Source organism: Rana temporaria, chromosome 2 (genome assembly GCF_905171775.1).
Source record: "Rana temporaria chromosome 2, aRanTem1.1, whole genome shotgun sequence".
NCBI lineage: Eukaryota > Metazoa > Chordata > Amphibia > Anura > Ranidae > Rana > Rana temporaria.
The window spans coordinates 187,353,080-188,384,871 of record NC_053490.1 but is presented as its reverse complement, the minus strand read 5'-3'; the positions used below and the strand labels follow the sequence as shown (position 1 = coordinate 188,384,871).

General features: G+C 43.0%; 3 protein-coding genes across 3 annotated transcripts; all 3 read right to left on the bottom strand.

Annotated features, from left to right (window-relative positions):
- Positions 1 to 54,889: 54,889 nt before the first annotated feature.
- TMTC4 (transmembrane O-mannosyltransferase targeting cadherins 4) lies at positions 54,890 to 187,625 on the bottom strand. Its single transcript, XM_040336162.1, is given in 22 exon segments — positions 54,890 to 55,885; positions 62,704 to 62,773; positions 76,637 to 76,749; positions 83,823 to 83,937; positions 90,186 to 90,327; positions 90,429 to 90,536; positions 104,379 to 104,458; positions 107,452 to 107,583; positions 128,893 to 129,064; positions 131,760 to 131,962; positions 136,713 to 136,874; positions 139,080 to 139,172; positions 139,568 to 139,665; positions 148,018 to 148,105; positions 149,925 to 150,106; positions 150,109 to 150,137; positions 166,045 to 166,067; positions 166,069 to 166,164; positions 177,779 to 177,989; positions 181,826 to 181,914; positions 186,533 to 186,645; positions 187,455 to 187,625. Coding segments are annotated over 19 exon segments (2,217 nt in total). The 5' UTR covers positions 177,947 to 177,989; positions 181,826 to 181,914; positions 186,533 to 186,645; positions 187,455 to 187,625; the 3' UTR covers positions 54,890 to 55,742.
- A 93,026-nt stretch (positions 187,626 to 280,651) lies between these two features.
- NALCN (sodium leak channel, non-selective) lies at positions 280,652 to 863,437 on the bottom strand. Its single transcript, XM_040336161.1, is given in 44 exon segments — positions 280,652 to 281,288; positions 283,191 to 283,308; positions 297,689 to 297,835; positions 300,098 to 300,248; positions 301,006 to 301,163; positions 306,050 to 306,165; positions 334,692 to 334,824; positions 344,840 to 344,933; positions 347,900 to 348,048; positions 352,440 to 352,508; positions 356,030 to 356,149; positions 358,880 to 358,951; positions 362,576 to 362,682; positions 372,188 to 372,281; positions 374,889 to 374,987; positions 377,064 to 377,184; positions 381,681 to 381,744; positions 381,747 to 381,786; positions 383,762 to 383,866; positions 384,513 to 384,680; positions 394,047 to 394,178; positions 394,258 to 394,378; positions 418,905 to 418,961; positions 439,176 to 439,298; positions 439,384 to 439,475; positions 444,238 to 444,307; positions 444,716 to 444,817; positions 460,032 to 460,105; positions 485,405 to 485,546; positions 500,679 to 500,815; positions 546,626 to 546,700; positions 564,373 to 564,510; positions 614,879 to 615,070; positions 618,329 to 618,496; positions 635,826 to 635,957; positions 661,631 to 661,717; positions 669,570 to 669,674; positions 669,767 to 669,909; positions 757,349 to 757,500; positions 789,705 to 789,833; positions 792,678 to 792,817; positions 810,543 to 810,626; positions 854,591 to 854,773; positions 863,312 to 863,437. Coding segments are annotated over 44 exon segments (5,205 nt in total). The 5' UTR covers positions 863,420 to 863,437; the 3' UTR covers positions 280,652 to 281,094.
- A 34,515-nt stretch (positions 863,438 to 897,952) lies between these two features.
- LOC120928256 lies at positions 897,953 to 906,739 on the bottom strand. The gene is made up of 3 exons (XM_040339361.1): positions 905,071 to 906,739; positions 898,779 to 901,135; positions 897,953 to 898,624 (listed from the first exon to the last, which is right to left on the bottom strand). Exons 1-3 carry the CDS (start codon positions 906,062 to 906,064, stop codon positions 897,953 to 897,955), a joined length of 4,023 nt encoding a protein of 1,340 aa, XP_040195295.1. The 5' UTR covers positions 906,065 to 906,739.
- Positions 906,740 to 1,031,792: the final 125,053 nt, after the last annotated feature.

The window sequence follows — 1,031,792 nt, the reverse complement described above, 5'->3', positions numbered from 1 at the left end:
AGTGTTAGGACCCTTACTTTTGAAAATCGTTATAAATGATATAGGGTCTGGGATTAAAAGTAACATTTCTGTCTTGGCAGATGACACTAAGCTATGCCGTGGCATAACCTCCTTACAGGATGTCTCCAATTTACAAGCCAACCTCAATGCTCTCTAATTGGGCAACTAAGTGGCAAATGATGTTTAATGTTGATAAATGTAAAGTTTTGCACTTGGGCTAAGAATATGCATGTATTATACATACATGGGGGAGTACAACTGGGTGAATCAATGGTGGAGAAGGATCTAGGGGTTTTGGTAGATCATAAGCTCAATAATGGCATGCAATGCCAAGCTGCGGTTTCCAAAGCGAGCAAAGTCCTTCCTTGTATTGAGAGGTATGGACTCCAGAGAGAGAGAGAGATAATTTTGCCCCTGTATAAATCATTAGTAAGACCATCTGGAATATGCAGTTCAGTTTTGGGCACTAGTTCTCAAAAAGGATATTGGGGAACTGGAGAAAGTGCAGAGAAGGGCAACCAAACTGATAAGAGGCATGGAGGAGCTCAGCTATGAGGAAAGATTAGAGGAACTGAATCTATTCCCTCTTGAGAAGAGGAGATTAAAGAGGGATATGATCAACATGTACAGATACATAAGTAGTCCATATCGTGTTGAGTTATTCACTTTAAGGTAATCACAGAGCACTAGGGGGCACTCTTTATGTCTAGAGGAAATACGGAAAGGTTTCTTTACAGTAAGAGCTGTGGAATAGACTCCCTCCAGAGGTGGTTCTGGCAAGCTCAGTCGATTGCTTTTAAAAAGGCATGGATTCTTTCCTAAATGCACACAATATACGTGGGTACTAACATTTATAGGTAAAGTTGATTCAGGAAAAATCAGATTGCCTCTCAGGGGATCAGGAAGGACTTTTTTTCTCCTGCTGTAGCAAATTGGAGCATGCTTTGTTGGGGTTTTTTGGCTTCTTCTGGACCAACTGTGGGTGTAGGTTTGTGTATATGGGATTGTAATTGTTTTACTTTATTTATTGATTGAACTTGATGGACTTATTTGCAAATGAAATTTTTTTTTCTTGTTGCGACATAAAATAATGAAAATAAAAAAACATAAACAGGACAAATAGAGAGGGTAAATCTCCCAAACGGGGGCACAGCCAGCAACAAAAACTGACAAGGGTTTTAATCTCTCTCCACTCTATCCAAAACTAAAAAAAAAAGTTTTGCCTTTAGTTACAGTTTTACTTTCGATTAATAAGAGGTTAAACAGAAATAAAATGTATATAAAAAAATGTTTTAACTTAAATGTACATGCTACCCAGTGCTCGAGCTGCTGCCATGAGATTCTCATACTATTCGGTCATGTTCAAACAACAACTATGAAATAAGACAGTTGGTCAAAATTTGTTGTAAATGTGAGACTTATGCTATGTCCCTTGTACATAGGGACACAGATCGGTCACCTCCCCCAGTCAGTCCCCTCCCCCCCCCCACAGTTAAAATCACTAGCAGGGAACACATTTAACCCCTTCCTCGCCCCTCGTGTTAACCCCTTCCCTGCCAGTCACATGTGTCCGATGTGTCTGCCATTATGTCGCAGTCCCAATAAAAATCGCAGATCGCCGCCATTACTAGTAAAAAAAAATAATTAAAAAAAATCATTATGTCCCCTATTTTGTAGGCGCTCTAAATTTTGTGCAAACCAGTCACTATACGCTTATTACGATTTATTTTTTAATTTTTTCCAAAAATGTGTAGAAGAATACGTATCGGCCTAAACTTAGATTTTTTTTTTTTTTAAATGGCATATTTTTTATAGCAAAAAGGTAAAAATATTGTGTTTTTTTTTAAAATTGACGCTCTTTTTTTGTTTATAGCACAAAAAATTATAACAGCAGAGGTGATCAAATACCACCAAAAGAAAGCTCTATTTGTGGGAAAAAAAGGACGTCAATTTTGTTTTGGAGCCACGTCGCACGACCGCGCAATTGTCAGTTAAAGTGACGCAGTGCCGGAAGCTGAAATTTCGCCTGGGCAGGAAGGGGGTATATGTGCCCAGTAAGCAAGTTGGTTAATAAAGGAATTGTCAGAAACTGTCTTTTGTTGAAAAAATGTACCCCATACTCATTTACTTAGGGTGGCCCCCATGTTAAAAGGGGCACCCAGATTCCGATAAGCCCCCCACCCACAGACCCCCACAACCATCAGCCAGGGTTGTGGGGAAGAGGCCTTTGTCCTCATCAACATGGGGACAAGGTGCTTTGAGGAGGGGAAAGATCCCCCTGCCTCAAAGCACCCCCCCATGTTGAGGGCATGTGGCCTGGTAGAGTTCAGGAGAGGGGGCACATGCTCGTCACCCCTTTCCTGGCCTGCAGGGCTGCATGCTTGGATAAGGGTCTGGTATGGATTTGGGGGGGGGGAGACCCCACACAATTTTTTTCTACATTTTGGCATGGGGTTCTACTTAAAATCTGTACAAGACCTGAAGTGCGTGGTATGGATTTAATGGGGGGCCCATTCCGGAAATGCAGTGGCTGAAAAATGCATAGATGAGAACGTGTCCCATAGGACCGGGATTCTCAACCCGTGGTACGCTTACCCCTGGGGGTACGTGCACCAATGGCAGGGGGTACGTACAGTGCTCTCACTGCTCTGTCTCCCGAGTCTACAGTCCCTGGCTGCTTGTTGTAGCCGGGGAAGCAGTCCACCTCATGTATGGGCGGGGCGGGTGTCAGGCCAGCGGCAGCTGCCCAAGCTTTTGCTATTTATAATTGTGCTGGCCGCGTGATGTTTTCCCAGCTAGGGCTGGCTAATCAGGTTCTGTGGCGGCCCCATGTCCGCCTGGCTCCTCCCCCTCACCAGCATGTCTCGGATCTCCTGCCTTGTGAAGAACATGTCCAGATGGTGACTGCTGTGGCTACCCGATCTCTTCTCCACTGTGCAATCCTGCACATAGCCAGCACACTGCAGACAGGAATGAAAAGGTGAGACCTCCCTGTGTCTGCTCAGGAACTACACATCACAGCATGCCCAGTTATCAGTGCTGTCCAACAGTGTCCATCAGTGTTGCCTAGCAGTACCACCTAACAATCCTGTCAGTGCCTCCTAACAGTGTCCATCAGTGCCACTGAGCAGTGTCAAACAGTGTACATCAGTGCCACCTAACAGTGTTAATCAGTGTTGCCTAGCAGTATCTGTCCAGTGCCACCTTTCAGTGTCCATGATTGCCACCAAACAGTGTACATCAGTGTTGCCTATCAGTGCCACCAAACCGTGTCAATCAGAGCCACCTAAAAGTGTCCATCAGTGCCACCTAACGGTGTCAATCATTGCCGCCAAACAGTGTTCATCAGTGCCCCCTATCTGTGCCTTCTATCAATACCACCTAACAGTGCCTATCAGTGCAGCCTCATCAGTGGCTATCGTGATGCCTGTCATCCAAACAATTACATCCAAACAATAGAAATTCTTGAGACAGGGGTACTTAGGATTTTTTTTTTTTTTTAGACCTGCAGGGGTACTTGACCATAAAAGGTTGAGAAACACTGCCATAGGAAACCATGTTTAATGGACTGTAGTGTGTTTTTCTGCAAAATGCACTAAAAGTGCACTATTTTTATTTATGTGCTTTTTCACACACACACATACACACATATATACATCAATCTATATATAGATAGATAGATATTTGTGTGTAAACATACTGTATATATTTTATTCATTAGCTTGTCGAGTAATACATCAAATCTATACACTTTTTTCAAACACTTTTCTATTTCACACTTTACCCATCTTTATGTTATCTTTTTTTATTCTCAATTTTATAAAAAAAAAATTGTGTTAATGATTTTGATTTTTTTTGTTTATATTTGCGTATTTGCCTTCAATTTCCATAGATTTTTTAAGCTTTTTCACGGCTCATGATGCTTTCAATACTTCCATTATGATTCTGGCTCCCACCTCTATGACTAAGCCCTAGTGGGCAGGGAAAAACTCATTGGGGCGTTGTTTGCATAGGCTAAGGCAGTTCCTTACATCAGCTGGCCAGGAGAGCAGTGTCCACATAAGTCTATTGTGTGTGAAGGTCACACCTGCTATGCAATACAAATACAAAATAAGACAAATGAATTTTGACAGCAGGTAATTGCAAGTAATAGCAGGGGGCGATGAGTTAAATATGGGGGATGCTTCTTAAAAACGTTGTTGACATTTTTTAAGACGATATCGCTTGCGTTTAAACTGAGTTATTTAAAAAAAAAGTTCCCCGAATGCTTTGTAATAACTTGCTGTACACAGTGCTTTTACACAAGCTGAAGTTTGTCCATTTGAGGCTCTGGAATGGCCTGACTTTTTAATGTGCAAGATTAACTTTTTGTAAGACATGACATGGCAAAAGATGACATGTTTATAGACTTGTATTTTGGATTAATATCTAGAAAGAATAACTACAAAACAATTAGAATTCATATGAAAAGCCAGTCATATTTCGTTTAGCTCCTGCAGCGAGAGTGTGGATCAGGAAAATCTACCAGCCGGCCTCAATCTGGTCTTACCCAGAACACACGACACAATGTAGGCTTCCAACTCAAACTGGGTCTCCTATTTTTTTCTTAAGGACAGTAGGGAACCACAAGACTATGCACCATAATACTTAAAGTGTGTGCACCAAAAAAGAAGCTCCTTGTACATGAAATATAGGGTGGTGAATAGAATTTGCATCCCTTCCCCTAATAATTTAGTGTGTTTTTTTTGTTATTAAATATGACATGTATATGCTATGTATTGTATAGGACCTCATTTAAATGTCCAAGATCTAAGAATGCATCAGTGTTCCTTTATATTTATTATTTGAAAATATTTTAGATAAATATCTATTATACATATTTTTAAAACTATATTTGACAACTGTGAAAAAAACTTGCATATAAAAACATTTGGCAATGAGGTATACTATTCTACCTTTTTATTTTTATAGTTGTTGATCATTTTAGAAATCCAATGGTAGGGATCCAGAATAATTTTACATGTCTAGAAAGTTGCTGCCATAAATAGTGTGTTTTGTTCTATTGGCTGCAAATTTCAAATTTTCAATTTCCTGACACAGTAGATCTCAATTCCAAACATTAAGGCTTCTGTTACCTGAATAACAAAGAACCTTCTGCTTCTTTTCTTTTCTTTTTTTTTTTATTAACAGAATCTTTACTTTTATAGTTAAATGTTCAGTAATCAACACTTATACTCTAGGAAGAAACCTGCCCCAGAAGGAACTGCAAAAGGGTCAGAGGTGAGCACTAAAACACGCAATTAATTCTCATAAGAGGATTAAGCCACTCATGTTCACTCTGAATCAGAAAAATGAATTGTGAATACATTGTTCAAATCCAAGAATTTAGATGTCAAGACCAATAACTGTTAAATGGAGGAAGTGAGCACACAGAAGAACCAAGCGAGCAAGAAACTAATAAAGGCCTCACATCACAGGCAGCACTGATGAACATTAATGCATCCAATTAACCAGCGCAAATGCTCCAGTGACATCAGCTACAACTGCTAAACCACATTGAGCTTACTATTTTATACCTACAGAATATATTCAATGTAAATGCATCAGACATTCTTTCCAGCGAAGTATCATAGTAAATAGTAGGGATGCAGGTAAGAACAAATGCAAACATTTGATTGCAGAATGCATTTTTAAACCTAAAATTACCTGTTATGTTTTAAAATCTTTTTATTTGTTTTTTTGTAAAAAGCAGTCACCATTTGCCTGTAATGAAGTATGCTGCAGGTTGTAGAAACCTCTGCAGTGATGCTTGGTCCTCTTCAGAGTGGTGAACTTACTGCGCTGTGGATAATGGCTTTGGGTTTAATGTTAAAGAAGAACATGTCAAAGTCCTCTTCATTGACAAAAGTCTTTCTGATATTTTCACAGAATGCAACACGCTCTGCAGGATCCACTTCTGCATAGCTCCTAAAATTTATCACTGTGAGGACTGGACATCACTGGAGAAAATCAGACTGAAGGACATGGGGATACATTTTTTTATAGCCAAGTTGAGGCTGCAGTTGTAACAAAAAAAAACGATATTCTCAGATTTAAACAGATTTAAACACAGCCTTTAACCACTTCAGCCCCGGACCATTTTGCTGGTCAATGACCGTGCCACTTTTTGCGATTCGGCACTGTCGCTTTGACTGACAATTGCGCGATCGTGCGACGTGGCTCCCAAACAAAATTTGCGTCCTTTTTTTTTTTTTTTTTTCCACAAATAGAGCTTTCATTTGGTGGTATTTGATCATCTCTGCGGTTTTAATTTTTTGCGCTATAAACAAAAATAAATATTTTTTACTTTTTGCTATAATAAATATCCCCAAAAATAAATAAAAAAACATTTTTTTTCTCAGTTTAGGCCGATGCTTATTCTACATATTTTTCGTAAAAAAAATCGCAATACGCGTTTATTGATTGGTTTGCGCAAGTTATAGCATCTACAAAAAGGGGGATAGTTTTATGGCATTTTTATTAATATTTTTTATTAATATTTTTTTACTAGTAATGGCGGCGATCTGCGAATTTGATCGGTACTGCGACCTTATGGCGGACACATTGGACACTTTTGACACATTTTTGGGACCATTGGCATTTTTATAGCGATCAGTGCTATGAAAATGCATTGATAACTGTAAAAATGTCACTGGCAGGGAAGGGGTTAACACTAGGGGGCGATCAAGGTGTTAATTATGTTCCCTCATTGTGTTCTAACTGAAGGGGGGGTGGGACTGACTAGGGGAAATGACAGATGGCTGTTCATACATTGTATGAACATACGATCAGTCATTTCTCCCCCTGAAAGAACCGGGAGCTGTGTGTTTACACACACAGCTCCCGTTTCTCGCCCTGTCACGAGCGATCGTGGGTGCCCGGCGGTGATCGCGCCCGGCGGGCACTCGCATCAGCACCAGGGGCGAGCAGGGGGCGCGCGTGCCCCTAGTGGTCGCAATGCAAAATCATGTTATATTATGTGATTTTGCGGCGTGCGTCTCAGGGTGAACCGCAGACAAGGGACTGTCGCACCGGAAGTGACGTGGCTTACAGAAGGGGACCAATAGGATCACAGCTCTAAAGATCTGAAGAAACAGCTGAGCTGTGAAACGCGTCATCCTATTGGTTCCCTTCTGTAAGCCACGTCACTTCCGGTGCGACGGTCCCTTGTCTGCGGTTCACTCTGAGACGCACGCCGCTTTGTACGGCGTTCAGCACGGATTGCTGTCTCTCCGCCTGGTTGCTCCGTCTGCTGCTACATTTCATCTACAGCTGCTTCCATCTTATGCTGACAACCGGAATACATCGGACTTCAGTGACCCCGGATTTTAGTCCATTTACATGCCTATTATCTCTCAACACTTGTTATACCGATATCTGATTGGTGGAACATACATGGTCCGGAACAATTTTTCTACACTTTCCAGTCTCAGAAGCAGTCTTTTTGGGAAGACTTGATAAAACATCCCTGAGCTCCATGAGACCGCTGCAATACCGGTCTTTTTTTTTTGGTAAGGAGATTACATTCTCACTTATCGGGTGTCCCTTTCGGTGGAGGATTTCTTAGTCAAGTTATATATGAAAATCACTCATGAACAATCACTTATGAACTTTCTTATCCATTTGTTTGGCTTTTGGAATATGTGCCTTGGATTATTCTTTCATTAGTTTTTCTTCTTATTTTTCTGTTGTCACAGATTATTTCACCATCTTTGTATTCAATTGACATTTGATTTTTGGTGGTCAATATTAACTCTTTAGCGCTGTACTATCTTGTTTTTTTTTTATATAATAATGATAACTTATTACTGCATCTGTCAATAATGTGCTCCCACAGAAATCAGTAAAAACACCTGGTCAGAAGCAGATCGCCCAGAGTGAGAGTAATGTATGTTGATGAGCAGTTAACCATAGTGGGAGGGCAGAGAAATATATAGAAACAGAGTGGAGTGCGGGAACCCCACCCATTCTCCTCAAGTAGTGGTGGCAGGTAACAATATGCATGTAACGAGGGTAGAAAACTCCACTGGGTTAAGTATAAACAGTAGATAACATCGGTGTCATCACAAATTAGACTTTAGAATCGCAGAAAGTGCTCAGCACAAATCTAGCCAACCCTGTATAAATTACAAAGAGACAGAGAGAAGGAAGAGGATGTCAAATGAAAGGGAGGGGGAGAATAAGGTTTCCACTAACCCTGGTTCAATGTCCGATCCAAGGGCACTGATGGGGTTCTGCAGAGAAAGAGTCTATTAAGGAGGATTTTCCATCAAATACCACAATTCCCAAACTCAATTATGGTTCCCCAAATTCTACATTCCAGATCCTCTTATGGAGCTCAATCACAGAGAGAGGCTTCCTACTTTTGCACTTAAGTGCAACAAGACGTCTTGTAGTAGTCAACACATGAGACGATATTTTTTTTAATTTTAGAAAATGTTCATTGAGGGAGTCCCAAAAAAAAAGTTTGGGCATAAACAGGATCCAAAGAGGGATTAAATAAGAGTGTGAATGGCCTGCCAGAAAGGAACGAGCAGTGGGAAGAACCGATAAATGTTGGGTAATGTCCCTAGCCAATTTTTAGAGCACCAACAGCGGTTATCAGCAGAAAGATATAAAGAGCAAGGCAACTCTGGGATTTGGAACCAGTGAAGAAGGTTTTTATACGTTTTTTTTTTTTGTACATACTGAGCTTTTAGGGGCTTGCACTCGTATAGCTTGCCAAATCTTCAAAGGCAACTCTTCACCCAAGAATTGCTCCCACTTCAACATGTATGAGAGGGGATGGAGAGAAGCATTCTACAAATCTGGGAAATAAAACCTTTGGCTGATGGGCTTGCTAAACGGACTCTTTCAAACTCCATCAGTTTGAAAAATTGGAGGGAGGTAAAGGCTTGTGCAAAATGATGGATGTGCAAGTAGGTGAAGAAGGCTTGTCTGGGAAGGGCATAGGTTTCCTGTAATGCCGCGTACACACGACCGTTTTTCATGGTGATAAAAATGACATTTTTTTAATTGGTCATTAAAAACGATCGTGTGTAGGCTCCAGAGCATTTTTCTCACCGAGAAAAATGGCCATTACCAATTTAGAACCTAAAATACTGGATTCAGCATTATTTAGCATATCATCTGGCAGCTCTCATCCTTTTAATATATACTTGAGGACTCTAATTTGCTTTTTTGCACACCACTTATCTAACCATTTATTTGGTTTTCAGTTTGGACTTTTTATTGCACTTTATTTTTGATGCACTATGTGAGTGTGATAAGCTCTCTTATATCACTTTATTGCATGGACTGCTCATTTCAATATTTATTCACACTTTTTTATTGGGTTGTATTTTTGTGTGTCACAGCGTTGTGAGATACGTTGCGCAGAATCACTTTTATTATTTGATTTCTGTTTTGTGTATGGAAAACACTGTTAGGTTTTGCTGCACTGTATATATTTTATTGAGGTTATTGAAGATTGAGGATCTGTATTAGCGCAGAAGCACCTGTCACTTTATTCACAATTTAGAACCTGCTCTATTTTTTCTCGTCGTTTTTCACATCATGAAAAACGGCCGTGTGTAGACTTTAACGACGGTGAAAAAAACGTGCATGCTCAGAAGCAAGTTATGAGAAGGGAAATTTGCATAATTGGCCCAAAGGGTGGCGCCATTCGAATGGAACTTCCACTTTATAGTGCCGTTGTACGTCACCACGCTTTGCTCGAGCATTTTTTTTTCACGATCGTGTGTATGCAAGGCAGGCTTGACAAGAATCGCATCAAGAAAAACTTTGTTTTTTCCATGACATTAAAAACGGTTATGTGTACACGGCATCAGTCTTGGAAGCATCACAAGGTTCTAGCATCCACCAGTTAACCAAAAAAAATGTGTCATCTGTGGGGTTAACCACTTGCTGACCTGCCACAGTACATATACTAGGTGGGGCAGAATGTGCAGGTAAAATCACATGCATGCAAATCATTTTGCCTGCTCCAGTTTAGGGACCCGCATATTGTAATGTTGTTAAAATTGCCTCTCCTTTGCAATCTGCAGTGTTGCAATTTTTTTCTAAAATGCCATATGGCTACCTGGAGGCGTTCTGTACACAAATGGTGTACAGAACGCCCCCCAGATAAGTAATTTCTCGCTTGTGTGATCGGTTTACTGATTTTCCCAGAAGTTTGCACTAGAATAAAAATCAGATTATGGGCATCCCATGCAAAAAAAATATATATTTTCGGTGAGATACAACCAAAGGGAAATCACATCTAAAGGGATGCAGACCCTGCAATTTTCCTCATTAGAGTCCTGCAGGTGCAGCAGCTGACTGATAATTATAAAACCATTCCTGTACAGATTCGCCCTGAAAAAGGACACAGACAAGCAAACAGCTATTTCTTCTAAATAACACAAGGTAGGAATCTGCAAAAATTTTTAGAATCCCTCCAAAGTACCGTATTTATCGCCTTATAGCGCCCACCCCGAAACTAGAGGAGAATCCTAGGGCAAAAAAAGAAATACTGACAATTTACAGATAGTTACTTACAGTTGCCCGGTGTCCATCGGCGGCGTTGTCCGGTCCGGCGTCCGTCTGCGGTATTCGTGGTGTCCTCCCTCCCCACTTCTCCCGCACTGTTTTTGAACGCCGCTGCCGACATATACCGAGTGCAGTACACTCGGCCACGCTCGACTCCTCTCGCGGAGCCGATCGTGGCCGAGCCCAGCCGAGTGTACTGCACTCTGTATATGTTGCCGGCGGCGCTCAGAAAGCCGACATATATCGAGTGCAGTACACTCGGCTGGGCTCGGCTCGCGGAGCCGAACCCAGCCGAGTGTACTGCACTTGGTATATGGCGGCGGCGCTCAAATTTTAAGGGGAAAAAAGTGCGCGTTATACGCCGATAAATACAGGACATAGATCACCCAGAGGGGAATTACTTTTTAAATATATACACACATATGTCCTTAATTCCACAAGACTACAGAAGTTGGGTGCTGGCCCCCAGCATTGTAGGGGCAAGCGTGCTTCCTTACTCACTTATTTCAGCAACAATGAGCTCAAACCATGCTCGCTATGTCTGAATAGTGAATCCTGTACCCCAGTCTTAACTCCACCAGCAGCGGGTACTTTGCTTCACTGTTCAACACTCACAGGATGTGGGCAGGCTTTTAGGATCCTTGCATATCTTGCACTGTGCATGATGATGTTGGAGAGCTGCATGAGGTTGGGTGGCTTTAGACGATCTTACAAAGTGAAGGAAGCCTGCACAGGTGCAAGGTATAAGGTAAGCATTCCATCAGTCTAATCTCCTGAGCATTGCAGTGCCAAGGAAGACCCACCACAAAAGTAATTTTTTCTTTAGCCTGGACTTTGGCTTCACAAGATAACTGACCATTCAATGCCGTCAGTGCCTCCTCAAAGATTAGGCCTTCATGTTCATATTGTTATATTTATGCAGATTTTTTGTTTGTGTTGCATCTGAGCGCACACAGAGCCCCCCCCCCCCCTTTGTACACATCTCAACCCATATGGATGTATAATTCTGCATATATGCTACAGCTTTCAATATCCACATTTCTTTTCTGCTCTTTATTATTTTTTATTTAATTTCATAAGTATGATTGAACAGAATTGTCATATAGAGCAGGTTTCAAATTATGCAAAGTATGCCACATTCTTTTATGTATTTTTATAGTTTAACTTACTGTTCACACTGATCTAGTGTAGTTATAGGTATTATAATAAATATTGTCAGGAGTTCCCTTAGACTTTAACGTAAGGATTCCTGAATGTTGAAGGAAAAGTGTACCTTTCTAAACATGTTACCCAATTTTTTAGGCTAGAGCTGCACGATTCTGGTTAAATTAAGAATCACAATTTTTTTGCTTATAATAAAGATCACGATTCCCTCACGAGTCTTTTGGCATAACATCATCTTTCACATTATACAAAAAAATTGGGCTAACTTTACTGTTTAGTATTTTTTTAATTAATTGAATTGTATTTTTTCCCCAAAAATTGTGTTTGAAAGACCGCTGCGCAAATATAGTGTGACATATAATATTGCAACAACCACCATTTTATTCTCTAGGATCTCTGCTAAAAAATATATGTATAATGTTTGGGGGTTCAAAGTAATTTGCTAGCAAAGAATACTGATTTAACTTGTAAGCAACAAGTGTCAGAAAAAGGTTTAATCTTTAAGTGGTTAAACTGACCTCATTTAAAGACCAAAGTTCATTCCTTTGATCTAGAATCAGATTTGCCTGCATTTTTTTTTTTTTTTTTTTTTTTTTTTACAGCTTTGAGTGAGTAGAGAACATGAATGAATTGTGTAAATGCTGGATAGAGATGAATTCGAGATTTCAATAAGAAAAAATAAAATAATTATATAAAAATGCACTAATTACTGTAAAAATTTCACTGGCAGGGAAGGGGTTAACTGTGTTCCCTCTCTGTGTTCTAACTGAAGGGGGGATGGGACTTACTAGGGGAGATGTCAGATCGCTGTTCGTATTTTGTACGAACACACGATCAGTAATTTTTCCCCTGAAAGAACCTGATCTGTGTGTTTACACCGGTCACTTGCATCGGCACGAGCAGCGGGCATGCGTGTATTCCTCTAGTGGCCACAATGGGAACCGACGTAAGGTAACGTCGATTTGCCGAGCCAACTTGCCACAGTAAAATTGCAGCGGCTGGTCGGCAAGTGGTTAAATACCACCAAAGAAAGCTCTATTTGTGTGAATTTTTTTATACAAATTTTATTTGGGTACAGTGTTGATTGTCCGCGTAATTGTCATTGAAAGTGTGACAGCGCTGAAATCTAAAAATTGGCCTGGGCAGGAAGGGGGTGAAAGTGCCCAGTAAGCAAGTGGTTAAGCACCATAGTTTGCCGCCATTCCTTGGGCAGACGTAATTTTATAGATTGACATGTTGGGTATCCATTTACTCGGTGTAACATCATCTTTCACATGTTGCAAAAATATTGGGCTAACTTTAGTGTTTTGTTTCTTTTTTTAATTCATGAAAGTGTTTCTTTCCCCAAAAAAATTGCGTTTAAAAAAACGCTGTGCAAATATTGTGTAACATAAAAAATTGCAACACCCACAATTTTATTCTATAGGGCCTCTGCTAAAAGATATATATATATATATATATATATATATATATATATATATATATATATATATATATATATATATATATATATATATATATAATGTTTGGGGGTAAGTAATTTTCTAGCAAGAAAAAAAGTAAAGTTGATTTTTACATGTACAGTGCCTTGCAAAAGTATTCAAACCCCTTGGCTTTTTACCTATTTTGTTACATCACAGCCTTTAGTTCAATGTTTTTTTAATCTGAATTATATGTGATGGATCAGAACAGAGTAGTCTAAGTTGGTGAAGAAAAATATATACATAACATTTTTTTCAGAAATAAAAAGATAATTGGCACGTGCGTATGTATTCACATTGTTATGAAGCCCATAAAAAGCTCTGGTGCAACCAATTACCTTCAGAAGTCACATAATTAGTGAAATTATGTCCACCTGTGTGCAATCTAAGTGTCGCATGATCTGTCATTACATATACACACCTTTTTGAAAGGCCCTAGAGGCTGCAACACCTAAGCAAGAGGCACCACTGCCATGAAGACCAAGGAACTTTTCAAACACGTAAGGGACAATGTTGTTAAGAAGTACAAGTCAGGGTTAGGGTTTAAAAAAAATCCAAATCTTTGATGATCCCTAGGAGCACCATCAAAGGTGTTCTGGTCTGATGAGACTAAAATTTAACTTTTTGGCCATCAAAGAAAACGCTATGTCTGGCGCAAACCCAACACATCACATCACCCAAAGAACACCATCAGCAGTCGGGACTGGGAAACTGGTCAGAGTTGAAAATGGCACGGGTGGGCACATGGGCGTACATGTACGTCCCTGCCTTCCCGTGGGTGGGGGGGTCCAATCGGGCCCCTTGGTGCCAGTGGCGGTCCATTTAGCTTCAGGAGCGATCCGTGATGAGAGGGCGGCCATTGATTTCTGGCCACCCCCTCACGATCGCTCCTGGCGAATGAGATGCTTCCCCTGCCTGTGTAATGTAAACACAGGCAGGAGGAAGTGATGTCATCTCTCCTGTGGTGGTCTTTTTGTCCGGAGTGCCGAGGAAAGAAGACATCAAGTAAGTTGCACAACACTCACACTGACACCTTGACACACAGGCACATACATCACCCCCTGATTGCCCCTAGAGTTAACCCTTTCACCAGTGATCACCGTATAAGTGTTACGGGTGACGCTGGTTGGTTAGTTTGCTTTTTATAGCAGCAGGGCACCCGCCATATATAATCCTATAAAGGTTTAACCCCCTGATCACCCGGCGGTGATATCAATTTTTTTTAGCGTCAGATAGGGTCTGCGTCAGGTTAGTGGCAGTAGCGCTAACACCCACGTGCGAAGCATACACCTACCTTTGTGGTATAGTATCTGAACAGATCAATATCTGATCAGATCTATACTAGCGTCCCCAGCAGTTTAGGGTTCCCAAAAACAAATTGTAAACGGGATCGGCACAGATACCTGCTAGCACCTGCGTTTTGCCCCTCCGCCCAGCCCACCCAAGTGCAGTATCGATCGATCACTGTCACTTACAAAACACAACAAACATAACTGCAGCGTTCGCAGAGACAGGCCTGATCCCTGCGATCGCTAACAGTTTTTTTTTTTGTAGCGTTTTATACATTTGCTGACAGGTGCTTTTTTTTACCTGTGAGTCCTTACTAGTGTACCACTAAATTTAGAGCCCAAAATGGCAAATCGAAAGTTCACTGGTAAAGAGGCCTACGAGTTTCTGAGCATGACAGATAGTGAAGAGGAGGTCACACATCTGTCAGATTCAGGCTCAGAATACAATCCCGTAGAAGACAGCAGCTCCATGTCAGATAGCTCTGACGATGAAGATGAGGTCCCTGCTAAGGTCAGGCGTCATTCTGCTGTTGAGGTGCAAGAACCGCAGGTTCCTTGTATGGAGCAGAGAGCCAGTACTAGCGCCGCTATTCCTTCTGGTGAACTGGCAAGCACCAGAGGCCTAGTACACCCTGGTCGTACATGTAACACTTGGTGATTTTGCGAGTCCCATAAGTGCACAAGATTGTGTGGGACTTGGTGTCACCCTTATTCAGAAAGGGGTACCATTTGTATGTGGACAATTATTACATGAGCGTGCCACTTTTTAGTCACTGGTTTGATCATCAGATTGGCGCATGTGGCACCGTGCGACCTAATCGTAGGGGCTTTCCCCAGAGGCTTGTAGATTCCCATCTTAGGCTGGGGGAGAGAGCCTGCTTGAAGTGTAATTTGCTCGGTGTGAAGTGGAGGCATAGTAAGAATGTTTTGGTTCTTGCCTCCCTTCACGCAGACACGACAGTCCAAATTCTTACGGCGGCTGGTATTGTGGAGAAACCCCTTTGTGTCCACGAGTATAACCAAAATGAGAGGGGTGGACCTCAACGACCAGTTGTTGGCGCCGTATCAAATTTGCCCGTAAGGCGAGACGCTGGTACAAAAAAGTGTCTCTATACTTATTTCAATTGGCTTTGCTGAACGCTCATGTGCTATACAGAGCTTCAGGACAGACTGGATCCTTTATTACATTTCAGGATGAAATCGTCACAGCCCTTCTGTATCCAGGCGGTGCTGCACCTCAACATTCCCAACCAAATGCAGTAAACCGACTACATGAGAGGCATTTTCCATATGTCCTCGAGAGTACCCCTACCCAACGAGTCCCCCAAAGAAAATGTGTCTGTAGAAAGTGCGGATATAGGTGTGACACTCGTTATTATTGTCCCGAAAATCCTGGTCTTTGCATTGGTTTTCAACGCTACCACACACGAGTGCAGTTATAGCGTAGGGTACAGCATTTCACAGGCTAGGACACACTTACACAGGGTCTCCCAAGATGCCATCGCATTTTGAGAGACCCAAACCTGGAACCGAAAAGTTGAACAGTTACAAAAAAAGTGTTTTAAAAAAAAGTAAAAAAAAAAAAATAGTTGGCGTTTTATTGTTCTCTCCCTCTCTATTCTCTCTATTGATCTGCTTTTTACTGTATTCTATTCTGCAATGTTTTATTGTTGTGTTTTATCATGCTTTCTTTTCAGGTATGTCATTTTTTTATACTTTACTGTTTACTGTGTTTTTTCATTAACCATTTTTTTGTTTTCAGGTATGCCATTCAGCTGCAGTGCGGATTTATTTATCTTGATGGCAACAGCGTTTGCTCCCACAATACATAAAGCCATGACTCCAGTGCTGTAGGAGGTGATTTCTCCACCACAGTAAAAAAAAAGAGCATGTATGCCGAAGCATGGGGGCAGGAGGAGCGATTTTGAAATTCCGACGGAGGCTTGCCCTTGGAAAAGTCTGACCGTGTGCACGCGGCATAACTTTTTATGCCGCGTACATATGATCGAAATTAGGCACAGGCTGCGTTAAAACATTTTTTTTTCGTCCATGGACGGACACAGCCTTTACAAGTCTTGACATATGGGTTATGTTCCTGTTCATAGGAGAGGAACATGTTAGATATTTAAATACATGTTACTTTAACAGAGTTGAACAGCCGCTCTGGATTTAACCCTCCGCCCTGCAGCATGCAGCCTCAGTTTTTTTTTCTGCCTAGCAGAGGAGAAGGACGTGGCTCCCTTTTGGGCCCAGTGCCCTGAAGATTTTTTTTTTTCCTTTATTTTTGAGAATTTTCTATCAACTGCCGGCTGGGTGACAGGCTGGATATATAGATCCTTGTAGTCTCCCCAGTCCGGCCAGCAGTGGCGGCTGGTGCTCAAAATTTTTGGGGGGGCGCAAACGGAAAAAAAAAAAATTGCAGCCTCACTGTGCCCATCACATGCAGCCACTGTGCCATCAAACGCAGCCACTGTGCCATGCCACCAAATGCAGCCACTGTGCCATCAATTGTCACCACTGTGCCATGCCATCAAACAGCAACTGTGCCATCAATTGTCACCACTGTGCCATGCCATCAAACGCAGCCACTGTGCCATCAATTGTCACCACTGTGCCATGCCATCAAACGCAGCCACTGTGCCATCAATTGTCACCACTGTGCCATGCAACACAGCAACTGTGCCATCAATTGTCACCACTGTGCCATGCCATCAAACGCAGCCACTGTGCCATCAATTGTCACCACTGTGCCATACCATCAAACGCAGTCACTGTGCCATCAATTGTCACCACTGTGCCATGCCATCAAACGCAGCCACTGTGCCATCAATTGTCACCACTGTGCCATACCATCAAACGCAGTCACTGTGCCATCAATTGTCACCACTGTGCCATGCCATCAAACGCAGCCACTGTGCCCCTCAACTGTTGCCACTGTGCCAATTGTCACCACTGTGCCCTTTAATTGTCACCACTGTGCCCCATGATACCACTGTGCCCATTGTCACCACTGTGCCCCATGATGCCACTGTGCCCATTGTCACCACTGTGCCCCATGATGCCACTGTGCCCATTGTCACCACTGTGCCCCATGATGCCACTGTGCCCATTGTCACTCACCACTGTGCCCCATGATGCCACTGTGCCCATTGTCACCTCTGTGCCCTTTGTCACCACTGTGCCCCATGATGCCACTGTGCCAATTGTCACCTCTGTGCCCTTTGTCACCACTGTGCCCCATGATGTCACTGTGCCCCTTTCCCTGTAAAAAGCACTTACCTGAGGATTCCATGTGCTCCCTCGATGTCTTCTGCCGCTGTGGTGAAGCTTCAGCCAATCAGGTTCCTGATAACCAGAATCCGGGAACCTGATTGGCTGAAACGGCCGTTTGTCTTATACAATGAGCGCAGATTGCCTGCACTCAGAGTATAGACAGCTGAGAGCCGGAGAAAAGCCTATCAGAGCCGCTGGCTTTGATAGGCAGTTCCCCTCAGCCAACCAGCTGCCGCTATTCGGGTAACCGGCGTCCCGCATCCGGTTATCTGAATAGACCAGGCAACGCTGGCAACCAACAACATACATTTGTGCATTTATGCACGAATGTGTGTTATTTGCGAGAGGGGGTGGCGCTGCAGCGCCCTCTATAGACGGCCGCCAGAACTGCGGCTAAAATGTCAAAATGACATTTTAGCCGAATAAAAGTTCTTAAAGGGCCCGTTTTTTTTTTTTGTGACTGTGGGAGGGGGGGGGCGGCGCCCGTGCGTCCCTATGGACGGGCCGCCACTGCCGGCCAGCGAGCGTGAGCAGACCTTAGCTACGTGCTGGGTCGGCCACGACATACCCCATGGCTCCAGGGGTGGCCGGTGGGCTTTTTTGCTCCAGGGTCCACATATGACTGGGCTGTTTTGTTGTCTCACTCACAGTGGACAGGGCCGACAGCTAATCCAGCTCGGTTATAGGTCTGTCAGGGACGCACCAGCGGGTCCTCGCATGGACGGGTAAGTACAGTTCCTCCTGCCTCTGCGGGTTGGAACAGCTGGGCATTCCTGGGATTAGGGGGTTCTTCTATCCTCCCTTTCCCTGCTCTGTCACATTTCCCCTTCTGCTCTAAAGGGCGGACCTGTGGGGGGACGCCGGGTCCCTGTGGGGTGTCCGGGGCCCATTTTTTCTGGAGGGGGTGCTATGCCTTGGGGAAGTCCCTACCTCGGCCTTCTCATCCACATCGCGGTGCTCCGCCGCCATTTTGGAGGCGCAGACGCCATTTTTAGTTTGCCTGCTGCTTCTATTGAATTTTCCCGTTGGCGGACATTTTGTCGTAGCCGTGCTGTGGCGCAGGTTGATATTGCGGGTGGCCATTTTGTTGTGGTCACACCCTTTTTTTCTTTGAGGCATCTGGCGGCCATTTTGGTTGCTTCCTCGTCTGCTCCGCAGAGTGGAGACCGAGGTGATCCCGATGATTGTAATCGTCCAGATTGGCCACGGCATCCTTGGTACGCCAATCTCGTACGCCTGGTGACGGATGCACCCTGGCAGCTGGTACTTGGTCCTCCATAAGGATAAGGCGGTGCATCCTTCCTTCCGAAGGTGGTTTCGGCCTTCCACCTTAACGAGGACATTGTACTTCCATCCTTGTGTCCTCGGCCAGTGCATCCTAAAGAGGTTGCGCTTCATACTTTAGACGTGGTACGTGCCTTGCGGGTATACCTGTCTGCTACGGCTCAGTTTCGGAGGTCTGATTCGCTATTTGTGTCAGTGTCTGGTCCACAAAAGGGCCTGTCGGTCTCGTTGGCCAGCATGGATCAGGCAGACCGTCATACAGGCCTATGCTCTTATGGCATCCTTGGTACGCCAATCTCGTACGCCTGGTGGCGGATGCACCCTAGCAGCTGCCAATGCGGGAGGACCTTCTGTCTCAAGGTCCCATATTTCATCCTGCTTTACAGTCGCTGGCTTTAACGGCATGGCTATTGAAAGCCAGGTGCTGAGGGACCGAGGTCTTTCGAACTCGGTCATCTCAACCATGCTGAGGGCACGGAAGTCTTCTTCCAGGAAGATCTACCATCGCACCTGGAAGGCCTACATCTCTATGTGCGAAGAGATGGGGTGGCGTCCACGGACGTATTCGGTTTCCAGAGTCCTGCTGTTTTTACATCGTGGAGTAGATCAGAAACTTGCTTTAAGCACTGTTAAGGGGCAGATTTCAGCCTTGGTTGTGTTCTTTCAGCGGCCTATTCCCTGGTGGGTACCTTTGTGCAGGGGGTTCGTCAAATGCTTCCCCCTATTAGACCACCTCTTCCTCCATGGGATTTGAATCTAGTGCTCTCGGTTCTTCAGAAACCTCCCTTTGAAAATATCAGAGAAATTCCTCTCTTGACACTACCTCAGAAGGTGGCCTTTGTAGTGGCCATTACATCTGTCAGACGTGTTTTTTAATTGGCGGCCTTGTCTTGCAAGTCGCCATACTTGGTCCTCCATAAGGATAAGGCGGTGCATCCTTCCTTCCGAAGGTGGTTTCGGCCTTCCACCTTAACGAGGACATTGTACTTCCATCCTTGTGTCCTCGGCCGGTGCATCCTAAAGAGGTTGCGCTTCATACTTTAGACGTGGTACGTGCCTTGCGGGTATACCTGTCTGCTACGGCTCAGTTTCGGAGGTCTGATTCGCTATTTGTGTCAGTGTCTGGTCCACAAAAGGGCCTGTCGGTCTCGTCGGCCAGCATGGATCAGGCAGACCGTCATACAGGCCTATGCTCTTAAGGGGCGGGCGCCCCCCTTTCTGGTCACGGCACATTCAACCAGGGAAATTGGTGCTTCCTGGGCTTTCTGACATCAAGCGTCTGTCTCACAGGTGTGCAAAGCGGTGACTTGGTCGTCAGTGTACACCTTCTCCAAATTTTACAAGGTTGATGTGAGTGCATCTTCGGATGCTTCCTTCGGCAACAAGGTTTTGCAGGCGGCTGTTAAAAGTTGCACCTGCTCCGTTGAGCTCTGCTTGTTTTGGGGTGAGGTTGTTTGTTTTTATTAATACTGTTCCCACCCCTCGTTTTTTTTACACTGCTTGGGGACATCCCAAATGTCAAGACTTGTGAAGGCTATGTCCATTAATGGACGAAAAGAGAAAATAGGATTTTTTGTACCGTAAAATCCTTTTCTCTGTTGTCCATGGACGGACACAGTACCTACCCCTCCTTTTTAGGTTTGTACTGCTTGTTTACGAACTGAGGCTGCATGTTGCAGGGCGGAGGGTTATGTCCGGAGAGACCGCCCCCTGGGCGGGGCTGTTCAACTCTGTTAAAGTAACATGTATTTAAATATCTAACATGTTCTGCCTAGTCCGCTCCTATGAACAGGAACATAACCCATATGTCATAGTTAGTCAGGTTGAAAAAAGACACAAGTCCATCCAGTCCAAGACTTGTGAAGCCTGTGTCCCTCCATGAACTACAGAGAAAAGAATTTTACGGTGAGTACAAAAAATCCTATTTTTTACTATTGTTTTTTTTGGGGTATTTGCGTAGCAGGTATGGTATAGTAAGGTCTTACTATTATACTGTAATGTTACTTTGTTTTATTGTTAACCATCATTTTCTTAGCAGGTACGCCATTCAGTTGCAGCGCGGATTTATTTATCTTGACAGCAACAGCGTTTGCTCCCACAATACATAAACCCATGACTCCAGTGCTGTAGGGTGTGATTTCACCACCACAGTTAAAAAAAGAGCATTTATGCCGAAGCATGGGGGCAGCAGGGGACGGAGGAGCGATTTTGTTCCTAATGCCGCGTACATACGGTCGAATTACGACAGAGGCTTGCCCGTGGAAAAGTCCGACCGTGTGTACGTGGCAAAACTTTTTATGCCGTGTACATACGGTCAAAATTCCAATGGAGGTTTGCCCGTGGAAAAAAAGCACCCCTGTCCCCCCCTGCTCTTGCATAAAGGCGAATGCAAGCGACACCCCAAGCTATTTGCCGAGAGGTATGGTGAGTATTTTGCAGATCTCGCTTTTTGTCGCAAAGTTTTGAAAAAAGAAAAAAAATAAATTTTTCTTTTATTTCTTAATTTTCAAAAACAAATGAGAGCTGTAAAATACTCACTGTGCCTCTCAGCAAATAGCTTGGGGTGTCTACTTTCCAAAATTGGGTCATTTGGGGGGGGGTTTTGTGCTATCTTGGCATTTTATGGCCTTCGAAACTTTGAGGAGTAAAATCCAAAATTTGCGCCCTTAGAAATCCTGAAGGCGGTGCTTGGTTTTCGGGGCTTCCATACGCGGATAGGCTCCCAAAAAGTCCCACACGTGGTATCCTCATACTCAGGAGAAGCAGCTAAATGTATGGGGTGCAATTCCGCAATATATCATTTAGTGACAACTTTGTGCAAAAAAAAAAGTTTATTTTCCTGCAACTTGTGGCAAATATTAAATATTCCATGGACTCAACATGCCTCTCAGCAAATAGCTTGGGGTGTCTACTTTCCAAAATGGGGTCATTTGGGGGGCTTTTGTGCTATTTTGGCATTTTATGGCTTTCGAAACTGTGATAGGTAGTGAGGAGTGAAATCAAAAATTTGCACCCTTAGAAATCCTGAAGGTGGTGATTGGTTTTTGGGGCCCCATACGCGGCTAGGCTCCCAAAAAGTCCCACACATGTGGTATCCCCGTACTCAGGAGAAGCAGCAAAATTTATTTTGGGGTGCAATTCCACATATAACCATGGCATGTGTGAGCAATATATCATTTAGTGTCATTATTCAATCACTTGGGACAAAAAATATATATTCAATGGGTCAACATGCCTCTCAGCAATTTCCTTGGTGTGTCTACTTTCCAATATGGGGTCATTTGGGGGGGTTTTGTACTGCCCTGTCATTTTAGTGCCTCAAGAAATGAGATACAGTAGGCAGTCATAAATTAAAAGCTGTGTATATTCCAGAAAATGTACCCTAGTTTGTAGACGCTATAACTTTTGCACAAACCAATACATATATACGCTTATTGACATTTTTTTAACTAAAGAGATGTGACTGAATACGTTTTGGCCTAAATGTTTGACTAAAATTTAGTTTATTAGATTTTTCTTATAACAAAAATTTGAAAATATCTTTTTTTTTTTCAAAATTTTCTGTATTTTTCCGTTTATATCGCAAAAAATAAAAATCGCAGAGGCAATCAAATACCATCAAAAGAAAGCTCTATTTGTGGGAAGAAAAGGATGCAAATTTTGTTTGGGTACAACATTGCATGACTGAGCAATTACCAGTTAAAACAGCGCAGTGCCAAATTGTAAATACACCTCTGGTCTTTAAGCTGCATAATGGTCCGGGTCTTAAGTGGTTAAGGGGAAACATGTAAATGTGTTGGAATGGCATAGTCAAAGCCCAGACCTCAATCCAATAGAAAATCTGTAGTTTGACTTAAAAATTGCTGTTCACAAGTGCAATCCATCAAACTTGAAGGAGTTGGAGCAGTTTTGCAAGGAGGAATGGGCAAAAATCCCAGTGATAAGATGTGGCAAGCTCATAGAGACTTATCACAAAGCGACTTGGAGCTGTGATAGCCGCAAAAGGTATTGATTTTAGGGGGGTGAATAGTTATGCACATTGACTTTTTCTGTTATTTTGCCCTATTTGGTGTTTGCTTCACATTAATAATAAAAAAAATCTTCAAAGTTGTGGTCATGTTCTTTAAATTAAATGATGCAAATCCTCAAACAATCCATGTTAATTCCAGGTTGTGAAGCAACAAAACAAAAAAAAAAATGCCAAGGGGGTGAATACTTTTGCAAGGCACTGTAGGAGGAAGGTGTCAGAATTGGCCTGGATGGAAAGTAGTTCAAACAAATATTAAAATCTGCTGACAGTCATGGTTTTTTCAAGGAGAGAGCTGACAAAATGTAATATTCTGGAACTACCTATATGGTAGGATTAATTGTGATAATCAGCCTGCCTGGAACAGTACAAGGCATTCAGTGATTGCTGGAGGAGCTAGGGGAAAATGCAGACTCCATAGAGGAGTGTTTGCCTGGGAGGAGGCATGTACATAGATGAGGCACAACAGCAGCTGCTGACAAGGAGCTGTACAAAACAGGCTCTGCCCTCCTCTGTCCAGGGTACAGCACACAGAGGTCACCTCCTGCCCCTTCCCTGTTTTTTTATGCCATGCTCCTCTCATCCTGGAACACTTTACTCTGTGATTAGAATGTTCTAGGACTTTCCTACTGAACACACTCACCGATCAGATGAGAAGCCGTCCACAATAGGAAATGTGTGATCACAGCACCTCCTATTCTCCTTCTCTTGCACTGTACAGCCACTCCCCATCACATGATGTGCCCTGCCTGCCCAGGAATCCGAGCCCTGTACTGATGAGCTATTCATTCATGTTCCTTAGTTACTTATTTACTACCACCTGTGGCACACTAAGCTGTGAAGACAATGGGGTTGTTCTACTGAAGGCAAATGTACTGTGCACTGTAAAGCTTCACTTTGCAAAGAATACCCAATCAAATGTAAGGAAAATAAAAACCTGCCTTTACAGTGGGGAAAATAATTATTTGATCCCCTGCAGACTTTGTAAGTTTCCCTACTTACAAACATATAAAGGCTCTATTATGTTTTTCTCCTAGGTGCATTTTAACCACTTCCAGACCTGCGCACGACGATGTACGTCCTATTTTTAAAGACGGATATCTCGGTAACGGCAGCAGCTGCTGTCACAACCGAGGTATCCATCTTTAGTGTGCGCGGTCTGGAATCCGATAATGGCGGTCTCCGCGGCGGATTCACCGCGAGATTGCCGTTATCGGTGGCGGGAGAGGGCCCCCCCCCTCCCGCCGCTCTCCCGTGCCCTCCGCCGCTTACCGGAGCCGTCGGTAGCGGCGGAGGCGATCGGATGCTGTCGGCTGGTGAGCGGGGACGGGACTGAAGGAAAAATCTCCTTCGCCCGTCCCCATAGCTCGGCTGGGCGGAAGTGACGTCAAAACGTCAGTCCCGCCCAGCCTCTTAAAGAGACAAATTTTTTTTTTGGTCATTTGAAAAAATGACATTTTTTATTTTTTTTCTATTTTTTGCATTTAAGCCCAAATATGAAATCTGAGGTCTTTTTGACCCCAGATCTCATATTTAAGAGGACCTGTCATGCTTTTTTCTATTACAAGGGATGTTTACATTCCTTGTAATAGGAATAAAAGTGATAATTTTTTTTTTTTTTTTTCAGTGTTAAAAATTCTAAAATAAATAAAAATAAATGCGAAAAGCAAAAAAAAATTTTTTTAAAGCGCCCCGTCCCGACGAGCTCGCGCGTAGAAGCGAACGCATACGCGAGTAGCGCCGACATATGAAAACGGTATTCAAACCACACAAGTGAGGTATCGCCGCGATCGTTAGAGCGAGAGCAATAATTTTAGCCTCAGGCCTACTCTGTAACTCAAAAAATGCAACCTGTAGAATTTTTTAAACGTCGCCTATCAAGATTTTTAAGGGTAAAAGTTTGACGCCATGCCACGAGCGGGCGCAATTTTTAAGCGTGACATGTTGGGCATCATTTTACTCGGCGTAACATTATCTTTCAAAATATATAAAACAATTGGGCCAAATTTATTGTTGTCTTATTTTTTAATTCAAAAAAGTGAATTTTTTCCAAAAAAAGTGTGCTTGTAAGACCGCTGCGCAAATACGGTGTGACAAAAAGTATTGGAATGACCACTATTTTATTCTCTAGGGTGTTAGAAAAAAAAAATATATAATGTTTGGGGGTTTTAAGTAATTTTCTAGCAGAAAAAAATGTTTTAGTCTTGCAAACACCGAATCTGAAAAACACCTAAGGTCTGGAAGTGGTTAAATAATAAAGACAGAGCATCAACCAAAATTTCAGAAAAAAACACGATACAAATTTGTTATAAATTGAGTTGCAGTTCAGTGAGTAAAATAAGTATTTGATCCCCAAGCAAACCATGACTTGGTACTTGGTGGAGAAACCCTTGTTGGCAAGCACAGTGGTAGGGCGTTTCTTGTAGTTGGTTACCAGGTTTGCACACATCTCAGGAGCGATTTTGGTCCACTGTTCTTTATAAATCTTCTCTTATATATAGATTTATTCCCAGGGAGGGGTTTTGGGTTCTATATACAATGTGGGTAATGAGAGGAAGGATGTGACCTTGACCACCAGGCACGTAAACCCACTTAATAACCAGACCAATTTTCAGCTTTCGGTGCTCTCACAATTTGAATGACAATTACTTAGTCATACAACATTGTACTCGAATGAAATTTTCGTCCTTTTTTTCAAACAAATAGAGCTTTCTTTTGGTGGTATTTAATCACCGTTGGGGTTTTTAATTTTTGCGCTATAAGAGAAAAAAGACTGAAAATTCGGTAAAAAAAAATGAATTTTTCTTTGATTCTGTTATAAAATTGAGCAAATTTAGTATTTTTTCTTCATTCTTTTGCATAATGTGAAAGATGAAGTTACGCCGAGTAAATAGATACCCAACATGTCACCCTTCAAAATTGCACACGCTCGTGGAATGGCGCCAAACTTCGCTACTTAAAAATACCCATAGGCGACGTTGCAGGGTATTGTGGGGTATTGCAGAGTAGTGTGGGGTATTGCAGAGTAGTGTGGGGTATTGCAGAGTATTGCACAGTTTGGTTATGTTGCAGAGTATTGTTATGGGGCAGGGATGGATAGCTGGATCTGTGACTGCATTTGTCACAGATCCAGCCCACAGCACTCGTGCTGCATCCGCTCTCTCCCCTCTCCTCTCACACTGTACCGTTCGGTACAGAGAGGGGAGGGAGGAACCGGCGTCATCACATGACGCCGGTTTGTTTACAAGTGATCGCTTTGTCATTGGACGGAGCGATCACGTGGTAAACCGCCGCTATCCGCGGCGATTTCCGGACCCGGCGGTCATGGACATTCCCATGTGCGCGCGGGAGCGTGATTCTGGGAGGACGTCCACGGACATCCTCCCAGAGTTAAGGAACCGCCTTGTAGTCGTCTTTCGTCTATAGGGCTGTGAGTAAGTGGTTAAGAAGGAGTTTGCGCCTCCAAAACATGTCCTAGCAACCATCCCTCCAGGGAAACGATTCGCTTGTCACCACTCTATATCGCGGCACGTGCAGCCCCTCGTACTTTCCAGTGGGATGCTTTAGCATGGATCATACAAACATCCATTCCCGCTCATCGGGTCCTGGAGCCCAATCATCTCTACAGGCCGGGAGAGAAGGCATACATGTTGGTGCAATTGTGAATATCAAGTCTCTGCTTGTGAGTGCAACTTTTTGCTTTTACTCAAGATTTTAATTGAATAAACGTTATCACACTAGGGCAGCTGTGCGCTATCTTTCTCCTTATATGTGTTGCACCACACACTATACAATCTGATTGTACAATCTCCTTTAGATCTCCCATCAACTATCTTCCGACCACCCTGGCAGGTGGTTTCAGTGTCTGCGGGCGGGGGGCTTATTGGAATTTTGAAGCCCCCTTTAACAAGGTGGTCTCCATAAAAGAGCCAATTGACAAGTCATTAAAAAATAGCTCTGTCTTCTCCCACCGCTGTTTCTCCTGATGCTGTCTTTTTTTCAAAAATATTAGCGTGGGTGTGTCCCCTCCAAATCCATACCAGACTGAAGGGCCTTTTTTTTATGGCTCATCCATTGCTAAGGGCGCAGCAGCTGGCATCTTGACCCGCTTCTTGGCGATCAGCTTTATACAAAGAACGTAAAAAAAAAAAAACACAAATCGCAAAACGAAAATCGCGGCAAAAACGCAGTACTTGCGTTTTGGATGTGGGTCCATTGAAGATGAAAAGGTGTGTCACAATAAATGTCCTCTTAAGAACATATATTTTTCACCACGCCCAATTTTAGCCACCCAAAAATGAACGGGCTCAAATCGCACCGCACAGAATCGCATGTGATTTGCACAGGAATGCGGTGCAATTTCTATGTGGTTCACTGTGTGGAGCCAGGCTCAATGTGATAATATTGCAGCTTTGTGGGAGACTGATCTCTCAGTGGTACTACTGAAAATCTCACAACTCACATTAAAATAAGACACAAACAAAGAGATCAATCTCCTGAGTTTTTAGTGGCACGCCTGAGCTGCTAAAAGCACATGTAGTCCTAGGCTCAGCCAACCTGGTTTTCAGGACTTTTTGTGTTAAGTTAGGATCTGTCAAAGAAGCTGAGACTTACAAGACGTACTGTGGGGTGACTTTTCGCAATCTGTAAAATTCAGTTTCTAGCTATAATTATTTTTGTACGCTTGTCAAGAAACGGTCAACTACAGCATTGGCCAAAAGTTTTGAGAATGACACAAATATTAATTTTCACAAAGTCTGCTGCTTCAGTGTTTTTAGATCTTTTTGTCAGATGTTACAATGGTATACTGAAGTATAATTACAAGCATTTCAAAGGATTTTATTGACTACATTCATTTTATGCAAAGAGTCAATATTTGCAGTGTTGACCCTTCTTTTTCAAAACTTCTGCAATTCGCCCTGGAATGCTGTCAATCAATTTCTGGGCTAGATCCTGACTGATGGTAGCCCATTCTTGCATAATCAATGCTTGGAGTTTGTCATAAATTGTGTTTTTTTATTCACCTGCCTTTTGAGGATTGACCACAAGTTCTCAATGAGATTAAGGTCTGGGGAGTTTCCTGGCTATGGACCCAAAATGTCAATGTTTTGTTCCCCAAGCCTCTTTGTTATCACGTTTGCCTTATGGCAAGGTGCTCCATCATGCTGGAAAAGGCATTGTTCATCACCAAACTGTTATGTCGTATGGTTGGGAGAAGTTGCTCTCAGGGGATGTTTTTGTGCTATTCTTTATTCATGGCGGTGTTCTTAGGCAGAATTGTGAGTAAGCCCACTCCCTTGGCTGAGAAGCAACACCCCTCATAATTGGTCTCAGGATGTTTTACTGTTGTCATGACACAGGACTGATAGTAGCGTTCATCTTTTTTTTTTCTCCGGATGCCCCAAACAATCAGAAAGGGGATTCATTGAATAAAATGATTTTACCCCAGTTCTCAGCAATCCAATCCCTGTACCTTTTGCAGAATATCAGTTTGTCCCTGATGTTTTTCCTGGACAGAAGTGGCTTCTTTGCTGCCCTTCTTGGCACCGGGCCATCCTCCTAAAGTCTTCGACTCACTGTGCGTGCAGATGCACTCACACCTGATTGCTGCCATTCCTGAGCAAGCTCTGCACTGGTTGTGCCCCGATCCTGCAACTGAATCAACTGTAGGAGACGGTTCTGGCGCTTGCTGGACTTTCTTGGGTGCCCTGAAGCCTTCTTCAGAAATGCAGTGGAAATGTTTTTTTTTATGGGATTAAGTAAATTTTCATGGCAAAGAGGGACTTTGCAATTAATTGCAATTCATCTGATCGATCACTCTTCATTACATTTCTGGAGTATATGTAAATTGCCATCATAAAAACGAAGGCAGCGGACTTTATAAAAAATTATAGTTGTGTCATTCTCATAACTTTTGGCCACGGCTGTCCTATATGTGGTTTGTTGTACACACGAAAGAAATGTTACTTCTCAGCCACATTTAAATTTTCTCTTGAGAAAATATGTTTAGTTTTAGCTCAGTGACCACATGCACTGTAGTTACATATTCATTCTTTAGAAGTCTCTTGCAAGGAAGCAGGTGAAAAAACAAAACCATTGAACTTTTAACTTGAGTGCTGCCTATCTAAATGAAGATATTTTTTAGGGCCAATGCTCAATGTTTCATCTTAACATTGAACCCACATATTGCTTATACGACCTTCCTGCTCTTTAATGCAGCATACACTCAGACTTGCCCAGAAAGGAAGGGTTAATGTAAGCCAACGTGCAAAACCACACTTGTAGAATTACATCCTGTTGGGTTTTTTTAAGCTTTCATTTTGTTATGTACATTCCTTTTTTTTGTGTGTCAGACAAGAGTTTCCTGCTTTGAATGACCCTTACGAAACCTTCTCGACTCTCTCAAAAGTTAATGGCAAGGCACCTTTCTTAGCAGCAGCCAAGGAATGAGTTCTTGCTTTGAAATCGAAGGGTTATGGTCCCTGCTCAGCAGTGGCTCTCTCAGAAACTATGAACTCCAGACTGTAAAAACAAACAAGAGCATCACAGAGTAAATTGCTTGTAGGCTACTACAAAATTACTCTTTTGATGGTATTTTTAAACACATAAATGAAAAGAAATTTCTTAAAAGTGTAATCCCTTTAAAATGTTTCTTCTGAAACACCATGAAATGGAAGTTGCTGAACAATTGCACAGAGCTCCACAGGGAATACTTTAAAGGAAATTATCATTAAAAGGACACATTGCCCTTATTTAATGGAGAGCCTATCACTCATGAGGCTGGGCATGTCATTTCATGAAAGGTAAAGGTGACCCTTCTATCACCTGGAGATCTAACCACATTTCCTGAGTATAAAATCCTGTGTTATTTTAATAGTATAGTGAACAATTATAAAAATATGAAATTGTGGAGATTACTGTAAAATATACACAGCTTGTGGGATGAATTGCATGATATATTAGTCAAGGATCATGCTATCGGATACGGGGCACTTTGTACCTTTTTGTATTTTAAGGCTCTCATATAAGCAGTAGAATGATGAGGGAACGATGCATTAAATTGTGTACATACTGTATGAGTGTGTGTGTATGTATGTGTGTGTAATATATATATATTGGTACATACACATCCTACAAATTAATTGATACCTGAGATAACTGTCAGGATCAATAACTGATATGGCCATCTTACTAGCCTATGGTCTACCAAGGTATATTTACAGATACTCTGGTATTCAAGGCGACAAGCTCATTTATTTTTTTGCTGTGAAGACACCTGATCCTTACAGCATCGAGAAGTTTTTTCTCATGCTCTCTTAATCCCCTGGGGAGCCCAGGACAGAGGTAAACTGCTTTCAGAATGCCAAGCACGAATACTTGGAGCACAGCATTTTCTCACTGGTTCAGAGTTGTGTTGCCCTGTCAACTGAAGCCAGGTAAGCAGCTAATCAAGCACTGTCTGTGCTTGATTAGCTGCAGTGAGGGGTAGAGGCAACATTAGGGGTCTAACAGACCCATTATTTCTAAATTAAAAAGGACCTGTTACCTGGCCATGCTATCACAAAGGGGGGCTTATTAAAAGAAAATTGTAATAAAATAAAAATGAATAAAATAAATGTAATGGGTGGACAAATCAATTCAGTATCTGGGCCTAAATATTACCCCCTGATCTCGCAGACCTATATATTTCGAACCTGCTGCCCCTCATACATGACCTAAAAAAACTGCACAATTGGCACTCTTTAATGTTGACATTGTTTGGGCCCTGCAATGCCCTTAAAATGACATCCCTCCCAAGGATGTCAGAGGGACATGCCAAGGTTGGTACACGGAAGTCCGAGATAACATACAGCAGGACGCCATACTAGAAGCCTAAACACAGCTGTTGCTCGGGCAAAGCTGGCTTGCAGTGCACAGAGTTAAATAGTGTTTCCTGTTAGAGGCTGGGGTGGAGCCATGCTGAGAGAAGATTACTTAACACGCAGTTATGAGTGCGCAGTCCCTAAGCTGATAGACAGCCCGGGCATGAAACATTACTGCAGATACATAACACACTTGATGGAAAGACCCACCTAGAAATACAAGGATTCCCTTTCCACTCAACGTGGCGAAGGCTTGCATTCCCGCCCTGTGGAGGCAGCCCTGCCCACCTGCCCACCAGAGTCCTGTGGTTCTCAAAAGTAAATCATATCCATCATATGGAAAAACTAACAGCCACCCTCCCTAATTCTGAAGAACAGTTTAGGGATAGGTGGAGGCCTTTGAGGTATTTCACCTGCACAGATGTGACCTGATGTGAGTTGGAGTTGAGCTGTACCATTTCCCCTGTCCCGAACCCATTTAGAGGTCCTGTGAGGAGTTCCCATCCTGGAGATCGACTGGTACCTCCCCCCGCCCTTCTCTTACCTTGTATTTACCTTCTCTTTCTTACCTGCTGGTTGGCTGTTATAGGGTATGTTCCCTTCTGCTGTGTGTAGTTAAGGCACTGATTGTGTCAGCTTATCTGTTGTTATTGTATATTGTTCCAGTTTAATTAGATATGTTCTAATTGTCTGATTCTGGCTCCTCACGGGTCACCCGATTTACCCTTTTTGTTGAGTAGTATCTGTATTTTACACAAAGCTGTGGAGAATACTTTACCAAAGTGATTTCTGGGTCATGTCTCTTTTCCTGTCTTTTTTGCCCATTCCTTTGTTTTTCTGCTTTTATGTTGGCTTTGGAAATAAACAGGGCTGTTGATGTCCTGACATGCTGGATATGAGAAGCTTTGCCAAAATACACAAATTTAAAAATAAATAAAAGAATGTAAAACCATTGCAGTTGTCCCATGCATACACGCAAAGTAATGCCAATGTGCACATAGGGCACACGTGTATGTAAATTGCAACACACATGAGGTATCACTGCGAATGTCAGGATAAGACCACAATTCATGGTTAACACTAAACTGGTAGAGGGCGTGGCTGCAGCATAAGTGTGTGGAATCACACTGGGATGATATTACCTGCACCTTGCAGACCCGATTGAGAGATGCAAGACACAGGATCAACGAATTAACTCTTTATTGGATCAAATGGATGACTTTGAAAATAGAAGCCACAGAACTAATATTTGCATCAGAGGCCTGCCTGAGGCCACTGCGCCTCGGGATATAGTCCCTATACTGCAAGGTGTCTTTAAGCAGATCCTTGGCTGTGAGGCATCTGATTACATTGAAATAGATTGCGCTCATAGAGTGCTTCGCCCACTTTATATGTAAATTCAATATACTACATAAAGGCACGTATTATGTTTCATGTCACGGGTATCTGTCACTCGGACTTTGTGCCAAATTGTAATTTCTTCACTCCCGCACACTGATGCAATGCTGCACTCTTAAGCCATTGTTTGAGGCCTTGCAAGATGCAAAGCTTACCTACCGGTGGAGCTTTTCTTTCAACCTGTTGGTCACCAAAGATGGCCGATATTGCAGAGCAAAGACGACTTGCCCTAGTTCCTGACTTACCTTGGTTTGCGTGCATCAGGTCATGTCCATACACTCCACGTGGTGACGTGTTCACCAGTGGTACACTCTTATAAAATATGTAAACAAGGGGTACTAATGCGCAAACCAAAGGGTGATATCTAATCTAATGACTAATTAAAAAGCAGCAGCCACAACAAGGTGTTCACACACTAATAACAAATGAAAAGAGGAGGGGAGATGTGGCACTTACTAAAACTTCAATTAATAAACTAGCAATCAATTGAGCTACAAGTATAACTAATCCTGTGCAAATATTGGTGCAAAAAACAACTCCTGTGCAATAAACAGTGATAAATCTGTGCCAAAGGCTTAATGTGCAAATTGCAGAAAATGTGCAAATAAATACACAAACAACTGTGCAAATAAGCAATTGTGCAAAAAACTTTCCAAGTTTTCCAAACACAAGCAATGTGTGGGTAAATAATTAAATGAGTCCTCTGTGTTAAAAATTTTGCAAATCACAGTTCTGAGAAAAAAAAGATTGTGTGTGCAAAGAAAGTCTCTGTGTTGAAAATATATTCCAAATCCAATAATGAGGTACTCTCAAATACGGTGAATAAGATTCCAAGTGCCAAATCCAATAAAAATGTCCTCAAATGCAAAGTGCCTGTGCTGGTTGCCCATGTTTCCCCCAGCCTCTCACCTCATTTGGCTCATAAATAAGCCTTTTTACTGAATCCACACTGACCGAGCGGTCCCAGGTACAGTAATTCACTGCTTGTCCAAAATACTGTCCAATTTCTAGGATACTTGTGCTCAATGTTATAGAAAAGATATATAATGCAGTACGTTAAATAAATAATTTTAATAAAGATAAATCAATGCACTTACAGTTACAAAGTATAATACAGCATATAAGAAGCAGACTTCCGATCTCGGCCACGAATCGATGTGTTTTTTCAGCTCTTTAGCACCACCCTTTGGCCAACTTCTGCTATTGCTGTGTTATGGTTAGCATTGCTTCTGAGCATGCATGTTTGTATTTTGGAGTTTAGTCCGGAGGACTTGTGTACACACGATCGGATAATCCAAAAAACATACGTTTTGTTGACGAACAATTTTAAAGCATGCTATCGCACATTTGTTGGCGGAAAATCTGACAACAATTGTCCAGTGGAGCATACAAACCGTCTGATTTTCTGACAACAGCCTGCCATCACACAATTCCTGTCGGAAAATCCCATCGTGTGTATGGGCCTTAAGGCTCCACCAGGGGGGTCATGAAGGAAAAAAATTGCCATGTAGCATAAAATCCTCAGCTAAAATTGAATTAAATGAAGTTTTGCACTTACATCAATGTAGACAAATACAGGCACTGTATATAGTGTAATCACAGGAAATGGAGTAGAACGCAGTATTATGGAGCCAGCACAGTACGCTCTGACACATTTTGTCTACCAAAACATCATCTGGGGTATATAGGCTGGCCCCCCATAAACTGCACTAAAATATAATAACATTCATAATCTATTGTCCAATCGTGTAGGCGTGGGTCGCACTCCCACCGCGCCGGATATGAAATCAGCATGGCATCTAGCGTGCGCTCCAAGCCTCCACATGGAAGATATAGGATCATGATGTCAAAATAAGATGGTGCCCGTGATGCGAACCAAGCCTCACTTTGGTCTGCTGACACGTGAAGAGCTATCGTCAAATGAAATCACGGCAAGATGGCGCCCCTGATGCGAACCAAGCTTCGCTTTGGTCCCCTGACACGTGACATGCCATTATTCCATTAGATCTTATTGCCTCATACACACGGCCGGTTTTCCCAAAGGGAAAACTGCGAGGAGAGCTTTTGGCCAGGAATCCCGGCAGTGAGTATGCTCCTGGCAGTTTTTTAGACGGGAAAACTACTCAAAAATCGCCGGACAAAAAAGAGAACCAGCTCTCTTTTTTTCCTGCTGGGAAAACCGGCAGACTTTTGCCCGGCATTTTTTTTGCAGTTTTCCTATGGGAAAAAACTGCCATGGAGCATACACACGGCCGGGATTCCCGACCAAAGCTCCATTACAGTTTTCCTGTCGCGAAAACCGGCCGTGTGTAGGGGGAAAAACTGACCGAGCAGGTTCTCGGCTTTCCCCTTAGGATTTCCGACGTGAACTTTTCCCGTCGGAAATCCCGCACGTGTGTACGGGGCATAAGAGTACAACAAAAATAGCATCCATGGCATGAACCAAGCCTCGCTCTGGCCCATTACCACGAAGAGGTGTAATCCTGCAATAAACCAAATTATCATCCAGCTGATTGACCAAGCTTCGCTGTGGGTCATCTGCATAAAGCAATAAGCAAACATCACTGCACAAGGCTGTCAGGTGTCATAACCTGGTGCTGATGTAAACTGGGAGGCTAAATCGCCAGTATGCTTTAACATAACTAGGCCACACATCTCACAGCATAGCCACATTAACAGTAAATTTCTAGATGTGAAATGTATGATAACACACCTAATTAAGACTAAACCCTATTGGCATGTATCAAAAAATGTATTTCAAATAAAAAAATTCAATTCTAGAATACATTATAATAGAAAAAAACACCATCTGTTTGTACCTAAAATGTAACACGTATAATTATTAAACTAGAAATGGCCCCAAAGATGGATGAAAAATACGTTCTTTCAACATTTGTTAATAAACGCATTTATATCCCAATCTACATTCATGCCATGGGGCCAATAGGATTTCAATTCATATATCCAGAAAGGCCCTAATGCTAGAATCGCCTTTCCAATGTAAGATGAATTTGTTTATAATTAAAAACTGTGTGCCCCGAAGGGTCTTTGTTATGGTGGCAAAGATCATGTTAATGATACAGGTAGTGTTAATTCTTAATGTTCGTAATGTGCTCATTTGCCCTAACAGAAAAGGGTCGTATCGTGCGGCTCACATAATGCTTCTTACAGGGGCAGGTTAGCAAATAAACGATATGATATGTATCACAGGTGGTAAAATGTTTCATTGGATAAGATCGGCCAGTCGTGGTGGACATGAAAACCTCAGATTTCCTTCTCCGCAGATGTTGTGATGGCAAACATTGCACCTACAGCAAGGATAAAAACCCTTCATCTGGTGAAAGAAAGAGGTTCACTTTGGAGGGTCCACCACGTTTGGCGCAACACTTCCCTGCATCGATGTAGCTCCCCTATAGATAACTGCAGCACAATCTGGAAGTACAGGTCACACCCAGGTATCGGTCATTTTTTAGAACCTTCCAATGTTTAATAATGTCCTTAATCTGTCTATGTTGAACTGAGAAAGCTGTGAAAAAAGACCATTTCAACTTCTGGTCATCTTTCTGGCGAACATTGTCAGCCAACAGCACAGTTCTGTCCAAAATAGACACTCTGTGGATTTCAGCATCGATGTCATGGGCTGAATACCACTTGTTTGTAAACCGTCACTTAAGGATCAGAGACTGATCCATAAAGTCTGATACACTCTAATTTACACTCTGTAATAATGTAATGGTATCTGTTAGATAGGAGTGCATTTTCTTAACAAGGTAAAAATCAATGTATTTGCAGACTCGTGCGGTGGCAATGCCACTCACTATTGTTCGCCTGGGTGGATGTAAGGTGTCTTTATGCACGTCAGGGAGGTAATATAGATATTATATATATATATTTTATTATAAATATTATATTTGGTGGTGGGGTCACCCGACAACTTGGTATATGTATCACTCTGGTAATCAGTTTTGTGCAGAACTACGATGCCCCCCCTTTATCCATCGGGCGGATAACTATATATTTTTTTGCTTTTGCATAATTGTTTCAAGCCTAATTTGATATCTGGGTGTTTGCGTATTCTCTTGGTGGGGAAATTTTCAAAATGTTTGAGGACTAAATCTCAAAACACATTAATAGAAGGGGCCAGGGAGCCTGGAGGATTGAACAGTGAGGGGTTGGCAAAACCAGAATGCACGGTATCCTCTGTAGGAGTCTGGAGTTGTGTTCAGCCTGGATTAGTCTCTAAATGTTTAATTTTCTAATGTATTTGTGTACATCTATAAATTTACCAAATTTATTTAGTTTTATGGGTGCAATGAATTTTAATCCTTTGTCAGGGATTATTTTCTCTGATTTGGTAAGTGTTACTTTACTACGATTAAAAATCCCCTGGCCTATTATGTTCTTTGCCTTTTTCCTTTGGGCTCGCCTCCCCCCACTAGAGCCTCTCTTGGTGCGGGGCCTCTTTGATAGCCATGTGTTTTCCTGGGAAAACCTCCAATGTTTATATTGATTAGGATTGGTATAATTGTAGTTAAAAGGAGATATGACATGACTATCATCATCTCTACTCGAGAATTTTCCTGTGTGTCATGTAAATTATAGTATCTAAGGGGAGAAAAACAATTGTATGTATATGCGGGAGATCTATCTTCATGGTAATTATCCCAATGGTATTCCCCATAATTTCTATCTCTGCCGTAGGGGTATGGAGAATGTCTTTGATGGGCATTGTGGTGTTGATAATGTGTATTTTCCGGACCTTGATGGTAGCCACAGCCTCTGATTCTAAATGAACCCCTCCCTCTACCATTATGTGGCACACCTCTATTGGGCGGATCGTTTTTAGGGGTAAGAAAGCTAGGATGACAATTTCTGATAGGGGTGTTTTTGGGGGGATTCTCCCCTGTCTGGGGGGTTGGATATGTGTATCAATAGGACAATTACTAGGGACTGGGCCCTGGACGATTTCAATTTCAGATGTCTCTTCTGCATTAATTCTTAAGGCATTTTTTTCATCACAGTTGTATTTCTTCAGGTTTTTTTTGTCCTTTGTTTTCTCTCCTCTTTTTCTAAATGATTTTTCAAATTGGAAGAGAGAGAAACATATTCTGCAAAGGCTTTAAGGGGTGAGAGTTTTTCTCTAAGATCTTTAACCCCCTTCTCTAAGGTCATCAAAGGTATATGTTTTTTCTCAATAAAAAAACCCATAAACCCGCCTCATTAAAATATTTGAACCAGCTGTCTAGGTCGAGATCGCCTTGTTGGGGGTGTACATCCCAGCGTAAGCCTCTAGGGACCATGTGTTTTTTTAATATATTGCTCTAAAAAGGCTACATCCCATTCAAGAGTAGTTCACTAACCATAAGGTTCCTAAGATGTAAAAAAATGCCCCCCAGTTCTGAATCGGCATTTAAAGAAATGAAAACACCTTCGGTATTAATCATTTGAGTGGTTCTGTATTCAAAGACATCCATCTCAAACACTTAGAACCAAACTGTAGGTGGCAGCAATACTAAAGTCTAAAACAAAATGAAAAAGTAAAATTACTGCGCCACCCAACTAACCAAGTCAGCTGCTGGCACTACAATTAGACAAATTCTGTAAAGGGAATAAGGGGTAAAGTGCAGCGCTGAATGATTGTGCAAATATGCAATTGTACAAACAATAAAGCGACAGTGCAAAATAATGAAAATAGACAATATTTGGCACCTGCAAAGCAAGAATATTATATGAAACAATGAAAAAACGTGTGAATGAACATGTGAATGGAAAAGCATATTGTCCATCAAACGGAGTCATGGGACACGTGAATAAGTCCAAGTGTAGAAAAAGTGAAGTGAATAGTGATTCAAAACGGTGGAAGATGAATGTTCAACATTCAGGACGGAGATCACCCATATGAATATGCACTAAGCTCCTCAGAGGGGACAACCAAAGAGAAGATTCACCATTCAATGTGCCACCAACAAAGGTATTGGGGTATTTTTACCAAATGGTGTGGGCTACCTGCCAGCAGCAAGGAGCCAAACGAGCAGAACTAGGGAGACCTTGATGTCACAGGAACCAGCATATAGACTGCAAAACAACACCCTACCCTAATACCTTTGTTGGTGGTGGTGGTGGCGGCACATTAGATCCTGAAGGCTGAACTTTAATCTTCCACTTTTCACTTCAAGTTTTCTACACTTACTTGGACTTATTCACGTGTTCCTTGAGTTTGATGGACATTATGCTTTGCCACATGTTCATTCACAGGTTTTTTCATTGTTTCGTATACATTTCTCACTTTGCAGGTGCCAAATATTGGCCATTTTCATTATTTTGCACTGTCACTTTATTGTTTGCACAAACATTCAGCGCTGCACTTTACCCCTTAATCATTACTGTTACCAGACAGAAGTCATTTGTACCACAATTCCACCTACAGTATCTCACAAAAGTGAGTTCACCCCTCACATGTTTATAAATATTTATTATATCTTTTTTTCACAAGAAAAAATATTTATTATATCTTAGTGATTGTCTTGGAGGTGTGTTTGGGGGTCATGATCATGTTGGAATACTGCCCTGTGGCCCAGTCCCTGAAGGGAGGGGATCGTGCTCTGCTTCAGTATGTCACAGTACATGTTGGCATTCATGGTTCCCTCAATGAATTGTAGCTCCCCAGTGTCGGCAGCATTCATGCAGCCCCAGACCATGACACTCCCACTACCATGCTTGACTGTAGGCAAGACACACTTGTCTTTGTTCTCCTCACCTGGTTTCCGCCACACATGCTTGACACCATCTGAACCAAATATGTTTATTTTGGTCTCATAAGACCAAAGGACAGGGTTCCAATAATCCATGTCCTTAGTCTGCGTGTCTTCAGCAACTGTGGGCTTTCTTGTGCATCATCTGAGGAAGAGGAATTCTGAGATGACAGCCATGCAGACCAGTTTGATGCAGTGTGGAGAGCATGGTCTGAGCACTTACAGGCTGACCCCACCCCTTCAACCTCTGCAGCAATGCTTGAAGCACTCTATTTCCAAAAAACAACCTCTGGATATGATGCTGAGCATGTGCACTCAACTTCTTTGGTCGACCATGGCAAGGCCTGTTTTGAGTGGAACCTGTCCTGTTTAACCACTGTATTGTCTTGGCCAACGTGCTGCAGCTCAGTTTTAGGGTCTTGGCAATCTTCTTATATCCTAGACCGGGGATATGCAATTAGCGGACCTCCAGCTGTTGCAGAACTACAAATCCCATGAGGCATAGCAAGGCTCTGACAGCCACGAGCATGACAACCAGAGGCAGAGGCATGATGGGATTTGTAGTTTTGCAACATCTGGAGGTCCGCTAATTGCATATCCCTGTCCTAGACCATCTTTATGTAGAGCAACAATTCTTTTTTTTCAGAGTTCTTTGCCATGAGGTGCCATGTTGAACTTCCAGTGACCAGTATGAGAGGGTGAGAGCGATAACTCAAAATTTACTATACCTGCTCCCCAATCCACACCTGAGACCTTGTAACAATAATGAGTCACATGACAGCAGGGAGGGGAAATGGCTAAATGGGCCCAATTTGGACATTTTCACTTAGGGGTGTATTTTTTTTTGTTGCCAGCGTTTTAGACATTAATGGTTGTGTGTTGAATTATTTTGAGGGGACAGCTTTCATTGTGATCTCATTTTTGGCATTTCCTGTATGGCAATTTTATGAAATAAACCATAATTGTTTTTTTTTTAACTGCACCATTGGAAGCATTTTTCTTTTCTGTTCCTCTTTTTTTTGTTCATTGGGAGCTTGCACGGATCTACATTGGCATTTTCCTGTCAGCGGAAGGAGTGCTATTTCCATGTTCCAGTATACCGGACCACTCTCTACAGGATTGATCCAGATTCCCTTGGAAACCACGGAGATTCCCCTGCTTTGATCCAGGTCTTTGAGACCCCAAGCCTGTTTGACCCACTGTTATATAGCAGGTGAGTCCATCCGTTGTGGTAAGAGTACCTCATTTGTTTATAACATGAAGAATTGGAGTATTTCAGCAGTCAACTTGTCACTCCTGCATCCTGTGCCAGTCCTTAGGTAGGATCACTTCACATTGTGTTCATTTCACATGGACTCTTATGTTGCTTCTCAAATATCAGAATTGTTTCACTAGTTTCAATTGTTTTGGATACCATTATTCACATTGTGGTATTTTTATTCACTATTGATTGTTTATCCTAAATGTACACAGTTATACAAGCTGTACACTCACTACTTTACATTGTAGCAAAGTGTAATTTATTCAGTGTTGTCACATGAAAATATATAATAAAATACTTACAAAAATGTGAGGGGTGTACTCACTTTTGTGAGATACTGTATATAATGCTGACTTGCTATCTGAATATTTCTCTCATGCCAGGTGTATCTTTGAAATCGCCATTTATTCAAAGATCTGCTGTCCCCTCATACATGAAGAAATATACACTCACCGGCTACTACTTTATTAGGTACACCTTGCTAGTACCAGGTTGGACCCCCTTTTGCCTTCAGAATTGCCATAATTCATTGTGGCATATATTCAACAAGGTGTTGTAAACATTCCTCAGAGATTTTGGTCCATATTGACATGACAGGATCACGCAGTTGCTGTATATATGGTCTATTGGACAGGGACCTCATTGTCATGGTCAAGAAACCAGTGGTGAGATGATTTGAGCTTTGTGACATGGCGCATTATCCTGCTGGATGTAGCCATCGGAAGATGGTACACTGTAGTCATAAAGGGATGGACATGGTCAGCAACAATAATCAGGTAGGTTGTGGTGTTTAAATGATGCTCAGTTGGTACTAAGGGGCCCAAAGTGTGCCAAGAAAATATCTCCCACACCATTACACCACCAGCCTGAACCATTCCATGAAAGGTAGGATGGATCCATTATGTTTACGCCAAATTCTGACCCTGCCATCTGAATGTTGTAGCTGAAATCGAGACTCATCAGACAGGCAACGTTTTTTCAATCTTCTATTGTCCAATTTTGGTGAGCCTGTGTGAATTGTAGCCACAGTTTCCTGTTCTTAGTTGACAGGACTAGCACCTGGTGTGGTCTTCTGCTGCTCTAGCCCTTCTGCTTAAAGGTTTGATGTGTTTTGCCTTCAGAGATGGTATTCTACATACTTTGGTTGTAACGAGTGGTTATTTGAGTTACTGTTGCCTTTCTATCATCTCAAACCAGTCCGCTCATTCTCCTCTGACATCAACCAATGCGTTTGCATCCGCATAACTGGATATTTTCTCTTTTTCGGACCATTGTCTGTAAACCCTAGAGATGATTGTGCATGAAAATCCCAGTAGATCAGCAGTTTTTGAAATACTAGACCAGCCTGTCTGACACCAATAACCATGCCACATTCAAAGTCGCTTTGAAAATCCCCTTTCTTCCTCATTCTGATGCTCTGTTTGAACTTTAGCAAGTCATCCATCTTCACCACATCTAGATGGCTAAATGCATCCCCTGGGCATTCCCCAGGTTTTGTTGTTGCCTAAATGCATTGACTTGCTGCCATGTGTTTGTCTGATTATCAATTTGTGTTACCAAGCAATTGAACAGGTGTACCTAACAGTATAATGTAACAGTGGCCGGTGAGTGTATATATACAGTATATGATAGATACAAATAAATTATCACAAGCACTCTTTATTTACCTTAAAGCGGTATTAAACCCAAAACCACAAATTTATTATATTGCAGCTTACCAATTATAAGATGAGGTGGCTCCATCAATTTTCTTTTTTTTGGGCTTTTTTTTTTCCCCTCTGTCTTCACCTGGTAATCTGGCGAGTACCATACCTCAGGTGTTAGTGAGAAACAACTCTGGAGGAATAAGCAGCGGAGGCAAAGCAGACAGCAGCATTGTCAGTCCAGGGGGAGGGTAGTGTTAACTGTATTAGCAGATTAGATGCACTAGCAAATTGAAGCCAAACTCCAGCTCACACTTTAAAAACAGTTACAGAAAACAGTTTTTGTTTTTCTTTTGGGTAATGGTTTTGCATGCATTTATATAACATCTGATCTTTTTACTGTGTTAAGTGGTTTGCCTCATTCATGTAAACAGTAACATTTAGCTGGAGAGCTTGTGCTTTTGAAAAACAACAGTATTTCTGATCTCCAAATGAAAATAGAAGAAAGAAAGCCTAAAAAAGGAAACAAATGCAGCCATCACATCTAGGAATTGGTAAGCTGCAATATAGTAAATATTTGTTTTTGGGTTTAATACTGCTATAAGGTTTACTATCTTACAACACACTCTGAAGGGCCCTGCACCAATATATTGAACTGTTGTGAGTACCAGTTTACTGTATGCTAATAAATTTCATGTGTATATCAAGGTACACTGTTCCTAAAATTATGAGCACCCATACAAAGCAAATTGCTATGACACAATCATAAATACCACCACTTCGACCCCTATATGGCTTCAGGGTGAATAACCCAGCAATAATATATAGATATACGCATTTATATAATTTGTTCCTGGTGGAATATAAATACACGATTTTTCCAAAAGTATTGGGACACCTGTCTTTCCACGCATATGAACTTTAATGGCATCCCAGTCTTAGTCCATAGGGTTCAATATTGAGTTGGCCCACCCTTTGCAGCTATAACAGTTTCAACTCTTCTATGAAGGTTGTCCACAAGGTTTAGGAGTGTGTCTATGGGAATGTTTGACCATTCTTCTAGAAGAAATTCATTTGTGAGCTCAGGCACTGATGTTGGAGAGAAGGCCTGGTTTGCAGTCTGTGCCCTAATTTATTCCAAAGGTGATGAGGTAAGGAAGTTCCTCCGTCCCAAACTCGCTTATCCATGTCTTCATGGATCTTGCTTTGTGCCCTGGTGCGCAGTCATTTTGGAACAGGAAGGGCCAACCCCAAACTGTTCCCACAAAGTTGGGAGCATGCAATTGTCCAAAATGTCTTGGTATGTTGTCACCTTAAGAGTTCCCTTCCCTGGAACTAAGGGGCCAAGCCCAACCCCTGAAAAACAACCCCACACCATAATCCCCGCCTCCACCAAATGATCTGCACCAGTGCATAAAGCAAGGTCCATAAAGACATGGATGAGTGAGTTTGGAGTGGAGGAAATAGACTGGCCTGCACAGAGTCCTGACCTCAACCCGATAGAATACCTTGGGCTGAATTAGAACGGAGAGTGCAAGCCAGGCTTTCTCTCCAACATCAGTGCCTGACTTCACAAATGCCCTTCTGGAGGAATGGTCAAACATTCCCATAGACACTTCTAAACCTTGTGGACAGCCTTTCCAGAAGAGTCTAAGCTGTTATAGAAGGGTGGGCCAACTTAATATTGAACCCATACGGCCTAAGACTGGGATAGCATTAAACTTCATGTGTGTGGAAAGGCAGGCGTCCCATTACTTTTGGTAATATAGTGTAACTGCAGTCTTATACTAATTATCCAGTGGAGCTTCCACAAATATGTAGTCCAAAAATGTGGGTAGATTGAAATTCATAAATAATTGTGTAAAGTCTCCAGGTAAGTATGACTATGAATTTTGGATCCTTGTCAAGAAACAGATCACAAGTGTTGTTAATATCACTTTGCATTTGAATGCATTTTCTGTCGATAATGTCTGTAAGTGTACACATCTCCAAACGGTAATGGTAGGTAAAGGGTTTCCGTACGCAACATTTACTCCTATCAACATTAATGTACTGTAGGTTTGTGCATCACCCAGCCTGAGCCCTAGAGTATGAGAGAGGCAGTACTATATACAGCATTTACTAACATGCAGCAAATTGTGACAGCGCTCACACACTGACAAAAGTGGTGCACACTTGGAAGTTTTACATGTGTCAAATACAGTGATGATCATAATATTACAGCAAAAATACATAACTATCCTTTGCAGAACAGTTCACATACATGAACAGTCCTCATGAAAAACGTGGTGGCAAAATGGTATTCCATGAAGTGTTACCAGATTTAGAGTGGAAAGAATGCACATGTATCTGAGAGTGTATATGATTTTCTCTCTCAGGGCCATTCACAAACATGCCCCTCTATGTGTCTTACAAGTAGTGGAAGACAGCATGTACACTACATATATGTGGCTCCCTGTATAAGACCTGCTGATTTTGTACAACATGGAGGGCATTCTGTGTTTTTGTGTGCACTTTAGGTTTCACAGAACAGCGGGATATATTGTAGCCAGGTACTGGGCTACAGCAATATGGAGACATTGGGCTCCATTCACTATAGAAGATCGCATGCGGTATTTAGGTGATCTGACACATTTTCCCCAAGTTTCACATGTGATACTGAAAATTTCAATTCATTATCACCATTAGGCGGTATGTACCTCAAAAAGCAAAAACGTTCCGTAAATACCTCATAAAACGGCATTAACCACTTCCTTACTGGGCACATATACCACTTCCTGACCAGGTGAAATTTCAGCTTGTGGCTCCCAAACAAAATTGACGTCCTTTTTTCCCCACAAATAGAGCTTTCTTTTGGTGGTTTTTGATCGCCTCTGCGGTTTTTATTTTTTGCGTTATAAACAAAAATAGAGCGACAATTTTGAAAAAAAAAAACTATTTTTTACTTGTTGCTGTAATAAATAGCCCAATTTTTTTTAAAAAACATTTTTTTTCTCAGTCTAGGCGATACGTATTCTTCTACATATTTTTGGTAATCAGCATTTTTTTCGTGACTGCGACATTATGGCGGAGACATCGGACACTTTTGACACATTTTTGGCGCCATTCACATTTATACAGTAATCAGTGCTATAAACATGCATTAATTACTGTATAAATGTGACTGGCATTGAAGGGGTTAACACTAGGGGGTAAGGAGGGAGTTAAATGTGTACCCTGAATTGTGTTCTAACTGTGGGGGAAGGGGGTGACTGGGGGAGGTGACCGATCTATGTCCCTATGTACAAGGGACACAGATCGGTCTCCTCTCTCCCCTGACAGGACATGGATCTCTGTGTTTACACACAGAGCTCCACGTCTTGTCCCTGTAGCCGCCGATCTCGAGTGCCTGGCGGACATCACGGCCGCCAGGCACTCGCATCGGCATCTCATCGATGCGGCGAGCACGCGCGCAGGCCGTAAAAAAACACGGCCAGTTAGAGAATTAGAACCACCCTGCGGCCGTATAAAGTCGTACGGCCGTCGGGTAGTGGTTAAAGTAAATTCACTACAGGAAATAAATACAGTGAATCCAGAAAGTATTCACAGTGCTTCACTTTTTCCACATTTTCTTATGTTACAGCCTTATTCCAAAATGGAATAAATTCATTATTTTACTCAAAATTTTACAAACAAAACCCCATTATGACAACGTGAAAGAATTTTGCTTGCAATCTTTGTACATACGTATTCACAACCTTTGCTCAATACTTTGTGGAAACACATTTGGCACCAATTACAGCCTCAAGTATTTTTTAGTATGATGCTACAAGCTTGGCACACCTATTTTTAGGCAATTTCCCCCATTCTTCTTTGCAGGACCCCTCAAGCATCATCAGGTTGAATGGAGAGCATTGGTGCACAGCCATTTTCAGATTTCTTCAGAGATGTTCAATTGGATTCAAGTCTGGGCCACTCAAGGACATACACAGTTGACCCACAGCCACTCCTTTGTTATCTTGGCTTTGTGCCTAGGGTCTTTGTCGGAAGATTAACCTTCGCCCCAGTCTGAGGTCCAGAGCGCTCTGGAGCAGGTTTTTATCAAGGATGTCTATGTACATTGCTACATTCATCTTTCCCTTGATTCTGATTGGTCTCCCAGTTCCTGCCACTGAAAAACATCCCCACAGCATGATGCTGCCACCACCATGCTTCACTGTAGGGATGGAATTGGCCAGGTAATGAGCAGTGCCAGGTTTCCTTTAGACATGAAGCTTGCTATTTAGGCCAAAGAGTTCAATCTTAGTTTAATCAGACCAGATAATTTTGTTTCTCATGGTCTGAAAGTCCTTCAGGTGCCTTTTGGCAAACTCTAGGCTTGCTTTTATGTGCCTTCTGCGGATTGGTGGAGTGCTGCAGAGATGGTTGTTTTTCTATAAGGTTCTCCTCTCTCCTATATTGGAGCTCTTTTGAGCGACCATAAGGTTCTTGATCACCTCCCTAAGGCCCTTCTTTCCCGATCGCTCAGACTAAGACTCGGATGCCATTAAAGTTCATGTGCGTGGAAAGGCAGGCGTCCCAATACTTTTAGTAATATAATGTATATAAATACCCTTCTTCCACCAATAAAATAGACACTTCCCACCCAAGGTGCATAAATAGACGTCCTTGACTTTTAGCGGGGATATCTGAATGATGCCTGCAACTACAGGCATCATTCAGATATCATCTTTTAGAGCCGGCGATTCTCTGCACCATAAGAATGATCATAGCTGCTGTTCCAACGCTTGATCCTTCTTATGGGCGCCAAGAGGGGACGTCCCCCCTTCTGCCGCCCTCCGGTGCTTTTACCAACTCACCACTGCGATCGGTGAGTCGGAGAACGGATCCGCCAGCCCCGGAAGCTTACCATGGAGATTTCCAGCGAACCAGATGGTCGCCAGAGACTCTATGATCGTTCGGGCATGATGTTATGACATCACACCCGGCCTCTGCATTCAAAAAAACGTCCTTGCCTCGGCTGGGAAGCTGAGATATTTTTTGATTTTTATTTCAGGCTTCCCAGTCTGGGGGTGAGATGTGGGGTCTTATTGACCCCATATATCACTGTAAAGAGGACCTTTCATGCATTTTCCCATTACAAGGGATGTTTACATTCCTTGTAATAGGAATAAAACATTTTTTTTTCAAAGTGTCAAAGTAAAAAGTTTAAAAAAATTAAAATACATTTATTGTTAATTCTACTTTTAACTTTTTACTTTGATACTTTTAAAAAATAAATACATTTTTTATCACTTTTATTCCTATTACAAGGAATGTAAACATCTGCCCCTGTCCCCGTGTGCTCGCATGCAGAAGCGAACGCATACGTAAGTCCCACCCACAAATGAAAGCGGTGTTCAGACCACACATGTGAGGTATCGTCGTGAACCTTAGAGCAAGAGCAATAATTCTAGCCCTAGACCTCCTCTGTAACTCAAAACATGTAACCAGTAAAAAATTTGAATGCGTCGCCCATGAAAATTTTTAAGTACCGAAGTTTGGCGCCATTCCACGAGCGTGTGCAATTTTGAAGCGTGACATGTTAGATATCTATTTACTTGGCATAATATTATCTTTCACATTATGCAAAAAAAATGGGCTAACTTTAATGTTTTTTTTTTTCTTAAAGCATGAAACTGTTCTCTTTTCCAAAAAAAAGTGTTCAAACAATTGCTGCGCAAATACTGTGCGAGATAAACATTTGCAATGACCGCCATTGTATTGTCTAGGGTCTCTGCTTAAAAACATACATTATGTTTGGGGGTTCTATTTCATTTTCGAGCAAAGAAATTATGATTTTTACATGTAGAAGCGAAGTGACAGAATTTGCCCGGATGGGAAGTGGATAGACATTTCTTTGTTTTGTTTTTATTGGTGGAGGAAGGGTATTTAATTTTTCATACTATTTTAATACATCATTTGACATTCATAATTTTTTTTTAGCATTTACCTAATTTAACTTGGTTGTTTTTGATACACCACGTGTGTCCTGTGAACGCAGCTTCCCTGGTGTTCCCTTGACTGGTGTTCTAGTCACCTTTTTTCTTTTGTATTAACACACATGCTGCAGGGATGGCACGGACTTGGTGAGCTGGCATATTTCTATGGTTTAAACCAATTTACCTCTTTTAGGAATACAAACTGACAGGGGTTCTAATTATATTTTAAGAAGGAAAAACCCACATGAGCATAGGCAGTGTATACTTAAAATCCTAGCTACTTAACCAGTTGCCGACTGGGCCATAGTCGAATGATGGCTACAGCGTGGTCGGATAACTCTGGGAAGGTGTACTATGACGTCCTTACAGAATCACACTCTCGTCTGTGAACATCGGGTCTCCCAGACCCAGCATGTCACAGATCAGAGTAAAGGGCCAATGACTGCGGTCCTTTACCATGTGCTCACAATGGTCAATGACGGCGTGATCACTTGTAAACAAACCAGAGCATTGTCCGGTTTGGCTCGGCTCCACCCCTCTCCTCATGCTGATCGGTACAGTGTGTGACAAGAGGAAGGAGCTGGTGCAGCAGTGCTGTAGGCTGGATCAGAAGTGCCCACAGTGCTGATCCCTGGCTCACTGGATCCAAGCTCCATCCTTGGCTCATCCATCGATCCATGCTCCATCCGTGCCACATCGGTTCTCATACGTGCCAAATCCATGCCACATCAGTGCCTCACAAAAGTGTTATAGGTAATGAAATTCGATTTGAAATGTATGTCCCCAGCACACCTGATGGTGTTCCATGCATGTTGGGCCTTTGTATGTAGCCTGGCTGTGTAAAAGTGTCAAACATGTGGTATTGCCTCACTCAGGAGTAGTAGAATATATTTTGGGGTGTAATTTTTGCTATTTACGTGCTATGTGTTGAAAATATCTTATAAATGGACAACTTTGTGTAAAAAAAAAATGCATTTATAGTTTCAATATATAATGCGTATTATAATGTTCAAAAGACTCATTATGTCTCATAGAATATATATATGTTGGGGTGTTTACTTTCCAAAATGGAGTCACTTTTTGGGCGTTTCCATTGTCCTGGTGCTCCAGGACCTTCAAAAGTTTAAGGTAGTCTAGAAATTATACAGCATGTGTAATTTATGCTCCTAGAATGCCTGATGGTGCTCCTTGCATGTTGGGCCTCTCTATGTGGCCACGCTGTGTGAAAGTCTCACACACATGTGGTAGTGCCATACTCGGGTGGAGTAGCAAAATGTATTTTAGGGTGTAGTATGTGTGAGAGACATAACCTGTTAACATGACAATTTTGTGAAAAAAAATCTTCATGTTGCAAAGAATTGTGGGCAAAAATTACAAAAAACTCACCATGCCTTTTACTAAATACCTTGGTGTACTTTCCAAAAAAGGGATAATTTGGGGGGCATTTGTAATTTTTTGGCTTGTTAGTCTCTCAAAGAAATGAGATATGCGGTCAGTACATCAGGTGTGATCAATTTTCAATGATTGGCTCCATTGTACCTGTCCCACTGGATATCACATGAGATAAAATACCTCATGGTTTCCAGAGAGAAATAATGCATATTCCTGAAAAAATATCGCAATAGGAAGGTTAGCACTACAGATACATTGTATCTTTTTCTCCCCTTGTCCTGCCTTCTCATCTTTTACTTCTGAGATACTGACTCTCTAAGGCTGGATTCACACCTATGCATTCTTAAGCCCCATACACACGGTCACACTTTTTGCCAACCAACTTCAAAATCTGCAAGTGTTCTAATTTGTCTGACCGTGTGTACTCTCCATCAGACCAACTTTTTCGGGTTTCATCCAACAAAAAGTTGGGTCTGCAAACGGACCAACTTTTCGGCAACAAAAGTCAGATGGTGCCTTGTCTGACTGTGTACAGCAAGCCAACCAACTTTTGTACACAAAGTACAAATACGCATGCTCAGAAAAAATGTTAAAATTAACCAACAATAGCAGAAGTTAACCAAAGGGTGGCGGCAAAAAGCAGAAAAACCATGTGATGTTGGGTAATTTTTAGAAAAGTTTGCAGAAAAGTCTGAGCGTGTGTATGCTATGGGTGTGACCGGACAAATCAATTAGGAAAAAAATCCAAGGTAAAGTTTGTTGGATGTGTGACCGTGTGTACGAGCCTTTAGTGCTTTTTGCACTACAGAATGTGTTCCATAGGAAACCATGTTAAATGGACTGTAGTGCAAATAAAGCACTAAAAATGCATAGGTGTGAATGCAGCCTTAAGCCCCATACACACCATCAGATTATCTGCAGATTTTTGTCTTCAGATTTACCAAAACCATGTAGTGCAAGGGCCTGCCTGATTGCATACAAATTGAAACTCTTAAGGTTTGACCTCATATTAGATGGTTTTGGTAAATCTGAAGACAAAAATCTGCAGATAATCTGATGGTGTGTATGGGGCTTTAGATGCTCTTTTTACACCTAATCATGTTACTGACCTGTTGCTAATTAACCTAATTAGTTGCAAAATGTTCTTCCAGCTCTTTGTTTGTTACCCAACTTTTTTGAGATGTGTTGCTGCCATCAGTTTCAAAATTACCTTATTGTTTTTGTTTAAATTGTTCATTAACCACTTACGGGTACACACAATACGGGGCATTTTCACCCCTTCCTGCCCTGGCCAATTTTCAGCGCTCACGCTTTGAATGACAATGGCGCAATCATACAACACTGTACCCCAATGAAATATTGATATTTTTTTTCACACAGAGTTTTTCTTTGGTGGTATTTGATCACTTCTGCGTTTTTTATTTTTTGCACTATAAACAAAAAAACTGACAATTTTGAAAAAAAAAAAACAATACAGTAAAACCTTGGTTTAAAAGCGTTTTGCAAGACAGGCAAAATGTTTTAATAAATTATGCCCTGATATACAAGCGATGTCTTGATATAAGAGTAGTGTCATGTCCCAACTGAGTATAAAGAAAAAAATAAGAGAGGAGCCTCTAAGTGTAGCAATATGGTTACATTTAATGAAGGTACAACATTTAGCAACTTATTGCTACACTTAGAGTGCCTCTCTTCTCATTTATACCCTGTAAAAAAAATGCTTTGATATACAAGTGCTTTGGATTACAAGCATGTTTCTGGAACGAATCATGCTGGCAAACCAAGGTTTTACTATATTTTTAACTTTTTGCTATAATAAATATCCCAATTTAAAAAAAAAAAAACTAGTAATGGTGGTTATATGTGATTTTTTTTTGTCAGGACTGCGATCTTGCGGTGCACAGATCAGACAGTTTTGACACTATTTTGGGACCACTGACATTATACAGCGAACAGTGCTATAAATATGCACCGATTATTGTATAAATGTAATTGGCAGGGAAGGGGTAACACTAGGGGGCGATCAAGAGGTTAAATGTGTTCCGTAGGACAGTGTTTCTCAATCTAGTTCCCGAGACATAGACAAATGCTCTGCTTTTTAGGGGGTACCATTAATTCAAAACTACAAGTTCCCTCATGCCTCTGGCATTCATGCTTGCAACGCCTTATGGGACTTGTAGTTTTGCAACAGCTGGAGGGCCGCCAGTTTGGGACCCCTGCTATAGAGCTTGCAATGCTTGATCGTTTCCACTTCCACCTTCCAGAGGTGAAGTATAGTGGATTACATCCATTGCAGTTATAGCCAGGATTGCTGGAAATATGTGCAAACCTCACCAATGCACCTTGCCACCCTGCATTATACCATTTTCTTGCATTTTTGCACAGAGGTGGAGGAGCGGAGGCATTGAGGGTGGTCCTTAAATGAGGAGAGAAGCAGTGGGTACACTGAATGGAAAAAAGGTAGACGTTGGGCAAGGTCTAGGTTTTTTCCCCCCCGACACACAAAGCCTCTGTTGCCGGCGCTCGACTCCCTCCCCATCAGCAGAGCAGCGTCAGTGAGACACTAACGCATTCCAAATTTCTGACTCCCCCACACCTGCACTGAGGGGGGGGGGGAAGGAGGCACATTGTAAAAGATGGGGAAACATTGTTTGATTCTCTAACTTTGCTGTAGCTGCAATTGTCAGCTTTTGTGATGGGGAAGAGATTGGGTGCAGTTCTGCTGGGGGGGGGGGGGGGGGGAGGGGGGGAAAGGCGAGAGAGAAAAAGACAGTCCCTGTTTCAAGAAGGAGAAAAATTGTCTTAGCCACTGTTAAAGCCACTCACAGTCCTGCTATCACATACAAGCACGTGGCCTGGATGCGAGAGTTGGATCAGCAGGATCAGTGTGCCAGATGAGAAGAGGGTACATTAGTAGAGCTGATGAGCAGGAGGGTACAGTGGTGGGGAAAATTAGGAGGGCTTAGAGGTGAAACAGAAGAGCAGTGGGGCAGAGAGGTAAAGTGGTAGAAGAGATGAGCAGGGGGGGTGTAAAGCAGTGGGGCAGATGTGAAAGGGGTACAATTGTGGGAGAGATAAGAAGGGGGTACAGTGTTTGGGCAGAGGAGAAAGGAGGTACATTGGTGAAGCAGATGGGGGGGGTACAGTGGTGAAACAGATTTGTAGGGGGACAGTGATCTGAGGTGTGAAGGTGCATGAATTGGGGCTCATCCATCTGAGTAGTGGAGTTGCAAGATCTGAGTCTGATCTAAGCCGCGAGAGTGCCTTAGATCAGTAATTTGGCACTATTACTCAAGTTGTTTACAGCATTTACTTTATAAAAAATCCTTTTTGTGATTGTGTGAAGTTTACTTTTTTTGTTATAAAAACAGCATGCTCAATTTCTTTGAAAACATTTTTCGACACACTGTACTCAAAATCTGCAAGCTTCCTTTTGACTTATTTGATGATCTTGTTTTAGTTGGCCCAGGATGCCCTAACTCCAGCACAAGGACATGGGAGTGAATTTATCCAAGGACAGCTGAATGCAGAGATGCACAGCTTAGTGTATATTCAAAAGTGCAAACAGGCATGCAAGAAGGTTTTACAGACATACGTATGTCTTTTCAACACCCATCCAGCAATCCATTGGGATAAACATTAACAGTTTCTTATCACCTGAAGGTCACATAGAAAAGAAAAAACACAATTGGCTATTGAAACGATTAGAATGATATGAACAATCACATAACTGGGCAGTTGAATTGGTAACTATATACCAACCCACAGAAGTTTAATGACCATTCACAGTACAATGACTTATGTCAACTAATCTGCTTACATATTATCATCTGAAGCATTCAGAGTTGTTGGTTGCAAAGGCTTACTGCACTTTGTACCTTTTTGCTATTTTATCTGTTGAAATGTTCAAGGTTAGGATACTTGGTTTAATGTGTGCCAGTGAATATGTGCATGTTAGCAAAATCAACATGTTGCTGCCTTGAAAACCACAATTTTCTAAAAGGAGGATATAGTTAAAGTATTAGTGATACAAGTCAGTAAACACAATGAGCTTGAGGGAAAACGAGATGTATAAGTCCAACCATACAGCCAAATATTTTTATTTATTAAAAAAAAAAGTGTGACATTAATAGTTCACAGCCTCATAATGGTCATAATGTAATATTTTTCACTTGCTCAATAAGTAATGTTATGATTAAGGCTCCTTCCACACAAGGTGGTATGGAGTCCGCCTACTCCCGTCAGCGGGATATCAGTCCATTGATCGCCTCTGAGCTGACGGATGACAAGCTCCTCTCTGCTCACTGAGCAGGGAGGGGCTTGTCGGCACTGCTGTCTCCTATGGAGAGATCAGACGAAAACAGACAGCATGTCCATTTTCATCAGATCTCACCTGATCCAATATGGATGGGGATATATCCCCCATACGTCTGTTTTTAGTGGATCGGGTCGGATGTCAGCGGACATGTCTCAGCTGACATCCGACACTCCATAGCGATGCATGGAGCAGCTGTTTAGGTCTGCCGTCAAAACTGACAGGCGGACCTGAACGGTCCGTCCGTGTTAAAGGGGCCCGAGGCTGATATTCATGTAAAAAACCCACACACTGAACATTTTGAAAGTGGGCAAAACGATTTCTTGTTTTTGTCAAATTGTATTATTTAGTACCACTGGGTCCAGATAAAAGATCATGAAAGGCTCCTTATGTCTGAGGACCCCCATTGCAAAAACTCTGATGCAATGTCAACCCGAGAAAGTCGTCTTGAAAGACAAATCCTTCATCGGGCTAAACTAAAGCCTTGTACACGCGATCGATTTCCATCTGACAAATCCGTGGAATTTTGTGCGAAGGGCGTTGACTGTGAACTTGGTATGCATACAGATGGCAGAACCTTTTCAGCCAACATACACACAACTACGTGTTTTTTCAGCTCTTTCGCACCACACTTTGGGCAACTTCTGCTAATGTTGTCTGCTTGTTAGCATTGGTTTGGAGCATGCGTGTTTGTACTTTGGATTTTTTCCCAATTGACTTGACAAGACATTTGTTGTCGGAAAATTTGAAAGCATGCTATAAAACATTTGTCGGAAATTCCGACAACAGTTGTCCGATTGAGCGTACAAACGGTCAGATTTTTCTGACAAAACCCTGCCATCACACATTTGTTGTTGGAAAATCCGATCGTGTGTTCGAGGCTTAAGAGTGGTCAAATCTAGCACCAGACAAGTCTGGTAAATGAAATACATTAAAGTACAGTACATGTCCCCTTTGTTCTCAGTTTCTCAATCTTGCTTGCTACAAAGCCCACAGAATAGGTGGGATAAATAGGGGCATACTGCAGGTGTTCCCAGCAAAGCTTATGCCAGCATTCAGTCACCTGAAGGTAGTGGTGTATAACCCATGGTTTATGAATTCAGATCCTGTGTTCTGTACTGTATATAATTTACAGGTCAAAATTCCCATTTTTCCTTCATTCCATGATGCACTGGGTTTTGGGAGGTTTCGTTGATTCTGGTAAATAATAGCGTTCACATTAAGAAATCAATAAATCTATTTTAATGAATTAGGACATGCCTAAAGTTATGCTAAACATAGTGACACACTTCAGTAACAAAATGACATATCACAGATTTACACATTGTGGAATGCTAAGGTGCAAGAAAAACAGAACATGTAACAATTCTAGAGAAGTGGTTTACATTTACTATGAAGAGTGAAACAGCCTAGAACACAACAAAAAGATGGCAAGATTGATGAACATTTAGATTCATACATTTTCAAAAGGTAAACAAACAACATACTGTATATGCAGCTATGTCTATAAAATGCCCTGGATTAAAGGACTGCTAGAAGTATGCAGATACATAAAAAGGTATAACAGGCTTTTACTAGTCTTTATTTAACAAAGTAATAAATTGTATATATATATAAAAAAAAAAGAAGAAAACAGTTGTCTGAGTAAACAATGCCACTTTTAGGTTCAGCACACTCAGATGTCAGGTAAGAGTAAAACCTTCACAACTTTAATGTGAAGCATGTTGCTTCCTTATAACAATCTGCATAAACGACTTGCATTAAAGACACATGCGGCAAACATTTAAAAAAATAAATAACAGTACAATTGTTTACATCATTGGTGCCATGGGTGTAGCAAGCTATGCTACTTTTCAGAACAATGGTTTTATTTCATAGTCTACACTTTTGGGCAGAATACCAAACAAATCCTGGTTTGACAGCCATTATGGGCCGGCTAGAAGCCATCAATGCAAAATAGAAAGCAAAAAAAGCAGTTTTCAGTACAACCATAAAAACACACCATTTCAATACCAGATGTGTCTGCCAATGGCTGTAGTGTTCCTGGCCTGCTCCCCTATCTTGATTGTGTTTCACATCTGGCCTCTCTGTCCCAGCTTTCGTTTTAGAAGATTGTAGTTCTCTCTGGTCCCCAGAGCAGAAGGGTCAAGCTTCATGGAAATTTCATAGTATTTTTTGGCCAGGTCCAGATGTCCCCAGCGATGGTAAAGAACAGCTGAAACACAATACACTTTTTAGTATTAATCACAAATTTTTCTTTATCATGCATTTTTAAGAAAAAAAGTGTATTCCAAACACACATTAAAAATTGTATTTGCTATCTATATCCTTCATCTTGCAACTAATATAGTGGTTGAAACTACTGCATTTTAAAAACACCCTAGAATGAAAAGCACACCGATTTACTATTTAAAAAAAAAATTATATTCTCTATGGTTTTAGTTTTCAGGACCTGGCTGGAATCCTTCTTGTAAAATAATAGAGCAAGATAAGTTTTTTTTAAGCATACAATGAAAAATACATTGCCTGAATAAAGCATTGTAATTAAATTTAGTTATGCATATCTTAACTGTTCTTGCAAAAGCCAAACTTGGTCACTCTTACAAGTTTGCCTATAAGTCCTGTAATGCGACGGCCAATCTACAGTTGTGCTCATAAGTTTACATAGCCTGGCAGAATTTATGATTTCTTGGCCATTTTTCAGAGAATATGAATGATAACACAAAAACATTTTTCACTCATGGTTAGTGTTTGGCTGAAGCCATTTATTATCAATCAACTGTGTTTACTCTTTTTAAATCATAATGGCAACAGAAACTACCCAAATGACCCTGATCAAAAGTTTACATACCCTGGTGATGTTGGCCTGATAACATGAACACAAGTTGACACAAAGTGGTTTGAATGGCTATTAAAAGGTAACTATCCTCGCCTGTTATCCGTTTGCTTGTAATTAGTGTGTGTATATAAAAGGTCAATGAGTTTCTGGACTCCCGACAGACCCTTGCATCTTTCATCCAGTACTGCACTGATGTTTCTGGATTATGAGTCATGGGGACAGCAAAAGAATTGTCAAAAGGATCTGCGGGAAAAGGTAGTTGATCTGTATAAAACAGGAAAGGGATATAACAAGATATCCAAGGAATTGAGAATGGCAATCAGCGGTGTTCAAACTCTAATCAAGAAGTGGAAAATGAGGGGTTCTGTTGGTCTACATGACCGTGGTTTGGTTTCAACTAAAATTTCAGCCACATCTGCCAAGAAAATTGTTTGGGATGCAAAGAAAACCCCACAAATAACTTCAGGTGAAATACAGGACTCTCTGAAAACATGTGGTGTGGCCATTTCAAGATACACTATAAGGAGGCACTTGAAGAAAGATGGGCTGCATGGTTGAGTCACCAGAAGAAAGCCATTACTATGCAAATGCCACAAAGTATCCCATTTACAATACGCCAAACAGCACAGAGACAAGCCTCAAACCTTCTGACACAAAGTAATTTGGAGTGAGGAGACCAAAATTTTGCTTTTGGCCACAACCATAAATGCTTCATTTGGATAGGAGTCAACAAAGCCTATAATGAAAGGTACACCATTACTACTGTGAAACATGGAGGTAGATTGTTGATGTTTTGTGGGATGTGAGCTACAAAGACGCAGGAAATTTGGTCAAAATTGATGGCAAGATGAATGCAGTATGTTATCAAAAAATACTGGAGGAACATTTGCATTCGTCAACCAGGAAGCGGTGCATGGGACGTGCTTGGATATTCCAACATGACAATGATCCAAAACACAAGGCCAAGTCGACCTGTCATTGGCTATAGCAGAATAAAGTGAAGGTTCTGGAGTGGCCATCTCTGGCTCAATGATATTGAGGTCAGGAGACTTTCTGGGGAGAGCTCAAATGTGCAGTTCATGCAAGACAGCCCAAGAATTTACAGGAACTGGAGGCTTTTTGCAAGGAGGAATGGGCAGCTTTACCATCTGAGAGGAAAAAAGAGCCTCATCCACAAATGACTTTAAGCGGTCATTGATAAAGGGGGCAATACACAGTATTAAGAACTGGGGTATGTAAACTTTTGATCAGGGTGATTTGGGTAGTTTCTATTGCCATTATGATTTAAGAAGCGTAAAAACAGTTGACTGATAATAAATGGCTTCAGCCAAACACCATCCATGAGTGAAAAAAGTGTGTTATCATTCATATTCTCTGAAAAATGGCCAAGAAATCATGAATTCTGCCTGGGTATGTAAACTTATGAGCACAACTAAGCAACCATTAGGAGAGAGTGCACTCAAGTTAAATAAGTACTTGAAAAGGCAAGATTTGCATATATTGTAAGTTCTGCTTCCTACATCTCTGGAGGTTAGTTTGAATTGTCCAAATTTGTTACAAGCGTACCTTAAATTATTATTTTTTTTTTTTAAGCCAGCATTTTTTTTTGTCTGATAACAGTTCAATTACACTTTAGTATTTAAAGCTCTCATCTGCCCCGTGTCCCTTTAACCACTTAACAACCGAGGACGTCCTCGACTTTGTACAGTTATATCTGAATGATGCCTGCAGCTAAAGGCATCATTCAGATATCACCGTCTTCAGCCAGCGATTCTGCGTACGATGAGAATGATTCATCGTTCTTATAGGCAGCGGGAGCCCCCCCCTCCATCCGGTGCTTCTCCGGGCTCTCCTGTGCCATCGGGGGCCTGGAGAGCGAATCGGCTGGCTGGGAATAATAGAGATGGTCACCAGTCATCTCTATGACCGGAGGCCCAGGCGCGACATTATAACGTCACGCCCGGAAGTAAACAAAGCTGCAATCGCAGCTGTCTACATGAGATCAGGGATTTTTTTTCACGATCTCATGCTTGTAAGCCTGGAGGAGAGATGTGGGGTCTTATTGACCCCACATCTCTCCATAAAGAGGACCTGACACTGCGATTCCTATTACAAGGGATGTTCGTGACCCGGTCGGAAGCTCTGTGACCGCACCCGCGGACCCGATCGCCACCAGTATCCCGCAATCGGTCACCGGAGCTGAAGAACGGGGAGAGGTATGTGTAAACACCTTCCCTGTTCTTTATTGTGGCAGTGTCATTGATCGTCTGTTCACTGATATATGGAAAGACGATCAATGACGTCACACCCCCTACAGTTCGAAACACATTTGAGGTCACACTTAACCCCTACAGCGCCCCCTAATGGTTAACTCCTAAACTGCAATTGTCATTTTCACAGTAAACAATGCATTTTTATAGCACTTTTTGCTGTGAAAATGGTCCCAAAAATGTGTCAAAATTGTCCGATGTGTCGCAGTCACGAAAAAAATCGCTGATCGCCGCCATTAGTATTAAAAAAAGGTTTTATATTTTTGAGGGAAATTTATTATAGCAAAAAGTAAAAAATATTGCATTTTTTTCAAAATTGTCGCTCTATTTTTGTTTATAGCGCAAAAAATAAAAACTGCAGAGGTGATCAAATATCACCAAAAGAAAGCTCTATTAGTGGGGGAAAAAAGGACGCAGATTTTGTTTGGGAGCCACGTCGCACGACCGCGCAATTGTCAGTTAAACCGACGCAGGGCCGAATCGCAAAAAGGGGCAAGGTCCTTAACCACTTAAGACCCGGACCATTATGCAGGTTAAGAACTGCATAGTGAATTTTGGCATGATGATTGTTGATATACAGTTATTTTGATCAATGTTACCATGATGGCCTTTTCATTCAATAAAACCTGCACACATTGGACTGTGTAATGGTGAATAACATGGGCCAATAATGTGCAACATTTTATATCCATCTACAAAATCATATCAGAAAATGCATTAGGTAAAATTAGTTAAATTCAAAAGAAACCTGCATTAGGAAATCAGTAACCCCTTTTCTATCGGAGTACATCTTTAACCACTTAAGACCCAGGCCAAAATGCAGGGTAAAGGACCAGGCCCCTTTTTGCGATTCGGCACTGCGTCGCTTTAACTGAAAATTGCGCGGTCGTGCGATGTGGCTCCCAAACAAAATTGGCGTCCTTTTTTTCCCCACAAATAGAGCTTTCTTTTGGTGGTATTTGATCACCTCTGCGGTTTTTATTTTTTGCGCTATAAACAAAAATAGAGCGACAATTTTGAAAAAATTCAATATTTTTTACTTTTTGCTATAATAAAATATCCCCCAAAAATATATATAAATTAAAATGTTTTCCTCAGTTTAGACCGATACCAATTATTCGACCTATTTTTGGTAAAAAATTGCAATAAGCGTTTAATCGATTGGTTTGCGCAACATTTATAGCATTTACAAAAAATGGGATAGTTTTATTTCTTTTTTATAATTTTTTTTTTTTACTACTAATGGCGGTGATCAGCATTTTTTTTGGTGACTGCGACATTATGGCGGACACATCGGACAATTTTGACACATTTTTGGGACCATTATCATTTTCACAGCAAAATATGCTATAAAAATGCATTGTTTACTGTGAAAATTACAATTGCAGTTTGGGAGTTAACCACTAGGGGGCGCTGAAGGGGTTAAGTGTGACCTCATATGTTATGTCATTGATTGCCTTTCCCTATATCAGGGAACAGACGATCAATGACAGTGCCACAACGAAGACCAGGGAAGGTGTGTTTACACACACCTCTCCCCGTTCTTCAGCTCCGGGGACCGATCGCGGAACTCCGGCAGCGATCGGGTCTCGCGGCCACGGAGCTTTGGACCGGGTTGCGGGCGCGCACCAGTGACCCACAGCTGGGCATTTAACAATCACGTACAGGTACGTGATTGTGCCCAGCCGTGCCATTCTGCCGACGTATATCGGCGTTACTCAGCCCTTAAGTGGTTAAATGGTTGATCGGCAGCCCTAAATCTACCTAAACGGCACTGGAGTAGCCATCAGGAGGTCAATCCATCCAGAAATTGCTGTTTACTTGAGCGGTTGCTGATGCACTGCACCAAGCCGATTGCCGTGATTGGTCATCACAACATGCACACGGTACTGTTTAAAGTGTTGCTTCTTCCCCTTCCCCCTATAACAGTGAAGGAGCGAGATCAAGTACTTGTAAATGGGGAAAGAATGAATGAATCAGCGGCTGCAGATTATTTCATTCTGTTTTAGTGAAATCGTTTTTTTTTTTACCCTTTCATGTATCCACCCCCCCCCCCCCTTTTACACATACTATATTCAATGTACCTGTACTGAATATTAATACTTTCACCTCCCCTATCAATAACCTCTTCCATCACCATACTGCTTCACTTCCTCCGTGTATGATCTGCACATTACTATATCTAGTTCACCATTCTCAAGCTCTGTTTTTGACCCCCTCAATACCAGTTTCTTCATGTCACAAAAAAATAATATTCCCTTGGAGTATCTACCTTCCAAAAGAAGAATGTTTAGGGTTTTTATACAATTCTGTCATTTTTATTTTAACAAAAAGTAAGAGAAATATATATTTTTGTTCCTTAAAAAATAAAATAAAAAAACAGTGGTTATTAACCAGTTCTTGCTTGAGCTATAGCCGAAAGACTGCTACAGAGCGGGCTTACAATGCTGCAAGGGCTTCCATGGACGACCTCCCATGCTAGCGTGCTGCACTCTGATCGCTGAGTCCTTTAAACTCAGCTGATCACAGATCTGGATAAAAGGGCCAATCATAGCAGCCTTTTACCACGTGATCAGCCGTTATCCAATGACACCTGGTCACATGATGTAAACAGAAGCCGGTTGTCAACTCTTTTTCCCTCCCGCTTACAGCATGAGAACAGAGGACATCGGTGCCAATATTGCCCACCAGTGCTACCAGTTAGTGCCCATCAGTACTACCTCATCATTGCCACCCCTCAGTGCAGCCTCATCAGCACACATCAGTGAAGGAGAAAAATTACCTGTTTGCAAAATGTTATAACAAACTAAACTGATTTTTTTTTGTCTTTTTATCAACAAGAATACCATCAAAAAAGCTCTATTTGTGTGAAAAAAAGATAGAAAAGTCATTTTGGTCTAGTGTTGCATGACCAAGCAATTGTCAAAGTGTGACAGGGCTTAAAGCTCAAAATTGGCCTCGGCAGGAAGGAGGTAAAAGTGCCCAGTAGGCAATTAGTTTAATATGTAAGCTCTGTTTAAAAATAACAAACGCTTCTAAAATGCGGCATGTACACATGGTAAAAGTTTTTAAACGTCGGTTACTATCTGTCAAGCTAAATCGTTCAGGAGAGGTTATAAAACGTCCAAAGTACATTAAGCCTCAGGCACAGAGCTTTTTCTACAAGTTAGTGAGAAGTCCTCAGTACTGCTACCTAGCTAGCTTAGCCACACGTGGCTCGAAGAAATATATGCTAAAAGCAATACCATAATTTTCTGTGTCCATTGATTTTATAGACTTTTTAGAAACATGCCCATTGAAGGTTAAATTTCTTTAAAATGTTCACACAAATTTATATAAAAAGACTTCTGTTAAAAACATTGAAAACTTTTTTTACAATGCTAAATGGAATAAATTGCCAAACACAGTGGTCTACAATGATAAATAGAATATATTGTGCTAATCAACACCTAATAACTGAATTGACCCAAGGATCTTCTATGCTTTGCCCTGTCCACTTTCTCTGCAGTGCTTTTTAACTCAGCGGGTCTTAAAAACTTTGACAGGATTGTACTATAAGAAAATACAGGCCTCAAAAGTCCTCTCCTATTTTTTTTTATTCTATTCATGGGGTTTCCTAAATAAAGGATCTGCACCAGGGGTCTTTACAGTTATAACAGTCATCTCCACATAAAAGGAAAAAGCTTCACTCCAATCGCTGGGCCTTTTGTGCACACATATTTTTGATTGAAATTGATTTTACCCCTTTCAATTACAACACAGTGAGAAAGAACTGCTAAACATATGCCTTTTTACATTCCTTTCTTGACATTGTTTGATAATTAATTTCCACTCCATCACTGTGAAAATATCTCACAGTTAATGTCTAGAGTGTGACATTTTTTCCATTAAATGAATATATTAATGATGGAATCAAAGCCTTACCCAAATTGCCATGATAACTTGCAGATGAGGGGTTAGCTTCAATAGCCTTAAGGAACAAACTTTCAGACTCCTAAAATAAGACAAATAGAAAGCAAGTATTTTTCTCAAAGGACAATACAATACATTTTGTTAGAAAAAGTAAATATTTGTATCAATAAAAAAATATGTAATCTAAAAGTATTCACATGCATTATGCCAATATTACATATCAGTATAAAGTGCAAAATAATTTCCCTTTGTGATCAATAAAAGTATTCTGCATCTGAATACTGTTGGTAGATATCATGTAAAAATGCAATCTTACCCTAAAGACAATTAAAAATACTGCCCTCATGTGGCCAAACCATCTCATGTAAATTACAGAAAGCTTGTACAGAAATCTTGCAAAGCATCATAAAGTTAACTAAACCTCTCACATTTGTTTGCAACATACGAAGGATATTAAAAAGTGTGCAGTCAAATCGGCTCAAACAGTAAAATCAAACCATGACGTATGTAGCTGTGTGGAGCTTGCATAACCAGCAATGTTGTGCAGCTACCAGCAACAATCAACTGTGTAGAACGCTAAACTGTTAAAATCTATGAATAACTGGGTACCTTGGCAAACCTCATGTAGTTGCTTTGCGTTACTGAATTAAACCCACATTATACAAGGAAAAAAGTGAAGCTTCTACCCAATATATTGCCGCAGCCATGTTTGTAGTTAAGATTGGGATAGCAAATACTCAATGTTTCTAACAAAAAAAGATATTGGGCAGTAAATGAACATAATCTATTGAGTTCTCTGTACTTTAAGGCTCCATGTACACGAGACGTTTTTACAACTGCTCCTAAATGGTTAAACTTGACAGATAGTAATCCATTTTTAAAACGCTGCGTTTGCCACGTTTGCATTTAGAAGAGTTTCTAAAAAAAAATTAAATGGCCAAAAACGCCTATAAAATGCAAACGCGACTAAACACCAGTACCACGTTTAGCTGCGTTTAGCGTCTGAAACGTGGAAATCTCCGGCGTCTGAACTCAATTTTTTGCTTTCAAACAAACGCTATTAAAAGCAACTGCCTAATAACGACTAAACGAGACTGTGTATATGGTCACATAAGATAACATTGAATGTGTTCAGGGGCAGTTGAAAAAAGCATCAAACAGCCCCTGAACGGGTGTTTAACAGCAGCAGTGTACATGAGGCCTAAAAGGCTTTTATATTATCATTTGCTGCCAAATAAAATGTGGTTCCTACAGAGAAATGACCAGCAGAGCCAACCCCACATCTGCATTATCGAGACAGTCTAAAATTATTGATAGAATCAATGCTGCTGGTGTCTGAAAACAACAATCTGGGCTGCAAAATGCCACATTTATGGTGACACATAGATACTTCATTCTATCTAGCAAGGCATCAATCGATGCTTATTGCCTATGCCATTTTTGTTTTTGCACAGTAAAGTGTATGTAAACCCTCTTCTTGTAAAACAACCCATTCAGTTTAAAATATAAATTAAAGGCAAACCATTTGTGTATAGATATACAAAACTATAACTCTCCCCCCCCCCTTTTTTTTAAATAAGTGATTAACCACTTGCTTACTGGGCACATAAACCCCCTTCGTTCCCAGGCGAAATCTCAGCGTCCGGCACTGCGTCGCTTTAACTGACAATTGCGCGGTCGTGCGACGTGGCTCCCAAACAAAATTGGCGTCCTTTTTTCCCCACAAATAGAGCTTTCTTTTGGTGGTATTTGATCACCTCTGCGGTTTTTATTTTTTGCGCTATAAACAAAAAAAGAGCAACAATTTAAAAAATATATATATTTTTTTTACTTGTTGCTATAATAAATATCCCAATTTTTTTTTAAAAAACTATTTTTTTTCTCAGTTAAGGCCGATACGTATTTTGACGTATTTTTGTAAAAAAAAAAAAAAAAAATCGCAATAAGCGACTGGTTTGCGCAAAAGTTATAGCGCCTACAAAATGGGGAACAGAATTATGATTTTTTTTATTATTTTTTTTTTTTACTAGTAATGGCGGCGATCTGCGATTTTTATTGGGACTGGGATATTGCGGCGGACGTATCGGACACTTTTGACACAAATTTGGCGCCATTCACATTTATACAGCGATCAGTGCTATAAAAATGCACGAATTACTGTATAAATGTGACTGGCAGTGAAGGGGTTAACACTAGGGGGTGAGGAAGGGGTTAACTGTGTAGCCTGGGTGTGTTATAACTGTGTGGGGGGAGGGGGGTGACTGGGGGAGGGGACCGATGCTGTGTCTCTATGTACAAGAGACACAGATCGGTCTCCTCTCCTCTGACAGCACGTGGAGCTCTGTGTTTACACACAGAGCTCCACGTCCCTGCTGTCACCTGCCGTGTCACCGACGATCGCGTGTACCCGGCGGACATCGCGGCCGCCAGGTACACGCATCGGGTCTTCGGCGATGCGTCGGGACAGTTTTTACCCGCCGCGCGCCACCCAGTGGCGCGCGCGGTTAATGCACATAAAAGGCCGTTTTTAAACGGCCACTTGGCACTTGAGAGCCGCGCTGCGGACGTATTTAGTCTATAGCGCGGATCTCAAGTGGTTAAGTTCCCTCTGTTCTCAACTGCATAAGAGCTGGGGGGAGGAGAAACAGCAGTACAATGTGTGGTCAAAGGAAAGCAGAGGGACTGACAGAAACACCAGGGATTGCACACAATGAAAGCAATATGAAAAGAACAGAATCATTTTTCATACAAGTACATAATACAGCAGGTACACATCAGGAGTATGACAAGTTGGGTTTACTAGAAAGCTTCCGGAGACACAGGGCTACAATTGAGGACCCAGTGGACTTGCCTTTCCCATCCAATTATTTCCAGACTCTAGTAGTGTTACTACCATTGGCCATTTTCCAGAGCCTTTTAACATCCTTGTATTTCATTAGCTGGGGGTAGTTTTTTAATCCGTGGGAAGCAGAAAACGTTTTTAAAATAAGACATTAAGGAACATTATGAGGGTCCAAAAGCAGTCCAACTGAGGGGTTGGCAACACAGAAAACAAACAGCTAACAGCACACAAAAACAAACAAGGGAACAGAGAGGGCCCTGTAGCTTACGGGGCCTCCTACTTGCTACCAAAGCTATCATTCTGCTGAGGCCTGAATGTCCACCTGGTAAAACTTTCAAATCTGTACCCGAATAGCTAAAGACCTAGGAAGTACTAAATGGTTTAGGGGAGTGCACCCCGACCTAAGAAGGGGAAACCTTGCCCTTGAATTCATAAACCTGGATAACCAGTTGTAGAATTCACTCAGAGATAGAGGAAGGAGTTGTCAACTGACCCCTGTGGGGGCCTTCTGGAATGACAAATCTAGAGCTGGACTAATAAAAAAAAAAAAAAAAAAAAAGCTGTACTGTAGCCAATAAACCTCCAAGAGCATGTTGAATGTTGGGATAGATAATCACTGATACAACATATAAAAGAGAACATTTTATTATAAAGGTAAAAAACATAAGAACAATTTTACATTCATGTCGAAAAATCACTTGTTACATTGAAGCATATTGAACAGACACTACCACTCTCAACATGTTTCGCTCGGCAGAGCTTCCTCAGGAGATTCCGGTGTGGAGTTTTTGATGCTATAAACAAGTGAAATAAATGCTCATGTTGAAATTGGTTTACACAAACACGTAGATTGGCATATATACAATATGCAAATGTATTGAGAAAGATATACAAAATATCAAATACAGGGCATAGAAAAATTAATACTGTATATATACGAGTATAAGCCAACCCGAATATAAGCCGAGGCTCCCAATTTTACCACCAAAAAAAATGGGAAAACGTATCGACTTGAGTATAAGCCTAGGGTGTCCATCTGCATGCCTCGACTGACGTTTAACATGGGAGTCTATGGAAGGGGTGCCCGGATTTGAAAAATCGGTGCTCCCCAGTCTTAGGTCCCCCAGACAAAAAACTTTGCACACTTTAGAGGAAGAGTGGGTCTACATGTGTGCCATGTGGGGTCCAGGGGACCAATGGATCGACCGTTACCGGGTCCCCAAATTACCCGGGAGATCAGGCGCAAAAAGGTGACTCGAGTATAAGCCGAGGGGGGCATTTTCAGCAAAAAAAGTGCTAAAAAAAACATGGCTTATACTCGAGTATATAGGTACAGGAAAAATTAGCCTTACCAGAGCTGCTCTATATCAATGTGTCACTTGTGATTAAGATAGAAAAATACAAGTTTCATGCGTGCACAAAGTATGATTGTATATTTCATGGCCAACAGGTACATGTTGAACCTTTCCAGTGGACTGCCAATTAGATCATTCATCGTATGGATTGGGTCTATTAATTTATGTAATTTTTGAAATCATTGTAATGCCCATTTTTCTATTCATTTATCTCAAATATCTATTGTTGCAAAATTATTCTGTGTACAATTATGCCCCGTCTTCTTTGTTTTCATTCTATCCCTTCCGGTTTGTATGGACGCCCGGGGGACACGTATTGGTCTGTTTTCCAATCAATATTCTGACAAATTTGAGCTCGATTAGGGATGCCCACCTTTGTACCCTTAGTTTATTTTGTTATCCTTTAACCACTTAACAACCGCCGCAAGTAGATATACGTCGGCAGAATGGCACGGCCAGGCACATCAACGTACCTGTACGTGCCTGCCTAGACGTGGGTCCGATCGGGACCCCCCCCCAGTACTTGTGGCGGTCCGGTTTGCTGTGGGAGCGATCCGGGATGAGGGGGCGTCTGTTAGTTTCTGGCCACCCCCTCACGATAGCTCCCAGCCAACCCCCTTCCGCCGATGGGCTTCCTCTGCCTGTGTAATGTAAACACAGGCAGAGGAAGTGATGTCATCTCTCGTCCTGTCAGTATTTTCATCCGGCGAGAGGAGAGAAGACATCACAAGTAAGTTGCACCAACAGACCACTGACACCAGTGACACATAGGCACACTTAACCCCCCCAGTCATCCCCCGATCACCCCAGCCCCCTGTCACAGTGTCACCGATTGCAGTGATCATTTATTTACTGATCACTGCATTTAGTGTCAGTTGTGATAGTTAAAAGTTGCTGGGCAGTTAGTCTTAGGCCCCTTTAGGTTCAGGGTAGCCCCCTAACAAAGGATTTAACCCCCTGATTGCCCCCTAGTTAACCCTTTCACCCCCTATTGCCAGTGTCACTAAGCAATCGTTTTTCTGATCGCTGTATTGGTGTCGCTAGGTAGCTAGTTATTTTTTGAGGTTCGCCGCCAGGTTTTTATAGCGTTAGGTACCCCCATAAATTTTCGAAATAAAGGTTTTAACCCGATTGCCCCTAGAGTTAACCCTTTCACCAGTGATCACCGTATAAGTGTCAATGGTGACGCTGGTTAGCCAGTTAGTTATTTAGGTTCGCCGCCAGGTTTTTATAAAGCGTCAGGAACCCCCATATATTTCCTAACAAAGGTTTTAACCCCCTGATTGCCCCCTAGTTAACCCTTTCACCAGTGATCACCGTATAAGTGTTACGGTTGAAGCTGGTTAGTTAGTTTGCTGTTTATAGCATTAGGGCACACGCCGTATATAACCCAATAACCCCCTGATCGCTCAGCGATCAGGGGGTTAAAAATAAATAAAATGGAAGGAACAGTTTACAAATAATAAAAAAAAAGCATCCCTGTCCCACCCTGCTCTTGCGCAAAGGCAAACGCAAGCGTCGGTCTGGAGTCATATGTAAACAGCAATTGTACCATGCATGTGAGGTATCACCGCGAAGGGCAGATTGAGGGCAGTTATTTTAGCAGTAGACCTCCTCTGTAAATCTAATGTGGTAACCTGTAAAGGCTTTTAAAAATGTATGTAGTTTGTCGCCACTGCGCATTTGTGCGCAATTTTAAAGTATGTCGTGTTTGGTATCCATGTACTCGGCCTAAGATCAGCTTTTTTATTTCATCAATAATTTGGGCAATATAGTGTGTTTTAGTGCTTTAAAATAAAAAAAAATAAAAGTGTATTTTCCCCCCAAAAATGTGTTTGAAAAAAATCGCTGCGCAAATACTGTGTGGGGAAAAAAATTGCAACACCCACCATTTTATTCTGTAGGGCCTTTGCTTTAAAAAAAAATATATAATGTTTGGGGGTTCAACTTCACTTTCTTGCAAAAAAAAAAAAAAAATGTTTTTATGTAAACAAACGGTGTCAGAAAGGGATTTGTCTGCAAGTGGTTAGAAGAGTGGGTGATGTATGACATAAGCTTCTAAATGTTGTGCATAAAATGCCAGGACAATTCAAAACCCCCCCAAATGGCCCCATTTTGGAAAGTAGACACCCCAAGCTATTTGCTGAAAGGCATGTCGAGTGCATGGAATATTTTATATTTTGACACAAGTTGCGGGAAAAATAAATATATATAATTTTTTTGCGCAAAGTTGTCACTAAATGATATATTGCTCAAACATGCCATGGGCATATGTGGAATTACACCCCAAAATACATTCTGCTGCTTCTCCTGAGTACGGGGATACCACATGTGTGAGACTTTTTTGGGAGCCTAGCTGCGTACGGAGATACATTTTTGATTTCACTCCTCTACCTATCACAGTTTCGGAAGCCATAGAATGCCCAGATGGCACAAAAAAAAACCAAATGACCCCATTTTGGAAAGTAGACACCCCAAGCTATTTGCCGAGAGGTATGGTGAGTAGTTTGCAGATCTCGCTTTTTGTCACAAAGTTTTGTCATTATTCAATCACTTGGGGTGTCTACTTTCCAAAATGGGGTCATTTGGGGGGGGGGGGGGGGTGTACTGCCCTGCCATTTTAGCACCTCAAGAAATGAGATAGGCAGTCATAAATTAAAAGCGGAGTAAATTCCAGAAAATGTACCCTAGTTTGAAGACGCTATAACTTTTGCAAAAAAAACAATAAATTGCGATTTTTTTTTTTACTAAAGACGTGTGGCTGAATACATTTTGGCCTAAATGTTTGACTAAAATGTAGTTTATTCGATTTTTCTTATAACAAAAAGTAGAAAATATTTTTTCAAAATTTTCATTTTTTTCCGTTTATATCGCAAAAAATAAAAAATCGCAGAGGCAATCAAATACCATCAAAATAAAGCACTATTTGTGGGAAGAAAAGGACGCAAATTTTGTTTCGGTACAACATTGCATGACCGCGCAATTACCAGTTAAAGCAGCACAGTGCCAAATTGTAAAAACTCCTTTAGCTGCATATTGGTCCGGGTCTTAAGTGGTTAATGCCGTTTCTGTTGAATCGGTACATGCAGACTTGTTCTGCATTTTTCCTTTTTGCTCACTCAGGCTATGTCCCACTGTGTCCATCTCCTGTGGGCATTAGATTTTTAAACATGGCCGCCGTAGGCAGGATGTGTTCCAGCGTCACCTATGCATCGTCAACAAACTTTGGCGCATGCGCGATGCACTTCCCTTACAACGTCCATGACATGGCGGTGACGTCAGACGCTGCTGTGTCAGAAGAGGATTTAAACGGCGGCATTTACCCACGATCCTCTGTCGGAGACACTAAGGAAGAGGGGGGGAGATAATCTCTCTCTAGATCCCCCTTCACTTTTTTGCTTCTCCCAATACCGGTAAGATAAATTTTCTATATATGCTACAATTGGCTTTGTCCTTTTTATAGACATTGCTCTATATTATTGATAAGATTGAAATATTGTCCTATATTTGATTCCCCATCTGGTCCTTTTAGGTTTTTTATTCTGGGAGCTTCAGCCTGTGGATCAGTCGCCCCCCCCCTTTCTTCTCCATCTTGGGGTGCTTTGACAGACCCTGGATGAATATTTACTTTTACTGCTGTTCAGTAAATCTCATCAGCACAATCCTTGAGCCTGAAATTGTTTCAATCTCTTTAATTTAAGGCAATTACCCCTTTTTTCTAATTATGGATAAATGGGTTCCCCTATTTCTAAACATTAGAATATGGTTGTGATTTTTTATATATCTATACATTTTCCTTTTTATAGTTTTTTTCCTCAGAAAAAATCTTTGAGATTTTTTTGTCCTTTTCTGCAAACCGTGGAATATGAAACTTGTATTTTTCTATCTTAAATCACAAGTGACACATTGATATAGAGCAGCTCTGGTAAGGCTCATTTTTCCTGTACCCATACATTATTTTTTCTATGCCCTGTGTTTGATATTTTTCTCAATATATTGTATATATGCCAATATACGTGTTTCTGTGTAAACCAACATGAGCATTTATTTCACTTTTTGTTGTCTGTAGCATAAAAAATGCCACACTGGAATCTGAGGAAGCTCTGCTGAGCAAAACATCTTGAGAGTGGTAGTGTCTGTTCAATATGCTTCAATGGAACAAGTGATTTTTCGACATGAATGTAAAATTGTTCTCATGCTTTTTACCTTTATAATACAATTTTCTCTTGTATATGTTGTATTAGTGATTATCTATCCCAACATTCAACACCTTTAAAGTTCTGAGGTTCGTGACCTCTTGTCCCTTAAAAATGTTTTGTTTAATTCATTGGGATGTGGTGTTTAATTTGACTTCTCTGTCTTACCTTGTCTATTCTCCAAGAGCATGCACTACGTCCACACAACAAAGAGAAACCTCTTGCATGTTTTGGTGCTGGACATGAAAAGTCTTGGTTAAGGCGGATTGGAAGAAACCACCTTGGGAAGAAAGAAAAAAGGCCCCAAAAACAACCTTGTCCTCGTGAAACACAAGAACGTTTCTTTAAGGGTCAAGCCTGCCAACTCAGAAACTCACCTTGCAGAAATGATAGCAACAGTGAAGGCGACCTTGCGAGTGAGAGTAGACAGGGAAATGTACCTAATAGACTGATAAAAGGTAGTCTCCGAAGGGCTGAGATCCCACGGAGTCACTGGGGAAGGCATAGAAGGTACAATATAAGCAAAACCCTGTATTGAGGCCTTCACTAAGTAGTAAAAGGCAAGCAGCCTTTAAAATAGAACTGCTATGCTTGAGATTTAACCCTTGATGGTACAAGGCCACATTGTGATCAAATTGAGACCAGAGAAAAGAAGATGTCCCACAGAGTTCAGAGATGGCATTTCCTCAACTCGCACCAAGAACACCTTCCAAGTGCAATAGTAGACCATACAAGAAGTGACTTCCTAGTCTTTAAGAGGAATGGGATAGCTAAATCTGATATAGGCCCATATCCCCCAGTACCCAGGCTTCCAAGCAGTTAAAGCCAGTGATTGACAAGCAGAAGGGTAGACAATGCACTGGAAGAGAATATCTGATGCCTGATGTCCTTCTTATTAACTTATGACATCAATGGTTAAAGGGAATAGCCGCTCCAGGTGGGAACCCAAATGAACATCCACTGTTGCAGACAACTCAGGTGCAGGCAAAGCACTTAGCAAAGCAGGAACAAAGATTGTCTCTGGACAGCCGCACACTGAACAAATTGTAGCCTTTATTGAAAAAGGGACAGCACTACAAGTCACAGCACCCAACTGCTGACGCGTTTCGCACTAACACTACTGCTTAGTCATAGCTCAGCTATGGGTTGGGTTTTATTTTACTTCACTTTGCTGTGACTTGTAGTGCTGTCCTTTTTTCAATAAAGGCTACAATTTGTTCAGTGTGCGGCTGTCCAGAGACCATCTTTGTTCCTGACATCAATGGTTGTTAGGATACCAGCGACTGGCCTTTCACAGTGTCCAAGACTGTAATGCTGCACAATAAAATCCTGTGACTCTGTGTAACAAAAAGGCAGGCTTGATCCACTGGCTGGCTTGTTGACAATTTTTGGGCTATTTAGAAAAATGTTTAGGCATTTTGCCAAAGCACCTTTGAAAATGGCACCCTGGTTGAAAGAGGCTGGTATAGATACTATATTATATTAAACAAGAACCCCATCAGCTTCTTTCTTTCCTAAGGACGTTTTAGAAAGTATAGGCTGCAAAAAAGAAGCCTGGCCTTTGAATATCCACATAAACAGTTAGAAAAAATGTTTTCTGGGGAAGGAAGACACTGGACGGAGCGCATCCAGGATTAGGCCCAGATATCCCAAGGGATGGGTCAGATCCTGCACTGATTTTTGGTGATTTAGGATCTAAATCTCTGCAACATCAGCATCCGCATTGTCTATGAGACTGAGATGACTGTTACCATAGCAGAAGATCATTCAGATATGAGAAAATGGGGATACCCTGAGAGCAAAAACAGGGGCTAACACCTTGGTAAAGACCTGAGGTGCAGGGAACAGGTCAAAGGGAAGGAAAACAAACTGGTAATGTTGTGTGCCCACAGCAAAATTAAGGAGGCAGTTGACATGCTGGAAGACAGGGATATGAAATTATGCATTCTTGAAGTCCACAGATGCCAGAAGATTTCCTGGATAAAAGTAAATAAGGACTGGCCAAGCAGATTCCATACAGACTTCTTGAACTTGAAGGAATTTGTTGAGAAGCTTTAGATTTAGTATGAGGTGATTGCCTCCCTTTGCCTTGGGAATAGTGAATAGGCTTTATGACAGAACTAAGTTCCAAGCTTGAACCCAGAGGCCTAAGAGAAATGAAATGAAATTAACTCTGTCTCAGGAGCAGATTTTTAAACTTGGGTGCTTTTGCCACCTTCTTCAGGGTGAAAATAGTTCCCTTTTCCCCTGTGGCTTCCTAGATATAAGAGCCCAAGGATTCACAACAGGCATAGCAGTTTCTGCAAGCCCCTAGCCCCTAAACACAATATTCGATAGCATATCGCTGAGCAAAATTCTTGGGAGGAGTGAAGATCATCCCAGGATGAGGCAAGTCACCTTACAATACAGATTATTCACTTACTGACCGCCCCATAGCAGATTTATTGCTACAGGGCGGCTCTTCTGTGCAAGATCACGTATATATACGCGGTTCTGCACTTCCGCCTACATAGGGGCACACGTTCCGCTGGTGGGGACGCTTGCGCTGTGATTATTCACAGCAGAAGCTGATCTGCGGGTGAGTGGCACTTGATGTCCACCAACACCCACCGATCGTTGGACAGAAACTCAGACTGGAGATCGCAAAAACACTTGCTAGGTATGTCATTAACCCTTCGATTGCCCTAGATGTTTAACCCCTTCCCAGCCAGTGTCAATAGTACAGTGACAGTGCATATTTTGAGTATTGATCACTGTTAGTTTCACTGGTTCCCATAAAGTGTTTGTGTTCGATTGTCCGCTGCAATATCGCAGTTCCGCTATAAGTCGTCCATCGACACTTTTAAACTAGTATATATAATGAGACATTTTTTGAGAACCCAGGTTAGTAACTTTTGTCAGGGTCAAAGCACTGTATCAATAAGTACAGAAATAGTATCCTTAATTTTGGACAATACATCAGAGCACTAAACTTCCTTATGTACCAAGTACTCTGAAACAGGACAAGTAGTATCCTCATTTATCTCTTAATGAATTATCACAACTTTTATATTGACAAATGGGACAAAGTATATGTAGCACCGTGTGCCATCTTCCTAGGTGCCCTGTAAGACTAGCTACCATGTCAGACAGGGTGCCTATTGGTGCATAGCAGCTTGATACTGCAAATATACATCAGCTTTGTTAGCATCTGCCTGTCTCCACCTCCCAGTACTCGCGCAAGGCAAGCATTGGCATGAGAAATGCAGAGGGATGCAAGATGCGTCAGCCACACCCCCCGCTACATTACTGTTGCTTACCTCAGGAAAATGATGGGAGTAGGAGACAGGTGCTTACTAAACAAGCAACCATCTACTTAGTAGCAGTGGTGGGGGTTGGGCAGGTGTGCCCCAATTGGGGGGGGGCATCCTATCCAACATCACAGTTAGCATTACAGGGCAACTAGACAGATGGGACAAAGTGCTACATGTGGCATGAGGAATTGAATTACGTAAAAATAAAATGCCAGTGGGCAGCAAACGTTGATCAAAAAAGTGCAAGTAAGCCTCCCGCATGTCCAAAAAGTTCTGGTAGGAGGGAGGCAATGATTGGCCTGGCCCTTCTTTTTAGAGAAGCCTATCCAGCAACCACTTTACAACTAATTTTATTTTCTCCATCAGCTCATTCCCCTCAGCTAATACCTTTTGTAGCACTTGACCTTCCCTCTTTGATTGTAAGCTCCAACAAGCTGAGCCCTCCGATTCCTCCTGAATTATATTGTAACTGTGCTGTCTGCCATCATATTGTAAAGTTCTGTGCAAACTGTTGGTGCTGAATAAGAATAATAAAAATAGACAATTCACCCTAAACCAATTCCTCAGAAGGAGAAAGGAGGAGGGATCTACAGCAAGGACTCGCAAAGGAAGACTAAAACTGGCTCATGTGCGATTCCTATTAGCTTTAACTTCTAATAGTACCAAAATTCTGCCCATGAACTAAGACACTGTGGCCAAAAAATCCTCCCTCAGAATAGGAGGAAGGCTGTAGGAGGAAAGCAGAGTGTCAGACTGATGACACTTGGCCAAATGGGGTTCTAGGGCCCTATCGAGAGAGATTACCATACTAAACCTGAAGTGAGTGGAATTCCCTGACTGAATCCTAGTGCTCTTGTCACTTAGAGTATATACCATTCACCCAGATACCCCTAAAAGGGTCTTCAGGGACAGGGCTTCACTGTTGGCAGACCACAGCCCTGGACAGCTCCCTGTTGCTAACTCCAACAAAATGTGCCAAGGTGAGCATGCTCCCACAGGATTCAGTGCTTTCAACACCATTACAGGCCAGGCCAAGCATTTTCGTGTAATTGAGGTTTGGGTACGGTCCCCCAAAACTCAGCTGGAGTCAACCAATACAGAACCTGCAGAGGGGAGCCGCAGTGGCTATGGTACAGCCAGGAGTCTTGATTAAGGAATCTTTTAGAAAGGGGGAAAAAAATAAATAAGAGATGAGCTTTTTTCAGTAGAGAGAAGAGGTCCATCACCTAGGGCAGGAGTGTCTAACCTTTTGAAGCGTGAGGGCCACTTTAGTGACTTTTAACCGTCACGGGCGACAATGAGCGTAGCGGGCGTATGACAGGTCTGTGCCCACTCTGCATATGTAGAGCAGACACAGCCTGCTCTACTCTATGGGCCCTCCAATCAGATCAACCCAGACAGAATGGTACAGATCCCCTTCTGTTTTTTTTAAAGAAAATCGGATGGGAGATAGGTGGGTGTAAAACAGACACAAGTCCATTTAAATCTGCCGCTCCATAGAGGTAAATGGAGAGTCCATTTAGTTCTGTGTTGCAGGGGAAGGGGGCTGGGCAGTGGAAAGAAGCAGAACCTGGACAGAAGGGGCAGCATTTACTGGAACCGGCAGCAGCTGAAAAGGAGTCACCGCCACCTTTCAGCTGCTGCAGAAGGAAAAGGGGATCCGTTTCTGTAAATACCGCACCCAACTCCCTCCCCCCCACTGCCCGGTCACCTACCCGAGATTGCGATCGAAGGGTTGCTGACCCTGGCTTATACTGGTTAAAATCCACTGTCTCACCCTGCTCTACACACTCAGTTGCTCTAAATTTTCAGCACTGTGCCTAAAAATCGGAGCTCCTAGAGGCTGATCAACTTTCACGTGAAAGGGAAACTTCACCTGTTTTTTTCATGCCTGTCTAAATCCAGTTGTGTAGACTTGTGAAAAGGTACTTTACAGCAGATGCCTAACCTATGCTGAAAAGTTCAGCAAAAAAGCTTTATAGTGGATCTATGCTAATATAGAACATCTACCAATGTATCATATAAAGAAAAAAACAGTTGAGGCGACATTTGAAATGTTGCTTGATATACATATTAAAATCTAAATGTGTTTGTAGAGTTACCCTGCAGCTTATTTTCTTTTGCAAAATGTTTGGATTTGTTACAGAACACTTACTATCATGGCACAATTAAAGCTCTGCTTTAGGAAAAACATTTTTTTTTGTAGAAACAAAGATGGTTTGATAGACATGTGTAGCAGATACTAGACGTTAGACAAACCTTGTATTTCTCTGCTTTTCCAAGCACATTGGCTAAAGAAAATGTGATGGAGTGGTCATGTGGCAACAGCTTAAAGGCTTCCCTTCCAACAGCTTCTGCCTGAGCTAAATTTCCTGAAGGAACAAGAGTTAGAATACAATACATTATTTGAGGTCCCCGACTTGCACCCTCTTTCATCTTTAAAAGTGACCCTATGGCCAAAGTAGTAAAAAAAAAAAAAAACACAACACATATGATAGAGTCCGTCACTAGCATTAACACAGCAGTCTGTTTTTCTGACACCCCCCTGTAACGTAGCTTATTATCTTGTGATCCAGCCAGTACTTCAGTTTTTCATCTTCTTTTAACTGACCAAGTTGTCCAGAAATAGTTGCAGTTAGAAGGCCAAGACAAAACACTATCCCAAAAGGAAAATAAACTATTGTTGTAACAGCTTAAGAAAACATTAGCTGGAGTTGGGATTTACATTGTTGGTCACTTGTAAAGTCCACCTTAACCTACTGGTCAGTTTAACACAACCCTCTCTACTGTTCGAGAATGCCACTTTATAAGGGTGGCCACGTTGCTTCTCAATATATACAGTGGAGAAGGAAAGTAGCCATCCTAAGACAGGAGGTGTGTTCCTGGCTGATGACCACATGAAAGTAAAAGAATACAAGCTTAAGAAAAAGCTTGTTTTTGGTTAAATTACACTTAAATAGTAAATTATAGTATATTGTGGTGTCTTCCAAACTATTCACAATATACTATTAAGTCTGAACACATTGACATCACAATGTGTATGTGGATGCTTGTAAGTGGCAGACATATTAGAATAGGGCACTGAAGGGTGTATATTGTTATGTGCCAACAAAATTAATACATTTTGCAACAACCCATCAAACTTTTTACTATTCTACAATTCAGTGTACTGTATTTACTGAAATCTAAATAAAATGCTAACAAATATAAGTCTACAAAATTTCTGGATGGATACACTTAATTTCTTGAGCCCATCATCAGAGACCGAATTTTGTTTTAAACCATTTCATCTATAAAGCTTGACAAAAAGAATAACACCACAAGTTGAGCTGTTACCCACTGAAACCAACTAGGTTTCGGCTGTAATCCTCTTGTAAAACAAATAAGGTATCTAATCAATCATTATGGGTAACAACTCCACTTGCGTTCCAGGTTTTCACACATACAATATGTAGAGTCTGTAAACGGACTAGATAAATATGTATGCAATGCAAGACTTTACATGACTTTATTCTCACCTTTCTTGAAATGACCTACCAAAATATACAATATATACAATTAGCAAACACCATTGCAACAGAGAACCCTACAATATAAAACCAAAACTTGCTTTTACAAAGGCATACATGTCAGTTAAGCAGAGATCTCTTCAAATTGAGGAAAATACCCCTCTCATCACAATTACAGGTTTACTTATTTAGTTTTTCATTGCTGCCTGTTCCAGTGACAGCTCAAAAATTTAGGATCTTCCTAGTAGTGACCCAAAAAGCCATAAAAAATAAATAAAAAAATCAAATAGGATTTTGACCACATTGCAGTGAAAATAAAAATGGGATAGTAATAGGTTTTTGAATTCATATTGTAGACTGGGGATCTTTTCATTCTGCCAAATGATAACCTAAGTGAGCATTTTTTTTTTTTATGTTGAAAGCATACAGGCCAACATTAAGATTGGTGAAGGGATATATCCACGTACTTTGGGGACTGAATAAACAATTCCTATACTCAAGAGTGATATGTTTCTGCAGTATGCTGATGTGCTGTTTACCTCTCACAATAATTATGAGATCTGAGCCCTGGGCATTTTCTAAGGGTATAGTACACTTTTGGAAAATTGTGTAAATGTGTAAAAGCCTTTTCATTACAGCAGTTTTCAATTTTAGTTAAAGAGTATTTCTGTACTTCCTTCTTCCAGATTTCCTTTCTTCTCTCCCACTGAGGGTGAGCAGCAAATCGATTACATAACCAAGGGGTCCATTTGTAAATATTTTCCCACAAGATTCAAACACTTTTCATCCACGATTTGCACATATTCCTCTGACTGGCATGGGCAGGTGGGTGGATGACCTCACAATCATGGCTAATCAGAAGAGGCCTTGTCACACATCTGCATAATTTGTTTGATCCAACCTAGCCAGCCCAAAGTCATTTAAAGTAATCTCATTCCTGGAATTCTTCTTTAAAGCCGATCTATGGTCAACATGTAAAATCATATATTAATTTCCACATTGAACTTCAATTTTTCTAGCTTACTCATATTAAAAGCAGTATTAAACTCAAAAGCAAACATTATATTGCAGCTTTTCAAGTCTGTTTTTCACAACACAAACTCTCCAGCAGAATGTACTAGTTTATATTGATGAGAAAAACCACTTACAACTGCCAGGGGTGATTACAATTAAAACCTTGATCCCAAAAACATCTATTTGCTGTAAATGATAATAAAATGTGAGCTGGAGTTTGGCTTCAATTTGTTAGTGGTTCTACATCTGCCCAATACATTTAACACCCCCCCGACTGACAATGCGGCTGTCTGCTGTGCATCCTCTTACAGAGTTGTCTCTCACCAACACAGGTGGTGTGTTACTGGCCAGAAAACAGAGGGAAAAGGATGGTAAAAAGAAAACTGATGCAGTCACCACATCTAATGATTGGTAAGCTGAAATACAATACATTTTTGGGCTTAACCACTTTCCGTCCCTAGGTCATTTATAAATGGCCTAATGTTGACGTGGTTATACCAGGATCATAACTGCAGCTACAGTCATGATGCCGGTATCAGCTTTTAGAACTGGTGATTTTCTTTCTAGTAAAAGTAGGCTGAGCCCCTGGATTATATTTAAAGGCGGTTCCCTCTTTCACCACCGCCTTTACTGGGTTCTCCTGTCCAATCAGGGAGCCCAGTAAGGATGCGACTAGAAGCATCCAGTTCAGAACGGATGTTGTTCCTCCCACTATGTGATGTCAGAAGTGACAAGGATATTCATCACTTTCAATTTTGGTCTCATGTAAACAAGACATTACTAGCTTATAAAAGCATCAGATCATAGTGATACTTTGGAGGCCAGAGGCGGGGTCTGGGGTCTAATAGGCTTTAGAGCCCTCCATAAAGAGGACCCATCACGTCCCATGTTCATCCCCTTTTTTTAAGCGATTGTAAAAAGGTATTTTTTGCTTTTTTGTCATACTTACCTGCTCAGTGCAAGGGTTTTGCACAGAGCGGCCCCGATTCTCCTTTTATGGGGTCCTCCAGCGACGCTCCTGGCTCCTTCCACCACGGAGAGCTGTTTTTTTTTACATGTAGGAGAGGAATGCCAGATTTTGCCCAGACTGGAAGTGGTTAATACCACTAAGATTTGAATGATCTTGAAGGTTGTGAAGGTCCCCACACATTTCCTTGAATTCTGTGACACATATTCACTATGCCCTGTGAGTAAGAACTGCTGTGTCTGTACATCAGAAGGCTAGCCCTGTGAAATGTCTAAGGTGCTGAGCAAGGTACCATGGGATATATATTAAATAAAAGGAAAACATCAGAGAACAAGCTGCAAATCTAATCAAGAAATACGACTATCACTTGTTTAATGTAAATAATGAAAAGTACATGCTGTGACTTTAGAACTCCCTTAAACATAAATTCAATAAAGACCTTAAAGACATTATACTCCATTCTTACTTTACTAAACAGGTCTATATGTTGCCATCTCTGTCCCCTATGGACAGAGTTACCATCAGTTCCTGTCCACTTTCAACAGAGCAGGAAGTAAAAGTAAAAAAGGGACAAAGGCAGCAAAAAAAATCAAAAAAAAAAATCGATATCTTAAAAAATAAATAAAAAAAGGACTGTGCTGTAAACGTCAATGTAATATGATGCACCGAGAAAAAATAGTGTAGGGAATATATAGAATATTTTTTAAATTCTGGTGAATAAATGCATACCTTCATAAACACATAATTGCAAAAGAGAGCAGAAAAAAGGTGCCAAGATTTTTCACAAACCAGAAAAAAAAATCTAAAGCAGTCATTTAGATTCACAACACTTAAACTACAACTTATTACATTTGAAGTTGGCAGGAACTAGACTGGAAAAGGTCACTTTACCACAATTAATGGAAAGAGATTATATATAATATAAACACACATACATACCGACACACCTCAATTTAAGAAACGTGTGTAAATTCCAAAGCATCAGTATGCTGTAATGACTATAAAGAAGTATTTTTTACACTATAATCCTGAATTGAATTGTTAAACAAATCTCCTGTAAAAATAAGCTTCTCAAATAGGAAGAAAAAAAATCACACAAATCCAGCATGATGTTAAGAACAGCACCAGTTTTCTCACATATCTTGTTACATCCCCCAGTTATTTTAATGGAAGAATACAGGAAGTGAAATGGTGTTATTGTTTTCTTCTTAGTTTCATACTGAAATTCAAATTGAATGGAAAGCAGAAAACCAGATGGTCACCAGTCATCTCTATGACCGTCAGAGGCCCTATGACGTCACGCCCGGTACCCGGAAGTAAAGAAAGCCACAATCGCGGCTGTCGGCATGTGATCGGTGATTTTTTTTTCACGACTTCATGCTTGTAAGCCTGGGAGGAGAGATGTGGGGTCTTATTGACCCCACATCTCTCCATAAAGAGGACCTGTCACACTGATTCCTATTACAAGGGATGTTTACATTCCTTGCAATAGAAATAAAAGTGAAAAAAAAAAAAAAAATGTAAAAAACAAAAGTGTAAAAAAAAAAAAAAAAATTAAGTAAAATAAAAATAATTTAAAACGCCACTGTCCCCGTTATCTCGCGTGCAAAAGCGAACACGCATGCAAGTTCCGCCCACATATGTAAATCCCACATGTGAGGTATCGTCGCATGGGTTAGAGCGTGTGCAACATTTCTAGCACTAGACCTCCTCTGTAACTCGAAAATAGTAACCTGTAAAAAATGTTAAAGCGTCGCCTATGGAGATTTTTAAGTACCGAAGTTTGGCGCCATTCCATGAGTGTGCGCAATTTTAAAGCGTGACATGTTAGGTATCTATTTACTCGGCGTAACATCCTCTTTCACATTATACAAAAAAATTGGGCTAACTTTACGGTTTTGTTATTTTTTAATTCATGAAACCGTTTTTTTCCCCAAAAAAAGGCGTTTGAAAATTATTGCGCAAATACCGTGCGAGAAAAAAAAGTTGCAATGACCGCCATTTTATTCCCCGGGGTGTCTGCTAAAAAATAAAATAAAAAAGGATATGTTTGGGGGTTCTGATTAATTTCTAGCAAAAAAATTGTGATTTTTACATGAAGGAGAGAAGTGCCAAAATAGGCCTGGTTGTCAAGTGGTTAAAGAGGAAGTAAACACTTTTCTGACATGGTCGTCTTATTCAAACATTTTGGGCGGGTGTAATATCACGCATCTGCTCAGTGACCACCATATCGATTCCTCAGACAGTAGGGGTTTGTCTGCCGGGTTTGGTGGACCCCCTAGCTCACCACAGAGCCCCAAGAACCCTAGATGTACTGCTTTTATTTTATGCAAGGAAAATTATTGTACTCCAGTGGAAATCCACAAATGCTCCCACTTTATCACAGTGGAAACAAATTAAAGTGGTAGTAAAGTCTTTACTACCACTTTTACCTACATATAAGCCTATAATAAGGCTTACCTGTAGGTATAAAGAATATCTCCTAAACCTGTACGGTTTAGGAGATATTACCCTCGCAATACGCCGCTGATTGCAGCGGCGCATGCGCAGGGGGGATCCTCGGCTAAAGGGCTGGCAGCCGCTGGACCTTGCCGGAATGAATTCTCCCGTGCGCATGCGCGGGAGTGACGACATCGCCGCTCCAGCCAATCACAGCGCTGGAGCGGCGATACCCGGAAGACACGCCAGGCAAGATGACATCTCGCTCGGCGTGGACCAGGTAAGTTCTCTACACCTCGTTTTAAGGTAAGTATTTCATAATGAGCTAATGTGCGGTGCATACTAGCTCATTATGGCTTTTGCCTTACAGGTGTAAAAAAAAAAAAATGCGGGTATACAACCGCTTTTAATGCCCAGCTACCATTGTACAACGTCACTTACAGTATCTGTCAAAGGGATGCCCTAAAAAAAAAATCCATAAGGTGTGGGATATGCAGATCATTCAGGTTAATTGATATAATCATCAGTTGCCCATGCCAATCTCCCTAGGAGAATAGATTACTGGCCTTGCCTAGGAATCCTCAGTAGCTATTGGAGTGTACCACTGTTCAGTGTCAGGTTGGCACTAATGTTGTTGTTGTATGTGCCTTTCTATATGTATATGTTCGAGCAGCTCCCGGTTCTCGCTCTGTAACGAGCAATCGTGGGTGCCTGGCGGTAAGCACGCGCATTGGCACCAGGGGGGAGCACGCGCCCCTAATGGCTGAAATGCAAAATGACGTATACCTACGTGATTTTGTTCAGCCAAGCCGACTAGGCTGGTCGGCTAGTGGTTAAATAAAATTTGATGGAAAGGTTCAAAATATTGTTGCGTTACCACAATTATGGCAAGCATTTTAGTACCAACTTTACAGAAATCCAAACAAAACAGGTGTGTTTTAAGCAAACACACTTGCACTCAATACATAGGGCAGATGTCCATAAAGGTTGCATCTGTAACCACCTTTTGTACAACATCATGATGACCATCATGCACAGCTTACATAGAAAAAAATAATAGAAGTTTCAATTATATCATGAGAGCCAAGATTACATTTTTTTCAAATTCAGGATTTAAACCTGAACTCCAGCCTTACCTTTTTCCCCCTGCAAGAACTAGACCCGCCATTGACATTTACAAAGGATAGTAGTCTGAATTTAGCCTTCCCTGCGGGCTTAACTGAAAAAAACAAGTAATACAGGCACTCTCTCTCTAGCGCCCCCTGCACTTCCCTTCCTTATTTTATGTTTTCTGAGGATTCATACAATGGCAAAGCTTAGAGCAAGATTTGATTTGTATATCAATTTTGAAATGTTCTGGGGGGCCCTGATGTGAGACTTTACTCAGTAAAAGGCAAGTGCTGACAGCTTATGCTATCAGCTACCTCCTGCTTAGCTGTTTAAATTTAGCTATTCCTACACAGAGACATAAAATATTTTCTTTTACCAGGAAGCACATATCATGTAAACAGCTTACCTGTATTGTCAAGCAGTATGATCATGTTATTCCAAGCCAAACTGTGATTTGGTTTAAGAATGGTGGCGTTTCTCCATGCATTTAATGCGTCCATATTTCGATTTAAATCTGCATACTAAAATGAAACAGTAAATCCACACTACTGAATAAAAATAGTAAATATTCTAAACGGCATTCCTTAAATCTAAAAGTAAAAACAATACATAATTTCTGGAGTATTCAACAAAACCAAAAAAATATGTTTTGTTTATGTGTGCTCAAAATCTGTTGCTTTTCATTGCAGTGGATGGACAGTACATGATAGAAGATTACTGGGACCAGATTGTGGATAAACTGTGAAGAGAGCCGGGACAGTCGGTCAGCATGTGGGACCAGATCGTGGTTAGTATGAGGGAAAGAAGAGGTAGTGAGTGCATATCAGACGGCAGGGGAAAGAAGACAGAAAGAGCAGATTGTGGAAGTGAAGGAGCATAGTGGGTGTACAACATGACCCAACACGTTCATACAGAAGGTGAAAGAGGAATAATCAAGGTGGGACACAGGAAGCAGAAGTGCAAAGAGATGGCCAAAACATAAGGACAAAATGTTGGACAAGAGGAGCAGAGCGAGAACAGAAAGATGGGGAGGGCATGCTGGGTAAAGTCATATCTGGAAACAAGACACTGAAGAAGAAAAAAAAAAAGAAAAAGAAAAAAGATATGCATCAAGTTCTAGACAAACTTGTAAGGTTTGGTGAATGATTGAGATGTTTGCTATTGAAATTTGGTTTGCTGGCGTTATGCTCAGTGCCAGATTTACTTAATTCATTTTATTTTTAAGGGGGCAAAAGGGTTAACTGCCCTGGGCCCCCTGACAGAAGCCCCCCCCCCCATACACCAATAACTTAAAACGAATATAAACATTTCTATAAAAATAATAATAAACATAATATTGGTGTGGTGGTATATCATAGTATGAAATTGATCATTTGATAATTTGAAGCAAGTAAGGAGCGGTATCTCTCTGACTGAGTGAACCCTAACCAATAAAATCAGGTGTGTTAAAATTTCTCATATTGAGTGGAGGTAAGGCTTGTTTTCATTTCTAGAACCTTACAGACAAAATGTTAAAACACTAAGGAGGAACTCAGTAAAGGGGGAGAGAAGAATACTAAAGGAGGAAAAATGGAGCCTGTGCATGTTACCCCAGTAGTGTATAGCGGATATGTGCAAATAAAGGGGTCAATTCACTAAGAGTTAAATAAGGGGCAATAAAATGCGGTAAAATAGCGCTTGCGGTAAATCAGTTTTGAAAGTGCAATTCACAAATAATTTTGCATTAAATAACGAATGCGGTATTTGTTTGAGTGCCATTTTTCTGGAAAAAAAAACAAAAAAAAAAACAACAACAGCGCAGCCCCCCCCCCCCAATGCCAAGCTCTACACCCCCCACCCCGCGGCAGACACCCAACAACCCTGTGCTTGTGCCCAGCCGTGCCATTCTGCCGACGTATATGTGCAGGAGGCGGTCCTTAAGTGGATAAGCATGCAAGGCACTTTATCCTGCATTACTGCAGTGCAAAGGTGCGACGCCAGCATAACTCCAAGGAAGTCATCTAATCCTGCCATCCCTAACCAAGTTTTACATTTTTTTTTTCTGAAATCCGTATTATGGACTGACAGTGGAGCTGATTAAATTTATAGGTTTACCTTTAGCAGCATGTTGCATTTGTATTTAGGATGCAACATGTTGCCAAGAACCAAAAAAAACTCACCCCCAGAGCCCCTACCCTGTGACAGCAGGTGGAAATTCCTCTACCCAGCAGCCGCTATCACATTTAAAAATCCACCTGCTCAGAGATGTCAATCATTCACACCGTGAATGAGCAAAATACAATTATTGTCTGCCACTGCAGCAAACGGCTTAAAGTGTTGCCAAACCCTACATTCACTATATCTGGTCTCCCACAGTACTCAAAACATGGAAATGCAATAATTTTAGTAAATCAAATGTTGCAGAACCCCTGTAGGAGCTGCTGGATATTGTGGTTCACCAATCACCTTGTCCAGCCAGACATTCACTTCTCAGATACTCAGAGAAATAAGTTACTTTTTAGAGAACTTTTTTTTGTTTTATTGCAGGGCTTGAACTTGGATGGGGTAAGAGGCATATGGGATGCCCAACAGAATTGACAAAACTTGCTTGGGATGACTGTAAACACTCCATGTCTCCTCCTACACATCATTGCTGCCTTTTCTAATCTTTCATCCTCTCTCTTCCAGCACAGCGCTTCCTCTCTAATCTCCAGGCAGAACAACAGGTATGCTTTACTGCATATACAGACTGATGAAAACTGCCATGGGTTTAGTAACACTTTAAACGTTCTCCATAGACTATGGGCTAGATTCAGAGAGAGTTACGCCGGCGTATCAGTAGATACGCCGTCGTAACTCTGAATCTACGTTGTCGTAAATTTAAGCGTATTCTGGAAACCAGATACGCTTAAATTAGGCTAAGATACAAGCGGCGTAAGTCTTCTACGCCGTCGTATCTTAGGGTGCATATTTACGCTGGCCGCTAGGTGGCGCTTCTGTCGATTACAGCGTAGAATATGCAAATGAGCTGGATACGCCGATTCAAAAACCTACGTGCGCCCGGCGGATTTTTTTACGTCGTTTGCGTAAGGCTTTTTCCGGCGTAGCGTTACTCCTGCTATATGAGGCATAGCCAATGTTAAGTATGGATGTCGGGCCAGCGTCAAATTTTGCGTCGTTTGCGTAAGTCGTTCGCGAATAGGGCTTTGCGTAAATTACATTCACGTCGAAATCATTGACTATTTGCGACGTGATTAGGAGCATGCACACTGGGATACGTTCATGGACGGCGCATGCGCCGTTCCTGAGAAACGTAATTTACATGGGGTCAGGTTTTATTTACATAAAACACCCCCCACCTCTTGACAATTTGAATTCAGCGCGCTTACGCCGGCAGATTTACGCTACGCCGCCGCAACTTACGGAGCAAGTGCTTTGTGAATACTGCACTTGCCTCTCTAAACTGTGGCGGCGTAGCGTAAATAACATACGCTACGCCCGCACAATTTTACGTCGCCCTACCTGAATCTAGCCCTATGAGTACACCGATTTGCACACTCATAGTCTACTAAATTTTCCTCCAGCTTTTTAACTGAAAGCTCATATGGAGGCGTAGACAGAAAACGGGAGGAAAAATGTGCAGAAGCCCAACACTGTACACACGATCCACTGATCGCTGGTGCAATACTTTGCAGACTCCTGTATACAAAAAATAAATAAAAAAAATTCACTTTTTACCTGCAAAAATATGTGCATTTATTTACCTGGAGGTGAAATTAGCCTTTATTAAAAGAAGAAGGGCAGTTCACTTTGTAAAATGAATTATAGTAAATAAGGTGATCCTGTGTTTACTTCGATCACTCAATCAAGTGAAAGGACTGGTTGTTTGAAGTGTAGGCACCTCGTTTACCAAGCTGAGTGATCATTCACATTACCAAGTTAACAGTCTATTATTCTTTTACTAAACCTAACCCCAATCAATGGGTGGTAAATGTGGCTTTCAGACACTTTTTCTATTTAGCTTGTTTTCATACTCTTTTTGCTGAGAAAGTTCATAGACAGTGTCTTATGTATTGGGTTTCAACCGGTAGACAGTTGAAAAATTATTAACCACATATGTGTAAAAAATAAAACAAAGCTGTCACTTTGTACTTAAAAATTAAGTAGTTAAAGACTTGAACACAGAACTTTGATCTTCAGTAATCATTCATCGTCTGTATTTAAAATCCTGAGCTGGCACAATTTGACAACATTTTTAAATATTATTAAATTGTAATCTTGGGGGTCTAAACACTGAATTTAAAATGGTCAAAATATCAAAATGTTCAGCTGTTCTGTGTAAAAACTAACACGCCACTGGAATGTCTTAATTGGAATAATTAATCCTTTTCAATCTAAACTTCCTCTTCCGACTGCAACACCTTTCTTCATTAACCATTTTCAATGTTATAAGAATAAGCTGTGAATTTCATTACTTAATTTATCCCAACTATTAAAGCGGTGGTTCACCCTCCTTAACATCAGTCTAGCATTACATTCGGCATAGTAGCGCGAGCTACAGTATGCCTATCTGTATTTTTTTATCCCCGTACTCACTGCGCTATTGCACATTGAAGATTCCGACTCCCGCGGGGAATGGGCGTGCCTATGGAGAGGGAGGATGATTGACGGCCGGCTCTGGCACGTCACGCTCCCCGAAGACAGCCGGAGTAGGTCTCGACTCTTCACGGCGCCTGCGCACAGGCTATGCGCAGGCGCCGTGAAGAGCCAAGCCTTTTTCGGCTATTTCCGGAGAAGCGTGACGTGCCAGGGCCGGCCGTCAATCACCTTCTCTCTCCATAGGAACGCCCATTCCCCGGAATCTTCAATGTACAATAGCACAGTGAGTACGGGGATAAAAAAAATACAGATAGGCATACTGTAGCTCGCGCTACTATGCCAAATTTAATGCTAGAGGAAAAAAAATTTTTTTTTTTTTTATATAGGGTGAACCCCCGCTTTAAAGACCATGTGCAGATTACATAGATAAAGGTTTCAAGAATTTTTATTTTTTATTGTCCCTCTGGCAATTAACATTCGGGTAAATCGATATGGTAAATTGTTAAAAAAAAATCAAGTTTAAATCCAACATTTCTAAAATTCCTAATGTTCCTATATTAAAAAAACAAACATGTTATACTTACCTGCTCTGTTGCAGAGGATTTGCACAGAACAACCTGGATCCTCCTCTTCTCAACTCCCTCTTCTGTGATCCTGGCCCCGCCCTCAGGTTCAGTGCCCCCCCACAGCAAGCAGCTTGCTATGTGGGAACCTGAACCGAGTCACAGCTCCGTGTGTCCATTCAGACACGGCGTTCAAACCCAGCCCTGTGTCCCCTCTCTCCCCTGATTGGCTAGCCGACTTTGGCTGAGACACAGCAGCAGCGCCCTTGGCTGCCACTGCTGTCAATCAGGAGGGAGAATCTCAGATGGCTGAGACACTCGCTGCAGAGAGGGACCTCAAGTAAGTGTAAGGGGAGCCGATGTAGACTATTGAGTAAGTGAATAACTTGTATAGCGCTACAAATGCGAACTGAATCGCCTCAAGGCGCTTATTTCCATCCAGTGTCGTCCTGATCCTTCAGAAGAGATGCGTCTTAAGTTTTTTCCTGAAGGCCCGATGGTTTTCTTTCGCTGTTTGTGGGTTGCACACAGGAGGCTTTTTTTTTCTTAATGCAGAGAAAGCATTAAGATAAAAAAAATCTTCTGCCTTTACAACCACTAAAGGAAAAAAAAGAAAATCACAATGATTACAGTGGTACTAAACCCAAAAACAAAGAGGGGGGGGGGGGGGAGAGATACCAACGCAGCCACCACATCGAAGGATTGGTAAACTGCGTTTATTGACTCCCTGCGGTACCCTTAAACGTACACTTTTTTTTTTTTAAATAAACACGTCATACTAACCTGCTCTGTGCAGTGGTTTTGCACAAAGCAACCCCGATCCTCCTCTTTTCGGGTTCCCTGCTGTCGCGCTGGGCCCCTCCCCCTTGCTGAGTGCCCCCATAGCAAACCGCTTGCTGTGGGGGCACTCGTGCGTGCTCCCTTCCAAGCCAACTCTCTGTCCATAAGACACAAAGAGCATGGCTCAGCCCCACCTTACTAGCTGTGATTGACAGCAGTGGAAGCCAATGGCTCCTGCTGCTTCATCTCAGCCAATCAGGAAGGAGTGATCCAGGAGAGCCTTGGGTCTCATGCACATTGCTGGATCAAGATCAGCTTAAGTATTAGGGGGGGCCAAGAGGCGAGCAGCACACTGTTTAATATGCCATGTGATGATGTTCTAGAAATAGTGACTTTTTTTAGAAGCAAAACAAATACTTGTGTTCTTTTAAAAACATTCCGCATTACAAAAATGACACTGTTCAACTCATGCTCTTGTACGAATTTAGTAATAGTAGTACGAATACTATTTAAGGGGCAAAGCCCCATTTATTACGGCACAGTCATAGCCATGGAATGCCATGGTGGCTCTGAAATAGAGAAAACAATTCTTATTATTTTTATGAAGATGAGTTAGCCACTTTTTTCTATTGGGATTTGACCAGCTTAATAAACCAGTCAGAACTACAACCTCTTAAAATCCTGAATATAAAATACACAAGCCAGCATAGTATGGACATTTGTTACTTCCAATAAAGATACACACAAAATGGCAAATACATAAAGAGAACTGAACAATCACATTTTTGATTTCAGAAAACATGTCTAAAAATAACAGAAGCAATTTTCCTGAAAACCAGGACACTTACCAGCCGCCCCAGGTTGTAGTAACAGTCTGGATATTTTTTTCTGTATTTGATAGCAGTTAAGTAGCTTTTTTCAGCTTCTTCAAACCGTTTAAGGCTGTTCTGCACAATGCCTAAATTCATCCATGCAGCTGAAAAATCAGGCCTATAATCACAATATAAAGGACATACATTGAATAAGGCCAGCCACATGAATATAAAGAAGAAAAAAGCACAGTTGTCATCAATTTCAACCTATTTACTTACTGGATTGAGACAGCTCGTGACAACAGCTGCTCTGCCTCATGGAGTTCTTCTTTCTCTTTTAGAATGTTTCCAAGATTGTTCATTGCATGCACATACTTTGGATTTAATCTGAAAAATGTAGGATATTTGATTAACTATAGTTACTAATGGGTGACTCAACAGAAACAGTTATTCCCCTACTTGGGAAACAAAAGCACTTAAAAACAAGAAGAAAAAACAAAAAAACAAAACGCACAACAAGGTAATTGCATGCTTAGGTTATAAAATGCGCATATCACCTCTTTGGCAAATATAGCACAAAATTCTACAATGACTTAAGAGAAGGAAGATGTCTAGTTTCCTTTTTTACTGAAGCTCATAGGAGGTCAGGCAGGCACCTGTGTAGCTACATTGTGAAATATATTTCACTATTCCTCTTCTGTATGTCATAGTTGGGCAGGTTTGAAACATAATAGGATTTTTATAACAGCTTACCTGTAAAATCCTTTTCTTGGAGTACATCACTGGGCACAGAAATCACTATGTGGGTTATAGAGCCTACCTTCAGGTGATGGACAATGGCACTCCCCTCCCTATACAACGCCTCCTATATATCGGGAGTACCTCAGTTTTGTAGCAAGCAATACAAATCCCAATATCCCCAAACAAGAGGGGTGGGAGCTCTGTGACCCGTGATGTACTCCAAGAAAATAATTTTACAGGTAAGCCGTTATAAAAATCATATTTTCTTTATCGTACATCACGGGACACAGAGCAGTATAGTAATCACTATGTGGGATGTCCTAAAGCAATGCCATGGAGGGGAGGGAGACAAAAGGAAAAAGCCGGGCGCCATCAGACGTGAGGACCTATACTCCGGTCTGCAGCACACCGCGCCCAAAAGCAATATCCTCATGCCTATTAACATCCAATTGATAACATTTTGTCAACGTGTGTACAGATGACCAAGTCACCGCCTTACAGACTTGAGCCATGGAGACCTGATGCGCTGCCCAAGAAGCGCCAACCGCTCTAGTGGAGTGCGCCTTAACTGTAAATGGAGGAACCTTCCCTTTCAAGCCATAGGCTTGAGAGATGACCTTCCGAACCCACCTAGAAATTGTCGATTTTGACGCTGCCTGACCCTTCCCGGGTTAATCCGGCAGTACAAACAAAACATCAGTCTTCCGAATCTGGGCAGTAGCCTTAAGATAGACCCTAACTGCCCTCACTACATCCAAGGAATGTAATGACTTTTCTTTCGCAGAGCTAGGTTCTGGGAAAAAAAGAAGGGAGAACCAGATCCTGGTTCAAATGAAAACTTGACACGACCTTAGGAAGGAAAGCTGGAGCCCTTATAGGTGGATTAACACGAATCACTCCCTGTAAAAAAAGATTTGACCAGAGAATGAGTAGCTAGTGGCTTTTGGAAAAAGATCGATAAAGCAGAGACCTGCCCCTTGATGGTGCTCAAGGCTAAATTCATGTCTACACCCAGCTGTAGAAAATCATAAACCCTTCCTATCACATATTTACGAGGATGCCATCCCTTGGCCTTACACCAGGCCACGTATGCTTTCCACACCCTGTAATATATAAGCCTGGATACTGGCTTTCTTGCATTAATCAGGGTGGACACCACAGAGTTTGAAAGCCTTCTCTTCTTTAGGATGTGGGATTCAATAGCCAGACCGTTAAACTTAGCGTTTGTAAGGAAGGGTGAAAAATCGGCCCTTGTGAGAGAAAGTCTGGACGAAGCGGGAGGGTCCATGAATCCCCTACCGACATCCTTACAATCTCTGTGTACCAGGATCTTCGGGGCCATGCCAGAGTCACTAGAATTACTGGCTTTCCCTCTACCTTGATCCTGCGAAGGAGCCGGGGTAACAGCTGCATTGGGTCGAAATGCATAAATTAGTGAGAACTGATCCCACGGTAACACCAGCGTATCCGTTCCACAAGCCAGCGCGTCCCTTGTTCGAGACACAAAATTGTTCACCTTTGTGTTAAACCTAGATGCCACTTCTGGCATATGGCCAGGAAGATGTCGGGGTGAAGAGACCATTCCCCTGGAGAAAGCTGCTGACAACTGAGGAAGTCTGCCTGCCAATTCTCTATCCCCGGGATAAATATTGCAGATATGCATGGGACATGACTTTCTGCCCAAGTCAGGATCTGATCCACCTCCTTTTGGGCTGCACAGCTTCTGGTGCCGCCCTGGTGATTTATGTAAGCCACAGCCGTGGCATTGCCAGACAGTATCCTGACAGGGGAACCCTGTAATTCGGCTGTCCATGCCCTCAGGGCTAATCGTGCCACTCGAATCTCCAGTGGATTGATGGGCAGAGATTTCTCGGGAGGCGACCACCTTCCTTGGAGAGACAATTTCCCCAGGACTGCCCCCCAGCCCACAAGGCTGGCATATGTTACTACTCTCCAAGAGATTGGACTGAAAGACTTCACTCTTTGCAAATTTTGGGGTATTAACCACAAACAGAGACTCTGACGAACTGCCGGAGACAGAGCCATGAGGAAGTCTAACGCTTGGACCTGACGGTTCTCTTTTTGTCCGAACCAACTGTATCAATTCCCTTATGGAAGCGATCTTTGACTGGGGTAAAAATATCTCTCTTTGGTCTGTATCTAAAAAGCATCCCCAAATATTCTAGCCTTTTCACTGGCTGTAAAGCTGACTTGTCCAGGTTTAGGACCCAACCCAGGGATTCCAGATACTTTACAGTGTTGTGTACCGCCAGATTTAGGCTGGTGGCTGAATAATCTATTATCAATAAATCGTCCAAATAGGCCATTATCGAGATTCCTTGAGATCTTAAATTGGCCAACAGAGGAGCCAAGACCTTTGGGAAAACTCGAGGCACAGTGGCCAACCCGAAGGGTAAGGCCACGAACTGGTAATGGCGCTGACCCACTACGAAGCGCAGGAGTCTCTAGATGGCCGGTGAAAAATAGGAATGTGTAGATACGCGTCTGATGTAGATAGACGCCAAACATTCCTCCCCTTGCAAGGTGGCGGCTACTGAACAAATTGACTACATCCGAAAGGATCGGATATTTAGATACTGATTTTGACCTTTTAGATCCAATATCGGCCTGACGTCTCCGTTCGGCTTTGGGACTATGAAGAGGTTTGAATAGAACCCCAGACCTTGCTCCTGTACTGGTACCTCCACAATTACTCCCCGAGACAAGAGGCAATCCAAGGCCAGAGGGAGAGATTTTCTTTTTGCCGGATCCTTTGGCACACTTGATGTTAAAAAACGAGGGGGAGGGAACTTTCTGTAACCCAGAAAGACCGTGGAGAGGAGCCACCTGTCCAGGATCCTCTCCTCCCAAATCTGAGAAAAACTGAAGTCTTCCCCCCACCCGAGTGAGTGGGGGCGTCCCTTCATAAAGCTAACTCAGGGGTTGGCTTGACAGGCTTACGGTTCCAGGGTTTTTTGTGACCCTGGGCCTGACCTTGTGCCTTTCCCCCCGTACCAGACTGTCCGGGAGGCCGTCAAAACTGTCTAGAGGCAGAGGTTCCCGGGACCAGGGAGGTTGGCCGCTTAAAAAAGAGGGACCTCTAAATCTGTTTAACGGGTAAAAGAGTACTTTTCCCGCTAGAGATTTTTTGGATATATTTATCTAGATCCTCTCCAGTCTTTCCCCATGAAAATGGAAAACCAGCCAGGAACTTTTTACAAGGCGTCTTGGCTGACCAGTTTAACGATAAGAGTCTCCGCATATGCACCAGAAGGAGCGAGAGTCGGGAAGCCTGATGCATTGAATCCTTGATGGCATCCACCGCGAAGCATAATGCTCTAGGCAAATCGGCTAAATCCCAGACCTGTTGAGCAGGGATTTCCTTCAGAACCTGTTTCGTTTGGTCCTTTAAAGCTTGGCAGATACCAATAGCTGCTACTGCAGGCTGAACCACCTCCCCAGCCGTAGCAAAGGAAGTCTTTACAAACGTTTCCAATCTCTTATCCGTAGGATCCTTAAACATCTGTACATCGTCTACCGGACAAGTCAGAGTTTTGTTCACACAGGAGATGGCAGCATCTACCGCGGAAATAGTCCACCTTTTGGAGGTACAAAGAGCTTATCTGGATGCTCCCAATCCTGATAAATAAGCCCCTCTAATAGAGGATGGACTGGAAAGGAGTTGCTAGTTGGCGGGGCCTTCAGAGAACCCAAAGAAGATACTGTGCTAGCTGCTGGCTCTCCCAGGGGCAACTTAAATGCCGAACGGACCATATCTGCTAGGGACTGAATTGATCATTTTTAGTCTGGGAGGCTGAAAAAGGCTCCTCCAGAGTAGACTCCTCGGAATCCGAAACATCAGTGATCTTCTGCTTGGTCTCCTAATGGTAATTCAATTTCCTCTGGGGAAAAATGTTCCGCTGTTAGGGACTCCAGCATAGGGGAGGGGGACCTGGCACGCTTTCTCTCTGGTAGGGAAGAAGCGATCAATGCCGCCAACCTCTGTTCCAACCCTCCTAGGGCTGAGGCAAATACCTCCTCAGTTACATAGACTGGAGCGGGTGGGCTAGGGGCAACAGCAGCACCCAACAACCCCGATGGCTCAATTTCGACAATTTCTGATTTATCAGGGGAGGACAGGACCGCAGAAGCATGGCCAAGATCCTCAGAGCCAGATAGGGAACCCTTTGGCTTTTTAGGATTTTTAGATCCAGCCGCTTTGGAAGGCATAGTACAAAGCCAAGGTACTCCTAGCTAGGTTGCACCCACTGCTGAGCTTATAGACCAGCAAAATGCTGCTATAACCAACTCAGGCTGATGCTGAGCTAATGTGCCTGGGAACGCCTGTATATACCCACCCTATCACTTTAAATTAGCACAGCTTTGTATAGCTTCAAGCTAACATGGTTTGTATGGCTTTAACTGCTTCTCAGCGCTCCTGTGTCCCACCGGCAGCTGTGTGCTCCATCTGTACACAGGCATAGTGGTTTCCACACAGGAAAAAATATATAGCAGGCAAGACGCAATAGCTCACACGGGAAAGACTTCCTGTTGAACCAAGTTCCCGCAGAGACTTCCACTTACCTTCCACGCCGCAGGGTTCTGCTAAAGAACATAAGACCCAATCTTCACCCATCACCGCGGGCATTGCCTTATGACCTTCAGGGACCGGGGTCCATGGGCAGGATCGCCACTCCCCTGGACCTCTATAGCATCCTGTCAGAAAAACATTTGGTATTTGGTCTGACCAAAGTACTGGAACCCAGAATCCAGCCCTCTGAAGAGGCATTACAGGCAAAACCTTGTTCTTCATAACCGAGGCCCGGGTACCGTCCACTTTGGCTCTGAAGCACTTTGGGCAGATCCAGTTTTTAGCTTGCTTAGGCCACAAAGGAACTATAAGCAAAGCTTTCTTTAAAGGTGACCAACACCTAAGACACTGGCGAAAAAACTGAGGTACTCCTGTATGGGAGGGGTTATATAGGGAGGGGACTTCCTGTCTTGGGAGTGCCAGTGTCCATCACCTGAAGGTAGGCTCTATAACCCACATGGTGATTACTATTCTGCTCTGTGTCCCGTGATGTACGATAAAGAAAAGCTCATATCCATGATGCCTTGGAAGCTTTCCTGTTCTATGCTTTGTAACCTTGGCTGCAATAGGAGTAATTAAGTAAAGAAAGTTGGCATAGACACAATATGAGGCAATCAGGAATCTGCACTTTCTTATTGCCTGTCAGCCAGCCAATTACAGGGATAGGCCAATAAGAACATATAAGCACAGTAGGTACAGTACAGTAGGTAGCAAAGCAATCCAAGTTTTCACCCAGAAGTGCCAGAGCTTTCCCTGTTAATACTGGTCTGCCATTCAGATATAGAGGGGACAATATAAAGATGCTGCAACCATGTTCAGGCACTTTTAAGTGCCTGTGCTTTATACCTTTAAGCAGCTAAAATATTTTATGACGGCATCTCTTTAGGGTTAAAAATCAATGTCAGCATTTTTGTTGGTAAATATTTTCTGGAGGTTTCAAATACTTATTAAAGCAGAACTTCCAATGTAAAAAAAAAAACACAACAACTGGGAGCAGGCAGGCTTTTGACCCTACCTGCCTGCTCACGATCTTCTCCAGCACTGTAATCTGAACTGCCTGCATGACTGGCTCCTGTTACGAGTTACGTCATCCTACGCTGGCCAATGAGGCAGCCCAAAAAAAAGCACTCAGAAGAAGATGCTGGTGCTGTCTTAGGACTGTTGGGCAGGTGACTATTAATAATTGTCAGCATTTATTCAATGTACCTTAAAAACTGTCAAACACAAAACTAAAAATAAATAGTTACACCCCCTCGAGTGAATTCACATAACTGAAAATATTTACAATATTCCCATTTCTGTCAAGGCACTTAAAGTGAAAATAAACCATACATAAGCCCCCTGAAGTGACTAGCTCAGGTGATACACTATGAAGAAGCAAATCCTCCCACATCAGCGGTACATAACCACTTGCCCACTGCCCCATAGTAGATTTTCTGCTACAGGGTAGCTGCTCTGTGCAGAATCAAGTATAGATACGGGATGCTACACTTCTAGGTTTTGGGCGACAGGGCGTGCCGCCGGCAGCTCGCTCATGCTGTGATTTTACACAGCGGGAGCGGAACAAAAAGTCCCACGAACCCGATTTCCGCTGGCTGATTGTTCAGTACACCGACAGAATGCCAGTCTGCCTATATAATCAAGGCAGATTGATATTCTGTCAGTGCAGAAGACCTGGATCCTGTGTTTCTGTAAAGCAGAAACTTTGATACATGCCTTCCACTAGTAAAAGCACCTCCCACACTACACGGAAACATTAGCTTAACCCTTTGATCGCCCCTGATGTTAACCCCTTCCCTGCCAGTGTCATTAGTACAGTGTCAGTGCATATTTTTTTAGCAATGATCACTCATGTCACTGGTCCACAAAAAGCGTCAAAAGATTCAGTTAGGTATCAGATTTGTCTGCCACAATTTGGCAGTCTTGCTATAAGTGGCTGATCGCTGTCGATACTAGTAAAAAAAAAAAACCCCATCCCAAAGTATTGTGGTTTTTTTTTTTTTTTTTTTAAACAAAAAATTGGTAGCAGAATACATATTGGCCTAAATTAACCAGTTGGTAACCGCCCTATAGCCAAAATACGGCTACAGAGCGGTTACTGTACTCTAGGAGGGCGTCAATGTACGTCCTCCCAGAGACTGCGTTGTGCGCGCCCGAGCGGGCGCGCACACGCGATCGCCGGTGCTCGCCGGGTCTACGGGACCCGCAGCAACAGCACTCGCGGTAAGGAGCCAATGGACGCGGCTCCTTACCACGTGATCGCGCCGTCCAATGACGGCGCGATCACATTTGTAAACAAACCCTGCAAGCTGGGTCACATGCAGGTCATCTCTCTCCTCTCCTCACACCGTTGCAGCGTGAGAGGAGAGGAGAGAGATTTTTTCAAATCGATAGTAAGTGCAGCAATCCCCAGCAGTCCCCAGCAGTGCCCAGCAGTGCCCAGCAGTGCCCCATCTTTACCCCAGCAGTGCCATCTGTCCCCTAGGAAGTGCCATCTGTCCCCCAGGAAGTGCCATCTGTGCCCCAGGCAGTGCCATCTGTGCCCCACTAGTGCCATCTGTGCCCCACTAGTGCCATCTGTGCCATCTGTGCCACCTGTGCCCCACAAGTGCCCCAACAGTGCCACCTGTCCTACACCAGTGAACACCAGTGCCACAAAAGTAAAACAACACTGCCACATCAGTGCCACAACACTGCCACCTGTGCCCATAAGTGCCACCTGTGCCCATAAGTGCCACCTGTGCCCATAAGTGCCCACAAGTGCCGCCTGTGCCCACAAGTGCCGCCTGTGCCCACAAGTGCCGCCTGTGCCCACGAGTGCCGCCTGTGCCCACGAGTGCCGCCTGTGCCCACGAGTGCCGCCTGTGCCACACCAGTGCCGCCTGTGCCACACCAGTGCTGCCTGTGCCACACCAGTGCCGCCTGTGCCACACCAGTGCCGCCTGTACCAAACCAGTGCCGCACCAGTGTCATCTGAGCCACACCAGTGTCATCTGAACCACATCAGTGCCGCCTGTGCCCATCAGTGCCACCTGTGCCCATCAGTGCCGCCTGTGCCCATCAGTGCCACCTGTGCCACACCAGTGCCGCCTGTACCAAACCAGTGCCGCCTGTACCAAACCAGTGCCGCACCAGTGTCATCTGAGCCACACCAGTGCCACACCAGTGTCATCTTTGCCACATCAGTGCCGCCTGTTCCCATCAGTGCCACCTGTGCCCATCAGTGCCGCCTGTGCCCATCAGTGCCACCTGTGCCACACCAGTGCCGCCTGTACCAAACCAGTGCCGCCTGTACCAAACCAGTGCCGCACCAGTGTCATCTGAGCCACACCAGTGCCACACCAGTGTCATCTGAGCCACATCAGTGCCGCCTGTGCCCATCAGTGCCACCTGTGCCCATCAGTGCCACCTGTGCCCATCAGTGCTCATCTGCACCCCACCAGTGCTCATCTGCACCCCACCAGTGCTCATCTGCACCCCACCAGTGCTCATCTGCGCCCCACCAGTGCTCATCTGCACCCCACCAGTGCTCATCTGCACCCCACCAGTGCTCATCTGCGCCCCACCAGTGCCATCTGCGCCCCACCAGTGCCATCTGTGCCCCACCAGTGCCATCTGTGCCCCACCAGTGCCACACCAGTTCCACCTGCACCGCTGCAGTGACGCCTGTGCCCACCAGTGCCGCCTGCTAATCAGTGACCCCAGAGCCACAGCAGTGCAACCAGAGCCACACCAGTGCCACATTTGCCCATCAGTTACACCTGCGCCACTGCAGTGCCACTAGTGCCCACCAGTGTTCTGCAGTCCAGCCTCACTAGCCACCAGTATGGCAAAAAAATTTTTTACAACCGAGCAGGCCTTCCAGAAACTATGGGCGTCTGATGACAGCTGTGAGGAGTCTCTGTCCGATTCCGATTCGGCCTATGAGCCCGTAACAGGAAGCGGGTCTGATACTGATTCAGAGGAGGAACCTGTGCCCGTTAAAAGAAGGCGTTCTGGCGTGGAGCAGCCTACTACTAGTGCAGTGCCGTCCACCTCGCAAGCAGTGCCGTCCACCTCGCGAGCAGTGCCGTCCACCTCGCAAGCAGTGCCGTCCACCCCGCAAGCAGTGCCGTCCACCCCGCAAGCAGTGCCGTCCACCCCGCAAGCAGTGCCGTCCACCCCGCAAGCAGTGCCGTCCACCCCGCAAGCAGTGCAACAAAGGTCAGGCACCAGTAGGGTGTCCTCTCTGCCCCAAAGGGATAGGGGCCATGCCAGCCTTCCCTATGGCCTTCAAAACCCCCTGTGGCTGCCTTCGAATTCTGGAGCATCAAGTATCCCCCCTTTCACCGCCCAACCAGGTGTACAGGTGAACACCGATAATTTTGACACGATTGATTTTTTTCATTTAGTTTTTACAGACGAATTATTGTCATCTATTGTGGCCCAGTGCAATCTCTACGCTCAGCAATTTATTCTAAGCAACCCCGATTCCAGCTATGCCCGCCCCTTTCATTGGAGAGACCTGACCGTAGAGGAGTTTAAAATATTCTTAGGCCTGACCTTCAATATGGGTCTCTCAAAAAAAAACAAAGGGTACGCCTATTGGTCTACCAAAGCCATCCACCACATGCCCGTCTTCTCATCCCGTATGCCCAGATCCCGATACTTCATGATTCTACGGTTCCTCCACTATAATGACAACACCCAGTGCCCTCCCCGAAATGACCCTGCTTTTGACAAATTATTTAAAATTCGGCCACTTCTAAATTTTTTTTCTGAAAAATTCCCCCAGTTATATACCCCTCAACAAAATATTTCAATAGATGAGTCCCTTGTAAAATTCCACGGCAGGCTGGGCTTTAAACAATTCATCCCAAGCAAAAGGGCCCGATATGGGGTGAAGATGTACAAACTGTGTGACCGAGACACGGGGTACATCTACTCCTTCATTGTTTACGAAGGGAAGGACTCCCAACTACATCCCCCCGAATGCCCCGAATACATCGGAACAAGTGGAAAAGTCGTCTGGGAGCTCATCTATCCACTACTTGGAAAAGGATACCACCTTTACGTGGACAATTTTTATACTAGCTTGCCCCTGTTTAGAAATCTTTACCGGAGAGACACCCCAGCATGTGGCACAGTGAGAATAAACAGAAAGGGCTTCCCCCAAAAATTGGTGAATCAGAAGCTGAGACGAGGAGAGACGACGTCTTTACGGAACCAGGAGCTATTGGCTGTCAAGTGGAGGGACAGACGAGATGTCCACATGCTCACCACCATCCACAATGACACCTACGTGGAAGTCCCCAAAAGAAGCGGCCCAGTGCAGAAACCATCTTGTGTCTACGACTACAATTTATTTATGGGTGGCGTAGACTTCAATGACCAGATGATTGAACCCTATCTTCCCTCCCGAAAATCCCGTCACTGGTATAAAAAAGTGTCCATTTACTTTTTCAGTTTGGCCTTCTATAACTCTTATGTTATCTACAAAAAAGCAACACAGAATCCCGTTCCATATCTACTCTACCAAGAAGACGTTATCACCGCCCTTTTGTTCCCTGAAATGCCACCAGACATTCTTCGCACTGATTGCGTGAGCAGACTTCACGAACGGCACTTTCCTGACAAAATCCCCCCCCGTCGAACAGGTGCAGCCCGTCAGAAGAAATGTCGGGTGTGCGCCAGAGGAGGAGTCAGAAGAGACACAACAGTTTATTGTCCCGATTGTCCCTCCCAACCAGGCCTCTGTTTAGGTGCATGTTTCCGCCGTTACCACACTATTGAAAATTATTAGATAAACAAAATTCAAATTCCCTGTCATTTTCCTCCACACCCCTTATGCCACTGCACTGTACCTACCTCTGCCTTCTCCGTTACCGACCCTGGACTGTTTTATACGACCACGATTTTGCCTAATGCTAAAAATACCTCTGCTTTCTCTGGAACTGACCCTGGCTTGTTATACGACCACTCTTTTGCCTAACCCTAAACTGTACCTACATCTGCCTGCTCTGGAATTGACCCTGGACTGTTTGACCACGTTTTTTGCCTGCCCCTTGGATTGATCTTTTACCCTGCTATGCTAGTGGGAACACAGGAGTCTCACACATGTGAGGGGCTCCAGAATTGTTTTTCTGGATGAAAAAACTAATTTTTTAGTTTTCTCATTCCCAGATTAGGGTCTGGTTGCCCGGAGGCTTCAAAGAGATTTGGGTGGGAGAAGCCTCTACCCCTGTCCCCATTCTTTCCTGGCCTTACTACCAGGACCAATATTTTGGCACTGCTGGCTATGTACCGACTATGAACAATATTGCTGCCTGGACAATTCCATTCATTGTCGCTGACCACGTTCCTGCCTGCTGCCTGGATCAGGGCTCTCCTCCTGTGGACAATTGCACTACTAAAAACACAGGTAATCCTTTTTTTTTGTACCCATTACTCAGCAGAATGTATTTTAGGGTGTAATTCTTGGTATGTACATGCTGTGTTAGAAATATGAAGGGCCTTCAAAAATGTGATAGATTGTAAGGAAATTGGATGTGTAATTTGTGTCCCTACAACACCTGATGGTGCTTCTTGGATGTTGGGTCTCTATGTGGCCAGGCTGTGTAAAAGTCTCACACATGTGGTATCGCCATACTCAGGAGGAGCAGCAGAATATATTTTGGGGTGTAATTTTTGCTATGTACATGCTATGTGTTGGAAATATCCTATAAATGGACAACTTTGTGTAAAAAAAAATGCGTTTTCATTTTTTTTCCACATTTTCCAAAAACATCTGCAAAAAAATGAACTGTTCAAAAGACTCATTATGCCTCATAGATTATACGTTGGGGTGTTAGCTTTCCAAAATGGGGTCACTTTGTGGGCGTTTCCATTGTCCTGGTGCTCCAGGGCCTTCAAAAGTGTAATAGGTGGTTGAGAGATTAGATGTGTAATTTATGCTCCTAGAATGCTTGAAGTTGCTACTTCGGTGTTGGGCCTCTGTATGTGGCCACGCTGTGTAAAAGTCTCACACATGTGGTATCGCCATACTCAGGAGGAGCAGCAGAATATATTTTGGGGTGTAATTTTTGCTATGTACATGCTATGTGTTGGAAATATCCTATAAATGGACAACTTTGTGTAAAAAAAATGCGTTTTCATTTTTTTTCCACATTTTCCAAAAACATCTGCAAAAAAATGAACTGTTCAAAAGACTCATTATGCCTCATAGATTATACGTTGGGGTGTTAGCTTTCCAAAATGGGGTCACTTTGTGGGCGTTTCCATTGTCCTGGTGCTCCAGGGCCTTCAAAAGTGTAATAGGTGGTTGAGAGATTAGATGTGTAATTTATGCTCCTAGAATGCTTGAAGTTGCTACTTCGGTGTTGGGCCTCTGTATGTGGCCACGCTGTGTAAAAGTCTCACACATGTGGTATCGCCATACTCAGGAGGAGCAGCAGAATATATTTTGGGGTGTCATTTGTGGAATATACATGCCATGTGAGAGAAATAACCTGTTATAATGACAATATTGGTATGAAAAAAAAAAAAAAAAAAAAAATCTTAATTTTGCAAAGAATTGTGGGAAAAAATGGCAACTTCAAAAAACTAACTATGACTCTTACTAACTACCTTGGAATGTCTACTTTCCAAAAAGGGGTCATTTGGGGGGTATTTGTACTTTATTGGCTTGTTAGGGTCTCAAGAAATGAGAGAAGCTGTCAGTACTTCAGGTGTGATCAAATTGTTCAATTTTCAGAAATTGGTACCAAAGCTTGTAGACCCTATAACTTTCACCCAGACTAAATAATATCCAATTTTTTTTTTTTTTTTTACCAAAAATATGTAGCAGTATGCATTTTAGGCCAAATGTATGAGGAAAATTACTTTTTTACAAAATGATATGATAGAAATGAAGAAAAATTCATTTTTTTACAAAATTTTCGTTCTTTTTTCATTAATAGCGGGAAAAAAAAAAAACGCAGAGGTGATCAAATACCACCAAAAGAAAGCTCTATTTGTGGGAAAAAAAGGACAAAAATTTCATTTGGTTACAGTGTTGTATGACTGAGTTATTGTCATTCAAAACGTGAGAGCACCAAAAGCTGAAAATTGGTCTGGTTATTAAGGGTGTTTAAGTGCCCAGTTGTCAAGTGGTTAAAGAAGAAATTCTATTTTTTACTCTTTTTTTTATTGGATGTGTTATAGAGCAGAAAATTTTCAAAATTGTCGGTCATTCTTTGTTTCTAGCGCAAAAAACAAAAAAACAGGAGGTTATCAAATGCCACCAAAATAAAATTCTATTTTTGTGGTGAAAAAAAAGAACACATTTTATTTGGGTACAGTGTCGCACAACCACTCAATTGTCACTTAAACGCAGTGCTGTATTGCAAAAAATTGCCTGGTCATGAAGGGGGGGTAAACCTTGCCGAGGTGCAGTGGATAATCTGTACCTGTTCATCTGCAGTCTTCTCTCCTCCAGAGCCTTCCAAAGTGCACAGATCTGCTGACCTCTGACTTCCAGGAGGTGGGGATATGACATCACACACTGCACCTCACACAGGGGGGTCACTATTGATTGCCTGGTGTCTGAGAAAACTGTCAGATGTGACAGATGCAGCATACAGAAGGAGAGCAGCCAGGATCTATACACTAGGTTCTATGGATTGAGGCAAGTTCACTTCTTATGAGGATGCGCAAATTTATTTTTCCTTTCCGGGTTTTTATATCCACTTTAAGGTATTGTGACTGTTAATTTCATTTTGATTGTATTTCTTCTATTTTATAGGGCCATTCAAGGTCACAAAAAAAGTGATATTTGGCAGCAAAGAGCGTTGCGATTCATATGCTAAAAGTATGCAAAAAAAAGTCTGTCTTCCATATCATCGATTACTACTGTTAGAAATTAAAACCCATAATGTTACCTTACAGCCTCTCTGTAGAATTTAATGGCTTCTGTTTGTTGGCCGCGATCTGCTAAATTTTTACCTACATTGTAGTGCACCTGCAAATTTTAAAACATATTTCAATTTGACAATTCATACACTTTAAAAAGGTTAATATTTGTATAAAAAAAGCACCATAAATGATCAGACTTGTGATGCATATATTTATACACATTTTCATTGTCTGCTTTCTTAGAAACATACACTGCAGCAAGCGCACAAAGTAGCAAATAGTCCATGGTTAATGCATAAAAATTGTCTAAACTGACACTCACTCACTTGAGAGAGCTCCTATGAAGCACTCTTAGCACCACTAGACAGGATTAGAAGTAAAAAAAAAGCCTGTTTATTTGGCACACTTGTTTGATTATTTAACGGCTTAATTTGAGATGTGGTTTGGTGACCAGGAACATTGGCTGCTGCTACTATCGTCAGAAGAAGAAAAAAAAAATTTAAAAAACACTGTTGCAGAACTATAAAGATATAGGCTATTCTGTTGGAGAGTCTTTATCTTTTGCTCCCACAGCTAGGTTAGGTAAACCAAAAAAAAAGCCACAACCTGACTGCATTTTTTTTTTTTAATAAAATTGTGTTTCGCAAAATTATGACATGAAGTAAGCAATATTGCGTTCCAAATGTTTGCATACCTTTTTTTTTTTTTTTAATTCTTTATTTAAGGATAAGACACAGATACAAGCAGAAAAAGCAACTTCACAGTATCGATATATTGCAATGAGCATGTAAGATATAAATGATCGTACCGAATCGTTACAGGCGGGCAGGAAACACTTTTGTTCTGGAAACAAATTAAATAAAAAAAAATAAAAAGCCCTTTCTTTGTGCCATGGTTTTGTTTATGACACTGTAGCTGTCATGTCCTTCACCAGCTAAATAAATGTGTTTTATGTCCCTTAACTGAATGCTATTCATTATTCTACCACTATTCACAAACACATTTCAAAAATGGCCCTTCACAATATTTACTACAGCCTGTTCTTTAACTGTAACATTGTAAACACTCCGAGATAGACCCCCCAACTGATAAGGGCCATCCACCTCCAAAAATCAATGTATTTATGCAGTGGATAGCACAGGTGTTCATGATTTGCTGTGGCCTGCAGCCTGTACAAAATCAATGGCAGGCCTACAGACCCCACTGCTGTTCACATGTAACCACAGATCAGGCTGTCACATAAAATGAAAGGATTAAATGATAAAGATTTAAATTGTAACTCTTTGAACAGGCTTACAAGATGTACATACACTTACCTTAAAGTGGAGTTCCACCCAAAAGTGGAACTTCCGCTTAATCCATGTAATTTTTTTTTGGGGGGGGGGAGTGGGGGCTTCAGAAGTGTGCCTACATACAAGAAAAACAAACAAGGCGCCTCTAAGTGCAGAAATATAAAACTTTTAATATCCCCTAAAGGGGTTAAAAACACATGTAGCAGGTAAGTGTGTCCAGAAGATGTTCCAGTGGCAGGGCAGTCCCAGTCTGATGATAAAGCTTCCAGGGAAGTCCATAGAATAACAGCCAATTTGTGCTGTGAGTGTTTAGAAAACACAATGGTGATGGAGCCTGGGGATGATGTCAGAGGAAGCGAGACAAAAACCAGCATGGAACACAACCAGGAAGAGGGCAGGAAGTGTGTCATAGAGGCGGGGCACGTTTCGGAACAACTCATTGGTTCCTTCTTCAGCCAGTGACCAGGAAGAAGGAACCAATGAGTTGTTCCGAAACGCATCCCGCCTCTATGACACACTTCCTGCCCTCTTCCTGGTTGTGTCCCATGCTGGTTTTTGTCTCGCTTCCTCTGACATCATCCCCAGGCTCCATCACCATTGTGTTTTCTAAACACTCACAGCACAAATTGGCTGTTATTCTGTGGACTTCCCTGGAAGCTTTATCATCAGACTGGGACTGCCCTGTTTTATATTTCTGCACTTAGAGGCGCCTTGTTTGTTTTTCTGTTCCCATTAGAGATTGCTGGTCTCCCTGAGTGCTGCCTAAAGTGTGTGAAGATCTGCTACCCTCTCCAACACAGACTTTATCTGTCAGGATTCAAATTCTTGGAGCGCCCTGGATATACACATTTTTCTGCCTACATACAAGGATTTATATAGAAAATATCTCTACAAAAAAACTTATAGATGGTAAATGTTACACAGATGTAAAAAAAAACAAAAAAGACAAAAGCACCTATTGTTACATGAGTGTGAATGTGTATAGGCCCCATGTGCCAGTGAAAAAATGTGTGATGTGTGTTGCAGCACAAGGACAAAGGTTGTGTATGTGGATCATTGTCCATTTCCAGCTGTACAATTAACTTTTCCTTATTTCACTGTACAGCCTTGCACATGTACGAGAGATTTCATCATTTTCTCTTTATTAACTTCATGTCCTCGTGCTGCAACACACATCACACATTTATTCACTGGCACATGGGGCCCATGCACATTCACACTCATGTAACAATAGGCGCTTTTGTCTTTTTTTTACATCTGTGTAACATTTACCATCTATGAGTTTTTTTGTAGAGATATTTTCTATATAAATCCTAGTATGTACATAAAGGTATACACGTGTAGATCACCAGACACACATTTTCTCCTTCATTAGAGTTTTTTTTTTCACATGACACTCCCATTCACCGATTGGTTTGTCAACTAATTAGACACCATCTGTTTTCTCAGGTCTTCAGTCATATGGTCTCATTAAGGTTGTATATATATTTGTTATCATTTGTTGTATTTTTTTTAGCTATGACTAAGCACTAGTGTTAGTGTGAAACGTGTCAGTAGTTGGGTTTTATTTTATTTCACTTTGCTGTGACTTGTAGTGCTGTCCTTTTTTCAATAAAGGCTACAATTTGTTCAGAGTGCGGCTGTCCAGAGACAATCTTTGTTCCTGCTTTGCTCAGTGCAGTGTCTGCAACGGTGGATGTTCTTTTGGGTTCCCACCTGGAGCGGCTATTCCCCTTTCTACTCTAAGATACCTGGGTCATAATCAGAGGGGTAAAATACTGTGAATTAAACAAATCAGTAAACTTACTTTAGCATTCAGTGGACAAACAAAAAGGGCACTTTGAAAGAGAAGTTCTTCAGATTTCCACTGGTTACTTCTCTGTACACAGCGTATTATGTTGGTGGCCAAAAGTCCCAATACTGTCAGAGTCACTAGTTTCTTAAAGAAAAACACAACAAAAAACCCCATAAATCACAAAAAACAAAACACATTATCTTTGCTAAACAATGACAATTTACACGTTTTCTTAAAATGTTTACAAAACTTGACACAAATGCCAGATTTAAAGCTTCACGACCTCTGGAAAAGTGTAAATCAAAATTATTATGTCAAGATATACCAATTCTGATATTTCCTTGTAACCATTGGGATTTATCGACCTTTTGAATCTCTTTAAGAATCATGCATGGCTGCAACTACTGATATAGTATTTTTGTAAAATTGTCCCTTCCCCTCCTCTGTTTTAATCAATAAATTGTTATATTTTTATTATATCTCTGCTCAATCCTTGGGTACCGAGATAGTCCAATCTTCTCTATTTTGGCCAGGGGCATCCCCTCCTTTCCAATACTAACCATTGTGGATGATGGTACCTGCCCCTACTTAAAGATTACCTCAATTGAGGCACACCTTCAAACTACATATACAGATAGCACTAGATTGAGTGCCTAATTTGTAAGTGCAATACCTTTTCTGTTATATCAAACACGTTTAAAATGGAGAACACTAGTTCCTGTGTGCTCTTTTTGCTCCCACGTGTACCCTGTTCATATCCGAGACCTACATGCTTGTATATGGAAGCAGTGAGGTTGCCTTTGGGAAATAGACGTGTGAGTGCTGCCAGCATTGCTGCAGAGGTTGAAGGTCAGCCTGTCAGTGCTTAGACCATACGCTGCACACTGCATTAAATTAGTCTGCATGACTGTCACCCCAGAAGGAAGCCTCTTCTAAAGATGATGCACAAGAAATCCAGTAAAAATGTTGCTGAAGACAAGCAGACTAAGGAGATGGATTACTGGACCCATGTCCTGTGGTTTGAGGAGACCAAGATCAACTTATTTGGTTCAGATGGTGTCAAGCATGTGTAGTGGCAACCAGGTGAGGAGTACAAAAACATGTGTGTCTTGTCTACAGTCAAGCATGGTGATCTGGTGCTGCATGAGTGCTGCCAGCACTGGGAAACTACAGTTCATTGAGGGAACCATGAATGCCAATATGTACTGACACATACCGAAGCAGAGCATGATCCCATCCCTTCGGAGACTGGGCCGCAGGGCAGCATTCCAACATAACGGCCTTGCTAAAGAAGCTGAAGGTAAAGGTGATGGACTCCAGTGGCAACCTGTGAAGCTCTGGTGAACTCAATGCCCAAGAGGGTTAAGGTAGTGCTGGAAAATAATGGTGGCCACACAAAATGGACAATTTGGGCCCAATTTGGAGATTTTCACTTTTGTGTACTCACTTTTGTTGCCAGCGGTTTAGACATTAATGGCTGTGTGTTGAGTTATTTTGAGGGGACAGCAAATTTACACTGTTATACAAGCTGTACACTCACTAATTTACATTGTAGCAAAGTGTAATTTCTTCAGTGTTGTCATATATACTAAAATATGAGGGGGTGTACTCATTTTGTGAGATACTGTATACACACACACACACACACACACACACACACACACACACACACACACACCTTTATGGGAATTAACAAATCACAGTATTCTGTTAAAAAAGAGGTTTACATAGGGTCAAGCCTTAAATGTTTGCCAAGTCAGGTATCTGTTTGATCCCAGGCACAATTTGTTTTTTCCACTGGTACATTTCCAAAAAATGGCATTTGGAAATCCCAGTATGCCCACTTTAATGCCTAGTTCTTTATTTCCTTGCGCTGCCTACATACATCATAGTATGGGGCCTATGTCAGAATCAGTAAATAAACACTAGTTTGGTTAAGCCACAGTTGCTTAGAAAAAGCATACCATGTTTCCCCGAAAATAAGCCTGGGTCTTATATTAATTTTGGCAACAAAAGTCCCAGTAGTGTTTATTTTTGGGGTAGGGGTTGTCATGTGCCGACTTCTCTCCCCATCTCCTTCCCTGCCTGTCAGGAATCCCCAGCGGCAAGTGGAACCATGTAAAAGTGGCTTCAAAACTCCAGATTGCACTGTATTACAGTATCACACAATGAAAACGGTACCTTTCTGTAATCTGTGTGTGAAAAAAAGGGATTTTTAATACAGCTTACCTGTAAAATCCTTTTCTTGGAGTACATCACGGGACACAGAGCGGCATATTCATTACTATATGGGTTATATGGAGTACCTTCAGGTGTTGACACTGGCAATCTCAAACAGGAAATGCCCCTCCCTATATAACCCCCTCCCATAGGAGGAGTACCTCAGTTTTGTAGCAAGCAGTATGCCTCCCAAAATGGTCCCCAAAAAGAGGGGTGGGAGCTCTGTGTCCCGTGATGTACTCCAAGAAAAGGATTTTACAGGTAAGCTGTATTAAAAATCCCTTTTTCTTTATCGTACATCACGGGACACAGAGCGGCATATTTATTACTATATGGGATGTCCCAAAGCAATGCTCACAATGAGGGGAGGGAGAACATCTCCAAGACAAAAGGATTTAATTTAGAGAAATACTCAAATCATAATAAATCCAACTTAGTTGAGAAAAATAATCTTAAATTTTAAATTTAACTCAAAAAAGAGGAGCCCCCGGAATCCGAGGGTCTCAAACTGCAGCCTGCAGCACTGCCTGCCCAAAGGCTGTATCAGACTTCCTTCTTACGTCCAACTGGTAGAATTTTGTAAACGTGTGGACAGAAGACCAGGTTGCCGCCTTGCAAACTTGAGCCATAGAGATCTGGTGGTGTGCTGCCCAGGAGGCGCCCATGGCCCTAGTAGAATGAGCCTTTAATGATACTGGAGGAGGCAACCCTTTCAAGCCGTAGGCCTGAGTGATTAATTGCTTAATCCACCTAGAAATGGTGGACTTTGCAGCTGCCTGCCCCTTCTTGGGCCCATCCGGTAATATGAACAGTACATCTGTTTTCCGGATCTTCTTTGTAGCTTTAAGATAGGCCTTCATGGCCCTGACGATATCCAAGGTATGCAGCAACCCTTCCTTTCTGGAAGTAGGTTTAGGGAAGAAGGATGGTAATACCAAATCCTGGTTCAAATGAAAACTGGATATAACCTTCGGTAGGAAGGAAGGATGAGGGCGGAGAACGACCTTGTCCTTATGAAAAATAAGATATGGTTCCTTACAGGATAAGGCCGCCAGTTCCGATACTCTTCTTGCGGAAACTATGGCGACCAAAAATACTAACTTTCTTGTCAGTAAAACCAAAGGAATTTCAGCCAACGGCTCAAACGGTTGTTTCTGTAAACTTGACAGAACAAGGTTTAAATCCCACGGGCAAAGCGGGGATTTAACTGGAGGTTTAATACGTAAGACCCCTTGAAGGAAGGTCTTAACCAGCGAGTGGGTGGCCAGCGGCCGCTGAAACCACACTGACAGAGCAGAAATCTGTCCTTTGATTGTGCTTAATGCCAATCCTTTATCCACTCCTAGCTGGAGAAAACTTAATACTCTATCGATGGTAAATTTGCGAGAAAGCCATCGCTTGGACTCACACCAGCCTACATAGGCCTTCGAGACCCTGTAATAAATCACCCTAGAGACCGGTTTCCTGGCTCTGATTAGGGTAGAGATTACTTTCTGAGACAGACCTCTACCCCTGAGAATCAGGGATTCAGCTTCCAGGCCGTCAAATTTAGATGCCGTAAGGCAGGGTGGAGGATCGGACCTTGCGATAGCAGGTCTGGCCGTAGAGGAAGAGTCCAAGGGTCTCCCACTACCATCCTTAAGATTAGTGAGTACCATGCCCTTCTGGGCCATGCTGGAGCTACCAGGATGACTGGTATGTGCTCCACCCGGATCCTGCGCAGCAGGCGGGGTAGTAACTGGAGCGGGGGAAACGCATAAAGAAGTTTGAACCGATGCCAAGGGCAAACCAACGCATCGGTTCCGCAGGCCATCGGATCCCTTGAGCGGGACATGAACCTGTCTAGCTTCTTGTTGAGTCTCGATGCCATGATATCCACGTCCGGCACTCCCCATCTTTGGCAGAGTGCTTGAAAGATTTGTGGATGCAGAGACCATTCCCCCGGCAAAAGAGTCTGGCGGCTTAAGAAGTCCGCCTGAAAGTTGTCCACTCCTGGAATGAATATTGCCGATATGCAGGGCACATGAGCCTCTGCCCATAGGAGAATCAAGCTCACCTCTCTCTGAGCGGCTTGACTCCTGGTTCCCCCTTGGTGATTTATGTATGCCACGGCCGTGGCATTGTCTGATTGAATTCTCACCGGGAACCCCTGCAATTTTGACGTCCAAGCCCTGAGGGCTAGTCGAGCAGCTCTGAGCTCCAAGATGTTGATGGGCAACTGCTTCTCTGGCGTTGCCCAAGTACCTTGGCGAGTGCAACCATCCAAAATTGCTCCCCAGCCCGTCAGGCTGGCGTCTGTGGTCACTATCTTCCAAGCCACTGGGCTGAAAGACTTCCCCTTCAGTAGATTCTGAGGGTCTAACCACCAACACAGACTTTGTCGGACTCTTGATGAGAGCGGCAACGGGATATCCAAGGCCTGTGGCCTTCTGCTCCATGCTGACAGGATGGCTGCCTGCAGGATGCGAGTGTGGCTCTGGGCGTATGGTACCGCCTCGAATGTGGCCACCATCTTGCCTAGTAACCTCATACATAGGCGAATAGTCGGTTCCTTCTTGCTTAGAACCAGTAGGATTAATTCCTTGATGGCTTTGACCTTCCTCAGAGGTAGAAACACTCTTTGTTGTTCTGTGTCTAATCTCATGCCGAGATATTCCAACTGCCTTGTGGGCAGGAAAGCTGACTTTTCTCGATTTAGGACCCAGCCGAACTTCTCGAGGTATTGGACCGTGAGGGCCACTGCTCGCTCCAAGCCGGGAGACGAGTGATCTATGACTAGGAGGTCGTCCAGGTATGCTAGGATCGTGACCCCTTGGATCCTTAGTTTGGCTAGGATTGGAGCTAGGACCTTCGTGAACACCCGGGGGGCCGTAGCCAACCCGAAGGGAAGCGCCACGAATTGGAAGTGACGCGAAGCCACCATGAAGCGTAGATATTTTTGATGTGGCTGATAAATTGGAAGATGAAGGTAGGCATCCTTTATGTCTATGGACGCCATGAAGTCGTCCTTTTGGAGTGTGGTAGCTGCCGACCGCACGGATTCCATCCGAAATGAGCGGATCTTTAGGTATGTATTTACCATCTTTAGGTCCAAAATTGGCCTGACATCTCCATTGGACTTCGGGATGATGAATAGGTTGGGGTAGAAACCTAGCCCCTGTTCCAGGACTGGTACCTCTACTATTACTTCCTGGGAAAGTAGATGATTTAATGCCGACATTAATGCGGCTCCTTTCTCCGGATCGTTTGGAATCCTCGACTCCTGGAAATGAAGAGGAGGAAACCTTAGGAAATCTAATTTGTAGCCCGTGGCCACGGAAGACCGTACCCACTCGTCGGGAATGCTGGCTTCCCAAACCTCTGAAAAGAGTCGCAGCCTTCCCCCCACCTTCGTGGGTGGGGGCGTCCCTTCATAAGGTCGGCTTGGGGGCTGGTTTTGCTGGTTTGCGAACCCACTGCTTTCTGCCTCTAGCAGCCTGTCCTTGTGATTTGCTGTTGAAGCCGAAGTTTGCTTTCGCAGGAGGCCGTCGATACTGTTTGGCATTAGAGGGCCCCTGCCCAGGGGAGTACTGTCGTTTAAACGCAGGCCCCTGAAACTTCCTCTTAGTTGGCAAGAGAGTACTTTTGCCATTTGAAATGGTTTGAATGTATTTATCTAGGTCTTCTCCGAAGAGTCGTCCTCCATGGAAGGGGAACCCTACCAGGAGCTTCTTGCATGGGGGCTCGGCCTCCCAGCTTTTTAACCATAAGAGTCTTCTCATATGGATAAGGGATAACGATAAACGTGACGCTTGCTGGATAGAATCCTTAATTGCGTCTACTGTAAAACATATGGCCCTAGGGACATCCGAAAATTCTTCTGCCTGCTGGGCAGGAATAAGTTTAAGCATCTGCTTAACTTGATCCGATAATGCTTGAGCAACCCCAATCGCAGCCACGGCTGGCTGTACTACTGCCCCTGCAGTAGTGAAGGAGTTCTTAAGTAGTGCTTCCAAGCGTTTATCAACTGGATCCTTGAATACCTGTATGTTTTCTACAGGGCATGTTAATGATTTGTTAATACATGAGATGGCTGCGTCCACTGCAGGAGTAGCCCATTTCTTGGAAAATTTATCTTCCATAGGATATAGGGCAGAGAATCTTTTAGGTGGTAAGAAGATTTTATCTGGCTTGTTCCAATCTTGGAACAAAACTCCCTCTAGTAGAGGGTGGATCGGAAATACTGCATTGCTTTGAGGCGCCCTCAGTGAGCCCAAAGCTGAAACCGTAGACACCTGGAGATCTGGTACTGGCAAGTTGAATGCATTATGGACCAAGTCCGTTAAGGCTTGAATCCACCAGCTCTCCCCTTGGGAGACTGCTCCAGACTCCTCTGTATCCGGATCTTCGATCCCTGAACCTACTTGGTCCTTGTCCAAGAGGTCGTCCAATTCCCATGAGGAAAGGACCCCCTCTTCTGAGGGTCCGCGCTCGGGCGACAGAGATCTAATCCGTTTACTGCCCCGCATAGCTGTGGCTATCATTTTTCCCATTCTTTTCTCCATCTCTCTTAAAGAGGTGAGTAATACCTTGTCCGTGACCATCTTAGGGTTGGACTGACCCGCGCCAGCTCCAGCCCCAGATCCCGATGGCCCCAAGGCTCCCTGTGGGGAAAGCAGCGGCATAACTTTGTCCGAGACCTCAGACTCTCTGGGGGAATCCCCACCTCTTGTACCCTCTGACCCGGATGCCATGGTACAATACCGAGGTACACCTGCTACCTATTGGTATTTGGAACTATAAAAGTTAATTGCCCAAACACCTGTTTGGGGGATAAAAAAATGCTTCCTCTCCCCTAGATGACTTTTCTTTTTTTTTTTTTTCGTTTTTGTTTCAAATCCAGGAAAGAAAAAACATTCTGTCCCCCTGAGTAGTATTGCAAAGAAAAACTATGAGATGGAAAAGAAACAGCCTATTTCTAGGCTTGAAAAACAGTCTTCTGAAGACTGCAATATCCTTTCTGGCCACTGTGTGTCCTCGGCGCCCCGTGCTGCCGCTCTGGTCTTTCTTCCTCAGTTCCAAAGTATTGAATGGAACAAACAAGGAAGGGCCGCCCCTTCCTTAAGCCACTGACCCGCCCTTCCCCCCCAGCAATCTCAAACAGGAAATGCCCCTCCCGACAGGGGGGGGGGGGGGGTTTGGGAGGAAGGGACCTCTCTGTTTCAGCAAACTGCAGCCTGGAACCATGAGGAGGTCAGCGTTTTGCCTGCTTTGCAGGCTCTGAGGAGGAAGACTGAATGGAGCATCGCCTGGAGGCTTGCAGGTAAGCACAGCTCTCTGACACACATATATATTTTTATATCACACAGGCCCCACTCAATGCTTTTCCAACACTACAAGGGAGGTCACATCTTATGGGGAATAATACATATAGAGCCATCCTATCTTTATGATATGTGACTAGTTTGCCAGATGCAGTGCATAACTTTAGGCATGTCCCCTGTGACCCCCCAGAAAAAAACCTGCTAAGAACCAAGTTCCGCAAGTTTTCCCCTCACTTACCTGCTCCATGCCGCAGGACTTTGCCAAGCAAGAGGCCCAATCTTCCCCCATCTCCGTGGGGATGTCTAGACCTTCAGGCCCTGGGTTCCTATGAAGGATCCACTGTCCTGGGCCCATATAGCACCCTGGCAACAGAAAACATTAGGCACCCAAAGGTTTCTAAGTTCTGGGCCCAGGGTCCAGCTCTCTAAAAAGAAAAGCATTATGGGCTATACCCCCCCAAGGGTTTGGGGTCCGGTTACTGACCACTTTAGCGCTGAGGCTTTTTTGGACAGAACCGGTAGCTCACCTAATCCCAAGGATGCGGAGGCAAGCTAAACCATGACTAACACCTAAGACACTGGCGTAAAAACTGAGGTACTCCTCCTATGGGAGGGGGTTATATAGGGAGGGGCATTTCCTGTTTGAGATTGCCAGTGTCAACACCTGAAGGTACTCCATATAACCCATATAGTAATGAATATGCCGCTCTGTGTCCCGTGATGTACGATAAAGAAAACCCTAACCATAGCGCCGCTCCTGTTACCCGCCGAAGCACTGCAGAGGGAGTGGGGCCCGAGAACCCCCACTGACAGCTGGCAGAAGAGCAGGGGAGGATCAACTGAGCACCACTCAGCGATTCCATGGCTCGATTGGCCAATCCCCAGACAACATCCATTAGTGACAAAACACGTAGGGTGGAGCCTACGACGGTGACGTCATCACATTTTCATTCCCAGGAGGTGGATGGCGTACAATACAGGAAGTGAAGCTGATGGAGACGCCTCGGTTTTGTTTTTAACAAATTAAGGACCTCCTCCTGCACATATACGTCGGCAGAATGGCACGGCTGGGCACATCCACGTACAGGTAAGTCCTGTACTAGTACCCAGCCGTGGGTTGCGGCACGCTCCCGCGACACGGTCCGAAGCTCCGGGACCGTGGGACTCGCGGACCCGATCACCGCTGGAGTCCTGCGATCGGTAAACACGGCTTCCCCGTTCTTCACTGTGGCGGCAGCATCGATCGTGTCATCCCTTTTATAGGGGGACACAATCGATGACGTCACACCTACAGCCACACCCCCCTACAGTTGTAAACACACTTCAGGTCACACATAACCCCATCAGCGCCCCCTGTGGTTAACTCCCAAACTGCAATTGTCATTTTCACAATAAACAATGCATTTTAAATGCATTTTTTGCTGTGAAAATGACAATGGTCCCAAAAATGTGTCAAAATTGTCCGAAGTGTCCGCCATAATGTTGCAGTCACGAAAATGTCGCGGCCATTAGTAGTAAAAAAACAAATTAATAAAAATGCAATAAAACTATCCCCTATTTTGTAAACGCTATAAATTTTGCGCAAACCAACCGATAAATGCTTATTGCGATTTTTTTTACCAAAAATAGGTAGAAGAATACGTATCGGCCTAAACTGAGGAAATTTTTTTTTCGATATTTTTGGGGGATATTTATTATAGCAAAAAGTAAAAAATAATGATTTTTTTTCAAAATTGTCGCTCTATTTTTGTTTATAGCGCAAAAAATAAAAACCGCAGAGGTGATCAAATACCACCAAAAAAAAGCTCTATTTGTGGGAAAAAAAGGACGCCAATTTTGTTTGGGAGCCACGTCGCACGACCGCGCAATTGTCAGTTAAAGCGACGCAGTCCCGAATCGCAAAAAGGGCAAGGTCCTTTAGCTGCATTTTGGTCGGGGTCTTAAGTGGTTAAGATGTGCTGCAGTTTTGCTACCTTATGGCTTCTATTTTGTAAGTGAAATATATTTGTTTTATTTAACACATTTTATTCAAATTACTGCAATATGGGAGATTTTTTTAAGTTTTTGAGCACTACTCATTACAAGCTGTAGTTCCGGATACTACCAAGGGTCCTGCATGAGACTACTGTTTAGTGGTCATTGTTATTCGGTAAGCAGGCTACCTATTCACCTCTGTGTCGAACTGGACACACTTTGGAGGATTTTGTCACAACTTTCTTCTTTGCAGTTTAGCGTCTTTACTTAAATGGATGGGTGTCATCCCCTTGTTATTTATGGACCTGAATTTTAATGGGACTCTGCTTTCATTTTTAATTTTTACCTTTTTTTTCCACTTTGATATTTTGCAAAATATTTTTTAGCGCTGCATCTACTTTATATTACTTACCAACAATATCCAAACAATCATCATAAATTGAGTAGATTACCAACGTATACGCTTATCCAATATTACCACTCTCCTCGGTCAAGCCTCCCTAGTTAAGGCGCCGCCAAAGTGTGCCCTCTCTGGTATTATTTTAGTTCTTTCTATTCACTGCCATTGATTAATCTCTGATCCAAATGGCGCTGCATCTACTTTGTATAATCTTTATCTGTTTGGGTTTTTGGCACTAGACATTAAGGTGCTGGCAGCTGTATTCACATTTATTTTATTTATATAACTTTTTTTTCTCCCCCCGAGCGCAGCGTTTTATTGTTAAGTGCCCGCGAGTTACATGCCACTTAGAATTGGTTCTGAAATATTGGTGGAAAGTTTTATTGGTACTGCTACTAATCTTTACCTGTAATTTTGTGTCTTTAGAGTACTGTTTTAGGTTTTCTAAATAACTGAGCTGTTCATGTGAATTCTTCATACAATATAATCTTTTTCACCTAGTTTGATATGCATTTCATTGCTGACCTACCCCCAATGAACAATGAGAAGTGGGAGTGGATTAAAGAGGAAGTAAATACTCTAAAACATTTCTTAAAAAAAAAAAAACTTCACGTTAATTACACGAGTGCTCAGTGACCAACTAGTGCATCTGTTAAGTCACTTATCTCCATCATACTGTCGACTCCATGATTAGACCTGCATTCTTATCTGCACCCAGTTTACTATGCCAGTCTGTAGAGTTGTATATTTGTATCTGTATCAGGCCTGATTTTTTACACAGTTGCATCTGTGTCGAGCCTTCATTTGTACTTGTCTTGTTTCTTTTGACTTTCAATAAATAAATCTTTGAATGAAAAAAAAAAACTTCAAGAAAAAGGCATAATGAGCTAATATGCATAGCATACTAGCTCATTATGAATTACTTACCTGAGATTTAAGCCCCAGAAGCGTCTCTCGTTCCCCTCCTGCGCCGCCATGATACCCGAGTGACTTCCGGGTATCGCGGCTCTGGTGCTGTGATTGGTCGGAGCCTCGATGACGTCACTCCAACTCAGTGACGGCACAATCGCCTTCAATAACGGCACGCTCAGTGTGCCTGCGCCGTTGTCTACAGCGTGCATGCGCCATAGACATTGCTGCAGTCTTTTCAGCAAATATCTCCTAAACCGTGTAGGTTTAGGAGATATTTCTTGCACCTACAGGTAACCCTTAATCTAGGCTTACCTGTAGGTTAAAGTGGTCTGTAAGGGTTTACAACCACTGTAATAATATTGATATTCATTATTGTTCATATTTGTTTAACCCCGCCCCCACTTTCTTAGAGTAAGCTTGAAGCAGTATTAAACCCAAAACTAAAAATGTAATATGCATTGCAGCAAACCTGTTATTAGATGTGGTGGCTGCATTTGTTTTCTTTTATTTTTTTTTCCTTTAAGGCTTTTTTCTCTGTTTTCACCTGGTGACCTGGCCACTGGGGCCAGCAACACACCTACCTGTATTAAAGTTCCTCAAACTCTGAATGAATGAGCACAGGGGCACCTTTGAGCATTAGCATTGTTATTCTGTGCGAAGGGGAGTTATGGAGGAGGAGGTGCCGAGGAGGAGGAGGTGCGGAGGAGGAGGAGGAAGAGGAAAAGGAAGCGTTTGTTAATTTGTTATTTTGCAAACAGAAAACTAATTGTGTGAAACTGACATTGGCCACAGCTATCACATGGTACAGATGCACTGTGATTGGCCCTGTCTGTACCATGTGATCACTGTGCCCAAATCACAGAGATCAACACAACAGCACACACTGAATGGAAGCCATTCATTATGCACAATTGCCATGTGATCTGCTGTGACTGGTCACAGCAACATGGTACCCTGATCTATCATCCATTATATATGCTGATATATACGGATTTGGGGCTTTTCTGGGGAGTTGCATATATGCGTGCCTGTGTTTCTGCTGGAAGTGTGCTGCACAGCACTTCTAGCACAGGGACTGGGCTCTCACCTAAGGAAACTTAGAGCAGGAATACACGATTAGAAAAATCGACTGATCGATCGACTGCCACCAACGAAACAGCTTGAGAGCGTTCATTGGTCAAAATCGTCGCCAACATTAACCGATAAAAAACAAAAAACTTTAAAAAAGCAATCCATTTCATACGTAGTGTTGAAGTCGCACGTACAAGTGGGGTCGTCTTATTAGTTCCGCTCATGCGTGATGTTTAAGAGATGTTTTACGGACGACCTGCACCTACAATATAAATCTTTCTTCTCCTCCCACACAGGTTTATATACAGTAAATTATAAAGACCAACAGGGCTTTTTTGTCTCAGTTGAGGCGTTTGTACTCTCGACCCAAGTAGCGACAAGGAAGTCGTCATTATGCACAGTATACATAGTACTTTATAATAAAATATATGATGTGACAATAAAAAAAAAAAAAACACACCAATATCGGATTTGCCAGTGTATAAGGCGACCGGGGCATATAAGACGACCCCCTAATTCTCCTGTAAAAACGTTGGTTTTGGGCTATACTCGCCGTATAAGACAACCCCTTTCCGACTAGTCTGTCAGCCCGCTGGATGTGTGGCAATTCTGTATGTAGCTTCGGCAACATACAGTATACCGCACTGAGCCAATCACGGCGAGCAATGTATTCTATTAATGAATACCAAGCCTACTTGGATTGGCTTTGAAAGTCAGAAAGGCCCAGGCTGATGACGTTCCAACCTCTGCCAATCACGGCGAGCAATGTATTCTATTAAATGAATACAAAGCCTGCTCGGATTGGCAGAGGTTTTATCATGATCAGCCCGGGCCTTTCTGACTCTCAAAGCCAATCCGAGCAGGCTTTGTATTCATTAATAGAATGCATTGCTTGCTGTGATTGGCTCATCGCAGTATATTGTATGTAGCCGAAACTACATACAGCATTGCCACACATCCAGCGGACTGACAGATTAGGAATGTTAATTTTGGGCCAGCTTGACCCAAACAAAACAAAAATTTATTTTTCCTCCACTAGACCACTAATAGTTGTAGTTATTAAAAGAAAACAACTCACATAAAAAGCACTGATCCCAGTGCTAGGAGTAAAAGCCTCTGGTTTGGTTAAAACAGAGTCTCTATATACGTCCAGAGTAAGTAAAACAAATAAATGACACACGGTGGTCCCGTCCACACGCACGCATCTCCTCTTGATTGTTAAATTACTAGTGTTCACATACCCTTTCAATCCTCCTCTCACGGGCAGTCACAGGGTTAATCACATGTGACCTCAATCCTCCAATGACACTCATTGACTGCCCTGAGAGGGAGAGGCACAGCAACATCTACGCCACTAGGCAACACCCCACAGAGTCATCACGTGACGCTCAAATGTGACCTCTTTCCTCCAATGGTGGTCATTGGATATCCAGTATGGGAAAAACATAGCAACATCTGCAACGCAAAGGCTGCTAGGCCATATTCCCATCACTCCGGCACGCGAGACGCAATACGTCACATCACGTGACGTCCGCCCCAGCTAGTGCCGGTTACTATAGTGATGGAAAACCCACACTATCATCACAATTCAAACCACCATATGGAGACGCCCGATAGGCATGCCACACTATAATTCCCCGCCTACCACTGCCGTCCAAATCAGATCAGCAGTAGTATGTATGGGACAATACTAACCACTTATTAAGCAGTAACTACAAATAACAGACCATAGATTAACCCTTGAATTCCTCACACTCCATAATATGGGCATAGGGGTGTGGAATCAATCTAAAGGGCCCAACCATGTGTCTAATCCGTCTAGCACTCTAAGGGGCAACCATCCTGGGATCAGAGTCTCCATATGGTGGCTTGAATTGTCATGTTGGTGTGCGTTTTCCATCACTATAGTAACCGGCACTAGCTGGGGCGGACGTCACGTGATGACGTATTACGTCTTGAGTGATGGGAATATGGCCTAGCAGCGTTTGCAGAGCAATTGTTGCTATGTTTTTTTCCATGCTGGATATCCAATGACCACCATTAGAGGAAAGAGGTCACATGTGACCGTCACGTGATGACGCATCACGCCGTAAAATGACTGACCTAGAGGGGCGTTACCTAGTGGCAAAGATGTTGCTGTAATAATATAGATGTGGTATTCCCGGGCTACCAGAGAGGTGAGGGGAAGGGGAAATACTGCTGCAGCACTGGAGGCAACTCAAAGCCTTAAAATGGTGTAATGTAGATAATGCTGCGCTATATGGGGGAGAGGGGAAGGGTACGAGTGACTAAATACACCTATACAGTGTGTGATAGAGGTCAGTCAACCAAAAACCACATGCAACATGTATAAAATAAAATGAATGGATCCTAAAATTTATGAAAACTGAAAGTAAGTAATAATCACAGTGAATAAAATCCAAAGTGCATATAGCTGTACAGAAATAAAGTGCTATAGATGTTGCTGTGCCTCTCCCTCTCAGGGCAGTCAATGAGTATCATTGGAGGATAGAGGTCACATGTGATTAACCCGTGACTGCCCGTGAGAGGAGGATGACGCGTTTGGTAAATTACTAGTGTTCACATACCCTTTCAAACAAGAGGGGTATATATATTTGTGTATATATATATATATATATATATATATATACACATATATACACACACACACACACACACACACACACACACACACACACATATATATATATATACACACACATACATACACACACACACACACACACACGTCCACTATTGTCCCGCGATACGCTGATGAAGTCCCGCCCCTGGGACGATACGCGTGCGTGTGGATGGGACCACCGTGTGATGTCATTTGTTTTACCTACTCGGGACGTGTTAAGATGTTTTAACCAAACCAGAGGCTTTTACTCCTAGCACTGGGATCAGTGCTTTTTATGAGAGTTGTTTTCTTTTAATAAATGCAACTATTATATATGAAACGGAGAGCACTATGTCTGTTCAATTGATTTTTGCATGACTGCTGAATGCCAAGTAAATGGGATGATATCATCGCTACCTAAAAATAATATCTGATTAAAGTACAGAGGTGACTTCAAGACAAGATTCATCCCTGGATATTGCCCCTGTGGGGAAGGTTCATTTGATCTTCTGTTGCTTCAGAGACCCAGGTATTGAGACGAGCGGCCTGCATATTTGGTGATGGAAGCACTAGAAGGACACACTATCGGTTTTTATCTACAAGCACTCCGATCACCTTTGAGGAATCTCTCCCTGTGTTGTGACATTCTCTTCTCATGGTCATCTGGCTTAAATTTTTTAATCAAGATTGGTTGTGGAACTCTATATGTTGTGCCTTTCAGTAGCTTGATTGGATATTTGTTTTTGATTTATTTAAATCAGTTTGAACCGGCGCTGCACTATTTAATTTATTTTATGCACGTTTTTATTAGGAGTGCGATATATTGACCCAAAGTGTCCAGCCGCTATAGTTAGGAGTTTGATAGCCATGTCCTTGCGCTGACTGAACCCCATTTATTTTTACCCCCATATACTACCTAATAAAGGTAGTAACCCCCTGATTGCCCCCTAGTTAACCCTTTTACCAGTGATTACTGTATAAATGTTACGGGTGACGCTGGTTAGTTAGTTTGCTTCTTATAGCATCAGGGCACCCGCTGTATATTACCCAATAAAGGTTTAACCCCCTGATCGCTGACAGGTGATATCAGTTAGGGTCTGCGTCGCCCCAGGCAACGTCAGATTAGTGCCAGTAGCACCAACACCCACGCACGCACCATACACCTCCCTTAGTGGTATAGTATCTGAACGGATCAATATCTGATCAGCTCTATACAAGCGTCCACAGCAGTTAAGGGTTCCCAAAAACGAAGTGTTAGCGGGATCAGCCTAGATACCTGCTAGCACCTGCATTTTGCTCCTTCGTCCTGCACAGCCCAGCCCACCCAATTGCAGAATCAATCACTGTCACTTACAAAACACTTAACACATAACTGCAGCATTCGCAGAGTCAGGCCTGATCCCTGCGATCGCTAACAGTTTTTTTAGTAGCGTTTAATACAGTTGCCGACAACAAGCTGCTTTTTTTCCTGTGAATCTTACTAGTGTTATCAGTAAATTTAGAGCCCTAAATGGCAAAATCGAAGGTACACTAGTGAAGAGGCCTACACAATTCTGAGCATGATAGATAGTGAAGAGGAAGTCTCATCTGCCAGATTCAGGCTCAGAATACGATCCTGTAGACGACAGCGGCTCCATGACAGATAACACCAAACACAAAGTTGTGGTCCCTGCCAAGGTCAGGCTTCCCCCGAACCCATTCTTCTTCTTCTGTTGTTGAGGTGCAAGAACCATATGGAGCAGAGAAGTACTTGTGCCGCTCATCCTTCTGGTGAACTGGCAAGCACCAGGGGCCTAGTACACCCTGGTCGTACATCCAGCACTGCAATAACACTTGGTGATGTGGCGAGTCCCATAAGTGCAGTTCAAGCTGGCGAGGTGGCAAGCACAGGTAGTGTCCAGCTGCCACCAAGAAGACAAAGACAGGACCATCGTGCCCATAGTGTTCTTCCTGCAAAATTCATCAATCCTAATTGGCAGCCCACCACTTCTGCAACACCCGTACTTCCCCCATTCACTGGCCAACCCGGAATTCAGGTGGAAACAGTTGATTTTACGGCACTTTATTTTTATTTGCAGTTTTTACGGAAAATCTCTATAGATCTATTGTGGACCAAAGTAATTTGTATGCTGATCAATGCATCGCCGCTAATCCCTAGTCCTCCCTTGCCAAAGAATGGAAACCAATTACGGTTTCTGAATTTAAGACCTTTCTGAGCCTATCCCTCGACATGGGCATAGTTAATTGAGTGAGCTGCGGTCATATTGGTTCACTGACCCAGTTTACCATTTGCCCGTGTTCTCTGCCTCCATGGCACGATACAAGCAGATCTTGCGGTTCAAGCACTTCAACAACAATGAACTTTGTCATCCTTGTGGAGACCCTGAACACGATCGGCTCTACAAAATTCGGCCCCTCGTAAACCACTTCAACGAACGTTATACAGCCTTATATACTCCCTATCAAGTTGTCTGCGTTAGTCCCTGATTACATTTTCTGGCCGCTTTTCTTTCAAACAGTACCTTCCCAGCAAGCCTGCCAGATATGGGGTCAAGATGTATAAACTTTGTTTTTTTATGTCACCGTGTAGAGAATAAGATTTCCTATCATCTGTGCCCAGTCCTGCCACACAGAGTTAATCCAGCTCTGAGCAATCCTATTTAGACAGGTTTTTATCTGGAAGTCTGTTCATTTTCACTGAATAATAAGTCCTTTCCGTCCCCTTGCTTCAAATGACATACATTACCTGTCACAATGAACTGTTGATCACCCCCCATATTATGATAAACATCCAGGAATGTGCATGTGTCCAAGCTAGTGCACGAGATATGTAAAAACCCTGTCTCCTCGAAGCAAGGGGACGGAAAGGATTTTTTATTTAGACAGGTTTTTATCTGGAAGTCTGTTAATTTTCACTGAACAATAAAAGTGGATTGCTCAGAGCTGGATTAACTATGTGTGGCAAGACTGGACACAGATGATAGGAAATCTTATTCTCTACATTGTGGCATAAAAAAAAAGAAAAATTTCCAGGAAGATATCGTCAGAGCCCTCCTGTATCCAGGCGGTCCTGCACCTCACCATCCCCAACCAAATTCAGTAAGCCGGCTGCATGAAAGCCATTTTCTGTATGCCATCCCTAGTACCCCTACCCAACGAGCCCACCCAAAAGAAAATGTTGTGTCTGTAGAAAGCACGAATATAGGCGTGACACCCGTTATTGTCCATGCTGTCCTGACAATCCTGGATTTTGCATTGGTGAATGTTTTGAACGCTACCACACACTAGTGCAGTTTTAGCGTAGGGTACAGCATTTCACAGACTGGGACACTTTCACAGGGTCTCCAAAGATGCCATCGCATTTTGAGAGACCCGAACCGTTATATAAAAATAAAAAAAAAAGATATATATTATATAAAAAAGTTGTAGTTTTATTGTTCTGCAATTTACTGTATTCTACCCTGCAATGTTTTATTGTTATTATGTTTTATCGTGTTTTCTTTTCAGGCATGTAATTTTTTTTTGATACTTTACTGTGTTTTATTGTTAACCTTTTTTGTTTTCAGGTACGCCATTCAGCTGCAGCACGGATTTATCTTGACAGCAACAGTGCTTGCTCCCACGATACATAAAGCAGTGACTCCAACGCTGTAGGAGGGGATTTCACCACCACAGTTTAAAAAAAAACAGGAACATATATGCCGAAGCATGGGGGCAGCAGGGGTGGAGGAGCAATTTGCTTATAACTTTTGCGAGTGGATGCCCCCATACTTGGCCTAAGATCATCTTTTTTATTTAATCAAACATTTGGGCAATATAGTGGGTTTTAGTGCATTAAAATTTAAATAAGCGTGTTTAAAAAAAAAAAAAAAAAAGAAAGATTGAGAAATCGCTGTGCAAATACTGTGTGGGAAAAAAATGCAACACCCACCATTTTAATCTGTGGAGCCTTTGCTTTAAAAAAAAAAAATATATATATATTATATATGTTTGGGGGTTCAAACAAATTTTCTTAAAAAAAAAAACACTTTTTCATGTAAACAAAAAAGTGTCAGAAGGGGCTTTTTCTTCAAGTGGTTAGAAATGTGGGTGATGTGCGACATAAGCTTCTAAATGTTGTGCATAAAATGCCAAGACAGTTCAAAACCCCCCCCAAATGACCCCGTTTTGGAAAGTAGACACCCCAAGCTATTTGCCGAGAGTCATGTCGAGTCCATGGAATATTTTATATTTTGACACAAGTTGCGGGGAAAAGAAAATATTTTTTTGAACAAAGTTGTCTCTAAATGATATATTGTTTAAACATGCCATGGGCATATGTGGAATTAGACCCCAAAATACACTCTGTTGCTTCTCCCGAGTATAGCGATACCATGTGTGAGGAGAGCATAGCCACGTACGGGACCCCAAAAACCAAGAACCGCCCTTCAGGCTAAGGGTGTAAATTTTTGATTTCACTCCTCACTGCCTATCAAAGTTTCAGAAGCCATGGAATGCCCAGATGGCACAACCCCCCCTCCCCCCCCAAATGACCCCATTTTGGAAAGTAGACACCCCAAGCTATTTGCTGAGAGGTATGGTGAGTATTTTGCAGATCTCACTTTTTGTCACAAAGTTTTGAAAATTAAAAAAAAAAAAATATATATGTTTTTCTTTCTTCATTTTCAAAAACAAATGAGCTGCAAAATACTCACCATGCCTCTCAGCAAATAGCTTGGCGTGTCTACTTTCCAAAATGGGGGCATTTTACGGCCTTCGAAACTGATAGGTGGTGAGGAGTGAAATCAAAAATTTGCGCCCTTAGAAATCCTGAAGGCGGTGCTTGGTTTTTGGGGCCCCGTACGTGGCTAGGCTCCCAAAAAGTCCCATACATGTGGTATCCCTGTACTCAGGAGAAGCAGCAAAATGTATTTTGGGGTGCAATTCCACATATGCCCATGGCATGTTTGAGCAATATATCATTAAGTGACAACTTTTGTCATTATTCAATTACTTGGGACAAAAAAAAAAATATTCAATGGGCTCAACATGCCTCTCAGCAATTTCCGTCTACTTTCCAAAATGGGGTTATTTGTACTGCCCTGCCATTTTAGCACCTAAAGAAATTAGATAGGCAGTCAAACTAAAAGCTGTGTAAATTCCAGAAAATGTACCCTAGTTTGTAGATGCGATAACTTTTCCGCAAACCAATTAATATACGTTTGACATTTTTTTTACCTAAGACACATGGCTGAATACATTTGGCCTAAATGTATGACTAAAATCGAGCTCATTAGATTTTTTAGAAAATATTTTTCTTCAACATTTTTGGTATTTTTCCGTTTATATGCAAAAAATAAAAATTGCAAAGGTAATCAAATACCATCAAAAGCAATCTCTATTTATGGGAAAAAAAGGAAGCAAACTTTGTTTGTATACAACATTGCATGACCGTGCAATTACCAGTTAAAGCAGTGCAGTGCCAAATTGTAAAAAGTCCTCTGGTCTTTAGGCTGCCAAAGGGTCCGGGGCTGAAGTGGTTAACAAAATGCTTTCCATTTCATATTTAATAGACTAAATGGGAGCAAATAAGAAAAGTTAATTGTTGGGGTTTACATACCCTGAAAAACGGAGCTCCAGCCTCAATTTTTTTTTTTAAAAGTCAGCAGCTACAAGTACTAAGGACACATACCTGTCCAAGGAGCCCCGCCCAATGACTCCAAATGCTCGAGTGCCTGTTTCCCGTTGCGCGCCGCTTTGTAAATAGCCAACTCGCCTTCTGGGACACGGACAGACGCACACACATGGGTCCAATAATGAAGCGGGGGAGAAGGGCTCGCCACATAGGAGGACGTGACATACTACGCTGCAGCCTGGCTAGGACGGAAGCAATTTATTTTTTCAAACAAGGAAAAAAAAGATAACCAAAAACAAGGGGTGGAGGGGTAGTCTTTAGTTCAAGACTATGTTGTAAAAGTGGGTGAAACCCCCCTTTAAGACAGACAAATACATGAAGAAATTGTCTTTCTGTGGTTTAGCGAAGATGACCACAGAGTTTGTAAGCATACAGAAGTCTAAAAAAAAAAGTCACTTGCTTGTTTTTTTATATCATCAGTATGACTTGGATTATGAATTCTAAATAATCTACAGAAGTATTTAAATTTTGCAGTCCTAAAATGATACAACAGACCATGCTCCAATTATGGTCTCCCAGCTGCACATTAAATATACCTGACCTTAAAGTGATATTAGAGGTTCGGATTTAATAAATATGTCATACTTAACTGCTCTGTGCAGTGGTTTTGCACAGAGCAGCCTCGATCCTTTTTTTTTTTTTTTTTTTAGATCCCCCACTTCTGGCCCCTCCCTCCCGCCGGCGAGTGCCCCCAGAGCAAGAAGCTTGCTGGGGGGGGGGGGGGTGAAGAATCACTCTGGAGCCACTGCTCTTTGTCTACATTCACACAGATCAGCCCCAGCCATCTCTCTCCTCATTGGCTCACTGGCTGTGATTGACAGAAGTGGGGGCCAAAGGGGAAGGAAAGTCCCCGGCGAGCCTGAGGCTCTCGTGCACAGCATTGGAGGAAGATCGGGCTCAAGTAACTATTGGGGGGGGGGGGAGGGCACAGGGGCATATTACTTTCATGCATAGAACGCATTACGGTAATGAACCTTAAACCTTTAGAACCACTTGAACATAATATGAATACTTAAAGCAAGAGTACTTGAATCTGTAAACTTAATGGGGTTCGATACAAGAACATGTAAAGTACAGAACAATAGATAATAAGGATATTTCAAATAGGAAATGTGCAAAGTGCACTTAGCCACTGCAGAATATCCAACTTAACAGCAGAAATGTGGTTGCTTGTGGTAAACCTCCTGCTTGCACTTTGCAATAAAATAAACTGATTATCAGCAACAATTATGAAAATGTGTCCTTGTTATCATGAAACTGACTTTGGAGATCCTACCTTTTTAATATATTGTCTACAGACTCTACTGCAGCCATAAGTGAGCAACATACAGTAACCAACACTGGGCAGATAAAGAACCCGTTCAGCAACAGCAAATCCGACTCTGAAAAATAAATTACTGGCAGGAAGAAAAGGTATGACGAGAAATCCCAGCCCCATGGTGACAATCCTGTAGGGAAACATGAACATGTATTAGAAAATAAACAGAGGCAGTAAGAGCAGATATGTTACTGTCTAACGAATGATTGAAAATCAAGGTTTAAATGGACTATGCCACCATCTTGTATTAGCTTTAATTTTTTTGGAGCGCTGTTGTAAAAACATAGGGCCAGATCCTCAAAAGGGATACACCGGCGTATCTACTGATACTCCGTCGTATCCCTGTTTCTATCTTTGGAACTGATCCACAGAATCAGTTTCCAAGAGATAGACAGAAGATCCGACATGTGTAAGGGACTTACACTGCCGGATCTTAGGATGCAGTACCGCATCCGCCGCTGGGGGCATTTTGCGTCGAAATGCCGCCTCGGGTATGCAAATTAGCACTTACGGAAATCCACGAAGCTTTTCAGCTTTGTTTTTTCTCCGTAAGTTTTAGTTTGCAATCGTAAAATTAGGGCTGCTTTTACAAAGTGTAAACTGTTTACACCTTGTAAAAGCAGACCCTTCTGTCCAGCGACGCGTTTTTTTTTTTGTTTTAAATTTTTTTTTTTTCGCCATATCTTTTTTTTTTTCCCCGACGCAACTTTATTGACCCGGCGTGATCCACAAAGCTCGGCGGAACGTAATTTCGCGCTATGCACGTCGGGAAAATGACATCACGAGCATGCGCAGTACGGCCAGCGCGGGAGCTGGCCTAATTTAAATGGGAATCGCCCCCATTTGAAGAGGAACGCCTTGCGCCGGCGGAATTTAAGTTACACAGCCGAAAAATTCTAGGTAAGGGCTTTGTGGATCGGGCACTTAGGTAGAAATTTTAAGGCAGTGTAACTTAATGGGAATTATTACGTTACGCCGGCTCTTTGTGGATCTGGCCCATAGTATGCACTAGAACAGTATTATTTTCAGGGCATTCTGTTTCCTGAGCTTTGAAAATTATTTTCTCTACAACTATAATGTATACAGTATTTAAATTGCTGCATTCACTTTTAATAAGTAGTGTGTAAAGATTTTTTTGGTTTTAGTTGGGGGGAAGAAGAGAAATAAAGCTGCAAATTCCCCCAGTCAGGTTTTTATTTCTGTCTGTACCCCTGCTAGATACACCCCTCCAACTGTTCTAGTAACCATTGTCACTGACACAGGAGGGGAGAGGAACTCCAACATTTTAAAGTGGTCACCAAAGCAAAAAGGTAAGAGCAACTCATCCAATGAAGACAAATATTTAGGCCACAACTCACCCTCAACTCACTGCCCCCCCCCCCACTTTGGCGTGATTTGCTCTGGTTTTCTATTGGATCTCCCGGACAGGAAGTGAAAGTAAATCGCTCCAAAAAAGGGGACACAGAATAAGCAAAAGAAAACCTAATTGGGATTTAACCATTCCTCACATAATTTTATCTAAAAACCAAAAAATGGCTTCACATGCCCTTTAATATGTTCCATAAAAAGTGTTCCATCAAATAGAATAAATAGGCTTTAAAAGAGGAGTTGCACCTTCACACAAGTACGCTCTTCTCTGCCTAGGCTCATCAACTGAAAAGTGAGGAATAAGCTTTCTTATCCCATATGTATGCTTGCCTGAATATCACTACCAAAATCTTTATTTTCAGAATTTGCGTCACAGTTGATCCCTTTAGACTCATTGGGACCATTTTTATGTGTACATGTAAATTTGATCAAATGAAAATTTGAACATTTTAAAAACCTGGTCTGTAGTTCTAGCTTATAACTTTAAACAGTACGTACATATTTGCTTATTACATAAACACATCTAGGCTGCGCACAAGTAGGGAGGAATCTTTCCAAAATCAATAGGCAGGAAGATATCTGTCTGTTCTCCAATAAATCACTAACGAAAAAGATCAGCTGTAGGTACCTGGTTGATTATGACCACAATACAAACTTTGATCCTTTCTTCACAAAAGGAGGAAAGGATTGGACATGCTTCTACAGAAAATGTCCTGCTGGTCTTGATGTTCTCCTGAATGCAGGGCAGATACTAAGCAGCTGTCTGTTCAAGCGAACTGAATACAATGTGTAGGTGACTAAAGCTTATCTTAGCAAAGTCAATAATCAAGTTTCTAAATTTCAGTATCTGACATACAGCTACTAAAAGAAATGATAAATCTTTATATTAAATACATTTGCAGGCAATTAAAATTTGGAATGGACATCTAAAATGACTTTTAGATAAACGAATATACAGGTAACTTAAAAAAAATGTAGATTCACATTTTCATTAAGAGCTACTCAAATGCCAAACGTGGATTGTACTATTACTTGTTTTTGTTTTATATTCTTCTGCCACCAATCCCAAAGTAAAAAATTTGTCTTTGTAAAAATCTTCTATGCCCATTTGCTGTTCTTCACTATAAATTTCTGAAGTTCAGTAATGGACAGAGGTCCATGTGGAAATTACTGTGTCATCAACCTACATGTGTTAGGCAATAAGAGGTTTTGAGAATGGACAAAGAAGAGAAAAGACCCATATTAGACCAAATGAACAAAAAAGGCCAGACATATACTAGCATGGCACTCTATACAATAGCTGAGCCAGACAAGAGTATATGTCGTAAAATAAAGCAATAAAATTATGTTACCGATTATTAGCAGTGTCTTGAAATGCAGGTTTCATGAGCTCCTGGCACCCTACTGATAAAAAAAAAAGCCATGCTTCCATTATTGGAAATACACAGAGATCTCACCTTCTCGTTTGGCCATTATTGGAGAATAAAGCCTGGTACATTAAGCCAAACAAGCAGAACCAAAGTGCTGCTGGTGCCATTATCCGAAAATCACTGAGAGATTTAATAAGAGGTATGCAGCCCATTGACCAATCAAAGCACAGCCACCAGGGGCACAGTAGCAGCCATCCATTTAGGGAATAATAGTAATTATAGTTTATTACCTGTCATTAAGACAAAAAATATATTTCAATGTCTGATATTCAATGTTAACAGAATCATCAGTTACAGGTGCACTTCATTGCATACATAAAAAAAAAAAATCCTAATTAAAACAAATTACAATCTGTGCTATGAGCATTAATTTAAGATCACAAAATTGTATCAGGCATATGGATAAAATTGCATTTTTATTTAACATTTAAAAACTTTTAGTAACCAATTTAAATTATATGGAAAAAAACATCACATGGGAGAAAAGAACCCATGTTATTTTTTTTCCCTTTTCGCTCTATTAGTTACAGTCATGATGTTTCTACCTCAATGTTAAAGAAGAATGGAAGGAAATACTAAAATAGAATGAAAGGCAAAAACTTAAAAAAAAAAAAAAAAAAAAAAGTTTGGACAGAGCAAGGGATTGTTTCAACTCCTGTGAGTTTTTTTTTCCATCCATGTCCCTTTGGGGAGATTTCCCTTTACTTCCTGTACCATAGCCACAACAAGAAGTCAGGAAATCCCTGGCAGTTAAGAGAACTAATCTCTACACATATTAACCCTCTATTTCAATTATGAATACTAAAATTGTGGGATTTTCTTTTACCTTTGCCGATAACAGACACCAAAACATAGAGAGTTAATCTCTCCAATGAGGACACAGACAGCAATAAAAACAGGTGTGCATTTTCTAACCCCCCTCCTCTTTTTATAAATCAAGGTTTCCAAATTAATTTGCCATGGCATCTTCGTTCATGTCTTAAATACCATAAATAACTTGGATAACCTACTACTTTTCCCATTCCATGTTTACTGCCCAGTGTGAAATACTGTAAACACTTTAATAACTTCAAACACTCAACAGTTAGACCCGGTTCACACTGGGGCGACTCGTCAGGCGACGCAGCCGCCTGACAAGTCGCGTCCCATTCTAGTGGATAGAACCGTTCTAATAGGAGTGACGCAAGTCGCTCCGACTTAGAAAAAGGTTCTTGTACGACTTCGTGGGCGACTCGGGGCGATTTGCATTGACCTTGGAAGTCGTCTTCAGGTCGCCTGGCCGAGTCGCCCCCGAAGTCGTGCCGCCCCTGTGTGAACCGGCTCTTACCTCTTGCCATCTTCAGCTTTAAAGCATTTCCTTACGATGTTTTTTTCCCTCACACATGACATTACGAATATACTATTTATTAACTTCACCATATAGTACTTGACTGCTGTAAACTGTGATCTTTTTTGTCATATCATCAGGTAGAATCATATAGATTATAAAATCTCAACATATCAAGGGCACAAATAGCAATGAACCATTCCAGAGTCAGTTAATGTCATAGCTTTTTGTAACAAAAGCCACAGACAACTGAACCTGTGCTACGGAGAGTCGGCTGTATATTGTTACATTCTAACCCGAGACCTGCGTAGTGTTACATGAGGCTCAGTTCATAAAGTCTTACCACAAGGATATAAAACTCTCCAATTTAGCCATACAATTGTCATTTTAAAATCTCATTATCATCATCATGTTTTCAAAAAGATGTATACTTATCCTGCTCTGTTAGTTTTTTTAACTCAATGTATTCATTCAATCTTCTCAAGCACACCCCAACTAATCTAAAACCGGTTTAAGGAAAAAATAATGTTATTTACTAAAGGCAAATCCACTTTGCACTACAAGTGCAAACAACAAGTGCAAAGTGCACTTGGAAATGCAGTCGCTGTAGATCCGAGGGGGACATGCAAGGAAGATAAAAAACAGCATTTCAGCTTGCGCATGATTGGATAATAAAATCAGCAGAGAGCTTCCCTTCAGATTTACAGCAACTGCACTTTGCACTTCTAGTTTGCACTTGCAGTGCAAAGTGGATTTGCCTTTCATAAATAACCCCCTTTATGTAGTTAGTCTGAAAATATATGTATAGCTTAACCACTTAAGCCCCGGACCATTTTGCAGCTAAATGCCCAGGCCAGGTTTTGCGATTCAGCACTGCGTCGCTTTAACAGACAATTGTGCGGTCGTGCGACGTGGCTCCCAAACAAAATTGGCGTCCTTTTTTCCCCACAAATAGAGCTTTCTTTTGGTGGTATTTGATCACCTCTGCGGTTTTTATTTTTTGCGCTATAAACAAAAATAGAGTGACAATTTTGAAAAAAATGCAATATTTTTTACTTTTTGCTATAATAAATATCCCCCAAAAACATATATAACATTTTTTTTCCCTCAGTTTAGGCCGATATGTATTCAACCTATTTTTGGTAAAAATAAAAAATCGAAATAAGCGTTTATCGATTGGTTTGCGCAAAATTTATAGCGTTTACAAAATAGGGGATAGTTTTATTGCATTTTTATTAATTATTTTTTTTTACTACTATTGGCGGCGATCAGCGATTTTTTTCGTGACTGCGACATTATGGCGGACACTTTGGACAATTTTGACACATTTTTGGGACCATTGTCATTTTCACAGCAAAAAATGCATTAAAATTGCATTGTTTATTGTGAAAATTACAGTTGGTTTGGGAGTTAACCACAGGGGGCGCTGTAGGAGTTGGGGTTCACCTAGTGTGTGTTTACAACTGTAGGGGGGTGTGGCTGTAGGACTGACGTCATCGATCGAGTCTTCCTTATAAAAAGGATCACTCGATCGATGCAGCCGCCACAGTGAAGCACGGGGAAGCCGTGTTTACATACGGCTCTCCCCGTTCTTCAGCTCCGGGGAGCGATCGCGACGGAGCGGCTATAAACGAATAGCCGCGCCGTCGTCCCGGATCGCTCCCCGAGGGAATCCGCCCGCCGCACGGGGGGTCCCGATCGGATCCCCCACCCGCTAGAAGGCAGGGACGTATATATACACGTCCTTCTGCCTGTCCGTGCCATTTTGCGGACGTAAATAGTTAAGGGGTTGTAAAGGTTGGTTTGTTATTTTCTAAATGGGTTCCTTTAACCACTTAAGGACCGCCTCCTGCACATTTACGTTGGCAGAATGGCACAGGCACGTACCTGTACGTCCCCTTTAAGTTTGCCGCCGGTGTCCCGCAATCGGTCACAGGAGCTGAACGGGGAGAGGTGTGTAAACACACCTTCCCCGGTCTTCACAGTGGCAATGTCACTGATCGTCTGTTCCCTGATATAGAGAAAGGTGATCAGTGATGTCACACGTCCAGCCCCGCCACCCCAGTTAGAAACACATATGAGGTCACACATAACCCCTACAGCGCCCCCTAGTGGTTAACTCCTAAACTGCAATTGTAATTTTCACAGTAAACAGTGCATTTTTAGCTGTGAAAATGACAATGGTCCCAAAAATGGTCAAAATTGTCCGATGTGTCTGCCATAATGTCGCAGTCACGAGAAAAAAAAAAAAACGCTGATCGCCGCCATTAGTAGTAAAAAAATAAAAAAATATTAATAAAAATGCCATAAAACAAATATGTAGAAGAATACGTATCGGCCTAAACTGAGAAAAAAAAATGTTATATCTTTTTTGGGGGGTATTCATTATAGCAAAAAGTATTGGTTTTTTTTTTTCAAAATTGTCGCTCTATTTTTCTTTATAGCGCAAAAAATAAAAACCGCAGAGGTGATCAAATACCACCAAAAGAAAGCTCTATTTGTGAGGAAAAAAATGACGCCAATTTTGTTTGGGAGCCACATCGCACAATTGTCAGTTAAAGCGACGCAGTGCCGAATCGCAAAAAGTGGCCTGGTCCTTTACCTGCATAATGGTCCGGGTCTTACGTGGTTAAGCTAGTGCATTGTTGGTTTACTAACCTTTTCCTTTGATTTCCCTGTTAAATCCCCCCCTTTGTCTGAATTTCTCACTTCTTATTCCTCCTCAGTAAGCTGTTCTGGCTGACTAACCAACAAGCTTAGGTAAAGGCTTTTCTGACAGTCAAGCTGAATCTCTTGGCACCTGTAAGCAGGACTTGATGACAAGAGGATCGGACGATCCTCTTGTCATCATGTCCTGCCTACAGGTGCCAAGAGATCCAGCTTGACTGTCAGAAAAGCTCGTTTGTGAGTAGGACCATTGCTTTTATTCTATTTTTAATAAAACTTTTATATTGGTAATGCACTAGGTCGGTGCGCCCTCTTTCTCTTTTTAGCTATATGAACACCATTTGTTCTGAGGAGGGCTGCAAGACTCTAGACCTTGCCTTAAACCAAAGGCTGGATTACACCACCCGTGTCTAGCGAAACACTGGAGCGCAGAATTTTTGTTCTGCTGGCTGACTAACCCCCAGCCAGATGATGGGGACAAGCTTACTGAGGAGAAACAGGAAGTGAGAAATTCAGACAAAAGAAAAAAAACATTTTAGAAAGGAAATCGAAGGAAACGGTAAGTGAACCAACAATGCACTAGGAACCTATTTAGAAAATAAAAAAACAAACCTTTACAACCCCTTTTTAAAAAACAAACCTTTACAACCCCTTTTTAAAAGTCATCACAGCACATCATGCAATAAAAACAAATACACCTGGATCAATATCAGAATTTTGCAATGTACTGTAGTTAAAAAATGGTAACTCTGTATGCCATGCTGAGCAACAACCAAGGACACTAAGAAAAGAAAACAAAATGACATGCCCCAGTTGTGTAATTTCCCCAACAACCAGTCAGATGGTTTTTACAGTATGGAGGAATACAATACGTTGCTGTGGTACAACACAAACAAGACATCAGCATTAGTCTATTAACAATATATCCATCTCAGTATGAGCTGCCAATGCTTTGCTAGTGTAAAAGCCTTAGGTTTGATACTCACTCTTACAAATAGGCTATCAGCAAAAGATGCTGGGTTGTCAACATCAGTGAATGCTGGTGGTCCAGTGCCCATAATACGCCAGCGTATATAAAGGGTACACATTCCCCCAATGGCTAAGAGGCTGATTCTTGTAAACAATCCCTTTTTTAGAAATGAAAACTTCTGAAGGGAAAAAATAAAACAGAATGCATCAACTATATTAATATGCCAACAGATAGAGGGAACACAGACCATGCAGTTTTTTTCCATTCATATATAACCAATTCTATTGAATCACTCTCACTGTAAAATAATCACATTTTGTTGCTTTGCAGCCTGAAAAGAAGACGGATACGGTTTTTGCTTTATCCAGCTATATTTACTCAGTGAAAATTATAAAATCCAACTGAAAGATAGAACACAAATATGTCAGAAACTTTTTTTTAAAGAGGCATCGAGTTGGAAATAGATCATCCCCTTCTAAAAATGACTTCTAAACTCAATCAGGTGTAGCTAATCACCTTCTCAATGGAACATAAAGCCACTTGATTTTAAACTGACTAGCTGTAGTCATTTTGATTAACTCAGCATGAAAAGAGCTTTCCTGGAGCATTTCAGTCCCCACAAATGCAACTAAAGCAAACAATTAACTATGGGTGGCAAGGCACTGTCAAAAGATCTCAGCGATATAGTTGTGGACAGGCACAAAAGTCAGGAGATGGATACAAAAGGATTCCAAAAGTTTTATCAATTCCAAGCACATTGAAGTCTATCAAAAAGTAGAAGGTATTTGGGTACAATGCAGATTCTCCCAAGCTCCAGGAGAAAAGTGATCATAGAGGCTACCAAGAGGCCTACAGCAACTCTGAAGCATTTGCTGGAATTTAGGACAAAGTGGTCATTGTGTGCATGACAACAATATCACAAATTCCCCACAAATGTGTCTTCTTTGGGAGGGTTGGAGAAAAAAAAAGGCTTTTCTCAAGAAAGACCACATGCAGTCATGACTGAGCTTTGTCAAAACGCACCTTCAAGATTCTGAGGTCACATGGAAAAAAGGTGTTATGTTCAGATGAGACTAAACTTTTAATTATTTGGCCTCAACACCAAACGATATGTCTAGTGGAAATCCAATACAGCTCATCATCCAAATGACACCATTCCTACAGTAAAGCGTGGAGGTGGTAATATCCTGTTATGGGGGAGTTTTTTGCAGCAGGGACTGGAGGACTTAACAGGATAGAAGGAAAAATGGATGGAGCAAAATACCAAAATATTCTTAAAGGAAAATCTGCTGTCAATGGGAGGAAGGTTTATCTTCCAACATGATAATGACCCAAAGCATACAGCAAAAATGACCATACAGTGGTTGAAGGAGAAAAAGGTGAATGCCCTTGCATGGCCTAGTCAGAGCCCAGACTCAAACCCCATTGAAAATCTGTGGAATGACTTAAAGACTGCAGTACACAAACGGTCACCATCAAACTTGAGCAGTTCTGCAAAGACGAGTGGGCAAATATTGCAAAGTCTAGATGTGCAAAGTTAGTAGCGACAGATCCCAACAGACCAAAGGCTGTAATTAAAGCAAACTGGTGGTTAAAAAAAAATACTGACAAGGGGGAAATCCTTTTTCCAGTGATTCTGTTTTTGATTTTTTTTTTCTTGACATGTTGGTGTTATATCTCTCACTTGTTTCACCAAGTTGCACTGAGCTGGATAAAACAAACTACGTGTCTTCATTTCAGGCGGCAAAGCAACAAAATTTGAATATTTTAAAAGGGGGGCGATTCTTTTCTATACCCACCACGGTCAGTAGTTAGCCCATAGTAATGTATTTCTACATTTAACAATAAGTGTGTGTGTCACACAAACTGTATTATGGACAACCTTTGAGTTGCTTTCATATTTCAGCACAGAAGCTGAATTCAGTCTCAGTTCACAAAACAGAGAACCAAGACAATTGCTATTTATCCAAAGACATGGTATCTGTACACAATGCATCTCTGGTAGCTGCAATTTTGTTTTGACAATCTGTGCATATGTCAGCGTTTGAAATGTGTCCACACAAAATAAAGATTTTAAAATAAGTGTGTATCACATATGGAATTGGTATGCTTCTGCTCTGGTAAAATAAGAATGCATGTTATTAAGAGTTACTTCCTAACCACACCTTGCAAATATGGCTTTTGCTCCTTTCAACAAAATGAGTTTGGCTATGTATTCCCACAGCAACAACGAAATCAAAGGGCAGGAGTTTTTTTTTCTTTTCTCAAATAAAAAGACTCTTTCAAGAATGCAACTGAGCGACAGACACGAGATCACACTGTGCAGAAACTGAGGAGCCCAGAATCTGTTCTGAATAGGGAATGGGAAATTGAATACACTCACCTCTGGGGTTTTGTCCCTGTGCAGTACCTTCTGGATACATTCCAGCATGTTTAACTTGCAGATTACAAAGACATCAAATACAGCATTCAAACCCTAGCAAAGACAATAATCTTTTCTTATTTCCATTTCCAGAGACCATAAGCTTCAATGGGGTAGAAAAAAATAAAATAATTCTAAAATATTTAAATTCAACATCAATAAATCAAACTCTTTTTGTATGGCTTTATCAAGAATATAGGAAAAATATATCCCTCTTGGATAGGAATTCATGCGTAGCAGCCACACTTTTGTGTGTTCAAATATTGGTCTTATGGAAGCATGTTGTAAATATATTTGAAAAGTTATTTTGTTTTCAATATCCTTTTCCTATTTTGCCAAATTGCCATTTTTAAGGTTATGTCACCAAGCAAGAAAGTTTTTTAACCAAAGCATGACAAATATTTTATCAGTTTGAACATTTTATGCCATTAGTAAATTAGTTTTCTTACCAAAACAGTTATGCCTTGCTCTTTACACAACATAGCAACTGCACCAAGAAAAACACTAAATATGACCCAAAATGGAGAGGTATGTTCTCGTTTATCAACTGTGGGAGAAGAAAAAAAAAAATAAAGGATTTAGAAATGCTAGGTTTACACTTATGCATTTTGTGCACTTTAAACAAAGAGATTTAAATGCACAGTAAATGTATGGACATCTGGACGCTGCCATACGAGTTAACAAATCTAAAAACAAAAATTATAATTTATCCAGTGCTTTAGATTCTTATAGCCCGTTCACACGATCTAAAAATCGGATCATTAGTACAGAGCTTTCGAGAGCTGATCATGACAATTCATCCGATATTATTCGATCGGACAAGCACAAAAATTATATAAAATTAATACCAGATCATACGATTTTCGTTTAGTCAGTACAGTTGTTGTCCAAAAATACAATACACTACAACACATGACATTACTTCCGATTTTTCTTTCTGTCGTACGAGAATTTTTGACTTTAGTAATGTATTCAATTTCTACTTGTGACTAGTATGTGAAAAAAGTCGGACAATCTGTCGTCCAATTTTCATATCGTGTGCACGGGGCATTAGACTTTTCAATAAAAGCTTCACTTTAATATTGCAAAGTAGAGCTGGGAGATTTTTCCCCCCCTAAAAAAAAAAATCAGCGATTTTAAAAACAAACTAGATTTACAATTCAAATCAATTTTTTTTGATTAACACCGCGCCAGTCCTGGGGAGCTGCAGGCAGGAGTTTTTAGGCGAGGCCACGGCTTCGGCCTAGTCCGTGGCATTCGGCCTTGCGGACTAGGCCGAAGCTTTGCCTAAAAACTCCTGCCCGCAGCTCCTCAGGACCGCCACAGTGTCAGTACCAGCCCTGGGAAAAAAAATTAATAAATCAAACTACTCGATTTTTTTGAAAATATGAATCAATTTCACCTACCAACTCGATTTTTAAAAATCAGATCAATTTTTTTCCCAGCCCTATTGCAAAGCTTAACCTTTCAGATAGGATAGCTCATTACATAGTGGCAAAATATCCATGATTTTCAGGAGCTGTGTTAAAGGGGTTGCATCCTATGCATTAAGGTGAAAAAACACCTTGCACTCTCCGGCCCCCCTTTTTACTTACCTGATCCCAAAATCTCTGAGTGTGATCCAGCGATTCTTTCCCCCAGCTTGAGGTTGTTTCATTAGATGATTGATAGCAGTGCAGCCATTGGCTCCCGCTGCTGTCAATCAAATCAATGACGCGGCGCGCCAGAGGGCGGGGCCGAGTGATACACTCGGCGGCTATGGTCGCCGACTGTATCACAAGGGAGCGCGCCTGCAAGCTAACCCCCTTTGGAGAGCGCTTCCCAAAGGGGGGGTTAGCTCTTGCAGGGAGGAGCCGAGACAGCCACCGTGGGACCTCATAACAAACTGCACAGTGGAGGCAAGTATAACACGTTTGTTATTTAAAAAAATAAAAAAAACATACAACCCCTTTAAGCGATAGATGCCTTTGGAAATGCCTCCAATTTGAACTTCAATACTGCATATCTAAAATAAATCTGTACCAAGATAAATACAAGGGCTATTGTGTTTAAACAGCTTCTGAAAATACAAGATTATATACATGACTGTGTCTGGATTGAGAACTGGATATACTTCAGATCAGTTGTAATTCTTGCACAAAAGACACAGGGATTTGACATTAATACCTGCTACTGCTGATGGTGACTGGGTTGCAGGAGCAGAGCAGCAGGCTTTGTAATTTACAGCCTATTGAACTGTAGATGCAAACAGGAGCATACTCTGGGTGGGCTAGTCCAAGCCTGGGCAGATAACACCTAAGTATTTTTAAGGTTCCACTGAACATGACACATCTGCCCGCCTTAACACGCATGTTTCAAGTTACCTCTGATCTTATAAGCCATGTACCTGGAACTATACTGCAAGTAAGTCAATGATTTCAGAACTTCAGATTAAATACCTTGGTTAATAAAGTAGCATAGAAAGAAATCCAGAATATTTTTGTTAGCAGTTGTGAGCGATTCTCCCAAATAAGGATATAGCAATAAAAACCTGACAGAGGTTATGATCCTTTCCCAATCCTCTTACAACTAGAACATGTATTTGCTTGAGATACACTTTAACAGATGAGTCTATTGGTCACATTTTAATTTAGCCAAGAAATCCATTTAGAAATGATTCATGCTATAGCTCCCGTCAGTGGAATAAGATTGATAATGATAGTAAAACAACAATAAACATTAAGTTGAAAGCATGTTGTCACTGCATTATCTTTGTAATTTTACTCCAGAATACACCACATAATTTCACTTATATGCTCAGCAAGACACTGTAGATTACATTTGTGACCATACAACTCTTTGATGTTAGAAGAATCAATGTCTTCAGAATCAGAGAGAACATGATGTTATTATGGGAAATGTTTTGGAAGTAAGTGGCATTGATCTTGGGTAAAAATGCAGAGAATCTAACTGCTGAATGAAATATGAAATCAATACACAAAGCTCAAAGCAAGCAACCCAATAGGTTACAAGAAGTATCTCTAGGGAAACCAACATTAACGACAGCGTTTCCTAGACTGCTTCGAGATGTCACTGACTCAAATGTGGAAATACAACCATATTGCTTAACAAAATATAAAACAAAATACTCTGGCTTAATACACTTACACAATCACATTTAAGTAATGGCATGGTTTAAAAAATGTACTATGACCCTGGAAGCTGGAAATCATTGAAGTAGACACTTCCACTTGCCTTCCGGGTCCCATGCTGAGCGAACGGCCTAATGTATTATGAATAAAAGGAGGTCACCACTGAGCACAGGCACCATTCAGAGACTGCATGGCATATTCTGAACGAACACAAAGTATTCTCCGATTGGAAAAGGTGGAGAGTGTGACATCACCCCACCTCGTCCAATCACAGAACACTTTGCATTCATTGAGAATGTTGATGGTGCTGAGCAGCTGACTTTCCGTGTTCACAATGCATCAGGCCAGAGGCTCAGCATGGGACCAGAACGTAAACAGGGATCACTGAAGTAGTGGCTACTACATCAGTGATTGCCAGCCTTCAGGGGTATCAGTTGGGTATTTAATTTGATCCAAGCTGATAAAAATATAACATGCAGAAGAATGCTTTAAGATAATTTTATATGGCCAAAAAAACTGAATGTTATATGAAAAATATGGCGACTATAGTTTTAAAGAAAGAGGGTAAACTGGATGCACAACTGAAGATGGATGTTTGATAAATAGGAATCTGCAGTCTGAGAAAAATAGGACTTATAATAGGTCCTCAGATGGCTTTTTTTTTTTTATTATTATTATTAATACACGTCAAATGCCAGGGTAATCTGCAGTACTGAAAAGTCAACTTGGAAATATTGTCCCTAGGAGGGGTTTTTTTTAAAAAAAAAGCCATTTTACCAACTGGCTTTGATGCTTAAAGCGGAGTTCCACCCAAAAATGGAACTTCCGCTTTTCGGATTCTCCCCCCCCCCCCCCTTCGGTGTCACATTTGGCCAGGTATTTGCTCCCACTTCCGGGTATAGATCACTGCAGTATCGCTGATCGCCATTACTAGTAAAACATTTTTTTTATAAAAACGCCTTAAAAACTACCCTATATTTTGTAGACGCTATAACTTTTGCGCAAACCATTCAATAAACACTTTTTGCGATTTTTTTTTTCACAAAAAATATGTGGAAGAATACGTATCGGCCTATAAACTGAGGGGAAAAACATTTTTTTTTATATATTTTTTGGGGATATTATAGCAAAAAGTAAAAAATAGATTTTTTTTTAAAATTGTCGCTCTAATTTTGTTTATAGCTCAAAAAATAAAAACTATTTGTGGGAAATATTCAAATTTGTTTAGGAGCCACGTCACACGGCCGCGCAATTGTCAGTTAAAATGACGCAGTGCCAAATTGCAAAAAGTGGCCTGGTCTTAGGCCAGGCAAATGGTCCGGGGCTGAAGTGGTTAAAAGTCAGCAGCTGCAGTATTTGTAGCTACGGACTTTAAAAAAAAAAAAAATTGGGCAGAACTCTGCTTTAAGGGGTTTTCCCCTCTGTCTATTTGGTGCCACACATGTTGAATTACCTCATGGCATTATGTTACCAGCTAAATGGAGTTATGCAACGTGTGTTCTAGGAGGGCATGACCCTATGTTCTCATTAAAGTTAGACCCCTTTCACACTGGGGCGTTTTCCAGGTACTTTAGCGCTAAAAAGAGCACCTGTAAAGCACCTGAAAAAATACCTCATCTGCCGTCCCAGTGTGAAAGCCTGAGTGCTTTCACACTAGGGCGGTGCACTTGCAGGACGTTAGAAAAAGTCCTGTGAGCAGCAACTTTGGGGCAGTTTGCGAGCTGTGTATACACAGCTCCTCCACCGCCCCTGCCCGTTGGAATGCATGGGCAGCGCTACCAAAGCATCTGCACAACGATTCAGCAGCAGCGCTACAAGGACGCTTTTAACCCTTTTGAAGTATTGAACAAAAAAAAAAAAGCATATCTGGCAAGTAAAGAGACAATGATAAAGAGACAATGGTAAAGAGGACAAAATATTGCAGACGTAGGACTATGTTTGAGGTGTTTAGATTAACAAGGAGAACATAAGGAAGATATATAACAAAATAAATGATAATGGAGAAGCACTCACGCTTTGTCAAACAGAGAAGTAAATGTAAATGTACGGGGCTGCCGAGCTAATGAACCACAAAAAGGTAAGAACTTTATTTTACAATGTCATGCTATCCCCTGTGATCAGTACAATATGAGGAATACTTCTAAACTATACAAACCCCATTTGTTGCTGCAAACAGAATATTGGCATGCATTAAAAAGGGGATTAACTCCAGGGATAAAGCGATAATTCTCCCGCTCTACAACTCTGGACCGGCAGCACCTGGAGTACGCTGTCCAGTTTTGGGCACCAGGCCTCAGGAAGGATATGCTGGAAATGGAGCGAGTACAGAGAAGGGCAACACAACTAATAAGGGACTGGAGGATATTAGTTATGAAGAAATGTTACAAGCACGGAGCTTATTCTTTCTGGAGAAGAGACACTTGAGAGGGGATAGGATTTCAATTTACAAATACCATACTGGTGACCCTCACAATAGGGATAAAACGTTTCCGCGAAAGGGAGTTTAATAAGACACGTGGCCGCGTAGAGGGTTCTTTACTGTAAGAGCAGCAAGGATTCCCTTCCACAGGCAGTGGTTTTAGCTGGGAGCATTCAAGAAACTAATAAATAAGCACCTGAACGACCACAACATACAGGGATATACAATGCAATACTGATATAAAATCACACACATAGGTTGGACTTGATGGACTTGTGTCTTTTTTCATCCTCACCTACTATGAAACTATGCAATATGCAACAATGTCAAGCAACTGTAATTCCTGACTACTTTAAGCCTAACTAGATAAAAAGGATCAATTATATGAAAGCTTGCAGAATGATTTAACACCCAATTATTAAATTGCTAACCTGCTACTGTTTCCCTTCCGTGTTCTACCCATCTTGGTTCCTCCCCAAGGGGCTCGACTAGACCGCAGCTTAAAAAAACTGCCTTACAGGCAGGAGGTGGTGGTGGGGGGGTGAACTGTGGATGTCAAACTTAACGCATTATTAAAAAGCAGCGCAAATCGTGCCCTTGGTATAAATGTTTTCTCTTGTCCCTCCTTTGGTTGTCTCCTCAGCTCTGTCCCAGGCCTCTAAACCCAATCCTAGCCCATACTTTAGAGGTCCGAGACACAGGGAAATATTCTGCGGGCCTCATCTCTCCCCAACTGCCTCTCCTAGAAATTATTAAATACCCCTTGTTTCTTCCTGGTCTTAAGGGCCTTCATTGATTCATTTGGTGGCGATACAATGGTTTGTTGACAGTTTGCTCCTTCTTTACCTCCCGAGGTATCCGTACCTTTCAGCAGTTGAAGGAAAACCCATGATATTCTCGATTCAGAGTAATATCACTGTATCCACATTTGTCAGTTTCTGAATGCCTTGATTCAGAATTACAACAGCTTTAAACCCTCCATGATATTTAAACACTGTTGTCGCACCTGCCCGACCAGTCAAGGATTTATATCAACACTATACACTTCCGCACATGGCCATCACCCAAATTCCCTCCTATTGTGCACAGTGGGAACAGAACTTTGGGGTCCTGCAGCTTCCTGCTGATTGGCCTAAGATGTGGGAGGCTCCATTTCACTCTTCACAAAATGCAATAGTGCCGGAGAATTCATTCAAGGTAATGTCTAGATGGTACTATACTCCAGCAAGAATTTCAAAACAACTCTCTACCTACCCTGATCGCCGCTTTCCGGGCTGTGCATAGACAGGCAACATGAAGCAAATTTGGTGGACTTGGCCCAAGGTTAAACACCTATAGATTTGGGTCTATGCCATAGCCATAATCAGTAAGGTACTGTACCTGAACATGCATAAGGACACATGGGAAGCTATTTTTTGCACAAGCGAATACCAATGAAAAAAAAGCGCACATTAGCGACCCATATTTTTAGAGTCACGAAGCAGACCAGTGCAATAGGCATGGAAGGTGGCATTCCGTTCACTTATCTCAGGATAACCTGAAGGGGCGTGCCTCTGAAACATGTAGTGTCTCCAGTCGGCGATGTGGGACTCTTTGCTCCCTTGGCAACGGCAGTTCTTAATTGGCCCCAGCAGCAGGGTTTGCTCATACGCTTTGGATTCCCTTGGCTGACTTCCGCCAAGCTGCGACAACAATTCCAGGCTTTGTACATGAGCGTTTATATATTTACGTTTATATTATTTACAGCAGCGTGAGCCGCTGCTGTAAACTGGCCCAAACAGTTCCTGTGACTGCAGTTTGGTTCCCCCTTCATCAGACCCCTGGCCCCACAATCCTGGACGGCCCCCCCACCAGCAGTGCTCCTGTGTTCTTTGTCCAATGGCTTTGTGCCGTGTTTCCCTGAGCCCCTGTGTCATCCATGCGGCTCCAACATCCAGGTACTGTCAGTTTTTTAATCCAAGTCTCTGCATGACCATCAGTTGACTGCTGTATGCCTTGGTGAACATCGTCATTCAAATTTTTTTTATTTGTTAATAAAAAAGTTTTTACTTTACCACGGAGGTTCCTATTTATCTCTGCTGATCAGTGCTGTTCACCCCTCTAATTATATCTTCTGTCCTCATTTGTCTGAGTTTTGGACAGCAGTGGCCACAGCTACGTTTAATTTTTCTTTTTGACTTTTCACTAGGCCTCTGGTCTGTGCACCTGTATTTTTGTTTTTAGTCCAAGTAAACTGGAATGTGCTGGAGAGACTGCATTAGCAGATACTTGGTACAATATTCCTTGGATAAAAACTCCTATTTGCAATTGCAACTATAGAATTCAAGTGACAGATGCTTTAACTACCAAATTACATATAGGTCAGTGATCAAGAGAAGTTCTGTTATTCAATGCTAATGGATTTGTTAAGTTTTTTTTTATACATTCCTCCCTAGTGCAGAAATTACAATCTATCAAGTTTATAACATTTAATACAATTTTTCGTTGGAAAGCAGTTTTATTTTCTCATCAGGTTTCCTCTGCAGAATATACTTAAAGATGTGTTAGTGCTTTTATCAGAGGCAGTCATGAATCCTTTGTTCTCATCTAACAGCAGGGATTTTTCTATGATATATGAAAGGTCAGAGCACTGCTATTTTTTTGCATATGCCAAAGACAGTGCACTTAAAACAGATGTGAGCACTCCACTAAGGCCAGGCATAAATTTAGAACCTCATCTGTTGTGAACATACATTTTAACAAGCAACATGCACTTAAATCTGTGGCTAACTTTTGACTTGCATATTTTTCTAAACATTAAAGATGTAAAATGTGTGTGGACAGCAATAACTGACTTACAATACGGTGTCCAACTCCATCCAAACTTTTTCCATCTGAATGGGGAGGGGAGAATTGGGTTAAAACCTCTGGCACATTTTAATTAGGAGATTTACCTTCACTTCCTGTCTCCATAACACCCGGTTGCACACTGCAACCTAAACAGGTGGCATTTATCAATCACATTAGAGACACAATTAATTGCAAAGTCAGGCTGCTCCTCATTTAGTAAAGTCCATGCTATAGTTTCTCCATGTATAGGAAACCCCCTGTGCCTATACTCCTAGCCAGCCAAGAGGCCAGAACATTTAAAATGCATTTATTTGCTATAGCTAGTTCACTGTAATAAACGTTGACAGGTAAAAGTTATTTGATCCAGGGAAGAGAAAAAGTATCCCGTTTTACTGGTTGGGTGGTTGATTTTTGAATATATAAAAGAACAGAGATCTCCCTTAGCACATGATCTTAACATACTTAACATTACTATTTTTGCAAAAAGTAGCAATCCAGTTTTTGTACTATGAATACTTACATCCTGGTAGTGCTTTGCAGTATCCAAGAAATGATAAAACAACAAATAATGCACACAGAAGGTCTGCCCTGCCAACAACTCCAGACACCTATACATAAAAATAAAAAATAAAAAAGCATTCTGAGACCAACAATCCACTAAAATAACTTTCACTTTAAAAATTCTTATAAAAAAAACGGATTTAAAAAAACGAAAACAAATGTCAGATTTCAGAACTTGGATAGGCAGCCCCTGGTACCTTCTGTCTTTACATTTGTCTCAAAATCAGAGTACCACTCTTGTACCTCGGCTATATAAACCATTGCTCCTTTATGCCTGCAAAACTTTTTATTCTCCCGATTAGGGATGCACCCAAATAAAACCGTAGAAAATTGTGTTTTTGGCACATTGCCGAAAGGAAAATAATGCCGAAAATGGGGAGGGGACCTTGGTGCCACCCATTGCGGGGGTGACATCCTGGCATGCCCCAGTCCTCCCCTTCCCACAGAGCGGCGATCTCCGTGTGTCACAGAGCCAAATTGCATGGGCCACAGTAACAATGTCCCGCCTCCTGTGACAGACGGCACACTGATCCAATGGTGGGACATGGAATCAGTGTGACGTGATCACAAGAGGCGGGACATTGTGACTGCGACACGGGCAATTCAAATACAGCTCCGTGACACATAGAGATCACGGCTCTAATCTGGGCACTGGAGAGGCTGCATCTGACCATCTCCTGTATCACGTCTGCAGTCTCTGACCATCTCCTGTATCATGTCTGCTAGAGGTGCACCGAATGGAAATTTTGCTAATACTATTAGTAGTGTGTTTAAGTAAGACTGAGGACATGATACAAGAGATGCTCAGAGACTGAGGACATGATACAAGAGATGGTCAGAGACTGCGGACATGATACAAGAGATGGTCAGAGACTGCGGACATGATACAAGAGATGGTCAGAGACTGCATTTTTCTTGAGCTTTTCCTGCACTTAAAAGGTGCCAATAATGCCCAATCAATTTATATTAATTTATGATAGTAATGAAAAAGTCACAAATAAAACATATATATATATATTTTTTTTTTTATTAAAGCTTTTTTTGGGTTGTTGAGTTACAAAACAGGGCCACAGGGGCATACGCCGCCAAACATGGCACATAACCACATGCACAACAAAAACCAGTTAACATCACAACCCAACGCTAAATATGTCTAGCTAAACACTACCTAAAATATATATATATTTTTTAAAACTCATTTTTGGTATCCGTTTTCGGCACAAAATTTCCATTTGGTGCACCCATACTTCTGATGACGCGTGTGTGCATGGAACAGCTGTAGAGGTTTATTACTATACAGCACATGAGGTCCTGGCCGCCACTCCGTTTCAGATTGGCGGCGCTTCAAGTGCAACCTTACTATTTTAAACAAAATGCTTTTGCATTTGAGGTCCTGCCGCCATTGTCCCTGGTTGGATTGGCGGTTTGTTATGCAAGTGCTATGGGCACAATTGTTTTATAGGTTTGTTTTTATGCTGGTTCACCATAACTACTGCACCACAAGATTTTTTTTGGGGTTGTGGGGCATTCCAATCTTCCTAAATCTGGAGGGCCGATTAGCAAGAGTGGTTTCAAGATGCCACTGTGGAGTTCCCTTCTACTGCTTACAAGACTAAAACCCACCCAAACCAGTGTAATAAAGTTCATGAAGTGGCCAAAATACAGCAAGTATGATCTGTCTGAGGTGAATTGAGAATATTGTGGAATACACTTTTTATATCGTTTTCACGAGAACGTGGCTGTACAAATGTGCAACTGTACATATTAAAAGAAATTAAACTAAAAAAATAAGTAAAGCACATTTTATCTTTGCCCTATTAAAAAAAGAGCACAACTATTTGATTCTGTGTGGGAACAGATACTTACACATTCTGTATGTACAGGATGGACTGCAAACAATAAAGCACTTAGCAGCGCAGATTTTGGAGCACACAGGATTTTCTTGCCTTTGTCGGTAGCTCCATTACTAAACAGCAGTGAAAAAACATCAAGCATCAGGACAGCGACTATGCAATGTAGTAGTATGTTGACCACATGAAAACCAGCTGGTGCAGACCTCCTGCCAAATTGTAATTGATCCTGAAAGAGAGAGAGAGAAAGTAAAATGAAACAGGTATAGTACCAAATGTTTAATTTGGTTTAAAGGGGTTGTAAGTTTTTTTGTTTTTTTTTTTAAACAACATTTTATACTTAAAGTGGAGCTCCGGCCGAAATTACACTTTTTAAATAAAAATATCCCTATAATACACAAGCTTAATGTATTCTAGTAAAGTTAGTCTGTAAGCTCTGGTCCGTTTTGTTAGGTTATTACAGCATTTTGAAGGTTTATAAATTAGACCGTGGCCATCTTAAGTGTGGGCATATGAAGCCAGACTGTATTACTTCCTAGATTTCAGCGTTGCAGATCTCGCACAAGAAGTGTAAAAGGTTTCAGGTCAGGTTTCCACAGCAACGGCAGTGTCAGACGAAGTTGCCGCCCCTTATGCAAACCTCTCCTGAAAAAAAACATTAAAAGTTGATATGCGGAGAGGATAGGGATTGCCGATCGCTGAAAGTAAATGACATTAAAAGTTGATAATAAAAAACAATGACATCACCCACTAAAAGTTGATAAGTGGGCATGGGGGGGGATTGCCGATCGCCGAAGTTGATAACCCGGGGGGGCGTGGTGGTTGCGATCGCTGAAAGTAAATGAAGAGAAATGACAATCAACCGCCGAATATAAATGACACTGACATCGCACATTAAAAGTTGATAACCGGGGGGGGGGGGGGGGTTCTGCTGCCGATCGCTGAAAGGTTCACAAGCGGAGGGGGTGCCGTTGATATATATATATACACACACAATATATATATATATATATATATATATATATATATATATATATATATATATATATATATATTTATCTACTTATAAAACTTCATGCTGCCGATCGCTGGACGTAAATTACATTTAATGACATTGCCGATCGTCGAATATAAATGACACTGACATCGCACATTAAAAGTTGTTAAGGGGGGGGCAGGGATAGTGTCGCTGATGAAGTAAATGAAAATCAATATAAATGGAAAGTAAATAGAAAGTAAAGTAGATAAAGCGGGGGGTGCCGCCGATCGCCGAATATAAAAGATACTGACATCGAACAATATAAGTTGAGAAGCAGGGGGGGGGGGTGCCGCCAATCGCCCAACATACACTGCCATCGCACACTAACTTGAGAAGCGGGGAGGGGCGCCGATCGCCCAACATACACTGCCATCGGAAATGAACACTGAGAAGCGGGGGAGGGTTCTGCCGATCGGCTATCATAGAAAACACTGAGAAGGGGGGGTGTTTGCCGCCGATCGCCCATCATAGAAAGACACTGAGAAGGGGGGGGTTCTGCCGAGAGAAGCGCGGGGGGGGACCACCGACCAAACATCATGGGGGGGGGGGGTACCGCTGATCAACCATCATAGAAGACACTGAGATAGGGGGGGCTGTCGATCAGCCATCATAGAAGAATAAAAGACACTGAGAAGGGGGGGTTCTGCCGAGAGAAGCGGGGGGGGGGAACCGCCGATCAACCATCATAGAAGACACTGAGATAGGGGGGGCTGCCGATCAGCCATCATAGAAGAATAAAAGACACTGAGAAGCGGGGGACGATCACCCAACATACACTGCAATTGCTGGACATTAAATCGGCGGACATAAAAAATACTAACAAGAGGGGGGGGCGAGGGTAGATTCGTCTGCCGATCGGCGGACATAAAAAATACTGAGAAGCGGGGGGCTTCTGCCGATCGCCAGACATTAAAAAAAATACTGAGAAGGGGGGGGGGGTGTTGCCGGCTGCCGCCGATCGCAGGACATAAAATATATACTAAGAAGGGGGGGGGGGTTTTGGGGGTGTTGGCTGCCGCCCGATCACCACACATTAAAAAAAAAAATACAAGAGGGGGGTGAGGGTAGATTGAGACGCGCGGGGGGGGGGGCGTCTGGTCGCCGATCGCAGCACATACAATAAAAAAAATGAGAAGCGGGTGGGGGGGGCGGCGTGTGCCGCCGATCGACGGACATTAAAAAAAAAATACTGAGAAGGGGGGTGGCGTGTGCGCGGCTGCCGATCGCAGGACATAACATAATTACTGAGAGGGGGGGGCGGAGTGCTCGCCGATCGCCAGAAATAAAAAAAATACTGAGAAGGGGGGGGGGTTTGGGGGTGTTGGCTGCGGGACTTTAAAAAAAATACGGGGAAGGGGGGGCGGGTGTGCCTCGATCGCGGGACATTACAAAATACGGAGAAGTAGGGGGGGGGGCCGCGGGTACCGCGATGTCAGTATTTTTTTTTTAAAGTCCGCGAACTGAGAAGGTGGGGAGGGGGCGGGGGGCGGCTGTTGCCGTGATCGATGGACTTTAAAAATTCGGAGAAGCAGGGGGGGCCACGCTGTGCTGCCGCCGATCGCCTGACATTAACAAATACTGTGAAGTGGCTAGTGGAGCGTCACTAGCGTCCGGCTCCATGGTAACAGGGAGGACATCTCCCAGGAGGCATTGCGAGGGGGGATGACGTGCTCAGGCCGTGGCTGGAGGATATCTATAAAACAAATAAAACGGAGTTTTAAAAAAAAATAAAAAAAATACATGCCAAATTCGTTTAAGGGGACTGAGCAGCAGGGGATGAAGAGGAATTGAAAAAGAGGGTGGAGCTCCACTTTAATTCCCCTGTGCAAGGGTTTTGCACAGAGTGGCCCGATCCTCCTCTTCTGGGGTCCCCCAGCTTTGCTCCTGGCTCCCCCCCCCCCCCCCCATCGAGTGACCCCCTCGGCGGAACTGCCGCTAAGAAGTTTATTTTGGTGCACAGAATCACTAGCAGAAAATAATGATATCTGAATGATGCCTGTAGATGCATCATTCAGATATCCCCCTGAAATTCAAGGAGTGGTTAAATAGCCAAAAACCTGTAAAACGAAACTCGGGTTACCACGTTTAGCACTTGAAATGCCTCTGAAACTAATTTTTTTGCTTTCCAAAAAAAGCCTCTAAACTCAACTGCCCTAGAAACGACTATAAACGACTCTGTGTACATGTACTGATAAGATAACAGAGGAGAGTTCAGGGGCAGCTGAAAAAAAAAAAAACACCCAACTGCTCCTCAAGATCATTTACCAGCAGCAGTGTACATGAGGCCTAAGTATTCCATGATCAGCTTGAGCTGGGCCAATTGTCAAAGAAACCAAAAATATACAAATCCATCTTGCAAAGAAGTCACAAAAAACCTAAACATATTAAAAAGCAGATAATCTCACTACTACATTACTTCCCGTCAACAGTGTTACTAAGCCCAGGACTCTGCAGTCACTATATCTGGTCTCCCACAGTACACAGAACATCGAAATGCAATCATTTTAGTAAATATAAACGGCTAAATACTTTTTCTCATCAGCAGTATATAGCAGTCAGTGGCTGGTTAAAGCTTGTAGGAGAAGTTTTCATACTGCACTGGCTGTTCTATCAGGATACAGGACCCCCAGCACTCTGTCTGGATGGTCGCCAATTGGCCCTGTGCTGATCACATGCCCTCTCCCAAAAAAATAAAAACTCCCTAGCAATACACACCAAACTGAGCATGTGCAGCCTGACTCCAGTAACTCTTATCCGGATCTGTGCATACAGGATCAAACAGGCCTTTCTACACAATGCAGTGGATTAACCCCTTAGGTTCCACAGTGAGTATACCAAGCATGCTTCCACTGCATATAGATTGATTTTACAGTTGTGGGTTTAGTAACAATTTAAGCACTACCCCCTTTTGTGGGCATTTGACAAATTTTTCTAGTGCTTTTTTAATGTGTTAAATTCTACAGGCGCGTTGATGAATGTTGCTTCATTCTTCATAATCAACACATGTGTGAATGAGCCCTTGGCGCCCCTTTCACATGAGCAGACCGATCAGCTCACCTGTCAGTTTTTCAGGCTGACCTGATCAGATCATCTATTGCCCTCAATGGAGCAGCGGGTGTCATCAGTTAACCATTGGGTGTAAACAGACTGCTCATAGCAGAAAGCGGGCTGTGTCTGTGCCCGCTCTATGCAAGAGGAGCAGACATGCACAAGCCATCCGTCTGCTAAGCGAGGATCAGTGGACAAATTCCCTGATGAGCAGGCGGACTCTATGTGAAATCGGCATAAGACAGTTGTCAGTGGAACTAGTGTCCTCATAAGATTTGTTCTCTATTCATGGTCCAGTAAAAGTTGAAGAGTTTAGATTTTCTCTCAGTACTACTCAGAATAGCAATTACTAAAAAAATAAAGAGGGTAATGCTTCCAAACAAGGACACAGATAGCTATAAAAACCTGACATGGATTTTAAACCTTCTCTACCCAAAATAGAACAGAACATAAAACACCCACCAAAACATATTTACCTAGACATACAATGCTGTATTAAATAGCAAAGTCATAATTTTACCTACAGAAGGTGAAAAAACGCACTCATAACAGTAACATATCCGTAGAGACACAGTCGGTACCAACTGACACAACCAGAAACATGTCAGCAGTGTCAAAGCACCCTGCTGCTAGGATTGTCAGAATAGATGCCTTGTGTAATCAGGCAAAGACTATTGTGTAGCAGCAAGTGTATAGTGCGGTGTGCTGAATATAAAACATACAAAACAGCAGGCAGTGCACAGTGGGAGGGAAAAAAAAAATCCAGCACAAATGGGAGAAAGAAAAAAAAAAAAAATGTCCTGGCATCAGTGGTTAGAAAAAAGTGGTAAGAAGAAAGTTCCCATATCCATGTCAGTGAAAGAGACAAATGCCCCAGCTGGAGTAGGAAGAATAAAAAATTACCCCGGCTGCAGTAATCAATCAAAACACCCCAGCATCAGTGATGAGAAAAAAATGCCCTAGCGAAAGTGTGGGGAAAATGTCCTGCCATGAATGAGAGAAACGACATCCCAGCGTTGGTGTTCAGTGAAAGGGAAGCATACCACATATGAAAATAATCGGGGGTAATTATGTAAGGAGAAGGTCCGTTATAGTGAATATCTAAAAATGTTAATGGTTCCATAAAAAAAAAAAAAAAAAAAACAACGTACCTCTCTTTTTATAAATCCTTCTTAAAAACAATTTTGTTTTAGAAATATGCATTTACCACAAATTTGTTAATTAGGAACCCTTCACCACACAATATTGGCATAGGCAGTAATTAAAAATTGAGGGAAAATTAAGATTTTGAATCTTTGCCAGGATTTAATTGGCGTTTATGTCCTCGTGAGTAAGAAAGTGGAAGTGCCACCAAAGTGAGCTCTGGCAGGAATGAACACACCTTTTCAGGTAGCCTGGAACCACCATAAGAATGTCATCTCTGTGCCACCATAAGGCAGATTTCCCCTCACTTGCTGTCTAGGCATATCGGGAGTCAGAGGGTAGACTAATAGACTATTAAGTCCTCAAGGAGACAGAAAGCACTTTTAAATATCACAGGAAAAAAAAAGTCTCCTTAGCATGGATATAGATGCCATTTAAATTTCTCGAACACAAAAAAAACACAACAATATATATAATATATATAAAATCTGTGAAGTAACCCAGTATAAAGCTTCCTGTGATACAGACCAGTCACTGCTGCTCTCTCTCCTTATGCAGGGTGACAGGTCTTGCCTCTGCCCTGCTCCTGTAGGTAGACAGTAGTGGGTGGACCTGCTGGGTTCTTCTCACAGTTCTAATTTTACTCACAAGCTATGTACAGCACAATGATGATGCCACTGCCACCTTAACAAGGTAATATTTCAGTTTTCAAGTGCATTGGATGCATATAAAAGTGGATTTATGTTTTGTGATTAGAGAAGTATACTGTATTTAGGCAAGTTTGTGTGTCCATAGTTCGGCTTTAAACAAATCGTAATAGAAAATAAAAGCTTTATCTGTATATTGTACTTCTATTTTTTTTTCTTTTATCCCACTTCACTTCATAGTCTCTAATAGGCACTGGTGACAAAGTCACGGCAAGTGGCGGCTGGTGCTCAACATTTTTGGGGGGCGCAATAGGGTTGCCCACCTCATCCCTTTAAACAGAACCACATATTAATTACACAGGTTCTGAGGCTAATTTAATGCAAATAAGGCACCAAGTGAGTTTAATTACCTCCTTAATCAGCCACAGAACCTGTGTAATTAATATGTGTTCTGTTTTAAAGGGATGAGTTGGCAACCCTAGGCGCAAACTAACTCAAACGCCCCTCAAACTCAGCCAGTTTGTGACCCTAATTGCCGCCAGAAAAGCGCTTTAGCAGCGCCTCAACATGGGTGCTATTAACCTTTTCTTCGATGGCTAGCTGGGGTTAAAAGTGCCCCGCTAGTGCCCGAAAAAGGACCGCTAAGACTAGCGGAGCTTTACCACTAAACGCCCACACCACCCTACTGTGGAAAATGGTCTTAAAGACAGAGGATCCTCTGCCCTTACTGCCAATTGCAGCCAGGATATGAGCATTGAATAATATAAAATGGTAAGATATGCAAGTAAAACAAAATCCTAGAGTTAACTGCACATATTTGACAAATTGGGTAAAGTTTCTCTTTGAAATGTATTAGGTTAATTATATGTCTTTTTACACCTGCGTTGCTCTCTGAAGAGCGATCTGTGTTTGGATCGCACTTTAAAGAGCATTAAACAGATGGTGAGGAGGGGTTGTATTATCTCTTCACCACAAGCTTTAACCCCTTAAATACCGGACAATCGTTGGATCGCACTTATATATATATATATATATTTAGTAAGTATTGCCCGTTGAGCATGACAGGGCATATAATTCTTGCTGCTGCCACAAAGCATAGGGACCTATGTACATCCCCAGCAAAGGGGGGGGGGGGGGGGTGCAGTTGAGGAAATAATTGTAAAGGAGCCTTTAGTGAGCTAGAGATGCCAAGTTAACCACTTAAGGACCGGACCAATATGCTGCTACATGACCCAAGGAGTTTTTACAATTCGGCACTGCGTCGCTTTAACAGACAATTGCGCGGTCGTGCGACGTGGCTCCCAAACAAAATTGGCGTCCTTTTTTCCCCCACAAATAGAGCTTTCTTTTGGTGGTATTTGATCACCTCTGCGTTTTTTATTTTTTTTGCGCTATAAATCAAAATAGAGCGACAATTTTGAAAAAATTCAATATTTTTTACTTTTTGCTATAATAAATATCCCCCAAAAACATTATATATATATATATATATATATATATATATATATATATATATATATTAATATATATATATATATATATATATATATATAAATATATATATATAAAAAAAAAAAAAAATCTCAGTTTAGGGCCATACGTATTCTTCTACCTATTTTTGGTAAAAAAAAAAAAAAAAAAAAATCGCAATAAGCTTTTATCGATTGGTTTGCGCAAAATTTCTAGCGTTTACAAAATAGGAGATCGTTTTATTGCATTTTTATAAATTTGGTTTTTTTTTACTACTAATGGCGGCGATCAGCAATTTTTTTCGTGACTGCGACATTATGGCGGACACTTCGGACAATTTTGACACATTTTTGGGACCATTGTCATTTTCACAGCAAAAAATGCATTTAAATTGCATTGTTTATTGTGAAAATGACAGTTGCAGTTTGGGAGTTAACCACAGGGGGCGCTGTAGGATTTAGTGTTCACCTAGCGTGGGTTTACAACTGTAGGGGGGTGTGGCTGTAGGACTGACGTCATCGATCGAGTCTCCCTATAAAAGGGATGACCAGGGGCGGACTGACCATTCGGTCAGTCGGGCACTGCCCGAGGGCCCCGTGGTGGGAGGGCCCGGGCCCCGGCTCAGTCCACCCCTGGAGGTGCCTGCAGCAGTACTCTGTACCCCCGAGATGCCTTGAGTTGAAACCATTAAATCGTGGGTGGGTGATGTGACTATTGTAGGCTCGCTCCGCTCGGGAGGTATGAGCTGGCCCCGGATGGATGGCTCAGAGCCGTGCGGAGATGTACAGTCACTGTGACAGGCGCTCCGGCCACCTCTCCCCCCCTGTGGAATTCAGCTGAGGGGGCGGGGCCATAAGTCACTGCCGCGGAGGATTGTCTGAAGGAGCTGCTGGACTCGGAGGCAGAGCAGACATAATTGCACAGACACAGGAACGAACGGCATCCACGCTGACCTGCCTTGTGTGAAGAAGCAGGTCAGTGTCATAAATAATGAAAGCACTGTGATTACAGTTACTGTGACAGTCTAATCTGTGTTATAAGAGCCATGCTGAATTGATTGTTTCTTTACATTCTTGCCCTGTGCTGTGGACAGTGGGCTTATTTACCAGGTAGCAGGTCAGGTCAGGACAGGACAGTTGCTATTTACTAGTGCACATGATGAGGCCATCCATCCCCGGCCAGCTCATACCTCCCGACCCTCTCTTACAACAGCCACATCATCCTAGCTAGTGGGATTTAATGGTTCAAGGCACTACTTTCTCGGGGTTACAGACTCAGTTTTTTTTATTGTGTGTGATAAGCTGCCGCTGCTGCGGGCACCTCCAGGGGCGGACTAAGCCGGCCCGGTCCCTCCCACCATGGGACCCTCGGGGCAGTGCCGAATGGTAAGTCCACCCCTGAACACCAAATGGTGAGTCCGCCCCTGCACACTGATATTTGGTACACTGAATGCCACTCAGTGTATAGATATCAGTGTTATATATAGGGAATAGCACTTAGACCTGGTTCACATTGAAGAAATTTACCATGCGATTTGACATGTCAAATCGCATGGCAATGGCACTACCGAATCGGTGCAATGCCCCATTTGTGGCGCTGCACCAAATCCTAAAAGTAGTTTCTGTACAACTTTTGGCGACTTCTTGGTGCAATTTCCATAGACATCTGTGCAGCAACCCGCACAGATGTCTCTGAAATCACCCGCCAAATTTGCACTGACATGCGGGTATGAAATCGTGCGAGTTTAGCTGAACTGTCTCTCACAATTTCATTCCCGCTGTCAGTTGTGAACCTGCACCAAGGCCTGATTCACATCTATGGAATTCTTTTGTGCTTTTTGCAGATTTGCACAACAATCCATTTATCATGGTTTCCTATGGAACACATTCTGTAGTGCAAATCTGCAAAATGCACTAAAAATGCCATAGGTGTGAATCCAGCCTAAGTGAGTGTTATTCCCTATATATATATTCCTTACATTGGTGGTCAGTAGGAAGAATGTCCCTTACATTGGTGGTCAGTAGGAATAATGTCCCTTACATTGGTGATCAGTGAGAAGATGTCCCTTACATTGGTGATCAGTGGGAAGAATGTCCCTTACATTGGTGATCAGTGGGAAGAATGTCCCTTACATTGGTGATCAGTGAGAAGAATGTCCCTTACATTGGTGATCAGTGGGAAGAATGTTCCTTTACATTGGTGATCAGTGGAAAGAATGTCCCTTACATTGGTGATCAGTGAGAAGAATGTCCCTTACATTGGTGATCAGTGGGAAGAATGTTCCTTACATTGGTGATCAGTGAAGAATGTTCCTTACATTGGTGATCAGTGAGAAGAATGTCCCTTACATTGGTGATCAGTGAAGAATGTTCCTTACATTGGTGATCAGTGAGAAGAATGTCCCTTACATTGGTGATCAGTGAAGAATGTTCCTTACATTGGTGATCAGTGAGAAGAATGTCCCTTACATTGGTGATCAGTGGAAAAAAAAATTAAATTCCTATAATAAACATTTATTATGAAGATTGTGTAGAGAAATTGTTTGAACGCATGCAATGTGGGCAGTGCAATATGTAGGTGGGACTTTGTGTGACTTTGTGTGAATGTAGCTTTAACGTGGGCGGAGACACAGGGGGCCCCATGATCTTTTTTTTGCCCGGGGGCCCCCATGAGCTGTCAGTCCGCCCCTGGGGATGACTCGATCGATGCAGCGCCATAGGGAAGCACGGGGAAGCCGTTCTTCAGCTCCGGGGAGCGATCGAGGGAATCCGACCGCCGCATGCAGCGGGGGGTCCCGATTGGACCCCCGACCCACGTCTAGGCAGGGACGTACAGGTACGCCAATGTGCCTGTACGTGCCATTCTGCCGACGTATATCTACATGCGGAGGTCGGGAAGTGGTTAATAAAAACAAAAACAGGTGTTAAGATGAGTGTTACAAACAGAGTGCGCAGGCGAGGAAAGGCTCCTAAATATTTCATTTTTTTTTAAATTTCATTTTTTAGGGCTGCAACTAACGATTATTTTCATAAAATCGATTAGTTGGCCAAATTATTGTTTAGATTAAATCGGATAAAAAAGTGTTGTGTATAATTTAGTTTATATGTTAAAATATTTATATGCAGTGGTAAATATAAATAACCAGTTATATGGTTGGGGACAAAATATCGAATCCACTCTAAGGCCCCGTACACACCATCGGATCTGTCCGCTGAAAACGGTCCGCCGGACCGTTTCAGCGGACAGATCCGATGCGTCCGGCTGCCGGATTTCTGTCTGATGATTGTACACACCATCAGACATAAATCCCCGCGTAAACAATACGCGGGGGCGTGGCCGCGCCGTCGCCGCGACGATGATGCGGCGACGTGGGCGGCCTTGACGTTCAAAGCATCCACGCATGCGTCGATTTAGTACGACGCATGCGGGGGATGGCGGTCGGACGTGTCCGGTGAGTCTGTACAGAAGACCGAACACGTCCGACGCATAGATTTCCAGCGGACAGATTGGTTAGCATGCTAACCAATTTTGGTCCGCTGGAAACTGTCCGATCCGCCGGACAATTGTCCGCTCGGGCCTACACACGACCGGATCGGTCCGCTGGAACTGGTCCGACCCGGTCGTGTGTACGAGGCTTAACAATAACAGAAGATTTATAGGTTCAATCTGGTGCAATTCAGGCTCCAAGATCACATTTTTTATATAAAAAGACCTAAAATGCAGTTTTGTAGATTTTCAGAATGGACTGTAATAGAATATTATGCAGACAGACAACCTTGTCATAGTCGGGTAGCTTGATATAACCTGCGCTTGCGGTCACTTACGCCGACTATACACAAAACATTTTTTTCCCTTAGAAAAATCTTCATTTTAAGAACGTTTATTCAATTTTGTAATTATTAGTGGGGTCAAAAATAGAAAAATAGAACTAGAATAGAAAACTTCTCAGTCTAAGGAATTTTTGGACAGTGTATATGGCTTTCCTTCAGAAATTACGTTTTTTAAGTTTAAAAATTGAATGTCAAAAGCAAGTGAAATTTTGGAATGTACAAACAATAATCGTATGAACATTCTTGTCTGAAAATTGATACATGTGTGGCCAGCAAAAGACATTTAGTAGCATCAGCATGCTTTTATTTTTTTTACCCTTCATGATGGGGTAATAAAAACATAAATTAGCCCTTTATAGTACAAAAACAGCAGATAATCACTACTATAATGGTTTAATTTATACTGCGAAACGGCAATAATATATAACATCACAACAGCATTGAAGGAAACCCCAGCTATCTCCTCCCCTCCGGGGGGCGTGGCCTAACGCAGTGCTCGGAGAGGAGGAGAATCGAATGACACACAGGTGGAGCGTCATCCCCAGCTGTGTCTGTCATTGGTGGGCAGTCAGTGCTGCACATTATATCTATCCGGTGGATGCAAGGGACCAGCACGCTCTTGGAAAAAAGTCCGAACGGACGAAACGTCGAGCGCTGCGATCCAGCATCCAACCGGAAGTGACATCTGCGCTCCACTGTCTGTGAACCCAGGAAGTTAAACACTGCAGGAAAGCCTTCAGAGTGGTCTTCAGGTATCCAGACCCTAACAGTGAGAGTTGCACAAAGACACATCTATATGTTATATATATGCCTGACTGATTTACTATCTGGTACGCATGTTTTTTAAGGGGATTGGTGTTCATGTATTTTTTGGGTGACATTAAAGCTTTTAAACGATACTGCACTATATGGATTTTTTCCTTCCCTTATACATCTGTGGATATGATACCTTGAGAGTAAAAAGACATACACGGTGATCCAGAAGTAAGAAGGGTATGCAGATTTCAACATCTAAGGGCAGCACACAAGGAGATATAGATTGAAACGCTATTTAAAAGAAACCGTCTGGTGAGTGTTTCCCCCGAAGGGGACCCTATATCCCCCCCACGTGGTGATTGTCCTGTTTGGTGATTGGAGCACATATTCTGACTACATCTGATCTGGCCATTCTACACTAGCCATTTTCTCTATCAAACCAGGAGTTTGCAGCGCTGCTGCAGGACTATTGACAAGCTCTGTGCGGGCTGTTTTAATTATTCTGCTTTTACCAATATATAACATATAATAATAAATATACCCAGAAGTAGGATATACAGGGCGTTTTAACTGGGAGTCAGACATGAAGCTATATGAAGGGTAAATTTTAATATTTTATAATAAAGTAGTACTGAAGGCCGAGACTTTTTTTTTTTTACGGATATAATCATTTTAAATATAATGCACAAGACTGGTGAACTTTTACTTTAAAATGCAATTGGAATGCCTTATATTACTATATCCAGTCTATCAGCTTCTCTGGGTTCATACGAGGATCATCCCTTCCATTAAAGTGATTGTAAACTTAATTCTACTCTTCTGGGGACCCCACCGGCACTTCTGGCTCCTCCTGCCTTCAGAGTGCCCCTACAGCATGCCACAAAGTATAGTATAGAGTGCCCCTGTAGCAAGGTAAAACAAACTTCTGTCTTTAGAATCACTTCCTTTTCCTGCTCAGGACTACATTTCTCATGAGGCATTGCTCCTCACACATTCACAAGCTCTCAGAAACTTACTGACATGTATGGACGGTGTACTGAGCTGTATGTGTGCTGCACCTCATTTTCTAAAAAGTAGACAAATAATGCATTCTGTATTTAGAACAACTAATCTGCTGACCAAGCAACAGACACCAAGCCCCTCCCCAATCATACATTTTCTAAAGGACAGGACCGGTAGAATAAAGGCCTTACGATAGTTGCGCAAATGTTTATCAAAACACGATCTTCACTAAAAATACACAAAAATGATTATTAGTGGACAAATGCAACATATCTTTCAAAATTCTTACAAAACCTAAAAGCTTAAAAACTGCATTGAGTTTATAAAATTACAAGTACTTATATATCGCCGTCAATTTACGCAGCGCTTTACACATATACTGCACATTCACAATAGTCCCTTACCCTCAAGGAGCTCACAATCTACGGTATGAGGTAATAAACAAAACTGATATAGTATGTAATAACAGATATTGGTTTAGAGGCAGTCACGGTTCTTGCCGAGGAAGGAGATAAAGACACAGCAGTGTTTTTATTGTCAATATTTTGATGAAGCTTAGTCTAGAGAAAGATGGACTGAGCTTCATCGAAACGTTGACACTAAAAACACTGCCGTTTTTGATCTTCCTCCTCCTCTGCAAGACCCGTAAGTGCCTCTAAACCAGTTTTGGATTTATATGGGTTTCTTTGTGGGCGAGCACATTCACTTCAAGCATAGAGTGTCATGGCTACCCTTGAACTGTTTTAAAACAGATATTTGTATTCTATTTTGTGTATTTTTTGCAAAATGGTGAAAACCTAAATTCATGTAAAACTGGTAAATAAGCAACGTACTCTAAGAATCTGGAGGTTATCATTTTTCACTTAGAGCATTCAGAGTTTGTACAAGACCCCCAAAACATACATTTTCTGAAAGCATAGGACTAGTAGAAAAATAGCTTAAGGATCGTGCACCGCACTTATACTGTGGCACGGTGGACCCGCTATGCCAAATTATGTACATGTTTTGTTATTCCCGCGTAAAGGGCGTGCAAACGTGTGCCCGCCACACCAACTTTGCTGTCATTTGCTGTAGCACGAGCCGATCAGCAGGTCCTGGCCAATGATTTTTTGGTGGAACCCGCTGATTGTCTGAACGAATGACAGAAGTGAGCTCTGTGCAGATAAACCGCACAGGGCCCTCTACAAACAGCAGTGATGTGCCAGCTTTTTTTTCTCCCTGCAAAGTAGGGAGTAAAAACAGCACACAATACACACATTGGTAGGCACACATTTAACCCCTTGACTACCCTAGAGGTTAACCCCTTCCCAACCAGTGTCATTAGTACAGTGATAGTGTATATTATTAGCACTGATCACTGTCTTAGTGTCACTGGTCAATGTCTGTTAGTGTCAGTGTTAATACATTTTGGCCTACAGAAATTTGATTTTATTAGCTATATTTTATTTTTTGTTTTCAAAACTTTGTTTTTTTTCCATTCATATTGCAAAAAATAAATAAAAATGGTGGCGATCATATACTACCAAAAGAAAGCTCCATTTGTGTGTTTGCGTACAGAGTTGCCTGACCACGCAATTGCCAGTTAGAGTAGCGCAGTGCTAAACAGCGAAAAATGCCCTGGTGAAGATGGGGGTAAAATCTTCCAGATTTAACCACTTCCTGACGGCCGTACGACTATATACGGCCGCAGTGTGGATGCCAATTGCCGGGAGGCCGTCTATATACGGCCTTCAGCCACTGGGGGGCGTGTGCGTGCCCGGCGCATCACTGAGATGCCAAAATTGTCGCTCTTGTTTTTTATAGCGCAAAAAATAAAAATCGCCGGAGGTGATCAAATACCACCAAAAGAAAGCTCTACTTGTGGGGGGGGGAAGGACGTAAATTTTGTTTGGGAGCCACGTCGCACGGACTGCGCAATTGTCAGTTAAAGTGACGCAGTGCGGAAGCTGAAATTTCATATGGGCAGGGGGGGGTATATGTGCCCAGTAAGCAAGTGGTTAAAAAGATGAAAATGTTTATCAAAAAATTTAAATTAAAAAAATTGTGCCTTTTTTGAGAAACTGTGAAAATCGAAGGTACACAAAACTGTAAATAAGCAATCTGAAGGTTGGCCAACATTTTGGCACTGAATTGGTATATTTTTTTTATTTTTTTATATATATACAAAAGGAAGAGGATGCAGGCCTACATTTTATTGCAATGCAGTACAACATGTGTCAACATGTCACAATGTGCTAATGAACATAGGGTTGATTGAAAGTAAAAAAAAATAAATAATAATAATAATAATAATAATAATAATAATAATAATCATCAAAGTACTGTGATGCATTGTAACAATGGACAGCAGTGCTTGGTACAACCACATAGCAGCACATGTGGGTTATGTGCATCATAACGCATGCCACCTGATGTGAATGTGCCCCTAGTGTCTGGTGCCCTGGCCTCTGCCTAATGCAGCTGAAGCTGGCGGAAGGGTGAGGAAGAGGAAGTCATCAACACTGCAGGAAGAGCAACTGGGGGAAACCATTGGCAGAGGTTTTGATCCCCCTGTGGCTCCCTCTGCAGCAGCAGCTGAAGCTGGTTGGCGGATGAGGAGAAGGCTGCAGTGCTGCAGTGAGAGCCACATAATGATCACCACGGGGTGGGGGGTGTGGTGGTCTCATTGTAAATAGCCGTGATCAGCAGCATGTCAGCCACTGATCACAACCATTTGTTTATTAGCAGAGTCTGTCTAAACAATTACTCCAGTGACCCTGAGCATATAGCAGAATGAGGAATGCCAGCAATGCAAACCTTACTGAGCTGAGCCAGTTGGAAGCATGTCTGTGGCAGGTAGGTTTTACATCACTGGAAGTGAAAAGGTTAATCAAGAAACCTAAAAAATAAAAAACAACAGCACACATACAAAATATATAAAAATGTGCAATGCATAATTTCTCAATGTAGTGGTATCCACCACAATTTAAATTATATAGATTTTTAACCTCAACAGTTTTTTGCCTCGTGTCCAGTGATTTGAAGCATTAAAAACAATTTTGTGAAAAGACTAGACCGCCTTAAACCCCAGGTTATCCAATATCGGGATAGATGTTTGCAGCCCTTGGAGTTACAGGTTAACAGATATGCAAACGTTGTAATCATACGTAGCTTACAAGAACAACACCGGATATAAAAAAATATAAATAGATTATTACTTACCTGAATGTTAAAACTGTGAGTGGCCCTATAAACTTATTGACTAGCATTGCTGCTGAGTTTAGTACCCCCAAAAATCATTGGAGCCACACATCACTGAAACGATGCATCTTCTCGGAGGTCCTATAACAACAAGAAAAATTAATATTTTACTGCACCAATATCATTTGTGTAATTTAGTACTGTATATTTCTAATATAAAAACTGACAAAATAAACAGGGGATACCAAAAAAAATATAATCAATTTGTTGTGCATAAAAAAAAAAAAAAAAAAAATGTCATGTTGATCCTGTATAATGTCGTAGAAATTCAATGAATTCTGGTGGCACATACAGCAATGATAGATGTGCAATAACAGTATTTTACAGCAGTCAGAACAATTGATTTTTATGAATTACTGGCCTTTACAAATGTCTTATAGCCTTATTAAAGCTGAAGTTTAGCCGATTTCAAATGTTGCTCTACAGCTTCAGTGACATTACTTACCTGTAATGAAGGATGTCCCAACATCATGCAGCTCGATGCTGGGAAAAAATCTTGACTGTAGGGTACCCCAGCCTCTTCCTGTACCTGAACTTGCAGTACACAGGGGGTTAAAGCATTAGTGAAAAGTCTATTCGCTTTTTTTTTAGTCCCCTGCAGTGGTATGCCATAATGTTCTAGTATGCACCACATACTATCACTTTCATGGTAGGCTTTTTTTTTTTTTTTTTTAAACAGACCCCTCCAGCACTAAGCTATCACCACTGCTGGGGCTCACCATCTTCGCCTGGTCTGCCCAACGGTTTCACAATCCTGGCCATTTGAATGGCCGGGCTGCGATTACATCACTTACATGCATCTTACGGGATTAAATACCGCGGCACAGACCTCTGCCTCAGGGCACACAGTGTGCCCTGAAAGCAGTGACGTCATCGCTATGCTGATGTGAATGTCCTCTTAAATGGTGTACGTTTAGGAGACTGTACCTACAGGCTAGCTATATCATAGGCTTTACCTGTAGGTGCTAATGAAATATTAGAGAGGGTGAAGGCTGCATTCACAATCGCGGCGTTTTGTCGCTGAGAATCGCGGTACAAAACGCCGCTATTTGTCGCCGCAATTCGCGGGACAAAACGCTGTGATTTAGTACGCTGAGGTGTGAATGCAGCCTTAGAGTTTTACTAGCACTTTAATAGCTTCAGGCTTCTGGGATGCGTCTGTGGGAAAAAATTCCAGATGAGGACCTGTCCCCTCTTTCCTCCTCTTCTAAAAAAATGTTCTTTCATTGCCTGTAGCACGATCTGCGAGTGAGGAGAGAATTGTGACTCAGACTCTCCTCTATTCACAGATCGGTCTTACAGTGTCGACCGGAGAAAGCAAACAAAAAAAAAAAAAAGGAGAGAAGAGGTGGGAACTTTTTCCACAGCATCACAGTCGATGCCTGGAGGACAGCCGAAAGAAAGAGGACATAGCACCCTTGCAGTGAAGATTCCTCCAGGATCCAGGCATGCCTGCATGATGCGAGATGGGCTTCCAGGACAGGTAAGTAATGTCACTGAAGCGTAGAGAAGAAAAGAACTACCCCCCCCCCCCCACACAACAAAAAAAAAAAATTACCTAAACTTCAGCCTTAAATGAACCTTACCAATAGCATGACAAAAACGTAGCTGAATTTAGTTACTTTTGGATCAGCGAACCAATCTTATGTCATTGTGTGTCAGTTAATACACGAGCCCGCTCTGCTATTCAAGGAAGCTGGTGACATGTTTATACAGTTACAATACAGGTGACATGTTTATTCAGTTATAATACAGGGTCAATGTATTCTTATTGGTCTAAGATGATGCCCTGGGATAATACAATCATGATGTAATCTTGGTTCCTGTGCTATATATGCTATGACTGACTGCTCATTGGCTTGCTTACACAGCTATGGCCCCTGCTTCTGCCCGTCACCCTGTTGCCAGAAGTTATTGTGAGCGAGTGATCACTATTTTGGGGAAAAAAAACAGTTTCCTTCTGACAGTAGCAGACTACGACACAGAATCATCATTAATCTGCTGATTTTAAGAGAAGCGTTGACGCAGTTACTTGACTGAAGCTTAAGGCAGGGTTTAACAAATTTGCTTGAAATAGGAGCCAGATAAAAAAGTTAGGAGCCAGAAAACGCGCCCCGTCCCGTCGAGCTCGCGCGCAGAAGCGAACACATACGTGAGTAGCGCCGGCATATGTAAACGGAAACCACACGTGAGGTATCGCCGCGATCGTTAGAGCAATAATTCTAGACCTCCTCTGTAACTCAAAACATGCAACCGGTAGAATTTTTTAAACGTCGCCTATGGAGATTTTAAAGGGTAAAAGTTTGTCGCCATTCCACGAGCGGACACAATTTTGAAGCGTGACATGTTGGGTATCAATTTACTAGGCGCAACATTATCTTTCACAATATAAAAAAAAAAATTGGGCTAACTTTACTGTTGTGTTATTTTTTAATTAAAAAAGGTGTATTTTTTCCCCCAAAAAAGTGCGCTTGTAAGGCGCTGCGCAAATACGGCGTGACAGAAAGTATTGCAACGATCGCCATTTCATTCTCTAGGGCGTTAGAATAAAAATATATATAATATTTGGGGGTTCTAATTAGAGGGAAGGAGATGGCAGTGAAAAATTCCATATTAGAACTGCTGTTTTACTTGTAATGCCAACGGCCACCACCAGATGGCGCAGGTGACAGAAGGAAGCTTGGCACTTCACAAGGCCGCGGGCCTCAATTACCGGCCGGTTCGCGGCCCGCACGATCGATCGTTGGCCCGCGACGGCCAGTAACAGAGGCCGCGGCCTTGTAGGCCGTGGCCTCAATTACCGGTGGGCGCCAGGTCACAATTTCTTGTCGCAATTGCGACCTGGCGCCCTCGGATTTTGTCGATCCCTGGCTTAAGGCTGCATTCACACCTGAGCATAGTGGCTTTGAGCGGTTTTACAGTGTTATGCGTGATTTTGGCATGTTTTTATGCACAAATTTGAGCTTTGGCGGTTTTTATTAGCCAATAGTGAAAGCTCATCTGTTGCATTCTTTGTTGCTAGATATTTTAGCTTTTTTACCTTTTCTATTAGCTTTTATTTTTAATATTCATTCATTTATTTATTTTTTCCGTTAGGGGTTAGAGTTAAAGTGGATGTAAACCATCCCCTATACCCAGTGAAGTGAACAGCCTCAGATGATACACAGGGATGAAACAAATCTCCCTACATAAGTTTTACATGTATGTCTGCGGTCTTCAGCTTTTATACATATTCTTTAGAATTCCAACATTGTGTTAGAAGTTCCACTTCCTCATTCAACAGTAGGAGTGAATTTTTGGCACTGTGTGACAGCCGATTGGGAAAAAAAAAAGGCACCCCCCCCCCCCTCCACATAGGCAGCAGAAGGAAGGAATGTGCAGAGCTGTGCCATGACAAGATAAGCTCTTTGCTAATCTATTTATAGCACCCACGACACAAATTTCAGGCTGGTTTTATCGCAGATGTCAGAGAACTTGTAAGAAGTTATCATGCTGATAACAGAAAAATGCAACAGCAGAAAGACACTGGACTTAGGGCTTTGAAGAGAAAAAAGTAAACTTTGCAGATTTATGTGCCTAGGTCAAATTTCATGAATCGGGTTTACATCCACTTTAAGGTTAGGATTAGGAGTGGAGGTTATTTATTTTTTGTTAGGGTGTTAATACTACTAAAGGAATAAATACATGTAAAATAAAAAACACAAATAAATCAATTCGATAAATGAATACTAGGTAATAATAACAAAATAATTAACCCCTAACCCTTTAAAAAAAAAAAAAAAATTATAAATTCCAAAACAAAAAATAAATACATTATTAATATATTTTTTGGGGTTTGGGTGTTTATTATTAAAATAAATATTTTGTAAGGTTTGGGATTAAAGTGGTTGTTAAGCTGCTACTATAAAAAAAAAAAAAAAAAAAAAAAAAAAACACACACAACACCTATCCCCTCTAACATAATATGTCCCCATGTGCCTTTGTTATATATAAAATATGCAGATCTTAACCTATATCAGGGTGGTTCCCGGCGCTCACGTGACTTATTGGCTTTCTTCTCTGCCCATCTGACAGCTCCAGCAAGCAGGGCCAAGCACTCCCAAAGATGTCAGCCGGGAAGGAGAGGAAGAGAAAGAGAGAGGGGGAGAGAAGATGGACAGAGCTCACCAGGACCTGTTCTGATATAGGTACAGATCGGCATATTTTTTTATACAACACGGGCACAGGGACTCAACAATATGCTACAGAGGGGATGGGATGTTTATATTGTAGTTATAAAAGCAGCAGGAGGGGGAGGGGCAAACGCCGACACGAGCAGACAGGCAGGGAGGGGGAGAGGACAACAGAAGGACAAAGCAGGGCTGCGGATGATGGAGGCACATAAACTGACCATGGTGTCAGGGCTCAGCAGCCATGATGAACAGTGGTCCGTTTACAAAGGGGGGGGGGATATAGCCAGGCAGGATCAGCCAGGTTTTTTCTTAGGTGATAGAAGGGGCCAAATTATACAGCACAAGCCTTGTGCTGTATAACATGCTTTAAGGAAACAGGATCGGTTTATTTTTAAGTTAATAAACACTTTATGTATTACACATGATTTATTTATAATGATTGTTAGTTATTTCTGTATTTATATTTATTCATATATTATTACTATTTAAATAAAAAAATCATTTAAAGCAGAAAATCGCACAAAAACATGAGACAAAATGCACAGAAAAAATGCGAATGACGCAATTCCATTAATTTCTATGGGAATAAAAACACACAAAAAAAAATGCTCAAATCTGCCCGATTCAAGGTACAAAAAACAGCGCCAGAACTTTTTTGCACTTCAGGGGACTTGGAGTGGAGATGTGAACCATCTGCATAGAGAATAATTGAGTTTTTTCTCCTCCAGCGTTTTGGTCCGTAGTTCTATATCGATGCATTGTCACAGCTACCATGCGTCTACTATGAGACTACCTTGAAGAAATTTAAATCAATTTTACATCATCATGTGTGCAATTAATCATGTCTATATGAGACTACCTTGAAGAAACTGAAATCAATTTTACATTATGTGTGCAATCGATCATGTCTATATGCAAGTTTGGGCTACATTTAATACATTTTAATATATTTTTTATTTACTATGTAGGAACACTTATGTGTGTGTATACATTTATATGCATTAGAGATCTTTGGGTAAGTGTGAAGCAATACACTGGGAATAATAGTATAGGGCTGCTTTCACACTGATGTGCTGGGGTTTACCAACATCGTGGGTGCAGTGCGGTGCATTTGCGACTTTCCTGGGTTAGTTGCGCTTAGCCATAGACTTCTATTATAACCTGCAGGTTTGGTGTACTTTCTGAATGCAGGAATTTTCAGTGCGCCTTTAGAAAGCGCACCACACCTGCAGGATATAATAGAAGTCTTTTGCAAAGCGCAGCTAACCCAGGAAAGACATGAATGCACTGCACCCACAGTGCACGTAAACTGCAGAACATCAGTGTAAAAGCAGCCTGATAGGGGGCTCAGAACAATGAAATTAAAAAAGAAATCCGAGTATGTTCGACAGGTGGGTGAGGAGGCAATATGTTGCCTCAATACTGGATTTAAACCCATGATTGCCGTGGCAATGCAATTGTAGTATGGTAATTATAGGTTTAAATCACTGTGCATAGTGATCTTTGCTTTCTCCATTTTGTTCAGGTAGATCTCCACCTTTTTAAGGTTGCCTACCCCTGGTGTAGAGTGTAGGGGTTGTAGGCTCAGGTTTTATTTACAGTAGAACTTTTATACTTTAACTGTGCTCCTTTAAAATAGCTATGAAGCCTAAAAAAAAAAAAAAAGGTTTTACCTTAATGCATTCTTTGCATTAAGGTAGATTTTTTTTTTTTAGTTATTGTTATGCCCCCCATGAGCTCTCCCTCACTTCCTGGTCACACAGGCTTTGGTGAGGTAACAGCTCCTGCTGCTGTCAATCAAAGCCGATGGCGTTGGAGCGCGGCCAGATCTCGCTGTCTGTGTCCATAGATGTAGACAGCAAGGTTCATGGGGACATAGCCACACAAGTACAAACCATGGAAAAAGGAGAGGGAGAGGCGAGAAGTGCTGGCAGAGGACCCAAGAAGAGAAGGTTTCGGGGTTGCTCTGTGCAATTCCATTCTACACAGCAGGCAAGTATAAGGCCGTTTTTTTTTTATAACAAACCACACACACAAAAAAAAAAAAAAAAACACACTTACAATCACTTAAGCGTAATTTGTGTGTGCTCAAAGAAATGTTTAATTTACAGTGATCCAACTAGGTCCTTTAGGAGAGAATGGAATTAATCCAATAGACTCAAAATTCATGTACATATGGAGGAAAGCAGGTAATTCCAGAAAACCGTCAAATGTAGTACATTGTAATAAGTATCTGAAATTATAATAATTATTCTCAATAGGGATTCAGCAGCGTTTGCTACATAGGTTGCGCTCACTGTTTGGATACCATAATAGCACTTGTTTCTAATTAATACATTTTTCATAGCAGCTAAAAGCCTGAAATATAGTCAAACAGCCAATCATAGCAGTCCACAGAGCAAACACAGTTGCCAAGTTGCCAGAGTAACTATGAATTCATTAAAAATCGTCAATCTGTTGAAGTCGTTAGATGAAACGCCAGTTAGATCGTGACCCACGACATCCCCGCTAACCCGGAAGTGACGTGTGCGCTTCACCCACTCCGCTTCTCAGACTAGGAAGCTACTACGGTGTTTGCAAGGATTCCCCTGCTCTCCATGGATGTCTGGATCTGGTGATAGCGCCCTCTGGGGTCACATTTATGCTCATTTTATTGTGATTTGATGTACGTAGATAGGTTTAAGGAGGCTTTCAGTGTATGGGCTACTTGGATTAATGAACAGGATTACACTATATTGCTGTTCCTTGTTTTATGGCCTTGTGTGGAGCTCCTGTGCCTGCTGTCCCACCTGCTGGAGATGGTCCGTGACAAAGTGGCTGATGTATTCGCTTACTTAAGGCTCTGATTTTTCAGTCTTCTGGTGAGTTTTAACCCCCTTGGGGAGAGTGCATCACGTGGTGGATTGAGATCATCATTTTCCCTGGTGGAAGGTGCACGCTAGGATTACCACTACTGAAACACCATTCAGCACTTTGGATTGTTTACATCACCTTCACTACATCCAAGACTTTATTCAGTGGTTTTTACCACGAGTCCATCATTGATTTTTTAGCGCTGTTTGTGTATTTAATACTACAGAGACGAACGGTTTTTATTCTTATACCGTGTTTTTATTTTCCTTTTAATTTTAAATGGCTGCTTAATGGTGTATATTGAAAAATATTTTACTATTCTTGTCTCTGTTGGTGCTGCTTAGGATCTGTGGGTTTGATTGGCACTGAGTGGGTGTTCTGCAGGCCTTTATTTACACCCCTTTAAACATATGTATACAGTATATGTTGCCAAAATATCAGCTCTTAGTAAGCAGAGCTGCACGATTCTGGGGAAAATGAGAATCGTGATTTGCATAAAATGAAGATCACGAGTCTCAAAAACAAAAATGTATTTAAAGTTATTTTCAACACAAAACAGAGCTTATGTGCTTAAATACAGTATATGTAAATCTGACGGACCGTTTACATGTTAAATTAAAAACCAGCAGCAAACCTGCTGACCTTACATGCTTGCTGATGTGAAAGAACACCTGATTTTCACATTTAGTTAAATGTGAAAATCAGAGGTGTTCTGTCACATTAGCAAACTTGCAAGGTTTGCTGCTGCTTTTAAAATGTAACATGTAAACAGTCTGTCAGATTTTTATATACTGTATTAAGCACATAAGCTCCGTTTTGTGTTGAAAATAACTGTGAATTTAAAACTCTGTTGGGTGTAACAAGATGTCCGCTTGCCCCCTTCCTCACTAACATTACTGTGCAGGAGTGTGGGGGTGGAGCAAGATGGCGGCGACGAAACGCCACTTCCCCGACGAGACAGCTGCCGCTGGGTGAACCAAGATGGGCGCTGCTCCGGAGCTAGGCCGAAGCCGGGGACTTTCCTATGGCCGCACCCGAAAATCGCGAGTCATCCGGGCCTGGAGATCGCGGGGGGGGTGAATCGAGATTGCGATCATTTCACGATTAATCGTGCAGCTCTACAAGAGAGGCAGTCATAGCAATATGTTACGGCCTAGTGTAAGGGTTTTTATCGTTATCTGTTTCCCTCAAAGGCACAAAGCATATAAGGGAAATCTCACCAAAATGACAGCCGTCACTAGAAGTGTCTAAATTGGAATATACAGTATTGCCTCTTCTGTTTTGATGACTACTGTAAAATGCCCCCTCATTTTGTCTGCAGAACAAGGTAAGACCTTTCTGTTGGGGACACGCATAGCAACAGAAACCTGAAAGTGTTTCTAACACTTCTACGCTATATTTAAAACTGAGAACAAAAAAAAATGCATATCAGTTTTGATGTCAAGCTGTTTTTTCACACATTTAGATTACTAAACCCCTAAAACATTACCGTATATATTTTCTGAAAGCAAAGACCTTAAAGAGAATAAAACTGTATCGGCTCCTATTTTTTTAAATCACACAATATTAGCACAACACTTTGTTAAAAAACAAAGTTGTGATAATATAAAAAAAATAGGCTATCCAATTTGTAAAATATAAAAGATGAGGTTGCACCAAGTGAATAGATTCCCAACATATCAAGCCTTGAAATTCCATCTACCCGTTAAACAGCAACAAACTTCAGTACCCTAAATTTTCCATAGGCAATACTTTTAAAGCCCCTAGAGGTCATCAGTGTGTGTGTGTGTGTGTGTGTGTGTGTGTGTGTGTGTGTGTGTGTGTGTGTGTGTGTGTGTGTGTGTGTGTGTGTGTATTTTTATATTTTAACACCAAACACAAAAAGTCCAGAGACACACATGGATGTGTATTGGACGTTTGGGTGAATGTTCTCCATTTGTTTTGGAAGAGATTACTTTCCTCTGACTGGGAGTGCGTGTAAGCCGCGCCCGCTGCTGCTGACATATGCAATGCCTAATGGTGGCTGGAGAAAGTGACAGATGAACCTTGAAGTGATGTAATGCACATCGCTTTTGTGTTCATCTTACCTAGTGAAGATCAGCAAACATACAGTGCCTTGCGAAAGTATTCGGCCCCCTTGAACTTTTTGACCTTTTGCCACATTTCAGGCTTCAAAACATAAAGATATAAAACTGTAATTTTTTTTGAACAACCAACAAGTGGGACACAATCATGAAGTGGAACAAAATTTATTGGATATTTCAAACTTTTTTAACAAATAAAAAAACTGAAAAATTGGGCGTGCAAATTTATTCAGCCCCTTTACTTTCAGTGCAGCAAACTCTCTCCAGAAGTTCAGTGAGGATCTCTGAATGATCCATGTTGACCTAAATGACTAATGATGATAAATAGAATCCACCTGTGTGTAATCAAGTCTCCGTATAAATGCACCTGCACTGTGATAGTCTCAGAGGTCCGTTTAAAGCGCAGAGAGCATCATGAAGAACAAGGAACACACCAGGCAGGTCCGAGATACTGTTGTGGAGAAGTTTAAAGCCGGATTTGGATACAAAAAGATTTCCCAAGCTTTAAACATCCCAAGGAGCACTGTGCAAGCGATAATATTGAAATGGGAGTATCAGACCACTGCAAATCTACGAAGACCTGGCCGTCCCTCTAAACTTTCAGCTCATACAAGGAGAAGACTGATCAGAGATGCAGCCAAGAGGCCCATGATCACTCTGGATGAACTGCAGAGATCTACAGCTGAGGTCGGAGACTCTGTCCATAGGACAACAATCAGTTGTATACTGCACAAATCTGGCCTTTATGGAAGAGTGGCAAGAAGAAACACATTTCTTAAAGATATCCATAAAAAGTGTTGCTTAAAGTTTGCCACAAGCCACCTGGGAGACACACCAAACATGTGGGAGAAGGTGCTCTGGTCAGATGAAACCAAAATCAAACAATGCAAAACGTTATGTTTGGCGTAAAAGCAACACCGCTCATCACCCTGAACACACCATCCCCACTGTCAAACATGGTGGTGGCAGCATCATGGTTTGGGCCTGCTTTTCTTCAGCAGGGACAGGGAAGATGGTTAAAATTGATGGGAAGATGGATGGAGCCAAATACAGGACCATTCTGGAAGAAAACCCGATGGAGTCTGCAAAAGACCCGAGACTGGGACCGAGATTTGTCTTCCAACAAGACAATAATCCAAAACATAAAGCAAAATCTACAATTGGAATGGTTCACAAAAACATATCCAGGTGTTAGAATGGCCAAGTCAAAGTCCAGACCTGAATCCAATCGAGAATCTGTGGAAAGAACTGAAAACTGCTGTTCACAAACGCTCTCCATCCAACCTCACTGAGCTTGAGCGGTTTTTGCAAGGAGGAATGGGCCAAAAATTTCAGTCTCTCAATGTGCAAAACTGATAGAGACATACCCCAAGCGACTTACAGCTGTAATCGCAGCAAAAGGTGGCGCTACAAAGTATTAACTTAAGGGGGCTGAATAATTTTGCATGCTCAATTTTTCAGTTTTTTATTTGTTAAAAAAAGTTTGAAATATCCAATAAATTTCGTTCCACTTCATGATTGTGTCCCACTTGTTGTCGATTCTTCAAAACAATTACAGTTTTATATCTTTATGTTTAAAGCCTGAAACGTGGCAAAAGGTCGCAAAGTTCAAGGGGGCCGAATACTTTTCGCAAGGCACTGTGTATGATCCCTAGTCTTCCTGTCCTCTACCTGGCAGCACCTGCCATTCAGATTCCAGGTCTGCAGATAGGACTGCAAAGCCCAGGAAAAATGGCGGTGGGAGGGCAAACTGTGGGGGCTGTGGAAGTGATTGGGCAGCTGTTGAGTTGTAGGATTGCTTCCATCCAACAGTTGGCTTGTCAGATTTAAATAAAATTAACCTTTGGTTTTTATTTAGAAATTACAGATACAGAATTATACTATATGTAGGACAATATTCTCAAAATTTAGCCCAGTTTGTTTTATTTTTATTTTTTTAGGAAGACAACAATGTATTTATTACTTTGATATTTTGGTTTAAATGCAAAGTTATCACCGACTGAATAAACAGGTCCACAGCAGAAATATAAAAAGTTCTAAGTCCTTAAACCGGTGGTTCCCCCTAAAACAAATTTCTAACAATACATTCGTAAGACAGCTTACACTGGGGGTAGGCTGGCTTTTGTTTTTTTAGTACATACCTCGATATCGTCATTTCGTCCCTTGGCGGTGGGCGTTCCTAGTTGATTGACGTTCCTCCGACGGGCGCATACTGCGCGTCACGACTTTCCGACAGAAGCCGAACATAATTGCGCAGGCGTCGTATAGAGTCGGCTCTATACGGCGCCTGCGCAGCGACGTTCGGCTTCTTTCGGAAAGTCGTGACGTCACGTATGTGCCCGTCGGAGGAACGTCAATCAACTAGGAACGCCCACCGCCAAGGGACGAAATGACGATATCGAGGTATGTACTAAAAAAAAACAAAACAAAAGCCAGCCTACCCCCAGTGTAAGCTGTCTTACGAATGTATTGTTAGAAATTTGTTTTAGGGGGAACCACCCCTTTAAGGAATATAAAAGGTACAAGAGCTGAAGTGGTTAAGAATGAATAACTTTTTGGACACATAGTAAACATGTCAGACCTTACCTTGTTATTGATGATGGCCTCCGAGTCATCAAACACAAAGTTGCCATTATAACTGTTTACAAAGCACACAAAAGAAACAAATCCTACTAGGCATCTAGCCCAGAATGGTGAAAGGCTGAACAATGGAATGTCTTGATCCAGGGATTCTGATGATGCCATGTTATACATTCATTACAACCTATGCACTTCAGCATTGTGTATATTTGCAAACCTACAATTAAAAAGAAAAAGGTTTACCATCCTCTTCTGTGGAAGCATTTGTAAGATCAAAAATGACAGATGTGTTCGCACTATAAAGTTTTCATAAAGGGCCCTAAATCGTGGTATATTAAAATTCATCTGTACATAAAATGTTGCAGACTTTTGATTTTTTTTTATTAGCCAAATTACATTTTTGAATAAAAACATATCAAAATCAAACTTTTTTTCCCACACGATAAACCCGGTCGGATCCGCCTGTCCGTTTTCCAGGCGTATCCGAGCGGGCCACCCATTGACTCCAATGGGCAGGCAGATGTCAGCGGAGATGTGTCCGCTGACACCCACCTGTCATCTTATCCACTAAAAACAGACGTATGGCGATTTGTTCAGCCATCCCTCTGGTGGATCAGATGAGATCTAATGAAAACGGGTCAGATGTTCCCATTGAAATCAGCGGGGCTCCAAAAAGGTTCCTCCCCGCTCAGTGAGCAGAGACAGACCTCTCACCTGCCGGCTCAGCGGAGCGATCTCCCGCTGAGCTGGCAAACTCCTCAGATGAGCAGATGAACCCCGTGTGAAAGGGGCCTAAAAAAGAAGGATGAGCTATGTGGCAGAAGATAGCAAGATGTAACCGTAAAAAACAGCCAAGATCAAACCACCAATTTACATACTATATGCATTAAATATCAGATTTTCATGTCAAGTGTAATTTTGTCTATCTATTAATTTTTCATAAATGGAAGGTGGGTCTTCTGTGCTTGCAACCTGTTTCTGCAATCATGAATAGCCGGTTTACACACAGCTACTATTAAATCTACCTTACACTTGCAACCTTCTACTGTACATGACACCTGCTCTGTGAAGTTTGTGTGTGTGTGTGTGCGTTTGCGCATGTGTGTGCGCTGAAGAGGACAATAGGAAATTAGCCAAGATCTTACTTTAAATCACTGTCAATTTATCACATTGCCTAGATCAGCCTTCCAAATTTCAACTCGCCTGCTTGCATTTGGTGATTGAAAATGCCAACCGCTGTCAAACAAAGTCCAGCCTCCTGACTGGCTCCTATGATAGACAGAACAGTGGTCCAATGCGGGGAAATTGAAGTAGGCTGACGTCCAACATAGGAGTGGGTCCAGGAGGCAGACTTTGTTTGACAGCAGTCGGTGTTTTTTTTACATCCAATCTGTGTCAAAAAAGGAGATCACCTCTCTGTGTGATCCGGCCAGCTATCCTCTTCCTCTCCCTTTCCCACTGTTTCCTGGCCGATCTCATGAAGCTGCATTGATGGGCACAGATAAGCTGTGCCATTTAATGAAACAATTTACGAGGGTGTGTTTAGGGGCCGGGTGTAACTCTTAATGCCTGACTAGAAGCTCAGGACTTGAAACTTTTCCCTTCACGTCTTGTCTCAGAGCCAAAAGAGCGAGTAAGGAAATCCTTCCAAAATTAGGAACTACCTGGATTTCTCCAGTAATAGTGACCCCCATTGGAAGAATCCTGCTCTGGGGATAACCTTAAATTTAGGATTTTCTTTAATGTCCGTTAAAAACAGTAACCGGAACAAATGCAGAAGGTGAATCTCCCCAAAAGGGACACGGAGAGCAAAGAAACAAAAACAACAAAACAAACTGCCTTTACTTATACTTTAATGCCCAACTACAACATTTTTTATTTAGTTTTGGACAAAATAGGATTGGTTTGGGACCCCTCTCAGGTTTTTATTGGGTCTGTGTCCCTAATGGGGAGCTTCCCCCTCCATTTCCTGTCCGGACAGGAAGTCATAAAAAATATCTCCTCTGCAGACACAAAAACACATCTATTCAGTATTATTATTACTACTACTACTTGTGTCACGGTGACACTCACTCCTTTCATTTTCATCCTATTGTTACAGAGATAGGGTGCAAACTTTTCCAATAGGCTTTTGGACAGCAGTAACATTCACAGAAGAAATTTGTTTCAAAACTAAAACAAAAATGTTTGGCTGCAATTTTGGCACAATATCTTTAGCTGGCATTGTTAATTTAATTTAAAGAAGAGCTCCATCCAAAAGGGGATGCTCCGCTTGTCTACCTCCTTCAGCTGTCACATTTAGGGTGGGGGGGGACCTGGTTTTGTGACGGCAAACTCAGCCAGAAGTTCAGCCCTCCTCCCTCCCCTGCAGCCAGCCCAATCACAAAGTGCAGTGCGCTTCGTGCATGCTCAGTAGGGAACCAGCTGTGAAGCCGCAAGGCTTCATTGCTGGTTTCCCTTAGGGCAGATGGTGACAGCAGAACCTGCTAGACGATTGAAAAAAAAAAAAAAACTCGGCTTGGGTGAAGACACCACTGGATTCCTGGACAGGCAAGTGTTCCAATATTAAAAGTCAGCAGCTAGAATATTTTTGCAGGACCCTGGAGCTCCTCTTTAACTGCTTGCTGCCTGCCCACCATCAAATGACAGAGGGATGGTGCAGCTCTTGTTCTGGGTGGACGTCATATCACAGCACCCAGAACGGTCGTTGGCACGCAATGCGACCATGCCGTGACCCTGATCTCTGTAAAGAGCAGATGGAGAGCAAGTCTGCTTCATCTCCTCGTAGGAACACCCGGACATGTAATCAGGGCACTGATCATCAGTGCCCTGATTACAGTAAAGCCCCCCAGTGCCAATCAATAATACCAGTCACTGCTGCCTTTCAGTGTCCATCAGTGCCACCTCATTAGCGCCCAATAGTGAAGGAGAAAAATTACCCATATTTATCTGCATATAACACGCACTTTAACTTTAAGAGGGAAGTTTCAGGAAAAAAAAAAAAAACTTCCCACAGCCCCCTGCGTATAACACGCAGGCAAAGTTTATCCTCTATTTTCAGGGTAAAAAAGTGAGTGTTATACGCCAATAAATACAGTACTTATTTACAAAATTTACTGACAGAAACTAAAGAAAAGCTTTTATTAATTTTTCTAAATTTATGGTCTTTTTTCCTAGTAAAAAAAAAAAAAATCCAGCAGTGATTAAATATCACCAAAAGAAAGCTCTGTGTGAAGAAAATAATAAATGTATTTGGGTACAGTGTTGCATAACCACACAATTGCTATTCAAAATGCAACAGCGCTGAAAGCTGAAAATTGGCCTGGGCAGGTAGGGGGTGAAAGTGACCTGTATGCAAGTGGTTAAGGCAAACAACAAAGTTTTTCAATCCATTTTATTTAGTTTGACGTTGCTAGGTTTTTGAAATTAGGTTTTAAATAAATTCAGTACTTTACTAAATGTATACATTTGCTTAAATAAACATTTTATACATGCCAAAAAAAATCCTGTAGCAGCTTGCCTTAAAGCTGAACTTAAAGTGGTTCTAAAGGGCAGAAAGTATTTTTGTACTTTAATGCATTCTATGCAACATCTTTCTGCATGTAGCTCTCCCCCCCCTTATACTTACCTGAGCCCGATCTCAATCCAGCGCTGTGCACATTTGGCTCCCTCCATTCTCTTTGGCTCAAACACAGCAGTGAGTGTCATTGGCTCCTGCTAATCACAGCCAATAGGGAGGAAGCAAGTGACAAGGCTGAACTATGCTCTCTGTGTCTCTTTTGGACACAGAGAGCTGGGCTCGAGAGCGAGCACACACACACACACACACACGTGTCCCCATAGCAAGCAGCCTGCTATGGGGGCACTTGGCGGAGGGAGGAGCCAGGAGCAGCAGCGGGGGACCCAAAAGAGGGAGTATCAGGGCTGCTCTCTGCAAGTCCATTGCACAGAGCAGGCAAGTATAACATGTTTGCTATTTAAAAATGGAAACCTTTCCAATCACTTTAAATGCTTATATATGCAAAGGGTATCAATAAAAAGGATTTTACCTACCTTATCCCACACTTCCCCTGGCGCTCCAGCTTGTGAGTAGTTCCTCTGCCAGGCTATAGGCCATGCATATTGACTCGTACTTGTGAGCCCTGAAGCAGATGAGGGATTGAAAAAAAAAAGAAGAAGTGTTCATTCATGCTGTGTGTGTGTGTGTGTGATATATATGTGTGTATGAGTATGTATACATATACACAATATCGATACACCCATCATGCTCTTTTAGGGGATTTTGGACACATTCTTTATAGCCCCGCACCTTTCTCTGATAATATATTAATATATATTTTATATACACTTGCTACGCAATTTTTTCAGATTGGTGCAGGTCAGATGTGTTCCCCAATTATACACTTCACATGCATCACTATGCGGAAATCCTGACCCCTCTCTCGGGTGTTCCTGTGGTCTATATGGGCTGCTCCTGCCTCAGCCCCAGGTCAGACACTGTACCTGATGTTCCCCCCTTTCCCCACATAGAAGCTGGGCTCTTGCCCTAGACCAGTGATGGCAAACCTTGGCACCCCAGCTGTTTAGGAACTACATTTCCCATGATGCTCTTGCACTCTGCAGTGTAGTAGAGCATCATGGGAAATGTAGTTCCAAAACATCTGGGGTGCCAAGGTTCGCTTTCACGGCCCTAGACGTATCTTTTCAAGCTAGGGAATTCGTTCCATCATATCATTTTTACATCTTTTAGATGATATTTTACATCCTACTCCTGATGAGTGGACATGTTCCACAAAACGCGTAGAGTTCCGTAACATCAAGACAATTTAAATCTTAATAACCCGATTTTCATGAAATCGCTCATGCCAACAGTATCATGATTGAAAAGAAAATGTAGTAACTGCACAGGTGAAAAATAATAAAAAAAAAAAAAAGCAGCTGGGAATCACACAACAGAACATTTGTGTAAAAACATAAAAACAAGAGATTGCTGCGCTAGTGTCTAAAAAAACCTGGATAATAAATCAGTGTCCATATGTGTCCAAACTAGGGTTGCCACCTCATCCCTTTAAAACAGAACACATATTAATTACACAGGTTCTGAGGCTAATTTAATGCAGATAAGGCATTAGGTGAGTTTAATTACCACCTTAATCAGCCACAGAACCTGTGTAATTAATATGTGTTCTGTTTTAAAGGGATGAGGTGGCAACCCTATTCCAAACACTCCTCGTGATTCCTGGAATGAAGCACAACAGACACCCAAAGTGCACCTTCCACTGTGAAGTATAAAAGATGTGCCCTTAACGCATAGATAGACTCCACGTTATAGGAGCCTAGCACAGCATGGATTCACACACCCCATTAAAAGGATTCATCCATGAAAAGCAGACAAAGATGCCATTGAAATCAGTCTGATCATGTACTGGTATATCATGAATGCATTTTAACAATCATGTGCTGAATCCTACACAAGTCAAGTTAAGAGAGTGCGATTTTCATATACCACTATCTACTATGTATTGGTCAATGTAAATATTATTATGCATTTACTAACTGGAACTAGTATCCCTCTATTCCTGTTCTGGTGACAACTCAAAATTTAGGATTCTCTTTCACGTGGTTTGTCAGCGATAACAGCCACCAGGACAAACAGAGGATGAATCTCCCCAAGTCCCTACTCACACGACTTTACTGCGATTTTATCACGATTCTGCAGCCGCGATTTCAGGGAATGCCTGTTTAACTTGCATTAAAGTTGGACCAAAGCAGTACAAGGACTACTTTGAAGTCGCACAGATATGAATGGTACTCATTGGAAATCATGGGGTACGACTTGTCATGCGAGTTTGCCGTCCCAAGTTGCACAACTGTGAAAGGGGCCTAACAGGGACACAGACAGGTGTTCTAATCCCCCTCTACTATGTCCAAAACTAAAAAGAAAGCAAAGTTGTGCATTTAGTTGTACTTTATTGATAAAAAGAACTGCCATAACGTCTAATATAATATCTTATATAATTTAGATCCGTGTAGAGTTCAGCTTTAAAGTGTTTCTAACCCTCAGGCTGGATTCACACTTGTGCGGTGCGAATTCCAGCTCTTATCTCTGCAAAGAGAAGAGAGCTGTTCAGCCGATCATCTCTGTTTTAGCTGCGAATTTGGAGTGTATTGAGGAGAATGAGAGAAAGCATCTGCGAATCAGATGCGTGCCCATAGAAGATAATGGGCCTGAATTCCCACCCGAGCCGCACCGCAATGCCTAGAAAACGCACGTGTTTTTTGGGCAATGCGCAGTGCGAATGCATCGCACATATGTGAACCAGGCTCATTGAAATCAATGTATTTTATAATGCGGTTTAAGTCGCACTGAATTCGCATAGGTGTGAACCCGGCCTCAGACATAAAATCTGAACAAAGCATAGCCCTCTTTAGTGTGTACTTGTCTCAGTTAAGAGCACCAAGTGGTCGATTAACTAAAATCGAAGTGTAAAATCTGGTGCTGCTTTGCATAGAAACCAATCAGCGTCCAGTTTTTTTTTTTGTCAAAGCTTAATTGAACAAGCTGAAGTTAGAAGCCGATTGGCAATCATGCATTGCTTCACCAGATTCTGAGTGCACCAGTTTTAGTAAATCTACCCCAGGTGTCATTTTTGTTTGCCGCTTTGTTCCTCTGCTATCAGCATGAGTCACTTCTGGCAAGTTTTCATGACACCAAGAGGGAAAAAAAGGGTGTCAGGGGAGGGATCTCCAGCTGAATTACAGCCTCAGCTCTGTTCCTGTGTAAAGGGGGTGTCCCTTCCCTGCAATCAGCTCTCACTGAGCTCTGCAGTGTAACTTCAGTTCTACATCCCCATTTTTCTGAAAACCTTAATACATTTTGGACTTTGAATAAATGTCGTGAGGAGAAGACTGCAGATAGAGGAGGTACAACTTATGTAGAAGGATTTTTTTCATCGTTGTGTATCACCCGATGCTAGTGACTTTACTGGGTTTATGCACACTATTCGATTTTCTGCAGATTTTTGTCTTTAGATTTACCAAACCACGTAGTGCAAGGGCCTGCCTGATTGCATACAAATTCAAACTCTTAAAGGGGTTGTAAACCCTCATGCTTTTTCATCTTAATGCATCCTATGCCCCCCAGCCCCTCCCCGTTTTACTTACCTGAGCCCGGTTTTCTTCTACTCGGGGACCATCCCATCAGCTACGGCTGGTGTCTCGTGTCCTGATTGGATAGATTGATAGCAGCCCAGCCATTGGCTCCCACTGCTGTCAATGAATTCCAATGACATGGGCACGGGGGGCGAGTCATACATTCGGCGGCTATGGACGCCTAATGTATGACTCGGGTAACCCCCTTGGGAGAGCGCTTCACCCAGGGGGTTATCTAATGCAGGGAGGATCAGCCGAGGGACCCCAGAACAGGTGGATCGGGGCCACTCTGTGCAAAACGAGCTGAACAGTGGAGGCAAGTATGACATGTTTGTTAAAATAATAATTGTTTGTTTAATAATAATAATAATAATAATAATAATAATAATAATAATAATAATAATAATAATAGATCCTTTACAATCACTTTAAGTTTTGATCTCATATTATATGGTTTTGGTAAATCTAAAGACAAAAGTCTGCAGAAAATCTAATAGTGTTTATGGGGCCTAAGCATTTACAACCACTTTAAAGCGGTAGTTCACCCGCAAAAAAAATTTAAGATTAAATTCATGCTCGTTTTGTCAAGGGGAATCGGCTATTTTTTTTAAAAACGAAGCAGTACTTACCGTTTTAGAGAGCGATCTTCTCCGCCGCTTCCGGGTATGGTCTTCGAGTCTGGGTGTTCCTTCTTTATTGACAGTCCTCCGACAGTCGCATCTATCGCGTCACGAGTAGCCGAAAGAAGCCGAACGTCGGTGCGGCTCTATACGGCACCTGTGCACCAACGTTCGGCTACTTTTGGAAAATCGTGACGCAATGGATGCGACCTTCGGAAGCCTGTCAATCAAGAAGGAACGCCCAGACCCGAAGACCATACCCGAAAGCGGCGGAGAAGATCGCTCTCTAAAACGTTAAGTACTGCTTCGTTTTTAAAAAAACAACTAGCCGATTCCCCTAGACAAAATGAGCATGAATCTAATCTTAAAAAAAAATTTGCGGGTGAACTTCCACTTTAAGCAAGGGTGCAGATTGTTATGTCTGAAGCAAAGCTAATTCAAAAGACAGCCTACAAAAAAACTGTATATAAAATGCCTTTGTGAAACCATGGAAGGCAAAAATCCCATTAAAAACAGCTTTTAGGTAAACTTTGCAGGAGTAATTTTAAAACGTGCACTTACTCTAGTTTCCCTTTATTTTCATCCATTGCTTGTAATGTGTTTCTCCAATGGGGAAAGTCACAGCACAACCCTACATTTTAATACTAATGTTCTCATTTTAATACTAATAAATTTGTACAATCATTTACACAACTGACTTTAATCTTTAGTGCACATCTGTGAAAGCTGGGTCATACCTGATGTAGTCCTGTGATCATCTGTGTCATGTTACATTGCAATAGTAGCTGCGCTTTTTTTAGCAGTACACATCACCTGACATGTACTGTGCGAGTCTACAGGGGGTTAGGGATGATGCAGATATAGTGCAATACACAGGCACCAGCAGCATCAATCTAGAAGTAGGTACAAAGCATGCAGAACGTGTATAGATCTCCTCTGGTCATAAAGATTGAATACAAGCATCCTTAAAGACAAAAGAAAAACTCACTAGATGCTGGCAGTGCTGCTTCTATTGTTACTGTACTACTGCTGCTGTCTTTGTTGTATCCTCCTCCTCCTGCTGCTGCTGTCTGGGTGCTTCCATCACAGGGGAGGGAACGGCTGCGAATGACAAACACACATTAAACGGGGAGAAAGCAAAACACACACCTATTAAAAGGAGCCTTTTACACACTGCTCTGCCTCGTAACATCACACTTTCCATATGGTGGAATCAAAGACCATCCCTATTGGCTCATCCTCCTCCATACACCGATTGGTCAATCTCATCTACCTACTCATTGGACGGGCTTCAATTGTTCTAATAAAGACACACAGTGTATAGAGCTGAACAGAATACACTACGTTAGGTAGAATCCAGGTGACCGTGTCATCCTTTTTCTGGAACGTGATCTGCTCAGCAAAGTTTGAGTGTGGATAGCACAGCGGGATTCAGACACCGACAATGCCCATTGATTCATGTTCTGTGTCCACATACATGTATAGTATAGCAGATTGCTGTAGTAAATCATAAATCAGGAAACACAGGCTGCCTAATGTGGACTAGTAACTGCAGATTTTCTTCTTTTGTTATTGCTGCTTAATAATGGGAAGACATATGCAGGAGCAGATGTGTTTGTGTGTGTGCGGATGACATTGTGTCATTTAGGTATGCCAGACTCCTGTCACTAGCAATGGCTCACTAGGATCTGGCAGCGAGCCACAAACGTTACAACTTCTATACTCCGCTATTGTGTCATGTGGAGTATAACACTTCTATTCTTAACAGATTAAACAAATTGGAGGAGGATAACAATACAACACTTATTATCAGTGGCTACCCCACCTCCTCCACACATTACCCTCTCTGGTTACATCCACCAATGTAATTAGGAGGGCTCCTACCTCTGTGCCACCATCACATGGCTCACCTGTGACAATGGGGAGCTGAACCCTCGTCAGCTGGATTCCCCCCCCCCCTGCAGGGGAGACTGGCACAGGGAAGATGAGCCACTGCAGGTGATCTCCACAGGAAACCACGCATGGCTCGGAATATAGAATGAGAGCAGGAAAAACTTCATTCCGTACGAGCTGGAGGGAAACGCTGAGGAAGTGTACAGAGCACGCATGCTTACTACTACATACACTGTGCACACAGCGCCAGGTTCCATGGGCTCACCGCTGTACGGAATGACTTGCTCACCGCTGTACGGAATGACCCCTAACCCTGTATGGAGTGACCTGCTCTGTACGGAATGAACCGCTCACCACTGTACGGAACGACCTGCTCTGTACGGAATGAACCGCTCACCACTGTACGGAACGTCCTCCCTGCACCCGGATCAGCCCCCCGCCCGGGGTTGGGAGAGGTTGGGAAACGCTGGACAAAAATAACTAACCCTTTTCTTTTTTAGCGGGAGGAAACCTCGGTTTCCGCCTATGGAATGCGCCCTGCACAAATACTGCGTGAGGTATGCCATGAGCATCCCAGACAAGCCAGCCTTTGTCCTAAGGGTTACACCCCCCTCCAGGTAAAATACAACTCATGTTTTTCTAGAAGCACATGGACAGGTAAACATTACAGGGAAGGGAGGGACACTGTAACTAAAGGCCCATACACACACGATGGGACAATTGTCCGATAATCCTACCGTCTGTATGCTCCATCGGACAATTGTTGTCGGAATTTCCGACAACAAATGTTAGCTGTGCATGCTCTCAAATTGTCCGGCAACAAATGTGTTTTGTTGGATTATCCGACCGTGTGTACACAAATCCGTCGGACTACACAGCCCGCTAGAAATCTAAGGGAGAACGTAGATTTTCAGTCCAAGGACCTCGGCTTTGGAATGCTCTACCCACAACCATTCGCATGGAAGAAAACCATTCGCATGGAAGAAAACCATCCGGCTTTTAGGAAAAAACTGAAGACCCATCTCTTCTGAAGGATCAGCACGACTCTGGATACAAGCGCCTTGAGGCGATTCGGTTCGCATTTGTCAGCGCCATACAAGTTACTCACTCACTAAAATCCAAAGTACAAACACGCATGCTCCGAAGCAATGCTAAACATCAGACAACAATAGCAGAAGTTTCCCAAAGGGTGGCACTAAAGAGCAAACAAAACACGTAGTTTCGTGAATGTTGGCTGAAAAAGTTCTGCCGTCTTTATGCAGAACAAGATCACAGCCAACGCCCTTCGCACAAAAATCCACCAATTTGTCCGATGGAAATCTGATCGTGTGTATGAGGCTTTACCCACAAAGATAAGGCAGTGACTAGAGCAAAGGTCTCCAAACAAAGGGCCAGTTTATTGTCCTTCACACTTTAGGGGTGCCAGACTGTGACCAGCGGCAGTGGAAATTTTTCTGGCATCAATGGGCATAAACATCACCATATTTGGTATTAGAGGGAGGAATAGTGCCCCATCGTTGGTATCATTGGGAGAAATAGTGGTTCTAATATTGGTGTCAGTGGAAAAAATGGTGCTCCATTGTTGGTGTCAGTTGGCAGAATAGTGTCTTATATCAGAGAGACAAATAGAACCCCAAGGGCCGGATAAAGGCAAAGGGCCGGACTGGACTAGAGCAATGTGGGGTCTTCTACTAGTTCCACTCATGCGTGATAATGTTCAAGAGTAAGGATGAGCTCCGGCGTGTTCGCATAGAACACGTGCAGAGCCCGCCAGGAAGTCGGCACCCGCGCTGCGCTAATCACAGCCAGGCAGACATTGTCCGATGCTTGGCTGCAGAGAAATGTCTCCCTGGCTGTGATTAGCGCAGCGCGGGTGCCGACTTCCTGGCAGGCTCTGCACGTGTTCTATGCGAACACGCCGGAGCTCATCCTTATTCAAGAGATGTTTTACGGACAACCTTCACACCAACTAATAGAATATCGTTTGTTCGCAAACGATACGACACAATTTTTCCATTTTTTTTTCAATCAGTCTTTTTCATTCACAATATCAATATCGGGTATTACTTGCTGGGCATCAACAAGTAGAAAATTGTTTGCAAAATGGAAATTTTCACCCGCTTTTTTTTTTTTTTATTATCATGTATTCCTGCCATTAGGCAGTGAAACTGATCAGATCATCTGTGCAAAATAATGGAAACCCTGAAAACATGACCTGGGGGGCGCCTTGAGGACTGGAGTTGAGAAACAAGAGGACAGGACTATAAGGCCCCTTTCACACATGCGGATGTTCGTTTCATCAGTTGTCACATTTTTTCAAAGAAATGTCCACTGCCGCCTTCGTGTTCTGTCGCAGTAGGAAACCTATTGAAACGCATAGTGCATGCGCAATAAGCAATTTTGTTCACAACGTCACTTCCGTTGCATTTTCTGATGGGTAGTGATATTCTGATAGAACACCGGCCCATTCACAAAGCGCTTTGTAAAGTAGGAAGCCCACTGTGAACCCTCAGGCCGGGTTCACACCTATGCAAATTGAGTGCGGATTAAACCGCATCCAATTCGCATAACATTATAAAATACATTGATTTTAATGAGGCTGGTTCACATATGTGCGGTGCATTCGCACTGCGCATTGCCCAAAAAACGCGTGCGTTTTCTAGGCATTGCGGTGCAGCTCAGGTGCGAATTCAGGCCCATTATCTTCTATGGGCACGCATTTGATTAACAGATGTGTTCGCTTCTCATCAGGATTTCTCTCCTTCTCCTCAATACACTTCCCCCCTCCCCCTCTCCCAGGTCTCCAAATTCACAGCTAAAACGGAGATGATCTGCTCAACAGCTCTCTTATCTCTTTGCAGAGATAAGAGAGCTGGAATTCGCACCGCACTAGTGTGAATCCAGCCTCAAGGCTTCACTGCTGGTTTTCCTTAGGGCCCATGCACACAGGACATTTAAAAAATGCCAGCCTTACAGTAGCGCTAAAAACGTGGCTAAACTTGAAAAACTGGTGTTTTTAGCACTTAGCCACGTTTTTACATTAGCGTTATTACGCGTTTTCTTGATTTCTTTGGCGCTAGGCCTTTGGCGTTTTCATTAAAAAATACTTGCTATAATGAAAAGAGCCGAAAACGTCAAACGCAGCTTGATGCGTTTAGATGCGTTTTTGGGGCGTTTTTACTGCTCCTGGAAGCACAGGGTGTTTTCTACTGCCCCTAAATTCTTATGCCTCCAAACACCTCTGACAGTTTATGTGTGCATGACACATAGGCTATCATGGAGGGGCTTTTAGAGGCAGTTAAAAAATGTTTTTTCAAACACCTCTAACAGCAGCTGTAAAAACGTCCTGTGTGCATGAGCCCTTAGTCAAGATGGAGGCGCCAGCACCCAATAGTTACAATAGGACACTTCTGGATTCTTGGACAGGTAAGTGCCCTAAAATTAAAAGTCAGCCGCTACAGCATTTGTAGCGGCTGACTTATTTTTTTTCTGAAGGAGCCTGAGGCTCCTCTTTAACCACTTGCCTACTGGGCACTTATACTCCCTTCCAGCCCAGGCCAATTTTCAGCTTTTAGTGCTCTCACACTTTGAATGACAATTGCACAGTCATGCAACACTGTACCCAAACACAAATAGAGCTTTATTTTGGTTGTATTTAACTCGGTTTTAATTTTTTTTGCTAAATAACCAAAATAAAGACTGTAAACTTAAAACAAAAAAAACATTGTCAAAGTTTTATTACATTGCAAACAGGTAATTTTTTTTCCTGCCTGATGGGCAGCACCAGTGCTGAGACAAGGTCACCCAGTGCCCAGGGCGAAGATGAAAAACTGCGCCCCCCCCCGGGAAAAGCTACAGTGATGGGATCTATGCTTATGTATCAGTGACCGTGCATTAACTTTCCTGCTGCATATTACCAATACCATTACTAATTAAGCAAACTCCCCTCAGAGACTGCAGACATGATATAAGACAAGAGATGGTCAGAGACTGAGAACATCATACTAAAGATGGCCAGAGACTGCAGACATGATACAAGAGATCAATGCAGTCTCACAAGTGCCCATCAAATGCAGCCTACCGCTTTGCCCATCATTGCTGCCTCATTGTGCCCATAATCGCAGCCTCACTGTGCCCATCAATGCCGCCTCACTGTGCCCATAATCGCAGCCTCTCTGTGACCATAATCGCAGCCTCTCTGTGACCATAATCGCAGTCTCACTGTGACCATAATCACAGTCTCACTGTGACCATAATCGCACCCTCACTGTGACCATCAATGCCGCCTCACTGTGACAATAAATGCTGCCTCACTGTGACCATGATCGCAGCCTCCCTGTGACCAATAATAGCAGCCTTACTGTGCCCATCGCAGCCTTAGGCCTGGTACACACGATAGGATTGATCCGCGGATACAGTCCGCCGGACCGTATCCGCGGCGACGTGCGCGACGCTGTCATATAAGGAAATCCACGCATGCGTCGAATCATTACGACACATGCGAGGGACAGGTTCGGACGGATCGATCCGGTGAGTCTGTACAGACCACCGGATCGATCCGCTGGAGCCGATTCCAGCGGATAGATTTGTTAGCATGCTAACAAATTTTTATCTGCTGGAAATCGTAAATATCCGCTGGAACGTACACACCAGGGGACCTATCCGCTGAAACCGATCCGCTGAGATTTTTCAGCAGATGGATCCTCTCGTGTGTACGGGGCCTTACTGTGTGTCCATAATTTCAGCCTCACTTTACCTATGAATACAGTCAGACTCACCATAGCCTGCTCTGGCTGGATCACACATCTCCTGTAGCACTGTCACATAGCTGGGTCTGGGTCTGTGTTCAGCCACTCCCGCCCCCCTATACCGGCTCATGTGATAGGTGGAACACTAATTCAATCTGCTACCACATGAGCTGGTCTAGCAGGGCGTGACCGACACCACCGAACACACACACATAGGCAAATTCAGAAAGACTTAGGCTGGCGTATTCAGCTTAAGTCTGAATCTGCGCCGACGCAAATTTAAGCATATTCTGGTAACCAGATACACTTAAATTAGGCTGAGATACGGGCGGCGTAAGTGTCTTACACCGTCGTATCTTAAAGTGTAATTTTTAGGCTGGCCGCTAGGTGGCGCTTCCATTGCGGTCGGCGTAGAATATGTAAATCACTAGATCACTTAAATTCACGAACGTACGCCCGGCCGACGCAGTACAGATACGCCGTTTACCTAAGGCATTTTCAGGCGTAAAGTTATTCCATCAAATAGCTGGACTAGTAATGTTAAGTATGGCCGTCGTTCCCGCGTCGAAATTTGAAAATTTTACATTGTTTGCGTAAGTTGTCCGTGAATAGGGCTGGACGTAATTTACGTCCACGTTGAAACCAATAGGTCCTTGCGGCGTACTTTTCCGCAATGCACACTGGGATATGTACACGGACGGCGCATGCGCCGTTCCTAAAAACGTCAATCACGTCACGTCACTCTCCATTAACATAAAACACGCCCCCTCAGCGGAATTTGTGAATACAGTACTTGCCTTGCAAACTTACGGCGGCGTAGTGTAAATACGATACGCTACACCGCCGCAACGATGCGCCGCTGTACCAGAATCCAGCTAACAGACTCAGCTCCCTGACACACAGCGTTCCCAGTCAGGAGACCGGCGCTGTGTGACAAACAAGAGGAGGAAGTGGGAGCGCTGCAGCCACAGATCAAAGCGGCCCCGCTGCCCCAGGACAGGCGCGCTGTAGCGTGGCCTCTACTACGCCCCCTTCCTCCAGTAAATGGTCCTGCCCAGGGCATCCGTCCCTTCTGCCCACCCCTTTTACCAGCCCTGGGCAGCACTGATTGGCAGCACTGGTGGGACTACACTGCTAATAAGGGACACTGATAATCAGTGCCCTGATTATCAGTGTACATGTCCCTTTAAGAGCAGCCAGTTTTCTTATAAGGGACTACAACATATCATAACGTATACCCACAAGGGATTAATGCTTTTGGTGCCATAAGGGCCATACATTCACCCAGGACTCTATTAAGTGAGCAGGTTTAAAGGGGTTGTAAGCTGAAGCTCTGCCTGGGTGCCCCCATAGCAAGATGTGGGGGCACCCAACAGGAGGGAGGGGCCAGGAGCACAAAAGAAGGACCCAAGAAGAGCAGGATCCAGGCTGCTCTGTGCTAATCCACTGCACAGAGGAGGTAAGTATAACATGCTTGTTATTTTTATAGAAAAAAAAAAAGAGACTTTACAATTACTTTGAGGCCCCGTACACACGACCGAACATGTCTGCTGAAACTGGTCCGCTGACCAGTTTCAGCAGACATGTTCGGTCGTGTGTACGGCCGACCGAACAGGTTTCCAGCGGACATTTGTCCAGCCGACCGTTTTCCAGCGGACAAATGTTTCTTAGCATGCTAAGAAACATGTCCGCTGGAAGCCTGTCCGTCGGACATGTTCGGTCGTCTCTACAGACTCACCGTACTGTCCGATCGGCCGCCATCCCTCGCATGCGTTGTATTGATTCGACACATGCGTGGAAGCTTTGAACTTCCAGGGCCGCGCACGTCGCCGCGTCATCGTCGTGGCCACGTCCCCGCGTATCGTGTACGCGCGGATTTCTGTCTGATGGTGTGTACAACCATCAGACAGAAATCTCCGGGCGGACATGTCCGCTGAAAACGGTCCGGCGTCTGTACGAGGCCTAAGACTTAAAGGAGAAGTATGGGAATGCAAAAATAAGGTAGTACATGTACTATTTCTGACCATGTGTTTTGCCTGCCTCTTCTAGTGATCTTGTACCTTGCTACACAGGGGTCTCACATATGTGTGGGGCTACAGAATAATTTTTCTGGGTGAAGAAAATGTTTTTTTTTTTTTATCATTCATAGATTAGGGTTTGGAGACCTGAGGCTTAAAATAAATTTGGGTGGGAGAAGCCTCTACCCCTGTCCCCATTCTGTCCTGAACGAGGCCTTGCTTCTGCCTGCTGTCTGTAGGACTTCTGCCATTATGCCTCTGCCTGTCGCATGAAGTGACCACACCACATGGACCATGTTCCTGCCTACTATCCGGACCAATATTTTGGCACTGCTGACAATATCTCTGCCTGGGGGAGTGCTTTCTTACATCTCAGGTGTCCCCAGCGGAGTGCTTCCTTACATCTCAGATGTCCCCAGTGGAATGTTTCCTTACATCTCAGGTGTCCTCAGCAGAGTGCTTCCTTACATCTCAGGTGTCCCCAGAGGAGTGCCTCCTTACAACTCAGGTGTCCCCAGAGGAGTGACTCCTTACATCTCAGGTGTCCCCAGAGGAGTGGCTCCTTACATCTCAGGTGTCCCCAGCGGAGTGCTTCCTTACATCTCAGGTGTCCCCAGCGGAGTGCTTCCTTACATCTCAGGTGTCCCCAGCGGAGTGCTTTTTTACATCTCAGGTGTCCCCAGAGGAGTGCTTCCTTACATCTCAGGTTTCCCCAGCGGAGTGCTTCCTTACATCTCAGGTGTCCCCAGCGGAGTGCTTCCTTACATCTCAGGTGCCCCCAGCGGAGTGCCTCCTTACATCTCAGGTATCCCCAGCGGAGTGTCTCCTTACATCTCAGGTGTCCCCAGCGGAGTGCTTCCTTACATCTCAGGCAGGCCCGGACTGGGAAAAAAAATAGGCCCAGGCATTTTGGAATGAGCAGCCCATGACATCTTAACTGGCCCCTTCTCCACTCTCCATCCTGACGGATCCCCCGGGAGAAGGGAGGGGGAAACCCTGCAAAGGTGCAGGGGGCGAGGGGACAGGGAAAGAGTAGGGGGGCAGAGAGCACAGGGGAGAACCTTGAGAACATGGGGTGGGGTAAGAGCAGGGGGAGGTGGAGAGCATGGGGGGCAGAGAGCACAGAGGAGAGGCAGAGAACACAGAGGAAGAGGAGAGCATGGGGGTCTGGAGATCACAGGGAGTGGGGGGTTGGAGAGCACAGGGGAAAGCAAAAACACAGGGTGGGACAGAGAGCACAGGGAGGGCAGGAGAGCACAGGGGGGAGGCGGAGATCACTGGGGGGCTGTAGAGCACTGGGGGAGGTGGAGATCACTGGGGGATGGCGAAGGGCACAGGGGGGGGCAGCAGAGAGCATGGGAGGAGGTGGAGAGCACAGGGGGTAGGTGAAGATCAATGGGGGGGCTGGAGAGTACTGGGGGAGAGGCGTAGGGCACAGGGGAGCAGCGTAGAGCATGAGGGGAGGTGGAGAGCACAGGGGGGCTGGACAACACTGGGGGGCTAGAGAGCACTGGGGGAGAGGCAGAGGGTACAGGGGGCAGCGTAGAGCATGGGGAAGGTGGAGAGCACAGAGGGGCTAGAGAGCACTGGGGGAGAGGCAGAGGGCACAGGGGGGCAGCATAGAGCATGGGGAAGGTGGAGAGCACAGGGGGAGAGACGGAAGGCATAGGGGGCAGCATAGAGCATGGGGGAGGTGGAGAGCACAGGAGGGAGGTGGAGAGAAGAGGGGGGCTGAAGAGCACTGGGGGGGATAGAGAGCACTAGGGGGGCTGGAGAGAATTAGGGGGAATTGAAAAGAGCACAGGGGGAGGTGGAGAGCACAGGGGGGGAGCGTAGAGAATGGGGGAAGGTGGAGAGCACAGGGGGAGGTGAAAAGCACAGGGGGAGAGGCGGAGGGCACAGGGGGGGGGCAGCGTAGAGCATTGGGAAGGTGGAGAGCACAGGGGGAGAGACGGAGGGCAGCGTAGAGCATGGGGAGGTGGAGAGCACTGGGCTGGGTTGGAGAGCATTGGGGGAGGTGGAGAGCACAGGGGGAGGTGTAGAGGCACAGGGGGGCAGTGGAGAGCACAGGGGGAGGTGGAGAGGCAGAGGGCACAGGGGGGCAGCGTAGAGCATGGGGAGGTGGAGAGCACAGGGGGGCAGTGGAGAGCATGGAGGGAGGTGGAGAGCACAGAAGGGAGGTGGAGAGCACTGGGGGGGCAGTGGAGAGCATGGGGGGAGGTGGAGAGCACAGAAGGGAGGTGGAGAGCACTGGGGGGGCTAGAGAGCACTGGGAGGGCTGGAGAGTATTGGGGGAGGTGAAGAGCACAGGGGGAGAGGCGGAGGGCACAGGGGGAGACCGTGGAGCATGTAGGGAGGTGGAGAGCACAGGGGGAGGTAAAAAGCACAAGGGGAGAGGTGGAGGGCACAGGGGGGCAGCCTAGAGCATGGAGGGAGGAGGAGAGCACAGGGGGGGCTGGATAGCACTGGGGGAGAAGTGGAGGGCACAGGGGGCAGCGGAGAGCATGGGGGGGGGTAGATATCACAGGGGGGAGGTACAGAGCACAGGAAGAGAGGCAGGGGGCAGCAGAGAGCATGGAGGAGGTGGAGGGCACTGGGGGGCTAGAGAGCACTGTGGGGGGGGGATAGAGAGCACTGTGGGGGGGGGGGAGAGAGCACTGTGGGGGCAGCAGAGATAAGCTGTATAGGAGGAGCGGTGGGGTGGCTGCATATAGAAGAATCATTCTCTCCATCTTCTTCCCGCAGTACCTGAATGCCTGCGAGAGGAGAGAGGAGCAGAAGCAGGCATTCAGAGACCGTGGGAGGACGATGGAGAGAATGATTCTTCTATATGCTGCCACCCCACTGCTCCTCCTATTCGGGATACAGGGGGCCGCACTTACTTGATCCCATCGGCAGACCAGGCGCCGTAGCTCTATTTCGGCAGGCAGGGCTCCCTTCTCGTTCTGGTCTTCAGACATTGTCTCCGCCGGCCGCAGACCTCTGGAGGCGGCGGGCCCCGAGTATTATTTGGGGCCCTAGGCAGTCTGCATTGTCCGCGTATAGGGCGGATCGGCCCTGCTGGCAGGAACAGGGTTAACACTAGAGGCGATCAAGTGGTTAAATGTGTTACCTAGGGAGTGTTTCTAACTGTGGGGGGGTGGGACTGACTGGAGGAACAGGAGATCTGTCTCTCCTCCCCTGACAGAATGGAGATCTGTCTATTTACATTGACAGATTCTGTCTCTGTCAGGAGGGAATCGTGGGTGGCTGGCGGGCATCGCGCCCGCTGGCTATGCGCATCGGCTCCGGCGTTGCTTTCCATTTCAACAGTATAGCCTGCCTATCATAGTAGATCGAGTAAAACACAAATAGCTTAACATAACAGGTTTCTTCCATATTTTTAGTCATGCCCAGTATGAAAATAAGGGGGTCTAGGGGGATTGTCAGGCTACCTACAGAGTTTATAGTGGACACAACTGCGCTACAAAAGTGAAGACATGTCCACAACTTATGTATGAAGGTACCTACTTCAGTGGAGCATCCCTGACAGATATTCAAAGTATTTGGATAGATGCGAGACAACCTCTGTGGAGTGTAATAAACTCTATGCAAAAGCTCAACCAGAATAAATCTGTCATGTCTGTCAGAAAATGGTCCATACATTCTTCCAAGTCTACTTTAGGGAATGGCAGTCTGCATGCCATCTCCAAAATAGAGCATCCAGTCTAGTTTCATGGGTGGTAATGTGGAGAGTGATTAGTCCACTTTCTCTGTCATGAGAAAAGCCCCTAGGACAACGATGGGGAACCTTTTTGAGCCAGAGTGCCCAAACTGCAACACAAAACCAACTTATTTATTTCAAAGTGCCAACACTGCAATTTTTTATAAGGGCATTTAATAGAATAAAGCACCCTGGTTGTCCTACAGTTAACCTCTTTCCGACTGCCGCCAGTAGATATATGTCGGCAGAATGGCACGGCTGCGCAAAGCAACGTACAGGTGCCTTGTGACAGGACACTGATCTAATGCTCCCTGTCATCGGGAGCAGTGATCAGTGTAGTGTCACTGGTAGCCCAGCCCCCACACAGTTAGAATCACTCTCTAGGACACACTTAACCCCTTCCTCGCCCCCTAGTGGTTAACTCTTTCCCTGCCAGTGTCATTTACACAGTAATCAGTGCATTTTTATAACACTGCTCGCTGTATAAATGACAATGGTCCCAAAATAGCATCAAAAGTGTCCAATATGTCCGCCATAATGTCACAGTCACAATAAAAATCGCAGATTGCCGCCATTACTAATAAAAAAATATTAATAAAAATGCCATAAAAAATGATCCCCTATTTTGTAGACGCTATAACTTTTGCGCAAACCAGACAATATACGTTTATTGTAACAAGTGAAATATTTGCGCTGTAAAGTGTTATACAAATTAATGTGTGTGTGCATATAACCACATACATATACAAGTACATAAAATGGGTGGGGAAAGTCCAAAAAAGGGGGGAGTGACACTAATATACCAGTAAACAATATTGTTGAATAGTCATTAATCGAGGGCACAGTGCTGAAGAGGTCCAGGTACAACAAAATCCAACCATGTAGGGGTGCAGTTCATCAATACTTTATCCAATCAATAACATTGTGAAGTGAAAAATGTTGAAAAACACAACAATAAAAATAAAATATAAAAATAGAAATAAAAATAAATATAAAAATAAAAATAGGAATAAGGGTCAAAGTATTTCAGAAGAAGGAGGCCTTGTATCCAAAAAGGGTGAAAGATAGAGAGTGAGCCGTAACCAAGATCTCATATATGCACCTCTAGTGATCCCAGCAGCTCACCTCTAATCTGGCAAGCTGGATTAAATCAGCCTGATCCTGATGGGTGTGGTCCGTTGTTGAATATCACATACGGGTCTCCATAAAGTGTATTACATGAAAAAGTAAAAGGAGTAGAAACCAAATGGTGTGATAACGTCACAGAGAGGGATAGCAATGTCTTCTGATTTAAACCAGTGGAGATGCACTCACATGTGGGTGAAAAAACTGGGGCTCTTATCCAGGAACGCCAAGCTCGTCAGTCCCTCCTTCCTCTCCCTTACTGATTCTCCAGGGTTAGGAGTCCCGTGTCCCCAATGGTTCACGAGTCGGCTCTTGTTATGTATGAGGATCTCGGTGGTGTATGTGGGGTAAGAGAGAAGGACAAGCATGAACAATATAACATAAAAGACCTTCCTCCACGAGTGCGGACTCGCAATAAATCTGTGCCTCCAACACTTCCCCTCTATCTGTGGCTCAGTCCGGACACTCAGATGTGGCAGTCATACATGGGGGGAAGTGTGTCATGGGGGGAAGTGTGCTGGAGTGTGTCAAGCCCTCCAATCCCGACGCGTATCGTCAACATGTGACTTCATCAGGGGATGATCCCCTGATGAAGTCACATGTTGACGATACGCGTCGGGATTGGAGGGCTTGACACACTCCAGCATCCGACCACTGGATATACGAGTTCGCCACTCGTCGGATTGATGCAGCAATTTCGATTTTAAATGTGAGTTTTTAAGTGCTTTTAAAATAAACTTTTCACGTCTGACTGGGCTACGCTGTGGTTGTTTATTCCACTTCCCCCCCATGTATGACTGCCACATCTGAGTGTCCGGACTGAGCCACAGATAGAGGGGAAGTGTTGGAGGCACAGATTTATTGCGAGTCCGCACTCGTGGAGGAAGGTCTTTTATGTTATATTGTTCATGCTTGTCCTTCTCTCTTACCCCACATACACCACCGAGATCCTCATACATAACAAGAGCCGACTCGTGAACCATTGGGGACACGGGACTCCTAACCCTGGAGAATCAGTAAGGGAGAGGAAGGAGGGACTGACGAGCTCGGCGTTCGTGGATAAGAGCCCCAGTTTTTTCACCCACATGTGAGTGCATCTCCACTGGTTTAAATCAGAAGACATTGCTATCCCTCTCTGTGACGTTATCACACCATTTGGTTTCTACTCCTTTTACTTTTTCATGTAATACACTATATGGAGACCCGTATGTGATATTCAACAACGGACCACACCCATCAGGATCAGGCTGATTTAATCCAGCTTGCCAGATTAGAGGTGAGCTGCTGGGATCACTAGAGGTGCATATATGAGATCTTGGTTACGGCTCACTCTCTATCTTTCACCCTTTTTGGATACAAGGCCTCCTTCTTCTGAAATACTTTGACCCTTATTCCTATTTTTATTTTTATTTTTATATTTATTTTTATTTCTATTTTTATATTTTATTTTTATTGTTGTGTTTTTCAACATTTTTCACTTCACAACGTTATTGATTGGATAAAGTATTGATGAACTGCACCCCTACATGGTTGGATTTTGTTGTACCTGGACCCCTTCAGCACTGTGCCCTCGATTAATGACTATTCAACAATATTGTTTACTGGTATATTAGTGTCACTCCCCCCTTTTTTGGACTTTCCCCACCCATTTTATGTACTTGTATATGTATGTGGTTATATGCACACACACATTAATTTGTATAACACTTTACAGCGCAAATATTTCACTTGTTACAATTATCACTTTTTGTCTATCGAGGTAGACCTCTTTTTTATTTGCAGCAGTATCCCCACTTTTCACTTGTCCCCTCACTCTAGACAGCGCAGGAGTTCACTTCACTAATATACGTTTATTTCTTTTTTTTTTTTTCTTACCAAAAATATGTAGAAGAATACATATCGGCCTAAACTGAGAATTATTTTTTTATATCTTTCTTGAGGTTATTTATTATAGCAAAAAGAAAAAGCCAGTTCCTACTCTAATAGCTGGATTCTGGTACGGCGGCACATCGTTGCGGCGGCGTAGCGTATCGTATTTACACTACGCCGCCGTAAGTTTGCAAGGCAAGTACTGTATTCACAAAGTACTTGCCTGTTAAGTTACGGCGGCGTAGCGTAAATGCGGCGGGCGTAAGCGCACTTAATTAAAATTTGGCTGAGGGGGCGTGTTTTATGTTAATGGGGGTGACCTGACGTGATTGACGTTTTTTAGGAACGGCGCATGCGCCGTCCGTGTACATATCCCAGTATGCATTGCGGCAAAGTACGCCCCAAGGACCTATTGGTTTCAACATGGACGTAGATTACGTCCAGCCCTATTCACGGACGACTTACGCAAACAACGTAAAATTTTCAAATTTCGACGTGGGAACGACAGCCATACTTAACATTACTAGTCCAGCTATTTGATGGAATAACTTTACGCCTGAAAATGCCTTACGTAAACGGCGTATCTGTACTGCGTCGGCCGGGCGTACGTTCGTGAATAGGCGTATCTAGTAATTAACATATTCTACGCCGACCGCAATGGAAGCGCCACCTAGCGGCCAGCCTAAAAATTACACTTTAAGATACGACGGTGTAAGACACTTACGCCGCTCGTTTCTTAGCCTAATTTAAGCGTATCTGGTTACCAGAATACGCTTAAATTTGCGTCGGCGCAGATTCAGACTTAGGCTGGCGTATCTACTGATACACCAGCCTAAGTCTTTCTGAATCTGCCTATATGTCCCCACATATTCCGACTGAACAAGCATATCATTTAAGTTTTTCATTCTTTTTTTTTTTTTTTTACTATTAATGGTCTTCAGCCAACAATGGCTTAAAGTTTCTTAGAACGGGTAAGTATATGCAAGTGTAATTTCAGGATCTCGCCCATCTCCTCCCATTGGGCCCTCATACATGCATTATATTCCTCACTGGATTATCAGTATTGTTAGCATGGGTAATTTAGGTTTAAGAAGGTCAGCTCTTACCTTACTGGTTGCCTTTTTCCTGGCCCTCCTAAGGGTGCGGCGGGGATAGCCTCTCTCCCTCAATCTTTCATAGAATTCGCCCGTTTCACGCCTGTAATCACCATCAGTGGAGCAGTCCCTACGAATTTTAAATCACTGTCCAACTGGTATGCCCCTCACAAGGGGCCTCGAAAAGGTGGCTACTGGCGTGCAGGAGGGGGAGGGCAGGAACACTCGGAGCGCGGTGTCAGGCGCGATGATGTCACGAGCCACAATGCGTTTCTGAGCATGTGCACTGGCGATGACTGGTCAGTGTGTGCTCCTTTGTCAAGCTCTTCCGAGTATAGCTAGCGTGCCAACAGAGTGGGATCTGCGTGCCAGCTGTGGCACACGTGCCATAGGTTCGCCATCGCTGCTCTAGGAGGTGGGAGGACAGTGAGATTATGTGCTTAAATTGTGCATTCCCCTGTAGCGGAGCTATAGAAAGCAAAAGAATATGTGGTTTGGTAGGCAGAATGTGGCTTTAAAAGATTTGAAACTAAGGAGGAAGACCTGGGAGACAATTTGGCAAAGAATGTAACAATAAGGAACATAAAAAATGCGTTAAAAAAACATCTCTCTCTCTCTCTCTCTCTCTCTCTCTCTCTCTCTCTCATACATGAAGTTTAAATTCACCAAATATTGGTAAGTCTGATAGAACAAGCAGAGTTACATTTTACTTATAAAATACCAGTATAATATAAAACTTGCTCCCTTCTTCTTTTTTTACAGTAAAGTACAATTCTTTTCTTATATCCTCATTCTTAGTAAAACCTCAATAGTGCTTGGTTTATTATCGACAGTATGTAGTATAACAACTTCCTGCAATCTATTCTTTAAAACATAATGTATTCTATACATATGTAGTATATACATGCATTATATAGTACAGTTGTATATAATTCTACTTTATTGATTTTGATTCTGTTTAGAGGTCCACCACCAGATGGCAGCAGTGAATCTCTGCCATTTACTATATTGCCAGGCGAGCTTTATATTTCTGTATTAATAATAAGAAAACTTTGCTTTTGAAGGAATAAAGAGCTTTTAACCTGCCATTTGGTAACAACAACCAAACATATTCAGTATACAGGTAGTGTTCATTTAAAGCAATACTTGTACTTGTTTTCTAATGATCATAGCACTGGGAACATGTTCAGAGAATGTAGAAATGGCATTCATGCACAACTGGGTAGAATGGTAAGTAAGACTGTACAGGACTTTGTTTTAAATCAAGCTTTATTGAAGATTCTACAACCATCTTTACAATGTTTCCCCAGTAGCATATAGAGCAGTAGCATCGCATGTTGTCAATCAGAATGCCATCATACATAACAGTCTATGGACACTTTGTAAAGGTAGAATATAGTGCATACAGTGTAGTTTGAAATGCCTTTAGGGGGCTGGTAAATTCACAATGGGATCCAACCTTCAGCACCAGAAACCAGCATGCAGTGTAAAATATCAACACAGAATTCCCACAACCACAATTCAATTTAGGGGGCAACATATTGCTTATACCCACAGAGTAAAACTAAAAACTGATTGCTGTAGTTGCTAGCCAAGTAGAACACCCATCAAAGCCTTACCTAGAGCTGCAAGCCACATACCTAAAATCCTACCAAATTTTCCAGGTATAACTTGTAGGTATAGATCTGCTTTAATGATACACTTGGTATATAAAAGTATAAAGTCACCACAAAGGGGAAGTTTTGCATGTCTTCCTCCCCCCCCCCCCATTATTTAACTTTTGGCACTATATTGTTTGGGGAGAAGCAGGTACCTAGTGTCAGGGCTATCTTTAATATTGACTGGACCCTGAACAAACATTTTCTTGGGTCCCCTCTTCCATGCAATTTTGCTCTACACATGCTTTGAGACATACAATAAAGAGCAGCTAGACTCAAAATCAGTTTACTGAATCAGATCAGGCAGTGATTGTGATTGGTTGCTAGAGGTTACAGTGTATCATTACTGCTCACTGACTGGCTGATAGAGGACACTAGCACACATTATGGCTCACTGTTTATTTTCTAGAGGTTACAGCACATGACTTGTGCTTGTTGATTGGTTGCTAGAGATTACTGTACATCAATACATGACATCTATACCACTCACTAATTGGTTTCTAGAGGTTACATGACATCTATACCACACACTAATTGGTTGCTAGAGGTTACTGTACATTATTACTGTTCACTGATTGCTTATAGAGGTTACTGCTTACCCTTGCCGCTCAATGATTAGTTGCAAGAGGTTAGTGCACAGCTTACCTGCTAACTGATTGGTTGCTAAAGGTTACAACACATCATCTCCTAACTGCCATCACACCATGGACTGGGGATGTGAGGGGACCCATCAATAGACAGAAAACTCCTAGAAATCCTAGGACTCCTGGGATCAGTGACAAGCTGGGGGGTGATCAGTGGCAATGCTGGGGGGTTTATGGGATCAGTAACAGTGGTGGGGGGGATGGGATTAGTTAGAAGGCAGTACACTGTGGCAAATTCTAAATTATGCACAAAGCTGCAAATCTTTGGCCAGTATATAGTGGGGGATTCTGCCAATGTAATGGGGAAATTACAATGACCACCAATGTTAGTGGGATTTACACTGACCATTAATGTGAGGGGGGATTTGCACTAACCACCTCGTGAGGAGGGATTTTACGCCACCCACCAAAAGAAAAGAGGGATTTCTACACTGACACCAATGTAATTAGAGCATTTATTTTACACCAACCAGCAGTGTAAGAGGAAATATACAATGGCCATGAATACATTACAAACGCATACCTTAGCGTTATTGGTTTTATTTGCATTGTGTATGATAATGTGATTATTATGTTTACATTTCAGAAAGAGAATTAAAGTCACCCAAATATAATTTACCCTGATGAAGGAATTCACACTGTTCATTACAAAAAATGTTGGGCTATGTGCAAAAAATCCCTACTGACTGACCACAGTTCATCTCTGGCAGCACAGGGCATACTTGCTTTTTGTTGGGTTCAATGTTATAATTGATTCAAAGGAAAGCTGTTACAGCGGGCAATCCCCACTCTCTGATGATCCGGCCAGCTCACCTCTTCCTCTCCTTTCTCTTTCCCTGGCTGGGAGAACATCTCACATTTTCCCCACCTAACGGTGGTTCTTGCCCCCCCCCCCCCCTCCAAAATAGCCCACACTCGCCAGAAATTGTTTTCTACTAGCAAAATGCGAGTAGGCTAGTGGAAAATCTGTTAGTCCTAATACACCTATGTGACCCTTCCATATATATATATATATATTGTAATGTTTGGGGGACCAGCTTGATCGCAGGACACAGGCTTCTTAAATCAAAACTATGGTTTATTAAACTTAAATGGCTTAGCAGCAGCAAAAACAAAAGAAATAACAGTCTCACCGACTTGTACAGCTCAGAACTGCTATCGCAGTTAAACAGTCCTTCCGGGTAAGTCCTTCAGTAGCAGGTTTTTAGGCAGGACACTGCCAAGTCCTTTCACAGCTTTTCATAGCTTCCACAGCTTTCCTTGTCCACCATTCACCATGCATTGGACTCTCCTACACTCCTTCACTCTCACCTGCACTTCCTGTCTGCTTTAAACTACTTCCTTACACAGGTGCGTTAACCCTTTCCATTCCCTTAAAGGCACCACAGTCCAAACAGAGGGGAAATATAACGTCCTTCCAGGACCCAGCCATGGCGTCCTGTACATATCCCCCCCCTGTGCCCCAACGCCAAGGAGGTGGAGGCAACAGTGGAGCTCAAACAATGGACTCGGGAGAGGGCATCTGCATTTTGATGCAGTCTCCCGGGCCTATGCTCCACTACAAACTTAAATTCTTGGAGCGCCAGGAACCAACGTGTAATCCTGGCATTAGTCCCTTTACCCTGCCTCATCCATGTTAAAGGGGCATGATCAGAAATGAGCCTAAACTTCCTCCCCAAGAGGTAATACCTGAGGGAATCCAGAGCCCACTTAATGGCCAGACACTCTCTTTCAATAATAGCGTAGTTTTTCTCCGCTGGTGTCAACTTTCTACTGAGGAAGACTACTGGGTGTTCCTCACCACAAACAACCTGTGACAACACAGCTCCCAATCCTACATCGGAAGCATCAGTTTGGACAACAAACTCTTCTGAAAAATTGGGCGCTATCAAGACAGGGTGATGGCACAGTGCTGACTTGAGCACCAAAAAAGCCTTCTCAGCGTCTGCATTCCACTCCACCATGACCGATTTCCGACCCTTAGTCAGATCGGTCAATGGAGCCGCCAATGTGGCAAAGTTGGGTACGAACCTCCTGTAGTATCCCACCATGCCCAGGAATGCACGTACCTGCTTTTTTGTGAGGGGGCGGGGCCAACTCTTTATAGCCTCTACCTTGCTGACCTGAGGTTTCACCACCCCTCTACCCACAATATAGCCCAGGTATTTCACCTCCTCCATTCCCAAAGCACATTTTTCAGGGTTTATTGTAAACCCCTCTTTCCAGAGAGAGTCCAGTACTGCCTGGACTTTGGGCAAGTGTGACTCCCAGTCTCTGCTAAAAATGACTATGTCGTCCAAGTACACTGAGGCATACTCCCGATGAGGTCGTAAAATCCTATCCATTGCTCGCTGGAACGTGGCTGGAGCAGTTTGCAGTCCAAAAGGCATTCTTTTGTACTGAAAACTCCCCTCTGGAGTAGAAAAAGCAGTTTTCTTTTTAGCAGCCTTAGTTAATGGGATTTGCCAATACCCCTTGGTAAGGTCTAATGTTGTGATATACCTAGCTGGACCTAGTCTCTCAATAAGTTCATCTACCCGGGGCATGGGGTAGGCATCAAACCGTGAAACTTCATTAAGCTTCCGGAAATCATTGCAGAATCGCAGAGTCCCGTTGGGCTTTGGTACCAACACAATCAGGCTCGACCACTCACTCTGCGATTCCTCAATGATCTCCAGGTCCAGCATCTTCTTTACTTCCTCTGAAACGGCCTTCCTTTGAGCCTCTGGGATGCGGTAGGGCCTGACAAAAACTTTGACTCCAGGTTCCGTGATAATATCATGCTCTATGATACTAGTTAGCCCCGGCAAGTCTGAAAACTTCTCTTTATTTCTCTGCAAGAACTCCTTTGCCTGCTGACTTTGGTATTTAGATAGGGTATTTGCTACTTGGACACTCTCCACCCCAACCTGTGGCTCAAGCCTTGCACTAGCCAGGGAGGTCACCGGTTCCCTGTCTGTCCAGGGCTTTAACAAGTTGACATGATATATCTGATACGGTTTCCTCTTGCCTGGCTGGTGGACTCTATAATTGACCTCTCCCACTTTTTCCACAACTTCAAAGGGTCCTTGCCACCTGGCTAAGAACTTACTTTCCACAGTGGGAATTAGCACCGCTACTCGATCCCCCACTTGGAAGTGCCTTATTTTAGCAGCCCTGTTATAGACCCGTCGTTGAGCCTCCTGGGCTTTTTGCAAATGCTCTTTGACTAGCGGCATCACGGTTTGGATCCTTTCCTGCATTTGGGAGACATATTCCAGGACACTCTTATGCTGAACAGGTTCACTTTCCCACTCCTCTTTAACCACGTCAAGAAGTCCGCGAGGTCTCCGCCCATATACCAACTCAAAGGGCGAAAAACCCGTGGAGGCCTGGGGCACTTCCCGGATAGCAAACAGGAGAGCTGGTAACAGGCAGTCCCAATCTTTCCCATCCCTTTGTACCACTTTCTTGAGCATAGATTTAAGGGTCTTATTAAAGCGTTCCACCAACCCGTCCGTTTGGGGATGGTAGACCGATGTGCGTAGCTGTTTAATCCGGAACAGCTTACACACATCGGCCATAACCCTTGACATAAACGGGGTACCCTGGTCTGTGAGTATTTCCTTGGGGAAACCAGTCCGTGTAAACATCTGGAATAATTCCCGGGCAATGGCCTTTGAGGAGGTATTCCGCAGGGGTAGCGCCTCAGGATATCGGGTGGCATAGTCAAGAATCACCAATATGTAGGAGTGACCTCGAGCTGACTTTACCAAGGGACCCACTATATCCATGGCTATCCTCTCGAATGGGACCTCAATTATGGGCAGAGGGACCAAAGGGCTCCGAAAATGAGTCACCGGAGCGGTCAACTGACAGGTCGGACAAGAGGTACAGTATCTCTTTACCTCTGCTTTCAGACCTGGCCAGTAAAACCGGTCGGTGATCCGTGCCTCCGTTTTTTCAACTCCCAGGTGTCCCCCTAACACATCGTTATGGGCCAGGTCCAGAACCTTTCGTCTATATTGTTGGGGTACCAACAATTGCTCTACCACATTTTCTCTCTCCTTGGTAACCCGATACAGCAATTCATTATATATTGCAAAGTGTGGCCACCTCTCATTCGCACCTGGCTCTTGGGGAACCCCATTTACTACTACCACTTGTTCCCGTGCATGGGCCAAAGTGGGGTCCTGCATCTGAGCAGTCCCAAATGCCCCATGGGGAACACCCAAATCCGGCAGCGCAGGGGTAGAGGCCACTTCCTCATCCTCTTCCCCCAGCATTACCTGAAGTGGGAAAGGCTCCTCCCCCTTAGTGTTTTGGTAGGTCTGTGGACCACATATCTTGACATCCTCAATAGTATCAACACTACTTTCATCATCATTAACCCAATCATTAGCATTTTCCCCATCTGGGTCCACATTAACGTTTGGCAGTTCAGGGTTATCCCTCTCAGCAGCAGGAACAGGGGGGCTAGTTTCTCCCCAGTCTCTGAACTGTTCTCCTTGTTCCCACAGTTTTGTAAACAATGGACAGTCTCGTCCTATTATAACATCATGCACCAAGTTCTTTATCACCCCCACCTCTTGAGTAACAGTGCCACATGCTGAGGAGATAGACAACGTGATGAGCGGGTACTCTCTAGTGTCCCCGTGAATGCATACCACCCGTAAAGTTTTTCTTACCGGACCGATCTTCCCAATCACTCTAGGATGAACCAGGGTTACCATGCTTCCAGAGTCCAACAAAGCCCGGGCAGGGAGGTGGTTCACTTGGACTTCACACTCAAACTTTTCCTCATCCAGGTCGAGGTGTGTGGTGCACACTTTGTGGGCACAAAAAGACCCCCTCCGAAGAACCCCGCACTCCATGGGCTCCTCTTGCAGTGGGCAGTGTGCCCGGGTATGACCCCAGGAATGACATCGCCAACATTGTACATCCCCTCCTCTCCGAACAGGAACAGAACGCTGCGAAGGTACCGGGAGTGTCTCTTGGCCTTCCGGGGTGTTTGTCCCAGGGCTCCTTGGAACATCCTTTCGAAGGGCAGCAGTTGGTCGAACAGGCCGTGGCAGACTAGGCCCTATGCGCTTGGTAGGTCCGAGCAGGTCCTCCACCACTGTATATCGTTCCACCATCTCAACAAGGAGGTTTGCTGTTTTGGGGTCTCCATGGCTGACCCACCGTTGGAGGTCATCTGGCAGGGACCTCAGGTATCGGTCCAGCACGACCCGCTCCACAATTTGGGGGCCAGACAACACCTCAGGCTGCAGCCATTTTTTTACTAGTTGCACCAGGTCATGCATTTGAGACCGGGGTGGCCGATCTGGACGATATTTCCATTGGTGTACACGTTGGGCCCGAACGGCCGTAGTCACCCCCAGACGAGCCAGAATTTCTGCCTTTAGCTTTTGATAGTCTTTAGCATCATCTGGTGGCAGGTCAAAGTAGGCTTTTTGAGGATCTCCAGTGAGAAAAGGAGCAATGAGGCCGGCCCATTGGTCCTGAGACCATCCTTCTCTCTCCGCTGTCCTCTCAAACGTAGCAAGAAATGCCTCTACATCATCGCTCAGGGACAACTTCTGTAGAAAATGGCTTGCCCTCACAGTCACCTGGTTGCCAGGGGCAACAGCCGCTGGCTCCTGAACCTGAGACAGCTGTTGCACCGCTTCCTTTAAGGCAGTCACCTGAGCCTGCATAACCCCTTGCTGGGCTGCTAACTGGGCCACCAACAGGCGAGTATTTTCTTGCTGCAGAGTCAGCGCCTCTTTGTGGTAAGTTTGCGCTTGTATGTTAGCCAGGGTCAGCTGTTTAATTAGCTCCTCCATTGCTTCAACTTTCAATGTTTGTGCAGCTTTAACCCAGGACATAAATTCAATGTACTGTCCCTTTAAATGTTAGTTCAATATAAAGTCCAATGCAACAGAAAAAAAAACGTTGTTTTTTTTTTTTTTTTTTTTTTCTCTTCTTATGCCTGTTATTCAGTCCTGCCCGCATTCGAGCACCAGTGTAATGTTTGGGGGACCAGCTTGATCGCAGGACACAGGCTTCTTAAATCAAAACTATGGTTTATTAAACTTAAATGGCTTAGCAGCAGCAAAAACAAAAGAAATAACAGTCTCACCGACTTGTACAGCTCAGAACTGCTATCGCAGTTAAACAGTCCTTCCAGGTAAGTCCTTCAGTAGCAGGTTTTTAGGCAGGACACTGCCAAGTCCTTTCACAGCTTTTCATAGCTTCCACAGCTTTCCTTGTCCACCATTCACCATGCATTGGACTCTCCTACACTCCTTCACTCTCACCTGCACTTCCTGTCTGCTTTAAACTACTTCCTTACACAGGTGTGTTAACCCTTTCCATTCCCTTAACCAGTTCCCGACCACCGCATGTACATATACGTCCACAATATGGCACGTACAGGCACATGGGCGTATAGGTACGTCCCCGCCTTACCTCGGTTCGGGGGTCCGATCGGGACCCCCTCCGGTACATGCGACGGCCGGGAACGGTGTACGGGAGGTCCGGGAGGAGGGGGCGGCTATTGGTTTCCAGCCGTCCCCTCTCGATCTCCCTCGGCGAATGAGATTCCAGCAGAGCCCTCCCTGCCTGTGTAACTGTAAACACAGGCAGGGAGGAAGTGACGTTTTCTCCCCTCTGGCGGTCTTTTCGTCTGATTCCAGAGGAGAGAAGACGTCAGTACTGTGAGTTGCACCAACAGCACACTGACACAGCACACATAGGCACATAACCCCCCCCGATCACCCCCCCAGCACCCCCAGATCACCCCCTGTCACAGTGTCACTGATTGCAGTGATCATTTATTTTCTGATCACTGCTTTTAGTGTCAGTGTGACAGAAAAAAGTGTCAGGGCAGTTAGGTTTAGGCCCCTTTAGGTCCAGGGTAGCCCCCTACCCCCCCCCAATAAAGGTTTAACCCCTGATTGCCCCTAAAGTTAACCCTTTCACCCCTATTGCCAGTGTCACTAAGCGATCGGTTTCTGATCGCTGTATTAATGTCACTGTTGCCGCTAGGCAGTTAGTTTTTTTTGAGGTTCGCCGCCAGGTTTATATAGCGTTAGGTACCCCCATAAATAAAGGTTTTAACCCCTGATTGCCCCTAGAGTTAACCCTTTCACCCCTATTGCCAGTGTCACTAAGCGATCGGTTTCTGATCGCTGTATTAGTGTCACTGTTGCCGCTAGGCAGTTAGTTTTTTTTGAGGTTCGCCGCCAGGTTTATATAGCGTTAGGTACCCCCATAAATAAAGGTTTTAACCCCTGATTGCCCCTAGAGTTAACCCTTTCACCCCTATTGCCAGTGTCACTAAGCGATCGGTTTCTGATCGCTGTATTAGTGTCACTGTTGCCGCTAGGCAGTTAGTTTTTTTTGAGGTTCGCCGCCAGGTTTATATAGCGTTAGGTACCCCCATAAATAAAGGTTTTAACCCCTGATTGCCCCTAGAGTTAACCCTTTCACCACTGATCACTGTATAAGTGTCACTGGTGACGTGGTTAGCCAGTTAGTTATTTAGTTATTTTAGGTTCGCCACCAGGTTTTTAGAAAGCGTTAGGTACCCCCATATATTACCGAATAAAGGTTTTAACCCCCTGATTGCCCCCTAGTTAACCCTTTCACCAGTGATCACCGTATAAGTGTTACGGTTGACGCTGGTTGGTTAGTTTGCTGTTTATAGCATCAGAGCACCCGCCGTATATAACCCAATAGGTTTAACCCCCTGATCACCCGGCGGGTGATATAAATTTAATTTTAGCGCCAGTCAGGGTCTGCGTCACCCCAGGCAGCGTTAGGTTAGAGCCAGTACCGCTTACACCCACTCGCTAAGCATACACCCCCCTTAGTGGTATAGGATCTGAACGGATCGATACCTGATCTGATCAGATCTATACTAGCGTACCCAGCAGTTTAGGGTACCCAAAAACGCATTGTTAGCGGAATCAGCCCAGATACCCGCTAGCACCTGCGTTTTCCCCCTCTGCCCAGCCCAACCCACCCAAGTGCAGTATCGATCGATCACTGTCACTTACAAAACACAAGACACATAACTGCAGCGTTCGCAGAGACAGGCCTGATCCCTGCGATCGCTTACAGTTTTTTTTGAAGCGTTTTCTACATTTGCTTTTCTATAGTCAGGTGCTTTTTTTACCTGTGAATCCTTACCATTGTACCACTAAATTTAGAGTCCAAAATGGCAAACCGAAGGTACAATGATAAGCAGGCCTTGGAGTTCATGTGCATGTCAGATAGTGAAGAGGAGGAGGTCACGCATCTGACAGATTCTGGCTCAGAATATGAACCCATTTACGACAGCGGCTCCATGTCAGATAGCTCGCACGACGAAGTTGAGGTCCCTGCTAAGGCCAGGCGTACCCGATCCCATTCTGATGTTGTTGAGCAGCAAGAACCGCAGGACCCTCGTATGGAGCAGAGATCCAGTACTAGCGCCGCTATTCCTTCTGGTGAATTGGCAAGCACCAGCGGCCTAGTACACCCTGGTCGTTTATCCAGCACTGCAGTAACACTTGGTGACGTGGCGAGTCCCATAAGTGCAGTTGAAGCTGGCGATGTGGCAAGCACAAGTAGTGTCCCGCTGCCACCAAGAAAAAGACAGAGACAGGCCCGTCGTGCCCATAGTGCCCTTCCTGTAGAATTTGCCTATCCTGATTGGGTCCCCACCACTTCTACAGCACCTGTACTTCCCCCATTCACTGGCCAACCCGGTATTCAGGTGGATACAGCGAACTTTATGTCACTTGATTTTTATTCGCTGTATTTCACGGAAGATCTCTATAGATCTATTGTGGACCAGACTAATTTATATGCTGGTACTTACATCGCCGCTAACCCCCAGTCTCGCCTTGCCAAAGAATGGAAACCTCTCGAGGTTTCCGAATTTAAGACCTTTCTGGGCCTTACCCTCAACATGGGCATACACAAATTTCCGTCATTGCGGATGTATTGGTCCACACATCCCATTGACCATATGTACATTTTCTCTGCTCACATGGCCAGGAGACGATACGAGGCGATCCTGCGGTTCCTGCATTTCAGTGACAATGCACTTTGTCGTCCACGTGGAGACCCTGAATTTGACCGGCTCTACAAAATTCGGCCCCTCGTAAACCATTTCAACGAACGTTTTGCAGCCTTGTTTAATCCCCAGCAGGTTGTATGCGTTGATGAGTCCCTGATTAAATTTGCTGGCCGCTTGTCTTTCAAACAGTTCCTTCCCAGCAAGCGTGCCAGATACGGGGTCAAGCTCTATAAGCTCTGTGACAGGGCCACAGGCTACACATGGAGCTTTAGGGTTTACGAGGGAAAAGATAGTCAGGTAGAGCCGGAAGGATGCCCAGATTACATGGGGAGCGCTGGCAAGATTGTTTGGGACTTGGTGTCACCCTTATTCGGAAAGGGGTACCATTTGTATGTGGACAATTTTTACAGCAGCGTGCCACTTTTTAGCCACTTATTTGATCAACAGATTGGAGCATGTGGCACCGTGCGACCTAATCGCCGGGGCTTCCCCCAGCGGCTTGTAGATGCCCGTGTTAGGCCGGGGGCAAGAGCCTGCTGCAGATGTAAAAATTTGCTCGCTGTGAAGTGGCGGGACAATAGGAATGTTTTCGTTCTTACCACCCTTCACGCAGACACGACAGTCCAAATTCGTACGGCGACTGGTGTTGTGGAGAAACCCCTCTGTGTCCACGAATATAACCTTAATATGGGAGGGGTGGACCTCAACGACCAGTTGATGGCGCCGTATCATATTGCCCGTAAGACGAGACGCTGGTACAAAAAAGTGTCTCTACATTTATTTCAATTGGCTCTACTGAATGCTCATGTCGTATACAGAGCTTCAGGACGGAATGAATCCTTCCTTCAATTCCAGAGGGATATCATCACAGAACTCCTGTATCCAGGCGGTATTGTACCTCACCATCTCCTACCAAATGCAGTAAGCCGACTGCATGAGAGGCATTTTTCTTATGTCCTCCCGAGTACCCCTACCCAACGAGCCCCCCAAAGAAAATGTCGTGTCTGTACCAAGCGCGGATTTAGGCGTGACACCCGTTATTTTTGTCCCAAATGTCCTGGCAATCCTGGTCTTTGTATTGGTGAATGTTTTGAACGCTTCCACACACACGTTAATTATTAGTGTAGGGTGAAACATTTCACAGGCTAGGCACACTCACACAGGGTCTCCCAAGATGCCATCGCATTTTGAGAGACCCAAACCTGGAACCGAAAAGTTGAAGTTACAGTTCACAGTTACAAAAAAAAGTGTTAAAAAAAAAAAAAAAAAGTAAAAAATAAAAACACACAAAAAAATATAAAATAAAAAAACCAAAAATAGTTGTCGTTTTATTGTTCTCTCCCTCTCTATTCTCTCTCTATTGTTCTGCTCTTTTTTACTGTATTCTATTCTGCAAAGTTTTATTGTTGTTATGTTTTTTCATGCTTGCTTTTCAGGTATGTAATTTATTTTACTGTTTTCAGGTACGCCATTCAGCTGTTGCGCGGACTTATTTATCTTGACAGCAACAGCGTTTGCTCCCACGATATATAAAGCCGCGACTCCAGTGCTGTAGGAGGTGATTTCACCACCACAGTTAAAAAAAAGAGCATATATGCCGAAGCATGCGGGCAGCAGGGGCGGAGGAGCGATTTTGCTCCTAATGCCGCGTACATACGGTTGACATTCCTACGGAGGCTTTCCCGTGGAAAAGTCTGACCATGTGTACACGGCATAGAAAAGTCCGACCGTGTGTACGCGGCATAGAAAAGTCCGACCGTACGCGGCATAACTTTTTTGCGGGAGGATGCCCCCATGCTTTGGCATATATATATATTTTAGGCACAGGTTGCGTTAAAAAATGTTTTATTTTTTACTATGTTTTTTTATAGGTATTTGCTTTGCAGGTATGGTATGATCTTACTGTTATACTGGAATGTTACTTTGTTTTAATGTTAACCATCATTTGCTTAGCAGGTACGCCATTCAGTTGCAGTGCGGATTTATTTAGCGTGACAGCAACAGCGTTTGCTCCCACGATATATAAAGCCGCGACTCCAATGCTGTAGGAGGTGATTTCACCACTACAGTTCAAAAAAGAGCATATATGCCGGAGCATGGGGGCATTAGGGGCGGAGGAGCGATTTTGCTCCTAATGCCGCGTACATACGGTTGACATTCCTACGGAGGCTTTCCTGTGGAAAAGTCTGACCATGTGTACACGGCATAGAAAAGTCCGACCGTGTGTACGCGGCATAGAAAAGTCCGACCGTACGCGGCATAACTTTTTTGCGGGAGGATGCCCCCATGCTTCGGCATATATAAATGGTGCATGTATGCCCATCATTAGAAGTGGGTGGATGAAGGGAGGTATTCTAATGGTGGGCATACCCACCGATCAATCTTTTTTTTGTTCAGCCAACAGACTGCATGAAAAAAAAAAAGATTACAATACATGTCCAACAAGAACCATCAACGTACTGGTATGTTGCAGGACTTTGAATGGTTATACCAGAATGATGCCTGCGGGTTTAGGCATCATCTTGGTATCATTCTTTTCAGCCAGCGGTCGGCTTTCATGTAAAAGCAGTCCTAGCGGCTAATTAGCCTCTAGACTGCTTTTACATTCAGTGGGAGGGAATGTCCCCCCCCCCAGATATAAACGGCGCCATTGAGAATATGGGAAAGCATTTTATCACACCGATCTTGGTGTGGTCAGATGCTTTGAGGGCAGAGGAAAGATCTAGGGTCTAATAGACCCCATTTAAAAAAAAAAAAGAGTACCTGTCACTAACTATTGCTATCATAAGGGATATTTACATTCCCTGAGATAACAATAAAAATGGTAAAAAAATAAATAAATGGAAGGAACAGTTAACAAATAAAATAAAAAAAGCGAAATAAATATATAAAAAAATAAAAAAAAGCATCCCTGTCCCCCCCTGCTCTTGCGCAAAGACGAACGCAAGCGTCGGTCTGGAGTCATATGTAAACAGCAATTGCACCATGCATGTGAGGTATCACCGCGAAGGGCAGATCGAGGGCAGTCATTTTAGCAGTAGACCTACTCTGTAAATCTAATGTGGTAACCTGTAAAGGCTTTTAAAGGCTTTTAAAAATGTATGTAGTTTGTCGCCACTGCGCGTTTGTGCGCAATTTTAAAGTATGTCGTGTTTGGTATCCATGTACTCGGCCTAAGATCATAATTTTTATTTCATCAATAATTTGGGCAATATAGTGTGTTTTAGTGCTTTAAAATAAAAAAAAGTGTATTTTTTCCCCAAAAAATGCGTTTGAAAAAACGCTGCGCAAATACTGTGTGGAAATTTTTTTTGCAACACCTACCATTTTAATCTGTAGGGCCTTTGCTTTAAAAAAATATATAATGTTTGGGGGTTCAACTTTACTTTCTTGCAAAAAAATAATATGTTTTTATGTAAACAAACAGTGTCAGAAAGGGCTTTTTCTTCAAGTGGTTAGAAGAGTGGGTGATGTGTGACATAAGCTTCTAATTGTTGTGCATAAAATGCCAGGACAATTGAAAACCCCCCCAAATGACCCCATTTTGGAAAGTAGACACCCCAAGCTATTTGCTGAGAGGCATCTTAAGTCCATGGAATATTTTAGATTTTGACCCAAGTTGCGGGAAATATAAATATATATATATATATATATTTTTTTTTGCGCAAAGTTGTCACTAAATGATATATTGCTCAAACATGCCATGGGCATATGTGGAATTACACCCCAAAATGCATTCTGCTGCTTCTCCTGAGTACGGGGATACCACATGTGTGAGACTTTTTGGGAGCCTAGCCGCGTACGGGACCCCAAAAACCAATCACCGCCTTCAGGCTTTCTAAGGGTGTAAATTTTTGATTTCACTCCTCACTACCTATCACAGTTTCGAAGGCCATAAAATGCCAAAATAGCACAAAAAAAACCCAAATGACCCCATTTTGGAAAGAAGACACCCCAAGGAAACTGCTGAGAGGCATGTTGAGTCCATTGATTTTTTTTTTTTTTGTCCAAAGTGATTGAATAATGAGAAAAAAAAAAAAAAAAAAGAAAAATGTGTCACTAAATGATATATTGCTCACACATGCCATGGTTATATGTGGAGTTGCACCCTAAAATACATTCTGCTGCTTCTCCTGAGTACGGGGATACCACATGTTTGGGACTTTTTGGGAGCCTAGCCGCGTACGGGACCCCGAAAACCAAGCACCGCCTTCAGCATTTCTAAGGGCGCAAATTTTTGATTTCACTCCTCACTACCTATCACAGTTTCGAAGGCCATAAAATGCCAAAATAGCACAAAAAACCCCCAAATGACCCCATTTTGGAAAGTAGACACCCCAAGCTATTTGCTGAGAGGCATGTTGAGTCCATGGAATATTTAATTTTTTTGCCCCAAGTGATTGAATCATGACCAAAAAAAATTAAAATAAAAAAATGTACAAAACATTGTCACTAAATGATATATTTCTCACACATGCCATGGTTATATGTGGAATTGCACCCCAAAATACATTCTGCTACTTCTCCTGAGTACGGGGATACCACATGTGTGGGACTTTTTGGGAGCCTAGCCGCGTATGAGACCCCGAAAACCAAGCACCGCCTTCAAGATTTCTAAGGACATAAATTTTTGATTTCACTCACACAAATCTTGAAGGCAGTGCTTGGTTTTCGGGGCCCCGTACGCGGCTAGGCTCCCAAAAAGTCCCACACATGTGGTATCCCCGTACTCAGGAGAAGCAGCAGAATGTATTTTGGGGTGCAATTCCACATATAACCGTGGCATGTGTGAGAAATATATCATTTAGTGACAACGTTTTGTATTTTTTTTTTTTTGGTCATTATTCAGTGACTTGGGGCAAAAAAATTAAATATTCCATGGACTCAACATGCCTCTCAGCAAATAGCTTGGGGTGTCTACTTTCCAAAATGGGGTCATTTGGGGGGGTTTTGTGCTGTTTTGGCATTTTATTGCCTTCGAAACTGTGATAGGTAGTGAGGAGTGAAATCAAAAATTTATGCCCTTAGAAATCCTGAAGGCGGTGATTGGTTTTCGGGGTCCCGTACGCGGCTAGGCTCCCAAAAAGTCCCACACATGTGGTATCCCCGTACTCAGGAGAAGCAGCAGAATGTATTTTGGGGTGCAATTCCACATATAACCGTGGCATGTGTGAGAAATATATCATTTAGTGACAACGTTTTGTATTTTTTTTTTTTTGGTCATTATTCAGTGACTTGGGGCAAAAAAATTAAATATTCCATGGACTCAACATGCCTCTCAGCAAATAGCTTGGGGTGTCTACTTTCCAAAATGGGGTCATTTGGGGGGGTTTTGTGCTGTTTTGGCATTTTATTGCCTTCGAAACTGTGATAGGTAGTGAGGAGTGAAATCAAAAATTTATGCCCTTAGAAATCCTGAAGGCGGTGATTGGTTTTCGGGGTCCCGTACGCGGCTAGGCTCCCAAAAAGTCCCACACATGTGGTATCCCCGTACTCAGGAGAAGCAGCAGAATGTATTTTGGGGTGCAATTCCACATATGCCCATGGCATATGTGAGAAATATATCATTTAGTGACAACGTTTTGTAAAAAAATTTTTTTTTTTTGGTCATTATTCAATCACTTGGGGCCATAAAATTAAATATTCCATGGACTCAACATGCCTCTCAGCAAATAGCTTGGGGTGTCTTCTTTCCAAAATGGGGTCATTTGGGGGGGTTGTGTGACATCTTGGCATTTTATGGCCTTCAAAACTGTGATAGGTAGTGATAGGTAGTGAGGAGTGAAATCAAAAATGTATGCCCTTAGAAATCTTGAAGGCGGTGCTTTGTTTTCGGGGCCCCGTATGCGGCTAGGCTCACAAAAAGTCCCACATATGTGGTATCCCCGTACTCGGGAGAAGCAGCAGAATGTATTTTGGGGTGCAATTCCACATATAACTATGGCATGTGTGAGCAATATATCATTTAGTGACAACTTTGTGCAAAAAAAAATCAGTTTGTCATATTCCCGCAACTTGTGTCAAAATATAAAATATTCCATGGACTCGACATGCCTCTCAGCAAATAGCTTAGGGTGTCTACTTTCCAAAATGGGGTCATTTGGTTTTTTTTTTTGCTATTTTGGCATTTTATGGCCTTCGAAACCTTGATAGGTAGTGAGGAGTGAAATCAAAAATTTGTGCCCTTAGAAATGCTGAAGGCGGTGCTTGGGTTTTGGGGCCCCGTATGCGGCTAGGCTCCCAAAAAGTCCCACACATGTGGTATCCCCGTACTCAGGAGAAGCAGCAGAATGTATTTTGGGGTGCAATTCCACATATAACCATGGCATGTGTGAGAAATATATCATTTAGTGACAACTTTTTGTAAACATTTTTTTTTTTTTTTTTTCGTCATTATTCAATCACTTGGGACAAAAAAATTAAATATTCAATGGACTCAACATGCCTCTCAGCAGTTTCCTTGGGGTGTCTACTTTCCAAAATGGGGTCATTTGGGGGGGTTTTGTACTGCCCTGCCATTTTAGCACCTCAAGAAATGAGATAGGCAGTCATAAAATAAAAGCTGTGTAAATTCCAGAAAATGTACCCTAGTTTGTAGACGCTATAACTTTTGCCAAAACCAATAAATATACGCTTATTGCGATTTTTTTTACTAAAGACATGTGGCTGAATACATTTTGGCCTAAATGTTTGACTAAAATTTAGTTTATTCGATTTTTTTTACTTTTTGTTATAAGAAAAATCATTTTTTTTCAAAATTTACGGTCTTTTTGCGTTTATATCGCAAAAAATAAAAATCGCAGAGGCGATCAAATACCATCAAAATAAAGCTCTATTTGTGGGAAGAAAAGGACGCAAGTTTCGTTTCGGTACAACATTGCATGACCGCGCAATTACCAGTTAAAGCAGCGCATTGCCAAATTGTAAAAACACCTCTGGTCTTTAGACAGCGTATTGGTCCGGGGCTTAAGTGGTTAAAGGCACCACAGTCCAAACAGAGGGGAAATATAACGTCCTTCCAGGACCCAGCCATGGCGTCCTGTACAATATATATATATATATATATATATATAAAACTTTTTTTTCTTTTTCTACAGAGAGCGACCTTTGTTTGGAGGCTATCAATTTATGTCCTTTCCGTGAGCTATGAGATTATGAGACTATTTCTCTACACACAACTTCTATTTTTTCGTGCATGTCTTTTCTGAGATAAAAGACGTCCTTCAAACCCTGCTTTGTTGTAAGTGATGTATTTCTGCCAGCATTTTATTGGATGTATATTTTTTCTTTTCTCTTCTTGAACATAACAAATGCAATAACTGGAACTTTAAATAGTAATTAAACTTTTTTTGTAATATATATATATTTTTTTTACTAGACGTGTCATTTTCTGACCCTAAGGCCCCGTACACACGACCAAACATGTATGCTGAAACTGGTCCGCGGACCAGTTTCAGCATACATGTTCGGTCGTGTGTAGGCGCGAGCGGGCCGAATTCCAGCAAACATTTGCCCGCCGGGCCTTTTCCCCAGCAGACAAATATTCCTGGACGTGTTTTAAAACCGTCCGCTGGAATCCTGCCCGCTCGGACATGTACGGTCGTCAGTACAGACCTACCGTACATGTCCGAGCGCCCGCCGTCCCTCGCATGCGTCGAATGACTTTGACGCATGCGTGGAAGCCTTTAAATGCCCCGCGTATTGTTTACGCGCGGACTTCTGTACGATGGTTAGTACAGCCATCGTACAGAAGCCCTCTGGCAGGCATGTACGGTGAAAACGGTCCGACGGACCGGTTTCATTGTACATGTTTGCTCGTTAGTACCCGGCCTAAGGCCGCGTACACACGGTCGGACAAAACCAATGAGAATGGACCGATCTTCAGTTTCATCGGTCCAAACCTACCGTGTGTATAGCCCATCGGTCTGTTGTCCTTTGGTCCAAAATTTTAAAACATGCTTTAAAATCGAACCGATGGACCGCTGACCGATCGGGCCAAACCGATGGTTAGTACACAAAAGCATCGGTTTAAAACCCGCGCATCCTCAGAATCAAGTCGACGCATGCTTGGAAGCATTGAACTTCGTTTTTTTCAGCACGTCGTGTGTTTTACGTCACCGCGTTCTGACCCGATCGGTTTTTGAACTAATGGTGTGTACACACATCAGACCATCAGGCCACTTCAGCGGTGGACTGATGAAAACGGTCCGTCGGACCATTCTCATTGGATGAACCGGTCGTGTGTACAGGGCCTAAGACGTCTGTAATACACCTTGAAGAAGAATCACAGATACCGAAACGGCTGTCGGGTTGGACTGTGAGTGGTCTTATGTTTGTCTATTACTGTGTATAAGCTGGATTTGTATACCACTTACATGTGGCTTTTATATTTCTTACATGACACAATTGTGTTTTTCTTTGTATACTCAATAAATTGATACTTATTTTTCTATACTCCATCTGTTTGTGTCACTTTAAAAGTCCCACCCTTGAGAGGGTTCTTTTGTTTTTCTATATTCATTAGAGATGTGGTTACTTACAAACAGTTACACTTTCAGGACTGTGGGGTTCTTTTCTCACAGACTAGTAGTAGGAAGGCACCATCCTTCACTCAAGCCTACTAAACTTCAGAAGGTGCTGTGAGCAAAACCTTATAGGACAGGCTGCAGATTTAACAGATCACAGTGGAGGTGTCTCAAAGTTACTTTTGGCATGAAATCAAGTCCAGAGCAAGCTGCTAAGATGGCTGGAAAGTCTTCTGAAGGTGCATCCATCCAGTGTCTTCCAGTTGGGACCAGGGGACCTGAGTGAAATTGATGGTTGCAGCCTTGTTCTGGAGGGTCCAGAGAACAGGTGGGAGTACAATGGAGAATTCCAAAGTTGACCACTTAATTCATTTAATTTATTTTCAACAGATCTCAGAAGAGAAAAAATGTTAGCTACAAGGCCTACATGCCAGTGATGCTGGAAACATAGAATCATCTGTGGGTCTTTCTCCCCAGTTTTTCTAGTACTTAAGGCAGGAGCCTTCTGGCCTGTTTCAGTTTGAAGGAATTGAATGTGTTCATAAACACCAAGAGGTCTCAGGCCCCGTACACACTAGAGGATCCATCCGCTGGAATTGATCCGCGGACCGGCTCCAGCGGATAGATCCCCTGGTGTGTACAATCCAGCGGATCTGTTTCCGCGGATTTTTATCCCCTGGGATGGATTTCCAGCGGATAAAAATTTGAAGACATGCTTTAAAATCTATCCGCTGGAATCCATCCCAACGGGTACAGACTCACCGGATCAATCCGTCCGAATGAATCCCCCGCATGCGTCGTAATGATTCGACGCATGCGTGGAATTCCTTATATGACAGCGTCGCGCACGTCGCCGCGTCATCATCGCGGCGACGGCGCGACACGTCATCGCGATGGGATTTCGGCGCGGATTTCAATCCGATGGTGAGTACACTACATCGGATCAAAATCCGCGGAAATCCTCGAGAGGATTTATCCGCGGATACGGTCCGGCGGACCGTATCCGCGGATCAATCCTCTCGTGTGTACTAGGCCTAAGATGGAGTCCATGCAGATAGTTGTAGGGACAGTTCAGCAGGAGGACCAGTTGGTATCAATCGACCAGCCAACTCATACTTCCGTGTACCAATCAATGCCAAGCACCAGAGGCGTGTGAGATTTGCGGTGGCCAGATGTTACTTCCAGTTCAGGTGTCTGCCTTTTACAGAATGGGCACAGCCCCGGGAATCTTTTTGAAGATCCTGTTGGCAGTGGTGGTACCTTGGGCCAGGTGGCACATGAAGGAGTTTTAAAGTCGTTTTCTTTAACCTATGAGCTGAGCTGTCTATGGATCAAAAATTCTTTGTGCCTATACAAATTCAACAAGAACTGGAATTCTGAACATCGGCACTTTACTTCTTTAGGAGGCATGCCACTCAGCCCAGGAGATGTGCAAGGCCATTGGAACGCTTTTAAAACACAGACTCTCCAGGTATCTTGAATGGAAGGAAGTCTTTTCTAGCATTGCAAGCCTTTCAGGATCTTCCAGGGGGCGGAGTAAGGTTGACAACAAGACTGTAGTAGCCTACATTGCCTGACAAGAGGACATTAAAAGTATTTTCTTGTTACATCTTGCAAATAAGAACCACTTAGTTAAGGTTGGCCTGCTTGCCAGGGAAGCAAAATCTAATTATTGGTTCAGTTAGGTAGATAATTTTTTTCTACAAGTGCCTTATACCAATATTGGCTCTACGGGGCATCCCGGCAGTAATTCTCAGGGAGACTTCACTGAACATATTTTGATATTTGAAACAGGATACCAATGCAAAGACTCCGTCATACAAGATACGTTCACAGTGCCGTGGAACTTTCTGTCTGATCTTTGTCTCTGGTCGAATGAAATCTTTCATGGCAAGGTCAGTAACAGCACCCAATCCAATGAGACTACTTTCGGGATTCTCATCCGAGGTTGTTCAGATCTTTGTGACCAGAAGATCATCCATGAACAATACATAGAAGAGTGTACAGTATTTAACCCTTAACAAAAAAATATATTAATGAAAAGTGAAATAAATAGTGGCGCTATATATATATATATGAACACTATAACGTTTTAAGTGCCCAAACCTAAACTGTGCATGTATATAAACTATTTAAAGTTTATAAGAATAAATATAAGTAAACACTCAGTGACAAGTGAAATAACAATTGATAAAAGTCAAACAAAAATTAGAGCAGTCCATAAAATATTCCAGTGAAGTGTTTGTAGTGTAATCTCTTCGTAATTCTTCCACCACAACAAAGTGCAAGTGACTCCACTCACCTCAGAAAACGCACCCACCAGATATGCCTGCCTAGCACTCTCGTGTCAGGCTAAATCACTTTTACACCAAACTGAAAAGGTGAAACGACTATCCAGTCCAACCATGTGTATCAGGGATCTCTCCACATGTAAATGAAAAAGGTGCTCCAATAGTGTAATAAAGTCAAGCCGGTTTATTTTAAAACACAAAGATAACTTCAACCTCTACACTCACATTCCAAACTTCAAAAGCCAGCAAGATTTTAAAAATCACAGTAAATCTTTGAACAATTGCACAATGGTCTACTGTGGTCACGGCAGACCCGAAGTATGCGCTCGTTATTCTCTCTTACCCGCTCCACAGTGTCAGATTTGTCTATCGCAGTGGTTCTTAACCTGTCTAGTGCTGTGACCCCTTGACAAAACTATTTTTGTAGCGTTGGTTGTCAGCACCCAAGGCAACACAAGTAATTTGTACCCCTAACACACAGACAATTAGCGCTCCCTGAGTCCCTTCCACCCGTACAATATTAAAACCTCTTATGGTACATTTTAGGATGTACCACTATTTCTCTTTGTTCTCCTTTTCCTTTTATCTCTCTCTATCCTAATTTCTTGTTTTTTTCCCCCATCCCTCTCTCTAGCCGTCTTTCTTGTTTTCTCTCTTATTCTTTCTCTCCCTTTTTCTTTGTTCCTCCCCCTCCTTTTCCTCTCCCTACCATGTATTCTCTATTTTTATTCCTTCTCTTACTTCTTGGTGGGGGGATCAGTGGCAGTGCTGGGGGAGTTCTGATCAGCCAACGTAGGTGCTCTTGATCAAGGTCATATGCTGATCTCTCTGTAGTGGGGACTTTCAATGGCAACTCCAATAACAGGTAGTGTTACTCACTGTGTCTCCGGCTTCACTGTATCTCCCACTTTGTGGCGACTCGTAGCAGTGACACCTATGCCGAAATCAGGAGATAGGGTCTCCTACAGCCCCTCCCACTTCACATTCTCCACCAGTCAGCTGACCTCTAGTCTCTGCCCTCCCAGCCATGGCGTGAATTGAATGCGGCTGCAAAGAGGCTAAGTGGGTGGGCGCAGGCTCCAGGGACAGCCCTGCTGGCAGCTGCAAAAAGGCTGGGAGAGCGGTGCAGGCTTCACTAACAGCCCAGGATTCGGTGACCCCTGGCTAATCATTATTTGACCCCCGAGGGGGTCCTGACCCCCAGGTTGAGAACCACTGGTCTATCATAGCACAATGTTTTCTTTGTGTTTTAAAATGCTCCAGACAGAAGGTACTCTAAAGTGAAGGGCACCTGATGTATGGAGGGAACTTGATTTGAATTGGGGGGAGGCCCTGATGTAAAAGGGGGAGCTCCTGGTGTAAAAGCAGAGCTCCTGATGTGAAGGCAGGACTGATGGGACATGAGGGACTCTGATTTGAAGAAGCTACTATGTGAAGGTTGATAAAGTGTCACTTGACTATTTTATTAAGTTCTTCTGTAAGTTAGATTGAAAAGCATATTTCATGAAAGGGTTTCATGTTTTCAAATGATTGTACTTGGTGTTTTACATGTCTGTTAGACCCCTTCCACACTGTTTTTTAGGTGCCTTTGGGCTAAAAACAGCACATTTTAAAGCGCCTGAAAAACGCCTCCCCTGCAGCCCCAGTGTGAGAGCCCGAGTGCTTTCATACTGGGGCGGTGTGTTTGCAGGACGTTGGAAAAAGTCCCGCAGGCAGCATCTTTGGGGCGGTGGAGGAACGGTGTATACACCGCTCCTCCACCGCCCTGCCCATTGAAATGAATGGGCAGCGCTGCCTGCAAATTGCTTAGGCAGCTGCGTTTTCCGGGCGCTATTAACCCTTTCGTCGGTCGCTAGCGGGGGTTGAGAGCACCCCGCTAGCGGCCGAATAGCGCTGCTAAAACTAGCGGTGCTTTACTGCTAACGCCTGGCGCAGCTCAGTGTGAAAGGGCTCTTAAACTCCAGTTTTATTTAACCATGCCCATTTTATGACCTCTCACTGTTGGCACAATCTGGCCACACCCACCACCAGCATGTAGTACACAGTTGTCAAACACAAGGCCCGCAGGCCGAATCCGGCCCTCCAGGCCATTTCATGGGGCCCTCGCACCTCTTCTGCAGCTGCCGGAGAGCTCCAGCCCTCCTATGGTCCTCCTCCAGACCCTTACTTTCTGCTTTCAAGCAATGCATCCAGCTTCTTCCCAGCAGCAGCATAAGGTAAGGGGGGTGCACTGTGATGTAAGGGAGAGTGGAAAACTGCTGATGCTGGGGTGGCTCTTGACATCTAATGTAAGGGAAGAGGATGTGCTAGACATTTGTATACAAATGACCACTGAAAGGCTGGCGAGGAGGGAGGAGAGTCCTCAGTCCCGGCTGTATCTGTGTTTACACACATAGTAGAACATACACTGTACGCTATTTGCTCTGGGTCTGTGTGTTCACGTGGCAGGATTTTTTTTTTTTTTATCCTTTAAGTTTTACAGTCTCTCACTCATAGCACAACAATTTTTAAAGGGGCTGAATGTGGTAACATGTGGTCAGCAAAAATTTGGCATGGCCATATGGATATATTTTAAAGATAAACCTGTAATAACTTTGATAAGACAACCCTTCCTCCCCACTAGTACTGACCCCCCCCAACAGCACAGACCCTCTCTCTCCCCACCAGTACAGACCCCCTCCTCTCCAGTACATACCTTCCCTCCAGTACATACCTTCCTTCTCTTGCAGTATAGCCCCCCCACCAGTACAAACCCCTCCCCCCTTTAGCTCACTCACCAGATGCAATGGAGAGGTGCAGTGGCAGCAGGAATTGCAATGTGACCAGAGCTGAGGAGAAGCATCGCTCTGTTTTCCTGATGAGTGAACCAGTGGGATGGCATATGAATGTCCTGGTTAATTTATATGCAAATCACACAAACACTATTTTTTTTTATTCATATACAAATCTTCACTGGCTTGCATATAAATCATGTTTACAGCCCCTATACGTGGGAGTAAGATAAAAATGTGGGACAGTTACCCACAATCTGGGACTTTTGAGGGGGTAACCGTATAGCATATGTAGGCTTATGCCTTGTACACACGATTGGAATTTCCGTTTTGACAAACTCCGACGGATTTTTCCAACGGAATTCTGTTCAAGCTGTATTGCATACACACTGTCGCATCAAATTCCGACCGTCAAGAACGCGTGACGTACAACACTACGACGAGCCGAGAAAAATGAAGTTCAATGCATGAGCATGCGTCAACTTGATTCTGAGCATGCATGTTTTTTTCTCCGTCGGAGTTCCATACAGACGAACGGAATTTCCATGTTCTCTTTCTAAGTCCGTCTGAATTTCCGAAAGAAAAACTCAGATGAAGCACACACATGGTCGGAATATCCGATGAAAACATTTTGTCTGTCTTTTTTCATCGGAAATTCCGATCGTGTGTACGAGGCATTAAACTCTATTTAACCATGATACTTTTAATCCATTAGTAATATTCAGCACAATTGGGCCACACTCATTATTGCCACAGCACACTCCTATGTGCACAGCATGTCTTCCCCAACCTTAGGTGTCCCTCAATTTCACTGTTAGGGGGTATAAGGGAGGATTATGGCTGGCTTGCTGCCAGTGGACGTACCACTCCAGATAAAATCTTGTAAGGCCCCGTACACACGGTCGGTTTGGTCCGATGAGAATGAACCAAAGTTTATTTTCATCGGACAAAACCGACCGTGTGTATAGGCTATCGGTCTGTTTTCCTTCGGTCCAAAATTTTAAAACATGCTTCAAAACCGAACCGATGGACCGCTGCCCCATCGGACCAAACAGATGGTTAGTACAGAAAAGCATCGGTTCAAAACCCGCACATGCTCAGAATCAAGTCGACGCATGCTTGGAAGCATTGAACTTCGTTTTATTCAGCACGTCGTGTGTTTGACGTCACCGCGTTCTGACCCGATCGGATTTTGGACAGACTGTGTGTACACATATCAGGCCGTACGGCCACTTCAGAGGTGAACCGATGAAAACGGTCCGTCGGACCATTCTCATCGGTTTTGTCCGACCGTGTGAACGGGCCTAAGAGGTCAGATGTGGCCCATGGGGCAATGTTTGGAGATTCCTGTCCTAGCTGACAAGAGTAGTGAAGCTGCTTTCAATCTTTCTGCCAGCTCAATATTTCTGTCAGCAAAGGAAGTACCCAGCAACCTGGAGATCAGGCTGACAAACTTTTTAGCCACAATCTCCCAGCAAAATTCAGGAAGATCCCTGGGCTCAGGAAAAGCATGCACTTTTACATAAAATGTGCCTAATAAACAAAATGTTTCTGCAATATAACTGTTGCCATGAGATACATTGTAATCGTTGTAAAGTTAAAAAACGAAGAGCTATTACTGTAAATTTAGGCCATGCAGCTAGGCTAACGTGTTGCAGCATTTTTGCTTGGATCAGACAAGGTCAAGTATCTGTACAGTCAAAAGCACAGGCTTGGCATGATACTTTTTTCTACTTACTTTGGTTAAAACATCTATTTTTGGAGCTCTCATCCTGACATGTCAAAAGTGTCTCAAATACCTTTAATAAAAGCACTTACCAGATTTATTGTGCTCAACAGATAATTACAGTTCATTGCTGTAATGTATAATCATCTCTGTTGGACTTCAAGCTTCAGAAAGTCTTTCCAGTTGTGTCACCATAAAAAAAGATGATATTAACTAAAAAGGCAACAAAGTTCCTTTCATAAGCAGACAATTAGAAACCTACTGCATGACTTTTACAGTACTGTGTATTTATAAATTGTCTTTTCAGTAGAAATAAAGTTGTGCGTTTTGTCGCCTGAAGCATGAAGCTCCAAAATGCTAGAGGGGAAAAAATACATTATTCTCAATGGAGATAGTTCACATCTCCACTCCAAAACGCCGAACGCCTGAAGCTCAAACAAGTTCTGGACCCTTTTTTGTCGCTCGAATTGAGCATATTTGGGCGTTTTTCATTGGTGACCCTAGACCTGTCCAAAATCGTGGTAAAAACGCTGCGGCAAATCGCGGTAAAAACCCCCGCCAATATCGCGGCAAAACGCAGTAAAAACCGCGATTTTGGACAGGTCTAGGGTCACCAATGTTAAAAACAGAAAAAGCCCAAATATGCTCAATTTGAGCGACAAAAAAGGATCCAGAACTTGTTTGAGCTTCAGGCGTTCGGCGTCAGGTGTTTTGGAGTGGAGATGTGAACCATCTCCATTGAGAATAATGTATTTTTTCCCCTCTAGCGTTTTGGAGCTTCATGCTTCAGGCGACAAAACGCTGCAGCCTAAATGCCTGTAAGAAAGAAGGAGAAAGTGTTTTTCAGTCATGAACATTTTAAACAGAAGTACGGAGACATGTTAAATCTTAGGGTGCACTTACACTAACTGGTCCCGGGCATGGTTCAGCCCCTTTGGGAAGGTTTGTTTGTGTGTTGTTAGTGCAACGAACCACATCCAGGACTGGTTAATCAAACATCGCCTGGGACCACTACGGGAGTGGAACGGTTTTCTGCAGTGGTAGTGCAAACCAATCCAGAACTGTGCCAGGAATAGGAAAGACAGCACTCTGATGTCATCGGTGCGCCAATCACATAACAAAACATCTAAATAGGTGTGGAGTATGCCTGCTTGGATGCATCCATAGCAAGCTGCTTGCTGTGGGGGCACCCAGAAGGAGGCAGAGGCCAGCCGGACCAAAAAGGGACCTGAGAAGAGGAGGATCCAGGCTGCTCTGTGCAAAAAAACATTACACAGAGCAGATAAATATAACATATTTGTTATTTAAACGCTTCACCCTCAATATATTTAACTTTTTGCTATAATAAATATCCACAATTAAAAAAAAATTTATTCATCAGTTTAGGCCAATATGTATTATTCTACATATTCTTGGTAAAAAAAAATTCGCAATAAGCATATATTGATTGGTTTGCGGAAAAGTTATAGCGTATACAAAATAGGGGATAGATTTATGGCATTTTTATTATTATTTTTTTACTAGTTATTGCGACGATCTGCAATTTTTATTTGGACTGTGACATTGCATCAGACAGATCGGACACTTTTGACACACTTTTGGGACCATTGACACTTATACAGCGATTAGAGCTATACAAATACACTGATTACTGTGTAAATGTCACTGGCAGGGAAGGGGTTAACACTAGGGGACAATCAAGGGGTTAAATGTGTTCCCTCATTAGTGTTTCTAATTATATGGGGATAGGACTGACTGGGGAAGGCGACAGATCGTTGTTCCTACTTAGTAGGAACAAACAATATGTCTCTTCACCCCTGGCAGAACAGGGATTTATGTGTTTACACACACAAATCCCCCGGCTGGCACTCATGCACATAATAACAGTTGGCTGGTTCACCCCTAGAAGCTCCTAAAGGATATGACGTACCCATACAGGGTTTCACCCAGCGGTGCCATTTTGCCACAGTAAATAGACGTGAGACGGTCAGGAACCAGTTAAAAAAAAAAAAAAAAACACAAGACTTTAATATCACTTTAAGGTTAGCTGTGTGTAGTAAAGGATATGCAATAGAACAGTTTTTTTTATTAAAATGAGTGTACTGAGGTTTGTTTGTCGGTTACATACTTTTTTGTGTCACAGTCATTAAAGCATATGGCCATTTAAGCCCCTCCCACTGTTGATGCATGAACACAGCCACAGTTTTGCCACGGTATCGCTATATTGCCACATACCATTTTTCTTGGGAGGGGAGGCAAAAAAAATGCCCAGGGTGCCAGATGTGCTAGCTACGCCCCACGCTGTATCTTGGCCTAGGCCAGTGTTTCTCAATTCCAGTCCTCAGGCCCCCCCAACAGGTCAGGTTTTCAGGATTTCCATTATTTTGCACAGGTGATTTGATCAGTTTCACTGCCTTAGTAATCACCACAGCCTTTTCATCTGAGGGAAATCCTGAAAACCTGACCTGTTGGGGGGGCCTGAGGACTGGAATTGAGAAACACTGGCCTAGGCCAACAAGGCCCATGCCTAGGGCAGCAATTTGCAGGGGGGCAGCACGGAAAGAGTCCCCGCCGGCTTGCGCTACACTGTTAGTGTAGCACCAGTCTTATGTGGGGGACTGGGCAGAGAGGCAAATTAGTCTAGCGCCCCCATAAAGTGGCCGCACTGCTTCTGGTATGCGGGCAGCCGGCATTCTGCAACCGGGGGAGGGGCGGTGCTTTTACTTTTGGCTGTCCTATCATCCTGGACCACAAATCTTCCTTACTGTGCTATATGTTTTTTGTTTTCTGCAGAGCAGTGTTGAGTGTCTCCTAAGGCCCCGTACACACGAGAGGATCGATCCGCTGGAATTGATCCGCGGACCGGCTCCAGCGGATAGATCCCCTGGTGTGTACGATCCAGCGGATCTGTTTCCGCTGATTTTTGTCCCCGGGGATGGATTTCCAGCAGATCAAAATTTTTTGACATGCTAAGAAATCGATCCGCTGGAATCCAGTCCAACGGATTGATCCGCTGGTCTGTACAGACTCACCGGATCAATCCGTCCGAATCCATCCCCCGCATGCGTCGTAATGATTCGACGCATGCGTGGAATTCCTTATATGACAGCGTCGCGCACGTCGCCGCGTCATCATCGCGGCGACGGCGCGGCACGTCACCGCGGACGGAATTCCACGGGGATTTTGATCTCATGGTTAGTACAACCATGAGATCAAAATCCGCCAGAGGATTTATCCGCGGAAACGGTCCCCCGGACCGTTTCCGCGGATAAATCCTCTCGTGTGTACCCGGCCTAAGGGTATTTGCAAGTCAGCAATATGGTCCAGGATACCTTCATTACGCTTTTATTAGGTGAACCCAGCTCAGCTAACGACAGTAAAATTTGAAAAATTTGTTGTGCTTACTTACGTTACTGACAATTACAACATTTTTCTTGCCACCCTCCTGTATGGTGAGTTAGTTCCCATTGTATGCTGCCATGATGCACCAGGAAATCAGAAAATTGTATACTCCCCTTTTTGTAACTTTGTTTGTACCTGGTGCATCTTCATTGCAGCATACAGATTCCCACCCAAATGGTGAGAGTGATGCGAGCAGGGTCTGTCTTTGATTTATAGTTAACCATTCCTATCAGGTTGTGGGGGAGGAGCCACAACCCATTGTATACTGCCACGAGGATGCACCAGGAAAGGAAAATGACAGAAAATTGCGTTTACCACCTGCAGGCCATTATGCGCTCAGCTTATAGTTGTGTTTACTACTTTTGTGCTTACTTTCACAGTAACATCACGTGCTTCTAATCTGACACAAAATGATGATTGGACCCCTGATCATACTACATTTGAAAGACCTCCCCTGTAGCAGAGAAAGAGTCGAAAGAGGAAGATCAGCGCAGATGTAGGTGACATAATGACAGCCTTACAGGACCGGAATAAGAAACAGTGAGATGATGGTCACACTATATGGTCATATAGTGCTAAGCCCACTTACTGCGACAAAGTACCCCGAATTAGTGGGTCCTAACCTGTTAATAGAATGAAAGAACCTAGTGTCTCAAGCTTGGGAGATAAACTCTATATGGGAGAACTAAAGGGATTCTTCCTATACACTGGTGGCCACTAATGTGAGGTAATGAAGAGGGGGAGGGGTGCTCCAGCTCAAGAGACCTGGTCAGAGTCTATACAAAATACAAAAACATACTTGGGGGTTTGATGTAATTTTGGGCCGCCCAATAAAGAAATGGCCAGAGATCAATACCAATGGGCTGAACATGTCAGCTTCCAGCAGGGAGCTCTGGGGGGGGGGGGGGGGGACAAATGGCCATACTAACCTGGCAGGTATAATAGCTACTCACTTCTCTGTCCAAAATATATATTTTTCGCCTTAGAATACAATGTAAAGTAGTATCCCCTCCTCAACCTACATAGTCTTATGTCCACTCCCCTCACCTAAAAACATGTATACACTTTTCTAATTTGAGCCAGTCCGGTCACGTAATCCCCTGTGCCAGCCAGTGGTGGCTACAAGGGAGGGGTACGAACTATATAATGGCTAGGAATTCTGGGAGCGTTGATGTCACCCATAGCTTATCCATTATGAGTGCTCACTTCTCTCCCCTGCCGCCGACACAGGGAATCAGGGTCATGCGACCGGACTGGAGTGGGCTAAAAACAGGTAGTTATATATGTAGCAAGGTCTTTAACCTCTTACTGCCTAATGAGGACCTTCAAGGCCAGACAGCTGACATCCTTCCATATGTAGTAGGTTGTGAGGCATAGTGGGCGCAAAGATGGTGAAAGTCAAAGGGCGCCAGTCACTTTTTTAATACAAAAGAGGTTTTATTTCTTTTAACAGTCCTTTTATATTTTGAAAAGAAAGAGGGTTATGGCCAGGACACCCTTAAGTGGTTGCAATTTCAATTAGCAGACTCAGAGACTTCAGTAGGAGGACAGCCGTACAGGGAAAGGCCCCACTTCTGCACATGCAGGATTGCTGTCTCCTATGACAATAGTACTTAACAGTTCCTAACACGAAGTTCAACAGTTCACTCAGCTTCACTACAGCTTCTACTTGTAGTTCTTCAGCCCCTTGAGCTCCTAATCTCTCACTGGACTCTCTGATTCACTGACTCTGAATCTCTTAAGCTCCTCAAGGCTTTTGTGGTGGTATCTCCCTCAAGCGTTACCCACGCTTCCCTGCTGGGTCCCTAGCTTGGAAATCCAGATACCTCTCAAGCTGAGAGTCTGTAAGTAGGTAGGACCCATACTGGACCTACCTGTGTGTTCAACCACCAATTAGCATGACTATTAGTCATGCCCCTCCTCTGTACTTATGCCCATAATAGTGTTCTTATGCGGTATCCGGTATGGTGTGTGTGTTACCGCCTCTGAAGACGTCTAAACGAAACGTACGTAAGGCGGAGACACGCACACTTGCAAGCACGTCACTTCCGGGAGAGCCAGCTGAGATTTATTTGTTTTTATCTATTTGTTTTAGTGGCAAATAATTTTTTGTAGCCAAGCCTGTATCTGCATTCCCCTATGATTTAGTGGTGGAATTGCAAATAAAACCTTCATATTTTTTACTACACCATGGAAGCTTGTCTTTTATATTCCCCCTGAGGATTGCGGACCTTTGGTAGCTGACTACATTGCTTCCATACCGATCCGAGCAACGCCTCATAGCAGACATCCAGAGTGAGAAGTGGATACACACAACAGCCAAGGCGTGGAAGCTTCATACTACATGCTGTCTACCCCTGCAGGGCTTGGGCTATCTGGTGAGTGGGGACCCTGGTAGGGGAGCACTGCAGAACCACCTTGCAAGCACTAATTGCGTTATAGGAGCACCTACTTGTCACGGATTGTTCACCCATTTTTTACAAATTGCATCAAGATACCCTATGGATGGGACATCTATGTTTCACGGAATAAGTCACACGCGTACACACGGTCGGTCCATCCGATGAGAATGGTCCGACGGACCGTTTTCATCGGTTCACCGCTGAAGTGGCCTGACGGACTGATGTGCGTACACACCATCAGTTCAAAATCCGATCGGGTCAGAACGTGGACAGGTAAACCACGTACGACGTCACTATAAAGGGGAAGGCCAAAGCCTTCGTCGCCGCCCTTGAGTCCGCTTTTGCTAATTCCGTGTAACCGCACGTTAGTGAAAGTTTGGTGAGAGCTGATTCGCGTTTTTCAGTCTCCATGCTTTTTCAGATCGTATTCTCGGGATCAGTGTGTGCTTGTGGGTTCGTATTTCGCATTCAGTGCTGGCTTTCGGGTCGTTTCTGCTTTGCAGTGCCGTCCTGTCCGCTCGTATCTGTGTGCAGTGCATTCTTTACAGGTATTGCTGGATTTGGGGGTGCTTTCTGTTTGAAGTGCGTTCTGACCAGCCGACTGGTTTGAAGCCATGATGGAGCAGCGTGATTTCGCTAGAATTCGTGCTGTGTATGGGCTGTCTTCTGCAGTTCATATTAACTCAAGGACTTTGGCCAGGACCAGGGGGAGGAGGAGTTCCTGGGCCAAGAATTGGTTGCGCCAACGTGACCAATTTTCTCATATGCCTCTGCTTAGGGAAATCCAGGAGAATAATCCTGATGACTTCAGGAACTTTCTCCGTATGACGGACCCCGTTTTCCACCGTCTATTGGATCTTCTGTCCCCCTAGATCACGAGGCAGGACACTGTGATGCGCCAAGCCATCACGGCCGAGCAGAGGCTTATTGCCACGTTGCGGTACCTGGCGACTGGGAGGAGCCTGCAGGACCTCAAGTTCTCGACAGGCATCTCTCCCCAGGCGCTTGGGATCATCATACCGGAGACGTGTTCTGCTATCATTCAAGTCATGCAGGAGGAGTATATTAAGGTAAGTTTTCTCCTTTAAACATCACAATCTATGTATTTTTAAAGTATGCTAATGTCTTGTATTTCTTGCATATTTCCCTACTTACCATGATTGTAATATGCTGTAAATGTTCCCTTTTGTCCCCATGCATGTTGTAAGCTTTCCATGCTCTTTTCTTGGCCTACATGCATCTTTCCCTTCACTAACCTGTCCAGCATGCTATCCTAGGGCCGAAGACACCTAGCCTAGTCTTTGTACAACCTGATTTTTTTCTGCTCCATTGTAGTTCAACCCCCGCTCCCCCCCATCTTAAAATGTGTCCCAATGTTTGTTATCTACTTCATTTTAGGCAGAGTGCTACCTGTTTCTAATTTTAGGGCCTACATTTAGCTAGAACCCCCCCTAAAAATGTTTAATGCCCCATCAGAGGGGTGAGGAGTCTGATAAGTGGGCCTATATTTTTGGCCATGAAATACTCACTCCAATACTAAATGTTATACTGATGTTGCACAAGGATGTTTTTTTAATTGTGATTGCAATGTTTATTTGGCAAAGTACTAATTTTCTTATTTTGTTTGTCCCCACAGTTTCCCTCCATGCCACAGGAATGGCAGACTGTGGCTTCCCAATTTGCCCAGCGGTGTGATTTTCCCAACTGCGGAGGGGCAATAGATGGTAAACACGTCCGCATAGTGCGGCCACCCTGTTTGGGGTCGTACTATTTCAACTACAAAGGTTTTCATAGTATCGTGTTGATGGCGGTGGTGTCGGCACAGTACGAAATTTTGTATGTGGACGTGGGGAAGAATGGCCGGCTGTCTGATGGGGGAGTGTTCGCGCAGACGGAGTTTGCCAAGCGTCTACAATCTGGTGGTCTGGAACTGCCACGGGATGAAGACAATTTGGAGGGACTTACGTTTGTTTTTCTCGCGGATGAAGCTTTCGGCTTGGACCTCACCTCATGCGGCCTTTTCCTCAGAGGACCCTCACCCCGGAGAGGAAGGTTTTCAATTTTCGGCTGGCCAGAGCCCAGAGGCTAGTCGAGAATGCCTTTGGGAAACTCGCCAGCCGGTTCCGCCTGTTCCAGACAGCGATACACCTGGCGGAATATAAATTGAACACCGTTGTTTTTGCCTGTTGCATTTTGCACAGTTTTTTACGCAGGCACTCCCAGTCGTACCTATCCAACATTGGTGCTGAGGCAGGACTACCCTCAGATACCTTTCCTGGCATGGACACTGGTCGCGCTGGCTTGGCCCCCCAATCTGCTCATGAGGTATGCGACAAATATGTTGAGTACTTCATGGGTCGGAGGGCCATTGATATGCCAGAACATATTTCTTTCTATTTCGGCCCCCAAAAGAAAGAAATATTAATTAATAAATAATTTGACCATTGGAATTTATACAGTTGTTTGTCATTCTTGCTTTGGTTTCCATTTATCTGTCTCCCTGTTTCTCCAACTAGTGTACTTCTAGTGCCAAATGTAGTTCTCTGTTTTAGTAAATAACCACAATTGCACAGTAGTCACTCATCTACATACTGGTATTGAGCATAGAAAGAAGAAGCCACTCCATTTTAGTATTTTTCAGGGGTTTTTATCCTGTGCTCAACCTCTGCGTTTATTAATTTTTCTTTTAACAAAATATAATTTTTTTTGGTTCTGCACAACTTGTGCGTTTTTATTTTTTTAAGGTAATTAAAATATATTTTTCTTCGTATTTTTCATGTTGTACAAAAAACATGCATTTTTACAAAAAAACAATATCTCCAAACAATGGAACTTACAAAGTTCAACCTTATTCGAAACACATGTGATGGGGTGATGTCACCCCGGAACAAGCCAAAATTTGAAGATGCACACATTTTGACTGACCAAATGGGGAATTCTCTCCTGATACCATGCCAAATGTCAACATGTGCTATCTGGCATCATGGGTGATCAATGGATGTGTTTTGGGGGTGCAAACCCTTCCTCTCACCTACTTGAGTAGCGAGGAAGGGGTTGCACCCACAAAGCACAGACAATCGATATCCTGTGATGGCAGATAGCACATGTTGCCACACTGTGTGCATCTTCAAATTTTGGCGTGTGGATTATCCAATACAAATTGGTGTGCAAAACATAACATTGAAACTGGTTTGGGGGGGGGGGGGGGTTTAATCTTTTATACGGCCCATCATGTCAATGATGTTCTTAAAATTTTGCTCCATGACATTCATCCTATTCCTCATAATGTCCATTTCTGTACTGCATTCCATAATTTGTTGGATGACGATTTGGGCACTGGAAAAATGTGTACTACCAGATGCTGGGATACCACCATCTTCATCCCCTAAAACAGAGCAAAAGGGTTTTTTAGTAATGTGCAGGCCTACCTACATCTCTTTTTCCCTGTGAAGCTGGGGTGACACTGACCTGTTGTGCTGATAATCTCCACCTCCCCATCTTCCACCTCTCTTTCTTCCTCCTCTATTTCTTCCACCTCTCCTTCTTCCACCTCTCCTTCTTCCACCACTCCTTCTTCCACCACTCCTTCTTCCACATCCTCCTCCTCCACATGCTGAGGTTGGTGGGGTTTTTTGGGTCTGGGCCTCCTTGCCTCCTCCGAATGGTGTCCTCTTCTTTCCCCTAATAACAAGAAACAAAAGGTATACTCAGCACACAGATTTTGGAGGGCAGAAAGAGAAAACATTGGTTTGAAGTGGGGTAAAATTGTCTGTTTGGTGGCAATCCTAAAAACAGAACCTTTGTTTGTCTGACTTCTCCCAAGCTGGGATTCTGCCGCTTTTTGGCTGTGACACACATGGATGCACCCCAAAAACAATATTTGTGGGAGACCCTATTAAAAATGTTAGTTATGGGGGACACACAGGTGCTCTTAAGTCCAGATGTGAAAACAGCTGCTTATTATCATCAATGTGTGAATGAATCCGGTTTGCCATGCACATTCTAGTAAGGTTGAACAAACACATAATCTTGTCAACATTGTTTTACGCCAAATAGGCATGTCCAGGTGTGCTTTTTGTGGAACACAGGAAAACATCGGATTTGTGAGGAACGATGTGGAGGAACGATGTTTACTATGAACGGGAAAATACTACACTTTGTTAAATCCAACAAATAAATATGCCATGTTAAAAAATACAACCAGGCCAAAGAAGCACATGGAGAAAAACATGTTCACAAATTATAAAGACAATAGCTTAAAATTACCTACTTTTCTCAATAATTCTCTTGATCTTCCTATACTGCTCTGGCTCACGTAATTTCAAGTCCGACCACCTTTTTCTGAGCTGCTTCTTGGACCTCGTGACCCCAAATATGTCATAAAGTCTCCTCGCCACTTTGTCCATTATTTTGGCCTTCCTCCGATTAGGGGTGTTGTATGGGCCATGATCTCCATCATAATCTTTCCTCCGCAGTATGTCCACCATCTCCACCATCTCTTCTAGTGACATATTTGTCGCTTTGTAACGTCTGGGCCTGGATCGTGATGTTCCCGCCTCAGGCCTTTCCTCGTCGGGAAAGGGTAAACCACGCTCCTGTGACCCCGCCATATTCTCGTTTCACAATGATTTGGGGCGTGGAAAAGAGGAAAGGGTCCGTCATGGGTGGGCGAAGAGGGCGGCGCTTCACGCATGCGCGGGTATATATGCTCGAGCGGAAGGTAAATTTGAAAATTGGACCAGCAGAGGCCTAGAGACTTGAGTCATGGGATGTGGGGTTTATATGTTGATTGCACCCTTGCGCGACTATTTAGCTTGGGGGCCCCCCATGCTATTTTGCTCTCCATTTGCTCGGAGACAGCTCCAAATATATATGTGAGATTGCAAAACCTCTTTATTTTATTGTGTATCAGATCAGGCAACGATTGTGATTGTTGGACAGAGGTAATTAGGCAGTGTATCATCTCATCAATGCTGAGGGGCATGATATCTACACATGAATAGTGCCTTGATGAATGCTATCATTACTTTTGCATGTTTTTATGCCACTTATTTAGTGAAATGTAAACACAGGGTCTACAGGTAAAGTCAGCATTTTCAACAACAATGGGGCAGAGCTGGGCATCATTTTAGCAGCAGGAGACACTGTTTGAAGCTCAAAAGATTGTGCGCATATTGTGACAATGTAAAAGCTGAGCCTAGTGTTTATAATTTTTTGTTTTGGTATTCTAGAAAAACATTTAAACGATGGACCAGCTAAATGTGCATGAAAATGTTATCAGATTTATCTATAAATATCGCGAACTACCCTCCCTTTGGGATTCAAGGAACCCAGCCTACCACAAGGCAAATGTGAGAACGGCAACACTTGAACAATTTGCAAGATACATGCAGACTTGGATTCCGGAGTGCACATCCACCATGGTTAGGGACAAAATCAACAACCTCAGGGGCACATACAGGAAGACCTACCGGAAAAAGCACAAATCACAGAGGTCAGGAGCAGTAGCACGTGCTGTAAAGGAGCCCAAGCTGTGGTACTACAAGGAGCTCAGTTTTTTTGGAGGATCAAATGGATGGCAGGGATTAAATTTCCAGTCTTCCTTCCACCCTTCCTTCCAGCGGAACTTCCACGGTTCCCCCCACCCCTGCAGAGTGCGAGCAGGAGCTGGCTGACATTGAGGAGGCAGATCTGCCGAGCTTCAGTGAGGTATAGTAGTTTACAACATATTTCTTGGCTGCAAATTATTGTTGGTTTATTGAGATGAATTTGTAACCAAAAAGGAAAGCTTGGAAACACAAACAAAAGTCGTGGGCAGAAAGAATTGTGTCAGGGATGACAACTGCAGGGGTCAGAATGAGAGTCAGTTCAATTTAAATTACTAAAAAATAAAACAGTCAAGAGCATGAAAATGTGTGTGATTGATTGTGCAAAATATTAAAACATGTCCCTTTTTACTACACAGGAAGAGACCAGCCAGGAGGCGGCAGCTCCGGAAGATGTCAGCCAGGCGGAAGGGGTGAGTGGCAGCCAGGAGGAGGCCGGGCAGAGTGGATGTCAGCAGGTGCCCAGGCTCAGCACCATCTCACAGGTGCCTCCCCTCCAGATGCACCAACCAAGCCAAAGGAGGCGCTTGAGGCAGCCGGAGGAGGAGAGCCTGCAGGCCATCAGAGAGGCATCCCAGATCATGAGGGCCCCCCTGAACCCAACGGAGAGCTACAGTGCCTCCCTCTCCAACGACCCTAACGAATTGGGAGAGGAACAAAGGGGCCAGGCCAAAGACCTGTTCAATAAGGTCATGTGGTGGGCGAGAAGGGACCTGCTGACAAGGGACACTGATTTGAGTGACCCGGCCCGGCCTGCTGCTCATCTTACTCCTGCTGCCACATCATCACCACCTGCAAGGGGCCGTGGAAGTTACGCTGCAAGGCAGCCTGGAAGGAAGGCTGTAAGGAAGACCAGAAGTGAATCCCTGCCTTCCTGCTGATTTGGCCACAAACTGAGGTTGTTGTAGTACCACAGCTTGAGGTCCTTTATGTCACCTGCTGCTGCTTCTAATTTCTGTGATTTGAGGAGCACATTGTGACTCCTGAGGTTGTTGATTTTGTTCTTGATCATGGTGGACTGTGCCTTTGGTGTCCATAAAGTCTGCATGTATTTTGTAAATTGATCAAGTGTTGCCGTTCTTTTTCTTATTTATTTTGGCCAGAATAAATGGTAATTTATTTTACGTTACAACCTTGTCTGTTGTGTTTTTCTGGTGAATAGTCATCAAACATTTGTAATTGATGTGTAATTAACAAAGGACACAACCTCCTTGAGGGGGGGGGGGGACATTGGTGTGATAACTTGCCAAAAAAACAAATAAATAATCTCCATAAAAAAGAAAAAAAAATTGCCCAACAACAACAAAAAAATAAATTTCTCACAAAAAAACCCACCAAAAAAAACATTGGTGTGATAACTTGCCCAAAAAAATAAAAAAAATAAAATATATATATATGTGGAGTACAAAGAAATATTTTGGAGATCTGGCTTGTGAAAAAAACATAAAAAAACAGGAGATCACAAGTAAAAAAGAAAATAAATCAGTATGGGAGAAATCTGTCTAAATAGCATCAGCAAAACAACGTGTTTATTCTAGCAATAGAGTGAAGAAAATAATGCGCAGCAAGAAACGAGACACAAATTTTAAAAATGTAGAATGTGCCATCTCAAAACGAACGCGAGTTTTACAAGAACGAGCGCTCCCGTCCCCTCATTTAGTCTGAGCATGCATGGGTTTTGAACCGATGCTTTTGTGTACTAACTATCGGTTTGGACCTATCAGTCAGCGGTCCATCGGTTCGATTTTAAAGCAAGTTCTAAAATTTTGGTCCGAAGGACAACAGACCGATGGCCCGTACACACGGTCGGTTTGGACCGATGAAACTGGACTTCAGGCCGTTTTCATCGATTTGGACCGACCGTGTGTACGCGGCCTGAGTGTTACATTTATTTTTAATATAGTGATTTGATTATTGAAATTTGTATGCTATGGAAGCCTTTTCAGTTTTCTAAAGTGCTCTGAGATTCTGTCTGAGGCATTTAGAAGGTTCTCATGTTTGAAAGACCACAGTAAACAGGGATTATGCTGGGAACTCTGCCTGCTCTCATCCAATGCTCATTTGCTGGTACATAAAATCATACTTGCCAACAGTCCTGATTTTCCCAAGACAATCCCGATTTTTGGACCCTTGTCCCTATTGGAGCTCATCCCTGTTCTTGGCAAAAATGACAGCGGGCTACAAAAAGTTAGCCGCTGCTCTTTTACTGTGTGTTTAGTGGAGAAGGGGTAGCCATCTGGCTTCTCTCTTCAGTGTACAAGTAGACAATTGTTTTGTATCTGGAAGCTGATTTGTTGCACAGATCAGAGGCCCCTCCCCTTTCTACTGAACACACAGGGAAAGCCGGTAACTCATGTAGCTGCCGCCAACCCTTCCCCCGTGTCCGACGACAGGGGACACTGATGAAAGGAGGGGCTCCGCTGCTGGGGACACTGATGTAAGGAGGGGCTCCGTTGCTGGGGACACTGATGTAAGGAGGGGCTCCGCTGCTGGGGACAATGATGTAAGGAGAGACTTCGCTGGGGGCACCTGATGTAAGGAGGGACTCTGCTGGGAATGCCTGATGTAAGGAGGGACTCTGCTGGGGGCACCTGATGTAAGGACGGACTCTGCTGAGAATGCCTGATGTAAGGAGGGACTCTGCTGGGGGCACCTGATGTAAGGAGGGACTTTGCTGGGGGCATCTGATGTAAGGAGGGACTCTGCTGGGGGCATCTGATGTAAGGAGGGACTCTGCTGGGGGCACCTGATGTAAGGACGGACTCTGCTCGGGGCACCTGATGTAAGGACGGACTCTGCTCAGGGCACCAAATGTAGGGGCAGACTCTGCTGGGGGCACCTGATGTAGGGGCAGACTCTGCTGGGGCACCTGATGTAGGGGCGGACTCTGCTGGGGGCACCTGATGTAAGGAGGGACTCTGTTGGGGCACCTGATGTAAGGAGGGACTCTGCTGAGAATGCCTGATGTAAGGAGGGACTGGGGGCACCTGATGTAAGGAGGGGCTCCACTGCTGGGGACACCAATGTAAAGAGGTGCTCCGCTGAGGGCACCTGATGTAAGGAGGGACTCTACTGGGAATGCCTGATGTAAGGAGAGACTCTGCAGGGGGCACCTGATGTAAGGAGGGACTCTGCTGAGAATGCCTGATGTAAGGAGGGACAACACTGGGAAAACCTGATGGCATCTACTGACAGGCGACGTGGCAGGTGACACATTTGGGGCTCCCACTGATTCGGCATTATGGTGAGTTGAATGATTTCATTTTATAGTATAATGTAATAATAGAAATAATGTGCTCCAATCATCCTGACACCATAACAACCATGGCGTTGGGATGATTGAAGCGCTAACACCAGATATTTGTACTATCTTTATCTGCTGATTGTTAAACTTTCTGCAATACACATATTTATATTGTGGTGTAGGATCTGGGCCTGCTTTCCCTCCATCCCTCCTTATTTCCTTCCTTCTCTCTCCTTCCCTCCCAAGTGTCAATATTGGCCACCATTATTTTCCAGCACTGCCTTAACCCTCTTGGGCATGAAGTTCACCAGAGCTTCACAGGTTGCCACTGGAGTCCTCTTCCACTCCTCCATGACAACATCACAGAGCTGGTGGATGTTAGAGACCTTGCGCTCCTCCACCTTCTGTTTGAGGATGCCCCACAGATGCTCAATAGGGTTTAGGTCTGGAGACATGCTTGGCCAGTCCATCACCTTTACCCTCAGCTTCTTTAGAAAGGCAGTGGTCATCTTGGAGGTGTGTTTGGGGTCGTTATAATGTTGGAATACTGCCCTGCAGCCCAGTCTCAGAAGGGAGGGGATCACGTTCTGCTTCAGTATGTCACAGTACATGTTGGCATTCATGGTTCCCTCAATGAACTGTAGCTTCTCATTAACAGGAAGCACTCATGCAGCCCCAGACCATGACACTCCCACCACCATCATTGACTATAGGCAAGACACACTTGTATTTGTACTCCTCATCTGGTTGCTGCCACACATGCTTGACACCATCTGAACCAAATAAGTTTATCTTGGTCTCATCAGACCACAGGACATGGTTCCAGTAATCCATGTCCTTGTCTGCTTGTCTTCAGCAAAGCTTTCTTGTGTATCAACTTTAGAAGAGGACGACAGCCATGCAGACCAATTTAATGCAGTTTGTGGCGTATGGTCTGAGCACTAACAGGCTGACCCCCCCCACCCCTTCAACCTCTGCAGCAATGCTGGTAGCACTGAGATGTCTATTTCCCAAAGAAAACCTCTGGATATGACACTGTGCTTGTGTACTTAAAGGGTCACTAAAGGAAAACTTTTTTTTGCTGAAATGACTGTTTACAGGGCATAGAGACATAAAAGTTAACTGATTCCTTTTAAAAGTGATTACAAATAGATAAAAAATCAATCATATATTGTGCCTGTAGGTTAGTTTCACTTTTAAACTGTTTTCATGTTCCTGTGAACTAGAGAGACACACAGAACAAAAACAAACAAATCCAGGGCAGTGTTTTGTTTTTAAAATGAATCTGATTGGTTCTGTTAAGTTTTAGACACACAGTAATGACAGCTTAGACCTACAGTGAAAAGCTCCCAGTACGATGGTTGTAAGGAAAAAGACAACCAGGAAGTGTGGAGAACAGAGCAGAATTACAGCTACTTCAAAGCAAAAACGAACAATAAGGACATGAAACCAGTACTGCAGTAAGGTAAAGGAAGCTATTTAGCTAAAAAAAAAAAAAAACTTTAGTGATCCTTTAACTTCTTTGGTTGACCATGGCAAGGTCTATTCTGAGTGGAACCTGTATGGTCTTGGCCACCATACTGCAACTCCGTTTCAGGGTCTGGGCAATCTTCTTATAACCTAGGCCTTCTTTATGTAGAGCAACAATTCTTTTTTTTAGATCCTCAGAGAGTTATTTGCCATGAGGTGCTATGTTGAACTTCCAGTGACCAGTGTGTGAGAGTGAGAGTGATAACACCAAATTTAACACACCTGATCCCCATTCACACCTGAGACCTTGTAACACTAATGAGACACATGACATCGGGGAGGGAAGATGGCTAATTGGGCCCAATTTGGAAATTTTCACTTAGGGGTGTACTCACTTTTGTTGCCAGCAGTTTAGACATTAATGGCTGTGTGTTGTTATTTTTAGGAGACAGCAAATGTACACTGTTATACAAGCTGTACACTCACTACTTTACATTGTAGCAAAGTGTAATTTCTTCAGTGTTGTCACATGAAAAAATATAATAAAATATTTACAAAAAAGTGAGGGGTGTACTCACTTTTGTGAGATACTGTATATCAACCCTATGCCCCATTATACTGAACCTTTACCATATGTGAATCACATATACTTTGCACTATACCATACCTGAATGCAGGTTAACTGGGACTGTTGTTATGTGCACCAGCGTTCTTAAAGGGCCACAACGAAAGCTGGCAAAATTACATCTCAAAGGACTGCCCCTCCGATAGTTATTCTGTAAGCCCCCTTTGATCCCCTGACCACCATAAATGCGCTCCGTCAATATAGTTCAAGCACTCTGTAAATTAGACTTTACCACTGCTCACTGCTGCACTTGAGGTGTGCCTAATTCCTACTGTTAATTACTTTGTATGCTAAATTATGTTATTACCACAGTTAATCCATGTTATGCTTGCCTAGTTACTAATTATAATGGGTGACAATATATTAAGGTTGCCTTTACTACCTGGTGTGGTTCCTGTTTTCTGTGATATAGCGCAACTATTGGGTATTAAGTATTACTTTCAGTGAATTCCTGTGATATTGTATGTTTATACACTCAACCTGGTGTATTAGAGGGGCTGGAGTTCTTGAAATGGTCGAGGCAAAGAACAGAGGTCCAGATTCACAAACGAGATACGACGGCGTATCTACTGATAGGCCGTCGTATCTCTGTTTCTAACTATGCGGCTGATTCATAGAATCAGTTACGCATAGCTAGCCCTAAGATCCGACAGGTGTAATTGAATTACACTGTCGGATCTTAAGGATGCAATTCTAGGCCGGCCGCTAGGTGGCGAGGCCATTGCGGCCGGCGTAGAATATGCAAATAAATACTTACGGCGATCCCCGAACGGCCCGTCGATCTAAATCTACGTAGTTTCCATCAAGTTACGCCGCGTAAAACTAGGGCTGAGCCCTAGTTGTCCTAAGCCATGTTAAGTATGGCCGTCGTTCCCGCGTCAAAATTTTAAAATTAACGTCGTTTGCGTAAGACGTCCGTGAATGGCGCTGGACGTCATTTACGTTAACGTCTAAGCAAATGACGTCGGTGCGACATCATTTAGCGCAATGCACGTCGGGTAATTTACCCGACGGAGCATGCGCAGTACGTCCGGCGCGGGAGCACGCCTAATTTAAATGGGACTTGCCCCATTTGAATTGGCCCGCCTTGCGCCGGACGTATTTAGGATACACCGCCGCAAATTTCCAGTTAAGTGCTTTGTGGATCGGGCACTAACTTGGAAAAATTGCGGAGGTGTAACTTAAATCGGTTAAGTTAAGTTGCGCCCGGGCTACGTGAATCTGGCCCAGAGCACCTATCCAGCGGCTCCTACGGGGATAGCGCTACAAAATACTCTAAAAGAATTGCAATATGTATAGTTTTTCATCTCTGCAGATGGTGCCACACATAAGGAGATCCTTTACTAAACAACAGTCAAATTTGGACCAGAAGAATATACAAAAAAAAGGAGAATAATTTAACTGTCAAATGTAACTTCATTTTAGTTTTGTTAGAACGAAAGAGACAATTGACGAGATTATATCTTGAACAGCTAAACTGGAATAGCTTCCTTTGTATAGCATTGTTAATTTAATGGAATGCATGTACCATAAAAGTATTTCATATTTGTCTTTGAGCCTAATTTAAATAGTTATCAGCTTATTTTGTCAGGCTTAAAAGTGCAGCTATATTTTCTAAAATATAAAGGGGGATTTGGAGCCTTAGAGACCTGTAGGTTTAACATGTTGTCTCCAAGTTAATTAAAGTAACCTTATCACATCATGTATATGAGCTTAGTGTCAGCAAGTGAGGGATTTCTTCTTAAGCTGTTGCCAGGGGCTTCCCACAGTCTTATCTATTATGATAGTTTCCGCCAAACCATCAAAATTACACTTTGTATCTTAGCAACAATTTGTCAATAGATAACTTAAGTGAATTTAGGGCATCTTGCCAGTGGTGTCACTCCCTATGGGATGAGTTATACTTTTACAGTCTAGTAACCCCCTTGTAGTTATTTAACATATTCCATTTTATTATTTGCCAGCATGCTGCATCACTTAGTGCATCATAGTTGAGTTTAAGCCAGACACATTTAGATTCACTTGTGGCAAAGATCAAAAAGGTGAAAAGCCAGCTAAAATAATACCCAACTGTGTTCACTTTTAGCCCTACCCAGTTCATTGAAATTCATATTTGTCTTTAAGCTTCTTCTGTTTCTGTATCCACGAATCCAAACAGTAACAGTGGGGTTGGTACGATTTTATCAAATGTTTAATTAGAGACGGTTATATGTTATGGAGGAATTCTGGCTTTTTATGTTTGCAAACAATATACGGTAGTTGAACCCAGGGCTTTTTTTCTTGAAAATTGGGTACAGGAACTCAATCATGACCCCCGCGTCCCTTACACACACCCTCCAAACCGCATCAAATAGTGGGTGTGGTCAAATTTCACTAACAGTGGGAGGGTCTTAACAGAGTCATTAAATACCAGCAGTGCATTATGTACAGAGTGCAGAGTTCAAAGAGAGGGTTACACACAGACTGCAGAGTGTGCTACGTAAGTAGTGCAGAGTTCAGGGGTGCCCTGCATACAGAGTGCAGAGTTTAGCGGTGCACTACACACAGAGTGCAGAATTTGGTCTTCTTCCACAACTTCTTACCTCTGCATCCACATCTCATGTTTACCCCTCTTCAACTCGGACCTCTGCATACAACTCCCCTCTACTGCCCCCATCTTCTCCCCATCTCAGTGGCCTGGAGCAGCATGTGAGCGGACGTCTTTCTTAGCAGCTCCGAGATCCGGGAATCTGGTGGATGGGAAGACGAAAGGGCAGAAAACAGCCCGCGGTCAGGATGAACATCACCACGTGCTCCTGCCAAGATGGCCGTAGCACCATCGCGCCACTCTCCTCTCTTGCTTCCACTCCGGAGCTCTTTGTGGAGGACCCTGAGCCATCTCTCCCACCCTCTCCCGGGACCTCCACCACACCAGCGCTCACGGCCCCTGTGTCTCCTAGTGAGAATGGCCTGGAGGACGGCCCGGAACCGAAGCCCATGCTGCTGGAGGTCCTCAAAATCATCAAGGTAAATCACTCTGATATTATGGAGAAAGTGGAGGAGCTTAAGCTGGACATTACAATAATGTGCCAGGATATGCATAAAGTGCGGGACCAGGTCTCAGAAACAGAGCGCCGCATCAGTGATCTGGAAGACACTGTGGGCCCGGCCCTTCCTACTCTTACTCTTGCTGCATGTTGGGCTGAGTGTGGTGTGTATGTGTGTGAGTGTTTTTGGCCCTGCCTCCACCCCCACCTATACCTTGCCTGGGTTACTGTTGTTTCAACTCCACATTTAAGAGGGCTTCGCTGTTTCACTTCCTTAAGGTGCACAATCCTCATCTATTATGCTTACAGGAAACGCACCTTATGGGATCAATGGTGATGGCGTTAAAAAAATACTGGGTAATGCATGGATATCATTCCACCTATTCTAATTATGCAAGGGGGTGTCCATTCTGGTACAGAAGGGCTTCCCCTTCTCCTGTGGCAGGGTGGTGCTGGACCCTAAGGGTCAGTTTATTTTTCTCCAATGCATGGTGCACGCCACGCCACTACCGTTGGTGGTTGTGTATGCTCCCCCCCCTGTCACGGCTGACATCTTTACAGACTTAAGTGTACAATTTTTCACCTTCCCAGTGATTGCTACTCTTATAGTGGGGGACTTCAACTCGGTGCTTGATCCTGATTAGGACCGCTTGAGGCCCCTCCAGTATGACTCTAAGTTGTTTTGTCAGTGGTTATGGTTATGTTGATCTCTGGACATTCCGTGACTCGGTAATACACGTGTCAATCTCAGACATACCGTACTCTTTCCAGGCTGGACTATGCTCTGGGGACTCCTGACTTGGTCTCCAGTATACAGGCAGTATCCCACTTACCTCAGATGCTATCCGACCATTCTGCCCTATTGGTAGACATGCTTTTGGGACATAGACCCTCCTTATCGGCCAGGTTGCATGAACACAGTGGCAAGAATGGTAAGATGTTGGCCTATCTCTCCCGCACGGATTATGTGGATAGGACTATACCACATATTCAGTTGCCGGACGGCTCCATCACATCGGATCCCCTGCTTATAAACCAAACGTTTAAGTCCTTTTACAAGAACCTTTATACCGCCCCCCCCCGGCCGAGCTTGAGACGCTGGGATTCTTTGAATCTCTCCAATTCCCTGTCCTGGAGGAATCGCACAATATGATCCTGGACAAACCCCTGACAGTGGAAGAGGTCACTGAAGCTATTTACTCCCTCCCAATAAAGCCCCTGGTTTGGATGGCTTGCCCGCAAGTACAAAAACGATGTTGAGGAACTGTCACAGAAACTACACTCTTTGTTTGAGCAGGCACTGCAGGGGGGAGGGCTCCCCTCCTCCATGTGTGAAGCCCTGTTAGTGGTGCTCCCTAAACCTGACAAGGATAAACTGCTGTGTGGGTCATACCATCCAATCTCACTATTGAATAGTGATGTGAAGGTGCTTGCAAAAATTCTAGCCTTAAGACTACAAAAAGTCATTCTCCATCTTATTCACAGGGACCAGGCGGGGTTTATGCCTGGAAAGAGTACATATGACAACATCTGACGACTTTACCTGCATATTCATAGGGCTGCTGCCGACAAAAAAAGTGGCCTGGTGCTATCTCTGGACGTGCTTAAGGCCTTTGATACTGTAAACTGGTCCTTCCTTTGGGAAACCATGCATCGTATGGGCTTCAGCGCTCAATTCATACGGTGGGTCCGTTTACGCTATACTGACCCTAGGGTCAGGATAAGCACTAATAAAGATATCTCCGCTGTTTTTACTTTGCAGAGGGGAATCAGGCAGGGCTGTCTGCTCTCGCCGCTCCTGTTCGCTCTGGCCATTGAGCCGCTGGCCCTGGCGGTGTGGCAGACGGCGAAGGTGGGTGGCATCTGTTATGATTCCCTCTCCGAAAAGATTTCTCTCTACGCAGACAATGCCCTAATTTACTTGGATGGTTCTGAACAGTCCTTTGTTTCCCTAATGGGTGTGGTGGAAGAGTTTGGGAAGGTCTCCGTGTTACGGGTAGGTTGGGACAAATCAGCGGCATTCCCTATAGGCCCTACACTTGATTATACCTACATCTCTCCATCTAAATTGTCTGTCCAACCTACATTTAAGTATTTGGGAATACACATTAATGCGGACCTGTCTGCTTTTGAAAATCTTAATGTTACCCCAATTATAACACACATGGAGACCAGGCTGAGAACTTGGGCCTTTTTACCGCTTAATCTAATAGGTCGCGTGAAAATTTTCAAGATGATATACTTACCCAAATCTTTATATGTTTTTTGGGCGTCCCCAATTTTTTTATTGAAAAAACTTTTTCAAAAAATTAACTCGCTCCTCTCCACCTTTCTCTGGCAGGGGTCAAACTCACAAATTGATAGGGCCTCTCTCCAGGCTGCTAAACTGGATGGAGGATTAGCCTGTCCTAATCTGAGACATTATTTTATAGCCTCCCAGCTTGCGTATGTCTATGACTGGTTCCTGGAGGCCTCCCCGTCCTGTTCCACCGCTCTATTGACCACTCTGGTGGGCTCCAGGGAAACGCTGGTTGATGACCAACACAGGTCTATACCCAAGCGCTGTTTCCGTAACTCCCCGATAGAAGTTAGCTGGTTGGCCTGGCATGAGGGTAACGGGGTGCTCACGGATTCGAGTGGGGTATCTCCCAGAACTCCTCTATGGCAAAATCCCAACTTCTCTGAGCTCCTGGGTCACCTGGATTCTGGGTGGTGGACCCAATTAGGGGTCACACACGTTTCCCACATCTTTGTCAACGATAAGTTTATTTCCTTTGAGGACCTAAAGGTATGGAGTGGGGTAACGGATAAATTCCTATACAAGTATTTATTATTACGTCATGCAGCACGGGCACAATTCGAGGGTCTGACCCAGGAGCTCACTGAATCACCTCTGGAGGCGCTCATGTCTTACTCGGATATTAAGAAACTGGTTACAACGGTTTATTCCCGCCTGCAGTCAGCTGGGGTTAAACCCTTCCAGATTGCTCAGCGGAAATGGGGGGTGGACATTCTGGGGCTGTCCGCGGAGGGGTGGGAGGAGGCCTCTGAGGTCTGCTTCCTCGATCTTATCGGGTCCAACGATCGGTATGTACAATTTAAATTTATACACCAGTTACATTATACTCCTGCCAGGCTGGCCCGCATGGGAATAAATTCTATTGCTTCTTGTCCTAGGTGCGGCTCCACTGAGGCTGATTATTTACATATGTTTTGGTCATGCCCAGCTTTATCAACGTATTGGAAGGACTTGTTTGCTTTTTTTAAGGACACCTTACATTTCCCCATTCCTCTCAACCCAGAGGTTGGATTGCTTGGAGTGCGTAATGACTTTATATTTACAATTGTTGCTCGAACTCTGATATGCACAGTTTTATTCTATGCTAGGAAATTGATTCTGTTACACTGGAAGAGTGCATGTGCTCCAGATATCCAAATGTTGTACCTTATGGTGAATAAGGTTATACCCTTCTTCAAATGCATATATAAGGGCAGGGCCTGTCCCAAAAAGTTTACCAAGATCTGGCAGCCCTGGCTTGATATTGCAGATTCCTTCTGAAAGGATACCCGCTCTCTCAGCCATAATGGGCTATCAAGAGGGGTGAGGCTTATTCTGGTGGTTGGTGTTTAGATGGGGGGTGGGAGCGGATCCTGGAGTGGGGGTGGGTGGGTGTTAAGTCAGGGCAAGTTGCATGGGTGAATGTGTGTGAGTGTGGTCAGTCTGAATGTACTAAGCAACTGTTAAGTATGTAATGTTATAATGTGTGGGGCCCAGTGTGGTCCTCGGTGAATACCCTGACTCACTTGTTGTTATGGGTTCCTCCGTTGAGGATGTCCTGGTGCCATACTCACACAGGTACTCATTGATGGCCCTCTGCTGCGTGTGCAGCCGCTGCAGCATTGCCAACGTTAAGTTCCACCTGGTGGGCATGTCACAAATGAGGCGGTTCTTGGCCAGGTTGCATTCCCTTTGAAGGTCAGCCAGCCAATCACTGGCATTATATGACCGGCAGAAATTACCACAGACTTTCCTGGCCTTCCTCAGGAGATCCTGTAAGCCCGGTACCTGCTCAAGAACCACAGCACCACCAAATCCAGGACGTGAGCCAAACAGGGAACATGGGTCAAGTGTCCCTGTCAGAGGGCGGAGAGGAGGTTGGTGCCATTGTCGCATACAACCCCATTCCTGGTTGAAACTGATGTGGTGTCAACCACCTCTGAGCCTGCCTCTGCAGAGCTGACAGAATCTCTGCCCCAGTGTGGCTCCTGTCCCCTAAGCAGACCAACTCAAGCACCGCATGGCATCTTTGAACATAGCACCACTGGTTTAGAGGATAAATCTGCAGAGGAAGAGGCCATAGAGGAAGAAGAAGAGGAGGGGGTGGAGGAGAGAGCTGTGGCAGAATCACCACTACTAGCATTTTGTAGGCGTGGTGGAGGAACAAGCTCCAACAATACTGAACCCTGTCCTGCATCCTTCCCAGCTGCCAGCAGAGTTACTCAGTGCGCCGTGAAAGAAAGGTAACATCTCTATTCATGCCTGATGGACCATGAGTCAGCGATAATATGCACCTTACTGCTGACCGCCCTGTCCAACGAGGCCAAGACATTGTCTTCCACATGCCGGTAGAGAGCCGGTATGGCCTTCCATGAAAATAAATGGCGTTTGGGAACCTGCCACCGAGGTACTGCACATTCCACAAATTTGCAAAAGAGGGCAGAGTCTACCAGCTGAAAAGGCAGCATTTTCAGTGCTAGCAATTTGGCCAAGCTAGAATTCAGACACTGAGCATGTGGATGGCTGCGACCAAATTTCTTTCAACAGTTTAGCAACTGGGGTAGGGAAATTTGCCTGCTAAAATTGGATGTTGGTGTACCACTAGCAGATTGTCCGAAAGTACTTGGAACACCTATTTCTATACCTTCATTCCTCTCAGTGCAGGTTTCTGAGAGGACTTAAGGTATAGTGGGGTTGGAGATCCCAGTTGATGAGGAGCAAGAAAAGGTCCGCCTTGTTCTTTGATGTAGGTCTTTTAAGTGCTGTTGCCAACGGACTGTATGGGAGGTCGTCATATGGCTGGTCAAGCATGTGGTTCCCAAGCGGCTGCTGTTTTGGCCATGCTTGATACGCTTTAGACAGTGCAATCGTCAGCAGCGAGTGACCTATTGAGACTCTTGGGGATGCACAAATTCCATCCATGCGATGCCCTCCTTCCATTTGGCCCCGGTTGGGACTTTGTTTGGCCCCGCCTCCTCTGCTCCCTGGCAGGACACTCGCTGCCGCAGTATTGGGAGCCTCACATGCGCTGGTCATTGGCTATGTCCATCGGTGAGTATGGGGTTTTACATATCAAGGGCCCCCCTTACCCTGTGCCCTTTATATCATACTACATACTTTATCTTTTCATTTTAGGTATACCACAAACATCTACCCCTGAAGAGCGAGCTAAGCCTCGCGAAAGGTGTCGGGTATACACTTGATGCTTGTGTGTGTTTTTTATTATGGACAGTTACTTGTAATATCATTTTACCTATTTTCTGTATTCTGTATGAATTGGCTCATGTTCATGACATTAATGTATGTACTGTTTTTTACTTGAATTAAACATATACTGCAATTACTCCTGTTATTTTATTGGCTTCATAGTGCTCACCTCACTCAAAGTCCCAAGGGCGAATTTTTATTTTTTGACGCTATATGCAGGGATGGAGGTGTGTCTCTGGTGACACCAGACCTTTATTTATTTTTCCCACCAGAAAAGTAGTAGCAATTGCACTATGGGTGCACGGTACTGTGTACACCGCCTGAAGTATATTAGAAAAAGTACACCAGGAATGGCCTGCAGTTAGATATAGGCTTGGCTACACTGGATGCAGTGTGTGTGTATATATATATATATATATATATATATATATATATATATATATACACACATACACGAGACTGACTATATATATATATATATATTAAATACACTGCAGCTAACTCAATAACCTGTCTGCCATAAATATATTAGAAAAAGTACACCAGGAATGGCCTGCAGTCAGATATAGGCTTGGCTACACTGGATGCAGTGTGTGTGTGTGTGTGTATGTTTCTATATATATATATATATATATATATATATATATATATATATATATATATATATATAATCTATATTAAAGTGCACAACCATACAACTTGCACCTACAGGTGCAAAAAATATCTCCTATACCTGCACGGTTTAGGAGATATTTACAAGAATGACAGGCGGTGATGTCGGACCGCGCAGGCACACTGAAAGTGAAGTTTTTAAGAATGGCATAACTTGGGTTGATGCCATATTCCCACGCATGCACAGGGATCTGCTGGTCCCGCGCACATGCGCGGTAGTGACATCATCTCCGCTGCGGCCAATCACACCGCTGGAGCGGCGAAAACAGAAAGAATGTGCTAGGGGACACGGCGGTAGCGGTGAACGTGGAGGACTACGGGGGCTTTGATTTCAGGTAAGTGGCACATAATGAGCTAGTATGCTATGCAGGATTGGGTATTTCCCTGTTTTTCGGAGGGGGGGTTACTTCCTCTTTAAATACACTGCAGCTAACTGAATAACCTGCCTGCCTGAAGTATATTAAAAAAGTACACCAGGAATGGCCTGCAGTCAGCTCTAGCTACACTGGATGCAGAGTATATATATACTTTGGCCAATTATGGCTCTCTTAGCTGAGGGTGCTGGGATTGGCCGAAGCATGCAGGTCAATAGCACATGCTTTGGCCAATCATCATACAGCAATGCACTGCGATCTCGCAGTGCATTATGGGGCATTACTTGGTGCTCGAATTTGCCGTGAATTTGCCAAAACTTGAGACTGAATCCCCCATGTAATGGAAATGAACAAAGGCAGACATGTAGGTAGTCTAGCCTGAGTGAAAACAAAGGCTCCATCCATATATATATAGTGGAAAAAATAGGATGTTTTTATACAGCTTACCTGTAAAATCCTTTTCTTGGGAATACATCACGGGACACAGAGCATTAATTACTTAATGGGTTATGTAGTCACCACAGGTGATTGGACACTGGCAAACCCAATTAAAATTGAGTTCCTCCCCTATATAACCCCTCCCAAATGGAGAGTACCTCAGTTTTGTAGCAAAGCAATAAGTGTTCCACGTTTAACTCCGAAAAGGAGCGGGAAGAGGGACTTCACTGAGCTTGTTCCTGGATGGCTATTCAAGAATACACCACGTATGCACTTACTCCCTCCAGTAGTGAAAACAAGGAAAGATCCTACTCACAGAAGATAAATATAAAATAAATGATCCTCTTCTTACCTTATCCATGCCACAGGAAAAGCTACTAAAAAGTAGTTCCAGCTTTCACCCATCACGGCGGGCAAGTTGTGCCAACCTTCAGGTGTATTAAGGGTTCCATTAGAGAAACCTCATACCTGGACCTGTAGAAGACTCTGCCAGAAACTTTTCGTGCCACAGTTGCATTAATACACCAAAGTCTGGATCCCAGAGCCCAGACCTCCGCAGAGAGACATTACAGGCAAACCTTGTTTCTTCATTACACGAGGCCCGGGTATCACCCATCTTAGGCTTTTGATATCGGTCCGAGGTATGGATCCGGTTATATCTCCTAGGCCCCCACAGACAGACCATCAAAAGAGCACTTTCTTCTTAGCACATGTTGAACATGACCAACCACCTTAAACACTGGCGAAAAAACTGAGGTAGGGGTTATATAGGGGAGGAACTCAATTTTAACCACTTAACGACCGCCCACCGTTTATATACGTCCTGTTTTTAAAGATGGATATCTCGGTAACGGCAGCAGCTGCTGCCACAACCGAGATATCCATCTTTAGTGTGAGCGGCCCTGTAAACGATAACGGCGGTCTCCGTGGTGGATTCGCCACGAGATCGCCGTTATCGGTGGCGGGAGAGGGTCCTGCTGCCTGCTGTGTGGGGATGCGAGTGAGGGCAAGATGGCCCCCACCCGTCCCCATAGCATTGCTGGGCGGAAGTGACGTCAAAACGTCAGTCCCGCCCATGCGTCTTAAAGAGACATTTTTTTGTTGTCATTTTTTTAATGACAACATTTCCATTTTTTTTTTGCATTTAAGTCTAAATATGAGATCTGAGGTCTTTTTGACCCCAGATCTCATATTTAAGAGGACCTGTCATGCTTTTTTTTATTTCAGTGTAAAAAATTATAAAATAAATAAAAATAAATAAGAAAACAAAAACAATTTTTTTTAAAGCGCCACGTCCCGACGAGCTCGCTTGCAGAAGCGAACGCATACGCGAGTAGCGCCCACTTATGAAAACGGTGTTCAAACCATACAAGTGAGGTATCGCCGCAATCATTAGAGCGAGAGCAATAATTCTAGCCCTAGACCTCCTCTGTAGCTCAAAAAATACAACCTATAGAATTTTTAAAACGTCGCCTATCGAGATTTTTAAGGGTAAAAGTTTGACGCCATGCCACGAGCGGACGCAATTTTTAAGCGTGACATGTTGGGTATCATTTTACTCTGTGTAACATTATCTTTCACAATATATAAAGAAATTGGGCCAAATTTTTTGTTGTCTTATTTTTTAATTAAAAAAAGTGAATTTTTTTAAAAAAAAGTTGCTTTTATAAGATCGCTGCGCAAATACGGTGTGACAAAAAGTATTGCAATGACCGCCATTTTATTCTCTAGGGTGTTAGAAAAAAAATAGTGTTTGGGGGTTTTAAGTAATTTTCTAGCAAAAAAACAGTTTTAGTCTTGTAAACACCAAATCTGAAAAACACCTTCTGTCCTTAAGTGGTTAATTGGGTTTACCAGTGTCCAATCACCTGTGGTGACTACATAACCCATTAAGTAATTAAGGCTCTGTGTCCCGTGATGTATTAGCAAGAAATAAGTGTAGCCATCCAGGGACAGGGAGTGTGCTATTTGTGGGTTTACCAGGTAAAAATAAAAGTTAAAAAAAGCAAGCATTTAATTACTGGTGTGTTAAACTATATTAAATTTTAGTTTTTGGATTTGAAGAAGTTTAATGGTCTGTACATGTTAAAAGGAGCATGTATAAAGCGGATAACATGCTTCATTAAGTAGTACATTCTAACATTTTGGCAGGGAAGGGGTTAACACTAGGGGCAATCAAGGGGTTAAATGTGTCCTAGGGAGGTGTTTCTAACTGTGGGGGGAGTGGACTAACATGGAGTAGAGAGAGATCGTTGTTCCTAATCACTAGGAAGAGACGTTTTCTCTGTAATCCCGACAGAACGGAGACCTGTTTGTTTACATTGACAGATCCCTGTTCTGCCTCTCTGTGGAGCGATTGCAGGTGGCCGGCGGACATCACAGCAGCCGGCCACGTGCAGCGGCTCTGGTACCAGGTGCACCCGCTGTATCTATTAGGTAGAGCTGACCTGCTGCCGTATATCGGCGGTGGCTTGTTGGCAAGTGGTTGTAGGTGTATATTTCTTGCTATTACATCAAGGAACAACCCAAAATAAGTTCCCCTGCTCCTGATGGTCGCAGCAATACCACGTATGTGTATGTTAGTCGTTTGTACCCATAGTAGAGCCCAGAAACAATGGTGTATCCTGCCTAAAACACACTGACACTGATACTAATTTAAAGTGGAGGTTCACCCTATAAATTTTTTTTTTTCTTGTAGATATCGTTTAGCCTTAGAATTCACCGCGGCTTCCGGGTAGGGAATCCCGCGGGAGTGGGCGTTCCTATTGACATGCCAATTGATTGACATTATAAACGACGGCGCACACATCGCGTCACGACTTCCCGAAAAAAGCTTGGCTCGGCTCGGCTCTATTCGGTGCCGGTGCGCAGGCGCCGAATAGAGCCGAGCCTCCTTCGGGAAGTCGTGACGCGCTGTGTGCGCCGTCGTTTAGCATGTCAATCAATTGGCATGTCAATAGGAACGCCCACTCCCGCGGGATTCCCTACCCGGAAGCCGCGGTGAATTCTAAGGCTAAACGATATCTACGAGAAAAAAAAAAAAAGGTCAGTGTCATTTTATATGCAGAACTGGGCTGGATCTAGTGTTAGAAATGTTTTATAGGGTGAACCTCCACTTTAAGATATATTTTTTTTAAATTCTACCCAAAATATGCTGATTGTGACCTTTGACCCTGACCATAACACTAACCCTAGCAAACCTGGATCCTGATGTTTTTTCTTTATTTTTTCTTTATTTTTTTTACACACTTTTTTTTATTTACAGCTTCATCTCCTGCAACGAGAGGAGGATACAGTGTATCTTCCGCTACAATTAGAAGTGGAAGTAAGCACAGGGGTGGGCTCACAGTTACTGATCACTGTGATAGCCAATCAGAGGATATTACAGCAGTCAGGTGACCCAGAAGCAGGAGTCTCGGGTCCTGATCATTAGTATGAGACACAGGGCTCTCGGTGGGAGCCCAGTCTCTGTGCTGGGAGCATGCTGTGTGGTGCGCTCCCAGCACAAAGAGAGATACGCATATATGCAGCCCCACTTAGAAAGACTCTCTTCTGTGAGAAGAAACAATATAAAAAAAACGAGTCATAGTTTATTTTAAAGTTGCCTCATGTACTCTGTTTTTTTATATAAAACTAAAAAAAAATGTGTTTACTGCTATTCCACGACAACAGTTTGGCCAGATATTTGTGGGAGTTTTTTGTATTCACATGACTATGTGATCAATACACATTTGTTAATCCTACTGTGTTACAAAACGATGTTTCCAAAATCATACTTTGAATTTTTTTTTTTTGTATTTACTCATTGCTGTATATGAGATCTATTTAAATAAACATGTGCCTTTCAGACAAGTTATTTTGCAGTTTAGAGACAGAGACATTCTCTTTAGCCAGGTGCAAAATTATTTGGCACACAAAACAAGCCCCTTCTTTGCATATGACAAGCAGGCTTGTTTGCAAGCTGAAACATTCCTGTAGTTTGTACTGTAATTAATTTAATGATATATTTTGCTTGCCAGCAAATGCATTAGTAAATAATGTCTGTCAGAATCAATAAAACTTCCTACGCAGAGCTTTAACCATTGAAGTATGTAAATAAAGTATGTTATTAGGATTATGGTTTGTTAAATACACACACCTATTTGTATTTACTCATTTTACTGTCTTACATTTGTAAAATCATTCTGGCCACAATGAGACCCAAAGGCAAGCTGAAAGTTGATAACATAAAAAGCGCTGTCTGAAAATGGTATTTCACAAGGAAATACAAGGGTTTTCTAAGAAAATGAAAGCATAACCCCCCCGCTCGCCCCTGGTCTCGACGCGCGTGCCCAGCGGGCGTGATCACCGTAGAGCGAGAACTGGGAGCTGCGTGTGTAAACACACAGCTCTCGGTCCTGTCAGGGGGAGAAATGCCTGATCCTCTGTTCATACAATGTATGAACAGCGATCAGACATTTCCCCAAGTCAGTCCCACCCCCTTCAGTTAGAACACACACAGGGAACATAATTAACCCCTTCCTCGCCCCCTAGTGTTAACCCCTTCCTTGCCAGTGGCATTTTTATAGTAATCAATGCATTTTTATAGCACTGATCGCTATAAAAATGCCAATGGTCCCAAAAATGTGTCAAAAGTGTCCAAAGTGTCTGCCATAAGGTCGCAGTACCAATAAAAATCGCTGGTCGCCGCCATTACTAGTAAAAAAAAAATATTAAGAAAAATGCCATAAAACTATGCCCTATTTTGTAGACGCTATAACTTTTGCGCAAACCAATCAATAAACGCTTATTGCGATTTTTTTTATGAAAAATATGTTGAAGAATACGTATCGGCCTAAATTTATATATTTTTAGGGATATTTATTACAGCAAAAAGGAGAAAATATTCATTTTTTTTTCAAAATTGTCGCTCTATTTTTGTGATCAAATAATAACACTAGAATGTCCATGTATGGTTTTTCTTCAGTCAGATTTTAAAGTAGGTATTTTTCTGAACAATGATCATTATCAGGTCTGACACTTTCTTTACAATATTGCAATACAATTTACTAACAATAAGGCCAGGTTCACACCTATGCGAATTGAGTGCGGCTTAAACCGCATCTAATTCGCAGGACATTTCAAAATACATTGTTTTCAATGAGGCTGGTTCACATATGTGCGATGCATCCACACTGCGCATTGCCTCCAAACCGTGTGCGGTTTTTATGTCTTGCGGTGCGGCTCAGGTGCGAATTCAGTCCCATTATCTTCTATGGGTACGCAGCTGAATTCGCAGATGTCTTCATTTCTCTTCAGTATTTGTCTCATTCAGTTCAATTCACTTCCCCCCTCCCCCTCCCCTCTCCCAGGTCTCCAAATTTGCACCTGATCTGCAGCTAAAACGCAGTTGATCTGCAGAACACCTTATAGAGAAATTCGCAAAGACAACGGAGCTCCAAAACGCAATGCACTAGTGTGATTCAGGCCTTAAACATGAATAAAGATCATCAGATAATTCCTTGTCAAAAGAGCAGGTTAATGCCAAGAGTATTTATTGTGTAACTGAAGAATCCCATTTGAGGGATGGGAGAAATGTGGAGGTTAATCCTTCCCAATGTGATAGTAGACACAAATCACTGCCTTGATGGGATTTTATAAACTCTTTTTTTTTCTTCACCCCATTGTTTCTCATTGTACACTAGATCAGAACAGTTATGCCGCGTACACACGGTCGTTTTTCGTCATGAAAAAAAAAACAAAGTTTTTCCAACTTCATCATAAAAAACGGTGTTGCCCACACACCATCGTTTTTTCAAATTGATGAACAAAGCACGGTGACGTACAACACGTACGACGGCACTCTGAAGGGGAAGTTCTATTCGCCTTTGGGCTGCTTTTAGCTGATTCCTTGTTAGTAAAAGACGATTTGCGCTTTTCTATCTGTTACAGCGTGATGAATGTGCTTACTCCATTATGAATGGTAGTTTTACCTGAACGAGCGCGCCCGTCTCATAACTCGCTTCTGGGCACGTGCGGGGTTTAAAACGTCGTTTTAGCCCACACACGATCATTTTTTACAACCCGAAAAATTACATTTTAAAAAACGACATTACAAAATGCAGCATGTTCGAATATTTTTTTTGTTGTTTTCCAGAAGCCGAAAAACGAAATGACGTTTTTAAAAAATTATTTTTTTTCAAATGACCGTGTACGCCGCTTTATAGAAGGACCACAGAAACGAGATATTACCACCTGAAGAACAAAAGGGGTCAGTTTGAGAATATTGTAAGCATGTATGAGGAAAAGAGGCTACGAATAGGGTGAGATTTCTAAACTTCTCCTTTATTGCTTAAAGTGGTTGTAAACCCTCACATAAACCCAGTGAAGTCAACAGCCTCAGATGATATACAGAGATGAAACAAATCTCCCTACACAAATTGTACTTGTATATCCGCTGTCTTCAGCTTTCTACACTTTTTGGAAAGCGTAGATCATGTTAAAAGTCTTTCTTCCTCTTTCAGCAGCACATAGGCGTGGGTGGGGATACTGGACTTACACCGTGTGTGAGCTGATTGGAGGAAAGGGACCTCCCTTCACTTAGGCAGAGGAACGAGAGCACATGCAGGGCTGAAGTCTGAATAGACAGGTTCTCTGCTGATCTCCCTCTAAACTCCATCCCTGACACTAATTTTAAGCTACTGTTATCTCATGTGTCGGAGAGCTTGTCAGAAGTGACTCATACTGATAACAGAGGAATAGAGCACCAGAGAGAAGCAGAACTATAAGCTTTGGAGAGAGATAAGTAAACACTGCAGATATATGAAAGAAGGGGGGGGGGGAAAGAGGCGGGACTTTGTATGAATCACACAGAAGCGAATAGTTAGGTAAGAAATAGGACAGCCTTTAATTGGTTTAAATAGTCCTATACATTTCATTTTTCATTTTAATGCATTCTACTATACAATGATATCTTTTTTTTACTTTTAAATTAAAACCAAATGTTACACAATAAATTGCTGTTTTAACCTGCCTGGCGGTATTCCCGAGTCTGACTCAGGGTTAGATTTTCCTGCTGCGAGCGGTAACCCCGAGTCAGACTCGGGCTTACCTCGCTAGATCCACAGGCACTGTTTACTTACCTTGTCCCTGGATCCAGCGATGCCACCGCGCTGTGTGAGCGAGCGGGACCTCGCTCGATTCACACAGCGTCCTCCTGTGCCGCCGATCTCCGTTCCCTGCGACGTTACGACGCACGGGGACGGAGAACGGCGCCAAATTCAAAAAAGTAAACAAACACTATACATACAGTATACTGTAATCTTATAGATTACAGTACTGTATGTAAAAAAAAACACCCCCCCCCCCTTGTCCCTAGTGGTCTGCCCAGTGTCCTACATGTTATTTTATATAATAAAAACGTTTCTTTCTCCCTGCAAATTGTAGATTGTCCATAGCAACCAAAAGTGTCCCTTTATGTCAAAAATGCATTAAAACGATCCCCTATTTTGTAGACGCTATAACTTTTGCACAAACCAATCATTATACACTTATTGCGATTTATTTTACCAAACATATGTAGAAGAATACGTATCGTCCTAAACTGAGGAAAAATCGTTTTTTTTGTATATTTTTTGGGGGCAAAAAGTAAAAAATAGTGCTTTTTTTTTCAAAATGTTTGCTCTATTTTTGTTTATAGCGCAAAAAATAAACACGCAGAGGTTATCAAATACCACCAAAAGAAAGCTCTATCTGTGCGAAAAAAAAGTACGTACATTTTTTTTGGGAGCCATGTCGCATGACCGCGCAATTGTCAGTTAAAACGACACAGTGCCGAATCGCAAAAAGTGGCCCGGTCATTTCGCAGCCAAGTGGTCCGGGGCTGAAGTGGTTAAAGTGAACAGCTACGACGATTCGCACAGGGGAGCCAACTTGCTGCCGTATAATGACGGCGGCTGGTCAGCAAGTAGTTAAATTAACTCTTCATATTTGGTTGCTGCCAAGGCTAATTTTGGATGCTTTATCCTTCCACAGACTCCAGGAGAATCAACTGAGTTTCTCAGGCCATGGACTTTCAAGCAAGCATTGCTTCTTATTTTTCATGAAATCACCACTTTGGATGTTGAATATTATGCTAACACAGGTGGACGGTAAAGGTTTAAAGTGTATGTCAGTGCAAACTCCCCTCCAAAATTTGCAGTACGTCTCTCTGATATGCAGACCCTCAGAGCCAGTTCACACAGGGGCAGCACAACTTGCCGAGCAACTTCAGAGGCGACTTGCAAAATGACTTCTGCATTGAAGTCAATTCAAGTCGCCCTGAAGTCGTCCCAAAGTAATACAGGAACCTTTTTCTAAGTCGGAGCAACTTGAGTCGCTCCTATTAGAACGGTTCCATAGTACAGAACGGTAAAACGTAAAAAGATACGCTTGTTCCGACGTCCATACTTTGCATGCGCTGCGCCACCTAGAGACATGCTTTATCTTTACGACGGCGTATGTCTTACGTAAACGGCGTAACTAATTGCGACAGGCGTACGTACGTTCGTGAATCGGCATATCTTGCTCATTTACATATTTGACGCGGAAACAAGGAAGCGCCACCTAGCGGCCAGCATAATTATTGTAACCCAAGATACGACGGCGTAGGAGACTTACGCCGGTCATGTCTTGGCCAAATCCATGCGTAACTGATTCTATGAATCAGGCGCATAGATACGCTGGCGGCCATTCAGACTTACGACGGCGTATCTGGAGATATCAAATGATATCACCTGTGGTGTATTTCAGTTATCTTGCAAACTTGGCCTGTTGGTGGGCCCTGAGGACAGGGTTGATGACCACTGCTCTAAGGTCCAGCGTGTTAACCAGAAGATGAGTCTCCCTTGCTGACCACATACCCTGAATGGCTATGCTGCACCCCATCTCATCATTTGTAGTAAGACTAGACAGACTGGCAGGAATGACTTCCCTTGCTCTAGTGCCAAGCTGAGATGCCACCAATCCAGAGACTTCCTGGCTTGGGAGGGAGTAACAACCTCCCTGGGCAATCTAGGGACAGTACCTGCCTGTCCCATGATGACAAGGCACTGCATTGCAACTTCCTCAGTGAAACTCGAATATGGTGCTGCTTTGAAGGTGGCTATCACTAGGCCCAGCAGGGCTGGACTGGGACAAACATTTGGCCCTGGACTTCATCCAGACTGGCCCACTTTAATTTTGAAAACACACACAAAAACAGTGTATAAACTATATGCAATTGCGCAATAAAAAGTAAAAACATTCCACTGTAAGGTAGAGAAATAGATGCATTCCAACATTACAGACGTCTTTGATGGCTTACATCAGGGTCCCCAGAGAGCCTCTCCCTAAATCAGGGTCTACAGAGAGCTCCCCTTGCATTAGGGTTGCCATAAAGCCTCCTCCTTACAGAGTCCTCAGAGAGCCTCCCCCTTGCATCAGGGTCCCCAGAGGACCCCCTTAGATCAGAGTACAAAGAGAGCCCCTCCTTACATCAGTGTCTCCAGAGAGCCCCCCTTACATCAGAGTCCCCAGAGAGCCCCCTTATATCAAAGTTCCTAGAGAGATCCCACTTACATCAGAGTCTCCAGAGAGCCTTAGTCTTGCATCTGGGTCCACAGAGAGCCCCCCTTACATAAGAGTCCCCCGAGAGCCTCTTCTTTACATCAGGGTCCCCAGAGAGCCTCAATATTACATCAAGGTGCCCAGAGAGCCCCCCCTTACATCAGAGTTCCCAAAAAAAAACCCTTACATCAGAGTCCCCAGAGAGCCTCAATCTTACATCAGGGTGCCCAGAGAGCCCCCCTTTCATCAGGGTCCCCAGTGAGAACCCCCCTTACATCAGGGTCCCCAGAGAGCCCCCCCTTACATCCCTGAATAAATATGATGTATTCAACCAAAAAGAATTAAACAGAAGCTTGTTATATGTGCTACGTCACTTCCATCACCAGTTGGAACGCTGATGGATGGGCATGATTTTCATTTCTATTTTGTAGTGCAATCTTTAGTTTTAACAAATATGCTTTTTAACGTTACTGCATTATGAGGAGCTTCTGTTTTCTTCTTTTTGGTTGAATATACCATATCCATTCAGGGAACATTATTTGTCTGAGCTGCTGTCTGTGTATCCTTGGCCGTTTGCTGTTTTTGACTACTTGTCATGGGTGTCAAATTCATCTGGTGAGTAGGATACTTATCTAGTAGCTGGTGAAAGGAGATGCACTTTTCTTTGGAGACACCATTGTTTTTCATCATCACGTCTGATGAACTAGTAAATAAACTTGCACTTGGTGGTGGATTATTGGACTTTATTTTACTTACCGTACCTGTTTGTGTGTGTTCCTTTTGAAACACATTATTTTCGGACACATCTTTATTGTTTAGCGCAGTATAGAATACATTGTATTGTATTATATTGTTTATCAAATTTCCACGGTGTGCAGAAGGAAGGGGTTTGTAGATCCCTTTATTTTTCTTTCATAGCAGTCACATTGCAGCTACATTTTATTCCAGCTACATCTTCCATTTTCTGATGAAGGCTTGGAAAATATTATCCTTTCTCACATGTTTTACATACCATGGGTTATAGTAACCATACAGTATATCCATAATCCACCCGATACCTCCCTGTGTCTAATATATCTTGACGGGTAAGAGTATTTGTTATGTACTGCACATTACACAACAAATAAGATGATATCAAATGAACATTATGATATATCATCTCAGTTCCATGCTTTCTGTGAATATATTACTGTATTTTTTGCACCATAAGACACACTTTTTTCCCCCCCAAAAAATGGGGGAAATGTCTTTGCGTCTTATGGAGCGAATAATGACCAGGGACCGCCCCACCCTGCCATCGCTATTACAGAGGCAGAAGAGAGGCATGAGAGCAAAGGACAGACATCCCAAGCCCCCGCCAGCGCAGTGATCTTCCCGCTGGGCCTGTCACTCAGACAGAAGACAGAGTAGCCGAATCGAGTATGGTGTCAGGTCAGGCTGCATTTCCGGCACTGGTAAGGCTGGATTTCTGGTAAGGCTGGATTTCTGGCACTGGCAAGGCTGCATTTCTGGCACTGGCAAGGCTGGATTTCTGGCACTGGCAAGGCTGTATTTCTTTGGAACAGGTCAGGCTGCTTTTAATGGACACTGGTAAATATTTTAGTACACCATTTGGTTCAGAATATTTTTTTCTTGTTTTGCACCTCTAAAACCTAGGTGCGTCTTATGGAGCGAAAAATGCGGTATATTAATAGATTACTTTTCCTTTTATTTATGTATACAGTTTTGAGTGAACAAACATTTGTTAAGGATGGTCTGCATTTTTTAAAAGTGAAGAATTCCTTTTCTACAATAAGATCATAATACAGCTACTGTACCGTATTTATCGGCGTATATCGCGCACTTTTTTGCCCTGAAAATCAGGGCAAAATCATGGGTGCGCGATATACGCCGATACCCGCTTTCCCACGCCGAGTTTTGAATACTGCGCCGACATATACCGAGCGCAGTACACTCGGGTATAGTCGGCCAGTCTCGGCTTCTTCCGCGGTCACGTTCTGGACGTGAGCGCGACACTTGCCGAGCCTGCCCGAGTGTACTGCGCTCGGTATAGGCTGGTGCAGTATTCAAAACTCGGCGCGGGAAACAAGCGGGGAGGACGCCGCGAGGACGCCGCAGGACCCGCCGAAGAGGACACCGGACCCGCCGCAGAGGGACACCCAAAGCCGCAGAGGGACACCCGAAGCCACAGAAGGACACCCGAACCAGCAGAAGGACACCCGAACCAGCAGGATGCCGGACCCGCCAAAGAGGACACCCGAAGTAGCAGAAGGATGCCGGACCGGACGAGGCCGCCGATGGACCGATGGACGCCGCGCAAGACACCAAAACTGTAAGTACAAAAATAACTTTTTTTCCACAGGATTGGGGGTCACTTTGGGGGTGCGCGGTATACGCGGGAGCGCGTTATACCGCGATAAATACGGTAATTAACTACTTAGAATTATTTTTGCTAGGTGACAAGTGTAATTCTTTCCTAATCTGTTCCTTTTTTACTATGGATATTAGCTATGGTCTTCAAGCAATAGGCATTTTGTATAATGAATAGCATAAATTTTAGTGCAGCACATGTATATTATAATGAATAGTTTCCTGGGAGCTCTCATACTGGTAATGTGCCATGTTAATATAAATACTATGGGCCAGATCCACATAGAAATGGACAGGCGCAGCGTATCAGAGATACGCTATGCCGCCGTATCTTACCTGGCTCTAAGTCGAATCCAGGAAGAATTTGCGCCGTAAGTTACGGCAGCGTAGTGTATTTCTGGCGGCGGAATTCAAATCGGCGGGTAGGGGGCGTGATTCATTTAAATGAAGCGCGTCCCCGCGCCAATTGAACTGCACATGCTCTGTTTCGAAATTTCCCGCTGTGCTTTGAGCGAAATGCCGTCGCAACAACGTAATTTTTTGAACTTAGACGTGACTTCCGTCCATCCCTATTCACGGACGACTTACGCAAAAAAAAAAATTCAAATCTCGACACGGGAACGACGGCCATACTTTAAAATGGCAAGTCTATCTATACGCCACAAAATAGCAGCTTTAACTATACGCCGGAAAAACCCGACTACAGACGACGTTAGAAAATGCGACGGCCGCGCGTACGTTCGTGGATCGTCGTAAATCGCTAATTAGCATACCTGACGCGGAAAACGACGCAAACTCCACCCAGCGGGCGCCGAAGTATTGCATCTAAGATCCGAAGGCGTACGCAGCCGTACGCCTGTCGGATCTTACCCAGATGCCGTTGTATCTTGGTTTGAGGATTCAAACTAAAGATACGACGCGGGAAATTTGAAGATACGCCGGCGTACTTGCTCTGTGAATCTGCCCCTATGTTTCTATATTTGACAATTGCCAGCACTAAAAGCAAAAAAAAATTAAAAATTGATCTCCAGCTTATTGTGTAACACAGATAATTTTTATACTACACTACGTGCAAACACTTCAGCCAAGGCAGTGGGAAACCAATTCTATTTAATAAAATATACTAGCCTAAAAAAAACTATTAGGGCTTTTCCTTAGAATACAAAATTATATAATGCATTTACCTGAAAGCTAAGTACAAAGAGTCACACAGGCATTTATGTCAGCTCTGCAGGGGATATGCATAAGGAAAACGAGAGCAGATTTACCAATGTATCTTTAAAGGGACTGGGTTTAAAGATGGCAGACAACATTGAAGGTGAGAGTAAGTGGAAGAATTTGGAGCATTCTAGTTTTCTAACAACAGAACATGGATTCAGGCTAACTATAAATAGCCATGAACAAAAAACAGCCCAGATGTCAATATTTTTCTCGGTTGGTATCAAATGAAACTAATTTGGCCCCAGCAGGCGTTTTTGTAGTGCTAATGGAAGTTATTTTCAGTTATCACATCAGAACATAAGTATTCAAAGGTGGTAATTTCTATTGTAATCTAGAGATCAGTTTATATGTGGGGGGTATGCTTTAAACTAAGCCTTTATCCTATCAAATGCTAAAACCATAAACTACAATGGAATGATGGCCTATATTACTCCCACAAGAGTGAATACACGACCTTGAATTCTACTATGATGTTCTCTCAGTGTGATCTGTCACAGTGTCATGTTTGAAACACTGTGAAGGTTGATATTCCTGTAAAGGAAATATATCCATATAGACCAACACAAAGTGGCACATAAATAAGTTAATAAGTGAAAGGAAATGATAAATGGTTTTCATTTTTTTTACAAATAAATATGTGAAACATGTGGCATGCATTTGTATACAGCCCCCCTGAGTCAATACTTTGTAGAACCACATTTCCCTGCAATTACAGCTGCAAGTCTTTTTGGGTGTGTCTCTACCAGCTTTGCACATCTAAAGAGTGAAATTATTTGCCAATTCTTCTTCTCGGACTCTTAATTGGATTTAGGTCTGGACTTTGACTGGGCCTAACACATGAATATACTTTAATCTAAACCATTCTGGCTGTAAACTAGCTCTGGCTGTATGTTTAGGGTATGTTTAGGGTCGTTGTTGTGCTGGAAGGTGAACCTCCGTCCCATTCTCAAGTCTTTTTTGCAGACTCTAACAGGTTTTCTTCTAAGATTTCCCTGTATTTGGCTCCATCCATCTTCCCATCAACTCTGACCAGCTTCCCTGTCCCTGTTAAATGGTGGTGTGTTCAGGGTGCAGTGTTAGTTTTCCGCCACATATATTGCTTTGCGTTTAGGCCAAAAAGTAAAATTTTTGTTTCATGTGACCGGAGCACCTTCTTCCACATGTTTGCTGTCTCCCCCACATGGCTTCTCACAAACAGGACTTCTTATGGTTTTCTTTCAACAATGGCTTTCTTCTTGCCACTCTTCCATAAAGGCCAGATTTGTGGAGTGCACGACTGATAGTTGTCTTGTGGACAGATTTTCCCACCTGAGCTGTGAATCTCTGCAGCTCCTCCAGAGTAACCATTGGCCTCTTGGCTGCTTCTCTGATTAATGCTCTTCTTGCTCAGTCTGTTAGTTAAGGTGGACAGCCATGTCTTGGTAGGTTTGCAGTTGTGCCATACTCTTTCCATTTTCGAATAATGAATTGAACAGTGTTCAATTAGATGATGCTGTTTGCTCACTAAGGTTCTCTAACAAACCTCTGAGGGCTTCACAGAACAACTGCATGTATACTGAGATTAAATTACACACAGGTGGACTCTATTTACTAATTAGGTGACTTCTGAAGGCAATTGGATTTTAGTTGGGGGTATCAGAATAAAGGCGGCTGAATACAAAAGCACACCACACTTTTCAGATATTTATTTGTAAAAAAAAATTAAAACCATTTAGCATTTTTCTTCCACTTCGTGTTGGTCTATCACATAAAATCCCAATTAAATAGATTACGTTTTTGGTTGTAACATGCCAAAATGTGGAAAATTTCAAGGGGTGTGAATACTTTTTTAAGGCACTGTATGATATTTGCATGTGAATATTTCATAGTTACCACTTGCAGCCAGTAGGCGTGTTGCTCTATACAAGATACAAGACAAGGAGCTCCCTATGGGCCTTTTCAACTGTATTTATGGTAAAAATATACCTGAAAATCAAATAAAAAAAAGTCTGTAAAGACTGCAAAATTACTCAGAGGAAGGCCACACCCTCCCTTTTTATTAGCAGATGTGAGCATCTACAGTAGACAGTTATTCACAGGTTGCCAACGTGCATGTAGAAAGTAGTGGGTTTCCTAATCAGAAACCTAATTTTTACAACAATTCCAGTGACTGAAAAAAATAAAGAAATAAAAGTCTCAATAATTGTTTGTAATTTATTAATTTATTGGTAGATTATTTAAGAAATACAGTGTTTACCAATAATTATTTAAATGTAGAAAGAGTTACATTCACTTCCACTTACCGGAAACAACAAATTGTACTCATCATGGCAACATATTCAGTAACCCTGATGAAACACTGCCTGAGATACAACTCTCTTATGCTTCATATCATGAGGAAATTATGATTTACAGTACATGTACAAAAGGAAAACATACTGAGTGTCATTTCCAACATCTGGCATGCACAAAATATATATTTTTGCTTTAAATGCCCCTTGCCATAGCACCAACAAACTGTTGCTAACTAAGCTGAATATCATAGAGAAAGGGTGCAACTGTGGATTTAGGTAAGAGGTTATGAAATTGGGGTTGGAGAAGGGTGCTATGGCAAGGCTCAAACCCTTTACTATTGCCTATAAGTCTGTTATTTTACTCTTGAGGTTGCACTGTATCATAGCAGCAATCATATTTTAATAATAGCTCTCAGACAGATGTCGCATTGAATACAACAACTGTAATCAAATGTCAGACTCAAAAGAAAAATAAGACCTGTAATTCGACCGTGCCCACATGTTGTAATTGACCCCCATGTATTTACAAAATACAAACCCAAAGTGACCATCTTGTCAATTTGCAAACTAGACCAACACAATGAAGCCAATGACTGACAAGTAAAATACTGCTGGGCCCAAAGTTGAAACAGAGAGAAGACATGGGCAAACACTTGTTTTACATAACTGGCTGATGTACAAACATAACATTCTTCTTAATGTTTAAAATTACAACAGCACTGAAAAAATTAAATAAAATATACAAAAATAAAAAAATTGATAAAAGACAGACGCTTTGCGGTAAATTTACTCACAGTTGTTCAAGTTCCTTTTAAAGATATTTTTAAACAGAAATATATCAAATACATTTTAAAGTTTTATTTACAGTGTTAAAGCTCATATATATTTTATTATTTACATAAAGTAAAATAAAGAAAATGTTTAGTACAAAAATTATTTCTTTCTAAGGAATACCCAATGGTAAACTTTTGATGAAAAATATTTCTGGATTCATCAAAATCTGCTGGCCTTATAAACCATTGTGCAAAATGTCTGGCTGAGCTCCGTTGACCAAAAAATCTTCAAGTACGGTTGGAGTGACCTCAGCAGATCCTAAACTCTATAGATTACTTATGGTGTTAGTATAATTCATCCCCTGTTCTTCATTTATAATGCACACGCACTTTAGAAACATTGCATACATTGGATAACAGGTAAGTCACCCTGAGAATCCAAACCTTTAAAATGTGTATGTAGAACATAAAAAAGTAACGTCCACCCAAAAATGACTGTTTCATGAATAAATCTATTATGATTTGTTTAATGAATGGCCCTTGCCTTAAATCCTAAGCTGTCCTCCACAGTACCTCTTTTTGGCCACAAGCTACCCTCAGACTCCTGGGTTAAATGGCATCCAACATCACTAAACCTAAAAGACTGAGAAAAAGAATGTCACAGCCGTGCCTCTTGAGCATGGTGCCCCGCACTCAAAGTATATTTACCACATCAATGCCATTTTCTGCATCATCCATAACTACTTACCACTGGAAAATTATGGAGAAGGAAGAAGACCCAGCTTATCCCAGAGTGTGACCAGCTATTAAAAAAAGGCATAAAATACCACTGAGGGGATACCAGTGAAGGGAGAAGGAAGGCCTTTGAAGGAGAGCCTCTAGTTTGTATTTCATACAAAGGAAAAAACTGCGCTAAACAATATATAAAATCAACATCAATAAAGATCAGAGGCAGCAAAAAATGAGATAAACACGAATAACATAATAGAAAAAAAAATTGCGCCAATGAGAAGAACCAGCAACCCTGTGCCAGTACTAATACACAAAGAAAGTCTTTTATAACCCCTATAGAAATTGAATAATGGGGGTATAGAAAACAAAGTCCCGATGTGTAGAGTGGATCACAAACAGGATGTAACAGCACCACCGTGAATGAGACTTCTGTGAGGAAACCACCACCTAATGGAAAGCCGCTTACCGGAACAACCAGATTCATAAGCATATACTGTAGGTATAACTCCATCCACGGACCGAGACACCGGATTAACAGGGAATCCAATGGGCAGCTATCCAAAGGTAAGTTCACTTGCTCATAGAAAAAGGTCCTCGGTATAAAGGTATGGAAAAAAACTGACCCATCAGGCCAGGAGAAGCCGGTGAAAGGCGACATTACTGATCATCCGCGGTGGTGCTGTTACATCCTGTTTGTGGGTTTTGATGTGATCCACTCTACACATCGGGACTTTGTTTTCTATACCCCCATTATTCAATTACTATAGGGGTTATAAAAGACTTTCTTTGTGTATTAGTACTGCCACTGGGTTGCTGGTTCTACTCATTGGCGCAATTTTTATTTGTATCTAGTTTGTATTTGACGGTAATGTCATTTTAATTTAAAAACTATGCACAGGCAACTAGAAGTGCCTACTCAACTCTGCAGCAGTCTCAGTGCCGCTATGGCTGAATCATGGGCCATTCTGATGGGCAAGACTCCCACACTTCCTTTTAGCTTTGAGGGATGCCTGCTATCTCCCTTCTCCCAAAAATTGACTGGCCATAAGAGGCAAAAAGGGGGCAGGGATATTTCAATATTACTAGGAAGGACTTTGTCTGTCAAATTGGCCTAGTATTTGGGTATAGCAGGGAAGAATTGGAGGCTGCTACAGGTAGAGGTACTTATGCTTAATATCTTTTTTAGGTAAACTGACAGAGTTGCTTTAAGTGAAAAGTGATGTATTTTGATGTATTATGTCAAAGGAATTTAATAATCTCATATAAGATAATATACATTTTGCCCCGTTTTGCCGATTATTTTAGTTTATACAGAGCAACAGTCTATGTAGAGAGGTTACATAAAAGGAAATGTATCTAAAATTATGCACAGGACACATTTAAAACATATCAGTGACCAAAATTAGAAACTATTGAACCTAATGCATATAAGATTACCATTCTGTTCATAGTGTTAATTTAAACCTCTCTCCCCGCATAGAAATTTTAATAAGGTCTTGCTGTAATTTATTACTACTACTACCAATAACTAATCAGTTTTAGCATTTAAAGAACTTGTGAAATAAAGTAGGTGGCCACAGTGCTCAGCCTTTTTCAACTGGGCGGCAAATTTAAAGGGACGTACAGGTACGCTCATTTGCCTGCCCGTGCCATTGTGTCGACATATATCGTCGTGCGTTGGACGGCAAGCGGTTAATCAGCAGCCTTAAAATCGAATGTAAATTAGTAAAAAAAATATTTACCATAATATTACCATATTTATTTCATTAATTTGCTATTCCTATTGTATCCTCTTAATTTATTTTTCTATATACAATGTCGACTCTTTTACTTTTAATGCTTCTCATATGCTTTGTCTTGCGAGAGCTTGGATTTATTAGACTTGTAAACTAATTTAGAAAAAGAAACAAACTCTCAGTTTATCTGACATTAAGCTGAAGTGGAGACTAATGAACACTGTTATTTAGAGAGATATTTGGCAATATGTTTTGCTAATCCTGCACTCGGCAGCTTTGTTTACTTATTTGTTGAGTATGACTAGGCTGATTATGAGACAAGATTGACTTTACTGAATTTAGTGCTCCTCAAATATCATCTTTAATCCCCATAGTGAAAACTAGAAGAATAAAGCCAAGCTGTTATTATTGGACAAAAGTTCTTCCATCAAAGGAAATCAACAAAAGGTATAATAATAAAACATAAAATCATATATTAACAATACTGTATTTTGTTACATAACATACAGAGCTCCTATTTCTAATAAATGTAAATTGAATTAGTACTTTATTGACAGGCACATTAACATTATAATAGTACAGGGAAGGTAATCAAAATGTTTAATATCAAGGCAGTTACAAGAACAAGCAGAAGGGACTTTCCCATGCTGAACCATTCCGTGCTCACACATTGGTCACAAATAGAATGTGGGCATAGGTTTTCATTGCTTGTGAGAATATGCGTTTCCTTATTTTTTGGTACATGAAGTGGAATTAGACCGCTGTGTGGCGCTTTTTTTTTGCCATAATGTGCAAGTTTGCACCGCATACTTGCACATTATGACAAACCTACCTTACATGTTTTTCCCCTCTCCAGCACTGTGTCATGCAGGCTCTGTCTCTAGCTCTCTCCTCGATCTCAGCCATCAGGTTCCCAGGCACTCTCTTCTTACAGATGATGGTACTGAGTCAGAAAAGTACACTGCATAGTGTGCAGTGCTTTCAGTGTGCACTGAAAATTAAACAGTGTTTGGGCACAGATTTTTTTACAAAAAAACCCTAACACCTAGCAATGTTTTTTACTGTTTAGTTTAGATTTGCTTTAAAAATGTGGGGTTCATTGATAATCTGTGCCATGGGAAATACAGATATTTGACTAGAATTTTTTTCTGCACTATTCTGATGTCATTGAATCTTTCAGTCATATCCCATACAAGTAAATTCTAATGTTTAAACATTATTTCAAACTGAACTTATTCTTATGGGACCCCTAAGGCTCATCCCATAGCGTGCAAGTATCAAAATGCCCTCCTCCAGTTATGTGATCTACAAACTTCCCTCTTACTTCCTTCCAGCACCCAAGGAGTGCTGAGATTGTATAATTAGTTGCACATATGCAGCTCAGTGTTCACATAGGCAGAGACTCTCAGAGGTGTTTTGTAACAGGGCCAGCTCCCTGTTATCTATTTTAGCAACCTCCCCTGACAGAAATTTCAGGCTGCTTTTATCTGATGTGTCAAATAATTTGTCAGGAGTTATCATGCTGATAACAGAGGAATGGTTCAGGAGAGAGCTACAGGACTTAGCGCTTTGAAGAGAGATAACAAAATACTGCAAATATATGTGCCCAGCTCAAATTTCATGAATTGGGTTTACATCCACTTTAATGCATTCTTTGCATTTAGGTAAAATACCCTTTCCATGTCAGCTCCCTCAAACCCCCCCCAAATACAGGAGGCTCAGCAGCAGCAAAAGCCATTGGCTCCTGCTGCTATCAATCAGATCCTGTGAGCAGAAATCAGGATCAAGCCATCATAGCAAGTGGCTTGCTATAGGGGGCACTCAGAAAATAGGAGGAGCCAGGATGCTGGCAGGGGACCACAGAAAAGGAGGATCGAGTCTACTCTGTGCAAAACCATTACACAGAGCGGGTAAGTAGAACATGTTTATTATTTTAGAAAAATAAAAGTTGAACCATTGCAATCACTTTAAACAAAAAATGTATATTTTGTTTTATAAAAGACTTTAGATCAGGTTGTACATACTGTATAAAATGCACAATATTGTGCCTTTCTATACAAACTATTAATTTGTATTATTTATTCATTTAGACCCTTTATTACCATTTAAACGGGGAGATAAAAAAAAATTCAATCACTGATTCTATGGAAGTACAGTTTACATAAATCATAACCAGACATAGATCAATCCCTTTTTTTGGAGAAAAGGAATTTAGCTCTTTACGATGCACTGACCAAGTTATAAATTAAATGATGTAGCAAATCCCAGATAGTTTGTGGTAAAGCCTGTTCTCTTTGAAAGAGAGGTTGCATTTTGCAAGGAAATTTCCCCCAGGGATTAGTTAATGTGGTGAACTTTCACTTTGAAAAGTATGCCCAATCACATGCAAGGAAATTAAAAAAACTGCATTTTTGCTTGCTTATGATTGGATGAGGGTAGTTAGCATAGGTTCACTTTATTCACTAAGCTCTGAGGACATTTTTCTTGCAAAGTGCAACCTTCCTTGCAAAGTAAATGGTCTATTTGTCTTTAGACCAACTTCCAAGTCTGGATCTGCCAGCTGTCCTGATTGATGGCAGTCTCAGCACTGAGAAGTTGTAAAGACAGAAGATTTTTTTTATCTTAATGCATTTTATGCATTAATATAAAAAGCTTTGTGTGTAGCAGCCTCCCCAGCACCCCCTAATACTTACCTGAGCCCCATCTCTCTCCAGCGATGTCCACATGTCCCTCGGCCATCCGGGTCTCTACTCCTGATTGGCCGAGACACAGCAGAGGTTTCATTAGCTCCCGTCGCTGTCAATAAAAGTCAGTTAGCCAATCAGGAGAGAGAGGAGGTGGGGCCGAATGGCAGCTCCATGTCTAAATGGACACACTGAGCTGCAGGTGCCCATATAGCAAGCTGCTTGCTGTGGGGGAACTTAACAGGAGGGAGGGGCAAAGAGCAGCATAGAGGGACCCTAGAAGTGGAGGATCTGGGCTGCTCTGTGCAAATCCACTGCACAGGGCAGGTAAGTATAACATGTTTGTTATTAAAAAAAAAAAAAAAAACTAGACTTTACAATTACTTTAATAAATGAACTCCCTAGTATCCAGGTCGTTTTGTCACCCAAGTAGAGACTTTTCCCCTATAGCATAAAGGCAGGTTTGTTAGCACAGTAGACTGTATATTTTCCAAGAAAAGTATTCCCCTCCAGATATATCCAACCATAAAAAAATTATAATAATCATAATAGACATCTTTCACATATACACATATATAAAGGCATTTGTGAAAATAATGTTATACATTGTATTATATATAAAATAAATTACATAAATAATTCCACAGTATTCCCTTTTATTTGTCTTTTACCTTGACACTAAGTTCACACCTTTGTGCTGTGAATGCATTAATGTGCATTACTTTGTATAATAACGTGCACTGCATTAGGGCAAAATATGCAAGTCTTTTTTTGAAAGGCAGCAAACCATGTGGTGCACTAAAATGCACATGCATTGGCATGGTGTTTTGGAGTGCCATTATCAACAACATGTTTTTCCCTATGCACGCGTTCCCATAGTATTAATGTTAATGAAGCCTTAAACTTTAACAAGAATATTTTTTTGGAGAGAAAGCATGTACAGTCAAATAACTTCAATCAAGTGTTAAAGTCATTAAATGATTGAGGTATGTCCCTTTAACACTTACATACTTTATGTAACAGACATTCTTTAACATCTAGATCAACAAAACATAATGTGCAATTCAATAGCATGTCCCAGTTACTTTTATTACAAATACATTTACAACAGTCGATGCTGGCAGATTTTTGGTCACAGTAAACCACTTAAGGACCGGAAGGATTTACCCCCTTAATGACCGGGCCATTTTTTGCGATACGGCGGTTTAACTGACAATTGCGCGGTCGTGCAACGCTATACCTAAACAAAATTTATGTCCTTTTCTCCCACAAAAAAAACTTTCTTTTGGTGCTATTTGATCACCTCTGTAGTATTTATTTTTTGCGCTAAAAACAAAAAAAGAGTGACAATTTTGAAAAAAAAAAGCAATTTTTTTGCTATAATAAATATCCACCCCCCCCCCCAAAAAAATGTCTTTCTCAGTTTAGGCCGATATATATTCTTCTACATAGAAAAAGGTAAAGCTGCGCTGTAACATGAATCAGCATAAATATCAAATATGCTTATAAGTGATGCACACAAAACACCAGTATAATAAATTAATTTTTGTGAAATAATTAAGTGCAAAAGTTCATAAGAAGGATGTATCAGAAAAGTTCAAATGAGTGACAGAACGTTCTCCGAATGGGTGATTATAGATGTCCAGATGATATTGTGAATCTGTATAGCAGATGACAGAATCCTCCACCACTTATAATCTAACTGCTTACCAGAGCAAGAAGTTAGTCAGGCATATAAACATATGAGCCATTTAAGGGATCCAGGGAATGCTGTCAGTCTCTCTCCAATCTCACCAATCCTCTACATCAGACCCAACTCTCTCCATTAGTACGACCCAGAGGAGAAAAACACTAATATAGCGTAATACCGTTGAGAATGGTTTTATTGATAAAAAAGTAGTGCACTTACATGTATGCAGATAAAAAAGTGCGTGTATCGATAATAGCCGGCCGGCTCTACTGTCCGCTCGTCCTTCCGGGTAGACAGCGTGGTACGAATCGTGGTGACGTCAGCACGTCGCTCCTCCCTACGCCGTTTCGTCACAATAATGACTTCTTCCAGGGGCACCTGGAAGAAGTCATTATTGTGACGAAACGGCGTAGGGAGGAGCGACTTGCTGACGTCACCACGATTCGTACCACGCTGTCTACCCGGAAGGACGAGCGGACAGTAGAGCCGGCCGGCTATTATCGATACACGCACTTTTTTATCTGCATACATGTAAGTGCACTACTTTTTTATCAATAAAACCATTCTCAACGGTATTACGCTATATTAGTGTTTTTCTCCTCTGGGTCGTACTAATGGAGAGAGTTGGGTCTGATGTAGAGGATTGGTGAGATTGGAGAGAGACTGACAGCATTCCCTGGATCCCTTAAATGGCTCATATGTTTATATGCCTGACTAACTTCTTGCTCTGGTAAGCAGTTAGATTATAAGTGGTGGAGGATTCTGTCATCTGCTATACAGATTCACAATATCATCTGGACATCTATAATCACCCATTCGGAGAACGTTCTGTCACTCATTTGAACTTTTCTGATACATCCTTCTTATGAACTTTTGCACTTAATTATTTCACAAAAATTCATTTATTATACTTGTGTTTTGTGTGCATCACTTATAAGCATATTTGATATTTATGCTGATTCATGTTACAGCGCAGCTTTACCTTTTTCTGTTTATTATTTATGTTTATCTGACATATAAGCTGCAGCAGTGTTTTTATTATTTTTTTATTTTAAATTTTATATTTTATTTTAGTTTTGTATAGTCTTAGCACTATTCACTTTTCCTTGGACCTGCGCAGTATTTTTTTGTATACATATTCTTCTACATACTTTTGGTAAAACAAAATCGCAATGAATGTATATTGATTGGTTAGCGCAAAAGTTATAGTATCTACAAAATAGATTTATGGCCTTTTTATTTAATTATCTATTCATTTTATTAGTAATGGCGGTGATCTGCAATTTTTAGCGGTACTGAGACATTGCAGCGGACAGATCGGACACCTAACTGACATTTTTTACACTTTTTTGGGAACCAGTGACATTATTACTGTTATTGTACCAATGACACTAGCTGGTGGACATTGAGTCTGCCCCACCTGCTGATTGGCTCCCCTGCTGGCCAGTGGGCGTGCGTGCACCCCCACAAAATAGAGTTCCCGCGCCAACGTACAATGGCGGCAATTCGCTGGAACGAGCTAACCTGCCACACTACAATGATGGCGGCGGGTCGGCAAGTGGTTATAAGCATTAGGATATGGTGTAGGAATGATAGGTAAAAATGTGAAGATTGTAAACATAGTTTTTAGCCTTGCAATATATGCTGTTAAAGTCATATGAGGTGTTCCAAAGCTTATCATCCACTTGAGGGGGCCATTTATGAAAAGCAGTAAATATTTTTGTAGCTGAATAAACTAATGAGAATCATGTCTCATTTTGACTTTAACACTGCAGAAATTACAGAAGCTAACTGGTGGCCATGGACAACACTTTTCATACATACTGTAAGACCCAAGATGACGATCATGTCATCTGGCCAATTATGATTGTAATGGGAAATGGTAATTTATTTTTAAGCAGTCTGTACCCTCTAGAGCACAGGTGTCAAACACAAGGCCCGCGGCCCTAATGCGACCCTCCAAGCCATTTCATGTGGCCCTCACACCTCTCCTGCAGCTGCAGGAGAGCTCCAGGCCTCCTCTGGTCCTCCTCCAGTCCAGACCCTGTACTTTCTGCTTTCAAGCAATGCATCCATCTTCTTCCCAGCAGCAGCATAAGGAAAGGGGGGTGCACTGTGATGTAAGGGAGGGTGGGGGACTCAACTTCTGATGGTGGGGTGGCTCTTGACATCTAATGTAATGGGAAGGGATGCGCTGGACATCTAATCTTACAGATACAACTGGCCCTTTTGAGGGCAATCATAATGCTGATGTGGCCCATGATGAAATTGAGTTTGAAACCCCTGCTCTAGAGGCACTTGATTTTAAGGGAAGAATTGTTCACCTAGAATGGATTTTACCAGCTGACTGTTATTACTCCTGTGAAATAAGGTCTACTCGGTGCATAAACATGCACATTCAGCAGATAGAACTCTGCATGTTTATTTACTGATTGTTCTAAGGAACGAATGTTGCCATCTCATATCTATGGACAGCTTTATAATTTTTTGTCACATTTATATTCCGCATTTCACTGTGAGCTCAATAATACTGAATAACAGAATTTGTCTCTCCTCACTTGACATGAAGCATCCTTTAGACCGACAACCTAGTAATAATGAGTACACATTAGTTTCCATTATAAAAATGTAATCTAAATGTTGCTTTGAGTTTTGCTTGCGTTGTCCTTACATGTCAAGTAGATCATCTCCACTTTCATCACTCTCTACGGTAAGTTGCCTTGTCCACCATTTCTTGACTTCTGAACCACAAGAAGCAGCATCCGACATGGCATTCATCTTGCACACTACAGACTTCATAGTGGAGCGACCACCAAAGCGTAAATTGACAGAGGATACAGAATGACTTATAGGCTTTGGTGCTGTAAAAAAACAAAAAACAAAGACTGTGATGATGTGTATAGGTTAACTGGATTTGGAAACTGCTGATATTATATTGGCTTGCAAAAATGATTGATAGACTTTAGTATTTTCCTTTTTAATATGGGGGTTATAAATTCATTCCAAAATCAATATAAAAATTCTGTAATGCAGCCAATCTGAAAAATCTGCACTGTCTTTACACAAAAAACGAAATGATCAGCTACAACCACCTAATATTTTCTCTACTAAATATTTGTTCTCCCAGCTCCGGCTGTCTGTGCTGCACTCCCAGCTCCTGCTGTGTGTACTGCACTCCCTTCCTCTGTATTTTATTTTATTATTAGATCACTGATAAGCACTAATAGCTGCCACATAATGATAGGTCTTTACCCAAAAGAAAAGAAAAAAAAGAATGACGGATTGAAATATACTGACATACATGACTGAAAAGGAAATATGAAAGAGAAAAGTAATAGAGGAAATAATTAGTTTGGGTGTAGAGTTTGTAAAGGATTAAATTCCTTGCTCTGTAAAGTGTACAGTTATGTATACTGAACATTTAAGGTTTTGATGTGCTTGCAATAGTATAGAGTTTGTGCTTATACATGTACAAGTGATTTTTAAAATATATTGTAATGTTTGTAGTTGTAATAAAAAAAACTCTTTGCACTATGTATGGCATTTGTATTCCCTTCCTTAAAATACCGTATTTATCTGCCTATAGCGCGCACCGGCGTATAGCGCGCACCCCTAATGTAAAAGGGAAATTCCTGGAAAAAAAATTGGATTACTTACAGTTTTGGCGTCCATCGGCGGCCTTCTCCGGTCCGGCGTCCGTCTGCGGCCCTGGTGGTGTCCTCCCCGCTTCTCCCGCGCTGTTGTTGAGCCAATCCCAGCTTCCCGCGCTGTGTTTGAACGCCGCCGCCGACATATACCAAGCGCAGTACACTCGGGCACGCTCGGCCACGCTTGGCTCCTCTCGCATTAAGGCTAGGAGGCGGCATAGGGCGTGACCGCGAGCGGAGCCGAGCCTGGCCGAGTGTACCCAAGTGTACTGCGCTTGGTATATGTCGGCGGCCGGTTCAAACACAGCGCGGGAAGCGGGTATCGGCGTATATCGAGCACCCACGATTTCCCCCTGATTTTAAGGGGAAGAAAGTGCGCGTTATACGCCGATAAATACGGTATATGGTCTCACACACACTGGGTGTATACTTTTCCTCTCTGAATGCCAGAACTCCTAGGAGTTGAAAAGCGGCTTAAAAAACAAACCTAAAACAGTTTTTCCTGATTTCCAGATTTTTCTCTGATAGTGTAGCCTTTGTGCAGGCGTTAGGCTCACTAAACTTTTCATTTTTTAGTCTATATTTTATCAATTTAGATTATAACATTGTGTATTATATTTTATTATCTTTAAAGGAGAAGTTCAGCCTGAGCTTTTTAGGCTAGGCTTCTCCTCTGGGTCACAGGAGTGCAATTCGTTTTGCACTCCTGTGACTCGTTTTCAGCGGAGAGCGGTCTGATGTCTGCTCTCCGCTGACGTCACTGCCATCAGTCGGGGTAGCACGTCATCCCGACTTCCAAGTCTGGATCTGCCAGCTGTCCTGATTGATGGCAGTCTCAGCACTGAGAAGTAGAGCAGAAGTTATGCTGACTGACAGTCAGCATCGCTCTGCTCACAGGGGAGTGAGAACCGAGCCATCGGCGGTGTTTGGTGGCTCGGTTCTCAGTGCAGAGATGCCAGGGGACAGATGCAGCATCGGTCTGATGCTCCATCCAACGAGGTAAGTATGAATAGGGGATAAAAAAATAAAATAAAAAATTCTCTTTTAAAGAAACTTTAACCAGTGGTTGTAATGACTTTTTCATAGATTTGAACATATGTTGCCATTTCTGTTTACCTGCCGGTAGGTGCCACTGGCCAAATCTTCTCAGACGTTTACCAGCTTCAATAGAATCTTGTCTATAGCTTCCTCTGTCAGAAAGCGTTGGGCTTAGAAGCTGCTGTTGACTACTTGTCTACAAATAAACAGAAACAAAAAAATGACATAAATACATTATGTGTTTGTAAACTTTAAGCATAATATTATATCAATTATTTTTGATCCTACTTCTAGGGCCCCTTTCACACCTGCGGACCGTATGTCCGCTTTTTCATCCATCCGTGCGGATGAAAAAGGGACATACATTGGTCCCTATGAGATCGCGGGTGTCAGCGGATGAACATCCGCTGACACCCGATCTCGCCCGCTTCTGTATTCCTCCGATTCTGCAGACGGAGGAAAACCCTATTTTTCCTTCCGTCTGCGGATCAGGTGAACACGGACAGGCGGTTCATGTTCATCCGATCCCCTCATAGGGGAGAGCGAAGAAAAGACAGGGTGGTCCCTGCACTGTGTGCGGGGACCGCCCTGTCATCCGCCGGCTCAGCGGGGATCAGCGGAGCGATCATAGATACAAAAGACTGAAATTGAAAGATTCACTTATGAGTCCTGCTTGTTTCAAATATGTTGTAAGCTGGGGGTACAAAGCTCCGTGGGATAAACAGGCTTTCAGACACAGATATCAAATCCAGGTAGTGACAAACAGTGCAGTGTTTATTTGTGATATAGACAAGTCTTTTATATACAGGTCTCCACCCCCTTTGCCCTGCCCATGTATACCCCACCTTTTTAATGAAGCACCCATCAAATGCAGCCTCACCAGCGCCCATTAATGCAGCCTCACCAGTGCCCATCAATGCAGCCTCACCAGCGCCCATCAATGCAGCCTTTACCAGCCCCCATCAATGCAGCCTCACCAGCGCCCATTAATGCAGCCTCACCAGCATCCATCAATGCAATTAATGCAGCCTACTGCACCTATCAATGAATGTTTACTTGCTTCCATTCACTCAGGAGTCGGGACACAGACACAGTCCTCGGCCGCGCCTCTGACACTATGTGAATGAAGCGGCGGCTGCCTGCTGATGCTGAGACTTAGTTGCTTGCTGCAGAGAGAAGAGAATAGGAACACCAGTGGCCGAGCGCCCTAGGCAGCAGTGCACCCTAGGCGGCTGCCTAGGTTGCCTAGTGGTAGCACCGGCCCTGATAGCTTTAACCAACCTTTTGCTCTCACAGACCAGTGTCGTCTGAGTTTCCAAGGCAGAGAGCACTGGCTGTCTGTCTCAGATGAGCTTAAAATAGCCCGGGGGAGAGGACCAAGATCTGAACTGGATCGTGGATCAGAAATCTCTGAACGTGTATGAGAGGAGCCTGGGAGATGTATAAACTCTTAACAAAAACGAAAAGAACTCTGGACAGCCGCACTCCAAAATGACTTAAAATAAAGTTGGTCTTTTAATGTAAAAAGTACATACAGGCACTGCAAACAACAGATACAGATTGGCCGACGCGTTTCACGCTGCAATTCAGCGCTTAGTCATGGCTAACATAGGTTCACACTAAAAATACATATATACCCATACCACCATCATGTGAGAAAACATTCGCCTATGGCGAGACTGGATCAATTAAACAATTAGATAGTTAATTGCATGCATATTAAAACCAATTTATATGGAACAGGTGATGTAGCATATCTTGCAATTAACATGTTAAAGTGAAGAAAAAAAGAAACAAAAACAAAATAAGACCATACATATGCCTAGGACATGTGAATAGACAAACCGCACCTATATATATCTTGGGGTCTCCAAATAGGCAAGATAACCATTGTAACTAGTGTATGACTCCACTTAGAGTTAATAAAAGTAATATAAAATAAAATAAAATAAAAATGAAAATAAAATAAATAAAATAGAGTTTCGTTTATTGTGTTTTGTGAAAGACACAACTATTATAAAAATATGTATGTAAACACTCCTGTGTGAAATAATGAGTATACCCATCGAACTATGTCCTGGGGGTGAATATTGAAGTGCTTCTAAATCTTTTATATTTTATTTTGTTTTTTATTTTTAATTTTTTATGTGTATCATATTTTCTAGACTATATTTGTCTTTTATTAAAAAATTTTTTTTAGGTTTTTTAAAGGTTTTTTAGAATCAATTATCTAGTGTTTTACTATGTGTGTTATTCTAAACAAAGAATGAAAAATAAAGTGTTAAATGTAGAAGATTATCGTAATCGCAATTGCAATTAAAAAGATAAACTTCTGTGTATTAGTGTTAATACCAATATTTTAAATTTCATTGATATTCTTATATATAATATATCAACTGTGACTTAGTGTTGGTAAGCACATAGTGGAAGTCAAGATGTAATCCATCTATTTTATACGGTAAACCCGAGAAGATTGCCCCAGGTCATGTATATCAGACCAAAAAATGTGTACATATGGAGATTACTAATGTTAAAGCCTCTATGTGTCTAGTTACGAGTTAAAGACATAGTACTCTTATAGTGTGAAGATTAATTGTCGGGAGACAAATACAGGCTCTCCAATACAGAAATCAATATCTAGACCACAGAGGCATGACTCTCCAAAAGGCTATACCAATGTATATGGAGTAAATATCTTTCTCATGAACAGAAAATGAGTATAGAACAAGCTCAAAGAGTTTACCGTAAAAAACGAGAAGGAAAAGAACATCCCCTGTACATAAGGGTTAACAGTAATCTAATGGTTTAACATGATCAGATGCAGATGCAGTTTTTAGCAGAACCCTCAAACCCTCAACAGAAAATCCGTTTCGATTGGGGACCCACACCACCTCGACACCCAGCCAAGATAACGGTACGTCCCTCCTGGCCATGTTCAGACGCTTGGAACAGTCCATGGCCAAGGAGATCAAATTGTATTGGGACACTCACTTTCTTTCGGATTATATTACTCTACAGCAAATACCTCGGGGTTTGCGCATTAAAAAGTTCCCCACCACAGAGTTATCCAATGAGACACTGAGACAGGAGTGGACTGACACATTGAACAAATGTTCATTTACCCTCATGAATATCCTTATTAAATCCAACTTGGAGCAAGTCAGCGTACTACAAGAGGAAATAACATCTGTTCAAAAGGAGCTTACAATCATGCAAACACACCCCGACTTTGCTGATCTGGATGGAAAGTTGAACAAGCGACTGGATAAACTGGAAAAACTCGTCATTGATACGAAAAAGGGAAAGCAATTAAGAGATCGTGCCGACTATGAAAACAATAAAGTTTACACACGCACACAGTTTCCCTTCCAGTCTAGACGTCCCCGGAAAAACAGAATTAAGAAAGTCAGTTTTTCTGACATTGAGAACGATGTGGCATATGACACCTTAGCCACATCAGGGTCAGAGTCATCTCCAGATCGCCCCAATACCACCCTTAACTCACAGCCGGATCAGGAACCACAATCGGATGGACACCCTCACGGGAACAAAGACACCAAGAAAAGAAAACCCACCATAAAAAGACCAGAAGGGGAGGCAAGAGGAACAAAAACCACACACACCCCATATGCCTTGCGAGGAACCAGAAGGAAGTGACCGATAATGTTATTAATATTTCTAAGAAAGATTTAAACACGGATGAACTACATCTTTTATCCAAGGGTCTAAACTTCTGCCCTTCTAATCATTTTAATTTATTTGGGACTATCCTGGATGTCAACAAGTTTGCCAGAAAGCTCACGCTTAAGAAACATTTTTTTTCATCTACTGAAGAGGACACCGCATCGGTTAACAGTCTGGAGTCGGGTGAGTCAGTCTCTTCTCCCACTTTGTTTAAAGACGTGTGTTGTCTGCAAGATCTCACTGATCTACTTATAGAATCGGATCCCTGCCTTTTAGATCCTGCGGATGCCCCTACCCCAATATCTTTTAATGTACTATCTCGGTTCTATCCGCTGGGTTCCAGGGGCAGTGAGCTTGATTTATATCAAAAATTAGTGGAGAGAGATCTTACTCACCTGGCACACAGATGTCATGGTGTTCCGCACCCCTCCAATTTGACACACTCCGAGAGAGAAGCCTTGACAGCACTAAGTTCTAACCGGGACATTGTCATAAGAAATGCTGACAAAGGGGGTGCGGTAGTAGTTCTGGACTCTTGTATGTATAAGGCTGAGGCCATGAGACAATTGTTGGACGTTTCCACATATGAATGCCTTAACAGTAATCCCACTGCTAAGTTCACACAAGATCTAATTTGTCTCTTGGATAGGGGCGTATCTGCCGGTATCTTTTCAGAGTCTGACAGCAAACTTTTTGTTCCCCCACATCCTATTTTACCTGTTTTTCATTATCTGCCCAAAGTACACAAGGGGTTTACACCCCTGACCGGCAGACCGATTGTGGCCGGCATCGGATCGCTCAATGAGCGACTCGGTGAGTGGGTGGATGGCCAGCTGCAGCCACTAGTATCCGTCCTCCCGGGGTACCTTAGGGACACCAAGCATCTTCTATGCAAGTTAACGGGGGTTCCCTGGGGGCACGGATACAGGTGGATGAGCTTTGACGTGTGCAGCCTTTATTCCAGCATCCCACACCATCTGGGATTGCAGGCGGTGTCTTATTTTTTACAGCAATCGGGTTGCCATTCGCTTGCCCTACAAGAGTTCATTATTTCAGCCTTACGTTATCTGCTTACACATAATTTTTTTATGTTTGACGGGGTCTGCTACCTCCAGAGATGCGGGGCTTCGATGGGGGCCAAGTTCTCACCATCCCTGGCTAATTTGTACATGGGATGGTGGGAAAAGTCCCGCATATTTGGAGATACCAGCCCCCGCCGCCTAGATACTATTCTATATTGTCGTTACATAGACGACCTGCTACTTATCGTATCTGATGAATTTGCAGATTTAAACGAATGGTTGAAATATCTCAATGACAACAAGCTGAACCTGCAATTCACGGGTAATCTACAAACTACCACCATAGAGTTCCTGGATGTAACGCTCACAGGAGCCAATGGCAGTATTTCCACGGGACTCTACAGGAAAAGTACAGCAGGCAATGCTTTGCTGCGAGCTGACTCATCCCACCCGATACATACCATCAATAGCATCCCATATGGACAGTTTTTACGTTTGAAGAGGCTATGCACTTCTCCCAATGATTTTCTAAAAGAGGCAGATCAAATGGCGCTTAGATTTAGGGACAGAGGCTATTCAGCAACTGTCATTAACAACGCCCTACGTAGGGTTAACACTATATCTAGAGATTCATTATTGGCCAAAAAACGAGTAAAGGAGATCCAGACTGGATCTTCGGCTCACAGATTTGCCCCCCTTTTTTCCACAGCCTACAGTACAGAGTACCATAAGATTAAACACATCGTTAATAAGTATCTACCTGTCCTTTATAGTGACAGTACTTATGCGTCTATTCTGTCTGAGGGTATCAAATCAGTAAGCCGTAGAGCCCCCACTTTAGGGGGTGTCCTTTCACCCAGCCTATACGTCTCACAATCTGCCTCCCCCACATGGCTTGATTTTGTTGGCACTTTTAGATGTGGCACTCATGGGTGCAGATACTGTCCTTTAATAGGCATTGGCAACACGGTTCAGTCATGTTCCAATGGCAGAGATTTTAAAATTAAACAGTATGTCAACTGCAACACAAAATTTGTAGTTTATGTCATCTCGTGTAGTATTTGTCATGTTCAGTATGTTGGAAGAACTATAAGGAGATTAAGGGATAGACTTAGTGATCATTTATACGACATTGAGAAGAATCATAACACTAACGTGGCCAAACACTGGAATAATTTACACAACAAAAATATTTCCAGCTTATCCATACAGGGTATGGAGAGGGTAGTGTGTCCACCCAGAGGAGGAGATAAGTTTAAGCTTCTCTGTAAACGGGAAGTTTTTTGGATTTTCCATCTTGACTGCAGACAGCCGCGGGGACTCAACTTTGACTGGGATGTCTCTCATTATCATGACTGAACATCGCCTTCCTTCCCCGCCTTTGTCTCATTCCCTCCTCTCGTGGAGACACATGCCCCCTCCTAATTCATTCTTCCCACATTCCTCTAGTCATATTATATCATATATTATCTATTCTTTTCCTTTTTTCTTCTTCTTTTTTCCTCATTCTACATGCCTATATCATACTATTTCACACATAGTGACTGTTCTTCATCTATTTACATTACTGCCTTAGCACACTAGGCCTAAAATACATGTGTTGTGCGGTATCAATGACACTGCACAACACAGGTACATATTGGAACACAGATGGACCAGTCTTCATGCGGGTCTGATATACATGCATCATTTTGCTGCACTTCACCTTTATTTAGACCAATCATCAATCGGGTTCCTTATTAAATGTCTTGAGATGCAGAGGGGTTCTGCTAGGAGGGGAGAGGGGACGGATTGGCACATATCTGTGTTTAGAGTATTCACAGTAATGGCCATTTCATTTTGAATGTCAATTTCATTTTAATTTATACACTTATTATGGACTTTTACTCAGTCTAGCTGGCCAGACACATAGTTATCATTGCAGTGTCTGTGTTGCTTTGTCTACCATATTTTTGTTTATTGACATTCAATCTTTATTTCCACATATTTCATTTCATATCATTTCACACAACATGGGAACATTTCTCATTTGTGTCTTGATACTAAAGATTTAAACCCCCCCCCTCCCCCCCTTTCGGTTCCAACGGTGCTTCTTTGAAGCCCAATTTTACGGAACATTATATCCATCACCATTTTTTCTTTTTTCCCTTTTTTTCTTTTTCTTCTTTTTTCTTTTTTCTTTCTTTCTTTTTTTGGGGACCACGTGTCCTCCTCTACAACATACATCGTAACCACATTTTTCTTAAATCCATGATCTATTTTTCAGCTTAGTTCCACATATGCTGGATAATGCACATCAAGCATCATTGCCCTTAACGGTTTTACATTCCGGCCTTCTGGAGAGTCATGATCAGGGTCCCTATGACATATCAATTTTTTATAGTGTCTCACAGCGTTATATCACTGTTGACTTAATGTCCATACACACAAATTTTGTGTGTATTATGGACACAATACACCAGACCGCAATCTTGACCTAGTTATGATCATGTTAAACCATTAGATTACTGTTAACCCTTATGTACAGGGGATGTTCTTTTCCTTCTCGTTTTTTACGGTAAACTCTTTGAGCTTGTTCTATACTCATTTTCTGTTCATGAGAAAGATATTTACTCCATATACATTGGTATAGCCTTTTGGAGAGTCATGCCTCTGTGGTCTAGATATTGATTTCTGTATTGGAGAGCCTGTATTTGTCTCCCGACAATTAATCTTCACACTATAAGAGTACTATGTCTTTAACTCGTAACTAGACACATAGAGGCTTTAACATTAGTAATCTCCATATGTACACATTTTTTGGTCTGATATACATGACCTGGGGCAATCTTCTCGGGTTTACCGTATAAAATAGATGGATTACATCTTGACTTCCACTATGTGCTTACCAACACTAAGTCACAGTTGATATATTATATATAAGAATATCAATGAAATTTAAAATATTGGTATTAACACTAATACACAGAAGTTTATCTTTTTAATTGCAATTGCGATTACGATAATCTTCTACATTTAACACTTTATTTTTCATTCTTTGTTTAGAATAACACACATAGTAAAACACTAGATAATTGATTCTAAAAAACCTTTAAAAAACCTAAAAAATTTTTTTAATAAAAGACAAATATAGTCTAGAAAATATGATACACATAAAAAATTAAAAATAAAAAACAAAATAAAATATAAAAGATTTAGAAGCACTTCAATATTCACCCCCAGGACATAGTTCGATGGGTATACTCATTATTTCACACAGGAGTGTTTACATACATATTTTTATAATAGTTGTGTCTTTCACAAAACACAATAAACGAAACTCTATTTTATTTATTTTATTTTCATTTTTATTTTATTTTATTTTATATTACTTTTATTAACTCTAAGTGGAGTCATACACTAGTTACAATGGTTATCTTGCCTATTTGGAGACCCCAAGATATATATAGGTGCGGTTTGTCTATTCACATGTCCTAGGCATATGTATGGTCTTATTTTGTTTTTGTTTCTTTTTTTCTTCACTTTAACATGTTAATTGCAAGATATGCTACATCACCTGTTCCATATAAATTGGTTTTAATATGCATGCAATTAACTATCTAATTGTTTAATTGATCCAGTCTCGCCATAGGCGAATGTTTTCTCACATGATGGTGGTATGGGTATATATGTATTTTTAGTGTGAACCTATGTTAGCCATGACTAAGCGCTGAATTGCAGCGTGAAACGCGTCGGCCAATCTGTATCTGTTGTTTGCAGTGCCTGTATGTACTTTTTACATTAAAAGACCAACTTTATTTTAAGTCATTTTGGAGTGCGGCTGTCCAGAGTTCTTTTCGTTTTTGCTACAATCAGCATTGCCGGCACCCTGGTGGTTCAAACTACCCTTGATGATCTACGAGACTCACCTGGAGCGGTGAAAGAAATTGTCTATAAACTCTTAACAGGACTTTTCCTGACTCTCTCTGGGACGCTTTGCTACATATCCTCCCCCCTTGTTTTAACCCCAGGGTGGGAAGACCTGTGGCCCAACAGGAGTGAACACGGTACAGGGCATCTAAATTCCACATCTCAACACCTGGCCTGTGTTTTACTGTGAAGGAGTAATCCTGTAGAGCCAAAAACTTAAATTAGCCTGGGGGAGAGGACCAAGATCCGAACTGAATCATGGATAAGAGATCCCTGAATGTGTATGAGAGGAGCCTGGGAGATGGTATAAACCCCGAACAAGACTTTTCCCGACTCTCTCTTGGACGCTCTGCTACAATGTCTAAATCCATTCATTAAAATTTCATATAATCTTTTTATATGCATCTTCCATTTATTCTGCCAGTAAGATGCTTAATGGCACTTCCTTTTATTGGGTGAGATAGTACACTGTACCCAAATGTACACCTGCAGTTGTTGCCCTGTCACAGATGAAGATTTTTACTGAAAGCAGATTCAGGACAAGGCACCTATAAGTTACCATATGTCCCTTGTGCTGATTTTTCTGTTTTTATTTTTTGCTAAACCTAAGATTTAGGAAGACTTGAGCAGAAGGCCATGCGTTTAACAGATGAATTGACAATGAGAATTAATTGCTAAACCACCAGGATGTGGCAGAAGTAGATTTCAAAATTTCAAACAGGACTTTTGGCAACTAAGGAATTTAAACTCCATAAAAACAGGATATTTCTACTTGCCATATTTTTTAGCGTTTATTAAGGGACACAGTCGTCAGTTATTATGAGACGATTGTTTATACAGCAGCCAATAGGAGGATTTGGACACTGGCAAACAAAAAAACACCCAGCATGTGTCTGCAATGATGGGACATCCAAAGCATTCCAACTAAAGGTTGGGCTACAGATAGGCCCCGTACACACGACCGAGTTTCTCGGCAGAATTCAGCCAGAAACTCGGTCGGAGCTGGATTCTGCCGAGAAACTCGGTCGTGTGTACACTTTTCAGCGAGGAAGCCGACGAGGAACTCGTCGGTCCGAAAAGAGAACATGTTCTATATTTCCTCGTTGTTCAATGAGGAAAGTCGGCCCGCCGAGATCTCGGCGACTTCCACACTGAACTCGACGAGGAACTCGATGTGTTTGGCACGTCGAGTTCCTCGGACGTGTTTACGGGGCCTAACAGACCTACATACCAAAAAAAACAATAGAAATGGGTCTGCAGTCTGCAGCTCAAAGACATGCCTAAATGACCTTACACTCAAAGCTGGCAACAGAGGGTTGTGCATTCAATTGGTAAAACGTTGGAATAGGATTTTAGGGGCTGAGATTTGTCCTTTGATGGTAATCAAGGGAAAATTGCTGATCCAGACCTGATTTCAGAACGTTTAAGAGTCTTAATACAGAATATGATCTGGGGTAAAATCTTCTTTCCTTGCACCAAGCAAAGTAACTCTTCCATGTGTAATTGTACATCATATAAGAGAAAGATTTCCTAGCCTTTAACAGCATTTGAATTACCGAATCAGAGAGGTCCCTGTCTGTCAAGAACTAGGTTTCAACAGCCATTCTATTAAATCCAGTAAATGTGAAGCAGGGTGGTGGTCCTTAATATAGGAGGTCAGGTTGATCTGAAGAGGCCCATGAGGGGTCAATCAGAAGTATAATCAGGTTTATGTACCACACCCCCTGGGCCAATGACCCCCATCTATATCCTGTGTCTGAGTCCTCTGTGCTCACAAGATGTCTAGGGCTCCTCCTCAGACCATCAGGCATCCATTATGAGCATGTTCCAAGGTAGAGGGTGAAAGGATTTCCCTGACTCCAGAGTTGAATTTGTGAGCCACCAAGCCAGAGACAATCTGGTCTTTGGTTTTAGCTGAGATAGTTTGTTCAGAAACTGAACCAATTTGTCTCACAAAGAAAGAAAAAACTTGCTGAAGGGGTCTGGAGTGGGAATTGGAAATTAAAACTGCTTCAAAGGAGGCTATCATTATACCAGAACTCTTATGCAGTAATTCAGAGATAGAAAGTCTTCCTGGTGGAGGGAGGTTATGAAAGACTTAGTGGATTACATGTGGAACCTTTGGATTTGAATAAAGATAATAAGACTTTCAGATTCAACATGAGACAAATGCCCCTTTTGATTTTGAAACTGTCAAAAGATTGAAGCTCTAAAACGTTTCCAGTTTTGGCACATAAGTAATAACTAATTGGTTCTAAGAGTCTGTAAGAGCAGCATGGAGGCAAGACACAAACAGATTGGACAACATGAAGCAAGGTGGAGATAGAGATAGAAATCTAGCTTGCAAAAACAAGGATTTAGAAAGGACTTCCAAACATCTGTCAGCTAGATCCTTAAAGAGGTTCTAAAGCTGAAGTTTTTTCTACCTATCTGCATTAATGTAAAAAACCTTCTGAGTGCAGTCCACCCCCGGTTCCCCTTTGTACTTACCTGAGCCCAATTTCGATTCAGCGATGGGAGAAAGCAGAGGGAGATAGAAAGAGAACCGCTGCTCTCTCCCTTATTATAGGCTCAGAGACAGCAGCAGGAATCATTGATTCCCACTGATGTCAATCACAGCTAGTAAGGCGAGAGTATAAAGCTGGGTCGAGCAGCGCTGTGTGTCCATGGACACACAGAGCGCAGCTTGCAAATTGAGCCCACATGAGTTCCCCATTAACAAGTGTCTTGCAACGGTGGGCACTCGGCAGGGAGGAGGAGCCAGGAGCTGTGGCTGGGAACCCGAGAAGAAGAGGATCATGGCTGCTCTGTGCAAAACAATTGCACATATCAAACATGACATGTTTGTTAATTAAAAGTAAAAACAAGTATACTGGATCACACAGGAGGCTGTGTCGTGGCTTTGGAACTGAAAAACACTCTGCAGCTAACTTACACAGTACTAAAGGTCTGGGAAGCAACAAAGACTGAGCTACCCAAAAGTCACATAACAAACAGGCCCCGCAACCATTGGTTCATGGGTTTCTGGGTACAGTCTCCAAGGAATCAGTGTGGAAACCCTATCAGGACAGCTGCATACAAAGCCCAGCTCAGTAGCATGAATAGCATGTAGCATGTCTTGATTGAAAAAAAAATATCCTGGGATATAAACAAAAAGCTCAAACATAGTGGTGGTGTGGAAACAGCAGTGTAGGATTACAGCGGCTGCCATGAAAATGTGATGAATGCCGGATCACTAAACTGTTGCCGTCACCAATAAGAGACAATGGACCCCTGTTACTCTGCAGTTAACCGTTTACATACACATCAGATGTTGCCATGTGTTTAATAGAGACACACACCTTTCACAGTATCTACTGTAATAATTCTGACTATTAAGAAATGTCTGTAATACATTCTGTCATGCCAGACAGGGATACAACAGGGATTACAATATAGTAGGATTCCTTAAGTTCTGGTCTATGACATTAGAGATAAGACCTAAATTATTTAAAGAAACTATTAAGAAAGACAAAAATGGTGCAAACAAGATACAGTATATACAGAAAAAAATATTACAGAAAAGATGATAATAATAACAGTAAAATAAATGAAAATAAAAATGAAAAGTACTTAGGTTTTCCCGTTTTTTAGCTCAGGCACAGTCTAGTTCAATGTAGCATAAGCCTGATCTGGTGTATCAGAGACATTGGCTCTCAGAATGAATCTCAGCATGAGTGTGTTGTTTCGATGAAAAAGAAAAGCTCTCACTCTTCAGTTGCAATAGCTTTTTGTGACCCCTAAGGAGAGCATTTGCAGAAATAACATGACCAACCAAAGAGTCTGAGCAGGGGCTGAGGAGTAGGAGTGCTAAACCATTTATGATTCTAGAAGACCCATCCAAAATGTCAGTTTTGTAAATGCAGTTATATTTTTATTTTATGCTACAGGCTAATAATACATATTTAATTGTGCAGCATTAAAGGGTCACAAAAGGAATTTTTTTTTTAGCTAAATAGCTTCCTTTACCTTACTGCAGTCTTGGTTTCATGTCCTCATTGTTAGTTTTTGCTTTGATGTTGCTGTAATTCCCCTCTGTTCTGGACACTTCCTGGTTGTCTGTTTCCTGATCACCACAGTACTGGGAGATTTCTCACTGTGGTGACTAATCAAGGAGGTGTGATTACTGTGTGTCAGCACCAATCCAGTTTCGTTTTACAAGGCATCACTGCCCTATATAGGCTCTTTGTCTCTGTACATCAGAGAACCAGGAAACAACAGCAAAAACTAAACTAAACTGCAGGTACATTATATGATGGTTTTTATCTATTTTTAATTATTTTTAAAAGGAATCAGTTAACTATTATGTCTCTATACCCTGTAAACAGTCATTTCAGCAAAACATTTTTTTTTCCTTTAGTGACCCTTTAAATTACCATTTTATCGAGATGAAATGTGTCTACTTTGCCTCCTGTGAATGATAGACCATGAATGTTTGATCTTCAATTGTACAGTATTTTCTTCTACATTTGATTTACTGTTATTATTAATGTAAAACTATCATAGCAGGATTTATGAATTATGTGTATTTTGAGAGCTGTATTGTATAAAAGGACATTCTAGGTCAGATCTTGCCAGACCCCAATTGCAGAGCTGCTAAATTTCTTTGCAAGTCACATATGAAAACACCAGACTTAGAAATGTTTTTTCTCTTAACTGCTGGCTTAAGCATTTGTGACCCCCCGTTAGGTTTTTGTTCTGGTAATGGGCTTTGTTATAGACTCATTAAAAGGTATCTGGTTTTCCAGTCTCATAATTAACCATGTAGAGGTTAATCATGATGTATCTGGTTTTCCAGTCTCACAATTACCATGGAGATGTTTTGCAGCTCATCATGGCTAATTATGAACGACCCCACTCTACTTTGAACTGTGTAAAGGGATTTCATGTTGTTTCATGTTGTTTTAGGCTGAACTGTTTACTGGTGGGGTGTAATTGAATGGTTCTCTGCTGACCCTACAGACAAAAAGAGTAAATCTAATGTGTGTCACATACTGGTAAATTTTCAGTATGGCACCCCATTCTCTGCTCCCTATACTATTTTCTTCACAGAAGGAGTTTCTTGGCTGGCCAATGGCCTTTGTTTGTCAGTGTCCAAATCCTCCTGTAGGGGGCAGTATAAACAATCAGTTTAGAGAAACCAAATCTTGTTCCTGTGTCCCTTAGGCATTGATAAAGAAAACATGACATTACATTAGGATTCTGCTAGCTACCTAAAACCAGACTACACAAATAATCTAGTAAGTGGTTTCTCTTTTGTCCACCAATTTTTGATAGATCAATTTTTTGAAGTTCTTCCAAATAGACTCAAACACTAAGCAACAAAACGTTTTATAAGGAAATGGCAGGGTGCCAGTAACAATAAGCTCAATGACGATTTTCAATAGAGCTTAAGAAATCAATTTTCGGTCTAAAAAATGCACTGAGTTTTACAGCAATTATACTTAAACGTCCAGGGTCACTCATTTATCCCCTAACCACAGGTAACCATTAGATGTGTGGATACATGTGAACAGCTCCTCTCAACCTGTCATTATTTTGCTCACATACACCTGAGATCTGCTAAAATCTGTTGCTGCTGGGATCTGCTGTATGCATATGATCATCCATGTGAAGGAGGCCTTAAACTATTCACTGAAAGGCAGCGTGGGTTGGTAAATCTATTTCAATCCTGTATTGATTACAAACATATTGTGGGCAGAGTGGCATCAAACAGAACTATTCTAGAGGAAGAAAAACACTTTCAATCCTTCCATTTTGAGAGCACAAAAAGTAGTAACTGACCCAAGTCCCAAGATGCATAGTAGCAATTACCGGTACTAGCATGTTGAAAGACTAGAAGATGTCTCCCTGTTTGTTATTCATGGGGGGAAATCTGCATACGTATGGCCATCTTTAGAAGACATGAGTAGAAGATAATACCTCTGGTTGTGCATTATCCTGGTTATTTAGATTCATATCATCACTGGGCTGTGTTGTCTCAATACTGGGAGGATTCAGGAACCGACTAAGCTCTTGCTGCTGACTCTCTCGAAGGCTGTGAATGATGCTGCAGGACTGTTGTTGTTTCTGAGGAAATTAGCAGGACACACAATGCAACTGAAGTTAACAATTCTTTCATATACCACCTTTGAATATAATTTGATTAACTCCATAAAGTATAGACACTACATTATATGTAAGAGGGGTTTTGTTTTTGTAAAACCTAAAACAATGTCTAGTTATTGGTGTCTAAAGGTTAGTAACCCAATAGTAAACCTGTAAGAATACATACATAAATTCCTGCTCTGATGTGAAGTATTGAAAACAAATGCTTACATACAGTATATATCGTAGATGTAAACCCTTACACACTGTATACCCAGGGAAGTGACTTGTCTCAGGAGATACACAGAGGTTAAACAAATCCTCCTACACAAGTTCTACCTGTTTATATGGCGCTCTCTCTTCTCCACAGTCTTCCAAAACACAGCACATCTCAGCAATAGAAAACAGGAGCTGGGGATCTGATGTCACACACACTGCAGAGCTAGAGTACAGAGCTAGAGTACACCCCCCCTTATTACAAGCACAAAGATACATAAAACAGAGTCTGTGTTTCATCTGCTGTGTGCTGGGGGGGGGGGGGTTAGTGAAGTGTAGGCGTAATTTATTAGCATAGTTCCCAACTGTCCCAAATTTCCCAGGACATTCCCGGTATTTAGACCTTTGTCCAGGTTTTACCGTATCTCAGGAAATGTCCTAGCAAATCTGCGTTTTCCCGATTTTTCGCCGCCACCACTAAAGGTCTGCAGCCGGCACTGGTCAATTGTCTCCTCCGGTCGCTATTTTACAGAAGACCAGCTATCATAAGGAAGAAACAAGAGGCAAAACCCAGGCTTCGCCTATTGGTTCTTTCCTTTGGCCTCCACAAGCTGGTCTTCTGTAAATGGCATGGAGACCAAATCACCAGTGGCGTCGCTACCGGGGTGTGGATGATGTAATAAGGGACTCTGCTGGGGACACCTGATGTAAGGAGGGACACCTGATGTAATGAGGGACTCTGCTGAGTGCACCTGATGTAAGGAGGGACTCTGCTGGAGGCGCCTGATGTAAGGAGGGACTCCACTGGGGGCGACTGAAGTAAGGAGGGACTCCACTGGGGGCGACTGATGTAAGGAGGGACTCCACTGGGGGCGACTGATGTAAGGAGGGACTCCACTGGGGGCGACTGATGTAAGGAGGGACTCCACTGGGGGCGACTGATGTAAGGAAGGACTCCACTGGGGGCGACTGATGAAAGGAGGGACTCTGCTGGGACACGTGGTGTAAGGAGGGACTCTACTGGGAATGCCTGGTGTAAGGAGGTACTCTGCTGGAGAACACCCAATGGCATCTGGTGGCAGGAGACGTGGCAAGTGACACATTTAGGGCTCCCACTGATTCTGCATTAAGGTGAGTTGAACGATTTCATTTTATATTACAATGTAATAATATAAATAAATAATGTGCTTCAATCATTCTGACACCATACCAACCATGGCGTCATGATGTTTGGAGCGCTAACACCAGGTGTTTGGAGTATCCTTATCTGCTGATTGTTAAACTTTCTGGAAAACATATTGCTATTGTGGTATAGGATCTGGTCCTGCTGTCCTTCTCTCCATCCCTCTTTCTTTCCTTCCTTTCTTCTCTCTCCTTCCCTTCCTATCTATTTCTTTCTCTCTCTCCCTCCATCCCTCGTTCATCTCAGACTCAAACCACGCCCCTTTGAGCCACGCCCCTTTAAGCCACGCCCCAACATTTAGTTTACACCACATCCATTTTTCACCATGGCGCGCTTCACGTGCCATATTTTTCTCCCCCCCCCCCCACAAGTCACGCCTACAAATGAATGCCCCACACCATAAATATAACAGGACTCCGTCTACATACAAAAAAGTGTCCCTATAAATTTTTTCACAATGTAGGCATGAGTCATGCAAATAGCAGAAAGAGGAGAGATCAGAGAGAAACCAGACTTACTGCTTTGGTTTCAGGCTAGTACACAGCGCGTTTTTGCAGGAGACACAGATAAATGTACAATTTACATGCCATCCTGCACCCACATAGATGTGAATTTAGCATATTAGAGTGTGTTTAGTATCTCACTGCTCTGGTGTAGGTCCTCAAAATAAAAGTGAACTCTGTTGCAGTTAGAAGCGAGAAAACAAGGTAACACTACAATATTTCAGGAAAACAATACATTTCATCAGTAATTAGGCTATCGAATAAATGATAAACTCTAAATAATGTAATTATAATATCATGCACACTTTAGCAATCATTTGTCAGGGTATCAAACTTACTTACCGCTCGTATACGTTTGAGGCATTTTTTGAGCCACATACGTATGGTTTGCTTAGCCACTTCTTCTTCTATGGTATACTCCAGTTGTTCCCTTGCCAGCAATTCCTCCAGCTGAAGGCTCTTCCTGATGTCCACAGATCTGTATGACAGCATGCTTTAGGAAAAACACAAATAGCTGATCACTCAAGGTTACTCACAATCTTTTTTACCATTTTAAACAGCAGATTGGGGTGGGTGGAGCCCATTAGATGATGGGTGTAGCATCCCAACCATGGCACTGCATGACTGGAAACTGCATGTTTTCCCTATGCCTGCTTGGCTTTCCTCCAGGTTTTCCAATTTCCTCCCACTATCCAAAAACGTGTTTGTGGGTTAATTGACTCCTCTCTAAATTGGCCCTTTATGTGTAGATTGTAAGCTCCTTGAGGGCAGAGACTGTTGTGAATAGACAGAGTGTATGTGAAGCGCTGCGTAAATGAATGGCGCATTATAAGTACCTGTAATAATAATAATAGTAATAATAATGGAGTAAATAAAGTAGCATGATTTTGCATATACATTGTAATATGTTTAATATGATGCAAACATATTTTTTGAAAATCTAGTCTGCAAAGAAAGCATTGCTTTTTTGGCAACAGTGGGAAAATTGTGATTCCAGCTGAACCTGTCTCTGCAAAGGTGGCCTGAGGTCTAAACTTTGGATAAGTTCTTTACTGTGAGCTTTGTCCGTGTCTGCAATGTCTTCTAATAACATGAGTGGTAGTTGGACTATCTGAAGCCTCTTCATGTAGGCCTCAGGGGCAGACAAAAACAGAAGACAGTTGAGTGGTGGTGGGTAACTATGTGGATTGATAATTGTAATTTTGGTACACACTATGGTCCCATTTATTACAGTAAATAATCAGAATTACCTGAGCACATCATGAAAAGTCACATCACCACCGCTATGTAACCGTTCCATTTCATAGCACATGTGCTTAAATAGAAGCTTGTCTTTATCCAAGTCCACTTCTAGGCGGCCACGTAGTAGTCTCAAGAGGAACTTCACACGGAATGCTGGAATGACACCCTGCCAATACATACAACAGGAAATTATAGCATTCAGCCATTTAAGATTTATGTAATTATTTACAGTACCTCAGTATAGACCAGTTTATCACATAGACCTTGTAATTACTAAATAAGTGCACTTTTGTTACAGCGTACACACACTCTACCTTATAGGATTGCAATACATATTGATACAGTACCTTTAAAATTGGACATGTACTAATAAAGTTGTTTCTGATATGCAAATGCTGCCATTTCATAGCAGTATTGATAACTGGCCTGTCCATCCATCTCCTTGACCTTCTTAGTGGCCATCACCAAGATGGATGAGCTTAATCATCAATAGGTGGTGTCGGGGGAAAGTAGAAGTCAGCTTTTGAAAGTCAAAGGTATGCAAAGACAACATGGTACGTGGTTCAGTTTGGATCACTGTGTCAGTTTTTCAGACAGATTCAGATCGCGCCACATTGTAAAATTTATGGGCAAACAGATTTTAATGTTTAATATAATGCAAGCATCATTTTTGAAAATTTATTCTACGCCTGTTTACATCGACTTACATACAAGTCTGCTTGTGTCTTTTTCTCTTTTCATAGACATAAACAGATGTAAATTTAGGTCGTCCATTTACTTCCCTTCTGTTTAAAGTGTTTGTTAACCCCAAAAAAAGGAAAATGGATCCAGCTCCTTTAAAGCATGGTATATGACACAGTGCTTGTCCTGTGTCATTTGGCCCCCTGTAACACCTAAAACACCTGGGAGAGCCTGCCAGTTTCTTCCCACCCCTCTGTAAACTGACCATGGTGTATCATGGCTGTTGAGACCAGACACCGTGGTCAGTTTACGTGCATGTGTTATCAGCAGCCTGCTATCTCTTAACCTCTCTGCTCCTGTGTCCTCCTCCCCCTCCCCTCTCTGTCTGTGTTTGAGCCGCACCTCCCCCTTCCTGCTGCTCTCATAACACTAACCTGTATACACCATCAACACTGCCTCCTATTGCAGTATTCCTCTCTGTGAATGATTTATAAATATAAATGCTGTAAATACCTCATTTAAGAGACAAGATTGCGATCACATGACCAGCCAGCTCTCTCCTGCTCCCCTCCAGACTGACATCAGCAGAGGAATCTCAGCCCCGCCCGCTGCATCTCTCAGAGGAGGAAAGAAGAGAGCTGGACAGTCATGTAATCGGAATTTCGGCAGGGAAATTAGGTATTTGCAGCATTTATTTCTATAAATCACACACAGAGGGGAATACTACAATAAGAGGCAGTGCTAATGGTGTATACAAGTTACCGTGGCTTAACAACCACTTTAAGTTTGTTTTTAGACAAAAAGCATATTCTTTGTTTATACTTATGTTCACCTTTAATTAAAAAAATTAAACTGACTCAACTGATGATGCTTGTATGAAAGGATCCTGTCCAATTTGCTGTGCTTTGCTGCGATCACAAATCCTATTGTCGATACATTTTAGCTGCATGGCCTGTTCAGAGCTGCCACAGCCTATGTTCTACTCTGTTGCACAGAGGCAAATGCATCAGTGTGACCATAGAGAATAACAGCATTTAGAACATGTACCATGGTACAAACAGGTGCTTTTATTGTTCTTCACTATATATACCCTGTCCACTTGCCAGGACTTGTGCTTGGTCTTTAAACAGAATACAATGCAGTCTATGGCAGCAGACCATGCAAGCTTTTTTATTTTCCTGAAGCTGGAGAAGGGTGTCTTTGGGGCATCTATTCAAAGCAGACTTATTTTTTTTTAAAGAATAATTTTTCAATTGTAAAATGGCTCATCTTGATGTAAGAAATCATATCAGCATGTGCTTTCGATTTAAAAGCCTTGGCCCGGATTCAGTAAGATTTGCGCATAAATTACGGAGGCACAGGGCAACGATTTTGCCCTGCGCCCCCGCAAATTTGCGCCGCTGCCCTCGATTCACGGAGCAGTAGCTCCGTAAATTGCGAGGGAGCGCCGGCAAAATTGCCCGGCGTAAGCGCGCGCAATTTAAATGATCCCGCAGGGGGCGGGAATCATTTAAATTAGGCGCGTTCCCGCGCCGATCGTAAAGCGCATGCGCCGTCGGGAAACTTTCCCGACGTGCATTGCGGCAAATGACGTCGCAAGGACGTCATTTGCTTCAAAGTGAACGTGAATGGCATCCAGCGCCATTCACGAATCACTTACGCAAACGACGTGAAATTAAAATTTCACGACGCGGGAATGGCGGGTATACTTTAGCATTGGCTGCCCCTACTATTAGAAGGGGCAGCCTTACGCTAAAGACGCCGTACGGAAACTCCGTAACTTGCGTACGCAGGGCCCGCGCAACATTGTGAATCGGTGTTAGTATGCAATTTGCATACTATACACTGAGCACAATGGGAGCGCCCCCTAGCGATCATCGCAAGAATGCAGCCTAAAATCTGCGTGGCATAAGAGCCTTATGCCACGCAGATTTTAGGCTGCAGTCGGCGTTACGATGTTCCTGAATCAGGAGCATTCGTAACGCCGGAGCAAGTCAGCAATTGTGCTGCGTAACTATGGTTACGCAGGCGCAATTGCTCTCTGAATCCGGGCCCTTGTTTGTATGCATATGCTGTAATTATATCAAAAAGCAGCCAATTTTGCACATTATATTGCCAGCTCATCTGCCTGTCTGCAACCACAGTGGGTGTCCTTTACTGTTGCTTTTAACAGTGCAAATCCTTAAACCGGCAAAAACAATATATTTCCAGTGTTACCGATTGATATCTTACCTCAAAAGGTATTATAGTATATGTAAACCCAAATAATTTAAATTGTTTGGTCTGTTTATGTCTGTTAAATATACAGTTGAACATTTTCTGTTAAGTGCAAAAAATACCTCTTGATCCTATCAAAAATCTAGGGAGCTTATGCAGGCAGCTCTATGCTTGTGCTGCACTGTTATTGTCAGTATTGTTCCCAGCTATCCCTGTGTACTACAGAACACATCTCCCCTCTGTTTTAGAGAAGAAGAAAGGGGAAGGTGTTCTGTACTACTGTCCTGGGGGTTGTCACCCTAGGACAATAAATTTGCTACTGACAGGGCCACCTGGTGTAAATAAATAAAATAAACTAAAAAACGAATGCAGCTGCCACATCTAAGGACCTGTAAATTGCATAGAATTACATTTTTGTTCTTGGGTTTAGATACTTTAGGCATGAAACATTGTCACTCTAATGAATACTTTCCCCCACTCTGGGATATTTTAAAATCTCTATAAACAGTAACTTGTCAAGGTTACAAGGCAGGCCCTAAAATACTATAATTCGGGAGATCAGGTCCTTGTTTTGACAACCAGTGCCACTCTGTGCTTCAGGAGTGCAAATAGCAGCTCCTCTGTAAATGATAAAACACCCCAATATTATCTCACTATTAGTGCTTTATCTTTACCTTTAGGTTGCATGGTAATTTAAAGAGTTTGCATAGCAGTGGAACAGTTGATAAATGCCCCCCCTCCAACCTCCTTATACTCTATGATTAAGCCTATTGTTGTGCAGCCCAGCACATGAGAGGTGTGCATGGAGGTGTTGGATTTATTGGACTTCTTTATTGCAATCTGTGTCCTAGTGGGGAGAACTACCTTACTTTTTGTCCTGGAGAACCAAATGGAAGTAAGAAGTAATCTTTCCAAAACAAGGGAAATCCTCTCTTGGACAGTTTTACTGGAACAACTGTCCCATTTCGGTATGGACAAATCATAATATACTGTATAATGCAAAATACCAGTTTTTGACCAACAATTTCAGTGGCAAAGTTGGAGGAGCGTATTAAAGAGAGATGACCTCTCAACCTCCTCACTGCAAATGAGCAACATTTTTTTTATTTCACTGAGGGGTACCAAAGCAACATTTGTATTGAACCGAAGGATTGTCCTGCTGATGATGTCATTTGTAATATTACTGTATTTTCCGGCGTATAAGGTGACTGGGCGTATAAGACGACCCCCTAATTTTCCAGCTAAAAGGTTGGTTTTGGGATATACTCGCCGTATAAGACGACCCCCTTCCGACACACCTCACTGTGCTCATTGCATACCTCACTGTGCCCATTGCATACCTCACTGTGCCCATTGCATACCTCACTGTGCCAAACTCCAGACCTTATCCCTGTATGCAGAGTCAGTCAGACTTCAGGCGTTCATTGTTCAAAAGCCGAGCCGCCTCCTCGTCCTGTTCCGTGATAGGCAGAACACTCAGTTTCCCAGCAGAGCCTGTGTTCGGTGTTCCGCCTATCACAGAGGTCCCTCGTCCGAGGCCGAGGATGAGAGGACCTCTGTGGTAGGCGGAACACTGAACAGAGGCTCTGCTGGGAAACTGAGTGTTCTGCCTATCACGGAACAGGACGAGGAGGCGGCGCGGTATTTGAACAATGGACGCCCGCAGTCTGACTGACTCTGCATCCACCTTATAAGACAACCCCCGACTTTTGGGCGATATTTTTAAGTACAAAAGGTCATCTTATACGCCGGAAAATATGGTACTTAGCAGTATGAAAGTATGTTTTTTCTTTGTCATTTAGGAGAATAATAGAATGGTAGTAAAACCAGTTCAGTAGCTCCGGAACCATCAGTAGGATACATTCATGTGTTTTTTCTTAGGTTAGATTTTAGCTCAAAACCAAAGCCAGAAAGATTTGCCACTGAAAGCAGAATTATTATTTTCAAACATTTCAAGGAATTAATCTTTCTCCGATAAACAAAACTGATAGGACGTATTTATGAAATCTGGTCCGTAAAACTAGAGTGACTGCTCATAGCACCTGGATTTTTTATTTGACTTTAATGTTGCAATTGGATCTTTTGGACAACAGGTCACGCTCTGGTGCAATTTTTATAGGCAAGATAAGAAAACCTATTTGCTAAAAACCATACCTCTCTTTTGTCATCTACCATGTTCCATATAATTTGATAATGTCTAAGATCATTAGGACTTAGTAGTTGGTCTTCTTCAGTGGAGTAGAACAAAGAGAAGTTTTCCACAATTATGGCTAAAACAAATATAAACAGATATAAATATTAGAAAAATAATCAGTAAAACAAACAAAAAAAATATATACAGTTCTAAAAGTACAACCAAAGGCTCTGGTATGACAGTCTAAACAAGTAACAAATCCAGTTATTCTGTGATGCACAAGCCTCATAGTAAACTGACTGTACCTCTCCTGATTGAGCCAAATCCTCCTTAATTTTTGCCTCTTGCTCTTTCCTATTCCAGACACTACGGCTCACAGTGGGAGGGTTTTGGCAACAGAGGCAGTGCTGTCAACACAGAAAGCAGTGGGCAGGATTGGCAAATAGCCACAGGCTTGTGAATCAGCAGTGACAATGCTGATAGATAGACTCCCTGCAACATCCTATATAGTGGAATGCTGCTCTAAACTCAGGAACAGTGCAGCATTGTTATCACCACAGAAAGCTGCATTAGGTAGACTTTATTGGACTTTGCAAGGGGACTTGCAGAAAAGTGTGAGTGCAAATGCATTTATAATTAAGTGCTGTGGCATTTTTTTAAAATGAGAGACCATAGCTGTACTTGAATCTTCTATTCTTTTCAGCCAAGGAATCTGCCATCTTAGGGCCAGATTCTCTTAGAACGGCGTATCTTTGCTGTGGCGTAACGTATCTGATTTACGTTACGCCTCCGCAACTTAGACGGGCAAGTGCTGTATTCTCAAAGCACTTGCTCCGTAAGTTGCGGCGGCGTAGCGTAAATCGGCCGGCGTAAGCCTGCCTAATTCAAATGTTGAACAGGGGGGCGTTTTTTATGTTAATGTGCTGTGACCCGACGTGATTGACGTTTTGCACTTACAGCGCATGCGCCATCCGTGAAATATCCCAGTATGCTTTGCGTCAAAGTACGCTGCAAAGACGTATTGGTTTTGACGTGTATGTAAATGACGTCCCGCCCCATTCACGGACAACTTACGCAAGAACGACGGCCATACTTAACATTGGTGCGCCGCACTTACGCCACCATATAGCAGGGGTAACTATACGCCGGGAAAAGCCTAACGTAAACGGCGTAAATGTACTGCGTCGGCCGGGCCTACGTTCGTGAATTCGCGTATCTAGCCAATTTGCATACTCGACGCGGAATTCGACGGAAGCGCCACCTAGCGGCCAGCGTAAATATGCAGTTACGATACGACTGTGTAACACAGTTACGCCAGTCGGATCTATGGGAAATCTATGCGTAACTGATTCTAAGAATCAGGTGCATAGATACAACCGCGCAACTCAGAGATACGACAGCGTATCTGGAGATACGCCGTCGTATCTCGTTTGAGAATCTGGCCCTTAGTTTCTATTTGATCTTGATCTGCAACTGTCATGGTGCTGCACGTGATCAGTTATGACACCGGCTATTTGATGGTTTGACAGTTTGGTTCAGTGCACAACTAAATATGACAGTTAGCATTCCTAGCATGCCGGGAAAATAATGGTTCGTTCACACCATACAGTACATGAATAAAAACTGATGGGGAAAATGCACAGATTTCACTTGCAGAGACACAAGTTTGCATCAATTTCACATCAGTTTTCATGCACGTTGACATCAGTTTTCATGCTTGTCTGTTTTATGCATAGACTGACATCACATCCTGTGTACTCATTCTGTCATCAGTACCCACCATTCTGTCCATCTCATCAGTGCCCAACATTCTTTCCTCTTCATCTGTGCCCACCATTCTGTTGTCCTCATCTGTGCCACCATTCTGTCCCCCACCATCAGTGTCCCCTGCCATTCTGTTGTTCTCATCTGTACCATCATTCTGTCCCCCACCATCAGTGTCCCCTGCCATTCTGTTGTTCTCATCTGTGCCATCATTCTGTCCCCTGACATTCTGTCATTCTCATCTGTGCCGCCATTCTGTCCCCCACTATTAGTTATATCTGCCATTTTCTCCCCAACATTCTTTGTTCTTCAACTGTGTCACTATTCTGTCCCCCACCATCAGTGCCTGGCAATATTCTCCCTTGCATCAGATATTCCTGAGTGGCAGCATTATCCCAGCCAGGATCTAACGTGATAAAAGGAGGTGGGCAATAAAGTCACAGAGCACTGCTCTGCTTTCTCTCCCACTTCCTGTCCCATGGGGTCATGCAGAGCGGGGCTGTCAGTTTTTCCTGCGTTCCAGTGTGGAGCTGTGAGGAAAAAATGCTAACATGCGGCATTATCCCGCACCCCTCCGCATGGGACATCACACCTGCATTTTGGTGTGAACGAGAGACATAGAAAACAAGTGTTTTCTGTGTTTCTAGCAGAGACCTACAGATCACTGCAGATGTGAACAAGCCCTTAGACATGCGTCTAAATCTCCCTTGCCTCTGAATCTCCCTTGCCTCTGAAGCCTGCGTTCAGATCGTGCTCCATAGGCTCCTGACAGGTGGTGAGAAAGCGATGCAACACCTCCTCACCACCTGTTTTAACCCTATTTTTACAGACAAAAGTGCTGCAAGTGAGTGCATTGCACGCGGTTGTGGGGCGTTTGAGGCACTTTCCCATTGACCTGAATGTGTAACGTTTGGCGCCTTTACTCCCCACTGATTTCTTCAAGTTTGATCACTTTTGCTGCAGGCGTTAAGCATCGCAACAGCATATAAACACCTCTGTCCGCTGCCTATTGCAACTTAAGGGGTGGTGGTTGGCGGGTATCAAAAACATATTTGAAATGTGATTTTTTTTTTATATTTTATACAATACTTTTTGTGGGGGCTTTGGTGAACTATTAAGGGTCTAAACAGACCCCTGATCTCACTTTTGAGACAGAGAGAAAGACTAAAAACATTCCTCAGTTCCTGTCTCTGCAGCCTCAACTGCACTGCAGAATGAATGAGCAGGAGCCTCTAGTTATACACAGACTTGTTCATTTATAAACTGAAGCATAGTAAATAATCTTTGTGACAGACTCACCGGGACAGAGGCTTTTGGAGGGGACTGAATGCTAGCCTCGTACCCACCGACTGTGGGCCCTGGCATTTGAGGGAGCTACAAGCATTTAGGAAGATATTCTTGTTATGTAATGCAAAAAGACATTATTAAGGAGGCCATGATAGCATCTTCCGGTGTGGGACTCATATAGTAGATGAGTGTGAAAGGAATGCTGATTAATGAGATCTGGAATGCCCAGGGTCTCCTGTTGTCTACTAGTGTGGCTTCTAGGAGTCTTTCACCCGTTGTTTGTGCTAATTAACACTGCTATTGTATGAAGAAGTTCTGTGTTGATATTTATGATAATGTGTATTGTATAGTCGGTGAGCTAGGAGACGTCAAGTCTACCCTAAAAGGTCATATCTCTGAGTCACCTAGTCTGGGTAAATGATTAGTAAACTAGCTCATGTTAATTAGGTTTCTGGTTACAGTTTGTATTGTCAGCCTGCTGTATATATTTGTGTGTCAAAATAAAACAGTTCTTGTTCAACAACCAAACGAGTATTGTCTTGTGTTGTTGTCAGCGGTTGGAATATCTGATATCTATATTCAGACTTGGGGGAAGCGGCATATGATGAAAGCACTCAAGTGGAGTGTGGAACATTTCGTTACAATCTTTTTTTAACAAACAAGGTTGGTCTTTATTGAGTCAACGAAGGTACAAGACACATGACAAGCATCAAAAAAACAAGAAAGCAGGGTACATCTTCCATACAGAACATGAGATAGGGGGCAAGCCCAGTAATATAAGTAGCAGGGTATATAAAACCAGGGAGGCAGCAACATCAAAACAGAAGGAATTTAAATGAGTGAACCATGATCAGGGAAGGAAGGGGGAAGAGGAGGCGGGAGGGGAAGGGAAGTGAGGGGAAGGGGAGGACGGGAGGAAGGAGGCCCACGCCCGCCAGCACACAATGGGGCAGCCTTACCTGAATACAATCTACATGGGATTAATCCAAGGGCCCCACACCCACTCATATTTTAACGGGCAACCTCTATTAATGTATGTGATTTTGTAGAGAGGCAAGGCAGCATTAATTAAGTCCATCCACGCTCCCACCGTGGGGGGCGCCCTATAGTTCCATTTAAACAGAATTACCTTTTTTGCGTAAAAGAGCAACATTGATAACAGGGTCGTAGTAAATTGAGGTCTCTGGTCATCATCCTGTATCCCCAAGAGGCCCAGGGCCACTGGAACATCTAACTGCATTCTAACATTAATAAAGTCAAAGACGGCGGACCAAAAGTCAGAGAGCTTGGGGCAGGCCCAGAACATATGGATGTAGGTGGCTTCGGGAGATTGGCATCGCGGGCAGTTAGGAGAACGTTGGGGAAATATTCCATGCAGCCTCTGGGTTTAGCCAGGGTGTTCTGGGCCAAGAGATCCTCCACCAAATCCAAACCCAGGACAACAGGGGCCCCAAACTGGGCCCTGAAAGCATGCCTCAGTTGGAAGTAGCGGAAGAGCATCCAGCCCGGCAGGCCATACCTGCTCGCCATCTCCCTAAAGGGGAGCAGAGCTCCCTCAGAGGCAATGTCCCTCAGCAGCTTAACTCCATATTTGGCCCAAAGGTGTGGATCGGGGATAGATCTAAATTGCCCCAGGGAAGGGTTTCCCCACAACAGAGTTAAGGGAGACCAACGGTCCGGAGACGTGAACCGGCGCCTGGCCGTCCCCCACACCCGCAATGTGGTCTTGGAGGGGGCTGGTAACGAAGGGTACGCCGAGGCCCCTCTGTACGCCAGGTTACTAAGTTCAGTAAGAGATCCTACTATAGCCGCCTCAAGGCAAACAGCCGCATTGGCCCTAGACTGCTGGAACCACCAGCGCACAGTGACCAGTATAGCCGCCCAATAGTACACAAGGAAATTTGGGAGAGCCAATCCCCCAGAGCTGAGAGGCAGCTGGAGAGTCGATTTAGCCAATCGAGGGGTCGACCCTTTCCACAGAAAAGAGCCAATGCAGCTATCCAATTCCCTAAAAAATGAGGGGGAGATCCAAACTGGAAAATTCCTAAATATGTACGTGAATTTTGGCAAATATATCATTTTCAACATGTTAATGCGTCCCAGCAGATTAAGCGGAAGAGTGGACCAACGGGCACAATGATCTTTAAGACGCTTGAAAACCGGTTTCAAGTTAAGGCGATGAAAGGAGTGAAGATCTCTGGATATCCTGACCCCCAAGTAGGTGAACTCCTCAACCCACTGCAGCTGGGTCTGGGGAGCTGACTCCCCAGCTCCAACGTCCAAGGGAAACAGGGAGGACTTAGCCCAGTTTATGCATATCCCAGAGAACTTACCAAAAACATCAAATAATTCAAGGGCTGCCGACAATGAGTCCCCAGCACCATGAAGGTACAGTAGAGTGTCATCCGCGTATAACAAAATTTTCTCCTTCAGAGGGCAACCCTAAGCCCAACAACTCGGCTCGAGTCCCTGACCAGGACCGCAAGGGGCTCCAAGGCCAGGGCGAACAGACTAGGCGACAGGGGGCAACCCTGTCTGGTCCCCCTCTGGAGCAGAAAATAATCAGAGAGAAAATTGTTCACCCTGATCCTGGCCCTAGGGGCCCTATACAGCATACCCAGCCATCTGAGAAACTTAGGTCCCACCCCAAACCGTCGCAACACCTCCCAGAGATATTCCTATTCTACAGAATCGAAAGCCTTCTCGGCGCCGAGCGAGGCAATGACTCTAGTGCCCCCGTTATCATGTGAGGTAGCCAGGTTGAGGAAGAGACGACGGATGTTGATGTCTGTGCCCTTGCCCGGCATAAACACAGTCTGGTCCACCTGGACTAAGTGCTCAATCACAGCACTCAGCCTGAGCGCCAATAGTTTTGCGAGGACTTTGGCGTCATCATTAATTAAAGAGATAGGTCTGTATCAGGCACAGTCCTCGGGGTCCTTACCGGGCTTGGGCACCAACACCAATATGGCTTCAGACATAGAATAAGGGAGGGAGTCTAGATTATGGAATTGCTGCAGCATCGAGGTCAGCCTAGGAGCAATGAGCTCCTGGTACGTCGAGTATAACTCAATGGGTATCCCATCCGGTCCCGGGGTTTTCCCGGACTGCATGGAAGCCATGGCCCCCTGTACCTCTTCCAAAGTAATATCTGCATCCAGAGCAGCGCATTGCTCCCCGTCCAAGGACGGGAGGTAGATCCCATCCAGGTACCCAAGCAGCTCGCCCGCACCATAGTGCGCCCTAGAGGAGTAGAGAGCCTGGTAATATTCTAGAAATCTAGCCCCAATGTCAGGGGCCAACGTCAGTAGCCCACCCGTGCTATCTCTAAGTCTGCCAACGTGAGTCATGGGCAGCTGCCCTCTAGCGAGCCACGCAAGTAACCTACCATTTTTATCGCCATACTCAAAGACCCTCTGGGTGGTCTCCAGCATAGATTTCTGAGTGAGGTCTACCCTGAGTAGGGACAAGTCCCTCAGAGTATCCTGCCAGGGCACATAATGTGCCGAATCAGGGCACCGCACGTACTCCGCCTCCCTCAATCTCGCCCGTTCCTCAAGGTCTCTCAGGGACTGCATGGATTCCCGTTTGCGCACCGCTATCCGAGCCATGTATTCTCCCCTAAGTCACGCCTTAAAAGCATCCCATCCAGTCAGGGGGACGTAGTGTGTTCGTTCTGCACCCAGTAATTACACAAGGCCTCCGGCATCTCCCCCTGTATCTCAGGATCCATGATCCAGTACCTGGACAGCCTCCACAGCCGAACGCCCACCACCTGGGACAACTGAATAGTAACAGAAATCTGAGCATGATCCGAGATCCCCCTAGAGAGGATCTCAGCACCAACCACCCTGCGGAGCAGAGCGCGGGACACAAATGCCAGGTTGATGCGGGACAAAGTCCGATATGTGCTAGATAGACAGGTATACTCTCTGTTAGAGGGATGGAAATGACGCCAAGCATCCGTCATTGCAAAGGCATCAGCCCAGTTAGCCAGGCCGTGCTGCTGGGGGCCAGAGGTACAGAATCTGTCCAGGTCCCTGGACGGGACCAGATTAAAATCCCCCATAATCAGTACATTATCAACATTATAGAGCGTAACCTTCTGCATAATGGAGTGCAGGACATCTACGTCAGCCGGGGGAGGTAAATACACCCCCACCACCACTAACGGGACCTCCGAGATCAGGGCGTGCAAAATCACGTATCTGCCCCCGGGGTCAAGTTTCACCTCTAAAAGTTTAAAGGGCAAGGACCTGTGCACTAGAATACTAACCCCTCTGGCATAGTTAGAGTAGGGAGCGTGGTAGTGCGCACCAACCCACGCCCTCTTTAGACTAAGGACCGTGAGCCCACCAGGTGCGTTTCCTGGAGAATACACACCTGGGGGCGCAGCCTCTTCAAGTAGTTCAGCACCAGGGAGCGCTTGACCGCTGAGTTCAAACCCCTAACATTCCACAACACCACTAAACATTCAGCCATAAGGGTTTCTCCGAAATATCAAGCAGGAGCGATCCCCAGAGCAGCAGCAGGGCTTGGCGGACCAGGGGGGAAAAATCTCCCATTCCGAGGCCCGCCAGAGCCAAACCACAGCCCTGCCAGGACATCATGTTGTACCAAGCACACATTCTGGGGGTAAAAAATAAAACAAAATCATGACCCAGTGTGACCAACCAAACATAAAACAAAAGAGCCAGCAGGACAGAGCCGGCAACCATCCCCACCCCGTGCACCCCTAAACAGTGAGGAGCACTTAAGTCCCATAACTCCCATAGTTCAACAACCAATATCTAAGGTTGGGGGCATGTAACCAGCACAGAGCAGTAAGGCACTCCACCCCAGCACCAATCTAAATGCGTAACCAAATACAGCTATAGTCCTGTGCTGCTGGAGTGATGTTGGAAAGTCAAACGAATCAGTGTTCTCCTGACCAGGCAGGGGTACAATCTTGAGAGTCAGTTGCAGGAAAAATAACAAACTAGGACCTGTAATAAGAGCCAATTAAGAGGGCAAATGGAGAAAAAAAGAACAAAAATGTGGAGGGATGATGGATCAATAGTCACTTTAGGCGACCGCAGCCAGGCAGGGGAACCCCCCGGGACAGTAAGGGGTCAGCAGGCACATGGCAATAAGGCCAGCAATGCCTCAACGATTCCTGTGTCTCGTCTCACGGCCAGAGGCCGACGGAGGGGCAAGCAGTCTCAGTATGTCAGGGGGGAAGGCAGCCATCAGCCGAGACCCATCAACACAGGGCAAAAACCACAGTCCTCCCGCCCAGTAGCAGTCCATCTACGTCTCGGTGGGGCCTCTCCGGGGAAGAGTGAACTAATAACGAGGGGGGGGAAAAAAAACTCTTACCCCACAGCAAGGCCCAGACGAGTCCAATCCACCATCCCCACAAGTAGAAAAAGGAGCAACAGTCAGGTCATCCATCTAGGGCAGCGTTTCCACCCAGGCCGAGGCATCCCTCGGATTGGTAAAGAAGCGGACCGTCTCTCCATCCACCACACGCAGCTTGGCCGGGAACAAAACGCTGTACTTGAGGCCCTTGCGTCGGAGGGCCGCCTTGACTCCATCGAATGAGCGTCGCAACCGTTGGGTCTCCATGGTGTAGTCGGGGAACAGCAGGAGCCGGACATTGCGGTACGGCAGCTCCCCCGCCGCTCGGGAGGCCTGGAGCAGTTCATCCCGATCCCGGAAATTAAGCTGCCGGAGGATGAAAGTACGCGGGGGCGCTCCCTCAGGTCCAGGCCTCGGTGGTACTCGGTGGGCACGCTCCACTGCGAAGTACTGGGAGAGCTGGGCCGACGGTATCAGGGAGCGGAGAAGCTCCTCCGCAAAGTGAGCCAGAGCACGTCCCTCCACCCCCTCCGGGAGGCCTACAATCCGAAGGTTGTTGCGGCGGCTCCTGTTCTCGGCGTCCTCCGCGCGATATTCCAGGGCCCGGACCTTGGACTGCAGGGCCCGGATAGAGGAGTCGTGATCAGCGATCGTATCCTCCGCCTCGCCGAGCCGCCGCTCGGCCTCCGTGACCCTCGAGCGGATTTTATCAAAGTCCTGGCGGATAAGGCTGACATCCAGCTGGACCTCCTCGATCTTAGTAGTCAGGGCCGCCTGGCAAGAGGAAATAGCCGCCATGACTTCAGGTATTCCCGGGGGAGCTCCAGCCATCTCCTCCACATGTTCAGTCTGCGACGCCATATTGCAGAGGCGCGCAGTGTAGGGCAGGGGGTCAGCAGATCGAGCCTCGTCCTCTGGGATGTGCTGCGGGAATTTCAATTTCTTGCTCTTCGGCTGACTCCCCCTGGTTTTAGAGGGCATTCAGGAAAGTTACGGACCCCGAAACAGGTCCGGTCAGGAGATAAAGGATAGATGTCGGATCACACTCCAGGAGAGCACAGGGAGCACGTCTGCTCAGTCCACCATCCCGGCCACGCCCCTCTCGTTACAATCTTTACTACTGATCAGTACTGTACACTGACTGTGTTTATTCAGAAAAGGTAGGGGGCCAGTAAGTGACATATTTACCGGCCCCTTTCCCTGATCTGCAGACTGAAAAATCCCAGTGAGAGGGACAAGGGGGAGCCGGCAGTGCTGGGGGTGTGGCGGGGTGGCCAGGCAGCATGAAGAGGGGGGAGAGGGGAAGCAGGCAATTGCAAGATCCGATCATCTGTGTCTCTACAGTACCTGCAGCCGCTGAAAGCCAGAGAGAGGGAGAAGAGGAGAAGTAGCTTTCAGAAGCCACAGGGTCTTGTAATTGCCCACCACCCCTCTTCACCCACCACACCAATCCCCCTCTGGTCCACCATGTGAGTCTTCATGCTGCCTCCTCTTAGCTGTGGCTCTGCTGTCGGGACACTGGGAAACACAGCACTGCTCTACTCTGCCTGTCACATGGAGTGCAGAGCGGTGCTGTCCGTTTTCTTCAGTTTAGGTGCGAAGCTCTGTGGAAAACTGCAGACATGTTGCATAATCCTGCACAGCTCCACTCTGTTTTGGTGCAAACAGACACATAGGAAACAATTCTTTCCTGCGTGTCTTGCAGAGACTTGCTGTTTTCTGTGAACGAGCCTTAACTGTTTTTTGAAACCGTTAAATCGATGGGTTTAGTTCCTCTTTAAGGTAGAATGATGTTAGGGCATTTTTAAATGTATCGCTAGGATTAAATAATTGAATAATTTAAGGCCAAACTGACAGCATTGTAAATACGAACAGCCATTTTACTTTCCGAGCTGTGTTGTGGGATGAGTTGGAGCGACTTTACACTTCCCTGCAGCACTTTGAGCAAAGCGAAGCAAACCTGTCATTTTTGTGCAGGCTAGCTGTGCTTTTCTATAGACTTCTATGAGTTTTGGTGCAGTTTCAGAAAGCGCACCAAAGATGCAGCTGCAGACGTTTTGCTGCACTTTCTGAACCTGTGCCACCACCGGAGGACATAGAAGTGTGGCAAAGATTTTGTAGCATGAGATTAACCTCTTTTTTTGACAAATGTACCCTTTGCTACTTATCAATCAATACATTAATACATTGCAAAGAAACATTTTTACTTGTATGTGGACCTCTGTTAGAAAAATTTCCCCTGTTTTACAGTTCATGGCTTGTAGTCTTTCAAAGTATCAAGTCACATAATCTCTTTACTGATTTAGCCCAGGCTCCCATTCAGCACTCCAAGTACAAATGTAAGTTCTAAAGCTGGCTAGCTATTTTGTGTGAAGATATATCCTTGTGCATTGCCTCATAGCTAGTAGAGAATCAAAATTTAGATGATAACAGTCTCTGGTACTGGTTATAAAGGATAGCTGGTCAGGTCATATTTCTTTTAATCTCAAGTTTATTAAAGTTTGCTTTACTTAGCAGCTGCGGATAGCTCTGTCTTGAAGAATAATGCAAGGCAGCCTATAACAGGTTTCTATTTATAAAGTGTCATATGGCATCTTTACCTAACATTAATGCATGATTCATCATACATTTGATGTCAATCATTTATTTAATTTACAAAACCTCTTTGCCATCACTATTTGCCGACAACATTTGTTATTATCATTCTTTGAAACATTAAATCCTTTAAGTGCGTGTTCACACCAGTAAGCCACACTTAGTGGCAAGGGAGTAAACAGTATCAATACACCTATTACAGCCCAGCACAGCTCTAAAAGAGATTTGCCAACATCTAGATTTATTTTTTATCCCATGTTTCTGCAACATTTGCTATATTTATAAAGCAGACAATGATGTCTTCCCCAAAGAATTAAGCCCGTAACATTTAGAACTGGTTCATATCACAATTTCAGAATTTCAGATGCATTTTTGTATACACATTTACTCAGATTTTTTTTATGTGTTTTTGACTTATTTCAATGCAGTCAAGTGCATTTTGTCATGGTTTTTATTTTAACACTTGAAAAACCTTTATTTTCATTAGAACAATGTGCATTCTGGTGTAGCCCAATGCATGTACGTGTGTTTTTATGCATTCTGGACCAAAAAAAAACACAGCAGGTTGTAGTTTGGTTGAAAGTATTAGTAGGGTATTGAAGTCATGGGCTGGAAGCTTCTTGTATACAGCAGAATACTTTACTTTCATGGAGAAATAAATTATGTGCCTTTTATCATAGACAGGAAGAGAACAACAAACAAGTACACACTTAGATACAGAAGATACATCATATTATTAGTATGTACAATAGAATACACAATATCATACTGCAGTGCCACCTGCTGGTATAGACAAGTATAATGCAAAATATAGAGATCACAAAATATAAAACTACCTGCTGTTGCTTCTTTCAACACCCCTTTCTCAGCAGCATGTGCTTTGTTAAATTATATTCAGCTTCTTCTGGAAATAACTATGATGATCCTTCAATAAAGGCTTGTAAAGGTGAGTGCATCAGCAGTCATCTCATCTGAAGGGCAGTATTGAATAACACCTTGCTCTTGATTGTCACTCAGTAGGTGATTGTAACGGAATGACCCATGACAAACAGAGACTTTGGAAGGATGAGGGGTACTCCTGTGCCAGCGTCACTAATCACTCTGTGTCTAGGGTCACCCTGTGTCCCTTTTGGGGATAGGGTGACTGAGAAATATCAATTAGAAATTACAGGACAGGGTACATTACTGATAGCTCATATTACAGGATCCTGAGATATTGTAAAGTGTTGGTTTATTCTGACCCTACCAGTCAATAGAATGACTCTTTCAATGCGTAGCCCAGGCTATTGAGTTGTTAAATGAGGCTGGCTCCTGAAAGGCCTTTCATTGTGTGATAACACTGTTTAAAGCCTATTGATGATCAGTTGTGAATACCTTTCTGTCGTAGACAGACCGTCTGTCTAAAGATGTGGATTAAGGGGAAATCATTGTGTGATGGTGTTTTGTTTGAATTCTATTAATAAAGGAATGTAACTTCTCAGGTGTAGTGATTAGGTCATGTTAATTATAGACCGGCGCCGAAATGTCTGGAATGTTTAGCAATTAGCCCATCTGAAGGTGTATTGAAGCCCCCCCCCAGTGTGTGATGTTGGGGGTGGAGAGTTCTTTGTTCCTTTGATTATTGTAACCTGTTGTACTGTATATAAGAAAGCTAAGTTACCATTAAAGATGTCTTTCATTTGAAACCAGAACCCAGAGCTGTGTGTCTCGGTTATTCTGGGAAATGGGATGGATCGGGTCCTGTTAGTTGGAGTGTCGGATAAGCTGTCGTGGTTGATGGATGGGATATCGTAAACGGTGGTGACCGTTACAGTGATACTTGACGTTGATGTGTTTGGTCCCAGGATTGACCCTTTCTGATTGCGTAAGCTTTATACATCCCTTTTCTCCAAAAATGGGAGTTGGTTTTGACATGTCTATCCCAATGTCCACAAAAAGCTGACAAGCTTGTGCTGCTGCAATCTACTCTGCTTCAGTTGAAGATAGAGTGACAGTTGATTGCTTTAGACTAGACCTACTTATGGTTCCCTCCCCATACTGGAAGATGAATCCAGTTGTGGATTTGCGGTCTATGCCCAATCAGCATATACATATCTGACCCGTTTTGGATGCAATGTTGCTGGTAACTGTAACTTCATCTGAATTGTTCCTTTGAGGTACTATATCACTCTGTTTACTGTGTTCCAGTCATGCTGACAGGGAGATTAAAAATGTTCCTGCATAGTATGGCCACCACTGCGGCTATATCTGGTCTTGTCACAGTGGCAACATATAATGGCTTATCAATTGCTCTGTGATATGTGTCATTGTTGGGTAGCAAGTCGTTTTATGAATCATTGTTCTCTTTATAAAATAAATCAAAAGAAGCCTGGACTACTGCTTAAACTGACAATCAGTATGTAAAGCCTTATAAATAGTCGCTCAACCAATCACCATATGCCGATCACATATGGCGCAGTCCACGTGACCAAAAAACCATAGCAAAAAAAGAGGAAAAGAAATGCTACCAAGAAGATCACTACTGGAGAGCAATACGGTTGAATAAAAATATATTAGTTTATTAGTAGAAAAAGCACCATTATATAAACAACAACATTTCAGCACAGTGGTGTAGTGAGTAGCACTTTCGCCTAGCAGCAAAAGGGTCGCTGGTTCGAATCCCGACCACTACACCATCTGCCTGGAGTTTGCATGTTCTCCCTGAGCCTGCGTGGGTTTCCTCCGGGTACACCAGTTTCCTCCCACACTCCAAAGACACGCTGGTAAGTAAATTGGATCTTGTCCAAAATTGGCCCAGTATATATATGTATATCTGTGTGTATGACTGTGTCCCCCAAGCGTGTCACGATCCTACGGGGTAAAATGACCGCACCAGCCAAGCAGACTCTGGCTGGAAAAAGCGCATAGAGGCGATTTAGTTCATGTGTAGCGCTATACAAGTCATTCATTCATTCACTCATTCATTCAAGTTAAAAAAATCTTCCAAATGATATTTAAAAAGACAACGTTGTCGGGGGGTGGGGCTGGTTGCAGCTGTGCTCACATACATTCATCCAGCAGTCAAACTTCAATATAGTCTATCATACAACTGATAATTTGTTGCTTGCACTATGCGATCCATATAGGATTAACATGAGACCATAGATGGAATATGTATATCCACTGGTGTGGTTTCAGGTACTACAAAGTTGCTTGCATATTCAGGAACTGCTCAAGAAATTGACTGAATTTTAAAGATAATGTAAATGTCCATTTTTCTATGTCTTCCCAAGATGTTGGTTCAAGAATGCTGTGTTTTGACAGTGTATGACAGCCTGTGGGGTGGTATCCCCTTTGTAGTCCGAGTGGATCTTCTGACTTCAGGCAGTTCAGCAGGATCTGGTAAGGGAACTTTATTTAGGTGATGTGAGTTCCACCTCTAGTTCTGACTCCTGCAAAGGTTTGCTTTGATTGACCATTTCTTCTGGTTTGCTTGGCATATTCACTTCACAGCTTTCAGGGATCAGTGTTTCTAGTGATGGGCTCTCATCAAAATAAACACTACGGCTTATTGTCACTTTATCAGTCTTTGCGTGTAGGATTCTGTAACCTGTATATAAAAGAAAGAAAAATTGCGCCAACCAGTGATAATAGTATGAACAGTGAAGTCCTTTGTGTTTTCTACAAGTGGAACATAGAAAAAATGGGTGCACCATATGAGTGCATAAAACATGAACAAATTGTTAAAAGTCCATAGACAAAAATGTGTGCACCATATGAGTGCATAAACATGAACAAATTGTTAAAAGTCCATAAACAAAAATTCCAACCCGGACAGCACCCAGTGTGAAGATGATTGACAGTTGTGACCCGCCACCATATGGTCTGAGGCTTACCAAAAGGTAATTTGATAACAACGTTACTCAAATTACTGCAGGATACTTCCAAAGCGCCGGATAACAGCCAGGAATAGATCAGGTCACGGTCCCTTTAAGAGATCCACGATGGGATGCAGCAGCATATACTAACGATATTCGTCCTCATAGCATGTCACAGCCCAGTCAGTGTCAACATAAAAGGAAGGAGACCGCACATAGGGTAGTATGCACTAACGAGTTTAATTAAAAAGGTTAAAACTACTTACAGGCGAAGGTAAATAGAGAGCGAGTAAACATTTGCCGGCCGGCATCTAACAGGAGCCCTTCCTGTACGCGGTGACGTCACTGCACTCCGTCCCAGACGCGTTTCGTCACAATATGACGTTCTCAATGGGAATGGGCTCTGCAGTGAACCACCGCTTAATATACCCAGGCCTCGCTTTGACTGCCAGGAACCGGAAATAGCCAAATCGCCATTTTGAAAATGGGAAAACTGGATATTTAGTGTGTGCGGGACCTTAAGTGCCCTTAACTAGATAAAAAATAATAAATAAATAAAATAAAAATATATATATATATATAAATAAGGCTAAAGACAGGGAGCTATCTCTTTAATAAAAGAGAGACAGTATTGAAGATATAATAAATTTATGTTTTGTGCATATAAGTGAATTTAATACAAAACGTGCATAAATTAAAGGTCTATCCTGAATATATATAGTCGGTCCCTCTCGTGGCCAGAGCTGGAACTGCCAACCTATAGATAATTATATCTGAGTGAGCAATACGTCACACATACATAAATCGGGATACTACAAACAAAATAATGAATATTATAAAAAATTAAACTTAAATAGGAAACCCCATTAGGGATTAAGATAATTATATAAATAAATTAATATTCATATAGATAATATATAGTCAAAAAATGGATCATGATTAAACCAACCCCCATCTCCAAATTGACATACTATTAATAGTGTAAATATAAATAAATATAAATAGTGAACCAATCATTAATATATTAAAAAATAATAAAAATTATATAAAAGTAAAAATTAGAAAAATTAGAAAATAGAAAATTGGTCCCATCCTGGTGAAGTCAAAATGAGGCTAAAAAGTTTACAAATAGTTATAATGAATAAAACCACTATACAAAATCATTTTATACAATAGTATAGACATAAAACTACCATAGTGACATCAAGCATTATTTATAAACGCATTTATATCTGTGTCTATATTTAGGCCATGAGGCGTATAGCACTTGAGCCGGTGTATCCAAGCCATTTCTAGCTTGGAAATTTCTCTAACTAGAGCACTCCCCCTCCAATTAGGTTTAAATTTATCGATGCCTAAAAAAAGTGTATTTGATGGATCTCTGTTATGTTTGAGGAGATAATGCTTTGACACCGAATGCTTATCGAAACCGTTAAGGATGTTGGTAATGTGTTCGTTTAACCGAACACGCAAAGGTCGCTTGGTACGGCCCACATATTGTAGGCCGCATGGACACTGGATCAAATACACAACTCCTGTGGTTTCGCAAGTAATAAAGGGCTTTATTGGGTGCTCCTTCCTTGTAACGGTTGATTCAAACCTAATCGTACGTCTACTCCTACATGAATTCAGGGAACAAACTCTACACCTTCTACAAATGGCTTGGATACACCGGCTCAAGTGCTATACGCCTCATGGCCTAAATATAGACACAGATATAAATGCGTTTATAAATAATGCTTGATGTCACTATGGTAGTTTTATGTCTATACTATTGTATAAAATGATTTTGTATAGTGGTTTTATTCATTATAACTATTTGTAAACTTTTTAGCCTCATTTTGACTTCACCAGGATGGGACCAATTTTCTATTTTCTAATTTTTCTAATTTTTACTTTTATATAATTTTTATTATTTTTTAATATATTAATGATTGGTTCACTATTTATATTTATTTATATTTACACTATTAATAGTATGTCAATTTGGAGATGGGGGTTGGTTTAATCATGATCCATTTTTTGACTATATATTATCTATATGAATATTAATTTATTTATATAATTATCTTAATCCCTAATGGGGTTTCCTATTTAAGTTTAATTTTTTATAATATTCATTATTTTGTTTGTAGTATCCTGATTTATGTATGTGTGACGTATTGCTCACTCAGATATAATTATCTATAGGTTGGCAGTTCCAGCTCTGGCCACGAGAGGGACCGACTATATATATTCAGGATAGACCTTTAATTTATGCACGTTTTGTATTAAATTCACTTATATGCACAAAACATAAATTTATTATATCTTCAATACTGTCTCTCTTTTATTAAAGAGATAGCTCCCTGTCTTTAGCCTTATTTATATATATATATATATTTTTATTTTATTTATTTATTATTTTTTATCTAGTTAAGGGCACTTAAGGTCCCGCACACACTAAATATCCAGTTTTCCCATTTTCAAAATGGCGATTTGGCTATTTCCGGTTCCTGGCAGTCAAAGCGAGGCCTGGGTATATTAAGCGGTGGTTCACTGCAGAGCCCATTCCCATTGAGAACGTCATATTGTGACGAAACGCGTCTGGGACGGAGTGCAGTGACGTCACCGCGTACAGGAAGGGCTCCTGTTAGATGCCGGCCGGCAAATGTTTACTCGCTCTCTATTTACCTTCGCCTGTAAGTAGTTTTAACCTTTTTAATTAAACTCGTTAGTGCATACTACCCTATGTGCGGTCTCCTTCCTTTTATGTTGACACTGACTGGGCTGTGACATGCTATGAGGACGAATATCTTTAGTATATGCTGCTGCATCCCATCGTGGATCTCTTAAAGGGACCGTGACCTGATCTATTCCTGGCTGTTATCCGGCGCTTTGGAAGTATCCTGCAGTAATTTGAGTAACGTTGTTATCAAATTACCTTTTGGTAAGCCTCAGTCCATATGGTGGCGGGTCACAACTGTCAATCATCTTCACACTGGGTGCTGTCCGGGTTGGAATTTTTGTTTATGGACTTTTAACAATTTGTTCATGTTTATGCACTCATATGGTGCACACATTTTCGTCTATGGACTTTTAACAATTTGTTCATGTTTTATGCACTCATATGGTGCACCCATTTTTTCTATGTTCCACTTGTAGAAAACACAAAGGACTTCACTGTTCATACTATTATCACTGGTTGGCGCAATTTTTCTTTCTTTTATATATTTGTTTTGTGTTAGTTCACGCTATTGCAGCCTTCCCATTTATTCACTTAATTCTTATTCGATTAGGGCAATTTTCTTTTTTCCTGATTCTTTATTTACTATTATTGCTGCTTATCATATTCTGAAATATGGATATTTTTGATTTCCGGGCCAAGAATATGGTCAAATTGGATGGTGTTTTTGAGGTATATAAAGAGGATGAGGGTGACCTTGGAGGTATCTTCACGAGATTAAAAAACCTCTTGATATCTGAAAACCACACCAAATGGGATATTGCCTATTTAGAGACCTATATTAAGCTACAGATGGTGCCACGTAGCCTCCGATGGGATGTAGCACCCCAAAAGGGTGATATAGACCTTGAGGAGTGGTATAAATACTTTAATCAAGCCGGGGTATCATTCCTCAAATTTTTGGTCTCTAAAAAGACTAGTAAATTATTAAAATTAGATGAGGAGGTTAAGGGTATCAAGGAGAAACTTGGTCCCTTTGCCACCAATGATGAGTACAAAGAAAAATCCCTTGCTCTCCTTAAAGTCCTTGAGAAAGAGGATAAAGAACAGAGGGTTAAAAAAAAGAAAAAATATAATAGGGACCTTGGGGACTATCAAAGTGAGATAGTTTTCAATTGGCAGAAAAAACTCTTGGAGGAGGCGGCTAGATCCAATTCCAATGAGATGGACACCTCGGCCCCACAGGCTGTTGGGGGTACTGTGGGTTTTTCACAAATTTCCCACAATGCTCAGAAGAAAATTCTTAACAACACCAGAGGAAGGGGTGGTTCCCTATACCAATCTCCTAGAAGGACCCCAAATGTCCCAAGAGGTAGCATTGCTCAACAGCATCAAAGCCGCCCTATGATGCCTTCTGGCCCACCCCATAATCAGGGACCGGGTCCGGTCTATCAGGGCCCCCAGTTTAGACCAAGAGGGCATAACTCCCGTGGTAGAGGGTGGAGTCATAATCCTCCGAGGGGTAGAGGGCCTTATACTGGCCATATAGACAATTGGAGATCAAACCAAACGGCTGATTGGGGCCCACACTCCCCGTCTACTTACCAATCATTTGGTGCATCAGGGTGGGATTATAATGTCCCAATCCAAAATTCCTTTTTTCCACTTAGGGATGGAGAGGGTCCTGATGAGTATTGGGGTTATGACCCCAATCCTCTCCCGTCGCAACATCCTAACACTAATTATTACAACAGTTCAGCCAACCCCCCGATACCTCGACCTTCCAACGATCAAGGAAGTTGGGGTTTTCACAAACCCCAACAAGGCAAAAAAAGACAGGGAGAAAGAGGAGAGGAACCAGAGGGGGGAGGCGAACTAGAGCCGCCAAAGCGGTCAAAAATTTAAAGAAAGGGCAGGGGATTTTTAATTTGAGTTCGAAGGTCTTGAGCGAATCAGAACAGCTCATCTTGGATCAAGGGCTTAAATTTGCACCCCCAAGGGGTCTGGACAAATTCCATACGTATATGGATATTCACAAGTTTGTTCGGAAATTAAGCATTAAGAGGTATATGGCTACTAATACCTTCTCCAATCCAGTCGTGTCCAACATCTATACTCATTCAGGTCTGTCCAATGCATCCCTATTCAACCCCCCAGGGAATTTGGCACCCTCTTTTAAAGTCTTTCGTGACGTTTTACTGAGAGACTTAGATTTGATGGAAATTAAAAAAGCACGCCTGAGTAAATCAATGCAGGAGGGTTTAGATCTACTCTGCCATAATAAAGAATTGGTAGTTAGACCTGCGGATAAGGGTGGGGGGATTGTAGTTTTGGACAGATCTGATTATTTGAGGGAGATGAACAACATTTTGGGTGATTCCAACACTTACTCAATAATACAGTCTGATCCTAAAAATAAATATAAAAGGGAATTGGAAGCTATAGTGGCCAAGGGGTTTTATGAGGGGATCTTATCTCCTAAAGAGAGGTTATACATGGTCCCATTGGCACCACGGACGCCAACAATTTATTATCTGCCCAAACTTCATAAGGATCCTGTCTGCCCCCCGGGGCGTCCCATTGTCAGTGGCATCGACTCTGTGACGTCCCGGGTAGGTAGATATGTGGACTTCTTTCTACAGCCACTAGTCAAGAGGATACCATCATATGTAAAAGACTCTAGGCACATTATTAATCTTTTGGCTGGTCTCACTCCTCGAAATGGTATGTGGTTAGTCACGATTGATGTGACATCTCTGTACAGCATCATTCCCCATGCCCTGGGTTTTGATGCTGTCTGTTTTTACTTAATACGTGATTCTGGCCTTCCTGCTAAACAGGTAGAGTTTATTATGTCACTCTTAAGGTTCGCCACCTCCTCGAACTATTTCTGGTTCGAGGGGAAGTTCTATAAACAAGAAACGGGCGTGGCCATGGGGGCTAAATATGCCCCCAGCTTGGCCAATCTGTTTATGGCCAAGTGGGAGGAGGATGTCATCTATAGTACTAATATACCGGAGCTCATGTTATGGGCAAGGTATATCGATGACATCCTCCTCCTATGGGATGGTACCCTTGACAGGCTGGAGAGATTCATGTCAGATCTGAATCTTAACCAGAGGGGGATCCAACTAAAATTCGAAGCTAGCCAATTTGAGGTACATTATTTGGATCTCAAAGTTAGCATTAAGAACAATGAGTTTGGCACTTCAACATTCTTTAAGGCGACGGATCGCAACTCTTTTATCCCTTTAAACAGTTGCCATCATAGTCAGTGGCTCAGATCGGTTCCAAAGAGCCAGTACCTCAGGCTCCGTAGGAACTGTTCTGACCCTCTTGAGTTTTCTGAGCAGGCCAAGGTACTGACCGGTCGTTTTTTAGAGAAGGGTTACAACTTAGAGTCTCTAAATGAGACTTTGGAGACTGTTAGGCCCCATACTCACGAGCAAACATGTCTGCTGAAACTGGCCCGCAGGCCAGTTTCAGCAGACATGTTTGGTCGTGTGTGGGCGCGAGCGGGCCGAATTCCAGCAAACATTTGCCCGCCGGGCCTTTTCCCAGCAGACAAATATTCCTGGACTTGTTTTAAAACAGTCCGCTGGAATTCTGCCCGCTCGGACATGTACGGTCGTCAGTACAGACCTACCGTACATGTCCAGGCGCCCGCCGTCCCTCGCATGCGTCGAATGACTTCGACGCATGCGTGGAAGCATTTTAAAGGCGGGCCGCCCACGTCGCCGCGTCATTGTCGCGGCGACACCGCGTCATCGACGCGGCGACACCGCGGACACGCCCCGCGTATTGTTTACGCGCGGACTTCTGTACGATGGTGTGTACAACCATCGTACAGAAGCCCTCTGGCAGACATGTATGGTGGAAACGGTCCGACGGACCGCTTTCACCATACATGTTTGGTCGTGAGTACCCGGCCTTAGTCGTATCCCCAGAGAGGATCTTTTGGTGGAGCGACCCCAAGTTGTAGGTGACCAATTTCAGGGCTGTACTCCCTTTATCACTGATTATTCCATTCAGCACGGGAGTATCAAACAACTTTTAAATAAACATTGGCATTTGGCAAGGAATGACCCCATTCTTAAGGGGCTTTTGCCCGAGAAACCAAAGGTTGTTTTTAGAGGTGCACCATGCTTACGTAATCAGGTTGCACCAAATATTTTAAATCCCCCTCAGAATGGTTTAAATACATTTTTTAATCAATTAACAGGTTTTTATCAATGTAGAAGGTGTAGAGTTTGTTCCCTGAATTCATGTAGGAGTAGACGTACGATTAGGTTTGAATCAACCGTTACAAGGAAGGAGCACCCAATAAAGCCCTTTATTACTTGCGAAACCACAGGAGTTGTGTATTTGATCCAGTGTCCATGCGGCCTACAATATGTGGGCCGTACCAAGCGACCTTTGCGTGTTCGGTTAAACGAACACATTACCAACATCCTTAACGGTTTCGATAAGCATTCGGTGTCAAAGCATTATCTCCTCAAACATAACAGAGATCCATCAAATACACTTTTTTTAGGCATCGATAAATTTAAACCTAATTGGAGGGGGAGTGCTCTAGTTAGAGAAATTTCCAAGCTAGAAATGGCTTGGATACACCGGCTCAAGTGCTATACGCCTCATGGCCTAAATATAGACACAGATATAAATGCGTTTATAAATAATGCTTGATGTCACTATGGTAGTTTTATGTCTATACTATTGTATAAAATGATTTTGTATAGTGGTTTTATTCATTATAACTATTTGTAAACTTTTTAGCCTCATTTTGACTTCACCAGGATGGGACCAATTTTCTATTTTCTAATTTTTCTAATTTTTACTTTTATATAATTTTTATTATTTTTTAATATATTAATGATTGGTTCACTATTTATATTTATTTATATTTACACTATTAATAGTATGTCAATTTGGAGATGGGGGTTGGTTTAATCATGATCCATTTTTTGACTATATATTATCTATATGAATATTAATTTATTTATATAATTATCTTAATCCCTAATGGGGTTTCCTATTTAAGTTTAATTTTTTATAATATTCATTATTTTGTTTGTAGTATCCTGATTCATGTATGTGTGACGTATTGCTCACTCAGATATAATTATCTATAGGTTGGCAGTTCCAGCTCTGGCCACGAGAGGGACCGACTATATATATTCAGGATAGACCTTTAATTTATGCACGTTTTGTATTAAATTCACTTATATGCACAAAACATAAATTTATTATATCTTCAATACTGTCTCTCTTTTATTAAAGAGATAGCTCCCTGTCTTTAGCCTTATTTATATATATATATATATATTTTTATTTTATTTATTTATTATTTTTTATCTAGTTAAGGGCACTTAAGGTCCCGCACACACTAAATATCCAGTTTTCCCATTTTCAAAATGGCGATTTGGCTATTTCCGGTTCCTGGCAGTCAAAGCGAGGCCTGGGTATATTAAGCGGTGGTTCACTGCAGAGCCCATTCCCATTGAGAACGTCATATTGTGACGAAACGCGTCTGGGACGGAGTGCAGTGACGTCACCGCGTACAGGAAGGGCTCCTGTTAGATGCCGGCCGGCAAATGTTTACTCGCTCTCTATTTACCTTCGCCTGTAAGTAGTTTTAACCTTTTTAATTAAACTCGTTAGTGCATACTACCCTATGTGCGGTCTCCTTCCTTTTATGTTGACACTGACTGGGCTGTGACATGCTATGAGGACGAATATCGTTAGTATATGCTGCTGCATCCCATCGTGGATCTCTTAAAGGGACCGTGACCTGATCTATTCCTGGCTGTTATCCGGCGCTTTGGAAGTATCCTGCAGTAATTTGAGTAACGTTGTTATCAAATTACCTTTTGGTAAGCCTCAGTCCATATGGTGGCGGGTCACAACTGTCAATCATCTTCACACTGGGTGCTGTCCGGGTTGGAATTTTTGTTTATGGACTTTTAACAATTTGTTCATGTTTTATGCACTCATATGGTGCACCCATTTTTTCTATGTTCCACTTGTAGAAAACACAAAGGACTTCACTGTTCATACTATTATCACTGGTTGGCGCAATTTTTCTTTCTTTTATATATTTGTTTTGTGTTAGTTCACGCTATTGCAGCCTTCCCATTTATTCACTTAATTCTTATTCGATTAGCGCAATTTTCTTTTTTCCTGATTCTGTAACCTGTAGGTTGCTCACTGTAGCCTATTATAATGCCCCTCTATGGCTCTGTTCTCCAGCTTGGATCGCTTCCCACTTGGAATATAGACATAGGGCTGGATTCAGATACATTGGTGTATCTTTCTGGGTGGCGTAATTACGCCGCCGTAAATAAGGGCGCAAGTTCCGTATTCAGAAAGAACTTGCGCCCTTAGTTACGGCGGCGTAACATATGTGTGTCGGCGTAAGCCCGCCTAATTCAAATGTGGATGATGTGGGCGTGTTTTATTTAAATTACATGTGACCCCGCGTATTTGACGTTTTTTACAAACAGCGCATGCGCCGTTCATGAAAAAATCCCAGTGCGCATGCTCGAAATTACGCCGCAAATCGTCAATGCTTTAGACGTGAACGTAATTTACGTACAGCCCTATTCGCGAACGACTTACGCAAACGACGTAAAATTTTCAAAACTCGACGCGGGAATGACGTCCATACTTACATTGGCTACGCCTCATATAGCAGGGGTAACTTTACGCCGGAAAAAGCCTAACGTAAACGATGTAAAAAAATGCGTCGGGCGGACGTACGTTTCTGAATCGGCGTATATCTACCTAATTAGCATATTCATCGCGTAAATATACGGAAGCGCCACCTAGCAGCCAGCGTAAATATGCAGCCTAAGATACGACGGTGTATATCTTAGGGAAATCTATGCGTAACTGATTCTATGAATGATTTGCATAGTTACGACCCCACACACTCAGAGATACGACGACGTATCCGGAGATACGCCGTCGTATCTCCTTTCTGAATTCGGGTCATATGCTTTACATCCAAATACCTTGATGTTCCCTAAGCTAGGCTTTGATCCATGCCACATTTCAAATTGAGTACTTTCAATGGCTCTTGAGGGTAGTCTGTTCTGTAGGTAGGCTGCAGTCGTGACTGCTTTTCCACAGTACTTGTGAGGTAGGTTTGTATCTGACAACATGCATCTGGCCATTTCTATAAGAGTGTGATTTTTTCTTTTTGCTACAATATTTTGTTCAGGAGTGTATGGTGCGGTAGTTTTGTGTACTATTCCTTTTCTCTTCAGGTATGAGGCCACTTCTTTGCTTATGTATTCTCCTCCACTGTTGGTGCTTATTATTCCTGGTTTGCATTTGGAATTTGTTTTACTAGCCATGGTAACAAACTCTTGAAGATTCTCTGAAGTTTCATGCTTGTGGTTCATCAGATGAGTAGTTGTGTACCTGGAATAATCATCAATGAAAGCCAGTAGATATCTGTTCCCGCCTGACATGGGAGTTTTCATTGGACCGCATACGTCACTTTTCTTTGAGATGCCTGTGGAAGGGGAATATGTGTGGCTTTTGCTTTAATACAGCACTTGCATTTCATGAGTACTTTGCAAGGCGCTATGGTTAAATCTTCTGATAAACCTCTTTTTATAATGTCCTGTATAGCTTCTGGACTTCTGTGTCCCAGCCGCCTGTACCATAAGTGAACACATTTGCTGTGCAGGTCATTAGAGACTATATTGGCTTGCTGGTCTGTGGGGATGAGCCTGTATAAGTGATCATCTAGTTTTCCTTTTGTAAGGAATCGCCTTTTATGGTGAATTGTGCATTCATCACCCTGGAACTTAAATTATAATTAAAGAAAAAACTTTTTTTTTCGTTTTGGATAGTTTTGTGGAGAGGGATTAGAGCCCCATGTCAATTTGTATTGCTGTCTGTGCCCCCGTTAAGGAGATTCACCCTCTCTATCTGTCCTGTTTACCATTATCATTGGTTTGTCCCCAGAAAAGTAATAGATAGGGAAATGTTCCAATGGGGACACTAGTTTTGGTAAGCTGGGGGTCCCAAAAAAATTCCTTTAATATGCAGAAATTTCCTCTCACTTCCTGTTTGGCTAAGGGACACAAAGTGAAGCGAAATCTCTGCGATGGGACAGAGATGGCAAAATAAAAACCTGCCATAGTTCTACTTTAACGGTGACTTTTCACTGATAGAAGGCCGACTTCTAGTTCTGGAACATACAGTACTTTCTTTACAAGGATACTGTGCTTACCTCCTTGCGGTGTAATTGTGGTGTAATTCAGTTCAGGAAGCCCTGGCTTTTACCTTCGGATGTGATGCTTTTCCTGTTTCTAGGAAAACGTCTTTTGAAAGGGAATCAATGTTTGGGAAGAAGGTCTCATTGCTAGTCATGTGGCATTTTGCTCTTGAATCTATGCACCAGCCGCGTGGCTTGCCACTTTGTATTACTTTAAAGGTGCCATGATGTATCTGCAGTTTCCTTTTTGATGGCTTTGACGCTTACTTTTGTGGATAGCTGTAGCTTTCCCTGCTCAGCTTTCCAGATAGAACATTCGTTTTTTGTGCCCGATCCTTTTACAGCGAAAACAGGCTCTGCTTTCTTTGTTGTGCTTTTGTGCCTTTGTATATCTTAAGAGCTTTGTCATCATGGTGCGTATTTTCTTTTCTTCTGTCATATTCATCGATTAATTTCCCTTTGACATATTCCTGCTCGGGTCTGGTTCCTAAAGTATTAATAGGAGCAGTATATGTCTCTGGAAGGCTGCAGAAAAGCAGGGCAACAATATGGTTATCTTTGATGACCTTTCCAATGGTGCATAACTGCTCTATGATCTCTAGCATAGCATTTACGTGGTCACATGTGCTGGCCTTCTTCTAGTCTAATCTTATACAGCTTTCTTAGCTAAAACAGTTTGCTGTTGAATGCTCATGCAGTTTTTGTAATGAAGTCCACATACCTTTGGCCGTTTTCTCTGTTCTTATGTGGATAAGCTGGTCATCTTCCACTAGTGAGCTTATGGTTGCTTTTGCCTGCCTATTTTTCCTGTCCTAGACTTCCATCTCTCCATTTGTGGGTCTGTCTGTATTCGACACTTGCCACAAGTCATACTTGCCTAGAATAATTTCTAGTTTAAACGTCCACAGCTGGTAATTGGCATTGTCCAGCTTTGCAATTGCAAACTTCACATCTGAACCATTTGCCAACTTTCAGTAGCTTGCATACAGTACTCACCGATTTACTGTAGAATTCTTTCCAGTGCCTGGATGCCTGTTGGGTGCTTTGCTGGGTACGCTGGGGTATTCTCTCCAATGCCTGGGACCATAAACTATTAGCAGGGTATTGAATTCAGCTTCTTGTATACAGCAGAAGCACTGGAACTGGTGCGACTTACAGTCATTGGAAAACATGGAAAACACTGTGCATGCAGTCAGGATGCAGTTTAAAGATGCACTGGAAAGCATCTGTGTGAACCAGTCCTCACCACTCTGAAATGGACATTTCAAGGATTTCTGAAGACTAATAGCACCGTTTATTTGCTAGGTCCACACCTGCTGTAAGTTCATCATAGAATAATTTAATACTGGAAATTGTCTTTGACCTTTCCAATCTTGATCAGTCAGCTTTACAATTCAGAAAATGTTGTTCAATGTGCACAGATCTAGACGTGATTGTGTCTGCATTTGCGCAGTGTTTGTGTTTGTCATAGGTCCATTCCTACATAGACGACATAATCTAAATTTGTACATTGAGGAGCAGTATTGTAAAATATATATATATATATTTTTTTTTTAGCTTTTTTCTTTTTAAATAGTGCCCTAGGAGGTCTAAAACATAAAGAAGCAGCTATGTAAAAAATGTATGCTACGGCGCAAAAAATATCTAATGCTTTACCGATAATCTTGTTTGCTGCAATCAAAAATACATTCCGCCCTAGAGTGGGATGTTGGAAATAATGAACAATGTGTGGATTGCGCGAACTTCTAAATAAATTTATGTCTTACCACTTCTATTACAGCCGTGAAAAAAAATTATATATCTGTTCCCCATTACTGTGGAGGATCCTTGAGGATATACCTTCAAGTCACTACTAGGTGATCTAATTAATCAATTTGTGTATGTGCCCAAAGTTTTTGAGCCAACACACTTCAATATCTAAATGTGTGCTCCTATGGAAAGATATATGGGTGAATAAATATGTATATAAAATATGAATAAATAATCCAATGAACATATAAATGAGATCAAATATACAGTGCTAGTAAACGAAAAAAAATATATCAATAATTAAACCCACAAAGTGCAAGTGCCAAATTTGAAACAAATATGGGACAAATCTCAATGAATAAAGTGCAACTGCTAATATATAATATAATAGGTCAATCAACTTATTCCTGTGAGTCCATAGATCAATAAAGTGCAGATGCAAAAATGTATGACAAGTTTCAATAGATAGCCTCGTGAGTGATCGCCTCATTCCAATGAGTTCATCCCTTGTCCGTGGTTACTGGTTACGTGCGCCTATTTACACAGTTTTTGTGACTACACCACCACCTTATAAAATGGCCACTCACCAGATATATCGGCGTATAAAACGCACCCTAACTTTAAGAGGGAAGTTTCAGGAAAAAAACTTTCCATAGCCCCCTGCGTATATCACACGCAGGCATGGTTTACCCTCTATTTTCAGGGTAAAAAAGTGAGTGTTATACACCAATAAATACAGTAAATGTATATGCGCCTTTGGTTCATCAATTGGATAACCACTCCATGCAATGGATCAGTCTGCAACCTCTCTAAGCAGTAAATGCAATTGGTTTCTCTTGCTCAATTATAAAAAATAGATAGCCATCATGTAGTATGATAAAAGTTAAAAAAGACTGCTTCACTCAAATGAGTCGGCACCAAACGAATCCAGTTGGAACCAAACTAATCCACACATTGTTCATAAAAAGCAGCTATGCCTGAATTATTTACCTCTTCTTCCTTCATTACATCATTAGATGTTCTCAGCCTCCCAGGGTAAAACATGCCCTGTGAGCCCAGAGTTGAAATCGAACAACAAATAGACTTACAAATCTTGTCAGCTTCCTCCATTTTTGTTCAAATCAATGTATAGAGGATAATTTTATGATATGTTATGAAAATAATGTTTCACTTACCAACCAGTAGGTTTAACATTATGTAGGCAATGATAACATAAAACGAACAGAAATACATCAGTGCTCCAGCATAATTGCCACAGTCGGTTTCCCAGTATCTTGTGTCATCTGGAGTACAGAATGGTGGCTGTACCTGAAATTAAGAAACCAGTGGAATTAAATGATGATATCTTTAGAGAGATATTAGTTAGAGATAGAAAAAGACATTCCAATACTCCAGTTTAAAGTTATCCTTGTGTTCTGAACAAATACAGGAAATGATCCTTTATTTGCTCTTCTCTTCTCCAATAGCTTCTCCCTCCTGCCTTGGCATATAGTAACATTTTGACAGTATCAGCAGGTTGTCAGTAGGGATGAGCCGCCAGTACCTAAAATTAGGGGGGTGAATCCGAACCTAAATTTAGTCAAGGAGAGCTGAATTTTTTAAATCAGTAATGGCCATTACACAGAGGGCTGGGCATTGTGCTGGAGAACATGCACCAAAGCAAATATTGTTTTTAAATTATTACATTAGGTGTCAATTTTACTAATGCTTTAAGTGAAACATCAAAAATGGAAAATTCATTTAATTAACGTTCTTGGGAGATGCCCAGAACCTGCCTGTAAAGGGGGGGGGGGGGGGGTCCTGCCGAAAATCAGCACCACACCTAAAAGATTTGGTATGAATATTGGGGACCCATGCTAATTTGTTTTACTTAATCCCACCCTTTGTTTACATTTTGCCGCCAGTCCGAAATCCTTAACTTACAGCTGAATGTGCCGGGAGGGGTTGACTCATGATTGTTAGGATGCAGACAGAATGTTTTACTTTCCGCTGCCACCAGTGGTTTGACTTGATTAAACACCAACTTAGTTTGGCTGTTTGCCAAACCCGTGAACAGGGCTAGGTTTGGACCAAAGTGGCAACTCATCGCTAGCCGTCAGCAGCTGATTGGTGACTGGAAGTAGCAGGAGGTGACCTGTTTCATAGCACTCCTGTAGCTAAAGAAGGTCTCTGTATACAGACATGAAAAGGAGCCATCTTCTCTGGCATCTATGTAAGAATTTGTATATTGGATAAGTATCAATGTATTTGTAAACCACACCAAGTGGTATGATGCTTCACGTAGACTGTGTGTAATCGGCGCCTGGCGCCGTAATGCGTTCCATGCTAGAACGCAGTGCGGCAGCCGCGCAATGACGTCATCGCCCAGCGCCGCATGCGTTCCAGCTTGGAACGCGGAAGTGCCATATGCAATTAGCTCTGCATTCGGCACACATGCTGCTCTAGTATAAACAGAATGGCATGTATTATACACGCCGTTCTATTATTGTCAGCCGTAGCTCAGCCACGCTACAACACCGCTACCATCGCTCCCCTTGCTGGACATCAAGCCAGGTTGGAATTCCATGACCTCTAGCTAAATGCCTTAGTGATTCCTGCTGCCATTGCTGGGGACACCCTGAAGATATCTTCCCCCTAGAGTCCCTACACTATGGAATTCCATTGCTGCTGAACTACAACACAGACCCATCCTCTGCAAACGGATAAGTAGCCATTGTTTCACTTGTAGTACTTCAGAATCATCTGCTACATATATTGCATCTAATCAATTGCTATAATCAACTCTGGCTTACTAAGTATTAACATACTGCTTGAGATTGTCTGTTGTGTTCTGCGCTGCTTACTGTGGAGTATCTTAAAGGGACATACACTCTCAAATACCCTGAGCTATATATGCCCCTCTTACACAACTTAGTTGCCTACATCTTCTTTAAACTACTACGTGCTTGACATAAGTTGATACTTGTTTATGGGCCCATGCCCTAAGTTGCTGAACATGTTCGCCTTAACTTTTCTATGCTAAGGGTTGAAGGTATTTTATACCTACTCCCTTAGTGGCCTAATGCACTTCTTTATGCTTAAGTGATATGATGTAGAGAACCCCCAAACTCCTGTTCTGTGTGGAGTGACGCCTGGGGTCCGGTACTGATAATCACTTGCATACTGAGGTGCATTGGTATCTTCACATATGTTGTATTCTTTTAACACTAGGGGTTGGTCGCATGTTGTAATACGTCCACCCCTAGTAGATCAACGCATTCCTTTATGTGAGAGAGAGATGATGTAGAGAACCCCCAAACTCCAGTTCTGTTTGGAGTGACGCCTGGGGTCCAATACTGAATTCTCACATAGAGAAGTGCATTTTAATCCTTGCTAACCACAGTTGTGGTTCCCTCCAGTTTACCCGAGCTGTTACACTGTGTTACCATCTCTCAACCATACTAAACTAACTATGAAAGAGTCTGCTAGATACTAATAAGCTAAAAGCATCCAATAAGGAATGTCTCTTCATATCTTGTTAAAAGTACATAGAGTTAGTTATTGGCCAAAATAGATTTTTGTACTTTATAAAAACCTTTTCTTGGAGTTCATTGAGGGACACAGGACATCTTTCACCTTTGTGTTATATTGCCACCTACTGGAAGATCGAACAATTACAATAAAAAAAAACATTGGCCAGCCCAGATCAACTTCTCCTACTGAAATCACAAAATAAAACAGAGGGCAGTACACACAGGCCTAGTGCATTATCCTCATTATGTGTCTTTAATAAATAAAAGAGATAAGTATTATACTCACAAATAAATGTTGTGTCACAGCTTTTCAAACAAACAGCAGCAGCTAGCATGGCTCTGAGAAAGAGGCAAGGCCTCAAAAAACACATTAGCCTGCTGTACTGTTGGATATTTGATTTGGAATGTGATACGCTGCATCGTGGACCTATAGCTGCATTTTTTTTAAAAGCTGTGACACACTGGTAACTGTTCAGGGAGCACGTACACTCCTCGGCACAACTTTATTGGCGCTATTGCATGCAAATATGCTGCCACTTGGTGCACAGGCCCGGCCGCCAAGAGGCTACAAATGTGTGTGCACTCAGCGCCAAGGAGTTAAAGACACATATTGAGGATAATGCACTAAGCCTGTTTTATTTTGTGATTTACGAGCATTCAGACTTCCCCAGTCTCTTGAGGACAGCAAGGCATGCCATATACATGGGATTGGTTCTGGAAATAAAATATAGGCAGCACTCCAAACAACTAGCTTTTTGATTTTCATATATTTATTAAAGTAAGCATCATATAGAGACAAAACAGTACATCAGAGTACATTCACAAGATCTCTCCACAGTTCCTCTATCTAGACAAAGGCAAACTCTAAGCTACATACATCATATATAGCGATTTCATTCTCCTCTGACTGTCCTATGAGGCTGCATGACCTCTATCCCTCTGTCTAGACCGTGCTAATTGGCCCTGTGCTGATCACATGCACCCTTCCAAAAGAAAAAAAAACCTCTCTAGCAATACACATGAAACTGAGCATGTGCAGAGTGCCCCCGAGGCTCTGTACTATCAGGAGATGGATTGGGGACTATGGAAGAAGGGCAGGGTCAGAGAAGACAGGATCAAGCAGTATTTTTACACAATGTGCAGTATTAACCCCCTTTACACAATGATGATGCTTTACTGCATATACAGACTGATTTTACTGTTGTGGGTTTAGTAACACTTTATGAACTGAACCATCTCTTTCAATATGGGACGAATAGTAGTGGACTGCAAATCCTCTGGGGCAAGCTCATTAGTCATGGACTGTAGTGACTCTGAATCAGGTTTTGTTACTGATGGCTCAGAAGCCACCAAGGCCACAGGCAAATCAGATATACAATGTGAAGAGAAATATAGGGGAGTGTGCTTGCAATGTCTCTGTGGTCAGAGTCATGATTTGTGTGAATTGGGCCTCAAGGTCTAGAAAGGCTGTAATGAAAAACCCCAATGAAACCCCAATAAAAATGCAGAACTGGCCACAGCTGACAATGTTAAAAAGGACTCCAATGATGAAATAGACTCTAGGAGCAGAGGGCAATAGGATTTCAGGCTGAAGCTGTTGGCACCATTAATAGGCACACTGCAAACAGCCCTGCAGATGTAAGTAGAATGTGAGCTGGGGACACTGTTTAAAGTAGGGCCTGCCCACCCTGTCCTCCCTTCAACCCATGTCTTGAATCAGGCATGTAGTGACTACATAGAGGTAAGGCAATGAAACCCAGAAAACTGGTGGTCCAGTTAGATGGACAGTGGTTACCAAAGTTACAAGGGAAGGAATGGATTGGAGATCAAAGATTCATGTGGCTCCTTGCAGTTAGGGAGATGCTTCCTTGATAATATATATATATATATATATATATATATATATATATATATATATATATATATATATACAGTGAGAGAGAGAGAGAGAGAGAGAGAGAGAGAGAGAGAGAGACATTTGTTGGATCAGTTCTAGGGACAGATTGTCATATCCACATCCCTAAGAAAATTGTTAAAAAGAGCTTAGAGAGAGCACCACTCCCCCAAAAGGTGATGGGACTTTCCCGGATATCTCTCTGTGGTAAGCACATACACGATTGATAATGAAATATGACTTTATTACAAAGTATACACAATATAAAAATTGCGATCACCTTTTGGTGGTACTAAATGCTCACCTTGGAGCTATAGCACGGATAGCTCAAAGTACCAAGGGTGTATCTTCAAAGGTGCAGCCTCATTAATTAAATTAGTGCTCACCAAATTCTGTAACATTAACTCTGTAACGACTGCAGCATCCGAGAAGAGTGAACGGACCCTCATCCGGCAGTTAAAACGGTGATGTTAGAACGACTGCAATGGTCTGGTGGGCATCAGATCATATCCAAGGCAGGATAGTATTAAACCAATGATTATTTATAGAACCAAACATATATATCCAGATGATCAAGATCAAGATCACTCACATGTTCATATATGTAGGGGCATACAATCAACCATGTCCACATTAGGTACTAAGTGACATAGAAAAAGAAAAAGGGGAAGAAAGGGAAAGAAAAGAAAAGAAAAGGGGAAGAGAGAAAAGAAAAAAGGAAAAAGAAAAGAAAAAGGAGCATAGAAAAGAAGAATTCGATGGGGAAGGGAAGATAGCAAGGGAGCGAGGCAATAGGTTAACTGTTGCCATATATACAAAGCAGAATATCCTGCTGCTGGATAAATCAAGAGCCAACATAATAAATGGCTAGAGATGACTACTCAGTAGAATGGATATGTATCTCAGGGCCATAGGCACAGCCACATGGAACCAAAAATACCTACATATTCCAAAGTATTCCATAGTGGGGGCTAGTATATAAAACATCCATTGGCTAGAGCGGCCATATGAATATAGCCCGCCAAGCATTGGAGGGACCCAACTAGAATAAACAAGGGCTATTAGCTGCCTAAACATAATTATAAAAAAATTAAGTCCAATGCCGATTACCTTAATATGGCAGAGGTATACTGCGTAGTTGTATATGGATACAGCGTCCAAGTATTTCTCAAAGTCGGATCCCTGCCTCACCATCACCATGGAGTAGTCCCACTGCCTCCGACTGTCACTTTTGACTTTATAGGACACGATCCCACTGGAAATGACTGAACTGGAAACGGCTCACCGACGCCCATGGGTTTCAAGGAGAAGGGAACCTCCTCGTCCACAAGGGGCACCCGAATGCCACACCAACTAACCATGCCAGACAAGGGCTAGTCCTCTTCCAATGACGCATTACAGTCGCAACGCGCAAACAACAGAATTGTTAATAATATTAAAAACATATATCTCACATGAAGAAAAACATAGATACTGAAACCAAAAAATTATAATAATAGTAAGTTTGCGAAAGTTACATTTATAGTGATTTTAAAACATGGAAGTCCCATGTAACTTAGTCCAAAATTCGTCAAGAGGTATAAGCAAATGCTAGTAATCCCTCTAGATGTTAATACAGCTCTACAGAAATGATTCTGTCATTCTGTCAATCATTTCTGTAGAGCTGTATTAACCTATTGGCCTAATGCTACTATTGAATACTTTTTTTATATTGTGATACTTTGTAATAAAGTCATATTTTATTATCAATTATTGTGTATGTGCTTACCTCAGAGACAGTGACATATCCGGGAAAGTCCCATCACCTTATGGGGGAGTGGTGCTCTCTCTAAACTCCTCCTTGATACTGTCTGGCAGAAAAGAGAGGAAAGTGCTCATGTGCAACACTCCACCCAGTGGATAGTGCTAGTGCTTAGTCCTGCATCAGTAACATCTTCCTCTGCAAAGCCAGCAGTAAATGAGAAATTTTTCAGAGGTAGGGCAAGTGCTGAGGCAAGGCCAGCAGCTTTGAACTTGAAAAGAGCTTTGCAGCTACCTTTCACCAGAATAGAGTCTGAAAAGCACACCTCTCAGAACCCAGTGGCCAGATTTCACTTCCAGGATAACACTGCAATGTCCAGTCCTATGGGGTCTGCACATGGCACTCCAAATGTCAGGCTCAGTGTTCTTGATCGAAGAAGAATAATCTTGTAAGTAAAACTAAGCTACATTTAAACATGGTAGAGATGAACAGAAGGGGCTAGATTCAGATAGGTGAGCGGAACCTGACGTTTACGTTTTCATTTACGTTACGCCGCCGCTAGTTTTTCAGGCAAGTGCTTTATTCACAAAGCACTTGCCTGTAAAGTTGCGGCGGCGTAGCGTAAATCCACCCGGCAGAATTCAAATTCAGCGGGTAGGGGGCGTGTATCACTTAAATTATGCAAGTCCCCGCGCCGAACGAACTGCGCACGCGCCGGCCGCGACTGAATCCCAGTGTGCATGCTCCAAATGACGTCGGCAACTCGTCATGCTTTCGTCGTGAACGTAAATTACGTCCAGCCGTATTCGCGAGCGACGTACGCAAACGATGTAAAAAATTCAAAACTCGGCGCGGGAACGACGGCCACACTTAACATAGGATACGCCGCACATACCCCTCATATAGCAGGGGTAACTATACGCCGGAAAAAGCCGAATGCAAACGACGTAAAAAAAAAGCGCCGGGCGGTCGTTCGTTTCTGAATCGGCGTAACTCCTCATTTGCATATTCCTCGCGTGTACAAACGTAAGCGCCACCTAGCGGCCAGCGTGAGATTGCAGCCTAAGATCCGACGGTGTAAGTCACTTACACCTGTCGGATCTTAGGGATATCTATGCGTAACCTGATTCTATGAATCAGGCGCATTGATACGATGGCCGGACTCAGAGATACAACGGCGTATCTCTTTTCTGAATCCGGCCCAAGATGTCTACCCCCTAGGACACTAGCAAAAAGCTGAGACATGCGGGTAGTTGGAGAGGTTATCCTGGGCTGGTCTACAAATGTTTTGTTTGCCAGTGTCTAATCCTCTTTTATGCAGCAGTAAAACCTGAAGGTGAAAGAATTCATGTGTTCCTCTATGGAAAAGAATGAAATATAGTATATTTTCAACTATTGGACACATAGAACAGAATATAGAATGGAACTATGGGCAAATTATAAAATCTGATCTGTTTTTCAGTCCCAGTTATTAAAAAGAATTCCCTTTCTATTTACACAACCCCCTCTGTAATGTTACTAAATTATCTGTTGATCCTGTCAGGAGAAATTTTTTTTTTTTTATTCACGTCATTAAAGTAGAATATTTGGATGTCAATAGTCTGCTTTGAGGTAAGAATATAAGTGTTCTTTATCACTCTTGCAGTTGCTATGGCTGCTAGAACTACAGCAGTACCTAGGAAGGTCTACCTCGATAGACAAAAGTAATAATGGAACAAGTAAAAGGTGTCTGCGCTGTGAAACACACTATAAGTGAATATTAAATGTGTAGAGGGGGGACCGGGCACAGGTGACAGGGAACATGTGAAATAAAACATGATGTTTACAATAGATGGCAATATATTGAACAATACCTCAGTACATATTGGACATACACATATATAACTAATAAGAGTCCAGAGAACACAAGAAAGCAAAATCTCAAAAAAATAAAAAAAAATAAAAAAAAATAAAGGGTGACTTCACATGGTTGACGATACGCGTCGGGATTGGAGCGCTGGAGGACCTCTAGCATCCGACAGACGGAATACGAGTTCGCTACTCGTGGATATATGCCATCTACACCAACTTAAATGTGAGTTGTTTTTATGATGTTTTAATAAACCCTACCTTTTTATACCGGATTATGCGATGTGCTCTGCTTCCCTACTGTCTTGGTTATCCCACTGCTGTACGAGCCGTATGCTGTATCCCACTGCCATATGCACCATCTAGCATCCCCAGCTTGTGATCCATGTGCATGAGAGGAGAAGCAGACCACTGACGAGCTCGCTGCTCGTGGAGATAAGCCCTATTTCTTTATTATTCATGTAAGTGCATCTGAGTGTGGTTTGTGCCAGGTCCCTTGGTGCCATCAATATTACACCATCCTGCTGTATGTCCTTTTTTTTGCATGTACTGACCTGGATCGTAAGAGCTATCTCTACCATCAAGACCAGACTGCCATTTATTAAGGCTTCCCTATCAGGTGTATTCTGCCTGACCTAAGGTGAGCTGTTGGGATCACCAGAGGTGTTTGTGGACTTTCTCAAGGTGTACGGCTTATCTTTCTTCACCATATTTGGCTGCGGGGTCTCCTTCTACTGAACACTTGTTTTTACTTTTTATCATCAGACTTACCAGAATTTAATTTTTTTTGAGATTTTGCTTTCTTGTGTTCTCTGGACTCTTATTAGTTATATATGTGTATGTCCAATATGTACTGAGGTATTGTTCAATATATTTCCATCTATTGTAAACATCACGTTTTATTTCACATGTTCCCTGTCACCTATGCCCGGTCCCCCCCTCTACACATTTAATATTCACTTATAGTGTGTTTCACAGCGCAGACACCTTTTACTTGTTCCAGTAGGTACATATGCATGGAGTGGGCATGAATTTCAGCCTGTAGAAGCCACTCATTAGCAGCTGTTGTCCATACATAGCCCCATGGGAGATGTAGTTTGTGTAGCAGCATGCACTTCAGGTGTTGTGTTCTTTAGGGATCCTGACTTGGGGTACAAAAAATGCACTAAACTGTGAAGAAAGCGGTATTGTATATACTGTATACCTGTCCATCTCTGTGTTAGCTAAACCCTAATTCTGTAACAGAGTTCCCAACACCAATCAGATTTCATATATGTAGAAGAGTGTCCCCTCCACTCGTCACTGTATTTCCTCTGGCAGTCTCTAGGTCACTATTGTGTCCACAGTGACTACTAATTCAGTTGAATTGGATTGTTTCCAGGAGCTCTGCTGTTTTGTCAAAAAGGCTGGAAGACAGGTACTGTATTTATTGGCGTATAACGCTCACTTTTTTACCCTGAAAATAGAGGGCAAACTGTGCCTGCGTGTTATACGCAGGGGGCTTTGGAAAGTTTTTTCCCTGAAACTTCCCTCTTAAAGTTAGGGTGCGTGTTATACGCCTGTGCGTGTTATACGCGGATAAATACGGGTATGTATAATAATACTTTCTTCACAGGTAAGTGCCTTTTTTTTTGTTCACCCCCTGAACAAGAAAATAAAGGGACTTTATAAATATACATTTATGTTGAACTTTGAGTGTCAAGGTGATAACATACCTGGTAATAAATAAACTCTAAGCAACCCAACTTATGGGTTTGGAAGAAGCAGTAATATAATATATTGTAAAATAAAGTAATAGTCATAGTAATAGCATTAATCACAAGAAACAGTAGTAGTAGCAATGCATATAAATGGTTTTACATTTTTAATGACCATGCAAGATGAATTGTATTTTTGAGCAGCTATAATCCTCTAAGTGTTGTAAAATGTCTAGGATTAATTTTCCTTCCATTAGATAAGCTTTCGATGTAAGATGATGTTAGCTAATATTTATGAATGTAAATGATGCTAACCTATTAGTTGTGTTTAGCCATCACAGAAAATTATGTTTTTTTCTGTTTAACAAGTGTTAGGCTGCATGGCCCATTAAAGCATGTTTATATCTCCACAGTCTGTCCATGATTAAAACACAAAGCAAAACACTCCCAATCTAGATTGAGAGTTAATGAGCTACACCAAGACATCATTACATGATTGTTTAATCTAACCACAAAATTTATTTTTCAATGCACATTTAATGGTCTTTCATGGAGCTTGAGAAAATGTGCAATCATATTTCCCCTGGCATTAACACTTTGCCAATCTTCTATTGTGTTTCTTTCCACTTACCATACAGTCATGCATTATTTTATTCCAGTCTTCCCCAGTTACTATCCTGAATAGTACCGTAATAGCTTTACCTGCCGTTGAGAAGTTGGCATGCCTAGGTTGTAAAAACCGAATGAATAAATAAAAAAAACACAGCATGCATTAGTTTTATCTGACAAACACAACAGTTACAACATGCTGATTATTACTATGAGGTGCTGTTTCTATAAACACTTTGTGAACAAAATTGTCACAGTACTTAGGGAGTTAGAGTGGCAAAACACTAAGAACTATGACTTAGGAACCCTATAAAATGTTTCAGTTTGTTAATTTTTTTTTCAGCCACTGTTAGCTCTAAACATCTTTAAAAGCTAGTGAACTTAAAGTGATTTTAAGTTTATATGAAAACTATTGCTAACATTTATAATGTTATTTTCTGACTATGAGATAAAAAAAAATATATATTTTCCAAATGAAGATCACACCTTAGTAGAACCAATGTAAGCCCCTATCCTGAAACAGATATTGCTAATAAACAGATTTGGTTCTCAAAGGCTTAAAGCGGTGGTTCCCCCTTAAAAACAACATTTTTTTATTCCACTGCCCCCCCACATTCCATCACGATTAATGCTCTTAATATTTTTTTCCTGCTGTACATACCTTAGTACAGCATCTTCACCCGTCCATCCGGGTTGCGAGTCCCGCGGGAGTGGGCGTTCCTCACAGGCTGTTGATTGACGTTTTGCCCAAAAACGAGCTCTCCCCCCATCGCGTAAGCCGCGTCACGATTGGCGAAAGGAGCCGAACGGCGATGCGCATGCGCAGTATAGCGCCGACTCGCCGTTCGGCTCCTTTCGCCAACCGTGACGCGGCTTACGCGACGGGGGGAGAGCTTGTTTTTGGGGAAAACGTCAATCAACAGCCTGTGAGGAACGCCCACTCCCGCGGGACTCGCAACCCGGATGCACGGGTGAAGATGCTGTACTAAGGTATGTACAGCAGGAAAAAAATATTAAGAGCATTAATCGTGATGGAATGTGGGGGGGCAGTGGAATAAAAAAATGTTGTTTTTAAGGGGGAACCACCGCTTTAACTGCACAGCATTTCCATATCTGTTTTTGTAATAGAATAGGTGTTCTAATTGTAATTAGACTATGGAGCTAATTAGTTATTTATTTTGCATTTTTTCCCTAAGATCTGGAAAATGTGCACTGTCTGTAAAGCTTAGGGAAAAGTGATTCAATTCATCATCCGAAAATGGAAAGAGCATCGCACAACTGCAAACCTAGACATGGCCACCCACCTAAACCCATGGTAACTCTGAAGGAGCTGCAGGGATCCACAGCTTGGGAGGAAGAATCTGTTCACAGGACAACTATTAGTCGTGCACTCCACAAATGTGGCTTTTATGGAAGAGTGGCAGAAAGAAAGCCATTGTTGAAGGAAAGCCATAAGAAGTCCCGTTTTCAGTTTGCGAGAAGCCATGTGGGGGACACAGCAAACATGTGGAAGAAGGTGCTCTGGTCAGATGAGACCAAAATTAAACATTTTGACCTAAAAGTAAAACGCTATGTGTGGCGGAAAACTAACACTGTCCATCACCCTGTACACACCATCCTCACGTGAAACATGGTGGTGGTAGCATCATGTTGTGGTGATGCTTTTCTTCAGCAGGGACAGGGAAGCTGGTCAGAGTTGATTGGAAGATGGATGGAGCCAAATACAGGGGCAATATTAGATGAAAATCTGTTAGGCCCCATACACACGATAGAATTTATCCGCGAATACGGTCCAGCGGACCGTTTCCACGGATAAATCCTCTCGTGGATTTCGGCGGATTTTCATGCGATGGTGTGTACACACCATCGCATTGAAATCCGCGCCGAAATCCTCTTGCGATGACGTGTCGCTGTCATATAAGGAATTCCACGCATGCGTCAAATCATTACGACGCATGCGGGGGATCTCTTCGGACGGATGGATTCGGTGAGTCTGTACAGACCAGCGGATCCATCCGTTGGGATGGACTCCAGCAGATGGATATGTTCTGCATGTCAGCAAATATCCGATCTGCTGGAATCCATCGCAGGGGAGATATATCCGCGGAAAAAGATCCGCTGGCGTGTACACTCCATAGGATCTATCCGCTGAAACCCATTTGCTGGGATTTATCTGCGGATGGATTCTATGGTGTGTACGGGGCCTTAGAGTCTGCAAAAGACTTGAGACTGGGGTAAAGGTTCACATTCCAGAAGGACAACGACCCTAAACATACAGCCAGAGCTACAATGGAACGGTTTAGATTAAAGCATATTTATGTGTTAGAATGGCACAGTCAAAGTCCAGACCTCAATCCAATTGATAATCTGTGGCTAGTTTCAAAAATTGTTGTTCACAGGTGCTCTCTATCCAACCTGACAGAGCTTAAGCTATGTTGCAAAGCAGAATGGGCAAAAATGTCACTCTCTAGATTTGCAAGACATACACAAAAAGACTTGCAGTTGTAATTGCAGAGAAAGGTGGTTCTACAAAGTATTGACTCAGGGGGGCTGAATACAAATGCACCTTGCACTTTTTAGATATTTATTTGTAAATAATTTTGAAAACAGTTTATCATTTTCCTTACACTTCACAATTATGTGTCACTTGTGTGTTGGTTTATCACATAAAATCTCAATAAAATACATTTACGTTTTTGGTTGTAACGTGACAAAATGTGGAAAATTTTAAGGGGTATTAATACCTTTTCAAGGCACTGTTTATCAAGGAGACAGATAAATATTCTATGATTGCCATGCCTATTCTTAGGCCTAGAGAACGACATAAGATACCAAACATAATTGTATATAAAAAAATGTGAAGGCATTTGGAGACTTTTTGTGCTACAGTGTGCAAAATGAGAATATAAAAAAAACTAAAAACAATTTCCAGTCTTTGGTGACCCTACAAGACTATCCTGTATAATATTATTTCTAAATAAATGATATTATACCTTTAATCTATGCACAAACAGAGCAGAAATGAGGGAATAAAAATCACGAAATGTTTGTACATCCTAAAATGGTATATACATACACTCACCTATTGATGTTTTCGCCATATTTCACTGTTCCAAAAAGAACAACCCCAGCAAAAGCATAGCAAAGAAGCAATAAAAACATTCCCACAATAATGAAGAAACTCTTGTACATGCTGACGACAACAGTGAGTAATAACATTTTCAGTGTAACCTAGAAACAAGAGTATAAATGGTTTTAGTACTGGTAATAATGATCTATGAAATCCAAGTTTTACATCTTTTGAGTAGATATGACATACTGTTTATACTTGATATACAGATACACCATATTCCACGCAATACTTCTATGAGGCTATAAAACACTAAAAAGATAGGGTGTCACACTTTCCTGAAAATGCAAGGTCCATTCTATTGAAAGATTCTTAAAACCCAAAAGTCAAATTGCCTACAAAAGGCATTTAAAAAATACAGCTATTGCAAAAAAAAAACATAAAACAACCTCATTCTAAGAAAGCCTCCCTGAAAATCAGCGTAACAAGTGTCTATGTCACCAATGTCTGCTGGAAGCCAAAGTTGGGGTATTTTTAATTTTATTTTACTACAGCTTTTTTTTTTTAAACACCATTTTTATGGAGGGTCCATTTTTGCCACATTTTCCTCCAAAAATGGGTAAACCATTATTCCTCAAACTTTTCTTTTTAGTATATTTATTGGAATTTCCTTAAAAAGAATAGAGATGGCAATTGCAAGTTTTGCATTCCTCAAACTTTTTTCTGTGTGGCCGAACTGTAGTCATAACTTTTGAGCGCTATCTGTGGATTTTACAAAATAGGAATGATTGCAATGATTTTGATAAAATGCATTTTGACATAAACATATCCATTTCACTATTGGCAAATTTTAGCTAATGCCCAAACTATCAATTTTGTTAATGAAGCTGCTTAGGCCATATTTTTTTACTTTGTTTTTCCTTCTGTACAAAAAGGTTAAGTGAGCACTAACTTAAGGAGCCTTTAAAAAAACAGCGCCCCATTACAAATCTTCACCATTAACGTCAATACATTTTGCCAAAATGGAGATAATTTGACAAAATCTCTGGATTTCTGTGGAAATTTCAGGGAAATTAAAATTCTCCATTTCACTTATCCCTGGAGCCAAATGCTTATAATACCACAGCTGCCTCAGGTATCTGCTAGTGCAAATTCTACCACTTTGAACTCTTCAGTTTTGCTAGTCTTTAGATAATTGTGTGGACATTCCACCAAAGTGGAGACAAGGAAAGTGGACATGTTCACAGCAGCCAGATTCCACATAGTATTCTTCTAAAACAGATTAGAAAATGAAAGAGATCTAGTTGTGTGGTTTCTACTTGATTTCCCTCACCTCTTTAATTGTTTTTCTAAAATTAGAGTATATAAACCCAAACACTTAAACCAAATAAGTTGTGGCTCATGTACTTATTGTATAACCAATATATTTATTGCAATTAATGTAATCATTCCCGGTGATCCTTTTCTGGGGTGACAATGTTCACTCAGTTCAGTTGTGGCACTGGAACCCTTTCCTGCATACTTCAAAGCTCGACCACAAACAGATGTGCCAACACAAACTGTGCTTGCACATTTTGCAGTAAATACATTCCTTCTGGCGTGCTTTTATTCACTTTATATTTGCAATCAAAGCTTTCAAACTCCAGTATCCTTCTTTAAGTCTCAAGGATAAGGAGGATGAGGTAAAGGTTGCTGATTTTACGCTTTTTTAAATTTATATGCAACTAAAATAAATTACTCCAGGAACAAAATGCATTTTATGTCTAATATTAAACAACTCAAAACACAATTAAAATGAAAATAGTATGTCTGCAAATAGACAAGCTAAGTGGTATGATGACAAGCAACCACAAAAAAGCCATTTTATGCTCTATTTAGAGATAAAAGTAAATTGTGGGTAGTTATTTTTCTCTCAGCATGTCTTTTTAACAGAAACTTGGTTTGGAGGAATAAATTCTCGCACAGGGCTTATTGGAAAGATTTTTCTCAAACTACAACAAGAAAATCTAGTTACATTGAAAGATAAAATAGGCCTTTGAAGTGAGGTGTTTTCAAAGGAATAAAATGACTGTATAATTTACAAACATACAGTATATGACTGCAAGGAAGAGTCTAGTGGAAATATCATCCATAGGAACATAAAAACATAAAATATACACTAAATATAAATTTATATGTACATACACCTTATGCACATAAGGACAGACAGAGAAATAGACACCCAGACATACAAAAATAAATATACAAAACGCATGTGCCTTAATTAGGGCTCATTGAAACATAAACGTTACTGTAATTTGCAGGAATATGCATGCATTAATTCAATGCACACAGTTTTTATATTTTGTTTATTTATAAATGTACTGTATGTGTATTGGTGGTTTGTGGTGCCAATAATTTTGTATGGCACCCCTATAAATCTCCACAATGCCCTGGGCTGCAATACACAATACGTATTTTGTTACATTACAGTGAAAAAAAATGCTGCATGCACTACATTTTCATATATTAAAGATGAAGTAAACCCTGTGGGTTTTTTCTTCCTTTCTAATTCCCTGCAAAGTAAAGTAAAATCTTTGCCTGTCTTACTTCCGGGGCCACGGACTCTGACTGGCTGGAATCGCATGACATCAGTGGGAGCCACCGGTCACGGCACACTTGCCTGAAAAAATGGCATGGGCGGTTGTTCCTTCAGAGTTCATACGCTGATGACATCATCTGTGCAGTAAAGGGAAAATATCTCCTAAACGGCGCACGTTTAGGAGATATTTACATTGAAGGGAGGTTTACAACCTCTTTAAGGTGCATTCCAACCTGTTCTTAATGCAAAGTTGACCAGAATTGGTCTATAATTGGATGACATATAATCCTTGTATAAGCAAATCTTTAATTATTAAATACTGAATGTCTGACAAGGAATATAGGCGTCTGTAAAATGACCTACTAGTGCTATAATTAATATTATTAATATTATACAGGATTTATATAGCACCACCAGTTTGCTTCATTTGATGATGAATTTGCTGCTGCACCCCTGTAAGTACAACTAGGTATCATATTTGTTCAATGCTTCCACACAGTATATTACATTCACTGGATAGTCCTTGCATAATCTATATGCTCCAGTTGGACCACTTAGGGGGCCCAGCACAAACTGCATGACAACCTGGTCATTCAAACTACTTTGGCACTCAGTGACTGTTAGCTGCAATTGGCTGAATTAGGTGTTTCTGCTGTTATCACATGGCACATTGAAGTTGCAAGTATAAGCCTAAACTGATTTAAAATGTTATTAAACCCTAAGGGCCAGATCCACAAAAGGGTTACGATGGCGTATCTGCTGATACGCCGTCGTATCCCTGTTTCTATCTATGCGGCTGATTCATAGAATCAGTTACGCATAGATATCCCTAAGATCCGACATGTGTAATTGTTTTACACTGTCAGATCTTAGGATGCAGTACCGTGGCCGCCGCTGGGGGCATTTCTCGTTGTAAACCAGCGTGGGGTATGCAAATTAGCACTTACAGAGATCCACAAAGGTTTTTCCCTTCGTGAAGTCGCCGTAAGTGTTAGTTTGCCGTCGCAAAGATAGGGCTGCTTTTACAAAGTGTAAAGTTAGTACACCATGTAAAAGTGTACCCGTCTTTCCCACGTCGCTGTCAATTTTTTTTTTTTTTTTTTTTGCCGCATCTTTTTTACCCGTCGCGATTCACAAAACTCGGCGCAACGTAACGTAACGCAAAGCACGTCGGGAAAATAGCGTCGGGAGCATGCGCAGTACGTCCGGCGCGGGAGCGCGCCTAATTTAAATGGGACTCGCCCCATTTGAATTGGCCCGCCTTGCGCCGGACTTATTTAGGATACACCGCCGCAAATTTCCAGGTAAGTGCTTTGTGGATCAGGCACTAACTTGGACAATTTGCGGCGGTGTAACTTAAATCACAAAAGTTACTTTGCGCCCGCTGGTTGTGGATCTGGCCCTAAGTTCTCATGCACACTGCAGCTCAAAGAGGCTGCTCTTACAGGTGTTTGAGCTTTTACTTTTCTCTGCCTGTTAACTTCCTTCCATGTTAGCCTATGTGTCCATGAACACTATAGGCGTTTCAGGAGTTTAGTGGCAGGGGAGTTTACAGGCAGACAAATAAACCTTTTTGAAAGGCCTCATATGAAGACTGCAGATCAAATAAGCTGCTATTACAGTAATTTGAGCTGTTTTAAAGCTTTTACTTTTCTCTGCCTATTAACTCCCCTCCCTGTTAATCCATATGTCTACAAACACTATAGGTGTTTTCAGGAGTTTAGTGGCAGCAGAGTTTACAGGCAGAAAAAAAGAAAACACTTTGGGCACATGCAAACTGAGAAGGTCAAATATGCTTTTTGAGTTACAGGCGTTTTCAGAATCAAAATCGTGGTAAAAGAAATGTTTTTGCATGCATGTTAATGAGCATTCATGCGCGTTCCCATATCTGGCGCTAATGCATTCTATTGTCCAGAATTCTGGCTATTACATAATTAATCAACTATAGTTTCTTTAGTTTTCTCAACTTACATGTTTTCCACATATGGAGAAAAACCTGAAGACTATTATACAAGCGCCCATCATATATGTATATTCATTCTGTAAAAGAAAAATATATATTACATACACTAGACAAATCAGATTTTTTTAAATTAAGCTCATATTATAAGAATCTTTTTTGGAAAAACATATACATCACTGTTATATATCACAAAGTATCTAATCTAGTATGTAATCTAATCTAACATATCTTTGGTGTGTTAATAAAAATGTGGTTGGACTAAAACCAAGAAAACAATTAGGCAGGTGGGCAGGTGTTACTCCCCTGATTCCAGATCCCCCCTCCCCAAATGTATTCTTACTGTTGTCTTAGCTACCCTCATTATTCCTAAATGCTCATTTTCACTGTGGGTGACAAGTCTCTAACCACAGAGTTACTGATAGCCATCTGAGGACTACAACTAGTATCTCAGTAATTTAACATTAATATGAGATAATTCTGAGTGAACAAAATAGCAGCGCTAAGTTCAGTGACGGAACAAAAGTAAATAAATATACCCCTGTGAAAGAGTGTATCATACATATACTAAAAAAATGTGCGTATATATATATATATACATAAACATACACATAAAAATAAACAAAATAATTGAATAAATGTGGTCAAAAATAAGTAGTAACAAGCCAAGTCTATAAGTGATTCAATTTCAAGTGATTAAACTTTCAGGTGTCCACTTAGTCTTCTTGAACAATCTTCCTTAAGATTTGCTTAAAATTTGCGGGAAAACCTTGATGTATTATGGTCTCAGCAGACACATTGTTTAACCATAGGTCTCACCCCCCCCGCTCCGTTCGTTCTCCTCTTCACTTCAAAACACTGCACACTCGGTGGTTGGTGGTCCGAGCGTAATGGAATGCCGTGTAACCATTCCCAGACCAGTTTCGTCCCTCAGGACTTCTTCAATGGGACCACCGACCACCGAGTGTGCAGTGTTTTGAAGTGAAGAGGAGAATGAAGGGAGCGGGGTGTGAGACCTATGGTTAAACATTGTGTCTGCCGAGACCATAATACATCAAGGTTTTCCCGCAAATTTGTCTCTGGTTTTGGAGTTCACTGTTGAAGTGCCTCTGTTTGTTTTAAAAGATGTGAGTGCAATGTGTGAAGGGCTCTTGTGCTGTTTTTAATTAATGGTTTTGATATACTTCACTATTGGAGCCATTTTATTTTTACATGTGTAACAACATTGAGGTGCTGGAGCACTGGTGGAGTCGTTTGATGCCTTTGGAGACTTTGCGGTATTGCCAAGCATGTGAATGCGAGGCATGTCCTATTGGTAAGCGCAATTCCTTAGGGTGTGGAGTCACTGAGCACTTATGATGTGGTGGAAGGTCTTAAGGAAGATTGTTCAAGAAGACTAAGTGGACACCTTAAAGTTTAATCACTTGAAATTGAATCACTTATAGACTTGGCTTGTTTCTACTTATTTTTGACCACTGGATGAACGTTTTGAACATTCAATCACAATTATTTTGTTTATTTTTATGTGTATGTTTATGTGTATATATTTATATATATATATATTTATATATATATATATATATATATATATATATATATATATATATACGCACATTTTTTTAGTATATGTATGATACACTCTTTCACAGGGGTATATTTATTTACTTTTGTTCAGTCACTGAACTTAGCGCTGCTATTTTGTTCACTCAGAAGTATTTCATATCACTATTTATTTAAAGTTGTTGCTTTAGGGTTCTTTTCAGTTTAATTTTTGGCGCAATGGGGTGTGAGAAGGTAGAAGGGCGCCTTTATTTTTCTTTTTTTTATTAATTTAACATTAATGTTGGCCATGCGCATGCCAATAGCTAAAAATTTAATTTACCAATTTCAATCTACCTTTAATTGCATAAAAAGAACAGATGAAGGCATCCTATCACCAACAACTTAGAATTTATATTTATAAAGCAGGCATGTTTGTTGGCTGCCTTCACCTTTTAATTGATTTTTGACATTCAAAGCTGGGTGAAAGTGATTAAAACTACTGAGTGTATATTCAGTATAACAGCTACAGGGAAGAAGATGATTTGTGATGCTGAGCTTGTGAGAAAAATGTAACAATATGAAAAAAGGTGAAATGGTTGTGAGAGCAGGAATTTGCAGTCAGTGCCTCACTTGCCCTTTATATCTAGTGCAGTTTAACCACTTACCTACCGCTTCACGAACATAGACGTTGGCAGAATGTCTTGGCTGGGCAAAGCAACGTACCCTTTGAATTGCCCGCCGCAAGCTCAATGTCCGCCGGTGTCCTGTGATCGTGTCACAGAGCTGCAGAACAGGGGGATGCCTGTGTAAACAAGGCATTTCCATGTTCTGCCTTGTGACAGGACACTGATCTACTGCTCCCTGTGATCTGGAGCAGTGATCAATGTCATGTCACAGGTAGCCCAGCCCACACACAGGTATAATCACTCCCTAGGACACACTTAACCCCTTCCTCGCCCCCTAGTGGTTAACCCCTTCCATGCCAGTGTCATTTAAACAGTAATCAGTGCATTTTTATAGCACTGATCGCTGTATAAATGACATTGGTCCCAAAATAGCGTCAAAAGTGCCTGATGTATCCGCCATAATGTTGCAGTCACGATAAAAATCACAGATCGCTGCCATTACTAGTAAAAAAAAAATATTAATAAAAATGCCATAAAACTATCCCCTATTTTGTAGACGCTATAACTTTTGCGCAAACCAATATATATATACGCTTATTGCGATTTTTTTTACCAAAAATATGTAGAAGAATGCATATCGGCCTAAGCTGAGAAAGAAATTTATTTTTTATATATTTTTGGGGGATATTTATTATAGAAAAAAGTAAAAAATATAGCTTTTTTCAAAATTGACACTTTTTTTGTTTATAGCGCAAAAAATAAAAACCGCAGAGGTGATCAAATACCACCGAAAGCTCTATTTGTGGGAAAAAAAGGATGTCAATTTTGTTTGGGTACCACTTTGCACGACAACGCAATTGTCAGTTAAAGCGACGCAGTGCCAAATCGCAAAAAGTGCTGTGGTCAGGAAGGTGGTAAATTCTTACGGGGCTGAAGTGGTTAAAGCTCTCTAACTTTCCTATTCAACAGCAAAATGACAAGTGGAATTGCAATGCATTTTCGCTGGCCAGTGGACCATCCATGCAAGCTACAAAAAAATTTGGTCCCTCAATTACATACTATTCTTAAGTAGCTGACTGCTTGCTGTATATCCAATATTCTTTCCATTGGCAAACAGACATATGGACTTCTATGCAGCATGTAGCAAGGTTCCAAAACTGGGTGAAAACTGGCTTCAGTAGAGTAAAAGAAATCTAGCTTGATACATACAAATATATAAATTGGTGTACAATAGACGTACACTTCTGCTTTGAACTGCCTGAAATCCACAGAATTTTGCTTAATAACTAATAATAATATAATTTTAGAATACAGTTTCAAGGTCAACCTTGGGAAATGTAATAACATTACATTGAGTCAACTAAGAATAATAATTTTAAACACATTCTATTTTCTCAACAGTAAAACATAATAATAGTTTTAATTTCCCTTACTAGTAAGGCAAAATGAAGTACCACCCAAATGACACCAAGTGATGTCACAAGAAGGTCATATCGATTTCTTCTACTCTGCCAAAATCCAGCTGGTGACATAGCGGTTATCTTCATTGTTACCTATAGGAAAATAAATCAAGAATGTGCTAACAGTTAAGATTGAATTAACACATTTTCATTATGACAATAATGTTTACAGTTGCCACTGGTCAACAAGGAATTACTAACTTAAGAATTACAATAAAGTTCTAATAATATCTATACATTTCTAACCTGGCTAAATTGTTCTATTCTATGGCGATTTACTAGTAATAACGGACCTGTATCTAGTAAACTCATAGAAAGTACAGTCAGTATCTATGATGTTCAGTTATGAATCAGACTATCAATAGAGGGGGTACATGCCTGATTGAGGCTCTGTGTCACACAAGTCCACACAGCTGCTCACAGCTCCTCCCCAGCTCCTTACAGCATACCCACTGCTTCTCCTAATTCTGGTACCTGCCCTAAGCCTCACAAGATGGTCTACGGCGGCTCTTGACAGAAACCCAAGCCAAAATCCATCTGGAAGGTGCTCACTTGGGCCTCTTCCAAGATGGCGACGCCTCCATCTTCACAGCCAAGTATGCCAAGCTCCACCAGACAGGCACAGTCCTCAACCACTGCGGATGGTGAGTCAGACACTGATTTTGGGATTACATTGCATTTCATCTTGACTCCTCGTAACCTGACCTGCTAAAACAATTTGATTGGATGCTCAACAAGGCCCTAAAAGCAGACTTCTGACCACATTAACAATAGACTGTCCAATGAGATCCGTAAACAAGGCCAATGCACAGCAGACCTTAGACAACAGAAGGACAACCTCGATACCCTCACCCACAATCATGCAGATGAGCTGGAAGCTCTCAGGGAAGAGAACCTCACCCTACAATCATGCCTCAGGGATTTTGAGAACAGAGCTCTACGCTCGAATCTCCGCATGCCTGGGATCCTGGAGGTCATCACTGACCTACAATCAACTGTGACTGCCCTCTTTCAAGAACTGGTGCCCTGCATTCCAATTGTATGCCTGGAAATGGATAGTATCCATTGGACACTGACCCCATGCCAATTTGAAGGCCTCCATTTCTTCCATACCAAGGAATAGCTCCTATCTGCAGCATGGGGTAAGGAATATCTCTCTTTATATTGCCATAATTACCAGCTCCTCCAAGACATTTCACCACTCACTATAGCTAAACGACATGCCTTAAAAACTCACCTGTGGATTTTACAGCTATACAGCATTACCTAAAGATTGGGCTTGCTATTTTCTGCTCTGTTTTCCTATCAAGGTCGCAACTACACCTGCAGATCCACTGTTGAATCTCAAACTACTTTACATGACCTGCAACAGATTTTATCAGACCCCTTATCGGATGATTCGAGACGTCGGTCAGCTCCCTGCTCTCCTCAGAAGCTTCATGTTTGTGTTGGAGCCAAAGGCAAAATCTTTACACCTCACCTGCCCCAGCCCATCTGGATTGAATGGACTGATTTTTCCCACTGCTGTCCACTGGATTTCTTTCCCGCTCTAGTAGCATCTCAGAGCAAGGTTTGCCTCTCTTTGACCATTTGACTCTGTGTGTTTTGTGCACTTTTTATTTATGCTGCTTTAATTTTCTGTCTTTAAGAATTAGATGAACCTAATTAAAAGTGCATCTGCACTTTGTTTCCACTTTGTCCCCCTGAAAAGCCTCCACATATCTGTTCATCCTGCCAGTGAAGTCTACCCAATGCAGCTTCTTGTGATTGTGTGGCAACAATGCTGCACTACTCCTAAATTCAGAGCAGAATTCCTTTTCCAATGTGTGCCTACTTGTACTACAGTTTGATAAGAAGATTTTGTTGGGGTTGTGCTATCAGTATCTTCATTGCTGATTTCCAAGCTTATAGTTAGTACTGCCCACTGCTTTCTGGATTGGCAGCACTGCTGCTATTGCTGTAACTCTTCCATTGTAGGCTGTAATGTCTAGGAGGTGGAGAGAGTGTGAAGCACAAATAAAGGAGGAGTTGGCAGAGTCATGGAAGGTAAAGACAAATTCAGTTGACATTGACCTCGTCATTCCATGTAAGTGAACAAATATGATTATTCTGGTGTGTTGTGCTATGTGAGTCCCATATTTGTTTTTTGGAGTTTATCATTATAAATGTATTTTTTCTATAGTTTGGTGCCTATTCATTTATCTTTTACAATTCATAAAAAGACAATTAATATATCAGTGATTCCTGTACACACGATCGGATATCTGATGGAATCTAATCAAAGGATTTTTTTCGTCGGATATCCGATAAAGCTGACTTTCATCAGTCTTGCCTAGACACCATCAGTCAAAAATCCGACCGCGTCCAACGCGTTGACCGTAAAACACTACGGACCTGAGAAAAATGAAGTTCAATGCTTCGAACATGCTGTCAACTTGATTCTGAGGCATGTGTGGATTTTTGACCGATTGACTTCCACACAGACGATCGTTTTTTTTTCTACGTTTTTTTATCCATAGGAACATTTTAAAACATGTTGGGGCCCACACACGATCGGTTTGTCCGATTTTCCATCAGCAAACCGATCGTGTGTACAGGGCTTAAGAAAAAAGGTTTGTTGTTTCTTTTCATATTGGAGGTTGTTATAACTTGCTTCAAAAGCATGTGGAATTCATCTAGCTGTAATAAATCTGTATACAGTATACCAGTACCAACATTATGTAATTTAATGTTTGGGAAGAGTTCTATTTTATATTAGCACATACTTTGACTGACCTTCCTTAGCTAGTCTTCAAGAAGAATAGTATAAATGGAAATACTTACCTCTAGAACAAAATGAGGTAAAAACTACTGATATAGTGCTAGAGGAACAGTAGAAGGGTCATCAACATCCCACTGGAAAAAGAACATATCAATCATTTGATGAAATGTTAACATAATGTAAACACAACACATTTTCAGAATTCTTTAATATAGTCAAAAAGGTGGCTAAATCAAATTTGGAACATTATAGTAATAGTAATGTATAGTACCTAGCTGAAATGTTAGGCTGCCCACAGACAATATTTCCCCAAGAATGTTTTACAAGGAGATAGCTGCCATCTCTTACATTACTCCAACAACATGGATTAGGAAGAGAAGACTTGCTTAAAGCTGGCCATAGATTGGATAGAATATCAAATGAACATTCTTATGAAAAGTCTTGGGAAAATTCATATGAAAATTTACAAAACATTTGTCTGTCGTTTATAGATTTAATTTTGCTTTTAACCTATTGATTTTGGAAACAATGGACGTTTGCAAATGAAAACCACCCGCTATTAGAAATTAATTCAGAACTTTTTTCCAGCATGTTCCTTTCTAATGTTTCATTACTGCGGTCAAAAACGAACATTGATTTGACCCCACTAATGATTAGAAAAAAAGAACAAACTTTTTTAGTGCCTTCTCTTCCCAAAAATTTCCGTTCAGAATTCTACCCATCTATGGCCAGTTCAACACTGACAAACTTTGTATTTTTGATTCCGTATGCTTCTACATAGAAAAAAGAAGACTTAGCACCAATCTGTAGGGAAATTTACACATTGGTGCAATACGTTGCAGCTCTGACTAATTTAGGAATTTATTATCAACCTCTAGTACAGACAAAACACCCGCACACTTGCAAATAATGTGCAAAATTGGAAATAGCAGATACATTCATAAAACCATCTATGAGTAGAATACTGTAAGTATTTGCTTTAAAATGTTTTTTTTTTTCTTTAATTCGACTGGGTTTAAGGGGTAGACCAATACTTTACAGCCCTGTACTAAATATAGAATATAATACATAATATACATTCTATACATATTATTAATGTAAACAAGAATGTTAACAGGTAAGTACAACAACTACATCTTGCTATGCAACCTCAGTGTAGATCTGTTGACCTCTGTGACTTCTCAGGCAAGATGTGTCTTTACTCTTTGTCCTAAAGACTAATGGCAGATCATACATTATGCAGTTTTCTTTCCTTCCACTATGGGTGGAAGGAAAAAAAATGACTTGATTCTTTCATCAACACAGTCAGTGTTGATAGGGGAATCCCTCCAACAGCGCCACTTTGTTCTACCGATGGGGAGCCTTTCCTTCTGGCAGAACACAATGATTAGTGTTGCCGGCTACTCAGTTGGGAGAAACCCGACAGGCTGGTTGTACAGAAGTCCATCAATGCATCAATTTCTGTACAGCACAACCAGGGTGCCCATACTTGGATCGAAATTCGGATGGTCCTTGCTGAATTGGATGTATTTTGACCCATGTATGGTCTGCTTAACTGCTGCAATTACTTCTGAAATGTACAGAATTCTCCCCAGTAGGGAGACACAGACAACAGTAAAAGGCTGAGCATGTATACAATTATGTTGGAGAATTTATAGCAATAAAAATCTGACAGAGGTTCTCTCTCTTCCACGCAAAACAAAAACATGACAGAAGTTCTATCTTATAACACACTTTCCTGTTCACCATCTTCTAAATTCCTAATAACATATTCTCACACACCTCCTGCTATATCAATCCACAAAGAGTTGCTATAACTAATAAATATTAAAAATTTTATGGTGACTTTACCTGTACAGCCACTCGTTTGTCAAAATTTTCTAGACATACACATGCTTAAGCAAGAGCAATAGCAATAAAGTAAAATTATTTTGTTTTCTTAGATGCAAAATGTGTATATATACAAACCTTCTGGAGTCCATACCTCAATGGGTTATTGGAAATGGTCATAATGTTGATTCATTTGTATACATGTAGTACATGATACTCCTTCACAGAGAAGCATCTATCTCCCTTCATGTTTCATTGGGATTCAGCCATTCATAATATCAGGTAAAAAAATGTCATACATTTTGGGGAGTAAACATTTTAAAAAGGAAACGTGCACAGTAACTTTTTGATGTGAAGTAGGAATAAGTGGAGTGATTTTAATTAAAACTGATTTTGCAAAGGCCATCAGTAAAAAGTAAGCACTCACCGAGCGGCTTTAGTGAAATTTGCTAAATTTCACAGAAGCCATCTGTAAAATTTAGCTGAAATTAAATATGTTTTGTTTTTCTCACTTAGCCGTTAATAAAGAGATAAGATTGCTAAGACCAAACATAATTGATCCTCTCCATAAAAATATATATGTATTTTTTTAGAATTAACAGGTTTTTACCCATGTAACAAATGTGTCATATGTACTGCAGAGAAAACCAGATGGTTAAAAAAAAAGGATTTTCTTTCAACAGTTACAGGGAAAGAGTATGAAATTAGTTATTTTATATCATGTGATACCAGGTATGTGGTATATTACAATGCCCATGTAGCAAACAATGTCGAGGGAGAACAACCAGGAAACTTAGGGAACATTTTAGGGAGCATATTATATTAAGAGAGGCTATAAGAATCACAGTTTGTCAACGCATTTTAGAATATACCTTGGCAGAAACCCAAGAGGTATTAAGTTCTTGGCGATTCACAAGTTACAATCCCAGTGGAAGGAATGCAATTGCACAATGCAATTCACAAAATAAAAATAAGTTCTCCGTATGGCCTTAATGTTGACTGGGATATGAACTGTTTGATTAATACCAGTTAAAGTATATTTTTCCCCAACTGTGTCCCTGTAGTTTCCCTCCCTTTTTGTTTTGCTGCTAGTATCGTCTTGTTTTTTGCTGTATTCTTGCCACCCCCTTTATATGCAAAACTGGTACTCTTTTACATGTATTTATATTTTTTAAATATACTGTATATCAATCTATCTATCTATCTATCTATCTATCTATAGATATACATATATATTTATATTTCATTTTTAATCTTAATTTTTTATCATTTTATCATTTATTTTGTAACTTATTTATGTCTGTATCTCTATGGTTCAGTATTCTAGTGTTTTGCAACATGCAACCTACCCAGGCTTCACATACATTGAATAATATGTAAACCCAACATTTCATATTCCTGATATGTGCCTGCTGCACCATTGTACTTGTATAAAAATTATCCTGTTCTCTTTATATTGCTTCCTTTGTGTGAAATCTGTGGTGTTCGTGCCAGTCCTTCTGCTTTCTATTAAAAACTGACCACACTAGGCATGGGAGCATATCACTGTCAGTTCTCTAGCTATGCTGGAAACTCAGCCTGCTTTCCTCCAATGATCAGACTTGTCCTGACCCCTCCCTGCACAACCATTTACTGGGTAGATCAGCGTACTGCGGTTCCTCCTCCCCCCAGCTCTTATGTAGCTGAGAACAGAGCAAATGTAATCACTTATGAAGAAGGAAAAAAAAAAGTTTATAATGTTTTTCGTATGTATGCACAAATGCTTTGCCTTTCATTTCTATTTTAAACTGAATGGGTTGTTTCACAATGTGAGGGTTTACAATCACTTTAAGGTTTTTGATTGGCCTTTTTATATAGTAGTATATATAGTAGTATATCCTGCTATCAATTTTAATGTATTGTATCTGGCATAAGTTCACGTTTCATACCTTGACAGAAAGAAGAACTGATTGCGCCAAGACCAGAACTGCAATAGTTCTCTTGAAAAATGGATGCTGTGTGATGTCGTACATTCGTGCTCTGAAGCCATCATTATCTGTAATACAAATACCAGTTAAACACAAGCTTATGGAATCAGTTGTAACTTACTGCACCTTTAATAATATGGCATACTATGAAGGCTTTACTGCATTGCATTTGACATTTGAGACATTGCAGACATCATAGTGTATCACAGAACGTTTTGCAAATACATCCATCACTATGTACTGTACTGTACACAGAAATGAAGAGAGTATATGATAGGTTTAGTGTGAGAAAATGACAATGATCAGCCACTAACAATTCAGCAAAACAGCTGCAATAAATTGCCTGCTGTTTGATTATTTTTTATTAACATATTGGTTTAAAATAATTGGTGTGGTGATGCCCTGAATATCAAGGCATCTGTTTAAACCTTAAAGTGGATGTAAACCCCAACAATGAAATCTGACCTAGGTACATATATATGTAGTGTTTATTTATCTCTCTCCAAAGCTCTAAGTTATGTGTCTTTCTGCTGCTTGGATCCTTTGTTACCAGCATGATTGCTTCTGGCAAGTTCTCCAACACACAAGATAAGAGCAGATGGAAATTTGTGTCGGGGGGCTGCTTAGCGATTGATCAGCAGAGAGCTTATCTATTCAGACTGCAGCTCTGCAAGTTTCTTCATTTCTCTGCCTATGTGGAGTGGGGGTGTGTGTCTTTCCTCCAATCAGCTCCCACACAGTGTAAGCCCAGACTCCACACCCACTGCTGAATGAGGAAACAACATTTGTAACACAATCTGCACCTTCTAAAGAGTGTAGAAAGCTGAAGGCAGCAGATATACAAGTCAAACTTATGTAGGAGGATTTGTTTAATATCTGTGTATCTGAGGTTGTTCACTTCACTGGGTATATGTGAGGGTTTACATCCACTTTAAAGCAGACTTTAGGTAATTTGTTCAACTTTTCATCTATTAAATCTTCTGCCCTTGTTTTAACTTTGCCAGTAAATAACTTATACAGTCTACTTCCTGTTTCATGTCTGGTAAAAAGCCTAGGCTTATGACATCATGCACAGCTCTCTCTCACTCTCCTGGGATTTTGCCAGGAAGGGAGGGGGGATGAGTCATAAGAGGGCCAATGAGAGCTGCAGAGCTGGAGGTGTGCCTCTGTGGGTATGTGTAAATCCAGGAAGTGAACAGGGAGCAGCTTCAGCTGCCCACAGTTAAAATGGCTGCAGCCAGACTCAGTGGAGGGAGAATTCAGCAACATATTTGGCAAATACAGAATCACAGTATATATAAAATAATATGCTGGGTGGTTGAAGGGAAGCTTCAGAATGGCAAAGATGTTTTTATTACAAATTATGTGAGCAGACTGCTCACAGTTCCTTTTTTAAGGAAAGAATGTCAGAGACAACAAATTGAAGGAAAAAAACTGTAAAAAGTGCTGTCAGAAGCACATGGAAAACAACCCCTGAACTCCCCGTCCCCGTCCGCTAAAAAAGTATGAGAGTAGAAATGTAGATGTAGATTAATGTACAGATCATTACTGTACAAGTACTGTATAAAACATTCAAATAAGAAAGAGAAGGTATTTTGTACATACAGCACTCGAGAGAACACTTCATAAAAATATCACAGTTTTATTGGGTACAAAAGTACACGTTCTCCATGTGTTTGCATGTTTTTTTTACAGGTTTTGTTTTTTGCCTAAATTGACCCTACTATGTGTATGTTGGCATGTGAGGTAGGGACCCTAGATTGCAAGCATCTCTAGGGCAGGGACTTATGTGAATATAGAGGTGAAACTCAAAAAATGTGCATATCGTGCAAAAGTTCATTTATTTCACTAATGCAACGTAAAAGGTGAAACTAATATATGTGAGAGACTAATTACATGCAAAGCAAGATAGTTCAAGCCGTGATTTGTCATAATTGTGATGATTATGGCTTAGAGCTCGCAATCTCAGAAAATTTGAATATTGTGAAAAGGTGCAATATTCTAGGCTCAAAGTGTCCCACTCTAATAAGCTAATTAAGCCATAACACCTGCAAAGGGTTCCTGAGCTTTTAAATGGTCTCTAAGTCTGGTTCAGTAGCAATCACAATCATGGGAAAGACTGCTGACCTGACAGTTGTGCAGGAAACCATTAATGACACCCTCCACAAGGAGGGAAAGCCTCAAAAGGTAATTGCAAAAGAAGTTGGATGTTCCCAAAGTGTTGTATCAAAGCAGATTAATAGAAAGTTATGTGAAAGGGAAAAGTATGGAAGAAAAAAGGTGCACAAGCAGCAGGGATGACCGCAGCCTGGAGAGGATTGTCAAGAAAAGGCCATTCAAAAGTGTTGTGGACTTTCACAAGGAGTGGACTGAGGCTGGAGTCGGTGTATCAAGAGCCACCACACACAGACGGATCATGGACATGGGCTTCAAATGTCGTATATTCCTCTTGTCAAGCCACTCCTGAACAACAATGTCAGAAGCGTCTTACCTGGGCTAAAGAAAAACAGACCTGGTCTGTTGCTCAGTGGTTCAAAGTCCTCTTTTCTGATAAGAGCAAATTCTACATCTCATTTGGAAACCAAGGAGCCAGAGTATGGAGGAAGAATGGAGAGGCACACACTGCAAGATGCTTGAAGTCCAGTGTGAAGTTTCCACAGTCTGTGTTGATTTGGAGAGCCATGTCATCTGCTGGTGTTGGTCCACTGTGCTTCATTAAGTCCAGGGTCAACGCAGCCGTCTACCAGGAGATTTTGGAGCACTTCATGCTTCCTTCCACAGACAAGCTCTATGGGGAGGCTGACTTCATTTTCCAGCAGGACTTGGCACCTGCCCACACTGCCAAAAGCACCAAAACCTGGTTCAATGACCGTGGGATTACTGTGCTTGATTGGCCAGCAAACTCGCCTGACCTGAACTCCATAGAGAATCTATGGGGCATTGCCAAGAGAAAGATGAGACATGAGACCGAACAATGCCGAAGATCTGAAGGCTGCTATTGAAGCATCCTTGTCTTCCATAACACCTCAGCAGTGCCACAAGCTGATGGCTTCCATGCCACGCCACATTGAGGCAGTAATTGCTGCAAAAGGGGCCCAAACCAAGTACTGGGTACATATGCATGCTTATACTTTTCAGAGGTCCGATAATTTTCTATGTACAATCCTTGTTTTATTGATTGCATGTAATATTCTAGTTTTCTGAGATTGTGGATTTGGGGTTTTCATGAGCTGTAAGCCATAATCACAATTATGACAAATCACAGCTTGAACTATCTTGCTTTGCATGTAATGAGTCTATCTCATATATTAGTTTCACCTTTTAAGTTGCATTAGTGAAATAAATTATATTTTTCTACTTTCTCATACATTGCATACTGAGTCACTCATTTGGTCCTCCGGTTCCTTTACAGCCTTGATGAGGATAACCTATTTTTTTGTTTATATGCTTGTATAGAGGGAGCCCACCCTTCCTTTTGTGATGTGTGTTGCCCTTCATTTTGCACTTTACTGCAAAAGCTAGTTATAGAATGGGGTGATTGTCATTTGTTTGTACAGTTGGTTTAATTTGATGCAGGGACACACTGGATGCCTTCAGATGCCATTGTGCTTTTGCTGGGTGTTTCGTGCATCCCTGTGCCTTGAAGGAGGGGTAGGATCACTGCAGGCTAACCTGCCCTTAATCTAAAAACTGTTATATGTGCTCCAACATGGGAATTGTCAGAACTACAATATACAGAGGAGCCTTGACGAAGGCACTACAAGGTGGGGAGGAGGGTGGTGACACGGCAATCTCCATCATGGCCAATCAGAGAACTATCAGAGGTATCATACACATGATCGTTTGTTAGAATTTACATTTAGTCGGACCCGCATAAAACTATTTGCGCTTACCTTATCTTACTTACTTTTTTATTGAAGATTTAGCATCTTATATTGCTAGCATTACATGTCAGTGTAAAATACATTGGATGTACACCCGCCACAGAGGTCAATTCCTATATCATGGTAATCTCAACAACACAATAACTTCAACACATTCCATACATTTCTGCACATATCTAGGAACCAAAACTACTACCTCACAAGTGACCTGCAGTTTTCTGTTTCCCAGAGAGAAGCATAGTTAACCAGCATTAAAGGGGTTGTAAAGGTTTGTTTTTTATTTTCTAAATAGGTTCCTTTAAGCTAGTGCATTTTTGGTTCACTTACCTTTTCCTTTGACATCCCTTCAAAATGTTTTCTTTCTTTGTCTGAATTTCTCACTTCCTGTTACTCCTCAGTAAGCTGTTCTGGTTGACTAACCCCCAGCCAGAACAGCTTGGATGATGGGGGCAAGCTTACTGAGGAGAAACAGGAAGTAAGAAATTCAGACAAAGAAAAAAACATTAAGAAGGGAAATTGAAGGAAAAGGGAAGTGAACCAACAATGCACTAGCTTAAAGGAACCTATTTAGAAAATAAAAAACAAACCTTTACAACCCCTTTAATGCTGGTTAACTATACTCCTCTCTGGGAAACAGAAAACTGCAGGTCACTTGAGAGGTAGTAGTTTTGGTTCCCAGATATGTGCAGAACCTTTACAACCCCTTTAAGCCCAAGTAACCTGTCCATGATTAGATCCACTGGGGCTAGCCCTGGAACATCCAACCACGGTGCCCATAGTCTCTCATATTTAAGCGTATTGCCTCTATGTTGATAAACAATCTTTTCCATTCTTAGCAATTTGCCTACATTTTTGATCCATTTTCCCCCCGAAAGGGGGGTCCTCCGACTTTCAATGTACCATGATCAGCTTTCGTGCCTGGAACGGGACTCTAAGTATGGCCTCTTTTGTGTATATTTTCCAACCATATATTTCCAATATACTCAATAAATAAGCTTTCATGTCTAGTGGGAGGGACACCTGAAACATTGAGTTGTTTTTTTGCACCACCCCTGCCCAATAAGAGTTAAATTTTGGACACCTCCATAAAATGTGAATTAGGTCTCCATGATCCTGCTTACACCTTGGACATGTAGCCTCTGGGCCAGATTCTCGTAGGAGCGTGTAACTTTGTGCGGGCGTAACGTATCTGATTTACGTTACACCTCCGCAACTTAGATGGGCAAGTGCAGTATTCTCAAAGCACTTGCTCCGTAAGTTGCGGCGGCGTAGCGTAAATCGGCCGGCGTAAGCCCGCCTAATTCAAATATGGGACAGGGGAGGTGTTTTATGTTAATGTTCTGTGACAAGACGTGATTGACGTTTTTCACGAACGGCGCATGGTTTAAAAAGTAGACTGCTGTAGCATGGCTACAACAATAAAAGGCCCATAAATGGGCAAATAATCAGTTTTCAAGAAAGCACCCAGCCATCCAGTATTTTGTGGAAAACAGACCCAACAACATGCCTTTGAGAAATATGTTAGTTCCAAGTCATTGCAATAAAATTTTTAAAATGTAAGCAATGCAAAACGTTACTGTTAGGAGAGTGAGTCGGCCTTGTGCTCCTACCTCCGCCACCACTGCTTGGCTGCTCTTGGCAGCACTCACACCTGTGTTTCTGGACAACGAAGAGCTAGGCAACAAGTTGCCCTGTCTGCCTAGCTCTTGTCCTTGCCAGATTAGCCAGTGGCCATACACCCCTGCCTCTGGCTGCCCTACCCTGATTGACTGCACTTCTCTGGCACCTCAAATAAGGATCACAAGCCCAGTGCTTGGGGCTTGTGATATCATTGCTTGCTTCCCACCTGTATCTTTGTAAGTTCTTGTCCTTTCTACCTGTTTTGCATTTCATATTGCTGACCCATGTGGAATTACTGAATATTAATTTGGATTGCCACCTGCCTTGGACTGTTTACTGGACAAAGCTTATCTGCCAACCTTCTGGACTTATTCTTGCTGCATTCCAGGACCTCATGCTGGAACCATATACTGGATCATGCTTGCCCACAGCCTGCCTGACCTTGGCTGACACGCAGAAGCTTCTAGTGGTGCTACGGGACTCTACCCAATAAGACTCTAGCTCTGGACTACAGAAAGCTTTTTCCATCTTTCCTTGGCTTCGTTATGCACATTAATGCAATGTTTACCTGGGGGTGCCCCAAACTTTCGATCCCCACTGTAGGGGGGTGAATAGTTCTGCACATTGACTTTTTCTGTTATTTTGTTCCTATTATGTCTGAATCACAATAATAATAAAAAAAATCTTCAAAGGGGGTGTGAATACTTTTGCAAGGCACTGTACCTTAAAGTATCCTGCATAAAATCACTGTATGTAATATGTATATATATATATATATATATATATATATATATATATTATATAAATATATATATATATAGATCTATATATATATATAAAATTGTGGTGCACTGAAATGTGTGTGTAATTTTCAGATGGATTATACAAATTACTGATTCCTTTGATGTGATAGTAAACATTTTATCATGTCCTGAGGAAACAGATTTATTGTGAAATGTATCAACAAATGTTTTAATTGATAAATTGTTGATGAAAATAGTGTCACATACAGTATATTCTAATATATATATGTGGGATATTTTGAAAGTTGTATACAATAAAACGGATGATTTTTAACGGACCGTTTTCATCAGACGAACCGATCGTGTGTGGGCCCCATCGTATTTTTTATCCATCAGTGATTAAAATTATCTGATGGTTAAAAACGATAGAAAAAAACGATCGTCTGTGGCGCACGTCCATCGGTTAAAAATCCACGCATGCTCAGAATCAAGTCAATACATTGCTTGGAAGCATTGAACTTAATTTTTTCTCAGCACATCGTTGTGTTTTAAGTCACCGCGTTCTGACACAATCGTTTTTTTTTTAACTGATAGTGTGTAGGCAAGACTGATGAAAGTCAGCTTCATCGGATATCTGATGAAAAAATCCATCAGACCGTTTTCATCGGATGAAACCGATCATGTGTAAGGGCATTAGTGTTGCCTGTACAAAATCCCTTATGCTCATACAGTTTTGTAATAATTCTGCAGGTCATGTTCAAAGGAATTGTTAACAGTTCAGCTTGGATTCAGAGATATGCTCATACCCATTAAATGACCGACAGACCATAATTTTGATGCAATTGCTGGGTCATTACTGTAACTGTGAAATCTTGGAGACAGATGGCTGCAGTGGGATGTAAATAACAGCAAAGTAAAAAAAAGCTGTGGTCCTACAGTTTAGAGAATGCATTCATCTTTGTAATGTACAAATATCAGAATCTTGATATTGCAATCCAACTCTGGAAATTCTAATACTGTCATGTGACGATGTTAGACATTTCCTGAATGGCTGAAATCTCAGAATGTTAGATTGGTTACACACTACAATGAGTAAGTACATTCTCTAAACCGCAGGAAAGCCATGCACAATGCTTGAGGAAGTACATCTCTCTGAAAACCAGCACAGCCCGCAACCCAGTTGGCACTTACAATAAGTGTGAAAAGGGAGAGACATACAGGGAGGGGAAAGGTAGGGGAGGCCCACAGATAACAAAAAGGGGGAGGGAAACCGATAAGAAGGTATGGGCAAGTGAGGTAAGAGGAACAGATGAAAGAGTCTGAAAAGATACAAGGTTACCTTAGCTAACGTGTGAATGGGGAGGGGGCCATAGACCCAATATATGAATTCTACCTACCTGTGCATGCATTGCGCTCCTTTAAGCTCCATTTTCTCTCTCATGCTCACATTGTATGGAGCCATGCTGCTGATGGGTCTCAGGACAAATACAGGACATTCACTGGAGTTTGCTGTCAGGGTACAGATCTGAACCTGGGACCCCGGCGGTGTTTGGCTGTAGCGCTCCTTGCTCTGCCATCTGATATGCTGGGCAGCTCCCTGTATGATACCTTGGGCTTGGACAATCTTTCCTTGTATCTTGTTTCTGGTGAACCTTGAACTCTTTGCTCCTCCTTTGCACTTCCTGATTTAAGCCATTTATCTGCACTTTCTGCTTTACTAGATTATTGTGCTCTCTTCAGCCGATATTTTGCTCCTTGTGTACATGCAGCTCTACTTATCTTCGTTACCATTTGCTACTGACCTTTGGCTTTTACCTAGACTATGCTTTCACTTGATCCCAACCTGTAACCACTTGTTATTGACTTTTGGCTTGTTTACTAACTATGCTTCTGCTTGATCCCTACCTAACACATCTATTACCTGCTTGTTCACCTCTTGGTGGGGCAAACCTAAAGGACCGTAACCTGGCACCAGCACGCAACAAAACCCATCTCCACCATCGGGAGCTCTGGTGAATACCGGTTAGTGCTTAGAACCCGTACCTCAGGTGAACCCTACTCATGTATGTATCTTGCTGGTTGGTGTGAACCTCTCTACTGCTATAGTTACTGGTCTCCGAGCCAGACCCTTGACTGTGACATTTGCATTATATTTATGGAAGTCTTGGAAGCATTAACTGTTATATTTATGACTGTCATTAGGAACTCATACCAGCAAAACTTTAGGCAGAAGCTAATTTTTGGGGGACTGTCCCTATTTTTTGCAGAAAACCTTTTAATGCAACCTTTGTCACTATAAGGGTCAACAATCTGCATGATATCAAGATATGCAGGGGAACCAGAAGTGACCGCGTGCCTTAAACAGGCAAAGAGGACAGGTGAAAAGTAAGAAAAAGAGACTGAAAGGCAATAATCCAGACACTAGAAGAGCCCACTGGTGGTGAAAGATGCCACTTGGCGCAATGCAGACTAGAGACCCAGAATAGTAAGTGACGAGAGAAGAAAAATTCAGCAAATTATATAGGAATACTCAATAGCAAGTAGGTATCCTGAACTAGATCAGAAGTTTGCACAAAAACGCTGCCCAAAAATATCAGGACAAGAGTATATAAGTAATATCACAAGGATCATAAAAAAATGTTTCCAACAAGCAGAACATCAATACTAGAGAGAAGCCAGGTATCCAAAACAGTAGTACCCTCCCTCAAAAGACTAAACAGAGTACTTATTTTCTGCACTTAGCAGGGGCAGGAGGTGAGATAGCCTTTGTGGTAGTTTCTAGCGAAACACTGTTTGCTCTGGGAAGGGGAAAATACAAATAAATATAAATAACAAGACAAATAACTATTTCAGAGAGTTGGGGGGTGTGCTTTCATACCAAGAGTGGAAATATCTTGAATGATTTCCTTTAACAATAAAATACAAACTATGAAACCACAACTGTATCTGAAATTCCCTTTAAGTGGAAGTAAACCCATAGATTTAACAGTTTTGAAAAACATTTAGATTTTTGCCACGTGACGGGAATGTAACTAACTGTCACATTGGATGTACTCTCAACCAAACTGTCAAACTTTCCAATGGCTGGTGTCATAACTGATCACATGTGCAGAATCATGGCAGTTATAGATCAAAAAGAGGCCGAGCTGGCAGCTTCCTTGGTGGAAAATGATAGGACGGCTTACTTCCACTTTAGGGTGGTCATTGCAAATCCAAAAAAATATTTTGACACGTTACCTGTTGGTTGCACTAAAATGAACACAGACCACACACAAGGCAAAAGGCAAAAAAAACAGAGAACAGGGGATGTGAAGTTTCTTTAATACCTGGACGAGGAGGGAGGTGAAGTGGTTGAGCTATCTTGAGTCTGCTCTTTAGATCTTCCCATCTTCTTTGATCAACAGTCAGTAAAGCTGTGCCCTGAGAAACATGTGACAGGCATTTTAATGCACAATATATAAAATGAAGCAAATCTCACTTCAGCCTAACTCAGCAAAATATAGAGGTTGATACCATGAAATGCAGATTTACTTAACAGAAATTATTACAAAACATTGTAAAATAATGAGGGCAGTCGTATAAACCATATATTTTTTTTAAAACCTATGCAAATAAAAAAAAATGTCATGTAAAATTTCCAGAATTAAGGCTTAAGCTGTGGTCACAGATTATTTTCAATAAGTGTAACATTTTACAAAGAAAAAATGAATCCTAAACCTCAAATTATGTTAGCATATGCTTTTCGCTAAGACGTAACAGACATAGGGGGTTATTTACTAAAGGCAAATCCACTTTGCACTACAAGTGCAAAGTGCACTTGAAATTGCACTGAAAGTGCACTTGGAAGTGCAGTCGCTGTAAAGTGAGGGGTAGATCTGAAATGAGGGGAAGCTCTGCTGGTTTTATGTGCTAGCTAAAATGTTGTTTTTTATTTTCCTTGCATGATTAGATGATAAAATCAGCAGAGCTTTCCCATCATTTCAGAATCCTACCCCTCATATTTACAGCAGCTGCACTTCCACAAGTGCACTTTCAGTGCAATTTCAAGTGCACTTTGCACTTGTAGTGCAAAATGGATTTGCCTTTCGTAAATAACCCCCATAGTCTAATAGTGTTTATAATAGGAAATATTGTTTATAGTGAATAATTAAAAAAAGACTTGTATAGGCAATCCACCTAAATGCATCTGCAACAACTTCCACTCCCTTACTGTGAAAAAAAAATACTTTGTAAACACTTAAAGGAGTTGTAAAGATAACATTTTTTTCACCTAATGCAATCTATGCAATTAAGGTGAAAAACATTGAATGCTGCCGCCCCCCCCACCCCCCCGAGCCCCCGTTATACTTACCTGACCCCTCGAAAGTCCCGCGCAGTCCGATATCCTCTTCGCCGCTCAAGCCTGGCCGCTGATTGGCTAGAGCGGATGGATTGAGAGCAGCGCAGCCATTGGCTGGCGCTGCTGTCAATTACATCTAGTGACGCGCGCGCCGAGGGGCGGGGCCGAGTGATACAGCGAGCGGTTATGGCCGCTCGCTGTATCACGGGATCGCACCCGCAATTACTGACCACCATGCGAGCTCTCGCATGACTGTGGTTAGTAATTGCGGGGAGAACCAGAGACAGTCACCGAGGGACCCAGAAGTCGAGGATCGGGGCCACTCTGTGCAAAACGAACTGCACAGTGGAGGTAAGTATCACATGTTTGTTATTTTAAATGAAAAAAATGTTTTCCTTTAGTGACACTTTAACACTGCTGAGCTTTCCATTCAAATCTTGGTTTGCTTTCTTTGTAACAAGTATCATCAATATTTTGCTATTTCTCTTACAAGCTTTTCTCACTGAAATGATAATGCTTTGGTTTGTAGCAAACAATTTGTAAAAAAATAAATAAATAAGAACAAGCATACACTAATGATATTGAAAGGATTTTTAAGGCAACTGAATGTTTTTGAGAGAAGATAGAAGGGATAAGCAAGTTTTAAATGGTGAAATTAGAAAAATCAGAAATTAAGAAATATGTCAATTAATGACCAACATTTTCACAAATGTGACTAGAACAGTAAGGCCGCGTACACACGGTCGGACAAAACCGATGAGAATGGTCCGACGGGACCGTTTTCGATCGGTTCATCGCTGAAGTGGCCTGATGGTCTGATGATGCGTACACACCATCGTTCCAAAAACCGATCGGGTCAGAACGCGGTCACGTCAAACACACGACATGCTGAATAAAACTAAATTCAATGCTTCCAAGCATGCGTCGACTTGATCTGAGCATGCGCGGGTTTTGAACCGATGCTTTTCTGTACTAACCATCGGTTTGGTCCGATCGGGGGAGCGGTCCATCGGTTTGGTTTTGAAGCATGTTTTACAATTTTGGACCGAAGGAAAACAGACCGATGGACTATACACACCGTCGGTTTGGACCGATGAAACTGAACCTCAGTCCATTCTCACGGTTTTGTCCGACCGACCGTGTGTAACAGGGCCTTAGGCTGCTTTCACATTGGGCAGTGGAGGTGCAGTGACGGTATAGCCGCGCTATTTGTAGCGCCGCTATACCGTCGTATTTACCGCGATATTCGGGCGCTAGCGGTGCGGTATTAACCCCCGCTAGCGGCCGAAAAAGGGTTAATACCACCCGCAATGCGCCTCTGCAGAGATTTTAATGGGAAGGCGCGGTATAGGAGCAGTAAACACCCCGCTCCTATACCGCTTCCACTACTTATGTGGTTAAGTAGTACCTTATTTGATGTGATATGTATCTTTATCTTTTTATAACTTTATTAATCTTTATACCCATTCGGTTCACCTTCTTTCCACTTCTTAGGTCACCTCCTTGGTGAATCATTGGTTAGCTACTCTTGTTAGACCAGATTTCTATGCTAATAGCAAAAAGCTTAAATTGATAAAAAAAACAGCTATGAAAGAATAGTTATTCAGATTGTAGTTTTTATAACTGGCTAAGCTGACATAAAAATATCTAATGTGTTGTATTATATGTAGTGGAAACACAGATCTTACCTTGTTTTCATTGAAATTGGCAATCACCACACCAACAAAGAGAGTAAGGCCTATCATGCAACCAAGGAACACAAAAACATGGATGTATATTCCATGTATCTGTAAGAAAAGACAGATGAACACATGTTAATTAAAAATCTGCAAAGTGTAGCCAGGTGCCTGGCGAAGAATGGAGAGTGAGAGAAACACTGGCTGCAGCTGCTCTCTGAAGCTTTTGCCCTGTGATGATGAACTGGTTAGCAGTTATATCAGCAAGAAGAAGAAGCTGCTGATCAGGAAGAGTGCAATAGACTCGGGCAATATTGCACTGTGTGACCTGTAGTCCAGAGGAGAGAAACTCTACTGTAATCAAGAGCTTTTGAACTGCATTCCCCAGAGAGAGATTGCCAAGAGGAGCAGAAAGAGCATTGTTTTATCTTGCTATACAGGACATGGCTTTCTCTTGCCATGAAGCAGACCAGAGAGTGCACTTCTCTTTACAGTGTGCACCATTACTGCTGCATATTGAGAACCCGAGTGGGAAACGGAGTGCTGACAGTCAGAGTCATCTGGGTTAAGAGCAGAGAGAGGACTAATCATGAGCTACAATAATGCTGGGACTGGTGAGCTGCTGCTGTATAGATTTACTATCTGCTGCTAGAGAGACTGAAACTTTTTGGAAATGACCATATAGTCATCTAGCAACCTTTTTGTTGCATTCAGGCTTGACTGGAAACTATTCTCATGTGCGCCAATGGTACAACTGGGCCCAAACACTAGCTGACTGAAGAGTTAGGACTAAAGACTGTTCCTTTACAGCTGCTATACAGAGAGCTTCACCTATTGCTTATACCAATAGGTACCTCTCAGGGGACATTACACCATATCTTAGCCATTCTCCTTGAATGCACTCTAGACTAGTTATAGTATCAGTGGCGCTGGTGTTTTTTTTGTTTGGGGGCGGAAAACAACCATCCCCCCTCCCACTGTCTGCTGGTCCACCAGCACTCTTACCCCATCGTGGTGGGGATCAGGCTGCGGTGGGCATCTGACAGCATCTCATGTGTCTTCCTTTATTCTGAGATCACAGCGGCTTCTGTTGTGCGCCTCCTCTTGGGAGTCCAATAGGATCATCTGACCTTTTTAGCCAATCGGGAAACGAATATCAAAACCGCGCTTCCTGATTAGCGGAGAAGCGATTCGGTGTTAGAAAAGCGAATATTCATTTGCTTTTCTAACACACCTGGGTGGGCTCTGATCGCAATGTTTTGCGCTCAGAGTCTACTCTATTTTGATGCCTATTAGAGCCTATGGCTCTAATCGGGTGGTTAAAAAACACCCCCGGCGCTGTAATTCAGGCACTCGACTTCCTGAAAGGGGGTCAGACACATGAATAGGGGGTGACCGCGGCAGCTGTGTATAGATTCATGCTATGCATGAATCTGCATAGAATCATGCTATGCATGAATCTATCCATTAACCGTATAGGGGTGGCGTGGATAGAGGGGGCGGTGCACGTGGGCCCTTAATGAACGGGCCGGCCCTTGTATAGTATTATTATTTGCATATCAGTTAATCATTGTATGCACTGTTTATTGCTGACTTTGCTAGTTCATAAATGAATTCCTGTCTAGTGGTACATAACTCTTTTCTATGTTACCTTGGTATAGAGATTTTACTGTTTAGCAGACTGTGTCCGAACCTAGCTTCTATGTGTTGAGTTATGCACAAACCAACATTTATTCTAACCCATAGCAATACATTAAATTAATTTAACACTAAAATATCTTGTGTCTATTTCATGGTGCTAATTCACAGCTGAGTTAAAGGTCCCCATACTTGTGTTCTTATAAGTGCTTGCAGTAATTTTCATTGAACTCGGTAAGTCAGAGGGGCTGAGATTGTTTTTGGAGTTAAGGCACAGAACAGAGAACCCAAATTAAGAACCGACTCCCACAGGGGTAGCACTACAGTATCAACGACATTTTATATACAAAGATTTCAGACTCAGAAACAGGTCAAATGCAGTATGATTTTGAGTTACTTTTACTTGCTTTTGATTCAATTATGTGTTGATTTGACTTGTTTCGGATTGGCTTTAAACAGCCTCATTGTTACCTTGAGCAGCATTCACATTAATTGAATGGAAATAATTGCCAGTGTACACAAGCATTTTTCAATATACTGTACACTTACAGGTCCTACACGATGAATGATGACATCCCGAACTTCGACCCAGCCTTTTAAAGATAATACTTCAAACAAAGCCAGCATAGCATTTCCCACATTGTCAAAGTTAAAGTTACGGGGATTTGCCCTAGAGAGTAAAAAAAGACAATAGTTATTCAAAATTGACAAAATGAAGGAGATTTGCCCAAGAGATTAGAGAACTTTAAATTACATTTATCATGACAGAATTATACTGAATATGTTGTTTAGTAACACTTTGGGTTTAGTAACACTTTGAAGCTGGCCTATACACTGATAGACTTAAACAAGATACTTTGCTTGTTCATGGCCAGCCTTATTCCTTACATATGCAAAAAAAGTAGATAAAGCCTTGGCTTAATTAGGCTAATGAAGACCCCTTTACAATGGCTGATAGGGTATTAGTCCTCTAGGATAAAGGACTATTTATTTATAATGAGAAGATTTATGGCCTTTAATATACATCACAAAAGAGGTCTCTTGCATCTGGGAATGAATAATAGGCAACATGTTTGAAATTAAAAAAATACGCCAGTAGGCTGTATACAAAACTACAATTACTATATTTTTTTTAAACAAAGCAAAACATCAAATTTTCCTGTTAGTTAACATCTCTTATGCAGATCATTAAAATTACAGTAATTGTATTTTTATTTAAGGTCAACCAATGTTTAACAGCTGCCAAGAATAGTTCAACAGTACATATTCTTGCTCATTTTAAAGATGAACTCCAACCAAAATATCCAAAGATGTGAACTGCATGTCTGTTAAAATATCTTTAAAACTATATATATATATATATATATATATATATATATATATATATATATATATATATATATATATATATATATATATATATATATATATATATATATATATATATATATATATATATATATAGTAAAAAACATTTAATCTTATATAGGGAGTGGTATATCAGTTTATTTTTTACATCTGTTTGCCACTTGGAAGGTTTTCCTTCACTTAAATTGATTGTAAACGATCACCTAGTAAAACAATCCATTGAGTTTAAAATAAAAATGGAAGGCAAAACATTTTTGTATAGATATAAAAATACATGATAAATACCCTTTTTCCCTTTTTTATAAGTGATCACATTCTCTCTGTTCTGAGCTGCATAAGAGCTGGGGGGAGGAGAAGCAGAAGCACACTAAGCTTCCCAGTGATTAGCTATGCAGCCGGGACGTTTCAGGACAAGTCTAATCATTGAAGAGCACACTAGAGAACTACTGACCACAGTGTGCTCTCCTGCTTAGTGTGGTCAGTTTTTAGTACGAAAGCAGAGGGACTGGCAGGAACACCAGGGATTTCACATAGTGGAAGCAATACAAAAAGGACAGAATATTTTCTCATACAAGTACATGGTACATATCAGGAATATGTTGGGGTAACAAACGCTTTAATGTACTGGAGATTAAATATTGCCAGTTTTGGACAATTATCACTCAATGTTTACTCTGGTGACAGCTTAACCGTTTTGCATGTCCCTTACTTTGTGTCTTGATGACAAAAAAGAAAATGGGGGGGGGTGAATCTTTCAAATGTACATACATAATTAACAATAACATTTTAACAGAGGCTCTAATCCTTCTCCACTGTATCAAACATAAAAAAAAAGTTGTAACTTTAATTCTGTTCAGTCTTGTGATTTACTCACTTTACCATGCTGAATTCCAGCAGGTCTATCATGCTACTTTCCAGCCCATGTGTCTGGTGCATGTTAGGATCATAGTAACATGTAATACAGTAAAGTCTGATTTTCTCACAGTACTGTCATGACCACTATCAGCTTTATTTTGCTGAAGCCTACATAACTCAGGTTACATGTATTTTTACCACTACAGTAAAACCTTGGTTTGAGAGTTACTTGGTTTGAGAGTGTTTTGCAAGACAAGAATTTTTTTAAATACATTTTGACAGGATATACAAGATATGTCTTGATATACAAGTAGTGTCATGTCACAACCAAGTATAAAAGAGAAGAGAGGCACCTCTAAGTGAAGCAATATGGTTACATTTAACAAAGGTACAACATTTAGCAAACTCACATGGTTGATGATTAAAACATCTAAGTATGGAGGTATTCGGGGGTAGAGCTGTCCACATAGATCGTCCTCCTCACCGTCATCGGCATCACCCCTTCCACTCTGTGCTCCACGAGCGCTTCAAGCCTCGCTTTCAGATTGTTCTACTGCAGGGTAGGCTTCCCGTTCATGATTGCAGACTGACATCGGTGAGAGCCGGCGGTGCGGAGGACGGTCTGTGTTGACAGCTTTACCCTGGATGCCTGCATACTTAGATGTGTCTTTTTTAATCATCAACCATGTGAGTTGCTAAAATGTTGTACCTTCTTAACTTCATATGGGCTAATTCCAAACCCAGGCTACGCAGACGCCTTTTGACTCAGCCGAAACATCTAGAAGGGCTGGCCTTACCGGATCTGCGTAATTACTACGGGCGGTGCATCTTGGCAGAATCATAGATTGGAACCGTCACAGTAAGGCTAAACTTTGAGTCCAATTGGAACAGGCCCAGACAGTGGTGCCACTAAGGGGGGCCACCTGGTGCTTTGACCAACTACCTCCAACCCTGACCTCTCACCCGGTTATTGGCACCACCCTTCAGGTAGGGGCGACAAACTTACGCTCCTCTCACCTTTCTTCCGGTGAATCCCCACTTTATCCAATATTGGGAAATCCAGCCTTCCCCTCTGGGCTGGAATCAACGGAATACGCACCACTGGCATTGGCGGGGTGGAACCAGGCTTCTCACTTTCTAGTAGGCACTCAGTGGCCCTCTGTCCAAGTCCTGACTAGTGACGAGGGACGCTTCCGGCTTCTGTTTTGGAGGGCGATCCGCCTTCATCACTTTCTGCATTCGATAGCGAACCCCGGCACATTATCAGCGAGAACTCACGACATTCGAAGAATACTGCAGGGAGGAGGGAACGCTGCCCCGGGTCCTCTCTAAAAAGTATGCACTACTTAACCCCCCCCCCACACAACCTGATTTGCCTTTTCTTTCAAAAATGGGAGACGGACTTACAGTGCTCATTCACAGATTCCCAAAAACAGACGATAATTCAATTCTCACTGAAAACGTCAATATGCACAAAAATTCAGGAATTTAACTACAAGATCTTGACCAGGTGGTACTACACACCTCAGGTATTGCACAGATACTTCCCCACGGCCACGAACAAATGTTGGAGATGCCAGTCAGAGGTGGGAACACTTCTCCATATCTTCTGGTCCTGCCCCCCGCTTACAACACTTTTGCACGACAGTTAAAACGGTCACCCAGAAGTTCACCGACCATGTAATCGGTGACAACCCTGCCTTTTTTTCTGCTTCACGCTACCTCAATACCGGCACAGAGTTCCAAAAAATCAATCATTAGACACCTACTGAACGCACCCAAATCCTGTATCCCCCTCAGATGGAAAAAAAGTCCTCCCCCGTCAGTGGGAATGTGGATGCGCAGGGTGGAGGATATAAAAAAAATTGGAAGATTTGGTTCTCACGGCCCAAAACAAACAGGAGAGGCACTCTGAGGCGTGGAGGCTCTGGAACATTTTCATCTTCCCTGATGAAGGATCGGCCCTACTCAATTCTTAATCTGGCAAGGGGGTACAGCCATGAGGGCTGTTGCGACTAGAGACGCGTTTACAACCCTGGGTCAACCCTCTTTCCCCTCCCTCCCCATCCCTTCTTCTCCCTCCTCCCCCTATCTCCCCTTGTCTGTTTCTTTCCCTCCTGTCTATCTTTCTATATATTTTTAATTAAGGTGTTATGAGTATTGGACGGCTGGTAGACGTGACAGGGTGACACCCCCCCACTTGAAGACTCTAGAATAATGCGAAAACACCTGAGGGGGGCGCTGAACAGATGGCTAGGAGCTTTAAGTTCAGAGCCTCCCATGTTGGGTTATCTCCACCAGACTAAACGTCCAGCTGTGTCTGAGATGAATATGTGTGAACTTCGTATGTTACATTTTAATCGTACGGTAATGTTTTTATTGTATGTATGTTTCTATAAAATAAAATAAAAAATTATATTTGAAAAAAAATGTTGTACCTTCATTAAATGTAACCATATTTCTCCACTTAGAGGCACCTCTCTTCTCTTTTATACTCTGTAGCTCCTGATGGATTTTGCCTCCAATCCCCTTCCATTTGTGGATGGACATTTTATGGTAATACAACCTAGTCACATTGCTATAATCTTTTTATATGGACTATAAACTGAAGGACCTATGATTAAATGGTTGTGGAATGAATCATCTGAGTTTCCATTATTTCTTATGGGGAAATGCTTTGTATTACAAGCAAGTTTCTGGAACAAATTTTGCTCGCAATCCAAGGTTTTACTGTAGCAGCATATCTAAGATACAGTTTTGAACAAATCATTTAATACTATTTATTGTGAGTTTCAAGCTAATCCCTGAAGTGGACAATAAATAATTCAGTTGCACTCTGTATAAAGATATATTACACAAACATAAATTCAACATCTTTAAACATTGCTATGCGCATTGTTTAATTGTTTACACAGCTAAGAGTAGTTTACAAAAAAAGCTTACCAGACTCTTGGAACCCAGAATCCTGGCTTCTTTTCATCTGGTTTCAATTTCAAATTTAAATTTTGGAGACACTGACATTAATCCTAAATATTCCATGGCATTTTTCCTAAGAAGAAAGAGAAGAGAAACAGACACATTGAATACAGCTGTAGCTTATGCTTTCAACTCCAAATGCAAATAGAATTCCCATTTTTAGAAATATAAAGAAACAATACTCTTCTACTCTTCTTTCTATTATCAAACATATGCTGCCACTTATATAGGAATAGTATATTCCCTTTTCAGATAGTAAATACAGAAGCTGCAATTGCAGCAAGTAGGTTAGAGGTCATTTGAAGTCTGACCGTTGCCGATCTATTAAAGTATATGTAAAATCAAATAGTTTTATACTTTTTGGAAATAACCTAAAAAACACACGTAAAGCTTTTTTGTGCACCTGTGGGCAAGATTCATGAGGTGAGGGTACATTTTCCAATCGGGCATTTGTTCAGTGACAACTATATAAGAGGGGAATTCCCTTCACTTTGAGTAAAATTTGCCTCATTTTCTATAAAGAAATATATTTTGGCCCAAGCCACATCTGAAACATGATGTGACTTGAGCACGATTCATTGCAATATTGTATGCATGTTAATTGGTTAAAGAAATTATATCTTTATTGGAGTTTTTGATACATTGTATGTATATTTACATTTTCTATATAATAGTTAATGTTGCTCTACTTTGCCATATCGGGTCCTGAAGAAGCAGTGTTATTGGCGAAACGATGACCTAGCAGATCTGGTTACCAGAAGGATACATTTCTACAAGTGCTGTTATATGTCTTGATACTTACATCTATAGGATCTTCCGGTACCTAAGTAAGTGTATTTTGCAACATTTATCCGTTTATCAATTTTAGGCTGTTTTGCCTCTGTTTTTATAAATTTTGTACAATAAAGACAATATTTAAAATATTTGATGTCTCCTATGTTGATGTCTCCTATGTAGTCCAGCTAGTTAGGCAGGTTTCGGCATATCTTGCCCTGCAGCCTTTTTGTATTGCCTCATTTTCTGTTTCATCCACACAACAAGCAGTGAAGGGAAATCTCCCTAAAGGCAGTTAAATATAAGCTGAAAAAAGTTTGCTTACTTTTTCCAAAATTAAAATGAAACATTTTGGCTCCACATACACTTAAATTGTCTGATCTCAAAGTTTTTATCCTATCATTTGAGTGTGGGCTGTGTTAAGTCAGTTGACTTCTGTGACTTCAGACCTCCTGGGGCTGGCAGGTGCAGAAAAAATAAAGTATAGTAAAGCTGCGAAAGAAAGATATTTAATGAGGATGCCTGAACAGTTATAATTACTAAGAAAATTCAAGTTTCTGCATAAACTAAATCTTGACAGGTAAGGGTTGGATTTTGTGTGAAAACACAGCTGACTTCCTGTATCTATGGGTACTGTAATAACAATACTTTTTGACCCATCAGAGAAATGTTATCTACCAGTAATCAGTTCCTAAGTAGTGCATAGGCTTGTATGTCTAATCATTTACTATATCCAGTCCTCACTGGCTGAATCTGTTTCTTTTTTCTGTTTCTTTTTTCCCCCCAACAGATCCTTGGTATTAAGGCCTCTTTCACACTTATACGATCTGAAAGTCACACAACTTTGACGTGACTTGAAGCAATGCCTGTGTAATCTTGAGATCTATGGACCTCAAGTCGCATCAACGTCAGACCAAAATCACTGCAACTTGAAGTCGCACAGATATGAATGTTACTCATTAGAAATCATGGGGTACTTTGCAGTCCCAAGTCGCAGGACAAGTCGCAGAAGTGTGAAAGGGGCCTAGGAATTTCTCCTCTGACCTATCAATTTTCCTAAAGAATGTGATCAATGAGATCTTTGTAGTGATATAAATGCTGTAAGATCCAAACAGTGGTAGGATTTGTTAGAGAAGGTGAGTAGAAGTTGGAAGAAAACAGGTGAGTAAATTTAGGTAAATGCACTAGAAAAAGGTGAATTGTAGTTCTAGTACATCATTGTACCTTCCCTTGTGAGTGGAAAACCTGACACTTTTATTTTCTATAATACTCACCCGGGTATCAATAGTTGGATCATTGCACTTTGCAAGCTTCCCTGCAAATAGCTGGACACCAAAGCTGGCAAATACCAGCATCAATGTAAGTAACAGAATAGACACCTGCAAACATAAGGAAAAATTTTTTATTAAAGAAGTTAAAACTTGATGAAACTGCACATGTTATATGGAATGAATTACAATCTTAAAATAGATAAAATATTTGATATCGTTTTGTTATCTCAGCTTTCTTTCCCCCCCTGCCCACCTCACTTCTTTCACCCCCCCCCCCGTCATGCTTTTCTGCTCTTCTTAACGTTTTCACACCCCTCTTTCTTTTTCACTCACCTTCTCTCTTTTTCAATCCCCCCTCTCTTTTTTGCTTACGCTCTCTCCCTTTTCACTCACCCTCGCTCAATTTTTTTTAATGGACTCTCCCACTCTCCTTCCCTTCTTCTTCTTCTCTCTCTTTTTTGCTCTCCCTCCTTTATTTTTACTCCCCCCTCTCTGTTGCTTCAAATATTGGTTCCTTTAATTTGAGTTAGGAGTCGGCAACCTGATATCACAAATAATTTTATAACAGAACAACAAAAATAGCATTTATTACAACACAAATGTGCTGTCCAAATAATCAACATGTGCCTCTAAGTAGACCACTATAGACGAATCATTCAGTTATGCAAAAGAACTATGACTACTTAAATAAAACACTTGATGTAACAGTAGTCCCATTTTATAAACAGCCTTGTGGCAAATTGTTTTAACATACCAAAAATATTTCCTTGAATCCGCTAAAGAGCTCACGTACAACTTTCCTCATCTGGGGGACCAGCTTGAATATGCGGAGAGGTCTCAGGCATCGCAGTACCATTAAAAGCTGCGTTCCAGACTTTGCGGGAACATTGTATGGCATCCAGCAAAGAAAGATCAAGCTGACCTTAACATTCGAAAAAGTATAATGAGTAATAAGCTCTAAGAACAATGCTACGTCTGATGGTTTAGGTTATTATTTTCATGTCTGTTTTCGAGTATGAAGATTATAAGCCAAATAAGAAAACATATTGCAAACTTTCTATTTAGTACTTGTTTACTTGTGCTCATGAATTGAATGCTACATATTTCATAATGTCAAGCAATAAAAGGGTGAAAGCTACTGCAGAATATTGAGGCAAATGTAACATGCTTTAATGGCAAATAAACATAAAAATCATGCTGGCTTCTACAATGTATAAAACAAGAACTTGTAAAAATGTAGAAAAATGTTAAGACTAACAACATTAGAACTAAATCTTTACAATGAGAACAAGTTTATTAAAGACATAGATCATAGGTCGGCAACCCACGGCCAATGAGCCGCACTCAGCCTGCCACCGCTAAATGTCCGGCCCGTCAGTGCCTGTAATTAACTCACGGGCACCCGGCCCATGGACATTTTCCATGCTGTGCAATGAAGAGGGATATCATAATGAAGAGCGGTGGTATCACAGGGCTGGATGGGGTCGGGAACCGTTGGAGTTACATTTTTATATTACACAGCAGGTGATTGGTTGCTGGGCAATCCTAGCAACTAATCACGAGCCTGTTAATGTGAAAAGTTAACCAGCAGTTCCTGCCCCCATCCAGCCCTGTGATATCGATCTCTGCTCTGCTCACTGTACACCTGTGTAAGGTAGGAGTTCTACCTACAGAGTGTGTGTGTGTGTGTGGGGGGGGGGGGTGGAGGGGGACAGAGGACACTATGGTGGGTACAGAGGACACTATGGTGGGTACAGAGGATACTCTGGGGGTAAAGAGGACACTATGGTGCTGACAGAGGACACTATGGGGGTACAGAGGACACTACAGTGCAGGGGGTGCAAGGGACAGAGGACACTGCTTTGGGGGCACAGAAAATATTCTATGGGTAGAGGGGGCAGAGAACACTATGGAAGTGATGCGAAGGGGGACAGAGGAGACTGCTATGGGGTACTGAAAACACTGCAATGGGAAGGGACCCTATTAGGGACTCCATCACCCCTGGGGACAGGGACCCCATCATACCTGGGGATAGGGAACCCTTCTCAGCTGGGGACAGGGCCCCCAGTCACGACTGGGGACAGGGACCCCATCACCCGTAGTAACAGGAAACCCCTATCCAGACCATGCTGGCTGGCAGGGCTGGCGTCAGCCACCCTTGGGTGCCAGGATGGGGGAGGGGCAGTAAAATCTGAATTTAAAGGGACACTAAAGGTTCCCATTTAAAAAAATAAAATAACAAACATGTTATACTTACCTCCACTGTGCAGCTCGTTTTGCACACAGTGGCCCCGATCCTGGTCTTCTGGGGTGCCTCAGCGGCTGTCTCGGCTCCTCCCCACAAGAACTAACCCCCTTTATGGGAGCGCCGCCTCATTGGATGTGATTGACAGCAGCGCAAGCCAATGGCTGCGCTGCTATCAATCCATCCAATCTAGCCAATCAACGGCCAGGATGAGTGGAGAAGAGGACATCGGGGGCGCGCGCAGCAGGTGAACGGGCTCAGGTAAGTAAAGCATAGGATGCATTAAGGTGAAAAAAAAAACTAACCCTTACAACCCCTTTAAAACACTACAAGGATTTGGCCTTAAATCACGAATGATGAGATGGATAGGGGCTTTGTACTCGGACCCTACGGCACAAATCCAAGTAAATGGGACTCTATCAGAGACATTTAAGCTATACAACGGGACACGTCAGGGATGCCCACTCTCCCCCCTATTATTTGTGTTATCTTTAGAACCCCTCTTAACCTCCATAAGAAAGAACCGAGAAATAAATGGCATCAAGGTAGGAAAGCAAGAGCATAAGATAGCTGCTTATGCAGACGATATTATGCTATTCATAGCCAACCCTAGACAATCACTCCCAAAGGTTATGGAAGAATTGGATGAATATGGAAAGATTTCTGATTTTAAAATAAATTTGGAAAAAACAGAGATATTAAATATAGACACACCCCTAAAAGATAAAAGATAATTAAAAGCACTCTTCCCCTTTGTGTGGAGAGAAAGGGGACTGAAATATCTAGGAGTCTACCTATCAGCAATAACAACAGAATTATATCAAGATAACTATATTCCCCTATTGAACAAAATTAAACAAGATCTGAAGGGATACCGGGCATACAGATTGTCATGGCTAGGAAGGATAAATGTAATTAAAATGATGACACTTCCGAAATTTTTGTATATCTTCCAGAGCCTGCCAATCTGTATCCCCGGGGCATATTTTATTTTTTTTTTTATAATTCTTTATTTTATATATCTTTTTCTTTTATCATATACAGAAAATAAAATACAGCCATTTCAATTTCCTCAATGACATATCAACCATGTTTAACATTAACTAAATATCTCACATTCCATATTTGGAATATCTGCATTTTATATCATATCAATTTTTCCTTTCCTTAATTGTAGTGCATTCTTTTACCTATTCTTACTACCCTCCACTACAATCTTCGAGAGAGCATCTTTACCATCAAAGAGCAATAGTTTCCCCCCCACCCCCCCCCCCACAAAAAGAAAAAACAAAAAACAGAAACAACACAAAAAAATAAAAAAATAAAAAAATAAAAAGGGAACAGATTCTCCCCCCTCTCTCCAGCCCCTCCCGCCCCCTCTAGTTATCACAACCCCCATATTCAATATATGGGGTCCAAGTCCTCAAATACTCCTCCTCTCGCTCCCTGAGTCCCATAGTAAGATTTTCCATTTTTTCGGGGCATATTTTAGAACCTTGAGAAGTCTAATACAAAAATTTGTCTGGAAGGAGAAAGGAAGTCGTATATCATATAAAGTAATGAGTAGATCAAGAGAAAATGGGGGGGTACTACTTCCAGACCCCCAAAAATATTATGAAGCAGCGATAATAAAAAGATTTATAGACTGGGTTCATAATACATCACATAAGAAATGGGTATCCCTAGAAGAGAACATGAGTAAAATTAAGCTGGGTCAGATTATTTGGATCCCGAAAAAATATAGAGATCTTCCTAAGGCATCTGCTCCAATTACAATAAAAACACTAAAGGTATGGGATAAAGTAACTAAGGAGATAAAGGGACAATACAATAGCCCATTGATGCCCTTAATGGGAAATGATTACTTCCCACCGGGGAAAAATAATAAACTTTATTTAAAGTGGACCCACTCGGATAGATTGAGACTAAGGGATATTTTAAAGGGGAATAGGATATGCCAGTTAGAAGAACTACGAGAGAAATACGGAACTTCTCAATGGGATAGCTGGAGATATATGCAGCTCCAACATTTTACTGAATCCCTTCCAAAGCCGCTACGAGGTATGGAAAGATTAAATCCATGGGAGAGATTGATAGATCAAGGAGGGGGGAATGGAAAAGGGATGATCTCTAAAATATATAGGCTGCTGATATCTTCCAATGAGGAGGGGCCAATACACCCTCTGGAAAAATGGGAGACTGAACTAAAACAAAAAGTCCCAGAAAGATTGAAAAGGAGGGTTATGGACTATGTTCACTCCACCTCAAGAGACGCAAAGGTGAAAGAAATGAACTATAATCTACTGACTAAGTGGTACTATGTGCCTACTAAACTGCATAAAATAAATTGTGATACATCGTCCTTATGTTGAAGGGAATGTGGAGAAGAAGGAAATCATGCTCATATATGGTGGCAATGCAGATTTATTCAAACATATTGGGTGGAGGTACTAGGCCTAATAAAACAGATAGAAGGGAAGGAGATAGGACTGGATCCTTGGAAATGTTTATTTCACGCTATGGAAGGCCAGAGGAAAGAATATAGAGCATCCCTCACCCCATATCTCTTAAATGCAGCAAAAGCATCAATTCAGAGAAAATGGAGAATTAAGGATCCACCAAAGATAAGAGACTGGCTTAGAGAGGTAGATAAAATGAGAGTAATGGAGGAGTTAATAAGCTATCAAGAAGAGACAGAAATAAGATTCCAAGAAATCTGGGGGAAATGGATAGACTTTAAGCAGTCACAGATATATATGAGGATTATTGGGAGAGAAGAAAGTATGCAGGATGATACCTAGAAAGGGATTTTATCTCTGTCCCCACCCCTCCCCCTCCCCCTCCCCTTTTTCTTCCCCTTTTTTTCCCCCTCACACAATATGAAGTGATAGATGGTCCACCATCTCACTTCCTTAACACATTTATGGACACGATAAGAGACACATATATATAAAGGAATACGTCAGGTGCAGAGGGGGAGCATGTACAGACTATACGGAAGTACATGGAAAAAACCCTTGGCCCCTGATTCTTCCCCTTTTTTTTTTTTTTTTTGCACTTTTTCATTTTTTACTTTTTTCACCCTTTTTAATTTTTTTTTTTTGGGGGGGCCTGAGGGGCTTATTGGAGGGGGGGGGGAGGAGAGGGTAATACGCTCCTAGCTTAAAGGACAGCACTATAGAGGTTGTAGCGTAAGGTTGGACCTAGCCCTGTACCCACACAAATGTTGTTTTTGTAATGTGGTAATATGTAGTCTGTACATGTTCTTGTTATATGTATGAAGAACTTGTGAATTTTATAATGATTGCTGAATTTCTTTTTAAAGAATGTATGTAAAGTTTTTCTATTTTATGTGAAAACAATAAAAATAATTTAAACACAACCCCTTTAAGCGGAAAGAGATTGATGACCATTGACACAGATAGACATGGTAATAAGCATAGTAAATCTAAAATAACATTATATTTTATATATTTTATTTATTTCTAGGAAAGTAGTGTTTCAAAGCTGGGAAATTCAAACTGAACATGTGAAGAAAATCTATAAGCATAGACTACATTTAATGGAACTTAGTAGATCCTGAGAAACTGGAAGCTAAAGCTATATGCAAGTCCAAATGTACAGTAAACCTCATTAAAGTTGTACTTATTCCTACCTCCTATCGGCACCCTTTGTGAGGTTCTCTGTTGGGAAACGAAGCAAGCAAGCACACTAATGATTCAACAGGGAGTCTTTGCAAATGAAAGAGTTTGGGTAAAAACCTGATTTTGAAAAAGTTTGAGATTTGACCGGTAGAGAACATGAGGGCAAATCAGAATGTTACAGTTGTCAATAGTGATGGACGAACATCTGACCGGACGGTTCGCGAACGCTAACCGCGAACTTTCGCAAATTTTCGCGAACCACAAGTTCGCAGCGGGCCCCATTGACTTTAATGGCAGACGAACATTAAAAACCTGCAGGTCCTATTTGCAGCCACAAAATACTTACTAGCTGTGCACAAATAGTCCCACAACATGGACACTGACCTACCAGAAGTATTAAGCGAAAAACCGGATACAGAAGTGCCGGCCATTACAAGCCCCAAAAATTAGCCGATAGGCGTTCACCTGACAGCAAACAACTTTGTATTCTGTGGCTGGAGGTACATTAAGCTATTCACCGGATACAGAAGTAAGTGTCGGCCATTGCATTGCACGATGGTCACTTTCACTCTCCCTCATCTTCCTTCTCCCCACTCTCTTTTTATTTACCCCTGTGTTGTCACTTTTATGTATTTTTTTGTTTGGTGTAGCACGTTTGTCACAGTGTGATTAGTAGGGTATAGGTCCTCGGGCCTGCCTTTAACGTCTTGGGAGTGGGTGGACATGGCCTTCTGGCTTAGTTCGCCTGCTCTCATGGGGTCTCCCTTCGAGGAGCTCCACCTAGTACTTGGGTGGGTCTGTTTCGGCCCCCCATTACAGGCCCCAAAAATTAGCCCACAGGCGTTCACCTGACAGCAAACAACTTTGTATTCTGTGACTGGAGGTATATTTAGCTATTCACCAGATACAGAAGTAAGTGTAGGCCAGTACAGGCCCCAAAAATTAGCCCACAGGCGTTCACCTGAATTTGAATCAAACATGGTCTACTGGTCACATGCAGGGACGGACTGACCATTGGGGCTCTCAGGCACTGCCCGAGGGCCCCATGCCACTAGGGGACCCCATCAGGGTTGCCAGGCTCAATAAAACCAGGGACAGTATGTAAAACTTAGTTTTTTTACATCTGTCCCTGCTTTTGATGTAAAAATCCTGAGATTTTAGCTGGCCCGCCTCTACACTGCCTCCTGGCATGGTGGCCATCTGTAAGCCCAGGGGCCTCATAATCTTTTATTGCCCGAGGGTTCCATGAGTTTTTAGTCCGCCCCTGGTCGCATGTGTTAAATTCCTCCGAGATCCATGCCTCATTCATTTTTAGAAATGTGAGGTAGTCAACACTGTTGTGAGCTAGGCGAAAGATAAAAAGTAAATTGTAAGTGTATTATACCCCTATATACTGCACACCAAATAGTACACCTATACCAGTCCTTTAAAGGACTTTTGTGGACCTGTCAGGTAACGATTTGTGTCACTACAGTCTGTCCCTTCTCCCCACACAGCAACCTGTCCCTACCCTGACAAAAAGTATATAAGTGTATTACACCCCTATATACTGCACACCAAATGGTACACCTATACCAGTCCTTGAAAGGACTTTTGTGGACCTGTTAGGTAACGATTTGTGTCATTACAGTCTGTCCCTGCTCCGCACACAGCAACCTCTCCCTACACTGACAAACAGCAGAATGTAAAATGCCCACCAGATCAGGTCTATTTATAAGTTAGGGGGGTATGTCCATGTGCTGAAATATCTCAATTGGCTGTCCTGTACCACCTGATGGATGTGTCATGGGTCAAAGTTCCTCTCAATGTAAAATGGCGGACCGCCGCAAATATCGCCAGATGTCTGCCTGTTCGGTCGACCGCGAACAAGCAAAGTTTGCCGCGAAACGACCGCCGGGCGAACCGCCAGGCCATCTCTAGTTGTCAAATGGCCAGGTAAGGGGAAAAGTTTTTATGAAGACACTAGTTCCAGTGATATTTCTCTAATATGGGATTTGCCCTGACTTTGAAGAGATTTGCTATTCTGAGTTTAATGCCTTGTACACACGATCGCATTTTCCATCGGGATAAACTCCGACGGATTTTTCAGATGGAATTTCATTCAAGCTGTCTTGCATACACACTGTCACACCAAATTCCGAGCGTCAATAATGCAGTGACGTACAACACTACGAAGAGCCAATAAAAATTAAGTTCAATGCTTCCGAGCATATGTGTTGACTTGATTCTGAGATTGCGTGTTTTTTTCTCCGTCGGAGTTCCCTACAGACGAACGGAATTTCCGCTAGAATTTTTTCCGTTGGAAAAAATAAGAACATGTTCTCTTTCTAAATTTGATGGGGCTCACACACAGTTGGAATATCCAATGAAAAAATTCCGTCAGACTTTTTCCATCGGAAATTTCGATCGTGTGTATGCGGCATAAGAGCTATATGCGCCTCATGATTCTTTATATTCAACACTTCTGGGAGTGTCCCTTGCTGTGTGGAGTGATTCCTTCTGCAAACACCTATGATACGACCTGCATCAAAGTAAGAGGCGGCAGGAGGAATTGCATTGCACAGCAGAGGACTTGGCTTCTGACATACTCAAAAGTGTCAGAAGTGTAAAGGACAGTGCTCTACAAAGGTGCAAACAGTGAAGGAACCAGTGGTAGAACTGATAGGCATAACGCCCCTTCTTTTGCTGGTCCTGGTTTTACATTTTCTTTTAGCCAAGTAACATAGTTAAGTTGGAGCAAAGGTCAATTTACACATGATTTTTAACATTACTGAGTAATTAGCATCTACAAAGGATTTATTTCTCTTATAATAAGGTTTCTTTCAATATGCTTCTGTCATTCTGGCTGAGTACCACCCTGCTTGTGACTGGGTAAAGAAGGAGCAGCAACACAGTTAGGAGGTCAACTCCTTGTTCTCCCCATCAATCAGTCAGCTTCTTGTATATTGTACAATGTGTAAAGCCTGGCTGGCTTGCAGTGTTGCTCCTTTCTCTCCCAATCTAAATCCTGGTCTTCAGGGAACTACTGTACAAGAGGCTAATATTAGGCTAAATAGGAATATTTTATATATTTTAAATCTGCCCACACTGAATAAATCATACATAATTAAGCTCCAAGTAACGGAGAGTCTAGTAAGGTTTAAACATGTGTCTACTACATTAGAGCAAGATATATTTAGCTTTAAGAAATACTTGAAGTGCACCTGTACTGTATGTACAACTGCCTTGTAATTATTTATCCACTTGACCTCCGGAAGATTTACCCCTTTGATGACCAAGCTATTTTCGGTAGGGCACTGCGTTATTTGAACTGAAAATTGCACAGTTGTGCAACACTGTACCTAATTAAAATGTAAGTGTATATTAATTGATTTACAAAAACGTTATAGCATCTACAAACTATGGCATAAATTTATAGAATTTTTATTGTATATTTATTTTCATACTCACGATCGGCGATTTATAGCGGGACTGAGATATTGCGGTGGGAAAATCGGACACTAATTGACACTTTTTGGGAACCAGTGACACTAATACAGTGATCAGTGCTAAAAATTTGCACTGTCACTGTACTTATGAGACTGGCTGGAAAGGGGTTAAACATCTAGGGCAATCAAAGGGTTAACTGTGTGCCTAGCCAGTGTTTTTGTGTACACAGTGTGCTGCTTTCACTAGGGGAAGTAATGGATTCTAGTTCTTGCTTTGCAGAGACACATATTTCATTCCTTCCCTTCTGTCAACACTGAGATATGCCTTGTTTACATAGGTATATTTCAGTTCTCTGTGTTTTACTGACAAATGCCGAGTGCTAAATGACATTGAGTGCCCTGCACCTGCAGATTGGCTTTTGCTGTAAATGATCACAGCAGAAGTGACCCGTAGATGGCGTGCGCATTTTCTGTGCAAACGGAAATGCAGAATCACATATATATATATATACACGTGATCTTGCGCACAGCTGAGGACCTGTAGCAGTAAAAGTGCTATAGCGTGGTCAGCAAGTGGTTATGATAGACACCTAAGCATGTTGACTATAATGTCAGATTCCTAAGCCTTTCGCTGCATGATCTCTGCTGAAAGGGGGGAGGTCAACCAATATGAACACCAATTACCTCTTTCATTAGAAATCACATCACCAACACTTTTGATTATGTGAGCAGCAATGGACGGAGCATTAAGCAGCAATAATTTTAGGAAAATCAAGTATTTTCATTTTTTTTTTACTCTTTCAGTTGAATCACACACTTATAATGTAAAACAGATTTTCCATAAACCTGGACAAGTATTTACTTTTCATTCATCGATACTCATGATAATTTGCCCATTTAAAATAATAAACTTTGTGATATACAGTATTATACGGTTTGTATTAACCTATAACAGAAAGGTATTAACTTACAAGATATATGAATATGTCCATCACTCCTCCAAAATCCCTTATAACAGCTGTGGGAGTAAAAAATAAGCCATCTGCCATAATCTTCAAGTTCAGTTCAATACTCATGAATATGACAAAAACATACTCTGCAATCTGACAAAGAAGAAAGACAGGATTAACAAAGTGGATATTAAGCAAAGGAAATAAAGTAATTTTTTTTTTAAAGTTTTACCTGCAAAGTTGGTGTGTGCATTACTCTCCTAAAAGGGGATTCAAACATCATGGATATACAGGAACATATGGTAACAACGATCATGACCCAGTCAAGGTAGGTCACCAATCCCAAGAGGTCACTGTCAAAAAACAGACACTGATTAGCACAAATTTCAACCCCCCACCATTTTTTATTTATCATATTTTTTTAAGGTCAGTCTGAGAAAAGTTATTAATATTTCATTACATGGAAATTATGCATATCTTCCATACTAAACTGAACAATCACAAATATCTAGTTATTGGTTTTGTGATGGGTATAATTGGTATAAAAAGCTCAGATTGTGTTATATTGCTATTGCCTCTCATCACATACTGTACATACTTAGACCCCTTTCACACTGGAGCGGTTTGCAGTCGCTATTGCGCTAAAAATAGCACCTGCAAACCAACCCTAAACAGCTGCTGCTGTTTCTCCAGTGTGAAAGCCTGAGGTCTTTCACACTGGAGCGGTACGCTAGCAGGACAGGAAAAAAAGTCCTGCTAGCCGCATCTTTGGAGCGGCGAAGAAGCGGTGTGTACAGTGGCATATCTAAGGTATGGCAGATATAGCAAGTGCCATGGGCGCCGTATACAGGGGCGCTCGTGAGTGGCTTTGTAACATGTAGAGAATGAACTGAAGACACACAGCCAGTCAGCCACCCTAAAAGCTGATTGCCGTAACTAGTTGATAGGTCCGCCCCCCTTGTCTTCTGGCAACGAGTGACGTCACAAGCAGTCTCAGAGCGAGTTCCAGAAGAGAGAGGAATGTAGCTAGCGGTGTTCTGTACTCTGACTCCACCCACCTCCTCTCCTTCAGCTGTGGCGCCCAAAAAGACTTGCAGCCAGGGCACTTGTTCACGCTGTGTGACCGACTGTGGCTCCATTAACCTACTTCTCCTGCGTGGCAGGATTCTGCAGTGCTGACACAGCTCCTTCTTACTGGCTCAGATCCACGGCTGCCCCTGTCCTGCCCACAGCGCAGAGGCAGTGCCCAGCAACCTCTCCTTCTCCCGCCCGCGGCCCAACTGTCTGAGGGGTTCCCTGGCCCGAATAAGTGGACCACAACCAGCGCTCACACTCACCAGTCCAGATTAGAAGGTGAGGAAAAGGAATAGAATTGGGAGATGGTGACACAAGTCAGGGGCGGGCCCTGGGGACAGTAATACATGAGGATAACATGTGGGGGACAGTAATAAATGAAGCATACAAGTATTACTGTCCCCCTAACCCCCACTTTTCAGCCCTATGTATTACTGTCCCCCACGTCAGCTTCATGTATTACTGTCAAAGTAAGATATGAAGGTGATACAGGGGAACAACAAATAAGGGGACAGTAATGAAGAAGGTGACACAAGTGGGCAGTGGTGGTTGGTGCTCAAGATTTTAGGGGGGCGCAAACAAACTAAAAAAAACTCCCATCAAATGCTGCCACTGTGCCCATCAAACGTTCTCACTGTGCCCTCAAATGCTGCTACTGTGCCCATCAAACGTTCTCACTGTGCCCATCAAACATTCTCCCTGTGCCCTCAAATGCTCCCACTGTGCCCATCAAATGCTGCCACTGTGCAATCAAATGCTGCCACTGTGCCCATCAAACGCTGCCACTGTGCCCATCAAACGCTGCCACTGTGCCCATCAAACGCTGCCACTGTGCCCATCAAACGCTGCCACTGTGCCCATCAAACGCTGCCACTGTGCCCATCAAATGCTGCCACTGTGCCCATCAAATGCTGCCACTGTGCCCATCAAATGCTGCCACTGTCAAATTCTGCCACTGTGTCATCAAACGCTCTCACTGTGCCATCAAATGCTGCCACTGTGCCATCAAATGCTGCCACTGTGATCCCCGCCCACTCACCGTCTGCCCGGCCAACACCCTGTCTCGGTGGGGCAGCGGGTGAGGCCAGCGAGTGGTGTCCTCCATGCGTCTTCTCCTATCCTCTCCTATATGACTTGAGACACAATTGTATATGTTATATTATTATTATTTTTTCTTTCAATTTTTTTTTCTCTTGGAAGTGGAATTACCCTTGAGCCTAGGTTCACACTGCTGCGAATTCAAAATCGCGGTAAAATGCGCGATTTTACGGCCGCAATTTTGCCGCGATTTCGGACGCAATTTAATGTAAATCGCGGCCCGAAAAAAAAAAAAGTAGTACAGGAACTACTTTTTGAAATCGCAGATGCAGCGTCGCACTGATTAGGACAGTGCCATTGCCGACAATTGCCGGCAAATTCCGCCGATTTGAGATGCGATGACATGTCAAATCGCATCTCAAATCATTCCAAATCGTACCCAGTGTGAACCAGGGCTTAACTGGGGAAATAGTAGTTAGGGTTGATTTATAAAAAAATAAACCTTTACAGCTGATGTGCTATAAGTTAGTAAAACTATACGGTTTTGTATTGCTGTTTCTGTCCCTAACAGGGAATATTAAATCAGTTCCTATCCAGGTGGCACCAGTAAATTGAATAGGAAGACAAAGGGGTATGGATTGGGAAGGCACGCCATTTTTTCCTGGACTGCTCCTTAACAACCAGCTATACACAGTTTGTTATAGAAAAAAACCCCTCAAAACTCAGAACACATGTATAAAAGCATCAGCAATGCAACACTTGCGTTTTTGGTGCAGGTCCATGGAAGCCAGTTACATGCAAAATGCAATCTGCTGTGGGACAAAAGTCCCTGACGCTTTCCAAAAACGCACCAGCTGAAAAACGCATAGATGTGAACATTTACCATAGGAAACCATGTTAAATGGACTGTAGTGCGTTTCTGCAAACTGCAAACCGCACTAAAAAACACATACCGTATTTTCTGGCGTATAAGACTACCTTTTGCATCTAAAATAATGCCCCAAAAGTCGGGGGTCGTCTTATACGCCGGGTACCTGTGTGCGCCTCGGACTAGAGGACATCCGTGATAGGCGGAACACTGAACAGAGGCTCTGCTGGGAAAATTTGTGTTCCGCCTATCACGGAACAGCCTGAGGAGGAGGCGCGGCTTTTGAATAATGGATGGCCGCCGTCTGACATACTCTGCAAACAGGAGAAGGTAGGGAGATCGTCGAGGCAGGTAATAATTGCACAGTGAGGCATGTAATGATGGCACAGTGAGGCATGTATAATGGCACAGTGAGGCATGTAATAATGGCACAGTGAGGCATGTAATAAATGGTACAGTGGGGGGTCGTCTTATACGGTGAGTATATCCCAAAACCCAAATTTTAGCTGGAAAATTAGGGGGTCGTCTTAAACGCCCAGTTGTCTTATACGCCAGCAAATACGGTAGGTGTGAACCTAAGGTTAGACAGGTCTTACTGCAACTGGTATCCCCACTTAAAATATTTTCCATCACCACCTGTTCCTGTGACAACCATAACATTTTGGATTTTTTAGAGATAGTGGTCACAAAGACAAATGGAGAAGGTTAATTTCTTTAGTTTTGCCCACAGACATTGTAGATATGCTTTAAAATATAACCGTAACACATAACCCTACCTCTAAACCAGAACTTGACACCCAACTCCCTTTATCCCAACCTAAACTTAAACATTTAAATCAATTGGTATTTATTCCTTTAGTTTAGTGAACTCAGGCTGCTGTTTGAGGCATTCAGCACTGTAATGACACCCAAGTCTATCAAGCGGAACTCCGTATTTTTCTATCCTTCAAATCAATGGGAGACAGGCGTGCGCCGATAGCATATAAAGGAGCGACGCACGCCTGTCTCCCACCGTCCAGACGAAGTTACGTATCAACACTACGAAACGCGTTGACGTCATCACGGCTCCGGACGCCTCTCTCTCTATGCCCCATAGCAGTGGGAAACCGAAGCGGTGACTTGCGGGAACACGCAAGCAAGAAGAAAGCGAGCGGATGCTCCAGATGAATATTGAAAAGCACTAAACATTTGGTGCGTACTGAAGCCACATATAGACCACTTCCAGAAGCATATAGCTGGACCTGCCAGCTCAGCAGATCAGTGGGAACAGCTTCACTTAATCGGACGGCACGGCTGTATTATCCTCCCCGCATGCTGATGCACATTGGCGCATCTGACAGTCTACAGACGCCAACTGCAGCGATTGGATCACACTACAGCAAGGAGGCAGCCAGTAGCCAACGGATTCCGGATCTCTGTGAATTAGTGAACTTTGCTGGTAAGATCGTTTCATTATCCTGCTTTCACATGCTATGCTGAAATATGGAAGCCTATAACACAGACCTACAGTGGTAACATATAAAACCTCTTCATCAAATCTTGCATTCAACCGCTTCACACATCGGAATCTTTGAAATCCTCAATAGGAACAGCACCATATACTGATCTTGTAAGCAGGGCAGCCCGGATAAACTCTTATTATCTTTATTTAATTAATTTTTTCAAAACTTTTTTTCAAATTCATTTTAAGTGCTAGCCCAAACCTTAGTATATACGAGCCTTCATTGATCTTGCCATCAGGTTCATATATGCAAGATCAAGACTGTTATCCAACTCAGATCCGTTTATTTAAGTTACCTACTGCAGGGGCACTTTTGCTGACAACTCTCTCTACTTGCATATCAGGCTAACCGCCTCACACACTATATCGGATTTCCGATTAGAATTGACAGCAAAAGTTCTCCATCCGGCGTCCGGATCGCCACAATCATTTTTGTCCTGTATGTTTGTTATTGTTTGTGTCCTTTATGTGCTGTTTGTTGCACGCTTAATGAATTAGTCTCATACGTGCATGTTTCTTGGCCGGCCAACTAATATAGGTTGTTACTATAGCTATCTCAGCTCTCATAGTGTTATACTTGTATTACTGTCCCAGGTGTATTAATCATACAATGCAACTTTAAATATTTATTAAACTTATATTTTACTACACATATTGTCCGTCACTGCCATAGTAGCCTCTCGGTTGTCCCAGGGGTTACCACCTCTTGGTCTCCCTGTCGGGGCAACAACCTTTCCTTTGTATATGCCTGTTATTGGCTACGGCTGGGTTCCCCTAATTAGGAGAAGCGATAATGTGTAAATAACTGGGACACTCATATCTACAACACAGTGTGGTAGAGGAGGCTTCGCTCATCCTTTTCTTTATATGCATGCACATACAGTAATAAATATGCTTTATTTTAGTATTTTTTTTAAATTACTAAGTGCTCCAGCAATCATCCTGTGGTAGCAGAATGCTGGAGAAGATTCACAGGGTATTTTAATACTTGCTGCAACACTAAATAATTAAACAGAGGAGCACAATACTCTAATCCCTATCCTAACTTTTTACACATAGGTGGCCACTGTAGATTCAAACTTACCTTCTCCTAAGTGTATTGAAATCTTCTAGTCCTGCACTAAAACCTAACTGCATTCATATCCCAGTACTGAAATTACTTTAAAATAGAACCAAAGGCAAAACTTTTTTTTAAATTTTGAATAGAATAAGAGAGGGACTCCTGTCAGGTGTTTTGCCATCTTTGTCCCATTGGCAAGATTTCCCTTCACTTCCTGTTTCATAGTCAAAACCAGAAGTGAGTGGAAATCCCTCCAAACGGAGGGAATCCCTGGCTGTCGCCAAAACTAGTGTCCCCATTGGAAGATTTGCCCTTTATTAATGTTCTTGGGACAACCCAATATTTGGGATTTTCTTTTACTATGACTTTTGACAAGAATGGCAAACATGACAAATAGAGAGTATGAACCTCCCTACTAGGGACAATGACAGCAATAAGACCTGAAAGGTGTTATAACTTCTCTCTGCACTGTCTGAAACTATCTTGTAAAAAAAAAAATCTTGTTAGTTATACTTTACGTTAAACAAAATACGCCTATAGTTTAAAAAAAAAAATGGGTTGAGCTATGAATATACACAAACAAATATGTATTTAAATAATCAAAATCATGTAGCGCTCATACACTGATGAGAATAAAGTGCAAAAAAAATAATTCATCCATATATACACATGTAGAGCTGTAAACATGTGCATTCATAAATTATATTATTTAATAAAGTGCCAAGTAAGGTATACAGATTGAATATTTTCAATTAAAGTGCCAATTATTCTGTGCAAAGCATAAAACCCTCAAATAATGTTCATTCAAAATGACAAATCTTCAAATGTGGAATAAAATTGGTAAATGATATAGAAAGAGGAATCCCAATTCCAAATACAGGTGGAGAAACGGGTGCTTAATTACAGTGCAAAAGTGCTCCAAGTGATCCCTTGTCCGTGTTTCACTATATACAATAATAAATGGACACTTACCAGATGAGACCTCGCCAAACGAGGTTTAGCCACTCATTAGTGGTCAATATCCGCCACTGTGGGTATTCATATAACACTCCCTTCGTATGTTAGATGTGTCATCAAAAAAGATCACCCGATAATGCAGTCGGTTAGTTGTCACAATTCATTAATGAGGCATGTATATAAAAAAGGAACACAACTACCCATTGCAAAATTTTCCAGCATTAAAACTGTATTAAAAGAGCAGTATTCTACTCACAAGTAAAATGAATATATCAGGTATTTACAAATTATCATCAAGCGCCTTGGCGGTCGGGGCTGACATCACTGCTATGTCCTCCAACCCAACGTACATTTCATCTCAACAGACGTCATCACAAGGGCAAAGGAGATAGGTGACAACATCTATTGAGACAAAACATACGTCGGGTTGGAGGATATAGTGGTGATGTTAGCACGCTCGGCAGGGTGCAAGATGATAATTTCTGAATGCCTGATATATTAATTTTACTAGTAAGCAGAATATTGTTTTTTTTTATATTCTGTGAAATTGCTCAATAAGCAATGGTGTTCCTTTTTTTATATACATGCCTGGTAATGAACGATGACAACTAACTGGCCGCAAGATCAGGTGATCTTTTTGATGACACATGACATATAGGTCCTTTGAAAGGAAGTGTTACCTGAATACCCACAGAGGGTGGGTGTTGCCCACTGTGTGGTTAGACCTTGTTTGGGGTCTCCTCATCTGGTAAGCATCCATTCATTATTATATATGGTGGAACACAGACAAGGGATCACTTGGAGCACTTTGGACTGTAATTAAGCACATGTGGAGCACCTGTGTCACCACCAGTATTTGGTATTGGGATTCCTCTGTCTATATCACTTACCAATTATATTCCACATTTGAAGATTTGTCATTTTGAATGGACATTATTTGAGTTTTGTTATGCTTTGCACAGAATAATTGTAATTTTAATTGAAAAAAATCAATCTGTATACCTTACTTGGCACTTTATTGAAAAATCTAATTTATGGATGCACATGTTTACAGCTTTACATGTATGTATGGATGAATTTTATTTTTTGCATTTATAGCACTTTGTTCTCGTTCTCATGCCACGTACACACGATCATTTTTCGGCATTTTAAAAAACGAAGTTTTTAAAAAATGTAATTTAAAATGATCGTGTATGGACTTCACATAATTTTTCGGGTTCTGAAAAACGACAAAAAATGCTGCATTTTTTGCTGCATTTTTTAACGACGTTTTAAACAATGTCGTTTTTCGGGTTAACAAAAATTATCGTGTGTGGGCTTAAACGACGTTAAAAACCCATGCATGATCAGAAGGAAGTTATGGGACAGGAGCGCTCATTCTGGTAAAACTACCGTTCGTAATGGAGTAAGAACATTCATCATGCTGTAACAGACAGAAAAGCGCGAATTGTCTTTTACTAACATAAAATCAGCTAAAGCATCCCAAAGGGTGGCGCCGTTTGAATGGAACTTCACCTTTATAGTGCCGTTGTACGTGTTGTACGTCACCGCGCTTTGCTATAGCATTTTTTTTAACGTTCGTGTGTGGGCAACGTCGTTTTAATGATGAAGTTGGAAAAAACTTAGTTTTTTCAAGAGGCTGAAAAACGTTGTTTTTTACAAGCCGAAAAATGATCATGTGTACGCGGCATAAGTGTATGAACACTACATGATTTTGATTATTTGAATACGTGTTTGTTTGAGTATATCCACAGCGCCACAAATTTTTTTGATTGTTATGTTTTAGTATTGGGATATGCAATACAGTGAGTGTAGCTGTTTATTAATCATTCATCATTGATTTTAGATCACAAAAAACTTAGTGCAGATTAATTTCTTTGTTTACTTATAATTTAATGCCTATGAATGTGTCAGTGTATGCTAATGTTTTCACTATAGCATGTACACATGTTATTGTTGCATCCCTTTGATCCTTGAAGACGTTTACAGCTTAAAAGAGAACTATGGGATTTATTTGTTATTTTTTTCAGTTTTTGAGTTTCATGCTTACCACGGTGGATGCAGCATTGGTCCGATACTGCATCTGTCATCTGTCCCCCGGCACCTCTGCACTGAGAACCGAACGATCGAACACTGCTGATGGCTCGGTTCTCAAAACTACCCTAAGCAGAGAGCTGTAGACTGTCAGTGACAGCTCTTCACTCTGCTCCTTCTCGCTCACTGGAATGCTGAGCAGTGGAGGCGCTGGGAGCGGCCATCTCAGGCACTCATTGGCTCACTGGGAGGCTGTGACAGTCCAGGCACCTGGCGGATCCAGACTCCCACTGTTGTGATGACACGGTGCCTGGACTGAAATCCATGACGTCAGCAGAGAGCGGACTTCAGCCCAACCCTCTGCTGAAAACGGGTCACAGGAGTGCAAAACGAATTGCACTCCTGTGATCCATAGGAAAAGCCCAGCAAAACAAGCTCATGCTGGACTTCTCCTTTAAACCTGTCTCTGTAAACTTTACACTCGTGGTACAAAAAGTATATGTGTTTGACAATAGTGATCCTAACAATATCAAAATCATCTGAAACTAGATTAGTTTTAGGGAGGTATTAAACATTATAAAGGTTCGGTGGAGGCAATGTGGTTATTGTACAAATAAACCTAAGACTGTGTAGAAAGGTCCTCCAGGTTAGCCTTGAGATATACTGTATATGCTATTCTGATTATAAAATTTGCTCTGAAGTACAATAACACAAATTACCATTTTTACATTTTTTTTAAATCATAGGAAACAGCTTTAGAATGGAGATTGTAAAAATTAAGACAACGAAATTCATGCTAGAAATGAATTGGTATTCAGTAATTATATCTTGGCCTGATTATAACATGGGATTTGTGCACAACTTTGCCATATGAACACATTCCCATCATGTGGTCTTATCAGAGTAATACACAGTATAGACCTGCCAGGGTTCTTTATGTTATGGTGTGACTCATTAATTATATTCCTCAAGTAACATCAAATGCTCTTGCCTGATAGGAATTCCTCTGACACAGAAAGAATCCAGACAATTTCAGGCCATTACATGGATTAGGGCCACATAAGGAGAAAAATCTGCTACAAAGTAATACATCTTTACAGCAACATAATCTGTGCCCTTTATGGAATCCTGACAGATTACAGATGTAGAAATTTGTAAAAAGGCCATTATAGGATTTGTTATTAAGAGGGGACGAAAAGGAAGATCCGTAGTGATGAACTGAACAGACTACAAAAGAAGATGAAGAAAAATAAAAGGATAATGAGTGTCATTCAGGTGGAACTGAGCAATAAGCCACAATCACAGGAGAAAAAAACATTGAAACGAGTAGATATGGTCTGCTTAAAATATTGGACATTTGTTTAAAACATGGGCTTCTTTTCATACAGCTAATTATTTATCCAACAATGAATGAATATAGGAGGATTAAAGTGTTACTAAACCCACTATACCTCACTATATCTGATCTCCCACAGTACACAGAACATGGAAATGTAATTATTTTAGTAAATATAAACTGCTAAAATAGGATTTTTTGTACTCACCGTAAAATCCTTTTCTCTGAAGTCCATGGACGGACACAGCTCCTTAAATCTTGACAAGTGGGTTATGTTCCCTGTTTACAGGAGAGGACTAGGCAGAAACATGTTAAATAGTTAAATACATGTTACATTAACAGAGTTGAACAGCCCCGCCCAGGGGGCGGTCCCTCCAGACATAACCCTCCTCACTGCAGCTTGCAGCCTCAGTTCGTAACAAGCAGTACAAACCTAAAAAGGAGGGGTGGGAGCTGTGTCCGTCCATGGACTTCAGAGAAAAGGATTTTACGGTGAGTACAAAAAATCCTATTTTCTCTTATCGTCCATGGACGGACACAGCTCCTTAAATCTTGACAAGTGGGACGTCCCCAAGCAGTGTCAAAAAACGAGGGGTGGGAAATATATCAGTAAAAACAATTTTAACTTCACCCCAAAACAAGCAGAGCTCCTCAACGGAGGAGGTGCAACTTTAAACAGCCGCCGGCAAAAACTAGCGGCTGAAAAAAACATCATAAGATGCACTCACAGCAACCATGTAAATTCTGGAAAAAGCGTGAACGGACGAGCAAATCGCCGCCTCGCACACCTGTGAGACCAACGCATGATGTCGGGAAAAAAAAAAAACCCAGGAAGCACCAATTGCCCTGGTCGAAAGTGCCGTGACCGGAAAGGGGGGCCCGCCCTTAGGAGCATAGGCCTGTATGACGGCCTGCCCGATCCACCGAGAAATGGTGGTCGACGAGACCGCCAGGCCCTTTTGTGGACCAGACACCGACACAAAAGAGAGTCAGAAGCTCCGAAATGGAGCCGTAGTAGGCTGGTATACCCGCAAAGCGCGTACCACGCCTAAAGTATGAAAGGCCGAAACCTCCTTCGGAAGAAGGGAAGGTCGCGGGTGCACCATCACCTAATCCTTATGGGGGATCAAGCATGGCGGCTTGCAAGACAAGACCGCCAACTCAGAAACCCCTCTAACAGAGGTAAAGGCCACTAAAGGGGCCACCTTCTGAGATAGTGTCAAGAGAAAATCTCTCTGATGTTTCCAAAAGGAAGGTTCCTGAAGAACCGAGAGCACCAGAGTCAAAACTCATGGGGGAAGAGATGGGCCAAGAGGGGAAAGTATATGACAAACCCCTTGCACACAAAAAAAGGGGACCCACCAGGGAACGGGCCGCAAAAAGGCCACTAAAAGAACACAGCCAAGGCTGAAATCTGCCCCCAAACGGTGCTTTAAGCAATTTTTAGATCCAATCCAAGCTTTAAAAACAGCAGGACCCTGGACATTGAAAGTACGCCCGTGGACGTCACTCCATCCCTTCGCACCAAGAGAGGTGCGACGGTAGATCCTCCGGAAGAAGACTACGGTGCCCTGTTGAGATGACCGAGTCAGACAGACCCTGGTCACCTAAAGTCTGGCTTCCAATAACCATGTTAAGCAAGTCAGTGACTGTACAACAGGAGGAAGTATGGGACCTTGAGACAGGAACCTCCTGCCCTGGCAATCGCCAGGGTGCCTCCGCTACCAGGCGCCCGATATCAGCGTACCAAGGACGCCGAGATTAATCTGGAGCGATTAGAATCATCGGGATCTCCTCAGCATCCACTCTGTGGAGCGGCCGAGGAAGCAACTACCATGGAGGAATGGCAAAAAATCACCGATACAGACAACACAGGGCCACCAGCGCGACTGACGCGTCTGTACAAGATCACTAGACCTGGCCACTAACTGACACCCTTGCGGCGGAGACAAGCTGCCAGGAGATCCATGCCATGTGAGGCTCACCTCCTGCAAGGGAGCCGAAACACCCCAAGCACAAAGACCAGTCGCCCTGGTCCAGCATCTGGCGACTCCAGTAGTCTGCCTGCCGGCATACCTGATGGTAGACTGAAGCCACGGCCGTGGCGTTGTCCGGCTGAAACCAGATTGGTCGACCACAAGGAGAAGCATAGCCTGATCGCCTAAAATAGTAGGACAATGAACAGTAGACAGCACCTGGTATTCCCAGGCGGTCTTCCACCAGGCACTAGCCAGGCCCGACCCTGGGTAGCTACCGAGACCAGACACATTCAAGGAGGTGTGGTCATAGGTCCACGCAAGTCCAGCGACTCAGGGCCGACTGGACCCCCCAGTTTTGTGAACCTCCAGGTTCACAACCCGTGAGCTGGCATTCGTCGTAAACACCGACCACTGGAAGGAAGGAACAACTTCCCGGACCGAAGAGTCGGGAATCTCTGTCACCAACTCAGAGAGACTCTGACTAGGTGGCGCACAGGAATCTAATGATTTCAGAGACAAGAGATTTTTACCACCTGGACAGTAGTTCCACTGGAAAACCAGGGTGTGGAACTGGGCATACAGTACCACCTTGAAGGAGGCTACCCACAGACCCTGAACCAGCAGGCGCCCGGAGAGAAGACCGATTGCGTGATGCCAATACCTTCTCCGCAGACTGAAGAGTCTGCAATTTCTCCAGGGGAAGAAGGACCTTTGCCACTGAGGAGTCTGGATCAACACTAGATACTCCTACGCTGAGTCGGAACCTAGCATGCCCATAATTTGAACCCTGGGTCGCACACATGTAGGGCAGGCTTGCTGCCACTGAGCTACACTTTCTGGCCTAAACGTTTAACATCCACCCGAATCTTCGGAGGGTCTGAATGGGAATAACCCATCCACTAGGTCGGAGACAGAAGCTGCTCTCAGAAGAAAGTCGTCAAAGTAGCCAATGAGGCAAAGCCTCGCTGTCCCAACAAAATTCAAATAAGTGCGAGCTCCTAGCTGAAAACCCATGGTGCTGACGCCAGATCAAAAGGGAGGGCCACAGGCTGACAGAGACCCTTCTCTCATCACGAAGCACAGAAAAAAACACTGTGACATGTGCAAAACGGGACATGCATGTATGCGTCCCTGATGTCAGGACATCCCCCGGATGAAGCGCAGCTACCACCGAACAAATGGATTCCATGCGGAACTACCCGACGTTCACAAAGGTATTTAGGGCCTGAGGCCCATAGAAAACCCCAAAACTCTCGTCCTGCAGGAAAGGTAAAATTACCTTGCAGCTTAGCAAATCCCACACTGCCCAAGGCAGACCGACGTGCCGGGAGGGGAAGACACAAGGACAGAACTTTGTTCTGTGGATAGGAGGAAACCCTATCTAGTACTCCGAAGAGACCACCTCGCAGACCCACTAGTCGGAGAGCAGGGAGGTTTCACTGAATTGTGAACCTGCAAGCCGCCCCTCCCACCTAGAGACAGGGAGGGAAGGCTATATACATTGGCAGGATTTGGGTGCCGGCGTGATCGGCTTATGCACCCAGGGACAGATTAGTCCCCCAGCTGGGCCTTTGACGGCCTGGGAGGGTTGCCCCTAAATAATACACACACATAGTGTGTATGTATATTATGTAGGTGTATGCACACATGTCTTTGGAGGAAACCGGAGTACCCGGAGGAAACCCACACAGACACAGGGAGCGACAATGCAAGCTCCAGGCAGATTGGCGTCAGTGTGCAGATTCGAACCAATGACTCTTTTGCTGCCAAGTAATGGAGTTAAGCACTACACCACCGTGTGCATAAAACCATTCTGAAACAGACGCCCTGGATAACAAGGGCGCAGCATTCAATGAAGCATCACAGACCTATATGAGATGAGGCCCTGGACCAGCTGGTCCGCTAGGCTAATAACCTCAGGAGAGAGTCGGTGCTCCTCCACTGTCTGGTGCAAAATGCTCACTCTGTGAGTTGTATACAGCACTAGGGGTCAGGACTACTCCAAGATGGCCGCCGAGCGTTCAGAACGCGGCCACAGGAAAAAGGCCAGCACAATGTAAGCTGCGCCATAGCGTGGCTACGACAAAATGGGCGCCAATGGGAGTTTTCAATGTAATTGAAAAATCTCCCAAAAAATAGCGCCAGCGACCACTGAGACCCCAGTGTAGTGGCCACAATAGGCCGCAAGCCAGACCCCAGCATGGTAAACATGGAACGGGTCAGTACTTCGGATCTTCTATCAGTCAGATCCATACAAGTAGGGGTTCCCGCCCGGCGGTGAGGGACTACAAAAGCCCTCAGTGGCTTTTCTCATTCCGCATCTCAGAAATTATCAAAGAAGGGCACAGAAGGAAAAACCTACACAGCGGTCTGATGTGTGATCCAAAAAAGACCGAGCCCTCAGCGGAAACCCAGCTGCACTATGCAGCTTAGGAGAGTCCCTTGCAGCAGTAAAAAGCGCACCCATAAATGCCTTATTCTGCCTTTTTTTTTTTTTTTTTTTTTTTAACTAGGTACCTAGTCCATGGCTCCATAACAGAGCATTCCCCAGGGGATAACGGGGGAAGGGGGCACTCTTTTACCGCCCGCCCGCAGTCCACCCCCACCCTGGCACAAACTGTGTCCAGGACTAACAATAAAAACTCTGTGGGAATCACAGGTGCCAACACCTGCTGCCACCACCAGCATGTGGGGAAGGACCCAGATACTGACTCCAATATTTACATATAGTGTGTATTATAATATGCACACCTGTCCATACAAATAGACAAAAGCTCCTAGAGCCCTATTCAGGGCCTCTCACCCACTTGCTGCGCTGACCAGGTGTAACCAGGGGACTCCCTCAGGAGGAGACTGCACAGCGCTGCCTGTGAGGAAAAGAACCGTGAGGTAACTTTTGCAGGGACCTGTGTTTAAACAGGAAAAGCCTCATAGGGCTGTTTTACTTAAGGATAAGACACAGATACAGCATAAAAAGCAAAACCGTTACAGGTGTCACCAATCAGTCAGCGTCTGCTGAAGTATAATCATAAACATCTGTGCTCATCACAGGGCTTTTTACCTCACAGGAAAGCCCAATACAAAAAAGAAAAAACACAGGCCAGATAACACAGTCCCCTCAGGAAGGCCCCCTCCCCCCTGACAGCGGCAATGTTAGCAATGCAGCAAGGGAAAGGAGCAGGGAAGTAAGGGGAAGGGACCCCCGAACCCCAGGAATGCCCAGCCGTACCAACCCACCGAAGCAGGAGGGACTGTACTTACCCGTCCGAGCGAGGACTCGCTGACGCATTCCTGACAGACCTACAACCGCAATGGAGGTAGCTGTCGGCCCGGTCCACTGTGATTGAGGCAACACCACAGCTCAGTCATATGTGGACCTCGGAGCAAAGCTCACCGGCCACCTCAGGAGTCATGAGGTATGGCGTGGCAGACCAAGCCTCTTTGCAAAGGTGTGCCCACGCTTGCTGGTCGGACTGAGTAGACTACAAGGATCTATAATATCCAGCCTGTCTCTCAGCCAACAGTTGAAAGAAGATTCTTCAAGAAAAAGTAAAGTAAAATAAAATAAAATTTCTCCTCAGGGCGCTGGGCCCAAAGGGAGCCATACGTCCTTCTCCTTTGCTAGGCAGAACGAAACTGAGGCTGCAAGCTGCAGTGAGGAGGGTTATGTCTGGAGGGACCGCCCCCTGGGCGGGGCTGTTCAACTCTGTTAATGTAACATGTATTTAACTATTTAACATGTTTCTGCCTAGTCCTCTCCTGTAAACAGGGAACATAACCCACTTGTCAAGATTTAAGGAGCTGTGTCCGTCCATGGACGATAAGAGAAATACCTTTTCTCATCAGCAGTATATAGCAGTGACTTCTAACAGTGTCTAGTTGAGAACTGGTAAAGCTTGTAGTAGGAGTTCTCATTCTCCTCTGACTGTCCTATGAGGCAACATGACCCCTGACCCTCTGTCTATATAGTGCTGATTGGCCCTGTGCTGATCTCTAGCAATACATACCTAACTGAGCATGTGCAGAGTGCCCCAAAGTCTCTGTGTTATCAGCAGTTGGATTGGAGACAGTAAAAGAAGGGGAGGATCAGAGAAGACAGCATCAAACAGCCTGTTTGCACAATGCAGAGGATCAACCCCCTAGGTTCCACAGTGAGTATAACAAGCATGCTTTAATGCACATACAGACTCATTTTAGGGTTGTGGGTTTATTAACACTTGAAGTCTACCTTTCTATGGTTAATTCACATTAGAAAACATGTATTTACAAGATACACTCAGAAAAAATTAGAATGCCAGACTTTGTTTTTTTTTATTTTGGGTGTTAAAGGGGAAGCTTACAAATGCTGTAAATTTTTTTGGAGCATCTATATCCCACACTGGGTAGATCGACCCCCTCCAAATGCAACAGTAAATCCATAATTTTCTAGTGGTGAAACCTTTTCTGTTGACAATTGTAGGACTCCCCTTCACTTTGGTGATTTTTTGGGTTCATACTGTGAAGCTGTTGGGCAGGAAGTACTGGGAAACCACCCCAGGGAATGCAGAGAGAGCAAAACAACAGCAATACAATGTCACAGTGGTTCTAACTATTTGCCAATCTATCCAAAGTTAAAAAAAAAAAAAGTTTTTTTAATTAATCATTACTTCCAATTATACTGATAGTGTATAGTTCAAAATACTCTATAATTGTTACAATTTTCAATAACACATGGTGACACCTTTGATAAAATGTTGTTTCTGAGACAGCACACCAGCTACTAGTTTGGTATCTGATGTGCACTCACCAGCTGCTTGGCAATTCTAAATAGTATAGTCATACGTCAGAATCTAGCCCCAGTCTCAAACTTCAAATTTGGATACATCTGGGTTAAGATCTAACTTTGTATGGGGATATTATATGTAGCACCCCCTAGCGTTGCTAGAGTTAGGTTTTTGTATAGAGGAGGTCATTTCTCAGGCTTGGATGGCAGCCAAGCCTGTGTGTTTTTCTGGGTCAGGGTTTAGTGACTCGGAGGCTAGTATGACTCACAGGCAGCATCTCTAATACCTCCCCCTACTTCTGGAAACTATCAGAAACTATCAGAAGATTCCAGAATGATGGGCTAGGAGGGAAGGAGGAGTTGCCTGGAGTATTCTGAGGGCCCTGATCAATCCCCAACAGGTGTATTGGCAGGGGCAGGCCCCCTCAAATACTCAGGGTCAGCCCAGCTGGGGCAGTGGAGTTCAGGTGAAAGATGGAGTGTTAGGCTGTCGGAAGCCTTTGAGAGTAACCCCCTAGTCTTGGAAGGTGAAGGCCAGGGTTTGGATGTGGAAGGGCTAAAGACACACAGGAGGATCATGATCAGGAGACATGGGAGCAAGAAGAGGACAGCAGGAGAACACTGCCGGCCAAATCTACAGGGAGGAAAACAGCCAGTAGGACTGGTGAGTGTTACAGTCAGAGGACCAAGAGGCATGCCTGAAGGGACTGGGTGCAAGCAGTCTGGGATGGATGCAGAGTCAGTCTGGGAGGACTGTGGAGTTTTAGTCAGGAGGGCTAGTGAAAAAGGCAGCTGCAGCCAGGCGGACAGGCAGTGCCTGAAGAGGTGGTACTGGGATCAATAGCCACAGGAATAGCACAGCTAAGCACTGGGACTTCTTTTCTGCTACACTACCAAAGGGGCCCACGGTTCCTGCCTGCAAAAGATATCTGCTACAGATCTAACTGGATCTAGATTGGATCATCTTTTCGGTGCTATCTGGTCCTGGGAGATGTAGTTCTACAACCAAGGTTGTGCTGGAGGTATAAGAGGAGGAGTGTATATACAGATTGTATATAATTCTTTCTGTGCTGATCAAGTGGGCATCGCATATAACCCAAATGTTATACAAATTCACCAAGTCTGTAACATGTTACAGCTAGGAGGGCACAAAATACAAGTTCTATACATTTCTTTCTATTCCTTGCACATTTTATATGCAATTTTATCTGTGTTCTTATTATGTTATGACATATCCTGATTAATTGTTGTTCTTATTGGTTCTCTTGAAATAAATACATATTATATGTTAAGGCTGTAATGCTATATTGTTATGGCTATGCATTTTGGCCTGGGTAGATATGCTACAGAAAATTTATGTAAGGCTTTGGCCTAGTCATAATATGTCAGTAGAGGCCATTTGATATTTAACTACTTAAATTCTGGGCACTTTTACCCCCTTCCTGCCCAGGCCAATTTTCAGCTTTCACCACTGTCACACTTTGAATGACAATTGTGCGGTCATGCAACACTGTATTCAAATGAAATTTGTATTTTTTTTCCACACAAATGGAACTTTCTTTTTGCTAAATAAACAAAAAAAGGCTGAAAACTGGAGGAATATTTTGTTTTCTTAATTTCTGTTATAAAATTATGCAAATAAATACCCTTTCTTCATAAATTTAGGTCAAAATATATTCTGCTACATTTCCTCGGTGAAAATAACCCAAATCAGTGTATATTATTTAGTCTGTAGAAAAGTTATAGAGTCCACAAACTATGGTATATCTGAAAATCTATCAATCCTGATGTACTGACTACCCACCTAATTTCTTGAGATCCCAAAACACCAGGACAGTACAAATATACCCCAAATTACCCATTTTTGGAAAGTAGACAGTTAGGCATGGAAAGTTTTTTGAAGTTGTAATTTTTTTCACAATTTTTTGGAAAATTTAGAAATAAAAAAAAATGTTTTTTTTGTTTACATACTTTTACCAGTGTAGTACAGTGTTATCATATAACTTGTGTGGTGGTGATCAGGAACACTGACTGGTGACCGTATGTATTTTTTTTTTATAACATTTTTATTTTATTTTTTTAACACACTGTGACCAGAGCAATACAGTGTTACCATAGTATCAGGATTTCTTTTTTTTTACACATTATGATTGCTAATACCAATACATTTATTTGGTATTAGCAACTATTTTTACTGAATGAAACTGATTCATTCAGTGTCTTTTGTCGTGATTAGCTGTGATTGGCCAAAGCTAATCACATGGTACAGATGGGCTGTGATTAGCCCTGTCTGTACCATTTGATCACTGTGGCTAATCACAGCCAGAAACACAATTGTATACAATTGTCATGTGATCTGCTGTGATTGGTCACAGTGATCACATGGCACTGGCAGCGGACCAGTGTAGCGATCAGTCATTGGCTGTGTACCGTGGACACAGCTGATGGCAGATTGCACCGCTGTGCGGCAACCCCAGGCCATGCGAGCAGCACCTTCTGATATGGCATCCCCTCCAAAAGAAGGAAAATCCTGCCCAGCCATCAATCTGCTATATAGGCCCGGACAGGAAGGTGATAACAGTTATCATTGCTGTTATAAGCAACCATTTTTTTCTGAATGAAATCCATTCATTCAGTGTGTACTATTGTGATTACACACTGATCAGATTTGATCAACACAATAGTATACAATGAACGGCTATGAATGGCAGCCATCCATTGTGTACAATTGTCATGTGATTTGCTGCGATTGGTCACAGTGATCACATGGTACCAGCAGCGACCTAGTTCACTGATCTGTCATCTTGAGTGCGAAGGTTGTGGGGAGAAATCCTGAGAGGATCTTATTTTGACTTCCACCCAGGATGGGAGCGCTCCCGCTTGGCTATCATTTTACTATAGTGTGGGTGGGAAGATGTTAAGTTTCATTTAGGCTACCATAATAATTCTTAGACAAATGTTTTGTTTTTAATATTGATTGCCATAATACTGAGGCTCAGTGTTATTTATGTCTTTTAATTTGACAATAATCATATTAAATACAGTTGTGCTACTGACCCAATTTACAGACACAGCAATTAAGAACTAATGTTGGGAGGAATCCCCATTCTAAAGAAAACAAATAGAATTTTTTTTCTGAAATGATTAATGTTCTTTAACCACTTCAGCCCCGGACCATTTTGCTGGTCAATGACCGGACCACTTTTTGCGATTCGGCATTGCGCCGCTTTAACTGACAATTGCGCGGTTGTGCGACGTGGCTCCCAAACAAAATTGGCATCCTTTTTTTCCCACAAATAGAGCTTTCTTTTGGTGGTATTTGATAACCTCTGCGGTTTTTATTTTTTGCGCTATAAACAAACATAGAGTGACAATTTTGGAAAAAAAAAAAATATTTTTAACTTTTTGCTGTAATAAATATCCCCCAAAAATATATATAAAAAAACTATTTTTTTTCCTCAATTTAGGCTGATACGTAATCTTCTACATATTTTTCGTAAAAAAAAAAAAAAAATCGCAGAAAGCGTTTGATTGGTTTGCGCAAAAGTTATAGCGTCTACAAAATAGGGGATAATTTTATGGCATTTTTATTAATATTTTTTTTTTTTTACTAGTAATGGTGGCTATAAAAATGCATTGATTACTGTAAAAATGTCACTGGCAGGGAAGTGGTTAACACTAGGGGGCGAGGGAGTGGTTAATTATGTTCCCTAGGTGTGTTCTAACTGAAGGGGGGGTGGGACTGACTAGGGGAAATGACAGATCGCGGTTCATACATTGTATGAACATGCGATCAGTCATTTCTCCCCCTGAAAGGCCCGGGAGCTGTGTGTTTACATACACAGATCCCGGTTCTCGCTCTGTAATGACTGTAATCGGCACCAGGGGCGAGCAGGCGGCGCGCCCGCCCCTAGTGGCTGAAATGCAAAATCACGTAATATTACGTGATTTTGCATAGCCGAGCCGACCTGCCGCCGTAAAACTACGGTGGGCGGTCGGCAAGCGGTTAACCACTTAAGCCCTGGACCATTTGGCTGGCTAAAGACCAGAGGACTTTTTGCGATTCGGCACTGCGTTGCTTTAACTGACAATTGCGCAGTCATGCGACGTGGCTCCCAAACAAATTTGACGTCCTTTTTTCCCATAAATAGAGCTTTCTTTTGGTGGTATTTGATCACCTCTGTGGTTTTTATTTTTTGCGCTATAAACAAAAATAGAGCGACAATTTTGAAAAAATTCTATATTTTTTACTTTTTGCTATAATAAATATCCCCCGAAAAGCTATAAAAAAAAAAATTCACAGTTTAGGCCGATACGTATTCTACATATTTTTGGTAAAAAATAAATAAAAATGCAATAAGCGTATATTGATTGGTTTGCGCAAATGTTATAGCGTCTACAAAATAGGGGATAGATTTTTGCCATTAGTATTATAATTTTTTCTATTAGTAATGGCGGCGATCTGCAATTTCTATCATGACTGAGACATTATGGCGGACACATCAGACACTTTTGACACTATTTTGGGACCATTGTCATTTATACAGCGATCAGTGCTATAAAAATGCACTGATTACTGTGTAAATGACACTGGCAGTAAAGGGGTTAAACACTAGGGGGAGATCAAGGGGTCAAGTGTGTCCTAGAGAGTGATTCTAACTGTAGAGGGGATGGGCTCACTACAACATGACAGAAATCACTGCTTCCGATGACAGGGAGCAGTAGTTCCATGTCATGTTGCTAGGCAGAACAGGGAAATGCCTTCTTTACATAAGCATCTCTCCGTTCTGCAGCTCTGTGTCATGATGACGTATATGGGCCCACTAAGCCACAATATAAAGGGGACATACCTGTATGCCCATTTGCGCAGCTGTGCCATTATGCTTTGTCGTGCGCTGGTCGGCAAGCGGCTACAACTAGGTGCATTATTGATAAATGTGAAGACGGTAAAGGCTTGTACATTTGGTTGGTCTCTGGTACAACTATCAGTGCTGCATTCCTTCTTTGCTATGGTGCACTGCAAGCCAAAGCTTTGTTAAAGGATCACTAAAGGAAACATTTTTTTTAGCTAAATAGCTTCCTTTACCTTACTGCAGTACTGGTTTCATGTCCTTATTGTTCGTTTTTGCTTTGAAGTAGCTGTAATTCTGCTGTGATCTCCACACTTCCTGCTTGTCTGGCTCCTTATAACCACAGTACTGGGAGCTTTTCACGGTGGTCTAAGCTGTCATTACTGTGTGTCTAAAACTCCTAAGAACCAATCAGATTAATTTTAAAAACAAAACACTGCCCTGGATTTGTTTGTTTTTGTTCTGTGGGTCTCTTTACTTCACAGAAACATGAAACCAGTTTAAAACTGAAAGTGAAACTAGAGGCACATTATATGATTGAATTTAATCTATTTTTAATAATTTTTAAAAGGAATCAGTTAACTTTTATGTCTATATACCCTGTAAACAGTAATTTCAGCAAAAAAAATGTTTTCCTTTAGTGACCCTTTAAGCTGCTTTTGTGTACTAGGTACATATATATGTGTGTGTGTGTTTGATACATAATCACAAAAAAATGCCATGTTTATAAAAAAAATACAGACCCAGGGAATATAATAAAATGGTATACAAACACACAGTGGCTACTAAATTTGTGCATCTAAACAGGGAATTGCATGGCTGCAATGTGTGTAATCTAATGCCCTGTACACACGATCGGTCCATCCGATGAAAACGGTCTGATGGATCGTTTTCATCGGTTAACCGATGAAGCTGACTGATGGTCAGTCGTGCCTACACACCATCGGTTAAAAAAACTATCGTGTCAGAACGCGGTGACGTAAAACACAACGACGTGCTGAAAAAAACGAAGTTCAATGCTTCCAAGCATGTGTCGACTTGATTCTGAGCATGCGTGGATTTTTAACCGATGGATGTGCCTACAAACGATCGTTTTTTTTTCTATCGGTTAGGTATCCATCAGTTAAATTTAAAACAAGATTGCTTTTTTTTAACCTATGGATAAATAACCGATGGGGCCTACACACGATCGGTTTGGTCTGATGAAAACGGTCCATCAGACCGTTCTCATCGGTTTGACCAATCGTGTGTACGCGGCATTAGCTGATTTGACCATGAAAAAGTTGTTCATTCCAGATGTGATAGTTGCAGCATCTCAGAAACTGATGACAGCCTGGGAATTTTATACAATTTCTAGATTTTATAGAACATTTCAAAAAACACCCTGTTAATGGGATATGTTACAGGAGTATGGACATGCTTGTTCAAGTTGACAGAACGAGCTTAAATAATCAGTTTGTGGTATATTCATTATTTGGCCTGCAATATAGCTAATTTAACCAGTTAGCAACCGCCCTATAGACGAAATACGTCTACAAGGCGGTTGCTTAACTCTGGGAGGGCGTCAATGTACGTCCTCCCAGAGTCGCGCTCCCGCGCGCCCTATGGGGCGCGCACACGGGAGTCTCCGTGACCGCCGGGTCCTCCGGACCCGGCTGATCACGGATCACGGTAAATCGCCGCTGACCAATGACGGAGCGATCACTAGTAAACAAACCGGCGTCATGTGATGACGCCGGTTCCTCCCTCTCCTCTCTGTACCGAACGGTACAGTGTGAGAGAGGAGAGGGGAGAGAGCGGAAGCAGCAGCAGCTGCTGCTGCTGCTTCGGGCTGGATCTGTGACACATGCAGTCACAGATCCAGCCATCGATCCTTCCCTGTGCAATACTCTGCAGTACCAGCCATACTCTGCAATGCCCCCACACTCTGCAATGCCCCCACACTCTACAATGCCCCCACACTCTGCAATGCCCCCACACTGTGCAATACCCCAAAATACTCTGCAATACCCCAAAATACTCTGCAATGCCCGCAATACTCCGCAATGCCCCGCAATACTCCGCAATGCCCCGCAATACTCCGCAATGCCCCGCAATACTCCGCAATACCCCGCAATACCCCGCAATACCCCGCAATACTCCGCAATACCCCGCAATACTCTGCAATACCCCGCAATACTCTGCAATACCCCGCAATACTCCGCAATACCCCGCAATACTCCGCAATACCCCACAATACTCCGCAATACCCTGCAATACCCCACAATACTCCGCAATACCCCACAATACCCCACAATACTCCACAATACCCCACAATACTCCACAATACCCTGCAACGTCGTCTATGGGGATTTTTAAGTAGCGAAGTTTGGCGCCATTCCACGAGCGTGTGCAATTTTGAAGGGTGACATGTTGGGTATCTATTTACTCGGCGTAACTTCATCTTTCACATTTATGCAAAAGAATGAAGAAAAAATACTAAATTTGCCAAATTTTATAACAGAAACAAAGAAAAATTATTTTTTTTTACAGAATTTTCAGTCTTTTTTCTTTTATAGCGCAAAAAATAAAAAACCCAACGGTGATTAAATACCACCAAAAGAAAGCTCTATTTGTGTGAAAAAAAGGACGAAAATTTCATTTGGGTACAGTGTTGTATGACTGAGTAATTGTCATTCAAATTGTGAGAGCACCGAAAGCTGAAAATTGGTCTGGTTATTAAGGGGGTTTACGTGCCTGGTGGTCAAGTGGTTAATAAAGGATTAGCGATTGTTCATTTAGCAATGAGAATGTTCATAAATAAGGTGATTTGTGTTCACTTTGAATACCCAAATGTGTGCAAGAGTAAAAAAACAGGATTCTTTTTATTGCACAACACATTTTCAAAGCAATTACAGCTTTACAGTATTCACCAACATTCACTTTGCAAAGAGAACATGCACTTTGCTAAAATAAGTAAATCATCACCATGGGATGCTTGGGTCGGGGGTGAGTAGGGAGGGATGGATGTGTCTGTATGTATCGCGGTGAATAAGTCGGAACAACACTGAGAGAAGCCCCAGGCCCCAGGCCAGCAGCAGACTTAGAAAAAAAGTCCACAGCTTCCGCACCGGCCATTGCAACACAGGGGGCAAGTTAAGTGTCTTCTCTTACGATTCAGGGGGTGGGCAATTGCCCCCTCTTGCCCTATGGAGAAGACACCCATGATCATCACAATAGCATTAATCCATGGAGCTATCCTATCTTCTGTCAATTCTGGGTGGTGGCAGATTATTAGAACCTTAAAATCAATCAAGCATAGTTTGAATTCTGTAAAGTACATAAGTGATGTAGGTGACAGAGTGCACCCTCTTATGGGTACTAGATAAATGCATACTAAAGTGTGGATATATATTTATATATCATTCCAAATGTACTTACTATAGCTGGTGGTATTTGGTATTTTTTACTGCTCCGGTAATAGGGTCCGTTTTAGAGCTGTAAAACAGGAAAAGTGGCAAAATTAGTCAAAATAAAATCCTTGCCAAAATATACAACCCATAAATAACCTTTATGACTAATTCACTGAGCAATTTTTCTAGGATTGCTAAAACAGGATGAAAGACAAATGAACAATATTTCCTGGGTAATAATGTTTTCTTTGGCTAATTTAGAAACAAGTTCAGGGCTGATGCCAGATCTCTACTGTGCATCACGAACGAATTGCAAAATACTGCGGATCAGGTAACCAGATTTGAATTTGGACATGACTAAGTTCTCATGGGGCTAAGCAGGAATTTCTTAATGTTTTAAGAGACAGTTTCAATAGCAATAGTAACGCTGAGCAAAAAATGATAAACAACAATAAACATTTCTTGTTTTTTTTAAATGACTAGTTTGTTTAACCCCTTCAATATCGGCTTTTATACCACTTCCATACCGGGCCTATTCTGGCACTTCTCTCCTACAACTCATCATACTTTTGCTAGAAAAGAACCCCCAAACATTATATATGTTTTTTTAGCAGACACCCTAGGGAATAAAATGACGGTCATTGCAACTTTTTATCTTGCACAGTATTTGTGTAATAATTTTTCAAACGCCTTTTTTTTGGAAAAAAATGGTTTCATGAATTAAAAAATAACAAAAGTTAGCCCAATTTTTTTGTAAAATATGAAAGATGATGTTACGCCGAGTAAATAGATACCTACCATGTCACGCTTTAAAATTGTGCACACTCATGGAATGGCGCCAAATTTCAGTACTTAAAAATCCCCATAGGCAAAGCTTTGAATTTTTTTACAGGTTACCAGTTTAGAGTTACAGAGGAGGTCTAGTGCTAGAATTGTTGTTCTCGCTCTAACGCACGTGGCAATACCTCACATATGTGGTTTGAACGGCGTTTACATATGTAGGCGGGACTTATGTGTGCGCTTCTGAGCCCGAGCTACCGGGGACAGGGGCGTTTTACATTTTTTTTATTATTATTTTTTTTTATTTGTAGACTTTTTTTTTACATTTATTTTTTGATCACTTTTATTCCTATTACAAGGAATGTAAACATCCCTTGTAATAGGAATGGTGTGTGACAGCTCCATTTTATGGAGTTATGCGGGGTCAATAAGACCCCACATCTCTCCTCCAGGCTGGAAAGCATGAGATTGTGAAAAAAATTTCACCGATCTCATGCTTACTAGCAGCAATCACGGCTTTGTTTATTTCTGATGACATCACGCCCGGGCCTCCGACGGTCATAGAGATGACTGGTGACCATCTGGAGGCATCATTCAAATATCCCCCCACAAAGCCCAGGACGTCATATGACGTCCACCCAGGATGGTAGATCCCTTTTGTGGACGTCATATTACTATGGCTGGGTTTTGAAGTGGTTAAAGCAGTATAGCAAGAAAATGGTCAATATTTCAAGTTCTGATGCCGCGTACACACGATCATTTTTCAGCATGAAAAAAAAACAGTTTTTCAACATGTCCAAAAAACAAAGTTTTTCCAACTTCATCATTAGAAACGACGTTGCCCACACACCATCGTTTAAAAAAAATGATGAACAAAGAACGGGGATGTACAACACGTACGACGGCACTCTAAAGGGGAAGTTCCATTCGCCTTTGGGCTGCTTTAGCTGATTCCGTGTTAGTAAAAGACGATTTGCGCTTTTCTGTCTGTTACAGCTTGATGAATGTGCTTACTCCATTATGAACAGTAGTTTTACCAGAACGAGCGCTCCCGTCTCATAACTTGCTTCTGAGCATGTGCGGGTTTAAAACATTGTTTTAGTCCACACACGATCATCTTTTACAACCCGAAAAAACAAAATTTTTTAAAACGACGTTAAAAAATGCAGCATGTTCTATTTTTTTTCTTTCGTTTTTTAGAAGCCGAAGAACGATGTGAAGCCCACACACACGATCATTTTTTTTTCATGCCGAAAAATTATCGTGTGTACGCGGCATTGGAAATCAAACCAATCTATGGAATAAGTGTTGTATCAGAGATAAAAAAGGTCAAAAGAGAGTCTTCTACATCTTCCAACCTTATTCAACTTAAAGGAACAGTAAAGGTTCGTTTTTTATTAGATCAATTGATTGCTGTAAGCAAGAGCATTTGAATATCACTTACCCCGTTTTTCCTTTTGACCTCCAAAATACAGTAATCCAGTGAAAATGCCATTTCCTGTCTCTCCTCTTCTTGCTTTCCACCAGCATCTGAGCCGTTTTGCATGGTGGAAAGCAGAATGTGCTCACCCCCTCCCTATGACTACAGCCCTGCGTGAAGATGCTCTCTTATGCCTCACAGGCATGGAGGCTAAGCCTAATGGGAACTGTAGTTCCCATTAGGCTGTGATGTAGCAATAATGAATGATGTAGCAAGAATGAATGCGCACCGCAAACCAGGAAGTCAGTGAGAATAACGATTCAGGAGTGCCGGAGGTGAATAAAACAGCTCGATTTCAACAGGTATCAAACTAGTTATAATGCAAAACATTACTTTTTACTTTATCAACTACTGTCAGACTTTGATTTAAGAGGAAAATATTTTTGTCTTTACAACCCCTTTAAGCCTCGTACACACGATTGGATTTTCCGACGGGAATTGTGTGATGACAGGCTGTTGGTGGAAAATCCGACCATTTGTATGCTCCATCAGACAATTATTGTTGGATTTTCCATGGACAAATGTTGGATGGCAGGCTTTAAAATTTAGATTTTCCGATTGTGTGCACACAAGTCCATCGGACAAAAGTCCAAAGTACAAACACACATGCCCAGAATCAATGCTCACCAAACACAACATTAGCAGAGGGTGCTCAAAGGGTGGCACTAAAGAGCTGAAAAAACACATTGTTTTGTGTTTGTTGGCCAACAATTGTGTGTCATTTGTATGCAAGACAAATTCCTGGCCAACGCTCTTCTGACAAAAGTTCTACGCTTTGTCTGCGGAAAATCCGAGCGTGTGTACGAGGCTTTATACTTGACACAATGAGGGACATTTTTGAAGCAAATTGGCTAGATTATACACAAATCAGGCTAGCTGTCAGTGAGCAACGTCTATGTAACACATTGGAGAGATTTTTTTCACTTCACATTTGCTGTTGCAAGTTTTGGTGGTGTTTTACTGTGCCATTCTTTTAGACTCATAGGTGAGTCAGTACATCATTAGAGGCATAATTGACCTATTCCTGCTTCTGATTATGAATTTTATTGATGGTTTTATTGGTATGTGTCAGGAACAGGAAGAGTTGCCTAGTAGTAGTAGTTTGCACCACCATTAAAATGATTGCTGCATGAACTGGATCACCTGCAAGGCAATCAAGCCAGACACCTTGAGCCCAGCAGGTGTCCAGAAAGCCCACCTATAGCCTCCACAGGCATAGTTGCATACATCTGGAGTTTTCCATTACTAGAAGCAGAGAATATAAACCTCTTTCTTTCAGTTCAGCACACCAGTCACTTTAATATTTCTATGATGCAACAGAAAAGTACAGGTTCCCTATTCAGTAGAAATCCAATCTTTATTAGCCTTTGAGTCATATATGAAAGTCACTATAGCCCACAGCTGTTTCACACATTGACTGTGTGTATGACTGATGGCTACAGCCACTATAAACACTTCATCCTCGATAAGTATTAATTATGTCAATCAATGGGTCGGGCAGTGAAGGGCCAAAGGGCAACTTATCCTACATACATAAGTGTAAAAATATTGATGCCAAACTGGACTTTTAAGGCAGTTTTTGTCAACTCCAGTCCTCAAGGCACCCCATTCAGGCTTTCCATTATTTTACTCAGGTGATTTGATCAGTTTCACTGCCTTAGTAATTACCACAGCTGTTTCATCTGAGGAAAATCCTGAAAACATGACCTGTTGGGGCGCCTTGAGGACTGGAGTTGAGAAACACTGTTTTAAGGTGCCAGAAACCACTATTTCGCACTATAGGTAAGATTCAATAAAGCATAGATTTTATTTCATATCAAGTTAAAAAAAGTGATTATAAAAACCATTGCAAAAGATGCGATTTTGAACAGCAGTGCAGCAGCTTCCGCTCTACATGTTTCACTGTATGGGCTTCCTCAGGAGTCTTATTAATGCTGCATGTTGCTGATACTACAGATAAAACAAATAAACAATCCTTAGGTGGATAATAGTGACATACATATTGTGTCAGATATCAAGTACGTATAAGATATATACCTTTCATTAGGTCAATCAACATTTAATACGCAATAATAATCAAATTGAGAAGATGGGGCTACCAGAATGCTCAAGAAGAATTTAGCACTCCTTTCTTCTTGAGCATTCTTGTAGGCCCATCTTCTCAACTTGATTATTATTGTGTATTACAGTAGGTGAACCCGATTTTGTGTCAATCTCGCTCTCTTTCTCGGCGAGATTGAGCACCTACGAGCCCCATCGCGGGAGCCAGCGCCGAGCTGGCTTGCCGCGATGGAGACAGAGCCGTCATAGAAGCGACGGGAGATCCGACTTGGATTCCCGCCAATTCTACACGCGTGCAGCGTTTGTTATGAATCCTGAGGGGGAAGTCCCCGCCGGATTTTAAATAAAAATCCGGCATGGGTCCCCCCCCTCAGGAGCATACCGGGCCCTTAGGTCTGTTATGGGTTGTAAGGAGAGCCCCCCTACGCCGAAAAAAACGGCGTAGGGGGTCCCCCTACAATCCATACCAGACCCGTATCCAAAGCACGCTACCCGGCCAGCCAGGAAGGGAGTGGGGACGAGCGAGCGCCCCCCCCCTCCTGAGCCGTACCAGGCTGCATGCCCTCAACATGGGGGGGTTGGGTGCTCTGGGGCAGGGGGGCGCACTGCGGCCCCCCACCTCAGAGCACCCTGTCCCCATGTTGATGAGGACAGGGCCCCTTCCCGACAACCCTGGCCGTTGGTTGTCGGGGTATGCGGGCGGGAGGCTTATCGGAATAAGGGGGCCCCCAGATACCGGCCCCCCCACCCTAAGTGAATGAGTATGGGGTACATCGTACCCCTACCCATTCACCTGCAAGAAAAGTGGTAAAAACACAAATAAACCACACAGGGTATTAAAATATTTTATTTTTCTGCTCCGGAGGCCGCCCCCTGTCTTCTTTATTAGCTCTTTTACCAGGGGGGGCTTCTTCTTTGACGTCTTTGGGTGGGTGGGGGCCGCCGTCTGGTTCTCTTCCACCGCCGGGGGGGGGGTGGCTTTTAAAAAAGCCCCCACCCCCCCGGCGGGTTTCCTCCGGCGTCTTCGGCGGGGCTCTTCTTCTTCCGCTATCCCGACGGGTCTTCTCAACTCTCCGGGGTTCTCCTTCTGTCTTCGCCGCTCTCCGTTGTTGACTCGGCGCACCCCGGTTCTTCGTCTCGCTGTCCGGTGTCTTCTTCCGTGCTGTACGTCTTCTCCTTCCGTGCTGTGATGAGTTCTTCTTCCGTGCTGTGACGTCATGTTCTTCACTTCTCTCCTTCTCCCGATGTTGACACGCCGGTCCTCCTCGCTGAAATGACGGATGCGCGCCTTGCATCGGACCTATATAGGCCTCACAGTCCCATCATGCTCTGTACCTACCCATGTGATACCTACCCACGGGTATCACATGGGTAGGTACAGAGCATGATGGGACTGTGAGGCCTATATAGGTCCGATGCAAGGCGCGCATCCGTCATTTCAGCGAGGAGGACCGGCGTGTCAACATCGGGAGAAGGAGAGAAGTGAAGAACATGACGTCACAGCACGGAAGAAGAACTCATCACAGCACGGAAGGAGAAGACGTACAGCACGGAAGAAGACACCGGACAGCGAGACGAAGAACCGGGGTGCGCCGAGTCAACAACGGAGAGCGGCGAAGACAGAAGGAGAACCCCGGAGAGTTGAGAAGACCCGTCGGGATAGCGGAAGAAGAAGAGCCCCGCCGAAGACGCCGGAGGAAACCCGCCGGGGGGGTGGGGGCTTTTTTAAAAGCCACCCCCCCCCCGGCGGTGGAAGAGAACCAGACGGCGGCCCCCACCCACCCGAAGACGTCAAAGAAGAAGCCCCCCCTGGTAAAAGAGCTAATAAAGAAGACAGGGGGCGGCCTCCGGAGCAGAAAAATAAAATATTTTAATACCCTATGTGGTTTATTTGTGTTTTTACCACTTTTCTTGCAGGTGAATGGGTAGGGGTACGATGTACCCCATACTCATTCACTTAGGGTGGGGGGGCCGGTATCTGGGGGCCCCCTTATTAAAGGGGGCTCCCAGATTCCGATAAGCCTCCCGCCCGCATACCCCGACAACCAACGGCCAGGGTTGTCGGGAAGGGGCCCTGTCCTCATCAACATGGGGACAGGGTGCTCTGAGGACCCAACCCCCCCATGTTGAGGGCATGCAGCCTGGTACGGCTCAGGAGGGGGGGGGCGCTCGCTCGTCCCCACTCCCTTCCTGGCTGGCCGGGTAGCGTGCTTTGGATACGGTCTGGTATGGATTGTAGGGGGACTCCCTACGCCGTTTTTTTCGGCGTAGGGGGGCTCTCCTTACAACCCATAACAGACCTAAGGGCCCGGTATGCTCCTGAGGGGGGGACCCATGCCAGATTTTTATTTAAAATCCGGCGGGGACTTCCCCCTCAGGATTCATAACAAACGCCGCACACGTGTAGAATTGGCGGGAATCCAAGTCGGATCTCCCGTCGCTTCTATGACGCGCTTGCTGGGATGTGCTGTCACTATTCCAGTGAGTGTGAGATGTCGGCGAGATCTCGGCACCCTGTCGCCGAGTATCAGCGCGACGCTGTCGTGCTAAAAGCACAATATCACAAACACCTACTGTATATGTTGGTTGACCTAATGAAATGTATATAACTTATACATACTGTACTTGATATCTGACACATTATATATGTCACTATTATCCACTCAAGGATTGCTTATTCTTTTTATCTGTAGTATCAGCAACATGCAGCATTTATAAGACTCCTGAGTAAGTCAATGCGGTGGAACATGTAGAGCGGTGAGCTGCTTTGTGATGGTCGTTGGAAGACATTTATAACGCCAGTAAGGTGAGCGTTCTGGGAGACTGGGCGTGGATATCTTTGAGACCACATCGCTCCTATTGTGGACAACTCCAGGGGAGAAGTTTTGTTATTATCAACACAGGGTTTTGAGAACCTTCAGCCCTATCTGGGGATTCCTCCACACATAGGACTTTTTCCATCATTCAGTGTATTCACTGATTTACATTGAACATTTATGCACACACCTCTAATGGCCATTTTTGGTGTTTTATTCATTATTTACACTTAGAGTTTATTTAATATTTTGTGTTTATTGTCACTTATTTTAGGTATCCCATCAGGGATTTTTTTTAGCGCTAATCACTCTTTGTATTTAATTGCGCGGTCATGCTACATGGCTCCCAAACAAAATTGATGCCCTTTTTCCCCAAAAATAGAGCTTTCTTTTGGTGGTATTTGATCACCTCTGCGGTTTCTATTTTTTGCACTATAAACAAAAAAAGTGCGACATATTTTTTTTGCTATAATAAATATCCCCCAAAAATATATACAAAAACATTTTTTTCCCCAGTTTAGGCTGATATGTATTCTTCTACATATTTTTGGTAAAAAAATTTGCAATAAGCGTTTATTGATTGGTTTGCGCAAAATGTATAGCGTCTACAAAATAGGGGATAGTTTTATGCCATTTTTATTCATTTTTAATGGCGGCAATCAGTGATTTTTATTGTGACTGCAAAATTATGGCGGACACATAGGACACTTTTGACGCCATTTTGGGACCATTGTCATTTATACAGCGATCAGTGCTATTAAAATGCATTGATTACTGTGTAAATGACACTGGCAGTGAAGGAGTTAACCAGTAGGGGGCGCTGAAGGGGTTAGGTGTGTTCTAGGGATGTGTTCTAACTGTAGGGGGGATGGGCTACATGTGACAGGACACTGATCACCGTTCCCGATGACAGGGATCTGTGATCAGTGTCCTGTCACTAGGCAGAACAGGGAAATGCTTATTTACGTCAGCATTTCCCCGTTCTTCCTCTCCGTGAGATGATCGCGGGACTCCTGGTCACACTCACGGAGCTCACGGCGGGTGTGCGTGCGGCCGCAATGCCGCTTCTTAAAGGGGACGTACCTGTACGCCCATATGCCCAGCCGAGCCATTGTGCTGACGTATATCGCCGTGCGCTGATCGGCAAGTGGTTAAGGACTGCTGAGATAAGCTTAGTTATAGGTCTGACCTGAACACACTTTTGCATCAAGACGCTAAAAAGTACGGAGGTATAGCATTAAAGGATGAGTTCACCTTTTGTAACATGTTACGCCCCCGCTTCCCCCAAATCCCCAGTCTGACTGCTAGCTTTCACAATCTGTAAAAGTGTGACTAAGCGGGGCTCATCATCCATTCACAGTGTTCTGTGAATCAGAAAACTACAAGTCCCGACAATCTTTGTGGCTGTCCGCAGTCCGCTTGCAGTTCTCAATGAACTACAAGGTAGTTCATTAGGTTTTCCTGTCACAATTTAGCTTCCTGGCTATATCGGACCAGCCAGACAGATACACAGACAGTCTGCAGGACCGTGGCATTACACCCATGATCTGCTGGTTGTGTGTGCAATGCTTTACAGGTCCATTATAAAAAAGTCATAAATGCATATTTTTTTTACCTGCCAAAAAATTTGAATTTATGATTTTTTTTGTAAAGGTGAACTCATCCTTTAATGAAATATTTGAAGATGAAAATTATGAAAAGATCTCCTATCTGTGAAACACCAACCCCTATATTAGGAACAATAAAGCCCATACCTCTATCCCCTGTAAATGACTAAAGCAAAACAAAAAATAAATTGAACATTTCTCAAGAGATATCAGCAGGTTTAATAGAATTGATGAAACATTTTGCAATATTAGAATATAGTAGTTGTATATGTTCTGATACTGGGTGCAGCATTAGGATATTGTGTTTATAAAAGAAAAAAAGGCAAGCGCATGATTCTACCCAAGATAGTCAGATTAATGAGATGGATAAACACTTATCTGCCAGTAACAACATTCAATACTTTTGCCTAGAAAAGAAAGAAGTGAAAAAAATGCCACAAACCCAACACAAAGATAATATTATTAAGAATGATAACAGCACAAGGAAATGAAAGGCATGGGAATGATAAAAGAAAAAAAATGAAAGAGCACAAAAGACAGAAAAGTTTGGAAAACACTGAGGCTAGGTTCAAACTATCGGTGGCACGGCTCGTAGCAGGGGGTTCCGTGCATCCCTGTTCGCCTTTTTAGGTCCGAATTATGTCCAAAGACACACAGAACCCTCCTGCAGTGCGCTCCATGGTCCCCCCTGGAGATGTGTGAACCAGCTCCATTGAGAGACGGTCACACTCTCCTGTCATGCGAAATGGATGCAGAGAAATTCGCATCCAAATCGCACAAGTGTAAACCCAGCCTAAAAGCACAAAACTACTATAAAAATCACCTTGTATACGGAGCCAGATTTAGACCTTGGGGGGCCAGGGGCATTTCAGGTTACATAGTTAGTCAGGTTGAAAAAAGACACAAGTCCATCCAGTTCAACCACAAAAAATAAAAAAATAAAATAAAAAACACAGTAAAATCCTATACACCCAACTCCATACCCACAGTTGATCCAGAGGAAGGCAAAAAACCCCAGCAGAGCATGATCCAATTTGCTACAGCAGGGGAAAAAATTCCTTCCTGATCCCCCGAGAGGCAATCGGATTTACCCTGGATCAACTTTACCTACAAATCTTAGTACTCAGTTATATTCTGTACATTTAGGAAAGAATCCAGGCCTTTCTTAAAGCAATCTACTTAGCTGGCCAGAACCACCTCTGGAGGGAGTCTGTTCCACATTTTCACAGCTCTTACTGTGAAAAAACCTTTCCGTATTTGGAGGTGAAATCTCTTTTCCTCTAGACGTAAAGAGTGCCCCCTTGTCCTCAGTGTTGACCGTAAAGTGAATAACTCAACACCAAGTTCACTGTATGGACCTCTTATATATTTGTACATGTTGATCATATCCCCCCTTATTCTCCTCTTCTCAAGAGTGAATAAATTCAGTTCCTCTAATCTTTCCTCATAGCTGAGCTCCTCCATGCCTCTTATCAGTTTGGTTGCCCTTCTCTGCACTTTCTCCAGTTCTCCAATGTCCTTTTTGAGAACTGGTGCCCAAAACTGAACTGCATATTCCAGATGAGGTCTTACTAATGATTTGTACAGGGGCAAAATTATATCTCTGTCTCTGGAGTCCATACCTCTCTTAATACAAGGTTCAGAACATACTTCATACACAGAGCTGGTTTACATTCTCAATCACAATCATACATTTTCAAAATGCATGACACAACGTTATTCTGAGGTCACACGTGCACACGCGCACGCAGTCATAGACTTCCTTAAAAGCATAAGCGTTCTATGTGTGGTTTGCGTAAGCTGCCAAAATTAATTTTTAAAACGATACAATATACCAGTTCGGAGTAAAACCTTTTACAGAGGATGGCAGGCAAAATATTACTTCCAAAAGATACATTCAATAAATGAATGGATTTATTTCATTATTATATGTTTTATATATTATTCATATTATTTATTTTCTATTATTTTATAAAACTTTTTATATTGTTTTATAATATTTTTGCATAGAGGGGGCCCTTTCGCTCAAGGGGGCCAGGGCAATTGCCCCTCTTATAAATCTGACACTGCTTGTATACTTAAAGTAGTTCTCTGTTTTTAGCACATTTTGGTGCACATTTTATTAGGGTAAAAACAGACAAGAGCCTTCTAAATAAAAGCTTAATAATATATTAAGTCAAGCCTGGAAAAATCTCAACTATGAGCAAGATTTGAAAACCTAGAGCCCTGTACACACGGTCAGACCTTTGTCTGACCAAAATCACATCGGAATTCCATTGGAGTAAAAGAGAACATGTTCTCTATCTAAACTCCGATGGAATTCCTCGGAATTTCCGATGGAAATAATCCAATGGGGCATACACACAATCGGAATTTCCAATGGAAAAAGTCCGTCTGACTTTTTCCATCGGAAATTTCGATCGTGTGTACGGGGCATAGGCAGTGGCAGTGGGGGGCAAACAAACGGAAAAAAACCCCATCAATTGCAGCCTTACTGTGCCCATCTATTGCCACCACTGTGCCCATCAATTGCCACCACTGTGCCATAAAATTGTCGCCACTGTGCCATGCCATCAAACGCAGCCACTGTGCCCACCAAATGCAGCCACTGTGCCATAAAATTGTCGCCACTGTGCCATGCCATCAAACGCAGCCACTGTGCCATGCCATCAAACACAGCCACTGTGCCATCAATTGTTGCCACTGTGCCCATCAATTGTCGCCACTGTGCCATGCCATCAATTGTCGCCACTGTGCCATGCCATTGTCGCCACTGTGCCATGCCAAACGCAGCCACTGTGCCATCAATTGTCGCCACTATGCCATGCCAAACGCAGCCACTGTGCCATGTTATTGTCACCACTGTGCCCATCAATTGTCGCCATTGTGTCATGCCATTGCCGCCAGTGTGCCCATCAATTGTCACCACTGTGCCATGCCAAACACAGCCACTGTGCCATCAATTGTCGCCACTGTGCCATACCATTGTCGCCACTGTGCCCATCAATTGTTGCCACTGTGCCATGCCAAATGCAGCCACTGTGCCATCAATTGTCGCCACTGTGCCATGTCAAACACAACCACTGTGCCATGCCATTGTCGCCACTGTGCCCATCAATTGTCGCCACTGTGCCTATCAATTGTCGCCACTGTGCCATGCCATTTTTGCCACTGTGCCCATCAATCACTGTGCCCATCAATTGTCGCCACTGTGCCCATCAATTGCCGCCAGTTTGCCCCTAAAATGCCGCCAGATTTCCCCCCTCCGCCTGGCACTTACCTTTCTCGGTCAGCCATCCTCGGATCCTCCTTCACGATCCCTCGAAGTAGTCCCACCTTCAATGTCGGTTCAGCCAATCAGGTTACCGGTAACCAGAACCGATGAACCTGATTGGCTGAGACGCCTGTCAGTGTTAAGCAGGGAACGCACACCCCGTGCGTCCCCTGGTTAACTGGCCCATCTGAATAGTGGGCAGCGGCGACAATACACAGATTCATGCAATGCATGAATCTGTGTATTGTTTTTCAGTGACGGTGCAGGAGCGAGAGGGGGCGGCACTCATGCGCCCTCTATGGACACACCACCACTGGGCATATGAGTCAGAACTATGCACGCAGGACTTAGCTTTTGTCTGTCTTGTGCGACTTCAGATGAGGGGGGAATGTCAGCTTTTTTAAACTCATAGGTACAGGGCTGGACTAGGACAAAAATGTGGTCCTGGACTTCATCCAGAACAGCCCACTTTAATTTTGAGTGTCCCCATTAGCACCCCACTTATATCAGAGTGTCCCCAACAGCATTCCCCTTACATCAGAGTGTCCCCATCAGCACCCCCCTTACATCAGAGTGTCCCCATCAGCACCCCCTTACATCAGTGTTTCCCCATCAGCACCCCCTGACATCAGAGTGTCCCCATCAGCACCCCTTACATCAGAGTGTCCCCATCAGCACCCCCCTTACATCAGAGTGTCCCCATCAGCACCCCCTTACATCAGTGTTTTCCCATCAGCACCCCCTGACATCAGAGTGTCCCCATTAGCACCCCTTTCACATCAGAGTGGCCCTATCAGCACCCCCTTACATCAGAGTGTCCCCGCTCTCCTCCCCCTCCCACGTGTACTCACAGTTCTGAAGGCAGCTTCTTGTTCCTCTCTCCAGTCATGTCATAAGTGACAAGTTAAAGGAGAGAGAGAGGAATGGAAGTCTTCCGGCTGTCTATCTCCCCCTGCAGGCTGGAGGGGGCAGAAAGCCTAATCCTCTCTTCAGCAAGTGTCGGCAGCAGTGAAATCATGATCACTCAATGTCAGTGAGCAACGGGTCCAGGACTGTGCCTGACCGGCCCACTGACCCACCGGCTCACCGGGAAACTCCCGGTAGTCCCGATGGCCAGTAAATGCCTGCATAGGTGTGCACCCCAAAGCTAATTATATATATATATATATATATATATATATATATATATATATATACACACACACACACACACTTTTAGAAATAAATGTAAACAAACATTTTAAAATGTATTAAAACATGGACAGTGTCAGTAGGACAGTGGCCAGTATCAGTAGAGCGGGGAGTTGAGTGGTTCTCATTTGTCAAATTAGGAACCTGCAACTACGCAGTCCCAAAATGTTCCCCAATCACCAGTATATCTGTTATTTCTGATACTGAGGAAGTTTCTTCTGACTCCCCAGCCATCACCGCTTGTGCAAATGATCAGATACTGGTGAAGTAGGGGTGTCAGCTTCCCCCTCAAGTTCAGGCTAAATAGTAACATCATTTACCTCAGACACATTTTCAGGACAGATCCAAAAACAGAGAAAAAAGTGATATCCCAGTATTACACTGTGTAGCAAGTTCTTAACCACACCTATGACTTGCTTTACAGTTCCACTAGGTGTTTCCACCGAGAGCACCCCAGTAGTTTGCTATTACTATACATACAAAAGTACTCCTATTTGGAAGCCAAAATTATTCAGGTCCACCAGACAGGAATGTGATGGGGCTGCACTCTGACGGCCATGGTAACCCTGAGCCTGGCTAGGATTTCTCCTCTATGTTTAGGACACTCCTTGTCATTCCGAGGTTGTAGGCCTTTTGGGGTCCCCCATTTAAAATGGCGGTAGCACATCGGTCCAGTGCCCCTTGGGTAGCTTCTCGTATTCAGTGACTCCCTTAAATTAGGCTTTGCACATCATTATCCAGGACTCTGCACTTTGCATCAACTGTCTGGGTGTAGACGCTTCCAACATCTGCCTCTTTGACAGGACCTGTGTCTGATGCTGAAGAGAAAGGTTCACTTACTGCTGTGCCTGCTAGGTGGCCTGGTAGGCTTTGATTTGCCTCTTGCAGTAGCTGGACAGACTGCTATTGGTTAGTGTTTGCCAATAAAAGCTGTTATACAAATTAATCAATTTTATTCACTGAAACAGTGTCAGTCTCTTTAAGGTGCTGCTAACATCTGAGCACTAAGTTGTATGGAGCATAGGCTCAACTGGTAGTAGCAGCAGTAAACCATGCATGAGACACGCACACCCAGGAACAGTACAAGCAGGTTTGCACAGCGATTCTATTTACCGACTCAGAAAACAAATACAGTGTCACTTTAGGGGGCCTCTAAACATTGAGTATACACAGTAATAAGGATGAGCTCAGACGTGTTCTTAATTCCACGTGCTGTCGTCTGCCAGGAAGCTGACACTCTGCAGCGCTAATCACATGTAGTGAGATATTTCCCAATCTGTACAGCTGCAGATCGGGAAATGTCTCACTGCCTGTGACTAGCGCTGCAGAGTGTCAGCTTCCTGACAGGCGCAGGCACGTGGAGTTGCGAACAAGCCTGAGCTCATCCTTATACAGTAGCATAAGCAAACACAACATCTATTTGTACGAGCAAACAACATATTAGAGGACACCCAATTAGTCAGTTTCTGACTAATTGGGTGCCCTCTAATATATTCTGTACATTTATTATTTGATCATCACTCAGATTTTTATCCAGCCACAGGCCCCCACAGCAGACAGAGCAAGAGAGAGAGAGCAATAATCATCGGTCAGCTCACATATTTAAAGGCCTGTGCACAGCTAAGACAAATAAAAAGGTTTGGCTACTAGGTACGATGTGGGCCTTGGAATTGAGGCCCTTTTCCACCAATAGCCCTACAAATCCTCTGGGCTTTGTTTGATTTCTCCATGTCAGTTATCGGCTATGGAAAGAGCAAAAAATGGCTGGACAGGCCGAACTCCATTAAGACACCTTTATTGAAGTCAGATAAAATCCAAATAGTTACAAACAATCACATCGATCCCAGAGAAACAAGACAAGGCAAGGCTTACATGTTTCACACCGCAATTGTGTGCTTAATCAGTCAGCTACATATAACATGTAAGACTTGCTTTGTCCTGTTCCTCTGGGATCAATGTGATTGTTTGTGACTATGTGGATTTTATCTGACTTCAAAAAAGGTGTCCTAATGAAGTGCGGCCGTCCAGCCATTTTTTGCTCTTTCTATGCACTTGCAAAGCCTGCACCTGTATTTTGCTAGCAGAAGGTGTAATCCTGTGATGGTTTGCCTAGAGCGGTGAGTTCTTATCTTTTTTGGCTATGGAACCTCTGACCATGTGTAGGTGAGAATGTTGATGACACATATACATCATTCAGAATCCTGCAAGCCAAATTCCTAATATTATATACAAACAGGCATTACAAAACATACTATAATTTTCTATGGCTTCATAAGCACCTCTTGACCTTTTAAAAAGTCAGGTTGGGGCTATAAATCAGCCATCATCCAAAAGCTATTATTCCTGAATTATCTCTGCATAGCTGCATAGCTGAAAAGGTTACCGAACAAGTAGCATATTAAAATCTGGGTGTTCCATTTATGGACATTCTTCCCTAGAAATAAATGTCATTTATTTGTCCAGCAAATACACATCTAAGCAGGGTATCCCATCTGTAGTTATATTATTTTAGCATAAATGTTTTGTGTGATGTGTGATTGTAAGGTTAAACATTTGTGAATAATATTTATGGTACATGCAAATTTAATATATATATATATATATATATATATATATATATATATATATATATATATATATATATATATATATGTGTGTGTGTGTGTGTGTACAGTATGCTACACCTAACCTAAAATCTGTAGGGTACCTAAGCAGTGCCTGAATTCATCATTAACCATTCCTTGAATGGATACATATAAACAGCGTTTGCCATTTAAAAAACACTTTGAAAGGCCTGGAAAAGGTTTCTTTCTAAAAAATACTATGATGCTCCCATCTCTAAAACAATTAATGAAAGTGCGAAACCGCCACTATGATCGTTCTTATCGTGTACAGAATCACCGGCACGAAAGAATGATATCTGAATGATGCCTCTAGCTGCAGGCATCATTTAGATATCACTGCAGAAAGCCCAGGACGTCATATGACATCCACCCAGGATGGGAGACCCCTCTGTGGATGTCAAATGACTATGTGCCAGTAGTGAAGTGGTTAAAGTCCAGCTGATTGTGGACTCCAGTGGACCCGAACATCTGGACCGAAATCCAGCCTGCCACAAAGGCAGAAAAAAACAGGCCGGATTCCGGTTCCGTCCCTTACAATGGAACGAATGCAAGGTGAAATGTACCTATTATAGTGTATCTCACCTCGCATACCGTCACAATATATATGAGGAGATAAATCTGGCAGCTTATAATGAGCCTAGGCTTTCCACAGTATTATCCTGCCATAGTTTAATCTTATAGAACCAGTAAATTATGTAATGGTAAGCTCAGAGATGGTTACTTGCATTTATCACTATTGTCACCTATTTCTTTTGTTTTTTTTCAAGTTATATTTGTTTATTATGATATCAAAGATATAACACATGTTTCTTGTTACATTATCACTTTTTTAGTCGAATATAGAACATGTACTGTATAAACAGAATGTGTAGGCATAAAGGTAACAAATAGTTCAATAATTTCAGGTTAACGCTGAAATAATTACTTGATGATATTTAGTTTTATGCACCGTTGGGGTTCCCTGAGATGTCTCACTGTGGATAGCATTTTCCCCACACCTATACATTTTTACTCAACAAACTTTTTTTAACCAGTTTAAAATGACAAAGATGTAATGACCAAACATATAAGCCAAGAGAAACTTTTGAAACAAATGTATAAATATAGGACATTTTAACCTTATATATAGTGTGATTTAAAATTACTTCTTTAAAAAAAGCAATACTTTTCTAAATTTTAATTTTAAATGCTCCCTTTAAAAAAGTTCCCATTAAAGATACACTGTGTAGAACTACAAACATAAAACATCATAAGATCCTCACTGGTGCTTTAAGCAGTTAGAAATCAAGGACGTCAGGCAGGGGTCAAGTCCAGGGGAAAAAAGTGTGGGAACTCCCACCCAAGATCCACTACCCCACCAAAAAAATAAAAAAATTATACGCTCATATGCATAATTACTAAACCGCATGTTTTTTTTTTCCGAGTTATCGTGGGATTTAGAAAGAACTTTAGGCAAGTTCTTTCTAAATCCCACGATAACTCGCGGCAGACCTCCGCAATGTCCCCTGGGAACAATGACAAAAGCTCCCAGAAGACATTGCGGCATCGAGGAAGTGACGGAAAACCCGCCCAGTACCCGATGAATCCATATACAGGAAGCGGCCAGTAACATAAAGGATTACTAAGGTTCGCCTGCCCCTGACAGTGACTCGAGCTAGGCATCGCCGCTTAGTGAAGGATTGGCTCGGGCGGCTCGGCTGCTCTAGTCCTGCAAAAGGAACTTCGTTCCTGCTGTGAAAAAAGTGCAGGGACTCTGTTCCCACAGGACTTGAGCCCTGCCCTCATGTATAGAATGCATAAAAGTAAAAAACCCTGTGCCTTTAAAACCACTTTAAATTGCATGTCACTGTGAATGGGGCAGCACAACAACCGCCCTGCAGCCATATGCATTGCACATAGATGCGGCACAGTGGGTCAGCATTTTCAGGGTTGAAACAAGCAGTAAGGAGGTAACATATCACTCCCTCACTGTCTGTCAAATACTAGCAATGACCACTGCATAATTGAACAGGCCTCCTTCAGAGCCCCTAGATCTATTTAGTTCCATGTACTAACTAATTCCTAACTGCAGAATCTCTGCCCTCAGTCCCTTTCTCTGTCTCAAAAGTGAAGCTTCAGATGTCTTTTTAGACCCTTGGTATCCCCCAAAGACCCTCCAACAGCGTTGTAAAAAAAAGTTAAAAGTCAGTTTAAAAAACGTAAAACTGTTTTAAAAATGCTAAAATTACGACTAAAAATTAGCCACAGACACTGTATGCTGTAATGCACTATGAGTGCCACAGATCACTTACCATCTTCCATGTAGGAGCCCCAGTGCATTACTGCTCAGGGGCCCATAGTGCTATTAAGATAGCACTAACATCTCTGACCTCTGAACTTTGCACAGCTTACCACTGGCCTCTGAACTCTGCATAATTTACTACTGACCTCTGAACTCTGCATCTTTTACTACTGACCTCTGAATTCTGCATCACTTACTATTGACCTCTGAACGCTTCCCCACTTACTACTGACCTCTAAACCCTGCATTACTTACTACTGACCTCTGGACTCTGCATCACTTACTACTGACCTCTGGACTCTGCATCACTTACTACTGACCTCTGGACTCTGCATCACTTACTACTGACCTCTGGACTCTGCATCACTTACTACTGACCTCTGGACTCTGCATCACTTACTACTGACCTCTGGACTCTGCATCACTTACTACTGACCTCTGGACTCTGCATCACTTACTACTGACCTCTGGACTCTGCATCACTTACTACTGACCTCTGGACTCTGCATCACTTACTACTGACCTCTAGACTAGGCATCACTTACTACTGACCTCTGGACTAGGCATCACTATTGACCTCTGAACCTTGCATCACTTACTACTATTGAGAGATAAAGTATGCACCACTTTCTATGGAACCCCTGCACTCTGCTTCTATTTTAACCAATATTCAGCACAATCAAAACCACACCCAATTATTACCGCTGCACACACCACACTTTCTTGATCTTGCTCAGGAGGGCCCAATTTATGAACCTGCACACAGGCCTCATTACTTTCTATGTCACTGTTACCCCATATTTTACTGAGGGATAAAATGCTACATGTTTCAGTGTGTTGCACAGCATCCCACACCCTATTTCCCAACCTGCCCCCCACCCTGGGCACTGAATGACCTTGTTGTCTCACTGTGGGAGGAGGGGAGCTGAACTGAGTTTTTGCCCAGGGTGAAAGAATGTCTAGCTTTGCCACTGTCTGCCACCCCCATAGTGGTTTAGGATGCCTTTAAGGCCTGGCTCTGGGGGGGAGTACAGGGCACAGATTTATCTGGCTTAGAGGGCTTCTGCGCAATCTCTTGAGGAGTTAGAGAGGGATGTTCAACAAAAGGAGGCCGCATTTGTGGGGAACCCAGATCAGACTAGCTATGTGGCCTGAGAGCACACCCTGAGGGAAGTACAGTACAAGTATTATCAAGAGGAAAAAGGTTCTAAACCTAGAATAACAAAAGTACAGATTGCCAACAGAAATGTTCTATATATCCAAAATATGTATTTCTTTAGTCAGAAAATGTTACTGTAAAGCTTTGCTTCTCTAGTATTTCTAAAGACTTCTAAATCATATTTACCTACTAAAGAAAACATTTAAAATTTTGCCAGGAACTGCATTAAGGTATTTTGATTATTATATTCAAAACTTAAAACTTCTGTATTATTGTTATAGGGATGGAAATACTGTAGAGTAGCAATCCAATAAAAGTAATTAAGAAGTTAAAGTGGATGAAAACCCACTCTCATTCTTTCTAAACTACTGCCATAGTGCTGATCTATAAGGATATACATGCCTCCTGCATGTATCCTTACCTGTCAAATTTCTCCCCTCTGTCCATTATAAGAACTGAAAAACTGCAGATTCTGTGTCTGGATCTGTTGTCTGGAGCTCTGTGGGTGGATTTGTGATGTCAGTAGACTCCCCGCCCACCTCTACACTCCCCTTACACTAAATTCTGCTATGATCACTAACATCCAGTCAAAATCCAGAAAAGTAACCACATGACTTCAGAAAAGGAGCGGGGGTGGGAATTAAAAAATAATGCCTGTCTCCAGGCTAGTGCATAAGGTATGTAAATAACCTGTCATTCACAGCAAGGAGGCGGAACGGACTGAGGTTTTTCTCTAAGTCCATTTTATTTCACTGAACAATAAAAGAGGATTGCTCAGAGCTGGATTAGCTCTGTGTGGCAAGATTGGGCACAGATGATAGGAAATCTTATACTGTACATTGTGACAGCAAAGAATACATTTTTTTTGGGGGGGGGGGGGTTTACATCCACTTTAATGTTAAGCCTACCTAGGTACCAAGTTAGATAGCATAGAATATTTACAGTATGTTAAATGTACTTTGTAAAATCTACTACTGAATACACTAAAAGCAGTGTAGGTGTTTATTGATCATGTTCTTTACTTACGCATTAAATCGAGCTCGAACAATGACTCTGCAAAAGTTCCGAAATCTATGCTCACGACCAACAATAAAGAGTGGCTTGTCAAAATATGGATGATTCTCTCGTAGCTCCTCTTCTTGTACTTTTCTATTGAACCAGAGATTGAAGTTAGGCTTTAATGTGAAGTATTGTATACTGTATCTAAAAATATACACAGAAAAAATACAAATACCTTTTCATCTCTGCTTGCTCCTTCTTTTCTTGTATCATTTTAATTTCACTGTCTTCTCTCTGGGCATTTCTGTACCGTACCGTGTTGGAGTGCTACAATTTGAGAGAGACAAGAATTCAAATCCCATATAAATTGATCCACAATTAATACAGTTTACCCTGTTTTCCCACATGCATTTTAACGTTCTACTAGTTCTCAGATTTTCCTTCCCTATTTCCATTGTTTCTGACTGTGCTTTAATAGTTAAAGGATAAGAAAGCAAAAAGAAACAGTTGCTCGAGAAGCGGTAATTGATGGCCGGATCTTAGAAGCAAGACAGGAATATAAAAAATTATAAATTTTATTACAAATTATAACAAGAAAAAATACAATAAAGGTATAAAAACCATATAAATATAAATTATTGTATATGGACAAAATCTGTGCATCGTCTACGCGTTTCGCCGTTGGGCTTCCTCAGGACCAGCAGAAGGAATTTAACAATGCAAAGATATTTTTTTTTATTGTCTTGAAAGCATCCCAGTCGGATAAGTAGATCAGAACAATTATATGGAGAAATCCAAGTATAATCAAAAATTCTCCAATATCCAAAGAATGAGGAAATTCTCTCAGCCTGTGGTATCAATTATAAAGGAGCAATACAGACCAGATCTGACAGATCGAGATGGGTCCTAAATTCAGGAGCAGGGCAGGCAGGAGTATATAGTGGCCATCAAGAATATATATTCGTAATCTGGTGTAAACAGATTGTATCCAAATGATGTATATGGAGAGCCAGAGAGACCGACAATAGAGTCCAGAAGAAGCCACAAACACCAGAGTGCCTGTAAAAACATCACATGCCCCAGGGTAATAGCCCGTGGATATTGGAGAATTTTCGATTATACTTGGATTTCTCCATTTAATTGTTCTGATCTACTTATCCGACTGGGATGCTTTCAAGACAATGAAATATATCTTTGCATTGTTAAATTCCTTCTGCTCATCCCGAGAAAGCCCAATGGCGAAACGCATAGACGATGCACAGAGGATTTTGTCCATATACAATAATTTATATTTATATTTTTTCTTGTTATAATTTGTAATAAAATTTATAATTTTTTATATTCCCGTTTGGCCTCTAAGATCCGACCATCAATGACCGTTTCTCGAGTAACTGTTCCTTTTTGCTTTCATAACTTACGGATGTGGCATATGTGAGTGCTCCCCCTTTTCCCCTTTTTTGTTTTTTGACTAAAGGATAAACTAATTTTGCATTGAAATATTGTGTCACAACTGCAAGCCCAGCATTTGAATTCAACGGTCAGGTTTGGCAGGCGGTGCTGCCTGTGAAACTTGACATGTCGAGTTAAAGTTGCCACACTATGAAGCGAAGGCCATGGCAATGTGTATTCACCCAACCAGCTGCTGTGTTCATTTAGAAGTAGGGGCTCAGGGAGCAGTTCTGTGTGATCATCCTCTTTTAGGCCACTCCCACTATAAGAAGCAATATGGTCATGCCCATCGCTCTCTTTTGGCATGCATAACATAACTTGTTTTTCAACCGTATTCCAGCAGGGTGGCTAATAATTTGTGATACTGTGTTGACTTTTTAAATGTAAACCAAGCTAATTACCTATTATGGGTATTGTCAGTGTTTACATTTTGTATTTATACTTTTTAAATATCGATTGTTTTAGTTTCTAATTGGAACTCTGTCATTTTTTTCAGGTTGTCAGTAAAAAATGTACTGTAAATTTTCCATGTTCTGTCAGTTAAAAAATGTTGCAGGAGGTTGTCAACCCTGCATCGACCCTCATGGAGATGAACAAAGGTAGACATGTTTGAAGTCCAACTTGGACAGGAATCATGACTCTCTCCACACATACAGTGGACAAGTGCACATCGCCTTTTAGACCCCTTTCACACTGGTGTGCTTTTTTTAGGCTTTTTAGCGCTAAAAATAGCACATGAAAAGTGCCTGTAAAGCACCGCTCATGCCTCTCCAGTTTGATAGCCTGATTGCAGGATAGGGAAAAGAGTCCTGCAAGCAGCATCTCTGGGGCGGTGCAGGATCGGTGTATACACTGCTCCCAAAACGTCTTGCCCATTTAAACACAGGTGTTTTTAACCCTTTCTATGCCTTATAACACCGGTAAAGTGCCGCTAAATCTAGCGGCGCTTTACCGCTAACGCCAGCACCCTAATAGTCAGAAAATTAGTTATTTAGAGAATTATCAGGTAATAATAATGGGGAATATGTCTGCAGAAAAATAAGGCAAACATACACTTTAATAGCAAAACATCTCTCATAGACTCATTTTTAACCACTTAAGCCCCGGACCAATATGCTGCCTAAAGACTCAAGGGGTTTTTACAGTTCAGGACTGCGTCGCTTTAACAGACAATTACACGCTCGTGCGACGTGGCTCCCAAACAAAATTGGCGTCCTTTTTTTCCCACAAATAGAGCTTTCTTTTGGTGGTATTTGATCACCTCTGTGGTTTTTATTTTTTGCGCTATAAACAAAAATAGAGCGACAATTTTGAAAAAAATGCAATATTTTTTACTTTTTGCTATATTAAATATCCCCCAAAAACATATAAAAATTATTTTTTCCTCAGTTTAGGCCGATACGTATTCTTCTACCTATTTTTGGTAAAAAAAAATCGCAATAATCGTTTATCGGTTGGTTTGCGCAAATTTTATAGCGTTTACAAAATAGGGGATAGTTTTATTGCATTTTTATTTTTATTTTATTTTTTACTACTAATGGCGGCGATCAGAGATTTTTTTCGTGACTGCGACATTATGGCGGACACTTCGGACAATTTTGACACATTTTTGGGACCATTGTCATTTTCACAGCAAAAAATGCATTTAAATTGCATTCTTTATTGTGAAAATGACAGTTGCAGTTTGGGAGTTAAACACAGGGGGCGCTGTAACATTTAGGGTTCACTTTGTGTGTGTTTACAACTGTAGGGGGGTGTGGCTGTAGGACTGACATCATCGATCGAGTCTCCCTAATAAAAGGGATCACTCGATCGATGCGCCGCCATAGTGAAGCACGGGGAAGCCGTGTTTACACACGGCTCTCCCCATTCTTCAGCTCCGGGGAGTGATCGCGACGGGGCGGCTATAAACGAATAGCCGCGCCGTCGTCCCGGATCGCTGCCCGAGGCTTACCGACCGCCGCATGTACGGGGGGGGGGGGGTCCCGATCGGACCCCCGACCCACGTCAAGCAGAGGAGGTATAGGTACGTGCACGTGCCTGTCCGTGCCATTCTGCTGATGTATATTTACATGAGGTCGGCAAGTGGATATTTGGCAAACTAACAAATCTCCTGAATAGTGTACCTCCATACTATGTAATAAGGATATCATATATATTTATATGAACTGTTAGACAAATAAGCAGAGTTTAAAAAATCAACAAATGATGCACATTTTTGTCAACGCTTACCTTTGTATTTCTATCTACTATTCTATGTTGCTCTGTGTTAAAGTTTCACCCTATATGTTAGAATTTTTGACTTAGGTTTGGCTCACTGTGCTTGGTGCAGGCTTGTGATACTACTTTTCAAATGTCTAAATTAACTAATGGGTTGATAATACAGCTTTTACCAAGTGTTTAAAAAATGGGGTGTTTTGTCTTATATACTTAAAATTAACTCCAGAGTTAAATAAAATGCCAGGCCAAACTTTTTGCATTGAGTTTTTCATCGCTTGGGGAAAGACTTAGAACCCTGTGACCCTATTGGGGGGTATGTCCCATTAATCTCTGTCCACTTATGAAGTTGTTAAAGAGAGCACTAAATCTTGACTAAAGTCAAAGCAATAGATATGAGGTGAAACAGACACTGACAAACTCCATAGTCTTACCCCCACTTACCGGTTATAGCAGCAGCGCAAGGTCTCATGCAACATAGTTAGACCCAGTACTCTTAGGCCCCAGACTGGGGCGGGAGCCGCGGTGGCGGTATAACGCCGCTAAAAATAGCGGCGCTATACCGCCGGGATTGCCGCGGAAATCAGCCGCTAGCGGTGCGGTATTAACCCCCACTAGCGGCCGATAGAGGCTCATTGCGGGCGGTATTGCCACGGTTTCCCATTGTCTTCAATGGGAAGGAGCGGTATACATGCCGCTCCTCTCACCGCTCCAAAGATGCTGCTGACAGAAGATTTTTTTGTCTCCCGCCAGCGCATCGCCTCAGTGTGAAAGCCCTCGGGCTTTCACATTGAGTCTGCAGTGAAGGAGTTTTTCAGGCGGATAGCAGCGCTATTTTTAGCGTTGTACCGCCTGAAAAACTCCTCAATGTGAAAGGGGCCTTAGTAGGCATCACTCAAACAGATACACATAGTCTGACACACCCTATTTTCTCTCTGCAATACAAGTCACTACTCAGCATAGACTACTGGAGTTGGAAAACAGCACCAGGAAAAAAAAAGTATTATGTTTTGGATGTGCAGGACCTTAGCCTTCAACAACTTTGGTGCCTTGGAGATAGAAAACTTGGATTGACTAACACAATTTTTTTTTCGGTTTGGGTTGGAAATCACCTTTAATTATTGCATGCCAACAATGAGAGTCAGCCTTCCAAAGTCTATCTATTTTAAATTTTGAATAAAAGTAAAACAGATATTTCCAGACTAATTTACTAAAGGAGCTGAGAATCTTCAGACCACAAATTGTGTGAATTTTCACTTCAATTATCCAATCATGTGCAGACAAAATAATAAACAGGAACTTTCTTTTCATGTGATTGGATAATTGAAGTGAATATTTACACAATATTGCGTGAAGATACTCACTTCCATTAATAAATCAGTATAAACTAAAATTGTAAAGGTCAATGAGTAATTAAACTTACGTCTTGAGTTAAGGTTTCCAGAGATTTGCCCCTGCTGATTCTTTGACTGTTTGAGCCATGTCTTAGTGATCTGTGACAAGCAACACAATTGCAATAGAAAATAGGAGAAAAAGAGAAAAGAAAGTTTGACAATATCTTTGAGCTATAGGTGCAGATAGTGCTTGAAAAGGAATAAAAAATGCTTAACTAAATGAGCTTTTGAAAAGCATGTCAGTCCAGACAGTTTGGGGTGTAAAGACTTGTGTCCTCTTAAAATGATATATAATCTACTTGAACAAAGAACACATTCTTGGCTTTGATCTTTAAATTGATAGTGGTGCTGCATTTGAATGAAATGACATTTCTAATAATACATCTTGCAACAGCATGTTTAGAGGAAAAAAGTTGTTATTCTTATTGTGGAACATTAGAAGCAGAGCAAACAATATTGTGACAGATGGAAGGGAATGAAAATGCAATACTTTCTGGGTAAAGTTACCTTCTTTCTTGTCGTATATGATGTTGCACACTGAGGATTGATCTCTCCTTGGCAGGCTGCCCTTCAAAGGAACCACTCAGCATGCGCTGCCTTGTGCATGCTCTGAAAGAAATGATTTGCAAAAGGGAAATAAATTAGACTGTGCAACATGAAAAGATGTTAGGACTCTGCTGTCTGCTAGTCTATAAATGGAAACACATACATTTGTCAAAAAGCTTTAGACTATGCATCACCAAAATAAGACAGCATTTTTATCATTCTTGTTTAATTTAGGCTAGGCAATACATTTCACAGAACTGTGTATAAGCATTTCATTTAAAGCAGAGGAATTTAGCAAAATTTGTCATAATATTTTTTTTACCTCTGAAATTCTGGAAAATGGGGCATTCGGTAGGTAAGCTATAGGTACGCTGGGGCAGATCCACATAGAAATAAATGGGCGCAGCGTATGTGAGATACGCTACGCTGCTGTAACTTACTTTTGGCCGGTTCGAATCCCCAAAGAATTTGCGCCGTAAGTTACGGCGGCGTAGTCTATCTCTGGCGGCGGAATTCAAATCGGCGATTAGGGGGCGTGTTTCATTTAAATGAAGCGCGTCCCCGCGCGGAATTAACTGCACATGCTCCGTTTCTAAATTTCCCACCGTGCATTGCACTAAATGACGTCGCAACGACGTCATTTTTTTTAACTTAGACGTGAATTACGTCCATCCCGATTCACGGACGACTTGCGCAAAAAAAAAAAAATTCAAAATAAACGCGTGAACGACGGCCATACTTAACATGGCAGGTCTAACTATACGCGACGAAATACCAGCTTTAACTATATGCCGGAAAAATCCGACTAGAGACGCTGTAAAAAAATGCGCCGGCCACTCATACGTTCGTGGATCGTCGGAAATAGCGAATTTGCATACCCGACGCGGAAAACGACGTGAACGCCACCCAGCGGACGCCGAAGTATTGCATCTTAGATCCGAAGGCGTACGAGGACGTACACCTGTCGGATCTAACCCAGATGCCGTCGTATATTGGTTTGGGGATTCAAACCAAAGATACGACGCTCTGTGGATCTGCCCCTATAAGTACACTTTAAAAAGAGGGGGTGCAATGGCGCTTGCTAATATTAAATAAATATCAACTGTAATAACAAAAATCTAACAATTTCCGTGGGTCAAAAAAATGTGTTCCACTCCAAGTGTACAAACCGCCCAACATTAACCGGGTATTGAGGAGGGTGACATGAGTGATTTTAATAGAATACCATACGTGGTGATCGATCAGTGGTTTATGTGATGAGTGGGACCGAGAGCTACTGTCATCTAACATGAAAGGCTTGTAATTAAGCCAGCTGAAGTGAGAGGCTGGTGAGAGCGGGGTCACTCTGAGTGAAGCACCTGTCATTTTGCGGGGGATTGCTCGTGTCACTTACACTTCAGAAATTCTTATGGACATTGCTTATTCCATTCTATTTGCATGTTATTGGACTATATATATCTTTTATTAAGGAGCCATTTCACTGACACTGAATACTGCATGAATATTTGATTTACATATTATATTGCACTATTTGCACTTTATATTATGATTGGATGCACTATATATTATGCACAGTACTGTTTGTTCACATTAATTATTTATTTGGATCTTTTTATCATACTATTATTCTTGTTCCACTGGATCGTATTTAGTATTTGCTTTAACACTTTTTCTCATTGTTTTTGGTATTTGCACAGAGATTATAATTTTACTTATTATATATCTACGTTATTACTGTTATTTGAATGCGGCAGTGGACTTATTCTTTCACATTGACCTTTTCCGTTATATCATCAAATTATTTTATCACATTAATTATTTATTATTAGTGCACCAGCACTGTTGCTCTGTGTGGTATTTTTACCACGTATGGTATTCTATTAAAATCACTCATGTCACCCTCCTCATTACCCGGTTGATGTTGGGCGGTTAGTACACTTGGAGTGGAACACATTTATTTGACCCACGGAAATTGTTAGATTTTTGTTATTACAGTTGATATTTATCTAATATTAGCAAGCGCCATTGCACCCCCTCTTTTTAATTTGATATCAGTGTGTGAGCACTATTTAGTTGTGGCTGCTGCTTAGTCATTTAATAGCTTAATATATATTATTTATTAGTATTTTTATTTATGTTTAGCTCTTATTGCCCTGGTTAGTGTGGTTTTGCGCATTAGTTCTCCCCATTCACATGTAAGTACACTTGTCCTCCTTTACAACATTATATAACTATCAAAAACAGCATGTTTGTACAAATGATTGCATAAGTAAAATGTTTATATTATGCATTTTTAGCATATAGATGTGCCAGAACAGGTTATCATAGGTCCTTAGGCCGCCTTTATTTAATCTGGGGAACAAAATAGAATGTGTTTCTTCTTTGTTTCTGATGCTCACTCATCAAATATGATGTGCAGTCATCAGAAGCATGGAACACACATTGAATGTCTTACTGTATTGGATCCTGTGTCTTTCTGTGAACTCTTTTGGCATTATGGTGCTCTTTTTTCCCCAAAACCTATTAATTGTGGTTTGTCCCCATAGTCCAACTTCCTAAAATGTAGTAGTCTTGCCTTTGTGCATTTAGCCTTCTGATTTGGTTCTTGATTCTGTTGCCCTGCTCTCTCCTGCCCTAATGCTTAAAGTATAATATACCGTTGAAACGGTTTTGTTATAACTTCTCAGTAAGTGAAAAAATATACCCTTTGGTACTGTCAGATACCTATTAAGCTTAGCTGATAACTTCCCATGTTCTCTCCCTTTGCTGACTGTAATCTATTAACATTGTTCTCAGCTAATTTTCGGGACTAAAGAACTCCTATGTTATAGAGATGAGAAGAGGGGAAGGTGTTCTGTACTCCTAACACACTTTCTGTCTCAGGAATTCCTGCTCCTTCATAGTGTACAGTGAGTAAGTGCCGTCACCCAAAGGACAAGAAGAGTTTTGCTGGCAAAATCACTAAGTGAAAATAAAGGAAAAAAGAACATGAAAAAATGTAACTAAAACAGCCACTAAATCTAAGGACTAGTACTATGTAATATATTACATTTTAGTTATTGCATTTACAGTGGATAGACTAACTCTAGGGAAACTTTTAAATATACAGTATTAGCTACATATGCACTTATTGCATTACCAGTTGAAGAATTTGTAATTCTGTTCAGTTAGTCTTGGAATTTTCACACACTGACAAACATTTAGGGCCAGATTCACGTAAGTGAGTGACGGCGTAACGTATCGTAGATACGTTACACCGCCGCAAGTTTTCATCGTAAGTGCCTGATTCACAGAGCACTTGCGATGAAAACTACGCCGGCGGCCTCCGGCGCAAGGCGGGCCAATTCAAATGGGCGTGTGCCATTTAAATTAGGCGCGCTCCCGCGCCGGACCTACCTCGCATTCTCAGTTGCGCAATTCCCATCGTGCTTTGCGCGCCGTGACGTCATTTTTTCGAACGGCGACGCGCGTAGCGTAATTCCGTATACCCGGACGGCTTACGCAAACGACGTTCATTTTTAAATTTCGACGCAGGAACGACGGCCATACTTTAGACAGCAATACGTTTGCTGACTAAAGTTAGGGCACCCAAAACGACGACTAACTTTGCGACGAGAAACTAGACTAGCGGCGACGTAGCGAACGCGAAAATCCGTTGTGAATCGCCGTAACTCCTAATTTGCATACCCGATGCTGGTTTACGACGCAAACTCCCCCCAGCGGCGGCCGCGGTACTGCATCCTAAGATCTGACAGTGTGAAAACAATTACACCTGTCGGATCTTATGGATATCTATGCGTAACTGATTCTATGAATCAGTCGCATAGATAGAAACAGAGATACGACGGCGTATCAGGAGATACGACGGCGTATAAGGAGATACGCCGTTGTATCCCTTTTGTGAATCTGGCCCTTATTGCCTAGGTCTCGTCTCTGCTTACACCTTGCTCATGAATCAGCATTATTACCTGTGCCCAATTAGGAGGGCAAACCAAAAAGTAGTAGAATGTCCTTCATAAAGGTGTATGAATAAGAAGGCAGGTAGAACAGTAAACATATCTTTACTTAGGGTTTTGTCTTAACATAGTTACGATGCTTAGCATGTCCAGTGTAAGCCTACTTCATGTGTTACCCTGCCCCCAAAACTCTGAGGCCGCGTACACACGGTCGGTCCATCCCGGTTAACCGATGAAGCTGACTGATGGTCTGATGTGCCTACACACCATCAGTTAAAAAAACGATCGAGTCCAACGCGGTGACGTAAAACACGATGTGCAGAGAAAAATGAAGTTTAATGCTTCCAAGCATGCGTCGACTTGATTCTGAGCATGCGCAGGTTTTTAACCGATGCTTTTGCATACTAACCATCGGTTTTGACCGATCGGTTAGGTGTCCATCGGTTGAATTTTAAAGCAAGTTCTAAATTTTTGGACTGAAGGATAACTGACCGATGGGGCCCACACACGGTCGGTTTGGTCCGATGAAAAGGTCCTTCAGTCCGTTTCCATCGGTTCTGACCGACCGTGTGTACAGGGCTTTACTGTATAATCCCTTGAACAAAGGTGATGTATTTGGGAGGAAAAATATGTATTTGTAAAAAAAAAGTTGAACACATCTGCCAAACAGCTCTTTATAAATGTGGTGTGTTTTAAAATCACAGCAAAAGTAGTTAGAAGGGCAAGCCAAAAAGTAGTGGAGAACTTCCGTTTCCGGGACGGTGGTGTGAGCATGGAGGAGTGAACACGCGTTAGCGAGGAGAGCCTGAAGTCCAGGGTGCGCTGAAGCAGGAGAGCGGCAGATCAGAGATCCGAGACCCCTCTCCCCCCACGGAGAGCCGCTCTGAGTAGGGGAAGAGAGCGGCACTTAACAGAGGTCCCTGCCAGCTGATGTCGCGGCGGCGAGGAAAGAGCCAAGGAGGACGTGCAGGAGGTGTCCAAGCCCCTAGCCACTCGTACATCACTCGTTATATGACAGTGAGAAGGGGGGCTGAACAACAGGAGGACGCCGGGGGAAGCAGCGCTCTGAGGAGGGAATCACTGACCGAGAGGTCCCTTAAAGCTGTAGCAGTAAATTTGTGCACATCTATACCTGTCTCCGCGGCGGTAGAAGGACAACAGCTGATCGCTGGTGGGGGGTGTGTTGTCGCCTCAGGACCTGTCCTTATCCCGGCTGCTGCAGTAGACAAAGCTCTGAACGTCATAGGAGACCGGGACCGTGCAGGGGAGATTGAAAGACCACCAGCGGAGGAGCAGACGGAGGTGGAAATAGATTCAACGGCTTGGAATAGAGGTACTTTACCATCTTCTGCTGCGATAAGGTCAGTGGGGCCGGAAATTTATGACAAAGTAGTGGGGGATGTGACTGTGGGATCCAGTGAGCAAACAAGGACACTATATACACTGGCTGGAATGTCTGCACCCTTCATACCCCCTGCCCTCCCTTCATCTTTAACCCAGAGAGAGAAGAGTGTACTAAGTGGTGCTATACTAAGTACTAAGGGGAGTGAACATCTATCAGATGAGCTTAAGCAGCCTAGCACACAGAGCACACAAAGTATGTGGGACACAGGGAATGCATCTGAACCAGAGCTGATACCAGACATGCGACAGTTAAGCAGGCTTATCCAGGCTCTCCCATCCAAAGACGACATCCAGAAAATGTTAATGTCAATGACAAGTACCCTGAAAGAAGAGTTGGAAGAGATCCGGGTGAAAGTGGGGGTGGGGGAGCAAAAAGTGGGCATACTGGAGGAGCAACAAGTGGTCGTGGACTATAGACTGGGTGTGCTAGAGGAGAAGTGTGAGAAACAGCAGCAGCAGTTGGTAAGATTGCAATTAAACGCAGAGGAGGCAGACAACAGAAGCAGGAGGAATAATCTGCGAATAAAAGGAATACCAGAAAGCTTTGAGGGGGGGGCGTTAAGGGAAGCGGCTTTGGCCATTTTCAATAAAATTTTAAAAAAAAGCCCAGACTCCCCCCTTGAATTAGACAGAGTCCATAAGGTCCCTACAACACGGAACCCAGACCAGACCAACCCTCGCGATGTGTTATGCAGGATTCACTTTTTTAGAGAAAAAGAAGAAATTCTTAGGGAAGCGTGGAAAGAAGGAACGGTGATGTGGGAGGGGTCGAATATACAGATATTCCCGGATTTGTGCTGGCAAACCAAAGCCCGACGGCGGATGTTAAGACCCCTACTAGAGCACATACGTGGTCAAGGAGCCATATATAGATGGGGGTTTCCACTGGCTGTCAACGTGAAGAAGGAAGGAAGGAACTTTAATTTAAGAGAACCTTCCCAGCTCCCAGCGCTATTCGAATTTTTGGGGTCAGCACCAATTGTAGTCTCTAACTGGCTAGATCTGCCGGCGGCAGCTGAAAGAGACATTAGATGAAGGGGTGGGAGGGAAGGACAGAAGGGGTAAGATCGCAGCGGACCACAGAAGATATGGGGGAACCCCCCCCTTTTTTGTAGAGAGAGAGAGAGAAAGAGGAGAAGGAGAAACCGATGGAAGAATGATTACTTTTTTTTCTCTCCCTCCCCCTTTTTTTTTTTTTTTTTTTTTGGGGATTACCCAGACTTGGACTAGGGATGATGATAATATTTCTCCTGGTGAAGGATATAATTTAAGAGAGCAATTCTCTGATGGGCTGGGCTGGGCTGGACCCCACCTCTCAAATGTGTATGGATTTATGGATGCTTCCTTCTCCCTGGGACTGGTTTATTATGGCCCTATGGCCCTATTAGGGGTACAGTTAATTGAAATAGGAGGATCTAAAAATATAGGAGGGTTGGTAGGCTAGCACTCCTAGACCTGCTCATGGGGTAGGAGGGATAGGGGTGGGGGGTGGGGGGGGGGTCTCACTAATTCATTAATTCACTAACGTCACTATGTCACTACCTCTAGATCCGATGGATTAAGGATCAGAGAAGATATGAGATAAGTTACACAAAGGTATACAGGGAGTACTATTAAGGGTAAATAGGGGTGTGTGGAAGTTGAGAATCTGGGGAAGGGAAGGGGGGGGTTCTCTCTTTTTTTTTTTTTTTTTTCTTTGGGGGGGGTCTTTTTTTTTTTTTTTTTTGTGGTAAATATCTGATGGAATTTTCAGTAATATTTGTAATATTTTTGGGGATACAGATAAGAGGGTGGGGGGGGGGGGCAAGTGGGGTCACGATAAAATATTGATATATTGACACATGGACACTAAAGGTCTAACAGGCCATGACACCTATTTAGAAGTATGACACAGGGGAGAGGGGTAAGGGTAGAGGGTATTGGGGGAGGTATAGGGAGAGGTAAGGGGAGGTAGGGAGAGCGGGTTCTGGAGGTAACGGGGGCCTAATAAGAGGATCTAATGAGAAAATTGGAAGAGAGAACAAAGAAGAGTTGGGACAGGAAAAGATGGAAATGAGGGCGGGAGGGGGGAGTAAAATATAAGGAGTAACATGCTAACATGCTAACAGATTAAAGAAGTGGAAGAGAGAGAGCTGGGAGGGAGGGGGGAGCTCAGAAGGAGGCTTGTAGGTTTCTCTTTTTTTTTTTTTTTGGGGGGGTGGAAAGGGGAAAGAAGAGAATAGACCTCTAACTGGTTAGACCGTGAGACAGAGATTTTTATGTCTAAATAGGTTTATGTATGTCTATATATTTTTATGTTGGATTATGTTTAATGTTTTAAGGTCTATAGGGAGAGGGGGGGTACCCCATCTTGTGTGCAGAGTTTATAGTAGACAAGAAATGGGGGGGGGGGAAAGGGATCTTATGGGTGAATTCAGGGAGGCGCACCCGGACCTATAGTAAGGCTTGATTCTCCTCGGTGCTCACACACCTTAGCCCACTAAAGCGTCTCTCCTCCGTGTGGAGGGAAGTCGGAGACGCTCATATATTTTTTTTTTTTTTTTTTTGATTTGTCCTCTCTGGGATCCTAGGGGATCAACCGGATTGGAGGACTAAGGAGACTTTTTTTTTTTTTTTTTTTTTTCTTTCTCTCCCTCTCTTCCTCCTCCTCGCCTCCCTATTTTTTCCCTTCCTCTCCGGGGGGGATTCTCTTGCCCACCGCCCTTTTATATACTTATTGGGCCCCTTTGATACCTCTACTGGTGTCCCAAAGAGTCACGTGACTGAGAACCCAAAATGGCAAGGATTAATCTGATGTCTTATAATGTGAAAGGGCTAAATAACCCTGAGAAAAGATCTAAATTGCTAGCAGAATTATGGAGACTAAAGACACATATTGTTTTTCTCCAAGAGACCCATTTCAAGAAAAATAAAAGTCCAAAATTGGGTAATTATAGATTTCCAACTATATACCAGAGTTCCTCATCGACAACAAAGACAAAGGGGGTTGCAATCATGTTAGCAAAGACGACTTCATGGAAAGAAATAAAGGTTATCCAGGACGAGGAAGGACGCCTACTTATAGTAAAAGGCTATCTAAACGATCAGAAAGTAACTTTGGTTAATGTTTATATGCCTAATGAAGGACAGATTGTAGCGTTGGAGAAATATATTAATTTAATACAGCTGAATGCAGAGGGTATGATTATTTTTGCAGGGGATTTGAATATGGCCCTGGATCCTATCCTAGATACATCGAAAGGAACATCGCATATTTCATATAGCAAATTAAGTAAAGCAAAGAGCCTGATACAGGAGATACAGGTAGTAGACAGTTGGAGGACCAGGCACACTCAGGAGAGGGACTACACTTTCTTCTCAGCTAAACATAAAACATACTCGCGAATAGACTATATATTCGTATCACAAAATTTTTTACAGAATATAGTCGAGGCTTCCATTGGGTCATTTACAATCTCTGATCATTCACCGACAAACTGCACACTAGAATGGGGAGAACCTGTAGCACGCGAGTGGCACTGGAAAATAAACGAATCTCTCCTTAAAGACCCAGAGTATGAGGGAAAGATAGTCCAGGAAATGGAGGGGTTCTTTTCGGACAATGAGGTGGGAGAGGTTTCCCCAAGCTGCATTTGGGAAACACATAAATGTTTCATGAGAGGGATTTTAATCTCAATGGGAACACGACGGAAACGTAGGATAGGAATAAGGATGGAAACATTACTGAGAGAAATTCGAAAATTGGAAAGGGTACATAAAAAGTCACTGGCAATCCAGATTGAGGAGAAGTTGAGGCAGGCGCGAGATGAATTGAATTTGCTACTAACAGACAATGCAAAAACCTCATTAAGAAGATGTAAACGTGCCTTCTATGAATACGGTAATAAGCCTAGTAGGATGCTAGCGAGGGCATTAAGAGAAACGAGGACCCAAAACCGCATAGAAGGTATCAAAACAGGGGATAGGATAGTGAAATCATCACAAGAAATTGCAAAAGTATTTAAAAACTATTATACGAAGTTATACCAACTAAAAGAAGAGCTGGACACAGGAAAGACTAGTGGGCAGGAGGAAAGGATAAAGGAATACATTGAGAAGTCAGGAATGCCGAAATTAGCAGAGGAAATTGGGAGAAGTATGGAAGGGCCGATTACAGCTGAGTAATTTACAAACACCCTCAAATTGTTAAAACCAGGTAAAGCTCCCGGTCCTGATGGGTTCACTCTTTTCTACTATAAAACCTATGCAGAAAAACTTATGCCAAGATTTTTAAAGGCATATAACGCGATAAGAGAAGGACAGGGGATTCCGGAGGAAGCTCTTTTGGCACATATAGCGGTTATACCTAAGGAGGGAAAAGATTTAACACTATGCTCGAATTATCGTCCTATATCGCTTCTAAACGTTGACTTGAAGATCTTTACCAAAATTCTAGCAAATAGAATATTACCATATATCCCTAACCTGATACACCAAGATCAGGTGGGATTTACCCCAGGAAGGGAAGGCAGGGAGAATACGCAGCGGGTGATTAATACGATCCATTTCTCCCAGGTATTTAGGAAAGCTCTAGTTCTCGTATCAACTGACGCTGAAAAAGCGTTCGATAGGGTAGACTGGAAGTTTTTAAAAACAATCATAAAATATATTGGTTTAGGGGAGGGGATGCAAAGATGGGTCATGAGTCTATATTCGCAGCCGAAAGCTAGAATAAAAATAAACGAGATTATGTCGGAACCTTTTGAGATACGGAATGGGACGCGACAAGGCTGCCCTCTGTCACCAATTATTTTTATTTTGAAACTTGAACCCTTTTTGAGGACAATAAGGCAGAATACCGATATCAGAGGTATTTGTGTAAAGGGAGGAGTTTACAAACTGGCGGCTTTTGCCGATGATTTGTTGTTTTCTCTTACGGAACCTATTTTATCTCTCCCTCCATTGCTGGCCGAGATTGCTAGATATGGCGAGCTCTCAAATTTTAAAGTAAACTATGACAAATCGGAGGCAATGGGGGTAGAGATGAACATGGCACAACAACGACAATTGGCCTCTTTTTTCCCATTCAAATGGACAAATTCACATATTGGATATCTGGGGACCAAAATCCCGAAGAAATTAAATAGAATTTTAGAACTAAATTTAGCACCGCTGGTAAGACAAATAAAACGTGACCTACAAAAATGGGATAAGGAGGTATTTACTTGGTTCGGTAGGGTCAATATCGTAAAGATGAATGCAATGCCGAGGTTATTATATCTATTACAGACACTCCCTATTAGCATACCTCAGGGATTTTTGAAAGAGATCAGAGCGAAGTTTGCGGGATTCATTTGGGCAGGGAAACCAGCCAGAGTTAGGAGAGACATTTTAACTTTACCAAAGGAAAAAGGAGGCATAGGTTTTCCAGACCCACTTACATACTACGAGGCTGTGCATCTGTCAAGAGTGTTGGATTGGTGCGTCACCCCGAAAGTTAAACCATGGATTCTTTTAGAACAGGCAATGATAGAATTACCATTGGAAGGACTAATTTGGCTTTCTAGAACCATTCTACCACAAGCAGTTAAAAAGCATCCAACGATTGGGACGACAATTAGGGTGGTGAAAAAAGTATTTAGAAAATCAAATGATGAAATAGAAGCAAATCCGATGACACCAGTCCTGGGAAACCCGGCATTTATGCCAGGTTTGAACGACCCAGGGTTTGGGAACTTAAAAAGACATGGCAAAATTAGATTGATTCACTTCCAGAAGGAAAACCGGGTAATGACATGGGAGGAAATAGAAAGCGAGTTAGCAGAGGACTTGGAGCCATATAGGAGAAGACAGTTAAGGGGCTTTCTGCGATCAATACAGAGTCAGACTACGGTGAGGGTAAGATTATCGGAATTCGAAAAATTGTGTCTAAAGGGAGAAGCGGTTAGACATTCACTATCACTGTTCTATTCCCTGATCAACGAACTGAAAGCTCCACAAGAAATAGGTTTTATACAAACCTGGGAGAGAGACTTAGGGGTAACTTTCACTGAAACTCAGAGGAAAAATTTTTTTGAATTTAATCATAAAGCCTCCCTAGCATCTAAGTACCAGGAAGGAGGATATAAGATTCTGAGCAGGTGGTACAGGACCCCAGAAGTTTTAAATCAAATTTTTCCACAAACGTCAAATATGTGTTGGCGATGCCTAAAAGAAGAGGGAACTCTGCTACATATTTTTTGGAATTGTGAAGGAGTGAAAGATTTTTGGAAGATGGTTTCAGACGAAATAGAAGGGATAACTGAAATGTCTCTTGGAGAAAATCCAGCGGCCTATCTACTGTTAGATATTCCGATATCAGTAGTAAATTACAAAAAATCCTTGGTAAGACATCTGTTAATAGCAGCCAGAGCATGTATTCCAGCGTTATGGAAGAATACGTGCTCACCAAGTAGACCACAATGGCATGAAAAAATTAGGGAAATCCAATGTATGGAGAGTCTCACGATGGCTCTGAGGGAACAGGAGGAGAGGTTCAGGGAGGTATGGGCCCCCTATGATAGTTATAGGGAACGAAGGGAGTAGGTGGGAGGGGGGAGGAGTGGGGGAGGGGAGGGGTGGAGGAGGAAGAATAATTTTGGAGGAATGATTGTTTTTTTTTTTTTTTTTTGTTTTTTTTTGGGCTTAGGAAGGTCTTGGACAGGGGCCCGGATTTTGGGGTGGGAGGGGGGTGATTGGGATTTTTCACTACCTCAAAAAGGGGAGAGGACATGACAAATGGTTTAGGGGAATAGGAACTCAGAAAAGCGGTAAATTAACGCGGGAGCTATATAGTAGTCTAACTATTTAACGGTAAGCAGGGTTGGAGATAGGTCGGGAACAAGGACAATGTATTGTTGCTTGATTGTTGACTTTTATTCTCTAATATGGCATGGTAATGTCCCTGTTTTTGTGGAATTGTGAAATAAGGAAAAATGAAAAATAAAAAAAAAAAGTAGTGGAGTATCCATACCACATTTTTTCCTCTGACAAACAAAACCACTGAGCATGCTTGTATTCATAAGGCTAAAAAAATAGTGGCATACACAGCTCCTGAACCCTGTATATATAGCCCCTATTGAGGTCCAGGGCATGCCAGCTGGTACAGGGAGGAGAGCCAACTGTGAATCCCTTTGATACAAGGTTGGGTACTACTGTACTAGAACTGTCCTTTGTCTTCCTGTGCCTGTGCTTTAGTTTAGTGTTGCCTTAGCCCCGATTTCTGCTTTCAACTTTTGCTTCTGTCAACTGTCCATTGTGGTGTTTGACCCTCAGCTTCTCATTCATATATTTCTGTTGGCAGCCCAATATAGGTTAAATTTGTCACTCATTGTCATAGTAAAACTAATCAAAAGACACACTTATTTGTAGAGTGAGGTCAGCTTGTACAAAACATTTTAAAATCACGATGTAAGCTGCACATAAATTCAGCAGTGCCTTCACCAAATTGCTTATATGAAAGCACCCATAAGTATTCCCTCAGGGGATTTTAATACCTGCTGGCTTATCTAAATAGGCATCTTGATTTGGCTATCATTGGTGTAATATGGAGACCGTGGTGCAAAACTAAATGTAACTGGTACTGGTTAAAAGGTATTTTTCACTAGAATATTATGAAGTCCACTGACTAGCTGTTTTTATACCACTAATACTTTTGTTAAACTATAAAACATAACACCTATAATCACACATATCATGCATTGATGGAAACTACTAAAAATGCTAATTGACCTGAACATATTACTGAAAGCTCATTTGACACCAAAACACATCCATGACCTCCCTCTGACAAGATTCTATCACACTTCCTCACAATTACCCTGAGGCTCTTGCTACATCACTTTTAAACCTGGCAGGAGGTCATCATTTCATAACCACACATGATTATATTGCCTACTAAGATCACTGATGTTTAGGAGCAATATCTTGAATATAAGTGGACTGTAATAACATACCTCATCTCTTTGCCTCCAAACAATTCTATAGTTACCTTACATTGCCTTTTTAGCAATGACTCTTTTATCTGCACATTGTTAGATGTAAATATCTATCTTCATCTGCACATTCTACTTTTACGTCTTGCTTTCTGATCTTATTCAGTAAAAAAATATCTAATGTAAATGTCTCCTTTGCACAGAAATGCAATATTATAGAAGGCCAGTGTAAATTCTAAATTGCTTTAGGTGAAGATTTCACAAGGATGAGACCCCTTTTTGACGTTGCTGGGCCCGTCACTGAGCAACAGCATTGTCACACACTCCTCAATTCCTAGAATTTTTATTTCTCCACTCCATGATTGGAGGACCTGAAGGGGAGTGAAGGATAGGCAAGGATGTGCTGCTAAAAAGAGGACATTAAAGCACAGTTGCTGCTTTCCCCTTTTCTCTTTATCGAAAGGCAAAACCTTTTTGTTTTTAAGTTTTGGGAAGGTTTAGAACTAGGGATGAGGTATGGGTCTGTGCTACCATGGGTTTGAGGTAAATCGCATAAGTTGAATTTTTTCAATTAGCATTACAATTACTGTGAGAATTTGGTGGGTTGAACTATTAGGGCCAGATTCACGTACAGCGGGCGCAATTTTACGTAACCGGTTTACATTACACCGTCGAAATTTTTCCGATTTAGTGCCCGATCCACAAAGCACTTACCTGGAAATTTGCGGCGGTGTATCGTAAACAGGTCCGGCGCAAGGCGGTCCAATTCAAATGGGGCGGGTACCATTTAAATTGGGCGCGCTCCCGCGCCGGACGTACTGCGCATGCTCCCGACGTGCTTTGCGCAAAATTATGACGCTCCAAAGTTTTGTGAATCGCGACGTAAAAAAAGATTTACGCCGGCAAAAATAAAAGATTTAAAAAAAATTCAAAAGCGACGCGGGAAAGACAGGCATACTTTAACATGGTGGAGTACTTTTACACCATGTTAAAGGTGCACGATCTTTGCAACGGAAATCTAACACTCGCGACGACGTAACGACGGGAAAAAGCTTCGTGGATCGCCGTAACTCCTAATTTGCATACCCGGCGCTGGTTTACGACGCGAACTCCCCCCAGCGGCGGCCGCGGTACTGCATCCTAAGATCCGACAGTGTAAAACAATTACACCTGTCGGATCTTAGGGATATCTATGCGTAACCGATTCTATAAATCAGTCGCATAGATAGAAACAGGGATACGACGGCGTATCAGGAGAAACGCCGTCGTATCCCTTTTGTGAATCTGGCCCTTAGTAACCACAATGCCCTATATGGCCTTTAAACTATGGCCAACAGGCTTAGAGGGGCCGTTAGAGGGGCATTCAAATAATCCAGACCCATCACTAAAAATAAGGGAGCACAGAGCACAAATAGCATCAGTGTATTGAAAGCCGCTCTAGGGCAAAGGGTAGGGAAAGCTGGAAAAAGATGCATGGTTGGAGACTGGGGTCAGTTAGGAAACCATATTTTGAATCTGATCGCTTGCTCTTTGTGCAATTCAAAAGAAACTGCTATTGATGTTGTAAGGTTTGCTGCATGTATATGCCTTACATTTACACTTTGTGGCAATTAATCTTTCAATGTAATGTTGTATTTCTATAGCGTTAACCTGTGCTCCGGCGATGCTTCCAAAATACTGAGGCCTTTTTGCCAATGAAGAGGAAGGATTAAAAAGCTCCCCAAGTACACAGCTGCAGCTGATGAACATTGCAAAGGCCAGATTACAGCATGGAGACCCCTGCTGATGACCACTGCAAACACTGCCAGATAAGATCTATGACAGACTGACACCAGCAGGAGAAACACAGGCATTGCAGGTATTAAAATAAAAACGTGTGTCCAAGAGAGATGACAATTCATTCATTCACAAAAAAATGAAATGTCCCAATCCAATGTTCCTTTGTTACAACTAAACCATTTTTACCTGAGTATTTTATTTACTGCAGTTTCTTTTTCAAGGAGATTTCTTGCTCTGATGCTAAAAACTGATTTGCGTAACTGTAAAAGAAAAAATAATATATTAACTTTTATGACAAAATATGTATTCAGTTATCTGATTCAACTATAAGCTCTGCAAAGTATCTTTTCTTTTAATTTGTTTTTTTTTAATCTAAACCTTAGGGGTTAGACCTGGGGTAGGAAACCTTGACTCCGCAGCTGTAATGAAACTACAAATCCCATCACAAATCTGCCATTGGGAGTCATGCCTGGGCTGCCAGAGGCGTGGAATGCACCATGGGACTTGTAGTTCCACAACAGCTGGAGTGCAAAGGTAAGCACTAGATTATAACTCCAACCTGATGACATTTAATTTGCTATAGGAAGGTGCACTTTTTTTTCATTTTAATTCTGCTTTCATCTGTTTCATCATTTTTGGGATCCTACTGCCTCTTCCTTTGCAAGACTGTATGCTTTCTGTCAACGAGTATGCAGTCTTGCAAAGGCATGGCAGGCTCCTTCATGGTAACAGTAATAAACACACATTGGTAGTCCCCAGTAATGGTGTATGTGTTAGGATGGCAACATTTGGGAGACACGGGAGAGCATTGGCACCCCATAACAGAAATGATCAGGATCAACAGTAGAGAGTGGGGGCTGCCCCCCCCTCCTGTAGTCACAAAAAAAAAAAAAAAACGGGCCCTTTAAGATTTATTTTTTTCTTAAAATGCGCCGCCCCCTCTGGCTCTCGCAAATAACATACATTCATGCATTGCATGAATGTATGCAATTGTTGCCAGCTGCCGCTGGTCTATTCAGATGGCCGGAACTTGAGCGCCGGCCACCTGAATAACGGCAGCTGGTTGGCTGTGCGGAAGTGTCTATCAGAGCCACCGGCTCTGATAGGTTTTTCCCGAGTACAGCCCTCGGCTCCCGGATGTCTTATCCTCGGAACGTACAGGGGGTGCGTCAGGGCCGATCCTAGGGTCACATGCGCCTGGGTGCAGAAATATTTCTGGCGCCCCTACAAGGGCGTGGTCACCTTACTAACTCCTCCCCCTTTACAAATGTTTCTATGGCAACGATTCAAACACAGAGATGCTCCCCTCGTATCGTTACACTGGGATCCTTACATGATCTCTTAAAAATAAACAAAATACAGAAAGAGAAGCAGAGTACTTTATTGGACCTAGAGGGGGGGGGGGTCTCTCTAATGGACACAGAGAGGGCCTCTGTTAGAGAGTCCGTTTAGAAAGACCCCCCCAGACATAATACAGGAGATGGTCAGAGACTGCAGACATACTACAGGAGATGGTCAGAGACTGCAGACATACTACAGGAGATGGTCAGAGACTGCAGACATACTACAGGAGATGGTCAGAGACTGCAGACATACTACAGGAGATGGTCAGAGACTGCAGACATACTACAGGAGATGGTCAGAGACTGCAGACATACTACAGGAGATGGTCAGAGACTGCAGACATACTACAGGAGATGGTCAGAGACTGCAGACATGGTACAGAAGATTAATGCAGCCTCACCAGTGCACACCAAATGCAGCCTTATAATTTCTCACCAATTTCAGCCTACCAGTGCCCCTGGATCACACAGAAGAGCAATATCCTGCTGTCACAGAGCTTGGATTTGATTCGACGGGCAGCCACTGTAACAAAGACACACACACACACACACACACACGTCAGTTTTCATGGACTTCGCTTGCTCAGCAGGGATCGCTTCGTTGAGCCGACAGATGACAGGTCCGTCTCTGCACACAGTGGAGAGATGGACCTTTTAGAGCTCCTCTCTCCTCTATGAGGGATGGGATGAAAACAGATCCTCCTGTCCGTTTTCATCCCATCTGCCAGAGGGATGGAAAATGGGGTTTCCATCCACCTGGATTAGCGGATTGGATGGCAGCGGACATGTCACCGCTGCCATCCGTCACTCCATAGAGGTGAATGGAGCGTCCTGTCAGGTCCGCCTGAAAAACTGACAGACAGACCTAAACATGTGAAAGAACCCCAACTCACTCCTCATTCTTTTCATCTCTCTGTCCATCCCCTCCCCCCATCACACTACTCTTTCCATTATAAACAAATAAAAAGACTCCAATGCACTTCCACACCAAATCCGCTCACTACTTACAAAAAAAATATATGAATAAACACCTTAAAGGAGTTCTCCAAGCTAAAACTTTTTACCCCCGCTGTGCCCGGGCTGTAAAACTATACAAAATAAACGTTCACTTACCTGCCTACAATCCCCCGTTGTTCCGATATCGCCGTCCCGTTCTCCGGTCCCGGTCTCTTCCACTTCCTGCGGGTCGGTGACTCACAGTGCGCTCAGCCTACCAGCGGCCGCAGCAATGTCCCGTCGCGGCCGCTGATAGGCTGAGCGCACTGTGAGTCACCGACACACAGGAAGCGGAAGAGACCGGGACCCGAGAACGGGACGGCGATATCGGAACAACGGGGGATCGTAGGCAGGTAAGTGAAAGTTTATTTTGTATCGTTTTACAGCCCGGGCACAGCGGGGGTTAAACGTTTTAGCTTAGAGAACTCCTTTAAGACCATCAAGCGTAATAATCAAATATATAATTATCATACATTTCATAAAACACACTATAAAACACCAGCACTTTTCATCTACAAAACCAGCCTGATCTGTGATATTGCTCCTGCCTCCCCTCTCCTGGCATGCTGGGATTTGTAGTGCCACAGCCTGACACATAAGGTGGTCATACAGGAGAGGAGGCTGTGCCTGGTGAGCAGATAATGGGTAGGGAGTAGGACAGGGAGGTGTAATAGAGATTGGGGGAGATCTCAGAAAACATGCTCCCTTTAGAAGCAGAGCAGTTCACAGCCACACATAAAAACGATCTTGTGTAACAGCATGAGACAGGAGCCTGCTACACAGAGCCCATCCTCCTCTCCCCCTCCCCACTAAGATATGCACACAGTCCTGTCAGTGGCCTGTTGTTCAGCTAGCTTACCTTAGGCTAGGCTGAACTCCATCCTCCATTGCAGGCTGCATGGCTCCACTCCTCCCCCTCTCAGCCTCTCCTGTGAGGAACTTGAATAAGGCGCGCTGAGAGAAAGGGGGAGGGTACAAGTGACTGCACTCTGTCAGATCATAAGACTCTCGGTCTCTGTCAGCTTCGGCTGGAAGCTGCACACGAGTAGTATGTACTGCAACATGCCTAGATCGGAACCAGTCCTGATGGGGCCCCATCAGCACTTGTGGCCCCTGGGCACTGCCCGCTCAGTAAGACAGCCCTGCCCCCACCTCTGTTCCACACAGTTCCCCCCCACACAAATCAGTTCCTTTCTGTACGACCTCCAACTCCCCCCCCCCCCATCTGTTCCCCTGTGTGTGAGCCAGCAGCGGTGGTGGACTCACCTCGAGGAGAGCGACGCTGCTGCCTGTTCTCCCACAACAGACCTCTCACGATCCAGGAGGAGGGAGGGGAAATCGTGGCAAGCCCAGGCAGGGTTACATGCAGTCAGGGCTCCCAGTTCCATCTCACCCGCCCCATCCGACTCCATGTTAATGCAGCACTTTCCGGGCTGCTCCTTGTCCCGGCTCTCTCCCCTGTTCTGAATGATTATTGATGCTGCTAGCACAATGCCGACCAACAGTGCTCCTAAAACTTTGGCGCCCCCTCCCCTCTGGCGCCTGGGTGCAGCGCACCCTGTGCACCCCGTCTCGGATCGGCCCTGGGGTGCGTTCCTTAAAAAGACTGACGGCCGTCTCAGCCAATCAGGTTCCCCGATTCTGGTTATCGGTAACCTGATTGGCTGAAGAGTCACCAAGGTGGGAGAGGACATCGAGGGACGTGGAAGGTGTAAGGTAAGTACAGTTTACAGAGGCGACAAAGGGCACAGTGGCATGGGTACAGTGGTGATAAAGGGCACAGTGGCGACAAAGGGCACAGTGGTGACAATGGGCACAGTGGCAACAATTAAAGGGCACGGTGACATGCACAGTGGCATCAATGGGCACAGTGGTGAAAATGGGCACAGTGGCAACAATTAAAGGGCACAGTGACATGCACAGTGGCAACAATGGGCACAGTGGCAACAATTAAAGGGCACAGTGGTGACAATTGGCACAGTGGCAACAATTGAGGGGCACAGTGGCTGCGTTTGATGGCATGGCACAGTGGTGACAATTGATGGCACAGTGGCTGTGTTTGATGGCATGGCACAGTGACTGCATTTGATGGCATGGCACAGTGGCTGCGTTTGTTGGCATGGCACAGTGACTGTGTTTGTTGGCATGGCACAGTGGGGCGAATTGATGGCATAGTGACTGCATTTGATGGCATGGCACAGTGGTGATAATTGATGGCACAGTGGCTGCGTTTGATGGCATGGCACAGTGGTGACAATTGATGGCACAGTGGCTGCGTTTGATGGCATGGCACAGTGGTGACAATGGATGGCACAGTGGCTGCGTTTGATGGCATGGCACAGTGGTGACAATTGATGGCACAGTGGTTGCGTTTGATGGCATGGCACAGTAGTGACAATTGATGCCACAGTGGCTGAGTTTGATGGCATGGCACAGTGACTGCATTTGATGGCATGGCACAGTGGTGACAATTGATGGCACAGTGACTGTGTTTGATGGCATGGCACAGTGGTGACAATTGATGGCACAGTGGCTGCATTTGATGGGCACAGTGAGGCTGCAATTTTTTTTTTTCGTTTGCGCCCCCCCAAAAATTTTGAGCACCAGCCGCCACTGACAGTAGATGTACATTACAATAACATGTTAAAGCTCATAAGAGATTTTAATGATTGAGTTTACTATTTACTTTAATTACTCTCTACAAAGGGAAATATAAATACAGGGTGTTGTGTATGCATTAAGGCATTATGGTACTTACATTGACTGCTGTTTCAACAATTTATTCAGTATTGTTATGAAAGGAGGATTTAGTTACTGCAAATGTAATAGTTATATATTATTCCCATCGGATTTATGATTAATTACATTTATTCTACAAAGTAAATTTTAGTTTGTTCTAACACACTACACGTGAGGTTTCTTCTTTATGCGTTTTTTAGAAGATGACAGAATTTGCTTTTTTGACATAAAGCATTACATAGATTGGGACAGACTAAATTAATACAGTAGTTGTAAACCCTTACATATTACCCACTGAAGTGAGCAGCATCAGGTGATACACAGAAATGAAACAAATCCACCTGAATAAGTTCACACAGCATTTCTCAGCTTCTTAAAGGCAGGGGACTGGGACCTGACATCACACACTGCACATCACACACTGCACAGCATAAAACAGGGAGCAAAGTGTAATCAGAGACCTAAGTGAAAGGAATGGACACACCCCCTCAACACAATCTCATAGAGAACATGCACAGCTGAGGCTGTCAATTACCTTCTGCATGCTGGAGGGTGGGGGGCGACAGGGCCATCCCCCAGAATTCAGTGGTGTTGGCATAACCTGTCAGCAGTGACTTATGCAGATAGCAGAAGGAGGATAGACAGAACATACAAAAATTACACTAGGTGCTTTAAATTGCAGCTAGGACACACTAGAGAGGGATAAGGTTTGTTCATTCTTAATTTCAATGGTTTATACCCACTTTAAAAAGGATCTTCAGGCCCCCCCCCAAACATTTTTTTAAAGTGAGCAGCTGACTTTTAATAAAATGACACTTACCTGTCCAGGGATCCAGCGCTGACCTCACCACGGGCTGGGTCTTTGCCAGCATTCGCGTACCCGGCATGTTTACCTAGGTAAGCAACCTGTGACACCTTGCGGCTTCCCACTACACATGTGCAAGCTTCACCGTGCTTTGCGAATGGTCCTGCAACCCGCAGCCTTCTGGGACCTGTGACATGCTCCTGAAGGCTGCAGCAAAGGGTTATGAGGGAGGCAAACTTATCAAAACTAGGTATCTGCCCCCCCCTCCCAAAAAAATAAAAATATGTCCAAAAGTGGTAAAGGAGGCGAGTGTGAAGTTCCCCTTTAATTTGAGATTTTATCTGTAAACGAGTACAATGCCAGCAGTTATTACAAAAACAAGTAGAAGACATAAAAAGACGAAAAATACTATACAACATTATTAAATGTTTTGAAAGAGAGAGAAAGTGGACTGAATATGTAGCGTTATGTGTGATCCTACAATGGCTTAGCATTACCCTCTAGATGACGTACATCTCTAAATAGACCACACGTTTTTACTGCAGCCTGCTCAATCTCTTTTCCTTTATTGTGTCATAATGTTTGGATATCTATGCAACATAACGTGAGTCCAGTTATTAACCAGCATGGAGAGCTATGTCAACTATGTAAGAAAAGCAAATCAGATTGCACACTTTTCTATCTGTAATGTTAACTTTTAGCAATCTCTTAAAGCAAACTTGTGTTCTTACTAAACCAGCTAAAGTAGCAGTATAGGTTATTAAGGTAATAGTATATAGTAAGCAGTCAGCACACATGTTCTCTTGCAGACTATGTTTTCCCAGCAGCACATACTAAATGTCCTCCAATTCCACATGATAAAGGAGAGGGGATGCTATGTGTATATAAACAAAGGCTTTAAAAAAAGTTGCTATCTGCACAACAGACCTCATGGGACTATGGACACTGCTGGGGGGAGAAATCCTGACTTAGATATAAGCAGAGTGAGTTGAGTGAGTTCACAGTTTGGTTTCACTGGCATTGCGTCAAAAGTAGCCTTAAGTATTAGCAGGTGGACTGCTAATTAAAAACATTTCATTGCTGATATTGTTATCAATTACTGTGTTGATATACAATGTAAGCTGCCAATGTAGCACCTAGCGATGCGCATCTGGAAAGTATTAGTATTCTAATGCCTCGTACACACAACCATTTTTCTCGGCAGGAAAAAAACATGTTTTTCCCCGACGTGATTTTTTTCCAGCCTAACTTGCAAAATTGTCCGACCAAAGCGCAGTGACGTACAACACGTACAACGGGACTATAAAGGGGACGTTTCTTTCAAATGGTGCCACCCTTTGGGCTGCTTTAGGGCTGCATACTTGATTCTGAGCATGCACGTTTTTTTCCCCCTCGGAAAAGCATACACGTTTTTCGTGACGAGAAAAAGACTGACGGGAAACACGATGAGAAAAGAGAGCTGGTTTCAATTTTTTTGCGGGCAGTTTTTTAGTAGAGAAAATGGCTAGGGAGCATACACATGACCAATATAAAAAATGACAGTTTTCTCTTCGTGAAAACTGGTCGTGTGTACAAGGCATATCTAAATAATAAAAATAAAATAATAATACTTTTTTGTAGGCTTAAAAATATAGAATATTTTCTTGAATATTTTTTCTTAGAATTTCTGTCCATTTGTATGAAAGCTTAAGGTTATTTTATCATGTCATGGGGATGAAAAAGACAGAAATGTTTGAAGTCCAGCCTGTTTGACAAGCAAAGCCCCATCCATAGATACAGTAGAGAACGAGTGTAGACACAAAGGGACTATAAGTGTTATTCACAGGATTACCAAGTGAAAATAAAGGGAGAAAAGCCTGAAAAAAAAAGGAATGAAGCCACTACATTGGACCAGTAAGCTGCATCTTATTACATTAATGTTTTATTGTTTTGGTGTTCAGAAATGCTTTCATTTTACCTCAACACAATGCATTTAAACAAAATGGGGAATTTTGCTGAAACACAGTAATTTTTTGCCAACATTTTGGCAAACAAAAAAAGGGAAAGCTGGGGGACTGACAGGATCACCAGGAATTTTACACAAAGGAAGCAATGCAAAGTGAACAGGATACTTTTGAATAAAAGTACATGGTAAGACAGACATATATGAGGAATATGAAATGTTGGGGTAAGACACACTTTAAGTTGCTGTTTGTTACTAATAGGTGCAGTGAGCACACAATATGCCTACAAACACATTTTCAAGACCTGTGCTGGATAATTTCAAGCAATAGATTAAAAAATTCAACAAGGAGAGTAGGATCCAATATAACTATCATAGAAGGTGAGTAGACCAAGAGAAGCAATAAAATGTAAGGTGATTTAACTATCAAGTATCTAGAAAAAATCTAAATGCTTTAGAGATAACTGACCCTTTAAACAAAATCTTATAATAATTTCATAACAACAATCCAGGCTACACTAATTCCTTATTGCCAATAATGTAAAGGATTTACAGTGGCACCAAGGCAATCCAATGGGAAGAGTCACCATACCCCATTGATAACATTTTACTGGAAATCCATGTCCAATGTATCAACATGAATGTCCTCTTTACTATAGAGGCAAGTAGTATGGGACATTCTTGTCTCCGGAATGTATAAACATTTGACATGGCTTTCCAATAATTTGTTTTTAGCACCCTCTAGGTAGGGAATGCCCTTGCTCCTGGGCCCAGGAGTATTTTTTAAATTTTTCCCAGCCAAGGGACTGGCTGAATTTTGATGGGGGGTGAGTGTAGCACCGTCTAGGTAGGTAGGTGCTAGAGGTAGGAGTTTTGTTAGGATAGGTACATTTAGACAGACCTGTTTGTTTTGTTTTGATTTGGGCTGGAAGTGGCTCAGGCTAGCAGCTGGTGATTCACAGGCAGCATCACTAAGACCTCCCTCTTTTTTCCAGAGCTGGGTAGAAATGTCTGGAAAGAGGAGGAGAGGAGAGGTGGAGTTGCCTGGGGTGTTTGAGAGCCCTGACCAATCCCCAACTTGGATTGGCAGGGGGCAGGCCTCCTGAAATACCCAGGGTCAGCACATCTGGGGAAGAAAGAGCTGGAGTGAGAGTGGGGGAGGGGTAACCTTGGGCCTGGGCTTGAGTTGAGTCGGCACACCTAAAAGGACTGGGAGCTTGCAGTCTGTATGGGTGCCGAACCAGAAGTGTGGACTGTGGTGGAAGGGGCTGTGGAGAGAGGTAGCTGCAGCCAGGAGGGCTGGCAGGGCCTGAAGAGGGCTAACTGGGATCAGTAGTTGTGTGTAGGACAGCTAGTACAAGGACTTTTGCCATTTTCCCTGCTACACTATAGGGGTCCGTGGACCCTGCCTGCAAAAGGTGATTGCTAAGGCTTGGCCAAGCCAGTGTCAGGATTACTCATACACATGTACTAGCTGGTCCTGGGAATTAAGTGATGTGCTGGAGGTGGCAGACAGTAATCGTCTGCAGCAAGTGATGTGCTGGAGGAGTAAGGAGAGGGAGGTAACTTCAAGTATAAGTGTGCAGGAGTCCTGGTCCATATTATAATGTGAAGGCATGGTTGCTCCACTGAGGGGGGGGGGGACCTGGAGAGGAGATGGAGAGGGCGAAGGGAGGGATTTCGTTTTTTTTTTCCTTTTTTTGTGCTTTGTTTTGATTTTGTTTGGGTCTTGTTTCGTTTGAGGATGTTATAAAGACGTTATTGATATTGGTTAGGGTTGGGGGAGGATAGGTAGCAGGGGGGGGGGGGGGGGGAAAAGAAGAAGGAAAAAGGGGAAGAGAAGGTGGTGCATTGATATTTAAAGAAATATAATCACTGAGATTTAACGGAACATTCAAAGTAAATAAAAGGCCGGCCTGTACTGGAGGATATAGGTAGGGTGGGACTATGTAAAAGAGCTATTGGATGAGAAATTATTTATATATATATGTAGTAAAAATGGACACAATGTACTACCTGTATAACCTTTTTTGAAAATATAAATATAAAATAAAAATAAAGTGTGCAGGAGGAAGTTGAAGGATTATGTACATGGAGTGTACATAGTTTGTCCCAAACCTATTTGCTATTGATTCTTTACTGGGCATCCCATATACTCCATCCCCATCCAAGTTATATCCCCCAATAAAATAAAAAAATAAAAAATTCAGTGACTGTTTCATGATTCAGAGTGCCTGTAGTGAATGCAGGGCTGGCAGGGTGACAGACAATCCAAAAATGTCAGCAGCCTCTACATGTGTACAGCTACATATTTTAAATTGAATTTTCAAAGGAAAAGTCTCTACGACATCATTAAAGTCACTAGCATGAAGTAGAACACTGATTGAAGTCACAATCCTTGCTGGTGAATGTTATATAATTAAAAAAGTTCTTGTATTTAGTTTCTATTGTTCAAAATCTGTGTGATTGATTGAAACATGATTGATAAAAACCCTATAAATTTAAAATGAACCAGTATTGCAGTATGATAATGCAAGTATTTTTATCTATACATGTTTTTTTACATCTTTTCAATGTTACTATCACAAAACAATCAAGAATCGGTAGAAATATTTTATAATTGCCAAAATGATTGTGTTGCTTGTTATGAAACCATCAAAGGTTATACTTTGATTATCAAAACACTGACAGAACCATCTGCCAATGCCTTTTATCACCAGGAAGCAGGACAATCTGCTCAGCATTCTCCAAATGTGTTTGTGTCGATTATGAAAGTTAACATTAACCATCTTCTTCTATGTCAACTGTTGAAAAATAAGCCGTGCAGATCTATTTTTAGACTGGATAAATACTGGGTTTATAGAAAAATATGCTTGTAAAGTATGCATTCATTAGATATTCTACAAAAGTGTACAGTTATTTGAACTAATCAGAAGCTTTACATTTGAGATAAGAACGATCTGAATTATGTGCATACGATTATTATATTTCTCCAGGCACCTCTCATATAGGCTGATAATTTAGCCCATTAGGGTTTATACGTAATCTGCAGATTATTGTCCTGTGCATTGTGCTAACAACTCCCCAGCCTGAGCATTATCCACTCAGAAATCATATGGATGAGATGGAGATTCTGATTTTACAATTATGCCTTTTATGAGACCATTGCATGGCATGTTTTTATAACCGCCAGCACAATCCTAGCAGTCAAGTTTTAGATAGATCGGAGTACTGGAGGTCCTGATCTTAAAATATATAGTCAAATTTGCAATTTGAATAATCAAAACTTACAGTTGAACTCCAATAAAAAAATATATAGTGCCCCCTTCCTCCTGCTCAGGAAAGTTTAATTACTGCATTTCCCACCCACTCCCTGTATTATTATAGGTCCTTAATGTCCTTCTGTATAATGGTGATACATTGTATATGCGGACATCAGAAAGGCCATGACTGGATAAAAATGTTCTCTAAGTTTTCTCATTCGCATACTTAATCGAGGTGAAAGGTTCAGAAAGTACAGAAGTCTGTGAGACAACAGACAATTAGAATATTCAGAATAAGACCTCAACAAAGTCAACCTCCATGTTTCTCTCATGACAAGTTTTTCTTAAGCATATCTCATGATGCCATTAAGGTCAGCAGCTTCAGCTCATAAAAATACTTGCAAAAAGAATAAAAGAAAAGATCGTGTCACATAGGTAGTCTTTTCCAAGATTAAATTATGGGCAGTGGCCTAAATAGAGGTCTTCCTTTGAACAAAGTACAGTTTTGCATCAAATAAAACCCTGTGTGCCATCTATTCTAAAGAAACTGTATATAGCAGGGGCGGGCCACTCTGATGCCCCATAAAAAAGCTGCATTGCTTTCGCTGCTGGTATACCTAAAGGCAAGTGGCGTATCATCCACGTGTGCAGGGTACAGTACAGTGCCCCCTGCCAGGCAGTGCTGAAGTCACAGCCTGACCTATGTCTCCTGAACAATGGAATCGGTCAGAGGATTGAGCAGCAGCAGCGTCAGTCAATAGGAGTAAGAGATAGGGAAATGTGTCCACTAATTAATGAGGGGGACAGTAGGTGGGCGGAACCTGGCTTCCCATGGTTACTGCAATCATTGTTCATCTACAGATAACAGAGTATTCAGTGTATGTATATGTATAGTACAGGAGCCAGCATATACAGTGTATATATACAGTACAGGGGACACTGTATTGTATATATATATATATATATATATATATATATATATATATATATATATTGTAGAGAGGACAAGGGCAGCATAGAGTAAACAGAGTATTCTCACACAGTGTGCACCCCATGTAATGTGCCCTGCTGCCCTTTCATGTAATGTACCCTGTTTTGCCCCTCATGTAAATGTTCCCTGATGTGCCCCTCATGTAAATGTTCCCTGATGTGCCCCTCATATAACGTGCCCTGCTGTGCCCCATGTAATGTTCTCTACTAAGCCCCCCATGTCATATGCCCTGCTAAACACCCATGTCATGTGTCTTGCAGAGCCCCCCATGTCATGTGCCCTGCTGACCCCCTCATGTTGTGTGCTCTGCTGAGCCCTAATGTCATGTGCCCTGCAGAGCCCCCCATGTCATATGCTCTGCTGAGCCCCCAATGTCATGTTCCCTGCTGAGCCCTCATGTAATGTGCTCCGCTGAGCCCCCCCCATGTAATGTGCCCTGCTGAGCTCCCCATGTAATGTGTTCTAATGAGCTCCCCATGTAATGTGTCATGTAGTCCTTCCATGTAATGTGCCCTGCTGAGCCCCCCGTATAAATGTTCTTTTCTGCATGTAATGTGCCCTGCTGAGCCCCCCCGTATAATGTTATTTGCTGAGCTTCCCATGTAATGTATCCTGCCAAGCCCCCCTCCCCATTAAATATGCCCTGCTGCCTCCTCCTTATGTAATGTGCCCTGCTGACCTGCTTTCAACTGCCCAGTTGAAACCTCTATACTTTTCTCTGTTGACTCCATGTGCTCTGCTTATCTCAGGTTTGACCCAGAATTGGCATCTTTGCAGAAAAAAAGCAAGCAGAACTAACACATTAAATAGGTACATATTTATTCTACTATTTAATGTGCTTTCTAAAAATAATTGTAAAAATAACTAACATGATTACACCAATAAGCTGCAGAATGTGAACATTATGTCAAGGGTTTTCCAAGATCTCATCATTTTTGCCAAGGTTTCCACCAAGGTAAAAAGGATGAGAAACCCTGCACTGTGTTTTAGGTTACAGACTCCTGCACTATATACACTGTAAAATAGCATATTTTATGAGTACAAGAAGGCTTCTGATTTTTTTTAGCCACACCAATTTGGGCCCCTCCCACTCCCACTTTTAATGCCCCATTGCTATTCTGCATTAAGTAGCTAAAGATACCCTAAATCTTTCAACAATATTAGCAATGCCCCTGGCACAATGCAAACCATGCACACATTTTATGCACTGACCATAACACATTTTTAAGTAAAAGGGGCCCAACTTGTAATCTTGCACACAGGCCCACTGATTTCATAAAATACCCCTGCTAAATGCTTCCTGGTAAAGAGGAGTAAAAAGTCCCCATCTGTGTCCTACCAAGTGCATGATGAAGACATAATGCAGGCTACCCCCTGATATATGGATGGATTGTGTCATGTCTGAGCAGAGGCCAGCTCTGTGCCCCATTGGAGGCTGTCCTCCCACAGCCAGCCTGGACCGAGCCACCCTGGCTCCCCCCTGCATCCCTCAGCCGCCGTTCGGGAACCTAGAGTGTTTACAGAATTGGATAAAAATGTTTTGCTGTGAACAGTATATTGTCACTTATTTTGTGTGTATTTTCATATGCAACAAACAGTACAAAAAGCAGAAATAACACACACAGCGGGTGACAGTGGCGGCTGGTGGTATATTTGTGGGGGGGGGATGACAATGCACCCACAGCCTCCCCCCCCCCTGGTAAGTTAGATCACCCACATCGCCCCCCCTGTGGTTGAGTCGGCTGTGAGAGAAAAAAGAAAACCCTCTGATGGGACTTTGTAGGGCATGAAATCCAAGGAGGTAAGATTTGATAGTGTATGAAGTTCAAAATTTATTAATTGAAAATATTAAAAGGTTTTGGTACAGAATTAAAACATATACAAATTGATACGATTGCAGTAGATACAAAATGATGAAAGAATGAATAACCATTTCTCTGTCAATTGTACAACCAAGATCAGCTGTCAACACTGCACATTGTACTGCACGCCTGCCCACTCTGCAGCACCATATCTAGAGAGGTTATGCAGTGCCTGCGGATGCACAATGCGGTCTCTGGGACTTCTAGTCCCCCTGGGATTGTACAGGCAGGCTCAGTATACACACTGGGCACTGTCACTCCTCTCTGCCCATACTCAGTACAGCTCTGATCAGCAGCTTCTCCTCCATACAGCTCTGCTCTCTCCGGGTGGCTGCAAAATGATCCAGTAGCTCCAGCATCCGGACCACTTGCGAAACCACCCCGAACACGGACTCCAGGCTGTACTGCTCGTGAGGCTCTGCAGCCCGGAGCCAAGTCTCTTGGCAATGCTGTACAAATCTTCCAGGGACAGAGCAGCAGGTGCCCGCTGCCATAACATCCCCAATCCTCCCTCCTCCTCCTGGCCAATAGCCTCACTTCTCCTTCTGGCCAATTGGGAAACGGGTCTCAGGACTCGCTTCCATATGGGCCAGGAGGAGAATCAGTGTGACAATAGTGAATATTCATTCGCTATTATCACACAACTGGGTGAGCCCAGGGCGCAGTGCTCTGCTCCCCGAGCCCATTCTTATTTGAAGCATATTAGAGTCTCTGGGATTGCATTATGCATTATGGACCACCACTGGTGGGTGAACACTTAAAATGTTATTGCCAAGTTTATTGAGCCACAAACTAACGCATCATTGGCTCATGATAGCCCATCTGATCAATTTTGAATGGCAATAGATAGCTTTACAAAAGTTAATTCTTAAATAAGAATAAATTACTTTAATGTACAAAGTAAAATGGTTACAATACTGTTAAGACTTTTAGCTAGCATATATTTTAGGTTGGGTGGTTTAATTTTATAAAGTCACTTAATTTACATTTAAGCGATATTCAAGACTGATAATCAAGACAAGAAGGGTTTCGTTGTTTTTTTACTGGTAAACAAAACCATGGTTTCAATTGTTGCCATGGAAAAAGAAATACAAATCAGCTACATAAGGAAAAGGTTATGTGCAGAAAATAAAAAACATCTTTTTATTCAAAGCGTAACTCTGAGCAAATAATAACCTCACTCCCACCCCCAACCCATCCTGGACATTTTCTCTTCTTTTACCATGTGAAACTAAATATACTTGCCTAAATCAACTATACGGGTCTCTTGCTGGCATGTTTTCAGGTGTGCCCATGCTAGCTAGTCCTGACAATCCCCTTACACTGATATCACCCACTCTTCTGAGTCCTGAGAGAACCTTGCCATTGCACAGACAATGGAATGGGTCCACATCATGTGGCCAGTGATGTGGACACACAATAAGAGACTCAGGTAAACAGAAGAGGAGAGAAGACTCAGGACTTGAGCATCACACGAGCGTGAGTCAATAGGGAATTTCCCAACCAATACCAGTAAGCAGTTAGGGAGGAATGAGAGGGGGTTAATATTTGTCAAGAGTTGGGATTTAAGGTTTAGCTTTAAAGTTTATCTTCCAATGGAGATGCTATCTCTGGGGACACCCCAGAATTCCATCACTTTGGACTGTTTTTTTCTATCATTTCCTGCCTTGACTATGGGACAGGAAGTGAAAGTTCCCCATTGAAACAAAGATGGCGTAAAAAAAAAAAACTTGCAAGGGTTATAACCCTCACTTATTCTATTCAGATGAAAAAAGGTTTGCCTTTAAATCTACTTTAAAGGGGTTGTAAAGGCAGAAGATTTTTTTATCTTAATGCATTCTATGCATTCAAATAAAAAGCCTTCTGTGTGCAACCGCCCCCCTTAGTCACCCTGACACTTACCTGAGGTCCCTCTCTGTCTAGCGATGTCCACGAATGGCTCCGCTGTCCGAGATTCTCCTTCCTGATTGTCTGAGACACAGAAGCGGCGCCATTGGCTCCCACTGCTGTCAGTCAAAGTCAGCTAGCCTATCAGGGGAGGGAGGGGGTGGGGCTGGGTTAGGGCTCCGTGTCTCAATGGACACAGGGGAGCTGTGACTGAGCTTGGGCGCCCCCATAGCAAGCTGCTTGCTGTGGGGGCACTCAACAGGAGGGAGGGCCAGGATCACAGAAGAGGGACCCAAGAAGAGGAGGATCCGGGCTGCTCTGTACAAATCCACTACAACCGAGCAGGTAAGTATAACATGTTTATTATTTTTATAGGAAAAAAAATAGACTTTATACACACTTTAAGGCATAGAGAAATATTATGATACTGATTCTCAACATGCCCACATGCCATATATCATACCCAAGGTCACAGATTTATTGTATGAGGGGACTCTCCAAGGCATATACAGTATACAGTGTAGCACCATTAGGCAAACAACATCATACAATATACAGCATTTTTTAAGAATAAAAAAACAACATACACTGTATAGTACATGTTATCCTAGCAAAGGGGCTGGCAGCGACTGTGAGCACTGCCTTTACAACCCCTTTAAAATCAATTTAATAATACTACTAATAATATTAATAGTAGTAATAATAACATCAATACTACTTTCTAATGTTTCAAATTTTTTGAAGACACCTTACTAACTGGAATGGTACCCACTGATTGGCATATGTGGTGCCAGTATTCAAAAAAGGGTACTATGAAGCTATGCACGTGGGTGCTAAAACTATGCATGCAAAATACCAATTAGGAGGGGAGTTTCAGGGAAAAATCAGTGATGAAAAAGATTCAGGGATTTTTGTAGACCACATACGTATCAATAGCATGGGATGACAATTTGCAACTAACAAAGCTAGCAGAATACTTGCATGCATTAAAAAGAGCATATATTCAAAAGATAAACCAATAATTCAAACCCTTTCAAAAAGATTGGTTAACTCTGTAGAAGATCAGCTTAAGAGGTGATATAATCACAATGTACAAGTATATAAAAAGGTAATTATATTAACTTTATTAACTTGTTTACTCTAAGGTCCCTGAGGAAAACACACTGCCACAATTTGAGATTGGACAAACAGGTTTTATATTAAATTGCATAAGGGTTTCTTTACTGAGCAATAAAAATGTTGCGCTCCTTTCCCCAGGTAGTAGTATTTGCTGAGGGTGTTGATCATTTTAAAATAATTCAAGCACATTATATGGGGATATGGGAATTATTAGGGACACAAACTCACACCCATATTGGTTGAACTTAATGAACCTGTGTCTTTTTTTAACCTTACCTTCTATAATATGAAAAACTAGTTAGCACAAAGACACCATCACTACCAAATGCCAGTACTACCTTTTTTACATTTATAATAAACATAAAAATGACAAGAGAATGTTAACTTATCATTGTAAATGTTGTGCTCCTGCTATATTTAAATGCGTTTGTATTCTGGGTATCTCATGTAAGCCAACTGATGAGAAGAAATTGTACTTTTATTTTTATTCATTTTTCACATCCATGCATTCATTTTCAATTAAAAAACATATTCATGGAAGCTTTAATTTGCAATGTTATATTGTCAGGAATATGCAATAAATGTCTTCTTTTCGTGAGCACCTTTCAATGTTATTATTATTTTTAGCCTTAAAGTACGTTCCCAGAATTTTACTGACAATACCCTTTTCACATCCCTCCCACACTTCTTCCTTATCAAATTGCTTTGCATGATGAGTAATCTTCTTCTGAGTTACCACATAATAGATTCAATTTACAGGTTACAAGGACTATGAATGAATAAAGATTCTGAAAGGATGGCAAGTAACTTAATCCAATGGGATTATGCATGGCTATAGAAAATATTTCTATTTTCAGTATGCATCATGATTTAGTCATGTAATGCCACTTACAGTCCATTCATCTTGTATAATACAATTTCTAGGTTAAAGAACAAAATGATTGCAACATTTTGTCGCAATTAATATGGTTTGATGGTTTAGCCAGGGCGAGAGTGACATGAAGGGTTTCACTACATAATGCTTAAAAAACAATAATGTTTAGATAATCCCTGGTGTATGGAATTTAGATAAGGGGGGGCTTTCACCTTCAAATGACACACAGCACAGAGCTGCTTTAAATATGTAAAGCTCCCTGTACCTGTATGGATTTATTTATTTTTGACTGTGTCTGCAATTTGCCCCAAATCTGCCCCACGTGAAGTAAAACCCAATTCCAGTGTGGCTGCAACAATAAACAGTGAAGGACACTCCTTCCCCCACTGTTATTAAACTATTTTTCTCTTCTGGTTGTACAGATATATAAAAAAAAAAAGACAGGTTTGATCATCGTAAATCGTAACAGTAATATTAATTATATTTCACTGCTTGCTACAAGGCTTACCAACAGGTCAACAAAGAAAAAGAGTGCATTTTTTTTGTTTTATAAATTGTTTGTCTAAGGATTGCATAAAAAAATGTTTTTCTTAATAATCAGAAAGTCTTGTTTGTCCGTAATATATATATATATACAGTACAGACCAAAAGTTCGGACACACCTTCTCATTCAAAGAGTTTTCTTTATTTTCATGACTATGAAAATTGTAGATTCACGCTGAAGGCATCAAAACTATGAATTAACACATGTGGAATTATATATAACAAAAAAGTGTGAAACAACTGAAAATATATTTCATATTCTAGGTTCTTCAAAGTAGCCACCTTTTGCAGCAGACACATCTCTAGAACTGGTAAGAGGAGACTGTGTGAATCAGGCCTTCATGGTAGAATATCTGCTAGGAAACCACTGCTAAAGAAAGGCAACAAGCAGAAGAGACTTGTTTGGGCTAAAGAACACAAGGAATGGACATTAGACCAGTGGAAATCTGTGCTTTGGTCTGATGAGTCCAAACTTGAGATCTTTGGTTCCAACCCCTGTGTCTTTGTGCGACGCAGAAAAGGTGAACGGATGGACTCTACATGCCTGGTTCCCACCGTGAAGCATGGAGGAGGAGGTGTGATGGTGTGGGGATGGTTTGCTGCTGACACTGTTGGGGATTTATTCAAAATTGAAGGCATACTGAACCAGCATGGCTACCACAGCATCTTGCAGCGGCATGCTATTCCATCCGGTTTGCGTTTAGTTGGACCATCATTTATTTTTCAACAGGACAATGACCCCAAACACACCTCCAGGCTGTGTAAGGGCTATTTGACCAAGAAGGAGAGTGATGGGGTGCTTCGCCAGGTGACTACCTCTTGAAGCTCATCAAGAGAATGCCAAGAGTGTGCAAAGCAGTAATCAAAAGGTGGCTACTTTGAAGAACCTAGAATAAGAAATATATTTTAAGTTGTTTCACACTTTTTGGTTATGTATAATTCCACATGTGTTAATTCATAGTTTTGATGCCTTCAGTGTGAATCTACAATTTTCATAGTCATGAAAATAAAGAAAACTCTTTGAATGAGAAGGTGTGTCCAAACTTTTGGTCTATATATATATATATATATATATATATATATATATATATATATATATACACACACACACACACACACACACACACAGTCACACAAACACACATACTGTATATATAGAAGTCCATAGCAGAAATATAAAAATTGCCTCGGTCCATAGGGGGTGTACAAGTGTGAGAGTAGTTAAGGAATGTTGTTCTCTGGCTTGGCCCATGCAGGTTCACGTTAACCTGGTTACTACCAATACATGTTTATAAATGGCAGATTGGTGGACTGTTATTTCCCCAGCGCTTATAAATGACAAAGGAGGAAACAACCTGGGTAGCCATTTTGCTAGCCAATTAATATGTACAGGGCCATCATTATATGGTTCAAGACACAGACACAGCTTACCGAGATGACCACAATTATGTAATCGATGTGATAGCCAATCACAGCGATCATATTTCTTTGTTTTTATATTTGTAATCCCTCCCCTTTACCTTACATCAGAGAAAGGAATCTTAGTAATGTATGAATTGCAAATAAATAATGGATGCATAGCAGCAGCTGCTGATCAAACCATCTAATTTCACTTACCTGGGGATTGTTTTTAACCTATTCATGCCCCCCTCCTGCCCTATACATCTGATCTCCAGCTTGTATTTGATCTGAGTATTAACCATTCACCTCCTTTATCCTGCCAATCTGCATATTAACCCGTTCATCTCTATCCTCCCACTGTATGTTACATGTACATTCACCCCTTCACCTCCACTTTCTGTGTAAAACCTGTACAATAATATCTCTAGTGCAGCATTACCAAACTCTATGTTTTAACCTCCCCAAATACCTGCATGTTTCTTTATTTTAAAAAAAATGTGACAAAAATGTAATTATCTGTGGGTGTCTTCTTCCCATAAAGGGGTAATTTGGGGGATTTTTTGAGCTGGCATTTTTATTTTAACAGAAATTAAGGGACACAGTTTTCTTTCCCAAATTTTTTCAAAATGGTAAAAAATAAAAATCTCATTAAATAACACATTTGGAAAGTGCTTTTCATCTCAAATCATCTAAAACATTATATAATGTTCAAACATTTGGGTACAGTGTGGCATTATGTAGTAATTGTCAGTAAAACTATCACAGTACTGAAAACACAGTACTGAAAACTCAAGTAGTTAATGGTGGCTCCTCAGCACTTTATATGCCCCTTTTATTTCCTACGGCTCTGTTTAGCCACAAGGAACAGGAAAAATACCCACTGCTTCGAGGTATGGAGTGCATGCAACTTACCCTTTCCAATAATGAGACAAGGCTGGTGTTTGGTGGTTGGTGACTGAGGCACTTAGCACTGGCATATAAATGTATGGAGAGATTGTTCAGTCTAGTGTAATCTCCAACACAGTGCAACTTAGAGCTTACACAGAGCTTTTTCTTTCCACTTTGAACAAGGCAGATGTAGAGTGACAGTAAGGTAAGTATAAACTACTGGCAAGGCCATCATTAAAGCATTATTTATTTTTTGCCTTGGACAGGCAAAGCAAAAGATTTGTTAAGTATTTTGTTTTTGCTAAGTGTATCACTTTTAATGGATGTCTATGTCTTTAAATCTATTTTTTTTCATTGGGATTCGTATTTATCTATTTGTTGGAAAATCTCTGTATGATGATCTAATCCATTCCATTTCTACCGTGTGTATGCTGCCTCACTTGTCAGCTGAGTTGCAGGTTAGTGCCTTTGGGGGTTACTGAACATTTAGTGGATGTAGATGTTTCACAGCTGAAACTTTCACTAAGATGTTTGGTTGGAACAAGATTACTCACTATGCATGTGAACGTACACATTCTATTATGAACTGACCCTTGGGGTAAAGGATGGGGCATGCTCCAATGACTACAAATTGCCATAAAAAATTTACACAATAGAAGAGCAACAGATAAAAGAGCAGGACGTGAGTTATAACTTGTCATGTTGTAAAACAAAAAAATTAAGGCGCACAACCTTGTACATTACACAATTGGTATCTTTCCTAATGTATGAAAAGAAGAATACTCACAAACACATTAATGATAAAAGCATGTCAAGAGCCACAGTAGACACAAAACGACCAGGTCACCAAGACTGTTCCCAGCAAGTCGGAGGAACTCACAGCTTGCTGACGCATTTAGAGGGGATGGGCAAGGTTGGTGCACCCTCTCTTCTTTGTTTTACAGTGTTTGCATTGGGTTTCTCCCCTGACCTTCAGAGTGCAGCAATACCTGTGCTTCTTTTTTGAACCACCAAGATTCTGTGATACATCCAACACCTTTACTCTGCCCTTGAGCACGGTAAAATACTACTGTACTGTCTCTAGCTTGTTATATGTGAGGTGATTCAGCTAAGATAAATGATATTATTTACACAGTCTCTGGTTAAAACCCTATAGTATAGCAATCTTAATTTCCCTAATTTCTGGTATTTCCGAGAGCCAGCAAATTCAACATGTAACATATGCATACATGTTGTTTTAGGTTGCCAAGGAAATGTTTATGTACTTTGCGTGTGGTTATTAATAGCATAGCAGGACTTTTCACCAGCAGATATATTGTTTTAGCTGGGGATCAGGCAGGAACTGTGTTTTCCTTTTTTTTTTAGAACATATGCCATTCAACCCAATGTATTATCACAGAGGTTTATAGAGAAGCCTTTTATCTGTCAGATAAGCATAAAAAAACAACTTTTTTCTTTCTTTTTCAGAAGGGGGATTTCTGCAATAGTATAAAAGCATTGGTTTTCAGTGAATTATCATACACTAGGCCTCTCTCCATTATAGATAAATTGTATTACTCATTGGCCTACATTCCCAGGAATGATGCAGTGTTAATAATGTCTGCCATTTGCATCTCCTACAACAGTCCTGTACATGCTTTGGACATGAAGACAGTGAATGGGCACATTGGCCATTATTTGCTTCCATAGCACGAGTATTACAATTTCTAAAGGGATTTAAAATATTATCAAAAGTGTGCCCAATAACTAAATAGGATAAATATAAATTCCTTAAAAATTGCCTGGTAGCATTACTTCCCAATATAGTTTACGGAGCACAGCAGTTTGAAAATTACAATTGGAAAAGGAAGTATGGATGCCCAAAGTTTTCATCCTGCCTAGGGCCCCATTTAGTCTTAATCTGCCTACATATTTGCCCATCTAAGGCAGGTCATACATGGGTCGAATTTCAAAAGAAAATTCTTTTAAAAATCTTATCTAAGAATTTTAGTTCGTATTTCGCACCATTAGTGGGCTGCACCAACAGCCGATTTTCGTGTGGCCATTGAATTTAACCACTTAAGGACAGAAGGTGTTTTTCAGATTCGGCGTTTACAAGACTAAATTTTTTTAGGGCTGTTACTGATCAAAAATTTTCTGTTCGATTAATCTTTTTTTTTTATCGATTAATCGACTAATTTCGATTAATTATAATGCACATACAGATCCAACTACTTTTAGCTGATCTCCTTGCAGGCTGATTCCCAGTGCAGCTACCAACAACTGGAAAAATGGATAGCAGGATACAAAAAACACACAAAGGCAGCGCTCGATGGGAATAGCATTAAAACTTTTATAGTCTTCAAGTAGGTAACCAAATAAATATTGCACTGGAGATAAAATTCATGTAGCTACATAAACTGTAAAAATGGTGTGAGTAATACCAAACGGTACCAAAAGCAGTCATAAAAACATGTAGCCAAGTATGATACTGGTATAAAAATGTGTACAACGATACCACTGCTGAATCCAGATGAGGAGAGGTTAACATCAGTCCGTCGGCATTTAGATGTCCCATGAAGGGAACTATCACAACTCCCAGTGGATGGTTGTAGAATCCCAGGTTGATAGAGGGAAGTGATAGAGGGAAGTGTAACAGCCCTTGCGTGTGGCAGATAGTAAGGTCCCGCTAGCATGCAGATATGAAGGCACAGCAAAGGAGCCCTTCAGATGGACACGTCAAGCCCCGCCATTACTGGATCTCCGACGGAACTCCCTGAATGCCCAGAAGCCGGCGGAGAGGTGAGTACCAATCAAAAGAATTTTAATCGATCAAAAATACTTTTTTTGCTAGAAAATTACTTAAAACCCCCAAACATTATATATTTTTTTCTAACATCCTAGAGAATAAAATGGCGGTCATTGCAATACTTTTTGTCACACCGTATTTGCGCAGCGGTCTTACAAGCACACTTTTTTTGGGAAAAATTCACTTTTTTTAATTAAAAAATAAGACAACAATAAATTTGGGCACATTTTTTATATATTGTGAAAGATAATGTTACGCCGAGTAAAATGATACCCAACATGTCACGCTTAAAAATTGCACCTGCTCCTGGCATGGCGTCAAACTTTTACCCTTAAAAATGTCGATAGGCGACTTTTAAAAAATTCTATAGGTTGCATTTTTTGAGCTACAGAGGAGGTCTAGGGCTAGAATTATTGCTCTCGCTCTAACGATCGCGGCGATACCTCACTTGTGTGGTTTGAACACCGTTTTCATATGCGGGCGCTACTCGCGTATGCGTTCGCTTCTGCGCACGAGCTCGTCAGGACAGGGTGATTTAAAACCTTTTTTTTGTTTTCTTATTTATTTTTATTGATTTTATAATTTTTTACACTGAAATAAAAAATAAATAAAAAATGTATCACTTTTATTCCTATTACAAGGAATGTAAACATCCCTTGTAATAGAAAAAAGCATGACAGGTCCTCTTAAATATGAGATCTGGGGTCAAAAAGACCTCAGATCTCATATTTAGACCTAAATGCAAAAAAAAAAATAGAAATTTTGTCATTTAAAAAAATGAAAACAAAAAAATGTCTCTTTAAGACGCTAGGCGGGACTGACGTTTTGACGTCACTTCCGCCCAGCAATGCTATGAGGACGAGTGGGGGCCATCTTGCCCTCACTCGCATCCTCACACAGTAGGCAGAAGGTCCCGATCGCCTCCACCGCGGAGACCGCCGTTATCGTTTACATGACCGCTCACTGAAGAGATGGATATCTCGGTTGTGGCAGCAGCTGCTGCCGTTACCGAGATATCCATCTTTAAAAACAGGATTATATACAGTGGGCGGTCGTCAACCGGTTAAATAATCTGACATGTTGGAAATTTTTTGAAAAACTAAAGATTTTCGAATCAATGATGGGAGACTCGTGCGAGAAATGTAATTGAAAAAGAAATGCGCATGTGCAAGAGAAGAGAATTCCCGGAAAGAAAAGAAGATTCCCAGACACGAAAATTATTTTCTGTAGCAACAGGAGGTGAAATTGAAGGCTTGGTTGGTCGAATTTCAAAATCAATGGTGGCACTATTGGATCACAAAACGCACAAAATTTCTGATTTTCAAAAGAAAATTATTTAAAAAATTCCATGTATGTATGGCCTGCATAAGGCAGGCTGTAGGCTTTAAATCTGATTTATGGGATCCCCCCAGCCCTACTCACCTCACCCCACTCAATCTGATCACTGGCATTTAAAAATATCCTATATCTAGTCTTTTCTTTTTACAGCAGGTGGGGTCATTCTTAAGTTGTCATCACTACCTGCATGATGAGGACTGTTCCTTACAGCGGTCCAGTGGCCCTTCTTCAGGATCCAGAAGAAGTGGCGTGAGTGCAAAGGGACTCTAGGGGAGCAGCTGGTGTGGGCACATCTATAGCGCTCGAATGGCAGTCCTTCACACCCAGAAATGAGGCCAGTGAGGGATCTGGATGGTGGACTTAAGTGAATATAACTTGTTTCACAAGTTAGAAAAAAAATGTGTAGTATAGGTAAAGATGGGGGGGAAGGAGGAATAAATATTTGCTCAGAGATGGGCTTTCATTTGCTAATGTGTATGCCGCAGCAAAACTTCTGAACTGCAAGTACTAACTTATTTTTTTGACACATATCAATATATATTTTTTTATACACAGAACAGTTAAGTGTAATTTCCAAATGCAGGAGAAAACACAATAAGAAGAACTCAAAGTTAATGTAAAGGCTTTGAAAAGGTTGGAAAGAAGCACGGAAAATATACTACACTGTTTAGGAAGTTAATAGTAGAAGGTTATGAACAGCTGAGCCCATAAACGTATTACAAATGAAAGTAGCGTGCTGCAATGAATAAAGTAGGAATGACATAAAGAGCCATAGTTTACCTTCTGGTCAATGTACTTATTCTCTTCAATTCCAGATCTTTTTGAATGATCACAAGAAGAGGATGAAGCTGATGGAAGTCTTCTTAGTAAGCAGCTAGTATCCTGTTGTTGCCGGTCAATGAATTGCTTCATGAAACTTTCCCTGAAAAACATACAAAGAAATAAAAGGGAGCACTGCAATATACCATTAATGGTGTTTGTGATGTTTTCTCACATTTGGCAGGTGTGCGAAGAGAGCAGAACAAACAGGGTGAATAAAGAGAGTGGAACATACAAGCCATTACACCATTACAAAATGTCATTCATGAAACAGCTGAACTGCAGAAGTCAGCTACTGCAGGTAAAAGATAAACACAGAAAGTTTAAAGCTCAATTGAACTTTCAGGTAAAATCAGTCAAATGCATTCCAGATACAGTTAAAGAAATTGTGTTCAAAGGCTGACAACTTATTTTTTTCTTTAGAAAAAGCCATCCTCTGCCAGCTGGGGTAGGCTGATTGTACTGTGCTGACTGGGACTTCAGTACAGAACTGCAACTTATGTATGCTGATTCTGCCACAGTACTTCCAGAAAGCAATGCGATGCAATCTGATCAGATTTTGTTCACTTATAAACTACGCTTTTTCCTTGTGCCATTACAAGACTAATGGCAACCAACTTTACCTTATTCCGCTTTCCCATCGCAATACAACTTCGGTGTCACCTATAGCTCTACCTCCTTCTCTTTTATTCCTCTAAGGCCTCGTACACACGATAGGATAGCCAGAGGACAACGGTCTGAAGGACCTTTTTCATCGGTCAAAACCGATCGTGTGTGGGCCCCATAGGTTAGTTATCCTTCGGTCAAAAAAATAGGAACTTGCTTTAAAATTTAACCGATGGACGCCTAACCGATAGGTCAAAACCAATCGTTAGTATGCAAAAGCATCAGTTAAAAACCCACGCATGCTCAGAATCAAGTCAACGCATGCTTGGAAGCATTGAACTTCGTTTTTTTCAGCACGTCATTGTGTTTTACGTCACCGCGTTCTGACACGATCGTTTTTTTTTAAATCAATCTGAGTTTTATTGAATTTTTACTAATAACCAAATATACATACATTAATGCTATAATCATAACGACTAAACATACAGATACATGATTCATACTATCCTAACTGAAACGATCGTTTTTTTAACTGATGGGTGTGTAGGCACATCAGACCATCAGTCAGCTTCATTGGTTAACCTAAGACAATGGTCCTTCAGACCGTTGTCCTCTGGCTAACCTATCGTGTGTACGAGGCCTCACTGTCCAGATCCCCCAAGGTTCCATCCTCTGATCTCTTCTATTCCCATTCTATACCTCCTAACTGAGTCAGCTGAATCTCTCACAGTTTCTAATATCACTTGTGTTCTGATGACACCCAAATCTATCTTTCTGTTTCAATGTTTTATTGGATTTTCAAAAATTGTAGCAAGCCGTGGTTTGCCCACGCAGGGCCATATCTATCTTTCAACTTCTCAGCTCACCCCATCAGTCTCCTCTCATTACTAATGGAGATATCAGTATGGATATCACAACACTTCCTCAAACACAATCAAACCAATACTGAGCTTATAGATGTAGCAATATGGACTACAATTGTAAAGCACTGTATCCTCCGGTATTTCAAAGCATTGCCTGTCCCTCTAGTGATCAGTGTGTATTAGGTGACATTTTTGTGTGCCAAACAAAATGGATTGTGGGATGAGTAGTCCTCCCGTCAGATAATTGCTTTGCATGATTGGTACAAGAAAAACTGCGCTAACTCAGAAAATAAACAAATTAGGAATGATAAACCAGAAGGCTGCAATTAAGTGGTATAAACACAAACAATATAGATAAGAAAAAAACTGCGCCAACAAAAATCTTTTTAGCAACCAGAGGCCAACATTTTTTTTTACCAGTGTAAATACACACATAAAAATATAAGGTTATAAGTGTGAGTTATGACCATATAAATAAATAAATGAAATTGAATCAAATAAATAATGTAAAAAAATTGCTGAATGAATAACTTGATATCCGTGATCAGGACAAACAACACTCAAGTGTGCTTAACATCCGTGAAGACCGCCACCACATGGAGAGCAGCTTACCACATAGCATATAAAACCAGCAATGAAAGTAGTATTCCGTCCACAGGCACCACCCACACCTGCCTTTGTTTCTTCAATTCATCAAAGAACATACGTATGACAAGGGTATAGCGCTCTGACGATTTGAGGATACGCTGCTGAGCCTCCTGTCAACCCAGTGTTTACCTGTGGACGGAATACTACGTTCCTGTGAAACCCACATTCAATTACTGTCCAATTCGTGTGCCTCAACCTCAGTAAGGTCTCCAAAATACGTCCCTACTTATCCAGGGCACCTTAAAGCTAACTAATTTCTTGGTAATTGCTTGCCTCAACTTTTGCAACTGCCTTTACATAGATTTGCCTCCCCTTCAGTCCATCTTGAATGCTGCTGCCATCCACCTTACCAAAAATTCGGTGTCTGTCACCTCTCTTCCTGCTAATTCCTCCACTGGCTTCTGCTCACCCAAGAAATAGAATTCAAAATTCAGCATTCAAGATTGCACCTGGCAAAATTCGACCCCCAGCTACAATACACACCTCATCTCAAAATACTAACCAAACTACTCTCTTTGCACCTTCCAAGACCTCCTGCTCTGTAGCTCCCTTGTCAGCTCCCAATCTCACCTGTTTGACTTCTCCAGAGCCTCTTCATCTTCTGGAAGTCCTTATCCTAATCTGCACAACTATCTCCCACTTGATCAACTTTAGGTGATCCCTGAAAATCCATCTCTTCAGAGAAGCCTATCCTGCCTCTAACTAATAAACTGTAATTTTACTTTCTCCATGAGCTTATTCCCCATGGTTAATACCTTTTATATCACTTTACCCTTCATTTTAGATGGTAAGCTATAACAATCAGGGCTTTCTGATCCCTCTTGTATTGCACTGTATTGAATGTGAAAGTGTGAAGTCCTGCACTGTGAAAATATAGGCGAAAACAACACAGGGTACTTAAGAATACAGTAAAGGGGCTCCAGAATGTAGGTTTTGAGTGGAGAGAGGTGCTTTTTTCATTTTTCTTTGGGTTTTCTAATTTCTAAATCTGGGTTTGAATCTCAGAGACTTCAAAGTGCTTTTGGAAGGAAGGAGTCTCCAATCCTGTGTTTGGCGTTTGCCAGAAACCTGAGTAGGCAGGATCATAGCCCTTACAATCAGGGAGCTGACAATAGTTCAGACCACCACCCGGGAGACAGGAGGTCTCTGCATAGGAGTCAGGAGGATTCAAACCCTTCCCCAGGAGTCAGAAACGCTATATGGGACAGCCAGAGCATGTATGTGAGCATAGTGCAGGTGTAGTAAGTGACAGAACAGCAAAGAGCTGGAAAAAGGCCAAGGTACAGGAACACAAGTACTGTGTTAGATGGTCAGAAGGACCAAGACAAAAGGACTGAGCAGGGGTGCTGCTGGAGAAAGCCCCAAGGCTAGTAGAACGCTGTAAACTCTTGACAACATAGGTGAAACAGATTTACATTTTCATATACTACTTCACAGCATGGTCCTATTTTGTTCAAATTAAATGTTCTCTTAACTGCATCTATTACCGAATGCTGGCATTGATTATAGCATCTCACAGGCCAATAGTCAGTGTGGGTGAGGGTTAAACATGTTACATTAGTGTGTGGGTGATGAGTATGGATTCTGGCTAATGCAGCAAGTCATGTGCAAAATAAGTAGGTGTTCCTAATCCATAATTGACTTGTCTTATGAAAAGTACCAAACTTACTCTGCACATAATTTCTGCTGTTACATCATACGTAACCCCTTTATGATTCATGGGTCACCGAAATGAATTACTGCAACAATTCATGATGTTGGATTACTGGAAAAGAATTTCTTATCAAGAATTACAGCCAGATAAAATCATACCTTTAATACAATTTTTTTGTTACTTAAGGTGTGTTATGATCGTCAAAAATACATTGTTTAATGTGCTACTACTGATATTTACTTAATAGCTGTGTTTCTGCAATTATGTTCTAAATCAGTATAGATCATTATAATAAGCTAGCAGGGATATGCAATTAGCAGATCTCCAGCTGTTGCAAAACTACAAGTCCCATCATGCCTCTGCCTCTGGGTTTCATGCTTGTGGCTGTCAGAGTCTTGCTATACCTCATGGGACTTGTAGTTCTGCAACAGCTGGAGGTCCGCTAATTGCATATCCCTGAGCTAGAGGTATCCTGGGATCTAAACAGGGAGTTTCATTAAATGTTATAATACTGTCCTCCTTAAGGATGATAGCAGTGGTGTATATAGCATAGCCGACACCTGGGACAGATTTTTTTTGTGCTCCTCTGCACACCGAAAAGTATATTTAGTAGTAATCATTAACATAAATTAATAGTAATATTGAGCAGGGACAGTAAGGATTTTCTCTATCTGAAAGTTTTGCTTATAATCATATTGGTAAAAAGCAAATATTTTTCAAAGTGTTTTTTTTTTTTATTAGTTTATATTTTGATGCAACAAATTTTTTTAAGTGCTCCACTCCATACTCCTCTGTCAATGGGCACAGATAAACAGCAATGTAAAGACATTGGGGGTTATTTACGAAAGGATAATCTACTTTGCACTACAAGTGCAAACTACGTGGTAGATTCACAAAGGTCGTCCTAACTTTGCAGCGGCGTAGCGTATCGTGTTTACACTACGCCGCCGCAAGTTAGCGAGGCAAGTACATGATTCACAAAGTACTTGCCTGCTAAGTTACGGCGGCGTAGCCTAAAGCGGGCGGGCGTAAGGGCGCCTAATTCAAAATAGGCTGAGGGGGCGTGTTTAATGTTAATTTGGTTTGAACTGACGTGATTGACGTTTTTTTGGAACAGCGCATGCGCCGTCCGCCTACATATCCCAGTGTGCATTGCAGCAACGTACGCCGCACGGGCCTATTGGTTTAGACGTGGACGTAAATGACGTAAATCCCTATTCACGGACGACTTACGCAAACTACGTAAAATTTTCGAATTTCGACGCGGGAACGGCGGCCATACTTTACATTACTATTCCAGCTATTTGATGGAATATCTTTAGGCCTGATAATGCGTTACGTAAACGGCGTATCTGTACTGCGTCGGCCGGGCGTACGTTCGTGAATAGGCGTATCTAATGATTTACATATTCTACGCCGACCACAATAGAAGCGCCACCTAGCGGCCAGCCTAAATATTGCACCCTAAGATAGGACGGCGCAAGCTGTCCTATCTTAGATAGGTTTAAGTGTATCTCTGTTTGAGAATACACTTAGGCCCCATACACACGAGAGGATTTATCCGCGAATACGGTCCAGCGGACCGTTTCCGCGGATAAATCCTCTCGAGGATTTCAGCGGATTTCTCTGCGATGGAGTGTACTCACCATCGCATTGAAATCCGCGCCGAAATCCTCTGGCGATGACGTGTCGCGCCGTCGCCGCGATTATGACGTGGCGACGTGCGCGACGCTGTCATATAAGGAATTCCACGCATGCGTCGAATCATTACGACGCATGCGGGGGATCCCTTCGGACGGATGGATCCGGTGAGTCTGTACAGACCAGCGGATCCATCTGTTGGGAATCCATCCCAGGGGATAAATATCCGCGGAAACAGATCCGCTGGAGTGTACACACCATAGGATCTATCCGCTGAAACCCATTCGCTGGGATTTTTCAGCGGATGGATTCTATCATGTGTATGGGGCCTTAAACATAGGTCGGTGCAGATTCCGAGTTAGGTCGGCATATCTACTGATACGCCGGCCTAACTCTTACTGAATCTAGCTATACAAGTGCAACGTTCACTTGAAATTCCACTGAAAGTGCACTTGGAAGTGCAGTCGCTGTAAAACGGAGGGGAAGATCTGAAATGAGGGGAAGCTCTGCTGATTTTATTATCCAATCATGTGCAACCTAAAATGCTGTTTTTTAACTTTTGTAAGTCCCCCTCAGATTTACAGCGGCTGCACTTCCAAGTGCACTTTCAGTGCAATGTCAATTGCACTTTGTACTTGTAGTGCAAAGTGGATTTGCCTTTTCGTAAATAACTCACATAGACACAAAATTACAGATGTAACAAGGCAGCAGTAAATATACAAATATACACATATGGAACAGGGGGTAAAAAGAGAAAGGGGGGAAGAGGAGGGGATGGGGTGGGAACAGCGGACAGCGTCACATGACCACGCAATTGTCAGTTAAAATAATGCAGTGATGTATCGCAAAAAATGGCCTGGTCATGAAAGGGATAAAACCTTCCGGGGCTGAAGTGGTTAAAGTATTATATTTTTACTTTCATTATATATATATATATATATTCATATATATGGCATAGATTTAACAAGGTGTTGGAAACATTCCTCAGAGATTTTGGTCCATATTGACACGATAGCATCACACGGTTACTCCAGATTTGCTGGCTGCACATCCACGATGTGAATCTCCCGTTCCACCACATCCCAAAGGTGCTCTATTGGATTGAGATCTGGTGACTGTGGAGGTCATTGGAGTACAGTGATCTTATTGTCATGTTCAAGAAACCAATTTGAGATGATTTGAGCTTTGTGACATGGTGCATTAACCTACTGGAAGTAGCCATCAGAAGATGGGTACACTGTAGTCATAAAGGGATGGACATGGTCAACAACAATACTCCGGTAGGCTTTGGCATTTAAAAAAATGCTCAATTGTTACTAAGGGGCCCAAAGTGTGCCAAGAAAATATCCCCCACACTATTAGGCTACTTTCACACTGACGCTCACGTGTCTCATTTTAGCGGGTGCTTTAGCGCTGTTTTAGTTCAGCTTTTCGGACGCTGGCGGGGCAGGTTTTACCCCCAAAAAAAGGTTAAAAACTCCTGTTTTGCTGGCGCTTTTAAAGCACTTTTATTGCAATGGGCAAAGCGCTCCACCTCAGGTTGAGACGCCACGCTGCAATGAATGGGAGGCGGTTTTCAGGCGCTTAGCAGAGGCTATTTCTAGCACTAAAGTGCCTGAAAACCGCCCCAGTGTGAAAGGGGTCTTACACCACCACCAGCCTGAACCATTGAAACAAGGCAGGATGGATCCATGCTTTCACGTTTATGCCAAATTCTGACCCTACCATCTGAATGTCGCAGCTGAAATTGGACTCATCAGACCAGGCAACAATCTTCCAATTGTCCAATTTTGGTGAGCCTGTGTGAATTGTAGCCTCCGTTTCCTGTTCTTCCTGACCAAATGCATTGAGTTGCTCCCATGTGATTGGCTGATTAGCAATTTGTGTTACCAAGAAATTGAACAGATGTACCTATTAAAGTGGCCGGTGAGTGTGTATGATGACCCACTTAAAGTGATGTGCGCCCTGTGTGGTTGATATTTTATTACAGTGGTTTAAATGCATCTAAAGCAAGGAACAAATTGCATACTTTTCTTTTTAAAGGTCTTTTACACTTATGCCCCGTACACACAAATTCCGACAGCAAAAGTCCAATGTGAGCTTTTGAATAGAAATTCAGACCATGTGTATGCTCCATCGGACTTTTGCTGTCGGAATTTCCACCAACAAAGGATTGAGAGCTGGTTCTCAACACTTCCGACTGAAAAAAATCCTATCGGAAAATTTGATCGTCTGTAGCAATTCAACACATGCTCGGAAGCATTGAACTTAATTTTCTCGGCTCGTTGTAGTTTTGTACGTCACCGCATTCTTGACGGACAAAAGTTCAGAGAACGTTTGTGTGACCGTGTGTATGCAAGCCAAGCTTGAGTGGAATTCCGTCGGAAAAACCATCCAAGGTTTTTCAGACGGAAAATCCGAATGTGTGTACGCAGCATTACTTTCAACTGTTGATTCACTTTCTGTCCTAGGGTGACAACATATTGTACTGTATCTGTAGTAGAGCAGCGCAGTCACCTTAAAAAGGAAGTGTGTTAGGACTACAGAACACATCTTCGAAAAAGAGGAAGTGTTCTGTAGTCCAATTTGGATTGTGCTTATAACAGCAGATCTCAGTAGCAGAGCCAGAGCTAAAGCTAGCGTATAACAAATGTTGCAAAGTCACTGGATTTCTAAAAGACTCAACAGGTATTTTATATCACTTATTAAACAAATATATCAAAACATCACAAGGGAGCAAAATAAAAGTTTCATTGGTGGGGATAAAAACACTTTAAGCAGGGAGAATTATTGATTGCAATAAAACACAGAGCTCCCTCTAGTGACTACAATGATCATTATTAAAACAACAAAAGTTATGGAAGGGATACATTGTAAACATGAGGGAGTGAAATAAAAAATGACTTAAATGTTGCATTCATAATTTAAAATATTTGCTCACTGAGAAAATATGCAGTTGTTTTTTTTTAAAGGTCAAGCTCAGTAAAATTCTAATTCCCTAGTCACCTAAATACAGTAAACTGAACTATCCTTCTTATGTGAGCCTCTGACAGTGGTGGCTTTGTCTACATCATGGCAGGTAAAAATCTGGCGTCAGGCTGCCTGCACACTAACATCTTTTAAACTTGAAGTGAATGTTGTTTTTGCAGTACAGAAAATAAGAGATGTATGTCCTCATTTAAGTCTGTAATATGTTAGTGTACACTGTACAGGCACAGGCAGCCTACTACAGGGTGTAGAAAATAAGGGAGGGCTCTGAGTTTTTAGAGGATTACTGTCAGTAATTTACCAAGTTTGTTCTTTTAAGTCACACTAAACTCTGGCCCAGATTCAAGTAGCAATTGCGCCTGTGTAACCATAGGTTACACAGCGCAATTGCTTACTTGCCCCCAGCGTTACGAATGCCACGCATATCTTATACTGCATTCTAACGATGGCCGCTAGGTGGCGTTCCCGTTGTGCTCAGTGTATAGTGCATACTAACACAGATTCACAACGTTGCGCGAGCCCTGCGTACGCAATTTACGTAGTTTGCGTACGTCGGGTTTCGCGTAAGGTTGCACATCCTAATAGCAGGCGCAGCCAATGCTAAAGGATACCTGTCGTTCCCGCGTCGCGATATTTGAAATCTACGTCGTTTGCGTAAGTGATTCGTGAATGGCGCTGGACGCCATTCACGTTCACTCTGAAGCAAATGACGTCCTTGCGACGTCATTTGCCGCAATGCACGTCGGGAAAGTTTCCCGACGGAGCATGCGCTCTACGCTCGGCGCGGGAGCGCGCCTAATTTAAATGATTCCCGCCCCCTACGGGATCATTTACATTAGGCACCCTTACGCAGGGCAAGTTTACACAGCGCACACGCAATTTACGGAGCTACTGCTCTGTGAATCGCGGGTAGCGCAGTAAATTTGCGGGGGCGCAGGGCAAAAACGCTGCCCTGCGCCTCCGTAAATAAGGGGCAAATCTACCTGAATCCGGGCCTCTTTTTTTAAAAAATTCTATTGAAGGCGGTTGTAAACCTGCAAGGTAATCTCATAATCTGCTAGTTGCCCTTCCAGCAACAAGATGTCAGAGCAGCAGGTACTCCCATCTTTACCTGTCTTGCTTCCGGGTTTGTAGAATCCAACTCTGTGACTGGCTGGAGCCCTTCCCTGCCTTCAAAGCACATGCACCAGTGATGTCACCGGCTGCATGTACAGTAATTATCTGTGAAAGCCCGAGGGGCTTTCACACTGGAGCGTAGCCGCATCTTTGGTGCAGAGAAGGAGCAGTGTGTTTACCGCTCCTCCTCCGCTGCTGCCCATTGAAATCAATGGGACAGCGCGGCTATACCTGCTTCAGCCGAAATGCGGTAGAAATGGCGGCGTTTTACCAGGGACGCTATGGGCGGCACAGTGTGAAAGGGCTCTTAGTATGTCTTCTTAACTCAAAAATGTACCTTCCATTACTTTTAGCTTTCCCCATATCTCCAAATTTTTTTTTTTGTTGCTGTGATCTAACTTCCTGTTAGGGGTGGCTTCATTCCTTCTCCATGGTCCCACTGTTTGTAAGAACATAATAGCATCATAGCCATCTTCTATTGCTTATTTTATGATATTGCTTATAACTATGAGATTTGCAGTGTACATAGGGCATTGCACACGATATCAACTAATGTATACTGCATGTTCCAAACAACAGACATAAGAAGGAAAAGACGAGGTTTGGTTGCATACTAGGGATGAGCTTCGTATTCGAGTCGAACTCATGTCCAATTACGAATGTTTTGGGCCGTTCGCGCCAAATTCGAGTTACATTTCACAGCCCATAATTCACTGCGGCATCGCAGTGCATTGCTGGCTGATGATTTAGCAAGCATGCACTCTGACCCTCATGCTTGGCCAATCACAGCTTGCAAAAAACGGAGAACCATAATTGGTCAAAGCCAGGGTGGCTTAGTACACGCCCCACACTATAAAAGACCGCCTGCAGTTCGGCCTTGTGCCATTTTTAGTAGGTAGATAGAGCAGGCAGGCTAGTCAGTTAAAGTTACAGTGTGTAGAGGATATATATGCATCCCAGGTGTTGTATATATATGTATACACTGTATAGTTTAGCTAGATCAGCTCTTCCTAATTTACTGGCAGGCAGGTGATTGTGCTAGCTGCAGTATTCTCACGTGGTGTATTGCCTGTGTCCTCTGCAGTGTGCACCATAAAGCTATGTGGTGTGTGTACTGCCTTTGTCCTCTGTAGTTTGCACCTAAAGCTACGTAGTGTGTGTACTGCCCATGTCCTCTGCAGTTTGCACATAAAGCTACTCGGTGTGTACTGCCCGTGTCCTCTGCAGATTGCACCTAAAGCTACGTAGTGTGTACTGCCCGTGTCCTCTGCAGTGTGCACCTAAAGCTACGTGGTGTGTGTACTGTCTGTGTCTGTGCTATTTTTTTCAATGATTTTCATCCATATTGCAGTGACCAGACATTACATTAAAGCCGCAAGCAGTTTTAAATTACCTTTTTCTTATAGTAATCTCATTTTGTGCAGGGACAGTTCTAAACACGCGCCTCATAGCCGAATTACGGCTACAAGGCAGTTCCTTAACTCTGGGAGGACGTCCATGGACGTCCTCTCAGAATCCTATTCCCGCACACCCCTGGGGCGCGCACACGGGAGTGTCCGTGACCGCCGGGTTCATCACGGATTGTGGTTAATTGCCGCTGATAGCGCCTGTTTACCATCTGATCGCTCCGTCCAATGACGGAGCGATCGCATGTAAAGAAACCGGCATCATTTGATGACGCCGGTTCCTCCCTCCTCTCTCTGTACCGATCGGTACAGTGTGAGAGGAGAGAGCGGGTGTCAGCAGCGACTATTGCAGTCACAGATCCAGCCATCCCTGCTCAGCCATCCCTGCAATACCCTGTGCAATACTCTGCAATACCCCTGCGCAATACTCTTCATTACCCCCTGCGCAGTACTCTGCAAAACCCCCTGCGCAATACTCTGCAATACCCATACTATGCAATACCCCCTGCAAAATACTCTGCAATACCCCCTGCGCAGTACTCTGCAATACCCCCTGCGCAGTACTCTGCAATACCCCCTGCGCAGTACTCTGCAATACCCCCTGCGCAATACTCTGCAATACCCCCTGCGCAATACTCTGCAATACCCCCTGCGCAATACTCTGCAATACCCCCTGCGCAATACTCTGCAATACCCCAAAATGTGAAAGCACCGAAAGCTGAAAATTGGTCTGGCTATTAAGGGGGTTTAAGCGCCCAGTGGTCAAGTGGTTAAAGGAATTTTTCATTTTTTTTTTTTTAATTTAAGCATCATTAAAATCACTGCTCCAGAAAAAACGAACGTTTTTAAAACTTTTTTTCCATTGATACATGTTCCCTGGGGCAAGACCTGGGTTATCAAAGACGTGTTCACAGGCATACTATAGACACCCAGCAGGTACAATATTTTCATTTTTTTTTTATTTAAGCATTCCTGTTCGTGGTTTTGTGTAGGATATTTTCACACGATTCCATGTGTCGCGCATAGGAAAGCCCATTCACTTCAATGGGCTGGCCTTTGCACGTTTGTTTCTCCTTTTTGAGTGACACGCTTCATGCAACTTTTAACCACTTCTACACCGAGGACGTCATATGACGTCCTTGACTTTGTGTGGTGATATCTGAATGATGCCTGCAGCTACAGGCATCATTCAGATATCACTGTTTTCTGCCGGCGATTCTGTGCATGATAAGAACAATCATAGCAGCAGTTCCAGCGCTTGATCGTTCTTATTGGCGGCGGGAGGGGACGTCCCCCCTCCCGCCGCCATCCGGTGCTTCTCTGGGCGCTCCCATGCCATCGGGGGCCCGGAAAACGAATCGTCTAGTGCCGGCTCACGACAATAGAGATTGCCGCTGACCAGATGGTCACCAGCCATCTCTATGACCGTCGGAGGCCGGGTGCGCCGTTGTGATGTCACACCCGGGTACCCGGAAGTAAACAAAGCCGCAATCGCGGCTGTCAGCATGAGATCGTGAATTTGTTTTCCCGATCTCATGCTTTCCAGCCTGGAGGAGAGATGTGGGGACTTCTTGACCCCGCATCTCTCCATAAAGATGACCTGTCACAATATATTCCTATTACAAGGGATGTTTACATTCCTTGTAATAGGAATAAAAGTGATAAAAAAAAAAAAAATGTAAAAAAATAATAAATTAAAACGCCCATGTAAGTCCCGTCCACATATATAAATGCCGCTCAAATCCCACATGTGAGGTATCGCCGCGTAGAGCGTGTGCAACAATTCTAGCACTAGACCTCCTATGTAACTCAAAAATAGTAACCTGTAAAAAAAAAATGAAAGCGTCGCCTATGGAGATTTTTAAGTACCAAAGTTTGCCGCCATTGCATGAGTGTGCACAATTTTAAAGCGTGACACGTTAGGTATCTATTTACTCGGCGTAACATCATCTTTCACATTATACAAAAAAATTGGGCTAACTTTACTGTTTTGTTATTTTTTACTTAATGAAACCGTTTTTTTCCCCAAAAAAGGCGTTTGAAAAATGATTGCGCAAATATCGTGCAAGATAAAAAGTTGCAATGACCGCCATTTTATTCCCTAGGGTGTTTGCTAAAAAATATATATATATAATGTTTGGGGGTTCTGACTAATTTTCTAGCAAAATAATTATGATTTTTACATGAAGGAGAGAAGTCCCAGAATATGCCCAGTGCTGAAGTGGTTAAAGGTGCAATAGCGGCACAATTCTGTTGCGTGGAGAATTGTACTGCATTTGGGGTGCCATTTCAAATTAATGCACCCAGACACGCATCACAAGTTCTGTACCGATTGCCATGCGATTTGGAATTGTGGGCAGAATCGTGATCATTCCGTTCACAATTCAAAATTGCCAAGTATGAATGGGACCTAAGTGTAATTTAGCATTTCTTAAAAAAAAAAAAATACCCACTGTACAGATATGCCTAACAAAGGTCATGTTACGATCTTCTCTGAAAAAACATTTAAATCGTAACTTCACTTTTATTGAGAAAAAAACATTCCCCTCTGAGTGATCTATGTACATTGCAAGGATTATAACAACCTTTGTTGCAGATTCCTACCTTTTATCAGTCTGAAGAAATACCTGTGTGTTTGTCTGTGCCTCTGTCAAAGTGGGTCTAATGGGAGTGGTTTCATAATTATCTGTCAGCTGTGGTAGCTGCAGAGCACTAATGAGGAAATATGCTGGGCCTGCATTCCTTTAGACGTGTTCCTATTGTAAATATCTCACCAAAAATTACATATTTTTTCCAGGGGATGCCTGAAATCTGACTTGCATCGTAGGGCAGATTTCTGTGAAAATTGGTGAGCCAATCACACAAGCAGGAAATTATGTTTTTGGGGGTGTTCTGTACACACCTCCAGGTAGCCATATTGCAAAGCATTTATAGAAAATTACAGCGGCTGCAGATTGAAAAGGAGAGGTACGTTTTAATAACATTCAATTACAATATGACTTGTATCGCAATGGTACACACTGTATTATTTTTTCTTTATTTGCAACTTTTTTCCCCCACACAGTGGAGTTACCCTTTAAAGCATAGGTAAACCCAAAAACAAAAATGTAATACAGTAGATTGCAGCTTACCAGCCTTTAGATGTGGTGGTGGCATTAGTTTTTTTTCGCTTTCATTTTCACCTAGTAATCCTGCCAGTAACATGGGCCAGATTAACAGAAGAGATACGCCGTCGTATCTCTCAGAGTATCTATGCGACTGATTCATAGAATCAGTTCTGCATAGATAGCCCTAAGATCCGACAGGTGTAATTGACTTACACCGTCGGATCTTAGGATGCATTACCTCGGCCGCCGCTGGGTGGAGTTTGCGTTGTTTTCCTGCGTCGGGTATGCTAATGAGCATTTACGGCAATCCACGACGGTTTTCAAATTCGTTACGTCGTCGCTAGTAATTTTTTCCCGTCGCAAATTTACACCTGCTTTAACATGGCTTAACTTTAGTCGAGCCATGTTAAAGTATGGCCGTCATTCCCGGGTCGAATTTCAATTTTTTTTTGTTTTGGCGTAAGAAGTCCAGGAATACGAATGGACGCTACGCACGTCGCCGTTCTAAAAAATGACGTCACATCGCGCAAAGCACAGCGGGAATTTCTAAACTGAGCATGCGCAGTACGTCCGGCGCGGGAGCACGCCTAATTTAAATGGTACACACCCCATTTGAATTGGGCGGGCTTGCGCCGGACGTGTTTACGATACACCGTCGCAAGTTTACAGGTAAGTGCTTTGTGGATCAGGCACTTACACTGAAAACTTGCGGCGGTGTAACGTAAACGGGTTACGTTCCGCCGCCGCAAATGTACGAGAATCTGGCCCATTCTTCCTTTCTTAGGGTGACAACGCTTACTCATCAAACTGTATCTATGGAGGAGCAGTGTTGTCACCCTGGGCTGCTCTGTTCCTTTGGACTACAAACACCTTCCTCTCCAAATCTCCATTACATAGAACGTTTTTTAGTTCACAGAAAATCACTGGGAAAACTGTTAACATTATATGAGATATCAGTTCAGCGCACAAGATGCTACAAAGACACATAATCAACAGTTTTTTTTGTACTTGCATGAAATATACAAAGAAAAAAAAACAAGGAAAACAAATGCAGCCACTACATCTATAGATTGGTAAGCCACACTATATTAAATTTTTTTCTTGGGTTTATATATCCTTAGATTAATTGTCTTAGTCCACAAATAGTCAAGAGTCTGAATGTGACACTGCTTCTTGGGAATGCATGAAAATAAAAAGATTATTTACCTTATTTTTGGTACAGTAAAATCAGAAGGAAGTTTAGAGATCTTCACCATCTGTGGCCTGTTGGGGAATTTTTCAAAGATACGTAGACGCAGTGGCAATTTTTCTTTTGTATCAGCATTTGCTTCACTTTGTTTTAGCTATAAAAAAAAAAAGAAAGAATAAACCCTCATATTGAAGCACTGTTCATAGTAAACAGAAGATGGCAGCAAAGCTATACTAATTATGACTGTGTCAGCCAGGAAACTGATCATAGGGTATATCACTTATATTCCATATCTTCATTATACAAGCAGAAAACCCTGTTTAAAACTGTAGATATTCTTAATAAACTCATATGCTGCCTATGCCCAGTCTAAGTTTGGAAATCATTTAATATATACACAGTATAAACAATTATAGTGATGGTCAAATACATAATTGCTTACTGTAAAAGGTGCATTTATGCCAGATATAAAAGCAACACCTGTATGCCACTTTCTTTCAAGTATTTACAAGTAGCAGCATCCATTCTTGTCATAGGCAAAGTGTGCATGTTTGCACATGCGTTAAAAGCAAAAGCATGTTATGTAATATACAGTATATACTTTTTAATGTATATATTTGTTCTATAAAAAGTGAATTCAAATGATTAACTGATATAAGACTGCTCTGAAAAAGATAAAAGAAAATATACAATTAAATTCTTGGTATGCCACCACTTACTTGGCATACTTTCAGGTGGAAGAGCAGGTAAACATTGTTTTTTAGCAAAATAGTCACATGTTCACTATAATATTTGTGTGCATAGTAAATACTATGAGAATACAGTACACATGGATGCATTTTTTATAAAGCAAACATTCTCTGCAGGTGAACCAATTACGGTACTGTCATTTTAAACACATGCACCTAAAAGATACACCTGCAGTGAATGTTTGGTTGGCTATTACAATCACTGCTTAATAAATATAGGGGTCAATTCAATAAGTTACCGTATTCGATAAGATGGTCACATGACTTATTTGCTTAATTGATCGCATGGAGGAAAAAAAATCGAATTCTCAAAAAAAATTGATTCTGCAATATTTATCACAATGAATATTGACGTTAGGGGAGTTTTCGACCAGATGAACTGCTGGATGGATCTCTAGACTGCGTGCTGGTGAGACACCCCCATCTGGGGGGTGGATCCGGCGGAGGAGCTTGTGAGCTGGGAGGGAGCCTCTCCTTACTCCTCCTCATGGAGAGGTGTCCTGGAACAGGCCCCTGGCCTATTCAGGATCATCAATTGAAACTACTAGGACTTATTCAGAGCGAGGCCTAGTGGACTGAAAATGGTGGGACAGGAGTACTAAGGCTGGGTTCACACTACGATTTTCCCGTCCGTCAGCAGCATACGATTTATATGAAAAAACGTATGCGGCTGAAACGGACGTAAACGTATGGAACCGCACATATGTGCGTTTTCCATTGACTTTAATGTTAAAAAAAAACGTATGCGTTTGCCATACGGTTTCAAAAACGGCCGCAAAACCGTGGTTGAACACGGTTTTGCGTACTGTTAAAAAACGTTTTACCAGCAAATCGTACGCACCCGGATGCATCTGAGTGCATACGATTTGCAATGCATTGTCTATGTATGCGTTTTCCTGTACGTTTTCAATACTGAAATCGTATGCGGCTGACGGACGGGAAAATCGTAGTGTGAACCCAGCCTAATCTGTGACAGGAAAGTGATGTGCAGGAGGAGAAGTGTCCTGAGGTAAACATCTGCGTGGAGAGTGCAAAGGCGGGAAAGTTCTGAGGTGAAAAGTCTGTCAGGATAAGGGTCCGCCATTTTATCCCATTTGAGGCGTGTAACGTATTAACCTCTATATCGTTTGTAAAGATAATGAGTAAACCATTCGTCCATGTAAAGCTGGATTCGCTCTAACATGGTAAAAAACTGTTTGTTCTATAGGCATTCCATATCCCTTCCCCCAACCAAGTTCAATCTCCCAAATAAAACAACAAAACAAAGCAAAAGACTTTTCATTGTCTACAAGTGTGACATATGGATGTCTGGCAGCAAGGTGAACATGCGTGGATGTTAGTAACGCATAGCAACACACCGCTACACTTGAAAGATTGGGGGTTATTTACAAAAGGCAAATCCACTTTGCACTACAAGTGCACTGCAAGTACACTTGAAAGTGCAATTGAAAGTCCAATCACTTTTGGAAAAAAAGTAATAAAAGAATTTTGGATAAAAAAGAAAGTCCAATCGCTGTAGATAACTGTAAATCTGAGGGAAAACTCTGAAATGAGGGGAAGCTCTGCTGATTTTGTCATCCAATCATGTGCATGTTTAAATGCTGTTCTTATTTTCCTTGCATGTCCCCCTCAGATCTAGAGTGACTGCACTTGCAAGTACACTTTACAGTGCACTTGTAGTGCAAAGTGGTTTTGCCTTTCGTAAATAACCCCCATTGTGTTACTCAATTTTTACTAATCTGGGTTCTGTGTAATCCAATCCAGCCATATTTTAAGGAACTCATCGTAGGTACACTGGAAGTGTACTCCTAAAAGAGTATTTTCAATAATAAAATAAACTATGCACACCTCTTCTACTATTACAATCAATAGCAGCAGCTTAAAGCGGAGTTCTGGCCACAATTTCACTTTTTAAATATAAATACCCCTGTAATACACAAGCTTAATGTATTCTAGTAAAGTTAGCCTGTAAACTAAGGTCCGTTTTGTTAGATTGTTACAGCATTTAGACACTTTATAAAATAGAAATTGACTGGGGCCATCTTAAGTGTGGGCATCATGAAGCCAGACTGTATGACTTCCTGGATTTCAGCCTTGCAGATCTCGCACATGCTCAGTGCTGCACAAGCAGTGTAATAGGTTTCAGATCAGGTTTCAGCACCTGTACTGTCCAAGTCACATGATTCTTCGAGACTGGAGAGTGCACAGACTCCTGGAAAGTTACTTACACCCACTACATTCCCAGGAGTCTGTGCGGTGTAGGTTAGGAATAGTGTTGCTCACGAATATTCGCATTGCGAATATTCGACTCGAATATAGCATATTCGAGAAATCGCGCTATATTTCGAATTTCGCGGTGAATATTCGCAATTCCGAATATTCGCATTTTTTCAATTTGATTTTTAAAACAGATCACATCCTATCGACGTCTAAAAGCATTGCTGGTATGATTAGAGACCCTGGGCCGAGTAGCTAAGCTGAGGCGATCCTTTTATGTTGCCAATAATAGAAAAATAATCTTTCATAAAAATGTCTTTGATATGTGAAGTGAAAAAAAGTCCAAAGCATGCAGCATGAACGTGTTCAATCTTCAAGGTGTTTGATTGACAAATGGCTGTGACAGATGGATAGAGTAAAGAATCACCACCAATGCAAAACACTTTTTATTTTGTATTGTAAAATATCACGAATATTCTGAGCCAATCAGAGTGCTCCTTCCGCATTTGCCGAATATTCGCAATTATTTTGTATTGTAAAATATCAAGAATATTCTGAGCCAATCAGAGTGCTCCTTCTGCATTTGCCGAATATTCACAATTATTTTGTATTGTAAAATATCAAGAATATTCTGAGCCAATCAGAGTGCTCCTTCCGCATTTGCCGAATATTCGCAATTATTTTGTATTGTAAAATATCACGAATATTCTGAGCCAATCAGAGTGCTCCTACAGCATTTGTCGAAATTGCGCAATAAATATCGCATTCGCATGTTGCGATATTTCGATAAAATATCACGAATATTCTGAGCCAATCAGAGCGCTCCTCCAGCATTTCTCGAAATTGCGCAATAAATATCGCATTCGCATGTTGCGATATTTCGATAAAATATCACGAATATTCTGAGCCAATCAGAGCGCTCCTCCAGCATTTCTCGAAATTGCGCAATAAATATCGCATTCGCATGTTGCGATATTTCGATAAAATATCACGAATATTCTGAGCCAATCAGAGTGCTCCTACCGCAGTTATCAAAAAATCACAATTATTTTCGCATTCGCAATAGCGAAAAATCGCAATCATTTAATTTCGATAAAATATCACGAATATTCGAATTTAGCGAATATATCTCGAATATTCAAATATATATTCGAGATATATCGCGAAATCGAATATGGCATATTCTGCTCAACACTAGTTAGGAAGCGTAAGCACCTAGGTGCAGGAAGAGGGAAGATTAACTATTCTGCCTAGCAACAACACTTTGAAGGCATCTAAAAAAAAAAAAAATTTCTTAAAGGACCAATGACATTTTTTTAAAACTACTGATGTAATGTTATATTTATGGGTGGAACTCCACTTTAAATAACACAACTATAACATGAAGATTCCCACAACAATGATATCTTTTCACAGTTACAGAGAGCAGGCAGATGACAGAAAGCTGCAAAGGTGCAGTACTGAATAGTATGAAGTGACGTGATGTGATGATACGTAGGGATTGGAGCACCGGGTACAGACAGAATCTGAAATTTTAATACGAGTTCGGCACTCGTGGATGTTTTACTCTACTTCACTACCTTAATGTGAGTTTTTTATGTGTTTTTTATTAAATTTATCCATTATATGGAGTCACGCTATGGTCTCTCTTTCGCTCTTCTTAATGCTCCCATGATACATTGAGCCTTGCCATTTGGACGTATGAGGATCAGATCACACTCTCACCTGTACAGCTGACACTCTGAGGGGGATACGAGTTCGGCACTCGTGGATTTATGCCCGCTGTCCTTTCATTCATGCGAGTGCATTTTCTCCAATTCTTACCAGTTTGAGGTACCCCCAGTGTGTCACGTTACATGCATTGCATATATCTTCTCTTTTCCATGACACACACTGGCCGCTGAGAGCTGTCTTAGGAGTCAGGAAGAGGTGTTTTAATCAGTCCACTTAATCTAGCTGCGATCAGTATCTCTGTTTGCTGTTTTGGACAAACAGCCGTGAGGTGAGCTGCTAGCACATCAGAGGTGTCATCACTGAAGATTCCTTTTCCTGCTCAATGCATTTTTTTGGTGGAGGTGTTTCATCTAGACACTGTTCCATGGAGGAATTATTAGACTTTTAGATCTGATCTTTATTTATAGACAGGACTTTATCGCTTGTGTGATTTTTTGGATAGTTTTGCACCTTTTTTATATATATTTTTTCACTTACTTTATGCCAGTTTTTGTGTTTGTATATGTAGCAGCAATTTTACTATGTATTTTCACTGCTAAACCGTTACAGGATTCTAGGTGTTTGTTCACCTTCATCTGTATGGTTTATTTTAGTATCATCAGATATTTTTATTTATTTTTTCACTGCTGAGTTCACTCACGATCCCTCCCACCTCTCACTTCCCCTTTTCCATTCCCTTCCCCACAGCGCAGCTAACATACTTTACATTATTATCACCCTTTCTGTTAGGATCAGATTTGCAAGTGCTGCTGCAGTTTTCCCCCTAGTCCATCAGACAGCGCCGGAGTTTTCTATATCTATACTGAATAGTGGTATTATGTTGGGGATTCAGCGTGGTAGGGACATCTAAAACTCACAAGTCCCACAGAATTACAAATATTTTGACATGATAAACAGTTCACATATAGTATGTAATTATTTGAATCATATTCTAGCTGTTTGGCTGGAACTTCACTTTACCTTGAAACCCACCAAGTGACCTAATGCAGCAATTTTTTAGAATAACATTCAGCTGTTTAGTGTTGTCTCTAGGAAGCATACGCCTAATAGCATTTAACACAGCTGAGTATGTATGAAACGTGGTACATAATTTCCTGTGTAGGTGAGAAAATCATAATTAACAAGATCACAAAGGGATAAATTTAATTAGCTATACTTCACTAAAGGGGTACAATATATGCTTTAAAGCATATTTACCGCAACTCAGGAACATTATCTGTACCCACGCATCTATATTAATGAAAAAGAAAAACTCTGGCTTTATATCAAGCAATCAAGGATTACTCGGTAACTATATAGTATAAGCATACATACAGTAATTATGTAGCTATGGCTACGCTTATTTAATGCTACTCGCTTTTGATATAAAGTTATCTGACAGGCATCTCTGACTTTTTTGGAAACATATTTTAACTCTATATAAGACAAATATTTTCAGGCTTCTCAAACCAAAGTTGAAATGTAGCTTGCCGTAGAGGAATTTTTGTCTGTTAACCACTTCAGCCCCGGAAGAATTGACCCCCTTCCTGACCAGAGCACTTTTTGCGATTCGGCACTGCGTTATTTTAACTGACAATTGCGCAGTCATGCAAGATTGCACCCAAACAAAATTGATATACTTTTTTTCCCCACAAATAGAGCTATAATTTGCTGGTATTTGTTCATCTCTGCGGTTTTTATTTTTTGTGCTATAAACAAAAAAAGAGTGATCATTTTTTTTAAAAAGCAATATTTTTTATCGTTACTATATATTTATCATGACTGCGACATTATGGCGGACACATCGGACACTTTTGACACTATTTTGGGACCATTGTCATTTATACAGCGATCAGTGCTATAACAATGCACTGATTACCGTGTAAATGGCACTGGCAGGGAAGGGGTTAAACACTAGGGGGCGATGAAGGGGTTAAGTGTGTTCTAGGGAGTGATTCTAACTGTGGGGGGATGGGCTGCAAGTGACACAACAATGATCACTGCTCCTGACAGGGAGCAGTAGATCACTGTCCGGTCACTAGGCAGAACAGGGAAATGCCTTGTTTACATAGGCATCTCCCCATTTTGAAGCTCTGTAATACGATCGAGGGACACAGGCAGACATTGAGTCTGCGGGTCCCGCCGGCACGGTCACGGAGCATCGTATCGGTACGTTGCTTTGCCCAGCCGCGACATTCTGCCGATGTATATTAATGTTAGCAAGTGGTTAAAATGGGTTGGTCATCAACTGGAACCAAGATTATTTTTGCTAGTCCGAAAAAATAGTGAAGTGATAATTATTCATTACATATTGTATTTTACCACCTATTGTTTTGTATTGTTATACAGTACTAAAAAAATTCAAAATCCTAAATGACAACCAAATGTAATGGTCCTTAGTTCCTGCACACCCAGTGACTTCACCATTTCCTTTTTAAGTGGTATTTCAGTAGTTCCTAATTAGTCATCATCACCACATCCCATACCATTCAATCAGCTAAAGTAACAGAACATATTTTGCACACCACTTGAATTCAACAAACAGAAAGTCATCCACTTTAGCTGTGGTGGCTTTGGCATGGTAGCTTAAGGTTCAATTACTTTGGCGCTAAATAATATGCATGGCAAAAAAGCAACTTGGCAAACTTTGCCTTAACTGAAAGGGTATGTAAAGGCAATTAATTGTGTATAGAATATGGAATCATCACGTTTTTATGTCCTCACTGGAACAATTCAGCTTCGCTATTGGTCCTGGTGTACAAGATTTAATAGAAAATCCAACATATTTACATGGCCACAGATTGTCAGCTATATAAAGGAAAGTAGGGACATCATTGACCAAATATTGCCATGGCCTTAAAAATATTTAGTACTCGCAATCTACAAACAGATATTAGATAGAAGGCTTTCTGTTTGTTGCATATCTTGTTTTTCTTTTCATCTCCATTCTGCTCACAGTGAACATTTTCAGTAAGATGAATCCATCTCCCTTTCACTTTCCTGGAACATGTGAACGTGCATATCATCTGAGATAGAAAGCCCTGGTGATGTAGCCTTCCCAGGATGTAGTTTTGAGGCCCTGACTACCTCACCAGTGCTTCACTCAACCAGGAAGTGGAAAAACGGTAATTGAAAGTAGACGTAAACAAATATTACTATGCTGCAATACTGGCACAATTGACTAGATCACACTCTTCACGCCCCGGTCCTATCTGGATGGAATTGGAAAGCCACGCATGTAGAGGTATGTCTTTATCACACATGCTTTGGTTGCCACCTGGTGATAGGCCGCCGATATTATGCCCAACTTTATCGCTATCTCTTAATAACTGGGATAGATTGTCCAGAACATATAAATTTAGATCTCTTCACTCCCCGATGGCGCCTATTTTTGGGAACAGAAAATTTGCCCCGGGGCTTGTTCACAATAATTTTGAATGGTGGAAAAATAAAGGTCTGATACGCATTGCGGACGTCTGTGATACTGGTGGAATGCTACGTTATAATATCCTGGAGGAACGTTTTCATATTCCAATTTATGAAAGATGTAATTATGACCTAATAAAACGTTTTTTGGAAACCTTGCCATGTGATTCCTATTTAACGTCACTGTCAAAAATGGAATATTTATGTCGTAAATTCGACAGTATGCAAGGTCTTATTTCAAATATTTACTCTATTTTGACAGCTTTTCAGTTAGATTGAAATATATGGTAAAATGGGATGAGGATATCCAGGAAAGTATTGAGCTTTCGGACTGGTTAAAATTGGCTCAGGGAGCTTCACGTTCGCTTATGAACACTTCAATAATTGAAGCAAATTACAAAATACTCTTGAGGTGGTACATGGTTCCCTTTAGACTGGCTTCCTTTGTACCTGATGCTTCTCCTCTTTGCTTCCGTTGATGTGGACTTGAGGGAACAATGTACCACATATGGTGGAAATGCCCCAGAGTGAGGCGCTATTGGATCAGAGTTTATAATTTTATATATACTCTTACTCAAATTAATTTAATTAAATCTCCGAAACAATCGCTGCTGGGGTGTGATGTGAAAAACGCCTCTAGACCTCAAAAATGCCTTATAAGATTTATATTTATTTCAGCTAGAATGGTTATAGCAAAATCGTGGAGGTCGGCCATGCTCCCATTCGACCACCTTAAAAACAAACTCTCCTGGATCATGCTCAACGAACATATGACTGCTATCCTTCATGACAAACTAGATTTCTTCAAAGCTGTCTGGGATCCATGGATCAACTATTTGTCATATGATCCTAGGTCTCTTCTGATCTAGATATCGGATGTTTCATTGGCTGGCACGGAGATACTTTCCCCCTCATACCATTTATGTTTTTTTTTTTTTTTTTCTTGTTTTGATTTTACTACGTTTATTTTCCTTGCTTAACTTATAGTAATAGGTTTGAGATACCTGTATCTTTGACACGCGGTCCCAATACCAAGCCTGATATTCTATATATTGGGAATGGTGTTGGGCCCCTGAAATTCGTTTTAATTTATTCATTTTTATCGATGATAATATTGTTCTGCCTTTCCACGCATTTAATTGTTCAATTACTGCCTTGAATTTCGTTGGCCTTGACATGAGTTTTGTTAACTGACTTCTGATTGATTGGCATACTACTGTGTATGCCGAATGGTGAAATCTACTGAGAATTCTACATTGTATACGTAGACTACCACCATATATATTACAGTTGAGGATACGTTCTGTGTATGTTTTATACTGCTTTTGATAATATGGCTTCCTTATACGATTTTATTTGTTCCGTTTTGTTGTGTGGAGATTGAAAATGCCTTAATAAAAATATTGAAACAGAAAGTAGACGTAAACAAGTTTTTGTTTAAACTAATGTGTAATATAATTTCAGGTAAAAGCGGTCTACTGATGTCATTTTTAGTGAAATGGAGAAGGGTCTGCTTTAAAGGTAATTAGAAAATATATTAAAAGTCATATATAAATATTTTTAATTGTTTTAAAACATGGTTAGTGCTGTGCTAAGGGTAATATGGTTCATATACACAAGTAGGTGCATTGTTGCCACAACAAGCTCACACACAAAATGTATTACACTTCTGCTTGGGATAGGCTTCTAAAGTTCATCTACCATGGCATACAGGTCTTTTTGACCTAGTGCGTTCCATTAAAGGTGGGTAAGGACCTGTGACAACAGGATTAAGCTTGTGCCAATGGGGAGAGCAGATTGCTTCTAAGTACATTTTACTTATATATCACTACCCCCGAGGGAGCTGCTGGATATTTTCGGGTGGCATGTTACCCCTATTTCCTCGCCGTCCAGGGTGATGGATGAGAGTAGAGAAAGTTCAATGTCCACACTTTACACTTCCCTTTTAAAGATTTATTTGCTGAACTTGGTAAAAGAATAAAAGAAGTGGTTGAAGGGGTGGAAGGGTAGTAGGTAAATAGGTTCAGGTGCAGTATTTAAATCGGGAAACACTCCTGTTTCCTGCGACACAGCTTTCGTCGCCACTCTAGCCAGAGTGGGTATTGCGCACCCGGATAGGTTTCTCTCATCAGCCTAGCAGTCGGAATGGCGCACAGAACAGGGTACAGTCTCTGCCACAGACCGTCCCAAAAGTGGATACACTTTTGGTCCAAAGTCCTCGTAGCACAGGATTCAGCACCTGGCTCTCTCCAGATTAACTTCTTTCAGAGTAACGGAACTGACAGGCGATCACCATCAAGCCTTTCAGTAAACGGTGCATCCTTCGATGAAGTTCAAAGCCTCTCTTGAGACACCAGCCTCGTGCTCGGTCCTCTCCAAGATAGGTCCTTCATCAAGCGGCTTCCTCCCTCAGGACGGACGGCACAGGATCACCCTTGAGTACGTAGACCCAATTTGCTTACTGGGCCTATTTCGAGATCACAACCCCGGACCAACATGATCCAAAGCCAGGATTACAGGAACACACACCTCTGGTCAGGAGGGCCACACACGGGGTGGTCGGACGACAGACCCAGGATCAGTGACGACCCTGGTCCAATGACGTCTGTCCCATAAGTACCCCTCCCCAGCATGCACATCGGGACGACCAACCCCCACTGATTGGCTGCCGAGGGGAAATACTCAAATCACCTTGACCTAGCTGCTGCCACCCTTGGCCTGGAGTATGAACGACACCCCAGGCGAACAATAGTGGTCACTCACAGCCCAGCCATGGCTGGAACATCAGTCAAATTTGCTCAAAATCATACACGTCTGAGTCAACTAACTCTCAGACTTTCCCCTAAATTTGAAGCAGCGCCAGCCCAACAGGAGCAGGCCGCTACACTTATATTTGAGATTAGTTTGAGATGCTTCTTAAGGCCCATACACACGATCAGACTTTTTGACAACAATTGTCCGATGGATGTGTTTTATCAAACAATCCGACCATCTGTATGCTCCATCGGAAAAAAAAATCGTTTTTTCAACGGACAAATGTTCGCTGTGCATGCTCTCAAACTTTCCGACAACAAATGTCTGAGCATCATCCAATCGTGTGTACACAAGTCCATCGGACTAAAGTCCAAATACGCATGCTCTGAACCAATGCTAAAGATCAGACAACAATAGCAGAAGTTGCCCAAAGGGTGGCGGTAAAGAGCTGAAAAACCATGTGAGTTGGTGAATGTTGGCTGAAATAGTTCTGCCGTGTGTATGCATACCAAGTTCACTGCCAACGCCCCTTCAGACCAAAATCCACGGAAAAGTCAGATGGAAGTCTGATTGTGTGTATGAGGCTTTAGAGTTCATTGACAGGTGTATATATATATTTTTTTATAACAGGGAACATAGGTGTGCGCAGGGGGTGGCCAGGTGTGCCTGGGCACACCCTAATCATGCTCTGTGGTGCTGATTCTCACTACTGCTCAGGCTTCCCCCTTCCCCATACTGCTGCTGGTTTCCCTCCTCTCCGCTGCTGCAGGGGATGTTTCAGGATGAAGAGTGGGGGAAAGGGCTAGTCCAGGGGTGTCAAACTCTATTTCCTTGTGGGCCACATCAGCATTATGTTTGCCCTCAAAGGGCCAGTTGTATCAGCACCCCACCCCCCTTACATCAGATGTCAAGAACCCCGCCACCATCAGAAGTCGAGCATCCCCCCACTATCCCTTACATCAGTGCACACATTTGCCTCTTGCTGCTGCCAGGAGGGCTGGACAGAGAAATGCAAGATCTGGTGGAGTCCTGTATTCTCTGCTGCCGACTGCTGAGACCAGGTAGGACAGAAACAATGGGGATGTGAGGGCCACATGAAATGGCCTGGAGGGCGAGATTCGGCCCAAGGGCCTTGTGTTTGACACCTGTGGGCTAGTCAATATGCCGGCCCCTTCCTCTTCTAAATGAACACAGTAAACACACTCACTCACTGTGTTCATTCATAACTGTAGCATAGTAAACTGTGTTTTACTATGCTTCAGTTTGTGAATAAACAGGAAGCGACTCAGCACAGAGCACTTCCCATTCATTCACTGTCCAGTGCAGCTGAGGCTGCAGCGAAAGGCATGTGTGTTTGAGCTTTGAGGTGCACACCTATGACAGGGAACTTAACAGGTGGATTTGACCTGCAGTTCATTCTGATCTGTGTTTGACATCTTAAGCTGCACCATACTGTTCTGCGTTTGCATTCTCATCAATTTGTATTAGGAGAGAAGCAGTTCTAATATGAACAAAAGTCTGTCATAGTAGACCCTAATGCCGCGTACACACAGCCGTTTTTTATCACACAAAAAACGACATTCTGAAAAACAACATAAAAAATTGAAGCATGTTCGAATTTTTTTTTCAGAAGACATAAAACAATGTTTTCCCCACACACGGTCATTTTAAATGACGTTTTTAAAAATGTCGATTTTTTTTCATCACAAAAAAAGGACCGTGTGTATGCGGCATAACTGTGGTGATAGATATCATTTTATTTTTAGGTAAAAAGTTGATTTTTTTTTGTGCACGTTATTAAAACAGAAGGCCCATAAGCAACATTATTTGGATGTTCAACACACTCCAATGTGGGTCCACGTTTTTTGTGCTGAACATCAGTGCTCGTTGTGTTTTACGTCACCACGTCCTGACACAATCGTTTTTTTAACTGATAGTGTGTAGGCAAGACTGATGAAAGTCAGCTTCATCGGATATCTGATGAAAAAATCCATCAGACCGTTTTCATCGGATGAACTGATCGTGTGTACAGGGCATTATTGAAATCTGATGCTGCAGCTCAGGCTCTGTAGTAGCCCTATATGCTGTTTTTTGTCACTATATGCTCAGCTTCCACAATTTTGGGGATTATCCACTTCCACCCACAGAGTTAAATCTTGTTCTCATGCTATAACTCTATCCAATGAGTTTATGTGTAGTAGGGGGACTTTATATGTGCCTCAGAGGAGTGTATGAATAAAATAATACCACAACTAAAAAACATAAACAACTTTTATTTTCCTGCCATATGGCAGTAATATCAAAAAGATTCAAAATATGAAATAAAATCAAGTTACAGTTTTGAGAATTTGAGGTTCAGGGTGTGCGATTCCCAAGCGTCTAAGAAAAATATGGCCTCTATCCAATGAGAATGCATTAACTGGCAAGATGGAGGGCCTTAGCTCTAAGGATGCATCTCTCAACTCATATTGGTCATACTCTTATTGCAGGTCTACTTGGGTTTGGCCACTCACAGTTTTTGATAACTGGGAGATATGTTTTATCTGTGTACTCCTAATATCCTGCACACTTTATATATAGTATACTGTATACACTGCTGAATAATAAGTAATGCAAAATTGGCAAAGCATGAGACCTCAATTGTTGCCATCACTTGCATGCACTTAAAAGATTATTTTTTTTGCTAACAAAAGGCCTATAAAACAACTGCTTTATTATCAATTATAACACTCGAACAACAAAAATCTAAAAATCAGCACAGACATAGCAAGAAGATGTCAGCTGTCATAGCTCAGTGAATTTTAGATGTTAATGTTCGCAATAGAGCCCATTTCCTCCAGTATTTTCTCAAAGGTAATTTATAACTAAAAATTGCTGCCAGATCAGTCAGTTTGTAATTAACGCATTTATCTTCACCTTTCAGAGGATATGATTTTTTTGTATTGCATTCAGTTTTATTCTATAAACATTTGATAGGGTGAGCTGCAAAGAGATTTCAAACTAATAATATAATTTATTCTGGAGTTGGTGAACTACAGTATAAAATAAAGTTATCCAAGTCTTGTGAAGCTTTCACAATATGGCATCTTAAAATACACAAGAAATGTGTCTTTGCCCTATTGGAACTTAGCAGAATAAAAGGATATTATCGTGGAAGATATTAAAATATGCAAGCACCTTCCAGTTTAATTTTTTTTTTTTGCTAAAAATAAGAGAGGAAATAATAAAGGCAGAATTATTAGTTCAGTGAGGTTCTCACATCTCAGTAAGTCTGTTCTGCGCTTATACAGCTTAATTGACAAGCTCATTATCATTGTGGTTGTGATTAAATGCTCCATTGCCATTTCAAGGATTATAAGAATTCCCCGCTGAGCCTCACATTTCATGAAGAATGTGGAGAACTGCGGTCTTAGAGTGAGGAACACTCCTCATATATTTGTTTAAAGGGAACCTGTCATTGCACCATGTAGAACAAACACAGATATTTTTGTGAATGGCGACACCATGTCATCAACTGATGAGCAGTATACCAATTTACAGCATGGATCCAAGTCTTTCTATATAGGTCTGCCCAGAGCTTTTTTTCTCAGAAAATAGGTGCAGGAACACAACCACGACCCGTTCAGATTTCACAAACAGTAGGAGGGTCTTAAAGGGGCATTAAATACCAGAATTGCATTACATACAGAGTGCAGAGTTCAAGGGGTTACAAAGCTGTCACTGGTAAACAAAGAAACCAGACTTCTGTGTTTACAAGTGATTGTGGTGAGCAGGCACCAAAGGGTCTGAGCCAAAGGTGGTGGAACTGAGTTCACCCAAGTTCCCCCTGAAAAAAAGCCCTGGGTCTGCCATAACCACAGTTGTGACTTCATTCAGCCCGCCCGGACTGCATATTTGTTCCTAGTCAGTAATGCAATAACTATTAAAGCCAGAGGAAACCTTTTACAGCTAGACACATAGCAGTAATAACAGTCTCTTTTTTTTCTCAGAATATGTTTACTTTTAAGGGTTTTTAGAGCTCGCAGCAAACAGTATTGGAGCAGGTAAAGACAGTTTTTAACCTTTAGACGCAGAGATTTATTTCTTCTAAAAGCAAGGGAATATGTTTTATATAATATGTTTCAGGTAGTAATGAAGGTAAGTGGTAGCGGAGAATGGATGGAAGCAGGGATGGTATTATACATATAGAAGTATAGCGTGAGATCATTTTCTGGTACAGTAAAATCTGGGATGTGGTGGAGAATCACCAGTGGGTATTTGGTCCATATATAATTCATTTGATGCTAAAATGTTAATTTGTCAACAATGAAGATGAAGGACAGAAGATGTAATATTATGTTATGTGACATGTGGTGTATCTTTGTACATTCTGAAAATAACTTAATATGCCCAGCATATAAGAGGTATTAATCGAGGATGTTGGATCTAGGGTGATAACCATATACTTTATAGGCAGCCCAGAGGTTGAGCTTTGCTTATAGGTTGAGCAGAGAGGAAAGAGAGAATCGACTGAGATGTGAGGAGACAGCCAAGAGAACAGTGAAATTAACATAAGTACACACACCCAAAACCCAATGAGAAGGTTAGAAACTCTTGCAAATAATTAAATCAATAAAGTTTTAGGTAGGTGTGAAGAAATGCTGTAAAGAAAGAATGCTTAAAGAAATATATTTGGATTATTTATTGCAAAGTGAGCGAACAGAATACAAATCTAAAGCAAATCAATATTTGGTGTGACTACCCGTTGGCATCAGACCAGCATCAACTCCTATGCTTACACAAGTACCAGAGCCGGTACAAGGGGAGGGAGATCTTGGCCCCTTATGCAGAAGCCATCAATCAGAGGTATACAGCGGCGGCGAGTCAGGTGACCGGGCCAAAGACAGCTCTAAACAGGTATTTACAAGGCTTGTTTTTATAAAAGACTTACACAGTGTGCTATGCCAGGCTCTAATAGAGGGTCTTTCATAGACTTAAATAAATGGCTTAACAAACACTTTATTGTAGCTGTCGGGGGAAGCAGGGTTTCATTAGCCGTTTCGCTGCCAGGTCCATACGTCGTAATAGACCTGACAGTGGGGGGCTTCACACACAATCCGGTGGCTGCAGCCACCAAGATCATGTGTAAAACTGTCAGGTAGATGCATTTGGGCAGCTGCGCTGCCGCCCGAAGTACCCCCAGTACAGGTGCCCTTTCTATGTATTCCGGGCTTCTATCTGCAGGCCTGGGACCGCATGGCGGGTGCCGGCCGGTAGAGTGGAGCAAGAAGAGCAAACACACGTCCACTCTCCTCCCCTTCTTCCTGTCACCTGGAAAGTGAAGTGTATGATGTCACTTCTGGGTCAGCCTCTCCATGTCCCCGAATAGTATAGCTGGGAAGGGATGTACAGTATTGCAATACGATCTGCATTCACTGGAGCCCAGAGGAGACATGCAGAGTCTTTTAGACCCTGCATGTCTCATTAAAGAGAACCTGTCACCTAAAAATCATAACATAGAGGACTTTTTGTTCCATATGCGATGAATAAAAAATAGTTAAGCAAAAAAAATAATATTATTTTTTTTCCAAAAAAATAAAGTTACACCCAAGCACATCATTTTTTTTGAGGCCCCCCACATATATGCATGTACGAATGTACATGCATGTGTCGGGATCGCTTATGCATGAAAACGTTGATTGCAATTCACATGTTACCTATTGTCGTGCACGCTGATGTGAGCAATAATTCTAGCACCAAACCTATTCTGTAACACTAAAATTATGACCTATAGGAAGCTTTTGTGGCTTTGCTTATAGAAAATATAGGGTATTGAAGTTTGTCGTCTTTTCACGGGCGCACACAAATTTAAAGTTTAACATGTTTATCTATTTACCTAATGCAACCTCGTCTTTTATAATTTTACCAAAAATGTGGGTAGTTTACTGCATTTGTTGGCCCTAATGCCTTGTACACACGATCGGTTCGTCTGATGAAAACGGACCGATGGACCGTTTTCATTGGATGAACCGATCGTTTGTGCGCCCCATTGTTTTTTTTCCCCATCGGTGAAAAAAAATAGAACCTGTTTTAAATTTTTCTAATGGTTAAAAACCGATAGAAAAAAAACGATCGTCTGTGGGGAAATCCATTGGTTAAAAATCCAAGCATGCTCAGAATCAAGTCGACGCATGCTCGGAAGCATTGAACTTCATTTTTCTCAGCACGTCGTTGTGTTTTACATCACCGCGTTGGACACGATCGGATTTTTAACCGATGGTGTGTAGGCAAGACTGATGAAAGTTAGCTTCATCGGATATCTGATGAAAAAATCCATCGGTCCGTTTTCATCAGATGAACCGATCGTGTGTACAGGGCATGAGATTCACGGCAGTGTGTATTTTACTACATCATTTAACTACATCAATTTTATTTTCAAGGGTGTCTGCTTTCAGAAAAAGTTTTTTTTTTTTTTGTAATCTGCAGGCCTAAAATATTTTTTAAACATGTGTGCAAAAAAATGCAAAAATCGCTGACAGCATCATGACTTCATTTCCAGAGCCCAGCAGAGTAAGGATTTTTTCTTACCAGCTTTAACACTGGTAAAATCCATGGCTTTGAGAATTTTCATGCACTTTTGGTGAGAATAAGTCCTAAAGAGTTTCTAAAAAAAATGTACACATGATTGATTTAAAAAAAATATACATTTTATATACTGTACATAAAAACATTTTTGTTGGGAGATTTCATATTCTATATGATGAACGTATACACTACCTGGAATATAGCTCAGGACACGTTTTACTGATACACCTAACATTAGAGGTTAGGATGTCTGATAACAATCAAAATGTCTATTTGAATTTTTCAGGCAGTTATACAAATAGTCGTTTCAGTCATTGGTTACATTTTAAACATAGATCAGACACAATAACATGCAACCATGAATTAATGATATATGCTAAGAGCCAGTGTCAAAATGTATCTATTTGAGAGTAGAAAACTGTGCATTAGGTATTGCACATGTTCTACAGTAATAGATGGCATAATTCAACAGAAAAGAATAGGCCTGATGTAACACAAAGAAAAAGTAATTACTAAAGATGTGACAAAAAGAAGAGATATCACAGGAAATTAAAATAAAGCATTTAAAGACAGAACAGAAACGCTGGAGTTTTTTTTTCTGGATTCAGCTTCACAGCCTTTAACAAAAGATGATAATGGAAACGTTAGCAAGTTATAATTGTTTACGCTTTCTAACTTCACCTGGAAATTAAAAACGTATTGAATTCCCAAGACAAAACTGTTTTTTTTTTTCTTTTTAACTTTAATAGCTGCTGCCATTATAATTACTTCTCTCTATTACTTTGAGTTAGGCCTCGTACACAAGATAGGTTAACCAGAGGACAACGGTCTGAAGGACCGTTGTCCTAGGTTAACCTATGAAGCTGACTGATGGTCCGTCGTGCTTACACACCATCAGTTAAAAAAACGATCGTGTCCGAACGTGGTGACGTAAAACACGATGACGTGCTGAAAAAAAACGAAGTTTAATGCTTCCAAGCATGCATCGATTTTTAACGCAAGTTGCCATTTTTTTAACCCAAGGTTAAATAACCTATGGGGCCTACACACGACCGGTTTGGACTGATGAAAACGGTCCTTCAGACCGTTGTCCTCTGGTTAACCTATCGTGTGTACGAGGCCTAAGAATTCTATAGGCTTAAGAACATAAAGATTCATATGGATGCATAAAGAATGTGCAAAATAGGCAAAGCACCATAAATTATCTTGTATGAACTATAGTAGTTCCATATATTATTATAATGTCATAGCAGGAACAAAATAATTAATGTTTTAAATATGAGTGGAAATGAAAAAGTACAACAAACACTGGTGAAACCCATAAAACTATACGAAGATACTTGAAAGTGAGAGTCCCCAGCGCTAGCGATCAGTGAAAACAATGTACACTCACATAAACACAATGCCAAAATTGGTGAACCAACTCTAGTGTGAAACAAAAATCAATACTGAATAAGTAAATGCACAAAAAAATTACATCAGCTCTAGCTCTGATTCACAAGAGGTCTGTTGGCTGGCCGGCTTTACTGCATAGTGATGGAAGAAAGATTTTTACTATGTCTGGTAGGCTGTTGTACTATCTATAGGAATTGTAAGATTTTGCTTACTTACCATTATACAGAGCAAAGCTACCAGTTCAAATATGTCAGCAGACAGCATTCATGCAGCCCACTGCCTGTCAGTGATAGTGGTAGGTTGCCTCGCTGGTGTCCAAGTAACCAAGTGTTTGCCCCCTCCCCCAGGTCCTGACTTTCAGAGGAGGAGGGGAATGGAACTTCCTCCCCAAAATCAGTCTGGTCCCCATACCTCAGCTTTCACCTGCCAGTCCTATAAAAGAAGAGAAGTAATGGGCCATGCTGTTCAGTAGGTGAGAGCTTTGGAGACCATGATCTAAGGGGAAGCTCTGGGGATCCTGATGTAATAGGGACTTTGGGGACCCTAATACAAGTGAAAAACTCTTGGGACTCTGATGTGAGGAGGGGGGCTATAGGTACCCTTATATAAGGTGGAGAATCTGGGGACCATGATATGAGGGAAGAAACTTTGAAGACCTTAATAAAAGAGGGAACGCAATGGGGTGACTCTGAGGACCTTAATGTAAGGACGGGGACCCTGACATAAGGGGAAACTCTAATGTAAAACGGGAACTCTTTCGAACACACGTAGTCTAACTGTAAGTGGCAGATCTGTACCATGTCTAGAATCTGCTGCAGCAATAATTGAATTTATAAAGCCAAAAAAAAAATGACATTTTTCCTGCCTTTATTTTGCTCAGCAACAATTGGGGAAACCGTGGGGTAGATTCAGATAGATTAGGGGGTGTCTACAATTTAAATCAGGCGCGTCCCCGCGCCGATCCAACAGCGCATGCGCCGTCCGCGATTTTTCCCAGTGTGCATTGCTCCAAATGACGTCGCTAGGACGTCATTGGTTTCGGCGTGAGCGTAACTTGCGTCCGCCCGTATTCTGAATCGACTTACGCAAACAACGTAAAAATTCAAAACTCGGTGCGGGAACGACGGCCATACTTAACATAGGATACCCCTCACATAGCAGGGGTAACTATACGCCGGAAAAAGTCAAACGCATTTCGTCGCGTACAAAAAACGAAACGCCACCTAGTGGCCAGCGGGAGATTGCAGCCTAAGATACGACGGTGTAAGTCACTTACACCTGTCGGATCTTCGGGAGATCTATGCGGAACCTGATTCTATGAATCAGCCGCATACATCCGACCGTCGGAACTCAGAGATACGACGGCGTATCAGGAGATACGCCGTCGTATCTCTATCTGAATACGGGCCACTGTGTATGATGAGGCCACAATGTACTGCACTAGGAACAAGATTCGAGATTTTTTGGATACATTCTGTTGTCACTTTGACTAAAATTGGTTTTCGGGGGTTGGTGGTGTCTTCCCACCCTAACCCTATAGAGATAATCTTGATGAAAGCAAGAATTTGGCTTGCTGTAAAAAATTGCAATGATATGCACCTGTCAGACAGGTACTGAAAAATTGGTCTTTGACCACCATGTCCACCTTTGCCTGTGAATATATTTGTTGCTGGCCCCCTTACAGTGCCAAAGGAACGTCTGCCTCTCCTTGTTGTCCTCCCAGACATTATTGGGAGGGAGGGGGCAGTGCTTATAAGCAAATGTAAAAGGAGGAGTTGAAATCTGTACGTAGATGCACTTTAATCAATGTAAAGAGGTGTTTGGTGCCCTTTAATTTGAGTACTCACACTACATAGACACACTCCACAAATACAATATAATATACTGCAATATAATACGCCAAACATACTGCACAGAACTATATGGCGTTAAACTGGCAGTAACGCACGCAAAACGATATGGCGTTTAACTGGCAGTAACGAACGCAAAACTATATGGCGTTAAACTGGCAATAACGCATGCAAAATGATATGGCGTTAAACTGGCAGTAACGCACACAGAAGTAATTGGCGATTAACTGGCAGTAACGCAATCAAATAGATGGTGTTCAACCGTCACTACACTGACGCTATCTGAACTGTCCCTACTCTAGCTATACACTAATGTCAAGATTACTGACATGGTCTCGCTACACTACACTACACTACACTGAAACTATCTGAGCTGCCCCTACTCTACACTAAAGTATGTATAAATGACACAGTTTCACTACACTACAGTGAAACTATCTGAGCTGTCCCTACTCTACACTGATGTATGTATAAATGACATGGTCTCACTACTCTACACTACAGTGAAACTATCTGAGCTGTCCCTACTCTACACTGATGTATGTATAAATGACATGGTCTCACTACTCTACACTACAGTGAAACTATCTGAGCTGCCCCTACTCTACACTAATGTATGTATAAATGACACGGTCTCACTACACTACAGTGAAACTATCTGAGCTGTCCCTACTCTAGCTGCACACTATGCAAAGCTGAATGATGGTCCTGCTCACTACACTCTATCCCTAGACTGAGGCCTTGTACACACGCACGGTTTTCTCAGCAAGAAAGCTGCAGGGAGAGCTTTTTGCAGAGAAAACCGTGTGTATGTATGGTTTCTCATCGAGAAAACTGCCGGAAATCTCGAACCTGCTCTCTATTTTCTCGTTGGGATTCTCAATTTTCTCGTCGGGATTCTGGACAGTGTTTTCCTGCCAAGAAACCCGAGCTTGTGTATACTTACCTGCCTCAATGGAAACCCGTGCATGCTCGATGAGACTTCAGCGCATGCGCGGTAGCTTCCAAGGCATAGTGTAGGGTGTAGCAAGATGTCGGCGACGGCATCGAATGTGACGAGCGCATGCTCGTCATAGTCGATGACGTCACCGCGTTCTTGCAATTCAATAGAACGGCGGTTCTTTTAAATGGTGTGTGTGTGTGTACACTCGTGAGCAAGAAAGCTTGCCAGGAATCTCGTGAGGAAAACCAACGTTTTTTTTCTGACGAGATTCCCGGCCATGTGTACAGGGTTTTACACTAAACTAATATTCTACACTGACAATTGAAGCAAAATAGCACAGAATAGCACACTAACTAGCTAAAAGCACTGAACAGATCCCTGTTCTCTCTCTCTATGCCAAAATCACACTGATAATGGCTGCAATTGCAAGAATACTTTTATACTGTGGGGCGGGAATGAGCCATGATTGGATATAGTCATTATGACAGTGTCCAATCATGACTCTGACAGTGCTCTGTGCCCTGATTGGCTGAAGTTTTCACTGCTTAAGCCAATCAAGGCTTGCAATGCACTGTTCAGCGCCACAATGCACTGTGGTCTTTTGGGGGGGGGCGAACAAACGGTTGAACGTCCCAAAAGTTTCCCGAACGACCAAGCAGCGAAAGTTCGGCCCGAACTTATGCTCGTGCCGAACTGTTCGCCCATCCACAGTTGGCAACCCTGCTTGTTAATCCAATGGGCTGGGTGATAGGCAGAGTGATCTGTCAGCTTGCCTAGCCGTGTGCAGCATGACTCATACTGCACACATCTGGGCAAGCTGGCAGATCACTCTGCTTTTCACCCAGTGCAGTGGATCACTAAGCAATACGCAGTATAGATCACTCTGCTGGTGCAGTAACATATTCCTGTCATGGTGTGTGGTGCCTGCAGTCCTGCCCACTGCACTCTTCTAGTGTTTTCTCGCTGCTGCTGGTCACCTTCTGCAGTGGGAGGAGCCTGGACTGTAGGGCTCCCTTGGCCTTAGAGTTATCTGCCACAAACCAATTACTGCCCAGGCCTAGCCATTGCTGTTATACATAGGTAAGTGACTCTGGCTGGCTTTTCCTTTTTTACTGGTGCCCAGTCCCTCTGACTTAGCACCACATGTCTGCCCTCAGTACCCTGGCTTATCATATCCCCCCCCCCCCCGCCTTAGTTCACCATTTTGTGGTTGACAGTTCACTGAGCACTCACAACCTTTTCTAACATATATTCTGATTGAAAGATTGAAAAACCAGTGCATTGCCACAATAACACGGTGCCCCTTGCACCTGCACAGTAAGCAGGTACAAAAAGCACCATATTGTGGCAGGTAGTATATTGTTTTTTAATCTTCTTCAATCTTCAACAGTCACCAGAGCTCTTTCCAGGTGTGATTTATTCCTATAATTGTTATACTACTATGAAATCATGTGCATTGCATACGGTTGTGGCACAGCCCCATAGAATTGCATTTGTTGCATTCCGCAGGAAAAGTGACATGCTGTTTAGGTTTTGCTGTGGCATGTGTACATCCATGAGCAGCAGTTTTTTAGTGTATATGTTGGGGGGGGGGGGGTCAAAACCATGGCTTAACTGCCCCCAGTCACATATGTGAACAAAGCTTGGACCCCCTAGGAAATGCACTTCACAGAGATCTCGCTCTCACAAAACCCATCCCTACCTCAAACCACCACCAAATCAGTCTTTCTTAGACTCACGCCACTGACATAGGGACATCTTTTCTTCCAGTGACACCACAAATGCAGGGGAATCTGATACTGGGGCATTTCTTTCTACATCCCTGTAATCCCCATATTTAACTGTGCAATAGTATGTGTACCGCTAATAAACTCGTATGTTACTTATGTTTCGAGGGAATTGTGCACATCACCATTACCCATCCCACACGCTACTTTACCTGGAGTGGGGGCACCGTTTATCATCTTCACCCTGGGAACTGGATGACCTTTTCCTGCCACTGACTATGGTATTCACAAAACATTTGCGTGTGGTTAATCATTCCCTGTAACTTAACCACTTGCCAACTGCTTAATGTGTATATACGTCGGCAGAATGGCACGGCTGCGCAAAGCAACGTATAAATAGGTTGCTTTGAATTTTTGCGCTGTGTGGGCGCGTGCACCCATGCCACAAGCTCTGTGCCCATGCCAGTGGGACCCACAGACTCGATGTCCGCCAGTGTCCCGCGATCGTGTAGCGGAGCTGCAGAACGGGGGAATCTCTGTTCTGCCTTGTAACAGGAAACTGATCATCTGCTCCCTGTCATCCGGAGCAGTGATCAGTGTCTTGTTACATGCAGCCCCCACACAGTTAGAATCACTCCCTAGGACACACTTAACCCTTCCGCGCCCCCTGGTGGTTAACCCCTTCCCGGCCAGTGTCATTTACACAGTAATCGGTGCATTTTTATAGCACTGATCTCTGTATAAATGACAATGGTCCCAAAATAGCGTCAAAGTACCGCCATTACTAGTATATAGTAATAGTATTAATAAAAATGCCATAAAACTATCCCCTATATTGTAAGTGCTAACTTTTGCGCAAACCAAATCAATAAACGCTTATTGCGATTTTTTTCCCCCCAAACATATGTAGAAGAATAAGTATTGGCCTAAACTGAGGATTTTTTTTTTTTAATATATTTTTGGGGGATATTTATTATAGTAAAAAGTAAAAAATATTGCTTTTTTTTCAAAATTGACGCTTTATTTTTGTTTATAGCGCAAAAAATAAAAACCGCAGAGGTGATCAAATACCACCAAAGGAAATCTCTATTTGTGGGAAAAAAGGGCGTACATTTTGTTTGGGAGCCACGTCGCATGACTGCGCAATTGTCAGTTAAAGTGATGCAGTGCCGAATCGCAAAAAGTGGCCCGGTCATTTGGCAGCCAAATCCTCTGGAGCTGAAGTGGTTAAAACACATACACCAAGAAGATTCACCTGCAGTGCATACTTGGTGAACGTCACAATCGCTGCTTTATAAATATGCCCCTTAGTCTAGGGTACCATCGGACTTCAAATGAAAGTACATATGCCTGTCATATAATCAACACTTTTAGGCTGGGTTCACACTAGTATGAAATGGATGCGGGTTCAGGAGACAGGAGAATGTGCCTGGCTCTCAATGGAGCCGTTTCATACATCTCTGTAGTTGCTGGGAAGCGGATTGCACAGGGGTCCTGTGCACCTTTGTCTCCATTTCAGGTCTGAATTCTGGCAAAAATTCAGGTCTGTTTTGTCCCTGAAACGGAGAACAGGGATGCACCGGGCCCCTGCTGTGAGCTGCGTCTGCACTAAGTATGAACCCAGACTAACATACGTTTTAAGAAAAAACGTTACTAAAATATATTTAATAGTTCAGATTTTGCCAACGTATCATTTGCTTGAATTGTGTATTCTGATATCTTAATAGTCAACTGCAAAATAAAAACATTAAGGTGCTTGATAGTACCTGAGACAAATGGTTTAAGGAGTTGCTTCACCCTGCCCCCTCAACTTTTACCCTTTGCTATTGGGTGCTTAATATGATGGGAGGGAGTGAGACATTTCTTAACTTATGCAAAGAAGGGATTTGCACAATGGACTGCCAATAGACAAACTAAGCCTGCAATAGACATATAAAAATCCCAGCTATAGATTGCAGGTGGACTTTAGAAGTTGCATGGCAAAGACAGATACATTTTGATCAACAAAAGAGAAAAAAAGTGGATCAGTGAATCACTTGAAAAAAGGAATATACTTAGAAGGCCACATTCAGTTTAAGTGACTATTTTAATATATTTTACATTTTGTTTAGTAGTGTTTTGGAATTGTAGACCACCATTAGATTCTCACATTGCAACATAATTGATGCCATATGCTTTTCATAGAGAAATACAATTTAAATGAAATTTACTTTCTGGAAAAATGCACAAAATAAACCAAGAAGCAGTTCCTCAGCTGTTAGATTGTGCTTCCAACATATGGCAATTTGCAATTAATACCACAGCTTAATGAACACTAAAAACAGTGATGCTTAGTTGAAATTACTCTTTTAATCATCCATACTTTCAAAGCAGATCACAAGTATTTTTTTGCATTAAAACTATCTAACTTTAAGATATCATTGCATCTGTTGTTCTCAGCTGTTCTATAGCTTCAGTAATCCTCCTATACTTTTGAGTTTTGTTTTTATTTGTTACTAATTAAAGGACAATAATGTAAGCAAGCCTTGGGTGAGGTTCTCCAGAAGTTTCTTATATTTGTAAGGAAGACTGGGCCAGATTCACAAATGAGACACAACAGCGTTTCTCCTGATACGCCGTTGTATCTCTGTTTCTATCTATGTGACTGATTCATAGAATCAGTTACGCATAGATAGCCAGAAGATCCGACAGGTGTAATTGTTTTACACTGTCGGATCTTAGGATGCAGTACCGCGGCCGCCGCTGGGGGGAGTTTGCGTCGTAAACCAGCGTCAGGTATGCAAATTAGGAGTTATGGCCGATTCACGGCGGTTTTTCGCGTTCGCTACGTCGCCGCTAGTATATTTTCCCGACGCATAGTTACACTTTTTTTTTGGTGCCTTAACTTTAGTCAGCAAGTGTATTGCTGTCTAAAGTATGGCCGTCGTTCCCGCGTCGAAATTTAAAAATCAACGTCGTTTGCGTAAGCCAGCAAGTTGATTTTTAAATTTTGACGTGAGTGTATTGCTGTCTAAAGTATGGGCGTCGTTCCCGCGTCGAAATTTAAAAATCAACGTCGTTTGCGTAAGCCGTCTGGGAATACGGAAGTACGCTACGCGTGTCGCCGTTCAAAAAAATGACGTCACGGCGCGCAAAGCACGGCGGGAGTTAGGAAACGGAGCATGTGCAGTAGGTCCGGCGCGGTAGCGCGCCTAATTTAAATAGCACACGCCCATTTGAATTGGCCCGCCTTGCGCCGGAGGCCGCGGGCGTGGGTTTTCATCGCAAGTGCTTGGTGAATCAGGCACTTGCGATGAAAAATTGCGGCGGTGTAACTTATCTAGGATAAGTTACGCCGCCGCGATTCTACGTGAATCTGGCCCACTATTCTTAGCTCATTAATGTCCATGGGTTAGCTGAGGGCTAGGTTTTATGCTGGGTACACACAGTCCAATTATCCTGCGGAACCAGTCGACATTCGGATCATGTGTACAGCTGTCTGACCGGCTTTTGTTGAAGAGACATGTCCAGCATTAAATGAGCGCTTGCAACCAATGGCATGGCGTCCCCTGTCAGAACCCAAAGGCACAGAGGGAAAGATCACGACACTAACATTGCTTATTTTTTTTCTTGCAGCCCGCTGGGTTGAATAGAAAAAAATTATAAAAATAAATAAATGCGAGTACCAGGCTTTAGGCTGGTTTTTATAATCAACGTGTTGAAATAGACTAGATGTTAGGGGAAGTCCTAGGCAGTCTGGTGTCTGAAGCAGATGTTCCTGCAAAAGTTGTCCTTCTGGGATCTTAAAAAAACTATGATGCATCAAAATTTGGTCATCTTGCAGGTATCCTAAAAAGTAACTGCATTCAGTATTATTAAGCCCTGTACACACGCTTGGTTTTCTCAGGAAAACTGAAATGGAGCTTTGGCCGGCAATCCCGGCCATGTGTATGCTCCATTGGCACTGCCTTGCAGTCTTTCCCATAGGTAACTAGAAGATCTGGTGGAAATAAAAAACACCGGGAATCCTGATGGGAAAATAGAGAGCAGGTTCTCTATTTTTCCGATGGGATTCCCGGCTGTTTTCCTGACGGGAAAACCGCGAGGAAGCATACACACGTCCGGTTTTCCCGGCAAAAAGCTCTCCTGGCAGTTTTTCTGCCGGGAAAACCAGTTGTGTGCACGAGGCTTCAGTATCATTGGTTACAGCAGAATAAAAAGAAAAGGTTCTGGATTAGCCATCTTAGTGTCCTGGCCCCAATATCATTGAGCCAGGGCAGCTTTACCATCTGAGAACATAAATAGCCTCATCCAGAAATACTACAAAAGACTTCAAGCTGTCATCGATGTTAAAGGGAGCAATACACGGTATTAAGAACTGGGGTATGTAAACTTTTGATCAGGATAATTTTGGTAGTTTGCCTTGTGAGTTAGCACCAGTCCTATATGTTGGCTGTCATAGATCAGACATTCCCACTCTATATAACGACTGCTGCCACCATTCATGACATAGGAATCAGCTGAGCAGAGACATGCTGGAGTCATCTTCTGCATTAGGGGCTTAGGTTTATTGTGTAGCTTTTTAATTCATTTCTTTGTGAGGTTCCTTCACCTAATACATGCATGCACATGATCTTATCCGTATCTTGGCCCTGTACAGCCTAACACATTTAAGAAATAATAATTTCTATATAACATAAACACAACAAATATGTTTTGCTCACAAAAAAATGACTACCATTCAAATATTATTTGTGGTAATAAAATAAATAAATAAATACAAACTCACTCTTTTTTAGGATTGATCTGAAAATCCTCATAGAAGTGAACATTAAATGATGTTTTACCACAACAGATTGAAGGTGAATCTATCAGAAGTATTTTTTTTGTGCCAGTAAAGTGAACTTGTTTGCGTAAACATTAACTAATGTGCAGAAGAAGTTCCAATTTCTCTACATATGATTGGCTGTTTGAGGTGAACGCAGGCTCACTTTCTCAAGAGTTACAATCAACCTCATTATCTTTTGTCCCTGACTTAATGGGAACAGTTTCTAACCAGGCTCTTTACAAATGCATTGAATTTTATTCACATATGCTGAAATGTTTATTGTAGCAAAAAACTAATTACTCTCTCAAAAGAACATTTTATGCTGTCTCTGTAAACTGTCTGTCTAGTTAGTTAGAATGCATATTCAAGGTATTACCTTAATGGTCAGACGTCATACAGGGAAAATATTGATCTGATTAAAGTTGACAGTGTCTTCTCTTTCCACGCAATTACTGTTGTATTTCCCTTTTATAATGGCCCTCTGAGCTCAGAGCTAAACTAAATGTTTAGCAAGAAATATGAAGTTTGTTTTGGTCTAGCTTAGTAATTTTAAAAGGAACTAGGCAACCATATGCATGTGTTCAAGAGAAAAACAGCCCATGTTGCCAACAGCATCATACCAAATAAATATTTTCATGTTTCTAGTGTAGGTTTAAACTGAAAGAGAGATCTGTTTTCTATGGGAACATAAAAAGTTCCTCTCTCTGACATTTTCTTGTATAAAATTCTAATGTGCTTTGGAACTATACAAGCCTATTTCAGACAAGCATGCCAATATAACAAAGACACTGTGCACCAATATAGCTAAAAAGGCCACTATAAAGGGGAACATACTTTTCAGTCAGGTTAAGAATAAGTGAGACCATGGCTATTTCCCGCACTGATCCATTTGGCAGAGATAGTTACCTCCTGAACGTACCTCCTAAAGATAAATAACCTTTCAATGTCAGTTCCCCCGAGCTCTCTCCTTAAAGGGGTTGTAAAAGGTAAAAAAAAAATTCCCTAAATAGCTTCATTTACCTTAGTGCAGTCCTCCTTCACTTACCTCATCCTTCGATTTTACTTTTAAATGTCCTTATTTCTTCTGAGAAATCCTCACTTCCTGTTCTTCTGTCTGTAACTCACCACCGTAATGCAAGGCTTTCTCCCTGGTGTGGAGAAAGCCTCTTGAGGGGGCGAGCAGGCAAGTCAGGACACTCTACTTTGCAGATAGAGAAAGGAGCTGTGTGTTAGTGGGCGTCCTGACACTCCTGCTCGCCCCCTTCCCCCTCAAGCGGCTTTCTCCACACCAGGGAGAAAGCCTTGCATTACTATGTGTAGTTACAGACAAAAGAACAGGAAGTCAGGATTTCTCAGAAGAAATAAGAACATTTAAAAGCAAAATCGAAGGATGAGGTAACTGAAGGAGGACTGCACTAAGGTAAAGGAAGCTATTTAGGGATTTTTTTTTTTACCTTTACAACCCCTTTAAATACTTACCCGAGCCTGATCTTGATTAGGAATGAGCTTCGTATTGGAGTCGAACTCATGTTAGACTCGAACATCGTATGTTTGATGAATTACGAACGCTTTGGGCCGTTCGCGCCAAATTCGAGTGGCGTGTCACGGCCCATAATTCACTGCGGCATCGCAGTACATTGCTGGCTAATGATTGGCCAAGCATGCACTATGACCCGCATGCTTGGCCAATCACAGCACGCAAAAAACGGAGAGCCATAATTGGCCAAAGTCAGGGTGGCTTTGGCCAATTATGGCTCAGGGGGTTTAGTACACGCCCCACACTATATAATGCTGCCTGGAAGTTGGCCTTGTGTAGTGTGTTGGTGGTTTACAGAGAGTTACAGTGTGTAGAGGATATATATGCATCCCAGGTGTTGTATATATATTTATACACTGTATTGAGTTTAGATAGATCCGCTTTTCCTAATATACTGACAGGCAGGCAGGTGATTGTGTTAGCTGCAGTATTTTCATGTGGTGTACTGTCTGTGTCCTCTGTACAGTGTGCACCTAAAGCTACGTCAATAGATTTGCTGGTGTTTCTCATATTAATTCCTAAAGGCAGTAGAGCTGCATGATTCTGGGAAAAATGAGAATCACGATTCTTTTGCTTAGAATGAAGATCACAATTCTCTCACGATTCTCAAAAAAATTCATGGTGCTTTTGTTATCATGCATTTTTGTGTTTTTTTTTCTTATTTACACACACATTATATATGTATATGTATGTATGTATGTATGTATGTATGGCTCTTTTCTATAAAGGCTAGATTTGTGAAGTGCGCAACTAATAGTTGTCCTGTGGAAAGATTTTCCCACCTGAGCTGTGGATCTCTGCCGCTCCTCCAGACTTACCATGGGCCTCTTGGCTGCTTCTCTGATTAATGCTCTCCTTGGCTGGCATATCAGTTTAGGTGGACAGCCATGTCTTGGTAGGTTTGCAGTTGTGCCATACTCTTTCCATTTTCAGATGATGGATTGAACAGTGCTCTGTGAGATGTTCAAAGCTTGGGATATTTCTTTATAACCGAACCCTCCTTTAAACTTCTCCATAACTTTATCCCTGACTTGTCTGGTGTCTTCCTTGGCCATCATGATGCTGTTTGTTCACTAAGGTTCTCTAACAAACCTCTGAGGGATTTACAGAACAGCTGTATTTATACTGAGATTAAATTACACACAGGTGGACTCTATTTACTAATTGCGTGACTTCTGAAGGCAATTGGTTCCACTATATTTTAGCTAGGAGTATCAGAGTAAAGGGGGCTAAATACAAATTAATGCCACACTTTTCACATATTTATTGGTAAAACATGTTGAAAAGCATTTATCATTTTCCTTCCACTTCACAATGATATGCCACTTTGTGTTGGTCTATCACATAAAATCCCAATAAAATACATTTACTTTCTTGGTTGTATCATGACAAAATGTGAAATATTTCAAGGGGTATGAATACTTTTTCAAGGCACTGTAAATACCAGAGTGGCCCTGGGGGGTGGGGGGGGGGGGGTCAGGGAAGCAACTGCCCCAAACCATTCTGGTGCACCGCTTCTGCCAGAAGTGATTAGCTAGGAAACTGTCGGCCCAGTCCGCCCCTGCTCCACACTCAACCACAGCTCATTTCTACTGGTCAAATGCGAGCAGGCGAGTGGAAATTCTGAGTGATGGCTTACAACACAATGAAAATCTGATAACCTGAAGGAAATTGGAAACATAAAACACTGTAAATATACACACAATTAAGATGTTGTATCTTTTTGGCTTGCAGTCCAAAATCTATATGTGTCCAAATCCTTTATTCCCACTCTACCGCTGGGGCAACTGATATCACAATGCTCTGTGTTTGACCCCAAGTGGTAAATGATTGTGCGTAGCTGTATTGCTGATCCACCGCATTGGCGTTTGCACTTTTTTTTGCTATATAAGTGTGGTGCGCTGTAAGCACCTTTAAATATAAGTGTAGATTTGGTAGAGTGGGAATAAAGGATACTGTTTTTTAAATATTATAAGCACTATTGTTTGGTGAATTTCTTTTTTTCCCATGGAAATGGCAGAGTCTAACTTACAATAGCATGAGGATACCTTTAAGATTTTAAATGTGTCAGTGGTGGAACTATCAGGGTCGCAACAGTCACACTTGCGACCAAGCCCTGGCATTCCACCACTGTCGCACATCTCTGAGCTGAGAGTGTCTCTCTCATACAGCTCAGAGCTGGTGTTCTATCGAATACTGCCTCTAGTCCTCCTGCCCCCCTCTGTTCTCTCTCGCACGGGATTAAAGATAGCGGGTCTGCCCATTCTCCCCCCACCGCTCTCATCCTGTGTGTGCTCTGCGGGAAGTCATGTGTGAAGCTAACGAGTTCACATTTCCCGGAGAGCACACACAGGAGGAGAGCGGCTGTGTCCTCTCTCATCTCATGTAAGAGAGGACAGAGGGGGGAAGGAGGACAAGAGGCAGTATTCAATAGAACACCAGCTCTGAGCTGTATGAGAGAGATGCTCTCAGCTCAGAGCCGTTTTGAGGAGACAGGCGGCATTCATGAGAACTGATAGGTGGGATTGATAAGCACTAATAGGTGGCACTGATGGGCACTGATAGGTGGGGTTGACGAGCACTGATAGGTGGGATTGATGAGCACTGATAGGTGGCATTGCTGGGCACTGCTAGGTGGGATTGATAAGCACTAATAGTTGGCACTGATGGGCACTGACAGGTGGGATTGATGAGCTCTGGTGAGCACTGATATGTGGCACTGATAGGCACCGAGAGGTGGGATTGATGAGCATGGATAGGTGGCACGGATGAGCACCGATTGGTGGCACTGATGGGAACTGATAGGTGGGATTGATGAGCACTGATAGATGGGATTGATGAGCACTGATAGATGGCACTGATGGGCACTAATAGGTGGGATTGATGAACACTGATAGGTGGCACTGATGGGCACTGATAGGCAGCATTGATGAGCATCGATAGGTGGCACTGATAGGTGGGATTGATGAGCACTGATAGGTGGCACTGATTGGGCACTGATAGGTGGAATTGATAAGCACTAATGGGTGGTAATGATGGGCACTGATAGGTGGGATTGATGAGCACTGATCGGTGGCACCGATAGGGAGCACTGATAGGTGGGATTGATGAGCACTGATAGATGGCATTGATGGGCACTGATAGGTGGGATAGATGAGCACTGATAGGTGGCACTGATGGTCACGTATAGGCATCACTGAGGAGGAAACACTTATAGATGGCATTGATGAACACTGATAGGTGGCACTGATAGGCAGCACCGATAAGCTGCACTGGTAGGCGGCAATGATAGGTGGCACTGCTAGGAGGCATTGATGAGCACTGATAGGCAACACTGATGGGCATTGAGAACCGATAGGCAGCATTGATGGCCACTGATGAGGAGGCACTGATAATCGGCATCAATGAGCACTGATAGGCGGCACTGATATACAGCACTGATAAGCTGCACTGGTAGGCAGCATTGATGAGCATTGATAGGTGGCACTGACAGGTGGGCATTGATGAGCATTGATAGGTGGCACTGACAGGTGGGCATTGATGAGCACTGATAAGTTGCACTAGTATTCGGCATTGATGAGCAATGATAGGTGGCACTGATGGGCAGCATTATTGAGCATTTATTTGCGGGCCTTGTATTTTCCACATGTTTCATGCGGACCGATCACTGCAGATCTTTCACCTAATAGCAGGACATTTTGGTTTTACCTTCTACCGGTTGTTACCCTTTTTTTTGGTTTTGGGCACATACCCGAATCAGTTGGGGAGGATGTAGGGTGGGGAGGGGGGAGGAGGAGGTTAGTTTTTACTTGATGGAATGCAATACAACAAAGTGCATGTTAACATTGATACTGCATAGACGGCAAACCTTGTATTCATGTAATGCTACTGTCCCACGATATGTCTTAATGTCTGTATTATGGCATCGATAAAACTGCTCACTTGGAATGTGCGTGGGCTTGGGAACAAGGTAAAGAGGTCCGCGGTTTTCTAATTTCTTAAAAAACAACGTGCCGACATTGTGGTGTTGGTGGAGACACACGTTGAGGGTCGGCTCCAGATGGCACTCCACCGACCATGGAACGGATGGGCCTATCATTTATCCCACTCCTCCCATGCTCGTGGAGTCTCAGTCTTGATTGTCAAGACGGTACATTTTGAGCTGTGTGATGTCCAGTCTGACCCACAGGGGCGATATGTTTTTCTCTTAGTTAAATTGTATGGTGAACCTTTCCTACTGATGGCATTCTATGTACCTCCACCATTTAGCTCTACTATAATTACAGAAGGCTTGCTATATATTCTCGTCATCCTTCGATTCAGGCTGTGTGGCTGGGGGATTTTAACGCTACGCTGAACCCTACATTAGACAAACTGTCACCCTCACCATTACCTACTACAGCTCCAACCCACACTAGATTCGCCAGACTTATCTCTTCCTTTAACCTCACTGACACCTGGCGTTTTAAATTTCCGCTCACCCGAGCTTACTCTTGTTTCTCAGCTACCCATAACACTATGTCCCGTATATTTAATATTATTTCTAATACCCTTGCCCCAAGATTACTGGGAGCTGAATTTGCCCCCAGGTTACTCTCAGACCATAGCCCATATTGGATTAGCCTCTCCGTCCCATTAGACAAACCGCCCCGTATGTGGCGCCTGAATCAGTTTTGGCTCACCCTGCTGTCGGAGGATGACGAGCTTGGTAACAGTTGGAGAACCTACTTTTTGGAGAATGATGGATCTGCATCCCCAGATATAGTATGGGAAGCCTTGAAATTGCATGCACACCTGACTCTGACCTTGTCATGAAGATCCTGCCAGAAACAGGCGACTTAGATTTTGCGGTTCCCGATCGCGGCTACGATCACGCATGCGTGTGCATGCACGGGTGCACACGCCTATTGGAGCCAGGCGGGGTATTTAAGCCGGCCCCTCACACACCATCCCTGCTGTCTGCTCTACAGCGTTGAGTACCTGAAACCTGATCTGAGACTTACCTGTGAAAGACCCCGGCTTACCTGTGACTATTCCAGCCATCCGCCTGCACCTGATCCTTGGCCTGTTCTGACTACCCTTCTGCCTGCACCTCTGTACCTCGCTGTCCGCCCCGATATCTGACCCGGCTTGTCTGACCTTCTGTGCTGATCCAGTCAGCTCCAGTCTGCTGAAAGATTCCAGTTTGTCCTAGTTCCAGTCCAGCTGAACGATTCCAGTTTGTCCTAGTTCCAGTCCAGCTGAACGATTCCAGTTTGTCCTAGTTCCAGTCCAGCTGAACGATTCCAGTTTGTCCTAGTTCCAGTCCAGTTGCTGAGCTGATCCGGTCTGCTAAGCTGATCCAGTCTATTGGACCTATCCTCTCTGCTGAGCTGATCCTGTCTGGTGTGGGTTTCCAGTCTGCTAAGCTGATCCAGTCCATTGGACCTTTCCAGTCTGCTAAGCTGATCCAGTCCATTGGACCTTTCCTGTCTGCTAAGCTGATCCAGTTCCGGTATTCCAGTTCCTGTAAGGAAGCTTCTACTAGACTGACCCACTGCTTCTTCCTGTTGATCCTGCCAGGCACCCGTGCCCCTCCTTACTCCTGTGCCTTCTGTTATCCTACCAGGGGGCCACGAGTGGGAGCTGTAAGGGAGGCCGACCTCTGCAATTCGGGCTCATCACCATCAGGTACGTGACAGTAGCAGACAGCCGACAGTAGCAGACAGCCATGTCTGAGCCCGAGCAGAGAGTCTCCCCTATGGAAGAACTGTGTCAGCACCTGGCTGGTTTAACTGAAGCAGTTAAGAATCTTCAGCACGGCTACACCCAGCTAGAAGAACGGGTGCTGGTTCTGTCCAACCCCACTGGAGCCCAGGGATCTTCCCACGCATCCACCTCTTCTGCTGGGACAGGATCGACACCAACTGTGGTGATGCTTCCTCCGGAACCCAGGGTCCCCACACCTGAAAAGTTCTCTGGAAATCGAAGTAGCTTCAGGGCCTTTCGTAATTCCTGTGAGCTGTATTTTGCCCTTCAGCCACGAACCTTCTCTCTGGAAGTCACCAAAGTGGGCTTTGTGATCTCACTACTTACTGGAGAACCCCAAACCTGGGCCCACCGCCTCCTAGAACGAAAGGATGAGTCCGTGACCAACCTTACCACCTTCTTCGACGCTATGGCACAGCTTTACGAAGACCCCCAGCTTTCAGCAACTGCAGAAGCTGCTTTACGCACCCTTCAGCAGGGTCGCAGGGCAGCAGAGGACTATGTCGCTGAGTTTAGGCGGTGGAGCGCAGATACAGACTGGAACGACGCTGCTCTTCGTTACCAGTTCCGCATGGGACTATCAGATCCTCTAAAAGATGAACTGGCTAGAGTTGGGGTTCCACAGACTTTGAATGCGCTGATCGATTTAGCCATACAAATCGATCGACGCCTAAGAGAGCGAAGGGCTGAGAGAGCTACGGGGTTTTCTCGTCCAACCTGGATGCTTCCCAAGGCCCCAAGTCATCTACACCCAGTACCCATTGCATCACCAGCCCCTACAGCTGACACACCTGAGCCCATGCAGCTGGGCGTCCTTCGCCCTTCCCTTACTCCTGAAGAGCGTCAACGACGTCGTGTAAATAATCTGTGTCTGTACTGCGGTGGACCCAGCCACTATGTCAGGAACTGTCCTCTAAAGCTCCGTAAGTGTCTCTCCATGTCTCCTAGCCATACAGACTTTATTACCCAGCCTGCATCTCACCTTGCCCTTTCTGTATCGTTCCAGCTTCCAGGAAAGACTCTGCTAACACCTGCCATTATTGACTCCGGGGCCTGTAGCTGTTTCATGGACTCATCTTTTGCTACTAAACACCAAATTCCTCTCCTTCCCAAGACCCATGGACTTTCTGTTCATTTGGCTGACGGGTCTGCTATCAAATCAGGCCCTGTAGTTCTAGAGACTGCTCCGATACTTGCCGTTATCTCCAGTTCCCACCATGAACTTTTACGTATGGACATAATCTCCTCCCCAATATTTCCTGTAATCCTTGGCATGCCCTGGCTACAAGTCCACAACCCTGCCATCAACTGGGCCACAGGGGAGGTTACCTTTTTTTCACCGTACTGCCAGCAATTCTGTGGGCCCCAAGATCCTCATGGGCCATCTACCTTACTATGCCTGGAATCTGAAGCCGAAATACGCCAGTCTATTCCCGAAGTCTACCATGATTTTCTGGACGTATTCAGTAAACAAAGGGCAGAGGCTCTACCACCCCATCGAGCCTACGACTGTCCTATTGAGCTGCTTCCTGGGGCCGAAATCCCTTTTGGTAGGATTTTCCCCTTGACAGAGGTAGAACAAGGGGCATTGAAGGAATGCATAGATGAAAACCTAAAGAAGGGGTTTATTCGCCCGTCCACATCTCCAGCAGGCGCAGGCATCTTCTTTGTCGAGAAAAAGGACCATACCCTTCGACCTTGTGTCGACTACAGGGAATTAAACAAAATCACTGTGAAGAACCGTTATCCTCTTCCCCTGGTGCCAGAGTTATTCCAGAGACTGGGGGCCGCCACGGTTTTCACCAAACTTGACCTCCGTGGCGCCTATAATCTAGTCCGCATCAGGGATGGGGACGAGTGGAAGACGGCCTTCCGTTCTCGATTCGGGCACTTTGAGTACTTGGTGATGCCCTTCGGATTGTGCAACGCACCTGCTACTTTTCAGTATTTTATCAACGATGTCCTCCGAGACTTTTTGGACTTATTTGTTATCGTCTACCTGGACGATATTCTAATCTTTTCTTCTTCCCTTGAATTCCACCGCAGGCATGTCAGAAGCGTACTGGGCCGTCTTCGTCAACATGGTTTATACGCAAAAGCTGAAAAGTGCGAATTTGAACAGGAAAGTATACCATTTCTGGGGTTAATCATCTCCAGTGAAGGCATCAAGATGGACCCCCAGAAGATTTCTGCAATCCTGGACTGGCCAGTCCCAGCAGACAAAAAGGGAATCCAACGTTTCGTTGGTTTCGCCAACTTCTACCGCAAGTTTATCAAAGGCTTCTCGGCCATCATTGCACCAATCACCCAATTGACCAAACAGGGAACCCGTTTCCATTGGTCCCCTGAGGCCCAAGGAGCCTTTGAGGCCCTTAAGGAACTCTTTACCTCTGCTCCTGTTTTGGGACACCCAGATTCCTCTCTACCATTTGTCCTTGAGGTAGACGCGTCTGAAATTGCCGTAGGAGCAATACTTTCCCAAAGACAAGGAACCAAGGCCCAACTTCATCCAGTAGCCTTTTTCTCACGTAAACTCTCAACAGCAGAGAAGAACTATGATGTAGGGGATCGGGAATTATTGGCAATAAAATCTGCACTGGAAGAGTGGCGCTACCTGCTGGAAGGAGCTGCCCATCCAATCTTAATATTTACCGACCACAAGAACCTGGAATATCTGAGGTCTGCAAAGCGGTTGAGGCCACGCCAAGCCAGATGGGCGCTCTTTTTCTCCAGATTTTCCTTCCATGTCACGTATCGGCCAGGTTCCAAAAATACTAAACCTGATGCCCTGTCCCGGATGTTTCACAAGTCAAAAGAAATTGCTACCCCGGATACCATCCTTGCCCCTGGCAACTTTCTTCTTCTTCAGGAAAATCTGCTTTCCCGAATTAAGCAAGCTTCCACAGGGCAGACACCTCCTTCTGAACCAGGACTGCAGTTCAAGGATGGGGTATTTTGGCACGAAGACAAGATCTACACTCCCGAAAGCCTACGAGTATCTGTCTTGGAACTTTGCCATGACCATGCATTAGCCGGTCATTTTGGCGTAACCAAAACCACCGATTTGGTACAGCGTACCTTTTGGTGGCCTCAGTTACGGGTAGATTGTAAGAAGTATGTTGAATCCTGCACTACTTGTATCAGAAACAAGACCCATAGAACCAAGGCTTGGGGTCTTCTAAAGCCCTTGTCTGTCCCAGATAGACCATGGAGAATGTTATCCATAGACTTTATCGTTGAATTACCTCCGGCAGAAGATCATACCACTATCTTCGTGGTAGTTGATCGTCTGTCAAAGATGGCACATTTTATTCCAATGAAAGGCACTCCCTCAGCTTCTGAAACAGCGCAGGCATTCATTAAGGAAATCATCAGACTCCATGGGGTACCAGCTAACATCGTCTCAGATCGGGGGGTGCAATTTACCTCCCGATTCTGGAGGTCCCTCTGTAAGGCCCTGGACATTGAACTGTCCTTTTCCTCCGCTTATCATCCCCAGACCAATGGGCAAACTGAGAGGACGAATCAGACTCTCGAACAGTATCTACGCTGTTTTTCCTCTTTTGCACAAGATGATTGGATTTCTCTGCTTCCATTGGCCGAATTCGCCTACAATAACTCCATCAACTCCGCTACCAAACAAACCCCCTTTTTCGCCAATTTTGGCTTCCATCCCTCATTTCTGCCCAATTCACTTCCTGAATGTACAGTACCAGCGGTCCAGGAGAAAATTAATTTCTTCTCTACCAATAACCAGCTTTTGCAGGAAACTATGACCAAGACTCAGGAACACAACAAAACAACCTTTGACAGGAAGAGACGAGGTGAATTAATATTGTCTCCTGGTGACCTGGTGTGGTTATCCACAACTAATTTGAGGATGGCATGTCCTTCGAAGAAGCTGGGTCCCAAATTTTTAGGGCCATTTCCGGTTAGGAGGAGAATCAACGAAGTAGCCTACGAATTAGAACTCCCAGATTCATTAAGGGTCCATCCTGTATTTCACATATCGCTGTTAAAACCTTCTATTCCCAACCCTTTTCCAAATCGGAGTACTTCCCCCCCTGATCCTGTCATTGTAGATGGAGAAGAGGAATTCGAAGTGGAGGCTATCCTGGACTACAGAAGGAGAAGGAACCAGAATCAGTTTTTGATAAAATGGAAGGGGTACGGACCTGAAGAGAATTCGTGGGAGCCCGAGAGGAACATCCACGCTAAGAGTCTGGTACGATCCTTTAAGAGATCTCACCCTGAGAAGTTTGCCAGAATGGGCATCCGGAGGCTGCCCCTTGGGGGGGGCAATGTCATGAAGATCCTGCCAGAAACAGGCGACTTAGATTTTGCGGTTCCCGATCGCGGCTACGATCACGCATGCGTGTGCATGCACGGGTGCACACGCCTATTGGAGCCAGGCGGGGTATTTAAGCCGGCCCCTCACACACCATCCCTGCTGTCTGCTCTACAGCGTTGAGTACCTGAAACCTGATCTGAGACTTACCTGTGCAAGACCCCGGCTTACCTGTGACTATTCCAGCCATCCGCCTGCACCTGATCCTTGGCCTGTTCTGACTACCCTTCTGCCTGCACCTCTGTACCTCGCTGTCCGCCCCGATATCTGACCCGGCTTGTCTGACCTTCTGTGCTGATCCAGTCAGCTCCAGTCTGCTGAAAGATTCCAGTTTGTCCTAGTTCCAGTCCAGCTGAACGATTCCAGTTTGTCCTAGTTCCAGTCCAGCTGAACGATTCCAGTTTGTCCTAGTTCCAGTCCAGCTGAACGATTCCAGTTTGTCCTAGTTCCAGTCCAGTTGCTGAGCTGATCCGGTCTGCTAAGCTGATCCAGTCTATTGGACCTATCCTCTCTGCTGAGCTGATCCTGTCTGGTGTGGGTTTCCAGTCTGCTAAGCTGATCCAGTCCATTGGACCTTTCCAGTCTGCTAAGCTGATCCAGTCCATTGGACCTTTCCTGTCTGCTAAGCTGATCCAGTTCCGGTATTCCAGTTCCTGTAAGGAAGCTTCTACTAGACTGACCCACTGCTTCTTCCTGTTGATCCTGCCAGGCACCCGTGCCCCTCCTTACTCCTGTGCCTTCTGTTATCCTACCAGGGGGCCACGAGTGGGAGCTGTAAGGGAGGCCGACCTCTGCAATTCGGGCTCATCACCATCAGGTACGTGACAGACCTCCTGTATTAACAGGCTGAAGGCTGACTCATCGGCTGCATGGGACGGAGCAATGCGGGATTGTCCTCCTCTGAACAGGGATATATGGCGAACCCCTCTCCTGATGGGGCTGCCCAACTCAGGTTACAAACCGGGGTGGTCAATCAGCTACAGCACGAGACGGCCAGGAAAAAACTTTTCTTTGCCAGACAAAAACTGTTTCAACATGGGGAGAGAGCGGGTAAACTTTTGGCCTATCTAGCACATAGTGAGGATAGACCCCCTACGGTAATTTCCCTCACTGGTCCTAATGGGGAAAAGATTATGGAACCCCAGACTGTCACTTCCAAATTTAGGGACTTCTTTTCACAACTTTATACGTCCCAGGATTCCACCACTGAAGCTCAATTGGAGGATTTACTGGCGGGAATCACCTTTCCACAGCTAGATGACACCCAAATGGCTATGCTAGATGCACCTCTTACACTCGACTAAATAACCACAGCGATTGCGAGCTTCGCCAGATCCAAGGCCCCGGGTTCAGATGGGTTACCCATAGAATTTTACGCCCAATACAGCGAGATACTTGCCCCTAAGTTATTGTCCCTCTTCAATCATTTAAAAACTTCACCTTACCCCCATCGATGGGCGGGGTGGTCATTATCCTCATACCTAAACCGGGCAAGGACCCAGGCCTCCCGGAATCTTATAGACCCATATCACTCCTTCAGATAGACAAAGATCCTGGCTAAAGTACTTGCCCTACGCCTTAACCAAGTGATTCTAACCCTGATCCACACCGACCAAGCCGGGTTTATGCCGGGGCGTAACACCTCCTTCAACCTCAGAAAACTGTATATTAACTTACAGGCGACACATGGTAACGTTGGGTCTCGGGTGGTGGTGGCTTTGGACACCGCCAAGGCCTTTGACTCGGTGGAGTGGCGGTATCTTTGAGGGATGCCTCCGCAGCTTTGGTTTTGGACCTAACTTCATCAAGTAGGTTCATTATATCTGGCACCCAGGGGTAGGGTGGTGGCCAACAGGAGGGCCTCCCAGACGTTTAACTTATCCAGGGGCACTAGACAGGGCTATCCACTGTCTCCGCTCCTCTATGCCCTGGTGGCGGAGCCCCTTACAATCTCCATCAGAGAGGACCCTGAGATCCAGGGTCTTTGCCTTGGTTCCCTGACTGAAAAAATTAGCTTATACACAGACGACACGCTACTATACCTGGCCGACTCTACCACATCTCTCCGGAAGGCATTGATTACGATTGAACACTTTGGTCAGTTCTCTGGCCTTAAAATGAATTGGGAGAAATCTCAAATATTGCCTATGGATAGTTTCCCCTCCCCCGAGCTACAGGCGCAGTTACCACTCCAGCGAGTGAACACTATTAAATACCTTGGAGTATTGGTGAATAGAACACCGGCTGACTATATATCCTTGAATATAGAACCCCTTTTCGATCTCATCAAGTCTAAAACTCAAATATGGGTGAGATTGCCGCTCGGTGTGTGGGGCCGCATTAATATTGTTAAAATGATATCACTCCCTAAAATATTTTATATACTTTGGCACACACCCGTATACTTACCCTTGAAATTTTTCAAGTTAATGGAGGCCATACTCAAGACATTTATTTGGAGTACCAAGAGACACAAGCTGGTCTGGAGAGTCCTTAACTACTTAAGACCCGGACCAAAATGCAGCTAAAGGACCTGGCCAGGTTTTGCGATTCGGCACTGCGTCGCTTTAACAGACAATTGCGCGGTCGTGCGACGTGGCTCCCAAACAAAATTGGCATCCTTTTTTTCCCCACAAATAGAGCTTTCTTTTGGTGTTATTTTATCACCTCTGCGGTTTTTCTTTTTTGCGCTATAAACAAAAATAGAGTGACAATTTTGAGAAAAATGCAATATTTTTTACTTTTTGCTATAATAAATATCCCCCAAATATATATATAAAAAAAAAATTCCTCAGATTAGGCCGATACGTATTCTTCTACCCATTTTTGGTAAAAAAAAATCGCAAAAAGCGCTTATCGATTGGTTTGCGCAAAATTTATAGCGTTTACAAAATAGGGGATAGTTTTATTGCATTTTTGTTAATTTTTTTTTTACTACTAATTTGCGGCGATCAGCAATTTTTTTCGTGACTGCGACATTATGGCAGACACTTCGGATAATTTTGACACATTTTTGGGACCATTGTCATCTTCACAGTAAAAAATGCATTTAAAATGCATTGTTTACTGTGAAAATGACAATTGCAGTTTGGGAGTTAACCACAGGGGGCGCTGATGGGGTTATGTGTTTCCTGAAGTGTGTTTACAACTGTAGGGGGTGTGGCTGACAGCGCCACACTGAAGAATGGGGAAGCCGTGTTTACACGCGGCTCTCCTCGTTCTTAAGCTCCGGGGACCAATCGCGGGACTGTAGCGGCGATCGGGTCCGCAAGTCCCGAGGTCACGGAGCTTCGGACCGGGTCGCGGGAGTGCACCGCTGGCGCGCGCCCGCGACCCACCGCTGGGCTTTATACAATCACGTACAGGTACGTGATTGTTCCCAGTGGTGCCCTTCTGCCGACGTATATCATCGTTAGGCGGTCCTTAAGTGGTTAGGAACCCCACTTATCTAGGTGGAACAGCCCTCCCTGACTTAAATCTTTACTACCTCGCTTCCCAATTGACTATACCACATAGATAAAGCCGACAGACTCAGATTTCTCACGCTTCTCTGTCCACGGTGGGCACAACTAACCGCTGATCCGCTTACTGCAATCGCGGTGGGACATAGTGGGAACAACTCCAATGGAGACCTATTGTATCAATATAGGCGTGTATGGGACATTGCCACTAAAACGTTGACGATCCCTAAGCACAATGACTATACCCATTTATGGCACAATAGACTGCTCTCAGAGTTTCTCTTGATCCCTGACACAGAGATATGGTGCGAACATGGAATATATTATTTGCACCACATAATTTCCGATGGCACACTTAAAAACTTTGAGGACCTCCAAAATGAGTTCCTGCTGCCTAATTCTATGATTTTTAGATTCCTCCAAGAGCGTCACGCAACCCAAGCTCAGTTCCCCCGGCCTTTGCCACAGCCCACACCCAATGTCATCATGGCAGTGATTAAGGGTGTGGACCCACAAAAACTAATCTCTGACTTTTATGTCATGCTCCTCACCCCATCATCTACCACACTAGCTTACAGCCTTAAACCAAGATGGGAAAGAGAGGTGGGCCCGATGGAGGGCGAGGAGTGGAGTGAAGCACTTGACGCATGAAAGACTGTATCCCCCAAGCTCTCCGATAGGCTTACCCAGTTATACGTGGTGCACCGAGCATATCTCACCCCCCTAAGAATCGCCCGCTTTCGACAACAGTCTTCTACCTCATGCACAATGTGCAATCAAGCGACAGGCACATTCTTCCATCTACTTTGGGCGTGCCCAGTCCTTCAGGGTCTGTGGAAACAGATTGTGGACTTCCTCCATGATGACATGGGATGCCCATTGACCCTGGACCCCAAACAATGCTTACTGGGGATATTCCCCGATTCTGAAATAGACAAATTCACTAAAAAAAATTTGCATGAAATATTGTTTTCTGCTAGAAAAATTATAGCCAGACAGTGGATGAGACCCACTCCCCCCATCTTCAACGACTGGAAAATAGATATAAATAACACACTTACCTACAAAAAGTTCATATACACTAACAGAGGTTGTCCAGATAAGTACAACAAAATTTGGGATAGATGGCTTGAGTCCACAGACACATGCACTGAGGGTCCGTAAACCTATAAATTCTTTTAGCGTACAATTGAAAGAGTTGAAACTGAAAAAGTTTTTTGATCTACTGTGCCTATATGTGTATAAGCCATATTTCTTTGTTTCATGCATTTCTCCAGTATTGCCTTGTAACTTGCAGAACTATGTTCCAAATGTAAATTGTTTAATAAAAACTTTTTTTCAATAAAAAAAAAAAAATGATATGATGTTGGTCCACCCCGTCAGTGAAGTGCTGTCCATAGTACAAACGAAGCTCCGAAGTGTAAGGCCTCGTACACACGACCGAGTTTCTCTGCAAAAACCAGCAAGAAACTTGCTGTTTTGTTTTTTTTTGCCGAGGAAACCGGTCGTGTGTACATTTTTTGACGAGGAAACTGTCGAGGAACTCGACGAGCCAAAAAGAGAGCATGTTCTCTTTTTCCTCGACGGGAATGGAGAAAATTGGCTTGTCGAGTTCCTCGACAGCCTAACAAGGAATTCGACGAGCAAAACGTTGTGTTTCGCCCGTCGAGATCCTCGGTCGTGTGTACGAGGCATGATACATATGCACAAGCGTGGGCCTGCAGGTGCTCGCTTTAATGTACATAGATGTGTGCACATGCATGCGTATACCCACTGCTGACACTGGTGCCAATTGGGCTACTTACTTAACAGCTGTACTAGTCAGTGGTGTCTGGTTTACAGCCTTCCTGTGCTCCTGTGCCAAGTTCTATATTTACTCCTGTGTTTGACCCAACATGTCTTGACCAAGTTTGATCTTCTCCTGCCCTGATCTTGTCTTGGACTCTGTTTGCCTTCTGCTTATCTGCCTGTTTGTATGATGCTGACCTTGCCCATACCTTATCCATTTCCTGCCTGCTATCCATGCCTGATCTGACTGTCTGTTACTGACCCGGCTTGTTTGACCATGCATCCTGCCTTGTCCTATACTGTATGCTCAGCATTTTCTGACCAGCATGCTACTTATCTGGTCCCTGCTGGTCATCTGACAGCCAAGTTCCTGTCAATCTGCTTGTACAAGTGGTCAGTCAGTCATCTGCCAGCCAAGCAACTGCCAGTCTGCCATCTGTCAACCTAGAGTCTGCCACACCTGTTTTTATCTGCTGTCTTTACCATCTGAACTATACCTGGTGAAGCACCAGCCACTTACCTGCACAGTCTGCTGGACACCTCACATGTACTCTTACTTCACCATGCTTTTGCGGCCACTGTCTCACCACCAGTGGTCCCTGAGCCAGAGCTGTATGAGAGGCCTCCCTCTTCATGTCAGGCTCCATAACCAGGTACGTGACAAACCCACTCCCTGCTGCCTCCAGGAAAGCAGAGTTGCCATGACCAGATATCTGTTCCCTGCAGTAGTACAGTACAGGCCCTTCTTGACCCAATAGAGCCCGAGCCTGGTACATTAGGGCTGGCAGTACCTCCTTGTTAACAGCCATGGATGCTATAAAAGGGGGGGGGATCTGTAAGCACATGTGTTTATGTTACACTAGTAGAATTACTAGTAAATTAAGTCCACTGAAAACTAAAAGAAAAAAATTAATATCTTAATATTAGTATGGATTACCTGCTTAAGCTTTTTTAAATCTTCATCAAGCTCCAAATTGTCCAAAATAACTGCCACAAACAAGCTCAGCAAAATCTGTTGAAGAAAAAAATTGGAAATTTTTTTATTTTTTTATTTCTGCATATCGGAAACATATTATTCTAGCATAGTATTCCAGTATTATTCATAAATATTCTGAATTCAGTTGTTTCAAGAGTGACTTATGCCGCGTACACACGATCCGATGAGAACAGTCTGATGGACAGTTTTCATCAGACCAAACCGATCGTGTGTGGGCCCCATCGGTTATTTATCCATTGGTTAAAAAATTTGAAACTTGTTTTAAAATTAACCGATGTATACATAACCGATAGAAAAAAAAACGGTTAAAAATCCACGCATGCTCAGAACCAAGTCAACGCATGCTTGGAAGCATTGAACTTAGTTTTTTTCAGCACGTCGTTGTGTTTTACGTCACCGTGTTCTGACACAATCGTTTTTTTTAAACTGATGGTGTGTAGGCACGACTGACCATCAGTCAGCTTCATCGGTGAACTGATGGAAAAATCCATCAGACCGTTCTCATCGGATTGACCGATCGTGTGTACAGGGCATTATTCCTTCTTGAGACATCTACAGTTGCAATAAAAAGTATGTGAACCCTTTTGGAATGATATGGATTTCTGCACAAATTGGTCATAAAATGTGATCTGATCTTCATCTAAGTCACAACAATACACAATCAGTCTGCTTAAACTAATAACACAAAAAATGTAATGTTACCATGTTTTTATTGAACGCACCATGTAAACATTCACAGTGCAGGTGGAAAAACTATTTATTATAAAAGTATCTCCAAAAGCCTTGCTGTTCATCAGTCCACGGTAAGACAAATTGTCTATGAATGGAAAAAGTTCAGCACTGCTGCTACTTTCCCTAGGAGTGGCCGTCCTGTAAAGATGACTGCAAGAGCACAGCGCAGACTGCTCAATGAGGTGAAGAAGAATCCTAGAGTGTCAGCTAAAGACTTGCATAAGTCTCTGGCATATGCTAACATCCCTGTTAGTGAATCTATGATACGTAAAACACTAAACAAGAATGGATTTCATGGGAGGATACCACAGAGGAAGCCACTGCTGTCCAAAAAAAACCATTGCTGCACGTTTACAGTTTGCACAAGAGCACCTGGATGTTCCACAGCAGTACTGGCAAAATATTTTCTTTGGACAGATGAAACCAAAGTTGAGTTGTTTGGAAGAAACACACAACACTATGTGTGGAGAAAAAGAGGCACCGCACACCAACATCAAAAGCTCATCCCAGCTGTGAAGTATGGTGGTGGGGGCATCATGGTTTGGGGCTGCTTTGCTGCATCAGGGCCTGGACGGATTGCTATCATCGAAGGAAAAATTAATTCCCAAGTTTATCAAGACATTATGCAGGAGAACATAAGGCCATCTGTCCACCAGCTGAAGCTCAACAGGAGATGGGTGTTGCCACAGGATAAGGACCCAAAGCATAGACGTAAAGCAACAACAGAATGGCTTAAACAGAAGAAAATACGCCTTCTGGAGTGGCCCAGTCAGAGTCCTAACCTCAACCCGATTGAGATGCTGTGGCATGACCTCAAGAAAGCGATTCACACCAGACATCCCAAGTATATTGCTGAACTAAAACAGTTCTGTAAAGAGGAATGGCCAAGAATTACTCCTGACCGTTGTGCACGTCTGATCTGCAACTACAGGAAACGTTTGGTTGAAGTTATGCTGCCAAAGGAGGTTCAACCAGTTATTAAATCCAAGGGTTCACATACTTTTTACACCTGCACTGTGAATGTTTACATGGTGTGTTCAATAAAAACATGGTAACATTTAATTCTTTGTGTGTTATTAGTTTAGGCAGACTGTGATTGTCTATTGTTGTGGCTCATTCCAAAAGGGTTCACATACTTTTTATTGCAATTGTATGCCTAGTCTTAAAAGAGAAGTATGGGTTTCTTTTTTTTCCATATTCATACTTACCTAGGTGGATAAAGCATCGATCCGATGCTGCATCTGTGCCCCAGCATCTCCACACTGAAAACTGAGCGATTGAACATCGCTCGTTTTTCAGACCTCTGTTAGCAGAGAGCAGCAGACTGTCAGTCGCAGCTCTTTGCTCTTCTCCTTCACTAGCGCTGGACTGTGGAGGGGGCGGATCGGTTGGCTCAGCCTCTGATCGGCTCACTGAGAGGCTGAGCCAAGTGTCAGTCCAGGCACCTGGCAGATCCAGATTGTCCTGGCAGATTGTCAGGATGATGTGGTGCCTGGACTGATGTGGTGCCTGGACTGATATCTGTGATGTCAGCGGAGAGCAGATTTCAGACCACATTCTGCTGAAAACAGGTCACAGAAGTGCGAAACGAATTGCACTCCTGTGATCCATAGGAGACTTCTCCTTTAATGGAGCAGAGACAATCACTGCAGGAAATCTTCAATCGATAGATGAACTCACCAAATGCTCTGGATCCACGAATATCTTCAGGCAAACAATCCAGTATATGCAGTAAACATTGGTATGGAACGTATGCCTTGCAGGAAAAATAGTAGTAGTATCTCACAATGGGGGAGGATGAAATTGCATTGTACAAAAGGGGGATATCCATAAAGATGCCAGAGGGTGGCAGCATAACAATAAACAGTTAAGCCCTGTACACACGATCGGTCCATCCGATGAGAACGGTCTGATGGACCGTTTTCATCAGTTAACCGATGAAGCTGACTGATGGTCAGTCGTGCCTACACACCATCGGTTAAAAAAACAACCGTGTCAGAACGCGGTGACGTAAAACACAACGACGTGCTGAAAAAAAAACGAAGTTCAATGCTTCCAAGCATGCGTTGACTTGATTCTGAGCATGCGTGGATTTTTAACCGATGGTTGTGCCTACTAATGAGTTTTTAACTATCGGTTAGGAATCCATTGGTTAAATTTAAAACAAGTTGGCTTTTTTTTAACCGATGGATAAATAACCGATGGCGCCCACACACGATCGGTTTGGACCGATGAAAATGGTCCATCAGACTGTTCTCATTGGTTTAACCGATCGTGTGTACGCGGCCTTAGAGTTCCGCTTACTTGTTCCTATTTTCGCTGCCCCGTCTTTTCTGTTGTCAGGGGTCACCTTGCCCTAGCAGGGACCTACAATGACATCAATACATGCAGTGGTGCTTGGCATCACAGTACATGTAGTTCCAAGGAAGGAGTCTGGGGGACTTTCAAAGTAGTACTTCCCAGAGGAACCTATGAAAGAAAACTAACGCAGCCACCACAATTGAGAATTGGTGTGCGGCAATGAAACTTTTTTTTTTTTTACCACTAAATTTTATGTACAATACACAGAAAATATACATAAATACTATTGCATTGTCAATATAATTCTGGAGGCAGTACAGAAAACATATAACCAGTTCATTTCACTCCACACTGTGTTCCTTTATATTCCAATAACTAAGCAGTTCATTCCCTAATGTTTTCCCCACGCGTGTATCTTATTGCTATTTCAAGCATGTACTTACTTCATTCACAGTTTAAAAAAAAATAATAATCTTATTCCCCTTTCAGTTTCTACCACCTTTCCATCTAAACGGTTGCGATCTGCTTATGGTATTACCTCTTTTTATTTTCTTGGTAAAAAAAAAGTACATTTTTATAAAGACCAGCACATGATCCTTTTCTTGTTTGAAAACAAATTTCCTTTAGAAATGTAATTGAAACACATATAAACACTGGTTTGACAGTGCCAGTGTGAACAAGGCCTAACTTTTCATTGACATGAATAACTTAATTATAATAATACAATCAAGATAGTTTGACCCTGTACATGCTCAAACATTAGCAGATGTAAGCAGCAACTGAATATATAATGCAGAACAGGAATTTAAAGTGGTATTAAAGTTTTTTTAAAATAACAAACATGTTATACTTTACCTGTTCTGTGCCCCGATCTTACTCTTCTCGGGTGACCGCCATCACTCCTGGCCCCTCTCTCCTGCCATGTGCCCCACAGCAAGCAGCTTACTATGGGGCCACCAGAGCAGACTCGCTCCCAAGCCACTGCTTTGTGTGTCTATTGACACACAGAGAAGTGGCTCGGCCCCACCTCCTCTCTCTTCTCATTGGCTGGCTGGATGTGATTGACAGCAGCGGGAGAAGGGAGATTCCCCGGAAAGCAAGGCTTTTGTGCACAATGCTAGATCGTGATGGGGCTCAGGTTAGTATTAGGGGGGGGGGCTGAGGCACATAGAAGGTTTTTTACCTACATGCATATGCATGAATGTAAAAATTCTTGAGCCTTTAAAAGCACTTTAAGAACATAGGTGTGGACTTCCTCCTTTCTATGCAGTGGCAGCACATTAAAGAGAAATATTAAAGTGTTACTAAACCCACAACAATAAATTGAGTCTGTATATGGAGTAAAGCATGCTTGGTATACTCACTGTGGAACCTAAGGGGTTAATCCTCTGCATTGTGTGAAAAGGCTGTTTAATGCTGTATGCACAGATCCTCCCCTTCTTGCATTGCTCCCTAAACATTTCTGGATAAGACAGAGTTACTAGAGTCATGGCCCGTACACACGATCCGAATATCGTACGACGGATCGTACAACTTTTTTCGCTTAATAGTCGCAAGTAAAATGAAATAGGTTATTAAAGCGGGGGTTCACCCTATCGACCAAAAAAAAAAATATTTTTTTTCTTTTACCTTAAAATCAGGCATTGTAGCGCGAGCTACAGTATGCCTGTCCCGAATTTTTTACCCCCGTACTCACCTTGTAGTCGTAGATCGAAGATACCGGGGAATGGGCGTGCCTATGGAAACGGAGGATGATTGACGGCCGGCTCTGGCGCGTCACGCTTCTCCGGAAATAGCCGAAATAGGCTTGGTCTTCACGACGCGTGCGCATAGCCTGTGCGCAGGCGCCGTGAAGAGCCGAGACCTACTCCGGCTGTCTTCGGGGAGAGTGACGTGCCAGGGCCGGCCGTCAATCATCCTCCCTCTCCATAGGCACGCCCATTCCCCGCGGGAGCCGAAATCTACGATGTCGGATTACAAGGTGAGTCAGGGGTTAAAAAAATCGGGACAGGCATACTGTAGCTCGCGCTACAATGCCTGTCTCGATGGTAAAATGTGTCGGGGGGGGGGTGAACTACCGCTTTAAAGTCACGAAAATTCTCGTACGACCGAAAAAAATAATCGGAAGTGATGTCATGTGTTGTAATGTATTTGTATTGTATTGTCGGACGACAACTGTACTGACTAAACGAAAATCGTACGATCTTACATCGTACGAGGAAAATTTTCGTGCATGTCCGATCGAAAAATATCGGATGAACGGTCGTGATCGGCTCTCGAAAGTAGTGTACACACGATCCGAAAATCGTACCATTCTTCATCGGACGATCGTTTTCGTCCGATATTCGGATCGTGTGTACGGGCCATCAGGCTGCACATGCTCAGTTTGGTGTGCATTGCTATAGTTTTTCTTTTTTATTTTCTTCGTAGGGTGCATGTGATCAGCACAGGGCCAATCAGCACTGTCCAAGCAGAGGGTCAGGGTTCTGCATCCTGATAGGACAGACAGTGCAGTATGAAAACTCCCCTACAAGCTTTAACCACACACTGATACAAGTCACAAGACTGCTATATACCACTGATGAGAAAATGTATTTAGCAGTTTATATTTGATAAACGTATTGCATTTCCATGTTCTGTGTACTGTGTGAGATCACATATAGTGAATGCAGGGTCTTGGGTTCAGTAACACTTTAATTACTTTGGTTTATTTTAGGGATATGCAAATGATGTCAACATAAACAATTGTTGCATAAAAAAGGAGATTTTGGAGGATAGATCAGCCCATTAAAAACACAATGCAAGTGAACACACATCTCCAGATGTGAATGAGCCCTCACACTAGTGTACCCCAAGATCGTACACGATTCTAAAGGGTGCCTTGACTAAAAAAAGGTTGAGAAGCACTGCTCTGCATATGGCAGCTCAGCTACTGCAGCACCCCAACAAACGCATTGTCATTTTCAAAAGGCAGAGATGACTGCTGAATATTTTGCTCAACAAGGGCAAAATTGTGAATTTTTGAAGCCTTCCAAAAGGGAGCTATGTTAAAATAGTGTACATCTTTGTTTTGCACAAAGGTCACAGATGATTGCCACTGCAATACCTTGCTCTCCTTCTAGCACCAGTCTATATTATGGTGTGTGTCATCGTCACAAACAGGTGCACCACATAATTGGCTGTCACCTTTGAAAGGTTAACCATAAAAATGGTTAACAGTCATTTATACCCATTGTGGGTATTTTTTATTTAGTTCATTAATCTACCAGAACTTATCATAATTCAGTTATCATTAGTTTACTGTAGGGATGTTAAGAAATGTGATTCTTGAATGTTTGGTTTGATTGTATTGCTTTTGCTTTTAAAGAAAATTGTTCACACAAAGAACTGTTACTCCACTTGTGAAGCATAATATATGACATATATTACAGTATGCTAATATGCTAGATGAATATAAATATGATAAATATACACATAAAACACAGCATTAAGTAAAAGCAAATTACATTTTCTCCGCTATACCATATAAAATGTATATGTTGATGATATTTTTACATTAAGACAAACAGTAGACTCATCATCATTTAGTATTCTATGCCTTTAGGCATCATCAGTTATTTTTCTGGTAACAACAACAGTTGCTTGCCCACATTTATTAAATAGTTTGAAGATGCTTTGCTATTTCTGCAGCACTTGTTAGCATAATGCATTGTTTCTAATTAAAGTTTAACTTTTTCACTAAATGTGCTACAATATAGAGGTCATTATCTTCTATGAGTGCCTTTAGCCTTACTTTTTCTTCATGAATGATTAGACAGGAGTAAAACATATTAAAATGTACTATTTTTTGGAGTATTGGTGTATATACATTATTGCTATTTGTAAAAAAAAATGTATCCTGCGCTTAAGATGTTTGTATGAAAAAGTCTGCTGCCCCCCCCCCCCTCCCCTATTAAATTCCCCAAAGGGGAACCTGTGATAGAAGGAAAAAAAGGTAAGTGGGGGTAATGGCAGAGACACAGAGGAGTGGAGATCCAGGAGTTTTATCCTATACGCAGTATACCCCTGGAGGGGTGATTGGATCTGGTGAGTGGGGACCCATGTGGGGGAGCACCGCTAATACTTCAAGAGCACCTGTATTCACCTCAATATCACTTGCTGTGTTTCACTATTAGGCTGCATTCACATCTAGGCGGACGAAATCGCTGCGTTTTGTCACTGCAAATCGCGGTAAAAATAGCGGCGTTTTGTACCGCGATTTGCGGCGACAAAACGCCGGTATTGTCCGCCTAGATGTGCCCCAAGATGACCCCCTCATTGGAGATGATTCCCATCTCCTAGCCGAACGCTCGAAGACGCCTGAAAAAAAGGTCCGGGACCTTTTTTCACGCGGCAGGCGACAGGCGTCCGGCGTTCGGCGTGGAGATGTGAACCATCTCCATAGAGGGACATCTGTTTTCAGCCCTCTGGCGGCAGCGGCGTAGCGCTACAGGCGTAAAAACGCCTAGGTGTGAATGCGGGCTAAATTTGCATTGTGAGACTTTTTCACTGGCTTTTGGATATTGACGAAAGGAATCCTAAAAGTGTCATTTATGGGACTTTATATACACCCATGATTGGACTTTCACTTATTTTTTACTTTGTTCACACATTTCCTGTTTTTTACAGATATTTTTTGATATATCTTTGCTTTAAATACTTACTTGATACATGTGCACATATATATGACCATAACTTATATATTGTTTCAACCACTTGAGGCACTAGTCAGCAGGTTTGGCTGTCGTATTTATTTTATTTTATTTTCGTTCTATTTACTCACCATATTCTCCTAAGGAAGTATGATTACAGATCTCATTCTTTATGAATAAGACTGAATAGACACTCAGGCACCCCAGTATTATAGTTATACAGGTGCACATTTGGTCCCTGTTATCTATTCACACGGATGGTGAGGGACTATCACTTAATTAAGCTTAGGACACAGCATGGTTAACCCTTTGCAGGTCCCCGTAGCTATTGTGTCCTGGTTAGGTAGTGCCATTACCCCCACTTACCATTATTGCTTTTCGGAATTGTTCTTTTGCCCTGCCATTTTGTTTAATTTAAAACTTCTGTTCCAATGTAGTAGATATGCAGCATAATCTGCAAATCATAATTTGTAAAATTAGGGGCTCGCCTAGTAATGCTAGTTATAAAGAAGCAGAGCTGGCTGTATGAATTTGAATTCTAGTAAGTAGGCGTGAAAAGATATTTACTGGTACAACTAAAAGAACTAGGGCTAAAGGGGACCCCTAAAGGCCCAAAAGACCATAGAAGGGAGGGGGCAGGAGGACTATATCGGCAGAATAGTAGAAAATACTATTATGCAATTTATTTTTCTCTATCCAGTACCGATAAAGTCTTCCTGCCCCCTCCCTTCTATGGTCTTTTGGGCCTTTGGGGTCCCTTTTAGCCCTAGTTCTATTCTAACTGACTCTTTAGAATGATGGTACTACTATTACTTTATTGTTTGTATTAAGAGGCTCTCATTTAAATCACTGGCACAACTAAGTTGGGTGCCCACTTAGACATTAATGTAACATTAAAGCTTAATTCTTTTTTTGCATTAAAATAATAAGCATGTCACGCTTACCTGCTCTGTGCAATGGTTTTAGCAATGGCAAGTACAGAATCACAGTATATATAAAATAATATGCAAAGTGGTTGGAGGGAAGCTTCAGAATGGCAAAGATGTTTTGATTACAAATTATGTGAGCAGACTGCAGTTCCTCTTTAATACATAGAATGCATTAAGGCAAAAAAAAAGTAAGACTTTAGAACCACTTTAAAAGATATGGTTCATTCAAGAAAGGACTAGCCTGGGGGAATGGGGGTATTTTCCCCTAGGGCAGTGTAAAAGATGTTGGATTGGTGGCACTAGGTGGAGATACTTTACCATTTAGACAAATGATTAAAGCCAGACAAGTAGTCAGGGACATCTTCTGGGCATTATAGAACGAACCTGATGTTGAACAATGTAAAATAGTGTGTCACAATGAGCCATGCCCTTGAGGAACATCCACCTTTTATCATTCCCACCAGCCATAGCAGCATCATGGAACATGCTACATGTTACACTTTTCTGTAGCCCACAGAAATCTGTCCTAACCATGAAAGGGTTAGTTGGTTGCTTTTGCCCTCAATGCAAAGATTTATAGCCCTCCCCAGATTTCAGTGCAATAAAAAGTATTATAAAAGTAATTTCTAACCTTTAACAAATATGGTCTTACTGTTGCATATAGCAGCTACTGATATCTGGTATTAAACACAACATTTCCGGAGCTTAGTGTTCCAGACACTTGGTCTGTCACTTCCAAATTGCCAGACTTTAAATAAGCTACTAGGCTCACAGATATGGTCACTGACATCACCTCTGGCTGTGCAATATTGAAAGCTGAAAGTGTCATCAATAATCAGCCACGCCCATTGCCAGGTACATTTCCCATTGCTTAATTGGAATTGCAGTGTGTTCCAGCAGTGCTGTACAGTGGAAGGAAATGATGTTGGCACGTTATTGGCATCTCCTCCTGCACACATACCATGTTTCCTTGAAAACAAGACCGGGTCTTATATTAATTTTGTCTACAAAAAACACACTAGGGCTTATTTTCGGGGTAGGGCTTAATTATATACGATATGTACAATGACAATCTTAAAGTAGATGTAACCATAAAAAAATCCTGTTCCTTTAAATCACAGTGATTGTGCTGTGTAATTTACCCCTCTCTACAGTATGTTCTAAAAATCCTGGAATAAAACAATAAAACATTTTTAAAACAAAGTTCCTGTGTCCCCTGTGTTCTCTCTCTCTCCCCACCTCCCCCGTCAGGTCAGGAGTCAATTTTCAACATCGTTTTAAAAACATCTTGGTTAAAGTCCTTTTAAAATGTATGTAATCCGTTTTATAAAAGGATCACACTGGAATAAGTTGCAGTGTGTCTCCCATTGCAAATGTCTCATGGAGAATACCTTTTTACAGCTCCCCTGGTCGCTCACTTGATCTGTTCTTCTCCATGCTGAGATCCCTGCTGAGAGGGAGGGGACACAGACGTCAGCTGGGAGGAGAAGAGAAGGGGGAAGACCCAAAAACCCCCGCTGACGTCAGCCCGCTCCGTGCACTGAAGAGGGAGGGGCCGCAGATGTCAGCGAGGAGGAGAGAAGAAAACCTCCGGCGGGACAGCGGCGGCTGCTAATAAAGTATTTTATAATACAGTCACAAGGGGAGACACACTGCACTCCATACCAGTACAATCGTCCTACAAAACAGACCACAGTTTTTTTCATGTACTTTACTAGGGCTTATTTTCAGGGTAGGGCTTATATTGCAGCCTTCCCCAATAATCACGCCAGGTCTTATATTCGGGGTAGGGCTTATTTTCGGGGGAAACACGGTAGCTCCAGTTCTTCTTTAAAAGCAGTTATCCTGGAGGTCAGCTTTGTCTGTATACTTCCAAAATTCACTAAAGCCTTTGCAAATGAAATAAAGAGGGGATGCCTGTATTTTATTCCATCTACTGTACCTTTACTGTATATTGGTTTCACTAACACTGAAAGCGCATTGTAATCTTTCCTATTTTACTAAAGCAGTCCTAACGTATTTAAACAGGTACTTGCCTCATATACTGTAAACCATCCCTTATACTTGCTTCAAAAACACTCAGATCCCTAGCAGGCAATATGGTCCTTATACATGGGGTTCATTCGTTTTAGGGCTTAGGTTTTGAGTTAAATCAGGTTTGTTTTAGGGTTGGGGATTTATTGTTTTAGGGGTAAAGTGGCCTGAACTAAAAAAGTAAAGATTTACTAGGCTATAAGAGTATTTAGAAATGTTAACTGTGCCTAAGAAGTACTCTGAAACATTTTTATAGCAGTACATTTTCTTGTGTGTGAGGGTGCCTAGGCTATTGCCTACAGGTGCCTACAGACTCCAAGATATATATTTGCAGTGTGAGATCTAAGACACTGCTGCCTCTAAACTCTATACTCAGCACATTTGAAGTGAGATTTGGGAATGTTGCTACTGTGCTATTCGCTATCATCCTTGCTGAAGGCTCTGACATGTGAAAGCAAAGCCCTGCCTATACTCAAATGCACACCTCCACACAAAGACACAGTGCAAAATAAGGCAAAATATGTAAGGATATGTTGTCCCCTACTGACTGTATTTGTAAATAGCTTTTCCCTATTTACCTGCTAACTGGGTCAGAAGCTCTAACTGGAGGACTGTGATGTTATATAAATGGAAGTTTCCAGTTAATAGGCATACAGAACTGAGCCACATGACACACAGGAGCTGATGTATACTTACCCAGACCAGAAGCTGAGTCTATTAGGCAAGTATTCCTATGTATAACTGTGGCTGCCTAGATGTTGTGAAATCAGCAAAGCCCCACCACCTGAGAAAGGCTTTGACAGATAGACAGTCACGTCATCAGGCTCCCATTCACTCTGCTATGTCGAGTCTGTACTTGTCAGAACCGATCTCAGGTGGCAAGACTTTGCCGCTTCACTACAACTGTAGCCCCAGGTTCCAATGGAATGGCCGAGTGCTTGAATCCAAGCAGTTTTTTTTTATATGCACTTGACATCATCACTTTGTGATTGCCCATTTTTTACAATATTCTTTCTTTGAATAAAGGTATCTAAGGCTGCACTTAGCTATGCCCTGTCTCCATGTGTTTATCTGATAGGCAGTTTAACTAGATCTGTCCCCACTGAGGTTAATATCAAGATATTGATTAAATCAGCAATAAATCACAATAATTAGTTAGCCTCCACCAATATGAAATAAAACTAAGGGCCAGATCCACAAAAGCGATACGCCGGCGTATCTACTGATACGCCGTCGTATCCCTGTTTCTATCTATGCGACTGATTCACAGAATCAGTTACGCATAGATATTCCTAAGATCCGGCAGGTGTAATAGTTTTACACTGTCGGATCTAATGCCGCATACAGACGGTTATTTTTTGCGATGGAAAAAAAATGAAGTTTGAAGTGATGAAAAAAAACGACATTTTTGATACTTCATTTTAAAAAACTATGTAGCATACACACCATCGTTTTGAAAAATGATGAACAAAGTGACGGCACTCTAAAGGGGAAGTTCTATTCGCCTTGAGGCTGCTTTTAGCTGGTTACTTGTTAGTAAAAGACGTTTCGTGCTTTTTTGTCTGTTACAGCGTGATGAATGTGCTTACTCCATTATGAATGGTAGTTTTACCTCCCGTCTCAAAACTTGCTTCTGGGCATGTGCGGGTTTAAAACGTCATTTTTGCCCACACACGATCATTTTTTATGACACAAAAAATGACATTTTAAAAAATGACATAAAAAATTCGAGCATGTTCGAATTTTTTTTTTGTCATTTCTCAGAAGACATAAAATGACATTTTGCCCACACACGATCATTTTAAATGACATTTTTAAAAATGTTATTTTATTTCATCACAAAAAATGACCGTCTGTACGCGGCATTAGGATGCAGTACCGTGGCCACCGCTGGGGGCATTTCTCGTCGAAATTCCGCTTCGGGTATGCAAATTAGCACTTACGGAGATCCACGAAGCGGTTTCCCTTCGTGAAGTCTCCGTAAATTGTTAGTGTAAAGTTAGTACACCTTGTAAAAGTATACCCTTCTTTCCCGCGACGCTGTCAAAGTATACCCTTCTTTCCCGCGACGCTGTCAATTTTTTTTTTTCCCGACGCAACTTTTTTTACCCGGCGCGATTCACAAAACTCGGCGCAATGTAACTTTGCGCAAAGCACGTCGGGAAAATTGCGTCGGGAGCATGCGCAGTACGTCCGGCGCGGGAGCGCGCCTAATTTAAATGGGACTCGCCCCATTAGATTGGGCCCACCTTGCGCCGGACGGATTTAAATTACACCGCTGAAAATTTCTAGGTAAGTGCTTTGTGGATCGGGCACTTAGGTAGAGATTTTGCGGCGGTGTAACTTAAATAGGAAAAGTTAAGTTACGGCCGCTCGTTGTGGATCTGGCCCTAAGTCCTTATAGAATTATACTTCAATTTTTTTTGTGATTAGGTTCAATCTACTGGCATGTCAGAAGCATGTACAGCCCTAATAGAAATCATGAAAAAAGTCTATGGTCTGTCCCTTGCAGGGGCTTAAAAACAGTGGAATAATATGCAGAACCTTAGTTATAGCTAAAACACATTACAGTAACATATTGCTTTATTTATTTATTGTATTATTTGTTAATTTAAAGAATACATTGGAAATATTGTACCTCATAGGGCAGTTTTGATGTATAGTAACAATGAACATTTTGTTCTTCTTTTAACATTTTTAACCTAGAAAAGCGTTCCTGTACTCAAAACTGTGTGGCTTTTAAAGCAATTTTCCCACCACCTGCACAACTTAAAAACATCGCAATAAGGCAGTAGTTAAGAAAATAACATCCTAAAAATGATGAAGACATAACCAGTTTGGCAGTTAAGCTTTAAACCACCCACCATTTTTTGACAGCTGAGTGGGAGTAATTATATAGCGAATTGTTGTTAAACGAGTAACCTAGCTCTAATGCGAAGCATAAACTGAGAAAGATCTTCTGAAATCTCATAATGATAATGTTCCGTTTTAAAAACCAGCATCACATAGCAATATATCCGTTTCCCACAGGGAGAAGTTTGACATAAAATTGGGCCTACCTTACGCATACTGAATAGTGTTTGACAGATTTTTTTTTTATAGTACAAAAAAACTGTACATGCACAAGGAAACACATATTTTGTCAGATTTGTAATTCATTCTTTTCAACAACTTAGTGAATTACCTGCATATTTATGGGTTTTGATGGATATTAAAGGCTTGATAACAAAAATGTTAGCATGCATAACACATGGCTAACTGCAGAAACTAGTAAGAAACAATTAGACAGGAGGTGTCTGCAGCTAGGGTATTCCTACAAACAGTGGTGAGTCTACAAACTACTGATGGCACAATGCAACACTTCCCATTGTGTATACAGTACTTGTGTAATGTGCAGGGCCTGCCAAGTATATGAATTACATTTTTTAGAAAATATTTTAACAAGTAAAGCTGCGAGAAATACCAATGCAGATAAGTTGCACCACTGGTTGAAAAATTGGCATAACATTTACGATGCCCCACACTTTACCTAATTTGCTTACTGGGCACTTTAACCTCCTTCCTGCCCAGGCCAGTTTTCAGCACTGTTACACTTTGAATGATAATTGCTCGGTCATGCAACACTGTACCCACATGACATTTTTAACATTTTTCACACACAAATAGAGGTTTTTTTTCTGTGGTATTTAATCACCACTTGTTTTTTTTATTTTTTGCTAAACAAACAAAAAAGAATGAAAATGTTGGAAAAAACAAACAAAAAAAAAGTTTTTCATATTTTGTTATTTGATGGGCACTGATGAGGCGGCACTGACGGGCACTAATAGGTGACACTATTGAGACAGCCCTGGTGGGCACTGATCACGAGGCATTGATGAGGCTGCATTGATGGGTGGCACTGATGGGCACTGATAGGCGGCACGGAGAGGTAACACTGATAGGCAGCACTAATAAGTGACACCGATGAGGCAGTGAGGGGTACTAATTGGCAGCATTGATGGGCACTGATTAGCAGTACTGTTGGGCACTGATAGATGTCACTGGTGGGCACTGAATAGCAGCATCGGAGGGCACTTATTAGCAGCATTGATGGGCACTAGCGGGACGGATGTCTCTCTAACAGAAGCCGGTTAACCGCTTTATTCTGTTCTTCACACTGACAGCGTAAAGATAAAAAAGCAGATAACTGACTTCTGTTTACTTCTGTGATCAGCTGTCATTGGCTGACAGCTGATCACGTGGCCCACTGTGATTGGTCCTTTACATCGATCAGTGATCAGCCGAGTCCCAAGGACTCAGCGATCACAGAGCATGCCGGCTGCAGCGCGAGAACGGGACGACGTATATGGACACCCTCCCGGCAGATTAGCCTGCGCTGTAGCCGGTTTTCGGCTATAGCGTGGGCACCAAGTAGTTAAAAAGGACATGAAAAGCTTATAGGCCAGGACTTATATCTGGGACACAAAAATTGAGGTGAGTATTTTAAAGGGTAAGTCTGCTGCCATTTATTTGTTGTTGTCACCATAATAAATGTACCCAGCCACAGATTAATGAAAAACATGTCATTTATGTCATTCTAACCTTCCAACACTGAGCAAAAAGAGTATGAGTAGTAAATAAAAGTTTAGGAAATCTAATCAGCCCCTGGATTTGAATAGTAAAAATTGTAATGGAAGAATGCATACAAAATATATATTTTTTTTTCTTCCAATTTTTCTGTGTTTTTTCGTTTATATCGCAAACAAATTAAAAACCCAGTGGTGATCAAATACCACAAAAAGAGGGCTCTAGTTGTGTTAAAAAAATGATATAAATTAAATTTGGGTACAGCGTTGCATGACCGCGCAATCGGCAATAAAATTAGCGCAGTGTGTATAGCAAAAAATGGCCTGGTTATAACCTTCCCGGAGATGAAGTAGTTAAAGAGTAAAGCCAACCTTTTAAAATGTATATTAATATTTACACCTTTATTTTATTCAATTTTCTACCATGAATGCCTAGTCAAGTCAATGGGAATGCACTGTTTTGCAGTTTTGATGCAGTTTGAAAACAGGTCAAAGATCACAGGCAGGTTGGAAGGTGATCCACTGAAGGTCAAATGCACCTGCCATTGAATTCTGAATGATCCCAGAAGCCTCTCAAACTAATTTCAAAGGTGGATTGCATTCGAAAGCAAGATGTATTTGCCCTTGGAAACATGTCCAAAGTCTGTTAACTCTGGCCGTTACTTTGTTGCCTTCTTGGCCAAATATCTATGTACCCAAACATTATATAACATTAACGTATTCATTTCAAATTACACAGAAATGTGAGATTTCCTGATCTGTGGCATTTACAAAAATGTAGGTCTGTTTGGTGAAACCATATGCAAGCAAAATGAAACTAAAATGAAACTGTTGCTGAGATTACCACATGCTGTAGTGGGCAGTGACAAACCCCCTCCTGATTTAGAGAGTCTCTGACCTCTGCAGGGAGATTACTGCTTCCATACAGAGAGCAAGGGTCAGATTCACGAAGCAGTTACGCTGGCGTATCTATTGATACGCCGCGTAACTTCTAGGTTGCTCCGGCGTATCTTTGTTTTGTATCCACAAAACAAGATACTGTACGCCTGAAACTGGGCTAGATCCGACTGGCGTACGTCTTAGTGCATATTTACGCTGGCCGCTAGGTGGCGCTTCCGTCGATTTCCGCATCGAGTATGCAAATTAGCTAGATACGCCAATCCACAAATGTATGTCTGGCCGGCGCATTTTTTTATGTCGTTTCCGTAATGTTTTTTTTTGGCGTAACATTACCCCTGGGTCTATGAGGCATACGCAATGTTTAGTATGGAATTTTCCGTTGTTTATGCTGTTTACGTAAAACGTTCGCGAATAGGGCTTTGCGTAGAATTACGTTCACGCCGAAAGCATTGGCTTGTTGCGGGTTAATTTGGAGCATGCGCACTGGGATACCCCCACGGACGGCGCATGCACGGTTAAAAAAAACCCGTCATTTACGTGAGGTCAAGACGTATTAACATAAAACATGCCCACAACTTAGTGATTTGAATTGCGCGCCCTTACGCCGACACATTTACACTCTGCCGCCGAAACTTACGGCGCAAATTCTTTGTGGATACGGGAAATACGCTGTAAGTTACGGCGGCGTAGTGTATCTGAGATACGCTACGCCGGACGTAAAAAAGCGCCACGCTACGTGGATCTGGCCCCAAGTGTTGTTCTGTAAAACATGCTGGCAGGTGACAGGTTTTTCCTCTCATTGCTTTCTAAAACGATAAACTGTGAAACTTAGCACACCTTTGGTTTCAAAGCATCTGGAATATATTTAGGCCATTTAAACTGCAACTTTATTTGAGCATTAAACTTATCTATAAAACTAGTGAATTTCTCTTACTACAGAGCAGGAAGCTGCATTTCATTTAGCTTAAAAAGTACAGAAAAGCATTTATGGCTCAGAGACTATAAACCACTTTATGAACCTTACAGTCTACCTTTAAAAGTCGTATGCCTCCACAGTCATTCCTCAAAATATGGAAGAGGACATTAAAATGTCAAACCTATCTTGATTTTTTTTCCCTTTTCGAAAATCCCCAATTAATCTATTTATAGCAGTTTGGCTTTATTAGTGAAGCAATGAAACAAACCCCTGGTGTTCACTTTAAGCCAGAATTTAGGAAATAGCTGCACTGATTTCTAATCAAGTATTCATACCCGAGAGGCTTTAAGTTTTGTCTTCAGTTTAATTACAACAGTGATGAGCAAGCAGTGAGAATGAAGAGAGACTATCTGCATACATGAATACATGACCCTTTAAACAACGGAGTGCTAAGGTTATCTGCAATAACATTGTGCCATTGATAAGACTAAAGCTGTATATGCTAAAAAAAAACATCATTTTCCAACTGTCCAAATATGAAGACACTTGACATTTATATTTGTAATATAGGTCTGTCTAAATGTGTTATTTTTACAAAAAGCCAACTAAATGTACTTACCAATGTGGCAAAAAGATGGTAAAGGATAAAATAAATGGCAACCACAGGAGCCCACATGTGTCCTACAGCAATAAGTGTTTGATCCATTACATCCACCCATCCCTCTTGAGTCAAAATCTGGAACATTGACATGAATGCCTGTAGGGAATAATGAGTAACATGAAAAAAATCTGCATTGACACAAATGCTGTGGAGCAATTAATAGAATGCATTTTCAAATGAATTCGTTTCTCAAGAGCAAGGATGTCAAAACTCAACTTACAGACCTTTGATATGACCCTGACACATGCATCTCAGAGTAGATGGGAAGCACCATTGTGCTCTCTGGCAGGCCAAGAAATCAGAAGACAGTCCCCAGTAACTAAATAATACATTTTTTTCTCGTCAAAGAATTTTATTGAGACTAGAATGTCAAGTACGTACAAAATTATATGGGAACCGTCATAAATCGTGTATTCGAGGTGACAAACATATGAGCAATTGCATTCCTCGTATGAGATGAGTAGAAACATGGTTTTACATAAGTAGGATATGCATACAATCAACTACAAGTATAGCTTACAAACAGTAGAGGAGCAAATAGTCATTACTGGTGTAGACGATAGTTAGAAAAACCCATTACAACTTTGTGGCTCAAAAAAAAGAGACATTGTCCCAATTAGATTATTCAGGAGATGTAGTATGAAAATAAAGGGGGTGAAAGAAGGAAGTATGAGTGTGAGCGAGTCTAGGGTCTTATAACTTTACGTAGTCAGTAAGTTATTACTATAGAGCGCTCACAACCCGAAGGTCAGACAGAGGAAAGGGATAGAACAGGTGCAGGTGGGTAGAAGTCTCTCAAAATGGTAGTGCGGCTCTAGTCCAGGACATGATTCAAGCAAGGAAAAGAGAATAAATTATTATTATTATTATACAGAGGAACGTGTATGGCTAATACAGGAATGATATAGACATCTTCTGGTGTCTGTTCCTATACAGGATTTATTACCCTTATTAATATTCTTTAAAGAAAAGCCCCACTTTTATTGGCCTTGGCCAGTGATCTGTTGTGTGTGATAGGATAGGATACAGGAGATATGTTTATTGCATAACCTGGATTGCTAAACACCGGTCAGGAAGCAAAGCTTTAGCCACACCACTCAACCATAAAATCCATACAGAACATTATACACAATAACATGTAATGGCACTAGTTTTCACAATCACAAGTTATGTCTCTGTTACAGAGACATATATTATATAATTCACAAAAGTACAGAAGTGAAAGTGCTATATAGAATATAATATTGTCACCAGCGTAATACAGCAAATCACTTTTTAGGACAGGCTCATAAAAAAAATCTTTTTAAAGACTACTTTGTTATAAGTACATTTTCAGCTAAAATAGTTTTCATAAAGTAATAGTTTTTGATCTAACATGTGACACCAGAAGCACTTTCAAAAGTGATGGAAAGCAGCTCTGTGAGATTACAGAGCATGCTTCCCCGTGCATGATCAAACAAAATACTCCCTTTAGTTAAAATGGTAAACCTCCATCAGCTTATGCTAAAGCGAATCTGAAAGGCAACCATCAAACTGACAGAACCAACAGCTGCAAAAATAAAATCTTAAGATTTATGTTAATATGGATTTCTGAATTAATTAGCAGTACCTTAAAGAACAGTTTGTTAACTTTCCTTAACTCTTAATGCATATCATAACTGGTTAGGTGTGTTAACTTCAGGAGGACTATGCAACACACAGCACAGCATATTGAGTACAGCAGTCAGGTGTATGTAATATACATTTCAGCATACAGAGTAGTACAGCAGCCAGGAGTTAGTAACATATAGCCAAGTATACAGCATGCATGGGTCAAGAGTATGTAACATACAACCCAATTTACAGAGGGCAATGGTCAAAAGTATGTAACATACAACATGCCATACAGACCACAGTGTTCAGGAGTTTAGACTTTAGACTTGGAGACCTTTCCAACCGAGAAACCACTGGCTTACTGGGTCTTGAGGATATATCACTGGCCAGAGCTTGCACAGTATGCAATTGAGCTACTGGCCTGTCCTGCATCCAGCGTTGCTTCTGAATGCACATTCAGTGCTGCTGGAGGCTTTGTAACCGATCGCAGAGTGCACCTGTTCACAGACTCAGTTGATCGGCTCACATTCATGAAAATGAATCAGTCTTGGATTACCAGCTACCAAGCACCTGATGATGATGTAACCTAATAATTTTACTATGAATGTGAGATCCCTTGAAGACTGCCTATGCTGAGTGACTATCCTGTTATGCTGAGTGACTATCCTATTCCTCCTCAATGTTCATGTTGATATCTTCTAAGAACAATTCTGTTTCTGGGCACCACCACCAGTGGCTAAGGCCCAATTTTTCTGCCCCTGTTCAACAGGGGCATGTAATTACAATTTTTGCTGTAATATTTCACAACAGGGCTCATTCCTGCGCTCAACTAGAGTATCTGTGAGGCTTTACAGTGTTTTCCCACCACCACCACCGCCTGAGGCCCAATTTTTCTGCCCCTGTTTAACAGGGATGCAAAATTAAAATTTTTGATCTAATATTTCTCAGCAGGGCCCATTACTGCGCTCAACAAGAGTATCTGTGAGGCTTTACAGAGCCACTGTGCCACCACACGCAGCCACTGTGCCACCATTAATTGTCGCCACTGTGCCCATCTAATGCAGCCACTGTGCCCATCACACGCAGCCAAGGGTATTTTCATGTTCAGTATTGGGGGGGGCACCGGTGCCTAATAGAGTACCGGCACCTCTTTTGGCCCACTTAAAGCACTGGTCAAGAGTATGTAACATACAGCCCAATTTACAGAGGGCAATGGTCAAACGTATGTAACATACAACATGCCATACAGACCGCAGTGTTCAGGAGTTTATAACAATAAACTCAGTGTACAGGCTGCAATAGTCCGAAGTATGTAATGGACAGCCCAGCATAAAGATAATAGTGGTCAGGAAAATGTAATATAAGTCCAGCCTGTATATAGAAGTAGTGAGGAGTATGCAGCATATAGAATGGCAAACAATGCAGAAGCTGAGAGAAACTTCACCTCTGGCTTTCTGTATGGGAGAGGCAGAAAGGAAGCCAGACTAGATCACAGGACTACCAATAAAACGACATAGGGTGGACTGTAAAATGACTGAATAATAAAACCAAAATGTTGAAAAGGTGGGCTGTGCTTCTTTGATGCATGCCTAAAACCGGCCATGCAAGATTCAATTTTTTATGTTCAAACAGAAAAATATGAGCCAATTCCCCCCATCCACACAGAATGTTCTCAAAAGCCCTGCTTTAAAAGCATCTGCTGCTGAAAACATTTATTTTTATACATTCTATAATCACAAGTATTAGCTATTAAAGCATGAATGCATAGGTCACAGACCAAAGAACATTCATTTTATCCCACTACAAAAAGTTATGAAAAATCTTTTTTGCTGAGGGTTTGTATTCTGAGGCCTCGTACACACACGTCGTAAATGAAACATCGTTTTCCTCAACAAGTTCCTTGTTGGGCTTGTCGAGAATCTTGACAAGCTTTCTTTGCGTACACACTGTCAAGACCAAATCTCGTCGTTCTCAAACGCGGTGACGTACGACAGCAGGGGAAGTTCAATTCCACTGGCACAACCCTTGGGGCTGCTTTTGCTAATCTCATGTTACTGCGTGTTAAGTAAAAGTTTGGTAAGAGATGATTTGCACTTTTCAGTCTGTTACAGCGTGACAAATGTGCTATCTCCATTACAAACGCTACTTTTTCCGAAGGTGCGCTCCCGTCTCATATTTTGATCTGAGCATGCGCGGGTTTCTAAGCATACACACGAACGTGTTTCTCGTCGAAAACCAGCCCGAAGAGGAACACGACGAGGAAATTGAGACTCCCGTCGAAGAAAAAGAGAACTTGTTCTCTTTTTTTCTCGCCGAGTTCCTCGACAGTTTTCTTGATGAAAAACATACACACAACCGTTTTCCTTGGCGAAAAAGCTCTGCCACCAAGTTTCTTGATGGATTATGTCGAGGAAAACAGTCGTGTGTACGAGGCCTTACAGTGTGGAAACTTCCCCGCCATCAAAATACAATAATCAGTGTTGCCAGTGTTGCCAATGCATTGTTTGCCATTCTATATGCTGCAGCACTGATCATTTAGCAACAACCAGACTGCCCATACATAGACCAGAATTCGGTCAGTCTCTGATGGACTGGGTGAATTTTCATCCATGTATGGCCAGCAATAATATACTTTTGGAAATAAACATAACAGTGTAAATTCATGAATCAAGCCTTCTACAAAAAAGTAGTTTTTACAATACTATATTAACCTTAGAATGTTTATAAATCAATAGGATGTACTAGATGGATTACAATGATGGGAAAGGTGTTTTCACAATGTATATGCAAGAGCCATTATAAATGGAAGTGTTTCTTTAAGGTCTGTGGTGATTATGCTATAAAGCAACAGGACCATGATAAACTGTTTGATAAAATTGTACCTTTTTTTAGTATGATTGCTAAAAGAGATTGTCATAGAGTGACAGCATAAAATGACTGTTTCAGTCACCAAATTGAATAGTTTTCCTAAGTGGTGGGTGAGAATGACAAGGGCAAGAAGATCATTTTATATTACATACACATCACACTCAAGAAGCTGTGCAGTTGACTGGAGAGATGAACTAATAGCCAAAATGATGGTTAAAACCACTCAGATGAATGGTACAACTATGGCACATTGCATGAAAATGGAAAATGGAGGATTCACTGTTACCTCTACAATCCTGTATTAACATTTCAGGCATATTTGAACAAAGGACTGGATATTGCTATTTGGACCCTTGCAGTACAAATGTCAGGTATGTCATTCTTTTTTTTTATAATCAATTTTTATTTTATTATTAACTTCAACTTTCCATTCAGCATTGTATATTCTTACTGTATATTCCATCGTTTACATAAAAGACACAAATGAACACTGCAGGAAAGAACTAGATACAAAATTGTCCCCCGACTCCCGTGCGCGTGCCCGGCAGGCACGATCGCCACCGGGCACCCGCGATCGCTCGTTACAGAGCGAGGACCGGGAGCTGTGTGTGTAAACACACAGCTCCCGGTCCTGTCAGGGGAGAAATGCCTGATCGTCTGTTCATACAATGTATGAACAGCGATCAGTCATTTCCCCTAGTGAGTCCACCCCCCCTACAGTTAGAACACACCCAGGGAACATACTTAACCCCTTCCCCGCCAGTGGCATTTTTATAGTAATCCAATGCATTTTTATAGCACTGATCGCTATAAAAATGCCACTAGTCCCAAAAATGTGTCAAAAGTGTCCGCCATAAGGTCGCAGTACCGAAAAAAAAAAAACGCTGATCGCCGCCATTACTAGTAAAAAAAAAAATATTAATAAAAATGGCATAAAACTACCCCCTATTTTGTAAACGCTATAACTTTTGCGCAAACCAAACGCTTATTGTGATTTTTTTTTACGAAAAATATGTAGAAGAATACGTATCGGCCTAAACTGAGGGAAAAAAATGTCGTTCGATTTTTGTTTATAGCGCAAAAAATAAAAACCGTAGAGGTGATAAAATACCACCAAAAGAAAGCTCTATTTGTGGGAAAAAAAGGACGCCAATTTTGTTTGGGAGCCACATCGAACGACCGCGCAATTGTCAGTTAAAGCGACGCAGTGCCGAATCACAAAAAGTGCTCTGGTCTTTGACCAGCAATATGGTCCGGGGGTTAAGTGGTTAATTTGTGTGTTCTCTTACTGTGTCTTTCTATGCCAACTTAGGCAAAGGGAGGGGGAAAAAACCCTTCCTACTTCCAAAGAGGCCACTAATGGCCATGGTGTCAATTCTTTTTGTCATTCTAATAGAAATACCATTAAAAAGTTTTTTTGGGAATGGAAGACATGGCTTGGGATTTAATGTGTTCCTGTTTGGCATCACTCATATTATAGTTCAAATGGACCTATATCAATTTCCAGAACGAATTTAGTATTAGGTAGGAAGTAACATAATGGACAAAGCACCTCAAAACTGAATTTTGATATATGTTTGAATGGTAACCTGTTCCTACATTGGAAGAATACCAACCATTCATCTAGAACAGGAATCTCCAAACTACGGCTGTCCAGCTGTGGCAGAACTACACGTCCCTTAAGGCATTGTAAAACTCTGACATTCACAGACATGACTAGGCATGATGGGAATTGTAGTTCTTGAACAACTGGAGGGTCATAGTTTGGAGACCCCTGATCTAGAATATTAAACTACATGTGCTATGCAGAATAGGGGTTTCCCCACAGATTGGATGACATGGGATTTCTGTCACAGTAGTAACTCATCACTTTTTAAACTATATCTAAACCTTAAAACAACAATTTGATATATTGCAGCTTACCATTTCTTAGATGTGGTGGTTACATATTTTTTTTTTTTAATCTTTAGACTTTTTTTTTCTATTATCATCTGGTGATCCTGCCAGTGATCTAGTTTCTGTCCTAGAATAGAAACGCTCACTCACTGTACTGTATGTATGGAGAAGCATTGTCACCTTAGGACAGGAAGTGCGTTACAACTACAGAACATCGCTGCCTCTATTTATCTTCATAACATAGTTAGATTTTTTTTTAACCACTTAAGGACCTTGGCTGTTTTTCAGATTTGCCATTTACAAGACTAAAACATATTTTTTTGCTAGAAAATTACTTACCCCCAAACATTATATATTTTTTTCTAACACCCTAGAGAATAAAATGGCGGTCAGTGCAATACTTTTTGTCACACGGTATTTGCGCAGCGGTCTTACAAGCGCACTTTTTTTTGAAAAAAAAAACACTTTTTTTAATTAAAAAATAAGACAACAGTAAAGTTAGCCCAATTTTATTAAATATTGTGAAAGATAATGTTACGCCAAGTAAAATGATACCCAACATGTCACGCTTCAAAATTGCGCCCGCTCGTGGAATTGCGTCAAACTTTTACCCTTAAAAATCTCCATAGGCGACGTTTAAAAAATTCTATAGGTTGCATCTTTTGAGCTACAGAGGATGTCTAGGGCTAAAATTATTGCTCTCGCTCTAACGATCGCGGTGATACCTCACTTGTGTGGTTTGAACACCGTTTTCATATGCGGGCGCTACTCACGTATGCGTTCGCTTCTGCACGCAAGCTCGTCGGGACGGGAGCTTTAAAATAATTTTTTTTGTTTTCTTATTTATTTTATTAATTTTTACACTGAAAAAAAAAATGGATCACTTTTATTCCTATTACAAGGAATGTAAACATCCCTTGTAATAGAAAAAAGCATGACAGGTCCTCTTAAATATGAGATCTGGGGTCAAAAAGACCTCAGATCTCATATTTAGACTTAAATGCATAAAATAAAAAATAATATTTCTTTAAGAAGCATGGGTGGAAGTGACGTTTTGACGTCACTTCCGCCCTGCTATGTTATGGGGACGGGTGGGGGCCATCTTGCCCTCACTCGTATCCCAGCCGAGCAGGGGACAGGACAGGATCACCGTTATCGGCGGCGGGAGAGGGGCCCCCCTCCCGCCGCTCTCCCACGCCCTCCGCCGCTTACCAGAGCCGCCGGTAGCGGCGGAGGGTGTGGGAGAGCGGCAGAAGGGGGGCCCCTCTCCCGCCGCCGATAACGGTGATCTCGCTGCGAATGCGCCGCGGAGACCACTGTTATCGTTTACAGGACCGCTCAAGGAAAAGATGGATATCTCGGTTGTGGCAGCAGCTGCTGCCATTACCGAGATGTCCATCTTTAAGTATATAGTCATGAGTGCTTAAAGGGAAAAAACATGGAAAAATGTGTATGTATTGGATTGATATACTGGAGATATAAAATGCAAATAGCCTATATACATATTTCAAAATTGATCCAGTATTAACAAAACGCAAAGACTCTGGGCCAGATTCACAAAAGAGATACGACGGCGTATCTCCTTATACGCCGTCGTATCTCTGTGATCCACCCGTCCTAACTATGCGGCTGATTCATAGAATTAGTTACGCATAGATAGCCCTAAGATCCGACAGGTGTAATTGACTTACACTGTCGGATCTTAGGATGCAATTCTATGTCGGCCGCTAGGTGGCGAGGCCATTGCGGTCGGTGTAGAATATGCAAATGACTAGTTACGGCGATCCACGAACGTCCGCGATGCCCGTCGATCTAAATTTACGTCGAGATACGCGTCGTAAAATTAGGGCTGCCTCCTAGGTGTTCTAAGCAATGTTAAGTATGGCCGTCGTTCCCGCGTCGAAATTTAAAACATCACGTCGTTTGCGTAAGTCGTCCGTGAATGGCGCTGGATGCCATTTATGTTAACGTCTAAACAAATGACGTCCGTACGACGTCATTTAGCGCAATGAACGCTACTGCATGCGCAGTATGTTCGGCGCGGGAACGCGCCTAATTTAAATGGTGCCCGCCCCATTTGAATTAGGCGGGCTTGCGCCGAGTGGATTTAAGTTACACCACCGCAAGTTTACAGGTTTACAGGTTTAGCTTTGTGAATCAGGCACTTACGCTGTAAACCTGCGACGGTGTAACGTAAATGGTATACGTTACGCTGCCGTGGAGCAACGTAAATGTATCTGAATCTGGCCTTCTATATTTACTGCACACACTATACCCACTACTTTAATAATTCTGGTGTATCCAGGTTTGGCCAAACGGCCAGGGTGCACACTGAAAATAATTCAGAGATTTGAAGATAGATGAAAACTGCAAACATATGAGTTGCGCAGAACGTCTCTTAAGAGCAGCTGTCTCTATACCCATTTCTTCTTCCTATGGGACATTTTGGGACCACCATTGCTGAGTGCACTTTTGCTGGATGCATTTCTCTGTGTCTAGCAGTACTTTTACAGTCACAGTACATCCTGTCCTGTTCTTAAACAATACTAAAATGTTGTCATCATTAATCACAGTCATAGACATGACACTTGTCAATGTTCACTTTTAGCTGTGGGTAATTCGAAAGCGAACAAATCTGAGATGCAAACTCTTTTTCCATTATGTACAAATATTTTAGGACGATAATATCCTCTACAAGTATTGCTAAATCCAAACCACAGGATCAAATTAAACACCTCAGAGGTCTGTCCATACCAGGTAGGTACATCAATATACCTATTGAGACAACCTGTTCAGGTTGACACCCTCTTTATACTTCACAAAATTAGGAGCTCTTCCACTTAAAAGTAAACTACAATGATTATAGTTCAAATATCAGTTATTTTTTTTCTGTTTGTCTTATATGATAATAAACTGTTGTTTTTAGATATCTATTATTTTGTATAACAAACATTGGATACATGACAGAGATTTCCCAAAGCACTATAGGTTAGCTAAAGACCTGCCTGCTATGAGGTGCCATTTGTCTGATTAACACTTGTTTTTGAGCCATCTAATAGAAATAGGCCATTAAGGGCATCAAAACCTAGACACAAAAAATAGTATATTGCAGTTACCAGTTCTTTGATATTGTGACTTCATTCATTTTCTTTTTAACCAATTACATTTTCTACATGAAAGGAAAAAATACCAGTTTAGCTTTCTAGATATCCAGCGCCCTTAAAGTCATGTGAACTGAACTGAAATCTCAAACAATGGGGGTTATTTACGAAAGGCAAATCCACTTTGCACTACAAGCGCAAAGTGCACTTGAAATTGCACTGAAAGTGTACTTGGAAGTGCAGTCGCTGTAGATCCGGGGGGGACATAAAGGAAAATAAAAAACAGCATTTTAGGTTGCACATGATTGGATAATAAAATCAGCAGAGCTTCCCCTCATTTCAGATCTACCCCACAGATTTACAGCGACTGAACTTTCAAGTGCACTTTCAGTGCAATTTTAAGTGCATTCTGCACTTGTAGTGCAAAGTGGATTTGCCTTTTGTAAATAACCCCCTGTGTTAGCAGTTCTCACCAGTTTAATTGTCTGAGCTTTAGAAAACTTCCCCCTATGTTATGTAAATGAGGAGAGTGAGGACATGGAGTAAGTGATGCCACCCTAGTGTGTTCCCGGCCACATTACCAGCTGAAAATAAAGGAAAAAAAAGCTCAAATTAAGAAACTAGTGCAGCCTACACACTTAAGGACCAATAAGCTGCATTATATTATATTTTTGATCTTAAGTTTCAATTTAAAGAGGGAGTTCACCCTAAAAATAATTTTTACCTGTAGATTGATGCTCATTTTGTCTAGGGGAATTGGCTAGTTGTTTTAAAATCCGACCAGTACTTACCGTTGTAGAGAGCGATCTTCTTCGTCGCTTCCGGGTATGGGTCTTCGGGAGCGGGCGTTCCTTCTTGATTGACAGTATTCCGAGAGGCTTCCGATGGTCGCATCCATCGCGTCACGAGTAGCCGAAAGAAGCCGAACGTCAGTGCGGCTCTATACTGCGCCTGCGAACCGACGTTCGGCTTCTTTTGGAAAATCGTGACGCGATGGATGCGACCGTCGGAAGCCTCTCGGAAGACTGTCAATCAAAATAGGAACGCCCAGTCCCGCAGCCCATACCCGGAAGTGGCGGAGAAGATGCATCTCTAAAACGGTAAGTACAGCTTCGATTAAAAAAAAAACTAGCCGATTCCCCTAGACAAAATGAGCAGGAATTTAAGGCTAAAAAATGTTATGTACGGGTGAACCTCCGCTTTAAGAACATAACGTGGTTGTAAAGGCAGAAGGTTTTTTACCTTACTGCGTTCTATGCATTAAGATAAAAAGCCTTCTGCGTGCAGCTGTCAATCAAAATCAGTCAGCCAATGAGGAGAGCAAGGGGGCAGGGTCAGGCAAATGTCTCAATGTCTAAATAGACACACTGACCTGCGGCTCAGCTCGGTTGCCCCCTTAGCAAGCTGCTTGCTGTAGGGGCACTCAACAAGAGGGAGGGGCCAGGAGCCCTGATGAGGGACCCGAGAAAAGGAGGATCTGGGCTGGTCTGTGCAAAACCATTACACAGGGCAGGTAAGTATAACATGTTTTTTATTTTTAACTAAAACAAAAATTAGACTTTACGATCACATTAACCACTTAACCCCCGGACCATATTGCTGGTCAAAGACCAGAGCACTTTTTGCGATTCGGCACTGCGTCGCTTTAACTGACAATTGCACAGTCGTGCGATGTGGCTCCCAAACAAAATTGGCGTCCTTTTTCCCCCACAAATAGAGCTTTCTTTTGGTGGTATTTGATCACCTCTGTGGTTTTTAGTTTTTGCGCTATAAACAAAAATAGAGCGACAATTTAAAAATGCCGTAAAACTATCCCCTATTTTGTAAACGCTATAAATTTTGCGCAAACCAATCGATAAACGCTTATTGCGATTTTTTTAATACCAAAAATAGGTAGAAGAATACGTATCGGCCTAAACTGAGGAAAAAAAATGTATATCTTTTTTGGGGATATTTATTATAGCAAAAAGTAAAAAATATTAAACTTTTGTTTATAGCGCAAAAAATTAAAAACGCAGAGGTGATCAAATACTACCAAAAGAAAGCTCTATTTGTGGGAAAAAAAGGACGCCAATTTTGTTTGAGAGGCACGTCGTACGACCGAGCAATTGTCAGTTAAAGCGACGCAAAATCGCTGAATCGCAAAAAGGTGCAAGGTCCTTAACCTGCATAATGGTCCGGGTCTTAAGTGGTTAAAATGTTTTTTTTTTAGCTTAATTGATAATTATTAAGGAAAATATTACCAAGCCACTGAACATTAGATATGTGCACACTGAAATATTTAGTTTCGGAATTTTGTTTTCGCCTGAAAAATACATTTATTTAGTTACTCCGAATCTGTCATTGAAGGCTTATGGTGTCTGACTGTCGAATGTTCAAAGAAGATTTGAGGGAGCAGCGAAACTGTACGATGCCGCGCTCGTACATTTCTGGTCGAATGTTCCGCATACAAGCTAGCTATAGTAGAATTCCGATGTTGTATGACTAGTAATAATTATATTTATTAATTATTACTAGTCAACCAACATTATAATTTTTCTATAGCCTATGGGCCGAGCATTTGACCGGAAATATACGATTGCATCGTCGTACAATTTAGATGCTTTGTCGAATCTTCTTAGAACTTTCGACAGACACCATAAGCCTTCAATGACAGATTCGACATTTGTATGTTTTTCGATGCTTTATCGAATCTTTGTCGTTCATGTTCAATTGTCAAGTTAGTTCTACCTCTTTTACTGCTCCTCCTCTTTGGTTACAATCAGCCAATAACATTTATCATCATCATCATTTTTATTTTACTTCCCCCACCCAATTCCAGCAGCGATCTTTTCTCTCTATGTCGAATCTTTTCTCTCTATAATGTCAAATCTTTTCTCTCTATAATGTCGAAACGTTTCTCTCTATGTCGAATCTTTCCTCTCTATGTCGAATAATATTGGACTAATAGAGTTAAGGTTAGGCACATTTGACCACAGGTTCAATAGACACAGATTGTTATTGTCAGCGTCATGTCGAATCTCCTATCTATATTGAACTGTTGTTGCAACAAAGAACGAAAATAAAGCATTTGTTTATGTCGGATCTTTCGGTTTTCGTATTCTGCGCATTTGTTTGTTAAAACGATAACAAAAATACCTGAAATTTGGACGAAAATGCATTCAGACGAAAACGAATGCACATGTCTATTGAACATTACCTTTAAAGAACAGTATAATATTCTGTGAAGAGCAGAGTAGTAATAAAACTAAAAGATGGTCCAACCCTAAAACTGGGACTTGATATTCATGTATTTTGGTTCCATTTTTTGTTTACAACTTATACATTCTTTATAGATATCATACATTCTAAAAGTCTGGGATTCAGTAGGACTGCCATGGGATTTTAACAGAATTCTGGTGTCCCAAAGATCTGTCCCCCTCCAGCACCAAACTTTGGCTCCTTTGCTGCTCTGTCTGGCAGAGATATCTCCTGTCCAGCATAAATGCTACAATCTGGCAGAGGGAGACAGCAGCACAGGAATATGGATAGGTAAGTATAATACAGTGAAAACAGGAGTGTGGCTAGGTAAGCAAAGTACAGTAAAAACACTCTCCTGCCAAGAAACCATTCACTATGCCCATGTCAACATGCTTTATATTATTCAAGAACACTATTCAATGCTCCACACAGGTGTGCAAACCCTCAATAAAACAAAGGTTAAAGCTTTTCTTCATTAAATGTAGATTAGAGTCAAAGTATATTTATGTTTGATGACCATCAAAAAAACCTGCTAAAACAGTCGTGCAGTGTTCTAGATTGTGAACATCATCAATTCATCTGGGTTTTCTTAAACTTTTAAATCACACATGCTCAAGTTCATTAAGCAAAAACTGATTACATTTCATATTTGCAATAGATATTTTCCTCAGTACCTGTCAGTGAAACCACTAGACAGAATGCATACCTAAAACATATGGAGATGTTTATAAAAAATCACATTTCATAGCAACTCATTCCAGCACCTGGCATCTGCTCCTTTCCTGATCTGTCAAGTGTGATCTCCTGCCTGACATGAGCACTATAGTTCTGGAAGAGGGAAGCAGCAGAGCGGGTGCCCCGCTATAAACTTACTGAGCCAGAGCTCCTCATCCTCAATAGCCACACAAAATACCTATGCCTCACTCTTTCTGCAGAGAATCAGTGCCCCCCCCCTCTCCTCCCACAGAGCACCAGTGTTCCTTCTCGTTCCCCACTGAGCACCAATGCCTCCACCCCCTTCCACCCGATGTGGCATTTTTACTGCAGTTGACCACTGACACCAAGCATTTTTTATCATTCCACTGACCACTGATATTGGGTATTTTTCCTCCCCCTGACACTAAATACTTTTCTTCCCTCCTGCCCATTAATGCCAGCCTTTTTTTCTCCAACTAAGCACTGACGATAGCTATCTGCTATCCACAAACACCTGCCATCTGTTCCTCCTGTGGACCAGCAATACAAGGGGCACTATGACACATACCACCGAGTGCTGCACTCTATACATTGTGTTGTACATAACAAAGTACTGCTGTGCATTACATACTTATGATCAAAGTATTTATTGTTTCAATAGTTGCTGGTTGCTAAGTAGTTTCTGACTATTTTATTAAAATTTCTCTTAAAGCTGAACTAAAAAATAGTGAGGGGTTGTCTGCAATAGCCATCTTGTGGCTTATCCTAAACATGGTCTACTAATAATAGCAATAGTGGCTCCTGTAACAGAATATCAAGCTCTGATTGTCACTGAAAACAAGCCCCTGGCCACTTATTTTTATGTCAAACAGCCAGCCACTGACTGGCTGTGTGACACAAAAATAGCCATGTGAAGTCTTCAGTAGTACAGTGCAGTGTGGGCAGATCCTTTGTGCAGACCCCTTGCTGACTTTCCTTGCATATCCGATTTGATTGACAGTTTATACAACCCAAACTGTCAAATCCTGCCAGTGACAGCAGCTCCTTTCGAGGTTGTCCGTCCTCTCAACTTCTGATCTTGGGAGGTATACTGTTACACTAGAAAAGTCTCTTGGATCCAAGCCATGGACCTATCTGTTCATATGTTGGTTGCAAATGGGAGAAGAATGGGATAACTGACAGGTAGATAGTCATGGAAACTGACTGGAGAGAAAGGCCTCATACACATGGGCAAGAATCTCGTCAGGAAAAAAACTATGTTTTTCCCGACGAGATTCTTGGCAAGAATCTCTTGCCGCCCGAGTGTACACACTGACCTTTCAAAAGAACCGCGGTTCTCTTGAAAGGCAAGAATGTGGTGACGTCATCGCGTACGACGAGCATGCGCTTGTCACATTCGATGCCGTCGCCATCTTGCTTCACCCTACCTATGCTGTGGAAGCTACCGCGCATGCGTCAAAGTCATTTCGAGCATGCGCAGGTTTCCACGGCGACAGGTAAGCATACACACTCTCGGGTTTCTCGTCGGGAAACAGGCCGACAAGAATCTCGACGAGAAAATAGAGCGCAGGTTCTCTATTTTTCTCGTTGAGATTTTTCCGTGTCGTGTGTACGAGGCCTAAGTGTTATAGGATCTCCTTGAAATGCTTTAACGTGCATCTCCAGTCAAATAATTTCTTTGTTTTGCATAGTAAAGAAAAATTAGAACATGTGTCAAATTTTGAGTGCGGTCGGTGGCTTTGTTAGAAAGATTTATCCTCAAATCTTGTCTTGCTAAACTGTTCCTAACAGGAAATGAGGGGGACTATTTAACAGTCAGGCCCCATACACACGGGAGGATTTATCCGCGGATACGGTCCAGCGGACCGTTTCCACGGATAAATCCTCTCGAGGATTTCCGCGGATTTCTATGCGATGGAGTGTACACACCATCGCATTGAAATCCGCGCCGAAATCCTCTGGCGATGACGTGTCGCTCCGTCGCCGCGATTATGACGCGGCGACGTGCGCGACGCTGTCATATAAGGAATTCCACGCATGCGTCGAATCATTACGATGCATGCGGGGGATCCCTTCGGACGGATGGATCCGGTGAGTCTATACAGACCAGCGGATCCATCCGTTGGGATGGATTCCAGCAGATAGATTTGTTTGGCATGTCAGCAAATATTTGATCTGCTGGAATCCATCCCAGGGGAGAAATATCCGCGGAAACAGATCCGCTGGAGTGTACACACCATAGGATCTATCCGCTGAAACCCATTTGCTGGGATTTTTCAGCGGATGGATTCTATCGTGTGTATGGGGCCTCACACAGACAGATACAGTTGTATTCAAAATTATTCAACCCCCACTGAAATTGATTGTTTTGCCCAGTTTGAGATTGATTTTGATCATCCTGTCATCCTGCTTACAATTAAATCAAAGAGGCACGTGTAGGTCAGACAAATATAACATAACATTTATAATGAAATAACCACAAATGTCTTTTCTGTGCTCACATCATTATCAGTTTTATTCAACCCCCAATTGACATTCAATCTTAGTACTTAGTACAACATCCTTTTACAGTTATAACAGATTTTAAACTTGAAGCATAGCTTGACACAAGTGTCTTGCAGCGATCTAGGGGTATCTTCGCCCATTCGTCATGGGCAAAAGCCTCCAGTTCAGTCACATTCTTAGGCTTGCGCACTGCAACTGCTTTCTTTAAGTCCCACCAGAGGTTCTCAATTGGATTTAAGTCTGGTGACTGCGATGGCCACTCCAAAATGTTCCAGCCTTTAATCTGCAACCATGCTCTAGTGGACTTGGAGGTATGCTTCGGATCATTGTCCTGTTGAAAGGTCCAACGTCTCCCAAGCCTCAGGTTTGTGACGGACTGCATCACATTGTCATCCAATATCTCCTGGTACTGAAGAGAATTCATGGTACCTTGCACACGCTGAAGCTTCCCTGTACCTGCAGAAGCAAAACAGCCCCAAAGCATGATTGACCCCCGCCATGCTTCACAGTAGGCAAGGTGTTCTTTTCATCATAGGCCTTGTTCTTCCTCCTCCAAACATAGGGTTGATCCATGGGCCCAAACACTTCTAATTTTGTTTCATCAGTCCACAGAACACAATCCCAAAACTTCTGTGGTTTGTCCACATGATTTTTGCATACTGCAGTCGACTCTACTTATTCTTTGGAGACAGCAAGGGGGTGCGCCTGGGAGTTCTGGCATGGAGGCCTTCATTACGCAGTGTGCGCCGTATTGTCTGAGCAGAAACTTCAGTACCCACATCTGACAAATCTTTTCTCAGTTCCTCAGCAGTCACAAGGGGACTTTTCTCCACTCTACGCTTCAGGTAGCGCACAGCAGTTGAAGTCAGCATCTTCTTTCTGCCACGACCAGGTAGCGTTTCAACAGTGCCCTTTGGCTTGGATTTGCGAATGATGCTTCCTATGGTGTCTCTTGGTATGTTTAACATCTTTGCAATCTTCTTATAGCCATTGCCCTTCCTGTGAAGAGTAATCACCTCTTCTCTTGTCTTCCCGGACCATTCTCTTGACTTCACCATGTTTGTAACCACACCAGTAAATGTCTAGAAGGAGCTGAGTTTCACAGTCATTTTAAAGCTGCCTGATTGGTGCTTATTAGGCTTTATTGCTGCTTCCTGACATCCACAGGTGTTTTCAATACCTGATTGAAAACACTTCAATGAACCTCTGTTCTTCAGAGTGGTAGTCTTTAAGGGGTTGAATAATTGTGTAAATAAAGAATTCACAAAATAAACATTTACTACTGTATTACAAAACCAATTGATGTAATTTTAGTTGCATATGGTTCTTTAAGAAGTCCTTGTAAGATTTCATTCTGAATACAATTACAAATGTACACTAAATTCCCTAAAACCCTTTACAGCATTGGGGGGTTGAATAATTTTGAACACAACTGTAGAAATGAAATGCTTTAGTAGAGTAGGCCAAGGCTAGAATTCACTAGATTTTTATATCTCTGGGAGGATGCTTGTCCCACATGTCTGCATCTGATCATTGGCTGGGCAGGAAGTAGTTAAACACAAACATTTAACTTCTTGCTTGCCGCGGAATGCATGTGTGTGGAAGCAGGTAGAGAAGGCCTTAGCGCACACATGCCAAACATATGTGCCCATGGCTGGTGAGGTTTCTGTGCAGAGAGTGTGCTCCAAGAACTGTAACACTTTCCAGTTTTCTGCTGGCTGCCAATCATGTGCCAATCATGTGACAACTATGGCAGCAAATCACAGCGATCACATGATCAAAAAGTCAGTCCCTCTGTTAAGACCCAGTTAAGGAGCCACTAGGAGGGGTTGAGAATGGGTTAAAGTATGTCTTTGGCACCTCACTTTGGTAGATTTCCGCAAACATACTGTTGCATTTCTTAAACCAGAAGTGAAGGGAAATCTCCCAAATAGTACAAGGACAGCAAAAAATAAACTAACAGGTGATATACCTCTTCCCTACTTTATCCAAAACTAATAAAACAAGTGTGGCTATTCATTCATTTTAGAGCATATGTAAACTCTAATAATGAACTTCTCTTATTTGGTAAATATTTTGATCTGTTAAATATAATTTAATTGATTAAATTAAACTAAAAATGTAATGTTATATCTGTTCTATAAGTGGATAAAAATACCTGTTGATACTGCCAGAAATGTTGTGAGCTGAAAAGTTGTTATGCTCTCTTCCACTGATAACTCCTATTAATCAGCATTGTCCCTAGCTCTCTCAGAGAACTACAGAACATCTCCTCTGTAAGACAGAGATGAGGAGAGCTGTTCTGTAGTCCTAACACACTTCCTTTTCTAGGGTGACAATGCTGCTTCATCATAGATATAGTGTGCCATGATATACACTGTCCCATCAGATGCTCCCACTGTGCCATCCAATGCTGCCACTGTGCCATCCAATGCTACTACTGTGATCCCCCTCCGCCGCCCCCCCGCTCGCCATCTGCGCAGCACTTACTCTGTCCCGGTGGGGCAGCGGGTGATGGTGAGCGGTGTCTTCTCCCGTCCTCCTCTGCTGCCTGATAGGCGTCCAATCACAGCGCCTGACGTTTCAGCTAATCAGGCGATCAGTAATAGACCCGGCAACCTGATTGGCTGAGAGGCGGGTCAATGTTAGCAACATTGAGCTGAGTGAGAAGGAACGCTTCTCACTTTTTTGGGTGTCTATTAGAGCAAAAGGCTCTAGTTAGGTGCTTAAAAAAACACCCCCACCGCTGTGATTCAGTTGCCTGGTGACTGAAAAGGGGTCGAACACCTGAATAGGGTTTTTTTTAGCACCGACCATAGATAGATTAATGCAATGCATGAATCTATCTATGATAATTAGAGAGTGACAGGATGAGGGGGGCAGCGCTCCTCCACCCTTAAGGATGCACATCCACTGGTTGTCACCCTAGGTAAGAAAGTGCAGGATTAGCAGATAAAAAGAAGGTAAGCTGCAATGTGACAGATAAACTGCAATGCGCAAAATTTTTATAACTTGGTTTAAATACATTCTTATGCCGGGTACACACAATTTAAAAATTCCGACTAGAAAAACGTGGATTTTTTTCCGATGGAATGTTTGCTCAAACTTGTGTTGCATACACACGGTCACACAAAATTCCAACCGCCAAGAACGCGGTGACGTACAACACTACAACGAGCCGAGAAAAATTAAGTTCAATGATTCCGAGCATGCATGCTTTTATTACATACAGACGATCGGAATTTCCGACAAGAACTTTTCTTGCCAGAAAAATTGAGAACCAGCTCTCAAATTTTTGCTGTCGAAGATTCCGACAGAAAAAGTCAGATGGAGCCTACACACGGTCGGGATTTCCGACCAAAAGCTCACATCGAACCTTTCTTGACGGAATTTCCAATCGTGTGTATGCGGCATTAATTTTCTTTATTTTTATATGGACATATTTTTATTACAATATATATTTTATGTTACATAAAAAAAAAAAATTGTGATGGACATGTAGCGTGCTTCATTCTTTGATTTAGATAACGTTAGTTATTTCTCTTTGCATTACGGTGGACCTCAGCAGGAAAACATCTACAGTTATTAGGAGTGCATTATGTAACCAAATTATAGTCATTTTTTTCTAAATCTTAATACAGGCAATTGAGCATTTTGAAAGGGTACATCAACTGCAAAAGCAGCTGTGAAGCTCTGAAAAACTGTATCAGGGATAGCCTATGTATAATATACTGTAATTTGTAAGCCAAATCAATGTGCACTGTGAACAACTCTCAGGCATTACTCAAATGAAAATCACTTTGTTTTCATCAAAACTCCTCCATACTCTCCCAACACGCAAATACTCCAAGATCCAGAACCATCCACGTTAAAATCAGCTCTGATAAAAATGGAATGCATTTAATCTTTTGGAAGCAGTAAAGAAAATGTGTGTGTGTTTGCTGGTTCTTTTCAGATAAAATCAAGCCATCAGAGATACAGGAATAGAAAAAAGATAACTACAATTTGTCACCATGGCAACAATGAACTGGTGCTTATTCTCTGATGTCAAGTAAAAGAATAACTGGGAGAAAACATACAATTTAAAAGCATTAGTGAAAGTGGGAGGTCTAATTTTGCCAAAGACCTATGCTGTGAAATGGCTAAGCAGTTTAAAGCGCTTCTTATAAAGGGACGAGCAGGCTGACTGTGATGGAACTCTGTTCTATTTAAATTGTATTTCCTGTCATTTATACTGCACATTTGTTTATACAATTGTAGTTATTTTAACATGTTTTTGCTGTAAATTTACTTTAAAGCAAATTGTGAAAGTTTTTTTTTTATATTTCTTATTTTTTTTTTTTTATAATGTTTGGAGACAGATTTAAGTCGCTTTTAAGTCACTTTTAAGGCAGCAATTTTAAAAATTGTATTTGTTTTGTTTACAGATTTTAGGATGCAATGGAAATTCTGTTGCAGAGAATTGCCCATGCTGAGTAGACCCAGAGCAGTTTGACATCAAACATAAAGGAGATTATGACAATAGCGAACATGGTAAGGCTGAGTGGTATCACATAAACCTAATGATGTTGCATAATCTTTTTTATTTTTTTTATCTAACTATATATGAAAATGTGATACAAAGCATTATTTAGAAAGTATATGTATTTCTAAATGTGATATTACTAATGAAAAGTATATATAATGTGGTGTAGTTGTGCATGTTGCCATAGACGTTTTTACATTTTCTGCAAATTAGTGAAAAACACAAAGGGGCAGATTCACGTACAGCGGCAAATTTATGCGCCGGGCGTAGCGTATCTAAGATACACTACGCCGCGGTAACTTACTTTTTTTTTTCAAATCCACAAAGAATCCGCGCCGTAAGTTACGGCGGGGTAGTGTATCTTTGGCGGCGTAATGGCGCGGCATTCAAATCTCTGTGATGGGGGCGTGTTTTATTTAAATACGTCGTGACCCGACGTAAACAACGTTTTTTTTTAACTGCGCATGCGCCGTCCGTGGGGGTATCCCAGTGCGCATGCTCGAAATTAACCCGGAAAAAGCCAATGCTCATGACGGTGACGTCATTCTACGCAAATCCCTATTCGCGAACCACTTACGCAAACGACGTAAAAATTTCAAATTTCTACGCGGGAACGACGGCCATACTTAACATTGAGTACGCCTCATAACAGTAGCTTTAACTATAAGCTGGAAAAAGCCGAACGCAAACAACGTAAAAAAATGCGCCGGCCGGACGTACGATCGCGGATCGCCGTAACTAGCTAATTTGCATACTCAACGCGGAATTCTACGGAAACGCCACCTAGCGGCCGCTGAAAAATTGCATCTTAGATCCGACGGCGTACTAAGGCCTCGTACTCACGACCAAACATGTCTGCTGAAACTGGTCCGCGGACCAGTTTCAGCGGACATGTTCGTTCGTGTGTAGGCAGTAACGTACAGAATTCCAGCAAACAATCGTCGGCCAGACCGTTTTCCAACGAACAACTGTTTCCTGGTCTTGCTTTAAAACAGTCTGCTGGAATCGTGTCCGTCAGACATGTTCGGTCGTCTGTACACAAAAGCAGCGTACAAAAACCCCGCGCATGCTCAGTCCAAATGAGGAGACGGGAGCGCTCGTTCAGGTAAAACTCGCGTTTCTTTGGGATATGGCACATTCGTCATTAGAAACCTTTTATTCTAGCAAGAGAACAATGTCTTAAAAAGGCGCACTAAACCACATTTTAAAGCCTCGTTTTATTAATTCTTCTCTTGCTAGAATAACCCCGTTCTCTTGCTGATGCAATTTCAATAGAGTTGTCCCATACTGAAATGTCACATTTCTTGCTTGTGATGTAATCCTTTAATAATGTTTTCTATGCCAGACGTGTGTTTTGGTTGGTGGTCCTCCATAATTTAGAGTAGTCATTTTTGTAAAGGAATGTGCATTTTTTTAATTTCTTTTTTTGTTTCTAGTTATGTCACCATTTAAACTTTTTTTTTTTTACATGTTTTTTTAAATTTTTTTTTTTTTTTGTTGGTGTTTCATTAGAGAATATTAAACCATGTTGGCACACCAAATGTCCCCCCCCCCCCCCAAGGAGTGTGTCCTTTGTAAATTACCCATTGTATATTTATTAAAGGTTTGCTGCCTAATAATCCCCACAGTATATCAAACAATAGACATGTTTTCAAATGAAAGCAAAAGGCCTTTTATTCAGGCAAATGTCATCACAAAAAATAAAAAGAACAGCAGCACTAGAATAGATAGCAAACTATATGCAAACTTGCATTTCCAACATGGTGAAGGATAAACTTCCAAGCCTCAGGAGCCAAACACAAAAATATGAAGCAGCAGCACACAAACAAAGGAACCCAAACTGTGGTAGTACAAACAAGATGTCCTTTATGTGGAAGGAAATGGAAGGCAGAAAATCAACGTTTCCTCCTCTTTCCAGCCTTCCCTCCAGGCAGCCTTCCAGCGGATCGAACACGGGGTCTTGCAGGTGGGGTTGATGTGGCAGCAGGAGGATGGTGTTCCGCAAGCCGGGCCGGGTCACATAGCCCAGTGTCTGGGGTCAGCAGGCCCCTCTGCATCCACCAAAGGACCTGGTTCATCAGGGCCTTTGCCAGTCTTCTCTGGTCCTCCTCCCCTTCATTTAAATCATGGGCCAATGAGGCACTGAAGGCCTCTGTGGGGTTGAGGGGGGCCCTCATGATGGCGCTTGCCTCCTGGATCATGCGGAGGCTTGCCTCCTCCACAGGCCTCAACTGCCTCCTTCGGCCTGATGGCCTCACCTGGGGGGGAGAAGACTGGCTGGTGGTGGTTCTCCTGGCCGGGTGGACCTGCTGCAGGCCACTGGGCCCAGCCTCCTCCTGGCTGCCACTGACCCCGGCCTCCTCCTGGCTGCCACTGACCCCGGCCTCCTCCTGGCTGCCACTGACCCCGGCCTCCTCCTGGCTGCCACTGACCCCGGCCTCCTCCTGGCTGACAGACACCTGAGGATCTGCCACCTCCTGGCTGATCTCTTCTTCCTGTGTGGAAAAAAAAAGAATATTTTTACAATTTCGCTAAATAAAACCACACTCATTTTCATGTTTTTCGTTCAGTATTTTCTGTTCATTATTACTTGAATACACTCTACTTCTGACCCCTGCAGTTGTCATCCCTGACACCTATTTGTCTGTACACCTTTTTGTTTGCTTTTTTCCAGCTTGGTTTTTTTTTTTACAATATCTAATCATTAATCCACCAAGAATTATTTACGCCATAAATATAGAGGAAACTACTATACCTCCTCATCGAAGGGTGGCAGATCTGCATCTCTGTCAGCCAGGCCCTCTTCCTCCGACTCTGCAGGGCTGTGGTCATCTGGGGAATGTCCGCTGGAAGGTAGCATGGAGGAAAGGTTGGAAGAAAGACTGGACATCGTTTTCCTGCCTTCCATTTCGTCCCGCAAAAAAGCCATCTGTTTATAATACCACAGTTTGGGTTCCTTTGCTTGTCTTGCTGCTGCTCCCGATTTTTTGATTTTATTAGCTTTGTATGCTCTCCTGTATGTGCTTCTGAGGTTGGCAAGTTTATCCTTCACCATGTTGGCAGTGCATCCTGGCACCCAAGTTTGCATATAATTTGCTAGCTCTTCTAGTGCTGCCGCTCGTACCTCTTTATTGCAATATAACGAGTGTTTTGAATTCCACAGGATGGGCGTGTCCTGGTATTTTTGAAGTAAGGCCTCTATAGATTCCTTGCTTTGTAGGAGGTCCATTGCAATTTTTGCAAAATTATATTTCTTTTTGAGTCTAGATTACAAAAACATAAACCACAGAAAAATAAATATTCCAAAGGATCAGCGTTGACCTTGATCTAATATGTGTCTTCAAATTTATTACCTATATCTAATTCCAAACACAGTCTCTCTTGTTTAAACAATGATTGGCAGCTCGGCCGCATTGCTTGTACCAAACATTGATTTGCTAGATGCAGAGCCATTGTTCACATTGCAGTAAATATTTTAAATATATTAAATTAAACAATGCTTACAAATGACAGTTTTCATCTAGGCACTCTTTCATGTGTAAATCTCATACCCCTGACAATGGATGACATAAAAGACACTTCCTAATGACCTCTGTACAACCAACACTTGAACAATACTTTGCCTGATCTGAATACACCATTCAAAAACTTGTCAATGAGGTACAGCATTGTTCACATCTCTATTTTGTGAGGTGTCCAAAAGCATTTGGATACCAAAATAACATTGTGGTACCCCATAGACAGAATAGCTTAAAAAGGGTGCAACCAACAGCCCAAACCCCCATCCCATGTGTCTACATTTTCAAGGCCTCTGCTGATCACATTTTTAATTTCCTTACCTTCCTGTCTCTCGCTCCTCGTTTCTCACGCTCGCCTAATTACCGCGTAAGATGCGTAATCACGGCGTAAACCTTTTAAACACTCCGCGTATTTATGAAACCCCGCCCTCGTCACCTTTGCGAGGCCCCTAATCAATGAGTTTAGGAAATATGGCGTTAACTGTGTATGTTCTGGATGCGCTCGAAGATTCTCCGCGTAACGGACGTAAACACGTTGTTTGCATTCTCTACACTCCGCGTATGTATTAAACGCCGCCCTCTTCTCCGCCCATGGCGTAAGAATTCATCTTTTCCACGCCCATAATCTCTGTGGGAAAGGAAAGATGGCGATGTCACACGAGCGGGCACGATGCTCTCATGCCACAAGTGAAGGGACAGAGGCAGGGACGTCCCGATCAAGGAAAAGAAGATATAAAGCCACTAATATGCGGTTCCAGGAAATGGTGGAGTTAGTTTACATCATGCGAAAAAAGGACTATGATGGTGAATTAGGGCCATACAAGACCCCTAACCGCCGAAAGGCACATATTATGGACAAGGTGGCGAGGAGAATGCAGAGGATGTTTGGGATCACCAGGTCCAAGGAACAGCTGAGGAAACGCTGGTCAGACTTAAAATTGAGGGAGCCACATCAGATGAAGAAAATACTTAAAATTCTGCGTAAAAGTAAGTAAATATATATTGGGGTTGGGGGGGGGGGGGTGGTGATTGTCTGCAATAATGTGTTGCCATGTATATTTCACCATCTGCCTCCTTGGCCTGCTTGTAATTTTAAAGACATGTTGTTATTTATTTTTTAGAACATAAATAACTACATATTTACAAACAGTGTTCTTAGTAAACAACGTAACATCACATAGTTTATCAGAAAGGCTCGGTTATTCCAGGAACAACACACCTGGACATGGCTCACTGGCCAAAAACTTTGTTTGTAAACATTGTGTAAAAGCTAGTTCTAGAAATAATATGGTAATAAAGCAGATGTTTTCACATCTGCAATGCAGAGCACCTGTGTCTCCCCAAATCAAAAATGGGTTTTGGTAGGGTCTCCCAGAAATACAGTTTAGGGGGGACATCCATGTGTGTCACTTTGCTAAAAAGGGGCAGGATCAGAGCTTGCCATATAGAAGTAATTGCAAAATGTAGGTTTGGTGAAAGATAAAAGTAACTAAATGAAAGCATCTTCTAAGCAATGTGTGCGATTTATGCTCTCCAATATCTGTGTGCTGATGAGTCTACATTTTTTTTGGTTTATTTCAGGGGAAAGAAGTCGCCAGCATTTGGAGGAGGCAGAGAGGGCCAGACAAGGCCAAAATCTGCCATCTCAACATGTGGAGGAGGAGGAGGATGTGGAAGGAGAAGAGGATGTGGAAGGAGAGGAGGATGTGGAAGGAGAGGAGGATGTGGAAGGAGAGGAGGATGTGGAAGGAGAGGAGAATGTGGAAGGAGAAGAGGATGTGGAAGGAGAGGAGGATGTGGAAGGAGAGGAGGATGTGGAAGGAGAGGAGGAAGGAAGAAAGGAGGAAGGAAGAGAGGAGGAAGAAGTAATTTTGGACTTAGAAGTCATAGCAGATGAAGGGCAAGTGGCGGAAGAACAATTTGGCGAATTGAAAGAAGGTGGATTGATGGATGAAGGAGGAGTCCAAGATGATGGGGAAGTGGTGGAAGAAGGAGGAGTGATTGAAGATGATGGGGAGGTGGTGGAAGAAGGAGGAGTGATAGAAGATGTCGAAGAGGTGGAAAGGAGAAGCCCATCAGGTCAGTGTCACCCTAGCTTGATTCAAAAAAACATATGTAGATAGGCCTCATTGAAAAATAATATTGTAAATGCCATTTTTTTTTTTTGTTTTAGGGGAGGAGGATGGTGTGCCAATATTTTCACGTGCAAGTGCTGCTATAATTATTCAGCAGGTAATGGAGTGCAGCACTGAAATGCACAATATGCGTGAAAGGATGTTTCTCATGGAACAGAATGTAACAAATGTCCTTTTGGAATGCAGCACGGAAATGGACAATATGCGGCAAAGAATGATGGTCATCGAATCTAATTTTAAGAACATTATTGACATGATGGGCCGTGTCAAAGACTGAAACACCCCCCGCCCATCCCCCGCCCCCACAAACATTTTTACAGTTTGAATAATGAATACGCCAAAATTTGAAGATACACACACAGTGTGCCAACATGTGCTATCTGCCATCACAGAATATCTAATGTCTGTGCTTTGTGGGTCCAACCCCCTCCTCCATCCTCAAGTAGTTGAGAGGAAGGGTTTGCTCCCACAAAACACAGACATTGATCACCCATGATGTCAGATAGCACATGTGGCCATTTGTCTGTTGAACCAATGACATTTGGCGAGTTTGCACTGAATGTGTGTATCTTCCAATTTTGGCGTGTTCCAGTGTGAAAGCACACCATGACTGACTGCTGTTGTGAGTTTTTATATTTTTGGAATTGGATTTTGTTACTTTTTGACCATGTTGAACATTTTGGGATACTATAAAGTTTAGACCATAAAGAATAAACAACGCCAAAAATTTTAAAAAATATATATATAGAATTATAAATCTCTCTAATCACTGAATTTAGTGAAGTAGAGATTTGACTCCAAATTCTCACCTAAAAATTTTCTTTTAGAAAAACACACCAAAAACAAAAAAAATGGTTAAAAAATTATTGTTTTTTGTGCCTAAAAAATATGGCCAAAAAAAAATTTAAGGCGGTAAACACCCCACCAAATATAATCTATATATATATATATATGTAAACAATAAATCTAACTATATTTGAGTAAAAAAAAAGTGAACTTGTTAATAAATGTATAATCTGCATAATATTTTTGGTTGAATTACCTGAAAAAAAAAAAAAAGTTTAAAAAATTTTTGAAGACTCCTAAGTACAAAAGCAGGGAGTAATGAAAAAAATATAAAATTATTTTTGGGGTCATGAACAAGCAAAAATTAAAAAAACTTGACCTCAACATTTACAAATGGAGTTGCTTCTTATTTCTAGACTCAATACCCTGTTTGTAGATGAGTGAATACTGTGCAAAATGTGGTTAGTTACTAAAAGTGGAGAAATCAATTATGCATTACAATTGAAGAAGTTAGTTAGAGAACCAGGAAGACAGAAAAAGAGAAAAAGCATTAATGACAAACAACTGTATAAAGTCCAATGGTCTAATTATTTATTATTTTTTAGAATATTCCTTTCTTTGGGGGCCGAATTAGAAAGAAATATGATCTGGCATAGCAATGGCCCCCCGACCCATGAAGTACTCAACATATTTGTCGCGTACCTCACGAGCTGATTGGGGGGCCAAGCCAGCGCGACCAGTGTCCAGCCCGGGAAGGGGATCTGAGGGTAGTCTTGCCTCAGAACCGATGTCGGGTAGGTACGTCTGGGAGTGCCTGCGTAAAAAGTTGTGCAAAATGCAGCAGGCAAATACAACGGTGTCCAATTTATATTCCGCCAGATGTATCGATGTCCTGAACAGGCGGAACCGGTTGGTGAGTATCCCAAAGGCATTCTCGACTACCCTCCGAGCCCTGGCCAACCGAAAATTAAACACACTCCTCTCTGAGGTGAGGGTCCTCTGGGGAAAAGGCCGCATGAGGTGAGGACCAAGCCCGAAAGCCTCGTCCGCTAGGAACACAAACGGAAGTCCTTCCACATTATCTTCATCTGGTGGCAATGCCAGACCACCAGCTTGGAGACGATCATAGAAATCAGTCCGTGCGAACACTCCCCCATCAGACATCCGGCCGTTCTTCCCCACGTCCACATATAGAAACTCATACTGTGCCGACACCACCGCCATCAACACAATACTATGATAACCCTTGTAATTATAATAGTAGGACCCCGAGCGGGGTGGGGGCACAATGCGGACGTGTTTCCCATCTATTGCTCCACCGCAGTTTGGAAAATCACACCGCTGGGCAAATTGGGAAGCCACAGACTGCCATTCCTGTGGTGTGGAGGGTAGCTGTGGGGACAAACAAAATTAGAGATTTAGTACTTTGTAACAAATACATCCTACAAGCATCCTTGTGACAGTTCACAGTATTAAAATTGCATTAGAAAAATGTGCATGGAGAATTTGGGAAATGAAATATATAGGGCCACTTCATTAAGAGACTCCACAGCCCTCTGATGGGGACAATAAAAGTTTGAAGGGGGGGACACAAAAACCAAAAAGTCCTGTTTGAAAAAATGGCAAGGTGGGTTTGTCCCTAGGATAGCATGCTGGACAGGTTAATATTGGGTAAGGGACAAATATGCAGGTAGGCCAAGAATAAAACATGTAAAGCTGATATCAACATGCATAGGGAGAAAAGGTAACGTTAGTTAAACACACAGCATATCTGGGAAAATAAAAATAAAGTTAGTTGGCCACATTATTAGAGCCAGGAAACTTACCTTAATATACTCCTCATGCATAACTTTGATGATGGCAGCACACGTGTCCGGTATGATGACCCCAAGCGCCTGCGGAGAGATGCCTGTCGAGAACTTGAGGTCCTGCAGGCTCCTCCCAGTCGCCAGGTACCGCAACGTGGCAATAAGCCTCTGCTCGGCCGTGATGGCTTGGCGCATCACAGTGTCCTGCCTCGTGATATAGGGGGACAGAAGATCCAGCAGACGGTTGAATACGGGGTCCGTCATGCGGAGAAAATTCCTAAAGTCATTAGGATTATTCTCCTGGAGTTCCCTAAGCAGAGGCATATGTGAGAACTGGTCACGCTGGCGCAACCAATTCTTGGTCCAGAAACGCCTCCGCCCCCTGTTTCTGGCCAAAGTACTGGACAAATGAACATATCCAGCAGCCATCCCATAAACAGCACCAACTCGCGAAAATTGACGCTGCTGCTCCATCATGGCTTCAAACCGGCCGGCTGGTCAGTCAAGAACACACTGAAACAGAAAGCACTCGCAAATCCAGCACTACCTGCGACAAACGCGTGACAAACAGATACGAGCGCACAGGATGCAACTGCTAAAGCAGAAACAACCTGCTTGCCTATAGCCGAATGACAACTACGTTACCGCAAGCACACGCACTGAACCCGTGAATACACGCTGTCAAAGCCTGGAGACCGAGAAGCGCGAATCAGCTCTAACCAAACCTTCACTAACACGAGCAAACACGTAACTAGCAAAAGAGGAACAGAGGGCGGCGCCATTAACTTTGGTCTTCCCCTTTATAGTGACGTCGTACGTAGTTTACGTGCACGCGTTCCGGTACGACGGGAATTTGGTCCGCTGGTGTGTACACGCCAGCGGAACAAAACACAAATCAGCCTTGTACGCCGGAAACTGTCGGGCAGACAGTTTCCAGCGCACAGATCCGGTCGTGAGTACAAGGCCTAAGACGTACGCCTGTCGGATCCATCCGAGATGCCGTTGTATCTTGTTTTGTAGATACAAAACAAAGATACGACGTGCAAAATTTGAAATTACGCGGCATATCAAGAGATACGCCGGTGCAATTCTTTTGTGGATCTACCCCAATGAATTTAATGTCAGAATAAAGCAAGTGAAAAAACATTCCTTATAGTTCCCAAGTTTTCAATACAATGACATTTTCACTAGAGGGCAGCACAGAGCCATTGTATGCGATGACTGCTCCCAGTGTTATCAATACATTGTTTTTGTGAACCACTAATATGTTCACTGTAATACATGAAGATTTTGGTACTTTGATGTATTGATTAACAGTCTAATGATATACAACAGCGCAGGCTGAGGATAAATAAACAGATAAACAAATATTATGTAAGAATATATGAATAATATATAATAATATAAGAATAATATGTATATATAACAACATAATATTAATATATTATTTATATGTATACACTGATCTATACAGTGTGTGTGTGTGTATGTGTGTATATATATATATATATATAATATATATATATATATCTATATATATTTATATATATATATATATATATATATATATATATATATATATATATATATATATATATATATATATATATATATAAATTGAATATACAATTTATTTAATATATGCCATCATTGGTGTATATACATTTACATATACAGTATATATAAAAACGTAAATACATGTATATATGTTTTATGGAATATTACCTATAATAATAATAATAATATTGCCCCTAATAATCATGCAGATATAGAAGAATGCAAATACAAGCTGCGTGTGGCAAGTATGAACATATCATGCTTCCTACAGACTTCCAGTAATAAAATATTCTAGTTTTTGGGTAGGGAAAGCCACGGATTTGAGAGTTTTTAAAAAAAAAAAATTATAAGAAACTAAAAAGTTTAGATTAGAGTTGTCCTTTAACCCACTTCCATAGAGGGCATTTTTACCCCCTTCCTGCCCAGACCAATTTTTAGTTTTCAGCGCTGTTGCACTTTGAATGAAAATTGCGCGGTCATGCAACACTTTACCCAAATTAAATCTATGTCCCCCCCACAAATAGAGCTTTCGTTTGGTGGTATTTGATCATCTCTGCAGTTTTTATTTTTTGCACTATAAACAAAAGAAGAGCGACAATTAAAAAAAAAAACACAATGGGCCAGATTCAGAAAGATCAGCTGATCTTTCTGCTGGCGTAACGTATCTCCGATACGTTACGTATTCAGAAAGAACTTGCGCCCATAGTTACGGCGGCGTAACGTATGTGTGGTGGCATAAGCCCGCGTAATTCAAATGGGGATGTTGGGGGCGTGTTTTATTAAAATTTTACTTGACCCCGCGTTTTTGACGTTTTTGTTGAACGGCGCATGTGCCGTCCATAAAATATCCCAGTGTGCATTGCTCCAAATGACGTCGCAAGGACGTCATTGGTTTTGACGTGAACGTAAATTACGTCCAGCCCTATTCGCAAACGACGTAAAAAATTCAAATTTCGTCGCGGGAACGACGGCCATACTTAACATTGGCTGCGCCTCATAGACCCAGGGGTAACTATACGCCGGAAAAAGCCTAACGAAAAAAAATGTGCCGGGCGGACGTACGTTTGTGAATCGGCGTATCTACCTAATTTGCATATTCCTCGCTGAAATCGACGGAAGCGCAACCTAGCGGCCAGCGTAAATATGCACCCTAAGATACGACGGTGTAAGACTTACACCTGTCGGATCTTAGGGATATCTATGCGTAACTGATTCTCTGAATCAGGCGCATAGATACGACCGAGCGCATTCAGAGATAAAACGGCGTATCAGGAGATACGCCGTCGTATCTCTTTCTGAATCTGGCCCAATATTTTTTACTTTTTGATTTAATAAATATCACAATTTATTTTTTTCCTCAGTTTAGACCGATACGTATTCTTCTACATTTTTTTGGTAACAAAAAAAATCGCAATAAGCGTATATTGATTGGTTTGCGCAAAAGTTATAGCGTCTACAAAATAGGGGATAGATTTATGGCATTTTTATTTATTATTTTTTTTTACTAGTAATGGCGGCGATCTGCAATTTTTATTGTGACCGTGACATTGCGGACATATCGGACACTTTTGACACATTTTTGGGACCATTCACATTTATACAGCGATTAGTGCTATAAAACTGCACTGATTACTAGTGTTGAGCAGAATACGCCATATTCGATTTCGCGATATATCTCGAATATATAGTAGAATATTCGAGATATATTCGCTAAATTCGAATATTCGTGATATTTTATCGAAATGAAATGATTGCGAATTTTCGCTGTTGCGAATGCGAAAATAATTGCGAAATTTCGATAACTGCGGTAGGAGCACTCTGATTGGCTCAGAATATTCGTGATATTTTACAATACAAAATAATTGCGAATATTCGGCAAATGCGAAAGGAGCACTCTGATTGGCTCAGAATATTCTTGATATTTTACAATACAAAATAATTGCGAATATTCGGCAAATGCGGAAGGAGCACTCTGATTGGCTCAGAATATTCTTGATATTTTACAATACAAAATAATTGCGAATATTCGGCAAATGCGGAAGGAGCACTCTGATTGGCTCAGAATATTCTAGATATTTTACAATACAAAATAATTGCGAATATTCGGCAAATGCGAAACGAGCACTCTGATTGGCTCAGAATATTCTTGATATTTTACAATACAAAATAATTGCGAATATTCGGCAAATGCGAAACGAGCACTCTGATTGGCTCAGAATATTCTTGATATTTTACAATACAAAATAATTGCGAATATTCGGCAAATGCGGAAGGAGCACTCTGATTGGCTCAGAATATTCTTGATATTTTACAATAGAAAATAAAAAGTGTTTTGCATTGGTGGTGATTCTTTACTCTATCCATCTGTCACAGCCGTTTGTCAATCAAACACCTTGAAGATTGAACACGTTCATGCTGCATGCTTTGGACTTTTTTTCACTTCACATATCAAAGACATTTTTATGAAAGATTATTTTTCTATTATTGGGACTATATTTCTTTATATATTTGTTTCACTGTGTATTTCACAAGTTATTTGCGCTTGCTTATTTTATAATTTGCCCACATGTCTTGTCACTAGACATATTTTTTATTCTTGTAGAGCGACTCCATTTTCTGTCTTGTATTAATTTATGTTGTATAACATTTTTGAGTTGCTGCTGTATTCTCCCCTTTTTTTAAGGTATGCGCAATTTTTTCCTTCTTACAAAAAAAATAATATCAAACATACAAATATTCATAACAGAAACATACACAAAGCCCCCCCCCCTTTTGCATCAGAGACAATCAGAGTTCTCCTACCACAGTTATCGTAAATTCCCAATAATTTTCGCATTAGCGAAAATTCGCAATTTTTTTTTTTTTTTATATTCGGCAACATAAAAGGATCGCCTCAGCTTAGCTACTCGGCCCAGGGTCTCTAATCATACCAGCAATGCTTTTAGACGTTGATAGGATGTGATCTGTTTTAAAAATAAAATTGAAAAAATGCGAATATTCGGAATTGCGAATATTCACCGCGAAATTCGAAATATATCGCGAATACTCGAATATGCCATATTCGAGCCGAATATTCGCAATACGAATATTCGTGAGCAACACTACTGATTACGGTGTAAATGTGACTGGCAGGGAAGGGTTTAACACTAGGGGGCACTGAAGGAGTTAATATGTTCCCTGGGAGTGATTCTTACTGTAGGGCAGGGATATGGGGAGGGGGACTCACAAGGGGAGGAGACCGATGTGTGTTCCCCTGTACTGGGAATACACATCAGTCTCCTCACCTCTGAAAGGAGGTGGATCTGTGTGTTTACACACACAGATCCACACTCCTGCCGTGATCGCCGGCAATCGCTGGTGCCCGGCGGACATCGCGGCTGCTGGGCACGCGCACCGGGTCGCAAGCGGTGCCATGGGCGCGAGCGCACTCCCTAGATCGCCGAGAAGCAAGGATGTCGTATGACGTCCACCCGGAGGGAGGGAGGGTTCCTGCCGGTGTCATTTTATAATGGCCTGGTAAGGAAGGGGTTAAAGGAGTACTCCACTCAAATATTTTTAGTGGGGCTGTTATGTTAATAGGTATAAAACAATAAAGAGAAGGGTCTATGTGATGGCATCCAGGATCTCGGAGGTTTACTGAAGATTTAATTAAAAGTGTTGGCAGTGGTCATAGAATGCCTTGATGTGTTTCACACTGTGGTACTTAACCACTTCCCGACGGCCGTACGACTATATACGGCCGCCGGGTGGCTCTACTTCTCTGGGAGGCCGTGTTTTTACGGCCGCCCCTTTTCGCGTTCCCCGCGCGCGCTCCCGAGCGCGCAGCGGGGAACTGCTGTGCTGGCCGTGTCCCTTGGACACAGCCAGTCACAGATCGCCGTGAACGGCCAATCGGAGTGGCCGTTTGCTAGGCGATCTGTGCGGCCAATGAGAGATGATCTCATATGTTTACATATGAGATCATCTCTCATTCCCGGCTCTCGCAGACAGCGGTGCTGTCAGGGGAGAGAGGAGACGGATCTGTGTCTCTTGTACATAGAGACACAGATCGGTCACCCCCCCCAGTCACCCCCCTTCCCCCACAGTTAGAACACTAATTAGGATACACATTTAACCCCTTCCTCACCCCCTAGTGTTAACCCCTTCCCTGCCAGTCACATTTATACAGTAATTAGTGCATATTTATAGCACTGATTGCAGTATAAATGTGAATGGCGCCAAAAATGTGTCAAAAGTGTCCGATGTGTCCGCCATAACGTCGCAGTCCCAATAAAAATCGCAGATCGCCGCCATTTCTAGTAAAAAAAAAAATTTATACAGTAATTAGTGCATATTTATAGCACTGATTGCAGTATAAATGTGAATGGCGCCAAAAATGTGTCAAAAGTGTCCGATGTGTCCGCCATAACGTTGCAGTCCCAATAAAAATCGCAGATCGCCGCCATTTCTAGTAAAAAAAAAATTTATACAGTAATTAGTGCATATTTATAGCACTGATTGCAGTATAAATGTGAATGGCGCCAAAAACGTGTCAAAAGTGTCCGATGTGTCCGCCATAACGTCGCAGTCCCAATAAAAATCGCAGATCGCCGCCATTTCTAGTAAAAAAAAAAAATAATAATAATTCTGTCCCTTATTTTGTAGGCGCTATAACTTTTGCGCAAACCAGTCGCTTATTGCGATTTTTTTTTTTTTTTTTTACTAAAAATATGTAGAATACGTATCGGCCTAGACTGAGGATAAAAAAAAACGTAAAAAAAAAAAAATTGAGCTATTTATTATAGCAACAAGTAAAAATATTTTTTTTTTTTCAAAATTGTCGCTCTATTTTTGTTTATAGCGCAAAAAATAAAAACCGCAGAGGTGATCAAATACCACCAAAAGAAAGCTCTATTTGTGGGGAAAAAAGGACGTTAATTTTGTTTTCGAGCCACGTCGCACGACCGCGCAATTGTCAGTTAAAGCGACGCAGTGCCGAATCGCAAAAAGTCCTCTGGTCAGGAAGGGGTTTAAGTGCCCAGTAAGGAAGTGGTTAATCATAACACCCTTGTTTTGATCATATATATTCCCTCCATAACCCTTTGGTGTGATCAACCATTTTAAAAGTTTGATAGTATGCAAAACACCAAGTATAATCATAAGAAGAAAAAAGTTTTTACCAGCTTGTGCAGTTGGTTTTGCACAGAGCAGCCCAGATCCTCCTCTTCTCAGCTCCCTCTTCGACACTCCTGGCCCCTCTCTCCTGTTGAGTACCCCCACAGCAAGCAGCTTGCTATGGCAGCACCTGAGCTGAGCCACAGCCCTGCCCCCATTTACTCCTCATTAGCTGACTGAATTTGATTGACAGCAGTGGGAGCCAATGGCGCTGCGCTGCTATCTCTTGCTGTCCCCTCAAAAAAACTCAACACACAGCCATTAATGTCTAAACCGCTGTCAACAAAAGTGAGTACACCCGGAAGTGAAAATGTCCAAATTGGGCCCAATTAACCATTTTCCCTCCCCGGTGTCATGTGACTTGTTAGTGTTACAAGGTCTCAGGTGTGAATGGGGAGCAGGTGTGTTAAATTTAGAAGTCACTGGAAGTTCAACATGGTACCTCATGGCAAAGAACTCTCTGAGCATCTGAAAAAAAGAATTGTTTCTCTACATAAAGATGGCCTAGGCTATAAGAAGATTGCCAAGACCCTGAAACTGAGCTGCAGCATGGTGGTCAAGACCATACAGCAGTTTAACAGAACAGGTTAAACTCAGAACAAATCTTTACAAAAATGTAAGGGGTGTACTCACTTTTGTGACATACTGTGGATTATATATATATATATATATATATATATATATATATATATATATATATATATATATTAGTGCTGTCAGTTAAACGCGCTATTAACGGCGTTAACGCAAACCCACGTTAACGCCGTCAATTTTTTTGTCGCGCGATTAACGAGGCGGCGTTCGGGGGTTATACCGGGATGATGCCTGCAGCCGCAGGCATCATCCCGGTACCGTTGTTTAGAGCGTGCGATCGGCTATCCAAACATAACAACCGATGCGGCTAAAAGCCGCTCGGTTGTTATGCCGGAGGAGCGGGAGGGGACATCCCCCCCCTCCCGCCGCCTTTCGCCGCTCTGACCGGGCCTCCCGTCCCACCGGGAGACCCGATCCTCCATCCGGCGCCTTCTGTGTCCAGGCGGAGACTGACACTAAGCCGTAAGCGGCTTTGATTCAGTCTCCGCATTGAAACCACGGAAGCGACGTCATGACGTCACTTCCGGGTTTCTTGGCTGCCAATGGCGCCGGATTTAAAAAACTACACAGTATTCAGAATCGCCGTTTTCGGCGATCTGAATACTTTGAAGTGCAAAGGAGGGCTCGGAGGTCTTTTAGACCCCCGATCCCTCCATAAAGAGTACCTGTCACCACCTATTGCTGTCACAAGGGATGTTTACATTCCTTGTGACAGCAATAAAAGTGATCAAAATGTAAAAAAATTAAAAAAACACAATTTAATATTATAAAAAAATAAAAAATAAATAAGAAAACAAAAAAATTTTTTTTGGCGCGATTAATCGTGAGTTAACTATGACATTAATGCGATTAATCGCGATTAAAAATTTTAATCGCTTGACAGCACTAATATATATATATATATATATATATATATATATATATGTGTGTGTGTGTAGCGCCCCCTTACTTTCAGTAAAGGCACTACGCTAAAGTTAATTGGAGAATGAGAGAGGTAAGTTGCTCTCATTCTTGATTATGTTAAATTTGTCTGTCGCCAAATCTGGATTGTTCTGTGGGTCAGACTGCGTTCTAGGGATGCGGTACCATCCCTTTGCGGCAGGTGGCACCAGAGAGGTCCAGGAGGAGCCGCTTCTTCCTAGCAGCCAATTAGAGGAGTTTTCCCTCGCGGGGCATGCTGGGGAGGAGTATTTCTGTGGCGAAAGCCGTTGTTCTTGGTTCTTCGCGGGTTCCTGGTTCCAGGTGCGGTACCCACCTTTAGGGTGTGCGCACATTGCGGGCCCCACCACTATGGCCTACCTGGCCTGGGGTCGCGCGCAACACAGAGTTCCTGACTCTGAGCCCTCATGGCCTGGAGGAACTGATGCTACCGGGGGCCCCAGTTACTTACTGGGTCCCCAGCTCTACTGAAGAGATCCTAAGCTACGTGCTGTGCGGTGGGGAATCGGCTCAAGGAGAACCCGGAGGCAGGTTGTCTAAGAGACTTAAACGAACCATCGGGGATCTGGTGACCGGGACACTGACAGGTACACTTTAACTGTCAACCGGTGACCCTAATGTAATTCATTGGGAGGATTCGCTCTGCTGTTCACATTGTCAGCGTTGAGCCTGTGGCAGAGGCCTCATCTGGCATCTTAATTCAAAATCCAGAGCCAGGTCTGTGGCAGAGACCTGTTCCTCCCAGTAACCTTAAAGTGACGCTCCGGCTGCCAGGCCTGTGGCAGGGGTCTGTCCGGGGACACTTCGCCCACTCTGGCTGGAGTGGGGACAAACTGTACTGTTACTGAGAGCAGGATTGCTTTCCTTTCATCCAAGCCTGATACCGCAAAGTTCTTTACTTCAACCTTTTCTATCTACCTCAAGTTGATGTTTGTCGTGTTGAGCCAAGAAATAAAGCATTCAGAAAACCTTATCTACGAGTTGGATATTCGCTTATTGCTCTACTAACTACCTTCACCCCTAGACAACACATAGAGGTAACTCAATACGCCAATCCCAAAACAATCAGCGGCTCCTGAGGGGGTAGCGCTACATACACACACATATATGATATGTGATATTGGGGTGTTTAACTCAAGTGGTAAATGCGTTTTTTAGCGAGTACACAGCAGTCGGTTGTCAGGTTTGAGGGCATGGCAGCCCATTTTTATTAAAAGGAAATCAAATAACAGTTCACACATAGGATTTCCCACGCAGGGGTAGTCTCCAGTACAGTTCATATAATCAAAAATACCAAGCCTCCTGGCTCCTAGGCTTACTTTGCCAGGCTGTTACCTGTTAAACCTGGCCTCAACAGGATTCTCCAGCCCACTGTCTCCCAGACTTCAGGACTTCCTCCAGCCCCCCCCTGGACTCGCTAGACACCTCAGGTCTACCAGCCCCCCAGTCCGTCAGGCACGAAGTCCCCTCACCAGAGATGTAGTCTTCCACAGGACAGACAGCTCCCCACACACAGTGTCTTGAAATAGCAGCCAGCTACACACACTCCACCTTCCTCCACTCTCTGTTCTGACCAGTTCCTCATTATATGGGCTGTGTGCAAAACCCGGAGAAAGCTGCCAAAACTGTTTTCTCCGCTTCAAAGCTATGCCGTGTAGTTCTGCAGTCCGCTGAAATGCAGACTCTGTGTCAATTTGCATAGGGACTCTCACTATATATATATATATATATATATATATATATATACACACACACACATACACACACACGGCTCAAATTTTTTTTAGGAACACTTTGAAAACATATCAGATCTCAACGGGCAAAAATCATGCTGCATATCTATACTGATATGGACTGGGTAATGTGTTAGGAATGAAAGGATGGCACATCATTTGATGGAAATGAAAATTAGCCACCTACAGAGGGCTGAATTCAAAGACACCCCGAAAATCAAACTGAAAAAATTATGCAGTAAACTAGTCCATTTTGCTGAAATTTCATTGCAACAACTCAAAATGTTCCTCAGTAGTTTGTATGGCCCCCAAGTGCTTGTATGCATGCCTGTCAACATCAGGGCATGCTCCTAATGAGACGACTCACTCACTCTTCAGATTGTCCCCCTGAGTTTTTTGTAATAAAGTCACATATGGAAATTGTAGTAGTGTGGCTCTTTAATTTCCATTTTTGCCACATTCCATTATGCTACCTTAAGTGCATGTAAAAGATGATGTGTTTTAGTTGTGTCCATTTTATTCTTCACATTTGTCCATGCATGTATGTATGTGTGAACCACACATTTCAAACTGATGAGATTTGGATGGTCACGATGATAGACAATTCCTTTTCGTTGCACTTACAATATATTCCTGCATATATATTATAATAGGGCGAGCCCGTGCCACTGTTTAATATGGTGGTTTACACTAGATTTTGTATGATGCAAGCACACTAATGGCACAGGTGTGTTCTGGCTTCATATGAGAGCCAGAGTTAGAGCTCCCGAGGGGGTCAGTGTGTGAAGGGAGATGTGAGAGGTGATCATATGCACCATACTGTCCAGGTCAGAAGAGACAAAGCCCTTAGCCTGAGGGAGAGTCCATGAGGGACAGAGCAGCTGGGAAGCTGCAAGGAAAGATGAGGAACAGCATCTGTACATGGAACACTGGGATGTGTTTGATGTTAAGGAGGAACAAAACCCACTAATGGTCAGGAGGACCAAGAGGTACTACGCGGAACAGTAAAGCTGCAAGAGAGCCAGGAGACTCAGGCCCCATACACACGATAGAATTTATCCGCAGATACGGTTCAGCGGACCGTATCCGCGGATAAATCCTCTCTAAGATTTCAGAGGATTTCAATGCGATGGCGTGTACACACCATCGCATTGAAATCCGCGCTGAAATCCTCTGCCGATGACGTGTCGCGCCGTCGCCGCTATTATGACGCGGCGACGGGCGCGACACTGTCATATAAGGAATTCCACGCATGCGTCTATTCATTACGGCGCGTGCGGGGAATCCCTTTGGACGGATGGATCCGGTAAGTCTGTACAGACGAGCGGATCCATCCGTTGGAATGGATTCCAGCAGATAGATATTCTGTGCATGTCGACAAATATTTATCTGCTGGAAATCCATTCCAGGGGAGATTTATCTGCGGATAGATATCCGACGGAGTGTACACACCATAGGATCTATCCGCAGAAACCCATTTGATGGGATTTATCTGCGGATAGATTCTATGGTGTGTATGGGGCCTCAATGTTTGTTTGTTCATATTGATGGTGAGAACTCCCTGTTTGAGAGGAGAAACCTGTATGAACTTTTGTGTTACTTTTAAATGAAATTGGGCAGAAAAAGCCCTAAAATATACTTCTGCCGTAGAGTAAACTCACTGTTTGATGCTACCTTTTGAGCTAAAAATTCCCCAACTTGTCACAATTGGTGGAGGAATGCTTGCAAAATTTGGTAGAGTTCCAGATCCACGCATTGCAAAAATCGTGAATTGCCAGAGACAATGGCCCGGATTCACGTAGCTCTGCGTTTCTTTCTGCCGGTGTAACGTATCTCAGATACGTTACGCCGCCGTAAATTAGGGTGCAAGTTCCGTATTCTGAAAGAACTTGCGCCCTAAGTTACGGCGGCGTAACGTATGTGCTCCGGCGTAAGCCCGCGTAATTCAAATGTGGATGATGTGGGCGTGTTTTATTGAAATTAATTGTGACCCCACGTATTTGAAGTTTTTTACGAACGGCGCATGCGCCGTTCGTGAAAGAATCCCAGTGCGCATGCTCGAAATTACGCCGCAAATTACTTTAGACGTGAACGTAATTTACGTACAGCCCTATACGCGAACGACTTACGCAAACGACGTAAAATTTTCAATTTTCATAGACCCAGGGGTAACTTTACGCCGGAAAAAGCCTAACGTAAACGACGTAAAAAAATGCGCCGGGCGGACGTACGTTTGTGAATCGCCGTATCTACTAATTCGCATATTCGATGCGGAAATCTACAGAAGTGCCACCTAGCGGCCATCGTAAATATGCAGCCTAAGATACGATGGTGTAAGAGACTTACGCCGGTCGGATCTTAGGGAAATCTATGCGTAACTGATTCTTTGAATCAGGCGCATAGATACGACCCTGCGACTCAGAGTTACGATGGCGTATCTGAAGATACGCCGTCGTAACTCCTTTGTGAATCTGGGCCTGTGTGTTCTGCTGTGGTGTTCAGCAGCTGATGTGATTGTAGTAAAGTCTGCATGGAGAAGTGTATTGTCTTGCAAGTCTTAAAGAGACAGTATGCCAATATTTTGAGTAGGGCTGGGTTCACACTTGTACAATGACAGACATCGCATGTGATTCGCACCACATTGCTGTATGGTTAAAATTTGCACCAAAATGGTCTAGACCCTTTTTTGGTCCGCACTGGAATCAGATCGCATGGGTGTTTACACATATGCGATCCATATCCTGCACCATTTGACAGTTCGCACTGCAATCTGCAAACCAATCTGGGGGTGTCATTAACTTTACATTGACACCCTCAGCGGTTCGTATATCTCAGTTAGAGATGAGCTTTCTGTTCGAGTCGAACATGAGTTTGACTTGAATATCGGCTGTTCAATCGTTTGCTGAATTTTGAACATTATGGGGCGTTCGCACCAAATTATAGCGGCGCGTCACGCCCCATAATGCATTGTGTCATCGTAGTTTATTGCTGGCTGATGATTGGCCAAGCATGCACTATGACCCGCATGCTTTGGCCAATCACAGCACCATCAGCAAAGAGAGCAATAATTGGCCAAAGGCAGTGTGCCTTTGGCCAATTATGGCTCAGGGGGTCAGGTCCACGTGTAGTAGTGTGTTGGTGGCGTTGTTGAGAGAGAGACAGAGAGAGTCTCATTTCATTTAGTTTGAGCAGGCAGGCAATTCGGTTAGCTCAGCTGCAGTGTATTTAGTATATATATATATATATATATATATATACATCCAGGTTTTGTATATATGTAGCGCCTGATCACTTTCCAGTACCGGTGCTTTGTTAAATTTAGAGGGGGTCAGAGGGTTAGTTAGCTCTGACCATTTTGATCTGTTTAAATTTGGGTCTCTGTCTCAGCTTTGGCTGTGCTGTAGGTCCATTCTGCTCTATCCGGGGTGCTGATCTCACCCCAGGTCGGCAGGTGGCAGCAGTGGAGTCAAGGATTGGGTGCTCTTGCCCAGCAGCCTATCAGGAGGGTTTGGCCTTGTGGTGCATGCTGGGAGAGAGTATTTATGAGGCAGACGGCATCTTCCTGGGTCTCTCCTCATATGGCGCCCACCTTTGGCGTAGCCACTTCACGCCGCCCTGGCAAATGCCCTCCCGGGCCGGGGGCTTGCGCGTGCAATGCAAGGATCCTGGCTTCGGGACCACGTTGGCCCTGAGCAATTCATCTGCCGCTTGGGGACTCAGTAATCGACTGGGTCCCACCTAAGAAGGTCCTGGGTCGTTCGTCCAGTTGGAGGAGGCCGTATGGTGGAGAGTCTGCCTGAGGAGTACCAAGAGAGGCTGGTGCTCCGATAGGGGCCTGACTATCCATTGGGGACTACAACTTTCACCAATCACCCCTAGACATCATAGAAACACGAGGTAACATGCCGCCCAAAACAAACCAGCAGCTCCTTCGGGGGTAGTGCTATATATATATATATATATATATATATATATATATATATATATATATATATATATATATATATATACACACACAGGGTTTTTTTTCAGCAGGAACACGGGGGAACGCAGTTCGGGCACCTCCAGCTCTACTGTACTGGAGGGTCTATTAATGCTGGCTGCTGGGAGATCTATTGTTGCTGGAGGGGATATATTTTTACAGGGGAGGTCAGCTGTCACTGTAGGGGATCTATTGTTGCTGGGGGGGCTACTGGGAGACAATCATTGCTGGGAGACAGCAACTGTTGAGGGAGGGGTCTATTGTTGCTAGCTGTTCAAAGTCTATTGTTGCTGGGGGAGCTCCATTGTTGCTGGCTACAGGGGCTCTATTTTACTTCCTATCATACTGTATACAAATTACTTAGCACCACAAATTGATACATGGTTCTGTATCCATTACTGAGAGGTGGGTAGGGGGTGGAACCAAGGAATGGTGCTCAGAGGTGGGTAGGGAGTGGAACCAAGGAATGGTGCTCGGAGGTTGGTAGGGAGTGGAACCAAGGAATGGCGCTCAGAGGTGGGTAGGGAGTGGAACCAAGAAATGGTGCTCAGAGGTGGGTAGGAAGTGGAACCAAGGAATGGTGCTCAGAGGTGGGTAGGGAGTGGAACCAAGAAATGGTGCTCGGAGGTGGGTAGGGAGTGGAACCAAGGAACGGTGCTCGGAGGTGGTTGGGAGTGGAACCAAAGAATGGTGCTCAGAGGTGGGTAGGGGGTGGAACCAACGAATGGTGCTCAGAGGTGGGTAGGGGGTGGACACAACAGGTGACTCAGAAGTAGGGAGTTCCTGCCCCTATTCACTGAGAAAAAAAGCCCTCTTTCAAACATCTGACTTACAAATGACTCCTACTTGCAAACGGAGGGAGATAATAGGAAGAGGAAATCTACCCCTAGGAAGGGAAATTCTCTCCTGTAAGAGTTAATATGGGAAAAAGGTGTCTCCCCACTGATGCTTTATCACAAAATCCAATTGTTATTGGGACAGAAAGTGAGGTGAAATCTTCTAAACAGGGGTGCAGACAGCAAAACAAATGTTACGGAGTGATAACCCTTCCCTATGCTATCCAAAAAGCTTAAATTGATATTTTGGCTGGAGCTACACTTAAAAAATGTACCTCAATCATTTAATAAGAAGTGGAAAATTTGGGGATCTCTTACCAAGCCAAGATCAGGTAGATCAAGAATTATTTCAGCCACAACTGCCACAGGAATTGTTTGGGATACAAAGAAATACCCACAAGTCACCTTAGGAAACATATAGGTTGCTCTGGAAAAATGTGGTGTGGTTGTTTTTAACCACTTAAGCCCCGGACCATATTGCTGGTCAAAGACCAGAGCACTTTTTGCGATTCGGCACTGCGTCGCTTTAACTGACAATTGCGCGGTCGTGCGACGTGGCTCCCAAACAAAATTGGCGTCATTTTTTTCCCACAAATAGAGCTTTCTTTTGGTATTATTTGATCACCTCTGCGGTTTTTAGTTTTTGCGCTATAAACAAAAATAGAGCGACAATTTTGAAAAAAAAAAATGAACATTTTTTACTTTTTACCATATTAAATATCCCCCAAAAATATATAAAAAAAAAATTTTTTCCTCAGTTTAGGCCGATACGTATTCTTCTGCATATTTTTCGTCAAAAGAAATAGAAATAAGCGTTTATTGATTGGTTTGCGCAAAAGTTATAGCATTTACAAAATAGGGGGTCGTTTTATGGCATTTTTAATAATATTTTTCTTTAAATAGTAATGGCGGCGATCAGCGATTTCTTTCGGTACTGCGACATTATGGCAGACACTTCGGACACTTTTGACACATTTTTGGGACCATTGGCATTTTTATAGTGATCAGTGCTTTAAAAATGCATTGATTACTATAAAAATGCCACTGGCAGGGAAGGAGTTAACACTAGGGGGCGGGGAAGGGGTTAAGTATGTTCCCTGGGTGTGTTCTAACTGTAGGGGGGTGGACTCACTAGGGGAAATGACTGATCGCTGTTCATACATTGTATGTACAGACAATCAGGCATTTCTCCCCCTGACAGGACCGGGAGCTGTGTGTTTACATTGCGACTGCCGCGAGCGGGGGGGGGCCTCCGGTGGCGCGCATGCCCCTATTGGCTGCTGGGAGAGATGGCGTAGATCTACTCAGCAGAGCCGACCTCCCGCCGTAAAACTGGTCGGCAAGCAGTTAAGGAGCACAGTACGATGATACTTGAACAAAAAAGAGCTGCATGGTCAAGTTGCCAGAAAGAAGCCTTTACTGCACAAGCTCCACAAAAAAGCCTGGTTACAAAATGCCCAACACCACCTTGACATGCCTCATTGGCTTTTTTGTGGCATTGGCGCAGCTTAACCATGCAGCTCTTTTTTGTTCAAGCATCGTTGAATTGTGCTCCTTAAAAACAACCACCGTCTTTTTGAAGAGCAGCCTGTATTTCTCCTGCAGTTACCTGTGGTTTTGTTTTGTATTCTGGACAATTCTTCCGCCAGTTGTGGCTGCAATCTTTTTTGGTCAACCTTACCTTGGTTTGGTATCAAAAGAGCCCTGAATTTTCCACTTCTTAGTAAGGGATTAAACAGTACTGACTGGCATATTCAAGGCTTTGGATATCTTTTTATATCCTTTTCCATCTTTATAAAGTTCTATTACTTTGTTACGCAGGTCTTTTGACTGTTCTTTTCTATCTCCTCATGGCTCAGTGTCTAGTCTGCTTAGGGCATCCAAGCAAGAGCTAACAAACTCATTGACTAATCATACACAGACACTAATTGTGATTTAAAAACCTACAAATGTGAGAAATTAACCTTCAATTGCCATTTTAGTCTGTGTGTGCCACCTTCTGTGTCTGTACCAGGGCAAACATTCCAGTGTGTGTAAACTTTTGATCAAGGCCATTTGGGTGATTTCAGTTTTTTGTGATTTAAAAAGGATCCAAAAAACTATGTGATAATAAATGGCTTCATGTGATCACTATCCTTAACCTCCCTGACGGTATCATTCTTTCAGATTTTTGGTGCTGAAAACGGTACCATTATTTTACATGGAAATTTGGCGTTATATATTGTAGGCCTGTAATTCTTAGGAATAACACACTTAAATCTGTCCAAACAAGAGTCTAGTAGATATCCCGGGTTTGATAAAGTTTGAAACACAAAATCATAAATTATAATATAATAAATAACTATAAATAATTATAACAAATAATAATGTAATTATAATAAAAATTATTCAATAATGTAATCAAATCAAAAACACTGAAATTTGCTTAGTTGCAGAATTATCGCTGTCATTACTTTCAGTGTTTGATGATGAATTTCCCTACAAATCACTATCGCTCAATTCTGCAAGGGATTCTAATTTATTATTGCTGTTTTCTAGCTGGTCTAAAACCACTTTTGACATAAACGGATACTTTTTGGTTGCTATGGACAATCTCCAGTTTCCAGGCAGAAAGAACAGTTTTTAAAATATAAAACTGCATGCAGGAAACTGGACAAACCACTAGGGACAAAGGAGATGTGTATTTATTTTATACAGTAATGTAATCAGTAATATTACAGTATACTGTATCTATACTGTGTTTTTACTTTTTGGAATTTGGCGGCGCTCGGGAACGGAGCTCGGCGGCACTCGGCAGTCACCAGTGTGTGAATCGAGCGAGATGACAGCTCGCACACACAGCGGGGACACATAGCAGGATCCAGGGACAAGGTAAGTAACTTCCCCTGCAATGCGATCCCGAGTCTGGCTCGGGGGTTACCACTTTTGGTATGTAAAATTCACCCTGAGCCAGACTCGGGAATATCTGTAGGCAGGTTAAATAAAACACAGATTTTTGGCATGATCAGTCATATTTTCAATAGTAATGCCCAAATTTCACAATTTCTGCCAGGGTATGCAAACTTTTGAGCAGAAGTGTATATACACAAACACAGTGGGCCAGATTCACAGAGATCGGCATATCTCTGTGCGGGCGTAGCGCATCTCATATGCGCTACGCCAATGTAACCTAGAGAGGCAAGTACAGTATTCACAAAGCACTTGCTCCCTAAGTTACGGTGGTGTAGCGTAAATGGGCCGGTGTAAGCCCACCTAATTCAAAGTAGGCTTGTAGTGGGCGTGTTGTATTGAAATGACATTTTTGCATGTGTGCGCTATAATCTGTTTTGTACTGTATTTGGTCTTATAGCAGCACCAGCTTAGATGTATAGCATTTTTAGGGTGTGCCCACCAAGTATCTTTTTGTATTTTGTATAGACCCTGACCAGGTCTCTTGGCTGGAGCACCCCTCCCCCTCTTCATTACCTCACATTAGTGGCCACCAGTGTATAGGAAGAAACCCTTCAGTTCTCCCACATAGAGGAGTATATCTCCCATGGTTGAGACCCAGGTTCTTTCATTCTATTACTAGGGTAGGACCCACTAATTCGGGGTACTTTGTCGCAGTAAGTGGGCTTAGCACTATATGACTATATAGTGTGACCAAACCCCCGTATTTTTGAATATGTTCAGGTGTTTTTAACTAGCCTTGCAGGATAAATGTCATTTTTGCATGTGTGCGCTATAATCTGTTTTGTACTGTATTTGGTCTTATAGCAGCACCAGCTTAGATGTATAGCATTTTTAGGGTGTGCCCACCAAGTATCTTTTTGTATTTTGTATAGACCCTGACCAGGTCTCTTGGCTGGAGCACCCCTCCCCCTCTTCATTACCTCACATTAGTGGCCACCAGTGTATAGGAAGAAACCCTTCAGTTCTCCCACATAGAGGAGTATATCTCCCATGGTTGAGACCCAGGTTCTTTCATTCTATTACTAGGGTAGGACCCACTAATTCGGGGTACTTTGTCGCAGTAAGTGGGCTTAGCACTATATGACTATATAGTGTGACCAAACCCCCGTATTTTTGAATATGTTCAGGTGTTTTTAACTAGCCTTGCAGGATAAATGTCATTTTTGCATGTGTGCGCTATAATCTGTTTTGTATTGTATTGAAATGAATCGTGACCCCATGTAAATTAAGCGCCAAACGAACGGCACAAATGTGCGTTCATGCTCAGATTCACGTCGAATTTAAGATACGACGGCTCAATGGCAACGACGTGAACGTAACCTACGCCCAGCCCCATTCACGTACGTCTTACGTAAACGACGTAAAAATATACGCTTGTTCCGACGTCCATACTTTGCATTACCTGCGCCTCATATAGCAGGGGTAACTTTACGTCGGACGTAAGCCTTACGTAAACGGTGTAGCTAAATCCGACGGGCGCAAGTACGTTCGTGAATCGGCGTATCTAGGTCATTTGCATATTCGACGCGTAAATCTACGGAAGTGCCCCTTGTGGCCAGCGTAAATATGCACCCAAGATACGACGGCGTACGGCAACTTACGTCGGTCGGCTGAAGCCATATTTCAGACGTATCTAGTGTTAGGAATCAGGCGCATAGATACGACGGCGCATCTGGACACTTACGCTGTGTATCTGTAGATACGCCAGCATAAGTGTTCTCTGAATCTGGCCCAGTGTGTATAGATTGATAGAGATAGATAGATAGATAGATAGAGATATATTTATAAAAAAATAAAAAAAAACAATACAACCTAGACCGATATATAACAATAACATAGTATTAACAACTAATAATAAACAACTCTATTACAAAAGCAAGCAACACCTTTTGCACTTTTATTTGTTCTTTTTTTTTCTTTTACTGCAGGGACTTAAGAATAAACAAGAAAGCCTCTGACAGATCCAGGCTAAACTTGTCTACATTTATTTTAAACAGTTTACTAACAGCTTGATCAAAGCTGACAATGTTCCTGTAAACCTGGACTTTCACAAATCATTACATCAGTTTTCTTAGCACAAATGTGCAATTTGCTGGGGGGTGACACCTTATTTTGATTATATAACAACAATGCCCTTTAGAGGAAGAGCTGCCTGTTTCATCAACAAAATATTACATGCAGGCATGCAGGGATCAAGGACAAAGCTTCCAACATCCTATATGATTTGTGGCAAAACAGCTCAATCAAACTGAAAATAACAGTTGATGAATGGTAGGCGATGTTATCCTGACATACAAAACACATCCCAAGTGTTTATATCATGCAGAAATTTTTTCACTGAACAAGTCAGTATGGATAATTTGGCCATGTACTGTATATGTCACAGACAAACAAAGCCATCTGTCTAAGCTAGAGGGTTCAGCTAATAGACCATTCTTTAATAGTCATATGAAAATAAGTAAGGGAGAGCATTTCCTGAAGTTATTATTTAGGCAAGCAGTGCATTGGAATCGTCAGAACATGAGCTGTCTATGATTTTACTTCCCACAGCATAAGATTTAAGCTCTGCTAGGGAGTGCCTTCTTCTCAACAATAACCTCAAGGGCGAGTCTTAATACAAAAGTTAGTAATGTTTTATGCTATATACTTACCATATTATTTCTTTACTCACCTTTATTTAAAAGATGTATTTTTTTTTTGCAGATCCATACTTACCTAGGTGGATGCAGCATTAGTCTGATGATGTATCTGTAACCCGCCGGCTCTGTCAGTCATCGGCTCTCTGCTCTGTCGTCTACTCGCTCACTGGAGCCCTGGGCTGTGGAGGGGGTGGGAGCAGCTGGCTCAGCCTCTCAGTGGCTCGCTGAGAGGCTGAGCCGGGTGCCGTTCCAGGTATGTGGGCAGATCCCGACTTGCCCGAGCCTGGAGCAGCTCTGTGACGTCAGCTGACAGCGGGCTTCAGCCACAGAAGTACAGCCAAATTAGGATTTACTGTACTTCTCTTTTAATTTTGATGACATGACTAGAGGGCACATTAAGGAGATACAACTTAAGTTTTTTTTTTAAATCCTTGCATTTCTTTTAACATGGTCATCACAGATAATGAGAAATGATGGTTAAATTAAAGGAGAAAAATGAAGCGGTGTGGTATGGAGAAAATACACAAGACCTGTGCAATGGCAGAGTGTGCCCAGTGCACATTTTTGTATTTTGTTTATTTATTACAGGAACTTATTTTGCGCCCGGCAATTTACAGAGTGCTTTACATATACAGTCTTGTATATTGTACATTCAAATCGGTCCCTGTCCACATGAAGCTTACACTCTAAGGTCCCTAACACACATTCATACAAACACATACTAGGGCTAATTTAAACAGGAGACAATTAACCTACCAGCATGTATTTGAAGTGTGGAAGGAAACCCATGCAGGCACAGGGAGAACATACACACTCCAGGTAGGTAGTGCTGTGGTTAGGATTTAAACCAATGACCCTAGTGCTGATAGGCAGAAGTGCTAACCACTTATCCACTGTGCTGCTTTTGTGAAGTAATTGAAAGTTAATAAAATATAGTAACTGGTATAAATAAAATTGTCACATGACAACAAAAAATGTCACCCATTCTGGCTGTCAATAAAAACAGTACTCACAATTGCAATAAAAAAGTGTTCGTGATTATAGAGGATCCTGGTTTGCATATGCATTCTTGTCTTTCATTAATATATACTTCTACCCTTCTCTTTTATCATTCTTCTATACACTTTTAACAACCTCCATATTTTCCCCTTGCAACAATCAAGTCAAATATATATTTTTTGGATATCTTAATCATGTTAGAATAATTTCTTTTGTTGAGTTTTACTTCTGTATGTACGTACAGTACTATGCTTTGCTGAATTGTTTAAATGAAATATATGAAGCCAAATAAAAATAACCAACATCTTTTGCCTTCTATCCCTTATTAGTAGCCTTATGAAATATATGATATTTTTTTTTTTGCTAAATTAAGGGTTTGTGTAAGTAAAAAGGTGTTTTGCTACATACCCGAGGAAATGTGGTGAAGCGGTCCAGCTCTTCCACAAAGCAGAACATCTGCAGACTGATTGCTGACATGACAATTAAAAGGCTAGCAGTAAAAACCACCAAACTTCCAAGCTTTTTACCGGGACCAAATATTTTATATACAAAGTCTTCCAGTGCAGGCGATATCTTGATCAGTCGAACTACTCTCAGAACCTGCAAGAAGATACAATAATATGCTATGTTTTATACTTGCTAATTTATTGAATTTTATAATTTGTCACTATAATAAAACATCCTCTAGATTAATAAATTAGTCCGCCCTGCTGGCCTTTTTTCAGAACAAAACAATGCCTTGAAAACCTTCCACTTTTAATAAGTTTCTGGGAACAGAGCTGAGCTGCACTGTAAAAGAACTTGAGCAGCTTTAAATGCGCAAAAAGCCTTAAATCTTAACTCTTAGGCACAGAGAACAGCTTATCTGTGGTGGTTGTACAGTACGATCCATGCCAATCCCAGATGAGCCTTTTGTGGATGTTTTTACTATTATCATGATTATGATGGAAAACCCCTTTAATAACATAATACAAAGTAATTCATGTTAGCCCATGGCAACAAGCTGATGTAAGGCAAGTTGTGATTGGCTGTCAAAAGTTATTGCATGTTACCAAACTTTGAAATTTGAAAATATATCCCTATGTTACTGCATTGTTTGGATTATTTGTGCTGTGCAGTATTTAAGATGAGTGCTGTCGGTTAACCCTTCTATTGTCATAACTTTCAGACCTTAACCACACTGATTATAGGCTGTTGCTTCAGTATAACTACTCCTACTAAGCTTTAGGGAGGGTGCCTACTTAACACTTCTTGCTTCTCGTTTAAACCTTGTTGACAACTATTCTTAAAGCCATAATAATGGCAATTTTTTTAACTTAAAAAAATGCTATACTTACCATTACACAGAGCAGCACCTTATATCCTCTTCTGGAGTCCCGCACCAGCACTATCTGCTTCTTTTACTTACCAGAGCAAGAGGAAGAATCTCGACAGCGGCAGTGGTGCACAGGCAAGCAGTCCCCTGCACATACACACACTGACAGGTCACACAGGCTATTGTAGATTGTGCAGTCCCTAGACTCTCATTGTGTGCTCATGGTCATTTTATCATTATGATGATCAGAGCACAGCAGGTGCTCTATGGCTGTGTCAGTGTAACATGCTGTTGGGTGCTGACTTTGTTATAGCTGTGCTGTGTTATAGTCTAACGCACAGTACAGCCATATATCTGGAAAGTCAGCACCCAACAGCATGTTACACTGACAGAGCCATAGAGCACCTGCTGTGCTATGACCATCATAATGATAAAATGACCATGAGCACACAATGAGAGTCTGGGGACTGCACAATCTACAATAGCCTGTGTGACCTGTCAGTGTGTGTATGTGCAGGGGACTGCTTGCCTGTGCACCACTGCCGCTGTCGAGATTATTCCTCTTGCTCTGTCTGTCTCAGCCACCTCAGTGATACATCTCTCCCTCAGGCTGTAGAACTTACTGAGGGAAGGGAGCCGTATTACAGTAATATCCATCTGCCGGAGAAGGCATACAGTGAGCAGGCAGAACTTTAGTTTGTGCAGCAGGAGCAGCGTGTGTGTGTGTATCCCTGCACATGAAAATCCCTGCTTTCACCTCCTAGGCCCCTCTGTTAACCTGATGGGGCTCAGGAAATTACTATATATTCCTTATATACATTAGTAATCAAGTGGGTGTGGGTTAATAACTAAAGTTATTAAGCTAGTTTTTTTTTAGCTAGAAGTTAAATGATTTTTGGGGCCCCCACTGCTGGCCAGGCCCGGTACAACAGTGCTGGCTGTACTGCCCTATCAGCGGCCCTGAGTGCGCTAAGGGGGCTTCTGTGTGAGTGCATTCCTAAGCGAGGCTGTGTGCGTCCATTAAACACACACATCACAGCTCAGCCATGCCCCCTGCTCCCTCCTACCAGGAATTCACAGACACCAGCAGGAGCCTATGGGTCTCAGTGCTCTCAGAGTCTCCTGTGAGACCAGGAAGAGGGAGCAACAGGACTGCAGAGGTTAAAAATAAATTTGACTTTAGAACCACTTTAAAATGTTAACCTGAAATGCCAGGGAACAAAAATCCCTGATGTTCGATCAAAAAGAAAAGGAATAAAGCTGTTGTGAAGTCTTTTTTTTCTTAAAATAGTACACATGTTGTACTTACCTGCTCTGTGTAATGGTATTGCACAGAGTGGCCCCAAACCTCCTTTTCTCGGGTCCCTCTGCCAGTGCGCTTGGCTCCTCCTCTTCTGTGTCTATCCCATAGCAAGCTGCTTGTTATTTGGGCAGATGTGTGGGCCCGAGCTGGGCTGTGTGTGTCCATAGACATACACAGGTCGACTCAGCCACACTCAAACCACCCATGGCTTCTATAGCTCCCAGTGAAGCTTGTGAGAGAAGGAATAGGGAAGGAACAAGTGGATCGATACATGACTCAGAGGATACATTAAGGTAAAAACAACTTTACCTTTACAAACATTTTAAACCCGTATAATACTCCTTGGTAAGGAGCCTCACTTGGTGGTGACTCTCAAAATACCCTCAATAGCATGTGCCTTTCATGCAACTCTTTCATCATTTCAGAAGTGTCTCAATCCTAATTTGTAAAGTTATGGAAGTTATGAAAATGAGGACACGTCCTTATGGCTGCTATGTTATTTTATAATTTTAATATACAGGACAAAACGTATTTGGGCGTGCACAAGTTTATTCCTCAGCCTTACTCTGATTTAATATGGTAGATTTATGGCATATAAAATATCCTGTGCACTGAGAGTTTTGTGTCAATTTGACTCTCATAATACAGTATATTGAGTCATTTCCCAAGTCTCATCATGTAGCTTACTTGCCAAAAAAGGAATATCAGATCACTCCCTGCTAAAACTTAAATACAATAGAGTTTAAATGTTTGACACAACACATGTGCTCCAATTGTAAACCTAAAAGAGATAATTTGGTATGGCGGCGTCAAATGCACAGATATTGAAAAGCACTGGGTAACTTTTACTTGGCTTTTTGTTCATTGTTTACAATAAACCAAAGTAAAGTGGGTACAAGTCCTAATTTTGACAAATATGTGTATCTGTACTGAGTAATAAGGTTATACAGGAAGAACAAGGTGAGAGGGGGAGAGAAGATGTGGTAATAAGGATAAAGGAAAAAAAGAGGAAGAAAGGAGAGGCGGGAACTTGAATATGTTTTCTCTGATACAGGATTCCACTTTAAGTATGCGCTAATCTTATGTAAATTCCACTGAAGTATGAAATATAAAAGTGTCAACTGAATTCCACCTGCATTGTAGTAACAGGTAAACTAGGATTCATTGACGACCAAAAAGAACGATCCAGCATTTAATTTTTCCTATGAAATGGATCTCGAAAGCCATCTATATAACTTACCTGAAAGTATGTGAATTGTGAGTGGTAAAGCACAGGATAAATGTGAAGAGTTGTCCCAACCACTAGCAGTAGTTCAAATTTATGAAGAGAGGAGCTAATGTAGCCTGTGAAGCCTAAACACCATATCTTTAATAGAGCTTCCAAGTCAAATAGTACAGTAAACGCTACCTGTGAAGAGACGAAAATACAAAAATGACTGCGTAGTATTATCACATTTCATACACAAGTTTTAATTCCAATTAGAGTTTTACTCTGGGGGCTTTGAGTGTAGCACTCTTAAGCCTCGTACACACGATCAGTCTATCCGATGAGAACGGTCTGATGGACCGTTGTCATCGGTTAACCGATGAAGCTGACTGATGGTCCGTCACGCCTACACACCATCGAATAAAAAAAACGATTGTTTCAGAACGCGGTGACGTAAAACACAACGACGGGCTGAAAAAAAAGAAAATTAAATGGTTCCAAGCATGCGTCGACTTGATTCTGAGAATGCATGGATTTTTAACCCAAGGTTGTGCCTACTAACGATCGTTTTTTTTTTCCATCGGTTAGGAATCCATTGCTTAAATTTAAAACAAGTTGGCTTTTTTTTAACCGATGGTTAAATAACCTATGGGGCCCACACACGATCGGTTTTGACCGATGAAAATGGTCCTTCAGACCATTTTCCTCTGGTTAACCTATCGTGTGTACGAGGCCTTAGTTTTTCTTGCTTTCTTGTAAAACCACTCAAAAAATTAGGCAATAAGGGGGCTACATACCATGGAAAAATGTATTTGAACCAGAGCTTGTAAGTTGGTATTTCCTTTGAAAACAGTTTTGGAAAAAAATCTAAGACATAACAGTAAATTGGCAAACAAATCATGCGGATACATTTTCAGCAAAGGTCAGACAAACCAAGGTCAACATTTAGTATCAAAGGATAACTCTATGCTGAATTCACCAGCATATCTTAGTGCAACTTCCTCAATCTACTCCCAATAAAAATAGCAAGTCCCATTTAATGATAAAAGATATCTCTGAAAATAGATGGGCCATAGATGGGTCTTTGAGTGAAAATAAAAGATTGAATTCCTCCATCCACACAAGCAAGGACAATGAAGGAATCTTCCCAGCTGGAACATTGTATTCTGACAGCAAGACTCTCTGTTGGCAGAATATACTGATTAGTGGCTGTAGCCTATTTGCTGCAGTTGCTGATAGAGAAAAGTTTTCCCAATATTCCCATTTGACAGAAAGTTGATCAACGAGCGTGGGTGGCCACGCATGGATCAAAATTCATCTGGTCCCTGCTAAACCAACTGAATTTTGACCCATCTATGGCCAGTCTAAGTTTAGTCAAAATGTTTTAAAAACAAATCAGCACAGGGGCATTAAAATCATGGGAATTTTCCTTTGTGTTCCTGGCTGAGGTTTAAGTTGAAATCTTAAGTTCTCTGATACCCCCTACCCTTTCAGCCTTAATCTCACTTGACGTGATTGTGGCCGTATTAGTGCAATTGTGACAGAGAAAATTGAGTACTGTCCATGATACTTTTTTTATTTGCACTAACATACAATTTTTCAGGACAAGCTTTTGGGGTGTTACCCCTTCTTCAAGGTCCAAGCAGTAACACCCCGAAAGCTTGTCCTGAAAAATTGTATGTTAGTGCAAATAAAAAAAGTATCACGAACAGTACTCAGTTTTCTCAGCCTTAATCTCCCAATGCTGTGAGTGTTAATACAAGTCATGGGACTGTGCCAAGAGTGCCGACTATGCCTGCCTTTTCTACCCACCTCCATTCAATTCATTCTATGAATGGAGGAGGTCAAACATTCATTTATCAACCAATCCTCCATTCATAGCGTGTTGGGCGGGATCAGAGATTTAAACTAAAACCTCTGCTGATTTTTTTAAACACTTTTTAAATACGTTTAAGCTTTAAAATTGTTGTAAATCCCATTCATGAAATTTTACCTAAGCACATCTATCTGTAATGTTATCTTTCTTCAAAGCTCTGAGTGCCATTTATCTCTGGTGCTCTGTTCCTCTGTTATCAGCATGAGTTACTGACAAGTTATTCGACAAATAAGATAACAGTAGCTGGAATTTGTGTTGGGGAGGGAGCTTAGAGATAGATAAGCAGAGAGCTTGTCTATTCAGACTACAGCTCTGCATATTCATGTTTTCCTCTGTCTCCGTGTGTGTGTGTGTGTGTGTGTGTGTGTGTGTGTGTCTTTCCTCCAATCTGCTCTCACACAGTGTGAGTCCAGACTCCCCACTCACCTCTATGTACTGCTGAAAGAGGAAGAAAGATTTCTAAGGCCTCTTTTACACTTTTGCGACTTCAAAGTCGCGCAATTTTACCACAAATTTGCAGCGATTTGCGGCCGCGATTTTGACAAGACAGTCATATGACTGTGGATCCGACTTTGCTCCACAACTTGAAGGACGACTTCAATGAGCAGGGACGCGACTTTGATCCCCCAATAATTAAGGGGAACTCCACACCATTAAAAAAAAGGGGTTCCCCCTTCATGAGCATATGGTATGGATATGGTATGGATTGTAAGGGGAACCCCGACGGCGAAAAAACGGCATGGGGTCTCCCCCAAAATCCATACCAGAACCTTATCCGAGCACCAGCCCGGTCGGTCTGGAAAGGGGGTGGGGACGAGCAAGCGCCCCCCTCCTGAGCCGTACCAGGCCGCATGCCCTCAACATGGGGGGGGTGGGTGCTTTGGGGCAGGGGCCCCCCAGATTCCAGCCCCCCACCCTATGTGAATGAGTACGAGGGTACATCGTACCCCTACCCATTCACCTGGAGGAAAAGTGTAAAAAAATAAACACTACACAAGTTTTTAAAATCATTAGTCAGCTCCGGGGGTCTTTTCCGACTTCTCCACTCTCCGGCTGTCTTCTTCTGACTTCGGGGGTCTTCTCCACTCTCTTCTTCTGCTCTCCGCGCTGTCTTCTTCTGACTTCGGGGGTCTTCTCCACTCTCTTCTTCTGCTCTCCGCGCTCCCCGGTTCTTCTCCCGCTCTCCGGGTGCCTTCTACGGGGGGTGGCCGCCGATATCTTCTTTAAAGCTCTTTTACTAGCGGCGGCCAGCCCGATCTTCGTCGCCTTCTTCCCTCTTCTTTTCTTCCGATGTTGACTCGACGCTCCCTCCGCTGTAATGCCGGGTGTGCAGTGCACAACGATTTATATAAGCCTCTTATGACGTCACAATCCCAGCATGCTCCGGGTGGTGACAACATAATTACCCCCCCTTATGTCGTCACCACCCGGAGCATGCACAGAACAGCCTGCTGGAAAGAGAGATAAAAGGACAGACGTGGCCTGCTTTTGGCCTCTCTCTGGACGCTATTCAATTGCCAGCAGGAGGTCTGTGTGTGTGACTAGGAGTGAAAGACTGCAGCCTACAGTGGAGATCCAGATCACCCGCCCCCGAGGGATCTTTATGGAAGCCCCTGCTAATCGAGCAGGTGGATCGGCCTGTGCTTCAGAGCATTTGAAGCCATCTGCCTTCCTGTAAGTCAACACTGCAGTATAATATAAGGCTAGCTGAAGGCAACCGGAAATTAAGGAACATTTACCACTTTATTCTTCTACAAAGCTTTACTGCTCTACGTTGGAGATCTGCTCTGAACTGCAACCTAGAGGGAGCCATTTAGTGCGATATAGTTAGAACTTGCATTGTATTACTGTATTCAATGTTTGTGCATTATTTTTGTGCATTGGTCTGTGTGCTGAGCCCTCAGTGGGAAGGTATCCAATACATGTGTTAAAAGTATTGAGGATCTATCTCCCTGTGCACCTGTTCATATACCTCCATCAGGTTGTTGCTGGGTACAAGTGTATGATATAATTGCACTGAATAATACTTCTGTCACTCATAACATGTGTTCATTCATTGTTTAATCATACCATTTCCTTGTGTTATTCTTTACCATAGTAAACATTCTTGATTGGTTCAGTGATTTTGTCTGAGTTTCTCATTATTAACGTGGTATTTCAGAATGAAACCCAAGGTGTCAGAGGTAAGAGAGGGTCTGCAGATTTGGGGTGGTCAGTGGGGTATAGAGTCAATCAGCAGCCCCCATGGGGGTACCACTACAGTAGTAAGGGAAAAACAGCAAATATACAAGTAAAACTTATGTAGGAGGATTTGTTTAATCTCTGTGTATCATCTGAGGCTATTCACTTCACTGGGTATAAGTGAGGGTTTATAACCACTTTACGAAAGCTAAACATACTGTATAACGCTGGAATAGTCCCTCTAAGTAATTTTTATTCTGACCCACAATCCTGGCCAGGGAACCTATAATGTTGTATGCAGAGCCAATTGCAGTATACTGTCCAGCCATTGAAACTTCCGTTGATAGAAAGAAACAAGGAGTTCAAGCAGTTCTGGTTATATTCAAAACCCTCCTAAAAAAAAGTACAGACACAGGCACCCACATGAATAATTTGCTGCAAGGGCATCTAGGGTACGTAGTTCAGGAAACTGCAGTAACATGACAAGCAAAGGCTGTTTGCCTACTTGTAAAACCATAGTTGAGCTTTTTTTCTAATTATTGGAATCAAAAAATCTATGTGAATGCAGTTCCTTTCTGCAATGCACAGTATGAGGATGGGCTCATGTGAAAGGAGAGGAAGGGAGCACCTCAATGCATTTCTCTGCTTGTGACCCTGTTGGTTGCCCCAGGGGACACGATCTTGAAGCATTGATGATAATGATATTTTAGCATAAAGAAAACGTTGTGGAAGATAAGAAAAGGTAGACAATAGCAGTTTTTTAATAGTATGGGTGAATTTACAGTTATCCACTATGCACGACCCAGCTCTTTTATTTCACACATACAGTACTGTTCTATGCTGTTACTATGGATGTAAAACTAAAGTGTGTCAAGGGGTGTTGGAACACTTGACACTCTTGAGCAATTTGTCTTTGCTTACTGTGCACTTGCCTCTTTTCTAAGTAGTTACCCTACTTCAATGAGATTTTGCTGCTACCTTGTAGATCTATAACTGCCTCTTACTTCAGATAATACACTGACTGTCAAAAAGCTATTTTAAAGATTGTGCAGACAAGATGTTTTATTTTTTTTCATCTTAAGAGATATTTACAGTATAACACCCTTACTACCATAATGAACATAGAATTTTATGGCTAATGTCAATATTCTAATATTAATATACATAAAATGAAAAACACAATTTGAAAAATGTAAGGACATTTTCCCGAAGGAACATATTTGCATTGATAGCCTTCAACTGTAGCATGTCTTTCTGTAGTACAGATCACTGTTACTGGTACCAGTGACATTCTACCTGCTGTGCTGAACGTCCGTCTCTACAGGTCTCCACAGATCTCTGCTCTCTACTACCATCTGCCGCCACCTCATCCCAGCTTGTGCCTGGTGCTGCAGCCCGCTCTCCCCCCACTGCCGCTGCGTCTCCCCTGGCAGCAGCGCTGCGTATGTGAAGAGGGTTACCCAGGCAACCAGGACGCCTACCACTTAGGACTCGGCTTCCGCCCATAAAATGGCGCCGCCACATCTCCTAAAACCAGTGACATTCGACCTGCTGTGCTGAACTTCCGTCTCTACAGGTCTCCACAGATCTCTGCTCTCTACTACCATCTGCCGCCACCTCATCCCAGCTTGCGCCTGGTGCTGCAGCCCGCTCTCCCCCCGCTGCATCTCCCCTGGCGGCAGCGCTGCGTATGTGAAGAGGGGTACCCAGGCAACCAGGACGCCTGCCACTCAGGACTCGGCTTCCGCCCATAAAATGGCGCCGCCACGTCTCCAACAACCAGTGACATTCTACCTGCTGTGCTGAACTTCCGTCTCTACAGGTCTCCACAGATCTCCGCTCTCTACTACCATCTGCCGCCACCTCATCCCAGCTTGCGCCTGGTGCTGTAGCCCGCTCTCCCCCCGCTGCCGCTGCGTCTCCCCTGGCGGCAGCGCTGCGTATGTGAAGAGGGTTACCCAGGCAACAAGGACGCCTGCCACTCAGGACTCGGCTTCCACCCATAAAATGGCGCCACCACGTGGTGCCCAGCCAGAAACAGCCCGCACCCTGCTATACTGCCCTCAGTGCTCCTTACCAGGACCCAAAGCTACCACCCTGCTGCCTTACCCAGACACACAAAGGTAAACTATATTATGATTTTAGTCAACTACGACTGTTGAATAATCACATGACCCAATTACCCTCGCACATGTCCACCCTCTGTGCCTCCGAAGGCATAGGGAAAATCAGATGCACCACTACGGCACAAACAAATAACCGGAAAGCTATTCCAAAATCAGTTGAATTCTTACACCTAGCACACCTTAATGTACGGTCAGCTGGGAAAAACCGACACGACATAGAATCCTTACTTTCTGAGATGCACCCTCATATTATATCTATCACCGAAACATGGTTCAAAGCTGACTACCTTGCCCTTTTGGATGACATGCTACCAAAGGGGTACAACATTATCACTAAAAACCGCCCAGGCTCTCGCATAGGCGGTGGGGTCGCAGTTATCTTTGACCAATCCATCGCATGTACGGAACTGCCCATCCCCTACGCTTCCTCCTTTGAAGCGCTGGCCACCCGATGCCTGATAGACAACAACAACAACAGTATCCTCCTCCTCCTCACTATTTACCATCCTCTAGGTTTAGGAGACGCCACCTTTATTGCAGACTTCAACGCCTACATCCTACAGGCACTAACCCTGGCCGACAGGATTATAGTTCAAGGTGATCTAAATTACTGGTTGGAAGATCCCTTGGCTTCCAACGCCAACCTCCTTCTACAGGATATGACGGAACTTGGTTTTTCCCAACTCGTCAATGGACCCACACACAACAAAGGTCATCGGCTTGACACCTTATTCACATTAAACTGCGCCCATGAGGATATTACCATCACCGACATCCCCTGGTATGACCATAAAATGGTGAGCTGCAAGCTTCCCACCTTCGCCCTACGCTCTTCTATGCAAAAAGATCTAATGATTCCGGGCCCCCCTACCCGAAATTTGAAAAAGATTACCACAAATTCATTTTCCCAAACCTAACAGCGTCTTTTGTCAACCCCCTTGGACCCCAAGGAAGTCGCGCTGGACGACCTAGAACATAGTTACATAGTTAGTCAGGTTGAAAAAAGACAAAAGTCCATCCAGTTCAACCACAAAAAAAAAAAACACAGTACAATCCTATACACCCAACTCCATACCCACAGTTGATCCAGAGGAAGGCAAAAAACCCCAGCAGAGCATGATCCAATTTGCTACAGCAGGGGAAAAAATTCCTTCCTGATCCCCCGAGAGGCAATCGAATTTACCCTGGATCAACTTTACCTACAAATCTTAGTACTCAGTTATTTTATGTACATTTAGTTAAGTATCCAGACCTTTCTTAAAGCAATCTACTGAGCTGGCCAGAACCACCTCTGGAGGGAGTCTGTTCCACATTTTCACAGCTCTTACTGTGAAAAAACCTTTCCGTATTTGGAGGTGAAATCTCTTTTCCTCTAGACGTAAAGAGTGCCCCCTTGTCCTCAGTGTTGACCGTAAAGTGAATAACTCAACACCAAGTTCACTGTATGGACCTCTTATATATTTGTACATGTTGATCATATCCCCCCTAATTCTCCTCTTAAGAGTTCAGGTCTTCTAATCTTTCCTCATAGCTGAGCTCCTCCATGCCTCTTATCAGTTTGGTTGCCCTTCTCTGCACTTTCTCCAGTTCTCCGATATCCTTTTTGAGAAGTGGTGCCCAAAACTGAACTGCATATTCCAGATGAGGTCTTACTAATGATTTGTACAGGGGCAAAATGATATCTCTGTCTCTGGAGTCCATACCTCTCTTAATACAAGAAAGGACTTTGCTCGCTTTGGAAACCGCAGCTTGGCATTGCATGTTATTATTGAGCTTATGATTTACCAAGACCCCCAGATCCTTCTCCACTACAGATCCCCCCAGTTGTACTCCCCCTAGCATGTATGATGCAAGCATATTCTTATTCCCTAAGTGCATAACTTTACATTTATCAACATTAAACCTCATCTGCCACTCAGTCGCCCAATTAGACAGAGCATTGAGGTCGGCTTGTAAATTGGCGACATCCTGCGAGATACAAACTCGCTGGAAAATGCTATCTTACTATTCGAACAAAAACGAACTACCACGCTCAACACCTTAGCTCCTCTGACTAGCCATAAAAATAGACCTAGACTTACAAAATCCAGACCCTGGTACAACGATTCCCTCCATCTCAATAAAACCATCTGCCGCCTTTACAAAAGATAATGGATCAAAACCAAATCTGCCAAAGACCTCTTAGCATATAAAATCGCCAGTAAAAGCTACGCTAAAAGAATCCGTTTAACAAAAAGAACATTCCTCCAGACACAGATCAGGAAAGCAAACAACAAACAATCTGAATTGTTCAAAGTTATGAAGGAACTTTGTGCCCCTAAAAGATTCCAGAAATACATTGTGCCTTCCCAAGAGCTATGCAATAACATCTTGTTGGGATTCTCGAGCAAAGTATCGAGACCCCTCATGCAATGCACCAACAACTCTCTAGGCCTCTCTAACCTATTTCCGCCTAACACGAACCACTGCCAAAAAAAAACTTAATTTCAAACCGGCAAAAACCCATGACCTGGAAGCCGTGATTTTAAAACTAAAAACTACTTACTACCCTGGAGAAGTCTGCCCCACGTGGCTCATCCAGGAGAATCTACATACCATTATTGATGACTTATGCCTCGTACACACGGCCGAGGAACTCGACGTGCCAAACACATCGAGTTCCTCGGCCAGTTCAGCACTGAAGCCGCCGAGGAGCTCGGCGGGACGAGAGCTCCCATAGAACAACGAGGAAATAGAGAACATGTTCTCTATTTCCTCGTCGAGCTCCTCGTCGGCTTCCTCGGCCGAAAGTGTACACACGGCCAGTTTCCTCGGCAGAATTCAGCCAGAAACTCGGTCGGAAGCTGAATTCTGCCGAGGAAACTGGTCGTGTGTACGAGGCCTTATGCTACCTAGTCAATCGCTCACTCCAACTTGGGATTGTTCCTGCAACCGTAAAACATGGCTTTTTGATTCCACTTCTAAAAAAAGCCGGCTTGGACCTGACTGACACCAACAACTTTCGACCGATCTCAGCTTCTCATTTTTTAACTAGAGTTTTTGAAAGAGAGGCCCTTCTCCAGCTTCAAACTCATTGTGACGATGGCCTGCTCTTCCACGACCTACAGTCGGGCTTCCGCCCTGGTAGGGGAACCGAGCTGGTAGCTCTGTCCACCCGAGAGAAGCTCCTCAACATGGTGGATGCGGGCGGGTCAGCAGCCCTGGTGCTGCTTGACCTGTCCGCAGCCTTTGACACCGTGGATCACTCCATCTTGCTAACCAGACTCGAGTCCAATTTTGGGCTGGGAGAGACTGCCCTCGCTTGGTTTCGTGATTTTTTAAAAGCCCGCACCCACCAAGTTAAGATGGGCCCTTTCCTATCCCCGATTACCATAGTGGAGAATGGGGTCCCACAGGGATCCGCCCTGTCCCCCATTCTCTTTAACGTTTATCTTAGGCCTTTACCTGACATTATTGCCAAATATGGACTCTGGTTTCATCTGTATGCGGACGACGTCCAGTTGATAGTTGATTATCTAACTCACCCTGACATGCCCTTAAGATTGGCCAATTGTCTGCGTGATATTTACCACTGGATGGCCATCAACAAATTGTGCTTTAATGGTAACAAAACAGAGGTCATGGTGGTTGGAAAGGACAAGACTGACTTTCTTCAAAACTGGCCCACCGAGTTAGGCTTGACACCAAAACCGAAAGATAAGGTGACGGTCCTGGGGTCTATCCTGGACGAAAAACTAAGTATGATTCCCCAGGTCAGGCAATCGGTCTCGAGAGCTACCCATTTTTTACGACTCATCCGCAAGACCAAACACCTCCTGACCCAGGATCAAAGGAAAGACTTAGTCCAGGCACTAATTATCTCTCGCCTAGACTTTTCAAACGGAGTCCTACTAGGCATTCCCATCAAATGGTTTAAGAAACTGCAGTTGGTGCAGAATCGCGCAGCCAGGCTCATTTTCAATCTTCAAAAGCAAGATCACATCAGCCCTGTGCTCAAAGAACTCCACTGGCTCCCGGTTATAAAACGTGCTGATTTTAAAATCCTCTGCCTGATTTACAGGGGTTACCACCAGCTGGGTCCACAGTTCCTGTCAGACCTGACCCCACACTATACACCTAGATGCTGTCTCCGTTCAGCCGACAAAGCCCTAACCACTGGCAATACCGATAGGCTAATTTCCATAGGAGGTAAACGGATTGGTTCTGCGGGGGCAACTCTCTGGAACCAAACCCCGCTTACCATTCGCATCTCCCCAAGCCTATATACGTTTAGGAAAAAGCTCAAGACCTGGCTATTTTTCCAAGCATTCCAATCCTAGGTCAATCTTCCTCTGTTCATCCACTCGCTGCCTTCTAAATCTTTCTTTCCCTCTCCCTTCTCTCTTCTTCTTCTCTTTTTTCTGTCTCCTCCTCTGTTCTGCAGCAGTTGCGTTTATTTATACTACCCTCGCTAGAACATCCGGACAATCTGTCATAAAGCGATTTGGCACCACCGACTGGTGGTATATGTGCGCTTCACAAACAAATAGTAATAAATAAAAAATACAAAGGTTTTATATATATTGGGAAAAGGCACATCAATTAGCATATTTTTATTGGCCACCTAAATATACTGTATGTCACTAACACCAGTTCATATGATATTTTGCTGTGGAAACAATCATACTCTAAACCCGTATTCTAACTCAACTGTCTGAGCATGTAATACACTGTTAGTAGAAATAACAGTTAAAACAATAGTAAACTTGAAAAAAAAACTAGGCCGCCTGCAAATTTATGCTATACTGTGCTGCACACATATTAGCACATTATGACAATCTTACCTTTAAAAACAAAGCCATATAGCAGTGCTCTGTTACCACTACTGGGGCTTCCATCTTAATCTGATCTTCCTTTTGGGTTCTTGGGCTTCGGCCGCTTGAATAGCCGGGTCGTGATGATGTCACTCCCACGCATGCCCATGGGAGTCACAATCGCAGCGCGGCACCTTGCATTCCAGAGCACACTCTGTATGCACTGAACGCAGATCATTACTGCACTGCACATGCCCGGATGGCGTCATCGGCTATTGTTAATGTGAAAATCTCCAAAAAGGTGTACGTTTATGAAATATTCATTGTACCCACATGTTAAATACCCTTAAATTGAGCCTATCCCTAACAATCCTTGCTTTAGTTATTAAACTGAACGCATATATGTGTAGCCAGGTGCTTGGCTAAAAGTGGAAAATGAGAGAAACACTGGCTGCAGCTGCTCTCCCCTCCCTTCCTCCTATCTTTTCCTCCTACCTTTCTCCTCCCGCAGGTCCGCCAATCCTCCAGACACCGTTGACACAAGAGTCCAGAGTGCAGCCCGAACCAGGAGCCGGCCCTAGGAGGTAGGTGAAAGCCTCCCATGAAAGTCCGAGGCTACCGCTAGGAAAGGCAGCGGCTGCGGCCTAGCGGCAGGCCGACCGCCGCAGCGAGCACTCCACCACCGCAAATCCAGCTCCCCAGGCATCCCCCTGCTCTGAGCAGGTTAGGTGGAGCCCCCACCCTCCCCCAGAGCCCCCCGGAGCCGACGGCCCGCCACCCCCAGTGGGAAAGTCCGCAGCTCGGGCCTACTACCGCTCCGGCGGCCATCTTGGTACACCCAGACCACCTAAGCCTGTTGTCACCAATACAAAATAAACCACTACCACAAAAATATGAGTTCAGTGACCAGCAGGTCCTTCAGCAGGGACCCCCCCTCACGCAGCCCCCCTTCTTTTCCTTTCCTCACTTTTTTTCCTAATTTTTCACCGCCGCACCTACCGCAGATCCACCAGAGGATAACGAACTGCACCACATCCAACAAACAGCCGTGAGGTGCCACGTCAAACAGGTAAGAACCCAGGCCCATTCATCATAGTTAGTTGATCCAGGGGTTCACCCGATTGCCTCCAGAAGGATCAGGAAGACATTTTTCTCCCCAGCTGCAGCATATTGGCCTCGCTTGGCGTTTTTTTTGCCTTCCTCTGGATCAACCGGGGTTAGATTGGGGGGCCACAAATTCCGGCTCGGATCATCATTATCAGCACGGTCTTACTAGTCAGTCTCTTCCGCCGTTATTAGTTAGTGCTTATCACGGTTAACCGTCACGCCGCTTTAGGCGTCTTTTTGTATCATGAAATACACAGCAAAAACCATTCATGGTTTAAGGAAGACCGCCGCAACGTTACCAGACGCCATTCAAAAAATACTAAAAAATGAACAACTGCTAAGAACCGATCAATGATCGACCTGCAAATACAGTAGGAAACCACCTCAGGAACAACACCTTTCATGCGCCCTGGTTAACGCAAGATCCGCAGTCAAGCAAAGACTGAAAATCCACGACTTCATCACCCAACACGACATAGACTGCCTCTTCATCACCGAAAGTTGGCTAACATCAGATTGTAAAACCATCCTGGGAGAACTCGTGCCAGAGAATTATGGGATCCTAACCGAGAACAGAATTGGGCAACGAGGAGGAGGCCTAGCAGTAATCTCCAAGTCTCACCTTGCTCTCACCAAACCAGAATTACAGAGCTCATGGCCGTTCATGGAAACGCTCACTCTACAACTCCAAACAACACACCAGGACATGGTCCACATACTATTATGCTACAGACCGCTAGGCCCAAAGACGAACCTTCCTACATTGCTGACAGAAGGTATCGCTACTTACACTCTAAAAGCCAAACATCTCCAGCTACTCGGGATTTCAACCTCTGGGCCAACTCCGCACAGGACCACATAGTCAGCGCTTGCATTGACCAGCTAGAAGGACTTGGTCTGCAGCAACTGATAAGCGCGCCCACACATACCTCAGGTGACATCCTTGACCTGATCTTCAAACATGAAATGGACGTCAATATTTCAGAAAACAGACCACTACCCTGGACAGATCAATAAATTCACAATAACCACCAACACCATCTAAAAAAAAACTGCAAACCAAGAAAGGACATATTGGACCAGATACCTGAAAAAGCTACACTCGGAACTCTTCAAAACTACACTATTAAATAAAATGACATTAATAAAGCCAACTCAATCAGCAGCAGAAACCCTCAACTCTATTAATAAAGCTTTACTGCAGACCGCAGATATAATCGCCCGAGACGCAGAGCCCTTATCTGTAAAAATAACTCCAACTGGTTCAATGACACTCTTATGTCATTGAAGCAAGAACACAGGAGAGCAGAGGGCGCCTGGAGAAGAAACTCTACAGAGGAAAACCACGCAAATTATAAATTAATCACTAAAAAATATCACAAGGAAATCTTCAAAGCAAAAAAAGAGCATTTTTCAAATATACTCGCAAAAGCCGGGAATCGACCGCGAGAGCTCAGAATATGAACCCAGCCTGCCTAGAGGCTCCAAAAAATGAAACACAAGAGTTTTGCAATGAATAATCGGATATTTTTATTATTAATAAAATCGAAAAAATTCATGAAACAATTCAGCAAAAAAAAAAAAAAAAAAACAACCTCGCCCCCACTTATCAAAAAGAAAATACAAACGCTTTCAAATCAATAAAATTTTCACTAGAGCCAATTTCCATCGATACCACAAAAAATATCACCAGAAGTCTCTGAGATAGTACATCTCCCAATGACATCATTCCTACAAAATCTGTGTGACTATATCTTGGCACCGACAATCACTCACCTTATAAACCAATTGTTTAAAGAGGGTTTTGTGCCGACCTCCTTAAAGCAAGGCATAATTTAACCCCTTCTAAAAAAAAACGAACCTAGACCCAAAAGACCCAAACAACCGGTGTCCTAAAACCTCCCTCAATATCTTCTCCAATGTTATTGAAAAAGTAGTAGTACAACAACACTATTTAGACACCCAGAAACTGCTGGACCCACTACAATCAGGTTTCCGCCCAGGACATGGTACGGAAACAGCACTTCTTAAAATATGGGATGACGCTCTCGAAGCAGCAGACAATGGAGAATCTTGTCTCCTGATACTGCTGGACCTCAGTGCTGCCTTTGACACAGTAGACCACAAACTGCTGTTAAATCGCCTCACAGAGATAGCTGGAGTGGCAGACTTGGATCTACAATGGTTTTCATCATTTCTGTAAAATCGTTCTCAGACAGTGAGACTAGGACCTTTCACGTCTGATTCACGCAGAATGTCTTGCGGAGTCCCCCAGGGATCACCCCTATCGCCCGTGCTATTCAATATTTACCTCTGCCCACTCCTAAAAATAATTAGTAATCAAGACCTTCTCTATCACTCCTATGCAACTTTACTTTCGCATTAGCGACAAAAAGAACCAATACCCCGTATTAGAAAAATGCCTCCGTCAGATAGAGAACTGGATGACGGAGAGTTGCCTTAAACTAAATGGAGCGAAAACAGAACTCCTTCAACTCCATGCAAACCGAAAGAAACCAGCCAGAACTCACTGGACACCACCACCCATTCTGGGACAAACCATCACCATAAGCATCAAAGTCAAAAGTCTCAGAGTAATTTTTGACTCTGACATGACAATGGATGCACAAATAGGATCAGTAGTTAGTGGTTCCCACCATCTTCTACGTCTCCTACAAAAAATTGTCCACTTCATCCCCAAAGAAGACACAGCAGTAGTGATAGGGACAATTATTAACTCCATGTTAGATTATGCAAATGCCCTCTACCTCGGACTCCCAAAATACCAGCTGGCCCGTCTCCAAGTCATCCAGAACACGGCAGCACGACTGGTAACAGGGAAAAAACCCTGGGAATCAATCCCCCCGTCCCTGAGATCACTCCATTGGTTGCCCGTAAAAGACAGAGTCACATTTAAGGCCCTATGCCTAACGCACAAATGTGTACACGGAATCCCTCCCCAATACTTATGTGATAAAATAAAACAACAAAACCAACCTTTGTGCAAAAGAACCATCAAACAGTTCAGAGCTTCAGCAGTATTATAAATACATGCATTTTTGGGTGGTATACACGTTTCGCGGGATCCCCCGCTTCTTCAGGACCATAATTGTATCATGAATGAGTTTTGTATAAGGCTCATACTATGATCAAGAAAGGAAAAAAAAAAAGCATCTTGATCATAGTAAGAGCCTTATACATAACGCACTAATTATATACGTATGGTCCTGAAGAAGCGAGGATCCCACGGAACGTGTATACCACCCACGAACGCATGTATTTATAAAACTGCTGAAGCTCTAAACTGTTTGAAGTTTTTTTAGTACAAAAGTATTTTAAAGAAAATGTTGTATTTAATAAAAAAAAAAAATGTATACACTCTGATTGTGTTCTCGTTGACATATTTAAAGTCCCGACGCTGCCCCTCTCTTTCACAAATTTACCTAATTGGATGATTGACAGTTTCACCTTATTCACTAAGCTGAGAAAATTTGCCTGAAAAGTGAAAGATTACTTTTCAGAGTAAACATGCCCTACTCCTTTAGTAAATCCATCCCTGCAACTTAACCTATGAGCAGCATGTGCATATTTAGTGTCCTGACCCCTGATATGCAGGCACTTCTTCCAGATCAGTGACACACCAAGTAGGGAATACAAGATAAGAATTTAAGTAATTTGGATGTGATATAAAAACCCAGGCAGATCTTCTATGTTTCATCATTCAGATCACGTATTCACAATGTACATAGGTAGGTCAGTGAAGAAAAGACAAATAGGGGTATCATCCCCACAAAATGCTTGGTAGAGAATGTCAGTCTGGATGAGGGGGCTTTCCTAAGTAAATATGTACTTTGGCCTGGGTAAGGGCCACATGTGATGCTAAGTCTCCATTAACAAAATGAATGAATGAAAGGGGAGGGCTAGATGATTCTGGACAAGCTCCAAGAAATGAGGTAGGCTGTATCTGATATGATGCAGCTTTTAACCTCCCTGGCGGTATGATTCTTTCAGAAAAAACATGCTAAAAGCGGTACCATTATTTGCAAGGAAATTTGGCGTTTTATATTGTAGGTCTGTAATTTTTAGAAATAACTCACTTAAATCTGACCAAACAAGATTCTAATAGGCATCCCGTGTATTACATTTTTTTAAAAAACAAAATTATAAATTATAATATAATAAATAATTATAAATAATTATAACAAATAATAATATAATTATAATAAAAATTATTCAATAATGTAATCAAATCAAAATCACTGAAATTTGCTCAGTTGCAGAATTGTTGCTGTCATTATTTTTTTTTTTTTATGACGAATTTCCCCACAAATCGCTATCGCACAATTCTGCAAGTGATTATAATTTATTATCGCTGTTTTTTAGCTGATCTAAAACTATTTTTGACATAAAGGGACACTTTTGGTTGCTATGGACAATCTACAGTTTGCAGGGAGAAAAAAAGGTTTTTATTATATAAAATGACATGCAGGACACTGGGCAGACCACTAGGGACAGGGGGGGTGTGTTTTTTTTACATACAGTACTGTAATCTATAAGATTACAGTATACTGTGTGTATAGTGTTTGTTTACGTTTTTGAATTTGGCGCCGTTCTCCGTCCCCGTGCGTCGTAACGTCGCAGGGAACGGAGATCGGCACTATGTGAATCGAGCGAGGTCCCGCTCGCTTACACAGCGCGGTGGCATCGCTGGATCCAGAGACAAGGTAAGTAAACCATGCCTGTGGATCTAGCGAGGCAAGCCCGTGACTGACACGGGGTTACCGATCGTAGCAAGAAAATCTAACCCCGTGTCAGTCTCGGGAAGACCGCCAGGGAGGTTAATGCACACTGTGCGAAGCTCAGTGAAATCAAAGCAAATTCAGTATAGTAGAGGAGACTGTACAGCTGTGCAAGACTAAAGGTTAGACTGGAATTCAGATGCACAATTATGTTATGTAACCGTCAAAATATAATTTGGTATCTTGAGCAGATTTGGGTTTCTTCTGTGCAGAAAATCATTGAAGTCTAAATGAGCAAATGAATGCATGAAACGCTTATGTGGTGACAAATCTTTGAATGAAATCAGGAAATAAAAAGGTATACTTCTAATTATGTTTAATATAACCATGTTCTTAACACGATGTGCAATTTAAGGTTTGAAAAATGTTATATAAGAGTTCCTGTCGGTTGCACTCTTGATGATAATAAGCAGCTTAGCAACCATCATGGATTGCCTACAGAGGTTCCACTCAAGCATCAGCTCATTACCACTGACATTTTCTTTCAGGAAACTAGCTTCCGGATTATTGGCTGACAGCCTTTATTCATTGTCAGACAAAAGAATGTGAACACGTTGGGAATACGTTCTTTAAGATCTTCATGGAATAATTTATAGTATATTGAACGGTGACTACCTAACTACTTGGAATGGCAATTTGTATACCCACCTCTGCAAGATAGAACTCATCGTATTGTCTTTTAAAGTTCTCTCCTTTATAGTAGTTGCTGGCAGCTACAATTACATCCACTGCAACCATGCTTAGTATGAACATGTGGAAAATGGATGATCTCATCATCTTCTGTTAATGGACAAGAAACAAAACACAAGACACAAGGTTATTTAGAGATGCAGTTCAAGATCAACATTTTATGTTTTCACAGTTAAGCTATTCATTGGAAATTACTCAAATTCATTGGGGTTTAAAACATGAATAGATATTTCCTTCTAAATATGTAACCATTTGTAGTCATTTTACAAATGCTACATGACTCTCACAAACTGAGAGAACGACAGGTTTAATGGAAAAGAGAATTAAATAAATCCTTTATGTGAGGAAGTGAATTTGTCATTTCGTCAGAGTAAAAGCATTTGTAATTCCTCAAAGGCAAAGCATTATCTATCACACTTGACAATGAGAAATGTACTAATTACAACACAAGAAGGTCAATACTTGCTTATACAAAATCCTTAGCCACATTCTTACAGAGGTGTCCACCATTAAACTAGTGGAAGTATAGGAATTAGTGGCCATGTGTATGCTTCATTCGATATTAGTACTTCCAAGTTCCCACTGCCAAACTTGGGGGATCTAAGCCAGTACTAAGTTTTGTTATGCCGCTAATATTCTATATAACTGAAGAAAAAATTAATAACCAATTTTTTATTAAGTATTTGGTACTTTAACAGACCTGGATAAATAATATCCTTTGCCTTTAGAAACAAAAAAAGGATAGCTTCACCAATGACTGTGATTACATGGAGCTTAAGCAAAAGAGATGAAAGTTATTATTTTCTCCAATTTCTTCATTGTCTCAATAAACTGGATTTAAAACATTAACAACTTTAAGGTTATTTTCCTGTGGTGAGTCCGTATATTTTTTTTTACACACACAGCATTTATTAGTGAAAGAAACTGAGAACTATCAAACGTGGCAGACTGTGACAAAATATCAGTATAAGCATGCAATATTTTATGCCTGGTCTTACATCTGGACACCTTTATTATTTCCTCTTCTGACTTTGAGTAAATATTATATTTGATAAAATAATTGTAAAGCCATTTTGAGAAACAAATGAATTATCAGGTTGCTTTGCAGCCTTGTGTAATGCTTAACCTGCCTGGCGGTATTCCCGAGTCTGACTCGGGGTTAGATTTTCCTGCTGCGAGCGGTAACCCCAAGTCAGACTCGGGCTTGCCTCGCTAGATCCACAGGCACTGTTTACTTACCTTGTCCCTGGATCCAGCGATGCCACCGCGCTGTGTGAGTGAGCGGGACCTCGCTTGATTCACACAGCGTCCTCCTGTGCCGCCGATCTCCGTTCCCTGCGACGTTACGACGCACGGGGACAGAGAACGGCGCCAAATTCAAAAAAGTAAACAAACACATTACATACAGTATACTGTAATCTTAAAGATTAGAGTACTGTATGTAAAAAAAACACACCCTCCTTGTCCCTAGTGGTCTGCCCAGTGTCCTGCATGTTATTTTATATAATAAAAACTGTTCTTTCTGCCTGCAAACTGTAGATTGTCCATAGCAACCAAAAGTGTCCCTTTATGTCAAAAATAGTTTTAGATCAGCTAAAAAACAGCGATAATAAATTATAATCACTTGCAGAATTGTGCGATAGCGATTTGTGGGGAAATTCGTCATAAAAAAAAAAATAATGACAGCGACAATTCTGCAACTGAGCAAATTTCAGTGATTTTGATTTGATTACATTATTGAATAATTTTTATTATAATTATATTATTATTTGTTATAATTATTTATAATTATTTATTATATTATAATTTATAATTTTGTTTTTAAAAAAATGTCATACCCGGGATGCCTATTAGAATCTTGTTTGGTCAGATTTAAGTGAGTTATTTCTAAAAATTACAGGCCTACAATATAAAACGCCAAATTTCCTTGCAAATAATGGTACCGCTTTCAGCATGTTTTTTCTGAAAGAATCATACAGCCAGGGAAGTTAAATCAGATCAGCTTTCTTTTCTTCAGCTAACCTGGGAAATCTATTATTTTTCATGGGTTTCTGAAGGCATAATGAATCCATGTGACACAACACATGATGAAAACTTTTGAGGACTCAAAGAGGAAATCATTGCCAAGTGCTGGTAACATTGTAACTGCTTGTCAGTGTTAAAACAAAAAACTGAAATAAATTAAGTCAACGTGGAAAACGTTGTGGGATCATATTTACAGATATTTAAAAAGTCACATGCTCTTCGCTTACATTGGGCTCCACTTAACACAACAAAAGTGTCTCCAAACTGCTGCTCATAGGGTGCTAAGCACCTCAATAGCAACATGTCACATTGGTATTATTTGTTCTATACTCAGTAAAACAGTCAAGCTTGTGGTCTTAAAGCAGTAGCAAACTGCTGAAAAAAACCCTGAAAAAACCCTGCAACACAATAGCACATTATGACATACTTACCTTAGAATGAAGCCCTGCAGCCGCGCCTAGTCACTGCTGAGGGAGCGGACATGTTTCTTCAGCGTATCTCTTGGGATTGCTTGCTCTGGCGCTGTGAGTGTCCGGAGTCGAGATGACGTCACTCCCACACATGCGTGCGGGAGACCTCCATTCCGGCAGCATACGACGCACCTGCAGAGAGCATGTGCCACTGACGTCAGCGGCTGCATGCATGGTCAATATCTCCTAAACTGTGCAGATTTAGGAAATATTATTTTTACCTACAGGTACAGTATTTTCCGGCGTATAAGACAACTCGGCGTAATAAGACGACCCACTAATTTTCCAGGAAAAATTTCGATTTTGGGATATACTCACTGTATAAGACTACCCCCTTCCTTCTAGTCTTTCTGGAATCTGAGGGGGAGCCAGAACCGCTGACAGAAACAGGCTTTTTCAAATCTCACTGTGCCATTACATTCCTCACTGTGCCATTACATTCCTCACTGTGCCATTACATTCCTCACTGTGCCATTACATTCCTCACTGTGCCATTACATTACATGCCCAGACTGTGCCATTGCATTACATGCCCAGACTGTGCCATTACATTACATGCCCAGACTGTGCCACTGTGCCATTACATGCCCCCACATTGCCACTGTGCCATTACATGCCCCCACATTGTCACTGTGCCATTACATGCCCCCACATTGCCACTGTGCCATTACATGCCCCCACATTGCCATTGTGCCATTACATGCCCCCACATTGCCACTGTGCCATTACATGCCTGAACTTGTTGCCCCCCCAGTGCAATAACACTCACTTTTTTTTCCAGCGGTGACAGTCCCCCATGCTGCAAGCATGAATGATTTCAAAGCCGCGCCTTCACTTCAGAGTGTTCTGTGATAGGCGGCACACAAATCTTCCCAGCAGCACCTCTGTTCTGTTTCCGCCTATCACGGACGTCTTCTCATCTCGTCCAAGGATGAGAAGGCATCTGTGATAGGAGGAACACAGAACAGAGGCGCTGCTGGGAAGATTTTTGTTCCTCCTATCACAGAACACTCTGAAGAGAAGGCGCGGCTTTGAAATCATTCACGCTCGCGCTCGCCGTATGGAGACTGTCACCGCTGGGAAAAAAAAGTGAGTACTGAGACCGTTACCCGGCGTATAAGACGACCCCCGACTTTGGATGCATGTTTTTGCATCCAGAAAGTCGTCTTATACGCCGGAAAATACGGTAAGTCTTAAAATAGGTTTACCTGTAGGTAAAAATCACCAAGCAGGGTATACAACCACTTTCAGTGAGTTTTTCTTTATTTTCCAATTCTGATCCATATTCCTACACATTTGATTTCAAAACAGGTTGCTCGCTCCATGTCAGGAGGACCACAAACACAGAAGTCTTCTTCATGATGATATCAGCCTATATGCTGTTCAGTATTAAATTCTTCTGAAGGGAAACATAAAAAAGGGCTCCTCTCACAACACCAGCCATACCCTAGAATGTGATGTAAGTCACTTATACACGTGTAGTGCCTCCTAAACAATTATTGAAACTGAAAACAATGGCTGACACATGTTACAAAAATCTTTATTTGTAATAAAGACAATCACCATTAAAGGGTCACTAAAGTAAAAAAAAAAATGTTCTTTAAAATAACAAACATGTTATACTTACCTCCACTGTGCAGTTCTTGTCCCCGATCCACGTCTTCTGGGGTCCCTCGGCGGCTGTCTCTGGTCCTCCCCGCAAGAACTCACCAAATTCATGCGAGAGAGCTTGCATGGTGATGAGTCCTTGCGGGCGCTTTCCCGTGATTCAGCGAGCGGACTTAGCCGCTCACTGTATTACTCGGCCCCGCCACTCGGCGCGCCGCGTCACTGGATGTGATTGACAGCAGCACCAGCCAATGGCTGCGCTGCTCTCAATCCATCCGCTTTAGCCAATCAGCGGCCAGGCTGAGCGGCGAAGAGGATCTCGGGACCGAGCGCGGTACTTTCGAGGGGTCAGGTAAGTAAAACGGGGGCTGGGGGGGGGCATCATCAGATGTTTTTTCACCTTAATGCATAGATTGCATTGAGGTGAAAGATGTTTTTCCTTTACAACTCTAATTTAAAAGAAACAAGTATACAAATAATTATATTATGTTTTTGTCCACCTCCCACCAAATCTTATCTTTTGTGGAGAATACATCAAATATTAAAAGCTGAAGAGCAAAGAATCATGTCATTTACTATCAACTCCAGCTTGACTGATATACTCAAAAGACTCTTCTACCAAGTCACCATGGGCAAAGCTGGCAGCTTACTTGACACCACCTATATTTCCTATGCTGCTCCATAGGGGATTACTGGAATGACAACACCCAATACTGGTTAAGTATATATATCTGGTGTGCAAGTGAGTATATCTTGGCAAGTTGGAAACATCAATAAAAAAAAATGTGAACAGTATTATAGTGTCCAATGCTGCATTTTTCAAATGACAGGAGCAGTATTTAACCTGACAATCTAGCTATCTAGCTTTTCATCTTTCACATTAAAAGATAAAAAGTGGTGATAAAGTGTATGTTACCCTATAAAAATGTTTCTATTATTATGTGTGTCTTTGTATATCTGTATATATAGAGCTTCCCCCTGTGAGTGACATAATAGACTGCCCATAGCTCACGAAAAAATGCTTTGCAGTAAGAGGTCAGCACAATAAAAGGTTAGGGACGGGCAAAAAAGATTCTTTAGGTTTATTTTATTTGACTAATTGATAGTATGGCCAAAACACAGTATAGTCTGAACTTCTTTACCATATGTCTATGTAGCTGTTGTATAAATACAGATGCGGAAAAACTAGATATTATGAACACCTGAAACTTTTCTCTTTATTGAATCAAGAAGCATTGTCTTTGATCAGCTCCCCGCTCCGGCCCTGAATCGATGACCTACCATCACTTTACCCAGATGTCAACGGTGCCATTTTTAATAAATCAAAATCATTCTAAAACACAGATCTTGACATTTTGGATGCTTTTAAAGGAAAATAGACCTCGTACACACAACCGTTTTCCTTGACAGAATCCATCAAGAAACATGGTGGCAGAGCTTTTTCGCAGAGGAAAACGGTGGTGTGTATGTTTTTCATCAAGAAAACTGTCGAGGAACTCAACGAGAAAAAAAGAGAACAAGTTCTCTTTTTCCTTGACGGGAGTCCTAATTTCCTCGCTGTGTTCCTTGTCGGGCTGGTTTTCGACGAGAAACATGTTCATGTGTATGATTAGAAACCCACGCATGCTCAGAATAAAGTATGAGACGGGAGCGCACCTTCGGTAAAAGTAGCATTCGTAATGGAGATAGCACATTTGTCACGCTGTAACAGACTGAAAAGTGCAAATCGTCTCTTTCCAAATTTTTACTTAACACGCAGTAACATGAGATTAGCAAAAGCAGCTGCAAGAGTTGTGCCAGTGGAATCGAACTTCCCCTGCCGTCGTATGTGTTGTACGTCACCGCATTTGAGAACGACGAGATTTGGTCTTGACAGTGTGTACGCAAAGAAAGCTTGTCAAGTTTCTCGACAAGCCTAACAAGAAACTCGTCGAGGAAAACGATGTTTCATTTACGACGAATTCCTCGGTCGTGTGTACGGGGCCTCAGGGTCTTATCGATCTCTCCATAAAGAGTACCTGCCACATGCCTATTGCTGTCACAAGGATGTTTCATTCCTTGTGACAGCTATACAGTAGTAGTGATCAAAGAAAAAAAAAGTAAAGCAACAGTATAAAAAACGAAAATAATAATAATAATAATAATAATAATAATAATAATAATAATAGTAAAAAAATGAAGGTGCCCCCGCGTTCGCACGTGTTGGTCCTGCACACACACAAACAGCGATCGTCCCACCCATCTGAGGTATCATCTCAAACGTCAGATCATGGGCAGTAATTATAGCACTAGACTCCCTCTGTATATCTAAAGTTGTAACCTGTAAAGGCTTTTAAAGCATCACCTATGGATAGTAAAATTTACATAATTTGTCACCCTTGCATTAATTTTAAAACGTGACATGTTTGGTGTCTATTTACTCAGCATAACATCATCTTTTATATTAAAAAAAAAATTGGGTTATGGAAATACTGTGTGACATAAACCAATTTACACTCTTTTAAAAAATATATATATAAGGTTTGGGGGTTCAAAGTAATTTTCTAGCAAAAAAATATTGATTGTTACATATAAACAAAAAGTTCCAAAAGAGCTGGTCAAACTTGTAATACCTTTTATGTGCTACTCTTCTTTGACAACAGATATAAGCCTTAAAGCGGAGTTCCAGCCTTTTTATGTTAATTAAAAGTCAGCAACTACAAAGTGCAGCTGCTGACCTTTAATAAACAGACACTTCACTGTTCCATGGTCCAGCGATGCGGCCGCCCGGACTGTGGGCACCCGGCCGTGACAGCTTTTGGCTTCACGGCCGGGCACGCACTAGGAGTGGACAGGCGATCTCCACTTTTGGGTGGAACTTCGCTTAAATTGAGAAAGCCTTAACACAAGGATAGGTCTCTTCATTTTAGCCAAGTGACTATAATTTTTAAATCTCCTTTGATTAGCTGAAAATAACTGTCATTTTTTTTAAAGGTGTGTTTGCTTGTCAGTTGAACCTACTGTACAGTGTATCTATAAAAAAATGTACCTTGAAAGGGCCAATATGTACAACCTTATAAAAATACTGGTATTTATTAGGGCACTTTCATACTGGGGCATTGGGGGAATTGGCACTAAAGCGCCGCTATTTGAAGCGGCGCTTTCCTGTAATTTTTCTTTTTTTAACAGGGAAAAGTTTATTAGACAAATCAGCATTACATTACAGTTGCACTACAGTAAATACATTGATGTACAAATCCAGTATCAGGAGCATGAATAGCTACCCGGCCAAGGGTATGACCCCAGGCACAGTCTAACCCAGAAAGGATGACCTTCCTATCATTTTAGTGGCACTTTTTAGCCACTAGCGGGGTGCTTTTAACACCCGCTAGCATCAAACATAGGGTTGGTGCTTTGATGGTGCTTCCAATTGAGTTCAATGTGCAGGGGCACTTCAGGAGTAGTATATACACCGCTCCTAAAGCGTTGCAAAGATAGTGCTTGCAGGTCTTTTTTTAACGCCCCGCAAGCACACCGCTCCATTGGAGTGACAAGAGAGGTGCTTTACAGGCGCTTTGCAGGCGCTATTTTTAGCGCTATAGGGCCTGTAAAGCACCTAATTGTGAAAGTGGTCTTATGAAGATTGCATGAATTTGTATATTTTATCTTTTTTTGGCACATATATCAGAATGTGGTCTCATGTGGGACAACCTGCATGCTTTATCATAGCTTACCAAGAGCCTCTAGTGCTCATTTTTGACTGTAATTAGTAATATAATTATGCAAAAACATTCATACCTAGAGTCCAACTATTAAGGTTATTTAGTAATATAGTTAAGCTATATCGTTATAGTTAGCAACTTTGCAAAACTTAGACATGTTTACTTTTCAATTCTACTTGAAATACAGTTAAAAAGGTAAATAAAAAAAAAAGAAAATCACAAGTATGTTTAATTATGATAACTCCTGTGTAACTGTTTTCTGCTTTGTGGGAAGAAAAAGCTGAGTTGTGTTCTACGGTATGTGTGATGTCTTTGCATGCCCTGGTAGGTTGGTCAGTTATATATTTAGCAATGCATTCAAATTTTATTGTAGGAATGCTAATGAGGTAATAAGAAAGATCAAATTAAAGCGGAGCTCCACCCTAAAGTGGAACTCCAACTGATCGGAACCCCCCCCCCCCGGTGTCACATTTGACACCTTTCAGGGGGAGGGGGGTTCAGATACCTGTCTAAAGACAGGTATTTGCACCCACATCCGGCCACACAGTCTCGGGCAGACTGCGGGCATGACGTCACCTCCCGTCCCCCCGTTGTGTTCTGGGAACACTCAGCTCCCAGTACACATCGGGAGCCAATCGGCAGGCATAGCGCGACTCGCGCATGCGCGGTAGGGAACCGTGCAGTGAAGCCAGAGCGATTCACTTCCTGGTTCCCTCACCGAGGATGGCGGGGGGGGGGGCAGCAGAGTGACGAGCGATCGCTCTTCCTCTGCTGCGGATGACGCTGGACTCCAGGACAGGTAAGTGTCCTAATATTAAAAGTCAGCAGCTGCAGTATTTGTAGCTGCTGGCTTTTAATATTTTTTTTTCAGCGGACATCCGCTTTAAGAACATATTGTGAGCTGAAGATCTGTTTTTTTTTTCCTGGAACAGAAATTTTATGAATTTAAACGAACCAGTAGTAAAGCAGAATTGCTCTGTAAACACTCAAAAGGTAATGTCAGCAGCCCCATAGACATTTTTATTGACATTGGAATCTGCCAAAGTTGCAGGTATTCTTATGTATGGAAACTTTCAGAGTGGTTATCCTGGTAAAATATTTCAAGCTGGTTTCATAGCCTTCTCTATGGTTCAGTCATTACCAATAATTTTCCACTTGATGATAAACCTTGCTTTGTATACTCAGGGCGACTAGTGTTTTACAATCCTAAACACAGGTGACTTTTTATGAGCTTGAAATTCAGTAAGGCCATGGGGCTTGATAAAGGCTACATAGTACAGTAAAACCTTGGATTGCAAGTACAGTAACTTGGTCTGAGAGTGTTTTACAAGACAAGCAACATTTTTATACATTTTGCCTTGATAAACAAGCAATGTCTTTATATACAAGTAGCGTCACATTACAACTGAGATTAATAGAGAAGAGCGGTGCCTCCAAGTGTAGCAATATGGCTACATTTAATGAAGGTACAACATTTAGCAACTCACGTGGTTTATGATTAAAACAGGCACATCTAAGTATGCAGGCATCTGGGGTAAATCTGTCCACATAGAATGTCCTCCGCGCTGCCACTGCCATTAACGGCATCCCTTCTACGCTGCGCTCCACGAAAAGGGTAGTCTTCCCGGTCATAATTGCAGACTGACAATAATAAAACGCCAGCTGTATCTCCATTGAATGCCTTTATAGGCAGGAGATCAGCTGCAGTGCATTGCACTGAATTAAAAAAGGGAGCAGTGTGGAATGCAGAGCGGCGCCAGGCGATGACGTCATCGCATGTGCGCCGTATGCGCTCCAGCATGGAACGCATTACGCCGCTGAAAGTGCCTTTAATAGTAAGGGGAACAGGCGTGCGGAGCGCCTGTTACAGTACCCCCCCCCCCCCAGTCTTCCCAAGAGTCTTCTTGTATACCATAATCCTTCCATCCAATTAGATATTGTAGATGACCTATTCTTTTTCTAGAGTCTAGAATATCTTCAATCTCATAATGTTCTTCACCTTCGACTAGGGTAGGAGGTGCAGGAGGAGGATTCTTCCCAGGAAAGGGGTTAGGTCAATAGGGTTTGAGAAGCGACACATGGAATGAAGGATGAATGGTAAGTTCCGGAGGGAGAGAAAGTTGCATTGTATTTTGGTTTGTAACTTTTGATATTGGGAATGGACCAAGAAATTGTTTGGCGAGTTTCCTCGCTGGTAAATGCAAACGTACGTTTTTTGTTGAAAGCCACACTTGAACGCCTACTTTGTAAAATGGCGCAGGTCTACGCCTAAGGTCATAATAGACTTTTTGGCGATATTGTGCTTTTTTGAGATTTTGTTTCAAGACTTGCAGTCCGGATGATAGGGTAGACCAAAATTATTTGTTTAAGGAACATTTGTAAGTAATGAAGATTCTAGTAGTATATTGGGATGGAACCCAAAGTTTGCGTAAAACGGAGAATAATTTGTAGAGGAACTAGTTGAATTATTATAAGAGAATTCAGCAAGTGGAAGAAGAGTAGACCAGTTATCTTGAAGATGGGAACAATAACATCTGAGATATTTTTCCAGACACTGGTTTGTTCTTTCTGTCTGTCCATTTGTTTGAGGATGATAACCACTGGAGAATCTGTGGTCTATGTGAAGAATATGGCACATGGCCTTCCAGAATTTGGAGACAAACTGAGAACCTCTGTCTGAAACTAGGAGCGAAGGAACCCCATGTAATTTGATAACAAGATGGAGTAAGGTTTGCGCTGTTTCTTTGGAAGAAGGCAGTATCTTGAGAGGGACAAAATTAGCCATTTTATTTAGCATATCAACTGTTACCATGATGGTGTTATATCCATCAGAAGGAGGCAACTCTACGATGAAATCCAAAGACAATGCTTCCCAGGGTTTTGTAAAATTGGTAGAGACATAAGTAATCCATAAGGTGGTCTTCTTTCATGTTTGGATCTTATACAGACCTCACAGGTAGATACTATAATCTTTTATGATGTTAGTCATTTTAGGCCACCAGAAATAACATTGGATTAAATCTATAGTTTTCTCTATTCCAGAATGACCAGCCAGGGGAGCATCATGTAATACTGTCAATATATGCATGACATAGAAGGAGGAACAAAGAGTTGAGTATGCTTATAGAAGAAACCTTCTTCATCTTGTGTTAATCCTTGAGGAATTGTAGTTTCTTGCTTTTTTAAACTTTGTTTAAGTAACTGTTTTAGATTCAGATTAGCAAGTATAACCTTATGAGAAGGTATAAGAAGAGATGGAGCAGAAGGATCTTTAACAGGTTCTGAAAGTCTAGAAAGAGAATCTGCTTTTCCATTTTTTGCACCAGGCCTATAACTAATCAAAAAGTCAAATCTATCAAAGAAAAGACTCCATCTTAGTTGTCTAGAGGAGAGAGTTTTATTAGATTTGAGGTATTGTACATTACGATGATCAGTATAAATCATTATGGGATGTAATGATCCTTCTAGTAAATGTCGCCAGTTCTCCAGTTCTCTATCAAAGAAAAGACTCCATCTTAGTTGTCTAGAGGAGAGAGTTTTATTAGATTTGAGGTATTGTACATTACGATGATCAGTATAAATCATTATGGGATGTAATGATCCTTCTAGTAAATGTCGCCAGTTCTCCAAGGCGCATTTTATCGCAAGCAATTTTTTTTCTCCAATAGGATAGTTGCATTCAGCTGAGTTAAGAGTTTTTGAAAGAAATGCGACAGGGTGGAGTGGAGAATCAGGAGTAGATCGCTGCGAAAGTGCATTGCGATGCGTCGACTTCCAAAACAAAATGGTAGTTGGGATTAGAAAGTTCCAGGATTGGGGCTGTAGTGAAGCGATGTTTTAACTGTTGAAAAGCATTTTGGCCAGCTTCTGACCAGGGGAACTTTACCAATGAACTGGTAAGTTGAGTAAGTGGTTTCACCAATAGGGAGAATTTTTTTATGAATTTCTTATAGAAATTAGCGAAACCAAGAAAACTCTGTACAGCCTCTCTCGAAGTAGGTGTAGGCCAGTTCATAATACAAGTCACTTTAGATTGATCCATCTGTATTCCTTTTGGAGAAATGACAAAACCAAGGAAGGAGATATTAGTTTGTTCAAAGACACATTTCTCAAGTTTGGCATATAAGGCATGAGCTCTAAGTCTTGCAAGTACCCATCTGACATGTTTTCGATGTTGTACCAGGTCATCTGAGTAAATGAGTATGTCATCCAAGTATACGACAATGCATACGCAGAGAAGGTCTCTGAAAATATCATTCACAAAACATTGAAAGGTTGCAGGAGCGTTACACAACCCAAAAGGCATAACAGTGTATTTAAAGAGTCCATAACGTGTGCGGAAAGCGGTCATCCATTTATCGCCTGATCTAATACGAATCAAGTTATAAGCTCCTCTAAGATCGAGTTTAGTAAATACGGTAGAAGCCTGTAGTCTTTCGATTAGTTCAGGAATAAGTGGAAGGGGGTAGCGATTTTTCACTGTGACTTTGTTCAAGGCCCGGTAGTCTATGATAGGTCTGAGGCTACCATCTTTGTAACGAAAAACATACCAGCACTGGCAGGAGAAGTAGAAGGTTTAATAAAACCCTTTAAGTTTTCTTGTAGATATTTCTTCAAATGTTGAAGTTCTGGTTGAGAAAGGGAATAAATTCTACCCGTAGGTATATTGGTGCCTGGCAATAACTCAATGGGACAGTCATATATCCTATGTGGAGGTAGTGTCTCCGCATTCTTCTCACTGAATACATCAGAAAATTCAAGATACTGGAAAGGTATCTCTTGAGGGGCAAGATGTAGCAATGGAGAAACTTGATAACAAGTATTTTTACAATACGGTGAGTGCAAGAACACAGATGCTTGATCCCAGAGAAACATGGGCATATGCTGGTTGAGCCAGGGCAACCCCAAAACAACAGGAAATAGGGGAGAAGTAATAACATCATAGGTCAGGAATTCACTATGGTTATCTCCACAAATAGTCAATAAAGGTTGAGTTTGGTACAATATAGGACCAGATGCAGAAGTTGTACCATCAATAAAACTCACAGAAAGGGGGGATGACTTCTTCAAATGTGGAATTTTGTGTAATGAAACAAGGGCTCAATAGATGAAGTTTCCACGTGCGCCTGTATCCAACATGGCCCTGACAGGAATTCTAACTTGATCCCACTATAACATAAGAAGTAAAAAGATATAAGGAGCATGTTTAGAAACAGAATGAGCCAATATGCATAGGTGAATAGGCTTACGTTCGTCCTTTTTCTTTTTTTACAAGAGGATAAGAAGAGATGGCATGTTCAGGTGAGGCACAATAAGGGCAGAGATTCAATGTGCGGCGACAAAGTCTTTCAGATGAGGTAAGTGGGCCACGTGTGGAACCAATGTCCATTTTTTCATCAACAGGAACCAAACTCAATTTTTTAGGCATAAGGGCAGATGTAGTTGCACTTGATTGACGTTCAGCTCGTCTCTCTCTTAACCTACTATCAATGGTGATTGAACATTGTATGATGTCGTTAAGAGTAGGAGGGAGATCTGATCAAGCCAATTCATTCTTGAGTGGTTCGGAAAGACCAAGGCAAAATTGGTTACACAGTGTGACATCATTCCACTCAGTTTCAATAGCCCGCCTCTGGAATTCCGCAATGAAATCTTCAACTGGTTGTCTACCTTGTTTGAGGTTCCAAATCGCATTTTCAGCAGTGAGTTGCTTCTTGAAGTCATCGTATATCAAAGACATAGTTGCTAGAAATTGTTGCCAAGAGTTTAGGATTGGATCCTCTTTTTCTGGATAGGTATTTGCCCAAGTACGGGGTTCACCCTGTAAATAGGATATGAGGGTGAGCACCTTAATCCTGTCATTGGTGAAAGTGAGAGGACAGAGTTCAAACATTAATTTAGAGGCATTAATGAACTCTCTATAGGTCTTTCGATCACCAGAAAAAGTAGGAGGTGGATTAACCTTGGGTTCTGGAGGAAGCCAAGGTAAATTTGGGGTAAGGGCAACCAAATCTTGCAAAGCCTGGCTTTCTGCTTGTAGATTTTGTAATGTGTGAGCGAGAGGGTCTACCCTCTGGGTAAGGGTGACAACTTGGTTTGCAAGCTCCACTGGGTTCATTTTAAGGTTCTATTATTCTGTAACAGCACCGGTGAACGGAGTGAACCACAACTGTGGTTAGCAAGGACTTCAATGCGATTCTCTATGCGACAACTCAGTATTAGGCCCCAGGCGTCACTCCTTGCAACAGGAGTTTGGGGGATCTATACATCATCTCTGTGTCACATAAAGAAAGGCGTTGAGCTATTAAGCATGGACACATTACAGCATGCGACCAGAGCTTAGCGTTTAAAATTAGTTCAAGGACAATTTTCCAATACACCACTACATGCAGGTGATTATCAGTAAGGGACCCCAGGCATCTCTCCTCGCAACAGGAGTCTGGGGGTTCTCTACATCATATCACCTTGGCATGTAGAGATTTATTAGGCCACTAGGGGAGATGCTATGAAATAGCATCAACCCCTAGCATAGAAAAATTAGAGCGAACATGTTCAAACAATTAGGACAAGGCCTATGAGGATTTGTACTTATGTCGGGCTTGTAGTAATAGAAGTTGTAGTAACAACTGTTACTTGCATATGACAGGTACTTTAGTTGAGTAATAGTACTTGCGTATGAGAGGCAATATAGCTCAGGTAATTATAGTAGCATACTTGACGTATTTATTTGTAGATATAATATGAGAGGCAATATAGCTCAGGTAAATATAGTTGTAGACATGATCTGTAATTATAGATGTAGCAATGCACACATATGAGAGGCAATATAGCTCTAATTAGAGTAGCAAACATGAGGTAAATGTTGCTATAACGATTTAGAGGTAGCTGTCCCTTTTAGGCACTCCTTTGCAATAAGCTTTAGCACATTAGTATCTCCCAGAAGATATAGTAATATCCACACAGTATTTGTAATACTACAATTGTAATAGATGAAACATTTGCATTAGCTCTTCCTATAGAACTACAAGTGAAGGAATGACTACTTATGTGTTTGTAGGTATCTATGCAGGAGATGGAATGTCCATGGTGCAAGATGTTCATAGCATGAAGGTAGTTCCCAGCATTGCAGTTGTTAAAGGAAGTCTTAGCAGCAAAGTAGTAGTTGTTTCCTGGAGCGGTGTTCTGGCAAAGGGAGCAGCATGGCTGAGCTTACAGGCTAGGCCTGAGAGGCTACGGCTGACAATAATATAACGCCAGCTGTATCTCCATTGAATGCCTTTATAGGCAGGAGATCAGCTGCAGTGCATTGCACTGAATTCAAACAGGGCGCCGTGTGCGGCGCACTTCCGCATTCCACGCTGGAACTCAGAGCGGTGCCAGGCTATGATGTCATCGCACGACCGCCGTATGCCCTCCAGCATGGAATGCATTACGGCACTGAAAGCGCCTGTAATAGTAAGGGGAACAGGCACACGGAGCTTTTGTTACAGGCTTCCATTTGTGGATGGACATTTTATGGTTACACAACCTATCACATTGCTATAATATTTGTATATGCACTATAAACTGAATAAATGGTTGTGGAACAAATCATCCGAGTTTCCATCATTTCTTATGGGGAAATTTGCTTTGATATACGAGTACTTTGGATTACAATTTCTGGAACTAAATTATGCTCGCAATCTGTCTGGGCTGGGCTCAGCCCTTCCTTCTCTGAGCTGGCTGCTCAGCTGTCGGCTAATTGCCATCTCCTATTTCTCCACAGTGACTCACCTGTTGATGATCTGGCTTTTCAGTCCTGCCTACTTAAGCCTTCCAGTTCACTTGATCTCTGCCTTCGCCGTTGTCAACATCACAGAGACTCCTGCGTTCCTGTTGAAGACTTGCTTGGCTGACACATTCCTTCTGGCTCCTAATCCAGCTTGCTGTTTTACTACGTTCTTCTCTGGCTCTATGATATTTGGCTCGTCTGACTATCCGATCTGGTTCCTGAACTCTGGCTATGTTTTGACTACACTTACTCTGTTTATCTTTTTATTTTTATTATTAAACAAGTGTGATTTAACTGTACTTCTGTCTCGGTCTGATAACTGATTTGTCTCCAGGTTTGATATGTTATTCATTTATTCTTTAGGATCAGGTGTTCCCTTTTCAGTGGAACACTAGCAGGTTTATAGAGTTGGCAAGCAAATAGGAATTACAAATAAGGCAGTATTTATCATAATTTAATGCCTACTTGGGATCTGGAAGTTAAAACTACATTTTCAAAGATGCCATTTGTCACTGTATGCCTGTATATTTCCTTGTAGATTGTTTGAATGCTAATTAGCATTTTCCAAAGACTGCACATAATACATTAACAGGTGTTGTTTTGCTTTTTAATTGTTATTAACGATCCTATCTTTAAGGTTCTAAGCACTATTAAATCGGTACATTAGTATAAACTATAGGCTACATTTACTAATTTACACCAGTCACCAGTATTATCTTATGTCACCAATCTTGAAATCATTCTCATTTGCACTTAACATGTCTTAAATTTAACAAACTCAATCATGAAGAGCAAGCAAAATAATATATATAAAAAAATGCAAGCTAAATTGAATTAGATGATAATTCTGCTAATTGAAAATTGATTTGATGAAATCCTAGAAAACGGGATAAACACACATTTCTAGCTATTTTTTTTTATATATATTTTCATTCAGAATTGTGTTGGCAGTATAACAGACATCACACAACAATGTCTGTTGGATTTCCTACCAAGACAAATAAATACATAATATGTAGTTGGTTTAATAAGCTTAAGTACTTGTACTTTGTGCAATATAACTATTTTTGAATGTGCCAACTGTGCATCCAGAACTGATGGTATAGAATAAACATGCAGACTAAATATATAGAGTAATTTAAACCCACTTATATACCATTTATATCTGCTGTACCTCATGCCAAGCATGAAAGAAGCAGTTGGCTACACCCAATTCACAAAGAGTGATTATGTTTGAGAACAGGTCAAACAGACTCAACGTTCTGAGCTTAATGCACATCCTGAGAGGTGCAAGACCAAAACATGTTTTTTACTTAATATATAATAACATTTTTTATAGTACTTTGCTTTGTCTATTGGCTAAATACAGTATTTTTCATTTCAAATCAATCACAGGATATAGCTTATTTGCAATCCTTGTTTTGTCCCATTCACTAGGTGAATCTCTATGAATTTCTTTTTAATTAACTCCTTAGTATCAACCACTAAATCATACAAAATCATCAGACAAATACCTCAGACAAATGCCATGAAATGCAGAAGATATTGTTTTCTTTGGTTGTAAAAACTTAACTATGCTAAAATATGCTGTCACCCTTTGCCTTAACTCATATAAGATTTACTAATTGTAACCAATCTGATTTTAGCTGTCATTTCTTTTTTTTTTGTAACAAATGGAGCCAAATAATTAACTTTGAAGTATACATGTTGTCTGTCCTCTCTTTTGTTTTTTTAGTCAAGATAATTTTTAACACTTTATACCTACTATTTTATATTTTTTTAACCACTTAAGGACGCCTAACGCTGATATACGTTGTCAGAATGGCGCGGCTGGGCACAGTCACATACAGGTACTTTTCCCTTTAACCCCTTCCCTGCCATTGTCATTTTCACAGTAATCAGTGCATTTTTATAGCACTTTTCGCTGTGAAAATTACAATGGTCCCAAAAATTTGTCAAAAGTGTCCGATGCTTTATATAGCACAAGTGCCTATTCTTACATTTTAAAACACAGATATTCTGGCTTTAAATGTAACATTTTCTCCTCCCACCTATTATTCTACTCTTAATGCTTGTATTGAATATGTAATGAAGATATTAAAAGATATTGTCATAAATACAGCTTACAGTATTTATATTATGACTAAATGGGCATTCAATACCACATTAATCTTTGCTGTAATCATAGCTTGTGAGAATAAAAAGTGGCTGTGGGTAAAATGAGAATGGCAGGAGTTGTAGACAAGCTCCCTGCATAATAAATAGTCCCTAAGCTACACAATAAGTCAGACAGGCATGAGTCACATTCATTATTTATTAAGGCAACTTACATCCACTTCTAAAAATGTCATAATTCTCATATAAGCAGGAAGAAAAGTCTGACTGTGCTGGCCTCCTATATCACACACTCCATGTTACTGTGATATTCGTGTCTGGCTATTCAAAACAGCATTTAATGTGGCAGGAGTCACTGTTACCGGCAGAAAAATAATTTTTTCAGTACATATAATTTTTATTGAGCATTTACCAGTTTCCTGGCAATAGACTTCATACTCTTAAATAACCATTGTCCTATTAATGCACCCTTTCTATTTTTATTAACTTGTGAACAAACTCACTTTTAGAACCTAACAGTGCAGGGAGCCATTTAAAAGCCATTACAAAGCTACATGCATTGAGATAAGTTTTGCTTAATAGGAAATAAACAATTTCACCTTTCCTCTTTACATCACATTAGGAGGAGAATGGAGGAAAATTGTATTGTAAATCATAAGACTGCATACTCAACAAGAACAAGCTCATAGAACAACAAGTCTCGACTTGCCTATATTAGAGGTTAGAGTTCCAAGAAGTGAACACTGTTTATATATTTAAATCTAAAAGTAACTTTATTTTATTTTGGCATAATATCCTGTATTTAATTATGGGGTAAATTACAGTACACAATCAAGTTCAATTTAAATGAAATCAGGGCAAGCAATCCTTAAGAACGTGCAGTTATCTCCGCACCCTCTGCTCCTTACTCTCCCAAAAGTCATCTGGCCCACAGGAGTGACATTGCAATGTTATGCCTCAGATAACTGCCTCTAACCTTGTTCAAAAATATAAATATTTTGTTAAGCTTTTTCTATAATGAATCTATAATTGTGTTGTTATATTGCAAACTACCTATGACAAACAAAGGTTAATGTCTGTCATCCATGCTATGAATAGAGAGGCCTACATGCTGTATATAATATCTATTTCTGTCAAAACTAGCACATCTTTATTTTAAAAAGAAAATAGACTTGCTTTTATGCTAAAATCACATTCATGTAAAGGTTTCAAGTTATATGTGACCTAAAGGGAAAGTATGCAACTGAATTTATTTATCTACACTTTATTTATTACAGGTACTTGTATAACCCTGACAATGTTTGCAATGCTTTACATATATATTTTACATTCACATCATTCCCTGTCCTCAAGGAAATCCACATAGGCACAGAGAGAACATACAAACTCCAGGCAGGTTGTGCCATGCTTGAGATTCCAATTTGGCGCATTATGGTATACATTTTTAATTCTATGTTTTCATAGTCCATTATCAGTATGTAATAACCCCATAGAGCTTAATGAGGAAGAACATATAAGAAAGTATACTTTGAAGAGAAGGTTGCACTCACTACTCATTAGAAATAACTTGCACTATCAATTCTCTGGACTGGATAAATCTGTATTTTAAGTTAAAAACTACTAGTACATTATATTCTATATTAGGAAATGTTATTAACTCCTTAATTGTATTGGCAACACACAAAAACAAGGTATACAAATAAAAACAGCAAATCAGACATTTAATCCTGCACAAAATCATTTGTTGAATTGTTTGAACAAAAGAGATGAATGGATTTCTAAAAACTTCACTCTGTCATCAGTCTACACAGTCCACTTATGCAATGTTGTTTGCTGGGTTGAATCTGCCTTCTGTTTAATTTTTTCAATCATTGCTACAAACCAATGGATAAATAGTGATTATATATCAGACAGGAGGCTCATATCTTGTGCATTAATCTTCCTTTATTAATGCTCACAGCAGAATACATTTCTAATAACTTTAATGTAAAAAACTTTTTAAAACAGACTACCCCTACAGTAGTCCATACAATCCTTAACCACGCCCCTGATAGTGACCCATAAAAGGGGCTGTCTGTGAATGTTCCTCCTCTTTCTTTCTGCTCACAGATCAGATAAGTACTCATTTATAGTGTATTACTTATTTTTTATAGGATTTCTAGAGAATGTCTCCTATTTTGCACATATTTGCGACTTTCATATATATATATATGTATATTCTCCCTGATTACTTATAATCTCCTCAATGTGATAGCTCTTAGCTTTTCTCAATTTTTCCTGTGTTCCAAGACCTTTTATCGTGCCTTTACCTTTAATTCTTCTACTTAATATCGCAGGGTGTCCTTTTCTATACAGCGCGACACCAATCTACAGGGTGTTGAGAGCGTTTCTCCTCCCGACATCCTACACAGCTGTTTACCTGGCACGGCGCCATTAGTGTCCTCTTCTTCCTCACGACACTCGCGCGCTCTTAGGGGGCGTCCCCGCCCACGTGCGACGGTCAGCCAATCAGCGCGCACCGGACGAAATCTCGCGAGATTTCGTTCCCGGGCCGCTGCAGTTTCTGAGGCTCCCCTCTTCTCTGTAGCCACTCGGAGCCTACGGAGGAGAGGATAGGACAGGAGCCTGCCAACACTTAGCTAAGTATCTTCCCTACTCTTAGCTAACCCCAGCGCTGACTACTCCTCAGCCATCTTAGCTGTGCTGATCACATAGTGCCTTAGAAATAAAAAGAAATAATTAAATAAATAATAAATAAATAAATAATAAATAAATAATAAATATATATATATATTCATATCTAAACGGCCTGAGCCTATCTAGACAACCCCCTTTACTGGCATTCTGTCTTAAAGTCACTCACAGGATGGCTGATATTAACCCACTGAACCCCAGTGGAGAAATGCAATCTACAGGCACCTCACACACCCTGAGTGCCGCCCAACTCCAGGACATCATACAGATGTCTATTCAGGCCGCCCTGGCCGCCACCACCCCATCCCCCTGGGCATTACAACCCACAGATGTGACACCGAACCCGCTTCAATGCGGTGAACCGCCTAATAAAAAGGGAAAATCCTTACAAAAAAGGAAGCACACCCTTGCGGTCCATGACTCCCCGGCAGGGGAAGTAACTAATATGCTACAGGTAGCACCCACCACGGTCTACCAACCCCAGCATCATTTAGACACAACTCGACCCCTGAATCTCAGGGAGACCCAGACAAAGGGACCTAATGCCACCAGAAGAGCAAAACCTGACTCTTACGTGGACTCCTCTGAGGAGGACTCTGCCGACCCTTTAGAGGGATCGGAAGGATCCGTTTCTGATTCGGATACTGAAGATGCTGGGGCTACGGCTCTTAACACAACAGCCAACCCTGCCACGCAGGACGAAGTCCTTTTGGACGCCCTCGGCGAACCCTTCTTTCACCCAGACGCCATAACACACCCGCGTTCTGGAGAGTGGACCCCTTTACCACATGTTTCGCAATACGTGGAACTATGGGCAAGGAAGTCTTTAGACAAGGGTAGCCGCAATAAATTGAGGGCCGAATGTCCCAGACCCTCCATTCCCAAGAAAGTGGTAGCAACCCCGGAAGTTGACCCGGTTTTAACGAAATACCTGTTAAAAACAGGAAAATTTCAAAAGAAGGGCATTGAACGGTCCTTCCGAGCCATACAGGACCGCGTCCTGGATCTGATGGGCCCGTTAACCAAAATACTCAACCTCTCAGAACAGGCAGCAGCTTCTGAACAACCAGTTGACTTGCCGCAGCTGAGAGGTTGGGCACAGAGAGCACTGTGCCTAGCTGGCACCGCAAACACAGCTTGCTCAATAGAAAGGCGCAGGTCAATCCTGATGCGCTTAGACCCCCAGTTATCCCACCTGGCGGAATCTGAGCCTGGCCCGGCAGCCGAAGGCATGCTCTTTGGTGACATGGTCATCAAGGATATTAATAAATTTGTTGGACTGTTCTCCAGTCTGGATAAGGCTCAGAACTCCCTAAGAAAAACGGGCACAAACAAGGTTTTTAACAGGGCCGGCAGAAATAGAGGCCGTTCTGCCGGCCGCTCTTCCTTCTTCAGGCCACAGGGCAGATCCACTGCCCAATATCAGTACCAGGCTCCGTCCTACGCCACTCCTATGGCACAACCCGCACCATTCTTCCCTCCTCGAGGCAGATCCTGGCGCGGACGTGGTGGACGAGGTTACCCACGATCCCGACCTCATACCGGTGAGCATACCTTACACCACACTCGATTACACTCCTGTGGGGGGACGCCTGAGGTATTTTTTCCAACATTGGTCTGCGATTACGGCAGACGCATGGATCCTACACTCCGTTACGGGGTTTATCATAGAACTACTATTCCCTCCGATTCTCAACATTATTCCCCCACCCATTCGGTTTGCAAAACAAAAAGAACGCCTCATAGACAAAGAGATTCTAGATCTGGTCATGAAACAGGCCATTATAGAAGTAGATCCCTCTTCCCCAGGTTTCATAAGCAACCTGTTTCTGGTAAGCAAGAAAGGGGGAGGCTTCCGCCCAGTGATAAACCTGAAGGGCTTGAACCAATATGTCGAATACCGGCATTTCAAAATGGAAGGCATCCACTTTCTCCGAGACCTTCTCCACCCCAGCGATTGGCTGGTGAAGGTGGACCTAAAAGATGCATATCTTACGGTTCCCATTCATCCCAATTCACAACATCTACTTCGTTTCCCGTGGAAAGGCAGAATGTGGCAATTCACTTGCCTTCCGTTCGGCCTCTCGTCTGCCCCATGGTGTTTTACCAAACTGATGAAACCAGTGGTGGCAGCTCTGAGGAACAGAGGTGTTCGCCTGATTATTTATCTCGACGACATCCTCATCATGGCTTATTCCAGAGATCAGGCCCTGCTACACATGTCATGGACAATTTCCCTACTCCAAGAACTGGGATTCGTAATCAATTACGAGAAGTCCAGCCTAACTCCAGCCCAACAAATAGAATTCCTGGGCTTTACGGTAGACACCATCCAGTCAACCCTCAGTCTACCCAAAGCGAAACTTGCGCTCATCCGCAAAGAGATTCGAGCAGCACTGAACAGAGGTTCTTTATCCCTCCGCACTCTAGCACGGTTGGTGGGCCTGCTCGCGGCCTCCATCCAGGCCATTTTCCCAGCCCCTCTACATTACAGAGCCCTCCAACGGCTCAAAATTATGCACCTGAGACAAGGCCTCAGGTATTCAGACGAAATTCCCTTATGTCAAGAGACTACCGAGGAACTGAGATGGTGGCTTCATCATGCCGTGGAATGGAACGGCAAAACCATCTTCAACCCCTCCCCGGACGTCGTGATAGAATCAGACGCCAGTCGCAGGGGTTGGGGTGCCCGGTGCGGGACGTCCTCCACAGGAGGGACGTGGTCCGCTACGGAAACCTCCCTGCATATCAATGCACTGGAACTTTTGGCGGCCCTGTTCGCTGTCAAGAGTTTTATGCCTCACACGTCCACATGCTGTATTCTATTTCGCATGGACAACGTGGCAGCGGTGCAATATGTCAATCGACTGGGAGGCACCAAATCCAAGACGCTGGCATATATCGCGAGAGACTTCCGGCATTTCTGCCTATCTCACAACATCACCCCTATAGCGGAGTACATCCCGGGGGTATCCAACTCGGTAGCCGACTGGAACTCTCGATATCTCCGAGATTCCAGCGATTGGACATTGGATCGATCAATTTTTCTTCGTTTGCAGCAACTTTGGGGTCCGCTATCTTTCGATCTCTTTGCCTCACGCCTCAACCGTCAGCTACCTCGCTTCTTCAGCTGGAGGCCAGATCCGGAGGCACATGCGGTGGACGCTCTCCGCCAACCCTGGCCAGAGGGGACACACTACGCGTTTCCCCCCTTTCAAATGATCCCCAGACTTCTCCCACGGATAACCTACCTGGGAGCGACAGTGGTCTTAGTTACCCCATGGTGGCCGACCCAACCATGGTTTCCTCTGCTTCTGGGAATGGCTGTAGATTACCCCAGACTGATCCCCTTCTCCCCTCACCTCCTCACCAATCCGACCGGGGATCCTCATCCCATGGTTCTGGAGAACAACCTGCCACTTCTAGCGTGGTTAGTCTCGGGATCCCGATCGCAGATAGAGACCTTTCAGTCTCGGCTCGGAATCTCCTCTCCCTGGCCTGGGCCCCCGGGACTAGATCGGCATATCGATCAGCCTGGGGACTCTGGGTTCGTTGGTGTGATCAACGACAGGTTGATCCCATACAGGCCCCTGTTTCACTAGTGGCTAATTATTTGGCAGAGTCTTTCGAATCCGGCAAGGCATACAGTTCTATTAATATCTATCGATCGGCTATTTCAGCCTATCATTGCCCCGTGGATTCTTTGCCGGTGGGCAGACATCCTTTAGTATGCCGGCTGTTACGAGGCATAAAATTTCAACGTCCCCCTAGGCCTAGATATCAAGTGACCTGGGATGTTTCAAAGGTACTTGATATGTTCGCCAGTTGGGGGGACAATCCGGACCTGTCCCTGAGACTTTTATCTATAAAATTGACGGTCCTTCTTTGTTTAATTTCCATCAAGAGGGTCTCAGATGTTAGAGCTCTTGACATCTCCAGAAGGCAATTTTCGCCACACGGCGTTGAATTTTCCATTGTACGCAGGACCAAGACTGCGATTCACTCGGTTTTCTACCCTTCTTTTCCTACGCATCCCCTCCTCTGTGTCGTTCGGTGTCTTCTGACATACGAATCCCTCACGGCCAATTTACGCCCTACAGGTTCTTCTCAACTCCTTATATCCTATGTCAAACCCCATCTACCTGTCTCGTCTGCCTCCTTGGCACGATGGGTGAGAACCGCCATGGAAATGGCGGGGATCGACGTCACCCTGTTCGGAGCTCACTCCACCAGGGGCGCCATGGCTACCAAGGTAGTCACTTCAGGAGGCTCTCTCTCCGATCTCTTGAGAGCGGCGGACTGGTCTTCCGAGACCACGTTCCGTCAATTCTATTTCAGACCTCAGGACCATGTATCTCTAGCGGTTCTTCCTTAGAGTTATGACTTGTGTTTTTTATCATATCTATTTATGTATTTGAGCTTTGAACTTGCACAAGATATGAGCCTCCTGTCTGATATATAATTTGAGATTTTCCTAGCTTGTGACGGAAAATATTGATTATATGATGACAGGAGGCGAGTATCTTCCCTCCCGACCCTCCCTGTTACGATTGTTTTCTCATTTTTCGCAGGTTACTGAGGGCCGAGCTGGTAATGGCGGACGGATAATCCGGTTAGGAGGTTGATCGTATTCTGCTTTCCCGTTGGAAGACAGCTCGCTAGACAATCCTCGTTGTGGATTTATTGCTTCTGAAACCCCTGTTGGGTCATGGTTGATGGTGCACTTCCCGTTGGAAGCCATTCAGAGGTCGACCGGCCGGTCGTCGCTCCAAGGACACGCTCCGATCCTTCTTTCTGGTACCATTTTATATGAAGATTATCGCATCAAGAAAGAGGAGGAACATTCACAGACAGCCCCTTTTATGGGTCACTATCAGGGGCGTGGTTAAGGATTGTATGGACTACTGTAGGGGTAGTCTGTTTTAAAAAGTTTTTTACATTAAAGTTATTAGAAATGTATTCTGCTGTGAGCATTAATAAAGGAAGATTAATGCACAAGATACTCGCCTCCTGTCATCATATAATCAATATTTTCCGTCACAAGCTAGGAAAATCTCAAATTTAGTCATACTTCAGAGTAAAACTTCCCCAAGAGATAAGGGGATCCTGTACTGGCGAACAAAGATGGACAAATCTTTGATTTTTTTTTTCACTAAGCTATAATGTGATAATGGGTATACACAACTACTGTTCCTCATTTATGATCTATTATTCTGTTCCTGGGATGAACATTCACCATGTATGTATTTTTAGAGCTTTTAAGCTATACACAAAATGAAGGTGTCCTCTGAATTGCTTATAAAAATAAGAGAAACAGTTTTGCTTCTCAAAACCAAAGAAAAGGTCAAACATTATATAATAATTATTATGCCAGGTTACCTGCAGACATGCTGGAGCTCTTCCCTGGGGTTTATTCACGTCAACTGCAACCAGTTGCCATCCACCAGCTGCATCTTCATGGAACATCTTGTGAGAAAAACATAGTCTGGCATAAATGCATATGTATTGTCTATACTTTGAAAATAATATTGTTATATATTTTGAATAGATGATGCGCTTTACAAAAGTAGATTTTAACTGAAGTGTTTTTCCTTTCATTAGGTTTGTCTCATTCAATTTTAACAGAGAACTTTATAGCTTCACTTTCCCCTGTGGAGTCAGCTATCTTTGCCAATGTCTAGCAGAACAGCTTAAGCTTTAAAAAGTATGGCACTATTTTCTAAGCCCAAAATTGCTTTGTATCAAAATCCCACATTCTGTACCTTACCTAGTTATTTGCACTTGCATAGTTAGTATCACAACCCATCTATTGTCTATCCATTGCTAGAACCCCCACTGAGTTAAAACTGTTAGCTAGCAGACAGCAAATGATGTAGAGATAATATTGGGAAAATCACAGGGTAAAAGTAATGTCTGCATTTTTAAGTGATGTGGGTTTGGCTTAAATAAAGGTTTCACTCTTAACAGGGCTAGATTTTCCTGGAGCTTGTAGGCACAAAATCATCTAATGCCCTAAGAAACAAGTTTACACCAAGCATCTTGGTTTACTAATTCTAACCTGGCCTAAAATAGTGAGACAATGTGTAAATAAGCAAATAAGTGATGCCTAAAGGTACAAGCCTACTCTGTCTAAAAGTAAACTCAACCCTGGCTTATGTAATTTTTCTGCCTGAACCTGAGTATGTTAGATATTAGATATACAGTATACTGGATGAATTACGATCTGAAAAATATTAAGCACTAATTAGCTCATCACTACTACATGATAATGTTACATTATAAAAAGGCCATCATTTCACACATTAATAACCACTTCAGCCCCGGAGGATTTGGTTGATCAATGACCGGGCCTTTTTTTTGCGATTCGGCACTGCGTCGCATTAACTGACAATTGTGCGTACGTGCAACGTGGCTTCCAAACAAAATTTGCATAATTTTTTCCCCCACAAATAGAGCTTTCATTTGGTGGTATTTGATCACCTCTGCGGTTTTTATTTTTTGCGCTATAAACAAAAGAGCGACAATTTTGAATAAAAAGCAATATTTTTTACTTTTTGCTATAATAAATATCCCCAAAAAATATATAAAAAACTAATTCATTTCTCAGTTTAGGCCGATATGTATTCTTCTACATATTTTTTGGTAAAAAAAATCATAATAAGTGTATACTGATTGGTTTGCGCAAAAGTTATAGTGTCTACAAAATAGGGTATAGTTTTATGGTATTTTTATTAATATTTTTTTTGTTACTAGTAATGGCGGTGATCTGCGATTTTTATCATGACTGCAACAATATGGCGGACACATCGGACACTTTTGATGCTATTTTTGGACAGAAAAATTTACTGTGTAAATGACACTAGCAGGGAAGGGGTTACCCTCTAGGGGGCAAGGAAGGGGTTAAGTTTGCCCTAGGGAGTGATTGTGCAGCCGTGCCATTTTGCCGATGTATATATGCAGGAGGCGGTCGGCAAGTGGTTAAAGCTAACTAACTCTAATGAGCAGGACCCTCTGATTCCTCCTGTATTCAATTGTATTGTAACTGTACTGTCTGCCCTCATGTTGCAAAACGCTGCGCTATATAAATCCTGTATAACAACTCCCTGACTGCCCCATAGGAGATATACTGCTAAAGCGCATATATACATGATTCTGCACTTCCGCCTTAGGGTTGCACACGTGCTGCCAGCGGGCCGCATCTGCTGTGATTACTTACAGCAGAAGTCGATCTGTGGGTGCCAGGCCATTGATGTCCACCAGCACTGGGAGATCATTGGGCAGAGACACAAGACGGAGCTCTGTCTATGTAAACAAGGCAAAGATCTGTTCTTACAAGACAAAAAGTGATGGATTGTGTGTCCCTGTGCCAGTGACAGTGCATATTTTGAGCACAGATCACTGTATTAGTGTGACTGTTTCCCACAAAGTGTCAAAAGTGCCAGTGTCTGGTTGCCTGCCGCAGCAGAATACATATTAGCCTAAATTTATGAAGACATTTTTTTATCTTTATTTATTTTTTTATTTTATAGGAGATGTTTTATAGCAGAAAACAAAAATATTGTTTTTTTCCCCAAATTTTTGGTCTTTTTTGTTCATAGCGACAAAAATTAAAAAAAAAATGTAGTGGTGATACTACCAAAATAAATCTCTATTTGTGGGAAAATATATATAATACATTTTATTTGGGTACAGGCCTGGTCATGAAGGGGGGTAAATCTTCTGGAGGTCAAGTGGTTAATAATAATAATAATAATAATAATAATAATAATAATAATAATAATAATAATAATAATAATAACTAATTCTCTGGTTATTCACTCATGTTTTATCCTACCAAGATTCACAGAAGTTTGTTTTGCTGGCATTAACATGGCTATAAGCTTTACAATAAATCAGATGTGTGAGGCTAAACTAAATTGACATACGACCACGAGGGACCATGTTTCAGATCATTTGACCTTAAGCAAATGTCTTGCTGAGCAAAATCTGACATGTTGCAAAAAGAATTTCGGCCACTGTGTGTCTTGAAAAGAACTTTTCAATTTTCCTTCAAAGCTACCCTGGAGCATGAGCTGGAACATGGAGCTGCCTTCTCTGACTGCTATGTGTCCTGAGGCTTAGGTATTGGAATTCAACACAAGAAAACCCTTCCTAGACAAGGAGAAATGACACAACAGTTTATCTACAAAAGGTGACATTAATATTATTATTATTACTATATAAATACCCTTTTCATGGTAACTAACCAAAAAGAATGCATCTTCTGCAGTTTTTTTGAAAAAAGATTGTCAGTAATGAAAAACAAAACCTGAGTGAATAAAATGATATCAGACATAACAGAGCCTTTCGGTACTTTAATCTACTCCTAATCTTTCTCTTTGGGTCTGATATATGCACCATTAGAGAAAAGAACTGTAAGGACTGTATAAAAGAAGCCTTTAGGGACAGAAATATGGGATCTGACATAAATGAGGTGATCAGAGGAGCAATAGTCACCTAAAATCTGAGTTATTACACTGCCTGATAACCCACGCTGTCTTCCATTCTTAGTAGTGCAAGCAGATGACAGTCAGCTGTTCAGGCGATGAAAATCAGATTTTGAGTGAGTTGACACTTAGGATTCTTTCACACAGGGCAGATCTCCGCTGAGCAGGCGGAAGACAGGCCTGTCTCCGCTCACTGAGCAGAGACGGACCTGTCAGAGTCCCCCTCTGCTCTTGGGGGAGACCAGAAGAAAACAGACAATCTGTCCGTTTTCATCTGATCCCACCCGATACGACCTGCTGGATGGATGACGAACGTATCGCCATCCGTCTGTTTTTAGCAGATTTTGTCAGATCGGATGTCAGCAAGCACATCCGCCTCCCCAAAGAGGACACTGTGTAGGGGTGGGCAACAGAGAAAATGCCAATAGGCCAACAAATGAAAAACAAGATCCAAAATCTCTAACTAGACCTTATAGCTGAAGCTGTTATCAGCAGAGGACCATTTGACAATCTTACAAATCTGTGAAACAGATGCTTGATGCTGAAACACACAAAAAACTCCCACAAGTCTAGTGGAGTGCACCTTAACAGGGAAGGAAGGAACCTTATACTATAGTGAATAGGCTTGAACAATGACCTGTCAAATCCAGCAATGGTGGACAAGAAGCAGGATACCCTCTCTGACAGCCTTTGAGAAGTACATAGAGATAATCCAAAAGTCTAAGGAGGCCATACTTAACAGGTAAACATGTACAACATAAACTACATCCAAACAGTGAAGAGAAACCTCTCTGGTGTTTAGAAGCTAGACAGAAAAATGACGGAACAATGTCTGACTGAGGTAAAAGGAGGAGACCACTTTGATCAAAAAAGAAACCTTATGGGCCAGATTCACAAAGAGATACGACGGTGTATCTACAGATACACCATCGTATCTCTGACGTAAACTGGTCCTATCTATGCGCCTGATTCATAGAATCAGTTACGCATAGATAGGGCTAGATCCGACAGTGTTACAATGTGTTACACTGTCGGATCTTTTTTTCAATTTAAAAATGGCGCCGGGGGCGTTCCCGCTGATTTACGATAAATAATATGTAAATCAGCGAGATACGCAAATTCACGAACGTACGCGGACCCGTCGCAGTGTTCTTATGTCGTTTCCGTATCAGTTTTCCGTCGTATACTTACCCCTTCTTTTATCAGGCGCAGCCAATGTTAAGTATAGCCGACGTTCCCGCGTCGAATTTAAATTTTTTAACGTCGTTTGCGTAAGTCGTTCTCGAATACGGACGGACGTCGTTTACGTAAGCGTCGCAACCACTGACGTCCTAGCGACGTCAGTGGGAGCAATGCACGCCGGGAAATTTTGCGGCGGGCGCCTGCGCATTTAAATCGGCGCGGGAACGCGCCTGATTTAAATAGTACACTCCCCTAGCCGCGGAATTTGAATTCCGCCGGGGGATTTAGGATCCGCCGTCGCAAGTTTGGAGGTAAGTTGTTTGTGAACTAGCCACTTGCCTCCTAAACTTGCGGGAGGGGATCTTAATTCACGTAGAACGAGCGGATCTATAGATCCGCTGCGCTACGTGAATCTGGCCCTAGGTCTCAGGACAACCTTATACTCGTGAAACACCAGTTATGCCTTGTACACACGGTCGGACTTTTGACCATGCAAAAGTCCACCGTGAGTCCGTCAGAAGTCCGGCGGAAAGATAGAGAACAGGTTCTCTATCTAAGGTCCGTCGGACTTCCGACCAAAAAAGTCTGATGGAGGCTACACACAGCCGGACTTTCTGAGAAAAAAAGCCTGTCCAACCATGTGTACGAGGCATTAGGGTTCCTTACAAGATAATGCCACCATTTCCAACACACACCGAGCATAACTGATGGTAACAAGAAGAACCACCTTATGAGTGAGTTTAGAATATTTCCAAATATTTCAAAGTGAGGCTTTTGAAGATCCATTAGCATTAGTTTGAGATCCCATGGCATCACTGGAAAGTGTCTAGGAGAAGCTAAAGGAGTGTCCCCCTGAACAAAGGCCTTCACCAGGGAGTGAGAGGCCAAGGGACACTGGAAAAAGGATAGCCAATGCCAAAATCTGTCCCTTGAGGCAACTCAAGACCAGATACAAACCAGGATACGTCCCATGTACTGTAGTATCATATAGAATGCAACTTTCAACTTTCTCTGCAACTTTTTAAAATTATGCAAAATAAGCCTTGCAGATGCTATGGAATGTTGGGATAACCAAATCTGATAAGACTCTGTCCCTCATGACCTAAGATCCAACAGCCAAGTCATCAAAGCCAGCAACCAAGAAGCATAATGATAGATTGGACCTTAAAAATAGAAGCTCTGGGTGATCTGGGAGAGGTCATGGGAAATCCATCAGGAGCCAAAGTATATCTAAGTACCAAGCCCTCTGATGCCACAAGAATTGCTGGAATGTCCTCTGAATTAAGCCTGCAAAGAAGGCGGGGAAGGAGCTTTAGTGGGAAAATCAAAGATCGGGTAAATTTAATCCCATGGAGTCATCAGAGCATCTACTATGCAAGCCCAAGGATTCCTGGGCCTGGCAACCAACCTGTCTAGTTTTTTTTAACCAGGATTCTAACAAGTCCACATACAGTGTCCCCCACCTGCAACAAAGTTCCTGAAATACCTCCAGGTGAAAGGACCACATACCTTGATCCAGATGTTGATAGCTGAAGAAGTCAGCGTGCCGATTTTGTTCACCTGGAATGTGTACTGTAGTTAGGGCTAGAATTTGACACTCCACCAAGGTCAGAATCAATTCCATTTCCTTCTCAGCTGCTCAACTACTTGTGTCTCCGTGATAGTTGATGTAGGCTGTGGTGTTGTTTGACTGGTCCCATGCCAGAAGACCTCCGAAGTTGAGTCATCCAGTGCTGAAGGCACAGTACAATGGCTCCTGAGTTGCAGAATGTTTATGGGAAGCTTGAATCTGCTGACAGCCCGTCAGTCTGGCATTCATTGTGAGAATCTCATAAATTCAGGAAAAAATATAACAAATGACTTCCTGACTCCAATGCAATATTGGAAATCCACTAACTTAGGGCTGAAGGAAATAGAAGCATGGTAATGTCCAGGGACTGAGTCCTTTGGCCACACGCAGACAGAACGCTGTCAAGTAGAATTAGTATTGCCTTGAATGAGGCTAGCATCAGACCAAGCACCCTCATGCAAAAGTGCATTGAGGGGCAACATCTGCATATGAGTATCTAAGCGAGAAACCGGAAGGACCTGATCTTTTACAAGGGGAGAAAGACACAAGCCTGCTTTGTGTCCAGGACTAGTTCCATATATTTCAGATGGTAAGTCAGATCCAGTGCGGACTTCTTAGGATTGAGAATCCACCCAAACTTATGCAAAGTGTGCACAGTTTGTTGTATGTAGGCATCAAAGCCTGAATAGAGCAATCCTTCAACAGCAGGTCATCCAGGCAGCCTACAGTGTGGACACCCTGAGAGTGAATAATAGCTGGAACAGGGGACAAGACTTTCATTTGAATAGGAAGAGTCACTAAATTGAAAATGACAGTTGCCCACAACAAAATGTAAAAATCGCTGGTGTACGGGAAAATAGGAATGTGCAAAAGAGGCATCCTTGATGTCCACTGATGCCAGTAGATCTTCCTGCTGCAGGGATGCAATGACTGACTGGCTGATTCCATTGAAAACCTATGACTATGAAGGAAGACGTTTAAGCATTCAAGTCCAGGATAGGAGAATGTCACCTTTGGCTTTTGGAACCATAAACAGGTTAAACCCTTGAAACCCCTCCCTTGAAGAAACAAGAACAATAATACATGAGTTGAGCATTTTCTGCAGAGCTGCATGCAGATTATCAAACCTTTGCAGAGAAAAAAGACAGAAGGCCTGAATCAGGGAGGAGTAAAACACCTGTCTGCACCCTTTGGAAATGACATCACTGACCCAGAAGTCTGGAATGTCTTGAATTCAGGACTCTGAGAAAGCCAACGGATGTCCCCACCATTTGTAGTGGAGGGACCCTTTTACTGACAGGAAGCTTGCTTTGCAGGTCTGCCAGTCCAGGGCTTGCGGCAAAAGGGGGTGCTGGCTTGGATTTGGCGGAAGAAGTCTGGGAGGGACAAAGGAGACTCTTTCTAAGCCCAGAGAAAGCTTTGCTCACAGGAGCTTTAGCTTTCTTTTAGTATGCAAAAGCATTCTCTTTCCACATGGCAGGGCTTACCAGCACAAAAGAGGTTTCAACAAGTGATTTAAGTTTCTTTTCCACTCCATCTTTAAAAACCGGGAATTCCTCAGTGGGAACTATAAGGTACCTGTTGAGGCAAAGAATTGCAGGACACACAGAAGGTACTGCCCATTTTTTCATAAAACCCTCTTCTATGGGATACTGCTGTAAATAAAAGAACCTTTCCAGGATGCGACCAGTCACGGTATAAAGTCTCATCTACTACAGAGTGCATAGGAAGGGTCCTGAGCGTGACTTAGGAGCCTTTTTAAAGCCCATACTTGAAACTTTTAGTTGGATGTTACCCAGAGGCTCAATTTTAAACAGAAACAAACCTCATCCACCAGTACAGATATGAGGTCTCTGAGCTTTGGAGAGAGAACTGCCAAAAAAGCGGGCTGAAATATTGAGTATAATGGTCAGTGGGAGGGGGGTCCTAACAGTTCTGTTTCCCAGTGCCTTATCACCTGAAAGTAGTAGCATCTTCTGTAAATATGCCTGTGTCCTGTTCTGTACGATTAAGAAATAGGAACAGCAATAAAGGCTTAAAAGTGAAATTTGTCCCATGGAGACTGAACAAGTATAATTACCGTGGTAGTGGCAGTTGACGTTGTGCTACTTCGTGAGCCCCACATCTGTTGAAACTGCACTCGAATTTCAGCAAAAGTCTCAATAATCACAGCAATAAAGACATTCTACAAAATAAGAGTTGGCAATGTTAACATAAGCTATTATTTAATGCTAAAAGAAAGGATGAGCACATTGCAAAAAACCTATTATACAATACCTTAACAAGCCAAGCAAGGAAGAAAATGAGGGTAATGAAATAGAAATAGGAACGCCATCTGGGGAAACTGTCAATTGCTCTGTACATAAGGAAAACCCATCCTTCCTGAGATGCAGCTTCATACACCGTAAATATGCTGGTTCCTGTAAGAGATAAACAGGTCTTTAACAAAATATGTAGATGTGGTAACCTAGGATACAATGCACTGATATATAACCCTTTCAAAGAAACTTCACCATGCAGTATGAATCAGGAGCAGGATAATGGATTGAATGCATTGTTCCTACATATGAAGTGGAAGACAATATACTGAAAAAAAAAGTAAGTCAGTAGCAATAAACATCTTGAAATACTGGTTTTGTAACATAAAAAAAAAAAAAGTTGACCACCTTGTAAAGAAAAACACATACTATCAGATTATTCTTCCATGTATATAATTATAAACATTACTTAGAAATAAATGTACAGTATCTCACAAAAATGAGTACACCACCCCATTTTTGTAAATGTTTTATTATATCTTTTAATGTGACGACACTAAAGAAATTACATTTTGCTACAATGTAAAGTAGTGAGTGTAGAGCTTGTATAACAGTGTCAATTTCCTGTCTCCTCAAAATAACTCAACACACAGCCATTAATGTCTAAACCGCTGGCAACAAAAGTAAGTACACCCCCAAGTGAAAATGTCCAAATTGAGCCCAAAGTGTCAATATTTTGTGTGGCCACCATTATTTTCCAGCACTGCCTTAACCCTCTTGGGCATGGAGTTCACCAGAGCTTCACAAGTAGCCACTGGAGTCCTCTTCCACTTTTGCATGACAAAATCACAGACCTTGTGGATGTTAAAGACCTTTGTGCTCCTCCACCATCCGTTTGAGGATGCCCCACAGATGCTCAATAGGGTTTAGGTCTAGAGACATGCTTGGGCAGTCTATCACCTTTACCCTCAACAAAGCAGTGGTCAACTTGGACGTGTGTTTAGGGTTGTTATGTGTGAATACTGCCCTGTGACCCAGTGTCTGAAAGGAGGGGATAATGCTCTGCTTCAGTATGTCACAGTACATGTTGGCATTCATGGTTCCCTCAGCACTCATGCAGTCCCAGATCATGACACTCCTACCACCACACTTGACTGTGGGCAAGACACAATTGTCACACACTTGTCTTTGTACTTCTCACCTGGTTGCCGCCACACGCTTGACACCATCTGAACCAAATACGTCTCATCAGACCACAGGACATGGTTCCAGTAATCCATGTCCTTAGTCTGTGTGTCTTTAGCAAACTGTTAGCAGGCTTTCTTGTGCATCATCTTTAGAAGAGACTTCCTTCTGGGATGACTGCCATGCAGACCAATTTGATGCAGTGTGCGATGTATGGTCTCAGCACTGATAGGCTGACCCCCCACTCCTTTAACACTGTGAACCCAGTGAGGCCTGCTCCTCTCTCCTATTTGCCGGGGGAGAAGGAGGGAGCCCCATGCTGATGTCACGGGCCGCACCCCGGACTTCCAGAAGTGAGAAAGAATACCTGTCAAAAAAAGGTATCCTGTCCCCTCCAAAAGGTGCCAATTGTGATACTGGAAGGGGAGAGGGGACAAATGAGCGGAAGTTCCACTTTTGAGTGGAACTCCGCTTTAATGTTAATTTTTCTAGCGCTGTTTATAAAAACACCAGTTATCCTCCAGGGGTCTGCATAATTGTTCCCTTTTGATAGGATAATTTTTTTGAACATTAGTTTGAACGATTTTTCGTATAGTGTATGGCCAGCATAACTCTGCAAACTGCTTCATATACAGACAACTGATGCACAAGTAATTAAGACACACTTGGCAGGGTGAGAACATTTAGAAACTACTATTGCACAAAATCCCTCTCTAAACAATCTTCATTGCATTACCCATATTTTTTTGTTTCAACATTTTATTGCAAAGAATGGTGACACAATACAGAGAATATAATGCATCGACAAGAAGTAAGGAAATGTAAAGTCGCGGACGCAGCCGCCATGCAACAGGAATCAAATGAACAGTAAACAAAAGAAGTCATTCGTGACAACAGGTAAATACAACAATTCAGGGTGATTGCCTACTTGATCTATGACGTGCTACACACAAAGAGAAATGGGAGGAAACGACCTTGAAGTCGTGTGCATTACCCATATTACAGCCCAATTTCAGAAGCTTGATTTGGCAGCTGTGGAAAAATCCATGCTTAATCTTTGCCAAAAATTCTTTGAGAAGGGCAATAAAACTCATACCATGTTAGCTCACAAGTTACAAGTGGACCATACTTCTTTGGCTATTCACATTAATAAAGATAGCCAAGGTGTAGACAATTTGTGGGAACCACCTTACAATAACGCTAACCCTAATCTCACATTCAGGACTATTTATCACAATGTGCACTTCCTAAATTAACTGGCTCTGATTTAAATTCAATAAACACACCTATCTCAGTAGAGGAAATAGACCACGTGATAAAACAACTCCCCTCTAAAAAGGCCTGAGTCCTGATGGTCTTACCCATCTTTTTTTTAAAAGGTTTAAACACATTTTAATCTGGAAAGGAGCACATGTTCTGTACTAAGATTTAAAAATCTTTACCAAAATACTTACTACGTCTAGGAGCGTTACGGCTTTAATCAATCCACCTCGACCAGATAGGGTTTTTCTTTGCACATTATGTGGGAGACAATACTCAGAGTACCACAGATTTACTAGATATAGTAAACCAAAAGAAGAAACCCTAATTTTAAGTTTAGATGCCAAAAAAGTGTTTGATCACCACAGTTTTTTTTTTTACATTTACTATCCTCCAGCATATTGGCTTGCGGGCTTCTATTCTCTCTGCAATTCAACATCTCTACTCTACTCTGGTGACCTTCATTAAACTACCTTTTGTAATGTCCTCTTCGTTCCAAATTCGCAATAGAATAAGGCAAGGGTGTCCTCTTTCACCACTTTTAAACTCTACACTGACATCTTGGGCATCGAAGTCTAAGATTTTTATTTAAATTATCTCTTTTTGCTGATGACATTCTACTGACACTTACAAGGCTGCTCTGGAAAATAGATAAACTTAAATATCTAAGGATTAATTTAACATCTAGGATACCTGAACTTTACAATGTTCATTACTATCCAGTTATCAAGGAACTCAATAACACTATGGGGCTGATTTACTATAAACAATGCACTGCGCCGGTTCATGGCATAATTAGTGCGCCGAATAAATCATTAATTGAGCATATGAACCGGCGCAGCAGAGGGCGCAATGCAATAATAAAAATGTAAAGCTATGCTAGTTTTTGTCATAAAAAGTGTTTGGGGACCTGAGTCCTGCCCGAGGGGACATGTATCAATGCATTTTTTTTTTAAATAAAACCTAAGGGGGGTTTATAATATGCCTGTAAATTAGCGCATGTTTCCCGTGGTTAGAACTGTCCCTGCACAAAATGACATTGACGGACAAAAAGTAATTTAAAATCACTTGCGTCTATAATGAATTGTCGGCTCCCGGCAATTCAGAGAAAATACATTCATAAAAAAAAAAGCGTGGGGTCCCCCCCAAATTCTATACCAGGCCCTTCAGGTCTGGTATGGATATTAAGGGGAACACTGCGCCAAATAAAAAAAATGGCATAGGAATCCCCCTCAAAATCCATACCAGACCCTTCAGGTCTGGTATGGATTTTAAGGGAAACCCTGCACCAAAATAAAAAAAAATGGCGTGGTTTTTTTTCCCAAAAATCCATACCAGACCCTTATCCGAGCATGCAAACTGGCAGGTCTCAGGAGAAGAGGGGGGATGAGAGAGCGCCCTCCTCCTAAACCGTACCAGGCCACATGCCCTCAACATGGGGAGGATGCTTTGGGGTCCAAAGCATCATGTCCCCATGTTGATAGGGACAAGGGCCTCATCCTCACAACCCTTGCCTTGTGGGGGTATGCGGGAGGGGGGCTTATCAAAATCTGGAAGACCCCTTTAACAAAGGGGACCCCCAGATCCCAGCCCCCCATGTGAATTGGTAACGGGGTACATTGTACCCCTACCATTTCACCAAAAAAATTCAAAAATGGTAAAAAACACAGGAGACAGCTTGGGACAAGTCCTTTATTTAAAAAACAATAATAATAATAATTCCAGCAATGTACATCCATTCTCAAGCGGAGGATACGGAGAAAAAAAATAAACCACTGACACGATCTGCCTCCTTGAGAGGTTCCCAGTGAATGACACTACACCTGCCGTGACAGCTCTTAAATAGCTGAGGGCGTTACATGTGTGGGTGACCCCGCTCCCTCTGACGCAACAGGGAAATGCCGCAAGATTACCCAGTGACATACGGGTGACCCTGCCCCCTCTGATGCCACGGGAAACCCTGTTACCAATTCACATAGGGAGAGGCCGGGATCTGGGGGTCCCTTTTGTTAAAGGGGGCTTCCAGATTTAGATAAGCCCCCCGCTCACATACCCCCACAACCACTGGGCAAGGGTTGTGGGGATGAGGCCCTTGTCCCCATCAAAATGGTGACATGGTGCTTTGGGCCCCAAAGCATCCTCCCCATGTTGAGGGCATGTGGCCTGGTATGGTTCAGGAGGGGGGGAAGCTCTCTCGCCCCCCTCTTTTCCTGCGGCCTGCCAGGTTGTGTGCTTGTATTAGTGTCTGTATAGATTTTTGGGGGGAACACCATGCTGTTTTTTTTTTGGTGCAGGGTCCCCCTTAAAGTCCATATGGATTTTGAGGGGGACCCCTACGCCATTTTATTTAAAACAATTGGCGCAGGGTTCCACTTACTATCCATATCAGACCTGAAGGGCATGGAATTTTTTTTTTATTTTGGTTCGGGGTTCCCCTTAATATTCATACCAAACCCAAAGGGCTCGGTAATGGACTGGGGGAAACCCATGTCGTTTCTTTCAATGACTTTTATCTGTATTGCCGGGACCCAACAATTCATTATAGCAGCGAGTAGTTTTAAATGACTTTTTTTTCCTTTAGAAATTTCATTTTGTACAGGGACTGTTCTAAACACGGGAAAAATGCGCACCTTTACAGACTATAGACATCCCCAGGTAAAAAAATGTAACCACTTCCATACAGGGCACTTATACACCTTCCCGCCCAGACCAATTTTTAGCTTTCAGCGCTGTTGCACTTTGAATGACAATTGCGCGGTCATGCTACACTGTACCCAAACTAAATTCTTATCATTTTGTACCCACAAATAGAGCTTTCTTTTGGTGGTATTTGATCACCTCTGGGATATTTATTTTCTGCAAAAAAAATTAAAAATGACCGAAAATTTTGGAAGAAAAAGTTTTTTTTGTTTTGGTTATAAAACATTGTAAATAAGTAAGTTTTCTCCTTCACTCATGGGCACTGATGGTACTGCACTGACAAGCACTGATAAGGCGGCACTGATGGGCACCGATGAGGTGGCATTGATGGGCACTAATATGCGGCACTGATGGGTGGCACAGATGGGCACTGATAGGCGGCATGGATGGGCACTGATAGGCGGCATGGATGGGCATAGATGGGCACTATCGTATGTGTTGTACTAATGGATGCCAATCAGTGCCAAACAATGCCTGCCAATCAGTGATGCCCATTGTGGGCACTGATTGGCATCCATTGCAGCACTGATTGGCATCCGTTTCTTGTGTCATCCCTGGTGGTCTAGGGTGGCATACCTGTGTTTTTTTTTTTGCATCCCTGGTGGTCCAGTGGGCATCCTCGGGGGGGGCTGTGCTGATAATCGATCAGCACAAACCCCCCCTGTCACAGGAGCACCTGATCGGCTCTCCTCTACTCGCGTCTGACAGACGTGAGTGAGGAAAAGCCGATTACCAGCTTTTCCTGTTTACATCGTGATCAGTCGTGATTGGACGCGGCTGATTATGTGGTAAAGAGTCGACGTGAGAGGCTCTTTACCTTGATCCGTGTTGCGGGGTGTCAGACTGACACCCTGCAACAACGATCGCCGTGATGCGTGCCCCCGGGGGCACGCAGTGGCTCAATATTCTGAGGACGTCATATGACGTCCACTTAGGATATTACAACCACTTTGCCAACATCAATTTGTCATTGGCGGGCGGAAAGTGGTTAAGGAATATTTCACTTTTATTGTTTCACTTTAAGCATTATTAAAACCACTGCTCCTGAAAAAACGTCAGTTTTTAAAACTTTTTTTTGCATTGATACATGTCCCCGGGGCAGGACTCAGGTCCCCAAACACTTTTTATGACAATACCATGCATATAAGCCTATAAGCCTTTAAAATTAACACTTTTGATTTCTCCCATAGACTTTTAAAGGGTGTTTTCGCGGCTTTCGAATTGTCGAACACCCGATGTTCGAGTCGAACTTATGTTCGACTCGAACATCGGGCTCATCCCAACTGTTTTTTTTAGAACCTCTTTTTGGCTCTTCAATTCCTCTGGATCTAGTTCATTAACTTTTAGGGCTTCCCTTGCTAAACACAGCTAAAACAGCTGCCAAATTGATCAGCCATATTCTTACTGTAGCCGGATGTTTGATAGCATTAAATGTAAACATAAATTACTGCCTACTCAAACTGATCTTTACAAATGTCTTCATGATGTCTACAATATGGAATATTTGACAGTTCAACTCCACAACGCTATCTCTTTTTTATAAATCTCTTTATTAAATTTTCTCTTTTCTCATATTCAAATATATGTTTCACATTTCACATTTATCAACTTTCTCCAAATTTCTATAAAATCTATACTAAATATACACAACATCTCTAAATAAAAATTTGGCACCCCTGGCACCTTTTAGAATCTTAGTTTTCCTGATGGGGAAGTCTCCTTGGTGTTTTGTCCATCAATATTTTCATTGATTAAACACATTTCAGGTCAAATAGGCTAATTTAGTAAGGCATGGCCAAGAACGAAGACGATGACCAAAGAGCATTGGAAGATAATTGATGATTGTTGATCCATTGCTTCTCACCCTATTAACCACTTACCAACTGGGCCATAGCTGAATGATGGCTACAGTGTGGTAGGATAATTCTGGGAGGGCGTACAATGACACCCTCCCAGAATCGCACTCCCAACAGGAGTGTCCATGCTCGCCAGGTTCAACCCCAGCGGCACTTTACCATGTGATCGCTTCGTCCAATGACAGAGCGATCACTGTCAATAAACTGGCATCATGTCTGGTTCTCTCCACTCCTCACACCGATTGTGTGAGGAGAGGAAGTAGAAGCTGCAGTGTAAGGCAGCACGTTTTTTTATTCCAAGTGCCCAGCAGTGCACATATGTGCCCCATCAATGCACATCTGTGCCCCAGCAATACCACATCTGTGCCCCAGCAGTGCCACATCTTTGCCCCAGCAGTGCCCCATCAGTGCACATCTGTGCCACAGCAGTGCTCTACAGTTCCTCAACAGTGCACATCTGTACCCCAGCAGTGTCACATCCGTACCCAGTAGTGGCAAATCACATTTGTGGTAATTAGTGCCACATCTGTGCTCTACAGTGCCCCATAAGTGCCACTAAAGTGCCCATTAGTGCTCATCAGCAAGTGTTCATCAGGGTCACCCTATCAGTGGATCCTCATCAGGGTCCACCAGTGCCGTAAAAATGTGTAAAAAATCCGTAGGAAAACACGTTTTCATTTTCTTTCCACGTTTCCCAAAAACGTGTGGAAAAAATTACATGTTCAAAACACTCATTATGCCTCATAGAATATACATTGGGGGTTTTCTTTCCAAAATTGAGTAATTTTGTGGGCGTTTCCATTGTCCTGGCGCTCCAGGGTCTTCAAAAGTGTTATAGGTTGTCAGGAAATTATGGCCCGGATTCTTAAAGCACTTACGCCGACGTATCTTTATATATGCCGCGTAAGTGCACTGATGTGCCATCGTATCTATGCGCCTGATTCTTAAAGCTAGATACGCCTGAATTGTGGCTTCATCCGACCGACGTAAGTTTCCTACGCCGTCGGAGCCTGGGCGCATATTTACGCTGGCTGCAAGGGGCGCTTCCATTGATTTACGCGTCGAATATGCAAATGACCGAGATACGCCGATTCACAAATGCACTTGCGCCCGCCGCTGTAATCTACGCCGTTTACGTAAGGCGTACGTCCGGCGTAAAGTTATTCCACCATATAGGAGGCGCAAGCCATGCGAAGGTATGGACGACGGAACAGCCGTCGTGTATTAAGTTGTTTACGTAAGTAGTACGTGAATGAGGCTGGGCGTAGGTTACGTTCACATCGTAGCCATTGAGCCGTCATATCTTAGGGAGTATATGCGACGTGATTCTGAGCATGCGCGCGCATGCGCCGTTCGTTCGGCCCTTCATTTACATGGGGCCACGCTTCATTTTAATAGAACACACCCACTACCTTCCTACTTTGAATTAGGCGGGCTTACGGCGGCCAATTTACGTTACGCTGGCGCAACAAAGGGAGCAAGTGCTTTGTGAATACTGTTCTTGCCTCTCTATGTTACGTCGGCGTAGCGCATATGAGATGCGCTACGCCGCTCTAAAGATGCGCCGCTCTACGTGAATCTGGGCCTATGTGTTTAATTTGTGTCCCTAGAACAACTATAGGTGCTCCCTACATGTTGAGCCTCTGTATGTGGCCAGACTCTGTAAAAGTCTCACACATGTGGTATTGCCATACTCATGAGTAGCAGCAGAATGTGTTTTGAGGTGTAGTTGTAAGTATGCAAATACTATGTGAGAGAAATAACCTGTTAATATGCCAATTTTGTGAAAATAAATAAATAAATAAATCTTCATTTTGTAAAGAATTGTGGGGAAAAATGTAACGTGAAAAAACTCAGTGACCTAGATTCACGTAGCTCAGCATATAGTTTGACCGGCGTAGCGCATCTCATATGCACTACGCCGACGTAAAATAGGGCGCCCAGACCATTATTCACAAAGATCTGGCACCGTACATTGCGCCGGCATAGGGTAAATAGGCAGGCGTAAGCCCGCCTAATTCAAATGTGGAAGGTAGTGCGCGTGCTGTATACAAAGTAGCCGTGACCCCATGTAAATTTTTTCACCAACGATCTGCACATGCTCAGAGTCACGTCGCATATACTTCCTAAGATACGTCGGCTCAATGCTTTCGACGTGAACGTAACCTACGCACATCCCCAATTACGTACCACTTACGTAAACAACGTAAAATTCGACGGCTGTTCCAACGTCCATACTTTAACATTGGCTGCGCCTCATATAGCAGGGGTAACGTTACGCCGGACGTAAGCCTTACGTAAACGGCGTAGCGGGCGCAAGTACGTTCGTGAATCGGCGTATCTAGGTCATTTACATATTCTACGCGTAAATCTACGGAAGCGCCCCTAGCGGCCAGCGTAAATATGCACCCTAGATACGACGGCGTATTAACACTTACGTCGGAGGAAGCTAGAATTCAGGCGTATCTATAGATACGCCAACGTAAGAGCTACGTGAATCTAGCTCACAGTGCCTCTTACTAAATGCCTTGGAATGTCTACTTTTCAAAAAGGGGCAATTTGGTGGGTATTTGTACTTTCCTGGCTTGTTAGTGTCTCACGAAATGAAATAGGCCATCAGATGTGATCAGGTGTGATCAATTTTCAGTGATTGGCACCATAGCTTGTAGACTCTATTAGCCAGATTCATGTAGACGTGCCTAACGTTAGGCAGGCGTAGCGTATCTCATATACGCTACGCCGCCGTAAGTTAGAGAGGCAAGTGCTGTATTCACAAAGCACTTGCGTCCTAAGTTACTGCGGCGTAGCGTAAATGTGCCAGCGTAAGTGCGCCTAATTCAAATTGGGAAGAGGTGGGCGTGTTATATGTTAATAAGGCATGACCCCACGTAATTGACGATTTGAACGTACGGCGCATGCTCCAAATTACGCCGCAAAGACTCATTGGTTTTCGACGTGAACGTAAATTACGGCCAGCCCCATTCATGGACGACTTACGCAAACGACGTAAAAAATTTAAAATTCAACGTGGTTCCGACGTCCATACTTAACATTGGCTGCGCCATCTTTTTGGTGGTTTATCTTTACGCCTGAAAACGCCTTACGTAAACGGCGTATCTTTACTGCAACGGGCAAGCGTACGTTCGTGAATAGGCGTATCTCGCTGATTTCCGCATTCTAGGCGTAAATCAGCGTACTCGCCCATAGCGGCCAGCGTAAATAGTCAGCTAAGATACGACAGCGCAGGCGGTCAAATCTTAGCAACATTTAAGCGTATCTCATTTTGAGAATACGCTTAAATATACGACGGTGCAGATTCAGAGTTACGACGGCGTATCTACTGATACGCCGGCGTAACTCTACCTGAATCTGGCTATATAACTTAAAAAAGAACTAATAATATACACTGATTTCGGCTATTTTTACCAAAGATATATAGCAGTATAAATGTTGGCCAAAATTTATGAAGAAAAATTGCAAAATTTTAATACAGAAACAAAGAAAAATGCATTTATTAAAAGAAAATTCAGTCTTTTTTTATTTATAGCACAAAAAAAAAACCCAGTGGTGATTAAATACCACCAAAAGAAAGCTCTATTTGTATGAAAAAAATGACAAAAAATTCATATGAGTACAGTGTTGCATGACTTATGCCGCATACACACGATCAGTCCATCCGATGTAAACGGAACGATGGACCGTTTTCATTGGTTAACCGATGAAGCTGACTGATGGTCCGTCACGCCTACACACCATCAGTTAAAAAAACGATCGTGTCAAACCACGTACGACGGCACTATAAAGGGGAAGGTCATATACAATGGCGCCACCCTTGGGGCTGCTCTTGCTGATTCCATGTTACCACGTGTTAGTAAAAGTTTGGTTCGAGACGATTCGTGCTTTTCAGTCTTCGTGCTTTGCAGATCGTTTTCTCGGGTTCAGTTTGTGCTTGTGGGTTTGTATCTGTTTTTTAGTGCTTGCAGTCAGGTCATATCTGTTTTGCAGTGCGTTCCTGTCCGCTCAATTTCTGTTTTTCAGTTTGTTCTTTACAGGCCTTGCTGTACTTAATTGCTTTCTGTTTTAAGTGTTCTTTCATCATACAAGTGATACAGAAGGTCTATATTAAAGGTAAGCTGTTTCCTTTCACATCACAATATATATATGTCTTAAATGTATGCTAATGTCTTGTATTTCTTGCATCATTCCCTAATTACAATGATTGTAATATGCTGTGAATGTCCCCTTTGTCCCCATGCATGTTGTAAGATTTGAATGCTCCTTTTTTGGCCTACATGCATATTTCCCTTCACTAACCTGTCCAGCATGCTATCCTAGGCCCAAACACACCTAGCCTAGTCTGTTTTCAACTTTTTTTTGTCTGCTCTATTGTAGTCCTGCCCCCCCCCCCTTAAAATGTGTCCCAATGTATTTTTTCTCATTCAATTTTGGCAGAGTGCTAGAGGGTTTATTTTTCTGGGCCCAAACTCAGCTAGAACCCCCCCTTAAAATGTTTAATTGCCCATCAGAGGGGTGAGGAGTCTAATAATTGGGCCTATTTTAGTTCTGGCATGAAATTAGCACTCCACTAATAAATGTTATACTGATGTTGGACAAGGATGTCTTTTGTATTGTGATTGCAATGTTTATGTGCCAAAAGACTAATTTTTTTTTGTTTGACTCCACAGTTTCCTTCCACGCCACATGAATGGCAGACTGTGGCTTCCCAATTGGCCCAGCGGTAGGACTTCTCTAACTGTGGAGGCGTAATAGATGAGAAACACGTCCGCATAGTGCCGCCACCCCGTTCAGGGTCATACTATTTCAACTACAAAGGTTTTCATAGTATTGTGTTGATGGTGTTGGCACAGTATGAGTTTTTGTATGTGGACGTGGGGAAGAACGGCCGGATGTCCGACGGTGGAGTCTTTGCGCAGATGGAGTTTGCCCACCGTCTCCAGACTGGTGGCCTGGCCCTGCCACGGGATGAAGACAATGTGGAGGGACTTCCTTTTGTGTTTTTTGTCACGGATGAAGCTTTCGGGCTTAGACCACACCTCATGAGGTCGTTTCCCCAGAGGACTCTAACCCCGGAGAGGAGGGTTTTTAATTACCGGCTGGCCAGAGCCCAGAGGGTTGTCGAGAATGCCTTTGGGATAATGGCCAGACGATTCCGCCTGTTCCAGACAGCCATCCACATGGCGGACTATAAACTGAACACTGTCATTTTTCCTGCTGCATTTTTCATAAGTATTTGCACAGGCATTCAGCGACCTACCTTTCAAACATTGGGCCTGAGGCCAGACAATCATCTGAGAACCTGACTGGCCTGGGCACTGGCCATACTGGATTGGCCCCCCGAACTGTTCGAGATGCCCGTGATATATACGTGGAGTACTTCACTGGTAGGGGGGCCATTGCTATGCCAGACCATATTTCTTTGAAAACAAACAAAAAAAAGACAGAGGCGCATGTCCCAGCTGGAGGAAGAGTGTCTGCAGGTCATTAGTGAGGCAGCTTCCATCCTGAGGGCTACAGCACCTACCTTGCTGACCAGCTGCAAAAAATGGATGAGCGACAACGGGCCCTGGCAGAGGATATTTTAGCCCGAGAATATAATGCGATTCATCGACAAATATTGCACTTTTAAAAACCTGTGGGAAATCAAAAATCCATCCTATTCCAACAAGAATGTTCGAAGAGCAAGAATTGACCAATTGGTCACTTATATGCAGACCTGGATACCAGAGCTAACTTCCACCATGATAAGCAAAAAAATCAATAACATGAGGAATGCTTACAAGAAGCGTTTGATACAGGTCCGTGCTTCTCGAAGGTCAGAAGCAACAGCAGATGAAGTACAGGAGCCCAAGCTGTGGTACTATAAACACCTCAGTTTTCTGGACGATCAGATTGAGGCCAGAAAATCACTTTCCAGTCTTCCTTCCACCGTTCCCTCCACCGTTCCCTCCAGTGTTCCTTCCACTGTTCCCCCCACCCCTGCAGAGGGTGCTGCGGAGCTGGCTGAGATTGGGGAGCCAGATCTGAACATCTTCAGTCAGGTATAGTAGTTTACAGTAGTATTTCTTGGCCTCAAATAATTTTTGGTTTAACGAGATGTTTTTTGAACCAAAATGAAAGCTTGAAAACCCAAACAAGAGTCGTAGGCAGAAAATATAGTGACAGGGATGCCAACTGCAGGGGTCAGAATGAGAGTCTGTTAAATTTACGAAAAAAACAAACAAACAAAAAAATGCAACAGTCATGAGCTTTAAAATATGTGTGCTTGATGAAGCCAAAAAAAAAACCATGTCCCTTTTTTAGACACAGGAAGAGATCAGCCAAGAGGAGGAGGCTCCGGAATGAGACAGCCAGGAGGAGGAAGGGGTGAGTGGCAGACAGGATGAGGCTGGGCCGAGTGACAGTCAGCAGGTGCCCAGGCCCAGTCTCCTCCTCCTCCTGCTGCCACATTCTCACCACCTGCAAGGGGCCGTGGAGGGAGCCGTGAAAGGAAGGCTGCAAAGAAGACCAGAAAGTGAATCCGTGACTTCACGCTGATCTGCCAGAAAACGGAGGTTGTTGTAGTACCACAGCTTGGAGTTATGTATGACATCTGCTGCTGTTTCAGATTTCTGGGATTTGGGGAGCACATTGTGACCCCAATCAGAGGTTATTGATTTTGATGTTTATCATGGTGAAATGAGCCTTTGGGCTCCAAAGTCTACATAGATTTGGCTGAGGGCTCAATTGTTGCCCTTCAGGTTTAATTGTTTAAACCAGAATAAATGGAGATTTAATTTAAATTAAATACTTGTCTATTGTGTTTTTCTGGTGAATAGCCATAAAACATTTCAGAAATACAATGTGTAATTAACAAAGGATACAACCTCCTTGGGGGGGGGGGGACAACATTTGGTGTGATAACTTGATAAAAAAAAGTACAAAAAAATATTTTGGAGATCTGGCTTTTTAAAAAAAAAAAAAGGATTATTCATGAGATCACAAGCCAAAAAAAAAAGAAGTATGGAAGAACTCTGTCAAAATACCATCAGCAAAACAACGTCTTTATTCTAGCAATAGAACGAAGAAAAAAATGCGCTGCAATAAACGAGGCAATAATTTGAAAAATGTAGAATGTACCATCTCCAAAACGAACGCTAGTTTTACCAGAACGAGCACTCCCGTCCCCTAATTTAGTCTTAACATGCGTGGATTTTTAACCGATGGTCGTGCCTACTAACGATCGGTTTTGTCCTATCGGTTAGGAATCCATCGATTAAATTTAAAACAAGTTGGCTTATGGTTAAATAACCGATGGCGCCCACACACGATCGTTTTTGACCGATGAAAACGGTCCATCAGACCATTCTCATCGGTTTAACCGATTGTGTGTACGCGGCATGAGTAATTGTCATTAAAAGTATGAGCGCACAGAAAGCTGAAAATTGGCCTGCTTAGAAAGGGGATTTAAGTGCCTAGTGGTAAATAAGACTAGTAGTAATAAGATAGATGACACTAAAACAAATGCGGCATATTTTTAAAGTGGAACTCCAGACAGTTCTTTAAAAAATGTAATTGCCCTCCTCCAGATGAACAATGATCTACTGCTTTTTTTTTCTAGGGAATTTTATAAGAGTATAATAAGAATATTATATATATATATGTAGCGCTACCCCCGTAGGAGCCGCTGATTAGATTTGGGATCGGCGTATTTAAGTTACCTCTACGTTGTGTCTAGGGGGTGATGGTAGTGATGAGAGCAGTAACAGAATGTCCAGACCGTTGGTTGACGTTTTCAATTGCTTTATTTTCTGGTCAAACACGACCAACATGTCAACTTGAGGTAGACAGGATAGTTTGGTGAAGGAAGAATAACTTTGCAGAATCAGGCTATGGATAGAGAAAGCAGTCCTGCCTTCTGTAATTGTATTCGTCTCGTCGCCACCCCCGCCGGAGTGGGTAAAGTGCCCCTGGACAGACTTCTCTCACAAGTCTGGCAGCCAGGGCGCCACTTAGAACTTCTGGGAAGGAACAAGTCTCTGCCACAGACTTGGCTCTAATTGAGTTAGGATGTTGAGATGAGACCTCTGCCACAGGCCTAGTACTTGAAAGTTAAATGGTAGGGCAAATCCTCCCAGTATGTCTTTTGGGGTCACCGACTGACAGTCCAAATGCAACCTGTCAGTGTCCAATAACCCAGATCCCCGGTGGTTCGTTCAAGCCCTGTGTGATCACCTGCATCCGGGTTCTCCTCAGACCGATCCCCCACTGAACAGCACCCAGCTTGGGACCTTCTCAATAAGAACGGGAACCCAGTAAGTCACTGGGGTCCCCTGGCAGCATCAGTTGCTCCGGGCTATGAGAGCCCAGAGTCAGGCTATGAGAGCCCAGAGTCAGGCTATGAGAGCCCAGAGTCAGGAACTCGACGTAGCACGCGACCCCAGCCTGGTAGGCCATAGTGGTGGGGCCCGTGATGTGCGCACACCCTAAAGGTGGGTGCCGCACCTGGAACCAGGAACCCGCGAAGAACCCCAAACAACGGCCTCCACCACAGAAATACCCCTCCCCAGCATGCCCTGCGAGGGAAAACTCCCAATTGGCTGCTGGGAAGAAGCGGCTCCGCCTGGACCCCATTGGCGCCACCTGCCGCCCAGAGATGAGACTGCATCTCTGGTGCACAGACTGACCCACAGGAAAATCCAGATTTGGCGGCAAATTTAACAAATCAGTGAATGAGAGCAACATAACTCTCTCATTCCCCCACTAACTTTAATATAGCACCTGTACGAAAAGTACACAGGCACTACACACACATATATATATATATATATATATATATATATATATATATATATATATATATATATATATATATATATATATATATATATATATATATATATATATAGCGCTACCCCCGAAGGAGCCGCTGATTTGTTGTTGGGATCGGCGTTTTAAGTTACCTTGATGCAGTCTAGGGGTGCAGTTGGAGAAACAGAGCAGTGAGCAAAGGTCCAGACAGTGAATAAAGGTTTTCCAATGCTTTATTTCCAGGCCACCATGGCCAACATCAACATCAAATGGGAAAGAAAAGTTGATGAAGGAAAAGAGAGAAACCTTGCAATGTCAGGCCTGGATATGAACCGAGCAGTCCTGCTCTCAGTAGTATCAGATTGCGGTTCGTCGCCACTCTAGCCAGAGTGGGTGAAGTGCCCCCGGACAGACCCCTATCATAAGCCTGGCAGCCGAGGTGTCACTTTAGATTTGCTGGGAGGAACAGGTCTCTCTCACAGGCCTGGCTCTAGGGCCTCTGCCACAGGCCTATTACTTTAAGCGAGCTAGATGGATGATTGGAGCGAATCCTCCCAGTAAGTTTTAGCATAGGTCACCGGATGACAGCAATGCATACCGGGACCCCGTAAAGATTTTTTAGCACATGACATCTGTCACAGATATACTCTCCCCCAGCATGCCCCGCGAGGGAAAACTCCTCTGATTGGCTGCTGGGGAAAACTTGCTCTGCCAGAACCCCTCAGAAGTCCCAATTTAGCAAATTGCGAATGGGAGCAAAATAACTCTCCCATTCCCCACTAACTTTAGCGTAGTGTCCATACTAAAAGTAAGGGGGTGCTACATATTATATATATATATATATAAGTATAATAAGAATAAGTACTGTATATAAGAGAATAATATGCCTTGCTTACTCCTTGGCCTGGTGACAGCTAACGGGCGTGTCCTTCTCTCTCCAGAGCCAGAAAGTACACCTGCACTGCTACAAGGATAAGGATGGTTTGATTTCTATAGGGCACAACATTTCCTCCCTAAAGCAATTAACTTCATCTTTTTTTTTTTGTTTCATAAAACTTTATCTTAAAAATTTACAGAGCTAAGTGGAATTATATAAAGTGCTATAAAGAACACATTTTATTTGTTACAGGCATTAACGTTTTCCTATTTACTTTGATGGCATTAAACATTAGATTGATGTGTTTCACCTTAGACATCTATCTATGGACTTAATAAATAATTGCCTAAAGCTCAAAAATGTCTTAGTTTACTAGAGAGACTGCATAAGTACTTTGCAACAAACTATCGATGTGCTGTATGTTTTCATTATATTTTGCAATATTCTTTACTATACTCACCACTCCTGAGTTAATGACCAGACACTTCTAGGTTCATGCAAGATGACTGTTACCCTAATTAAAAGTTGTAGTCTAGCCCTCTGAATATCTTCTTGGCTAGTGATGAAGTGGGATGGGCTCCACTATACCATCTACTGCACACTAACATGCATTTCTTTGTGAAAGCCCTGTGCCAACTGCAAAACACGTCAGAACAGAACTTGCTCTTACTAGCTTTTTTTTTTTTTTTTAAAGAAAGGATGTCACTTTGCATCACAGTGTTCAGTGTACCTGTTTATTGAATGACTGCTTCAGTGAAGACAAGCCAGACCAGCATCTGAGACATAACTATGGAGTAATCTCACCTGGAGTGGCATGTGGAGCATTTAACATTGGATGGATTCTCTCTACCATAGTTCTTGGTTCTGTTTCAGTCAGTGTCTCACTTTTTCTGTTTCCACCCTTCTTGTTGCAGTTTCCATCATGTAAAATAAATGGAAAATATTCAACAAAAAAAGTGAAACCTCCCTGGGATTGCCACAGCTGGTGGGCAGATCTGGGAAACTGGGGCTTCCAAAAACGGAATTATGCGATTTGGTTGGCTTTACCTTTACTCAGCCACATATCAAATGTATTACTGGATTTTTTTAACATGGGTAAGTTGCCATGTTTTCAAATAGAGAAACATGAATATGCAAGTACTGTATTAGATACTTCTACATACAGTGTGTATATAGGTGAGTTTTTTTTTTTTTGTAAATGTCAACTGAAATTTAAGCCTTTATAATCACAAAAAAAGTAAGGACAAATAAGACTAGAACATTTAACATACATTAAAGCTGGTAATACATTAATTCCCCATGCCATACTGTTGTCTGTTCAAAAACACAAGGAATAATGTTAAGGAAACAAATTGTTTACTGTTTAAAGAAAATCACAAGAATGATTTGCTTGTGATTGGGTTCCAGAGTAATCGCTCCAATCAGCTAACAGTATTGCACAGCATATAATTCCTGGTACTTATAAGGTGCTCGGCATGAGGGAAAACCAAGCAATCATGAACACTTGAATGTGCTGTAGAAATCACATAGTGTAATTGTGCAACATGTCTACGATCACCTTTTGAAATGAACTTGCAATTAGATAATTTTAATGGTATAGGGAACCAGATGTATCCAATTTTCAAGGTACTCAGAGAAATTAAAGCTTATATTTTATGTGAAATGCGTCATTACATAAGCTTGCTAGTGTTCTTAAAAAAAAGTATTACAAGATGCTGGAGAAACAGCAGTAGAAACAGTTTCAGGCATGACATGTAACATTTTAAATGTAAAAAACTTTTATACAAATTGTATAAAATTACTCCCATGTTAGGGAGCCATGTTTGACTAATAAATGTCAGCTTTCATGAAAACATAGAAACTTTTGTAAATAGATGATGCCATAATGCTTGCTTGTCTATTTTGTGCACAAATAAGGCACCAAGCTAAAATGTAACTAAAGATTCATGGTTCATTTATCAGAAGTGCAGCATTAAAATGTACATTTGCTAGAGCAGAAACCACTGGTACTCTCCGCTGTCAAACAAAGTCCCACCTCCTGGATCGGCATTGGACCAGTGTGCTGTCTATCATGGGAGCTGGTCCAGGAGGCAGGACTTTGTTTGACAATGGATGGCGTTTCAAATCCAAGCTGTGTCACAGCGGGAGATCCTCTTTCTGTGTGATCCGGCCAGCTCTTCTCCTGACAGTTTCCTGGCTTATTGCTTCTGGCAGAAGCGGTGCCGCCTTTTTTCTCCAGGGCATCAGAGTGGCCCAGGGGCAGGAAACTGTTGGACCAGTCCGCCCTTGCTCCACAATTGCCCTCAGATAATTTACACTCGCCAATTGCCAATATATTCAGAAAAATTACAATTTAGTCATCTGCATTACCTGCAAAATGACTATATAAAAGTGGTAAATATACAACTAGTTAGTATACAGTAAAGTGAAATATAGTAAAAGTATACAGTTGAATAAAAACACTGAGAAAGAAAAGTTAGATCTATCCATCATGGATATAACAAGTGGAAATCCAAAGGTGGACTGCCTGAGGACCCGGGGTCAGTAGGGAGCCCCATGAGAGGCTACAAGAAGTATGTCAGGGTGGTTTCCTCTTCTGTAAGTACTCAACTGAGTGCCTGCACTGCTGTTAATCTCACAGCAGGGAAGAGGGCGGGAGGCACGGCAGGTCTACACAGGGAGTAGGAGCTGCCCAACCATTCAAATTAACACGCCAGTGATGGGTTACTAGGATATAAGGTGGTCCTAACAATCAATCACCCACTTGTTATGAGAGGTTTTGAGCAACTCCCTCCCTCAGGCATACCTTTGTCATAAGGAGATGAACATGATTAGCAACAACACTCAGTTAGGTTGTGGTGTTTAAACAATGCTTAATTGTTACTAAGGGGCCCAAAGTGTGCCAATGAAAATATACCCCACACCGTTACACCATCACCACCATCCAGAACCAATGATACAAGGCAGGATGGATCGATTTCATGTTGTTTATGACAAATTCTGATCCTACCATCTGAGTGTCGAAGCTGAATTCAAAGTTTTGGAATCTTCTTCTGTCCCATTTTGGTGAGCCTGTGTGAATTGTAGCCTCGATTTCCAGTTCTGAGCTGACAGAAGTAGCACCTGGTGTAGTATTCTGCTGCTGTAGCCCATATGCTTCAAGGTTCGATGTGTTGTGTGTTCAGAGATGGTATTCTGCATACCTTGGTTGTAACAAGTGGTTATTTGAGTTACTGTTGCCTATACTCTTGAACTAGTCTGTCCATTCTTCTGACCTATGACATCAACAAGGCATTTTCATCCACACACCTGCCGCTCACTGAATATTTTCTCTTTTTTGGACCATTCTCTGTAAACCCTAGAGATGGCTGTGTGTGAAAATCCCAGTAGATCAGCAGTTTTTGAAATACTTAGACCAGCTTGCCTGGCATCAACAACCATGCCACATTCAAAGTAATTTAAATCCCCTTTCTTCTCCATTCTGAGGCTCGATTTAAACTTCAGCAAGTCATCTTTACCATATCTAGATGCCTAAACGCATTAAGTTGCTGCCATGTGATTGGCTGAATTGCAATTTGTGTTACCAGGCAATTGAATGGGTTTACCTAATAAAGTGTCCTGTGAGTATATACTGTATACAGTGTGTGTGTGTATACACACACACACAACAATATTGCAGTGTGAAATGTGTCCAGATTAGGTAAATTACTAAGACCAAGGAGGCAACATACTGTATGTGGTCGACATGTCCATTTGTCAATTCAAGAAATTCATGAAAAAAACAAATAACTCATTAATTTCATTGGCATGGCTTGGCCTATTCATACTAAGTGAAAAAGGATCCTGACTGGTAAAAAATGTGTCATATTTTCCCTTGTTGTAGGTTGTATATAAAACAGATAGCCAAGGAGCTTTTCAAGGCAGGTGGTTGAAATATACAGTATCTCACATCTCACACCCCTCACATTTTTGTAAATATTATATTATATCTTTATGTGACAACACTGAAGAAATTGCACTTTGCTACAATGTAAAGTAGTGAGTATACGGCTAGGATAACAGTGTAAATTTGCCGTCCCCTCAAAATAACTCACTACACAGCCATTAATGTCTGAACTGCTGGCAACAAAAGTGAGTACACCCCTAAATGAAAATATCCAAATTGGGCCCAAAGTGTCAATATTTTGTGTGGCCACCATTTTTTTCCAGCACTGCCTTAATCCTCTTGGGCATGGAGTTCCCCAGAGCTTCACAGGTTGCCACTGGAGTCCTCTTCCACTCCTCCATGACGACATCACAGAGCTGGTGGATGTTAGAGACCTTGCTCTCCTGACCTTCCATTTGAGGATGCCCCACAGATGCTCAATAGGGTTTAGATCTGGAGACATGCTTGGCCAGTCCATCACCTTTACCCTCAGCTTCTTTAGCAAGTCAGTGGTCGTCTTGGAGGTGTGTTTGGGGTCGTTATGTTAAAATACTGCTCTGCGGCCCAGTCTCTAAAGGGAGGGGATCATGCTCTGCTTCAGTATGTCACAGTACATGTTGGCATTCATGGTTCCCTTAATGAACTGTAGCTCCCCAGTGCCGGCAGCACTCATGCAACCCCAGACCATGACACTTCCACCACCATGATTGACTGTAGGAAGGACACTTGTTTTTGTACTCCTCACCTGGTTGCCGCCACACGCGCTTGACACCATCGGAACCGAATACATTTATTTTGGTCTCATCAGGCCACAGAACATGGTTCCAGAAATCCATGTTCATAGTCTGCTTGTCTTCAACAAACTGTTTGCGGGCTTTCCTGTGCATCATCATTAGAAGAGGCTTTCTTCTGGGATGACAGCCATGCAGACCAATTTGATGCAATGTGGAGTATATGGTCTGAGCACTGACAGGATGACCCCCCACCCCTTCAACCCCTGCAGCAATTCTGGCAGCACTCATACATCTATTTGCCAAAGACAACCTCTGGATATGATGCAGAGAACGTGCACTCAACATCTTTGGTTGACCATGGCAAGGCCTGTTCTGTGTGGAACCTATCCTGTTAAACCGCTGTATAACCTTAGCCACCGTGCTCTAGCTTAGTTCCAGGGTCTTGGCAATCTTCTTATATCCTAGGCCACTTTTATGTAGAGCAACAATTCTTTTTTTCTGATCCACAGAGAGTTCCTTGCCATTAGGTGACATAGTTGAACTTCCAGTGACCAGTATGAGAGTGTGAGAGCGATAACACCAAATTTAAAAACCCTTAAACCTCACTTGCCATGTAGTTGCCCATCCCAATAATTTGTTCAGATCTTTTTGCAAGGTTTCCACATCCTGCGGAAAAGTTATTGCCCTGCTAACTTAGTATCGTCCACAAATACAGAGATTGAACTGTTTAACCTAGGTCATTTATGAACAAATTAAATAGGATTGGTCCCAGCACAGAACCCTGGGGTCCCCACTACCCACCCCTAACCATTCCGAGTACTCCCCATTTATCACCACCCTCTGAACTCGCTTTTGTAGCCAGTTTTCAATCCATGTACTCACCCTATGGTCCGTGCCAATGGACGTTATTTTGTACAGTCAACGTTTATGGGGAACCGTGTCTAATGCTTTTGCAAAATACAGATACACCACATCTATGGGGCTTCCTTTATTTAGATGGCAACTCACCTCCTCATAGAAGGTTAATAGATTGGTTTGGCAAGAACGATTCTTCATGAATCCATGCTGATTACTGCTAATGATACCATTCTCATTACTAAAATCTTGTATATAGTCCCTTATCATCCCCTCCAAGATCTTACATACTATTGATGTTAGGCTAACTGGTCTGCAATTCCCAGGGATGTATTTTGGGCCCTCAGCTCTGGTAACTATGTGATGCACAAAAGAAAAACATTATCATAATGAAACCAGCTGGCTGTGAGGATTTTCACTCACCAGGCACACATGAGAAAGAAGTCCATCAGTATGTGGGAAAGTTTTGTTAGCTGAGGGTTAGAAACATTAGGAGTTAAAGTGGAGTATTTGGCCAGTGTAAATTACTAGTACAGAGTTACAGTCACCATATTACTTTATCAGAATATAAGGAAACTCAAACCTGAATAGAAGGCCCTCTTAAATGATGGGGAAGTTGAAAAGAGAAGCCAGTGCTAAGTGGATATAATAAACAGCATACAACACAGAGACCAAGCCAAATCAGCTATCTCAAAGTTTGCTTTTGTAATATGGATGAACAAACCCATGAGATGCAGTAATATATATGCTGTTGTATGTCCAGCTGCCCCATTCTCCCCGGGGTTAATTCAACCACTTGTATGCTTCTCACAGCATGATCTTCAAAGCAATGATGTTAAGATAGAAGGGTTTAAAATATGATACATCAAAGGCCTCATTCATTAATCACTCCTGTGTTTAGCTTTTCTAAACACAGAAAAAGTCGTTTGGGAAATATAAACACTTTCGTCCTTCCTAGATTACTTTTTCCTGTGTTTAGATGTTCCTGCTTTAAAGTAGGTTTAGCTATCTTTAGTCATGCTCATATGCATTTACATGCAATTAGCCATATTTAGAGTATCCTGGACGCACAGAATTCTGTTCTCTAAAAACCGCTAAACTGACCGCACTCCAATGCAGGTAAATGTACAGTGTAAATGGCATCATTGAAAACCATTACATGCATTTATTTGTGTTTAGAAATGTTCTCTAGATACATATAAATGCAGGTTTGAGAGTGCCAGTGGGAATAATGCTTAAATGTTGTGTTTTCTGTTGTGTTACCCCCCTTCATGACCAGGCCATTTTTTGTGATACGGCACTGCGTTTTTTTAACTGACAATTTCGCTGTCGTGCACAGATGTACCCAAATAAAATGTATGTTTTTTTTTTTCCCCACAAACTGAGCTTCCTTTTGGTGGTATTTTATCACCTGTGTGGTTTTAATTTTTTTGCGCTAAAATAAAAAAACGCCGCCAATTGTGAAAAAAAAATATTTTTTACTTTCAGGTATAAAACACATCCAATACAAAAATTTAAAAAAATCAAATTTCTTCATCAATTTAGGCCAATATGTATTCTGCTACATATTTTTGGTTAAAAAAAATCCAATAAGGGTATATTGATTGGTTTGCGCAAAAGTTATAGCACCTACAAACTATGGGATTTTAAAAATATATACATTTTTATAAAAAAAAAATACTAGTAATGGCAGCGATCAGCAACTTATAATGAGCAAACAAATCGGACAATCGGAGCAATTTCACTGTACTAATGACACTGGCTGGAAAGGGTTTAACATCAGGGGCGATCAAAGGGTTAACTGTGTGCCTAGCTGGTGTTTTACTACTGTGGGGGAGGTGCTTGCACTAGGGGAAGGCATGGATCGTTGCCCCTGCTTTGCAATGGCACAGGATCCATGCATTCTGTACTGACAGAATGGGGATCTGTCTTCTTTACATAGGCAGATAGCCATTCTCCATCTGTACCGAAGCATCGGCGGGTTCCCGGCATATATAGAGTCTGCTGTGCGCCGATTAGCTCCCGCAGGCCGCCAGCAGCACACACGCACGTGCCCCAAACCCAGAAGTACAGGATCATGTACTAGGTACGTGATCATGCGCAGCAGAGCCGCCTTGCCTCTGTATATGTAGGTTATACAGTGACAAGAAGTTAAGGGATGCAGGATGTAGGATGTCATTAGAAATATTATTTTATGGAATTAAGGAAAGTGAACAGACCACTATGACAGACTAGAAGAATGGATCTCAAAGACTTGTTTGTGGAGTTTATGCAGTTCTAAAAACAAAAGTTTGATTTTCATCTCCTTTATTTTGGCTGTTGGTGTAATTTACTTCATGACTGAATTTATGGCAAGATGAATGGTTCAGAAATAGAAGACAAAGCTGTGCTTTCCCCAGGGTACTGAAACTCATCAAGCTGTCTATTTCTGTAAGCTACTTTGGAGGTACCATTAGGTCTCAAGGGATTTAACATAGAAATGTGTTATGAGGAGTAAAGTCACAGAATGGGTAATCGGAAGCTTGAAAAAGTGGATCGGTAAGGAGAGACTTGTAAAATGATCATGTGATTTAAAAAGCCATGTTTATTGAGCTAAATGGAGTTGTAATGGTTTGTTTTTTATTTTCTAAATAGGTTACTTTAAGCTAGTGCATTGTTGGTTCACTTACCTTTTCCTTCAAATTTTCCTTCTAAAAGTTTTTTCTTTGTCTGAATTTCTCACTTCCTGTTCCTCCTCAGTAAGGTTGTCGTTCTAGCTGGGGGTTAGTCAGCGTGCTGGGGCGAGCATGCTGACTAACCCCCAGCCAGAACGGCTCGGATGATGGGGGCAAGCTTACTGAGGAGGAACAGGAAGTGAGAAATTCAGACAAAGAAAAAAAACATTTAGAAAGGAAATCGAAGGAAAAGAAGTGAACCAACAATGCACTAGCTTAAAGTAACCTATTTAAAAAATAAAAAACAAACCTTTACAACACCTTAAGAGCCGGTTCACACAGGGGCGACATGGGATCCGACTTGAAGTCGCCCCAAGTCGCGCTGTTGAGAAAATCAATGGAAGTGAATGGAACCGTCTTAATGTACACTACTGAAGTCGCTCCGACTTCAGAAAAGGTTCCAGTACTACTTCAAACCAACTTCTAGGTGACTTGTACCCATTGATTTCAATGGAAGTCACCTCCAAAGTCGGATTGTGTCTTAACTGAAGCAACAATACAGGAAGAGAAAATTGTTTTCTCAAGCAAACCCCTCCCTCCCCCCTCCCTCCCACAGAGCTGATTGTTGTTTGATTGACCACTGGAAAGTTGCCTATCCTGGAGGCGACTTAAAGTTGCCTTGTAAGTCACCCAAGTCGCGCTGTGGTGCGCACTCAGGTCGTGTCCAGGTCGCCTTGCAAAGTCGCAGCCAGAGTCGTGTTGCCTCTGTGTGAACCGCCTCTAAAAGGTATTTGTATTTAATATTAGGGACACCCATACATAAACAATTCTTTACAGGAAATGTGACTTATCTGAGATTTTTTCTTACATTACAAGTATAAAAGTGTTGCTAATGCATACAAATATATTCAAATATATTGATAGATTTCTGCAACTTCATGAGAATATTTACTTATTTTCCAGGGGAAGAAAAATTATTCCTTCATCATACTGTATGTGTCAATAAAATATTTGAGATACTCTTCAGTGAACAAATCTCAAGTGAGAGTTGTCTTTTCAGAGATGGGTCAAAGATGACCAGATATATCACTTCCTTGAGATAGCGCCCCATATTTCCTTAGCCTAGGTCAACTGAAACTGATTCACCAGTTACTGTGTACTTGTGATGCTTGTCTGTTAAAGGATAACTAAAGGAACTTGTTTTAGTTTTTTTGGATAGTGTGAAGAGGGATCAGAATCCCTGTCAGGCCTTTATTGCCGTCTGTGTCCTTGTTAGGAAGATCTACCCTCTCTATTTGTCTTGCTTACTGTTATTACTGATCACCACACATTTTGTTGTCCCCAGAACAGGAATGGGGGGAAACCTTCCAATGGGGGACTAGACATGCTGACCCTGGACACAACCAGGGATTTCCTCACTTTGGAGGGATTATACCCTCCCTCACTCTATCCAAAAAAAAAAAATGTTTACCTTTAATTCTTATTCAATGTGTTGAAGTCAGTTATACTCAATGCAAGTTTGAGAACATAAGTCACACTGGGTTTCTGGGAGGAAAATATGCTGGTCTGTATAAAAACTATTGTTAATTTACAATTTTTATGCAACTATAGATGTACCAAATGTGCTTTCATTATATAAAGCTGTATTCTTTCTTTGCAGAAACCAAATAAACAACAAAACACTGCCTGGGTGCACAAGTGTTTCCAAGCAATTATTTGATGCTATGCACATGGTCCCAGAATACTAAACTAGCAGATGGCTTACTTTTATTAGAAGCATGAAAGGAAGCTGCACATGTCAAAATCTTGAATCTGAATTTTCCCCTTGGAGAGTTGAGTAGTTAAGTGCCCCAATATAAACAAAATGACACCCTAGAAAACAACAACTAAAACTTCCAAACATTTATAACTAAGTAATGATTATCAAGTTAAAAAAATCTAGAATATTTAATAATTTCTCAGTGATATCATCAGTACATTTGAGACTATGTTAGTTTGGTGGATATTTCTTTATCAAACAACAGCTAACACACAAAAAGCAAAAAATGAAACATATCTATTGAGGTGCCCTAAGTGAAGAGTAAGTGATAGGCAGTATGTCTGCTAAAGAGAGGAGAGAAGTAGGAATATTTGTGCTTGCATCTAATTTAAGGATTGGATATTTTTTTTGTTAAACAGTATGAACAATTGTTCAAATATACACAATGGCCCGGATTCTTGAAACACTTACGCCGACGTATCTCTATATACGCCGCGTAAGTGCACAGATGCGCCATCGTATCTATGCGCCTAATTCTTAATGCAAGATACGCCTGAAATGTGGCTTCATCCGACCGACGTAAGTTTCCTACGCCGTCGGAGCATGGGCGCATATTTACGCTGGCCGCAAGGGGCGCTTCCATTGATTTACGCGTTGAATATGCAAATGACCGAGATACGCCCATTCACGAACGTACTTGCGCCTGTCGCAGTAGTATACGCAGTTTACGTAAGGCGTACGTCCGGCATAAAGTTATTCCACCTTTAGGAGGCATGGACGACGGAACAGCTGTCGTATTTTACATTGTTTACGTAGTAGTACGTGAATGGGGCTGCGCGTAGGTTACGTTAACGTTGTAGGCATTGAGCCGTCGTATCTTAGGGAGTATCTTCGACGTGATTCTTAGCATGCGCGCGCATGCGCCGTTCGATCGGACCATCATTTGCATGGGGTCACGGTTCATTTAAATGGATCACGCCCACCGTCCACCTACTTTGAATTAGGCGGGCTTACGCCGGATAATTTACGTTACGCTGGCGCAACGTAGGGAGCGAGTGCTTTGTGAATACTGTTCTTGCCTCTCTATGTTACATTGGCGTAGCGCATATGAGATGCGCTACACCGGCAGAAAGATGCGCCGCTCTACGAGAATCCGGGCCTATATTACCAAAAGTATTGGGGCACCTGCTTTTACACGCGCATTAACTTTAATGCCATCTCAGTCTTAGTCCGTAAGGTTCAATATTGAGTTGGCACACCCTTTGCACTATAACAGCTTTAACTCTTCTGAGAAAGCTGTCCACAAGGCTTAGGAGTGTGTCTATGGGAATGTTTGACCATTTTGTGAAGTCAGGCACTGATGTGGACGAGAAGACTTGGACTCCACTCTAATTCATCCCAAAGGTGTTCTTTGGGTTGAGGTCAGGCCAGTCAAGTCCTCCCCCCAAAACTGGCTCATCCATGCCTTTATGGACCTTGCTTTATCCACTGGTGAGCAGTCATGTTGGAACAGGAAGGGGCCATCCCCAAACTGTTCTCACAAAGTTGGGAGCATGAAACTGTCCAAAAATTCTTGGTATGCTGCTGCCTTAAGAGTTCCCTTCACTGGGACTAAGGGGCCAAGCCCAACCTATGAAAAACAACCCCATACCATAATTACCCCTCCACCAAATGATTTGGACAAGTGCACAAAACAAGGTTATATACTGTATATTGGAATTTTATATAGGTTTTAAGCAGCTTTGACTTTCTGACTGCCGATCACATTTCTTGAGGCACTAAAATGCCAGGACAGTACAATCACGCCTGCCCCAAATTACCCCTTTTTGTAAAGTAGACACCCCAAGGCATTTACTAAGAGGCATGCTGAGTCCATTGAAGATTTTTTTGCCACAAGTTTTTGGGAAATGCAAAAAAGTTTATTTTCTTTTTCACAAAGTGTAAAAACACCCTCCAAATGACCCCTATTGGAGAGTAAACAGGTATTTGATAAGAGGCATGGTGAGCATTTTGCATTTCCCATTTTTCGTTGCAAGGTTTATTAAAAATGAAAAAAGAAAATGCAAAAATACATTTTGTTTTCTTTCTTTCATTTTGCAAACATTTGTGGTAACAAATGAGATCTGCAAAATGCTTGCTAAGCCTTTTTGAAAACAGTAGATAAATTGCAGTATCTACTTTCCAAAATAAATAATTTGGGAGGTGTTTGTGCTATTCTGGCATTTTTGGGTCTCCGAAAATGTAATAGTAGTCAGGAAATCAAATTAGCAAGTTACGGCCTTCGAAAGCTAGAAGGCTTTCTTTGCTTTTTTTTTTGGGGGGGGGGGGCATTTTCCAAAAACTTGGGGCAAAAAAAAATCTTTTATGAACTCAACATGCCTCACCTGTCATTAGGAGTTCCTACCACACTCCTAATGTTGGGCATGCATGTAATGTTATTTTTTGAGAAAAATCTCTGCTAGAAAAAAGTATATGCCAAGCATAGGAGCTACTCTACGCTCCAAATATTTTTTTAACTGCCAATGGAGTACTGTCACCTCACTCCCTGCTGCTGTCAGAATACACAGAGTAGTGCTGCAGCTAACTGACATTCCTGCAAAACAAACAACAGTTAATAAAACCCAGTAACAATATAGCATTAACTCAATAAAAAATTTTTTTGTAACTTCTTATGCAGAATTGTGTGGACCCCTATACTGTGCCATGCTGTATCCTAGACTAATAGTTCACTATGGTGTGGTAGCAACGAAAGCAGTCCTTGATGCAGAGGCCAGGTTAGTCAGGACGGACAGGAGTGAAAATAAATAAATAGGTGTCACGCCTTATTCTGCAATAACCGCAGACACATCTTTTTTGGGGTTGGTTGGAGGACATCTGAAAACTGCTTCTCATGCAGCCTGCTAAATGAATCTTTCTGGCTTTGGGCTTTGGACCACAGCGCCTTCTGGATATAAAAGGAATGAGGTAATTGCTTCCTGAAGTTTTAGGAAGGATCCAGTTCTTTCAGTAGCTCTGTAAATAAGAAACGCATTGTATAGAGCCAATTAAGATAAATATTAAGATAAGATAAATATATAGACACTTTTTTGTTTCAGTGTCTAGCTCTGCAGGAGGTCAAGTACGAATTTATCATTTGGTCTTTGAAGTCTACACCTTCCATATTTAGATTATAGTCGTGGACACCAAGAGGCTTTCCAATGACACCAGATGCTGTGTGAATTTCGACCATTGTATCTGGGTAAATGGAAGAACAGATGAATACATCAAGTTTGTCCTTCCATTTTACAGCTAGGAGTTCTTTGATACCGCAAGCAGGCTTTCTCCCCCTTTCTAAGTGCATAAAAGTAGTCTACATTCAAACAGTAGCCCATATTGAACAAGGGTGACAACAAGTCCCACCCTATCTTACCACTGTTCTCCATGTAGTCTGGACATCCAGGGGGCTCCACTTGACTGTCTTTTCCCTCATAAAGCAGAATGTATAGTATGTATAGCACATTGCCCCTTTCACAGAGCTCAAACATCTTGACTAGAGATGGGCCGAACGGACCCCTGTTCGGTTCGGACCTGAATGTTCGAACACTGCGAAAGTTCGGACCTGAATAACGAACCCCATTAAAGTCAATGAAACCCGAACGTCAAATATCAAAAGTGCCCATTTTGAAGGCTTAAATTCAAGTAATTGGGCATACAATGGTTATAGGGGTCTGGGTCCTGCCCTGGGGGACATGTATCAATAAAAAAAGTTTGTGAAAAACGTAAATTTTAAAGGAGCAGTGTTTTGATGTTTAAAGTGAAAGCCTAAAAATGAAAAAATCCTTCCAATATAGTGTCTGGGGGGTCCCCTTAGTCTAACTGTAAAGTGGCAGATCTGTATAATGTCTAGAATCTGCTGCAGCAATAATTGAATTTATATAGCCAAAAAAATGACATTTTTCCTGCAAGCTGCCTTCATTTTGCTCAGCAACAGCTGGGGAGCCAGTGTGTATGATGAGGCCACAATGTAGTGCACTGGGAACAATATAATAGAGATTTTTTGGATACATTCTGGTGTCACTGACTAAAATTGGTCTTTGAGTGTCATGGTGCCTTCCCAGCGTAACCTTATAGAGATAATCTTGATGAAAGCAAGAATTTGCCTTGCTGTAAAAAATTGCAATGATATGCACCTGTCAGACAGGTACTGAAAAATTGGTCTTTGACCACCACGTCCACCTTTGCCTGTGGACACAATTTGTTCCTTGTCCTCTCAGAGGGGCTGTGCTTATAAGCAAATGTAAAGGAGATGTTGAAATCTGTACGTAGATGCACTTTAATCAATGTAAAGAGGTGTTTGGTGCCCTTTAATTTGAGTACTCGCACTACACAGACACACTACACAAATACAATATAATATACTGCAATATAATGCGCCAAATGTACAGTGACGCACAGAACTTTATGGCATTAAACTGGCAGTAATGCGTGCAAAGCGATATGGCGTTTAACTGGAAGCAACGCTCGCAAAACTATATGGCGTTAAACTGTCAGTAACGCACACAGAAGTAAATGGCGTTAAACTGGCAGTAACGCAATCAAATAGATGGTGTTCAACCGTCATTACACTGACGCTATCTGACACAGTCTCACTACACTACACTACACTACAGAGAAACTATCTGAGCTGTCCCTACTCTAGCTGCACACTATGCAAAGCTGAATGATGGTCCTCCTCACTACACTCACACTATCCCTACACTGACACTAAAACTAATATTCTACATTGACAATTGAAGAAAAATAGCACACTAACTAGCTAATAGCACTAAACAGAGCCATGTTCTATCTCTCTCCACGCCAAAATCACACCGATAATGGCTGAAATTGCACGAAAACTTTTATACTGTGGGGCGGGAATGATCCATGATTGGATAAAGTCATTATGACAGTATCCAATCATGACTCTGACAGTGCTCTGTTTGGCTGAAGGTTTCACTGTTTCAGCCAATCAGGGCTTGCAATGCACTGTTCAGAGCTGCAATACATTGTGGTCGGTCCGGGGGGGGAGGGGCAAACAGTCGAACGTCTCGAAAGTTCGGCTGTTTCCTGAACGACCGAACAGCAAAAGTTCGGCCTGATTTTATGCTCGGGCCCAACCTGTTCGCCCATCCCTAATTTTGACCCCATTTGCTTGATTGCAAGCATGTCAGTAAAAAGTTACTAGTCTATGCAGAGGTTTTGTTGGGATGTTGTACAGGATGCCGTGGCTGTGTCCTCAAAGGATGCTATATTTCCCCTCTGTTTTGACGGCGGTCCCTTTAAGTAAGCAAAAGGGTTAACTCACCTGTCAGAGGAAGTGAGTTTAAAAAAAGAAAGGAAGTTGCTGATGAGTGTGGAGGAGTATAGAGGAGACTGTGGATGGTAGATGGTGGTTTGTTGCACAGTGGTAAAAGTCCACGGCAGTGTCCTGCCTGGAATCCTGCTAGCAGGGGAAGTTACCTGCGACAAAAAAACAAGGACTGTTTAACTGCGATAGCAGTTCTGAGCTCTGCAAGTTGGTGAGACTGATATTTCTGTTGTTTTTGCTGCTGTGAAGCTGTTTAAGTTAAATAAACAGCAGTGTTCTGCGATACAACTACCCTACAACTGGTGCAGGTTGTAGGGTAGGACATTGTCCTGGGTTAAAGCTGCACAAACCCTGAAAGCTGAACCAATGGAGGAGCTAATTAAACAGCTGACCCTGGCTAACATGCAAATGCAGACTCGCCACGAGGAAGCTAATCAGCGCTTAGCAACCCAGCTGGAAGTACAACAAACTCACTGCAAAGAGGCACTGGCTCTGCAGCAAGAAGGTACTCACCTGTTGGTGGCCCAGCTGGCAACCCAGAAAGTGACCCAGCAAGGGGTTATGCAGGCACAGGTGACTGCCTTACAAGAAGCAGTGCAGAAGCTTTCTCAGGCCCATGAGCAAGCGGCAACCAGGCGACCGTGAGGGCAAGCCATTTTCTGCAGAAATTGTCCCGGAGTGATGATGTAGAGGCATCTCTTGCAATATTTGAGAGAACGGCAGAGAGGGAGAAGGGTGGCCCTAGAACTAGTGGGCGGGCCTCATTGCTCATTTCCTCACCGGAGATCCTCAAAAAGCCTACTTCGACCTGCCACCGCTAAAGATTATCAAAAGCTAAAGGCAGAAATTCTGGCTTGTCTGGGGGTGACTACGGGCCCAACGAGTGCAACAATGGAAGTATCGTCCAGATCAGCCACCCAGGTCTCAAATGCATGACCTGGTGCAACTAGTAAAAAATGGCTGTAGCCCAAGGTGATTGTCTGAGCCCCAAAACGTGGAGCAGGTCATGTTAGACCGATATTCGATATTCCTGCCAAGTGAACTTCAACGGTGGGTCAGCCATGGAGACCCCAAAACAGTGAACCTCCTTGTCGAGATGGTGGAAAGATTTACAGTGGGTGGCTCATGTTAATTATTCTGATTGCTTCATTGTGGTAATTACCTCTTCGGGGCCAAGCTGATAACGTATTCTGTTACAACTAGTAATTACCTTCACTGATGTCATTATCTAAAGAAATGTGTCTTCAGAGTCGGCGCCGAAGTGTCTGCCTATAATCTGTATGAGAGCCCCCACTGTGTGTGGAAAGGGGGTGGAAGGGGGGTGGAAATTTCATTGTTCCTTGATTGAGGATTTAGCTTGTACACTGCATATATACCAGCAGCAAGCTGCCATTAAAGTGTCTTGTTCCAGCAGTAAGCTCTGACTCATGTGTGGCTTATTGGGCGATCCCAGGAATATTCCTCCTCGTGGAATATTGGGGTGATTTGCTTTTATGGGAAGAAGGGAATGCTTGACGGGGATATTCTAATTCCGTCACAATTGGTTGGCAGCAGCGGGATCTTCCCTTCTCTCCTTTACACCCGGATTCCAAGCAGACACTGGAAGAACTACTGGAAGTTCGTGAAAGGATTGCTAGCAACAAAACCAAGCGGGTCATCATAGCAGAATTAATGGAGCTAGGCCAGGAGAACTTGGTTGCAGCAACGCCAGCATTACAAGAGACGGAGACACCAGTGATTCAGGAGGAGGAATCGCCAGCCAACAAAGTAATGAGAGAGAAGCTAGCATGGTTCGGTCCGAACCCAACGGCGGATGTGGTGCTGAAAGAGGCTAAACAAATAAGAGACGCAGAGCTACAGTTAAAACTGGCAGCAGTCCAACAAGCAGCCGCACATTCTCCGAACAGTGAGTACAGCACAGCAGACACAAGGAAGATTCCGTTTAGCGCTTTTAAAGCTTTTGATTAAAAAGACTGTGAAATTGATAACTACCTGGCAGATTTTGAGCGACAATGTAACCTGCACCGAATAGCTAGAGGAGAGTGGGTTTCAATATTGTCAGGCAAACTGTCAGGCAAAGCTTCTGATGCTTTCCGGACTGTGCCAGATCAGGATATCCATAGCTACGCCCGGGTTAAAGAAGTGCTCCTGGCTCGTTATGCAGTAACCCCAGAGTCCCACTGACAGAAGTTCAGGGACTCACGCAAAACCACGAAAGACTCTTACGTGGAATGGGCATGCCAGTTATCCCTGTCGGCCTCTAACTGGGTTAACAGCAGCCAGGCCACCACCGCAGAGGACATTTTGCAACTAATGCTCCTGGAGCAATTTTACAATCACATCCAGACAGATGTCAAAGACTGGGTGAGAGATCGCAGGCCCATGACTCTACGACAGGCCGCTAAGTTGGCGGATGAATATGCGGATACTCGCAAGACAAACCAGGTCACACCACGGGTACAACCTCCACGACCAACGGCGCCCTCACACCCACCAGCCGCTAGATACCAACCTCCTAACAGACCGGTGACATCTAGCCCTCGCTATCCACGCCAGGAGGACAATGAACAACGCTGCTTCCGGTGCAAACAGCTGGGTCATTTCAAGCAGAATTGCCCCATGAATGACAACACCAGGTCAAATTGGTCTCAACCTGGGTACCGCCCACCAGCAGCAGCCCATTGTGTAGACTTGGCTTGGGATCCCCAGGAGCTGGGTCAGGAAGAACCATTGGGCACCCCTTACGAAGCCCTCATGGTACAATCTGTTATTACGGACAACAGGGAACACGATTGTCAGCTGGTCATGGGCGACAGCCATGAGCCGGAGGGGCCCTGGAGGGAGCTGGGCAGAAAGAGGCACCACCGGCTACCCTCCAAGAAGAAGAGGTCCTGGAAGCCGTATAACAAGCTGACCTGGGAGGAGAAGAAGCGACTGGAGGAGAGGGAGTCGCAGCGGGCGTCCCAGATGCGGGCCGAGATGTTCGCCAAGGGCCCACCGGTGGCCCCTTACACCACCACCCAGTTCCTGATGATGGAGGACCACGTGGAGAGCCTGCAGGACATGAGCAAGCAGGAGCTGATCCGTGAGTACATGGAGCTGGAGGAGTGCATAAGCCGCCTGGAGGAGAACAACCACCTGAGGTCACAGCAGGCTGACCCCCCCAAGCTCCATGAACTGGAGATGGAGCTGGAGAAGCTCAAAGAGGAGAACCGGCGGCTGCGGAGGGAGCAGGGGGTGGCTGACCCTATGGGGCACTGATCCAACCCCCCCGGACTCTGAGCACCAGTGCTACAGCATTTCAGCGGGACACCTAGACGGCGGCGCACAGACCCATTCGCCGTCTTCACACTGACTTCTGGTGACTCTGCAGATCACACAAAGACTTGGGGACTGACCGGCGTGTGATCTGAATTACCCCGGTGGCATACCTGAGTCGGAAGCAGTTGCCAAGGGAGGTCAGTTACGCCAAACGGAGTTAACCTCGGACTAAAAGCTCTGAACCCGTCAACCCTACTGGACCAGGAAAGGTCCAACCGGGTTGCCGGAGCAGGGAGAAAAAGGGGGGCCATTGTGAAGGATATGCTTCAGTTTAAATTCTCCCTGCTAGTTATGCTGTGTGTGTGTTAGAGGTAAAAAGGATTCATGTGTTACATGCTGTTGAAATGTTACTGTCCCTCCCCCAGCCAGCCCTATTTTAAAGGGTAATTGATCTAGTGTGTTGTGTGAAGAAGCCCTGTGTTTACTGTTTACTGTGATTAGAAGTGGCTCATGTTAATTATTCTGATTGCTTCATTGTGGTAATTACCTCTTCTATATGCGGGGCCAAGCTGTCTAGATAACGTATTCTGTTACAACTAGTAATTACCTTCACTGATGTCATTATCTAAAGAAATGTGTCTTCAGAGTCGGCGCCGAAGTGTCTGCCTATAATCTGTATGAGAGCCCCCACTGTGTGTGGAAAGGGGGTGGAGATTTCATTGTTCCTTGATTGAGGATTTAGCTTGTAAACTGCATATATACCAGCAGCAAGCTGCCATTAAAGTGTCTTGTTCCAGCAGTAAGCTCTGACTCATGTGTGGCTTATTGGGCGATCCCAGGAATATTCCTCCTCGTGGAATATTGGGGTGATTTGCTTTTATGGGAAGAAGGAAATGCTTGACGGGGATATTCTAATTCCGTCACATTACATTATAGAGTCCACCAGCCAGGCAAGAGCAAACCGTATCAGATATATAAATGTGAACTCGTTAAAGCCCTGGAGGGACAGGGAATCTGTAACCTCCCTGGCTGGTGCAAGACTTGCAAAGCCTGTGTCCTGCGATCTAGCTGGTTCCCCAAACTTTACAGTGTAAATATCTGAGACAGGTCATTTATGAGCGGCCAAATTTTGTGCAGCAGTCAGGGTCACCCCAGAAATTACAGAGGTTACTGTCAATGAAATTCATAAAATGCGATATCTTATATTGTTACCTTTTTTTTTGTGAAAATCGTGCAGCACTGCGTATCTATAAATCTTATATAAACAAATAATGATACATTCCATAAACAATTTATTAAAAAAAAAACAGTTCATACTGATGAAGGCCAATGAGAGGCCGACACGTGTTTAGAGGGGAGGAGTCAAATCTGTGATGTCAGGCGAAGCATCGTGAGACTTGATCTGCTGTTAATGAGCTGGTGATTTGATACATGCTGTTTTTATTGTTATTTCTTGTAAGTGTAATATTTTAGGGGGGCTTTTTTAATACATTTAAGCGCAGAGAACACTATGGTACTTGTGTTTTTTGTTTCATGCCCTTAACCCCTGGAAAAATAAGTGCAATTGATTATTGAAAAGCGAAAGGAGGAAGGTGGTGTTTGGAGACAATTCAAACGTTGATTACCTACACAGAGGTGCAGTCTGGGGACTGTAGGAATTACTACCATTGGTAAAGTGGATTGATCGTGGTGGACACAAGGAGTGATCTGTCTATGAGTTTTATACTCATCCTTGAGGTGAGCAGGCATTTTAGCAGCTGGTGGTGTGCACTGAATATTGGATCAATTTAAATAGGATTTTACACAGCGGTGACAGTTTTGGAAACATAAATATGAACATTTTTTTTTTTCATAAATTGTTTCTTGACTTGAAATTTTCACCACATGTTGGTAACACCCCATGCAATTCATACATACAAAGAAACCAAAACAAATAAGTTCAGAAATTAAGTTATACGTAATAAAATGGAATGACACAGGGAAAAGGTCCCGAACACATGAAGAAAGGGAGTTGCAAAAAGGCATGGAAAGCCAAGACACCAGCTGAAATCTATTAGTAATTAGAAAGCAATCTTGTCCCTTGTCAGTGCAAATTAATATCAGCTGGTTCAGTCTCAACTAAAAATGTGTCCCATTACCAACATTATCATGGTGTCACACAAAAAACATCAAATCATGGGTAAATGCAAAGCCCTCTCTCAATACCTTTGCTATCTTACTGTTTCAAAACATACTAATGGCATTGGTTACAGAAGGATTTCTAAACTTCTGAATGTTCCAGTGAGCACTGTTGGGGCCATAAATTAGAAGTGGAAAAAACATAATTTCCCCATAACCCGGCCATGACTAGGTGCTCCTCACAAGATTTCTGACAGAGAAGCGAAAAGAATTATCAGAAGTGGAGAACTTGTGGAGAGTTTCAGAAAGACCATGAATAAGCAGGTACAATTGTTCCAAAAAAGCATGCTGAAGCTTGTCTAAAGTTTGCTGCACAACATTTAGACAAGACCATGAAATATTGGGAGAATATAGTCTGGTCAGATGAGAGCAACATTTTACTCTTTGGATGCTATAATACACACAATGTTTGGAGGTCAAATGGCACTGCACATCACCCCAAAGACACCATACCAACAGTAAGGTTTGGAGGTGGGATAATCATGGTGTGGGGCTATTTTTCAGTATATGGTACTGGAAAACTTCATATCATTGAAGGAAGAATGAATGTACCAAGACATTCTTGATACAAAATCTGCTGCAATCTACCAGGATGAGGAAGTTGAAATGAGGGTGGACATTTCAGCAAGGCAATGATCCCAAACACAAAGCTAAAGAATCTCTCAATTGGTTTCAAAGAAAGAAAATAAATCTGCTAGAATGGCCCAGCCAATCCCCTGACTTGTATCCAATAGAAAATCTATGGAAAGAGCTAAACATCAGAGTTCATAGAAGAGGCCCACCGAGCCTTCAAGATTTGAAGACTGTGTGGAAGCACAGGCTGAAATCACACCTGAACAATGCATGCGACTAGTTTCATACAGGAGGCGTCTTGAAGCTATCATTACCAACAAAGGATTTTGTACGAAGCATTAAAGTGGATGCAAACCCATTTTTTTTTTTAAATAAAGACTTGTACCTTGTAGAGTATAGGATGTCATTACATCTGTGCCCAGTCTTGCCATGAAGAGTTAATCCAACTCTGAGCAATCCTCGTATTTTTTTTTCAGTAAGATAAAAATGGACACAGAGAAATAGGTGTCCGTTTCTTCCCCCTTGCTGTGACAGACAGGTGATTTCCTTAACTCATGCACGAGTGTGAGAGAGGCATTCTCTGTACTGCACATCCCCCCTCCTTTATTCTCCAGCTCTCCCAGGATTGGCTGTTCCACACCTCAGCATGATTGGGCATGTTGAAGTCATGTGGTGGCTTTCCTGGGTTTTGACTGGATGTTAGTGATCATGGGGCATAATCCACAAGACCAGCAGAAGTTCAGTGTAAGAAATACACAGGAGAATATACATGCAGCTCCCAAGACGCCAGCATAAAGAAGACTCACAGACAATTGATATAGGTGGGCGGGGAGTCTATTGACATCACGACTCCGCCCACCGAACTTCGGACAAGAGACCCACCCACGGACTCTGGAGTTTTGTAGGGCTAGTAACAGACAAAGGGGAGATATTTGACAGGTAAGGATACATGCAGGAGGCATGTATATCCTTATAGATCAGCACTATGGCAGTAGTTTAAATTATGAGAGTGGGTTATATCCACTTTAAATACATTTCATTTAGACTGTTCAATACTTTTTCCCTGTGTCATTCCATTTTATTACACATAATTTAATTTATAAACTTATTTGGTTTGGTATCTTTGTATGTATGGATTGCATGGGTTGTTACCGACATGTGGTGAAAAATTCATGTCAATAGCGCCTTAAGACCCGGTTCACACTGGGGCGGTCCCATTGAATGCTATGGAACCGTTCTAATAGGAGCGACGCAAGTCGCTCTGACTTAGAAAAATGTTCCTGTACGACTTCGGGGGCGGCTCGGGGCGACCTGCATTGACTTCTACACAGAAGTCGTTTTGCAAATCGCCTCTGAAGTCGTCCTCAGGACAATTGCAGAGTCGCCCCCGAAGTCGTGCCGCCTAAGTGTGAACCAACTCTTAGAAATATATTTACCTAGAAAACTTGTGACGTGTTCAATACTTATTTTACCTGCTGTATACATAAGAGATAAATATGAAGGATACATACTAGAAGAAAATAAGCACCTAATATTTTTCTTGTGTTAAGGAAACAGTTGAACAGCCGTTCGTAACAGATCTAAAAGTGCAAATTAGTGATCTCTGGACAGTCTCCCCTTTTTATTAAAGTAATTTTTCATCAGATCAGTAATAATGACCTTGGCAATTTATACAGCAAAATAAGCAGCATGTTAGCATTTTTGCAATTTTGGACGATAACCACCGTTAACAAAGGTAATTTAAAATTTTAGCAAGTACTTTATCAAAAACTCTAACATGTCAAAGAAGACAACCTGTGGGATCCCCACTCCATATGTTCCTCATAAATGAACAGATAATGTCACCTAAAGGGAAATGCAAGCCTTCATGCCAAGATGTGATACAGGATGGTTCTAGCCTCTTTACATCTTCATGTCATGTAGTCTAATGTGCAGCTAAAAACCACATCTGGTAAAAGGTATCCTGAATCAAAATAAACCTGCAAATGAACGGCACAGGATACAGAATGTAATTGTTTTTAAAACAATATAAGGAGATTCTGTTCTGTGAAAAGTCTGATTTCTGTTTATTTGATTAAATGAAATGCTTCTGTACATGTTAGAATTTGCTTGCTACCTACTGATCACATTAGCTCAAAATTGGCATGTCATTCACTGACAATGTAGACATATTAAACAGGTCAGGATTATGAAATATAATGAAACTTAGTTAAGAGCCTTGATCAGATGTATAGTGTTTTGTCATTATAAAAAAAAAAAAGTTTGTAAACAAAAAAAAACAAAGAAAGGGCAGTCCCTGTCCTGTACATGATATTTAACCACTTCCCTACCGGCCCATAGTGAAATGACGTCCACAAAGAACCTCTGCCGTTCAGAGTGGACGTCATATGACGTCCTGGGCTTTCCGGGTGGATATCTGAATGATGCCTGCAGCTAGAGGCATCATTCAGATATCCTTCTCTTGTGCCGGCGATTCTGCACAACGTAAGAACGATCATATCGGCGGTTCCGCCGCTAGATCGTTCTTACAGGCGGCGGGAGGGGACATCCCCCCCCTCCCGCCGCCATCCGGTGCTTCTCCGGGCTCTCCCGTGCCATCGGGGGCCCGGAGAACGAATCGTCCGGCGCTCGCAGGAAGCATAGAGATGACTGGTGACCAGATGGTCACCAGTCATCTCTATGACCGTCGGAGGACCCGGGCGCGATGTGATGACGTCACGCCCGGGTCCCGTAAGTAAACAAAGCCGCGATTGCGGCTGCTAAGCAACAGCAAGCATGAGATCGGTGAATTTTTTTTCACCGATTTCATGCTTTCCAGCCTGGAGGAGAGATGTGGGGTCTTATTGACCCCGCATCTCTCCATAAAGAGTACCTGTCACACACATTCCTATTACAAGGGATGTTTACATTCCTTGTAATAGGAATAAAAGTGATCAAAAAAATAAAAATAAAAAAAAAGTGTAAAAAAATGAAATAAATATATAAAAATAAAAAAAGAAATAAAATTAATTTTTTTAACGCCCCTGTCCCCGGTAGCTTGCGCGCAGAAGCGAACGCACACGCAAGTCCCGCCGACATATGTAAACGCCGTTTAAACCACATATGTGAGGTATCGCCGCGTGCGTTAGAGTGCCAGCAACAATTCTAGCACTAGATCTCCTCTGTAAATCTAAACTGGTAACCTGTAAAAAATTTCAAATCGTTGCCTATGGAGATTTTTAAGTACCGAAGTTTGGCGCCATTCCATGAGTGTGCGCAATTTTAAAGTGTGACATGTTAGGTATCTATTTACTCGGTGTAACATCATCTTTCCTATTTTACAAAAAAATTGGGCTAACTTTACTGTTTTTTTATTTTTTTAATTCATGAAACAATTTTTTTCCAAAAAAAAGGCGTTTGAAAAATTATTGCGCAAATACCGTGCAAGATAAAAGGTTTCAATGACCGTCGTTTTATTCCCTAGGGTGTCTGCTAAAAAAAAATATATAATGTTTGGGGGTTCTGCGTAATTTTCTAGCAAAAAAAGATGATTTGTACATGTAGGAGAGAAGTGCCAGAATAGGCCTGGTATGGAAGTGTGTATAACTGCCCTGTATGGAAGTGGTTAAGGAAGTAAGATAGCAGTGCTCTGTTTTCCATTATCGAAATCATGGGGGAAGTGATGAAACCTGTCAGGGCGGAGCTTGGTGATGTCAGAGTGCCGACATATATCGTCGTGAGCTGGTCTGGAAGTGGTTAATACGGTAAAACACTATGTATAACCTTTATTGTTTTGAGTGGATTGGATGGTGGATTTGCCCTGGTCAAAGTATACCTTATCATTGCTACGATAAGAAGGAGCAGTGGATGAGTCTGGTCACCTGAGGAAACCTATTAGGACCTATGAAAGGGGAAAGCGCATGATGACCTATTGCTCCTAATAGGTCAACTTATTAATGTGAGTGCAGATGTTTTGCACTATGAGGAGTGTTGGAATCACATATGGGAAGTGAATAAGTTTGTTAAAGTGGAGTTCCACCCATAAATATAACATTACATCAGTAGTTTTAAAAAAATGTCATTAGTCCTTTAAGGAATTTTTTTTTTTTTTTAGATGCCTTCAAAGTGTTGTTGCTAGGCAGAATAGTTAATCTTCCCTCTTCCTGCACCTAGGTGCTTAAGCTTCCTAACCTACACCGCACAGACTCCTGGGAATGTAGTGGGTGTAACTTTCCAGGAGTCTGTGCACTCCCCAGTCTCGAAGAATCATGTGACTTGGACAGTACAGGTGCTGAAACCTGATCTGAAACCTATTATACTGCTTGTGCAGCACTGAGCATGTGCGAGATCTGCAAGGCTGAAATCCAGGAAGTCATACAGTCTGGCTTCATGATGCCCACACTTAAGATGGCCCCAGTCAATTTCTATTTTATAAAGTGTCTAAATGCTGTAACAACCTAACAAAACGGACCTTAGTTTACAGACCAACTTTACTAGAATACATTAAGCTTGTGTATTACAGGGGTATTTATATTTAAAAAGTGAAATTGTGGCCGGAACTCCGCTTTAAGAACTTTATTTATACATTGTTACAGCAATAAACCAGTGATGGTGGAACCCCCTGATTTTAATTCACTAAGGACTAGTCACAATTTTATACACATTATATAGCACCAATTGGAAAAGTTTATATAAAAGTATTGCACATTGTTCAGATACATGGGCAAATTGATACATGGGCAATTCTATGTTTAAGTATTTTTGTTTTTGTATACATTGAATATGTGGTGAATATTTTTTCCTGGTGCCTCCATGGCAGCATACGTATGATAGCTGCCCCGCCTACTTCTGCCCACAGGACCAGTGCATAGCTATAAAAAGTTAACACCCACATAACAGCCTATTTGCTTGCCTCTCCCATAGTGAGATGTCAGCCAACATGGCAGGCAGGGGAGCCAATCCGGTTCTATTATGGCGCATTCTTTCAGCACGGGCTTAGTAGTCCTCACTACGCCTGTTTTAGCCAGTAGCTTACTCCCTTTCTTATGATCTAATTTGTTGAAGCTTCACACCCTGATAGCTAGCTACTGATCTATCATACGTACGCTGCCATGGAGGCACCAGGAAAATAGAAAATTGTATCCTACTTACTGTAATTTTCTTTTCCTGGTGCCTATCCATGGCAGCATACCGAACCCACCCAGTTTGTTCCTAGTGATGTACTGGGAATAGGCTGTTGTGTGGGTGTTAACTTTTTATGGCTATGCACTGGCCCTGTGGGCGGAAGTAGGCGGGGCAACTATCATACAGGATAGGCACCAGGAAAAGTAAATTACAGTAAGTAGGATACAATTTTCTGTTTTTCTCACGCGGCACTATTTTGGTAACATTGACTATTGTGGATGTGGAAAACACAGCACAGTGTGAGCAGCAACATTATTTATGGATATATTTGATTGTTAGTTTAGATTGGCGTATTGGAGTTGTAGCACTTTATTTACTGAATTCTGATGTCTGTAATATTGAAGGGGTTGCACAGAGATAATTTGGTATTAATATTTATATTATGTTTTTGTGCCAAGACAGGGCAAAATACATACATATAATGCAACAAGATTTTTCAATGAACGACAGTGGTATAATCACAGTTTTTTTAGCTCAACAGTTCTCCAACTGTTAAAAAAAAAATGAAGCTATGTTTATACTCTTTTAAGGGATAAGGATGTAGACAGCATTGCCTTTCTGAATATAGATGCAGGATGTTCTCTCAACTAATGCCACCTGGGGCTGCGTCTCCTTCAAATGCAAATAGTTCTGTTGTTTACTACTCCTTTGCTCCGTCTGCTTAATTTATGCTACCCAAAGCAGCTTATACTCTAGAACTGTGCCTATACCTCATGGCCATTAGTCGCTATTCCTGCAGCAATGTCTGCTGGCACTGACGACTTGTCATGCATTCTGCAATGTTGCTGCAAGTGGCAGAAATGTGAAAACATTAAGATATGTAAATGTACCTACACTAAAGCTGTCAACTTCTGATTTGGAAAGGCAATGGCTGCTGGAAGAAGTGTGACTGTCTTGCATCACACTGTTCTTCATTGTGCAGTCAGCGTGCATGGTAATATGGGAGATGGCAAGGGAAAAAGAGGGTAAGAAGGAGGAAAAAATTTATTTGGCGTACACAAATAAACTTTGATCTTATCTCTCTGATATTATCAAAGTGAATATATAAAGAATACATGTTTAAACAATTAATATAAAAATACAACATGATAAATGACTTAACAGAGAAAGAAATAATCATAATAGTATTTTGTATTGTAGTGCTCACCCCCAAAGGGGCTGTTGTAAATAGACATATTTCTCATATCTGTTCAGAGGCTGCCAGCCCAGGTACCAGTTCAAGAGCACGCCAACACACATAGGCTCAGTCATACACAAGAAAAATATTAGGTGCTCAGTCAGCTATGCAGTTTTATTGCAGTACTTGAACAGGAGAGAGGGCTTAGAGTACAGGATAAAAATGTACCCACACCAGGGCCTGTTGTCTCCGGTACCAAGAATTTGCAGATTTCACCCGATTTATGGCAAATTCTTAGGGACACATACCATAGGCCAGGGGTGTCAAACTGGCGGCCCTCCAGCTGTTGCAAAACTACAAGTCCCATGAGGCATTGCAAGGCTAACAGTTACAAGCATGACTCTCACAGGCAGAGGCATGATGGGACTTGTAGTTTCGGAACAGCTGGAGGGTCGCCAGTTTGACACCACTGCCATAGGCAATCTATTTCCCGAACGTACTTACTGCAGCTGAGGGGGGGGAGGTCATTTGGCTCAACCTATCTTCAACTGATCCATCTCTCCCTCTCCTCTACCTTAGCTCCCCCTTCACCCCCCCTACCCTTAACATGTAACCCCTAAAACACAGGCACAGCTGAAGCTCTAGGCAAAGGTCCTACTCACAATGTTTAGAGACAGCTCTCCAACCAGCTTCCCTGTAACACTCTTCAGTGAAAGGGGGTCTTTCTCCGGCCTAGCTTCCTAAAGGTAGTTTCCTCCATCAGATATATTTCAGACCTTCCACCAAGCACATGATGAAGCCTAACAGCAATAGATCTTCAGTAGCACAGGCTGCCTTCCAGGGGAGGAGGCCCCAAGGAGAAGAGAGCGTTGAACAGGCCTTCACAAACATTTACATTCTCCCCAGCCACCTTCTGGGTGCTTCCTCCCAGGGATTGGCTGAGGTATTATTATTGTCATAATATTATTCATAGTCCAAAGATTATTCCTCTTACTGTATTTCTGGAAGCTTCTTCCACAAAAAGGCAGGAGTATATCAAAGACAAAAGCTAAATGTATCTAAACTAGGGCAGGGTGCTACAGTAGTCTCCATAAATATTACAGTATTTAAATTGCCAGGCAACCCAAAAGTCATTTTTTAGTTGCAGGTAGAGTGATGCCGCGTATACACGATAATTTTTCGGGTTGTAAAAAACAATGTTTTTAAGGGTCTAGAAAAAAAAATTCAACCCGATCATTAAAACGACCTTGCCTACACACGATCGTGAAAAAAATGCTCTATCAAAGCGCGGTGACGTACAACGGCACTATAAAGGGGAAGTTCCATTCAGATGACGCCACCCTTTGGGCTGATTTAGCTGATGTTGTGTAAGTAAAACACGATTCACGCTTTTCTGTCTGTTACAGCGTGATAAATGTGCTTACTCCATTACAAACCGTAGTTTTACCAGAACGAGAGCTCCCATCTCACAACTTGCTTCTGAGCATGCGCGGATTTTTCACGTCGTTAAAGCCCACACACGACCATTTTTTACAACCTGAAAAACGACAACGTTAAAAACGTTGTTAAAAAATAGAGCATGTTCGAATTTTTTTTTTGGCTGTTTTTCAGAAACCGAAAAATGCTTTGAAGCCCACACACGATCGTTTTTAATGATATAAAAAAAACGTAATTTTTTGCAACCCGAAAAATGATCGTGTGTACGCGGCATTAGTCACTGATATCATGTCTGATTGCTCCACCACCTCCTGATCGCCATATAAAAAATAGCTAAAAGTACCAAAAACAAGTGTAGGAGTCCCATTTAGGCCCCTTTCACACTTGTGCAACTACAAAGTCGCACGATTTTACCGCGATTTTGCGGCCACAATTTTGACAAGACAGTCATACGACTGTGGATCCAACTTTGCCCTATGTCTTGAAGTACGACTTCAATGACCAGGGACGCGACTTTGATCCCCCAATTAATAGGGGGAACGCCACGCAATTTTTCATTTTTTTAAACCGGCATAGGTTCCCCCTTCATTAGCATACCAGGCCCTTCGGGCTGGTATGGAATTTAAGGGGAGCCCCCACGACAAAAAATCCATACCAGACCTTTATCCGAGCACGCAGCCTGGCCGGTCAGGAAAGGTGGTGGGAATGAGCGAGTGTAGTGTGTTTTATTTTTGACACTTTTTTCCAGGTGAATGGGTAGGGGTACGATGTGAAATAAGGTTATTGCGCAAAATATAGAAAACACATAATAATGTAGTGATAAAGATAACAATAGTGCAAAGTGGAAAAGGTGACAAAATAGATCAAATAATAAAAAGGAAAAATAATCAAGTCCATAAGTGAAGTGGCAGTAAACACTGCTATAGAAGAGAAATAGTAGATGTCCACCAATCCCAGAGAGGAATGAGTAACTGCACCAAAAGACTTCAATCTGGTCTCCCAGAACTCTCACCTCACCAATGGATCAAGTCAGCAGTACAGTAAAAGATGTATCCACCTGCATACAATATTCCACACACAGACCTCCTTGGAGTCTCACGGTCCGGATAGCCGAAATCCTAACCCGTCTCCTTTAAAAGTACCTATATGATCTCCGTACCCGGGAACAAGAGGTACAAAATAGGGCCTCCAATAGTGTAGTATTTAAGACTAAGGGAATATTTATTGCGGTGTAAATACGCTTACATGAAATATAAAAAAGTGTGCATAAAAACAGACAGTTTTTATATTTTTTATATTTCATGTAAGCGTATTTACACCGCAATAAATATTCCCTTAGTCTTAAATACGGACCGTGAGACTCCAAGGAGGTCTGTGTGTGGAATATTGTATGCAGGTGGATACATCTTTTACTGTACTGCTGACTTGATCCATTGGTGAGGTGAGAGTTCTGGGAGACCAGATTGAAGTATTTTGGTGCAGTTACTCATTTCTCTCTGGGATTGGTGGACATCTACTATTTCTCTTCTATAGCAGTGTTTACTGCCACTTCACTTATGGACTTGATTATTTGTCCTTTTATTATTTGATCTATTTTGTCACCTTTTCCACTTTGCACTATTGTTATCTTTATCACTACATTATTATGTGTTTTCTATATTTTGCGCAATAACCTTATTTCACTTATTCTCTTATTGCTGTTTGTATACACTGCAAGTTGTTGCTGCAATTTTTTAAACTGTTTATTTTGGAAGACTTTTTATTCACTTGTAGTAGCGCAGAAGCCATTATATATTATAATATTAGGGGTACGATGTACCCCATACTCATTCACATAGGGTGGGGGCCGGGATCTGGGGGCCCCCTTATTAAAGGGGGCTCCCAGATTCAGATAAGCCCCCCGCCCGCAGACCCTGACAACCAACGGCCAGGGTTGTCAGGAAAAGGCCCTTTTCCTCATCAACATGGGGGCAAGGTGCTTTGGGGTGGAGGGTGCAGGCATGCGGCCTGGTATGGTTCAGGAGGGGGGGTGCTCGCTTGTCCCCACCCCCTTTACTGACCGGCCGGGCTGCATGCTTGGATAAGGGTCTGGTATGGATTTTGGGGGAACCTTAAAATCCATACCAGACCAAAGGGCCTGGTATGCTCATGAAGGGGGAACCCATGCCATTTTAAAAAAAAATAATTGGCGTGGAGTTCCCCTTCATGCACAAGTCGCATGCCAAAGTCAATTCCGTTAATACGGGATCTGTCTTTGATCCAACTTCATGAAAAGGTAGTGCAGGAACTACTTTGAAGTCGGCACGACTTACAGTCGTGCGAATATGAATGGTAGTCATTGAAAAGCATGGAGAATGATTTGACATGCGATTTTGCAGTCCAAAATCATGGGATAAGTCGTATAAGTGTGAAAGGGGCCTTAATGGCCACATCAAGAAACCCAGGAACTAGTACAGAAATCTCATCAATACAGTCTGAAAAAGATATAAGAAAGGTTTAAAGCCTAATACCAGCTTTTTAGAGGGCCCCCCCACCCCCTCTCCTTCAAGCCACTGCTTACTCTCTCAGTGACAACAGTTTTCCCTAACAGGAAGTGAAGACAAATCTGCTAGAGTGACACAGACATAAAAAGCTATTGGTTGTTATAGACTTTCCCAATGCTACTTAAAAAACAAAACATAATTTTTTCCCGTGTATTGATCTTAGGAATTTACCCTCACTTCCTGTATGGTGAAATCATTGTCACCAGGACACAAAATGAGAGTAAGCCTAGGTTCACACTGAATGCGGGTTAGAAATTGTGCGCGTTCAGCTGAACTCGCGTGATTTCAAACTGGCAATGCAGTTCAACTTCAGAGGCGATTTGACAGACATCTATAGAAATATTGTTGTAAATGCAAAGTAGTGTTAGAATTAAATTGCATTGATGAATATGACATACATATTTTGACACATATACATAGAGTATATACACTGAATGCATACATAATTACCATGCCCTTTAAAATCTAATGCCGCGTAAACACGATAATTTTTCGGCATGTAAAAAACAACGTTTAAAAAAAATGTAATTTAAAACGATCGTGTGTGGGCTTCAAATAATTTTTCGGGTTCTGAAAAAACGACAAAAAAAAATTCGAACATGCTGGATTTTTTAACAACGTTTTAAATTATGTCGTTTTTCGGGTTGTAAAAAAATGATTGTGTGTGGGCTTAAATGACATGAAAAACCTGCGCATGCTCAGAAGCAAGTTATGAGACGGGAGCGCTTGTTCTGGTAAAACTACCGTTCATAATGGAGTAAGCACATTCATCACGCTGTAACAGACAGAAAAGCTCAAATCGTCTTTTACTAACACGAAATCAGCTAAAGCCGCCCTTTATAGTGCCGCCGTATGTGTTGTACGTCACCACGCTTTGCTAGAGCATTTTTTTTTAAATGATCGCGTGTGGGCAACGTCGTTTTAATAATGACGTTTTTTTCTAGAGGCTGAAAAACTTAGTTGTTTACAAGCCGTAAAATGATCGTGTGTACGCGGCATCAGGTTCAGTGCTGAAGATTACATGCAGTTGCTCCCATAGCCTTTGGCATTGCTAAAAGGTGTACTGGGGGCGCTATGAAGTAATATGTAATTACACAACTTATCTTATAATATGCAACAACAAGTAAATTAATAAAAATGTGTCCTGTTGTACGTGATAAATCAATCAATAATTCAATAGTAAATAATAAAGTCCCATTAGTGCAAACAAACATACAACATCAATGCTCGAATATCCTTTGGCATTACCTATATTTACTTTTTGGAATTGGTTGGTGTGGTGCCACAATGCCGGCAATTTACCAATTCAGACAGTGCCACTGCTGACAATAGCCGCTGATTTGGCATGCAATTTGACTTGTCAAATCACATGCCAAATCAGCCCGATGTGAACGTGGGCTTTATCTTTCTAACAGATATCCGTATATCAGTACAAAATTATTTTTACCTGCCATATGATTTGTATTTCATTCCATCCAATTATGAGATTAACACAGCTCTGCCATATAGCCAGTTCTGTTTGACAAGGCAGAAGGCCTGATTTTTTTCTACTGCAATAAAATAAAAGTTAAATCTGAACTTGCACACTATGGGCTAGATTCACGTACGACGGCTTAACTTTGTGCGGGCGTAGCGTATGTTATTTATGCTACGCCGCCGCAATTTAGATGGGCAAGTGCAGTATTCACAAAGCACTTGCTCCGTAAGTTGCGGTGGCGTAGCGTAAATTGGCCGGCGTAAGCCCGCCTAATTCAAATGTGGAAGAGGTGGGCGTGTTTTATGTAAATTAATCGTGACCTCACGTAAATGACGCTTCCAACGAACGGTGCATGCGCCATCCGTGGACGTATCCCAGTGTGCATGCTCCAAATCACGTCGCAAATAGTCAATGCTTTCGACGTGAACGTAACTTACGCCCAGCCCCATTCACGGACGAGCTACGCGAACGATGTAAAATGTGAAAAATTTTACGCTGTTCCGACGTCCATACTTAACATTGGCTGCGCCATCTTTTTGGTGGTTTATCTTTACGCCTGAATACGCCTTACGACGGCGCGGATTCGGACTTACGACGGCGTATCTACTGATACGCCCGTCTTAAGTCTTGCTGAATCTAGCACTATATGGAAAATGCTGCTGTGGCCACCTACCCTTTAAAAGTTTTCTTTAAACTGATCTTATATGTTGGAATTTGATAGCGTGATTAAACTTTGAATTCCATTTTCTGTCAAAATTGCACAGATTGAACCTGGTGCCATAGATTATTTTTCTAGTTTTCAATTACATTTTTTAATTTGCTGTAATAAAACTGCCAATTTATTGCCTAGGTTTAACTTGTGGGTAGTAGATCATTTGTATAAATCCGGTTCAGGTACTTACACTAGTTGGTGTTAAGCATGTGTAAGCACTAACAATGCAAATAAGAGGTTCAGATACAAACAGGTCTACAAAAAGTGTGCATTCTGTGTGCCCCAGTCACAGACATTAATTCTGCCCATACGCCCCCAGATAAATGCTTACAAAATAGATTTGAGCACTAGGGATGAGCTTCGTGTTCGAGTCGAACTCATGTTCGAGTCGAACATCGTATGTTCGACCGGTCGTCGAATTACAAACGTTATGGGCCGTTCGCGCCAAATTCGAGTGGCGTGTCACGGGCCATAATTCACTGCGGCATCGCAGTGCATTGCTGGCTGATGATTGGCCAAGCATGCACTATGACCCGCATGCTTTGGCCAATCACAGCGCACAAAAAACGGAGAGCCATAATTGGCCAAAGCCAGGGTGGCTTTGGCCAATTATGTCTCAGGGGGTTTAGTACACGTCCCACACTATATAAGGCCGCCTCCCTGGCGGCCATGTGTAGTGGGTTGCAGTGGTTAAAGACAGAGAGAGAGAGAGTGTCATTTATTTTGAGTTAGATGTGTAGAGGATATATAGTGTGTAGAGGATATATATGCATCCCAGGTGTTGTATATATATGTATACACTGTATTGAGTTTAGCTAGATCTGTTCCTGTATGCTCTTCCTAATATACTGACAGGCAGGCAGGTGATTGTTCTAGCTGCAGTATTTTCACTTAGTGCCCATTCACACCTAGGCGTATATACGCCTGAAGCGCGACGCCGCAGCAGCCCCTGATAAGCTGGAGGGGTGATTTTACATTGTCGGCTATGGAGATGGTTCACATCTCCATGCCGAACGCCGAAACGCTTGAAGCTCAAAACAAGTCCCGGACCCTTTTTTCGGGCGGCTTCGGCGTTTGGCCATAGCCGACAATGTTGATCACCCCTCCTGTGTATGTTACCGCGGCGTATTTTACCGTGTTTTGTCGCAGCAAATCAGTGGACAAAACGCTGCGTTGTAGGGTTGCAGTGTTGTGGCACCAGCACCAGCATCAGTGCCTAAGGCCCAATTTTTCTGCCACTGTTTAACAGGGGCGTGTAATTACAATTTTTGATGCAATAGTTTGCAGCAGGGCTCATTCCTGCGCTCCAACTAGAGTATCTGTGAGGGGTTGCAGTGTTGTGGCACCAGCACCAGTGCCTAAGGCACAATTGTTCTGCACCTGTTTAACAGGGGCATGTAATTACAATTTTTGATGCAATACTTTGCAGCAGGGCTCATTAGTGCACTCCTACTAGAGTATCTGTGAGGGGTTGCTGTGTTGTGGAATCAGTGCCCAAGGCCCAATTTTTCTGCCCCTGTTCAACAGGGGCATGTAATTACAATTCTTGATCTAACATTTCACAGCAGGGCCCATTCCTGCGCCCACCAAGAGTAGCTGTGAGGGCTTACAGTGTTGTGGCACCAGCACCACCACCAACAAAGGCCCACTTTTTCTGCCCCTGTTCAACATATTAATATTAATATTAATACTAGGAAGGGAAATTCTCTTCTGTAAGAGGTGTCTCCTGTCCACTGATGCTTTATCACCAATCCTGGTTTCACTAAAAAACACAGAAAATTTCAAAAAAACATCTGTCATTGGGACAGAAAGTGAGGTGGAATCTTCTGAACAGATGAGCACAGACAGCAAAACAAATGTTACAGGGGTGATAACCCTTCTCTGTGTTTTCCAAAAAGCTTAAAAATAGATTTTTTGGCTGGAGCTACACTTTAAAAAAGTACCAGTTAAAAATTACAAACAGATTCTACTTAACAAACCTACAATCCCTGTCTTGTTTGCACCACCTGTATACTGCTGTTTCAAAGTATATAGGGCCAAAGGGGCTGGTAATGACCTGGGGGGAGTGGGGGGGGGGGATCCCATGCTATTTTTCCTCAATGATTTTCATCCATATTGCAGGGACCAGACATTACATTAAAGCCGCGAGCAGTTTTAAATTACTTTTTTCCTATAGAAATGTCATTTTGTGCAGGTACAGTTTTAAACACGTGCCACTTCAGAGGCATACTATAGACACCCAGCAGGTACGATATTTAAAAGAATATTTCAATTTTTTTTTTTTACTTTAAGCATCATTAAAATCACTGTTCCCAAAAAAACTTCAGTTTTTAAAACTTTTTTTGCATTGATACATGTCCCCTGGGGCAAGACCCGGGCCCCCAAACCCGTTTTAGGACAATAGCATATTGGCCTTTAAAATTAGCACTTTTGATTTCGAACGTTCGAGTCCCATAGATTTCAATGGGGTTCTAAAGTTCGCGCGAACGTTCGGTTCGTTCGAAGGTTCTGATGTGAACCGAACCGGGGGGGTGTTCGACTCATCAGTATTGAGCACAACAGCCCTCCATCTTCAAGAGAAGGTCCATTGTTTTCAAAAGAGAAGATGTGCATTCTTTTGTCCCAACAACAAATATCCACAAAACAAAACGGTAAAACTTGTATGTGAGGCCCCATACACACGATAGAATCCATCCGCAGATAAATCCCAGCAAATGGGTTTCTGCGGATAGATCCTATGGTGTGTACACGCCAGCGGATCTGTTTCCGCGGAGAAATCTCCTCTGGGATGGATTCCAGCAGATCGGATATTTGCTGACATGCACAACAAATCCATCTGCTGGAATCCATTCCAACGGATGGATCCGCTCGTCTGTACAGACTTACCGGATCCATCCGTCCAAAGGGATTCCCCGCACGCGTCGTAATGATTTGACGCATGCGTGGAATTCCTTATATGACAGCGTCGCGCCCGTCGCCGCGTCATAATAGCGGCGACGGCGCGACACGTCATCGCCAGAGGATTTCAGCGCGGATTTCAATGCGATGGTGTGTACACGCCATCGCATAGAAATCTTCTGAAATCCTCGAGAGGATTTATCCGCGGATACGGTCCGCTGGACCGTATCTGCGGATAAATCCTCTCGTGTGTATGGGGCCTAAGACTTCTCTGGATGTTTTGTGCAAGCTTACAATCCCAATAAAATATGTGTAATGTCTATTATAGACTAGTGATATAAAGATATGTTCAGGCATTTATTCTAGCTGCATCAAAACTGCGTTTAATATTTAAAAAACTGCAAAGGCCATATATCAGCTTTAGGGCAAAGTATTAAAAATACAGTAGTAATGTATTTAAAATACCATACATGTTTCATATCTGTTTTAGACAAGCAATATTTTATATGCTTTAACAGTACTGAATATGCAGTTATTAGAAATGATGCACTGAACGCGATCAGTATTTTGTGCAAAATAATGATAATCAGGAGAATACTTAATAGCATCTTATTTACAGCATGTGCTTTACCCTGGGAATACAATGCTGAGGCAGCTTTACATTTAGCTCTTTGGTCCTTCCAGACGCTCAGTACAAACAATAAAATCCTCTTATGAGTATAAAGCAGCTCATTTCAAGCAGTGTTATCTAGGGACTGAAGTGGTGGGCTTCTGGACAACCTGCTCATATGCTAATTTAACCTATTATTTTAAATAGGCCACAATAATGCATGCAAATTGAAATGACTGACTCCTTATAGGTAATGCCAAAGGCTATGGGAGCAACTGCATGTAATCTTCAGCACTGAACCTCAGATTTTAAAGGGCATTGTAATTATTTATGTATGCATTCAGTGTATACACTCCATGTATATATGACAAAATATGTATTTCATATTCATCAACGCAATTTAATTCTAACACCACTTTGTATTTACAACAATATTTAGCATTAACACAAAGATATCCTTTTAGTTTTCCAATTGTAGAAGGTGCAGTTCAAAACATTGGTTTTACTTGTCAAAGGCCTGTCATTTCATCATCCCTTGATTTACAATGACTATGAGCACTACTGGGGTAAGAAGCTATAAAACTTATTTTAAGTAAAGAAAAGGAAAGGCAGTGCATATCATGTTACCTCTTTGGTGTATTATATGGCACAGTCCGCTAACCTGATATATTATGTATGCATACCTCCCAACTGTCCCTGATTTCGAGGGACTGTCCCTGATTTGGAGCAATGTCCCTCTGTCCCTCATTCTCCTCAGTTGTCCCTCATTTTGATCTGATCTCTATAGTTGTATATAAAATGCACTTTTTATCTATTAAAAAGTGCTTCCCAGTGCTAAACCTTTCACCTGATTTCTAAATTGCTGCATTTGTAAATTCCAAAAGCCAATATAAAGAAATAGTAGTGGAAAAAAAAGCACTTGTGGGTTTAACCAATCTTATTTTTTTGTACAATTCTCCTTTAAAGGGGGCGTGGCAAGGGGTGTGTCCAATGCCTGCATACTTTTGCTGATAGGTGTCCCTCATTCCCATCTCAGAAAGTTGGGAGGTATGTGTATGATTAAGCCCAATAAGTTGAAATGCATTAGAGATGCTCTTGAGGTAGTAGCACTAAGGATGCACTATATAGAATAACACTCGTTAAGGAGGTGACGCATTGGAGCCCTGCTTTTTGTTGAGGTTTGGTATTTAACTTGTTCGGGAGCTCTGAAGCAATGAGAGTTTGGATGATCAGATAAATGACAACTTTGAAAAGAGAAGTTGACACAAAAGCTTGTACGTTCAAAAGACCTAACACCCAAACACAAGCAAATTTACTTGATATATACAATCCAGTAAACTGTAGTAAAGAATGCCAAGACCTGTAACATTAGGGAAACAAAACCTCTCAGCAAATGTATATCCCAACATAAGAGGGCTAACTCTATAGGTCAGGATTCCACCTCTTCCTATACCTTATAGTAGAACAAAAGACTCCTGCTTGACAGTGTCAACCAGTAACAGATACAAATAATTAGTACTTTCAATGTAAAAAGTAGTTGGCAGGACTAGTTATGGCATATGGCCAGGGGCTGACTGACAAACTGCAGGCTTGTGAACCACCAGAGAAAATGCTGATAGCCATAGCCCTGCAACCTTTATTCATTCTGCTGTAGTGTGTCGCAAATATGTAATTAGGTGATACAGCATATATTTAATTATTTAATAAGAAACCACCATTCTATTTTAAACAAAAGGAACAAGTGAAATCAGATAGCTATGAATGCTAGCACAAACACTGCAACTGTGCTAAAAGCACAAAAGTATTCAATTTGCTCAATACGAGTTCTCTATAATAGTCAACAGATAGACCTAACACACAGGATCGGCGCTACCACTAGGCAAACTAGGCAGTCACCTAGGGCACTGCTGCCTAGAGTGCAGCCACGGCCTCTGTAGAAGGACAGAGCCCGCACAGCACATGTACACTAACATGCTTTCACCTTGCCGCAGCCACATAAACAAGAAGATGACCCCCGTCCTGGTAGCTACCACTGTTAAGCCCAGCTGACCAATCACATATGCTGATGCCAGCAGTAGGTGGGCCGCAGTTACGTTTTACCCCTGGAGAGCCATGTAGCAGGGATGGCCAGGTCTTTTTTCCCCACGGAGGAGTGAGCTGGGTCCGGTGTGCCAGGTCTGGCCTTCTCTTTTGGTTTAGGATCTGGGATGCTGGTCAGCACAGGGGCACTATGCTGGTCAATGAAAGACTTGTATGGGGGCAGTGCAGACTCCAGCTAAGGTGACCTGGGTGATGTGTGTCCGTGGCCCCCCTCCTCTCCTCCTTCCCAGGCACATGGATCAGATGGCTGTGTGTGAGCTGCCATAGCCGACTTTACTAGAGCAATCAGTGTCAGGTCAGTGAATCAGAGCTTTTCTGTCCTTCCTGCCAGTCACTGCAACCTCCGGATCACACCAACGTATTTCATCTATATTCTGCACTGGTAAGAGAACCACCTGACACCAACATAGAAGGTCATATGACACCACTATCACCATCAGAGGTCACCTGACACCACCTCCACCATATGGGGTCACCTGACACCACCTCCACCATAGGGGGTAGCCTGACACCACCTCCACCATAGGGGGTCACCTGACACCACCTCCACCATAGGGGGTCACCTGACACCACCTCCACCATAGGGGGTCACCTGACACCACCTCCACCATAGGGGGTCACCTGACACCACCTCCACCATAGGGGGTCACCTGACACCACCTCCACCATAGGGGGTCACTTGATACCACCACCACCATAAGGTCACCTGACACCACCATCCCCAAGGGGGTCCAGGCACTGTGATTGGTAGGCCTGAAGGAGGTAGTAGGAGCAGTGTTTTTTTTGTCTTCCAAAATTAAATTCTCAAGTTATTGACAAAAGAGTGATATGGGCTGGTGCACTATAGCAATACCTGAATGATGAGCTGAAAAGCTGAGCAGACAGGATTTGACCCAGATGCATTTCAATTATTCATTTACAGTTTTACCCGGATTGTGACTTTAATAAGCTACTCTCTTTTGAGGCTATAATTTTCTTACAATTTTTTGGGGAATTTCAGATGCAAAGCAACACACTGTGGTGCTAATAATGTTTGTGAAGTTTTCTAACCTTACTTGCAAATAAGCCTATTTTGCAAAACATGCGCTTGCAGTACTAATACACTGTCCAAACGCAAAGTATTAATTGACCATCAGGGATGCTACAACAAAGAAGAAGCAGTATTAAATCAGCTTGCCAATTACAAAGGATTATTTGTAAAGACTAAAGGCTTATATCAGCTTTGTTATGATCGAAAATACAAGACTACTGGTATATTATTCTGATAATCAAGATTATTGTTTTTTACATTTTACTACTTTATAAAGAATACAAAACTATCATGCACCATATTATAATGGTGAAAGTAACAATATTTCTTGTTGACCTGAATATGCATTGAGCTTCTAGACACATTCTATGCAGCTGCTTGCTGTCTGCTGCAGAAATCAAACTAACTGCTGGAAACACCAGCAAGTTCAACCAGAATACTTTAGGGTTTATATAGGGATTAACATCCCCTTGTTCCAGTTCAGAAATATATTAGCACTATATATAAAATCATCTTGGTTACCCATGCACTGTTATGCCGCGAAAACACACGATCGGTTAAACCGATGAGAATGGTCTGATGGACCGTTTTCATCGGTCAAAACCGATCGTGTGTGGGCGCCATCGGTTAAAAAAAAGGCAACTTGTTTTAAAATTAACCGATGGATTCCTAACCGATAGGAAAAAAACGATCGTTAGCAGGCAAGACTTGGTTAAAAATCCACGCATGCTCAGAATCAAGTCGACGCATGCTTGGAAGCATTGAACTTCGTTTTTTTCAGCACGTCATTGTGTTTTACGTCACCGCGTTCTGACACGATTGTTTTTTTTAACCAATGGTGTGTAGGCGCGACGGACCATCAGTCAGCTTCATCGGTTAACCGATGAAAACGGTCCATCGGTCCGTTCTCATCGGATGGACTGATCATGTGTACGCGGCATTAGGTGTATGGTTGTGGAGTAGCTACATCCATAAATCATAATCAAAGACTCCATGGGGAACAGCAGCAAATTGTAGTAGGAGGCTAAGGTTGTCCATTACCAGGCATATATCTCTTCACAAGAGTCATGTGGGAGATTTTTGCTCATACCTAAACATGTATAAAAAGCAATCGTACAAACCTCACCCAGCCCTAACAAAGGGACATGTGTGATATTTGGGAAAATCTTTCTGTGCAATAATGTGCAGTTCCAAATTTCTAAAACACTCATCCTCACCCTATTCCTATTATGGAGATTGTATTATAATGATCTTTAAAAATTGAAATCACTCCTTGCTCCTAGCTTTGTGCCTCGTACACACGACCGTTTTTCCCGTCAGGAAAACTGCCATGAGAGCTTTTGGCTGGGAAAACTGTCCGTGCGTATGCTCCATCGCAGTTTTCCCGTCAGGAAAACTGCCGTAAAAAAAAGGAGAACCAGCATACACACCGCCGGGATTCCCGACCAAAGCTCCATTGCAGATTTCCTGCTGGGAAAACCTCTAGTGTGTAGGGGGAAAAAACTTACCAAGCAGGTTCTCGGTTTTCCGCTCAGGATTCCTGGCAGACTTTTTACCGCTGGGAATCCCGTACGTGTGCACTAGGCATTAGACTGGTTTCTGAGCAGCTTTGATGCGACATGGAAGAATCATAGATTCAGCAGTGACTTTACCTTTGAAATTAAGTGGCCAAATACTTGCAAGAAGATTGGTGGGGAGTGTGGTGAAAGCTTCTTCTAACTTTCTTCCAAGCATTGTCCACCTGTAAACAAGATGGTGATTCATGGCCAAAATGGTGATTCAGGGCAGCGACATGAGCAGCGGCAGCCTGCTGAGAGCAGTGTCATCTATAATATTGTTTTCTATTACATGGCTTCGAATTGACAACTGCTGACAAGACCATGTGTATGTTTGTACTGCTGTATATTATAGCTGTAAAGGAAAACTATAATAAGAAAAATTGTAGGATGCCATTGTTTGACTACTTTCTAAAATTGAGAACTGCCTGGCTATTTCTAGCTTTAATACGTTTTAGGTTACGAATAGAGATGGCCTGGCGGTTAGCCCGCCGGTCGTTTCGCGGCAAACTTTGCTCATTCGCTAAACAGGCGGACATCTGGCGATATTCGCGGCTAGGTCGGCCATTTTACATTGAGAAGAACCTTGAACCATGACACATCCATCAGGTGGTACAGGGCAGCCAATTGAGACATTTCAGCACATGGACATACCCCTTACCTTACAAATAGACCTGATCTGGTGGCCATTTTACATTCTGATTTTTGTCAATGTAGGGAGAGGTTGCTGTGCTGTGTGGAGCAGGGACAGGCTGTAGTACTAGTGACACAAATTGTTAGCTGACAGGTCCACAAAAGTCCTTTTAAGGGCTGGTATAGGTGTACTATTGTTTGGTGTGCAGTACCCTGTTTCCCCAAAAATACGACCTACCCTGAAAATAAGACCTAGCATTATTTTCCAGGAGGGCTGCAATATAAGCCCTACCCCGAAAATAAGCCCTAGTTAAAAATGCTTGTAAAATCCTATAATCCACTCTATTACAGTAGTTTATAATGTGCAATGTGTGTGTTTCTGTAATATAATTGGGGGGAAGAGAGCTCCGGCGGGTAACAGAAGTGCAGAGCGGCTCTATAACAAATGTATTTGGCACAATTATATTACAGAAACGCACACATTGTACATTATATAATACTGTAATAAAGTGGATTATAGGATTGTACAAGCATTTTAACTCAGTTCACACTGGGGATTCCTGACAGGCAGGGAGGGAGAGGGGGAGAGAAGACACCACATTACATGGTAAGACCTACCCTGAAAATAAGCCCTACTGTGTCTTTTGTTGGCATAATTATTATAAGACCCGGGCTTATTTTCGGGGAAACACGGTATATAGGGGTGTAATACACTTATAATATACTTTCTGGCATAGAAAGCATATTATAGTGGATTTGTATTGTGCACTGTGCAGCATTGTGACTGGTGTATTTGGGTACTGTAGAATTTCTTTTCTGTTTTGCTGCTTTAACTCTTGCTACACACAGTGACAAACGATACTGTAAAACAAGTTTTATAACTGGTGTGATACATTCTGCTTTTTGTCAGTGTAGGGAGAGGTTGCTGTGTGGAGCAGGGACAGACTGTAGTGACACAAATCGTTAGCTAACAGGTCCACAAAAGTCCTTTTAAGGACTGGTATAGGTGTACTATTGTTTGGTGTGCAGTATATAGGGGTTTAATACACAAACGATACTGTAAAAAAGTTTTATAACTGGTGTGATACATTCTGCTTTTTGTCAGTGTAGGGAGAGGTTGTTGTGCGGAGCAGGAACAGACTGTAGTGACACAAATCGTTGTTAGCTAACAGGTCCACAAAAGTCCTTTTAAGGACTGGTATAGGTGTACTATTGTTTGGTGTGCAGTATATAGGGGTGTAATACACGTATAATATACTTTCTAATATAGAAAGCATATTGTAGTGGATTTGTATTGTGCAGCATTGTGACTGGTGGTGTATTTGAGTACTGCAGAATTTTTGCTTCTTTCGCTGCATTACCTCTGCTACACACAGTGACAAAATTTCCTGATTTTTTTTTTTTATAACTGGTGCTATAAACCAGTGGCCCCCCAAAACGACAGATTGAAGCTGGGTGTTATATACCTTCTCCCACATATACTGCGCTTCTCTAGAGACTTTTGTCACAGGGTCATTTAAAAAATGACAGGCAGAGGAAGAGGCAGGCCCTTCCGCAGGGGTGGTAGGGGTAGGGCAGGAGTACCAGCCCGGAGCCAAAGTGGGAAGTGGCACAAGGTGCGTTCGATTACGTCAAAGGACGCACCAGACTTGGTTGAGTGGCTCACCACCAACACCACCACCACCATATACCGTTCGCTTAAATCACAGGAATTATTGTCCGATCCATCAGAAGACATTTCCGATGCGCAGCCATTCTTGGCATTGGATCAGGAAGAGGAGGTAGCAACAGCCGTCACTCAGCAGTCTGACGACAGTACCCAGATCAGCCCAAGGAGGTTGGTCCCTGTTGTTGCTGCCTACTCCGAGATCTCTAATGTTAGTGGTGGGGAAGGTGACGTTGATGATGATGTGTCTACAGACGTCACGTGGGTGCCCACAAGAGAGGAAGAGGAGGGGAGTTCAGAGGGAGAGATGGACCAGCAGATAGGGAGGAGAAGCAGGCCGAACTTACATTGCACAGAAGGGACAAACTAGACTGCTAATGTATCAGGAGCCAGCCATCAACCATGTACGGTCACATTTGGCACTCCCAGGATGCCGGCCCATGGCTCCGCAGTACGGGGTTTCTTTAACGTGTCCGCTGCTGACAATAGTGTTGCCATCTACAGAAAAAATGTAAAAGGGCTCTCGCGCCTCCATGTGAAAAAGTGAATGCTAAAGTTAATATAATTGCTGCTCAATCTAAGTGTAAATAAATAAATAAATACCAAGGTGAATGAGAATAAGAGTGATAAGCACAATAATTAAGGTAAATAAATAAATAGCCTAAACGTTAGTGATATAAACTGGTGGACTCGGAGGCCTTTTCGAAAATTTGTGGCCATTGGAACACCACAATGGAAGGTCCCAGGAAGGAAATATTTCTCACAGAAGGGCATCCCAGAGCTATATGGCCATGTACAACGGCAAGTGAATGTATCTCTGGCACAAAGTGTCGGTGCCAAGATACATCTGATCACAGATACGTGGTCTAGCAAACACGGGCAGGGAAGGTATATAACTTTTACTGCCCACTAAGTGAACCTTATGACGGCCGTCAAGCATGTAACCCATGGCACCCATGTAGATTTGGTTTTACCGCCACGGATTGCATGCAGGTCTGCCTCTTCTTCTCCTCCTCCTCCTCCTCCTCCTCCTCCATCCTTCCTCTCCTCCTCGGCTAACTCCTATTTTTCCGATGCTACAGTCTCTTCCGCTGTGCCGCCCCATAATCCCCAGAACCTATTCGACATGCCAGGTGAGACGTTGCCATGCTGTGCTGCGTCTGTTGTGCCTGGAAGACAGGAGCCACACTGTTCCTGCACTCCTTTCAGCTTTGCGTTCACAGGCAGATCAGTGGCTAACACCGCTCAATTTGACATTTGGTAAAGTGGTGTGCAACAACGATGCCAATCTGCTGAGCGCGCTGAAAAAGGGCAAAATTACACATGTGCCATGCATGGCACACGTCCTGACCTTATTTGTGCAGCGATTCATTGCCAAATACCCTGGGGTTCAGGACATCTTGCGGCAGGCCAGGAAAATCTTGGGCCATTTCAGAAGATCTTACACGGCCATGGCTCGCCTTGCTGAAATTCAGCGACAACACAACCTGCCCATCAGACGTCTTATTTGTGACTGCCCGATGCGATGGAACTCAACCTTGTATATGCTTGATAGGCTGCTCCAGCAGAAACGTGCAGTTAATGACTACCTGTATGAACTCTGCGGCAGGACAGGTTCTGGGGAGCTTGGTTTTTTTTCACCGCGCCAGTGGCTGCTCATGCACGACTCATGAAGACTTCTGCGGCCATTTGATGAGATCACCAAACTGGTCAGTCGCAGCCAGGGCACCATCAGTGACATCGTACCTTAAGCCTTCTTTCTGGAGCGTGCATTGCGTCGTGTCATTGATCAAGCCATCGAGGAGCAGGAGCAGGAAGATAAGGAAGTCGCAATGCTGGATGAATTCTCAGGGGGGGTTACTCCACCTGAGACAAGTCAACAACGGGAGTCTGAAGAGGAGTCAGAGGAGGATAGTGATGGGGCAGATGAGAAGGAGCAAGAAGAGCATGCTGTAAACCTTTCTGGGATCCCTGGTGTTGTCCTTGGATGGGGGGAGGAGAACAAGGACAACATTATCCTGGATGATGAACAGGAGCCAGGACACTATGGGGGCCTTCATGCTACAGTGTTTTAAGAGGGAACCCCGAATAAAAAGCATAAAGGGCAAGGACCAGTACTGGGTGGCAACGTACTTAGACCCCCGTTACAAACAAAACATGGGGGAAATGTTACCACCATCACAGAGGGCTATCAGAATGCAGCACTTCCAGGCCTTGCTTCGAGAAATGCTGCTGCATTCTGCTTTTGCATGCGCTGGCAGAGGAATTTCCACTCACAGAGAAACAGTTGCGGGTACCAATCCAACAGCGCCTGCAAGAAGAGGGTGGTTTGAAGATGTGTTGGTCACTAATGATATGAGATCATTCTTTCAGCCGACCCATCGACAGCTGCCCTCCGGATCCAGCATCAGGGAACGCCTAGACCAACAGGTGTCCGACTACATTGGGTTAACGGCCGATGTGGACGCACTGAGAAGTGATGAACCCCTGGACTACTGGGTGGGCAGGCTTGACCTCTGGCCAGAGCTTGCACAATTTGCAATGGAACTGTTGGCTTGACCCTCATCCAGTGTCCTGTCCGAAAGGACGTTCAGCGCAGCAGGGGGGGTCATGACCGATAAGCGCACTCGCCAAGCTCACGACAGTGTTCACTACCTCACATTTCTAAAAATGAATGAGGCATGGATCTCGGAGGAATTCAACACATGTGACCAGTAGACCATGTTTGATTCAAATTCCTCATGACAGGCCACAAATATCCGCCACCACCCATAACAATTCATGGTCCTTGTATTAGGTAAATGCAGCGGCATAAAAGGCCTTTTATGTCCGTTGAATGCCACGTTTTTGGGGCCTGCACTTATTCATCCTGTGAATGCCTAATGTACCACCAGCCACAGAATGCAAAGTTGTTTGCTGTCAGGTGAACGCCTGTGGGCTAATTTTTGGGGCCTGTAATGGGCGACACTTACTTCTGTATCCGGTGAATGCCTAATGTACCACCAGCCACAGAATACAAAGTTGTTTGCTGTCAGGTGAACGCCTGTGGGCTAATTTTTGGGGCCTGTAATGGGCGGTACCTACTTCTGTATCCGGTGAATGCCTAATGTACCACCAGCCACAGAATACAAAGTTGTTTGCTGTCAGGTGAACGCCTGTGGGCTAATTTTTGGGGCATGTATGGGCAGCACGTACCTCCAGCCACAGAATACAAAGTTGTTTGCTGTCAGGTGAACGCCTGTCGGCTAATTTTTGGGGCCTGTAATGGCCGACACTTACTTCTGTATCCGTTTTTTCGCTTAATACTTCTGGTAGGTCAGTGTCCATGTTGTGGGACTATTTGTGCACAGCTAGTAAGTATTTTGTGGCTGCAAATATGACCTGCAGGTTTTTAATGTTCGCCTGCCATTAAAGTCAATGGGGCCCGCCGCGAACTTGCGGTTCGCGAACATTTGAGAAATTTTGTGGTTAGCGTTCACGAACCGCCCCGTCAGATGTTCGTCCATCACTAGTTACGAATACTAGATATGTGCACACTGAAATATTTTGTTTCGTAATTTAGTTTTCGTCCGAAAAATACATTTATTTAGTTACTCCCGAAATTAGTTTTTTTCTTGTTAAAAAAATGCATTCGTCCGAAAATCCAAATTAAGGTCGAATCTGTCATTGAAGGCTTATGGTGTCTGTCGAATGTTCAAAAAAAAAAAAGAAGATTAGACAGAATATTAAAAAAAAAAAAAAATTGACTCTTAATGTCTCTCTATGTCGAATCTTCATGTCTCTCTCTGTCGAATCTGTCATTGAAGGCTTATGGTGTCTGTCGAATGTTCTAAGAAAAAAAAGATTAGACAGAATCTTAAAAAAATAAATAAAATAATTTGACTCTTCATGTCTCTCAATGTCGAATCTTCATGTCTCTCTCTGTCGAATCTTCATGTCTCTCTATGTCGAATCTTTTCTCTCTATGTAGAATAATATTGGACTAAGAGAGTTAAGGTTAGGCACATTCGACCGCAACGAAAACTAAAATAAAGTATTTGTTTTAAAACGATAACCAAAATATCTGAAATTCGGACGAAAATGCATTCGGACGAAAACGAATGCACATGTCTAACGAATACTAACCCAAATCAAGTTTTTAGTAAGTTAGGTCAAAGTAGATATAGCATAACTGATGTACTTGTTGCAGATCAGTGACTTAAAGAGGACCTGAACATTTTCTCTGTTACAGAAAATATTTCATAAATGTTAATTGTGCCTAACCAGTATGCAGAAAATGTTTCCCTTTGACTGGAATTTCTCCTAGAAAATGGCAGTGCACTTCTGTAAATAAAAGTGTGCCTAGGCCTCATAACTGGTAAATATGCAGTGTGAGAATAAAGGCACTGATGCCCCTCACTTCTAGGGAGATAACTTTGCTGCAGCTCAATGTTCGGCTTTCTGGAGGCTATGACCTGAGGAAGCAAAGCCCTTTCTCGGCCAAGATGGCTGCCTCCACACAGCAAAAAAGTGTACAACAAGGCATGGTAAGTCAATAATGGAAAAAGATCAGCTAAGTAAAGACCGCAGACAAAACTTGTGACTAGTCCTTTGCCCTATACGTGCCTTTATTTAGGCATGACATTTAGAGTTCGGTTCCTCTTTATAATACAAAGCAAATAAATATCAGCATAATAGTGATAAAATGCAATACATATTACAATCTACAAAGAGACACTCCCTGGTGTGAATCATTGCCCACTACTGCACTGTTGTCTGGTGACCCTTGTGAAAGTTATTAGTGGTCCGGTCTGTTCATTCCTGCAGAATGAGTATTAGGGGGAGATTTACTAAAACTGGTGCACACAGAATCTGGTAATTTTCCAAAGCATTAAAAAAAACCTGACTGAAGTGTTAGCAGGCTGTCTACAGAAATAATAGTTTAGATAGTGTGTGTCCCAGGCTTGGGGAAATAGTTATCCTGTGTGCTGCTGTTCCTGGGCTTTTTGGATCCAGCCTACCCACCTTTGGTATAAATAAGGGGGAAGGCCGAGGTCCAGTGCTCTTCACCCGTTCCCGCTAGTAAGAAGATGTGATTGCTGCAGAGTAGGACCGCTGCACCTTGCAGTCCATTGGAGTCACTGGGAGTCTGGAGATTCACCAGCAGCTGGACAGTACAAAACATGGACTTTTATCTCATGATAGAGATAGTTGGGGACATTCTAATGTTGCTGTTCATGTTGGACTGTACTATGCAGACAATTTAAGTAAAGTTGCATCAACTGATCTAAGCTTGGTCTGAAGTCATTTGAAAGGGGTGCATGATAGTTCCTGACAGATGAAAGAAGTAGGGTCAGTAAAGCACATATGGCATAAAAAGCACAGCCACTACAAAAGGTCTACTTGGCAAGTCAAACAGGAAGATGAATGCAGTTGCTATGGGTAACCAAGAACCAGCACAAGTTACAGTGCAGCCATTCATGAAGCATGGTACTTGGTGTAGGTGAATGGCCCTCCGGTAGCGAGGTGGTTAGTGTTCTGGCTCCCTCCCTAGCAGTTTTCCCATAGCAACCAGGATCTAACTCCAGTTATGGAGACCCATTACCTGGCCATATGGGACAACATAGGAGTTAACGTGTGCATGCATGAGGCTCACGCTAAGCGTACAGGGGGATCCCATTTTGTTACTGGGAGTGAAGTAACAGAGGTAGGTGGTGGAGAGGGCACGGGCTCAGCAGTGTTCCTCCTAGCTGCAACATACATTACACAAGGTGTGTAGTGACACGAGACAGCACTTTTAAGAGGAATTCTGTACTTTTATTGCTGCATACAGTGACACAGCTCATCTCTAACCCGAGGAACCACAATAATGTTTGACTTTCACATGTTCGTGGTCCCGTCTGGTCCCAGGCATTGGTGAGTTTGTGCACAGCAAAATGTACCCCCATGTGCAGGGCAAGTGGCCCCACCCACAGGTAGCTTCAGGGTAACTTAGACACTTTTGATTTATATTTTTTTATGCAGTTTACTGGTGTTAGAGGGATTTGAGATTCTGATTTATGAACACGGTCAGCTGATTTAGGCCCATACCAAATTAAATCAAGGGACATATACTGCTTGCATTTGAACAGTACAACAAAAAAATAAATAAATAAAGAGTTGCAATAATTTGTGTCTTTGTAGTTGTTTAAAGTTTGGCTTTTAACTGGTCATATGTATGGCTAAACTGTCCAATTACCATATGCATTTGTTGACAAATTATACAATTACTAATTCTGCGTCATTCCCTATTGTTACCAATACACATTAATGGGGAACTGTTGTGACTTCTGTATATATATATATATATATATATATATATATATATATATATATATATATATATATATATATATATATATATTTATCTGTTCAGCTCAATGATCAAAGCTGAATAACTGAGTTAGTGTACATTTTGTGTACAGTCTGTAATTATATATGTATAGGTGGCAGCCATATTTGTTCATTACATATGCTGACAATATCCTGTTTTGTCAGACAGGAACTGTCTGACTGAAAACAACAAACTTTCTAGGGCCCAACATTCACATTGCTCCTGGTGATCTACTGTAGACTGTTGAAAAACAAAAGTGAGTTGATGGACCTAAAATTTGCAAGGTCAGTTGAGGAATGCAGGCAGACACTGCTGGAGCTGCTGATCTTGGGAAGTGCAATAGAGATCCGGAAAGGTTTTCCAAGTGAACTAAATCAGATAAATGTCATTTCATGCCCTTGGACTGCTGTCAAATAAATTCCCTTGTCAACTAGAAAGAAAAACCCCAGCACAAAACCCCAGCACAAAACATACCAAGCTGCAAAGAGTGGCTGTCCAGACATTGTTTTTCACAATATATATTTTTTACGCAACACAGTTTGATTTTGGTAGTACTGACATGTACTCTGCTGATATACACAAAGAATAAACATTAAGGGCCGGATTCAGAAAGAAATGCCTATCTTTAGGCGGGCGTAGCGTATCTCATATACACTACGCCGCCGTAACTTAGAGCGGCAGGTCCCGTATTCACAAAGAACTTGCACTCTAAGTTAAGGCGGCGTAGTGCAAATGGGCCGGCGTAAGCCCGCCTAATTCAAACTAGGCTGGTAGTGGGCGTGTTGTATCTTAATGACTCGTGACCCCACGTAAATGACGCGCTTTACGCCCGCTCAATGCTTAGTCGACGTGAACGTAACCTACGTCCAGCCCCATTCACGGACGGCTTATGCAAACAACGTAAAACGTGTAAAATTTTACGCTGTTCCGACGTCCATACTTAACATTGGCTGCGCCTCATATAGCAGGGGTAACTTTACGTCAGTCAGACGCCTTATGTAAACGACATATATTGATACGCAGGGCGCAACTACGTTCGTGAATCGGCGTATCTTACTCATTTGCATATTTTTTTATGGGAACGCCGAATGCGTCCAGTGCAACTATGAGCCCACGATACGCCGGCGTAGGCAAGTTACGTCGGACGGCTGAAGCCATGTTTTTAGGCGTATGTAGCTTTCTGAATCGGCGTAAAAATGCGACGGCGCACATTTGAAATTACGGCGGCACATCTGGAGATACCCCGCTGTATCTCCTTTCTGAATCCGGCCCTATACTTATAACCTGAAATTTAAATAATTTAACAAATAATGAAAACTAGATTGCTCTGACAAACATATATTTAGACAGGTAAGAATCTCACCAACAACTTTAGTTGGTGAGACATCTGCCTGTCCTCACTTGTACTGCCATAGCACCAATGCTTACCACAGTCTTTTTCCTGACTATACCAACTGTACAATATACCACACATGTTGCTTTCTCCTTCCCTTTGTAGAAACACACAGTAAAATCTCCATGTATATATAAAAAAACACTTCCCAAACCAAGAAGTACTGTTAGCACTTTAGTTAACCCCTACATGATCTAAGAATCTCCAATGTCGGGCTGTGTACAGCCACATTAAAATCACTTTGCAAAGAACACATTCTACCCTATAAGAAAAAAACATGCATTAGACCACTGTTATAATGCATCACACGAACAAAAAGCAATATTAAAAAGTAAGAGTCACTCATTACAGAAGATCTTCTTAATCCAATCATTATAAGCTTTAAAAAAAAAACACTTTGCCCATTCATAAAAATGTGACAGTGTTTGTGTAAAGCACACCCCTCAACCACATACTCTCCAGTGGCCCACCCGTTGCTCATTCCTTTGTCACAACTGCCACCTAATAAAAACCCTCTATCATGTGATATTGCTATGGTTCAGCGACTGGCTGCTAGGTTCATCCACTGCATCATGAGAGGAGGTAATTTTTTAATAGCAGCCACAGGGGACATGAAAGTGTCTAATTAACATGTTTATAGTATATCAAAAGTTGCTGTCAGTTATTTAAAGCTGGCTGTTTAAAATTTGGCCAGTTCAGCAGGGAGCAGCTGACTTATAAACACTGTCTGGCCATCCCTGGTCGGCAGAAGTCGATCCTTTGATCAACGTTATAATCTTAAGTGTGCGCAGTGTATTGCATTAGGATCTGCACCAGTGGCGGCTGGTGCTCAATATTTTGGGGGGGAGGCAAACCAATGCCAACCCCCCCCCCCCACAGCAGACGGACTGGAATGCGGTGTTCCCCCCCATGGGAGACGCACGGGAAATGCGGCGGCGATCAGAGGCCTCCTTACCTTAGGAAGGAGGCAGATCAGGCAGACATAGATCCGGGGCTTCAGCTGCTCGCTACGGGGTCATCGATTCTCCTCAAAGCCGAACAGGAAGTGGGTCCTGACTGAGAATTGATTGGCTGCGAGTCCTAAGACTCCCTGGCCAATTGGGTCTCGGGAGCTGCTTTCTGATTGGCTGGGAGGAGAATCAGGAAGACAATAGTGAAAATGAATTTGCTATTGTCACACAAGTGGGTGGGCTCAGGGCGCAGTGCTCTGCACCCTAAGCCCACCCTTTTCTGAAGCCAATTAGAGCCTCAGGCTCTAATCATGTTATTTAAAAAAAAACATTAAAATTCATGTGTCGGGCCTCCCCCGCATGTAGATTAGGAGGCCGGGTGCATGTATAAGGGGGCTGCGTCGGGGAACCCCTATGGACGGGCCACCACTAGTGTGCACGCCAAAACTCAAACACACACACTCTTATACATAAATGTAAACGCACATTTTAAAATGTTTAAAAACATGGACGTGTCAGTTTGAGACAGAAAAAAAGGATAGGGGACAAAGATTCCCCAGTCTCCTTCTCTGCAGCCTCAGCTGCACTGGACAGTAAATGAATGGGAAGTGTTCTGTGCTGAGCAGCTTTCTGTCCATTCACAAACTGAAGCATATTCTTCACTTATGAATGGACATAGAAGTGGTCGATGCTGATTACTCACTGTGTTCATTTAAAAAAGGAAGGGTCAGGAAATTACATATTTACCAGTCTCTTGCCCCGCTCACCATCCCGAAACATTCCCCTGTGTGCCTGCAAAAATAGCCGGTGGGAGAGGAGAGTGGGAAGTTGGCAGTGCTGCGGAGGAGGGTGGCACAGGGGGAATCTGTGCCGCACTGGATGATTAAGGTATGCCCGACCAATATCAATTTGACCATTTGATGAAGGGACACCCTGGAATTTTTATGACGGTCAAAGGCTATAGCCACTAATTTGTGTATTCTGACATTGGCGGGTCCCTGTTGTCAGAATACAATGTCCAGGCAGGGGAATATATATATTTTTTTGTTCAGCTTGCTGGCTAATGTAAAAATAACATAAATAAATAAAATAAAGCCTATTAAAATAGTACCTAGTGATGGGTTGACAACTTTTATGTAAAGATTGTTTTGGCAAAATAATACTTACGTAGTGGTGTTTCTATTCCCATCTAAAAATAGAAATGACAAAAAATCTTTGCCATGGAAAGTTTCACACTGCCATCTGAAAGTAAAATTCTTCTATGAGATATACACCTCCTGCCAAAACTACATAAAACTCCTAGGCTATGCCAAATCAATAATATGTGAAAACATAACTTTCTTTCAATTGGGGCTGCCCCTCATCTCTGTTGCTAAGATATAAACTGCTTACATCGATTGAGTGTGACACAAATGTATTCTGATGAATACCAGGGAATGCAGTTCTCTCTGAATCAATCTTGGCTCCTTCTAAACTAAGCTATGAAACAGTCATAGATATATGGATAGGAGAAGTCAGTTATGCTTTTTATTTTTTTAAAGCCATATGTCTGTAACCTACAAAATGTCTAGCATTTGTATAGCCACTGATGAAAGAAACTCAAGAGTAATGGTGTAGAGCCCTAATAAAGTAGAACACTAGCAATGGAAAGTCTCAATCTCCCTAAGTATTTCATAAATTGGCTGGAACATAGGGCCAGATTCACGTAGGGGAGTGACGGCGTAACGTATCGTAGATACATTACACCGCCGCAAGTTTTCATCGCAAGTGCCTGATTCACAAAGCACTTGCGATGAAAACTACGCTGGCAGCCTCTGGTGCAAGGTGGGCCAATTCAAATGGGCGTGTGCCATTTAAATTAGGCGCGCTCCCGCGCCGGCCCTACTGCACATGCTCCGTTTCGCAATTCCCGTAGTGCTTTGCGCGCTGTGACGTATTTTTTTCGAACAGCGACGCGCGTAGCGTACTTCCGTACTCCCGGACGTGTTACGCAAACGACGTTAAATTTTTAATTTCGACTCGGGAACGACGGCCATACTTTAGACAGCAATACGATTGCTGACTAAAGTTAGGGCACCCAAGACGACGACTAACTTTGCGACGGGAAACTAGACTAGCGGCGATGTAGCGAACGCGAAAATCCTTTGTGGATCGCCGTAACTCCTAATTTGCATACCCGACGCTGGTTTACGACGCAAACTCCCCCCAGCCGCGGCCGCGGTACTGCATCCTAAGATCCGACAGTGTAAAACAATTTCACCTGTCGGATCTTATGGATATCTATGCGTAACTGATTCTATGAATCAGTCGCATAGATAGAAACAGAGATACGACAGCGTATCAGGAGATACGCCGTCATATCCCTTTTGTGAATCTGGCCCATAAACTTTATCCCAGACAAGTCATCTGTCATACAGTTGTGTGAAAAAGTATTTGCCCCCTTTCTGATTTAATTTTTTTTTGCATATTTGTCACACTTAAATGACTCAGATCAGCAAACAAATTGTGTTATTACACAAAGATAACCTGAGTAAATACAAAATGCAGTTTTTTCAATGATGGTTTCATTTATTAGGGCAAAAAAGCTGTCCAAAAATGCCTGGCTTCATGTGAAAAAGTAATTGTCCCCTGAAGCCTCGTACACACGACCGCTTTTCCCAGCAGGAAAAATGCAAGGAGAGCTTTTGGCTGGGAAAACCGGACGTGTGTATGCTTCCAAGCAGTTATCCCCATCAGGAAAACAGCCGAGAATCCTGTCGGGAAAACAGAGAACCTGCTCTCTATTTTCCCGTCGGGATTCCCAACGTTTTTTTCCCCGCCAGATCTACTACTTACCTATGGGAAAGACTTTGAGGCAGTGTCAATGGAGCATACACACGGCCAGGATACCTGGCCAAAGCTCCATGGCAGTTTTCCTGCCAGGTTCTCGGCTTTCCCCTCGGTTTTCTCGGTGAACTTTTTACCGCCGAGAAAACCGAGCGTGTGTACAGGGCTTAAATCTAATAACTGGTCGTGCCACCCTTGGTGGCAACAAACTGTAGTCTACTGAAAATAGACAGTCAGCTTGCCTGCAAGTGTAATTTTTATATTGATCAGGGCATTTTTATAGAACTGATCAATGTAATAATGTCACTGGTCCCCAAAAAGTGTCATTTGGGGTCAAATTTGTCCGCCGCAATGTCACAGTCCTCCTAAAAATCCCAGATCACCACCATTACCAGTAAAAACGATAAAAAATAAATAAATCCCTAAATCTATCCTGTAGTTTGTAGATGCAAACATTTTAGCGAAAACCAATCAATATACGCCTATTGGGGCAGATCCACAAAAGGATTACAGTAGATACGCCAGCGTAATTTTAAATTTCCTGCGTTGTGTCTTTGTTTTGAATCCTCAAAACAAGATACAACGGCATCTGGGATCGATCCGACAGGCGTATGTCTTCGTACGCCGTCGGATCTAAGCTGCAATTTTTCGGTGGCCGCTAGGTGGCGTTCCCATCGAAATCCGCGTTGAGTATGCAAATTAGCTAGTTACGGCGATCCACAAACGTACGTCGGCCCGGCGCATTTTTTAACGTCGTCTGTGTTCGGCTTTTTCCGGCGTATAGTTAAAGCTGCTATACTGAGGCGTAGTCAATGTTAAGTATGTGAACGTCCAGAAATATGTGAGGAATTTAAATTTAAAAAAATACTTTCTCTCTAATCCTATGGAAAGGACTCTCTCTATGGCTTCTAAGCATTCGGGTTTGAGAAATAAGTGTTTTTAATCCCCATAATACTGACACCAAACATCTGGAAGTTTTTCGGAATTTGGTATGTAAAGATCTTGATAATCTTAGGATCAGAAAAGTGAGAGATTCTCAGTGTATCCAAAGAGGTATAGTCTCGTTGGAACAACGTAATAATATTGTAATCCGCCCCGCTGATAAGGGGGGTGGTTTGGTGGTCCTCAGCAAGGCCTATTATTTTGAGGAGATGTGTAGGTTGCTGGGTGACCATGACACGTATCTTTTGTTACGTAGTGACCCAATGGTTAAATATAAAAATGAGCTTCATTTTTTGATTAAGGGAGGTAAGGATTCGGGTATTTTGAACAAAAAGGAGGCGGCCTATTTAGACCCTTTCCATTGTCGGACCCCGATAATTTATTTCCTTCCTAAATTGCATAAAGACGCTGAACGACCTCCTGGCCGTCCAATTGTAAATGGAATTGATTCCGTTACGTCCCGTTTGGGACAATACCTGGATGTCTTTTTGCAGCCTTTGGTGCATAAATTACCTGCTTATCTTCGGGATACAAAGCAAATTATTCAGATCCTGAACTCTATCCCTTGTACAGAGAGTACTATATTGGTAACTGCCGATGTAGGCTCTTTGTATACCATAATTGGGCATGATGCAGCTTTGGCGTCAGTGGCATGGGCATTGGAGTCCACTGATTTGAATCCTGAACATATTAGTTTTCTTTTAGACAGTTTGAGATTTTGTCTATTGAAGAATTATTTTTGGTTTAATAAGGATTTCTTCCTACAGCAGCGAGGAGTTGCGATGGGAGCTCGTTTTGCTCCCAGTGTGGCCAATTTATTTATGGCCCACTGGGAGCAGGATGTAGTCTTCCACGATACACCGCCTCAGCTCCTCTGCTATCGCAGATATATAGACGATTTAGTGATGGTTTGGGAGGGTGATATGCCCTCATTGGAGACTTTTATGGCTAAACTAAACTCCAATGACAAAGGTATTGTCCTAACTTGGACAGTTTCCCCTGAACAGGTAATTTTCCTAGATCTTGAGATCTTTAAATCTGGATCCAAGTTGGCTACTAGGAATCACTTTAAGGCTGTTGATCGAAATGGGTATATCCCTTTAACTAGCTGCCATCATAAATTGTGGCTATGCAATATTCCTCGTGGCCAGTTCGTCAGATTTCGTAGGAATTGTGCTTTGGATTCCGATTATGTTGTGCAGTCTGAGGAATTGGCCACTAGATTTGTATCTAAAGGCTATTCCAGGTCCTCCGTGATTCAGGAGATGGAGAGGGTCAAAAACTTAGATAGGAATCTGATTATTATGGATAAACCTCCGACGGCTGAAATAGATAGATCTAATTACAAAATGTTGTTGGATTATAACATCCAACACAAAAAGTTTGAAAGGATTGTGGCCAAGCACTGGCCTGTCTTAAAGGGAGATGTGGTCCTAGGTCCGGTTCTTCCAGAACGTCCACAGTTTGTGTACAGGAAGGCCCCTTCACTCAGGGATCGGTTGGCTCCAGGGGTGATAGATCCACCAGTCATCCCGAGACCCAAACTTTTTAATTTCTTATCTGGTTTCTATGCCTGTGGCAGATGCGCAACTTGTAAACATGCCAAACGTAATATCAAGAAACGCAAGTCCTTTATTTCCAATATTACCGGAATGGAATATCCAATCAAGCAATTAATTACCTGCTCGACTACGGGCGTGGTTTATATGCTTGAATGCAAATGTGGATTGCAATATGTTGGACGTACCTCGCGTGAGTTGCATGTAAGGGTTGGAGAACATATTAGCAACATTCGACGTGGCATTAAGACTCATAGTGTTTCTAAGCACTTTAGAGAATGCCATGGCAGAGATCCCAAAGATCTTAAATTTTGGGGCATTGAAAAGGTCACCAAACATTGGAGAGGAGGACATTACATACGACAGCTTAGCCGTCGTGAATCTTTTTGGATTTATGAAACCAAGGTTTCGGCTCCACTAGGCCTCAATGTCGAATTCGACCTTAATTGTTTTATTTCTAATCGCTAATTTTGTATTTTGTATCATTCAGTATTTGGGGAATATTTTTAATTTTTAAATAAATTTTAGTATTTTTATCTTTTTTAATATTAATATTTAATGTTATATATCTTTATCTTTTACATTTTCATATGACTAGATTCTGTGTGTATATTATTGTAATATTATATATACTTATTGCAGATTTGTTCTGTATAAAAAGGGATTAAGATTTTTAATTTTCCTTTCATATAAATGTTTTTAATACGTTGTAAACTATACTGGATTTATCTGCTAAGTTTAGTGGTATCCTTTATTGTAATGGTGAGGCGATCGTGGTTGACGTCACGTTTAAAATAATTTTTAAATTATTTTTTCCATATTCATAAACCTGCCGGTCCTTCTTTAATTAGGTGGACTGTTTTCTTCCCGTGCTTTGTGCTTTTGCATATTAGTTGCCTTTTTATTAATTGGCCACTAGATGGCGCGGGTTAGCAGGAATTGGTGTGTTGCGATGGCAACCATACACTATATATGACGCCGCGGGACGTTCACGTTAGCCTCTCTACCCCACGCTGAGGAAGTTCCGCCCATAGGAACGTAACGCGTACGAGGGGGAGGAGCTTCGTGACGTCACCCGCGCTCGCCGACCCAACGCTGACGTGTGAGCTGTGTTAGATCCGGAAGCCCTGGAGCTCCGTGCTGTGCTGCCATGCTCTACACTCAGCTCTGAGTGTTATTTAATGTGAGTTCATTTTGATTTATATCGTTCATTAAATCCAGTTTTAAGACAGAGAGCACTAGTTTGTCCCCTTTCTGTTTTATATAAATTCTCCATGGTCTCTGGGAGTGCTGAGCCGTTTTTGCTGCCTGCTGCCTGCTGTACATCTCTCTAACTTGGAAGTGTCCTGTGCTTGCCTTGGAGGTTTTCAAAAAGTTTTGTGACCTAGCCATGGTCGAATGGCTGAGGTGAGGGGCCATCTGTAGCTAGTGGTGGAGGAACCTTTCCTGTTGATCACCGTTTCTGAAGTTCATCACTAATAGTCACTTCATTATTTGGAGCACCTTTGGATTTTTCACTGATGCACTTTATGGACTTTTCTTTGTGTCATTATCAGAATTTTTATATTTGATCACTTTTGATGTTATTTAAATTTTATGTCTTTGCGCTGCACTTTATTACTATTGATCACTATTGGGATTTTGTATTTGAATTTATCCTTCAGTGCTGGCTTGCAATTTTTTAGGTTTATTTAGTTTTAATTTTTCCAGCGCTGAATTCCTTTACTAATGTTAAGTATGGCCGTCGTTCCAGCGTACAATTTTGAATTTTTTACGTCGTTTGCGTAAGTCGTTCGCGAATAGGAATTTACGTAGAATGACGTCACCGTCGTAAGCATTGGCGGGTTCCGGTTTAATTTCGAGCATGCGCACTGGGATACCCCCAGGGACGGCGCATGCGCCGTTCCAAAAAAACGTTGTTTACGTCGGGTCACAACGTATTTACATAAAACACGCCCCCATCACTTCCATTTGAATTCCGCGCCCTTACGCCGTGAGAGATACACTACGCCACCGTAACTTACGGTGCAAGTTTGTTGAGGATTCAAACAAAAAAAAGTAAGTTACAGCGGCGTAGTGTATCTTAGATACGCTACGCCCGGCGCAATAATGCGCTGTTGTATGTGGATCTACCCCCTAGTGTTTTTTTTACCAAAAATATTTAGAAGAAAACATATTGGTCTAAACTGATGAATACGTTTTTGTTTTTTTTATATTTTTTGGGGATATTTATAATAGCAGAAAGTAATCAAATACCTCCAAAAGAAAGCTCTATTTGTGGGTAAAAAAGGACGTCAATTTTGTTTGGGTACAGCGTCGCACAACTACGCAATTGTCAGTTAAAGCGACACAATGTTGTATTGGAAAAAATGGCCTGGTCATTGAGGGGGCAAATCCTTCGGGGGCTAAAGTGGTTACACTGGTTATAAGGAATACTGTATATGCAGACTGTCATTATTGATCTCCTTCTGGACATATTAGTCAACTGGCTGTCTTGCTTTTCTTCAAAACAATCACTGACCTGATACAAGCACACATGGCTCTTGATCTGCATTACCCTTTCCAGGTCAGTGACTAAAAGTATTGAAGCCTTAAGATCAATATGATAGCGAGACATCCTTCAATATCAGATGATTACAATGGCAGACTAATTATTTCTATCATGACAGATTTCCTTTCATGTACTGTAGTTAAAAAAAAAAAAAAAAAAAAGACGGCATAGTCAGCAAATTTTGACAGCAATGTCAGTTTTTTAAATTATGATGAACTTTTGCTTTTCAAGTTTCTGCACTATAACCAGCACCCTTGCAGGCATTGTTAGTGAGCTCTGTATGAAGATGTATGATTTAATTGGACAAGTTAACACTCCTGCCAAAATGGCATTCTACTAATATTAGCTCTAAGCGTATGACAGTTTGTGACAAGTTTCTGTAAAAACTCCAAAATTACTGTATACTATCAAATCAGCAAAAGCATGTAAAGTTAAAAAAAAGGAAACTGTATATTTGTATAAAAGATCAAGGAGAGTGGAATCACTTCAAAAGATCTCCACATTTACATTAATTCTTCATATTCTTTGAGGCGTGTGAAATGTTCAATCTGTTTTCTGTTTTTAGCAATAAAGCATTTGCATAATCAGAAAATATACATAATTCACACAGAGTCACTGGGAGGATGTTATTTTGCATTCTTATTTTCTGGTCTACAGAAATATGATTATAGATTCAGAGGAAAATCAAAACTCTCATATGTGGTCAACAGCAGATTCTGCCCACTAGACTCTACTGACCTGCAGGTAGGTGAGACCATGCATCAAGCAGGTTATAGGACAGCCGTCACCAAAAATGATTGTGTTTTGTTATACTGATGTGATAAGAGTCAAATTCAATAATCAATATTTGTATGTATTTATATGTACTTTATTTCACTGTTGTCTACAGGTTTGTCTGTAGAATAAGGCAGCGCTGAAAATCATAGTGATATGGGCATGTGGTTGATTTTACTGTTGGGAGTTCTAGCAAATATTTTCTGAAAGAAAAAAATTGGTTTTGTCATAATTAACCTAATTTTTATAATGCTAATTTAACCAGCTGTTATGCTTACCCACTAGATTCAATACTATCTGTGTCATTCCTCAAGTATGTACATGAGGAAAGCCAAAATCAAGTCTTTTCTGCATGCTTGGTTAATGATAACAAAGTATTAAAGCAAGAGGATGCCCCTAGGCAACTAGAATTTGCTGGATGACAAGTTAAAAGCATTATAAACCTATTTACACCTTGTGTTTTTTCAACTGCATAAGATGCATGTTGGACATGTAGTTTCATGGTGTCGTTTGCTGGCCTGTACGCACAGCCTATATTAGATTGACACTTTACATTCCTATACCAGACATTTTTGCTTGTGTTTAAACATAAGGCATTCAGTATGAGACTACACAGGTTAATACATGACCTCTGTTTAAAGAGGAAGTAAACCCTGATGGGTGTTACTTCCTCTTTGTTTCCCTGCAAAGGTAAAGCATAATGGGCTACTATGCATTGCATAGTAGCCCATTATGTGACACTTACCTGCAGGAGAAGCCAGCGATGTCCCCGTCTTCCTTGCTAGTAGTGAGCGTCCATTGTTCACCCCACTTTCTTCCGGGGCCACGAACTCCAGCTCTGTGACTGGCCGGAGTCGGGAGCCGCGGGAGCCGCCTTTAACGGCATGGCCCAAGCTAGAAACAGCACAGTGTGCCCTTTATAACTCCGGGGCATGCGCAGAAGAAATCGCCATATGGCGATTTGCAAGTATCTCCTAGACCGTGCAGGTCTTGGAGATATTTCAAGCACCTACAAGTAAGACTTAATCTAGGCTTACTTGTATTTTAAAGTGGTTGTAAAGGGTTTACATCCACTTTAAGAATTGACATTTCCTGTGAAGAAACTGCATATCCCACAATCCTTCGACCCCTCAGATAGCACTGGTGCAGGTAAGAGTAAATAGAAATTAGATCGGACTACAGACCCAAACAAGCAGAAATATTAAGGAGAGAGATGTATTTTCATCACATTAGCATGCCCACATTTGTGATGCAACGCAGAAGAAATGGCAAGGCATGGATTGGACCATATGTACATAGAACAAGATGTTAATTGCTTTCTGGTGAAGAGGGACAACCTAGGTGGAAAAATGCATGGATATAGGGCAATCAATCAGCCAAGACACTACAAACTGCAGCCACAACATGTGAGCCTATTATTACAAGGTACGGCAAACAAAAGACACGGGTAATACAACTACACTAATACCTAGTTAAAATACTTTGTAACAAAGACATTTGGAAGTGTACAATGCCTTTAAGGCAGCCTCTGTTTCCCTTAGGAAAGGTATATTTTGTTACCACATGCATGTTAGTGTGCAATATGTTGCACTTTAATGCACATTCATTTAAGCTATCCCTTTGATTTTGAATGAGCTGCCAACATAACACCACACATCAAAAACCTAACATAAACCTTTCTAAAAAAAAAAACACTACATCACAATGCATGCATCCTTTACTGCATGCTACCGCCAATGCATGAGCCTGACGGTGCTTATCTTGATTGACCAGAAAGGTTTTATTTACTGCAGAGGACCTGGTGAAAGACGGAAGGTAAACCTTTTAACTTTCCAGAACAGTTGGAAAGTTTACAATTAAAATAAATAAAAAGTATAATGAAGGCAAAGTCCTCTCTTATTCCCCCCCCCCCCTTGCACACACACTTCCCATCACATTTTTTTAAACACTGCAGAAAGAACAGCAAATCTTGCGATGGATCAATAAATGAAATATATATATATATTTGCATTTATTTGTATTTTTATAATAAAGGTAAGAACAATTTTTTTTGATAGTTGTCATTTTACACTACACATGTGACAACTGTAGGTGAGTGGGCAAAAGAAGTACGTTCATCTAAATGCAAATGAACAGGAAAAAGCTGTCTGCATACGGTAAACAGTATGTGAGCATTCTTATTTATTAAGGCTAAATTCCTATGCCTTAGCTTGATTAGCTTAACCTTTTAAGCTTTCAAACAGTGTATACTGTACTTGTTATAATCTTACATTGCACGTGAAGATGGTATTATGTAGAATTTGACATGTCTATCAGCTAAAAATTGTGCAATATTTTCTATAACCAGCTGACCATGTTTCTTTTGTAACCATGGTTATTTTATTTATTGATGGGAAACAATGCAACTATATGACATACAGATATACACACACAAGTATGTCTGGGCTGCAAAATGGTACCATAATGTACGTATGCTGTAATTTTCTTTTCATTTCCATAACTGTTCACATGATATTTTTTTGACACCTAATAGCAAAATTGTTGGAATGTATTTTCTGCAACAACTACATCAGCCAATAGATGGTAGTGTTTATAAATTTGTAGCCGCTTTATTATTTAAACTTTATGTATTTTCCCTGTAATAAAGTTCCTGATCCTGTTTGCAAGTTAAGCAGCAAAGCCCATGTGCACTGTGCACTGTTAGAAATTCTGTATATAGCCCTACAGAACAAACAGTCTATGGGCCCAGGCATAGCCCAGACACCCAACCAGATTCCCAGTCATAGGCAGGTACAGCAAATAAGTAGTGCAAGATACAGCAACAGAAAGAACACTGCAACAAAATAATAAAAGAAAATGGCAAGTAACACAGCTGCAACAAAGCTTTCATTTGCAAATCTGACAAACCAGAACTACCAGTCTTGGAAATTCAAGATGAAAATGCTGACAATAAGAGAAGGTACATGCACATCCCTCAAAAAACCTACAAAATATTATGTTTGCACAAAGAAAGGTGTACTTGAGGGGTACAGAATTCTATACCAAGACACAAACGGGTTAACTATGAGTAGAAGTGTAATCAGAGGCGTTGCTAGGGGGTGCGGGCCGCCCCGGGTGACACCCACTAGAGGGGTGACACCATCCCGATTTAAAAAAAAATAATTTTTTTTTTTTTTTAGCTGACATGTGGGGGGGCCGGCTCCCCCCGCGACTGCAGCGATGAGCGCCGTGGAATCGGACCGCCGAGCGCCGCAGTACAAGAGGAGGGGGGGTTGCGGGGGGTGACACCGCAGCACCATCCATACCCTCCTCTCACAGCCACAGGCTGTTAGCGGTGCTCGGCAGTCGGGACACAGGCACAGCCCCCTCCTCTCTGTTTGTGTGTACAGAGGGGGAGGGGACCTTCTGTCCATGTGCCGTGGCACTGCCTGCGATGATCTGAGGTACTGAATGGGGAGGGGGGGTGTTTGCACCTGGGGGGATTTCACTGAAGGGGTGGGGGGATGTACTAAGGGGGTTTTCACTAAGGGGGGTTTGCACTGAGGGGTGGTTGTACTAAGGGGGGGGTGTTTGCACTGGGGGGTTGCACTGAGGGGGGGTTGCACTGAGGGGGGGTTGCACTGAGGGGGGATTGCACTAAGGGGGGGTGTCTGCACTGAGGGGGTGTCTGCACTGAAGGGGGGTCTGTGTAACATGCAGGGGTCCAGAGGTGCAGGTGGCTGTGTAATGTAAAAGGGGTGCAGTGATGCAGGGTGCTGTGTAATGTAAAGGGGTGCAGAGGGCTGTGTAGTGTAAAAGGGTCCAGAGGTGCAGGGGGCTATGTGATGTAAAGGGGTGCAGGCGGCTGTGTAATGTAAAAGGGGTGCAGTGATGCAGAGTGCTGTGCAATGTAAAAGGGTCCAGAGATGCAGGGTGCTATGAGATGTAAAGGGGTCAAGTGATGCAGGGTGCTGTGTAATGTAAAGGGGTCCAGTGATGCAGGGTGCTGTGTAATGTAAAGGGGTCCAGAGGTGCAGGGTGCTGTGTAATGTAAAGGGGTCCAGAGGTGCAGGGGGCTATGTGATGTAAAGGGGTCCAGTGGTGCAGGGGCTGTGTAATGTAAAGAGGTGCAGGGTGCTGTGTAATGTAAAGGGGCCCAGAGGTGCAGGGTGCTGTGTAATGTAAAAGGGTCCAGAGGTGAAGGGGGCTGTGAGATGTAAAGGGGTCCAGTGATGCAGGGTGCTGTGTAATTTTAAAGGGGTCCAGTGATGCAGGGTACTGTGTAATTTTAAAGGGGTCCAGTGATGCAGGGGGCTGTGTAATGTAAAGAGGTCCAGAGGTGCAGGGTGCTGTGTAATGTAAAGGGGTCCAGTGATGCAGGGGGCTGTTTAATGTAAAGGGGTCCAGTGATGCAGGGTGCTGTCCAATGTAAAGGGGTCCAGAGGTGCAGTTGTGGAGAGGGGTACACAGTAGTAACAAAGGATGCAGAGGTATGCAGGGGGCACAGTGGGGTGTTTTTACATTTTAACGTGGGGGGTGCCAGATATTGGATCCGTCCTGGGTGCCAAATGCTCTAGGTACGCCCCTGGCCTATAGGCTCCTGAGATGTGAATTCCGGTCCTGGAGAAAGAGAGGTGGGGGGAGGGGACAAAGAAAAATGGAGAGAAAGAACAAGGGATAGAACGAACAAGAAAGATGGATAGGGAGAGAGAGAAAAGGGGAAGAAAGGAGAACAGAGAGCAAACAGTAGGGTAAAACATATTTGAAAAATGTTATTGGGGGGGGGGGGGGGGGTGACACCATATTTTACCGCACCAGGTGACACCAACTCTAGTGACGCCACTGAGTGTAATGGTCAATGAAAGTTCAGTGTGTTCAAAATCTCACAAACTAGCACAAACACTTTAAACTAAGTGAAATTCCACATCAGTATCACATGAAGATAAGCAAGAAATTGACACAGAAATAGAAATTAACACAGACATTCCAAATGCTGTAAAAGAAGAAGCCAGGCCACAAAAGGCTTCAATCAGGAAATCCACCAGAAGCAATAAAGGCATACCAGTCAAACATTTGTCTTTCGCGTAGCATTAAAACCAAAGCCAGATTCATGGGATGAGATGCAAAGACATCCAACTCATGAGAAAAAAAAAAGTGGATCTGCTGATGAAGATTTCAGATGTTTTGACAAAACCGCTTACAAGTAACAGATTTGTAGAACTGAGATCCGAAATGGGACGAATATAAGGAGTAGCTTTTGAGTGGGGGTGTTGGAATACATTGTTCATCTTTTTGTGCAACAACTACATCAGCCAGTAAATGGCAGTGTTTATAAGTTTGTAGCTGCTATATAGTTAAACTCTGTGGCCCGGATTCAGAAAGCATTTACGCCGACATATCTTTATATACGCCGCGTAAGTGCATAGATGCGCCGTCGTATATATGCGCCTGATTCTTAAAGCTAGATACGCCTGAATTGTGGCTTCAATCCGACCAACGTAAGTTTCCTACGCCGTCTGAGCCTGGGCGCATATTTACGCTGGCTGCAAGGGGCGCTTCCATTGATTTACACGTCGAATATGCAAATGACCGAGATACGCCGATTTACGAACGTACTTGCGCCCGTCGCTGTAATCTATGCCGTATACGTAAGGCGTACGTCCGTCGTAAAGTTAAGCCTCATAAAGCAGGGGTAAGTCATGTTAGGGTATGGACCAGGGAACAGCCGTCGGATTTTACGTTGTTTACGTAAGCCGTACATGAATGGGGCTGGTCGTAGGTTACGTTCACGTCGTAGGCATTGAGCCGTCGTATCTTAGGGAGTATATGCGACGTGATTCTGAGCATGCGTGTGAATACACCGTTCGTTCGGCCCTTCATTTGCATGGGGTCACGCTTCATTTTAATAGATCACACCCACTTCCTTCCTACTTTGAATTAGGCGGGCTTACGCCGGCCAATTTACGTTATGCCGGCGCAACAAAGGGAGCAAGTGCTTTGTGAACACTGTTCTTGCCTCTCTATGTTACGTCGGCGTAGCGCATATGAGATGCGCTACGCCGCTCTAAAGATGCGCCGATCTACGTGAATCTACCCACAGTCTTTTCTATGTAATAAAGTTCCTGTTTCTGCCTACAAGTTAAGCAGCAAAGCCCAGCTGGACTGTGCACTGTTTGTTCTTCTAACAGAAATCCTTTTCCGTTTTCAGCACATTCAGCACTTGTATCTTAGCTACGTTAAAGCTTAGGGCCGCCGAAAAAAAAAATTATGAAAAGTCAGCAACTACAAATACTGCAGCTGCTGACTTTTAAAATAAGGACACTTACCTGTCCAGGGCGCCCACAATGTCCTCACCCAAAGCCAACCCGTCCCTTGGCTCCAGGTGCAGGCTTGCATCTTCATTAAGGGAATCAGGAAGTGAACAGCCTGGTTCCCTACTGCGCATGCGCGAGTTGCGCTGAGCGCTTTGAATGGTCCCTGCTTTCTTCTGGGACCTGTGTGTCTCCCAGAAGACAGTGAGGGGAATGAAGCATGGGCCGGACATAGCGTAGATTGCCACGGATTCTGCAACAAATTTTCGCCGAAGTGGAAGAAAATACCTGGATTACACAGTTATCTACTTCCTCCGAAAGGTGCCAAATGTGTCACCGGAGGGGAGGAGGAACCGGATAAGCGAAAGGGACATTTTTTGGCTGAAACTCTGCTTTAAGCATGATATATTGCTTTTTATTTTTGGTGTGTTAAGTTTGAGTTTCAGGACAGGGCTTACAGGACCAAAAACAAGTGTCAATTAAAATGTGAGCCCCCATGACCCTGACCTTGTATTATAAACTGTCCTGAACACACAACCCTACCCTAACACTCATTCATATCTGGTAACTTTCCATACCCAGACCATAAAGGTTTTTAAGTCTTATCTCCACGGTGCCAGAAATTTTCCTTTCGGCTCAGTCCTCTCCTCTCCTGTCATTGAAAAAGCAATGTTGCCTGACGTCTGACGTGAAGAACTTTATGGGGCATTGATCTGGCACAAGTAGGGAGATCAGTAATTCCAATTTTATTCTGGCTTTCCAATCTGCATGCTTGGTCCAGGTCAGCGAAAGTACTGAAGCCAGATAAAGATAGGCTACTAGTATTCTTAGAAGAAAGGTGCCCTGTATTTCTCACTGCAAGTCTCATTTTAACACTTAAACCTAATGTGTACAATTAATCCCCCCCAAACACACACACACACACACCTATCCCTTCCCCATTCACACCTGAGCATAGCGTTTTCAGGCAGAAAGTCACGCATTTTTACTGCGATTTTGCAGCGTCTTTTGCTGCGTTTTTTTACAGCGTTTTTTACAGGGCAAAAGGTCACCAATGTAAAAAGCAGAAAAACTTCCAAATCTGCCTAAAAAAAGTACTTGTTTGAGCTTCAGGTGTTTTGGAGCTTTAGGCGTTTTGGAGTGGAGATGTGAACCATCTGAATAGAGAATAGATTTTTTTTCCCCTCCAGCGTTTTGTAGCTTCAGACTTCAAGCTACAAAACGCTCAGGTGTGAATGGGGTCTTAATTAGTACCCTAGCCCTTGACCATAAACCTAACAAATCCTTTAACAAGTTCTTTGAATGCAAAGCTCAACCAGCACTCACATCACACGGCAAAAGCACAGTTGTATCTTATTCAGATTACTGCACATCCGCATCAGGAAAGTGCATTTCCCACAATGAGGGGCAGAATCACCATGAGATGCCACTGTGCCTAGAGGTAGCACAAACAAAAGAGCATATTTCTCCAGTGAAGTCATTGACCATATATTTTCTTTCCCATCGGCAGCAGAAATACAGTCTCATATGAAGTTAGTCATACAGCTGCAATATTCTAATATGGTTAAAACTGAACTCAAGGCAGATATAAAAAACACACAAATGAATGCAGCTCTGTAATTCATTAACACATCCTTAGGGGCTTTGGTAACACCAGGTGCATTGATCAATGCAGGCTCAACTCAAGGACCCTGGAAAAGCAATTGTTTTCTATGTGCCCATGTCACACCATACAAGAGCACTGATGTGCACTGCATAAAAATGCAGCATGTCTGCATTATATGCAATGCACTATAAATGCATTGTTTTGACTGGGTATCCACCTCTTGCAGTCTCTATACAGCAGAGCTCTGAGTGGGGGAGAAAGATGCACCACAAGGAGCCAATCAGTCGTGCTCTAGTGCAAAGAGCATGTTGATAGAAAGAGCTCATCTGCCTGTGGCTTCTCTTTTTACTGTGCAGTCCCAGGGTGAGTGTGAGGAGGAAATCTGTAAGGCCTTGTACACACGGTCGGACCAAACCGATGAGACTGGTCCGTCGGTTCGTTTTCAGCGGTTCACCTCTGAAGTGGCCTGACGGCCTGATGTGTACACACCATCAGTCCAAAATCCGAGCGGGTCAGAACGCGGTGACGTAAAACACACGACGTGCTGAATAAAACTAAGTTTAATGCTTCCAAGCATCCGTCGACTTCATTCTGAGCATGCGCGGGTTTTGAACCGATGCTTTTCTGTACTAACCATCGGTTTGGTCCGATCGCCCAGCGGTTCGGTTTTGAAGCATGTTTAGAAATTTTGGACCAAAGGAAACCAGACCGCTAGCCTATACACACGGTCGGTTTGGTCCGATGAAACTGAACTTCGGTTCATTCTCAGCGGACCAAACCGACCGTGTGTACGAGGCCTTAGTGTTATTGAACTGCAACAGGTCCTGCCAGACAGAGCAATGCTGTGTGGGATAGCTGTGTAAATCCCCGGACAGGATGGACAGAAATACAAGTCCTTTGGCAGGTAAAACTGTCCCCACATATGCATTTCAAATGTGTTTTTAACTGTTTGTCTGGAGTTCTGCTTTTATAACAAGTAAAACAAGAAAATTGGCTGATGAAAAAAGGTGATCCCAGAAGACAGGGCTTCCTAAGCATTGTAACGGTTGTATGCCTACAAGCTCTAGTGATGAAAATACCACCCTACCCGCCCTGTAATCAAATGTTATTTACATTTCATTTACAATCTTGATGGCAAGAGTTTGTCAGATCAGAGAGTGAGAACAGTCAAAGACGGTGACACTTCTCCAAGATGTCAAATCAAAACTGTACATTGCTCATATTTATATGTCATCCAAAGGGGTGATAGGCTATGAGAGAAATGTGTAAAGTTGCCATTTATTAGGTAAAAATCTAAAAACAATTATAGAAATGTCTATAAAATGTATAAATGCGCTAAAAGAAAGCTACGGTGAGTTGAGAAATCAGAGGAAATCACAAACTGTAAACACATACATATGCATATATTCAAATAGTTTTATAAATACAAGCTGCACTGAAAAATATATATTGTACTAACACATACCAATTTCATTGAAGCCACTGTATCCAAGTTCCTGTCTACTCAGACCAAGGTTTTCCAGATCCATACACTTAAAGCCTCGGGGACATTGGTATCCTTCTCCATCTGGTGAACAATGAGTATCCGGAATGGCAAGATTATTCCAAGTCACATTTCTAGAATAAAAAAAATAATAAAGAAAGAAATGCAGTCAAGCTTGCAAATACAATACTGACATAATTTCATAGACAAAGGGTAGCGCTGGAACATTGAAGGCAAGGTGCAGTGGTTTTGAGTCTTTTTTTATTTTTTTTTATTTATAAGCTTTTAAAAGAAATAAAGCTCCACCTTCCAGCAGACATGAGAATGTATAGTAATACTATGCTATATTTTTTATTTACCTGACTAAACCCATCTTTTTTATTTTTTAGTTCCAACCAAAAAAAAAAAAAAAACTATACACAAAAGCATTAATATTCATATTAAGTCAAAGCAGTCATTCTCGGTCATAGGCACAATAGGCTCAATCATTTCTGAAATACAAATTGTGTATTACAGTTTTTCTGAATAGTTTGTCTACCACAAACCAACATTTAAGTTAGATGAGCTAACTAGCCAATGACTTCTCAAAGTGTACTGGTTAAATGGAGAAACCTTCTGCTCGTTTCTCCCCTGCGTGCATTTTACTATGCAAATTAAATTTTATTCAAGTAAATTTTATTATACTGTATGTGTGCTGTTTAAAGTGTCATTAAGCCATAAAAAATAATTTTGCATGTGTGACCTCCGGAAAATTTACCCCTGCATGATCAGGCTATTTTTAGCGTTACTTTAATTGACAATTGCACAGTCATGTGACACTGTATCCAAATTCAATTTATGTTATTTTTTCCCCATAAATAGAGTTACTTTTGGTGGAATTTGATCTGTGTTTTTAATTTTCTTGCGTTATAAACAAAAAAGTCAGACAATTTTGAAAAAAAAAAGTACCACCCTGGGATTTAGTCAGGGAGCTCCTCACAAATTTACTTGCCAAGAGTAGTCGTTTTAGTTGATTTATAGAGATCTATTGATTTCTCCCTAAGTTTGACATTGTTGCACTTTTCTTGTCTACCACTGGGTGGCCGGGAACTTGGTGGTACTAGATATGAGAAGCAAAGGATTCAAGAAAACCCCTGCCTATTAGCTGAGATATCCCATATACTCTTATAACCTATACATAGTAACATAGGACCAGATTCACAAAAGGGTTACGACGGCGTATCTGCTGATACGCCGTCGTATCCCTGTTTCTATCTATGCGACTGATTCATAGAATCAGTTACGCATAGATATCCCTAAGATCCGGCAGGTGTAATAGTTTTACACTGTCGGATCTTAGGATGCAGTACCGCGGCCGCCGCTGGGGGCATTTCTTGTCGTAAACCAGCGTCGGGTATGCAAATTAGCACTTACGGAGATCCACGAAGATTTTTCCCTTCGTGAAGTCGCCGTAAGTGTTAGTTTGCCGTCGCAAAGATAGGGTACCTTTTACAAAGTGTAAAGTTAGTACACCATGTAAAAGTATACCAGTCTTTTTTTTACATTTTGTATTTTTCCCGCCGCAACTCTTTTTTACCCGTCGCGATTCACAAAACCTTGGCGCAACGTAACTTCGCGCAAAGCACGTCGGGAAAATAGCATCGGGAGCATGCGCAGTACGTCCGGCGCGGGAGCGCGCCTAATTTAAATGGGACTCACCCCATTTGAATTGGCCCGCCTTGCGCCGGACTGATTTAGGATACACCGCCGCAAATTTCCAGGTAAGTGCTTTGTGAATTGGGCACTAACTTGGGCAATTTGCGGCGGTGTAACTTAAATCGGAAAAGTTACGTTGCGCCCGCTGGTTGTGAATCTGGCCCATAATTACATAGTAGGTGAGGTTGAAAAAAGACACAAGTCCATCAAGTCCAACCTGTGTGTGTGATTATATGTCAGTATTACATTGTATATCCCTGTATGTTGTGGTCTTTCAGGTGCTTATCTAAACTTTTTTTAAACTATCGATACTCCCTGCTGAAACCACTGCCTGTGGAAGGGAATTCCACATCCTTGCTGCTCTTACAGTAAACAACCCTCTATGCAGTTTAAGGTTAAATCTCTTTTCTTCTAATTTTAATGAGTGGCCACATGTCTTAATAAACTCCCTTCCGCGGAAAGGTTTTATCCCTATTGTGGGGTCACCAGTATGGTATTTGTAAATTTAAATCATATCCCCTCTCAAGGGTCTCTTCTCCAGAGAGAATAAGTTCAGTACTCGTAACCTTTCTTCATAACTAATATCCTCCAGTCCCTTTATTAGCTTTTTTTGTCCTTCTCTGAACTAGCTCTATTTCCAGTACATCCTTCCTGAGGACTGGTGCCCAGAACTGGACAGCATACTACAGGTGAGGCAGGACCAGAATCTTGAAGTGTGAGAGAATTATCACTTTATCTCTTGAGTTAATCCCCTTTTAATGCATGCCAGTGTTCTGTTTGCTTTGTCCTCTGCCTAATCAGCAATGATCCCTGTCCTCTGCCTATTCAGCAATGATCCCTGTCCTCTGCTCCTCCAGCGGTAATCCCTGTCCTCTGCCCCTCCAGCGGTAATCCCTGTCCTTTGCCTCTCCAGCTGTGATCCCTGTCCTCTGCCTCTCCAGCTGTGATCCCTGTCCTCTGCCTCTCCAGCTGTGATCCCTGTCCTCTGCCTCTCCAGCTGTGATCCCTGTCCTCTGCCTCTCCAGCTGTGATCCCTGTCCTCTGCCTCTCCAGCTGTGATCCCTGTCCTCTGCCTCTCCAGCTGTGATCCCTGTCCTCTGCCTCTTCAGCCATAATCCCTGTCCTCTGCCCCAACTGTGAGCCCTATCCTTTCCCTCTCCAGTGGTGATCCCTATTCTCTGCCCTGCCAGTGGTGATCCCAGTCCTTTGCCTCTCCAGCAATGATCTCTGCCATCTGCCTCTCAAGCAATGACCCCTGTCCTCTGCCCTGCCAACAATGATCCCTGTCTTCTGCCTCTCCAGTGATGACCCTGGTCCTCCACCCTGCTTACCCTGTCCTTAGCTCTTCTGACCTTGGTCCTTTGCCCTACTGACCCTCTGTGCATGAACAAAAATTCATGCACAGAAACCATAAAAATTCCTGTACAATACCCTGCTGATCCCCTGTGCACTGCCTTAAAAACCAATAGCCTCTGTACACTGCCCTACAACTGCTGACCCTATCCTCTGCCAAGCTGATCCCCTGTATACTACCCTGTTTACCTCCCATCCTCTGCCTCCCCCTGACATTTCTACTGCACCCCCACAACAGACAGTCTTGATTTGGTTGTATTGTACACATGCCATGGGCAATAATGCTGTGCTTTTCCACACCTGTTGTGGGGTGGTTGCAATGTAGATGTGCGTTAATTAGAGGCAGTGAAGAGGTGATACAATGCCTCATCACTCCCTGTTTACTGCTGTCAAAGTGATCCTAAAGCATATTTTACTTCAGAAAGCAAAAGCCAGTCTAAATAAGGCCATAAACTTCTTTGGGGGATTTGAGATGCGGCAAATACAAATGCAACATGGGGTACAAATTCTGAAGCAAATCAAACTCAATGACAGTTAACCATTTTATTTGGTGAAAGGTGCTTTGATTAGCATTCAGAGTGCTTAAAGTGTGTCAAATGACACATTTTGAAATAAGTACAAACAAGGCCTTAGGCTGGGTTCACACTTATGCCAGATTCGGCTGACAGCAGGGGTCCGGTGTGCCCCTGTTCTCCGTTTTAGGGACGAATCAGACCCGAATTTTTGCCTGAATTCGGAGCTGAAACAGAGCCAAATACACACAGGACTCCTGTGCAATTCGCTCCGCAGCCTCTTCGGAGATGTGTGAACCGGCCGGCTCTATTGAGAGCCGGTCACAATCTCCTGTCATGCAAATTGGATGTGTGAACCCAGCCTCAGTTTCAGAACTCATATACAATGCTTATAGGAAGACTTTAACAGATACATTACATTATTTTATTCTGTGTTTGTTTTTACATGACATAAGAATAGCAACATAATGTGATCATAAAATAGTAGCAAGTACTTAGTGGTTATTTTTAATTACATTCACAACCATTTATGCTTGAAGTGTGTAGGTGTTTTTGTGCATGTATACTGTGTGGTGTGTGTGTGTGAGTGTGTGTGTGTGTATGGGGTGGATGGATTTTTAATTTTATTCCACCAGCATAATAATTACGCAGCCCAGCTGAGCTTAGTCAACATCTGCCGTCTACAAATCATTTATTAAGTCAATCACATAATGAGGCCTAGGGCTTTATATTTCCAGCTATATTTAACAGAGACTCATTTGGTAAAACATATATTCATGTAAAATGTTTATATAATTTATTCAAAAACTATCATTCTCCTCACATACCATGCCACGTTGTTAAAAATCAATCTTCAGTGCACTTTGAATGACCATTGCAATAAAAAGGACAAAATCAGCTGGGAGGAATTGACCTTTCACTGTCCAAAAATAGCATATCTCTTTGCAGCTTTTACCATGTGCAAAGTTCAATAAAACATAGTTGCAGGGATTTTATGTTGCCTATAAATTTAGCCTATTTGTTGTAAACTTCCAGGTAGTGTAAACTTTTAATATTGTATTTGAGTGTGTATTGTAAATCTTTCTGCCACAGTAATTTGTTCAAATATCTACATTTGCACAATTTTCCACAAAACATAGAGCTCTTCTGGGATTATTTAATAAGGCAAGGTGCAATGCACAACAAAATCAGCAAACTGTAATTGGATTGCTATAGCTTGCTGCACTTTGCACTTTATATTTACTGCTCCACCACGTTGATGAAGAAACATGCATGGGGTAATCAAACCTCACAGTGCGGAAAGTAGATGCAGGCTGATATTTTGGAAACTCTAAGGCCGGGTACTCACGACCAAACATGTATGGTGAAAGCGGTCCGTCGGACCGTTTTCACCATACATGTCTGCCAGAGGGCTTCTGTACGATGGTTGTACACACCATCGTACAGAAGTCCGCGCGTAAACAATACGCGGGGCGTGTCCGCGGTGTCGCCGCGTCGATGACGCGGTGTCGCCGCGACAATGACGCGGCGACGTGGGCGGCCCGCCTTTAAAATGCTTCCACGCATGCGTCGAAGTCATTCGACGCATGCGAGGGACGGCGGGCGCCTGGACATGTACGGTAGGTCTGTACTGACGACCGTACATGTCCGAGCGGGCAGAATTCCAGCGGACTGTTTTAAAACAAGTCCAGGAATATTTGTCTGCTGGGAAAAGGCCCGGCGGGCAAATGTTTGCTGGAATTCGGCCCGCTCGCGCCCACACACGACCAAACATGTCTGCTGAAACTGGCCTGCGGGCCAGTTTCAGCAGACATGTTTGCTCGTGAGTATGGGGCCTAACATTTGCCACAAGGGTCAATATGAACTTCTGTAGGCTTCTGCCCAGTAACAATAGACAACATCACATTTTACTGCAGTCTATACCCATTATGTATTCAGACCTAATTCTTTATTAGGCTTTCAATGATGTTACAAGTATACTCCAGTTAAAACTGTAGTTAATCCTTGAGATGCATGAATCAAGCTCGCCAAACAAAAACTAAACAGTAAAGTTGGTCCAATTTTTTTTATATAATGTGAAACATGATTTTGTTATGCTGAGTAAGTAGATACCCAACATGTCATGCTTTGAAATTGCGCACACTTGTGGAATGGCGACAAACTATGGGACCTAAAACTCTCCATAGGCGGCGCATAAAAATAAAAATAGAATCACGGTTAACAGGTTAGAGGAGGTCTAGTGCTAAAATTATTTCTTTCACTCTGACGATCGTGGCTATACAACACATGTGTGATCTGAACACCGTTTACATATGCAGGCATGACTTATGCATTTTCTTTGCTGCGCAAGCTCGCGGGGACGGGGGCATTTTAAAAATTTTTTATTTTTTTTTTCTAATTTAAAATGTTTATTTTTTTTGCCACTTTAAAAAAAAACGTGATCGCTTTTATTGCTGTCACAAGGAATGTAAACATCCCTTGTGACAGTAATAGATGGTGATAGGTACTCTTTATGGAGGGTTAGGGGGGTTTAAAAGACCCCAAATCCCTCTTTTGCACTTCAAAGTATTCAGATCGCCAAAAAATGCAATTCTGAATACTGTAATTTTTTTTAACTGGCGCCATTGGCAGCCAAGTAAACCAAAAGTGACGTTGTGACGTTGCTTCCGTGTTTACAGAGAGAAGACTAACAAAGCTGTTTCTGGCTTTGTGCCAGTCTCTCTCTAGCCAATGGTGTTGGATCGCGGACCGGGTCTCCCGGTGGGATGGGAGGCTTGGTACGAGGCATAAGATGGCAGGAGGGGGGATGGCTCCTCTGGTATAACAGCCTAGTGGCTTTTACCTGCATCGGTGGTTATCCCCGAAGAGCCGACTGCCCGTTCTAAAAACGGTACCAGAATGATGCCTGCAACTGCATTCTTCATCCCGGTATAACCCCCTAAACCCGAGGCCGCATATCTGCATACGCTTGGCGTGAAGAAGTTAAAATTATTTATATCAATACAAAACAAATGGCTTTTAAAATATGTTTGGCATAACTACATCAGTATCACCAGCAAAGTAGCATCATTATTATCCCATTAAATAAGGTGAGAATGTGCTCTGCCTTTCAAAATTTCATCATTTGACGCGTCACAAATGTTAATTATAGGTTACAAATGGTAGTTTACAAGACCAAACTCTTCCGGCTCCTTCCTTGGTTCCGATCATGAATGTTTGTACTTTATGTACTGACCATCCAAAAATCAGACGTTGAGCTGTTATTCGTCAAAAATTTACTAGTCCGCTCATCCAGCTTTTTTCTGACGAAAAATTCAAATTGGTTGTCGAAGGTTCAGGTGCTTATTTATTAGTTTTTTTAAACTATCGATGCTCCCCGCTGAGACCACCGCCTGTGGAAGGGAATTCCACATCCTTGCCACTCTTACAGTAAAGAACGCTCTACGTAGTTTAAGGTTAAACCTCTTTTCTTCTAATTTTAATGAAGGGCAACGTGTCTTGTTAAACTCCCTTCCATAAAAAAGTTTTATCCCTATTGTGGAGTCACCAGTACGGTATTTGTAAATTGAAAGCATATCCCCCTCTTAAGCGTCTCTTCTTCAGAGAGAACAAGTTCAGTGCTTATAACCTTTCTTCATAACTAATATCCTCCAGACCCTTTAATAGCTTTGTTGCCCTTCTTTGTACTCGCTCAATTTCCAGTACATCCTTCCTGAGGACTGGCGTCCAGGACTGGACAGCACACTCTAGGTGCAGCTGGACCAGAGTCTTGTAGAGAATTATTGTTTTATCTCTGGAGTTGATCCCTTTTTAAATGCATGCCAATATTCTGTTTTCTTTGTTAGCAGCAGCTTGGCATTGCAAGCCATTGCTGAGCATATCATCTACTAGGACCCCCAGGTCATTTTCCATCCTAGATTCCCCCAGAGGTTCTCCCCCCAGTGTATAGATTGCATTCATATTTTTGACACCTCATTTGCCATGTAGTTGCCCACCTTATTAATTTGTTCAGATCTTTTTGCAAGGTTTCCACATCCTGCGGAGAAGTTATTGCCTTGCTTAGCTTAGTATCATCCGCAAATACAGAGATTGAACTGTTTACCCCATCCTCCAGGTCGTTTATGAACAAAATAAATAGGATTGGTCCCAGCACAGAACCCTGGGTGACCCCACTACCCACCCCTGACCATTCCGAGTACTCCCCATTTATCACCACCCTCTGAACTCGCCCTTGTAGCCAGTTTTCAATCCATGTATCTATGGATCTATGGTTCATGCCAACGGACCTTATTGTGTACAGTAAACGTTTATGGGGAACTGTGTCAAATGCTTTTTCAAAATCCAGATACACCACGTCTACGGGCCTTCCTTTATCTAGATGGCAACTCACCTCCTCATAGAAGGTTAAAAGACTGGTTTGGCAAGAACGATTTTTCATAAATCCATGCTGATTACTGCTAATGATACCGTTCTCATTACTAAAATCTTGTATATAGTCCCTTATCATCCCCTCCAAGAGCTTGCATACTATTGATGTTAGGCTAACTGGTCTGTAATTTCCAGGGATGTATTTTGGGCACTTTTTAAATATTGGTGCTACATTGGCTTTTCTCCAATCAGCTGGTACCATTCCAGCCAGTAGACTATCAGTAAAAATTAGGAACAATGGTATGGCAATTACTTGACTGAGTTCCCTTAGTACCCTCAGATGCAAGCCATCTGGTCCCGGGACCAGATTATGTTGGATCGTTGTATTTGTATTAGATCGACAATTAATAGTGGGATGAATGGAGTTTAACCCTTTCACGCCGTCGCAACGCATATATGCGTCCTCGGGTTTCGGGGGTTATACCGGGATGATGCCTGCAGCCGCAGGCATCATCCCGGTACTGTTGTTTAGAGCCGGCGATCGGCTATCCAAACATAACAACCGATGCGGCTAAAAGCCGCTCGGTTGTTATGCCGGAGGAGCGGGAGGGGACATCCCCCCCCTCCCGCCGCCTTTCGCCGCTCTGACCGGGCCTCCCGTCCCACCGGGAGACCCGATCATTTATCCGGCGCCTTCTGTGTCCAGGCGGAGACTGACACTAAGCCGTAAACGGCTCTGATTCAGTCTCCGCATTGAAACCACGGAAGCGGCGTCATGACGTCACTTCCGGGTTTCTCGGCTGTCAATGGCGCCGGATTTAAAAAAGTACACAGTATTCAGAATCGCCGTTTTCGGTGATCTGAATACTTTGAAGTGCAAAGGAGGGCTCGGAGGTCTTTTAGACCCCCGATCCCTCCATAAAGAGTACCTGTCACCACCTATTACTGTCACAAGGGATGTTTACATTCCTTGTGACAGCAATAAAAGTGATCAAAATGAAAAAAAAAAAAAACACACAATTTAATATTATAAAAAATAAAATAAATAAGAAAACAAAAAAAAATTTTTTTTAAAGCGCCACCCTCCCCGCGAGCTTGCGCAGCAAAGAAAACGCATACGGAAGTCGCGGCCGCATATGAAAACGGTGTTCAAATCACACATGTGAGGTATCGCCGCGATCGTCAGAGCGAGAGCAATAATTCTAGCACTAGACATACTCTAACTCTAACCTGGTAACCGTAAAAAAAGTTTAAAGTGTCGCCTATGGAGATTTTTAGGTACCGTAGTTTGTCGCAATTCCACGAGTGCGTGCAATTATAAAGCGTGACATGCTTGGTATCTATTTACTCGGCGTAATATCATCTTTCACATTATGCAAAAAAAATGGGCTAATTTTACTTTTTCATTTTTTTAAAATTCATGAAAGTAAATTTTTCTCAAGAAGTTGTGTTTAAAACACCGCCGCACAAATACCGTATGACATAAAATATTGCAACAATCGCCATTTTATTCTCTAGATTCTCTGCTAAAAAAATATATATAATATTTGGGGGTTCTAAGTAATTTTCTAGCCAAAAATATGGATTTTAACTTGTAAACACCAAATGTCATACATAGGCGTAGGCATGAAAGGGTTAACAACATGATTGTGAGAAGAATCTCTGCTGGATCATAACAGGGATGAGTATCAACAGGCAACATGCCTGAATTCCCGCTATGTAGTCACATACCGTATAAGCAGAAGTGACAATAGGGTGTACTGGGAGGATACATGGGAGGAGTCACTCCAATAAATAGTCCACCCATCACTGCCATTCCCAACCTCTGATGACGCTTCCAGGGAGGAGTGAAATGCAATATATGGGAATTCCAGGGACGTCACATCTGGTGTTTGGAGCTCAAGCCGTGGAAGTTGTGTTCCAAGCCGGCGTTGCATGCTATTGACCGAAGAATAATACATGTAAGTGTTAAATCTGTTTTTATAAAATGGAATTATGCTATGGATATCTCTTGATTCTCCTTGCATGATAATGCATATGAGAGACCTGTCATCCTGCTGGAGCATATGAAGGAGTTGTGAATTGCCCAGCACAGAAATCTAAGGCTTGTCATTTTCCTAACAGGTGCTATACCTATTAGGAGTAGGTGAGTGAGGGCACATGATGAGGGGAGCACAGCACTTTATTGCCTTTCATTGCACATCACTGGCACAAGAAAATTGAAGCACAGATTGCACTTTAAAGAACTAATTAAATAGTTTGCATTAAATAGATTCACGGATATATGTTGCACCATATAAACTTGATTTTATATATTTTTTCAAAAAATTTATGTATTTGATTTATGCTGATGATTTTAACACAATTTGCACAGAGCGATAATATATAGCTTTGCACAGGACTTTTATTGTTAGACAGTGCGGTGTCCTTAATTTCAAAAAGGACACCACACCTTTCATTGCAGCAGCAGTCTATATTACCATATATCACACTAGTACACATACCGCAGCATGGGGACACCAAAGTCTACCTTTGTCCCTTTTTGCATAACAAATCAATTGTTCCCGATTTAAAGGGACCGTTACTATTTTGGAACTAAATTCCTCTGCTCTGCTTTTCTCATCTTTTTGGTCTGATGTGTAGATCTCTATAAAAAATATTAATATTTAACTACCATAAGTGTTAAGTGGCATAAAAGCTTTTATCCACCCTCTAAATAATGCATTTTTTATTTTGAAGAGTCAGTATAAGGGTAATATAGGTTTTTTATGTTCAAAAAGACAAACGTACAACATCATAGTAGTACAAAAATGGTGTTAGGGTGCATTCACACCACGATTTTGTCATCCGTTTTTTACTTACGATTTTAGCTTTAAAATCGTACAAATCTGTATGGCAAAACGGATCCATTCACTGCCATTCATTAATTTAGGTCCCCAAGTGCATCCGATTTGATCCGCATACGATTTGATACGATTTAAAATCGTATCAAAAAACGTGTCTGCCCACGATTTTTGGTCCTGATTTGAAATCGTATTACAATCGTGTCCGTTTTTTTTTTATATTGTGGTCAATGTAAATCGTACTAAATCGGATGACTGTGCGATAAATCGTACCCGATTTTTTATTACTAGGGTTGAGCGAACCCGGAGGTCCCCGCAAATTCAATAACCAGACCCTTTAGGTCTGGTATGGATATTCAGGGGAACCCCGCCGTCAATTTAAAGCAAAAAGGTCTTTCCTCTTCTTGGTCTTCCCCAGTGACGTAGCAGAGGTACGTCAGAGGGGACGGGGTCACGTGACGGGTGGCTCTGCCTCCTCTATATAAGAAATGTCACAGCTTCAGCCGCTCATTCGCTGGGCTGTGCCCAGCAGTGAGAGGAGGTCCGGGATGCTGCTGCGCCGGATGGATGGATCTTCTCATCGCCGGAGCGGAGATCACCCGACGCTGGATCTTCTCATCGCGGGAGATCACCCGCACCCGTCGCTGGATCAGGACAACGCAGGAAGCCGGGAACGAGTGGATTTTTCAGCGCTGGAGTTTTTTTTTTTTTTTAATAAAGGACTTTATTCTTTTGTGTCAGTGTGTTTTTTTTACAATACTTTTTACTTCCTTCGTGAAATGGTAGAGGTACAGTGTACCCCATTACCATTTCACACAGGGGGGGGGTCAGGATCTGGGGGTCCCCTTTGTTAAAGGGGTCTTCCAGATTCTGATAAACCTCCCGCCCGCATACCCCCACAACCACCGGGCAAGGGTTGTGGGGATGAGACCCTTGTCCCCATCAACATGGGGACATCCTCCCCATGTTGAGGGCATGTGGCCTGGTGCGGTTCAGGAGAGAGGGGGGGCCGCACTCTGTCCCCCCCTCTTTTCTGCGGCCGGCCAGGTCAACGTGCTCGGATAACGGGTCTGGTTATGGATATTTAGGGGGAACCGCACGTCATTTTTGTTTTAAATTGACGGCGGGGTTCCCCTGAATATCCATACCAGACCTGAAGGGTCTGGTTATGGATATTTAGGGGGAACCGCACGTCATTTTTGTTTTAAATTGACGGCGGGGTTCCCCTGAATATCCATACCAGACCTGAAGGGTCTGGTTATGGATATTTAGGGGGAACCGCACATCATTTTTGTTTTAAATTGCCGGCGGGGTTCCCCTGAATATCCATAACTTCAAAAATCTTCTTTTTCCCAGACATTATTTAAAATCAGGATCCGATTTTTTAGTGAGAATTTTGACATACGATTACATACGATTTTGTCACATACGATTCCATCCGATTTAACGGTCCGTTTATCGGATGGTAAAATCGTGGTGTGAACCTAGCCTTAACATCATAAAGTATTGTAATAAGCAGAAGGGGGATAAGAAAAAAAAAAAGTGTGTGTATGTGTGTGTGGGGGGATAAAATATCGCATAATTTGATAGTATAAGTAGGTGGATTGGGAAGACAACTGGAAATCTGTATTTTCCAATAAAGTTTATAATGGGAACAAGAGAAAAGAACATAATGGGAATAAGAGGGAGGAAAAAGAGGAGGGGAGAGGTTTGGGGGGGGAAGGGGAAAATAATGCTGGCCATACACTATATGAAAAATCGGGCGAAAATCAGTCGTTCAGACAGTTCGTTCGTTTTTCGAACAGTTAATGGGCACATTATCGATAATCGTCGGGACGTTTTTGAGCCGAAAAAACGAAGGACAAGTTTGGAAATTTTTTGCCCAACGAACGATAAATAGGAAGGTTAATGCGTTTCCCGCCCGAACTTTCTGCACTAGGTATATGTAAAAAAAACGAACCAATTTTTTTTATTTATGTCCACTGACCGATTTATCGGTCATACATGATGGCACTATCGTTTGCGCTCACGACCGAACGTTCATTTTTCAAAAGTTTGTTCGGACGATTTTTTGTAGAGTGTATGGCCAGCATTAGGATGGGTGATATGTGGGATCTGGTCAAGGCAAATGGCTGCCCTGTTTTGAGGGGGAAAGTTTTAGAGCAAAAGACCTAAAATCATATGCAGTTCTATTTTAGCCAAGTTTTAAATCGAGTGTCATTAAAGAATAAGCTGCCCCAACATTTCATATGTGATATGTATCATTTGATATGCGTCTGCTTTACAACGTACTTATGTTAAAAATAATCCTGTTTTCTGCAAAGTTTTCTTTGTGAGAAATACCTGGTGATCCTGCTGATCCTCCTGCTTTCACATTTCAAACTAGCCATGAGAGCACATTCATTCCATTCATCCATGATATCTTAAAAAAAGTAAAGTTCCTAAAAAAACTCCATAGGCAAAGCTCTAAAATCCTTTACAACTCATCAGTTTATGGTTAACCGCGAGCTATGGCACTAGAATTATTGCTCTCAATCTGACATTTTCGGCAATACCTAACGTGTGGTGCGATCGTAGTTTACATATATACGCGCGCACTCTGTATGCGCATTTGCATTTGTGGGTGTGTTGAAGACAACTGGGCTTACATTGCATTTTTTATTTTTATTTAATTTTGATTTAATTTTATTTTTAATGTATTTTTATTAGATGTACCTTTATTGCTTTCACAAGGGTTTACAAATTCCTATGTGATAGAAATTAAAAGGTGACAAACTCTTTATGGAGATACTGGGATACAGCCCCCAGGTTCACGTTGGAACAGAGCCAGCAGAAGGAACAGAGTACAAGCTTGTAACTGCTTCTGCAGCCATGTGCCTATGTTGAACCCTTCACTCTCTGGACATACTACGTTCATCTAGAGAACTTAAGTGGTAAAGCACTATGCTCCCTAGATCCTTGAAAGCAAGCCAAAGAGGCACCGGGAACAAATTTTGCTGTTCGGTCGGGGTCATATACCAGCAGGAAAATGCTTTTCTTGAGTTAGTATGGTAGATGAGCATTTAGCAGTGGCAATGCAAATTTTCTTCCAGTTGCTTATATGTAGGAATTCCTATAGACCCCTCTCCCATTTCTTCATGAAAAATGTCCCTCTTTCTAGTTTCAAAAAAGGTTGGAGGCATGTCATTGCCATTAATCTGGTGACCGAGGAGAATGTCAGTACTATGAAATTTTTCTCAACCACCAGTAGAGAGAAAATAAATTGCAAGCACGTGCTTCAGAATGTACACAACAAATGAACTGCAGAAGAGCTAGCTGCAGGAGATTACACAGAACTCAGATTAGGGCAAACTAAATTAACATTTTAAATTTACTACAGTTGTAGCAGCTGGACACTGCATTTTTTTGCCTGGAATTGGTACATTGTGTTATTTCACCTGACTGCACACTTTTTACACGCACAGTACAAATAAGTAATTTTGTATCCTTTATATGCCAGGGCTGCTTTGTAGTTTGGCAGTGGCAAGCACAGTGGTGAGATGTAACAACCAAGATGTTTGACCGAAGAAAAATGATCTGTGATATGTTGGCACTGGTTACTGCACACTGCAACCTGTTCATTGGTGTTCATATTCACCAACAGAAATAAATGCACTTTGGTAGGGCAGTTCAAACAGAAATATGTTCAGCCATCAACATGAGCAATTTTAGTTCAGATATAGTATCTACAGGAATTATTCCAATAATACACTACATTGATCTCTTGCATGACAGTTAAATTATAGTGTTGGCTTTAGCTTCAGAGAGTCAGCAAAAAATCATTGATAACCAATGCGTTTATATGCAAAATATTAGCCAGATTCAGAGAGACTTACGCCGACGTATCAGTAGATACGCCGTCGTAAGTCCAAATGTGCGCCGTCGTATCTATGCGCTCATTCCTAAAATGAGATACGCCTGAATATTGCCAAGATACGACCGACGTAAGTCTCCTACGCCATCGTATCTTGGGTGCATATTTACGCTGGCCGCAAGGGGCGCTTCCGTTGATTTACGCGTCAAATGTGTAAATGAGCTAGATACGCCGATTCACAAACGTACTTGCGCCCGTTGCTGTAATCTACGTCGTTTACGTAAGGCGTTTTTCCGGCGTAAAGTTAAACCACCAAAAAGCTGGTCTAAGTCGTTTAGGGTATGGACGTCGGGAGTGCCGTCGGATTTTACGTCGTTTACGTAAGTCGTACGTGAATGGGGCTGGGCGTAAGTTAGGTTCACTTCGTACGCATTGAGCCGTCGTATCGTAGGAATTATTTGCGACAAGATTCTGAGCATGCACGCGCATGCGCCGTTCGTTCGGCCATGCATTCATTTGAATACAACACGCCCACTGCCTTGCTACTTTGAATTAGGCGGGCTTACGCCGGCCCATTTACGTTACGCCGGCGTACATATGGGAGCAAGTGCTTTGTGAATACAGTACTTGCCTTTCAATGTTACGTCGGCGTATCGCATATGAGATGCGCTACGCCTAACTAAAGATGCGCCCGTCTCTGAATCTGGCTATATATGTTTACATACAAAAAAACTACAAACTGACAATTCTCTACAAAATACCAAACACAATGCAAGTGCTGGAAAGGAAGGGTAACCCCTGAAAGTCGCACATCTATGGTGTCCTACTGTAATGAAACGAGTGGCAACCTCAGCCTTCACTCCAACCAGTCCACGCCCCTGGTCGGAGTCCAGGCTGAGGTTGCCACTCCATTTATTGCAGTAGGACACTATAGATGTGTGACTTCCAGGGGTTACCCTTCCTTTCTTGAACTTTTGCAGGAGCCAGGATGGGCTCCATGCCCTGCCAGCACTCTAGTAGCAGCTGAGGACAGATGGTCTACATACCCCCTCCCTATCGAGCCTGAGCAGCCCACACACTTTTCCCAGGTCACTATTGAAGTGCTGCAAGAGCTTTTTTTTTACTGTACTCATTGACACCAATGTTGTTTTTATTTTTTTGTTTTTTTGCTGCACCCACTGACACCCATGAGGTAGGGATTTTCAACACCAACTGATGCCAATGGAGGTTAATATTGCAGTCACTGACAGCATTGCTGTGGGCTAATATTGTTACCACTGACACAAATGATAGGGTTTATTATTGCTGCCACTGGCACCAATGATGGAGCTTATTTAATTCCCTCTTCTCTGTAGCCCAAGGCCCTAGTTTGTCTGAAGCCTTAGGGGCCCTTGGGCAGTATTCCCTCCACTGTCAGCAAATGTGGGGCATAGTTCCTACCACTGACACGGACATTGGGGCACTATTCTTCCCACCAGCACAAATGATGGGGCACTAGTCCTCCTATTAACACCAATAATGGGGCACGAATCCTCCCATTGATATCAACGCTGGGGCATCATTACTTCCCCTAATAGCAATCATGGGGCATTGTTTTCTCCCTCTGTTGCTAGGACATTTTCTACTCTCACTGGCTACAGTTGCCCCCCCCCCCCCTAAAGTTTAAAGGACTCATTGATTAGAAAGTTGGGAGACCCCTGGTCTAAAACATATCACAACAAAGAGGCAAAAATGCCAAAATACAAGCCATACACCCTACTTTATTGACCATATCTTGTTTTTCTGCCATGCCAGACGTTAGACTATGCACAATGCATTGTTACCATGCATGTATACCATGGAGAGTACCTAGGCCTGTAAAATGGTCATGTGTTATTTTGCCATGCTAAGACCTGCACAGTAATCATATATAATATTTTTGCGTGATGGTTAGCCATATGTAACCAGACATGCTCTTACTGAGTTATACAGAACATTACGTTTATTGTTATTATGAAAGTTGCATGAGTAAGCTTTCTTCTTTCTGCCACAAAATGAAGCTCGTGGACATACTGTACTTCTGACATACAAAAGGTAGAGCATGGAATGCTGGCAGCCAATACAGCTGCATAGAGAGAAAACTACAAGTTCGAGTGCAGCTGGAGGCAGGAAAAGTCTACAAAGAGCCATATAAATTAAAAAGCTCAGGAAAGAGCAGAAGTTTTGGGAGGATCGCCACCAGCCAGGATAGTTGGAAGAATCTGCTGCTGGGGGCTAGCAAGGGGTACTTCATCGCTGAGCAGCTGGCAAACCTGTTTCACCGGAGATCCACTGTGAGCATTTCAGATACACTGGGTTCTTTAGACCATTTAAAAGTGGCTGCTGCTGTACAGATTCTGCTGAGATATCTGGCCATATGCCACAGGGGGGCCCAAGCACAATGTACCAAGTCTGACACTGTGTCGGCCAGTATCAGAGAAGCCTATATTCGGTTTGAGAACTCATTCAGCTGTCTGTCCACCAGGGAGCTGCCAGAAAACAACACACAGAAACAACATTCAACCCAGAGGAGCCCCTCCACAACTACAGTCTGCTGCTCAGATCGTAGAGCTGGGGAGCAGGTCTTTAACCCACCATTTGTCTTGTTAAACATCTCCATAGGATTCAATATATGCATCTTCTAAGCTTTATACCGTTGATCTTAAGCCCAATCCATACTGTCCTGCTGAGTTAACACCTGCAAGCACTTTGTTAAATACTACTTGAGTTGGCTTACCCCTATGCACCCAGAAACTGTTTTTTTTGCGATTTCACTGTGTGCAGGAAGATTTACCATCTAAGCACATCAATGTCATCAAGGGCCCCAGAATCTGACAGAAGACTGAATCCAAAAGAACTGTATATAATTTACAGTACTTGTTTCTTAGCACAGGCTTTCTATTTCTGCATAGGAAAGAATCGTCCGATAATCAGATCAGATAATCAGATCGTTAGTACAGGGCTGGACGAGTCGATCATTTTAGTTCAACTGATATTTTATCGGACATGCACGGAAATTTTCCTCATACGATACCAGATCGTACGATTTTCGTTTGGTCAGTACAGTTGTCATCCGAAAATACAACACAAATACATTACAACACATCACTTCCGATTTTTTTTCTGCCGTAGGAGAATTTTCGTGACTTTAGTAACCTATTCAATTTCTACTTGCGACTAGTAAACAAAATAAGTCGGACGATCTGTCGTCCGATTTTCGGATGGTGTGTACGTTGCATTACTATGAGTTCTCACAGGCAACCTAGTTCCCCAAACCTTGTTAATTTCATACCCTTGGTCCCCTGTTGCTGAACAAAGAGTGGGGTAAGCTACAGTGTATGCTTATCGAGTCAAAGTTCAGTTTAGCTTCTGCTATACCTAAGAACAACATCAGAGTATTTCTTGTGCTATTACATCCTGCATTGGTATATTCTGCTTTATTTGTTCTCAAAGAACAATATACATAGTTGTTTACTACTGAGTCTTAAGTTTAACTTTAAAGGTAACCCTTATGTGTGGTGAGATTGTTAACCCCCAGAGCTCAAAGTGGTATAACCTGAGGTGTGAGAGGGTCCAAGGTCATTATCCAAGTACAAGTAAGAACGGGGGACCCGATAATACTAGCGGCCCCTGCATGGGGTAGCGCTGCACATAATACCATGGATGTTTTTTATTTGGTTACTTCAAATACTCTCCCTTTTCATGTGGTTACAGTGGGTACAGAAAGTATTCAGACCCCCTTAAATTTTTCACTCTATGTTATATATTGACAAAAAAACACAGAATTGTTGACATTTTTGCAGATTTATAAAAAGGGAAAACTGAAATATCACATGGTCCTAAGTATTCAGACCCTTTTCTCAGTATTAAGTAGACGCACCCTTTTCATCTAATACAGCCATGAGTCTTTTTGGGAAAGATGCAAGTTTTTCACACCTGGATTTGGGGACCCTCTGCCATTCCTCCTTGCAGATCCTCTCCAGTTCTGTCAGGTTGGATGGTAAAAGTTGGTGGACAGCCATTTTAGGGTCTCTCCAGAGATGCTCAATTGGGTTAAGTCATGGCTCTGGCTGGGCCATTCAAGAACAGTCACGGAGTTGTTGTGAAGCCACTCCTTTGTTATTTTAGCTGTGTGCTTAGGGTCATTGTCTTGTTGGAAGGTAAACCTTTGGCCCAGTCTGAGGTCCTGAGCACTCTGGAGAAGGTTTTCATCCAGGATATCCCTGTACTTGGCCACATTCATCTTTCCCTCAATTGCAACCAGTCGTCCTGTCCCTGCAGGTGAAAAACACCCCCACTGCATGATGCTGCCACCACCATGCTTCACTGTATTGGACAGGTGATGAGCAGTGCCTGTTTTTCTCCACCCATACTGTTTAGAATTAAGGCCATAAAGTTCTATCTTGGTCTCATCAGACCAGAGAATCTTATTTCTCACCATCATGGAGTCCTTCAGGTGTTTTTTTTAGCAAACTCCATGCAGGCTTCCATGTGTCTTGAACTGAGGAGAGGAGTCCGTCGGCCACTCTGCCATAAAGCCCCGACTGGTAGAGGGCTGCAGCGATGGTTGACTTTCTACAACTTTCTCCCATCTCCTGACTGCATCTCTGGAGCTCAGCCACAGTGATCTTTGGGTTCTTTACCGCTCTCACCAAGGCACTTCTCCCCCAATAGCTCAGATTGGCTGGATAGCCAGCTCTAGGAAGGGTTCTGGTCGTCCCAAACGTCTTCCATTTAAGGATTATGGAGGCCACTGTGCTCCTAGGAACCTTAAGTGCAGCAGAATTTTTTTGTAACCTTGGCCAGATCTGTGCCTTGCCACAATTCTGTCTCTGAGCACTGTGAGCTGTAAGGTCTTATATAGACAGGTGTGTGGCTTTCCTAATCAAGTCCAATCAGAATAATCAAACACAGCTGGACTCAAATGAAGGTGTAGAACCATCTCACGGATGATCAGAAGAAATGGACAGCACCTGAGTAAAATATATGAGTGTCACAGCAAAGGGTCTGAATACTTAGGACCATGTGATATTTCAGTTTTTCTTTTTTATTAAATCTGCAAAAAATGTCAACAATTCTGTGTTTTCTGTCAATATGGGGTGCTGTGTGTACATTAATGAGGAAAAAATTTACTTAAATGATTTTAGCAAATGGCTGCAACATAAAGAGTGAAAAATTTAAGGGGGCCTGAATACTTTCCGTACCCACTGTATATATTTTTCCACTATTTAGTCCACGCTTTTTTTTTTTAGTTGTCTGCCCAGAATCTCTCAAAACCTGCACAGCATACAAAGATGATCATTATCATTTACACATATGCAAGCAATGTTTATGAAGTAGCCTGTTTTCATGTATACACTGTGTCATCACAATTATTATTCTTAGTGGCTAATGATTAGGCTTGCCTTATCAGCATGAACTGGTCAGTAGTGTCAGCAACTGCTTTTAATGAACCAAAGGCAAATGAATCATACTGGAGCAGGTGATAGAAATTTGTGTAGATACACAGCATTAAAAAAAATCTTAGCAAATTTCTGAAAGGCATATGTTTTATTAGGGTGAACTGTACTTGATTGGTTAAGGTTGATAATGTCTGAAATGGAATGTACCCAAAGAAATATTTTTCACCTGGAGTGCCTTCAGGTTTCTTCAGGAGTGCCTTGGCCAGCGGGTGGATGAAGCCTGCCTTTTAGATACACAAAGCCACATGTTTTCATTGTGTACCATTACAACCTTCTAGCCGCCAGCATCCTAACAACCAATTACATAATCAGTTAATAAAGGGGACGTCAGGCACTTGCTCAGCATCCTTGATTGTCCCTCTGTCAGTGCTGGCATCGTATTAGGGAGTGAGGGAGCGAGTGAAAACAAGAGAGAAGAGAAACGCTGCAATATTAAACAGTGCCAGTTTGCAAGGGTGGAGGTAATAAATCACCTCTAACGTTGGGTGCCATGTGTGTGGATGTTGTTATGTTATGTAAAAAATTTTTTTTTTTTTTTATATATATTTTAGAATGGGGTGCCTCAAGACTGTGCAGAATTTGAAGGGGTGGCTTGACTAAAAAAAGGTTTTGTCGAAGGACAGACCTTAAACTTCACTGGGAGATAAATTGAAGCCCTGTATGCAGACTTGGTCTAGGATTCAAGGCACACTGAGGGGACACAGGAATTAATATGAAGACTAATGCCGCGTTTACACGTTTAGAATTTCCGCCAAGAAAAGTTTGATGTGAGCTTTTGGTCTGAAATTCCGACCGTGTGTAGGCTCCATCTGACTTTTCCTGTCGGAATTTCCGCCAAGAAAAATTTGAAAGCTGGTTCTCAAATTTTCAGACGGGAAAAGCTCTTGCCGGAAATTCCGATCTTCTGTATGCAATTCCAATGGAGAAAAAGTCGACGCATTTCTCGGCTCATCGAATTTGACGGTCGGAATTTGGTGTGACCGTGTGTATGCAACACAAGTTTGAGCCAAAATTCAGTTGGAAAAAATACACAGTTTTCTTGTCGGAATTTCCAATCGTGTTTACGCGGCATAACAGATACCGCAAGACACCTACACTTTAACTCAATCTGCACGTTTTAGGAACTGCAGTCTCCTCACTAATTTGTAATTAAAAACATCTCTGCCATTCTGAAGATTCCCTCCAACCACTTTGCATATTATTTTATATATACTGTGATTCTGTACTTGAAAAAATTTGCTGCAGAAATCTCACTCCACTGAGTCTGACTGCATCAATTTTAATTGTGGGCAGCTGAAGCTGCTGCCTATTCACTTCCTCAATTTACACACAGACACACACCTCCAGCTCTGCAACTCTTATTGACTCTCTTATGACTCATCCCCCCTCCCTTCCTGGCAAACTCTCACGAGAGTGAGTGGAAGAGCTGTGCATAATGTTATGTGGGCTGTATTAACTGGCAGAAAAAAAATTTTTACTTTTCAAAGTTAAAGTGCAAAAAAAAAAGACTGTGGTAGCATTTCTATGTATACATGCACCATACACTGGAGTGAAATTTAGAGGCGCTAGCTGATAGTGTGTGTACACTAAATAGATAATAAAAATTGTATGCATCAAATGATCAAGTTAAATGAGTGAATAAATCAATAACATGTGAATAAATAGTGACCATATATATTAAGAAACCACAATAATATTTGGAATTCAAAATGTGGTAGTGCACAAAAAGAAAACAATAACAATTGTGCCAAAACTAAAACTAAAAATAAAGTCCATATATATATGTGATGAATCTTCAAAACCATAGACAGAGGATCTTCCACCTTCACCAAGATAAAGAAAGACCACCAAAAGTGCTCATAGATGGCACCTTACCGCAAATAATGGACCACTTTAATTAAAAAGAGGTCAATCAGGCAGATAAAGATAGTATTCCAGACCCAGATCTCTCAGTCACAGTAGTCTTGATAGAACAATACACTCAGAAGCCACTGAACATGGTGCACCATGTTCAGTGGCTTCTGAGTGTATTGTTCTATCAAGACTACTGTGACTGAGAGATCTGGGTCTGGAATACTATCTTTATCTGCCTGATTGACCTCTTTTTAATTAAAGTGGTCCATTATTTGCGGTAAGGTGCCATCTATGAGCACTTTTGGTGGTCTTTCTTTATCTTGGTGAAGGTGGAAGATCCTCTGTCTATGGTTTTGAAGATTCATCACATATATATATGGACTTTATTTTTAGTTTTAGTTTTGGTACAATTGTTATTGTTTTCTTTTTGTGCACTACCACATTTTGAATTCCAAATATTATTGTGGTTTCTTAATATATATGGTCACCATTTATTCACATGTTATTGATTTATTCACTCATTTAACTTGATCATTTGATGCATACAATTTTTATTATCTATTTAGTGTACACACACTATCAGCTAGCGCCTCTAAATTTCACTCCACTGTTTACAATTGCATTTATGCAATTTCACAGAGAGCAGCTTGGCTATCTACATATTGTTAATTTAATTTATTTTATTTATATTGGCGCGAGATTCCATTTCCATGCACCATACACTATAGGATACTTTGTACCTCTATTTAGGCTTCTTCTTGCTGTATGCCAAGATTTATAAATATCCTCATCAGCTTGGTTTCTTGAACAATATTCTAGCTGACTTATGCTCACCCACATATTTTGAGCAAAATAACAATAAATGCTGATATTTGATATTTTCCTTCCCCATTTATCTACCTCTGTCACATCAGTAAGTGAATCACCCAGTTTCCCTGATCAGACTCAAATGCTCTATAGTTTTATTAATGTGAATATGTTATTCCTTTATTTTTACTAAGCAAAAATCCAGATACATACAGATTATACACAAAGGCTATTATTTCTGCCCAATTTGCTTTGACGTGTCTGCTTGATTATTAAATATTCTATACATTGTTTTATTAATATATACAGTATGTAGTACAATATGCATCCAATTTATTTGCAAAATGGTTTGGCTTAAACATACCAAAGCAAGAATATTAATATTACATTACATATACTGTAGTCACATTTTATGAAAAGTTTACATTCTGTTATTCAAAATTTAAGCCAAAACAAGCACGCATTTAGATTGCTTTATAGTGTATGTGCAGCCAGCTGAATTAACTTTATTGGCAGCTGGTAAAACATGAATGTTTCAGCACTGCCCAAGCTCTACCAAGCTGGTAGTATCAGTACATGCACACACATGGCCGTCTTTACCACGGGGCAAAAGGGGAAGTTGCCCAGGGCCCAATCATTGTTGGGGGCCCCCAAAAGCAACTGCTCTTTGAGCCCACGCTGCCTGCAAATATTTGTCCCATGTAGCAGGTGCAGCCGATTCCCCACTTGCTCTCCTGGCGGGTTGAGTGTGACAGGGGAGAGGCAATCTGTGGGCCATAGGTGTGCGCACAGGCTGTGCCGGGTGTGCCCAGGCACACCCTAATCACCCCATGCACATTGGTGTTATCACTCTGTGTAGCAGCAGGAACATGGGAAAGATCTCCCTCTTACTGGCTTTGCTATACGAGAAGTGTTTATGCTCTTCTCTTTCACTGTACCAGCAGGGAGATCAATGTGCTGGGATCATATATATATATGCATACACACGCATCTGTTTCTGAGCTTAAGGGTGCACATCCTAATGCAATAGGCTGCGCACACCTATGCTGTGGGCTGTATGTGCCGGAGCCCGCTTGTCCCGATTCTCTTTATGACAGTGACCAGCGGCTGTTACAGGAAGTGAGACAGAGCAGCTCAGTGTTCCCTCGCTCACCCGCCCCTTCTCCGGTCACAGTGAGTGTCCCCCCTCCATTTCTCTGGTCACGGGGTGTATCCCCCCCCCCCCCGCCATTTCTCCGGTCAACAGGGCTAAGATGAAAGCCACAAAGCGGGCTGTGATTGTTCTCCTTCACCCTTCTGTCAGCAGCAGAGGGGGGTGGATTGATACAGCAGCGGCTGGACCATAGCAGCTCACTGAGTAAATCGGTGTGCAGTAACTTCTAGCAACCAATGGGTGAGTAGTAATGTGTGCAGTAACCTATAGCAACCCAATCAGTGAGCAGTAATGTGTGTAGTGACCCCTAGCAACCCAATCAGTGAGCGGTAATGTGTGTAGTGACCCCTAGCAACCCAATCAATGAGCGGTAATGTGTGTAGTGACCCCTAGCAACCCAATGAGTGAGCGGTGATGTGCAGTAACCTATAGCAACCCAATGAGTGAGCGGTAATGTGTGTAGTAACCCCTAGCAACCCAATCAGTGAGCGGTGATGATGTGCAGTAACCTATAGCAACCCAATCAGTAGGCGGTAATGTGTGTAGTGACCCCTAGCAACTCAATCAGTGAGCAATGATGGTGTGTAGTAATCTCTAGCAAACCATTAATTGAGCGGTGATGGTGTGTAGTAATCTCTAGCAACCCAATCAGTGAACGGTAATGTGTGCAGTAACCTATAGCAACACAATCAGTGAGCGGTGATGGTGTGCAGTAATCTCTAGCAACCCAATCAGTGAGCGGTGATGGTGTGTAGTAATCTCTAGCAACCCAATCAGTGAGCAGTGATGTGCAGTAACCTATAGCAACCCAATCAGTGAGCGGTGATGTGCAGTAACCTATAGCAACCCAATCAGTGAGCGGTAATGTGTGTAGTGACCCCTAGCAACCCAATCAGTGAGCGGTAATGTGTGTAGTAACCCCTAGCAACCCAGTCAGTAGCAACCAATTGTTGAACAGTAGTGATCTGCTGTAATCTCTGGCAACCAATTTCAATTGCTGCGTGATCTGCTGCACTAAACTGATTTTGAGCCGACCTGCTATTTTTTTGTATATCTCAGAATGTAAGATGGGGGGGGTCAAGAAAATGTTTTCCCAGGGCCCAATCAATATTAAAGACGGCACACAGACAGGTTGTCATGGAACAACAGGAATCCTATACACTATATTGGGGAAAATTAAATGGTTTTACTATTACAGGGGCTAAAGTCTTTTGTACTCTGGGATTTATTTCAGGGATGATCTTAAACCTTTTCAGAAATTACTACTTAGTTACTACTTCGTTCCAGCTTATTGGTTCTCTGATCAATACCATATTCCTATCGCACACGTTCCTGGAATAAGCTCTTAAAATACTGGGTTCTGCAATGACCGCCAGCTGAATACTGCAACCTATATGATTTGTAGATATCTGCCAGCACACCAAGCATCATCAATTTCGTCCAAACATTTTTTTATTCAAGGAATGATCACATCACAAAACCGTTTTGTGATGTGATAATTCTTTGAATAAAAACGTTTAGACAAAACTGATGATCCTTGGTGTGCTGGCAGATATCTACAAACCCAAGGAAAGACTCCTTCCTTGGGTGCTGTGGTATTGCACAGTTGTGGTTGGTGCATCTTCTGTTTCCGCCAGCATTCCAGAGCACCCAACTGTCAAACTGTTTTGCAGATTAAACACGGAGAATGGGTCTCACAGTGTAATTTGCTGAGCTTCTCTGTAAACTTTACAGCCCGTCCCATATGTTTATCAGGATTGCTGACAGAATCTCTCAATACCCAGACAAGGGTCAGCTTTCAAACGAACAACAGAAGCCCACAGAGCTCTCCCGTGTCGTCTGCAGGCCTGGGCTGCAAGTGCAAAAGTCAAGTCCATATCTATTACTAGGGAGAACAGGCAGTGGCTTCTGTATAAATGAAGTTTGCAAACAGGTTGCAGCAGGCTGCTTTAATAAGTAGTATATACAGTATATCATGCAAGAAAGTAAAAAAATATCTATACGTCAAAAAAACAAAACAAAAACCCACATGCAAAAAAGTCCAATAGTGCAAAAGACACGTATCTGTTCAGACTCCTGCAATCTTCTGTGATGTACCCAAAAATTGCAAATTTGCAAGTTCCCCAGAAGGATGAGCAATGGGGTCGAGTACGCCTGACCTTGGCAGGGACCACTGGTCCGTCAGAGCTATCTGTCAGGGTGCCGCTGTTGTCTACAGGTTTGTATACTGAGCCTGAATCTGAAAGATGGGTGACTTCCTCTTCACTCTCATCTGTCATGCTCAGAAACGTGTAGACCTCTTCACTAGTGTGCCTTCGATTGGACATTGTGGCCTCTAAATTTACTGGTACAACTAGTGAAACGCACAGGAAAAAAAGAGCACCCGATTGTCAGCGACTGCTTCAAACGCTACCAAAAAACACTGTTAGCGTTCGCAGGGATCAGGCCTGACTCTGCGAATGCTGAAGTTATGTGTTTTGAAAGTGACCGATTGATACTGCACTTGAGCGGGCTGGGCTGGGCTGAGGGGCTAAACGCAGGTGCTAGCAGGTATCTGGGCTGATCCTGTTAACACTGAGTTTTTGATAACCCTAAACTATTGGGGACGGTAGTATAGATCTGATCAAAACAAAGATACAGTATTGATTCATTCAGACACTATACTACTAAGAAAGGTGTTATCGCTATTGGCACAAATCTGACACTGCCTGGGGCGATGTGGTGATCAGGGGGTTAAACCTTTATGGGGGGGGTTAGGGGGTGCCCTAAAGCTACCTGGGTCTACCACTAACTGCCCAAATGCTGATTAGTGTCACAAATGACACCAGTACAGTGATCAGTGAAAAATCTGACAAATGCACTGGGTGACACTGCGACAGAAAGTGAAGGGGTTAACTGGGGGGGGCTGATCGGGGGGTGATTGAAGGGTGACAAGTGTACCTACATGTACTGGTGTCAGTGTAGTGTTGGTGAAACCTACAGTTACAGGTCTCCTCTCCTCTCTCTGGATTGGAAGCGTTCCACGAGGGAAGATGACATCACTTTGAACAAATTAAATTCTTCCCCTGCCTGTAAGGGTAAACACAGGCAGGGGAAGCATTTCATTCGCCAGAACCAATCAGCAGGTCCAGGTCAGAAATCATTGGCCTGGACCTGAAGATTGATAGGTTCTGGAACAAATCCGATGGTCGCGGGCACGCCCCCTGCCGGCGGGAGCACGCCTTGTACAGGTATGGGATTTTGGTGCCATTGTGCCGCAGTAAAAAGACGTGAGCAGGTTGGGAACTGGTTAATAAAGCAATGTAAGCATCAGGGATACCAACTGCAAGCATCCAGCAGCAGATCTGTTGAGCTACACTTAGGAAACTGAAACCAGACTATATATGATTTTAGCAAGTTTCCCCGCAGGGATGTAGTGCCAAGGGAGGGGGCGAGCACACTATATAACCCCCAGAACAGCTTGGATGATGGGGACAAGCTTACTGAGGAGAAACAGGAAGTGAGAAATTCAGACAAAGAAAAATAAAATTTAGAAGGGAAATCGAAGGAAAAGGTTAGTGAACCAACAATGCACTAGCTTAACTACTAGCCGACCGCGCACCGTCATTATACGGCGGCAGGTCGGCTCTCCTGGGCGAGAGCCCGTAGCTATACGTCCTATCGTATAGCCGCCACTAGGGGCGCGTGCTCCCCGCTCGCCCCCGACTCCCGTGCGTGTGCCCGGCGGGCGCGATCGCCGCCGGGCACACGCGATCGCTCGGTACAGAGCGGGGAACGGGAACTGTGTGTGTAAACACACAGCTCTCGTTCCTGTCAGCAGGGGAAATGCTGATTTTCTGTTCATACAATGTATGAACAGAAAATCAGTGTTTCCCCTAGTGAGGCCACCCCCCCCCCACAGTAAGAACACACCCAGGCATACTTAACCCCTTCCCCGCCCCCTAGTGTTAACCCCTTCACTGCCAGTGGCATTTTTATAGTAATCTAATGCATTTTTATAGCACTGATCGCTATAAAAATGCCAATGGTCCCAAAAATGTGTCAAAAATGTCCGAAGTGTCCGCCATAATGTCGCAATACCGAAAAAAAAATCGCTGATCGCCGCCATTACTAGTAAAAAAAATATTAATAAAAATGCCATAAAAATACCCCCTATTTTGTAAACGCTATAACTTTTGCGCAAACCAATCAATAAACGCTTATTGCGATTTTTTTTACGAAAAATATGTAGAAGAATACGTATCGGCCTAAACTGAGGAAAAAAAATGTTTTTTTATATATTTTTGGGGGATATTTATTACAGCAAAAAGTAAAAAATATTCATTTTTTTCAAAATTGTCGCTCTATTTTTGTTTATAGCGCAAAAAATAAAAAACGCAGAGGTGATCAAATACCACCAAAAGAAAGCTCTATTTGTGGGAAAAAAAGGACGCCAATTTTATTTGGGAGCCACGTCGCACGACCGCGCAATTGTCTGTTAAAGCGACGCAGTCCCGAATCGCAAAAAGTACTCTGGTCTTTAGGCAGCAATATGGTCCGGGGGGTAAGTGGTTAAAAGGAACCTATTTAGAAAATAAAAAACAAACCTTTACAACCCCTTAAAGAAAACTGGACTGAAAGCAGCAGATATTTGCAGAGACATTAAAGCAGGGCAACTTACGTAAAAGTGAACCGAACATGGCCTAAAAAGTTAATTATGCAGTTAATCCTCAAACTGATCCCCATATGTGGAATGCCTTATATCCTAAGCCAAAACTGCACAAACAACCTTTTACACACAGTCAACACCCAGTCAAGATCAAGCCCTGTAACCTTCCAGTGCCAAACCCCACTCCTTGTCATAATACCTGAATGACAGAACATAGGTATTATTTTATTATTATTATACAGGATATACAGGTATATAGCGCACTGCTTTACAATATACTGGCAGACAGTACAGTTACAATACAATAAAATACAAAGGGTTTAAGAGGGCCCTGATCATAAGAGATTAGAACCGAATAGATATAGCTTCAGGGAAGGATGAACAACATAGAGGGATATACAATGTAATACTCACACACATAGGTTGGACTTGATGGACTTGTGTCTTTCGTCAACCTCACCTACTATAACTATGTAACTTCAGGGACATTGGCATAGGCGTGCGCACAGGGTGTGCCAGGTGTGCCCAGGCACACCCTAATCAACCTTTACTGCACAGATTCCCCCTACTGTCCTGGCTCCCCCTTGCCCCTGCAGTGCTACCAGCTTCCCTCCTCTTCCGCAAGCTGTTGCTGCAAGGATGTTTTAGGATGAGTGCAGGAAGGGGCCAGTAAATATGTAATTGACCATCCCCTTCCTTTTCTGAATGAACATCGTGAGTGATCAGTAGTGCTTGAGCTTTGGGGGGGGGGGCACACCCTAATGCCATACGCTGCGCACACCTATGGACATTGGATATATATTTATTTTATGGCTAGTCAGGTTTATTTTATCACATTTATATACTGCAAAACTCCAGCGTTCATTAAACAGTACAACATGTAAACAGTTTCTAATGTACAGCCGTGGTCAAATGTTTTGAGAATGACACAAATATACATTTTTACAAAGTCTGCTGCTTTAGTGATTTTAGATCTTTTTGTCAGATGTTACAATTTTATACTGAAGTATAATTACAAGCATTTCATAAGTGTCAAAGGCTTGTATTGACAATTACATTAGGTTTATGCAAAGAGTCAATATTTGCAGTGATAAACCTTCTTTTTCAAGGCCTCTGCAGTTCGCCCTGGCATGCTGTCAGTCAACTTCTAGGCCACATACTGACTGATGGCAGCCCATTCTTGCGTAATCAATGCTTGGAGTTTGTCAGAATTTGTAGGGTTCTTTTTGTTCACCTGTCTCTCGAGGATTGACCACAAGTTTTCAATAGGATTAAGGTCTGGGATTTTCCTGGCCATGGACCCAAAATGTCAATGTTTTGTTCCCCAAGCTATGGCAAGGTGCTCCATCATGCCAAAGGCATTGGTACTCACCAAACTGTTCTTTGATGGTTGGGAGAACTTGTTTTCCAATAATGTTTTTATACCATTCTTTAGCCATGGCAAAATGTTCTTAGGCAAAATTGTGAGTGAGTGAGTCCACTCCCTTGGCTGAGAAGCAACCCCACACATGAATGGTCCCAGGGTGCTTTACTGTTAGCATGACACAGGACTAATGGTAGTGCTCACCTTTTCTTCTCCAGATTTTGTTCCGGATGCCCCAAACAAATCGGGACAGGGATTCATCAGAGAAAAATTACTTTACTCCAGTCCTCAGCAGTCCAATCCCTGTGCCATAATATTAGTCTGTTCCTGATGTTTTTCCTGGAGAGAAGTGGTTTATTTGCTGTCCTACTTGACACCAGGCCATTCTCCAAAAGTCTTCTCCTCACTGTGCGTGCAGATGCACTCACACCTGCCTGCTGCCATTCCCGAGCAAGCTCTGCACTGGTGGTGCCCTGATCCCACAGCTGAATAAACTAAACTTTATTGGGTGTCCTGAAGCCTTCTTCAGAAATGCAGTGGAACTGTTTTTTTTTTTTTTTTAAGGGATTAAGTTTATTTTCATGGCAAAGAGGGACTTTGCAATTATTTGCAATTCATCTGATCACTTTTCATAGCATTCTGGAGTATATGCAAATTCCATCACAAAAACTGAGGCAGCAGACTTAATATTTGTGTCGTTCTCAAAACTTTTGGCCACAGCTGTAAGTGTAATTTGTGTCCTTGATTCATATAGTTGATATTAAAATGTAGTGAATCCTGATGACTTTAGTTCAATATCTTATAACTGCCTGTATGTTTTTCTTTTTTCTGACATATGTGCCCTTAACAAATACAAAGATAAAAAAAAAAAAAAGCTTGAGATAAAATAATTTTCAGTTTTTTCCTTCCAACCATATCCTTATAAAATAGTTAAAACCAAGGTTTTAAAGAAAGTAAAATGCTTCACTTGTTATGGCAGGCTGCTTATTCAAACCATCTATGATAATGTGTACATCTGGGGAACAGTCATTACTGCATGACTGCTGGATCACTTCATTTTCCAGCTGTTGTTCGATTGCTTAGTAATACTTTCAAATACATCATACTGTACACAACAGGCAGCTTCAGTGTCCACTCCAAATGTAATTCTCTGAATTTCTCCACTCAACTGCGTCAATACAGACACACTGTGAACTCTTGCTGGGTACAAGCAAATAATGGTCATGGGGAAGTCCTCCACAGAACACACAGAACACTTTTGAGTCAGATATCTTGTAGTCACTTGTGTTCAGCTTATTTCATATTTTGTTATATTATTTTTTAATGGAACTATAGCTATATAACACTACACAGAAAACATTCTGTCTCTTTTCTAAAATGTATGCACTAAAAGGTTTATTTAGTGTCTCAAGAAAACTGATCACGTTAATATCTGATCTACTTTGTAGACACGAAGAAACATGCTGTCTGTAATTTTAATTATTAACCTCCCACTGTAAAGTCCATATATTTTCTCATGATTTTTACGTAGGAAAACACCAGTGCGGTAAAAGTAATTTTTCTTTCTGGCATCAGTAAATTTACAGTAGTTCCTACTTTGCATACAAATGTTATTAATTTTGGGGCAGCTCACACCTGAATCGCACAGGGACTTGGTCCATGTTCCTTTGCTAATTCCGTACAAATCTGGTGCAATTTTTAGCCCATTCATTTGAATAGACTGAAAATCGTGCTGGATTGTGCATGCACTAGTAGGTCACTAGTAGGTCATTCTCAAACCCATTAAGTTTGTTATGCCGTTGAATGCCCATCACAAATTTGCAATGTTTTACCTTTTAAAATACTCAGAAGGGAATCTCTGGTTTAGGTGATTTTCCTTAAACATATACTGTATTTAGTAAATTATAGAAACCATCTTACGATTATGGGATCTATGCTTTAAAAAACATACATAGATTTGGAGAAATTGAAGTGCTTGACGTGTGTTTTATTGCTACACATCAAAACTTCAATGATGGCTCAGCGGGCAGAGCAATGGCAAGTAAAGGGTTCATTTTCAAATCACAGCTTTCTCCTGGAAAAATGTGGACTATAAAAACTGTATGAAAATGTATTCTAGAAACCTTTTTATATCAGAAAACCAAAGCAAAAAATAATCCTCTTAGTTATATAGTACTTACAGCAGTGAAATATAATAATTGTCTTCAGGACTAAAAAGCACCTTACTATTGTAATCTGGTTTATAAAGTTATGCGTCAAGCACCATTGATAATAATATGTGAGAACACATCATTAAAGTGCCTTTTAATCAATACCAGTTATTGTTGGGTTTTTGGTAGATTTCTACTAAAATACAAAAATGACTAACCCAAATAATTTTAAAGGTATGAATAAAAACACATCACTTACCCTGGCTGTGTGTCATTTGTAACACAATGATAAGTGAAAGTTCCAAACATCTGAACTCCAAGAATTCCATAGAGGAGAAGAAAAAATAACAAAAATATGGAGACACTCCAGATTTGTTCCCCTGAGCGCCTGTAATAAAATAGTATAATTTATGTAAAATACCTCATACAATTTTTTTTTTTTATTAATACAGTGTGCAACCGACCACAGTAGTAAAATCTATTGCCATGTAACAATCCATCTTCCTAGTTTTAGTAAAATAAAATCTAACTGCCTTAGGTGTAATTGCCAAGGATGACCTAAATACAAGGACCCCAAAGTGTACCTTCAGCTTTGTACCTGGATTGTGTTTTTGGATAAAGCCCCCAGTCACTTCTTTTAGAACCCACTGGGGATCAATTCAGGTGTATGGAGTGCTGGCTTTATTATCACTGACAGTGATCAGTGAAATAATTTTAGAGAATTCATAGGTGAGAAAGAAGAGTGTTGATAATAGAAATGGCCCTATGGGAGGCACTGAGAGTTTTGGGTCGAAACAGAGAGCGCAGAAGAGGGATACTTAAAAAAAAAACCATTAGGGCAAAGAAGAAATTCACATAAAAACCTACGTCGATCTGAACTTTTAGTTATTTTATTTTATAGTTAAGCAGAGGTAAAAGACAACTGGGTTTATTCACTAAAACAATTTAGTGAATAAAGCACTAAGAGCAAACTGACCACAAAAAAATATCTTGAACTCAACCTACTTTCAGTCACTATTTTTTGGGTATAGTAGTGTACTTTGCATTATTTGCTTATTTCTTTACAGCATTTTCTTATAGCACCCAAACATCTAAAATTTCTTATGTGACTATAACCGTACAGGATCTTCAGAAGAGGATAAAAGACACTAGCAAGGAAGCAATAACGTTTCCTAGAAGAGAAGATGCTGGAATCTTTATTATTTATTATGGGTGAGAGAAGGCCACATCTGTGAAGGATAGAACAATGACAGTCTTAGCATGGGAAGTTTCCAGATATAAAACCCCTGGAAGCTATATTGTTTATGAAGAGGGCAGGGAGGCATCGTCCCAAGTCTTTAGATGGATGGGGATCCATATAGGTGCTGGAGGAAAGACTGCTGCTGCTGTGAGGACTGAAGAGAAAAGCTGCTGAAGGACTGAAAAGTCAGGACCCCAAAAGGAGCAACAGTGTATGTGTTTTCTGTATTGAACTGTAAACAGGACCACAATTAAGGCAACCAACTGCCATATATTATGAATGCACATTCACTGCTTTGCACAGCCCTCTTACTATTACTGATGCTGATACTACTGTTAATGGAGGGGACTCAGTAAACTGGGTCTTTGGGATTTAAAATCCCTGAATTATTGGGATTTATTTATAACCAGTGTATTTGGAGAACTGCTTAATTGTAAGGATGAACCATGTGGGATTTTAGTACGGGGTTACACAGAAATGTTATACATGTGTGCAGCACATACTGCTAGTTGATACTGCCTTGCTGTACTAGTTAATGTTGGACATAATTTTGCAATAAAGTAACTGTTTGTTTACTCCTTTGGGTGTTAAGCTAATTATTACATGCCACATCTCAGTTACATGACTTTGCCCAAACTCCTCAGGAGGGCAAGTGCAAATAGCACTTGGTGCCTTTCTAATTGGTGGCCCCATTGTCCCCCAAACACACCTCCAAATGCTGGCTGTAGCTCCGCCTTCTTTTTAAGCCCATATAAGGCTCTTTTCTGTGGGGGAGGTAAAGCCAGCACAGAGCCCTGACTCTTCTCTAAGCTGAGTTATTTGTTGCTATTATGAAGGTGCAATCCTCACTGCTTGTTCATTCATAAGAGCAAAAGATCCCTCAGAGCTTTGACTCTCTGCAAAGTCTCTACCGATGCTCATTAATAATAGGGACAGATTACTTAGTGCTGCAGCTCTGTGTGATTATCAGCAGCTGCTCTTACACATGCACTGCCCAGGCCAATGAATCACGCACTTGGTACCCCCAAGGTGGTAAAAAAAAAAAAAAAACACAAAACATTTTTAAGAATTGATCTTCTTTAACCATCCATACACAGCTTATAATGGCATTTTTAGATGCCAATGTAAATGATTAAAAAAAAATCAATACATATGCAGTTAACATATTCGTTTATTGATAATTAGAAAATGCAATGTAATATAAAAGTTATTAAAAAATAAATAAAAATATTTTATACTGAAAAATCTATCAATAGGTTTATCAACACTGAGGATACAGTCTCATATGGTAATTAGCTAGGATGTTTCTTAAGGCAGTTTTACATCTTAATTAGCTGAATGCAAATCAGGAAATTTTAATAAGGAATCTAGGAAGTGACAGGTTTACTTTTGAGGAACAAAATCTTATGAGAAATATTTTTGAACCATGTTATTTGAAATTCTCAACTCTTCTGACCTTGATACAGAAAGAATTTACAAACTAATCTAACACTGACTTGCAATGTTTTTGTTCTGGCATGACTTAAATTTTGGAGGTTTACTCCAATTTCTTGGATACTTGGTGCAGAGAGTTGGCTCCAAGGTGGAAAACACAGTGGGGGTTATTTGTGAAAGGCAAATCCACTTTGGACTACAAGTGCACTGACAGTGCACTTGGAAGTGCAGTCGCTGTAGATCTGAGGGGTAAATCCGAAATGAGGAGAAGCTCTGCTGATTTTATCATCCAATCATGTGCAAGCTAAAATGCTGTTTTTTTCCTTGCATGTCCCCCTTAGATCTACAGTGACTGAACTTCCAGGTGCACTTTCAGTGTACTTGTAATGCAAAGTGGATTTGCCTTTTGTAAATAATCCCCATAGTGCTTTATGATATGTGTTTTATTCAATATGAGTTTGGCTACACTCTAAACACCTGCTGCTGGTAACACAACGTAAAGTTGCTTCACACTTATTAGTTGAATATATTTACTAAAGTAAAGTAAGAAAAACATACTTTAAAATATTTGTTATCCTAGTTCTTGGCAGCTCAAATCGGAAATAAATGCGGAAAGCTCGAATCATTATCATCGGACGTGGAATCCTCAACATTCCCCATGGAGACATCTGGTCCACTACATCTGCTATTTCAAATACCTGATTTAATAAAAAAGTTAATAGAAATTAAGCCACAAAGATATGTTGGATTATGTCACATTAACAAAAAATATATTACATTTCTCTTCTATTATGACTATTCGTTATACAGTACTGACCTAAAATAGCTATAATGTATTATTATTCATTTATATTGCCAATGAAAGTGTGACACTATCTACTTTATTTCAACCTAATCATAGAAACTGTATATATAATTAACCACAATCCACATAAACCTATACAAATAATTTCTATACAAAGGTCCAAATGCTTAATGTGTGTACGAACATTAAAACAGCTCTAAATGTCACTTTTTCCCCTAAAATAAAATAGACATTATACTTCCCTATTCTGTGCAATGGTATTGGACAGAGCTGTCACTTACATCCTCTTCTGGAGCCCCCACCAGTGCCTCCCACTCCTCCCTTAGGCCGCGTACACACCATCGGTCCAAACCGATGAAAACGGACCGAAGTTCAGTTTCATCGGTCCAAACCGTCCGTGTGTACGCCCCATCGGTCGATTGTCCTTCGGACAAAAATGAGAGAACTTGCTTTAAAATCGAAACGATGGACCGCTGACCGATAAGTCCAAACCGATGGTTAGTACACAAAAGCATCGGTTCAAAACCCGCGCATGCTCAGAATTAAGTTGACGCGTGCTTGGAAGCATTGAACTTCATTTTTTTCAGCACGTCGTGTGTTTTACATCACCACGTTCTGACCCGATCGGATTTCGAACTGATGGTGTGTACGCACATCAGACCGCTTCAGCGGTGAACCGATGAAAACGGTCCGTCGGACCATTCTCATCAGATGGATCGACCGTGTGTACGCGGCCTCAAAGGATTTGTCTGACATCAGTGGAAGCCTATGAGACCAGGTGTCCTGTGAGATCAGGAAGTGGAGGAGCAGTGCTGCAGAGGGGACAGCGCTGAAGCAGGTGAGTGCTTATAGGACTGGGGGACACAGTAGGTAGTGGGGAGTTTTTTATCCTTATACAGAAAACTCATTAAGGTAAAAAAGGTTTTGATTTTAGAACCACTTTAAATCCAAAATTGTGAGTGTTAATTTCCAGAAGTCCACAAATTTAAAAACACATACTGTAATGCCGCGTACACATGATCAGATTTTCAGTCGGAAATGTTTTTCCGACGGAATTCCGCTCAAGCTTGGCTTGCATATACATGGTCACACAAAAGTTCTCTGGACTTTCGTCTGTCAAGAACGCGGTGACGTACAACACTACGAAGAGCCGAGAAAATAAAGTTCAATGCTTCCAAGCACGCGTCAAATTGTTTCGGAGCATGCGTCGGAATTTTGCGGGTCGGAATTACTACAGACAATTGGATTTTCTGAACAATTTGAGAACCAGCTCTCAATCTTTTGTTGGCGTAAATTCCGACAGCAAAAGTCCGATGGAGCATACACACGGTCGGAATTTCTGTTCAAGAGCTCAGATCGGACTTTTGCTGTCGGAATTTCCGATTGTGTGTATGGGGCATAAGTCTATTCCTTATAACTCTTCTGTGCTCACTTAAAACCATCACTCCTTTAGAATAATTGACCCTTTTATCTAACTTGTGCATCACACCATCTTAGTACCTTTAAACTAAAAAATGTCTATAGTTTAATTTTCCCCTTCAGGAGGAAAATGTCATTCTTCATTTCAATACAGATCTATTGACTCCCCAGGCGATAGCACTCAAGACAAAATGTACAAGATCCTCATAGTGCTTTCCAAAAACATGTTTATTCTTAAAAACAAACCATTAAAATCACACTCACATTGGTAGGTGCACCAACACTTGTGCATTAAGGCAATATGCAGACACAGGGTATGTGACCTTGATCCAAATACATTTGCGGCTGTTCTGCCATTCTCTTACAGACTTTGTTAGCGCAATGGCGTCACCTTCACTCCGCCCTATATGTTACATCATTGGACTTACTCAGGGCTTGAGAAGCTTAGAGTGATACTAAAACGTTTTTTTTATTCAAATAAAAAGAGAGGCTATACTTGCCGGCTCTGTGCAAGGAGTGTTGGCATACTTCTTATTTTTGAGTCACTAATGCTCTGGCTGCACAATACTCCCTCCCCTTTTATAGTTAGGGTTTTGGTTAAGCAAATACCCAAAATTTGCCTAAACCTGCTTACCATAGTTTAAATACAATGCAATGCATTGTAATTTAAAAAAAAAATTCTCTAGGAGTTCCACACATAAATTCTCAGGGACTGCGACATTTGAATCTTTATCCATGGTAGTGGATTTACTTACATGGCACAGTTTTCTTCTGTGGCATTCCACAATGTAGGCTTTGTAGTACCATATGACAAAAAATATTTGAACAAGGCTTAAGAATATAAAGCAAAGCATGATACAGTAAGAGAGAGCAGTTTTCTCTGACAAGCATACAAACTAAAGGAATAATGGATAAAAGAAGATTTAAAGGGAAAGGTAAACAATTTACTGTGTGTGGTGAATAGCTCTGCTATAAGAAAGTGGAGGTGGAAGCCGTGGTACATCAGAGACTGAACAGAATGTATTATGCCTATTGTACACATGTTTGTATAGGTGAACTATAACACGCTTATTCTTAGGGCACAATCAGAATGTTCACCTAAACCAATGCAGTGAATGGCCACGACATTTAATCCATTTTGCACAATGAAATGCCCAGCAAGTAATCTTTTGTACTGAACAGAATATTCAATCAGTTACAGCATTTGAGGGATGCTTGGAAATGGTCAGAGCCATCTGCCAAGTGCCACTTTTTAAGCATTCATCTAAAAATAGCCCAGTAATTGTTGCTGAAGCTACGAAAAAAAGTCAGTTAGTCCTGAGTATAGGCAAGAGAGCACTTTGTAGGTCTGAGATGGAATTTGAAATAGTTTTTGGAATTCAGCTTAGAGACCAATATAATGAAGCATCATTTGAGGTAGATGAGCCAGGAAGCAGAATTCAGGATAAGAGTTTAACTTCCCTGTTCATTTACACATGAGGGATACAATATTCATGCTAGGATATGATGATGAAAAAAGGCTAGCATTTTAGTTTTAGCATGCCTGTGGAGGGGTGGATAAAGGAAATGACCCGTGGATTAGCACTTGCAGCTCTGGAGTCCTATCTTTGAGTCCTGGTCTGAGTACTATTTGAATAGAGTTTGCATGTTCTCACTGTGCTTGTCTGGGTTTCCTCCACATACTCCTCTATTTCACCTACACTCTAAAAACCTATCGGTAGGTTAATTGGCTACTGTCTACAATTTCCCTAGTATGGTATACCAAGTAAAGAACATGGCAAATGAGGTTTAATGTTGAAAAAATGTAAAGTAATGCATTTGGGTGCTAAAAATATGAATGCAAGTTACTCACTAGGGGGAGAACATCTGGGGGAATCTAGGATGGAAAAGGACATGGGGGTCTTAGTAGATGACAGACTCAGCAATGGCTTGCAATGCCAAGCTACTGCAAGCAAAGCCAAGAGAATATTGCCATGCATTAAAAAGGAGATTCATTGCAGAGATAAAACAGTAATTCTCCCATTTTACAAGACTTTGGTCCGGTCGCATCTTGAGTGTGCCATGCAGTTCTGGGCACCAGTCCTCAAGCAGAATGTGCTGGAACTGGAAAGAGTCCAGAAAAGGGCAGCAAAGCTAATATGGGGACTACTGTAGATGTTCTCAGCTATGGGGAAAGACTACAAGCATTGAACTCATTCTTTCTGGAGAGGAGTCACTTCAGAGGGTATATGATAGCAATATACAAATAACTTACTGGTGAAAAAAACTTTTCAGGGAAAGGGAATTCAAAAAGACACACAGTCATTCACTGAAATTGGAAGAGAAGTGGTTTAACCTTAAACTGCATAGAGGGTTCTTAACTGTCAGAGCGGCAAGGATGTGGAATTCTCTTTCACAAGCAGTGGTATCAGCAGGGAGTAGCGATAGTTTAAAAAAACTATTAGATGGGCACCTTAACAATCACGACATACAGGGATATACAATGTACTATTGACATAAACACAAGCACACCCACTCACCATCAGCAGGTTGAACTGGATGGACTGGTGTCTTTTTTCAACATTACTAACTATGGAACCAGGTATGCCCTAGATGGCTGCCCCAACACCAGATAAAGAGCTTTGAGTTCCCAATGAGAAAAGCACTAAATAAATAATGAAGAGAGTCCAGCATAGCAAAGACTCAATAGAAGCGGAGGATGGATCAAGAGAACAAATAAAAAATCAATAGATTAGTATATTGTTTGCAATGATAGCAAGGGCAACTTTGTATAGTGAAATCCAAATTTCAGAGCAAGCAAACTGGGATTACAAGAGGGGGTGGCTCTAAATACATAATTGTCTGCTTATAATTATCAGTATCACAGTGAGCACATGTTTAGTTACTAAGGATCGGCCAAACACTCCCCGGTTCGGTTAGCACCAGAACTTGCCGAACAGGCAAAAAATCTGTTCAAACACCGTTAAAGTCTATGGGACACGAACATGAAAAATCAAAAGTGCTAATTTTAAAGGCTAATATGCATGGTATATTGCCATAAAAAGTGTTTGGGGACCCAGGTGCTGCCCCAGGGGACATGTATGAATGCAAATAAAAAAGTTATAAAAACGTCTGTTTTTTTCGGGAGCAGTGGTTTTAATAATGCTTAAAGTGAAACAATAAAAGTGAAATATTCCTTTAAATTGTAAAGTGGTGCATTTTTCCCGTGTTTAGAACAGTCCCTGCAGCAAAATTACATTTCTAAAGGAAAAAAGTAATTTAAAACTACTCGCAGGTCCCGCAATACAGATAAAAGTCATTAAAAAAAACGGTATGGGTTCCCCCCCCCCAGTCCATTACCAGGCCCTTTGGGTCTAGTATGAATATTAAGGGGAACACCAAGCCAAAATTTAAAAAACAATTGCGTGGGGGTCCCCCCAAATTCCATAACAGGCCCTTCAGGGGAACCCTGTGGATTATTATTTTTTTAAATGGTGTAGGGTACCCCTCAAAATCCATACCAGACCCTTTAGGTCTGGTATGGATTTTAAGCGGAAGCCCGCGCCAAAATGTTTAAAAAAATGGTGTAGAGGTCTCTCCAAAAATCCATACAAGACCCTTATCCGAGCACGCAACCTGGCAGGCCGCAGGAAAAGAGGGGGGAGGAGAGAGCGCCCGTCTCTCCTGAAATGTACCAGGCCACATACCCTCAACATAGGGAGGATGCTTTGGGGTCTGTGACCCCCCAAAGCACCTTGTCCCCATGTTGATGGGGACATGGGCCTCATCCCCACAACCCTTGGTGGGGGTCTGCGGTTGGGGGCTTATCCGAATCTGGAAACACCCTTTAACAAGGGGACCCCCAGATCCCAGCCCCTCTATGTGAATTTGTAATGGGGTACATTGTACCCCTACCATTTCACCCAAAAACGCAAACATTTAAAAAAAAAACACAAGAGCCAGCTTGGGACAAGTCCCAGAACGAGAAAAAAAAGCGCCGCACTATCTCTACCTCCATGGGCGGCTCCCACTGAGTGACGCGTCTACCGCTATGACAGCTGTTATATAGATGAAGGCGGGGCTACCCGGTTACGTGTGCGGGTGACCCTGCCCCCTCTGACTCCACAGGAAAACACTGCAGGGTTACCCAGTGACCGTGTGGCCCCGCCCTCAGCTATATAACAGCTGTCACAGCGGAATGTACCCCGTTACCAATTCACATGGGGGGGGGGGCAGGATCTGGGGGTCCCCTTGTTAAAGGGGGCTTCCAGATTCCAAAAAGCCCTCCACCCGCAGACCCCCACAACCACCGGGCAAGAGTTGTGGGGATTTATTGTATGCTGAACAAATATATTTTCATATTTAGCCTTGTTAGGAACATGCAAAACAGCCAGAACACCTGCTGGTGGCACTGTGGTTTCTGAGTGGTGTCTCCCATGTAGTAGTGAGTGTTTCCAGCAGCTGGCAGAGATTATTGATCGTTTATCACCTGATGCTGGGTTTTGTTTAAATGTATCTCTCCCTTATGACCCTTTTCCGCCAATGCGCTTTTGGCCCCGTGTATATCCCTTTAACCACTAGGGTACCGCACGCCGTCAAATGACGGCGGGCGGAATACCCTATTGTTCTGACAGGACGTCATATGACGTCCTGTCATTTAAAGCCGATAGGGGGCGCGCGCGCACCCGTCGCGTCACTGGGAACACAATGCGCGTGCCTGGTGGCCGCGATGGCCGCCGGGCACCCGCAATTGCCCAGTAACTGAGCAGGGACGTGGAGCTCTGTGTGTTAACACAGAGCTCCACGTCCTGTCAGGGAGAGGAAACCGATGCTGTGTCCCTTGTACATAGGGACACAGATCGGTCACCTCCCCCAGTCACCCCCCTCCCTCTACAGTTATAACACTCCAAGGCTACACATTTAACTCCTTCCCCGCCCCCTAGTGGTTAACCCCTTCCCTGCCAGTCACATTTATACAGTAATCAATGCATATTTATAGCACTGTTCACTGTATAAATGTGAATGGTCCCAAAAATGTGTCAAAAGTGTCCGATGTGTGCGCTATAATGTCCCAGTCCCGAAAAAAAAAACGCAGATCGCCGCCATTCCTAGTAAAAAAATAAATAAAAATCATTATGTCCCCTATTTTGTGGGCAATATAACTTTTGCACAAACCTGGTTATTGCGATTTTTTTATTTTTTTACCAAAAATATGTAGAATAATACGTATCGGCCTAAACTGAGAATTTTTTTTTTTTTTTTTTTAAATGGGATATTTATTATAGCAAAAAGTAAAAAATATTATGTTTTTTTTTCAAAATTTACACTCTTTTTTTGTTTATAGCCCAAAAAATAAAAACCGCACAGGTGATCAAATACCACCAAAAGAAAGCTCTATTTGTGGGAAAAAAAAGACGTCAATTTTGTTTGGGAGCCACGTCGCACGACCGCGCAATTGTTAGTTAAACGGACGCAGTGCTGGAAGCTAAAATTTTGTCTGGGCAGGAAGGGGGTGTAGGTGTACAGTAGGCAAGTGGTTAAAGCCTTTGGGACTTTTCACATTGCGCCACTGTGTTTGCGATGTGGTTTGAAAAGTCCTTCATGCTGCATCTTTGGTGCACTTTTAATAAGCACACCAAAGATGCACCTTCCATTGAAGTTAGTGGAAAACGCACCAAAAATGCAAATGTGGTTAATTTTTAGGTGCGCATTTGGGGTCATGTGGCAAAAATATGTGGTTGTTAACCACTTCAACCCTGGACCGTTTGGCTGGCCAAAGACCAGAGCACTTTTTGCGGGTAGTCAGTATATTAGACGCAGTCACGCAGTTCATTTTCGAGGGTAGTCAGTATATTAGACGCAGTCACACAGTTCATTTATACTCAATCCATTTGCAGTTCATATATTGTCTGTCTCTCCAATAGACACCACCAGCACCCAAAGAAAATTGGGGTGCACACAAAAGGCCGTCTAGAGGGTTGTCATTGGTCACTGGTATGGATTCAATATTGGCATGGCAGCCCAAAAGGAAAAAGAAGATGCACAGCAGGGCGATGTCACAATAGTCCCATAACTAAAGGCTGTCCACAGGTCCACCATGTATATAATCAGGTGGCACGGAAACTTCTCCCAATAAGTTAGAAGCTCAACAATATTCCAATATTTTATTGATACCAGTGACCCTCTAGACATCCCACTCCAGAATTCCATTGGGTGGGGGAAGCACCTGTTGGAGAGACAGACAATATATGAACTGCTTTTAATATACATATCTGGCTATGTATATTCTGACCATGTATATCAGGCATCACTAAATGTAATGTAAAACAGATAGTGTTGATATACATACATATCAGGCCCTCGGATTCCTCTTGTACCAAATTGTATTGTAACTGTAACGTGTGCCTTCATTTTGTAAAGCGCTGCACAAACTGTTAGCGCTTCATAAATCCTGTTTAAAAATCATATATACATATATATATATATATATATAAACATAAATTTATATATATATATATATATATATATATATATATATATATATATATATATATATATATATATATATATATATATATATATATATATATATATATATATATATATATATTGTGACAGAGAGAGGCTCTGTTCCTATGGAAATGGAAAGAAAAGGGACACAGAGTTTGCATGTCTGTGAACTGCAAGACTACATAGTGTAGAGTTTAAATCTCCAGTTTTTGCTATTGCCGGATGGTACTCTGTAGTTTGGAAATCCCTGATGCCCCGTACACAGGATTAGTTTTCCTGTTGGAAAAAGTCTGATGAAAGCTTTTGATCGGGAATCCCGACCGTGTGTATGCTCCATCTAACTTTTTGAGAGGAATTCCATCAGAAAAACCATCCAACTTTTTTTCCAACGGGAAAACCGATCGTGTGTACAGGGCATAAGAGTCTTGGGTGAGACAGGATCTCCAACCCTGTGTCTGGGTCTTGTGGATAGCCAGCAGTTTGTGTGCCCAGGTGCATAAAGCCCATATAACGAGGGGCTAGTGAGAGCAGAAGGAGGAGGAAGGTGAAGTTGGAGCAGTAGCCGCTATTGAGAGAGAGTATGATAGACGTTCTGGGCATTAAGAAGTGCTTGAAGCTGTGTGCATTGAAGAACTTGCAGCTGTGTGCACTTAAGGGATTGAAACTGTGTGTGTCCAAGAAGCCCAAAGCTGTGTGCGCTTGAGGAGCCCAAGACTGTTTGCATCTAAGCTGTGGGCCTGGAAGAGCTGGTGGTCTGAGGGACCAGTATCTACAGCAGCAATGCTGTTGAAGAGTAGCCAGGTGGGCTAGAATTTTCATTTGTATTTTGTATATTTTGCTGGAGATGACCCCTGTGTGGGAAACCTTTATGTTAAAGACTTTTTTTGCCTTTTAATAAAAATAACCTGTCGTGCCCTAAAATATCTTTCCTGACTGGCTTGAATCACTGAAAAACACATCTACCACTAGAGTTAATAATCCCTTATGTCACAATATATATATAAATAAATATATGTATATTTTAAATTATATATATATATATATATATATATATATATATATATATATATATATATATATATATATCGCTACCCCCGCAGAAGCCACTGGTTATAGATTGGGATGGCGTGTTACCTCTATGGCTCTGACGTCTAGGGTAGTTGATGAGAGTAGCAATGACGGAATGTCCAAACAACAGGTGTCTTTCTTGTGCTTTTATTACTGCCCAACACGGCAAACAGTAAACTGGAGGTAGATAGATCAAAGATGCGTGAGGAGGAGAATTAGCAGATTCAGGTCCAACAGAACAGAAGCAGTCCTGCCTCTCTGGCTTTCCTCAGACTGACTCCCCACCAAACAGCACAACTCGCTTGGTCTCAGAATTTGGAGACCAAGCCGATTTCTGGGGCCCCACCATAGCTTCAGTTGCTCTGGGCCATCAGGGTCCCAGAACTAAGAACACCACGTAATGCACGTGCGCCCCGGCCTGGTAGGCCATATCGCCGGGGCCCGTGATGTGTGGTCAGCCTGAAGGTGGGTGCCGCACCCGTGACCAGAAGAAAACGAACCCTGCCAAAATGGCGTCTGTTCCTAAAGTATCCTCCCCCAGCATGCCCCGCGAGGGAAAACCCCTCCTGATTGGCTGCTGGCAAGAGGTACTCCCACCTAGACTCCACCGGCACCAACTGTCGCCCCGGGGTGGAAAAACTCCTCAGGAACACAGAATGAACACACAACAGAGCCCAGCTGAAACAGAGGCTTAATTTACACAAATTACCTGGATGAGAGTTAACTAACTCTCTCATCCCCCTCTAAATTTAGGATAGCACCTGTACTGAAAGTACACAGGCTCTACATATATATATATATACACATACACCTTTTATGAGTATCAAACACATTTTGTCAGCCTTCAAATGTTTTATTCTGTTTTATGAAACATTGTACAATTAAATTTGATGGCTTTACTCATTTTGATTGAATGGATACCAGTTTACTGATGCATGCACCTATGAAGTCCTTCTACAAAACTGACTTTAAGCCAGACTTTAATGTGATTGGGATTAAGATTCAGAACTTCCGCAGTTTGCTAAATTACATGCAGACCAAACTCAGAACCAAAATGTTCAGCTCATCCCTAGTTGGAAGATTCTATTTTGGCAGTATGTAACCTGGATAGGAGTACTCTAATTGATTACTTCTGTAGAAGAATAGGAGTCTTGCTTTATTTAGGGCTTAAAGGGTTAGTTTATCTTTACCAGAAATCTGCCTAGCTAAATGGTGCCTATAAATAAAAACAAATTGTGTAGCCAATATAACATATTTCTTTTTTAACAATACTATCCTTGTTTTATCTTCATTTTATATCCTTTTTGCATAACTTAATAAGTGCCAAATTAATCCCTACAATCTACAAGTGCCAAATTAATCCCTACAATCTACAAAGTTGACCGCTGATGAGGATTGCAAACTATCTACTAACAGACACATATTGATAAGTAACACTGTTTTACAGTAGTAGTTATAACCCAATACAGAGTTTCTGGTGACCTTTTATGAACATTTACTGTTCTTTTGGGAACACATTTCCTGCTGTTACGTTTAACATAAAATGCTTTCATTTTAGAATATTGTGAAAAAATTAATCATAATAGCAGGCTGAAAAATTACATTGTTAAAGTAATGTTTATTGTGTGGCAATACAACCTCAAACTGACATTACTACACTACTACCCTATTATTTTTGAATGTGAACAATAATAGTTTCTCAACACTGATTATACATTTTTATACAAATCTTTGAATTAACTGTGATCACAGGAAAATACTAAATTATTCACTCACCATATGGTAACCTGAACATTAAGTTCTACATTTACACTGCATTAAGTAACCTTGAATAAAAAAAAGCTTGTACAAATCTTTTTTTCCTTTCCTTTAAAGTAGAAGTCAACCCATTTATTTTCTTTTTTTTCATTTAGTTTTGGATAGTTTAGAAGTTTAGAATAGTTCTAATGCTTCCCTATTCTGTAAAAAAAATATGGGCCAGATTCACAGAAGAAGTACGCCGGCGTATCTACTGATACACCGGCGTACTTTCAAATTTGCCACGTCGTATCTTTAGTTTGAATCCTCAAACCAAGATACGACGGCTTTTGGCTTCGATCCGACAGGCGTACGGCTTCGTACGCCTTCGGATCGTAGGTGCAATACTTTGGCGCTCGCTGGGTGGAGTTTGCAACGTTTTCCGCGTCGGGTATGCTAATTATCTTTTCCCGGCGATCCACGAAGGTACGCGCGGCCGTCACATTCTCTTACGTCGTCGCTAGTCAGCTTTTCCCGGCGTATAGTTAAAGCTGCTATTTCGTGGCGTATAGATAGACTTGCCATGTTAAAGTATGGCCGTCGTTCCCGCGTCAAATTTTGAATTTTTTTTTGCGTAAGTCGTCTGTGAATAGGAAAGGACGTAACTCACGTCTACGTTCAAAAAATGACGTCGGTGCAACGTCATTTTTGCGCAAAGCACGGGGGGAAATTTAGAAACGGAGCATGCGCATTTCAATCGGCACAGGGACGCGCTTTATTTAAATGAATCACGCCCCCTACCCGCCCAATTTGAAATACGCGCCGAGAAATACACTACGCCGCCGTAATGATTCGAAATTTCTGATACGCTGCGCCAGGGCAAATGTCTCTGAATCTGGCCCTATATTTTTATAGTCGTCTATGCTTTTTTTTACATTACTTTGTGTCCTAGGTGGCAGCAATCGCTGGAAGAAATTAAAGGAAGACTTTCAGTTTAAACACAGGTAGCAACAAACATCTGAAATAGTTTCTAAACTACGGCTAGCCTATTCAAAATTAAGACAAATTTGGAGTTAACTTAAGCTTTAAAACACAATAAATAAATACATTGCATTTGACAATTAGATTTTTTTTTTAATGCCAGACAGTGGGTCAGATCCTCGTACAATTGCATAGGCGCAGCATATGTGAGATACGCTACGCTGCTGTAACTTACTTTTTAAATCTTTGAATCCACAAAGAATTTGCGCCGTAAGTTACGGCGGCGTAGTGCATCTCTCGCGGCGTAACGGCGCGTAATTCAAATCGGCGAGTAGGGGGCGTCTTTCATTTAAATGAAGTGCGTCCCCGCGCCTAACAAACTGCGCATGCGCCGTCCCTAAATTTCCCGCCGTGCATTGCGCTAAATGACGTCGCAAGGACGTCATTGTTTTGACGTGGACATAAATTACGTCCAGCCCCATTCACGGACGACTTACGCAAACAAAATAAAATATTTTCAAAATCGACGCGGGAACGACGGTCATACTTAACATTGCGTACGCCACCAAATAGCAGCTTTAACTATAGGCCGAAAAAAGCCGAACGGAAACGACATAAAAAAATGCGACGGCCGCTCATACGTTCGTGGATCGTCGGAAATAGCCAATTTGCATAATCGACGCAGAATACGACGGGAACGCCACCCAGCGGACGCCGAAGAATTGCATCTAAGATCCGAAGGCGTACGAAGACATACGCCTGTCGGATCTAACCCAGATGCCGTCGTATCTTGTTTTGAGGATTCAAAACAAAGACACGATGCGGGAAATTTAAAAGTACGCCGGCGTATCACTAGATATGCCGGCGTACTCGCTTTGTGGATCTGCCCCAGTGTGTTTAACTTATTGCAAATTGTAGGGGGCGCTGCAAACTTAACACAAATACGTGATCCTGTGATCCAATCCAAACCGGTGCTCAAACTACATATATAATTAACAACTCCTAAGTGATCCAAAATCCAAGATTTGCTAATCACGACAAATGTTCATAGTGACCAGGTACCGCCGCCTAGTAAATCTTCCAATCGCACACCTTCCTGGGGAAACGGCTCAAAAGTACAAAAATGGGTGCTGAAGCGATCACCAGCTGGGTACTGGAACAATCAACCACATGAACATATTCGAAAGCACACCACAGATCGTATATAACATCAAAAAACTTCCAAATAAAGAGATTACGTACATCTGGTAAGCACAATCTATATTTGGTGCACTTCGGGTTTCGTAATATACAGTGTATGGTGAAGGATCACACATCGCATGTTGGAGAAGTTTTTTTCACAGGAAGATTGTTTTTGTTCACACTGGATTTTCTAAGCACATTTTGGACATAATGTCTGTTTGCGCAAAATTTATAGCGTTTACAAAATAGGGGATAGTTTTATTGCATTTTTATTAATTTTTTTTTTTTTTACTACCAATGGCGGCGATCAGCGATTTTTTTCATGACTGCGACATTATGGCGGACACTTCGGACAATTTTGACACATTTTTGGGACCATTGTCATTTTCACAGCAAAAAATGCATTTAAAATTGCATTGTTTATTGTGAAAATGACAGTTGCAGTTTGGGAGTTAACCACAGGGGGCGCTGAAGGAAATATGTTATACCTAGTGTGTGTTTACAACTGTAGGGGGGTGTGGCTGTAGGTCTGACGTCATCGAATGTGTCTCCCTATAAAAGGGATCACACGATCGATGCAGCCGCCACAGTGAAGCACGGGGAAGCCGTGTTTACATACGGCTCTCCCCATTCTTCAGCTCCGGGGAGTGATCGCGAGGGGGTGGCTAGAAACGAATAGCCGCTCCCTCATCCCGGATCGCTCCCAGACGATTTCCGACTGCCGCATGTACCAGGGGGACCCGCGGAAAGGCAGGGACGTACATGTACGCCCATCTGCCTGTACGTGCCATTCTGTGGACGTATATGTACATGCGGCGGTCGTTAAGTGGTTAATCTCACAGGAGTTGTCAATTATATATGTAGTTTGAGCACAGGTTTGGATTGAATCACAGGATCACTTATTTGTGTTAAGTTTGCAGCGCCCCCTACAATTTGCAATACTCACTAGATGGAAGATTTATACTTCATCCTCAGGAGAGCAGCTTAGAATATTTGTGCATATATAATTTATATTTTTGCATTTGGCACGGAATCATTCAATTATCATTCAGTGTGTTTAACTGCTCTAAAAAGGTGCCCCATTCACATTATTTCAATATGAGCAATAAAAATACTGTTTATTATTTTTGCCAACTGTGAAAGAAAATACTTTAATTAAAAGACGACTTCATTACAAATGTTTCTCTTAAAATGTGCATACTATAATCCAGTATTTCCTACATCAGCCTTAGTGAAGGGTCATGTCATGTGCAGCAGTTTTATTTTCAGAACTACACAACTATGCAACTACATGGATGTTTGGCAAACAAGCTGTTAATGGTTCTAATGCCGTGTACACACGATCGGTTCGTCTGATGAAAACGGACCGTTTTCATCGGACGAACCGATCGTGTGTGGGCCCCATCGTTTTTTTTCCCCCATCGGTGAAAAAACTTCGAACCTGTTTTAAAATTATCTGATGGTTAAAAAACCGATAGAAAAAAACAATCGTCTGTGGGAAAGTCCATCGGTTTAAAATCCATGCATGCTCAGAATCAAGTAGATGCATGCTCGGAAGCATTGAACTTCATTTTTCTCAGCACGTCGTAGTGTTTTACGTCACCGCGTTCTGTCACAAACAGATTTTTAACTGATAGTGTGTAGGCAAGACTGATGAGTCAGCTTCATCGGATATCTGATGAAAAAATCCATCGGTCCGTTTTCATAGGATGAACCGATCGTGTGTACAGGGCATTAGTCATAATAACCTATCTATATTATGGGCCTTAATGGTTTATATAGGAAACTCGTCATAGCCTTCATATTGACAACTGATAAAGCTAGGGTGAAATGCAACAACTTGATAGTACAGCATATAGGCCAGAAAGTCTGACTTATTTTGCATTTTAGTTATCTGAAAGTATTTTATAGTAAGACATACAAAAAATATATAATAGCGAACAAATCTAATAACCAAGAATCAGCAATGAATAAGTCACGTTTTTTTGAGAAGGTAAGTTTAGGAGCTGGTGCATTTATCTGAGCTACCCTATGGTAAAACTGCAACCTCCTGTTCTGCATTTGGGTTCCTTTTTCCTTGTACGCTTCTAACCGATCCTGTTTTATGACCTGTATTAGCTTTGTTTCTGATGTCTGTCTGTGTACCCTGTCGATCCGGGTTATGACTTTATTCATGTCTGTCTGTTGGGTGTTGCAGCTCCATTTCTGTCTGTGTGTCTAGAATGTTGTCCAGCTAGGCAATATTGTGGGTCACATACTGGGGTTTGTGCTGCCACACAAAAGCCTCTGCCATTATTTGCCCTAGTGAAGGCCTGACTCCTGCACTTTGGTAACAGAATTTATCACAAGATGGCAGTGGTATGAACCTGTCTGTCTGTTCTGAACCTGTATTTGTTCACCCAAGCATCTGAATTGAGCTCACATTTCTATTCTTGCTTTGTCTTGAATTTCTACTATGCTCCAGTCACCAACCTCCTTTGTTTCAGAAATGTCTAAATTCTCTAGATATGGTTAGCAGATCCCTACTACCTGTGACCATATGCACCAGGCAAGAAACAAAACTCCTCTTCATGAAGGGTATTTTTATACCCTCTATAAAAAAAAGTTTTCATAAGTAATGGTAAATCAACTCACAGTTTTTTTTTTCTGAAAGCATTAAAGTTGTTCCAAGATCTGTATATTCAAAGTGCACATAATTGGACCAGGTGTATGCCGATTACCTTATTCCTTTTAAAGGAGACTTGTTTTCATTGCCTAATTATCTATTGAATTCAGACTTTAATCTTGACACTGGCCCATTTGTGTTTATTAGGACTGAGGCTGGGTTCACACTACTACACTACTTTCATCCTACTTTGCTCTGTGTTCAATGTTTCCCTATGAGAGTGTCTTGTAGCGTCCTACACAAGTCAGTCCGACTTTGAAAATGCTCCCTGTACTACTTTTGGTCCTACATTGATCCTACTTCAGGCCCATTGAATATCATTGAAGTCGGACCAAAGTAGTATCCTGTTCATGAAAGTAGGATGGATGTAGGACCAATGTAGGATAAATGTAGGACCAATGTAGCAGAGCAAAGTAGGATGGAAGTAGTGTAGTAGTGTGAACCCAGCCTAAGGCTGGGTTCACACTACTACACTACTTTCATCCTACTTTGCTCTGTGTTCAATGTTTCCCTATGAGAGCGTCTTGTAGCGTCCTACACAAGTCGGTCCGACTTTGAAAATGCTCCCTGTACTACTTTTGGTCCTACATTGATCCTACTTCAGGCCCATTGAATATCATTGAAGTCGGACCAAAGTAGTATCCTGTTCATGAAAGTAGGATGGATGTAGGACCAATGTAGGATAAATGTAGGACCAATGTAGCAGAGCAAAGTAGGATGAAAGTAGTGTAGTAGTGTGAACCCAGCCTGAAGGATTGACTTGACATCAACCATTAACTCCAGCTGCTATTTTTTAGACTGTTTGACTTTGTTGCTTGCTTACAGCCTACTGTCACACTTGCAGGTCAAGCTTCTGAATGTGTTTTAGTTCTTCTGATACTGCCCAGTACCCCCAAGGCACTGCCCCTGGTAACAGTCTCTTCAGCCTCTGCTCTATATAAATTCTGAATAAATGTATAATCCCTTCTGTGTTGATTGACATAATAAAATTGTGAAAAAATTATTTTGCACGACTGTGAATCAAACCACCAGCTATAAATAAATATAAACTCCTAAGTGGTAAAACAAAATAATCATTACAGCACTGATTCAATAATATAAAATATTCACCAGTGTGAAAATTCTTGCACAATAAATATCATGATCAAATTAAGGTCCCAACAGAAGAAAATATTTTTAACCAAAAATTATTTCAAACAAAATTCCCATCACCAGTATTATTCTTCCAAGTGTAGAAAAACTTTTGATCCAAGGTGACAACCAACACTAGTACAAGAAAACGCACTTACCAGGTGAGCGTGCCTATCTCCCTACCAGATTAGGCAAACACAGCTTGTAGAATTCCAAAGATCTTACAAACAGGTGCAGTCTATTTAAAGCTAAAGGCTTCACCTAAGGTTCCCATAGTGTAATATCTTAAATATCCAAATTAATTTGACACAAATAATCAAGGTACTGACAAAAGCTGTTTAAGCATAAGCTTAAAATCAAGCATATAAATCTGTTGGCTGCCAGCCACCGCTCACTCTGACACTATGGGAGCCTGCTTTTCTGTTATTTTTATGCTGGCTATGAAATGTAACCACTGAATGGGCAGAGGATAGCACATTATATTGTTGAATCAGCGCTGTAAATATTATTTTTGTGTATCTGTATAATCAACTTGTTGAGTTCCAGCACCACCTGTCACCTGATATTTTACCAATCTCAATGGACCATATATCTGCTAATCGAGACCCCAAATGTCTAATTTCTTCATGTCCTGTTGAAATTCAGGCTGTCTGCAAGTACTCAAATCCTTAGCACGGTTGGCATTATCCACGACAGGCCTGACCTTGCATTTTCAAAGAGTGTCTCATGAGAATATGCACCCCAACATCTAATAGAGACGTGTGTACAGCTCCAGCGCAAGAAGCAGCATTGGACGAGGGGTGCAAGTTGGGCAGACACAGTGCAAGCAGCAAAAGTAAGTTTTGAAGAAATGGAAAAGAAAAAGTATCACACAGCTTTAGGAAAACTTCTCTAATAGGATAGTGAAAGTCTATACTTTAGGTAGTAATTTGTAAACAGACATTACCTGGAGTACTAGGGATACCCAAAGACAAAATACCATGAAGCCGTCAAAAACACACCAGCGATCCTTTACATAGGATGTATCTCCCTGAGGAAAAAAAAAACATATCTTATAATCGTAATGCAGTAAAATAATTCAAGTAACATTAAATTGCTCTGTGTCAAATTGACCACACGAGAAGTAAGGGAAAATTCCCAATTGGACAGGCTGCAACAAAAATCCCACAGAAGATTTAACCCTGCCCATTCTCTTAAAAGAGTTTGTGTATCTGAATGTCATTACCTAAAGGAATGTGTATTGAAGTTCCTTGTGTCATGTTGTGGGTGGAGTTGAGTCATTGTCCATATTTGGTTGCTAACTGTATAAGAAGAGCTGAGTTTACCATTAAAGAATACATTGGTTTGGACCCAGAGAACAGAGCTTGTGTCTCATTATTCTGGGGAATTCTTATGGATCGTGTCTGCTGGATTGTGGAGAGTCGGATAAGCTGTCTTGGGTTGGTGGAATGGAATATCGTAAACGGTGTTAACCCCTGTGTCATGAACAATCTCGGCCACTAGATGGCAGCAGCGGCACTTTGGTGCGCGCGGGCGCGCGCACTCGCAATCGCGGCGCAATCGTGGCACACTCGTGCACCGTAATGCACACGGGTGCGCGCACCAGCGGCGGCAGCGCGCGTGCACGTGAGGACGCCGTTTTGGCGCCAAACTCGGGTTCAAAAGGATCCTGACGCCTGCACTCATTGCTGACCTGTCTACAGCGCCCCCTGTGACCCTTGTACCCTTGTTCCTGTTATACCCGATTCCTGATCACCCGGCTTGTACCTGTCTCTCCCTGCCTGCTGCCTGCCCTGACTACGGATCGCCTGACCATTCTCCTGCCTGACCCACTGTACTTCTGCTGCCCGCCTGTTGCCGACTCTGCCTGGATTTGACTCTGCTGAACTTCCGCACCTGTACCGGATCCAATACCCATCAGCGGATCCCTCTGCTGGGACTTGTCCCCACTGGACTACAATACACCTTCCCCGCTGTTGCTGCCTCATCTGCTTCCTGCATCTTCACCTGCCTATTGGGTCTGCCAGCCTGCACCTGCTTCCCTACGCTGTCCGGGACCTCTGGAGCTCTTCTCAGCTCAGCACCAGCGCTGCAACCGGCACTCGTGCAACTCTGTACCCCCGAGCCCCCTGTCTGCTCTATCAGGGGTCTCGTGGTCAGAGGAGCAAGGGCAGCCACTCCTTGCACGTCGGGCTCGCCAACCAGGTACGTGACAGTACAGGTCAGCCATGTCCGAGCCCGCGCAGGGAGTGGATCCCATGCAGGAACTCTGCCGTCACCTTGAGGGACTAACCCAGGCGGTCCGAACCCTGCAAGAGGGTTATACAAGATTGGAGAACCGCGTCCAGGCCTTATCAGTTCCAGCTCCCACTGCTGCAGCCGCGGGTAATGCCACCTCACCTTCTGTGATCATGTTGCCACCAGAGCCCAAGGTCCCTACACCGGAGAGGTTTTCAGGGGATCGGAGCAAATATCGTGCCTTCCGGAACGCCTGTGAACTATTCTTTGCCCTGCAGCCGAGGACCTTTTCCTTGGAGGCCACCAAGGTGGGGTTCGTGATCTCACTTCTATCCGGAGAACCACAGGCTTGGGCCCATCGCCTTCTGGAACAAAAGAGCACTTCCCTGGACACCCTAACCACCTTCTTTCAAGCTATGTCCTTGCTTTACGAGGATCCACATCAAGCTGCCACCGCTGAGGCCGCCCTACATGCCCTCCAACAGGGTCGCAGACCAGCAGAGGACTATGTGTCTGAGTTTCGAAGATGGAGCTCAGACACCAGCTGGAATGATTCGGCCCTTTGCTACCAGTTCCGCCTTGGCCTCTCGGATTCACTTAAGGACGAGTTGGCTCGGGTAGGTGTCCCTGAGACTTTAGACGCCTTAATTAATTTGGCAGTCCAGATTGACAGACGCCTGAGAGAACGCCGGTCTGAACGAACCACCGGTCCGTCACGTCCAGTCTGGATGTTGCCGCGGGTACCCTCCTTCGCCAACTCAGCTCCACCGGTCCCAATGACCTCTTCACCACCCGACACTTCGGAACCCATGCAGCTGGGGCTCCTTCGTCCATCTCTTACCCCAGAAGAGCGCCAACGTCGAAGAAGCAATAATCTGTGCCTATACTGCGGGGAATCCGGACATTTCGTGAGATCCTGCCCGGCGAAGCTTCGTAAGTCCCTCTTTTTGTCGTCTGTCCATTTACCCGCTTTCCCCAAGAACTGCTCAACTCATCTGGCTGTCTCCGTTGTCTTTCAGCTCCCCGGAAGGAATATTCCGGTCCACGCCATAATTGATTCCGGAGCGTGCAGTGGTTTCTTGGACCAGTCCTTCGCCACCAGACACCGTATTCCTCTGCGTTCTAAGACTATTGGACTTTCTGTACATCTTGCAGACGGATCTGCCTTAAAATCCGGGCCGGTTGTCCAAGAGACTTTGCCTCTGGCTACAACAATTGCCGACATCCACCACGAACTTCTGTGCCTAGATATTATCGAGTCACCCATATTTCCTGTTATCTTAGGTATGCCGTGGCTACAAGCCCACAACCCACAGATCAACTGGCTCTCTGGGGAAATTACCCTCAACTCTCCTTACTGTCGTCAACATTGCCTGCAAGTATCACCCTTCCTCGTCTCCCCTGCTCTGCATGGACTCTGACCCTGAAAGTCGTCAAGTTGTTCCTAGTGCATACCACGACTTCCTGGACGTGTTCAGTAAGAAGGGAGCTGAGACCCTTCCTCCGCATAGGGCCTACGACTGCCCGATAGAGCTCCTCCCAGGAGCTGAAATTCCCTTTGGGAGAATCTTCCCCTTGACAGGACTTGAGCTTGAGAACCTAAAAACTTACATTGATGAAAATCTCAGGAAGGGGTTCATTCGCCCATCCACCTCTCCGGCAGGGGCTGGGATTTTTTTTGTAGAGAAGAAAGACCACTCCCTCGGCCCCTGTGTGGATTACAGGGAATTGAACAAAGTGACTATTAAAAATCGGTACCCGCTACCCTTGGTACCTGAGTTATTCCAACGCTTGGGCGCGGCAGTCATCTTCACAAAATTGGATCTCCGCGGGGCATACAACCTGGTACAGATTCGTGACGGGGACGAGTGGAAGACGGCCTTCCGAACCCGCTTCGGACATTTTGAATATCTGGTCATGCCCTTCGGGCTTTGTAACGCCCCTGCCACATTTCAACATTTTGTGAACGACATCTTCAGAGACTACCTCGACCTTTTTGTTATTGTGTACCTGGACGACATCCTCATCTTCTCCCCTTCCCTAAGCAAACATCGGGAACATGTGAGGTGTGTACTCGGCTGCCTACGGTTGCATGGACTTTATGCAAAACCCGAGAAGTGTGAGTTCGAGCGCCAGGACATACAGTTTCTGGGTCTCATAATTTCAGTGGAAGGTATCAAAATGGATCCTCAAAAGGTCTCTGCAATCCTTGATTGGCCGGCACCCAAGGACAAAAAGGGTGTCCAGCGTTTTGTCGGCTTCGCAAATTTTTATAGAAAGTTTATCCGAGGGTTCTCCAGTATCATTGCCCCGATAACCAGCCTAACCAAACAAGCCAGTCGATTTCAATGGTCCCCAGAGGCCCAGTCGGCTTTTGAGAAGCTCAAGGACTTGTTCGTATCAGCATCCATCCTCAGACATCCTGACGCTAGCCTGCCCTACATCCTAGAGGTAGACGCTTCAGAAACCGCTGTTGGGGCGATCCTCTCCCAAAGACAGGGCCCCAAGGCTCTCTTACACCCTGTTGCGTTTTTTTCCCGCAAATTGTCTGAACCTGAAAGGAACTATGGTGTGGGGGACCGGGAACTGCTGGCAATCAAGGCCGCCCTGGAAGAGTGGCGATACCTTCTGGAAGGCGCAGCCCATCCGATCCTGATATATACTGACCACAAGAATCTTGAGTACCTCAAATCTGCTAAAAGACTAAAACCACGTCAGGCCAGGTGGGCATTATTCTTCACAAGATTTGTGTTCCACATAACGTACAGACCTGGGTCAAAGAATTCCAAGCCCGATGCCCTTTCCCGTATGTATGGTGACTCAGAAATCTCTACTCCTCCGGACACCATCTTGTCCTTCAAAAACTTCTTGCTTCTTCAAGAAGACCTGCTATCGCAAATCAAGCAAGCCTCTTCCAGCCTTCCTCCCCTACCGAGTTTGGATCTTCAGCTGAAGGATGGGTTGTTGTGGCATCAAGACAGAATTTTTGTACCTGAAGGTGTATGGGTCACCGTCCTAAGGTTTTGTCATGATCACAAGCTGGCCGGTCATTTTGGGGTGCACAAAACATCAGAGTTGTTACAGCGTACGTTCTGGTGGCCCCAACTTTTAACAGATTGCAGGAAATACGTGGAGTCTTGTGCCACTTGTATACGGAACAAGGGAAGTCTAGAGCCTGGGGATTACTGAAGCCACTGTCGGTACCAGAAAGACCCTGGAAGATGATCTCCATGGATTTCATCGTTGAACTTCCCCGGTCGGAGGGCTTTACCACCATCTTTGTGGTGGTGGATAGACTCTCCAAAATGGCTCACTTTTTGCCCATGAGGGGCACACCCTCTGCTTCCGAAACAGCAAGGATGTTCATCAAAGAAATTGTGAGACTCCACGGGGTCCCTGCAAATATTGTATCCGACCGGGGGGTACAATTTACGTCCAGGTTTTGGAGAGCACTCTGCGAAGCCCTTAATATCGGCCTGTCGTTCTCCTCAGCGTACCACCCGCAGTCGAACGGTCAGACGGAGAGAACTAATCAGACTGTTGAACAATACCTACGCTGTTTCTCTTCCTTTTCCCAAGAAGATTGGGCTTCCTTGCTGCCCCTAGCCGAGTTTGCGTATAATAACTCTATTCACTCCGCCACAAGACAATCTCCGTTTTATGCAAACTACGGCTTCCACCCCTTGTTCATGTCTAACTCCATCCCTGAAAGTACGGTACCCGCGGTCCAGGAGACTTTGAACTTTTTCAGCACCAACAATAAGATTCTGCAGGAGACCATGACCAAGACGCAGGAGTATAACAAAGAGGTGTTTGACAGGAAAAGGAGGGGGGAGCTTAACCTAGAACCAGGAGACCAAGTGTGGCTATCCACTCAAAACCTGAAACTGGCATGTCCATCAAAGAAATTGGGTCCAAAATTTTTGGGTCCCTTTCCCGTCAAGAGGAAAATCAATAACGTGGCGTATGAATTGGAACTGCCTGAATCCTTCCGCATCCATCCAGTGTTCCACGTCACTCTTCTCAAACCTGACGTCCCTGATCCTTTCCCTCAGAGGGACACCGGGCCTCCTGAACCAGTTCTAGTCGACGGTGAGGAAGAGTTTGAGGTGGAAGCTATCCTGGACTGTAGGAAGAGAGGCGGCCAGATCCAGTTCTTAGTGAAATGGAAGGGCTATGGACCCGAAGATAATTCATGGGAACCAGAATGTAACATCCATGCGGAGAGATTGGTCCAGTCCTTTAAAGATGCTCATCCTCTTAAGTTGTCTCAGTTGGGCATCCGGAGGCTGCCCATTGGAGGGGGGCAATGTCATGAACAATCTCGGCCACTAGATGGCAGCAGCGGCACTTTGGCGCGCGCGGGCGCGCGCACTCGCAATCGCGGCGCAATCGCGGCGCACTCGCGCACGGGCGCGCGCACCAGCGGCGGCAGCGCGCGTGCACGTGAGGACGCCGTTTTGGCGCCAAACTCGGGTTCAAAAGGATCCTGACCCCTGCACTCATTGCTGACCTGTCTACAGCGCCCCCTGTGACCCTTGTACCCTTGTTCCTGTTATACCTGATTCCTGATCACCCGGCTTGTACCTGTCTCTCCCTGCCTGCCCTGACTACGGATCGCCTGACCATTCTCCTGCCTGACCCACTGTACTTCTGCTGCCCGCCTGTTGCCGACTCTGCCTGGATTTGACTCTGCTGAACTTCCGCACCTGTACCGGATCCAATACCCATCAGCGGATCCCTCTGCTGGGACTTGTCCCCACTGGACTACAATACACCTTCCCCGCTGTTGCTGCCTCATCTGCTTCCTGCATCTTCACCTGCCTATTGGGTCTGCCAGCCTGCACCTGCTTCCCTACGCTGTCCGGGACCTCTGGAGCTCTTCTCAGCTCAGCACCAGCGCTGCAACCGGCACTCGTGCAACTCTGTACCCCCGAGCCCCCTGTCTGCTCTATCAGGGGTCTCGTGGTCAGAGGAGCAAGGGCAGCCACTCCTTGCACGTCGGGCTCGCCAACCAGGTACGTGACACCCTGACCGTTACATTTCTGTTCTGAGATCTGATCCCCATTACTAAGCTCAGGGGGAGAGCGAAACGCGTTGGGGTCAAGGCTGAGGTTGCCACACCATTCACCTCACATAACACCTAGATGTGTGGTATTCAGGGCCCACTGATTACTCAGGAGTCAAGAACAAATATCCCCAATGTAGACAAGGAGAGTAATGAAAACCAGACAGTGTCTCAGGCTGCAGGGGCCCCAGAATGAAGCTGTTAATGTCAATGGAGACATAGAAAAAACTCGGAGGCATTTTCATAAGCTTAGCCTCAAGACCATTCAGTAAAAGAGATCAGTATCAATATAGGGATTTACCTAGTGTGGGAGTAAAATGCAAAATGATCATGTTTAAATTGAATGTATATTTAATTATTCAAAATTGTTCAGTGTTTTGTCATGTCAAAAGTGATCTCTAGGCCCCCTTTACTTTATTTGCATTTTATAAAGATTGCCGTATTTTGAGTCTAGTTTGGAAATCTGAAACTGAAATTGGCTGCTTATGGCACCACCACCTATTTTGAGATGGTTGTAGGACTTTCAATAATGTCTTAAAAATTGTGAGTATCTTTGTCATGTTCCTGGTTGGATTTTTGTTGTGATCTTGCAAAAAAAAAAAAAAATGCAACAATGGTATATGCTTTTTATTTACAGGTGCATGCATACAATCAGGATTGCTTTGTGTCTGCAAGAAAAATAAATTGGCCTGTTATAAAATATAAAAAGAATGTTCTGTGTTCAGGAATTCACAATGGAAATGTTAGTAAACAGAATGTTTTAGAGCTGTCGCCTTGGGTTTAGAATTGTGTACTCTATACATTTTTACATGTAAATCGATCCCTACACAGAGAATAAAACCATCAGCTTTGTGTGAAATGCAGTTTTTGCATTACAAGTGACAGCTTGAGGCAGTACTGTGTAAGTACAAATAATCACTTTTAGAAACTTTAAATAGCGGTTTGAACTGATGGAATTATATTATCCACCGACATCTGAATTCAAGCTGTAGATACATTCCAGGGATTGTTTCAAATGCTATATGTTTAAATAAATTACAAATTAGACTCATTCACACTTTTCCTTGCTTTACTGCACATGCAGTAAGACAACACTTTAAATCATGCTACACTAACACAACCCATTAATTGTATATGGCCCAGCACTGGCCCAGCACTTTATGTAATAAAAAGGTGGGAATCTTTTTAAAGGTAGTGTACCACAACACAGGGCATCTGCTTTGTAATGATCTGCAATGTGTGTTGGGGTTTAAAATGAATGGCTGTGCAACCCACCACCAGTGTTGCCAAACTACCAGATAAAAAAAAACTTCAGCTCTGTGAACCGATCGCGGGACACCGGCAGACATCGAGTCCGCGGGTCCCGTGGGCAAGGTCACGGAGCTTGCGACCACATTGCGGCAAATTAAAGGGGACGTACCTATACGCCCATTTGCCCAGCCGCGCCATTCTGTCGGCGTAAAAAGTCATGCGGCGGTCCTTAAGTTAGTTAAACTCTTTAAATAAAGATGCGAGGATTAATAGGACACTTTCCAGTGAAAATAAATAAATAAAAATGTAATCTTTGCAGGCATTTACCCAAGGGATTGATTAAGGAAGTATGCTTATGATCAATGACATAATATGGTTTATTTACTAAAAAATAGATACTGTTTTGGTCTGTTGAATATACTTTTGCAATTAGTGTGTTACATCTGTTTAATAAGTGCAAAATATAAAGTGGGAGTAAATCCTGAGTTTTTTTTAAGCACATTCAGCAGCTGATTTATTCACGTAATAAGTATGCAGCTTCTTTATATTTTACTTCTTGACTATGTTTCAGTTTAAGCTGGTGCCATGACCGTTGTCCAGTGTTTTTTGTTGCAGGGTGACCTTGCATGCAGGGGCTAGAATTTTGTCTCCCTAGACTTTGTTCATCAATAGAAGCATACAACCCCATAGCCTAGGATGGTAAGGCACTCCCTGCTCCTCCCACTTTTCCCATTATTCCTTCTCCAAGCTAACATACTGACTCCACACAGCACTATGCACTGTTAACATTTTCCTGTGAAGACCTGAAGTTCAGTGTTCAGCGAAGCAGCACTGAGGTAGCGGGAGCCAGCAGCATTGAGGCCTCATGCACACTGGACGTTTGACGTTTTTACAGCAGCTTTTTTTGGCAGTTTTTAGACGTTTTTTTCTACAGTCAATAAACTCTCCATCATGTTGTCCTACATGTCCATGCACACATAGGCTGTTATCAGTTCTGGGCAGTGGCGTTTTTGAGCAGTAAAAAAAAACCCAAACTAGTGGGTTCTGAGAGACGTTTTTTAGCTGTAAAAACGCTCTAATGCTGATAAACGTTGATAAACACTGATAAACGCTCAAAAACTTTACTCACCCGCATTTTTTATCCATTAAAAAAAAAAACTGCAGAGCTACTGGCGTTTTTATAACGTTATTTTAATGTCCAGTGTGCATGAGGCCTGAAAGTTGGGGTAAGAATTTTAATAGTTTACTGGGACAGGATTATTTTCTTGCACTCAACACTCCTACCACTAGTCTTTCAAACACATCGGACAATTTTGACACATTTTTGGGACCATTGTCATTTTCACAGCAAAAAGTTCTATAAAAATGCATTGATTACTGTGAAAATGACAATTGCAGTTTAAGAGTTAACCACTAGGGGCGCTGTAGGGGTTAAGTGTGACCTCATGTGCGTTTCTAACTCTAGGGGGGCGGGACTGGACTTGTGATGTCACTGATCGTCTTTCCTTATATCAGGGAACACAGTATCAGTGACACTGCCACTGTGAAGTACGAGGAAGGTGTGTTTACACACACCTCTCCCCGTTCTTCAGCTCCTGTGACACCGGCAGCGATCGGGTCCACGGGTCCCGCGGACGCGGTCACGGAGCTTCGGACCGGGTCGCGGGCGACCCACGGCTAGGGAATTTAAAGAGGACGTACAGGTACGTGATTGTGCCCAGCTGTGCCATTCTGCCGACGTATATGGGCGATAGGCGGTCCTTAAGTGGTTAAAAATAACAAACATGTTATACTTACCTGCTCTGTGAAATGGTTTTGCACAGAGCAGCCCCGATTCTCATTTTTTTGGGTCCTTCGCTGGCTCTTCTGGCCCCTCCTTCCTATTGAGTGCCACCACAGAGAACAGCTTGCGATGGGGGCACCCGAGCCGATCTTCAGCTCCGTGAGCCACATTCAGCCCCACACCCTCTCCTGATTGGCTAACCAATTTGATTGACAGCAGCAGGAGCCAAGTCTGCTGTGTCTCAGCCAGTAAGGAGGGAGAGTCCCGGATGGCTAAGGCAGTTGTGCACATCACTGGATAGAGATGGGTCTCAGGTAAGTATTAGGGGGCCTGAGGGAGGCTGCTGCACCCAGAAGGTTTTTATTTTAATGTATTGAATGCATTAAGATAAAAAAAAAAAACCTTCTGCCTTTAGAATCACTTTAATGGCAAGAACTTTAAAAAGGAAAAGGTGATCCCATATGTTGAAAAAACCCCAACCAATTTTCATTTACCATGCTAAATACATGAAGGACACTGACAATTTACTTTGAAAATAAATATTTCAAAAGACCAGCTGTTATACAAAAACACTAAATGAAGTTTGATATAAATATGAATTAAAGTTGATTGCTAAGTATTTCTGCACTGATAATAGCAAAGTACGTTGTAAATGTGGGAGTCATTTCCTGTAATTTACATTATAAAAAGGCTTCTACTCTAATATTTACATCAGTTAGACAAAAGATTATCAACACGGGACCTATAGTTTTTAGCAACCCCACAGAACTCTTTAAACTCAAACATCCTAAAGTTTTTGTAAAATAGTGCTATAAACTCTAATAATAATGTAGCTTTTAAACAAAAATACTAATTAATGGTTATGTACCTTTTTTTAAATATTTTATTTACAGTCATGTTACTGCACAGCCTCCCTTCATGTTCATTTCTCCAGTGCTGGGCATGTCTCTGTTAGATGGTGGGCGACTTGTGTGCAAACAGTGTGACTACTGGACGGTCAGAATGAGATCACACATAGCAGGGAAGTACCCTCTTCAGCTTTAACAGCCATTGCTGGGTACCACTGTCAATGAACACAGCAGGGCCAGTCAGGGAGTGCGCCAGCTAAACAGACTGAGATACAGGCACTGAGTCCTGCATCTTTATGGCGGAACAACAGATATGTTGTTCTCAGAATGACACAACAATAAAGAAGAACTGTCAGGGCCATGGGGTTTTAACCACTTCAATACAGGGCACTTTCACCCCTTCTTGCCCAAGTCAATTTTTAGCTTTCAGCGCTGTTGTTTTTTTAAATGACAATTGTGCGGTCATGCTACACTTTACCCAAACAATTTTTTTTTATCATTTTGTTCCCACAAATAGAGCTTTCTTTTGGTGGTATTTCACCTCTGGGGTTTTTATTTTCTGCTAAACAAATAAAAAAAGACAGAAAATTTAGATTTTTTTTATTCGTTTCTGTTACAAAACTTTACAAATAAGTACATTTTCTCCTTCACTGATGGGCACTGATGAGAATGCACTGACAAGTACTGATAAGGCGGCACTGATGGGCACTGATGAGGTGGCACAAATGAGTTGGCACTGATGATGGGCACCAATATGCAGCAATGATAGGCGGCACTGATTTGCAGCACTGATGGGCATTGATAGATGGCACTGATGGACACGCATATGTGGCACTGACGGGTGTTGATAGGTGACACTGATGGGCACTGATAGGTGGCACTGATGGGCGTGGATGCACACTGATAAGTGGCACTGATGGACAATGATGGATGGGACTGATGTACACTGATAGATGGCACTGATGGGCATCACTGATAATGAGGCACTGGCAGGCATTAGTGGTGGGAACCGATTGGCATCAATTGTGGGCACTAATTGGCATCCCTAGTGGCCATGGGTGGCATACCTGGTGGTCACAAGTGGTGGGCATCCCTGGTGGTCCTGGGTGGGCATTCTTGGGGGGGGGGGCTGCACTGATAATCAATCAATGCATACCCCCCTGTCAGAGGAGCAGCCCATTGGCTCTCCTCTACTCACGTCTGTCAGTGGCTTTTACTGTTTACATTGTGATCAGCTGGGATTGGACACAGCTGATCACGTGGTAAATAGTCTCCATCAGGGACTCTTTACCTAGATTGGTGTTGCGGTGTGTCAGACTGACACGCTGCACCACCGATCACTGCACACCCCAGGGGCACGCGCCGGCTCCTTATCCTGATCACTTTATATGACCTCCGGTCAGGGTAACTTAACTACTTTGCCAACGTCATATTGCTATATGGTGGGCGGCAAGTGGTTGAAGGAAAAGTTTGGTCAAAGCAAGTGGAGGACGCTCCATTAGGTGTGCTTGGGCGTTGCCCCCTAATTTATGCGCTCCAACCCCTAATCTACATGCAGGGTACAGGACGCATGAATTTCAATGTTTTTTTTAAGCATGTGAAAACCCGAGGCTCTAATTGGCTTAAAAAATGGTGGGCTTGGGAGCAGAGCGACCGTATTGGCTGGGAGCAGAAACAGGGGAGAAGGCGCCAAGAAGGAGATGCAGGGGGAAGCCGCCGAAGCTGCCTGCGACCTGGATGGGGAAAGTGCTGGGGGTGGTGGGCGGATGGGGGAATGACGGGAGCAGGTCTGTTCCCTGATCAACCGAGCAACAGGGGGGGCCGGGTGGTTTGTTTGGTCAAAGCCAGTGGCGGCTGGTTTTTTTGGGGGGCGGCGACAAACAACCCTTAATCCCCCCAAATCCCCCCGAGCAGCACCCCCCTGCTGTTTGCAGGTCAGTCTGGGCTCCTGGTACTAGTGCTCCGATCTCCTCCCATCTGCACACTCAGACTAAAAGCCAGACACCGGGAAATGCTGCTGGAAGAATGAGGGAGACAAGCCCAGCCAATCTATGACACCCGACAGCAGCACAGGGACACTGCATAGGCTGATGATCCCCCGCTGTTTGCGGTCGATCCGGCAACTTACCCCATTGTGGTGGGTGGCGTGCAGCAGCTTGACTCCGAGTCCTCTCCTCTATGGCAGCTTCCAGCTCCTCCCCTTCTCCTTCTAGACAACCAAAAGGATCGCCTGTCCTTTCAGCCAATTGGGTGACAGGTATGAGACCCACTTCATGATTGGCTGGGAGGAGAATCAGTGTTGCAAAAGTGAATATTAATTTGCTGTTGCAACACACCTGGGTGGGCTCCGGGTTCAATAATCTGCACTCCGAGCCACCCTATTTTGAAGAGTATTAGAGCCTCTGGCTCTAATTAGGTGCTTCAAAAAACACCAACCGGGGCGCATGGATAGGCGGCGACAGTGGCAAAGAGAGGGGGGGGAAGCGCCCATGCGCCCACAATGGACGGGCCACCCCTGGTCAAACCTTTTTTGGTCATACTTCTCCTGTGGGTCATAGGAGTGCACTTCGTTCTGCACTTCTGTAACTGTCTGACATCAGAAAGCTGGTCCAGGCTCTGCAGGGAAACCAATGATAATGTTGGGATCCACCCAGATGCCTAACTGGCATGCTACTGAGAGCCTAAACCAGCTGCTCCCACCCCCTCCACAGTCCAGTGCTCCAGTGAGTGGTGGAGGGGCAGAGCAGTGAGCATGTGAATGACTGTCACTGCTCTCTGCTCAGAGTGGATCCAAAAATTGAGCGATCAGTGGTGTATGAACGCTCAGTTTTTGGTGTAGAGCCAGTGTAAGACAGCTGCCACAGCAGATCAATGCTGCAGCCACTTCGGTGAGTGTGATTTTTTTTAAACTTGCAAATAAAAACTCACAAAAAAGGCTACATTTACAACAAGTAACATGAAAACACAGACAGACAGACACACACACACACACACACACACACACACACACACACACATTATATATACATATATATGTAGCGCCTATCTACCTTACAGTACTGGTGCTAGTGAAATTTAAGGGCAGATCAGAGTGTAGTTAAACTCTGATCCAGATTGTTAGTAGCAAATTGTGGTCTCTGTCTCAGCTTGGCTGTGCTGTGAGCCCATTCTGCTGTGCTGGGGTGTTCTTCCAACCCCAGTACTGCAGGTGGCAGCAGTGGAGTCGAGGTTTGGGTGTTCTTCCCAGCAGCCAATCACGAGGGTTTGTCCTCGCTGTGCATGCTGGGAGCGGTATTTATGGGAAAGACACCATTGGTTCTGGGTCTTTTTCGTCCAGTGTGGCACCCACCTTTAGGGTGGCCACATCACGGCACCCCGGCGTCATGGCCTACCTGGCCGGGGCGTACGTGCCACGTGGTGTTTCTGGTTCTGGGGCCATGCTGACCCAGAGCATCTGAACAGTGGCGGGGGGGCAGTGAGTGACTGGGTTCCCAATCTGAAGATCCCAAGCTGTACTGCTGTTCAGTGGGGAGTCAGTCTGAGCAGCGCCATTGAGAGGCTGGCGGTCCAAAAGGGCCTTGACAAACCACCGTGGATCGAGGTAGCCGGACACCGAGGGATTGATCACCTGTCGGTCGGTACCTGGGTGGCAAGTTGAAGGAGATCCAGACGTAACTCAAGTAAGGAGGCATATCTCCAATAATCCAACCCAGAGGGGACCTGTGACAGAGGTATCTTTTGAGGCTCATTAAGAGGGGTCTGTGGCAGAGAATTTCTCCCAAGTTCAAGTTCACCAAGGAGGGTCTGTGGCAGAGACGTATTCCTAAAATTGTCCGAGTGATACTCCAGCTGCCAGGTCAGTGAGAGAGGCCTGTCCGGGTACACTAAACACACTCCGGCGGGAGTGGTGAAGAGAAGTGTTACGTTTGGGAGCAGGACTGTTTCCTATGATTACGCCTGAATCCGCTATTCTCCTATCTTCTTCAGCTGGCTGGGTAATAAAGAATATATATATATATAAATATAAATAGATAGAGAGACAAATATATATATATATATATATATATATATATATATACATACATACATACATACAGTACAGACCAAAAGTTTGGACACACCTTCTCATTCAAAGAGTTTTCTTTATTTTCATGACTATGAAAATTGTAGATTCACACTGAAGGCATCAAAACTATGAATTAACACATGTGGAATTATACATAACAAAAAAATGTGAAACAACTGATCATATTCTAGGTTCTTCAAAGTAGCCACCTTTTGCTTTGATTACTGCTTTGCACACTCTTGGCATTCTCTTGATGAGCTTCAAGAGGTAGTCACCTGGCGCAGCACCCCATCACTCTCCTTCTTGGTCAAATAGCCCTTACACAGCCTGGAGGTGTGTTTGGGGTCATTGTCCTGTTGAAAAATAAATGATGGTCCAAATAAACGCAAACCGGATGGAATAACATGCCGCTGCAAGATGCTGTGGTAGCCATGCTGGTTCAGTATGCCTTCAATTTTGAATAAATCCCCAACAGTTTCACCAGCAAAGCACCCCCACACCATCACACCTCCTCCTCCATGCTTCACGGTGGGAACCAGGCATGTAGAGTCCATCCGTTCACCTTTTCTGCGTCGCACAAAGACACAGGGATTGGAACCAAAGATCTCAAGTTTGGACTCATCAGACCAAAGCACAGATTTCCACTGGTCTAATGTCCATTCCTTGTGTTCTTTAGCCCAAACAAGTCTCTTCTGCTTGTTGCCTTTCTTTAGCAGTGGTTTCCTAGCAGATATTCTACCATGAAGGCCTGATTCAAACAGTCTCCTCTTAACAGTTCTAGAGATGTGTCTGCTGCAAAAGGTGGCTACTTTGAAGAACCTAGAATATGAAATATATTTTCAGTTGTTTCACACTTTTTTGTTATGTATAATTCCACATGTGTTAATTCATAGTTTTGATGCCTTCAGTGTGAATCTACAATTTTCATAGTCATGAAAATAAAGAAAACTCTTTGAATGAGAAGGTGTGTCCAAACTTTTGGTCTGTACAGTATATATATATATATATATATATATATATATATATATATATATATATATATATAAAAGGTGTTCTGATCACCATAAAGTATATTTTCTTACTGTTGCTTTAAATTGGGATCCATTACTAACAGGAACTGTATTATATTACGCCCACTTCCTGCCCAGTAGCCATTTTTCCTAATCCCTTCTACAGTGAAGAAGTATCAGAAGAGCTCCACTATTTTTTTAATGCTAGCTTTGGAAGCATATGTCTGTAAGTTGGCTGTCATTCATTTTTCAATTATTTAGTATATAAAAATATAAAGTGTAGCGCCAGTGACTCCGCTCTACTCGGGATGCCCCAAATGGAGTAAGACACTCCTGAAAGGAATGAAAAAACAACGTGTATCCACACAGTGATAGTGGGATAATGTATAGTATCACAAATGTGAAATATCAATCACAAATATAAAAATGAGAATATTAAATAAACCTGTAAATTGAACAAAGTGCATTACACAAATTCAACCCAACACCATATTGTACATAAATCAATCTGTGTTGTTATGTGTCCATAGAGATCAATCCGGCAATCAAAAAGATGTTTGATAGCAAAAAGAGGAGGTAACAACTCACCAAATTGACATATGAACCAGACACCCAGCATCAACATAAATTAATATGTGGAAGAATCTCTATATTCCTCTGTAACAGTCTGCATAGAAACAGAAGATGTAAAGTCCGTCCCCCTATCAGTGGTGATATACAAGTATAAACTCTTTCCACTCGTATGGACTTGAAGAGATGAATATCTTCAGCAACTCATTCCAATCACTTTAGGGAAGGTAGTAAATGGATACTCTTAGGCCCCATACACACGAGAGGATTTATCCGCGGATACGGTCCAGCGGACCGTATCCGCGGATAAATCCTCTCGAGGATTTCAGCAGATTTCTATGCGATGGCGTGTACACACCATTGTTGAGCATGTCAGCAAATATTCATCTGCTGGAAATCCATCCCAGGGGAGATTTATCCGCGGATAAATATCCGCTGGAGTGTACACACCATAGAATCTATCCGCTGAAACCCATTCGATGGGATTTATCTGCGGATAGATTCTATGGTGTGTACGGGGCCTTACCAGATTCCAATGACCCACTACTCATCATACGATGGGTGGGTCTCCAATGCTTGTATGGGCCGATTGCCCTCTCTGGTTATCCTTGCGGTGGTATCCTTCCAAGACTATTTCAAAGCCTATGTGACATCAGGACGGTTGCTGGTGGGAGACTATACTCACAGTCCAGACCCCAGTAGAAGTCCAATTGCGACGAAACCGGTAGGGTATACAGGTCACATTGCCACCATCTGCTAAAACTCTGTGGATTCCTTCAGCCTTTCACAGGGCATTGAAGCTTTATTTTTTGCTGCATGTTTTTCTGGTTGGATTGTTTTCTCCTTTTTTTTAGATTCACTACTGAATTTTATTGCCAATTTTATTCAAAGTGTTGATCTTTGTAGTGACACTAGTTTGATGTTTTTTATTAAATCACAACTTTTTTACACTATGAGGAGCTTTTTCTTTTTTCTTTTTTCCTCACATACCTTGGTATGATCAATTATTGGCTGTATCACGATTTTCCAATCACCCTTGGAAACATCCAAACCCCCCTGGACTGTGAGTATAATCTCCCACCAGCAACCGTCCTGATGTCACATAGGCTTTGAAATAGTCTTGGAAGGATACCACCGCAAGGATAACCAGAGAGGGCAATCGGCCCATACAAGCATTGGAGACCCACCCATCGTATGATGAGTAGTGGGTCATTGGAATCTGGTAAGAGTATCCATTTACTACCTTCCCTAAAGTGATTGGAATGAGTTGCTGAAGATATTCATCTCTTCAAGTCCATACGAGTGGAAAGAGTTTATACTTGTATATCACCACTGATAGGGGGACGGACTTTACATCTTCTGTTTCTATGCAGACTGTTACAGAGGAATATAGAGATTCTTCCACATATTAATTTATGTTGATGCTGGGTGTCTGGTTCATATGCCAAATTGGGAGAGTTGTTACCTCCTCTTTTTGCTATCAAACATCTTTTTGATTGCCGGATTGATCTCTATGGACACATAACAACACAGATTGATTTATGTACAATATGGTGTTGGGTTGAATTTGTGTAATGCACTTTGTTCAATTTACAGGTTTATTTAATATTCTCATTTTTATATTTGTGATTGATATTTCACATTTGTGATACTATACATTATCCCACTATCACTGTGTGGATACACGTTGTTTTTTCATTCCTTTCAGGAGTGTCTTACTCCATTTGGGGCATCCCGAGTAGAGCTGAGTCATTGGCGCTACACTTTATATTTTTACATTCTTTCACAAATACAGTTTGTGTGTTGGCTGCCTATCCATATTATATTTTAGTTTGCGCAATATTTTTTACACTCACAATTATTTAGTATATGTTCTACTAATCCAACGGTCCAACGCACGCCTGAATTTTTTTTATGTGTGTTTAGTAGTATTTTTCTGTCAGGGAGTTCTTTTAGATAGGCCTCATTTTCTATTAGCTAGTGCCCTAACAGTAATGTAGCATGCCTGTCACGATGTGCATTTTGTAATATAATGTAAAATGCTAATGCATATTTTTAGAATTTGTGTTTTGCAGTTATAAAAAAATGAATTCTCAGTAAAGATTACAACTGTTATGCCTAGTACACACGACCAGGATTCCCAACTAGAAAAGGTCCGTCGGAAATCCAGAGGGGAAAACCGAAAACCTGCTACAGACGTTCGGGTTTCTCGTCGGAAAAACTCAGATGAGAGCTTTTCCTCTGGAATCCCGACCGTGTAAATGCTCCATCTGAGATTTTCCCCACAGGAAAACTGACAAAAAGGTTCTCTTTGTATGTCCGGCAGTTTTTGGCCAGTTTTCCCGTCGGAAAAACTGCGAGGAGCATACACACACGGCTGTGATTCCCGGCCAAAAGCTCTCCCTGCAGTTTTCCCATCGGGAAACCCGGTCATGTGTACGGGGCATTAGCCCTTCCTCCTGAGTCTTTATTTGGAAGTTGTTAGCTGTCTGCTAAGCCAGTGTTTCTCAACTCCAGTCCTCGGGGCGCACCAACAGGTCATGTTTTCAGGATTTACCTCAGATCAAACTGCTGTGGTAATTACTAAGGCAGTGAAACTGATAAAATCACCTGTGCACAATAATGGAAAGCCTGAAAACAAGACCTGTTGGTGCGCCCCGAGGACTGGAGTTGAGAAACACTGTGCTAAGCCTTGTACTTCAAACACATAGTGAGGGCAGAACAGGGGGTAATATACATTTTAAGTTAGAGATTGACTGAACTTTAAGTACAGAAAGGTACCTATGAGGTCCCTAAAACTCTGAGCTAAAATACCTAGCAGATCTCTCCACAAACTTGGCAATTTTTTTTGTAGTTTTAGTAGAAACATCTGAACTAAAATGATAGCAGGAATTTGTAGACTACAACCCTTCCATTTGGACTTTGAAGGGACCGAAGGGTCTGGTATGGGGGGGGGGGGGGAACCTATGCCTTTGCCTATGCCTTTTTTGTAATTCATAGGGATCCCCCTCAGGATCCATACAAGACCCAAACGACATAGGATGAATTTGAGGTGAGACCCAACGTTTTTTAAAAATAAATTTGGCGTGAGGTTTCATTCATACCAGAATGAATTGTTTTGATTGGTCAAATGACAAGTCGCATTCATCTCAAAGTTGGATAAAAAAACGGATCCTGTTCATTAAAGTCGCATAGAAGTCGGACCGAATACACAGGGCAAAGTCAGATCGGAAGACGTGCGACTTTCGTGTCACACCAGTGTGAACATGGCCTTAATCCTTGCACTATGCACTGGGGGGCTAAAACCATACCTCTCAACTTTATGACATGACAGGCACCTATTAGCACAAAGTATATAGGCAAAGGAAACACTATTGTTATGCCATCAGTTATGTGGATAACAACAATTTTATACACAAAAAAAAAGTGCTTTTTTCCACAAATAGGTTTATATTTATACTTTTAAAAATTAAAATCACAATAATTTAGAAAAGTCACAAGTCACAAGTCAGCTCATGTCAGCCTAAACAGCTTACTGGTGTGCATTGTGTAGGGACATTGTAATGTAAACACATTGTACATTTCTTGTTTTTACCTTTACCTTACGTTCTTTAAAATTACAATAAAACACTTGATTGAACTTTATGCAACATTGACATGTGGTGCCATTCCTTGTGCTGCATAAAAATACAGGAAAGCTGAATTTTTATGCAATGCACAAACTGTGTGTCCTTGCTTTGGGCCTGTGTTGATCAATGCAGATCTAAGCAGGTCAAAGCACCTGGTATAAACGTGCCCGAGGCTTAGTATAATTAAAGTATAAGGCTGAATTCACAGGAAAAATAGATGTACATTTCCATCCATTTTATGCGTGTTTGACATAGAAAAACAATTATTTTTTATGTGTCTATGCATTGACCTGCATTTTACAAGTGCGCTAAAACACAGATCAACACAAGTCAACGCGCATTAGGCACATTGGGCCAAATCCTCAAAAAACGGGCTTAACATAACTTTTCCGAGTTAAGTTACACTGCCGCAAATCTCCCAAGTTAGGTGCCGATCCTCAAAGCACTTACCTGGAAATTTTCGGCAGTGCAACTTAACTCCGTCCGGCGCAAGGCGTTCCTAATACAAATGGGCGATTCCCATTTAAATTAGGCGCACTCCCGCGCCGGACGTACTGCGCATGCCCGTGACGTCATTTTTCCCGACGTGCATCGCGTGTTTTTACGATACGCCGAGTTTTGAGGATCGTGCCGGGTTAAAAAGTTGCGACGGGTTAAAAAAAAGATACGGCGGAAAAAAAAAATCTAATTTAAAAAAAAATCGCGGCGATCGAAAAAAAAGGTCTGTTTTTACAAGGTGTAAACAGTTTACACCTTGTAAAAGCAGCCCTAATTTTACGCATGCAAACGTAAACTTACGGAGAAAAAACAAAGCTGAAAAGCTTTGTGGATCTCCGTAAGTCCTCATTTGCATACGCGAAGCAGCATTTCGACGCGAAATGCCCCCAGCGGCGGATGCGGTACTGCATCCTAAGATCCGACAGTGTAAGTCTCTTACAGATGTCGGATCTTCTGCCTATCTTTGGAAAACTGCTTCTGAGGATCAGTTCCAAAGATAGGCACAGGGATACGCAGGCGGAACAGCAGATCCGCCTGCGTATCCCTTTTGAGGATTTGGCCCATTGTTTTTTTTTACATTTGGATAGAGTGGAGAGGGATTGGAACACTTGGCAGGTTTTTATTGCTGTCTGTGCCCCGCCCTGTTAGGCCGCGTACACACGATCGATCCATCCGATGAGAATGGTCCGACGGACTGTTTTCATCGGTTCACCGCTGAAGCAGACTGATGGTCTGATGTGCGTACACACCATCAGTTCAAAAACCGATCGGGTCAGAACGCGGTGACATAAAACACACGACGTGCTGAAAAAAATGAAGTTCAATGCTTCCAAGCAAGCGTCGACTTGATTCTGAGAATGCGCAGGATTTGAACCAATGCTTTTGTGTCAGAACCGATGGTCAGCCGTCCATCGGTTCGATTTTAAAGCAAGTTCTAAAACTTTGGTCTGAAAGGCAAAAGTCCGATGGGCCGTACACACGGTCGGTTTGGACCGATGAAACTGGACTTCGGTCCTTTTTCATCGGTTTTGACCGGTCGTGTGTACGCAGCCTTAGAGAGATCTACCTTCTCTATTTGTCCCGTTTATGGTTATCAACAAAAGTGAAAGTAAAAGAAAATCCCAAATATTGGGTTGTCCCCAGAATAGTAATAAAGGGTAAATCTTCCAATGACGACACTAGTTCTGGTGACAACCTGGGATTTCGATCACTTTGGAGGGATTTCTTCTTACTTCCTGTTTTACAGTAGCTACGGGACAGGATGCATGTCAAGGAAATGGCCATAGGACTGGCAATGTCGCCAATACTCATGGCTTCACCAGCAGGGCTGGACTGGGACAAAAATTTGGCCCTGGACTTCAGACTGGCCCACTTTGACAGGTCTCTCCCACAGCGGCCAGACAACTCCGGCACCCCCCCCCCTGGCCACCCAAGCCCCCTCTCCTCCTTCACTAGCCACTAGCCGTTTTACTTCATTAGAGTAGAACAGCTGGTACTGGTACTCTTATAGGCAGTACCAGTGGGGAAGCTAAACATTATTTCTCCCGGGGCAAAGAAGCAGTTTGGTGCCCCCCCCTCTTATGGGACAAGATTAGGCAGAAGTGAGAAACTCCCAGGCCACGGTCACTGAAGCCGGCCCACTGAGCCATCGGCCCACCGGGAAACACCCTGTAGTCCCAATGGCCAGTCCATCCCTGTTCACCAGACAAACCTTCAGGCATATTGGCATACGCAGATGCGCGACAGCGCTAATGGGCATACGCGCCAGTGCTAAACGGGCATACGCAGATGCACAATGGCGCTAACAGGAGCGCACAATTGCAGGTTGTGATAGATGCTGACACCCACTGCCTATATAAACCCACTGCTGAGATCCCTGAGTTGCTGGATTATCGTTAGCTCCCCTGTGTTCCCTGTGTTCCTGAATTCTGATCTTGGACTTCCCGTTGAATGACCCAGTTTCCTCTACCCGCTTATCCTGATCTCCTGGCTTGACCCTTGGCTTATATTCTGACCTACTTCTGCCTTCTCCACTGCTTGATCCCAGCTTTGATCCCAGTTTGCCGTCTTACCATGAATGACCTTGGCTTGTTCCAGTGACCCGACCTGAATCCAAAATCTGCTTTTTTTCACAAATAGGTTTATACTTATAATTTTAAAAATTAAAAATCACAATAATTTAGAAAGAAGGTCACCAGTCAGCTCATGTCAGCCTAAACAGCGCGCTGGTGTGCATTGTGTCGGGACATTGTAATGTAAACACAACAGTCGTGTGTACAAGACATTATAGTGTATGACCCCTGGCCTAGCTTCTGATTCTCCTACCGGACTTCAGCTGCTCCACGGTGATCAAGTCATCCGGCAACAGCCACCGGCAAACCCTGCTTTTTTGGGTACTGCCTTCCCTGTCCCACCTTCAGGGTTGCGCTGCACTCAGCCGCAATGGAAGCCCTCTCAGCACCTTTGCCTCCAACTAGACTCCTGACAACGTGAAGTGAAGTCTCTCTTCATAGACACAGATGGAATAATAACAAAATAAACAAAAAACATGACAGTTTTAGCCCTAACTTACTCTATCCAAAATGAAAAAGTTTTGTCTTTTATTTTTACTTTAAAGCAGTATAACTTTGTTGGTAGTTAAATGGTAGATTTTCTTTTAGGGGACGAATGCATCAAACCAAAATGGGTGGACAACATGGAATAAAACAAAAACATAGGGATTTGGTTACAAATGAGGGACAGTCCCTCCAAAAGAGGGACAGTTTGGAGTTATGGTTCAAACATAAATGCATCTTTAGGAGTAAAACTTGGTAAGTCAAGGATGGCATGGGTGTCCTGGTTAGGGTTGCCACCTCATCCCTTTAAAACCGAACACATATTAATTACACAGGTTCTGTGGCTAATTAAGGTGGTAATTAGACTCATTTGGTGCCTTACCTGCATTAAATTAGCCTCAGAACCTGTGTAATTCATATGTGTTCGGTTTTAAAGGGATGAGGTGGCAACTCTAGTCCTGGTAGATACTGTAACAGATTTAATAACAATATACAATGCCAATCTGCAGCTTCTTGAGTTGTCATAAACTGTTACATTTTTATTCGTTCAGCTTGTGAACTGAAAAAAAAAAATATCCAGCAGATCCCTCCATCCATGTTATAGAGCATGGAAGGTCAAATCTGCAACTGCTCCCATTGTTTTATAACAGCCACCGCCGGCAGCTGTCGGAAAACTTACCCAGCTGCTGCATTTCATTTTTGTATAACAGCAGGGCAGACATGCCAATATAAAGAAAATCACTGGCTATCAAGAGTAGCATTACGATCTCACTCTCTATGTATGTATGTATGTATGTATGTTCATGCAAATTCATGTTTTTTTTTTTCCCTCAAATAAAATGCACAAAGTTATTCTGTTTAGATGGAAAATGTGAGGATAAATTTAAATTGGCTATTCTGCAAAAGAGAAAGTTGGAATCTTTCCGTGTTGCCTCTGATGAGTGTAAATAAGCCTTCATTTCTCTTTATATCTTTTAATTACTGTTCATTGTTATTTCTCAGTTTATGCTCATAGGAAAACAACATATACATTCAATGTTTTCCACAAGTTTACATTATTAACAGTATTTAACTTTAGTACCTTCGGACACAAAAAAAACAACATAATCACTATTACTGTTCAAAGTTTCCTGATGAACAATACAAAGTGAAAAGTCGCATTTCTTCTCATTTCAACAACCTATAATTCTAGATACACGAAATATACAGTATATACCCGTATTATCGACTGGACCTAAAACCATCCAGTATTTAATGTGTTCTGTGCTTGATACAAAAGTATGAGTAATTAATCTGCACAAGAGATATGAAAGGGTTTCCCCGTTTCTTTATCACAGCAGGAGAATTTTCTCTATTCATATCTCATTCCCTGAGGTCACTTCATTTCCGTCTCAGCCATCTGCTTGCAGATTCATTTTTGGTGGAATCCCTTTATGCTAAGATTTTTATCTTGGGATTACATTTCATATGATATTCTACTCTTGCGAGTTTCATTTTCAATTACAAGATTTGTACAGTAAAATAATTACAATATGTCAAATTATGTACAGTACGTATACTTGATTCTTTTCCCTAAAATTGAACGTCCTTCAAACTTTACTTTCTAACAGTTTTTTTTCTTACATCTGAACTTTCGGGCTTATACATTCCATTTTTCAATGGAAAGTATAGTGTGTATTTCTTATATTTCTAATATATTTTCTAATATCTAATATGTTTACTTTAAAGCGGAGGTCCGCCGATTTTTATTTTTTAAAGTCAGCAGCTACAAATACTGCAGCTGATGACTTTTAAAATAAGGACACTTACCTGTTAAGGGCGCCCGAGATGTTGGAACCTGAAGGCGATCTCTCCCTCGGCTCTCGGATGCTGCCGCAACCATCTTCGGTAAGGGAATCAGGAAGTGAAGCCTTGTGGCTTCACTTCCTGGTTCCTTACTGCGCATGTGCGAGTTGCGCTGTGCGATCTGAATGGTCTTTGCCGTCTTTTGGGACCTGTGTGTCTCCCAGAAGACAGCGGGGGGACAGAAAGTGGCGTAGATACCCGCAGATAATGCGGCTATTTATGCCTGGAAGTGGGAGCAAATACCTGTATTAAACAGGCATCTGCTCCCCCCTCCCCCCTGAAAGGTGCCAAATGTGACACCGGAGGGGGGGAGGGTTCCAAAAAGCAGAAATTATATTTTTGGGTGGAACTCCGCTTTAACCGCTTAAGACCCGGACCATTATGCAGGTAAAGGACCTGGCCCCTTTTTGCGATTCAGCACTGCGTCGCTTTAACTGACAATTACCCAGTCGTGCGATGTGGCTTCCAAACAAAATTGGCGTCCTTTTTTTCCCCACAAATAGAGCTTTCTTTTGGTGGTATTTGATCAACTTTGCGTTTTTTATTTTTTGCTCTATAAACAAAAATAGAGCGACAATTTAAAAAAAATGCAATATTTTTTACTTTTTGCTATAATAAATACCTAAAAAATATATAATTTTTTTTCCCTCAGTTAAGGCCGATACGTATTCTTCTACATATTTTTGGTAAAAAAAAAATATCGCAATAAGCATTGATTGGTTTGCGCAAAAGTTATAGCGTTTACAAAATAGGGGATAGTTTTATGGCATTTTTATATATATTTTTTTACTAGTAATGGCAGCGATCAGCGATTTTTATCGTGACTGCGACATTATGGCGGACACATCGGACACTTGTCACATTTTTGGGACCATTGTCATTTTCACAGTGAAAAGTGCTATAAAATTGCACTGATTACAGGGAAAATGACAATGGCAGTGAATGGGTTAAGCACTAGGGGGCGCTAAAGGGGTTAAGTGTGTCCTATTGTGTGTTTCTTACTGTAGGGGGCGTGGCTGGACGTGTGAAATCAGCGATCGTCGTTCCCTATGAAAGGGAACAGACGATCAGTGGCAAGCCACAGAAAAGAACGGGAAAGGTTTGTTTACACTCACCTCTCCCCGTTCTTCAGCTCCTGTGACCAAATCAGGGGACAGGTGCGAGGCAATCGGGTCCGCGGGTCCCGCGGGTGCGGTCACGGAGCTTCGGACCGGGTCGCGAGCGTTCTGCCGGGGGCGCGCTCTAGCGGCCCACGGCTGGGTTCTTAACGGGTACGCCCTTGTAACACATGTACGCCCTTGTGCCCAGCCTTGGCATTCTGTCGACATATATCGTTGTGCGGCGGTCCTTAAGTGGTTAAAGACTTTTTTACATTTTAAAATGCTTGCTATGAACATATTTTTATTATCCTACAATATAAATAAAGATCTGAAGATTAACCATTACGCAGAGCTCTATATCTGACCTTATGTAACCTCCCTGCTTAGCAACTGCAACCACGTTGGGGAGAGTACATGGTTTTCAACAAACAGCAGATTCATAGATTTGCTCTGAACTACAAACTAAACAAGGAAACGCAATTGTTAAAAATAACTACATGCTAATAACATTATTAACATCAAGCTGACCACTTTACACGTACATCTAAAATGTTGTTTTAAATATTATACATTTTGTAGAAGATCTAACATCTACTTTAAAGTGGTCCCCAATTTAGCCCCTTGGCATCTACATAAATTATTTCTCCCTTGCACATTGATTGCCCCCTATGGAGGAAACCTTAAAGTACACAGCTGTGTGCTGCTAGCTAGCTGTCACTGACAGCTCTGGTGCCCATTAAAAATCAGGGTGGTTCTAGATCATGTGATCTCTCTGTTAGCTATGACACTGATGACATGCAAGTTAGTTTAAAAAACAAAAATAGCCATTATGCATCAAATGTCACTGCAGCCTGAAGACGGAAGTGTGGCACTGTTTAATACCATTATTTTAAACTACAATTACAGCATTAAAACAATTTTTAAGATGATTTACAGGTATAGATTTATATACAAAGTTACATTGGTCCAGCTTGGAAACAGAAATGGTCATCGACTTCAGGGAGTTTTACCCAGGGGGACTGTACTTTTTTTGACAGCCAATTGTATATTCCCCTGTTGGAGAAAGAGAGCTCTACAGCGAGGAAAAGGACCCAATGGTGGCAGTGCTTTAGTTATAGGGTTTACTGGCCAGTGATCCAGGTAGGTCAGTTGCATTTAGATAGGACTTACAGTATATCTATTCCATGGTGTCTGTTTATCTTACTGCGTTATTTGGCTTTAATACCATTGTGTACATTTTATTCTCTCACATTGGGCTACAGTGTGAACAGTTATTTCATAGGCAGTTGTGGGGAATTATCAGTGACACTCTGTACTTAGTAATAGAGCACTTGCTAGGATACAGAAACTGTATTGTCATAGAAACTGTTGACTAACTAAAACATTCTCTTACATGGTCTAATTCTGTTTAATAAAGTTCTCACTTACATGGATTAAAGGAGTTGTAAAGGCAGAAGTTTTTTTTATCTTATTGCATTCTAAGCACCCCCAAATACTTATCTGAGCCCCATCTCTGTCCAGTAATGTCCCTGGGCCATCCGGGACACTCCTCCTTATTGGCTGAGACAAAGAAGCGGCACCATTGGCTCTCACGGCTGTCAAACTCAGTTAGCAATTAGGAGTGAGAGGGGGCAGCACTGTGAATGGACACACGGAGCTGCAGCTCAGCTCGGGTGCCCCTGTAGCAAGCTGCACAAGGCACTTGACAGGAGGGAAGGGCCAGGAGCAGCGAAAAGGGACCCAGAGAAGAGGAGGATCCAGGCTGTAATGAGACTTTACAATCACTTTAATTCTGTTTAAAGCACCTAAATACTGAACACTTTCACCCCCTTCCTGCCCAGGCCATTTTTAAGTTTTCAGCACTGTCACACTTTGAATGACAATTATTTAGTCATGCAACACTGTACCCAAATACATTTGTTCTGTTTTTGAGACAGATAGAGCTTTCTTTTTGTGGTATTTATTTATCCCTGCGTTTTAATTTTTTTGCGAAATAAATGAAAAAAGCCCAAAAATCTTGAGAATTTTTTTTTCTCTTAGTTTCTATTATAAAATGTTTCAAATAAGTAATTTTTCTTCATAAATGTAGGCCAGAATTTATACTGCCACATTTCTTTGAAAAAAATAACCCAAATCAGTGCATATTGTTTAAGTCTGTGTGAAAGTTATAGAGCCTACAAGCTATGGCACACCTTGAAAAAGTATTTATACCCCTTGAAATGTTTCACATTTTGTCATTTTACAACATAATTGTGAAGAGAAAGGAAAATGATAAATGGTTTTATTTTTTTTTACAAATAAATATCTGAAAAGTATGGAGTGCATTTGTATTCAGCCCCCTTTACTCTGATACCCCTAACTAAAATCTAGTGGAACCGATCGCCTTCAGAAGTCACCTAATTGGTAAATAGTAAATAGTCCACCTGTGTGTAATTTAATCTCAGTATAAACACAGCTGTTCTGTGAAGCCCTCAGAGGTTTGTTGGAGAACCTTAGTGAACAAACAGGCCAAGAAACACATCAGACAGGTCATAGATAAGGCCGTGGAGAAGTTTAACCACTTAAGGACTGCCGCATGCTGATGTACGTCGGCAGAATGGCACGGCTGGGCAAAAAGGCGTACAGGTACGTCCCCTTTAAGATCCCAGCCGTGGTGTCCCACGATCGGGTCACAGAGCTGAAGAACGGGGAGAGGTAAGTGTAAACAAACCTTTCCCCGTTCTTCCTAGTGGCAGTGTCAGTGATCGTCTGTTCCCTGTCATCGGGAACGACGATCGGTGTCGTGTCACGACAGGCCACGCCCCCCCTACAGTAAGAATCACTCACTAGGGCACACTTAACCCCTACAGCGCCACCTAGTGGTTAACCCCTTCACTGCCAGTGTCATTTTCACAGTAATCAGTGCATTTTTATAGCACTGATCGCTGTAAAAATGACAATGGTCCCAAAAATGTGTCAAAAGTGTCCGATGTGTCCGCCATAATGTCGCAGTCACAATAAAAATCACTGATCGCCGCCATAACTAGTAAAAAAAAATATTAATAAAAATGCCATAAACTACCCCCTATTTTGTAGACGCTATAACTTTTGCGCAAACCGATCAATAAATGCTCATTGTAATTTTTTTTTTTTTTTACCAAAAATATGTAGAAGAATACTTATTGGCCTAAACTGAGGAAAGAAAACTTTTTAATATATTTTTTGTGGATATTTATTATAGCAAAAAGTAAAACATATTGCATTTTTTTCAAAATTGTCGCTCTTTTTTTTTATATAGCGCAAAAAATAAAAACTGCAGAGGTGATTAAATACCACCAAAAAAGAATGCTCTATTTGTGGGAAAAAAAAGGACACCAATTTTGTTTGGGAGCCACGCCGCACGACCACGCAATTGTTAGTTACTGCGACGCAGTGCCGAATCGCAAAAAGTGGCTCGGTCCTTTGGCTACAAAATGGTCTGGGGCTGAAGTGGTTAAAGCAGGGTTAAGTTATAAAAATATCCCAAGCTCTGAACATCTTACAGAGCACTGTTCAATTCATCATTCAAAAATGGAGTATGGCACAACTGCTAACCTACCAAGACATGGCCGTCCATCTAAACTGACAGACCAAGAGGCCCATGGTAACTCTTGAGGAGCTGCAGAGATCCGCAGAACAACTATCAGGCCTCGTACACACGGCCGAGGAACTCGACGTGCCAAGCACATCGAGTTCCTCGTCGAGTTCCTTGTTGAACTTGTCGAGAAGCTCGACAGGCTTGCTTTGCGTACACACGTAACAGACAACAATTTGGTCGTTCTCCAGCGCAGTGACGCTCACCACGTATGACGCGACTATAAAGGGGAGGTTTGATTTTGTTGGCGCCACCCTTGGGGCTCCTTTTGCTGATTCCGTGTTTACGCGTGTTAGTAAAAGTTTGGTGAGTGACGATTCGTGCTTTTCAGTCTTTGTGCTTTCAGATTGATCTCTGCCGTTCAGTTTGTGCTTGTGGGGGTCGTATCTAGGCAATCGGGACGTGTGGTCAGGTCGTATTGTTTTACATTGCGGTCCTGTCCCCGCGTTTTTCATTGTCAGGGTCGTTCTTCATAGGTCTTGCTGTTCTTCACTGCGGTCTGTTTAGTGCAATTCTGATTTGTCGTTCGTTCCTAGCCTTGTAGCCATGTTGCAGGCACCTAGTCGTCGCCGACTTAGTGCTAAGCATCTTCTGTGTGTAGGTCTGTTTGTTTATGACCTAGACGATGAGGAGTTCATGAACAGGAGGAGGACGACGCGTTCATGGACCAAGAATTGGTTGCTCCGTAGGAACCAATTCTCTCACATGCCTTTGCTGCGGGAGCTTCAGGAAAATAATCCTGTTGATTACAGGAATTTCCTGAGGATGTCTGATCCCGTCTTTCAGCACCTGTTGGCTTTGGTGTCCCCCTATATTACCAGGCAGGACACCGTTATGCGGGAAGCCATCAGTGCTGAGCAGAGGCTAGTTGCCACCCTCCGTTATCTGGCAACTGGGAGAAGCCTTCAGGACTTAAAGTTCTCGACGGGCATCTCCCCCCAGGCTCTGGGCCTCATCATTCCTGACACCTGCACTGCCATCATCCAGATTCTGCAGGAGGAATATATGAGGGTAAGTTTTCTCCTTTAATATCACATTTTATGTCTATAATGTATGCTAATGTCTTGTAGTTATCTCCTCCTTCCCTAATTACCATGTTTGGAATATGCTGTAAATTTTCCCTTTGCCCCCATGCATGCTGTAAACTTTATTGATGCCCCTTTTTTGGCCTACATGCATATTTCCCATCACTTACCTCCCCAGCATGCTATCCTGGGCCCCAACCTACCTAGTCTAGTCACTTCCCAGTGTATTGTGTTATATCCATTGTAATGTCCCCCCCCCTCCCCTCCAAAATGTGTTGTAAAGTCTATGTTCGCCAATATTCAATAATTTTTATTTTTGTTTTTTGGACTCCCAAACTCATCTAGCCCTCCCCTCCCAAATGTGTTGTAAAGTCTATGTTCACCAATAATCCTAATTATATTTTTTTTGGACTCCCAAACTCATCTAGCCCTCCCCCAAACTTGGGCACTGGCCCATCAGAGGGGGTGTTTAATGTGCTAATTGTCTAAATATATTTAGATATAAAATGCTAGTTCCCAGAAATGTAATAATGCTTATAATGTCTTTGTCTACTCTGCTTGCAAGGTTATGTGGCTAATTTTAGGATTTTTTCTTCCCCAGCTTCCGTCCACACCACAGGAGTGGCAGTCTGTGGCTTTGGACTTCCAGACCCGTTGGAACTTCCCCAACTGCGGGGGAGCCATCGACGGGAAGCACGTCTGCATCGTGCCTCCACCCCGTTCAGGATCCCAGTTCTTTAATTATAAGGGGTTCAACAGTATTGTGCTGATGGCGGTGGTGTCAGCACAGTACGAATTCCTTTTTGTGGATGTCGGGATGAACGGACGGATGTGTGTCTAAAAATCCACAGAAACAATGCTAATAATTTTTTTGAATAAAATATGCCCTGGATTTGTGTGTTTTTGTTCTGTGTGTCTCTTTACTTCACAGAAACATTAAATCAGTTTAAAAGCAAAAGTGAAACTAGAGGCACATTATATGTATGCACTTGTATGTCTCTAGACACTGTAAACAGTCATTTCATCAAAAAAAGATTTATCCATTAGTGACCCTTTAAGGGCTAGCTGGTGAGAAAGAGTAATTAACTTTATAGACTGTGTATTGACATTATTTATTTCTCCTTGGTTTTGGACAGGAAAAGATGAACCTGTTCAATAAACCAGAGTTTTTGGACATCTTTATTGACCGGTGGAGAGAACTTCCCGTTCTGTGGGCCACCAAAGACCCCATCTCCCGCAACAAAGACTTGCGGAAAACAGCACTGGAGAGCCTGCTCCCACTTGTGCGGAGACAGGTGGGGTTTGATGTGACGACTGACCAGTTGGAGGTCAAAATTGGGACCTTGAGAGGCACCTACAGGAAGGCACGCAACAAGGTCTTGGCTTCGATGAGGTCTGGAGCTGGAGCAGGGCAGGTATATGTACCCAAGTTGTGGTACTATAGTAAACTGAGCTTCCTGGATGAACACCTGGAGGTAAGGGAGTCACTTTCTAGCCTTGCCCCCAGAAGGAACAGAAGGTCCAGCCTTCCCTCCAGCCTTCCCTCCAGCCAACTTGCTGCTCCCTCTGCAGATGAACCCTCTCAGCAGCCTTCCATCCTGGATGAAGATCCGGATTTGCCCAGCTGGAGCCAGGTATATAGTACTTTCAATGTGCAAATGTGTGGTGTTTAAATGTTGTTAAAGAGATGTAAATTAAGATGTTAAAGGTAAAAAAAAGGTAGAGATAAAAGTGTTATACAGATCATTTGTATTGGCCAGGAATTATTTTTGTGTGATTCACCATAAAACATGGGTCACAATGATTGGCTTAGCTAAGTCGTGACTAAAAAATATGCAACAGTCAGGAGCTGAAAAATTAGTCGTATTTTTAAAAAAGAAAGTAAAACTGTACTTTTTTTCCATACACAGGACGAGACCAGCCAGCAGGAGGATCGGGAAAATGCCAGGCAGGAGGAGGGCAGGGTGAGTGGCTTGGAGGAGGCTGCAGGCCCAAGTATCTTGGACGAGGTGGCAGGCCCAAGTGGCTTGAACGTGGTGGCAGGCCCAAGTGGGTTGGACGAGGTGGCTGGGCGAAGTACCAGATGTCAGGTGCCTCCTCTTCGCCTGCGTCCGAGAAGGCAGGTGAGGGATACGAGGGTGCGTGACGCCTCACTAGCCCTCATTCGGGACGCCCATCCAACCCTTCAACAGCCTCCCACTGCTCAGGAGGGATTTGTGACGGTGGTTTTGGCTAAAATGGCAGACATGAGAGTGGACCAGCGCCTCCTCTTTGAGGGACTCCTCATCACCCTAGCAAATCAGGGGGTGAGGGGTCTTCTCACGGAGGACACTGTCATTTGCCGCCATCCCCATCCTCAGACACCAGATAACTCCCAACCTCCTCCACCTTCTTCTTCTCATGCTCCTTCTCAACCTCCCCCACCTTCTTCTTCTCATGCTCCTTCTCAACCTCCCCCACCTTCTTCTTCTCCTGCTCCGTCTCAACATTCTTCTTCCTCTTCTTCTCCTGCTCCTTCTCAACATTCTTCTTCCTCTTCTTCTCCTGCTCCTTCTCAACATTCTCCTTCCTCTTCTTCTTCTACTACTCCTGCTCCAGCTCCTTCTACTGCTCCTCCTCCTTCTACTGCTCCACCTCCTTCTACTGCTCCTTCTACTACTCCTCCTCCTTCTACTGCTCCTTCTACTACTACTCCTCCTTCTACTGCTCCTTCTACTGCTCCTCCTCCTTCTACTGTTCCACCTCCTTCTACTACTCCTCCTCCTTCTACTGCTCCTCCTCCTTCTACTGCTCCTTCTACTACTCCTCCTCCTTCTACTGCTCCACCTCCTTCTACTGCTCCTTCTACTACTCCTCCTCCTTCTACTGCTCCACCTCCTTCGTCTACTGCTCCTTCTACTACTCCTCCTCCTCCTTCTACTGCTCCACCTTCTCCTCCTCCACCTCCTCCTCCACCACCTTCGTCTACTCATCCTCCACCACCTTCGTCTACTCCTCCTCCTGGCATGAGTACTACCCCTGTGGCACCACCTCCAGCCAGGCAGAAGAGGAAGGCTGCTGAGAAGGCTGCAGAGAAGGTCAAAGAGCAGGCTGCAGGGAAGCCACCAAGGAAGGCCTTGAAGAAAACAAGAAAGTGACTCCCTTACTTCCATGTGGTGTACCAGAGTTCAGGCTGCTATAGTACCACAACCTGGTGACATCTGCCTGCCCTGCTCCAGTTTGTGACCTCGGGGAGTCCAAGACCTTGATGCGTTCCTTCCTGAATGAACCTCTCAAGTCCCCATTTTGGCCTCCAACTGCTCACCAGTCACATCAGGCCACACCTGGCTGTGCACAAATGGCAGCAAGCTCTCCAGTGCTGACTTTTGCTTACTTACTTTATTTTTCAAACCAAAATAAATGGTAAATTTTGATTTTACAGTTCATACTTGTCCTTGTTTTTTTTTTGCTTTAAAATTTAGCTTGTGAGAAGGCAGGTTATGTTTAAAAAAAATTGGGATATAAGGTGTAATTTGAAAGGGACAGATGAGATAAGACAAAGCAATAAGGTTTCTATGGGGGGAACTTGACATTCAAAAAAATAAGAGGATTTGCATTTTTGATAAATAAAAAATTAAGGTGAATATTAAGAGCAGGATTTAAAACACAGGACCAAAATAAGGTGAGCATTTTTTAAATAAATATTATTGAGATCAGTAAGAAAAAGGTTACACCAAATTTTAATGAACTCTGTGTGAATATCCTAACAAAAGAAAAAAAGAATATTGCTGTTTTGTGCCCTTACAAAAAATTGTGTAAAGCGCTGCAAATAAACGATGCAATAATGTTGGAAGCGAGACGAATGTGCTATCTCCATTCCAAACGCTACTTTTACCGATGTTGTTCTCCAGTGTCTAAGTTTTTCACAGGTTTCTTAGCATACACACGACCGAGTTTCTCGTTGAAAAAACAGCCCGATGAAGAACTCGTCGAGCCAAAATCCACTCCCATCGAGAAAATAGAGAACCTGCTCTCTATTTGCTCGACGAGTTCCTCGGCGGCTCCATCGGGCCGAAAGTGTACACACGACAGTTTCTCGACAGAATCCGGCTCTTCACCGAGTTTCTCGACGAATTCTGCCGAGAAACTCTGTTGTGTGTACGAGGCCTGAGTCGTGCACTGCACAAATCTGGCCTTTATGGAAGAGTGCCAAGAAGAAAATCAGTGTTTGAATAAAGCCATAAGAAGTCCTGTTTGAAGTTTGCAAGATGCCATGTGGGGGCCACTTCAAACCTGTGGAAGAAGGTGCTCTGGTCAGATGAGACCAAAATTGATCTTTTTGACCTAAATGCAAAACGCTATGTGTGACGGAAAACGAACATATTACTCTGAACACACCATCCCCACTGTGAAACATGGTGGTGGCAGTATCATGTTGTGGGGAATGCATTTCTTCAGCAGGGACATGGAAGCTGGTCAGAGTTGTTGGGAAGATGGATGTAACCAAATACAGGGCAATTTCATGCCCTGTACACACAAACGGTTTTCCAGGCATGCCAAACCCCCAGCGTTTTTCCCGACATGATTCCTCTCAAGCCTGCCTTGCATACACAAGTTCAGTCAAAAAAATGCTTGGGGTTTTTCAGACAATATTAAAAAAGATCAGATTTAAAATGTAAACAGAAGCATATGCCCAGTGGTAAAAGTACTACATTTTCTATTACAACCCATTTTTTTTCTTTTGCTATTGTCGAACAAATCTCAAATATGAACCAAGAACACCAAAAAGTATCAAAAAAAATAAAAAATATTATGTACTGTCTTTTTAAATTTTTCAAATTGCTATTCAGATTAAAAAATGTTTTCTATTGTCTAAAAGCACACACAAACAAAAAAACAAGACAATGACCCCCAATGAAATAGTCAAAAACGTTTTCGTTTTGGATTAAGGTCAAACATGATGTGGTTAAAAAAGTACCACAAAAATAAAGTACCCAAAAAAAGCAAAAATGTTAACCACGCCTTTCTGATTATTTTAATTACAATTTGCCAAGATTGAAAAAAAAAAATCGAGGTGAAAAGGGGGCAATTTTTCTCATGCCTATATACCAGATGCAGGCAAATACTGTAGTTCCAGTGACAGGGAATGTGACAACCTTTTTTTGGGGATATTTAAAATGTTGCTTCTACTGCTTAAGCACCCCCTGTTAGTCTATTCCAACTCTTGTCATGGTCATTTTGCTGGACAACATAGTGTGCATATAACTGAAAAAAAACACAATAACGAAGACATGTAAAAAAAATTAAAAAAAATTATATTAATTGCTTATTTGCCATATCCATCTCCAGTGATGTCATATCATTTAAAGTTGACTATGGTTAAGGAAAATGCTTGCCAGGACTATAACAAAGACATTTTGAAGTGTTTGTAAAGCCAAAATAATAGGATTTTTGTCCTCTGCAGGAGTGGGTCTAGGCAGAACAAAAAACTTGGCTACACCCATGGGCCATTCTCAGCTGGTATATAACCCCCTCCTTGCTATAGGCATTCAGTTTAGCAGCAAGCAAATACTTGTGGCCAAAAGAAGCATCCGCAGATGCCGAAATATCTAGTTTGTATAATTTAGTGAAAGTATGCACCGACGACCAAGTGGCCGCATTACAAACCTGAGATATTGACGCTTGATGACGGAAGGCCCAAGACGTACTAAGCTCCTGAGTAGAATGCGCTGTGACAGGGAAAGGAGGAACCCTACCTTTAATAGAATAGGGTTGAGTCACCGTCAGTCTGATCCATCTTGGGATGGTAGCCGAAGAAGCGGCTAGCCTTTTCTTTGGTCCTTCCGTAACCAAAAAAAGCGAGTCTGACCTCCGAAAGGACTCTGTGGCTGCCAGATACACCCAAATTGCTCGAACCACATCCAAGGCATGCAAAGCAAATTCCTTGGGATGAGCCGACTTGAGACACAAGGAACGCAAAACAATGTCCTCATTCAAATGGAAGTTCGAGACCACTTTAGGTAGGAACGATGGAAAGGGACGAAGAACCACCTTATCTCTGTGGACCACCAAATAGGGAGTACGACAGGATGATGCCACCAACTCTGACACCTTAGGGGCCGATGTAATAGCCACCAAGAATGCCACATTCTGGGACAACTTAGACAAGGGAATCTCCAGAGTATTCTCAAATGGGGGTTTCTGGGGAACCAAGAGCACAAAGTTTAAATCGCACGATGGCAAAAGAGACCGTACAGATGGAGCCACATGGCAAACTCCCTAAATGAAGGTACGAACTAAAGAGTGTGTGGCTAGGGTTCGCTGAAAAAAGATTGCTAAGGCAGACACCTGGCCCTTGATGGATGGTACTCAGGACCAACTTCTGCTCAATGCTCCATTAAAGAAAGGCCAAGATCCGAGCCACAGAAAAGGAGTGAGGATGAGCGCCTATTGACTCACACCAAGAAATTAAATGTACCCTTTCCATGTACAATGATATATCTTGCTAGAAGTCGACTTCCTCGACTTCAACATAGTAGGAATCACTGATCCAGACAAACCTATATCTTTCAGTATCTGGCTTTCAACATCCAAGCCATCAAAACTAATGACTGTAAAGCAGGATGAAAGTTCAGCCCTTGGGACAACTGGTCCTCTGAGAGGTAGCCCCTCAAAGAACGTTACAGCATCCAGAATGACCGGAAGACCTTCGCCCTCGATACTTTGCAGAAACCGTGGAATAAGCTTGAGAAGAGTTAGGTATTGGCTTCACAGTAGCACTAGGATGACTGTGGCATCTACCAGAGGAACCCGTGACCTCACCACGAACCTCAATATCTTCCTGTTAAACTGAACCTGCTGAAGGAGCCACGTACAGGACTGTGAAAATGGGACTGCTTTGAAGGTGGACACCACCAGGCGCAGAACCTGTATGCAAGTCGAGAGAGAAGACTGTCTGTGTGACAGCAGCCAGCGAATCACGGCCTGTGGTTTCCGAAGTTTGACCAGAAGAAGGGCCACCCTGGTCAACATTAAATCTAGAGTCAGACCCAGGTGATTCCATAAATTCCATAGTAGTTCGGACGTCACCCAATTAATTCTCCTTGTGTGGAATTATATCCACATAAGGAGACTCAGGGCCTAAAAACCCTGAAACAGACAAACTCTGCCGCCCTTCTTTGGTACCCCCAAAGGAATCATTTTGTGGATCTCCTTGATGCTCACGAAGGAGGTCCAGAAGGCCAGAAACCAGCAAAGATGTCCCCCCATCCCAGTTATGGGTGAGGGCAGACCTTCATGCTGAAGGGGTCTTGTCTACGGGTCCAGAGAAGCCAGCTCTAAGCTTACCAGACCAAGGTTGCTTGGAACCTCCCGGGGAAGACTTGAAAGATCTATTTCCTTTATATGCAGTCCCAGAAGCACAAAACTTCTATGGGCTGAGAAGGAGGGCCCACGTTTGCGGTGAGGCTCCTTCCCTTTTCTAGACTCTGGCAGGATGGTACTCTTTTGCCCCGTGAGACCCTTAATGTCATCCGGAGTAGCCCCAAACTGGCGATCACCTTAAAAGGGCAGATCAATGAGAGCTTTCTTGGAGGCTTGGTCTGCAGACCAATTCTTAAGCCACAGCACGCGCCTGATCACTACCACTGAAATGGAGAGCTTGCGCTGCGCTCTATGCACTGGGACTAACCCCCCCCAACAGTCCCAGACAAAAGTACTGCACCCCACACCCATGAGCCCCCCAGGGAACATCCAAAAAGAGGGGATGAATTAGGTGGGGGAACCCCAGCTTAACTGAGGGATCTAGGATGGGATTAGGAGAACCTATAGGAAGGTCCGATCATTCCTGGAGGGTACCTGCATCCACCCCACCACACAAAGGAGAAGACTGTACTTATCACGCCATGGATGTGGGTTTTGCTCCAGACAAAACTACTTGCAACTTAAGTGGGGGGCTGTTGGTCGTATGCGACCCTGCAAAACGTTCAACTCGCAGGCCAGCCTCCGTCCGTTCATGCTATGTTGTTTCCAACCCAACGCATAGAAGCGGTTTTCATGCACTTGCTGGCCAGACTGGGGGTACCACTAGATCTAGATTATCCAGCCTATCGCCCAGCCCTGACAGTTGATTGTGGATCTCCCAGGAAAAAAGCAAAAAGATGCATGGAAGGAGAAAATAATTGCTAGGACCAAAAGATCCCAGCAGGGAGCCTAGGTCCTTACTCCTTACTACACAGAAACAAACGGAATGCCTATAGCAGGGAGGGGGTTATATACCAGTTGGGCATAGCCAAGTTTTTGTTTCTACCTAGTCCTACTCCTGCAGAGGATATAACCCTATGGTCAAGAATAATGGAACGATGTGTCCGTCGATGAACTAAAAAGAAATAAAAGTGTATAAAGAGACCACTCAATAAAAGTATATAGAATTGCAGGGAATTTTTTTTAAATCCTGCTTTCTCTCACTGGTGTTAGGAAACTGACCAAGCTGAGATACAGTAGATGTGCCTAGCTTGGTCAATTAGAAATTGGAAAGCACTGGGACTGGCAAGAACACTATTTCACACAAAGAAAAAAATACAAAGAGAACAGGATACTTTTTAATATAAGTACATGGTACACCAGACACATATCACAAATGCCAAATGTTGGAGTAACATTTTCATTAAAGTGGATGTAAACCCAATCCATGAAATTTGAGCTGGGCACATATATCTGCAGTATTTTGTTATCTCTCTTCAAAGAGCTAAGTCCAGTAGCTCTCTCCTGACCAGTTCCTCTGTTATCAGCCTGATAACTTCTGACAAATTTTGGACACATCAGATAAAAGCAGCCTAAAATTTCTGTCCAGGGAGGTTGCTAATGCTATAAATAGATTAGCAGGGAGCTGACCCTGTAACAAAACACCTCTGAGAGTCTCTGCCTATGATGAGAGGGGGTGTGTGCACCTTTCCTCCAAACAGCAATGTTAGCTATCTTGGCTGTATGCCCAGACATCACACTCTGTGTTAAACAGGAAGAAAACATTTCCTAACATGATCTGAACTTTCTAAACAGTATATAAATGTGAAGACAGAAGATATACATGTAAAACCTATGTATGGAGATTTGGTTCATCTCTGTGTATCATCTGAGGCTGTTCTCTTCACTGGGTGTATGGAGGGTTTACATCCACTTTAAATCCATACCTCATTACAGTCAGGAATACTTGTAGAGGGTTGTCATTAGTAAATGATTGACAGCAGATCACTAAGCTTAAAGCGGGGGTTCACCCTAAAATATCTATAGACTGTTATATCCAGCATACTGCTGACATCAACAGTATGCTGTATTTTTTATTTTTTTGGTCTGTACTTACGTTTTTCCGTTATTTTCACCCGGCTTCCGGCTCCCCCGGGGAGTAGGCGTTCCTAAGACGACGCATAGTGATTGACGTGTGCGTCATCGCCTTCCAAAAATATCCAAAGGGGGACTCGGCACTTTACGGCGCCTGCGCAGTCAGCTCTACACGGCATGCGCAGGCGCCGTATAGCGCCGTAAAGAGCCGAGTCCCCGTCAGATATTTTCGGAAGGCGATGACGCGCACGTCAATCATCTATGCAGAGCTCCCCGTCGGGGAAAAGGAGCGACACGCCCACTCCCCGCAAGGAAGAAGACCCAGAAGTGCGGCTGAAGACAGGTAAGTGTACACATTAAAAAACATAAAAAAAAAAATCACAATGCTACAAGCCTTTATTAAGGCTAGAGATAGGTTAGCCAAAAAATAATTTTGAGGGTGAACCTCCGCTTTAAGGAAAATTCCCTTGAAAGGCAAAAAGCCTATTTGTCTTTAGTAAATTGACCTTATAATGTAAATGCATTTATAAAAGACAAGGGGATTACAAAAAAAAAAATCATACAACTTTGCATGGAGCTATGCTGCAATGAATGTGATACTGCCAAGTGCCAATCTTCAGTTATATTTATATTAAATTTCTAGGAAATAATGACTTTACATAGGTAACATCTGCCAAAAGTAGGTAAATCAGCTGACATCTTTGAGAGCTGTTATATCTAAAAGTCTTTTATGGTTAATTGAAGGTTCTGTGAGTAAAACATCTGCCTCTATAGGGCTGGTGTAACAAGTGACAGATGTTTTTAATGTAATGAAATAAAGACGTACAACTACATACTATAATCTAATGAGAAATATTCACCATCTTTAAAACAAAAGCCATATATACTGGATTAAAATATACATACAGGGCTATTTAATAGGAAAATGCATGGTGTTAATGTACAATGTCACAGTAACCTGTTAACCTGTAGCATATTCGATTTTGGCTTTCATTTTAGAGCAGTCGAGAAAAAAAAAAAAAAAAGATAACTGCTGTCGGCGGCAGCACTTTTTAAAAAAAAAAATAAACCTGATAATGCTCAGTAATTTATATTACATTTCTATAATCTAATAGTGATTCAGTAAAAAAAATAAAAATAAACTCCCGTATTCTGGGAGATTCATATCACCAGTTTTCTACGCTGCCATAATTCATTCAATTGGAATTTTTGTGGTTACACTGACAACAATTAGATTGGGTCAGAATGAAGCTGGGTGCTCCACTGTAAAACCATGAGAAATATCTGCCCTACATTTTGACCCTCGAGACAGGATAAATTAACTAAAGGGAAAATCTGGTGTGGGATTAACACAGATAGAAGACCAAAAAGGCATTAAACAAACATATGTACATACTGTACAACAAACACAACAGTGAGAGCCGGTTTACACAGGGGCAGCACGACTCTGGGTGCAACTTCAGCGCGACGTAGGGCGGCTTACAAGGCGACTTCAAGTCACCTCCAGGACAGGTGACTTTGCCAGTGGCCAATCAAACAGTAATCAGCTCTGTGGGAGGGAGGGGTTTGCCTGAGAAAACTAGTTTCTCTTCCTGTAAAGTTGCTTCAGTTAAGACAGGGGATCCGACTTGGAGGCGACTTCCATTGAAATCAATGGGTACAAGTCGCCTAGAAGTCGCCTTGAAGTAGTACAAGAACCTTTTCTGAAGTCAGAACGACCTCAGTAGTGTGCATTAGGACGGCTCTCATTCACTTGCATGTAATTTGTCGTGTCACGCGACTTGGGGCGACACAAGTCACCCCCCAAGTTGCGGGAGTGTGAACCGGCTCTAACTTTTTGTAAAATATTTTGTTTTTTAAATACCTTTTTCGTTTTCATGCTCTACAACTGACCAAAAACAAACATATTTTGTTTGTTACATTATTCTGGGCTTCTCTCTATATATGCTAAACAAACAAAAAACTATTTGATATATACTTATAATGTATAACTAGGCTTTACGGGAGAAATATTAACCACTTTCCGACCGTATAACTTCGATATACGGCAGCAAAGTGACACGGCTGCGCCGGATCATGTATCAAGTACTTCCGGGTCTGGGGCGCAAATGCGCACCGCTGATTGCCCACTCCCACTGTGATTATATTCAGCGAGAGCTGATCGTCAGGTACCGCAGACTCAATGTTGGCCGCCACCTGCCGATCCTTCGATACAGAGGGAAATGGTGGTCTGCCCATATAAACAAAGTTTTTTTTACCAAAAATACGAATCAGAATACATTGACCTAAATTTATGAAGACGTTTTTTTATTTTTTTTGGATGTGCTTTATAGCAGAAAGTAAATAATATTGTTGTTTTTTTTTCAAAATTGTCGGTTTTTATTTGTTTACAGCGCAAAAAATTAAAACCACAGAGCTGTTCAAATATCACCAAAAGAAAGCTCTATTTGTGGGGAAAAAAATTAATATACATTTTATTTGGGTACAGTGTTGAATGTGCGGGTGGAAAGAGGTTAAACAGACACATCAGTAGGGGTGCACTATACCCACGCACCAAAATACATTATGACCTAAAACTTTCATAAATGTCTAAAAATCTATAATGTAGAAAATGAAAGGAAGTCATAAGAATGCCAGGTGTATAACCTTACAGGGCAACGTAGAATCAGTCCAATAATACAAAATGATGGAACAGATAAACAACTGCCCTCATTATAGGAGGATAACAACCAGACAGCAAGTATGTCTTTAGCTGCAATTGGTCACTCTTTCTGCCTGGAGTGGAGATGTGTATAGGGTAGGGTCAGTATCCAGGCCACATACAGTACCACAACCTAAAGGCATGGATTGATATTAAGGTTTTAGTGTGAATACTAAAAGACTCAAATGCCCATCAACATCAAATATTCCACAGTACCCTTCAAGCCTATCAATCCTTTATCTCCACCAGTCCACAAAAATCCCTCTTTTCCTCCTACAACTAAATCCACATTGCACCAATAATTCCACATTGCCCCAATAAGTCTAAGCACCTGTAATGAAAAATAAAGAAGAAGAATTAAAAAAAAAACCTTAATGCAACATGTTTCGCCCAAAAGTAAGGCTTCGTCATGGGTTTACAGTGCATAAAATGTGTTTAAAGAAAACACATGGCTTCTCTGTAATGCTGCTTGTGTATGGTAACATAATTTTCCTTTTGTGTGGTTGGTTGTGTGGCTGGTTTTCCCATATGCCTTCACAGAGCTTGAAGTCAAATTTCCAGCATCTCCTGCAAGTTCCACTTTCAAAAAGTTCTTAAAGGAATGCTGTAATGGTTTAATTTCTTAAATAAAATGCTTTAGCTGCTAAGGTGGTGAATAGGAAGGCAGATGCACCTGATTAATAATTAAGGTGGTAATACCTCAAAAACTAAAAAAATATTAAAAACTGGTGAAAAAAGGGATTAAAAAGAAAACGAATGCCTCCAGGTTTAGATACACTTTAAAGTGGTATTCCAGGTTAAACCTAACTAATGTTAAAAATGTTCCCTCCCCCTTCCAACACCTATGCTGACTAACCTAAAAAAGAAAGATCTGCATATTTATCTACTTTCAGGCCACTCCGGTCCAGTCACATGATCTCCTCTGTGTTCGTCAAGGCTGAAATGCCTGGGAGATGTGACATCACCCGTAAGCTCCTAAGGCCCATCCAATGTCGGCACTCCCTCCTCTCCCCTGCAGCCACAGCTGGCTGACACATGGGGTGTCAGATCATGTAACTGGACTGAAGCAGCATAAAAATAAAAATAAAAAAGTAGTCAGCATAGGTGTTAGGAGGGAGGAAGGAGCATTTTTAAGATTAGTTAGATGTAGCCTGGCATTCCACTTTAAAGAATAATGCCCTGTACATACGATCGGTCCATCCGATAAAAACGGTCTGATGGACCGTTTTCATCAGTTAACCGATGAAGCTGACTGATGGTCCGTCGCACCTACATACCATCAGCTAAAAAAACGATCGTGTCAGAACGCGGTGACGTTAAAACACAACGACGTGCTGAAAAAAACGAAGTTCAATGCTTCCAAGCATGCGTCGACTTGATTCTGAGCATGCGTGTATTTTTAACCGATGGAAGTGCCTACAAACGATCGTTTTTTTTCTATAGGTTAGGTATCCATCGGTTAAATTTAAAACAAGATTGAATTTTTTTAACTGATGGATAAATAACCGATGGGGCCTACACACGATCGGCTTGGTCTGATGAAAACTGTCCATCAGACCGTTCTCATTGGTTTGACCGATCGTGTGTACGCGGCATAAGACTATGAAAAGGCTAACATTTCTTAGGACAAATACAGATACAAATTTGCAATAATGTTTTCTTACAGAGTATATAGTTCACTTGAAGTGGGTCATCTTTTTTTTTTTATTCAACAAAGTAGAATATAAAATGTGAACACCTATTGTTAAAGAGCTCCAGTATAAACCATTTGTAACCACTTGGATATAATGTAAATGATTTCTGTAATTCATACAAAAAGCTGTGCGGAAAAAAAAAAGAAACCCCACTATGCTGTCAAATTAAAAAATGTTTATCTCACCTTGACAATTCCTCTTATGTGCATTTTTGCAATCATCTCTGCAGTATAAAGAAACATCAATAGAGTATCAAGGGCAATTGTCACATACTGAAGGGGAGGATAATGCTCAAAGGTCTTCGGGGTGTTCATACAAACGGAAATGACACTGATAATTGCACAGATGCGTAGTAATGAGTGCACCCACTGAAAGAGAAGAACATTTTATTATACATTTCTTCCTGAAAGCACGACTGTATGACAAGCATAATTAACACTGCACAGACAAATCTATGTGCACAAATTTACTTAAAACTAGGAGTCTTTTCAGCATGTGCCCGGCTGTTACAAAATTGGCAGTGGAACTAAATTACAAAAATAAATACAGTTTATAAAAATTCATTTATTCAAAAAAATCTGACAGATGTGAGTTTCATATATGCAGCAGATGTGAATTTCACACTGATTTAACCTATATCATCTTTGCAATTTTAACGCTTAAAAGCCGACTTCCACCTGTGAGCATGATGTCTTTGGTAGCTTACAGCATTTTGTATGGTACATAAAAGAGTTTTTGCCTGTCTGTAATGTTACTTTTAAAGTAAATTAGTCATGTAATACATGGGCTGCCATAGCGGACCCAGAAAAATGCATGTAGAAAATTTCAAAACCCCTTATCTACATCCTAATTCCAACTGAAAGTTTTGAAGTATTGATTAGATATCTGCAGTGGCAGCCTATATATTCCTCCCATGTCATTTTTCTCATAAACCACTGACTAGCCCTGTTATAATTTGTTTTACCACGTGATCACAGGCTAATATTAATGGAATACGATTCTTGAGAGATATCTGCAGTAACTTGGCAACGCTTTCCATAGACTACTAAAGAATCATAGAGACAGTTTGATGGCCATTGAAGTACCAGTACTAAGATGATTTGATTTACAATGTAGTTACATGTAAAAACTCAGGATACTTTTTTAGTGCTCCTTAACCACTTAAGCCCCGGACCATTTTGTTGCTAAATGCCCAGGCCAGGTTTTGCGATTCGGCACTGCGTCGCTTTAACAGACAATTGCGCGGTCCTGCGACATGGCTCCCAAACAGAATTGGTGTCCTTTTTTTCCCCACAAATAGAGCTTTCTTTTGGTGGTATTTGATCACCTCTGCGGTTTTTATTTTTTGCGCTATAAACAAAAATAGAGCGACAATTTTGAAATAAAATGTAATATTTTTTACTTTTTGCTATAATAAATATCCCCCAAAAACATATATACATTTTTTTTCCTCAGTTTAGGCCGATACGTATTCTTCTACCTATTTTTGGTAAAAAAAAATCGCAATAAGCGTTTATCGATTGGTTTGCGCAAAATTTATAGCGTTTACAAAATAGGGGATAGTTTTATTGCATTTTTATAAAAAAAAAAATTTACTACTAATGGCGGCGATCATCGATTTTTTTCGTGACTGCGACATTATGGCGGACACTTCGGACAATTTTGACACATTTTTGGGACCATTGTCATTTTCACAGCAAAAAATGCATTTAAATTGCATTGTTTATTGTGAAAATGACAGTTGCAGTTTGGGAGTTAACCACAGGGGGCGCTGTAGGAGTTGGGGTTCACCTAGTGTGTGTTTACAACTGATGGGGGGTGTGGCTGTAGGACTGATGTCATCGATCGAGTCTCCCTATAAAAGGGATCACTCGATCGATGCAGCCGCCACAGTGAAGCACGGGGAAGCCGTGTTTACATACGGCTCTCCACGTTCTTCAGCTCCAGGGAGCGATCGCGATGGGGCGGCTATAAACGAATAGCCGCGCTGTCGTCCCGGATCGCTCCCCGTGGGTTACCAACCGCCGCATGTACCCGGGGGGGTCCCAATCGGACCCCCGACCCGCGGAAAGGCGGGGACGTACATGTACGCCCATATGCCTGTACGTGCCATTCTGTGGACGTACATGTACAGGCGGCGGGCATTAACCAGTTAAAGTATAACTAAAAGGCAAAACTTTTTTTTTTAGTTTTGGACAGATGGATTAGAACACCTATTAGGTCTGCGCCCCTGTTAGAAATATTCATCCTCTCTATTTGTCCTGTTTACCATTATCATCAAAAGTCAAACTAAAAGAAACCCCCAAATGCTGGGTGGTCCCCAGAAAAGTTATACAGCAGAGCAGGGCTGTCTTAATGAAAGGGAACAACTGGGCACTGCACTTTCCCCAAAGCAGCTGGTCCTTGAGCCCACACTGCCCTGTAATTGGGGGCCCCATGATGGCACTGAGAGTGAAAGATACACAGGGGAGGCAGTCTGCCTCCTACCTACTTGATGTCTGTTTACCTGCACTGTCATCATTGTAGGGGCCCCAGAGCGTTACTTTGCCCAGGGGCCCATGATGTTATTAAGACGGCCCTGCAGCAGAGATTTTATAACAAGGACACTAGTTCTGGTGACCTGGAGGTCCCCAATGAATTCCCTTAATTTTCAGGGATTTCCCTCACTTCCTGTTTTAGATATGGGACAGGAAGTGAAGGTAAATATTCCCCAATAGGACAAAGATGGCAAAAAATAAACCATTCGGGGGTTATTACCCTCCTTTACATTATCCAAAATTAAAAAAAAAGTGTTACCTATAGTTCTACTTTAAGCTTCTCCCTTGTGGAAAAAAAAACTGCTGCTATTAAACATCTCCAGTCTTTGAAGAAGTATAGCATTTATCTTTGAAAAATCTGCTTTTGTGAGATGCAGTATGCTAAAGCAGTCCTGTCATGAAACAAATACAAGAGTTTCATTGCTGACCTCTTTCTGCTGTTTAACTGGATTTTATGAATATGTGGTTGGCCATCTCTATTCAAAGACTAGATGCTAAGAGAAGAAAGCCACTGCACACCAGAGGGATCATTAGTATCCATGTTTATTGCATGGAATATCCATAAGCTTCATATACATTAACAGTATTTTGCCTTAGGACTGACTGCCTCTCCAACGCATTTCACCTAATAGGGCTTTGATGTAGAGAGACTGTAGTCGCACAGTGGTTTATTGAGCTCACACACAGTGGGGAGTGTATGGAGATTCAGTTATGTAGTTAACTACCTAAAAAAGTTTACAGGATTTATTATAAGTAACAAAATATGTATAAAACAGTATAGAAAAAAAATACATAAAATATACAAAACACAACTAACCTTAAATTATTACAATTTCTCTTTTTTTTTACTGTAATATTTGACTGACATTTCTAGTACTGCAGTGTTTCCTTGGGACTGAACCAAAGGTATTGAAACCATTTGATCCGATTCTGCAGAAAACCCTATTTTTCCTTCCGTCTGCGAATTGGATCAGATGAACACGGACAGACGGTCCGTGTTTATCCGATCCCCCCATAGGGGAGAGCGGAGAAAAGACAGGGTGGTCCCTGCACAGTGAGCATACAGAGGTTTACAGGGCGGATCATTACTGATCCGCCCCGTGTGAAAGGGGCCTAAGGAAGCTGCCTCCAGGTGCTAATCATACAAGATCTCGCATCATTCATGGACATTATGTTTTAACAAATGTTTTAATATTATGTGTGCTTACTCACACACACATTTTATGTATACCTATATTCCAGTGGCTGTATAATTTTAAGCTATCACCATATCTAGCGCTACTATTCACCCCTGTTTTTACAGTAATGGAGGAGTATGTCCTGATGGATTGTGAAATAATTCCATTTTAAAGTTTATTTCCACTTCTGCAGCCAAACGGGGAGAACACCAACGTTATGCCTTCAATGACTAAGCCTATTTCTGATATTTGGGGCCAGATTCAGGTAGAAGTGCGGCGGCGTAACGTATCGTAGATACGTTACACCGCCGCAAGTTTTCATCGCAAGTGCCTGATTCACAAAGCACTTGCGATGAAAACTACGCCGGCGGCCTCCGGCGTAAGCCCGCGTAATTTAACCACTTAAAGACCTCAGGTGTTTTTCAGATTTGGTGTTTGCAAGACTAAAACATTTTTTTCTGCTAGAAAATTACTTAAAACCCCCAAACATTATATATTTTTTTTTCTAACACCCTAGAGAATAAAATGGCGGTCATTGCAATACTTTTTGTCACACCGTATTTGCGCAGCAGTCTTACAAGCGCACTTTTTTTGGAAAAAATTCACTTTTTTGAATTAAAAAATAAGACAACAATAAATTTGGCCCCATTTTTTTATATATTGTGAAAGATAATGTTACGCCGAGTAAAATGATACCAAACATGTCACGCTTTAAAATTGCGCCCGCTCGTGGCATGGCGTCAAACTTTTACCCTTAAAAATCTAGATAGGCGACGTTTAAAAAATTCTATAAGTTGCATTTTTTGAGCTACAGAGTAGCTCTAGGGCTATAATTATTGCTCTCGCTCTAACGATCGCGGCGATACCTCACTTGTGTGATTTGAACACCGTTTTCATATGCGGGCGCTACTCGCGTATGCGTTCGCTTCTGCGCGCGAGCTCGTCAGGACGGGGCGCTTTAAAAAAAATTTTTTTTTGTTTTCTTATTTAATTTTATTGATTTTATTATTTTTTACACTAAAATATAAAAAAAAAAAAATGATCACTTTTATTCCTATTACAAGGAATGTAAACATCCCTTGTAATATAAAAAAGCATGACAGGTCCTCTTAAATATGAGATCTGGGGTCAAAAAGACCTCAGATCTCATATTTAGGCTTAAATGCAAAAAAAAAAAAAAAAAAAAGGAAAATTTGTCATTTAAAAAAATGACAGAAAAAAAATTGTCTCTTTAAGAGGCTGGGCGGGACTGACGTTTTGACGTCACTTCCGCCCAGCAGAGCTATGAGGACGGGTGGGGGCCATCTTGCCCTCACTCAAGTCCTCACTCTCCAGGTGGCAGCATCGGATCTCCTCCGCCGCTACCGACGGCTCCGGTAAGCGGCGGAGGGCGCGGAAAAGCGGCGGGAGGGGGGGGCCCCTCTCCCGCCACCGATAACGGCGATCTCGCAGCGAATCCGCCGCGGAGACCGCCGTTATCGTTTACACGGCCGCCAGCTGAAAACATGGATATCTCAGTTGTGGCAGCAGCTGCTGCCGTTACTGAGATATCCATGTTTAAAAAGAGGACGTATATATACAGTGGGGGGTCCGTAAGTGGTTAAATGGGCGTGTGCCATTTAAATTAGACGCGCTCCTGCGCCGGAGCCTACTGCGCATGCTCCGTTTCCTAACTCCCGCCGTGCTTTGTGCGAAGTGACGTCTTTTTTTTGAACGGCGACGCGCGTAGCGTAATTCCGTATTCCCGGACGGCTTACGCAAACGACGTGAATTTTTAAATTTCGACGCGGGAACGACGGCCATACTTTATACAGCAATACGATTGCTGTGTAAATTTAAGGCACCAAAAACGACGACTAACTTTGCGACGGGAAACTAGACTAGCGGCGACGTAGCGAACGCGAAAATCCGTCGTGGAACGCCGAAACTCCTAATTTGCATACCCTACGCTGGTTTACGACGCGAACTCCCCCCAGCGGCGGCCACGGTACTGCATCCTAAGATCCGACAATGTAAAACAATTACACCTGTCGGATCTTAGGGATATCTATGCGTAACTGATTCTATGAATCAGCAGCATAGATACTCTGAGAGATACGACGGAATATCTGAGATACTCCGTCGTATCTCCTTTGTGAATCTGGCCCTTGGTGTTTACAAGTTAAAATCCGTATTCTTTGCTAGAAAATTACTTAGAACTCCCAAACATATGTATATTTTTTTAGCAGAGAATATAGGGAATAAAATGCCGATTGTTGCAATATATTATGCCACACGGTATTTGTGCAACGGTCTTTTAAACGCAACTTTTTGGGAAAAAATACACTTTCATGAATTAAAAAAAAAACGAATCAGTAAAGTTAGCCCATTTTTTTTGTGTGAAAGATGATATTATGCAGAGTAAATAGAAACCAAACATGTCCCACTTTAAAATTGCGCACAATCGTGGAATGGCAACAAACTAAGGTACCTAAAAATCTCCATGGGCGACGCTTTAAAAAAAATTAACGGTTACCAGGTTAGAGTTACAGAGGAGGTCTAGTGCTAGATTTATTGCTCTCGCTCTGACGATTGTGGCGACACCTCACATGTGTGATTTGAACATTGTTTATATATGCTGGTGCGACTTCCGTATGAGTTTTCTTTGCTGCATGAGCTCACGGGGACAGGGGCACTTGACATTTTTATAATTTTTTTTAATAAAAATGATGTCATACTTACCTCCACTGTGCAGTTCATTTTTCACAGAGTGGCCCCGAACCTCATCTTGTGGTGTCCCTCGGCGGCTGTCTGGGCTCCTCCCCCGCATCAGGTATCCCCCTCTGGGAAGCGCTTTCCCAAGGGGGTTACCTTGCGGGTGCACTCCCGAGTCCAGCATTTGCATCCATAGACACGAATGCCGGACTCGGCCCTGCCCCCCCGCCGCCCACTTCATTGGAATGGATTGACAGCGGCGGGAGCCAATGGCTGCACTGCTATCAATCTATCCAATGAAGAGCCAAGAAGACCGGGCCAAGAGGAGCCGAGAAGCTAGTCTGTTCTCCGCGTAGGACTTTCGAAGGCTCAGGTAAGTAAATGGGGGGGCTGAGGGGCCAGTAAGTAGCAGATGTTTTTTCATCTTAATGCATAGGATGCATTGTGAAAAAATGGAAAGGTTTAACCACTTCCCGCCCGGTCCATAGGGGATTTAGGTCCAGGAAGTGGTTCTGAAATCCTGACTGGACGTCCTTGGACGTCCTGCAGGATTTCATGCCGCGCAAGCCTGTAGGGGCGCGCAGCGCGGCGATTGGTGATGCGGGGTGTCAGTCTGACATTCTGCATCTCTGATCTCGGTAAAGAGCCTCCAGCAGAGGCCCTTTACCACGTGATCAGCCGTGTCCAATCACGGCTGATCACGATGTTAACAGGAAGAGCCGTTGATGGCTCTTCCTAACTCGCGTCTGACAGACGTGAGTAGAGGAGAGCCGATCGGCGGCTCTCCTGACAGGGGGGTTCGCGCTGATTGTTTATCAGCGCAGCCCCCCCTCGGATCGCCACACTGGACCACCAGGGAAGCCCACACTGGACCACCAGGGAAGGGCAAAAAAAAAAGGGGGGGGGGAAAGTCAGTGGAAAAAAAAAAGAGCAGTAAAAAAATAAAAAAGATGCCAATCAGTGCCCACAAATGGGCACTGACTGGCAACATGGATAAATCAGTGCTGCCCCACAGTGTCCATCAGTGCCACCCCACAGTGTCCATCAGTGCCACCCCACAGTGCCCATCCATGCCCAGTGCCCACCTATCAGTGCCCATCTGTGCCACCCATAATTATCCATCAGTGCCACCCATAAGTGCTGCCCATGAGTGCCCACCTGTGCCGCCAATGAGTGCCCATGAGTGCCCACCTGTGCCGCCAATGAGTGCCCAGTGCCGCCCATGAGTGCCGCCCATGAGTGCCCATCTGTGCCACCTATGAGTGCCCAGTGCCGCCCATGAGTGCCCATCAGTGCCACCTATGAGTGCCCATCAGTGCCACCTATGTGTGCCCATCAGTGCCGCCTATGTGTGCCCATCAGTGCCGCCTATGTGTGCCTATGTGTGCCCATCAGTGCCGCATACCAGCGCCGCCAATCAGTACTACTTCATCGATGTCCATCAGTGCCATCTTATCGGTGCCCATCAGTGCCGCCATATTAGTGCCCGTAATTGAAAGAGAAAACTTACTTATTTACAGAAAATTTAACAGAAAAAAATAAAAACATAATTTTTTTTCACAATTTTCAGTCTTTTTTTAGTTGTTGCGCAAAAAAAACATCGCAGAGGTGATCAAATACCACCAAAAGAAAGCTCTATTTGTGGGGAAAAAAGGATGCCAATTTTGTTTGGGTACAGTGTAGCATGACCGCGCAATTGCCATTCAAAGTGCGACAGTGCTGAAAGCTGAAAATTGGCTTGGGCGGGAAGGTGCGTAAGTGCCTGGTATGGAAGTGGTTAAACAACAATGCACATCCATATTGCACTGCCATGCCCCTGCGGTTTAAGTGTTGTGTTGCATTGGCTTGCACTGAAAAAAATGAGTAGGACCTATGTTTTATGTGTTGAAGTGCGTTGCCTGCATTATGATGTGAATGGACCTTTACAACTACTATTCCGTGCATATCATGGGGTTTCCCTATTGTTGACAATGAATAATGCTAGGTTGTCTCTAGTTATTTCTGCCCTATTACTATCACCCCGTTTTCACAGATGCAGAATTATGCTAGATACACATGACACAGCCATAAAATGCTTGAATGGTGCGTTAAACTACCTTCATGTATAATGGGTTTTAGGCTTCATTCAAACATGCACTTGCATGCTACCTTTGTTTTGGCATCTGAAACTATCCTGAATTGCATGCAGGCAGCCTACAGAGGTGAATGCATATGCAGCAGCGGCTTAGATACACCTGCATGTCAAAATATGACACGGCTGTCCATGCAGCTACTGCGTATGCATTCATCTCTATAGGCTGACTGTATGCAGCTCAGGGCGAATGTAGATGCAAAAACAAAGGCAACCTGCACCCTGGATGGTTGCCAGCTCCCGCTGAATGAAGCCTTCGGCAGAAACATAACCTATTTTTCAACATGCTGTAAATAAACAATAATCAAGAAATGATGAAAAAAATACAATAAATACATAATAATAAAGAGAAAATAAAGCACTTACTGGCTTATTGATCCACAGAATATCTGCATTATCAGACAGTGACTCATCTGGACCAAAATCCGTTACTGGCTGGGCCTCTACCCTGGAGCTCTGCTTTCGCTTCAGCATGCTGTTGTCACTTTTGGTTTTCTGAGATAAAAAAAGCATGAACAATGAACACAGTCATAAAAGCTATTTCTTGTACTACCTAATACCGCCATGGAAACAACAACAAAAGCATGCAAGCGAAAAAAAAACAACAACCTTGAATTTTGACTTATTTTAATCTTGCCTGATAGTTACTTTAGATGATAATGCTCATCGTTCAAATCGAAGAACACATATGTCTGCATTTTACTCTGTTTTTTTTTTTTTTTATCAGGACTGAAGTAGTCATAATAACTTAAAATGTTTTGTACTTTATCTATACACAATACACAGGATTGCACGCTGGCAAACTGATGAGTACAATTTTCTACATTTTGTTCAAGACTAAAGCACTAAACACAATTATATACCAAGTATATATGACAAATAGTATTTACTGTATACATTATACTATCTAGAATCAGTGTACATCCTCTATTTAGATAGAGAGCAATGCTGAAATAATAGGGGGCTGAAGATCGGGAGAATAAGGGTCTACAATATGGCAGTTTTCAATGAGCATTACGAGTAAGCACTTGTAATTTAAGTAATTTGTGCATCCTTCATTATTCTTAAGTACAAATTAATTAGATGTTTAGCTGCTGGATTCACTCAAAATATCCATTAGTGGGTTGTTGACAGGGAAACCAAAAAAGTTTTTGGAGGTAGTTAATAATGAAGAGATAACAGATTTATTGGCAAATAATAATAAAAAAAAGGCCATATTGTCATCTTGTGTGAAGTATCAGAAATGCAAAGAGTTAGTTGCGATTGTTTTTGCTTCATGTACAAGAAACGTGTACATGTTCTCACTCCTTGGTTAACTAAATCAAGCATATTAGTTTGCTTAAAATAGGGAATGATATGAGAATTCATATTGATGTCATTTAACCACTTAAGACCCGGACCAAAATGCAGGTAAAGGACCAGGCCCCTTTTTGCGAATCGGCACTGCGTCGCTTTAACTGACAATTGCGCGGTCATGCGACATGGCTCCCAAACAAAATTGGCGTACTTTTTTTCCCACAAATAGAGCTTTCTTTTGGTGGTATTTGATCACCGCTGCGGTTTTTATTTTTTGCGCTATGAACAAAAATAGAGCGTCAATTTTGAAAAAAATGCAATATTTTTTACTTTTTGCTATAATAAATATCCCCCAAAAACCTATAAAAACATTTTTTTTCCTCAGTTTAGGCCGATCCGTATTCTACCTATTTTTGGTAAAAAAAAATCGCAATAAGCGTTTATCGATTGGTTTGCGCAAAATTTATAGTGTTTACAAAATAAGGGATCGTTTTATTGCATTTTTATTAATTATTTTTTACTACTAATGGCGGCGATCAGCGATTTTTCTCGTGACTGCGACATTATGGCAGACACTTCGGACAATTTTGACACATTTTTGGGACCATTGTCATTTTCACAGCACAAAATGCATTTAAAATGCATTGTTTTACTGTGAAAATTACAATTGCAGTTTGGGAGTTAACCACAGGGGGCGCTGAAGGGGTTATGTTTCCCCTACTGTGTGTTTACAACTGTAGGGGGGTGTGGCTGTAGCTCTGACGTCATTGATTGTGTAATCCCTAATATAGGTACGCACAATCGATGACAGCGCCACAGTGAAGAACTGGGAAGCCGTGTTTACACACGGCTATCCTCGTTCTTCAGGTCCGGGGACCGATTGCGGGACTCCAGCGGTGATCGAGTCCCGCAGTCCCGGTCACGGATCTTCGGACCGGGTCGCGGGAGCGCACCCGCGACCCACCGCTGGGCTTTATACAATCACGTACAAGTACGTGATTGTGCCCAGCGGTGCCATTTTGCCGACGTAAATGTGCAGGAGGCGGTCCTTAAGTGGTTAATGCATTTAATGGATTTGACCATTTGTGAAAATTGCACCCATTCTTCATAAAGCAAACCTATAGCCTGTGACAAAGTATTTAACAGCTTAAAGAATGGTACAGAAGGTACCTCAATCTTCCACTGTCTCTTACCTCTGAAACCTAAAAGCAAAGTTTGCTCTTTTCTTCTGGAACTTGCTTTACTTGAGGCAAAAATGTAACACGCTTCCATAACATATTTAATTGGCACACAATAATCTGCTTATAAAAGGCACATCTCATGTATGGTATTGATGTTTCTGGACTCCACATTCTACAGTCTCACATGGTTTGATATTGGCCCGTCAATGTGATGGGCAGCCTCACTGACTAATTGTAAGGTGCAGGAAGCAGAGCCAAAGGCTGACATCCTAACTAAAGCCAGGACTTACATATTAGAGCCTGGGGTTGGGGTTCCTAGTATGCTCTAGAACACAGGTGTCAAACACAAGGCCCTCCAGGCTATTTCATGTGGCCCTCGCACCTCTCCTGCAGCTGCAGGAGAGCTCCAGCCCTCCTCTGGTCCTACTCCAGGCACTTACTTTCAAGCAATGTATCCAGCTTCTTCCCAGCAGCAGCATAAGGCAAGGGAGGGGGGGTGCACTGTGATATAAGGGAGAGTGGGGGACTCAACTTCTGATGGTGGGGTGGCTCTTAAAATCTAATGTAAAGGGGAGGGGATGCGCTGGACATCTAATCTTTCAGATACAACCGGCCCTTTTGAGGGCAGTCATAATGCTGATGCGGCCCACGATGAAATTGAGTTTGACACCTGTGCTCTAGAAGCTAAATGAAGCCATGTGAAGGCACCTAGAGGTAACTGGGATACCTCTCTATGAACAGTTACTTTGGTGGCTCTAACACTTTAAGAATATATATATACCGTATTTATCGGCGTATACCGCGCACTTTTTTGCCCTGAAAATCAGGGCAAAATCGTGGGTGCGCGGTATACGCCGATACCCGCTTTCCCGCGCCAAGTTTTGAATACTGCGCCGACATATACCGAGCGCAGTACACTCGGGTATAGTCGGGCAGTCTCGGGTCCTTCCGCGCTCACGTCCTGGACGTACAGGACGTCAGCGCGAGAGTTGCCGAGCATTGCCGACAATACACGAGTGTACTGCGCTCTGTATATGTCGGCGCAGTATTCAAACTTGGCGCGGGAAACGAGCGGGGAGGACGCCGCAGAAGGACGTCGGACCCGACGAAGAGGACACCTGAAGCCGCAGAAGGACGCCGGACCCGACGAAGAGGACACCCGAAGCCGCAGACGAACGCCGGACCCGACGAGGCCGCTGATGGACGCCGCGCAAGACACCAAAACTAAGTACAAAAAAAACTTTTTTTCCACAGGATTGGGGGCAACTTTAGGGGTGCGCGGTATACGCTGGAGCGCGTTATACCGCAATAAATACAGTATATATATATATTATATATATATATATATATATATATATATAGTAAAAGTACACAACATCCACAAAGCAATGAAACATTTTATAAGCTGCTTAGCTGGTACATCTCATGATTAGTGTTTTTTATATGGTTTATAGTTTTTAACTGCTGCCCTAGATACTTAATATAAGTGCTTCAGTGTGTTGGATTCTAATGGCCCTGGTTGTTAGGCAACACCTTTTAACATAACATAACATAACAACATAATAGGTGGGCCTCCCAGGGAGCAAATGTAATAAACTAATATAATGTTGCAAACCAGGTTCACTGTGTACTGCTAAACAAAATCAGACCCTTGCTAAATCAACATGTTTATGGATGCATAGGGATATTTTAGATGCTACCAAGCAGGGAGCATCCAATGTGCACGTATAATATAAACTTTAAATACAGTTTAACATGAATGACCAGTAAACCATAGACAAAAAGAATATGTGAAAACAAACAGAATGGGAATCCTAAAGGATTGTCATAAGGGTCAGCATTGAAATGACCATATGATAAAAGTCCAAAACAATATGTGAAAAAGTCCATCCATGTGTGTGGTACAGGAAACACCTGTGAAAAATCCAATTAGCTAAGCTCTGTGACCGAGTCTAAAGCCAAAGTGAAATCAACCTTTCAGCCTGCAGGAGGCGAGGAGTAAATTTATGTACAACGAATAACGAGCATGAAAGCTGTGGAGTCTGAGGTCTACTACACTACGGATTTGGTTGCTGTTAGTGGCCTGTTGGATAATATACATATGCTGGATTAGGTCCTATGGACCAATGGTTCTGGTAAGCAGTTTACCTACTCATGGTGGTGGATTTCACTTCTGCTTTAGACTCGGTCACAGAGCTTAGCTAATTGGATTTTTCACGGGTGTTTCCTGTACCAAACACATGGATGGACTTTTTCACATATTGTTTTGGACTTTTATCACACGGTCATTTCAATGCTGACCCTTATGACAATCCTTTAGGATTCCCATTCTGTTTGTTTTCACATATTCTTTTTGTCTATGGTTTACTGGTCATTCATGTTAAACTGTATTTAAAGTTTATATTATACGTGCACATTGGATGCTTCCTGCGTGGTAGCATCCAAAATATTCCTTTAAGGATTTTTAGGACTTAGCGCAACTATATATTTTTTTTCAATTTGTTCATTGGTTGTTTGCAGGTTAGTTGTTGCTTTGCACATTAGTTTCAAGCTTTTCATATTTATTCAACCAACACTTGTATCGTAGCGCAGTTGTTTTCACTTTCTTTTTATGGATGCATAGAGCTCAATACATCACGGAGTTAGGAGATTCTTAAGATAAAGTCTAGTCTAATGTTACTTTCATATCAAAGTCAGAGGTGTGGATGTGACCTCTGAGTTCTAATTGAGCCAGAATCCTGCAAGACAGCATCGGGAAGGTAAGAGAAGACCTTCACCTGCAAATCTATCTATAATCACAGAACTAGGATAACAATTTAATGTGTGGTTTAATGTACCAAATCCCAACCAACTTATACGTTCAGAGTCAGAAGGAATTATTTTTATGTATAAAACACTAATATATAGTGCAATAACAATTGTTTTATTATCTAAAATGAGAGATGCATGTAATCTGGAATAGACCATTTGGTCAAACATTCAACCTGCATTATAAAAATTAAATATAATTGGCTACCTTAAATTTTCTATGGTCCATTTTTTTTCCAAATACATCATCCGAGCCTCTAAAACTATGTTTTCTAGATGTCCTAATAGTGAACAAGTGTTCAACTTAGTAGCACAATAAATGATATTATGAAACACATCAAATGCTTTTTAAAGCTCTCATCACAAATTCAAAAAACAAAGGCCCAGATTCACAAAGGAGATACGACGGCGTATCTCCAGATACGCGGTTGTATCTCTGAGTTGTGCCGTCGTATCTATGCGCCTGATTCTTAGAATCAGTTATGCATAGATTTCTATTAGATCCGACAGGCGTAAGTCTCTTACGCCGTCGGATCGTAACTGCATATTTTAGCTGGCCGCTAGGGGCGTGTACGCTGATTTACGCTTAGAAATATGTAAATCAGCTAGATACGCGAATTCACGAACGAACGTACGCCCGACCGAAGCAGTACAGATACGCTAGGCTTTTCCTGGCGTAAAGTTACCCTTGCTATATGAGGCGTACCAATGTTAAGTATGGCCGTTGTTCCCGCGACGAAATTTGAAAATTTTACGTTGTTTGCGTAAGTCATCCGTGAATAGGGCTGGACGTAATTTACGTTCACGTCTAAACCAATACGTCCTTGCGGCGTATTTGGAGCAATGCACACTGGGATATGTCCACGGACGGCGCATGGGCCGTTCGTGAAAAACGTCAATCACGTTGGGTCATGGTTATTTTACATAACACACGCCCCCCTGTTCCAAATTTGAATTAGGTGGGCTTACGCCGGCCGATTTACGCTACGCCGCCGCAACTTACGGAGCAAGTGCTTTGAGAATACAGCACTTGCCCGTCTAAGTTGCGGAGGCGTAACGTAAATCGGATACGTTACGCTTGCCCAAAGATACGCCGCTGTATGAGAATCTGGTCCAAAGGGTTTATTTCCTATTTTATAATGGTGGCCAGAGTCATGCAAATTTTCCCCTTATTTATCATTTCAACTCTGCATCCTAGAACCCCTGCCACACAGTATAAATATACATTACAAATATAAAGTCTTCAAATTCAGCTTTCATACACACAAAGTCCAAAATGTGACAGAGCAGCAGGGAGCCACAGTCAAAAAGATTGATGTCTTTGAAGTGGCCTCTGGAACATCTATTGGTTTCATGACTGTGTGGGTGGGATAAGGTTTACCCGTCCACATATTCAAACAGGAAAAAAAGTTACTAACGAAACTATGATTTAAGAAAGTGGGTGGCGCGATGCACCATGGATAAGTAGTCGGTTCACATTTCATAACCTGTACCCTTGGGTTACTATATACAAAAACTGAAAGCTTGCAAACTTTTGACAAGTTTTTAAAACATTGCCTCCCTTGAACTAAACTTTGCAAAAGTTTTTAAAACTTTACAAGTTTTTTTGCCATCAGGTACCACATTTTCTATTTTCCTGTTGTTTTAATGATTAAAATGTCAGTGTATCAATGTAGGGTGCTGCTGTTTCTATTAGGCTTCGGGTTTTATATAACATCTCAATATGAAGTGTAAGTTAGAAATATGCTGGAGGTAATCATTTACTGCTGTGTTGTTGCAAACCTGTTATTTTATATGTCCTTCTATGGTCAAACAAGTTGCAATGCTATAAAATTAATTCTAATAAATACTATCTCTAGAAAGTTATGTTGCCTAACTAGTAACTCCACTTTTGTTGAGAAAAATATAATCCCCTCTAGGTGATAAATGTACTGTACATTGCAAGGATTTTAACAAACTACTGTACCTGTCCAGCGACGTCGGCACAAGCGGATTCTTCAATCGGCTTCAGGTGCAGGACCTGGTATCTTCACTAACGGAAACCGGTGGTGAAGCCTTCAGCCGGTTTCCTATTTCCCATGCACAAGTCGCACTTTGCTTTGTGAATGGTCCCACAGTCTTCTGGGACCTATGTGTGTCACAGAAGGCTGCGGACGAAAGGAGGAGGGGTCAGACATACTCAGAGATCGCCGAGGCAATCTTACCCGGAAGTAGAAGAGAGTACCTGTCAAAACCAGGTATCCTCTTCCCCTCAAAAAAGTGACAAATGTGGCAGTGGAGGGGGGGGGGGGGGTGTTGTGAACAAGTGGAGCTTCCCCTGTTGGGTAGAGCTCTGCTTTGAGATAAAGCTATTGGTTCTACTATGTCCTTGGAAACCTGATTCCTGAAAGGGGAGTGTCTGTATTCCATCTAAATCAGCTGATACACTTGCAGTGCTCTATTGTGGAAAGTTGCAGTGTATGCAACCCTTTAGAAGTAATGAAGCCTTAGGGACTATCTCACCAAAAAATATAATTGTTATTTCATAGGATGCCTAGACTGTTACTTGTATTTTAGTGCAGACTTCTGGGAAAATCAGTGAGACAATCACACAAGCAGGAAATTGCTTTTCTGGGGGGCTTTGCATATACCAACTGTGTACGGAACATCTCCAGCTTGCCATATTCCATTGCATTTTACAGAAAATTGCAGCTCTGCAGATTGAAAAAGGGTAATTTTTAATCATTTGAGCTTTGGAAGGTTTTACCCCCTTCATGACCAGGCCATTTGTTGCTATTTATCATTGCACTACTATGACTTGTAGCGGTCATGCGACACTGTACGCAAATGAAAATGATATTGTTTTTTTTCATACAAATATAGCTTTCTTTTGGTGGTATTTGATCACCATTATTTTTTTTTAGTATATAAACAAAATAAAAATAAAACATTTTACTGGCTTCTATAAAGCATATCTAATAAAAGGGGAAAACAAATCGAATTCCTTGATAAATTTAGGCCAAAAGGTATTCTGCTACATGTCTTTGGTAAAAAAAAAAAGAAAAAGAAAAATCACAGGGGAGTTCTGCACAGATTATTAGGGTACTGATGATCAGTGCCCTGATGATCAGTGCAGCCCCAACAGTGCCCAGCATTGATGCCAGTTAGTGCCCATCAGTGATGCCAATCAGTGCCTGCTCATCAGTGCCGCCTATCCGTGCCGCCTATCCGTGCTCATCAGTGTTGCATATTATTGCCCCCCTCATCAGTGCCCATCAGTGCAGTCTGTCAATGCCCATCAGTGCAGCCTCATCAGCGCACAACAGTGAAGGAGAAAAATTACTTATTTACAGCATTTTATAACAGAAATAAAGAAAAGCTTTTAATACCACCGAAAGAAAGCTCTGTCACAAAAAAATGATAACACGTTTGTTTGTGTACAGTGTTGCATTACCGCACAATTGTCATTCAAAGTGCGCTGAAAATTGGCCTGGGCAAGAAAGTGGTAAGTGTTTAGTAAGAAAGTAGTTAAATACTTCCCTGGTAATCATTTATAATCCACTCTTCCCCCCAAAAAAAGGTTTCATTTTATATTAAAGAGAATACACTGTATATTGTACAAAAATTACAGGCACAGGTTACCAACAAGTATTTAACACTGTTTTTAACATATATTGTTAGACAGGTTAATTGGTTGTCTGCAAGCTGGTTGGTAAGTAGGCTTGTTTTTTTCCTAGGCAATCCCCAGGCTTTTGTTGTTACCAACAAGTAAGCAGACATTGTTGGTCTTTCCGACTAGAAAGCCTGCTTCCTCTACAAAGTGAGCATCACACACACACCCATATACACACACTATAAAAAAAAACAAGTTTAAAAACTTGAAACAAACAGTAAAAGAAAACAAACTAAAAACCATTACTATTTCCCATTAAATTTGTCAATGTCCACAAAATAAATACATTTAAAAGTGCGCTTATATACAGTGCTTCATACATACTCATTGTGTTTTCAATTGCTATTAAACTGCAGTAAAAAGATATGAAATGTTGTGAAGGGAATTGAAAGGAAATTAAGTTAGGTATAATGGAGGAAGAAGCAGTGTTGCAGTGAAATGTTTAGGCACTTTTACTAATGGAAACTGTCTAATCATTTAACCAAATGGTCTTTTTTTTTGTTTCCTAAATCCAATGCTGCCTATTATTTGTATAATATTTTAAAGGAGTTCAGTCTTTAGGGTGCAAGTTACGTTTTATTTTTTAAATATCTATTTTAATCTCAGATATCATCTTCTCAAATTGAGATATTTAAAGTTGCACTCCAGCCTTACCTTCAGTCTTTAACCATTTATTTTACTGCAAAAAAATTGGTCAGGCTGCGCACTGACACCTTGGCAGGCATTGTGCGATTTGCTGGGTGCTCAGTGTTCCAATTTACCTTTAAGAAGGGTTGGGCTCCCACCTACCCTCCACCTACTCATCAGAATGCATGTGCTTCCACTGTGGAGTTACTCATAAGCTAGTGATAGGACTACAGATACCAGGGTGCCTTGACGTGGCCTGTAGCTTACGCATGTATTTGCAAATGTGTGCAGACTAAACCCCTGTTTTTAACGCATACTGTTAGACAGGTTGAGTCAGTTGTCCGAGGGCTGATTGGCAAGTAAGCTTGGAATTTTTCCTTGAATGTATCCTTGGCCTTGTTTATATCCTTTTTACTGAAATTACTTATTCTGATTTCATGATTTGCATTAGAAGCTCTATCAAGGCTGATAGAACTTGCTTATTTCTTTGCTGCCCGATATCCAGCAAAATGTAGCCCTTGCCTCCCCAGCCTTACTGCACCTGGCCTACCTCTTATATTCATTGGATCTCAGTTTTTTAAATCTAGGACCGTCTGCATGCAAATGCAAAGCGGATATCAGTCTTGGGACGTGAGCATTTCTATGCAGGCTGCAAAGAAATTGTCACGTCCAAAAGACTGATATCCACTCACCAAGGACTTTTGACATTTGCATTACTCCTTTTTAAGGATGAGCTCCGTTGTGTTCACACAGTCCATGTGCAGAGCCCGCCAGGAAGTCGGCACAGCGCTAATCACAGGCAGGGAGACATTTCCCGATTTCTCTGCAGCCGAGCATCGGAAAAGGTCTCCCTGCCTGTGATTAGCACAGTGTGGTGCCGACTTCCTGACAGGCTCTGGACATGGACTGTGCAAACACACCGGAGATCATCCTTACTCCTTTTAAGAGCCATCACACTGCCTGCAGCAGGGCTGTTAGAGTCTGCAAAAGTCTTGAGACTGGGACAGAGATTCACCAGAAGAACAACTACCCTAAACATACAGTTATGCCTCGTACACACGATAATTTTTCGGCTTGTAAAAAACGACGTTTTCCAGCCTCTAGAAAAAGCAAATTTTTTTTCAACTTCATTATTAAAACGATGTTATAGTGAAAAAAAATTATCTAGCAAAGCGCGGTGACGTACAACACGTTCGACAGCACTATAAAGGGGAAGTTACATGCGGATGACGCCACCCTTGGGGCTGCTTTTGCCGATTTCGTGTTAGTAAAAGACGATTTGCGCTTTTCTGTCTGTTACAGCGTGATGAATGTGCTTACTCCATTCCGAACGCTAGTTTTACCAGAACGAGTGCTCCCATCTCATAACTTTCTTCTGAGCATGCGCAGGTTTTTCATGTCGTTTAAGCCCACACACGATCCTTTTTTACAACCCGAAAATCGACAGTTTAAAACGTTGTTAAAAAATGCAGCACGTTCGGAAAAAAAAAATTGTCGTTTTTCAGAACCCGAAAAATGATGTGAAGCCCACACACGATCATTTTAAATGACATTTTTAAAAAACTTTGTTTTTTACAAGCCGAAAAATGATCGTGGGTACGCGGCATTAGAGTTACAATTGGAAGCAAAAGTTGATTCTACAAAGTATTGACTCAGGGGGGCTGAATACAAATGCATGCCACATTTTTCACATATTTATTTGTAAAAAAAATTGAAAACCATTTATCATTTTCCTTCCACTTAACAATTATGTGCCACTGTCAGGGACTTACCTCCCAGCCTCATCCATCCTCGTTTCTGAGGAAACAACAGGGTTCCTCCATGTTGACACACCGCAGCACTTCCCGCACGCCTGCGCGTGCGCAACGGGGGCGCGCGCGCGTGCACGATAGCGGGAGCGCGCGTGTGCACGTTTTTGGCGCCAAAGCACACTTTAAAAGCCATTGCTGGACTCAAACACATTGCTGCCTGATCTGCAGTTTTGGAGTGAACTTACACTTGAAACCTGATCCTGAAACCTGATCCTGAAACCTGATCCTGAATTACTGACTGAACCTTGACCCGGCTTGTTGACTATCCGTATCTCTCTAATCCCTGACTCCGGCTTGTTTGACTACCCTTCTGATTGGACCCACCGTTGCCAGACCCACCTGCTTGCACCACGACTACGCTTCAGTTACCTGCATCTGAACCATCTGATTATCCGTTGTGACCCGGCTTGCCTGACCCTGCTGTTTCTTGCTTCCTATTTATCTGATTTCTTCATCAGCTTGTTGCCATTGCAGTCGTATCACCTGTCAGGGTCGCTGACCCCCTCTTCTGCCTCAGTGCCGTCTGCACCTTCCCGCCAGAGAGACTCAGCCACCTACATCTATTCATCACTGCATCGGCACTCCTACCCCGCTGTGCTCCGAGTCCGCTGTTCCCACTTCAGTGGCTCGTGAACCAGAGCTGTAAGAGAGGCCTCCTACAACCAGACTCTAAACATACCAGGTACGTAACAGCCACTTTGTGCTGGTCTATCACAAACAATCCCAATAAAATACAATTAAGTTTTTGGTTGTAACATGACATGTGGAAAATTTCAAGGGCTATGAATACTTTTCAAGACACTGTAGGTCTAAGGGTGCCTCGAGTTTCAATTATATTTTCTGGGGGGGAAAGACAATGCATCCCTGTCTTCAGTCACATTAGTGGATGGTGCTTCAGAGGGCTTCACAGTGGAAACATGAACTTGTGCTGGGTGACCACTAAGCTGTGGAATATTATCAGGATCCATGGCTTCTCCTGGGCATCTTGGAGAAAATGGTGGACAAGCAAGGAGCAGACACCACTGGACAGGTTCTTCAAAAACACAACACCCTTATGTGGGTCTCAAAGGGCTTGAAGAGTTTTCAGTGTAGGCATTTTGATTTACCATGGCTTCTTTTACTCTAAATTATATAGACTTTCACATCTGGAATACTATGGTAGGACAATTCCAAGGACTTCTTTCCACAGTGTTTTAAATTTACCTTGCTGGTGTGCACCTTTATGTCATACTAGCACTTTGTCCTCATTTTTAAGATCAAAGTTTTGAATACAGTCATATATAACATGGTAGATGAGTGGCCTGTTGAGGATTGTACTGTAGATTTGGCTAAGAAATGGCTCTACTTCCTTAGTTTCTAATGATTTAAGCTTCTCAGTAGTTGTATAAGAGGGGAGAACAAACCTCTCACATGCCACATTACCTTGTGGGTGGTATAGGATAATGTGCAACTTCTTAATGACTAGTGAGTGGCACCATTCCTGGAAAAACTCACATTTTAAACAGGATCATTTGTCCCTGAATGCATCTGTTGTGGGCAACCATAAGAATAGCAGAAGTTCATCCACATCATCTGGGTGGTGGTTTTCACAGTCTATTCAGAGATTCTCCACTGTAAACTTAGTAAAGTGGTCCATCATGATTAGATGTGATGTTATCTATTGTCTGACATGTCAAGTGTAAGAAATGTAATGGTTCATACTTCTAGTATGGCAGATATGTGCCAAATCAGTAATGGAATCTGAGGTTCAGCAAGCTTTGACCATGAACAGACCAGGCTCACAGTGATGGCATTTGTGGACAACCCACTGTCCAACTTACACTGGAGCGGGCCATGGCTTTTAATCGTATGATCTGGAAGATCACTGATGAGTTATGGGGGATCATTATTCAATATGGTCTTTCCTTCCTTTTTTACCGTTTCTATACTTAAAGAATTTCTTGGGATTTTTTTTTGCTCTCCCCCACCCTTACATATCTTGTTGCATTCTTTGTAAAGTCTGAATGCTGATGATGATCCTTCAGCCTTGTATTTTTTAAAGGCCTTCTCCTTTGCTTTTACATGCATTTTTACATTGGAGTTAAGCCATCCAGGACTTTTGTTCGCTCTTTTAAATTTATTTCCCAATAGGATGCACTGGCCAATGCCCTTATTTAATATGCTCTTAAAGCAAACCCATATATCCTCTGTGTTCTTTGTTTCTAAGATATTATCCCAATTTATATCCTTTAGCAAGGTTCGTAGTTTAGGGAAGTTGACTCTTGAAATTCAGGGTCTTTGTGTTCCCTTTGTGTTTACCATTTGTGTGATTTATACTGAAGCGAATTGACCTGTGGTCGCTGTTGCCTAAATGGCCCCATATTTCCACATCCGTTATCAGGTCTGTATTGTTGGTAATCAGTAGATCTAGTAACGCCTTGTATGTAGTTGGTGTGTCTACCCTCTGACCCTTGAAATTGTCCTGCAAGACATTTAGGAACTATTACGTTTAGAGGAATGCATGGTTCCCTCCGCCCAGTCTATGTCTGGATAATTAAGGACCTATAGCATACTCCCAGTATTTTCCCCTTAGTTTCATTCCTTTTGAGCTCTACCCATAAGAATTCCACCTCCTCCCTAGCTCCCTTTTTGATGTAATCTCTCACATTGACTTGTAGATTATTCTTGATATACAGGCATGCCCCTTCCCCTTGTTTACCCTCGCTATCCCTGTGATTAAGGGAATACCCTTGAATGGTTGCCAGCCAATGATGAGAGCTGTTGAACCAGGTCTCTGAAAATTCCTACAAAATCAAAATTCTCCTTGTTCAACAGTATCTCTAGTTCACCCATCTTGCCTGCCAGGCTCTTGGCATTGGTGAACATGCCATGTAGCTTGGACCGGTCACATACTGTCCTCTTATTGGGTTTTCCGAGATTGCAAATAGGACTTGTTACTATACTTACCTTGGGTTTATGTGCTTTAGTCAACCTACCACTAATGCCCTCAATGCTATACTCTGGAATATTTTCATTGCTGACTATCTCTACCTCTGGACCCTCCCCCCGTCGCCTAGTTTAAACACGTGGTAAATGACAGGGGTTATAGCCCTTTCCTATTCTATTCAAAATAATAAATACATGGCTTGAGTAATACCTTAACCCAACCTAGAAAAAGTAGTAAGGGGAACATTTTCAGTGACTACTAAAGGGAGGTATTTTTTGCTTACTGGATATTTAAAGGCCTTTTACACTGGTGCCAGCAGTGACTGAGCTCTTTAACAGAAGAGGAGATATGGATCAGAATCGGAGGATAGAATCCCTATGGCTTTTTGGCCAATATTGTCATTATTTAAAAAAATAAAACAACAATATATTTTCAACTTGTGTGTTTTTAGCCTAATATGTGGTTGCCAAAAAAGCCCTCTACATTGCCCACACCACCTTCTGGAGTGTTGGTGATGTAAAACAACTGGTTATCATGAAGCATCCCCTGCATCGAGAGGGCCCTCCACAATCGGGGAGCTGCTACGTATAGTGGAAGTAGGTGGCAGACACAGGTAATAAAAAGAGTAATATTGGGCAGTGATCTCCTGCCTAATTATACCAGAACAGCCTCAGCCATGATGTTAAAATGAGCAGCCGTGGAGAAAGAGCTAGGTTGCCAGCGTATGTCAAGAGGTCTTTTGTTATCCATCTGACCACAGTATAGGGCCAGGCATTTTTTACTCCTGCTGATCACAGATGCAGAGGCATTTTTACTCCAATTGAGCACTGATTTGAGGACATTTTTTTTACTCCCAATTACTGCTGACACAAGGGAATTGTGTACTTCCACTGACCACTGGATGCAGGGCCTTTTATTAATATCACTAACCATCAATGTAAAGGCATTTTTTTTTTATTTCACTGACCACCAACGTAAGGGCATTTGTACTCCTACTGACCTCCAATGACAGAGCAAACAGATTGATGTGTGATAAATTGGCACCTTTGTTTAAAAAGTCTGGTGAGCCATGTAACTGATGTTGAACAACGTACAGATTGTATGCACATGACGGGCCTCAGCACATTTTAAAACCCTCAGCCATGGGGACAATGCAAGTATATTTATTATGGGGATGGGTACTCTACTTTGTTTTCATTTCAATAAAACATTCTCCTAAACCTACGAGCAGTGTAAAGTCTCGTTCTTCACATCCAAATTTTACCAATAAGCCAGCCACCAAGAAATTCGGAATTTAGAATGAGAAGAAAACTAATTACGTAAATTCAGACAGAAACCTATACAATTGTATGTTTTATTACATGGAAGGTTTTAGCAGTGATGTTCCAATGATAAGATCTTTCTTTACCAAATAAAATGCCACTGTTAGGTTTTTGATTCACATACAGTGTTTAGAAATTACTAGCAGCAGTCCAAAAGCTGCAATGAAAAACACACAATTTATTATGGAAGTAGTAAGAGAAACAAAGTTCTAGGAATTCACAGGGTACCTTTGTCAAGTTACCTACAAACTTTTTTGTCTACTTGAAAAAATAGCGTGCTTTTGAATGTAATTTCTGGAGTACTAATAGCCTTTTCCATGTGTTTTTTTTTTTTTTACCATCTTTCTTCTTTGGAACATTTCCTTCATACACATAAGCAGATTTGATTCTCTTAAAATTTGGTAATAGAAGTCTGTACTTAACACCAAATAGCTGATGCATTATTCAGTAGCTGGTTCACAGCAAGCACTGCAGAATTGCAAAGGAAGTCTGAAAAAATAGTTTTTGATGATTTCCATATACAGAGAGGAAAAGCATAGTTTAAGAAAAGGGTGTACAGTGTTACTGTGGACAGCTTAATCAAAGAGTATCTATAATGAACAGAAGACATTTAAATATCAAGGCAAACACATCCTATGCAAACATGAAATGCCATATTTACAGCTATGGAGGTGGGCTAGAATAGGAGACTATACTGGGCAAAGGTTTACCTCAGGGCTAACCAGGCCCTATTTTCTCTAGATAAAACAGCCATGGAGAGTGCCGGGACAAGGTCATCTGGAACACAGGGCGAACATTCCAAAATGCGCCCCTCCCCCCAAGATGTATGACCATTATGTGAAAGCAAAATCCCCCCCTCCTGACAGTACAAATCCACCATTCATTCACAGCCTGAATATTGCACCCCTCATCCCCCCATCTCAAATGGGCCCCCCCTCCAAAAAAAATAATCCCCCCTAGCACAAATCCTCTACCACTAAAATTACCCCTCTTAGTACACATCTTACCCCACTTCAAATCCCCCCCTCAACTCCTCCTTCTAGCACAAATCTCCTTCCCCCACCCCCCCTGCAAACACAAATCTCCCTAAATTACCACTCTAAGGCCGTGTACACACCAGCAAACATGTACGATGAAACCGGTCCGCCGGACCGTTTTCACCGTACATGTCTGCCCGGGGCTTTCTGTACGATGGCTGTACTAACCATCGTACAGAAAGCCGCGCGTAAACAATACGCGGGGCGTGACCGCGGTGTCGCCGCGACAATGACGCAGCGACGTGGGACGGGCCTGCCAGTTAAATGCTTCCATGCATGCGTCAAAGTCATTCGACGCATGCGAGGGATGGCGGGCGCTCGGACATGTACGGTAGGTCTGTACAGACGACCGGACATGTCTGAGCTGGCAGGATTCCAGCGGACTGTTTTAAAACAAGTCCAGGAATATTTGTCCGCTGGGAAAAGGCCCGGCGGGCAAATGTTTTCTGGAATCCTGCACGCTCGGGCCTACACACGACCGAACATGTCTGCTGAAACTGGCCCGCAGACCAAATTTTCCCTCCTAGAACAATACTTACTCCCTGCCATCCCCCAAATTCCTCTTTCAAGCACAAATCCCCCCAATATCCCTGTGGTGCCCACCCTTACATGATACCACAGTGCACAGGGCAGCCGCCCCTTCCTGCCCATCCCTTTCCCGGCCCTGGCCATGGATATCTGAAGAGGTCTGTTGGTACCTATAGACACGATTAGGGATGAGCTGAACACCCCCCTGTTTGGTTAGCACTAGAACCTGCAAACACACCAAATGTTCATGTGAACTTTAGAGCCCCATTAAAGTCTATGGGACTTTTAAAGGCTAATATGCCAGTTATTGTCCTAAAAAGTGTATCAATGCAAAAAAAGTTTTAAAAATGGCCGTTTTTTCGGGAGCAGTGAATTTAATAATGCTTAAAGTGAAAAAATAAAAGTGAAATATTTCTTTAAATTTCGTACATGGGGGGGTGTAAAGTATGCATGTGAAATAGCGCATGTTTCCCGTACATAGAACTGTCTCTGCACAAAGTGTAATTTCTGAAGGAAAAAAAGGCATTTAAAAATGGCTCGCAGCTATAATTAATTGTCGGCTCTCGGCAATTCAGAGAGAATTCATTCATAAAAAAAAAAGCGTGGGGTCCCCCCAAATTCAATTACCAGGCCCTTCAGGTCTGGTATGGATATTAAGGGGAACCTAGCCGTCAATTTAAAAAAAAATGACGCGAGGGTTCCCCCCAAATATCCATTTCAGACCCTTCAGGTCTGGTGTGGATTTTAAGGGGAACTCCAACCCAAATTTAAAAATAAAATGGCGTGGAGTTTCCCCAAAAATCCACACCAGACCCCTTATCCGAGTATGTAACCTGGCCGGCCGCAGAAAAGTAGGGGGGATGAGAGAGCGCCCCTCCTCCTGAACCGTACCAGGCCACATGCCCTCCACATGGGGAGGATGTCCCCATGTTGATGGGGACAAGGGTCTCATCCCCACAACCCTTGCCCGGTGGTTGTGGGGGCCTGGGGTGGGGGGGCTTATCAGAATCTGGAAGACCCCTTTAACAAAGGAGACCCCCAGATCCTGGCCCCCCCCCTATGTGAATTGGTAATTGGGTACATTATACCCCTACCATTTCACAAAGGAAGTGTAAATAGTTGTAAAAAAACACACACACACCGTGGAAAAAAGTCCTTTATTAAAAAAAATCCACGGTCGGTAACCAGCGATGGGTGATCTCCTCTCTGCCAGGGTCCAGCGATGAGAATATCCATCCAGGTCTGGGATCCAGAGTGCAGCATCGCCGGCCGCCTGTCTCCACCGGAGACAGCCTGGCGAATGACGCGGCTGGAGCTAGTGACATTTCTTATATAGTTGAGGCGGGGCCACCCGTCACGTGATCCCGCCCCCTCTGACGCAAGGGGGAAGCCTGGGCTTCCCCAGTGACATAGAGGGTGTGTCAGAGGGGGCGAGGTCACGTGACGGGAGGCCGAGCCTCACCTATATAAGAAATGTCATAGCTCCAGCCGCATCATTTGCCGGGCTGTCTCCAGTGGAGATAGTAGGCCGGCGATGCTGCGCTCTGGATCCCTTACCTGGATGGATCTTCTCATCGCTGGACCCCGGAGGGAGAGGAGATCACCCGTCGCTGGATACCAACAACGTTGGAGCCCCTGGGATCGAGAGTGGATTACAACCGATGGATTTTTTTACAATTATTTACACTTCCTTTGTGAAATGGTAGGGGTACAATGTACCCCATTAATAATTCACATGGGGGGGGCCAGGATCTGGGGGTCCCCTTTGTTAAAGGGGTCTTCCAGATTCTGATAAGCCCCCGCCTGCAGACCCCCACAACCACCGGCCAGGGTTATGGGGATGAGGCCCTTGTCCCCATCAACATGGGGACATCCTCCCCATGTTGAGGGCATGTGGCCTGGTACGGTTCAGGGGGGGGCGCTCTCTCGTCCCCCCTCTTTTCTGCGGCCGACCAGGTTACGTGCTCGGATAAGGGGTCTGGTGTGGATTTTTGGGGGAACTCCACGCCATTTTTTTTTAATTTGGGGTGGAGTTCCCCTTAAAATCCACACCAGACCTGAAGGGTCTGGAATGGATATTTGGTGGGAACCCCACGTAATTTTTTATTTTAAATTGACAGTGGGGTTCCCCTTAATATCCATACCAGACCTGAAGGGCCTGGTAATTGAATTTGGGGGGACCCCACACTTTTTGAGAGAGATAGAGAGAGAGAGAGACTTGTAAAGCGCAACACATGCAAACTGAATCGCCTCTGGGCGCTGTATCCATTTCATGGGTAAGGAACCCCTTGACCTCAGAAGAGATGGGTTTTAATCTTTCTCCTGAAGGCCAAGTGGTCCGACTCCAGTCGGATGGTGGTTGGTAGTGCATTCCACAGGCGAGGTCCCTGGACTGCAAATCTTCGATCCCCTTTGGACTTGTATCTGGCTTTGGGTATCTGGAGGAGGTCTTGATTGGTGGATCGCAGAATGCGATTGGGGTTATGGGCTTTTATTTTTTCACATAGATATTGGGGGCGTTGCCTTGAATAATGTATTAGGCAGAGTGCCTTGAAAGTGATTCTGTCTTTTACTGGCAACCAATGAAGGGATCTCAGTGAAGGTGAGATTGATTCCCATGTTTTTTTCCCAGTCACTAGTCGAGCGGCCGTATTTTGAACGACTTGCAGACGAATGATTTGGTATTTGGGGAGTCCTAGATAGAGGGCATTTGCGTAGTCGAGTCTGGAATTAGTGATTGTTCCCACCACGACTGCAATGTCCTCTTTCGGGATAAAGGGCGTGAGTCTGCGTAGTAGGCGCAGCAGATGGTGGGATCTGCTGACTACTGACCCTATTTGCAGGGCTGTGGAGTCGGAGTCGGAGTCGGGGGAAATTTTGGGTACCTGGAGTCGGAAAACAATGCACCGACTCCGACTCCTACTAAATTTAGATTGGAATTAAAAAAAAAATTCCAACAGGAGTTTTATAAAGCACTAAAAGAAGTTGAAAAGTATGATCGCTCATCAAAAATTACTGTTGAAGAAGCCATCCTTGTTTATCCAGAGATCGTTAGTGATGTGGCCAGAATAGTTACTGCAATGCCACCCACCCAAGTCAGTGTCGAAAGATTATTTTCAGCCCTAAAAATAATAAAGTCCGACTTAAGAGCCTCTATCAAAGAGGCAATTCTCTTCCTTAGAACTCTACATTGAATTGATTTGCATTTGCTAAGCCTATAACTACATTTCAAGATTAATATAAACCATTTCTAGGTTTTACAGATTTTGTTTTTGGTTCATTATAGATAAGCTTTGTTTTTGTTCTAAAACAACCAAATAATGTGGTTTGTATTTTTGAACTGGTAAAGATCCTGTTCCTGATGTTTATGCCTGCTGCTACTATCCAGCCACTTGATTGATTAATATTTTTTTTTTTTATAAAACTTTGTTTTCATTGTGTTTGTCTTTTGCTCAAACTGTGCAATACAGTAGACTGTTGGCTTCCCAGCCAGTAGTCCTGTGGTAGGCAGAGCCATCTTTTCCATTGGGCACGCTGGGAAGTTGCCCGGGGGCCCCGCTTGCCTGGGGGGCCCCACCGGCTGCCCAGCAACCCCAGTAAAAAATTATGGAGAGTGACGGGTTAGAACTGCCCATGCCCAGTTCGCGGAAATCACAGAGAAGACCCGGTCCTCCACGAGTGCGGGGGGTTGCTGATGTAAGGGGGGAGTGAATGCAAAAATGTAAGGGGGCACTGATATAAAGGTTCCCCCTCCTATATTAGTGACCCCCCCTTACCTTAGTGTATTTAATCTAAGGAAGGTGGTCTCTGGTCACCAGAGTACCCCCCACACCAGAGTCTGCAGGATTCCCCCTTACAATGCAAGGGGGAACTCAGTCTGCGGACACTGATGTAAGTGGGAAAGAGAAAGCAGTGGACTCTGATATAAGGTTGTCTCTGGTCACCATAGCCCCCCTCCACATCGGAGTTCCCCCCTTAGATCATGATCTGCAGCGTTCCCCTTTACATAAGAGTTCCCTTTCACTGTAAGGGGGAATCCTGCAGACTCTGATGTAAGAGGAAACTCTGTGCTGGCTGGGTTATAGTAACCTGACCTTCATGTCAATGAAGACATTTTTTTTTTTACTTTTGTTTAACTTAACCACTTACGGACCCCCCACTGTATATATACGTCCTCTTTTTCAACATGGATATCTCAGTAACGGCAGCAGCTGCTGCCACAACTGAGATATCCATGTTTTCAGCTGGCGGCCGTGTAAACGATAACGGCGGTCTCCGCGGCGGATTCGCCGCGAGATCGCCGTTATCGGTGGCGGGAGAGGGGCCCCCCCCCCCTCCCGCTGCTTTTCCGCGCCCTCCGCCGCTTACCGGAGCCGTCGGTAGCCGTGGAGGAGATCCGATGCTGCCGCCAGGAGAGTGAGGACTTGAGTGAGGGCAAGATGGCCCCCACCCGTCCTCATAGCTCTGCTGGGCGGAAGTGACGTCAAAACGTCAGTCCCGCCCAGCCTCTTAAAGAGACAATTTTTTTTCTGTCATTTTTTTAAATGACAAATTTTCCTTTTTTTTTTTTTTTTTGCATTTAAGCCTAAATATGAGATCTGAGGTCTTTTTGACCCCAGATCTCATATTTAAGAGGACCTGTCATGCTTTTTTCTATTACAAGGGATGTTTACATTCCTTGTAATAGGAATAAAAGTGATCATTTTTTTTTTTTTTTATATTTTAGTGTAAAAAATAATAAAATCAATAAAATTAAATAAGAAAACAAAAAAAAATTTTTTTTAAAGCGCCCCGTCCTGACGAGCTCGCGCGCAGAAGCGAACGCATACGTGAGTAGCGCCCGCATATGAAAACGGTGTTCAAATCACACAAGTGAGGTATCGCCGTGATCGTTAGAGCGAGAGCAATAATTATAGCCCTAGAGCTACTCTGTAGCTCAAAAAATGCAACTTATAGAATTTTTTAAACGTCGCCTATCTAGATTTTTAAGGGTAAAAGTTTGACGCCATGCCACGAGCGGGCGCAATTTTAAAGCGTGACATGTTGGGTATCATTTTACTCGGCGTAACATTATATTTCACAATATATAAAAAAATTGGGCCAAATTTATTGTTGTCTTATTTTTTAATTCAAAAAAGTGATTTTTTTCCAAAAAAAGTGCGCTTGTAAGACTGCTGCGCAAATACGGTGTGACAAAAAGTATTGCAATGACCGCCATTTTATTCTCTAGGGTGTTAGAAAAAAAAAATATATAATGTTTGGGGGTTTTAAGTAATTTTCTAGCAGAAAAAAATGTTTTAGTCTTGCAAACACCAAATCTGAAAAACACCTGAGGTCTTTAAGTGGTTAAACACATTTCTAATAGCACTAGCTATATGTTTATAGTTTAAATACTGACATTTGCATTGTTGGGCACTGAAAACTGTAATTTTAGGAACTTTTTTTGCAGTGGCAGTAAAAAATGTGGTTCTGCCAGTAAATGTTATGATTTTTGTCAGTAATTCTCGTGCATAATTGTGTAGACAGGGCCCCAGTGCACTGTATTGCCCCGGGGCCTATAATGCTCTTAAGATGACACTGGTGGTAGGTTGCGTTTCTTTCCCTCAAGGAATGTATAAAATACATTTGCATATTAATACAGAGGAGTCGGAGTCGAGGAGTCGGAGTCGGAAGTACATAAAACTGAGGAGTCGGAACATTTATCTACCGACTCCACAGCCCTGCCTATTTGTGCATCCATTGTCATGTAGGTATCAAAAATGACTCCGAGACTTTTGACTTTGGTGCTAGGGGTGATAGTTTTACCCAGAATGGGTGGGGGAGTCCATGTTTTTCCGGTTAGCGTGAAACAGGAGAAGTTCTGTTTTCGAACCATTGAGTTTAAGATAACTGTTTGTCATCCAGTTATCTATTAGTGAGGCATTTCTCTAGTCCAAGAGAATGATCCTTTTTGTTGCAGATGCGGAAATACAGTTGTGTGTCGTCTGCATAGGAGTGGTAAAGTAACTTCTGGTTACTGATGATTTCAAAGAGAGGGCGAAGATAGATAATAAACAATACGGGCGATAAGGGAGATCCCTGAGGGACTCCGCATGACACCGTACGTTTTTCAGAAGTGAAAGACCCCAGTTTCACTATTTGTGATCGGTTTTCCAAGAAGGAGGAGAACCAGGGTAAAACACCTTCAGCTTTTTCTTTTTATGAATGAATTCTCTCTGAATTGCCGGGAGCCGACAATTCATTATTGCCGCGGGCCATTTTTAAATGCCTTTTTTTCTTTTAGAAATGACACTTTGTGCAGAGACAGTTCTAAGTACAGAAAACATGTGCTATTTCACATGCATACTTTACACCTCCCTAGGTATGAAATTTAAAGGAATATTTCACTTTTATTGTTTCACTTTAAGCATTATTAAATTCACTGCTCCCGAAAAAACTGCCATTTTTAAAACTTTTTTTTTCATTGATACATGTCCCCTGGGGCAGGACCCAGGTCCCCAAACACTTTTTAGGACAATAACTTGCATATTAGCCTTTAAAATTAGCACTTTAGATTTCTCCCATAGACTTTAACAGGGTGTTCCGCGGCTTTTCGAATTTGCCGTGAACACTCCAAATTGTTCGCTGTTCGCCGAACAGGCAATGTTCGAGTCGAACATGAGTTTGACTCGAACTCGAAGCTCATCCCTAGACACGATCAATCTCAGGTAATGTCAGTTTGAGAAAAGATGCGCTTTCCTGATTTCTGTAACAATATTATAACCTAGAGGGCCTATGAATACATAGTCATATTAGGCTAGGATGATTAAGCCCATCACAGGCTGTAACACAATAGAGAACACCTTTGTTCTGTCAAAATAAGGCATAGTGTACTTTTTTCTTTTTTTTTTACTTCACAAATGAAATATCACAAATGAGATTTAATTCATTCCTGTTCACCATGACAGAGCTGTGGTGTGGTGACCTGCAGTGGTATGAGATAAAGGTCTGGTGCAGCATGTCTGCACTACAACCCAGCTAAAGGCAGTGATGTGGTGTGAACAGGGTACAGAGAAAGTTTTTCTTTCTGCCCTAGCACTGAACCTACATAGTACTGTGCAGATTAACAATGGTCAACCCACATGGGGGAGAGAGTGGGGGGATACAGTAAGGAGGCTGAGAGAGAGAGTGCGATGGGAGGGAGAAAGTGTGAGGAGAAAGAGAACAAGGGAGGTAGACTGCAAAGGAGGGAGCAAGAGATAAAAAAGAGTAATGAGATGAGAGCAAGCGCATGAGAGAGAGAGAGAGAGAGAGAGAGAGAGAGAGAGAGAGAGCGCGCGCAAGAGGGAGAGAGAGTGCAAAGAGAGAGAAGACCACAATAAGGGGGAGAGGAGAGAGAAAGAGTGGGAGGGAGAAAGAGACAAGAAGGGAAAGAGTGAGAGAGAACAAGAAAGAGCAAGGGAGGGAGAATGCGAAAGGGGAAAAGAGCAAAGAGGTAGAGAAAGACTGAGGGAGGAGATAAAGAGGGTAGAGTGGGACGGCAGAGAGTGAGATGGGGGAAATGGAGAGAATGTGGCCTAGTAAACTGTAATCTAGTATGTCTACTGGTTTTCTCTGAAGCAAAGTGGACACACTGGAACTGTGAGTTGATCTAATGCCCACAGGCAGCACCAATTGGAGTGAGGAAAATCGGAGTAGGAGATGGGGAAATATGGGACAAACTGTGTCCTGTATTGAGTTGATACAGGATGCAGCATGTCAACCTAAAAAATGGGACAATCCCATATAATACAATATAGGCAGCAACCCAAAGTTGTCCCCAGAGGGAACGGTATTCCCTCCGCTGCCACACCAGTTGCCCATTGAGCCCCCTGTGTCCCACAGTGCTCTAGGCAAGCTTCTCCCTAACTCAGAGCCACCACTCACTATCAATCCTTTCTGCTACACCAGTTGAGCACCCACAGTAAGACAAGAGCTTCAGCCATGGTCACCTGGTGTTTCTTATTCAGAAGCAGAAAACAATGTAGTGGAGAAACTGTGTCAAAACAATGGACAGTGCATTCCATCCAAACAGGCAAAGTGAGAAGGCAACAGGAGGTGGGAAAAAATGGTAAATAAGCAGCTATTCTGCATTGCAGGCATTTGTCCCTGTCAGCACCACCCAACCAGAGCATATTTCACCCTCCATAGACTGACAGTGTCAGGGGACAAGCTGGACAAAATTGGCTCAGAGACCTGGCACACTCGCCAATGCCCAGCATGGCCATGTCTATCTGTGCACAAATGTTATGAAAATGTGCCGATGCGTGCACATGTGCATGTCACGTGCTATAGATCTTGGTGCCCTATAAGGATGGCAGATGCCCACAGACTTTGCTGACTGACCTTGAGCTCCCTGTTACCCATGTTTCCTGTGTTCTTATACTACTGGATTTACTATTACCGAACCTGCTAACTTTTGGTCTTTTGGACCCTTGCTTCTCTCCCGGCTTCTCTCCCTAGCCTCTGACTATGCTCCTGATCTTCCCTCTGCTGACTACAGTGTTCTAACCCTGTCATTCACTCCTGATATCGTCTCTTGTCTTGGCCTGCCTTCTTTGACCTGCTTCATGTAATCTTCCTTCTACTACTGTCTCTGCCTGTATGATCCAGGATCTTACTGAAGGATCAACTGCGCTCTTCATCTAGTTACCATCTGCAGAGGTTTCACTGCTACAGTGCTACTTATCTTCAGTACAACTGGAAACCCTTGCTTCTTAGTTCAGCATCTCCTGTTACGATCCTCAGGGGTGGGGAGCATTTAGCCCTCTTGTAATTTTGGTTTCAAGACCAAGTATGTGACAGGCTGCAGACAGCAGGGCTTGATGCTGCACCTGTGGCACGTTAAGATGCTGGGATTACATGCACAAGGGCTAGATGTTCATACGTAAGGGGTAGGTGTGAAAAATCTATGACCTGTGAGCTGTTTAGTCAGAAGAGCAGAAACCAAAAGGTCTTTGCACCTGCTTAGAGACTACAAAACAGATTTACAAGTGTGCTTACATGTACTATTTTAAACTTGCAATTTCTGAGTGCTGACATTACAAAAAAAAAATGATTCTGATTTAGCATGATTTAACATAATGATCAGTTAACATATATAGAGAACAATGTGAAAACGTTTTATTCGTCAGTTTTGGGAATCCTATTCTATTGTGGGAAACTTGTCACATTGACATTTTATGTCAAAAAGTGACTATTACATTTTTTTATGTGATTCTATGGTTTGATATTAAGGGATGAGCTGTTGGTTTGTGTCATACTCAGGTTTGCAATTTATCAAACGGGGAAAAATGCAAATGCAAATAAATGAAATTACAAAATGGCATGGAGTTCCTCCAAAATCCATACAAGGCCCTTAGCAGGAGATGCAGCATGGCAGGCCAGAAAAGAAATGTGTGGCCACCCCCTCCAGAAACATATTAGGCCACATTCCCTCAATACAGCAAAGGCCATTGGCAGTGTGCCTTGTCCCCGTTTCAGGAAAAAAGGATCCCAACCCCACGTCTGGTAAATGTGAAGGCCTGCAGGAGAGGGATTGGAATATTGGAATCTGAAAACTCCTTTTAAGATAAAGGAGCACTTATTAATGTAAAGAGGAGGGCTTGATATCCAAGTAAAGGGTACGTAGATCCTGTTACTCATTCACAAAATGTAAATTGGAGACAAAACTTACAGTACTGGAAAAGCATTTTATAAAAAAAATACCAAGAATTCAAAATCAACCACTTTGATGGGAGACCGATATACGCTGAAGAAAAACTTGAAACAGACCTGCCGGAGGCATTTGCCACAGCACCTGTGGAAACTGCTGCAGCCGCACCAGACCTTCCAGCACAGATTAATGCACTTTCTTTGCTGATGACTACAGAGGAACTCGGAAAATATTCAGAAAGCCAGCTTTTTGAAATGCAGGAAAAACTTGGGACAATATCAAACGGCATTCTTCAGCATCTGCAGCCACGATGGAGTTCGCCACCTCACAACGGCTCTGTTTAGTTCAGCTCCGTGTGTCTTGAGCAATGATCATTTACAGGACATTTTTACTTATTTTCTGATGAACATTTTTTAATACAAAGACTGCCAACATTTTTAAGAGATCCATCATGTGGTGGTCATCTTTACTTTGAATTGTACTTCTCTATACACAGATTCAACTAGGTAATTAAACATAACATTCATTATTCTAGGTTTCATAAGAAGAATTAATGCGTTTTTTAAGTACCAGTCTTGTAGGGGGGGGGGGGGGCAGAATACTGATATTTCTATGGCACAGGTAGCTCTGTGATTGGTCACCCTCTGGGAGAGTATTATCTAGAAGTGGAAGAAAAGAGATGCATTTGCACGTCCAGTGTGACCACACAAGTCGCTTGGCATTTTCAAGGTTCAATATGGTCATTTTTTTCTTTCTTGCCTTCAGTTTTATGAAATTGTAGTATACACTGCTATTTTTAAATGTCCACTTTTGACCACCTTGGTTTTCTGCTTATGTACGTAATATTGTAAATTCCTTTTGACATGTTTACTTTTGGACTGGAAAAAGTATTTTTGGTAAATTTTTTGCCTCTGAAAGCTTTACTCAAAACAAGTCTTGGAGAATACCACAGTATACTAATTTTCATGTTGCCTGTGTTGTACCTATACACTTTGTCAGTTTTTTGTAAATTCTGTATATAGCCTCACTGCAGGTAGTTTCGATCGTAATTCACTCTGTACATATAATTTAAACAGTTGGTTCCACCAGAATTCTTAATATTCACTTTGCTGCATGTGCTTTTTTTTTTAGATCTTAAATGTAAAATAAAAACTATTAAAGTACTTTTTGAAGTTTGCAAAAAAAATAAATCAACCACTTTGTCCAAGGTATATAGAATTATCACTACCGTAAGAAATATGAGCCATTACCAGCACTCTGATTCAAATACCATACACTTTTACTAGTGCAAAGTCAAGCCTGTCATGCAAAGCCAAAATTTTAGAGCAGCGCAGGGTGTCTTCTTCAAAGCAACAGCTACCACAAAAGCCACAGAGTTATCCAACTAAATGTATAAATGCAACAAGTGATCAAAAATACCCAGTGCACACCCCCTCAGATGTCATAATAGCATCAGAATCGCACCACAACACACTAAATTACAGCCAGGAATCAAATGGTGAACAAATGCAATATAATGTAATCATAAAAATTACAAGCAAGGAAAAAATACAAAACCATTAGCAAATGACCTATGGGCAAAAATAAAAACCAAAGTGCTTGATAGCACCATAGTCATTGTATGGGGAAGAGTAAAGGTGTCTCTGTCAAATACAGTCATGTCATTTGATAAAGAAAGCTATGTTGAAAGTCCAGATTGAAATTTGCTTAGTATGTATTCCACACATCGAGCTCTACACCAATCGGTCATGCAGTGAATGGGGTTTGCTGAAGCATTCAGCTTCCAAAGCCTATCTCATGGGTATATGGCCTGTAGCATGCACAGAGTATGCAGTACCCTTTAATTCCCTTCATTCGCTTATACACACTGGGCCGGATTCAGATACAATGGCGTATATCCCAGTATGCATTGCTCTAAATGACGTCGCAAGGACGTCATTGCTTTCGACGTGAACATAAATTACGTCCAGCCGTATTTGCGAACGATTTACGCAAACAATGTAAAATTTCAAAACTCGGCGCGGGAACGACGGCCATACTTAACATTAGCTACCCCTCATATAGCAGGGGTAACTATACGACGGATAAAGCCGAACGCAAACGACGTAAAAAAAAGTGCCGGGCGGTCGTTCGTTTCTGAATCGGCGTAAATCCTCATTTGCATATTCCTTTCGTAAAAATACGGAAGTGCCACCTAGCGTCCAGCCTGGAATTGCAGCCTAAGATCTGACGGTGTAAGACACTTACACCTGTCTGATCTTAGGGATATCTATGCTTAACTGATTCTCTGAATCAGTCGCATAGATACGACCGGCGGAACTCAGAGATACGACGGCGTATCAGGAGATACGCCATCGTATCTCTTTCTGAATCCGGCCCTGTGTATGCTATGGGTGATGTACTTATGCAACAGGTTTGGACAGCATCAATGTTTGTGGATTGCTTCAGTGAACCCCATGCTCAGCACAAATGATTGGTGCGGGATACATACCATTAGTTAAGTTCGACTCAAACATCGGGTGTTCGCCAAATTTAGAACATTATGGAGCGCTCGCGGGAAATTCGAGAACCCGCGGAACGCCCCATAATGCACTGCGAGATTGCAGTGCATCGACGGCTGCTGATTGGCCAAAGCATACACCTGACCTACATGCTTTGGTCAATCACAGCGCGCTCCGCTGTGAGAGACATGATTGGCTAATCATGGCTCAGGGGGCTAATTCCACGGCCCACACTATGTAAGGCAGTATACATAAAAGTCATTGGAAAAAACGGCGTGAGTTCCCCCCAGTCCATTACTAGGCCTTTCAGGTCTGGTATGCATATTAAGGGGAACCCCGTGGCAAAATTAAAAAAAAAATGGTGTGGGGGTCCCCCCTAAAATCCATACCAGACCCTTCAGGCCTGGTATGGATTTTAAGGGGAACCCTGCGCCAAAATGTAAAAAAAAGGGCGTGGGGGTTCCCCCCAAAATCCAAAACCTTATCCGAGCATGCACCCTGGCAGGCTACAGGAAAAGGGGGGGCGAGAGAGTGGCCTCCCTCTTGAACCGTACCAGGCCACATGCCCTCAACATGGGGAGGGTGCTTTGGGGTCCCCAAAACACCTTGTCCCCATGTTAATGGGGACAAGGGCCTCTTCCCCACAGCCCTTGCCCGGTGGTTGTGGGGGTCTTTGCAGGTGGGGGGCTTATCGGAATATGGAACCCCCCTTAACAAGGGGGCCCGCAGACCCGGCCCCCCCCTATGTGAATGGGTATCGGGTACATTGTACCCCTACTCATTTACCAAAAAAGTGTAAAAATTTAAAATGACAGAAGACAGTTTTGGACAATTCCTTTATTTAAAAAAAAAAAAAAAAGTGTCCATCCATCTTCAATCACGCCGTCCGACAGACCAGTGAAAAAAAACCTGAAAAACTCCGCCTCCATGAAAGGCGTCCCCACAACTGCAGTGTTTTTGCTTTGACAGCTGTTATATACGCAAGGGCGGGGCCACCCGGTAATGTAAATGGATGACCCCCGCCCCCTCTGACATCACATGACATCACATGCCATCATAAGGGGGCGAGGTCACCCTGTTACATTAAAGGGTGGCCCCTCCTTCAGCTGTGTAACAGCTGTCATTGTGAAAAGGCTGCAGTCGGTAAAACGCCTGCGAAATGCCTGCAGAGTCGGTGAAACTCTGAAGGCAGAGTTTTTCCGTTTTTTCTCTCAGGTCTGTCGGGCGGCGTGATTGAAGATGGATGGACACTTTTTTTAAAATAAAGGAATTGTCCAAAATTCGGTCCGTCGGCGCTGTGATTGAAGATGGATTTACATCATGTTTTTTTAAATAAAGCACTTGTCAAAAACTGTCTGTCATTTTTTCATTTTTTTACACTTTTTTTGAATGAGTAGTGGTGCAATGTACCCACTACCCATTCACATGGGGGGCAGGATCTTGGGGCCCTCTTGTTGCGGTCTCTCATTCTCCGCCTTTTTCTGGGGCCTGCCAGGTTGAATGCTCGGAAAAGGGTCTGGTATGGATTTTGGGGGGGACCTCCACACACGGGCACGCCGTTTGTTTTTCAATGTTTTTTTTATCTATATTGCCCAACAATACATAACAGCTGCGAGCAATTTTAAATGACATTTTTCCTTTCGAAATTACATTTTGCTGTGATACTGTTATGAACATGGGAAAGAGGCGCTGCTTTACAGGCAGACTAAGGAGACCCCCCAGGCACGATATCTAAAGGGATATTTTATTCTTCTTCTTTTACTTTAAGCATTATTAAAATCACTGCTCCTGAAATAATACGTACCCAATGAATGGCAAACCTGTACGTTCACCAGAGCCCCTTTCCTTCCCACCCAGGTGCAGGATGTTAGAGCAGATGCACAAAGGATATATTTAGCCAGTTGCTGCATTTATTTCTAGGTAGATTCTTCTGAATCATTGGTGATAATTGTCGCCTTGAGGAAGGAATCTTCCGTAGCCTTCAAACTTTGGCTTTACATGACACATGTGACTTTGCACTAATACAAGTGTATGTTATTTATATCGTGGCGATATCCCAACTTTCTTACTGTGCTTTACATTGTACCATTTCGTTGGTGTCACTACAAGCACCCACTAGTCACCAAGATCGAGTACTGTTAGGAGAGCATTCCATAACTACACTGCTGTATAGATCCATCAGTACTCATGATGAACGATGTCCAATTTAATGTGCAAGCTTAAAGCATCCTCCAAACATGTCATTTAAAGGAATTGTGTATTTTTAATGTTGCTCATTAAGTCTTATTAAATAAAACTTCCCATAGAAGGATATCTTTTGTGGCATTGATACATGATTTTGTTGGCAGTGCTAGTTTTTACTAAAGGCTTACAATTGGCCTTGACGGCAGAAAAAAATTACAAGATTTGGCTCAGATAAACTTGATTGGGGCTTGGATGCTATGTTTAGGGTTCACAGATTTCAGGCTAGGTTCGCAGGAACGAAACCCAGGGAAGTTTGCCCATCAATAGTGACAAATATATAGTATAACACATACTGTATATCGATCTACAAAATAATGAAACAGAAATGACTCAAGGATTTATTGAGCCCCTAGGTATAAATAAATTAAAACGTTCCTGCTATATAAACCCCTACATACAGTATAAGGGTTTGTGGCATATGAAAGGACTTTTGATAACCCATATATGTCTGTGCAGAAACTTCTGGTGCAAAATGAGCAAGCCAAAAACAAACAAGGCACATTTCAGAAGCTGGAAACTAATGTGTTACTCATATAAGGTATCTGGATTGCACTGTACCTCAAGACAGATGGCTCTTTGCCTTCTCTTTGTGTGTGAGAGTTAGCAAGAAAACTACTTTGTGTGGGACTAGGAATACCTGACCTGCACAAATCCAGGCAGGGGATATCGCTAGAAAAACAGACAATTTGAAACAAGGTGATTTTAAGTACTGGGGTAATCAGGTTTGCTACAGGTACGACTGAATCAAGAAAAAAAGCCCTTTCTGCACTGTAAGTTTTTTTTTTTTTTTCTTGATTGAAGTTTACCTTTTATCAACTTTCAAAAGAAAGTTATACGGCTAGTGTGTATTTCTTGCATTAGACATATGGTAAGAACGACATTAAGCAGCCCTTGTACATAAATAATAATTTGGCATAACTTAGAGCTAACAGCTCAAACAAAGTAAAGGGGGTACATTCCCTAGTATTTTGTGTAATAGGTCTTATATGTGTAGCGCTTACCCCCGAAGGAGCGGCTAATTGTTTTGGGCCTGCACTCTGCTTTATTACCCCCCCCAGTATTCTGGGTCTCACTCCCCTGGTCACAGCTGTGGTGCAAACTGACAATAGTTTATGAGCGACAAAGGAACCGTCTAGACACAAGTTAAACTTAAATAATCATTGACTTTACTAAAACAGTTGTTGTAATACACAATCGGAACATAAGTGGTGCACATTCAGTATTGCGAAAGGCTGTGCGCAACAATTTCTTTACACCCCCCCTACGGCCGCAGGTATTTTGGTGTCTCCAAGTGGGACTAGCGCGCAGGCCTTACTTCAAGCTGCGCGCCTTCCCACTTCCAGTACACAACCACACAGTATGCGCCACGCAACACCCAACAGAATAAAACACAACCGTAACGGGTAATCCCTCAGTAACTTCCCTATGACAGTATCTGTCTAACAGTAACAGCGCTGCAAGGCCTTGCCAATAAAATGTAGTAGTATTAGTCCTTGATCTTCTTTCTTCGCTAGCAATGTGAACTCAATTTGTAATCCACAGGTATTTTAATAGTAGTTTGATGCAAACAGGGACTGCGGATTAAACGTGGAGGGTGACTGCGCACTCTTTCCTGGTTAATACACAATATTCAATGGCCGGCCATCAAGCAGTTGATTAAGGCTTTCAGGTCCTGGCACATGTGGCTTAGGGAAACACACTGGCAGCGTGGAACTAACGGTCCCAGCAGCACTCCCCGGCAGTCTAAGTGTGTGTGTGTGTAAACAGTACAAAGCTTTGGGCCCGAGCCCTCTCACCACACGAGGCCCAGATGACTGGATGCTCTCACCACACACGGCCTCCACCTGGTCTCTGCACTCGTCTGGTTGTCCAGTTCCCACTTTCAGAGACGATCGGGGACCCTCCAACACTTGCCTGGATACCGATGGCTTGCTTCCGCACGAGGTAGGCCAGAACTCCACCAAACACACTGTGAAAGGGTTCCTCCAGGATGTGGGTCCCGAGGCCGAGAGAGCTAAAAATGGCCACACAAGGTCTTTTATATCTTCCCAGCATGCCTTGCAGCCCTGAGTGTTCCTGGGTAATTATTCATATCCCTTCTGGATGTTCTGAAAAAAACAAACCTTGAACACGCCGTTCCATTTCTTCGCCAGTAGATGGCATCAGACGCTTATTTACATTATAAGACTATCAATTCTACCACTTCAGATCTGAGCATTCTTAATAGCAAAAATTGCCCCCGCTACATACTCCCCCCACTTTGAATCTTTGGTCCCCAAAGACATTTTTAACTCTACTGCACATTTTTGCCTCTATGCGGCTGCTCAATACAGACAGAGGAGCCTCCCACCACTTTTCATAAGATGGGAGGCTGTTCTGTGCACTCTCAGGTGACACCGCAGTGTCTGGTACAGATGTGTCCAGGGGTGAGTTGGGGTTCTCTCCTTCTAGGTTTACAGTAAGGAGACCAGGCATATCAGGAATTCTTTTGGGGGCAAGCCAGGCCTGTTCAGAACATTCGCCCAGAATATCATAAGTCAGTTTCTTAGGCGCATGAACTTCCCTCTTGACTCTTTGTCTTTTAGGAGTAGGCGCTGTCTCTTCTTCTGCCTCACACTCTTGCACCTCAGTGTCAGCGGGTGAGTGATCCTCAGAATGCCCACTTTGCGGCACAAATTCCGGGGCCTCAGGTCTCAAAGTCACAGTGTCTGTCTCCTGCTCATGAGGTAAGCAATTAGTATCAGTTTCCGGCATCTCAGGCGACCACAACCAGCTTATCTCCATCCCATCCTCTTTCTCACTACCTTCTGTGGCCAGGGATCCTGACTGAGACCTAGTTACAGGTCGAGGCTCAGCCATAGGCGATAGTTCCCGTCGTGGAGTTTTCCTGACTGCTTCTGTTAAGGGCAGAAGGTGATTCCGATGCCATACCTTCAGTGGTCCAGTACTCCCTTCTGGTCTGATTTCGTATACCGGTAATCCCCGGAGGCGCCTGCATATGATGAATGGCTGTGACTTCCAGCGATCAGCCAACTTGTGTTTTCCTGGTACACCCAGATTTCTCAATAGCACTCGGTCTCCAGGTTGCAGGTCTTGGATCCGCACTCTGAGGTCAAAGTTCCTCTTATTCCTGCGTCCCCTCGCATCTGAGGTGGCCCGAACTTTCTCATATGCGGCCTTCAAACTCTTCCGTAATCTGCCCACATATCCTCGATGAGAGGCCTCCGAAGTGTGGTCTAAAGAAGTACCAAACGCCAGATCCACCGGCAAACGAGCTTCCCGACCAAACATTAGGCGATAGGGTGAATATCCTGTGGCATCACTCACGGTGCTGTTATAAGCATGTACCATGGCTGCAATGTGTTTACTCCACTGTTGTTTCTGCTCCGAGGCCAGTGTTCCTAACATGTTGAGGAGAGTTCTATTGAATCTTTCGGGTTGTGGATCCCCTTGTGGGTGATAGGGGGTAGTCCTAGATTTTTTATATCCAGCAAGTCCAGTAGCTGCCTAATGAGGGTGCTCTCAAAATCCCTTCCTTGATCTGAATGGATCCGCTGAGGCAGGCCGTAATGGATGAAGAATTTCTCCACCAAGATCTTTGCCACAGTAGGCGCTTGTTGATCCCTGGCTGGAAAGGCCTGAGCATATCTGGTGAAATGGTCCGTGACTACCAAAATATTTCCTTGCCCACTGAGATCGGATTCCACACACAAGAAGTCTATACATACTAGATCCATGGGTCCGTGGCTTTCCATATGGCCCATTGGGGCGGCTCTCTGAGGTAAAGACTTCCTTTGTATGCACCTGAGACAAGAGCGACAGTAATTCTCCACTTCAGATCGCATGTATGGCCAGTAAAACCTGTCTTTCACTAATTGAAGGGTCCTTTCCGATCCCAAGTGGCCATGGTGGTCATGCAGAGCAATCAGAACTCTTTCCCTATGTTTCTCCGGCAGGAACAACTGCCACTTCTCCTCCAGATCTTCAGAGGGGGCCCTCCTGTACACCACTCCTTGTTTCAACTGTAACCGACTCCACTCCTTGCATAACAGGCGAGCTTCCTTCTTGGCGCTCTGTAGGAGTAGATCAGAATGTTGAGTCTCCAAGGCCTCCGACACAAGGCTACAGAGGGGATCTTCTTGCTGATCTCTTCGGAGGTCCTTCCTGGACAGTTTAGGCAAACCCTCATCCACCACTTGAGTGACATTACAGTAGCCCCTAGGGCACTCCCACAGCGGACACTCCTACCTCCTCAGCCCTGGCTCCACCCTTCGCTGGTTGTTCTGCTCCTTCACAAAGAGCCCTCACACCTTCAGGGGTAAGTTGGGTCCAACCTTCCGGCGAGTTCCAATCGTAGTGGGGCCTTCTGGATAATGCATCAGCGTCCCGATTTCCGACCCCTGGACGGTATTTTAGACTGAAGGTGAATCCAGAGAGTGCAGCCAGCCACCTATGCCCTGTAGCATCTAATTTTGCTGTGGTGAGTAGGTAGGTGAGAGGATTGTTATCTGTCTTGATCACAAATTCTGCGCCATATAGGTAGTCTCTCAGTTTGTCCACTACTGCCCACTTCAAAGCCAGGAACTCAAGTTTGTGAGTTGGGTAATTCCTTTCAGCGGGTGTCAAACTTCGGCTCACATAGGCAATGGGTCGTAGGTGCCCGTCATACTCCTGGTAGAGTACTCCACCCAGTCCATCTCGACTGGCGTCCACATGCAGTTCATAAGGCCTGGCAGGGTCTGCGTAGGCCAAAACCGGGGCAGTAGTGAGGCTCCGCTTCAACTGTACAAATGCCTCTTCACACTGAGTGGTCCATTGGTCTTCAATCGACTCTTTCTTCTTCCTGGGACCCTCCTTAGGCTTCCCAGGTCCATCAGGGTCCGACCCAGCCCCCTCTTGGTTCTTTAATAGTTCAGTGAGTGGGTGAGCTATCTTGGCGAACCCTTCAACAAATCTGCGATAGTAGGAGCAGAATCCCAGAAAAGACCTGAGTTCAGTCACATTTGTTGGCCGGGGCCATGAGGTGACAGCATCCAGCTTCTGCGGGTCCGTGGCCACTCCTTCCGCGGACACTATGTGACCCAGATAACTCACTGATGACTGGTAAAATTTGCACTTTTCCATCGAAAGCTTCAGGCCCTCCTCATGGAGTCTACTCAAGACTTTCTCCAGGCGCTCTTCGTGCTCTTCCAGTGTTCTGCCGAACACTATCACATCATCCAGGTATACCAGCACTTCAATTAAATTCATATCACCTACAGTCTTCTCCATCAACCTCTGGAAGGTGGCCGGGGCCCCCGACAAGCCTTGTGGCATGCGGTTAAATTCAAAAAACCCCACCGGGGTAATGAAAGCTGTCTTCTCCCTATCTTCAGGGTGCATGGGAATCTGGTAGTACCCACTCTTCAGGTCCAGCACACTGAACCACTTCGCCCCCGACAAGCTCTGTAAGGCATCTTCTATTCTGGGGGTGGTGTATTGGTCGGGAATGGTCCTCCGATTCAGTGTCCTGTAGTCAATGCACAGCCGTAACGACCCATTCTTCTTTCTCACTACCACTATCGGGGAGGCATAGGGGCTCCGAGACTCCCGGATGATGCCTGTTCTCTTCAGCTCAGCCAGTTGCTCTCGCAAATCTTCCAGGTCTCCCAGTGGAATCCGCCTGACCCTTTCCCGGAAAGGTTTGTCCTCTTCCAGCCGGATCTTGTGTTCAGCACTTTTGGCCAGCCCCACATCGAACTCGTTTTTTGAGAAAGCCATCCTCCATTTTAGTAGCTGGGTCTTTGCTCTCTCCATCCATTCGGGTGACAGGGGGGTGTTTTTTGGGAAGAATTCTCCCAGAAGGATCTCCTCTCCTTGTTCTTTCAGCATTTCATACGGAGGAACTGGGGTTGCTGGCTGCACTTCCCCTAACAACACTCTAGCCGGCATCTTCACTGGGGATGTTGTGGTGTTCCGGACGCTGACGGAGACTTTCCCTCTTTTTCTCTTCAGTAATTTAGTTGGTAGCAATTCGGGGACTATCTCCAACTCGTTGTTCCCCTGTTTCCTGTCCGTCTCAAGGACGATGAAAGGTCCTGGTTGTTCCCAAGTGAGCTTGACAGAAGCTCGCAGGCAGACCACCTCACCAGGCTGTATCACCTTTTCTCGTCTATCCAAACGCCAGACTCTTCCCACTCCTTCGGCTGGGGCCCTCTGCTCATGCAGTAAGTTCTGATACACCTGGGTCAGTATGGGGTGTATTTTTATGGCTGAAGTGTCCTGCTTCTGCATAAGTGGTGTCAAGAGTCTCCGGACTAGGTTGGTGTTGGTCCCAATAATGATGGAACTCTTGTCCGCCCCTGGTGGGCGGGGGCATACTACTGCCAGAGCATCGAAGACTTCAGCCTCCCCGGCCACGCTTGGGTCGAAGGTGAGCTTAATAGGCAGGAAACCGTCATATGGGAAATTCTGAGTTCCTAGACCCCATATCTCCAGTTCCTCCAGCTTCTGGAGAGGCAGGTGCCTGAGGTGCTTCTCATAGAAGTCCCTGTAAAGGAGAGTTACTTGAGCTCCAGTATCCAGCAGGGCTTTGGTATAGATTCCTTCCACTTGGATAGGGACAATGGGAGAGGGCCCCACTAATTCAGGGGGGAATCCACGTGGGGGCTCGTCCGGGATCCTGTACCTCTGCAAATAAAACCCATCCCTGGTATCAGCATGGATCCTATTACAGTGGCTCGGTGGTGTGGAACTGAAGGCGCCCGTTCCGAAGCGAGCGTAGCCATCGCCCTCCCGGGAGAAACCTGGGATAGTGAGCAGATCAAAAAGGTTGTGAAGGCACTGTCCCCAAATAGAAAGGCCTGGGTGATCGCCATCAGACCAGACTGTGAAACCTCCCACACCTATGCCCTATTGGAGTGGAGGACGGAAGTTCCGGAGAACTTCAGGGGTCCGAGTGTACAGCTAGCTGGAGGAACCAAGTTATACCTGACACATCCAGAAGGGTCTGGTCAGAGCACTGCCAACTCTAGCCTTGTAAAGCCAACGGCGCTGGGATTTGATCAGAAAACAACCCCAGCCCATACCAGTTCAAGACCCCCTCAAGGGAAGGTAAAACCTGTATATGGAAAGTACAGGGGAGGTTCTCAGTCAGAGCAGCAGCTATCTGACCTGAAACGGCAGTGCCGCACCATACAGGAAAGGTTCAAGGAGGCCTCTGGTGTGATTGCAGGACACATTGAAGAGCTAAGTGTCTCGTGCAAAGATTCAAATAACAGTAAGCTAAGTTCGAGGTCTGCCTCAGTTCCCTCGAGACGTACCAAAAATCGCCTACCTGAAGTGACGATCCGGAAGGATTTTAAAATCGAAGGACGGATAGGGGAAAAAGACCTGTTTCAACTGTGGAGGAGTGGGACATTACCGCCAAGTGTGTCCAAGCCCGCCGAAGACAGAAGCAAGGGCCCAGAAGCCGGCGGAAAACTCCAGAGGGCCCCAGTGAAGGAGTCAGCTGGGCGCCCGGTCACAATAGTAAACTCCAAACAACCATACGCCGTCCCGGTCCCTAGTGACCCCCGGGGGTCGAAGTTGGAAAAACACCCCCGGAAGAAGGGTGTAAAGGTACGAACCACCAAACAGACTAACCTTGCCACCCCACGTGGATTCCCCCCTGAATTAGTGGGGCCCTCTCCCATTGTCCCTATCCAAGTGGAAGGAATCTATACCAAAGCCCTGCTGGATACTGGAGCTCAAGTAACTCTCCTTTACAGGGACTTCTATGAGAAGCACCTCAGGCACCTGCCTCTCCAGAAGCTGGAGGAACTGGAGATATGGGGTCTAGGAACTCAGAATTTCCCATATGACGGTTTCCTGCCTATTAAGCTCACCTTCGACCCAAGCGTGGCCGGGGAGGCTGAAGTCTTCGATGCTCTGGCAGTAGTATGCCCCCGCCCACCAGGGGCGGACAAGAGTTCCATCATTATTGGGACCAACACCAACCTAGTCCGGAGACTCTTGACACCACTTATGCAGAAGCAGGACACTTCAGCCATAAAAATACACCCCATACTGACCCAGGTGTATCAGAACTTACTGCATGAGCAGAGGGCCCCAGCCGAAGGAGTGGGAAGAGTCTGGCGTTTGGATAGACGAGAAAAGGTGATACAGCCTGGTGAGGTGGTCTGCCTGCGAGCTTCTGTCAAGCTCACTTGGGAACAACCAGGACCTTTCATCGTCCTTGAGACGGACAGGAAACAGGGGAACAACGAGTTGGAGATAGTCCCCGAATTGCTACCAACTAAATTACTGAAGAGAAAAAGAGGGAAAGTCTCCGTCAGCGTCCGGAACACCACAACATCCCCAGTGAAGATGCCGGCTAGAGTGTTGTTAGGGGAAGTGCAGCCAGCAACCCCAGTTCCTCCGTATGAAATGCTGAAAGAACAAGGAGAAGAGATCCCTCTGGGAGAATTCTTCCCAAAAAACACCCCCCTGTCACCCGAATGGATGGAGAGAGCAAAGACCCAGCTACTAAAATGGAGGATGGCTTTCTCAAAAAACGAGTTCGATGTGGGGCTGGCCAAAAGTGCTGAACACAAGATCTGGCTGGAAGAGGACAAACCTTTCCGGGAAAGGGTCAGGCGGATTCCACTGGGAGACCTGGAAGATTTGCGAGAGCAACTGGCTGAGCTGAAGAGAACAGGCATCATCCGGGAGTCTCGGAGCCCCTATGCCTCCCCGATAGTGGTAGTGAGAAAGAAGAATGGGTCGTTACGGCTGTGCATTGACTACAGGACACTGAATCGGAGGACCATTCCCGACCAATACACCACCCCCAGAATAGAAGATGCCTTACAGAGCTTGTCGGGGGCGAAGTGGTTCAGTGTGCTGGACCTGAAGAGTGGGTACTACCAGATTCCCATGCACCCTGAAGATAGGGAGAAGACAGCTTTCATTACCCCGGTGGGGTTTTTTGAATTTAACCGCATGCCACAAGGCTTGTCGGGGGCCCCGGCCACCTTCCAGAGGTTGATGGAGAAGACTGTAGGTGATATGAATTTAATTGAAGTGCTGGTATACCTGGATGATGTGATAGTGTTCGGCAGAACACTGGAAGAGCACGAAGAGCGCCTGGAGAAAGTCTTGAGTAGACTCCATGAGGAGGGCCTGAAGCTTTCGATGGAAAAGTGCAAATTTTACCAGTCATCAGTGAGTTATCTGGGTCACATAGTGTCCGCGGAAGGAGTGGCCACGGACCCGCAGAAGCTTTGTGGCATGCGGTTAAATTCAAAAAACCCCACCGGGGTAATGAAAGCTGTCTTCTCCCTATCTTCAGGGTGCATGGGAATCTGGTAGTACCCACTCTTCAGGTCCAGCACACTGAACCACTTCGCCCCCGACAAGCTCTGTAAGGCATCTTCTATTCTGGGGGTGGTGTATTGGTCGGGAATGGTCCTCCGATTCAGTGTCCTGTAGTCAATGCACAGCCGTAACGACCCATTCTTCTTTCTCACTACCACTATCGGGGAGGCATAGGGGCTCCGAGACTCCCGGATGATGCCTGTTCTCTTCAGCTCAGCCAGTTGCTCTCGCAAATCTTCCAGGTCTCCCAGTGGAATCCGCCTGACCCTTTCCCGGAAAGGTTTGTCCTCTTCCAGCCGGATCTTGTGTTCAGCACTTTTGGCCAGCCCCACATCGAACTCGTTTTTTGAGAAAGCCATCCTCCATTTTAGTAGCTGGGTCTTTGCTCTCTCCATCCATTCGGGTGACTGGGAGAATTCTTCCCAAAAAACACCCCCCTGAGGGATCTCCTCTCCTTGTTCTTTCAGCATTTCATACGGAGGAACTGGGGTTGCTGGCTGCACTTCCCCTAACAACACTCTAGCCGGCATCTTCACTGGGGATGTTGTGGTGTTCCGGACGCTGACGGAGACTTTCCCTCTTTTTCTCTTCAGTAATTTAGTTGGTAGCAATTCGGGGACTATCTCCAACTCGTTGTTCCCCTGTTTCCTGTCCGTCTCAAGGACAATGAAAGGTCCTGGTTGTTCCCAAGTGAGCTTGACAGAAGCTCGCAGGCAGACCACCTCACCAGGCTGTATCACCTTTTCTCGTCTATCCAAACGCCAGACTCTTCCCACTCCTTCGGCTGGGGCCCTCTGCTCATGCAGTAAGTTCTGATACACCTGGGTCAGTATGGGGTGTATTTTTATGGCTGAAGTGTCCTGCTTCTGCATAAGTGGTGTCAAGAGTCTCCGGACTAGGTTGGTGTTGGTCCCAATAATGATGGAACTCTTGTCCGCCCCTGGTGGGCGGGGGCATACTACTGCCAGAGCATCGAAGACTTCAGCCTCCCCGGCCACGCTTGGGTCGAAGGTGAGCTTAATAGGCAGGAAACCGTCATATGGGAAATTCTGAGTTCCTAGACCCCATATCTCCAGTTCCTCCAGCTTCTGGAGAGGCAGGTGCCTGAGGTGCTTCTCATAGAAGTCCCTGTAAAGGAGAGTTACTTGAGCTCCAGTATCCAGCAGGGCTTTGGTATAGATTCCTTCCACTTGGATAGGGACAATGGGAGAGGGCCCCACTAATTCAGGGGGGAATCCACGTGGGGTGGCAAGGTTAGTCTGTTTGGTGGTTCGTACCTTTACACCCTTCTTCCGGGGGTGTTTTTTCAACTTCGACCCCCGGGGGTCACTAGGGACCGGGACGGCGTATGGTTGTTTGGAGTTTACTATTGTGACCGGGCGCCCAGCTGACTCCTTCACTGGGGCCCTCTGGAGTTTTCCGCCGGCTTCTGGGCCCTTGCTTCTGTCTTCGGCGGGCTTGGACACACTTGGCGGTAATGTCCCACTCCTCCACAGTTGAAACAGGTCTTTTTCCCCTATCCGTCCTTCGATTTTAAAATCCTTCCGGATCGTCACTTCAGGTAGGCGATTTTTGGTACGTCTCGAGGGAACTGAGGCAGACCTCGAACTTAGCTTACTGTTATTTGAATCTTTGCACGAGACACTTAGCTCTTCAATGTGTCCTGCAATCACACCAGAGGCCTCCTTGAACCTTTCCTGTATGGTGCGGCACTGCCGTTTCAGGTCAGATAGCTGCTGCTCTGACTGAGAACCTCCCCTGTACTTTCCATATACAGGTTTTACCTTCCCTTGAGGGGGTCTTGAACTGGTATGGGCTGGGGTTGTTTTCTGATCAAATCCCAGCGCCGTTGGCTTTACAAGGCTAGAGTTGGCAGTGCTCTGACCAGACCCTTCTGGATGTGTCAGGTATAACTTGGTTCCTCCAGCTAGCTGTACACTCGGACCCCTGAAGTTCTCCGGAACTTCCGTCCTCCACTCCAATAGGGCATAGGTGTGGGAGGTTTCACAGTCTGGTCTGATGGCGATCACCCAGGCCTTTCTATTTGGGGACAGTGCCTTCACAACCTTTTTGATCTGCTCACTATCCCAGGTTTCTCCCGGGAGGGCGATGGCTACGCTCGCTTCGGAACGGGCGCCTTCAGTTCCACACCACCGAGCCACTGTAATAGGATCCATGCTGATACCAGGGATGGGTTTTATTTGCAGAGGTACAGGATCCCGGACGAGCCCCCACGTGTAGCGCTTACCCCCGAAGGAGCGGCTAATTGTTTTGGGCCTGCACTCTGCTTTATTACCCCCCCCAGTATTCTGGGTCTCACTCCCCTGGTCACAGCTGTGGTGCAAACTGACACAATAGTTTATGAGCGACAAAGGAACCGTCTAGACACAAGTTAAACTTAAATAATCATTGACTTTACTAAAACAGTTGTTGTAATACACAATCGGAACATAAGTGGTGCACATTCAGTATTGCGAAAGGCTGTGCGCAACAATTTCTTTACACCCCCCCTACGGCCGCAGGTATTTTGGTGTCTCCAAGTGGGACTAGCGCGCAGGCCTTACTTCAAGCTGCGCGCCTTCCCACTTCCAGTACACAACCACACAGTATGCGCCACGCAACACCCAACAGAATAAAACACAACCGTAACGGGTAATCCCTCAGTAACTTCCCTATGACAGTATCTGTCTAACAGTAACAGCGCTGCAAGGCCTTGCCAATAAAATGTAGTAGTATTAGTCCTTGATCTTCTTTCTTCGCTAGCAATGTGAACTCAATTTGTAATCCACAGGTATTTTAATAGTAGTTTGATGCAAACAGGGACTGCGGATTAAACGTGGAGGGTGACTGCGCACTCTTTCCTGGTTAATACACAATATTCAATGGCCGGCCATCAAGCAGTTGATTAAGGCTTTCAGGTCCTGGCACATGTGGCTTAGGGAAACACACTGGCAGCGTGGAACTAACGGTCCCAGCAGCACTCCCCGGCAGTCTAAGTGTGTGTGTGTGTAAACAGTACAAAGCTTTGGGCCCGAGCCCTCTCACCACCAGATGACTGGATGCTCTCACCACACACGGCCTCCACCTGGTCTCTGCACTCGTCTGGTTGTCCAGTTCCCACTTTCAGAGACGATCGGGGACCCTCCAACACTTGCCTGGATACCGATGGCTTGCTTCCGCACGAGGTAGGCCAGAACTCCACCAAACACACTGTGAAAGGGTTCCTCCAGGATGTGGGTCCCGAGGCCGAGAGAGCTAAAAATGGCCACACAAGGTCTTTTATATCTTCCCAGCATGCCTTGCAGCCCTGAGTGTTCCTGGGTAATTATTCATATCCCTTCTGGATGTTCTGAAAAAAACAAACCTTGAACACGCCGTTCCATTTCTTCGCCAGTAGATGGCATCAGACGCTTATTTACATTATAAGACTATCAATTCTACCACTTCAGATCTGAGCATTCTTAATAGCAAAAATTGCCCCCGCTACATATGCAAGTAGAAAAATAATTACTTGTTATCAGAATAAATAATAATGTGAAAAATGCATGAACACCAGGCTGCAGTAACACTTGCTGACATAGGTTTTAGAACAAGTTCATGCATTTATTCAATAATGTGGTGACACGGAACACTAGAAGTGTAGTAACTCTTTAGGGATTGAATGAAGTATCCTATGCAATGTTGTCAAGTCAGCATTGCTGTTCTGTCTCCAAGGGGTATAACAGAGGAAGGGGAAAGGGATTATTGAGATCAGATGAATACCATAAAAGATGCTATACTAAGCAAATTTACTCATCTGCCAATCCAAAAGAAATAAGCCAAACACTATATAAATGTTGGACTTTTTAATGCCTAAATGCCTGTTTTTACCAGGGAGTAGAAAATGTTTTAAATTCACATGTTTGCTGTGCAGGTCATAAAAAAAGTAGTTTTAAAAATAGTTAAACATGCAGGGCCAATCCACATTTGTGCTTTGTGTCAATGCATGGTAAAACTAGCGCATTACAGCATTTTTCTGCAACACACCCGCTCTGTGTGCGGTGTGTTGTGGTACTTATTATGAATGGCGCACCAAGGCACTGCACAGTAGAGTGCAATACACAATGCACCGCAAAGCACCACAATGCCATACCATGCTTTTTGGTGCACCGTGTTACAAAAAAAAAGGTAATGTGCAATTTTTGATCTATATGCTTGCAACAAAAAGCCAATCATCAACAACCCACGGGCACAAAAACGAATTACCTCAAAAGATAGGCCACCGCAACAACCACAAGGGATTAGAGACGAAAGATTCAGACTTTTTTTTCATCACGTAATACACACATGCAGCACGTAACCTGGCCTCTCAAGCCCAAGCAAAAGTAAAGTAGATGCACAGACTGCGTCAACAGAATCAGAGAGACTGTTCACTTTCATTGCTTTTTTAATTACTGGATTAAACCAGCTAGATAAAAACACTGCAAAAAACTCTCCTTCAGAGGTTACAAAATCAAAGCTTTCTAACAATTTTCCAATAATGTAATGACTTTAAATATAGAAAACCTTAACATCAATTTACTTGAGATTTAGCAGTCTTACACTTTTCTCTTAAATTCAATCATCCAATTCTAGGACAGATCATTTCCTGTTATTTTTAAAGTAGAACTATAAGCAAAACTTTTTTTGTCATTTTGGATAGCGTAAAGAAGGGTTATAACCCCTGTAAGGTTTATTTTTATAATTTTTGTCCTATTTGGGAAATTTACCTTCACTTCCTGTCCCATAGCCAAACAGGCAGTGAGAGGAAATCCCTATAAATTAAGGGAATCCCTTGGGGACCCCTAGGTCACCAGAACTAGTGTCCCCATTGGAAGATGTCCCCTCTATTACTTTTCTGGGGACAACACAAATTTTGAGTTGTTCTTTTACTGCCTTGTCTGCTTTTTGTCTGCTGATGATGTCCTCCTCTTCATCACCTACTGTACCTACATGTCATGACTCCCGATCTATTACACGTCCTTGAAAAGTTCAGAGGAGCCATATAGATAGCAGTAAAAAGTAGCATCGGCTCACTCCATCAAGGCCATGTTCCCAATGTGTTCCACTTGTGTGCAGCAGCCGGGACACTTTTGTTCATCTCCTCTGTGTGCTTTGAGTCAGTATGGACTCATTCGCAGCCTGTAACCTAAATGAACAGTGGCATCCACCTCACAGGACTTCGGTAGACAATTTTTTTTGCCATCTCTGGCTTAGAGATGAGTTATGCCGCGTACACACGATCAGTCCATCCGATGAGAACGGACCGATAGACCATTTTCATCAGGTAACCGATGAAGCTGACTGATGGTCTGTTGCGCCTATACACCATCGGTTAAAAAAACGATCGTGTCAGATTTCGGTGACTTAAAACACAACGACGTGCTGAAAAAAAACGAAGTTCAATGCTTCCAAGCATGCGTCGACTTGATTCTGAGCATGCATGGTTAAATTTAAAACAAGTTGGCTTTTTTTTAACCGATGGTTAAATAACCAATGGCGCCCACAGACGATCGGTTTTGACCGATGAAAACGGTCCATCAGACCATTCTCATTGGTTTAACCGATCGTGTGTACGCGGCATTAATCTAAATCACAGGCCTTTAACCTGACAATTTCCCCCCCCCCCCCCCCATAATCTTCAGCCCTCTTGGGCTACCAATTCCATCCCTAAAATAGGTATTAACCTCACCAAGACATAGGAATCATTGTGCAGGGCCCACTACCCCTCCCATGTTAGTAAACTTACCTCTTTAATGAATCAATGGGCATCTTTGCATGTATTGTGGCTCTGCAAAATTATAGTGGTCAAAATGACCTTTCTCCATACAATCTTGTATTTTTTCCTAGTGTTACTGCTTAAGGTGCCCATATATTATCTACCTTTTCTTAAAAGATGCATCTTTCATTTAATTTGGGAACATGTCCACTAAAGACTTGCTACACCCATCATCTTTTTGCCCAAATTGCGCAATGGCCTAGGTCTTCCTCACCCAATAATATATTACCATGCCTCTCAGATGGCCCAATTGACTAAATTGCACACAAAAACAGAAGTCCCCCTCTGGTTGGGTTGGGAAGCTGCAGAGCGTGACTCACTAACAATTACTAACCTCCTCTCCATAGCTCCAAAGCCTCACAGATTAATCAAAAATGCTATTAAACTACATTTCCTCAATATCTGGGGCTGTATTAAAGACTAAACACCCCCCCCCCCCCCCAAAAGTCTCCAATGCTATCCTTTATGCAGAACCCCTTCTACTCAGCCTACACCTCCCCAACCTCCTTCCATGCCTGGGTTGACCTTTTACCAACATTTAGTAAGCTACCAAATTACCTCAGAGTGTTTTTGGGACTGCAAAGAATTAGGAACACATCTGCATGTCTGGTGGACGTGCCCAATAGCCTATACATTTTGGACAGAGATTTTAATCCTTCTCTCAGCAGCACTTAAACCCATTGCTTTAGATCTCCCAATAGTTTAATATGCACCTTCTAAACATACCACTACACAATTCAAGCTTTTCCTACAAATCATGACTTCAGCAAAGCAAATAGTGGTTGCTGCCTGGAAAACCTCATGTCTAAAGCCAGCCATAGACAAAAGCAATTTTCTTTCTGGCAACCGGCTTGATTGCCCCATCAGCACAGTCAGTGTTAATGGGGGAATCCCTCCCACAAAGCCATTGTGTTCTCCCGGTGGGGGGAGGGGGGTTGTGGTGGCTTTGCTGGAAGAACACAGTGATTATTTCTAGTGGCTATAATAGCCGCTAGCACCAATCTCATGTAAAATCCTACAGACTGGTTGTACCCAAGTTAATTGATCAACTTTTGAACCAGCCGAGATTTGAACCATCTATGGTCGGCTTTACCTTATCAAATTTAAAGCAGTGTTCCACCCGAAAGTTGAACTTCTGCTTTAAGCACTCTTCGCCCCCTTACATGCCACATTTGGAATGTATTTTTTTTGGGGGGGGGGGAGTGGGAGCATCGTTGGGAGTGGGACTTCCTGTCCCACTTCCTCCTTCCACCTACAGGCCGCCTAGGCGACTCCTCCCTGTAGGTGATCTCCTGGGACACGTGACAGGTCCCAGAAGATCGCCTGTCTACTCGGAGAGCACATCACGACTTGTGTATGCTCAGTGCGTGCCTGGCCGTGAAGCCGAAACCCTCCAATCACACTGCCCAGGTACCCCCCCACCCCTGTCACACTGTCTGTCCTTATGTTACTATGCCCCCTCCAATCACACTGCCCAGGTACACCCCCCTCCAATCACACTGCCCAGGTACCCCCCCACCCCCATCACACTGTCTGTCCTTATGTTACTATGCCCCCTCCAATCACACTGCCCAGGTACCCCCCCACCCCTGTTAGACTGTCTGTCCTTATGTTACTATGCGCCCTCCAATCACACTGTCCAGGTACCCCCCCACCCCTGTCACATTGCCCAGGTACCCCGCCTCCTATCACACTGCACAGGTACCCCCCCTCCTATCACACTGCACAGGTACCCCCCCCCCTCCTATCACACTGCCCAGGTTTCCCCTCTCCTATCACACTGCCCAGGTACCCCCCCTCCAATCACACTGCCCAGGTACCCCCCCAACCATCACACTGCCCAGGTGCCCCCCCAACCATCACACTGCCCAGGTACCCCCCCACCCCTGTCACACTGCCCAGGTACTTGTAGTTTTGTTGTTTCTGTTTTTTTGTTAAGGTTATCTGAAGGATGGATATTCAATGTTTTGACAAGGGTTCAGTGCTTGCCATAGGCACCATTTTCACTAGATACGCCTCTGTGTGTGTGTGTGCACGCCCGGGGGGGGGGGGGCGGCAAAATGCACCTTTGCCTTAGTTGTCAAAAACCCTTGCACCGGCCCTGGTTGTGCCTCACCCTCACTTTCCTCCCCTGCTCTATCCGGCACCCAAGTCACATCAGTGACATCATTGTCATCATCCCAGCCATCCTCATTATCACTGGAGACAACTTGGCAAAACCTTTGATCAGGGTCGTTTGGGTAGTTTCTGTTGCCATTATGATTTAAAAAGTAAACAGAGTTGATAATAAATGGCTTCAGCCAAACACTAACCATAAGTGAAAGAAAAATTTTTGTGTCATTATTCATATTCTCTAAAAAATGGCCAAGAAATCATAAATTCTGACAGAATATGTTAACTTATGAGCACAACTGTGAATAACTTGAGGTAAACTCTGATGATGTGCAAACAAAATAATCATTCAATTAATGTGAAATCCCCCCCCCCCCAAAAAAAAAATCATAAACTCCAATTTACAAATGTGCAAGAAATAATGACAGTCCCAAATAAATGACAAATCACCTCAATACTGTTACAAATATCACGTTAAATCAAATCTTCACCATAAGAAATGGACTCTAAGGGCCAGATCCCCAACGAGCGGGCTTAACTTAAATCTTCCAATTTAAGTTACACCGCCGCAAAATCTCTACCTAAGTGCCCGATCCACAAAGCACTTACCTAGAAATGTTCAGCGGTGCAACTTAAATTCGTCCGGCGCAAGGCGGGCCCAATATAATGGGGCGAGTCCCATTTAAATTAGGCGCGCTCCCGCGCCGGACGTACTGCGCATGCAGTAAAAAAGTTGCGTCGGGAAAAAAAAGATGCAGCAGGAAAAAATAAAAATAAAAATAAAAAGTTGACAGCGTCGCGGGAAAGAAGGGTCTACTTTTACATGGTGTACTAACTTTACACTATGTAAAAGTAGCCCTCATTTTGCGTTTGAAAACTAACAACTTACGGAGACTTCACGAAGGGAAACCGCTTCGTGGATCTCCGTAAGTGCTAATTTGCATACCCGACGCGGCATTTCGACGAGAAATGCCCCCAGCGGCGGCCGAGGTACTGCATCCTAAGATCCGACAGTGTAAGTCCCTTACACATGTCGGATCTTCTGCCTATCTATGAGAAACTGATTCTGTGGATCAGTTCCATAGATAGAAACAGGGATACGACGGCGTATCAGTAGATACAGCGGCGTATCCCTTTTGTGGATCTGGCCCTAAGATTTTGGCATGATTCTTGATAGAAAAACAAAAGTATGCTAAAAAAAAAAAAAAAATAGCTCTAACTGGGCTTTTATATAATTAAAGGATTGAATAGTCTGACTTCATTTTCAAGATATCATTCCACCAAAGGTTCAAATACTTAATACGTTTTTTGAGATATTGAAATGTTATAATACAGCTTATGACTTAGCAGTTGTGTGTTGACATTTAAAACCATTCATGTAGAAATGTAATAAGTTTCTAAGGCTTCACAAAGAACTATAAAAGGAATCTGATCTCGACTCTTCAGAAAATTATAAATGGTACATACTCTGTATACGCTCATATTCTTAAACGCTAGTATCTAACTGAAGCATCTATTAGCAACCAATTAGAAATCTTTCTTCATAAGTTAGACCAGTACTAGCTGGATAGGTAATAATTGCCATGGGTAACTCTTCTTAAGGATTAACCCTTTAAAAAAAGAAATGTGTATTGTAAAAGGCCACATACTGTATAATAACTCAGTATACGCACAAAGAAGCTTATATTATGACTTAAGGGTGGCTAAAAAGTGTCTGTCCATTGAGTGAACCAAAACTTATATTTGGAAAGATGATGTTCATTATCCAATGAATTGTCTAAACAACGCAAAGCTGTTTGTTTGCAATGCAAAAGGTATAAAAACAAACATGGCATTTAACCTAATCAAAATTGATACCTGTTAAACGAGATTGGGAAATATGGTTTGAAAACAATCAGAATCAAAAAAGATTCTTTGACTCTATGAAAGCATTCATGAAAAAAATATCAAAGTCAAGTCACTTCACATACAATAACAGCAGCACATACCATGCCTCTTTGTTTCTCTGTTGTTCTTCTCTAGCTTTTCCTCTTTTTGTATGCAAGTCCGTCTGCCTTTGTCTGGCTTCTTCCTGCGATGCCTTGCAGTGGTTGAAAGATTACAGAAGCAGCAGCCAGCCCAGTTCCATGCTCTGCAGCTGACATGAAGGTAGGAAGTGGGCAATGTTCACAGGGTGCTGCTGACCTCCCATAACTAGTTAGCCCCCCACCCCAGAAAAAACAATTACTAGAAATACAACAATAACACCAATCACAACAGCCCCTCCCAACATATACATATGGTGAGATGGCAAACACCTACAGTAGGATTCTGACACGCATAACAGGTGACATTACAAACAGTACAATGAATTCAAATGTTGTATCCTTGCCTCCAGTATTCCTAAATATGGTTAATTAGCATTTCTAATCACGCCAAGAACACTGCTAGGAAATCCTAAACTGATGCTACACGTAATAAAGTGAAAAAATCAATTTATGCCTGTCATGACTCTTAGGTTTAGAAATCCATTACAAATCTAATTGTTAATTACACTCATTGCCATTTGTGTTAGAAACATTTCTATTACAGGCACCCTGGATAATGGGAAATATCTATGACAAATGCTGGAGACTTCCACTTATGTCAAAGTGTTTCAAAGTGTTTTTCTCTACTCCTATGCCATCAGATTATCATTTGTGATGCTTGGGTCAGGCCTCGTACACACGACTGAGTTTCTCGGCAAAAACCAGCAAAAAACTTGCTTTTTTTTTGCCGAGGAAACCGGTCGTGTGTACATCTTTCTACGAGGAAACTGTCGAGGAACTCGTCGAGCCAAAAAGAGAGCATGTTCTCTTTTTCCTCAACGGGAATGGAGAAAATTGGCTCGCCGAGTTCGACAGCCTCACAAGGAACTCGACGAGGAAAACGATGCGTTTCGCCCGTCGAGTTCCTCGGTCGTGTGTACGAGGCCTCAGTTGTGTTAGTTGTAATTGTTTCACTGTCTAAGTTAACCATTAACCAACAGGTATACGTTCTATGTTGCCTGTTTAGCTCCTCTGTTTATCAGAACACAATGGTACAAGGTATATGTTGTTTTCTTTGAATCTACATCAATTGATAGCTGCTCAAAGACTATATCAGTCTTCCGCTGTCACCTCCCTATCAATAGTTCTTGGATTATGTCATTTATGTTGTCACTAAAACCCCAGTACTGTTTACAACCACAGCTGTTTATCAAGCTGTTAGGCACTATAAGACTGTATTCTTTGGGTTAGCGTGTTGTTATTGGTTAAAATGTGCAATTAGCACTGAAAGGCCCCCACTAATGCTCCTAGAGTAGCAATTACAGTTTCACTTGGCAAATGCACAAATCAAATTTCCATGGCTTAGATAATATGTGTGATAAGCAAAGGTTTGGAAAGTCTGGTTCCATTCATTCTCCAACTTTTAGCTCAACTTCTATTTGGCAAAAACATCACCATTATGCAACCCAGTTTAAATAAAAGAATACAAATGAAATGTATGAAATTTATGTTAAACTGATTATTGAGACATATTCTTGGATTTTAGGCCCTGGGAAGCGTGGCTATATTAATGGTTGGGTTGGAAAAACAAAGTATTAGAAAACATTTTCAATCAGGTTTAAAGCAGTAGATAAATGGAAAGCCCACCACACTGCTCTAAAACCTAGATACTTTATTTTGAAAATTGTGAAACCAATTGGTACCACATTTTACCCTAACAAACATGAAATACATCATATGTTTTCTACTTATTATGCTGTATCACCGTTTTCTATTCATCTGCTGTATCGGAATTGGTGAAAGCCCTTTTGCCTGCAACTGCTCAGAGGATTTTCTGACAGCTGTGACCAAAGATGTCTCGAGTAAGTGATTTCAGTATATAGCAGTGGCGGCCCGTCCATAGGGGGCGTCCGGGCGCCGCCCCCCCTACCCCAGTCAGTAAAAATTTTTTTTTATTTTTTATTTAAACCTGTCCCTTAAAGAAAAAAAAATCCAAAAAAGGTCCTTATGTGCACTGTGTCCCCGCCAGGGCGCCGGGCACAGTGCAGTATGATTAGCGCCATGTCTGTGCATTCACGGGATTGCAGACGAGGCGCTACATTGGCAGCCAAAATATGCCTTTGTGGCGCTGCCTATCGCGCCACTGCTTCCGGCGAGATGGACAGTAGTATTGTTATGGCCGGGCGGGTGCATACACTTTCTGTGTGCACCCGCCCGTCTCTGTGCTAGTTCCGACGTCACTGGAAAAACAGGAAGTGACATTGACACTCTCAAGCTCAGTGCGCCCGCCCATGGAACAGGTAAGCTGAGCTGAACCTGAGCTGAAGCCCCAACCCCCAGCTCATTCAAATAATTTTTCTTATATAATATTCAGCGGCCGGCAAACCCCCCCCCCCCCCGGTTATTGAAAGTTTTTTTTTTTATATCTAATATTCGTTTAATATTCGGCGGCCGGAAAACAAACACCCCCCGCTTATTTAAAAACAACAATTGTTTTTGTATGTAATATTTGGCGACTGGCATCCATCCTACAAACCCCCCCACCCCCGCTTAATCCAATTTTTTTTAATATTTAATATTCAGCGAAAATAACGGCAGGCACCCCCCCCCCCCTTTAATCAATGTTTTTTTTTTTATATATTTAATATTATTATTAATATTAACAGTTTAGCTTAACAGTTAATTTTTTATATTTAATTTAATTTAGCACACACCCCCCCACTCATTAACAAAATCTCTTTAATACCTAAGAATTACTGCACAAATAGCAGGCGTCAAGCCCCCCCCCCCCCCCCCGGTTATTAAAAAAAAACTTTTTTTATACTTCATTTACCCACTTAACATTTCTTTTATATGTAAAAATTAATTACAGCACAAATAGCGGCCGTCAACACTACCCCACCAGACCACCCCCCCCCCCCAGTTATTAAAAAAAAACTTTTTTTATACTTAATGTGCGGGGAAAATATCATTCGTCGACACCAAACCACCCCCCCGCTTGCAAATTGTCATGCGACTTGGGACTGGAAAGTTGCAGGATAAGTCGGACCCGATGATTTCCAATGAGAACTGTTCATATCTGTGCAACTTTGAAGTAGTCCCTGCATTACTTTTGTCCCACTTTGATGTGACTTGAGGTCCATAGACCTCCAGAATACATAGGCATTGCTTCAAGTCGCTGCAAAATCGCAGCAAAAAATTGTGGCAGAATCTTGCGACTTTCAGGCTAACTCAGTATGAAAGTTGCACATTTCTGCTGCAATTTTGATGCGACTTAAAGCAATGCCTGTGTATTCTGGAGGTCTATGGACCTCAAGTTGCATCAAAGTGGGACCAAAGTAATGCAGGGACTACTTTGAAGTCGCTGTGACTTGAAGTCGCACAGATATGAACGGTTCTCATTGGAAATCAAGGGGTACGACTTGTCATGCAACGTTGAAGTCCCAAGTCGCAGGACAAGTAATGCAGTATGTCTGCAGTCTCTGGTAATCTTGTGCAGTATGTCCGCAGTCTCTGGTAATCTTGTGCAGCATGTCTGCAGTCTCTGGTAATCTCCTGCAGTATGTCCGCAGTCTCTGGTAATCTCCTGCAGTATGTCCGCAGTCTCTGGTAATCTCCTGCAGTATGTCCGCAGTCTCTGGTAATCTCCTGCAGTATGTCCGCAGTCTCTGGTAATCGCCTGCAGTATATACGCAGTCTCTGGTAATTGTCCGCAGTATGTGGTAATCTCGTGCAGTATGTCCGCAGTCTCTGTGGTAATCTCGTGCAGTATGGTAATCTCTGATATTCTCGCGCAGTCTCTGGTAATCCTGTGCAGTATGTCCGCAGTCTCTGATAATCTTGTGCAGTATGTCCGCAGTCTCTGGTAATCTTGTGCAGTATGTCCGCAGTCTCTGGTAATCTTGTGCAGTATGTCCGCAGTTTCTGGTAATCTTGTGCAGTATGTCCGCTGTATGTGGTAATCTCGTGCAGTATGTCCGCAGTCTCTGGTAATCTCGTGCAGTATGGTAATCTCTGATAATCTCGTGCAGTCTCTGGTAATCTTGTGCAGTATGTCCGCAGTTTCTGATAATCTCGTGCAGTATGTCCACAGTTTCTGGTAATCTCCTGCCCATTTTGAGTCCTTCATTACTAACAGTGTAATTTTTTAGTTTGTTTGCACCTATCTGTAAGGCTGCGCTATATACCATGATTTGTGATGCTGGGGCTGTATACTCCTGACACTATGAGTGGAAGCAAGTGGAATACAGGGGACGGAGTGGGTGGATTCTATAAGGGGTGTGGCTTATGAGAAGTGGGAGGGACCAAATGTGGAAGGGCGGGGTCTTGCGCCCCCCCATCCTAAAACTTCACCAGCCGCCACTGGTATACAGTATATCTTTGATCATATTGTATGGTGCAATACAGAAAATACCGGTATATTTGCTTGTGATTTGTACAAATGCATTTAAAAGTTCACCAAACAACTGCTTTAAAAAGTACCGGTAACTCCACTTTTGTTGTGAAAAAAAATATATTCCTCTCTGGGTGATCTAATTACATTGCAGGGATTCCTATTTTTAGTTATTCTAAAGGAATACTGTAGATGTGTGTTTGCCTGTGTTCATGTTCACAGTGAATCTATAGGAGCAGTTTTATAGTTATCACTCAGCTTCTGCACCTGCAGGGCTCTAATGAGGATGTTGCAGTGTCTGCATCACTTTAGACGTTATTTACATTTTTGTTGTAGGGAATGCCCAAAATCTGACTTCTATCTTAGTGCAGACTTTTGAAAAAAATCAGTGAGCCAATCACATAAGCAGGAAATTACATTTCTGGGGGGGGGGGGGGGGCATTCTAAAAAACATCTGTGTACAGCATGACTCCACGTTGGCCTATTGCATTACATTTTCAAAAAGTTACAGTGCTGCGTAAATTAAAAAGGTAAGGTATTTTTTATTAACATTTACATACAAAATGACTTGTGTCACAATTGTATACACTATATATTTTTTTTTATTTGCAATTTTTTTCCCACAAAAGTAGAGTTACACTTTAAGGCATACAACAAAAAGTCTTTGGCCCGGATTCACAAAACACTTACGCCGACGTATCTCGAGATACGCAGCGTAAGTGTATGTGCCGTCGTATCTGTGCGCCGTGCCCACAAAAGTAGATACGCCTGAAAATAGGCTTCATCCGACCGACATAACTTTCCTACGCCGGCGTATCGTTGGCGCATATTTACGCTGGCCGCAAGTGGTACTCCCATTGATTTCTTATTCACCTATGCAAATGAGGGAGATACGCCGATTCACAAACGTACTTGCGCCCGGCGCATAATATACGCGCTTTGCGTAAGTCCTACGTCCGGCGTAAAGTTATTCCCCTATATAGGAGGCGCAAGTCATGCAAAGGTATGGACCAGGGAACACAGCCGTCGTTTACATAGTACGTGAATAGGGCTAGGCATAGGTTACGTTCACGTCGTAGGCAGTGATTCAACGTATCTTAGGCAGTTGTTTCAATGTGATTCTGAGCATGCGCACTGGGATGCGTCCACGGGACGGCGAATGCGCCGTACGTTATTCGTAACTTTATGACGCTCAGTCCTTCATTTACATGGAGTCACGGCTCATTAGCATGGCTCACGCCCACTTCCACCTACGCTGGCTTACGCTGAGGAAACCCAGCGTATCTTTAACAGCGACTGGGGGCGAGTGCTTTGTGAATACATTGCTTGCCTCTGTGCGCTACGCCGGCATAAATATGCGCCAATATATGTGAATACGGGCCTTTGTTTTCCAACACACAAATCTCTATATAGTCAGGTTATTAAATAGATTTGCTATTTTAAAGGAAATCAAGAAATATAAAAATTCAATCAGTTATGTGCTTTTTGGATTTTTAAGACTGCAGCGGGAAAGTGCACTGCAATCCCCACTGAGTCTATTAAATTATCATCCTGACACACCTTTTCACATTTAAAAAATGGTTCACCAAAGTCAGCACAGAGAAATACAAACATTAATAAAACACAATTAAATTACCTCTGTGTATACAGAGATGAAAGTCTAATGCCGCGTACATACGATCAGTCCATCCGATGAGAACGGACCGATGGACCGCTTTCATCGGTTAAAAAAAACGACCGTGTCAGAACGCGGTGACGTAAAAAACAATGACGTGCTGAAAAAAACGAAGTTCAGTGCTTCCAAGCATGCGTCGACTTGATTCTGAGCATGCGTGGATTTTTAACCGATGGTCGTGCCTACTAACGATCGTTTTTTTTCCTATCGGTTAGGAATCCATCGGTTAAATTTAAAGTGGAGGTTCACCCAAAATATAAATTTTTAACATTAGATTGAGGCTAATTTTAGTAAGCAGAATCGGGTGGTTTTTTTAAATGAATGTAGTACTTACCGTTTTAGAGATCGATGTTCTCCCGCCGCTTCCGGGTATGGGCTGCGGGACTGGGAGTTCCTATTTGATTGACAGCCTTCCGACGGTCGCATACAGCGCGTCACGAGTTCCCGAAAGTAGCCGAACGTCGGTGTGCAGGCGCCGTATAGAGCCGCACCGTCGTTCGGCTTCTTTCAGCAACTGGTGACGCGCTGTATGCGACCGGCGGAAGGCTGTCAATCAAATAGGAACGCCCAGTCCCGAAGATCATACCCGAAAGGCGGCGGGAGAACATCGATCTCTAAAACAGTAAGTACTGCATTCATTTTAAAAAAAACGCCCGTTTCTGCTTACTAAAATTAGCCTCAATCTAATGTTAAAAAAAAAAATTCGGGTGAACTCCCGCTTTAAAACAAGTTTTTTTTTTTTTAACCGATGGTTAAATAACCGATGGCGCCCAGACACGATCGGTTTTGACCGATGAAAACGGTCCATCAGATCATTCTCATTGTTTTAACTGATCGTGTATATGCGGCATAAGCCTCCTTGATGTCCTGATACATAAAAAAGAATGCAACCCTTTATCTGTAAAGCCCTGTATATACAGGCGGGAATCCCGTTGGGGAAAAAAAAAACATTGGTTTTCCCGACAGGATTCCCGGCAAGCTAGCCTTGCCTAGCCCTGTGTACAAACGGGCATTCAAAAGAAACGCCGTTCTTTTGAATGCCAAGAACGCAGTGACATCATCGACTACGACGAGCCTGCGCTCGTCACATTTGATGCCATCGCCGCCATCTTGCTACATCCTACACGTCCCTTGTATGCTACCGCACATGGGTCTAAGTTTCTTCCCGCATGCACGGGTTTACCTGGGACAGGTAAGTATACACACAAACGGCTTTCCCGGCAGGAAACACTCTGCCGAGAATCCCGACAAGAAAATAGAGAGCAGGTTCTCTATTTTTCTCATCGGGATTCCCGGGGGTTTTCTCGCCGAGAAAGCTCTCCCAACCATGCATGTGTATGAGGCTTAAGAATTTCAGAATGCCGAGCAAACTGTTTTGGTTCTCGGTAGGAATATTTTATAAATATGAACCAGTTCTACTGTGATCCAAAATGACAGCATTTAGGTGCTGCTCAGGTACAGAGGTAAAGTCCAACTAGACCGCTGTGAGTGCGTCCTAGCTCCAAGCTGCAGTAATGTAAAAGGAAAAGGTCCATAAGCCACTCATCATGAAGCCTCAGCACAGACTCCAGCCAGGTCATGCCTCCAATGCATTTTGCTCCACCCCCTGGAGTTTAATGATGGGGATCATGATTAACCGCTTCCATACCGGGCTGTTATACACACATCCCTACCAGGCCTATTCTGGCACTTCTCTCCTACATGTACAAATCATATTTTTTTTGCTAGAAAATTATGCAAAACCCCCAAACATTATATATGTTTTTTTAGCAGACACCCTAGGGAATAAAACGACGGTCATTGAAACGTTTTATCTTGCACGGTATTTACGCAATAATTTTTCAAACGCCTTTTTTTTGGAAAAAAATTGTTTCATGAATTAAAAAAATAACAAAACAGTAAAGTTAGCCCAATTTTTTTGTAAAATATGAAAGATGATGTTACACCGAGTAAATAGATACCTAACATGTCACGCTTTAAAATTGCGCACACTCATGGAATGGCGCCAAACTTCGGTAATTAAAAATCTCCATAGGCAAGGTTTTAAATTTTTTACAGGTTACCAGTTTAGATTTACAGAGGAGATCTAGTGCTAGAATTGTTGCTGGCATTCTAACGCACGCGGCGATACCTCACATATGTGGTTTAAACGGCGTTTACATATGTCGGCGGGACTTGCGTGTGCGTTCCCTTCTGCGCACAAGCTACTGGGGACAGGGGCGTTAAACATTTTTTTTTTATTTATTTTTTTACATATTTATTTATTTTTTTACACTTTTTTTTATTTTATTTTTTTTATTATCACTTTTATTCCTATTACAAGGAATGTAAACATCCCTTGTAATAGGAAATGTGTGTGACAGGTCCTCTTTATGGAGAGATGCAGGGTCAATAAGACCCCACATCTCTCCTCCAGGCTGGAAAGCATGAAATCGGTGAAAAAAAATTCACCGATCTCATGCTTGCTGTTGCTTAGCAGCCGCAATTGCGGCTTTGTTTACTTACGGGGACCCGGGCGTGACGTCATCACATCGCGCCCGGGTCCTCCGACGGTCATAGAGATGACTGGTCACCAGTCATCTCTATGCTTCCTGCCAGCGCCAGACGATTCGTTCTCCGGGCCCCCGATGGCACGGGAGAGCCCGGAGAAGCACCGGATCGCAGCGGGAGGGGGGGTTGTCCCCCCCGCCGCCTGTAAGAACGATCTGGAGGCGGAACCGCCGCTATGAATGAATGAATGAATGAAAAACTTATAAAGCGCGGCGCATGCGAACTGAATCGCTTCTGGGCGCTAGTTGTTCGTGTCTCATGACATCAAAAGAGCAGAGTTTTGATCTGTCTTCTGAAAGTCAGGTGGTTTTCCTCCAACCGAATGCTGGTTGGTAAAGCGTTCCATAGTCTAGGACCCTGAAAAGCAAACCTTCTTTCTCCTTTGGACTTGTATTTGGTTTTTGGTACCCTGACCAGATTTTGGTCGGTGGATCGCAGAACGCGATTCGAATATGATCGTTCTTACGTTGTGCAGAATCGCCGGCACAAGAGAAAGATATCTGAATGATGCCTCTAGCTGCAGGCATCATTCAGATATCCACCCGCAAAGCCCAGGACGTCATATGACGTCCACCCGGATCGTTAGAGGTCCGTTGTGGACGTCATTTTACAATGGGCCGGGCGGGAAGTGGTTAAGCTCCAAGGGGCAGAGCGAAATGTGGGCTGAGGTTGCCATTTATCTCACTTCATGCACATGGGTCTGCTTCATGATGTGCAGTTTATGGAACTTTTCCTTTGACATTGAATCAGTTCTACTACCTTCCAAATTAGTCTTTTTTTTATGTAAATGCAACATACAAGGGGCCTGATGGGTGTTTGGGACGCTGTCGAATCCCCGCAGGAATGTAGTCACAAGGGAGGGGGCGAGCACACTGACTAACCCCCAGCCAGAACGGCTCGGATGATGGGGGCAAGCTTACAGTGGAGCTTGATATTACGCTAACACGTTAAATATTAAATACGATTTTAGAGATGGAGTTTAGAACCACTTTAAATTAAGAGACATAGGATATAAATTAAAAATATAATTATTTTGCCTGGATTTATATTTTAAGATACAAAAAAGCTTCCTTACATTGTTAAGATGTGTTATCAAGACATGCAATCACCTAATTAGCTTTAACATATATAATGACTGTGTAGTAAAAATCTTGGAGAAACTTTGAGAACTTGTTTATAGCACAACCTAGGGCAACATAACATATTTTAAATGACTAAGAATTGTATTTAAGATGATTAATCTTCCATTTGTCACTTTCTTTTATTAAGAAATACAGTAGTTCTCTTGCAGACAGTCAAAGAGTTTTAACATAAAGGATAAGTAGTATTTCTTTTTCACTGTGAGGCAACTGTAGCCATAATCAGGGCAGCCATCGGAAATTTTGTGGGCCCTTATACAGCTTCATGCCTGGGCCCCCCGGGGCCTGACCACCAATATTCCCCAGGGCCCGCCCACTGGCCATCCCACTGAGTCCTTGCTCCCAATTTTATTTTAACACTATCTCCACCTCCGCCCAGCATTATACATCCCTCTCCACAATATATCTTCACCTCCGCCCAGCATCATCCATCCCTCTCCACAATATATCCCCACCTCTGCCCAGCATCATCCATCCCTAAATATTTTGTGGAGAGGAATGGATGATGCTGGGCAGAGGTGGTGATATATTGTGCAGAGGGGTGGATGATACTGGGCAGAGGTGGGATATATTGTGGAGAGGGATGGATGATGCTGGGCGGAGGTGGGTGTATATTGTGGAGAGGGATGGATGATGCTGGGCGTGGATGGGATTACACTGTGGAGAGGGAGGAGGATGACTGGGTGGGGATGAGAGTTACATAGTGAAGAGGCTCTCCACAATGCAACTCTCATCCCCAGGGCCGATTCCAGACAAGGCCAACAAGGCCAGGCCTCGGGGCGGCAGTGGGTGCAGGGGCGGCACTGTGGCTGAGAGGAGAGGACACTTTCACCACTTTCACTTTCATTTCAGGAGTTCCCCCTTGTCATGCCACGGATGGTGAGAGAAGAGAAAAATGAAGGATAGGTGGTGAGCACCCCCCCAGTTCTCAATGTCATATTCAGCAGCAGCCCTTCCCCCCCCCCCTGCTTCTCAGTGTCCTGCCAAAAAAGTCCCCTGGTGGATAATGTCCCCCCTGTACTGCACAGGCGGGGGCGGCATTGAAGGACCCGGCCTTGGGGCGGCAAAGGGAGTAAATCCGGGCCTGCTCATCCCCACCCAGAGTCATCCTCATCCATTTTCACAATGCAGCTCAAACAAGCTAGCTTGTCAGCCTCAGGTGTCCCTGTTTCATCCATGGATTAAGTGAGGCCGCCACATCTACAGCACAGGGGGCACAGCAGTACACACTATCTCTCTGTGACTTACCCTCCACACTGCTCTGTCATATCTACATGCACCTGAGAGGGCTCTTTAAATGCTAACAAACTGACCACATTCCCTGCCCAAGTACCGGCCAATGTAATAGCAACCTAGCAGTAGCATCAGCAGGGAAGAAAGCAAAGTGAGTGTCAGCTGCAATCACCACTGGGGGGGGGGGGGATTGGGATGTGCTAGTGAAGGGTGGCGGCGGTGGAGGCCAAGGCTTGCATTCTCTATTGTTCTCTATTGCAGGCACCACCCGGGCCAGCGGACGGCTATAGATGACAGTTTATTTTTATGTGAGGGGAGTCGGGAAGCTGGCCCGCTGCCGGGCCCCTTGAGATGCTCGAGCCCCTTTCATGAGTACTGCCTGTACCCCCCTTATAGTGGCCCCAGTCTTAATAGTACTATTGCACAATACTTTAGAACAATACTTTTTATTTGTACAAACAGGACAAGCTGTACCCCCTTCTTCAAGGTCCAAGCAGTACTGAACACACAAAAAAGTTTAGCAAAAAATACATAGGAGGTTTACATTTAACAAACTTTAGTGCACCAGAACTACTGTGTTTAACAATGGGGCTGACTTACTAAAGAAGAAGGGACTGTTCACATTGAAAAGTCAAACATAGTAAATAGGGCTGACCATAGAGGAGTCTTTTTTTTGTTCAACTATTTTTTTCGTTCCCCTATCCACACAATCAATATGATACTGAGCTACAGTATTGTATTCTGACAGCGGAGAGATTTCCCCACCATCAGAATAAACTAATCAGCATGCTGCCAGCCTTGTTGAAACCTGTATACAACCATCCTTCCCATACATGGATTGAAATTCGGTCGTCCCTGCTGATCCGGCAAAATATCGATCCGGCATAAGATGAAACTGTATTCACTATAAATAACCAATCAAATGAACACAGCTGCACCTTATCTATTAAGCTCAGTAAATGTTTACATCATAAATAGTCCCCTTTACCTACACCTACAATCACCCCCCACCATGTCTGTCTAAAGCCTGGTACACACTATGGCCCCGTACACACGACCAAGTTTCTCGGCAGAATTCAGCCAGAAACTCGATCGGAGCCGCATTCTGCCGAGAAACCCGGTCGTGTGTACACTTTTGGCCGAGGAAACCGACGAGGATCTCGACGGGCAAAATAGAGAACATGTTCTCTATTTCCTCATTAGTCAATGAGGAAACTTGGCTCACCGAGATCCTCGGCGGCTTCACAAGGAACTCGACGAGCAAAACGATGTGTTTTGCCCGTCGAGTTTCTCGGACGTGTGTATGGGGCCTATTAGTTTTTTGTTCAACCTGATGTGTTGAAAGAAAAAAAAAACCTTTCAGCTCCAGTCGGAGCTGCTGTACTAACTATGCAAAGTTAGTATAGTGATCTCCCCTGCTGAACTATTGTGTTCTAACAGGGGGGTGCCCCTTCCACCAAAATACCCTGATCAGCCCTCTCCACCATTAGCTGAGAGCGCGGATTGGGACTCGGTCGGCTGTTGGCTTTCCAGCATGCTCGTCCAACAGTAGCCAGCCAAATGGCGGACCTCTGTCAAACAGACCGACATACACACGGGCCGAATGTCGGCTTTTTTTTCTAACTGGCTGATGTCTCTCGACATTCGGCCCATGTGTACGGGGCTTTAAGGGAAAAATAAAAATCATCACACTAATAATGAAAAAGCATAGAGCATGTTATAATAAAGATGGCAATTGTAGAAACAGCCATAATGAAAAAAAAAAACATTTATATTATCCATGGAAAAACAAATTATGTGCATCACTTAGAAAGCATTTGGAATCAAAATAATTTGCTATGCCCACCTACTTGATATTTTTGAACATCTCACTTCCAAGGAAATTGAGATTAGCAATTAATCACTAGTGAGCCTTAAAAATCCACCTACAATTTATTTTTAACAATTTACTAAAGGATGTTAAATTTCCAAAATTTGATTAAAGTGTTATGTTTACTGCTGATTTGTTTATATATTGTTAATGTCTAAGGGCTTGGATATTAGGTTCATCATAAATTTGCTTTCTCACTTCTTTATAAAGCATATTAGCTGTTATTAATCACCAACATATCCACCTTTAACCACTTAATCCCCGTACCATATTGCTACCCAAAGACCAGAGCACTTGCGATTCGGGACTGCGTTGCTTTAACTGACAATTGCGCGGTCGTGCGACGTGGCTCCCAAACAAAATTGGCGTCCTTTTTTCCCCACAAATTGAGCTTTCTTTTGGTGGTATTTGATCACCTCTGCGGTTTTTAGTTTTTGTGCTATAAACAAACATAAAGCAACAATTTTGAAAACAATGAATATTTTTTGCTTTTTGCTATAATAAATATCCCCCAAAAATATATAAAAAAACTTTTTTTTCCCTCAGTTTAGGACGATACGTATTCTACATATTTTTCATAAAAAAAATCGCAATAAGCGTTTATTGATTGGTTTGCGCAAAAGTTATAGCGTTTACAAAATAGGGGGTATTTTTATGGCATTTTTATTATTTTTTTTACTAGTAATGGCGGCGGTCAGCGATTTTTTTTCGGTACTGCGACATTATGGCGGACACTTCGGACACTTTTGACACATTTTTGGGACCATTGGCATTTTTATAGCGATCAGTGCTATAAAAATGCATTGGATTACTATAAAAATGCCACTGGCAGTGAAGAGGTTAACACTAGGGGGCGGGGAAGGGGTTAAGTATGTCCCTGGGTGTGTTCTTACTGTGGGGGGGGTGGCCTCACAAGGGGAAACACTGATCTTCTGTTCATACATTGTATGAACAGAGGATCGGCATTTCCCCCCCTGACAGGACCGGGAGCTGTGTGTTTACACACACAGCTCCCGGTTCCCGCTCTGTAACGAGCAATCGCAGGTGCCCGGCGGCGATCGCGCCCACCGGGCACCCGGTGCACGGGAGTCACGGACGAGCGGGGGGCACGCACGCGCCCCTAGTGGCCGCAAAGAGAGCCGACATAGTATGACGGGCTCTCGCCCAGGAGAGCCGACCTGCCGCCGTAGAATGACGGCGGCTGGTCGGCAAAAAATGCCATCATTTGCCACTGTAATATGGCAAATACAAATGATTTCTATGAAGACATGTCTAAGTTTATTTCAGTGCAAATTAGTCATGCCTTCACCCAACCCCTTCTTTCACATTTGTTGCCACTCATCTTAGCAAAACATTTACCAGAAAGCTTTACAAATGTGTTGGATGTCTGGCAGAAAATCCAGACAGGTGAATGTGCCACGATAAATGGCCTCTTTAAAGAAGCATTGGGAAGAAGCTGAGTGAATAAAGATGCTAGTGGGCTAAAACCATCCAGGCCTCTAGCACTAAAATGATCTTTAATTATGTAGAGGTAGGTTTTAAACGGCCCACAACCAGCTTAATTGTGCTTCCAGCATCAGAAAATATAGTTAACAGTATAAAAATATAGAAAATAGTTCTGATATAACTTGGAAATCTTATCCCCCAACATTATAACATATACAAATTAAAATGCTAGCATGTCTGTCTATTAAACCTGGTACACATGGGCCGAATAACAGGAGACATCAGCCGGTTAAAAAAAAGGCCGACACTAGACCCGTGTGTATGACGGTCTGTCCGACATGAAGCCGGACGCTTGACCAGCTTATGTCTGACGAGCATGCTGGAAAACCAGCAGCCGACCAACTCCCGGTCAGCTCTCTTAGCCAATGAAAGAGAGCATTGATCGGAGTGTACTGGCAGGGGGGGTTTGAAGTACGTCCCCCTGTAAGAACACAACAGCTCAGCGGGGGAGATCGCTGCACTAATTTTGCATAGCGGACAGTTTTTTTTCATTCAACCCAGCAAGTCATAGTGTGTATCAGGCTTAACTCCCAAACTACTTCTATAGTAGGGATCCAATAAAAAATAAATAAACAAACAGATGTTCTTACATGCAAGCCTGCCTCCACACAGTCAGGTTGATTTACTAAAGGCAAATACAGTGCCTTGAAAAAGTAATAATACACCTTGCAATTTTCAACACTTTGTCATGTTTCAACCAAAAACATATAGGTATTTTATTGGGATTTCATGTGATAGACCAACATAAAGTGGCACATAATTGTGAAGTGGAAGGAAAATGATGAATTGTTTTCAACGTTTTTTACAAATAAATATCTGAAAAGTGACGTGCATTTGTATTCAGCCCCCCCGAGTCAATATTTTGTAGAACCAGCTCTTGCTGCAATTACAGCTGGAAGTCTTTTTTTGGGGATGTCTCTACCAGAGTTGCACATCTAGAGAGTGACAAGTTTGCCCATTCTCCTTTGCAAAACAGTTCAAGCGCTGTCAGATTGGATGAAGAGCGTCTGTGAACAGCAATTTTTAAGTCTTGCCAATGATTCTCAATTGGATTTAGGTCTGGACTTTGACTGGGCCATTCAAATACATGAATATCCTTTGATCTAAACCATTCCATTGTAAATCTGGCTGTATGTTTAGGGTCCTTGTTCTGTTGGAAGTTGAACCTCCACCCGTCTCAAGCCTTTTGCAGACTCTTTTGCCCGACCAAACTCACTTCCGACGGATTTCTATCGGAGGAAAAGAGAACATGTTCTCTATGTAAACTCCGATGGAATTCCTCGGATGGGCATACACACGGTCAGAATTTCCGATGGAAAAAGTCATTCAGACTTTTTCCATCGGAAATTCTGATCGTGTGTACGAGGCATAACAGGTTTTCTTCTAAAAATCGCCCTGTATTTGGCTCCATCCATCTTCCCATCAACTCTAACCAGCTTCCCTGTCCCTGCTGAAAAAAGCATCACCACAACATGATGCTGCCACCACCATGTTGCACGGTGGGGATGGTGTGTTCAGGGCGATGTACAGTGTTAGTTTTCCACCAGACATAGTGTTTTGCATTTAGGCCACAAAGTTCAATTTTTGTCTCATCTGACCAAAGCTTCTTCGACCTGTTTTCTGGGTCCCCCACATGGCTTCTTGCAAACCGAAAACTGGACTTCGCATGTTTTTTTTCAACAATGGCTTCCTTCTGGTCACGCTTCCATAAAGAGGAGATTTGTGGAGTGCCCGACTTATAGTTGTTCTGTGAACAGATTCTCCCACCTGAGCTGTGGATCTCTGCAGCTCCTCCAGGGTTACCATGGGCCTATTGCCTGCTTTTCTGGTTAATATTCTCCTTGCCTGGCCTGTCTGTTTAGGTGGATGGCCATGTCTTGGTAGGTTTGCAGTTGTGTAATATTCTTTCCATTTTCGGATGATGGATTGAACAGTGCTCCATGAGATGTTCAAATCTCGGGATATGTTTTTATAACCTAATCCTGCTTTAAACTTCTCCACAACGTTATCCCTGACCTATCTGGTGTGTTCCTTGGCCTTCATGATCACTAAGGTTCTCTAACAAACCTCTGAGGGCTTCACAGAACAGCTGTATTTATACTGAGATTAAATTACACACAGGTGGACTCTTTTACTAATCAGGTGACTTCTGAAGACAATTGTTTCCACTAGATTTAAGTTAGGGGTATCAGAGGAAAGGGGACTGAATACAAACACACGCCACACTTTTCACATATTTATTTGTAAAAAAAAAATTGAAAACCATTGATCATTTTCCTTTCACTTCACAATTATGTGCCACTTTGTGTTGGTCTATCACATAAAATCCCAATAAAATATACAGTATTTACTATTTTGGTTGTAACATGACAAAATGTGGAAAATTTCAAGGGGTATGAATACTTTTTTAAAGGCACTGTATACAGTGCACTGCAGTTGGTTTAGATTTGCTCAAATGGGAAGAAGCTCTGGAGCAAGTGCATTTGCAGTGCACAGTATATTTGCCTTTAGTAAATCAATCCCAGTGTCTTTCTGTCAAGGAATATACCTTGGCTTAAAGTGATACTAAAGTTTCAATTTTTTTTTCTATAAAAATAACAAACATGTTGTACTTAACAGTCCTGTGCAGTGGATTTGCACAGAGCAGCCCGGATCCTCCTCTTCTCGGGTCCCTCTTCATGGCTCCTGTCCCCTCCCTCCTATTGAGGGCCCCCACAGCAAGCAGCTTGCTATGGGGGCACCCGAGCCGAGCCACAGCTCCCTGTGTCCATTCAGATGCAGAGTCATGGCCACACCCCCTTTCTCTCCACCATTGGCTGACTGACTTTGATTGACAGCAGCGGGAGCCAATAGCACGCTGCTGTCTCAGCCAATAAGAAGGGGAGTCCCGGGCAGCCGAGACACTTCTACAACATTGCTGGATCTATTACCAGTAGTGCCACTACTGGTAATGGACGATTCCGGCACATTGCCATGCACACTAGTGGAAGAAGTGCGAACGGGCCTACGCAGGTCCGTAGCGGTGCTAACATGCGAATGCGTATGCATGAAGGCGCTAATCACCGTACGCACAAAGTGACAGATGCGGCCACTTAATGGCCTATATAAGACTGCTGCTGAGCCCATCACATTGCTGGATTGTCGTCAGCTTCCCTGTGTTCCTGTACCTTGGATTTCCTGTTGTGACCCGGCTTGTTCCTGACCTGTCTGATCTGCTCTCTTGGTTTGACCCCCAGGCTTGCTTTACCAACTTTGCTGCTATTTCCAGTGTCTGATTCCGGCTTGCATCAAGGACTTTGCTACTGCTACCTGTTCCTGGCCTAATTTCCTGGATTTGACCTTGGGTTGACCCTGTTCCTGTTACCTGCCTCTTCCTCCTGTTGGATCTAAAGTGTTTGACCCCTGGCCTGGCTTTCACTGCCATCTCCTGCACACACACCATTGCAAGTGTTACTGAGGATTCCTAGAGACTTTGCCCAAGCTGCGTATCCTGCATTTGGTATACTTCAGCTGACCACCGACTTTACTCTCCTGTACCCATCCGGCAACCTGTGATTGTTTGGGCACTACACCTTCTGTACCATCTTCAGGGGTGTACTGCGCTTAGCCGCAAGGGGAGCCCTCTCTACACTTCGACCTCCAACCAGGTACGTGACAGGGGGGCTGAGAGGGGCTGCTGGATACAGAAGGCTCCTTATCTTAATGCATAGAATGCATTAAGATAAAAAACCTTCTGTCTTTACAATCACTTTAGTTAAGATTTATGAGAATTTAATAGATGAATGTAAAAGCAGCTTTTCTTCTAAGGCCTGTTTCACTCGGATTTCAGCTTGTATAAGAGTAGTGTAAACAGCAAGATTTGACACAGCATTTGCAGAGCTTTCAGCAAGATTTTAAAGTACCATTCAACTCCAGTTTGTAAGCAGCAAAAGGGTTACACAAGCTGCTAGCAGGCTTCAGAACTTATTAAAGCTTGCTGAAAGCCTGCTAGCAGCTAAGGGCTCTTTCACACGGGGCAGATCAATGATGATTCGCCCCGTGAACCTCCGCTTGCTCAGCGGGGATCGCTCCACTGATCCCCGCTGAGCCGGCAGATGACAGGGCGGTCTGTCCGTGTTCAGCCTATCCGATCTGCAGACGGAAGGAAAAATAGGGTTTTCCTCCGTCTGCAGAATCGGAGGATTGCGGAACCGGGTGAGATTGGGTGTCAGCGGATGTTCATCCGTTGACACCCGCAAACTCATATCTTGCATATATCGCAATCTCATTGGTCCAATGTATGTCCCTTTTTCATCTGTACACGGATGGATGAAAAAGCGGACATACTGTCCACACGTGTGAAAGAGCCCCAACTCTCCCATTAGAACATTTACAAACTGGAGCTGAATGGTACTTTAAAAGCTTCAACAACGCTTACTGAAAGCTCTGCAAAGACTTTGTCAAAGCTTACTGTTCACACTGCTCTTATACAAGCTGAAGCCCATGTGAAGCAGGCCTAAAACAATCACAGCAGTCACACGATTGACTTTGCTCCCTTGATTAGTTGACTTTTTCAGGTACACAAAGCACACATTATTGTACAACTCATGTCCCACAGCCACAGTAGGGGGCAGAGGTGCACACACTAATAGTAATATGTAATTTAACATACAGAATCCACTGCTCTCCATTTACATACTTCAGAGGCAAGTTAGATGAGACCATAGGTGTGCGCAGATTTTTGCATTAGGGTGTGCACCCCAAATGTATTAAAACATGGACAGCGTTAGTAGGGCAGTGGATGGTGTCAGTAGGGCAGAGGTTGGTGTCCGTAGGGCAGATGGTGTCAGTAGGTTTTTATTAGTGTTATTTTTTTTAAAGATTTTTAGGATCCCCATTGGGGGGCTTTGGTGAAATATCAGCAGGGGGAATCTACGCCGCACGAGGTGAGCCACAAGCACACCTGTGGCTGAGACACAGATACCATTACACTAATGTAGTGCCCTGCTCCTGTTGATCCAGGTGCCTAAAAGTTCTACCAAAGCTAAGCTAAAGAGATCCGGGTGCTGAATCCTGTGGCAGAGGATTTCGGACCAAAGCGTCTCCTCATAAAGGAAGGTCTGTGACAGTGACTGTACTTTGTGCGCCATCCCGGCTGCTAGGCCAGTGAGGGGGACCTATCCGGGTGAGCAATATCCACTCTGGCTAGAGTGGCGACGATAACTATTTGCTGGAAGCAGGAGTGTTTCCCTATTTGTGAGTATGCACCTGAACCTATCTACATTTCCACCCTTATCCTTTTTTACTGAAGTTCTGAAAAATAAACCCAAGAAAAAGAAGTGCATTGTGTGGACATTGAAATTCTTCAGGCTCTCTTTTCACCCTGAACAGCGAGAATATAGAGGTAACGTGCCACCCAAAAATAACCAGCAGCTCCTACGGGGGTAGTGTTACACTAATACTGTTTAACGTTTCCATTTTGTCCCTAGACTTTGGCTATGAAACAGTGCTAGGAATGGGGTTTGAATTTCTGTTCACAATGTTTGGACTTTACAATGAGTTTTATGACTGACCGGCAAAATGAGCCCAAGCACGTGGCAACTTATATGTGTTCTCTTACTATAAAAACTACAAAAAAAAAAGTATAGTCCAGCATTGCAAAACAGAATTTTGGAGACAGGAAAGGAGCTTTGTGAGAAAATCAAAGATAAACAAGCTATAATATAAAAATGGGATTTAATGGATTTCCAAAACAGCAAGAAGTGAAAAGTAATAAGAACAAGAAATCTCCTTGGGGTAAGATAATATTGGATTCCAAGCTAGTCTTTAGGTTCTGGCCAAAGGAACCTATAGACTGTGCTATATGATAGTAATATAGCCAAACAGACTTCAGGAATAATTGGAATCCAACTAATTCGTCAGATAGCAATTTTAAAATAGTCAGGCAGAATGTACTTACATAATATGAACATTACATGTCCTATTTACGAATTACGTAGATTTCAACTGTCTTGGGTTTGCTGGGACAGTCCTACATCTAGGTGCTCTGTGCTAATGATGCTGCACCCTAAGATCACAGCATTACCTTTATTTAAGTTACTAAAAAAGAGGAAAGGTCTGGTTTCCCCAGTGACCCACTTCCATCCCTGTTACATAAAGTCAAAACAAAAAGATTCGCCCCGGGACTTTAAATGAAGTGGGTAACGTTTCCGCCAGTAAAAATAACAGTAATTGTATAGTATATAATTTATTCAAGTACAATTGTTTACATGCGTAAAGTAACATTGTTACATACATAACACCAACAATTGCCAATTGAAACAATACATAGACAGTAAAAATATTAGTACACAAGTATAATAGTGGACAGGATACACGGGCATCGTACTACCCGACTAGCCTAGTTTCGCAAGATCCAGCTTGCTCTTCAGGGGTGTGTAACACTGTACCACTGGGCGTGACCATGGCTACAAATGTGCGGCCCCAAGACGGCAGCAGCAGGTGTCTCACCCGGGAGCTGAGGGGGCGGAGTCAAAATGGGGGGACCCCTCCAGGGGCCAAATGGAGAGCAGGCATGGCATGTGTATAGTGATGTATTCAAAGGGACCTCATAGTCCATAACAGGTATAGGCTGAGTATGGTGAGTATCCCAAGTATAAAAGTAAAACACAGCAGGCAATCTGCACAGCTGTGTGTGTCCTCAGTGAGGAGTGAAATGAAAATTGGCGCCCACGAACTGCGCTCCTCTCTTTGGGGACGACGTCCTTATTTTCTCCGAGAATCCCTCCTCTGATATGCTCACTGTTAAAAGTATCTTCGATACCTTCCGCGCCTGCTCGGGCCTCCGGATCAATTGTGGCAAAAGTGAAATCCTTCCCCTGGGTACTCGGCCTGCTCCCCCTTGGACACAGCGATCCATTTTTTCTCTTGCTAAATCCCATATCACATACCTCGGCATTAAAATCGGTAAATTGCCCTCCTCCATGTACCACCTGAACTACCCCCCTTTGCTGTCAAGAATATCTCAGGAATTGGAGAACTGGTTGGATCTGCCCCTCTCGCTCCTGGGAAGATGTCACTTGGTGAAATGGTTAGTTTTGCCAGATTATTGTACCCAATGCAGACTATTCCTCTGCTCCTTCGCCATAAGGATGTTAAACTTATTGAATCGGCTATCTCCAAATTTATATGGCAGGGCAAGAGACCCCGCATAGCCCTGAAAAAACACTTTCTTCCCAGACGCGAGGGTGGTGTCAGTCTCCCAAATGTTAGAATGTACAATATTGCTTGTTTGTTGAGAATCAGTCTAGACTGGATAATGCAATCATCAAGATACTCGAACTACTCCCTTGAATCTGCTATGGCACACCCTTTCTCCCTGGTAGCTCTCCTCCACTGTAAGTGGAAATCGATCACCCCCATACTCCAACACAACTTATTAGAGACACTGTTATAGCCTGGAGGGAAAGCAGGAAAAACCTGGGGCTCCTTTTATGTCAAGACACCTACCGATCCAAGGCAATCCCAGCTTTTCCCCCCGGTCTGGACCATAGACCCTTCGAAATCTGGCAGGAAAGGGGGCTCACACATTTTGCCTCACTTTGTGATACTTCCAATGGGTGCCCTTTAACGTTCGCAGCTGTGGCCAAAATGTTTGCCCTGCCCCAATCTCATGTCTTTCACTTTTGGCAATGTATACATTATCTTCGGGCTACCTGCAATGAGCCCTGCAAACGCTTCTCCCCCTCCTTCACGGATCAGCTACTCTCGGAGGGCTCCTCCAAGATCTCGGACATTTACAAGCCTCTACGTCTCAAGATCTCCCCTTCCCTGTCATCATCATCTGTCGCTAACTGGGGAAGAGACTTCCCGGACGACGACCTGATACACAAACTGCTGCAAGGCTTCAACAAAGTCCAACAACTTACACCCAACGAAATATGGAAAGAAACCCAATTAAAGATACTTCACCGGGCACACATTCCCTTTCTTCACTCTGCTCAGAACCCGAGTATCGCTGAATGCCCTCTGTGCCATCACCCTAAACCTTCTCTCACCCCCTTTTTTAATATATATATATATATATATATATATATTTCTATTTCTATTTCTATTTCTTTATTTCTTCTTTTTTTTGTAAAGGCCCCCCCCCCCCCACTTCTCAATTTTCCACAGCCCCCCGCATCGCAATTTAAGGCGTCAGCACCCCCCCCCCCCCGGCTCTCTGCTCCAGGGGGCCCATGCCTTAAGCTGTGTAAGGGGCCCCAAAATTTCTGATGGCGGCCCTGTGCATACCTCACAACAAGAAACGGATCCGGGCAAGAAACGGTCCCGCGAAAGGGTTAACTTTCCCGCACTGCAAGAGGAGGCAGCACGGAAGCAGGAGGAACCGGAGCGGGGTGTGGAGGACTGTGGCTGCTGAAGGGAAGAAAGCCGACAGCCAGGCTAATGACAGTCTGAGCCCCAGGCTGTCGGTACAGGTGAGAGGCACTCCCCCCGCTCAACAACTGCAAAACCCCACCGGAGCGGTGTGTGGATGTCTGCTGAAGGGAAGAGCCGACACATTCCGTGCACAGGTGAGAGGCACCCCCCCGCTCAACAACTTCAATTCGCCCCCCCGCTCAACAACTTCAATTCGCCCCCCCCTCACTCAACATCTTCGATCCCCTCCCCAATTCTCGACTCCAGGGGGCCCCTTCAACACTCAAGCCCAGGGGCGCCCACTACCCTAAGTCCTGCCCTGCTCATGGGGGTAGTGCCACATTTGAGGGCTTGTCCAAGAGAACCCTTATGGGATGCTCAAGCAAGTCATGTGATAAGTCCAGGGCTGAAGAGAGAATTGACTCAATTACCATCACTGACTGGGGCAGAGAGCATGGGGGTTGACTGGAGTTAACTAGAGTTGGAAGAATGCCTGAAGTTAGATGAGCTGAAAGAGATACCGCAGCTTGTTAGGAAGGCTGTACCGGAGCAAGGGGCCTACCTTGTGCATATGAGAACCGAGCCGAGGCAAATTGCACTTACGCCCTGTTAGAATAGCTACATATGCCTGTCTTTTACTGTTAATCAATGTTTACACCATATTTCTGAGGAAGTGACTGTAGTCACGAAAGGCATCATTGGTGTTTTATTAAATATTTAAATGTCAAGCTTACTTCTGCTATCAGAATCCTTTTCTTTTTACACAGTATAGTCACGGAGTACACCTATACCACCCATCAATGGACTCTTCTGTGGCCCACACACCACTCCCAGCCTTTTTACATTAAGTTTATTAAGATTAAGTTTACTCTGCCATCCCAATGTGTCCCAGATAGACTTTGGACCAAACCTCTCTCAACATCTAAAGCAACAGTCACAACATCTGCATTGAGACAGTCTCCACAAGAGTTACATCCAGGTTGCAGTCATCATCACTAAATACTATGCCATAAGGGCTCTCCCACACTCTCCTTTCCACTTTTTTTCTTGTGCTTAGTAAATACTTAGTAAAAACCTATACATTTAAAAAAGGTCAACACAAATTAAAAGTGCAAGTATCTGTAAAACGAACATCTCAATCAGTACAAGGTATTTTTTTTGTCAATAAAAATATATAATTTATTTTGATTTCTTGTATACTATTCTTATTTACAATGCAAAAAAGGACAACTTTAAAAGCATATTAACTATTTAAGTATATCCAGTGAGGCCAAGCAACTTTAAAAAGCATAACTTTGTACCTAGCGATTTTTGCAGGGTCAGGCCAATATAAATATTGTATTGTTTAAATTTATCCTGTCTACATCTCTACTGCAAACAAGGAGTGACAACAATGTAGGCATCTGCTGCACACGTCTGTTTTATTCAGGTCTAGTAAAAATTAGTTATTTATTTTGTCTACGCTGCACTGCACTCTTGTAACTATAGATAAGCTAAGGCTGGCTCCTGTTCTGTAGTGATGAAACATGTTTGGTGAGGTTTGAGTGGATGACACCATCAGGCTTGATGGCAAACAGAATTTGACTAATACATATTTTGCTTTTTTCTCACTTGAGTACCCTATGGTGTCTTTTGTAATAAAATGGTGTGACCATATTGTACAGAGTCTGACGTTTTCCTCTTTCCATGGTTCACTTATGATGTTTTGAAGAGTTGTGATGCCTGCCTGAGGGTGTTTATCTGACAATTATCCTGGATAGTCCTCATGCATTTATGAGCTTTATGTTACAGGTCTGATATCTCTGATAAGAGGCTGTGTTTGGTGTTGGAGCACAGGAGTGTTCACATGTGATTTTCAATTAGCATTTTTTTCACCTGTTGATGAACTTTGTTTCCATCATGGAGTTTTTTTTTATTATGTTATTATATTTGTTTGTGATTTTGGTGTAGGACATTTTTTTTTATATTTATGCATTTCATTCACGGATTTGTTCACCATTGGGCTGGGTTCACACTGTTCGCGAATTGAATGAGGGTTTCTCCACATTCAATTCGCATAGCAGGAGATTGCGACCGTCTCTTTAGGGAGGCGGGTCACATATCTCTGCAGCGGCTCAGGTGCGAAAGGAGTCCTGTGTATGGCCTCGTACACACAACCGAGAATCTCGTCGTAAATGAAACATCGTTTTCCTCGACGAGTTCCTTGTTAGGCTTGTCGATAATCTTGACAAGCTTTCTTTGTGTACACACTGTCAAGACCAAATCTCTTCATTCTCAAACGCGGTGACGTTCAACACGTACGACGGCAGGGGAAGTTCGATTCCACTGGCACAACCCTTGGGGCCGCTTTTGCTAATCTCATATTACTGCGTGTTAAGTAAGGGCCCTTTCACACGGGGCGGATCAGTAATGATCCGCCTCCGTGTGTCCGTCAAGCTCAGCGGGGATCCTCAGTAAAATCCCCGCTGAGCCGTGGGCTGACAGGGCGGTCCCCGCACACTGTGCAGGGACCGCCCTGTCTTGCCTCCGCTCTCCCTTATGGGGGGATCGGATGAACAAGGACCGTATGTCCGTGTTCACCCGATCCGATCCGCCAGACGGAAGAAAAATAGGATTTTCTTCCGTCCAATTTTGCGGAGCTTTGCGGAGGCGGGGGATTACGGGTCCGCTGACACCCGCAATCACATAGGGACCAATGTATGTCCCGGTTTCATCCGCATAGGATGGATGAAAATGCGGACATACGGTCCGCACGTCTGAAAGAGGCCTAAAAGTTTGGTAAGAGACTTGCACTTTTCAGTCTGTTACAGCGTGACAAATGTGCTATCTCCATTACAAACGCTACTTTTACTGAAGGTGCGCTCCCGTCTCATACTTTATTCTGAGCATGCGCGGGTTTCTAAGCATACACACGAAAAACCAGCCCGACGAGGAACACGACAAGGAAATTGAGACTCCCGAAGAGGAAAAAGTGAACTTGTTCTTTTTTTCTCATCGAGTTCCTCGACAGTTTTCTCGATGATAAAAACATACACACGACCGTTTTCCTTGGCAAAAAAGCTCTGCCACCAAGTTTCTTGATGGATTCTGTTGAGGAAAACGGTTGTGTGTACAAGGCCTATCTTTTGGTCCGTTTTAGGTCTGAATTCAGCCTGAAAATTCGGGCTGAAATCAGACTTAAAACGGTGAATGGGGATGCACACCGGACACCTACTGTGAGCAGGAACATGCTGCAGTGTGAATCCAGCCTTACTGTATATATTTATTGAGACATTGGGGTTGATTTACTAAGGGCAAATGCATGTGTGTTGTGTCCCCGGCGCAAAAATTGTGATACTTAAATATTTACTATATCTGCTGCAGTTACTGTGAACACCTCCAGGAGGCGTAATATAGAGCATATATATTTGTATGTGTTGCACATATACTACTGCGCTGATTCGGTGCAAAGTTTTACTTTTAGTCACTACAAATATAACACTTCCAATCTATTTGCAAACACAGATCATTAAAATATACAATAACACCAATGTGCTCAAAACGTGACCCGCAATATATGATCACGGATGATACAAATTTTATAAACATGCACAAAAAAAGTCCAATATTTCAAAATTCCAAAAAAAATACAAAAAATATGGTGCCAATATTCTTGACTGAAATTCCATGACTTTTCACCCTTTTTGTGTCACCACCACCTCTTATGTGCTAAACTCTCACCAGATTAGGGTAGGTTTATAGCCTGCAATTGGTATCCAGGTGTGTGTCTCCGCAACAAATATAGCAATATTGCCGTCTCCCCATCGAGGTATGTATCAGTTCAACATGCAGAACAACTTTTACATCCACATCAGCCTCCGGCTGCTTTCCTTACTCCAAAAGAAGAAAACTCCATATGGTGTAGTATGTAAAAGTAAGGCAGTTTATTTTGCAACATAAAAAATTATTACTCACATTTCCAGGTGCCAAACCGGCACTAGTCTGTCCAGCGTTACTGCTACGGTATTCCTTCGGCGTGCGTTCCATGCCTCGGTTGTGTGTTGTTCAGTACGCAGAAGTGCCGTGGAGGTGACACGTGACGTATTTCCGGTCGTGAAAGAATTACCCATAAGCCTCTACGCGTTTCGCATGTACGCATGCGTCATAAGGAAGCTTCCTGAACAACACACAACCGAGGCGTGGAACGCACGCCGAAGAAATACTGTAGCAGTAACACTGGACAGACTAGTGCCGGTTAGGCACCTGGAAATGTGAGTGATAATTTTTTATGTTGCAAAATAAACTGCCTTACTTTTACATACTACACCATATGGTGTTTTCTTCTTTTGGAGTAAGGAAAGCAGCCGGAGGCTGATGTGGATGTAAAAGCATCAGGTTTTATGTGGAGATGCACCAAAATCTTGGCCGCCAAAATGGTGTTATCGGCAGAATGGCACTGAAAATGCACCGCTTTTTTACCGCGATATTGGGCCAATATTACCACAATTACTGTGCTTATGGTGTGTTTTTCATGGGTCATGTGACTCAAAAACCACATCACAATTGTGACACAGGTGCGTTAAGCCTGGGTTCACACTATATCGATGTGAGAACCAGAGCGACTCCAGTTCCTGCATCACATCTCTCCGGCAGGCAGTTCACACTGCCCTCTGAACCGCTGCGGTTGTCAATACAATGTTAATGACACCCCCAGATTAGTTCACAGATCGCACTGCGAACTGTGGATTCGGACAGGTATCAGATCGCATGCGGTTCAATTCCACTGCGGGAAAAAAAAAGTCCCTGCACCTTTTTTGTGTGGCTGTACTTGCATTGCATGGCTTGTATGGCTGAACTTGCATTGCACAGACATTGCATGTGATCGGCACAGCAATGCGGGTGTGAATCACATGCAATGTCTGTTTACATATATTTGTGAACCCAGGCTCAGGTTCATTCACTCTTCAGCGTTTTGAATCACGGGCAGATTTGCCGCAAATATGTCCAAGATTTGAAAGCCCTGATGATTGAATGGCAAATTGCGGGACTAGCATTTGACATGCCATTCATTTGAATGACATCTCAAATCGTAGGACGAGTCTGGAGCGATAAATCGCTCTGCAATTACGGTAACACGCATAGTGGGAAGCATGTCGTCCAAGTAGCTCCACAACTTTTTTTTGGGTGACATGTTTCCTGCGATGCGTGTTGCCGCGATTTATCGCGTGACAATTCAGAGCGATTAGAATTACAGAGATCCCCTCGGCCTCTACTCTGCGGAGTAGAGGCCGAGGGATCTCTGTGCCCAGGGATCTCTGGACCTGGCCACGAACCTCGACACCTTGCGATTGAGTCGAGAAGCCAGGAGATTCACGTCCGGTGTGCCCCACTTCCGGCAAAGGAGTTGAAACTCATTTGATGTAACAACCATTCCCCTTGATCCAGCATCTGGCGACTTAGGTAGTCCGCCTGCCAGTTTTCTATGCCGGGAATGCAAACAGCTAACAGAGCTGGCACACTCCTTTCCACCCACCGCAGGATGTGAGCCACCTCCGACGCCGCAGCCAAGCTCCGTGTTTCCCCCTGATGGTTGACATAAGCCACCGCCGTGGCGTTGTCTGACTGGATCCTGATTGGACGTCCTTGTAGCCTCTGCAACCACGAGGAGAGGCACAGCCTGATCGCTCAAAGTTCTAGTACATTGATCAGCAGGCGGGATTCGTCCAGAGTCCAGCGACCCTGGGCTGACTGGACCCCTCTGTCAGGGAAATGGCCGTGGAAGTACTGGCAATCTTGCCAGTAGAAGAAATGGCCGAAGGCTGTGTCAGGGAAATGACCGTGAAAGTACTGGCAATCTTTCCAGTAGAAGAAATGGCCGAAGGCTGTGTCAGGGAAATGACCGTGGAAGTACTGGCAATCTTGCCAGTAGAATAAATGGCCACCAGAGACACATCATGTGACAGGTGGATCCCCCTGCTGGCCTATAAAAGGCTGCCACTGTCTGACCCAAATTGCTGGATTGTCGTCAGCTTCCTGTGTCTGTTTACCTTGTAACTCCTGGCTTGATCTCTGCTTTTGGCCTGACCTGTGATCCCAATTATCTCCTCGCTCTGATCTTGGCTTGGCTGACTATTCTTCGATCCACTGCCCACTGTTTATGACCTGGCTTGCTCTTGTTTGCTCTTGGACTGTCTCCCGGTATATGACCTCTGGCCTGGCTGCGAACCCTGCTCCTGGTTTATCCTGCATACACCTACTCAGGACTTCTTGTTGCACGGCTACTGACATCACTACCCAGCGCACCCCAGTTACATTCTGCTTACCAGCCTGTTGCAGCACTACTGGCAACCCGTGTACCTTTGGGCACCGTATCCCCTGTATCACTCCCAGGGGAGCGCTGCACTTAGCCGCAAGGGGCGCCCTCTCTGCCACTCGGCCTCACATCAGAGACATCACAGTACAATCCAGCCATGCCTGAGGCCGGCAGAGATGCGTCCCCGTTAGAGGCTTTGTGTCAACAGGCCACTACTCTGACCCAAGCAATCCAGACACTACAAGAAGGATACCTCCAGCTGGAGGATAGGCTGCAACACCTGTCAGAATCATCTGCTTCTGCGGACCCAGTTCCAGCTTCTACCAGCTCCACTTACGCACGTTCCTCTGTGGCTCCTACGATGGTGTTCCGTCCTCAAGAACCCAGAGTTCCCATCCCTGAACGATTTTCCGGTGATCGGAAAAAGTTTAGATCCTCAAGAATGCCTGCCTATTGTACCTAGCATTGCAGCCCCGGACTTTTGCTTTAGAAACTGTTAAGGTCAGGTTCCTCATCTCCCTGCTGTCCGATGAACCCCAGACCTGGGCCCACAGTTTATGGGAGCAAAAGAGTCCCGTCATTAACACAGTGGACACATTCCTGGCAGCTATGGCACAACTCTATGAGAACCCCCAGCGTACAGCCACCGCCGAAGCCGCTCTGCATTCATTACAGCAGGGTAGTCGACCAGTGGAGGACTATACCGTCAACTTCCATCGGTGGTCTGCAGACACAGGCTGGAATGAGGCAGCCCTCAAACACCAGTTTCGCTTAGGACTTTCCGAGTCTCTCAAAGATGAGCTGGCCAGGATTGGGGTCCCCACTACACTTGAGGATCTTATCCAGTTATCCATCCAGCTGGACCGACGTCTACGGGAGAGACAGTCCGAACTAACTCAGTTCTCCAGGCCTGCCATGGTGCCGCCTAAGGTTTCGCCTTCTCCAGTGCCTGTGCCCACCAGTACCTCTACCCCAGTTCCTAGACAAGTCGGCCTGCTACGTTCCACGTTAACCCCGGATGAAAGGCGTCATCGTATGCAATCTAGGCTCTGCCTCTACTGTGGAGGTAGCGGACATTTTTTGTGTAATTGCCCCAGAAGGCCCAAGAAGCCAGTTTCCTACCCGTCGGTGTATTTCCAGGTCTTTGGAACTTCTCCAAAGAAAGGAAGGCTTTCGATTCCGAGGAGTCCAGAATTAATCCTAGGTACTCCAGACGCTGAGTCGGTACCAAGACCGACTTCTGAATGTTCAACACCCAACCAAATTCCCGAAGGGTCTGACTGGCTAATTCTGAGCCAGAAGCAGCTCTCAGAAGAAGATCGTCTAGGTAGCCCACGATAGCAATGCCTCGCTGTCTCAGCAGAGCCAGAATCAGGGCGAGCACCTTGGTGAACACTCTTGGTGCTGACGCTAGGTCAAAGGGAAGAGCCACAAATTGATAGTGGTCTTTACCGATTGCAAAGTGCAGAAACCTCTGATGCCTGGTGCAGATGGGGACATGCAAGCATGCATCCTTGATGTCCACGGACACCAGAAAATCCCTTACAACCCTTACAAAGGCATTCTGGGCCTTGAGATCCAAGATTGGACAGACTCCGTCCTTCTTTGGGATCACAAACAGATTCAAGTAGAATCCCTGAAAAACCTTTCTTGTAGTGGCACAGGTAAAATTACTCTGCACCTCAGTAAGTCCTGTACTGCCCCCCATTTAAGCAGTCTGACGAGTCGGGGAAAGAGGAAGATTTGAGGGAAAGAATCTGTTTGGCAGGTAGGAAAGAAACTCAATCTTGTACCCACAAGTGACCACCTCGCAGACCCACTGGTCGGCGAGCAGTGAGGTCCACCGATCTGCAAACCTGCAAAGATGTCTCCCCCACCCATGAGTCAGGCAAAACTTCATGCGGTAGTAGTCTTGTTAGCTAGCTTGTTTGGCTTGCACACCCAGGGACGCCTTTGTACCCCAGCTGGACCTTTGTCAGTCTGGGAGGATCTGCCCGCGGGCCCTGACTGACGAAAATACCCGGCTTATGGCGTGGCTCCTTCCCCTTGGAGGATTGAGGAAGAAGTGTGCTCTTACCTCCAGTGACATCCTTAATAATGTCGTCCAGCGAGGTACCAAAAAGCCTCCCACCTTTGAAAGGCAGATCTGCCAGAGCTTCCAGAACCGGGGTCCTGTGCCGCAGCCAGGCCTGAATCTGAGTCAGAAGATGGCGGGGGGGGACGCTTTTTACCCCACTTACGCCCGCACGCCGCTTCCACCCAGGCAACAAATGACTCCAGGACTGCCGACAGCGAGTGGGCCTGGACACCCCAACAGACCATAACCGGGAACTGGAGACCCACAAAAGGTATACCCCGGTCGCAGCGAGCCTCACAAGGGAAGGAGGAAAAAGGGGACGGAGGGAGAGGAAGAGGAGGACAGGAGAACCCCCTTTCCGGTAAATGCCCAGCTGTTCCATCCTGCCGAGGCAGGAGGAACTGTACTTACCCATCCCTGCGAGGACCTGCTGGTGCATTCCTGACAGACCTTCAACCGAGTAGTACGGAGTAGCTGTTGGCCTGGTCCACTGTGACTGAGACAGCAAGCAGCCCGGTCATATGTGAACCCTGGAGCATATAGCTCACCGACCACCCCTGGAGCCATGGGGTATGTCGTGGCCGACCCAGAGCATAGATAAGGCCTGCTCATGCTCGATGGCCAGACTGGGGGGACTACAATGATCTATATTATCCAGCCTGTCACCCAGATGGCAGTTGATAGAAGATTCCTCTAAATAAAATAATAAAAAATGTCTTCAGGACCCTGAGTCCAAAAGGGAGCCATGTCCTACTCCTCTACTAGGCAGAAAAAAATTAGCTGCTGACTGCAGGGTGGAGGGTCATGTCTGGAGGGACAGCTCCCTGGGCGGGGCTGTTAAACTCTGTTTAAAGCCCAGTTCTGGGCCATGTTGGCCCGGAGCAACTGAAGCTGTAAAGGGGCCCCAGTGATCGGCTGGGTCCCCTATTTCTGTGAGGAAGAGCCCAAGGGAGTTGTGCTGTTCGGTGGGGAGACAGTCTGAGGTGAGCCCGGAGGCAGGCGATCCAACAGGGCCTAGACAATCCATCGGGGATCAAGGTGACCGGACACTGGGAGTTTGTCTGTTGGCAACCTGTCACACGACGGGGGAATTGATCACTGGTTTGAACCCGAGTTTCCCGAAACCCAAGGCTATGGGGGATTTTGGGCCCACAAGTCTCGGAGGAGGAAGAATCGCTCCGGCCGGAGCGCACCGAGCGCATTGAGCGTAACAAATCCAAGTGTTCCGCAGCTGACCTGGGGAGTTGGTGAGTCCAGTACTAATATTGCCAACCCCATACCTACTGCAGTGCCTATGCTAAAAAGGGCACCTGATGCCATAGTATTGCCGGGACTTGGAGACCCTCGTATTCTGCCCAGACTGGCTCGTCTGCAGCGCATTATCATGCGGAGTGTGGCCACTGAATATGGCTGGGAGTACCCTTACGTGCCTCCAGCCCTTCTCCTGGAAATTGAGCAAGAAAGAGAGATGGTATCGTAATGACATTTGGGGATACCTAAATGTCCCAGCAAAGGATCGTGAGACTGAGTATGCCCTTCTGTGCATTGACAATCGTCTCGAGAGCTGTCTGAAAGAGTGGAGCCCTGGTCGATATATCCACAGTGACCGTGTGGTTCACAAGTGTCCCGGCAAGGCAGATCAAGTGTTTTCTGTCACTTCCACGAGTTCCCGGGGAGACATAATTTCTTTGCCGGATGCGCGGTTTTATAGATAGGCCTCATGCCTATATTTTCATGCCTGCTGCTGCTTTTGAAGAAGACACGGACAAGAACTATTGCCCCTATCCAAGTTATGTTTTCATCCCACCGGATCCACATTTTGGTGCTTGTGCAGAACTTCGGGTTGGGTTTTGATCAGTTAGTTAGGATAGGGTCTTGCCGGCTTCTTTAACAGCACCAGAAAAAAGTTCAGTGGAGAAGATGCCATTTTTTAACATCTCCCTTATTCTGCTATATGTTCTAAAATGAACGTTGGACTGCCGTGTAGTACCAGTGCACTGACCACCAGGGGCAGTGTTCTGCAGTTTTTTCCCTTTTACTACTGTAGAGACTAATTGTACATATTTGTGTTTTTTTTATATATCTTGCAACTCAGGAAAATGCCTAGCACTTATTGGTATCTCTTTGGGAGGAAAGGAAATGTCATCCTCTAGAGATAGAGGGTGCAGTTTCAGTTCTGACCTTAGTAATTTTGTGTGTATATATATATATATATATATATATATATATATATATATATATATATATATATATATATATATATATATATATATATATATATATATATATATATAGGAGAGTGTTTTTTTTTTGTGAGTGTTTTTTTTTGTTTTGCAGGTTCTTGACCTATCAATGCTGTCGGAGACTGGGGCAGTTTAGATAGTTAGGATTGTGTAATTCCATAGTTCTTACTGTAGATATTCGTACAAAGTATTGTTTTGTATCTTAAAAGTTTTATATTCTTTTCTATTTTTCTTTCTTTACTGTCACACAGTCTCAGGCCAGGCATTCAGGCTTGAATGCCTTCACTAGGACACTGGGGACAGTGTCTATTCAAGCAGGGGGAGTGTGTAGTGCCTGTGTACTTTCAATCCAGGTGCTATCTCAAATTTAGAGGGGTATGAGAGAGTTACTTGGCTCTCATCCGGTTAATTTGTGTAAATTGGGTCTCTGCTGGGTTGGGCTGTGCTGTGCTTTCATTCTGTGTTCCAGAGATGCCTTTCCACCTCGGGGAGACAGATGGCGCCAGAGGGGTCCACACAGAGGTGCCTCTCTCCAGCAGCCAATCAGTGAGGTTTTTCCCTCGCGGGGCATGCTGGGGGAGGGTATTTCTTGGGCAGACGCCATTTTGGCGGGCGGTTCTGGTCTTGTTCCGGGTGCGGCACCCACCTTTAGGGTGTGCGCACATCACGGCCCCCTGGGATATGGCCTTCCAGGCCGGGGCGCACGTGCTACGTGAAGTTCCCAGTTCTGGGCCATGTTGGCCCGGAGCAACTGAAGCTCTGAAGGAGCCCCAGTGATCGACTGGGTCCCCTATTTCTGTGAGGAAGATCCCAAGCAAGTTGTGCTGTTCGGTGGGAAGTCAGTCTGAGGTGAGCCCAGAGGCAGGCGATCCAACAGGGCCTAGACAATCCATCGGGGATCGAGGTGATCGGACACTGGGAGTTTGTCTGTTAGCAACCTGTCAGTCGGTGACCATTTGAAAGACTACCTGAGGGAGATTCAGGTAATTACATTATTGAGAAGTATTCACTCCAATATTGACATTCTAGAGTATGGGGCCTGTGGCAGAGGTTCCACTCCAATTTCCATTTCTCACCCAAGTCTGTGGCAGAGACTTGTTCTTTCTCAAGGTTCCGAGTAATACCCTGGCTGCCAAGTCAGTGTGAGAGGCCTGTCCAGGGACACTACACCCACTCCGGCTGGAGTGGTGACAAAGTTTAAAGTATCATTAGAAGCAGGATTGTTTTCGTCGTTCTTAGGCCTGAATCTGCAATTCTCCTTTTCACCAACCTTTATTCTATCTACCTCAAGTTCACTGTTTGCCGTGTTGGTCAAGAATAAAAGCACAAAAAAAGACACCTTTGCTGTTTGAACATTGTCATTGCTCATCATCATCACCATACCCCTAGACGCATCACAGAAGGTAACACGCCATCCCTATTCTATCCAGCTTCTCCTGCGGGGGTAGCGCTACACATGTTCTGCTTAGTCCTCTCCTATAGAACAGGAACATAACCCACAAGTCAAGATTTAAGGAAGCTGTGTCCGTCCATGGACGAAAAGAGAAAGATAGTCCGATCGGGTCCGCCTAAAAAACTGATATGTTGACCCGATCGGTCAGCTCATATGAAAGGGGCTTGCTCACTGTGCACCTCCACAATCAGAGAACGTTTTGTATTTTTTTCTATGAATATTAAAGGCATTCTCAAATTTTATTCAGATTGAGTCAGAGATTGTAACGTCATCTGCCCCTCTGCCTCATCCAGTCAGAGAACACCTTGCATTTATTTAAAAAATTTCCTTTTTTTTTTACGTTTTTATTTTAGCCTTTTTTCATCCTTTGGTTCACTTCCATGCTTCCGATCTCCTACAGCCACTTCCTGTCTACATTATGTACTCCAGCAATGGCTACATAGCATTTCTTAGTAGAGGGGCAACAGCAGACCATGTCTGCCTAATGTGTAACGAAAGAGCCATCTCCATCAGATGTCAGTGTAACACGGTGACAACACAGGAGTACAATTAGGGGACAGGGACAACAGTACCTGACATGAAAGGATCATGGATTCAATGTATTTATATAATGAAAGCAGCATATTTTAAAAAAAATATGAAAATAACTTTTAAATGATTATTGAAATGATATGAACATGTTAAAGCTTATATGAGATTTTAGTAATTGGGTTTACATATACTGTGGAAGATATAGTTCCTATTTAGATACAGTTTCTTTATACAAATGGTAACATATGTTAAAAGATTTCAACTTTACTATTTGAGTATAACTACTTTTTTATACATTTGGATAGAGTGGACAAGGGAACCCCTGTCTTCTGTCTGTGTCCCTCTTACGGTAGCCAAACATGCTACAATTTTTTTTATGCGATCAATGTGTCAATTAAAATAATGCAAGCAGTTGAATAGCCATAACTCCCCTTCCCATCGATTTAGACTCAGTTTTGATAGGATTCGATTAAAATTGAGTTCATCAGCCAGAGCAGAAAATGATGGATCATTTTACATCAAGTGGCTGCAACCCCTTTCACACTGAGGCGTTTTTCAGGCGCTTTTGGCCTAAAAATATTGGGCCAGATTCACAGTCAGCTTACGCCGACATATCTGTTGATACGCAGCGTAAGTTCTGTGATGCGCCGTCGTATCTATGCGCCGTATTCAGGGAACAAGATACGCCTGAATTTTGCTAAGATACGACCGACGTAAGTCTCCTCCGCCGTCGTATCTTGGGTGCATATTTACGCTGGCCGCTAGGGGCGCTTCCGTTGATTTACGCGTTGAATATGTAAATGAGCTAGATACGCCGATTCATGAACGTACTTGCGCCCGTCGCAGTAAGCTACGCCGTTTACGTAAGGCGTACTGTACGTCCGGCATTAAGTTACCCCTGCTATATGAGGCGCATTCAGGATTATTCAAGCGTGTATGGCTACGATTTGCGTTATCACTCAGAGTGAAAAAAGTCCCACATTTTGAGTAGTTACCAGAACAGAAATAGAGGGGAAATCTACCAGTGAGAATACTAGTTCCGGTGACAAGGAGTGATTTCCCTCACTTTGGATTGATTTCCTCTTACATCCTGTTGTGGCTATGGGACATTAAAGGAGAAGTCCAGCCTGAGCTCGTTTGGCGGGACCTCTATGGATCACAGGAGTGCAATTGGTTTTGCACTCCTGTGACCCGTTTTTAGCAGAGAGTGGACTAACAGATATCACTCCAGGCACTGCGTCATCCTGACAATAAAGTCGGGATCCGCCTGGTGCCTGGACTGACACCCGGCTCAGCTTCTCATGAGCTGCTGAGAGTGTGAGACGGCCCGTTCCGCCCCTCCACAGCTCAGCTCTCCAATGAGGACGAAGTGAGATGAGCAGAGAGACGTGACTGACAGTCTGCAGCTCTCTGCTCACGAAGCTCTGAAAACCGAGCGGTCGGCGGTGTTCAATCATCAGGTTTTCAGTGTAGAGGCACCGGGGAACGATGCTGCATCCACCTAGGTAAGTATGATTGGGGAAAAACCCCAAACCCATACTTCTCTTTTAAGTGAAGGGAAATATCTCCAATGAAATACAGATGACAAAAACAAACAAATACATATTTAGGGATAAAGCTGGTCATACACTAGTAAATGTTTGAACAAAAGTTGATATCATTGGAAAGTATTTTCCTGAACAAAAACGCGCTCACACTGTTAGAAATTTGTTTAGAGAAAAATATGCCACCACTGTGGTTGAAAAACGAACACCAAATTCACCCCCTCCACTAACAATTCGCAAAATTTGTTCTTGAAAGGAAAAGTTTCAACTAAAATTCTACTGCCCTCATGTTGTAAACGCTGCGCAAACTGTGGGCGCTATGTAAATCCTGTATAATAATAATAACTAGCTTTAAGCCGGTCATAGATGGATCGCATCTTGACTGGTTCAGCAGAGACCAGCTTGAGATTTGATGCATGTATGAACAGGCTGGTTGTACTGGAGTCGATCGATCCATTGATGGACTTCAGTACAACCAGCCTGTCAGGTTTTTTTCATGCAATCACTGCTGGCGGATCATTGTGGTCTAAAGGCAGGGAAGGCTCCCTGCCATCAGAACACAATACTGCTGTGCAAGAGAAGTGTTGATGGGGGGAAATCAACCAAGTTTCTTTCCTTCTACCTATGGGGGAAGGACAAAAATAACAATGTATGAGCAGCTTTTCCAAAATGAGAAAAAATAAAAAGTTTGGGCCAGATTCACAAAAGAGATACAACGGCGTATCTCCTGATACGCCGTCGTATCTCTGTGATCCGCCCATCGTAACTATGCGGCTGATTCATAGAATCAGTTACGCATAGATAGCCCTAAGATCCGACAGGTGTAATTGACTTACACCGTCGGATCTTAGGATGCAATTCTAGGCCAGCCGCTAGGTGGCGATTCCATTGCGGTCGGCGTAGAATATGCAAATGACTACATATGGCCATTCTCGAACCTACCCTTTACCCGTCGCTCTAAATTTACGCTGTTTCCGTCGAGATACGCAGCGTAAAACTAAGGCTGCCCTCTAGGTGGCCTAGCCAATGTTAAGTATGGCCGTCGTTCCCGCGTCAACATTTTTAAATTCACGTAGTTTGCGTAAGTCGTCCGTGAATGGCGCTGGATGCCATTTACGTTAACGGCTAAACCAATGACGTCCTTTGCGACGTCATTTAGCGCAATGCACGTCGGGTAATTTGACGGACGGAGCATGCGCAGTACGTTCGGCGTGGGAACGCGCCTAATTTAAATGGTGCCCGCCCCAAGCGGATTTACGTTACACCGCCGCAAGTTTACAGGTAAGAGCTTTGTGAATCAGGCACTTACGCTGTAAACCTGCGGCGGTGCAACGTAAATGGGATACGTTACGCCGCCGCAGCGTAACGCATTTGTACCTGAATCTGGCCCTTTGTCTCTAGTTCTAATTTAACTTTGCCACACTTGGTACAATTTTTCTGTACAATCTCCTTTAGATCTACCAGCAACATGTTGTACAAGGGCATGTCTGATTGGAAAGAGATTTACTGGATCATTTGGATAGGTCCTCATATTACACATACCTCCCAACATTCTGGGAACGAGGGACACCAGTCAGCAAAAGTATGTAAGCATAGGACACACACCCCTGTCACGCCCCCTTAAAGGAGAATTGTACAATAAAAAATTGGTTAAACCCACAAGTGCTTTATTTTACCACTACTATTCCATTATATTAGCTTATGGATATTACAAATGCAGCAATATAGAGATTGAATAAAAGGTTTAACACTGTGAAACACTGTTTGATAGATGAAAAGTGCATTTTATATACAACTATATAGATCAGACCAAAATGAGGAGCAACAAGGGACAGAGGGACATTGCTCCAAATTAGGGACATTGCTCCAAATTAGGGACAGTCCCTCCAAATTAGGGACAGTTATGAGCCATGTATTATATCGTTTTGGTAACTGAATTTGATTGCAGTCAGCCTGCAACATGTATGGTGACTTTTATTTACGTCGCAGTAGCATATCTATGATTTTTAGGTGCTGATTTGCTATAATTGTGTATTTTACTGCCGTTAAACTCGTCTATATAGTAAAAAAAGTCGATAGACCTGCCTACCTGGTCTCTTCCGTGTTTGCCTGTGTACATGTGAACCTTGGACTCTCCTACATCTCCCATTCACCTCCTCCTCCTCCTCATTGATAAGTAGGATGCTGCAGCTGGCAGCCTCATCACCATGACAACCCCTGTCATTTGGGGGAGGGGACCAAAGCACTGTATCCTTCATCTCTATAAGCTGTGCACACACATATTATCTGAACCATAGAAATGGAAGAGATATACGCCACACAAAAACGTACAAATGAGCTGTAGATATAAATACTGAAGTGGCTCGATGTGCATGTCATTGATGAGCTTTTACGAAATGGGCGGAAATATTCTCTGCATATCATGTAGACGTAAAGCATTACAAAGACAAACAAATGGCCTGCTTGGCTGCTTAGACGTCCCCCGGCCCCCCCAGACACCCCAAGCCATAAAGCAGCAGCCAACACTTGCAGCAGCAGATACCCAGCAGCAGAGGATGGGGGGGACACAGCAAGGGGGGGCAGAGATAGGAGATGAACAATACAACAACATGGAGCGAGGAGATCACGACCTACCTATTGCACTGCCTTTGCCTTCATTTGCATGGAAGTTTAGCCTGCATCTCTAGCTTCTATTCATTCTCACTGGCTGCTTGTAGTGTGTGCAGAGAGGATGGAGATGAGTGATTGTGCTGGTCCTTCCTCCTTAGAGGTGGCAGATAAGGGAGACACAGGCATACACGCAGGAAGAGCTGCACACACTCTACGGCAGCCAGGGAGGCAGCAGTGCCTTTGATGGAGAGATTCTGCTCACTGCTGCTGCTGCCTGCTTCCTGGTTTCCTGTCATCACCCATTCCAGGGACAATTCCTATCAACCAGGAGCACTTTACAGTAAGGTGACCAGATTTTTAAAATGAAATTCGACGACATATTTTTTTTTTTATTGGCAAATGGTAAACACTTTTATAAGTATATTTTCTTCGAATTCTATATGCAGTCAGTGGTGTAGCGTGGGTTGTCAGTGCCCGGGATGAGGCAAGAATTTGCACCTCCCACCAGACTTTTAGCACTCCCTGGGGCTGATTTACCAAGCCTTTACTCCATGACTCATGGAGTAAAAGCAGGAGTAGCAGCCGTTTGGTGATTTACTAAAGAGGGCAGTGCCCCCCTCCCCCACAGCACACACTCCCCCATGTTGAGGGCATGTGGTCTGGTATGGCTCAGGAGGGAGGGGGGCGCTCGCTCGTCCCCACCCCCATTCCTGTCTGACCAGACTGCGTGCCTGGGATAAGGGCTTGGTTTGGATCTTGGGGGGGACCCCACGCTATTTTTTTTTGCGCGGGTTTAACCCATTATGTTCCAGACCAAGCCTAAGAGCCTGGTATGCACCTGGAGGGAACCCACCTTATTTTTTTTTTGGGGGGGGTCTGGAGTTCCCCTTCATGAACAGCGATCTGTCATTTACACATGTCAGTCCCCCCCCCCTACAGTTAGAACACACCCAGGGAACATATTTAACCCCTCCCTCGCACCTAGTGTTAACCCCTTCCCTGCCAGTGGCATTTTTACAGTAAGCAATGCATTTTTACAGCACTGATCGATAGAAAAATGCCAATGGTTCCAAAAAAGTGTTCGATGTGTCCGCCATAATGTCGCAGTACTGATAAAAATCGCTGATCGCCCCAATAACTAGTTAAAACAAACAAAAAAATATTTTGTAGACGCTATAACTTTTGCCAAAACCAAACACTAAACGCTATTTGCGATTTTTTGGAACCAAAAAGATGTAGAATACGTATCGGCCTAAACTGAGGTTTTTTTTATTTTTTACAATATATATTTTTGGGGATATTTATTATAGCAAAAAGTAAAAATATTTTTTACATATGTGGGCGGGACTTACGCAAGTCCCGCCCACATATATAAACATCGTTCAAACCACACATGTGAGGTATTGACACGTGCGTTAGAGCGAGAGCAATACTTTTCTAGACCTTCTTTGTAACTATAAACTGGTAACCTGGAAAAAAAAATAAAAGGTCGCCTATGGGGATATTCACGGAATTCATTTTGGCCCCATTGCAGGAGTGTTTCCAATAGTAAAGCGTGACATGTAAGGTATCTATTTACTCAGTGTAACATCATCTTTCACATTATCCCCAAAAATTGGGCTCACTTTTGTGTTTTGTTAATTTTTAACCACTTGAGCCCGGACCATATTTCTGGTCAATGACCGGGCAAGTTTTTGTGATTCGGCACGGCGTCGCTTTAACTGACAATTGCGCAGTCGTGCGACGTGGCTCCCAAACAAAATTGGCAACCTTTTTTTTCCCACAAATAGATTATTAAATGTGCGTGTTTACTTCTGTCTTTAACACCTCCCCTTCAGGCTGGAAAGCATCAGATCAGGGGAAACAAAAAAAAAAAAGCTCTCATTCCATTGCAGCTTGGTTCCTACATGTGTGATGAACTGAGCATGCTCAAACACTTAGAAAAAAAATATCCTTTCTTTTTAAAAGGTGAAAAACACTCCTTGGATGCTCATAGAGCGTGGTTTGGGTTAATTGCAGGTGTGCCCAATTACAAGCTCACCCAAACTAGAGACTGCAATTTGTTCATGTGATTTCAATTGCTTCATTACTAGCACTGTTATAAAAAGCTTGGATCGATCAGTCCTCAGCTGCCCTCAGAAGGGGCAGGCTGGCAGAAATGCTGTTGCTAAACACAAATGTGGTTTGTTGCATGGGTTTTGTTTTGCCAATGGTTTTGGTTTATTTTTAAATGATGTTCACTTTGATGTATTTGTCTATGTGGCCTTATTTTATGAAAAATGTGTGAAGCTATGGTTATTTAGAATTTTGAAATGTATTTTTGTTTGTGTTTGTTTGTTTGTCTTTTTTCGCTTTCCTTGTTTTGTTGACCAATAAAAATTACTTTAAAATTGTTAAGTTTGTCTTTTGTTACTTTTTCATGCTACATATGTTGACAGCTGCAGCTGAAATCGGTTTGGGCCTAACAAATTATGTGTGTCTAAGCTTCTTTCCTGGTGTGTAATCATGAAATGTTTGCCATGTTTATTCCCCATGACTTTAAAGACAAAAACTGGTAAGTATTTTATTTTTTCTGCAGTGGTCCTCAGCCCTCAAGTACCCCCGACAGGACATGTTTTGTGGATTTCTCTTATCAAGAATTGCTGTCCAGACTGTCTTTTAAAGCACATGTGCAAGATGAAGGAAAACCTGCAAACATGGCCTGTGGGGGGGGTTTGCTATTGGTGGACAGGCTTGACGTGCTTATTTACAGCACTGTGCTTAAATCTAGCGCAAGGCAATCCTATTCAAATTGTGGGTGTTTGAGGGAAGCCAAGTGAGTGTTAGAACCCCTGCTTTGTGTTTTTTTATTTTTGTGTTGAGCTTTGTGTCCCTTTTCTTAAAATTGGCTTCACTTCCTGTCACACAGCTGAACAGGAAGTGAGGTTAAAACCCTACCAGTGTCATTTCTTGGGGACACAGGTCAATCTAACTAGTGTCCCCATTAAGCAAATTGCACTCCAGCACTGCTGTGTACACCCCAAATCATGGGTCTTCAAACTACGGCCCTCCAGTTGTTCAGGAACTACAATTCCCATCATGCCTAGTCATGTCTGTGAATGTCAGTGCATTACAAGGCCTCATGGGATGTGTAGTTCTAAAACAGCTGGAGGGCCGTAGTTTGAGGATCCCTGCCCCAAATGATTATTTAGTTTGGGGTTTAGTAAAGGCAAAGCCACTCTGCAGTACAAGCATAGTTGCTGAAAATCAGAGAGGAAGCACTGATGGTTTTAACATCCAATCCTGTAGAAGCAAAGTTGTTTTGTTTTCTTTCTTCCTTGCTTTGCACTTGTAGTGCAAAGTGGATTTGCCTTTAGTAAATGGACCCCAAAGTCCAAGATCCCTAATAATTTGGGGTGTACACAGCAAAATGCTAGAGTGCAATTTACATAATGGGAAACTATTTAGATTGATCTCTGTGTCCCCAAGAAAAGATATTAGTAAGGTTTTACCCTCACTTCCTGTTTGGCTATGTGACAGGAAGTGAATGAATTAGAAAGGGTGAAGACACCTCACAAATGTTGTCACTATCAGGGGTGCAGACATCCCCAAAAAAATGAGCAGATAATACTTATTTGCAAATTAATAATTTTTTAGTTAACATTGGGTGGGGTGCTCTAACACACACATTCCTACATATTAGCAACGCTCTATCCTGGCCTATTGGCATGGTTATATTTTCTTAGGGCTCTCAATAAAACTCTATGAAATTTGTGCTTAAACTAGAACCAGGGGCGGACTGACAACTCATGGGGCCCCTGGGCAATAGAAGATTATGGGGCCCCTCTGGCTTACAGATGACCACCACGCCAGGAGGTAGTGCAGAGGCGGGCAGCTAAAATCTTGGGATATTCACATTAAAAGCATGTCATTTTCGGACATATCAGGGACAGATCTAAAAAAAACACAGATTTTTACATACTGTCCCTGGTTTTACTGAGCCTGGCAACCCGGATGGGGCCCCCTAGTGGCATGGGGCCCTCGGGCAGTGCCCGAGTGACTCAATGGTCAGTCCGCCCCTGACAAGAACTATAATCAACAAGTTTTATTTTCTTTAATTTTGGATAGAGTGAGGGAGGGTTATAGGCCCTGTCAGTTTATTTTGTATTATCTGTGTCCAATTGGGGAGATTTGCCTTCACTTCCTGCCCCATAGCCAAACAGGAAGTGAGAGAAAAACTATGCAAATTAACCACTTCCCGCCCAGCCTATGGCCGATTTACGTCCGGGAAGTGGTTACACAATCCTGACAGGACGTCCTGCAGGATTTCATGCCGCACGCGCCTGTGGGGGCACGCAGCGCGGCGATCGGTGATGCGGGGTGTCAGTCTGACACCCTGCATCTCCGATCTCGGTAAAGAGTCTCTCACGGAGACGGAGACTCTTTACCACGTGATCAGCCGTGTCCAATCACGGCTGATCACGATGTAAACAGGAAGAGCCATCGATGGCTCTTCCTCACTCGCGTCTGACAGACGTGAGTATAGGAGAGCCGATCGGCGGCTCTCCTGACAGGGGGCGTTCGCGCTGATTGTTTATCAGCGCAGCCCCCCCTCGGATCACCACACTGGACCACCAGGGATGCCCACCCTGGACCACCAGGGTGTGCAAAAACAAAAAAAATATAGAACAAAAAAACAAAAAGCATTAAAAAATAAGAAAAAAGATGCCAATCAGTGCCCACAAATGGGCACTGACTGGGAAAATCAGTGCCACCCCACAGTGTCCATCAGTGCCACCCCACAGTGCCCATCCATGCACAGTGCCCACCTATCAGTGCCCACCTGTGCCACCCATAAGTATCCATCAGTGCCACCCATAAGTGCCGCCCATCTGTGCCGCCCATGAGTGCCCATCAGTGCCGCCTATGAGTGCCCATCAGTGCCGCATAGCAGCGCCGCCAATCAATGCCACCTCATCTGTGCCCGTCAGTACTACCTCATCGATGTCCATCAGTGCCATCTCATCGGTGCCCATCAGTGCCGCCATATCAGTGCCCGTAATTGAAAGAGAAAAACTTATTTACAAAAAAATTAACCTAAAAAAATAAAAACGTTTTTTTGTTTCAAAATTTGCAGTCTTTTTTTAGTTGTTGCGCAAAAAAAAAAATCGCAGAGGTGATCAAATAACAACAAAAGAAAGCTCTATTTGTGGGGGAAAAAGGACGCCAATTTTGTTTGGGTACAGTGTTGTATGACCGCGCAATTGCCATTCAAAGTGCGACAGTGTTGAAAGCTGAAAATTGGCTTGGGCGGGAAGGTGCGTAAGTGCCTGGTATGGAAGTGGTTAAGGGAATCCAGTGCCCCCCCAGAACTAGTGTGTGGGTCCCCTGAAAATTACTGGGCGGGGTTATACAAAAACAGGGTGTGACCTTGACAGGAAGGGGTGGGTAATTTTTCTATTAGGAGGTGCAGATATGTAGTCAGGCCTAGGGCAGAACCAAACCTAAATATACTACTGCATATTAGGGCTTATTTAGACCGGAACCGATTTACAGCGTGTTTTTATATTGTGGGAGGAAACCCACGCAGGCACAGGGAGAACATGCAAACTCCATGCAGATGCTGTCACGGGCGGGATTCGAACCAACGACTCTTTTGCTGCTAGGTCAAAGTGCTATACACTACACCACTGTGGTGAACGAACATGATTGCAGCTGAAAGCATGAGATCTTTTTTTTTTTTTTTCAATACCATGCTTTCCAGCCTTATTGACCCCGCCTCTCTCCATAAAGAGGACCTGTCACACACTAGTCCTATTACAAGGGATGTTTACATTCCTTGTAATAGGAAGAAAACTGATCATTTTTTTTTTATTTTTTTATTTCAGTGTAAAAAATTATAAAACTAAATAAAAATAAATAAGAAAACCCCAAAAAATTTTTTTAAAGCGCCCCGTCCCGACGAGCTCGCGCACAGAAGCAAACGCATACGCGAGTAGCGCCCGCATATGAAAACGGTATTCAAACCACACAAGTGAGGTATCGCCGCGATCGTTAGAGTGAGAGCAATAATTCTAGCCCTAGACCTACTCTGCAACTCAAAAAATGCAACCTGTAGAATTTTTTAAACGTCGCCTATCAAGATTTTTAAAGGGTAAAAGTTTGACGCCATGCCACGAGCGGGCGCAATTTTTAAGCGTGACATGTTGGGTATCATTTTACTCGGCGTAACATTATCTTTCACAATATATAAAAAAATTGGGCAAAATGTATTGTCTTATTTTTTAATTCAAAAAAGTGATTTTTATCCAAAAAAAGTGCGCTTGTAAGACCGCTGCGCAAATACGGTGTGACAAAAAGTATTGCAATGACTGCCATTTTATTCCCTAGGATGTCTGCTAAAAAAAAATATATAATGTTTGGGGGTTCTGATTAATTTTCTAGCCAAAAAATTGTGATTTTCACATGAAGGAGAGAAGTGGCAGAATTAACCCGGTGGGCAAGTGGTTAAAGTACTCATGGCTATAAAGAATAGAGTCATTGCTCATTAAAAAAAAAAAAAAAAAAAAAAAAAAAAGGGGGTCCCTCCAAATTAAATTACCAGGCCCTTCAGGTCTGGAATGGATATTAAGGGGAACCCCGCCGTAAAAAACCCCCCAAAAAATGGCGTGGGGTCCCCCCAAATATCCATACCAGACCCTTCAGGTCTGGTGTGGATTTTAAGGGGAACTCCACCCCAAATTGAAAAAAAAAATGGCGTGGAGTCCCCCTAAAAATCCACACCAGACCCTTATCCGAGCACGTTGACCTGGCCGGCCGCAGAAAAGAGGGGGGGACAGAGTGCGGCCCCCCCCCCTCTCCTGAACCGCACCAGGCCACATGCCCTCAACACGGGGGAGGATGTCCCCATGTTGATGGGGACAAGGGTCTCATCCCCACAACCCTTGCCCGGTGGTTGTGGGGGTATGCGGGCGGGAGGCTTATCAGAATCTGGAAGACCCCTTTAACAAAGGGGACCCCCAGATCCTGGCCCCCCCCTATGTGAAATGGTAATGGGGTACATTGTACCTCTACCATTTCACCCCCAAAAAAATTTCAAAGTGTTAAAAATGACAGTAGCCGGTTTTTGACAAATCTTTTAATAAAATCTTCTTTTCTTCTTTCCTTCGGGTTTCTTCCGCTGCTTCTTTCTTCTCGTCCACATCTTGCCCGACGTGTTCTTCTATCTTCTCCGTCCGTCCTTCAGCCTTCTGGTCCCGCATCTTGCCCGTTGTCTTGTCCTGTCTTCTTCTCCGTCCATCCGCCAGCCTCCTCGTCCGCATCTTGTGTCTTCTGCGGTCTTCTTCTCGGTCCGCCAGCCTTCTCGTCCCCGGACCCAGCGTTTGAATTTGAATTGGGCCGCCGTGTTCCCGCTCCTGGGACCCGCCCCCCTCTGACGCCACAAGTAAACTCCTTAGAAGGTCATGTGCGTCAGAGGGGGGCGGGGTCACATGAGTGTGACACGGCGGGAACTTCTTCTCCGGGCGGCGCGATTGAAATTGAATTCCCCCGCTGTGTGACGCTCTGTGACCCCGCCCCCCTCTGACGCACATGACCTTCTAAGGAGTTTACTTGTGGCGTCAGAGGGGGGCGGGTCCCAGGAGCGGGAACACGGCGGCCCAATTCAAATTCAAACGCTGGGTCCGGGGACGAGAAGGCTGGCGGACCGAGAAGAAGACCGGAGAAGACACAAGATGCGAGGAGGCTGGCGGAAGGACGGAGAAGAAGACAGGACAAGACAACGGGCAAGATGCGTGACCAGAAGGCTGAAGGACGGACGGAGAAGATAGAAGAAGACGTCGGGCAAGATGTGGACGAGAAGACCCGAGAAAGAAGCAGCGGAAGAAACCCGAAGGAAAGAAGAAAAGAAGATTTTATTAAAAGATTTGTCAAAAACCGGCTACTGTCATTTTTAACACTTTGACATTTTTTTTGGGGTGAAATGGTAGAGGTACAATGTACCCCATTACCATTTCACATAGGGGGGGGGCCAGGATCTGGGGGTCCCCTTTGTTAAAGGGGTCTTCCAGATTCTGATAAGCCTCCCGCCCGCATACCCCCACAACCACCGGGCAGGGGTTGTGGGGATGAGACCCTTGTCCCCATCAACATGGGGACATCCTCCCCATGTTGAGGGCATGTGGCCTGGTGCGGTTCAGGAGAGGGGGGGCCGCACTCTGTCCCCCCCTCTTTTCTGCGGCCGGCCAGGTCAACGTGCTCGGATAAGGGTCTGGTGTGGATTTTTAGGGGGACTCCACGCCAATTTTTTTTCAATTTGGGGTGGAGTTCCCCTTAAAATCCACACCAGACCTGAAGGGCCTGGAATGGATATTTGCCGGGAACCGCACGTCTTTTTTTTTTTTGGTTTTTACGGCGGGGTTCCCCTTAATATCCATTCCAGACCTGAAGGGCCTGGTAATTTAATTTGGGGGAACCCCTACACATTTTTTTGTTTGTTTTATGAATGAATCCCTTTAGAATTGTCAGAGCCGACAATTCATTATAGCCGCGTGTGAATTTTTAAATGACTTTTTTCCTTCTGAATGTCACTTTGTGCAGGGGGAGTTCTAAGTGCGGGAAAAATGCGCTATTTCACATGCTGACATTACACCCCCCCCCCTAGGTACGAAATTTAAAGGAATATTTCACTTTTATTGTTTCACTTTAAGAATTATTAATTTTACTGCTCCCGAAAAAACGGCCGTTTTAAAAAATAAAAAAAGCATTGATACATGTTCCCTGGGACAGGACTGAGGTCCCCAAACACTTTTTAGGACAAAACTTGCAGATTAGCCTTTAAAATGAACACTTTTGATTTCTCCCATAGACTTCTATAGGGAGTTCGGCGCGGCTTTACATATTAGTTTCAATGCGCCGGCTGCTACGCTGGTTCATGCGCCCAATTAAGCCTCCACACGGAGTACTAATTAACGCATGAACCAGCGCAGCGCACATAGCATAGTAAATCAGGCCCCCTGCGTACCTTCCACTAGTACAGTAGTACCGACCAACTTGATTTCTACACTGACCTACCTGACCACTGCACTAACCTACCCGATTCCTACACTGACCACTACCCTGATCTGCCTTATCCCTACACTAACCTACCTGATTCCTCTACTATCCACTACACTGACCTACCTGATTCCTATACGGACCACTACAGGCATACCTCCCAACCGTCCCGGATTTCGCGATAATCCTGCGGTCCCGCGAGCAGTGCTATTGTCCCGCGGCACCCCTCCCCCCCCCCAGCGTTTACCGCGATTCGCGGTTAATCCCGCGGTCCCGTGATTGGCGACACGACAACCCCCCCCCCCCCCGCTCAACAACTGCGATCCACGGAATTCCCCCCCTGCTCACCAACTTTGATCTGCGGACCCCCCCGCTCAACAACTCTGATCCGTGGACCCCCCCCCTCAACAACTCTGATTCACGGAATTTCCCCCCCCCCCGCTCTCAACTTTGATCCGCGGACCCCCCCCACCTCAACATCTTCGTTTGGGGGGTATGCTCATTTGTCCCTCATTCTGAAGTTGAAAAGTTGGGAGGTATGACTACAGTGACCTACCTGATTCCTACACTGACCTACCTGACCACTACACTGACCTACCTTATCCCTACACTGACCTACCGTACCTGATTCCTGCATTAACCTACATGATTCCTACACTATCCACTACACTAACCTACCTGGTTCCTATACTGACCACTACACTACACTAAACTACCCGATTCCTATACTGACCACTACACTGACCTACCTGAGTTCTATACTGACCACTACACTGACCTACCGGATTCCTGCAATACTCACACCCCCCTCCCCTCCCCCACATGAACAGTGTAGATCGGTTGATTTTGCTCACATCTCCATGGCCTCCAGGATAATCCATCAGAGCAGGGCTCTTTCCAGCACCAGCTACTGTTCCCGACACCCAGCCACTCCTCAATATCCATTGCCAAGAGCTTCTCCAATAGCCGCCGTATGCTCTGCACCGCCCCTCTCCTCCGCCGTTCCCACACACGCATTGGCCACCGGCACCAGAGGGATCATTGGGGACAGGCTGGGCCATAGGATTCCCTGGGTGGGGGGGAGCAACACAGCACACTTGGGGGGCACAGTAATGATTTTGTACCCCCCTAAATGCTGCACCCGGGGTGAGAGTACCAGATGCCCCCCCCCCATGTCCTCCATACAGGGACTGTCCCCACAAACCGGGGATGTCTGGTCATCCTACTTTACAGGAGCATAGCTGCTAACTGTCAATGCTGTGAGATCCTCTCAGATTTTGGTTTGTCCCTGGAAATAATATATAAAATAAACAAGGTTGTATATTTCTGCTTAAAAAGGCCACACCCCTATTGGATAGAGAAAGAAATCTCCCCTCAGAAACGTTGGGACTTTTTAGGCTCAAGGAATGTGCAAAAGTCAGGCACTATAGTATTAAATATATTGTATTTATTGGTATCAAAAAAAGTTTTTAAAATAAATTAACAGTATAAAACATACATTCGAAAGACATGAAAAATGTGGTCTGTGGCCACAAGGCAAAAAAAAAAAATACTTAATGATCGTACAATTGTTGTATATAAACCAATTGGCAACACGTTTCAGAGTCCTTAACCGCTTGCCGACCGTCCGCCGTCGATTGATGGTGGCAGAATGGCACTCCAGGGAAAAACGTGGGCGGCACTTTGAAGAGTATAGTGTGCTTGCGCGTGCCTGCGGGGTGACATAGGAGCTTGTGCGTGTGGCCCGGAGCCCCATTGGCCGCCGGCTACTCGCGATTGCTCCTGTGGAGAGAACAAAGATCTGTCAATGTAAACAGACAGATCTCCATTCTGTCAGGGGTGTGCAGAGCGAACTGTTGTTTCTAATGCTTAGGAACAATGATCGGTCTCCTCACTTAGGCAGTCCCATCCCCCCACAGTTAGAATCACTCCCTATGTAACACAATTAACCCCTTGACCGCCCCCTAGTGTTAACCCCTTTCCTGCCAATGACATTTATACAGTAATCAGTGGCTATTTATAGCTCTGATCGCTGTATAAATGTCAATAGTCCCAGGGGCTGAAGTGGTTAGCGCTACTTCTTCAGGGAAGGTTTTAATAATCGTAGTACATAAGGTCTATAAAACAAAACATACATTAGTGCATTCATCATCATTCACATATGCATGACATGGTCCGGGTGGGACAAGGGAATGGGTACTTAAAATGCCTTGATGAAAACACAGCCAACAATATCCCAGGCAAAAGCCCTGTACACATGGCCGGGAATCTCGTCAGGAAAAAAATTGTTTTTCCTGACGAGATTCCTGGCAAGCTGAGTGTACACACGGCCATTCAAAAGAACCGCTGTTCTTTTAAATGGCAAGAACGCAATGACGTTATCGACTACGACGAGCATGCGCTCGTCACATTCATCTTGCTACACCCTACACTATGCCTTGGAAGCTACCGCGCATACGCCGAAGTCTCATCGAGCATGCGCAGGTTTCCATGGAGGCAGGTAAGTATATAGACGCTCGGGTTTCTCGACGAGAAACCATACACACACGTTTTTTTTCCGGTAAAAAGCTCTGCCAGCAGTTTTCTTGCGGTTTCTGGCTGAGAAAACCGTTTGTGTGTACGAGGCTAAAGGCTGCAATCATGTGAAGAACCAAACATAAAGGCAATCCCCCAGCTTAGACATGAGCCACGTGTGTGCAGCAATAACGTGCAGCGTTTTTCCATAGATGTTCTATTCCAAATATCTACTCATCATGTATAACTAATGTATGTGTTGCTTTTGGAGGGACATGCAGAGTCACTACCCACTCCACCATTCCAGTGTACCTTAGTTACCTCACTTCCAGCAACGGCATGAAACCCCACTGGCACATAGCGTGAGTGTCATAGGTGTCCTAAATGAACAATTTCCTTCCCCACACCTAGTGATCAAGCCTTAGATCTCTGTGTCTGCTCCCAGTGACCAGAGGAGATGACCAGCTAGAGAAGGCGTCAGAATGCCAACCCCCTCGCTACCGGGAGGACCTGTCACCAGGTGCCACGCCAAATGCTGTAGCTGTTCTGTCTTTCGGTTACCCTTGGCAACTACCTCCTCTTCTAGCCTTGCGAGTGAACCTTTTGTAGCACTGTTACACATACCCCATTAGGGATGAGCTGAACACCCCCCGGTTCGGTTCGCAGACAAAATATTTGTTAGAACACGCAAACACTGTTAAAGTCTATGGCACACGAACATGAAAAATCGAAAGTGCTAATTTTAAAGGCTAATATGCAAGTTATTGTCATAGAAAGTGTTTGGGAACTGGGATCTGGAGGTCCCCTTTGTTAAAGGGGGCTTCCAGATTCCAATAAGCCCCCCGCAAACTCCCACAACCACCGGGCAAGGGTTGTGGGGATGAGGCCCTTGTCCCCATCAACATGGGGACATCCTCCCCATGTTGAGGGCATGAGGCCTGCTATGGTTCAGGAGGGGGGTTGCGTGCTCGGATAAGGGTCTGGTATGGATTTTTGGGGGAACCCCACACCATTATTTTTTTAATTTTTGCGCAGAGTTCCCCGTAAAATCCATACCAGACCTGAAGGGCCTGGTAGTGGAATTTGGGGGGACCCCCACGCATGTATTTTTTGATTTGGGGTTCCCCTTAATATTAATACCAGACCCAAAGGGCCTGGTAATGGACTGGGGGGGGCCATGTAGTTTTTTTCAATTAATTTGTCTGTATTGCCAGGACCCGACAATTCATTGTAGCCGCGAGTAGTTTTAAAGCGGGGATTCGCCCCAAAAAAAATGTAACATTAGATTCAGCCGAGTTGTCAGAATAACAATCGGCTGTTTTTTTTTTATTTATCGCCGTACATACCGTATTTTCACCGCCGCTTCCGGGTATGTCTTCTGCGGGACTGGGCGTTCCTAATTGATTGACAGGCTTCCGACCGTCGCATACAGCGCGTCAGGAGTTGCCGTAAGAAGCCGGACTGCGAGTCGGCTCTATACGGCGCCTGCGCACCGACGTTCTGCTTCTTTTGGCAACTCGTGACGCGCTGTATGCATCGGTCAGAAGCCTGTCAATTAGGAACGCCCAGTCCCGCAGAAGACATACCCGGAAACGGCGGTGAAAATACGGTATGTACGGCGATAAAATAAAATAAAAAACAGCCGATTGTCATTCTGACAACTCGGCTGAATCTAATGTTAAAAACATATTTTTTGGGTGAACCCCCGCTTTAAATTACTTTTTTTCCTGTTATAAACATGCGCTACTTTACATGTATACTATAGACACCCCCCCCAGGTATGAAGCTTAAAGGAATATTTCACTTTTATTGTTTCACTTTAAGCATTATTAAAGTCACTGCTCCCGAAAAAACTGCAGTTTTTAAAGATTTTTTTTGCAATGATACATGTCCCCTGGGGCAGGACCCAGGTCTCCAAACACTTTATGAGAATAACTTGCATATTAACCTTTAAAATTAGCACTTTTGATTTCTCCCATAGACTTTTAAAGGGTGTTCCACGGCTTTTCGAATTTGCCATGAACACCCCAAATTGTTCGCTATTCGGTGAATGGCCGAACAAACAGCCAATGTTCGAGTCAAACTCATGTTCGACCCAAACATAAATCTCATCCCTATACCCCATAGTGCTGTAACAGACCCAGGTTCTTTAGGAATATTCCAGGACCCAACCTGCACTCCTTAAACAACGTCAGGCCAGGCTCAAAGCAGTTGAAAAAACATTTGCTGAGAATTCAGCAGAACATGTATAATATAAATAAACATCCTTTACATAACTTGCTCTAGTTGTGGCTGGCCCAGCATACCTGCAAAGGTGAAGTCCTTTTGGGAAAAGTCCAATATTGGAAGAGAAGTAGAGATGTCCATAGTCGTATGAGTTCTGAAAAGTCGCGCACAACAGCTTCTTCAAGGTTCCCATTCACATATCCACTATTTACAGTAGCTCCTGGGACCCGAAGCTCTTTCCTTTTATATTACATGCAAGGGAGGCTGAACACCAAAAAAAGCCCACAAACATGATCATAGAAGGCAGCAAGAAACATTAACCCCCTTCCCCCTGACCTGGGCAGTCAAATAGCTAACTAAAACATGCAATACAGTAGAAAATCTGCCTACAGCCACTACCCCAACACACTGCACCCCCCACTACCCTGCACTCTGTATACAATGAATTGAAATCCTATCTGGTAGAAGAAGCGGAGGGAGATGAAGCAGAGGGAGGAGAATCGGGGGGAGAAGACTTGAGGAAGAAGACACAGAGCTACAATGCAGAAAGTCCCGAAAGACGTAATTTACCAAATCTTGGAAGGTGGCCGGAGCATTGCAGAGGCCGAAGGGCATAACTAAGTACTCAAAATGTGTGTTCTGAAAGCTGTTTTCGATTCATGTCCTTTGATCCAGACTAAATTGTAAGCACCCCTTAGATCAAGTTTGGAAAATATCTTTGCTCCCCACAACCTCTGGAACAATTCAGAAATCAGCGGAAGTGGGTATCGGTTCTTGACAGTGAACTTATTAAGATCCCGGTAGTCAATACAGGGTCTAATGCCGCGTACACACGATCATTTTTCGGCATGAAAAAAAAACGTTTTTCAAAAATGTCATTTAAAAAGATCGTGTGTGGGCTTCACATTTTTCAGGTTCTGAAAGATGAAAAAAAAAATTCAAACATGCTGCATTTTTAACGTTGTTTTTCGGGTTGTAAAAAATGATCATGTGGGGGCTAAAATGACATAAAAAACCTGCACATGCTCAGAAGCAAGTTATGAGACGGGAGCGCTCGTTCTGGTAAAACTACCGTTCATAATGGAGTAAGCACATTCATCACTCTGTAACAGACAAAAAAGCACGAATCGTCTTTTACTAACACGGAATCAGCTAAAGCAGCCCAAAGGCGAATGGAACTTCCCCTTTATAGTGCCGTTGTACGTCACTGCGCTTTGCTAGATCATTTTTTAAAAACGATGGTGTGTAGGCAACATTGTTTTAATGATGAAGTTGGGAAAACTTCATTTTTTTTCATGCTGAAAAATGATCGTGTGTACGCGGAATTAGAGAGTGGTCTTTTTTTTTTCGACAAAGAAAATACCAGCTCCTGCAGGTGAGGAAGAATGCCAGGTAAACCACTTTTCCTGACTTTCGTCTATATATTTGCGCATGGCTTCTAGTTCAGGTTTTGAAAGCGGGTAGATTCGACCAAGGGAATCTCGGATCGGGGTAAAAGTTTGATAGGACAGTCATAAGTCCTGTGTGGGGGCAAGGTATCTGCACTTTTTTTATTGAACGCATCCAAGAATTCATGGTAGACAACGGGCACCAGTTTTACAGTTTCAGGGTCCGGACAAATACTGAGAAGGGGAGTAGGGTTACAAGTCCTTTCTGGAAAACATTGTACCTATCAATAGTCGGATGAGAAGGAAACTTTTCCAGTGACCCAGTCTATATGGGGGTTATGGGCTTTTAGCCAGGGTAGCCCCAGGATGATAGGGAACATGGGAGAAGCAATCACATCCAAATGAAGGAGTTCCAGATGTCCTGAGGCAGTACAGTAGGTATAGTCTCTTGGGTTACTGGTCCAGACTAGAGACCAGAACCATCTGCTAAATGAACGTTAAACCCCTGCCTCTTGGGGCATAGGGGTAATTGGTGTAAGGTAGCGAATGCAGCATCCACAAAGCAACTGCAAGCCCCTGAGTCTATAATACCAGATACAAGAATAGTCTTTTCTGGTAACTGGAGCTGGAGTGGTAAAGAGGTGGTTCAGGCCCCTTCCAGGGAGGTGCATCATGTGGGGCAACAGGGAGGCGGACTTGGGAGGTGAAAAAAGTGACCAGTTCCCCCACAGTAAAAGCATTGTCTGTTTCGTAGTCGCCTGAGGCGTTCCGAAGAAGACAGAGCTGGTCTCGGGTAGCTTTCACGGGAGAGTTCACGGAACTCCTTATTCTTAATGGACATTTTCAATGATCCGACAGAACTGGCAAAAATTGAAGAATCGGGACTAGAAAATGCAGGTGGCTTGGTATTGGTCCTCTCTGATTGCCTTTCTCGAAACCGACGGTCAATCTGAATGACAGGATTAATTAAATCTTCCAGGGAGGTTGGTATTCCCACGCGTGCCAATTCATCTTTTAATGGATCAGAAAGTCCATGACGAAATTGATGGAGAGCAGCTCTGTTCCACAGAGTATCCAAACTCAGAACACGAAAGTCTGACACATAATCTTCTACAGCCCTTGGGCCTTGCTGGAGTCTGAGTGTGGATTCCGCCGATTGTTGGAGAAAAGGGTCGGCATACAACTGGGACATTGCGGAAAAGAAGGAGTCCGCGGTTGCCAAGGCCGGGTCTTGTTGCTCCCGAAGATGATGGGCCCAGGAAAGAGGCTCTCCAAGTAACAAGGTGGTGATGAACCCCACTATGGTGTCTTCGGAAGAGAAGGTTTGGGGTAGCAAGGAAAAATACAGTTCACAGGCATTTTGGAAGGTACGAAACGGTTTGCGATCTCCAGAAAAACGCTCAGACGATGGAACTCTGGGTTCAGGAGGTGTGGCGGTCACACAGAGCAGACTGAAGTCCCTTTGAACTGAAGAGTTCACAACAGCAGGAGAGGAGACAGGCTGATCCCCAAGCTGACCTTCCATCCGATTCAGATCTGTCTGAAGATTCTGTACAGTGTGGGCAAGTGCAGAGAGGGATTGGCAAATGTCTTTGAAAGAAGAGGCCTCCCTTTTAGACTCCATTGCTGGCTGACGGATACTGTCACGTACCTGGGTGAAGTCTGAAGTGAGGTCAGCCTCTCTTGAATCCTCGGCCCTGGTCCCGCTGAGAGTGGAGACAGGAGAAACCAAGGGCCAGGGGAGACACGAGTGCCCGCAGATGAAACTCTGGAAGCCCACAGCAGGTGATGTGAATCTTGAAAGGCAGGAAGTCGGAGTGGGTTGCAGGGACAAAGTCGCAGCAGGTTGCAGGGACGAAGTTGCAGGTACCCGGGAAGTTGAGCGGAGCCAAACAGGAGCGTAGTCTCATAGAAAGCCGGGTTCAGCAATGAGCGGGCAGCAAGGCACAAAGTCATCAGGCAGAAAACAGGGTCACGCGGGAAGCCGAGATCAAGCGAGAGTCAGAGGTGAAGCGAGTCCAATAGCAAGGTCAAGGAAGCCGAGGTTCAGTAACTGGGATCAGGAGTACAGGAACAGGCACAGGATACAGGGACTAGAACCGCTATGATCCGTCAGCACTAGGCTGGGGTCAGTGCACCTTGTAAATAAGCTGTCTGATGCCAAGGAACGCGTGGGCGCGCTCCCACGAATTTGCGCGCGCTCCCGCGAATTAGCGCGGACAGCTTTAATAGTTCTCTTACAGGACCACTTTAAATGTAGTTTAGTTTGTAGGGAAAACAAGGACTTGAGTTTGCTGTCTGAAGGGCAGGACTGGCCTACCGGGAAATTTCCTGGTAGGCCGCCTGTCCTGGGGCCGCTTTGATCTGTGGCTGGCTGCAGCACTCCCCTCCTCTTGTTTGTCACACACAGCGCCGGGAGTGCTGTGTGTCACATAGCTAGGTCTGTGTGTTTGGCGGCGCTGTAACAAGGTCCCTCCCCCCTAGACCAGCTTGTGTTATAGTATATTGGGGTGGGACCTTGTTACAGCGCCGCCAAACACACACACAGACCCAGCTATGTGACTCGCATCAGGAGATGTCTGCTGTGTGATCCAGGGCATGCTATGGTGAGTCCGCATTCATGGGCAAAGTGAGGCTGCGATTATGGGCAAAGTGAGGCTGCATTGAAGGGCACAGTGAGACTGCATTGATGGGCACAGTGAGACTGCATTGATGGGCACAGTGAGACTGCATTGATATCATGTCCGCCACCTCTGACCATCTCTTGTCTTATATGATGTCTGAAGTCTCTGAGGGAGTTTGGAGAGGAGTCAAGACTGGGAGTGCCACCAGGATGGGAGTCATGGGAGAAGTCAGACGTGTGTGGACTATAGAGAGGAGACTATAGGAGAAAACCAGAGCCACCAAGCTGGAGCCGACTGACTGAGCCCTGCACCATGCACCTGAGAGGAGGAAAGTGACAGCGCCGCCAGGCCAGTCAAAGGGGGGGGGGGGGGTCACTGATATAAGGGGGCGTGAATACAATAATGTAAAGGGACACATATATACGTATACATATATATACACATATACATATATACATATACATATACACATACATATACACATATACATATACACATACATATACATATATATATATATATATATATATATATATATATATATATATATATATATATATATATACATATATATGTGTATATATATATATATATATATATATATATATATATATACAGGGCCGCTGATAGGCCAGTACAGCTGGTCCTGTTGTACCGGGCCCGGCCAGCAGGGGGGCCCGGCAACCTGATCAGATAGATAATTAAATATAAAAAAAAAATCCCAACATCATCCCCCGTACGCCCCAGACCCAACCCGCCACGTTTCGATTTTACGTTTTTTGTTTTTCCTTCACGCTCGCTAATTGAACTATTCGGTAGCGGCAGGGAAGGGACTTTTTTCTGTATTTCGGGCGCGGAAGAATACCTCTTCCGCGCCCGCTCCTTGTGATGGTTCAAGTCCCGGCCAGCACGTAGTGACGTCCTCCCTGGCGCCGCGGAGTGTTTCCTTCAGGCGGAGTGAGTCTCTCTGCGTGTGAAGTAGCAGTGGGGTCAGGCGAGCAGCGGCGGCAGAGGTTCCCATCTATGATCTAACTGACCTTCAAGTCCAGGCAGGAGCAGCCATCAGGAAAGAAGTGACTCGGACCCAGGCAGCTAAAAATGACACAGGTGTGTGCTGGGGGGGGGGGGGATTCAAGATCTCCTTCTACTACTGCAGCAGCAGCGTGTATTAGGCATGTGCAAAAGGGAAAATTTCGTTTCGTTTCGTTTCGTTTTAATTCGTTATTTATTTAATTTCGTTAAGTTAGGTTCGTTACATGTGTTAAATTCGTTTTTGGAACTCGTTCGTTTTCGACCGAATTTAGAAAAATCCGGTCGAATTCGAAAATTCTCTCTTCGAATATAATTTCGAAATTCGATCGGAATTCGAAAAAAAATAATTTGAATTCCAAATCGAAAACCCGCGGACGAAATTCGATCGGAATTCGAAAAAAAAAATGTTTTCGAATTCCAAATCGAAAACCCGCGGACGAAATTCGATCGGAATTAAAAAAAAAAAAAAAAAAAATTTTTTTTTCGAATTCCAAATCGAAAACCCGCGGACGAAATTCGATCAGAATTCGAAAAAAAAAAAAAAAAATCGAATTCCGATCGAATTTCGTCCGCGGGTTTTCGATTCGGAATCGAAAACGTTCGTTCGGATTCGGTAAATTCATTAATATTGCAATTCGGGAATTCGTATGCATCCGAATGTCCGAATAATGAAAAATTCGTCCGAATTTCGATTCGGAACGAAACGAAATGCACATGCCTAGCGTGTATACATTATGGCATCGGCATGGGTGGCTCTGTCTGCCCATAACGCATGTGCTGCCTGCAGAGACAGTGCCACCCATGCAATGCCGTAATGTGCTGCAGACAGTGCCACCCATGATGCTAATGCCATAACGCATGTGCTGCCTGCAGAGACAGTGCCACCCATGCAATGCCGTAATGTGCTGCAGACAGTGCCACCCATGATGCTAATGCCATAACGCATGTGCTGCCTGCAGAGACAGTGCCTACCCATGCGGCCAATGGCATTATGCCATTGGCGGCATGGGTGACACTGACAGTGTCTGCAGCACAATATGGCATTGGTGGCATGGGTGGCACTGTCAGCAGGTAGCACATGCATTATGGCATTAGCGTCATGGATGGCACTGTCTGCAGCACAGTATGGCATTGGCGGCATGGGTGGCACTGTCTGTAGGTAGCACATGCATTATGGCCCATAACACATGTGCTGCCTGCAGAGACAGTGCCACCCATGCTGCCAATGCTGTATGGTGCTGCAGACAGTGCCACCCATGCCGCCAATGCTGTATGGTGCTGCAGACAGTGCCACCCATGCCACCAATGCTGTAATGTGCTGCAGACAGTGCCACCCATGCTGCCAATGGAATTATGTCATTGGCGGCATGGGTGGCACTGTCTGCAGCACAATATGGCATTGGCGGCATGGCATGGGTGGCACTGTCTGCAGTACATTATGGCATTGGCGGCATATGTGGCACTGTCTCTGCAGTACATTATGGCATTGGCATGTCCCGCTGTCAAGTCGCTGGGCCCTGGAGCGGGGCCAGGGGTGGGGCTGAAGGAGTGGCCAGGGGCTGGACCAGGGGTGGAGCTGAAGGGGGCCCCGTCAGGTAGGCTGTACGGGGCCCCATGATTTCTATCAGCAGCCCTGTATATATATATATATATATATATATATATATATATATATATATATATATATATATATATATATATATATATATATATATAAAGCCCTATGTGCTTTCATATCTTTCTTCTCTATATATAATACACTCTTCAAATGTGCTTTAAAATGCATGGTTTTCCCTTTCATGGACAAGAAAATAATGAGGTTATGATGTTGGGGGCTTGTATAATAATGCTATGGGGCTGGTATCAATTTTTTCCAGGACTGGTTTTTATTCCCAGTCTGGTCCTGGCTGTCTGGTATGGGTTCCTGGATCCCAACACAAGTGCCTTTGGAAAACAAAAATAGGCTCACATATACATTTTAACTAAATATATAACTATTTGCCAGGTCTATGACTTGCATAGTTTATTGGATTGGTGTGTCAGAAATTGGCCTTGGTCAGTTAGTTATTTCAGGATGCCTTTCAATGAAGATTGGATGCCCTGACTGCTCATATGTTACATTGTAAATCTAAGGTTTAGAAGTCAATAAGTGCCTGGCTCACCTAGATTAGTCTATTTTCTCCTGTTTTTTTTTTCTTTTTTTTCTTTAATCTTTACATTTGTTCTGATATGGTAACCTCATATGTCACATTGTAAATCTAACGTCAACATGTGTCTGGTTCACTCTGCACATGGCAGCAGAATATATGCAATATTACTTGGTCATACCATGGTGTCACTACTTATTGGAAAGATTTATTAGGCAATTTTGAGAACCAGTCGGGCACTTTCACACTGCAAGTGACAGCTGCAAGTCATTTTTCAATTAATTTAAAACTTTTTTTTTTCTGCAACATCTGCACCGCCTTGCAATCTGAAGGCAGTTAAAATAATCTGCCCATTTTTAATCTAGTTGTGACCAATATGTCATCCTCAATATTTTCCCTTCAAAGTCAGGGGCTACCTTATTGGAGGCAACATTATTTCTGACCACTAGAAGGGGAGTTGTTCGAAGCCGAGACGAGCCACACATCACCCTTGCTCTACATGGACTGTCAGTAAAAGTCTTGTTAAAGCTAAACTACAGCCCTACCTTTAGGCTAGGTTCACACATATGCAATGCGGGAACCAACGCGATTCCAGTGCATGTCTCTTGCAGGCAGTTCACATTGCCCTATGCAAACTGCTGTGGGTGTCAATACAAAGTCAAAGACACCCCCAGATAGGGTTGCCACCTCATCCCTTTAAACCTGAACACATATTAATTACACAGGTTCTGTGGCTGATTAAGGTGGTAATATAAACTCACTTGGTGCCTAATTAGCCTCAGAACCTGCGTAATTGATATGAATTCAGGTTTAAAGTTATGAGCAGGGCCGTCTTTACCGCAGGGCAAATGGGGCAGGTGCCCTGGGCCCTGTCACTGTTGGGGGCCCAAAGCAACCCCCTTTAAAAAAAAAAAAAATAATTTTTTTTTTTTTTTTTTAGGGGTCCGGAGGCCCCCAGGGGCCCGGAGCCCCCCAGGGCCCCAGATGGCAACCCCCCAATTTTTTTTTTTTTTTTTTAATAAAAAAAATATATTTTTTAAATATATATTTTAATATATAATTTTAATGTATTTTTATTTTTTATTAAAGGGACAATTTTTAGGGGTCCCCAGGGGCCCGGAGGCCCCCAGGGCCCCAGATGGCAACGCCCCTTTTTTTATTTATTTTTAAATAAAAAAAATATATATTTTTAATATATTTTGAATATATATTTTAATATATATTTTAATATATTTTTATTTTTTATTAAAGGGACAATTTTTAGGGGTCCCCAGGGGCCCGCAGGCCCACAGGGCCCCAGATGGAAACGCCCCTTTTTTTATTTATTTTTAAATAAAAAAAATATATATTTTTTTAATATATTTTTATTTTATTTTTTATTAAAGGGCCTGGTCTGGGGGTCCCCAGGGGCCCATAGTTCCCCAGGCCCCCAGGATGACAACCCCCCTTTTTTTTATAAAAAAAATATTTTTTTATATATTTCTTTATTTCATATATATATATATATATATATATATATATATATATATATATATATATATATATATATATAATATAATATAATATAAATGTTATTATTATTATTAAAGGACCTAGTGGTCCCCAGGGCCCCCGGATGGCAACCCCCCTTTTTTTTATAAAATTTTTTTTTTTTAAATTTGTATTTCTTTTTATTTCTTTTATATATATATATATATATATATATATATATATATATATATATATATATATATATATATATATATTTTTTTTTATTAAAGGGCTCAGAGGTCCCCAGGGCCCCATGTGGCAAACACCCTTTATTTTTTTTATAAATGTTTATTTTTTTATTTTTGTTTGTATATTTTTTTTTATTGAAGGGCCCAGAGGTCCTGGATGGCAACCCCCCCCCCTTTTTTTTATTTTTTTTATAAATGTTTCTTTTTTATATATTTTTTTTATTATTTTTTATTAAAGGGCCCAGAGGTCCCGGATGGCAACCCCCTTTTTTGTAATTTATTTTTATTAAAAAAAAATTATTAAAGGGCCCAGAGGTCCCCATGGCCCCAGATTGCAACCCCCTTTTAAAATATATTTTTTATATATATTTTTTATTTCTTTTTTTCTTTTTATTAAAGGGCCCAGAGGATGGCTACACCCCTTTTTTTATATATATTTTTGTTTATTTATTTTTTCTTTTTTTGTAAAGGGCCCCCGCTTCTAAATTCGCGGCAGCCCCCCCTGCTTCTCAATTTTAGGCGGCAGCACCCCCCCATCCCGGTTCTCTGCTCCAGGGGGCCCATGCCTGAAGATGTGTAAGTGACCCCATAATTCCTGATGGCGGCCCTGCCGCCCGTTAAGCCCCTGTGCTGCCCACAAATCAGGCTGAAAATCATCAGCGGCACGCAGCCAGTGACAGTACTGCTTCCCTTCCCAGTGTTTTAAAATGTACAGCACCCCTGGCTTCCCTTTAGATGTGCACTTCTCCCTTCCTGCCACTGGGTGCTGCTTTTATATAAAAGTGAATTAGAATGTGATTTTATAACATCCCCAGTTTGCTCTTCCCGAGGCTGACTTCTTCATGTCCTGCTCCTCAAGGTATGTCACTGTTTGCTAATCTATATTGTAAATAGAAGTTTTCTGTAGAGTGTGTCCAAAGTCTTTATAATATTTGATGATTCACTGCAGGTCTGGTCAGTGTTTTAAAAAGTTCCTCTATTTTACACATGGCATGGCATGGGGTCACAGCACCGTCTGTCCATTCTGCTTTAGCACCATGGGACCCCATGCCATGCCATGTGTAAAATAGAGGAACTCTTTAAATCACAGACCAGACCTGCAGTCCAGGCTGAGTAAGGCCTCAGAGCACATGGCATTACTGTCTGTATTTAACTGCTTGATGGGCTTATTTTGGGCCTGGCTGGTTCACATGTATGTGTTTTGGCGGCCCACATTTGCGCAGGCATAGCAGCTCATTCATTTGAATGGGCCGCCATGCCTGCGTTTCCTGCAAAGAAAAGCGCATGCCTCATGTAATAGGCTGCGCACACGGCACGCCTATGCCCATCAAGCACTGAAATACAGCACTGTCTGTCCATTCTGCTGTCTGCTGTGACTTATCTGCAGTTCCCGCACTGTCAAACTTGCTGCATTTTTAGACGTTTAGGTCACGCTTTTAAAAACACAGTGCGTTTGTGTGTGAAAGAACTGCAGGTAAGTAGCATGGTGCAAAAGCAGAATGGATTTCAAGGCAACTGTATTTTTAAAATGCTGAATGCACCTTTTTTCTGCAGGAAACAAAGGCATGGCGTCCCATTCAAATCAATGGGCTGCTGTGCCTGCACAAATGAGGACCGCCAAAACATACATGTGAACCAGCCAGGCCCAAAATAAGCTGGAGGGGGGCCCAAAAAAAATGTTTGCCCAGGGCCCAAACCATATTAAAGACGGCCCTGGTTATGAGGTGGCAACCCTACCCCCAGATCGGATCGCAGTGTGAACTGTTAAATGGCGTAGGAATCAGATCGCATAGGTGCCAAAAAAAGGGGCCTGCACCATTTTGGTCCAAATGCGATGCAAATTAAGCCATACAATCTGCACAGCAATATGGTGCGAATCACATGCAATGTCTGACATTACAATAGTGTGAACCCAGCCTCAGTCTAGCACAGTTGTACAGGCTACTGCCCTGTATTAAAATTACTCACTGAGTTCACTGTGCTGCACATTAGAAGATGCAGCAAGTCAGACAGAGCTCTCCTCATTTTCTAACGAGTGGATGTCCAGCATCATCTATCCATATTCTACCCAGCTTTCTGTTCACTAGTTGGATTTCTGTTCTTTCAGTCACAGAGGCTCAGCATCACGTGGGGGTTAGTTTTGCACGTAGTAGAGAAGTTAAAACCTCTGGCAACATTTTTACTGCTGCCTCTGTCCTTACTGGGGGGAATCACCCTCTCTGTTTGACCTGTTGACCATTATTACCAGGACAGAAAGTGATCAATTATCCAAAATATTATAAGTATTATAACTGTCACCCGACCAGGAAGAGGGGACATTTTTCAACTGGATCACCTGCTCCAATGACAACTGTCTAAGAAAAGATTTCCATCACTCAGGGAGGAGATTCACAGTGACATTTTAAGGCAAAGCGAATGACCGCACTCCAAAAATAAGGAAAAAGTTTTATTGTGTAAAAAGCATCACATATGAAAGAATATTTACAGCAACAGCATCATGGCATGCACAGAGGGGAGCATGGTTGATGTGTTTCATGAATTTCTTCGTATAACCACTTAAATACAGGGTACTTATACACCAGACCAATTTTCAGCTTTTAGTGCTCTCATACTTTGAATGACAATTACTCAGTCATGCTACACTGAAATAGAGCTTTATTTTGGTGGTATTTAATCACTGCTGGATTTTTTATTTTTGTGATATAAGCTAAAAAAAAGAGCGATTTAAAAATATAATTTTTTTTTTACAAATACCGTAAGTAATTTTTCTTCATAAATTTGGGCCAAAATGTATACCGCTACATATCTTTGGTAAAAATAACCCAAATTAGTGCATATTATTTAGTCTATGTGAAAGTTATAGAGTCTACAAGCTATGGTGCAAATCACTGAAAATGTATCACATCTGATCACACCTGATGTACTGAACGCCTTGCTAATTTCTTGAGACATTAACAAGCCAGGAAAGTACAAATACCTCCAAAATGACTATTTGGTATTTAGTAAAAGGCATGGTGAGTTTTTTTTAAGTGTTTTATTTGTTAAAAAAAGTTGTCCATTTATAAGATATTTCCAACACATAGCATGTAAAAAGCAAAAATTACACCCCAAAACCCAATCTGATACTCCTCCTGAGTATAGCGGTACCACATGTGTGAGACTTTTACACAGACTGGCCACATACAGAGACCCAACATCCAAGTAGCACCTCCAGGCGTTCTAGGAGCAAAATTACACATTCAATTTCATGAAGACCTATCTCAATTTTGAAGGCCCTGGAGCACCAAAACAATGGAATAGCCCACAAAATGACACCATTTTGGAAAGAAAACACCACAATGTATATTCTATGAGGCATTTTGAGTCTTTTGAACTTTTTATTTTTTCCACAAGTTTTGGGAAAACGTGGTAAAAAAATGAAAACGCATTTTTTTTACACAAAGTTGTCCATTTATAAGATATTTCGAACACATACTGTAGCATGTACGTAGCAAAAATACAACCCCAAAATGCATTCTGCTGTATAGCGATACCACATGTGTGAGACTTTTAAACAGCCTGGACATATACAGAGGCCCAACATCCAAGTAGCAGCTCCAGGCGTTCTACGAGCATAAAATTACACATTTTCTGACTACCGATCACATTTTTGAAGGCCCTTCGTATTTCTACCATATAGCATGTACATACCAAATAATAAAAGATTACCTGTGGTTTTAGTAGTGCAGCAGTCCACAGGGGAGAGCTTCGGTCCAGGCAGCAGGCAGGGATGTGGTCAGCGACAGCAAAAGCAATCATCCAGGCAGCAGGCAGGAATACTGTCCATACAGTAGTTAGTACATGCAGAGATACTGTCAGCACAGCCAAAGCATTGGTCCAGGTAGCAGGCAGAGATGTCCAGGCGGAAATATTGTCCATAGTCCGTGGAGGCAGCAGGCAGAGATATGGTCAACACAGCCAAAGTATTGGTCCAGGCTGCAGAAAGATGGTCCATAAAGTCCTGGGTCATTACAGGCAGCGACATGGTCAGCACAGCCAAAGTATTGGTCCAGGCAGCAGGAAGGACCATCAAGCTTAGGGCCAGGAGGACAGGGGTAAAGTTTTCTTCCACCCAAATCTCTTTGAAGCCTCGGGGCAAACCAGATCCTGTTCTGGGAACACAGAAAACCCAAAACAGATTTTTTCTACTGAGAACACTATTCTGAAGTCCCTCACATATGCGAGACCCCTATGAACTAAAGTAGAAGGGCAAAAGATCAGTCCAAATGGAAGGCAAAAACATGGTCGATTAACAGGCTGAGGTGGGTGCTTGTGGAAGTCAGAAACATGGTTAAAATGGCAGGCAAAAGACATCGTCGGTAAACAGGCCAGGGTCAATTAACATGGAAGGTAGAAACATGGTAATAGGCAAATGATTCACACAGGTATTTGAAACGGGTAAATGGCAGTCTGTTAATAATAAGTGGAACTAATATCTGATGGATGTGTGATCATTTCTGAAGCAATCATCGATACACAGGCCGGGTTGGGAGGCACATTTTGGACAATAATACCTGGTATCTCTTCTAACTCCTCCACTGCTGCATACAAGATCATCTCTTGGCATCTTCTTTCGAAATTCTGCGGGGGGGAATGTTATAGGGAAAATGTTGCTCATGTTGACTCACACTATCAGAGAGAATGCTACCTGGGGGAAGGTCCTTGCTGGTAAATCAGGGCAATGACAATGTCTTTAATATATTTGAGGTAGGTGAGGGGTTGGATTTAGGGTGATTTTTGATAGCAAACGAATTGAACAGGACCATATGAAACAGATAAAATGCAACTTCTATATACCAATAACGGGACTTTTGGGTTGACAAATATGGTTGTGGCATCCGATCCTTTAAATCCACCCCCCATGTACAGATTGTAGTCATGGACACATTTAGGCTTTAGAACGGGCCACTTCTTCTCTGAATCTCCATCAAGGTGTCATTGTGGATTGTAGTCATTATGTGAACATCTTTCTTGTCCCTCCACTTCATGGCCAACACTTCCTAATTCCTCATGAATGCGGATTACCCCTTTTGTAGCTTTTTTGATGGTAAACTCTTTTGGAAGCCCTTACTATTTTTTTGGAAGGTACCGCAGGCCAGGGTTTGTTTACAATACAGGTAACCGAAAAGGGGCAAGCTGCTGTAGCAATTCTCTACATATAAGTGGTATGCTTTTTTGAACAGGGAGTATGCAAGGACCCAGACAATTTTATCACTGGTTCCTATATATGTGGGGCACTCACGGGGCTGTAGCTGGGAGTCTTCGCCTTCCAAAATACAGAATGTGTACACCTATCCAGTGGCTCAATCACACAATTTATTAAATTTCAACCCGTACCTGGCTCTCTTACTTGGCATATACTGGTTGAACTGCAGCTGGCTAGTAAAGTGGATAAATGACTCGTCTACACAAATATTTTGGTCTGGGATAAACACTTCAGAAAATCATTTAGTAAAATGTTTTATTGGGGGCAAATCTTATACAATTTATCGTTGTTGGGATGATCTCCAGGAGGGCACTGCGAATTGATGTTGAAATGTAGGAAACGCATAATCATAGTGTGTCCTGGACATGACAGCAGAATATATCGGTATGTGGTGGCCCAGTAGGCATGCAGTTCGTTCGTTCTTTGTAAGGCCCATATTAAATGTAAGGCCGAAAAACATTTTGAATTGGTCTAATTCGGGACATTGCCAATGAAACATACGGGTGTAGGACGAATTGGGGTTGGCAGCAATAAATTGCTCTGCATAGAGATTTGTTTGGTCCACCATGTACTGCAACAAATCTTCAGGAAAAAAAATCTAATTGTGAAAAATGTGTAGTGTTGGGCTGCAACATCGCTGTGCGATGAAAGGGTGGATTATAGCGGACCCTGAGTTGTCAGGGAACCATAAAGGGTTTTCTAAGGCATCGGGAAGGTAGGACTGGGCCTGGATTCTTAGGGTTGAGCGTGTACTTCCAGTACTGGGGTCTTCCTGGAGTCTGGCGCTGCTGGTGGTGGGCAGGTCTTCTGATTTTTGTCCTGATCTCCTTATTCCTTTAGGAGGGGCAGTTTCCTCCTCGGACTCCGATCCACTACCCTATACCCTCTCATATTCTGAACCAGAATCGGATGATGGGAACTCCCCTCTGCTCTCATCATCCAACATGGTAAGGAGGTTATATATCTCCTCAGGTGTATAAACTCTTTGAGACATGATAGCGGTACTTTTGGCGGGCCTGTGTGATGGTACTGATGGTGGTACTGACAGGTCACTGATGGCGGGCCTGTGTGATGGAACTGGTGGTGGTACTTACAGATCACTGATGGTGGGCCTGTGTGACGGAACTGGTGGTGCTACTGACAGGTCACTGATGGTGGGCCCTTGTGACTGTAATTATGGCGGGACTGTGAGGCGGTACTGATGGCAGTACTGATGACGGGCCTGTGTGGTGGTCGTGATGGCAGTACTGATGGCGGGCCTGTGTGACAGATGGGCTGTGACAGATCCAGATGGGCTGTGACAGATCTAGATGTACCTTATGGCAGTACAGATGGTGGTGCTGGTGGCGGTCTGTGTGACAGATTGGCTGTGAGAGATCCATATGTGCTGTGTGACAGGTTCTCTTTATTGGGGGGACGTGTTGTGCAGACAGTATATAAAATACTCACAGATCTCATATCTCTCCTCTCTCCTCACACACCGATCGTGTGAGGAGAGAGAAGTAGAGATCCCTGGAAACCGCCGTATTGTTTATACTTGTGACCGACTGTGATTGGACACAGCCGATCAAGTGGTAAACAGCCAATTTCTTCGGCTGTTTACCCTGATCGGGGATGGGCTATATTCGAGGGACATGTGCCCTCCCCAATCTGTGCGAGCCTCATGTGGTGCTCGTTGAGTGCGCATCCTCTTTGTTTTGACATGTGACCGGCCGAGCGGCGCATCCTGACTGACGTTATAGGACGTCCGGTCAGGATAATTAAACCACTTTGCACACATCATTTTGTAATATGGCACTAGAAACCACATATCTTAAATAGTCGTAACACAGCTGAATGAGGAGATTATGACCTGGAGCGGTGTTTTCTGTTTGTTCATTGCATTCCTGTTGTGTCTACACCAGATTGTTCAGCATTTATCTTCAGAAATCATGTTAGAACTGCTATTACTAAAACCAAAGCAGGCCATAATTATTACAGCAAAATCCCCTTATTTTAATTACTCTTATCAGGTTGTCTGCACTGTACCCCCTTCATTACATTTGATTGTAAGATGATCAAAAAATCTTTACCATTGACTATGCTAAATTCATTACCTTTCTTGGAGGACTCTTGGACAGCTAGACTAATAGTGTATACTTTCTCATCAAATCCACAGCATCTAACGACAGATTGATATAGTTGTCAATTTTCTTCCACTTGCTTGCCTTAGGTCTCTTGCTACAGAATCTCATTACTAATGTGCCAATATTTAATACTGGGTTCCAGTTGTGAACTATTTGAAACAGGGTAAAAATCAGCATTGACAGGAAAAGCAGACTAAATACCATTCTCAAAAATCTTTAAAATGTTGTACTTTTTTTAAATTAATTTTTTATTCCTTTTTTGAAATTATTTGTTCAATTTTGCATAAAGTAGAGAACCATTAGAATCTGTCAAGTTTTTCCTGTGTCTGTATCCTTAAAGTGGAACATTAGTCAGAAAATTAAGTCCTGCTAGATCACTTAAAGTGGAGGTTCACCCAAAAACAAAATTTTTAACCTTAGATTGGGCCTAATTACGGGAAGTAGAATCGGGTGTTTTGGTTAAAATCAATGCAGTACTTACCTTTTTTGAGATAGATGTTCTCCCGCCGCTTCCGGGTATGGGCTGCGGGACTGGGCGTTCCTACTTGATTGACAGCCTTCCGACCGTCGCATACAGTGCGTCACCAGTTTCCGAAAGTAGCCGAACGTCTGTGTGCAGGCGCCGTATAGCTCCGCACCGACGTTCGGCAACTCGTGACGCGCTGTATGCGACCATCGGAAAGCTATCAAATAGGAATGCCCAGTCCCGAAGACCATACCCGGAAGCGGCGGGAGAACATCTATCTCAAAAAAGGTAAGTACTGCATTGATTTTAACCAAAACACCTGATTCTGCTTCCCGTAATTAGGCCCAATCTAATGTTAACATTTTTTTTTCGGGTGAACTCCCGCTTTAAGGCTGGCTCCTTTTGCTGTTATGTAAAATATTAAAAATAAGTGTCTATACTGTTTAAAATCCAGTAATACACTGTCTCACCCTGCTCTGCACATGCTCAGTTGCTCTCCATTATTTAGCAATTTTTAGGCAGTGATGAGTTTGTAGAGGCCGATCTGCTGACAGCCTTTAAGTTCAATTAAACCCCCCTAACCTTATAGCCAAGGAAGCTGCTTCTGTTTGAACTGCAGCTGCCATGGTGCTGCAAATGCGATCAGGTATGACATCAAATCAAACTGTTTTTTGAAACTGGTAAATCGATTGGGTTTAGTTCCACTTTGATTTACAGCTGGGGCTTTGGGTTTAAGCAAAATGGCAGCCTCCAGCATGGAGAAACAGGAGCAATGCTGGAGGCAATTTACGGCACACACTATTTTGGCAACATAATTAAAGGAGTTGTAAAGGTTCAGCTATTTAAAAAAACAAAAACAAACATGTCATACTTACCTCCACTGTGCAGTTCGTTTTACACAGAGTGGCCCCAAACGTCCTCTTCTGGGGTCCCTCGGTGTCTCTCGCGACTCCACCCTCCAAGAGCTAACCCCCTCTGGGAAGCTCTCTCCCGAAGGGGTTAGCTTACGGGCGCGCTCCCGTGCCATACAATCAGTGTCCATAACCACCAATTGTATGACTCGGTCCCGCCCCCCATCGGCTGCGTCATTGGATTTGATTGAGAGCAGCGGAAGCCAATGGCTGCGCTGCTCTCAATCTATCCAATGAAGAGCCGACAACACCTGGGGGAAAGCAACGTGGGATTGCGCCCACTGAGATTCGGGGCTCAGGTAAGTAAAACAGGGGCTCGGGGGGGGCCAGAGAGTGCAAGGTGTTTTTTCACCTTAATGCATAGGATGCATTAACCACTTCCCGACCTCCTCATGTACATATACGTCAGCAGAATGGCACGGACAGGCACATGTACGTACCTGTACGTCCTCTGCTAGACGTGGGTGGGGGGTCCGATCGGAACCCCCCCCGGTACATGCCATTGGTCGGGTCCGCTCGGGGAGCGATCCTTGACGATGGCGCGGCTATTAGTTTATAGCCGCTCTGTCGCGATCGCTCCCCGGAGCTGAAGAACGGGGAGAGCCATGTGTAAACACGGCTTCCCCGTGCTTCACTGTGCCGGCGCATCGATCGCGTCATTCCCTTTATAGGGAAGACACGATCGATGACGTCATTCCTACAGCCACACCCCCCTACACTAGTAAACACACACAAAGTAAACCCTAACTCCTACAGCGCCCCCTGTGGTTAACTCCCAAACTGCAACTGTCATTTTCACAATAAACAATGCAATTTAAATGCATTTTTTGCTGTGAAAATGACAATTGTCCCAAAAATGTGTCAAAATTGTCCGAAGTGCCCGCCATAATGTCGCAGTCATGAAAAAAATCGCTGATCGCCGCCATTAGTAGTAAAAAAAATAAAAATGCAAAAAAACTATCCCCTATTTTGTAAACGCTATAAATTTTGCGCAAACCAACCGATAAACGATTATTGCGATTTTTTTTTACCAAAAATAGGTAGAAGAATACGTATCGGCCTAAACTGAGGAAAAAAAAATTTTTATATATGTTTTTGGGGGATATTTATTATAGCAAAAAGTAAAAAATATTGCATTTTTTTCAAAATTGTCGCTCTATTTTTGTTTATAGCGCAAAAAATAAAAACCGCAGAGGTGATCAAATACCACCAAAAGAAAGCTCTATTTGTGGGGAAAAAAGGACGCCAATTTTGTTTGGGAGCCACGTTGCACGACCGCGCAATTGTCTGTTAAAGCGACGCAGTCCCGAACTGTAAAAACCCCTTGGGTCTTTAGGCAGCAATATGGTCCGGGGCTTAAGTGGTTAAGGTGAAAAAACACAAAGCTTTACAACCCCTTTAACCCCTTCCCTACCGGCGCATTGTAAAATGACGCCGGCAGGAACCCTCCCTCGATCCAGGTGGACGTCATATGACGTCCTGCGTTCCGGGCGATCTAGGGCGCACGCGCCGCCGGCGAGCACCCACGATTTCCGGTGATCACGGGTAACATAACATATTAACCCCTTCAGCGCCCCCTAGTGTTTAACCCCTTCCCTGCCAGTCACATTTACACAGTAATCAATGCATATTTATAGCACTAATCACTGTATAAATGTGAATGGTCCCAAAAACGTGTCAAAAGTGTCCGATGTGTTCGCCGCAATGTCACGGTCACAATAAAAAATCGCTGCCAATACTAGTAAAAAAATGTATAAAATAAAAATGCCATAAATCCATCACCTATTTTTTAGACGCTATAACTTTTGCGCAAACCAATCAATATATACGATTATTGCGATTTTTTTTACCGAAAATATGTAGAAGAATACGTATCGGCCTAAACTGAGGATTTTTTTTTTTTTTTTTAAATTGTGATATTTATTAAATAAAAAAGTAAAAAAGTGTTTTTTTTTAAATTGTCGCTGTTCTTTTGTTCATAGCGCAAAAAATAAAAAACGCAGAGATGATCAAATACCAAACAAAAGCTCTATTTGTGGGGGGAAAAAAACAAAGATTTAGTTTGGGTACAGTGTTGCATGGCCACGCAATTGTCATTCAAAGTGCAACAGCGCTGAAAACTAAAAATTGGTCTGGGCAGGAAGGGGGTGAAAATGCCCTGAATGGAAGGGGTTAATAATGTAGAATGGATGCTCCATGCTAAAGAACATTATTTTTTATCAAGTTGTTATGGGTAAAGTTCCGCTTTAATGGGGATAATCAGAATCCCATTCTCTCTTTGTTTGTACTGCTGACCATTTTTACAAGGATCAAAAGTGATGGGTAATCCAAAATTATAATTGTCACTAGACCAGCAGTTGGGTGGAAAATTTGTAATCAGGTAAACTGCTCCAGTGACAACAGTCTATTTTTTGTGTAGTGAACATCTAAAAAATAGAGTAAAGTTGTAGTTTTTTTGGTTCTGCTTCAAAGCAGTATTTGTCATGGATATGTAGTGTGTCTGGCAGCTTACCTTCTTTCCATGTGTTCATTAGAGGCCAGACTTCCTTATCTGGCTGCCTTTTATCATCTCTCCTCCCTGTATGGCTCCACCCCAGGCCATCCCAGGAACTCTATATTAACTAGTGCACTTCAGGTCTGCTTGGCTGTTTTTTTTTTTTTTTTTTAATTCTTTATTTAAGGATAAGACACAGAAACAAGCATAAAATACAACTTCACAGTATCGATATATTGCAATGAGCATGTAAAACATGATGATCGTACCTCACCCTTACAGGCGGGCAAGAAGCACCATATAGTCAGCGTCTAACTGCTCGCTGAAGTCTAATACAGGATAAACAAACATCTATGCTCATCTCGACTTTTTGCCTATTATTGAGAGGAGTGAAAAGAAAGAGAAGAAGGGAAAGAAAGAAAGGAGAGAGAGGAAGAAGAAGGGTAGGAAAGACGGGAGAGAGAGAGAGAGGAGAGAAAAAAAGAAAAAAGGGTGGGGTGGGTGGAGACAGAAAGGGAGGGACAATTACCCCCCGGGAGCCTAAATTGATAACGCTAAACAGGTGCTGGTGATCCTATACAGTGGATCCAGCCATGTATTGGGTGAATTCGTCAGAGAAGCGAAAGATGTTCCAGTGAATCCATCTAACCCTATGTTCCTCAGATTTGTCTCTCAGCGCGGAGGTCAGGTCCTCCATTCGTTCAATGTCCCCCACTCTTGCAAACCAGTGGGCCACCGTGGGAGCTGACTGTTGCTTCCAGAGAGGTGGAATGCTGGCCCGGGCAGCGTTAAGGAGATGCTTGAGGAGGGATTTATGGTATCTTTTCCGTGATAGGGGGGTAAGGTTAAGGAGAACTGCAGCCGGGTTATCCTGGAGGGGGACATCCGTCAGTTTCTGTATGAGTTTAAGAACCGGTTGCCAGAAAGATTGGAGCACAGGGCAATCCCAGAATACATGCAATAGCGTGCCTGCGTGTAGGCCGCATCGCCAGCATTGGTCAGGTTGTAGTGGAAATATCTTAGCCAGAACCGAAGGGGTCCTGTACCATCGTGTCACTATTTTATATGTGGTCTCTTGGTATTTGCTGCAAAGTGAAGATTTCTGCGCGAAAAAGAGAATGCGGTCTTTTTGGGGTTCCGTGAAAGTGACGTGTAAGTCCCTTTCCCATTTAGCCAAGAATGGTGGGTCCTCAGTGGCATGGAGATCTAGCAAGGATTTGTATGAGGTGGATAAAGACCTCCGGATCGGACCCTCGCCCGTACAGAGTTCCTCAAAAGGGTGAAGCTCTCTGGGGAAGTGGGCCGACTTGGGCAGTGAACCGAGAAAGTGAGAAAGCTGGTTGACCCTCCAGAGGTCAAGTGAAAGCGGGGCCTGTTCTGAGAACAGATTCTCTGTACTGAGCCATCTGGTGGAGCGCAGGAAAGAGGAGGCCCTCAAGAGGCCCCGCGGCGCTTGTGTGTGAAAAGACGGATCGGTAAGGCCAGGTACAAAGTCCGGGTGACCGATGATTGGCGTCAGCGGGGAAGGGAAGTTTTTCAGCGAGGCTAAGCGAAAGAACCGTTTCATTTCCATGAGAGTGGGCCCAATCAGTGGATGGGTAGTAAGATGTGTCGGAGGAGTAGTCCCTGCCCACGGAAGTCCCGCAAGGGGTGCTCCGGCCGTGTCTCTCTCCAGCGACACCCAGAGCTTTAAGTCGCTGTGGCGGCACCAGTCCACGACCCTGGTCATGTGAGCCGCCGTATAGTACATGGCCGGGTCTGGGAATCCGAGACCGCCCCTGGTCTTTGGACGTGTTAGGAGTGCTCTGCCCAGACGCGGATGTTTGCCACGCCAGACGAATCTGATAAATGTAGAGCGAACGGCGTGAAAAAACGTCTGAGGGATCCTGACGGGCAGCGCCTGCAATAAGTACAGGAGTCTGGGCATTGCATTCATTTTTAAGACGTTGCAACGGCCGAACCAGGAGAGGGCCAGGGAGTCCCATCTCCCAAGATCGGTCGCAAGAGTAGATAAAAGTGGCTGGAAGTTGAGGGCAACGATGTCTTGTAAATTAGCAGAGATTTTCGTTCCCAAATATTGGATTGAACGAGCAGCCCACCTGAACGGGAAAAAAGGGCGGAGGTTAGAGATGGTAGAGTCTGGCAAGCATGCTTGGCTGTTTAACATTGTTTGTTATACAAAAAAAATCCTAAAACATGTGTAAAATATAGTACAGCGCTCAAAAAACAACTGAAAAAGATCTAAAAAAAAAATTGATCCTACATAAACAATATTGAATTGTGAAATGAGAAACACTTCTCACACTAGTACATGAAATAATGTAACAAAAAATAAGTGAATATAGAAAAGTCCCACTGTGTGGAATACAACGTCCAAAAATTATTAAAAATAAATGGAGGGTAGGTGAAAAAATATTGAAATAATTGGTGAAAAATAAGTCCTTGCAGGATAGGTGACTCCTTGAAGGGAAAATCCAAATGGACACCAATAGAGGATAGAGAGAAAATTCATCCACCAGGAAAACTCAGTAATGTAGTCTCCTTACCCCAGTGTTTCTCAACTCCAGTCCTCAAGGCGCCCCAACAGGTCATGTTTTCAGGCTTTCCATTATTTTGCACAGGTGATTTGATCAATTTCACTGCCTTAGCAGTTACCACAGCTGTTTCATCTGAGGGAAATCCTGAAAACATGACCTGTTGGGGCGCCTCGAGGACTGGAGTTGAGAAACACTGCCTTACCCTGTCAGTGTGATCACCATTACAGTGATCTCAGCGCACCTGGGGATTTTAGGTCTCCCTCTAGACCCTCTGTAAGATGTGTGAGGTGGTGCCTATGGTCTCCGATGATCAGGAAATAGGAAGAAAGAGGACCACAGCGTAATGGGTTAATAGGCCGGCTCGATACTTTTAATGCTTCTAACATTGGATGTCTCTGTAAGTGCGCATTTTTAAGTTTGTTATTAAATGCATCTTGGATTTTACACTATGTGAGTCCTTCTCTTATATGGCACATCTATCTATACACTGAATGAGATTACCTACAACAAGGCTTTTCCGGGTGGAGATGCGTTTTGGAAGCTTTCGCTTATATGCGATTGTGACCTTTTTTAGCTGGTAAGAGGCAGCAATTACTTATGGTGGAGGTGCTTTTCTATCCTCACATTTCCTGGATGTTGTGGATTTCTCACTTGAAGACTACAATTTGAACACATTTATGTGGATGGATTATTCATTATTTGGACTTTGAATAATTTCACCTGTCACTGGGTTATCACATTTTATATATGTATATGCATTTATTTTCACTGTCCTTTTGGAGAGTGTCTCAGTATAAGTATAGCACTTATTATTGATTTAATTTACATTTATATATAGGTTAACCTATATTTATTATCACTTCACTAGCGCAGCTTTTTATTTTTCCATATGTCTATTGTTGTAGTATAACACTTTTAGTTGCTTGCTTGTAATTTTCTGAATGAGCGCAATATTTCCTTTCACCATAGTCATAGTACTGACCATCATACAATCAGACCATAATATATATATTTTTTTTCTGTAACATTTGATACCAGGTGTACAGCAATGTGTCAATACTCGCTGTAGCTATCTGTTTAAAACTCCAGGTGGGGCAAGACTTCTTTGAAAGAGTAAAAGGTGAATGTGGAACAAAGCACGTTTTTGTTTTCTACTCATAAGCAGTTGTTATTTGACATGAGTCAATGTCATATTTGTTAAGGTAATTATATGCAAAGTAAATGGCCACAGCTCATGGAAATGCAGAAAAGTGTGAAGCCTGAGAATAAATACATTTATAATTTTGTTTTCAATCCATTTTTTTTTGGAGTAGAAGTGATTTGACTAAAATACTTTTATTGCAGACCCATGAATACATAGTTGGATTATTTCATAGGATAACTACAACTACCACAAAAGAAAACTTGGGCTCACTATATGAAGGTCTATTATAAGGTCTTTAGCTTGTATGAAGCATGCTTAAAGCGGAGGTTCACCCAAAAATCCACCTTTTGACATTAGCTGTAGCATACTGCTAACATCTGCAGTATGCTGTTTTTTTTTTTTTTACTTGTACTTATCGTTATATGAGCCCTTGTTTTCCGGCTCCGAGCGGGGAATCCTGCGGGGAATGGGCGTTTCTAAGCGAAGAGGAGTTGATTGACGGCTGCTAAGGCACGTCTTGGCCTCTGTTTAATCTTCAACTGCCATGATGCTGCACATGTGATCAGTTATGACACCAGCCATTGGATGGTTTGACAGTTTGGTTGAGAGCACAACCAATGTGACAGTTAGCAATCCCGGCATGCCAGGAATGTAACTGCTTTTCCAAACTGTTAAATTGATGGGTGTACCCCCGCTTTAAGATTCACAGATATTTTGTACACCAATCACCATTGCATTAGAGCAGACAATATTAGATTATGATGCCACTATTGAAAATTGTGTTGGAACGCATTCATTCAGATCTAATGGCACAAAATTGTTAAGATAACATAAAAAATAGCATAAATGAAACAGATGTTCAAGCTCAATTTTTTAGATTTACGTGGAAACTATTTTTTTAAATGTAAATTTAATAGTAATATCTAAGGTGAAAAGTCAAAATTTTACCACTAAGATAAGGCTTCCTTCTATAAACTTTAAAAAGACAAAGAGATGACCCTTTACATAAATACATACATACTGTGCATACGTAAATACAGAACATATGGTATATCCATGTATAAATAACATATACGGATAGGTAATGGACTTTTAAAAGAACCTGCCTAAGGCCCCTTTCAGACGTCCGCTCCGCCTGTCCATTATTACAAGTCCGTTAACGGACTTGTAATACATCCCTATGGGATCGCGTCCGTTAGCGGGTGTAGCATCCGCTAGCGTCCGCGTCCGTCGGGATCCGGTTTTCGGACGGAAGAAAACCCTATTTTTCTTCCGTCCGGCGGAACGGAACTGATGCAGACGGACAGACGGTCCGTCTGCATCCGGTTCCCCATAGGGCAGAGCGGAGCTGAGACAGGGCGGTCCCTGCACTGTGTGCGGGGACCGCCCTATCCGCCGACAGCTCAGCGAGGATCCCCGCTGAGCCGACGGAGACACACGTAGCGGACCCAGAAACGGTCCTCTCCGTGTGAAAGAGCCCTAAAGTATATCTTGTAAAATATTAGTTCTCGATTGCAGTATATAGTTTACTCAGATACACTGAACAAATGGAAACTGTTAACTGCAAGAGTGATGCACTTTCCTCACTACGCATTAACCCCACTAGATTCTAAAACTTCACTTTTATTATAATTCAAATAAAATAATTCAACTAGCAAAAAAATAAGAAAAATAAATAAAATATGCTTCAAATTTTTTCTCATAGAGAGAGATTTACTGACAGCATAAAGCAGGGAAGAAATACTTCAGTAGTATACAGCCTTGAGGAGATTGTCAATGAGTGGATTACCACATCAGTAAACTTCCATTCTATAAGGCATCTCTCACATTTAAAAAAATAGTTCTCCTCTAACAATGAATAGTTCCATTGTCAAATCCCTGCACTCGCAGGTAAGAAATAACCCAATCTCAAAATCCCAACATGTTTTCCTGAATGAGGGCTTTGTCAGGGGGAATAACAAAAAGTGAATAAAAGTTTTCTTTTATTCACAATACATGTTATTTATGTTTTTTACTGAAGTACTAGCGAGTGTAGGGATTTGGTAATGGAACTATTCAGGGTGAGTTTCTATTTTCTGATGGTTTATTTTGTTTTACTAGAGCCTTAAACTTTTTTTTGGGACTCTGGCAGTGAAACATATTCAAGTATACTTATGCAGTATAGTTGTGGGCAAAAAAGTATGCCTAAGCTGCTATTAATTTTTTTTTCAAGCCTATTTCTGAAATTTGGGGCCAGATCCACGTAGCGGATCGTAATTTTAGGCAGGCGTAGGGTATCGTAGTAACGCTACGCCGCCGCAACTTTGAGAGGCAAGTGCTGTATTCACAAAGCACTTGCCTCTAAAGTTACGGTGGCGTAGCGTAAATCTGCCGGCGTAAGGGCGCGCAATTCAAATGGATGAGATGGGGGTGTGTTTTATGTTAATACGTCTTGACCCGACGTAAATGACGTTTTTTCTGAACGGCGCATGCGCCGTCCGTGGGGGTATCCCAGTGTGCATGCTCCAAATTAACCCGCAACAAGCCAATGCTTTCAACGTGAACGTAATTCTACGCAAAGCCCTATTCGCGAACGACTTGCGCAAACGACGTAAAATTTTCAAAATTCGACGCGGGAACAACGTCCATACTTAACATAGGATACGCCTCATATAGCAGGGGTAACTTTACGCCGGAAAAAGCCTTATGGAAACGACGTAAAAAAATGCGCCGGCCGGACGTACGTTTGTGGATTGGCGTATCTAGCTAATTTGCATACTCAACGCGGAAATCGACGGAAGCGCCACCTAGCGGCCAGCGTAAATATGCACCTTAGATCCGACGGCGTACTAAGGCGTACGCCAGTCTGATCTAGCCCAGCTTCAGGCGTATCTTGTTTTGTGGATACAAAACAAAGATACGCCCTAGCAAACTAGAAGTTACACGGCGTATCAATAGATACGCCATCGTAACTTCTTTGTGGATCTGGCCCTTGGTGTTGTACAGGACACCAGGGGTGGGTCCTGGACGGGTGCTATACGGCACCACTGTTTGGACTATGGTCCATTTAAATAGAGGTAGAAGGTTCAGGGGGTCACCCAAAAGTGGGTGAAAAGTTCCAGGCAGGCGCTAATTCAGAGAGGACTGGCTCGCAGTCTTCTCTATCTTAATAAAGTAGTTTGGGGCCTGGAATTTTGGAGGCTCCAAAGTGTTATTTGGGTGGGATGGAGCCTCCACTCCTAAACCCTGGAAGCCAGCGCACAAGGGGTTAAAATCTCACAGACAACCACCCATTAAAGCAGGAAGTGATGCTGGAGGGAATGAGTGAGTTGGGAGAGTGCACCTGTGAGGACAAGACGGAAGTCTGCTAGCTGCTCAGAGAGGATTTCTGAGTAGTTTGGAAGTGAAGCTGTGTCTGCAGGGAAGGTCTGGAGGACTTCTTACTAAAAACGTATGTGCCTTTCTTTTGGTTGTTTTTCTGAAGAAAGACTTTTTTCCTAATTTATGCTGGAAACAAGCAGGACTTTTGTTGTGACGTTTTGGATGCTGAAGAAAAGCTTTATTTTGTTTTGTTTGGTCACCAATAAAGACCCTTTGCTTTACTGACACGGTTTTACGCACTTGTCTCGCGGAGCTTAAGAACCCCCAAAGTTTACAATTGGTGTCGAATGCGGGCAAAGTGCATTTGCAGGCGCAAAAACCGTTTAAAACTGACATTTAAAGAGACAGTGTACCTATGGCATGTCTTGGGTGAAGTCAGCCCAGGCGTTACAAACAGCAGACAAAGGCATGGAGGAGGTCGTTAAGGCTTTGGCACAAGCCACTGTGACCCAGCAGCAAGCCACTGTGACCCAGCAGCAAGCCATTGTGGCCCAGCAGCAAGCGTCAGCAGAGTCAAACCGTCGCCATGAGGAAGCGATGGCTCAACAGCAGCAGGCCCTGGCACAGGCTATAGCTGCGCAGCAGGAAAATACACGGCTGCTATCCGCCCAGTTTACGGCCCAGCAGGAGTCCACTCAAGCACAGGTGGCTGCCTTGCAGGAGGCCGTACAGCAGCTGGCTCAGGGACAAGCGCAAGCGGTCGTTGCCGTTAGCAACCCAGTGTCTGTTAGAGCCAGCCATTTTTTGCAGAAACTAACACCCAGCGATGACGTGGAAGCCTTTCTTACCACCTTTGAAAGGATAGCAGAGAGAGAAGCGTGGCCCCGGGACCAATGGGCCGGCATTATATCGCCTTTTCTCACTTGTGACCCGCAAAAGGCCTATTTTGACCTCCCAGCTGAGCACATCAAAGACTATGAACGTCTAAAAGCTGAAATCCTGGCCCGCCTGGGAGTGACCACAGCTGTCCGGGCTCAGAGGGTGCATCGCTGGCGGTACAAATCGGACCAACCACCCAGGTCCCAGATGCATGAACTAATTCAGTTAGTTAAAAAATGGCTGCAGCCAGAAAAGTTGTCAGGTCCACAAATGGTGGAACGAGTGGTAATGGACCGGTACCTACGGTCCCTACAAGATGACCTACAGCGCTGGGTAAGCCATGGAAACCCTACTAATGCTGACCAGCTGATCGAGCTGGTTGAACGGTATACCGTGGTGGAGGACCTGCTTGGGCCTGCCAAGCGTCGAGAACCCACGCCAAGGACACCCAGACCAGCCACCAACCTGAGGAGAGAAGCCTTGCCAGATGTTGGCGTCCGCAGGTTTACACCATCTGCCCTAGAACCACGGAGGTCGGTTCCTGTACCAAAGATGGGAGACATACAATGTTGGCGATGTCAGTCCTGGGGGCATACCCGGGCACAATGCCCACTGCAGGAGGAGCCTATGGAGTGCGGAACTGGTCGGAGAAGCTCCTTCTATGTGCGAAGTGTGTGTACCACTCATCTTGACCTGGCTGCAGGACGGTTTGAGTGTGAAGTGTGGGTGAACCACCTTCCTGCCAGGGCCCTACTGGACTCCGGTAGCATGGTAACATTAGTACATGCCAGGATACTTGGGAGGCTTAGACCAGTGACTAAAACTCTTCGGGTGGTATGCATTCATGGGGATACCAAGGAGTACCCCTTGGTTCCGGTGACTGTTTCTTATGGCCATGCCTCAGTTACACAGGAGGTCGGGGTGGTAAACAGTTTAATTCATGACATCATAGTGGGGCGGGACTGTCCACTATTTCTGGAACTATGGAACGAGGTGCAAATGGCACCACCAGGGGAACTGGGGGCACTGGGCCTGGAAGGGACAGGGTCCGAGGGGTCCGGAGCTGAAATACACCCCTCTCATATAGAAATACCTACCATTGATAATGAAGTCGCAGGGAATGCTAATGTGGAGGATAATGCCCCTGACCCAGGTCTTAAACCCGGGTTGATCTCTGAGGTGGGGGAGGTCTTCCCATTACAAGTCATGCTGGGGGAGGATGACGAGGAGCTCTCCCCGGTTGAGGAGGATGAAGGGGAAACCTCCTCAAGGCCAGTACATCCAGATCTAGACGTGTCCAGAGGTGCATTTGGTACCGCCCAATTACGGGACCCTGCCTTGGTCAATGCTCGAGAGCAGGTTTCTGTTGTTGATGGGGTCCCACAAATGCCAGATGCAGACCAGAGGTTCCCTCACTTTGCGTTGAAGGGGGACTTACTGTATCGAGTGGCTGAGAGCCGAGGGGAAACTATAGAGCAGTTGCTGGTTCCCCAACCGTATAGGCGGATGCTCCTCGATCTAGCCCACAACGATGCACTGGGAGGACACCTGGGGGCGGAGAAAACAGAGGCCAGGATAAACGACCGGTTTTACTGGCCAGGGTTGAAGGCCGAGGTTAAAAGATACTGTGCGTCTTGTCCCATTTGCCAGTTAACCGCCCCAGTGCCACACTATAGAAACCCTCTGGTGCCCTTGCCGATTATCGAAGTCCCGTTTGAACGGATCGCTATGGATCTGGTGGGACCCCTGGTAAAGTCGGCACGGGGCCACCAATACATATTGGTCATCCTAGATTACGCAACTAGGTATCCAGAAGCTGTCCCTTTGAGGAAAGCCTCCTCTAAGGCCATCGCCAGGGAGTTGTTTCAAATGTTCTCACGAACTGGGTTCCCCAAAGAGATCCTGACAGACCAGGGTACCCCTTTTATGTCAAAGGTAATGGCGGACTTGTGCAAATTGTTTCAAATTAAGCAGTTGCGGACGTCTGTCTACCACCCACAGACCGATGGCCTAGTCGAAAGATTCAATAAAACCCTAAAATCCATGTTGAGAAGAGTAGTCCAGAAAGATGGGAAGGATTGGGATATGTTACTCCCTGCCCTGTTATTTGCTATCCGGGAGGTCCCGCAAGCATCCACAGGTTTTTCGCCATTTGAATTAGTGTATGGACGAAGGCCCCGGGGGTTACTCGATCTGGTAAAAGAGACATGGGAAAGTGAGTCCTCACCACACAAAACGGTGGTAGAGCATATCTCTCAAATGCGAGAGAGGGTGGCTAAGGTGATGCCACTGGTGAAGGAGCACATGCAGAAGGCCCAGGATGCCCAAAGAAGAGTGTATAACAGGTCGGCTAAAATTAGACAGTTCCAAGTAGGAGACCGGGTGGCTGTTCTAATACCCACGGTAGAGAGCAAATTCTTGGCCAAATGGCAGGGCCCATTTGAGGTAGTAGAGAAAGTCGGTGAGGTGGACTACAAGGTACACCAGCCAGGGAAAAGAAAACCATACCAGATCTATCACATCAATTTGTTGAAACCCTGGAGAGACAGAGAACAAGTGTCAGCGGTAGTAGGGGTACAGTCAGGGGACCATGCAGGGATCGACTTGGTGCAGGTTGCTGCTACCCTGACTAGACCTCAAACCCAGCAAACAAAAGAGTTTCTACAAAAAAATAGAGATATGTTTTCAGAGTTGCCCGGTCGCACCAACGTCATCAAGCATGACATTGTGACCGAGCCCAATGTAAAAGTCAGGTTAAAGCCTTACCGTATCCCAGAAGCTCATAGGGTGGCAGTGTCCGAAGAGGTTAAAAGAATGTTCGAGCTTGGAGTCATTGAAGAGTCGCAGAGCGAATGGTCAAGTCCAATTGTGTTGGTACCCAAGCCCAACGGCACCCTCCGCTTCTGCAACGACTTCAGAAAGCTTAATGAAGTCTCCAAGTTCGACGCATATCCCATGCCACGAGTAGATGAGCTAATTGAAAGGTTGGGGCCTGCCAGGTACATTACCACGCTAGACCTCACAAAAGGGTACTGGCAGATTCCCCTGACTAAGGAAGCCAGGGAGAAGACAGCCTTCTCTACCCCAGAAGGCCACTTCCAATATAAGAGGATGCCATTTGGTCTACACTCAGCCCCGGCCACGTTCCAAAGGGCCATGGACAAAACTCTGCGTCCACACCAACGGTACGCTTCTGTCTACCTCGATGACATAGTCATCTTCAGCACTGATTGGGAGTCCCACCTTCCCCGGGTTCAGGCAGTCGTAGACTCCTTAAGAAGAGCAGGGTTCACCATCAACCCCGAGAAGTGTGCCATTGGGATGGAGGAAGTAAAATACCTAGGATATATTGTGGGTAGAGGGCTGGTGAAGCCCCAAATGAGTAAGGTGGAGGCCATACAGGACTGGCCCCGTCCCCTAACCAAGAAGCAGGTCAGAGCGTTTTTGGGCATAGTTGGCTATTATAGGAGGTTTGTCCCCAACTTTGCCACTGTTGCTGCACCACTGACCGACCTGACCAGAGGCAGAAAGTCAGTGATGATAAAGTGGAACGCCGAGGCCGAGACGGCTTTTCAAAAGCTTAAGACAGCTTTGTGCCAAGATCCGGTGCTTGTAGCTCCAGATTTTACAAAAGATTTTGTAGTACAGACAGATGCTTCAAGCGAAGGGTTGGGAGCGGTCCTGTCTCAGGAAATCAATGGGGAGGAGCACCCTGTGGTCTTTCTTAGTAGGAAGCTGACGGCAGCTGAAAGAAACTATGCGGTGGTGGAGCGGGAGTGTCTGGCCATCAAGTGGGCTCTAGACTCCTTGCGATATTTCCTCCTGGGCAGAAAGTTCCGCTTGGTGTCAGACCATGCTCCGCTTACCTGGATGAGACAGAATAAACACACCAATGCCAGGGTAACAAGGTGGTTCCTTTCTCTCCAGGAGTTCAATTTCATGGTAGAGCACAGACCCGGGAGACAGCATCAGAATGCCGATGCCCTCTCCCGAGTCCATTGTATGGTGTCTACTGTTGCCTCCAACACCTCCGCGTTGAGGCAGAGGGGGGGGATATGTACAGGACACCAGGGGTGGGTCCTGGACGGGTGCTATACGGCACCACTGTTTGGACTATGGTCCATTTAAATAGAGGTAGAAGGTTCAGGGGGTCACCCAAAAGTGGGTGAAAAGTTCCAGGCAGGCGCTAATTCAGAGAGGACTGGCTCGCAGTCTTCTCTATCTTAATAAAGTAGTTTGGGGCCTGGAATTTTGGAGGCTCCAAAGTGTTATTTGGGTGGGATGGAGCCTCCACTCCTAAACCCTGGAAGCCAGCGCACAAGGGGTTAAAATCTCACAGACAACCACCCATTAAAGCAGGAAGTGATGCTGGAGGGAATGAGTGAGTTGGGAGAGTGCACCTGTGAGGACAAGACGGAAGTCTGCTAGCTGCTCAGAGAGGATTTCTGAGTAGTTTGGAAGTGAAGCTGTGTCTGCAGGGAAGGTCTGGAGGACTTCTTACTAAAAACGTATGTGCCTTTCTTTTGGTTGTTTTTCTGAAGAAAGACTTTTTTCCTAATTTATGCTGGAAACAAGCAGGACTTTTGTTGTGACGTTTTGGATGCTGAAGAAAAGCTTTATTTTGTTTTGTTTGGTCACCAATAAAGACCCTTTGCTTTACTGACACGGTTTTACGCACTTGTCTCGCGGAGCTTAAGAACCCCCAAAGTTTACAGTGTTTACAAGTTAAAATCCGTATTTTTTGCTAGAAAATAATTTAGAACCCCCAAACATTATATATATTTTTAAGCAGAGAATCTAGAGAATAAAATGGCAATTGTTGCAATATTTTATGTCACACGGAATTTGTGCAGCAGTGTTTTAAAATGCAACTTTTTGGGAAAAAATACACTTTTATGAATAAAAAAAAAAAAAGGAAAGAGTAAAGTTAGCCCAATTTTTTGTATAGTGTGAAAGATGATGTTACGCCAAGTAAATATACCAAACATGTCATGCTTTATAATTTGACGCACTCGTGGAATGGCGATAAACTACGGTACCTAAAAATCTCCATAGGCGACACTTACATTTTTTTTACAGTTACCAGGTTAAATTTACAGAGGGGAAGGGAGGAACTGCCACTCCAGGTGAGTGTACTGTGCAATCAATGTCCTCTCAGAAACGTAGGTGCCGGCAATGCACGAGGCAAAAAACTTAAAGAGAAAATATGGACGGCCGCACACCAAATAAACCTTAAAAAGGTAGCTTTTAATGGTAAAAAAGGAATAAAGCACTACAAAGCACAGCAAGCAGTGGGGTGTATAGCTGATGCGTTTCACACTGGGGTTCAGTGCTTAGTCATAGCTAAAACAAAATCGAATACATCTCAAATATATACACCCATCTAAAAACAGTCACATGATCCACCACTGCCTGTGACTGGCCATCGCTGATTGTGTATAATCAATCAGTTGATAGAGAGCGATGCTAATCACCTGTTTAGATTTTAAATCTTATTTTTTTATTTCATTTTAATTTCAAATGTGTGTGGTATATTCATTCATTCGGTCCACTCCTGCAGGTGATTATTATCGCTATCTATCAACTGATTGATTATACACAATCAGCGATGGCCAGTCACAGACAGTGGTGGATCATGTGACTGTTTTTAAATGGGTGTATATATTTGAGATGTATTCGATTTTGTTTTAGCTATGACTAAGCACTGAACCCCAGTGTGAAACGCGTCAGCTATACACCCCACTGCTTGCTGTGCTTTGTAGTGCTTTATTCCTTTTTTACCATTAAAAGCTACCTTAAGGTTTTTGTGGTGTGCGGCCATCCATATGTTCTCTTTAAGTTAGAGTTACAGAGACTGTCTAGGGCTAGAATTATTGATCTCGCTCTGACAATCGCGGCAATACCTCACATGTGTGATTTGAACACAGTTTACATATGCGGGTGCGACTTTCATATGCGTTTTCTTTGCTGCGCGAGCTCGCGGGGACAGGAGTGCTTTAAAAAATGTTTTTCTTATTTATTTTATATTATAAAAAAAAAATTAATTGATAATTTTTATTGCTGTCACAATGAAAACATCCCTTGTGACAGTATTAGGTCGTGACAGGCACTCTTTATGGAGGGATCGTGGGTCTAAAATATGCCTGATCCCTCCTTTACACTTCAAAGTATTCAGATTGCCGAAAACGGCGATTCTGAATACTGTATATTTTTTTTAAATCTGGCGCCATTGGCAGCCGAGTAAACCAGAAGTGATGTCATGACGTCGCTTCCGTGTTTACATTCAGGAGATTGGAACAAAGCCGTTTATGGCTTTGTTCCAGTCTGTGGCTAGGCGCCGGAATTGACGCATCGTGGATCGGGTCTCCCGGTGGGACGGGAGGCCCGGTAAGAGCGGCAAAGAGGCCCGGAATAACAACCGATGCGGCTAAAAGCACTAATCACTGGAAAGTTGATCGCCTGCTGTAAAAACGGGCATCATCCCGGTATAAACCCCGAAAGCTGAGGACACATATGTGCGCACGCTCGGCGGCAAGGGGTTAAAGAAATGTACAGAGAGGCATTTAATTTTTTTTAATAATTATCATATTTTTCATTTTTTTTCTTTCTTTTTTTTTTGCCCTGCCCAAGCAACCAAAAGCAGGGATTGCAATGCAAACTGTTTACTACCTTTATAACAATGAAAGTCTTATACCAAAAAAACTATGCAATAATAAGAAAGTACACCTGTCTTTCCCCAACTCAGGGGGTTGGGCAGGCAAGAGCAGATGACCAAGGGGGAAAGACAGGCAGCCTTGAATCCTACAGCCATAGGCTACCCAACCTTCCAACATTTTTCTCAGGGGGACACTGCTGATTGGCATTCTCAATTCCTCGGATATATTTTTATAGCCCTTTTATGTTTTATACAGTTTTATACAGTCTTTTGCTTTCCCCATGATGCAGAATCCAAAAACATCAGTGCAGCACTGGTTGAAAGAAGCAAGGACCTGTCAGGAGTCCAGAAAAGCATTGAGCTTTAATACACACAAACTAATTACAAGGAAACAGATCACAGGTGAGGATGGTTACCTTTAATAGCCATTCAAACCCCTTTGTGTCAACTTGTGTGCATGTTATCAGGCCATGTAAACTTTTGATCAGGGTCATTTAGGTAGTTTCTGTTGCCATTATGATTTAAAAAGAGTAAACACAGTTGATTGATAATAAATGGCATCAGCCAAACACTAACTGTGAGTGAAAGAAAAGTTTTTGTGTTATTCACAAAATGAGCAAGAAATCATAAATTCTGCCAGCGGATGTAAACTTATAAGCACAACTGTGTTTATGTGTATATATATATATATATATATATATATATATATATATATATATTGTATGTAGCAGGATATCGCCCTTTTGTTGTGATATAAAATACTACCATTGCTGATCGTGAAGGATCTCAGCTCCCTCCAGTGGCCGAGTTGGGTTAGAGCCACCTGTTTACATTTCATTCTAGTACCGCAGAGAATGTTGGGGAATTGAGTTCAGGAGGAGAAGAGACTCCATTTGCCCTGGCTTGTAATAAACTACATTACCCAGAGAGCAGCTGTACAACTCCAAGATGCTTTGCCTTCCGCGCCGCCTATTAGGGGAGGTAATTTAAGGGAGAGGACGTGTTTGGCGTGCTCTCTTGGGACCGCCTCTTCAACCCAGGAGTGTCTCCACGGGGAGTAGGCCACAGCTGAGGCCTACATACGCCCGGGTGGAGCAGCTTTGAGAAGAAGAGACGGAGCCTTTGCTGGGGTCATTGGATGAGTTCCCAGTAACCCTGTGACCTGTCTGAGAACCGGAGACTATTGGCTAACCGGACTGTGACTGCCAAATCGGGGATGGAGTGCCGTGGAAGGACAAGGCCTGAACCGGTTGAGTGAGACGGGCACTTGCCTGAAAGTACTGTTTGTCTTGCGAGAGGGTGGATTGTTGATATCCATCTTTACGGTTTGACTATTCAGGAAACTTTCAACAGTTTACTATTACCCCTTTGGATTATAAATTGCTCTTTGTGCGCCACCGCATGCCAACGCACAAGTGCACAAACTATTAGCAGGAGACTGTGTTGAAGTTTGGCCTGGGACGCCAGGTCATACTGATTAGCTATAGTTATAGTACTCAAGGGTTATCTATTTAGTGTTGTATATTGATGATATTAATTTCATTGCTTGTTGATCGAGTAATTAATTTTATTACTTTATACAGTATTGTAGAGAGGCAGAGAGCTGGGTGAGGCTTGGCAAGACGGCGTTTCAATGTGTAGGTTTTGTTTGAAGGGGTCCCGCTTGCTGTGTGCTTACACAGGTCTGCATGACATTTTAGTCTAGCTTACACTTAAGCTTTATTATTGTTATCGATACTGCAGGGACCTGCAAATAGAGTACCACTGTTTTATTCATGTTCTTTTGTTTCCACTTTAAGTAAAGCATTACTTTGGTTATCTTGAAGTTTGTGTACAGCCTATCTTTCATATTTCCATATCCCTTCCATTCAAGGTAACCCCTTTTATTTGCATAATCGGTTATAGTGCAACAGAATATTGTGTTTCCCACAAGTAACTGGGGTCCACAACTCCCATATTACCAGGTATGTCAAGGGAGGGTTTTGAACCACTTTAAGGGGTTGATTACAAAGCGTAGACCCCAAACAAACCAGCAGCTCCTCCGGGGTTGGGCTACACATGGAGGCTCGTCCGGGATTTCTACGGCTTTGACGGTTAACCTCCCCCTAAGAAAAACCTTTGCTAACACCACAATGGATCCTGTTGCCATCACCAAGTGGTGTGAGGAGGAGAATGCCTCTCCTGATGCCTGTCTGGTGGTGGAGATAAAAGGGAAAGTTTGAAAGGAGGAAGAACTGACCTCAGTCCTGAAAACGCTGTCCCCAGGTAGGAAGCCCTGGGTCAGGGATAAGCAATTAGCGGACCTCCAGATGTTGCCAACTACAAGTCCCATGAGGCATAGCGAGACTCTGACAGAATCAAGCATGACACCCAGAGGCAGAGGCATGATGGGACTTGTAGTTTGGCAACAGCTGGAGGTCCGCTAATTGCTTATCCCCGCCCTGGGTGATTGATGTAAAAACGAACACTCAGGTCTGGAAAAAAGGGATCCCTGACCAACTTAAGGGTTCCGAGTGTGAAAACAGCTGATCAGACTGAACTTTTTCTTATAGGTCCAGATCTATCCGGAGGGAGTCCTACATCCACCAGTCAAGCCACTCCCAGTTCAGGTGTGGGATCAAAATCCCTGTCTTTAGCCTCTCTTAACCCAGAGCTGTGTGCTGTCCTAGGAGAAATTATTGCCAAGTGCAAGAAAGATCCAGCGGACTATGTGATGGCTGGGTACCGGAAGCTTAGGGTCTTCTCAGGTAGACAACCGGTGCCCTCAGCTGAAGATGGGTTTGAGGAGTGGTTAGACTGTGACACCCAGGCTTTGGTAGAATGGGAAGTTCCTGAAGCCCAAAAAAAACAAAGGGTCACAGAGAGCTTAAGGGGCCCCGCTTTAGAGATCATACGGAATCTCAAGCTCAGTAAGAAAAACTGTACAGCCCAAGATTACCTGAGCGCACTTCAAGATGTGTACAGTCGGACTGAAAAGGCCACCAAACTCCTCTATCAGTTGGAACACTGTTACCAGAAGGAAGGGGAGAAAATGTCGGAGTTCATAAGTAGGGTTGAGCGAACCCGAACTGTAAAGTTCGGGTTCGTACCGGACTTTTGGGTTTTTGGTACCCCGGACCCAAACACAAACAATTTGCTGTAAGTTCGGGTTTGGGACCGGTGTTCGGCAATGCAATGGCGCGCTGCAAGGCAGCCAATCACCATTTGTTTTAATTGTGTGACCTAGAAGCCATCACAGCCATGCTTACTAATGGCATGGCTGCGATTGGCCAGTGCAGCATGTGACCCAGCATGTGACCCAGCCTCTATATAAGCTAGAGGCACATAGCACAGCTCATCACTCTGCTTTAGTTAGGGTAGGGAAAGGCTGCTGCTGCTGCTGCTGCTTGTAGGAAGAGAAATATATAGGAGTCAGACTTTCCTGCTTCATAAATCAAATTACACCAGCGCTGCATATGTTCCTGTGAGATACTCTGCATTAGATACTTTAGGGAAAGGTTCCTGATTGTGCTTATAGGGACAGAAATATATATTAGTCAGTCCTGCTTCAGAAATCAAATTACACCAGCACTGCATATGTTCCTGTGAGATACTCTGCATTAGATACTTTAGGGAAAGGTTCCTGATTGTGCTTATAGGGACAGAAATATATAGGAGTCAGTCCTGCTACAGAAATCAAATTACACCAGCACTGCATATGTTACTGTGAGATACACCCTTTAGATACCTTTCTTCTATTGTGCTATTCAAAAAACATCCATTTAGGGCAAAAAAAATAAAAAATTGTAGTGTTTCCTCCATATCTGTACGTGTGAGATAAACACTTTAGCTAGTGTTCTTCTATTGTTCTATTCAACAAACACCCATTTAGGGCAAGAAAATATATTTTGCAGTGTTTCCTCCAGTGTTTGCAGTTTTTCCTCCATATCTGTACGTGTGAGATAAACACTTTGGGCTAGATTCATGTACCTGCGCTTTTTCTTACGGCGGCGCAGCGTATCATATTTACGCTACGCCGCCGTAACTTACAGGAGCAAGTGCAGTATTCACAAAGCACTTGCTCCGTAAGTTGCGGTGGCGTAGCGTAAATGGGGTCGGCGTAAGCCCGCGTAATTCAAATGTGGAAGGGGGGGCGTGTTTTATGCTAATGTGTGATGACCTGATGTGATAGACGTGTTTTACGAACGGCAAATGCGCCGTCCATGTACATATCCCAGTGTGCATTGCTCCCAAGTACGCCGCAACGACGTATTGGTTTCGACGTGAACGTAAATTACGTCCAGCCCTATTCGCGAACGACTTACGCAAACGACGTAAAGAATTTAAATTTTCGAAGCGGGAACGACGTCCATACTTAACATTGGCTGTGCCTCCTAATAGCAGGAGCAACCTTACGCCGAAAAAGCCTAACGTAAACGACGTAAATAAATTGCGTCGGCCGTATGTACGTTTGTGAATCGGCGTACCTAGGTAATTTGCATATTCTACGCTGAAAACAACGGAACCGCCCCTAGCGGCCAACGTAATATTGCACACAATTCTACGCCGCCGCATTCAAGTTACGTCGGCGGAGGAAGCCTATTTTTTTAGCGTATCTGCCTTTGAGAATCGGCGTAACGATACGCCGGCGCAGATTTGAAATTACGGCGGCGTATCTGGAGATACGCCGCCGTAAAAGCTACCTGAATCTACCCCCTTAGCTAGTGCTCTTCAATTGTTCTATTCAACAAACACCCATTTAGGGCAAAAAAATATATTTTGCAGTGTTTCCTCCAGTGTTTGCAGTTTTTCCTCCATATCTGTACGTTTGAGATAAACATTTTAGCTAGTGTTCTTCTATTGTTCTATTCAACAAACACACATTTAGGGCAAAAAAAATATATTTTGCAGTGTTTCCTCCAGTGTTTTCAGTTTTTCCTCCATATCTGTACGTGTGAGGCCGCGTACACACGGTCGTTCCAAACCGATGAGAATGGTCCGACGGGCCATTTCCATCGGTTCACTGCTGAAGTGGCCTGATGTGCGTACACACCATCGTTCCAAAAACCGATCGGGTCAGAACGCGGTGACGTCAAACACACGGCGTGCTGAATAAAACGAAGTTCAATGCTTCCAAGCATGCGTCGACTTGATTCTGAGCATGCGTGGGTTTTGAACCGATGCTTTCTGTACTAACCATCGGTTTGGACCGATCGGGCAGCGGTCCATCGGTTCGATTTTAAAGCATGTTTTAAAATTTTGGACCAAAGGACAACGAACCGATGGGCTATACACACAGTCGGTTTGGACCGATGAAACTGAACCTCGGTCCATTCTCATCGGTTTTGTCCGACTGTGTGTACGTGGCCTCAGATAAACACTTTAGCTAGTGTTCTTCTATTGTTTTATTTAACAAACACCCATTTAGGGCAAGAAAATATATTTTGCAGTGTTTCCTCCAGAGTTTGCAGTTTTTCCTCCATATCTGTACGTGTGAGATACACACTTTAGCTAGTGTTCTTCTATTGTTCTATTCAAAAAACACCCATTTAGGGCAAGATCCTACATTTCAGAAATATGAGGAGAACGTCAAATAAGGGACGTGGCCCTGGTCGTGGTGCTGCTGGTGGAGCTCCTGTTGCAGGGAGAGGATGTGGTCGATCTGTGCCAGCTACACGCACAGGTGAAACACCTTCCTCAGGTGCGAGTAGGCGACAGAGCCTGCAGCGGTATTTGGTCGGGCCTAATCCGGCTCTACGGATGTTGAGGCCAGGAGCAGAACAGGCGGTAGTAGATTGGGATGCTGACAGTGCCTCCAGTTCCTTCACATTGTCTCCCAACCAGTCTTGTGCTGAAAGATCAAAGTTGGCACCTGCAGCCGATGTCCATCAGTCTTTCACCTCACACCCTTGCAAATCAGCCAAGCAGTCTGAGCCCCAAATCATGCAGCAGTCTCTTCTGCTTTTTGATGACTCTGTTAGCATGGTTTCCCAGGGCCATCCACCTAGCCCTGCCCCAGAAGTGGAAGAGATTGAGTGCACCGATGCCCAACCACTTATGTTTCAAGATGAGTACATGGGGGGACCATCACAGCACGTCTTGGATGATGATGAAACACAGTTGCCAACTGCTGCTACTTTCACAATTGTGCAGACCGACAAGGAGGGCAGTGGTGAAGACTGGGTGGAAGATGATGTGGTGGACGATGAGGTCCTCGACCCCACATGGAATCAACGTCATGCAGGTGACCTGTATAGTTCGGAGGAAGAGGCGGTGGTCGCACAGAGCCACCAGCACAGCAGAAGAGGGAGCAGGGTGCAAAAGCGGAGCGTCCGTCCCCTAGACAATACGAATGCTACTGCCCAACGCATCAAGGGACCGAGCACAAAGCAAGGTCCAAGGAGTTCCCTAGCATGGCAGTTCTTCACACAATGTGCTGATGACAAGACACGAGTGTTTTGCACGCTGTGCAATCAGAGCCTGAAGCGAGGCATAAACGTTCTCAACCTGAGCACAACCTGCTTGACCAGGCATCTAAGTGCAAAGCACGAGCTGCAGTGGAGTAGACACCTCAAAAAACAAGAAAGGTCTCGGGCTCCTCCTGCTTCCTCTTCTGCTTCAGTCTCGGCCTCTTCATCCACCTCTGTAGTGACAGTGCCACCTGCCACCCCGCAATCCGAGGACCGGCAAGCAACACTACCACCTGGGTCACCAAACATCTCCACAATGTCCCATGGAAGCGTTCAGCTCTCTATCTCCCAAACACTGGAGCGGAAGAGGAAGTACCCCCCTACCCACCTGCGATCCCTGGCCCTGAATGCCAGCATTTCAAAATTTCTGGCCTTTGAAATGCTGTCATTCCGTCTGGTGGAGACACAGAGTTTTAAAAGCCTGATGGCATTGACTGTCCCACAGTATGTCGTGCCCAGCCGCCACTACTTTTCCAGGTGAGCCATCCCTTCTCTGCACAACCAAGTGGGGGACAAAATCAGGTGTGCAGTGCGCAACACCATCTGTGGCAAGGTCCACCTAACTACAGATACGTGGACCAGTAAGCACGGTCAGGGACGTTATATCTCCCTAACAGCACACTGGGTAAATGCAGTGGCGGCTGGGCCTGAGGCGGATAGCAGTTTGGCGCATGTTCTTCCACCACCGAGGATTGCAGGGCGCTTCAGTTTGCCTCCTGTTGCTAACTCCTCCTACTCCGCTTCCTCATCCTCTACCGCCTCCTCATCCAGTCAGCGTAACACTTTCACCACCAACTTCAGCACAGCCATGGGTAAACGACAGCAGGCAGTTTTAAAACTTTCCTGTTTGGGGGAAAAACCCCACACCGTGCAGGAGTTGTGGAGGGACATGAAACAACAGACCGATGAGTGGTTGGCGGCAGTGAGCCTCAAGCCGGGCCTGGTGGTGTGCGATAATGGGCGAAATCTCGTAGCAGCTCTGGGCCTAGCCTGTTTGACGCACATCCCTTGCCTGGCGCATGTGCTGAATTTGGTGGTGCAGAGGTTCCTTAAAACTTACCCCGATATGCCACAGCTGCTGCAGAAAGTGCGGGCCGTCTGTGCGCACTTTCGGTGTTCTCACCCTGCTGCTGCTCGCCTGGCAGCGCTGCAGCGTAACTTCGGCCTTCCCGCTCAACGCCTCATATGTGACGTGCCCACAAGGTGGAACTCCACCTTGCACATGCTGGCCAGACTGTGTGAGCAGCAGCAGGCGATAGTGGAGTTTCAGCTGCAGCACGCACGCGTGAGTAGCTCTGCGGAACAGAACCACTTCACCACCAATAACTGGGCCTCCATGCAAGACCTGTGTGCCTTGTTGCGCTGTTTCGAGTACTCCACCAACATGGCCAGTGCTGATGATGCCGTTCTCAGCGTTACTATCCCAGTTTTATGCCTCCTTGAAAAACTGCTTCGGGTGATGATGGAAGAGGATGTGGCACAGGAGGAGGAGGAGAAATCGGGATCATTTCCAAGGCTTTCAGGGCAGTCATTCACAAGTGGCTCCGAGGGTGGGTTCCACCAACAAACGCCACGTACACAATTGTCCAGCAAGGGCACAGTTCTGGAGGATGATGAGGTGGAGGATGAGGAGATGGAGGAGGAGGTACCGTGGGCCAAATCCTCAAAAGGGATACGCAGGCGGAACTGCTGTTCAGCCTGCGTATCCCTGTGCCTATCTTTGGAACTGATCCTCAGAAGCAGTTTTCCAAAGATAGGCAGAAGATCCGACATCTGTAAGAGACTTACACTGTCGGATCTTAGGATGCAGTACCGCATCTGCCGCTGGGGGCATTTCGAGTCGAAATGCCGCTTTGCGTATGCAAATGAGGACTTACGGAGATCCACAAAGCTTTTCAGCTTTGTGTTTTCTGCGTAAGTTTACGTTTGCATACGTAAAATTAGTTCTGCTTTTACAAAGTGTAAACTAGTAACACCTTGTAAAAACAGATCTTTTTTTCGATCGCCGCGTTTTTTTAAAAATTTTGAATTTTTTTTCCCAGGGCGTAACTTTTTTTTTACCCGACGCAACTTTATTGTCCCGCCGCAATCCACAAAGCCCGACGTAACGTAATTTTGCGCGCTGCCCGTCGGGAAAATGACGTCATGAGCATGCGGTACGGCCGGCGCGGGAGCGCGCCTCATTTAAATTGTCATCGCCCCCTGCAGAAGAGGACCGCCTTGCGCCGGAGACATTTAAGTTACACGGCCTGAAATTTCTAGGTAAGTGCTTTGTGGATCGGGCACTTAGGTAGAAATTTTAAGTCAGTGTAACTTAAATGGGAAAAGTTAAGTTAGGCAGGAAATTTGAGGATTTGGCCCCATGTTCACAGCAGGGTGGCACCCAGACCAGCTCATGGCCATCACTGGTGCGTGGCTGGGGGGATACAGAGGACACAGACGATACACCTCCCACAGAGGACAGCTTTTCGTTGCCTCTGGGCAGCCTGGCACACATGAGCGATTACATGCTGCAGACCACCGTGTTGCCCACATTTTAACAGGTGCTGATTACTGGGAGGACACGCTGCTGGATCCCCGTTACAAGGACAATGTACTGTGCTTAATTCCCTCACTGGCGCGTGATCGTAAGATGCGCGAGTACAAGCGCACGCTGGTAGACGCGCTGCTGGTGGAATTCCCACCTGACAGCGGGGGCACAGTGGAAGCACAAGGCGAAGGCAGAGGAAGAGGTCGCCAAGGCAGCCGGGGCACCGCCAGCACCTCAGAAGGCAGGGTTAGCATGGCCGAAATGTGGAGAAGCATTGTCAGCACGCCACAACAACCAGCGCCACCAGCTGATATGGAACGTCTTAGCAGGAGGCAGCATTTCACCAACATGGTGGAGCAGTATGTGTGCACACGCCTACACGTACTGAATGATGCGCCTGCCCGATTAAACTTCTGGGTTTCCAAATTGGGCACATGGCCTGAGCTTGCCCTTTACGCCTTGGAGGTTCTGGCCTGCCCTGCAGCCAGTGTATTATCTGAACGTGTATTTAGCACGGCAGGGGGCGTTATCACAGACAAGCACAGCCACCTGTCCAGAGCCAATGTGGACAAGCTCACGTTCATTAAAATTAACCAGGCATGGATCCCACAGGACTTGTCCGTACCTTGTGCAGAATAGACACGTATACCGGCCTTACCCAGCCATTCTTTTATTTCTGATCTTTCTCACTCTTTTGGGGTGTACCCCAATTTAAAAAATAAATAAATTAAAAATAAAAACCTGTGTTGGCTACCTCATCCTCCTTCACCGCCGCTTCCACCTACACCGCCACATCCACCGCCACCTCAACCTCCTACTCCATATGGACCTCGTCCTCCTAGGTTAAGATATTTTTTTTTTGGTATTTTATGTTATTTTAAGTTATTTCCCTATCCACATTTGTTTGCAGAGTACTTGCCATGCTCTTACCAACATGTTGCTGCCATTTGCAGCCCTCTAGCCCTTTCAATTACTTTTTTAGAGACATTTTAGTACTCAAAAGTTCAGGTCCCCATTGACTTCAATGGGGTTCGGGGTCAAGTTCGGGTCCCGAACCCGGACTTTTTTCCGAAGTTCGACCGAACCCGTCGAACCTGAACATCCAGGTGTCCGCTCAACTCTAGTAGCAGGTTGACACTCAGAGACACCTCTGCAGATAGCGGCTGACCAGGAATAGAACTAGGGTGTGGTACGCAGTCAACAGGCAATATCAGAAACAAGTACAAGTACAAACGTAGGGCAGATGGCAAACAAGTGTAGTCAGATACAAGCTGAAGTTGGTAAAAAGAGAAACAGACTTAGGTGTTAGTCTGAGCACAGTTAACTAGTGAACTCGAATGAGAGGCTCATCCAGTAAATGTCATTAAAATCAGCATTTGTATTCCGCCAAGGATTATACTGTATGTCCCAGTCCTGGCAAACCATTCTGTAAAAGGAAGGAGTGCTATCAGAATGCCAGTACAATCACAAATTAACAGATCTGCTTTACTGCTGATATGTGACACAGAATATTTCTTAGTAAAAGAAGTGAGAGACCAACATGCTTTTGAGCGAGATAGAGAGGGAATAAATGTGGCGCCTTCACACCGTAACCCTATAGAGGTATTCTTGATGAAAGCAAGAATTGGTCTTGCTGTAAAAAAAAATTATGATACGCACCTGTCAAACAGGTTTGGAAAAATTGTGCCCATGAAACCTACACCAAAAAAATTATTTCACATGAAATCAACACCCGTAACCGTAGGCAGCCTAGAAGTCCTGCAGAGATTCCACATCCCAAAAATACTTAATCAGCGATATCGGCATCAGGGGCTTCATAGCTGCTGGTAATCCAGAACTGATTAATTTTGATAAATGTCAGACGGTCCACCGACTCTGTGGACAAACATGTTCTATTATCAGTAACAAATCCTCCAGAAGTAACAAATGCCCTTCCAGAAAGCATGCTGGATGCAGGACAGACAAGCAGTTCAATTGCATACTGGGCAAGTTTTGGCCAGTGGTCTATTCTCATGACCCAGTAAGCCAGTGGATTGTTGACTGGAAAGTTCTCCATCTCGGTGTTAGGTCCTAGATAATCATCCACAGTGTGATGCAGACGCTGCCGATGGGCTGTGGAAGCTGACAGCCCTGGGCGGCGAGGACTAAAAAAATTGTGAAATGCATCACTTAGGCAGCCGCCTTCTCCACCGCTCCTCTCTTAAACCTACCAGAGTTGGGAAAAGCATTAGATAAACCCCTCTTTAACCACTTAAGCCCCAGACCAATATGCTGCTAAATGCCCAGAGGCGTTTTTACAATTCGGCACTGCGTCGCTTTAACAGACAATTGCGCAGTCGTGCGACGTGGCTCCCAAACAAAATTTGCGTCCTTTTCTTCCCACAAATAGAGCTTTATTTTGATGGTATTTGATTGCCTCTGCGATTTTTATTTTTTGCACTATAAACAAAAATAGAGCAACATTTTTGAAAAAAAATCAATATTTTTTACTTTTTGTTATAAGAAAAATTGAATAAACTAAATTTTAGTCAAACATTTAGGCCAAAATGTATTCAGCCACAGGTCTTTAGTAAAAAAAAAAAATCGCAATAAAAAAAAAATTGGCTTCCTAGCGGCAACAGTGACACTAATACAGTGATCAGAAAATTGATCGCTTAGTGATACTGGCAATAGGGAGTGAAAGGGTTAACTAGGGCGGTAATCAAGGGGTTAAAACTTTATTAGGGAGGGTACGGGGCTACCCTGGACCTAACACTAACTGGCTGTCACACTAACTGTCACACTGACACTAAATGCAGTGATCAGTACATATATGATCACTGCATTCAGTGACAGTGTGACAGGGGTTGGGGGGGTGATCGGAAGGGGTTAAATGTGCCTATGTGTACTGGTGTCAGTGTAGTGTTAGGTGCGACTTACTGTGACTCTTCTCTCATCTCGGCGGTTTGAAAATACCACCGAGATGAGAGCTGCATCACTTCCTCTGCCTATGTTTACATTTTACAGGCAGAGGAAGTGACACTGCGGTGGCTCACAGGATTGGCTGGAAGCGATCACGATGGGGCGGACAGAAACGAACAGCCGTCCCCTCAAATCAGATCGCTCCCGGAGGTAAGCCGCAGCGGAGGGGGTCCCGATCGGACCCCCGACCCGCTAGAAGGCAGGGACGTATATATACGCCCATCTGCCTGTACGTGCCATTCTGTGGACGTATATAGGCGTTCGGCAGGCGTTAAGTGGTTAAGGTGTTCTCAAGAGATTTCATCTTTTGCACTCTGTGCTGACAGGATGAGTTCTGAGACTTTCCCCTTGTAGAGGTGGTCAAGGAGGGTTGGCAACCAATAGTGATTCTTCTGCTTTACGGCGAGTATTCTTGGGTCCTTTTGCAACTTTTTCTGTCTAAGGGTGGACAGGAGGTTTGTGCCATTATCACACACCACCATTCCTGGCTCCAGCTGGCGTAGCGTGAACCACCTCTGTGCCTGTCCCTGCAGAGCTGCAAGAATCTCTGCTCTTGGGGTGGTTCCTGTCCCCATAGGCACACCAGCTGCAGCACTGCATGGCACCTTTTAGCCTGACTCATTGAATTGCCCCTTGAACGCCAAGGGGGTACTTGTGGTTTATAGGACAATTCAGCATAGGAGGGCATGGAGGCGGAGGAAAAGGAGGAGGGGGTAGAGCTGAAAAATCTGACATCATCACCAATAGCTGTATGGAGACATGAGTGCACGAGCTTCAGCACTGAGCCCTGTCCTCCATCCTTCTGAGTTGCAAGCAGAGTTACCCAGTGTGCTGTGAATGCTCGCTGGACCACTTGTCAGCAGTAACATGGACTTTGCGGCTGTTTGCCTTGCCAAATGATGGCAGAACATTACCTTTAACGTGATGGTACAGAGCTACAATGACCTGACGTGACCAGAAATAGCGACTGGGAACCTGCCATTGTTGTACAGTACATTCTGCAAATTCACACACAAGGGGCAGAATCCACCAGACAAAAAGGCAGAAGTTGTAGAGCCAGCAGCTTTGACAAGTTATCATTTAGACACTGGGCATCTTTTTTTCGCTGCAGCAGATGAGCAGAGAAATGTGCCTGCTATAGTCTACAGCTGGTGGTCTGCTGCTGGCAGATGTGCTGCAAGGACCTGGGACACCCTGCGCTATACCATTATCCCTATCAGTGAAGGCCTCTGAGAGGTCATGAGGTATAGTGGGGGTAGACTGAGGTGATTAAGAAGGAGGAACATATTTGTGGCCCTTTTGTGTGGCTTTCAGGTGCTCTTCCCAACAGGCTGAGTGGTGGGAGGTTAAATGCCTTGTCAAGCATGTGTCTCCCAAATGGCTGGTGTTTTTTGCCACTCTTGATGTGCTTGAGACAAAGTTTGCAAATCGCAACAATGCAATCAGCGACACATGTGTTAAAAAAGGCCCAGACAGATGAGCTGTGGGAACTGAGCTTGGGAGATAACAGCTCCACAATGTGATGGAATAGAGTGGCTGCTCTCTACTCTTACAATATAGTTGCCTCATTGGGGCCGTGCTTCACCCTTACTTCCCTCCTGTGCTCTGACACCCAAGCAGCATCAGTGACCTCATCATCATCATCTCCTACATCCTCATTACCACTGGAGAAAACTTGGCAATACGCTGCGGCTGGAGGAACATGACTGCCAATTTGTATACCAGTGTTCTCCCCTCTCTGTAGGCTCATGTTCCTGCCTTCCTCAGCCTCAATCTCAGAACCAAAATTTTAAGTAATGGCTGTTCATCGTCAAAGAGCAAGTGGCTGACACTGTGTTCAAAAAACTCGGCTGACTCCTTCATGCCTGATGCTGGGGAACGAATAGCTGTGGACAAAGACGCAGCTGCAGTGGACTGTGCACCAGTCTCTGCTTGGGTAACGGAGGATGAGGAGAATGAGAATGGTTTAGTAAGCCAGTCCACCACCTCCTCTGCATGCTGTGGCTGGATAGTAACATCTCTAAACAGTGGAAATAATGCCCTGCCTGAGGACTGACCATGTCCACCTTTGCCTCTGGACCCATAAGCTGCTGCCCCCCTCCCCCCCACAGTGCCATGGAAACGTCTGCCTCTCCTTGTCCTCCCAGACATGATGGGGGGTGCTTATTAACACAATGTAATATAGATGTGGAAATGTGTACGTGGATGCACTTTAATCAATGGAAAGTGATGTTTGGTGCACTTTAACTTGAGTACTCACTACTACACAGATACGCTCCACTGATACACTATATAATATTGCAGTAAAACTGCACTGACACACTGCAATATACTGCGCCAAATGTGCACTAACGACACAAAAATGTACTGCATTAAAAGGAAGGTAATGCATTGCATTATACAGCGTTAATATTGCAGTAACGCACTGAACTGTACTGCATTAAACATAAGATAAAGCACTGAAATATACAGCGTTAAACTTGCAGTAACGCACTGAAATAAACTGCGTTAAGTGTGCACTTACCGGGTAAGATCAAAAAATTGTCATGTATTAGTACATGCCCCCCAGGGCAGCGTCCATCTTCCTATGCCCTTTGTTTGACAATTTTTAGCGTAATAGCCTAACAAATTGCCAGAACTCATTTTAAGGTTCTGTTCCTATTGATGTCAATAGGGTTTAAATCAATGCTTATGTAGAAAGTAGCCAACGTGCAGGAATGAAAAAAAAAAAACATTGGATCATTTATTAAAACAAATAATCCACACTTACATTGTTTGTGGGTTCTAAGTAATTTTCTAGCGAAAAATGCGGATTTTAACTTGTAAACACCAAGGGCCAGATCCACAAAAACCTGACGTAACTTAAAAAATCCAATTTAAGTTACACTGGCTTAAAGTTTCTACCTAAGTGCCTGATCCACAAAGCACTTATCTAGAAAATTCAGGCTGTGTAACTAAAATTCCGCCGGCGCAAGGCGTTCCTATTCAAATGGGGCGAGTCCCATTTAAATGAGGCGCGCTCCCGCGCCGGCCGTACTGCGCATGCGCGTCGGCCGTACTGCGCATGCGCGAAGTTACGTTACGCCGAGTTTTGAGGATCGCGACGGCTTAAAGTTGCGTCGGGGAAAAAAAAAATGACAGCGGCATGCATTCCTGAGGGAGAACTCCATGCCAATTTTCAAAGAAAAAATCGGCATGGGTTCCCCCCCCAGGAGCATACCAGGTCCTTAGGTCTGGTATGGGTTGTAAGGAGACCCCCCCACGCCGAAAAATTGACGTAGGGGGTCCCCCTACAATCCATACCAGACCCGTATCCAAAGCACGGTACCCGGCCGGCCAGGAAGGGAGTGGGGACGAGCGAGCGTCCCCCCCCCCTCCTGAGCCGTGCCAGGCCGCGTGCCCTCAACATGGGGGGGTTGGGTGCTCTGGGGCAGGGGGGCGCACTGCGGGCCCCCCCACCCCAGAGCACCCTGTCCCCATGTTGATGAGGACAGGACCTCTTCCCGACAACCCTTGCCATTGGTTGTCGGGGTCTGCGGGCGGAGGCTTATCGGAATCTGGGAGTCCCCTTTAATAAGGGGGCCCCCAGATACCGGCCCCCCACCCTAAGTGAATGGATATGGGGTACATCGTACCCCTATCCATTCACCTGGAGGCAAAAAGTAAAAGTTAATAAACACACAACACAAGGCTTTTTAAAATAGTTTATTATTCTGCTCCGGACGCCCCCCCTGTCTTCGTTATTAGCTCAATTACCAGGGGGGGCTTCTTCTTCCGCTCTCCGGGGGTCTTCTTCCACTCTCCGGGGGTCTTCCGCTCTCCGGGGGGGCTTCACCGGACTCCGGGGGGGCTTCTCCGGACTCCGGGGGGCTTCTTCCATCTTCTCCCCTCTTCCGCTCTTGACTCGGCGAACCCCGGTTCTTCTTCAGCTCTCCGGTGCCTTCTTCTTCAGCGCTGGCTGCCTGCTATGTTTGTGTGTTAGCTCGATTTCAAACAGGCAGCCGGCGCGGTCTTCTGTGGCGTCAGGGTCTTCTGGTCTTCTGTTCTTCCGATGTTGCCTCGTCGCCTGTTGTCGCTGTAATGATGGAAGCGCGCCTTGCATCCCATTTATATAGGCATCGCCGTCCCATCATGCTCCGGTAGGTACCCACGTGGTGGGTGCCTACCCACGTGCACCCACCACGTGGGTACCTACCGGAGCATGATGGGACGGTGATGCCTATATAAATGTGATGCAAGGCGCGCTTCCATCATTACAGCGACAACCGGCGACGAGGCAACATCGGAAGAACAGAAGACCAGAAGAGAAGATGACGCCACAGAAGACCGCGCCGGCTGCCTGTTTGAAATCGAGCTAACACACAAACATAGCAGGCAGCCAGCGCTGAAGAAGAAGGCACCGGAGAGCTGAAGAAGAACCGGGGTTCGCCGAGTCAAGAGCGGAAGAGGGGAGAAGATGGAAGAAGCCCCCCGGAGTCCGGAGAAGCCCCCCCGGAGTCCGGAGAAGCCCCCCCGGAGAGCGGAAGACCCCCGGAGAGTGGAAGAAGACCCCCGGAGAGCGGAAGAAGAAGCCCCCCCTGGTAATTGAGCTAATAACGAAGACAGGGGGGGCGTCCGGAGCAGAATAATAAACTATTTTAAAAAGCCTTGTGTTGTGTGTTTATTAACTTTTACTTTTTGCCTCCAGGTGAATGGATAGGGGTACGATGTACCCCATATCCATTCACTTAGGGTGGGGGGCCGGTATCTGGGGACCCCCTTATTAAAGGGGACTCCCAGATTCCGATAAGCCTCCGCCCGCAGACCCCGACAACCAATGGCAAGGGTTGTCGGGAAGAGGTCCTGTCCTCATCAACATGGGGACAGGGTGCTCTGGGGTGGGGGGGCCCGCAGTGCGCCCCCCTGCCCCAGAGCACCCAACCCCCCCATGTTGAGGGCACGCGGCCTGGCACGGCTCAGGAGGGGGGGGGACGCTCGCTCGTCCCCACTCCCTTCCTGGCCGGCCGGGTAGCGTGCTTTGGATACGGGTCTGGTATGGATTGTAGGGGGACCCCCTACGTCAATTTTTCGGCGTAGGGGGGGTCCCCTTACAACCCATACCAGACCTAAGGGCCTGGTATGCTCCTGGGGGGGAACCCATGCCGGTTTTGTTTTTTACAAATTGACGTGGAGTTCTCCCTCGGGAAAGCATACCAAATGCCGTCGCTGCAATGGGCCTTTACAAGGTGTGACTAACTTTACACTTTGTAAAACGAGCCCTAATTTTACACTTGCAAAATAACACTTACGGCGCAAAAAAGAAGCTAGAAAGCTTTGTGGATCGCCTTAAGTGCTAATTTGCATACTAGCAACGGCATTTCGACTCGAAATGCCCCCAGCGGCGGATGCGGTACTGCATCCTAAAATTAGGCAGTGTAATTCAATTACACATGCCGGATCTTCTGTGTAACTTTGGAAAAAGCCTTTTGAGGATCGTTTCCAAAGTTACACACAGACTGAACAGCACTTAAGTCGGAGTATCTCTTTTGAGGATCTGGCCCCAAATGTCAGAAATAGGCTTAGTCATGAAAGGGTTATATACCAGAAAAAGAAAGCTCTACGGGCCTGGGGCCTGATTCCCAAAAGAGATACGCAGACTTAACTGCTGTTCAGTGTGGGCCATATTCTCAAACAAGTTACGTAGGCGTATCAACAGATACGCCTACGTAAGTCCGTTTCCTATGTTTAAGTGTATTCTCAGAGATACACTTAAACATGCCTAAGATACGACAGCTTGCGCCGTTGTATCTTAGGCTGCAATATTTACGCTGACCGCTAGGTGGCGGTCAGCGTAGAATATGCAAATGACTAGTCACGCCGATTCTCGAACGTACGCTTGCCCGCCGTAGTGTTTTAACGTCGTTTCCGTAAGCGATACGCGGCGTAAAGATAAAGATGCCCCCTAGGTGGCGTACTCAATGTTAAGTATGGCCGTCGATCCCGCGTCGAAATTTCAAAATTAAACGTTGTTTACGTAAGTCGTCCGTGAATGGCGCTGGACGCCATTTACGTTACAGTCAAAACAAATGACGTCCGTGAGACGTCATTTAGCGCAATGCAAGTCGGGTAATTTACCCGACGGAGCATGCGCATTACGATCGGCGCGGGAGCGCGCCTAATTTAAATGATCCACGCCCCCTGCCTGGATCATTTGAATTAGGATGGCTTACGCGGGTGGACTTTACGCGATGCCGCCGCAAGTTTACAGGTAAGTGGTTTGGGAATCCGGCACTTGCCACTTAAACTTGCGGCGGCGTAACGTAAAGTACATACGTTCCGCCGCCTGAAATGTATGAGAATATGGCCCTCTGTGCCTAACTTTGGAAACGATTCTCAAAAGGCTTTTTCCAAAGTTAGGCAGAAAATCTGACATGTGTAAGACACTTACACGGTCAGATCTTAGGATGCAGTACCGCATCCGCCACTGGGGGCATTTCTCATTGAAATGCAGCTTTGAGTATGCAAATGAGGACTTAAGCAGATTCTCAAAGCATTTCATCATTGTGATTTCTGCGTAAGTTCCGAATTTGCTTGCGCAAAACTAGGGCTGGTTTTACAATGTGTAAAGTTAGTCACACCTTGTAAAGGCCCATTCAAGCGACGGCATTTGGTATGCATTCCTGAGGGAGAACTCCACGGCAATTTTTAAATTCAAAACCGGCATGGGTTCTCCCCCCAGGAGCATACCAGGCCCTTAGGTCTGGTATGGGTTGTAAGGAGACCCCCCCTACAATCCATACCAGACCCGTATCCAAAGCACGCTACCCGGCCGGTCAGGAAGGGAGTGGGGACGAGCGAGCGCCCCCCCCTCCTGAGCCGTGCCAGGCCGCATGCCCTCAACATGGGGGGGTTGGGTGCTCTGGGGCAGGGGGGCGCACTGCGGGCCCCCCCACCCCAGAGCACCCTGTCCCCATGTTGATGAGGACAGGACCTCTTCCCGACAACCCTTGCCGTTGGTTGTCGGGGTCTGCGGGCGGGGGCTTATCGGAATCTGGGAGTCCCCTCAAATAAGGGGGCCCCCAGATACCGGCCCCCCACCCTAAGTGAATGGATATGGGGTACATCGTACCCTTACCCATTCACCTGGAGGCAAAAAGTAAAAGTTAGTAAACACACAACACAAGGGTTTTTAAAATAATTTATTATTCTGCTCCGGAGGCCCCCCCTGTCTTCTTTATTAGCTCTATTACCAGGGGGGGCTTCTTCTTCCACTCTCCAGGGGTCTTCTTCCACTCTCCGGGGGGGGTTTCTTCTTCCGCTCTCCCGGGGGGGCTTCTCCGCTCTCCGGGGGTCTTCACCACGTGGGTACCTGCCGGAGCATGATGGGACGGTGATGCCTATATAAATGGGATGCAAGGCGCGCTTCCATCATTGCAGTGACAAGATGCGACGAGTCAACATCGGAAGAGGGGAGAAGAACAGAAGAGAAGAACCTGACGTCACAGAAGACCGCGATGGCTGCCTGCTCGTAATTGAGCTAACACAAAAAGATAGCAGGCAGCCAGCGCTGAAGAAGAAGGCACCGGACATCTGCAGAAGAACCGGGGTTCGCCGAGTCAACAGCGGAGAGCGGAGAAGATAGAAGAAGACCCCCGGAGAGCGGAGAAGCCCCCCTGGAGAGCGGAAGAAGAAACCCCCCCCGGAGAGTGGAAGAAGACCCCCGGAGAGTGGAAGAAGACCCCCGGAGAGTGGAAGAAGAAACCAAAAGGAATCCAGCCCTAGTTTTGCGCAAGCAAAATCGGAACTTACGCAGAAATCACAATGCTGAAATGCTTTGAGAATCTGCTTAAGTCCTCATTTGCATACTCAAAGCTGCATTTCCATGAGAAATGCCCCCAGCGGCGGATGCGGTACTGCATCCTAAGATCTGACCGTGTAAGTGTCTTACACATGTCAGATTTTCTGCCTAACTTTGGAAAAATCCTTTTGAGAATCGTTTCCAAAGTTAGGCACAGAGGGCCATATTCTCAGAGAAGTTACGATGGAGTAAGTCAGATACTCCATCGTAACTCCCTTTTTAGGCCAGTGTATCTATGCTCCTGGGGCCAGATCCTCAGCCAGCAGTGCAAATTTAGTTTGTCCTAACTTATGTCATTTAAGTTACGTTGCCCTAAGTTGGTGTCGTAAGTGCCGTATCCACAGCGCATTTGCGTCTAAATTTGCGCCAGCGTAACTTAAATTCAGAGGCGTAAGGCGGGGTTTTTGCAAGTGGGAAGGAAGTGGGCGTGCTTCATTGTAATGAGCCGTGACCCCATGCAAATGAGGCGCCGGCCATACTGCGCATGCGCGCACGAATCGGGACCTCACTGGGCATGTGCAGAACTGGTCTCGGCGCAATCAGTGAGATAGGTAAAAGGCCAAGTGTACTTAGTTTGAGGATCGCCCTGTGTGTAAAAAGCACCACACACACACACTTCCCTTGCAAAAGTATATCCCATTGTTCCCCTTCCATGAGCAATTTGCTTCTGCTCTGTTTGTTTGTGTGTTGGTAAGTTGTGTTTGTGAGAAAAGTGTTTGAGGAGTTGGAGAGTCTAGTTGTTGTTTGTTTTTGAGAAGTGTCTTTATTTATTTTGTTTGTTATTGTTTTTGCTGATTGTTTTTTGGTGTTTGTTTTTTGGTGTTTGTTTTTTGGTGTTTGTTTTTTGGTTGTTTGTTGGTGCGTGTTTGTTTTTGAATTACTATTAGCTGTGTCCTTGTGTGTTTAAATTTTGGTTAGTTTTTTGTGGTATATATTTTTGTCAGGTTTTTGGGTGTGTATTGTAGATTGTTTGTCGGGTGTGTTTGTTGTTGCTGGGTGGTGTATGTGATGCCCCCCAAACGCAGGAAGCTTAATTTCACCCTGGGAGAGAAGCAAATTCTTGCTCGGGGCATTGTGAAATATGGGCGATTTCTGCATGGCCCTGAGAGCCAGAACACCACCCCGGCCAGGAGGAGGCAGCTTATAAAAAAAATCACCGACCAGATCAATGCGGCGGGGGGGGGGGGAGACTAGGACCCCCGCTGGCATACAGAAAAAAATAAATGATCTGAGAAGCGTCGTCCGGAATAAGATGGCAAGGATCGACGCCCATACCAGGGGCACTGGAGGAGGGGGACCCTGCCCAGTCAGACTGACGGAGGAGAAATGGGCAGTGGCCCAGTGTTTCCACCCACAGCAGGTGGTGGGCCTGCCTGGCTATACGTCAGATGTTCCTAGGAGGACAGGTAGGTTTTTTTGTTTATTCTCTGTTGATTAGCATGTGTGGGTGGGGGAAGGGAAGATGTGCCAAGTGTGTGGTTCCTCAAACATGTGATTGTTTTGTGTCCTCCACAGATGGCCAGGAGGTTACACGCCAGGAGGTTACACGCCAGGAGGTTGGAGGCCAGGAGGTTGCAGGCCCATCGGGCCAGGCTGCAGCACCACCCCCAAGACAGGCTGATGATGAGTCCCAAGAAGGGCAGGATTCCCCAGGGGAGGGGATTGGCCAAACCTCCACTCATGAGGAGGTTGAGGGGGAGGAGGTTGAGGGGGAGGAGGATGAGTGGGAGGAGGATGATGAGGGGGAGGAGGAGGAAAATATGCAGATTGGCCGGGAAGTCCTCCTGGCCACTGATATGATGACCTTTGAGTCTTCCCCTGAGACTACCCCTGAGGCTGGCACCAGTCAGGCCACCATCAGGGGTAGCCCCTCCCACTTCTCCCCCAACAGGCCTCCAGTCACCAGGGTCACTCTCTCCCCTCCTCCAGGCCCGCAAGACTCAGCGGCAGCCAGGGGGCCAAAGCAGGAGACCGTGGCTGTGGGCGAGCGTCTGTCGGCCAGTGTGGTGAAGGACAATGCCCGGCAGACCCGCACTCTTGGAAAAATACTGGAAAAACTTACGCAGATGGAGCACAGCCAGGGTGAAATGATGGAGGCACTCGGTGATGTGGCCACCAACTCAACGGCGGTCATTACATGTTTGAACGACATACAGACCGCCACAACGCGCGTGGCCCATGAGCTGAGTGCCCTGACCCAGGCTGTGCAGGACAATACAAGGTCTGGCCAGGCCAATGCGGCTGCCCTCACTGCCTGTCTCACTCGCATTGCAGGGGCCATGGAGGGCAGGCCAGCAGGGGCGGCTCCTCCTTCCCCAGCTCACCCCCCCAGGAGGCTCCTCCTTCCCCAGCTCACCCCCCCCAGGAGGCTCCTCCTTCCCCAGCTCAACCCCCCCAGGAGGCTCCTCCTTCCCCAGCTCACCCCCCCCCCAATGGACATCCTCCGCGACGGCGTGGCCGTGGCCGTGCCCCTGCCCGTGCCCCTGCCCAGCCAAGGCGTAGCAATCGCCGCCGCTAATTAATTTGCTGGGATACTTTTGTTTTTTTGTTTATGCATTTTTTTTTTTTATTATTTAATTTGGTCTTCTGTACTTATGATTTGATTTATGTGTGTGAATGATGTGTGAATGTGGGGGGGTGGCATTCCTGAGAAATTAAGGGTGTCACCCTCAGTTTTGGTGGAGAAGGGATCCCCAGGACCAGGGAGAAGTGCAATCTCAGGTTCCTGAATGGTGTATGAATGCACAGTGACATAATTGGAGCCGTGGCGTGGCGTTACTGCTCCCAAGTCCCAAAGGGGGGGGGGGGACTTGGATCTAATCCAATTCGATGTGCATGTGATGTGTCTGTGCTAGGAACCACAGTGGTGTGCATTCATGCATTATCATTGTGACTTTATTGATGTGCATTTACAGGGAAAAGATACATTCTTATTGTGACATTAATCATGTACATTTACTGGGAAAAAATGCCTTCTGCAAGGCGTCTCCTGGCTGCTGTGCCCTCAGCAGACTGGGTAGAGTTGGTTGGGGGAGTATTGCCTGGGTCAGGGGTCAGGTCATCACATAAGTCAATATGCAATCCCCTTCTGAGGGCAAAGTTGTGGAGTATACAACATGCCCCAATTATTTGGCACACAAAGTCAGGGGAATACAGCAGTGTACCCCCAGACTTATCCAGGCATCTGAAGCGGGACTTCATAAGCCCAAAGGTCCGTTCAACCACTCCCCGGGTTCGTATGTGCGCCTGGTTGTAGCGTTGCTCTCCTGGGGTTTGGGGGTTCCTGAATGGGGTCATTAGATGAGGTCCCAAGGCATATCCTGAGTCACCTGTAAGGGAAAAGACAGGAGGATATTAGTCATGCATGTGCCCCTTGTGATGTGAGCATCATGGGGGGGACATACCTGACACACATGTCACTCACCAATCAGCCAGCTGTCTCCATACATGTTCTGGTCCAAATCTCTTGAGATCTGGGTCTGCCGGTAAATATAACTATCATGGCAGGATCCCGGAAATTTAGCACAGACGTGCCAGATGAGGCCATGGGCATCTACGATGACTTGCACATTGATGGAATGCCAGCCTTTACGATTCCGGAACATGTGCTCAGTATCATGGGGTGGTTGTAGTGCCACATGGGTACAATCAATGGCCCCGATGGTGCGTGGAAATCTGGCAATGTGATAAAAGTCTGTCATGGTCTTTAAACGCTGATCCTCCTGGGTGGGTTTTTGAAACTGATTTCCCATGCGCCGCAGGATTGCAGGGACCACTTGGTGCACACACCTGCTGATGGAGGATTGTGCCATCCCAGCCACGCCTCCACTTGTGCGTTGGAATGAGCCAGTGGCAAGAAAATGCAAAGTGGCCAGTACTTTGGTGAGTGGCTGCAGTGCATGGGAGCGTTGGGTTGGGCTGGTAAGATCATCCTGAAGTATTGTTGTTAATTCCAGGATGGCCTCACGGGTAAATCTGTAGTTGCGGAAAACTTCAGAAGCAGGCATGCCAAACAAATCTTGGCGTGGGCGGTATACCCTCTCCTGTGCCCTCCTCCTCCTCCTCTGTGCCCTCCTCCTTCTTTGTGCCTCTATAGACACTAATGCAGCTAGTATCATTGATGGTCCTGGCATTTTGGCAGAGAGATTTTATTCCTGAACGTGTGTGTGCTGAGCTCTTCCTGAATGGTGTTGCTTCAGCAGACATTCAGACGGCATGTGTAAAATTAGGGCTGCTTTTATAAAGTGTAAATTCCCACCAGGAAACTAACAGGTGCGCACAGGGCGTAATCTACGGCGCACACACTTAATTCTGTGGATCGCCCTATCTCCCTCATTTGCATCTTTGCCTATCAAATAAAGCGGCGTGCCTAGCGTAATTTGCGCACGAGAATGCGCCGGTGTAATTTTTTTAGGTAGGACGGAAAAGCCGGAATTTCAGGCGCTTCTCGTTTTGAGGATCGGGCGCAAAGATACACGCCGTGTAAAATTAGAAAAATCGAGTTAAGTCGGCGTATCTCTTTTGTGGATCTGGCCCCTGATTCTCAGAATCATTTTTGCATAGATACACTTAAGATCCGCCATCTTACACTGGCGGATCTTAAATGCAATGACGCCGGCCGCCGCTAGATGGCATTTACGTGAAGGAGTCATTTGCATATGCAAATGATCCTTCTACGCCGATTCCCGAACGAGTTCGCGTCGCGTAACCGTCGCTAACGTCGTTTGCGTAAGCGGAAACTTACCCCTGCTATATGAGGGGTAAGTTTCCGCAAGTCTCGCGTAGGCCATGTTACGGATGGCGCCGGGTCCCCGTCGTGTTTTTTCGTAAGTCGTTCTTGAATACGACTTTACGTCAATGACGCACACGTCGGCGTCATTGACGTTTTCCGCCGAGAAATGGAGCATGCGCACTGGGCTTTTTGCAGCCCGGCGCATGCCCAGTTCTTTTGCATCGGGGGCGCGCTTCATTTGAATAGAAGCCGCCCCCTTGGAGATCCGCCAGGCTACGCCAGGACACTTACACTCCGCTGTCCCAACTTATGGAGCAAGTGGTTGGGGAATACAACACCTGCTCCAGTAAGTTGGGACAGCGGAGTGTAAGTGCCCTAAGCGAAGCAGGCGGAGATTCTTTAAGAATATGGCCCAGACTGAACAGCAGTTAAGTCTGCGTATCTCTTTTGGGAATCAGGCCCTACGTGTCTCAAAAAAATGATAACATATGCTTTGGATGACTGAGTAATTATCATTTAACCACTTCAGGCCCAGAATATTTGGCTGCTCAATGATCCAGCCACTTTTTTCTATACGGCACTGCATCGCTTTAACTGACAATTACGCGGTCGTGCGCCGCTGTACACAAACAAATTTTTTTCCCCACAAAATAGAGATTTCTTTTGGTGGTATTTGATCATCTCTGCAGTCTTTATTTTTTGCGCTACAAAAAAAAGGGCAACAATTATGAAAAAAAACACAATATTTTGTACTTTTTTTTCCCCTCAGTTTAGGCCGATATGTATTCTTCTAGACATTTTTGGTAAAAAAAAAAAAAAAATCACAATAAGCGTATATTCATTTGTTTTGTGCAAAAATTATAGCGTCTACAAAGTAGGGGATATATTTATGGCATTTTTATTATTATTTTTTACTAGTAATGGCGATGATCTGCGATTTTTATCGGGACTGTGATATTGCGGCGGACACATCGAACACTTTTGACACATTTTTAAGACCATTGAAAATTATACAACGATTATTGCTATAAAAATTCTCTGATTACTGTATAAATGTCACTGGCAGGGAAGGGGTTAACACTAGGGGGCCATCAAGGGGTTAACTGTGTTCTAACTGTAGGGGGGATGGGACTAACTAGGGGAAGAGAGAGATTGGTGTTCATACATTGTATGAACACACGATCAGTCTCCTCTCCCCTGAAAGAAACATGATGTGTGTTTACACACACAGATCCCGGTTCTCGCTCTGTCACGAGTGACCTCGGGTGCCTGCTGGTCATCGCGTCGGCTCTGGCGGTGAGCTGCGGGCGCCCGCCCCTAGTGGCCAAAAGGCTAAGCGACGTAAGGTAATGTAGTTTTGCCCAGCCGTGCTATTCTGCCGCAGTAAAACTGCAGCAGCTTGTCAGCAAGCAGTTAAGTGTGTGAGCATCGAAAGCTGAAAACTGGCCTGGGCAGGAATGGGGTAAAAGTGTCCAGTATTAAATTGGTTAAAGGGGTTGTAAAGGTTCGTCTTTTATTTTCTAAATTGGTTCCTTTAAGCTAGTGCATTGTTGGCTCACTTACCTTTTCCTTTGATTTCCCTGAGGCCCCGTACAGACGAGGGGACATGTCCGATGAAAATGGTCTGCGGACCGTTTTCATCGGACATGTCCGCTCGGAGATTTCAGTCTGATGGTTGTACACACCATCAAACCGGAATCCCCGCGAACAGACAGTGCGATGGCGTTGACGCCGCCACGTCCGCAAACCAGGAAGTAAAATACTTCCACGCATGGGTCGAATCCATTCGACGCATGCGGGAGATTTCTGTCCGCTGGTTAGGTGTACTGAATGAATGAATGAATGAAAAACTTATAAAGCGCGGCGCATGCGAACTGAATCGCTTCTGGGCGCTAGTTGTTCGTGTCTCATGACATCAAAAGAGCAGAGTTTTGATCCGTCTTCTGAAAGTCAGGTGGTTTTCCTCCAACCGAATGCTGGTTGGTAAAGCGTTCCATAGTCTAGGACCCTGAAAAGCAAACCTTCTTTCTCCTTTGGACTTGTATTTGGTTTTTGGTACCCTGACCAGATTTTGGTCGGTGGATCGCAGAACGCGATTCGAATTGTGAGGTTCTATCTTGTCGCAAAGATATTGCGGAGCCTTCCAATGGATGCACTTATGTGTCAGGCAGAGTGCTTTAAATGCAATTCTGTCTTTTACTGGCAGCCAGTGAAGGGTTCTCAACGAAGGTGAGATTGATTCCCATTTTTTTTTCCCAGTCACCAGTCTGGCGGCCGTATTCTGAACGACTTGCAGACGGGAGATTTGGTACTTTGGGAGTCCGAGGTACAGGGCGTTAGCATAGTCCAGTCTGGAATTCACGATTGTTCCCACCACGACTGCTACGTCTTCTTTGGGGATAAATGGAATAAGTCTGCGTAGTAGGCGCAACAGACTACTGACCCTATTTGTGCGTCCATTGTCATGAAGGTGTCGAAGATGACCCCGAGACTTTTGACTTTGGAGCTAGGGGTGATGATTTGGCCCAGAATGGGCGGGGGTGTCCAGGTTGTTGCCAGTTGACTCTTTCGGCTTGCGTGAAACATAAGGAGTTCTGTTTTTGAACTGTTGAGTTTAAGATAACTCTTAGTCATCCAGTTTTCTATCAAAGAGAGACATTTCTCTAAACTGGGATGATGATCCTTTTTGTTGCAGATGCGAAAATACAGTTGCGTATCGTCTGCATAAGAGTGATAGAGTAGTTCTTGGCTACTGATAATATCAAAGAGAGGGCGAAGATAGATGTTGAAAAGCACCGGTGACAGGGGGGATCCTTGGGGGACTCCACATGACACCGTGCGCTTTTCCGACGTGAAACAACCCAATTTAACTGTTTGTGATCGGTTTTCAAGAAAGGAAGAAAACCATGGTAAATCACCTTCTGCGACTTCTGCTACCTTGGCTAGTCGCATCAGTAACAGTTTGTGGTCTACCGTGTCAAAGGCTGCGCTTAGGTCCAGCAGAACCAGGAGACAAGATTCTCCTTCGTCTGCGGCCTCGAGGGCATCGTCCCATATTTTGAGTAAGGCCGTTTCTGTCCCGTGTCCGGGACGGAAGCCTGATTGTAATGGATCCAGTAGATTGTGGGTATCTAGATGCTGTTGCAGCTGTTGTACCACTACTTTCTCCATTATCTTGGAGAGAACATTTAGGCCTGTTATGGGACGGCGGTGAGTTGGGTCCTTGGGATCCAGGTTAGGTTTTTTCAAGATGGGCTGGATTGTGCCCTCTTTCAACAGGGATGGCACTGTGCCTTCCTTAAATGACTGGTTTATAAGCCGTGTGATGGGTGGTGCCAGGATGTCGGCACATTCCTTCAGCAGTTTGGTGGGGATGATATCATTGGGCGATGTGCTGTTCCGCAAAGCACCAATGATATTTTTTGTGGTATCGATGGAGATCGGTTCCAGAGTGAACTTTGTTGATTGTAGAGCGTTTCTGTGGGTGTTTTGTGGTTGATTGACGGTGGGGTTGAGGGGGGTATTGTTTTGCATGATGCTTTCCCGGATTCTTTCAATTTTGTTGATGAAGAAATCCGATAGTTCATTGCAGAACTCTTGGGTGTCTGAGTTGGGGACTTCAAGACATCCTGGATTCATGGTCTGGGTGACCATCTTGAAGAGTTCGCGGGGGCGGTTTAGGGCGCTGTTAATCGCCATAGAAAAATGATGTTTCTTGGCTTTGAAGATTTCTTTATGATATCGTGTTGTTATTGCCTTGTCTTCTCTCCCTGAGGTTATCCTCTGCAGGACTTCTTTTCCAGGCGGCTTCCGCCCTTCTGCGCTCTTGCTTCAGAAGCGACAGCTGGTTGTTGAACCAGCCGGACTTTCTTTTTCGGATGCAGGCTTTGCGCTTCGGTGCTACTAAATCGGCTGACTGTAGCAGGGCTGCGTTTATGGCATCCAGTGTATCTGCGGCTGTTTGATGTGGATGGATTGTTTTGATTCTGTTTCCCAAGGTAGATTTGAAGAGTTCCGAATGGAGCTTCTTCTGAGATCTAGCCCAGTGTATTGTCACCGGCTTGGGTGCTTTTATCACTGGGGGAATTTTGGAGATTATGAAATTAATTGCATGGTGGTCTGTCCATGGCAATGGTTCATTTTCTAAAATGCTTATTTTCAGATTTTGTCTGAAAATTAGGTCGAGTGTGTGACCTGAAGCATGTGTTGGCCCGCATATAAGTTGCTGTAGCCCTAATCCCTCCAGGTGATTAATGCAGGCGTCCGCAATGGGATCCTGTGAGGAGTTGGCCCACAGATTAAAGTCCCCGAGCAGCAAAAGGTGTTTGCTGTTAAGGGTATAAGTGGATATAAACTCCGTTAATGATGGCAAAAACTGCGATTTTGGCCCAGGTGGCCTATAGCAGAGGAGAATGTGAACAGTTTCCTGGGGGGAAGTTTGAAGTTGAAGAGTAAGGGTTTCCATGAATGGAAGAGGATTTTGAAGGGCTGGCTTAGTGATTGTAATGCGATTCTTGTGGATCACCGCCAGGCCTCCTCCTCTTTGCCCTATTCTGTTTTCCGTTATAATGCAATAGTTTTCTGGCACCAATTCTCCGAGAATGGTGTTGCAGTCGTCTGAGAGCCAGCTTTCTGTAATAAAGAGGCAGTCTAGATTGTTTTGTAGTAAGAAATCGTGGATTTCTAATCGGTGTTTTACTGCCGATCTTGTGTTGATCAAAGCACATGATATGTGCTCGAGCTGGGTTAAATAGTTAAAATTTTTGATGGTCGATCGTCGATCGAATCTCAAAAGTTGCTCTATTTTTAAGGCCTTTTTGGTGACGGCTGGTAATGCTGTTGCGAATTGTCTCAGACCCCGAATAGAGTCCGCAGAGTATCGCAGATTAGCCATTGTCGCCAGTCACATTGTCGTCAGTCTTTCCTAATTGCGGCGGCCGCGAATGAGGCCTGGTCTGGCGCGGATGCGGGAAGAGCCGCGAGACGCCGGACGTGATGGGTGGAAGACTGTCCAAGTGAGCCGTCACTCGTTGAGTCTTCTCTCCCCGATTGGTCCAGAGGAAGGCGAAAAACCCCAGGCGTGCTGTGCCAATCTGCAGCGATCGGGGGAAAAAATTCCTTCCTGACCCCTTAACGGCGATCGGTGCAACCCTGGATCAATTGGCTAGGGGGGTGTGGTGGACCCTGCCTGGCTGCACTATCCCTGGGGAGAGCCGACTCGTTTGAGAGCGTCCTGCTCTCACTATCCCTGGGGTGAGCAGACTAAGATGAGAGCGTCTGCTGCACCGCTGAATCTATATAGCAAGAGTTCCAACTTTATTAGCTGCAAGCTTGTTCTGGATCAGTGATTGAAAAAAAAAAATAATGAAGACTCCTGTCTTACCTCCTGTTTCAAACTCCTGGTTTTTAACTCGCACTTTTGATCAAGGAATGCACTTCTGATCAGAGAGTCCACATGTGAAGCCACCATCAACTGGGAGCTTGTATAGCCACTTTTATACTCACCTGTGAAGACCTGTGAACAAA

What these genes read in the sequence shown, in the direction of transcription:
- LOC120928256 (XM_040339361.1), bottom strand. Translation starts at nt 906,064, where the DNA reads ATGGATCCTATTACAGTGGCTCGGTGGTGTGGAACTGAAGGCGCCCGT. An exon ending in TGTCCCTATCCAAGTGGAAG is followed by an intron (nt 901,136 to 905,070) that starts GAATCTATACCA and finishes TCCAAGTGGAAG; the next exon opens with GAATCTATACCAAAGCCCTG. An exon ending in TAGGAGTGTCCGCTGTGGGA is followed by an intron (nt 898,625 to 898,778) that starts GTGCCCTAGGGG and finishes CTACTCCTACAG; the next exon opens with AGCGCCAAGAAGGAAGCTCG.